The sequence below is a fragment of the Pleurodeles waltl genome, chromosome 6 (genome assembly GCF_031143425.1).
Source record: "Pleurodeles waltl isolate 20211129_DDA chromosome 6, aPleWal1.hap1.20221129, whole genome shotgun sequence".
Taxonomy (NCBI): Eukaryota; Metazoa; Chordata; class Amphibia; order Caudata; family Salamandridae; genus Pleurodeles; species Pleurodeles waltl.
The window spans coordinates 1,565,175,658-1,566,244,741 of NC_090445.1; the positions used below are offsets into that span (position 1 = coordinate 1,565,175,658).

Sequence of the window (1,069,084 nt, forward strand, 5' to 3'; positions counted from 1 at the left end):
TGTGTCAGTTAAGGAAATTGGAGCAGTGATCAGTGCTTTTGCCAGTGGTAAAGCAACTGGCGTAAATCAGATTACCCTTGAGTTATATAAAACCTTTTTTTTTTTTAGAATTACGGAAGGAATTACTCAGTCTATTTTTTGGAATACGGACAGGGTCCCCACAACCGGCCTCATGGGAGGAGGCTAAGATAATAGTTTTTCTGATAAAAGACAAGGCGCCACATCTACCGGGCTCATATCGCCCGATTTCTTTAATTAACAGCAACGCCAAAATTTACGTCAAGGTACTGGCTAGTCGATTAAGCTCAGTGATTTCTAATCTTGCATCTCAGTGGCAGCACAGGTTTATCTCTGGAAAAGGCACAGCCGAACATATTAGACAGTTTATTACACTATTGGACGCCATGGCTGTGGCTAAGCTTCCAAGGCAGTAATATTGCTTGACGGGGAAAAAGCATTTGATCGGGTCCATTGGCCTTTCCTATGGACAACTCTGCGTAAAAACAACATTGGTCCTGGGTTTATCAAGGCTGTTCAGCAGCTCTATCAAAACCCTACTGGCACTATGCAAGTAGCAGGGCTAAAATCAACTCCCATTATCATTCAGAGAGCTACACGGCAGGGATGTCCGTGCTTACCACTGCTGTTTGCTCTATATATTGATCCTTTGATTAGGAAATTGCTCAGCAATAATTTGATCAGACCAGTCGAACTGATAGGGGGCAGCAGTAAAATACTTGCCTATGCGGATGACATTGCGGTCGTTACAACCGACCCTGTGACTGCCTTAAAGGACATAGAATATGAAACTGCACGATTTGGAAGGGTGTCCGGTTATTTACTGAATAAAACTAAATGTCAAATATTAGTTAATGGCTGTACAACTATTGAGGATGAGCGTAAAAGGATTCAGGTTCAATATTTAGGAGTCAAGCTGACCGCAAACCTGGATGAGATAGAAGAAATAAACATGGCTCTGGTTTTAAATAAGGCTAAGAAGGACCTGCACGTATCAATAACATACAACTTTCGTTGGTGGGACGCTGTAATGTGATTAAAATGACCTTTCTACCCAAAGTGCTTTACTTTTTTAGAACTATACCACTAGAAATTGGGCAGGAATGGTTTAAACAAATGGAAGGATTGACTAGCAATTTTATATAGTCTTACACCAAAGCACGCCGGGCTTTTCGCTATTTAACACTCCCCAGGGAGAGAGGGGGGTGGGCGCTCCCTTGCTTCAAATTATATTACCTGGTGGCTGTATTACAATATGCACAGACACTATGTTTAATGGACAGAACCATGCAAGACACTCTTCCCTCAATTTATACACTAATCTGGGGGTAAGGAGGCTGATGCAGTCTTATGAATTTTAAAAATCTAGCTACTACAAGAAGGTTAAATTCAAAATGATCAGATCTGCTTTTAGGGCATTGGCGCAGGTCAAGCATAAGATAGGCATGGGGCCCGTTTGTTGTTATACACTGCTCTGGAACACACCTATGTTTCCAGAGATTTTTAAAGACAGGCATTGTATAAGATGGGCTAGTCATGGGGTCCTGAAAGTGGGTGACTTTTTTTCCAAGGGTGGTCCTATAAAGACGTTTGAGGATCTAAATGCAGAGTTTGCCCTAGACAGCAGAGATTGTTTTTAATTCTTGCAGATTTGGAACTTTTTACTGGCTACCTTTAAACAAAACCTGTGTGGGGGTAGGATCAAGCTGGTGGAGGCTGTGGGTAAATCCACAGGCTGTACTATTAGAAATTTGTACCCGCTTCTTATAGATTTAAGAAATGGGAATCACGGGTAGGCGCTAATGAGTCTGCAGTTTACGAATCAATAGATATGGCTCAAAATGTCTTATTGTCAGCTGGCCCGCAAGCCCAGCATTACAAGATCTTGTATAATTTATACTATACACCGGCTAAGATTGCCAGCTGGGGAAAGATAGAGGGTAACACATGTCCGCGATGTGGCAGCTCGGAGGTAGATCTCTGCCATATGCCAAATTGTCAAGGCTTATTAATGAAATATTTGAATTTTTGAAAAAAGTTCTGAAACAGAATATTAATTTGACACCTCAACTGGTGCTGCTGGGGGTTGACAAGTCTGTCTGTAAGAATCAATCAAGATACCTTTTGTTTTTGGCAATGTCTGTACTAAGTGGGTGTGTGGCGTCTGATTGGCGGGAATCTGACCCTCCTTCTTGGAATCAATGGATTATGAGGCTCTTATCTGCATATCATCTGGAATACTGTTTATATAGAATAAAGGGCGCCGCGTCTTGAAAAAGAGGTTCTAAAATCTGGGCACTTCTGTTTTCATGGCTCCAGGGTCCCGAGAATGGATAGATAGAAAAACCAGGCCATTAATGGACTTTCCTGTTTTTTTGTCGTTAACATTTACCTGCTTTATGTATAAAAAATGCTAATAATTGATACCTGATATTTATGTATTGATCATGATTTCTGTTCTGTGATGAAATTACATACCACTGTGTGTCTAAAAAAAATAAAATAAAAAAAGTAGGGGGGTCCGCACAGCCCTCCTCCTGGGCCCTGGAGACCACCACCTCCCCTGGGCTGAACCATGCAGAACAAATGAGGGAGACCGTGCAGCCCCCTATGCTGGAGCCCTATATGGTGCTGGGACCCACACCACCCAGGACCAGATCCAGCTATCCCCGAGCTGCCCACCCTCAGGAGATAGTTGTTTACATTTGCTTGGTGGAAGCTGTGACAGATCCTGCCAAGCAAAAGCAAACACTCTGGTTCCAGCAAGCTGGAGCTGTCAAATGCTCCCACTTGCTGGAATCAGAGCTTTCATTTCTGTCCCTGCCCGCAGACATGCGGTTAGGGAAAAAGATGAAAGTATCGCTCCTGCACACAAGGAGCTGCATTTTCAGCAGCTCCCTGTCTAGGGGTGCAATGCTGGCTCCCGCAGCAGGAGGGGAGCCTGCTGGGACTGCAGGCACCTTGAGGCTCCCCCAGCAGTCCCAAACATTTATTGGAAACATGAATGAATCTTGCCCTGCATATTTATCTTAGATAAATATGCAGGGCAGGATTCATTCTGCCACAATGCTTATGTCACCAAAATAAACCTCAACGGTAAGCACTTACAGATATAAACAAAGCAGGTGCCTAAGTTGAAGCTTCATGTCTGTGAAGTACTAACCATCCTAATTTATTGTGCATGGTCAAGACAAAGCAAGAGTTTTTTCTCTAAATTTCCACTTTGAAAAGTTATCTGTATCCTTGATGGATTTCTTTGCATCCTTACTTATTTTGAGTGCAATATCTCATGTAGTGACTGTGACAAATAGGGTCTTTCTTGTCATTTGTTGCTGAGATCAGAGATCATGTTATCCCTTTCAAAAACTACAAGTATGTAAAATGGCCTAGAACCCCCTATCCATATGTATTGGCAGTATGCCATATCTTTCCCAATTTTCCCAGGAAGATGGACAGCTTACTAAAAAGACCCCCCGAGCGAGTTTCCCGTTTATTTTGGAGACCCATTTCCACCAAACAAAGAAGCACTTCATGAGTGCTATGGAGTAGGCTGCAGGGTTATTTCAAGTAACTATAACTCATGCCCGAAGATAACTACAGCTCGCGCCCTCGTAATGCACTGCTAATCACCCCAGATATTACAGCTCTTATGACATCTTTTATAACATCATTGATAATATCACTGTGACATTTACAGTAACATCATTGATGGGAAAACTGTGCATGGCAGGGGCGTGAGTTATAGTTACCTTTGGGCACAAGTTATAGCTACTTGAAATAACTCTAACTATAACAGTTGAATTTCTATGGTTTTGTATGTTTGAAATGTTAGTCTAACTATAATGGCCCTGTAACCTCTATTTTTTTAAGTGATTTTTTTATTGTTTTTTTTATAATATTTCCTTTTTATAATGTCCCAGTAACCTATATATATATATATATATATATATATCTCCACTGAAAAAAACAAAGATTAAAGTAACATAATAGGTGAAAACGTAACATTTGAAACTCTAGAAACCACAGTAATTCACCAGTTATAGTTATTTCAAGTAACTATAACTTGTGCTCTAAGGTAACTATAACTAATACCCCCACCATGCACAGTTTTCTCATCAATTATATCTCTGCAAATGTTATAGTGATATTATCAATAATGTCCTCGAATATGTTATGAATGATGTAATATGTGGGATAATTAGCAGTCCATGTCGAGGGCTCAAGTTATAGTTGCCACAGAGTACAAGTTATAGTTACCTGAAATAACTATAACTATATCTGGTGAATCTGGTGAATTTTCTGTGGTTTTTAGAGTTTAAAACATTACATTTTATCTAACTATAAAGTTATTTTCACCTTTGGTTTTTCACTCAATTTCACTCAATTTCTAGGGGTTTTCAACGTAATACGTGAAGCCCGAAGAGGGGGGTTTGGCCACAGGCCCTGTCCTGTGGCCAGCTCCACTTTCTGCCCACCCAACACCCTATATTTAAAGCAGATCTATATTCTTTCTCCAAAAATTAGCAATTATTTTAATCAAATGTATATTTTAGAAAGACGCGCAATACTTTTACGATTATTGATTACTTAAAAATGATTTAATATCTTTTAATTAAACTAGATGCCTGTGATTCTCTTTTATATGTTTTAAAAAATAACTCTTTCCTTTACTTTTCAACATTTACACCCTAAAAATATGAAAAATAAAAACAATATAGGTCATGTACTTTATGAGATAAACTGTATCACATAAATTACAACCAGCCCCTAGGTGGCACTGCAATTACAGCTGTAGAGCAAAATCTCCAGCCTGGGAAATTCTTTAATAAAATATGGTGGGCCAGATTTACTAAAAAGTGGCGCAGCGCGTGCTGCGCCAAAATTGGCAGCGCCGCACTGCTTCACTTTAGAAACAAAGGGATGCGCAGTATTTACTGTAATAGGGCGCACCCCTGCATTTCCCCTACGCTGGCGCTAAAATGAGTTGCCTAGCACCAATGCAGACATCCCTGCACCGTCATGCAAGATGTCTGTATTGAGGGGTTTGATTGTTTATGTGCAAGAAGGTGTCAATTCCTGCACATAAACAATCACTAATGCCGATTCTGCAGTTCTGTGTGTGCTGCAGAATAGAAGTGCCAAAGTGTAATTTTGTAATGTTTGTTTGTGTGCAGGAAGGGACACCTTCTCGCACATAATCATTTCTGGCATTTTGCTTTTTCTATCCATGCTGCAGAATGCAGCACACATACAAAAAGCTAAAAATGAGGAGGAATAAAAGTATTCCTCTTCTTTGCGCTTTGCTAACGCCACCCTTGGGGATTTTGGCGCTGACTCAGGTTTACAAAAACCTGTAAATCTGAGGCAAGGTCAAAATTCAATGGGTGTCGCTGTGGCACACTCACGAAAAGTGATGCACCAGTGGTGCAAGGGGCTCTTAAATATGCCCCGCTTTGTCTTCCTGGGATGGCCCAGGAAAACGTACATTTTTTTCTAGTGTTCCTTGGGGTGCTGCAAAACTCCCTACGCCTCCCTACATCCCTCTCCTCCACAAAATAAAAAAAAATGGTGATGTCCCTGTCCTCTCTAGGGACATCACCAAAATGAAATATATGGGCATTATGCGGCGCTCCTTGAAGGAGCAGTGAATAATAAATGAAAGGCTGCAGCTATTCATTTATTATTCACTTTATTTTATTTTTTGTTTGTGGGTGTCCTGGTCCCCACTTGGACACCCCATCTTTTGTGTTTGTTAGAAGAAGCCACAAGGGAGTCCCGGGGATCCCTTGAACTCAGGAGCATATTCTTTGGTTTTTTTTTTTAAATAGTGGTGTGCCCCGGTGCCCACCTGGGTCATGCCACACCTTGTAAACTTTGTTTTATTTTTTAATGGGATGTACCGGTGCCATCAAGGGCACCCCAGACCCTTAATTATTTTTTGGTGCTGTGGAGGGATACCCAGGGCCACTGTGTCCCCTGCAGCATTATCTTTTTTTTTTTTAAATAGCGGTAAGTCCCAGTGGCAACCCCGCCACGTCCCAGCTTCTTCTTACTTTTTATTAATTGGGGTGCCATGGTGTCCAACATTGGGGCTGTAGGGGAGGCCAAGTGGCCCTGCATTCTCGCTTGCTTCCTTGTTTGCACCATCTCAAGTGCAGTGGGAGTTGCCATTGTTCCAGTCCCGCAGGACCAGCTTTGTTTGGCTCCAGCAGGGTTAGAGTGGGCAGGGAAATGCTTTGTTTCAGATAGGGAAATGCTTTGTTTTCTCCCCTCGTGCTCCACCCAGTGAGAGACTCCTCATTGTTTTCTGCCCGCTCTCATGGGCCAGGAAATAGATTGTGTCCCATTGTTGTTGTTGTTTTCGGTCCCATTGCACCTTGTTGTCAGGCGAATCACAAAGTGTTTTTTCCAGTCTGGCCAGCACCGCTTCCTCTCTTGTTATGTCCCTTTCCAGAGTCTGTCCAAGGCCTAGCAAAGTGGACATACAGACTGCCCTCAGGACCTCCTTGGGTGCCTCCCTTTCAATTGCTCTACTACTTGTCCTATCCCAGTTAGTTGCAAGATATTGGCCCAGAGCGTCCCTCAAGATGGCAAGGAACACCAGGTCAGTTAGTGCCTCCAAAGTGGTACCCTAGGCCAGGTTTCTCTGGTGACGTAACGCATCAAGAGCCGGGAATGGTCCAAGATAAGTCAAAGACATGGTGTGTAGGCTGATGATTGGACCAAAAAGAGACCCATTCGGCTATGTGTGGCAGAAGCTGGTGTATAGCAGGAGTATTCGCGGGTGTGGGGGTTTTGAAGTCACCAAATGTCCACCAACCCCACCCCTGTTGTAATTGGACCAGTGCTGCCAACATCCTAGGTTTAGTCAGAGGTCCCGGGTGGTCTTATCTAGATCCCTATCTGGGGGTAACTGCAGTCTCCTGCCAGCAAGCTCTCAATCCCATCAGACAACCCAGCAGCAGTCAGCACCCTCCCAAAGAAAGCCCTGTCATCGATATTAGGAACATAAATATTCATGACAGATCCAGACCTCTTGAACGGGGAACCCGGAGCCATCCAAATAAGTGTCCTCCTGGCATAGCCCGAATATGCTGTAGAACAGAGTTGTCTGCGCCATCTGCAGTGTAGGGCCAGAATGCAGTCTCCCCAAATATGCGTTTCCTGTAGGAATGGCACTTGCACCCCATATCTCTTAAGATAAGCATGGACCCTGCTTCTCTTCGTGGGGTTGTTCAAGGCCCCAACCCTTATATGTAGTGATTATAGTAGCCATCGTATATATGACTGTTGTAGTGTGAGTGCCGCAGAAACAATACATCCTTTAAGTCCTCCTAGCAGTGCCTAATGAACATAAACGCCTTCCCATTCAACAGTATACCATAAATGAAGATTACCCATCTTCATCCCTCCCCTAAATCCTCCCACAGGTGGACCAGATGGAGTCCTACAACACAACCCCAGGGTCATTTGGGGTGGAGCACCACGGAGTGGCTCTGTTACCAGTGCATGGTGCGCACATTCAGTGGAGAAGAAATTAGGTAGGCATTTCAATTTGAAGGTGTTCACAGTCCAGTCCTCTAAGAATAGTTCTACGTAGGGGCCCTCAGCCCGTTCTGGAAAACCAGCCAGGCAGATGAAATTACGCCAAAAGCAGCCTTCTGCGTCCTCAAGCCTATCCTCCATATGCGAAGCACTGCACGAGTCCAATTATTGTGGCCTAGAGTATTTTGATGTTGCATAGTGGAAATATTGTCTTCAGCCTCTGTCCCTCTGTCAGCTAACTTACGGAGATCAAGCCTAAGGTGATTTACGTCCATCACTATAACATCCGTTTTATGTTTGAAGAGCCTCCCCGGTGCCCTGTATAGCTGCCAGTATTTCAGTAGTTGCCAGCGACTGCACTGCGGGTGTGTGCCCAGATTTCCCCCTCGGACAGAGTCCAGCAGGCTATGGCCTGAGATCATATAATGATCAATTTTGTTGGCTTGTGTCATCGTGGGACCCTTGTCCTTTCCCATATTGGGGAGGGGTGAGAGTGGGTAATGTCAATTCAGGCACCCAATTGTTACCCTGGAGCAGCCAATGACACAGGCCCCCCTCCCTCGTTGTGGGCAAACACACTTGGGTATCACCGGGCACAGTCTCTGAATTGCAGGCCCCTTTGAAGGCTTAAAACACTCTGTCCAGCACAACAATACCTTTTGTTGCAAGCAGTCCCCACCACCTAGGGCAGGACATCCACAGAGTGAGTGGAGCATAGGCCATCACCGTTTCCAGTGTCTTCAGCCCGATTGGTGTACCTCCGAGCTTTTTCTAGTGTCCCCTGCTCCGCGGGGAAGCAACCATATCATGTGGAACTCACTGCTGTCCAGGAGTACAAAGCACAGGCAAGCTCACCGAGCATTTCTTAGAGCATCAAATAGAGGAGGACACCACACCTCCTCTCCTGGAAGAATGTCCCAACAGAGGTGCACCATTGCAATGGAGCCCCCCCTGCTGAGATGCCATAAGGATCTCTTAATAAGATGCTAGGATACATCCCGACATTGGTGTCAAACCCTCAAATGGAGTAGGCCCCCCCAACAACCAGCCTCCAAGGTGGGCCACAGCAGGGCCCATCATTAGCCCGTTCACACGGTCCCGCAATCTCGGCCACTCCCCTCGCCTGCATCCTTTGGTCCGTCATATGCACATGTCTCAGGGGAAAAATTTCAAGTGGGCCACTTGGGGGATGGAACAGGAGTATGCCTCCGCCTGCAACACGTAACTTTCAGAGTCTCTGCTGGCTCGCAGTGAAGGGGCAAGCAGTCACCAGTGCCCCCGGCACCCTCACTGCACCTCCAGGAGTTGCACAGGCCTCTGTATTGCTCAGAGCACTGCGAGCAGGATGGAAATAAAAGAGGAGCCACAGCTGTGATACCTCCGTTGCTCCACGAATTCTGAAGCAGGATGTTTCGGCTCTCCGCTTGTCTGGGGGCCGGGGTGGTCACGGCCATGTGGAGCACTCTCCCGGGTGAGGCAGGTGACGAATGCACCTGACTGCGCATCCCCGGGGACCACAAGGCACAGGCCCAGGCTGCCCCGACCAGGCAAAGAGGGGTGTCCCTAGGCTCTCTGTACTTCCCTTGTGTCAAGGAGCAGAATTACAGAGCCAGATTCGATCTGTAGAAGTGGAATCTGGTACAACGGCTCACGATTTCAAAATTCATGGTGGGAGCCCTCTTCAGACGCATCTAAGCCACCATCTTGCCGGCTACGCCCCCCCCTTTGTTTATTTACTGGCCCAGGGGGATTGGGTCCTCAGGACCTCTCTTGATCGGGGAAGCGGAACCACATGGCCTTCTTCTCTTCAATATGCTTATTGGCCCCTGGGGATGGGATGAAGTCCCCAGGGCCCTCCACTTTCCAAATGTGGCTAGGCCCCAGGGGATGGGGTCCCCGGGGCAAAAATTGGCCGGGGGAGAGGGAAAGCAGGCCCACCTTTCCAAATGTGGCTGGGCCCCAGGAAATGGGGTGCCTGGGTCCACAATTAGCACGGGAAGGGGGGCCCACGTGCTGACCTCCCTGTTTACAATGCTGCTGGTCCCAATGGTCATGTTATCCCGTGGCCAAAAATGGGCCCGGGAGAGGGAATACATGAAAATAGCACCAGGCCTCAAGAGATGGGTACTGCGGGGTCAAAATCGGCCTTGGGAGGGGTCCACGTTTGCACCCTATAAACATTTTGCCACCCCCTGGGACGTGGCCCACCTGGGTGGCTTTAAAAAACACATGAGTGGGAGTCTGTGCTTGTTTTCTTAACATTCTGACACAAATTCACAGAGTATCCACGAATCAGCAGAAAAATGTAACAATAAAACATTTTTGGCCCCGGGAAGGGTCCCTATGAGAGCCCACCATCAGGCCTAGGGGCCAGGGTATTCCTACCCTGCAATGTGTCTTTTTTGTTGTTTTTCTGAGGCTTTGGGAACGAGTACCAAGTCCTAAGATGGCTGCCACGACTTCCTGGTTGAGGGGGTGGCAGCCAATAAAATCTCAGACTGAGATCCATGGAGTTTCCGTGTCCTCCCTCCCCAGGCTGATTTTGGCCCCTGGGGCCCTGCCAAATACGAAAAGGGGAGGGGGAGTATGGCCCTCCCCTCTAAGGGCTGATTTTGGCCCTGGGGACCCCAATCCCAGAGGCCTAGCCAATTACTGCAGGTGGAGGGGGCCATGCAGCCTCCCTCCCCAGTCCGATTTCCACCCCAGGGGCCCCATCACCCAGCATCCAGCCAATTAGTGAAAAGAGAGGGGGGCCACATGGCCCCCTTGATAGCTCAATTTCAGCCCCATCCCCGGGGCCCAGCTAATTAGTAAAAGTGGAGTTGGGCCATATGGACCCCTACCCATGGAACATTTTGGCCCCAGGGATACATCCCCCCAGGGAATGGCCAATTAGTAACTGGGAAGGGGTCACGTGGCCCCCTTCCCTGGGCTGAATTTGGCCCTGAGAACCCCATCCTCAAAGGCCTGGCCACTTCATGTGGGGTGCCCTGACCCAAACCAGGGCACCCAGTGTGCACTGCTGGGGGCTGCAGGGGGGCCTGAAGGGCCCTACTGTCCCTACTGGCTCTCCACATCCAGTAGGAGTCGGCATTGCTCCCACATGCAGAGAGCAGCAAAAAACGCAGCTCCCTGTTACATGTATACAGCATTGTCACCTTTACAAATATAAGTACCTTTGTGTCTTTATGTTTGTACCATGCCTGCATGCTAACCACTTAGGCAATTTGTAAAAGCCTAGTTTGTCACTTCACCAACTGTTCTTTTCACTAGCAATGTCACTATTGACCAACTGGTCCCTCCCTCATTTAGATCTTCAAAATGTAAGTGCAGGTCTGTTTGATATATCCGTACCTATTGTTGCATCTCTCTTCAACAGGTATCAATGTTTGTGTAAAATACATCTTAATTATGTTGTCTGCTGTTGGTGGTTATAAGCCTGTGTGTTATTATGTGGAGTGGGTTGCTTTTGATCTGTTTTGCAGGTTTAAAAAAGGACATCCTTTTATATTATCAACCCTTTCCTTTGCTATGTATAGCGTTCTCTCTCTGTAACCTCTTGCCCTGCATCTATTCAATGTATCATCACGTCTTCAAGTAGGTCACATCTGTGCTGCAGTTCCTTCTTGTATGAAGGAATTCACCAAATAGAATATTCTCTTTCAGTGGTATTAACTTGAAACTATACACATGTAAGAGGCTGTTGGCTGATGTTAGTTTCCTACATATGCATGTGTAAGTTCCTCCCCTAAGCACATATTTTTCACTATCATTTTGATTGGCGAGCTTGTATCCTTCTGCCGTTTCAGGGAACTATTATTTTCTTTTACTTTCAGCACTGCATGAAAGTGCATGTGTTTTCTTGAACTCTCTCTTGTTTTCTGCTTTCTCCACACATCCCTGCCCCCCACGTTCTCCATATTACTGCCCCCAGTTCTTTCATTGATTTGACCTTCCTCGTACTAACTCAGCCTTTTTGTAGGTTTTTTGTTTACACTGCTACGCCACCTTAGATGATAAATTAAAAAATCTATATCTATCCACTGCAGTACCATGATACACATGTGTGCATGTGTAATGACCCGTGCTTGATCACGCAGGTGCCGTCATCACATTATAACCATAAATGTGCATGCTCCATCACATGTGCACGTATAGGTAATTGGACCGTTTTTTAAGTGGAACCTGTCTGGTTTGCTACACACATCTCAGAGACGTTCAGAAAGCTTCCCTGGGAATGTGTTCCGCATGTTGTTTATCATTGCCTTTGTGGTCTGTAACTCACATCTTCTGGCTTTCTATTTGCTGGCTTTATTTGTTTTACACTGTCCAGTGTGAGTTCGTCCCATCCAAGGAGTAAAGACTTTTCATGCTACCTTTCCTTGTATTCTTCCAAGAGTGCCCCTTTCTTTAACCAGGCCTGTATTTTTTTGTTCTTCTCTTTTACCATTTGCTGTGCATTCAATGACAAAGGTCAAAATGTCAGGCTCTGTCTTCTGAGGGAGCTTAGTGTTTACTTTTTTTTCTCGCACTTTAAAGTGAGTGAATTTTTGTGACAATCTTTCTAGATACTGGGAGTAGACAAGGGTTTTCTTTGTAGAACACATTTCAGATTTTTAGAATATATCAGAATTAGGAAAGCACAAATTAAGCAGATTTTTGTTAATTCTGAAGTGTGTTGTAACCATATGATGTAATTTGATCAAAACAAATCAGTACACTATGTCGTTCCATTTCCATAAATTATTGTTTGTGTGCTGTAGAGTTTTATTAGTAAACATTATGGCCCTCATAATGAACACGGCGGTCGAAACCGCTGTGTTCATGCTGGCGGTCAAACCACTGACCGCCAGCAACCCCGAACCCCGATCTCCGCCGGCCATATAATGTACATTCCTGTGGGCCAGCGGGCGGAAACATTGTTTCGGCCTGCGGGGCCACAGGAATGCCTGGCCAGGACATTGACCGCCGCAAATGCCTCTGTGTGGCGGGTGCAGTTGCACCCGTCGCGCAGATCACTGCCCGAAAATCGGGCAGTGACCTGCCCAATGGGGCACTGCACAGGGGCCCATGCCAAGTCCATGGGCAGTGCAGGGGCCCACAGGGGTGCCCCGGTGCACCCCTTCTACCAGCCTTTCCCTGGCTGAGGAATCATTATCCGAGGGGCAGCACCGCTGCCCTGTCGGATAATGATTCCGACCACTGCCAGGCTGCCTGACGGAGGCAGCCTGGCGGTGTGTGAGGGCTGCCGATGGCGGCCCTCATGGTGTTCTTTATGTGGCGGTGTGGCCCGCCATGCCGGATGGCGGGTCCTCCCACCACCTCTAGCATGGCAAGCCACACCGCCAAGTTTATAATGACCACCAAAGTCTGTAAAAATGTAAAGGTCATTTCATTTGAAAATATGTTGTGTTTAATGGCAGTGTGCTACCACACCATGCATACTTCACTCGACGCCACTCCACTCTGCACTACTGTACGCCACTGCATTCTACTCTGCACCACTCCACTTTACGCCACTGCAATGTCACTGAACTCTACTCCACTGTGCTCCACTCTATGCCACTTCACTCTATGCCTCTCTACTCTACTCTGCACTACTCTATTTTTTTTGCCAATGCACTCTACACCACTCCAGTCTAGGTCACTCCACTCTACTCTGCACAACTCCACCCTATGCCAGTCTGCAACACTGCACTGTACTCCACTGCACTCTATGCTAATTCACTCTACTCTGTACCACTCCACACTAGACCTCTGCACTCTGCACCACTACACTCTATGCCACTGCACTCTACATCACTTTCCTCTATCATTACACTCTACATAACTGCCCTCTACCCTTCACCCCTCCACTCTACTCTGAAACAATCTACTCAATGCCACTGCACTCTATGCCACTCTGCACCACTCCACGGCAACAGACTCTATATGCAATTCTACTCTGAAGCACTGCACTGTATGCAACTACACTCTACTCTACACCACGGTACTCTATGCCATCACTGTACACTATTCTACTCTATGCCACTCTACACCACTCTACTCTATGACACTACTCTCCAACACTGAACACTCCATTACTGAACTACACACCACTCTACTCTGCATTACTGCACTCAATGCCAATGCACTCTACACCACTCTACTTTGCATCACTGCACTCTCTTCACTGCACTTTGCATCACTCCACTCTACGCCACTGCACTCGATGCCACTCCACTCTGCACTACTCAATGCCACTGCACTCTGCCACTCTACTCTGCACCACTTCACTCTACGCCACTGTACTCTACGCAAGTGTATACTGTGCCACTGCATTCTTTTCCACTCTACTCTGCACCAGCCCACTCTGCACCACTGCACTCTAATCCACCCCACTGTATTCTACAATGCTGCATTGTATGTTGCTGAATTCTACGCTGCTGTACTCTAAGCCACTATACTATGCAACACTCTACACCAGTACACTCTACTCCATGCCACTACACTGCACTATACTCACTCTGTGCCACTCGACGCCACTGCAATCCACTCTGCACCACTCTACTCTATACCACTGCACTCTATGACTCTGCACTCTATTCTGCACCACTATACTCAATGCCACTGCACTATACTCAACTTCACTCTATGCCACTGCACTCTACTCACTCTACAGCACTCTACGCCACTCTACTCCACTCTACTACATGACCGTCGACTCTGCATCCTTTGCCACTCTACTTGGCACTACTGCATTCTATGTCTCTGCACTCTGTGCTACTGCACTCTACTCTGCATCACTCCACGCTATGCTACTGCACTCTTCAGCACTCTACTCTAAGCCACTGCACTCCATGGCACTGTGCGCTACTCTGCACCACCCTACACCACTTCACTCTATGCCACTCTACTCTACTTTACTTTGCACCACTGTACTCCATTATATGCACTCTATGCCATTCTTCTCTAAACCATTCCACTCTGCAGCAATGAATTCTGTGCCGCTGCACTCTACGCCATTATACTCTGCAACACTCTATGCCAGTGGTTCCAAACCTTTTTACTCCTGAGGACCCTCACTGAATCATTACTGGGAGCAGGGGGGCCCCCAAATAATTTGTGCAATTTAAATTTCAAACATTAAAACAGTAATGCACAAAAAATACACAAACAAGTACAAACCAAACAAATTCTCTAATTACTAAAGATATAATTATTTTATATTGGAAAAATATGCAAAAATCAAAAAGTGTTAATGGGAAGATTGGCACTGCATCTCAGCGACTAATTCTTCAATGTTTGGTTTTATTTAGACAAGTTGAATCCTCAGGTCAGATTCTACATTTCCCAAGTGATTTCTGTTTCTATTTTTTAGGTACATAAGATCTGAGAAAGCTTTTTCACATAAAAATGTCCTGGGAAAGGAAGTATAACCATAAGGGCCTCTCATCTCTCCACAGCCTCTCTGTTACATATAATGTATTTATTTTATAGTACCTCTCATACCAGTGTAGGATGTTGGAACACTTTTCAGGGGACTACAAGGTGTAGGATTCACATGTCATCCACACTGGTCGGCATTTTCTGAGAGTGTTTGGTCTGCAGACGCACAAACCCAGGATTCAAAACACAACACAGTGGTTGGCGTTGACTTTAATAATACAAATGTATTTCTATGCAAGCAAACCTTTTTTAGAAGCATAGGGAAAATAGTAGACTGGAGGAAAAAAACTTTCTAATGTGTGCCATGCAGTTTGCATTCAGCTCTTTACTGGCAGTTCATAGCCCACTCTTGTAGATTATGATTGTAACTTATGAACTGCACAGTAATAAAAGAATGTCAATGACAAAAGCAGTAACCCACATAAAATACAGTTCTTTGCATGATGCACATTCTTTGCAGCAGGGATATTAACCATCAAAAAGTCAAAACTGCCACTAGTAAAACTCACCTCTCTCCAGCAGCTGCATTAATCACTAAAGTTATCTTGATGCTTTAAGCTGCTGGATGTACAAGGAACTTTGTAGTGCTTTTAAAACTGCTGCATAAAGGAAGTAGTAAATATAAAAAACATGCACATGTTTGTCAGAGGTCACATCTGCAGAAGTGCCTTTCTCCTTGCCCTGGCCTTTGGACCCCTTGGGAATGTGTCACAGACCCTTGGTGGTCCGCAGACCACAGGTTGGGAACTGCTGCTCTATGCCAATGCACTCTACATCCATCCACTCTACTCTTTGTCACTTCACTGTACACCACTCTACACAACTTCACTCTATGCCACTCCAATACACAACACTATGCTACCCTCTACTCCACTCTTTGGCGTTCCACTCTAGGACACTCAACACCACTCTCCTATATGCCACTAACTTTTAGCAATGCTGAACAGCAGCCACTCTGGTGTACAAAATAGCTAAAACACGTTGGCAAAGCCAATAGCTCTTGCATAGGCAAAACCGATTGTCTTAGCCAATGTTTGTTTCCTGACTGTTTTTTCTTTTTTGCTGTTCAGCATCAACAATCACTATAATATTTTTCATTTTGCCAAAGGTGAAAAATAACGACCAATGGCATTGGTCAACCCAAAAGGCAAGACCTACTGGCTTTATCGATGCTTGCTTTTTGTTTCAAAGCATTTTTTTGTGATTTTAAAGCAGCTGGTATGGAGGTCTACAAAAAAGAATTAAAAAATTGATAAACCTATAAATCCTATGTGTGGTGCAAGCAGTAGTCAAGGATGTAGCCAGGGTTTTCAAATTGTATTATTAGTTTAGTACAAAAACAAACAAGAATATCCTTGTAGAAAATCAATATTAACATAACAGGTTTCAAAAAATTATACTGTACATATAAAAGGTTTTCTATAACACTGAGAAAGGTGTAACAATGTAAGGCCCTATGGGCCAGAATACATTTACTTAGCAACAAAGTTTGATTTCAGATAAAATTACTGTTTTACTACTGCCTTCCAAACACAAACATATATTGCAAAAACAATAATAGAAATGTCTCCAATGTATAATTTTAAACACCGAAATTACTTAGAACCAACCTTATAAATGCTGGCAAAAGATGCCAGTATGTAATGGAAGTTACAAGCATAATTGCTAAAGCATACAAGGTTTAGTATCCCATATAAGACACATACATTGAAACGTTTGAGGCCTGTTTCCACACAGAAGATACGTGAAAAAGCCCTACAACCTGTTACTTTAAATGTTCGCCTTGCAGACTTTCAATCTTGCAAGGTTCCATCTTAGGCGTCATTGCGAAGTTACCTGTAACTAACTGTGATGAGTCCGATAATGGCAGTTAACTGCCTCATCTTATTTACGAGATGGTAATTGTGCGGATCTTGTATCTTTGGCCCAAAGACTCTAGCTGCAATGCCAGAAGGAAATAATGAATCGTTAGGGAAATCAAGCCTAAAATTACCTATTGCCCTAGTAAGTCCTCACTTCTCAGGGGACCATCAGGAGTCTCACAGTAATACCACATAACTCCAGCCAACGTGGAGTTAACATGGGTTCCTGGTATCGGTAGCTAGATGGAGGGGGGTAGTAGGTTTACCAGGCATCACCCCAGGCACCACATATGGAGGTCTTTGTGTTAGGAAGCAGGCTTGAGACCTTGCGATGACACTCAGGATTTGTGTCGCCTTTTTTGAGGTATTTGGATGGGTGTCAATGAAGTATTTAGTGAATAACGATTGCACATATGAACCTGATTCATCTCAACTCAGAGTGTTGATGTTTTAGGCCCCCACAAGGCGGGAGAACCCAGTACAGTCTTTGTCGTTCTACACACACCTTTTGAATACAACTGAGGTATATATTGTTGTCATCATTGGTTTTGGAGCTACGATTGTACTGGAGTTCATGCCCTATTAATTGCTGTTTAATGATAAACTGAGCTTCTTACTAAGGAGTATGATGTCGATGTCGCTCTGCTCTTTGAATTGAGAAAGCCTTTGGTTTCTGATGAAAGCACTTAATCAGTACAAGACTCCTTCTGTGGAATTTCTTCCACCATATTATGTTTGTGGCGGATACAACACCCCATATCAATTCTTCTCCAAATTTAGCACTTTCTTTGGAAAATGGAGGGTTTTCCATTACCAACTAACTTTACTGAAGACCATTGGGTTTCTTTGTTTCTCTCAACTCAGAGTTGAATGTAACTCCTATGCCTGATGATAAAGGGATGCCTTGCCTTAGTTTGGCTCTACACATAATGAAAAATATGCACGCTGGATGTGAGCAAAATGAATATTAAGAGAAAATGAATATCTGAGAAAAGGTTCTTGCACTCAAATATGCTGCATGTGTGCATCGCAAGTCTTGCTTCTGTAAAATGTGCACACTTAGATTGTGAATAAACATAAACAAGTAGGTGGGAGAATGGGTGGTACACGATGAGTAGCAAGATCACATATTAAATAGAAAAGAACCCATCAAGGGGAATTCTAAAGAGTGATCAAGGGCTGGCCATGCAAATAATAAGAAACACCAACAAAACAACACTTCCATCTGAAAGTTGTCTGATTCACGAAATATTCTCCTGACAGGACTTGAATTTATCCAAGAAATGTTAAGACTCAATAACTTATTTTATGCATAGTGCATCAAAGCACATTTCTGTCACTTGTAAAAGCTATACATAGCGTCACTATTTCCCAGATCATTCGTAATCATGTTGCTGACCTCATAGTGACATGTCTTAAATGGCCTTGTTGTCTTGTGATATACATTCATGGCCTACAGATCACAAAAGCAAGTGCTCAGCTCTTTGTGCAATCTTACCAATTTAAAAATAGGTCCATGAGAAAATATTCACAAAATGTCTACCACTGCTCCTGTCACCAAGATACAGCGTACTGCGAAGAGGAGGGAGGCACAGAGGAGAAGACAGAAGCGTGGACATGCTACTAAAGAGTGTCATTCTGATGAAGAGGAACTGGGGAGCCGCCATTAATTCCCACAACTAAACAGCTGGTCTTTGGACGATCTGGGAGACAGAGCTCATCGCCTGCTACCCACTCCTTGCACTATCAGCCACTGTAACAGTGCAAGCTACACTGTTTGTACTTGCTGCTGTGTCATTTGTGGCGACCAGTAGCATCCAGAGAGGAAACATTGACATTCAATACCTTCTCGATGCACATAGCGATCACACAAAGCGAGGCATGATTATCTGCTACATCGTGATGTCCCTCTTTAGGTTGGAGTCTACACTGATACCCTTGTAGGAAGAGTTTTACTTCTGAGAGAGCGTAGATTTATATAACCTATATTAGGGCAGAATATCTATATTAATGTGTGACGATACTGCATAGAAACTGTAATAATAGCGAATTTGCTTAAACACGCACCTGAATTGTGACTACGGTAAATGGCCCCCAATGTATACGCAAACTAATAATGATGAATAAAATGTTTATGTTAGATTCAATTAAGCTTATATTAACAGTTGTACTGATGGAACTGTATTGAAATTCCTCGTAGGCCTCAAGTTAGCGTGAGCTGCAGTTTAGTTGCTCAGCTCTCATATTAAATGTATATTTCTGTTTTTCCAGTGCGCTGACTCGCAAAGGGCCATGACCCTGCAAATGTTCTTTTTCTTCAGCTTCGAAGATGAATGTATCTATGTTAACACTGTTCCCAAGCGCATATTCGGTGCCTTGGTTTAAAAGTATGAGCATATTGAAACAAGTGTAGATTAATGTAATGTACAAGGTCATTTAGACCTATGGACAATGGATCTGCTGACCCAAAGGACGTGCCAAGGAGTGAAGTAACACCGGACGTGCCACCTCCCAAGACGTCAATTATGGAGACCAATCAAAATGTGATGAATTAATGTGGGGTGACAATTGGGATTACCTAATGTTAAATTGGATAGGTTGAAGATAGTGAGGTATAGTAACTGTCCAATAGAATTGTGGGGGAATGTACTACGGAAAAGGGATAAAAACCCATGTCACAGAATGGTCATTAGAACTAGGTAGGGAATGCTATTGATTTTATCCAGAAACTCGGTCACTCTGTTTGGTGACTTGAGACTTATTAGAAACCGTTCTCACCCACAGACTGCCCTTTTTACTTGTCCTCCTTATGAGGGAAGTGTCCCCTATGCCCTTTAGTTGAGTTTAGACTGATGGCGTTTTGACTGATGTCCTGAAGACGAAGACTGATCCTGAGTGCTGACCTAATCCTTGGAGGGTAATTATGACAATGCAATTTGTAATTTGTCTGTTTACTTTTCCTTTCTAGGTACCAACTGCTCATTTTTGTTAGAGACCATAGTTAGATGTTTTCCAAATTGGTGTTCTAAATTGTTTTGCATGAAGCCCAACATGCTAATGCTAATCAGTGGTTAGGACAGGGGTTCACTTAAACTGACACAAATAGACACACGACTGACATTATGCTATGTTGAATTGACGTGTGTTCAGAATTCTGCTATCTTGATCTATGTTTACGCCGTGTTATGTTCTAATATTTATGATTCTCGCGTTAATGAAATCTTATCACAGTTGCCACATCGTGACTATGCTATTATGCTTCTTGGTATTGAGATTAACCCTTTTGCTCATAGATTGTAACTAATAGGGAATAAAATTCATAACATTCTATTAAAGGTGTGGGTATTCATGGCTGAAAGGTCATGGTTGCATCGCCAATTTTGATTAATGTCTTTAACCAAAGTGAAGTGTATTGTGATAAATATTGATGACATTATTGATATATTGATTGACATATTGATCAGCTATCTTGTCCTACGGTGTCTCTCAACTGGGTCACAAGATTCATTGGCCTAAAACGAGTCCTAATGTGTAATAAATTAACATAAAAGGACGAGTTAGCACTTCCACATACCCTTGCAGCAATCTAAATGACTCCTCTCAGATGATCTTGCTGCGGTCTGATAAACTGGGGGTCGGCTTGGCTATCTGATCTACAAGACCTCCTTTAAGCTGCATAGAGTGAATGTATTTTCCTCTATGTATGCCTAGAGCGGTGTGTGCACGCACTGTAAACACTGCAAAGTTCGTTCGAACCACTAGCGTGTTTTTTCAACAAACAAAAGTGGGCCCCTTTATTTGTGGTGAGCTAGACTCCAGTATATTTTACCAACGTGCAGGAGTTGTGAAGATGTCCTGCTTCCAAGTCTTGTCAACCTGAGAGTCACTCTCACCACAGTGGGGGTAGAACCACTGTTGCACATTTCCGTCTCTTCTGGTACTTTTGATGGTTCTTTGTCACAATACTAACGCACAATGGGCCCCGGTTACACTATTTATATAATTTTTTCCAAGAGAATAATCATATGTCTCTTTCTTTTCAAAAGTATTCAATTTCCTTGCAACTGATAACCCCAAAGTGGCATTTTGCTTCTCTTAGTATATTTCACAGTCCCTATTAGTTACTAAGTCATTCTCTAATGCTAAGTGAAAGTGTAAACAGAGGGCCTGTCATATCGTTTTGTAGGCAGAGTTCTCTTCCCTAACTATGGAGTCTCCGCAGTCATAAACCTACAATTACATCGTATTTTATTCATACCAAAAAATGTAAACCGACACAAAAGTGAAAGTTTACCTTTGCCAATGAAGCTGAAAGTGTAACATGGCATTCACTCTTCCCAGGACTTTCAGAACTTTCAAAAACACTGACATATCAAGTGTTCTGCATGAGCTGCTCACTTGGGAGCAGACCTACAGCATGTAGGTTTCAGAAAATAAATAGTGAAAAACATGCTGCACAACTCGCTGATGGGCCCACAATTACTAGTCATAACTGAAGTAGGGAACTCATGCCATTGACATGAAATCAGGAGCTGCAAGCCAGGGGCTGGTTGGCCCAGGGGCAGAGCCAGTAGAATATTGCGAGTCCACTGTGGTGTTTCCTTCATAGTTATGGATTTGCTACATTTACCACATGAACCACCGTAAACTGCATGGTGTGCAGATATCGGCAAAAAAGTTTTATTGCACAGTGCACAGTGGATCACAATTTCTAAAATGCCGGAAAACGGCTGCAATCCAAAGAGACATGTTTCAACAAGTAACTGGTCTTCTTTTAATTGCTGTGGTCAGTCACAAATGTAATGCAAATTTAGTGGAAACAATGATTTTGTGAAGGTCAGAATTTTGAATTCTGAAAGGAACCACTCACTATTTTGTGGATGAAATGAATACCATTGACTATTGTTATAATAAAATCTCAAAGGAACAAAGGTTGGCAAAATCACTTTTATGGAATCCATTTTACCAATTATTGTAATAATAATTTCTTTCCATGTTTGACTATAAATACTTTGATGTTGTTCGGAGGTAAGAAGCAATACGCAATGGCAAAGCCAATAGATCCCACCTTTGGGACCTCCTGACTTTGCTAAGACTTTTTAATGAGAAATGAACAACACAGACCAGAGAGAGCAACACGAAAGGTAGGGGTGAAGCAGATGAAGAAACACATAGGTGAGAAACAACAGGGGCAGAAGCAGATGAGGGTGAGCATAATACAAAAATAGGGGAATATAGCATGGAGGCGAGAGAAGGCAATGCAGAGCGTGGTGAAGGGGGAAAGAGAAGTACATAAAGGAGAAAGCTGTCGAACACATGCATGCTAATGGAGTGCTTAGCTAAAAAGAATAAAAGTAGTGCCTGAAATGTAAGCATTGGAAAGACACAAGTATTAAGATCATGCTTCTTCGGAGGGACAAAAACAAGAAGGGAAAGGAAATCCCAAACAGGTTAACGAATAAAAAGTAAGCAAATGATAGTGACAGTAAAGCCAACCAATGGTAAGCGAAGGGAGGATGTAAACTGACAAAAGGCCTTTTATCAAACAGACAGTTTGCACTGTCTGGTAGGTGAGACCAAGAAAGTGCCCCAGATACTCCATTTGTATGCCCAAATTACATTTTCTATTAGAGACAGCATAATATCACCGTATCCTGTTTAGTGCCGGTATAGGAAAAGACTGAAGTGAGACTAACTCTGTCCTAGTCTTGGAGACCATCCACACATACTGGCCTAGCTAGTATTCATCCACTCTGTCTATTGACCTGTCTACTTCAGGTGTATAAATAATTTTCTGTATTTCGAAAGAAATGTTACTTCAATTACTGTAACTCGTTAAAACTCGAATTGTTACATGCTTCTTCATGACATGAAAACATTTTCTTCATCATTCGTTGTAGTATTTGTCCCAGCGTCCAACTCTGCCGATAGATCTTGCCTCCTCTTCCAAAGAGTGGACCAGGTTTTGTGTAAACCGTTCAGAGAAAACTCCTGGGTCCTAAACAAACAAGTGAAGTTTATTTATTAGCATATTTTCAATACACAACATTCAACATAGTGTTCAGAATGATTCACATACATACTGCTCAGCCTGTTTAAGTATTAACATGTGAACAAATTACTGCATGATGTTGTCCATGTCCCAGTGGTTTGGGTGTATAATGACAGCAAGTTTGCTGCAGTAGCAGAAGGAAGGTGAAGAAAGAATGCTACCCATGCTTCTCAGCCGGTGTGACGTCCCATTCACTGAAGAAGTTTAGGGTCAGATTTCTCTAACTTTCATGCAGCACAGCAAGCCACCTTGCCGTGCTGCGTGAAAGGGCAAGAATGCGCCTTCATTTAAAATGATATTGCACATTTCTGTCCTTTCCTTGTGCTGGTGCCCTTTTTGGCTGCCTAGCATCAATGCAGGCACCCCTGAACTGTGATGCAAGGATGCTTGTGTTGTAGGCAGGATAGTTTTTGCACTGGAAGAGGCTCCTTCCTGCACAAAAATAATGCTCAGAGGTATTTATTTATTTCTAAGTGTCCTATACTCTGCAGCACACTTAGAAAGAGGAAACTACGAGGAGAGGTAAAGATATTTCTCCTTGTTGGGCCTCACCGGGGAAGGCATAGCATTTTGACGCATTCCCAGGTTTACCAGTGTTGGTAAATCTGGGAATGCACCAAAATCCACGGGTGGATGTGTGGGAACACCCAAGCTCCAGCCATGGAACACCTCCCTGTGGCAGAGTAATGCAACGCAGTGATTTGCGCTGCGCTGCATTGTATTACTCTAGATTTATCAAGCCATGCAGGGCAACGCAAGGTGGCCTTGCACGGCTTGATAAATCTTACCAGTTGCGTCACCCTTGTGTGGTGCATGGGTAACACAACTCAATGATAAATATGCCCCTCAGTTTGCTTTTAGAACTTAAATAGAACACTGCTTCAGAAAAGCATGGTGACTGGGCGACAGGATAATAGAGCGAGATCAAGAGAAATTAGCTTAGTGCCACTTCAGGAACCACCTCAGGGCTCAGAATATAAAGCTGTTGTCAAAGGTTGTAGACAGAAATATTATGGCGCTACTCCTGCAGAGTATATCAATAGCGTCATAAAAAATAACGCTATTGCGCCATGGTGTGCCATATTTTAAATACGGCGCACACACATGGTGGCGGTAGGGTGCAATAAGGGGAGCAGGGAAAGTGGCAAAGCACTCTGTTGAGCGCCACTTTCCATAAATCTGTACCGAAATGTCAGCATAAACCCCTTAGCGTCATCATTGAAACTGTACACATTGTTGCCTAAATGACAACAAAAAGATCTTTTTTTTGCCCAAACTGCTGCTATGCGCCAACGCAGGTATCCTTGAGCCATTATGCAAAGGAGCCTCTGTTGCTGAGATGATTGTTATTGTGCTGTAAGGGACACCTATGTTAGCCTATGGAGAGAAAACCAAGTACTGCATTTAGGTATAGTACATCGACTTACTGGACCAATCTCCTGGACTTAAGGTGCGTATTGGACAAGGGTCAGGGCCACACCAACAGGTGACACCGGGTGGCCGGGTGCAGAGGTGTAGTATGCCGCTGGGTGCCCAATGTTAGTCAATGGGGATTGGTCCCGTTGAAAAGATGCTGCAGGTTAGAACTGGGAATCCATTCGGGGGAACCCAACAAGTGGGTTCCAATCTTGAGATGCTTGGGGATGTGGGGGCACCTCGGTTCCTCTTCTCCACAGGCCAGGGGTGATGGGTGCAGAGGTGTCTTGAGGCATCGAGTTTCCTCCACCGGAGCACTCATGGTTGAGGAGGGCTGCGGGCAGAGGCTGCAGGCGGTGTAAGTGAGTCCACAGTGAGAAAGTCCAAAGTGAACTTTGTCTCTGGGAGGCTAGGGGACAATGCTGGCACCATCAGACCACTTCAACCCGCCAGAAAAACCTGGAAAGGCCATCTGCATTGGCACGGTCAGTCCCAGGTCTGTGTTCCACTGTAAAGTCTATTCCCTGTAGGGAGATGGACCACCTTAACAGTTTGGGGTTCTCACCTTTAATTTTCATTAGCCATCTGAGAGCCTTTGGTCAGTCTGAACCAGGAAGTGAGAACCAAACAAGTATTGTCCCAGCTTGGCACTTTCTACAATAAGGTATTACATTATACATTAATTTAGGTTAGGAACACATTCTTGCTGGAAGCTGCTTGAAGACAGCAAGGTATTTAACCTGCATCTCTGGTCCAGCAGAAATAAAGAAAAGGGGTGACCCGCCCTTTATTCTGAAATGTGCTGAAATAGTAACACGAAATATACGCATTTTTATATTTTTGAAATGGAGCAAATCCACTGTGCACGTTTTGCATAGTAAGGAAAAGAGCAAATTATGTTTCACATTTTTAAAGAAACACGAGTGCCACTTCTAAATAACTATTTTGCACTTCGTTTTGTTGTTACACACTACGATGTTGGGCAAAGGATAATTTGTAAATGTAAATTTATAAACTAAGTGTGAGACAAAATCATGTGGCTGCGGTCACATATTTTTGAGATGGAGAAAACTCAATTTTGCTCAATTTAGGGAAAGTTCAAAATATCCATTGGTGCACTCATTGTCACAGGCCACAGTGGAGCTAGTTAAACGCTCGCAGCAGACATTGTGCTTTTGTCTGCATGTCGTGTGTTCAAATCCTGGCACGGTATACACGAGGCACGAGGTTGTACGCTTACGTTCGACCTAAAAATTAAAGGATCTCCGTGACCTCATTGAAACGTGGTGGCGTCCCCTGCTCATGGGGGGTCATCAGGGGCTGCTCCAGTCATGCTGAGTGCGGGCGCCAAGTGTCTAAAGGCGCAGGTCACAGATCTGAAGACAGTCTGCCATGCAGTGCCCTCTCACTGTGACTTTAATCAACATTGTCAGAGCACCGGTCTGCAGTGAGTGACTCCACAGACTACAGACTGAAGCTAGAGCTACCAGCCCGAGGCAGCAGGCAATTTTTTACACAGCACTATCAGTGACTCCTTAAGATAACGTGGTGATTAATGTTCCTAACGGATAGATGTATTAGTTTTCTCTGGTGCAATTTATGACTCACCATCAGCACGGCTCTGCTCTGGGACAAAAAGGGCTGCTGCACAGAACGTGTATTGTGCATATTACAGAATGCTATTTTATGTGGATAGGTAAGTGGGTTACTGGTTTTGCCACAGGGATTTAGTTACTTGCAGTTCATAAATTAGAATCCAATCTACACAGTGACCTAAAATATGTCAAGGACATCAGCCGCATGTAAAGTGCATAGTGTAGGTTTTAAAGTTATGCCCCACCCCCACCATCTTTCATTAGCCTAATTTTTCTAAAAGGGGTTAGTTTGGCTAGAAATGCATTCTTATTAGTAAACCAACCCCAACCACTGTGGTATGTTCTAAATCCTGAAATTGTTCTTCTCCAAACCAAACACTCTTAAAATATATATATATATATAAAATATACTGCTTACTAGTATGGATGACGTGATTCCTACATCTTGTAATCCTCATTGTTTTATATAACATTTCCTAGAATGAGTTGCCAACGAGCGATTCATTGTGTCTGTCTAATGTGTGTGTGACGCACTGCACTGGTACGAGCAGCACTATAAAACAATTACATGTTTGCGATAAAGTGACTATGGAGCGATGGCAGCGCATTCTTTGTTTAAATTTCCGTTTCTTTTAATCTTGTTAACTTTAGCCACGCAGCATAGCATCGGGGATGAGTACAGCATGGCTAAAAGCAATTGCCAAAGCCAATCGGTCACAAAGGCGAGACCTCCTGGCTTTGCCAATGCTTGTTGTTGACACAAGGGACATTTTGCTACCAATAAGAGATAGTCCAAAATCAGGATCATAGAGGCACTAGTACTGAGCCTCCACAGCACTACATTTGCTTTGTGTGGTAATAGTAATAAGCGCAATTCTTGTCCTATCGTGGGCTCATTTGTGGAGTTCAGGTAGGGAAGGTAATGATTCTTGTGATAAAAATACACCTGGGGGTAATTAAACATGGCAATACATATAATGCTACATGAAGTCATACATAATCAACCTCATACAGAATGTGCATTGACAACATGGAAACCGTAAAACCCCACTGTGCAGCTTAAGCGTTTCCTGATAATTATGGATTTACCACACTTACAGCATTTTCCACTCTCCACTGCATAATTTACCGATTTGAGCAAAGCATGTTTGTATCTTAAACAGGGCAAACTTGCTAAACAAATGATTTTGGAATTGAGGTATTAAACTGGCATAAGTGAGATGACATTTCTGCCCAGGCTCTTATTTGATAGACTGAAGACAGAATGTTATCTGCAGCATGGAAAAATCCTGACAAAATTAGGTATTATTCAAACTTTGTAGGAATAATGATTGCCTCTATTTCATGAAAGGCTTTGCTTTGTTAAACATGCAAATTCTGTTTACGCTACAGACACGGTTCTCAAAACAGCAGTTATTTCAAGTAGGTACTACAGGCTTGATTCGCAAAAGCCCCCCATAGTCGCGTTCATGGCAGGACCTCCATATCGACGTTTCCCATTGAGGAGGTACCGCCACGAGTGCTGGACCCCCGCCACGAGTGTGGGACCCCTGCAACAAGTGCGAGACCCCCGGCACGAGTGCGGAACCTCGGCCCGAGTGCAGGACACCCGCCACGAGTGCAGGACCTCAGCCCAAGTGCAGGACACCCGCCACGAGTGCAGGACACCCGCCACGAGTGCAGAACCTCAGCCCAAGTGCAGGACACCCACCACGAGTGTGGGACCCCATCCACAAGTGCGGGATACCTGCAACAAGTGCGAGACCCCCGGCACGAGTGCTGGACCCCCACCACGAGTGCGACTGCGGCGGCCATTTGTGAATCAGGACCTTCTTGTACAGAAATATCCCAACCGTTATACTCCTCCTTTTAACCTCTGATGTCTTGAATCTTACAGTGACTACTAGCCAGACATTTACATTATACATAAGCAGTCTAAAATACTGTAGAGCAAGGCTGTTTTTTAATGTATAAAAAGAGGACCATATTGTGGGCACAAAAGAAAAAAAAACTGGAGCAAAAGTGCTAAACATAACTGTTATTTATTTATTAACATTCATTTATTACGTAGTGTGGACATGGGTAGTTTTTTGCTGCTGATGCAACAATGTATTTCTTGTAATAATAACATGTTGTCCGTGTATTTCTATAAAAGGCAAAACATTATATGTTTGGAAATAATAATTTTGATAGGATCCCCTGAATGTATTTTGATTTCTTAAGAAACATTTTTATTTTGAATAATTTGTGGGTGCCTTTTGCATCATTATGTGTGATAATGGCAAAATAGCGCGATATTACGTCCACAGGATTAGCTGCAATAATTTCGCATATTTGCCTTTTACTGCAAAGTAATTTGCCTAACTCTGCAGGATAATTGTGGGCCAGTGTTGCATAATTCCAGTGTCCCTGATTAATAGCAAGTGGTACATCATAAAGCAAAGACCACTGCACATTCGAGCACCTCATTGTAGCCATTCATGTCAGCAACTGGACCAGAACAAAGAATCGCTAGTCACACAGTTGAGAGAGCATAGCTTATATAATCTATATTAACAAAAAATGTTTATGAACCAATGTGTAATAATGCCGCATAGAAACTGAACTAGTATATTTTGCTAAAACGTGCACTTGAAATGTGACCACGGGGAGTGGCCGCCAACGTATACGGGGACTAATGAAAATGACTAATGTTGATAAAATATGATATTAAAGAATGGTTTATAGGTTTATACTAATTATTAATGATTATGTTATTAAAGTTTGCTAAATACATTTTGTAGGCCTTAGTTAGCATGAGTTGAGGCCTAGCTGCCTGGCTCTCATATTAAATGTGTTTTTCTAACGTGCAGTGTGCTGACTTGCAAAAGGACATGAACTCTTGTTTTTTCCTTCAAGCTAGAAGCTGAATGTAACTATAGTAGATCCGTTCTCATGAAATTCATATTGCTTGTAGAAATGTAATAGCTAAAATGTAACAGTGTAAATTAGTATAATGTACAAGGTCGCCCAAACCGACCAATAAACTGTCTGAGAACTAATGTGGAGTGAAAGATTATTGACAATCTGTTTTTTAATTGGCTAAAGATAGTGAGGTGCAACATTTGTCCAATCGAGTTTTTGGGGAATGCACAACGAAAAGGGGATAAAAACCCCTGTCACCAGGAAGTAAATTAGAATTAGGGAGCAGGAGACCAGGAGAGACTGGTTAGGGAAATGCTATTGATTTTATCCAGAAACTCTGTCACTCTGTTTGGTGACTTATTTTGGTTTAGCCTAAACCATCCTTTTCCTTAGATTGCCCATTTTACACTTTGCCTCCTTATGAGGAAAGTGCCCCTTTTTGTCCCAGAGCCGAGTTTTGACTGATGGCGAATCAACTGATGTCCTGACGACGAAGACCGAACCTGAGTGCTGACCAAATCCTTGGAGGGTAACTATGACAATGAAATTGTGATTGTCTGTTTGCTTTTCCTTTCTAGGCACCAACTGCTTATTTTGACAGAGACCATAGCTAGATGTTTTCCAAATTGGTGTTCTAAATTGTTTTGCATGAAGCCCAACATGCCAATGCTAATAAGTGGTTAGGACAGGGGTCCACTAAACTGACGCAAATAGACAAACAACTGAATCTATGCTTTGTTGAACTGATGCGTTAATGACACTCTGCTAAAGTTGATCTATGTTGCCGCTGTGTTATGTTCTAATAATTGTGTTTCTCGCTTTGGTTAAGTCTTATCCGACTTGCCAAATCATGACAATGTTATTGAGTGCTTTGCTTTTGAGACTGACACACCTGCGTTTAGAACTGTAATCAAGAGGGAATAAATCTCATAAAAATTCTACTAAACTGGTGTGGTTATTCATGACTGCAAGGTCATGGTGGTGTCTTGAGTTGATTAATGTCTTTGACTAAAGTGAAATGCATTGTTGTGATAAATATTGATGACATTATTGACGTATTGATTGACATATTGATTAGCTATCTCGTCCTAAGGTGTCTCTCAACTGGGTCAAAAGATTCATTGGCCTAAAACGAGACCTGATGTGTAATAAATTATCATAGAGGGACGCGTTAGCACAGTCATAAGAGCTGTTCTTCTAGAGTTTGTCCCTAACATTTCTTACAACACGTCAACAATGTCTTAAACACCCATAACATCTGGAAACAATGTTACATAGCTTCACACATTTGTTTTTTCAAGGTTTAACATACCGTACTGTGAGGTGTCTTGTTTTGGCGGTATTAGAGGGGTTGACTGGCCAACTGTTGTAGCGGTGTTAGCACTGGATGACGTCACGGAGGAGGCTTCCGGGATACAGGTGTACAGGTGAATGTCCACAGAAACAGTGGCTATTCCAGGACTGATTTGAACAAGAGATGGGAAATATTCAGGATATATATTCAGCCCTCGGTTTGCCAAGGTGGTGTTCCTGTCGTGAGGAGGAATATTGATGGAGGTGCTTACAGGCACCAGAGGATACAAAACGCCTTCAACTTTTTCATGACTGAGGTTGCTCTGGGTTAATGTTGACATCTCACCCCGGCTTCCGCAGAATGTTTCATCCTGAGGTGTGTTGTCGCTCTTCCATTCACTGCTCACAGTCTTTGCATCCTGTAAAGGAGATAAAATGTGGACTGCTGTTAGAGATGTCCTCCAAGACTACGGGGCAGATGTACTCATTTTAAAGCAACGCAGCAACCAAAGTTGCAGCATCTCGTTGCGCAAGTGGGAGACAGCGTAGTAGAGAAATATTTACTTGTACCAGCCTGTTGTTGCTGTCACCCCATGGGATGCCACTTTTAAGGGCCAGATTTACCAAAAAGTGGCACAGTGCGGTTCTGCGTGAAAATTGCCAGCACCTCACTGCGTCACTTTAGAAACAAAGGGATGTGCCATATTTATTAGAATACGGCGCATCCCTGCATTTCCCCCTGCGCTGGCGCTAAATTTAGCTGCCAGCGCCAACGCAGGCATCTTTGCACCATCATGCAAGGATGTCTGCATTGAGGGGTTTGATAAGGTATACATAAACAATCACTAATAGCGATTTGGCACTTCTGTGTGTGCTGCAGAATGCAGCACACACAGAAGTGCCAAAGCGTCATTTTGTAAGATTGTTTATGTGCAGGAAGGGACACCTTCCCGCACATAAACAATCATTTCTGGCAGTTTGTTCTTTCTATGCACGTGGCAGAATGCAACACACATAGAAAAAGCAAAAAACGAGGATGACTAAAAGCATTCCTCCTTGTTGCACCTAGATTTTGGCACTGCCTCAGGTTTACGAAAAATACGCAAATCTGGGGCCGCTTCAAAATGTAATGGTTTTTGCTATGGCACGCCCACAAAAACACCCATTGCATGCCCCTTCCACGGAAAGTGCTGCGTGTGGAGGGGCCGTAATTACAAAGTGGCGTTGAGCCACAAAAAGTGGCTTAACGCCACCTTGTAAATACAGCATAGCACCACTGGGGCGTCACATAAAGTGATTCTCCGGTGGTGCTAGTGGCTCTTAATCATGCCACTAAAAGTCTGCATTGTGGATACACAGCCTCGCGGAGGTGAAGGTGTACTGTCTAGCACAGGATCTGTACTGAAAGGACAAGTTGATATGTCCAGACAAACGTAAAAGGATCCTGTGGACTGGATGAATACTGTGCAATTCAGCACACATGGAAAGCGTTGGTGCTTTTTGAGAAAGAAAATAGTTCTCCTTGCTACAGCCGGCTTTAAGGAGGCATTCGTTTGTGACTCAAAGCCCGACCCGATGTAATAGATCATTTCTTGAGTCAAAACCATGGGTGTTTGCACTAGAATCCCCCAGTAACAACCCCTTGACACAAAGCACCACAAAGCACTTTTTGCCCACAAAAAAGCATCTTTCTGGCATAAGATAACAGTGTTGATTTGTGCTGCTTTGCGTGACTTTGCGATGCCACAAAGTGTTAGTAAATCTGCGTCTATATGTCATTTAAATGATGTTATTATACGTGTCAAAGCTAATGGTGTGTAACTGGACGAATTCATGGATTATTGTATTTATTTTTAATGTAATGTTTTCATTTTAGTTTTCACTTTTTTTTTTTAACTAACATCACATGGGAATCGTTGACGAGCATGTCCACTGTCTGAAGGGCATCCAGTGAGTCCTTTGAAATCCCAGGGTTAGGGTGGAATGGCGGGGTCGATGCCCAACAGTAATACAAAGGTAATGATGCATTTGGTTTGTGCCATAAATGCTATGAGGACTTTGGAAAAAAAAAACTAAAACAAAAAAGAGATAAAATGCTAGTTTGAATGCACATTCATTTTCTTTCTAGTATTCTCAAGGTCTTTTGCAGTATGTTATGATATATATATATATATATATATATATATATACACTTTCTATTTTAAAGCCTAAAGACAGAGGAGCACTGTATGTACAGGGTCACAGACATAAAGTCCTAACTTTGCAGTAAGCACCGGTCCTGGACAGCAGAGCCAGCTCCCTTGTGATGATTTTATTTTAGATTTCACAGCTCCTGATTAAGTATACATTTTTTCAGAAAGGACCCATAGAGTGGTAAGATTTGTTTTATGCCCCCAAAAAGCAGTTTTGAATGTGTGTGTTAGCCCGTGTTTTATCTCGGTAAATTGAAATAAATATGTAAGAAAATGCCTCAGCCCGAAGGAGCTGGAAGTGCTCAGAAAATGCTCGAAGAAAACCCCTCAAACTGCACTGAAGGTTGACTAAGCTCAATCAGAACAGTGACTTTGGAAAAGCCAAAACACCACGAAATGCACCCGAATATGAAGTGAGGGGAATGAAGCAGTATTTAGTTTCAGAATCGTAAAAAACATTTTTGAACCAAACTTGTGGGAAACCTGGGCTTTTATGTAACTTGCGAATAAAAAAGCAGGATTTTTAGGCACAAATTAAGCGTACTTCAAAAAAGATACTGAACTTATTTATATGTAAAAAAAACCTGCATTATTTGTGCACATAGCATGAGAGAAAAAAGATGCAATGGTGGGCTACATCCAAAATGTTTTAAAGATTGAACAGCCTGAGTTAGGAATAACCTACGGTTCTGAGAAATATTTGACTTTTAGACAATGTCTTCAATGTAATCACGAATTCAAAGACGTGCAACAGTAAACATAAACGGGCAATATGAAATCAAAGAAGCAATGAGAATCAAAGCTATCTTAGACTTGTTCCAGGAGACTCGGAGGGGGTTATGTACCAAAGTTTGAGCACGGGCTCACATGCTGTAAAGCAATGCAAAGAATTGCGCCTATTTCCTATTATAAAAATCTGCAGACTTCTAGGCCAAAATGTTCTAATGGCGCCTGATTACTCAGCACAAAAAGTATCAGGGTTTTCCTTTCTTGGGAGAGGTAGCTGCTACAGCCATTCATCGCCCTCAAGGTAGGAGCATTCAATAGTAGAACGACTCTGTACAGACATACAGTGGATAGAAGCAGGTTTCTATGAGAAAAGTATTTTAGGTGAGAGACAAAGGCCCTCATTTTGACTTTGGCGGTCAATTTCCCTGACCGCCAAAGCCAAACCTGCCACTAGACCGCCAGTGCTGGAGGTATGGTGAGTGCTGGCAGCCGTCCACCATATTTGTGGTGGAAAGTCGCCAGCACTTGTGCTGGTGGTTGGCGGTGCAGATGCGGGTGCATTGCCAGCACCGCCATGGCAGCAAGACTCCATCTGCCGTAATATGGCTTGGGGGGAGCCCTGCTGGTGTGGTGGTGCTGGCGATCAAAGACGACAAGGACCCATCCGCTCCCGGATGTAATCCTCGATGGAGAAGGTAAGTGGGTGTCCGAAAAGGGGGGGGTGCCTATGAGTGTGGGTGCGTGTCTGCAGAGGGGGATGGTGAATGCATGTGTGTATGCATGTGTGTATGCCAGTGAATGTGAATGTGTGTGTGCCTGCATGTGCATGAGTATGGGGGAGTCTGTGTGGATGAATGTGAGTGAGTGGGGGTCTCTGTGTTGATGTATGCGTATGCTGAATGAGTGTGTATGTGAATGCATGTGTGCATGAAGGGGTGGCGGTGTTTGTGAGTGTGTGGACGAGTAGGGGGATGTGTGCATGCGTGGGGACATGTGTGCATGTTTGTGCCGGTCACAGGAATGGAAATTCCTGTCGCCAGATGCATGACCACCAGGGTTTTGGTGGCGGGGTGATCGCCACAGAAAGCTTGGCGGTTTGCAGCCCCATAATCTGGACAGCAGGCTGAAGCCAGCAGCCGGGTTGGAGGTGCTCACCGCCAGCCGCAGCGGTGCGACCAAACCGGCGGGGCCAGACGAGGTTGTGGAGGCTTGGCATCTGGCAAGCCTCACAACTCTTAATATGGCGGTCCTTACTGCCGGCTCAGTAGTGGTAAGACCGCCACGGCGAGGCTGGCAGTCTCATGAGCGCCAGTCTCATAATGAGGTCCAAAGTATTTGTAAATGAAGCTAGCACTTCTGGTTGATAAACAAATGGCAAATGGAGTGATGAAGATGGCATCAAAGAGGCAGAGCTTTAGTTACCTGAAAAAGCACCTTCCTCTGTTTTCTTGACAAGAGCATCCTTCTAAAAGTCTGAACAGACAGAATACATTGATGCACAATGGCTGGAGATGGAAGACTGGCTGAATAATTGATTATTACTTCCCTTCACAAAGGTGCAATTTTAGTCTCTTAGTAACTCCTTGTGCAGCGAATCACACGTTTGAATAAAGCCTTGGCTCTAGCAAGGAAGTCTGTTTCCTGAGAAACTTCTATGGAAGGGGAAATGAAGACTTCAACTAAAAGTAACTCCCTAATAAAGCAAGGGTCTCAATGGAGCAACAAAGTTTTAATTTTATTTATGAACGAATAACAAAACCATAGTAGACAGTCTGCTTGGTTTGAGAATGCTTCAATTGAAATGTAACTGATCATGACCACTTATAGAACAAACTTAAATATTAATATTTCTCTAGAAAGTTTTTGGCTGTTTAATCCTTGAGGGTTAAGTCAGAAAAATAAACTGCTTTCTCACGGGGTCATTTCTAAGCTGTACGTTGTTACAAGTGACATGCTTTGAAGGCAGCATCAGAGTGCAGAGAAAAAGAACTCGTTTTATTTGAGATCTGAGCAATTGTAATATCGTCTGTTTGTCACATACTAGGTAATATGATAGAACAGCGATAGACCACCAGTGAGTGAACTGTTGTACTAATAAATGTGGTAAAAAAGCTAGGCTATGATCTGGGTTGCCACCTATTTCGAGTGCTTTCCATTGATGTCTTAAACTTGTATTTATGTTGGACTATTAGTTTTTATGGCAACGTTCACTAGAAGAAATGTTAAGAAAGATATTGTGTCCATTTAGCTTCAGCTGGGGAGGCTAGATGGTGGAAGGCTTGTGAGCCTGCTGCGGGGATTCATTACAATCAAATAGCTATCTGAGATTCTGAAGTGTTTTCATTATTATTGATTTTATTTATATATATATATATATATATATATATATATACACACATATATACATATATATATATATATAAACATTCACACATATATGCTCACTTAAAAAACAGTTATGAAATAGAATAAAACACTGAAATACTGTGCACACCCAATGCAAATCTGATGACCTCACCTCCATGCGATTTATGCATTGACAAATTTCATAAATATTCTTACATTTGAGATTACCAGTCGCATTGCTCTTCACACAATGGGAGAGATAACTATATATGTAGTTTTATTTATTGGTTGGACGATGTGTTGTTATTTAATCAGATTGGGTTTTTTAATGTAAATATTGTGTGGGCATACGGATTGCCTTTGGTGTGCACGCTATGGTTGAAATTTTTAAACTGAATGTGTGAGGTTTGTTTTAAACATATTTTAAGGTGCTTTAATCAAAGATAGTCATAACTGTGCTTTAAACTTTGGTCCGGTGCTCAACCCACTGCAATTGACCCACCTCCGCTGATCATATCCTCCAGCCAGGTGCATGGGGCTGAGGGTCTAAGAGTTAGTAGAGACAATCACTTTCATTGGATTGTATTGGTGGTTCGCAAGAGAAAATATTTTTTAACGTTTTGTGTGTTTTATGAATTTGTTTTATTAGTTTTTGCCATTGTCGTAGTTGTACAGGATCGTGCAATAATTTTAGTTGCAAACGTCCACTTTCATACTGGAAACCCATTTTTCCTCATTGATGGAATTGTAGTTCGTGTTCCTCAATTTTCTCATTCCCAGTCCTGGGATTTTGATTGCCACAGCATAGGTTGACTTTCAGGGTAGGGCAACCATGCTAAAGGGAAAGTTATTTGGCTGCTCACTTTCCTTCAGCACATAAGCAGGTGTTCCGCTTTCATGTGAACTTTCTACTGGTGCTGCTTTCTTAGGAAATCTGTTAATTCCTTTCCTTCTCGTGTTTACCCAAATTCCATGGCTTCAACAAGTAGTTCGCAGACTTTGTACTTTGAAAATGGTATCTATAGTCAACCTTCTTAGCAGAAGCACCACAGACTATGAAAGGCATGGACTCTTGTTGGGTACACTTCCAAAGTTCACAATCTAAATACCCAGGCCACTAACTATGGACGAAAACTTGGAGGGGTCAGTACCTGTCGGGGTCACCAAACCCCTCACATGGTTCACAAAGTCCATGACAAGGAGACTTTTTTTATTTTTCATATTTGGTTATTTCTTTAAATTTGAGGTCCGCAGACCGTTATCAAACTCGGATTCGAGGAACATCCTTGGATTAACGGTCCAGATGTCTTTCCTGATTGATGGGTTGGCTCAATTTGAGGCCTACAATACTGTTTTTGATGCTAATTTCTCAAAGCACAGTTAATGGCTTTACAACAAATTAAGCAAAGGGATTCCCTTGACTGAAGATCTGCTTTCATGCCATGTTTGTTATAATTCCCTGCAGCCATTGTTAGTGTAGTACTCTTATACGCACCTTATGAGAATTAAAATGGCATTTAACTTTGATTGCCCCCCACCACCTCATGGATCTGCATAAAACATGCCATGGAGAACCCAATTTGGATGAACATTTTTTTTGTAGAGTTTCATCAAGATTCGTAACATATATACAAAAGTTATTGGCAAAACAAAAATAGTTTTCAATGGAAAATCTGACCTAACCTTAGATGAGTGCTATCGCCATCTGTGTAAGATATATAAATGACACAGGGACGGCAGTTGAGGTTCATAGTGTTAGTAAATGGATTCTGAAGGAGGCACAGTGTATATACAGCCGGAGATCATACTCTGAGAGCTGTAGGAGCACTGTGACCTCTTACGTTCTCCTTAGACGTACACCACGTATACAAAAATTGCAGCCCATATTTTATATATAAAATAGAAAAATGTAGGTTTTTTTGCCCAACCAAAATAAATTTCACTGTATGCAACTTGGATGAAAATAAATACTTTTTGATCAATAGGTAAAGAGTAAAAGGTGAATGGCATTTGTAATTTTTTTTATTCTTGTTTGCACAGTGTTCAGCGGGCACCATAGCATGAAAATGAGATATTTCTTTCCTATGACAAATTCCAGTCTGAAAATGATTTCTCCAAATGTTATCCACGCTAGGACAGTTAACTGTTTCTGGTCTACAAAGGCAGGCTGTCAATTATAGAACACGTTGCTGTCACATCAGTTATTACCATGTTTTTCCAAAGACCACAGTTTGGGGGGGGTTTATGATACATAGCCACGGATTTTTTTTTATTTGTGGACGAGATTTACATTACCCACTAACAGGTAACTTCACATCTGCCACAAAACCTTTATGCTTTTCCCTAATATTATTATTGAAGTGCAGAGGCCCCATATTTAGGAGCACACATGTAGGGAAGTAGCCTCTTTTTAGCATGGTTACCCCCACTTTTTGCCTGTTTGTCAGGGAGTTTGACTGTTTTCACTGGGATCCTGCTAACCAGGACCCCAGTGACTATGCTCTCTCCCATTAAAGTTGGATACTTGAACTACATACACCCAACATTTGGGATACTGGTGCCCCCATGTAAGCCCTTAGTATATGGTACCCAAGGCATTGGGCACCAGGAGATCCCCATGGGCTGCAACATGTATTATGTCACCCATGGGGAGCCCAGGCAGTGTGTCTGCAGGCCTGCCATTGCAGCCTGCGTGAATGGGTGCATGCACACTTTCCACTATAGGTCACTGCACCAGGTCACTCTGAGTCGCCCAGAGGGCAGGGTGCAAGTACCTGTGTGTGAGGGTACCCCTGCGCTAGCAGAGGTGCCCCCACGAACTCCAGTTCCATTTTCCTGGACTTCGTGAGAGCGGGGATGCCAATTTATGCATGTACTGGACATAGGTCACTACCTATGTCTAGCTACATAATGGAAACTCCGAACCTAGGTATGGTTGGTATCATATATGTCAGAATCATACCCCAATGCTGTTGCCAGTAGTGGAAGTATGATTCCATGCACTCTGGGGGCTCCTTAGATGACCCCCAGCATTGCTCCTACCAGCCTTCTGGGGGTTTCTGGGAAACCCAAGCTTGTGCCACCCCTCAGACAGGTTTCTGCCCTCCTGATGCTCGAACAGCTCAAGCTCAGGAAGGCAGAACAAAGGATTTCCTTTGGGGGTTGGGAGGGGTAACATCCTATCCCTTTGGAAATAAGTGTAACATGGCTTGGGAGGGGTAGCCTCCCCAATCCACTGGTATGCTTTGAAGGGCACATTTGGTGCCCTCCTTGCATAAACCAGTTTACACCGATTCAGGGACCTCCAGTCCTGCTCTGGTGTGAAACTGCACAATGGAAAGGGGAGTGACCACTCCCCTGTCTATCACCACCCCAGGGGTGGTGCCCAGAGCTCCTCCAGAGGGTCCCTGGGTTCTGCCATCTTGAATCCAAGGTTGGCAGGGACCTCTGGAGCATCTGAGTGGCCAGGTCAGGCAGGTTACGTGAGAGCCCCCGCCTGATTGGTGCTCACCTGGCATGGTGACCAATCCCCCTTTCAGGACTATTTAGGGTCTCTCTCTTCTGTGGGTCCTCAGATTCGGCTTGCAAGATTCCAGCAGGACTCCTCTGCAACCTCTGCTTTGACTTCTGACCACTGGAACTGTGACTAGACCCTCTAGAAACTGACAATCTGTATCCATGATGAAGACACTGCTTGCAAATGTTTTTCTATGGCTCCTTCCAGCTTCTGCAACATTTCCGCCGGCTGTGCATCCTAAGGGGCTGGCAAGTCTTCAGCCTGCATGAGAAGGAAGAAGGAATATCCCTTTGAGTGAAGATGTCACTCCCCTGCATCCACAGGCATCAACTGCAATGATGACCGGCTGCATGGATTTCCTCTCATCCTGAGCTGCGTGGATCCTGCATCACAGGTGGTGGTCCAGAGTAGTCCTCTTGGTCCTCCCTGACAGCTGTCCAACTTTGGTGAAAGTAAGCCTTTGCCTTCCCCTTCCCACGCTGGACAGTACCCCTGAGCACCTCGACTCTTGCAGCTGCCAAGGCTTGTTGGCATCTCCTCCAAGGGATCTTCAGACTCTGTTTAGCACCAGCCCTCAGCACTCCTTCCTGCAACACACAGCCCTCTGCGTGCTTCTCCTGTGGCATGGGACCCTTCTCCAGGTGTGCTGTGTGGGCTCTTCTGTGACTCCTGGTTCCTCGTCCAGTGGGTCTCCTGTGGGGGCTGCCTTTTCTTCTGTGGACTCTCTACCTTGCTGCTCCCCCTGGATTCTTCTGTGACTTCTGGACTTATTTAGGTGTTGCATTTTCTTCATTTTCATCCTTTTGGGTGGTTTGGGGAAAATCCAGTAACTTCCTCCTTTCTTCCTGGTCGCTGGGTGACACTGTGGTACTTACCTTTGGGGTTTCCTAGTTCCTCCAGCTCCCCTCAACACATTCCACTTACCTAGGTGGGGGTCCTGCGTTTGCATTCCATTTTTTTAGTATATGGTTTGGGCTCTCCCCAGGGTCACTATTGTCTATTTGCATTTGCAATGTTTTCTATCAGTTTCTATGCCTATTGCTGATAACTAGTGTACATATTTAGTGTGTTTACTTACCTACTATTAGGGAGTTGCCTATCCAGTGTTTCGGTACTGTGTTAATGTAATAAAAACCCTTTATTTTTCTAACACTGAGTGTTTTCGTTCATGTGTGTAAGTGCTGTGTGCCTAAAGGGTATTGTATGAGCTTTGCATGTCTCCTAGATAAGCCTTGACTGCTTATCCACAGCTACCTCTAGAGAGCCTGGCTTCTAGACACTGTCTACACTACACTAGTAGGGGATACCTGCACCTGGAATAAGGTGTAAGTACCTTAGGTACCCACCACACACCAGGCAAGCTTCCAGAGTCCAGAGGTAAGAGAGGCAAGACTCTCAGATGTGAGTATATATGGGGGCCAATGGGGGTGATGTCCTCTAATCCTGCTCTACATTGACATTAAGGTTTGTGAGTCTAAGCAAATCACTTAGGGGCTCATTATAAGTTTTGTGGTCCCAATGCAGGACCGCCAAACTAGTGGGGAGGATGCCACCGCCATGGCGATGGCATTCCCACCCGCCCTAATGCAAGGTTTCCAACAGACTGACCTGGCTGACTGGCAGAAACCTTGAAATAGAGGGTTCCCACCGGTCAGACCCACAGCAACAGTGCTATGAGATATCACTTGACTCCCGTAAAGGAGCCAAGTGCTATCTTTTAGCACAGAGGTGGCCCACCAGCACCCTCGGAATGCATTCTCGCTGCAAAGCAGACAGTGCGCAATCCGATGGTGCTGGTCAGGGGGGCCCCTTGCTTTGCCCATTCCATGGGGATGGGCAGTGCAGGGGCCTCCCTGTGGCCCTCTGCACTTGTTCTCCACCAGCCTTTTCATGGTGGGGAAACTGCCATGAAAAGGCTGACAGAGAACAAGGTTGTTATCAGCAGAGCGGGGTGAGTTCAGAGCTTCCCCGGCTGATTATAATCAGGACCACCATTACCCCATTAGGATCATGGATCCTGGGGGAGACGGTGGTCTGTTGGTGGGTCCACCCGCCGAACTCATAATGTGGTGGTCGGACCTCAAAATGTATGCAATTATTACCATGTGAAGTGTAATGCCATGTGCAATCCAAATGTATAAATCCTCAGTCGATGTGCACAATCTTGTATCTTCTCCAAACACCCCCATTTATCTATAGTGCTATGTTGCTACTCAGACGGCTATGTAGCAGCTGTGCTTAATCTCTCTTTTGATCTAATCTATCTCATACATGTTCTGTGGGCCTCTCCTGGGTTGAGGCAGAGCTATCGACAAAAGCAAATCACTTTAATTCATCAAGACTTTCTCAGTTTCCCACAGATCATCTAAAATCCAGTCCAAATGTATTTCTTACTCTCCAGTGCAGGAAGAAAAATGATAAAACCTGGGTATGTCTTTGACCAAGACCTTTACATCACTTGACAGGTAACTGTCCTAATGATACAATATATTTCACTTGTTTATGCATCCTGTGGGAGATTCCAGCCTTTCTGCTGCTCTCTTGTGAAATTCAATCTGCACCAGCAGTGGTAATTGCAATTTGCAATTCATAAACAGGTAACCCAAGAAGCTTAGGGCCTGAATATGAGTCTGGTGATCCGAGGGCTGCCAGACTGGCAGTGATGGTCGTACCCCCGCACTCCAGGTGGCCCGACCGCCACATTATGACCGGGGCAGTCGGACCTCCAGGGGACCACCGTCTCCACCAGGAACATTGTTCCTGATGGGCTGACGGCAGTTGGGGTTGTGCTCAGCCACGCCGGCGCTGAACTCAGTGCCGTCATGCTGATCCACTTTCCGCTAGTCTCTCCATGGTAGAGACCCCCCATGGAATGGCTGGCAGAAAGCCAGTTGCAGAGGCCACAGCAGGGGCTGCCTGCCCATCGCATTGGCAGTGCAGGGACACCCCTGCCCAGCAACATCAGAATGCGCATTGTCTGCTTGGCAGACAGAGCGCATTCCGATGGTGTTGGTGTGCTACGGTGAGGGAGCCGAGACCAATACCGTAGCACTGTTCCCACCGGGCTGATTGGTGTGAACGTTGTAATACAATGTTCCCGTCGGTCAGCTCGGTGGGAACATTGTAATACGACGGGGGACGCCACCTGCTTGGCGGTGGCGGCCTCCCCACAGCTTTGGCAGTCCCATGGTGGGATTGCCAAAGTTGTAATCAGGCCCTGAGTGCCCAGTACAAAGGCAGCCTCACTAATATTTGAGCTGAAATGCCAGAGCAACATTACACCTATCCTGACGTTGTTGCACAGGCTCCAGATTAATGAAAGATCTAATTTCGAGATACTGTGTTTAGTCCATGAGCCACAACTTGGCCTAACTCCATGATATAGCCAGTGTCATCCAGCATGCCAAGCAGGCCAGATGTCTGAGACTGTCCTCCCTAAAGGCACGTGCCACCTGCCCTCTGGGTAAATAAAGATATGGAGGACGATCTCTGCAATTTCATAACACCATCTTCTGAAAAACTCAACATTCTCCAGCTGCTAAAACTCAAAAAGCTCTGAAATTTCATGGAGATTTGAAGACACCTTTTTTATACTGGCTACAGACTGTGTGCGCCAAACTAAGCTCCAACATAAGGTAGGATCCATTGTACTGCTGACCCACCAACTATCAGCATTAGTGCTTTGGTGACCATAACCTTAAGACAGGCTTATCTCGGTAGACATTGGTTCCTTGCTAGCACATCCCAAGTAGGTACTGGTAGGTTCAGGTAGGTCCTACAAGAACTCAAACATCTGAATTCGCCTGTTGTGCTGATTTATTCACAAAGTAGAGGGCTCAATATTCATGGACATCAACCTTGTGCCTGTCCCCCAAAAGCACTTGGAGGCACTGGAAACACAGAATGCAACATGTTACAAACACCAACTAAATCATTGAAATTCTGTCTCAGTGCAGCAAAGGCAGAGAAGAGCATTAGCAGGCAGTGGCTTAAGGTAATAGTCTAGCCTCTGATAGTAACGTGGGGTAAAGCAGCATCAACTTGCTGACAGACTATTTCCCTAGCAGAAGACCCAGTGGAAAGGGCTTTGCTGGCTTGAAATGTGGAGCATCTAATGCATAGAAAGAATCTATCGGTGCAAAGACCAGTACAGCCTCTGAAACTTTCGGCCTCTTCTGCAAACAATATGCTTTTATTTTTGCCACTGAGAATACATCTTGAGAAGTACATTTATTTCTAGAAATAGGAGTAAAGCTAATCAAACGACACCATGATTGACCACACAGAGGAGTTGGGGGGGGGAGGGTGAGAGAAACCAGTGACTTCATGGGGGCTCCAAATGACAGAATAACCTGAGAAAGGGGTGTAACACATCCCTGTAGTCCATGTAATGCATGGGGGCCCCACCCTTCATCACATTCCACATTCAGCCAAATGTCTTTGAATATCTGCGAGATATGGAAGTGCCAGGGGCTTCTCACCACATTATGCAGTTATGCTACAGCACTGTGCCATTCATAGCCCTACCCATCATCACCGTGGCTCCAACAAACTCCACCCAGAGAACATGCACCAGATGATCCCACACAACAAAGCAGCTCAGGAACAGCCAGAGGAACCTATGACTTGATGGGTGCTCCTGAGGCCAGAGTCCAATGCATTGGCCACAGCCCCACCCTCCAATGCAGCAATTCCAGCAAAAGCTGCCTAAAGCTGCACTACATTTGCACTACAGATGTGTACAAATGTGGGCTGACAAATCTTGGGCCTGATGCAGGCCCCTCTGTCCCCGTCGAGACTTGGAAGAAGCTGGGCCACTCTCTAACATCTTGTTCCCATGAAATCCAGGAAAAAAGAGACTAAAGTTATAGAGGTTCTGTCGAGAATGTAGTAACTCAAACTCACACAGGCTAGGTTGGAAAATCGTAGTATCAGTCCCCCAACCCATACAGAGTTCATTCACAGGGATGACGCTCCGATCACAAATCACATCACCCGCATTTACTTGGGTTATGGGAAGCTGAATGACCAATCCTGGTGCATGGATATGGTCCTGTGTGAAAACCCACAAATTGCAGACACCAGACAGTCCCCGGGAAACGAAGGCTCTATACATGAAGTATGTAGCGTAACATAACTTCTAGTAGCAGTTGAGCTTTCACAGACACTAACACTATGTTAACATATTGGACGATTCATGGTGGCAGGTACTTACACCAGATGCCTCGGTATGATAATAGTTTCCTGACACAGTCCTGGCTTGCACCGTGTCACCATCCTTACTGTATGTTATTAGTCTACTCTCATGCCTCCACCTTCAAAGTAACTTCAGAATTCTGGCCTCCCCTACAGAGCACCGCCTCGTCCTAATTCCGCGGTTCCTAAAATGGTCCACATTTGCTTCTAAAATCTTTTTCCCAATATTTTTAAAACAAGATTGGCTGTGATCAAGCGTACAAAATGTAATAGCAGAAAATTGTAATTGTATTTATATAGTGCTTACTACCCCTGACGAGGCGTTGAAGTGCTTTTCAGCAAGTAGCACCCTACTCCGGAACCCAAAAGGATTAGTGGTGGATTAGTATAGGGAAATATGAGTACAGTGTTAGTATGAGTTGATTTGAGAAGAGAATATGTGAGTTTGTATGGAATAATGGAGAGATAGAGGAGGAAAGAATCCAGAAGTGTTCATTGAGAATTTATAGTATTAGGATGAGGCTTGGGATGAGTAAAAGGTGAGCTAAGTGAGGGAGAATATAGTAGGGTTGTTTGGGAGATCATAGTAGTAAACTGAGGTTCGGGGTGGGCCAGGAGCGGTAGAGGAGAGAACAGCTTAAGTAGGGTTATTTTGGAGATCACAGTAGTAGAATGGGCTTGGGATGAGTCAGAGAGTGGGGATGGAGGATAGATTGATAGATGTTTAGGGTGATGGGAGAGATTTCTCTTAATATATTTTTTCTTTTTGTACAGTAGGACTAAAGTAATAAATAAATAGATATATAAATACATAGTAAGGGACTATATGAGTACGGAATATAATAATGGATATAATATTTTGAGATTTTAAAAAAGTTGGGTTGTATAAATACAGTTTCAAGATTATCAATATTTGATGTTAATTTATTTGTGTACTATTCTAACATTATTTTATCTTTCCATTTTAGAAATGTTTGACTCAATGTTTTAAACAACTCTAAGAGATTGAATGAGGTGCATGCAAAACAAATAGGGCAACCTACCCACATACTGAAGTATAGTGACAAGAGGAATTGGAATTGTTAGTTTTTGATTTAGAGACAAGAATTCAGGACATATTTATTATTTTATGATCCCGTATCATGGGGAGTATATGAACAAGGACTGAAAACTAATCTAGATGCATACTGTAACACACGTTTGAACTCAGTTGTTTGGCAAAGGTCAGACAACAGCACATATTATAGGAACCAAACTTGGACTATGAAAATTGAAATTCACACATATAATTTAGCTGCATAATAATTTTAACAGATATGAGGAGGATTATGGTGATTGGAAATACAAAGTTCCAAGGGTCTACAAGATGGAGGAGTAGATTATTTCCACATATTGGAGTAAGTTTACTCTATTTTTATATAATGTAGAATGTTCAGGAAAAAAACTTGCTATATGGGAATAAAATAGTTGTGAATTGTTGTTTACAGGAAATAAGATGACTCTCCTATTTCGTGGCCAGAAGATGCACTGTTGTATTTTGTGGAATATACAGAGACAATGAATTATTGCTCTTAAGGTAAATACTTGCAAATTTAGATGTGAAATACTGACTTGTAAAATGAGAACAACCTAGAAGGCCATGTTAGCCATGAACCACAGCTGCGAACGCGTAACAAAAAGAGTGAACCATTGGCTTTTTGTCTCAACTGCTGCAGAGCAATGTTTTAAAAATGTGTTGTGGAAGTCAACCAACACGCTTTCTAAACATGCTGGACCCAATTCACGAATGTAAACTTAGACTTTTGGTATAAGTTTAGACCAAAAGTCTAACTTTACTCGTAGTCAAGTTAGACTTTTGGTCTAAGTTTAGACTTTTGGTTTAAGTTTAGACTTTTACTCTTGTGAATCGGACCCGCCGACTATGTTTGGGACACCTTAATTGCAGTAGTTCAGTACGCACACACCTTTTGCAGTGTTCAAGATAGTATTTTTTTGTTTTTTTTAACATGGTGTTTGCAGGATTGTGTTTTAGAACACACACTGTTTCAAATGGTATTTGACAATAGTATTCCAGCAGGCATTTTGTGTGTTCTATCAATATGTCAACTGCAAGATAAGAAGGGAATTCCCACAAAACTTTTCAGACAAGTGTGTGCCATAAGGGAGAGTGCATCTTACCAAAACATATTCAGTTGTTGATGTCCTTGCAGTAGGGACTTCCACAGAGGTTAGGCAGTCATTGGACACAGCTGATATTATTTCTGTGTCAGTGATTGGTATCTCCACATGAGGTGAGCTCACTGTCAGTAATTCATATGAACTGGGCTGTATAATGTCAGCACAACATTCAACTTCAAAAGCCCTGCAAGACAAAATTAGGCAACAGATAACAGCACAAAAACAACATTACGTATTTCCATTCTCACAACTTCACTATGAGTGCCCAGCCCCCGGTTATTCAATCATCTGGATTTATTGATGCTAGAAGCATCAGTAGTTTGAGGGGCAGGGTAGGTTACTGAGGATTATTTAGGGCCTAATTACGAGTCTGGTGGTCACTAGACCGCCAGAATCATGGTGATGGTCTGGACCGCTGCTGCTGTGGCAGTTCGACTGCCACATTACGACCCTGACAGTCCGACCGCCAGGGTACCGCCGTCTCCGCTGGGATCGGTGATCCCGACGGGCTGACTGCAGGTTGCAATCAGCAAGGGCTGGTTGAGAACAGGTGCAGGGGGCCACAGGGGAGGCCCTGCACTGCTCATGCTCGTGGCACGTGCAGTGCAGGGGTCACCCTGCCCAGAACCCTTGAAATGCGCATTGTCTGCTGTGCAGACAGTGCGCATTACGAGGGTGCTGGTGCCCCTGGGGGCGGCAGCATTGCCGTTGGTTCGATTACGAGCTGGCGACAATGCTGCCGCCACTTTTTCCGCTGGGCTGATGGGCGGAACTCTTGGCTTTCGTCCGTCAGCCCATCGGGAAAATCACATTGGTCCGGAAGGGAAGTCGCCACTACAGTGGAGATCACCCTGTCGGGAGTTAGGTGGACGGGTGTTCCTGTCCATCAAACTCGCAATCAGGGCCTTAGTGTAATTGGGGGATTCCCACAGAAATTAGGAATTACCAGAGGATTCAGGACTATGGTACCAAATTCCTCATTTTTTCCACCTGTTCCACATTTCCAAGTAAAGTACCATGAAACTATGGCGTTTTTGACGCATCTCCTAATCCCGGTAGAGCCTGCAGTATCGTCCCTATAGGAATTAGAAAGGCACTAGCCATGAATGACCTTTGAAATACTGTGCACTAAATTTATACTTGCTCTGTTGTGTGCAGAGCTGCCAGAAATGTAACAAACGCTGTTCCAGAATTTTGAGAGGCTATAGGCTGCCTGGAAATTAAACTGGGCCAAGGCTTTTTAAATCTTGTTTAGGCCATGTTCGGTCTTGCCTTTCAGACAGTTCTGGCTCTCTTCCCAGTCCGCTTGTTCCCCATCAAGACCCGCAAAATTACTCTTTCTGTTTTCATCCCACTCTCCAGTGCTTTCCACCTTTTCCACTACTTGTTTATATATTTGGTATTAGATATTTGTTTCTCAAGCAACTCCATTCTCATACCCTCTTTCTATCTGCAACCCCTCGACCAATCGTCTGTTCCTCATTGGTACTCCTCCATCCCAAAACCTGCCCATTCTGCAGTTTTTGAAAAAAACAATCTTTCGTTTTTCGCTGAAAAAACGCGCTAGATACAAAGGCCACATGCTTCATTTATTTTGGCACTCCAGCACGCTCTATCTTAATTGATCATTTTCATTGGTTATCAGTCGTACTGGAATGGTAACTTAAAATGTGATATGGCCAATGGCGCATCATGGCACGCGCATTAGCAAGTATCTGTGGCAATCTAGGAGTGTTTTTCCTTATTAGAAAAGCCATTCCAATGCGAATGCTTCTGCATGTGTCATCATGCTCAAGCAATCATTTTGGCATTGTTCGCTTTTTTGCTAATGACAATGTAAATCCGCAGTGGCAACGTTAGTAGTCTGGCTTTTTAAAAGCAAATATTATTGCCAATGGTTGCTATATACTGAGGCCTTACGCTGTGGTATGTCACTGCATTTTATCATCAGCAAATAATCCTGAAACAGTAGTCTTGCGTAGGGTAGCAAAAGTATAAAGTAACACGTAGGAAAGCGTGAGGTGGGATTGGAGTGCAAGAACATCAAATGGAATGAAGGGGAACGCAAAGCAAACAAGCATTGGCAAACCTAATTGGCCTCGCCTTAGCTAACTGGTATAACAGTTACTGTTTTTTGTTTTTTTGTTTTTTTTACGATAAGTACATTACATAAACATAAAAGGAAGGAAAAGAAAACATGCTTCTGCCTAAACGTGGTGGTCCTATGAATACAATAAAAAGATATTTTAAAAACAAAAGTCATCACATTTACTTTTAATAGAACTTCCTAGAAGGCACTTTCAACTCTGATAACGTAAATGCACATAACAGAAAAATATGATATATGATGCAAAGAAAAGGTACTATTGGCGTTGAATTACTGTAATCTAAAAACACAGTTCAAACACACAAGAATGACTAAAAGAAAATGAAAAAGGTAAAGAATGGAAAAAACAATTGCAAAGAATATTATTGACCCACTTGCGCTTGCACTGAAGTGGATTTTTTTGTTGGCGGATTTCTAAATGTGATCAGGCAAAATGCCCTCTCTCAGTGCAAGAGAGACAGTGGCTGAAGCATGGTGGCTTTGGCATCATGCTATATGCTGAGATGGGTAGAGGCAAAATAGGAATGGCAGTTGAAAATGCCAATGGGCGCAGAGGGCTGACTGTGGCATTCCTAAAGCACACTCCACGCATTGTGTGTTTCCTGGGTTCAACAAGATTAGCTAGACTTGCTTCTGTCTAAGGAAAAACAGTGTTCATGCTAGTTTTATGTCCAGGGTACCTGCCAATGTGGAAATTGAGTAAGATCAGAATGAAGTGGAGTGTGAAGTAGCTTATACTTTCTCGGATGCAACCATATTAGAGAGATATATGGTGGTGTGTGTGTGAATTCGGAGGAGGAGTTTGAGCAGGTCAAGTAAGACGATTTGTTGACCAAAGGATAGCAATATTTACAGGAAGGATGACCTGTTGAACACACTTTCTAGGGAGAAATAAAAAGCTACTACAAAGAGTGTGCGGAATTAAACAGAGAAAATGGTGTACTACTCAGGGGGCTAAAGAAATGCCTCCTTTTAATTTAAGATCTAGACTTGTTAATTGTGCACGGAGGACAGCTTGATATACCCAGCACTAAGAGACGTTTATGAGAGCAGTACAGATGGCTAGGCCTGGATATTATGTTAGATAAGTGGGTAGGTACATGCAGCCTGTGCCCTTGCAGCGATAAATGGGCTAAGTCAATTGTAACTGAGTCAATGCTGGTAGAACTACCTGATTGTCCATGGTAAAAATTAGGTGTTGACATCATTGGTCCATTCTCTCTTATTCTCAAACAAGAGTCCTGTAGCATCATGTTTTTTTAATTGGCAATCAAAGGCGGTCTCACATGGAGGAAAGCTTTGCAAGCCATGTTACTTACATATGGAATTACGTCGAATCCAGCATCATTATTGTCACTGTTAGAATTGTTAAAAGGTCACAAAGCAGGCTCCAAGTTACTTCCTTGGGGACGAAAGAAGAAATGTGGCAGTAATGCTGAAATGGATTATCGGGGCATTAGGAAGGCTGGGGGTGAAAATATACAATATCAAAATGAAAAGATAAATGGATAACAAGAGGGGAAGATGCAGTAAAAGCTCTGTGAGAAAGAGTGATTGGGTAAGGTTAAAACATGTTAGTGATTTGAGGAAAGGGACTTCAAGTGGTCTACACCAGCCCAGGTCTTTGAAGTTTTCAATAATGCTGTGAGAATGTAAGATACTTCTGTGTGAAATCTCAGTAGACTATCACTGTGCACCCATTGTTTGCAAGAGCAACACGAGAATCAATTGAGAGTTGACATCTTTAAGTGGGATAGTAACGTGTTTCTAGAGTTGTCTGAACACAATCTTTTTTTAATGAAAAGCCAGTAAGGGAAGATAATTTTAGGGATTCTATTTCTGGTGATGTGTGGGTTTCGATCAACACTCTTTTCTACAGTGTTCAGAGTTTGAGAAGAGTTCTCATTCTTGTAAAATACCTTCAACATTTAGGGAGTACATTGCATAGACTTTAAATGTTGATGTATATAAGGGGGATGGTTATGTGATCTATTTTGCCTGTTTTATTGGTTCTGCTTTGTTTTGTATTTTATTTCTTTAAGGGAAAATGTGTCAAGCGTTCTTATAGTGCACTTCATACGTTCTGTGTTGTCTGGGTTCTGGAATGAGGGGAGTGCATTTTTTAATGACTGGGGGAGTTGGTGAGGATCAGCAGAATCCAGAGCAGCTGTGGAAGTTCCTGTTGATACCCACTTCCTACTTATTGTTCTTCTGGAGTAAACTCTGTCATTCTTGTACTTACCTGCAGTGTCTTGCGTGGTTCTTCGTGACGTTTGCCTTTTCTATGACGATACATTAGTCCTAACCTTTTCAATGAATGTATTTTTTATATATGATTTCTTTTTGCTATATGAGTCTGGCGAGACAGGCTGGGTGAGAGAGAAAGGCAACCGTACAAAGATTTAAAATTGTCTGGGTAGGTGTACATTAAGGTGATTAAACATTCAGTTGACAGTTTAATCAGAGTTTACGTTTCCTGATTGGCCAATGTTTTTCAGAGCTGAGTCAATATATCACCTCTGTCTTTTATAAGGTGGGTTTGTGAACATCAACAGGTACAGTTTCTCCTTAGGACTGAGAGTCTCTAGGTGAGTTAGTCTTGTATTAAAATGTGTGTTGTTTACACTGCCCTCTAGGGGTTTTCTATACTTTGAAACTGTAAGGCAGTGGTTCCCAACTTTTAGACTTCTGTGGACCCCCACTTTATCCTTACTGGAACCTGGGGACCCCCACTGAATAATTAATGGAATCCCTGGACCCCCCCCCCCCCTACTGAGTCATTACTGAAAGCTGAAGACCTAATCGGTTTATATTATTTAATTTTCTAAGCAGTCGGGGACCTCCTGAGGAGGCGTCAGGGACCCACAGGTTGAGAACCACTGCTGTAAGGTTTTTGATTGTGGTGTGTGAAAATATAGACTGTAAAAACAAAGTTAACAGGTATACTTCATGAACAAAGAAGCAGCCAAATAAGTACCAAAATTAAAACAAAGATATTTTCATTGGACATATTAACCCGCGGGCTGTAAATTTCCAGCAAGTCTCAAAGTTGGGTACCACTTTTATACTGTAACTTCTAGGAGCTGCAAAGTTGCTAATAGTTGGCGCAGTCACAAAACTTGTCTTCATATGTGTACAGAAAACTAGGATGAATGCAGTGTGCATTAATTCAAATAAAGATAAACTGATGAAGCACCACAAAGCATTTAATGAGCTACAGCAAGTCACGGAAAAGCCTGGTCAGATGGATGCAGGCATTTGAGAAACTAGTGCCTAAATGCAGACAGGTTAGTTATGTGAAATACTCAAAACCCAGTTTGGTGCTTTATGTGGAAGAAAACTCCATTCCTGGGTTGAAAGATCCTATAAATACCTTAGTACAGAAATGTCTTTGAGATGGTCTCTTCTCCTTAGGTAAATCCACTTAATTGAGTTTTTGTAAATATGGCATAATAGTAGTGATGCAAAGAAATAACCTGCTAGTTGGTATCTTTTGCCACATTGACAAATAGCCAGGTAAAATTTAGACTTGCTGTTTTTTCAATTAGCAGTTTACTACACTCTTGTCGAAATACCACAGCAGAACTTGTAGCCCACTCATGTTGGCACAAATGGTGGGCAGTTATAGACTGTAGTGGAAAGAGTAACATCAGAAAGAAATTGATGGTATTATTGACAATTTGAAGGATCCAATATCTTCTGATTCATGCTTCACTGCTTAGCAAATGGGCATTGACAACTTACAGAAAGAGTTAAGCCCTTACAGCCGGTACATTTTTTATCCTAGTAAGGCCAGCCTGCTTACCTTCTCTGTTTTGGATGTTTATCTCACCGATTTATCAGCCATGCCAAGCTTGGGTCAGAGAGTCAGAAAATTATGCCAACAGTGGGCCTCTATATCAGGACCTCTGCAATTCTGGTCACAGGATATACTTATAGGCTGACATTTTCAGGCTATTCAATTAAATTCATAAACTTTATTTCGACCAAAAGGCCATAAAAAGTCAACATACATACAACATTTAACTAAGAAATTTGAAATCGTTCCTTCTACACTTAAATAAAAGCAAAACTATCATAAAAACAAATACATTGTAGGTGGCAACAGGTAGCACACTAAAATGTAATTAGTAACATGCTCCCTGAAGACTCACACCTGCTAAAGTAAGTGTAACAAAACCTACAACATGTGCGCTAGAGATTAAACTAGATAGTTGCAAAATTACTTGAATCATTGTGTATGATAAGGTGCTAGTGCAATAACCAAGCCAAAGACGCAATAAATGGTTAGAAATGAATTCAGCACCGCCTGGCTGATTACAACCCCATTTTCCACCAGACTTTTCATTTACAAACAGTGCGCATTCCGAGGGTGTTGGTTGGCCCCCTCTGTGTTATGTTATATACTCGGCTCCTTTAAGGGGGCTCAGTCAGCCCGGTGGGAACATCGCAATATGCTCGGGAGGATGTCATCTTCATGGTGGTGCCGTCCTCTCCGTAAGTTTTGCAGTCCCGTGGTGGAACCGCCAAACTCCTAATAAGGCCCAAAGTCTTTGCAGCCTAAAGCTATGACTTGGGCTGGAATTTAATAACAATGCAGATACAGTCTTCATTTACTAAATATATCAGTGTGTCGCGCCGCGTGGTGCGGCGCAAGCCGAATGTTCGGCACAAGCCGGGCGTTCGGCAGGGGCCGCACAGCGCGTTTCTAAAACGCGGCGCGCCCCCAGCCTTTCATGCACTTTTCGAGGCCCCAGGCATTGCATGGGGCCTCGCTCTGTCGTTTTCCACCGCCTTGCTGGGGTCTCCTGACCCCTCTTACCTGTTCTTCTTTCTTCTTTCTTGTCCTCTTTCTTTTCTTCTTTCTGGGGTCTTTTTGTTGTACTTTTTTTATGTCTTCTTCCCTTCCCAGGTTACCTTTCTCTTCCCAGCATTCATTGTTCCCTATTCTCTATTGTTTCTATTCTGTTTTGTTCTATGTACCTCTCCCTGTCTAATATGGTGTCCTTTCACTTCCTGTGGGTCACTTCCTGTCTTTTGGTATATAAGGGCTGTGTTTTCTTCATTTCCTTGCGCTGCAACACTTTCTGCTCAGATAGTGTCTTTGCTCCTGATTTCCTCGCCTTTTTGGTTCTGGATTTCATCGCTCTGTGTTTCCTGAATTTTGTTCTTTTTGATTCCTGCTTTTTGTTCTTGTTTTTCAGGAGTCCTCCTGTTTAGAGGTTTTTTCCCCTTTTGTTCTAAGGGGTTTTTTCCCTCTGGCGCTATTTTCTGAAGGCCACGGTCTGTTCTTGGCGTCTCCATCACCTACAGCACCGTGGCTACCAGAAAGAGTCGCCCCTTTTTGGGCCAAAGCCGAACATCGAAGATCCACGCCACTAGATCTGCAAATTCCAGGCGCAAGCAGCACGTGAGTCGTGACAGATTGCAGCGCCCAACCATTCCGACGTCCTCAAACACCATGGATAATACAGTGGCGGCTGCTGCAGATTCTGATCAATCTCTTTTGATTACGATTCAGCAACAAGCTCAGGAATTGCAACAACTACGCAATGAAAATGCTGCGTTACGACAGGCTTTGGCTCTCCGCACTAGTGATGTTCCGACTATCTCCGCTTCTACCCCTCGTTTCTCCGGCGAACCAACCAAGCTTCGTGAGTTCCTGGATGCATTAACGGTGTACTTCGCCTTCCGACCAACCCAATTCTCCCACGACAGGACCAAGGTGGGTTATCTCATCAGTGCCTTATCCGGTCCAGCCTTGGCCTGGGCAACCCCGATGGTGTCATCCAATGACCCAGTTTTGTCGGACTATTCCACCTTTGTGAGTCGCTTCAAACAAATGTTCAGTCGACCTGGATTGGAAGCCTCTGCAGAAGAAGCCTTATGCGACATTCACCAAGGCTCACAAGATGTTCTGCAATATATAACCCGTTTTCGTCAGCTAGCAGCAGAGACCACTTGGGTGGAACGTACTCTGGTAACGTTATTTCGCAGAGGACTCAAAGAAGAAATAAAGGATGAACTAGTACATTCTACCACAGTGGAAGATCTTCGTGGCCTGATGGATCAAGCACTGTCCATCGAATATCGTCTTCAGGAACGGAGATCGGAGAAGAGAAGGAGTAGAGGGTTCTCCCAGCCAAGTACCTCACGAGCTGGTCTGCAGCGTTCTGAGGAACCTCGCCCTCCTGCTAGAGACGTCGAAGGGGAACCCATGCAGGTAGATACTACCCAAGGTCCGCTCTCCGCCAGCGAGCGAGAAGACAGACGCAAGAAAGGGTTGTGCCTGTACTGTGGTTCTGCTGGTCACATAATTCGAAACTGTCCTGAACGTCCGCCCAGGCCATCGGGAAACGCCACTTCCCGTCCTCTGTAAGAAGGGAGGGGACGGGATCTACAGCTATACCTTCCATCAGCTCCTTTAATGACAATACAACCTCCTTGTTCATTTTTCCTGTCTTGTTGCAACTTCCTGACGGTCGTCAAGAAGAGACTATGGCATTACTAGATTGTGGTGCTAGTGGAATATACATGGACCAGACGTGGGCTGCTACTCACCAAGTTCCTACACAATCTAAAGAAGTTCCCGAACAGGTGCACACCGTGGATGGATCCTTATTATCCTCTGGTCCAGTGGACACCACTACCCTGATGTTAAGTTTACAGATCGGAAACCATCAAGAACACATCTCTTTTGATCTTATCACGTCCCCCAACCATACCATTATTCTTGGAATTCCGTGGTTCATCAGACATAATCCATATGTGAACTGGGTAACCCGGACAGTTTCCTCGTCTTCGCAATTTTGTCATGAAAACTGTTTTGCTTCCGACAAGTAGTGGTCACCGAAAAGATCTATAGTCACTGAAAGTATTACTGGTTCTTCCATTAATACAGTCCAAGGAGTCCCTGAACACTATTTGGAGTTTCAAGATGTGTTCCAAAAACCATCCAAACCTGTGTTACCTCCACATCGAGACTACGATTGTGCTATTCCCTTAGAACCTGGCACAATCGTTCCTTTTGGGAGGATGTATTCCCTCACGGAACCTGAAAAAGAAGTTCTAAAAGAATATCTGGATGACAATGTTCAGAGTGGTCTTATAGTTCCCTCATCTTCTCCGGCCGGGGCTCCTCTCTTTTTTGTACCCAAGAAGACAAAGGATCTTCGTCCTTGCCTGGACTTTCGAGGTCTGAATAAGATAACCATTAAAGACCGTTATCCTTTTGCCTCTCATCAGGGACATTCTAGAAGCAGTTAGAGGGGCTCAACGTTTTACTAAACTTGATCTGCGAGGAGCCTATCACCTTTTACGCATAAAAGAAGGAGATGAGTGGAAGACAGCTTTCAGGACCCCATTTGGTCACTTTGAATACAGAGTTATGCCGTTTGGTCTCACTAATGCCCCCGCAATCTTCCAGAGATTTATGGATTCGGTGTTTTCTGACCTTCTGAACCAGACAGTGGTCATTTACCTAGATGATATTCTGATTTATTCCAGAGATCCTGAACTCCATTCGTCCCATGTGAAACAAGTCCTTCAAAGACTCCGGGCACATCAACTATTTTGCAAACCAGAAAAATGTGAGTTCGACAAGACGGAGGTTAAATACCTGGGTTATCATTTAAGTTCCACCGGCATAGCTATGGACCAAGAAAAAGTACAAGCAATTCTAGACTGGCCTTCTCCTTCTTCTATTAAAGAAACACAATGTTTTTTAGGATTAGCAAACTTTTATCGGCAGTTTATATTGGACTTTGCAAAACAAACTAGCCACATAACACATACCTTAAAGAAGGAGAATTTAACGAAAGGGTTTATCTGGACTGAGGCGGCTGAAACAGCCTTTCAAGGTTTAAAGAAAGCTTTCACACAAGCTCCCATCTTACGGCATCCAGATACCAACAAACAATTTATTGTTGTCACCGACGCTTCTGAAAGAGCCATCGGAGCTGTCTTACTCCAACAACAAGAGGATGATGGTCTTGAACATCCTGTTTCCTATTTGTCTCATATCCTCTCTACAGCAGAACAACATTACTCTGTACTTGAAAGGGAATTATTGGCTTTGAAAACATCCTGCCTAGAGTGGAGACAGTTTCTGATGGGTTCCAAAGAGCCTTTTGAGGTTAGAACAGACCACCGTAACCTACAATGTTTACGAAATTTTGTGTGCTAGAATAGTCGCCAGGCTCGTTGGGCCTTTTTCTTCAGTCAGTATGATTTTTACGTCACCTATATTCCTGGATCTCAAAACATTCTGGCTGATGCTCTGTCTCGTCGTTATCCAGATTGTACTCCTTCCCCATCTCAGTATCTACTGGAACCTAGTAAGATCATTGGAGTGGCTCAATCTTTTCTGGAGGAAGTACAACTGGAATACACCAAACTATCGGACCACGAAGTAGAGAACCCAAGACCTTTGTTGAATAAGAGACAAGGATTCCATTATTATCAGAACTTGATATTCCTCCCTACTGACAGAGTGAAAGAAAAAGCATTACAAATGTGCCATGATTCACCGGTGGCTGGTCATAGAGGCATCAAGGCCACACAAGAACTTCTCTCACGGTTTTTCTGGTGGCCTACCTGGAAGCAGGATGTTGAAAGATATGTTCAGGCTTGTCCTATTTGTGCTCAAGTCAAGATTCCCCGTACCAGACCTGCAGGATTGCTACAGCCCTTGCCTGTTCCGCCAGCTCCATGGCACACCATCTCTACCGATTTCATGTGTTCGCTCCCACCTTCAGCAGGAAACCGGGTTATCATGGTCACTGTGGATTCCTTTACTAAGATGGCTCATTTCACTGCCCTAAAAAGGCTGCCTACATCTCAAGAACTAAGCCAGATATTTATTGATCATATCTTCCGCCTTCATGGACTTCCACATACCATTATATCTGATAGAGGACCCCAGTACATTTCCCGGTTTTGGAGGTATTTCTGTAAGACACTCAATATCAACAGAGCCCTGTCATCGGGGTTCCATCCACAGACCAATGGACAGACCGAACGTCTGAACCAAGGACTAGAGCAATACCTTCGCTGTTTTTGCAATTCAACCCAAAGCAACTGGAACACTTATCTCCCTATTGCTGAATTTTCCTACAATAATACTGTCCACAGTGCTTCCAAGGTCACTCCTTTTTTCTGCTCTTATGGTTTTCATCCTACCTCCTTTCCTACTTCTCCTCAATCCACCTCTCCTTTGCCCGCTATTACTCACCTCTCCAAACGACTTTTACAGATCCATAGACTAATTCGATCCAATCTGTTACAAACCAAAAGATATATGAAGAAGGCTGCAGACAAGAAACGTGGAACCACTCCAGACTATCACCCGCAAGATAAAGTCTGGCTCTCATCCAAATTCCTACCCTCACGTCTTTCTCTGAACAAGTTCACACCTCGTTACTACGGACCTTTCCGTATTCTTCAGCTGATCAATCCTGTCACTGTCCGTCTTCGCTTACCTCATACTTGGAAGATTCATCCCGTCTTTCATGTTTCCCAGCTCAAACCTTACGTACCTGACCCTTTCTCTCGTCAGTTTCCTTGTCCTCCTCCTGTGTTGGTGAACGATGTTCCTGAATATGAGGTACAGGAAATCTGTGACTCTCGTCTATTTCACAGACGGCTTCAATATCTGATTCATTGGAAGGGTTATCCTCTCAGTGAATGCTCTTGGGAAGATGCATCTTCTGTTCACGCTCCTCTCCTGATTCAACGCTTTCACCGTTTATTTCCTCTCAAACCTGGGCCTTCGGGAGGGGGACCTACTGTCGCGCCGCGTGGTGCGGCGCGAGCCGAATGTTCGGCACAAGCCGGGCGTTCGGCTGGGGCCGCACAGCGCGTTTCTAAAACGCGGCACGCCCCCAGCCTTTCATGCACTTTTCGAGGCCCCAGGCATTGCATGGGGCCTCGCTCTGTCGTTTTCCACCGCCTTGCTGGGGTCTCCTGACCCCTCTTACCTGTTCTTCTTTCTTCTTTCTTGTCCTCTTTCTTTTCTTCTTTCTGGGGTCTTTTTGTTGTACTTTTTTTATGTCTTCTTCCCTTCCCAGGTTACCTTTCTCTTCCCAGCATTCATTGTTCCCTATTCTCTATTGTTTCTATTCTGTTTTGTTCTATGTACCTCTCCCTGTCTAATATGGTGTCCTTTCACTTCCTGTGGGTCACTTCCTGTCTTTTGGTATATAAGGGCTGTGTTTTCTTCATTTCCTTGCGCTGCAACACTTTCTGCTCAGATAGTGTCTTCGCTCCTGATTTCCTCGCCTTTTTGGTTCTGGATTTCATCGCTCTGTGTTTCCTGAATTTTGTTCTTTTTGATTCCTGCTTTTTGTTCTTGTTTTTCAGGAGTCCTCCTGTTTAGAGGTTTTTTCCCCTTTTGTTCTAAGGGGTTTTTTCCCTCTGGCGCTATTTTCTGAAGGCCACGGTCTGTTCTTGGCGTCTCCATCACCTACAGCACCGTGGCTACCAGAAAGAGTCGCCCCTTTTTGGGCCAAAGCCGAACATCGAAGATCCACGCCACTAGATCTGCAAATTCCAGGCGCAAGCAGCACGTGAGTCGTGACACAGTGTCCTAAAAAAATAACCAAGCCCACCCTGAAATTTTAAATAAACAAGCTTTAGGGTAGGTTTTTGTCTGCATGACTTAACTAATGGCTCTAAAACTCTACCCCTCTGCAAGACGGTTAACATACTAACTCGGTCTCTATCCCCTCTGTCACCAGATATATAAGGCATATAGTACATGTAATATATGTGTGCTGCTCGTATATAGAAAAGCACTGATCATTTTTCTTTTGAAACCAATTCAACAATTAAGACAATGCATTTGCCACTAGTCTAAACATTTAGAAAAAATCAAATGACTCAATGGCAAAGTGCAGGGGAAGAATAAAATGCATCAAAGCAAACTAAAGCCCAAATGAGACAACCCCTCTCACTGGAACTTCAAAGACCGTGCTTGGGCCTCGTTATCTAAATCCATGCCAGCATTGAGGAAGGAATGTGCTGATAAAAACCCTAGATATCAGGATGTCTTAACAGGTATATTTAGTCAGAAGAGCTGTACTGTGGATGACAATAGCATAACACTGTTAGCTATTTATATCACAGACCACTTTTGAATATATGATTTGTTATGATAGGGTGTGTTCTTGTTATTTGACACACAAGATTATCACATTTATCACATGCATGTGTCACTTATGAAGGTGACCCAAGCATCCTTTCTACACTGGCACTCACTGGGCCATTGTTTTGTAACTCTAATTATTTAATCAACTAAAATTGTCATTTGACTGCATGTAATTTCCACATTTTTCTTCAACTAGAGACTTCTGTTCCTTGTTCCACAATTATATAGAAGACAAAAATCTCGGAAGTAAACATATCATTTCAAAAATTGTTTGCATCGAAGTTTAAAATATCATTTACTTTAATACTGTTTTCTTATTCTGTTTTTATAATATTATTTTATATGTTTATTTCATTACATAAATTACTGTGATTTTTTGGGATTATTTTTAAATTAAATACATTTAAGAGGTTGGGTGAATAGTTTATTTTTTTACATTATATGTTAACTCATTTTAATCTATTAGTTCAATATATTTGATTTCTTATCTACCTGTTTGCATGTTTAATACATTATGACTAGTTTATTAAATTTTAATTTCAGGCAGTGAGGTTTATTGGGGCTTTCAATATGGAGTGTTTTATTTTTCAATAATTTATTCATTTTATACTAACAGTTAATTGATTACATTTTTATATGTTTAATACAGTTTTAGATGATTTACTATATTTTAATTTGGGCTGTGGGGTTTATTGGGGGATTAAGCAGTTAGTGTTTAAGTAAATATTTTTAAAGTGCTAAAAAATAATTCACATAATAATTAAGCGTTTTTGTTTGGCAATCTTTTACCTATATGTAATTATTTTTCATGTATAAAAATATTTGTATGTATGATTTTGTAAATATTATTTTATGTGCTTTTTACGGGTAGTGTTGTGTGTTTGTGTTTGGATATGTACTGTTATTTCTAACGTCTATATCAATTATGATTGCTTGGTTAATTTCTTTGAAATATTAATGTCTGCTTTTTTATATTGTTTAGTTGTTTTATTTTCCTGTTTTGTAGTGTAGGTTTTTGCAGCAGGAGAATTAGTTCTTGTTTTTTTAAGTATCCAAACTATACTTAAATACAACGTAAAAAAAATATTAAAAGATAATTGAATGCTTTTCATTTATTTTTGTGTGTTATGTTTGGGGTAGATGGTGGGGGATACAGTTTTTTGAATTACATATTTTTGTAAAGAAAATATTTTGTGCAATGCTGAAAACAATTTTTCATTTCTAATATATTTAGGATTTTTGCATTGTTTTATTTATTTATGAACTATTTTTAATTGTAATCAATTTTATTTGTGTGTGTTGTATTTAAACCACTGAATGAAAGCACTTTACTCAATGTCTGTTTGACTTATATTAGAATAGTAAATCTGAACTCCACACACACATGCATTATCCCAAATGTTTGTTAAATTGAGTTTGAATAGAAAATCTGACTATCTCCCGCTCCGTGTCTGCACTTTTCTCAGTGATTGTCACACAGGAAGTAGAATCGTAAATCTAAAATGCTCAACATATGGACTTACACCAATGTATGTTAGACTGGAATTAGAACAGCAAGTCTTCCCCCCAATATATGTATTTTCCACATGGTTTATAAGACTGAACTTGGAATAGTAAATTTGAAGCTCTCCCATGCCTCCTGTATGCATTTTCCCTTATGTTTGTTGGATTGGAATTAGAATAGTGAACTAGAAACCCACCTTCCAAATGTATGCACTTCCCCCATGTTTTATTACACAGGAGTTGGACTAGCAAACCTTCCCCACCCCCAAACTTTCATCAATGTTTGTCAGGTTCAAACTATAATGGTAAATCTGAAATGCCCGCACCCCCCATGTATGAGCTTTTCCCAATGCTTTTTATGTTGAAGTTAGAATAGGAATCCCCTCCCGATGTATCACTCTCCCCAATGTTGCTACAGAGGAGTTAGAATAGAAAACGTGATCACCCCCTGTGCCCATGTATGCACTTTCTCAACATTTATTAGACAGGAGTTAGAATAGCAAACTTGACCCACCCAATATATATACTTTTTCCACTTTTTAGACTAGGGTTAGAATATTCAATTTGCCCCTCCCCATGTATGTACCTTCACCAATATTTGTTAGGTTGGAATTCAAATAGTACATTTTAATCCACCATTGTATTCATTTTTTCCCAAATTATCTAATACTTGAATTAAAATACTGAATTTTCATGGATTTGTATTTCTCTAATTTGTTAATAAGTCTGGCTTGGAATTAGGTAACTACATATTACTTTACCATAGATTTGTAAGATATTACAAGAATATTTAATTGATCATTAATTGTCTTAAATGATGTATTTTTTACTATTGTGTTTTTGACTTTAAAATTATTTACTGTACTTTTATAATATTTTCAGAATATTGGGTCTGGGAATTTTTTTAATGTTTATACAGGTGGAACACATTTCAAATATGTTTTAATATTTTTCGAAAAAATAATTAATATGTTTATGTGGTGCTTTATACGTTTTTTAATTTATTGGGGTTCAAGCTTACAGTATACATCATTGCAAAAGAGGAAGGATTTATATATCATGTCATCACTCTTATTTTTTACTATAAGTGTGGCCGCTTAATATAGCAGCACAGAAAGCACAGAAGATATCAACACTTCTTAATGAATAACAGCTATCATCAAAGAAAGAAGGGGGACATCTTTGACCTCTCTAACAAGAGAGTAAAGTAACTCTCCAGCCCCCCTCCCTGGTTCTGCCACCCAAGTGTTACCCTACAGTATCCCAGCCCAGCATGCTACTGTCACAGCTGCTAAAGTCAGGATTTTATACCAGTTAGCATATGGGGAGCCATTCGCTGTTGCATGGTAAGGGCTTATTACGTCCATTAACACCTATCACAATATAATGGACAAGTGGTATTCAAGGTGGTCTGACATTGTCTTTCCGAGAGTCCTTCAATGATTCTGTGAGCCCATCCCACTGTGTTAAAATCAGCCGTTTTCGGAGCCCTTGTGTAAAGGTGTGGGTTGGTGAAAAGGACACTCAGTATTAGAAGGATCTGTTTTGTTTTCTTTCGTACAGAGAGGGTTCTTTATTTTTTAGGTGCTGGTATAGTTCTTATACCACATAAGTATATTAGTCCTTCTTGTATACACACTCTTGATAGCTTTTTCTCTTTTCCCTCTAGGTTCTTCCCTCGAGTGGACCGGATACCTAGGACAGAACAGAAGGTGACAAGTAGGTTTTGGTGTCATTTTAATTTTCCCTTTAACACTCCCCTACTGTGTTTCTTCTTTCTTTCCCTTCTATACTTCTCCTTCTCTAAAGATTTCCCAGCCTGTTCTTAGTTTCATTTTCCCTTTTCTGGGTCTTAGGTTGAGTTTGAAATTAATCCTTTTGAAGCATCTATATGACGCTATCATTACAAAAAACAATAATATGGCAAAAAACTCAAAAACATAAAAAACTCCCCTTTTTGACAATCAGGAATACTCCTTCCTGTTATGGCTTCATAATTCTTTATTCTGTTTAGGTTAAGTATTTGAAAAAAATAAATACTGCACAAATTGGTAAATTAATGTCACATTATCCTGTAACCGTGAGCTTCCGCTTCCTGAGCTCCTTGTCTAAAATAGCCCTTCCTTATGTCCAATTATCTCCTCCTTTCTTCCACGTGTGACCCCCCCACTCTGGTATACGGAAGCTAGTCTGGTCAAGCCACGCTCCCCTATGAATATAGATGGGGCCCGGTGACTCTCTGGTTGCACTGCGCGGTCTGGGAGGCACAGTGGTGAAAGCAACTGCTTCCCTCTTCTCTTCAAGAGCTCCTGGACTCATCCTGCTGTTGCTTCTCCTTCTGTGGTCTGCCACCAGTTGCTTGACATCGTTCCTCCTCCTCCTTGCTTCGTTGTCTCCACTCTTGACTCTTCTTGTACCTCCTCTCTGTGTCTGTCTTTTATTTCTCCTACTCTGCCTGCTATTTGCCTCCGTTCTTTCTGCTGTATATTCTGTAAGAGAGAAGCAAGTCCTTTGTCTGTTTCTGTATTTTTTCTCCTCTTTCATTTGTTCTTCTTAATTTTTTAATGCCTCGGTCTCTGTTCTGATTTCAGATGGAGTTGTTCAGGATGGGGTACGAGACAGTGATGAAGTGATGGATAAATAGGGTTCCATCTCTTCTTCTGGCTCCATTCCGTCCTCCTCCTACTCACACCTTGCTTCTCTTCTCTAAGCAACGCCTTGCTTTCAGCCTCAGCTCAAGACACGACCTCCCTTCGCCCTTCATAATTTTTCATCTTATAGTGAGCTCCTTTTTAGCAATTAACAAAGCTAGATAGATGAACCTTGTTGATGCATTTGATATCTTTGGTCTAGGGTATAATCCCAATAAACAATTGTCCACTGTCCCTAAATCTGAACTCCCAGTGGTAAGGAAGAGTGCCTGTTGTACTTTGGTCTAGAAAGCTGACAATGTGGGGCAATTAGGAGGTAGTCTCTGCATGGGCAAACAATGACAAGCAATGGCCAAAAAGCCTTTGGAGTACCTTCGAAAGGTATCCTGAAATTCCTGTTTTAAAATCATTCAATTTAAAATACTCAACAGGGTATATCTCATCCCTCACAAACTCAGTCATATTTACCCCCGTACTTTGGCAAGCTGTCCCAGATGCCACCACTCACCGGGAGATCTACTACATCTGATTTGAGATTATGGCAGACCAGGTGTAGAGAGACTCCTGCACAGTCTTGCAGAGCCCTTGGGAGCTGAGTGATCAGTTTACATCCGTGGCTTATAGTATATAGAGTTTGCAACAGGAAATGAATTTCTGGTTCTTTCATGTCTATGACCCATTGTTTCCAAATGCTTACAATAATCAACTATACAACAGAAATTGGCCTCCTTGCATTCCCTGCATGTTAACTAATTTTGGGAAGTCCTGATCACCCGGTCTTCAAAGAGGATTCCTGCTTGAGTCAGGCTTGCCTCCTCCCACCAATATCCCCGCAGTGGTCGGGAGGCCCCATCACGGTATCGCTGGTGTGTACAGTTTTATTGGACATGTGTATGCGAGGCATGCCAAAAATACTGTAGTGGCATGTGAAGTAAGAATGTATGTTGTAAATTTTTTTAATATATACATTTTATAAAAAAGTTCACTTTTAATATAAATTATAATAGCACTTACAATTAAATATACAAACTTATCATTATATGGTTGATATTTGGACCACAGTACCTTTTACTGTAATATTTTTGTATTTTACATTAAGAGGGTGTAAAATCAATCTTTTTGTGATTGATGATCATCACCCAACAGCAAGGCAGTCCAGCATTGTTTCCAGCTCATGCCTCTTGCTTCCAGCACCCTATACTTTCTTTCTATCTCACTCCTGTAAACTCTTTTGACCCCTATTTCACCATTGTTCTTCCCTGCCTTTCTCTTTGCCTTCCTCTCTCTCTCTTGCCCTGAGTCAAAGTCTGATGATTAAAAATAAATCTTGGTCCTCAAAACGGAGTGCAGATGCCCACTACCAGCAACCAACTTCACAAATTAAACTCTAGCCATTTAATTGGTTGAGCAATGTTCACTGCGGTATTCAGGGCTTTTTGATTGAAACTTCTGTGTAGATAATATGTATATTTTTCAGGAGTAGTTTTATGGCACCCGTTCTAAATAAACCTGCTCTTGTTTGAGGCAACAAGGGAAGTTTCTGTTCTGAACAGTGAATTGGAAATGAGTAAAGCAACGCACATTTCATGCGAGTGACTCTACCAACATTCCAGCTTTTTAAGATAAAATTGAACATTTTTATTCAAACACGCAGCCAGGAAGGTACAGACCTGTTTTCATGGAATGTCTCCATATAGAAGTTTCTTCTTTTTTCTCTTGTTCTAGGGCACTGCCGGAGCACTGTAATTCAACAAAATAACAGTGTCATAATACATCACCGAACCTTGATATGTGCATGAGTAAATATGGAAACATATTTACAAAGGAATCTATGTCATATCCCTGGTAGGAGAAGAACACAATTAATTTTGTAGCAAAGAGAGTAGTATGTGAACTACGCTTGTGCATCTTAGAAGATTAATTGGCCTGGCAAAAGGGCACTTGTTCTACCAGCGTGTGCCTCTACAATCTACACAGCAGCAGTAGAAAAGGGGGCATGAACTAAGCCATTATGTGATCCAAGCTATTTACATCTTTTAAACGTATTACCGAGTGAAAAGACCTCAAGGCATCTGCACTATTCACCTTACTAAGAGAAGTTGATTAGACACTACTGGGCAAGTTCCCGCTGCATCATAGTGAATCAAGAGAAGGGAAAAGCAAATTCCTGATCACATCTTCCCAGCGCTTGCAAAGGAAGGATATAAGGGGCAGGTCACCTCATAATCTGAAGCCTCTGCACCTTAAGACAAAAGGTAAAACATGCTCTATGCCACTTCAAAATCCCGCATCTCTCCTTTTTTTTGGCAAGCTCTGAAAAAGGCAGCGGTCAATGCAGGATTCAACCATGTATGCCCTACTCTTATACCTTTAGCACTTGATATAGCAAGGTGAAGAGGCCACTGTATGTTTACAATATTTAAAACATTGTTGTTAGACCTGTCCACCTTAAGGTGGTCTTTCCCCAAACTTTTTGCTGTTTGCCTCCAATTTAGCTGAATTCATTTTTGTTGGCCTTAGAACTCTGTGAACTTTACCACTGTTAACCAGTAATAAAGTGCTTGTGCTGTCTCCCCTAAACTTGGTTTGATTGGTATATACCTAATTGGCATATTTAATTTCCTTATAGGTCCCTAATAAAGTGTCCTACATGTACCCAGGGTCTGTAAATTAAATGCTACCAGTGGGCCTTATGAACTCCTTGTGCCATCCATTTAAGTAGAAGCTTAAAACATGTCCCAGGCCTGCCATTGCAGCATGGATGCATTGCTAAACTGCCATGTCGACTTGCCATTTAATACCCCTTGCCAATACTTGAATTCTCCTTTTATTACATATAAGTCACCCCAAGGTAGGCCCTAGGTAGCCGATAGGGCAGGGTGCTGGGTAAATAAAAGGCAGGACACATGGATGTCCTGATAGTGAAAAACTCTCAAATTCATTTTTTAACAACTGTGAGGCCTGCCGCTGTCATACGTTAACATTGGGGATTCCTTATTATATTTAATATGCTGCAATTCCTGATTGAGAAGGGATGGATCTGTCATTTTTTATACCTATGCAATTGTAATTATAAATCCTCTTTAATGGCAAAGGCAAATTTGTCATTACAATTCTGAAAATGCCACTTTTAGAAAGATGGAAGTTTCCTGCTCTTAGCCGTGTGTGTCTGCAGCCTGTCTCCAGTACATGTCTGGGGTGGGTGACAGCTAAGCTTTGTGCATTCCCTCTAGACAGCCACACACAAAGGGGGCTTAGGTGTGACTTGATGGGCCATTCACATCCTGAAACTCATCCTGGGCAGGATGGAAAGGAGAAGCTGGACACAGCCTCAGACTTACACTTGAATAGGCTATGTCCAATTTCCACACAAAGGACAGCTTAACACCCTGTAGTGAGTCTGGAGTCAGGGCAGAAAGGGAGGACCTCTGTGCACTCTAAAGCCCCTCTTTCAAGGAAGTCTCCCCCACTTCAAAGTCACCACTGGGTAAGAGAACTGGACTTCTGACCATACCACTTCAGAACCCTTCTGGACCTGTGGACACTCTGCCAGGAAGAAGGACTGCTGTGCTCCTACAAGCACTACCACTCTGCTGGACTGTTGCTCTGGAAGAACTGCTTTCTTGCTGACCTGCTGCCCTCCTTGCCTGGGTGAGACGAACAGGACCCACATCACTTGAACTCAAAACCAGAGTGGCTCCAAGGGCTCAGGGACATAAAAGTAATCAAACTCACCTGCCACAGCCCCGGGACTCTGTCTTCTGGGAGTCTGCCATGCCATGTGGTGCCAACCCAGTCCTGGACGCTTGGAAGTGGGTTTGAAGTGCTGCTCCAGAACAATCGATTCATTGCCATATCCTACACTGCAAATGGATTGACTCCAACGCATATCTGACTGCGTGGTGCGACAACTCCATTCTCGCCGCATTAACATTGTTGCGCAGCTCAGAACCGATACATCATCTTTTTTTGTGGACCATCAACTTCACCTGCACCCTGCAACTCATCTTTAACGAAGACACAACTAAGGTATTTTGCAGCAGGCAAGACTGATCCCTGTATCCTTCCTGCGCTCCATCGAGGTCGGCCTGAACTTTTGACTCTGTCCCGGTCCAGGGGACTTCAGGTAACTAACTAGAACTGGTGAATTTCTATTGTTTTGCATGTTTAAAATGTGAGCCTAACTATAACGTCCCTGTAACCTTTGTTTTTTTCAGTGAATTTCTATGTATTTTTTTATGTTTAATCATTTTCATCACTAGTTGGCCAACAGGGTCTGGCCTGTGGCCAGGCCCTCCTGAGGCCAACCTCCTATAAGCACCCAACCTTGCACCATGCACGGCCTTCACCCATGCACAGCAAAAGTTGTCCGCAAGACCTGGCCTGCAGCCAGACCCTGTGGCCAACCCCAATAACCACCCATCTCCATGCTGTGCACGGCCCTTTGGGCGTATGCAGTGGGAATTGGCCGGTGCCTCTCTGGGTGTGAGAATAGGTGTGAGAGAGTTATCTGGTGAGAGTGGCTGTGAGAGTGTTTGTCTGGGTGTGAGAGTGCCTACATCAGTGTTTTGGTGGGTGCGGCAGTGTGTGTGCGGGTCTGTGAGTGGGAGCATGACGATGTCAATGGGTCTCTGAGTGGGTGTGTGACAGTCTGAGTAGGTCTGTGAGTGGGTGCGTAACTATCTGAGTGAGTCTATAAGTGTGTGCCTGAGGGTCTGACTGGGGCTGTGAGTGGGTGCACTAGGGTCAGAGTGGGTCTGTGAGTGGGTGCATGAGTGGGTCTGTGAGTGGGTCATAAGTGTCTGAATGGGTGTGTGAGTGGAAGAAATTGATTGAAAGAGACACAGAAAGAGAGGAAGAGAGAGAGTTTTTTAGGCTTTGATGTATGACATACTTATAATGTGATATTTCTGTGCAATTTAAAATAAAAAAATTATCTGGCATTTTTAAAAATTTAAATAATTTGTTCTTAAAAAAAAAAAGAAGAGGGAAGCGAGTCTGACTGGATTCAAACTCTGAATGATCACTGTGAAGGTATGCAACCTTCACACCAAGCTATTACTTTGTCTTTTTTCATGTTTTTAGGCCCTTTATGGGCTATCAGGGAATGCAAGGGAGCCCTCAAGGGCTCCCCTGCAGTCCCTACATATATATATTTTTTTTGTTTAACCCTTCGGGTGCTGTGGACGTAACAGTTACGTCCTGGGCAGCACCGCTCAGGTGCCCAGGATGTAACCGTTACGTCCAAACAGGGGCCCATAGGGGAAGCGCTAGCTCACCCCCTGGGGGCCTGGCACCCCCCTCCCCTGGGCAGGGGTGGAAGGGGAATCGCTTCCCCTTCCACCCCTGCCCCTGTGGCATCTGATGATGTCAGCGCACAATTGCGCACTGACCTCATCAAAGGCCTTCCCCCACCGCGCTGGAAGCTCAGCTTCCAGCACTGATCGGAGGAGAAATGCAAAAGCATTTCTCCTCCGATCTCGTGGAGGGGGCAGAGAGGCATGAAAGGAGAGGAAAGGCCTTTCCTCTCCTTTCATGTGTCTCTCAGCATTTCTGCTTCCCGCTCGCAATGTGATCGGGCAGCAGAAATGCCACTAGACACCAAGGACTTTTCTTTTATGGCATAAGGGGAGCGGCCCCTTGGGCAAGGGCCGCTCCCTACGAGGGCAATTTATTTATAGGCCACTTTCTGCCCCCCCCGGGGGCAGATCGGCCTATTATAATTAGTCCGATCTGCCCCTGGGGGGGCAGAAACCGCTAGACACCAGGGATCATTTTTTGTTTTGTTTTTTGTTTTATGTATGTGGGGAGCGACCCCTTTTAGGCAAGGGTCGCTCACTTGGGGGCAATTTTACTTTTAGGTCATTCATGCCCCCCTTGAGGGGCAGATCGGCCTATTATAATTAGGCCAGTCTGCCCTCAAGAGGGGGCAGAAACCACTAGACACCAGGGAATGTATTTTTTATACTTGCGCAAGGAACGCTCCCCAGGGGGCCAATTTATTTATAGTCCATTTCTGCCATTATAATTAGGCCGATCTGCAGGGTGGGGTAGAAACCGCTAGACACCAGGGATCATTTTTATTATATTTTGTTTTTTTTCTATGTGGGGAGCGACCCCTTAGGCAAGGGTCGCTCCCTTGAGGGCAATTTTACTTTTTTTGGCCATTTCTGCCCCCCTTTGGGGCAGATCGGCCTATTTTTATTAGGCCAATCTGCCCCCAAGGGGGGCAGAAACCACTAGACATCAGGGATTTTTATTTTTTCCGCCAATTTCACACAAGGGGGGGGGGGGGCGACCCCTTAGGAAAGGGTCGTTCCCCTGGTGGGGCAAATTTATTTTAAGCCATTTCTGCCCCCCCCCCCTTGGGGGCAGATTGGTCTATTTTTACTAGGCCGATCTGCCCCCAAAAGGGGCAGAAACAACTAGGCACGTTGGGTGGTAGGAAATTTGTCCCAGCGTGGTGATCTCACACAGAAATGTGGGAAAAATTTGATTCTTTAGCTAAAATTGAGGTTTGCTGGGGATTCTGGGTAAGAAAACATTGGGGGATCCACGCAAGTCACACCTTCCTAGACTCCCTCGGGTGTCTAGTTTTCAGAAATGTCTGGGTTTGGTAGATTTCCCTAGATGGATGCTGAGCCCAGGACCAAAAACGCAGGTGCCCCCCTCAAAAACAGGTAATGTGTCCACATAGTTTTTTGGGGCATTTCCTTTCGCGGGCACTAGGTCTACCCTCACAAGTGAGGTACCATTTTTATCGTGAGTCTTGGAGGAATGCTGGGTGGAAGAAAATTTGTGGCTCCTCTCAGATTCCAGAACTATGTGTCACCGAGATGTGAGGAAAAAGTGTTTTTTTGGCAAAATTTTGAGGTTTGCAAAGGATTCTGGGTAACAGAACCTGGTGAGAGCCCCACAAGTTACCCATCTTGGATTCCCCTAGGTGTCTAGTTTTCAAATATGTGCAGGTTTGCTAGGTTTCCCTAGGTGCCAGCTGAGCTAGGGGCATAAAATCCACAGCTAGGCACTTTGCAAAAAACTGTTCTGTTTTCTTTGGGAGAATGTGATGTGTCCACGTTGTGTTTTGGGGCATTTCCTTTGTGGGCGCTAGGCCTACCCACACAACTGAGGTACCATTTTCATCGGGAGACTTGGGGAAACACTGGGTGGAAGGAAATTTGTGGCTCCTCTCAGATTACAGAACTTTGTGTCACCGAAATGTGAGGGAAAAGTGTTTTTTTAGCCAAATGTTGAGGTTTGCAAAGGATTCTGGGCAACAGAACCTTGTGAGAGCCCCACAAGTCACCCCAGCTTGGATTCCCCTAGGTGGCTAGTTTTCAAATATGCGCAGGTTTGGTAGGTTTCCCTAGGTGTCGGCTGAGCTAGAGGCCAATATCCACAGCAAGGCACTTGGCAAAAAACATGCCAGATTTCGATGCAGAATGTGATGTGTCCATGTTGCGTTTTCTGTAGCGAGCATTAGGCCTACCCACGTAAGTGAGGTACCATTTTTATCGGGAGACTTGGAGGAACACAGAATAGCAAAACAAGTGTTATTTCCCCTTGTCTTACTCTACATTTTTTCCTTCCAAATGTAAGACAGTGTATAAAAAGACATTTATTTGAGAAATGCCCTGTAATTCACATGCTAGTATGGGCACCACGGAGTTCAGAGATGTACAAATAACCACTGCTTCTCAACACCTTATCTTGTGCCCATTTTGGAAATACAAAGGTTTTCTTGATACCTATTTTTCACTCTTTATATTTCAGCAAATTAATTGCTGTATACCCAGTATAGAATGAAAACCCATTGCAAGGTGCAGCTCATTTATTGGCTCTGGGTGCCTACAGTTCTTCATGAACCTACAAGCCCTATATATCCCCGCAACCATAAGAGTCTAGTAGACATAACAACATATTGCTTTAAAAAATCTGACATCGCAGGAAAAGGTTACAGAGTAAAATATGAAGAAAAATGGCTGTTTTCTTTACCTCAATGTCAATATTTTTTTTATTTCAGCTGTTATTTTCTGTAGGAAACCCTTTTAGGATCTACCAAATTACCCCTTGCTGAATTCAGAATTCTATCTTCTTTTCAGAAATGTTTAGCTTTCTGGGATCCAGCATTGGTTTCACACCCATTCTGTCACTAACTGGAAGGAGGCTGAAAGCACAAAAAATAGTAAAAATGGGGTATGTCCCAGTAAAATGCCAAAATTGTGTTGAAAATGTGGTTTTCTGATTCAAGTCTGCCTGTTCCTGAAAGCTAGGAAGCTGGTGATTTTAGCATTGCAAACCCTTTGTTAATGCCATTTTCAGGGGAAAAACACAAGTCTTCTTCTGCAACCCTTTTTTCCCATCTTATTGAAAAAAATCAAATTTTTTGCTGTATTTTGGCTAATTTCTTGGTCTCCTTCAGGGGAACTCACAAAGTCTGGGTACTTCTAGAATCCCTAGGATGTTGGAAAGAAAGGATGCAAATTTGGTGTGGGTAGCTTATGTGGACAAGAAGTTATAAGGGCCTAAGCACAAACTGCCCCAACTAGCCAAAAAAAGGCCTGGCACCTGAGGGGAAAAGGCCTGGCAGCGAAGGGGTTAATATTTAGCAAAATGTCCTTTATGGGCTATCGGGCACCTCGGGGTAAGCCTCAAGGCTTACCTCGCAGTGCCATTGCTTTAGTCAATCAATCAATCAAGCGCACTACTCACCAGGAAGGTCTCAAGGCGCTGTAAGCAAGAAGCTGCGTTTAACAGCAGCTCCCTGCTTTCTGAAGCATTTCATCTCTGTTCCCTGCATCCGTCCCACTGTCCCACTGTCAAAAAGTGGAGTGTTTACTGTGGCTTGGTTGTAGCTTCTAAGCTGCAGCCAAGCGACAGCAAACAGCTATGTCCTGGGGTGCCCACCCAAAGGACATAGCAGGAGCTGGCCCTGGGGGGTGGCGGTCCCCAGGGCCATCAGTGGCTCCTTGAGGGAAGCCGCGTGGCCCCTCTCCAATGTAGGCATAGCCCCGGGGAGGTGGTGGTCTCCGGGGCTCATGGGGGTCCGAGACGGTCCCCCTTTACATTATTTAGTATGTGCACTGGAGAGGTGGTGATCCCTGGGCAACGGGGTGGGGCACACGGCCCCCGCTCATAATTAATTCTAGCCCCCCAGAGGTGGTGATCCCCGGGGTTTTGGGGGAGGCCCATATCAAGGCATTTTTGCCCTGGGGAGGTGGTGGTCCACGGGGGTGTGGGAGAGGCCAACAGGCCTCCCCCACATATGAAAAGCATTTTTGCCCCAGGGAGTGGTGGTCTCTGGGGCGTAGGGAGATGTGCAGCCCGCTCATAATTCATTTGTAGGAAAGCCCTCCCTTTTGCCTTGGTCACCCCACACTTTTTGGACAGATACTGGTGGTTACTGAATCTTGGCTGTGCCATGGGTACTAGTTATCAGTCCCATGGCCACTTCTCTGTGTAAAGTGGATATGCAAATTAGGATAATTATAATTGGCAGTATCAAACTGCCTATAAGTCCCTAGTATATGGTAGGGCATGTAGGCCTAGGGACCCCAGCATAGGTAGTGCCCCCTAGGTGAACTGCTGAGGTGCCCAGTGCTGGCTGCATTTAAACTGAAGTTATATGCAAATTCGACTATGGAATTAAAAGTACTTCCAAAGTCTTAATTTACCTTACCTACCTTACTTAAACTACCCCTAAGGTGTGCCCTAAGCCCTAGGGATGGGTACCATATAGCAATAAGCAGGGACCTTATAAAAATAGTCTTTTAAGCCCTGGTGAGGTAAAATAGCCAAATTTGTTTTTCCCTCACAGGAGTGAATAGCCTCCACAGGCTAAAATGGGGAGACTTTATTTTAATTAACAAAGTCCCCATAGGAGCCAGATATCTTGAGTTTGATATCTAATGAATTGTTATAATAAATCCCACAACTTGCCATTGTTGGATTTAATATCACTAGTTTAGGCAAACAGTGTTAAAACTCTACCTGAATGCTGCCAACTTCAGCTCTGTAGTTCCCTTCTCTGATTGGCCAGCCTCTGGCAGCCTGGCCATGCTGTCTTGATGAGGTGTGAAGTGTCCTGGGCTGAACACAAAGGATGTGCTTGGGGGAGCAGCTCTGCCTCAGCAGATGGTGAAACAGGATGGGGGAGAGCAACCAAGCTGGTCTCCAAAGGCAGGGAAGGGCATTTGGTGCAGCTCAGGACCTCTCCCATTTCCTGCAACCCCAGACAATTAGGTGCCCTCTTGATTGGACTAGAAGAGGGCAGGAGAGATGTGTGTTTAGGATTTTTAGCCACACCAGTGGGTGGGCTCAGCCAGACCTAACCTCCAAAAATCAGTCATGTTGGATATTTGAAGAATGTTGCTCTCTGGGACTGATTTTTGCCACACTTCCCAGGAAGTGGTCATCAAAGTGGGAAGTGGCCTGTCTGTGATTGGACAGTTGCCCCCCTGCTTTTCACCCCAGGAGCAAGAATAAACATGGCAGAGCTGCACCCACACCTCAGATCCCTACCAGGAACAAAACAAGAAGAAGAAGGACTGCCCTGCTGGACCCCTGACCTGTACATGGACACTGCACTCTGAAGGACTGCACCAGCTGCACACTTGGGCTTCACCACTAAAAGGACTTTGCCCGGCTTCAACTGGTTCAAGAAGGGATGCCCTGCTTGCTACTGGTGAAAACTAGCTAACCAGAGTCCTCTGTATCAAATCCTGAATAAACTGACTGCTGACCAGTGTCTAGTCGTCATTTTGGAGTTTGAGCCAGGTGCATTCTGGGAGTTGGAGTCCTAGCCCTCATGGAGCAACTCAGAGCTTCGGGAACCTTGGGGTGAGCTATGGATTCCTAAAGGACCTTCAAAGACCTTCTGAAAGAAGATCCAGAAGTTTGGAGAACTTTTGGTAAAAAGCTCCATAAAGGAACCGACCCGTTGTCGAGAGTCAAGCCGGCTTACGTTGACCGTGACCCAGCCTGACTTGCAGTTCCATCCTGCTGAAAAGCTCCGGAGCTCCAGCCTTCCAGGGTTTCACCGGGGGCACCTGGAAAGCCAATCCGACGACATTGACTCGAAATCAACTTGCTGTGGAGGGTCGCCTGACGTTGGAGAGAAAAACTCAAAAAAAGTGACTAAGTCCAAAGGTAAAAAGTTGTCCGGGACTTCCTGGGCAGCGTATCTGAGGAGGGCTCCAGGGACTTCGGATCAAGATTCATATTTTGCCTGGATGAAGATTTTCATCCCAAAAAGTCTGAACGTAGAATTCTTCACCGAGGTCTCCTGCAACACGTGTCTCTACAGGGCTCCAGGGAGGTCGGATCAGATTGGTGACTTCGTCCCACTGAAGAAAATCTTCAAGAAAAAGACTGAGTCCGAAGGTAAACCTTTGACCAAGGCAGGGCTCCATTGCTGTCTTCCTTAAACTTTGACTTTGCCCCTGTCACGGTGCGACCAGATATCACGAGGGGCGCTTTTAGTTTCTATGTGCTAGAAAACATTAATTCTTTTAAAATTCATAGCTCTGGTTCCCCTCATCTGATTTTATTGTTTTAGTGTCAAGTTAAAGATAAAAATATTTCCTATTGTTATAAATTGGTTTTGGATTTTTAAACTGTTTTGTATACTGTTTTGTGATACTTAAATGCTTTACACAGTTTGTCTCCTAAGTTAAGCCTTGTTGCTCGTTGCCAAGCTACAAAGGGTTGAGCTGGGGTTAAATAATTGAGACCTAACTGAACCGGTTGCTAAGCATAGGTACCTGCTTTCCAACATCATTATAGCCCTGGGGAGGTGGTGGTCCCTGGAGCTGTGGGGGAGGCCATTGTGCCTCCCTCACATGATAAAAGCAGTTTTTCCCAGGTGGGGTGGTGATTCCGGGGCGTGGGGGGCCATGCGGCCCCCAAATAGTTTACTATTTGACCCAGGGAGGTGGTAGTTCCCAGGGCTGTGGGGGGACCAGGAGGCCACCCGTTATAAGAAGAAAAGAGTGCCCCCGGGACCTGGCCCTACCAGTGGCTTTATTAAAAACAAGCATGTGAACCTGCGCTTGTTTTCTAAATTTCTTTTTACACTAGATTCATTAACTCTAGGTAAAAAATAGAAAAAAATGATTTTTTGCCCTGAGGGGTCCCTTTGGGACCCCAGCACCAGAGCTAAGGGGTCAGGGTGTTCATACCCTGGTCCCTTTTGTATTTTTTAATTCTTTTTATCTGGGACTCCGCTCAAGCAGAGAGCCAAGATGTCTGCCAACACCTCCTGGTTTGAAGTGTTGGCAGCCAATCAGATCACAGCATGAGATTGGGAGGGGTCACAAATCCTTTGCGTCCTTCGATATACAAATTTGGATTTCCTTAAATTTCTCAAAACTACAGAACGGATTTTCACCAAATAACAAAAAGGGTTCTTTCTGAACCAAGAGCTACCTTTCTGCCAAATTTGGTGTAATTCCATCCAGTGGCTTTTACGCTGTTCAATTTTTCCTATATGAATTAACATTGGAAACACTCTAAATTTCACCCCGCCTCTATGTCAGCCCCTGCTAAACAGATCACCCCAAAACTTACCAGACAGGATTTCACGTGACTGTCACATTTTTTGGGAAAATATTGTGGATTCGTGAAGCAGCACCAAAGATATAGGGAAGCAAAAAACAGCTTCTTCTTTAGAAACTAGGTCCTATCTATAACTACCTAGTTGTGACCCCCACTAGGTAATATGTGTGTGTGTGTGTGTGTGTGTGTATATATGTATATATATACACACTATAAATATATATTTATTTAAAACAATATATATATAGTAGGTAGTTCTAGTTAGGACCTAGTTTCCATGGGAAGAGCAATTTTTGTTTGCCAATAACGTTGACACTGTTTGAAGAATCTTCATGAAATTTTCAAAACTGATAATTTACTATTTTCAGCTGCTGTCTTGAAAGTTTGGGGGTAATCCGTCAAGCAGAGATAAAGAAAAAGGGGGGTTCTAAAATGCGTCTTCCCCATTCATTATTCAATAGGGTGTTTGGACATACCTACAGCCTAAACTGCTGAATGGAATTATATCAAATTTGGCAGGAAGCTAGATCCTGTTCCGCAGATTGTGCTTTTTGTGATTTGGTGTAAATCAGTTCAGTAGTTTTTGAGACATTAAAGGTTAAAAAATATAGATATCTAGGGATGCGAATACTCTGCGGATCCAACTGTCCCCTTGCTGATATCTGATTGGCTGCCAACACTTCAATGAGGAAGTGATGGCAGCCATCTTGGGACTCAGCTTCAGACGAGTACCAGAAAAAAGGAAAATTAAAGAAAAGGGGCCAGGGTAGGGACTCCTTGAGCCTCTAGTTTTGGTCTAGGTGTCCCCCATGGACTCCGACAGGGCTAAAAAGCAATTTTATCTTTTATCTTTATCTTTTATTTTGCCCCTGGGTGGGCCAGGTCCCAGGGGCACTGGGGGCTTAAAAAAGGACAGGGGCACAAGGGCCCCTCTCCTAGGGCTTGTATTAGCCCTTGAGACCACCACCTCCCTGGGGCAAAACAGTAATTTCTAATGGGGAAGGCCCGTACGGCCTACCCCACAGACCGCTCCCTCCCCGAAGCTAAATATGAAATGAATGTTGGGGGCATGTGTGCCCCCGCAGACCTGGTACTGTCACCTCCCCAGGGCAATTTAGTCCAATTAAGGGGGGCCGCAAAGACCCCCCCCTGCAGCCGGGGCTGAAATAAAATAATAAAGGGGGTCCATCGTGGACCCCTACCTCCCCAGGGCTAAAGTAAACACTGGAGGGAGCTGTGTGGCTCCCCTCATGAAGCCAAAAATGGCCCTGTGGACCACCATCCCCAAGGCCAGCTCCTGCTATGTCCTGGGGTGCCCACCCCTGGAAAATAGAAGTTTGCTTTGACTAGGCAGGAGCTTTGACAGCTCCCCTCCCGCCAAGTCAGAGCAAACACTCCAGTTCCAGCGGAGTGAGAGATGTCAAAGTGCTCTTGCCCAGTAGAAACAGAGGGTTCATCTCTTTCCCTACTCTCAGAGATGTGGGCAGAATAAGAGATGAAATGAGTGTTCTTGCACACAGTGAGCAGCATGGTTAGCAGCTTCCTGTGTGCAAGAGCAAAGCCGGCTCCCACAGGAGGCGGGGAGCCAGCTGGGACTGCGGGGTCCTTGAGGCTCCCCCGTGGTCCCATTGCACATTGGGTGCCCTGGGGGCACCCAGGAGACATGGCTGGGCCCAGGGTATGGGATGTAAATAAGGCCCCTTCCAACACAGCACTGTGCGTGGAAGGGGCGTGCAATGGGTGGGCCACAGCAATACCCTTTGCATTTTGACGCTCCCTCAGATTTATGAAATTTTGTAAGCCTGAGGCAGCACCAAATTCTAACGTCACCCCCCCCAGGGTTCGCGTTAGCAGGGCGCAACGAGGAGGAATACTTTTATTCCTCCTCGTTTTTTGCTTTTTCTATTCTGCAGCACGCACAGAAAGAGCAACATGCCAGAAATGATTGTTTATGTATGGGAAGGTGTCCCTTGCTGCACATAAACAATCATTTGAAAATTATGCTTTGGCACTTCTGTGTGTGCAGCATTGTGCAGCACACACAGAAGTGTCAAAGTGCCATTAGTGATTGTTTATGTGCAGGAAGGCATACCTTCCTGCACATAAACAATCACGCCCTCAACGCAGACATCCTTGCACGATGGTGCAAGGATACCTGTGTTGGCGGTGGCAGCAAAATTTAGCACCAGCGCAGGGGACAACACAGGGTTGGGATGTACTCACTTAAATACGGTGCATCCCTGTGTTTATGAAGTGACGCAGCGCTGCCAATTTTGACGCAGCACGCGCTGCGCCATTTATTCATATAACTGTCCCAAAAAGTCATTCAAGGCCACCTTGTATATACGGCGCAGTGCTTAGCACCTCAGGAGAGTCACGAAAAGTGATGCTCCTGTGGCGCTAGGGGCCTATAAATACGCCCCTAAGTTTATAGGGGGTTGGCCTATCTCTATAAATGTACATTTATAGAGAGAGAAAGAGAACAGAGAGAGAGATTATATCTAAGCATACATATACATTTACATGTGTTTGGTTATAACCATTTGCCACAGACACAGGGTCAATCCATAGAAGCAAAACACTAGCAGTTATAAGGAAATCATTTGAATGAAGGATGACATTCTGTCTAAACAAACAATAATACATCCTAAGTTGTCCTGTGTAATGTGTGAGTAATATTATTTAATTACAATTACCCAAATAAATAAAAAATATAACAGTACTGGAGAAATTGATCAGAGATGACATAGGAGACTTCAGGATGTTTGAATGTTTAGACGCATGGGTCGTTTTTGTTTAAAAAGAAATAGGTTGTCATTTTCGGAGGCGGCATGAACATGTTTAGCGATGGAAAAGCATCTAGAGCTTCCTAATGGCTTCATTCTGGGTCCCAATGTGTGCCTCTAATTTCACATTTCCAGCTGCGCGCACATTGCAATTGCTCCATCCATATATTGTCTGAAGGAATCTGTATTTGAAGAACGTTGCAGAAATCAGAATACCATTCAGATTTGCAGTCTGTATGGTCTAAACAGCATGTCATTAGCTACTGCTATACAGAAGACCGATTCAGGGTACAACCGTGACCCTCAGTAATTGTTTTACTCTGGGGTAGTTTTTGTACCTGATATTTCCTTATTATATGATGGGAAACAGCCTTTACTACATGGCACTTACCATGCAGTGCTTTTACCATGCAGCTTTTACCATGCATGAATTTTTTGGTGCATTAAAACATGCATACCTTTACCATGCATGGTAAGTTTAGTTACAGTAAATATATATATATATATATATATATATATATATATATATATATATATATATATATATATATACACACACACACACACACACACACACACACACACACATATATATACTTACATAAAATGTATATATAATCTTTTACTGAAAAAAACAAAGTTTACAGGAACATTATAGTTAGGAAATAGTATTTAGAAAAAACCTTAGAAATTCACTAAAAAGAATAGGTTATAGGGGCGTTATAGGTAGGTTCAGATTTTTACACACATACAACCGTAGAAATTCAACAGTTATAGTTGTACTTATCTCAAGAAACTATAAATTGTGCTCTAAGGGAACTATAACTCTCTCCCCTGCTATGCACAGTTTTCTCATCAATATTTTTTTTGCAAATGTTGCAGTGATATTATCACTGATGTCATAGAAGATGTCATGACTGATGTGATGTCTGACATGCCCTGTGACCAACCCTCCAAAGGCAGCAAACCCCGGAGGGGGCACACAGACCCCCTACCCGGGGCGATATCAGCCCCCGAACCCCATCCTGGGACTTGCCTCATTTTTTTAGGAGAAGGGGGTTTGTAGCCCCGCTTACCCGGGTGGTATTTAGCCAGGGATAACCCATCTCCCTGGGACCCGCCATATTGTAAATCCCCCTTCCCCAGGCTGATTTCCAGACCCAGTGCTCCTGCAGCCCCAGCCAGCTCACTGCCTCCAGCATTTCTCCCACCTGCAAGGAGCAGCAAAAAATGTTGCTTCCTGCGAGCAGAGCAGTTTTTTCATCTGTTTCAATTCAGTGTGGGCAGGGAAACAGAAGAAACATTTTACATGATCTCGCCTGCTGGGAGCTGACTGAGGGCCTCATTTAGATCTTGGTGGATGGGTTACAATTTACATAGGATATAATGGAATTGTAATATGGCAGATGGTCCATTTGTGATCCGGTAACCCCGTCCCCCAAGATTTAAATCATGCCCTTAGTGTTTGTTCTTCATTGGTGGGTGCTTTAACATTGCTCCTGCCAAGAAAGAGCAATTACAGGTTTCTCTGTCCGCACCTTGGTACATAGCAGGAGCCCAGCCCTGAGAAATGGGGTCGCAGGACCATTAATGGCTCCAGGAAGGGGGCTGCATGGACCCCTCCCTTTGGTATGCATGGCTGAGGCCCAGATGGATGGGATCCTGTATTGCTACATGCACTGCGTGCAAGGTAAACAGTGGTGCAGTATAAGGGCAATGAAATAATGCGTTGTAATATACGATGGACCATTGGCCTCTGCTTCCATTTTACATTGGCTCACGACTCCATCTTGTCGAGCCTGGTTCTGTGCGTGAAGCACTATTCTGTGTTTTTCCACAAGCTTCTGCAAGCTGCAGGGTGGGGTGTTTTTCTGCTCACAACTCCATCTTGTCGAGCCTGGTTCTGTGCGTGAAGTACTATTCTGTGTTTTTCCACAAGCTTCTGCAAGCTGCAGGGTGGGGTGTTTTTCTGCTCAACTTCGCTCCATCTGCCTGGTATATAGGGTGCTATTTACATTCCACGAGCTATCAGTTAGGACAGTGGGATTCGCCTGTACTCAAGGAGGAATGCAAGCTTCACATTGGAGCCCTCTTCTGGGAACCTGGCCAGTTCCGAGGAAACTTCTCGAAGGGTGAACAAGGTACCGCCGATTGCACAATTTATAAAGGAGGGGGTCTTTTTCTCGAAAAGACTCCTAGCTGTTAGTAAATGCTATAAAGGTCAGGAGCCCTTATGGACTAGCTCAGGAACTCTCTTCTGGGTTGGATGCAATGCCAGGAGGACTGATTGTCCCGAACGAGACTCCCTGCGCAAGTCGATTTGGGTTCCCCCAGCTTGGTGTATGGCGGAGGGATGCAGAATCTCTTTTCAGTGAAGCCTTTCATTTTAGAATCATTTGAGCATATTGTGTGTGTAGGTGTAGTATGCATTTATTCTAAGCAGCTACTTTCATATTATTTTTCATATCACAGAGTGCTTATATTCTTGCAGTGATTCTCATGTTATTTTTCATGATATTTTAGTGTGGTCAGTTTTGTTATATGAGAACTTGTCCCATAAATAAACATGATTATTCTACTTATTAAGGTGTTTGAGAGTGATTGTTTCACGTTTTGCCATAAACTATCCTGAAGTGCATAGTTCTGTTATTCTGAAGTGTAAAGCAACACAGATCCCCGGGACCGAATACGGCCCGGTGGGGCTAGATGGGCTCCCTTCCCAATTTGTTAGGTCTGGCCCAGCAGGATGCAGTCCTTGGGGCCCAAAACAGCCTGGGAGTGGGGTCGTGCAGTCCCGCAACCAGTATTCTAATTTGGCCAGGCCCTGGAGGATTGAGTCCTGTGGCTGAAATCGGCCCAGGAGGCGGGCCTCGTGGCCCCCTTCACATTTTTTTTAAACAGCATTTCCCCCTGGGACATGGTCCACCCAGGGAGCAAAAAAAAACAAGCAAGGGTGCCGCACTTGCTTTTATTTTCAATTGTGCTGGGATCCAGAGATCCTCCAAGGTTTCCTGACAAAATTGAAAAAAATGGATGCTTTTGGCCCCCGGTGGAGTCTTTTGAGACCTGTAGTGTCTTAGAACTGTACGTCTTAGGACCCCGTAGCTTGGGGCGGACTTATGAAGGAAATTATGTAATCGATATGGGAGGTGTCAGTGTGTGGTCCTAACAGTTAATGGAATATCATGACTAACGCTTCATTACAAGGCTGGCGGTTGGACCACCGCACTTCAGGCAGTGCAATCGCCAAATTACAACCTTGGCGGGCAGACCTGCAGTACTCAGCCAGGGCGACGCTGAACTCAGTGCCGCCTGGCTGATTAAAACCCTACTTTACGCCAGCCTTTTCATGGCATGGGCAGTGCAGGGCCCCAGCTGCCCAGCGCCATCGAAATGCACACTGTCTGCTTTGCAGACAATGCACAATCAGAGGGTGCTGGTTGGCTGACTCTGTGCTACAGTACATGACTTGGCTCCCTTAAGAGAGCCCAGTACTATATCATAGAACTGTTCCCGCTGGACTTACCAGTGGGAACATGTATTACAATGTTGCTGCCGGTTAGCCCAGCGGGAACATTGTAATACGCTCTTGAGTTACTGCCTTGGCGGTGGCGTCCTCCCCATGAGTTTGGTGGTCCTCCAGTGGGACCGCCAAACTCATAGTGAGACCCTTAGTTACATGGTGTACGCTGAAGAGTAAAGAAGTTATTTCTGAGCTCCGTGTTTGGTGTGTTCTTATGCATGCTACTGCGCTGGGGAGGACACGACAACTGGCGACGAGTAGGGGATTTGTGCCCTGAACAAACAGAAGTGCTTTCCCTGAGAGTTTGCAAGAAATAGCAAACTGTTTGTGCATGCCATGTGCGCCCAAGCCAAAACGAAGGAACCTGCAGTGGCGTGTGTGGAGTGCAAGCGCTGCTCCAACCAGTATAAGGCCTCGTGGAGACGTTGAAAGCCGAATAACAAGGGAGCACTGTCAGAAAAGCCTGCCAAGACTTGCTGGCCAGGCTGAGAAAAAAAGAAGGTGTTTTGCCACAACATCAGGCCATATATCATACAATAGAAAACGCTAGAGGCAGTGACAACTAGGTACAGCATAAAAGGCAGCAACAACCAGATATAACGCTCAAAGGCAGAGACAACCAGGTACGAAAAATATATATATACTCACCAGTAAGATAACGGTCTTAACTAAAGCATCAGAGATGCCGGGTGAGATCTGCTGGAGAGGCCAATATGTGCAAAGAAGCATCCACTATGTTCTGAATCGCCCCTCGAGCGAGGCAGCTTGATCATATGGCCCACCAATATCAAAGCCACAAGGTGGGCCCGAAAGAGAAAGCTGCTGATATAGCATGAAGAAATGACTCAAACAAAACAAAAAGATTAAACACAAAGACTAGAGTATGCAAGAAACAGAAAACACACTCACCGTCAAGAGTGAAAATGTACAGAACAGCCAATGGGCCGGTCCAGCGACCCAAGCTCAAGTACTGAGCCAGTGCTTCAAGAAGAAGCAGATTCAGGTACACAACAAATTCTGCCTGAATACCACACACCCTTAATGCCAGAAGAGAGAAAGTTAAAGTACACAGCAGCTGCTTTCCTGAGAGCTCTGCCTCCATTCAATACAGTCAGAAAACAAAATGTTGGCACCCAATATACTACATAGATTGAGACCTTTAGTAATTTTATAGCTGCTCTGGAAGAAGCCAATGATGAGAAAATCATTAAACACTTAAAGAATCTTGCTGGTGAAGGAGTGAAAGAAGTGATAAAGAAACTCTCACAGACTGAGACAATGTCTTACTGTCAAATCAAAGAAGTGTTAGGAGCCAAGTTCAACCTGATGCCAAACGTCGACCATGAAAGGTACATTTTCAATCAAGGGAGACAACAAGTTGGTGAAACGATGGATGAGTTTGTTGAAAGAATTGATGTGCTCATCCAACATTGCAAATTCAGTGAATTTAATGGTGAAGAAACCATGCGCCTCAGAGTCATTGATGGTTGTTTGTTGGACTCGTTCAGAAGATGCATGTGGCAAGAGACCCCAGTCTAGAAAAGGTATTGATGGCTGCTAGAGCTGAGGAATGAGCCGACCAGCAAGCTGCCAACATGGAAGCGGGAATAGCAAAAGGTGTATAGGTACTGCTCGTGAAGAGTAGGCACCAGCATCAAGCAGTACCCAGAAGTTAACATCCTCAAATAAAGAAAGACTGTGTTTCTGATGTAGATTTCGATTTTCACACAAGAATACATGTCCAGCCATTGGACAAACATGCAAAGGGTGTGGAAAGGAGAACCACTTTATGACCATTTGTAAGGCAAAGAAAAACCCAAGTGCATCAAGGCAGGAGGATAAGATGGATGCCAGAATGTTCCAGAAACAGTCTCCCCACACCCACAAAGACAAAACACAACTTCAACTGCATCAGGTCTAAACTAAGGAAGGTCGATTTCCATCAAGTTCATCTTGGAAGTGTTCTTTGATGTCACCATCGAGAGACAGTGAAGAGGGTGAATGTGCAATGATCACAGATAAAGGGTAACTACATGCATGAATGTGCCTTTCTGCTTACAAGGAAGGTGAAAGAAGGGCAGAAGCAAGTGAACTGAGAAAGTAAAAGAGCTTTGCCCCAAAATCAAACTGAAAGTCAACGATTGCCCAGCAACTTTTGTAATTAACAGTGGTGCATCGATTAACATCATGCCAGTTGAACAAATTTACAGCGCGTCAACTGTACCATTACTCAAACCATCAAGAACAAAGGTGTACACATGGACTGCTTCAAACCGTTGAGGAGTCAAGGATCATTCTGTGCAGGCCCCAATTCACATTCTTCAAGGTACTCATCCAGTGCATGCCTACTTATCTTTACAACTGCTGTTGACATGGTGTTGACATCCATCAATTACAACCTAAATACACAACTTGAAATTGTGAGTCAGTTTCTGTCACTGTTTCATGGTCTAGGAAGGCTCAAAACAATGAAGGTGCAATTTCATATTAATTAAGACGTCAGGACTGTTGCACAGCGACACCACAGGATAGCGTTTCACCCACAAGAAGCAGTCAAGAAGGAGCTAGAAGCTTTTCTGAAACATACATTATTGAGCACTCCACTTGTCCCACACCATGGGTGTCGCCTATTATGGTAGAGCCAAAAAAGGAGAGTGGCGGTGGATTGCGCATCTGCGTGAATATGCACCAAACCAACCAAGCAATTGGGAGAATGAGATGTCTTGGGCCGCACAATGCAGATATGATCATGCACTTAAATGGAGCCAACGTTTTCTCTTGTCTTGAGCTGAACAAGGGCTCCCACCAGCTTGAAATGGAGGAGAACTGAAGGTACATTACAACTTTTTCGACTCATTTTGGTTTATTAAGATACAAAACATTAAGCTTTGGAGTGTCTTCTGCTGCAGAAACATTCCAAAATGTCATACTTACGACTATTCAGCCTGTTACACATGCCTTCAATTACAGTGATGATATACCGGTATTTGGTGCAACACAGAAGGAGCATGATAAGGCCCTCAAACACGTGTCAATTACTTACAGATGCAGGCAGGCCTCAACTTAAATCCTGAAGAGTATGAATTTCACAAAACAAAGCTCAAGCTCTGTGGACATGTATTTTCTGATGGAGACATGATTCCTGATCCTGACAAAGTACGAGCACTGTCATCTGCAAGCCCTCCACAATATGTCACCAGTGTACGTTCTTTCTTGGGCATGGCCAGTTATTGTTCAAGGTACATTGGTGATTTTGTCACAGTTAGTACCCCTTTGCAAGAGCTGACAATGCAAAATGCCCAATTCCAATGGTCTGCTGAATGTGACTGCAGCTTCAATAATATAAAACATGTAATTGAAAATGTGACTGAAATGGCTTACTTTGATCCTAAACTGCACACTGAGATAACTGTTGGTGCTAGCCCAGCGGGGTTGGGTGCAATCCTTGCTCAGCAAAGAGTACATCTAAATACTCAGAGGCACATTGTGGCATACACCAGTCGAAGTTTGCCTAAAACAGAATGTGTCTATTCCTAGCTGGAAAATAAGAGTCTAGTGGAGCTATGGGCTTGTGAACATTTTCTTGTGTTTTTATATGGAAAGCATTTCACAAACATCACTATTCACCAAGCATTACTCACCATTTTTGGCAATCTGAAAGTCAAATGCCTCCTTATATCAAGAAGTAGGCGTTGTGTCTACAAGAGTATGACTATACAATTTTGCATAAGCCAGGCGAAAATCAAAACCCTACTGATTATTTTGCATGACTACCTTTACAGTGGCACAGTTCAACATGGAAAACTACTGAACAATACATCAACTTCATTGTAAAGTCCACCACACCTGCAGCTCTGTCCATTGAGGAGGTCAATCATTGTGCTACCAATGCTGATAACGACATGTGTGCACTTAAAGACATTATTGCAACCCGGTCCTGGAGTAGTGTCCGACCCTTAAGTGACAATATTGAATTTCAAAAATACTGCAATGTCCAAGATGAACTGTCTGTTACCAAAGGAGGGATTGTGCTAAGGGGATCCCATATTTTTACACCCGTGATTTTGAGGCAGCAAGTGATTCAACTAGCCCATGAAGGCCATTGTGGCCAACAAGAGAGCATTGAAGGATCGATCACATGTGGTTCCCTCGCTTCGACAAAAAAGTGGAGAAGGAATTAAAGGAGTGCCATTTATGCAACTGCCTGTCTCCCAAGGTGATTCAGCATCCCCTGGCAATGTCAGATCTCCAAGTACATGCACGGGAAAGAATTGCTGTTGTCTTCTTTGGGCCTCTGCCCAAATGCCATCACCTTATGGTGATCACTGACAAACATTCCCGGTTTCCTCTGGCAGAAGACATGTCATCCACAACCCACAACAAAGTCATTGAGTGGCTGGATAACATCTTTGCAGCATGAGGCATACCAGAAATTCTCAAGTCTGACAATAGTCCACCGTTCAACAGCAAGGTGTTCAAGGAGTTTCTAGCCAGTCTTAACATCAGACATCAGAAAAGTACAGCTTTGTGGCCTCAAGCCAACGGTGTTGTGGAACAATTTATGGAACCATGAAATGGGTGAGGCAACATGCATCAATAGAGGGACTTGATCTGAGTTGGGTGTTATACCAAGTCCTCTGTGCTGATTGGTAAACCCCTAATACCACTGCAGGTGAGAACCCTGACGCTCTAATGTTCAGGAGAGCCATGAAACTCATTTACCACAATGGACACCTGAACAAACCTTACATGATGATGTGACTCATGCTGCTGACACTGCTCTGAAGCATCGGATTGAAATGTATGCTGATCGACACCATCAAACTCAAGATGTTGTGTTCAATGAGTATGATTTGGTCCTTCTCAAACAAAAGCAAAAGCGAAAGACAGATCTCCCATTCGATGTTGAATCTTTAAAAGTTGTGACACAAAAGAGACATGTGATAACGACACATCGTCCCAGCCAATCCATCACAAGGCTGCTCGCATCCCACTTCAGACATCTGTCTCATGGATCATTAGTCCCTATGGCCCCACCTTAGTGCCCCACGTGGAGACCCTGACCAAACAGTCAGCCCTGCACCCCTGGGGTTCATTGTAGTCTGGCCAAGCTGTGTGACCACCTACATGGCTGACCACAGAAATATGATGCTGCTATTTGATCCTGTCTTTTTTTGTGTCTTTTTATTTAATGAGGTGAAAGATGTAGGGGGTCATTCCTAGATTGGCGGGCGGCGGTCGCCGCCCGCCAAGCGGGAACCGCCAGAAGACCGTACCGCGGTCAAAAGACCGCGGCGGTCATTCTGAGTTTCCCACTGGGCTGGCGGGCGACCGCCAGAAGGCCGCCCGCCCAGCGGGAAACCCCCTTCCACGAGGATGCCGGCTCCGAATGGAGCCGGCGGAGTGGAAGGGGTGCGACGGGTGCAGTTGCACCCGTCGCGATTTTCAGTGTCTGCCACGCAGACACTGAAAATCTATGTGGGGCCCTGTTAGGGGGACCCACGACACCCGTTCCCACCAGCCAGGTTCTGGTGGTGAAAACCGCCAGAACCAGGCTGGCGGGAAGGGGGTCGGAATCCCCATGGCGGCGCTGCCTGCAGCGCCGCCGTGGAGGATTCCCTGGGGCAGCGGGAAGCCGGCTTCCCTTTTCTGACCGCGGCTTTACCGCCGCGGTCAGAATGCCCCCAGAAGCACCGCCAGCCTGTTGGCGGTGCTTCCTCCGTCACCTACCCTGGCGGTCTATGACCACCAGGGTAGGAATGACCCCCGTAGTGTCTTAGAAATGTACATTTTAGGACCCTGAACCTAGGGGTGGACTTATGAAGGAAATTACGTAATCGATATGGGAGGTGCCAGGGTGTGGTCCTAAGAGTATTGGGAGATCATGAGTTAGTTACACATTGAACACTGAAGAGTAAAGATGTTAATTCCGAGCTCCGTGTTTGGTGTGTTTTTATGCATGCTACTGGGCTGGGAAGGACGCAAGAGGACTCCACCACCAGGCTTAGGGGGTCAGGGAATTTCTGCCCCATCGCCTTTTTTTTTTCACCTTTTTCCTTGGGACTCGGACAAGTCTGAATCCCAAGATGGCTCCATCCACTTCCTGGTTGAAGTGGTGGGAGCCAATCAGATCTCATTTTGAGATCTCTGGGATCTGCAGACCCTCCATGTCCTAGATGTATGTAAATCGTTTTTCTTCAATAACTCAAAAACTACTGAACAGATTTACACCAAATTAAAAAAGGGCCTCCTTCTGGATAAACGATCTAGCTTTCTGCCATATTTGGTGTAATTGGGTTAGGAGTTTTAGGCTGTAGTCATGTGTAAAATCCCTATAGGAAATTGAATGGGGAAAAAGCGCATTGGGCCCTCTCATTTTTCTCGGCCCCTGCTTGACAAACCACATACTGAAACATTCAACACAGCAGCCAAAGTGAGTGGCACACTAGTTTTGAAAATTTCATAAAGATTCGTCAAGCGGCGCCAAAGTTGCTGGCAAAATATATCTAAAAAAATACATATATTACAATTATACATTACATCCTTGCAGTGTGGAGCATATCAGACATTCTTAAGTCTGACAATGGCCCACTATTTAACAGCAAGGGGTTCCGCCACCAGCAGGATATATATATATGCAGCTGTCTCGCCACTAGATTGTTATAGTTAAGACCTAACTTCTATAGAAAATGCTTTTTTGTTTTGCTATTAACTTTGACGCCGTTTGATGAATCTTCAGGAACGTTTCCAAGAAAATACGACGCTCACTTCAGCAGCTGTCTAGAAAGATTTGGGGTGATCTGTCAAGTGGGGGCCAAGAAAAAGGTAAGGACAAAAATCTTTTCTCCATGCATTCTTCATAGGGATTTTGAACAGGAATAGCGCCCAAACCAATGGGCAGAATTACACCAAATTTTGTAAAAAGGTAGCTCTTGGTCCAGAAAGTGATCTTTTTGTTATTTGGTGTAAATCCATTCAATGGTTTAAGAGAAATTAAAGGAAATGCAAATTTGTATATCTAGAAGCGCAAACACGTCGCAAATCGTCTTGATCTTGGACAGCGATCTGAATGGCTGCCAACACTTTAACCAGGGGTGTTGGAAGTCATTTTGAGACTCTGCTTCAGCCAAGTCTCAAAAACAAAGCTAAGAAAAGAAAAAGTGGCAAGGCATGTTTACCCTAAGCCTCGGTCTCCCCAAGGCTTTAAAGCGTTTTTCTTGAATGAATTTAAAACAAAAAGCAAGCACCGTCTCCCACACTTGCTTTTAATATTGACCCCAGGTGGGACAGGTTTTGGAGGCATTGTATAAATATGAAGGAGGGGGGCACACAGTCCCCCTCCTAGGGCTTTGAAAAGACCTGGGGGAAGCCAACTCTCCAGGGCAATGCCTTGAAATGTATGCGGGGGCGTGTGGCCCCCACACCTCAGGGTCCACCACTTCCCCACAGCAATGATTGCTTTGTATGTGGGAGAGACTGCACTGCCCCTGAGCCCCGGGGAACACCATCTTCCCAGGGCAATCAATAATTGTAATGCATGCAGGTGGCCCACGTGGCACCACCAGTGCCCTGGGGACTGCCACCTACTCGGGGAAATCAATAATTGTAATATATGAGAGTGGGCCCGTGCAGCACCCAAACGCCTTGGGGACTGATCTCCCACAGACAATTAATTCTAATGTATGTGGGGGGTGTACTGCACGCCCACATGCCCCAGTGACAGCCGCCTCCCCGGGGCAATCAATTCTAATGATTCTAATGTATGCAGGAGTCCAGTGCAGCACTCTCTGTGCCCTGGTGACCACAACCTCCCCGGGGCAGGCAATTCTAATGAATGTCAGGGTATGTGCGTGGCACTCTGACAGCTGGGGGCTGCCACCTCCCTAAGGCAATGAACTGTAATGTATGCAGGGGGGTCCGTGAAGCCCCCATGCCCCTGTGAAGACCACCTCCCCAGGGAAATCAATAATTGTAATGTATGAAGGGGTGGCCCTCGCAGCACCCCCCACTTCCTGGGGACCGCCACTTCTCCGGTACACTCAACTGTAATGCATGCGTGGGGCCCGCATGGCAAACCCCATGGACCACTACCTCCCTGGGGCAATATATTGTAATGTTTGTGGGGGGGCTGCGCAGCATCCCCATACCCCTGGAACCACTCTCCCCGGGGGAATCAATTCTAATGTATAAAGGGGCAGACAGCACCCCTGTGCCCCGGGGACCACCATCTGCCTGGGGCAAATGATTTTAATGTGTGCAGAGGACAGCATGGCACCCTCCACACCCCAGGGACCGCCACCTCCCAGGGGCAAGCAATTCTATTGTATGCAAGGGACCCGCTCAGCACCCTGGAGACTGCCACCTCACCGGGACAGTGAATTGTAATACATGCGAGGGGCCAGCACGGCCTCCGATGCCCCAGGGACTGCCACCTTCCCGGGGTAAATATAATATAAAGAGGGGGCAGCATGGCCTCCCTCCTGGAACCATTTATGGCTCTAGGGACCGCAACCCCCAGTGGCCAGCTCCTGCTGCCTCCCAAGGTGCCCACCCTGGGGAGGTAGCTGTTTTCTTTTCTTTGGTGGGAGCTGATAGCTTCCACCAAGCAAAAGCAAACACAAGTCCGCTTTCAGCAAGGGGGAGCTGCCAAACAGCTCCCAATTGCTGAAAGGGGAGTTTTCATCCCTTTCCCTGCCTGATAACATGCACGCCGGGAAAGGGATGAAAGCATTGCTCCTGCAAGCAGGGAGCTGCTATTTAAAGCTGCTCCCTGCATGCGGGAGCAATGGCAGCTCCCGCAGGAGAAGGGAGCAGGTGGAACGGCAGGGGCCTTGGGGCGCCCCCTGCGGTCCCCAAAGGTTTTCACAAGGATGGGGTCCCAGGACCGAAATCGGCCTAGGGAGGGGGACCATGTGGCCTCCCTTCCTTTAATCAAATAAGTTTTTGGCCCTAGGGTTGTGTGGCCCCTGGGGGGTCCCTGTGGCTTCCTCTTTAAAATATCATTAGACTAGCCCCGGGGAGGTGATGGTCCCCGGGGCACGGCATTGTGCGTGCCCCCCCATACTTTTTAAAATGTAGCCCGAGGGATGTGGTGGGCCCTGGGGCATGGGGGTTCTGTGCGGCCCCCCATATATATTTTTATGTTGTCTCAGGGAGGTGGTGGTGGTCCCCGGGACCTGGGGGAGTCCTTGTGCCCCCACTTTAAATATTATTAGACTAGCCCCGGGGAGGTGGTGGTCCCTGAGGAACTGGGGGTTCCACATGGCCCACCTCATATTTTTTTACATGTAGCCCCAGAGAGGTGATAGTCCCCGGGGCATGGAGGTCCGTGTAGTCTACCCACATATTTTTTGTGTTGTCCTGGGGAGGTGGTGGTCCCCGGGAAGGTCTGCATGCCCCCCCTAAGATTTTATATTATGTAGCCCCAGAGAGGTGGTGGTCCCAGTGTGGTCTGCGGGCCCCCCCTAACTTTTTTTATTATGTAGGCCCAGGGAGGTGGTGATGGGCCACAGGGTGCCGTGTGACACCCCATATATTTTTTTAAGGTTGTTCTGTGGAGGTGGTGGTCCCCGGGACCTGGGGGTCTGCATGGCCCCCCTAAGATTTATTCTTTATGTAGCCCCAGGGAGGTGGTGGTCCTGGGGCCCGTGAGTCTGCGCGGCCCCCCTAATTTGTTTTATGTAGGTCTGGAGAGGTGGTGGAGGAGCCCCCATGAATATATATATTACATTTAGACCCCTTTAAGCTCCAAACCCCTTCAGCTGTGCATGGCTTGGGGTTTGGAGCTTAAAGGTGGTTCACTGCATGGCCTAGCCACAGGCCAGGATTTGCGCCCATTCACTGCAGTGCACGGCCGAAGGCCATGTGCTACAATGGTTGGATTAATATATAATAATTAAAATTACTTTTACATTAAAAAACATAGAAATCCACTGAAAACAGAGGTCACAGGGACGTTATAGTTAGGCTCACATTTTATACATACAAAACCAAAAAAACATAGAAATTCACCTGTTTTAGTGAGAGTTATTTCAACTAACTATAACTTGTACCTTAAGCTAACTATTACTCGCACCCTCACCATGCACTCCTAATTACCCCAGATATTACAGCACTCATGACATCTTTCATAACATCATTGATAAATACACTGTAACATTTGTTGTAAAATTATTCATTAAAAAACTGGGCATGGCAGGGGCGTGAGTTATAGTTACTTTAGGGCATGAGTTATAGTTAGATATATATATATATATATATATATATATATACACACACACACACACACACATATAATATATGTGCATACACACACACACACTTATATATGATATGCATAAAGGGTGGTAAGGGTATTTTTAGGGTTTATGGCAGGGAAAGGGTACTGGGTGAGACAGGTATTTTTAGGACTTTGGGCTGAATAAGGGTATTGGGGTGTAAGGTATTTTTAGGATTTAGGGTGGGTAAGGATAATGGTTCAAAGGGTCTTTTTAGGGTTCAGGAGTGGGTAAGGGTATTCGGTTGTGATGGTGTTTTAGGATTTAGGGGTGGGTAATGGTACTGGGTGGCAAGGATATTTTTAGAGTTATGGGGTGGGTAAGGGTATTGAGTTGTAAAGGTATTTTTAGGATTTGTGGAGGGTAAGGGTATTGGGTTGTAAGGGTATTTTTAGGGTTTAGGGTTGAGTGAGGGTATTGGGTGGAAAGGTTATTTTCAAAGTTTAGGGGTTACCTTATACTTACCTGCGCAGTAAAGGCAGATGCATGGTAGAGGCAGATGCATGGTAAACGTATGCATTGTGAAAAATGAGCGGTAAAGGCATGAGTAGTAAAAGCATGAATTGTAACTTGGTACAACCGTCTAGAATGCGGTAGTTATTCTTTTGATCACGTTTCCTTGCAGGCAGAAACGTGTAAGAAAGATTTTGTTAGAATAGTTGGTAGTGAATGAAACACTGCCCCCTTGAAATGTATCATGCGTATGGCAGCTCGTCTCATCACAGGATTTACAATTTTGATCCCCATCACCTTAAAAAAGCTATATTGGTTGTCTCTACGCACCAACATCATCTTCAAGACCTGCTGGTTTATGCAAGCGTCTTGAAATTATCCACCTTCCTGAGGGGAAGGCCCACCATCTTGGGATGCTTTGGTATCACAAGAAAAAGGGATATCAGGAACAACGTTAAGCAAAGCAAATAAGTAATAATAAGGTAGCAAGCATTTTAAGTAATAAACCCAGTATCTGACACACAACCGAACTGCACATCAGTCTTGCCAGATACCTCGTGAACGAGGGATTAAATTTATAGACAATAGTGCACAAACAGGGCAGAAAGGGCATCATGATGTATTAAACTATTGTATTACATATTGTATTGCACATTTTGTATTCCATACATAGGCACAAGCCAGTTAATACAGCAAGTAATAATGCCATCGCTTGATTTATCGACTCAAGTTACAGACTACGGTCTATAAAGGCAGCAAAGAGGGCCACATGCTGTGTTACACGTTTTACATTTGTAAATAGTGACACCTTAAATCAACCCCTCTCATAACATCCAGTCCTCTCCTTCCAGGCCCCGTTCTTGCTCTAGTAGCACACTAGACATGAATCATACGATGTTAAGCAAATCCTGTCTGACGTCCTGCGGAACGGAAAGGATTAGGAGAAAAAAGGGAAAAAAGGGAAATAAATGTGCTCGCTTTAATGCAGACCTCTCCTCTTTGTAACCGGAGATTATAATGTAGTCTAATAACTGTGATGAATGACTGCATTTCAAGTACTGTAAATGACTAGTATGAATGGACTATTTCAATTCAGGTGTGAACAACTAGAATATTCTGGCCCAGATTTAAGAGAAAATGACGGACTGCGACGCTGCACCAAATTTGGCATAACGCATGAATGCTTAATTTGCTGTGGAGCGCCAATGCAGCCACCCTTGCACCATGGTGAAAGGATGGCTGCACTGAGGGGGAGATTGTTTTTGTGCAGGAAGGGACGCCTTTCTGCAGAAAAACAATTTTCTATGGCCTTTGGCTCTTTTTATGTGTGCTGCAGAATGCAACACACATAGAAAGAGCAAAAAATGAGGAGGAATGAAAGCATTTCTCCTCTTTGCGCCATACTAACCCCATCCCTTGGGGTGGCATTAGATTTTGGTGCCTCCTTAGGTTTATGAAAACTAGTATATCTGGGGCAGCGTCAAACTGCAATGGGCGTTGCTGTGGCATGCCCACAGCAACACCCATTGCATTCCCCTTCCACGCAAAGTGCTGCGTGTGAAGGGGCCGTATTTACAAGGTGGCGTTAAGCCACAGAAAGTAGCTCAACACCACCTTGTAAATACGGCGCAAAGCATAGCGCCACCACAGCATCACTCTGTGGCGATAGGGCCTTGTAAATCTGGCGCTGTATCACTGTTTACCGCAATGGAGTATATAATGGCACTGTGACCAACAACAGATAAACACTTACACATACATTTCCCTTCTATTTTTTCAGTGTTCTGCATAAATGAGCAGGCTCCCATTGAAAATAAAATAAAGAGCAATGAAAGGGAAACGCCAACAACCACCGGGATATCGTGTTTTTCAAAAACTGGGAAGAAGGTGAACTGATCTGGAGGGTTCCGTCTGTGAAAATAAGCAGACCACAAAGAAAGTGAAATTATTACTCATGAGTTACATTTACATTTTTGTTATTCATAGTCATTTGTTTCATTCACTTAGAGTTCTCCAAGCAAGGTTTTATTACAATTGAATGCTGCATCCTATTCATTAACACACATGCAGGGTGTCCAGCTGTGATCTTTATTCGTGCACTAATGCTGGGTTTTGATAGTAAATACTGAGAATCAGATTTATCAATAAGCCATGTATCGTAGAGCAGCACGTAATGTTGCTGTACTGCAATTTGTGAATGGGCGAGAGCAGATCAGCGCTATATGTACTTAAAAGTGCAGCAGTTCTGCTGTTTCCTTGCGCTGGCACACGTGTGGCTTCCATGTGTCAATTCTGGCTCCTTGTGCCATAGTGCAAAGATGTCTGCATTGTACTCACCATAGTTTTTGTGCAGGAAGAGATCTCTTTCTGAACAAAAACTATGCTTTATATGGTATTTTCCTCTTCAAAGAGAAAGAAGCGAGTACAAATAAAAACAGTTTTGCTGCATCAGGAGGGCGCGGAATTTTGACACAAATCCCAGTGTAAAATTCTTTGCACTGCTTTATGTTACTTTGGGTTACAAATCAATGCAAATTGTGAGTTGCGTTGGTTTGTAAATCCTAGCCAAAGACTGGGTCAGGTTGTATTAAAAAAATAACGCAACCCAACATAAACTTTTTGTAAATCTGTACCTGGCAGTTTAAGTTATTCCCCTATTAGTCCTTGTATGTAAGTGCGTCTATGGTGAAAATCCTGGAATTAATCTGACCTCTGGCAATCTGATGAAGGTCCTTTTTGTGGAAAAAGGGCAAAGTGAAAGTGCACAATGGGCAAGCATTGGCAAAGTCAGTGGCTCTGGTTGGCATTTTGAGTCCTGACCAAACATTTAAAAAGCCTTCTGCAGCTAAAAAAAGTTGACTTTCTTCTTATATTTGTAAGATAAAACATTTAGACCCTTATTACGAGTCTGGCGGTCCTGGGACCGCCAGACTCGCGGTGGCGGTTGGACTGCCACCAAAGCAGTGGTCCAGCCTCCACATTATGACCTCCGGTCGACAGCCTGGCAGTGCCGGCGGTCTAAATCCACCAGGGCAGCACTGCAAGCAGCGCTGCCCTTGGGATTGTGAGTCCCTTCTCCGCCGGCGTTTGCATGGTGGTTCCACCGCCAAGCAAATCTAGCAGAGACAGGGTGCTGGGGGTCCCTGCACTGCCCTTGCAGTTGGCATGGGCAGTGCAGGGCCCCCCATGGACAGCTCCGTTGCGCTTTTCACTGCCGGAATAACAGGCAGTGAAAAGCGTGACAGCACCCGACGCACCGCAACATTCCTGCCGGCTCGATTACGAGCCGGAGTCAATGTAGTGGCCTGTTTCCCGCAGGGTCTGGGACTCATAATAGAGCAAGTGGTCAGAAAACCAGAGTGGTGGTTCCCTGTGTGTAGCCAAAGTGCACTCTATGTATATTTTAAAGTATTGGTAACAATCAGCCTTGCAGACAGCTGTGCTGACAAGGCAGACTGAAAAAAAGAACAGAGGACCAAGGGATACTCTATTTCAATCAGAGGAATTTCAGACCTATTTTAGTTTCAAATGTTTATGGAGTAGGCATATTGGTTGTTCCATATGGTCAAGATATGATGCCATGTAACTCACAATAATAGAGTCTTTGGTTCTTATGTGTCTCAAAGCAGAAACATTCAAGAAATTGCTTACAAATGTAGCAGTGAGAAGGCTGCTGCAATCTTGGGATTGTGGTGAATAGATATTGCACTTTTCGATACTTCCAAAGAAATAAGATACAGTACAATACAAAATAATAGTATAGACTGATAGACTAATGTCAAGGGCTATTCCAGTTGTTAAAGGCTCTGAACCAGAGGTATAGACCGAAACCTGAGGCAGAAGGGCTATTACAACAATCCACCCACTGAGGGTAGAATGTATTAAATTAGAAAGGGAGAAACAGGATGACAAACATTGGAATGTTGGAGCAGAAGGCTTATACCAACCACTATAAGCCCGGGGCTACTCCGTTTTATTTAATGGAGCTCTCAACATTCCAGTGTTCTAATAAATAATATAACTCATCCAAAGGTTGTGCGCGGCAGTGGTTCGATTAACGTATAGTAATTAAAATTACTATACTTAAAAAAAAAAAAAAAAGCACTGAAAAAATCAAAGGTTACAGGGATGTTATAGTTAGAAAATAGAATTTAAAAAACATAGAAATTCACCTAAAACAGAAGGTTACAGGAACGTTATACTTAGGCTCACATTTTAAACGTACCAAACCGTAAAACCTCACCAATTAGAGTTATCTCAAATAACTATAACTCTTGCTCTAAGGTAATTAAAACTCGCCATGCACAGTTTTTTCGTCAAAAATCTTACTGCAAATATTAAGTTGATATTATCAATGATGTTATCAAAGATGTCATGAGTGCTGTAATTTGGACGGTAATTAGCAGTGCATCGTTTGGACACAAGTTATAGTTGCATTAGAGCACAAGTTATAGTTGCTTGGAATAACTCTAACTATAACTGGTGAATTTCTATGCTTTGGTACGTTTAAAATGTGAGCCTAACTATAACGTCCCTGTAACCTTTGTTTTTTTAAGTGAATATATTTATATATATATGAATGCAAAAATTACAAGTATTAAAAGATCTGTAAACATGGAGGATTTTGAAAGCAGGGGCTAAAAATACAGTTGGCATCCTTAGCATAATTTGCGGTAGCCATGTAAGTACAGTAAACAGAGTCTAGTATGGATAATTCTTGGCCTCAACTAAAGCACTGATATGCATGTACAAAAGAACAGCATGTATTAAGTGCAAAAAGGGAAAAGTAATATGCCAGAGTCCAGCATATTGCTTCATCTGGTAGAAATAAAACCACATTTTGGAAAGCTCCAACCTTCCCATAAAAAAAATCACATTTTGATTTTTGTATAGTTTGTGGTTTTTGTGTAATGTTTTAACTTGTCTGAATACTTTTTTCATTTTACAACATATTTTTATGGTTTGTGTATTGTCTTGTGTACTTTTATGGCCTCTGTAACCGAATAAAGTAGTTTTGACCATATTGTTTTGAGGTCCAGACCCTAACAATTGTTCAGGTGACTGTCCTTGGCTTCCAGTAGAAATTCAGGGGGAGTCTCCAGAAGTCAAAGCGTGAAGGACCACTGCTTTACAGGAAATCAATAGCATATAAACAACAGCCACTTTATTTAACAATGGGAAGCAAGAACCGTATTGTTTTTTTACTGTTTATGGTGTTGAAAACGTTGGACAACATAAATCAACTCCACGAGTTGAAACACTGGCAGGAAGGTAGCTTTCCCTTTGGGTAGAATCCAGCACGAGAAAGTTAATCTGTGAATAGGTTTCAGAAGGACTGTGTCTGGCCATACCACTGACAATAAAATGTGCAGTCTAGTAGGAGTGGCAGAATGCGCCTCTACTCCTTTTGTGATGGGCTTTGTACCACTTGTGTCCATAGGCTGAAGTGGGCGGGATCTGAGGGGCACAACATGCCCATAATCTTTTTGATTTATTTAAAAAATGTTCACCTACTTTTTTATAAAAAGGCAACTGTCCCAGAATGGTTAATTCCAATAGTTTAAATCTTCAGCCAAAGTGTCATTCAGTGAGTCTCTTTTGCAGTGACACCGAACCAGGCTGACAGCTAAACAAGCCTTCCTGCCAGGGTACCTGCTTGCCTGAAAGAAATCTAAATGCGCACAATGAGGTAATCTGCAAATGTAAAGGGTAATCTGCAAATGTAAAGGATGCTTGAGAGCCGGTACTGGCTTTAATTCATCAATTCTCTCGAAGCTTTGTGGTAACAAAGATTTATTTTTTTGAATGGAAGTGCTAAGAGTTAACAATTAAGCTGAGAAGTGTGTGCTTTTAATTGTAATTGTAATTACTACCTCTGACTAGGTTTTGAAGGGACAGGTATACTAAAAAAATGCATTCCAGACAGTCTGGGTATTACTAAAATCTGTATTTTGTAAGCACCATTTATCTTACACCTTTTCGCACACTTTGTAGCAGTTTATCTTGTACTGAATGTACTGCAAGTTTAAAATAATGACACATATTTACAGTGCTTTCTGACACAGGCTGTGACCTCATAGCACTACAAATCCACAAGTCACTATCTTCCACTGCACCAACCAATATTCAATTCTGTGGCTCTCTGGTTACATGATGACCTCTGCAGTACATTAACTAATAAAGGTTTCATAATCTACTATAGTGCATTTCCTACTGAGTAACAACTTTTCACATTTATTTTTCATTTAGGATACACGTTATTTTATATGTAGCTAACTGATAGTGAAACACCAAAAAAAGTATAGAATATTTTGTTTGTTTAGCCACACCTTTGACCCCACCCCCAAGCTTGCTGACCACACCCCATTGCATGCAGCATCAAAGTTCCCATACTTTTTTAATGCATTTCGACTGCTGTGTTGAGCTTCTGGATACGTGATAAAGTAGACCGGCATGCAGAGATGTGCTTACAGTCTCAACCCATATCGCTGATCCAGTTATGACAAATACTCTGCTCTTTTTTTAAAAACACACCTTCCAATTCACACAGTGCCACCGTGTGACACACAATATTGGCTCCCCTCACATGGTCTCCCAATGATGGGCCAATATCACACGGTGGCAGAAAAAACAAGCTGAAAAACACTGTAGACAGTAGCTTTCAGCTCGTTATCGGAGGCTTTTAACTGCTGATGTCCATTCATGGGTGTGAAAACACTCCCACGACATCAGCAGCAGCCTCAGCAAGCCTTTGTTTTGTTAATTTGAGAGGGTTTGGGGCCGGGGTGGGGGCAAAAGTGCCTCTTAGGTGCTTTTTGGCACAAGGCCACGCCCCCTCCAAGGCCCCACACCCTCCTCATACTGTGAAGTTTTAGGTGAAGTTGTCAGGTCTGTAAAAGTATTCCAAGAATCTGCCTCTTGCATGATCTGCATAAAACTACCACATTCGTAAACAATGTAAGGGATTTCGGTACCACATCAAACCAAGCTCTCACTTTGCCTATGACCTGGGAACAATGGCATCAGGTTTCTTTAGATGTAAAAATATTTTACTGTTTCTTACCTCCATTGGTCATCTCATTCAAAATAGGCGTAGTCTAAGGGGATTTGGTGGGGAGCAAAGAAAAGGTAGTGCTTAGAGGGATGTTCATGTGTGCCCTGCTGTTCAATACATCACAGGAACACACCAACCCCGTCCCTCGTCAACCACATATTTCTTGTGACACTGCAAACAATTCAGTACCTCTGGCATGTGTAGCCCTTTGTACTAGCAGGCGCCGTGACTATCATTGGTGCGGCCGGAGCCCAGTGGCGAGGAAGGCCCACTGCACCACTGATCTGTCATGGATGTAAACTACTCCTGAATGCGGGTGTTTTTATCCCAGCAAACAAACTAAAGAGGCAATGAAAAGTGTACTTTTCCGGGCCATTTATCCAAGACTGTAAAAATCCCAACCCCTCCTACCATGCATATGTGTTTGGGATCCCTTTCACTTACTGCCTGATGAAGCTGCTTGCTGAGGAAGGCGTCCCAAGTTGATGCATCTGGCAGAGGGAGTGGAACTAGGTCAAGACCATGTGTGCCCTGAGCCAGCAGGCACTGACCTGTGGCCAGCTACCTGGAATGGGAAGGGAATGCAGCTCTGGAAACCAGGCTGAAGTGATTTTATTGGGAGTGGAGGGCAGCAATTTGAAGATCTGACGACTCCCCACTGTGGCCTATTCGCCGACTATTCGGCAGACAGCCGCACAGAATAAACGCCGCTGCCCTGAACTGCTCCAGTGGGATGGTCCGCAAGACCCTGCTCCACTGCTGGGCGGCACTAGAAGGACAGGCTGACACACCCTTGTGTGGCCTGACATAACCTCATGGGCCCAGACTCCCAAGTGGTGGATTCCCAAGCCTGCAGTGTGTGCTGGTAGTGTAGCAACTCGCCTAGTGCAGGAGAGACTAACTGAATGAAGCCTGGAGTCATTAGCCGGCCGGTGGCACGGCCTGCTGCGGCCTGCGGAGCCTGATTGACACAATCCCTGGAGCAGTGGGCTTGGGCACCTTAGGTGGGGGCACACAGCATTGCCGCGCACCTGGTGCAAAGAGACACTCACCCAGACTGGCATCAACGGAAGATACAACGAACATTAAAAGGAGTAAAGAGTAGCATTGGAGACTACAATACAGCGTCAGTGAGAGGACAAACGGTGGGAGTTTCATTAAATAGGCTACAAGTGAGTCTCAGTGCTAAAATTATATGTGACATTGATGGACAACCCCCACTGGCATGATTCTCAGCTCCTGAAACATGCCACCCAATATCTCCGGAAAAGGAGGCATGAACTCAGTCTTGTGAATATTTGTGGGGATCTATACAGGCCTCCCAACTGTGCGTGAGCCCTAGAAGAGCAGCTTACAGCAGGCTATTAAGACAGGGCTGCTGCCGGTCCCTGTTCGTCTTAAAAGCAGCTGGAGGGCTGGAGGTCCTGGGGTAGCCGGACACAGTCAAGTCTCGATATGGGACGCACCAAGCCCAAACACCCTAAGATGGATCTGCTTTCTCACTCCTGATCTCTACCCTCTTAAAGCCCATCAACTCGGACACCTGCTGACTACATACCTCCTACGATAACAGCACACACTATGGACAAACTGGGCATTATAGTGCAGGAGATACGAGATTCCAAGGTCGCTGGGTGACAGAGTCAAAACTAACAATCAGGCGCTATCCACGTTAATGCCCAGCCTAGCCGAACAGGTCTCTTTGGTGGCACAATTGCATTGGCAGGTGGATCAACTCCAGGACCGTGCCAAGGACGTTGAAGAGAGAGCACGCAGGAACAATGTCTGCATAGTAGGTATGCCCAAAGGCACCGAAGCCCCACAAGCCACCCAATTCATAGAGACTTGGCCCCATTGGGTCTGTCAGATTGCTTCACGGTTGAAAGGGCACACTGAGTGCTGCTGAGCAAACCTATCACTGGACGCCCCCCAAGGCCAATTATAGCGTGGATATATAATTTTAGAGACTGGGACCACCTGCTCCGAGCAGCCCACAACAACGCACCACTTACCATTGAGGGAGCAAAAGTCTTGTTGTTCCCAAAACACACCTGGGTGTTCAGCGACAGAGGTTCTCGTTTCAGACAGTGAAACACCACTTGCACACAATTGGTCTCATTTATGCCTTAATTTTCCAGGCTAAACTAAAGATTATCCATGAACAACAATCTCACTACTTTGACTCCCCTGAGACGGCCAAAGACAAGCTAGACCGCCATTTCCCTGACTCTCAAAGATGTAACTGGCCGCAATCCTTGCCACCAGTGACCCGGCAACCATCCATAAGATGACGTTGCAGCAGGGCCACCTAAGAACGCACAGAGGGGTCACTGAAGGAGGCTGCCTCAGTTTATGGTGTACATCTATAGTGTGGCACCGTACACTGAGTCCAGGCAACCCTTAGTGTTAGTGTTTAGGTGTCCAGATAGCAAAAGCTCTCTAAGGTTAGCTGTGGTGAGCAGCAAAAGCTTTTCTAGGAGGGGTGTAAAGCACCTACAATTCCACAGTAGTCATTCAGTGATATTTGCACAAGAAAGAACCACAACAGGTGTTACAAAAATAAAGTATTCTTTATTATAACACTAGTACTATCCTAACATTGGTATATCTCCATCTGGAGATTTCTATACACAAAAATATACTTAGCAACAGACTGAAAAAGCATAGAAATACATAGCACCCTATGGGAGGGCGGGGGGGGGGGTTCAAACCACATACTAAGGAAGTGGTATAAGAACGGAGGTGTCCAACCAAGGTAAGTGTGTTAGGATCCCAGTGGCTGGGGAAGTACGAAATTACCCGAGGTAAGTAATATAAATCCCCCAGGCGCCCACCTGCAGAAGTGTTATCTACCCAGGTGTCCCATAGGCTAAACCAGAACCATCACGATTGGAATTTTCAGGATTCAGGACCCTTCCCAGAGGTCCCTGAGGAAACCAGTTGGCAAAAGGAAGGTTCGGAAGTGCCCCCACCCGTGGAGACCCAGGAAAGTGGAGTACCTACTCCAAGGAGCCCGGGTGCATAGCGGTGAAGTGACGCTGGAAACCTTTGTTGGAGTCAATGGGAGCCTTGTTTGCCCAGCTGCTGTCGTGACCTGTGGCAGATTCCATACAAGAAGAACCTGAAAAAGAATGGGAAATTTAAGCCGGTGGTTTCCAGTGCACAGCACTGGCACTTATTTTTGAGGGCCTGCACTTATTTTTCTGTCTCAAGCATCTACTGCTAGCAAAAGACATCTATAGGAAACACAGAGGAAAAGAAAAACGAAAAAGCGCCACAAAGGGAGAAAGCAGAAAGCTGAAAGAGTAAGCTGAAGGGGCAGGAGTGGCTGTAAATGGATTAAAGAGGCCTGAGACGGCTTCAGGATTACGCTGCCTCAGTATTCCATACTCGCACATTTGATTGCAGCAAAATAGGAAATGGGCCAGACCACTCGGAGATGTCCAGGCAATGCAGGTAGGCAAAGCCCACCCTTCTTGGGGAGAAGTTCCTGCAGGTCAGTGATGGAAGGAGTATAACTGCGGAGTCCAGGTGATGCAGGAAGATCCTTGGAGTCATCCACAAACTGTCCCTCGTAGGTCGCCAGATTGCAGAGGGGTCAGTGGTCAGCAGAGCCACCAACAAGCATTGGCAGAAGCAGGAAGAAGCTGTAGAGAAGTTTGCAGGATTTTGGGGAACAGCAAGGTCCAAATGACTCAACTCTTGGAGGGGAGTCATGGCTGGCCCTCAGCAAGCAGGAGTAATTATTGGAGCCCCCACAAGGACCCACTCGCAGCAGGCACAGGGAGTTGCAGGGAGGCTTCAGCATCACAACAAAGAAGAAGTTCCACGGCGCAGGAGTTGCAGGGTGGATGCTGTTCTTGGAGATGCACAGTGCTGGAGGCTGGGGCTTCTTGGAGCTCGAAGGTCTTTGGGAGGAAGAGTCAACAAACCTTGGTAACAGCAACATACTAGAACATGGGTTTAGCCATGGCGGTCTTTGCCCTGTTCAGCGGTGCTTTGCCATTGAGGTTCATGACTGTTCAGCGGTGCTTAGCCATGGCGGTCTTTGGCCTGTTCAGCAGTGCTTTACCATGGCGTCTTTGCCCTGTTTAGCGGTGCTTTGCCATTGAGGTTCATGACTGTTCAGCGGTGCTTTGCCATTGAGGTTCATGACTGTTCAGCGGTGCTTAGCCATGGCGGCCTTTGCCCTGTTCAGCGGTGCTTTGCCATTGAGGTTCATGACTGTTCAGCGGTGCTTTGCCATTGAGGTTCATGACTGTTCAGCGGTGCTTTGGCATGGCGGTCTTTGCCCTGTTCAGCGGTGCTTTACCATGGCGGTCTTTGCCCTGTTCAGCGGGGTTTTGCCATGGCGGTCCTGATACTGACATTGGTGTGTGGCATGATGATCTCTACACTGGGCATTGGTGTGTGGCATGACGATCTTCACACTGGACATTGGTGTGTGGCATGACGTTCCATCATTGGCCAGCGGGGCTGTGGCATCCTGTCCCCTCCTGGGCTGTGACTCTGGCGGTGGTCTCTGGACCAGTGATGATACTTGTGCCCTCCTGGGCTGTGACTCTGGTGGTGGTCTCTGGACCAGTGACAATACTTGTGCCCTCCTGCGCTGTGACTCTGGCGGTGGTCTCTGGACCAGTGACGATACTTGTGCCCTCCTGGGCTGTGACTCTGGCGGTGGTCTCTGGACCAGTGACGATACTTGTGCCCTCCTGGGCTGTGACTCTGGCAATGGTCTCTGGACCAGTGACAATACGTGTGCCCTCCTGGGCTGTGACTCTGGCGGTGGTCTCTGGACCAGTGACGACGGTGCTGGCGGTTGTGTCTGGACCGCCGGAAAAGATGGCACACTTCTCCGCCGTGACACTCACAACAGGCTGGGCATACTTCCTCTGGACCTTCCCCACCTTTTTTGGAGTTACAGCTGACTCACCAATCGCCTTCGATCCCATTTCACTTGTTGTCCCACCAGGAGTCTTGACACGGTCCCGTCGTCCACTCTCCAATTTTGGAGCCTTTACAGGGGGTGGGCTGCCAGTGCCTTGGCTCTGGGTCCTACTGCCTGCCCTGGTGGACGGTGCACTCCAAAAACCTGGAACACGCACCACTGGTACTGGAGGCTTTTTGGCTGAGGCGCTACGACGGGACTGATGAATTGGAGGAGGGGGGGTGGGGGCAAAAAGGTCAATTTGACAGAGGGACAGTTTCTGACGGACACTGGGATGGGTAGCTGGAGGTGGACTGGGAGTGGAGGAAGAGGAGGTGGTTGTAGGAGGTGTCACTTTAGGTGTTTTGGGTGCAGGTGCAGGTACTGGAGGCTGTCGTGAGGTGGATGGATGTTGGGTGAGTGATTGCCGGCGTTTGGGTACTTTGGGAGGGGGCGTTACAGACACAGGGGACGTGTAAATGGCAGTGGAGGTGGTGAGTGCAGGTGAGCAGCTTGTGGTGCTGGGTGTCCTGGTGCGAGTCCTAGTGCCTGTAGATGTGGTGCATGCAGGTGTGTGTAGACAAGACTGGGAGGGAGGAGGGAGAAGAAGAGGAGGGGGACACAGTGGAGACAGTGGATGTTGCTGTATCCGTATGTGTGTGATGCTTGTGTGAGTGCCTGTGGTGTGTGTGGTGCCTATGTTTGCTTGAGCTACTTGTGTGTGTTGACTTGTGTGCATGCTGGTCTGTAGGTGTGCTTGGGATGGGCTGTGGTACAGGGGATTGGGTCTGGGTGGAGGAAGTTGGAGGGGGAGGCTAGACACAGGGACAATGGCTGCCATCAGTGCTGAGGCCAGAGATTGCAGGGTTCGCTGAAGGACAGCCTGACCAAAATGAATGCCCTCCAGGAATGCATTACCGTGTTGCAACTCTCGTTCTACACCCTGGATTGCATTCACAATGGTAGACAGCCCAACAGTGAGTGACCTGAGGAGGTCAATGGCCTCCTCACTGAGGGCAGCAGGGGTGACTAGGGCAGGGCCTGAGGTGCCTGGGGCGAAGGTGATGCCCACCCTCCTGGGTGAGCAGGCACGGGGCGAACGCTGAGGGGCTGCTGGGAGGGGGGTGCTGGTAGGGGAGGTGGCGGCTGTACCTGTAGAAGTGGGGGGCACAGATGGTGCCGCCACCACAAGGGAGCTCCCATCGTCAGACGAGTCCGTGTCGCTGGTTGCTGATCTGGTGTCCGACGTGAAGCTCCCCTCGCCCTCGTCCCACTGGTGCATTCAGAGTCTGTGGTGTGGCCCTCCATGGCCATGTGGGATGCAGCACCCTCATGCTCCGGTGCCACTGTACCTCCGCCTGATGATGCTGATGTACAAAAGAACAGGGAGAGCAGAAAAAGGGGGGGAGACAGAAGTAAGAGAGTTTTAGTGCATGGCATACCGCTACTGTTGGCGGACAAGACAGACGCAGCAGCCCCATGCATTACGCCGTGCTCCTGGCCTCTGCACATGCAATTTCTGGGATATGGCCTACATGGCAATGGTGGACATCTGCGCACATGGATGCCACAGGGGCAACTATACCTCAACTTGGCACTCTTCTGAGGTGGGGTAGAGTGCCACATGGCCTACATTACGGAAGGGCCTTGCCTACCGAATTCGCCCTGGCCTAGGGACACCCACAGCCCACCTCCCCCACCCAGACACCTCCACTGCACGCAAAGTCCGCAGAATGAGGTTGTACTCACCCCCTTGTGTCTGCTGTGATGTCCTCAAGCGCCCATCCAACTCCGGGTAGGCCACCGCCAGGATCCGGAACATCAGGGGGGTCATGGTGCGACGGGCAGCCCTCCCACGTTGGGAGGCCATCCCCAGCTGAGCCTCTGCCGTCTTCTTGCTGCAGCGGCGAATGTCCTCCCATCTCTTCCGGCAGTGGGTGCCCCGTCTCTGGTGGGCCCCCAGGGTCCGGACCTCCTTGGCGATGGCACGCCAAATGTCCCTCTTCTGGTGGGCGCTGACCTACATGACATGCACAAGGGAAGAGGATCAGTCATTACCAACTGCACCATCAATGTGAGTGGCCCCCTCCCTACTCTGACCATGTGGCCCATTTATTCCCATTCTTTACTGTAGTATGAACTCTGACCCCATCCACAAGTTTCTCCAACTCCTGTGCAGTGAAGGCAGGGGCCCTTTCCCCAGACGCAGCAGCCATCGTCGCTTCCAGACCGAGGTCACAGCAGCACTAGCAGTGTAGGTCCTCTCCTGTCGAAGGTCAGGTATCTAGTGATTTAACAGATAGAAAATGGTGGTGACGTCCGCGGCGGTGCGCATCATTACCGCCAGCGCACCTGTTCATTGGCTCCTGGGACCCATAGGGTCCAATGTTAACCAATGCAGCAGTGCGCCGCGGTCTAAGACCGCCTACCGCGACGGTGTGCAACGCCTGCGCTGTTACCCCACAATCCCATTGTCCCAGTTTAGAGGTCAGGCAGCCGCCATTTCAAGGGCCCACATGGATTCATTTTCAACTGCGTCACACATACCAAGGCCTACACTCAACACACATACAGGAAGGGTTCATCGTCTGGTGTAGTCTTGTGTGTGACTGTGGGTACATACCTGGAGGAATATTGACTGGTTATTCGCTGTTGTCCTTCGTAGGCACCGTCAGCTGGGACACGTGAGAAGATGGCGGAATCCTCCGGTGTACCGGCCGCTGGTGGACCTGTTGACAATGGAAGAGAGACATTTAATCGTCACCTACAGGTTTGACCGTGCCACAATCCAGGAACTATGTACCCAGTTGGAGCCAGACCTGATGTCACCAATCCGCCATCCGACTGGAATCCCCCCTGACGTGCAGGTGCTGTCAGTGCTCCATTTCCTTGCAAGTGGGTCTTTTCAGACAACAGTGGCCATGGCATCAGGGATGTCCCAGCCTATGTTTTCAAACGTGTTGTCCAGAGTGTTGTCTGCCCTGCTGAAACACGTAAGGAGATACATTATTTTTCCTGAGGTGGAGGATTTGCCTACAGTGAAAGGTGACTTCTATGCCGTTGGACATATCCCGAACGTCATAGGTGCCATTGATGGGACCCATGTAGCTCTGGTCCCCACCGCAGGAGTGAACAGGTGTACAGGAACCGGAAGAGTTATCATTCGATGAATGTCCAGATGGTCTGTTTGGCAGACCAGTACATCTCGCAGGTAAATGCTATGTTCCCTGGCTCTGTGCATGACGCCTATATCCTGCGCAATAGCAGCATCCCTGATATGATGGGTAAACTCCAGAGGCACCGTGGATGGCTAATGGGGGACTCTGGTTACCCCAACCTTTCGTGGCTATTGACCCCAGTGAGGAATCCCAGGACCAGGGCAGAGGAACGCTACAATGATGCCCATGGGCGGACTAGGAGGGTTATCGAACGCACCTTCGGCCTTCTTAAGGCCAGGTTCAGGTGCCTCCATATGACAGGTGGGTCCCTATTCTACTCACCGAAGAAGGTGTGCGACATCATCATCGCCTGCTCCATAATTTAGCATTGCGATGCCAGGTGCCTTTTCTGCAGGAGGATGATCCAGATGACGGTGTTGTTGCAGCTGTGGAGTCTGTGGAGCCTGTGGACAGTGATGAGGAAGAAGCTGAGAAAGAAGAAAACGACAACAGGGAGTCAGTCATACAGCAATATTTCCAGTGACACACAGGTGAGAAAATTTTCTAGTTTGACATTACATTAACTTTCACACGTCTACCTCTATCCTGTACCTACATTTCACTCACTATTTGTTAACTGAGTTGTCCCCTTCCATTTCAGTTTCACAAATGTGGTAACCTACGTGTCAACTGCTTGTATCCTTGAAGGGCTTGTGATGTGTGACATTGGTATGTTAGCCTTCCAATGGGTAACCCATTATGACACTGTCATTGATAATAGAAAAATACAAATCATAGACTGACTCCAGTTTTTTTAGTGTTTCAAGGGTGTTTATTTAAGTGCTCAAAATGAAGGGGGGTTGTAAAATGGTGACAGGTGATGGTGGAGGAATGTCCATGGCAGAGTCCAGTCTATTAGTCTCACAGGTACATTGCACATCTGCCCATTGGAAGTGGAGCTGGGGCAGTTCCGATTTGGACAGGGTAACAAAGTGGGACAGTGGGGGGACAATCAGGGTGGTCTTATTTCCTGGCGGGGGTCTTGCCATCTTGCTCTGTCCTGTTCCTGGATCTCAGGGCCCGCTTGCGTGGTGGTTGTCCGTATGCAGGGTATGGGGTGCTGGTGTGGTGGTCCTGTGGGGGGCGTCCTGTCCACTAGCGCCAGCGGAGGTGGTAGGCAGTTCATCGTCGTGGCTTGTGTCAGGGGCCCCTTGGAGTGCCACGGTGTCCCTCAAGGTCTTCTGAATGTCCGTCAGCACCCCTACGATGCTGCCCAGGGAGCGGAGCCGATGATCCTGAGCTCCTCCCTGAACCCCAAATACTGCTCCTCCTGCAGACGCAGGGTCTCCTGCACCTTGTCCAGGACTGTGGCCATCGTCTCCTGGGAGTGGTGGTATGCTCCCATGATGGAGGAGAGGGCCTCGTGGAGAGTTGGTTCCCTTGGCCTGTCCTCCCTCTGTCACACAGCAGCCCTCCCAGTTCCCCTGTGTTCCTGTGCCTCCGTCCCCTGTACCGTGTGCCCACTACCACTGCCCCCAGGTCCCTGTTGTTGTTGGGGTGGTGGGTTAGCCTGGGTGCCCTGTAGTGGTGAACACACCGCTAATTGACCTGTCCTGGGTAGGGAGGTTTGGGCCCGCTGGGTGGGTGCTGTGCTGGTGTTACCAGAGGGTGGAAGGTCAGTGTTGGGCTGTGCCTGTCCTGAGGCCCACGATGGTCCGGGCTGGTCATCAAGATCCAGTAGGGCAGAGCTGCTGTCGTCACTGTGGGCCTCTTCTGGGGGTGGAGTGGTGTTGTCTGGACCCTCTGGTGTGGTGACGTTCCTTCAGGTTCCTGCGGGGGTATAAGTACATGATTATTGCATGTATGTGTGTAATGGTGTGCAATGGTTGGGTGTGCGTGAACCCCAGTGCAGGCATTCCTGTGTGTGGGGTTGTGTGCTGATGGTTGGGGGGTGTTCTGGGTATGTGCAGTGGGCATGCTTTAGTGATGAGTGTCCATGGTTAGTTGTGTCATGCAGGTCTTGGGGTTGGGATGTGTAGTTGGTGTTATTAGTACATTAGTGAGGAGTTTGGGTGATAGGGGAGGGTGTGAGGGTGGGGGTGTGTGATAGCATGCAGGTAGGGTGGGGGATGTGATAGTTAAGATTTGACTTACCAGTGTCCGTTCCTCCGACGACTCCTCCGAGGCCCTCAGGATGCAAGATGGTCAAGACTTGCTCCTCCCATGTTGTTAGTTGAGGGGGAGGAGGTGGGGGTCCGCCGCCAGTCCGCTGTTCCGCGATGTGCTGCCTGGATACCGTTGAACGCACCTTCCCACGTAGGTCGTTCCACCTCTTCCTGATGTCCTCCCTATTTCTTGGGTGCTGTCCCACTGCGTTGACCCTGTCCACTATTCTTTGCCATAGCTCCATCTTCCTTGCAATTGATGTGTGCTGTACCTGTGAGCCAAATAGCTGTGGCTCTACCCGTAGGATTTCCTCCACCATGACACTGAGCTCCTCCTCGGAGAAGCGGGGGTGTCCTTGGCGTGACATGGGGTGGTGTGTGTGATGTGTGGGGTGGTGTATGTGGTGATGAGTGTGGTGAGTGTAGTGGTATGTGGTGTTTTGTGCTTGGATGTTGTGTGGGTGATGGTGTTGTGTGCCTCTGTGTGATGGGGTTGTCTATTCTGTGCTCTCTCTCTCGCCTTCTCTCAGAATTTCTGGTTGTAGGGGTTTGTGGGTGATGTGGGTGTGTGTTTTATATTGTGTTGGGTGTGTGGGAGTGGTGTGTGTATGTGTCTCAGGTGTGTGTATTTCGAAATGTCCAATTTGGCGGTGTTTTGGAGATGTGTGTGTATTTTGAGCGTGGCGGTGTGTACCGCCAATGGAATACCGCGGTTGAAAGACCGCTGCGTGGATTTGTGGGTCGTAATAGCATGGGCGTGTTTCTGTTGGCGTGGAGGTGGAGGATGTGTTTCCGCCAGTTTATCGCTGACCTTTGGTGTGGCGGTATTGTGTGGGTGTCTGAATTTCGGCGGATTCCGTGATGTGTGTCATAATAGCTGTGGCGGTCTACCGCCGCCGCCGCGGTGTATTGGCGGTCTTCTGCACGGAGGTAAGCGCCTTTTACCACCAGGGTCGTAATGACCCCCATTATCTGTTATCTAAATCTCATTGATAAATTTATGGTACGAGAACATGTGCATAAATTGTTCTCATGAAATGGATCCTGACTCCTCTCAGAAGATGATGAAGAAGAATAAGATGACTGAAACCTGGCTGTATCAGACAAAGGAACATCAACAACATCCAAAGATGACACCTTAACTATCATTTCAACATTCCCCAAATGTCCTCCTTGTACTCTAACTGCACTGCTGCAAACTTCCTCCAACCTTACTGGCACTCACAGAAAGCACAATTTATTTGACATGTTTCCTGGAATCATACTCTTTTTTACTATCTTGTGACTCAAACACTTGCTTACATACTGCATCATTCAAACTTAACTCCACAATACCTTTCTTAAATCACCTAGCCATCCATGCTGGATACATCACTGAAGTAGGTTTATGTCCTCGTAACAGTTAGTTCAAACGGAGAGACTTTTGTAGTTGAATGTGGTGTGGTGTGATAAAACCACACTCTTGATCTGACAGATTCAACAATTACATAGTTATTGCCCCAATAATATTGTCATTAAGAACGTTGTTCATGCATTCAACAAAACTGTTGGATTGAGGGTGGTAAAGTGAACTCCTATGATGTTGATACCTGATTCAGACATGAATTTCTCCATGTCACCTTCCACAAACTGATCCCACTATCAGGAACAAAACCTTTAGCAAACCCTCCCTCGTGAACACATCTCTCAAAAACTCAACAGCTCTCAATACTGTAGGTTCTGGAATAAAGCACACTTAAGGCCACTTAGAATAATAATCCATTAGTACAAGTGCATACCAATGTGAAGGTAACAGAAACTGCAAAGGGCCAGAAAAATCAATACCAACTTTGTTCCATGGACCGGGCAGAATATCAATCAAATTAAGTGGGGGGATTGTGGACCTTAATATTTTTTTCTGAACTATTAAATACCACACAATTCTTCACAATAGAATCACATTATTTATCCATAAATGACCACCAAAAACAGCTCTAAGTCTTTTCTTCCTCATAGTGGCACCCAAATGACCTTCATCAGCACTCATAATTAAATTTCTCCAGATACTGGACAGAGGAATCCATGTTCTCTCCTTTAAAAGCACATAATTTTCTACTGTCAGCTCATTTGCTACCTTAGCAAAAGGTTGAAAACTAGTGTAAAACATTTTCACTTGGCCAATAATTTGATATAAAAATTCCAACCTTATTCAGAATTTCATCACTATTACAAGCATTATTCAACACTTCAGAATAAGTAGATGAACGATAAATATCCTCTGCTGCAATAAAACAGCTTTCTTCATCATCCTCCTCCAACAGAGGTTCAGTTCCATCTAAGGGTAATATGGAAAGGAAATCTACCATATAGTTTCTCTTGCCTGAGATCTATTTTACTTCAAAATCATACTGTAACAATCTGGTTGTTGATCTAGCTATAAGTGGAGCAGTGTATTTGATATTGCTACCATTCAAAATATACATCAGTGGTTTATGCTCTGTCTGAAGAATACATCTCTTTCCCAACAGATAGCATCATATTTTCTCTACCACCTAAAAACAGACTAATAACACATTCTCAATCACAGAATAATGTGACTCTATCTCTCTAACAACCCTAGATGCAAAGCAAACCGTAAATTCTTCAGCCTTCTTTACATACGAATGGCAACTAGACTATATTTATTTGTGTTCATTTATTACACCAGGGACACCTGGATCAAAAGGCTTAAGAGTTTTTGCACTGGTAGTTTTTTTCACACATTCAAACGTATTTTGATCAGGGGTGTTGTCAGCCTCTCGCTTTAGCAGCTTCAGCGGTAGTGGAGTTCTTTGTGAGGCTCTTCCATCTGCAACTCCACAGACAAATGCTGAAAAATATCATTATAAAGGAGCACAGCATCAAAAGAAGAGGAAGAAAGAGGAAACAAGAACAAAAGGTGGGTAAATAGAAGAGGGAAGTATGGAAGGAATATTGAATGCAAGGAAGGGTGATAGAATGTATGGATGAGTGGGTGAATGAGTGTTGGATGACTAGGTGGTTAGATGGATGAGTGGATGAAAGGATGAGTGAATGGATAAGTGGATGGACAGGTAAAAGGATGGCAGAGTAAAGGGATGGATGGATAAGTGGCTGGACAGGTGAAAGGATGGCAGACTAAAGGGACAGAAGGCTGGAAGAGTGGGTGGGTGCATGGATGGATGGATGAATGGTTGACAGTGACAGGGTGGCTAGAATAGGGGAATACTGAATGATGGATGAAAGAATTAATGGATGACAGAATGTAAAGATGAAATAGTTTATGCAAGCGAAAGGATGGAATTCTGAAAGGATGAATGGATAGATGTTTGATGTAAGAGACAAGGGAGCTTTTCTAGGGAGAGATGGGTTCACTTGCTTGGTGTCAGAGTTTTAGTTCAAAGAGAGGGGTATTTTAATTTTCTGTCACTTCCTTGATTTTGACATACCCTATCCCATTGAAATGAGATAGATTTATTTCACATTTGTGGAAAGTTTCTCATTTTAGAAGCCTAGTCAGGAATACATTTAGAATAGAACTCACATAAGCCAAGAAACACCTCAAGTCATCCTTATTCTTTGGGGCAGGAGAATCAACTACAACTTTTGCTAACCCTGGTCTTGGCACAATTCCCTCTTGTGACATCAAATGTCCTAAGAACTCAATTTCTTTTTTCCAAAATTCACACTTTTGTCTTCTTGACCACCGCCCCTCTTTCTGCAAATATTTTCAAAACTTTGTGTAAAATAGTGTCACGTCATTCTGGAAAACATCCACAACTTCTATGTCTCCTAGAAGGTGGAACATATATTTGAAAAACCAATGCCACCAATGCTAAGCCAAATGGCATGCGACAGTGTTGTAAAGTACCAATAGGTGACTTGAAAGCCATGTAGGGCCGTATTTATACTTTTTGGCGCACAACTGCGCCAACGCAGTTGTGCGTCAAAAAATTTAACGCCGGCTAACGCCATTCCTAAGTGCCATGCGGGCGCCTTATTTATGGAATGACGTTAGCCGGCGGAGCTGACTGGTGTGCGCCAAAAAAAATGACCCACACCAGGCAGCGCCGGCGTAGGGGAAAATGGAGCTTGGGCGTCAAAGAATGGGGCAAGTCGGTCTGAGGCAAAAAATCTGCCTCAACCCGATTAGCGCCATTATTTTTGACTCCCACCCTCCATTGACATGACTCCTGTCTTAGCAAAGACAGGAGTCATGCCCCCTTGCCCAATGGCCATGCCCAGGGGACTTCTGTCCCCTGGGCATGGTCATTGGGCATAGTGGCATGTAGGGGGGCACAAATCAGGCCCCCCTATGCCACAAAAAAATAAAAATAAAATACTTACCTGAACTTACCTTAAGTTCCCTGGGATGGGTCCCTCCATCCTTGGGCGTCCTCCTGGGGTGGGCAAGGGTGGCAGGGGGTGTCCCTGGGGGCATGGGAGGGCACCTCTGGGCTCCTTCCGAGCCCACAGGTCCCTTAACGCCTGCCCTGACCAGGCGTTAAGAAATGACACAAAAGCGGGTGGATGTCATTTTTTTTGACCCGCCCACTCTCGGGCGTCATTTTTGCCCGGGAGTATAAATACGGCGCACATGCCTCTGAGTCATTTTTTGGAAGGGAACGCCTACCTTGCATATCATTAACACAAGGAAGGTGTCCACGCTAAAAAATGATGCAAACTCCAAGATCTTTGGCGCTAGACGGGTCTAACGCCAAAGTATAAATATGGAGTTAGTTTTGCGTCGGATTTGCGTTAAAAAAAACGACGCAATTCCGGCGCAAACAGAGTATAAATATGCCCCGTAATGTCTTCATGACTCTTCCAATGCCACCTGGTTATGAGCTGAGTCCAGGACAATCTTTGAGAACCACATTGTTCTACCCAGTTTGGCTAACAAATCACCTACATTGTGCAAAGGATGGGAATTAACCCATATCTCTTTGTTAAGACCACGCAAGTTGAAGTGGTGACGGTGGAAGAAAGACAGGAACCACGGTGAGCACTAATCCTCTTTATTGAAGTAAGTCGGTACAATAAGGAAACAGTTCTGCTCCGTAGTGCGCTAAGGCTCAACTGACCCAAAGGAACTCCACACGTCATAGACCATTAGAATTCCCTCGTGTCACCGGCCATAACATTCCACTAAGGAATATACGTAAGGACACAACACAAGTCAACAAATTCTCTTAAATCACTATTACGCTTATGAGCAATGATCAATGGTGAAAGCGATAAAGATGATTCCACCTGATGAATGATACCTTTGTCCACAATAGACCTCAATTATGTCTCTAGATTATTCCTAAGACTACATGGAACAGCTTGTATCTTATGCTTGATAGGTATCGCCCCTCTTTGACCTTAATGAAATGTTTGAACCCTTTAATTGTACCCAACTCATTGGAAAATACAGAGAGAAAACTTGTTGCCAGACTACTGAATGCTGTTTACTCCTTAACAATCCTGTTTCTTGGTGCCAGGTCTAAGATCACCCCAAACACCCATTGGTGATACCAACCAAGAATATTAGGACCCTTAATTGCTACATAAATGTTACCATGTATTTTACGTCCCTTGAATTCTAACACATCCTCAATTAAACCTTCTAGATCTATCTTCCTACATTTGTTCAATACAGTACGACATTCATTTGATACAGTAGGAGACCGGTCTGGGGGAAACAGTTTCCTCTCACTCCTTTTTTCATGGTAAAAATCTGAAGTAATCACAGTAATTTTGGCACCAGAATCTACCAACAAGGGTAATGTTGTGTCACCAACCACAATATCAACATGTGGGTCAATTCATTCTATAGGATCTCCTCTAACGATACCATCATCCAAGACCACCATCACCATTTCTTGACATTCTTGAGCAAGTTGGTCCTCAGACATGATATCATCTGTGTGATCCCTCACACTGGCAACCATCGCAGGACTGTTTTGAGTACTATGTCACACTTTTGCAAAATGTCCCAACTTTGAGCACTTTCTACGTTCAACATTCCTTGCTGGACATAGCCTTTTCCCTTTAACATGGGGTAAATTCCAACACCTATAACAGATAGCATGTGTGTTAAAAACTCACCTCCCTTGTTATCTTTTTTAGACTGACCAGACTGTACACTTGCAATTGCTTCTTTGTGTGAGTCTGAAAGCTCCTTAATGGAAATATTAGACATTTCAATACTCTTAGCTTTCCTTGTAACTTCCTTCTGAAATGGATTACCCATTCTGAGCAACTTCTGTTTGGTATGTTTATCATAACAGTACCCAATGAGCTGGTCTCTGATAAATTGGTCTGTAAAATGTTGAAACTGTCATCGCGAGCTAAGTTTCTGTGGAGCACAAAACAAAGCAGCAACATTTTCTCCTTGGGCTCATGATAAAAAAATGTGTGTCTTAATACTACTAAGTTTGGATCAACATCAAACAGCATCTCCAATGTCCTCACCATGTCCTGGAATTCACTGAGTTCTTCACCTTTATTAATAATTAGAGGAGTAAATGTTTATAAAATTCTCTACATTAAAAACCCGAAGAACGGAACAACAAAAATATTTTTCTTTCAGGTTTGAATTCCATATTCACAATAGCAGCTAAATACTTTTCAAATGCATCAAACCATTGTTTCAAGTCAACTGGTGAACCAGGCAATCCTAAAAATTGTGGCAGAGGATTAACCAACTGCATTAGTCACAAGTTGCCAAACCGCATTTTTAACAAATAAAGGTTATTTGTGTGTGTGTAACCGCTAACTGTGGTAAAATTACTGTATGACACACAAATGTACCCAAATGAAACAAAAAAAGTTGTGTGTCACTGCTATTGTTATCAATACTTCTAAGGTTGCCAAGCTTGCAAATACTCCATGACATATGATACACAGGTGTGTGTATCACTACCGCTCTAATAATATATACAAATAAATACAACTTGGGTGTGCCTATCACCGAATACATTTTTGACAGGCACAATCCTACTGAGCAGATGATCCACTTAAAGATTCAATACCAGCAGCACAGTGTGACTAAATACAAATCAAACCTTCCAAGATGGCCACCACATTGCGTGATTAAGCATGTTTTCGATGGAAAATGGCCCTTGTACTTCAAGACTGAGACGGTCTTTCCCAATCTCACAAAATGGCTCACAATGCTCGTCCACGTTTATCGAAAGGCAGTTAGGCATAAACAGCCTACAATCTTCACCCACTGTCATTGTCAACCGAGCAGACTCCCTGGAACATGTCATTAAAGTTCTTGTTACTAATGCAACTGGAAAGACATTTTGTCAACGTGGGTATCTACACAACTGTTTTGCAGCACAGCAGTTGATTTTTGGCACCAGAAAACCAGCAGTCCAGAAGCCATCCCTCAGAAACCCATAGTATCGAAGTTCCAAGCGGTGACTGCTTTCTCCACACTTGTCGCCAAAATTCATGCAGTATTAGTATCACATGAAACAGATGAGTTTTAAACACATAAAGGTTATTGTCTCAAAAGAAGGCGTCACTGCTCACTCTTCCAGTGGCAAACACCAACTGCCCCACCAACTGCCACTATTAATGGCCCCTCAGAACCTTCATAGCTATTACATCACCCTATAAAACCTACAGAGAATGATGATTCTCTAATTAACATGCAGAGAGAATCTTGATTTCATTGAAGACTACGGAGGCTAATATTATGCAATAACATTTTATTGCTGCCCCAATATGCAGCCCTTTAAAGAATACAAATACATCATAAAACATTAGAATGTTCAGAACAAAAATAAATATCCAACGCAGTCAGCACTCTTCCTCTTTTAAGCTGCGACAAAACACATCCTCTTTCTCAGCCAATCCTTATATTTAATTTTCTGAAATTATAAAATTTCAAATAATATAAGAAACACAAACAAAAACTAACAAAGCAATTAAACTGGTGCTTAAAACTTTATTTACAAAATATATGTTTCTTGTTATTATTTCTCCTCAAAGGGTGAGGAGAGTGGGATAATGTTAGCCTCCGTAGTCTTTAATGAAATCAAAATTCTCTCTGCATGTTAGTTGGAGAATCCTCATGTCAATACAAGACCGGAAGCTACCATTATGCATGTTTAGAGCCATCCAACGCTGCACAACTCACTTATTTTACAGGTCTTAAATAAAATTTTGCAGAAGTGTTTGCATTTGGCCAATCTGCTGATTTTAAGATTCTGGACAATGATCCTCCAGCCCAAAAGACACTGCTAGCCAAAGCACCTCTTGAAGAATGTGCACTAAACCTCAAAAGATCCACACCAGCTTCACTCATAACCAAACGTACCCATCTGGCTAAAGTAGCTGTAGATACTGTTCTATAAGGTCTGACAAATGACAATAGTAACTGATCAACTTCATGCGCCCTTTACTCCTGAATCCAACTCTCATACAACGCACTACACATAATTAATGACATTCATGATAGAAAGGGTAAAATACTGATTCAGACATTGTTCTGCTTCCTTTCCAAATGTCAAAATGTACACTTTCAGGAGAATAAAATCTGTTAGATATTTCTAAAGCTTAAATGTGTGAACCCTTCTAAAATAAAATAGACAATGTAAGCTTGCCAATTTTAAGGAAATGTGTTTGAAGGAAAGGTAATTGTTACCTGGCCAAGAAGTAAAAAGTTTGAAAACTAAGCTGACATGCCAGAGAGACTCCTGGGAGGCCTTCTCCATCGCAAACCCTTCATAAGTTGTCTTATTAAGAGTCAGATCCAATAGCAAAAGTATTTACCACCGCATGACATGCAGAAATACTAGATCTATAACAATTATTTGTCTTGTATGTAAGGCCAGAGTAAAACAATTATTCCAGATAATTTGCTACTTCTTGCAAAGGAACTTCCACGGGACAACTATACTTCTTTTTTCTCAGTATCTTTTCCTTGTTCCCGGTGCCCAAGATTCATCCAGTAATCCTTTAGCCTCTCTCTGAAGGCCTAAATATCTGCTTGTACCCCTGTAATCTTTTGGACAAGAAGGTTCATTTTCTCCTCTAATACCAAAGGATGTTCCTCTCCAATTGAATCCTGCAGAAGACCCCATGATACTGGAATCAACTGAGGTACTGCGAGTCCCATTACCACTGGAAACCAAATGTGTGACTTCCAAAAGGGGGTTATCAGAATAATGCTGTGATCTTCTAACGTGAACCTTCCTCAAACCTCTCTGTAGGTGGTGAAAGGGGGAAAGGCATAACCCCCCTTTCCCTCCTCAATCTTGAAGAAAAGCATCCAATGCCATTGCCTCTGGATGCAGCCTCCAGTTGAAATAGTTGGGAATCCGATGTGTCAGTCTGCTCGCAAATAAGTCCACATGAATTGAACCCCATACATCATGAATTAATTTGAAAACCTCTGCATTCAACTTCTAGTCGATGGAATCCCAGAGATACCTGGAATTCCGATTTGCCATCACATGCTGAAGTCCTGGAATAAATTCCGCTCTTAAAACAATTTCGTGTTCCCAAACAAAAACACCAAATTTTCCTTGCCAACTCTGCCAATGTCTTAAACTTTGAACCACCCAAATGGTTTATATAAAATACAGCTGTGAAGCTGTCTAATCGAATCAAAACAACTTAATTCACCAAATATTCCTTGAAACTCATTGGCGCATTCTAACCAGCTTCAAAATGCACAAAGAGTATGGGGTATCACGTAGGGACAAAATATTGTTAGATTGCCCTAGACCGTCGGTGTATCCCAGACTTCAGGACTTATTTGTGTGTTGAGTGTGGTAGTGGTTGGGGGGCCGTCAAGGGGCTAAGGGGAATTTCTCCTTACGGACTAGGTGGTCTCACACACTATATAGTGTCATGCTTCATCATATGACCACCTAATCCATCCAGGTAGGATAGTACCACCTGGACAGGCTCAAACTCGTTATTAAAAGAACTTGGAGGGAGTGCAGAGATAAAGATTATCTGGATAGTGTCGGGATCCAGTTGTACTATGGAAACTTTTAAATCACCTAATCAACCACCAGTGTATTATTACACCTTTATTAGTGGTGATTGTTGGTGAGATTAAAAACACAACAGGACACTTCTAGAGAATAATGACTCGAAGAGTCACCAATGTTTGACTGGCCGTATTAAATACTTACGCATCCCGCCTCCAGGAGACAGTAATTACGGCATCCACGGGCATAACAATTTAAACTGCTGGAGATGAGAGCTTCAAACATGTAAATAGCCTGAAGAGGCTTAAATTAATGAATACTTGTCTCTCTCGTTTTCCTAATACCTAAATAAAGAGATCCATCTGAAAATAAAACCCAGAAATATACTTAACTAGTCTAACATATAAATACATATGTAGCACATATATAACAATACATCTATAGCATATATAACAATACTAAACCAAGCAAAGTTTAGACAACATGGTATATAGAATAAAGTTAAAAAGGTACTTATCTGTTGAGGAGCAGCAAACAAAAGAGGAAGAGGGCTGACTGTGCTGGATATTTATTTTTTTGCTGAACATTCTAATGTTTTATGATGTAGTTGTATTCTTTAAAGGGCTGTATATTGGGACAGCAATAAAAAGTGATTGCATAATGTTAGCTTCCGGTCTTGTAATGAAATTCCACACTAAAAAAACACAAATGCTTAATTTGAGCTCGTGGTTGCAGGTGGAGCCCACCTATACTCATTTTTGGATAATTATTTTTCCAACATCAGACTTCCACACAGAGCAAGAAAGCGAAAAAAAAACAAAAAGGAGAAAGAAAGAGTAACACTGTAACAAAGAGAAGGAAGGGATGAGATTTAACCTGTAAGAGTGATACAAAGGGGCAGGGAGTGTCTGACAGGAGATGAAATGCATCCCCTATATTCATAGCCCCAAGGAGGGCTTCTGATCAAAACGCTGAGCCCAGAACTTATTGTTCTAAAACTAAGCACTGTGCTGAATTGTACTTTCTCGGGCTCTGCTTCATTTATCGTATTCAGTGGGATCACTAGAGCTTGAGCCAGATAGAAGCTGTCAGTGTCTGTATTCTGAAGTTGTTAAAAATGTAATTTAGATTTCAATCATTCCCCCGCCTCTTATTAGGTGCTATCCTGCGGTCAGTGACTCATTGGTGCAGGGGTATGTAATATTTTCCAGATTACCGTTAGTAATTACTTTTCTTCCTCTAAGCAGGAAGGTCATGATCCAGTAGCAGCTGCTGTCGAGAGACGTTCCTGCTAGTTTGTTGAAGCATAATGGATGGCTTTCAGCCATTTCTTGGGTGTTCTGCAGGGGCGGCTTCTGCGCAGTGGCAGAGGGGCGTCACCCCCCTGGCTGAGCCAGCAGATGAAAAATAAAACAATAGCTTGCGATAGTTTTATTTTTCATCATTTTCATCTGCTGGCTCATACCCCGCAGAGTGTACAGGGAGGGGCGGGGCTGGGCCACGGGAGGTGGGAGGGTGGAGGCAGGGAGAGTGCACTAAGTGCGCATGTGTGTTTGGTCGGCCGCCTGAGGCCACTCAAACACGCATGCACACTTAGGCTTCTACAACCCGGCTTTATACCCAGCTGGGCTGGAGAAACAGCACAGACCCCATGTTTATGTCTGAGCGTCACTCCAAGCCACTCAGACCAATCTTGACACTGCCTAAATGCTATTTTTACATGTAAGCAGCACCAGGATTGCTGGGGAGCCTGTGCTGGTGTCCCAGCGATGCTGGGACACCACAAAATGAGCAAAGCGGCTTGAGACAGCATGAGATGGCGGCACGAGGGATAAGGATTTTTCTTTTTTTTTGTTAAAAAATGTGGTTTCCCCCGTCGTCCCCCATCATACCCCTCCCCTTCACATATGCAGCGGCCGCCGCTGGTATTCTGCTCTTGAGTGCCGAAATCCTGGAATACACAGCCCCATATTATTGCAATGCTCATCTGAATAGATAAGTACAAATCTGAAGTGAATGACTGATCCATGTCTAGTTCAGAAACATGTTAAAATGGATTGGAAATTAAACTTCCACAAAAGCAAATATTTGACACCGATAGAACTGAACAACATAACAACATTTTAGAATTGATCATTAGAAAATGCTGGTAAGCTTTTTAGTAAAAAAACGGAAACTTTCAGAATTCGATGCTTACATAAAAGTAAATTGTTATAAGAAATATTAGGTTCCTTGCTTACTGACCATTCGAGAGAGTTGTTTTAAGTATATTAGGGCACAAGCCATATGGGCATCCCGGCAAGCAAGCTGAGCAAAGTACATCCCTGAATTGACCACAATAATTGTTCAAACTTCCTCAACTATGTATTACTGAGTATCATCACTTTTATGCAACTATGCATCTATTTGTGCTCACTGCTGTTGCTGAAAACTTTTAACATACTCAAAAGTTGCACAATCAAAATAGTTTACAGACAACAAACTGTTTGTCTTACCCCACAGTGGCATTCACACGCATTGCCATGGCAAGCGTAGCATTTTCATAATATACTTTTGTAGACACATTTCTAACATTGCTGTCATTCCGAGTACTTTCAGGAAGCGATTGGTTGTTGTAAGTTGGTGCTTCAGTGTCTGTTTCTCTGCCTGGGACATCTGCAACCACCGATGCATTATAAAATCGATCACTCAGTCCTGGCGGTCTTCTCTTTTCTTCATCTTCGAAGCTTGTGGTGGTACCAGCTGAGGGAACACTACCAGTAGTGACTTCACCAATGGTAAAGGTGGTTCTTCCAGCATACATTGTTGTCTGAATAGCTAACAAAAAATGCAATAGCTGTATTAGATCAAATGAAAGATAATGTAAAGTTGAATGTGTTATATGTAAAACTAATATCTCTTAAAACCAAACCCCTTTTCCCCTCTCTACGTAGATTTGATGTTGAAGATTATAATCCAATGTCTCTTGTTTCAGCATGTATTGATATAGCCAATGGTGTAAATTATATAGGTCTGCTTTATCATACAAGATCTCAACCAGAAATTATAATTCAATGTCTACTCCCAGTCCAGCATTACAAAGCTGTATTGCAGCATTATAAAGTGCTAGTGGTGCCATTTTTGCAATGAAGATACAAAGTCCTGTGCCACTCAAATGAGCAAAATTAGAGCTATTAATGACAGACTCACAATAGTGAGTTTCACCATCTTTGAGAGCTTTCAACGAAATGTTAAAATCCCTGATTCAGTCTTGTCAATAGTTGTAGTGCTTTATGGTACTAGTTATTTAGCATTCTGTTGAAACAGAGTAAGTATGTGCTGAGGTATTTTTATCGTCATTAAGAAAGTATATCAGATCAAATGCACCCCAGGAACGCTGTAAATTACTTCCATTTTGTGAAATAGACAGAGAGGGCTGTGAGGTATGAGGAATGAACAAGTATGTGGGTTGCTGAAACATATACTCTTATTCACAGAGCACCAGTCGGAACAAGTTATAGTAACATTAGGACATGAGCTAACTACGTGAGCTAACTATACCTGGTGAATTTCTGTGGTTTGTTAATTTAAAATGGTATGTTTTAACTGACAATGCCCCATTTAACCATTTTCAGTGAATTTCTAAGGTTTAATTTAATGCAAAGTTCAATATTATTACCATACCAACCACTCACTGAAGGCCAACCCCTTGTGAAGCACAGCAGGGGATGGGGCACATGCCTATGGCCAGGCCCTGCTTAACCCCTAGCTGGGGCCAACCCCACACTGAGTATGGCCTTTGGCCATGCACAGTGGGGAACTAGGCCTAGAGATTGGTTGCACAGTGGGGAGTTTAATGCAGGGCCAGGATTGCAGCCAGGCCATGCACACAAACACTAGGAATGCATGATTGACTGAAAGTAACAATATAAAGAGTGTAGTCACAAATAACTATGATCAAATGCAAATTTCATAAAATCACACATTGCAATGTTTAGTAAAAGTAAATGACCTAAAATGTTTTGAATAAAGCTGCTTTTTAAAATAAAGCATTAACATGCATTTGAGTCTTTCTTTTAACATTTTTCAAGTCACAATGTGCAACCATAAAAGCAACCACTTTAGGTCCCCCCAACTCCAACTAGAGAGCCTAGAGCTCCTGCTCAAACTGTATTTAAAAATATAGTAAACTCTCCTGGTGTTCTAGATTAATGACACAGGAGACTTACTATTGTTTTTTAAATGTTGCTGTGGGGGTTCCTAAACCCCTGCAGTCCCCCACACAACATTAAAGAAAGTTGTCTGTGCCCCTGCCTCTTCAAGAGGCACCAACAGCAACAAGAGATGTGCTTCCATAAAGTCCTGGGGCATTATGGGGTATTCCATGCTAGCAGCAGTGAATAATAATACATTTGTAAAAAATGTTGTGGGTGTCAACTTTCAATCGGAGCTGCAGTGGGACCCTCAGGGGCCCCCATGGCTCAGTAAACCTAATGCAAGCAGACCCATAACTTTCTCTTTAGGGGTTTACATATTTCTAAGTCCACTTCATATTTCTCAGCCAATTCTGCTAGCTTTTCATAAGCCTGTCCTGCTCATCGGGTAACCTTCTTACACATGAATCATAGTTCATCTTCTGTGTGCGTTTCCAATTGAGCCATGTTTACTGTCTCCAAAATGTATTTAATTCTAATTTCAGTCTGAGCACATTCACTGTCCTTTCTCTCTCTGGTGTCTCCTCAGATCTAATGTTTCCATTTGTTGCACCTGTTGCACCTTGACGGTCCCAGACTGTTTAACCAATCCGTCAACTGTTGTGCCGAAAGACCTAGCAAAATGATATTTTTTCTATGGGACACATCTGCTTGCGGGTACTGCAATGCACACTTGTAAAATAATCAGGTATGGGCATGTAAGGAAGTGGGCTTCCCTGTGGAAACCTCCCATTAAGAACTAGTCTTGCCTGATTTAACGTTAGGTTCTTCAATTCGTATAGGAGTCAAAGATGGGACAAAATAAGCTGACCTCTCTGTCTCTGAGTTGGTTGAATGAACTGATCTCTACTTACAAATTGATAACATCCCAGCAGATGTGGCTGGCGTTTCAGGAACTGTTGAAACATTTATTGAATGGGCATTACTTCCAGAATTACCGGAAGCATACAAGGCGACAACTGGACCTATAGTCACTGGAACTGTTAGTGCATCGGGACCCATAAGATTTATCTGAATCTGTGGAATTGTCATTCCAGCATTTTGACATGTGAAAACAGTACTGAAAGATTGTCCTGTTTGATTCGGGGTAGCATTTGATATTGCCTGCAGTGACGTAAACATAAATATAGGCTGATTCTGATTAAAATTCTGCACAGGCCTAGTCACACTAGGTGTATGCACTGAATGATTCACATTAGGACTTGGTATTGCCTGTTTCATAACTGAGCTTGGTACTGCTTGATTTACAACTGGACTTGAAATGAGCTATACCATAGTAACAGTCGGAACTGGTGGCTAAACCACGGGCACTTGTGTCACTAAATTAGCAGGTGTACTTGGAACTATTAGATTCTGGGCTTGCTCAACTGGATTATTTGGCACATTTGGGACTACACTCTACATTGCTTCACTTATCTTATCGTTTCTTATCGTTCCTCTCCCAGCTGAATGATACGGTGAGGGACGAGTCATCAAAAGCTGACTTATGAACTCATCTTCTGAATCACTCTCATATTTGCCTATCTTTTTACCCTCATCTTCTGCTGTTTGCTCTGCCATTGCTGTCTGTTTCTTACAAGCCTTAGCTTTTGTACTCCCATCACCTTCCTCGGTGATAGCTGGAAATATTCTTACTCCCTCTAATATGTCTGCTCTCACATTTTTTGTTCTGCACCCCGTCTAGCTTCCACTAATGTCTTAATTGCTTTCTGCATTCTATTCTCAAATTACGTTGTTGTTCTCTGTCTTGCAATAAGTTCCCAAACACTAAGGCCCATATTTATAGTTTTTTAGCGCCGCATTTGCGCCGCTTTTTTTTTACGCAAAATCGGCGCACACTTACAAAATACCATTGTATTTGGTAAGTTTGCACCGATTTTGCGTAAAAAAACGGCGCAAATGCGGCGCTAAAAAAGTATAAATATGGGCCTAAGGGTTTCAAATTGTGCAGATCTTGGAGATGGCTTAGACTCATATAATATTCTTCCTCAAATTGTCTAATATTCTCAAATTAAATGTTCCATAATGGGAAAAAGATAATGCACCCACTTTCTCAGTCAGTTTACACCATTGTTCTAACCACAAACATGCAGAAACTCCTTTCAGTGATGCCACATCATACGCTGGGGTTCCTTCGGGTGGAGCTTCTGGGCCCTCTGTTAATGGAATAAACACATCTTGTCTTAGCGCACATCTCAATGCCTTGAACATTTTTATTTTTGCTCAAGGTTCAATTAACTACAATGATTTACAATCGAATCAGGAAGTAGTTTCAAGTAATTTCAATCCCACAATCCTTTTCGCAAGTTATCATCCAATAGCAACATGATACTGTCCACCTATATCAACGCAACTTCACACTAACCAACCTATGCCAGCCCAGCACAAAATTACATCACACTCCCTTAGTTCAACAGCTTCAATTGCTTCACAATTGTCTCTCACACAATCGCTCACTCACACCTACTGCAAAATATTGCGAGCAGAAAGCAATGTGTCTGCACACTACGAGTACAAACTTAAACACTTCGAAAGCTGTACGGGCTACACTTCCAACTTTAGCTTTCACATTTACACAATAAGTCAAACTTGCCCAGCACTCCTGTTGACATGGATCCTCCATGTGCACTCAGGATTCATTAAATACTAAGCAACAACTCACACTCACTCAAGAAAACTATTGGCACAGTCAATGATGTCTCATGACAAGTACCTCACTGCGTGCCCAGCATATTTCAATTATACAATGATTTTTGTTGTCAATAATCTCAATGCTTTAAGATTAGAAATGTTTATTCCTACACTTATTTGAGTGGAGCAACCTGTTTTTGGTGGCTAAGTTAATGCAATGCAAGGTATTTCTTGGACATCATATGTAAAGCCTCTAATTTAGATTATCCTACAGCTACAAAAGCAGACCCAAAGAAAGCATAGATGGCTTTGAATGGGAGTATTTATTTCAAGTATTGAAATGGCATGGCTTTGGCCTTGGATTTGTGGACTGTCTAGATTTACTATGTACTGCACAATGGCTTCAATGAAGGTCATTGGATATCCCTATTTTATCAACAAAAAAAGAGGGCTAAAGCCTGGGTGCCTCATGACTGTTATTATTTACCTTGCCATTAGAGTCCTTTCTGATGAAAATTAAACAGGATACAGATACACATGTGTTAGACCTGACATCCTAAGGGGGTCTTCCTCCAACTGTTTGCCTGCTCCCTTCCATTTTTTGACCTCATTTTTACTGGTTTTAAGACTCTGTGCACGTTACTACTGCTGACAGGGCTAAAGTACATGTGCTCTCTCTCCTACTCCTAAACATGGTAATATTGACTCATACCCATCTGCATATTTAATTTACTTATAATTCCCTAGTAAAGTGCACTACATGTGCCCGAGACCTGTAAATTAAATGCTACAATTGGGCCTGCAGCACTGGTTGTGCCATCCACATAAGTAGCCCATTAACCATGTCTCATGTCTGCTGCTGCAGAACCTGTGTGTGCAGTTTAACTGCCACTTCGACTTGCCATTTAAAACCCTTTGCCAAACCTTAAACTCCCCTGTTATTACACATAAGTCACCCTTAAGGTAGGCCCTTGATAGCCCATAGGGCAGTGTGCTGTGTAATTAAAAGGTAGGTATGTACTTCTGTGTTTTGCATGTCATAGTAGTGGCAAACACCCAGATTTGTTTCTCACTACAGTGATGCCTACTCCTCTAATACGCTAACATTGGGAATTCCTTAAAATACCTTTATGCGGTGATTCCTGATTAGAAAGGAGTAGTTGCATCATGTTTCACATCATTGAAATGGTATTGATAAATCCCCTTTACTGGTAAAGTCGGATTTAACATTACTGTTTTAGAAATGCCACTTTTAGAAAGCGGACATTTTTCTGCTCTTACTGCTCTGTGTGCCTTACAGTCTGTCTCCAATACACAACTGCGCGGGTGACAGCTACACTTTGTGCATTCCCTCCAGGCAGCCACAAACACAGGAAGGCTAGGTGTGTCTGCGTACCCGTCTACATACATCTGCATTCTGATAGTCCTTCCTCAGCAGGGAGGAAGGGGCTAACACTTACACTTGAATAAGTAGTAGCCCCCATATTTTGCCTGATGTATGACTTCATACAAGGGACTGATTATCCCCCGCTGATAGTCTGGCAGATAGGACTGGGTTGAATGGGATACTTGTGCACTTCAAAGCCACTCTTTGAAGTCTCCCCCACTTCAAAGGCACATTTCGGTATATGTACTGGGTCTCTTGACCCCACCAAATCAGACACGTCTGGACCTACAATTGGACTCTGCCAGAATAACTGCTGTGCTGCAACAAGGACTGTTACTCTGCTGGATTGCTGATCTTATAAATTACATGTTGAGAAATCAACATGTATTGAGTGTGAATCAATTCTGTCTTGAATTGGTGTCTGGCAATTATATGATGTTTGCATAGTGAAAATCTCAAGTATTTAGAGATCTGATTTTCCAGTTCCATTAAGGAAACAGAGTAAAGTTAGAAGAAATCATGCTGCAAATAAACAGGAAAGTTATTACTTTCCTCTAATTTTGAAGAGGAAAGTGTTTTCCCGTCTCTTCTCCCTGAGATTTGGCCAGTGCTGAAATATCCAAGACTTCCAGAAAAGCCTCCAGGTCATCATATTCTTTTGTCCTTCCATCAGCTGTTATCAACATAGTTGCTGATTTCAGAACTGCATGTCCAATTTCTGCAAAGTTAAAACTTGTTCCCTTTCAATTGGTATTGTAGGAGAAATTGTGATTGATCCATATCTAGCAGTTGGCAAGCTTGTTTGGGCCATGTTTTTTGGTTGCCTGAGCAATCTGTCTTACCTATTAGCATCATGCTAAGCAGACTATAATTTGTCTTGTGCCCCTCCTCTAACCATTATTAAACAACCTGATTCTGGGGGGGCTCTGAATTCAAGCCAGGGATCAAGTGCCATGATCATAAGTGTAGGAATAGGGCCTCTATGTAGTGTGCAAAGCTAGGCACACTGTGCAGGGGGTCCAGGCAACCATACATTGGTTTACATAGGTGAAAACTAGATCACCTAATGCTCTAACTTTTAAGGTAGCTTGGTCAAGCAGTTAGGCCAATCTTGGAGAAGTGCAGGGCATTTGTTGTTCTCACAGTATCAATCATGTAACTCATACACTCAAAGGAATAACTCAAGACCAATTTATAAAAATACTTCAGATTATGCCAAGATTATCAACATTGGTTAAGTACTTTTGAGATATGAATTTTTGAAGTTTAATAAAGATAGTCTTTTTGTGCGTAATTACGCACCATGGGAGTCAATGGAAAGTCATCTTTAAAAATATATACAAAATCGTACAGTTGGTTTACCTAGTTCTTCTTTTGGAGGTTGTTCAAGGTTGTCGGTGGGCACACTGTGCCAACTGGAGAAGTTCAGACTTCTCCCGGGTCCGGTGGGAGCAGCAATGAAAGGTCTCTGAAGCTGAAGCCGAGCCACTGCGAAGGACTACTTGGAAAAGCACTGTACAGGTAAGTTTAGAGGTGGTTCCTTGGGGTCCCCTTGGAGTGTCGAGGTCACAAGAGGTGAGGGACCCTTAGGGCACAGGAGGTTCTTTGTTGCAGGGCACAGGGTGGCCGAGTGCAGAGCAAATCGGTGAGCCAGGAGCTGTGCGCAAAGATGCCCTTTAGAGCTGGAGGTAAGTCGGGTTCAAGGGTCATTTGCGGGACAACGGGGGCACTCTGGTGGGAGGTCCAAGGTGTTCCTGAAGTCCCTCAACTGGGGCTTTCTCCTGGTCCTTTTTCAGCCCCGAGCGGGCTGGTTTTCATGGTGTCCAACATTAGCTGACCAATACCCAGGGTATTGGTACGGTTTGACCCCTGGAGGGTGCAATGCCACCAAACTTGGCATACTTGCAGGGTTTATCCTCATGGTTGTCATTGTGTTGTTGGGTCCAACTGTGACTTCTGGTTTCAGAGTTAGTGGCTGCTCAGTGAAGTGACCCTCACTAGTTTTTTGGTTTCTTCTTGTTGCAGACTGATATCTCCACTTGGGAGGGAGTAGTTCTTTGGCAATTTTTGAAGCCTGGAGGGACTCTGGGGTTCTTTAGGGTGTTTCTAGTAGTCCAGCAGCTCCTCAGCGGCTATTGTCGGGTCCTGGGTGCAGAAGGCAGGGTTTGGTGCCTTTTCTTTGTTGCAGCAGGTCCACAATTCTCGTGCCTTGGATCTTCTTGGTGCTGGTCTTCTTCTGTCCATCGAACCTGATACCTGGTTTAGGGCTGCCCACTAAACACTGAATTTAGTGGGTGTTTTAGGGGGATTAGTAGTGTCCAATGGGACACCTACCTTTGGGTGGCTACACCCACTACAATGACCACTTACTCTGGGAAGGATCACTTCCCTATCCCTGATTGGCCATTTTATTACTTCCAAGATAGAAGAAAATGAAATGGAGTGCCCACCTCGCAGGCAACACTTTAGGGGTGGTACATGCCAGGTGGGGCCACTACTCCTACCCTTTGTGTAGTTTCTCACCTTTGTTCCTAACAAAAGTAGGGGTTTGCAAAGTGGGTGCAGCAGCAGACCTGGGATTGAGTTTCAAAGGGGCTAAGCCCTTTGAAGCTCGCCACCAGGGCTGTGCACATTCCTGAGGGAGGGGGTGTTATAACCTCCACCCAGGAAAGGTATTGGTCTACAAACCAGAGATGGATCTCTCCTCCAAGGTTTGTAGACTGGGTGTCTGGAGCTGGCAGGCTGGATAGGAGCAGTCAGCAACTTGTCAGGGTAGTTAGCTTTAGCAGGGGACACTTCTAAGATGACCATGAGTACATTTAGGGATAACTTCAACACTGATACCAGTTTGGATTTATCATTTTGAGTTGTTTGACACCAAACAACTCAGGGTTCACAGTGGCCATCATGTAGCGGGGAAACCCGTGTTGGCCAGTGTCCAGCACATGTAATAAAATGGCTGCTCTGTTCACTCGCTATGTCCCAGGTTTGGCAAGACACAGTGGGGGCATATTGCTCATGCAGATATGCCCTCACATATAATATGGTGCACCCTGCCTTAGGGCTGGAAGGCCTGCCAGAGGGGTGTCTTATCCATAGTGTGTGCAGTGTATGGTGGACAGGGCACACGGGCAGTGTGCCATGTCGAGTTTGTGTTTTAGGTTTTCACCAGGACACCTAGCCTGCAATGGCAGTGCTGGGGGCATATGGATGCATGTCCCTAGAAGGTGGAACAATCAGTGCTCCTGCCCTCAGGGGCATACTCTTAGTGCCCCATTCCCTGGGTACCTAAATACCTTTTACTAGGGACTTATAGTGGTAGCTAAAGGTGTATCCATTTGTGCCAATGCATCACAACAGTTTTAGGGAAAGAGCTCTGGCCCAGGGAGCCTGGTTAGCAGGGGCACTGGGCACTACAGTTTCTAGGCTACATCATACACCAGGCAAAATGTGGGGGCTAACCATGTAAAAAAGAGACCTTTTCTCCCAATAAGTTCCAGGAGGAGATTAGAGAGGTAATTTGCCACATTGTCGTTTTTTTCATCTGTTTGGGAATATTCAAGAAATGGACATTGTATCTTCAGTTAGTCTGTTAGTTGCGTGTAGAACTGCCAGTGAATCTGTTCTCAGTTAGCTGATTTGGGTTTCTCTCCACTTCTGTCATCCTGTCTCCGTCGACTGTAGTCTCTTGTTAATAGAAGCAATGCCACCTCTCAGTGAATTAATGAGTTTGCCATTATTGTTTCCAATATTACCTGTAACATATTTTCTGTCTTTTGTTCTTGAGATTGTTTATGCTGTTTCCTAGGCACAGCTTCTGTAACTAAAAACCTGTTTGCCTGATTTCCAGCTAGACATCTGGTGAGTGACAAGGGACATCAAGTGCGTCCTGATCGGAGATACCCTGCTATCCAAGGAAAATCATAATCAGTGGTTACAAAAAGTCATTTATGGGTGATATTGTGTAACAATTGTAAACTGGTGTATAACTGAGTAGGAGACCAGGTCAAAAGATCAGCAGCTGTAGTTATGAACGGAAATGCATTGCCATTTGGTGCTGAAAGGCAGGCACATTCTCTGGAATGGGATATGAAGGCTCTGTTGGAATTATTATAATAAACTCTATTGTCTGTAGGCAATGATTCCACTACAACACAAAAGGACGATGGACGGAGTGTTGAAACTTTTCAAACACTCACCCCCAGTCACAGATCTGGGTTTAATCCATCGTTCTTTTGCTCACCATGCCAGCCAAGATAAAGACCTAGCCATATGCAAATCAGTCTTGACCCTGTTCCCCATGGGAACAGTCCAGCCCGAACTGCCAAGCCAGGTCCCCTGGACCGGAAACAAGCATCCTAGGACCGGTTTCAGAATATCACCCTTCATCAGCTAGGCTAGCTTGAATCCAGTGGCACAGTGAACAAGGGACCCACGTCTGGGCATACCCTTCCCACTTAGGGTAACTTTAGCAACACAAAAGGATGATGGACGGAGTTTTGAAACTTTTCAAGCACTCACCCCCAGTCACAGATCTGGGTTTAATCCATCGTTCTTTTGCTCACCAGGCCACCCCAGGTTAGACCTAGCCATATGCAAATCAGTCTTGACCCTGTTCCCCATGGGAACAGTCCAGCCTGAACTGCCAAGCCAGGTCTTCCCTGGATCAGAAACAAGCATCTTAGGACCAGTTACAGGGTATCACCCTTCATCAGCTAGGCTAGCTTGAATCCAGTGGCACAGTGAGCAAGGGACCCACGTCTGGGCATACCCTTCCCACTTAGGGCAACTTTAGCAACACAAAAGGATGATGGACGGAGTGTTGAAACTTTTCAAACACTCACCACAAGTCACAGATCTGGGTTTAATCCATCGTTCTTTTGCTCACCATGCCACCCCAGGTTAGACCTAGCCATATGCAAATCAGTCTTGACCCTGATTCTCATGGGAACAGTCCAGCCCGAACTGCCAAGCCAGGTCCTCCCTAGACCGGAAACAAGCATCCTAGGACCAGTTTCAGGGTATCACGCTTCATCAGCTAGGCTAGCTTGAATCTAGTGGTACAGTGAGCAAGGGACCCACGTCTGGGAATACCCTTCCCACTTAGGGCAACTTTAGCAACACAAAAGGATGATGGACGGAGTGTTGAAACTTTTCAAACACTCACCCCCAGTCACAGATCTGGGTTTAATCCATCGTTCTTTTGCTCACCATGCCACCCCCAGGTTAGACCTAGCCATATGCAAATCAGTCTTGACCCTGTTCCCAATGGGAACAGTCCAGCCAGAACTGCCAAGCCAGGTCCTCCCTGGACCGGAAACAAGCATCCTAGGACCAGTTTCAGGGTATCACCTTTCATCAGCTAGGCTAGCTTAAACCCAGTGGCACAGTGAGCAAGGGACCCACGTCTGGGCATACCCAGACTGGACTGTTCCCATGGGGAAGAGGGTCAAGACTGATTTGCATATGGCTGGGTCCAAACTGGAAGGGCAGCAACAAAACAATAGATTTAGGCCCAGATCTCTGTACTGGGGGTGAATGTTTGACATTGTTCAGCATTCCGTCCATCACTTGTTCTTTTTTGCATTTGTTGCCCTATGTGGGAAGGGTATGCCCAGACGTGGGTCCCGTGCTTCCCATGCCACTGGATTCAAGCTAGCCTGGCTGATGAGGGGTGAAACCCCGAAACCGGTCCCAGGATGCTTGTTTCCAGTCCAGGGAAGACCTGGCCTGGCAGTTCGGGCTGGACTGTTCCCATGGGGAACAGGGTCAAGACTGATTTGCATATGGCTGGGTCCAAACTGGAATGGCATGGGCAGCATAAAAACGATGGATTTAGGCCCAGATCTCTGTACTGGGGGTGAATGTTTGACATTGTTCAGCATTCCGTCCATCACTTGTTCTTTTTTATATGATTCCAATACAGTCACTGTGGCACCACATAGCTGCTTTATTCTTCGGACATATCCTAATTACCAATGGATGTCCTAATTACCACATGGCGTTGTGACAAAAGAAGTATTTTAGGACCACTCTAACATCCTATATTTAAGGAAAAATAGTTTCTTTTCATGCCTAGCTTTGTTTTTGAACCAGGTCTGAAACACAAGTTCATCCCCACACCTTGCTCAGGTATAGGGGTTGTTACGCCTCTTATGCTCATTCAGTCACTGTTTCAGGGTTATAGAATTCCTGTCACCTGACACCCAGCGCATATAGTTTGGGGTGAAGGAAAACAGGTTTTCATGTTTATTTTGTCCTCTGGACACCAGGCCCAACCCCTTGCAGCATAATCCCTTTACCTGCCAGTATACAGCACCATAGTATGATCTGTGAAAGAGGATTGTTTGCAACTAAGGCAATATTTGTATCCATATGTAGACGTTGTTCAAACTTGAATATGTGGTTCCCGAATGTAAATCCTTTACTTTGAGGGTGATTACTCTAAGGACATGCAGTGTGGTTGCAACAATTATTCACGTGTTGACAAAAGCTAGCAGTTGGGTAACTTATAATGCTCCCTAATTATATGCAAATACATGCAGAAGCCTGAAAGCAAGATTACAACATTGAACACAATAGCACAAACAAAACAATTGCAACTTGAAAAGAAGGCTGACAAACTTGTGAAACTTTAGGAAACGTTTCATTGAGGCATCATTAGATGCATGTTTGATGAATATCAATATTTAAAATGAGCATAGGCAAAGCAAGTGGGTCTGGCGTTGGCCACCAGCCTTATGGCAATTCTTGTATTGTTTTGTCATGGACTTTGCACAACTTTACTGGATGGGCATATGACAGGCCCTCATCAATCTAAATAAAATCATTTGCTACAGGCAAAAAAAGTTTGTTTTTGGTCTTAACAAATACACGCATTATCATAGTACCCCCTGTCATTGAAGGGATCTACTTTGCCTGAATGTGTTCCTTGTGACAAGGTAGCATGCCATAACTTGTATTGAGGTCATCCAGTGGCTGAAGTGGGCTAATGCATGCCTCTTAATGCATGCTGAAGAGGTTGAAAGAAAAATGTTGACACGAGTCACACAGTGTTAGAAATGGGGTCTCTGGTTGACAGTCAGGTTACCCCCTGTTCAAGCAAGGACCCTCACTCTAGTTAGGATAAAAGAGAATCACCCTCAGCTAACCCCTGCTTACCCCCTTGGTAGCTTGGCAGAGCAGTAGGCTTAACCTCAGAGTGCTAGGTGTAAAGTATTTGTACCAACACACACAGTAACTTAATGAAAACACTACAAAATGACACAACACCAGTTTAGAAAAATAGGAAATATTTATCTAGACAAAACAAGACCAAAACGACAAAAATCCAACATACACAAGTCAAGTTATGATTTTTAAAGGTTTAAAATAAAAAGAGTCTTTAGGTAGTTGTAACAACACACTAGCGCTGCTAGCGTGTAAATGTACCTGGTTTGCGTCAAAAATAACCCCGCACGGGCGGTGTGCGTCGAAAGTAACCCTGCACGGCTGTGTGCGTCGAAAACAACTCGGCACGGCGGTGCGCGTTGAAAAAGCCAGCCACACGACGATCCGAAAGTCCCGCGGCGCAGGGTGCGATCTCTCAGCCTCCGTCAGCGATGCTGCGCGTCGTTTCTCCTGCTCCGGGCGTCGGTTTTTCGGTCGCGTTTCCTGCGGCGTCGTTTCTCAGCTGCGGAACCGGCGTCGCGTCGTTTTCTCAGCCGCGATCGGATTCGCGTCGATCTTTTCTCCGCACGGTGCTCGGTGCGTGTATTTTTGTCCTTAGGCTGCCAGCCTCTCCTTTCAGGGTCCCAGGAACTGGAAGGGCACCACAGGGCAGAGTAGGGGTCTCTCCAGAGACTCCAGGTGCTGGCAGGAAGAAGTCTTTGCTATCCCTGAGACTTCAATAACAGGAGGCAAGCTCTACATCAAGCCCTTGGAGATTTCTTCTTCAAGATGGAAGGCACACAAAGTCCAGTCTTTGCCCTCTTACTCTGGCAGAAGCAGCACTGCAGGAAAGCTCCACAAAGCACAGTCACAGGCAGGGCAGCACTTGTTCCTCAGCGATCAGCTCTTCTCCAGGCAGAGGTTCCCCTTGATTCCAGAAGTGTTTCTAAAGTTTGTAAGTTTGGGTGCCCTTCTTATACCCACTTTAGTCTTTGAAGTCACCTTTCTTCAAAGGGGACTCACACCTTTTTGTGAGATCCTGCCTTGCCCAGGCAAGGCCTCAGACACACACCAGGGGGCTGGAGACAGCATTGTCAGAGGCAGGCACAGTCCTTTCAGATGAGAGTGACCACTCCACCCCTCCCTCCTAGCAGAGATGGCTAATCAGGAATGCAGATCACACCCCAGCTCCCTTTGTGTCACTGTCTGGGGTGAGGTGAAAAACAACCCAACTGTCAACTGACCCAGACAGGGAATCCACAAACAAGGCAGAGTCACAGAATGGTTTAAGCAAGAAAATGCTCACTTTCTAAAAGTGGCATTTCCAAACTCACAATCTCAAAATCAACTTTACTAAAGGATGCATTTTTAAATTGTGAGTTCAGGGATCCCAAACTCCACCTGTCCATCTCTTCTCTAGGGGAATCTACACTTTAATCATATTTAAAGGTAGCCCCCATATTATCCTATGAGAGAGACAGACCTTGCAACAGTGAAAACGAAATTGGCAGTATTTCACTGTCAGGACATATAAACCACATTACTATATGTCCTACCTTATCCATACACTGCACCCTGCCCTTGGGGCTACCTAGGGCATACCTTAGGGGTGCCTTACATGTAAGGAAAGGGAAGGTTTAGGCCTGGCAAGTGGGTACACTTGCCAAGTCGAATTTACAGTGTAAGAATACACATACAGACACTGCAGTGGCAGGTCTGAGACATGATTACAGAGCTACTTATGTGGGTGGCACAACCAGTGCTACAGGCCCACTAGTAGCATTTGATTTACAGGCCCTGGCACCTCTAGTGCACCTTACTAGGGACTTACTAGTAATTCAAATATGCCAATCATGGATAAACCACTTACATACAATTTAAACAGGAGAGCATATGCACTTTAGCACTGGTTAGCAGTGGTAAAGTGCTCAGAGTTGAAAAGCCAACAGCAACATGTCAGAAAAAAATAGGAGGCAGGAGGCGAAAAAAGACTGGGGATGACCCTGCATAAGCAAAAGTCCAACACGACCCCCTACCAGCCTAAAGCCAGGGGAGAACAATCAATACCTTGATGTACTTCCCTGATTGGGGCGATAGAACAGGGACCCAGGCCCACAACAGCAGGGGCATGTTCCAGTTCTACGCCTTCCTGACTCCAGTTGGATCCCTCTGTCCATACTCTCAGGGCCCACTAAGCTAACCCAGGGGGAACCCTTCTCCACATCTACAGACACCATCTGTGCAACACCTAACTTTACTTTGCTCACAGATGTATTGCAATGGGCAGATAGTACCACCAGGGCCAACACAGTGGTGTTGCCCACTCCACCCCCGGGGTGTGACTCTCGTCCTCCCCCCCCCAGGGGCAACTCTGTCCACCAGGACAGCAAGCCACAGTGGCCCCAGACAACTGTCAGGGATGAGAGCCCGACCTCAGGCCTCTCTAACCACTGTGACTGTGGAGAGTGGGGGGTGGTAGCCCCAGGTGCCTGGCACCCTTTGACCACTCTCTCTTCCACCAGGTCAGGGATGACAACCTGACCCTGGTCCTCCCCTCTGGGGCTCTGTAACCTCCCTGCAGAAGCGGCACCCCCAGAGTCAAAAACTGTCAGGGTGCTTGTAGAAGCAGTCCTGCACAATTCTTCCACCAGTGCAGGGATGTTAACCTGCAACTGATCCTCCAACCTGGGGTCTGTACCTTCAGGTTGGACCAGGGCCAGGGGTGAGGCTTCCCTCCCCCTGCCTTCTCTTCTGGGGTCCTGAACCACCCAACTAGGAGTGGCCCCCCCAGAAGACAACATGGTAGGGGCACTGTTAGCAGTAGCCCCTTCCTCCAGGTCAGGGGGGACACCCTTAACCTGGCCTCCCAATCCAGGGTCTGTACCCACAGACTGGATCACTGCCTGGCAAACCAGGACTTCCTGGGGGGCATACCTACCCCCTACCAGGTCAGAGTTTACCCTCTGAACCTGGTCATCCAACCCAGGGTCACCACCCTGCGGTTGAACCACTGCCTGGCACACCAGGACTTCCTTGGGAGCACACTTACCCCCCATCAGGTCAGAGTTTACCCCCTGAACCTGATCATTCAACCCAGAGTCACCACCCTGCGGTTGAACCATTGCCTGGCACACCAGGACTTCCAGGGGGGCACACTTACCCCCCTCAAGGGACACACTGTCCCGAAGGGCCACACAAGAGTCTGGCTGGCGCAGGTCCCCTGACCTCTGCCCATCTGACAGAGTCTGGATTCCCCCCAACCCAGAAATGGTCTCACCAAGGTCATTCATGGGGGGCTCTGCTCTCAGAGCTGACCCCTGACCCTCCAGGTTCTCCACTGGGGTCCGCAACCCCCTCTCAACCCTCTGTCTGGACTTCTGCACCCCCTCACTAGGAGTGGTACTGCCAGACACCAGAACTGGTGGGACGCTGGCTACAGCCGCCCCCCCAAGTTCTCCTGACACTGTGGGGTCTCCCTCAACAGATGGCCCTATGGTACAGGCTAGGCTCCCCTCCTGGTGTTCCCGCAGGGAACCCTCCAGGACCTGGGACCGGATCTCGGGCACCTTGGGCCTCAACCCATCCCCATTCCCTCTCCTCTGAGACTGGACATGGGGTCCCTCACCCATCCCACTACACTGGGACCTACCTGGGACACTACAATCCTTCCCTACCTCACCTGGTTGGGAACTACCTAGACCACTCCTCTCAGGAGCACCCCCAAATGCCTCTTCAGACTCTCTGGTACTCACCCAGAAGTCTGCCTCCATTGTAAGCTCCCTGGGGTCAGAGAACTCACACTCCACCTGGTGTTGGCATAGCTCTGGAAAATAAGGACTAGACATATGCTCTCCAGCAATTACATCACTCAGCCCCTCGCATGAATTAACCAAAGTACCCTTCACCCAACCATCCAGTGACTCTGCTTTGAAAAAGCACCCCACATCACCCTCCTGAGACTGGTGAGACAGTACCTGACTGTCCCTGACACTCAACCCACACTCTTCTGGGATGTCTTCACACTCCATAACCAGGACTTCTACCTGGGGGGAACCCCTCTCCCTGTCACTCTCAACTAGAGTCAGTAGAGTGTCCCTCCCACCAGTAGGAATATGACTCCCCATGCCAGTTCCCCAATCCACCTCAGGGACCCTGTGCATCACTGGAGCTACCTCATACCCCTGAACCTCCTGGCGTGTGTTAACTCCCTCCTTCAAGTAGGGCACCACATCTCTGGGCATGTGCACTTCTTCAGCAGTAATGGATACAAGATTTTTGCTGCCACCATCTGAACTGGACTCAGCCCTCATGGCCTCCAGTTTCAGCTCTTTACCGCTCAGCTCTTGAGCTGCAATCTTTTCTTCTTCCAGGGCTAAAAGTCTTTTTGCCTCAGCCCTCTCAAGCTCTGCATCTAGCTCTTCCAGACTCCGGATTCGAGCTAGGAGCCACTCATCTCTTTCTGTTCCCTCCTCTTCGGAGTAGTCATCCTCCTCAGACTCATTTGGTGGTGTTGCCTGACAACGTTTCAATTCATACTGAAACAGGGCTGACTCAAGATCCTCCCTTCTGGATTTCTTGTTCACAGCCAGTCCCCTTTCCATGCAAAATGCTTTAAGCTGCCACTTTTTATACATAAATAGGTGCCAGAAATTGACTTCCATTCTGCAAAGGCTTCACAACCAAAAAACAAAGTCCAAAAATATTATCAATACTTCCAGGAGGACATCAGAGAACAAAAAGCAGAATCACAAGACAAGTAGTATGTGGTCACGTAGTGGTCTGAGATCAAAACAGTAGTGTACACTCAATTACTGTATGTCAAGTACAAATACAAGTCCAAATCCCGACCGCTGGTCACCAATGTTAGAAATGGGGTCTCTGGTTGACAGTCAGGTTACCCCCTGTTCAAGCAAGGACCCTCACTCTAGTTAGGATAAAAGAGAATCACCCTCAGCTAACCCCTGCTTACCCCCTTGGTAGCTTGGCAGAGCAGTAGGCTTAACCTCAGAGTGCTAGGTGTAAAGTATTTGTACCAACACACACAGTAACTTAATGAAAACACTACAAAATGACACAACACCAGTTTAGAAAAATAGGAAATATTTATCTAGACAAAACAAGACCAAAACGACAAAAATCCAACATACACAAGTCAAGTTATGATTTTTAAAGGTTTAAAATAAAAAGAGTCTTTAGGTAGTTGTAACAACACACTAGCGCTGCTAGCGTGTAAATGTACCTGGTTTGCGTCAAAAATAACCCCGCACGGGCGGTGTGCGTCGAAAGTAACCCTGCACGGCTGTGTGCGTCGAAAACAACTCGGCACGGCGGTGCGCGTTGAAAAAGCCAGCCACACGACGATCCGAAAGTCCCGCGGCGCAGGGTGCGATCTCTCAGCCTCCGTCAGCGATGCTGCGCGTCGTTTCTCCTGCTCCGGGCGTCGGTTTTTCGGTCGCGTTTCCTGCGGCGTCGTTTCTCAGCTGCGGAACCGGCGTCGCGTCGTTTTCTCAGCCGCGATCGGATTCGCGTCGATCTTTTCTCCGCACGGTGCTCGGTGCGTGTATTTTTGTCCTTAGGCTGCCAGCCTCTCCTTTCAGGGTCCCAGGAACTGGAAGGGCACCACAGGGCAGAGTAGGGGTCTCTCCAGAGACTCCAGGTGCTGGCAGGAAGAAGTCTTTGCTATCCCTGAGACTTCAATAACAGGAGGCAAGCTCTACATCAAGCCCTTGGAGATTTCTTCTTCAAGATGGAAGGCACACAAAGTCCAGTCTTTGCCCTCTTACTCTGGCAGAAGCAGCACTGCAGGAAAGCTCCACAAAGCACAGTCACAGGCAGGGCAGCACTTGTTCCTCAGCGATCAGCTCTTCTCCAGGCAGAGGTTCCCCTTGATTCCAGAAGTGTTTCTAAAGTTTGTAAGTTTGGGTGCCCTTCTTATACCCACTTTAGTCTTTGAAGTCACCTTTCTTCAAAGGGGACTCACACCTTTTTGTGAGATCCTGCCTTGCCCAGGCAAGGCCTCAGACACACACCAGGGGGCTGGAGACAGCATTGTCAGAGGCAGGCACAGTCCTTTCAGATGAGAGTGACCACTCCACCCCTCCCTCCTAGCAGAGATGGCTAATCAGGAATGCAGATCACACCCCAGCTCCCTTTGTGTCACTGTCTGGGGTGAGGTGAAAAACAACCCAACTGTCAACTGACCCAGACAGGGAATCCACAAACAAGGCAGAGTCACAGAATGGTTTAAGCAAGAAAATGCTCACTTTCTAAAAGTGGCATTTCCAAACTCACAATCTCAAAATCAACTTTACTAAAGGATGCATTTTTAAATTGTGAGTTCAGGGATCCCAAACTCCACCTGTCCATCTCTTCTCTAGGGGAATCTACACTTTAATCATATTTAAAGGTAGCCCCCATATTATCCTATGAGAGAGACAGACCTTGCAACAGTGAAAACGAAATTGGCAGTATTTCACTGTCAGGACATATAAACCACATTACTATATGTCCTACCTTATCCATACACTGCACCCTGCCCTTGGGGCTACCTAGGGCATACCTTAGGGGTGCCTTACATGTAAGGAAAGGGAAGGTTTAGGCCTGGCAAGTGGGTACACTTGCCAAGTCGAATTTACAGTGTAAGAATACACATACAGACACTGCAGTGGCAGGTCTGAGACATGATTACAGAGCTACTTATGTGGGTGGCACAACCAGTGCTGCAGGCCCACTAGTAGCATTTGATTTACAGGCCCTGGCACCTCTAGTGCACCTTACTAGGGACTTACTAGTAATTCAAATATGCCAATCATGGATAAACCACTTACATACAATTTAAACAGGAGAGCATATGCACTTTAGCACTGGTTAGCAGTGGTAAAGTGCTCAGAGTTGAAAAGCCAACAGCAACATGTCAGAAAAAAATAGGAGGCAGGAGGCGAAAAAAAGACTGGGGATGACCCTGCATAAGCAAAAGTCCAACACACAGTAATTGTTGAAATGCAGTCACTGAAAGTGAAGCTACCCAGAGGCTTAAGTAGGCTGCCCCACTGCCCCATGCTATACGCTGTATTAGGCAGAAGCAAAATGTGAATGAAACAGACCAATCAATAGAGGTGGCTTAAAGCCGCTATATGTAAGTATGTTTTACCTAATTTAGTAAAATCAAAAGGTCTTGGCTATCGCCAGGCCTAAAAGATAAATAGGAAATCAGTGAAAAACCATAATTGGCAACGTGAAAACAAATTAAGGCGCCAGTTCCTAAATAAAGTCACAAAAGTGCACCCACAGGTGTATGCTTTTCAGTTTGTGCAGATTTATAACTTTCAGGAATTCACAAGGGTTTATAGAGGTTTGTCTGGAAACTGTATCCATAGCAAACATTTGTGAATTCCATTTTTCCATGAGCAAAAATAAAAATATATATATTTGTGTATGTCAAATTCAGGTGATGGTAAATTCACTTTCCCTACACAACGTTTTACCAATACTGGAAGAGTTTCACTCCTTCCCTTGTCAGGAGTAAGGGCCCGATTCATAGTTTGGCAAAGAGGGTACTCCATCACCATAGTGAATGAGTACCCTCTGGACCAAACTGAAAGTCCGCTTGCCTCATTTAGAGTCAGGCTTCTTCCATAATGTCAACAGCGGAGAATACGCAATCACCAGCATACACCTCTGACGGCTGACAGAGTAAGGGCAGTTGAAGTTTCGGCATTTGTCTGCCCATCCTAATTAGAGTGGGCGGACAAATGGGCAGTTTTCACTTTCTGTCACCACCAGATAAAATCTGGCACAGGGAAAACTGTAAAATGGCCCCCACTCCGTGGGAGAAAACTCCCATGGCGAGGGGGTCATTGCTTTTTTTCATTTTCAGAAATAAAATTCCGTTTTGGGATTTCATTTTTGAAAATAGAAAAACTTTCAAAGTTTACCACACAGCTTCACCATGTTGACAGAGCCGTGCGTAAAACCTTCAGTGCATTTACAGCAACTGCCAAACTAAACCAAACCTTTTTTTAAGGGGCTATAAGAATGGTTTTTCACTGTGAATAAAGTGTTTGTGATCTGGTGGGTAAAATAGTAGAAAAGTTAAATTTAGAAATGTATCTTTTAGCAGTACACCAGGAAATCTACAGCTTTACAGATATATTCCTGTAGACTTTTAGTGATGTATATAAAAGTCAGAAATATATGCAAATATTTAACAAAAGCCAATGTTGCATAGATTCAGCTTTGTGAATCAGACACATAAGTCATAACCATAACTGATCTGAGTGGTACTCATCTTGTTATTCTGGACTGTGACAAACTGCCACATTACTTTACAGTTGCTCTATGTAACCATTTTTTCTGGCCGCAGGGTCTCTGGAGCCCTTTATAATCAATAGGGCGCTGAGCACTTAAAATGGACTCTCTGAGGGGCAGTGAACAAGAACAGTTGGATCATCCAGCTGAAAAGGGCACCAGTTGGCCTAAAGTGATTTTCAAGGAAACAGTCTGTTCCTTGCTGTAGAATACACCCCTCCAGTGAGTGATGCTGGGCCTTTAGGCCAATTAGCACTATAGGGATTACATTGTAGAGCTGTTGAGACCAGTGCCCTGAGGATTTATGTTACGCCTGCTTTCAAGCCCCCTACCTCCCAACAGCCCACTCCTCCCTGGAGACTCCTTGAAACCTAAGCACAAATCTAAGGCCGGGAAATGCCCAGGTGCTTATCTCTGGCCTAGCTACAAGCAGACTTTCCAACTCTTTAGGCCTTAGAGTTCATGCTGTCATCCACAATACAGCAAGAAACAGGATGGCAAACGCTCTCTAGTCTCTCACAGTTAATGTATGCATTTTTATATAGCCCAAACAGTACCCAGAGGTGTTAGAGCGCTTTACAAAAGAACCTATTTCTTTACAAGCCATAAAGTTTTACCAAACGATTGCTAGTTCTCAAAGTGGGGGTATAGGCATAGGGAAGGAGGTTGGCATCAATTGCTACAAAGGAACCGATTTACAACTATTGAAACAGATATATTGTATAGCTGGTAGCAGCAAGGTAAGGTGGAGTGGGATAGGGATAGTGCGGTAGATCTCAGTCTCAGGGAGAGCACGTTATCATGTGTCATGGGGAAGTTGGCTAAAGGGATAACCGGTCAAAATGTCTATGTAGGACAAGGGCTTTCAGCTCTGTTTTGATCAGCAGTGAGGTGGTGGGGTGTAGTTTCTGGGGGAGGGAGTTCCATAGTTTGGTTGTGCCACCCAAAAAAGATTGTGCCATGAGTCGTTCCTTTGTAAGTTTCGGAGGCGCAGGACATGGTAACATAGTTTCAGTATTTCCCGATGGCCTGGTACCTCTTGATATCTCGTTGGCTAGGTAGCAAGGAGTGTATGTATGTGAGGCCTTGTGGGTGATACAGGCAGTCTTGTATATTGTCCTGGCTTCCACAAGGAAACCGAGAGGAGTGACAAATATAGGTGAGATATGGTTGTTTCCTTTCGCCATGTGGACGAAACGAGCTGCTGCATGAAGAACGGATTTCAGAGGATTGAGGTGGGTTTTGTAGAGGCGTGCAGGAATAGAGTTGCAGAAGTCGATTCAGGGGAGAACCAGTGATTGAACAAGAGATTTCAGATCTTGCTTAGGGATATAGCAGCAGATTCCCCGAAGGAGACGCAGTGCATATTGCACATTCCCGACCATTGTGCTAATTGGGGGTGCACGATTGAGCCTATTATCTAGAGTGACTCCAGTGATGTGGCACTGTCAACAATGATGGGTTTCCTGTTAAGGATACTGAGTGTATCTGTCCAGGATTTACCAGGCAGTGGAGAATTCTACAAAGAAATTAGGAGGAATTCGGATAGGTTGTGGGAGGTCTTCCAGTCTTGAATTGAGTTTAAAGTGGTGACAAGACGAGAGATGTCATTAGTAGATGAGACCCTTAAGTAGAGTTGGGTGTTTTCTGAATATTGATAACAGAGGATCCAAGCCTTTGTTGGAAGGACTCCTAGAGCCTCGTTATAGAGGCTGAACAGGGCACAGTTCAAATGCTCCCTGAGACCGTCTCTCCTGCATGCCACTTGAGGCTCTGCAGCCTCACAGTATTGTTCCACTCTGGTCAGATCCTCTGGATGTCAGAAGTGAGACAGAGCTCGGACTACCGCTCTTCTTCAGAGGCATGTTTGGAACTCTCGGTAAAGTCCTGCGTCACTCACCCTGTAGTGGCACCAATAGTGAAAAATATTAACTCTTTAGGATCTCCTAAACACAATCTCATAGAAATGTAATGTAGAGAAAACAGACATCAGCCGTATGGGAAAATACAGTTGTAAACAATGTCAGGTGCATTCCCATTTGAGTGGGAGCCACATTTTGGTAATTTTTAAAGGCATATTTGCAGTAGCCCAGAGCTTCCAGAGGCTGAATGTGCCACTGACTTCCTTTAAGTGGTAGTCCTGACAGGATCGCTTCTACTCTGCACTCACCTTCCTCTATCCTCTTCACCCTAACAACGATCTTCGACCTAGACAGCAACTCTTCAACTGTCTGCCTCTAAATGACTGGTCCCACCACTTTGGGTAATGACATTTCATCATGCACAATAGACTTCACTTGATGGTGCATCTATGAATAAAAGCCCATGTCCTTCTTTGGCTGCCGTTCACATACCATAATTAATCGATAATTAAATGCACTCACTATCAACACATATTAAGTAGGAATGTACTTGCCGGGGTCTGTAATGCAGAAGCTGCTCCATATACAGCAAGTATATACTATGCCATGGAAAAGCAGAGGCAGGGCCATAACGATGTCTTCTTTTAGTGGCTGAACTGATGACTTTAAGAATGCTGTTGCTAGATCAGTTGGGTAGATCAGCTGAGCTATATAGATTTCTGCAAAATACAAACACGTTTGGATGTTAAAGCAAAACATTAAATTAGATTTGATTAGTGTACCTTAGAGATGCTGAATTCACTACCAAAAGTTTAGTTATTGATAGCAAATATCTCATGTAATTCATTTGGATCGCCTAATCATAACATCAAAATATATAAGAAATGACTGATTGCAGGATATGCACTCCAAACAGTGAAAGTGACCTGACTTTAAAAAGCCTGGTAATCATAGATGATCTTAGGCCTTTATACTGGTTGGGAGGCGACATGAAATATTTTAAGCATATTGCATTGCATATTCATTTTCATTCTCTCTCTCTCTCTCTCTCTCTCTCTCTCTCTCACACTCTCTCTCTCTCATTCTCTCTCCCTCCCCCCCCCCCCCCTCTCTCTCCCTCCCTCCCATGAGGTGCAAAAGTATGTTAGCAGATGGCTTGGGATCCATTTACCAAAAAAACAGCGGAAGTGACGTCACATACCCTTTGACCATAATAACAGCACGAGGAAGTGACATCATAAGGCCTTTGAGCCGAAGTCTTACAGCAAGGGATGTTGCATGACATCACAATAATTGACACACCTGAAGCTCCTTAATGAATGCATGACTGATATAAAACAAAAATACAAATGTCTGTATTGGATACCTCCTACATTAGGGTGCTGACATGATCTTTGAAAATACTTGCGCTGAACTGTAGCGTGCAAACTGAGTGAACCCAACCTCTTCTAAGTGGGTTAGAGGGTGTCCATCTGAGAACTTGTTTTAAAAAATTGTGTCTAATAGTACTTTTTAAAGCACAATTTTAGCATACATTTGGCAAAAAGCCATATGTTCTAAAAGGGCACTTATTAAAGAATCAAGGGCCAGATGTACATTTTTTAAGGTCGCATTTGGACCGAATCACAGAATCGAGTTGTTTTCTACCGGAAAAAGTATTTTTAAAATGTACAAAATGCAAACTGATTATCATATCACAATTTGCATTCAAAATTCAGTATTTTGGTGTCTGTTCCAAATATGAATTGGTATGATTATGGATTACTCTTTTGAGACTGAATGCCAGTCGCAAAACAGTAATACTTTGCCACCATTTTAAAAGTGGTGGCAACCCATTCAAAAATGGGAAGAGTTCCCCTTGAACCCCTCCTCTTTCAGAATGTTACAAAAATATTTTTTACGTTCAGGCAGTACTGCTTGCTATTAAAAAATGAAACCTCAAAGTTTTATTTTTTTTGTTTTTAAACACACCCCATTTTCCTTTAAGGAAACCAGGCTGCATTTAAAAAAATGCTTTATCAAAAAGTAATCACAGACATGGTTGTTTGCCGACCTCAGCAGGCCACCAACATGTACTGGCTGCGGTTCCTAATGGGATGCAAATTGTGGCCTACCTTGTTAGTATTCGATTTGCGGCCCACCAGGAACTCATCAGAAACAAAATCGCTATTTGGCAATCACTATTTTAAAGGTATGTATGTCTCGTCCAAAGTCCTTTCATGATGATTGTGAGTTGACATTATGTTTACAAAATGTGCTATGGGAGTCAGCACCAGCAGTTTCTCATGGTACTCACCATATGCCATCAGTGCCCGCTTATGCCAAAAGTTACATATAATGTGTTGGATGTGTTAGCCTAGAAAGCCTTGGGGTGGTCTTCCCCCAAATTTTTGCCTCCCTCCTCCATTTTTCTAACCTTGTTTTTGCTAGTATTAGGATTCTGTGTACTTTTCCATTGTTAACCAGTGCTAAAGTACTTGTGCGCCCTCCCCTAAACATGGTAATATTGGCTTATCCCCAATTGGCATATTTTATTTACTTATAAATCTCTAGTAGAGTGTACTACATTTGCCCAGGGCCTGTAAATGAAAAGCTACTAGTAGGCATGCAGCACTGAATGCGCCACTAACTTAAGTCGCTGTTGGAAAGTAGCCTCTTTCTAGCAAGGTTACCCTCACTTTTTGGCCTGTTTGTCAGTGTTTTTGACTGTATTCACCGGGATCCTGCTAACCAGGACCCCAGTGATTATGCTCTCTCCTTTAAACTAGATTGCTGGAACCTTTTTCACCCCACATACTGGTACCCCCGTGTAAGTCCCTAGTATATGGTACATAGGTACCCAGGGCACTGGGGTACCAGGGATCCATATGAGCTACAGCATGTATTATGCCAAGCATAGGGAGCCTATGCAAAGTGTTATGCAGGCCTGCCATTGCAGCCTGCGCGAAAGGGTGCATGACCCTTTCACTACCATGTCACTGCATCAGGTCACTGCCAATCACCCCTATGGTATGCCTTCTCAGCCCAGAGGGCAGGGTGCAAGTACCGGTGTGTGAGGGCACCCCTGCACTAGCAGAGGTGCAACCACAAACTCCAGATCCATTTTCCTGGACTTTGTGAGTGTGGGGACACCATTTCACAAGTGCACTGGACATAGGTCACTACCTGTGTCCAGCTACATAATGGTAACTCCGAACCTGGGCATGTTTGGTATCAAACATGTCAGAATCATACCCCAATACTGTTGCAAGTATTGGAAGTATGATTCCATGCACTCGTGGGGCACATTAGAGGACCCCCAGCATTGCTACCATTGGTCTTACAAGGTTTTCCGGGCACCCCCAGCAGCTGCCACCCCTCAGACAGGTTTCTGCCCTCCTGCTGCTTGACCTGATCAAGCCCAGGAAGGCAGAACAAAGGATTTCCTTTGGGAGATGGAGGTAACACCCTCTCCCTTTGGAAATAGGTCTGACTGGCTTGGGAGTGGTAGCCTTTCCAAGCCACTGGTATGCTTTGAAGGGCACATTTGGTGCCCTCCGTGCATAAACCAGTCCACACTGGTTCAGGAACCCCTAGTCCCTGCTCTGGCGCTTAACTGGACAATGGAAAGGGGAGTGACCACTCCCCTTTCCACCATCACCACCCCAGAGGTGGTGCTCAGAGCTCCTCCAGAGGGTCCCTGGGTTCTGCCTTCTTCTTTCCAAGGTTGGCAGGGAACCCTGGGAGCATCTGAGTGGCCAGTCCAGGCAGGTGATGTCAGAGCCCCCCCCCGGGATAGATACTTACCCGGTTGGGTGACCAAGCCCCCTTTCAGGGCTAGTTAGGCTCTTTCTCTTGGGTGGGCGCTCAGATTCAGCTTGCAAGACTCCAGCAGGATTCCTCTGCAACCTCCACTGTGACTTCTGGCCACTGGAACCGCGACTGGACCCTCCAGGAACCGACAACGCTGCAATCAATTAAGAAGACTCTTCTGCAACTTTGTTTCCAAGGCTCCTTCCAGTTTTGCAACATTTCTCTGGCTGTGCATCCTCAGAAGATAGCAACTCTTCTGCCTTGCCAAGAAGAAGAAGGAATCTCCCTTAGAGTGAAGGAGTCACTCCCCTGCAACCACAGGCACCTACAGCAAACGACGACCGGCTGCGTGGATCTCCTCTCATCTTGAGCTGCGTGGATCCTGCATTACGGGTGGTGGTCCGGAGTAGTCCTCTTGGTCCTCTCTGCCAGCTTTCCAACTTGAGTAGAGGTAAGCCTTTGCCTTCTCACACAGGACAGTACCCCGTGCACTGCATCTTTTGCAGCTGCCAAGGCTTGTTGACATCACCTCCAAGGGATCTTCAGGCGACGTGCAGCTCCAGCACTCCTTCCTGCAAAGCACAGCCTTCTGCGTGGGTCTCCAGCGGCGTGGGATCCTCTTTTGTAGTGCTGCATGGGCTCCTTCTGCGACTCCTGTGTCCCCATCTGATGGGATTCCTGTGGGTGCTGTTGCTGCTCCTGTGGACTCCCTGTGATGCTGAGGGTCCCCTGTGACTCCCCCTCCTGGGTTGAGTCTTCCTAGACCTTGCGCGTCCACAGCAGCACCACTTTCCATTAATTGCGAGTTTGCTTTTGCCAAGGCTTGTTGGTGGAATTTCTGCACCGACACCCGTCTGCAATCTTCACTCCAGCATGGGACATCCATCAGGAACTCTTCTCTGGCTCCGGGGCTGCAGTGCTGACCTGTTCATTATCATCAACCAACTCCTACAAGTACAGCTGGATGGTTAATAGCTCCTACTCCTGGACTCCACTGTGACTCTTTGACTTAGTCCCCTCTCTCCACTGGTCTTCTGTCTTCAGGAATACACTGCTTGTTTCTTGCAGTCTTCTCTGGATGTCTTCTTTTCTTTCTTTTGAGTGGTTTGGGGAAAATCCAGTTATTTACTCCTACTTTCCTGGTCGCTGGGGCGGTACTGAGTTACTTACCTCTGTGGTTTTCTAGTACTCCCAGCTTCCCTCTTCACACTCCACTTACCTAGATGGGGGTCCTGTGTTCGCATTCCATTTTTTTAGTATATGTTTTGTGCTCCCCCTAGGGTCACAATTGGTTATTGCTATTTGCACTGTTTTCTAACCTTTTCTATGCCTATTTCTGATTCCTAGGGTATATATTTAGTGTATTACTTACCTCCTATTGCAGGGTTGTCCTTCTAGTATTTTGTGGTATTGTGTTAGAAAAATAAAGTGACTTTATTTTTGTACAACTGAGTGTTTTCCTTAATGTGTGTAAGTGCTGTGTGACTACAGTGGTATTGCATGAGCTTTGCATGTCTCCTAGATAAGCCTTGGCTGTTCATCCACAGCTACCTCTAGAGAGACTAGCTTCTAGACACTGCGTACACTAAGAGGGGACCTGGTATAAGGTGTAAGTAGCTTAGGAACCCACCACACACAAGGCTAGCTTCCTACAGTCGCCCCTTATCCATGTCTCAGGCCCGCCATTGCAGAGACTGTGTGGGCAGTTTTACACTGCCATGTCGACATGGCAATATAACCCTTTTCCCAGCCCCAACCCTTCTCTTTTTTTTATACATACAAGTCTCCCTATGGTCATCCCTGGACAACCAAGAGGGCAGGGTGCAATGTCATTAGAAGACAGGACATGTATTTTGAAGTTTTACATGTCCTGGCATTGAAAAAAACAGTAATTTTTCACTACAGCCAAGGCCTATCTCTCACATAGGATAATATTCGGTTTACCTTTTACATCTTATAAGTGTAATTCACATTCTGGAAGTGATGAACATTAAGTTTGGTGGTCTCTTGAATCATAATTTAAAATCACAATGTATGGTGAAGTCAGATTTTAAATTGCACTTATGTAAATGTAACTTTTAGAAAATTAGCCTTTTCTTACTTTAGCCATTTGGTGCCTTCTGCCTGGCTGTATCGCTTGAACCCAGGGTGACTCCAAGGGCTAGCTGGCTGGCCTCCTGATCTGAAGTCTCAGGGACATAAAAGACTTTCAACCACTCCGCTTCTGAATCTGGACTCGGCCCTCTGTGAGCCTGCCAAGTGGTGCACCCCAATCCTTGACCCCTCTAAGTGGACCTAAGGTGTTTTCTCCAGCAGAACTGCTGCATTCTTTGGCAAACTGATGCATTGCCTCAGATGAGTGGTGCATCTTCGAGCAGAACCAATGCATCAGCACAGCTGCATGGATAGGACCTGAGGCTTCACCTTCAGAACCACCACTCTCCGAAGCTTTTCCACAGTGCAAGGTCCTCCTTCCCTGTCGACAGCAGCCTTGATGATGAGGACGAAACTCCGCATCGCAGCTTCCCTGCTCATTAGAACTGATGCAACGCTTCAACTGTGCAATGCACCCTCGACACCGGTCTTCGCATTTCAAGCAAAGTTGACAGAATCTTTGATGCATCAGGATATCGCACCATAGCCTCGGCGCATCGCCCCTGCTGCACAGCACATATTCGACCCAAATCCACACAACGCTCCACAACCCTGGATTAAGGTACTTTTGTTCAGGGCCCTAACTGGGTCCTTGTATCCGGCCCACGCTCCATTGTGGTCAGCCTGAATTGTTTTACTTTACCCCGGTCTGGCCCGATCAGATAACCAGTTTTAGTGCTTTATGCTTCTTAGTGCCATTTTCACATAAAACCTTTAAAAATCAATGTCAAGTTCTACTTATTGAATTTGTGTTGTTTTAGTCTTGTTTTATTTATTGAAGTCAGATCTATTTTTCTAAATTGGTGTGGAATCTTTTTGTGCAGTATTTCACTGGTTTATTGTTTGAAGTGTTGCACAAATACATTATACACTGCCCTCAAGTTAAGCCTGACTGGTCTGTGCCAAGCTACCAGAGGGTGAGCAAAGATTAATTTAGGGGTTGCCTGACACTTGCCATGACTAGGACTGTGGTTGCTGTTTGAGCAAAGTTTACACCCCAGTCAACCAATAACCCTATTTGTAACAAGGTGGCAGATTTTACGATTAATGTCAACCATATATCATGGGTGGGGTTTATGTCAAAAAGTACCTCTAGTATGTCAGTGTCACCATTTTGCCATGGTTGCCCCCTCCTATATGCTACTTTTGTCCTCCCTTATACCAAAAATCACCTCCAAAGTACTATTGCCAGAATGTTACTTCGGGTGTCCCCTATGCCAAGAATTTCTTCAAGTATACCAGTATCAGCATTTTCACAAGGATGCCAAGAATTACATTGAGTATGCCAGTACTGTTTTACCATGGATGCTCAGTATGCCAAAACTTACATCTAGTATGTCAGTGCCAGAATTTTGACACAGGGGTCTTTCATGCTTAGAACTAACTGCAGAATGCCATCATCAGTATTAAGCCATGTGTACTACCTCTATGCAATAAGAATTACCTTTAGTATGTCAGAGCTAACAACAGACTAGTAAGCATATCTCCACATTTTCACTTATACTCACTTACATTCACTCATTTATATTCATTCTCACTCACTCACATTCATTCTCACGCACATGTTCATTGACACTCAATCTGTTTCACTCTTACTCTCTCTCATTCTTATTGAGTCACCCACTCACTTGCCACTTGCACACATTTACTCTCACTCACTCTAAATCATTCTGACTCATTCATTCACTCTCACATTCACTCCTACTCACACTTTTATGCTCTTCCTCTGACTCTGCAAGCACAAAAACAGCATACAATTAAAAATGTATTTTTTATTTAATAAGCTGACCTTCCAGTTAAGTCCTGTTCCTGCTCCTGGTGCTCTACACTTTATTACATAAATATTGAATAATAATAAGCTATTATTCATAATTGATATAGTAAAAATATGCCATCCCTGTTTTCTTAGCACTGATTTTGCCACCTCTGAGGCCAATGGATGCAAGAGGTAAGTCAGTGGGTTGCAACTGCGACCCCAAATGACATCCATGGCAAACAGATAGGAAACTAGACAAGGTGGGTGGGCACACGTGGAGTGTTAGGTTTTAAGAGTGATTTATTGCAGTGTGGTCTAAGTAGGATCCATTTTGGTGCTGTGCGTATTTGACCAGAGTGGTAATTTTATCTTTCCTTATATTGTTGCACCAAGCATTTAGTGCCAAGAAGAAGAATGATAAAAAAATTGGCAACAGACACTTACCCCCCTCTATAATGCCCCTGCAAATGAGGAAAGTAACTGCCTTGTATTACTGAAATGGAAGAAGGGACTACATATTCACCCGCAGGAAGTGACAATTAGTGGGTCCCCCTCCCCCCCCGACCCACAAACACAGCTTCTTTTTGATGGGAGCACGGGACTTTTAAGGACCTCTTCAGATGGGCGCGTTCATGTAATATAACCATCTGCATGGGGATGCTTGCCCTTTTTAAAACCATTCTGGTCTGCTGGCAGCGTGAAATGGCTCAGCAGTTCGAAACCACTACCTTTCACTGTTGTGCTGTTCCCAGTAAAGGAGTTGGTATGTCCTGCAGTCAGGACAGTGTTTTTGAACCTGACATAGAGTGGAACTTGTAAAGTAATCGTGGAGTGTAGAAGTGTAATTTATTAAAGAGGGCATTGTCAGGACCATTACACTTGGCAGCCTTCTCCAACTGCCTTCTTCACCACACACACCCCAAAGTTCCAAATAGAAGCATCTGACATCATGTTGACTCGAGACACCAGAATACGGTGCCTTGTAAGGCTAAAACACAAAAGTCATAACACATAATAATATCACAACACATCCCTTTTCTTTTAATAGAATCCAAATTGAACAATTGTTATTATATTCTATCTAAAAAATTTAAAATATTACTTATACAGGATCTACCCTGCATAGATATAAGAATCCCACTAGCATTACTAAAGTTACATTATGAACTATTACAACACAAAGAAATAGACCAAAAACAAATTTATAGGTAATAATGTGCACTACCATGTATATAATCGAATGTAAATTCTTGGAATTTATTTAGGGCTCTTCACCACATGCCCATATTTACTCACTCTGTTTTCAACTTATGTTTCTCTGTGAGTACTATTGCTGGTACTATTAGTAATGACATCTTGAAACCTTGATTCATCCTCCACACCCACATAATTGCTTGAACTTTGAGCACCTCTATCAATATCACTATATAATCTGTCCTATTTATTTCTTGCCTCCTATAGAGTTGGAATTGTGTTTGTTCACTACCAAACCTGACTTATTTTTTCTGCAAACACTCATTACTTCCATTCTCTGTCAATCAGTCAAAACTATGTTTGTCTTGTTCCTTAGCATGTTTATCCTGTTCTTGTGTATGATGTGAAGATGCATGCCTCTCCTCCCCCTTAAACAACCATAAAGACGAGAAATGCCATACTCGTCCATCACTTAACAATACTGAATTACAGTGTATCCTCTCAACAATTAACGGTTGTGAAAATCCGTATTGCCCCTTCTTCAAGATACCACTTTTTCACTCTTACTCTGTATTCAACTTTTATATGTACTGATCTGCTTCCATGTTTTTTATCACATTATTTCTTGCATACCTCTTATGCATGTTCCAAATTGTGTTTCACCTCTCCTGATCATCATTCTGCTTTCTTTGCTGAGACCATCCACTCTACATTGTCTTTAGTAATAGGTGCTCTTCCTCTCATCAATGAAAAAGGACTAAAAAGTGTGGATTCACATGGAGTTATTCTGTATGCCAAAATATTGTGTACTGATTCAACAATTCTTCTGCTCAACTCCATCAATACTTAATCAGCATTCTGGGCTTGCACCCATTCCTCTTCAGAAATGCTAGGTACCTATTCAAGAACATTAACTACACAAAAAGCATCTAATTTAATCTCTAATCTTCTTTCAAAGGTAACGACATCCTACTCAATAAATCTACAACCACATTCTTTCATTCAGGCACATATTGTACCTCAGTTGTATTTCATTAATCGTACAGACATGGCTGCACGTCTGAGTGAAGAAGAATGTAAACCTTTAGTAGTTAGGAGTTTTGTGAGTGGTTTATGATCACTCCTTAATGTAATTTTGTAGCCCCAAATGTAATGTCTGAAATGTTCTAAACCCCAAACACAAGCAAATGCCTCTCGTTCAATGACGGAGTACTTCTCATCTGTAGGGGCAATTGAATGAGATGCAGAAGCCATAGTTTTCTCTGAACCCTTTACATCTTTCTGTGTAAACACCACTCCTAAACCCCTTCCACTGGCATCTGTGGTGACTATACTATACAAGGTAGGATGAAATCATTGCAGGGGTGGGTGCCACAAATCTATTTTCCAATTTATACAAGTGCCTTCTCACACTGTTCCAACCATTCAAATGTATTCTTCAATTTCAGTAATTGTCTTAAAAAGTATGTTTTTAGGGAAAACTCTTGTACAAAGTTGGCATAGAAATCTACTAATCCTTAAAAATGCTTGTACATCATCTTTGTTTTTAGGTACTGGGGGCTTCCTTGATAGCACCTAACAACTCTTTTTTTAGGTTTGATGTCCTCTGCGGAGATTTCATGGCCCAAGCATGTAATTTTTTCCTCCGCAAATCTACATTTGCTCAACTCCACAGTTCGGACTTTTTCTTCCAAAATCTTCACCACCTATGTGAGTTTTCGATCATGGTCGTTCCTGTTCTTTCCCATGACTAAGATATGATCCTTAAAAATCAAGAGGTCACTTATGTCTTTAAAGATTACTTGCATCAACTTCTGAAACATAGCCGCAACAGAGGATAATCCAGAAGTTTACTTTTTGAATCTGAAACATCCGAATTTTCCATTGGTTTTCTTAGCTACTACCAAAGGTTCAACCCATTCTACCGACTCGACTGGTTAAATGATACAGGCCCTTTGTAATTTCTGTAGATCTTTCTCCACCTCACCTTTTATTGCAAATGGAATATTACTTAGTTTGAGAGTGCAAGGTGTAGCATTAGGTTTGGGTTGTATCTTATGTTGAAAACCCCTGAGCTTATCAATTTTCTTAGAAAAAACTTTCGGATTTTTTTTGAGCTATGCTGAGACTAAACTCTGTATCAGGCTGTATAGACAACACAGGTTCCATGCTGTTTGGGCACAATGTAATGCCCAAATTGCCCTGACCCATCCAACCAAGAACTGATGGACCAGTAACTGACCCATACAATTTACTAAAAGTTTCCCAATTCTTAAATTTAAATAACAATTCTCAAAAGCCAATCATATCTATTGGCTCTCCTGTGAATGCTTTTGGTGAAATGTCTGCTTCTTTTAAATTGTTCCCTACTATTGGCACAAAGTTTTCCTTCCATACAGCTTGATTTACAATAGTATATGGCGACCCTGAGTCTGCCACAATGGAAATATCCACACCTCCAATAAGCATTTGATACACAGGTTTCTGTGTTTTCACCCTTACACATAAAATATCTTCATCAACATTCAGTACACAAAAATCCCAAAAATTCATATCTCCCTCATTAGAAGAACTAGATTGACTGTCTCTTTTCTCATCAATGCATTTTGAAACAAAATCTTTCTTCATCTTCCTTTAACACACTTTATAAAAGTTTCCTGTTATACCAGAATTTGAACATTTCTGTTTACGTGCTAGACAGTTCTTTTTATTAGCTAAGAGATATTTATTACCTCATCTAAAACATTTTTTCCATTCCCTATTTTAGATTTGTTACTATTATCCACTTTACTGAAATCACTCTCCTTTCATCTTGCGAGAACATTTTTTCACATTTTTTATTCTAGCTACTATTGAATTTCTTCTTTGGAATTCTTTGTTTTTTCCTCCGATAGGACAGCCTTAGCACATATTCCTGTTAATTCGGCACTTTTAACTATGTCTATCACTTCCTGAAGAGATGATTCTCCCTTTGTCCATAGTTTATCTTGTATATTGGGATTAGCTGCTTCCATAACTATTTGATCACAAATTAGTTCATCATGTAGAGCCCCAAAATGGCATGTGAGAGCCGAATTTTTTAATGCTCCCACAAAATCTTCAATAGACACTCTTCTTTTTTTGGCTTTTTATGAAAATATTTATAATGTTCTATTCCAACCAAACTATCTGGCCCTGGCATAGGGCCACACCCCTTACCATGGAATCTATACAGTATTCTTTCCCAGGGGGAGAAGAAAGCACACTAGACATCAGGGAGTGTTTTTTTTTTTTTTTTTTAAGAATGGTTTGCGACTCAGCCAGTTATGGAGTCAGGCCAAACACCCAAACCTTCAAGCCCAAAAGGTCTTTCTTCCCCACCCAGGGTAGTACCCAAGGTTTTCTGCTTCCAAAAAAAACCAAGAAGGGGGTGAGATCAGTCTTGATGTGGCATCTGGCCTCCCCCAATACTCCTTACACCATTACAGAATTTCTGCTCCCAAAAAATGCTGAATGGGACATTTCATAATGGGAACTTTAACCCCTATCTGCCCGCTTATTTATCAAAACTATGCACAAAAGAATCAATTTTTTTTCTTAATTGATATGTGGGATCCGTCCAGTATTTGGATACTGGGGACACTGATTGCAGGTTTGAATATTTCATGTAGAGTGCTAACTCTAGGTGAAATGCTTCAACTCTGAACTACAATTCTCTCCAGGGCTCAAATTGTTGGATCTGCAAACTCAGAGCTGATAAATATAGTCCTGGATACTTGGGACCTGTCGCAAGTGCTGTGTGGGCAAGGGCTGTGGGCAGCATCACAGCCTGAAGCCTGCCCGAATCCTGCAGAAGTCCAGGGGACAGGAAATGCTCCCTTTAAACACAGACAAGCTGTCCTCTTCACCTCACTGTCCAACTCACCTGACCCCCCTTCTCCATTGACACTTTACTCAAGTTCAAGACAGGCGGAAGAGGTCAGTAGTTTACTTTCCAGAATGAGGAAAATATGCACAATAAAGGATCCGGTATTTCAGAGTTTGTGCGGGTATTCCCATGATGGGCAATAACTCAGAATAGCGGACTTTTGATGATGCCAGCTGGAATTGGAGATTATGGCCCTTTGGTATCCCCACACCAAAAATGTGTACACTTATATTCAGGCCCTAGGTGTGGCTTACATCGATCTCAGCAGAATATTTACCCAGAATGTTCAGCAAATATCAAAGTAAGGGTTAATAAACACAAATTTCCCCACATTTGTTAGACAGAAATCTTCCAATGGCAAGTCTTACCATCCTGCATTCCCATGTGTACTGAGAAAAAACATAATTCCCATGGGTGGGTGGGCCTAATGTACCTTCTAGAAATAAACCAAAATTGTAACCATGTGACAATCAGATTAAGATTATATTGACCAGTTCATATCCTGTATAATAGATTCACTCACAAATGTGATAAAGTTTTCCTTAGGATAAGAGTGACAATGCAGGAGAGTGCTACTTTTCCTGTTGGCTCAAAGTTGCAGAATATTCAGTCAGATTAAATTAAGGAAATTGAGTTCCCGCCACCCCCATTCTTTGACCTCTATTCAAAATTCTGGGTAAAACAAGAATAGCGGAATCCACGCCATCCAGATCCTCCCTGGTGTTTAGCTATCAGAAAACTCTGGGTTGGTAGGTTTCCCTGGGTGTCGGCTGACATTAGGCCCAAAAACCTAAGCAGCCAGGTCCCCAGAATGATTGAACTTTAAAGGAAAAATCTTGATTTTTCCAAGTTACATTTTGTGGCCTTTCCTAACACAGGCAATAGGCCCACACAAGTGGGGGTACCACTTTTACTGGAAAAGTGTAATTATGCAGACTGGTAGGGCTTTTTATCGAGCCCCATAGATTCAAGACCTTTCTATCACAGAAATGTAAGGAGAATCTGTGATTTTAGCCAAATGCTGACATTTGCAGGGCATTCTAGGTAAGAACAATTAGTGTGAGCTATACAATGCACATCACCCCAGACTTGTCCGGGTGTCTAGTTTCTTAGGTGTGTGGTTGTTAGATTTCCATGGGCGCCGCCTGAACCCTGATAAAAATATTTCAGCACCCGTCATCCCCAGAACGATTGAATTTCAAAAGGAAAATCTTGATGTTTTCACATTGCACTTTGGGGCCTTTCCTATCACACATAACAGGCCCATCCACATATGTGTAGTACCATTTTGTTGGGAGATGAGTGGGAACACAGGGTGATATGTCTTTTGTCAATTCCCCTAGATTCCGAAACTTTCCGACACAGAAACATTAAGAAAATCTGTGATTACAGGCAGAGTTTGATGTTTACAGGGCACTGTGGGTGGAAAAATTGTGGGATCCAAAGAAAACACGCGACACCTGACTCATCTGGGTGTTTAAAAAGGTGTGAGGTGGTAGGATGCCCTCGGTGCCAACTGGCCCCTGGCCCAAACACCACAACTACCCACCACTCCAGAATTTCAGAGGTAACATTTTGATGTATCTATGTTGCATTTTGAGGCCTTTTTTGGGAATAAAGAATTGTATGACATTTAAATGTCTCTAGGGTTATGGCTTCCAAACCCAAGTCAGTGTGCTCCAAAAGAGTGCATTTGTTAAAACTCTCTCTGAATCACCTAATATTAGGGGTAATCCCAAATTCATAGTCATACAAATAACCTCTATCTTCAACTCAAATTCTTGGCCACATATTGAAAATAAATAATTTTCCTTCATACCAACTGTGTCTCAATTAGATTTTAGGTTATGAATTGATGCACTGTAGAAAGACAATGATAATTCATTATATGCCAGAGCACAGTTGATGGCTCTGAGAATTCCATGTTAATGGACAACCAACAAACACAATATATCTCTGGGCGTGGAAGAGTCTGACAGACATAACTGTGTATCACTTTTGTAGATCATCCTTCTGAACACAAAAATTGCAGATCAAAAATAGGCGTTGGCAAAATTTATATTACGCAGGTGTCATTTGAGTAATTTTCCAAATTTCTTGTTGTTCTTGAAATTCCCGTAATTCCGCCATTACACTACTTTGTGTAAATACTTGCTATTCAAAGTAAAAATTGAAGCCCAAATGTGCTATTTGCAGTAACGTGCCCTCACACTAAATTAGGACTCATTTTGCGCTAAAATATACCTTGAAACCCTACAAAAAATATTGGGCCTCCTAAAAGCGTACCACCAAAGCCAAGGGGAGGGCGCCACTGTTATACCGGTGGCATTCACCCTGAGCGTATTACACTGTTCCCACTGGGCTGACTTGCAGGAACATTGTAAAACGCGTTCCCGCCGGGCTGACTGGTGGGAACAGTGCTAGGATATTGGCTTTGGCTCCTTTAAGGCAGCTGAGGCCAATATCCTAGCACTCCAGCACCCTCAGAATGCGCAATGTCTGCAGTGCAGACAGTGTGCATTCCGACAGTGCTTCGCGGGGGGGCTGAACTTCCTATGCCATGGGCAGTCCAGGGGTCCACCTGCGGCCCCCGGCACTGGCTTTCTGCCAGCCTTTTCATGAAGGGGTCCCTGCCATGAAAAGGCTGGTGGAAAATGGGCTGTAATCAGCCAGGCAGTGCTGAGTTTAGCCCTGCCCTGGCTGGTTACAACTCCGACTGCCATCACCATGTAGGGAACAATGTTCCTGGCGGAAACGAAGGTCTCCTGGCGGGTCCGCCCACCAGGGTTCTAATGTTTGCGTCAGATCACGAGGCTGGCAGCCCTAGGATAGCCTCGTAATAAGGCCCATTGTCTTCACTTTTTATTGTTGCTACTTACTTCCACTATTTTCATAACTCAAGTTACTCAATGATTAGTTTCTTTGGAAAAATCAGGAGTGATCTATACAAATGAGCTCTTGCTTAGTTACGAATTATGTCTACTTTACATAAATGTATAGCTTTCCACTTACACCACCAAACTTCATACATCTTACTCCACAAAATGCATGCAGGTAGAACTGAAAAAATAGGAAATAATGACCACCACTTACAGATTTGTTTTACAACAATACTGTTGGAGAATGCTGGAAAGGGGGCAATCTAAGAACAGAAACCATTCTAAAACCTTATCGATGACATAAACGTTCTTGCACAGCACTTTCATCATTTATTTTTAAAATACAATTGCACACATATTGGCTATATTTTTGGTCCTCTCCATGAGAATCCAAAACCTCCAGGTACCTTCTGAATCCCCAGCATGTGGGTATATAAGCAATACATTTTGATATGTATATGTTTTGTAAAATAAATAATGAAGACTTAAGCACGAACTGACCCAAAGAACATAAAAGAACTCAGCACTGTGGGAACTTGAGTACTAAATAAATTCATTGTGGAATAGCCCTTTTAGAGAACAGTGTGGATATAATGAAATCATTCTAATAACTGCAGATGAACTGCAAGTGCACTCAGATGATACCTCCTAGCATCTAACCACTGTTTAGAACTCAAGTGGGTGGGAGACTCACTGCTAAATCTAAAATGTAAAGATTAGATATTTCAGTGCTCAATACCTCTTTAGTCCTAGCTGAAGAGTAAGAGAGGACATGGGAGAATTCAACCTATGGAAGTGAATGAAGTTTCTAGAAGCTATAGCAGGATTCATGTTGCATACAACAATAATTATGAACATTCTGCAGATATAATTATTTTGTGAGGAATTTCTGTGGGCTGGAGCAGCATTAAGCATTAATAATTTTTTTACATTGGCTAGTTGTCAGCAATAAAGTAAGTTTCAATGCTAGAAGTCAATTGATCATTGGGGGAATTGAAAAGTGCTTTAAAAAACATTTTCTACTTTTTCACCACCAGTATTGCTTGGAAAAACTATTTACAACCAGTGGCACATACTGATAATACAATAGAAATCAGGGAAAGCAATTTTCTAGAACAGGGCTGCAAAATTATTTTCAGGAAATCTGCAATATTTATAGACAGATATTATCAGTGAAAGATGTTTTGTCGAGGGATCCCACAACAAATCCTGCATCCAGGACCAAGTAATTCACTAAGCTTGATTTCCTATGTACTTCCATTGGTTCTTGGAATCAGGTAAAAATACAATTGCCTTTTTGTTCAATGTGTCTTAACATCTGTTTATTAGAATTGTTCAAATATGCAAGAGCTCAATCAAAATTCTGACAGATCAGTTTCAGGAATTGTTCTTGCCCTATCCCCATTCCATACTTAAAAAAATTTCATAAACCATGACAATAGCCTGTATTAACAAGAAAGAAGAAATGTCAAAGGATAATTTATCATCCGATTAAATTGAGAAAGAATGAGTGACATAAAATTAATGTTAGTATAATATATAATACACACTTGAGGAATTTCATTTATCTCCACACTGGATGGAAAATAGAAATCAACAAACTGGTATTAGGGAAAACACAGATGTTGTTAGCCATTCATTGTCAGAAAGGCTTAAGACGTAGAGGTGAGTAGTATGCATTTAGTCTCTGTTTTTAAAGATCAGAGCAGCTAAGTTAGGTAATGAATTGTCAGAACACATGTGGCAAGAAGGCAACATTTTCCAATATCTTGTGATACTATGACTACTGTATATTATGACTTTTCTGCCGGTCAGCCCGCTGGAAATAGTGCAGTGGCATTGGCCTTAGCTCCCTAAGATAGACAAGGCCAATGGCGTGGCACATAAGCACCCTTGGAATGCGCACTGTCTGCAGAGCACTAGCACACAGTACTGTCCTTCCGCCAGCCTTTCTATGGCGGTGCAACCGACATGGAAAGGGTGGCAGAAAGGGGATTCGACTACCGACCCTAGGGAGCTGAAGAACTACATACCCCTCTCTCTGCGCCCTTTCCCAGTCAAGGTAATGAAGAAAGCCTTCAACCAGCAACTCACTGAGTTCCTCGAGAAGCAACCACAGCACCGAAACCGCTCTCTTAGCAGCCACCGATGCCATACGCTTCGTTCTGGACCGCGGAGGCACTGCCGCACTCATCCTCCTTGATGTCTCTGCTGCATTTGACACTGTCTCCGACTCCACCATCTGCGACAGACTGTACGACACCAGCATCCGAGACAAAGCCCTGAATTGGATCAGGACCTTCCTCACTGGAAGATCACAGAGGGTCAAACTACCACCGTTCACCATCAGAACCTAAGGACACTTGCTGCAGAGTACCCCAAGGATCCTGACTTAGCCCAGCGCTTTTCAATGTCTACATGACCCCACTGGCTAAGATCACCAAACAACACGAGCTAAACATTGCCTCCTATGCCACAACACCCAACTGATCCTCTCCCTGTCCGAAGACCCTGCACAAGCCAAGAGGAATTTCCACAACGGGATGAGTGCAGTCGCCGCCTGGATGGAGGCCAGCTGCCTCAAGCTGAACTCGGACAAGACAGAGATCCTTGTGATCAGCTTCACCCCTTCTGCCTGGAACGACTCCAGGTGGCCCAGCGCTCTGGGTAATGCCCCCAACCCCACTGACTAAGCGCGTAACCTGGGCATCATCCTGGACTCCTCTCTAGCGATGTCCTACCAAGTTAACACCATCTCCTCATCAAGCTTCCACACCCTATGTCTCCTGCTGAAGATTTTCAAATGGACCTCCACTTGAATGTCACCCATGCACTCATCACCAGCAAACTGGACTACAGCAACACATTCTATGCGGCATCACCAAGAAACTTCAATCAAGACTACAAAGAGTCCAGAATGCAGCAGCCAGACTCATCCTGGACATCCCCGACACAGCCGAATCTCCTCCCACCTCAGAGACCTACACTGGCTCCCAGTCAACAAGTGCATCACATACAAACTCCTGATCCACAACTTCAAGGCACTGCACAACATAGGACCAGCATACCTCAACCAACGCCTCTGCTTCTACGTATCCAACATACGTCTCCGTTTCTCCCAGCTCGCCCTTGCTGCCGCCCTCAAGATCCGGAAAAGTACAGCAGGAGGAGGATCCTTCCCCTACCTAGCAGCCCGGACATGGAACACACTTCCCCTTAAGCTCATGCACACCGCACCACTGGAGGAGTTCAGGAAGAACCTCAAGACCTGGCTCTTCGTCTGAACAGCATGCCTACATTCAGCGCTTGAGACCCAATGGGTGATTAGCTTCACTTTACAAATCCATGATTGATTGACTGATGATCAGCAAGGCAGTGCTGAACTTGGCACTGCCATGGCTGACCACGACTTCGACCACCACCAACCCATCGGGATCCATGATCCTAGTGGTGGTCTCCTGGCAATCCAACCACCAGAATTGTAATCTGGCAGTTGGACCGCCAGGAGTGCGGCAGTCCCACTACCACCGTGAGTTTGGCGTTCCTCAGACCGCCAAACTAGCAATTGGGCCCTTAATCTTCCTTTGTATGCGTCAACCTCATCATTCCTGAAGATAAATGTTGAGAAAGAAAAAATATTGAAAATCGAAGAAGGAACAGCAAAACTGTAGGGGAAAACCAACACTTAACAACTCAGAGAAATCAAAGATATGCAAATTACTCTGTCATCATCATCATCAAAAATACTTTATTCGATTGAATACAACAATCATAAAAGCAGATAATTCATATTAAAAACATCACTCAATATTTAAAATAATATGAGAACACAAGTAAGTCAGACCATAACTAAAAGGACCATGTAGCAAGATTACGTTGCAAGGAATTAAATAACTTCTCATAAAAACCACAGTTCAAAAATATGACAGATAAAATCAGTATAAAAGTATGTTTTAAAACAAAAGCTATTATCATTAATGAAATACATTTAAAATTTGTACAAATAAAAAAACCCTATCTAGGTTATCTGATAATGTGGTCTAGCCTTCGTCACTGCACATAAAAATAAATCTATTCCATTACAAATCATAATTGATGGTAGGGACAGGAGGTAATTGAAGGCCGGGCGACATTGTTTAAAATGCACTGATTTTAAAAATGGGATCACAAACGCTTTCCTTAAGTCTGCATAGAATTTACAGAAAAAGAGAATGTGTATTGTGCTTTGCTCAGACACTAAGTCACAAGGACATTTTACCATTACAGGGGTCCAATCATTAGTACATGGGAAGCTAACAAGATGATGAAAAATCTCTAATCTTAGACGCGTAAGGACGAACCGATGCCTTGGATTCAGTACATTACTCAAATATGGTTCCATGCCATCTGTTTGTTGCAACATGAAATTCCTCATTACGCTGGGTTTCTTTGCCTCAGTGGCCCATCTTAAATCGGCCAGGTGAGTAAGACAGATATTTTTCAGTTCCTTCCTGGAAATTGTTTCCAGTTTTGCCGGGGTAGAATATAACTCAGGATAGCCCAGCTCTATGAAAAAAATCTTTATATAATTTAGCCATGGAATTTTCAACGGATAAGATAATGCCAATGCATCTTCTATGATGGCCCTGTTCAGCCTAGCGGAATCAGAAGTCCATACTTTATGCCATAATAGGATTGGTTGGATACGAATTAAATCTATAAGGTATGATACCCCCAATTCCATATGGCATGCCAGCGTAGGGGTAGATTTTGGAGCGCTTAAAATAAACCTTAAAAAATCATTTTCAACTAGCTGTAGGTTGTTGCAGTTCCTATATCCCCAGAGTCCTGCCCCGTACAATGCAACAGAAACACATTTTGCATTGTACAATATCATCATATCCTGGGGGGGTCACTCTACCAACCTTTTTCGAAAAGTTTTTTACAGCCATGATAGTTTTAATGAATGACAGCTTCCTCGATTTTATGGCTTTTTATTATCAAACGTAATGCCTAAGTATGAAAAGGTTCCTGTATCATCTAGTTTCGTACCTTTTAGCATTATCTGAGGTTTCTTTATAGAATTTCTACCACATGTCATCCAGAAGGGTTTAGAATGGTTGATTCTGAGACCTAAGGCTTCCATATACTTATCAAAGGTTGTAAGCAGCCTCTGCAATGCTACTGGGGTGCGGGCCATAAAAACGGCGTCATCCGCATACATCGAGTACTGAGATCTTTCGAGAACCAACTTGTGGGAGGTCACTGCAAGCATCAGATAATACCCCCTCTAATTTATTAATATATAAAGCAAACAGTAGTGGTGCTAGTACACAGCCTTGCCGTACCCCCCGTTCAATGGGAAAGGCTGAGGTGCATTCACCCTGAAGCCCATAATGCACCTTGGCTTTAGCTCCAGCGTATAGTTCCCTAATAAAGTGAACGATAGTTGGGGGTCTACCCCCATGTCAAATAAAATAGGCCATAATTTACTATGGACCACGCAGTAAAATGCTGAAGTCAGGTCGACAAACACTAGGTATAAGGCTCCGGCCTTGGCCCTCATATATTTACGAGCATAATAACTAAGTTCAGAGCCTGCTCCGTAGTCCCTATTCCAGCTCTAAAGCCATATTGCAAGTCCGAAAGGATATTGTATTCTTCCGTCCAATCTCGTAGCCTGTTTAAAACAATTCGTCCAGCAATCTTTGCAAGAGTATCAAGCAGAGAGATTGGGCGGTAGCATGCAGGATTTTGACGATCTCCAGTTTTGAAGATAGGAACAATGATGGACTCGGCCCAAGTTGGTATAAAGACTGTGGCACAGCAGGCACGTAAAACATGAGTTAATAGTGGGCCCCAAAGTGAAACGTTCAACTTATAGATATCAATTGGGACTCCATCTGGGCCTGGCGCTTTCCCGCTTTTACTAGCGTTAATTGCGTCTGTAACCTCTTTTAGGCTAAATGGTGGAAAAATTTATTGGGAAACTGGTCTCGGTGGGTTTGGTTCCAAGACCAAATCTTTAGCAGAATATATACTAGAGAAAAAATAAACCCAATCCTCTTCAGTAATGGCTATTTCGATTGATGGTAACGTTCCATCACACAGAAGAGGAGAGTTTACAATTTTCCAAAATTTAACGTTGTCATTCTGAAGGCTTGCTTCATGAAGAGAATGCCAAGCCTCGTTTTTTAAATTCTGTTTTCTTGTTTTTATTGCCTTTTTATACTCCTTCCTCCGAAGGCTGATGCCATGTTTGTCAGGATTTTGTCTATGTAAGCACTGTTTAAGATTTTTATAGGCTTGAGTACATTCACTGGCAAACCATCTTTTGCCTACATAAGGTCTAGATTTACCAAAGCTAACTGTGAGGGAGTTTTTAATTCCAGTAGTTATTGCAATGAAAGCGTTGATGCAAGCCTGTGGGCAAATATTGTCTGAAAGACAAATTTCAAACTCTTTAGAGAGTTTGCTCATTAATTGTTTCATGAACTGCGTAGGCTCAAGCTGTGACCAGCGGATAGTGGAACCATTTCTTGTTCCCAATTCTCTATTTTCTACCTTCTCCATTGGTTCCTTATGTTTGGTGATGGCTTGAGGGAGTGCAATGCTTAAGCTTTGAGGGTAATGATCGCTGAACAAAGCATCTTGAATTTTATATTCAGACACATAAGAAGTAAAATGATTAGATAATAGTTTAAAATCAATTATTGTGTTAGCATGTCTGCCATTGAATGTGGGTTTTAACTGTGGTTTACAATGATTTAAACTATTGCAAATAAGGAGATCAAATTTAAACAACGTTTCATTCAACAAATTACCATAATGATTATGTATAAAATGGTATGAGTCATCATCTCCATCCGTGCCAAAAAAACAAAAGGTTTCCACAGATTGAGGACACAAGTGTGTATTAATGTCCCCCCCACACAATAAAATTCTCTTTGTGCTCTGAGTTGCATGCTCGGTCCAGATCTTCCTGCAACAGCTTGAGAACAGAAAAAAAACTTTGTTGAGGAACATTATTATAAAAGTTAATGATCACCATTTGTGCGATGATTTTTAGTTCACATGTGATCAGTTGATAAAATGAATTATAAATTAATCTAAAATCCTTGATTAAATTGAACTTGTTAGAGATGAAAGTACACAACCCACCTTTTGCCCTGCCCCGTGAGCAAGGAACGCCAGGGGTATGAAATGCCCTAAAACCATTTATGTGGATAGGGTCCACGGACCAAGTCTCTTGTAAGCTCACCCAGGAAAAGGATCGAATATATTCTAACCAGTCTTCATTCTTACTTTTCGAGTACAGGCCCGCCACATTCCAAAATAAAAATGAGAAGTCCTCTCCCTGAGTTTTAGTCCCTTGCCCCGCGGAAGACTCTTTGGTTACTATGTCTTTTAATTGGATGGACAATCCGCTTATTGGAGCTTCGTTATTGACAAGTTGACTCGGTTCAACATCCATCTCCATCTGTTCCTCTCCATTGCTCTCCACTAAACCATGCCCACCCTTTAGTGGATCAGAAACTGGGATTAGCGTAATAGTCGTAGGCCCACCCACTTCCTGATCAAATGATAGTCAGTCGACGCCTTCCAAAGAAAGAGCATGAAATCTATTTTTGGTTGGGATCGAGTAATATCTTTTCAACCTAGTTGTTTGTTTCTCAGAATTAGGACCAGGATAGACCTGGTCAATGTTGTGCGTATAGAAGAAACCCAGATTGCTCTGTCAAAGAAGTGGCAGTGCCTGAAGAAAAATGAAAGGGGAAAGCTAACAAGGATGACATTACAAATCTGATAACAGCAGTGGATTAATGCTTGCTGTGTCATTAAAAATCATAACTTACCATCACTTGATAGAGTAAGCTACATCTTATGGCAAGACCAAATGATCATGCTACTTTATAACATAATACCCACCACCATGCAATAGAACATGCAGAGAAGTACTTGTTTGACCAAGTCGGGATACATTTCTTCACAAACTTGACAACCAAAATCTATGCTTTTATTATTACACCTAATGAACAGTGGTGGCTAGTGAACTTCCAAGGTGGTAGGCAATAATCTATGGTTGTAATTGCACATAAAAGGGATTTGAAAGCTGATGCCCAGTGCAAGTTGAAAGAAATAAGGACAAACTGTGCATTTTACAGTTCAACACATTAGCTAAAAGCGGTCCTTGCAGGCACTTCTGAAACAGCACTTGTGAATCTGCCATGTTTGCTCAGTACAGTGAATAATGGGCCTCCATGGGGGTTACAAAGTCCAGTATCAGAAACCAAGGCACCGCAGATAGTAATCTGAAATTGTGATCCCGACTCTGCTACAGAAATCTCCCTTTGAACGAGTTGCGTTGAGGTGGAGCTTGAGTACCAGAGGAGAACTGAGGCTAATTTGTAGAGTGTTGGTCCTAGTCTGTTAGGCATTGAGTGAGCATATAAAATGATGGATTGGAAGGCAGGCAGATGAAATTTCTATGACCAGAGATTAATTTGATCCATCATTTTTTGTGTTTTTCGAAATGAAACACTATCTGAGATGGGCCTGCCCAAGCATAAGTCCTGTTCTCTGCAGTATAGGACTCAAGCTGTTCTCACTGATGACGCCCAACCAGGGATGTAGTTTCGGAAGTGGGGGGGTTGGGGTGTTACAGTCCCCTAATAAATGTATTTTGCAGGAAATAGTCAGTTACAGCCTCTTTAAGTCAGGTATGGTGAGGAATTCTTTGGATTTAACATGATATTTATACATACCTCTACAGACAAAAACAAGCACATTCTCATCTCTCCTTTAAAGTTCTTAAAACTTGTTATTTTACTAAATATGTTTAAGTACCCCTCTAAACCCACACTCTTCTCCCTTCCTACTGCTCCTTGAGCCCCTGCTCCTGCCCTGATTCTCATATAATTTCTTTTAACCAGCGTGATTGTTGGGAAATCTAACCCCCCACTAATCTTACAGACCAGGCTACGCCCTCGAACCTAACAAAGCCAGAATTAGTTGATTTTGTGCCTGCTTAGAGTGGAGGAGGCCTAACAGTTGGGCTGGTCTGTCCCATTGGAACATTAGAAAAAAGTTTTCTTTTTTCCAACTTTACATTTGCGCTGTACTGTGCTGCACCCGTGCACACTTGGAAGCGTCACGAAGCATGTTTAGAAATAGTAGTTTGTACTGGAAGGGTACAAAACATATGATCGACATAATGCACTTCCCAGTGCACTATGGTGAAAGTGTGAGCCCATGGTGCAAAGCTGCCTAAAGTTTGGGAGAGCTGGGGAGAGAAACAGCACCATATGGCGCTTTTCTTCTCTGTCAGGACTGGCTACTGCGCTCCGTCGCTTGAAATGTTCCTTGATCCAACCCCCTAGGTGTGACGAACCTGTCCAGGTGTGGGCTTCATAGCTCACTTTGCCATTGGGCTCATGTCACACCTTTTCGATGAGGCCCAGGAAGTCCAGAACCAGTCTGGGGTTGCTGTGTTCCCATTTAGTCGCGACATGTCCTACTAGTCTGTGCGCGACTATTCCAGTGAAGGAGACCATGACTGATTTGTACTCAGTTGGCCCCTACCTGTCTTAGCACTATGAACAAAAATATCTGACGGAATTCGGCCAAGCGTAATCAATCTCTCTCCTTAAAGTATTCCACCCATTACTTATGTTGTTTTTAGGTCAAGCATTCAAGACCTCTTGTATATACTTTAGTATATACTTCTATACTTCTTTTTGGGCTCTCTTCTTTTTCACTGGTTTGTTTCAGTGCCCTTAAAAAATCTTTGCTTGCCAGTGGTCAATCCTTGCGCTTTGTCCCACCTTTTCCACAGTTGTACACTCCCCTGCCCCTGAAGCATGGCCCTAGTACTTGTACCCTTCCAACTGTGCCAATGTAGCATGTGCTCAGGGATTACTTTTTTCAAACGCTAATAGCATTTGACCAGAGCGCTGGATGTTTTCAGTGGCTCCAATCTGTTTCTTTTAACAGGGCTCTACATCATTTTCTTCTCTGGTTACATGTGCTGTGCATTCTAAGACTGAGTATTAATGTTAGTGGCTGTTTTATAAGGGTGCCTGTTCCTGCCCCTGCTGCCCCTGTGCAAAGACCATTGATTGTCTTATGCGCTGCCGATGCGTAGAGAAAATAGCTACTGTTACAATATTTAAAGTATATTCCCCCAATTTAAAATGGCCACCTCACGTTATGCACGAAGCCGTCTGTTTGCCTTCGCTGTTGCTTGTTTTAATTCATAAGTTGCACTTCAGATGAGTGTTTGTGTTTTTGACTAGTTGGTATTGTTACCTTTACAGCAGATACTACATTCTTCAGAGTTTTCTTTCCGTTTTTACAACTCCGGTGTCTTTGCTCTTGGTGCTGATTTCCATAGATCTGTCCTGTGGATTCTGGAACTGATTGGAAGATTTCAGGAGTTTAGTTTGAAGTTGAATTTTGCTTCATTCGTCTTCCTGTCCCAACTGTTCCACGTCATAGACTACTGAGGACTGCTTCCTCAGCAGGAGTGAGTGGGAGGGTAAGGTGTTGGGGAGAGGGGACAGAAGCCGCTGCTCGAGGCAAGCCCTGGGGTGGCCTGTTGGCCATCAGTCTCCAGACGCCTCAGTGGGGTAGGAGCTAGCTCCAGCTGTGCCAAATGCGAGACAGGAGTGTAGCGAGGGGACCTGCAGCCTCCTCCTCGTGTCTTTCAGTTTTGGGATGGGCTTAAATCATCTGAATGTCCTTTGAAATAAGGCTACGTTATTCTGAGTGCTGGTACTTGCTTCAGAATGCAATGACAGTTCATGTCCCTGTTGGGACCTTCATGCTTAATGGTCTGTTGAAACTAAGAATTAGTCTTAACATCTTAATTGTTTCAATGTAGGCTTGCTGAAATGAGGGTTCAGACCGTCGAGAAAACAAGACTGCAGGTACCGAACTCCCTTGTGTTGTTACCTGGCAGAATGTGCCCTCGTGACATAGGGTAGGCTGTTCTTTAGGTCTGGCGGGACACTGAGGCCATCTGCTCACATATTGTTACCGGCTCTATTAAGATGAAACACTCCCCTGTTTGTGCTGTTGGTGTTTAATTCTGCTGTTTAACACCTGAAAAGAACAAACCTTCATCATTCTTTTTGTCAGACTTGGATCCTCCAATATCTATTCTAAGCTTTTTGTTGCTACTTTTTACTTAGTATTGTTAAAGCCTATAAATGGTACGATTAATTGTGATAAACAGTATTTGTGTGTACAACACAAGTAAAGAGCATATGTGAGTGGAAATTATTAAAGGCAAGCCCGTTGCTTACTCAATACGTGTATTTGATTGGCATTAGAATGATCGATACTTTAGGAGAGTAAAGGAAAAAAAACATATTAACTCCTCTGTGCAAGGAATAGGGAGAACTTCAGTGGTTCAAATGGGAAAGTCTTTAAGAACGAGAATAAGGTAATTTTTACATTGTGCATAGGTCACATTGACTTCTTACATAAAACATTAACCTCTCATAGATTTCGTTCTTTGACTATAATATGACTGAAAAACGTTTGTAAACGATTGATATGAATAAGGAAAAATCAAAAGGTAAATTAAGTTTTAGAAACTCTCTTAGTTAATGCAAAATATTAATCTAGTGCAATCCTCAATGTCAGAAGTTGAATTTAAGTAGGACATTACAAAAAAATCTAAACTAATATTATATATAATAATACTAAATCCTTTTTCTAATGCTGTACTATTCTGCTTTTCTTCTCAGCGCCCCTTCTGTTTGTATTTCAGTGTTCCTCTTTAGTCTTGTTAAGAAACATAATTTTTTTTTCCCATAAGTACTGTTTCTGCACTTTACTATTTGGATCGAGTCATAGCCATGCTATTATTCAAACAGTTTGTGCTTCGATCGAGCATGAGCTGGACATCTGCCAGAATGAAATTACTAACGTTTCTGAGCTGTTAAATACTTTATATTTGAATCGAGAGGGAATGATGCTTGTATGATAACTAATCACAGAAACATAGAGGCATCACATCACAAGGCCCATGCACACTCTTACTGATTAAAGTGCTGCACTAAGTACAAAGTCCCCCAATTGTGAATTTTAACACACAATTTAATGAAGTGGCCCTCTGTCAAAATACCTTTTATTTAAACATTAGCCATTGTCTTGCTTCTCTTGCTTTGTTAAAATGTTTATGTCCCATTTGTATTAAAAAAGCAAATGGATCATTGTGATTTTGGGGTTTGATAAGGAGAATGTCCCACAGATGAAAAATCTAAAGCTTTCTCTGATTTGGTAGAACCTTATTTAGAAATTGGTGTGAGGTGGTGTTGAAATAAAACTCCTAACAATGGAATTATAAACCATGCCCTCTGTATTTATCCAAAGGGGGATTCAAAAATAATTAATTGAATTGCAGCTTGTTGATCAGTTAACAGAAATCGATCTAAATTCATATCTCCAACTAACTTAGAGTTGTGAGATAAATGTCTTTTTGATTAGTAAGTGTGGGCAAATGTAGAAATGGCTCCACAACCTTGCACTTTACAGGTTCACATGCAAGTCTTTAATCTGAAAGACCTTTTGGGTGATAGAAACTATCCAAACACAATTTTCCTCTTTTTAGATATACTATTGCTCATAAGTGTTTGTGTCCCCCAACTGCACAAGCTTGAAACTGTATCCACGTCATCCCTCACTGTTTACGAGACACACCCAAGATGTATTTTTCAATTTTAAAAAAGCGGCCTTTTGTACTGTTTCAGTTTTTGTTCATTATTCAAATAGAATTGACTTTTATTGATAAGCAGCATTTGTAAAGTGCAATTTGTAATAATGAATTGTGTTGCTCTTAGAGCCGACACTCTCCTGGATTATTATAAAACCAAAGATGGGTTTATTCAAGATCAGAAAAAGCGTTAGTAGAGCACTATCTCTTTCTCCAGTGGTCCAGCTGCTGCCTGTGCTGTATCTGCTCTGTGTGTGAGGGAAGCTTGACCTGCTGCTGCCTGTGCTATATCGGCTCTGTGTGTGAGGGAAGCTTGCAGTGCTGCCTGTAATGTATCTGCTGTGTGTGAGGGAGCTTGCATGGTACATTCTCTGTGAGGGAATCTTTCATTCTACCTTCTGTGTGAGGGAAGCTTGCATAGTACCTTCTCTGAGAGACGTTTGCACTGTACAATCCATGTGAGGGAAGCTTGCATTGTACCTTGCATGCGAGAGTAGCTTGCATTGTACCTTCCCTGTGAGGGAATCTTGCATTGTACTTTCCGTGTGAGGAAAGATTGCATTGTACCATCTCTGTGAGAGAAGCTTGCATTGTACCATCTGTGTGAGGGAATATTGCATTGTACATTCTCTGTGAGAGAAGCTTGCATTGTACCTTCTGTGTGAGCGAACCTTGCATTGTACCTTCTGTGTAAGGGAAGCTTGCACCTGTTCCTAAATAAACAAACTATCCCTCTCTATCTTCCTTTCTATGCATTTGGTGCAACTCTCACCCATATATATGCACCATGTCACATAATCCCACTACACAAATTCACTCCGCACCACACAATTAAACACTGCACAATTCAACAAGCATCAATTAGAATACAAACCACAAATTTCCACTCTACACCACATACATTCCCTACACTCCAAACCAAAACACATAAATAAAAGACATTGGCATTTACAACCCCAATAGCTCTAACTCTCACAAATGTGAGACCTATTGCATTACAAATGCTTGTTCTCAGTGGGATGCTCTGAGTACTATGGTTGTCATATTTGCTTATTAACATTTTGTAAATGGAGTGTGCCCAATACTTTCAAGTAATTATGCTGTCTGCAATAACAATTACACATAGCTTTAGCCAATTGAACCATTTAAAAGTAATTTAATAACTTCAATCGATGCATACCTTAGTGTTATCCTCATTCAAGTAACGATAATTGATCTAGTGAGTATTCACTTTCTTTGTATACTAATCGATGAGTCATGGTTTAGGATGCTATTGTGTGCTCTTTAAAAGGATCATTTATAATGTTAATGCTTGTTAATTCACTCTTAACATGGCATTAAGTACAAGCTGTGGGTGAGTGTTAATGGCAAAGCATGATTGTGTTGCTTGATGCAGATTCACACGTTTAATGCATTCCTAAATGGCAAATCCTAGAAACCTCTTTTTTCATGTGAGTCATCGCTGAACTGTGCTCCAAACACAATGACTTCCAAAGAAGGCGCCATGTAACAAACTACAGTTATGAAGTGCAAATGAGCAGGATATTAAGCTATTGACTTGTACTCCACGAACGAGGACAAGAAACGGGCCCAGGCACCGGATTCAAATTAGCCCACGATGAGCCACATAGCTAAAAACAAGCATTTGCAATGCAATGGGTCTCGCGTTTGTTCGAGTTAGAGCTATTAGCGTTGTAAATTCCTAACTGGACTTTTCTTGCTACACAAACTGAAAATAAAAATTTGACATAAGCGAGCCGATTCAAAGCACCACCGCCGCCATGAGCGTGAGCACAAAGGAGAGACACAAAAGGAAAAAGTAGTTCGCTCGCAGTCAAAGTTATCGGCAAAAGTGCAATTATCCATGTACAGGGTCGGTCCCCTAGGCAGTAACAAAACTGCCCCAAGGAGAGACAAAAGTAAAGCATTTACCAATGATAACAAAGGATTTTTGAAAGATAAGCCCATGAACGAGTGATAATGATGGGCGTGCGGTTGACGTGGTTAAAAGCCCTGATACATACCAACATGTCAGAAAAGCAGAGCTTGCGAGCTGCTATGCTCGACCTAAAAACACGTGGCCCACATTTTCAAGTCAGGACAGTTAAAACTTGTAAAAACAAGAAGCTGTATAGGGGTTTGCAAGCTATGGGTGACTGCATGCTTGCTACAGACTGCGTTTATGGTAATGTCAAAGAAATGAACAGTAAAAGCTGGCCCATTAGACCACGAAACAGGCTCACAAACAACCAAGACACCAGCCTAAGCACTGATCTGTGAGAGCAGCCCTTCGGGCACTGCCAGGATGCCATGAAGGCTGGTCCGACCCCGCTTGCATTATGTTCATCTTGGAACAGTAGGTGGCTGTCATTGTGCATTTTCATACTACTTTTCTCTAGACAGTATACAAGTAAAGTCTACCTGGGCATGCAGCCGTCTTTCTAAGGTTCCAATAAGCCTTCTGGATCTAAGTCACAGTTACACATTTAAAAGCAGAACATCCTCTTATAAATTCCTCATCCTGATCTATTGAATTTTAGGAGCAGGCCTGAAACAATAAGGGCTGAAGGAACGAGCAGGCATCATGTGAGCTGGAAGACTGGAGGAAACACCACCATGATCACAGCAAGGGCAACTGGGTGGAAGGTGGGACCCTAGGAAGCAGGCATCTCATGAGAGTTCAGGCAAGGGAAGCTACATGTTGAATAGAAGAAAGGTTACCTTGGCGGAAGGCGGGCGAGAGGATGCAGTGGGCAGCACAGGCAATTGAGCAAAATTATGACATCCTATCTGTTCTGTTACTCAATAGGTGAAAAGTTGTACATTCATACAGAGCTGCAAAGACTGCTCGTACACTAGATATTTAGTGGGAATTGCCTCTGGTCTACAGAGACAGATGGCATAATTAGTATGAGAGCAGTTAGTATAAAACAAGTACAAAAATCCACAACAGAAGTAACATTCACAAAGTAAGAAGTGGAGATTATACCTTTATCCTTTTGCCAAACTTATATGCTTAGAATATCATTAGGGAAAACCTGTCTCCAACCTGCAACATGCACCGTCCTCCCCAGCCTGGGTACCCACCAATGCATATGCCACACATGGAGATATGTATTAACCGTCTTTATTCTTCAGCATGTAATTACATATTCAGCATTCTAAACCTGCATTCACTTCACTACGTTTTGAAACTGATGTCATCATTCAACAAAGTCTTTCGGATCCAAAAAGGTTCCATCATACATACTCACAAGACACATCTCCCCCTCTGCTAAACAAAGAATTATATATTTTTTTACAACATATGCACATTATAAATATTCACTAAGATATCTTGGCTCTTTGATGACTTGTCCAGATCGTGTCTTTGGAAACTGGGAATCAGTACTCATAGTCCCTTATCTGCTTCGGGGATATAGAAGCAATGGCAGTCTGGGGTTCTCCAAGTGTTCTTTCAGAGCCAGTCTCTACATTGACAATAGGGTCCGATGTGCATTGAACCACATGTTTGAACTGCAAGGAAGCTCATCTGATAGATTTTCCTGGGCGCTGGTCAGTCAACATGTGCCCTTTGCTGGTTACAACATGAAATGGCATGGTGTCAAAACGATCATCAGATTTACATTGTTGTGGCTTACAAACAATCCCTCTTTCTCCTCACGTAAAGATAATGTTCTTTGCATGTCACCATTTGTCGGCATAGGCCTTCATTTTCTGTTTACAACTCACGTCTGTTTCAAGCGTCTCTGTATAAGTTCTTGATCTAGTGTTGGTCCACTGAGGCAACCTGGTCATTATGGTTCTCCTGAACATCAACATTAAAGACCTTTCCCCTGTGGTCGAGTGAGTAGTGAAACAGTAAGCTTGTAACATTGAATTCAAGACAGTCTTGAGGTTGAGCTTCTGTAGCGTAGCATGCTGCACAGCTTTCTTTAGTGTACTCATGAAACGTTCAATGAGATCGTTAGCTAGAGGCCATAGAGGTGTGCTCTTCTAATGTTTCACAGTAAGCAGCTTGAGGAAGTCTCAGAATTCTCTGCTATTAAATGGTAGGCCAATGTCACTTTTCAAAATCGTAAGAATGCCCCATGTCACAAAGATGCCATCTAATCTTTCAATGACTCTTTCCTGAGTGATAGACGAGAGATCTTCATCTAATGGGAAGCAAGAGTATTCATCCACAATTACCATCAAATGATGTCCATGGTCAAATGGACCAAAAAAGTTAATAGCTCTTCTTTCCCAGGCACGTTTTGGTAACTCTGACAAGTTCAACAGACACTGAGTAGTTTTCACTGACAGGCAGTTACATAGATGACAGGTTTTCAATTCTTGTTGAACTCATTCATCGAGAGGTGGAAACAAGGCTCGATCTCCAAGAGCTTGTTCAGTGGCAATGATTCCATGATGAGCTTCACTGGCCACTTCAATCACTTGCTGTTGCAGACTCTCTGGAATGACAATTCTTGACTTTCTCAAGATAATTCCTTCTTGGGTCAAAGACAGTTCATCTTTGACATTTTTGTATTTCTGATACTCGCTGTCACTGGTGAGCGGTTGAGTATGTTGATTCCATGACTGATGGGCAATGATGTCTTTTAAACTTTGCATGTCACTATCTTGACTTATGGCAGTGACAATTTGTTCAAACGAAACAGCAACTGGTGTATTTGATTTCACAATGAAGTTTATGTATGCTTCTGCAGTCTCAGATGGGGTACTTTGACATTGTATATGCACTCTCGAGAAGTAGTCAGCAGGGTTTTGATCTTTTCCTGGATGATGCATAATTAGGTAGTTGTACTCTTGCAGTGGTTAACCCCAACGTTCGATTCGTGGTGGCATCTTGGCCTTTGGATTGTCGAAGATAGTCACCAATGCTTGATGATCTGTCACAAGGGTGAAAGGTTTTCTGTACAGGAACACATGGAAATGTTCACAAGCCCACACCACTGCTAAGCTTTCTTTTTCAGGTTGGGAGTATGCACATTAAGTCTGTGACAAACATTTACTAGCATAGGCCACAGTGTCTTTGAGCATTTCGCTGTCTGCTCTGTTGTGCAAGGATAGCCCCTAACCTGCCTGAGCTAGCGTCAACAACAACTTCAGTATGTAACTTTGGATCAAAATATGCCATTTCAGTAGCATTTTCAATAACTTGTTCAATTCTTTTAAAACGGTGCTTGCATTTATGTGACCAGCAAAATGAAACATTTTTTTTATCAACTCTCTCAATAGAGCACTCGCAGTGGTAAAGTCTCATATATATTTAGAACAGTAACAGGCCATGCCTAGGAATGAACGTAACATGGAAACATCTTAAGGGGGAGCATCAAACCTGCATCAACGGATAAATGACACACTTGCCTTAACGCTTTATCATGTTCTTTTTCTGTAGCTCCAAAAACCAACATGTCATCATTTTTAGTTAGAACCATTTACAACAGGTTGTATGATACAACTAATGGCATCTTGAAAAATCTAGTCAGACTGATGATACTCCAAAACTGGGAGGCTGATTTAGGTCTTGGCAGAGGGGAATACTCCATCACAAAAGTGACGGTTATCCCGTCCATCTGATTATGATCCCATGATATCTTATGGAGATCGTAATAAAGCAAACAGGATATCCATCACGTTTGAGATGGAGTATTCCCTCTGCCAATACCTAAATCAGGCCCTTAATCTTTTGTATCGGAATAGACTTATATGTGTAGAAAACTTTGTAATGTACCTGCAATTCCCCTTGAGCATATCTGATGATATAATGTATTCAATTCAAGGCAAGAGAATACTTTTGCACAGTATAGTTGCGTTATCATGTTTGCAATGTGTGGACCTGTATGTTGTTCTCTTTCAATAGCCCTGTACGCTTGACTCATATCTACGCATATGCATGCAAGCTCCTTCACTGTCCTTTTTGGGTACTACCACTATGGAAGAAGCCCATGGAGTTGGACAAGTAGAATGCTCAATGATATCATGTTTAAGCAATTATTCAAGTTCCTTTTCCACCGCTTCTTGTAAATGATATGCAATTCTTCCATGTCTCTAAGCAACAGGATGAACAGCATAGTTGATATGTAATTGTACTTTCACAGTTTTAAGTTTTCCTAGTCCATGGAATAATGAAGGGAACTGATTTACTACTTTGTGCTGAGCATTCATGTTGTAGTTCACTGAGGTCAGTACCATCTCTGCAGCTGTGCTGAAACTGAGTAGACAGGCACTTGACACTGTACCTTGAAGTATGTGAATGGGTGCTTGCACTCTTGTCTTCTTGTGCTTCATGTTCACTATCAATGAACCTTTACTTTTCAAAGACGTCTATTTAACCCATGTGTGCATATTTTTATTTGATGGCGTCAATCGTGGCAAGGGAGATAATTGATTATATTTTTCTTCAGGCATTATACTTATCGATGCACCACTGTAGGAAGTTGGCTCTGTATGTACTATTTCAAAGTAAGAAATAGCATGAACAGAGTCCAACGGTTCCGCTTCGAGGTAAGATAGTGGCAAAAAGAGATAATTCTAATGCTCTATTTTGTGGTAGTGTGGTCAAGCAGTAGGCTTATCAGAGGGTAGTGTTAAGCATTTGTTGTACATACACACAGGCAATAAATGAGGAACACACACTCAAAGACAATTCCAGGCCAATAGGTTTTTATATAGAAAAATATATTTTCATAGTTTATTTTAAGAACCACAGGTTCAAGATTTACAATCAATACTTTAAATGAAAGGTACTTCACTCAGGTATCATAGGAACTTTGAATCAGCAAAATAGCATGCACAGTTTTGGCAAAAATGGCAATAAGCTATTTTAAAACTAGACAGTGCAAATTTCAACAGTTCCTGGGGGAGGTAAGTATTTGTTAGTTTTGCAGGTAAGTAAACCACCTACAGGGTTCAAAGTTGGGTCCAAGGTAGCCCACCGTTGGGGGATCAGGGCAACCCCAAAGTTACCACACCAGCAGCTCAGGGCCGGTCAGGTGCAGAGGTCAAAGTGGTGCCCAAAACGCATAGACTTCAATGGAGAAGGGGGTGCCCCGGTTCCAGTCTGCCAGCAGGTAGGTACCCGTGACTTTGGAGGGCAGACCAGGGGGGTTTTGTAGGGCACCGGGGGGAACACAAGTCAGCACAAAAAGTACACCCTCAGCGGCACGGGGGCGGCCGGGTTCAGAGTGCAAACAGGCGTCGGGTTTGCAATGGAGTTCAATTGGAGACCTAGGGGTCTCTTCAGCGAAGCAGGCAGGCAAGGGGGTGGCTCCTCGGGGTAGCCACCACCTGGGCAAGGGAGAGGGCCACCTGGGGGTTGCTCCTGCACTGGAGGTCGGATCCTTCAGGTCCTGGGGTCTGCGGGTGCAGTGCCTTTACCAAGCGTCGGGTTCTTAGAAGCAGGCAGTCGCGGTCAGGGGGAGCCTCTGGATTCCCTCTGCAGGCATCACTGGGGAGGAGTCAGGGGGGTCCACTCTGGCTACTCACAGGGTCGCAGACGCCGGGGAGTCCTCCCTGTAGTGTTGTTTCTCCGCAGGTCGAGCCGGGGGCGTCGGGTGCAGAGTGGAAAGTCTCACGCTTCCGCTGTCCTCAGGAGTTCTTGGTCCTTTTAGATGCAGGGTAGTCCTCTGAGGCTTCAGAGGTTGCTGAACCCTGGGGAACGCGTCACTGTTGCAGTTTTTCTTGAAGTGGGGAGACAGGCCGGTAGGGCTGGGGCCAAAGCAGTTGGTGTCTCCGTCTTCTCTGCAGGGCTTTCAGGTCAGCAGTCCTTCTTCGTCTTCAGGTTGCAGGAATCTATCTTGCTTGGTTCTGGGGGACCCTAAATACTCAATTTAGGGGTGTGTTTAGGTCTGGGGGGTTAGTAGCCAATGGCTACTAGCCCTGAGGGTGGCTACACCCTCTTTGTGCCTTCTCCCTGAGGGGAGGGGGGCACATCCCTAATCCTATTGGGGGAATCCTCCATCTGAAAGATGGAGGATTTCTAAAAGTCAGAGTCACCTCAGATCAGAACACATTAGGGGCTGTCCTGACTGGCCATTGACTCCTCCTTGTTTTTCTCATTATCTCCTCCGGCCTTGCCGCCAAAAGTGGGGCCGTAGCCGAAGGGGGCGGCCACTAGCTGGAGTGCCCTGGGGTGCTGTAACAAAGGGGGGTTAGCCTTTGAGGCTCATCACCAGGTGTTACAGTTCCTGCAGGGGGAGGTGAGAAGCACTTCCACCCAGTACAGTCTTTGTTACTAGCCACAGAGTGACAAAGGCACTCTCCCCATGTGGCCAGCAACATGTCTGGTGTGTGGCAGGCTGGCAAAACTAGTCAGCCCACACTGGAAGTCGGGTATGTTTTCAGGGGGCATCTCTAAGATGCCCTCTGGGGTGTATTCCACAATAAAATGTACACTGGCATCAGTGTGCATTTATTGTGCTGAGAAGTTTGATACCAAACTTCCCAGTTTTCAGTGTAGCTATTATGGTGCTGTGGAGTTCGTGTATGACAGACTCCCAGACCATATACTCTTATGGCTACCCTGCACTTACAATGTCTAAGGTTTTGCTTAGACACTGTAGGGGCATGTGCTCATGCACCTATGCCCTCACCTATGGTATAGTGCTTTAGGGCTGTAAGGCCTGCTGGAGGGGTGACTTATCCATGCCATAGGCAGTGTGAGGTTCGCATGGCACTCTGAGTGGAGTGCCATGTCGACTTAGTCATTTTCTCCCCACCAGCAAACACAAGCTGGCAAGCAGTGTGTCTGTGCTGAGTGAGGGGTCCCTAGGGTGGCATAAGACATGCTGCAGCCCTTAGAGACCTTCCCTGGCATCAGGGCCCTTGGTACCAGGGGTACCAGTTACAAGGGACTTACCTGGATGCCAGGGTGTGCCAATTGTGGAAACAAAGGTACAGGTTAGGGAAAGAACACTGGTGCTGGGGCCTGGTTAGCAGGCCTCAGCACACTTTCAAATCATACCTTGGCATCAGCAAAGGCAAAAAGTCAGGGGGTAACCATGCCAAGGAGGCATTTCCTTACACAACCCCCCCCAAACGAAAGAGGATGAGACTAACCTTTCCCAAGAGAGTATTAATTTTCTAAGTGGAAGAACCTGGAAAGGCTATCTGCATTGGCATGGGCAGTCCCAGGTCTGTGTTCCACTATAAAGTCCATTCCCTGTAGGGAGATGGGCCCCCTCAACAGTTTTGGATTTTCACCTTTCATTTGCATTAGCCATCTGAGAGGTCTGTGGTCAGTTTGAACTACAAAGTGAGTACCAAAGAGGTATGGTCTCAGCTTCTTCAGGGACCAAACCACAGCAAAGGCCTCCCTCTCAATGGCACTCCAACGCTGCTCCCTGGGGAGTAACCTCCTGCTAATGAAAGCAACAGGCTGGTCAAGGCCATCATCATTTGTTTGGGACAGAACTGCCCCTATCCCATGTTCAGAGGCATCAGTCTGCACAATGAACTGCTTGGAGTAATCTGGAGCTTTTAGAACTGGTGCTGTGCACATAGCTTGTTTCAGGGTGTCAAAGGCCTGTTGGCATTCTACAGTCCAGTTTACCTTCTTGGGCATTTTCTGGGAGGTAAGTTCTGTGAGGGGTGTCACTATTGATCCATATCCCTTCACAAACCTCCTATACTACCCAGTCAAGACTTGAGTCTGGGTTTTTGGAGCTGCCCAGTCCAGAATAGTCTGGATCTTGGGCTGGAGTGGCTGAACTAGGCCTCCACCTACAAGGTGTCCCAAGTAAACCACAGTTCCCTGCCCTATCTGGCATTTGGATGCCTTGATAGAGAGGCCTGCAGCTTGCAGGGCCTTCAAAACCTTCTTCAGGTGGACCAGGTGATCCTGCCAGCTGGAGCTAAAGACAGCAATATCGTCAAGATAAGCTGCACTAAAGGACTCCAAGCCAGCAAGGACTTGATTCACCAACCTTTGGAAGGTGGCAGGGGCATTCTTTAAACCAAAGGGCATAACAGTAAACTGATAGTGCCCATCAGGTGTGGAGAATGCTGTCTTTTCTTTTGCTCCTGGTGCCATTTTGATTTGCCACTACCCTGCTGTCAAGTCAAAGGTACTTAAGTATCTGGCAGCACCTAGTTTGTCAATTAGCTACCCCTGGGGTCCGATTCAACAAAAATTGGTGTGCCACAGCAGCCACAAAGGGGGCCTCCCCGAGCCGCATCACAAGTATAATACCACGAGCATAGATGCAGAAAATAATTACTGAATGTAATAATGTTTCGAAAGGTGTGTAATTGGGGGGGTTTGGTTGTTTCTAAGTAATATTAACCAGATAAATATGATCCTGCAACAGTTTTCGACAAACGCATGTATTGTGTGTCTGCTATATAAAATCAATAAAAAATAAAAAAAATAAAAAAAATAGTTTGTCAATCAATTCATCTGCCCTTGGAATTGGATGGGCATCTGTCTTGGTGACAGAATGAAGTCCTCTGTAGTCCACACAAAACCTCATCTCTCTCTTCCCATCCTTGGTGTGAGGTTTGGGGACTAGGACCACTGGGCTAGCCCAGGGGCTGTCAGAGTGCTCAATGACTCCCAATTCCAGCATCTTGTGGACTTCCACTTTGATGCTTTTCTTAACTTGGTCAGACTGTCTGAAAATTTTGTTTTTGACAGGTATGCTGTCTCCTGTGCCCACATCATGGGTACACAGGTGTGTCTGACCAGGGGTTAGGGAAAAGAGCTCAGCAAACTGTTGTAAGACCTTCCTACAGTCAGATTGCTGTTGGCCAGAGAGGGTGTCTGAATAGATCACTCCATCTACTGAACCATCTTTAGGGTCTGTGGAGAGGAGATCAGCGAGAGGTTCACTCTCAGCTTCCTGGTCCTCATCTGTTACCATCAACAGATTCACATCTGCCCTGTCATGAAAGAGTTTGAGGTGGTTCACATGGATCACCCTTTTAGGGGTCCTGCTAGTGCCTAGGTCTACCAGGTAGGTGACCTGACTCTTTCTCTCTAGCACTGGGTAAGGGCCACTCCATCTGTCCTGAACTGCCCTGGTAGCCACAGTTTCCAGAACCCAGACTTTCTGCCCTGGCTGAAATTCAACCATAGCAGCCTTTTGGTCATACCACATCTTCTGGAGTGTTGGCTGGCCTCAAGGTTTTTGCTTGCCTTTTCCATGTACTCTGCCATCCTGAAACGTAGGCCTAGTACATAGTCCACTATATCTTGTTTAGGCTCATGAAGAGGTCTCTCCCAGCCTTCTTTTACAAGAGCTAGTGGTCCCCTTACAGGATGGCCAAACAGAAGTTCAAAGGGGGAAAACCCTACTCCTTTTTGAGGCACCTCTCTGTAGGCGAAAAGCAGACATGGTAAGAGGACATCCCATCTCCTTTTGAGCTTTTCAGGGAGCCCCATGATCATGCCTTTCAATGTCTTGTTAAATCTTTCTACAAGGCCATTGGTTTGTGGATGGTATGGTGTGGTGAATTTGTAAGTCACCCCACACTCATTCCACATATGTTTCAGGTATCCTGACATGAAGTTGGTACCCCTGTCAGACACCACCTCCTTAGGAAATCCCACTCTGGTAAAGCTACCAATGAGTGCTTTAGCTACTGAAGGGGCAGTAGTGGATCTAAGGGGAATTGCTTCAGGGTATCTAGTAGCATGATACACTACTACTAGTATGTATTGGTTCCCTGAGGCTGTGGGAGGTTCAAGTGGACCCACTATGTCCACACCCACTCTTTCAAAGGGGACCCCCACCACTGGAAGTGGAATGAGGGGGGCCTTTGGGTGTCCACCTGTCTTACCACTGGCTTGACAGGTGGTGCAGGAGACACAAAACTCCTTTACCTTCTGAGACATGTTGGGCCAATAGAAATGGTTAACTAACCTTTCCCAAGTCTTGGTTTGTCCCAAATGCCCAGCAAGTGGAATATCATGAGCTAAGGTTAGAATGAACTCCCTAAACTCCTGAGGCACTACCACTCTCCTAGTGGCTCCAGGTTTGGGATCTCTTGCCTCAGTGTAGAGGAGTCCATCTTCCCAATAGACTATGTGTTCCAATGATCTTTCCTTTGGTCTCTTCAGCAGCTTGCTGCCTAAGGCCTTCAAGAGAGGGACAGGTTTCTTGCCCCTTACACAACTGTCCCCTTGTGGCTCCCCCTGGGCCTAAGAGCTCAACCTGATAAAGTTCTAACTCCACGGGCTCAGTTCCCTCAGAGGGCAGAACTTCTTCCTGGGAAGAGAGGTTCTCTTTCTCTTGTTGTGTTGAAGCTGGTTCCCCAGTCTTCTTTCCTTTTCTCTTGGAGGGTTGAGCCCTTTTTCCAGGCTCCAACACCACTTTTTCACCCTGAGCCTTGCACCGTGCCCTTGTCTTGACACACACCAGTTCAGGGATACCCAGCATGGCAGCATGGGTTTTGAGTTCTATCTCAGCCCATGTTGAGGACTCCAGGTCATTTCCAAGCAAACAGTCTACAGGGATATTTGAGGAGACCACCACCTGTTTCAGGCCATTGACCCCTCCCCACTCTAAAGTTACCATAGTCATGGGATGTACTTTAGTCTTATTGTCAGCGTTGGTGACTGGATAAGTTTGTCCAGCCAGGTATTGACCAGGGGAAACCAGTTTCTCTGTCACCATGGTGACACTGGCACCTGTATCCCTCAGGCCTTCTACACTAGTCCCATTAATTAAGAGTTGCTGCCTGTATTTTTGCAAATTAGGGGGCCAGGCAGCCAGTGTGGCTAAGTCCACCCCACCCTCAGAGACTAATGTAGCTTCAGTGTGAACCCTGATTTGCTCTGGGCACACTGTTGATCCCACCTGGAGACTGGCTATTCCAGTGTTAGCTGGAGTAGAGTTTGAAGTGGAACCTTTCTTGGGACAGGCCTTGTCTCCAGTTTGGTGTCCCTGCTGGTTACAGCTACGACACCAGGCCTTCTTGGGATCAAAGTTTTTACCCTTGTACCCAAAATTGGATTGTAAAAAGGCTTTGGACCCTCCCTCCTGAGCAGGTTTTTGGGGCCCTGTAGAAGACTCTTTACTGTTTCCCTTGGATGTCTCAACACTTCCCCTGGGGAATCTTTGTGACCCCTTTCTTTTGGTCACCCCCTGTGGAAGTCTTGGTCACCCTAGTCTTGACCCAAGAGGCCTTCTACACTAGTCCCATTAATTAAGAGTTGCTGCCTGTATTTTTGCATATTAGGGGGCCAGGCAGCCAGTGTGGCTAAGTCCACCCCACCCTCAGAGACTAATGTAGCTTCAGTGTGAACCCTGATTTGCTCTGGGCACACTGTTGATCCCACCTGGAGACTGGCTATTCCAGTGTTAGCTGGAGTAGAGTTTGAAGTGGAACCTTTCTTGGGACAGGCCTTGTCTCCCGTTAGGTGTCCCTGCTGGTTACAGCTATGACACCAGGCCTTTTTGGGATCAAAGTTTTTACCCTTGTACCCAAAATTGGATTGTGAAGAGGCTTTGGACCCTCCCTCCTGAGCAGGTTTTTGGGGCCCTGTAGAAGACTCTTTACTTTTTCCCTTGGATGTCTCAACACTCTTCCCCTGGGGAATCTTTGTGACCCCTTTCTTTTGGTCACCCCCTGTGGAAGTCTTGGTCACCCTAGTCTTGACCCAATGGTCTGCCTTCTTTCCCAATTCTTGGGGAGAAATTGGTCCTAGGTCTACCAGATGCTGATGCAGTTTATCATTGAAACAATTACTTAACAGGTGTTCTTTCACAAATAAATTGTACAGCCCATCATAATCCTTTACACCCCTGCCATGAATCCAACCATCCAGTGTTTTGACTGAGAAGTCAACAAAATCAACCCAGGTCAGGCTCGAGGGTTTTTGAGCCCCCCTGAACCTAATCCTGTACTCCTCAGTTGAGAATCCAAAGCACTCAATCAGGGTAGCCTTCATGAGGTCATAGGATTCTGCATCTTTTCCAGAGAGTGTGAGGAGTCTATCCCTACACTTTCCAGTGAACATTTCCCAAAGGAGAGCACCCCAGTGAGATCTGTTTACTTTTCTGGTTGCACAAGCCCTCTCAAAAGCTGTGAACCATTTGGTGATGTCATCACCATCTTCATATTTAGTTACAATCCCTTTAGGGATTTTCAACATGTCAGGAGAATCTCTGACCCTATTTATATTGCTGCCACCATTGATGGGACCTAAGCCCATCTCTTGTCTTTCCCTTTCGATGGCTAGGAGCTGTCTCTCCAAAGCCAATCTTTTGGCCATCCTGGCTAACAGGAGGTCATCTTCATTGAGGCTGCCCTCAATGCTTGTAGAGCTGTTGGACTCTCCTGTGAGAGAAGCAACATCTCTGACTATCACTTGTGGAGACAGGGTTGGAGAAACCCTGGGCTCCCTATCTAGGACTGGAGGTGGGAAATCCTCCACATCACTAGTGTTCCCCTCTGTGAGGCCATCATCAGAGGGGTTGTTTTTAGCAAACTCTGCCAACAGCTCATGGAGCTGTACTTTGGTAGGGTTTGACCCAGTCTTTATCTTTTTTATTTTGCAGAGAGACCTTAACTCTGACATCCTAAGATGCAGGTAAGGGGTGAGGTTGAGTTCCATCACTATCTCTTCTGCAGCAGACATTATGTTTCTAAAAGTTGGAATACTTTTTAAGAATCTAAAACTATCTCTAGAACTTAATTCAAACTTTTACAAAACTTTTAAACTCTAAAAGAAATGCTAACAGGGACTAACACAAGGCCCTAGCAGGATTTTTTTAAATTTTAGAAAAATAGCTCAAATTTAAAAAATCAGTTTCTAATGACAATTTTTGGAATTTAGTTGTGTGATCAGGTATTGGCTGAGTAGTCCAGCAAATGCAAAGTCTTGTACCCCGCCGCGGATCCACCAATGTAGGAAGTTGGCTCTGTATGTACTATTTCAAAGTAAGAAAAAGCATGCTCAGAGTCCAAGGGTTCCCCTTAGAGGTAAGATAGTGGCAAAAAGAGATAATTCTAATGCTCTATTTTGTGGTAGTGTGGTCGAGCAGTAGGCTTATCAGAGGGTAGTGTTAAGCATTTGTTGTACACACACAGGCAATAAATGAGGAACACACACTCAAAGACATTTCCAGGCCAATAGGTTTTTGTATAGAAAAATATATTTTCTTAGTTTATTTTAAGAACCACAGGTTCAAGATTTACAATCAATACTTCAAATGAAAGGTACTTCACTTAGGTATCATAGGCATTTTGAATCAGCAAAATAGCATGTACAGTTTTGGCAAAAATGGCAATAAGCTATTTTAAAACTAGACAGTGCAAATTTCAACAGTTCCTGGGGGAGGTAAGTATTTGTTAGTTTTGCAGGTAAGTAAACCACCTACAGGGTTCAAAGTTGGGTCCAAGGTAGCCCACCGTTGGGGGTTCAGGGCACCCCAAAGTTACCACACCAGCACTTCAGGGCCGGTCAGGTGCAGAGGTCAAAGTGGTGCCTAAAACGCATAGACTTTAATGGAGAAGGAGGTGCCCCGGTTCCAGTCTGCCAGCAGGTAGGTGCCCGCGACTTCGGAGGGCAGACCAGGGGGGTTTTGTAGGGCACCGGGGGGGACACAAGTCAGCACAAAAAGTACACCCTCAGCGGCACGGGAGCGGCCGGGTGCAGAGTGCAAACAGGCGTCGGGTTTGCAATGGAGTTCAATGGGAGACCTAGGGGTCTCTTCAGCGAAGCAGGCAGGCAAAGGGGGGGGCTCCTCGGGGTAGCCACCACCTGGGCAAGGGAGAGGGCCACCTAGGGGTCGCTCCTGCACTGGAGGTCGGATCCTTCAGGTCCTGGAGCTGCGGGTGCAGTGTCTTTACCAGGCGTCGGGTTCTTAGAAGTAGGCAGTCGCGGTCAGGGGGAGCCTCTGGATTCCCTCTGCAGGCGTCACTGGGGAGGTTCAGGGGGGTCAACTCTGGTTACTCACAGGGTCGCAGTCACCAGGGAGTCCTCCCTGTAGTGTTGTTTCTCCGCAGGTCTCACGCTTCCGGCGGGAAACGTGCAGTCCTTTAAAAGTTGTTTCTTTGTTGCAAAGTTTTTTCTTCTTTGGAGCAGAGCCACTGTCCTTGGGAGTTCTTGGCCCTTTTAGATGCAGGGTAGTCCTCTGAGGCTTCAGAGGTCACTGGACCCTGGGGAACGCGTCGCTGTTGCAGTTTTTCTTGAAGTGGGGAGACAGGCCGGTAGGGCTGGGGCCAAAGCAGTTGGTGTCTCTGTTTTCTCTGCAGGGCTTTCAGGTCAGCAGCCCTTCTTCGTCTTCAGGTTGCAGGAATCTATCTTGCTTGGTTCTGGGGGGCCCTAAATACTCAATTTAGGGGTGTGTTTAGGTCTGTGGGGTTAGTAGCCAATGGCTACTAGCCCTGAAGGTGCCTACACCCTCTTTGTGCCTCCTCCCTGAGGGGAGGGGGCACATCCCTAATCCTATTGGGGGAATCCTCCATCTGCAAGATGGAGGATTTCTAAAAGTCAGAGTCACCTCAGCTCAGGACACCTTAGGGGCTGTCCTGACTGGCCAGTGACTCCTCCTTGTTTTTCTTATTATTTCCTCCGGCCTTGCCGCCAAAAGTGGGGCCGTGGCCAAAGGGGGCGGGCATCTCCACTAGCTGGAGTGCCCTGGGGCGCTGTAACAAAGGGGGGTGAGCCTTTGAGGCTCACCACCAGGTGTTACAGTTCCTGCTGGGGGAGGTGAGAAGCACCTCCATCCAGTACAGGCTTTGTTACTAGCCACAGAGTGACAAAGGCACTCTCCCCATGTGGCCAGCAACATGTCTGGTGTGTGGCAGGCTGGCAAAACTAGTCAGCCCACACTGGAAGTCGGGTATGTTTTCAGGGGGCATCTCTAAGATGCCCTCTGGGGTGTATTTCACAATAAAATGTACACTGGCATCATGTGCTTGATACCAAACTTCCCAGTTTTCAGTGTAGCTATTATGGTGCTGTGGAGTTCGTGTATGACAGACTCCCAGACCATATACTCTTATGGCTACCCTGTACTTACAATGTCTAAGGTTTTGCTTAGACACTGTAGGGGCATAGTGCTCATGCACCTATGCACATATGCACCTATGCCCTCACCTATGGTATAGTGCACCCTGCCTTAGGGCTGTAAGGCCTGCTAGAAGGGTGACTTATCTATGCCATAGGCAGTGTGAGGTTGGCATGGCACTCTGAGGGGAGTGCCATGTCGACTTAGTCATTTTCTCCCCACCAGCACACACAAGCTGGCAAGCAGTGTGTCTGTGCTGAGTGAGGGGTCCCCAGGGTGGCATAAGACATGCTGCAGCCCTTAGAGACCTTCCCTGGCATCAGGGCCCTTGGTACCAGGGGTACCAGTTACAAGGGACTTACCTGGATGCCAGGGTGTGCTAATTGTGAAAACAAAGGTACAGGTTAGGGAAAGAACACTGGTGCTGGGGCCTGGTTAGCAAGCCTCAGCACACTTTCAAATCATAACTTGGCATCAGCAAAGGCAAAAAGTCAGGGGGTAACCATGCCAAGGAGGCATTTCCTTACAACCACTGTCTATGATAAAAAGTATTACACAACCATTTATTTTCAGTGTACTCTTTGGGCAAATGTTTGAATGACTTTGGTGCTTTTTCCTGTTGACTTTTCTTGGACTGGTATTTCTCCTCACATGTTGCCAGTCCAACATGTGCATACCTTTCTGAGGTAAACATCAACATTACACAATGATCTTCTTCACTTTCACGTGATACTGGTGCTGACAAGCTTTTTAATGATCATTTAGAAGACAAAAGACTTCTTTGGGAGTCTCAACTGATGTTGTAGCATGGCCTTGTACGCGTGTGTCACAGGAAACTTCTGGAACGTTTTGTCGGCCATTTTGTCTTCACGCCATGACGCACTTACTTTTTCTTTCACCTTGCAAACGGTCACAAAATGTTTCTCCTTACCCCAGCCTTTACATATCTGTCCAACGGCGGGACATTTACCTTTAAGTGGAAACGACAATCCATTTCTGAAATAAAACTCTTCTTCCATGGAGACATCACCTTTTGTCCTTCAGATTTATGTTTCTGCTTACTTTTCATTTTCATGACTGAATCATTTTGGGCACCTCCGGCCTCCATGTCAGCAGCTTATCGATAAGCATGATCTTCAGCTCTGGCAGCCATGACATATCGCTCCAGACTAAGAGTTCCTCTCAGCATTTGTTGTCTGAATTAATCCTACAGACATCCATCAATGGCTCTGAGATTTATTTCTTCTTTGTCAATAAACTCACTGAATCTACAGAATTTTATAAGCATATCTAGTCTCTCAACAAATAAATCTATTGATTCACTAATTATTTGTAGTTCTTGACTTGAAGTACAGGTTACTTACCTTCGGTAACGAAATATCTGGTAGAGACGTATTCTAGTTGCAGATTCCTTACCTTAGAGTTTTTCCGAGGCATCAGACTAGATCCGGAGATTTTTTCTCTTTGAGCAATACCCTTGAGCGTCGGTCGACTCCACGGGCGTCATTGGCGTTGTAGTCATTGTGATGACGTCAGGAGTAGTACATAGAACCTGCCTCAGCGCAGTGCCGTCAGTTTCTCTTAACGACTTTCCACGCCAAAGCGCAGAGCTGCTAAGAACACTGAGATTGGTGCGCCAGAGCAAAGCACCTGAAATGGGAATCCATGTCCCTAGAAATCGGTTCGCAAATGGGTAGGATGGGTGGATCGGTAAGGAATCTACAACTAGAATATGTCTCTACCAGATATTTTGTTACCAAAGGTAAGTAACTTGTACATCTGATAGAGACTTCTAGTTGCAGATTCCTTACCTTAGAATAAATATGCAAGCAATGCCATCCTCGGTGGGCTGCGAACCAAGATCATACTAGAAAGTCCTGCAGGACAGAACGACCAAAGTAGCCATCCCGATGGACATGACTGTCCAGGCAGTAATTTTTAGTAAACGTGTGCAGGGATGCCCACGTAGCTGCCTGGCAGATATCCAGGACAGGAACTCGTCAGTTGCTCTGGTGGAATGAATGCGCAAGCCCTCAGATGTTTGCTTCTTGGCCAAAGTGTAGCATATCTTGATGCAAAGAAGCACCCATAGAAAGATGGTACATTTTTGCACCGTCTTCCTTTTCTTCGCACCCACATACCCAACAAAGAGTTGATTGTCTACCCAGAAATCTTTAGTACAATTAAGATAGAAAGCCAATGCTCTTTTTGGGTCCAGACGGTGGAGTCTCTCCCCCTCATGGGAAGGATGTGGGGGGTGCGTAAAAAGTAGGCAAGGTGAGGGACTGGCCTTCATGAAAAGGCATAACAACCTTAGTAAGGAAGGAAGACTTAGTGCGCGGGCTTGATGGACAGAGCTCACTATGTGAGCAGAAGTGATGGCAACAAGAAAGACAGTCTTGAAAGTGAGGAGCCGTAAAGGGCAATTGTGCATCGGCTCAAAGTGAGTACACATTAAGTAAGTAAGGACACAATTAATGTCCCACTGAGGTATGATAAATGGAGTGGGAGAAAATAAATGAGACCTTTAAAGAATCTATTCACAATTGGAGATTTAAAGAGTGAGTGTTGATCAGGTAGCCTAAGAAAAGCCGAGATGGCAGATAAATACCCTTTAAGGGTGCCCAAAGCAGAACCCTGCTGGGCCAAAGAAAATATGAACAAAAGAACCTCAGTTAGCGGAGCAGAGAGAGTATCAACAGATTTGTTGGTACACCATGCCACAAATTTATGCCAACAGGCGTATAACGTTTTAGTGGGGGGACGCCTGGCTGCCAAGATAACATCGCAGACTTCAGGCGGAAGATCAAAAGTCGTCAACTGCCGCCGCTCAATCTCCAGGCATGATGGCGGAATTTGGACAGGTTCAGGTGGAGTACTGTCCCCTGTTGCTGCGACAGAATGTTGAACCACCAGGGTAATGCCCTGATGTTCCAGCCATGCCCAGAGGTGTAGTGCCTCCTGGTAAAGGGCCCAGAACCCTACCCTGCCCTGTTTTTTGCACTACCACATGGCGGTAGTAATGTCCGTGAACACCTGCACTACTTTCCCTTTGAGAGAGGGAAGAAATACTTTCAATGCAAGCCTGATCGCCCGGAGCACCAGAAGATTGATATGGAGCCCAGACCCGCCGGAGACCAGAGGCCTCTGATCTCCGCCTCTCCCATGTGACCGCCCCAACCCAGAAGCAACGCATCTGTCACTATGGATAGACAGAGGGAGAAGGGGGAGGGACCTGCCGTGGACCCAATGCGGATTCGAAAGCCACGACTGTCTTTCGCAGTCCCCTCTGAGATCTGTACCATGTCTGAGAGATTCCCCTGATGCTGCGCCCACTGGAACTTCAAGTCCCACTGCAGAGCCCGCATATGCCATCTGGCATGTGTCACTAGCAGGATGCAGGAGGCCATGAGGCCCAGCAGCCTCAGAGTCAGTCTCACCGAAACCCAAGACAGAGGCTGAAAGATCAGAATCATAGCCTGAATATCTTGGACTCGTTTTTCCTGAGGGTAAGCCCGAAATTACACTGCGTTCAGAACAGCTCCGATGAAAGGGAGCATCTGAGAGGGAGTTAGGTGTGACTTTGGCACATTGATAGTGAACCCCAGCGTGTGCAGGAGGTTTGCTGTAGTCTGAAGGTGGGAGATGACTTTCTGGGGCGAGTCTGCTTTCAACAGCCAGTCGTCGAGGTAGGGGAAGGCTGAGACCCCTAAACTGCGCAGATGAGCTGCAACCACCGCTATCACTTTTGTGAACACCCGAGGGGCGCTGGTAAGGCCGAAGGGGAGCACGGTAAACTGATAGTGCTTGTGACCTACCACGAATCGCAGGTAACATCTGTAGGAAGGCAGGATGGGAATGTGGAAATAAGTGTCCTGCAAGTTCAATGCTACCATCCAGTCTCCTGGGTCTAAGGCACACAGGACCTGAGCCAGGGTGAGCATTTTGAATTTCTCCTTCTTGAGGAAGCAGTTAAGGTCCCGAAGGTCTAGGATAGGACGTAAGCCCTTGTCCTTTTACGTCACCAGAAAGTAGCGGGAATAACAACTACAACCTACTTCTGGCACAGGGACCTTGTCTATGGCTCCCTTGGCTGAGAGAGACGCGACTTCTGGCGGAGAAGTGCCAAATGATCCTCCGGAAGTTGGCTGACTGATGGAGGCATGGCTGGTGGGGCAGATTCGAAGGGGAGGGAATAGCCTTTTCGAACTATCTGCAAAACCCACCTGTCCGTAGTGATGGATTCCCAGTGGGCAGGTGATGGCGAATCCTGCCGCCAACTGGATGAGAGTGAGGGGACGGACTAGAAGGGTTTGGAGGCTGCAGCGGACGCAGGGGTGGACTGGGCAGACCTCTGGTTCCCTGTCCCACACGGGATTCCGCGTCCCTGGCCACACAGCGGCTGAACAGCATGGGTGACACAGTGAGTGGGTGGGGGACGTGACAGGGAACCCCTTCCATGGCAATGTAAGGGGCAAAAGGCGGACTGTTGGGGGCGAGGGGCAGCAGAAAGGCCAAGGGACCAAGCCGTAGCCCGGGAGTCCTTAAATATCTCCAAGGCCGAGTCAGCCTTGTCTCCAAAAGAGATGGGAGCTATCAAAGGGCATATCCATAAGAGACTTTTGGACATCCCTCGAAAAACCAGAAGTACGCAGATGTGGTGTCTCAGGGCCACCATTGTAGAAACCGATCTGCCCAGATAGTCGGTCGTGTCCAGCCCACTTCGGATCTCGAACTTTGCAGCATCTCTCCCATCGTTGACAGCTTGGGAGACGATAGCACGGGCCTCCTCCGGTATCTGCGGCAGAACTTGCGCGGCCATATTCCACAGAGAGTGGTATAACGGCCCTAAAGGCATGCGGTGTTCATGGACCGCAGCGTGAGACTGGAGGAAGAAAACATCTTCTTCCCAAATTGTTCCAGCCTTTTTGTTTCCCTATAAGGGGGTGCGGAAAGGAATGCGCCTGAGGAAGGGGAAGCCTGGACAAGACTCTCGGGCATGGGGTGTTGGGACAGAAATTTAGGGTCGTTCTGGGCAAACCAATGGCGGCATGCAATAGTCCTGTTCACAGGAGCCCCTTTGTTGGGTTTCAACCAAGTACCCAAAAGGACATCGGTGAGGGCTTCGTTGAATAGCAAAAAGGGCTCAGATGTCGAAGCCCCTGGCTGAAGCACCTCTGTCAGGAGATTGGAGCTGACCTGAACAGTAGGTAGCTTAAAGCCAAGGTCCTCAGCCGCCCTACTGACCACCATAGCGTAAGTGGCTCCCTTCGCCGTAGCCATGGTAGGAGACAGCATGCCAGCATCTGGAGAAGGTTCCAGTCCATTGGCCTCACCCAATTCCTGTGCCCAGTCCAAGGATGGGTCACCCTGGTATTCATAAGGGTCCAGGGACCCCTCCAATCCTTCCCCGAATTCATACCCATAAGGAAAAGGGTTGAATTACGACCTGGGGGGTGAGCAGGCCCCATCAAAGACAGAGTCAGTGTCGGCCGAAGCCGTTCCGACTCGTCGGGGATAAGGATCGAGTCGACGTCAATGGTGGGCACCACAGAAGTCGGGAGCGCCGACAATTGAACCAGCGCAGGGGAAGGTCTCAGTGGTACGACCGGTGTTGGTGCGGATCCGGAGGGGACCTCAGTGGCCGGAGCCGAAGCCACCGGTGCAAAACCCGAAGGCCCCTCGTCCGAACTCCTTGGGCCCGAAGGCGCTGTACCGGGGTCAGTCTGCCCAAAAATGAGGCGCATGACCTCATAAAACTCCTTTAATTAAGCAGGGGTTGCTCCGTCTCCCAGAAATTCGGGGAAGCATGGAGTGGACCTAGAAGCAGGCTACGAAGTCAGAGGTCTCAAGCGTCCATGCTACTCCTGCATCACATCAGCCGACCAACGGGGTGAAGTCAAAGGGCGATGGGACCACTTCGACGACTTCTTCTTACCTGTGCCTGAAGACTTGAAGGAAGAATAATAGTGATGGCTCTGCGAACGGTCTCGAGACCTTCCTCTCGAGCAAGACCGGTACCTACGCGGAGTCGATCGCTGGGCCAACATGAGCTTGAGGGACCGCTCTCTCAAGGCCTTCGGGTGCATGGCCTGGCACTCGGAACACGATTTCGGGTGATGGTCACCCTCCAAGCACCACAAACAGACCTGATGCGGATCCGTCACCGACATCATGCAGTGACAGTCCTCACACAGCTTGAAACTTCTGGCACATATCGACGCACCAAAAACTCACCAAAAAACTCGACAAAATGGTCGAACTCGGTCAAAAAGAGACCAGGGTAGCTCTCTCTGGAAGAGCATGTGGCGTGGAAAGAAAGGAACTTCGGTTAAAAAGAGACCAGGGTAGCTCTCCCTGGAAGAGCACGTGGAATGGAAAGAAAGGAACTGACGTCACTGCGCTGAGGCGGCGTCTATGCGCTACTGCCAGCGTCATCACGGCGAATACAACGCCAACAACGCCCGCGGAGTTCACCGACGCCAACTACCAATGCGCAAGGGTAATGCTCAGAGAAAAAATCTCCGGATCCAGTCTGATGCCCGGGGAAAATAAGGTAAGGAATCTGCAACTAGCAGTCTCGATCACATATGTATCTTTCGTAATTCAGCGCTGGATTGAATTTGAGATTTAAGGCGTTTTTAAGTGGGCAGTACGTAACTCCATCAGTTTGCAACATTTTCTTTATGACTTTGTTTACACCACGACCAGGAAGATTTGGGAGGTATTTGATAAACAAGTTACTTACCTTCAGTAACTAATTATCTGGTAGAGATATTCTAGTTGAAAATTTCATACCTTAGAATTTCCCCCAGGCGTCAGTCTGGATCAGGAGCTTTTTCTTCGAGCAGTACCCTTGTGAGACATTAGGTGACGTCAGTGGACTCCGCATCTATCGTTGGCATTGTGGTTGCTGTATAGGACGTCATGGGTCATATATAGACACCACCCTGGCGCGCTGACCTCAGTTCTTTTCTTTCTGCGCCAGCCTATGTGCAGATCCAGAGAGAGCTACCCTTACAGTCACTTTTTGGTTGGCCTTTTGACTTTTTGTCGAAGTTTTTTGATTTCTGGTGTGTCGAGATGTCATCTCGTAAGACAGGCTTCAAGCCTTACGGCTATTGTCACCACATGATGTTGGTGACGGATCAGCACCAGGTGTTTTTGTATGTTTTGAGCGAGACCACGACCCAAAGTTGTGCTCTGACTGCGGGGCCACGAATCCAAAGGCTATGAGGGAGCAGTCCCTAAAGATGCTCGTGGCCCGACGTCCGGGTCCAAGTGGCTCCTGGTCTTGATCGAGAGGAAGTTCCCAAGACCGCAATCGGAGTCATCACCACTCCTCCTTGTCCCACTCCAAACGTCCAGTCATTCAGGTAAGCACAAAAAGAAGCCCAAGAAGCACAAGTGTTCTTCGGCTTCACCCCGTCGGTTGGACGATGTGACGTGGGAGAAGCGTCCTCGATCCAGTCCTCCGCCTTCAGAGCCTGTTTCTGGGTTGGCTTTGTGCCTCCCCGAGTTTCAGGGAGCCAGAGCCATCCCTCCCTAATAAAAGGAATTTTACAAGCTCATGTACCTCATCTTCTGGCAGTCAGGCCCTGTCTGGGAGGCTTCGGGCCCTGCAGGGTTGGAAGGGGCCCCTTTGGGTTTCGGCGGCAGTGGCTTCGGCCTTGACTCCGAGGGGGCACTCAGGGATCCGCTTCCGGACCTGCATCAGTTGTACCTTTACAACCTTCCCCAACAGTTCTGGCATCAACGCTCCTGACGTCGCCTGGACCTGCAGGCAGCGTCGATTCTATACTTATTGCAGTCTCTGACACTGAGCCGGAGCGGCGTTGCTCGATGCCGATTCGGACTTCAGCAGGGACCTTGGTCCCTAGATCGGATCATGACACTTATTCTTACGGGGAAGAATTTGGTTAGAGTACGGAGGGGGTCACTTGACCCTCTAGAATTCCAGCTTGAAGACCCTATGGACTGTGCTCAGGAACTTGAAGCCAGCAGTCTGGATACCTCCCCTGATGTGGCTATGGAGGAGGGGTCATTCTTCTCCATGGTGGTGCGAAGAGTGCGAGCGAAGTCCTGGGCCTCTAGCTGCCTTTGGTCTCTATTTAGGCCAATCTCTGTCTCCCCCTAGGATTCAGCTCACTGTCTTGAATAAGGTCAAAGATGGTAATGAAGACCCTGACTATGAAAAAGATGTGAGTGTAATACAGTACCCAATTTTTGGCATGGTTATCCCCACTTTTTGCCTGCTGTCAAAGTGTTTTGACTGTTTTCACTGGGATCCTGCTAAACACCCACTTTTTGCCTGCTGTCAATGTGTTTTGACTGTTTTCACTGGGATCCTGCTAACCAGGACCCCAGTGATTGTTCTCTCTCCAGTGATTGTTCTCTCTCCCTCTAAATTTGGTGGCTTAGGACTTTGCATACCCCATAATTGTCATACTGGTGCCCCTCTATAAGTCCCTAGTATATGGTACCTAGGTCCCCAGAACCCTAGGGGTGGTGCCCAAAGCTCCTCCAGATGGTCATTCAATTCTGCCATTTTAAATTCAACATGTGCAGAGGACCCTGGGAGCTTCTGAATGGCCAGGTCAGGTAGGTGATGTCGCAGCCCCCTCCTGATAGGTGGTCACCCTGGTAGGTGACCAATCTCCCTTCCTTGGCTATTTAGGGTCTACCTCTTGGGTGGGTCCTCAGATTCAACATTAAACATTCCAGCAGGACTCCTCTGCTTCGTTTACTTCATCTTCTGGCCACTGGGTCTGCAACTGGACCCTCCAGGAACTGACAATCTGCAACTTCAGCAACAACTCCACTCTGCAACATTGTTTCTCCGGCTCCTTCCAGCAACTGCAACATTTACCCAGCTGTGCATTCTCTGAGGGTGACAAGTCTTCAGCCTACACAAGATGTAAGAAGGAATCTCCCTTGGAGTGAAGGAGTTACTCCCCTGCATCTGAAGGCACCAATTGCAACAACAACTGGCTGCGTGGATCTGCTCTCCTCTGGTACTGCATGGATCCTGCATCACAGGTGGTGGTTTGGAGTGGTCCCCTTGTTCCCCTCTACCAGGGAGACAGTAAGCCATTACAGGACAGTATCCTTGTGCACCGTTTCCTCCAAGGAATCTTCAGGCTACGTGTAGCCCCGGCCTCTAGCACTCCTTCCTGCAAAGCACGGTCTCCTGCCTGCTGCTCCAGCGATGTGAGATTCCTCTTCATGTGTGCTGGGCTGGCCTCACTGCGACTCCTGTGCCTGCTGCCCGTGGGTTGCCTGTGGGGGCTCTCTCCTCTTCTTGTGACTCTCCCAACTGCTGAGGGTCACCCCGGACTCCCCTCCTTGGGTCGAGTCCCCTGGACTTTGCTGGTCCTCTTCAGCCTTGCAAACCTTCTCCGTCTCTTGCACTTGCCAAGGCTTGTTGGTGGTTTTCCAGCACCACCTCCATCTCCACCGCTGATGTGGGACATCACTTCTGCACTCCTCTTCAGCTCCTGTGCTGCACTGCTGACCTTCTTCATCCACCATTGACCTTGTCCTACATCCATAGAAGGGTGGGTAGTGGCTCCTGCCACAACCTGCCACTCCATCATGAACTGGACTTGGTTTCCTTCCTTTGCAGGTCCTCTTCCATCAGGATCTAACTCTGGGGATTTCCAGTCTTGGTTGGGTCCTGCATAATCCTTTTCCAAAGTCCTCCTGTTAGTTTTAGGGAAAACCAGGCACTTACCTCTGCTTTCCTAATCCCTGGGGGTCTCTCTGGTACTCACCTCTTGTGGTTCCTAGTTTCTCCAGCTCCCCTCTACTGATTCAACATCTTTAGGTGGGGGACTGGCATTCACATTCTACTTTTTGAGTATATGGTTTGGCCCTCCCATAGGGCCCTTAATATTTTCTATTACTTATACCACTGTTTATTGCTTTCTATGATATTTACTGATTTCTAATGTGTATCTTTGTGTTACTGTAATAAAGTACCTTTATTTTTGTAACACTGTGGATCTTTCAGGTGTGTAAGTGCTGTGTGAATATACTGTTATTGCATAAGCTTTGCTTGTCTCCTAGATAGGTCTTGCCTGCTAATCCACAGCTACCTCAAGAGAGCCTGAGCTTCCTAGACACTGCCTATACTTCACTAATAGGGGATACCTCGACCTGGTATCCAGTGAGAACACCATAGGTGCTCACCAGACACCAGGCCAGCTTCCTGGAAGATCCGAACTGGATTCCTTAGGGACAGTGTCATGAGTTCAACTTATCAAGATTAAGGGGGTTATTACAACTTTGGAGGAGGTGTTAATCCGTCCCAAAAGTGACGGTAAAGTGACGGATATACCACCAGCCGTATTACGAGTCCATTATATCCTATGGAACTCGTAATATGGCTGGTGGTATATCCGTCACTTTACCGTCACTTTTGGGACGGATTAACACCTCCTCCAAAGTTGTAATAACCCCCCAAGTCTCCAACTCCACCATAATTAAAGGGCATGCAAAGACATCTAAAAACTACAGATTGGAACTTCCACGGTGCAAGCAGATAATATGCTGTAACTAGCTCCCCCATCTGAAACGAAAGTAACTCAGAAGTCGAAGATAAAGACCACTGCAGCCCTGGGAGGAAGTAAATCTGGATGGAAAAGACTAACAACAAGGGTAAGAAGGCATATAACGAATCACATTATGTGAAGGATCACAAGGACCATGAAGAACCAAACTGGAGAAAAACAACAAAAATGAAGGAATGTGTTAAGAAGGGTACGAACTAATGTAACTAGCGGGTAGTCATAATAACCACTGTTGCCAGACAAGGGAGTTTAGTGTTAGTCAGACCGGAATACTCTGTGGCCACTATTGACCCTGAAGTGTGTATGAGTGTGCAGGTCCTCTAGTGGCTGGAACTGTGACTGAGAGTCTGGAAGATGTAGTCTTACGTATCACAAGCAGGCCCGGTTCAAGGGTTTGAGATCTGGGAGGACCATGAAGAAGCATGGGTGGTCCACTGCCAGGTTTTGTCTATTTGTTTAGACTGTATATTTCTAGAGGTTTAAACCTATGGGCTTGATTTTTTCTGCTCTCTCTACCTGTTCCTCCTTTCTCTCTGTCTTGCCCTCCTCTCTCCCGACTTCACCCTCCTTTCTCCCCACTTAACCTTGCTGTCCCTCTCACCTTACCCTCTACTTTCTTTTACTTCACATCATACTCTCTCTCCACCTTATCCCTCTGTTTCCATGCTGTGTCCTTCTCTTTCTGTACTTCACTCTCAAATTTCTCTCACCTCACCCTCCTCTGTCTCCTCCTTATCCTACTTTCTCTCTCCTGACCTCGCCATCCTGTCACTGTCTCAACTTACTCTTGCTCCACTTCACACGTTTATTTCCACAGCAACCTTCTCTCCCCACCTCACCCTTCTCCTTCCACCTCACCCTTCTCTCTCTTTCTCCTTCTTCTTCCCCCTCTTCTGTCCCTCACCCTCCTCTCACCATTGCTCACCCTCCTCGTTCTTTCTGACTCACCCGCATTCTCTCCCTCTCACCATCCTCATTTTTTCTCACTATCCTCCCTTCTCCTGCCTCAGCCTCCTCCCTATTGCGCCCTTCCGTCTCTATGTTTCACCGTCATCTCTCTCCACCTCACCCTATTCTCTCGCTCATCAGTTTAGGACCCATAGAGTAATAGCAGCACTATAATCATGGCAATTGGGCTTATGTCACAGGGAAGGACCACATTATGCAGCAGGGTTGACTACATTTTTGCAGCATAATGTGAGGTAGTATTATTTTGAAATTTTTCACACGTTAACATTTTCTGGAAAAAGGTTTTATCTCATAGTACCAGTTTAAAGTACATGATTTAGGAGCTGAAAGGTGGCAGTAAACCTTTGCAAAAAGCTTTCCACTGTGCAGCAACACAACACAGAGTTTTTAGTCATTTTTGATCCGTTTAGGATGGCTTTTCGTAAACATCCGCAAATTATGCAGCAAATGATGGATTATGTGGCAAATATGACAAATCCATAATTAGATCTAAAATGCTGTGTCTGTAGAATCGCATAATTCCAGTGGCCCTGACTAAAATCCATTTCTGTCTGTTCATGTGACAAAATGAGAGAATTTGTTGGAAGAGAATAAACACACAGTCAGTAGTGCCCCCAAAATAAGGTGTCTGTTATTTTAGTTCCTTCTAATTCAATTAAAGCTCCCCCTTCTATGAGCACCTCTGGAGATTGAGACTAGGCAGGACAATGGCAGCACATATTTCCAGTGCTGCCTGTTGTCTGTGATTTTCTTTGTATAATAGAAACTTGCTCTGCTCCTTCCTATTCTGTATCAGTGTTGGGTTAGTGAAACTAGACAAGTCTTTTCACTTAAGAAGAGTCAACATTTTGCTACTTTCAGTGTTTTTTTTGCTCAATGTAGTGCCATAAGCAGGGCCACTAGAATTCTGCAATTCTGCGGCTGCAGGGTATTTCGCATGATTATGGATTTGCCAGATTTGTCAAATCATCTGATGCATAATTTGCAAAAAAATGGTTGGTAACTCAAACGGACCAAAAGTTCCTAAAAACTCAGTGACACGTGTTGCTGCGCCGTTGAAGGTCCTTCTCAGAGGTTGACTAATCACCTTTCAGTTGCCTATTGTTTAATTTTTGTGTTAAACTGGTAGTAACAAGGTGTTATCTTTGCCAAGACAATATTAAAGTATGTAAATGTAAAAATAATGAAGTCATTCTATCATAAAATGTACTGTATTATGCAGCATAACATGCCTTTGCATGCCACATACATCTAGCCAATCCCGCAGCGTAATTTGGTTTTCTCTGTCCTCATGTTTCCATTGGACTCAGCTACAAGTTAGGAATACCGTCACAGTAGAAAGACAATTAACCTCTACTAAGATATAGATCCTGCTTGTATGCACATTTTAACTCACTTTTCTTGAAATAGCAACATTTTTCACATTGTTTCTGTCTGAAAACTGTTTTCATCTTTTAATTACTGGGTCAGACTGTGGTCTCGATATAGTGGGTGTGTCTCAGGTACTCCATATATTTACACTTGCACAGTAATATCAATCCCCCCTGTCCCCAGACACTTATAGTAGCCAAATGTACTAGGCTTTGATAGCGAGGCTACATTTCCATGTTATGTGTTTATTAAGTAAAAAAACAAAGAACTGTTTTCTATTTTGAATGGGCTTTGAGTGGGCCATAGGGCTATTTGGGAGGGCCTGGCCCACCCTTTAGAACCGGGCCTGATCACAAGGTGTAAATTGCATTGTCTTGTGCGCCGTCTCTTCTATGTTTGGTTGCTCTTGTCCCTCACATTGTTTTGTGACCTAACAATGGCAGTCCAATACATCCCCCTTCCAAAATACATACTGTACAGTACATTGGAACCGTCAAACTTTAAATGAGGAATTGTCTACTGCTATAAAGAACCTGATGTAAAATAAACTGTACATTTAAATGCATTTGGAACATGAAAGTCTCCTTCACTCTAGACATCCACTGCCTGCGCATAATTTCAGACTTGGATGTCCAGCAACTGCCTGAAACCTAATCCCATCAAAAAAGATGTCATTCTACTGCCCATAAACATCAAGAAACAGCCAACTCAAACCTGGCTCAATGACATGAACCCGAAAGGAGTTGAAGCCCAACTTTTAACCTCCACTATGAGTCACTTTTGCCACCTCAAGGAACACATCGCGGAGAAGCCTATGATGACTTGGTACCAGCTAGAAAATGAAGATGCTCCTCCCTGAAAGCAGATTCAAAACATTTGCTCAATACTTCGTCCTCTCGCATCTAGATTGTGCCAATGTCATGCACCACAGCAACCCAGACTCTACACTGTGCCTCTCCACCTAACTGCATGCTATGTGCCACACCATGGCTCTACACAATGGACCTCCACTATCTCTCCTCTCCAGCCTGCACCCCTTTCAAGGGCAGCTGTTTTACCTATAAAGCCATCACGACCAGTGCCCCTGCCCATCTGTCTGACATGCTCACTATTTCCGATGGTTCTTAGCAGACACACAACCCGAACATTCTCAGACTAGATATAAATAAGTGCAAGAAAGAAAAGACTGGGCCCTGGCCTTTTCCATTGATGCACCCAGGACCTGGAACAAAACCCCTCTATCAATCAGGCCACTCCTACACTTCAAATTGGGAAAGAGGTAAAGACACACTTTTTTTTTTTCTTATAGAACATTACATTGTAACAGAAAATAGTCAACCTCCCCTTTCAGGACCCAGCACACCCACCTAGGTTTGCTCTCCGATTGAATCTCTCTTTGTCTCTTTCCAATTCTATGCTGCCTTATGGACATGTGTTCGCTGTACAAATACTGCATAAATATATACATACATACCTACATACTTTGGAATGAAGAAGTGTTAGGAGGGTTTTATCGTAGAGATTGGCATGTACTGAAGGAAAGTACATGAAGTGGACATTAGCTGAATAAGTGCACACATCACCTTGTCAGCATAGCATTTTAATTGCGGATTTATGATTTTACTGCTTGTTATTTGGATGTTTTCATGAGAACATGTTTTTGGAGTTACAGCTTTAATGTGTTCACAAATTAAGATGTGTGGGCACACAGGCTTTATTAAACAGGAACACAAAGGCTGGGACTTTGTCAGAAGTATCTACTATGCAATACATTTTCTGTACACGTCTTTTAGGTTCATCACTTACAATGGAAACTTCAGCTTTTGACTTCTTTTTATAGCACTCTTCCTTGAGAGTACAACATAACTCGGCTAATGCAACCTTTTCAGAGATTGGGCCTTTTTTAATGTATTACTATTATTATTAGTAGTAGTCTGGAGGAAAAGTACCTACATGCATATGAATCATTTATTTATAAACAAATAAATGTGCTTTATTGATAACAGTATATGTTTGTTCTTATAGTTCACAATACTATTTTAATGCAAGCCGTGTTGAAATTTAATTTGTAACACCAGCCTAAAAATATAAGACAAAAATGTTATTATGTCCAACCTTATATGACATAGCATGCATTACCTAACCTATCATACTTATTTGTTTGTATTTATTTTATTTCACATTTTTGCATAACACAGCTCAACCCAAGGAGAGTGCCAGTGCTCTGTACAAGTAAAACATTGGAAAATGAAAATCTCTTTACAGTGAAAGTGGAGAAAAAACACAAACAACATTAAATGTTAACGTAAACCAGCCACCCAGGGAAGACACTTGTACAAAAATGCTTGTTAAATGGAATATGAAAAAGAGAGGTAGGTATAGGAGGAAGAGCAGTGAAGAGTCAGAGGGGAGAATAAGTCCATAGGGGGGTTGTTCAAGATGGAGGATAGATAAATATGTTAATGGACAAGATGGGGTAAGAAGTTAGAAAGTAGTGAAGAAGAAATCCAGAGAAGAGAAGAAAGAGGCAAACAGCAGATAGGATGAAGGTTAAATGTGAGTAAGAAGATGCAGTAATTGGCCAGGTTGCGGATGGGAGTGACAGAGGATAAGACTGAGAAAAGTGAGAAGAGAAGGGGGAGTTAGGTAGCAATAGGCAATCAGAAATGACAAGCAAGATGAAGAGGGAACGCAAAGGAATAAGAAAATCAATCAGGAAGGTAGGGCCTTTACCAATGTTTTTTTTTTTTTTTGCGGAATTGAAGATAGTACGTATGTAGACACAGGATTTCAGATAGGACATTCCAAGGAGATGGGCCTGCCCCTCAGAAAGACGTTGGTTGTGGCAAGGTGTGTTCTAATTTCTAAGACACAAGGCTGAAAACCTTCCAGCTCCTATATTTACATCTTCCAGATATTTCTAGGGTGGAAGAAAGGTGGGCTGGATTTTGTAGGTGGATGGCTTTACACATAATGCAGGGGAACAAATTTAATCCTAGCTTTGGCAAGAAGCCAGTGTAGATCACAATAGAATGGGGACATGGAGAGGAGCGAGTCCAGCCAGATGCCATGGGTTCTGACCTCAGAGGTAAGAGAATATGTAAAGTCAACTGACTATGGTTCAGAAAACAAATTATGATCAAATTTTGATTCACATTGTTGTCAAAATATATTAAATTTCGTCTTGTGAGAGTTAAGTCGAAGGAATTTTCTCAATATACACTTGTGAAGGGTAGATTTGCGTTTTTTAGAACATTAATGCAGTAGGGAAGGAGATTTTTATGTACATTAGGTATCAGCAGCATATTGATGGGCTGTGACATCAGAGTTCTCTATTATATCACTCAATGGCTCCATGTACAAATTAAACAGAGTTGAAGTTAGGATTGATCCTTTGAGGACTCTGCAGGAAACTGAATCTGGTTCACAGGAGAAGTTTCCACGCCTTACTAGTTGCTTGCAATGTGATAAGAACGACTTGAATCCCTTAAAGCACATGTGATTTTCCTTTAAAGTGCATGTGATTTTCTAAAATGTGGATAATCGCATGGTGGTTGACAGAGTGGAAGGCTGCAGAGAGATCAAGAAGGACCAAAAGACATGCCTTGGATTTGTATAAAATGGAGTCAACATCAAGAAGTCCCATTAACATATCTACTATACCTAAATTACCAAACCTACCTATCCATCATAACTAAAACACAAATCTACCATAAGTACCCTATAATGCCTAACATATTTACCTACCATACCCAATTTGACATACCAACCTACTGTTGCCTACCTACAACACCTACCAGCTGTACCTCCATAGCACATTTAACCTACTTTATCTAAAACATCATACCTATCATAAATAGCCTACTATCCCTCATGTACCTACTAGGCATAACTAGAACACCTAATCTATCAGACTTTAATTTAACATATTTAATCTAACATAACTAACTACTATACCTACCTCCCATACCGACTTAATTATCAAACCTACATTAGGGCCTTATTAAATGGTAGCAAGTGTGCTATGGTTGATGGCGAATGTTGCTAACTTTTAGCTAGTAAGTTTGCTTTGATTACAACGGTGTGCAACTGTGAATCCAAGACCTCTATGGCATTCCAAACAACCATCTCCGAGGAAGCATTCTAATAGCAGGGTACCCAATGGCAAATCCAGTTCAGATTTAAGCGGTGTCTAAACCACTAGCATTCAGGAGGACGCAGTAGAAGCTAGCAAAAGTTTAATTATGGTGTGTGTAAGTTATTCCCCTCCTCATCATCTTATTCATTGAAGGGAATCTGTTCAAGCATCTGGACTTCTGAAAGTACTCGCAGAATCAGGTCTAAGTAGGTCAACACCTCAGGTGTCTCAGCCTTTGAATGCAGAATACCTATGGGTGAAAACCTTTACCTCCACCTGTCCTACCTTGTCTGGATCCAGATATCCACTATGGTGACAGAGATCTCCCCACACATAATTTCACTAATTTGTAGTAAATATGGCAGTGACCAAGGAGAGTGACATGAAAAGGGGGGGATAATACCTCAAAATGAGTGATGTTAAGGGAAAATTAAAGTAGGGCTTGAGGGGGGCATGCTAATATTAAACACACATCCACAAAGAGTAATGTTAGAAATGGGGTCTCTAGTTGACAGAGGTATGCACCCTTTCCAAGTAGGGATGACAATCCTAGTCAGGGTAAGTCAGTTACACTCTCTAAATTAACCTCTGCTCACCCTCGGGGAGCCTGGCACAGAGCAGTTAGGCTTAACTTTAGAGGAAATGTGTGAAGTATCTGTGCAACACTTAATCACAGTAACACAGTGAAAGCAAGAAAAAAAAACTACAAAAATCCAATGAGTAGAAGTCGAGAAATGAAATTTTAAAGATTAAATGTAAAATAGTGCTTAGAAGTCATTAGCGGTCAAAAGGTTACTCGAGGTCGTGAGGGACCGGTGCAAATCCAAAATCCAGGAGGGTAGGCCGGCTACAGAACCCGCCGTAGGGTCCACTGAAACAGTACCTTTGAGTAAAGCGTTGACTTTGAGGGTGCGATGTGTCTGTATTTTCCACACAGTTGGGTTACTGCATCATTGTCAAGCTCCACTGAGGTGAACGCAATGTGTCGTCATTGAGACACACAGAGAGTTGTCATCAGGCCGCACAGGGTGTGTATTCATCATTGAACAGCCTCTGTGTCAATGTCGAGGGAGCGATGCATCAGAATTTCTCCTGGACTCGAGGTGATGCATCGGTTTTTGTAGAAATCAGCTGCAGAACCCACTTCTGAGGCCCAGGACTTAAGAGGGCCACTTCAGGCAAGGGTAGGACTCACAGATGGCAGAGTTGAGCTGCACCAGGAGATCTGCAGGCAGGCTTTGCTGTCCCTGAGACTGCAGGAGAACAGGGGGCAAGCCAAAAAGCACTTGGAGAATCTTGGGGTCAAGCATGTGGCAAACAGGTCCAGTCCTTCTCACTGCAGGCAAGAAGCAGCAGGCCAACACAGCAAAGCAGGAAGCAAAGTGGCAGTCCCTCCTGCCAGCACAGCATTCCTTCTCCCTGAGTGTCCATGGTTCAAGTAGAGTTCAGATTTGGTGGGGTTTGGGGTCCAGTACTTATACCCAAATGTGCCTTTGAAGTGGGAGAGACTTCAAAAGAGGCCTTTGAAGATCACAAGGTCCCTTCCCTTCCTTCCCTGTCTCCAGACACTTTACAGAGGGTATGCAGTCCTTTGTATGGGGAGAGTGGTGTAAGTAAGGTAGTGCTAACTCCGCCTCCCCATCAATCCAGTTAATGGCCCATTAAGTCACACCTAGGCTCCCATTATGTTCACCTGTCTAGAGGGAATGCACAAACCCCAGTTGTCACCAACCCAGACGTGTATTCAGAGACAGGCAGAGGCACATAATGATGAAAGGAAGAAAATGCCAACTTTCTAAAAGTTGTATTTTCAGACTTACAAGTTACAATCCAACTTCACCATAAGTAAAGTAGTGAAAAACAAATTTGGCTGTTTTTCACTACCAGTACAGGTTAAGCTTAAAAGTGCATGTCCAACTTTTGGAATACACTGTACCCTGACCTTGGAACTATCTGGGGCCTAACTTAGGGGTAAGTTATATGTAATAAAAAGGGAGATATGGGCCCGGTAAGTGGGTGCACTTGCCAGGGCGAGATGGCAGTTTAAAACTGCATACACAGGATCTGAAGTGGCAGACCTGAGATATGTTTGAAAGGCTACTGTAGTGGGTGGCACAATACGTGCTACAGGCCCACTAGCAGCATTTAATTTACAGGCCCTGTGCACATAATGTGCACTTTACGAAGGACTTACAAGTAAATTACAAATGTCAATTGTGGACACACCAACGTTACCAAGTTTTGTAAGAAGAGAGCACATGCACTTTAGAACTGGTTAGCAGTGGTAAAGTGCAGAGAGTCCTAAAGCCAACAGAAACAAGGTCAGAAAACAAGGAGGAGGGAAAAAGTCTGAGGATGACCCTGCAGAAAGGGCCATTTCCAACAAGTAAGACCACTGCACTTCACAAGATACATTTCTAAAGTTACTACAGTCCTAACGGTGCCAAAATATGCTAAAATGTACTTCAGCCCAGTCTTGGACTAAATCAAGCTCCACACATGCCCAACTGCCGGTAAAGCAACACACTCTTATATAACTCAGTGGAGGCAGAGAATTAAACTAACACAATGCAGGAAAGAATGTTAAACCAATTATATACATATGCATGTTTGTGTGTGTGTGTGTTTTCAGTGATAAAAGCATAATTATCGTTTTGTATTAATATACTTAATCTTAACTAAAAAGTAATTACTTTCTAAATTATTTTTAAAACTATAAAAAGTATTTAAATTAAACCAGTTTTTAACCAAGGTTACTACAAGTTACATTCAAATAAAATGCTAGCAATAGTGGATATTCTTTTAATTGTTGTTTAAACAGTAATAACATTGACAAATCAAACTGATATATTTAAATGATTGTATTATTTAACATATTTAATTTGAGGAGCTAATGTGTTGCAACGTTTTATTTTATAAGTTCCAATTTAATATTAATTATTTTACATTAAAATATATTTAATTTGTTTAAAATAAACGTTTTTAAATTTGCCTATATTTTTCCATAGTGAGATCTCCACCTAGAGATGAAAAATTACTTGTAGAAATTTAAAACTTATAGATTCATTCATTGAAGGTTCCATCCTCTCTGTGGCGTAGGAGTAGATCTACGCTTGTAAATTTTTCTTTGTGAATCAAACCTTTAGTTATGAAAACGAATCACGTAATAATTTGTGTCATTTACAAGCTGCAAGTGTTTGTTCGTTCTTTGTGCACGGAGGAACTCTGTAACCTATAGACCATCGTTTCTGGAGCAGCCCAGCCACCTCCTATGTAACTATGATCAAGGCAGGCAAAAAGGTATTAAATGCTTGCACAGCAAGCACCTTGCGATCCCAGCCTTAGTGTTGCATCTATTGAAGAAAGACACCACTGGAGCTAACAAAGAGATGTATCCCTCTTCAGTAGTGGACAAGAGAGAAGGTACTGAAGTGCTAATGTGCCAGTCTTCAGAAGCAGTTGAAAGGGACGTAAAGTTGAAAGGAATGCAAATTGTCCATTGTTGACGTCGCCATAGTGTTGGTAATTGCATAAAAAAAAAAATGTGCTCGTCGGTTTGGGTGAAGGGCCTGTTCGACCACACACTACACCTGTATTTGTGCTGCATTTCAAAGCGTGCATACATATTAAGCACGTTTACACCAATGACCCTCATGTGTAACTAGCTTATGTAGAGTGTTCTTTTTCGACATAAAATGCTGATATGTGTTTTTTCATCATTCTGTAATGTTTGCAAAACGTAAAGGTCTAGATTTACTAAGGGCTGTGCAGGTGCTAGGGAGGCCCTGCATAGATATGACCTGTGCCCGCAGACCTTTTTAATAGTAAGTAAATCGATGCAATGCTTTACTTCACTTGGCACTGTGCGGGTGGCTGGATAAAGGTTTATCAAACAAATGCTCTGACCCAGATTACTCAAGTCCTTGCCTTGGGTTGTGTTGAGCAAGGCAATGTAAGGACAATCCAAAGACTTCAATAATATTTACACACCCACAAGGGGTGAGTTTGGCCCCCTTGTGTGGCTTTGTAATGAAATGTAATGCAATGTAGCTGCCTACACTATATTAAGTTACATTTCAAGCCTGGAGTTCTTCCATGGGTGAAGCATGGGAATTCCCATGCATCCACGCAAGAATTCTGGCGCATTCCCAGATTTACTAATGCAAGTAAATCTGGGAATGTCAAAATGCTACTCCTTTCCCCGTGAGGCATAACAAGGAAAAATATATTTATTTCTCATTGTTTCCACTTTCCAGGTGTGCCTCTAAGGATTATTTTGTGCAAGGAAGATGACCCTTGTTGCATGAAAACAATCCGGTCTGTAAAGCAGGCACACTGGCACTATGGTGCAAGGCTGCCTGCATTGGTGCTAGACTGCACACTGCGCCAGTGAAAGGAGAGATCAGAAACACTCATGTCTTTTTAAATATGGAGCATTTCTGCTCTCTCCCCGTTGTGTTAAAGATTAGTAAATGTGGCCCATTAGTGTTTTAACCGGCAATAAAATTATACTTGTGCACTGGCGGATTTGCTGAAAATTGGAGATGGGATTTGATTGCTAAACTAGAGCTATAACAGGAGACGAGATGCTGTTCAAAACTCCATGTCTTCTGTTGGGTATTTTCTTCATGCTTACCCACCTGAGTATGGTATCAAATTAGATATACTATGGACAACTGGAATTACACAAATTTGTGGCTGCAGCGTCTTCCGCATGTTTACCGATTTGCCACCTTTGCCACATGTTCCCTCACATGCTGCATTATCTGCAGATTTTAACAGAAACGGATCAAAAGCTACTAACACTAATTCAAAGCTGATGCACTGCCCTGCCTGTTCCCTTCACCCTCTGGAACATAGATCGACTTTATTGGTTCCCGGGAACTAGTGCAGCTAATCAAAGGGCATAACAACGAAATACTACTCCTTAGCTGGGTAATATTATTGTACAAACAAACGTTTCTTCAAAACGCAGATTTCTAGGGAAATATGACATAACCTTAATTATGCTGCATAGTTCGCAGAAATTATGTCACCCCGTAAATCATGGTTTTCCAACAATGTGAAGCCTACAGTTTGATGTTTGAGTAAAAATGCAATTTGAAAAATGCATAAGCTGTCTTGTACATTATGGATCATTTATGCCTGCTTGTGGTTATAGGCACTGGCCTCGTGGTTAATGTTCCTGTCAACAGAACCCCTTAGTGGCATTCCTGGGCACTGAACCATTGTGTATCCACTGTTTGTCCCAGTATCCTTTCTTGTACCCTAAAACACACTACTCATAAAATTTACCCTTTTCCACTACAAAACTATTGACTAAAAGTATGCATTTTCAAAAGCATAAAACATGTTTTTGGCCTATCTATTTGATGCAAGCGAAACAGCACCTGCCTACCACTATGGCAGCAGAGAAACGCTGGATTAATTGAAATGAACAACCGTACGGATTATCCTCCCTCCATGTTTCAAGTATAGCCACTTTCATAACATGGTTGCATGCAGGCAAGCTTAAGCACATTCGGGGTATTATTAAACTGTTAAGTGCAAGCAGAAGAGACAGTATTCTCCTCCTGCTACTCCGCATGTCTGCCAGATCTAGAGGTACGAAGAATATGGAGCCACCACTAGTCTCACTGTACTTCCACATTCACACCACTTCCACCCTATTATTGACACTTCTTAACCAGGCGCCATCCTATGTTGCTCGATTTAGAGTATTTGTAGGTCGACAGGTGGCTATAAGCGTTCAAGGAACCCTACCGGAGGGTGCATCAGTGGCTCAGGAATGGCTACCTATGCCAGCCTGAGGTGGTAGCACGTCTTTCCCTACACAGCCAAGCAGACCACAAGCTCCCTGGGCCATATAACCAAACTGCCTAAGAAAGTATATTTGCAAGGAAAACTCTTGGTTCTGAAATGCCAAGACCTCAAATTAAAGTAGGTCTTTAAGAGTGGGCAAAGACCCGACAGAAGCAGTACCACGGTTTCCACCAGACCTCTCAAATCAGTAGCACAATTCCCTGTAATGATCCTTTTGAGACTTGTCTTTGCCCTCTAAGAGACAGATGTCTTGAAGTTACTTTAGCACCACACTCTGCAACAGTACAAACCCAAAGTTAGACACAGATTGATTTTACATAGGTAGAATAACACCTGTCCCAGTCACCTAGCTGGCCAATTTGTGCATGTGTGTTATATGAGAATAATTGAATGAATTTGTGATAGATAAGCTCATCGCAAGGCTTTTCTAAGGGTGAACGATTACAGTACAGTTACAACATAAAATTCTCAACAACTAGACTTGTATGAATTGAAAAGGAAAATGAATACATAAACTGAAAGAGCCTGCAAAAAGGCAAGAGACAATCTGGCATAATGGGAGCAAACAGATGAGACAAAGGTTGATGAAAATAAAGGAAACAAATAAATGGCAAAAACATTCATAAGAATTTCATTGTGGTTGAGAAACATCTTTAAAACTCAAACTGTTCTCAAACGTTATAAGGTTGCACAAGATTCCCTTTTGTCCTCACAGAAGCAAGTACCCAAGATAAAGACATCCTGCTGGTTAACTAAACTCACATTTGTTAGCAGGAAAAAAAAGTGTTGTTTCAGAAGCATTACACAAGTGTCTGTCACCAAAGAAAGAGAAGGGAGAGCAACAACAACAAAAAACCTGTAATGTCGCACTGCTAGCATACCCAACATACAGTAGAGATGGTCAGATAAACAGCAGGTTTACTGAGCAGGAGTGTATGAAGTATGAGCCACAAAGTAAATATGGAACCCTGCACTCCGCACATTAGTGAGACACAGCATCCTTAATATTAGTAAGGGAGCCAAAAGGACGTGAACCAGCACCTCTGAGGCAAGGTAACGAGTAACATCAGTTTCAGACACCACATGGCCTCTCGGAACACTGCTCCAAACCCATAGTCACAAAGCAATGTACACTGTGATGCTCACCCTGAGGGAATCGTTTTTATTGGCCACTTCCAGGAGTTACAGAGAACCTTCCACACTATTGAGCCCGAGTAACATTAATGGAAGCCATGCAGGAGTCAATGACCAGAAGAATAGATGAATCAGAATGAGATCACAAGACATCTAACTGTACACTCTGCAATCCAACTGAAAATGTGTCGAAACATTTATGGAACACATCTTGGCCGGTGACCCTGCGTATTTTGGAGTTCCTGGCTGCAGACCACTAGAAAGTCAACCTACCAGTTCTGGTCATCAGACGTTCTCTCCTTTCAACTTAATTAACAATACTGTGGTGGCAAAGCTTAGCGGCTCCACTAAGACAGAAATGAAGAGTTGGCATTAGTGAAGGAAAGAGACCATCTGGAGTCATTAGCAACCCAGCTAAAAGACAAAACATTTTGTGTGTGGGAGGCATGATCAATGGCAGCAGAATCGTCTTGTTTCCGGTCAACAGCTCAGAAACATAGGCAATAGCAGCCAGTCATTAAAAGAGAAGTGGTGAAGCAAAGATGGATGATCTATGGAGCCAAGTTTGATTTGGCTGTTTATAATGGGAAGACGCCATTTTTCATGACTAGCCACAGCTCAAGAGTTCCTGAAAGCTATTACGAAAGGAGGGGACCTAAAGTATCAGTGAGATGGTGTCACCGCAAATGTGTCCATACGTTTTTAAAAGTTTAAGCCAAGCTGCTTGATAATATAGATGGGTTGAATGCCATAGGGAAGAATAGGAAAGTCATAATCATATTAACACATTCTGGGAGAATGGGAAGCCTGACTTCCTCTACCTCAATTGTCACACTAGGGGGCGAAGATGCATTTAGAGTTGTAACAAAGACATTTTAATTGGAGAGGGCAGAAAGGTTTAAGAAAACCGGGAAAAAAAAAAAAACTCTAACAAAAGGAATCCTCAGTCTGTGTTCTTTACAATCAATTAAAGGCACTAAAGGAGAATTTGAAAGCCCACGCCATAAAAATGGCAAAAAATGGCTTCTGAAAAGATGACAGAGAACTTACATGAACATTCAAATTCACCAGAAACCAAAAGCACTAGCATTATAGGGCTGTTGAAAGCCTTATGTTATAGACCAACTGAAAAAAAACATATCTGGGGAAGACATTCACAAATAAATAAGAGTTTGCATCCTTGCAAGGTGTATAATGGAAACCAATGATAGTCTCAATTAGGGCGGGTGTCACTGGAAAAACAAGCCTGAGGTGTTCAGCTTTGTGGTTTTGGAAATATCACCTCTATCCAGCCACTCTAAGCTTTTCTCTCACAGAACATCTAAACACTCAACTGATTTACTATAATGCCAACCTAACAGACCAGACAATTAGAGTTCCGTAACCATACAGATGACACTACACCAAGATTAAACACAACCGTTTACACCTATATGGCGTCAAGCAACTGTGTTGGTTAAGCATTTGACAGACACTTCAACAGCACATCCATATCAAGTTTTATTAATACCTCACCATCTCAAACAGTATACATTAGACATAACCTAAGCACCAAGACATGCAAAGTCCTTCAGCACACACATCCATTTACAAAATGCTCGACAGAGCTCCATAGCAGCATACAGCTGGTGTTAGACTTCTCAGCTCTTGGCGTGGTTTCCCCTGTCTTTGTGGCGTCTGACCTCCTGTTTTGATCCTGTGCTGAATTCCGTTTTTGCTTGCTTTAGCACTCTGTGCACTTTACCACTGCTGATTAGTGCTAAAGTGCAAGTGCTCTTTGTCTAAATTGTATTGGTGATTGGTTTATCCAGGGTTGGCATTTCTGATTTACTAGTAAGTCCCTACTATAATGCAGTGTGTGCCCCGGGCCTGTAAATCAAATGCGACTAGTGGGCCTGCAGAACAGATTGTGCCACCCACGAGTATCCCTGTAAGCATGTCTCAGACTTGCTACTGCAGTGTCTGTGTGGACAGTTTTAAACTGTCATTTTGATCTGGCAAGTGCACCCACTTGCCAGGCCCAAACCTTCCCCTTTGCTACATGTAAGTCACCCCTAAAGTAGGCCCAAGGCAGTCCCATGGGCAGGTGACAGTACATTTAAAAGGTAGGACATGTACTGGTGTGTTTTACATGTCCTGATAGTGAAATACTCCTAAATTCGTTTTTCACTATTGCAAGGCCTATCTCTCCCATAAGGTCACATTGGTATTGCCTTGAAATATCTTAAGTGTAACTTCCCATTGAGAGCAGATAGAGATCTGGAGTTTGGGGTCTCTGAACTCAAAATTTAAAAATACATCTTTTGGTAAAGTTGTTTTTTAAATTCTAAGTTTGAAAATGCCACTTTTAGAAAGTGGACATTTTCTTGCTTAACCATTGTGTGCCTCTGCCTGACTGCGGAATACACTTCTGGGTCACGATGACAGTTGGGCTGTTTGTGAATTCAATCTAGACAGTCACACAAGGGGAGCTGAGGTGTGCCCTGCATATCCTGATGATCTTCCTGGGCTAGGGTGGTGAGAGGAGCTGACACTTGCACCTGAATAGAGCGGTTCCTCTCCTTACACAAAGCATTTTCCAACCCCCTGGACTGTGTCTGTGGCCAGGGCAGGAAAGGCAAGGTCTTGTACACTACAAAGACATTCCTTTGAAGTTTGCTTACTTCAAAGGCAGAAATGAGTAAAAGTACTGGACCTCGGAGACCACAACTTTAGAACACTTCTGGACTGAGGACATTCTGCCAGTAAGATGAGCTGGATGCTGTAGGAGGGACTGTCCCTAAGCCCTTGGAAGTGGACACTGGTGACCTGAAGAAAAATCCATGCATCGGCACACCATAGCAGAAAAATCAACGCAGTGCCTGCTCCACGGCTGAAGAATCGCCACATTGGCTTCGCAACAGAAGAATCAATGCAGCACCTGTTTCATCACAGATCCACCAACACAGCGGGTCTGGGTTTTCAATCCATCGTCCCTGGGTGTCATTTTCTTATAGACCCTCCACCGCAGTAAGGAACCTTTCCTGCGAAGAAAGAACTGACGCATCGCCTCACCTGCACAGTAAACAATAGACGCATTGCTTGCTTTTTTGACCCATCACCTCCTTTGCAGCCTACATTGTCTTTGTTTCTTGACGCATCCCAGGTACCTTGTGTTAAAAGGAAACAACTGCTGATTCCTATGGAATAAGACTCTTTTAAACATTTAAAAAGTGAAATCTTTTTTGTATGGTGGATTTTTGTCTTTTTGGTTGTTTAATTCTGATAAATATTGGCTATTTTGTCTAAACTGGGGTGTAGTACTTTTGTGGTGTTTTCATTGTGTTACTGTGTGTGTGTGTGTGTGTGTGTGTGTACCAATACTTTACACATTGCCTCTGGGATATGCATGACTGTTTGAGCCAAGGTACAAAGGGGGTGAGCAGGGGTTATCTTAGCTGAGTGACCCCCTTAGCCTGACTAGAGTGAGGGTCCCTACTTGGACAGGGTGTAAACCACTGCCAACTAGAGATTCCATTTCTAACATTGGTGATCAACGGTGCCATATCTGTCCTGGCAACTTTCCTATCTCCAGTTGACCTTTGACTGTTTGTGGGACATATCTCTGTTGTGTGTGCTGACAAACAGGACATTGCAAAATCACAGCATTTATACAATCTAGGAGAATGTGCATCCCTCTATTCTCTGCCAACCTGTAAGTGGCTTTTTCTCCCAGGTGTCCACATTTCTGGTGCGCCCATTTGGTCATCCCCACCAAGTCAGAATTCTGGGTTGCCACTTCTGCCTCTGAAATTTTGGCTTTGTCGTCTGCAAGGGAATTGAACCAGCATCCTAGTGAGTCAATGGAACAATGAGCATCGGAATAGTATACAGGGACTTTACTCTGTTCTAACATTTCCCAAATTTCCTGCCACAACTCTTTGCCCCACACCTCCTTTGAGTGAATGAACCAGCTATGTGCATGCCATGTGGGAAACCAAATGGCTAACCCATTGGCAGTGGACCAAGAATCCATGTATATACAAGTCCCAAGCTGCTCTTGCTTTAGAGCCTGATACACAGTGCACAACTCTGCATATTGGCAAATTTTTCCTTCTCCTGTGGTCGTCAACAACTTTTTAGTAACTGGATTGTATGACACTGCTTTCTAATGTCTTTTGGTACCCACGTATTTGGACAAACCATTAGTGAACCAAACATGCTTCCTATCCTCAGGGGACAAGGATTCAAATGGCGCACCCCATCACACTGGTGACTCCTTTGCCTGCGGTACCTCCTGCACCCTCTCCTCATCTTGTACAGGGGCTTGTGACACCTGTTCATGTAGGGCTGCAGTGCATGCCGGTCCTACTTGAGCCCTGTCTTGTATGTACCATTTCCAGCGTATGATACTAGCCTCTTGTGCGTGTCCTATACAGTGAGATTTAGGTGAACTCATCACCCACTGCATGATTGGTATTTCAAGTCTCAGAATTACATTATGACCTAGTGTTATTTGCTCAGTATTCATTAGAGCCCAATAACAGGCCAAAATCTGTTTTTCAAAAGGAGTATAGCGCTCTCCAGAGTCAGGTCGCACCCTCACCCTCCCTTGTTTTTGCCACATACTCCAATTTGCATATTGTCCCTGAACAGTTACATGTAACTCAATGTCTCCCTCCTGTACTGGCCACAAGTCTAAAGCCTGTTGAATTATTTCATTTGCCAAATCAAAAGCATACTGCTGCTCTTCACCCCATTCATACTCATGTTTTTTTCTTGTTACTTTGTACCAAAGGGTTAAGATTTTACTCAGATGCAGGTCATGCTGTTTCCAAAAATCAAACAATGTCATGAAACACTATGGGGGTCATTCTGACCCTGGCGGCCGGTGACCGCCAGGGTCACCGATCACGGGAGCACCGCCAACAGGCTGGCGGTGCTCCCGAGGGCATTCTGACCGCGGCGGTTCAGCCGCGGCCAGAAAGGGTAAACCGGCGGTCTCCCGCCGGTTTACCACTGCCCTTGTGAATCCTCCATGGCTGCGGAGCGCGCTCCGCAGCCATGGGCATTCTGACACCGCCATCCTGTTCCTGGCGGGTCTCCCGCCAGGAACAGGATGGCGGTAGGGGGTGCCGCGGGGCCCCTGGGGGCCCCTGCAGTGCCCATGCCCATGGCATGTGCACTGCAGGGGCCCCCGTAAGAGGGCCCCGCAAAGTATTTCAGTGTCTGCTAAGCAGACACTGAAATACGCGACGGGTGCAACTGCACCCGTCGCACCCCTGCAACTACGCCGGCTCAATTCTGAGCCGGCGTCCTCGTTGCAGGGGCATTTCCTCTGGGCCGGCGGGCGCTCTTTTGGAGAGCGCCCGCCGGCCAGGAGGAAATGTCTGAATGGCCGCCGCGGTCTTTTGACCACGGTGCGGTCATTCATCGGCGGTACCTTGGCGGACGGCCTCCGCCGTCCGCCAAGGTCAAAATGACCCCCTATGTCTCTTGCTTAGTGTGAGGAGTAGCAAACTCCAAAATCTTTTGTTTTACCTATAACAACATCTCTCTATGTTCTGGATTCCACAGAATTCCTAGAAACTGCACATGTTGCAGTAGTCCCTGTGTCTTGTCTGAATTAATTATCTACATTTTACTCTGCAAAAGCTCCATGAATATATTGTTAACATCCTTAACTTCTTGCTGGGTGTAATCTTTTAAAGAATGCATTTCAACTCCTGCCAAAACTGTATGCTACTCCGTATCGTTGGTCTAAATATTGGCTGTGCACGAACTACGCTGTTCTCATGTAGCTCACACTGGCACCCATCTTTTTTAACCTCCTCATTACTTGAATGTGAAAAATCAGATTCCCCTGTGACGGCTTGTAATAACTTATTATTTTTTGTCTTAAGTTGTTCCCTCAATTCCTGATTTTCACATTCTGTTTACATCTCTCATGCATTTTTCTGTAAGCAGACAAAAGTATCCAAACCCTCCTGTCAAGAACAAAAGGGATATCATTCTGTTCAAAAAGCATCTTTTTTTTAAACATGTAAAAACATTCAATAATTTTGTTTTATCCAAGCACCCATCCCAAAATTTTGAAAGTCCTGATAAACAAGAAAACACATTTGCCAAGACATCATAAGGCATTTTATTGTCACATGCATTTTCAGACATGGTTTGTGGTGCTTCCTTTAATTCTCTGAACAAAAACATATTTTCACTTTTAAATTGTACACTTTCAACCTTCAACCTCCCTTTTAGACTGTCTGATCTACGCCAAAATGTTTTGCTTTTCACTAATGACCGAGCTGAAACACTCATGCATTGACAAAAATCTCTGGAATGCGCTTCTTAGTCCAAAGGAGACAATTATTATTTCACTACGCAAGGTTCCTAAAAGGAGATTAGCAAGTTGAAAGCACATGTTTAAAAATGGTCACATAAATGAAATGAAAACATAAACAAATGATTCTCCACTGCAATATACACAGCAAATATATGTATCTGTATTATAATGCAAAGCAATTAATTAATAAAAAATGCATCATAGTAGGGCTTGTCCGGTACTTCATCTTTCTCCTACCCGCAAGCCGATGACCCCGTTCGACCTCGAAAAAGAGAGAACTCTACCCTTACGAGAAATATATATCAGGCATTCAATGTCTAAAATCCTGATTAAGGTCTCTGAATCTCCTACTGTCGACCTGGGTCTCTCTTATATTTTTAAACAAATGAGGAAGGAGCTTTCTGGAAAAAACCCTCCTGCTGCGCAAGAAGTATTCAAACATGGTGGCTAGTTAAGGTAAGCTTTAAAAATAACATGTTGGGATTTGGCCACAATCCCAAGGTGATAATCCAAAACAAGGCCGTTCCCTGCCGTCTGAGTACATTCTTATTAGCCAAAGCCCTTGGTGGGAAAAAGTACGAAAACAAGACAGAATGCACATTGAACAATGTGGAAAATCACTTGCAGCTTTTAACATGGCTGTGTCTAATGCTAAGATAAAGTCAATAGGCAGAATGAATCTGGTGGCCACTAATGTGACGGTGTAGTGCTAGGTGGTGGCCACTAATGGGACGGTGTAGTGCTAGGCTAAGTGCAACGTGGAGTCAGTGGTCAAAACTCACATATCATTACAGATGGGCATAAAGCAGCAAATTGTTCATGGCAGTAGCTGCTGATAAATTCTGTACTGTAGATCTGTTCCATGTATCCCATGTATCACCTATGAAACTTCTTGTGTGTGTGTGATTGGGTGGGGGTGTGAACAGTCTACCTCTGCACCATGCAGCTTGTTCTCCAGCTGAAGAGGCATGCCAAAGCTGCAGAATATATTGCTGAATATGATCATTTGAGCATCTATGCAATGGCATGCCAGGTTCATGCGTTGGGAAAAACCATAGCTCTTCATCAATTTCGAGTTGCCTTGATCATTTAGGGAAATCTTGGAGCTGAAGACATGAAGTGGGTGAATATGTGCCAAAATGCATAATAATGCAATAGCTATCTAGTAAACATATTTAAGCTGAGCTGAAGGCTCATATTTGCTGAGTTGCTGGAAGAACAGGATACGCAAACCTATGTGTCAGAACTAAAGACTAAGGATGCTATTAGCGGTAGAGCTTTACCTTGTTCCCTCACTTTGCCCTATTTCCTCTTTTCATGAGAAAGGTATTGGTTATGAATAATATCAGTGGTCATCAGCATGGCGTGTTTGCAAAATACTAAGCTTAAGTATCTTGCTGATTTTCAGGAAAAAAAAAGACTAGAAAATATGTGAGGTTAATGCAACGTCCAGCTGTGTGCTAAACCCTGTGATGCTGGTGTCAGCAAAATGTATCTCCACTGGGCCTTTAAACTATGGACTAAATGGGAAGTACAAACGTTTGACGATTTAAACACTAGAAATATTCGAGCTAGACACCGAAGACATTAGATTGAAATATTTAGCACAGTCACGTTTGCAGTTGATGAGATTTCAGGGTTCAGGACTCAGAAGAGCATAATAGTGTTGGCCTATGAGTTCAATCTTTGGAGGAAAGGGCGAAGTATGGTACAATACAGCATCTCCAGGATAAGTGCAGCCTGTTCAAGGCAAGGCAAGCTGTTTCTTTCTCAAAGGTGAGGGCTGTGCTCAAGGCATAACAATGGCTGCCCAGGCAGGGTTTTTCCTTCGTTATAGATGTGGTCACGAGCGCAGGACATTGTCTGCATGCGGTGCCACTTAACTTGAAGTACATGCGCCTGTATCTCTTAAATTGTTTTTCAAGTGCTGCAGAAAATTAGCTGTTTTGTTCCATTGGTTGCCTATTTTAATTGATGCATTTACTTGTTACTTCTATGTAATTCTCAGAGGAAAATATTATCTACACTCTTTACGTTAATACATTTAATTTAAAATATGGGTTTAGAGGATTTATTGTAAGTTAATGGATTTTTAAATGTTACCCTCATCCAACATGAGAGGATCAGATTCAACTTTCTTGTGAATTAGAGTCTTATTTGCTGTTTTGTGCTCCAATTAGTAGTTTCAACAGACCATGCTCCTATCACTGCATGAATGCATGTAGACATAACGTTTATTTATTGATAGCGCTCCTATATCAAATAGTGAGGTCAGTTTGAGAGGCAACATGAAAGAATAAAAACAGGATTAGGAACAGTGAAGACTATCCATGCTGCAGTGGGTACCCTGTGAACTGAATCTCCATTAGGTGCCAGGCCGTTAATAACAAGAATTGAGGGTATGCCCTTTCCACATGGTGGCTGTCTTTAGCATATTGCCAGCATCCTTTTAATTACTGAAGACATCTGAGGCACAGTGATGGACATCATTCGCAAATGTGTGCACCCATGACTTCCATTGGGGCATCCTGGCAAAAGGTGGGCATCCATTACATTTGCTGGTTACCACTAAGCATATCATGGAAATACCTGGCAAGAAATATATTTGCACAAAGGAATCTGTCATCATTAATGCCAACACATAACAGTTGAATTCCACTAGTGAATATGTTACAGGCTATTGAATGGTACTCTGACCGAGTCTGCAGTGTTTCACGTGTGGTGGTTTCCCCTTGCCAGTCCGCTCCATCTCCAAAACCAGCTGCATTATTTACAGGGTCAGTACAACCAACACTCCTGCTCAGCACAGCTCCAATTTAGAAAGAGGAGAAGACTCACCTCTATAAACAACACTACATCATAATGCATTAACTGTCCACCACTTTTCTTCCCTTCCTATTACTCACCCACTGTAAGCTTGTTTTTGATCACGTATGGTTTCAACTGCCTTTTGGCTAGGTTTGTGCTATAAAAAAAAAATATACAAACATGTACACATTCTATGTCAAACCCTGATTAGGAGGTGAGAGTGAATTCCAATGCCAGTATAAAATGGAAAATGTAAACTTTCCCATGAATCAGAATTTTGAGTAATGTAGTAATTACAACACCCCCCACAATTTTCCAATTGCAAATTTCAGCAGGTCAAACGTCACAATTTACCAGGTGGAAGTGTGTGGTAAACTCCATTGTGGAAGCTAATATGAAAAACACCAATTCCGCATGTAAGTTCCAACATTTCTATCTTGTGGCCTACCTGTCCAGTAACAGCTGTTGATTATAGGTAAATGTACTGTAAATACATAATGTGGCGGACTGAGCGAGGTGAATCTGTAGTCTCAGAATGCAATGATCTTTCACCCCCACCTCAAGTCAATAACGAGAGAAGAACATGGAAAGGGTGCACATCTGTAGATGTTTGACAGATATGCTAGAGAGATGCCCCAGCAGCCTCTGCCAAGAAAGCAACCATTCCACAAGTGGATCAGGCCAGTACCAAACAAGGCAAAGAAACAACTGGAGCTTTAAAAGCTAGACAAATTGCAGACCTCATCCAACAGCTCAAGGAGCCCTGAGTCCCTATCGAAAAGCTACAAAATATATGAAGAGGTTGTTAAATGTGAATTTTTTCCTGCTCTACTGTTAACGCTGAATTCTTACTAATAAATATTCATGTATTCTGAATTATGAATCTGCATAGAAAATGAATGACTATAGAAAATAATGCACACCTGAGAAAATGTGCTTGCTTGAGTGTCTGTCAGTAATCATGAAGTATCCTTATTAATTGCTCACTAATATGAAATGACGTGCTCATGTGTAGGTTAATGTAATAGTATGTTATATTAATGATGTTGCACTATGTATTTGCTTTAATAATTGTAGGCCTTAAAAGAGTAGTGAGTTATTTGCCTAGTAGCACAGCCTCATGTTAAGTTGCACTGTTTAAATGATTCACACAAAATGGCTGCGTAGAGAAATAAATTTGTATTTTTCCACTGTGTTGACCAAATGCTAGTAAATGATTTTCTTTCCCATGAGAACTGCTTTCTAGAAAATGCTGTATTAGTTATAGATACATTGTAAAATGTAGTGTGTGGAAAAGTGATGTTGCCTGGAGCTAACAATGGATGCACTGACTGGAGGACAGACAGATACAAAATTGTTACCCGACGAGTCCGACAATGGGAACAGGAGAGAGGAGCCAATCATTGACATGTGAAAGACAGTTTAGTTATATCTTAGATTTGAAGTCCTACTTTCATTGGACTAAATGCAAACATTTGATTCTTTGACCAATAGCAACGTGTGAAGAAGTCCTAGAGATATTTAACTTAGCCCGACTGCACCGAGGTGGGAGAGCTCATTCTTTTCTTAATCCTTTGCTGAGAAGCGACATTCCGCTTATCTCCATTCTAGAGACTTTGTTTCCTTCTTCACCCCATTGTGTACGTGCCTTTATCCTTTACCTAGAGAACTCTATCTCAAACTTATTGCTAAATTCCTTTGCGAATGCTGACCAAACAGATGTCCAATTGATGAAGATAGTCGCAGCTTCCTGATCCTTGTTGAGGAAAGGTACTAACCAAATGTTACCGATTGATGTAATTTGCCTTTTGTTTCTAGGTACCAACCGCTATTTTGATATAATCATAGTTAGATGTTTTCCAAATTTGTGTTGACTAAATTGTTTTGTATGAAGCCCAAACATGCTATTCTAATCAGAAGGCTAGTTCGGAGACTCACAGAAGATGTTTGTTAATTATTAACAACAGTTGATGTCAGTTCTTTGCTGAATTTAAATTTAAGCTATCTCTATTGCGCAGTTATTCTTGCTATTGAGGTGTACTGTAATCTTGGAATGCATAATCATACATGCTTTAATTAAATTGAGATTCTTTAGAAGATTTAGTCAACCAGTGTTGTTTCTGTATGTTTATCATTTGATTTTGAGTTAAGTTATGTGATATTAGCCTTGTTAATATAGGGAAATAAACCTTCAAATTTTTACATAAAGGTGTGGTTATTCATGGCTGAAGGAAGCCTGGTGCGTGGAAATTACTGACCTCCAAGATTATTGATTCTATTGACTGATATTGTTATTAATTGGTATTGAAATTGAGACTTATGGTGGGAATTACTTTAAGTGTAGTAAACATTTCCATCAAACCTCTAACGAGTCCCCTTATAAATTAAAGATAAGAAACCAAACAAGGTCAGACGCGCTAACAGAGATGATAGCAGAGGATGGTTAGTCTTCTTAAGAGCCCATCATAAAACATTTGCCCTCTAGAAAAGGTAAGGGAGTAGCATGGTTACGTCTCCTTAAAGAGACCACCACAAAAGTTTCCCCTTGAGAAATAGCTGGTACCCATAGATTGTAGTGGGGTAGTGGTTAGTCACCTAGAGAGAAGATAATTTGCAGATTGGGTAAGCGAAATTGGTGAAAGTTCCGATTTTCGGATTCAACGATACAAAGTGGAGAGAAAATGTGCCCCTAAGAAATTAGGATGACTTTCCCAGAACCTTGGAGTGTGCCAATGATTGTTTGAGGATGTTCTCTGCGTTCTAGTGACAGTGTGAATGAAATACGTTTTGTGCTTGCACAGCTTAAGCAAATCGCAGGAGAGTTGTGATGTTTGTGAGGGTTTAGGGAGCCTGCGTACTCCAAATGAAGTTGAGGACGTTTGAGTACTCTGAAATGTGAGAGTAGGGAAGTGACTGAACCTCAAGTGTGTGGTGCTTTGTGCTCAAAAATTTCCAACGTGGTTGCTGGTATACGGGCCCTGCGAGGTCTAAGACTCTGCAGTATATTGAAAAGTGTATGAGACACTTGTTTTTGTTGTACTTTGTCTGGTTTAATAGGTCAATCGGACGTGGTTGACAAACTCAAGAGTGCGTGTTAAAGTGAGTGAAAGGTTTTTCTACTGAGATCTTGCAAGTCCTATGTGCACCAGGTCAGGCCCACTGATCAGCTGAGAGTAAAATTTGTGGGCCGAATTTTGCTTGCAAATCAGGAAACTGAGAAAGAAAGAGTAGCTGCTAGAGCAAAAGACCGTCACTGAAAAATCTGTAAGGTTTCTGAAGCAATTGTGTTACCCTACTGTAGTAAATGGACCAATTGGGTTCTGATTTCGTTTAGTATTTGCAATAATGTTGCATTAGCTTTGCGTGGGTTTGAGTTTAGGATGATAAGCCGAAAGACTTTTTCAGCTGCTGTACGTGTGACTGTGACATCATTAGAGCCGCGCTGGGGTAGGTCGGTTAATGAGAAGGGTCGCACATGGATTGGCAGACAACCGTGAAGCGTCATTGGTTGAGAAGGTCAGCGAAAAGGATCTTGGGATTGAAAGTCACTTCCTGATTTGATTCAAAGTAGTGTAAAATAACTGAAAATGAAATTTTTTAAATGCTTTAAAGAGTTCCCAAAGGGGAAATACTTATATTTCAATGAGTATAGGAGAAATGAAACCACCAGAAGGTACACCCACTTCTATTGTAGTCGAAGAGAAGGGTGCTGCGTCAGGTCTTTGGCTGAAACAGTGGTGCAAAGTGACAAAGAAAGATGGGAGTTTAGCGTTTCCTGCCCATGGAACATTCAATTTGAGGAGCTTAGAGAATTTTAAGGAGGGTACAGTATTATTTAAAACCCCCTCCGAGACCAGCACAGTTCAAGGCATTAGCAATTTGGGGACTAGTAGCTAAACAGCAACAGAAATTTGAGAGGAGAATGAGTAAAGCTGAGAAAACACTAGGAGAGGCTAGATGGGACAGTGATCAGAACTTCTGGAGAACTCAGACTTTACAGGGAATTAAGCTGTTTCCTGCAATTACACAACAGAATGAGAACCAAGCTAGAAAAGAGCACTAGAAAGAGGGATTCATATCCTTCTAATGACACAAGGCAGAAATCTGCAGGATCTAAGAGGTCTTTGACACATGATGAAGAGTCAGATGACAATTAATTTATTTTGCAGTTATTGAGAAATTGTCCCCCGCCATATGCAGCGCATGAAAGAAGTTCAAACACCAGTGTAGATCCTACAGTCCCGATATCAGTTGAACCAACCCAGAGCCAGATACAGATTAGCCATAATTCTCCAGTTACTTCGTCAGTTAAGAGGCCTATGCTGCAAATGGACATTCCAAGAATTTACCCTGATGTACCTATTGTAGATACCGCAACAAACTTGTTAGTGCTGACAGGGCAAGTTTACCAGAAGTCAACATTGGTCCTGATAGAGTCCACCCCAAACTTGATGCCCCCCATATAGTCGCAGACAGTTCCAAGATACACCTTTATACCAGGATCACAGAAAGAAATGTTCACCTTGACAAATCAGAATACAGGAATAGTGCACACACGAGAGCCAAATGGCAGACCAAGCCCAGATGCAGTGTCAGTACCATTTACCATAGGTCAGGTCATACCATTGTTTTCCCAAGGAAATAAAGAGAACAGTGAGCAGAAATCTCCTAGCCTGAGCGTAGAAAGGGAAAGATACAACAAGAATGCAAGAATGACAGCTCTCATGAGACCAACATTTGATGGAACAGATCCGTTAATTGATTTAAGACCTTTCAGGACTCCTCCAAATAATGAGGTGTGATCATATATAGGTCCAAATCCAAGCATGGTGACACCAGAAACCCCAAATATAACAGTATAGCATGTGCCAGGTGTGCGTCATAAAAATGTTACATTACAGGGATTGACAGCTCAGCAGTTAACCAAATAGTTAGAGAGACTGAGTACTACAGCAGAGTAAGTGCCCTGAATCTGACCAGACTTAGACTAGAGGCGGAAGACCTAATTGAGGGAACCATAGGGTTAGACAGGATTAATACATTCAAGGAAGACGAGTTGCAATACTTATGCAAGAGGATTACTAACAAAGCAGGAATAGTGCATCAGACATTAGCAGACTTAGCAGAGAAATATGAATGAGATTGAGAAAACGAAGCACTTGAAGAGGAGTTATAGATTAGATTTTGATTCAAAAGATTTTGAGAACATGAGAATACCAGGAATGAAAATTCACCTTAGAGAATTAATACAGGGCATTAGACAAATGGGAAGGCAGATGGGTGAAGAAAAGAGACAAGAAGAAAAGGGATTCTGCAAATCTTACTGCAAACGTGCAGCAGGTTGAAGACACCGTGAAAATTCTACCAATGAGAGAGATTCCAGGGGGGAATTTTGTCCATGACCCGTGGAGCAGAAGCAACATTGTTTCATTCACAAATGATTATCGCAGGTTGAGAGAAAAGCTAGTAGAATGGTACCAACAGCCAGACAGGTTTGTGAAACTCGCAAAGTATAAGTGGGAGGATTCAAACACCCCATTAGAGATAGTAGTGATAGAGCGGAACGTGGTAATAATTTTACCTGTTTTGGACGCTCTTTAGGCCGATGAATCTTTTGACTTAGTGGGAACTCTCTGTACTCTTAATCGATCAATCTCATCAAAATCAATAATCAATAACGAACATAAGCAACACCTTGGACAACATAACACTTAACAATTAATCCAGAATACATTTCGGCGAACCCTGACCTTTCAGTCAGGAAGAACCACACCAGTTTATTGCAAAGTTAGTGAATTTATTTCCCTATATTAACAAAGCTAGCACAATGTAAATGTTTCTCAACACCAAATGATAAACATATATGAACATTAATAGCTGTCCATAACGTCGAAACAAGTGTGATCTATGTAGCATTTGAATCACAAGGCATTCGATAATGGCAATGCAAAGCACTAATACGATAATCTGTAATGAACTAATGGCATACATTTAGTCAGCATAACAAGATCTCCAATTGCATCGTGCGACACATGGAATCCTCGTCTAACCTCAAATTAGCATCGGCATGTGGGACTTCATGCAAAAACAATTTAGCAACATTAATTTAGAAAAACTCCTAACTAGGGACCTTATCAAAATCAGCAGTTGGTTACCTAAAAGAAACACAATGCAATTTTATAATTTCCTTTCATATTTACCAATTACGATCAGCATACAAGGAAGTCTTCGTCTCACAGGTACCGTTCTTCGGTCATCATGGGTACCGTTTCGATCGGCATAGGACGGGACAAAGGGGCAAGGGTGAACGGGGCAATTGCCTCACGGCGGCAAGGTAAAACTATTACTTCATGCAAAGGGATCAAATCAAAGTTACAGTCTCTAGGGCAAGAATCATTTAAAGTCTCTTTCTCTCGATTAGAGAAAGAATCAAAGTCTCTCAAAATGGCGTCGCAGCAAAGTGGGCCATAATAGCTACGAAGTCTGCAAAATGGCGGGTATCGAGCTGGTAATGGCGCAATGGCTACCTTCTTCTCGTGCACCTGGTTTTTATAGACAACAGTTCGAGTCCTGTAGGGTCTCCATTGGAGGGTTCATAGGTTAGCTTCAAATTGACCAATCAAAAACGACAGTTCTCAAGCTTTTACTTAAGCATACATTATCCTTGGAGATGGGTACGCAAGATGCAACATTGTTTCTCAATTAGCTCACTTTCAGAGCCTCCATTGTCCGCACCTGCAAGTCGACCTTGAATTAAAGAGAAAATATGCCAGGCTGGCACTAACTTTAAGATAAGCATGTGAACAGTTTCTGTGGAAAAGTACAGCTTCAAGCAAAAATACACGTTTAATAGCACAGTGGAAAAATACGAGCATCTAAACCGTGAGACCAGGCAACTAGGCCAAAGCCTCCGCTAAAGTAATGCTAAGCTAAAACATTTCAAATAAGCAAATCGTAGCACACGTTTATGATTATGTCGGATTAGTGCAATTCTAATACACCACGTTATATAAAGCACGCGTATAAATGATGGCAAACTACTCTGAGGGCACATTTTGTCCCCGTACAATCTTTATTAGTTCGGTTAATGTCACACATGATTATTCCAGCACTACGTTTAAGCGTTAATAAATCAAAACCTTAATTTTCTGCTTCATCAGTAGTTCCAGGAGACTTATGGACTGAATGCAAGAGGAGCGTAGATTGGTCAACAAGAGAACCTAAGAGAGATCTAGCAACAGGCGCACCGTCCCCTGACGTAATGAAATATTATTATAAGGTGATTGAATTTTTGAAAACAAGAATCTCTCCCAAGAACATTGACTGGCAGAGAATAGACAGGACATCCCAGGAAGCGAAAGAGTCAATTCATGCTTATTATGAGAGATTGTTGCAGGCGTTCAAACATTACAATGGTACAGAAACAATTGAGTCGAAAGACACCATTCATTTTGTGTTCAGATTTGTTGAAGGATTAAGACCCGAAATTAACCAGATTATTAAGAGTCATTTGATTTGCTGATGAGGTATTGCAGTATGCAAAGTACTGTAGTGATGACATTGAATTGAAGCAGATAAAGTTGAAAGAGAAGGCAATGGTGATGCAGATTAAGGCGGCACAAACAGGGATGCAGGGACATTTTCCTCAGCAAAAGAAGCAGGGAAATGTGGTGTTCCAGAATCAAGCAAGAAGCAGAGGGCATGGAGGAATTGGGAATGAAAATCTTAGTGCTGATTTGAATACTAGAGTGGTTCAGAATGATGTGCAGGGAATGAAGAGATTGTTGCCATGTCACACTTGCAGAGGGCTCAGACATTGGAAGTGGGACTGTCTGATGTTATTACAGGAAGGTGTTGTTTAGAAAACAAGTGACATCAATTATTTTCAAAACATGAGAGGACCGCGAGTGAGAGGTCATAATCCAAATTTTCAAAACAAAGTGAATTCAATGCAAGGTTTTCAGCCCATGCAACACGTGCAAATGCCATGTTTGCAGATGCCCCAGTCGCAGTCAATGCATCGGCAAGTTCAAATGGTACCTAGACAGCAAATTCAAATACCTCAAGCCCCGATGGAGAAGCAGCATGTGATACTTCCTCAGCAGGTCACAGTTCAAAGGTTTAATCAGAGTAATAACATTACACTAATTCCCGTTACACAGTGATAATGGAGTAAACGATGTTTGGGCGAGTGAGAGTTTGGAAGAAGAGGAATGTGTGTTAGCAGCTTCCCTAGAAGTGGATCAGAAAGGTCCATATGTAAAGGGAAAAATAATGGGTCACAAAGTTTCATTTCTGGTTGACACAGGAGCTGCATGCTCTATAGTGAGAACTGCAGAAGTTCAAAACTTGCCCCTTTCAGGGAAAACAGTCCAGATTGTAGGAGTCGTGAATCAGTATTTGACCAATCCAGCTTAAAATTGGCAACTTTAAAGGATTACACAGATTTGTAGTTTGTGACTCGAGTCCAGTATCCTTACTGGGAAGAGACTTGTTGTGTAAAACAAGATGCTCGATTACTTGCTCAAATGATGGAATCGAAATTCTGACAAACAGTGATGATGAAGATGACCCGACTCAGGAAACAGATTGTAACACAATAACTGAGGAGTACCCTTTGATTAGCTTCTTTCCAGTTTTCCCAGTGAGAGATCTTCTTTCTGACTTACAGGGAACAGTTAAAATGAAGGCGTGGGATTTGACAGGAAAGGACATTGGTCTAATAAAAGGAGTTGAGCCAGTTAAAGTCTCAGTCAAGCCAAATGCGATTTTCCTCCAGATTCCTAAATACCATATGACTCAGGATACAATTGAAGGGGTTGCACCCACAATTGCAGAACTTGTAAACCATGGGGTTTTAAAAGACGTGTTGAGCAGTCCATGTAATTCTCTGACAATGGGATTGCGAAAGCCCTGTGGTCAATTTCGAATTGTTCAGAATTTGAGAAAAGTGATCGATATTGTGATTAAATGCTGTCCTGTAGCACCAAATCTAGCAGTGATTTTGTTTCAGATCCCATGGGATGCTGAATGGTTAACAATAACAGACCTGTCACAAGCCTTCTTCTGTGTACCTCTTCATGAGGATAGTCAATTTCTTTTTCAAATTTTTGGATTGAGTCTACATGATTTTGGTCAGTTGTGGTCACAGAGAGGTTTCCTGACCTCTTCTGTTTCACCAGTCAGAAATAGTGAAAGAATTCATAAATTGTTGCAAGCGATTCAAATGCCTGAGAAGACTGCCATGGTGAAATGCAGTGTACACCTGAAATCACAAAATTTTGTGTCAATGGGAAATGGATATGCAGATCAAGTTACAAGGTTTTGTGTATTGAACTGTATATCATTCAAGGATAAGTGGGAATCTTTACCTGAAGCAGACGAGATGTGCCCAAGTTATGCATTACATGTTACAGATACCTTGGAAGGACTAAAAGCATTGCAGGATACCGTTAAAAGGGAATAGAAAAAGTCATGGGCCAGATCGAAATGTGTCCAGTGTAAAGACAAACTGTGGGTTTCAGAAGATCAGCTAGTATTGCCCAATAGTTTGCTGATTCAAAAGGCTAGACATTATAATGGTCAGGCACATGTTGGGAGGGATGCTATGATTGGAGTGTTTAAACAAAATTGGTTCAATCCAAATTTTAGCAGTTTGTCATCATTGAGTCATTTGCCAACGGATGAATGTAGGAAAAGGGACAGTGGTCAATTTGAGCAATATTGGAAGAGCGGGAGGTCCATTCAGCAGAATGTAGATGGATTTCATTGAGATGCCTGTTTGAGGAGGGTTGAGATATGTGTTGGTGATTGTCTACATCTTTTTTCATTGGATTGAAGCTTATCATACACGAAGAAATGTCAGCCTTAAAGTGGCAAAGTTACTGCTTAGGAAACTGATACCACGTTTTGGGTTTCTGATCTCTTTAGAATCAGACAGAGGAAGTCACTTCAACAATGAAGTGGTTAAATTACTATGTTCAGCCTTAAACTTAGAGCAGAAGTTGCATTGAAGCTACCGCCCTGAAGCATCAGGACTTGTGGAACAGATGAATGGTACTTTGAAATCAAGAATGGCGAAAATGTGTATATCCACGAATCTGAAATGGCCCAACGCACTACCGTTAGTTCTGATGACAATGAGAAACACACCAGACAGGAAGACAGGACTGTCACCGCATGAGATCCTTGTGGGCAGAGCGATAAGGTTGCCAGCGGTTCCTGCAAATGCTCTTGTGAACATAACAGATGATATGGTGTTGGACTACTGCAAAGGTTTGGCTGATGTGGTTTGCTCTTTCTCTCATCAGGTGGAAGCTACCACCCTGCAACTGTCTCAAGATCAAGGACACAACCCAAGAGCAGGTGACTGGGTTGTGATCAGAAAGCACGTGAGGAAGACATGTCTGGAGCCTCGGTGGAAGAGTCCTTACCAGGTAGTGCTGATCACTACCACAGCTGTGAAGTGCGATGGAGTTCCAAACTGAATCCATGCAAGCCATACGAAGAAAGTGGCATGTCCATTAGACAATGAAGAGGAGTTGTTGAGAGTACCAACAACGTCCAGACAAACTCCAGAACTGGAGACAGGAGAAGGAGAAACTGAGACTGAATCTGAGCAAACTGAAAGTGGTTCAGCCACTCCTGTGAGAGACTGAGAAGACCCACATGAAAGTGTAAGGCAACCAACCTCAACTGAGGTAGTAGGAGAGTCTAGTCAGAGGAGGGCTCTCCCAAAAGCAGGCGGTCTTGAGAGACAAACAGAGAGATCGATAGACCCCGAGGGGAAGGGAGTTGAGGCAGATCAAAGCCAAAGTGGTCTGACTCCTCCTGAATCAGTTGCAGGTCCGTCAGGAGAAAATCTTGCAGATCCACCACTGAAAAGAGCATTGACGAAAGGCCCACTGAGAGGAGATAAGTGGCCAAAGTCAAAAGCAAAGGAAAAAGAAGCAATCACAGTGACAATAATCGAGGAAGAAGTAGACACAAGGAGAGAAGATTTGAGTGATGGAGAATTAAATGGAGATCGCAAATTGAAAAGAAAAATGATTGCGAATAGAAGATACCCTGGTCCTGAATGGGTGAATGAAACAAGTGATTGGCAGAGTGAATGTTTGTCTTTTTGTTTTGATAGAGACATTCCAGGTCAATATTTTGGCACTTGAAGAGAATAAATGAACTGAACTGTTGAGAACTGTAAACTGAGAAAAGTGCAAAGAAAGAGACTATTGAAAGGAACCAACAAGCTGCTAAACTGATTTTGACAAGCTACCTATTTTGACAAAATGATCCTGGAAAAGAGACTGAAAGCTGCGAATAACTGCTAAAGAAAGACTGAAGATTTTTGTTTTTTGATTTGGCTGCATAGTTATACATTTTCTCTTCTACTTTCCGATTCTTTACAGATCATGAGTAACTACAGCCAGCAAGGTAGGAAGAACAGGTGCGGTAAAGATTGAGTATTGGTTTGGCAATTGTATGCATGATATTGTGCCTGGTATTGATAGTGGGGATCACTGTTCTTGACAAGAGTAAAGCCAGCCATACCTTAGCTTTAGAGACAACTACTGCACGCACAGAAGTAGAAAAGATTAGGTTAGATGAGAAATATCTGCAAGTAGATAATGCCCAAGAAGGTTCTAATGTCTTCTATCGCTTATTGAGTGAGTATGTTGAGACGATGGATGCGAGAGACTGTTATATCTGCACGCAAGCTCCTTTGTCAGTTGAGGAAGGAGTTACTTGTCAAAGTAAATGGACATTCATGTTGAATGGACAGGATCTGGCAATTCCTGGAGTTTATTACATCTGTGGAACAAATGAATATTACTGTCTTCCAAGAGGATGGTATGGCACATGTTACTTGGGGATAGTTTTCCCAAAGATATTTTAACTGGAGAACTTGAGTAAATTACCTAAAATGACTGAATTACATCATGTTAGACAAAAGCGAGAATCATATTCTAGCGTAGCTGGCGATATGTATGTGGAGCAATAATTCCTCCAGTAGGAGTTATCCTAAATTCTATAAAGATTTGAAAGTTGTCTACTATTGTGGATAACATGCTGACAAATTTTTCATGAGCCGTGATGCTTATGGATACAGGGAATGGCTGCGGTAAGATCTAGGACTCTTCAGAATCGCCTTGCGTTAGACATTCTTTTAGCAAAGGATGGCGGAGTTTGCAAAATGTTGAACTTCAAGCATTGTTGTTCGTATAATCCTGGTAATAGCAAATAAATTAGAAGCTTACTTAGTAATCTGACTAATGATAGTGCTGATTTGAAAGAGCTGAAAGAACCAGGAGTTTGGGAAACAGTTGGCAATGGATTTGCTTCTGTGGGAAATTGGCTTGGCAACCTAGGGAAAGGGATAATATTGAAAATAATACAAAGCATATTGATTATTGTGATTTGTATAACTGGAGCATGGGAATATGTACATTGTATCATGTGATTAGGGCGAAGATAATGAAAAGTGATCAGAGGAGGGAAGAAATAAAAATGGAAAACTTGTTCAGGGAAAATTCGAAAAGGGAACAAAGAAATAAAAGGGGCAGGGAGGACAACTTTTAGCGGAACAAAGGTTTGTGTGGGAAGATGTGAGTGAGGACATATTTAGTCATCAGAGGAGGGATTGTTAATGCTGAATTTTTACTAATATTAATGTATTCCGAATTATGAATCTGCATAGAAAATTAATTAATATAGAAAATAATGCACGCCTGCGAAAATGTGCCTACTTGAGTGTCCGTCAGTAATCACGAAGTGTCCTTATTAATTGCTCATTAATATGAAATGACGTGCTCATGTTTAGGTTATTGTAGTAGTATGTTATATTAACGATCATGTATTATGTATTTTGTAGGACATTGGCTCTGCATATACTATCTCAAAGTAAGAGATAGTGTGCCCAGAGTCCAAGGGTTCCTCTTAGAGGTAAGATAGTGGCAAAATTAGATAATTCTAATGCTCTAGTTTGTGGTAGTGTGGTCGAGCAGTATGCTTATCAGAGGGTAGTGTTAAGCATTTGTGTACACACACAGGCAATAAATGAGGAACACACACTCAAAGACTTAACTCCAGGCCAACAGTTTTTATATAGAATATCTTTTCTTAATTTATTTTAGAACCACAAGTTCAAGATTTGAAGTAAATATATAAAATGCAAGGTACTCCACACAGATAAGTTAGGAACTTTGAATTAGAGCAGTAACATACACAGTTTTAGTTAAAATGGCAATAAGCTATTTTAAAAGGGGACACTGCAAAAATCAACAGTTCCTGGGGGAGGTAAGTAATGGTTAGTTTTTCACGTAAGTAAGGCACTTACAAGTTCAAGTTCCTGGCCATAGGCAGCCAACTGTTGGGGGTTCAAGGCAACCCCAAAGTTACCACACCAGCAGCACAGGGCCGGGCAGGTGCAGAAGTCAAAGGGGAGCCCAAAACACATAGGCCCCTATGAAGAACAGGGGTGCTCTGGTTCCAGTCTGCCAACAGGTAAGTACCTGCGTCTTCGGGGGGCAGACCAGGGGGGTTTTGTAGAGCACTTGGGGGGGACACAAGTAGGCACACAAAACACACCTTCAGCGGCACAGGGGCTGCTGGGTGCAGTGTGCAAAGCAGGCGCCAGGTTTGTAATAGAAACCAATGGAGGGACCCGGGGGTCACTCTAGCGGTGCAGGTAGGGCACAGGGGGGCTTCTCAGGCCAGCCACCGACTGGGCTAGGCAGAGGATCGCCTGGTGTTCACTCCTGCACTGCAGTTCGGTTCCTTCTGGTACTGGGGGCTGCGGGTGCAGTGCTTGGTCCAGGCGTCGGGTTCCTTGTTACAGGCAGTCGCCGTCAGGGGGAGCCTCTGGATTCTCTCTGCATGCGTCGCTGTGGGGATCCAGGGGGGACGTCTCTGGTTACTCACGAAGTCGCAGTCGCCTGGGAGGCCTCCCTGTAGTGTTGGTTCTTTGAAGCTCGAGCCGGGGGCGTCGGATGCAGAGGGTGAAGTCTCACGCTTCGGGCGGGAAGAGTGAGTTCTTTAGAAGTTGCTTCTTTGTTGCAAAGATGTTGCTGTGGGTGAACAGTGCCGCTGTTCTCAGGAGTTTCTTAGTCCTTCGGGTTTCAGGGCAGTCCTCTGAGGCTTCAGCGGTCGCTGGTCCCTGTTGGATGCGTCGCTGTGCAGTTTTGTTCGAGTCAGGAGACAGGGCGGTAGGGCTGGGGCCAAAGCAGTTGTCGTCTGTGCAGGGCTTTCAGGTCAGCAGTCCTTCTTGTTTCAGGTTGCAGGAATCTGATTTCCTGGATTCTGGGATGCCCCTAAATACAGGGATGTGTTTAGGTCAGGAGGGCAGTTACCAATGGTTACTGTCCTGGAGGGTGGCTACACCCTCTTTGTGCCTCCTCCCTGAGGGGAGGGGGGCACATCCCTAATCCTATTGGGGGAATCCTCCAAAACCAAGATGGAGGATTTCTAAAGGCAGAGGTCATCTCAGCTCAGGGCACCTTGGGGGCTGTCCTGACTGGTGGGTGACTTGTCCTTGTTTTTCTAATTATCTCCTCCAGCCTTGCCGCCAAAAGTGGAAGCAGTGGCCGGAGGGGCAGGCATCTCCACTAGCTGGGATGCTATAACAAAAGGCATGAACCTTTGAGGCTCACCGCCAGGTGTTACAGTTCCTGCAGGGGGAGGTGAGAAGCACCTCTACCCAGTAGAGGCTTTGTTCCTGGTCACAGAGTGACAAAGGTACTCTCCCCATGTGGCCAGAAACTCGTCTGGTTGTGGCAGGCTGGCAGAAACTGGTCAGCCTAGCACTAGGAGTCGGACTGGTATTCAGGGGGCATCTCTAAGATGCCCTCTGGATGCATTTTACAATAAATCCCACACTGGCATCAGTGTGCATTTATTATGCTGAGAAGTTTGATACCAAACTTCCCAGATTTCAGTGTAGCCATTATGGAACTGTGGAGTTGGTGTTTGACAGACTCCCAGACCATATACTCTTTATGGCTACCCTGAACTTACAATGTCTATGGTTTTGCTTAGACACTGTAGGGGCACAGTGCTCATGCACTTATGCCCTCACCTTTGGTATAGTGCACCCTGCCTTAGGGCTGTAAGGCCTGCTAGAGGGGTGACTTACCTATGCCACAGGCAGTGTGAGGTTGGCATGGCACTCTGAGGGGAGTGCCATGTCGACTTACTCATTTTCTCCTCACCATGCATAATGCATGCTACAGCCCTTAAAAACCTTCCCTGGCATCAGGGCCCTTGGTACCAGGGGGTACCATTTACAAGGGAATTATCTGGGTGCCAGGGCTGTGCCAATTCTGGAAGCACAGGTACAGTTTAGGGAAAGAACACTGGTGCAGGGGCCTGGTTAGCAGGGTCCCAGCACACTTTCAATCATAACTGGCATCAGCAAAAGGCAAAAAGTCAGGGGGTAACCATGCCCAGGAGGCATTTCCTTACATATTTGCTTTATTGATTGTAGACCTTAAGTTAGCGAGGTCTTAGGCCTAGCTGCACAGCCTCATGTTAAGTTGCACTGTTTAAATGATTCACACAAAATAGCTAATAGAGAAATAGATTAGTATTTTTCCACTGTGTTGACCAAATGCTAGTAAATGATTTTCTTCCCCATGAGAACTGATTGCTAGAAAATGCTGTATTAGCTATAAATACATTGTAAAATTTAGTGTATGTAAAAGTGATGTTCCTAGGAGCTAACAATGGATGCACTGACTGGAGGACAAAGATACAAAATTGTTACCTGATGAGTCCGACAATGGGTCAATACCATTGAGGGTCCCTGTTTTAATATAGTAGCTCATCCAGGGAAATTAAACACTTAAGAATGAAAAAAAAATAGAGCTACTTTTGAATTACATTCCAAGGATATATGTAGAAAACCACAAAAATAGATACATAGTCAATATAGATTTTAAACGTATGTTAGACACTCATTATCTCACAAGTCCACACATGAAATGTGCAAAATGTCACTATATTTCTATTGGTTCAATTGATTAAGAGATACCTCATTGGATCAATCTTATATTTCATCAATGTGTTTATTACACATTATCACAAATTACATAAATAAATCACACACAAAAATATACACAAAAATTGCTAAAGACAATACAAATCAGACCAATATAGAGCCCCACGTGAAACAGATAACCAGAACACTTATACCTCATTAATACTCAGATATAGCCAGACTAAACCATACGACCCTAGAAACCTATATGTGATATAAATTCTAATATAAAATTCATCCTTGAATCATATACATATATACAGATAAAAATGTGCTACAGTGAGTTCAATGGTCTTGTGTGATACAGAACACAAAATGATGGAACAATGTAAATAAAATCAATACCACAGGATTTCACAACACATAGCCTACGCGCGTTTCGGTATCCCTCTCATAGGGAGGCCACCTTTATCAGGGCGGTTCCAATCCAGAAGTTCATATAGGGGGGGGAAAAAGCCACAGAAGGGACAGGCGTACTGAGCTACACCCCAATTCTTTTAGGTACAACCACGTCTGTAGATGATATCTAATCAAAAAAAGAACAAACATCCTTAGTACTAGAGAGACAGCACATCCTAGGATTCTAAATACTCCCCAATATAGCACCAGTGTGTGATGAGATAAAAATAAAAATAACAAAAAAAATAAAAAATAAAAGTAAAAGATTACGATAAAGTGGAATAAAAGTTTTCACCGGGTGCATTTCTACTAAACATGTGCCAGAAACATGCCAAAATCAAATAGGACCATATCTTCTCATGTTGGATGTGAACTATTTCGCCCATTTACCAACATATCTTATTTTTTGTCATTAAATGCTTTTACCGTTTCGGGTGAATGTTAATTGAGCTCTCAGATTGAAACAATTCTCAATAGAGATATATCTGAGTCCAAGCCCACTCCTAGTGGTAGGTCGCTCCCCCGTCCTCACAGCGCCACCAGACTTGTGTGCCTTCTCCCTATTACTGTCTGCCCGCTTGGTTTTGCCTGTGTGTGCCCTTTGCTATCTGCTTGTTGTGATCGCGCTCCCCTCTCTCCGTGTACCCCGAGTGTGTGCCCTTTGCTGTCTGCCTGCTTGGTTTTGCCTGTGTGTGCCCCTCGCTGCCTGCTTGTTGTGATCACGCCCCCCTTCTCTCCGTGTACCCCGAGTGCCTGCCTTCGCCGAGTGTCCCCGCCGCCCCCCCGTCCTTCCGCCACCTTTTCTCCTCGTTTTCCGAGTTTTTTTCACGTTTTTCGTACCTTTTTCGGTACTTTTTCGTTTATAGGCCTCCTCGCCACTCTCGAGGCTTCCCGCCGTTGCTTCCCGCTTTTTCACCTACCCGCTCACCTCCCGCCTCCCAGCTAACCCCGCCTCCCCGGCTACCCCTTAAATGGCGGCCGCTGCGAGGCCGTAGTAGCGACCCTTGACCCCAGGGTAGGTCGCTCCCCCGTCCTCACAGCGCCACCAGACCTGTGTGCCTTCTCCCTATTACTGTCTGCCCGCTTGGTTTTGCCTGTGTGTGCCCTTTGCTATCTGCTTGTTGTGATCGCGCTCCCCTCTCTCCGTGTACCCCGAGTGTGTGTCCTTTGCTGTCTGCCTGCTTGGTTTTGCCTGTGTGTGCCCCTCGCTGCCTGCTTGTTGTGATCGCGCCCCCCTTCTCTCCGTGTACCCCGAGTGCCTGCCTTCGCCGAGTGTCCCCGCCGCCCCCCCCGTCCTTCCGCCGCCTTTTCTCCTCGTTTTCCGCGTTTTTTTCACGTTTTTCGGTACTTTTTCGGTACTTTTTCGTTTATAGGCCTCCTCGCCACTCTCGAGGCTTCCCGCCGTTGCTTCCCGCTTTTTCACCTACCCGCTCACCTCCCGCCTCCCAGCTAACCCCGCCTCCCCGGCTACCCCTTAAATGGCGGCCGCTGCGAGGCCGTAGTAGCGACCCTTGACCCCAGGGTAGGTCGCTCCCCCGTCCTCACAGCGCCACCAGACCTGTGTGCCTTCTCCTAATTACTGTCTGCCCGCTTGGTTTTGCCTGTGTGTGCCCTTTGCTATCTGCTTGTTGTGATCGCGCTCCCCTCTCTCCGTGTACCCCGAGTGTGTGCCCTTTGCTGTCTGCCTGCTTGGTTTTGCCTGTGTGTGCCCCTCGCTGCCTGCTTGTTGTGATCGCGCCCCCCTTCTCTCCGTGTACCCCGAGTGCCTGCCTTCGCCGAGGGTCCCCGCCGCCCCCCCCGTCCTTCCGCCGCCTTTTCTCCTCGTTTTCCGCGTTTTTTTCACGTTTTTCGTACCTTTTTCGGTACTTTTTCGTTTATAGGCCTCCTCGCCACTCTCGAGGCTTCCCGCCGTTGCTTTCCCGCTTTTTCACCTACCCGCTCACCTCCCGCCTCCCAGCTAACCCCGCCTCCCCGGCTACCCCTTAAATGGCGGCCGCTGCGAGGCCGTGGTAGCGACCCTTGACCCCAGGGTAGGTCGCTCCCCCGTCCTCACAGCGCCACCAGACCTGTGTGCCTTCTCCCTATTACTGTCTGCCCGCTTGGTTTTGCCTGTGTGTGCCCTTTGCTATCTGCTTGTTGTGATCGCGCTCCCCTCTCTCCGTGTACCCCGAGTGTGTGCCCTTTGCTGTCTGCCTGCTTGGTTTTGCCTGTGTGTGCCCCTCGCTGCCTGCTTGTTGTGATCGCGCCCCCCTTCTCTCCGTGTACCCCGAGTGCCTGCCTTCGCCGAGTGTCCCCGCCGCCCCCCCGTCCTTCCGCCACCTTTTCTCCTCGTTTTCCGCGTTTTTTTCAAGTTTTTCGTACCTTTTTCGGTACTTTTTCGTTTATAGGCCTCCTCGCCACTCTCGAGGCTTCCCGCCGTTGCTTTCCCGCTTTTTCACCTACCCGCTCACCTCCCGCCTCCCAGCTAACCCCGCCTCCCCGGCTACCCCTTAAATGGCGGCCGCTGCGAGGCCGCGCAGCGGACGCGCGCAGCGGGCGCGCCGCTGGCGCGCCGAAGGCGCGCCTAAGGCAAGCCCGTCTGCGCCCGTCCGCGACTGGACCACGCCCAGCGCCCGACCCCCTGGTCCCCGCGCCTCCCGCCTGACCTACGACTCCACCACGCTCACCAAACTCAACCCTGGCCGCACGCCGGGCTGCTATCGCGCCACCCCGAAACGGACCCACGGATCCTTCACCTGCAACAACTGCCGCTTCACCTGCCTTCGGGCCCACTCCGCTCCCGCCAAGAACAACCCCCCCAGAAGCAATCTCCACTGCATCCTGGTCAACACCCGATCCATCCACAGGCACGCCATCGAACTGTGGAACCTCATCAACTCAACAAACCCGGACATCGCCTTCCTCACCGAGACCTGGATGAACTCCTCCTCGGCACCCGACATCGCCATAGCCATCCCCGACGGCTTCAAAATCATCCGGAAAGACCGCACCAACCGCATCGGAGGAGGCATCGCCATCGCACACAAAAACTCCATCCGCATCTCGACCCACACCGACGACTCACTCCCCGACGCCGAACATCTCCACTTCACGATCCACAGCGACCCCAAGACCACCCTCAGAGGCACCCTCATGTACAGACCACCAGGACCCCGCGCCAAGTTCAGCGAAGACATCGCAGACTTTGTCAACCCTCACGCACTCCTGTCCACCGACTACATCCTCCTAGGAGACCTCAACTTTCACCTGGAGAACCTCACCGACAAAAACACCACCGCCCTACTGGACAACCTCGCCAACCTGGGACTGAAACAACTAGTCAACACACCCACCCACCACGCCGGACACACGCTCGACCCCATCTTCTCCTCCAGCAAACACATCACCGTCAGCCATACCACCGAACTCACCTGGTCGGACCACAGCTGTGTCCACTTCAGCTTCAAGAAGACCACCGTGCTTCACCACACCCAGCAACCACCAAGAAGACACTGGAATCGTATCACCACTGAACAGCTCGCATCAACCCTCTCCCAGAACCAACCCACCAGCACCACCGACCCAAACGAAGCTGCCAACAACCTCACAAGCTGGATCTCCGACTGCGCCAACCTCCTGGCCCCCCTGAAGACTCAAGCCAACACCAACAACCACAAGAAAAACTCCTGGTTCACCCCCGACCTCAAGAACTCCAAGAAAGAATGCCGCGCCCGCGAGAAGGCGTGGCGCCTCAACCAGACCGAAGAGAACATGTCAGCTCTCAAGGACGCCACCCGCCAACACCACCAACACCTCCGCGCCGCACGAAAAACAGCCTACCGGAACAGACTTGACAACAACGCCCACAACAGCAAGGAACTATTTGGCATCGTCAAAGAGCTCTCCAACCCGGACGCAGAAAACAACCGTATTCCCCCCTCACAGGACCTCTGCGACTCCCTCGCAACCTTCTTCCACCACAAGATCATCGACATATACAACAGCTTCCCGACCCCCAACGCAAACCCCCACCCGGAACCCGCCACCGACATCACCACCATCCTCACCTGGAGCCCTACCACCACCAAGGAGACCACCCGCGTCATGAACTCGATCCACTCCGGATCCCCATCAGACCCCTGCCCGCACCACATCTACAACAAGGCCGACAACATCATCGCACCGCACCTCCGAGACGTCATCAACGCCTCCCTCACCGCCCCCACCTTCCCGGAGAGCTGGAAACACGCAGAGCTCAACGCCCTCCTAAAGAAACCTACAGCAGACCCCACCGAACTCAAAAACTTCCGGCCCATCTCTCTCCTTCCATTCCCCGCCAAAGTGATTGAGAAAATCGTCAACGCTCAACTCACCACCGCCCTGGAAACCAACGACTCCCTCGACCCCACACAGTTCGGTTTCAGGGCCAACCACAGCACCGAAACCGCCCTCATCGCAGCCACGGACGACATCCGAGCCCTGACCGACAAGGGAGAAACCGTGGCCCTCATACTCCTGGACCTCTCTGCAGCCTTCGACACGGTCTGCCACCGCACCCTGATACACCGCCTCAGCAACGCCGGCATCAGAGGCAAGGCCCTGGAATGGATCGTCTCCTTCCTCTCCGGAAGGACTCAGAGAGTCCGTCTGCCCCCCTTCAGATCCACAGCCACGGAGATCATCTGCGGCGTACCCCAAGGATCCTCCCTCAGCCCCACTCTCTTCAACGTCTACATGACCCCCCTGGCGAACATCGCACGCAAACACGGACTCGACCTCATATCCTACGCCGACGACACCCAGCTCATCTTATCCCTCACAAACAACCCCACCTCAGCTAGGACCAGACTACATGAAGGAATGAAGGAAGTAGCGAACTGGATGACAGACAGCCGGCTTAAACTGAACACAGATAAGACGGAGGTCCTCATCCTCGGCCCTACTCCCGCCGCTTGGGACGACTCCTGGTGGCCCCCCGCCCTAGGCAGCACTCCCCAACCCACCGACCACGCACGCAACCTCGGCTTCATCCTGGACTCATCCCTCTCCATGACCAGACAGGTCAACTCGGTGACCTCGGCATGCTTCAACACCCTCCGCATGCTCCGCAAGATCTTCCGCTGGATCCCCACCGACACCAGGAAGACCGTCACCCACGCCCTTGTCACCAGCCGCCTGGACTACGGGAACACCCTATACGCCGGCATCACCACCAAGCTGCAGAGGAAACTACAACGGATCCAGAACGCTGCCGCACGACTCATCCTGGACATACCCCGCCACCACCACATTTCCGGACACCTGAAGAGACTTCATTGGCTCCCAGTCAACAAGAGGATCACCTTCCGACTCCTCACCCACGCACACAAAGCCCTCCACGACCTCGGACCCAAAATCATCAACAACCGCGTCTCCTTCTACACCCCTCCGCGCACTCTACGCTCGACCGGACAGGCCCTGGCAGCCGTACCCCGCATCCGCAAAGCCACCGCCGGAGGAAGATCCTTCTCTTTCCTAGCAGCGAAAACCTGGAACTCTCTGCCCAGCCACCTTCGCGCCATACCTGACCACCTCTCCTTCAGAAGGCAGCTCAAGACCTGGCTCTTCGAGCACTGACCCCCCCCCCCCTCCAGCGCCTTGAGACCCTTTATGGGTGAGTAGCGCGCTTTATAAATGCGATTGATTGATTGATAGTTGTACCCGAGGCTGCAGTGACTGATTGTCTATAGAATAAAGCATAGTAATTACATAGCGAAAAGCTACTCTAGGTGTATCCTGTTTTCCATCCCATGAGCAATTAATACTACCTCTGATTGCGGTATCTGTTCTAGGTGTTTAGCTCCTTCAGATATATAAGTGCTTTGGCTTATCGTTCACAGCCATCAAGATGAAAGTGATATCCACTACAGAGGAAACACAGAACAACACATAGTAACTATCCACGAAGGGTGATAGAATTACGAAAATGCCTATGTTAGCATTCACAACAATGGGTACAGGAGGAGAGGAGCCAATCATCGACATGTGAAAGACAGTTTAGCTATATCTTAGATTTGAAGTCCTACTTTCATTGGACCAAATGTAAACGTATGATTCTTTGACCAATAGCAACGTGGGAAGAAGTCCTGGAGAACTTCAACTTAGCCCGACTGCACCGAGGGGAGAGAGCTCATTCTTTTCTTAATCCTTTGCTGAGAAGCGCCATTCCAATTATCCCAATTCTAGAGACTTTCTGTTTCCTTCTTCACCCCCGAGGTGTACTCTCCTTGATCCTTTACTTAGAGAACTCTATCTCGAACTTATTGCTAAATTTCTTTGCTGGTGCTGACCAAACAGATGTCCAATTGACGAAGAGAGTTGCTGCTTGCTGATCAATATAGAGGAAAGGTACTAACCAAATGTTACTGATTGATGTAATTTGCCTTTTGTTTCTAGGTACCAACCGCTATTTTGATAGAACCCTAGTTAGATGTTTTCCAAATTTGTGTTGGCTTAATTGTTTTGCATGACGCCCAAACATGCTATTCTAATCAGAAGGCTAGTTAGGAGACTCACAGACGATGTTTGCTAATTATTAACAACAGTTGATGTCAGGGCTTTGCTGAATCTAAATGTACACTATCTCTATTGCACAGTTATTCTTGCTATTGAGTTGTACTGTAATCTTAGAATGCATAACCATACATGCCCTAATTAAACTGAGATTCTTTAGAAGATTTGGTCAACCAGTGTTGTTTCTGTATGTTCATCATTTGATTTTGAGATTAAGTTACGTGATATTAGCCTTGTTAATATAGGGGGAAAAAACATTCTAATTATACATAAAGGTGTGGTTACTAATGGTCAAAGGGGTCATGGTGCGTGGAAATTACTGACTCCCCAAGAATATTGATTCTATTGATTGATATTGTTATTGATTGGTATTGAAATTGAGTCTTATGGTGGGAATTACTCTAGGCGGAGTCAAAAGGTCCATCGAACCTCTAATGCGTCCCCTTATAAATTAAAGACGAGAAACCAAATAAGGTCAGATGTGTTAACACTCGTTACAGCCAATAAGTGCAAAATGTCTTCTTCCGCCAAGAAAGGATTAGGATAAAAAAAGAGCATACCACTCTCTTCCTTAGTAGGAAAGGATCAAACTATCTTACGACAAAAAACGGATACTAAACGTAACTGTTGTTTGAAAAAAATCAGGAATTAAGGGGCCTTCACTGACAAAGAAGTCAGTTGTCAAGGCCTGAGAACTGATTTAATGGAAATCAGAAATAAGGTTAATGGTAGACGCTCTAGGGCTTTAAGCACTAAGGATAAGTTCTAGGAAGAAAGGAAGTACTGACTTAGCAGGAGACTTATGAAAAGAAAAACCCTTCAAAAAACGATAATCCAACTCAGCCATATTAGAAAGATTTCCCCATGGGGCATGTGCCGCCTTCAGTGCAGCCCTCTGAACACTGACTGTAGACACCACCAGAACCAGAAAACCCATCCCGGAGAAACGGAAACACCTAACCAGGCTCAACTTTCAAACAGGAAGTTGAACCTTCTGTATGACAGGAAAGATAGTGGCAGACTCGTAAATGGACTAGAAACTGGAGAAAGAATCCACTCTGGGGACTGGGCAGGATATTTCAGAAGGGGAAACCACCCCATGCGTGGCCAAATGTGAACAAACACGATGACTTCCTTTCTTTCCCTTCTCAGACGCACTAGGGGGAATCCATCTACAAAAAAAGGAGCGAATGCATAAAGAAGAAAAGGAGACCAAGGAAGTGATGGGTTATACACTCTTCACGCCTCCACCTCTGGAAATTGGGAAAGAAAACATGGCAGCAGAGCACTGCTACAACTTAAACAGCCCAACCTGTAGAGCATTGCATCTGTGTCATATCTGTCTGAACGTCATGGCAGCCGAAAATAAATAGTGAGAAGGGAGAGACTTTGGTGATCTGCGTTCACACTGCGTTCCCTCTCCCCCAAATATGTGAGGATGGAAGACGGCAGGTTTTGTTCCATACAACAACCTGTATGAAAGGCCAGAGGAGCTAGTGATGCAGAATCTGTGGCTGACGGTCCACTCACATAGGCTTTCATTACAGTGTTGTCAATTTCAAGGAAATCTGCATGGCTCGGTTTCTGTAGAACCAGCAGAGAGCTTACAAGTGAGTCCTCGGTGATGGAGTGAGCGGACCCGGTGTTGTACTCCACTCTCGACTGCTGGCACCCACAGTCAGGGGAAGTAACAGAGAAACACCCTCTTTCGGATATTCTGGAATCATAATGCAGATGTCCTGCATCCCCACAGTCACTGGTTCCTTGGAAGTGGGTGGTGTGTGAATGTGTATGCTTATGGCCGTCATCCATTTCCCATGATAAATCAACAGAGTGACTTATTGCAGGGTCTCAATTATTAAGTTTATCGAGCTCCCTGAAGGTTTTTGGGCCAGGAACACCAAGGAGTATACTTCAGGACCAATCTGTGCTGAGGGGACTGGTAGAACAGTTGTTGCTCGCAACGGTTCTTCAATCCCCTGAAGGATGGCTACTCATCTGGTTGGAGCTCTTTGCCAGGGAGTGGGCACAGTACTTGAATCTTGAAATGAATTCCAGATGGCAGCGTTGCCGGGTTATTTCCAGTGCCCGAAGCCTTGCCAAATAGCACGAATCAGGGGTTAAACTAACATTTTAGTTCTGGTGTCCACATCACCACACTACAATGTATTAGTCATGCATTGCTAGCTTCTTGTAGCATACCGAGTCACAGCAGGAGCTGTGTGGGTTATAAAATAAACAAATCAGCCAGCGAAATTCAGCTTGCAGCGCGCAGGCCCTCAAGGCCATAATTTTACTTTGTAATAAAGCACTTATTTCCGGTATCACAAAACAAATTAAGCTTCCCTGCCCAGCATGCCAGTATGGAGCTCAGGAGCCTCTCTCTGAACACTGAGAACTGCAAAGTACTATCCAAGGCCAATCACCAGCAGGCCTCTGCTGGCTCCTTATCCAAAATTATCCTCAGTGCAGCCCCAGCCTGGCCCTAGTCCTAGGGTGGCACTTGCATTGGGACAGGTGAGTGAAGTACAACACTAAAGATAGGGAGTTTCTCACAATGTCTGCAACATGGTTATAATGGTGTTTGGACTACATGCTCATCTATTCCTTGGCCTCTCTACAGAGTGCACACTCATGTTGATGCCATACATATGCTAATCACAATTACCAGTATATTGTAAAGTATGGGCAGAAACCATATACAGCTGTTAAAATGTTGAGCAGCACCAAGAGGAAGAGAAGACAACACTGTGTTTACTGGAGAGGACAGAGAGTGTTGGCGGGGATGCTATAGAGAATTATGGAGAAAGGGGAATCTGACCCAACTACGTACATGCAAGACCACAGCATGTACCAGGACTTCTAGGTACCTGGATTCACCTGCACTTTGTGTAGCAGTGTGAAAGACCAAAAAATAGAAATATAATGAAAAAAACAACAAGACAGGATGTAAAGGCAGTTTTGAAAAGGAAGAAGTTGACCTATGAGATATGAAGTTGGAGAATTTCAGAAAGATGTAAGGGGAAAAAGAGCTTAAGTGACTAACCAAGGAAGCGAATACAGACAAAAGTGATGTGAAGGCCTTAGTAATATTCAAGTCACAATCTAGTTTTTCAGAATTCAAGTCATACCAAATCAGTCTTGTAACTCTTCTGAAATTGCTAACAAGCACTGGTATTGCCAGTTGGGCGGGCGTAGTTTTAGGGATATGTTCCTTGTTGTGTTATATGCCTCGGTGCATAACATAAAACTATGGCACCCAAACAGTGGTGTTTGCTTTGACCTACTAGTGAAAAAGTGTCACTCAAAGTGTTACACATGTGGCAGGAAAATGTCCCTCTTACCCACACCGATTCATAACTGCTAAATATGGGCTTCTGGCAAAGGTAGCTTTCAATTCATCACAGATGACATACTTTACTGACTTAGCTTGAAGTTAATTTCTAGCCAAAATATTTGTACAGCCCTCCCCAGATAGGATGGCTGCTACTTGTGGTTGAAAGTCCTTAACCAGAGATTGAGAGACAAACTGCATACATGCCCGTCCATATGACTGCATCTAATCTTGCAACGCTTTCCTTGAGGATTTCTTCCACACTGAAACATCATCTGTGACCAGTGACCATTTACTCCCTATACTGACTAACATAGGAGTGAGGGTTACTGCAGTAGGAAGATCCAATTAAATTAAGTCAAAGGGCGGAGTCTTGTGAGCAAACTAGGTGATGCAGTCTTTTCTGGATCTTCCCAATCAAGGAGTAGTAAATCTTTGACCTCTGTTTACTGGCAGCCTGGGAGAATGCACTACTTGACACTGTTGGAAAATGCATGTACCGGTACTGGACATTTCATCTTCCATTTGAACCTGAAGGTTCTGTACCAAAAATCAGAAAAGTGCCTGCATATCAGAATGCTAAACTAGCCTCTGTTAACAGGCTTAAGATCTTTATCATTCTAATGCTCAGTGATGACCAGGACCTCAGGAGGCCAAACCATTGCTCAACAGAAATGTCATGTACATAAAACAAGGCCTTTCAACCTCTGAGACTGCCTAGAGTTCAGAGCGAAAGGGCCCAACCTTCAGTTGTATGGTTTGAAGGGCACAGCAAATAGTACTCATGCTACAAATAAAAATATATACCAGTAGCGCGGCTCTCGAAAACAAAAGAATACATAGAGAAAAATGTATGGCACTAGGTAAAAGACGAAGTTTGGCCATAGTCACTGTGCTGTCTGCGAAAAGCAGACAAAAAACAGACTATGATTTAGGACATAAAGGCCCTCATTACAACTTTTGCCACCAGCCAAGTTGTAACCGCTGCGCGGCCACCAATGCGGGCGCACTTCTGCAGTGGCCATTACAACATCCCCGCTGGGTTGGCGGGCGGAAACCGAATGGAACCGGCAGTGTTGTGGCGGTGCGACGGGTGCAGTTGCACCCGTCGCGCTTTTCACTGTCTGCTGTGCAGACAGTGAAAAGCTCCATGGGGCTGTGCCAGGGGGCCCTGCGACTCCCCTTTCCGCCAGCCTTTTCATGGCGGTTCCTACCACCATGAAAAGGCTGGCGGGAGGGGGACTCGTAATCCCCTGGGCAACGCTGGCGGGAGGGGGACACATAATCCCCTGGGCAGCGCTGTAAGCAGTGCTGCCCTGGAGGATTAAATCCGCCGGGTCCACTGAGGCGGAAAACCGCCGGGCCTGGCGGTGCAACCGCGGCACTTCCGCCGTGGTCGTAATACCCCAGATTGCACAGCCAGCCTGTTGGCGGTGCAACCGACGAAACAGCCCTGGCGGTCTTTGACCGCCAGGGTTGTTATGGGGGGCCATAGTCTCTTATGGGTCCACCTGTGGCTGGAGATTTGGGAGAATGCTGTCAGAGGACTTTGTTTTGCAAGGTTACATGGTACCTGTGTAGCGGTGAGACATCACATATTGTAGGGACTGGGAGAAAGTAGGATTGAGGAAGTAATGCAATAAGGTATTCTAATGATAAGCAAAGTGGGACCTGCATTGTATGTGTGCACCAACAGCCTTTTTCAGTAGCAGCCGTTAAGAAATGTAATGGAACTGCTGGTTCATCAAAAGATATTTTAGATTTAACATCTCACTCTGCCTAATACACAGTCTAACATAAATACTATACTTGCTTTGCATTTCATCATTATTCCAGCCCATACCAAACTTGAAATTGTATTTAACAATGTCTACTAGGTTAAAAGTATCACTAGCACAATCGAAAATTATATGGCAAATTGAAATTCTTGGTTCTGGCCTAATCGATTGAAGATCTGGTTTTCAATACACACAAGAGGTTATTTATGGTTGCCCTTTGGCCTACCAATGGTCATAAACCAAACCGGGACCACGCGTGCTAATACAGAGTTAGAGTTAGTCTAACCATTTTTAAACCTTTTATTTTCAAAATATATTTTGCAGCCACTGGTGAGATAAGGGGTTTCAGTTTCCGTGGCAAACAGTACAATTTAATTGTTCTAGTGCACTTTTTATCGTGCACTTGTACATACTTGCATAACAAAAGTTTACAATTTCGGGTATAGGAAAGAAAGTTATTTGCCCGATAACACAATGTAATATTGATCAAATGCTACAGCCGCCATGATACAAATTTCAAATTCATAGGTCATTATTCAAGATGTCTCCCTCAGACAGAACTCTCCACCTGGCAGTCAGCCTAGGACTTCCTAAACACCAAGATGTAGAAACATGCATTTTCTAGAAACCAATACTCATGCTTTAAAATTCAATTACTGCAATAGGTATATATACTTTTGTAGCAAATACACACACCAGACCCATTAGTACATTGGAAAATATAGAAAACATGGTTTATGAAAAAAGTTCTTCAACTGATACCTTGAATAATTTACGCCTGTTCGCCGCTCCTTTTCTTTACACGAGGACAATATTTGCGTTCGTGAGAGTGTGAGCGCAAAGCAGTGTGCGCGTCAGGCTGCTGACTATTCCATACAGCGACAAGTTCAAAGTGCCCGCTTCCTCTTCTAGCGCGCGCACAAGCATCTCTTTCCAAGGTAAATGGCGAGGTTGCTACATTAACAGGAGTAGCAGGAGCTGAGGGGGAGGAGAGATGGGTTGAGGGGGAGGCGAGGGAGTCAGTTAACGCCTTCATTGCCTGAGTAATGCCTACTGCAGTTTGAAGAACAATGAAACGGCTTAACAGAAACATCTTAGAGGCCGATTCATGCCAAATGATTGGAATAAAAGCCATCTGGGTCTGAGAATTTCCATACCTGCTACCAAAACTAGGCCTTGTACTTTTGTCTACTGCCTTCCGTGGACGGCCCCTCATCTTTTTCAACGCTAATTCTGAGCTTTTAGACATTTTCTTTATTGCGTCAAGTACTTTTGATGTTGTTATTTTCCCTTCTGCTCTTTATGAACTGTGGCCAAATAGGGGCCAGCTGCAAGTGGGACTGAACCCTAACGTATGGCAATCAGATGACACCATGTCACCTGGATACCACTTTTCCATTCCTGGACATTGCTTTTACATAACTGTGCATTCTGGAATTTGTAGTCTTGGTTCATTTTAATTGTGCCAATTAGACCAACACACCAGTTGATAATGATTTATAAAAGCACAGCGGTGTACCAGTGACTGGGAGCCATCTGGGCTCCCAACCCTAATCCTGAGATAGACTAGTATTATCTAAATGCACGTTATGCAAGAAGCCATGGTCAGTAACACACACATCGAATTAAGCTCCCTCCAGTGACAGATCAACCACTTTCCGTGACCACAACCCTTTAACACCATGCCTTCCTCACTGATGTTAAAGACCATGGCCACCACCTTGACAGCCAATATTTTGAGAGTCGTCATCCATTCCAATGACGTAATTTCGGGAATGTCAAATCCAAGGATAATTATGTCAATTTGTGAGACTTAAAACCTACCATGACTACATCATTTTGAAAGACACACGTCAGTCCCACAATGCTGATCTGTAGGAGAGCCACATCCCACTGCAAGCAAACTTTAGGAAGGTGGGTCAAAACCACCCGCCACCACCACTTTGGGGGAAGAGACCCTCACCCAGAAGGTGGCATTTGTAAATTAGGGTGCACAGCCCACACTGAAGATGTCATTTTGGGGGAACCTACAGCATAATTGACTACAATACTTTGGGGGGAGGGATTTACAGTGTAATCAAAAAGTTGCACGCCTGTATGCCAACCATAAATATGATGCTACGGTCAGCCTGTGTAAAGAACAATTGTTTTGTGTTTGGGCGAGAGAAAAACACTACTCAGGAGCACAGAGGAAGCCTCAAACTAGTACTCATCCCTTCTCCAGGATTCATTCTTTCTTGGGACACAGACCCTATTGTAAAGGACAATGTTCAAACATGTCCAACACTAGTCTTCCACGTATGACATCACAGCCTTTCAAGTAACCTTCACAACCATCATCTGTCAATGGGTTTTCATGTGGTCTTTGATTTAGGCTGTTGTGTTTAGTAATCAATAAACATCTAAAATTTGCTACGAGACTACCGAGCCATCAACAATCCATCCCACGCTGCGCTTAACACATTAACAAATTTCCATAGCCATCAATGACTTGGGCTTGTTTAGATATCTGTGTGTCATCACTCCCACAAATGATATTAAACAAGGACTCAACTGTAAAAAAAAAAAATTCTGATGTAGGATTTAGACAGGGACTTGAATATTAATATCTCTATAGAATATCCAAATTGCTTTCCAATGTAACCTCACTGTTCGTATTAAACTACAACACATCCATGGACTCTGGACCTTGTAGACTTAGAGATCATCCATGACTGTTCGTAATGTTTGCTGATGTATCGTGAGAAAAAGGAAAGTTGTCCTGCAACATGAGTGGGAAAAATGGACGGTGCTCCTCATACAAAGATCAGCTTTGAAGAAAAGGGCCCCAGTGTTCAGATCCTAGACCTGGGGCAACCCATGCTGATAAAGCAGGACATGGCCTTTCAAAAGCAGGTTTCACTAGGACTGAAAATGTAATCCCTCAGTGCACAATTGACCTATTACCTCTGCTTGCACGGGTAAAAGCCACAGTCCAGCACTTCATCCTGATGATACTCTATTGACTCTTCTTGCCGGTCTTCAAAACCAGCTCTTTGTTGCGTTTTGGCTAGGCTCGCGCTATAGAAGTACCATATACATACACACACACACATATATATATATATATATATATATATACATATATATATAATTTCTACAATAGTGTCTCTTACTTATATCAAACCCAAGCCTACTTTAGTTCAGCAGACCACAATGAGGCTGTCTTTAGTACAGACTATCTACCCACAAATTCTACACCATCTGAATACTTCCCAGGCATCAGACTGGATCTGGAAACTTTTCAGCAGTACCTCTGCGCGCTTGTAGTTGGTGCCCTGCAGCTCCGCACTAATGTTGTTCCGCTCCGGAAATGACATAAGGAGGCTATGTAGGTGCCACTCCCATGTACTGACGGAAATTGCTTTCGAGAGTGTGCACACTCCCAAACACAGAACCCCAAAAGCAAATTAGTCTGATCAGTATGCAACATCCTAGACTTGGGAACTTATTAGTGGATAGAGTCCAACCAGAGAACAGGGAGGATGAGAGGGCCAGTGAGGACTCTGCAGCTAGTCTGAGTCTCTACCAGATAGAATGTTACCAAAGGTAAGGAACCTGTTCTTCTGCTATACACTTCCAGCTGCAGACTCCTCACCTTTTGCACAGATACCAAAGCTGCACCCCATTGAAGTGCTCCCGTGGGTGGACAGAAACCAGCAAGTCCTGCTGGACAGAGTCCTACCCGCCCCTCTCGGTGAACTTGACTGTCCAGGCAATAATGCTTTTTGTACATCTGGAGGGACGCCCATGTAACTGCCTTGCAAACGTTCAGTACAGTAGCAGCAGCAGCCTTGTCCCTGGTAGAATGAGCATACAGTCCTTCAGGAGGCTGCTTTTTAGCCACTGAATAGCAGAGCTTAATTCAGAGCACGATCCAGCGGGAGATAGTTCTCTTCCACACAGCATTGCCTTTTTTTTGCTTGAAAGAACCCTACAAAGAGTTGATCATCCACACAATGCTATGTGTCATGTTCTATATAAAGTTCAGTGCTCTCAGGGTCCAAGCGAAGGAGGTCTCCTCTTCCTCCTTAAAAGGGGTGAGGCGGAGCACAGAGCATCAGCAAGGTGATGTTCTGACTGACATGGAATGGAGTCACCACTTTGGACAGAAAGAAGAGGAATCCCAGTTTATGCAAAACAAGCTTATCTGGGAAGAAGGTGGTATATGGCGGGTTGACACAAAGCGCTAGAAGCTGACTCACATGTCGCACCGATGTTATGGCAACAAGGAATGCTGTCTTGAGCGTGAGAAGCAGAAAGTAGAAGCTACGAAACAGCATAAATGGAATGCGCATTAGAAACATAAGGATCAAGTTAAGGTCCCACTGTGGCACGACAAAGGGAGGAGGACACAAATGTTGTGAACCTTTTTTAAAACATGCATAACAACTAGGGACATAAACAAGGAGGGCTGTTCCAAAAACAGCAAAAAAGCAGTAAGTTACCTTTTAACTTTGCCCACAGCAAGCCCTTGCCAGGCCAGTGACAAAATAAATAGTGTCAGAAAACTTTGTCTGGAAAGATTCTATCTGCTATACATTTGTTCCAATGGTGAGCATACAGTTTCTGTCGAGAGATTACTGGTTACCAAGATGACATCAACCACCTCCGGAGGAACGTCAAAGGCATTCCGCTATTGACACTCAATCTCCAAACATAAAGGTGGAGATTATGAAGGCCTGGGCGCTGAACCTTGCCCTGCTGCTGGGACAGCATATCCTTCTGGAGTTGCAGCCTGATCAAAGGACAGATGCTCAAGCCCAGGAACTCTGGATACGGTCTGTGCCCAAATGGGAGACAATAGGATGATTTGGGCATGGTCGGTCCTGATCTTATTGAAAACTCTGGACAGGAGTGGTATCAGCGGAAAGGCATACATGAGTCTTGAGTTCCACTGGAGGAAGAACACGTCTCAGAGACAGAGAGACCTCAGAAACTCCAGTGCGTGGATGTGTTGATGTGTGCTTTTGGCAGTGGCACACAGATTGAGACTAGTATATCCCCATTCACGGAAGAGACCTTGCACCACCTCTGGGTGTAACTGCCACTCGTGAGGGCTGATGGCTGAGCTCGTCCACTCTGGCATTCAATGACTCCTTGGTGGTCCAGCCATTTCTAGAGGTGCAAGGCCTCCTAGCACAGGGTCACGTGACCCCCACCCTGCCGTTTGTTGCAGTACCACATGGCAGGGTTGTTGTCTGTGACCATCTGTACCAGCCCCCCCTTGGTGATTGGAAGAAAGGCTTTCAAAGCCCAGCAGAAGGCACTCAGCACCAGAAGATATATATGGAGCCGGGACTCTGCTGGAAACTAGAGTCCTATGATCTTCATCTCTCCCAGATGGCCACACCAACCCAGAAGGGATGCATCAGTCACCAATGTCAGCGCTGGATGGGGAAGGGAGAAGGGTCTGTTGCTGGACTAATCTTGATCCAGTAACCACCACTGCAGATCTTTTGTAGTCTCCTTTGAAATCTGAACTTGGTCAACAAGGTACCCTTGATGTTGGGCCTACTGAGCCTCCAGATCCCACAGCAGAGCCCGCATATGCCACCTCGCATGCTCGACCAGCAGGACCCAGAAGGCCATCAGTCCAGTGGCCTTATCTTCCTCACTGAAATCCAGGACCGAGGCTGCAAAAATGGGAATAATAGCCTAAATATCTTAGACTCTCTTTCCTGGGGACAGGCATGAAACTGAACAGTGTCCAGATTGACTTCAATAAAGGGGAGAACCTGAGAGGAAGTGAAGTGTGTCTTCAGCATGTTCATAATGAACCCCATAGGAGACAGGAAGTTTGCCGCAGTCAGAGGTGGTTGATGACTACCTTCAATAGCCAGTCTTCAAGGTAGTGGAAAACTGACACCCTTGACCCCCAAAAGGGTGCTGCTACCAAATACATCATTTTTGTGAACACAAGGATGGTAATGGTAAAATCAAAGAGGAGCACAGCAAACTGAAAATGCTCCTTCCCTACCACAAGGCGCAGGTAACGCCAATGGGCCTGCAGGATGAGGATATGAAAATAGGAGTCCTACAGGTTCAATGCCACCGTCCAGTCTAGGGGGTCAAGATCAGACAAGAAAAGGGCCAGTATGAGCAGTTTGAATTTTTCTTTCCGAGGCAATAGGGCCTAGATATAAAATAGGATTAAAGCCTCTGTCAGAAAGTAGTAGAATTAACAAGGACATCTTAATTCTGGCGCCAGCACCCTCTTGATAGCCCCTTTGGCTGAAAGGGCTTGCAGTCCCTGCTGCAAAATAGCTAGATGATCCTCTGTCAGTCACAGGGGTTAGGGGGTGGTTGTGGGGAAGGTGGTGGTCAGTGAACGGTGTGGTGGCAAACGAATGAAGATGGGGCATATTCCTGCCGAACAACTTGCAGGACCCACCTGTACGATCCTATGGCCTCCCAACTGGACAAGAATAGTGGCATCCTGCCTCCCACCAGTTAGCTGTGCTCCACTAAGGGCTCACTAAAGGGGTCTGGAAAGTGGGGCTGCGGGTGAGATAATGGATTTGACAGCTCACTGACCTTGATTGCGGGGGTGGTGGACACTATGGACTCTCCCCTGAAACTGTTGGGCACGGAGATAAAAATGTTGGCTTGCCCGTGGGGGGGTGTGGCTTTGTGCAATATAGCTGTTGACCAGGGTGCTAGAGCAAGGTTAGGTCCCTGCCCCCAACAAAGGGTCTGTAAGGCCTTGTTAAAAGGTAAGAGGGGCTCAGTGGATGTTTGCCCTGGCTGAGGAACTTATATAAGAACATTGGTCTTGACCTCCAAGGTAGGGAACTAAAGTGAAGGACTTCAGCAACCCTACCCATCGCCATGGAGAAGAAAGCACTCTCCTCACTGGACTGAGGTTCAATTGAGAGGAGCCCCGACTCAGGGGAGGTATGAACGCCACTAGCCTTTTGCAACTTGTCATGTCAATTCACTTCATAGTATTGCTGGCCAATCTTATCACTTGCATCATAAGCGCTGCCTGAATCTGTGCCAAAAAAAGAATGCAGAGTATTTGTTATCCCTTGGGAAGGCTTAGATGAAGGAAGCAGCAAACTGTCACTGACTAGTAATCAGAGAGTACAATATGTACATCACCTTCCAGCACTGATAGAGTCGGTATTGCCGTCAAATTTTCGGGAACCTTGCTGCTGGAGGTAAAGTCAGAATTAGAGCTGTAGGTGGTCCCGTCGTGGGCTCGGAGGGTCCAAACGATGCAGAGGACAAACTCACAGATGTTTTTTTCAGATGGAGAGCCATGGGGCAAAACGCACCCCAGAGGGAGTTGGCAAGGAAAGGAAGAGTCAGAGTATGGCCTTCCAGAACTCCATGATCTGTTTGGCATGGGGTGTGCCTGGATACTCAGCTTGTGCTGGATCAAGTTGTGGAATAGGCTCCCAAGTCAATAGACTTTTGGAGCGAGATCGAGAAGTATGGTGTAACGTTGTCTCAGGACAGTAATAGTGGTGGGAAGGGCTGTGCCTGACTGAGATTACTTGTGTTAGTTCTTCAACTTATCAGATGATTTTGATAAAAGACAGACTGGCTTCTGGAATGATTCATTCAACTTCTGGATCTCGAATGGGACCGGAATCAAACTTTCAATTTGGAGTGGCCCTGTGAAGGAGTCTTCTGGTGCTTGGAGGTGTAGAGTTTTGCCTTGTGGTTTATCGACTTGCAATCGCTACACACCTTAAGAGCTGTGATTTGACCACCTGCAAAACCTGATAACGGTTTGGTACAGACATCTGCTGGAGACAGTGCCTAAAAGGTTAAAAACCTGTTGTTTTAAGAGCTGACATTTCCCTTTGGCACTGTTTTACAATTTTAAGAAGTAATAGGAGTCTCAAAAATATGAGAGAGCACCGGATCTGTCTGGTGGCACACAAAGAAAAGGAATTTGTGTCAGCGTGTGGGTGTGCCACATTGCACCACCTACAAGCATGAAGAGGTACAGCTAAAAAAAATTCTGATCTAGGCTGATACCTGGCGAATATTCAAAAGGTGAGGAGTCTGCAGCTAGAAGTTTCTGCCAGAATACTACATACTTTGAGCCTGGCTCTACACCAAGGTTTTAGGGGCACGCAGACCACATGTTTGCACATTTTGCATCTACGTAAAACACCACCAGAGACTTTGCTAAATCCTTGCTTAGACAAACTTCATTAGGCTGCAGTTTGTCTGACATCATAAAACTATGGTTGAGACCAGATAAGTCTGTGCCAAATGCCTATAATCATCAAGTAGAGTGCCTCTCGGCTGTTTATACACTCCAACTATTTAATGGTGGTGTAGCACCATGCCACTTCCTTTGAGCAAGGAATAAGAGATGTTGAGGGCACAGCAGGAGGATAATAAATGAAGGTGAAGAAAGGGATTACTTTGCAAAAGGGGGTAGTGAAAAAAGAAGTGTAAATACCCATTAAAGGAAAGGGGCCAACTGTAAATGATTTCTGAACAAGGAACAAGGGAGAATGAGCCTACATTGGGAAAATGATTAAATCAAGGTTTGTGCAGGAGATAAAGTGGTGTAACACGTGATTGTGATGTAATCAAAATATGTTGATTCAAATAAAACATTCTATCTTTAGAGTGATGACCTATGAAAAAAAAAAAAAAAAAGAAAGAAGACAAGTATGTCCTTGATTCAGGTGGAGGAAGCTAATCTAGGGACACAACCGTAACTATTAAAGTAGTGTCCTGTGAGATGTCTAGGGAGAAAGGTGAAAATGTATTTTGTGGGGCAACCATTTTTAAGAAACAAGAGAGACGGTTATCAAGTGATAATGATGAATACACCATGGGGGTCATTCTGACCCCAGCGGTCTAAGACCGCCGGGGCCAGGGTCGGCGGGAGCACCGCCGACAGGCCGGCGGTGCCCCGCAGGGCATTCTGACCGCGGCGCTTCGGCCGCGGTCAGAAGAGGCAAACCGGCGGTCTCCCGCCGGTTTACCGCTGCCCTTTGAATCCCCCATGGTTGCCCAGCTTGCTGCACCGCCATTGGGGATTCTGACACCCCCTACCGCCATCCTGTTCCTGGCGGTTCGCCCGCCAGGAACAGGATGGCGTTAGGGGGTGCCGCGGGGCCCCTGGGGGCCCCTGCCGTGCCCATGCCAATGGCATGGGCACGGCAGGGGCCCCCGTAAGAGGGCCCTGCAAAGTATTTCAGTGTCTGCTAAGCAGACACTGAAATACGCAACGGGTGCAAACTGCACCCGTCGCACCCCTGCAACTCCGCCGGCTCAATTCTGAGCCGGCGTCCTCGTTGCAGGGGCATTTCCTCTGGGCCGGCGGGCGCTCTTTTGGAGAGCGCCCGCAGGCCCAGAGGAAATGTCTAAATGGCCGCCGCGGTCTTTTGACCGCGGTGCGGTCATTCAGCGGTGGTAGCTTGGCGGGCGGCTCCCGCCGCCCGCCAACATTAGAATCAGGCCCCATGTCTCTAGGACCTTGAAGGCAGAAAAGAAAAAAAGAAAAATCGATGTGAAAGATAATATTAGGAGGTGATAAACATATCTGCTTTTATTACAAAGCTTACTCACAGTTTGAGGAGTCAGGAATAGATTAATTAAGTTAAATAGTTTCTAAAAAGGTATAAAGATTGCAAGGTTGACTCAGGCCATCGAAGGAATTCAGAGTGCAAGAGGAATATTTCCCTTTGTGTAGAAATATGGGACAGGGTATTGTGTAAAAGGTAATACAAGCTACACCCACAGATGTTTTTCACATTACAACAGTCTAATTATTTGTATACAGCTGATTTTACTACACTGAGAAAAAACTGGTTACTTACCTGTACACTGTGGGTCTCCAGTACTGACATCTTTCATAGATTTCCATGCTTGAATCTTCTGCATTGTCATGGTGGGAGCCCCACGGTATTTTTAAATAAGCAGTACCAAAAGTACATTAACAGGCCATAGAAAATCAATTGACATTGTTAACCAATTCACTTTTTTTTTAATAGACCCAAACCAGCCAATCAGAGGCTGGACCCATGACCACTTCAACCCCAGCGGAGCCACTCTTCCTCAGATTTCTTAGCCCAAATGTGGATATAAATATATTCGAGTGGTATGCCTAAACAGGAAGGTGGGTGGGTCTCATGTGAATCTATGAAAGACGTCAATACGGATGAACCACAGTGTACATAACTCAGAACGTTTAAGCACTACTACGCCAAAGCAAATATGCTTAAAATAAGCTTCAAAGCATTGTGATAAATAAACCGTGTTAGCATACAACTATAAGAAACAAATAGGTACATAAATAACTGTAATCAATCATAGCAATAACTAAATTAGGGGTAACAGAAATGGGCACCTTAGTTAAAGAGGTTGCGTAAGACTGCCTGTCCAACGACTGCATCAGCTTTCCATGCTGATTCGAAGCAGTAATGCTAGGTGAAAGTGTGTATGTTTTACCATGTCACTGCTCTGCCAATGTCTGGGATTGATACTCTTGCGAATAATGCAGTTGATGTCACCATCTTTCAAGTGGAGTGTGACGTCACCTTCCTTGATAGCGGTCTTCCAGCTTTGTCATGACAAAAAGCAATAGCCAACAATATCCATCTAGCAGTGCCAGATCTAGAAAATGCATACCCCTTTCTTAGAGGTGCAAATGCAATGAACAGTTGGATCCGATTTTCTGAAAGGTTTTGTACGGTGGATGCAAAATTTTAAACAACGCCTGACATCCAGGCAGTGAAGAGCCTGCTCGTCCTCCGAAGCAGGGCCTTTGAAATATATTGTCAAGTTTGCTGGTTCATTTATTTGGAAAGAGGAAGGAATCTTAGGGATGAATTTCAGATTTGTTCTCAAAATCGCCTTATTTCTGAATTGCAGGAAAGGCGCAGAGCTAGAGAAAGCCTGAATTTCGCTAACCCTCCTGGATGACATGAGGGCCACAAGAAGTACAGTTTTTCATGAGACTTACTTCATGTCAACCTTATGAATGGGTTCAAAAGGGAGGCCTCATTAACTAGGATAAACTAGGATAAAGCTTTATTCAATTGCCCGGATGTAGTCAGTGGTTTTATTGATGGGTAGACCCGGAAAATGGCCTTTCATGAATTTTTTGACTAGCCTGCAGGACCATAGAGAAACTTCACCGGGTTTTCTACGGAATCTGGAGATTGCTGCCAAATGCACTTTTATGGATGAGTGCACCAAGCCTGACTTAGCTAAGGGCAGAAGATACAGCAATATCTGCTCTGGAGAAGAATACAAAGGGTGAATCTGGTTCCTGATACACCAGTGACAAAATCTCTTCCACTTTGCTGCACAGGATGCATTTGTTGAAAATGCTCTTGCCTGCCCCAGTATAGATCTACATTCCTCTGACATTCCTAGACATCCGAACGAACAGGTTACTTACCTTCGGTAACGCTTTTTCTGGTGGATACAGTAGCTACCTGCGGATTCCTCACCTTATGATTTCTCCCAATGCACCAGCATTCAATAGAAATGTTCGTCCTAGCTCCCCACGTCGACGAGGACGTCACAACTGCACGGCTCCGCATGCGACTCCATCTGACGTCACTGTGGCAATAAGAAGTCCTTGCCGGCGTACTGATGTCAGTTTCACCATTTTTTACGTGCCTTCGAGGCGAACAGGTGAATGCCTACCTCACAAGAACAATATATACCAATCCTAATACAAATTTAAATCGATTTCTGTTTATATAGAAACACCAAAAACATGAATACATTTATAATAAAAGAAGTCTTGGTATGACCAGACAGGCAACGGGGAGGCGGTGGGACTGTGAAGAATCCACAGGTAGCTACTCTATCCACCAGAAAGAGCATTACCGAAGGTAAGTAACTTGTTCTTCTGATGGATACAACTACCTGTGGAGCCTTCACCTTATGAATAGAATCCCAAAGCAGTCCCACACTCTGAGGTGGGTGCCTGACTGGTCAAACCAAGAAATCCTGCAAAACAGAACGTGCAAAATGGCCGTCCCTCCTAACTTCTGAGTCCAAGCAATAATGCTTTGCAAAAGTGTGGAGGGAAGCCCAAGTTGCGGCCTCACAAATTTCAACAACTTGGACACCTCTAGCCAAGGCCAAAGTGGAAGACTTAGCCATGGTGGAATGGGCCCTAATACCTTCAGGAGGAACCTTCTTTGCTAGCGAATAACAAATCTTTATGCAAAGAATGACCCACCTGGAAAGAGTTCGATTGTGGACGGCTCTGCCCTTCATCTTGCCCACATATCCAACGAAAAGTTGATCATCAACTCTAAAGTCTCTTGTCCTCTCAATGTAGAAACTCAGAGCCCTTCTTGGATCCAAGCGATTAAGTCTTTCCTCCTCCTTCGATGGATGGGGAGGAGGGTAATAGGACGAGTGTTATAGAGACCCATATGAAAGGGAGTTACCACATTAGCAAGGAAAGCCGCCCTGGTTCTCAGCCCCACCTTGTCAGCATGCAAGGTTGTAAAAGGAGGTTTTACACTGAGAGCCTGAAGCTCACTCACACGTCTAGCTGACGTGAAAGTCGTTAGGAAAACTGTTTTAAAACTAAAAGCCTCAACGGGCAAGAATGCATAGTCTCAAACAGTGAACCCATCAAAAAAGTCTGAACCAAATTCAAATCACACTGAGGCATGACAAACAGAGTGGGGGGAAACTTGTTAGTCAAGCCTTTAAGGAACCTAATAACTATAGGGGACTTAAATAAGGAAGGCTGATCAGGCAGGCAAAGAAAGGCAGACAGCGCTGACAAATAGCCCTCCACAGTCGCAACTGCACAACTCCTCTGTGCCAAGCAAAGGGCAAAAAGCAAAATATCAGACAAATGGGCCTTTAAGGGATCAATTTACCTCTCTCCGCACCAAGTAACACATTTTGCCCATCTGTTGGCATAGACAGTCTTGGTGGAGTGGCGCCTGGCCATTAAGATAAAATCCACCACTTCTGGAGGGAGAGAAAAGGAACTCAAATTGCCCAGTTCAATCTCCGGGCATGTAGGTGAAGGTTCTGGAGGTGGGGGTGTAGAACCTGCTCCTGCGAATGCGAGAGGAGGTCTACCCTGTATGGGAGACAGAGCGGAAGGCACAGCGAAAGTTGGAGAAGGTCTTTGTACCACACCCTTCTTGGCCAATTCAGGGTTATTAAAATGACTTGAGCCCGATCTTGGCGAATCTTCCTCAGAACTCAAGGAATCAAGGGCAAGGAGGGAAACACGTAAAGCAACTGGTCGCACCAAGACATCTGAAATGCGTCCCCAACGTCCCCCTGCACCGGATACTGGAGGATGCAGAACAACAGGCAGTGTGCATTCTCCTGAGTGGCAAACAGGTCTATCTGTGGAAATCCCCACATCCGGAAGATGTGAAGAACCAGGTATGGATGGAGACACCACTCGTGATCAGCCGAGAAATGCCGACTGTGACTGTCCGCACGTACGTTGAGAACTCCAGCCAGAAGGTACGACCCTACTCCTCCCTGCTTGTTGATGTACCACATCGCAGTAGTGTTGTCCGTCAAGACTTGAACTGACTGACCGCGAATGGACGGGAAGAAGGCCTTGAGAACCAGATGTATTGCCCACAATTCTAACAGATTGATGTGAAACATCTGTTCTACTGAAGACCAATGATCTCCAGGTCCCCCAGATGAGCTCCCCACCCTAGAGTGGAAGCATCCGTTATGACCATGGCCGGTAGACAAAACGGCCTTCCTTGGGAAAGCTTGCCGTCCACGGCCCACCATCGTAGCTACACTGTAGCATCTCTGGAGAACGTTATCGACTCCTCGAGATCCCCTTTGTGTTGAAACCACAGCCGCTCCATTCTGAAACATTGGAATCAACGCCTGAATGTCCCGTACCCTCTGAGGGGGAGGGAAGACCCGATCCAATGAAGTGTCCAGTACTGCCCCTATGAACAGGAGGCGCTGAGAGGGCTCCAGGTGAGATTTGGGCACATTTACCGAAAAGCCCAGGTTGAACAACAACTGTGTTGTCATTTGCAAGTGATGCAGCACCAGCTCTGGGGACCCGGCTTTGATCAGCCAATTGTCCAGCCAAGGGAATACAGATATTCCCTGCCTTCTGAGGGCCGCTCCAACCACTGCCATCACCTTCGTGAAGACTCGAGGTGTGGAAGTAAGACCAAAAGGAAGGACCGCAAACTGGTAGTGTTGCAACCTTACCACAAACCAGAGATACTTCCTGTGCGACTTCAGAATAGGGATATGAAAATAAGCATCCTGCAAGTCGATAGACACCATCCAGTCTTCTTTGATCAACACAAGAAGCACCTGTGCTAGGGTCAGCATTTTGAACTTCTCCTGTTTGAGAAACCAATTCAAAATCCTCAGATCCAGGACATACCTCAATCCACCATCCTTCTTGGGAATCTGGAAATACCTCGAATAGCATTCCAGGCCCTTCTCCTGCTCTGGAACCAACTCCTCTGCATTTTTAAACAAAAGAACCTGCACCTCCTGTTGAAGCAACAGGAGATGCTCTTCCGTGCAAAACTAATGACAGGGAGGGATGGGAGGGGGAAACTCCCGACAAGGAAAGGCATAACCTTTCCCCACAATATTCAGCACCCAAGAGTCCGATGTGATTAACTCCCACTTGTGGAGAAAGGAAAATGTCACTTACCCAGTGTACATCTATTCGTGGCATTAGTCGCTGCAGATTCACATGCTGTGCATAGTCCACCGTCTGGTGTTGGGTCGGAGTGTTACAAGTTGTTTTTCTTCGAAGAAGTCTTTTCGAGTCACGAGACCGAGGGACTCCTCCTCCTTTGTTTCCATTGCGCATGGGCGTCGACTCCATCTTAGATTGTTTTCCCCGCAGAGGGTGAGGTAGGAGTTGTGTATGTTAGTAATAGTGCCCATGCAATGGAATGAATAAGTATGTACAAAATAAAGGTTAAGGTAATATATTTACAAATGTACAAATGTTGGAGATTACTTCCAAACGGCTACAGGCTCCCGGGGAGGCAGGTGGGCGCATGTGAATCTGCAGCGACTAATGCCACGAACAGATGTACAATGGGTAAGTGACATTTTCCGTTCGGTGGCATGTGTAGCTGCAGATACACATGCTGTGCATAGACTAGTAAGCAGTTATCTCCCCAAAAGCGGTGGTTCAGCCTGTAGGAGTGGAAGTAGTTTGAAATAAAGTTCTTAGTACAGCTTGACCTACTGTGGCTTGTTGTGCAGATAGCACGTCTACACAGTAGTGCTTAGTAAATGTGTGAGGCGTAGACCATGTTGCTGCCTTACATATTTCGTTCATTGGAATATTTCCTAGGAAGGCCATGGTGGCGCCTTTCTTTCTGGTTGAGTGTGCCTTTGGTGTAATAGGCAGCTCTCTCTTTGCTTTAAGGTAGCAGGTTTGGATGCACTTAACTATCCATCTGGCTATACCTTGTTTTGATATTGGGTTTCCTGTATGAGGTTTTTGAAATGCAATAAATAGTTGTTTTGTTTTCCTAATTAGTTTTGTTCTGTCAATGTAGTACATTAGTGCTCTTTTGATGTCTAATGTATGTAGTGCCCTTTCAGCTATTGAGTCTGGCTGTGGAAAGAACACTGGTAGTTCTACTGTTTGATTTAAGTGGAACGGTGAGATAACTTTTGGTAAGAATTTTGGATTGGTTCTTAGAACTACCTTATTTTTGTGTATTTGAATAAATGGTTCCTGTATAGTAAACGCCTGAATTTCACTTACTCTTCTTAGAGATGTAATGGCAATGAGAAATGCAACTTTCCACGTTAGGTATTGTATTTCGCAAGAATGTATGGGTTCGAAAGGTGGACCCATGAGTCTTGTTAAGACAATGTTGAGGTTCCATGAAGGAACAGGTGGTGTTCTTGGTGGTATAATTCTCTTTAGGCCTTCCATAAATGCTTTAATGACAGGTATTCTAAACAGTGAAGTTGAATGAGTAATCTGCAGGTATGCAGATATTGCTGCGAGATGTATCTTTATGGAAGAGAAGGCCAGATTTGATTTCTGCAAATGTAGTAAGTATCCTACTACATCCGTTGGAGATGCATGTAATGGTTGAACTTGATTATTATGGCAGTAGCAAACAAATCTTTTCCATTTACTTGCATAGCAGTGTCTAGTGGATGGCCTTCTAGCTTGTTTTATGACCTCCATACATTCTTGTGTGAGGTTTAAGTGTCCAAATTCTAGGATTTCAGGAGCCAAATTGCTAGATTCAGCGATGCTGGGTTTGGATGCCTGATCTGTTGTTTGTGCTGTGTTAACAGATCTGGTCTGTTGGGTAGTTTGACATGAGGCACTACTGACAGGTCTAGTAGTGTTGTATACCAAGGTTGTCTTGCCCATGTAGGTGCTATTAGTATGAGTTTGAGTTTGTTTTGACTCAATCTGTTTACTAGATATGGAAGAAGAGGGAGAGGGGGAAAAGCGTACGCAAATATCCCTGACCAATTCATCCATAGAGCATTGCCTTGAGACTGCTGGTGTGGGTACCTGGATGCGAAGTTTTGGCATTTTGCGTTCTCTTTTGTTGCAAATAGGTCTATTTGAGGTGTTCCCCAAATTTGGAAGTAAGATTTTAGAATTTGGGGGTGAATCTCCCATTTGTGTACTTGTTGGTGATCCCGAGAGAGATTGTCTGCTAGCTGATTCTGGATCCCTGGAATAAACTGTGCTATTAGGCGAATGTGGTTGTGAATTGCCCACTGCCATATCCTTTGTGCTAGGAGACACAGCTGTGTCGAGTGTGTTCCCCCGTTTGTTTAGATAATACATTGTTGTCATGTTGTCTGTTTTGACAAGAATGTATTTGTGGATTATGATGGGTTGAAATGCTTTCAACGCTAGGAATACTGCTAACAATTCGAGGTGATTTATATGAAACCTTCTTTGATGTACGTCCCATTGTCCTTGGATGCTGTGTTGATTGAGGTGTGCTCCCCACCCTGTCATGGAAGCATCTGTAGTTATCACGTATTGTGGCACTGGGTCTTGGAAAGGCCGCCCTTTGTTTAAATTTATACTGTTCCACCATAGAAGCGAGATGTATGTTTGGCGGTCTATCAACACCAGATCTAGAAGGTGACCCTGTGCATGTGACCATTGTGATGCTAGGCACTGTTGTAAGGGCCTCATGTGCAATCTTGCGTTTGGGACAATGGCTATGCATGAGGACATCATGCCTAGGAGTTTTAACACCATCTTTGCATGTATTTTTTGTGTTGGATACATGGCTTGTATGACTTTGTAATTTTTTTTAACCCTTTGTGGACTTGGAGTGGCTATCCCTTTTGTTGTGTTGATTGTCGCTCCCAAGTATTGCTGTGTTTGGCACGGCAGAATGTGTGACTTTGTATAGTTGATGGAGAACCCTAGTTTGTAGAGGGTTTGTATGACATAATCTGTGTGGTGTGAACACTTTGTTAGGGAGTTGGTCTTGATTAGCCAATCGTCTAGGTAGGGGAACACGTGTATTTGCTGCCTTCTGATATGTGCAGCTACTACTGCTAGACATTTTGTAAAGACTCTCTGTGCGGTTGTTATACCGAACGGCAACATTTTGAATTGGTAATGTATTCCCTTGAATACGAACCTTAGGTATTTCCTGTGCGAGGGATGTATCGGTATGTGGAAATACGCGTCTTTTAGATCTAAGGTTGTCATGTAGTCTTGCTGTCTCAACAGTGGTAATAAGTCCTGTAGCGTGACCATGTGAAAGTGTTCCGATTTGATGTAGGTGTTTAATGTTCTGAGATCTAAGATTGGTCTCAGTGTTTTGTCTTTTTTTGGTATTAGAAAGTACAGTGAGTAAACTCCTGTGTTTCTTTGTGGACCTGGTACAAATTCTATTACGTCTTTTTGTAGTAATGCTTGAACTTCCAGATCTAGCAGGTCTAAATGCTGTTTTGACATATTCTGTGTTTTTGGTGGGACGTTTGGAGGGAGTTGGAGAAATTCTATGCAATAACCATGCCGGATAATTGCTAAGACCCAAGTGTCTGTTGTTATCTCCTCCCAAAATTTGTAGAACTGGCTTAGTCTTCCCCCACTGGTGTTGTGTGAAGGGGTTGAGTGACTTGTGAGTCACTGTTTGGTTGGCGGGGTCTTGGGACCCTGAAATTTTCCCCGGTTTCTAGGGAATTGTCCCCCTCTGTATTGGCCCCGAAAGCCTCCCCTTTGGTACTGTCCCTGGTAGGTAGACGGTGTTGTTTGTGAGGTACTAGTTGTGTGGTTTGACCTCGAAACCCCCCTCTGAAGGTTGTTTTGCGAAACGTGCCAAAAGTGCCTCTGCCCTGCGGGGAATAGAGTGCGCCCATGGCCTTAGCTGTGTCAGTATCTTTTTTCAATTTTTCAATTGCCGTGTCCACTTCGGGTCCAAACAATTGTTGTTCATTGAACGGCATATTGAGCACTGCCTGTTGTATCTCAGGTTTGAAGCCGGGTGTGCGCAACCATGCGTGCCTTCTTATGGTTACCGCGGTATTTATTGTTCTTGCAGCTGTATCCGCTGCATCCATAGAGGAACGTATTTGGTTGTTGGAGATATTTTGTCCCTCCTCAACCACTTGTTTTGCCCGTTTCTGGAATTCTTTGGGTAGATGCTCGATGAGATGCTGCATCTCGTCCCAATGGGCTCTGTCATATCACGCTAGGAGCGCCTGCGAGTTAGCGATGCGCCACTGGTTTGCAGCTTGTACTGCAACCCTTTAACCAGCTGCGTCAAACTTGCGGCTCTCCTTGTCTGGAGGTGGTGCGTCGCCTGATGTGTGCGAGTTGGCTCTTTTACGAGCTGCTCCTACGACAACTGAATCTGGTGGCAGTTGTGATGTGATAAAAGCAGGGTCCGTGGGCGGTGCTTTATATTTCTTCTCCACCCTTGGAGTTATTGCTCTGCTTTTGACAGGTTCTTTAAAGATCTGTTTAGCGTGCCTTAGCATTCCCGGGAGCATAGGAAGGCTTTGATAATTGCTATGGGTGGAGGAGAGGGTGTTGAAAAGGAAGTCATCCTCGACAGGCTCTGAGTGTAACGACACGTTATGGAACTCTGCTGCCCTAGCTACCACCTGTGCATACGCTGTACTGTCTTCAGGTGGTGAGGGCTTAGTAGGGTACGACTCAGGGCTATTGTCTGATACTGGGGCGTCATAGAGATCCCACGCATCCTGGTCATCTTGGCTCATAGTGGTATGAGCTGGTGAATGTGACGGAGTCTGTGCCGGTGATGTATGAGTTACCGGTGGTGGAGAGGGTGGTGGAGTTACCTTCTTTACCACTTTTGCTTGTGGTGTCTTTACTTGTGGTTGGAAATCGAGTTTCCTTTTCCTCCTGGTTGGGGGAAGAGTGCTGATCTTCCCTGTACCACTTTGTATGAAGATCCGCTTTTGGGTGTGGTCTACATCTGTGGTTTGTAAATCTTACTCAAACCTGTGTTTGCGCATTTGGGAGGACAGTGATTGTTCCTCTGAGTTCGAACTGGCTGTCGGTTCGGTTGCTGGTCGTTTAGGCACCGAAACCGTGTCTTTTGTTGTTTTCGGCTCCGACGAGATTTTTCTCTTTTTCGGTGTCGAACTTTCTCGGCGTCGACCATCTTCGGTGCCGCTGTCTCTGTGCCGAGCAGCCTCGGTGGTGGTGTCTCGGTGTCGACCCTTTTCTGCAGCACTTTCTCGGTCCCGAGATTGCTGCGTGCCTGTGTCTCGACCCGAGTCGGACGACCTCGGCACCAGTTCGCCTTTTTTCGGTGCCGATGGACGGTCACCTACTTTATGGGTTGAGCCATGGCCTGTTGGCAGTGGCGTCCCCTGGGCTTTGTCTGTTTTCCCGTGTGGTGCTTGCTTCGACGTCTTACTCACGGTTTCTTCGACGTCGAATTCTTCCGAGTCCGATTCATGGATGGAGAAGGCTTCTTCTTCTTCTCCCTGTTCCTCAAACCCTCGTTGTCCTGTCGGCGTGGACGCCATCTGCAACCGTCTGGCTCTTCGGTCACGGAGCGTTTTTCTCGACCGAAACGCTCGACAGGCCTCACGCGGTCGGGCTGACCAGGCCCCGACGGGGGATCGAAATTACCCCGAAGGGCTACCGGAGCTCTTCAGGATTCGGTGTCGATTCTAATCTAACCCGATACCGAACGAAACAATACCGACGTAGTTTTCCGAAGTTATGACTATCTTTCCGTCCCGAAACACAGAGCGAAAAGGAACACGTCCGAACCCGATGGCGGAAAAAAAACAATCTAAGATGGAGTCGACGTCCATGCGCAATGGAAACAAAGGAGGAGGAGTCCCTCGGTCTCGTGACTCGAAAAGACTTCTTCGAAGAAAAACAACTTGTAACACTCCGACCCAACACCAGACGGCGGACTATGCACAGCATGTGTATCTGCAGCTACACATGCCACCGAACATGAGATAACCTTCCCCTTACTGGAGAAACATGATGTAAAATGGAGAGAAAACTAGGGCCGATTTCCTTGATGGGCTCCCCCAGAGGAAGAGGATGAAGCGGAAGAGGGCTGGTGAGTGGCTCCTCACATTCTAACCCTCCCCCGACCTCTGTAAGACCTGTAGAGAGGGTTGGCAGGCTGCTGAACACTGGATTGTGGCCCTCCACAGAAAGAAGACCCCCGGCCAAAACCCCTGAATCTTCGAAAAGACCTAACAGGTGTAGACGATGAGGCTTGGAGTCCCAAAGACCTTGCAGTAGCCCTGCTGTCTTTAAATCGTTCTAAAGCTGAATCGGCTTTGGACCCAAACAATTTTTCACCATCAAAAGGAAGGTCCATCAGAGTAGCCGGAACATCAGTGGAAAAACCACACGCCCAAGCCAGGAATGCCTCCTGGTTGCCACTGAAGTGTCCATCCCATGGCAACCGGATCTGCCGTGTCCAAGCCAGATTGAATAACCTGCTTGGCTGCTGCTGGACTGTCCAACAGGAGTTCATCAAACTGTCCCTGCACATCCTGAGGCAATCTTGGCACAACAGCTCTTGCAGAGTCCATCAGGGCATGAATATACCTCCCCAGCACATACCTAGCATTGAGAGTCTTCAAGGGCATACTGCACGAGGAGAAGACCTTTTTAGCTGTTTGCTCCATATGTTTAGACTCCCTATCTGAAGGAGTTGCAGGGAACGAACCAGGAGCAGACCGCGCAGAACAAGAGGCTTGCACCACCAAGTTCTCAGGCGTTGGATGCTGTGACAGAAACTGCGGATCCCCTGGAGCAACTCTGTACTTCCTAGCCACAGACCTGGAAACTGCTGGAGTCGTGACAGGCTTCCTCCAAATGTCCAGAATGGGCTCAGTAAGGGCATCATTAAAAGGGAGGAGAAGCTCAGAAGACGTAGCCGATGGATGCAACATCTCAGTTAAAATGTTTGTCTTCGCCTCTGATGCTGACAAAGGAAGGTCCAAAACTCAGCAGCCTTTCTTATTACACTGTGGTAAGAAGCTGCCTCCGCTGGGAGCTCACCAGGAGATGAGAAATTCCACTCAGGGGATGTATCCAAGCCACTTGCAGAGTCTAGGCCCTGAAATTCACTGATAGGCTCCGGAATTTCTCCTTCCTCAAACAGCTGTTGCCGATACTCCTGCTCCTCCAAGTGCCTCATGGCCCTTCTCCTCAACTTCAGTCTGGACTCCAAACGCGGCGTTGACAGAGAATTAGCCGACATCGACGACGCCAGCTTCAAAGCAGATGGGCGTTCCGGTGGAGGGACACCGTGGGTCGAACGTGATCCATCCGGCGCTGGCATCGACTCCATCGGTGCCATCGGCAGCATCATCCGGGTTAGCTTTTTCCAAGAAGAGCTTAGCCTCTCTCTCCTTCAAGGCTTGCGGTTTCATCTGCTGGCAGGACACGCATCCCTCCACGTCATGGTCCGAGCTCAGGCACCACAAGCAATTCTCATGAGGATCTGTTACCGACATGCAACCCCCACACTCATTACAAAGTATAATCCCGATTTTTTCGGTAGAGACATTGTAACGCTCAACAACAATTCCTCGAATCAGTAACTGTTCTAGAGGTAGGAAAAACTGTTAGCGTCAAAGGCGCGGAAAAAAGGGAACTAACGTCAGAATGGCAGCGAGGACTTTTTATTGCCACAATGACGTCAGGCGCGTGCGGAGCTGTGCAATTGAGACGTCATTGTCGACGTATGGTGCTAGGAAGAACATTTCCGTCAAATTCTGGCTGATTGGGAGAATTCATAAGGTGAAGAATCCACAGGTAGTTGTATCCATCAGAAACATGCTTATAAGGTGCCATGCTGAAAAACTGAGAGACTGTATCTGAGGATGTAGTATCCAAAAGTTGTTCATTGATATTGGATTGACCTGGGGTACAAGTAAATGGGCGGGTATATCGACAGCAGAAGGAGCTCTGGGTGCTAGTATTGTATCGGCCAAGCCAGGGCTATTAGAATGAGGCGACATGGTTCCTTCCTTATTTTGCAAAGCCCCCTCGGAATGAGAAGAAAGGGTGGAAATGCATAAGCAAACATTCCTGACCACTGGATCTGGAGCGTGCTTCCCAAAGATCCCTTCTATAGGAATCTGCTTGCAAATCTTTGGCATTTCCTGTTGTAAAGAGGTCTACAGTTGGTGTTCCCTGTTTTCTGAAAACTTGGAGAAGCAGTGTTCGATCCATTTCCCCACTGGTGGCACTGAGTAGTCGCTCAGCTGAGACAGTCCACCTGTACATTGTCTATGCCTGGAACATGCTCTACTTTTAGTGATATGTTGCGTTTCAGCAGCCATTCCCAAATCAGTTGGGCCTGAGACGAAAGGGTCTGCAACCTTGTGCCACCCTTGCTTCACCAGGTAAAACATTGTGGTGGTGTTGTCCATTCTGACCAGGACAGAGGAGCTGCGGAGTCTGGGAAGAAAAGTTTGGAGGCCAAGGAAAATGGCTCTTAGCTCCAGGAGATTGATGTGCATCTGAGCCACCTTTGAGGACCATTTCCCAGAGATTTGCAGATTTTTAAGAGGCGCTCTGCAACCTTCCAATGAAGCATCAGTTGTTATTATGAAGCTGAGTTGTGTTGCTTCAAAGGAGAGACCTGGAGATATGTTGCTTTCCTTCCTCCACCATGATAGGGCCCCTATCATGGTATGCGTGAAGTTGATAACGTCCTCAAACGAACCGTGGCTCTGACTCTACTGGGCCTCAAGTTGTTCTTGTAAAGGCCTCATCCTTAAACAACAATTTGGAATCAATTGGATGCAAGAGGATAGCATTCCCAACACTGACTTGCACATCTTCACTAAAGAGGAACTTCTTTTCAGCAAAGATGTCAGCCTTACTATCTTGTCTATCCTTTCTCTGGTTGGGTAAGGTTTGGCTAGCGCAGTGTCTATAATGGGCCCCTAGAAAAGTCAGTGATTGAGCTGGGATGAGAGATGATTTTTCTACGTTTAACTGAGGCCCGGGAGACTTGAAAAGCTGCCTGCAAGCCAAGGTACAGTCTCTTGCAGCACAGAATGTTGGAGCTTTGATCAGCCAGTCGTCCAGGTAAGGGAATACCTGATGACCCCATCTTCTGAAGAAAGCTGCTACTGGCACCATACACTTCGTGAATACTCTTGGGGCCGACCTTAGCCCGAAAGGAAGAACCTTGAATTGATAGTGGCACCCTGCCACCTCAAACCTCAAGAATTGACAATTACTTTTGTACATCGGTATATGAAAATATGAGTCTAGAAGAACTATGGATGTCATGAAATTCCCTTTGTTTACCATGGGAAAGATCTCCTGCAAAGCGAGCAGGCAAAAGGGTTGCTTCTTTATGTATTTGTTCAGTTGTCTGAGATCCAGGACCTGCCTCCATTTCCCAGACTTTTTCTGTATTAGAAAGAAGTTTGAATAAAACCCTCTGCCCTGTTGAGCATAAGGGACTTCTTCTATTGCTTTTTTCATAAGAAGTTCTGATATTTTCTTTTTTAGAAGAGCAAGATGCTTATGTGCCCTTCTGCAAGGCGGATGGTAAGGAGGCTTTTTCAGAAATTCCAGGGTGTGACCAAGATGCATAATATCCAATACCCATTTGTTGCTGGAGATACGCTTCCAATGAGTGAGAGAGGCTGAGAGGCCATGATTTAGATAGTGTCTATGGTGGTGCAAGGTGATTTGCGCCGTAGAGTTATCACTGTCTCCTTCCAGAGTCCTGACCATTTCAACCCAGTGATTGTATTCTTCTAGAGGTCTGTTTAGAAAATGCAGGCCCAGAGCCGCTGAACTGTTGATGCTGCTCGGCATATTGTTGCTTATAGCCCTGTTGTGTATATGGCTGGTACCTGTGAGGCTGGAAGAATGACCTCTGGGAATATTGACCTCTTGCTCCTGCCCAACTAAAGGATGAAAAACGTCTTTGTTGGAGCATGCCTAAGGAACACGCCATGTCGGTGTCCGCTTGGATTGCCTGAAGGGCTTCGTCCACATGTTTCCCGAACACATTTTTTCCCGTTGAAGGGCATGTCCAATATCTAAGCCTGCACCTCGGGCTGAAATGATGTGGCCTTGAGCCATCCCTGTCTGTGCATTACTGCTGTGCCTGCCATTTGCCTAAAGGTCAGTGAAGACAAGTCCATGGCAGCACTGATTATTTCAGAGGAAGCCTTGGCACCTTCTAGCAGGATCTCCATGGCCTCCTTCCTTTTATCTTCCGGCAGATGTCTAGAAGTGGGCTAAGATCTGACCACATCTATGATATTGAGCTAGAATGGCTAACGCATTCGACGCTCTGATGGATGTGGCTGACATTGCGTGTGACAAACTTTTCCCTATATTATCCAATATACGTCCCTCCTTGTCCGGTGGCGTTGAAAAAGAAGCGGATGGATTCCGTGAACGTCTGAGCGGTCTGCATTACTGATGAATCTGCTCTAGGGTGTCCAATTAGTCAGGCTGGTGAGGTATCTGGGGCTTTATATTTTTTGTCCATCCGTGGGACCACAGCTGCTACGGAAGCCAGATTTCCCATTAGTTTTAAACCTTCCTCCCAAATATGGTCTACAATTAGAATGGAACAAACCGATTTTCTTGTTGAATCTTTAAAGTCATACAAGAAGCACTCAGCTTGTTTAGCTGGAAGGGGCAAATCAAACGTCTTGAATGCGTGCTCCATAATCTCGTGAAATCCCCCAATATTCTACGGCGGGGATTGAGCTGGAGATGGTGTTAGTGAAGAAGATGAAGGTGTGACATTTTCATCCCACTCATCCCCAGGTGTCAGTGAGCAGCTCTCCTTCTTCAGGCTGATCATCCTAATCACTATCAATGTAGCCATCTCTTATGGTGATGACATGCATTTCCACTCTTTGTTCTCTAGTCTTCTCTGGCACAGTAGTTGCAGGTAAGAGCTGCCCAACAGGTGTAGCAGTATTTCCCAGAGTGAGAGGGATTGGTGCATGAGAGTCTGGGAAGCGTTTGTAATAATAGCTGAGAATATGTCTCAAATCAGATACCAATGAGATAGGGATCGCAATGGTATCCTTTTGCCACAGGTGTTGTTCCTCATCCTCTTGCTCCTTGTAAGGATAGTGCTCCTGAAAAAAGTCATACCTGTGTGAGGTGGGCTGATCACGAGTTGTAAGTTAGTAATCACCTTCCAAATAACTGGAAGTATCCTTGTGCCCCTGGTTGTCCCCATCATCTAGATCCTGATATTTTACTTGCAGCTGTGATGGCCTGTATGCTGGCCCGAAAACACTTTCGTCCTCTGATTCCTCGGTGGCTAGAAGATGGGCAGGAGGAATTGAGTTGCAACTGGCTTTAGTGTAGTTTTAATTCTCGTTGATGGTCCCGTCGATGATGCAATGTTCTCTGCTGCAGATCTCGTCAACGGTAACTTGAACACTGTCATCCGCGGAGAGACTGAAAGTGATGCCGTCAACGAAGTGGCTGCCGACGGGACAGTGGAAGGGGCTGCCGTCAACGGTATGGATGTCGTCGCTGTCAACGATGAGGTGGTGGTGGTGGTCGTTGGAGCAGGCGTCAACGAACTAGTGGTCCTGGTAGTCGCCATCATCGATGTGACTGTCTTAAACCAATGAAACCTCGGTTGACTCAGTCCTCACTAACGCTGCCTTTCTCATCAACGGGTTTGTCAACTGTCTCACATTCGTCAACGAAGATGTCTTCTGAGGTGTAACAGGCACAGAAGAGGATTGTTAGGTCCTTATCTCCAGTCTTTTGCTGTTTTAAATCCTTTGAATATGAGCTTGACCCCTCATTTTTCTGCTTGCGCTCCTGAGAAGAGCGACTGGGACCTTCCTCCTCCTCAGATCTGGAATTATTTCTCTATAGCAATATTAGAAGCCTGGCTTCTCTGTCCTTTAAAGTGTTTGCAGAGAAAGTTCTGCAATATTTGCAGTCTTTAGGAATATGGGGCCAGATGTAGTAAGGTCCGAATCGCAAATTCGGATGCAGAACGGTGTCTCAGACACCGTCTGTGACTTGCTATGGGGTCGCAAAGACACACCACATTAATATTAATGAGGTGGGTCGCTTTTTGCAACCCCATAGCGAGTCCCTGCACTCACAAGGATGGTGGCCTGCTGAAGTCAGCAGACCTCCATGTCTGTGACTGGTTTTTCAATAAAGCAGTTTTTTTGTTTTTTCATTTTGCAGCCCGTTTTCCTTAAAGGAAAATGAGTTGCAAAATGAAAAAAATTACGAAACCATTTGGTTTCGTTTTTTCAGTGTAGGCAGTGGTCCATTGGACCACTGCCTGCTCTGAAAAAACTTTTATGCCCACATTCACCCCTTCACCCCTTTTGCGAATGAGTTACCACCAGTGGTAACTGCGAATTGCTTTGCGACCGCATTTGCGGTCACAAAGCAATTCTGCATTGCGATGCGAGTCGCAAATAGGAAGGGAACACCCCTTCCTATTTGCGAGTCGCATTCACAAATTGTGAGTCGGTACCGACTCGCAACTTGTGAATGAGCATCGCGTTAGGCTGTTTGCAGGGCGCAAACTGCGATTTTCCCAGTTTGCACCATGCAAACGGCTTCCTACATCTGGCCCATGGTTTGAATGGAGGCAGTAGAGATACTCCTTATGAGGGTCCTCTGAAAAAAAAAGTCTTGCTTTCCCACAGGATCTACATGTCCTTAAAAGCCTCTTATTGGATCCCTCAGACATGGCCAAATTTGAAGGTACAGTACCTTGAAGATGATTCAGACAGGACTTGAACCAGTTATAGAGGTGAAAAGTTCACAAACTGTAGCAACTGAGCAGATCTCAGGGAGACTCCCTCACACACGACTTACTGTCAGAAATCTGAGGAAGAGTGGCTGTGCTGGAATGGTGTGGTCATGGGTCCAGCCTCTGACTGGCTGAAGTTTGGGTCTGTTAAAGTAATGTGAATTGGTTAACAATGTCATTTGATTTTCTATGCCCTGTTAATGTACTTTTGGTACTGCTTAGTTAAAAATACCGTGGGGCTCCCACCTTGATGACATGGAAGATTCAAGCATGTGAATCTATGAAAGATTCAATATTGGAGAAATGACGGCTGTATTACCTCTTTAGGGATGGTCTTGGCACACCTCGATTTCTCATCCAAAAGGAAGGCTCACTCATGAACTTCCTCGCTCCACCAGTCACGACCAAGAGGGAGAATGTGGATATGGAGCGACTGTCTGGAACCTACCAACACGTGGCAAATCTGGTTGCCAGCCAGCCATCTGTTCAAATCTATAGTTTTTTTTGTAGTTTACCAAACTGGCAAGCTTGCCTCTTAACCAGATATCAAATTGTACCATGACAAGTAACATGTGCAAAATACCTGTATTCCAAAATTCAGAACTGTTGAATAAAACACTGTACTAGCTGCTAGTAGGCTATGATTAGTAGCAATTATTAGAGCAATGTATGTTCTTCTCTCGTTTTACAGATAGAGTCTCACCTCTGTTGATCTATGTTAGCTGAAGTGGTGGAGGTCACACTCCTTAGATCTGTACATGAGATTTTTTAAAGAATGAAGTACTCATGCAACAGTGATAACATAAAATAGAAGTTATACGTTTTGACTACACATTCATTTTTGAAGTAGATATGTAGTGTAGTGTGCTAAAAATGTGACACACAAACTGGCATACATACTAGTACTCCTCTGCATCACTATTAAACTTTCCATTTAGACAATAAAAGATCAACCAGAATTTTTTTAATGCAAGATTTAATTTGCAAAGTCAGTTTTTGAAGCCTCTTATAGTATCTAAAAATGAAGCAAAATTGTTATAAAATGTACATATTTATACATATATATTTTACAGCTGCAATTGAAAGTACCTGGTACCATCACTTTTGTGCAATTCTTAAAAGCGCATATTTTCTGTGTTAAAAAAAGTTTTAAAAGGGCATGGTGTTTTGTAATGCATTAAAAAAAACTGTAAAAGGCAGAAAGAATACGTTTACAAAAAAAATAAAAAAGAGGCAGTGTGTTTTGTTGCTCAGCTATTTAAAAAACATGACTTAAAAAAAAAAACACTGTTTGGATTGTTATTTTGACCAACAGTCATTAATTACTGTATTCTATAAATTATAATTAATAAAACATTAAATACAAAACTCTTATTTCAGGAAGACACTTGTCACACAAATATTTAATTTCTTTCATGCACTCGTTATTTTCTTTGAGCTGTCCGAAGCGCTCTTGGCTCAAGGTCGGATCTCACTTGGCTGATTCTAGAAGAAAAGATGTACATATATTTTAAGTTAAACACATTTTAAAATTGATAAAATCAGGAAACACGTTTGTAACCTCAGGTTTTTGTGGTCTAAGTAACATAGTTTTATTTTAATTTACTGAAGACTTTCAAACAGTAGTTCAAAATAACTATAGCAGGAGTCATGTTAATACCAGAGAACTAAAGATCAGCAGCCTTGAGCAGTACTGTACTATGTAAATACACTCTAAGATACCGGGTTCTATCGAATGACACTTAAGTGTACCTGGAGGAATTATATGCTAAAGAAAAACCAAGAGGGATTCCAGCATTGGGGTAATAATGCACTGTTTGCCTTTAGTAACATTGGTTCTGATGGACACCATAGACTCTTCCTCTGTCAAGCAACCTCACCCCCTTTGCTGGAAATATGAAAAATTATAGTGGTGGCAAGTAGCGCCAGAAGTACCAAGCTGGACATTACTTCACCGATCTACATCATTGAAAGGGTTTACAAGGGTACACATGGATCCGTGGCATCTGCACCATCATCTTCTCAGATATAACTTTGCCTAGAAGCAGACAAGGACTTGAGGAACGTTCTGTGGATAAGATAAGAATCATCTGCATTGCTTTGGATTCTGTCAGGTCTGCATATTTCATCGTTCGAAAATATTGAGCTCCAATGTCCTAGGGAAGTAAGCGGACAGCAAAGAGCAACAGCTGTAAATGGTAACAGCAGATGCTGTGTAAGGTACAACCACACCTGTTTCTTTAGCTATCATCATAAAACGGCACAGGCATTGTGTGGTATCTGAGTGAATGCACGGGGGGGTTTAATAACCTGTTCAGGTAAAAGTGTCTGTCAATCAATTTTACTAACGCAAGGGATGGCCTTCTCTTTTGATGGACAGACTCTTTCCTTTATAATATACTCTCAGCAATACTACAAAGCATACATATTCCACAAATCTGCAGTAAACAGACAATCCAAATGATACCTTTGATCAAGTGTAAAAACAATAATGCTTTGAGAATTTATGTAAGGAGGACGAATCTTGTGAACATCCCAGAGGAGCGCTGCTCTAGCCTCTAGCTACTCTTGGTGCAGTACATCAAGCAGAAATGATAACTATCCACGGAGACACCTCGTCACTCACCCAGAGTGCCAGACATAATCCAAAACCAACTGTCTTTAAAATTATCCGTTTTAATACATTATGTCTCAATTCTTTCAGATTAACGTCTATTTAACATGTCCGCTGCCTTAGACGGATCATGAAACGATGAAAATGCAGTAGCACATTCACTCTGGTCCAAATCGAAAGTAACCTTAAAGTAATGACTCACAAGAAATCATTGTCTCTACAAATTCGGTCTTTTCCCCTTATTTCCATTCTCTGTTCGTCTTTCTCTTCCTTCAAGTTCTTTCTGTATTTCTCTATTTCTCCATCTATCTCTGTGCAGCCACCAAGTTTCAGATGTGCCCATGTCCCTTCCTCGAATACCCGGAAATGGCGAGCAACCCTTCGTTCCTTCCTGACTCACTTCCTGCGGCTGCCACTGCAGTACCAGTGAAGGGCCACAGGAAAGTTATTTTTTATTAATGTTAGACTTGGCAATGCCTTTCCATTTTACAAGAGGATGAGTTCGATAATTCATGAGTTCTAGGTCTTGATATTCATAGCTCTTTAATTAATTGGACGACTTTATGTCACATCTGTTTACAAGTATGTAGCAGGCCTCATTGTTAGTAAGAAAAGCCTCGATAGGGCTAATATTTTCAGGCATCTACAGTTGTTCGTTTTTAAAAAGGAGCAAATGTTCAACTTTGTGCTGGTTCAGCTCTTGAGATCAAGTATTCGGCTGGTGCATAACTATTTATTTACATTTTTGAAGGTTTTCTCACTCTTCTGGCTGAGGCCGTTTTATGTTCAGTAAATCCCTTTACCTGAGAAGGAGAGTCCAAATGAAGGGTAAGAGAGCTAGAAGTATAGTCTTAAACACAGCACTATTCACATGTAGATCCTTTATTCCCCAATTAGGTCGATAGTAGTGGAAAATAACCCATTGCCTTGCGTCCATGATGAGGAGCGGCCCTATGAGGAAAAATGTCACCGTACGTGAATAAGGTTTTACGGGCCAGATGTAGCAAAATGACATTTTGCGAATTGCAAATTGCGAGTACTAGCGACTCGCAATTTGCAAGTCGCAAAATGTCATGCAGAAAGGTGTCTCAGACACCTTCTGCGAGTCGGTATGGAGTCGCAAAGACCCACCTCATTAATATTAATGAGGTGGGTCGCAAATTGCGGCCCCATACCGACTATGGGCACTCGCTAACATGGAGGCCTGCTGTAGTCAGCAGGCCTCCATGTTAGCGACCTGCTTTTAAATAAAGCATTTTTTTTTTTTTTTTTTTAAATGTAGCCCGTTTTCCCTAAGGGAAAACGAGCTGCGTTTCAAAAAATCCGAAACCTTTTGTTTCGGTTTTTTCAGGGCAGGGAGTGGTCCCTTGGACCACTCCCTGCCCTGAAAAAATGATTTGGGGTCCATTCACAAAGGGGAAGGGGTCCCATGGGGACCCCTTCCCGTTTGCGAATGGGTTACCATCCACTTCAAGTGGATGGTAACTGCGACTCCATTTGCGACCGCATACGCGGTCACAAATGGAATTGCATACCATTGCGAATCGCAAATAGGAAGGGAACACCCCTTCCTATTTGCGATTCGGAAATGCATTTTGCGAGTCGGATCCGACTCGCAAAATGCATTTCAACATAGCAAAGTGGCTTTTGCGAGTCGCAAACGGCGTTTTTCGCCGTTTGCGACTCGCAAAACCCTTGCTACATCTGGCCCTACATTCTTTAAATAAAATAGCTTAGACTAACGTTACTGGTAGCAGTGAATTATTTTGAACCCAACTCATACTAACTGGGTTGAAAAGGGCTTACAAGCAAATAGATGCTCTTTTATGTCTGAAAAATGCAAACCTTAAGCCTCTTGCAAAATTATGGAAAAGCTTTGTGGCAAAGACAATAAATATCCAAGGTCACTTAGAATCCAGTAAGTAGATAATGCCCTGGTTCTTTCCAAACAGAAGATTCAGGCTAATACCAAGCAATAAACAATCCTCCACACCAGGAGAGTAAGATGTGACACGTACAGTATATGAAGAGCTACATAAATAAAACTACAGTACAATAGAATACAAAGCAATCAGGGGAACTATGCTTGGACACATGAAGGGTCATGAAAACCAGAGCTCCCTAGAACCAAAAAACCATAGTCAATGACCCCCTAAAAACGTAATCTTCTGTGATGGTCCTTTAGGTGCCTTAGGAAGATTCACTGACAATCCTACATCATAAAGATGGATAGTCACACCAGTGACGAGTCAGAGAAAAGCCCAAAAAGACCTAACGTAGGCCTGCATAACTTTGAGGAACATGGTGGAGGATCACGTGATGAAAGTCAGCATGGAAAGGAGTAGTCTGTATTGATAAAACACACCCTCTGGCTCCCAAACCCAAATATAAGAATAAGTTGCAGATGGGGTAAGTAGGCACATGTATTTTGTAGACTCAGGGTCAATTTCCAAAAATTAAGAACTATGCATCTGTGCCAGGGTCACAACCTTGAACGTCTTCTTGGGCAAGTACCTCTTGAAGAAGGTGAAGGTTAAAAATGTCTACAACCCTACCTAGCTATTGCTCACTGAGAAGAATCTGGAGTAGAAGGGCTAGATTACTTCCTCTACGGGTAACTCTACGATTTTTTCTGGAGAATTTCTAGTGTGACAGATACAGATAGGATGGGAAATGAGGTGAGAGGAGACACACACTAAAAATTCAACGAAACCAGTGGTCTGAATTTCAAATCCAGAGGAACAAGGGAAGGTGAATCGGAGATCGATAGATTGTGGCACAAACTCAACATTTGGCCTTTTGGAAGATGAAAAGAAGTCACCTCTGTTTTTCCCATTCATGAACCAAGGTAGAAGAGATGATGTTTTCTGCTAAGGAACTAGGTTTTTAATTTGCTGTCCAGTAGCCAACTGGTCTGTGTGAGCACACAGACTGGTGAAGACTTAAAACCCAGAAAGAGACACATTTATCCTATATGATACCAAGGCCTCACACAGGGAAGGCAATCAATTTAATACTTATACACACTGGCATTTGTTAAGAACCAAGGATCAAAGTGTGCTAAACCAACTAATGATTAGTTGAGGGATGAAAGGCAACACACGTTTGAAAAACTTTATTCAGTCACAGACCATAAAAATAACAACCATCAACATAATAAAAAATAAAAAAAATAAAAAATCACATTTTCCTGCATCATAAATACTTGTTGAATACGATTATTTACATTTCATTTAGTAGCCATTGATAATAAAATCAATAAAATCAGTAAAAAAAACACTAATTCATTGCAGAAAAAAAAAATCTGAGAGAGAAGCAGCCGGCTAAGCTAATCTATGCCCATTGGGGCAGAAGGGTACTCATTTTACGTCGTATTGGCCAAATACACTCCAGGAGACGTGCTCAAGAATTTAATCCCAGCAACTTCCAGGGTATAGAGCGTACCATGACCCCACAGTTCTGTTCTGTAGGCCGCTACAGTTTCTGCCCTCCAGGTTTCAAGAAAAAGGGGGGGGGGGGGGGGGGATTGGATGAAGTAAAGTTTTGTTCACAAATTTTAAGATAATGGCTGCCCTATGGTTTAGTATAAGGGTGCTTTTAGTGACCTGATTTACCCAGGTGTACTGGACAAACGAATGCCAAGACAGTAAAAAATCAAGCACTTTCTCCAACTCCTCCCCATCCAAAATCAGGGACCCTCTGAATCCTCTTGCTTGCATTAATAACAAGGTCATGGTCAGAACAGAAAGTTTTAACCCTTTTCAAAAGGATCTCAAACCCTTTGGGAGTTCTGGATACTAGCAAGGCTGGTATTTTCGTTTCCCCTAGTACTGGGGAGTCACTGTCGCAGCCCAAGAGATAGTCTATACAACCATTAAAAAACAAGAAAAAATAAGGTAGGCGCTAGGACACAACCTTGCCTTACTCCCTTATCGACTCTAAAGGGTTCCATGATTTCTATGTTTTCTCCTTAACGGAACTGGACATAGGTGGCAGGGTGGAGCCCGATAATAATATCAAGGAGATGGCCTAGAACTCCTAGATCTCTAAGAATACACCACAGTTTGCCTCTTGGGACCATACTAAATGCTGATTTAAAGTCGACAAAGGCAACATAGAGGCTTCCCTCTTAAGCTCGACCTCCTTCCACCTAATTAACTGGAACCTGAAAACTTGAAAACTTGATCTACTGTACTGGTGTTTGTACAAAAGCCAGCCTGAAATTGAGTATCTCATCTTCCTCTATTCAAGAAAGCAGACAGTCTAATATTAGTTTCCAAACAATTTTGTGATTGAGTCAATCAGACTGATGTACCAGTAATTGGCTGGGCCCGAGTTCGAGCCTTCCTTGTGTATGGGAATGATCTCAGCTCCCTTCCATGATATGGGTATGTCTGCATCCGCCATGGTGGCAATGGCGAGATGAGCAAGGTAAGGTGCCCAAGTGGCTGGGTCAGACCTCAAGAAATCCGATGGAATAAGATCTAACCCTGGCACCCTTCCAGATTCCTGTTGACTAACACATTCAATTTCATACAAAGAAGTCATGTTTTTCATTTCCACTATTTTAAACACCATGCTGGAAGTGAAGGATTCTCCAAGCAAGGGAGGTAGGAGATGTATGGAGCTGTGTAATAACAGGAAATAATTGCTTAGATTAGGTGCCAAGAATAAGTGTGGGAAGATAAGCCTTATTAGGTAGAAAGAGGCCATAAAACACCGTTTATTAAACATGTGTCAGAGAGTCCAAGTCGCATGGGAGGAGGCCGTAGTGACATGGGCCCTGAAACTTTTAGAGACAAAGAATGAACCAGTGGCAATCGAACTGTAATCACTGGAGATAGTAGCAATAGTAGTTAATAAAACTAGAGCTTAGGAGCTACAAGTATTTCCTTAATCAATAATTCATGGAGAAGTAACCCGCATTTGAAAAGTTCAAATCGCCATGAAGAAAATAATCAAATAATTTAGCAGAAGAATATTAGTGTCTTGTTGACAGAACATGGGCCATCTCTAGTGACTGAAAAGGTATCTAGGTCAGCGAGACTCTGAAAGTGGCCAAGGCCCGACTATCCTGAGACCACCCTATGGGCCACCATTGGTTTAGCATCTGGAACAAATCTATTCATCTGTCAGTAATCTCTGCCACCCATCACAAATCGTCTCTGGAGACAGCTGTTGAATATGATCATCAGATGTGTTTAGAAAAGTAAGAATTGGAAAAGGCCAGGCCTTTTGCATCTTTGTCAATGAAGATACAGCAAAGTGATTGAGGGCTCACTCCATTCTGGGAGTGCCTGAAGAGCATATTCCCAGAGCCAGAAGCCAGCATAGCTTGAAGTCACCTTTCTGAGGCCATCAAGGCCACGGTACAGCTTTTGCCTTGCTGTAAATGGTCATGTTCCATACTCTCTGGCTACATATACGTTGGAATGGTGAGGTAGATGTGCTTGGTTTCTTTTCCATTAAGCAAAATGTGTGACATGACGAAATGCTCAGTTGGGTTACAGCAGGAAAGCCCTGGAGTTAGTTTCTCAAATTCTGTTACAAAGTCAAATTTAATGCTGTTTTGCCACCTCAAAATTAGTCTGCTGCTAGGTTTATTGGACATCTCAAGGCAGTGCCCTCTGACATGCTGTGTTGGTATCTTCAGAAAGAGATCAGAATTCGGCATTAACAGCACATAAGGAACACCACTAGTTTGAACATCTTGAGATTGGTCACCATATGGAATTTACAAGAATTCAGATCGACTAATGTTTATATCAGTTAAAGATAGATCTCTGTGTCTCTGTTCAAAAATGGGTTCACTTGCATTTTGCTACACTGCATAAGATAAATGCCTGCAAATATGTCTGGTCTTTGAAGTTGCAACTGAAAAGGGACTGCATACTCAGGTAATAGGTAGACTGGGAATCAAGCAATAAAGGCAGTTGGTCAAAGGAATGTCATTTCAGCAATATACACGTTCTTTGAATTTGGAGTTCTGCAGCGTTGCATAAACAAAATCAGGTCAACATGGAAGCCAGGAAAAACGAACTGAGGCACAAACAACAAACATCTGGGAGGCAATTTAGTTAAGAACCAAATAACCCCACATGCACAATTTTCAGCGTTGATGATATGCATATACGATCTATCAGACTGGAAAAGGGAATGTAAGAATGAGCCAGACAGGTGGTGAATGGTGGCCATCTAATTGCATGCATGGCATTTTCAATTTTCAACTGGGTCTCACTTGCAACTGGGAAACATACAAGACGGAGATGCACTGAATTACCATTAGATTGAAAGATGGCTGCCATCAGCAATCTCGAAAAGGACAGAGGGATCATTTAAGGTATAAAAATTATTCATGTTAATATTCAAGCGCATCACAATAGAGAATGACAACTTTTAAAGTTGTACCAGATGTGTTATATAAAACTGAGCTAGTGCGGAAGTACATACTGATCTCGATTTTATACTAACATACCTCTAGATTTCCTCGAGCTTTTCGTAAGACATCATGGGTCAAAGCCACTGAAAATTATTAAAGAAATCGAGTTATGTAACATTCTATATAGGTCAGATATGTTTATTTCACACTTTATCAAAAGGTAAAACAAATTAAACCAAAATGCACTTTTACAAAAGATGTTTGTACTGTAAGAATAAAGGGCTTCTTTGGCACATTAATCATAAAATCATATTGTCAGCACATTACATAGTTCAGGTAAAGAGGTCGCTCAGTAGGTAGCCTAACAGACTTACCTTCGACTCCATCATCACAGCTACCGGTTGAAATTGGCAGAAGACAGTAATTACAACCATTTACATTGGTGTACAAGCACTTGCCATAATTGGCAACAAAACAGTACACACTGTCACATGGATTAAATAATCAAACATTTCTTGCACTTAGCGTATATTTGCTGTAAAACAGAAGTGTAGAGTCACATTTTTCTTAAAGATAAGAGGTTGATGGAAACCGGAAGTAGTTCTACAATTTCAGGGCCTATATAGGGCACTCATACTCCTTGTTATGCCAGCATTTCTTAAAATAAACAACTACTTCAAACCCTGCAACTTATCCACATAGTTCAGCTTTGGTACAAAGGAACCTAAAAAGTGATGGGCGGAATATCTGAATTAATCTCAGCCATTGGTAGTTACTTACAGCTGAATCCCAGCCCATTATGCACACATTCTGCACACCATGCCACCTCAGTTTGGATCCAGACATTTGCATATCAGTCTTGATCCTCCTCCAAAAGGAGCAGTACAGCCCTGAACTGCCAGGCAACATCCTCCCTGAATCAGAGCACAAGCACCTCAATACCAGTTTCGTCCTGAATGGGGTTCTTCAGTATGTGCAACTTGGCTCTAGTAACAGTGCATACAGGAGTCACATCTGGGCATGTGCATCACATTAAATCATACCAAAAAAGTTTTCAACAGAATGCGTGAATTAATCTCAGCCACTGGTAATTACCCAGGCCTCATCCCAGTCCATCATTATTCAGCACACAGTGCCACCTCAGTTTGAACCCAGCCATATGCAAATCAGTCTTAGTCTTGCTCCAATAGGAGCAGTCCAGCTCAAACTGCCTAGTCAAGTCACCTCAAGATGGGAACATAAGCATCCCCAGACCGGTCTGTTCCTACTGGGGCAGGGCAAAGACAGATTTGCATATGAATGGGTCTCCGTCTAGAATGGCACAGTGAGTTAAAAACAATGGCCTGAAATGACACCGTGAGTGACTGCCAGTTGCTTTTATCAATTCAAGCATTCCTTCCATGATCTTGTTTTTGAAATAGCTGCCCTAAGTGCAATGGGTATGCCTAGACAAGGGTCCCATGCTCTCTGTGCCACAGGACACAAGCTATACCTCACTGACCTATGTTGGTCGAAACCGGTCTGGGTTCTAAGTCTTATCCTTCAACACACGCTCTCGGAAACGGCTCATGGATCAGTCTCAAGATTGCTTCAGGGAAATAGTACGACACCGGTGAAGAAGTGGGGCCTCTGCCAGTCACGCCACCAGGAACTTTATACGCCATTCCCGCAACGCCTTCAGGCGAAGGCAGGAGCCGCAATCCTTGGAGTCATAGTGTTCCCTAAGGCACCACATTCAAACAGTATGAGGGCCTGTGGCCGGCATCTGTCTGCTACAGAACCCATAAAGTTTGAATCCCAAGGACATGAGAAAAAAGGGCACACTGTTCCTTCAACAGAAAATGTTGGGACAGGCCAAAAATGGCCTGAGGAACTGCTCCAGATCTGCATTGGAAGAGCAGAAAAGAAGGAACTGATGCCAGCACTTCGGAGAGGGGATTATATGGACTCAGTCTATGTCACATCCGGTGGACGACATCGCTACAGAGTCACACTATGCCCTCTTCCAATGCGCAGAGGTACTGCTGGGAAATAATTTCCAGATCCAGTCTGGTGCTGGGGGAGAATTCTAAGGTAAGGAATCTGCGGCTAGATGTCTCTATCATATGATATCCCTGACCTCTACAGATGAGTTGACACCACTACCATCACTTTCATAAACACTCAAGGCGTACAGGTAACGCCAAAGAGGAGCACAGCAAACTGAAAGTGTTCTTGGCCTACCGTGAACCGAAGGACAGGGATGTGAAAATAAGCATCTGGCATGTCCAGCGATACCATCCTGTCTCCTGGGTAAAGGACAGACAGGGCTAGTAAGAGTCTGGCCATTTTGAATTTCTCTTTTTTTCAGGAAGAGATTGAGAAGACACAGATATAAAATAGGATGAAGACTCTCAACCTCCTTAGGCACCAGAAAGTAGTGGGAATAGCAACCATGACCGACTTCTGATGCTAGCACCTTCTCTATAGCCAACACCTCCTGACGAAGCAAGGAGAAGTGGCCCTCCGTCAGCTGTTATAAGTAGGTGGCATGGGTGGGTGGGGACCAAAAAGGGAAGGGAGAAGCCCCTTTGGACGAGCCTGCGAAACCCAATGGTTGGATATTAATGACCTCCAGTGGTACAGGTGATGGCGTATCCTGCTCCCACTTGATGTCCATGAGAGTCGGAGGCCACACTAAAGAAGTTTGGAGGCTATGGTTACTGGGGTGAGGGGGTGCAGGAGGGTAGACTGGCTATACCTCTGGCTGCCTGGCCCAAGTTGTTTGTGGAAACTGCACCATCGGCCACAAAACAATTGTGCAGATTGCTGGCTAGGCTGGCTTGGCATGTACAGACAAAGATGGAATGCCCTTCCATGGCCACAAAAGGGGCGAAAGGTGGATAGGGGTTGGCATGGGACCATGGAAAGGCACAAGAACCTGGCAGTACTTCTGTAGTACTTAAAGCACTCAAGCACAGGTCCAAAAACCATAAAAGGGCATGTCCATGAGAAAGGTTTGGACATCTCCCGAAAAGCCAGTGGTTCTCAGCCAGGCGTGATGCCAAAGGGCCACTAACAATGACATTTTTTTTGCCCAGCGAATCAGTCATATCCAGCCACATCATATGGTGAACTTGGCCGCGTACCTCCCAGCAGCAACTGCTTCAGAGAATATGGCTTGGGCCTCCTCCAAGTCCATGGGCAGCACTTACGTAACATTGTCCTACATGATATGGAAGTATCAGCCTAAGAGGCATGAGGTGTTCACCGATCGCAGTGCCAGGCTGAAGGAAGAGAACATTCTCTTCCCAAAAGTATTCAGCCTTTTGGATTCACTGTCTGGTGAAGTCAAAGGGAATGAGCCAGGGCTAACTTTGGAGATGGAAGCCTGGCTCACTGAGCTCTCCGGGGTGGGGTGTTGGGTGAGGAAACTGAGGTCCCTGGTGCGGGATGATGGTGATGGGCAATTGTCCTAGTCACAGAAGCCTCTGTGCAGGGCTTGGACCAGGCCCTGAATAGGACATCTATAATGGCTTAATTAAATGGGAATAATGGTTTGATGGGGGCATCTCCCAGCTGAAAGACCTCCGTCAAAATGCTAGCCTTGAATGCCACTGAGGGCACAACTTCAGCAGCCCTTTGCACCACTATTGAGAAAGAGGCACCCTCCTCCATATCTATGGCATGGGTAGGGACCAGGCCAGTGTCTGGGAAGGTGTCCAGTCCACTGGCATCCACCAGATCCACAAACCAGTTGTCCTCTGTCTCATCTAACAGGCTTCTATAAGGGTAGGAAGACCGTTACCATTCATCCCCCAAACCAGGCCTATCATATGAATAAGGCACTGGCTCTGTCATGGAAAGTCTGCCCCCATTAGAGCCAGAGCAGACCAATCAATCAATCAATCAAGTAATTTATAAAGCGCGCTACTCACACTTCAGGGTCTCAAGGCACTGGGGAGGGGGGGCTACTGATCGAACAGCCATGTCTTGAGGCGTTTCCTGAATGTCGGGAGGTCCTGGGTCTGGCATAGGTGGAGCGGTAGGGAGTTCAAGGTCTTGGCAGAGAGGCGAGAGAAGGATCTTCCTCTGGCGGTGGTGCAGCGAGTGCGGGGGGATGGAGGCGAGGGCGAGGCTGGTGGAGCTGAGATGGCGGGTGGGGGTATGGAAGGTGAGTCTGTCGTTGAGGTAGGCCAGACCTGTGTTGTGGAGGGCTTTGTGTGCATGGGTGAGGAGTTTGAAGGTGATCCTCTTCGATACGGGTAGCCAGTGTAGGTCTCTGGGGTGGGCAGAGATGTGGTCACGGCGTGGAACGTCGAAGGTGAGTCGGGCGGAAGCGTTTTGGATACGTTGCATTTTCATTTGTAGTTTGGCCGTAGTTCCTGCACAGAGTGCGCTTCCATAGTCCAGTCGGCTGCTGATCAGGGCATGGGTGACTGTTTTTCTGGTTTCAACGGGAATCCACTTGAAAATCTTTGCACTGTGTCGAATGACGGCTCCCTTGAGCTAACGGGCTGACGAGCCTTGGTGAGGCACCTGCGCACCAGAGTGGTACATAAACCTGAGAAGACGTTTGGTGGCATTTCAAGCAACCCCACAAAATATGCTGCTCTCTGCTGATGACGGGCGAAACCCAGAAACACGTGTCCAGAGATACACAGCACTTGCTGCACCTACTAAGGTGAAAGACTTTGATTACTTTTGTTAATGTGAAGCGAATCTGACTGCATTTACCAAGATGCATTGGGGCCAACTTTTTGCTGGAGTGTGAGGCAGTGTGCTCCCTTTTTTTTTGCACTGTGTCGAATGACGGCTCCCTTGAGCTAACGGGCTGACGAGCCTTGGTGAGGCACCTGCGCACCAGAGTGGTACATAAACCTGAGAAGACATTTGGTGGCATTTCAAGCAACCCCACAAAATATGCTGCACTCTCCTGATGATGACGGGCGAAACCCAGAAAAATGTGTCCAGAGATACACAGCACTTGCTGCACCTACTAAGGTGAAAGACTTTAATTACTTTTGTTAATGTGAAACGAATCTGACTGCATTTACCAAGATGCATTGGGGCCAACTTTTTGCTGGAGTGTGAGGCAGTGTGCTCCCTTTTTTTTTGCACTGTGTCGAATAACGGCTCCCTTGAGCTAACGGGCTGACGAGCCTTGGTGAGGCACCTGCGCACCAGAGTGGTACATAAACCTGAGAAGACGTTTGGTGGCATTTCAAGCAACCCCACAAAATATGCTGCTCTCTGCTGATGACGGACGAAACCCAGAAACACGTGTCCAGAGATACACAGCATTTGCTGCACCTACTAAGGTGAAAGACTTTGATTACTTTTGTTAATGTGAAACGAATCTGACTGCATTTACCAAGATGCAGTGGGGCCAACTTTTTGCTGGAGTGTGAGGCAGTGTGCTCCCTTTTTTTTTTTTGCACTGTGTCGAATGACGGCTCCCTTGAGCTAACGGGCTGACGAGCCTTGGTGAGGCACCTGCGCACCAGAGTGGTACATAAACCTGAGAAGATGTTTGGTGGCATTTCAAGCAACCCCACAAAATATGCTGCTCTCTGCTGATGACGGGCGAAACCCAGAAACACGTGTCCAGAGATACACAGCACTTGCTGCACCTACTAAGGTGAAAGACTTTAATTACTTTTGTTAATGTGAAACGAATCTGACTGCATTTACCAAGATGCATTGGGGCCAACTTTTTGCTGGAGTGTGAGGCAGTGTGCTCCCTTTTTTTTTGCACTGTGTCGAATGACGGCTCCCTTGAGCTAACGGGCTGACGAGCCTTGGTGAGGGCACCTGCGCACCAGAGTGGTACATAAACCTGAGAAGACGTTTGGTGGAATTTCAAGCAACCCCACAAAATATGCTGCTCTCTGCTGATGACGGGCGAAACCCAGAAACACGTGTCCAGAGATACACAGCACTTGCTGCACCTACTAAGGTGAAAGACTTTGATTACTTTTGTTAATGTGAAACGAATCTGACTGCATTTACCAAGATGCATTGGGGCCAACTTTTTGCTGGAGTGTGAGGCAGTGTGCTCCCTTTTTTTTTGCACTGTGTCGAATGACGGCTCCCTTGAGCTAACGGGCTGACGAGCCTTGGTGAGGCACCTGCGGACCAGAGTGGTACATAAACCTGAGAAGACGTTTGGTGGCATTTCAAGCAACCCCACAAAATATGCTGCTCTCTGCTGATGACGGGCGAAACCCAGAAACACGTGTCCAGTGATACACAGCACTTGCTGCACCTACTAAGGTGAAAGACTTTGATTACTTTTGTTAATGTGAAACAAATCTGACTGCATTTACCAAGATGCATTGGGGCCAACTTTTTGCTGGAGTGTGAGGCAGTGTGCTTCCTTTTTTTTTGCACTGTGTCGAATGACGGCTCCCTTGAGCTAACGAGCCTTGGTGAGGCACCTGCGCACCAGAGTGGTACATAAACCTGAGAAGACGTTTGGTGGCATTTCAAGCAACCCCACAAAATATGCTGCTCTCTGCTGATGACGGGCGAAACCCAGAAACACATGTCCAGAGATACACAGCACTTGCTGCACCTACTAAGGTGAAAGACTGATTACTTTTGTTAATGTGAAACGAATCTGACTGCATTTACCAAGATGCATTGGGGCCAACTTTTTGCTGGAGTGTGAGGCAGTGTGCTCCCTTTTTTTTTATTTTGCACGGAGCATGCAAAGGGTGTTGTAGCAGGAAGAGGAGATTGCGTTGACCTGCTGAGTCATGCTGAGTGCTGAGTCCAGGATGATTCCCAGGTTTTGTGCTTGAGTGGTGGGTGTGGGTGCGGCTCCTAGGGAGGTAGGCCACCAGGAGTCGTTCCAGGCGGAGGGGTTGCTGCCGAAGATGAGGATCTCTTTTTTGTCAGTGTTTAACTTGAGGCGGCTTGATTCCATCCAGTTGGAGGTGGCGTGAAACCCATTGTGGAGGTCGTTTTTTGCAGTTGTAGGGTCTTTCGTGAGGGAGATGATCATCTGGGTGTCGTCTGCGTAGGTTACTATATTGATGTGGTGAGTTCGTGCGGTGTTGGCGAGAGGGGCCATGTAAACATTGAAAAGCGTTGGGCTGAGGGAGGATCCCTGGGGGACGCCACAGATGGTCTTGGAAGATTCAGACCGGTAAGGCGGAAGGCGGACACTCTGGGTTCTGCCGGAGAGGAACAAAGAGATCCAGTTGAGGGCCTTGCCGTGGATCCCGGCGCCGTGGAGGCATGTTCGAAGGGTGTGGTGACAATTGGTGTTGAAGGCTGTGGAGAGGTCCAGGAGGATGAGCGCTGCGGTTTTGCCTTCATCGAGCATGGTCCTGATGTCGTCTGTAGCAGCGATGAGTGCGGTCTCAGAGCTGTGGTTCTTGCGGAATCCTGATTGGGAGGTATCGAGCGCTTTGTTGTGTTCCAGGAAGCGGGACAGTTGGCTGTTCACGATTTTCTCAATGACCTTTGCTGGGAAGGGGAGGAGGGAGATGGGCCAGTAGTTCTTGGGGTCATCTGGGTCCGCCTTGGGTTTCTTCAACAGGGCGCTGACATTGGGGTATTTCCGGTAAGGTGGCTGTCTCGAAGGAGCTATTATTGAAGCGCGGAGGTGGGGGGCGATGATGTCGCTGGCTTTATTGAAGATCTGGTGTGGGCAAGGGTCCAAGGGGGAGCCGGAGTGGATGGAGGCCATGGTGTTGACGGTGTCTTCATTGTTGACGTGGGTCCGGGTGCATAGGAGGTTGGTGTCGCTTGGTGTGTTGGGGTCGTGGCTGTCTATGCTTGGCTGGTTGGTCTGGGGGTTGAAGCTGTTGTGGATGTCTTCGATCTTTCGATGGAAGTAAGTGGCGAGGGAGTTGCAGAGTTCCTGTGATGGCGGGGGTTCGTAGGAGCAGGGCCTGGGGTTGGAGAGCTCTTTGATGATACCGAAGAGCTCTTTATTGTTGTGAGCGTTGGTGTCTATGCGGCTTTTGTAGTAGGTTCTGTTTTTGTGGTGTGGATCAGCTGGTGATGTTTGCGGATGGCAGTCTTGAGGGCGATGTAGTTGGATTTGGTAGGTTCAAGGCACCAGGTCTTCTCCATTCTTCGGCATTCCTGTTTGGAGGCCTGTAGGTCAGGGGTGAACCAGCTGGCCTTGGTTCTGTGGTGGATGTCTGAGGGTTGTTTGAGTGGCGCAGTAGTCTATCCATAGATGCAGGTTGGTGGCGGCTGAGTTGGGGTCCCGGGTCCTAGAAGGTGGAGCCTGGGCGAGGGTGGAGATCAGCTGTTCTGTCAAGATTTTGTTCCAGTAGCGGCGGTGGGGGGGTGGTCGCCTTCTGGAAGGAGAAATTAATGCAGCGATGGTCGGTCCAGTGGAGTTCGGTGGCGTGGCTGAAGGAGATGTGGTTGCTGGCTGAGAAGATGGGGTCGAGTGTGTGTCCTGCGGTATGGGTGGGCGATGTGACGAGTTGCTTAAATCCAAGGTTGGCGAGGTTGTCGAGTAGGTTGGTGGTGTTGACATCGTTGTTGTTTTCTAAGTGAAAGTTCAGGTCGCCGAGGAGGATGTAGTCAGCTGAGGCGAGGGCTTGGGTGCTGATGAAGTCAGCCATGGCATCGCAGAAGTGAGGACGGCGGCCCGGAGGTCTGTAGACCAGTGTTCCTCTGAGGGTGGTGTTGGCGTTGATGTGGATTTTGAAATGGAGGTGCTCGGCGGAGTTGAGGGTGTCGTGGGTGCTGGCAAAGACTCTGATGGTGCTTTTGTGGACTATGGCGATTCCTCCTCCTGGTTTGTTGGTGCGGTCTCTTCTTGTGATCTTGTAGCCTTCAGGTATGGCTATGGCTATGTCTGGTTCCGAGGCAGAGTTCATCCAGGTTTCGGTGAGAAATGCGACGTCAGGAGATGATGAGGTCAGTAGGTCCCAGAGTTCTATTGCGTGTTTGTGGACGGAGCGGGTGTTGAAGAGAATGCAGCTGAGGTGGTTGTCGGCGGGTCTGTAGCGGTGCTTGGTAGTTATGGTGCAGGTGAAGCTGCAGGCTCTGCAGGAGAAGGGTCCTTTGGTGTGCTTTGGAGTGGACTGGAAGCAGACAGAGGAGCGTCCTGGATTGAGGGCGTGGAGGTCACTGGCTGTGTAGCGGCGTCTGGTGGTGCGGGGCCCGAGGGCCAGGGGCACTGGCGCTGGGAGCGGTGTGCAGACGGGCTTGCCTCTGGCACGCTAGCGGCGCACCCGCTGCGCCGCTATTAAGAAGGGAAGGTGGGAGGGAGGAGCAGCTGGGAGGCGGGAGGGAAGAGCGCTGGGGGGCACGAGGGGGGCGAGGTTGCAGGGACACGGCAGTGGGAAGGCAGAGAGGCAGAAACGGCTCAAGGAGAGCTGGCAACGGAGCGCAAGGGGGACGGAGCGCAAAAGGGGCAAAAAGACACAGAACAAAATAAAAACAGTGGAAATAAGGCACAATAAAAACAAAGCACAATAAAGCACAAGTCTAGGAACGCTTACCAGAGCAGCCCACTAGACACCAGGGATGAGGCGCAGGCGGGTGCCTGTGGGTGGTGGAGGGCCTTGAACATGCGATAGCAGCGTGGGTAGGGTGAGGGACACGGCACAACTTGGTGGAGCTGTGCGGAGCTTAGTGACCGTTTTCCAGTGTTTGTCTGAGACAATGCACTCTGGACACCTATTCACAAAATAAGCAACCTGTTTGTCCAATCCTGGCCACCAATACGACATTTTCAGTTTCCTAGAAGTAGCCGAAATGCCTAAATGGCCTTCATGGGCTAAACTGATTATCTTGTTCCTAAGATTGGCATGTGGAACAAAAAGGCTGCAAAGCTACTAAAGAGCACGGGCACCAAACATGGACGTGCATAGAAGTGGCTAAATAATGATGCATACTACAGCTCCCGCAAGGCACGTTAATACCGCATTGGGATTTAGGAGGTAGGTGGAGAGCGTACCATGATCATGACATGACAGACTGGCGGGTCTGAGCCCAGTTTCACTCTCCTGCCTCTGGATGACGCTCAGTGACTGCATGCTTGTCCACACACTGGGCGAGAACGTGGACAGTCCCCACCGGGTCCGACTCTCAGATTTATTGTACCGCGCTAGGAGTCCATCTGGCTCTGTGTCAGAGTCGTGGATGACAACGGGATGGAGTCACCATGATCCTTTGGCGGCCCTGGGGGCTTCAGCAGTGAAGCCGGCAATGGGGAAGGTTGATGTGGCTTGACTGGCATCATTTTGGATCCATCATCAAAACCAAAAAGCTCAATTAGCACCAGGGGTGAACCCCGCCAGTGGATGATCAGTAGGGACCCCTTCCAAGCCTGTGGGCCCTGAAGCGACAGGCTGCCCAAATATGATGTGCATGGCCTAGTAAAAAAAAAAAACACATAGCAGGGCAAGGGGTTGCTCTGGCTCCCAGAAACCGAAACTCTGGGAGGCGTGGAGACAGCCCAAGCGCAGGCTCCACCACAGAGCTAGCCTTTGAGTGCTGACGCTCCTCTTCTCATCAGTTGACTTTGACGGAAGTGGCTAAGTTGAAGGTCTCTTCATCGTCTTGCTCTTCTTGTGCTGGTCAAAAAATAAGGCACACACTCAATGACTAACTCCAGGCTAATGTCTTTACATAGCAAAAATATACTTTGTTACTTTATTTCTAGAACCAAAAGGATCTTTGTTGCAGGTAAGTACAGTTGTAAGTTTGTATCAATCTTATCTATCAAATGTACTTTGTTTAGGTTTTGCAGATAAAACAGTGTAAAAGTAAGCTACACTTTCAATTTCAAAAGTAGACACTTAGAGAAATTTCTCATAGGAAGCAAGTCAGTCCTAGGGGAGGAAAAGTGTTAGTACAGTTTGCAGATAAGTACTCGACTTACGATCCCAGTCTCTGGGGGACAGGATTTCCACAGGTCAAGGTTCAAGTTGACCCCAAAAGCGCTCAACCAGCAACACAGGGCCGGCCAGGTGCAGAGTCAAAGTTGGTGTCAGGTTTATAATGGAATCCTATAGAGACTGGGGGCATTCGGAAAGAAACAGGTTGCCAGTGAGTAGCAGCGGCTTCAGGGCACAGACCTGGTAGGGGTTAGGATGAGCATGGGGAGGGTGGTGGGGAGACAGGTCAGCACCAAACACACACCTTCAGTGGCACAGGGGCGGCTGGGAGCAGGGTGCAAACACAACTTTGGGGGCCCAATGCTTTTTAATGGGGGGCCCCCGGGGATGTCAGAGATGCTGCAGGCTGAGTCCAGCAAGTCGGCTACTGAAAACCAAAGGCTGGACAGGTAGGAGAGGAGTCCGCTGGATGTTTCTGGACCGTCGGGCAGAATCCCCAAGGCCGGGGTCTGCAAATGCAGGGGTACCTTTGGGCGTTTGGAATCTTTACTGGATCCGGTCGCAGTCAGGGGGGATCCTCTGGATTTAGGCTGCAGGTGTCATCGTGTTGGCCAGGAGGGGTCAAACCCAGGGTAGACTCTAGGTCGGAATCACCTGGGGACCTTCTCTGGACTGGTGGACCACCTTACTCAGGCCTTGATCATCGAGTGTAGAGTGGGCAAGGACTTGTTAATCCGGGGTGGCTGTGGAGTCCTTTTGGAAGATTTCTTGTGGAGAGGGCCATTGTCCTCTGTAGTTCTTGGTCCTCTGCTGGGCAGGCAGTCCTCTGGAGTTTGTAGAGGTCGCTGGTCCAGCAGGATGCATCGCCTTTTTATAGCAGGAGTCTTGAAGCTGCAAACAGGCCGGTAGGGCTGGAGCCAAGTCAGTTGTCGTCTGGAGTCTTTACTGCTTGGGTCAGCTCTTCAGTCCTTTTTTATCTTGAGGGCATGAGGAATCTGAAGAGCAAGGTTCAGGGGTGCCCCAAATAGTAGATTTAGGGGCGTTACAGGGGTCAAAGGGCAGAAGCCAATGGCTAATGTCCCTGAGGGTGGCTACACCCTTCCTGTGCCCACTCCCTTTGGGAAGGGGGGACATTCCTATCCCTACTGACTACTCTCCTCCAAAGCAAGATGGAGGATTCTGCAAGGAGGGGGGTCACTTCAGTTCTGGGCACCAAAGGGGCGGTCCCAGTTGAAGTGGTCAATCCTCCTTGTTTTCCTAAGTTTTCAGCCAGGCCAGCTGCCAAACATGGGGCTTGTTCCGGGGCACGGGCATCTCCACTAGTTGGAGTGCCCTAGGGCACTGTAACAGGAGGCCTGAGCCTTTGAGGCTCACTGCCAAGTGTTGCAGTTCCTGCAGGGGGGAGGTTTTCCTGCCCCCAGAGATCACAAAGGCTCTCACTCCATGGGGACAGAAACTTGCCTGTTAGTGGCAGGCAGGCACAGACTGGTCAGCCTTACACCAAGGGGTTGGGTAAATTACAGGGGGCATCTCTAAGATGCCCTCCGTGAGCATTTTTCAATAAATCCAGCACTGCATCAGTGTGGGTTTATTGAGCTGAGACGTTTGATACCAATCTTCCCAGTCTTCAGTGAAGCCATCATGGAGCTGTGGAGTTTGTAATGACAAACTCCCAGCCCCTGTACTCAATATGGCCACACTGCACTTACAATGTCTAAGAATGGACTTAGACACCGTAGGGGCATATTGCTCATGCAGCTATGCCCTAACCTGTGGTACAGTGCGCCCTGCCGTGGGGCTGCAAGACCTGCTAGAGGGGTGAGTTACCTATGCCATGGGCAGTGATTTATGGGTATGGCACCCAGAGAGGGATGCCATGTCGACTACCTTTTTCTCCCTACCAGCACACACAAGCTGCAATGGCGGTGTGCATGTGTTTGGTGAGGGGTCCCTTAGGGTGGCATAATACATGCTTCAGCCCTTATGGACCCTCCTTTGCCACAGGGCCCTTGGTATTACTGGTACCTTTACAAGGAACTTAGCTCTGTGCCAGGAGTGTGCCAACTGCGAAAGCAATGGTACAGCTGTAAAAACTGTAAACTTCGCACTTGTATAGCGCACTACTCACCCGTTAGGGTCTCAAGGCGCTGTACGCATACCGCTGTGGAACCCCTCCTGGCTTTTCCCTGTGAGGAGCCCACTCCTGGACAGCCCCAGGGTGAAGCCAGGCATCCAAGCGCTGTGAGGGCCGTTGTGGAGATTAGGCAAGCTATTGCCCAGAGTTACAGAGTGGGACCCATTAATTAGATGAGGCACTGAGGTGAGAATTATCTGGTCCAGGGGAATTGAGCCCAAGACCCACTGAGGTGGGAACTGAACCCTGGTCCCGGGCCAGATCTCTGCATCTGGGTCTGCCGCTCTAACCATTGTGCCACACTTCTCCACAGCTGAGGGAAAGAACACATGTGCTGAGGCCTGGTTAGCAGGATCACAGAACATACTCAGTCAAGCTAGCATCAGATATCAAGCAAAAGGTGTGTGTGAGTGTGTGTGTGTGTGGGGGGGGAGGGGGTTTGGGGGGAGGGGGGGGGGTGTGTCCAAGCCAAAAGGGGCACTTTACTACAGGAAGGAATTGACCTGAGTGCATGGGTTGTGCTTACATGCGGCTCCATTTGTCACTTCTGGAGTGATAGGAAGTTGGAACGGAGTCACACAACACCAAGTACTGGCGTGCAGAAACATTGCTTCTGAGTTTCTAAATCCATTCTGGTGCAAAAATGCGGATCCCATCAAAGGATGTGCCACTGCAGGGGAAAAAATAGCAGGAGCTACTGCAAAGTCAGGCCGACTGATGATGCACATTGGGTGGATCTGTGATCAGGTAGGTCCCCATTCTCCTGTCGATTCTCAGACCACTTTTTAATGGATCTTTTTAAGTCCTAAGTTTTGGGATTTGGCTATTTGGCACTTTAGCACCACTTCCCCGGGTCCAGGACTAGGTGGGTACCACTTGGAGAAAAGGACACACTGCATGGTTGGTCCAGGTGCAAAGTTTAAGTTGCTGGAGCTTTTTTTGTCTCTGTGGCTTAGAACAGGATGTCAGTCAACTAGCCCCTGAATCTGTTAGTCCTGGGATCAAGCAGCAAGGCAGGCCTCTAGTAGTAGGGTAGTCCTCGGAGGGTGCAAGGAAGGATTCAAGCAACAGGGCTGTTCTCTGAGGTACAAAGCAGGCTCCAAGCTGCAGAATAATTCTCTGACGTACAAGGCAATCCACCTGGGGGTCCTCCGCAGGTCCAGAAGTGAACTGAAGAGTTGGCCTGAGGATCCAATATTTATACGTGATGCCAGCCTTTGAAGTGAAAAAAAAATCTAAACATTTCCCCTCAGTTAGTTCTGGAGTTTCCTTCCACCCAAGCACAGGCTCCATGACTCCCTGGTGACAAAAGACTGCTGTCAAAGGTATTTTTAAGTGTCCCTAGGCAGTCCTATTGAAATGTAAGAGGGGGCAGGAAACAGCTCTGCCCCTCCCGTCCTGGCTGTATAGCCCATTCTGCCACAGTTAGTCCCCCCATTGGTTTTCTGTCTGGGAGGAATACACAAAGGCCACTATACACATGTTGCAAGCACCAAATGATTAAGACAAGAAGATGCCAACTTTCTAGAAGTGGCATTTTCAGAATTATGCCATAAAATTTGACTTTACCATTAAAAAGGATTTTAAATGACAATTATTTTGAGACCAACAATGACATTTCAAACTGTTCTTAAACAAAAGTCATCACTTAATCATTGTAATAAGGTAACCCAACAATGGAAGAGGTGGGCCTCACAGAATGTAGGAGTTTTTCACTACCGGGACATATAAAAGGTACATGTATATGTCTAACCTTTTAAATGCACCGCACCCTGTCTTATGGACTGTTTTGAGCCCACCTTAGGGGTGACACAATATAAACATATATATATATATATATATATATATATATATATATATGGAAAATGTCACTTACCCAGTGTACATCTGTTCGTGGCATTGGTGGCTGCAGATTCACATGCTGTGCACATCCCGCCATCTGGTGTTGGGCTCGGAGTGTTACAAGTTGTTTTTCTTCGAAGAAGTCTTTTCGAGTCACGAGATCGAGGGACTCCTCCCATTTTGGCTCCATTGCGCATGGGCGTCAACTCCATCTTAGATTGTTTTCCCCCGCAGAGGGTGAGGTAGGAGTTGTATATGCTAGTAATAGTGCCCATGCAATGGAGTGAATACGTATGTACATAATGTAGTTTAAAGTAATATATATATTTACAAATATACAGATGTTCAAGATCAACTTCTAAACGGATACAGGCTCCCGGGGAGGCGGGTGGGCGCATGTGAATCTGCAGCGACCAATGCCACGAACAGATGTACACTGGGTAAGTTACATTTTCCGTTCTGTGGCATGTGTAGCTGCAGATACACATGCTGTGCATAGACTAGTAAGCAGTTATCTCCCCAAAAGCGGTGGTTCAGCCTGTGGGAGTTGAAGTTGTCTGAAACAATGTTCGTAGTACTGCTTAGCCTACTGTGGCTTGCTGTGTTGTTAGCACATCTACACAGTAGTGTTTGGTAAATGTATCAGGCGTAGACCATGTAGCTGCCTTACATATTTCTGTCATTGGAATATTTCCTAGAAAGGCCATGGTAGCACCTTTCTTTCTAGTTGAGTGTGCCTTTGGTGTAAGAGGCAGTTCTCTTTTTGCTTTAAGATAACAGGTTTGAATGCACTTAACTATCCATCTAGCAATGCCTTGCTTAGAAATTGGATTTCCTGTATGAGGTTTTTGGAAAGCAATAAATAATTGTTTTGTTTTGTGAATTAGTTTTGTTCTGTCAATGTAGTACATTAACGCTCTTTTGATGTCTAATGTATGTAGTGCTCTTTCAGCTACGGAGTCTGGCTGTGGGAAGAACACTGGTAATTCTACTGTTTGATTTAAGTGGAACGGTGATATGACTTTTGGTAAAAATTTAGGATTTGTTCGTAGAACTACTTTATGCTTGTGTATCTGAATAAATGGTTCTTGTATGGTAAATGCTTGAATCTCACTTACTCTTCTTAAAGATGTGATGGCAATTAAAAATGCAACTTTCCATGTTAAGTATTGCATTTCACAAGAGTGCATGGGCTCAAAAGGTGGACCCATGAGTCGTGTTAAGACAATGTTGAGTTTCCATGAGGGAACTGGTGGTGTTCTTGGTGGTATAATTCTCTTTAGACCTTCCATAAATGCTTTTATGACTGGTATTCTAAATAGAGAAGTTGAGTGCGTAATTTGTAGGTAAGCTGAAATTGCTGTAAGATGTATTTTAATGGAAGAAAAAGCTAGCTTTGATTTTTGCAAATGTAGTAAGTATCCTACGATGTCTTTGGCAGATGCGTGTAAGGGTTGAATTTGATTATTATGGCAGTAATAAACAAATCTTTTCCACTTATTTGCATAGCAATGTCTAGTGGTAGGTTTCCTAGCTTGTTTTATAACCTCCATACATTCCTGTGTAAGGTCTAAATGTCCGAACTCTAGGACTTCAGGAGCCAGATTGCTAGATTCAGCGATGCTGGATTTGGGTGTCTGATCTGTTGTTTGTGTTGCGTTAACAGATCTGGTATGTTTGGTAGTTTGACATGAGGCACTACTGAGAGGTCTAGTAGTGTTGTGTACCAAGGTTGCCTTGCCCATGTTGGTGCTATTAGTATAAGTTTGAGTTTGTTTTGACTCAGCTTGTTTACTAGATATGGAAGGAGTGGGAGAGGGGGAAAAGCGTAAGCAAATATCCCTGACCAACTCATCCATAACGCATTGCCCTGAGACTGATCTTGTGGGTACCTGGATGCGAAGTTTTGGCATTTTGCGTTTTCCTTTGTTGCAAATAGATCTATTTGTGGTGTTCCCCAACTCTAGAAGTAAGTATTCAGTATTTGGGGGTGAATCTCCCATTCGTGGATCTGTTGGTGATCCTGAGAAAGATTGTCTGCTAGCTGGTTCTGAATTCCTGGAATAAATTGTGCTATTAGGCGAATGTGGTTGTGAATCGCCCAATGCCATATTTTCTGTGCCAGGAGACACAACTGTGTTGAGTGTGTGCCTCCCTGTTTGTTTAGGTAATACATCGTTGTCATGTTGTCTGTTTTGACAAGAATGTGTTTGTAGCTTATTATGGGTTGAAATGCTTTCAGCGCTAGAAATACTGCCAATAGTTCTAAATGATTTATGTGAAACTGTTTTTGGTGAGTGTCCCATTGTCCTTGGATGCTGTATTGATTGAGGTGTGCTCCTCACCCTATCATGGAGGCATCTGTTGTTATTACATATTGTGGCACTGGGTCTTGGAAAGGCCGCCCTTGGTTTAAATTTATACTGTTCCACCATTGAAGCGAGGTGTATGTTTGGCGGTCTACCAACACCAGATCTAGAATTTGACCCTGTGCCTGTGACCACTGTGATGCTAGGCACTGTTGCAAGGGCTGCATGTGCAACCTTGCGTTTGGGACAATGGCTATGCATGAGGACATCATGCCTAAGAGTTTCATCACCATTTTGACTTGTATTTTTTGATTTGGATACATGGCCTGTATTACATTGTGAAATGCCTGAACTCTTTGTGGACTTGGAGTGGCAATCCCTTTTGCTGTGTTGATTGTCGCCCCTAAGTATTGCTGTGTTTGACACGGCAGAAGGTGTGACTTTGTGTAGTTGATTGTGAAACCTAGTTTGTGGAGGGTGTCTATGACATACTCTTGTGTTGTGAACACTTTTCTAGCGTGTTGGTTTTGATTAACCAATCTTCTAGGTACGGGAACACATGTATTTGCTGCCTTCTGATATGTGCAGCTACGACTGCTAGGCACTTTGTAAAAACTCTTGGCGCAGTTGTTATTCCGAATGGCAACACCTTGAATTGGTAATGTATCCCTTGGAATACAAACCTTAAATACTTTCTGTGTGAAGGATGTATCGGTATATGGAAATATGCATCCTTTAGGTCTAGTGTTGTCATGTAGTCTTGTTGTTTGAGTAGTGGGATTACGTCTTGTAATGTCACCATGTGAAAGTGATCTGATTTGATGTAGGTATTTAATGTTCGGATATCTAATATAGGTCTCAGAGTCTTGCCTTTTTTGGGTATTAGAAAGTACAGAGAGTAAACTCCTGTTCCTTTCTGGTGTTCTGGTACTAATTCTATTGCTTCTTTTAGTAGTAATGCCTGAACTTCTAGTCCTAGAAGATTTATATGTTCTTTTGACGTATTGTGTGTTTTCGGTGGTACGTTTGGAGGGAATTTGAGAAATTCTATGCAATAACCATGCTGGATAATTGCCAGTACCCAAGTGTCTGTTGTTATCTCCTCCCAATGTTTGTAAAATAGTCTTAGTCTCCCCCCCACAGGTGTAATGTGTCGGGGATGTGTGACTTGGAAGTCACTGTTTGTTTTGGGGGTTTTTGGGGCTTTGGAACTTCCCTCTATTTTTTTGGAATTGTGCCCCTCTATATTGCCCCCGAAAACGTCCCCGCTGGTATTGGCTTTGATAAGTGGGCCTTGCTTGTGAGGTAGTGGCCTCTGTAGGTTGACCTCGAAACCCTCCCCTAAATGGTGTCTTGCGAAATGTGCCTCTGCTTTGTGGGGAGTAGAGTGCGCCCATGGCTTTTGCGGTATCAGTATCTTTTTTGAGTTTTTCAATAGCAGTGTCGAGTTCCGGCCCAAACAACTGCTGTTCATTAAAGGGCATATTCAGCACGGCTTGTTGTATTTCCGGCTTGAATCCTGACGTACGCAACCATGCGTGTCTCCTTATTATTATTGCAGTATTTACTGTCCTTGCAGCTGTATCTGCTGCGTCCATTGATGACCGTATCTGATTATTGGAGATACTTTGTCCTTCTTCTACCCTTTGTCCTTCTTGTGCCCTTTTCTGGAACTCTTTGGGTAAGTGTTCTATGAAATGCTGCATTTCGTCCCAATGAGCTCTATCGTATCTTGCCAAAAGTGCTTGTGAATTGGCAATAAGCCATTGGTTTGCTGCTTGTGCTGCAACCCTTTTACCCGCAGCATCGAATTTGCGATTCTCCTTGTCTGGAGGTGGTGCATCTCCCGAGGTATGAGAGTTTGCTCTCTTGCGAGCTGCCCCAACAACCACAGAATCTGGTGTTAATTGCTGCGTAATATAAACAGGGTCTGTTGGTGGTGGCTTGTACTTTTTTTCCACCCTTGGAGTTATGGCTCTGCCTTTAACAGGATCCTGAAATATTTGTTTTGAATGTTTTAGCATTCCCGGGAGCATAGGTAAGCTTTGGTATTGGCTATGAGTGGAGGAGAGTGTATTAAATAAAAAGTCATCCTCAATTGGTTCTGAATGCAAGGTGACGTTATGAAACGCAGCTGCTCTTGAGACCACCTGCGTGTAGGATGTACTGTCTTCAGGTGGCGACGGCCTTGTGGGGTAACAGTCTGGGCTGTTATCTGATACAGGAGCATCATAAAGGTCCCATGCATCAGGATCATCTTGACTCATTGCAGTAAGAGTCGGGGATTGCATCAGTGGTGGAGTGGCTACCGGTGATGTGTGCATTGATGGTGGTGGAGTTGTTTGTCTTGCCACCTTTGCCTGTGGCTGCTTGTCCTTTTCTTGAAAGGCAAGTCTTCTTTTCATCTTAATTGGGGAAAGAGTGCTTAGCTTCCCTGTGTCTTTTTGAATGTGGAGCCTTCTTTGAGTGTAGTCTGGCTCAATAGATTGAAGTTCCTCTCCGAACTTATGTCCTTGCATCTGGGAGGACAATCCCTGTTCCTCTGTGTAGGAACCTGTTTTCGGTTCCGAGGCTGGATGTTTCGGAATCGAAATCTTTTCGGTCGCCTTTTTGGGCTCAGAGGCAACCTTCTTTATTTTCGGTGTCATGGTGTCTCGGTGCCGAACCATTTCGGTGCCACTGTCTCGGTGCCGAATCTGTTCGGAGCCGCTGTCTCGGGCCCGAGATAGCTGTGTGGCGGTATCTCGACCGGAGTCGGATGACTTCGCCACATGCATGCCCTTTTTCGGTGCCGATGATCGGTCACCTATTTTTCGGGTTAAGCCATGGCCTGTTGGCGGTGGCGTCCCCTGGGCTTTTGTTGTCTTCTCGTGAGTTTTATGTTTCGACGTCTTACTCACGTTTTTCGGCGTTTCTTCGGGATCGAGCTCGTCTGAGTCCGATTCATGGATGGAGAAGCTTTCTTCTTCCTCTTCGAAACGCCCTTGTCCTGTCGGCGCCGACGCCATCTGCAGTCTTCTTGCTCTTCGGCCTCTTAATGTCTTCCTCGACCGAAACGCTCGACAGGCTTCACAGGTATCCTCCTTGTGCTCTGGAGACAGACACAAGTTACAGACCAGATGCTGATCTGTATATGGATACTTGTTATGACATTTTGGGCAGAAGCGGAATGGGGTCCGTTCCATCAGCCTTGAAGAAACACGTGGCCGGGCCGACCAGGCCCCGACGGGGGGGGGTCGGAAAAACCCCGAAGGGCCACCGGAGCTCTTCAAAAGTCGGTGTCGATCTGTTATAACTAACCCGATACCGAACGCAAACAATACCGACGATTTTTCCGAGATTCTAACTAACTTTCCGACCTGAAACACGGAGCGAAAAGGAACACGTCCGAACCTGATGGCGGAAAAAAAACAATCTAAGATGGAGTCGACGCCCATCCGCAATGGAGCCAAAATGGGAGGAGTCCCTCGATCTCGTGACTCGAAAAGACTTCTTCGAAGAAAAACAACTTGTAACACTCCGAGCCCAACACCAGATGGCGGGATGTGCACAGCATGTGTATCTGCAGCTACACATGCCACCGAACATATATTTATATATTAAAAAGAAAGGTTTAAATCTGGCAAAAATGTTTTTCTTTTGACAGCTTGAACTGGCAGTCTAAAAACTGTACAAGGACTGCCACGGCAGGCCTGAGACATGCTTTGTAGTGCTACTTAAATGGGTGGTACAATAAGAGTTGCAGGTCAACTAGCAGCATTTAATTTACAGATCCTGGGTTCATGCTGTACAACTTTACTAGGGTCTTATAAGTAAACCGAATGTGCCAATTAGGGGTAGGCCACTTTTACCATGCTTTAAGGAGTGATCACAAGCACTCTAGCACTGGGTAGCAGTGGTAAACCACACAGAGTTCCATTGCCAATAAAAACACATTTCAGAAAACATGAGGGGGAGAAGGCAAAATGCTTGTGGGTGACACTGCAGAGTGGGCACAATCCAACAATCACAGATCTAGTCACAAGGAAATACTGTTAAATTGTACGCATGAAGAAGGCAAGCTATATGGCTTGATCCAATTTTAGGAGACAAGGCAGAATTTTCAATAATACAGAAAGACCTGAAAGTTACATGCCGAAGAGTGTTGGCCAGCACACATCCTTACCTTAAACCCCATGATAATTTACAACACTGAGTCAGTCTTCCCATCTAATTACATTCAAGTCAGACCAAATTATTCATATGCGATCTCTGAATTAACTGTGATAATCCTCTTGGTATTCCTCACCCTCTCAACTTCTCCCATAGTATTTCAAGATCTAAGAAACAGAATGTGGACTTAAAATCCACAAAGCAGTGATTCACACACTTCAAAAGACCATTTAACCTTTGTTTAAAGGTTAGTACTTAGTTCTCAATGTGCCGATACTAAACACGCTTTAAAATTATACTAGTGTATATTCACCCTGTGGCATTAAGTAAGGAGATTAACCTATAATTCGCATGGCTATCTCCTAGCATGTTTTGTATTGTTTTTTAACACATCATTTGTACGGCAATCTACTGCTTGTATATGGATTTTCAGAGAAAATAACTGCTGGTAAATTATCCAGGCCAAAGGATTTTTTAATATACCATTTGTTATCATGCCTGCCACTATTTTTGTCAACGGTGTTTGAGAATACGGGTAGTGAATTTAAGCTCACCCAGGTTTACGTTAATCCATTTGTTGGTGGATTTGATGTTGCCCTTTGGCTTTCTTGCTTGGGGAAGCAAACCTTGGCAGGGTGGATGCATATTTATTGTAGAAATTCTCAGATACGACTTCAGGATTGTAATTGTTGAGAAAATCATGATGTATGCTTCTAAGAAGGTCTGAGGATGGTTTTGATCTATCAACTGACACGCTTAAGTCAGCCATTATTAGGATTTTCCTGGCTACTATCCAGAGTCAAAGGGTCAATTAAAGACATTCCTTCTGAAACAATCTATGACCCGTAGAGAAGTAGAACACAGAAACACTTGAGCAATTTCAGTTAATGCGTATGCACCTAAAAGAGTCATTGGATGTCAGAGTTCAGCACAGCTGATTTTGGCATTGTAAATTAGATTAAGGTGCTCCCCTCATACATTAGCTTAGCTATTCCTGAGGTTGATCTTTAATGGAGAGATTGCTGAAGTAAGTGACTGTTTTGTCACAGAACTAAGTTTCTGTTTCAGTTAGGGGGTCATGGATGTCAGTATCCTGCTTTTGACTCAAGTGAGTATAAGACCCACTTTTACACACCCTTGAATCATGCTAATGGGATGAACATCACTGGATGTGGCCTTGCGAGTCAGTTGGGGCTTTGAAGCATGGCCATATAACTGATGAACATCCAAGGGAAACAGTGAAATTGACTGAGGTCTTCAAAATTGGTTGCACTCCTGGTGGAGCAAGGAATGGATCATGGTGGTGTACTTGGTGAACGCTGAACTAGATTCTTTACATATAAAGTTCTAGAAGATGAAGGAGGTGAGATGACAGCGGCAGCTGTGTAGAGGTTCAAGTGAGCTTCAGTCTATCTGCGGGAAGACTATAGTAGTTTACGAGCTGGTTCTCTGAAAGTTACAGTGCTAGAATCCTTTAAGCTTGCTGTATAATTCCTTAATGCCTAACAGGCTTTTATTATTCTAGCTTTGCGTAGTTTTCAGAGGTAGATGAAAAAAAGCATTGAATTTACTTTGAATTCCTCTATTCAAGCTTTTCATTACTGTGAATGAATTCTAGAATTTTATTCCCAACACGTCAAGTCAGATTTTAAAGATAGAAAATAGGTTTTGATTAATCCGGCTTTTGTGCTAGGGCTTTTGGACATGATGAGTTTCTGGAAAGGATCTCACAGTGCCATATTTAATCATTTTGAATTGCCTTTTTGGAAATTATAGGTGGCAGGTAAAATGATCAAGATGGTTTCTAGACTTAATCTTTGCAGTGTACCAGCTAGGCTACAGATTGTTACTGTGGAGGCCGGGAAATGGTGTTCATAAGGTGTCATTTTGTTTCTGTTGTGCAAAATTCCAATGATTAGCTCTGAAGCGTTGATAATACAAACACTACCAACATCATAATACAAATAGCAAAGCATTATTAAATTGAATAAACAAGGGTGGTTGCTGGGGAAGCTTCAGATGCCTAATCAGTGTGTGACGCATTCCAAGGTATGCCCACTGGAGAATGTTAAGTTTAATCTGAGTAGAATTTCCATGTGGGGGAATAATGACTTGCTTTAGTAAAACACAAAGATTATTCATCTTGGAAAAGCAACTTTAAAAGGAAATGTACACGCCTCTGAATTTCAACAAAAGGTAAAACATCTGAAAGAATTCTATTCAAGTACGACTGGACAGCTATGTCACTCCCTTTCTTTAGTGAATCTCCCCAGCTGTGAAAGATTCAGGGTTAGCCCAGAGAAACAGAGGTCCTCACTGCATACTTAATGCTTCTGCCATTGCTAACCCCAAAGATCTGGGTTACATACATCATCGAGCAGAAAGCTGCAACGGGGCTGTGCAGTAGCAGATCAAATAGATATTAATAGGGTAGAAACATTTTATTTACTAACATTGATCAATTATGATTTTCTCCATGTCTTCTTTTATCTGGTTGGTAGAGTGTAATCGTTTCATTGTGGAATGCAACTTCTTCTCGTGTTCAGACAATGTCTTTCGTAGTCTGTTTATTTCTATTTTCATTTCTTCTTCCTTGAAAAAATAAAAAAGCAATATGTTCAATTACTTATACAAAATACCTAGAGTTCTAGGGAGTCATGTGTAACATTTGGAACATCAACATCGGAAACTAGGAAACAGTGTCAGTGTCCTCTTAAAGCACAATGCTTTCAGTTGCACTCGTGTAAGTCATCTCCTGTATTTGGAGTTACTACCCAATGCAATGTTGACTGTGCAGAACCTCCAAGTAATGAAGCAAACTGACAGGATGTGCCTAACTGCCCATTATTTCAAGTTAACTGCAATAAGATGGTGACAAACTGAGTAATGTGGTTTTAAGTTTCAAGACATGCTGCTGACGAGAAGTGTGGGCACTGGCCTGGATTTCACGATGCACAAGACGAAGGACCACTTGGGGTTTCAATATATCCTTGATACATGGGAATTACATGAAATGCAACCCAGTACAGATTAATAATTGTGATGCAAATAGGAACAAGTCCCGACAATACAGAATCCTTTGTGTATTGTGTCCAAATTAATTAAAGTTAAAATCTTACAGGTGCACTCTCTGCATAATGCTCACTAGGAGCCTTAAACTTGGTGCATATTTTCACAAGTGGCATCCACCTACCTACTTGTAAACTCAAGGACTCTGAAGAAGCAAAATGCAGTGTGACACACATCTAGATAAGGTGTAACAACACAAGGTATTAAGTAAAACATAATGAATTAAATGTCCACTTGTGCTTAAAGAAACTTTGTATTCTTGCATTGTGAAGCAAGTGCAAACACGGATCTGATTTGCACAAGTATGGTAGAATTTGTTGCAACTGTTTTTGATTAACTCGGTAGTTCAGGTTTCCTTCAACCTGACAGCAAAGTAACACAGTGAATGATCTTGTCGATGGTGGAAATGTGGAAAGAAACAGGATATGTGAAGTTAAAATATTCAGTTTATGATCTTTCATATTTATCAGCAGCCACCACAAAAGGTCAAGTCAATAGTTCTGCCCTTTTCAAAACTGACCAATGTGTAATCAGTGAACACACTAATGGAGCTGCACAGCACAACTTCACACTTCGTTACACAACCATAAACTGATCCAGACCTAGTTCTCCATAAAATCCCCAGTGCGAACATGAGTTTCTGGACACTCTAACATGCCCACATTCACACAGGTGACACAGGATCCTTTATTAACAAATTCAAGGCTACTCCACAACCGCCTTTTTAGAATATATCAGTAACTCATTCCAAGCTTTAAACTTAAGCAGGGTTGCAAGGATTTAGGGTGTTCACAAAAAAACAACAACTATTAAACACAAAGAAATGTTCTATATAATTTTACCCTTTACTGAAACACATACACAGATATTAACCCACCAACAGAGAGGAAATACAATTTTACGGACTTAAATATAAACCGTGCAAGATTACATAGGCCAGCAGGTCCCTAATCTGATGGCTCATCACACCAGTTTCTAAAGTAATAAGAACCAACTTTGAGGCCCAGACATTAGAATTTTAAAATGCCTGGAGAGCTGCTTCTCTTTTGGGATAGTAGCAGCGACTTTTGAATTTATACTCTTCAGTTAGTGTTTACTTATTATCCTTGGTTTTCTAGTCTATTTGTTTTACTTTGAGATACTCAGGTGAGATAATCGAGCTCTTGGGTCTCAGCTCTGCTGCACTTTATTTTCTTGTTGCCATTGTTAATGTATAACCTTTTTGAATTCAGAGAGTGCTTGGGCATGTGAGTACAGCGTGTAGCATACTCTGCACACTGTCCACATGCCTGAAGTGAACAGGTGGGATTTTGTGCAGCAGGTGATATCACTGTGTATGCAGATGCACCCACTTCTGCTCACATCCCTACAGATGTTGAAAAGCACTGGCGGGGGAGATCCACATGAGATTTCTTTGGCGGCAAAGTGTGCGTGTTTCCTATTTCAACATGGTGGCTATAATTATAATGAATTTAAGCCAAAGACAGCTGACTCAGTGCTGCCAGCCCATTCATGCAGTCTATGTAAGAGAATGTTGGGTACTTAATGAATCATAGACCTTTGTCTAGTCAAGGATGATCTCTTCAGATTGGCCAGCATCCAGAAAAGCTAGGAGATCTACTCTAGTATGAATTCTGTGCCTCTGCTTAGTTTGAACCAATGCTGGTGATCATGGTGGATTTTGTGAGATTCAACTTATTGGCGCGGGCACAGTGATTCTGACAGGTTATATGCTTTTCATCTTCTGGTTATTTTCAGGAGTATGTTAGATTAAGAGAGCAATTCAGTCAAAGATGGCCATTAGAAGTGGAGGATGAATACTCTTAAATAGTAAATTGACCTATGAATAGTTCAGATTCTGTTTAATATTTCTGATGTTAGATTTGGTGAAGTTCACTTTTCGTTGTGAGTTTTGAGAACAGTCTCAGTCCAAGTAATTTCTCTGGCAATCTTGAAAATGTGACTGAACTGACTGGGAACTAGCACAATAAATAAGAAATAGTATTTTGGGGTATTTCTGAACATCTTTAACTTGCCAGTACATATGAGCCATGTGGACCATCTTCTTCATGTGTTAATTTGTTTTCTAACTTCTTTGCTTATGCATTTTGTTGTACATCAAACAACAACCCACCACCTCATCCCTCATGTTACGTAATTATACTTTGGGAATTACATTGCATATTCCTATGTCCCCTGCTATCCCCCATTCCACCGCACACCCCTCCACAAGCTAGCATAGTATCCAGTCATGACCATGTTTCCTCAACCATATACATGCAGGTTACAGGGTGCAGCAGAGATGTCCACACTCCGTCAATATTATCTCAGGTATGCAAATTCTGCTCAATATCCCCGGCTCTTTCAGGGTAGGTTCCAATCAACCATAAGGGTATCATTATCAATCACTTCAGTAGATTGTTGTGTCAGAGCTCTCCACATATTCAGGTCAACTTTCGTTTTATCATCTTGTCTAGTCATTTAATGTGGATTTTGTCTGCGAAAGACCCCTCCAGAACGACCCTCACCCAAGGTGTATCAATGAGGTGTCATTTATTTGATGGGTGTGGGGGAGGGAAATATGGCAGCAGGATAACTCATTGGCCGACATAGAAGGGCAATACCACTTTTGAAGGAAGGCACCCTGAGTCCTCAGCACCAACATGACTGGAAAGAAGGTGGTGTTGAAAAGTTTAAGAAAGCACCTATTGTTCACTCATGCTGTATGCAAAAGTGATTGTGATCAGATTCACAAACTTGACCACCAGACGTCAGAGTGAGCAACTGTGTACAGGCTCAAATAGCATGCACATGAAAACCAGAAGGACTAGATTTCGGTCAATCTAAGGCATGTCAAATGGCTTTATAGGGAACATATGCATTAGGCCCTTAAAAACACACCATAGTATAGGTGATTTAACGCGAGGGTTAATCAGGCAAATATAAAAAGAGCATCTAACTGTACATTTGTAAACACTGGGGACCCATAGTACTTTCAAATTTTAGGCTAGTGCTGCTGCCCTTGCTTTTGTGTAAAAATTATAATGTATGATGCTTTCAATAATAGTTAGAACTCTTATTGGTACTGAAAGAAAATGAACATGCGTGTTTCTTGTGTTAGGATGAAGTTCATTTTTAAGTTGAGCATAGCAGAACGCAAGCGCTGATTTTCTGATGTGTTGTTTTCTATTTGGGCTTTTAGCCACGCCCATCACTATTGCTTCTTCATGGGACTTGCCCTTTAAAAATCTTTTGTTATTACTGGTAAATGCTTTACGTTTGTCTCTCCTTGAGACGGTGTGGTTACCACCTTGGACATCCACCCTGTTACATGGCTAATTGGACTTTTTCTCAATACGTTTGACTGTGAGTGAACTTCTTTTTCCTTTTGTGTCTCTCCTTCATGCTCATGGAGTGGTGCTCTAAATCTGCTCGCTTATGTGAAATTGTAATACTTTTAATTCTTAAATTATGTGGCAAGAAAAGTACAGTTAGGAGTTTACAACCCTAATAGCCCTAACTCAAGCAAATGCGAGACCCACTGTATTGCAAATGCTTGTTAGATTTTGTTTTCCTCCATACTCACATTGATGAAACATAGCTTTCTGATTTATAGAATATTATGACATTTGTTTTGGTAATAAAGCCATATTGTTGCCAGAGTATGGCCAACATACGCCATCCCTTTTAAGTTGCTGCCAGCAGGCATGGGACTTTTTAAGGCTGCCAGCATTACGAAATCATGGTTAACACTATTTTTACATCAGAATTGCTTGTGACACTTGTTTGTATCTGTACCACAGCAAAAGTGTAAAGGCAAAACATACTGGGAGAAAGAAATATTAAGGGTAAGAGCAGGTGCAGCTAATAAAACAAAAGCATTTTTTTAAAGCAGAGGTCAAAGACCGCAGGGCACACTTGCTCCTTGAGCTGCGTCCCAGAAAATGATTTATGAAAACAGATGGAAAGAGAACTTACCCAGTAAGATGGACCCAACCCTGATTTAAACTCATGCACAAGCCTAAGCATTCTTTCAATGTTTACTTATACAACTACTTTTTTTCAAGGCATTAGGTCACCCAATAATGATGCTTGAGGTACACTTTGTTCTTTCTCACCAGACATTCAGAGTGCTAGAGCCTTTCAATTAATATTTGAGCCCTAACATAATCCAGATAAAAGGGTTACCTGGACGGACCAGGTACTGACAGATCCATACGGGCATTTGAAGGGTGAGAATCAGGAGCTTCAAATCCTTAAATCATTATTTAAACTTTAATTGTGCTCCCTGAAATGCCATGCTGGGCCAATGACAAAACAAAAATACAATAGAACGTTTAGCCTGCAAAGGGTCGAGATGACAGACTCAACTACAAGCCATGAACTTTCCCCAGCACCTGGAGCAGATGGATTTCGCTGACTAGCGTTCAGATGGGAGAATTATATTTACCACGTCATATAGGCTTCGATGTCAACAAAAGAGCACCAAATCTAGAGAGAGAGGAGAGACCGAGAGAAAGAAAGAAGAGAGCGAGAGAGAGAAAGAAGAGAGAAGAAAGCAAGAGAAAGAAAGAAGAGAGGAGAGAGCAAGAGAAAGAAAGAAGAGAGGAGAGAGCAAGAGAAAGAAAGAGAAGAAAGCAAGAGAAAGAAAGAAGAGAGAAGAGAGAAAGAGAAAGAAAGAAGAGAGCAGAGAGAAGGAAGAGAGAAGAGAGAAAGAAGAGAGCGAGAGAAAGAGGAGTGTGTGTGTGTCTCTTTCTGTATCTTGGGGCGGTGGTGGGGGTGTGTATTCAGGCATGGGGTCCAGAAAACTAATTTTTTGAAGGATAATGTGCAGTGCCTATATAGGTGCCAACCCAGTGCGTTGACATCAGTTACTTTTCACGACCTTTCTACACCAGAAGCAAGGAGCCACGAAGTTTGCTGATGTACCAGTGTGCATACACTGAGGACCTCATAAGTATTACCCTATAAGGAGAAGTCTTAACAGAGAGGGAAGGATCGATAGGGAATCTGCAGATAGTGTGAACCTCTACCAAATAAGGAGTTACCAAAGGTAAGCAACTTGTTCATCTGATAGAGACTTCTAGCCCCAGATTTCTTGCCTAAGAATAGATACCCAAGCAATGCCTCCTTGGAGGTGGTTCTGCGAACAAATTATGCCAAAAGGTCCTGTAGGACTAAGCGGGCAAAATGACGAACACGACTGTCCAGGCAGCGCTGCTTAATAAATGTGAGTCAATATGCCCACATTGAAGCCTGTCAGATATCACAGACTCTGGGAGCTAATACAGTGGTCACAGCCAGTGGCGGTTTCTGCACGAGGGCGTTGGGGCTCCGCCCTCGTAAACATAAAAAAAAAAAAAAAAAAAAAAAAAGGTGAAAACAAACTCCCCTAACTCCCAGTCCCTCCCTAAAAGAAATGCACACACCTCTTTCTTGCTTGGGGCTGGGTCACGTGAGATTAGACTGGCAGGATCAGGCCAGGCCCTCCCCTGACTGAGTCTATGTTTACTGGGCTGATAAGCTCACAGCCTGAGCCCTGTGAGGTCATCAGCTCAGCACAGACATAGCTCAGTGGACCAGTCTCCACCCCCCAATGACGTGTAGATAAACTTAGCCCCGGGCGCTTCAGGTTGAAGCCCTGTAGCGCTAGGGGCTTCACGTCAGTCAGGGTAGTGGAGGATGGTCACCCCACCCTTTCCCAATTCGTCACGGAGGATGGGTGTAGCCCTGTGACAAGTTGGGAAATGGTGGGCGGGGCTTCAGGCAGGAAGGCAGCGAAAATGGAGTCTGCGCACTGCGCAGCTAATGCACTGGCAAACACGAGGTGTTTGCTTCCCGCGCCTCCTGCTCCTGAGCAGCCCACAGCAGCACGGCTTCCAGGCGCCTCGTGGCTGTGCCCCAGGCCGGCACCGCTGCCACCCTCGCCTTTATGCTCTCACCCCCAGAGGACGGATGAGGATGGCACCTGCCTGCCCCCCGGCCTTCCGCGACCACGACTCCTTCTGTGGGTAGCGTAGCCGGGACCCAGAGGAGCCCCTGGGGGCAGAAGAAGACGCTGCATAAGACAGGGCTGTCTCCGTTCACAGTAGGTGAGTCATGGCTCGTGTCCATCTTTCATTCCTGTGAGCCGGCGCGGCCCTGAAAGCCATGTAGCCCCTATATATATATATGAGGCCTTCTCTGTTCTCGACGGCTGCAGATTACAATACACCAGACTCTTTCCAGAGATTGGCCGACCTTTGATCTCGCGGTGCTAATAGAATCTCATACTGTGTAGGGTACTGTTGCAAAGGGCAGAAGTACCTCGTTATAAGAATTGTGATAATGCCTATTCCGGATGAATTTGTTTTAATGTCTGCCCTTCAGCTGAGGGGCTGATTTGCATAGCGTCATATACCCTATTCATAATGCAGCACGATTATCATTTGAAGTGGCATGGCAGGGACAAAGAACGATTAAAAGACGGTCACAAACTTTAGTTTATCTGGTTGACTAAGTTATGCTGCCAGAAAAAGAGAGGTTATGCAGCAAAATGTGGCGGTATACCGTTATCTTTTTTACACGCTATGGCTTAATGTGGAAAAAAGGTTTCACCCAATTAGTGTCGGCTTAACACCTAAATTTCGCGTTCGTGTGAACGGTGACCAGCTAAACTCTGTCTTTCACCACACCTCTGGCTTTGTTTTATTAACTTTTGGTCTGTTTAAGCCAGAAACAATTTTGTATTTTTTTTGTATTTGCAACGTATGCAGTAGATTATGGATTCTGTTGCAACTGCAGCAAATCCATAATTAGGCAGAAAATGCTGCTGCTGCAGAATAAAATAGTGATGGGGCCCGCTTAGTGCCCTTTTGCAGTTATCGTGTCTAACCTTGCCTGGTTCTTTTTAAGGTATGTACCTGTACTTAGTGCTTTTTAAAAGCCATGTGCCTCCCGATAGTGCCTTTTTGTCTGTATTCATTTGTGCCGTTTCAGGGGTATATTCCTCCACGCGATGCCTTTTGAGGACCTAAACTGTGGCATTTCAGTTATCATGATCTGTTCTGTATCCGGTCACTCAGCTCTAGCTGGTACCCTTTGGTTTGTGGTTTTTCATATATACCGCGTACGATGGTGGTAGGTCTCACATGAAAATGCATGAGGGTCATACGCACTGGCATTAGATTTGAAGAAAGAACCTTTTTTCCCTTCAACTGAAGCTGTGTCTCGATAGGCTTAATTTCCATCAAAAATGATTGCAGTATGAAGGTACTTAAAAACAATATATAGCTTCTGCTGAAGGGTGAACGCTTACAATAACGGCTTATTAAAAGCATTGCAGGTGACAGGTGTGTACCTGAAGCAGTGTAAAGGAGCGTCCCAGGTTTGTCTTTCGGGCAGCGCAAGCCAGGTGAGTGAACAGATATGTGGGCATTTGCTAGTTCCCTGATTGGGTGCACGAATCAGTAAAGAACATGCATCTTACTGAACAGTGAGGACTTGACACCTCATGCTGAGGTAGCATAATATTCCTGTGGATTGAAATTGTATTCTGAAGTAATGTCTTCATGAATGTTTCATAAAAATACCACTCTGCTTTTATAAACTCTTTCATCTCGAGAAAGAAGCGAGGCGTGTTTACTACTCATACCCTTAATTATCGAGGATTGCATTTTTTTCTACTCCAAATTCGACAAAAATAGATAAAAGCTGAAACGATCTCTTTTTTTCATTCTGAAGAATCTCTCAGGCAAGCCTACGAAGAGCAAAGGTCAGTGGGTAAGAGCTATTTGAAATTCAGTCCAAATGCGTCTAATACATTATTAATAATTCTCTTCGGTGTTTCCATTTATGATGGTGTTTTGGCGAACAGGCTATGTCAATGTGTATTGTAAGCTAATAAGCAGGAGTGGTATTTAATGCACTGGCCACGTCCAATGGTAAAGTAGTTCTAATTAGTGCCTGTAACTGATGTGACAGCAGTTTACAGCGCGCCAACTTGCTTCCTCGTTTATCAAGCGTAGCTGAGGCTTATGGGAGCAGTCTGACCCCCCTGACCCCGCCTCCCTTGCCCCAGTACCTGGGAGCACCTTCAGAGAGCTTTCTATCATTGATCTTCAGTCCAGCCTGAGAGCCAGCGGCATTACCAGAAAGAAGACAGATAGATGGGCTGCTAAATTTGGAGAAAAAAATATGCAATTACTTTTGTACCATGTGATTGAAGGGGAAAACAACACTTCAAAGTCATATGTGATAATGTTTGCTTAGCTTTGTCCCGCAAGGAATTTTTGTCAATATTGGTTGTGCAGATACACATCCGAACAACTGGTCTAGATATTTGTGTTGGGATTTGTAGAGCATACGTCTAGCTCGCGAGCAAGGGAGCTCTGGGAAGGAGGCACGGACCCCAGGAAGATGCTATCATTGGGAAAGGTGAAGAGTAGACTGTCGGGCCAGGGGCAGTGATTTAGCAATAAACTCCAGTTTAAGGCTAAATCTAGATTCAGAGTTGCGCAGAAAACGCACTTTCGAGTTCCTTTCCGTGTGCACATGTTGCTAGGGAAAACCTGGAGAAATGTGCGTGAAGAAAAGGCTGAGGAACGTAGGAAAATCATGGAGGAAGCAGTGGGACACTACTACTGCAGTTTTCACAGTACCGCCACAATAAAGGCCAGTGTTTATCACTTGTTTCTCCTTTTGCCCTTGTTTCCCATTTTTCTCTTCCTCCCGTCTTTTTTTCTTCCTTTCACTCTCTTGTTTTGGGTCAAAGTCTGTTGCTGAAAAATCTGTCTCATCCCTAAAAATAAGTGTTGGTACCTGTCCGTTGCAACCATCTGCACATATTAAGCACTGCACACACTAATCATTCAACACAGAGGCAAGCAAGACAGTCTCTGATGCATAAAGCATTTTTACAGAACTGACAATCTAACAAAACCACATGGGATACCAGTGTCATTTTAAGGATTTCAGGGGCTCCAGGCAGTACATTTGGTAGAGGCCCCTATTGTGAACTACTTTCCATTTTAATACACATTCTCTAGTAAATCAAGTCCCACAATGCCTATGAATACTGAATAACACATTAAAGGTAGGGATGGTGAAATAGACAGATGTAATGTGGAGAGAAAGTTCACATTCCAAGAGGGCCTCTTGGAAGGTGGGGCCCTGCCCTCTTTGCCGATACTTTAAAATATCTTTGTGGGACTGTTAGACCTGGAATAATTGCTGTGGTTTCCCCCTAACGTTTTGCCTTCAGACCTCCTGTTTTTGCTTACATTAAGATTCTGCACACTTTACCACTGCTAACCAGTGCTAAATAGCTTGTGCTCTTTCCTTAAACAGGGTAACATTGGCATATACCTCATTGGCATATGTGATTTACTTATAAGTCCCCAGTAAAGTGCACCACTACCTGTGCTCGGGGCCTGTAAACTAACTGCTACTAATGGGCCTGCAGCACTGATTGTACCACCTACTTCAGTAATCCTTTAAATACGTCTCATGGCTGCCATTGCAGAGCATGCATGAGCAGTTTTGGACTGTCATTTTGAACGCGCAAAATAAGCCCTTTACCAGGTTCAACTCCTTCCTTTTTAAAACATATAGGTCACCACTAGGGTAGGTCCTGGACTGCCCAGAGTGCAGGGTGCAATATACTTAAAACTCAGGACATTTACTTTTTAGTTTTGCATGTCTTACCAAATTGCACATTTGCAAATTGGGGTTGTGATTCGGTACAAGTATGGGATGTGTTTAGTGCATCCTTTCCTAATACTGAATTGCTGTGGTATATATGAATGGTTTGTGACCAAAATGCAGTTGCAAACTGTTTGCATTTTACCACCTACTTCAAGTAGGTTTCAACGCATTTGCAAAAAGGGACCCCTCCCCCTTTGTGAATGTTTGCAAAAACATTTTTTAGGATCAGGCAGTGGTCTCACGGACCACTGCCTGCTCTTAAGAAAATGAAAAGAAAACTTTTTTTTGGGGGGGGGGGGGGGGGGGGAATGGGCTGCATTAAAAAAATATTGCTTTATTTAAAAGCAAAATGTGTCAAAGACAGATTTGTGCACTGATGTTTGCGAAACAGCAAATTGCAACTAGTTGCTATTTGGTAACCGCAAATTATTACCTTTGCACATCCGGGGACAAGTTCTTTTAAGAGTAAGCGAATGCAGACATTGAAAGAACCATGTGGATATAAATGGTAATTAAGTGAAGGATGTACCCAAAAATTATTATATGTGGCGACCATGAAGGAAGAACATGTCTTTCAGATATGGAGAAATTATCATTGCAGAGAACCTTATATATGGAAAGTGCTATCTCAGGAACAAAAGTAAAAAGGGTATCGGTAGGTATAAGAAATAAAACCAGAAATTGGTCACAGCCACAGATCGATGCAGAGGCAATCTGTGAGGGGAGATCATGGTTAGCTAAGTTTGAAAACAGCTTGTTCTTAGTTGTAGGGGGAGAGCGGCAGCAGTGGAGGCAAATCTATCCTTAAGACAGAGGTATGAAGGGTGTAAGTCAGGGCTGTGGTACATGGCTCAGGTTTCCCTTAAAGTAATCATGAAAGAGTAATAGAGTTGCACTCTGATGTGAAGTGATTTGCATTCTGTTCATTCGGTTAGGCTCAAAGTCTGTACGTTATATTGTACCAGGAATCATGGGTAGTGGAGCATCCTGCGAGTGACCTAGAGTATCAGGGAAATCAAGGGGCAAGATAAAAGTGAGATGTAAAAAACTGACAAGTTGAATCCGGAGTCGAAGTGAGAAGCGACTTCAGGGCTAGAAAGTGAAAGTTGCCAGGGGGACTGACTAGTAGTGCCTGTGGTGTGTGTCCGGTTTCAAAAACTATCATAGTATGTAAGCAGTGGCGGTTTCTGCATGAGGGCCTCGGGGCTCCGCCCCCATTACAAAAGTGAAAACAAACTCCTAGGGGGTTATTACAACTTTGGAGGAGGTGTTAATCCGTCCCAAAAGTGACGGATATACCACCAGCCGTATTACGTGTCCATTATATCCTATTGAACTCGTAATACGGCTGGTGGTATATCCGTCACTTTACCGTCACTTTTGGGACAGATTAACACCTCCTCCAAAGTTGTAATAAACCCCTTAATCTGTAAAACAAAAATGCACACACCTCTTGCTTGGGGCTGGGGCCTGGCCCGGGGCTACTGTTGCTGTGATCGTAAGTCTCTTTGCGCACAACTCTCTGTATCCAATGGTCCATAGTCTCAAAGCTTATATCATATTTCAATTATTCACAGGCACCAGGGAGGAGGTCAGCAGATAGCTATACCTCAAGCAGCAGAGAGGAAACCAGCAGAAACTTTTCTCCAGGCACCAGAGATAAGCAGCAGATAGGTTGACAAGTACCAGGAAGGAAATTAGAAGATAGCCTATCAATTGGAACAAGAGAGGAACTCAGCAGAAAGTTGTCTCCAGATTCCTGAGGAACTCAGCAGATAGTTTATCAGGAGGCATGATTTACTAAATCAGCAGAAAGTTCATCACCTGTTGCTAAAAAGTAACTTGAAGTGCAGTTGCAAGTGGGTAAAGAATCTATAATCTAGTTTAGCCTTTCATTGTCTTGTTTATTTAATTGTTTGCAAAAATGAATACAGTAGACAGTTTACTGACAAAACCATTTCTGGGAATGACACCCGAAGACAAACTTCGCGTTAAAGCACTAGGACCAGAGAAACCCGACATACACATTGAGCAGTCTGCAAAAGACCGGGGGAAAGGTTACACACGCAGGTTTGCACGAACATGGTTTGATAAAATGGAGTGGCTTACTGCCAGTTCTTCTAAGAATGCCTTGTTCTGTTTCCCCTGCTTGCTCTTTGGGGGTGAAGTTAGCTGGACTAGAACAGGAGTTACTGATCTTAAGCATCTGGCAGAAAAAATAAAGAGACACGAAAATCAAATATTGCACTCCAGTTAAATGAAGCCTACCGTAAGGGAGTAATAAAACATAATGAGGAGGTTGATAAGAACCGCTATATATTATCAAAATTGATTGACTGTGTGAAATTTTGCGGAGCCTTTGAATTGGCGCTGCGAGGCCACGATGAAACAGAAGAGTCACTAAATCCCGGTGTCTCCAGAGGGCTGGTTGATTTTGTGTCCAGTATCGACAGTGCAATGGAAGCACACTTGAAAAGTGCAACTGTATTTAAAGGCACTTGTAAGACAATCCAGAATGAGTTGCTTGACTGTATGCTGGAGGTAACAAGAGAAACCACTGTACAGCAATTAAGAAGCACTGATTACGTGGCTATCCAGGCCGATGATACAACTGATATCTCTACCAAGACACAGTCAGTACTTGTTTTTCGCTACATTGATGGCAATTCCAAGGTGGTAGAAAGATTTTATTGCTTCTCGTATCTGAAAGATTCATCTGCCGAATTTCAGCAGCTATTCTTAATGAACTTAACCTTATATTACCAGAGCGGAGTGGTAAAGAGAAGTTAATTGCTCAGAGCTATGATGGTGCTAGTGTCATGCGTGGTGCCTCTGGTGGGGTTATGTCCACTGCTATGCCCACCAACTAAATCTAATAATGGAACAGGCTGCATCAAAAATATCCAGAGTCAGAATTTTCTTTAAAGAGCTGGGTGGCATTACTGCATTTTTTTCCCGTTCTCCAAAACGGACTGAAGTTCTTGAACAGATAGTGGCAAGAAGAATACCGAGAGGGTCTGCAACTCGCTGGAACTTCAACATTCGAGCTATCAATATAATACACGAACACAGAGAGGACCTTGTAGAATGCATGAAATCTATAACACAAAACACTACATTTGATTCCACTTCTGTATGTGAAGCAAAGGGCTTTACCAGAACTCTGGAAGACAAGGAGTTTCTTTTTTTTCTTCTGCTGTTCCACAGCATAATGCCACATGTCAATATTTTATACAATCAGTTGCAAAAGCGAGACGTTGATACTTTATTTGTACAAAGGGCCACTTCAGACTTTGTGATAAGCATCAACAAGGTACGGGAATCCATTGACAATTTGGACTCTGAATTGCCACATAATTGTCAATTTACAAACCGCAAACTGCAGATTAGTACCTTGATACAGGAGGGAAAAGAAGTATGTGACATTATTGTAGTGCATGCCAGGGAACGCTTTGCATTTACAAGGCATCTTGTCAGTGCAACACTACTGCATAGTGAGCTGTTTCAAAAACATGCCAAATGTTTTCCTAGTGCAGCTCTCAATGAAACAGTTGAAGCATATCCAATGCTAACTAAGTCAAGACTACGCACTGAGCTATCAATCCTGTATGGAAGACAGGATTTTCATCAGGCTACAGGCGGTGCCATGTCTTTATATATATTTTTATGTCAAAATAACCTGCAGAAATCTTTTTCTGAGACTCTAAAGTTATTGAGAATTGTCATTACAACGCCCATGACAACATCTGAAGCTGAAAGATGTTTTTCTACACTGAAGAGAATACATTTTTTTTTAAGAAACACAATGACTCAAGCTCGACTAAATGCATTAGCCATGCTATCAATGGAAAAGGAACTAATAAATCAGATTCCAGAATTCAACAAAAAACTATTGAAAGGTTTGCTCACATTAAAGAACGTCGTGCAAACTTTGTGTATAAATAGAAACCATGGCAATGCATGTAGTGTTGTAGAATATTGTTCCTAGGGGATACAGTTTTGGTTTAGTTTGTATTGTAAGTAACATTAAGAAAAACTGTAGGTACCTTGTATGCAAGAAAGTGCACCATGTATTAAATGTATGTTTCAGTAGTCTAATCGCCATCTGCAGTGATGCAAATGCTATGAAGGTACACTTACATTTTCATCAAAGTTGTCTGAATGTTGGCTCATTTTTGATTGATAAATGATGATATAACAATGTTTGTGTATGTTGGCACATGTTGACTTATCTACGACTACTAGTAAGATTTTGTGATGGGGCATGGGTGTCAGATAATATATTTTTTATATATAAATGGGTAAACCTATACATCTTGGAGACAGGTTTATTTCTTCTTTGAACCAATACATATTTAATTTCATTATATAATTTCTCTAAAGTACTCTAAAGTACTGGGTATATAATTTCTCTAAAGTACTGGGTAACTAAAGTTCTTATCAGAGATGTACAAAGTATTTAATGTTAAAGTATAATGTTAAAGTATGCAAATTTACTTTTTGAACTATTAAACCGTCCCTACACAAGGAGTTTTCAGCGATGGATATTTACTTTTTGTGTTTCAACTACCCTGGTCAAAATGTAGTTTACTTTCTATAAGATCAAATTATTATTTATTTATTAATATAAATATTTATTCTATCTGACTGTGGCCAATTATATTATATGAATATTTGTTTGAACTCCTGTGTGCTTGGCTTTGAACAGATGCTTCAGAAAAGAAACAGACACACACTAAAGGTAAGAAAAGCATTTTCTGTGTTGCATGTATAAATTTTATCTCTCCATGTTTCTGTTTTTTTTAGTGTATGTGAGTTGCCTTCATGCATGATCTTGAGTTTCAGTATGGGAAAACTAAACAATATATTATTGTATGTGGACTAAGAAGGCATTGACTTTGTTGGACCATCCTGAATGCCATTTTATCTCTGGCATGTACTGGCTCAATAGACAGCTCCAACCTTTTTATGCAACAGCAACATCATTAAAATGGTATTATTCTCTATTTATCAGCCTGACATATTCACATGGAGGGGAGAACTCATTTCACAAACATGTTGTGAGTGAGATATCAACCCCAAAACGTCTTGATGCTGTACACATTGCTAAAGAAGGAAGTCAGGCTTGCCTACCAAGCCAGGCCAATGAAAGCTATTTTGGTTCTTTTTATCTTAAAAAATGTATCTCTATTTTGTTAAATAGGATTTGTAGAAGAAAGGGAAATTGCTACCAACCTCCCGAAAAAATGCGCACGCCCATCCCCCTCGACGCCAAGCCGAGCCCCACCACTCACAAACCTCACCAGCCGCCACTGGTCACCGCCTTGACTCAGGTGGATTGAACTCGCAAGTCCTAGGAGTTGATTTTGGCCAGTGAGTGGCAGACTTTAATGCAGAGCACAAGCCATCATGAGAAAGGCCCTTTCTGCACAACTTTTCCTTTCTTCGATCTAGCGTGCCCAATGAAGAGTTCGCCAGATCTCTCTGGTAAGATCAATGTAAAACGAAAACACTCTTTCTGGGCCCAGATGACAGAGCCTCATCTCTTCTTTTGAAGGATGATGAAGACAAAAGCAGGCTAGCAAGGTGATGCTTTGGCCTTCATGAAAAGGCATCACCATTTTTCGGAAGAAAGGAGCCTCATGTCCTCAACACCAGTTTGTCTGGTTAGAATGTTGTAAAAGGAGGGTTCACAGAAAGTGTTAGAACATCACTAACCCTCCTTTCTGTATGTTATTCCAACTAGAGGAGCCTGTTTGAATGACAATAAATGTTGTGGGTAATTGTGAAGGTCTCACCCATCAGGAAAGTCAGAACCATGTTCAGTCCTACTGTGGCATGATGAAGGGTCTTAGAGGGAACGTGTGCTGGAGTCCTCTTCAGAAAACGAGTACCAACAAGTGACTTTAACATGGAGGGATGATTCTACAATTTAAGAGAGCTTATATGGATGAACAGTTTAACTTAATAGTGCCCATAGCGAAGCCTTGCAGGGCCAATGATAGGACAAATAAAACCCGGGACAAGGGTGCAGAAAGGGGAGTCACAAATGTGTCCTGCCAGCAAGCATATACTGTTTTGGTTGACAGACGCCTGGCTGCGAGAATGACATCATAGACTCCAGGAAGAAGGTCGAGAACCTGCAACAGAAGACCCTCCTAAAAAGGCAGTCTGATTGGAGGATAGGTGCTCATGCTCAGGAGTTCAGGGTACCAGAATCTCTGTGCCCAATCTGGAGTCACAAGAATGACTTAAGGCCCGATTGTTCCTGACCTTCTTGAGAACTCTGGGCAGAGGCGGTATTGCCAGAAAGGCATACAAGAGGCCTGAGCTCTGCTCAAGACAAAGTGCCTCCAAGCGAACACTTTATATTGAGCTTTACTGCATCTCGCCCATCAGCAACAGCTTGGTTAAGTATGGCTTGGGCCTCCTCCAAACCCGTAAGCAGCACATGTGCAATTTCGTATGGGAATAACAGCCCAACAGGCATGCAGTGTTAATCCACTGTGGCTCTAGGCTGGTGAAAGAGAACATCCTCCTGCCAAAGTTATCTCGACTCTGGATTCCCTATTCGATGGAGTAATAGGGAATGCACAGGGATTAATTCTGGACATGCAGCTTGGATCACCAAGCTCTCAGGGGTTGAGTGCTGGGTAAGAAAACTGGGGTTCCCAGGAACGAGGTGATGGTGACAAGCAGTCGTCCTATGTGCAGGAGCCCCTGTGCAGGGCCTGGACTAGGCCCGAGTAGGACCCCTGTGTAAAGGCTTCAGTGAAGGGGAGACTCCCGGCTGAAGCACCTCCATCAAGACATTCATCTTGACTGCCTCTGTGGGCAAATTAAAGTCCAAGACTTCAACCACCCTATGCACTTTCATTGCAAAAGAGGCTCCCATCTCATTTAGCTACGGGAGGAGGAAAGACCAGGCTTGTGTCAGGTTAGATGTCTAACCCACTGGGCTTCATCAGTTCCTCATACAAGTTATCTTTTTCCTCATCAGGTAGCTGGTATCTGTAAGGTCCAAAGACCCCTCCCATTCGTCTCCCTTTCCAGGACTATCAAACAAATAAGGGACAGACTCCGCTCCGGAAGCACAGACCCATTTGGCCTCAGAATCGGACAACGTCTATCTAGCTCCGTGTCAGGCTCGGGAATTATGATGGCAGCTGCGTCGCCTTGGTGCATCAGCACTGGAGTGGGCCATGAAGAAGGTCTCGGTGGTGGCTCTGCTCTGGCTCCACCAAGGGATCTGTCGGCCCGACTGATGCGAAGGGCGAATCCGCCGGCGTAGGTCCAGTAGGGGTCCCTCTCCCACGATTGTGAGTCTCTGAGGCGCGCCAGAGGGGCTGGGCCGCCCAAATATGAGGCCCATGGCCTCATGGAACTCCTTCTGCTGGGCACAGGTCACTTTGGCTCCATGAAAACAGGGCAGCGTGGAGCAGACCCCGGTTCAGCTTCCACCCACAAATGTGGAGGGCAATTGACTTCTTGAACTTCTTATTTTTGTGGGACTTACACCTGACTTCCCTGAAGATTGTGTGTGCAACGACAACTGGCAGGAAGGGCTCTACGAGCTGTCCTGTGACCTTCTGCGGGATTGTGACATCTAGCTCATGAAGTCGACCGATGCCGGGCGGCGAGGAGTTTGAGGGAATGCATCCGCAGTGCCTTGGGATGCATGGTGTGGCAGTCCTTGCGAGTTGCGAGCCCACTCCAAGCACCACAAACCAACCAAATGGGGCTCTGTCACCGACATTTGCCTGCAACAGGACCCACTTAGTTTAATACCAGCCTGTTTCTTTGGGTGACTTATCTTCGCGCCAGGAGAAATTTTCCTAAAATGTTCGACAAAACTATGAAAAAAGCCAGTCAAAAACTGACTGAGGGGTGGCTCAGACCAAATCAGCACTATCTGGCGCGGAAAGAAAAGAACTGATGTCAGCGTGCCTATATAGGTACCATCACTTACGGTGCAAAGAACGCTGACTTGGAGCCGAATGATGCCACCTACCAGCACACAGGGTTACTACTCGAAAATCTTCATGGTCCAATCTGGCACCTGGGGATTTTCTAAGGTAAGAAATCTGCAGCAAGAAGTCTCTATCAGACGTGTTTTTGAGAATGAGGGTGGCGGGCATGCAGAAGAACAAGTGAACTGGGGCATGGAGGAAGACAGTAAATTATACTGCGGCAATCACTGCACAGGGAGTTGGATAAGATCCAACCTGAGGTTAGTGCAACTCTGGAAAAATGAAGCTTTCTTTTCATGAATTGCACTGACCTGTTTGTTAGATCCCAAGCATCACATATTGCACACAAAAGGTCTAACACCAATATTGTGGATTTGGAACCGGGCAGGAAGACAAACACATCTTGAAGGAAAGCACAGTGTTAAATAGAAATACTAAAAACATTGCAAAGTGAAGGAAAATTAGATGAGAGCAGAAGAAAAACATCCGTAATGAATTAAAAGAATGAAGAGATGTGACAAACATAGATATTAACACTAGGGAAATAATGTGTCACTTAGGGTAGTTATGTTCAATAGCTCCATGCTCTATGCTTACTGAACCTATTGTAGATTCACCTGTATGTTAGCGGGGAATATTGCAGGATTTTTGGCATACGTACTATGCCTGCTGTTATTTCACATCTGTGGGCTGAAATATTCATAAGATATTTCTATCTGCCTAGCCTGAGGAAGCCACCTTCTACGGTAAATGTTTAGATGTTTATTTAAAACAAACTTCACTATGCTCATAGTGCAAAAAAAAAAAAAAAGTGCACGTACCCTGTTCGAAGTATTGCATGCGATGTTCATAGGCAGTGAAACTTTCCACATAAGTTTTGACAGGTGGTTTGCTTCTTCCAACACTTGCTGCGCTCTGTTGATATTTGTGCTAACACTGTTCAGGGAGTCTTGATCTGGATCCTAAATGTAAGAGCCATAAAAACAAATGAGGTCTCAACAGTTTGTCAATTTACAAGTACATAACAATGGCTAAGATAATAATTAATCTATTTGTAAGAGCAAGCAAACACTTTGCTTACATATGTCACTGTATTACAACGTACGTGGCAGATAGAAATGGTTATTTACTTGAAGTCCTGGTTCTCCATATTTGGAATCTTCAAACCTCATTATATATATTTTTTTTTAATACTAAAAAAACCCCTTTATCAAAACAACATTGCAGCACGTTTGTTACGACCTGGCGCCTACATGTCCAAGAAATAAAGAAAAGTGTTGCCTGCCAGGCTTACATTAAAAAAGTGTTGAAAAGAACTCCTGTCTGTTCAGGACTCCAGGAGCTTCCACTGGGATATCGGCTGAGGTGACAAGAAAAGCTCTTGACAATAACTACTCCAATTCAACCCTGGAGCTGCTGGTAGTTATTGGCAAAAAGTACAAACTATCTGTAATCGTCTGACTGGATTTCGAATATGCTACTTAGGTACATTTCTGGATTGTGGAGATGATTTTCTTTAGTCGAACAATTTTATTTCTCATTTGCACCTTTTGATAATAGGGGAATATCATCTGAGTACTTGTGAATCATGACATTCTTGTTGGCCAGGAAGCCTCAAAAGGGTTTCATGAATAGACAGAATACCTCTGGCGGCCTGATTGAGCTTAGGGAATGTTAAAGGTATATAGAATACCAGGATATTGCAGTGTTTCTCAATAATTCACAATTGGTTTATATAAGTAATTTTTTTCCTGAATTCAGAAGACAATTTCTACAGACTTTAGAGCTAGAGGTCAGGGCACATCATATGTCACACCAATTAAAAGAATATGTGGATAGCACCCAAATTAGCATGGTTTTCCTTCCACAAAGTGCCAGAGGAAGAGGATGTGAAAGTAAAGACCCTTTCACCCACAACTACATCACTGGGTATACCTATCATCACACATTTATCCTCAATGGCATCCTATTTGCTACTCTGTGGATAGGGGAAGAACAAAGTAATCAGAAGTTCAGAAAAATCAACAGCTCTTCACCAACCATGTTCATTGTTAGTTACCCACCTCAGCATTGATAAAGAGTTCCACAAGGAGTAGCAAGGACAGCGCAGAGGGTGCCAAATGGCAAGCCTGTGGTATAAAACCGATACTCCTAAACGCGCAGGTGGACACATGACTTTCCTCTTACTTGTTGTTTTATAAACTATAGGTATTTAACAAGTATTGCTTGATCCTTTTAATGTCAGTGGCATTTCATTACTCAAAGTTTCTTTCTCTTATTTCGATGTCAAACAATATGAAGATAGTAGTCAGTACAATTAAAGTGTAACTGCAAAAAAATAATTGCAGTGTTGGCAGTTTTTCACGTTGTTATAATGTAAAAAATCAACACCCTTTGAGACAATTCTAAACTTTCAAAATGGTCAGATCAACTTTGAGTCTATGATTTTCATAGCCCTCTAAGAAAAGAAAATATAATTCAAAATCTGGCTACCTCTTTGGACCATCATAGAAAATAAGCGAAACAGAAAAAAGTACTGCCTCTGAAAATATGATCACCTTTATCCTCTCATCAAAATCTAATTGCAGAAAGGTTATGAGTACCACATTTCCAACGTTAATAGATTTACCTTTGAGTTAGAAGATTTGTGCTGTTTACTTCTGATATCTTTAAGAAGAGCCTCTGTCTTCCGCAAAAGTTTTCGACCCTCAGCAATCTGCTTCCTTAATACAGAGTAATCCTCATTCAGTCCCAGAACATGGCATCCATTTTTATCAGCCCACATGCGAGAGGTGGGAGCACCATTAGAAGAGGTGGTCGACAAGTTGACAGCTGAACGACTAAGGCACTGTGAAGAACTGAGTTCATTTGCCACTGGATCTAGGTGTGAAAAATATATAGACGTTTTTAAACTATATTGTTTAAAAGCATAATTTAACTGTGTGTCACTGAGTTAGTTAACTTGAATATCTAACCTGTAGCTGTTTGGTAATGTACATTTAGAGCACTTTCATCAGCTGGGGCACTGCTTTTAGGTACTTTTCCAAATCCATGTTTCTTTGATGTGTGATCCTCTTCTTTGGGAAATACAGCATCAATTTTCACATCTACAAAATGAAAAATTATATATTATGTTTACCTCTATATAGAAATAGCTGGGGTCTCTCTTCACACCACTCTGAGAGAAAATCTGTCAGCAGTACTGGAAAGAGACAGAGTATTAGGTAATAATCCAAATGGGAAAACAGAGCTTTTCTTTTTTTGTATATATTTTTAAATTATTGATAGAAAAAGCAAGCACAGAAAACCTGGGCACTTATTTAGGTATGCAATGCTTAACATTCCAGGAATCCACTATATTACAATAGAATACAACATAGCCCTTTTCTATTGCACATATTAGGTTTACAAGGTTGCATTACCCTACCTCCATTCCTCTAGCCCAACCATACCTTTTCCCATTTCTTCAGGCAGCTCCGCCCCTTTTCACATTTTTCCCCACCAACATACAGCAGTGTAAATATTTCTTCCATGGTTGCAAATTCAGTCTCTGGTGCACTCCACTGTCAAACCATATTTTGTCCTGCTCTCACTAGTACCAAACTGAAGAGGCTCTTTCTAGATCTGTTTTACTCAGTATACAGCCCCCACCCCAGACATCTAGGATAGTTTTGGACCGTTTGCTATATAAGTTGCAACAATGCCATTAAACATATTTACAACCCCTTCCAGAACAGCAACAGGGTGGGGCAGACCCGAATTGTATGTAAGTATCTGCCTGGTTATCCACATCCCCTAAGACAATCTTGGCCAGAAGTGATCTGGTTAGGTAGACCCTGTGTAAAGGTTTTAGTTGGACCAGTCTGAATCGTACTTTTATTGCAACCTTTCTTGCATTTTCCCTCTGGGAAGAATCCCGCATATTTTTCCCACTCATCCTTTAATTTACCAGTAGGTCCCCTTTGTTGTTCACAATCGTTTTGTATATGAGGGTTATTGCTTTGCGTGGGATGGGTTCGAGTAGCAGCATCTAGTCTTCTAGCAGGGCTGAGTCCACTAGTGTTGTGTTTGTTGGTACATTTATGGTGAGAGTATGTCTCAGTTATGTATCTGAATACCTAATTGTCAAACAGATCATATTCACTCCATAGCTGCTCCCAAGTGGGTATCCCGTCCACCCTCCATACGTCCTCTAATTTATTGATTCCCAATGAGTCCCATTTGTGGAACCCCACAAGAAAAGGCTCCAACCATCCAACATCATTCAGTGTGTCACAGTCCTAAAGTGATACTTCTCTAGTTATAATCCCTCCCCATTTCAGATGTTGAATAGCCTTGTCCCAGACTCTGTGTTGTTTGCTCATGTTGTGGCATGGTTTCACTATGTTTCTTCTTATTCAGGACAGCTGGGTAGCCCCTTGCCTCCACTGCATGCCTATATATATTCTGATGGATGGTTTATCTAGGGAAGCAAAGACCCAGCCATTAATCAGAGTCGTCGGTAAGCTCAGTTATACTTCTGTACGTCCAGGAGGGACATATCTGCCCGAAATACTCTCCTAGTCTGGCTGCGCTATGTGAGATGATCACAGGGACGTCCAGACTTCGGTATGCAAATCTTTTTTTTTTTTTTTTTTAAGTCAATCGGTTATTCTGTAAAGTGTGTTTTGGAGGGTGTAAGTACAGTTAGACAACAGAACCATTCTGAACATCTCCCCCCTTCCATTAGGGACAGTGGGAAGGTTGGCCAGTGTGTAATGTCATCCCTGAATCTATCAAGGGCTACATAAAATTTTTGTTTGAATAACTGTTCCCTATCCTGCGTGATATGTACCCAAATAATTGGAATCCTGCAGGTCAGTCATCAATGGTCATTGCATTGGGTCGACCTAAGGCCATCTAAAGAAAGGTGTAGGGAACCAATTTCCCCCCAATTGATGAGGAAGCTAAAGTGGCGTCCAAAAATTTTGATTATATGTAATGCCTGTCATGTTGTTTCTTCCAGTTCAGCCATCTACAGTAGAACATCATCTGTTTACACTAAGATCCTCTCTTCCAATGTCTCGCCCCACCCCAGACCCCATAACTGGACGTCTTTTCTCATCCAAATGGCAAGGGCTCCAATGCCACAAGCAAATACCATTAGACACAACAGACATCTACCTATATAGATCAACACTGTCTGATAAAGTCCCATTGACTTTGACCTTAGCAAGTTGATCCCTATAAAGAAGTCTTAGGCATGTTGTATAATTCGGGGTAAAACTTTAAGATTCCAACACTGCACACACATATTCCCATTCCACTGTGCCAAGCGCCTGAGTAGCATCTACCAACAACACTTCAGCTGTCTCCTCTCTGGAATATTATAAGCATTCGATGAGGCACTACAAGTTAAGTTGTGTACTTTTATTTGACAAAGCCCGACTGGTCAGGGTGTATAAGCGTGGCTGTAATATTTCAATGACTAGTCCCATGTTTTGGATTTTGACTATCTGGGCACATTTAGCACGGATCCAGGGCTGGAAAGGCACCACTTGAAGGGCTGGAACTCACTCAGGCTGGGTTTAGGTGTGGGTTCAAGATGGTTGGAGCCTTTTCTGTCCCTGAGATCAGGAGGGCGGCCAATTAACCCCTGGAGCCACTCTGGTACTCTGAGTTCAAGAAGTGGAACAGGACTCAAGCAGCAGGGCAGGCATGCATTTCAAGCAGGCTTCAGGCAGCAAAGCAGTCCTTCCAGGTGCAGCAAAGAAGTCTTCTGAAGTACACAGCAGACCATAACTGCAGGCAGTCATCTGTGAGTTCTTCTGAAATTGAACAGAAGAGTGGGTCTTGTTTTTATAACTGGTGCCTTCTTCAAAGTGGAAGTTTCTAGAGAATTCCCTTTCAAGTGCTTGGATTTTCAGCCTCCTCTGTCCTTATTGCAGGCTTGCTGCAGGCACAATGCACTGGTAAGAAGTCCTTGTGTGAAGGCAGGGTACAGTCTATGGATTTGCAAGTAGGCTGTGCCCAGCCCCACACGCCATCCTGCCAATGATGACCTACACAGGCACACCAAATCCCTCTACTGTGTGGATGTCTGGGAGTAATATACAAAGTCAAACTGACAACTACACCCAGTTATGTGACCCAAGAACAGGCTGCAGTGACCAAACAGTCAAGGCAGGAAAATGCCAACTTTGAGTGGCAATTTCAAATTTGTAACTTTACCATTAAATAGGATTTCAAATGACAGTTTCTTGGACATCGAAGATGAAATCTTTACCTGCCCCCAATCAAAGGTTAGCCTTTCACAAATGTAATGAGGCAACTCAATGTTATCCTATGGGAGAGGTAGGCCTCACATTAGTGAAAAATTAATGTAGTAGGTTGTCAGTACCAGGACATGTAAAACTTAAAAGTACATGCCCAAACTTTTATTGCAATGCACCTTGCCCTAGGGGCTACCTTCGGGTGACATATATACAATAAAAGGGGAGTTTAGGGCATGGCAAGGGGGTTATATTACCAAGTCAAATTGGCAGTTTAAAACGGCATACAGGCTGAAATGGCAGGACTGGCAAATGTTTAAAGGGGCTACCCAAGTGGACAGCATAATAAGTGCTGCAAGGCCAATAGTAGCATTTAATTTACAGGCAATGGATATATGGTATTCCACTTTACTAGGGACGTATAAGTAAATTCATATGCCAATCAGGTGTAAGCCAATGTTACCATGTTTTAGGGAGCGAGTACGAGCACTTTCGCACTGCTTAGCAGTGGTATCGGGCACGGATTCCTAGAGCCAACAAAAACAAATTCAGAAAAATAGGAGGTTGAAGGCAAAATGTTAGGACAAAGTCCACCTTAAGTGAAAGGTCTAACAACTATGGAGGACTCATTGAGTGACAGGGCCTTCTTGGGTTTCATATTCCTAATTGTCTCTACTTCTGCCTCTAACCCATCCTGATTTCTGCTGGATAAAGTGAGGAGTTCAATATCACACAGGAATGCTCTGACCCCATCACGCTGTACTTCAACTGTACTCATGTATACAAATGCTGTGACCATATTAATATATCTTGTTATTTTAGCAATCTCTTGCCACTCAACACTGAGATACATCTGTTCTCCTGGTCTAGTCTATGAAGCCAGGCCAACATGTTACCTCCCTTATTCTCTACATCATAAAGCCTTTTGTACATGCTTAGGTATTGCATGGCAACATTTACATAGCTCTAAAGACCCCTATGTGGGACGCTAAAGTGCTTGTATTTGGCTTTGTGCCTTACCCATCACTAGGTAATAACATTCCTGTTGATGTTCGCTCCACTTGTGCATTCAGTCCTTTTTTTCTTTGTCTTACAATCCATGTGGGAGAAGGAGAAGGAAGTCTGATTGTTTTATGGATGTTCAGTGCATTTTTTCTGGGATCTTGCTATTGAAGATCTTGACTTGATTAAGCAAATGTTAAATGAGCTTGGCTCCCTGCTCTCTGGTATCCTAAGTGGACATCTAAGAGCACAAGAGACACACAGCTACAATGGGAGATTTCCCTAAGCACCAAAGAGACATGTTATGAGGGTCTGTTTCTAGAATATACTGACATTTGATTTAGAGTTTGAGCCCCGAGAACGTGTGTGAGCAGAGGACATTCATTGTTTCATAATTTGACGAAAAAGATGAAAAAGCTTGACAGCTCAAGACCAGTATCTTTTGAGGTGGCAAAAAATGGAACTGATGTCACTGGTCCTCGGGAAGCACTGTAGTGAATGTGTGAGTACCAGGTGCTTTGTAGTGGGCCGGAATGAGAACCAAAAGCAGCCCAGGCAAATTGTGTCATACCAGCCCCTACGCTGCATACAGCAAAGTGTCCACTACATGGCAGGTTTGAGGGGTTAGTTCATAAAAAATAAAAAAAAACAATTGGGGAAAAATGGCGCATTTCACAACACATTATTCCACATATAATACAATTTTTCGTGCCTCTTCCCCCCCGACTACTCCTTTCTTCTGCCCGCTCATTGTTTCTCTTGATCCTTCACCTCCTATTCCCCAACTATATCATCTCCATGATTATCCCCTGACCCACTGTTTCTTATTCTCCCCCCTTCTTACTTTCATTATGTTTCTACCTTCTTTGGTTTTTCCTGAATCTTCATTTGCCCCTTTTATCTCTACTTGCTCCCTTCACTGTCACTTTTTATTTTCTGTCCTGAATAATCCTCACTTTGCCTTACTTTTTTGACTTTTCTCCTTCGCCTTTCTTTCTTGCCCCTTTTTCTTGCTAGTTGCCCTCTCTACTTTTTTCCTTTGGCTCTACCTTCGCAACCCTTTCCCGTCCTTCTCCCTCTCATCCTTCCATTTATCTGTTTCCATTCTCTCCTTTGTTCTCACCCTCCTTTACAGGATGGCGCCTTGCCTTTTATGTGGAGGAAGTTAGAGACTAAAAACACACGCTGGTATCGAGAATACTTAAATGCATACTTTGCTTATTTAGAGAGCAGATCTTAATGCACAGTGCAGACTGCACAGCTTCACATTTCAAACTGGTAATTTGTTTTAATGAAAAACCATGAAGGATAGTCTCTACCTGCATATTACAAATGTAAATATGTTCCTCAGTTAAGACTTACGGGGAATGAGACTGTCACCTCCTTGGTTTACCAGCATGTGAGAACTGAACCTCGACTGAAGGTAGGCTGAAGTCCCAGACACCATGCCTCGCCCTCAGAGCTTCACATTGACTGGGCACTGTGCTGTGTTGTTAGTCACGGGCAACTTATTTAACTGCGCTGAGGTTTGTATTTTCATATCACTGGCTGCTGGAATTACTGTGTTCAATCTAGGCCTTGGTATGAACAACCCCAGCAGGTGAAAATCGACCTCCTAGTCTCCAGCCACTGGGGAAATGCCCATTGCCAAGTCCAGCCAGCCCAGCCCTGCTTTGTAGATACACAGGTGATAAGGATCAGTACCACCTTGTGCAAGTGGCACAAACCTGCCTCAGAATTTTCTGTTTCCAGTCTTGCATTTTTCGGGTAGGTTCACAAATGTAAGCTGTAAGAAACAGGTACATTAACAATATGGTGTTTACACAGCATGCAGGGTAAAATGCCAAAGGTCTTATGAGACACCATGGCTTAAACTAATGCTTTAACAAAAGAAAATCTGAGGAGGAAAAAGAAAGGAAATGGCTTTCTCAGTTACCTGCTTAAAGCGGATATATGCTACAACCTGTATGTCACAAATTCAAATTTTGCCAGGGCCACTTCAGCCTTCTATCGTCCCAAGGCTGGTAAACCTAATGCCTGAATTTACTTAAATATTGCTTGCCACAAAATAAAAACAGATTGTTGACTGGACAGAAAGAAAGTAAATATAACATTGATATGTACTTACAGGATTTATTGAAGTATAATCAAGATTCCTAGCTGAGGTGGAGGGGGGAGGGGGGGGGGGAGAACAGTTGCGTATGTCAGTGGGACTCAGGAGAAAGACGGCGAGTGTTTCACCAGACATGGTCTATGGCCATTTGCAAAATTGAGATAGTAGGACTATTAGGTATGTCTCAAATGGTATGTGTATTTTGGGCTGCATTGTTCATGCCTATGGCCTGCAATGAAACACCTAATAAATTCTGCTGCAGGTGGGTGAATGCGTGTTAATAGGTGGAGAAGAAGGGGAGCAGGGGGTAAGGGGTTAGACAGCCCCATTTAAAAAAAGGTGACAATTACAGTGGGCCAAACACCAGTGTCCAGAATGAGTCCGTGCTTGCCATGAACTGCAATGTCCTAAAATCGTCCCAGATTCAAGAGCGTTCTGGGAAGCCTGCCTCAGCTTCCCCTGCTGGGAAGTTCAAGATGATCACTAGATATTTCCCTTACAACTGCTAGTTGTGTTGCCCTTTTTTTAATACCTTGTTTACGGGCCTTCCAGAGAAGGAAAATGTTATGTACCTAGTAAGCATCTGTTTGTGTCGTGTAATGCTGTAGATGTACATGATCTGCATACTTCTGCCATTTAGTGCTGGGTCTGGATGGTTGCAAGTTGTTTTTCTTCTAAAAGTCTTTTGAGTCACGAGGCCTAGTGACTCTTCCTTTTGCTGGTAATGCGCAAGGGCATCAACTCCATTGTTAGATGGAATGATGGCAGGTGGGTGAGACTGGAGTGCAGTGTAAGAGAAAGAAAAGAGATGAACATGCAAATGAATGTATGAATATTGCGAAAGAGATCTGCAATGGCCATAGATGTCTGTGGAGGCCAGTGGACACATTTTAATCTACAGCACTACATGCCACAAACAGATGCTTACTGGTTACTGTTTGATGGCATGTGTGGCTGTAGATACACATGCTCTGCACAGACTGTAAAGCAGTGGCTCTCCAAAGCAGTGGCCAACCTTTGGGTGTTGCAGTGGTCTGGAATGGTGTGAGTAGCACTGCCTGTCCTACATAAGCTTGCTGGCATGCAAAGACATCCAAACAATAATGTTTAGTGAAGGTGTGTGGTGTAGACCATGTAGCTGGCTTTCATATGTCAGCTATGGGATACCCAAAAAGGCTATAGTTGCTCCTTTTTTGGAGTGGAGTGTGCTCTTGGAGGAACAGGTAATGGACGTTTAGCTTTTGCCTGGCATGTCTGGACGTATTTAACAATTCATCTAGCTATGCCAGATTTGGATATAGGATTGTCTTTGTGTAGTGATGAGAAGGCAACAGGTGTTATTTAGTTTTCCTGAATGTTTTAGTTTATCAATGTAGAACATAAGCACCCTCCTTGCATCTAATGTGTGAAGAGCTCTTTCAGCAACTGAATGTGGATGCGGAAAGAAGACTGGCAATTCAACAGTTTAATTTAGATGAAATTGAGATACCACTTTTGGTTAAAAAAAAAACTTTGTATTGGTGCTGAGAACCAGTTTATCGTTGTGTATTTGGAAAAGGGTTCTTGCAGGGTCAACGCCTGGAGCTCACTTACGCATCTAAGTGAAGTGATAGCAACTAAGATACCACTTTCCATGACAGACATTGAAGAGGACATGAATGCAGAGGTTCAAATGGTGGACCCCTGAGTCTAGTGAGTACAATGTTAAGATTCCAAGAAGGTGCTGGAGGTAACCTTGGCGTTATCACTCTCTTCAATCCTTCCATAAAAGCTTTAATGACTGGAATGTTGGAAAGAGAAGAATGTAGGCTATTCTGAAGTTAAGCAGCTATAGCTGCTAGATGTAACCTTATAGAAGTGTACCCTAAGTTTGCTTTCTGCAAACAAAGAAGGTACAAAAGAATATCCTCCATTAATACTTTGAAGGGGTCTGATTGTTTGGATAGACAGTACCAGACAAAACATTTCCATTTTGCTGCATAACATGCTCTACTTGTGGGTTTACATACTTCTTTAAGAATATCCATTCATTCTTGAGGTAGTTTAAGCTATCCAAACTCTATGACTTCAGGAGCAATATCGCAAGATTCAATTCCTTAGGATTTGGGTGCCTAATTTGACCATGGTTCTGAGCAAGAAAGTCAGAGTTGAGGGAAAGCCTCTTGTGTAGGACCACTGATATTTCTAGAAGAGTGGTGAACCACAGTTGCCTGACCCACATGGGGGCCACCAGTATCAACATGAGGGATGTTCGCCTGAGCTTCCGAAATGAAAGGAGAGGGAGAGGCGAAAAAGCATAGGCAAATATCAGTGACCAGTTAATCCATAAAGCATTGCCCTTGGACTGAAGGTGCAGGAACCTGGAGGCAAAGTGTGGGCATTCTGTGTTTCTTTTGTGCAAATAGGTCTATGTATGGAACCCCCACTTTTGGAAGTAGAGGAGCAGGACTCAAGCGTGGAGTTCTTACTGTTGGACTCGTTGCCACATCCTGCTGAGGTAAGCAAAGTTGTTGTGTCCCCCTGGGAGATATTCCGCTAGCAGATTAATGTTGTGCTTAACGGCCTAATGCCAGATTGTCTGCGATTAGGCAGAAAGTTGTAGAGTGTGAATACCCCGTTTTTTAACACAGTACATGGCTGTCATGATGTGCATATTAAGACTACTTTGTTGTTGAGGTGAACCGTAAACGCTTTGAGTGCTAGGTGAACAACTAGAAGTTCCAGGTAATTGATGTGCATAGTGCAAGGTTTGGGATCCCAGAGACCGTGCACTGTGAGATCCTGATGGTGAAGGATCCAACCCGTCTTGAGATTCGTCTGTCGTCAGAATGATCTGTGGAACAGGGTCTAGAAAAGCCCATCCGTTTAACAGGTTGGTTTTGTTCCACCATTGCAGGGAGCGATGGGTGTTTCTGTCTACCAACACTAGATCCCCTAGACGACCCTGTTGCTGAGACTATTGCCATGCTAGACATTCCTGCAACAGACGAATGTGGAGAGGCCATCATGCCTAAAAGTCTCATGACAACTTTTACTGTGACTTAGTGATTGGGGTGGAGCTGCGAAATATTTGTTTGAAAGTTTTATATTTGTGCTGGGTTGGGATAAGCGAATCCCAGTTGCGTGTTCAGAATGGCCCTGAGATAGGATTGAATCAGAAGAGAATGCAGGTGAGATTTTTGGAAATCAACAGTGAAGCCTAGTTGATGGGACAAGTCTATGGTGACTTGAGTGTGATGTTTGACATTGTTTGAGAGTGTTGGCTTTGATAATCCAGTCGTCCAGATAAGGGAAGACGTGAATATATATATATATATATATACACATATATATACATATATATAATTATTTTTTTTAAGGGAGTCACTGTTTGGAGGCAGTGAAGGACCCTTTAGGGGAGGGTGTCTTTTACTATTTGTCCTGTAGGGACCTTTGTTAAAAAAAGAAAAAAAAAAAAAAACTCTATGGGAGGATGAATGGGGTTGTCCCTTCTGATAAGTGGACGAAGTGTCCATGACTGTTGTTTTGGAGGCTGTTTTATATAATGATTTACAAAAAGTCGTGCGAGAACCAGGGGTTTGGACAGCATCCATGGACTTGGTCATCATTTCAAGCACCTGATCTATCTGTGGCACGAAAAGGTGCTCTCTGTCAAAAGGTACATTGAGGATGGTTTGGGGTACTCCGATTTGCAGCTGGAAATGCGTAGCTACGCATGCCGGAGCAAGAGAACACTAGTGTTGATGCCGCGTCCGGCCCTGTCAGCAGAGTAAAAGAAGAAGCGAATAGAATTATTAGATATGTATGCTGGCCTTTGCTTACAATTTCTTGGCCCCTCTATTTGTGCTCGTCTAGTAAATATTGGAGGAAATCCTCCATCTCATCCCAGTGGGCATAGTAATACCTAGTAAGCAGGCCTTGAGTGCTGGCAATGCACCAGTAGTAGTTGGCTTGAACGGCAACCTGCTTTCTAGAGGTGTCGATCAGCTTGCTCTCCTTGCCAAGAGGCAGAGCATTGCTAGCTGCTTGTGACTTGGCTGTTTTTCTTGCATTAGAGACCACTAGATAATCAGCGTGAGTTTGACCTCTAATAAAGATGGGGACTGAGGGAGAGGCTTTATTTTTCTCCACATATGGGGTGATGATACATGTCCTAGTAGGATCCTTAACCTCTTCTGTGCCTTGGACGAGATGATCTCGTCCAAGGCTACAGTTCCCCTGTGCCTTGGACGAGATCATCTCGTGCATGGCACAGGGGAACTTGGGGGCGCGCTAGCGCGCCCCCCGTGCACCCCCCCTCCCCCCCCAAGGCGGGGATGGAAGGGGAAGACCTTCCCCTTCCACCCCCGCCCCCCCTGTGACGTCAGCGCGCGCGCGCGCGCGCTGATGTGTCACAGGGGCCTCCCTCGTCGCGCTGGAAGCTCTGCTTCCAGCGCGATTGAAAAAGAAATGCAAAAGCATTTCTCTTTCAATCACCGGGGAGGCCCGGAGGGGCTTCAAAGGGAAGGAAAAGTATTTCCTTCCCTTTGAAGTCTCTCCGAGGGTTTAAAAAGCCGGATTGCTTGCAATCCGGCTTTTGAAACCCCACTAGACACCAGGGATTTTTTTTTTTTTATGATATTGACAAAAGGGAGCGACCCCTTGGGCAAGGGTCGCTCCCATGGGGGGCATTTCTTTCTGGAAGGCCTTTTCTGCCCCCCTACTATTAGGCCGATCTGCCCCCAGGGGGGGCAGAAACCTCTAGGGCACCAGGGACCTTTTTTTTTTTTATTTTTTTTTATGTGTTATTTTATTTTTTTGGGTGGGGAGCGACCCCTTAGGCAAGGGTCGCTCCCCTTGGGGTAAAATTATATTTTGGCCATTTCTGCCCCCCTTGGGGGCAGATTGGCCTATTTTAATGAGGCCAATGTGCCCCCAAGGGGGGTAGAAACCACTAGACACCAGGGAGTTTTTTCTTTGCGTGAATTTCACGCAAAGGGAGCGACCCCTTAGGCAAGGGTCGCTCCCTGGGGGGGAGGGCAATTTATTTTAGGCCATTTCTGCCCCCCCCTGGGGGCAGATCAGCCTATTATTAGGCCGATCTGCCCCCAGGGTGGGCAGAAACCTATAGGCGCCAGGGCAAGTTTTTTTTTTGTGTTTTTTTTTTTGTTTGTTTGTTTTTTTAGAGATGGGGAGCGACCCATCAGGCAAGGGTCGCTCCCCTGGGGGGGGGGCAAATTGTATTTAGGCCATTTCTGCCCCCCCTGGGGGCAGATTGGCCGATTTTAGGTCAATCTGCCCCCAAGGGGGCAGAAACCACTAGGCACCTGGGATTTATTTTAGGCCATTTCTGCCCCCCCCCCCCCCTGGGGCCGGCTGAGCTACAGGCCAAACTCCACAGGTAGGCACCTTGCAAAAAACACCTCTGTTTTCTGTGAAAAAATATGCTGTGTCCATGTTGTGTTTTGGGCCATTTCCTTTCGTGGGCGCTAGGCCTACCCACAGAAGTGAGGCACCATTTTTATCGAGAGACTTAGGGGAACGCTGGGTGGAAGGAAATTTGTGGCTCCTCTCAGATTCCAGAACTTTCTGTCACCGAAATGAGAGGAAAAAGTGTTTTTTGGGCCACATTTTGATGTTTGCAAAGGATTCTGGGTAACATAACCTGGTCAGAGCCCCGCAAGTCACCCCATCTTGGATTCCCCTGGGTTTCTAGTTTTCAAAAATGCGCTGGTTTGCTAGGTTTCCCCAGGTGTGGGCTGAGCTACAGGCCAAAATCCACAGGTAGGCACTGCTTTTTATAAAAAAATGTGATGTGTCCACGTTGTGTTTTGGGCCCTTTCCTTTCGTGGGTGCTAGTCCTACCCACGCAAGTGAGGTATCATTTTTATCGGGAGACTTGGGGGAACGCTGGGTGGAAGGAAATTTGTGGCTCCTCTCAGATTCCAGAACTTTCTGCCACAGAAATGTGAGGAACATGTGTTTTTTTTGCCATATTTTGAGGTTTGCAAAGGATTCTGGGTAACAGAACCTGGTCCGAGCCCCGCAAGTCACCCCTCCTTGGATTCCCCTAGGTCTCTAGTTTTCAGAAATTTACAGGTTTGGTAGGTTTCCCTAGGTGGCGGCTGAGCTAGAGGCCAAAATCTACAGGTAGTCACTTTGCTAAAAACAGCTCTGTTTTCTGTGATGTGTCCACGTTGTGTTTTGGGGCATATCCTGTCGCGGGCGCTAGGCCTACCCACACAAGTGAGGTATCATTTTTATCGGGAGACGTGGGGGAACGCTGGGTGGAAGGAAATTTGTGGCTCCTCTCAGATTCCAGAACTTTCTGCCACAGAAATGTGAGGAACATGTGTTTTTTTAGCCAAATTTTGAGGTTTGCAAAGGATTCTGGGTAACAGAACCTGGTCCGAGCCACACAAGTCACCCCTCCTTGGATTCCCCTAGGTCTCTAGTTTTCAGAAATGCACAGGTTTGGTAGGGTTCCCTAGGTGCCGGCTGAGCTAGAGGCCAAAATCTACAGGTAGTCACTTTGCTAAAAACAGCTCTGTTTTCTGTGATATGTCCACGTTGTGTTTTGGGGCATATCCTGTCGCGGGCGCTAGGCCTACCCACACAAGTGAGGTATCATTTTTATCGGGAGACGTGGGGGAACGCTGGGTGGAAGGAAATTTGTGGCTCCTCTCAGATTCCAGAACTTTCTGCCACAGAAATGTGAGGAACATGTGTTTTTTTAGCCAAATTTTGAGGTTTGCAAAGGATTCTGGGTAACAGAACCTGGTCCGAGCCACACAAGTCACCCCTCCTTGGATTCCCCTAGGTCTCTAGTTTTCAGAAATGCACAGGTTTGGTAGGTTTCCCTAGGTGCCGGCTGAGCTAGAGGCCAAAATCTACAGGTAGCCACTTTGCTAAAAACAGCTCTGTTTTCTGTGATATGTCCACGTTGTGTTTTGGGGCATATCCTGTCGCGGGCGCTAGGCCTACCCACACAAGTGAGGTATCATTTTTATCGGGAGACGTGGGGGAACGCTGGGTGGAAGGAAATTTGTGGCTCCTCTCAGATTCCAGAACTTTCTGCCACAGAAATGTGAGGAACATGTGTTTTTTTAGCCAAATTTTGAGGTTTGCAAAGGATTCTGGGTAACAGAACCTGGTCCGAGCCACACAAGTCACCCCTCCTTGGATTCCCCTAGGTCTCTAGTTTTCAGAAATGCACAGGTTTGGTAGGATTCCCTAGGTGGCGGCTGAGCTAGAGGCCAAAATCTACAGGTAGTCACTTTGCTAAAAACAGCTCTGTTTTCTGTGATATGTCCACGTTGTGTTTTGGGGCATATCCTGTCGCGGGCGCTAGGCCTACCCACACAAGTGAGGTATCATTTTTATCGGGAGACGTGGGGGAACGCTGGGTGGAAGGAAATTTGTGGCTCCTCTCAGATTCCAGAACTTTTTGCCACAAAAATGTGAGGAACGTGTTTTTTTAGCCAAATTTTGAGGTTTGCAAAGGATTCTGGGTAACAGAACCTGGTCCGAGCCACACAAGTCACCCCTCCTTGGATTCCCCTAGGTCTCTAGTTTTCAGAAATGCACAGGTTTGGTAGGTTTCCCTAGGTGCCGGCTGAGCTAGAGGCCAAAATCTACAGGTAGTCACTTTGCTAAAAACAGCTCTGTTTTCTGTGATGTGTCCACGTTGTGTTTTGGGGCATATCCTGTCGCGGGTGCTAGGCCTACCCACACAAGTGAGGTATCATTTTTATCGGGAGACGTGGGGGAACGCTGGGTGGAAGGAAATTTGTGGCTCCTCTCAGATTCCAGAACTTTCTGCCACAGAAATGTGAGGAACATGTGTTTCTTTAGGCAAATTTTGAGGTTTGCAAAGGATTCTGGGTAACAGAACCTGGTCCGAGCCACACAAGTCACCCCTCCTTGGATTCCCCTAGGTCTCTAGTTTTCAGAAATGCACAGGTTTGGTAGGTTTCCCTAGGTGGCGGCTGAGCTAGAGGCCAAAATCTACAGGTAGTCACTTTGCTAAAAACAGCTCTGTTTTCTGTGATGTGTCCACGTTGTGTTTTGGGGCATATCCTGTCGCGGGCGCTAGGCCTACCCACACAAGTGAGGTACCATTTTTATCGGGAGACTTGGGGGAACATAGATTAGCAAAACAAGTACTATTGCCCCTTGTCTTTCTCTACATTTTTTCCTTCCAAATATAGGAGTGTGTGTAAAAAAGACATCTATTTGAGAAATTCCCTGTAATTCACGTGCTACTATGGTCACCCCGGAATTCAGAGATGTGCAAATAACCACTGCTCCTCAACACCTTATCTTGTGCCCTTTTTGGAAATGCAAAGGTTTTCTTGATAGCAATTTTTTACTCCTTATATTTCAGCAAATGAATTGCTGTATACCCGGTATAGAATGAAAACGCACTGCAGAGTGCAGCTCATTTATTGGCTCTGGGTTCCTCGGGTTCTTGATGAACCTACAAACCCTATATATCCCCGCAACCAGAGGAGTCCAGCAGACGTAACGGTATATTGCTTTCGATAATCTGACATTGCAGGGAAAAGTTACAGAGTAAAACGTAGAGAAAAATTGATGGTTTTTTCACCTCAATTTCAATATTTTTCTTTTTCAGCTGTTATTTTCTGTAGGAAACCCTTGTAGGATCTACACAAATGACCCCTTGCTGAATTCAGAATTTTGTCTACTTTTCAGAAATGTTTAGGTTTCTGGGATCCAGCATTGGTTTCATGACCATTCCTGTCACTGACTGGAAGGAGGCTGAAAGCACAAAAAATTGCACAAATGGGGTATGCCCCAGTAAAATGCCAAAATTGTGTTGAAAAATTGGGTTTTCTGATTCAAGTCTGCCTGTTCCTGAAAGCTGGGAAGCTGCTGAGTTTAGCACCGCAAACCCTTTGTTGATGCCATTTTCAGGGGAAAAACCACAAGCCTTCTTCTGCAGCCACTTTTTCCAATTTTTTTGAAAAAAACGAAATTTTCACTGTATTTTGGCCAATTTCTTGGCCTCCTTCAGGGGAACCCACAAAGTCTGGGTACCTCTAGAATCCCTAGGATGTTGGAAAAAAAGGACACAAATTTGGCTTGGTTAGCTTATGTGGACAAAAAGTTATGAGGGCCTAAGCGCGAACTGCCCCAAATAGGCAAAAAAAGGCCTGGCACAGGAGGGGGAAAAGGCCTGGCAGCGAAGGGGTTAAAAATATTCTCTGCGTGTGTCATCATTCCCTTAAGCATGGGACGGTATTATGTGGCCCTGTGGGATATAGTGAGGGTTTCGAAGAGGAAATCATCCTCAATTGGCTCTTTGTCTAAGGGCACCTGATGATAAGTGGCCACCCTCCCATCGAGCTCCTGAAAGGAGGTTGAATCATCCAGTGGGGAAGGTCTGGCCAGATACACATCGGTGTCAATGTCAGTGTAAGTTCAACATAATATTGAGACCATGGGTCTGTGTCTTATGAGAAAGTTACAGTGTGGTCACCGTAAGAATGAAGTGGTGAAGGGGAGGGGAGTGGTGTAGTTGCTGGTGTAGTAGAAGGCAAAGGAGGGTGTATGTCACCAGAGCCTCTAGCCACCTTCTTATGCTTAGCAGGAGGTGCAGGAATGTCAATGGCCTCTTGAAAAGTAAGCTGTCTCTTCCAAGGCATGGAAACGAGAGCCTTAACCAGAACACGTCGAGTTTGAGGTTGGATATGAAGCTGCATTTTTTTTTAAATCCAATTGCAGCTTCATTCTGTGGAGGATAGGCTGAATTGAAGTACTCGTTCCGAAGGTGGAGTGACTACATTTTTTTTCGTACCAAAGTGCTTTTGTGTTTGGATCCCAAAACTTTCAGTGCTAAAGCAGACCGGTTTTTTTCCTGTGTTTTTTTTGGGAGCCGGGTGGTCGGTGACGAGTAGGAGGCCAAGGCTTTCGGAGCTAAAGATGGTAGCTTCGGCTCAGCAAACAGATGGTATGCTTAGGCTAAGTTTTCGTAGGTGAGCTTGGTGGAGGGGCTTCCGAATTAGTCTTTCAGTGCCAGCCATGGCCCGACGGCAGTGGCTGCCTGGTAGCCTTTGCTTCAGTGTAAACGGTCGTCTTCTTAGAGTGAGAAGGGGAGCTTGTATTCACAGCTGGCTGAGCTGGAGGAAGGTCTTGCATTTCAAGGACTGTGTTCACATCTGACTCTGACTCATCGACCAAGAAGGGCTCCTCCTTGGCAACAGAGGGCTCTTGTAGATCCTGCTCTGACATAGTGTCTTATTGCCCTAAGATGTTTGGCGTCTCCTCGATCTCCTGACTCTGCATCTCACGACAATGGGCCCTTTGATCTTTGAGGGATTTGCAAGCCTTGCAGTACTCCTCTTTGTGGTCCGGAGACAGAGGTTGCAGACCTGTTGCTGGTCGGTCTGCAGAAACTTCGCATGGCACTTAGGGCAGACACAGAAGGGAGTCTGTTCCATCAGAAGTTCATTCTCCTTGAGATGGAACCTAGAAAATGGCGGCCTGAAGGTCCTCTGTCGGAACGCGTCGATCCAACAGGTAGTTCTTCAGGCCCGAAATGTAAAGGATAGGAAATACGCAATCAAAGGAGAATACTGACGGTATGGGAGGTACCCCGAACGGAAGAGTCCAAAAAACTGTCTTCATCTGGAGCCCAGCGAAAACACGTCCGGACCCGACGGCGGAAGAAAAAAACAAAAGGAGACACTAGACCTCGTGACTCGAAAGACCTTTTGAAGAAAAACAACTTGCAACCGTTCGAACTCAAGACTAGATGGCAGAAGTATGCAGAGCATCTGCAGCTACCGCCACACATGCCATCAAACTGGATTTCTGCAGTCCTAGTGCCCGGTCTTCCCTGTTTGATATGCTTGTTATTGGTCTGACAGACTGTCAAGGTATGTTCATACTGACACATCAGGTGTGTTCTGTGAAGGAGACAGATACTTCAGGAAGGTAGGTCAATGTGTATGGGTGGCATGAAAACCTGCAACACAAAAGCTGGTAATGCAAATAGGAAAGCAAACATATTAGATATGTACTGAGAACAGCAACAGAAAGCGGCAGTCTGTATTGCATGGCTATAGAGATTTAAGTGATATTAAAAGGAGTAACTAACATCAGGAAGATAAGATACTTTGGTCATCATTCACAGAGATCTTGCTCAGTATCGTATACTTTTAATTCATTTTTATTCAAAGAAAATTACAGAACATGACCAAAACACTATTTCACACCAAAGGTCACAACATCGATAAAGAATATGCACTATAGTCCACAGAACATATTAAACCCCTGAATCAGAGTGGCTCTTTAGGCTCTCGCAAAGATGACACCATTTATTCTCCTTTATCAAGAAGGTGCCCCATATATTAAAAGAGAAATTATTTCCCTTAAAATTAGTAAGTGAGGTAGAGAAAGAGTAAAAAATGGAGTGTGGAAGTGGAAAAGGGGAACTCTTGGATAAGGAGTAGGGAGAACGAGAAGATGAATGAAGCAATTTAGAGAGGAAACTAACAAACATATCAAGCATGCATAAATAGAAGAATCGATAAAGAAATCTGCCCCATCCCCCACTGGGCTTTAAGGCCTCCAAAAGGATTCAAGCAAATATCAAGACCTCAATAATTCACCACCAGTCTAACCTCATTAATGCACGCTGGTTTTGAAAGAGTTGTTTTTGATAACCTCCAAAAATGATTGGGCTGACGCTGTCTATGTAACATAGAAGTTCTTTCCTCCTTCACTAATTACAGACAGCAGGGTACCAAGGACAGGTGCGTATTTCCAGCTCCACTAGTTCTTTTGCCACTATCTGAAGTTCTCTTCTGGCCTGAATCACTGAACTCAGGTCTAGAAAATAAATCTTATTTCAGGGTGGATTTTTTCTCGAGAAATTGTCAAATGAAGTCTCAGTTTTGGAATACCACAATAAGGATACCCTCTCACTATTCTTATCAGAAGACTCTGGGGCCCTAGATGGCATGCCTTCTTAGTCAAAATATCTCCATCATCTGAGGGCAGAACAAACTTCTCAGCAAAAATAGATTACAATGCCTCAGTTAGAGGCAGTTCTGGAGAGTTGGCAAGGAAACCCAGTATCTGTGTCTAGGCCATGCACCTCATTTTTTTAACTGGATGTCCAGCAGTAACATTGCTCCTAACATTCTCTATATAAACTTTTTTTGAGCATGCAGATCTGCCACCACACTTCCCACCAGGCCCTCTATTTGCTGTAATTTGACTCCATATTCCATCACTGAAGTTTCTATTCCAACCATCTTGACCTCCACTTGCTCTAGAGAGACTTCACAGAAACTGTTGCTTCCTCCATCTGGTCAAGCCTCCACTAAATTGTATCTAAAGCAGCCATCAACATTCTATGGCTCTCAATTGTGCATCTAACACTTACATCTGTGTCATCCTCAATGTCACCCTCCTCATCTGTAGCTCTCTGCTTCCACTGTTGAGGGATAAAGTATATTTTTTATCTGAGATCCTCTGTCGCCATGATGTTGTGTTAAAAGTTCCTGAACTGCTGTCACAGCGTGACACACCTGGGAATATCTCGGCTCCTCCTAAATGCTTCCCCTCAACTCCCCTGCTTTGACACTCAATTAAGGGCAGCACACTAGCTGGCATCGGTACCAATTATACCAGTAACCACAGACTAACTAAGGACTTCAGGTCACCACCTGCTCCCCATCACCAGAGCCCCTTCACATGTGATCAGGGCGGCTGGCACTGTGGATAGGTGCTAACATGTTAAAAGCCGCTTCTCCTGGGTAGGTCAATTTTTCTGTCCATTTTCTGATCCAACTTACTCACCTTCACTTCTGTGACTTGAAGGGACTGTCGCTACCTTTCATCTCTCTATCCGACAGCCTGTGGTGCAGTATTTTTTAAATATCTCGTCAGGCTGTGATAAATGAGTTGTACACAGCTGCAAAAAGAGCTACCATGTTATTCACTACCTGTTCTAGACTCTTCCGTTTGACTTTAACAAAAAATGGTTACTTCTGTAAAAGACTTCAAAGAAGGAGTACTGTAAAATGTTTCCAAGACATGAGAACCTTTTTAATGAACAATCTATCTTACACTACTGACGATCAAAAAACCACAACCAATGTAATCTCATGCAAAGCTCTCATAAATAAGCCATACATTTGTACAATTATAAACATTCATGTTTAAAAACCTCTTGTATCACTAATAACATTAAAAAACGTTGGCAAACGAAGGGATTAAATAATCAATCATTACCATATTTTTTAATGTGATGTTGCCATTCTTCTCTGAAAAAGTTGTTTATCTTCACTAGAGCCTCTTTTTTCTCAGGATCATTTTCTTTTGAAATCTGCTCCTCAAGTTTCGACCGCAGAGCATCATTTGCTTCTATGCTTCTCTCCAGCTGGATACGCAAACTTTGTATTTCAGATAAAAGTTTATTCAAATCAATGGATTGGACTTGTTCCTTTGTACATTCTTCTAATGCACCCAGCCGCCCAACGCCTGGATAGGAAAAAAAGATAGATATGACAAGATAAAGATTTAATAAGGAATTATCACTGAATCAGCCAGTCCTGGTCCCTCTACCTTGCATTTGGGCAGCTAAGGACCAGCGATAAGCCACCAAACAAGGTGTATGTAGTGTCTGAATTTGACCTTGCTGACAACACCATTTCTAAATCTGTAAATGATGTTCACATGTACAACTGTATAATCAACATGCTTCTAAGGTCTCTACAACTGTGTCTGTGTGCTTCTCTCGCTCTCTGAGAGATGACAGGCTATGTGCTGCCCGCTATGGTCTTGCTACTCCCTAGCATTACGTTAAGAAGGAGTAGAAATTTTTTTTTTAGTAAGTCAGCAGAGTTGAGAGAATAACACTCCATTGTTATTTCTAATTATTAAAACAATTTGAAGAAACTACAAATTTGTTCTGAATCCTTTTGTGAAGAGAAAGGTTTTACCATTATTGCCTTCAAATGCCAACTGTTATTAGCAAGTAAATACAAAAACATTAGATGTAGGAAGTTGGCTCTGTATATACTATTTCAAAGTGAGAAATAGTGTGCACAGAGTCCAAGGGCTCCCCTTAGAGGTAAGATAGTGGCAGAAGTAGATAATTGTAATGCTCTATTTTGTGGTAGTGTGGTCGAGCAGTAGGCTTATCAGAGGGTAGTGTTAAGCATTTGTTGTACACACACACAGGCAATAAATGAGGAACACACACTCAAAGACTTACTCCAGGCCAATAGGTTTTTATATTGAAAAATATATTTTCTAAGTTTATTTTAAGAACCACAGGCTTAAGATTTACAGTAAACACTTTAAATGTAAGGTACTTCACTTAGATACTTTAGGAACTTTGAATAAAAGCAATATCATATACAGTCTTTGTAAAAATGGCAATAAGCTATTTTCAAAGTGGACACTGCAAAAATCAACAGTTCCTGGGGGAGGTAAGTAAAGGTTAGATTAGGAGGTAAGTAAAACGCTTACAAGTCTCAGTTCTGGGGCATAGGCACCCCACCGTTGGGGGTTCAAGGCAACCCCAAAGTTACCACACCAGTAGCTCAGGGCTAGTCATGTGCAGAGATCAAAGAGATGCCCAAAACTCATAGGCGCCTATGGAGAGCAGGGGTGCTCCGGTTCCAGTCTGCCAGTAGGTAAGTACCTGTGTCCTTGCGGGGGGGGGCAGACCAGGGGGGTTTTGCAGAGCACTGGTGGGGGGGGGGGAGGGGGGGGACACAAGTAGGCACACAAAACACACCCTCAGCGGCACAGGGGCGGCCGAGTGCAGTGTGCAAAGCAGGCGTCGGGTTTCAGGTAGAAAACAATGGAGAGACCCGGGGGTCACTCTAGCGGTGCAGGCAGACACGGGGGGAGGGGGGGCCATCTCGGGACAGCCACCACCTGGGCAAGGCAGAGGGTCGCCTGGGGGTCACTCCTGCGCTCAGGTTCAGTTCCTTCAGGTGCTGGGGGCTGCGGGTGCAGTGTTGGTTCAAGGCATCGGGTCCCTTGTTACAGGCAGCCACGGTCCGGGGGAGCCTCTGGATTCTCTCTGCAGGCGTCACTGTGGGGGTTCAGGGGGGTCGTCTCTGGCTACGCAGGGGCTGGCAGTCGCCGGGGAGTCCTCCTTGAGGTGTTTGTACTCTGGAGCTCGAGCCGGAGGCGTTGGGTGCAGAGTGTGAAGTCTCACGCTTCCGGCGGGAAACATGCAGTCTTTGAAAGTTGCTTCTTTGTTGCAAAGAAGTAGCTGGTTTCGAAGAGGGCCGCTGTTCACGGGAGTTTCTTGGTCTTTTAGTCCAGGGCAGTCCTCTGAGACTTCAGAGGTCGCTGGTCCCTGTCGGATGCGTCGCTGGAGCAGGTTTTCGAAGTTGGAGACAGGCCGGTAGGGCTGGGTCAAAAGCAGTTGTCGTCTTCCTTCTTCTCTGCAGGCTTGTAGGTCACCAGTCCTTCTTGTTTCTTCACGCTGCAGGAATCTGATTTCCTGGGATATGTGGAGCCCCTAAATACTGAATTTAGGGGAGTGTTTAGGTCTGGGAGGGCAGCAGCCAATGGCTACTGTCCTTGAGGGTGGCTACACCCTCTTTGTGCTTCCTCCCTGTGAAGAGGGGGGCACATCCCTAATCCTATTGGGGGGATTTTCTAAAGGCAGGGGTCACCTCAGCTCAGGACACCTTAGGGGCTGTCCTGACTGGTGGGTGACTCCTCCTTGTTTTTCTCCTCCAGCCTTGCCGCCAAAAGTGGGGGCAGCGGCTGGAGGGGCGGGCATCTCCATTAGCTGGGATGCCCTGGGGTGCTGTAACAAAAGGGGTGAGCCTTTGAGGCTTACCGCAAGGTCTTACAGTTCCTGCAGGGGGAGGTGAGAAGCACCTCCACCCAGTACACGCTTTGTTCCTGGCCCCCAGAGTGACAAAGGCACTCTTCCCATGTGGCCAGCAACCTGTCTGGTGTGTGGCAGGCTGGCAGAAACTGGCCAGCCTACACTAGAAGTCGGGTTGGTATTCAGGGGGAATCTCTAAGATGCTCTCTGGGTGTACGTTACAATACATTGTACACTGGCATCAGTGTGCATTTATTGTGCTAAGAAGTTTGATACCAAACGTCCCAGTTTTCAGTGTAGCCATTATGGAACTGTGGAGTTCGTGTTTGACAAACTCCCAGACCATATACCTTTATGGCTACCCTGCACTTACAATGTCTAAGGTTTTGCGTAGACACTGTAGGGGCATAGTGCTCATGCACATATGCGCTCATCTGTGGTATAGTGCACCCTGCCTTAGGGCTGTAAGGCCTGCTAGAGGGGTGACTTACCTATGCCACAGGCAGTGTGAGGTTGGCATGGCATTCTGAGGGGAGTGCCATGTCGACTTAGTAATTTTCTCCCCACCAGCACACACAAGCTGTGAGGCAGTGTGCAATGTGCTGAGTGAGGGGTCCCCAGGGTGGCATAAGACATGCTGCAGCCCTTAGAGACCTTCCCTGGCATCAGAGCCCTTGGTACCAGGGGTACCAGTTACAAGGGACTTACCTGAGTGCCAGGGTTGTGCCAATTGTGGAGACAAAGGTACAGTTTAGGGAAAGAACACTGGTGCTGGGGCCTGGTTAGCAGGGTCCCAGAACACTTTCAAATCATAATTTAGCATCAGCAAAGGCAAAATGTTAGGGGGTAATCATGCCAAGGAGGCATTTCCTTACACTAGAGTATACATACAATTCAAACAGTGTCAGGCTGAAGATTTTGCTACATAAACCAGGACTTAATTTCTGAATAGTGGACTGTACAGGTAATTAAACAATGTCTCCAGGAAGGCCAAGATGTTTTGTCTGTAAGATAATCAGCTTCCTTGTGCCGTTTCATTGGAGAACTACTGGAAAACTATATAGCATTATCAAAATCTCCATTTGTAAGTTCAGTAACTGGGTAGTTCAGTTCCATTTGAACGGTTTGTTAGATCAAATTTGATGATGCATTTGTTATCAAGACAGGAAGGTCTATGCTTGCATACCTCCCCTGATCACATCGGTATTCCACAAATGAGCCATAGGCTAAGTGCTGTTATAGTTTGTGAAGTCCTAGGCTGTCTGGTTGATTAATTACCTTACTTTGCTTGTATCCTCCACAATCAGATGTGGTTCTCTGACCTCTCCCTCCAGGTGCCCCATATCCCAACTCTACCCTTACTGTGGTTAGTCTCTGACAGAAAGAGGGATAGCGAAGGTAAGTAACTTGTTCTTCTGATAGAGGCTTCTAACTGCAGATTCCTCATCATTTGAATAAATACTAGAGAAGTACCTATTTGGATGTGGGTCTGCAATTAGCTCTAACAGTCCTGTAGGACCGAATGGGAAAAATGCACCTCTTGACAACTCTGGCTGTCCAGACAGTAGTGCTTTGTTAATGTATAGAGTGATGCCCATGTAGCTTTCTGACATTACTTACAGTGAATTAGATTACACGTTGTTCCATTAGTTTCTTCATGCTCCAGCTTGGTTTATTTTCAGAGTTTTCTTCCTCTTTTTAGGAATGAACGTGTCATGGTCATTTTTTTAACCTAGACTTTATTCACCATCGCTACAGGAGCAGTATACGGTCCTTTTTTTTTTAACACAAGCGTACAAGTCACTTACCTTTGGTAACAATATATGTGGTAGAGATATATTCTAGTTGCAGATTCCTTACCTTAGAATTTCCCCAGGCGTCAGTCTAGCCCCGGAATCTTTCTTCGAGCAGTACCCCTGTGCGCCGTTAGGTGGCGTCGGTCGATTCAGCTGGCGTCATGGTCACCGTGATGATGTTGCGGTCGTATATAGGTGCCATCCCGGCGCACTAACGTCAGTTTCTTTTCACGACTTTCCACGCCAGTAACGCAGAGCCATGAAGAACACTGAGAATGGTGCGCCAAATCTAGGGCCCTTAGAGGGATTTAACTGTCCCTAGAAATCAGTTCCCAGTCCGGGTAGGATGGGTGGGTCGGTAAGGAATCTGAAACTAGAATATGTCTGTCCCAGATATATTTTTACCAAAGCTAGTGGGCTACGAACTAAGATCACACCAAAAAGTCCTGCAGGCCCAAACGGCCAAAAGAGCCATCCCTGCTGACCTGACTGTCCAGGCAGTAATGCTTGGTGAATGTATGCAAGGACGCCCACGTTGCGGACTGGCAGAGATCCATGACTGGAACTCCGCATGCTAACGCTGTGGTAGTAGCAGTTGTTCTGGTTGAATGAGCGTGCAAACCCTCATGGGGTTGCTTTTTCACCAAAGCGTAGCACATCTTGATGCAGAGGACTATCCATAGCGAGATGGCCGTCTTCTGTATCGCCTTCCCTTTCTTCGCACCCATATATCCCACAAAGAGTTGATTGTCGAACCGGAAATCTTTGGTACGATCTAGGTAGAGCGCCATCGCTCTTTTAGGATCCAGACGGTTGAATCTCTCCTCCTCATGAGAGGGATGTGGGGGTGCATAAAAATTAGGCAAGGTGATAGATTGGCCTATGTGAAAGGGCGTTACCACTTTGGGAAGAAAGGAAGCCACGGTACGAAGCACCACTTTGTCAGGATGCACTGCTAGGAATGGTGGCTTCGAAGAAAGAGCTTGAAGCTCACTTATTCTGCGAGCAGAGGTGATGGCAATCAAAAAAGCTGTTTTAAGGGTTAAGAGCCGTAGAAGACAGTTGTGGAGCGGCTCGAAAGGGGCACACGAGGTATGTGAGGACCAAGTTCAAATTCCACTGGGGCATGATGAACGGGAGGGAAGGAAACATATGAGTGAGGCCTTTAAGAAACCTCCCAAGAATGGGAGATTTGAAACGAGAAGGATGGTCTGGTAGAATTAAGAAGGCAGAGATGGCAGACAAATATCCCTTTAGGGTGCCCAGAGCAGAGGCCTGCTAGGCAAGAGATCGAATATAGAGGAGACCCTCAGAGTGGAGCAGAGAGGAGCTCAAGAGATTTGTCACAGACTTCGGGTGGAAGGTCAAAAGTCCTCAACTGTCGTCGCTCAATCTCCATGCAAGGAGGCGGAGACTGGACAGGTTTGGGTGGATAACCGAACCCTGCTGCTGCGACAGAAGATCCTCCCGAGGGGGCAGTCAGATCGGAGGAATGATGGCCATGCTCAGTAGCTCAGGATACCAGACTTTTTGAGCCCAGTCCAGAGCCACCAAGATTACTTGGGCCCGGTCTTGCCTTATCTTCTTCAGAACCCTGGGCAGAAGTGGTATTGGCGGGAAGGCGTATGGGAAGCCTGAGTTACACTTGTGATGAAAAGCATCGCTGAGCAAGTGCCGCCCTGGAAACTCCAATGCGCAAAACAGCTGACACTGCGCGTTCTCTGCAGAGGCGAACAGATCTAACCAAGGCTCTCCCACCTGCTGAAAGAGACCTTGCATCACCTCCGGATGGAGACGCTACTCGTGATCGACTACGCATCGGCGGCTGAGTTCAGAGAGCCCGCCAGATGTTGGACCACCAGGGAAATGCCCTGGCGTTCCAGCCATGTCCAGAGGCGAAGAGATTCTTGATAAAGGGTCCACAACCCCACTCCGTCCTGCTTGTTGCAATACCACATGGCGGTGGTGGTGTTGGTGAACACCTGCACCACTTTCCCTTTGAGAGAGGGAAGGAATGCTATCAATGCAAGTCGGATTGCCTGGAGCTCCAAAAGATTGATGTGGAGACCGGACTCCGCCGGAGACCAGAGGCCTCTGGTCTCCACCTCTCCCATGTGGCCGCCCCATCCCAGGAGTGATGCATCTGTCACTACTGTGAGATCTGGTTGGGGAAGGGACAGAAATCTGCAGTTGACCCAATCCGGATTCGACAACCACAACTGCAAGTCTTTTGAATTTCTCTCTGAAATCTCAACCATGTCAGAAAAATTCCCCTGATGCTGTGCCCACTGGAACTTCAGGTCTCTCTGCATAGCCCGCATATGCCATCTGGCATGTTGGACCAGCAGGATGCAGAAGGCCATGAGGCCCAGCAGCCTCAGAGTCACTCTCACTGAAATCCAGGATATTATAGGTATCATAGCCAGGATATCCTGGACTCGCGTTTCGGGAGGATAAGCCTGAAACTGCACTGTGTCCTGAACAGCTCCGATGAAGGGAAGCATCTGAGAGGGAGTCAGATGTGACTTTGGAACAATTATAGTGAGCCCCAGCGAATGCAGGAGGTTTGCTGTAGTCTGGAGGTGGGAGACGACTTTCAGGGGCATGTCCGCCTTCAACAGCCAGTCGTCGAGGTAGCGGAGGACTAGAACCTCTAACCTGTGCAGATGAGCTGCAACCACTACCATCACTTTCGTGAACACTGGAGGGGCGCTGGTAAAGACAAAGGGGAGCACGGTGAACTGAAAGTGCTCGTGACCCACCACAAATCGTGGGTAACGTCTGTGGGCCGACAGGATGGGAATATGGAAATAGGTGTCCTCCAAGTCCAACACTACCATCCAGTCTCCATGGTCCAGGGCAGAAAGGACCTGAGCTAGGATTCACATCTTGAACTCGAGGAAGAGATTGAGGGACCAGAGGTCTAGGATACGGTGAAGGACCATGTCATTTTTGTGCACCAGAAAGTAGCGGGAGTAGCAACCACGACCTACTTCTGGAACAGGGACCCTCTCTAGAGCTCCCTTGGCCAGGAGAGCCTTGACTTCCTCGTGGAGAAGTGCCAAATGATCCTCCGATAGATGATTGAACAATGGTGGCATGGCTGGAGAAGAAGTCTCGAAGGGGAGGGAATAGCCCCTTCAGACAATCTGTAAAACCCACTTGTCCATGGTAATGGATTCCCAGTGGGGCAGGTGATGGCGAATCCTGCTGCCAAACAGTCCCAGATGTCCCAACGGACTAGGAAGGTTTAGAGACGAGTGCCATCAAATGGCATGTCCATCAAAGATTGCTGGACATCCCCCGAAAAGCCAGACGTCCTCAACCAGGTGTGGCGTGTCTCAATGCCACCGTCAATGCAACTGATATTGCACCGTGAATTGTTTGCATCCAGTCCACAACCTATCATGAACTTGGCTGTGACTTTCACATCTGTCATGGCTTGAGAGAGAACGTTCTGGGCCTTTTCAGGAACTTGAGGCAGCACTTGCATGACAGTATCCCAGAGAGTATGGGAATAGTGGCCTAAAAGGCATTCGGTGTTCCCGGATCGCAGCGCTAGACTGGCAGAAAAAAACATATTCTTCCCCAAATTTTCCAGTCTTTTTGATTTCCTGTCCGAGGGAGAGGGAAGGAATGCGCTAGAGGATGATGAAGCCTGGATGACAAGGCTCTCAGGCGTGGGGTGTTGGTTATGGAAATTCGCGTCATTCGGCGCAGGCCGATGGTGGTGGGCAATCTTCCTATTCACAGGAGCCCCTGTGCTGGGTTTGTACCAGGTCCCCAGTTGGATGTTCGTAAGTGCTTTGTTGAAAGGAAGAAGGGGTTCCAAGTTGGAGTTCCCAGGCTGAAGCACTTCGGTCAGGAGGTTAGGCCTGACCTCCACAGAAGGAAGCTCGGGGTTCAAAACCTCAGCAGCCATTCTCACCATCATAGAATATGATGCTCCCTCATCTGTAGCCACGGCATGGGGAGAAAACATGCCAGTGTCAGGGGAGGTGTCCAACCCACTGACATCACCCAAATCCTGTACCCAGTCCAGTTCAGGCTCAAGCTGGTCTTCTAAAGGGTCCAGCGACCCCTCTACACTATCCCCGTATCCATACCCATAGTAATAGGGTTCAGGATCAACCCTGGGCACAGCAGAGTCCATGGAAAACAGAAACAGCATCGAGCGACGTTGTTCCGGCTCAAGGTCGTCAGGAATAAGTATAGGGTCGATGTCTATTGTGGGCCCAATCGGTGCCGGGAGCATCGAATTCTGACCAGACGCCACAGAAGGTCACATTGTCACAACCGGCGTCAGGATGGATCCAGAAGTGGATCCTGAGGTGTCCTCTGGAGTAGGACCGAAGTCACCAACTTGGAACCATAGGGGGGGGGGCCTCACAAATTCCCCGGGCCCGAAGGCGCAGAGGGTGGGTCGGGCTACCCAAATAAGAGGCGCATGTCCTCATAAAACTCCTTTAGTTGGGCAGGGGTAGCACTAGTTCCCAGAAATTCTGGGAGGCGCGGAGCGGACCCAGACTGAGGTTCCGTAGTCGGAGGCCTAGAGTGTGGATGGTTTTCCCACGCTGCGTCGTGCGAGTGATGGGGCGAAGTCGAAGAACATTTCACCTTCTTCGACTTCTTGTTACCTGAATGTCCAAATCACTTGGACGAAGATGAATTGCGGTGACTCCGTGGTTGGTCTCCTGACCTTCCTCTCGAACGGGATCGACGCAGAGTTGAGTGTCGGGCCGCAATGAGCTTCCGTCAAATCTTTCGGGTTCATGGCCCGATACTCGTGGTCGCGCTCCAAACAACAGAGGCACACGAGGTGCGGATCTGTCACCAACATCATGCGGTGACAGGAGTTGCAGGGCTTAAATCCGGTTTTACTGGACATCCCTTGACGCAAACCAAAACTCTTCAAAAACAAATTCGACAAAATGTCGTAGTTAGTCAAAAAATGACTGGGGTAGCTCTTCTCTGGATCTGCACGTAGGCTGGCGCGGAAAGAAAAGAATTGACATCAGAGTGATGCCTATATACGACCACGACATCATCACGGCGATCACGACGCCCGCAGAGTCAACCAACGTCACCTAACGGCACGCAGGGGTACTGCTCGAAGAAAAATTCTCCAGATCCTGTCTGACGCCTGAGGAAATTCTAAGGTAAAGTAAGGAATATGCAACTGGAAGTCTCTATCAGATGTATCTTATTTACAACAAGGTGGGTAATTGTTCCTCATTTTTCCCACTGGGGACATTGTGTTTCATTCGTTGACTGTGCTATTTCGGGCCTTTCTGACAAACAAACAGCTGACCACCTTCCTGGAAGACAACAACCTGCTCGACCCCTCACAAACCGGATTCCGAACCAACCACAGCACTGAAACCGCCCTCATCTCAGTCACAGACGACATCAGAACCCTGATGGACAACGGTGAAACAGTCGCCCTCATTCTTCTCGACCTCTCGGCTGCCTTTGACACCGTCTGTCACCGCACCCTAATCACCCGCCTCCGCTCCACCGGGAACCAAGGCCAGGCCCTGGACTGGATCGCCTCCTTCCTCGCAAACCGTTCCCAAAGAGTTTACCTCCCTCCGTTTCGCTCAGAACCCACCGAGATCATCTGCGGCGTACCTCAAGGCTCATCGCTCAGCCCGACACTCTTCAATGTCTACATGAGCCCCCTCGCCAACATCGCACGCAAGCACGACATCATCATCACCTCCTACGCCGACGACACCCAACTTATACTCTCCCTCACCAAGGACCCCGCCAGCGCCAAGACCAACCTACAAGAGGGTATGAAGGATGTCGCAGATTGGATGAGGCTCAGCCGCCTAAAGCTGAACTCTGAAAAAACGGAAGTCCTCATCCTCGGCAACACCCCGTCTGCCTGGGACGACTCCTGGTGGCCCACGGCCCTCGGCACCGCACCGACCCCCACAGACCACGCCCGCAACCTCGGCTTCATCTTGGACCCTCTTCTCACCATGACCAAGCAAGTCAACGCCGTGTCCTCCGCCTGCTTCCTCACCCTCCGCATGCTCCGCAAGATCTTCCGCTGGATCCCCGCCGACACCAGAAAAACCGTGACCCACGCCCTCGTCACGAGCCGCCTGGACTACGGCAACACCCCCTACGCCGGGACCACAGCCAAACTCCAAAATCGCCTGCAACGCATTCAAAACGCCTCGGCCCGCCTCATCCTCGACGTACCCCGCAGAAGCCACATCTCCGCACACCTGAGACACCTGCATTGGCTCCCAGTCAGCAAAAGGATCACCTTCCGACTTCTCACCCACGCACACAAAGCCCTCCACGACAAGGGATCGGAATACCTCAACAGACGCCTCAGCTTCTACGTCCCCACCCGCCTCCTCCGCTCCTCTGGCCTCGCACTCGCTGCTGTCCCTCGCATCCGCCGCTCCACGGCGGGTGGGAGATCTTTCTCCTTCCTGGCGGCCAAGACCTGGAACTCCCTCCCCACCAGCCTCAGGACCACCCAGGACCACTCCGCTTTCCGGAGACTCCTAAAGACCTGGCTGTTCGAGCAGCGATAACCCCCCCTTTTCCCCTAGCGCCTTGAGACCCGCACGGGCGAGTAGCGCGCTTTATAAATGTTAATGATTTGATTTGATTTGGACTATCCTCGCTCATAGTCACAACGAGGTTTTCATTACAGTAGGGTACTTGACCGTTTTATATTTATCCTTGCACTTTTTGGTTTCGTTTCTAAGGACAATGTGTTATGTTTTGAGCAGCCATGTACACCAAATAACTGTCTCACTTAATAATCTCTTTTCCACTTTCATGTTTGATTACATTTTTCTTTGGTCTTAGTGGTTTCTTTCACTTGGTGCATTAAGGCCTGGACTATTCTTGTGTGCTTTCGGTGCGTTTCTGTTTTGCTTTACTTTCTTGTTCACAGTATTTATTAGTCTTATTTATGGTCACAACTTACTGTATGTACGAACATCATTTTGATATTTTTTTCATAATTTCTTTTTTTTCTTATCTAAGGGTGCTTGAATATTTGCCCCACGTATGGTTAAACTAACAACTTTTACTTATATATATATATAGACAATAGTTTACGCTATCATCCTCCACGTTCTTGTGTATAAGATTTTTTTACATATGTATTTGTATATCTTTACAACCTTGATAAAGTCACGCAAGTGACAAAACGTGTTGGCTGTGGCTGTGGATTCATACGCTGTTTGAACTATTGATGTCTACATTTCCAATAAAAAAGATCTCACTAAGATTAAACTCATCTGGTCAATATATAATACTATGAACTGTTTATGAGTGCTGGGGTATTTTTTGTAGTAAGCGCACCAGAGGTTTTGGAAGGGATTTGAAGAGTTGGCGTATGGCCTTGTCGAACTCTTGGATCTGAGACTTGTCGGGACAAGTTGTGGGATGGACTTCAATGTTGGGAGCAAGGCATGGGACTGATCACAAGCTGCTGCTACTCTTAAGGTAGCAGGGAGAATGTTGTTCTCATCTGTCTACAATCCCATGGTTGATTGTAGTCAAAAGGAAACAGTCTGGGAGGGAAGACGTGGCACAAGAGCTGCATGGGGGAAAGCTGGAGGAAGAGCAGTCAATGATCTTAAATGGTCAGTGTAAACTTGTGTAACTTGATTTTATAGGGAAACAAAGTACAATGGATTAGTGTGTTGGAATAGGTAATAATTAATTTTGTACTTATGGACCTACTCAACAAATACACAAGACAAAAATCTTAAAATTTACAAATAAGCATCTTACCATTTTCTATTTGTTTTGCATCTCTCATCTTTTCATACACTTCCAACTCAGTTCGTAGTGACTGCAGGACCTGTCTATCGTCAGAAAGTCTAGTCTGTTGTATATTGAGTTCACTCTGTAACCTGTAGAATTATAATAATATAGTTTTAATACTTGTTTTTGTCGAGGTTTTTCATGCTGTATATTTGCACTTGAGCTACTCATATTCAGTTTTAAATTGAAAATAAAAATGAACATTCTAAATAAGCACAATAAAGAAGCTCACAAGAATAGCCAATATCGCAGAATGGCTCCTTCCTATAAAGCTCCAGGGTTTTGTTTGTCATCTTCCTATCATGAAATTCTGCCAGATATTCACAACTATCATATGAGCCCTAATAGGGCCTAGTTAAAGAAACAAGCTCATATTATTAAGAAATGCATGTTGGAGAAAGGATTGCCTTGTGCAGTGTTAGTGTTTTTAGAAAGGTACAGCATTCATTTAAGAGACTTTCCTTCCTCAATCCACAAGAAGGGATGCTTTGAGAGTTATTAGGCATATTTAAAGTCAACGTTGACAAATTCAAGATTGTGGCTTCCTTGATTCCCTGCACAAAAAACAGAACAAAAGAAAAGTCCCGGCTCTAGCAAGACAAACTAACGAATGAATATTAAATTCCAGACAAATTGCTTGAGTCATGGTCAAATTTGAATGCCCAAAATAATTCTAGAGCTTTTTGGTGTAGTGAAGAAAACCAGCTGTCACTCTAAAAGCAGCTGGCAGCCACAGAGTATCTGAGATTAAATTTCTGATGCCTTTAAATTAAAGTTTTCCACTAAATGCCACAGTAAATAATATTAAAGGTAATTCAAATTATGTTTTATTATTATTATTATTAACTATGATTTTTTAAGAATTATGTTTAATTATAACATTTTATTTTCATTTAATTAAGCTTGCCAAATTATTTAGGGCATTTGTTTTATCTGACGCCAAATATGTTCCCTGGAAAGCGATCGACTGAACAACATACACATGTAAAATGATGGACTAATTCCAATGTAACAATATGCAAACCACCATGATAAACAAATATTTTCTCTAACGAACACCTATCATTGAGTTTTGAATGGCAACAAGATACAAGGCATAAATTCTACACAAAAGACCTAACCGTGTCAGTCAAGCATAGCTAATTCATAGGCAAACAAGGGATGCCCATTATATACATGTTTGACAAAAATAAATCCAAGGAACAATGGATGCCAGCTTATTGGCAAAAAGAGCTAAAGCCAGTATACACTATTGCTTTAGGCCATTCTTAAATTTGATTTTATCACACAGTCTGCCTTTTAGCAAGAGTTGCACCTGAACTCAGTACTGTGTATGATGCAGCTGCATGATGACGAGTAATTGGGGAGGCACTCTCCATTAATTTAAATTTTACCAGAGTTTAAATCGATCAGTAGAGTTGTAGGTGACCCCAAAAATCTATTTTCCCAATTCATAAATATATTGCATCAATGCTCTAATCATCAAGTAATGCTGAAATGGGACTGATGAAGGAGATAGGTCTAATGACATGGCTGCTGAGTTTGGAGCTTACAGATCATCATTCTCCTGAGCAGTGTTGAAGCTTGCTTGCAGCATTGCAATGATTCTGCCTATCTGGCTGAATTTCCCACAATGTATTTCATTTGACTTAAAAAAAAAAAAAAAAAAGAAGGGAAGCAGTTTCATCTATGATATCCACTGCACTTAAGTGGGCTTTTATCACATAGCAAATTTCTACTGAAGATATCAATTATATTACGATACTGTAAAATATTGTGGTGCTGGTGCATGCAGCACTAAAAGTTTGGGAAAAATAAAAAAAGGCACATATTTAGGAGACACAGAAAGAGGCAGGTAGCTCAGAGATTAGCAACACAAAAGGAGAGACAGGAAAAAAAGAAACCCCTAAGCACGTCCTCCGCTAATACTATACTTCACAAAAGGTGCTTGGGTCTATTTCCTATCACTAGTGAAGCTCAGGACAAAGTCTCTATCAGTGTCCTACATCAAACAAGATATTTGAGGGCAGCCTTACTCACAGCTTCTCGTGGTATGCTTTATCATAGGCAGCCCCTTCACTGAAGTAGGACAATACCACTTCAGTAGACTCAACCAAGAACACTGAAGTCGTGGCCTACAACAATGCTGTGTCTGCACTAATAAAAGGGGGGGCTGTATTTACATCACACAGAGGACATAGCAGCAGGCTGTGCCTTGTGCACAGTACGTACAGGGCATTCCTGTTCTATGGCCATGCTCCATGTGTTGTATGCACATGGGAGGATTGCAGGTTGCACTCCGGGGAAAATGGACAGATTAATGACTTGACTGGCGGTGTCCCGTCTACTACTGCATCACTGAGATTGTAACTCATGTACAGGGTTTATTTTGCAAAAGCTTATTTTGCAGACAAAGATTTTATGTCTGACTTAACTCTTACCTATTTATCTCATTACGGCTTCCACAAACTTCCTGAATAAGATGTTTTACTTCGTCATCCTTCTCCTTGAGCTTTATTTGCAACATCTCATTTTCTTTTTGAACACGTTCATATTCACTATGAAGGTGATCAACCATAAAGCTCTTCTTCGAAAGAGATTCCCTTAATTTTTCATTTTCCTTTTGCTTATCTGCAAATATAAAAGTTATACTGGTTAAGAAGTTAACTTCATATTGTTTTTAAAGAAACATTCAATGCTTTATATTTGCCACCTAGAATAGGGCTACAAAACCATTTACAGTAAAAATACCTCATTCTTTCAGGATAATTTTAATAAAAGAAACTTGCCATAAAAATACATTATTGATAAAAATATGTACATGTTAGAAACACGCCTAAACATGTAGTAAAGGCCGAGTTATCTGTATAGGTGAACATGGAAAAAAAGGGTTTTACTCTGTACAGTTGACAGTGGCGCTACAGAAGTGTGCACTGCTTAATTCTGTTTATTCAGCTTATATACACATAATTATTAGGGACACAGAAAAGTAGATAGAAAAAATCAGACAGAACACAGCTAAATCAATTAAAATGTTGGTTCCATACCATTGATGTAATGTGGAACAGCCCACTTGAGGTTCAACATGTGTAATCACTGCACCTCCTAATTTAGGTGAGGTGTGGGAAAGAAGGATGGAAAAGTGATACATTGGCTTAAATGGAAGTCTGGCACCTTAGCTGGACCAACTTTTCTCAGTAAAACGCCATAAAGAGGAGCTTGACTGACAGGGCATAGAGTTTCCTAAACCTTTGAGGATGTAGTAACCATCACAAAAACTGTTTTAACAGGTAAAGGATGAACTGAACACGTGTGCATTGGTTAAAATGGAGACACCCTGAGGAAGGTCAGAAGCAAGTTTAAGCATTAATAATGAGATTTTCAAGAATTAAGCCATCAAGGAAAGCCTGAATAAAGAAGTTTGGTCAGGAAACCACAGAAAGACAGGCATTGGAAACAAGTACCATTTAACTGCAGACACTGCTGAACCCTAGTGTGTGAAAAAGAGCGCAAAGCACATAAAATGATTAGGCATGACCGGAAAGAATAAGAAACACTTGTTCCAGAGCCAAGCATAAACAAACCTCTGGCTCGTCTCTTGGCAGCCAGAATAAAATTTGGTACCTCTTAGGGAAGAATGAACACTTCTAACTGATGACTCTCAATCTTCATGATGGGACTAGAAGAGTTCAAGCTCTGGGGTGAATGACCTGACTACGCTGCTGCAAAAGTAGATTTCCTACATCTCCACAAGGAAGAGCAGGCTGAGCACTGAGATCCAACAGGTCACTATACCAAATCCTCCTCGTCCAGTCCAGGATAATGAGAATCAGTTGCACATTTCCCTTGTCTGTTTTTGTGGCACCCTTAAGATGAGCAGGTTTTGAGGGAGTGCATAAAATAGGCTTGGTGCATACTTGAAGAGTAATACTTCCCAGAGAACCCAGTGGTGAAAAGTGCATGGCACAGAAGGAAAGGCATCTTCTGTTGAGGACCAGGGAAAAGAGGTCAATACAAAGGTTTTCCAAGTGAGAGAAGACCACTCTGCACACTGGTGGAAGGATTGTCCTAGAGGACCAGCACATCACAATGAAATGGAAAGAAGAAACACCTTCTGGGTTAGGTAAATTGCCTGCTGCTCTACCTCGCTTAAGTGCATCCTGAGAACCGTGCAACATCATCTTCCCCAGGTGACCACACCAGCCCAAACAGAAGGCATCTATCAAATTTGTGGTCTGCAATTGTGGATGACAAAAATGGCAGTCCACTGTGAAACTGGTGGGAAGAATCCATCACTGGAGACTGAAGAGGTCCAGCAATCCACCTCACGAGAAATGGGATCCACTGGGATTTGGGTAGCTGGATACCAAGCTTCTGAGTCTGCTTCCGAAGATCACTGGAAAACAGAATGGAGCAGTACTCTCTCATAATGAATGATAGTCACTTGTTTACCACCACTAAGGCACTCCACTAAAGCGGTGGAACAGGACCGGGCAAAACAGAGGTGAAATATAGTGGTCTAAGGAAAAGGAAGCAGATCAGTTGACAAGGGGAGAGACCCTTCTTTTCTTGTCTGCTTTGTCTCAGAGAGAACACCATCACACACGGTGAAGCAACAAGAACCGGAGACACTGAGTGGGCATTGGGGACCGAAGTCCAGCATTAACAGGACAAAGTAATGAAATGGAGAAACACGTGGAGACACAAGTGCTATAGAGACATACCTTTGCAGGTTAAAGGCACAACGACAAGAGGATTATTTTTTAAAGACCTTCTTGAGTTGAATGCACGATGCAACTTAAGTGACCTCTTTGAAATACATCTAAATTTAACTTACAGGACTACTGCATTGAACAGAGTGATACAAAAAAAGAGGTTGTCTTTTGAGCCTCTTTCAAAGGAGTATGGGGTGATATTTTGTACATGAGTATAGCAAAAGTAAGAAAACTCGCAGCAAGAGGACACACCCTTTGACCCTGACCCAGAAGGTGGTTAAAATCAATTTGAATATCAGAAAAGGGTAGATTTTATCTAATAAGTTCTCATTACCTTCACTCCAATGCTTGCATCGGAAAATATATTACTATTGAGTTGTTGATTAATCTCATCGCAAAGTAATCTCTCTCAACTGCCAAAATGTATTCATCAATGGATGTTCAAATGAAATGTTCTTAGCTAACATGCATGGAGATTCCCCTTCCTGCAGTTGACTAACGTGGGATCACAAGCCTCGCCCCTGTATCCAAGTTCTTCTCACTTACACCTTTCCCACATCCTCCCAGAATCACCCTCTTCCTCTTCTCCCCTGCTCCCTAATCATATTATACCCCATATTCTCCCATGCTACCATTTTACACATCCATTTGCAAACCAATCAACCCCCACTACGATGAGCGCTACAGCTCAGAAGCTACCTTCCAAACTGTTTTATAACCCTCTTCCAATTCCCTTCTCTGGGTTACCTTCCATACTCACACTGCACTCCGTATATCAATCCATGCCATTTAGCAATCTCTTTTCCCAATCACATTCTGAGGTTCCAGAGCAATTCTGGCTACCATCCTAGCATGCTCTCTTTACTGAAGCGGGCAAGAGACGCATAAGGAGAAAATATGCCATAGCCCATCTTTATCCTTAGCCACAATTATTGTGTTGGAAAACTAATGTCTGCGATCAAGTACCTATTTCTGCAAAAACATTAAAAATATATATATAAGATCACCCTGCCTTTGCTCTTTTATTCTGCGTTTGATTAAAAAAAATTATAATTAGAATCCTAACTGTGACCATACTCATTCAAGCTTCAATGGGGACTCACCTCTTGATCCTCTAGCAAGAAGATCTTTCAGGGATTCATTTTCTCTTCTTAGGAAACTTATTTCAGAAATTAGTGTATTCTGTTGATCTGCATCACTGTACATCTGTGTAGACCCTAGAAATTAAGAAGTATAAGTTAACAGAATATACTCTGTCCAATAATTTAACTGAGCCATACACTAGTAGGAAAATTAGAAACAAATGTTTCTGGACAGTGGAAAACACTCCACATCTCATTAATTTTGTGCGTTCTACTTAGTTGGCCCTTCCAACTTGATGTTACCAGCATAATTCATGAGTTAGATAGAAACTATACTTTTTAAAAACTAGCTTTGTTAAACCCACAATATTAGGGTATTGTTCTCTCGGATTACTGCGAAAAGTAACCTAGCTGATAAGTATATGGGAGATGAAGATGACCTCACCATGGTCTAGTTCGGCTTCTGCTATTTGTCGTTCAAGCTGTTGTCGTAGTCTGTCGTTTGTTTTAATGGACTCTTCCAGTCGATGTCTCAAAATTCGTATTTCTTGCAAATGTTCCATTAATAACTCTGGAAAAAAATTGTACACATGAATTCCACCAATCTTCTTTCTTGTCTTACCTTCTACAAAGCTCGCATATCAAAGCAAGTACTCTGACTTTGGTAGTCCAACATGCTGTTATTTCATAGCTACCACCCTCCTTTTCCTAACACAGGTATATCCACCTTTCCCTACAAGCACTAAGACTCCAATTAGGAAAAGTGTCTAAATAGATCCCAAACCTCTCTCATTTTAGGACAGTCTCTTGGTCAGCCTTCAGCATGTTCTAGAAAGCTCAAAGCTCCGAAACATTAACTCACATCTGTTTTCCAGTGACTAAGAATAATCATGAGGCCTTAATTCGCCATTTTGTTAATATGACATGGTCAGATGAACAAGTGAAATTCTCTAAATGCAACTGAGGATTTATACATTGTAAGGTGTACGAATGATGCACACACACACTCAACGTACTACCATGTTTTTTTCCATCACAATAAAAGGTGTTCATTTTGTAAGAATCAATGGCTAATTGCTGATCTTTAAGTGGTGGTCATTTTAGAATATACATCGACCCCATAGGCACTTATCTGCATTATTTAGAGATTACATTGACCTTCCAGGTAAGAAGTAAGCTTGCATGTTTTCTTTTTTTATACAGGCTTCATATTGTCATGTTCAGCTTACGCATTCAACTGCAGTTTATGGGGATTACATTCACAGGATGTACATAAGAATGAAAAGGGGCCACTAGCTTCCCTTTTCATCTTTCATTTATTTTCAAAGTTGGCCATAAGCGAGATAAACAGGAGTTACTTCTTGAAACCATTATTCCCCATCAGCCCATAATGGTTTTCCACCCCTTTATCATCTTTAATTTCAAAATTTGGCCATAGGTGACACCTGTTAGCTAATTCCTCTCTCACCTTTTCTCACATTGCATAAAAAAAACAGTTACAGCTGAGTTGAGGAACGTGTACTTGACTGTAAGCTTGAGTTTGTCATGCTTGGCTCAAAGATGACTCCGCACCTTATTCTGCACTGGGGCCATACCTCCTGGTTACCATATTAAATATGTTAATCACACTAATCAATACTGGTGGTAGTGTATTCACAATTCTCAATTCCTTCATACTGATTTTGCCTGAGGCAATTCAGCCGCTCCAGTACTGTGAATTTCAAAGTTTTACTTTATCCACCTGAACAACTCTTTTTAAATGCTATTAATTTACAAAGTCTCTTGCCCAGTAAAGAATTTATCATCAGTGCATGAACTGATTTCAACTTCCTTTTCAAACTCTATTAACTTCATTTTATTAGGTCATTTTAATTTCCAGCAGGCGATCCATTAGCTAAATCAGCCTCCAAGCTTAGTAACACTTGCTTTATGACTAAACAGTCCCAATCAGTTGATAGTCCTCTAATCATTCAGCAGGCCACATACTTGCCAATGTATTTACCGATCCTGACCTTGCTGACACTCACTCTCTGATTGATTTTCTTTGGACAGACCATAAAGGTATCTTCATTGCCAATAATGAACAAGTTACTTACCTTTGGTAACGGATTATCTGGTAGAGACATATTCTAGTTGAAGATTCCTTACCTTGGAATTTCCCCCAGGCGTCAGTCTGGATCCAGAGATTTTTCTTTGGGCAGTACCCTTGCACGTGGTAGGTGGTGTCGGTTGACTCTCCGTCTGTCGCTGGCATCGCCAGATATGACGTCATGGGTCGTATATGCACCACCCCGGCGTGCTGATGTGAGTTTCTTTTCAGGACTTTCCATGCAAGAAGCGGGGATCAAGGAAGACCGACCACTGGTGCACCAGAACTTGGGCCCTGAAAGGGAGTCTCTGTCCATTGAAATCACTTTGCAGAGCATGGAGGATAGGTGGGTCAATAAGGAATCTGCAACTAGAATATATCTCTACCAGATAATTCATTACCAAAGGTAAGTAACTTGTTCATCTGATAGAGATTTCTAGTTGCAGATTCCTTACCGTAGAATAGATACCCAAGCAATACCATCCCCGGAGGGTCTGTGAACCAAGATCATACTAGGAAGTCTTGCAGGACTGAAGAGACAAAGTACACGTCCCTTCGGACCCGACTGTCTAGGCAGTAGTATTTAGTGAACGTGTGCAAGAATGCCCACGTTGCTGCCTGGCAGAGGTCCAGGACTGGAATTCTGCATGTTACCGTAGAGGTTGCAGTTGTTGCTCTGGTAAAGTGAGCATGCAAACCCTCCGGGTAACCAATAGGTAGCACATTGAAATACGGAGAACAACCCATTTAGAGATGGTTCTTTTCTGCACAGCCTGACTTTTCTTTGCACCCACAAAGAGTTGAACCTCAATCCGGAACTCTTTGGAATGATCAAGATAAAACGCCAATGCTCTTTTTGGGTCCAGATGATGAAGTCTCTCCTGTTCCTCAGAAGGATGTGGGGGTGCCTAAAAAGTAGGCAAGGTGGCTGACTGCCAACGTGAAAGGGTGTGACCACTTTAGGCAGGAAAGTAGCCCTAGTACGAAGCACTACATTGTCAGCGTGGATGGAAGTGAATTGTGGCTTCAGAGAAAAAACCAGCAGCTCACTCATTTTGCAGGCAGAGATAGCTAAGAGGAAGACTGTTTTCAGAGTAAGCAGGCGAAGTGGACAGTTGTGAAGTGGCTCAAAGGGAGCGCACATTAGAAAGGTAAGAACAAAGTTCAAATCCCATTGGGGCATTATGAACAGGGAAGGAGGAAAGAGATTGGTAAGGCCCTTAAAAAATCATCCAACAATGGGATGATTTTGCATACTAGTGAGATTTATGGGCCGCAGCAGGAGAGCAGGGAGGGTAGGGGTTCTGGATCAACTGCTGGCTCCCTGATCCACTGTAATATTGGATCCCGCACCCTCATCCACGCAGAGGCTCGGCAGCATGTGCGGCATGGTGGCTGGAGGGAAATGGACGGGTTGGGTGCCCCTACTGTAGCCACAAAAGGGGGCAAAAAGCAGACTGAGGGGGGCAAGGAGCATCTGCAAGGCCAAGGGACTGAGCTGTAGTCCAGGACTCCTTAAAGCGCTTGAGCGCTGAGTCCGTTTGTCTCGGTTGCGATCGAAGGACATGCCCATATGTGATTGCTGGACATCTCCCGAAAAGCCAGATGTCCTCAACCAAGCATAGCGCCGTAGGGCCACCGTAAATGCAACCCATCTGCCCAGTGAATCATTTGTGCCGAACTCACACAAATCATGAACTTGGCTGTGTCCCTCCCATCAGCAACAGCTTGGGAAAGAATGGCCAGGGCCTCCTCCGGGACCTGTGGCAGCACCTATGTGACCGTATCCCATAAAGTATGGGAGTAGCGGACCAAAAGGCATGCAGTGTTCACGGACCTCAATGCAAGACTGGAGGAAGAAAACATTTTCTTCCCAAGTTGGTCCCGTCTTTTTAATTTCCTGTCCAGGGGTGCAGAACGGAATGCCCCAGAAGAGGAAGAAGCCCAGATGACTAGACTCTCAGGCGTAGGATGTTGGGTCAGGAATTTAGGGTCGTTAGGTGCAGGCCTATGGCGGTGGGCGAATTGTCCGATTGACAGGAGCCCCTTTGCAAGGTTTAGACCACGCCTCCAGTGGGTCATCAGTGAGGGCTGCATTGAAGGGCAAAAGGGGTTCAGATGTGGAATCCCCGAACTGAAGCACCACAGTCAGGAGGTTAGTCGTAACCATCAAGAAAGGCAGCTCGAGGACCAGGACCTCAGCCGTTCTTCACACCACCACTGAGTATGAGGTTCCCTCCTCCATAGCCACGGTAGAGGGATAAAGAATGCTAGAGTCAGGGGAGGTGACTAGACCACTGGCTTTACCAAATTCCTAAACCCAGTCCGTAAGTCTTAAGGCTGGTATTCTAGAGGGTCCAGCGACCCCTTCATACTCTCACCGTCCTCACTGGCATAAGGGGCAATATCCAATCTGGGGAAGGAGAGCCCCGTCAAAGTCTGAATCGACGTCGGGCGACGTCGTTCTGGCTCAGAGTCGGGAATGAGTATGGGATCAACGCTGAACGTGGGCCCAATAAATGTTAGGAGCGTAGACTTATGTACCAGGGAAGGTCGCAACGGCATGACCGGCATCGGCTCGGATCCGTAACAGACCCTGGAGTGCCCTCCGGAGACGAGGTAGAAGCCACCTGGCGTGGAACCCGAGGGGGCCCAAGCCGACCCTAATGGGCCCGAGGCCATCACAGGAGAGTCGGTCTGCCCAAAGATAAGACGCATGGCCTCATAAACCTCCCTGAGTTGGACAGGGGTGGCTCCAGGGCCCGGAAACTTGGGAGGAGTGGAGCCGACCCAGAAGTAGGCTCAAGGACGGAGGCCTAGATTGACGACACTCCTCCCGAATCCCATCGTCCGAGTGATAGAGTGAGGCGTTTGTTTTTCTTCAACTTATTCTTGTGACCTGAATGTCCTGAAGACTTGGAGTGGAACAAGGACAAAGGTTGAAGGCTCTGCGAGCGGTCTTGTGACCTATCACTTCAGAGGGAGCATTGTAGAGCCAAGCGCCGGGCTGCCACAAGCTTAAGGGACTGCTCCCTCAAAGCCTTCGGGTTCATGGTCCGACACTAGGAGCACAACTTCAAGCCATGGTTGCGCTCCAGAAAAGCACACGAGGTGCGGATCCGTCATCGACATCATGCAGTGACCGGAGTCACACAGCTTTGATCCGGTCTTACAGGAAGACATCTCGATGTGCCAAGTAGTCAAAAACTTAACAAAAGGGTAAAAAAAAGTCAGTCAAAAAGTGACTGAGGGTAGCTCTTCTCCAGATCTGCGTATAGGCTGGCGCGGAAAGAAAAGAACTGACATAAGAGTACCGGGGTGGCACTATATATGACCCCAACGTCATCATGGCGACCACGACAGACGCGGAGTCAACCAACCCCACCTGACCACGTTCAAGGGTACTGCTCGAAGAAAAATCTCTGGATCCAGAGCACGCCTGGGGGAAATTCTAAGGTAAGGAATCTGCAACTACAAGTCTCTATCAGATAGAAAGGTTTAGGCCTGGCAAAAGTTTTAGTTTATCGGGTCATAATAGCAGTTTAACAATGCACACAGGCAAGCTGCAATAGCAGGCGTGAGCCATGTCAAAAGTTCTACCTCACGTAGGTGGCACCATCAGTACTGCGGGCAGTATTGCTGGACATCCCCCATAAGCCAGATGTCCTCAACCAAGCGTAGCGCTGTAGGGCCACAGTCAATGCAACTGATCTGCCCAGTGAGTTGGTCATGTTGAGCCCACAACGAATTGTGAACTTAGCTGCGTCCCTCCCATCAGCAACAGCTTGAGAATGAATGGCCCAGGCCTCCTCCGGGACCTGTAATTTACAGGCTCTGGGCACAGGTTGTGTCACTTTACTAGAGACTTACAAGTAAATTAAATATGCCAGTTGGGTAGAAGCCAATCTAATATGTTTTAAGGAGAGAACACTTTAGCACTGGCTAGCGGTGATAAAGTGTGCAGAGCCCTTGGGCCAGCAAAAAAGAAGTCAGCAAAAACAGGAGGTCTGAAAACAAAAGGTTAGGGGCAAAACCACGGCAAGGGTGCACAGTGTAACATTACATATGTATAAAACGTTTGCCCAAAATACCCATGAGTCTTATTACCACACTTGCATTCTCTCTGTTAACAATTCAACAAAGGACATTTTTACCTTGTATCACTCCCTTGGTCATCCTGACTTCTTATCCAGGTAGTTTCCTCCCTCACAGTCATTTCATCCTATGCTTCTGCTTTTGGATTTCAAGTTCACAAGCTCCTTTTTCGATGTTATCCAATCTCATACCACAAGATAGGCCTAGTATGGGCCGAAGTTGGTTCAGAGTTAGAGGCCTGCATTGGGATTGGGTCCGGTACTAGCTGCACAGTAGGAACCAGTGTGGACCTAGGAGTTGGGGTACAAGTCTGGACTAAGTGGAGGTATAGGCCCAGTAACAGGACCCAAGGGGTCAGCCAGTGCCGACTGAGGACCCACCAGCGTATATCCAAATGGGGGGCCCCTATGGTTTTGAGGGGCTTGAAGGTCCACCAAAAAATATAAGCAGCATAGCCACTTTGAAGGTCCCAATTTACTGCTGAGTTGATAATTGTCTAGAAAATTTGAGACATGACAAGATCAGTTGTGGAACTGGGTTGGAGTCAAAGGACAGAGAAAAGGGTCAATAGTTTGCAGGACAGAGAGATGGGAGTTATTATATTTTGATAAACACCCTTGCCCTTTCTAGTGGATTGACGGAGTCAAGTCCTGTTGGCTTTTTGGGGCTTATGGTGCAATTCTGACTTCAACTTACAGGACGACTGAGAGGGAATGGACTTCATGCAGAGCCTCCTAACCTAGATTGCAAGCAGCCCTGTGATTCGGATTGGGACTCATGCTTCAACTGTTACATCTTTTTATGTTTGGTGACACAGAGCTTCACCTCCCACTCACATCACCTTTGCGTGTATGAGGGTGCACTTACTACAGAAATTCAAGTTGTGTCTGGAGACCAAGTACCACAAAAACACGTTGTAGGGATATGTAACCAATATCTGCTTCTTGCAGTCTCTGGTCAGTCTGGATCCTGTTACTTTAGGGCAGGTGTTTCCAACCTTTTCTGCAATACGAGCTACTTACGTTCAGTGAAAATCACCCTGAGCTACTAATATTATTAGTGTTGTAACAGTGACCACATTAGATATATTTACATTAGTGACCGACCACCATACGCAGATCACCAGCAGCAATCACCTGAGGGCAGGGTTGCCACAGTAATGCAAAAAAAAAGTTTTGTTGTTTTTGAACACCCCACATGTGCAATGCATAGCAGGCATAGATGCAATAGTTCTTGGCACCAAGTTTTTAGTATTAGTAATCATTCTTCCCAATGCCATATGATTTATCATGCAAAAATCGGCTTTACATATATTTTGCAATTCCAGCCACTATTCTCCAAACATCTGCTTGTGAGTTCTGAACACCCACTTTCATCTGAAATACGCACTTTTCAATTTTGCTTCACAAATAGTAATTCAGCCAAGCAAAAACCTTCTAATTTAGTACGCTAGTTTGCACACAGGAGAGCTGGCAGCCATAGAGCTACTAGTAGTTTATAAGCTGTTGGAGAAGCCTCTCATAAAAGATGTCTTCCCCAGCAGACTGTAAAAATTAATATGGAAGCTGCTGGAAGACCAACAAAGCTGGGAGCGGAGCTCCGGGTCTGCTTTGAAGGACACAGAAAGAGAGGCGAGGAGGGTAGTGCACAGGGGTGGCACTTTAATGCGACTCTGCTCCTCAACTTCCGGGGCAGTATGGAGTCACTTCAAAGCTGTATGGTGCCACCCAGCAGCCCCCATAAGTACTACTGAACAGTGGCGGCCGGCAGCTTTAGGAGGGAGGGGGGCGGGCTGGAAGCACACACACTCATTCTTTCACACACAGACACGCATGCACGCACATCCATTAACAACACTCATAACATTCAAACATGTACGCATGCACCAAACATTCATTTTAAAAGTTCACACACACTCATTCTTTCACACACACACGCACGCACATCCATTAACAACACTTATACCATTCAAACATGCACTTACTCACCAAACATTAATTTTAAAACATCTGACAAACACACACACACCTTCAGCCTCGAGATCCCAGACGGGACCTTAGGTCAGCCAATGAGGGAAGGCAGCAGTCCCAGCCTCGTCACAGAGTGGGATGGGGTCAGTGAGACTTCTGACCCCACCCCACTCTGTGACGAAGAGTCACTGATTGACACTCTCTCTGGGCGCTTCAGGGCTTAAACCTGAAGCGCCCAGGGTGAATGTCAATGGGTGAAGCTTTCCTCATCACCCAGGGGAGGGCCTCGAGACACCTTTGCTGAGCCGAGGAGGTCACGCCTATAGGAGCTGTGACCTCCTCAGCCCAGCAAAGTCCAGCTCAGGCAGCCAGGAGTCTGCGCAAATCGTGCATGTCTCACTCCTGGCTGTCTGAGCTGAAAATAGAGTGTCTGTCAGGCTGACCTTTGTTCAGCCTGACAGGCACTCTTCATGAGGGGCAAAAGGTGGGGGTGTGTGGCCCCTCCGCCCTAAAGGATGGACTGCGCCTGCTACTGAAGAATTTTACAGGTCTAATCGAAGGCCTGGGTACACTAACGACGAGGAACCTGCTTTTAGAAGTATACATTAGAAGTCTAGTTTAGGTGCAGCAAGTGTGCAATGCAAATTGTTATGTTGTTTAAGAAATGTTCTTGATAGATTATTTTGAAACATGGGTTTCTTTTATGATACTGTTTTTATGGCTGTTTCCAAATACCAAAAAATAATAATAATAATAATTAAATATATAATATACAATAAAAGGAATGCTCTTTGCAGGAAACCGTGCACTGGCCTTCAGTTATGATGAGGGATTGATTTTAAGGTCCAATGCTCAAGATATGTCTCAACCCTCTTTAAGGGAGCACACTTCAGCTGGCTAAAAATGTTTTGACACACGTCCCAAAGATTAAAGTAGTAATCAATGGGACTGCTGATTCTCTATCTCCCCTGCTCTAGGGTGCATAATGACTTGACAGATAAATATTATAAAGTAAGTATGCCAATGTGGACATCTGAGTGATAGATGTTATACATATCTGTGTTAGAACGTACACACAATCTTGTATTCCACTCTTCATATTCCAGATGCCTCAGAAAACATTTTAAATTAATCATTTTTACAAAGCCAGTACTCTTGGCCTTGTCCATGCACGTTTATATCTAATTTCTTCCTAGGTCTGTAGACTCTGCCATTCTCGTCCCATATCGTCTGCCAAACTGATTTATTAGACAAATGTGTGGTGCCCTCTGTTCAGTGTACAAATAAACTGCTCAAAATTTACACAGTAAAGTGATGATGATGCAAAATCCACAACACAAACAACTATGACCAACTAAACTTCTTGCGACACAGCTTCTTGAATCAACTCAGTGACTTTTCAGCTTGTTACATGAGAGACTTCGGGTATAGACACAGAACTCACATTACCCTAGTGTTTCTGGACAAAAACTGGGGCCACGGTATTTACTTTCAACATATTTTAAGTGGCTTTGTTTGTTATCTTCTTAATGTGCATCCTGAAGTATTGAATCACTTCATTGCCTTCTGAAAGTGTTTATGTTAAATGATATCTATTAACATTTTAAACATGTCTACACGGGCACCATCCCATAAAGGGTCACATACAGAAGAACACAGTGACTGCAAATTTGCTTTTAGAAGGGTAAGTGATACTCAGTCATTGGCTACTGTCAAGAATGAACTCTACCACTGCAGTACCCTTTCTAGTCACATTGAATGTAAATCAACCGCAGCCCTGCAATGCCTAGCAGCCAACTTAAAAACTGGGGATCTCGCGCTCTTCACTGTTAAATCTTTCTATAGGCCCCGGCCAGTGTTATACCGAAAGTCACATAAGACAAAAAGATCCACCTATATGCCACCAACATCTGTTTCACTTTCTTCGTGCATCAAGAACATTTGATAAACCCAAAAAGGATGCTGATCATCCAAAAGTGGGTAAAATGTTTAGTAAGAAGACCTTTCCTCTTGAACAACTGTCATCTCAGATGTAGGGGCAAATACCAGACAACGGTAAAAATCTAATACTTTGGAAGCAATTTGTTTACTACCGTAGTTGGGTTCGAACCTAGAGACACGACTCGCAGTGTTGTGCTAAATAAAAGGTGACAACAAAACGTAAAATACATAAGCTTTTTTCGAGTTTTTTGTTTCACAATCTTCATGAACTAAGGAGAATTAAAATTAAACACATTATAGAGCCACATGATCAATAACTGGAATAACTCTACAATCTATAGCTTTCTTCACATCAGTATGAATGAATGAACATTTTACTGTGTGATCGCTTAGTCATTGAATTTTCCAATTCGTACAATCACAGTATTAATGACTTAAAATGAGGTAAAGAAAGGTCATCATATTACCACAATTACATACAATTTGTTCAATAAATACAATCTCACTCATAAAAGAAAAAAAGAAAGTAAAAGTGGTGAACAGTCATTTACTGTGGTGTCATGGCATTGTCGAGCGACGTGTGGGGCCAAGGGTGTGAAGTTGTACAAACTTTGGCAAAGTGCTGTTAAAACCTGTGTAGTCAAATGTCACAAGGACTATTTGAAGACCATTAATTTCAAGTAAACGTTATAAAAGTGCTTAAGTTCGTGGTTTTACCTGAGCGAGGTAACAGCTGTTAAAATACTGGGGTCCGCTACCTACAGTGTGCCAATTAGTCAGGTAAAGTTCACACATGTTGTTAGTTCAAGGGGTGGGAATGACCATGGTCATTACAGGTGTATATGTCGGTGGATTTTAAGGTGCCTGGTCTATCAACAGAAAAGAAGCTTTTTCACGTCATCATTAACAACAACATTCAATGTATTGCTGCCAACATGAAGATGCACATTTCAACTAAAATCCGATGTAGCAATAAAATGTCACAAAAACTACCCACGGTCTTCAATGTACTAATCAAAGAAGGTCTTCTGTACATCATAAGTAACACTCTTAGCAAAAGACGGCAACATTAATGAAGTAAACAAAACAACACAGTAAAGCATTCAATACTCCACCTCTCTCAAAGTACCTTTCCAGCCTGCAGAAAATCGAAAACCCTTCTTGTGTCTGCTCTGCAGTTCAGCCGTGTACACCAACCTTTCTGGTCTGACCACACCTGCACTATCCTTCAAGTGCTCCATGCCATTTAAAGATGCAATTTCATGTCTCGGACTTTCTGTTACAACTACCCCAGAAAGGAATCTGACTAATAAACCATCCTTTACTTTCTCATAAACAACTGGCATCAGCAGTTGCGCTTCAGGAAAATAGCCCGTTCAACATGACACCAATCATCAATTATGGAGATGCTGAAAAGGTGCACTGTTGAAAAAGAAATGTGATACCAGCTTTCACAACAGAGGAAAGATAGTATTGGAAAGACAAGGAGGGGTTTGTCCTTAAACATCCGGTCAACCAAAGAGTATCTAATGTTACATAGTAATGTATAAAACAAAGGTTAGTAGTTCTACATTTAATAAATCCTATTATTTAATTGTTCATTATAATATTTTGGATAGAAACTTATAAGCCAAAAATTGCGTGTATTACAAACTGGTCCCTCCAATGCCAGGCATCTACCGATCCTAATTTATGTTCCAGGGTGGTACACATGCGTTGAGATCTCTTTTAAGGATTTGTACAGATACCATCAGGTCAGATGTGGATATCTCAAAATTGACAGTGCTTGAAATATGGTCTTAGAAAAAACACATAACTCCCTTAGTTACTGAATTCATTCACGCAGTGGAAACAAGGCATGAAACTACGGGTTGGTGTCAAATCAATTTTCCAAATTTTCATGGAAATTGCAACCCATGTAACAGCCAAGGCATTGAACCCACCTCCACGTAATAACATAAGTCACACAGAAGACTTCTGATTACTATCTGCGCTGCCGGTCAATCACTGCATAAAGACTGCGTACAAATAAGTAGAGGTTTATTCTCCAGGCATAAAAATAGTCTGCATATGACCAGTACTCTCTCCTTAAAAGTACCAGAATACTAACCGTTTACAAGTGTGATACACCCTGCTCTCTATTGTATAGTCAAACCTTCCTGGAACACACCTGATCCCATGTCATATCTCCTACAAATACCGAGACTGAGCTACTGGTGACAAAGAAGTCTAAGTTTGTGGCTCAATGCTGACAAGCGCTCCCCGACATCTGCAAGCTAAAGTAGGGTCCTTGGATGGAAGACCCTTCCTCTTGACTAAGGCAACATAATCTAACCTTTGGAAGAAGGAAAAAGGGCATCTTCCCCCTTGTCGGCTCTCCGATTGCTATCTGTGCCTTTATAACCTACTTCCGAGGGTCCCCACTCATTTAAAATCACGTACACACCCAAGCAAATCCCATGTCATTTACCCACTGAACATCACATGTATCTTTTTCCCACTTCAACTCGCATCTACTTTCTGTGCTAATACTGGACAAATCAGCTGCATGAATTTTGCACCCGCTGTTCGTAATATGGAGCTATGTAGTCTTTTGCAGCCGTTTTGGAATCTTGATTTGGGAGTAAACAGAACTTTAAATCATAAACGAGAACCGAATAAGGCCTTATAGGAATAATCATTCTAGTTATCAGATTTAGAACATCTCAAAATGTGCAGGGTGTATTTGGTTTTCCCCCAATGGAAATGGCTTTGTGAGTAAGCAGTGACTCACAAAACCATTATCTTACTAAGAAAAATCCTAGAATATTTGATATATTGCAACAGGATATTGTTTTTACATCTCATTTGTAAAAGTGACATCCCGGCCACAAAGAAATGAAGATGGGATGAAATTATTTACATGGAAGTAGATATTTTTGCTGCCCAGGTAGACGTCTAGGTATGCCAGGTTATCACACCAGCCCTGCATCCACTAAATACACATGAACGGACCAATCTCCTAAAGGAAATTAAGTTATGCCTAACCTCGCCCCCTGTCCCCCATTGAATAGCATAGGAGCATTACATCTAGCTCACCTACATTCTTCCATTTTATGGAGTCAATATAATAGGTCGCTTGTGAGCCGCATCCCTCAAATCCCGTACATAGGCTTCATCCTTCACCAGAAGGAAAGAATTCCTCCCCTAGTCTTCAATAAGACCTCTGAGATGCTGCAACAAGTAAATACAACAGCGCAGTAGACACTTCCTGCATAAAATGATCTCCACCTCTACCCTGTCAAGCAGTCACTACAAGCCAATACTGCACTCCAGTGAAATGAACAAACACTAAAGTTATCCTCCTCAGCTCTGTGTCTGACAAACCTGACATCCTCCTTTTTAAAATAAAATGCCTCTATTCGGACTAAGAGCTCTCCTGCACCTCCTTTAACCGCTCTCGAAAAAGTGTTGCAGCTTACTTCCAAATTACCCATCCACCGATACTTTGAACTCGGGTTCATACTTCAAAGTAACAATGATCCTCAAACTTATAGAGCCAATACCCTTCCCTCTAATGTGGCCTCTAAAGAATCTGCTCACTAGTATCGAGTCACAAGAACAATAAGATATCCTCCTACACCCCCAGAAGTACCTCATCTATACCAGTCATTATAAGCAACAGAAGGCTGATAACTCCTCATCCTGCAGCAATGGCATTAATGTTATGAACCTCATTCAGTTTCCAGATCTTCATTCACTCCAACATCTAAAATCATCAGCACAACTGCAGCGAGTGGGAGGCACTCTACTCGCAATACACAACAGCTCACAACAAGCCAACTCAACTTCGTCCAATAATTTCTTGGTTCATCTCAGTGCCCCCATTAGATTGTGACATGTGTTATTTACTTGATTATGACTCTGGCCCTTTATTCCTAACCAACACCTGCATGAACAATTCCTTACAACTAATAAGGAGCATTACCCCCTTTTCAATTGTACACCAGAACCATACAAAATAAGAGGCTCAGTTCAAAGCAAGTTTGTCAAATGAGAACAATTCTCCAGTCTTCAATGTCTGTCAGTGGAAGTTAAATTTAAAGAAAGGAGGCACACAGCGTTACATATACCATTCCGAGTGACCACATTCTTTTAAAAGAAAAAAAGTGATAATTCATGATAGAGATACCAACTCTGTTTCAAATCACATGCTCATAACTGACTTCAATCTTCACTGGGTAGACCAAAAGGACAAACCTACAGCACAATTATCATTCATCCAGCTCAGTAACGATCGATGTCAAACATGATCATTGCCTACTCACATGAAGGGTGAAATGCTTGATCTGATAACCAAGGAAAGCATACTGAATACTAAAGGACTGGTCCCAGTGGACTAGTCTGCATACCATGGGTTCCTCTGTCGCTCCTTCTTTTAGGCACTTAGTACAAAACATAATGGTAAAAGTTAGGGTAAGATTCAAGGTTAGATTTAGAGTGAGGCTTAGAGTCATGATTCAACTTAGTGTTAGGATAAGAGGTGTTGTTAAGGATAGGGTGGGATCAGGCATAGCGCTGGGGTAAGATATGTGGTTATGGACAGAGTTATATCAGATTCATTCAGGTATATGCTTATGATTGTACTTAATGTTAGGTGTAACATTTTGACGTCAAAGTATTGATCAGAGTAAGTGCTAATCTTAGGGATGATGCTGATGTACACATTGTAGTGGTGTCAGTGCAGTGGGTAATTATATTGTACAGATAACTGGCTGATGTCATAATCGATTAAGTGGCTTTTCTATAGTTGTAGTCTATGTGCTGGCTTCTACATAGTGGTCAGCAGGAACATAACAAGGTGCTTGCTTTCCTCATCACGGCACTACTCCAAGACATAACAATGAAAGCCTTCTCATGGCAGAAGATTTTGCCACTGCTTTGGTTATCAATTCAAGTTACACTTGAATAATTTACTTTGAGGAATTAGACAACTCACAACCTTTAACGCCTCAGCCTGATCATCAGAGAAATGGTTTAGAGACTTCACAACAAGGTTCACCAAGTAGTATCAGCATCAGGCAATATTACTGGCAGCAGTATTCTGATGAGGAAATGGACACCGCAGTGTAAAGAAACAAGTTATTAACTTTTGTTGATGCTTTTTTCCAATTGATACAATATCATTTTGTAGATTATTCATCTAGAAATTTCTCCTGAGATTGACTGGATTAGCTGCAGTAATCACCTGCAAGCATGATATTACTTGCATCGTAGTTCACTGAATCAGAGAGGTAAGGCAGACATGAAGTAACAAAACCAAATCTGTCAAACCACAGAAATAACCCACTGCCCAAAACGTTTCCAAAAGAGGGGAAACAGAAAGGCAGTCACCTAGTGGTAGAATAGCCGTCAAGTTGCAACTAGGTAACACTCAAGTAAGAATGAAGATTAGGAAATTCTCTGAGTATTATACAACTCTAGACAGAAAATCTACTAAACCCAGTGATACTCTGATAATGTAGTTTCAGACACCCTACCCTTATGCAAATCCCTTCAATACCAATGGCGTAATCAATCTATAAGTGTGCTGGAAACAGCATCTCTCAACACTAAAGCATTTGTGGGACAGACATCTGTGCCTTGATGATTCATCATCTCAAATGTGTTTTCCAAAGGGTCTGAAGTACAGAACATTCCTTTTTTACCATCAGAGGATAATTGAATCACTTGTCAGTTAGGGTCCTAAAATCCAATGGATCTTCAGGATAAGCTTTGTATTTCATACTGGACATGTTCTTGTACTAACTGGAGTTAAAAAAAACACAAAAGAAGGCTTCAATATTCCTGGCATCAATGAAGTACTATGTTTTCCAGAGCATTTGTAAGCTTCAAAAGCATCACAAATCACCAAAAATAACTGATTTAGTAACTGCTATGGAGGACATAGCAATATTGCGTAATTCCTCTGCCCTTCTGATGATCAGTGCTGCTGAACATGAAAGCAAGCACTCACAGGTGCAGTTAAAACACACATAAGCAAATATACATTGCATGTGGCCACCATGTATATCATTAGGATGCCTAAAATAAGAATGTTTGATTTATTTGACAGTGAAAAGACAAAGAAAGAGAAATAACACACCTTTAAGGATCCACAGGGCAATGGAAAGTGCACTGGTCAGAGAAAATGAAGCTTTACTGAACAAATTGTTGCTTCAGCCTATTCTTGAGTTGCAAGTGGCCTGGTTCAACAGAGGTTGTTGCAATGAACATCTACACTTCTGCAAGATGCACTGACAGAACAATCTTTAATTTTCACAGATCCTTAAACAGAGATTTAGGTAGTGTAAACCACTTCCAAGCCAGACAGTGAAGCAAATTCCTGCACTCTGGCATCTACCGTCTCATTGCCATAAAAATCTTTCAGATTGGTTACCGACAATGCTTCAAAACTGTTTGTGAAGCTACCAAAGCCCTCCTCTTCACTAGAACATCTATATGAAGTTTAGACACTCAGGGTTAACTAAAAGGTCAAGTGATTTTTTGCACCAGCCTGGCTGCCTGACTCCTATAGGAGTCGTGAATGGGCTCTCCGGTTCCATGGGAAGTGATATACTCACTGCCACAAAAGGTACCACATGCACCAGTGATACCAGCTTCTTTTTTCTAGGCATCCAACAGATATAGGATCTACAGTTGTTGAATATTTCCAATATTATTTGAAAATTGTGTCATTTGTTCAGGGCTTGTTGGCAGTTCATCCAATTAGGAAGGGTAACGATACAACAGACTGTAAATAACGACAGTGAATCATGAGTACCACCTACACTCAAAAGGTGGCATCTGAGATATTTCATACTTGAGGATTCCTGGATTTATCTGCCGCAAAATACCCTGCTCTTTGTCTCCAGATTAGTATAATATAGCTTCCCTGGAGGGAGTAGTTGGGAGATGTATTCTCTCTGAAGATGGCAGTCAATCCAATGCGCTTCTTCCACCGCCACTGATGGAGCAAGTAGTCTGCAAGATCTGTCCTCAAAGAGTGCAAGTAATTCTGACTCCCTAGATTGAGCTTCTGATCTGTGGTACTCCGCTCTAATGCAAGTGAACTTATCCCAGTAATAGCCTCTGAGGGAGGATCTTTTATTTCATAAAGGGGTCAGTCTGTTTTGGCTGAATCTAAAAAAATAGATTAAAAAAAAACCTGAATCTTCAATTCTCTTTAGAGATTAGGTCTTGACGATCATCATTTTCCTTCAGGATCTTCTAAATCTTCTTTTGGTGGCATGTAGGCCATAAACTTTGGCAGAGTATTCCAGTAGGTGATCTGTGTTTGCTGCTTTGTGTTGTGATTGTTCTGTGGATCTTGTGCAAGCTCATGAAGTTAATTTGCTTCCGTTTCTCCTGTATTTAGCAGAAAAGGGGCGCAGTGTAATTATGGTTCATGATTATTTGGGCGGTCTCTGAAATCATTTATTTTCACCCAAGCAGGGCTTATTATTTACATTGCCTTTAGTTGTTTTTTTCAAGAGCCTTTCATGGCACCAAAGTAAGACTGAAAAATAGTGATGATATATCTTATGGCGTCTCCATCTGGGTGAAGGCATTCCAACGAGTCTACATTTCTCTCTTATGCAGTGGCTTTCTTTGGTACAGATCACTTCTGGTAAGAGGATAAGCAATCTGCATGCTTTATCAACTTCTCATTTTACAATATCCTAGAAGTATAGTATAGGAAAACTTTTTTTTTCTTTAAATCAATGATAGTGTCAGAGCTCCACAGTTTCAGACTGTCATTTTGCCTGCTCTCTCTCTCCTTCATCTCATTTGAGAAAGCAGAACGAAAAGCATCATAAGATAGACCCTTAACAGCTCTTAGTTTTTATATTCAGTTAACATCAGATTATCAAATGTGGAATAACATGTTCAACATGTCAACAAGAGAATCACCTTCAAACTCCTCACCCACGCTCCCAAAGCACTGCACAACACCGGACCAGAATACTTGAACAGACTGCTCTCCTTCTACACCCCGACCCGCATCTCCGCTCCACCGACCTCGCAACCGTTCCACAGAACTACAACTGGCGGTAGATCATTCTCGCCTCGCCACCAAAATGTGGAACACTCTTCCCACCCACCTACGCCAGACCACAGACCTCCTTACCTTCAGTTAACTTCTCAAGACCTGGCTGTTCAGCACCTCCCTCCCTTCTCTCCCAGTCCCCCCCACCCCCTGAGACCCTCACGGGTGAGTAGTGCGCTTTACAAATTCCTGATTGATGTTTGTGTCTTTAAAAAAAAAAAAAAAACAATTGGGACCTACTGTTAGGACGCAGACTAGCTCTTCATGGAGTTTGTTCACTGTTAAACTTTGTTATGAACTGACTGAGTAAGTTGCTTCTGAGTGCCCTCAGACTGATTCCACTAGGCCCACCAGCAACTTCAGCTCTTTTAAGCAGAGTTCTAATTTGGTAAACTTGTCATGCTGATACCTGTCCCACTCTGCTTTTAAAAATAGTATCTGCAGATGCAAATATTGTTCTCAGGCCCATTTTGGTAGGGTAGAGTTACAGTCTATTTTGGCCTAGTGTAGTCTCTATCCTCATCCCTCCCAGTTTAATACAAGGGTACATCTTCAAAAGTATTCATGTGAGTATTGTGCTGGAGGATGTATGCTTTAGAAGAACAAATGATTTAGGTTCCGTAAAGTTTTTTTTCGATGGCTGAAATTACTACAACAGATTACTCACATCCTCTCAGCATGAGGTTTTTGGTTCCATTTTATTTTTGTGCCTCATGTTCGTATGCAAATCAGGATAAGGAAAATGGAAGGAATTTCTGCCACAGGTGCCCGTGGCATCTTTTAAGTTTTTCAGCAATTCGCTGAGCACAACATTGTGCTGACTCCAGTGTGGCTGCTGATGGCGAATTTTATGGAAAAAAAGTCTGCCTCTAATATGGTGCCTGGGACAGTGATTGAAGTGAGTATTCGGCAGGACTTAACATCCAGTAGTATGTATTGGTATCCCATTAACCTTTAACAGTCTTATTTCATTTTCCGCTGTATCCAACCAATGCTCTCTTCTTGTCTCTATAAAATGCCCAGATATTCTTCTGGATTATGTCTGTACCACATATGAATTTAAATAAATAAATATGAGATTCACACAAACTGATTACAAGATTCTTTGATATGTAATTACTGCAATTAGTTTAATGTACCATTCTTACATTGTTGCAACCTCGGACCCCTCTAAGCGGGTGTATTTATCTTTTAGCATGATCAGTGCAAATTACCTTGAGAAAGCCTCTGGGGAGAAAGCAGTTTCAGCTCGTGGTCTTTCTCCAATGTGCCCTCCATGTGCTCTACTGATGGTGCATAGCTTTTATCTGTGTCATCAATATCAGCAAGGATGCGGCAAGTTGAAGAAATGAGTACTTCATTTTCCATCTGCTGTTGGAGATGGCATGTTGTTAATTCTGCATTTGAATTATTCTGTTCATACCTGTGAGGGAAAATACAGCTCAAATACTGCAGCACTTGAACAAAAACAGTGACAAAAACATAACATTGCTGCACACAAATAGTAGACCCTACCTTCGGAAAATTAAAAAAAAAGGCATTGCAAACTCGCCAAGTGATTTTGTAAACCTTAATAAACAAGTAAACAAACTACTTACCTCTGGCAATGCCTTATCTGGTATAAACTATTACTTACTTAGAATTATCCCCAGATGTTAAGGCTGGATCTTGAAGATTTTAGATTTTTTTCGCTTGGGAGGAGCAGCCTAAAAGGCGTGTGGTGTTCACAGACCGCAATGCCAGGATGGTGGAAGAAAGAATCTTCTTTCCCAAAGTGTCCAGCCTCTTGGATTCCCTGTCCAGGGGTGTGGTAGGGAATGGTCCAGGATTTACATGTGGTGTAGGGGCTTGGATCACCAAGGGGTAGGGTGGTCGGTGAGGAAGTTTGGGTCCTGTGGAATAGGGCAGTGGCAGCGGGCAACTGTTCTATTCACAAGAGACTCTGTTGTGGGTTTGGACCATGTCCCCAGTAGGACATCAGTGAGGATTTTGTTGAATAGTAGTAGTTGTTCTGAGGGGAGAACTCCCGGCTGAAGCACCTCCATCAAGACACTAGTCTTGACTGCCACAGAGGGTAGATTGAGGTCCAGGCTGCCATCCGCACCACCATGGCAAAGGATGCTCCCTCCCTTGTAGCCACGGTAGGTGGAGAAAGCATACCTGTATCTGAAAAAGTATCCAGTCCACTGGCTTCACCCAGGTGCTCACCCTAGTTCATACTGGGGTCTTCATAGTGCTATTATTAATCAGGGTCCAGCGAGCCCTTCCAATCCTGCTCCAGTCGTAGCCCAGAGGAATAGGGCAGAGGCTCCGACCACTCTGCACCTAAGGTGGTGCTGGTTAAGGCCACTCCGGCTCTGCGTTTTCGGGAGAAAGGACTGGGGCATCAGTATCGGGACTAGCACCAGGGAAGGTCAACATGGAATTGGACTGGACCCAGGAATGGATTGCAGGAGCCGTACTGGTGTCGAGACCAGAATCATTGGTGCAGAACTAGAAGGGGCCCCCTTCCAAACCTTCGTGTCCTGAAGGCACGCTGGAGGGAACATGCCGCCCAAATATGAGGCGTGTGAACTCATCGCTCCGGATCCCAGAAACTCATGGAGATGGCCCAAGTGCTGGTTCAATAGCGGAGTGAGACCTCAAAGCGCAACGCTCTCCCGCTTCGCAGGCCAACAGATGAGGCAAAATCGAAGATCTTTTCAACTTCTTGTGGTGTTAGGACTTACCTAAGTGACCCGGCGACTTTGAGAGCTACAAAGATCTTGGACTCTGCAACCACTCACGGGACGTTCCTCTAGATTGGGATCTACATTGTTGCGGCGTCGCATGTCAAGCAGCCAGGAGCTTGGCGAATCGCATCTCTGAAGGACTTCGGGTTCATGGCACGGCAATCAGTGCAGGCCTTTGGACCATGGTGGTGCTCGAGACACCAGAGGCATACAAGGAGCGGGTCTGTCATAGACATTGATCTGTGACACGTGCCACAGGGCTTGAAGCCAGTCTTTCGGGAGGGCATCCCTGCCATGCCAGGAGGAAAGCAGCTCAAAAAGAGATGACAAAATGTAAAAAAAAAAAAAAAAAAGTTAGTCAAAAAAAGGACTGGGGTAGCTCTTCTCGGAATCTGCGCAGACTCGCCTGGAAAGAAAAGGACTGACGTCAGCGCACCTGGGAGGTGCCTATACAGGCACTGCGAACTTCACTTTCCCCATGGACAACAATACCACATGGAGCTGAACTGGCGTGCAGAGGTAATGCTCATGAAAAATCCTGCAGATCCAGTCTGATGTCTGGTGATAACTCTAAGATAAGGAATCTGCAGCTAGAAGTCACTATCAGATTAACTAGATTTACATACTCTTAGTTGTGTTGCATCAGTCAGGTGATAACTTGTGGTATAGCCAGGCAAGAGCAGAAAGTGGAATTTCACCATTCGACTACACTGGCTAGTTTAAATACTGGTGCAATACATATGGCTTAAGTATACACATTGTATATGTGTGTGTGTCATAATGACAGAGGGAGTATAATACAGCTACAGTCTCTGATCACATTTGTGGTTGTTCTTGTGGCATTTGTGACTTGTCAATTTTAATGAGGTGGCCCCTTTCAAGATGGACCAAAAAGTTTTGCGACTGGCCATTGTAGAATTGGTGTACCCCATTCTCAACATGGGTGATGGATTAAGCAGAAGGCAGGAAATAGGATTCTTAGCCAAGTTGACCACAAGTGCAGTGTAATACTAGTTATTGTGAGTTCTGCACCTGAGATTGAGGGCTAAACATAGCCGCCTTGTTTCGAATCAACACAATGTTTGTTTTCCCTCGGCAAATCAATGCTCAGGTGCACATGTTTTTTTTTTTTTTTTTTTACAAATTCTAGTTCACAGTAAAGCTATTGTGGTAAACCAGTTTGTTTCAAAGTCCGGCTGATGGGGCCTAATGTTTGCACCCAGCGTCTGTAGATTTACATGAAGAACCTGTACTCTTCACTGGAATAGAAAGTCCTCTCTGGACTAAGGTCTACACAAGTGGCACAGGCTCAGATCAAGGAGGTGTATGAACCAGCTCCACCTGTCCAAATCCAAAGCTAAGAGGATGACGTCTAAATTTGGAAACAGAAAAATTTGGGGAAATATGTAATGAAGCTAAAGTTCCAATCGGTGTAGCCTGAAAGAGTTCCCAGAAAATACTCAAATGAAAAATAACTTTTACTCTCAACTCCCACCTGTCATTTGCTGAAATTAGCAGGGTCTTCTGTTCATGCACGAGTGTGGCCAACAGAATAAAAGTTGTTTGCCAAGATCAGGGTAAAGTGGGGTGCCTGCATGCCCTACACCAGGGAAAAAACCGTGGAAAAAACTCCAATATGTTACTGTGGCATGTGCCACGTTTATAGAGTTGCTACATCGTATATGGTGGTGCTGCCTGCAAATCCACAGGTAGAGCCACTTTGCAAAATCCTACCTCTGACTTTTTGTCTAGTTTGCCCCGCAAAAGCCGGTTCACACGGGCATTTAATAATATAAATGACATCTGTGCTATTACAAAGGGTGTGGTCTTGCAAGGTGAATTTCCTATTTCTTTTCTTTTTTGCACCACTGTAGCTGCATCATATGTGGCACTCTGGTAGCACCCATAGTGGAAGATTTTTCTTGCGCCAAACACAAGGCCGACGAGTTAGGGTGGTTTGTGCTTGAGAAAAACTGCAAAAAATGCATGTGGTGAAGACTTCACTGCCACACTGAACCAAAGAGAATGTAAATGGACACATTTATTAAACAGAGTTCATAACGGCCTGAATGAACTTGAGGAACTCAATCAAGTGGTTTCTATTTACAATGGTTACACATTGGTCGATGCATTGTTCTGTATGGAACTTTTATTAAATTATTATCCAATACTGTATGATAAGGTTATTTCTGATTTTTAATTTTATCCTTTTTTCCATCCACCAGCATATTTAATTATTGCTTGTTTTTAATGTGCTCTTGCAGCATATAGGTGGCTTCATTTTATTTACAAAATAGGTTGCATGTATCCTCTCACAGTTACAGTAGAGGCTATTTGTGGCCATTTCACCATTGATTTGGCTTTTATTCTATGTACCCTCGGGCCATTTTATTTATTTTAGGTTTCTGGGATTTCTTTATACTCCAGATATCACGGAACACAACAATAAGGCATGCCTCTGTTTTTAGGCCTAGAGCGCTCACTTGTGTCAGCCAACTTGGTAGTAGGCCTTTCGCTCCACTGTCTCCCTGTGCACACCAGCATGGGGATCAACTTCTCTTTATTTATGCACGGCCCATCTGCAAGCATTTCACGCAAGCCGGCGATGGGCAGAAGAAGCTGCTCGCTCTTTGCAGGTATGAAGTTATTGCTTCATGACAATGTAAAGCTATTTGTTGTTCTATCGTTAGTGCTTCTTATAATAATACAGCATCCAATGGGTAGCTCTCATCAGCTTTCATTTGGGATGCGACAGTCAGTGTGCAATTTCAATACTCGTTTGTACATCTCTTTGGTGATGGTATTTTGAGATTGTATTATTTACGGTCTTTCTCCATAATCTTTTTTCTAATCGTGGGTCACATTTAGGTTTTTTTTTTTGTCCCCTTTAGGAGCTCTTCCTGGATGTTTTTATACTGGGCACTTATGTGAAACCTTTACCATTCAGAGGGTCTTTCAATTATGAAGACTAGGAGCACATTCCCATTAGCCTACACAGTAGATCCTTCCAGGCTATTGCACAGGCAACTTTGTGAGTCGCTTCTTGAGATACCATTGATAGGACTATATTGTTCTTGAACACTGGAGAGTTTGACTTATGCTTATTTGATATGCACAGTATTTCATTTGCTGAAGACCCCTCTTTAATGCACTACTGACACTATTACTTAGTGGGTCAAAACGTCGAAGGAATCCGTTGTCTAGAGCCAAGAGACACTATGTTGGGCTTTCTATTTTGTGAACCAAATGCACAGTCCTAACAGTATAAGACTTTAATGAACTTTGGCCTTGACCACGATACTTTGAAATAATTATCTTGGTTATGTATTATACACCGGTTGACACACTGCACGGCTATTTTTACATTTACCACAGAGCATTCTGATCAGTTGTGGAGTGCAAACAGCCCTGGAAACTCTGGTTGTTCTGGAACCAGCTGCAGGCAGGCTTTGGCTCAGAAGACAAGTTACTCCGGAAGCGAAATAGAGAGCTAAGGAACTGCCCATGCACCTACTCGGGAAAATCTCAGTAAAGAGAGTCCTGCTTCTATTGATTTGGATCGTGATGAAGACCAGCTTCTGAAGTGGCTTCAGCAACTCTGAAGCAGGACTGGGATAGGATGGACTTGGACCACAAGTTCGACTAGTCTTGTCAAAGGTATTCCTGTGCTTATGCAACAGATCACCTTGGGGTCCCGGATGGCTTTTGCGTTCATCATCGTGTAGTCACTGTAGGCTTTGGAGGTGAGGCACCAGAGGTTCACCTGATGGAGATTTGTCAGAGACAATTGTTTGTGACAGTCCCTATAGAGCTTAAAATCTATCATTTTGGGAGAGATGTTGCTTGCATACTGAGAAAAATTGACAAAATATTGAGGTTAGTGTCTCTGAAGTACAAGAGAACACTCTGGATCACTGTCTGATGCTATGGAAAGAAAGGCCGTGACATCAGAATACAGGAGTGGCGCATATATAGGTGCTGCACATCATTATCAAAGTGAAATGGCATAAGCACTCACCCGAATGGCACTACATACCAGCGCGCAGAGGTACAGCTGGATAGTTTTCAGATCTAGTCTGACGTCTGAGGAATATTCAAAAGGATAGGAATCTGAGACTAGTCTCTATGACCCTTAATCATTCCCAGTTCAAGGCTTTGCTGAGTGAAAGACAAAACAAAGCAAAGGACGTCTGACAGCCTTGCCAGTAGAAGGTCAGTTTTGTGAATGTTACACCAAACCACAAATTTCTCCCTGTGCCAGGCATAATAACATTTCATGAACGGATGTCTGGTGCCAGATCAAATGCAGTCATTCGGTGCTCAATCTCCATGCATGTATGCAATCTGAGCAGATTCAGGTGGAAGAACTTGCCTTGCTGCTGAGAGACAAAAAGTTATCACTAAGGGGGTCATTCTGACCCCGGCCGGTGGCAGAAGCCGCCGGCCTGGCTGGAACCGCCAGAATACCGCTGCGCGGTCAAAAGACCGCCGCGGGTATTCTGGGTTTCCCACTGGGCTGGTGGGCGACCGCCAGAAGGCCACCCGCCAGCCCAGTGGGAAACACCCTTCCATGAGGATGCCGGCTCCGAATGGAGCCGGCGGAGTGGAAGGGGTGCGACGGGTGCAGTTGCACCCGTCGCGATTTTCAGTGTCTGCATGGCAGACACTGACAATCTTGGTGGGGCCCTGTTACGGGGGCCCCTGCAGTGCCCATGTCATTGGCATGGGCACTGCAGGGGCCCCACGACACCCCATACCGCCATCCTGTGCCTGGTGGCCAAAACCGCCAGGAACAGGATGGCGGTATGGGGGTCGGAATCCCCATGGCGGTGCAGCTTGCTGCGCCGCCATGGAGGATTCCCCAGGGCAGCGGAAAACCGGCGGTACACCGTCGGTTTTCCGTTTCTGACCGCGGCTGTACCGCCGCGGTCAGAATGCCCAAGGGAGCACCGCCAGCCTGTTGGCGGTGCTCCCGCGGTCGTTGGCCCTGGCGGATTTTACCGCCAGGGTCAGAATGACCCCCTAAGTGATAGACTGACAGGAGCACAGATGCTCATGGCCAGAGAGTCTAGGGACCACACACTGCTGGCCCAAGCGCAAGTCACTAGGATGACTGGTGCCTAGTCACACTTGATCTTTTTCAGAATTTGGGGAAGGAGAGGCAGGGCTATGAAGGCATACAGAAGTTCCATGTTTCATTCCAGCTGCAACAAATACCCCTAATTAGTTCCAGAGGAAACTTCAACATGCAAAACTTTGGACATTGAGGGACCGCCAGGGCCGCGAATAACGGAAGCACCGCCAACAGGCTGGCGGTGCTTCCTTGCCCATTCTGACCGCGGCGGTAAAGCCGCGGTCAGAAAACCGGGGCCGGCGGTTTCCCGCTGTTTTTTCCCCGGCTGAGCGAATCCGCCATGGGATTCTGACCCCCTTACCGCCAGCCTGTTTCTGGCGGTAACGGGTGTCTAGGGGCCCCTGCAGTGCCCATGCCACTGGCATGGGCAGTGCAGGGGTCCCCTAACAGGGCCCCAGCCTGCTTTTCACTGTCTGCCTAGCAGACAGTGAAAAGCGCGACGGGTGCAACTGCTTCCGTCGCACACCTGCAACACTGCCGGCTCCATTCGGAGCCGGCTTCAGTGTTGCAGGCCCCCTTCCCGCTGGGCGCTAACAGCTCAGATCATCCGCTCTGGCATTCGGGGCATTGCTCTATGCAATGAAGAAAATGCCCTGATGCTCACAACACATCCCGAGGCGCAGAGCTTCCCAACAGTACTCAGAACTCCACTCCTCCCTATTTGTGTGTTACCACATGGCAGTGGGGTTGTCTATGAGGACCTCCACCAGCCTCCCCTTGATGGACGGAAGGAAGTTCTTCAGAGCCAGATGAATGGCCCACAAATTCAGTAGACTGATGAGGAGCTGGTCCTCCACCCAAGACCAGATCACCCTGATCTCCACCTTTCCGATATGACCATAAGGGCCCAGCAGAGTAATATCCATCATCACCATCAGCTTTGGGTGGGAAAGGAGAGGGGCTTGCAACTTGATGAATTGTGTTTGAGCAGCCACCACCTCATATCTTGAGCCATTTCCTCAGAGACCTAGATGGCATCTGTCAGATTGCCTTGCCGCTAGGTATAGCTGATAAAGAGAATGTAGGGCTGCTCTCCTTATGATCTAGGACTGAGCCTGTAACATCAGAACCAGAGCCCGAATGTCCTGGACTAGTTGTGGTGGAGGAAAAACCCTAAACTCAACTTTGTCCAAGATTGCTCCAATGAATGGAAGCCTCTGCAATGGAGTCATGTGAGACTTCGGGCTCGAGGATGGTGAACCCCAACAAAGTTCACAGGCTCACCATTATATGGAAGTGGTATAAGGCTGACTGTGGCAAGCCTTACTTCAACAGTCACTGAGGTGTGGGAATACTGGTATCCCCAACCTCCAGAGATGGGCCGAGACCATCACCATCACTTTTGTGAACACCTGAGGGGTGCTGGTGAGAATCAATAGCAGCATAGCCAATTAAAAATGTTCCTGGCCTTCCCTGAACTGCAGATAACAAGTATAAAATCTGGTTCCTGCAGGGCAAGGGACATCATTCAGTACTTTGTGTCTACAGCAGGCACAATCTGGGCCAGTGTGAGCATTTTGAATTTGTCCTTCTGCAGGAAGGCATTCAGAGGCTGAAGTGCAGAAAAGGTTTTAGGCCATGTCCTCCTCTGGGTCAAGGAAATAGCGAGATTAACAATCCCCTCCTCTTTCTGAGCCCAGAACCCTCACGATTACACCCTTGGAGAGCACCATCTGCACCTCCTCTAACTTAATGAACGGGTGTTCATCTGGAATTTGCTCTTGTGTGAATGGAATAGTGAGCAGGAGAGGAAAAAAGGAAAGTCAAAACCACTGCAAGACCTATATAACGGACATGATAGACAGCCAGTCTGGGGGGAAATGTGGAATTCTGTCCCCCATCTGTTGAGCACATGCCACTAAGGGAAAACTAAACTAATTTGGTGGCTATTGTAGCAGGGGAAGATCTCACTGAAAAGGCATAACTCAAAGGCATATCCATTCGGGAAGCCTTCATATCACCAGTGAATCCTGTGGAATGTATCCACGTGTTGAAAGACAACTCCAGCACCAACGTCACTCTCTAGGCAATCAATAGTATCCACACCAGTGTGAATAACATTTGGCGGCATCAGCTTCATCATAAATCATTTGGGCCAAAAAGACCCAGAGGGCTTCCAAAACTACAAGCAAGATCTTGCTGGCCATGTCCCATACAGAATGCGGTTAATGGCTCAGGAAAAAAAACAGCATTAATGGATTGCAGTGCTAGACTGGTGGAAGAAAACATGTGCTTGCTAAGAGCCTTCATCCTCTTGAATGCCCTTTCCAGAACAGTGGTTGGAAATGACTTCTGATTTAACTTAGTGATCAAAGCCTTCAGAATAAGGTGTTCTGCAGCCGGGTGCTTGGTGAGAAAATGTAGGTCATCAGGCAGCAGTCTATAAAATCTGACCACTTGCCTATTCACAAGCAAGCAAGAACAAGGCTTTGACTAAGTGATTATCAGTGAGACCCTGTTAAAAGGAAGCAAGAACTCTGAATTAGCTGGCCAAGGCTGTAAAATCTCTGTCAGAGCACTTGTTTAGGTCTGAATTGAGGGTAGCTGCAATTCTGGTGTTTCTGCTGTCCCCAACACTACCACAGCAAATGAGGCACCCTCTTCCGATGGTGGCCCAAATGGCAAGTCAAGATCTGTCTCGGGTAAGGTGTCAAGCCCTCTAGCATGCTGTAAATAAACTTATAAGGTTTCATCATTACAGTGAGGGGAAATGCAAGCCATGCTCATTATCATAGTCACTCTAGGGTGCCTCTCTGCTCTGGCACAGGATCAAAGTCAAAATCAATCAAAAAATATAATGGAGCCCCTGCTGGTAGCTGGGATGTGCCAGAGTCCCTATGGTAAGAATAAAGTTGCATTAGGACTAGTGGTGCTTTATTAATTTCATAGTGTGACATCCCTGTCAGCACTGGATCCGTTTCAGGTGCTAGTGCCATCAAGTACCGTTGTGAGAGTAGCTGTTACCAGCATGGATCTTAGGAAGAGTGGAAGTGTGTACTGTGTCAGCAAGGGCCCAGAAATAGGTCCAAGGGGACTGATGGCACACTGGGAACGGACCTGTTGGTGGCAACTCAACTGGAGGCCCCTGCAGTTCCATGGAGTCCAAAGGCACACCACAGAAGAAGCAAAGCACAGAAAATGTGCAGTGTGGCTCCCTAAAGGTCCCAATCTGCAGTCCGTTCGACAACATCTCTGAAAATTCAGGGTGCATTAGGACCAGCTGAGCAATCTGTTCCATGGTCAGAAACCTCGAAAAGGTGTGACTGATGTTGTGACGCCCTTGAGCCTCCTCTCTGAAGTCAGAGTGGTGGGATGGGGTCAAGTCCCACTTCACTTTCTTATGCTTGCACTTGAGCTTTAACTTACCGGAGGACTTCAAGTGTAAAGTTGAGCAGTCTCAGAAATGGCCTCTGGACCAGGATCAAGTTTGCATCTGAGACTTGGATAATGGATGGACTTGTGCAAATATTGTGTTTTGCAAGATACAGCTTCGCCTCCCAGTCTCCGATTGCCTTCAGGTGCATGAGGGAACACTAATCGCACAACTTACAGATGTGGCCCAAGCTCAGACACCAAAGACACCTCGTGTTTGTCCATGACTGACATCTGCTTACTGCTGTCGTGGCATGGTTTGATGGGGAGATTGTTCCGTAGCATACTGGTGAAATCGTCTTTTAAAAGTCGTTGGAAATTTCTACAAAGCTGGGAGTGGAGATCTGGATCTGCCTTAGGTCAGAAAGAAAGAAACTGACATGAGCGCACAGGAGCGGTGCTTACATGCGGCTCCGGTTCCGTCTGACACCTGTGTCAATAAGAAGTCAGCACAGCCACACAGCACTACCTAGTGGCACGATGGAGAATTGCTATGGACATTTTTTCCGGATCCAGTCAGGCGTCTCGGGAGTATTCTAAAGTAAGGAATCTGGTGTTAAAAGTATTCAGAAAAAAACGATTTTACATTTACCCTTTAATTATGGTCTACAGATTGATGCACAAGCAGAGCAGGTTAATCAATTAATAGGGCTAAATTCACGCTGATATCCAAATCGGTGCCAAGGTGAATGGATCAAATATGGCCTTGCTTGAACCTGTTGGCACTTTGAACAGACTGGCTAGGCCAAGACATTATAAAATGAATAAACAATTCAGTGACGATAAAACATTTAGAATATTATAAAAAACGGTGATGAACGTCTTAAATAGTAGACTGGCAGAGAGCAAAAGCTTCAAAAACGTAATGAAAAGTGTGTTTTGACCTAGGTACAAACAATGACATTGCCTTTGATTGCAAGTCTACAATAAAAAAAAATCAAAACACTAAGGGGGTCATTACAACCTTGGCGGGCGGCCCAGCAGGGATCTCATAATGACGGCGGCGGGAGTGCGGCTGTATTGGCGGCGCCTGGCGGTGCAACCTCAGCCGCAACACAGGAGCCGGCGGTGTTGCGGCTGTGCGACGGGTGCGGCTGCACCCGTCGCGCTTTTCACTGTCTGCTGTGCAGACAGTGAAAAGCTGCATGGGGCCGGGGCAGGGGGGCCCTGCGACTCACCTTTCCGCCAGCCGTTTCATGGCGGTTCAAACTGCCATGAAAAGGCTGGCGGGAGGGGGACTCTTAATCCTGTGGGCAGCGCTGATTACTCCCGCCGGGAAAAAAGTAGTGGAAAACCGGCGGTGTGACCGAGGCGTCGTAACCCCCCAAGGAAGCACTACCAGCCTGTTGGCGGTGCTTCCTTCGACCGCCAGGGTTGTAATAACCCCCTAAATGTTTTAATTACCTCAAGCGGTGCCAAAGGTGTTGAAGACTACCATCTTGCTTTCTATAGTGAAAAGCTTACATGTCTTGTTCTACATGAATAAACTGAACAGCTTAGAAACCTGTATAAAAATCCATCGGTCGCAACCTAACTGCAGAAAAGGATCACCTTGCCTGCAAGGATATTCATTTGCATAGCTATTTCATCTCTTGTTGATTATTGGGATTTTGAATTTCACCCTTTCCTATGGCCTCGAAACACAATTCCAAATAGGGATATTTGTTCAGAAACCTCTTCTTGCCTGGTGGGTGCTCCAGAGTTACAGTTGCTTTCTGTCCCATTCCAAAGCCAGGGAAGCAGTGTGTGGGGGTAGAGCTTGGGACTTCTGTCCTGGGAAATATGCTAACACCTGCCCCAGGGAAAGAAAGGTAGCTCACCTATCTCATTTCGTCACCCTCCATATATTAGAAACCAGGAAAACGCCTTAATTTACCCTTGTAAGAAAACCCCACAGTCCTTTGCAGTGTTCAATTTGCTTTTGGATGAGCAACTTCATAACACATTTAAGCAGCGCTGATGATTTGTATATAATGTTGCTATGAATGTTGAAACTGGCAGCTGTGATCCAGCTTTCATTACGCGCTAATTAACGGTAGCCCGCACCCAAATAACTTCCAATATCACTAGGCCCATCATTCCTCACTGTGCCTACACAGCTACTTGTGGTTCAGCGGCATCTGACAACTTCTGAACAATGCTTCTCCGTTTCCAGAGAGTACCAAAGTCTATGCGCCTCTTTATCCAAACGCAGGGCCCACTTTGGAGGGTGATGATCTGATCCACGCCACCAGTGGGATTACATAAAGGGCAAAGGCGAAAAAGCGCCACAAAAGCACGTGTAAGATCATTCTCTGCTATCCCTATTGTCGATCTGATTGTTGTATGATATACATTGTCCGAACCAAAACGCACGCCCTGTTCCTCGTGTCATCACACTATTCTCTTTCCCTGGGATGGAAGTCCACTCACAGTAACTCGACTGCTCTGCAGAAAACTGTGGCTTAGACGGTCAAATTACTGTGATAGGGCCTAGAAAACCTTAAATTCCGTTCTATTAGTGGAAGATAGCTCATGTTTTGCATATGTGATACGTGATTGATTGGTTCTGTGGTTCCCTTCACCAGTATCCAGCCTAAACCAATGATACGACTCTGACAGGACTAGTTGGACCAGTGGGACTGGGGTTGGGTTATAGGGAGGGTGAGTTGCTAATAGAGGAAAGGGGAAGGCGCATTTCAAGCTGTGAACGTTTCTTACAAGCGCCCAAACGTAATTCTGTTCACGGAGATCGCTGCGCATGGAATTTACTAGCTAGAGTTTTCAAGCTCATCCATTATCACAAATGAAACCCTCGTAATTTCCAATGCCACAAGTGACATTTCTTCCAGGGGCACAACCAGTCGCATCCAAACAGTACATTTTCAAAATCCAAAGTGCTCAGAATGGTTGTACATCTTACTCTGCATTATGTTATTTGTTCATCTGGGCTGGGATACTGAATGCAAATGTTAAGTGCAGCACATCAAAACCAAGAGCAGAGTTTCATAAACTGAGATGTCTTTAACAAATCTAGCTTTAATGATTAGATTGATGCCTTACCCATGTTCCGATTCATAGAGCACACTTCCACCCTCTTCTGGCTCAGAAGCGTCATCTCCTGGAAATATAAGCGCGTAGAAAGGTCTTTAGCATCCCAAAACAACAGTCGACAGAGTTTATGCTCTTTTCAAGTACCATGAACACTTGTTCAGCAACTGGCTTTACAAGCGGTCCTTGACTGACCTACGGTGATAGGGCAGGTTAAGGTAACAGTGCACGAAAAATAAAAAAACAACACATTAGCAAATGTGGCCTAGTCTCATGACAGAACTTGCGACTCTACAGGTTATAAAAAGTTTAGTACCTTGGCTGAACTTTTTTTTCTACACTATGTGATTGATCAGTAATACATTTCAGAAGACTGCTTGTTGTGGCTTATCGCTATAGCCGAGTGCACATTCAAATGGGTCAGAGTAGACGCAAAGATTCCTAGAAGCTGTTAGGCAATATAGGTGAAGTTGTCAAAAGGTTATGGAACAAACTACTTAGCAGGACTAGCATTTTCTGATCCCTAAAAAGCAAAAAAAAAGGTAAATGTTACTTACCGCAGAAACGCCTTTGTTCTTAGACCTCCAATCTCTTCAGGTTATTGAATGCTTAAGGCAGACTCTAGCGCACACAAGCAGCCCTCCCTTTTAGGAACTAAGAAAGAAGCTGCAACAAGATGGGCGAGGGTGTCGCTGTCCCCTCACATGCTCTGCCCCCGTCACCCTATTAGTTTTTTTTATTTCAGGCCCCTTTACCCATGCTAGAGTGAAGGTTTCTTCTGGTGAAAAAAAATGAATGGAAGACCTGAGAAATGGATGCCTAAAGGCAATTAAATACTAAAAATACAGAACAGTGACAGCTCAAATCTTGCACCAAGAGGTACTTTCTCTCTCAATCAATCAGTAGGTTTGTAGAGCGCTGCCACCCGTGAGGGTATCCGGGCACTGGCAATGTCCAGTTGATTAGCGGAACTGCCACGTCCTCAGGGACTTTCAGAACTCTGGTAGAGATGGGGGTGTCCGTGGAAAAAAGGGTAGCTCGTTCCATGTCTTTGCTGCTATGTAGGAGAAGTAGAGGCCTCCACATCTGCTACACCAGATGTAGTGGTGAGGGTTAGAGAAAGGGACGCAGACGTGTCGGGTGGGCTGGTTGAAGTTCAGGTGGCGGTTCACGCAGGCGTGTCCGCAGTTGTGTAGAGCTGTGTATGCATGGGTCAGGAGTTTGAACTGGCATGTTTTCTGTATAGGGAGCCAGTAGAGTTCCCTGAGGTAGGGAGTGATGTGGGTTTGTCTTGGGAGATCCAGGACAAGTGTGGCTGCAGTGTTCTGTGTGATCTGTAGTCATCGGAGGTGAGCTGCGATCCTTGCGCAGAGTACTTTGCCGCAGTCCAGTCAGCTGGAGATGATGGCCTGGGTGATGGTGCGTCTGGAGTTTTGGGGTAGCAGTTTAAATACCGTACGAAGCATGTGGAGGATGAAGAAGAAGGAGTTGAACAGAGTCGTCATGGTTAACTTGTTGTCCAAAATGATGCCCAAGTCCCTAGAGTGGTCACTGGGGGTAGGAGTAGCTCGGAGTTCTTATGGCCACCAGGATGCGTCCAATGGGGAGGCTTTGTTTCCAAAAATCAGTACCTCTGTCTTCTCCATGTTGAGCTTAAGGCTGTTGTCCTTCACCCAGTTGGTGACATCTGTCATGCAGTTGTGGAAGGTGGTCTTGGTGGTATCTTCGTAGAGGATGAGTTATGTGTTTTCAGCATACGATATGATGGTGAGTCTGTGGGTTTTGGTGCTGTTGGCCAGAGGTGTCACATAAGGGTTGAAGAGGGTGGGGCTGAGCAAGGTTCCTTGGGGTATGGCACAGATGAGTTCCTTGGGTTTGGAGGTGAAGGCGGCCTTTGCATTCTTTTGGTGATGAACGAGGCGATCCATCTGAGAGGAGCTCCTTTGATGCCTATGCTGTGCAACCTTGTGATTAGTGTGTAGTGGGAGACTATCAAATCTTTCGAAAGGTCTAAGAGGATGAGAGCTGCAGTCTCTGGTCAGTCGAGTAGGGCTCAGATGTGGTCAGTTGCTGCAATGAGGGCTGGCTCGGTGCTGTGGTTGCTGCAGAATCTGGATTGGGAGGAATCAAGTAAGAGGTTCAGTTCCAGATGTAAGGAGAGTTGTTGGTTGATGGCTTTTTCTACTACTTTGTCCAGGAATGGCAGAGGGAGAATGGTCAGTAGTTGTTCGTTGAGGTGTGTAGATTGTTTCTTTAGTGGGCATTGACTTCAGCGTTTTTCCAGTCTTTGGGAAAGGTAGCTGTGGCAATTAAGGTGTTGAACATAGTGGTGAGTAAGCTTCTGATTCTGGCTTCGCCTAAGTTGAAGATGTGTTGAGGGCATGGGTTGGTTGGGGCCCGAGTGGACAGAGTTCATAATGGAGCTGGTGTCCTGTGGGGTGAGCTGGCTCCATTTAGTTAGTCAGATGTCTGTGGTGGTAGCTGGGTCGTTGTGTTGCTTGAAGAAGTCAGTAGCCCTGGGCTGGGGCTGAAGTTTCTGTAGTAGTTGGCGATCTTGTTGTGGAAGAATTTTGCAAGGTTGTTGCAGAACAGACACAGCCCTATTCAGATGCAAGTGTCAGCTACTCCCACCACTTTAGCCCAGGAAGACCCATCAGCCTGGTGATGGGACATCAGGATATGTAGGGCACACTACAGCTCCCTTTATGCGACGGTCTAAAGTGAATTTACAAACAGCCCAATTGTTATCCTTAGCCAGATGTGTATTCCACAGACAGAGGCACACAATAGTTAAGCAAGAAAATGACCAACTTCATCAATAGATGTATGTTTAAATTGTGAGTTCAGACACCCCAACCTCCATATCTCTAGCTGCTGCTGATAGGAACTTACACTTAAAATATATTTCAAGGCAATCCCCGGTTACTATATGGCAGAGATAGGCTTTGCTGTAGTGAAAACCGAATTTAGCAGTATTTCTCTATCAGGACATGTAAAAGACACCAGTATATTTCCTATCTTTTAAATACACTGCATCCTGCCCATGGAACTGCCGTGGGCCTACCCTAAGGATGGCTTACATGTGTAAAAGGGAAGGTTTGGGCCTGGCAAGTGAGGGCACTTGCCATGTCGAAATGGCAGTTTAAAACTGCCAATCCAGACACTGCAGTGGCAGGTCTGAGATGTTTACAGGGCTACTCATGTGGGTGGTACAATCAGTGCTGCAGGCCCACTAGTAGCATTTGATTTACAGGCCCTGGGCACACGTGGTGCACTATACTAGGGATTTACTAGTAAATCAAATATGCAAATCTTGGATAAACCAATCACCAATACTATTTAGACAGAAAGCACTTGCACCTTAGCACTGGTTAGCAGTGATAAAGTGCCCAGTGTCCTAAAGCCAGCAGAAACCAAATTAAGCTTAGGATCAAAAACAGGAAATCAGAAGCAAAACGTCTGGGAATAACCCTGCAAAAAGGGCCATTTCCAACACAACCCCCTCCCAGCCTAAAGCCAGGGTAGGCCAATCAATAACTTGCTGGAGTTCCCTGCTTAGGGCGATAGAACCTGGACAATGGCCCACTACTGCAGGGGCTCTTGCCAGTTATATGCCTCCGAACCCAGGTGGCTCCATCTGGCTACACTCCCAGGGCCCACTGAACTAACCCAGGGGGAACCTTTCTCCTCATCTGTGCAGCACTTAACCTTACCTTTCTCACAGATGCATCCCAGTAGACAGACAGTACCATCATGGCCAACAGTGTGATGTGGCTCATTCCACCCCTGGGGTCTGGCTTCGGTTCCCAAACCAGGGAAAACTCTGACCACAAGGAAAACAACCAACAGAAGCCACAGACAGCTGTCAGTGTCAAGAGCCAGGCCATCCCGGGGTCTTTAGCTTTTGTGGTTTCGAGAAGGGACGGGCATTAGCCCCAGGTGCCTTGCATCCTTTTTCCACTTCACCTCCCACCAGTTCAGGGGTGGTACCCTGAAACTGGTCACTCAGGTTAAGGTCTGTACCTTCAGGATGAGCAGAGGACAGGGTAGGCTCTCCATCCTCTTGTCCCTCTGGCAGGGGTCATGAACCTCCCGGTTTAGAGTGGTAAACCCAGAAAACTGAACTGTTAAAGCACCTTTGGCAGCCGACCTTTCCCGCTCCCCTGACATGGGACAATTCATTCCCCAGAATGCAGTCTATGACCCACTGGGAACTAACTATGACCCTTCTCTGGGCCACCTCCCCACCCCACTCTAGGAACACCAGAGCAATACGGCGGAAAAAGTCCTGCTCATGGTCTGAAGTCATTCTACACACCTGACCAGTGTACTGCTCTGGGAAGAGTAGCCTTTCCACAAGAATGGTATGGCTAGCCCCACTGTCCTTCAGAGCAGTGACTGGGACCCCATTTACTGTCATCTAGTGGAAGTGACGACTCCCACCCTCAGGGATCACCAACTGACCCTCTGAGTCCACCTCCCAACCACGGGACATTACGGCATGGTCCATGACCTGCCCCTGGGGATTATCTCCCCTAAGGCCACATTAACCACGCCTGGAGAGGGCTCACCAGTGGGGGGGGGGGGGGGGGGGGGGGGGGGGGGGGTTCCTTAGGACAGACAGTTTCCCCTTTCTTGTGTCTTAGTTAGGAACACTCAAAGCAACAGGGTTGAAAATGGGGTGCCCTGGGCCACCGCCCACCAGACTCTCTCTCCCTCCTTCCTGTCAGAAGGGACATGGGAACCTTTATCCTGGGACCTGCCTGTATCTCCCTTGACCTTCCCCTCCTTTTGTTGGGGACCCTGCCCACCTTTGGCTGAGTTTCCCACATATAACTTCTTTGGGACCCTGGTGCTGAGCCAGAGGTCAGCCTACTTGGCAAGCTTCCTGGGGTCAGTAGGCTTGCTGTCAAACACGTACTCTGGAAAACAAAGAGTAGACAAGTGCTCCCATGCAATCAAAATTGTACAGCCCCTGATATCCTGTTTCACCCAACCATCCAGTGTTCTGCAAAATTAATCAACATACTCCTCCCCAAGTTTAAGAACCAAGATTAGTACTCTCTCTAAACTTTACCCTGTAACTTTCTGGGGTGAGACCATATATCCAGGTTAGGGCTTCCTTCATAGCAGGGTACCTCATTTGATTCTCTGGATCTAGTGCCATCAAGGAGTCCCACCACTCCACTGAGAAGTGCTTCCACACCTGTCCCAAAATCTCTCTCAGGGACCCTGTTCATCCTCAGCGCCACCGCATTACCCCTGAGCCACTGCTCTGTGTCATCGTCTGCAACACAATCCTTCACCACATCCTTGGATATATGTACCTTACCCTCAGACCACAAGGCAGAACTGTTGCCACCATCTGTGCTGGACCTGCTTTTTTAGATCCAGCTCCTTCAAGCTCAGCTCTTGAGCTAAAAGCATTTTCTTTTCCTCTAAGGTGATTTTCTCTTTCTCCACAGTGATTTCTCTTTCTCTGCTCTCTTTTGAACCTGGCTAGTTACAAATGATGACCCATCTCATGCTTCAACTTTCTCCAGCTCTGTTTGAAGCCTCCTAGCCTCCTGCCTGTCCTCCAGCTCCTCTGGGGTCAGACCTCTTGAGGAAAAACTGCTGCTTGCCATAGAAGGTGCACCCCCTCCCATGCATAGCCTGATTCTTCATCAAATCATCATGCAGGTTTCACCCCTCTCCCGCCACAATAGCATCCCCTGTGTGCTCATCAGCCTCCTTTGCTGCCAACCAGACCCTCAGTGCCTTTTGCAGCTCCTTTTTAGTGAGGCCCTGTAGGAAGCTGGCCTGGTGTGTGGTGGGTACCTAAGGTACTTACACCAGGTCCGGGTATACCCTATTAGTGTAGTGTAGGCAGTGTCTAGAAGCCAGGCTCTCTACAGGTAGGTGTGGATGAGCAGCCAAGTCTTATCTAGGAGACATGCAAAGCTCATGCAATACCACTGTCGTCACACATCACTTACACACATGAAAGAAAACACTCAGAGTTACAAAAATAAAGGTACTTTATTTTAGTGACACAGTTACCAAAAATTACTAGAGAGGCAACCCTGGAATAGGAGGTAAATAACACACTAGTAATCAGAAATAGGCATAAAAAGCAATAAAAACAGTGCAAATAGTAATAGGAAATAGTGACCCTAGGGGAGCACAAACCATAGACTAAAAAAATGGAATGTGAATGCAGGACCCCCACCTAGGTAAGCAGTGTGTGTAGAGGGGAGCTGGGGGAAATCTTTGGTACCCACCACACAACAGGCCAGCTTCCTACAGGCCTCTAATGGGACATCTGAGCTCCTTGCAGAACTTTCTGAGCGAAGGCATCAAACAGGTCTCCAACCTCTCCTGCTCAAACAACAACTCTGCAGCTCCAACGGATTGCTCACCAGACTGAGACATGATTGTGAGTCAAACTCAAAAGTTGCAAAAAGACTAAAATCAAGCCAGTATGTTGTGGTGTAGTGGGCTGAGATACGCAAGTAGAGTACACCAATTTATGTATTTACTTTTATTTAGAGAGTTTTCTATAGCGCTGGCATGACCCAAGGGTTTCAGAACGCTTTACAATAGTACATGTTATCAAACACATCAATTATATACAAGTATAGCTTCCCATAATCATACATATTGGAGTGTCAGCAGGAGTGAGGTGGAGAAATCGCGGTGGAGGGGAATAGGTCTTGGGGTGATGGATGACTCACTAGCTAAGATGTTGGTTGAGGAGGAGTTCCTCCAGCTGCTTCTTGAAGATCTGGAGGGAGGGGATTGACCTGATGTGTACTGAGATGGAGTTCCAGACTTTAGGGGTGTTGTTTGTAAAGGAGCATGTCCGGGGTTTTTTCTTTTTGGGCTTTAGGCGGGAAGAGGAGTAGGGTGTTTGAGCTTCTTAGTTTTCTTGTCTGTCCTGCCTTATTGAGTTTAGCAGCGAGGTAGGCTGGTTTCCCTGTGTGCAGGGCTTTGTGAGTTAGACAGGCAGTTCTAAAGTTGAGGGAGCTTCGATTGGGAGCCACTTCAGTCCTTTCAGGGCAGGGGCGATGTGGTCATATTTTTTAATTCCTGTTACCATTCTGGCCACTGCATGGAGAGTTGATTTCAAGGGCGCAAGCTGGACTTTTGCCGTGCCAGTGAGGTGGTGTTCCCGTAGTCTAATCTGGAAAGCACCATCGCTTGCATGGCATTTTCTAGGTCATCTGGCAGTAGGAATGGCTTGACTTTGTTCAGCAGTTTCAGGTTGTCTAAAGCATTCTTCGCGTTATTCTTTATATGATCCTTCATAGTCAAATTGGTGTCCAGTGATTCCTAGGGACTTGACAGGGTTGTTGGAGTAAGATTGCATTTAAGAGCGTCTATGGGTTTTATCCATTCTTGCATCTGGGGAGCTGCTTTTCTTTGACATGAGAAGAATTTCAGTCTTATCTTGGTTGAGTTTTAGGTGGTTGCAGGATAGCCAAAGTTGTACTTCTTTGAGGGTGGCATTTAGTCAGTGTACGTCCTCTACTGAGGAGATTTCCATGTAGATTTTGGTGTCATCTGCATACAGATGGAAGAGGATGATTGCTCGGTTGAGAATGCCAGCATGGGGCTCCATGTAGATATTGAATAGTGTAGGCGAGAGGACAGAGCCTTGCGGAACACCTCTGGTGATTGCAGTTGTGTCAGAGGTCATGTTGTTTATTTTTATTTGTTGAAAGTGGTTCTGTAGAAAAGATGAGACCCAGCGTAGGACCACTCCTTCCATGCCAATCCTTAATTGGAGGGAGTCCAGGAGAAGCTTGTGGTCCACCGTGTCGAAAGCCGCCGACAGGTCTAGGAGAATGAGCAAGCAGCATCGGTCAGTATCTAGAGATTTGTGAAGGCAATCTACTATGTTCAGAATCGCTGTTTCTGTGTTGCATCCTTTTCTAAATCCATACTGAAGAGGGTTCAGAAGATCGTTGTTGTCTATGTGTTGGACTAGCTGAGAGAGAACACCTCTCTCTAGAGTTTTGGCAAGGAAGGGTAGATTGGAGACAGGTCTGAAGTTGTTGAGGTCGTTCAGGTCTGCTCCCGGTTTTTTAAGCATTGGCGTGACTTGACCGAGCTTGAGGCAGTCTGGTATCACATCAGTCTACAGGGAGCTGTTAATAATATTATTCCAGATGGGGGTAAGAGCGTGGTTGAGTTTTTTTGCCAGGGAGGCTGTCTGCCAGGTGAGAGGACGGTGTGGATTTAGCCAATAGGGCAGAAATGTCCGCCTCAGAGTGTGTTGAAGACCTTCCAGCCTCTGAGAGTTGCCGTAGGCTCTTGTATAAGATGATATCTGTTGTTTATTATTGGAGAGATAGATGGTAGGGAGTCCGTGGAGAGAGAGCGGTGATTATTATTATTTTCCTTTATGGGAGGAAGGATCTCCGTGGCTGACAGATTGTCAGTTTCCAGGGAGAGCTCAATCTTTGTGATTTTGTCGTTGAAGAAGTTGGCAAAGTTGTCGCATTGTTCTTTGGAGGCCTGAGGGTTTATTCGGGGCGGTTTGAATGTTTGTTGTTTGATGATATTGAAAAGCTCTTTTGGGTGGTTTTTGACTCTATCTAGCACACTGTGGAACATTTTTTTTTTTTCATTCGTTATGTGTTTTTTTTAGTTTCTGGATTCTCTCCTGAGTTGCTCAAGGTGCACTGTGGATGGGTTCAATCTCCAAAGTCTTTCAGCTGCTCTCAATTGCCTTCTTTCGGTGTTTAGATCTTTATTGACCCAAGCTCTTGAGGGTGTGTTTCTCACCCTTTACCATTTCATAGGGGCTACTTGTTCCAGTATGGAGGATACTGTTGAGTTGTAGTGGGTGGTGAGTTCAGTTGTTGAGAGGTTATAGGATGGGGGGGGAGGGAGGAGAAGTGAACTAATTATTTCTTCTAGGACTGCTATTGGAATTTGTGTTGTTTCTTTTCCATTGGAAAGATTTTTGCATGTAAGTTGGATGTTGGAATGCTTTGTTGAGATGGAATAAAATAATGTGATGCTCTGACCAGTCGACGGGGCGGATGTTGTTGATTGTAAGTGTTTCTTCCTGAGCTATTATAACATCCAGTGTTGAGCCTTTGTTGTGGGTTTTACCTTTGCAGAGCTGGGAGAGGTCCTTGCTGTGTAAGAGGTAATTTAAGGATTGGATTAGAGTATTGCTTTCATCATTCCACTGGAGGTCTCCAAGGATTATGTTATTGGTGCATGAGAGTGAGCAGTGTGTTATTGGACCAGCAGGGTGTTCACCAAAGGGGAGAGTGTTGCCAGGTGGTTGGTAGAGCAGGTGACAGATCATATTAATGTTATCTTTCATCCTTATGGAGGCGCTGAGATATTCAAATGAGTTGTAGTTGAAAGTGTCTTTTCTCCCTACGTTGATGTTGTTCTTGTTAATAATAGCGATGCCTCCACCTTGGTGGTCCTTCCTGTCTTTTTTGATGATTGAAAATCCCGGCGGGGCTAGTGTGTCCATGATCAGCTACGAGTATTCAGTTAGCCAAGTTTCTGTGATGAAAGCAATGTCAATGTTGCGGTTCAGGATGGCATCTGTTAGTTCCGTTGCATGTTTGACTGCAGACCTGCAGTTTAGGAGCATGTATTTGGTTTGACTTCTGTTTCTCGGGTCCCGATTGTCTGGGGTCAAGGGGATACTGATGAGGTGTGCTGGAGGCCTGGCCGAGCAAGGTGGTGCGTGGTTTCGACCTAGTCCCGTGATGACCTGGATCTTAGATGAGGGGTTGATTTTGGAAAGTTCCTGGTTGTACGATTAGACTAGTACCTCAGCTTCGCTCTGCGACAATGTTGCACTAGTTCTTTTCGGTCTCGGCTTTGAAGTTGAAGGGCATTGTAGACCAGCTGACTGGTTGGGGTCTGGCTCTACCTGTTGTAGTGTGTTGGTGTTTCTCAGTGTATGATTCGGATATGGGTTTAGGTTCCTTGTGATCTTGTTGATGCCCTGTATTACTATCTCTAGTTGGTTTTCTAGGCTAATTAGTCGCTCGTTTATTTTGAACATTGGTGTGTTATTTAAGGGGGGAGTATGCATGTTTCTCTTCATATTGTACGTGGTATGATGACCTTGAGTTAGATGGTGTTCATCAGAGGTGGGAGTTAGAGTTGAGGATACAGCTGTAGTGCGGTAAGACATGCTATTAGGATCTTTGTTTTTAATGACGAGACTTGGGGGGAATCTTGTGGGTCTCTTAGAGTTGAGGACCTTAGTGTATTAGTGGTGGGTAGGTAGAAGGATTTGGGAGCGTTATCCACTCTGTTGACCTCCTGAGTGGTGTTTCAGGCAGGGGAGGAGGGTGAGGTTTGTGTGGGGAGATGGAGGTCAGGGGATTTGTTAGATAGGGAGATGGGATTTGCGTAGGATCTCAGGGTTGAGTGGCCGGTTTGGGATGAAATAGGGAGAGTGTTGGTGAGTGAGTCGACCATACTATGTGAGAGAGTTGTAGTGGTGAGGACTTGTGGGCGGCCAGGGTTGCTGGGTTGATTACTGGCAGGGATTAGGATGCTGTGAGTTGTGGCAGGGGGAGTGGAGTTTGTGGTAAGGCTCATGATTGTTTCATTCTGGTTGTGGATCTGTGGGGGAGGTTTCTGGGGGCGAGAGTTTTGAGGCTGTGATATGGCTCTTTTAAATGTAGGGAATATGGATTCAAAAGAGCGTAGGTGGCATCATTAGCTTGTATCATGATGGTTCCATTTCTAAAGATGGTAATGTTGGCATTGCCCTGGAACGTGGGCGAGTTGGAGATTGTAAGTTTGCAACTATACGGGATGTTGGTGGATTTGGAGATGTAAAGATAATTAGTTAGGACTGTATTCCATCTCACAGGATGTGTAGTGTAGAAGATGAGGTCTGTTCTTTCTAGGCCTTTGGAAGCGTTGAAATAAGTGTCAGCCATTTGCAGTTCGGGGTGTTGTTTAATCAGTTTGTGTTTGAGATTTTTTGTTGCTGTGTGGGAGAGATTGGGGGGGGGAAGGGTGATAGAGAAGGAGTTGGGACCATGGGTTTTTAGGAGGGGGGGGGGATAATGCAGGGCTGGATGGTTCTGTGGGGGCCAGCATCGTACGTCCTATTATATGGAACTTGTAATTTTAACTGAGAGCGGACTGAGTTTCCTAGGTGCTCTTTATGGGGTCTGTTGTAAATTGTGGCTGGAGATCTGTGAGCTTCACTATGCTCTGCTGTGGGGGCAGTATGTAAGAGTGGGGTAGGGGGGTAGTCTATCCGTTAAAGAATGTTAATGTACTTGGAGTAAGAGGGGGTACACTGACAATTAAAGACTATTAGTGTATTTGAAGAAAGGAGGAGATGCTGGGGGTCGTGTAATTTAGAAGGGAGTGACTAAGAGTCAACCCATTCAAAGATGGCCGCCCATCTGGGGTGAGATAGGAGTTTTGTATTCAGGTGAACCTTTTTTACTTTCTATGGTGCTTCTAAGGCTGTGGTCAGGCAGTCCTCTCTTTGTTTCTATTGTTTGAGGGTGGGACCAGGGATACTCGGGTCTTGTTAGTCCTTTTTTAGTGCTGTTACAAGACCACGAGCCGTCAGGGAACATCGAGGACAAAAGAAAATGCAAAAGCATGAAGTAAAGATGGCAGATTTGATTCCCACTTCAGTTTTTTGTAGGTGGGGGCTCCACTGAGGAGGTCAGGACCTCTCCTCTCTCGCAGGGAGCAGCCTGAACCGAGGTGGAGGGCACACAGCACCACCCCAAAGCCCGTGAGAAGCTCCTCGCGACATGCAGGAGAGAAGCCGGTATTGAGTCAGATCCCTAGGCCTGTGCGTCTTTGTAGAAGCCGGCCAAGATTGTCAGCTCCTCACTTCACTTCCCTCATGGCTGGATTGGGGGGGATGTAACGAGGGGGGGGGGGGCGCAGCCCTCTCCAAGCCTCAGATAGTCCACAGGACCATGGGTCGCGTATGCAAGGGGGTCACGCTGGAGCTCCCAAGGTCGGTTGATCAGGGGGTGGTCTGACAGTCAAGGGATTGCGTTGCCAGGCTTGGACAGAACGATCAACCTACCTTGCTGGGGTCCTCCGCTCCTTCATTCTCTCGGACTCACAGAGGATGAAGCGTGGTCCCAGTCGTGGCTCCAGGTCGGTTCCAAAGCGACAGCAGATGCTGGTGGACTCCCACCCTTGCCTCTGCTTGCAGGACAGTATCCCTGTGCACCACAACTCTTGTAACAACCAAGGCTTGTTATCTTCTGTTCCAAGGGATCCTAACGCTCCGAGTAGCCCCACCCCAGCACTTCATCCTTGCAAGGACAGTCTCTCGTCTGCAAAAACCTGTGGTCTGGGGACCCCGGCGGTCCGTGAAGCATCCTCCGGGGGTCCGTGGCTTCTTAGAAAATTAAATAATGTTAACAGATTAGGTTCCCAGCTTTTAGTAATTGCTCAGTGGGGGGGTCCCTGATCCCAATAATGATTCAGTGGGGGATCCCTGAGTTCCAGTAATTATAAAGTGGGGGTCCACAGAAGTCAAAAGTTTGGGAACCGCTGCCCTAAAATCTTATTTGAAATCAACACTTTTTGGCAAGTAAGTTTCCCCCTTAAAATGTGGCTTAGACCGAAAAACAAAGTTAATATTAGTAGCTGTGTAAAACGTTTAGCAGCAAAGCAGTGGTGTGTACCTGAGTGCTATCTCTGTATGTAAAGTACAAATACAAGTCTTAGCCTCACTGCTGGCCACCAATGTTAGAAATAGGGTCTCTAGCTGGTGGTAGTGATTGTCACCCTATTCAAGTAGGGACTCTCACAGCGAAGACAATCCCTGCTGACCTAGGCGATAGCTTGGCTTGAGCAGTCAGGTTTATCTCAGAGACAATGTGTATTTGCGTGCACACACACACACACACACACACACACACACACACACACACACACACACACACACACACACACACACACACACACACACACACACACACACACACACACACACACACACACACACACACACACACACACACACACACACACACACACACACACACACACACACACACACACACACACACACACACACAACTTCACACCAGTTTAGAAAATAGCCAGTATTTAGCTGAGTAAAACAAGACCAAAATGACAAAAACAGAACATTTACAAGTAAAGATGAACATTTTCAAAGATTAAGGGCCTGATTACAACTTTGGAGGAAGGTGTTAATCCGTCCCAAAAGTGACGGATATACCACCAGCCGTATTACGAGTCCATTATATCCTATGGAACTCGTAATACGGCTGGTGGTATATCCGTCACATTTGGGAAGGATTAACACCTACTACAAAGTTGTAATCAGGCCCTAAATCTTAGTAAAACACTTAGAAACACAATAGCTCCATCTAGGGCTATTACAACATCTTGATGGAGTCATTCCCAACAGTCCAGTGCCACTCGCAAGGGAGTGCGGGCCGGTCACGGAGTGGCACGAATCCCAGGTAAAGTACCTTTGAAAAAGATGAGGAAACAAAGTCGTTGCATGGAGTCGGGGAGGTGAGGTATTGCTGGAGCTGGTGCGGCGTTGGTTCCTTACTACTGCCGGGGAGGTGAAGCATCAGTTCCTTACTGCTAGGTAGGGAGGGGAGGCATGTGTTCCTTAGGGTTGCAGGGGAAGTCATGCAGCGTCGGTGGCGAGGTGTCACTTCCTTTACGACAGCATGGTGTTGATGAATTCACCAGATCAAGACATGAGGAGCCAACTTTGCAGTGTCCCGATCACACCACGGGCCCACAGGTGCTGCAGCAGAGTTGGGTGCCACTGACATCAGTGACAGAGCACTCTGGACTCGCACTGGGGTGGGACTTCGGAGGCTCTGCGGCAGCATATGGGCTCCGGAGTCAGTTGTTACACTCAGCAGGGACCATGGCTCCAGTGCAGGCAGCGCCACAGAGTCAGACAGTAGCGCCAGATCCAAAGTCGCTGTGGAGTTGATGTGCTTGTTTCTTCTTGGTTGCACGAGTACTCACTCCCAAGAGCCTAGGAAGTGGAGTTGGCACCATTTGCCGAGGCAGGACTCTCAGCAAGAGAACCCAAGTGCTGGCAGATGAAGACTTTGATGTCCCTGAGACTAACAGGATGCAAGCTTAGTCCAATCCCTTGGATAACCTTTGGAAGCAGGATGTAGAAAGCGAGGTCCAGTCCTTTCAGTCCCAGGACAGAAGCAGCAGGCCAGCACAGCAAAGCAACAGGCAGAGTGGCAGTCCCTACAGCATCCAGCTCTTCTTCCCGGTAGAATGTCCTCAGTCCAGAAGGATTCAAACTTTGTGGGGTCAGAGGTCCAGTACTTATACCCATTTCAGCTTTTAAGGTAGGCAAACCTCAAAGGAAAGCATTTGCGGTGCACAAGATCCTGACTTTCCTGCCCTGGCCCCAGCCCCAGACACTTTCCAGGGAGTTGGAGACTGCTTTGTATAAGGACAGGTGCAGCCCTATCTAGGTGCAAGTGTCAGCTCCTCCCACCACTCTAGCTCAGGAAGACCCATCAGGATATGCAGGGCACACCTTAGCGCCCTTTGTGTGACTGTCTAAAGTGAATTTACAAACAGGCCAACTGTCATGCTGAACCAGAGTTGAATTCCACAGACAGGCAGAGGCACAGAATGGATATGCGAGAAAATACCCACGTTCTAAAAGTGGCATTTTCAAACTTACAATTAAAAAACCTACTTCACCAAAAGATGTATTTTTACATTGTAATTTCAGAGACCCCAAAATCTATTTGTCTATCTGCTCCCAATGGGAAATTACATGTAAAAGGTATTTCAAGGCAATCTCCATGTTACCATATGAGAGAGATAAGCCTCACAATATTGAAAATGATATTTAGCAGTATGTTTTGCTCTCAGGACATGTCAAACACACCAGAACATGTCCTACATTTTAAATACACTACACCCAGCCCATGGGGCTGCTTTGGGCCTCCCTTCTGGGTGATGTACATGTAATAAAAGGGAAGGTTTGGGGCTGGAAAGTGGGTGCCGTTGCCAGGTCGAAAAGGCAGACAAACTGCCCACACAGACCTGCAGGGGCAGGTCTACACCATTTTTAGAGGGCTACTCATGTGGGTTGCACAATCAGCGCTGCAGGTTCTCTAGTAACATTTGATTTACAGGTCCTGGACATCCATGGTGGACTATACTAGGGACATACTAGTAAATCAAATATGCCAATCATGGATAAACCAATTACCAATACAATTTAGACACAGGGCCCCCGCAGTTTAGCACTGGCCCAGAGGCCTAAAACTAGCAAAAACAAAATGTAGCACACAGTTAAAAATAGGAGGTCAGAGGCAAAAGGTTTGGGGATAACTCTTCAAAAAGGGCCATTTCCAACAACCATCTTTTACTCCTTCAACAGGAAGTCCAATCTCTACTTCAAAAAGGCACTGTAGTTTGTTCCAGAGCTGGAACAAGGTCAGGGATGGTATTTCTGGTACTTTCTAACTCCCAAAAAGGACAATAGTTTACAGACAATCCTAAACCTCAGGATTTTGAACTTGTTCCTCAAGCAGGAAAAGTTCAAGATGCTGAACCTACTACAGGTGCTTCATGCGTTGGGCAAGAAAGACTGGGTGGTTTCAATTGATTTGCAGGATCTATATTTTTACATTCCCATTCTGTGGTCGCACAGGCTTCACGGTTGGGTCTCAACATTACCAGTTTGCAGTCCTTTCACTTGGTCTTACTTCCGCTAATCGAGTCTTCACAAAGGTGATGGGGGAGGTCGCAGCACATCTCAGAAGGTGGGACTACCGGTATTCGATTACCTGGACGACTGGTTGCTCAAAGCAAAGACTCTATAAATGGTGTTGCATCATTTGCAGGTGACAACTCAGTTGTTCAACCTGGGCTTTTCCATCAATGTGCCTAAATCTCACAGAGAGCGCTCTTAGCGCACCTAGTTCATAGGGGCAGTGTTGGACACTACAGTGAACTTTGCCTATCCTTTATGGAAGAGCATCTTGCGGCAAGGATGACAACCATCACTTCAGACGGCAGATCAAAATCATTTAATTGCCACTGGACAATCTCTCCACATAGAGTAGATTGTGCATGTTTGGGTGAAGGACTGTGCCCTGCTGCTGCGATGAAGATCCTCTTGAAGTGGTAGCCTTATCAAGGCAGATGCTAATACTCAGAAGTTCCGGGTACCACATCTACCTGGCCCAATCTGCAAACAGTAGAATGACTTGTGCTAGGTAATGCCTGTTCTTTTTCAGAACTTGAGGAAGGAGAGGCAGGTGTGGGAAGGAGTCCAGTGTTCATTCCAACTGGAATTCATCACCAAGTGAGCATCCTTGCAGAAACTCAAATGCACAAAACTGACACTGAACGTTATCAGTAGTGGTGAAAGGAACTAGCCAGAGTTCTCCCAACTATCTTTAGATGTCACCTTGAAATTGTAGGTGTAATTTCTGATCTGCCAGACACACCCTGCTTAGTTCATCTGCTCTGGCTGTCAAGGATCCTGCTAGGTGACTCACGATCAAGGAAATTCTCTGGTGCTCTATCAAGTCCAGGGTCACAGAGCATACAGGTGTAGACCCAGGACTTGCTTGTTGCAATTCTACACACTGTGCTGTCTGAGAAACTGTACCAGCATTGCCTTGATGGATGGCATGAAGGCCTTCCACATCAGATAAATGTCGCACAACACCGACAGACTGATAAGGTGCTGGGCTTCCACCAGAGACCAGAGTCCTCTGATCTCCACATCCTCCACATGACTTCCTCAATACAACAGTGAAGGATTCATCACCACAGTCCGCTCTAAATGGGAAAGGGAAATGGGCTTACTGATGGGCCCACTGCCTTCGGGTAACCACCAAAACTGATCACGAGCCATCATGTTCGAAATCTGAATGGCATCCACTAGATTTCCTCAGTGCCTCTGTAACTTCAGATTCTATTGCAGAGCCTGCATGAGCCACCTGACAGTCAACCAGAAAGTCGCAAGACAGTAAGAGACAAACAAGCCTCATAGCAGCTCTCACTGAAATTAAGAACCACGGCTGATACAAAGGGGTTATTCTAACACACCAAAGATGCCCAGGTTCTTAGTAAAGGATTTTGTTTTACATACCCTAGGGGAATACTCAAAGATTTTGGAAAAAAACACACCTCACCCACAACTTACTGTGGCATGCTTCATCAAGGGCGATTTCCCACACCTTGGTACACAAGGACCATCTTGGTCCACTCAACCATTGCTGGGAGTTTTTATTTTCTTAGATAAATTGAAACTTGATTTTAGCATGGATCCAGCTAAGTGGTAAAAATAATATGAGGTATACCCAATGGGATATCCTTTATTACTGGGTACCTCCGATATCATTAAAAAGCTGTCTAGGATATCAGATGAGTAGTTATAACCCGTCAATCCAGCATTTTAAGTCAACATGTTTTGGCTGCTAAGAAAGCCCGTACGGGTCTCAAGCCTTCGTCAGGGCTGATATAATCAACAGTAGGGCAGGCTAAGCAAAAACTAAAGCTTGGTGGCTGTTGCTGCAGGGGAGGGGGGACTGGTGCCCCTGCTGGCTCACACAGTCCACAGCCTTGAAAGGACTGGAGTGACTGCTCTAATGATTGGGGCAACTGTCACTTTCTATACTATACACCCTGGAGTAGCTCCTGAATTTTTTTAACTGATGTGGGAACAGCTTGGCAGAGAACAAAAGAAACGGTGAATGTGCCAGGGCTCTACTGTCCTTAAAATGCTACATGGCAGAATCCGCTTTTCACCAAAAAGACACAAGGCATCACATCCATGAGAAACGCTTGCATGTCTCCAGGAAATCCTATGGAAGGTACTTCCAGCATGGTGGTGAAGCACAACACTAGTGCCAACAGCTCTTCACAGGTAATCAGTAGTGTCTAGGGCAGCAGGTGACCATCATGAAGTGATTCAGCCAAAGAGGTGCAAGTCTTCAAGACGTGCTGGCAAGATCTCACTGTTCATGTCCCAGTGAGCATGTGTGTAGTGACCCAACAAACATACCGCACTGATCGATTTCACTGCCAGGCTAGCTGAGGAAAACATTTGTTTTCCAAATGCCTGGATCGTCTCCCTATTTGGAGGTGTTGAAGGTAACGTATTGGAGTTCAGTTTCCTGGCTTAAGCCTGAACCACCAGGATCTCTGATATGTGAGAAAATCAGGATCGTCAAGCATCTAGCTACGAGGCATGGCAACTTGTACTTCTTGCCCACTGGTGAATAGGCCAGTTACTTACCTTCGGTAACTAAATATCTGGTAGAGACATATTCTAGTTGCAGATTCCTTACCTTAGAATTTTCCCACAGGCATCAGACTGGATCCGGAGATTTTTCTTCCAGCAATACCCTTGTGCGTCAATAGATGGCAACGGTCGACTCCGCAGGCATCGTGGTCGCCGTGATGACGTTGGGAGTAGTACATGGACGCCGCCCTCGCGCAGTGACATCAGTTTCTTTTAACGACTTTCCACGCCAGAGCGCAGAGCAGCTAAGAACACTAAGATTGGTGCACCAGAGCTAAGGACCTGAAGAAGGGAATCCCTGTCCCTAGAAATCAGTTCGCAAGCGGGGAGGATGGTTAGGCGGTAAGGAATCGGTAACTAGAATACGTCTCTACCAGATATTTCATTACCGAAGGTAAGTAACTTGTACATCTGATAGAGACTTCTAGTTGCAGATTCCTTACCTTAGAATAGATACCCAAGCAATGCCATCCTCGGCGGTGGGCTGCGATTCAAGATCATACTAGAAAGTCCTGCAGGACCGAAAGACCAAAGTAGCCGTCACGATGGACCTGACTATCCAGGCAGTAATGCTTAGCAAACGTGTGCAGGGATGCCCATGTAGCTGCCTGAAAGATATCCAGGACAGGAACTCCATGTGCTAACGCAGTGCTCTGGTAGAATGAGCATGCAAGCCTTCAGAAGGTTGCTTTTTAGCCAAAGCGTAGCACAGTTTGATGCAAAGAAGCACCCATCGAGAGATGGTATGCTTTTGCACCGCCTTCCCTTTCTTCGCACCCACATAGCCAACAAAGAGTTGATTGTCCACCCGGAACTCTTTAGTACGATTGAGGTAGAACGCCAACGCTCTTTTTGGGTCCAGGCGGTGGAGTCTCTCCTCCTCATGGGAAGGATGTGGGGGTGCGTAGAAGGTAGGCAAAGTGATGGACTGGCTTACATGAAATGGTGTAACCACCTTAGGAAGGAAGGAAGCTCTAGTGCGTAGCACCACTTACAAACAAGTATGGAGGCTTTGAAGAAAGGGCCTGAAGCTCACCCACCATGTGAGCAGAGGTGATTGCGACCATAAAGACAGTTTTGAATGTGAGGAGCCGCAAGGGACAATTATGCAATGGCTCAAAGGGGGTACACATTAAGTAAGTAAGTACAAGATTAAGATCCCACTGAGGCATGATGAACAGAGTGGGAGGAAATAAATGACTGAGCCCTTTTAAGAACCTACTCACAATAAGAGATTTAAAGGGTGAGGGATGATCAGGAAGCCTGAGAAAGTCGGAAATGGCAGACAAATACCCTTTAAGGGTGCCCAAACCAGAGCCCTGCTGGGCTAAAGAAAAAATGAACAGAAGAACCTCTGATAGAGGGGCAGACAGGGGGTCAATAGATTTGTTGGTACACCATGCCACAAATGTATTCCAACGACATGCGTATACAGTTTTAGTCGATGGACGCCTGGCTGCCAAGATAACATTGTCAACTGTTGCTGCTCAATCTCCACGCATGAAGGCGGAGGTTGGACAGGTTCGGGTGGAGAACCGTCCCCTGCTGCTGCGACAGAAGATCCACCCGAAGAGGCAGTCTGAGTGGAGGATCTATGGACATGCTCAATAGCTCTGGATACCACACTATTCAAGCCCAGTCCCGAGCCACCAAGATAACTTGGGCCCGGTCGTACTTGAGTTTCTTGAGAACTCTAAGCAGAAGAGGGATAGGCGGGAAGGCGTAGAGGAGGCCGGAGCTCCACTCGAGACGAAAAGTGTCTCCGAGCAAGTGCCGCCTTGGGAACTCCAACGCGCAAAACAGCTGACATAGAGCGTTCTCTGCAGAGACTAACAGATCTAACCAAGGCTCTCCCCACTTGAGAAAGAGACCTTGCGCCACCTCCAGATGGAGATGCCATTCGTGATCGACTGTGCGTCGGCGGCTGAGTTCGTCTGCTCTGGTATTGAGAGAGCCCGCCAGATGTTGAACCATCAGGGTAATGCCCTGATGTGCCAGCCATGTCCAGAGGCGTAGTGCCTCCTGACAAAGGGTCCAGGACCCTACCCCCCATTGTTTGTTGGAGTACCACATGGCGGTAGTGTTGTCTGTGAACACCTGCACCACTTTCTCTTTGAGAGAGGGAGGGAATGTTTTTGATGCAAGCCTGATCACCCGGAGCTCCAGCATATATATGTGGAGTCCCGACTCCGCCGGAGACCAGAGGCCTCTGATCTCCGCCTCCCCCATGTGGCTGCCTCAACCTAGAAGTGACGAATCTGTCACTACAGAGAGATCTGGCTGGGAAAGGAAGAGGGATCTGCCGCTGACCCAATTTGGATTGGAAAGCCACCACTGCAGGTCTTTCGCAGTCCCCTCCGAGATCTGGGCCATGTCGAAGAGATTTTCCTGATGCTGTGCCCACTGGAACTTCAGGTCCCACTGGCGAGCCCGCATTTGCCATCTCGCATGTGTTACTAGCAGGATGCAGGAAGCCATGAGGCCCAGCAGCCACAGAGTCAGTCTCACAGAAACCCAAGACCGAGGCTGAAAAATCGGAATCATAGCCTGAATGTCTTGGACTCGCTTGTCAGGAGGATAAGCCCAAAATTGCACTGTGTCCAGAACAGCTCCAATGAAAGGAAGCCTCTGAGAGGGAGTCAGGTGTGACTTCCGCACGTTTATAGTGAACCCCAGCTGGTGCAGGAAGTTGGCCGTAGTCTGAAGGTGGGAGACGACTGTCTGGGGCAAAGGCATCTTCAACAGCCAGTCGTCGAGGTAGGGGAGGACTGAGACCCCTAACCTGCGCAGATGAGTTGCAACCACCGCCATCACTTTCGTGAACACCCGAGGGGCGCTGGTAAGGCCGAAAGGGAGCACGGTAAACTGAAAGTGCTCGTGATCTACCACGAATCGTAGGTAATGTCTGTGGGCAGGCAGGATGGAGATGTGGAAATAGGCGTCCTGCAGGTCCAACGCTACCATCCAGTCTCCTGGGTCCAAGGCAGAAAGAACCATTTTGAATTTCTCCTTCTTGAGGAAGTAGTTCAGGTCCCGAAGGTCTAGAATAGGACGTAAGCCTTTGTCCTTCTTTGGAATCAGAAAGTGGCGGGAATAACAACCATGACCTACTTCTGGCACAGAGACCATCTCTATAGCTCCCTTGGCTAAGAGAGCTGCGACTTCCTGGCGGAAAAGCACCAAGTGATCCTCCGGAAGATGATGGAAGGATGGTGGCATGTGTGGTGGTGCAGATTCGAAAGGGAGGGAGTAGCCCTTCCGAATGATCTGCAAAGCCCATCTGTCTGTGGTGATATGTTCCCAGTGGGGCAGGTGATGGCGGATCCTGCCACCAACTGGGTGGGAGTGAAGAAGAGGTGGACTGGACAGACCTCTGGCTCCCTGTCCCACAGCCACGTGGGATTCCGCATCCCCGGCCACACATAGGCTGTCCAGCGTGCGTGGCACGGTGGCTGGGTAGAGGATGCGACAGGGCGCCCCTTCCGTGTCCACGAAAGGGACAAAAAGCGGACTGTGGTGGGAGTGTGGATAGGAAAAGACCAAGGGACCGAGCCGTAGCCCGGGAGTCCTTGAATCTCTCCAAGGCTGAGTCCGCTTTGTCTCCGAAGAGACGGGTGCCATCAAAGGGCATGTCTATGAGTGACTGTTCGACATCCCCCGAGAAGCCAGAAGTGCGTAACCAGGCGTGGCGCCGTAAGGCCACTGTCGTTGCAACCGATCTGCCCAGAGAGTTGGTCGTATCCAGCCCACAATGGATAGTGAACTTTGCCGTGCCTCTCCCATCTTTTACTGCTTGGGAGACGATAGCACGGGCCTTCTCCGGTATCTGCGGCAGGACTTGCGCAACCGTATCCCACAGGGAATGGACATAACGGCCCAAAAGACATGCGGTGTTCACAGACCGCAGTGCGAGGCTGGAGGAAGAAAACAACTTCTTGCCAAATTATTCCAGCCTTTTGGATTCCCTATCCGGGGGTGCGAAAGGGAACATGCCAGAAGAAGAGGAAGCCTGGATTTCAAGCCTCTTAGGCGTAGGATGTTGGGACAGGAATTTTGGGTCGTTCGGTGCAGGCCGATTGCGGTGAGCGATAGTTCTGTTCACAGGAGCCCCTGTGTTGGGTTTGACCATGTATCCAAAAGGACATCAGTGAGTGCCTCATTGAATGGGAGAAGGGGTTCTGAAGTAGAAGCCCCAGGCTGAAGCACCTCTGTCTAGAGATTAGACCGGACTTCTACAGTAGGTAGCTCAAGGCCAAGGATCTCAGCTGCCCTACTGACCACCATACTGTAAGTAGCTCCCTCCGCCGTAGCCATGGTAGGAGGAGACAGCATGCCAGCATCAGGAAAAGTATCCAGACAACTGGCTTCGCCCAAATCCTGTGCCCAGTCCATAGCAGGGTCATCCTGGTATTCATAAGGGTCCAGGGACCCCTCCAATTCCTCCCCGTACTCGTACCCATAGGAAAAAGGGTCCGAATCTGACCTTGGGCGAATATGGCCCCCCGAAGCCGAAGGCGGCGACACCGATCCAACTCGTCGGGATAAGAACGGGAGCGTCGACAATCGACCCGGCGCCGGGGAAGTTCTCGAAGGTGAGACCGGCATCAGTGCGGATCCGCGCATGGATCTGGAGGCAACCTCGGTGGCCGGGGCCGAAGCCCCAGAACCCGAAGGCCCCTCAGCTGAACCCTTTGGGCCCGAAGGCACCGTAGCAGGGTCAGCCTGCCCAAAGATGAGGCTCATGGCCTCGTGAAATTCCTTAAGTTGGGTGGGGTCGCTGCAGCTCCAGGAAACTCAGGGAAGCATGGAGTCGACCCAGACGCAGGGTCCGAAGACGGAGGCCTAGTGCATGGACGCTTGTCCCGCGTCGCATCGGCCGAGCGACGGGGTGAAGTCGGAGAGCGATGGGACTTCTTCAACTTCTTCTTCTTCTTACCTGGACCCAAGGACTTAGAAGAAGACGAGTGGTGATGACTCCACGACCGATCTCGAGACCTGGACCTACGCGGAGTCGAGTGCTGGGCCGCCATTAGCTTTAGGGACCGCTCCCTCAAACTTTTCGGATGCATGGGCCGACACTCGGAGCACGACTTCGGGTCGTGGTCGCGCTCGAGGCATCACAGGCAAACGCGATGAGGATCCGTCACCGACATCTTCCGATGACAGTCCTCACAAAGCTTGAACCCGGCCTTCGGGGACATCTTGACGCACCAAAGTCGTACACTAAAAACCTCAACAAAACAGTTGAATTCAGCCAAAAAATAGCCAGGTTAGTTCTCTCCGGATCAGCGTGTGGCGCGGAAAGAAAAGAACTGATGTCACTGCGCGTGGGCGGCATCTATGTACTACTCCCGACGTCAACACGGTGACCCTGACGTCTGCAGAGTCGACAGACGCCACCTACGACGCGCAAGGGAATTGCTTGAAGAAAAATTCTACGGCTCCAGTCTGACACCTGGGGGGAAATTCTAAGGTAAGGAATCTGTAACTAGAAGTCTCTATCAGATCAGGGCTTTCAATAAGTGCCTAGCTGCAAAACTTCTGTAAGGATTTTAGTCTTGGTCTCAACTAAAGGCGGCTGCAATGCCAGGACCTCAGCTGCCCGTAGGACCACTACTGCAAATGATGCACTCTTTTTTCCATGGGTGGCCCAAATTGTGAATTCAATCTGTTTCACAGGAGGTATAAAGCCCACTGGCCTCTTGTAAGTCAATGTAAAAATTGTCACTGTCGTAATGAGAGGGAGGCCATCATCTGCCTCCCAACCATCTCCCTCGAGTGGTATACCTTGGTCAGAATTACAACCAAAAAAATAACAGCATCTCTGCCGATGTGCCAGCCCTGGGAGAGGCATTGATTCTAAGTCCAACTGTATGACGACTGGTGGACTTTAGTAATTTCTTAGCGCACTTCCTTCAAGATTGGACCGAAGTCATTTGGTGTCAGACATAAAAATCTGTACCGGATCCTTCTCCAGCTCCAGTAATATAGCTAAGGAGGATAAGTGCAGGTCCTGGAGTCAGAGTAGATGTTTGTACTGAGTCGGTATGGGACCCAGAATGGGTCCAAAGTAGTTAGAGGACATTTAGGATGAACCTGTCAGCGGGAATCTTACCGGAGGCCATAAGGCGGGAGTCCAAAGTGGGCAAAAATCTGCATCATGGCCTTTCTAAAGTCCTCAGTGTGCTACAGTATCACAGATGGCCTGTGAAACTGGGGCATGCCGGGATAGGTTTGGAACTGGCTCCGCAACACAAGACCAGGTGGAGACCGGCTGACAATGTGAGGCCCTTGAGCTCTCACTCTGGATACAAAGTAGCGCATAGGGGTTGAGTTCCGCTATGCTTTTTTTTTATAATTCCACTTGGTCTTTGATTTAGACTCAGCAGAGGTCTTCAACTGCAAGACTGAATTAACAACGAACAGCCCTGGGAGTGAGAACGAGCCCATGCCTGCAACCTGGAGGGGGACTTATGCAAGGGCTTCAACTTCTGTAGTGCAGGGACATACAACATTTGCTTATCCATCCCTGATCACCTTCGGGTGCATTAAGGCACGTAAATGCACCTCCACTCTGTTACTTGTGGGGCAGGACAGAGCCAGCACAGAGTTGCCCCGAGCCGCAAAAAACAGCATTGCTGGAAAAAGTTTCCAGATCCAGTCTAGCATTTGGGGAGTGTTCCATGATCAGGAATCAGCAGCTAGAAGGATCCATCAGAATTTTAAAACTTGAAAATTACTCAGGAGGGCAGGCAAAAGCAGGGAGATCTGCAAAAGAGTTTGTCCAAATAATAAAAATATTAATATACCGAAAGAAGACCTGAAAGTGTTTGCTGTTAGAAAGGACATGTTGATAGTCCAAACTGGCAATAAACAGGATCACCAGATTGGGAGCAAAAATTGCTCCCAAACATAAACCCTTGCACTGTAAGTAATAATGTTTATAGAAAAAAGTAGTTCTTAGTGAATACTATTTTCAATAGTGACATTATGAAGGGTGTGGAGACCTGATGCTAGGTTAGTATTCAAAATCTTTTCAATCACTGCCATCCCCTCAAGTTGTGCAATATTTGTATACAGTAGTTTTATACCTATAGTGGCAAACATCGTGGATTCACTATCAAACAGGAAGTGCTCTATCAAGTTTATTATAGAGGTTCCTGGAGCAGATATGCAGTGTCTGTGAACACTAAGGGGCGGAAGGGAGGGGGCAGAGACTCTATTTACTGGTGTAACTGGTGATTGGTGACAATAGTAAACACCACTGCTTTTGCACATAATCTAAGGGTTATTGATCCATGAAGGGGAGTTTGGCGGGTGGGATAGTCTGCCAGGAGACAAAAGGCAGGGGTTCTTGAAAGCAAATAAATGGAAAGCCAATGTCATCAATATATCGCCCAAACTTTGGGCATTCTTATTAGGCAAGCTTATTAGGAAAACACAGCCTATCAACTCTCACAAGCAGAGGAAGAGAACTATGTGTAGGAAAGGCAGACCATCAACTATCACAAGCAGGGGAAGAGGACTCTGTGTAGGAAGGATTACTGCAGCATTGTTCCAATATTAAGACGTATCCATCCTTAAATAAGGACACAGCATGTCTTCAGCAACAGTCTCAACAAAGAAATGAGTGGAACTATTAAAGTCTTTATGATGGAAAAGTAAAACAGCTTTAATAACAATAGCACTCTCACACCCCTCAAAGACTAGCAATTACAAACTACAGAAGGTTTTGTCACATTTCACACAGAGTATTAGTGACAAAGAACTGGAAACATTCTTACACTTTTGACATACATTCTCATGCACATCCCCATACATTCACATACACTTTCTGCAATGCCCTGACTTCTCACATGATCTGACAACTGCTCAAAAATAGAATGGGCACAAAAGTGACCGTGTTCAGGTGGGTTAATTTCTTTTTCTGTAATTAATCCCACTTTGTACAATTAGTATCTCATGTTTCCAGGGCTAAATAGGCATCATTTGGGGTATCCGAAAGTTCCAATGGTTCCAAACTGTCCTTCATCCTATTCAAGCTATAAGTGGAGCCTCCCTGAAGTCAAATTTTAGAAACCTCTGACATTAGGCTTCATCACCAGGTGGACAATACACAACTTTACTTAAAACGCTCCTCCATTGAGGGCATCCTAACAAAAGCCATGAAAATGATTTCTTATGGCATTTGAAAAAGTCTTAAAGCTTAAAAGGAATTCTTACTATTGTCACACAACTCCAGCATAAGGAGTGACCAAATGGGTGCATACTTACCCCATCAACAACAGCAAAATCACTGGACTTCGTCATTGATAGCTCACTATCATTTGAAGTGCACGTCAATAAGCTTACCCAAACAGCAAATTCCTATGCAGGTCAAATAAAAAGAATAATGAATCTGCTCTCAAACGATTAACTCAAGATGGCAGTTCCTGCACCCAATCTCAACATTAGAGGCATGCAATGGCATCCTATCTTGCTTCCCAGGGAAACCCTGCGGCTCCTTAAAGAGGTCCTACACATAAACCCTAAATTATCTCCAATAAAAGAAAAATTTACCACAACTCCCTTATTCTGACAGATCTTCAAAGGCTCCAGCTTGAAGTGTGAAACTAAATTAAAATATGTCTCATGCTTAAAGTAACACACAGACGCAGACCAAGCTATCAAACCAATTAGCTAAAAACATCTGGTAGCTCCAGAATCTCACGCACCAAGGATTCGCTCATTATCAATCACCTGAAATTCAAAACCTCCCCTGCCCTATCCCTGAAAACCGTAAGTCCTGTCCGATCCAATTAACAATGTCAACAGACATGCTCCCATCCAGATAGAGTCAAGATCCAAATATTCAGTGCATTCTTAAATCGGGAGCCTTCCTAATTGTGTGGCCACTCACTCACGAGTTTCATGAGAGGTTTTCAGTTCAACCAGAAAATATTGCATTTTGCTGCGCTTTAACTATTTTAGTACCCTCTGGATTCAAAACAGTATAAGTGCAGACTTTAAGCAATTTTCTCTGATGGGTGCCCCTGATATGACCAAGGTAAGCCATTTAATAAGCTCTTTTCTATTTGGGAGCATTGCTCAAATCATGGTTTTAGCTCACTGTTCACTGCATGATGCTGTGTAGTGGCCAGCAGGTGTGCTGGTGAATTTTGGGCAGGGTCTCAAGTAAGGGCAGGTAATGGTTCATCCCATCTCCATCACTAACACTGGTAGTAAGATTTGCTTGCTGAAAGCTCAGGTCTTAAAATTGTGGCTACAAATGTCACTGTGCATACGGATGCCTCTAGTATCAATATCCTAAACTCAATACTTCTATTTATATGGTGGAGGTACAAAAAGCATTCCTGTAGGAGCCATATCTCCTTGTACAGCAGGACAAGGCCCATATCATGAACAACTTCAGCAACCATGCTGAACCCCAGAAGAAGCCTATGCTTTGGTTTTGCTGGAACTGAGCTGCCTACAGCACATACATTAACACAGAAAATCTACAAGTTTGTGAAGGAACTACAGATAGTGCACCTATAGCTCTGGTTTTCCAAGTATGTGCAGCAGACAGCTGAATTTAAGGAAATACTTGTGCAGGGATCCGTTCTGAGCCTGCATTCTGAAGTAAAAAATGTTTTAACATACATCTCCATAACACCAAGTAGATTTTCAATCCTACTGCCTCCAAATCAAAATGTAACTTGGAATTGATGGTGTGGAAACAAGGCCTGACACTTGATAAAATCACCCGCAAAAACTAGGGCAATACATTCAATGTACTCATAGAGCTGTGCGTGTTCTTTTTAATAAGAAGGGAAATGTACTACAACAGGGAATGTTGGAAGGAGCATGGTCCACACACTGCTTTCAAATAAACAAAGGCCCTCATGCGTGGTAAAACTGAATTCTTAGTAGTTTTGTTACAGGCAATATCCCATACGCATGGCCTAAAAACAAAATAAACTTCTCATATGGTGTAACCGCATAGACAAAATACTTGAAGCATTTGGCAGGCCATAATGTTTCTTTACTATCTCAGATACTTCTTTATGCAACAGAAGAGTTGATCAACACAAAAGACCCTGTAGCTAACAGCATGCATATTGATTCCTCAGCAAACTTATTTCTCCCCATGACCATGTAGAGCAGGAATTGGGTCACAATATCACTTATTAGCCCAGTCCTTTCTTGGTATCACGGGACAAAGAACAGTCCTGTGTGGCACTGTCCGGCAATAACACAGATGAGCATCCCCGAGATATATATCTCTTTTCACAAGTAGAAATTCTTCATTCTGTTGATCTTTGAAGAACATAGCAGCAAGAAGGTGTGTTAAATGCTCACAATTAACCTTTTATCTGCAGCAATCAAATCTTAATGAGCTGAAAAGATATCGATATTCCTGCTCATCCTGGACGGGGGGGTGGGACTGGTCAACCTGAGAGAGCAGTTTGAATGCTGGAAATGAGACAGGCAGGGAAGTGGGGGAAATAAAGAAAACTGGATTGGAACAGCACATTCAATCAAAAGTTGCAGAGACAGGTCTTAGGAGCAGGAAAGAAGGAAGGATGAATTGGCAATACAAATGAACAAATCCACATTCTTTAAACACACCAGAAAAAGACAATGTCCATCCTTATTTACAGCACAAAAACGGTTAAACACTAACAACTACTGATTTTCAAAATTTTTGAAAATACTGGAAAAACACTGTAATTTACAACACATAGAACCTGAAACAGGACAGCCACACATAATGTTGGAAGTTGAAGAGGAAGCCAGCAAAGCCAGAAATGTCCTTATAAGAAGAGAGAATGTTAAGTAGTATTTTATGATCTTTAATGCTGAGTGACGTAGAGCGACCAAGCAGGACAAGAAAACAAATACCACTTTTGTAATACTGCCACATCTTCAAGGACTTAGCCACAGAAAGGCAGACGAGCGACAAGATAAAGATTTGCTGCATCATACATCATTGGGCTCCAGGTTGAGCTTCATTAATAAATGAGGAACTTGTTTAATTTCAGGGCAGATGAAATGGGGCTAGTACATGATAGTATCTTGATGATATAACAAAGAGACATTGCCATTGCCAAGAGGTTGAGCTAGAGATACAAATGTAGCATCTCCTATACATCCACCATATCTATATTTTTACTTCCACATTACAGTGTCTTACAAAATTATAATAACTGGATTTCTGGCTGTGAATAATAATTTGAAGAGAACTGTGTCGTTTAATCATAACACTGACAATTTGAAGGAAAAATAAAATCAGTGAGCTGTTCAGGAACAAGTCTGAAAAGGTTAGATGAACTTACTTTGAAATCAATCTTTTAAATTTGTACCGAGTAACTGTAAGACTCTGTAATACCACAGCTTCCTGAACTTTAATGCTTTAATAAATTAATATTTTGGCTGGTAATGCCAATGTAACATTCTTACCATAACAAAGTTTTTCTTCAAGTGACTGTAGCAGCTGCATACTTTGATTTAGTTGTTCCCGGAAGCCCTCGGCAACATAATAATCAACATCACTCGCTTGAAGTAACTCCTCAAAAGCTTTAATAAGATTTACTAGATGATCATGGTACATAATACACATGTTGTGGCCATCTCTGATTTGTTGCCGCTGAAAAGAGAGCTCACGCGCCTGGGACTGAACCAGGGAATCATATCTGTTAAAACAAATTGAAAATGTAACATTTTCTCATTCAAGTGTCAATGAGTGTAGGATTCTAAGCTCTAACTACATACAGTATTAAGGCCACTAAAACACACTTCAGCACAAAGCACTTGTAAAACAAGCCTTTACATCTTACTGTGCCAGTAAAAATGACATTTACAGATGGACCAAACTACAGTAAAGAAATATTATGCTGTTAGATGCCAGTCCCATGCAGGTTTTCAAATATCCCTCCCAATTGCTTGTATTTGACAAGTTCTCTCTCACACAAAATGCAGTGAAGGACTTTTTATTTATTTATTATTATTTTCTTTTTAAGGAGCTCATATAGTTAAGAGTTCTCACCTGGAAGGAGAAATTTCCCCCATTTTTCTCTGAAGATTAGACACTTGATCAAGAAGCTTCATATTTTCTGCTTTTTCTCTTTGCAGTTCAGATTCATAATGAAGGTTATCATCAAGAGCAAGTCCAACCACGTTCTGAATGGGTGAATTCAAAGGGCTTGAGCTCTCGCTCTGACCATTTTCAAGTGAACGCTGCATGTCAGTTCTTTCTTGTAATGTAGCCTGGGGAGTAGGAGCACTGTGGCCTTCCACATGGTTCTGGTTACTGAGAGAAGTCAAACTGTTGGAAGTTGTATTCAATTCAGTTGAAAGGTTGTCATCAGCACTCTGCAAACACAAGTGTGAGCTTTGATTGCTCATATGTCCTGGACTGCCATTAGCATAGCTCAATCCTTTGCATCCTACAAAACACATAAATGTTTTAGCAGTGTTGCACATATTCTACCATACACAATAATCAGACAAAGCAACTTACTGAAGCATTACTGGTGCTCTTAGTCCTTCAGCTGAATTAACTGATACTATGCGGATGGACTGGTACAAATGCTTATGCACAAAGACAGATACTAGAGCACACTGATCACCCACTTGCTGGTCACAAAACGTGCTTGAGTGTCTCTGCCTTGGTTTAGTTTCAAAAGTTACGCAAGTGACATATACATCGAGATACTGATAGGATGGATACATGGCTATTGTATTATGCATTGGGTTTAGAGTAAGAGAGCCAGTGCTATTATGTATGTTTCATGTGTTAAATAAGACACATTAACCCCCTTCATATTCATGAAAAACATCAAGCATCATAAATGACCAATATCATGGCCTCACAAAACTGGTCAGTTACTATGGAGTCAATGTCCAGTGTAGTGGTGCATGTGTCATAACTTAGGAACCTGTCCTACACAACCTACATGTGTTTTTGAAAAGTCATCAAAACTCAATCATAGCAGTTAAACCATGGATATGTGAATGGCAGAAATCCTTGATCTGCATAGCCCAAAATAGGACACAAAACAGTCTAACTAGCCCAAAAGAAGACAAAACAATCTGAGAATCAGAGATACCAAAGAGGTCTCATTGATCAATTTTGGGCTGCAATTTTTTAGTAGTAGGTTCATGACATTCATAACAAATCTGTCCACATCACATATCTGATTCGGCATCAGAAAAAATAATATAACAAAACTAAAAGAATAAAAATGTCCAGATTAACCAGAAATTTACAAAAGCACTAGGAAACCCCCTTGAGGAAGCCCATATAGGGCTCTTGGCTGACAAGGTTTGAAAATCTCAGATCCAACACTAATACCATCACTAGTACCACTTTTTAATGTAACCATTCTGACAGAATTACGGATGAAGGGTGGTGTAGGGCTTTTTCATCAGATCATCTGAAATAAGGTTGAAATCCTATGTAAAGTGTGGCCAACCTTTGCAGGAGTGGATAATGGAAACTTGATAAAGAAGAAAGGCATCCCAGAATGTGTGTGAAGGGACAATTTGGAGTACTTTGTTCCAGAAAATGTTCCATACACATGATGTGGGAAACATCAGTTAATCGGTTACATCATCCTGCTTATATAGAAAGCATCACACCATCACCCTGACCATATGTATCAGATGGAGAACTAGTATTTATTTGGTTTATTCACTTGATCCCAGCTTCCTATGGCCCACGGTATAACTCTTTTTCTCTAAGGATAAGATACCTTTGGTGACATGATGTCCAAAGTGCAGACCATGCATGTGGATTCAATGTTAGAAGTCACATATATTTTCCAAGGCATTTTAGACAACTGGTCTGGAGTGAGTTGTCTCTGACCCTGCTTCTGCAGGCAGGTCTCTCCCCGCTCCGCCTTCCACGCCACCTCCTTCCCGCCGCTGCATCCCTTCCGGCCCCTCCCCCCTCCCCCCTCCTTCTCACCTCTTCGGTAGCCTTTTCCCCACCGCTGCGTCCCCTGCGGCCCCTCCTTCTCACCTCTTCGGTAGCCTTTTCCCCACCGCTGCGTCCCCTGCGGCCCCTCCCGCCTTCCCCCCTCCTCACCTCTTCGGTAGCCTTTTCCCCGCCGCTGCGTCCCCTGCGGCCCCACATCCTTCCTTCTCACCTCTTTGGTAGCCTTTTCTCTGCCGCTGCGTCTCCTGCGGCCCCTCCTACCTCCCCCCTGCTTCTCACCTCTTCGGTAGCCTTTTCCCCGCCGCTGCGTCCCCTGTGGCCCCTCCCGCCTCCCCCCTCCTTCTCACCTCTTCTGTAGCCTTTTCCCCGCTGCTGCGTCCCCTCCCCCCTCCCTCTCACCTATTCGGTAGCCTTTTCCCCGCCGCTGTGGCCCCGCCCCCCAGCCCTCTCATTGGACAGGCCCTCCTGCCTCCCAGCTGCCACCCCCCACTTCTCTTGTGGCAGCCGCGGCGAGGAAACAGGGAGCAACCTCTGAACCTGCTTCTGCAGACAGGTCGCTCCCCGCTCCGCCTTCCGCGCCACCTCCTTCCCGTTTCCCATTCAGCCTTTTCCCCGCCCCTGCGGCCCCTCCCGCCTCCTTCTCACCTCTTCGGTAGCCTTTTCCCCACCGCTGCGTCCCCTGCGGCCCCTCCCGCCTCCCCATTCCTTCTCACCTCTTCAGTAGCCTTTTCCCCGCCGCTGCGTCCCCTGCGGCCCCGCCCCCCAGCCCTCTTATTAGACAGGCCCTCCCGCCTCCCAGCTGCCACCCCCACCCTCCCCCTCCTCTTATGGCAGCCGCGGCGCGGTAACAGGGAGCAACCTCTGACCCTGCTTCTGCAGACAGGTCGCTCCCCGCTCCGCGCCACCTCCTTCCCGTTTCCCATTCAGCCTTATCCCAGCCGCTGCGTCCCCTCCAGCCTCCTTCTCACCTCTTCAGTAGCCTTTTCCCCGCTGCTGTGTCCACTGCGGCCCCTCCTTCTCACCTCTTCGGTAGCCTTTTCCCCGCCGCTGTGTCCCCTGCGGCCCCTCCTGCCTCCCCCTCCCCCCTCCTTCTCACCTCTTCGGTAGCCTTTTCCCCGCCGCTGCGTCTCCGCCCCCCAGCCCTCTCATTGGACAGGCCCTCCTGCCTCCCAGCTGCCACCCCCACCCTCCCCTCCTTTTATGGCAGCCGTGGCGCAGCCGCGCCGCTGGCGCGCCAATGGCAAGCCCATCTGCGCCCGTCCGTGCCTGGACTGCGCCCAGCACCAGAACCCCTGGCCCTCTCAGACACACCTACTTCCCCCTCACCCTCCACTCACTCAACCCAGGCCCCCGCCCCACATCTAGCCCCACACAAACTCATGGCCCCTTCACCTGCCACTTCTCCTGCTCGTCATCCCTCACACCACACACCAACCATAGCGACCCCACCTTCAACAAACACAACACCCCCAACACAAGACTCTCCCACCCTGCCCCCACCAACCAACCTCGCAGCACACCAGCCCACAACCAGAACACACCCCGCAACAACACCCTCACGCACCACACCAACGCCACCCACCACAACCACCTGAACTGCCTGCTCCTCAACATCCGCTCCCTTCACAAACATGCCATAGAACTCTGGGACCTCATCACATCACACTCACCTGACATCGCCTTCCTCACAGAAACCTGGACCAACCCCTCCTCAGAACCCGACATAGCCATAGCCACCCCCAAAGGATACAAACGCCAACACAAAGACCGCCTCAACAGGCCAGGCGGTGGCATCGCCATCCTACACAGAGACACCATCAAAGTCACCACCAGCTCCCAAGACACTATCGGCAACACCGAACACATGCACTTCCTCATCCACATCAACAACAACTCCACCCTCAGAGGTACACTAATCTACAGACCACCTGGACCACGCCCCGCCTTCTGCGACACCATCGCCGACAGCATCAGCCCGTACGCCCTCACCTCCACAGACTACATCATCCTTGGTGCTTTCAACTTTCACTTAGAAAACCCACAAGACCACAACACTACCTCCCTCATAGACAACCTCGGACTCAAACAACTGGTCACCGCACCCACCCACTCAGCCGGACACAGGCTGGATGCAATTTTCACCTCAAGCCAACACATAACCTACACCCACACCACCGTACTCCTCTGGACTGACCACTGCTGCGTCCACTTCTCCTTCACCAAACCCCCCACACACTACCATCAACACACCACACCCTACCGCATGTGGGACAAGATCCCCGCAGAACGACTAAACTCCCAACTGGCCCATAACCCCCCCCCCCCCCACACCAATGACCCCAACGCAGGAGCACACAACCTCTCCAAAGGGATCACTACCTGCACATACACACTAGCACCCCTCAGAAAACACATCGTCACCCGCAACATCAAGAACGCCCCATGGTTCACCCTTGAACTCCAAGACTCCAAGCGCAAATGCCGCCAAGCTGAGAAAATATGGAGACTAGAACCTTCCTCAACCAACTTCTCCAACCTCAAAACCACCATTCGCACCCATCACCAACTCATACGCACCGCCAAAAGAGATCACTACAAAACACGCCTTGACAACAACTCTCAAAACAGCAAAGAACTCTTCACAATCATCAATGAACTTGCCAAACCCAAAGCCAGCAACATAGACCCCACACACACACAGCCCCTATGTGACGCCCTTTCCAACCACTTCCTCCACAAAATCCTGGACATACACAACAGCTTCATACCACACACACCCACCACACATACCCCTCACTCACCTAACTCAACCCCCCACCACACTATCCACATGGACGCCCACCACACACGAAGAAACCGAAAAAAACATGAACTCCATCCACTCCCGTTTCCTCTCCGACCCCTGTCCACACCGCATCTACAACAAAGCTTGCCCTACCATCGCCCCCATACTCTACAACATAATCAACTCCTCTTTCGACTCCGCCACCTACCCAGAACCCTGGAAGCACGCAGAAATTACCGCTCTCCTAAAAAAAAAACTAAGCCGACCCGGAGATCCTCTACAACTATTGCCCCATCTCCCTCCTCCCTTTCCCCGCCAAGGTTGCAGAGAAATTAGTCAACACCCGCCTATCCCACTTCCTCGAAGCAACCAACACCCTTGACCCTTCACAATCTGGGTTCCGCAAGAACCACAGCACAGAAACCGCCCTCATCGCATGCACTGACGAGATCAGGACCAAAGTCGACAAAGGCAAGACCGTTGCACTCATCCTCCTAGACCTTTCCGCAGCTTTTGACACCGTCTGCCACCACACACTCCGCACACGCCTCCACAACATAGGAATCCGCCACAAAGCCTTAGACTGGCTCACCTCCTTCCTCACCGACCGGACCCAGAGAGTCCGCCTCCCTCCCTTCCACTCCAACACTACCAAGATCACCTGCGGAGTACCCCAAGGATCCTCCCTCAGCCCCACACTCTTCAACATCTACATGATCCCCCTAGCCAACATCCTCCGAGCACACGGAATCACTATCCTCTCCTATGCAGATGACACCCAACTCATCCTCTCCTTCACCCGCAACCCCACCACCTCCAAAACCAACCTACACGCCGCTCTCCTCGACACCGCCAACTGGATGACAACTAACCACCTCAAGCTCAACTCAAACAAAACCGAGATCATCATCTTCGGCCCCAACAAAACCACATGGGACGACTCCTGGTGGCCCACCGCCCTAGGCCCCGCACCCACCCCTGCAACCCACTCACGCAACCTCGGCATCATTCTCGACCCCTCCCTCTCCGAGACACAGCAAATCAATGCTCTAACCTCCTCCTGCTTACACACACACTCCGCACTCTAAAAAAAAAAAAAATCCTTCAAATGGATCCCCCCAGAAACCAGAAAGACAGTCACCCACGCACTCATCATCAGCAGACTGGACTACGGTAACGCCCTCTATGTCGGATCCAGAACACAGCCGCGCGCCTCGTCCTTGGCCTCCCCCGCCACGAACAAATCTCACCACACCTCAAATCCCTTCACTGGCTCCCCATAGACAAGAGAATCACATTCAAGATCCTCATCCACGCACACAAAACCCTCCACAACACCGGCCCAACCTACCTCAATGAAAGAGTTAACTTCCACACTCCCACACGCAACCTCCGATCAGCCGACCTCGCCCTAGCCACAGTCCCCCGCATCCAGCGCACCACCACAGGAGGCAGGTCTTTCTCCTACCTCGCTCCCAAACCCTGGAACTCCCTCCCCACCGACCTTCGCAAAACCAAAGACCTACTGGTCTTCAGAAAGAACCTCAAGACATGGCTGTTCGATCAGTGACCCTCTCTGCACCCCCCCCCCGAGCGCCTTGAGACCCTCATGGGTGAGTAGCGCGCTCTACACATTTTTTGATTGATTGATTGATTATAGCATATTTTCAAGTACTGGCAAATCTATACAGCATCCAACCAGGTAAAAACAGTCTCCATGCACGCTCAAGATTTTTGACAGGAAGAAAAATAGAGTGTCAAGAGATGAATGACACCTTATGTGTATTTCCCAAGACTGAGGTGCTGCATGGCCCAGGCACCACAGGTTTAGGGGTAAACAACATCAGTACCTACCCAGGGCACAAACATTGGAGCAGAGAAAGATTTTACAGACAGGGCACAGATGGCCTGTGCAGATTTGCATGGACTAGGCCTGTTGGCTTTAATGCTTGCTGTCAGCATGTTTCAATTTCAATCTATGGTTCAGCATGGTGAAAGTGAGGATTTTAATAGGAATGAAGAAGTCATCTGACAAATTCCAAATGAGGTGGTGAGTGATTTGCATGCAATGTTTCTTTATGAAAACTGGGTCCAGGGCGAAGTCTGTGTTTAGGTAGGGAAGAATAAATGCTGTAGAAGGTTGTCTGAAAGGAAACACTTTTAATGAATGATATGGGGTGACTTACTCTTTTCCACAGTGCAGGCTGAAATCACAAAGAGAATGTGATCAATGAGAAGGCAAGCTGATCAATGCTCTAACTGATGAAACCATCATTAGAACACTGGAATGTTGGGAGCTCCATAGAAAACAATGGAGTTCTCTGGGCTCCTAATGGCCAGTAGAAGCCCAGAGCTCCAACATTCCAATGTTGTCGTTCACAGCTGTTGCAGTGAACAGAGGCCTCAATGAGCCCGTGGGGCTTTCAATCCCCTCGGGTCTGAGAGGCCTTTGTTTTATTTATTAGAACATTCTAGTTGCAGAATGTTGTAATAGCCTTATAACCCTCCATAGTGGGGCTATGCCAGCCATTAAAGTCCTGCTCCCTTGTGAAAGGCCCCCGCCTGCAGCTCATGCCTTTAATGCTGGAGCGGGCCTTTTATGGCCGGTATAGTCTGCTCCGGCTGGCTATAAGGCTATAATAAAATGATTTTTGCTGTCAGCTGGTTGGCTTAAGGCATTCAACTTCAGTGGTTTAGGTGTCATGATTGTCATTTTTACAATTAAATACTGGAATCAGAAGGATTTTAGTCAGTTAATCAGTCTCCTCAATAGGTTTTTCTTTTCTATTGAGGTGGAGGATGTTGATTTGTAGTGTTAACATATTTGTGTAAAGGACCAAACTGTGTTTGTGAATACAATAGGGTTAACGTCAAAGTTTTGGATGAGTGTAGGCTTGGAGGTTCCATTTCAGATATGACAGCCACAATTCAGTTTATATGTCATGAGGGAGATGGGCCACTGTTTTGAGAGGAGGTGATTTTTCTGATCTTACTTCGACAGATGGTCTGGATACTGTGGTAATAGGATGTATTATGGAATCTGCGATCACAGAGTATTTGGTTTTGTGAGGTGCAACAGAGGTATGCTTGGAGGAATGCAACTGTGTTCTTGAGCACTTTAGGGAGTGTGTCAAGTGAGGTGTAAAGGGGGGATTGGAACAACAGTCTTTGAGAAGAGAGTGCTAGTAAGAGAGATGTGGGGTAGGGTCTGTAGACCTAATACATTCTGAAGAGGATGACCCAGCTTTAGTCTAATACCCAATAGTGGTGGCAGAACTCGCGGAGTTACATAAAACTCTGCAAGATTCAGCGGAGCTCCATGAATGGGCGGAATTCAGGCGTGTTGCGCTGATTTTTAGCACTTGGAGCCTGTTCCATGCTTAACAGCTGCGCAAATGGCACCACGTGGCGTGTCAGAGGACACTGCTTGTTTTTGCCTCATTAGTTTTTCCACTGAAGCGGCAGCTTTCTCAGTGCAAATGGCAGTGACCTCGCCGGGAGGCGTTCAATCACTCGAAAATCGTGCTAGGGGTTGCAAATTTTCACTTGGGCTCACCAACTTGACGTTGGTGAGCAGCACACAAGGAAAAGCTCCGACAAAAAGTTCGCCATGCGGTGGTTGGTGGAGTTTTGCCGGAACTCAGTGCTCCAAGCTGAATCCCCCCTCACCCCCCAATGCCTAATATCCAGTACTTCACTCTGATGGGTGGATAAGAGATTCATGCTTTGGTCAGTATTAAGTGCTAATGGAGTAAGAGGGAAGTGACTGCAGCACACATTTGAATTATGACTAAGGGTGGTTTGAATAGTTCTGTGAGATGGTGTGCTGACACACATAAACCAACAGGTTAGCTGACAGTGTGAGGCCACGTCAAGTGATGGCGGCTACTGGGCGGGTTGTGGGTTTAGTCCTTCGAAGCATTTTGGATAGGATGCTATATAGCTCACATCTGTCTGCGCCCATGATATTTATCACTAGTTAAGGTTTCTAGGTTGGCTATCAGATTTAGGCCCTCATTCTGACCCTGGCGGTCGGTGATAAAGCGGCGGCCAAGCCGCCAACAGGCCGGCGGTCTAAAATATGCAATTCTGACCCTGGCGGGAACCGCCAACACAGCCCGCCAACTTAACACTCCGACCGCCACAGCGGTACAAACAAACAGCGCGGCGGTTCCCGCCAACAGCCCGGCGGCAGACAAAGTACCGCCCACCCTATTACGACCCACCAATCTGCCACCTTTTCCGGGGCGGGAGCACCGCCGATAAGAACACGGCGGAAACAGACTACGAACGGGAAAACGCTCACCTCTACGCACTCCACGCGAGATTCCGGCAGTATGGAGCCAGAGTTACAGGTCATCCCCGCACTCCTATTCCTCCTCATATACCAGGAGCACGCCCGGCGGCGCGGAAGACATCGGTGAGTACTGCACCTACGACACAGGGGAGGGAAAAGATTACCGGCACACACCCACCCACCCACACCCACTACAACACACACATCAATGCATTCCCACAGATCACTGTCACAACCCACAAACCACCCCCCTCCGAAATACTGCAAAGACCAAAAGAAGAGATCATAAACGGGCAGATATATTGAAATATGTACGCCATTAATCCCAAAAAATAAATAAACTATGTACAAAATATATACAGCTACTAAATGTAGTCCAACCACTGTCCGTGGATCACAGGGGTCCTGTGCAAAGGGGCAAGGCCCAGTCCCACGACAAGAACTCCACGGAGAGAACACTGCAGGGGCATCAGAAAGAAAATAGGACAGGCACCTCAGGGGGAAGGGAAGGGGGGGCACCTCAGCCACTTGAGTACACGACGCCAGATCCACGAGGGGACTCCATGACCACTGGGCCATCCTGGGGAGAGCAAAGCCACAGTCCATACAGTCCATACAGTGGGTGGCCTGCCCACTGGGCCATCCTGGGGAGAGCAAAGCCACAGTCCAAACAGTCCATACAGTGGGTGGCCTGCCCACTGGGCCATCCTGGGGAGAGCAAAGCCACAGTCCATACAGTCCATACAGTGGGTGGCCTGCCCACTGGGCCATCCTGGGGAGAGAAAAGCCACAGTCCATACAGTGGGTGGCCTGCCCACTGGGCCATCCTGGGGAGAGCAAAGCCACAGTCCATACAGTCCATACAGTGGGTGGCCTGCCCACTGGGCCATCCTGGGGAGAGCAAAGCCACAGTCCATACAGTCCATACAGTGGTTGGCCTGCCCACTGGGCCATCCTGGGGAGAGCAAAGCCACAGTCCATACAGTCCATACAGTGGGTGGCCTGCCCACTGGGCCATCCTGGGGAGAGCAAAGCCACAGTCCAAACAGTCCATACAGTGGGTGGCCTGCCCACTGGGCCATCCTGGGGAGAGCAAAGCCACAGTCCATACAGTCCATACAGTGGGTGGCCTGCCCACTGGGCCATCCTGGGGAGAGCAAAGCCACAGTCCATACAGTCCATACAGTGGGTGGCCTGCCCACTGGGCCATCCTGGGGAGAGCAAAGCCACAGTCCATACAGTCCATAACAGACCCCACTGCCACTGGAGGAGGCAAGTTGGCCAGAGGACATCCTGCAGCCCTGCCCGAGATAGATCCTGCCCTGCCACGTCTGCCAAAGGGCCAGCGGTTCTTGCCCTGAAGGGCCCAGTTCAGCGGTTCTTGAGACGGCGGGGCCCAGTTCAGCGGTTCTTGAGACGGCGGGGCCCAGTTCAGCGGTTCTTGCCTTGAAGGGCCCAGTTCAGCGGTTCTTGCCCTGAAGGGCCCAGTTCAGCGGTTCTTGCCTTGAAGGGCCCAGTTCAGCGGTTCTTGCCTTGAAGGGCCCAGTTCAGCGGTTCTTGAGACGTCGGGGCCCAGTTCAGCGGTTCTTGCCTTGAAGGGCCCAGTTCAGCGGTTCTTGCCTTGAAGGGCCCAGTTCAGCGGTTCTTGCCTTGAAGGGCCCAGTTCAGCGGTTCTTGCCTTGAAGGGCCCAGTTCAGCGGTTCTTGCCTTGAAGGGCCCAGTTCAGCGGTTCTTGAGACGGCGGACGGTCTATGGCCAACTGCTAAATGCCTGGTGGTGCCCTCCTGGGCAGCGGGGATGGTGCTCCTTCACTGCCCACCTGGGCTGTGGGTGGTGGGGCCCTCCTGGCCAGCTGGGCTGGGTCCTCCCTGGGCAGCGGCTATGGGGCTGGTAGGCTCTCCCGGGGCAGCTGTGCCGGTTCCTCCCGGGGCAGCGGCTATGGGGGTTGTGGGCTCCTCCTGGGCAGCAGGCCTGCTGCCTGACCTCTCCAACTTGCTGCCCTTGCCCTCCTTAGTCGTCGGCCTGTGGCCCTTTCCTCCCTTTGGAGCTGTGGCTGGTGACTGTCTCTGGGTGGTGTCCGGGGGGGATGTAGAAGGCGGGCTCCTGCGGCGCCCCTTCCGCCTTCTGCTCCTCTTCCCAGGGGGTGGGCTGGCTGTCCCCTTGCTGCTGGGCGAAGATCCAGACATGCGGGCTGGCGGGCTCCAATACCCCTGCACCCTTGTCAAGGGGGCTGCAGGGCTGGTGGTGGCTGAGGTGCTCTTCTTACCCCGACGAGAAGGAGGGGGGGGCTCAGGGTCAGGAAAGAAGTTAGTAGTGGCGAGGAAGAGCTTCTTGGGACAATGGAGAGTGGTAGGTACAGTGGGAATGGGAGTGGAGGGAGAGGATGTGGTTGTAGGTGAGTCACGTTTGCTGTCTTTGGGTGCAGGTGCAGGAGGGATAGGCTGTCGTGAGGTGGATGGCTGTTGGGTGGGTGGGTGGCTGCGTTTGTGTGGTGTGGAAGAGGGGGTGACAGACACAGTGGGAGAGGACACAGGGGACGTGTAAATGGCAGTGGGGGTGGTGACTGCACGTGTGCGGACTGGAGTGGAGGGTGTGCTGGTGATGGAAACACTGGCTGATGGTGAGGTGAATGGAGGTGTGAGTGTAGACGTCACAGGGAGGGAGGAGGGAGACGAGGAGGTGGGGGTCACAGAGGTGGTAGTGACTGTTGGCATGTCTGCATCGGAATGTTGCGTGTGTGAATGTCTGCGTGATCTGTGGTGCTTATGTTTGGATGAGCTTCTCTTGGGTGTTGAGGTGTGTGCAGGCTGGTCTGATGGTGTGGGTGGGACAGGCAGAGGAACAGGAGACTGGGAGGAGGGAGTTAGTAGAGGCAGGCAGGAGACAGGGACAATGGCTGCCGTCAGTGCTGAGGCCAGAGCCTGGAACGATCGCTGATGGGCAGCCTGACCCGAATGAATGCCCTCCAGGTACGCATTGCTGCGATGAACCTCCCTCTCCACCCCCTGGATGGCATTCAAAAGGGTAGTCTGCCCAACAATGAGCGTTCGGAGGAGGTCAATGACCTCCTCACTGAGGGCAGCGGGGGTAACAGGGGCAGGGCCTGAGGTGCCTGGGGCGAAGGAGATGCCCGGCTTCCTGGCAGAGCGGGCACGGGGCGAACGCGGAGGGGCTGCTGGGAGGGCGGAGATGGTGCGCTGGGTGGCGGCTGTACCTGTAATGGCGGGGGGCACGGATGGTGCCACCCCCGCAAGGGAGCCCCCTTCCGAGGACGTGTCCGTGTCGCTGCAGGCTCCAGTCGTCCCCGTCGTGGAGCTCCCCTCGCCCTCCGTCTCACTGGTCCAGTCTGACTCTGTGGCATGGCCCTCCTGGGCCATGTGAGATGCAGCTCCCTCCTGCCCCGATGCCACTTCTCCTCCGCCTGATGATGCTGATGCACACAAGCACAGAAAGACAAACAAAAAGGGGGGGGAGAGAGAAATAAAGGGATATTGAGTACATGGATCTCCGGTACAGTTAGCGGACATGACAGACACAGATGCCCCCTGCACTAAGTTGCGCACTTGGGGTCCGCTACGCATTCCGTGGAACATGCCCTACACGCCTAGAGTTGACAACTGCACCCATGGATGACACGGCCCAGGGATGGCTGTACTGACAAACTACTGAGGGGGGTGGCTGGGGACACAGGGGCTTACGGGGGTGCCCAGCCTACAGATATCGCCCTGGCCTAGGGGGACCCACAGCCCTCCTCCCCCACCCAGACACCTCCACTGCGCGACAACAGAGTAGATAATGCTTGGACTCACCCCCTTGTGTCTGCTGTGCTGCCCTCACGCGCTCATCCAAATCAGGGTAGGCCACCGCCAGGATCCGGAACATCAGGGGGCTCAGTTGACGGCAGGCACCCCGCCTACGTTGGGAGGCCATCCCCAGCAGAGACTCGGCGGTCTTCTTGGTCCCGCGGCGGATGTCCTCCCACCTCTTGCGGCAGTGGGTGCCCCGTCGATGGTGGACCCCCAGGGCCCGGACTTCCTTGGCGATGGCACGCCAAATCCCGATCTTCTCATGGGCGCGGACCTATGTGACACGTACAGGGAGGGAGAAATACCACGTTCAAGTTACTCAGCATTTTCCTTTCCAGTGGCCCAACGCCCCCCATCCCCGCCAGGCCCCCCGCCATGCCCAACATGCCCCCCATCCCCGCCAGACCCCCCGCCAGGCCCAACGCCCCCCATCCCCGCCAGGCCCCCCGCCAGGCCCCCCGCCATGCCCAACATGCCCCCCATCCCCGCCAGACCCCCCGCCAGGCCCAACATGCCCCCCATCCCCGCCAGGCCCCCCGCCAGCCCCAACATGCCCCCCATCCCCGCCAGGCCCCCCGCCAGGCCCAACATGCCCCCCATCCCCGCCAGGCCCCCCGCCAGGCCCCCCGGCAGCCCCAACATGCCCCCCATCCCCGCCAGGCCCCCCGCCAGCCCCAACATGCCCCCCATCCCCGCCAGGCCCCCAAGCCAGCCAGTGGCCCCAAATCCAGATTGAATTAAACTCACTTGTTGGTCTGGAGGACCGTAGAGTAGCGCATACTGGGGGAGGACCCCATCCACAAGTTTCTCCAACTCCTCTCCAGTGAAGGCAGGGGCCCTTTCCCCAGTCGCAGCAGCCATTGTCCCTTCCAGACCGAGGTCACAGCAACACTTGCAGTATAGGTCCTCTCCTGTGAAAGTTCAAGTCGCAAGTGGATAAGTAGATAGAAAATGGCGGTCACGTCCGCGGCGGTGCGTCCCGCCACCGCCGGCGCCCTTCGCCATTGGCTCCTGAAACCCATAGGCTTCAATGTTAACCAATGCGGCTTCGCGCCGCGGTCTTCGCCCGCCGCCCGCCGCGGTGTGCCACGCCAGCGCATTGACCTCACATCCCATTGTCACACTTCACAGGTCAGGCAGCCGCCATTTCCAGGGCCCACATGGCTCAATTTCAACTGCGTCACACAGGCCTAGGCCTTGCGTAGCCACTCAGACACGCCATTCACTGCATAGAGAATCGTATACTGTGCTAGCTGTGAGTACGTACCTGTGGGTTGCTTGACTGTGTGCTCCATGTTGTCCTTCCTAGGCACCGTCCGCTGGGTTGGGCGAGGAGACGGATGAATCCTCCCGTGTAACGACCGCTGGTGGACCTGTCGACAATGGAAGAACGCCACATTATCCTGACCTACCGTCTTAACCGTGCCACTATCCATGAACTGTGTGCCCGGCTGGAGCCCGACCTGATGTCCCCCATCCGCCAACCCACAGGGATTCCCCCTCTGGTGCAGGTCATGTCAGTACTCCATTTCTTGGCAAGTGGGTAATTTCAGACAACCGTGGGAATTGCTTCCGGGATGTCTCAGCCCATGTTTTCAAAGGTGTTATCCAGAGTGTTGTCTGCCCTGATGAAATCCGTGAGGAACTACATCATTTTCCCTGAGGTGGGCGAATTGGCTACAGTGAAGGGTGATTTCTACGCCCTTGGACATATTCCCAACGTAATTGGTGCCATTGATGGGACCCATGTGGCTTTGGTTCCCCCAAGAGACAGGGAGCAGGTGTACAGGAACAGAAAAAGTTACCATTCAATGAACATCCAGGTGGTGTGTTTGGCTGACCAGTACATCTCGCATGTAAATGCCAAATTCCCAGGGTCAGTTCATGACGCCTACATCCTGAGGAATAGCAGCATCCCTTACGTGATGGAACAGCTACAGAGACACCGTGTATGGCTAGTGGGGGACTCTGGGTACCCCAACCTGTCGTGGCTACTGACCCCAGTGAGGAATCCCCGGACCAGGGCAGAGGAACGGTACAATGAGGCCCATGGGCGTACTAGGAGGGTGATCGAATGCACCTTTGGCCTCCTAAAGGCCAGGTTTCGCTGCCTGCATATGACCGGTGGATCCCTAATGTACTCACCTAAGAAGGTGTGTCACATCATCGTGGCCTGCTGCATGCTTCACAACCTGGCTTTGCGCCGCCAGGTGCCTTTCCTGCAGGAGGATGGTCGAGACGGTGGTGTTGTGGCAGCGGTGGAACCTGAGGAGAGTGACGAGGAGGAAGACGACGGGGCTGAAACAGACAACAGGGACAGAATCATTGAACAGTACTTCCAATAGGACACAGGTAACATTTCAAAGATAATTTAGTAAATGTTAACTACTCTGCAGCATCTCTGCTGCCTGTCTATTTGCCCCAGTGTATGATGACTGAGTTTTGGCTTTTCCCTCCCTATTTCAGATCTGGGGTCCCCACTACGAGTCCTGTGCTTCGTTTCCCCATGGACTACAGCTTTGTGGCAGCTGTTTGTTGACTTCACCATGTACAAGGACATATTTGCACTGTCATGTCAATTACAATCTATTGAAATCACAGCCAGACTCCTGATATTTTGGTGCAAAATAGGTGTTTATTGAAGTGCTCAAAATGGGATGGGTGGTTTCAAGTGGGTGGGGGCTATGGTGAAGGAATGTCCATGGCAGAGTCCAGAGTAACAGTCACACAGGTGCATTGTCCAGAGGCCTGTGGAGAGATGGAGCATGGGCAGTTCGAGGATGGACAGGGTGACAATGTGGGACAGTGGGATGACATCAGGTGGTATCCATTGCTGGCGGGGGTCTTGACATCCTACTCTGTCTTGCGAGATCTCAGGGCCCTCTTGCGGGGTTGTTCTTCTCCTGCAGGAGGTGGGGGTCTGGTGGGCTGCTGCTGTGCGGGGGCCTCCTGTCCACTAGCGCCGGCGGAGGTGGATGGCTGTTCTTGGTCCAGGCTAGTGGCAGGGGCCCTTGGGTGTTGTTCAGTGTCCGCCCTGCTGTTTACGAGGTCCTGCAGCAGCCCTACCATGGTAACCAGGGTGGTGTTGATGGCTCGGATGTCCTCCCTGTACCCCCGATAGTGTTCCTCCTGCAGCACCTGGATCTCCTGGAACCGGGCCAGTACCGTCGCCATCGTCTCCTGGGAGCGGTTGTATGCTCCCATGATGGTGGTGAGGACCTCGTGGAGAGTGGGTTCCCTGGGCCTCTCCTCCCCCCCCTGTCGCACAGCTGCCCGCCGAGTTGCCCTGTTTCCCTGGGCCTCTGCCCCCTGGCCGGTGTGCCCACTACCACTGCCCCCAGGTCCCTGTTGTTGTTGGGGTGGTGGGTTATCCTGGGTGCCCTGTAGTGGTAGACACACCGCAGATTGACGCGCCCTGGAGACAGAGGCATGGGCCCGCTGGGTGGGAGCTGTGCTGGTGTTCCCAGAGGGGTTAGGGTCTATAGTGGCCTGTGCCTGTGTGAGGGGAACCGACTGTCCAGAGGTCCCCGATGGTCCGGGCTGGTCATCGGTGTCCAGATCGACAGAGCTGCTGTCATCGCTGACGGCCTCTTGGGTGGGGGGTGTGGATAATTCTGGCCCCTCCGCCGCAGTGTGTTGACGGTCGGGTCCTGCAGGGGTATAGAGGTATGGTTATAGTTTCAATGTGTGGCATATGGGTGTATCTGTGGGTTCCCGTGTCCCCAAGTGCTGGCATTCGTGTGTGGGGGCTTTGGTGAGGGTGGCTTGTGGGGGGGATGTGTATATGCATTGGGCATGCTTTGGTGATGGGTGTCCATGCTTAGTGGACGCATGCAGGCCTAGGTTTTGGGATGTGTGGGTTGTGATGGTGAGACATTGGCGGGGAATAGGTGTGCTGGGGGTGGGGGTGAGGATGGTGGTGGGGGTGAGGATGGTGGTGGGGGTGAGGGTGGGGGTGAGGATGGGGGTGGGGGTGAGGGTGGGGTTCGAGGATGGGGGTGAGGGTTGGGGTCTGATTTGGCATGCAGGTGGGGGGGAAGCAGTATTGAAGCTTCAACTTACCAGTATCCATTCCTCCGCCGACTCCTGCGAGGCCGTCAGGATGCAGGATGTTCAAGACTTCCTCCTCCCATGATGTGAATTGTGGGGGTTGAGGTGGGGGTCCTCCGCCAGTCTTCTGCACGGCGATGTTGTGCCTGGATACCATGGAACGCACCTTCCCCCGTAGGTCGTTCCATCGCTTCCTGATGTCTTCCCGATTTCTGGGGTGCTGTCCCACTGCGTTCACCCTGTCGACAATCCTCTGCCATAGCTCCGTCCTCCGGGCAATGCTGGTGTATTGTATCTGTGTGCCGAACAGCTGGGGCTCTACACGAACGATTTCCTCCACCATAACCCTGAGTTCTTCGTCTGTGAAGCGGGGTTGTCTTTGGGGTGCCATGGGGTGGTGTGTATGATGTGTGGGGTGGAGTATGTGTATTTAAGTGAGTTGAGTGTGGTGGTGTGTGTTGTTTTGTGTGTGGATAGTGTGTGGGTGATGGTGTTGAGTGGCTGTGGCTGTTATGTTTTGGATGCTGGTGTCTCGCTCTTGCCTTCTTTACGAATTTTTAAGCGTAGGGGTTTGTGGGTGATGTGGGTGGGTGTTTTATATTGTATTGTGTGTGTGGGAGTGGTGTGTGTATGTGTATCAGGTGTGTGGGATTCAAATCGTCCAATGTGGGTGAGTTTTGTTCGTTTGTGTGTATTCTGACCGCGCCGGTGTGTCCCGCCAATGGAATACCGCGTTTGAAAGACCGCCGCGTGGATTCGTGGGTCGTAATGGCATGGGCGTATTTCTGTTGGCGTGGCGGTGGAGGTTTGGTCACCTCCACCTTTCCGCCGACCGCTGGTCTGGCGGTCTGTTGTGGCGGTCGGATTTTCGGAGGTTTGCCTTCTGCGGGTCAGAATGACCGTGGCGGGTTTCCGCGACCGCGGCGGGATTATGGAGGATTTCTGACCGGCGGTAGGCGCCTTTTACCGCCGAGGTCAGAATGACCACCTTAGTGTAGTGGGAACAGGGTGGCAGAGCTATTGACACATACATCCTGAAGTTTATCTGACATGTAGCTTTTCTTCAAAATGGGTTGGTGTCTACTACAAGGTCACACAAAAAACACAGATAGGCTATTGGTCTTGGAAGGCATAATTAGTAAGAAACTACTTAAATATGCGGCAATATGGTATCGTTGAATGCAAAAGATAAAACACAGTAAGAAGAGTCACAATAGATGTAAAAGCTGTACATCACTATGACTTCATATGGACAGCACACTGAGGTGCAAAACAATTGGAAGAAAAGTTAAATCACATTTAGGTGTAAAAATAATTTAAGCTATACATAGTTTGGTACTGAATGAAACTTGGTATAAAGCCAGTTGGAAGGTGGTATAAAGTCAGTTGGAGGGTGGTTTCAACTTTAGATTCGAAATCTCTTATTACAGGCAAATTCGGTAAGATGTCAGAGTAAGTACTAAAGTGCAGAATCACATCAGCCTTAGAAGAATAAGCACATTCAGTTGCATATCTACCCTTGGGTTGAAATCCAACAGGAATGAGGAAACACTTCTAGAAGTACAAATCATACTTAGGAACAAGACACACTAGGTGCAACCTCAATAGGAGTTGGGAGGCACGTTTAAGTGAAAAAAAACATTTAGGAGCAAGTTTCACATTCAGGTGCATAAACATATATGTGCAAAATCACCTTAAAGGGGGCAAACCGGACATTTGCCTAAAGCTAACAGGAAAGTGGCAAATTCTGGTGCACAACTCCATTAAGATGTAAATGCTTCCTTGTTGCTACATGGACAGAAGCATGAAGCACTTGAAGCAAAAATCACATTTAGGTGCAGAACAACTCTTAGATGAAAAATCACCCTTGAGCCAACATCAGCAGAAGTATGTAGACATGTTTAATTTCAAAATCACAGAGAGGCGCAAGATTACCCTTGGAGGAAACTCAAGAAGAAAGTGGATACTGTACATTTAGGTGAACAAAATCACATCCATTTACTGCAACACATTCGGGTGCAAAGGCTAGCAAACACAGAGAAACTGTGGTAATGTGATTTCATGTTAGGTGTAAAATGTATCCATGCGTATAATATAATAATATGCATAATTGCACAATAATGTGCAATATCACATTCAGGTGCTACATCCTTCACTAGTGCAACAGCAGTAGGAGTGTGGTAACACTTTTAAGCGTACAAAGGTGCTACTATTTCAGGGAATGATACCTTGACTTCATGGTTAATTGTACTGCAACAAGAACAACTTTTAAGGCAGAGAATGTCTCAGCCCTGAACTAAGATGTGAATGACACTTTCTTCGAGCAATGGCTGACAGGAGCGGAACTCAAAGGCCCTCTTTGTGTATGTTTTTGGTATGAAGACATAAGCACTGGCACAAAACAAAATCCATCTTTAGTCAGACCTAGAGAGGTTAAGTCAAACTATCTAACTTAGCTTAATGAAAGAGAGATTACGAAGATCAAAAAGTATAAACAGAATTACGCAAACATTGTGATGGAACAAAATGCGTGGTAGGACATGATAGGAGATAGGCCGTTATCTGACTAAATAGATCTGAGAATGGAGGATGCCCGGTAAAAGCTGTAAGAGTGTGTAGTATGCCAAATAAACCGTAACATAAAATAACTTTACATATATCACAGAGGCTTTAAGTGGGATGTGGGCGCTGCCTGCCATAAACCAGTCATTCGCCATCTAAAACACCACACTCATCACGCTCAATTTAGTCTTGCTAATTGATTGCTAAAAGAATTCGCTTACCATCCAGTATAACATTTTCATTTACGGTTAGTCCTTGCACGTTGTCAAGTGTACTTTCAGGCCTATTTTTCTTTTCTTCTCCTTCAATCTTTTGCATTTCATGAAGTGTATGTCCTTTATTAGATTCAGATTCCTGCGTTTGTTCAGTCTGCGTCTTTTTTGAGGCAGTAGTCGTGCTTTGACTTACTGAATTTATGGATGGTTTCAAAGGAACTGGCAAACGAGATTTTTTAGAACTCTGAAATGTATAAAAATAAAAATCATTAAGAAGACTTGTGTTACTCTGTACTTTTGTGACTCCTAATAAAATTCGCAAATCCTTCACATTTAAAGAGAAACACGTCAACTATGCGTTGTTATAATGAAGGTATGAATGTTGTTTTAATCCTAGACCATAACACTTGGATGATACTGTCATTTTTCACTGCTTCAATGCCATGCCGTGGCATAAAAATCCATATTTCACAGAGACCAGTTAAGTATGGGAAATATTTCATTTGTTCCTGCTCTACTTAGCTGTTATAGCGCCATTCACGAAAAGGACTACTTCACCTCTCCCTTTTACAGATCGAATGAGTTTTTTTAAACAAAGTAAAGGATGATTGTTTTAAAACATTAAACATTTTTTACAACGTAAATTAAGTAATTCACTTTTTTCTACAAACAACCAAACAGTGTAGCTCAGGATATGACCTGTTCTTTTCAATACATTTATCATCGTGGATGTATGCGTATATGGCTTTTCATTGATAACTCTCTCAATCTTGTGTCTCAAATAAAAAGAGAAATAATACATTAAAAAATAAGGAACCTGTTGAAAAAAAGAAAGATTTCCGGTAGGTGGTGGACCAGCTGACCGTCAATTGTTGGGAGCATGCCACCATCATACCAGTGGCATCCCGCCCCATTACAATGTTCCTACTGGGCTGACCGGTGGGAACATTGTTATAGAGAGTTCCCGCTGGTCAGTCTGGTGGGAACAGCGCTACAGTATAGGACTCGGCTCCCTTAAGGGGTAGCATAGGGATACAATGTTACAGAGGGGGCCGACCAGCACCCTCTGAATGCACACTGTCTACAAAGCAGAGAGTGCGCATTCCGACGGTGGTGGGCAGTGCAGGGACCCCCCTGTGGCCAGTGGCACTGGCTTTCTTCCAGCCTTTTCATGGCAGGATCCCTGCCATGAAAAGCCTGTCGGAAAGTGGGGTTGGAATCAGCTAGGCGGCGTCGAGTTCATCAACGCCATGGCCGGTTACAAGCCTGACTGCTGTCAACCTGTCTGGATCTATAACCCTGACGGGGACAGGTGCCTTTAGGCGGGTCTGCTCGCCAAAGTTGTAATTGGGCGGTCGGACCACCTGGAGTGTGGCGGTCCAACCGTCAATGCGAGTGTGGCGGTCCTCAGACCACTACACTTGTAATGAGGCCCAAAGTACTATGTCCAAACCTAATGTGATCTACAGAACACCCCTGTATACCCATGCCTTAACATGCCCCTTGTTTATAACCAAGCTACCTAAATATAAAATGCTAATGTGTCATATATTGTAAATGCGCCAACCCTATAACACAACACAATTGCATCCCTGCAGTTATGATGCCATTGTTCTTAAATAGGGTAGCAGTGATGATGACCTCCAATTTGTGGGAAAATAAAATCCTAAAATAGATTAGATTTTCGATTCCACTCAGAGTACTGTCATAATTTCCCTTAGACTTTGGCTGTAGATTCATTTTTGTTGAGTACAGCAAAAGGAAGCAGTGCCCAGCCTAAAGTTTTAATATCAAGCCTGGTGTTGTGGTTAGCTCACTAAACTATAACTGGTGAATTTCAGAGGTTTTTGATCTGTAGACACAATTTGTATCTTGTTTCAACACCTAATTATAAGGTCACTTTAAACTTTGTTCTTTTTCAGTGAATTTCAAGGTGTTTTTTCCAAACATAAGCAACGATCTTATTAGCATACCTATAATGTGACTTTAAACATTGTTTTTCAGTGAATATATATATATATATGGAAAATGTCACTTACCCAGTGTACATCTGTTTGTGGCATTAGTCGCTGCAGATTCACATGCTGTGCACATCCCGCCATCTGGTGTTGGGCTCGGAGTGTTACAAGTTGTTTTTCTTCGAAGAAGTCTTTTCGAGTCACGAGACCGAGGGACTCCTCCCATTTCGACTCCATTGCGCATGGGCGTCGACTCCATCTTAGATTGTTTTCCCCGCAGAGGGTGAGGTAGGAGTTGTGTATGCTAGTAATAGTGCCCATGCAATGGAGTGAATACGTATGTATATAATGAATTTTAAAGTAATATATTTACAAATGTACAAATGTTCAAGATCTACTTCTAAACGGCTACAGGCTCCCGGGGAGGCGGGTGGGCGCATGTGAATCTGCAGCGACTAATGCCACGAACAGATGTACACTGGGTAAGTGACATTTTCCGTTTGATGGCATGTGTAGCTGCAGATACACATGCTGTGCATAGACTAGTAAGCAGTTATCTCCCCAAAAGCGGTGGTTCAGCCTGTAGGAGTTGAAGTAGTTTGAAATAATGTTCTTAGTACAGCTTGACCTACTGTTGCCTGTTGTGTAGTTAACACATCTACACAGTAGTGCTTGGTAAATGTATGAGGCGTAGACCATGTTGCTGCCTTACATATTTCGTTCATAGGAATATTTCCTAGAAAGGCCATGGTAGCACCTTTTTTCTGGTTGAGTGTGCCTTTGCTGTAATAGGCAGCTCTCTTTTAGCTTTAAGATAGCAGGTTTGAATGCACTTAACTATCCATCTAGCAATGCCTTGTTTTGAAATTGGATTTCCTGTATGAGGTTTTTGAAAGGCAATAAATAGTTGTTTTGTTTTTCTAATTAGTTTTGTTCTGTCAATGTAGTACATTAGTGCTCTTTTGATGTCTAATGTATGTAGTGCTCTTTCAGCTACAGAATCTGGCTGTGGGAAGAACATTGGTAATTCTACCGTTTGATTCAAGTGGAACTGTGAGATTACTTTTGGTAAAAATTTAGGATTTGTCCGTAGAACTACTTTATTTTTGTGTATTTGAATAAATGGTTCTTGTATGGTAAATGCTTGAATTTCACTCACTCTTCTTAGAGATGTGATGGTAATTCAAAATGCAACTTTCCACGTTAAGTATTGCATTTCACAAGAGTGCATGGGCTCAAAAGGTGGACCCATGAGTCGTGTTAAGACAATGTTGAGGTTCCATGAAGGAACTGGTGGTGTTCTTGGTGGTATAATTCTCTTTAGTCCTTCCATGAACGCTTTTATGACTGGTATCCTAAATAATGAAGTTGAATGCGTAATTTGCAGGTAAGCTGAAATTGCGGTAAGATGTATCTTTATGGAAGAGAAAGCTAGCTTTGACTTGTGCAAATGTTGTAAGTATCCTACTATATCTTTGGTAGAAGCGTGTAAGGGTTGAATTTGATTATTATGGCAGTAATAAACAAATCTTTTCCACTTATTTGCATAGCAGTGTCTAGTGGTAGGTTTTCTAGCTTGCCTTATGACCTCCATACATTCTTGTGTGAGGTCTAAGGGGGCCAGGGTCGGCGGGAGCACCGCCAACAGGCTGGCGGTGCCCCGCAGGGCATTCTGACCGCGGCGGTTTGGCCGCGGTCAGAAGAGGAAAACCAGCGGTCTCCCGCCGGTTTTCCGCTGCCCACATGAATCCTCCATGGCGGCGCAGCTTGCTGCGCCGCCATGGGGATTCAGACACCCCATTCCGCCATCCTGTTCCTGGCGGTTCGCCCGCCAGGAACAGTATGGCGGTATGGGGTGTCGTGGGGCCCCCGTAAGAGGGCCCCACAAAGAATTTCAGTGTCTGCTTTGCAGACACTGAAATTCGCGACGGGTGCAACTGCACCCGTCGCACCTTCCTACTCCGCCGGCTCCATTCGGAGCCGGCTTCCTCGTGGGAAGGGTGTTTCCCACTGGGCTGGCGGGCGGCCTTTTGGCGGTCGCCCGCCAGCCCAGTGGTAAACCCAGAATAACCGCAGCGGTCTTCTGACCGCGGTGCGGTATTCTGGAGGGGGGAACTCTGGCGGGCGGCCTCCGCCGCCTGCCAGGGTTAGAATCACCCCCTAAGTGTCCGAATTCTAGGATTTCAGGAGCCAAATTGCTAGATTCAGCGATGCTGGATTTGGATGTCTGATCTGTTGTTTGTGTTGTGTTAACAGATCTGGTCTGTTTGGTAGTTTGACATGAGGTACTACTGAGAGGTCTAGTAGTGTTGTGTACCAAGGTTGTCTTGCCCATGTTGGTGCTATTAGTATGAGTTTGAGTTTGTTTTGACTCAATTTGTTTACTAGATATGGAAGGAGTGGGAGAGGGGGAAAAGCGTAAGCAAATATCCCTGACCAGCTCATCCATAACGCATTGCCCTGAGACTGATCTTGTGGGTACCTGGATGCGAAGTATCGGCATTTTGCGTTTTCTTTTGTTGCAAATAGATCTATTTGTGGTGTTCCCCAAATCTGGAAGTAAGAGTTTAGTATTTGGGGATGAATCTCCCATTCGTGGATCTGTTGGTGATCCCGAGAGAGATTGTCTGCTAACTGGTTCTGAATTCCGGGAATGAATTGTGCTATTAGGCGAATGTGGTTGTGAATCGCCCAATGCCATATTTTTTGTGTGAGGATGCACAACTGTGTCGAGTGTGTCCCTCCCTGTTTGTTTAGGTAATACCTTGTTGTCATGTTGTCTGTTTTGACAAGAATGTATTTGTGGGTTATTATGGGTTGAAATGCTTTTAGCGCTAGAAATACTGCTAATAGTTCTAAGTGGTTTATGTGAAACCGTCTTTGCTGTATGTCCCATTGTCCTTGGATGCTGTGTTGATTGAGGTGTGCCCCCCACCCTGTCATGGAAGCATCTGTCGTTATCACGTATTGTGGCACTGGGTCTTGAAAATGCCGCCCTTGGTTTAAATTTATACTGTTCCACCATTGAAGCGAGATGTATGTTTGGAGGTCTATCAACACCAGATCTAGAAGTTGACCCTGTGCTTGTGACCATTGTGATGCTAGGCACTGTTGTAAGGGCCGCATGTGCAGCCTTGCATTTGGGACAATGGCTATGCATGAAGACATCATGCCTAGCAGTTTCATTACCATTTTGACCTGTATCTTTTGTTTTGGATACATGGCTTGTATTACATTGTGAAATGTTTGAACTCTTTGTGGACTTGGAGTGGCAATCCCTTTTGCAGTGTTGATTGTCGCCCCTAGGTATTGCTGTGTTTGACACGGCAGAAGGTGTGACTTTGGGTAGTTGATCGAGAAACCTAGTTTGTGTAGGGTTTCTATGACATATTTTGTGTGTTGTGAACACTGTATTTGCGTGTTGGTTTTGATTAACCAATCGTCTAGGTATGGGAACACATGTATTTGCTGCCTTCTGATATGTGCAGCTACTACTGCCAGGCATTTTGTAAAAACTCTTGGCGCAGTTGTTATTCCGAATGGCAACACTTTGAATTGGTAATGTATCCCTTGGAATACAAACCTTAGGTACTTTCTGTGTGAAGGATGTATTGGTATATGGAAATATGCATCCTTTAGATCCAGTGTTGTCATGTAGTCTTGTTGTTTGAGAAGTGGGATTACGTCTTGTAATGTAACCATGTGAAAGTGGTCTGATTTGATGTATGTATTTAATGTTCTGAGATCTAGTATAGGTCTTAGACTTTTGTCTTTTTTGGGTATTAAAAAGTACAGTGAGTAAACTCCTGTGTTTAACTGTTGTTTTGGCACTAATTCTATTGCTTCTTTTTGTAGCAATGCTTGAACTTCTAATCCTAGAAGATCTATATGTTGTTTTGACATATTGTGTGTTTTCGGTGGGACATTTGGAGGGAATTTGAGAAATTCTATGCAATAACCATGCTGGATAATTGCTAGTACCCAAGTATCTGTTGTTACCTCCTCCCAATGTTTGTAAAATTGGCTTAGTCTCCCCCCCACAGGTGTTATGTGATGGGGATGTGTGACTTGTAAGTCACTGCTTATTTTGAGGAGTTTTGGGGCTTTGGAACTTTCCTCTATTTTTCTGGAATTGTCCCCCTCTATATTGCCCCCGAAAGCCTCCCCGCTGATATTGGCTTTGGTAAGTGGGCCTTGTTTGTGATGTGGTTTCTGTAGGTTGCCCTCGAAACCCCCCCCAAAAGGTGTTTTGCAAAATGTGCCTCTGCTCTGCGGGGAGTAGAGTGCGCCCATGGCTTTTGCTGTATCAGTGTCTTTCTTGAGTTTATCAATAGCAGTGTCGACTTCCGGCCCAAACAACTGCTGTTCATTAAATGGCATATTTAGCACGGCTTGTTGAACTTCCGGCTTGAATCCTGACGTACCCAGCCATGCGTGCCTTCTTATTGTTATTGCAGTATTTACTGTCCTTGCAGCCGTATCTGCTGCATCGATTGAAGACCGTATCTGATTATTAGAGATACTTTGTCCTTCTTCCACCACTGGTCGTGCTCTTTTCTGGAACTCTTTGGGTAAGTGTTCCATGAAATGTTGCATCTCATCCCAGTGAGCTCTATCGTATCTTGCCAAAAGTGCTTGTGAATTGGCAATGCGCCATTGGTTTGCCGCTTGTGCTGCAACCCTTTTGCCCGCAGCATCAAATTTGCGACTCTCCTTGTCTGGAGGTGGTGCGTCCCCTGAGGTATGAGAGTTCGCTCTCTTACGAGCTGCCCCGACAACTACTGAGTCTGGTGTTAACTGTGTTGTAATATAAACTGGATCTGTTGGCGGTGGCTTGTACTTTTTCTCCACCCTTGGAGTTATGGCTCGGCCTTTAACAGGATCCTGAAAGATTTGTTTTTAATGTTTTAGCATTCCTGGGAGCATAGGTAAGCTTTGGTATTGGCTATGAGTGGAGGATAGCGTGTTAAACAAAAAATCATCCTCAATTGGTTCGGAATGCAAGGTGACGTTATGGAAAGCAGCTGCCCTTGCGACCACCTGTGTATAAGATGTACTGTCCTCAGGTGGTGATGGCCTCGCAGGGTACGAGTCCGGGCTGTTGTCCGATACTGGAGCATCGTAAAGGTCCCATGCATCGGGATCATCTTGACTCATTGTAGTATGAGTCGGGGAGTGCATCAGTGGAGGAGTTGTTACCGGTGATGTGTGCATTGATGGTGGTGGAGACGGTGGTGGAGTTGTTTTTCTTGCTACCTTTGCCTGTGGCTGCTTGTCCTTTTCTTGAAAGGCAAGTCTTCTTTTTATTTTAATTGGGGGAAGAGTGGTTATCTTCCCTGTGTCTTCTTGAATGTGGAGCCTTCTTTGAGTATAGTCTGGCTCTACTGCTTCAAGTTCCTCTCTGAATTTATGCTTTTGCATTTGGGAGGACAATCCTTGTTCCTCTGTATAGGAACCTGTTTTCGGCTCCGAGGATGGATGTTTCGGAACCGAAACTTTTTCGGATGTCTTTTTAGGCTCCGAAGAAACCTTTTTTATTTTCGGCGTGGTGGTGTCTCGGTGCCGAACTTCTTCGGTGCCGCTGTCCCGGTGCCGAAATTTCTCGGAGCCGATGTCTCGGGTCCGAGATTGCTGTGTGGCGGTATCTCGACCGGAGTCGGATGACTGACACAAGCGTGCCCTTTTTCGGTGCCTAGGATCGGTCACCTATTTTTTGGGTTAAGCCATGGCCTGTTGGCAGTGGCGTCCCCTGGGCTTTTGTTGTCTTCTCGTGAGTCTTATGTTTCGACGTCTTACTCACGGTTTTCGGCATTTCTTCGGCCTCGAACTCTTCTGAGTCCGACTCGTGGATGGAGAAAGCTTCTTCTTCCTCCTCGAAACGCTCTTGTCCTGTCGGCGTCGACGCCATCTGCAGTCTTCTGGCTCTTCGGTCTCTTAATGTCTTCCTCGACCGAAACGCTCGACAGGCTTCACAAGTATCTTCCTTGTGCTCTGGAGACAAGCACAAGTTACAGACCAGATGCTGATCCGTATACGGATACTTGTTATGGCATTTTGGACAGAAGCGGAATGGGGTCCGTTCCATCAGCCTTGAAGTCACACGTGGCCGGGCCGACCAGGCCCTGATGGGGGATCGAAAAAAAACCCCGAAGGGCGACCGGAGCTCTTCAAAATTCGGTGTCGATCTGTTGTAACTAACCCGATACCGAACGCAAACAATACCGACGTTTTTTCCGAGATTCTAACTAACTTTCCGACCCGAAACACGGAGCGAAAAGGAACACGTCCGAACCCGATGGCGGAAAAAAAACAATCTAAGATGGAGTCGACGCCCATGCGCAATGGAGTCGAAATGGGAGGAGTCCCTCGGTCTCGTGACTCGAAAAGACTTCTTCGAAGAAAAACAACTTGTAACACTCCGAGCCCAACACCAGATGGCGGGATGTGCACAGCATGTGTATCTGCAGCTACACATGCCATCGAACATATATATAATAATAATAATCATCAACAGATGGAACAATAACCATCCGACCCGTGAGGGTCTCAAGGCGCTTGGGGGGTGTCATGGGGAGGGGGCAGGAGGGTCACTGTTCGAACAACCATGTTTTGAGGTTCTTTCTGAAGAGCAGGAGGTCCTTGGTTTTGCAGAGGTTGGTGGGGAGGCAGTTCCAGGTTTTGGGGGCGAGGTAGGAGAAGGACCTGCCTCCTGTGGTGGTGCGTTGGATGCGGGGGACTGTGGCTAGGGTGAGGTTGGCTGATCGGAGGTTGCGGGTGGGATTGTGGAAGTTCACTTTTTCATTGAGGTAGGTCGGGCCGGTGTTGTGGAGGGATTTGTGAGCGTGGATGAGGATCTTGAATGTGATTCTCTTGTTTATGGGGAGCCAGTGAAGGGTTTTGCGGTGTGGTGAGATTCGTTTGTGGCGGGGAGGCCAAGGACGAGGCGTGCAGCTGTGTTTTGGATTCTCTGGAGATTGTGTTTGAGTTTGAGTGTGGTGCCGGCATAGAGGGCGTTACCGTAGTCTAGTCTGCTGCTGAGTGCATGGTTGACTTTCTTCCTGGTCTCTGGGGGAATCCATTTGAAGGATTTTTTTTTAGAGTGCGGAGTGTGTGGAAGCAGGAGGAGGTTAGAGCATTGATTTGCTGTGTCATGGAGAGGGAGGGGTCCAGGATGATGCTGAGGTTGCGTGCGTGGTTTGCGGGGGCAGGGCCTAGGGCCGTGGGCCACCAGGAGTCATCCCATATGGTTTTGTTGGGGCCGAAGATGATGATCTCGATTTTGTTGGAGTTAAGCTTGAGGTGGTTAGTTGTCATTCAGTTGGCGGTGTCGAGGAGAGCTGCGTGTAGGTTGGTTTTGGCGGTGGTGGGGTTGCGGGTGAGGGAGAGGTTGAGTTGGGTGTCATTTGCGTAGGAGAGGATAGTGATTCCGTGTGATCGCAGGATGTTGGCTAGGGGGATCATGTAAATGTTGAAGAGTGTGGGGCTGAGGGAGGACCCTTGGGGGACTCCGCAGATGATCTTGGTAGTGGTGGAGTGGAAAGGTGGGAGGTGGACTCTCCGGGTCCGGTCAGTGAGGAAAAGGTGAGTCAGTCTAAGGCTTTTTGGCGAATTCCTATGTTGTGGAGGCGTGTGCAGAGTGTGTGGTGGCAGACAGTGTCAAAGACTGTGGAGAGGTTTAGGAAGATGAGTGCGACGGTCTCGACTTTGGTCCTAATGTAGTCAGTGCATGCGATGAGGGCGGTTTCCGTGCTGTGGTTCTTGCGGAACCCGGATTGTGAGGGACCAAGAGTGTTGTTTTCTTCGAGGTAGTGGGATAGGCGGGTGTTGACTAGTTTCTCAATGACCTTGGCGGGGAAAGGGAGGAGGGAGATGGGGCAATAGTAGTAGAGGGTCTCTGGGTCGGCTTTGTTTTTTTTTAGGAGAGCAGTGATTTCCGTGTGCTTCCAGGGGTCTGGGTAGGTGGCAGAGTCGAAGGAGGAGTTGATTATGTCGCGGAGTATGGGGGCGATGGTTGGGCTGGCTTTGCTGTAGATGCGATGTGGACAGGGGTCGGAGGGGGATCCGGAGTGGATGGTGTTCATGGTTTTTTCGGTTTCTTCGTGTGTGGTGGGGGCCCAGTTGGTGAGTGGGTGGGGGATCATGAGTGGGGGTTGAGTTGGGTGAGTGAGGGGTGTGTGTGGTGGGTGTGTGTGGTATGATGCTGTTGTGGATGTCCAGGATTTTGTGGTGGAAGTGGTTGGAGAGGGCGTCACATAGGGGCTGTGTGTCTGAGGGGTCTGTGTTGCTGGCTTTGAGTTTGTCTAGTTCATTAATGATGGTGAAGAGTTCTTTGCTGATTTGAGAGTTGTCGTCAAGGCGCGTCTTGTAGTGGTCTCTTTTGGCAGTGCGTATGAGTTGGTGATGGGTGCGAATGGTGGCTTTGAGGGTGGAGAAGTTGGTTGTGGAGGTTTCTTGTCGCCATATTTTCTCCACTTGGCGGCATTTGCGATTGGAGTCCGGGGGTGAACCATGGGGCGTTCTTGATGTTGCGGGTGGCGATGTGTTTTCTGAGGGGGGGGCTAGTGTGTCTGCGCAGGTAGTGATCCATTTTGAGAGGTTGTGTGCTCCTGTGTTAGGGTTGTTGGTCAGGGGGGGAGGGGTGGTGGGGTTGTGAGCCGTTTGGGAGTACAGGCGTTCTGTGGGGATCTTGTCCCACATGCGGTAGGGTGTGGTGTGTTGATGGTGTGTGAGGGTCTGGCGAAGGAGAAGTGGATGCGGTGGTAGTCAGTCCAGAGGAGTTCGGTGGTGTGGGTGTAGGCTTTGTGTTGGCTTGAGGTGAAAATTGCACGAGCGTGTGTCCTGCTGAGTGGGTGGGTGCGGTGACCAGTTTGAGTCCGAGGTTCCTGAGGTTGTCTATGAGGGAGGTAGAGTTGTGGTCTTTTAGGTTCTCCAAGTGAAAGTTGAAATCACCGAGGAGGATGTAGTTTGTGGAGGTGAGGGCGTGCAAGCTGATGGTGTTGGCGATGGTGTTGCAGAAGGCGGGGCGTGGTCCTGGTGGTCTGTACATTAGTGTACCTCTGAGGGTGGAGTTGTTGTTGATGTGGATGAGGAAGTGCATGTGTTCTGTGTTGTCGATAGTGTCTTGGGAGCTGGTGGTGACTTTGATGGTGTCCCTGTGTAGTATGGCAATGCCACCCCCTGGCCTGTTGAGGCGGTCTTTGCGTTGGAGTTTGTATCCCTTGGGGGTGGTGATGGCTATGTCGGGTTCCGAGGAGGGGTTGGTCCAGGTTTCCAGAGTTCTATGGCATGTTTGTGAAGGGAGCGGGTGTTGAGGAGCAGGCAGTTGAGGTGGGTGGTGTTGGTGTGGTGCATGAGGGTGTTGTTGTGGGGTGGTGTGTGGCGGGGTGGGGGCAGAGTAGGTGTGTATTGTGTTGGGGGTGTTGTGTTTGTTGTCGGGGGGTCGCTATGGTTGGTGTGTGGTGTGAGGAGCAGGAGAAATGACAGGTGAGGCAGGTGAATGGGCCATGAGTGTGTGTGGGGCTGGAAAGGGTGCAGGTGGGGCGAGGGCCTGGTTGAGTGAGTGGACAGTGAGGGGGGAGTAGGTCTGTTTGAAAAGGCCAGGGGGACTGGCGCTGGGCACAGTCTTGGAGTGGACGGGCGCAGACGGGCTTGCCTTTGGCGCGCCAGCAGCGCACCCGCAGCCATAAATCGGGGGGGGGGGGGGGGGGGGGAGTGGCAGCTGGGAGGAGGGAGGGCTGGACAAATGGGAAGGATTGGGCGGTGGGGCCACAGGGGACGCAGCGGCAGGGGAATATTTACAAAACCAGGAAACAGACGATGGGGAGGTGGCGCAGGGCGGAGGAGCGGCGAGCAACCAGCCTGCAGAAGCAGGGTCAAGGGTTGCTCCTTGCTACCGCACCGCGGCTGCCATAAATGGGGGGGAGGGAGGGAGTGGCAGCTGGGAGGAGGGAGGCCTGGGCGAATGGGAAGGCTGGGTGAGTGGGGCGGCAGGGGACGCAGCGGCAGGGGAATATTTACAAAAACAAGGAAACGGATGGTGAGGAGGAGTGGGGAGGCCGAAGGGGCCGCAGGGGACGCAGCGGCAGGGGAATATTTACAAAAACAAGGAAACGGATGGTGAAGAGTATGCGGGAGGGGCCTCAGGGGACACAGCGGCAGGGGAATATTCACAAAATCAGGAAACGGACGGTGGGGAGGTGGTGCTGGGCGGAGGAGTGGGGAGCGACCGGGTCAAGGGTTGCTCCTCGCTACCGCGCCGCGGCTGCCATACATTGGGGGGTGGGGGGGGGTAAGGGGGAAGAGTGGCAGCTGGGGGAGGGAGGGCTGGACGAATGGGAAGGCTGGGGAGATGGGCCGCAGGGGACGCAGCGGCAGGGGAATATTTACAAAAACAAGGAAACGGATGGTGAGGAGGAGGGGGGAGGCGGGAGGGGCCGCAGCGGCAGGGGAATATTCACAAAACCAGGAAATGGACGGTGGGGAGGTGGCGCTGGGTGGAGGAGCGGGGAGCGACCTGCCTGCAGAAGCAGGGTCAAGGATTGCTCCTCGCTACTGCGCCGCGGCTGCCATAAATGGGGGGGAGGGAGGGAGTGGCAGCTGGGAGGAGGGAGGGCTGGACGAATGGGAAGGCTGGAGGGGTGGGTCCGCAGGGGACACAGTGGCAGGGGAATATTTACAAAAACAAGGAAACTGACTGTGAGGAGGAGGGGGGAGGCGGGAGGGGCCCAGCAGCAGGGGAATATTTACAAAAATAAGGAAACGGACGGTGAGGAGGAAGGGGAGGCGGGAGGGGACGCAGCAGCAGGGGAATATTCACAAAACCAGGAAACGGACGGTGGGGAGGTGGCGCTGGGCGGAGGAGCGGGGAGCGACCTGCCTGCAGATGCAGGGTCAAGGGTTCCTGAGTACATTTTTCCTCCATCAGGCCCCTGTGGGACTGGTACCAGACCTGCAGAACAGAGCAATCTGGTTGGCTTGCGCAAAAAGAACTGAAACGTTGCAGCTGCCTTTGTAGAACATGGGGACTTGGTCCCCTTGTCCTGAATTTTGATTAAAAAAATAAGGTATAAGGGGGCACGTCAGGAGTACCTCTGACCACCTGCACATCTTTGGCAGGGATAGGTGGCAAAATATATATAAATATTTTGTGCTGTGGGTCCTGCAGGACGCAGCAAGGACTGCCATGAGGTCCAGTGGGAGTACTGTGGGACCGTTTAAGCATTCAAAAGTGAAACATGTACTTTCCTGCAATACCTTGGCGTGCCCTGCCACCGCGGGAGCAACACAGAAAGCACTTAAATATGGGAGTGCGACCATGGGAGGTTGGACAACATGCCCTCGCTGAGCAAGATAAAAGGAGGGTCACTGGCGAGGAGGCTGGCGTGGACCCTGGTCACAGACCAGGCCCCGCTGCTAACCCTATGCCGTGCACTGCAGTAGTAGAGTGCAGAGCCTGGACAAAGTGACATTATAGTTGGGTATGGTAATATGACCCTCCTGTAAGTTAAAAAAATAAAAGACTACAAATTCACTGAAAAAAGAAAAAAGTTGTGTTATAGTTTAACCGTGTAATAATACAAAAACTATGCTTTTAAAACAAAAACACTGAAAATCATGAGTTCGAGTTGGCTGAGCAAACTATAACTTGTCAGTAAACTATAAATTGTCCCCTGCCATGCACTGCTTATGACATCACATATTACATCACTCATGACAAGCTAAATAACACTGATGACATCGTACAGTCACTGTGACACCATCCTATAGGATTTTGGCCTTGAAATAATTCAACCAAATTCAGGTGTGGACATTTTTTTCTACATCTTAAAGGGATTAGCCACTTAAATACTTTACGGGACCACTAATTATAAGTGAAAAGGATGGGAGGTAAACATCTGACACAGTAAAGAAACGTTTTTGCAGGGTGAATAGACTACACTCAGTTTAGTACAATATACAAGTTCTTGAGAACAGCAGAGCAGAATACAATCTTACAAATATGGTTGCAACACCAATGAGAGACACCTCTGTGTGGGACACCTTACATTTTACATTATTCAACAACCACCAATGCCTCAAAATCTTCAGCAAAGTTCTGGAACTAAACATCCACATTTTATAAACAAACTCTCAACTGTTAGAGACTTGATTAGAAAACAAAAACCACTAATTAAATAACATGTAAGAGTGAAAATTAGGCCCAACCAAAAGCTGCATGTAAACGTGCACTTTCCTTTCTAAACTTTGCATGACCCGTCTTTTGTTCGACTTGCTTACGTTGACAAAATCAAGCATATTCAAATTCAACAGAAATGTTTCTATTGTAACCTTCGCATGGCCTATGCATGATGCTAACTTCCTCTTATAACAAAGAAAGTTATATTACTTTATTCTTTTTATCTGCCTATTCTGCATTAGAATTTTCAAACTTGCTAAACTAATCTGAAACGTTCTTCTTTATGAATAGGCTTCTTGAGTGAAGTTGTGTGAGAGTGGAAATGATGGAATGAGAAGAATCATAAAACTTATATATGTGTCTTGTTTTCAGAGCATGAAGCATATGGGAAAATATTCAAATGTGTCCAGATTAATATTGAATTAAATCAAATGTGCTCATGTTCAGACTACTCTTTGTTAAAATCTACTATCTCGACAGAAATGGTTCCATACTCAAGGAACCAGGTTCCTGATGGCTGTCTAATATCTTGGATTAAATATATTGGCTCAAATATATGATTCAGGCTTCATGTATAAGAAGGGTCCCATGGAAAGAACAGATAGCAGCTTTTTGTTAGCACTTTGAGACTCACTTTCCGGCCCAGACTCTGATGTCTTGACACAGAATTTTGCTTTCTGCCTAGACATTTCTCTATCACAAGCCTGTTACAGTATTCTTTCTAAGTACTGATATCTTTGCGGAATTGACTGCCTATTCAAATCTGCCTTTTCTATTATTCACAGACTAAAATGTTTTACTTGAAATGATTTTGAATACTACAATAGGAAACGATTGTGAGACACACTTTTATGCAATGTTCTGTAAACTCTGACTAATAAAGAGAAACATAAAACTTATGATAAAATACAATTTTAAAACTCTCATTATTGACTTCTGAAATCATATTAAGTGTATTGTTGATTAGAATTGTAAAAAAAAGTATTTTATAATTTTAGGTTTGTCCACTCCCCCACAGCATATAATGGGTCTACAGCACTCCATTAAAACAATTTAATAAGAGCATGTGCCCACACACTCACTGGTGCTTTATCTATGGGGAACAGAAGGTTTGGCCTTTTCCATAGATTTTCTTTTTAAAAAAGGCTTTAGCTTTAAGCCTCAACCTACTCTCTGCCAAATGTAGTGTGATCTCAGTCAGCCATTTTCACAGTACTGCTTTCCAAAGGTCACTATGGCAATTAATATAAGAAATCAACGTTTTGGTACCCTGCCCATTTTTCTTGGCCTTCACTTGATAGTTCGGTGTGAAACTTTCTAAGAAATAGCTGAGGTGGATGAACCTTTTTACTGAAAGCGTTCTAGAAGATTCAACATGTGGCACAACAGTTGTTAGGGAAGTAAAACACATTCTTCCTATGGAAACTCTGACCTACCTACAACTACAAAGAGGTGACTGCTTGCAACAGAGTATTTTTCATACCTCATCCTGCACACAACGTCTACATTCTACCAATGTAGAGTCTGTAACAAGGGCCAACCTATACTGTAACGTTGTTAGTACAAGTGTTGAATTTGTTATTTTCCCTTTTCATCTCCATAGGCAGACTTGAGTACTGTTTTACATTTATGAGATTTTTGCATACTTTACAAGGCACACTTTGGTAGATTGCAGTTTATTTGTTTTAGCTGTTTCCAGTTTGCCAAGGTCATGTCTTGACATATGAGAAGGAGCCAAAATATTGCATAAAGAGATAGATGTATTTTTGCAGATAGCTTGATGTTTTGGCCTAACACCTTTTTAGGTCTGGTGTTAGCTAACACCTTTTGATTTTACTAAAATTATATGTATTGTATACTTACTTAAAGGAGCTTTTAGCCACCTCTCCTCATTCATCCTCCATTCCACCCACTGCATATAGCATGGGGCAATCGGTCAGCCTACGTCAGTCACTGGCTAACTTCAGTTTGAAAGACCACATTTAGCCCTTTCACAAGAAGTACATCCACACACAAAGCAGTTCCCTCCAGTACCAGTGTTTTTTTGTTTTTACCTTAGTATTATTTTAGTGTTGCCTTTGTTTAAAGAGCCTGATGTGAAAGAGGGGCAGGATGTTTTCTACCAGATGTGAGCATAAGGCACATTCCAGCATATCAATTCCCATCTCCTGCCAATGCTGATGTAAATTCCGTTCAAAGTGGCTTTTATTTATCTGACTACTGCCTTGTCATACCATACAAGCAGCACACATGAACTCTGAATTTAAGCTTCTGAGAGTGCTCTATCTTTGAAACCATAACTGTCTTTCGCCCCCTTCTTTTCCCCTCATTCATCCTTTCTTTCCTTATTTCTTTTTTCTTCCTGCTTTCCTTGCTCCTTGACTTCCTTTCTTGCCTCCCTCTTTCTGCATGTTGTCTTCTTTAATTATTTTTTCTTGCCTTCCTCTTTTCTCGTTTCCTTCTTCCCTTCTACATTTCCTTTCTCCCTCTTCCTTTTTTGCTTTCCTCTTTCTTCTGTTCCTTTCTATTACTTTCTTTTGTTCCCTTCTTTCTTGTCTTCTTTCTTTTTCTTTATCACTTTCTTTCTTGCCATCCCCTATCTTTCCTTCTTTCCTCTTTCATTCTTTCTTTCCTTCCTCTTTCTTTCTTATCTTCCTCATTCTTTCTTTTATTGTTTTTTTCCTGCCTTGTTTCTCACAGGCAGGAGGCTAGCATCTTGAAAAACAAACAATTGTTGACAAGACAATGTCTCAGCATTTTACGATTCAAATTGTATCTTGCTTCAGCAGAACCAAATATTTTCTCATGTTGTACTGGCACGCACAAATTCTGTCTTCATAGCAAAACATTTTTATAGCTTTCTAGAGAAGGGAAGTGAGGTGTTTTCTAATTACTATCATTTGACTCAATAATTTCCCATCTGTCAGGATGATGTTTGCTACTGTGAACTTGTCCTGCCATTTGATTAATTTTGTTTGACCAATGACTTTGTGTTTCACCACTGCGCATATTAGTTGCTCAATGTTCACCAGTAGCACATTGTATGTTTTGTTTAGTTGAGCCGCCTATGGGCTTTGACATGGCATTAGCCATTACTTTCTGTATTCAATTTAGCCGCCTATTAGCTTTGACATGCTGTACTCAGTTTAGCTGCCTATTGGCTTTGACATGCTATTAGATATTCTGCCTATTAGCTTTGACATGATATTATACATTGCATTTTGTATTCAGCTTAGCTGCCTATTGGCTTTGACATGATATTAGACATTGCATTTTGTATCCAGCTTAGCTGCCTTTTGGCTTTGACATGATATTATACATTGCATTTTATATTCAGCTCAGCTGCCTATTGGCTTTGATATGACATTAGACATTGCATTTGATATTTAGGTTAGCTGCCTATTGCCTTTAACGTGGAGTTAGACCTTGCAGTTGAGAATCCAAGCTGTATTTTTCCAAGCTGTGTTTTTGCACAAGATGAACCAAGCGGTTTTCTTCTCACAGTAGACTAGACCTGATAAGAGAGGGTACATTGGTTGTTTTTATCTCTGCTTGAGCTTGGGAAGAGGAGCAGTCTCGGAGATCTGGCCAGTCTCCAAAGGCTTGCGTAGTTTTCCCGAGTCTGAGAGGAGGGGGCACACCTTTGTAACGAATGTCACAGGCTTCAGAGAATGAGATTCGGATCTGCCTGACTTCGTGCTGGAGCTTGGCGCCGGTTGCCAGCATCCCGTGTGGGTAGATAAATCTCTTTCTCGCAGCTGACAGGGAGTCATCAGCTTGCAGACCCTAGAAAGATGAAGCTGTAAATAGTTTCTCACACGGTGAAGTATTTGTTTTGCTTTGCATTCAATATCTTATAAATATAACCTGCTGTGTATATTGCAAACAGATATATTTTGTTTTCATTGACGTGTGCTTGAAATCTACTAATCCGTCATTCATGAAATCTCGGTTGGGGAAGAATTAACAACAATAAAAGTCTTCTTTGAACTCAGAAGTGCATTCCTGGTATGTTTTGTAAGTGCTAAAAACTAGATAAGAGCAAAAACACTACAGAACTTTAGTCAGGAATTGAACACACAGGAATGAGAGATCACTTTATTTAAAAAAAACAGATATATGAGGAATATTAATAGTTTTCAAATTATGTTATCCTTATGTATGCCTAGTCAATAAACATGTCATGACATTCCTGTATCGTTGTCACACATTGTTGGTGCCCTATTTCTTCTTCTTGGATGTACATACTGCTGTCCATCAAGACCATGTTTCCACCTTTATCAGAAAGCTTTATGATCAATGTGCGATTGTTCCTTCATTGCTCTTATTGCCTACCTTTGGACAACTGAGACGGAAATATAGAGGTTAAATATAGAAAATACCTATAATGTGAAGGAGGATTGTCCGACACAACTGTTCTGTCCACTACAAAGGTAGTCACTCTAGGAGAACATGAAAATGTATGAAGTTTTCCAAACTTTGATGATGGGTATATTGTTTTGAGTGTGATATATTTCATGGAGCAAGCATATATTTAAAGGGTGAACATGAAGAACAGTGGCACCAGACTCCAGGTTTGCAATTCCTTACAGAAACATCTAAATGAAGCTAAAAAAAAGCTAACATTGCTCTGTTGGGTCAATGCAGGGTCATCTGTTAGGCATATACACTTTTACTGTACCACAAATAACTCTTCATGGGCCACAGCAACCACAGATGTATACAATCCACTTTTATGGGCACTACCTTGCAAAGATTCTCCAACTGCTGCAATAATCTGCCTTTGTAGATGGCTTTCCATCTGTCAGGAGAATGTCTAACATCTGATATTAAACCATTAAAGGCACTCATGTTCCAGTCATGCAAGTTCAGAGCATGCAGCTTTGTTCTGCTCTTCAGACATTAGATTATTTCTCATTAGAAGACACCAAGGGAGAGCAAGATGGCCGTGGTGTACTGACCCCGCCCACCCCAGATATTGAACGCCAGCCAGCGCTGCGTCGCGCAGGACGCAGAGCAATTGGAGAGAAGCTGCTCTCTCCTGCCGCGGATCGCTTTTTTTGTTTTGGTTCTCTTTCGCCCCGGCTCAAGGCGGCAAGGACGGTGGTATCGGGAGCGACCCTATGGGCATAAGAGCGGCACAAGAGAGTTGCTTTATTTTTTGAGCAGTACGCTCCGAGCGACGACAATGGATGCCACGAGGCTGAGCTCATGCCGGCCTCTAACCTTGGATACCCTGGATACCAGAAGGAGGAGGGGGCACTAGAAGAAGGAAGTACTTTCCGCCCATTTTTTTCTTCTTCCCCAGTCTTCAAAAACCTCAAGAAAGATAGGAGGGGAAAGTGACTGAAATGACTGGATCTGCTAGGCTGTAATAACCACTACCCGTTTTGATGGTTTTAATGGTGCCCCCAACGGATTTGATGTAAACACAGGGTTTTCAGAGCACTAACCCTATTGAACTTTTGAACTTGTGAACTATTCTAAAGGAAAAACAGGCTAAAACATTAGTATTGTAAGCATGCTATAATTCTCAAGACTAAGACTAAGAAAATTGAAAAAATAATAAATAGAAAGTTCGCTTCTGCAACAGGGGCCATCAGCCGTGGGGGTATCTTAACTGATCATCAGACCCTAGCTGGAGAAGGCTCTCCAGAGGGTCAATAGTTGCACTGGCTACAGCTTTAACAAGTGTTGGGTGGCTCCAATGTTATTGGTTACTCAGGTCGGCACCACTAACCTCGCGTGCACCTCTTACCAGCCTGCAAGGGGTGTCATCAAAAGAGTAATACACGACGTGATAGCAGCAGTAGTAGGACTAGCCGGATTTGTGAGAGCACTTCCTCACTCCTTGAAAATAAGTATGGCACCTAAAACGGCTCGGAACTCTGGAGATAAGACGGATGGAGTTAAAACTTCACGGCTAGGAAAAGATAAAGGGGAACCAGTTGGAGCGAACAGGCGTCCCATATAGACAACGACCAGACAAACTGGGAGAAACACAACTGGGCTAGGGAAAGATGCCAAGATCGACGATAACATTACCCCCCCCCCCTTGGAGATTAGGGGGAAAGGCAAAAGCCAGCCCACTAGTGCGTCTTTTCTTGCAGGAGGGACGCAAGAAAGCTGTACTACGCATGCAATCCTCCCCTCCGGAGATAGTCAGTTTGTAATAGACACTATACCCTTGGGTGCCCTCGGTGAGAAGACTCTTACGGAAATTAAGGAACCCCTTATAACAGCTGCACAAAGCGGCAAAGGTCTATCAGGGGCCCTATATTGCTGCGCGGCGGTAAGAAGGAAGGAAAAGGTTCCCCCACTAGTAAGGAGTGGCCTCAAGCGCAGCGGCACAGGAACTTAACTCGAGTAGAGGATGCAAGCAACATAAATGCTACACTGGGTACCGAAGCTGGGCAAGACACATTGCTAAAACCAGGGGGATGGGACAAGGAAAACGAAAAAGAGACGAAAACTTCGGACTGGGCAAAAGACAGTGGTGATAAATTCTATTCTCTGACAGAGGAATCCGATCTCAGCAGTGGTGAGCATAGCCTCAGCGAATCTGGTAGCAGTATATCCTCCGAGACGGGAAATATATCATCAAGTAACGAACCCACATTACGGCAGCTACGGCAGCAGCGTAAGTGTACAAAAGTATGGCCTGGCTCACAGGAGGGCACTGAATTCTCAACATCAAGTGGAAGCAAGACTTTAAAATGGGACTACTCTGGCATTAGACTAACAGATACGATTGAGATACCTACCACGAGTGGTCAACAGCTGGCGAACAACAACATGGAAGGAAGTACCGGAGGTTCGATAAGCGGTGCATGTACGGTTGGCACTGATTCTGGGATGTTGCAATCGATATACAATTTGATTAAAGAACTTCAAACAGAAACTAGGATTGAAAATCGCAGCGCCAGGATAGCTACAAAGCGGTTGCAAGGAACAGTTCGCAAAGTAGCAAAGTCATGTACCGAGACTGAAGCTAAATTATGCTCAATGGATGAGAGGATGGTAGCAGTTGAAGAGGATGTCGATATCCTGAAACAACAGAACGCTACGCAGGAGGGTCAATTGACTGACATAATGTGGAAGCTGGAAGATTACGAGAACCGACAGAGAAGAAATAATCTGCGCTTTTTGGGCATAAATGAAGGGTTGGAACGGTACGACATTCGGGCTTACATGATACGGGGGAGCTTTTCCTGAACTGAGCAACTGGGACTGGGATAATGAGATTCAGCGTGTCCACAGGTTCCCGGCAACTCGGAGGTAGGGAGCACACTCTGCAGAGCCAAAATAACCTAGAGCTATCCGGTTTCTTTTTAAAATTATTTGCTACGGCAGGCTATTTTTGACATATCTCGTCCTAATGCCTCACGTAGCATGGAAGGAGTCACATTTTTCACTCAACCTGATTTCTGCCATACAACTGTGGAACGTAGATGGCGGCTTCGACAGCTGATTAAACCGTTTTTGGACAAGGGAGGGGAAGCCTATCTGATAGCCTCAGCTCACCTAAAAATGATTATGAATGGGAAAGTGAGATGGTTTACGTCAGAGGTCCAAGCAAAGGAATATTTGATGGGATTAAAATGATGTGGGTTAAGGATGTTCAGTGAATTCGGTGGTGGGCGGGCACCCCACATCTACATGACGCCAACATTCAGGCCAATGGTGGTCAGATTGCTCAACAGCAAGGGGGGGGGGGGCTGGCTGGGAGAGGGGGATCCCAACCAGCCCTGGGGTGGGGAGGGGGGACGGGAGTGGTGTGGGGAGGGGGAGGGGGAAGAGGGTGGAAAGGGGGAAAAAACTGGAAAGGAAGGGATAAAGAGAATTAAGAGAAGTATAAGGACAAGAGAGGAAAAGGAGAAGGGAGGTATATTTAAGACACTTGAGATTTCATACAGCCAGGTTGGAAAGCAAATGAAAAAGAATGGGAGGGAGAAAAGGGGGAAGGAGGAAAAAAGAAAATATAAAAAAAGGGATAGAAATGACTAGACTTCGAATAGCTTCTATTAATATTTGTGAATTAAAAAAAAGAAGAAAAGTTAAGGAAGATCTGAAAACTCTTAGGGTGGATATCTACTGCCTACAAGAGACACATGTGGAATATAAGAACCGCAGAATTCTAGGATCACTTGGTATGAGAATAATAGTATGCTCAGAACAAGATGTGAAAACCAAAGGGGTGGCAATATTGGACCGGAGTAATAGATTAAAATATGCTAGACAGAAGGCTGACAGGAATGGGAGATGGGCAATTGTAGAATGCTCCTATGGTAAAGGATGTTTTACTTTATGCTCTGTATATGGGGCAGTAACCGACGATCCGGTAGTGATGGATACTCTGGCTATAGAATTAACCGGCTGGCCTCCCCCGTATATTCTACGTGGGGATTTCAATTTTAATGGCTCTTGGGATGGATTGCAGGATCTATTAGTGCCCATAAATATCAGGGACGTAAGCCTCGTGTATTCAAGGCAATGGTCGGTATCCAGAAGGAGATAGGATTGGTGGATGCTTGGGTTAAGCTTTGTGACTCAGATCCTGGGTACACCTATTTCTCTGCCCCTCATGCGAAATTGGCTCGACTAGATTTTTTCTTGACATCCCCTGAACTGTTAACACATGCTAGTATGGAATTATTCCCACGGATTATGTCAGATTATAACCCATTAGTATGGGACCTGGAGCTTGATGGTCTTGAGTATAAAGCCAGGAGGTGGACCTTTGAGAGAGGGCTCCTTAAGGATTCTGAATACTGTGATTACATGAGGAACTGGATGGTTGAATTCTTAGGGATTAATCTGGGGTCTGCCCCTATAGAGGTAGTCTGGGATGCCTTGAAAGCAGGAGTACGGGGGAAAGCTTGAGCTTCAGCCTTGAGAAACAAAAAAGCACCCAAAGCAGAGTAAGGGACTTGCATATGAAGCTCAGAGATGCAGAAAGACAGCTGATTATAGCCATTGAAATGGGGGAGGATTTAAACAAAATCCAGGAGCGGATCGCTATAGCAAGGGCAGCAATAAATGAGGTCACGGCACAAAGAATAGCAGAAAAATATCTTGTGCAACGCTCTGAAAGGTATGAGTTTGGAAAAAGAACCGGGCACCTGTTGGCAGTAAGGGCAAGTCATAAAGCTGCTGCTGGGGTCATCAGAGAGATTAGGGATCAGCAAGGACAAATAATGTCAGATGCGGATGGAATCAGGAAGGTGTTCTAGAGATACTAGACAGAGCTATATAGTGATACATCTGGATTCTCAGCTACAGAGATGCAGGAATTCCTTACCTCCATTAAGTTTAATAAATTATTACAGGAGGATTTTTCGCATCTGGAGGGACAGATTGATAGCTTAGAAATAGACAAGGCATTAAGTGAACTCGCCACTGGGAAAGCCTATAGCCCTGATGCGATACCCCTAGAGTTTTATAAAATCTTTAAAACAATGTAACTTCCTCTGATGATAGAGCTATTTATTCAGGTACAGAATAGTGGAGAAATCCCGCCATCATGGGGAATGGCCAACATAGTAGTTTTTCTGAAGAAGGGGAAGGCTCCACAAAGCCCAGCCTCTTACCGGCCGATAACATTAAATCAATAGCGATGTTAAAATCTATTAAAAAATACTTGCTGCTCGATTACTATAATGGGGAGGTGTAATATGGTTAAAATGATTCTCCTCCCAAAACTATTGTATATTTTCCATGCTATACCACTGAACTTTACAAACTCTCAGTTTGAGGATATGGAGCGGGTAGTCATGAAATTTATTTGGGCATATGACAAGTGCAGAAGAGCGGGTAAATTTATGTCTCTACATCGGGAAAAGGGGGGGTGGTCCTCACCAAATATGAAATTATATCAAACGGCAGCAGCTTTTCAATATATGCGCTCACTATGGGGGGGAAGGACAGGGAAGAACGAGGTTGAGGACTGTCCTAATATCTACGAGCTGCTCGTGGGATCAGCTGCTAATGGGTGTCTGTTAACTTTCCACAAACCTGGGTACTATAAGAAACCTCGATAAAAGGTATTAGAGGCGGCCTATAAATGTTGGCGGTCATGGCGTACAAAGAATAGGCTTGGAAGATTTAATTACTATACTATAATAAAGAACAACCCGTCCTTTACGAAATATTTAAGTATATTCATATGGTAAAATGGGCCTCCCAAGGCATAGAGAGGTTAGGAGACTTCTTTGATGATCTCGGAGTGAAGGTGTTTAAGAGTCTTCAAGAACAGTAGGGTCTAGAGAAAAGGGATTTCTTCAAATATTTACAGATACAAGAGTTTTTGGGCAAATAAACGGGGGGCACAGGGATTTAGAAGTAATCTGCTGTTAAAGGGTATCTTGGAGAAGTCTAATATGACTATTAAATTAATTTACTCATCCCAGATGGCAGAACAACCTGATGATTTGGGGAAGCATAGTGAGAGGTGGAAGGACAAACTGGCTGACGGAGGTACTAATTTTCTCAAATCACTTGAACTAGGACATACTATGTTACTTTCTTCCTCTCTGCAAGCACAACATTATAAACCATGTTTGACCTGTATCATACACCAGCTCACCTCGCCAAGTGGGGGGGCTCACAAGGGACAAACTGTCCAAGATGTGGGGCTCACAGAACAGATATTGTTCATATGTTTGCCACTTGCGGGGAATTGACGGCACTGAGAGACGGCATGCAACTCGTGCTAAAAGAGGTATTGGGATATGATTTGGTCCTTACCCCTGAGATCATGGTCTTAGGAGTCGCCGAGGAAATGAGGGGATGTCATAAAGCGTTTATTTTTCTTGCCATGGCGGTCTATCGATGATGCATTTCTTCTGCACGGTTGAACCCGCAACCACCGTCATGGCAGCAGTGGTTGGGCAGGTTACTGTCTGTGTATCATTTGGAAATCGCACTGTATGAACGTAAGGGGAGATCGGCCAGGAAAAAAAGGGAAAGTAATTTGGGGACAATTTCAGATTTGGCTTCTGGCCCATTAATGAAGGATCAATCTAAAGTTCTGTCCTGATGACAAAGTCGAAATTCGCTTCTTTTCAGGCTAATAGGAATATGTAATCATCTCTCGAATTTTGTGTTATGGGCAAAATGATGTATGAATGTAATTATCTCTTTCTTTTCCAAATAAAAAAAAAAAAGACACCAAGACTGCCATATACTGGGATACAATAGATGTAGATACCATGTCCTTCCTGCTCGTTTCAACTGCATTCTACATGGGAAGAACAGGAAACGTGCAGTGGCAATTGAACGACCACTCCTATGGCAACACACTCCATTTCATAAACCGCTCTGGAAAAATCCGTTAAGAGGAGAGTTGGCAACTCTCAATGAGATTGGCTAAAAAGAGATATGCTTCTGGAAATACCCAATCTGGAAACATTCTTGAGAGACAGCCATTAATAAGTCCATTTGTGGTCTGTGATAATGTGCCTGCTGAGGAAGTCTGTTTTTCATTATAGAGTCGCTGTCAGATGAGCTGCTAAAATTTGTAATGTTTTGTCTATTTGACAAAGCCAAAAAAATGTACTCGAGGGACACATGGTTTCTTATTTATATGAAACACAACAGTGAAGTTGTTTGTCAAGACACACATAGGCTTTCCCTCCACCAAAGAAAGAAAGTCTAAAGAGACACCCAAACAGTTTCCACTTGCCGCAAGTTTATAAAGTATTGTTCTGCATGGCAATAACTGGAAATATCATTTAGATTTGCCACAATTTCTCTAATCACAGTGAAGAGATCTGGGAGGGAAGAGAATTGATTTTGTATTCTCTGATAGCAAAGATAACTTTAATGTCTCTGATGCCTTTACTAAGAGGCTGTTTGCACTGAGGGTTGCGGATTGGAGATTAAAAAATCCTCTTCGGGAGAGTTGTCAAACTCTCGCAATCTGCAAAGTAGAGGCACTTCCATCAGAACAGCCAGTAACAGCCTCATTCTTATCATCATTAACCCTATCAGGGAAAAGGTTCAAATAGGCCAAGGTATCAAAAGCAGATCCACAGACTTCATGGAACATTGAGGAGTCTTCTGATATTGTTTCTATCTGGCACCTCCTTTTTAAATGGGCACTCTTTTGCAACGTTTCTAGCTTCTTTCAACATCATATCTGTAATTGGGTAAGGTTAAATAACAACTTTTGGGCAATGAAGGGTGCCATAGCTGAAACCGATGGGTTATTTCGCAAAGCCGACCTCAAAGACGTTGGCAGAGTGGCAAGAGGAAGAAAAGGCATGTTGAAGCCATGTCTGCATCAGGTACACAAAGATAGGTGAACACTGAGGGCACCAAGAGTTATGGTAGATACGGAGTGTGCCCTTGAGGGTCTGGACCTCTAGATATTAAATATGGTTGCATGGTTTACTGGAAATGTGTTTAGCAAAGATTACAGAAGTTGGAAAAACTTATCAATTCTGAACCGGGTTAAGAGTACAGTGCTGTCCTTCTCCTATACTTATCTCCCTGCTTTGTGATGGGAGGAGCAGGGAAGCCTCTTACACATTATGTGCCTCTTGAGGTCTGCAGAGGCTCTACATTGTGGAGAAAACCTTTCAGGAGTGTGTTCTACACATAGATCTGGAGCTTGAGTCCTGAGTCTTTAAGTGTCACAATCAAAATATATAAATATCTCAGATGGCTTTTGTGTGCATCAACAAGTAAGCTCAGGTGTCCCTGCATCATGGTCCTAACCAAGGCACTAGAGACCAGTTGAATGCTGGCCTGTTACCAAAATTATTCAATAGTAGTTCTCACAAGGTCTGAACCTTAGGGAATTCATAGTAGACAAATATGCTAAAATAAGACAAAACATAACTGAGTAAAACTCAGCAAATGCAGAGCCCACATCTGAGAAGCACAGAAAAAACACAACTGATGTCAACAGCTCCAGTAAGGTATTTAAGGACCCACATCAGTACTTCCTGCAGGAGCCATCTAATCATCAACTTAAGTTGCACACTGCCATCTGGTGTTAGCCAGGCAATATTGCTACTACATTTAAAGGATCTATACTGGCATCTTGGGCCATACTATACTATACCTATACATTTTCAGTCATGCTTTAACATCTGGGGCACCTCATTCAGATGTTTCACTGTGTGCTCGGTCATGTAATACAGGAATGGAGGGCAAGTTAACAGAAAAACTCTTGAAAGACTGAAATTGCCCATTGTTCACAATTTGCAGAACCCATTACTTTGTGGTCAATTTCTCTTGCTCTAAAAGAGGTTCATTTATCTGCCTCCCACATTTTAGCTGGCTTCTGCCACAGACAAAAAGTCAACAAAAAAACAAGGTGATGGTTGGAATGCTTTAATTAATCTTAGCCACTGGCAATACTCGGGTCGCATTCCATTCCATTGTTTTTCGCCCACCATGCCACCTCAGTTTGGACCCAGCCATATGCAAAGCAGTTTTGACCCTGCTCCAACGAGAGCAGTCCAGCCTGAACTGCTAGGCCAGATCCTCGCTGAGACAGAGCACAAGTTACACAGCACTGTTTTTAACTCTTATTAGGGCTCATCAGCCAGGTATAGCTTGCTTCAAGTGACACACTGAGCACGGACCCACATCTGAGCATACCCGTCTCACTTAGGGCAACAAACTGAAATACACAAAAAGTGATGGATGGAATGCCTGAATCCATATTTAAAATCCTGAATGAAAGATATTTATTGGCTTGTCATGAAACCTACTGGACTGGGATGTGTTCCCAAGTAATTACCAGTGGCTGAGATTAATTCAAGTGTTCCAGACATCACTTTTCGTATACTACAGATGAAAAAAGTCATTTTTTGCCAAGACTGTCCACATTTTCTAATAGGCATTATTAGCTCTGGCTGCCTTCAAAAAGGCTCCCTATAGTGTGGATGATCCTGCATAGTTCTATACTACCACACCATGCTAAACATCATTGGGGGTCAGAGAGACACAAGATCTAGCAGTTGCCTGGAGTATTTACATTTCTAGAAGGTCTGCTCGACCTTGGGACAAAAAACTTTTCACTACTATTTGGAATGTCCAGACTATATGAATAAGCATCAGATGAAAACCGCAACCATTGTCCTGCAAATCAACTTCATTCCACTTCAGACTATATAATATGATTAGACTTATGCACTCCATCCTTAACAACTTGCTATGAAGCTGCAGCTTGGTCACCTGGCAAATACTCTAGCACCTTTTTCACCTGTCATCAAATGAATTATAAGCGCCTAGCCAAAGTAAGCATTCACAAATATCAAAGCTACAAATCTGTGGCTAACACTGCATTCGCCCAATTTTTTTTAATACGATTCAGCCTGTGGTATATTTAGAAAATCATTCACAATTGCTCTGGGATAGCCTGCATGTACCACTAATGATTCCTATATAGGGTAACATTCAAATAAAAAGGGTCACAATGCATATTTGTGATGTGGTCAGCTATGTTAGAAAGGCACAACAATTTATTTTAGGATATTTAAAATGAGACATCATAAGGTCCTTCATGCAGAATGCACATGATTTTATCATGACATCTCAAGAGTTCTATGTTGCATTGGTTCCATTGTCACAAAGCTCTTCTTAACAATAACAAAACTCTTGGAATGAGTAGCCAGCACTACTAAAGTTTAATATCTTTCCCTTTCCTTCCGGTTGGGTAAATACATTTCTTGATTTCTCATTGACTTACCAGCTTGTACTGATTAACCACAGAAACATCACATACAGCCAAACTGAGACGCCATAGGGGTTTAGTTTGACAAAAGAACAGATGATGGACAGAATGCTGAACAATGTCAAACATTCACCCCTAGTCACAGATCTGGGTTCAAATCCATCGTTATTTAGCTTGCCACGACATTCAAGTTTGGACTCAGACATATTACTATTGCTATAGTTCCCCGAAGGGGGGAAGGGTGTGCCCAGACGTGGGTTTTGTCACTGTGCCACTGGATTCAAGTTAGCCTGGTTGATGAGGAGTGATACCCTGAAACTGAAACCAGGATGCTTGTTTCTGGTCCAGGGAGGTCCTGGCCTGGCAGTTGGGCTGGACTGTTCCCATGGAGAGCAGGGTCAGGGTCAATGTACAAACGTTTCAGTACGAGCAAACCCTTATCAAAGCTCACTATGTGACAGTCTCCTATTTGTTCACAACTACAAACGTGTGCACATCTGCTTTTGATTGTAGTCTTTTCACCCTAGGGTGCTGTGCTGCCACCAAAAATCACCACAGCCCTTAGTAAGTTTGCCGAATTTTTATTGCCCATCCAGTAAATGTCCTTCATTCACTATTCTAAATATGTATATTAATTATATAATGGGAGCTTCAAAAGAGAACTAAATAAAAATAAACCCGGATAACAGCACCACTACAAAGTCAATTCATGGATGAGTGTCTTATTACTGTTTAGAATAGTAAAAAGTGATTACACTTGATATTTTCTACATAGAGTTGTGAAAGAGAAACAGGGAACACACACACCAAGGTGAGAACCGCTTCAGTACCATCAGTCTCTACTGTCTAGGATGAGTAAAGAGAATGAAGGTACAAATTATTACGGCTCTGGAGAGCCAGAAGATGCCTGCAGTGGTCCCAGTGTCAGTTAGCTGCCAAAGGCTATGTCCTGCTAAGCTTGGGAACATTTATCTATATCCAAGGCAAGTTGCATGAAATTGAACTTAACATACAAAAGAAGACAAGAAATTGTATTTAAATCCTGGAAAATTAAATAATTCCATAATAAGGTCACAAATAAAACATCAATCACACCAACAGGAGGAATGATTGCAAAAAGTCTAACCCAATGGCAATCACTCGGGCAGCATTACAACCCTTCATTTTCAACCACTGAAGACAGAGGTCTGCCATATGCAAATCAGTAATGACCCTGCTCCTCAGTGGAAAAGTACATCCAGAACTGACAGGCAAGGCCCCCTCCAGAAGGCAATACAAGCAACCCCAGACTAGTTTTGGTCTGTTAGATATCATCAGTGAGGTATAGCTGGATCAAAAGGCACAGTTATCAAACCCATGTCTGCCATTACTTTGGTCACTTAGGAAGCAACATCAATCACACAAACGTTGATGGGAGGAATGGTTGCAACAGGTCTAACCACTGGTAATCATTAGGGGTAGCATTCCAAACTATTGTTTTTCATCCACTGTGCCACTCTAGACAAAGACTCGTCTTATGGAAATCAGTACTGACCCTGCTCTCCACTTCTACAACCCATCTCAAACTGTCCAACAAGGCTTCCTTCTAGAAAGAACTGAGCTACACCCAACTGAAGAGGCCCAATCAGGCAAAAACTGGTCTTGGGCTGCTTGTGGTTCAATTCAGAGAGGACGTGGCTTGGCAGTTCTGGATGGATTGTTCCTACTGGAGCGAGACCAAGACTGATTAGCATACGGGTGAATCTAATCTGAGGTGGCATGATGGTTTTGAATGCTACCCCAAGAGATTGCCAGTGGTCAGATTTATTGCAAGCATCTCTCCCATCACCTTTTGTGTGTTTCACACCATAACACCTGACACAAATATGTGAAACACAGGAAGGTGAAAAGTTCAACCTGAAAGTTAATGGACCAAGAAAAGGCATTTCAAGAACCTTATGCAAATACCTGTGTAACTCAGATACCTGGGGTATCCTTTGACAAGCTTAACATGTCCTCTATAAGTCTGACAAATGGAAAAGATGGCTGAAAATAAATACCAAATGGAAATCCAATTAAAAAAATAAACTGAAACATTGTTTATCTTGTGGCTGTGGAAGTTTGGGTGTGACTGACGCTTAAGGCCTGTTATAAAATGCAAGACAAATCATAACAGCATAAAAGTCCCATTAGTGTATACATTTTTGAAGTAGCACAGAAAGAAAAAAGTAAGCGAGCATGTTCACAGTTCTTTGGCGATAGTACTGCTTTCTGTACTTTTCTGGGCAATCCCACATTATTTAATTAGTTCATCAGGCACTTTTAAGTTTGTAAAAAAAAAAAATATATAGAATGTGCCTCCACATCTCCGAAATAACAAGTTTGAGTTTTAGAAATACTGCTCCAGTTGTCTGCAAAATAAAACTCTGGATTATTAGGTTTTACAAGGCCTTTACCTTCATGGAGATTTTTATTAGTATACATGAACACTGCATATATATTTGCACAGATCCAAAATCCCCCTTTGTAAATGTAAAGACTAATCAATCTAATTTAACCAGAGGTCAAACTATGTTGGGGTTTCAAAGCCTTCTGTTTTTTTTAAAAGCAAGTGAACACAAAGGAAGTTGAGGCTGCCCAGATAACCTGGAATGTCAGCTTCCCTTCATTTTCTGGACCTCTCAACACAAGACACTGTCTTTTCAATGTTTTTACCTTTAAAATTCGGTTTGAGAAACATGTCTCTTCACTCAATGTCTTATGTGGAGGAAAGAAATTAAGAAAGAGCTACATTTAAAAAAAAAAGTACTTAGGAGAATGACAATGGCTGAATTTGACTTGAGGTAAAGCTGCAGTTTTATGGGAGGATAGGATCTCTTTTAAAGAAGTCAAGGTCCTGGTGCAGCAAAAGGGCCAGGAGTGATAAACAACTTACGTACCTTCTGTAATGCCTTATCTGGTAGAAACAACATCCAGTTGCAGATTCCTTCCTTACCTTTGAATTTCCTCCAGTTGTCAGACTGGATCCGGAGATTTTCGTAAACAGTACCCCTCCACGCCAGTAGGTGGCGTCGATCGGCTCTGCGTCAGTCTTCTGTGTTATCCGCAACAGATATGATGTTGGGGTTTGTATATAGTTGCCAAACCGGCACACTGACGTCGGTTTCTTCACACAACTTTCCACACCAGAAGCGCAGACACAAACAAACTGGCTAGTGGTGCGTCAAAACTAAGGCCCTGAAAGTGGAGATCTGCCCCTAGAAATCAATCAGTTTGCAGAGCGGGAAGGATGGGCGAGTCAGTAAGGAATCTGCAACTAGGTATTATCTCTATCAGATAGTCTTACAAAGGTAAGTAACTTGTTCATCTGACAGAGACTTCTAGGTGCAGATTCCTTACCTTTCAATATATACCCAAGCAATACCATCCCCAGAGATGGGCCTACGAACCAAGTTCAAACAAGAGAGTCTTGCAGGACGGAACGGGCAACGTGCCCATCCCTACGGGCCAGACTTTCCAGACAGTAGTGTCTGGCAAATGTGCGCAGAAATGCCCACATTGCCGTCTGACAGATGTCAAGGACTGGAACTTCGCATGCCAACGCAGTGGTCACATGCTGTAGCTCTGGTAGAAATAGCATGCAAACATTGTGGTTGTTTCTTGGCCAGGACGTAGCAGATTTTAATACACAGTACGACCCATCGGGAGGTGGTTCCCTTCTGCACTGCCCGACCCTTCTTCACACCCACATAACCGACAAAGAGTTGATCGTCCACCTGGAACTCTCTTGTATGATCAAGGTAGAACACCAACGCTCTTATTGGGTCCCAGCGGTGGAATCTCTCCTCTTCCTTACAAGGATGTTGGCAAAAAGTAGACAAGGTGAGGGATTGGCCTACATGAAAGTGCATGACCACTTTTGGTGAAAAGGAAGCCCTAGTGCGAAGCACCACTTTGTCAGGATAGATGGAAAGGTAGGATGGCTTACATGACAATGCAGGCAGCTCACTGACCCTACCGAAAGATGTAATAGCCCCAAGAAAGGCTAAGGTGAGAAGCTTGAGAGGACAATTGTGGAGAGGCTCAAAAGGAGTGCATATCAGAAATGTCAAAAACAAATTCAATAACAAATGGGGATGGAGGATAAAGATGCATAAGACCTTTGAGGAACCTATGTACAAGAGGGGACTTGAACAAATGTTGATCAGGCAACCACAAGAAGGCAGAAATATCAGACAAATAACCTTTTAGAGTGACTGTAGCAGAGCCTTGCTGGGCAAGGAAAATGGAGAGAGAGAGAGAGAGAGAGAGAGAGAGAGAGAGAGAGAGAGAGAGAGAGAGCGAGAGAGAGAGAGGGAGAGAGAGAGAGAGAGAGAGAGAAAAAAACAAAACAAATCAACTGTGCCCCGTCACATAAATTTCTTCCAACAACAGGCGTATATAGTTTTGGTGGAGGGATGCCTGAATGCCAAGATTACATTACAGAGATTGGGAGGGAGGGCAAAACCTGTCAACTGTCACCTTTCAATCTCCACGCAAAAAGGCAGAGAGTGGACAGGTTTGTGTGGTGAACCCTCCCCTGCTGCTGAGACAGAAGTTCCTTCCAAAGGGGCAGTCTGATCGGAGGATCGATGGGCATGCTCAACAGCTCGGTATACCAGACTCTCCGTGCCCAGTCCAGAACCACATGGATTATTTGGCCCCGGTTGTTCCTGATATTCTTGAGGACTCTGGGCAGAAGTGGTAGGGCCAAAAAGGCGTACACGAGGCTTGAGTTCCACTCAAGACTAAAAGTGTCTCCAAGGGATTGCTGCCCTGGAAGTTCCAACGTGAAAAACTGCTGATATTGCACGTTCCCCGAGGAGGCGAACAGATCGAACCAAGGCTCTCCCCCACTGGGGAAAGAGACCTTGCGCCACCTCCCGACGGAGACGCCATTCGTGCTCAGTTAGATATTTTCAGCTGAGTCCATCTGCTCTGGCAATCAGAGATCCTGCCAGATATTGAACCACTAGGGATATGCCCTGCTGTTCCAGTCACATCCAGTGGCACAGAGCCTCTGGAGAAAGAGCCCACGACCCCCCACCCCTCCCTGCTTGTGCAGCCCACATGGCAGTGGTGTTGTTTGCGAACACCTTTACCATCTTTCCCATGATAGAGGGAAGAAATGCTTTTAATGCTATCTAGATCGCAAGGAGCTCCAACAGGTTGATGAGGAGTCTGGATTTTGCCAGAGACCAGATGCCTTTGATCTCCACCTCTCCCAGATGGCTGCCCAATCCCAGGAGTGATGCATCCGTCATTATTGTCAGATCTGGTTGAGGAAGGGAGAGGGATCTGCCTCTGACCCAAATGTGATTTGTTAACCTCCACTGCAGATGTTTTGCAGTTTCCTCCAAGATCTGGACCTTGTTGGAGAGATTCATCTTCTGCTGTACCCAATGGAACTTCAGGTCCCAATGCAGAGCACGCAAATATCATCTGGCATGTCTCACCAGCAGGATGCAGGAGGCCATGAGGCCCAAAGGCCTCAGAGTCATTCTCAACGAATTCCAGAAGACATGCTGAAACATTGGTATCAATAGCCTGAATATCATGGAATCGATGCCTGCAGAATAAGCACGAAACCCCACTGTGTCCAAAACAGCTCCAATGAAAAGGAGCGTCTGAGAAGGAGGCAGGTGTGACTTCTGCACATTTAGAATGAACCCCAGCGAATGCAAGATGTCCACCATACTCTGCAGGTGGGAGATGACAGCCTGGGGCGAGCCCGCCTTCAAAAGCCAGTCGAAACAGGGGAAGACTGTAACCCCCGATCTGCACAGATGAGCTGCAACCGTCATCACCATGGTGAACCCCCAGAGAGGTGCCAAAGGGGAGCACGGTGAACTGAAAGAGTGCTTGTGGCATACCATGAACCACAAGTAACGTTTGTGGGCAGGCAGGACGGGAATATGGAAATAAGCATCCTGCAAATCAAACGCTACCATCCAGTTCTGTGATCGTAGGATGGTGGCATGGATGAAGGTGAAGTCTCAAGGGGGTGGGAGTAGCCCCATCGACTATCTGCAAAACCCACCTGTCTGATAGGATGGACTGCCAGAGGAGCAGTGATGGTGAATCCTGCCGCCAACTGGCTCTTGGTGGTGAGAGACTAGGAAGATTTAGAGGCTGCTGCCGATGGGGGGCATGGGACTGTCCAGACCACTATCCACGAGGTCGGCGGATCCCACGCCTTCGGCCACGCAGAGGTTGGGCAGCATGTGGTGTACGGAGGCTGGCCGGGAATGGACACGGTTGAAGGCCCCTTCCATAGCCACGAAAGGGGTGAAAGGCAGACTGAGGTGGATGTGGGGCTGCCGCAAGGCCCAAGATCCTGGCTGTAACTCAAGAATCCTTAAAGCACTCGAGCACCAAATCTGCCTTGTCTCTGAAGAGACGGGTGCAATCAAAGGGCATGTCCATCAAGGAAGCTTGAACAGCCCCTGAAAAGCCAGACGTCCTAAGCCAGGGCATGGCGCCTCAAGGCCACTGCCAATTGAACCACTCTGCCCAGCGAGTCAGTTGTATCCAGTCCGCAATGGATTGTGAACTTCGCTGCATCCCTCCTTTGGCACCAGCCTGAGAGAATACAACTGGAGCCTCCTCCGGGACCTGTGGCAGCACTTCCGCAACCGAATCCCCTAGCATGTGGGAATAAAAGCCCAAAAGGCATGAGGTGTTTATGGGCCGCAATTGAAGGCTGGCAGAGGAAAACATCTTCCCAAGTGAGTCCAACCTTTTGGGCACCCTATCCAGGGGGGGTGGAAGGGAATGCCCCCTCGGAGGTAGAGGCTTGGATAACCAAGTTCTCAGGTGTGGGGTGTTGTGTCAAGAAACTTGGGGCCCCCGGAGCAGGATGATGGAGGTGAGTAATTGTCCTGTTCACAGGAGCATCTGTGCTTGGTTTGGAACAGGTATCAGTAGGAAGTTTGTGAGGGCCTCATTAAACAAGAGCAGGGGTTCTGAGGTGGAAGCCTTTGGATGTATTACCTCAGTCAAGAGATTAGTCCTGACGGCCACCAACAGCAACTCAAGCTCCAGGACGTCAACCACCCTCCTCACCACCACAGAGTAGGAAAGATCCCTCTTCCGCAGCCACGGTAGGGGGAGAAAGCATGCCAGTATCTGGAGAAGTAGCCAGTCGGCTGGCTTCACTCAAGTCTGTACGCCAGTCCATGGGTTCTTCCTCAAGCTGAGCCCCTCCCATTCATCCCTGAAATCTAATCCCTGAGAAAAGGACTCAGTATTTGACCAAGGACGCAAGGCTCCTGCTGGCGTCGGAATCAGCGTTGTACAATGCCCATCCAGCTCCATGTCTAAGTTGGGGATTACAATTGAGGTGGCACAGCCCGTGGGTGCAAACGGCACAGGAAGCATCATCATCTGGAGTAGCGTCATGGAAGGTCGGGTGGTACGACTGACACCAATCTGGAACCACGGCTGGATCCCTAGGTGCCCCTAGCACCAAGGCTGAAGCTTTTGGCACAAAACCCGAAGGGGCACCTTCTGACTCTGTGGGGCCCGAAGGCTCTCCAGCGGTGTCGGTCTGCCAAAAAATGACCCAGTAAAACTCTGAGTTGGGCAGGGGTGACTCCGGCTCCCGGAAACTCAGGGAGGAGCGGAGTCCGCCCAGGCTCCGTCGAGCAAGGCCTAGAACGTCAACGCTCCCTTGTCTCATCAGCAGACTGATGAGAGGTCAAAGAACGCTTTGATTTCTTAGACTTCTTCTTATGCCTTGACTTACCCGATCGCACCAAGGACTTTGAGTGGGACAACGACGATGGAGGACTCCGCAATCAATCCCAAGACCTTCCTTTTAACAGAGATCCTGACTTGCAGGAACTCAAGCGTTGGGCCGTCATCAGCTTTAGGGACAGATCCCTCAAAGCTTTTGGACGCATGGCCTGACACTCAGAGCACGACCTTCGGCACATGGTTGCGCTCCAGGCACCAAGGGCATATAAGATGCGGATCTGTCACGGACGTGGCTTGATAACATGATCCATGGGGCTTGAAGACGCTCCTTCTAGAAGACATCCTCGATGCACCATGAGTACAACACTGGAAAGAATTTTCCACCAAAAGTAAAAATAAAACAGTCAAAAACTGGCAGTGGGGTAGCTGTTTTCAGATCTGCACTGGCTGACACGGAAAGAAAAGAACTGACATCGGCGCATCAGGGTGGCACTTAGATAGGAACCGCAACGTCATATCCAGCATGGATGACGATGGATGCAGTGCCAACAGATGCCACCTACCAGCACTTAGGAGTAATGCTCATGAAAATCTCCAGATCTAGTCTGGCGGCTGGGTGAAATTCAAAGGTAAGGAATCTGCTACTAGAGCCTCTATCACTTAGTACCCTTACCAAGGAACTCAAAGGGTACCTGGAGCCCATCAGACAAGAGGAGATATTGCTGGATGTCAAAGGACCCCAAGGATGCATGATTAAGGCAAAAGAAAAAAAAATACTTCCAAGTCTTTCTTGGTCACAATTCTTTTGATATTGAGACATAATACAGAGACTACCAACACTGCAACATTAAAAGTGTCAACATCAGGGACATGCTCAAAGTTGAGGGTTACAAAAAACGCACCCCAGGTTACAGCCAACATATAGCATTAGCTAGATAATCAAGATCCAGTTCCTGACAGTCGATCCATTCAGTATTAGGTGCCCTCTTCAAAGCCAGATTTAGCTGCATCTAGGCCTATCTTGTCTGCATGCTCCTGGTCAATGAGAACAAGTTACTTACCTTCAGTAATTTATTATCTGGTAGAGACTATCTAGCTGCAGATTCCTTACTGTTAGAATTTCCTGGCATCAGCTTGGAATCCAGAACTTTTGCAGAGCAATACCAGGGCGCTGTCGGGTGGAGTCGTTCAAATCCATGCGGCATCGTCTGCGTCGATGAAGCTATCTGTGACGTCACGCTTGCCTATAAAGGCACCACCCAGGTGCACATATCTCAGTCACTTTTCCACAAACTTCCACGCCAGAAGCGTAGAGCCATGAAAAGAACCAACAGTTTGTCTGTGCCAAAAACTAGGACCCTGGAAGGGACACTCCCTAACCCAAGCAGAAGTGTCCACAGAGTGGGGAGGCATGGGTGGAGGTAAGGAATCTGCAGCTAGATAGAGTCTCTAACACAAAATGCGTTTCGGAAGGTAAGTAACTTGTTCATATGGTAGAGACTTCTAGATGCAGATTCCTTACCTTTAGAATAGATACCCAAGCCATAACCTCCTGGTGGTGGGCTGCGGACAGATCTTCTCACACTAAAAACTCCTGCAGGACCGAATGGGCAAAGTGTCCGTCTTTGTGGACCTGATTCTCCAGGCAGCAATGTTTTGCCAACATGTGTAAGGACGCCCAGGTCACTGCCTGACAGACGTCCAGGACTGGACGCCTCGTGCTAACGCAGTGGTAGCAGTCTTGCCCCTGTGGAATGAGCTCTCAAGCCCTCAGGAGGCTGCTTCTTTGCCAGCGCATATCAGATTTTAATGCAGAGAACGACCCAGCACAAAATGGTTAGTTTCTGCACTGCCTGACCTTGCTTTGCTCCTACGTACCCCACAAAGAGTTGGTCATCCACCCGGACCTCTTTTGTGAGGTCAAGGTAGAACGACAATGCTCTTTTTGGGTCCAGCTGCTGAAGTCGCTCCTCTTCCTTAGACGGATACGGTGGAGCAAAGAAGGTGGGAAGGGTGATGTTCTGACTCAGGTGAAATGGGGTCACCAACTTGGGGAGGAAATAGGCACAAGTTTGAAATACCACCTTGTCTGGGAACATGGTGAGATACGGCGGCTTAGATGAGAGAGCCTGCATCTCACTCAACCTCCTGACAGATGTTATTGCCACTAAGAAGGCTGTCTTGATGGTGAGCAGCCAGAGGGGACAGTTCTGCAGTGGCTTAAATGGAGAGCACATGCGAAAAGTGAGGACCAGATTTAAGTCCCACTGAGGCATGACAAAGGGCATAGGAGGATACATATGTACAAGCCTTTTAAGAAATCTATTTATAATTGCAGATTTGAATAATGAAGGCTGATTAGGCAGCTGAAGGAACACCGATAAGGCAGAAAGATACCCATTGAGAGCACCCAATGCAGAGCCCTTCTGGGCCAGGGATATGACAAAGAAGAATGTCAGAGAGAGAAGCAGAAAGAAGATCAATAGATCTTTTTGTACAATAATATACAAAGCATTTTCAACTGCAGGCATATACCGTCTTGGTGGAGGGCCGCGTGGCCGCCAGAATAACTTTACAGACTTCGGGAGGAAGTCTGAAGACTATCAACTGCGCCACTCAATCTCCAAGCTTGAAGGAGCAGAGCTGGCAGGTTTGGGTGGAGAACCTTCCCCTGCTGCTGCAACAGAAGATCTTCCCGAAGGCGCAGCCTGATTTGAGGATCGATGGTCATTTTCAGAAGTCCGCAATACCAGACTCGCTGTTCCCAGTTCAGAGCTACCAGGATTACTCGGGCCCAGTCGTTCTTGATCTTCTTGAAAACTCTGAGCAGAAGTGGTATGGGTGGAAAGGCGTACAGGAGGCCTGAGCTCTACTCGTGACAAAAAGCGTTGCTGAGTGAGTACCGCCGTGAAAACTCCAATGCGCAATACTGCGGACATTGCACATTCTTTGCAGAGGCAAACAGATCTAACCAAGGATCTCACTACTGCTGAAAGAGCCTTTGTGCCATCTCCAGATGGAAATGCCACTTGTGATACACTAAGTATCGACGGCTGAGTTCTTCCACCCTGGCGTACAGAGAACATGCCAGGCGTTGAACCACAAGGGTTATGCCCTGCTGTTCCAGCGACGTCCAGAGGAACAAGGCCTCTTGACAAAGGCTCCACGACCCCACACCACCCTGCTTGTTGCAGTACCACAATACAGATGTGTTGTCCATGAACACATGCACTATCTTACCTTTGACAACAGGAAAAAGTGCCTTCAATGCTAGTCGGATTGCCTGGAGCTCCAGTAAGTTGATATGGAGTCCGGCGCCGGAGACCAGAGGCCTCTGGATCTCCACGTCTCCCATATAGCGACCCCATCCCAGAAGTGACTCATCTGTCACTATTGTAAAATCTGGTTGGGGAAGGGAGAGGAGTCTGCCTCTGACCCAATCGCAGTTCACTAATCACCACTGCAGATCTTTTGCAGTGCCCTCCGAGATATGAACAATGCCAGTGAGATTTCCCTGAAGCTGTGCCCACTGGAACTTCAGGTCCCATTGCAGAGCCCACATATGCCATCTGAAATCTTTTACTAACAGGATGCAGAAGCTCATGAGGCCCAGCAGCTTTGGAGTCTGTCTCACCGACACCCAGGATAGAAGCCGTAAAATTGGCATCATAACCTGAATATAGGAAGCTGAACTGGTGCGTGGTTGGTACCCAAGGTACTTACACCTTATACCAGGTCCAGGTATCCCCTCTTAGTGAAGTGTAGGCAGTGTCTAGAAGCCAGGCTAAGTGTAGGCAGTGTCTTATCTAGGAGACATGCAAAGCTAATGCAATGCCTCTGTAGTCACACAGCACTTACACACATGAAAGAAAACACCCAGTTGTACAAAAATAAAGGTACTTTATTTTTTGTACTTTATTTTTGGAACACAATACCACAAAATACTAGAAGGGCAATCCTCCAATAGGAGGTAAGAAATATGCTAATTATATACACTAACAATCAGAAATAGGCCTAGAAAAGGTTTGCAAATAGTGCAAACAGCAATAACCAATAATGACCCTAGGGGGAGCCCAAACCATATACTAAAAGAAATGGAATGCGAACACTTGACCCCTACCTAGGTAAGTGGAATGTGTAGAGGGGAGCTGGGAGTACTAGAAAACCACAAAGGTAAGTAACACAGTACACCCCAGCGACCAGGAAAGCAGGAGTAAATCAATGGATTTTCCCCCAAACCACCTAAAAGGAGGGCACCCAGACAAGACTGCAAAAAAAACAGCGGTGGACTCCTGAAGAAGACGACCTGTGGAGAGAGGGGACAAAGTCCAAAAGTCACAGTGGAGTCCAGGAGGAGTAGGAGCTACTACCCACCCAGATGTACTTGCCGGAGATGGTCGACGGTGAAGAAGAACAGGTCAGCACTGCAACTGAAGCCGGAGAAGAGTTCCTAATGGATGCAGAAGAAGTCCCACGGTGGAGTGAAGTCTGCAGATGGATGTCGGTGCACGAATTCCAACAGCAAGCCTTGGTAAAGGCACACTTGCGGTTAGTGGAAAAGTGGAGCTGCAGAGGACCAGCAAGGCCCAGGAAGGCTCAACCCAGGAGGGAGAGTCACAGGGGACTCTCAGCATCGCAGAGAGTCCATGGGAGCAGAGGCAGCACCCACAAGAGTCCCACAGGATGGGGACACAGAAAGGGATCCCATGCCGCAGCAGGACCACGCAGAGGGCTGAGCATCGCAGGAAGGAGTGCTAGGGACTGGAGCTGCTTGTTGGGCAAAGGCTTACCTCCACCAAAGTTGGACAGCTGGCAGAGAGGACTAAAGAGGACTACTTCGGACCACCACCCGTGAAGCAAGATCCACGCAGCTCAAGATGAGGGGAGATCCATGCAGCCGGTCGTCGTTGCAGCAGGTGCCTGCAGATACAGGGGAGTGACTCCTTCACTCCAAGGGACAAGGGAAATTCCTCCTTCTTCTCGTGCAGGCTGAAGAGTTATTGTTTTCTGAGGATGCAAGGCCGGGGAAATGTCGCAAAGCTGGCAGGAGCTGTGGAAACAAAGTTGCAGAAGAGTCTTCTTCGTTGATTGCAGTGTTGTCGGTTTCTGGAGGGTCCAGTCGCGGTTCCAGTGGCCAGAAGTCAAACAAGTCAAAGCGGAGGTTGCAGAGGAATCCTACTGGAGACTTCCAAGCCAAATTTGAGGACCGACCCAAGAGAGAGAGAGACCCTAAATAGCCCTGAAAGGGGGATTGGTCACCTAGCCAGGTAAGTACCTACCAGGAGGGGGCTCTGACGTCACCTGCCTGGACTGGCCACTCAGACGCTCTCAGAGTTCCCTGCCAACTTGGATACAAGATGGCAGAACCCTGGGACCCTCTGGAGGAGCTCTGAGCACTACTCCTGGGGTGGTGATGGGCAGGACAGTGGCCACTCCCCTTTCCATTGTCCAGTTTCAGAGCAGGGACTGGGGGTCCCATAAGTGAGGGAGATGAAATTGAATCCTCCCTCTAACTGGACTTACATGGTCTTGCAGAATCACACTAGGAGGGCTTGGATGCAGTAGATGTGGGGTGGCTGGGTGGTGGTCGACTTCTGGCCCCGACACCCTGGGTCTGAAGGCACCACAACCTTGTACCTGCACAAAATGTTGGCCTGGTGGGGGATGGTGGCTGGTCTGTGGAAGCTTCAAAAGGGGCAATAGATAGACTGTTGAAGAGGGGTCGCCGAGAGGCCCAAGGACTCGGCCATAGCCAGGGAGTCCTTCCAGCGCCGAGTCTGCCTTTTTACCAAAAAGGCGGGTCCCATCAAAGGACATGTTCATGAGGTTTGTCTGGACATCCCCTGAAAAGCCAGAGATACGTAGCCAGGCGTCTCATCAAAGGGACACTGTCGAGAAAAATCACATTGAGTCAAACATGTCCAAACCACATCTGATGGTAAACCTGGCAGCATCTCTACCATCTTTGACTGCCTGGAAGAGAGTGCCCCGCGTATCATCCGGGATCTGAGGCAGCATCTGCACCACCGTATCCCATAAAGTATGGGGAAAACACCCCAATGAGCATATTGTGTTTACCGACCTCAATGCCAGGCTGGAGGAAGAAAACTTCTTTCCGAATTGGTGCAGCCTCTTGGATTCCCTATCTGGGGGAGCGGAACAGAAGGCGCCATGGTAACTGGAGGCCTGGACCACATACCCAGCAGGACATCAATGAGGGTTTCATTAAAGGGCAACATTGGTTTCAATGTAGAAGTCCCCGGCTGAAGAACCTCTGTCAGGAGGTTAGCCTTGGCCAGCATCGTAGGCAGATCCAGGTCCAGGACCTCCGCTGCCCTACGCACACCCACTGCGTACAATGCACCCTCCTCCATAGCCACTGTAGGAAGTGCCACACAAAGCCTATCAGGTCAACATTGGGTGAGAGATTGCATCAATCAGTGCTGGTGAAGTTGTGTTGGTGCAAGTATGGAAGGAACCAGCATGGATCTTGGCGCTGGAGCAGAAGTTAATGCAGGAGGGACTGATAGGAGGTCCTGCGGGGGAAAATGGCACAGGGGAAACCCCTGACTGGAGTCCCCTGCAGCTCCATGGTGCTTGAAGGCATGCCAGAGATCCGAATCACACCAGAGATCTGCAGCTTGGCTTCCTCGAAGGCTGTTATTTTCTGCAGTGTGAACTGCAGGCCAAGAAATTGTGGCGCTCAGGGACCAAGTTCAGACTGCGGAAACATCTGGGAGTGTGATTTTTATCATGACACCCTTGTGCCTCTTTTGAAGAATGCATTTCTGGACTTTGAGTTGGCAGGATGGGAAACAGTCCTGCTTCGCCTTCTTGCACTTGCATCCAGATTTCAATTAGGACTCATTGAAGCCTTCAACTTAGAAGTGGATTGTTCATGGGCATGGTATTGAGCCTGAAGCTTGGAGTGGAAGTGAAACCTATTCTTCGACTGTGACCTCTTCTGATGCTTGATGATGTAAAATTTCACCTCCAGTCAGATTGCCTTGGGATACATGAAAGCTCACTAGTGGCATGACAGAGCCCTGTCCAGGCATCACAGATACACCTTATGCTGTCAGTGACCAACAAGTGCTCCCTATCGTCGGAGAACTGTTTAAATCATATTGTCTTCAGTGGAGACCTCTTTCCCTAGTGCAAAAAATGCAATACGTTTTGGTGTTGTCTATCAGGTATTACTTCATTAGAGAGATTTGTAAAGCAAAAATATAGAGGTCTGTCGATGTATCCACAGGACACTTGTGTCTTAAGTCTGACACCATAGGAGACACGCAAGTACGATAGGTTTCTCTGTGAAATGCTTATGGTTATTATTTTGACATCTTTCTGTCTATCTTTGTCTCTCCCTCGTCCTCTACTTGACTGCTACATCAAGGCTGGCTGAAAAGACATTTTGCTGCAGTGACTTGTTAACCACCGTCTCCATACAAGAGGAATAAGTTAATAAATCTTTGATATCACTAACTTTAATGGATGCTATGGTTCTGTGGTTCAATTGGCTTGCCAACCCCACTTCCTCAGGCTGATCTACCTATTTTAGATAGTGGTTATGAATATTAATGAAGATTCCATGATGGAAAATGTAAAAATTAAAAGCTTATAACACCACAGGCCTTTATAAAGAGAAGGCATTTATAATTATTTTGTCTCACAGAGCTGAACAAAAACTGAGGATAACTGGCAAAGCAATTTATTATGGAATTTCTGAACAGCTTACGGTCTAAGGCAACTGTTTCCCCTCATTGTTTAAAGAGAGGGCTGGAAAAGAAAAAAAAAGAAGCACAGTTCCTCTTTTAATTCAAGCATAACTAATAAAAAAGTAAAGCCCAAAATGTATTTGCTACCTAAATTTTGAGAATAGATTTCCTTCTGTCATGTATTCTGAACTAAGTCACCAAACCAGAGACATTTAGCATTTATGAATTTAAGGAGAATGAAAAATGGTGAACGAGGATTACAAGTAAGTAACTTTATATCTATTATTTAGCAAGTCAGACAAAAACAAAATATTTGTAGACTTACTTTGTGTTTTACGTTAGTATAACTCATTCCTTTTGAAACCACAGGTACTTGATCCTCAACTACTTTGTAGTTCTCTTTCGAAGTGGGTGCTTGTGGAATATGATCCTCTTCACCAGCAGGCTGAATTTGATTACCTTCCACATCCAATGGTTTTACTTGTGATTTCCTATGTACAAATTGGTGATCTGGGGAAAAGTTTTTGTTTTCATTGAAAGAGGTCTGCAATCCAATTTCTTGTTTTATTATATTATCCCGATTTTTAAAATGGTTAAGTTCATTTCTTAATTGCGTAATCATGTTTTTAAGATCTTCAACGATGTTCTTTCCTTCTTCATTAGCACTAGTGTGTATGTCAGAATGATTATCCAGCAAGCAACTTTCTTCCAATCTGTGTTTAAAAAAAAAGATTTTTATTGAGGGAAAAGAAGAACTATTAATTTCAACAGCTTCACATATGAATGCTTAACAATTTAAAAGATGAAGTGTTTACACACTTCAAAATGGCAAATTACAAGCAATGCAGTATGACAAATTCAATTTGTGATCATTTTGACTATATCTGGATAATTTTCCAAAAGAGAGAATGTTTACAAAGCTACTGTGAGGAGAACATATTATCTGTAGCCCAGGACATTTGGATAACTGGAGCAGTCCAATCAAACTGAAAGATGATTGTGCCTCTTATAGACAATCCTTCAAATATCAGACATAGCACATTAAAAAAAACTGTGATAAAATACTTTTAAATAAAAAAAAAAAGATAAAATAACAAAAAGGCAGAAAGAATGACAGGTGGAGAATTTCAGAATAGAGTGAATGCCACTCATTCCTTACTATTTTAACCCTCATGGTTTAACAAACTCCTACCAAAAAGCTTCCGAGTAAAAACAACAAGCATCGGAAAAGCCAATAGGTCTTGGTTTTATGAGGCTGAACAATTGGATTTGCTAAATTTTTTTGAGCGGGCGTGTGAGTCACTGAAAAAGGTAGCATGGAGAGCAAAGAAACACATGAACTCCTATGGAGTGCAGAATGCTACATACAAGTCCACTAAGGCATGCAGTGGAACAATATAACTAATTCAATATGAACACAGACTGAAAGGCCCCTGGGTGGAACAAACACAATAACAGGATGGACACCATCAAACAAAGAGTATAAAATGGAGACAGACAACAAAACCTTCAATTATAAGGTAGGGCAGACCCAAAGTCCACTCTGGGTATGTTTTATACTGGAATCAATAGGTTTGCCTAAAGACAGAGAAAGCTTTCTTTACATGAGACCTAAAAAGGAAAAAACATAGTTCTAGCCACCCACTACCTTGAGGCTTAAAAGCCGAAACGTTCAGGATGAGACAGTATCAAAGTGAACAATGCTGCCACAAATAATATCTTTTAGGCTGCATCGTTAGGTTGGTATACCTATACTCCATCCACCCTCACACAACAAGCTGTTCATCAGATTCCTTGATGGAAGTTAGCTTGTGCCACTGTTTGCTGTCTTTGCCTTGGTAATGGGTCCTGTTTTGTTTTTTTATGCAAGCTGAACCAAGAGTATATGTTGATATACATTAATTCAAGAAAGTAACATCTTAATTAGCTTAACCAAACTGTTTATTTGCAAGCTTTCAAAACTGACTCTTACTTTATCATTCAAACTGACTGCAAAACATTTCTTAGTACACAGCACAACAAAACAAGGAGATTCCCTTATCTCTACATACAGTCTTGCTTGCCACTACCTTGGAGGGATTGTATTTTGTTCAGTGAGGCAAAGGGTAATGTTTACTCCTTCTAACATAGGACTTATGGGAACGTGGAACACATATAAAAACAAAAAAAGGAAGTTAAAATGCATTCTTGCCAGTATGCCTACGTATTATCCTCAGTATCCATTTTGAATATTGAGGACTTTCACTGGTCAGCTAAGCAAAGCATATGTTAGGTTATTAAGATGAAGGGTCACATATGTCGGCCTTGCTGGTCTCCCTCTGAAAAGCTGGTAGGCATGGAATTTAGTCCCCCACCAGCTAGGCTCACCAATACATTTTAACTTGCTTTTTTAGAATTGCATTTATTTATTTGCACTGCTCTGTTTAGATCTGTAATGTCTGAGCTGGCTTGTGAACTAGAAGCTATGAAGACATTTTCCTGTATAGTCCTACTGCTTGCTTATGGTCAGAGACAATATATAGTTATTCTTCATTACTTCTTACCTTTAAAACAAGCCAGCTTCTGTGGTGAGCCTAAAAATCTCTCCAAGACAGCAAACAATTTATCATCTATGGTTATATATTCAGACATATTAGTTTATTCATTGCAAATGTACTTATTTAATTTAAAAAAAATAAAAAAGCGTTCTGAAAACTAAATACCTTTCATCCCAAGGTCTGTGCAGATCACAGACTATATAACTGTCAATTATCAATATGTCACACAATACTTATTTCTTCCACTGCGGCTCAGAGTAGTCCAAGACTGTGCAAGTTTGGTCTGGGCTATTCAGAACTTGCAGAAGAATTCCGGTATTTATAAAAAAAAAAAAAAAAAAAAAAAAAAAAAAAAAGCACTTCTCAGCTCTTTCTTTTGCATATTATTTAAAGGTTGCAAGATTTCCCCTGCAATATCCAACACATATGGATGCAACTTAAAAAATAAGTAAGTGAAATTATGTTGAACTACTTATTTTTCAGACTAAAGCCCTCGTTACGAGTGTGGCGGTCTCAAGACTGCCACACTCGCAGCGGCGGTCCTACCGCTGCGGTCCCAGCAGTAAAGACCTTCACAGTACGACTTGTCGGATTTCTGCCTTTTTATGGGCAGAAATTCGTAGGGGACTCGTAATACGGCTGTCTACTGATCGCCAACACTGGTGGTCTTTTGCCACCCACTTCGCAAAAGACCGACGAAGTTGAAATGACCACCTAAATCTCCCTCCTAAAATCGGAGTTTAGAGCAAACATACGTAAATAAAAGATAAGGGTCTCTGTCTTGCAAATCTTGAAAGGTAATCCATTCAAAACAGTAGGAGTATGTTGCACCTTCGGATTTGTTACAATGATGCATTCAAGTTATTTTTTAAGAAGCAAAACTCCAACTGCACATTGATGGACTGCTTTGCCAGTGGAACATACTCGAAAGCCTAGTTAGCTGTCCTTTTAGTATTCATTAGGCCTTGAGATCTAGTGATAGAATACTTCCTGGGCATCATCCGTGTAGTCTATATCATGTCCAAAATTTGTGGTTGCTAGATAAGTAGCTATTTACACTAGCCCAAGTAAAAATTGTAGGAAGCTGGCTCTGTATATATCATATCAAAGTAAGATATATTGTGCACAAAGTCCAGGGGTTCCCCAGAGGCTTAACAGAGGCTAAAGTAGATAATTGTAATGCTCTTTTTTGTTGTAGTGTGGTCGAGCAGTTAGGCTTATCAGAGGGTAGTGCAAAGTATTTATTGTACACACACAGACAATAGAAGAAGCACACATTCAATGACTTAACTCCAGGCCAATTGTTTTTATATAGCAAAAATATATTTTCTTAATTTATTTTTAGAACCACAAGATTCAAGTTGCAGGTAGGTACTTTAAACGTTTCGTATTTCACACAGGTATTAAGAGTAATTTGTTTGAAAATCGGTAAGTAATACAGTTTTTGAAATATTGGCAATTATCTATTTTAAAAATGGACACAGTGCAATTTTAAGAAACATTTCCTGAGGGGAAGAAAAGTTAGTTTGGTTTACCGGTAAGTACAACACTTAGTTTCAGTCTCGGGTTTTTCAGAAATCCACCGGTTGGGATTCAAGTTAACCCCTAACACCCACCACCAGCAACAAGGGGCCGGTCGGCTGCAGAGGTCAAAGTTGATCAATTTTAACGCAGGCTCCTATGGAGACAGGGGGTACTCAGAATCAGGCCTGCCTGCAGGTTAGTACCCGCATCTCAGAGGGCAGACCAGAAGGGATTGAAAGAGCAATGGAGGGACCACAAGTAGGACCCAAATACACACCCTCAGCAGCACAGGGGCAGACGGGTGCAGAGTGCAAACAGGATTTTGGGTAGGGTTTTCAATGCTGGTCTGTGAGGAGACCCTGGGGGGTCACTCAGAGGCTGCAGGCGAGGTGCAGGGGGGGTCTCAGGCACATCACATGTTCGGGCAGGGAGGAGGGCTGCCTGCTGAACGAAGAGGCTCCAGGGGTCGGTTTCTCCAAGGCCTGGGGGTTGCGGGTGCCGTGTTTTTTAAGGCGTCAGATATCTTTGTCCAAAGCTTCACGGTCAGGAGGGTCCTCGTCGTGGAGAGGTCAACCCAGGGTGGGCACTTGCTCACAATTGCCTGGGAACCCTCTCTTATCGGGTGGACCACCTGGACACGGGTTGTAGGCGTCGGGTGCACAGAGGTCAGGACTCACCCATCCGGAGTGAGGTGGGAGTCCTTGGTTGTAGGTTTTTCTCACTGTCCTCAGGAGTTCTTGGTCCCTTTGGCTGCAAGGAAGTCCTCTGGAGTTGGGCAGAGGTCGCAGGTCCCGCTGGATGTGTCGCTGGTCTTTTGCAGGTTCTTTGATGCAGGAGACAGGTCTGTAGGGCTGGGGACAAAACAGTTGTCATCTTCCTTTTTCTCTGCCGGGGGTTTCAGCAAAGCAATCCTCCTTGTCAGGTCGCCAGTAATCTGGTGAGCTGGGTTCAGGGAAGTCCTTAAAAACAAAATTTAGGGGGGTTACAGGGGTCAGAGGGCAGTAGCCAATGACTACTGTCCCTGAGAGGGGCTACACCCTCCTTGTGTCCACTCCCCTTGGGGAGGGGGGCACATTCCTATCCCTATTGGTCCCTGTCCTCCAAACCAAGATGGAGGATTCTGCCGGGAGGGGGTCACTTCAGCTCTGGACACCTTAGGGGTGGTCCGAGCTGAAGTGGTGACTCCTCCTTGTTTTTCCTAAGTTTCCAGCCAAACTGGCTGCCAAAAGCTGGGGCTTTGTCCAGGGGAGTGTGGCGGGGGCAGGTATCTCCACTAGCTGGAGTGTCCTGGGGCACTGTAAAACGAGGCCTGAGCCTTTAAGGCTCACCGCCAGGTCTTACAGTTCCTGCAGGGGGGGGCGTGTGAAGCACCTCCACCCACAGCAGGCTTTGTTTCTGGCCTCAGAGAGCACAAATGCCCTCACCCCATGTGGTCAGAAACTCATCTGCTAGTGGAAGGCTGGCACAGACCAGTCATTCTTACATTAGAGGATTGGGTAAAATAAAGGGGGCATCTCTAAGATGCCGTCTGTGTGCATTTTTTAATAAATCCCACACTGGCATCAGTAAGGGTTTAGTTTGCTGAGAAGTTCGATACTAAACTTCCCAGTATTCAGTGAAGCCATTAGGGGACTGTGGAGTTCGTAATGACAAACTCCCAGTTTCTTTTCAAGACTTTCCACGCCAGAAGCACAGAGCCATGAAGAACACCGACCACTGGTGCATCAAAACTAAGGCCCTAAAAGGGGAGTCCCAGCCCACAGAAATCAGCTTGCAGAGCGGGAAGGATGGATGGGTCTGTAAGGAATCTGCAACTAGATATTGTCTCTACCAAATAAAGTGTTATTGAAGGTAAGTAACTTCTCCATCTGACAGAGACATCTAGTAGCAGATTCCTTACCTTAGAATAGATACCCAAGCCATACCATCCCCAGGGGTGGGTCTGTGAACTAAGAACATACTAGGAAGTTCTGCAGGACTGAATGGGCAAAGTACCCATCCGTACAAACCTGACTGTCCAGACAGTAGTGTTTGGTAAATGTGTGCAGAGATACCCATGTTGCCGCCTGACCGATATCAAGGACTGGAACTCCACATGCTAATGCAGTGGTCGCAGCTGTAGATCTGGTAGAATGAGCATGCAAACCTTATGGTGGTTGCTTCTTGGCCAATGCTCAGCAGATTTTAATGCAGAGTACAATCCATCGGGAGAGAGTTCACTTCTGCATTGCCTGACCTTTCTTCGCATCCACATAACCAACAAAGAGTTGATCATCCACCCGGAACTCTTTTGTACGATCAAGGTAGAGCCCCAACTCTTTTTCTGGGTCCAGGCGGTGGAGTCTCTCCTCTTCCCTAGAAGGATGTGTAGGTGCTTGAAAAGTAAGCAAAATGATTGATTGGCCTACATGAAAGGGCGCAACCACTATTGGCAAAAAGGAAGCCCTAGTGCGAAGCACCACTTTGTCAGGATGGATGGCAAGGTGGAATGGCTTAGATGACAATGCCTGCAGCTCACTCACCCTGCAGGAAGATGTTATAGCCACAAGGAAGGCTGTTTTTAAGGTGGGAAGACTGAGAGGACAATTGTGGAGAGGCTCAAAAGGAGTGTGCATCAGAAATGTCAGAACTAAATTCAAATCCCATTGTGGCATAATAAATGGGGATGGAGGAAACATATGAGTAAGATCTTTAAGAACCTCGTAACAGTAGGAGACTTAAACAAAGAAGCTTGATCAGGCAATCTAAAAAATGCCGAGATAGCAGATAAATAACCTTTTAGAGCAACAAAGACATCAGCAGTGGCTGACTTACGGCCACAGAGACTCAAGTTTGCCCCCCCCACCCCCCACCAACCCACCCCCCCACCCTGTCCCCAACCGACATGTGTGGCCTCTGCTTATGAAATGAATAGTGGAGAACAGAGGGGCCACCTGCAGAGACTTACCGACCTGTATTGCACCACGAGTATTAGGCCCCCAAGCAGGGTCTGTATCCTACTTCCTCCCTTAGCAATGCAGCGTTGATGCTCCTCATGTCAATACTCCACAAGGCAAGGTGAACTGCTGAATTTTCACCAAGAGGTTGTAGCCAAGGTTTCATTCCCCATAGATACAGTGTCCCGGCTTGCACCCACAATTAAGCCCCCTGGGCTCCCAAATGTACTGAGCGTGTGCCAGTACCATAACTAGCTTCAAGGATACACTAGGAGTGCTAATCAATTCCTAAAGTTAGTAAGCAGGGCTCCGAGACATATGTAGAGTATGATTCCCTCTCAGTAATGGCCTTTGACAATGAGTTTTGTGAGGCGGTGGATACCAAAGGATTCCCCAGAGGCAGGTCATGGTACAGGGTGCTTGTCCAGTGGATTCCACTCACAAGCCCTAAACAAAGGCAAAGGCTCCTGAAGTGGTCAATGGCAGTAACAGTCTTGCTTCAGGGGTTTCTGCCCTACAGAGCAGTGGTCTACAAACTTTTTAATGCTGCGCCCCTGCCCCCCACATTGGGGGGTGGGTGAGGCGGAATCCTCATTCCCCTCACTAAATTTTTTCACAACTATTCTATTAAATCGGCAATGTTTAAATATGTCTACATTTACTTAAACGATGCATTTAAGTTCTGATACTGTTTTAAAAATGCAATCATGATGACAAATATACTATTCTGGTCAGGCAGACCATACTACCATGTAAAAGTATCCACAGTGTGATTATTAGAAGTGGGGGTGGGAGTTTTAAAGAGCATTTGGAGTCCCTTCCTTTTTGACACAGACTCCCAGCTTGGATGTAAATGCCAAAAAATATTAATAATGGCTCATTCCAGAGCTGTTTACTGCTGCTCATATTTTCCAGCTTAAAGCAAAGCCCTGTTATCAGCAATAATGCTTGTTTTGGCCAGAGCCTGGTGACTCACCCCTGGGATCACTTGAGGCCCCCCTAGAGGGGCCCACCCCCCTAGTTAGAAGACCCCTGCTGTAGAGGTACCCAATGTCACTAGGAATCCCTGGGTGGCTTTCAAGGACATTCACAAAGAATCACTGCCAGTAACTATGCTCTCTTCCACCCAACTAAAAGTGAGAGGGTAGCTGGCCGACATTATCCGCAATTGAAGACATCTCATTTTTGATGCATAGGTACTTCAGATGGTCCAAGGCTTCAAGATAAAATTCTACAGAACTCCCCGCCAGGCCAGCAGCCCTCAAACTCTTTGCTGTTCTGGCCAAGAAGCCGCTCATCTCCCAAGAGGATCTTCTTGTGAAAGACACCATTTAATCAACTGTCTTCCACCCAAAGTGATTCGTCAGCAGTCTTTTTCTGGTGGGCAAAAGAGACGAGGGCCAGCGCACCATCATAAACTGAAGCAGTTCAACAAGTGGCTGGGCTATCGCCATTTCAAGATGGAAGGTATCCATCTGTAAAGAGATCTTTTAAGGCAACATGACTGGATGGTGCCACTGGACTTGAAGGACACCTTCCTCCACACCAACTGTTTCTGTGGCATCGTCAGGCTTACAAATTCAAGACTCATCATTTTGGTCTCTTTTTGATTCCCTAGTGCTTCACCAAGGTGCTATGGCCGACCATGAAAAGTTTACAGGCCCAAGAAATACATCTGATCGTTTATTTGGACAACATCCTTTTGATGTACCACTACCAGAGGAATTTATCAGGCTACCGTTAATTGTCAGTGGACCTCTTGCAGGGCTTGGGGTTCATCATCAACAAGAAGAAATCTCTTCTCACTCCAGCCCAGAGGACAACATTCCTGGCATTTGTAATAGATTCCACACTGAGCCTTCCATTGAGAACAATGGCAAAGATAAGGCAGGAGCTTCGGAAGAAGCTTTCACAACAAAAGACTTCTTTGCACCAGATTGCCAGGATAGTGGTCTGTTGTCATCATCGATTCATTACATGGGCTTTTAAAGTTTGATAGCATATTATCTGCGAAAAGGCCTAACATACTCAAGAGTTAGTGTCTGACAGGTGAGGGCAAGGAGGAGATGGAGTGGTGTCTCACACATGAGGCATGAAACGGGACAGCAATCTTCAGTTCGGATCAAGATATCAACGGAGACTCAGGCACCAGCAAGAGTGGGCAACAGTGGCTTGGGTGCAGGATGTGCTCAGGAGGACAATGGTCTACACAAGAATGAAAGCTACACATCAATTGCACGGAAAGTCTGGTGGGTTCATTTACAGTACAATGCTGGACCAAAAAGAAGGGGCACTGCTGTGTCCTGCTGAACATTCCACTATTTCAGGATCTTCTCCTAGACCCCTTAGGTCACACACCAGAGGACCTGACCTTAGGACACACCTGGTGATGGCCGAGAAACTGCGTCTCATGCCAAGGAGAATTACAGGGAACGATTGGAAAGTCCCTCAGATTTCAAGCAGATGGGACAGTTAAACAATACAGATACACCTGGTTTAGATGGTTTGGTTGGTGCCTGTTGAGGAAGGTGAAATCCATTGGATCAAACGTTGTGCACTTTTTAATTTTTTTGTCAGCACTAGTTACAGATGGGAAAGCATATAGATCAACAAATATGTTCAGATCAGCCATCTGAGCAAGACATTCAGACTGAGGGCTCGCTCACTGGAGAATACCTGCAGGTGAGGAAATGAATGAGGGGGGAATCGGTCTTTCTATTCACTCAGAACCTAGGTATTCCTCTCTCTGGTACGTGAGTAAGGTTCTCAATCTACTACTTTCACGAACGACCAATAAATCTCTTTCTAGGTAAGAACTTTCAGGTAAGCTGGCCAGGTTGTTGTACTTGATCCCCTGCAGGAGAGTCTTGGATGTCCGGTTCTGGATCTTACAGATAAAGTATTAACCTCTGAAGAAGTTACTTTTCACATCTCAAGAAGACCTACATATAATTCCAGATTGATTTCTTACCTGGCTTTTGATGGTACCCCAAAAGTATGTGCTGTTAGATACATCAAAGCATATGAAGATATGGTAAGTGAAGTCCCAACCACCCACCAGTGAACAACAGTTACTAATTTCAATAAGCCCTTTGGGGAGGTGTCTTCCCCCTACTACAGCAAGATGGGTCAGATGGATTATGCCTGAGGCTGGCACTGTTATCTCCATCTTTTGGGGAAGATTCTGCCCTTGGAGTGATGGCTTCCAAAGCTGTTTCACTTCAGACTCGACTGGAGAATATTCTGAATGTTTTCGATTGGTCTACGGACTCCACTTTTTACAAGGTTTTATTTTAAACTAGTCTAGTTCTGGATTTAGCTTCATTAGTGGTGAGAAAGCTTTGAGCAGGTATAAGCCACATCTTTAGTCCCGACAACGAATATAGCATTTCCTAGCTTTCATAATAGATAATTTAAATTTTATTAAGGGCATGATGGTGAGTTTTAAAGTGATTGTATCTCACTGAGTTAAGCCAGAAATGTATTGGAGGGAACTAAGCCACTGTATTTATAGCAAGTATTTGATTGTTATTCTTGATTGCTCTAATTAGGTCTAGATCATTGACGTCTGTATTTATCTCTGCAACTCATGTATTCATAATTGGTCTGACTAAATGCTTAGACATTGTTCACCATTATTTTAGTTGAGATACAGTGATGTTGTCTTTGCAGGACAACTAAACAGGAATGAAGTAACCAACAGAAATGCTTTTCGTCATAGGAAGAAAGGGAGGGCATAGAAGTCAACAAGGGACTTTAAAGGATTTATGAGCAAGATGATTGGATGCTATTTTGGACTAATTTGCTATGAATCTCTGAGAAAGTTAGTTCTTTTTGTTTTAATACTGGCTGCTGACTAATGGAGTGAAGAAAGACAGGCATATTCATCACCACAATGTCTTTTATAGAATTTAAACACTTATGAAAGCTCAGAAATTTTATAATTCTCACCATTTGAATAGATACCGAAGCAATACCTATTTGAAGGTGGATTTCTGAATGAACTAAAACCAGAATGTTCTGCAGGACTGAGAAGACATAATGTCCCACTCACTGAAAGGGACTGTCCAAGCAATAAAGCGTTGTGAACGTATGGACGGATGCCCATGCAGCTGCCTGGCAAATGTCTAGGACAGAGACTTTGCGTGCTAACACAGTACTAGCAGCTTTGGCCCTTGTAGAATGATCTCACAGTCATTCCGGGGGCTGCTTTTTGGCCAATGTGTAGCAGATCCTCATGCAGAGCATGATCCAGCAGAGAAGGTTCTTTTTTGCACTGCCATGCCCTTTTCACTTCAGAGAACCCCATAAAGAGCTGGTTGTCCACCTGGTGTTCTTTGGTACGATCTATGTAGAAACTCAGAGCTCTCTTGAGGTTCAAGCTATAAAGTCCCTTCTCCCCCTTAGAGGAGTGAAGGAAAGCACAGAATATTGGCAGGGGATGGTTTGACCGACTTGGAATGGTTTCACAACTTTTGGCAAGAAGGATGCCCATGTCCACAGAACCAGTTTGTCTGGGAAGAAGAAACTGTACAGGTGGACTGACACAGAACTTGCAGCTCACTCTTATGCCTTATGGAGGCGATGGCAATAAGCCTTGATAATAAGGAAGCATAAAGGACAGCTGTGAAGTGGCTCGAATGCAGCGCACATCAGATAAATTAGGACTAGATTCAGGTCTCATTGGGGCCTGACAAAAGGAGAAGTGGGAAACCTGTAGCAGTCCTTTCAAAAATGTAATAAGAACGAGGGCTGATGTGGCAACCATAAGAAGGCCAAAAGATAATGCTTAACTGTGCCCAAAGCAAAGTCTTGCCAGGTAAGAGACAGAACAAATACCACGATCTCAGATAACTTGGTCTGGAGGGAGTCAATCTGACCTGACCCACACCAAGCCATTCATTTGCCCCAGGGGCAGGCATATACAGTTTTTGTTAAGGGACGCCTGGCTGCCAGGATTACACCAACCAGCTACAGAGGAATGCTGAAGGTGTTCAGCTTTTGCCACTCAATCACCAAGCATGAAGGTGTACATTGCAAAGGCCTGGGTGCAGCACCCTGTCCTGTTTCTGAGACAGCAGGTCCTGCAGGTCCGGCAGCCTGATCTGAGGACATATGCTCAAGCCCAGAGTTCTGGATACTATACTCTCCATGCCCAATCCGAAGCCACTGGGATGACCTGGGCCCGTTCTAGCTTGAACTTCTTGAGAACTTGGGGCAGGAGTGGTATCAGTGGAAAGGCCTAAAGGAGTCGCGAGCTCCACAGAAGGCGGAACGCATCTCCAAGCGAGAGACTCCTTGGAAACTCCAACAAGTAGAAGCGCAGACACTGCGTACTCTCTGCGGTGGCGAAAAGTTCGAGCCAAGATTCTCCCCATTTGCAGAAGGGACCTTGCGCCAACTCTGGGTGCAGCTGCCCTTAATGATCTGCTAGGAGTCGGCAGTGGAGCTCATCCACCCTGTCACTGAATGATCCTTCCAGTTAGTTCACCACCAGGAAAATGCCTTAAGGGTTCAATCACTTCCAGAGGCGCAAGGGCACTTGGCACAGAATCTGTACCCCATCCGCCTTTTTTTTTCTTTTCTTTGCAGTACCAGATGGCGGTGGTGCGGTCCATGAGCACCTGTTCTAGTTTACCCTTGATGGACAGCAGGAAGAGTTTCAACGTCAAGCGCATGGCTCTCAGCTCCAGAAGATTGATGTAGAGCTGGGATTCCGCTGGAGACTAGAGGCCTCACATTTCCACTTCTTCCCAATGGCTGCCCCAACTCAAAAGCAATATATGGAGCACCACTGTCAGCTCTGGGTGGGGAAAGAAGAAGGGTCTGCCACTTACCCAGTGGCAGTCCAGACCCAACTGAACTCCAGTAGCCACAACAGTATACCTTTTGCACTCACTTCTAAAATCTGAACCTGACCTCAGCAGATGTGCTGCAATCATTGGCATCACCTTCATAAACACCCAAGGGGCACTGGTGACTCCAAGGGGAGTACAGAGAACTGGAAATGCTCCTGGCCCACTGTAAACCGTAGGCAACACCAATAAGCCTGCTGGAGGGGTATTTGAAAAGTGATATCCGGTAGGTCCTACGCTACACCATCCATTCTCCAGGGCCAAATGCAGACAGGAGCTGAGCAAGTGTTAACATACTAAATTTCTCCTTCCTCAGAAAGTAGCAGTATTCGCATCCATGACTTAACTTTGATGTTGGCACCCTCTTGATGGCTCTTTGGCCAAAAGAGCCTGCACTTTATGGTGCAACAAGGGGCCAATCTGAGGACAGTGGAATGGACAGCAGGGTCTTTAAGAGTGGAAAGACTTAACCCCGCCGGACAATTTGGAGTACCCACTTGTCCACACTAAACCCCTCACCGTATCCCCCCACCCCACACAAAAGAGAATAAGACTACCCTTTCCCTAGTGAGTCTTCATCATCTACGTGGAAGAACTTGAAAGGCCATCTGCATTGGCATTGGCAGTCACAGGTCTGTGTTCCACTTGAAAGTCCATTTCCTGTAGGGAAATAGACCCCCTAAGCATTTTGGAATCACCTTTCATTTGTTGCAACCATCTGAGAGGCATGTGGTCTGTCTGAAATATGAAGTGAGAGCCAAACAGGTATTGCTCTCAGCTTCTTGAAGACCCAGGCCACAGCAAAGGATTCTATGACACTCCATTTTTGTTCCCTAAGAAGTAGTCTTCTGCTTATAAAAGCAGCAGGCTGGTTGTAACCCTCATCATTTTTATGGGCTAGGACCACTCCTAACCCCATTTCTGAGGCATATGTTTGTAAAATAAACTGCCTGGAGTAGTCTGGCGCTTATAGGACTGGAGCACAGCACATAGCATTCTTTAGAGTGACAACTCACTGTCCAGTTAACCATTTGGGGAATTATCTTGGAGGTCAATTCTGTGAGGGGGGCAATATGGTGCCAAAATCCTCCACAATTATCCTATAATATCCAGTCAAGCCAAGGAATGCCCTGACCGGAGTCTGCGTTGTGGGAGCTTACCAAGCCAGAATGGTCTGGATCTTGAGTTGGAGGGCTTGGACTTGGTCTTCACCTACTATGGGGCCCACGTATACAACTTTACCCTGCCCTATCTGGACCTACTGGCCTTGATAGTGAGGCCTACCTTCTGCAGGGCATCAAGGACCTTTCCTGGGTGTATCAGGTGATTCTGCCAGGTAGAGCTATAGATGGCTTGGTCATCCGAAAAAGCTGCACTAAAGGATTGCAGCCCAGCAAGGACTTGGTTCACCAACCTTTGGAAGGGGACAGGGGTATACTTCAATCTAAAAGGCATAACAGTAAACTGATAATACCCACCTTGAGTGGAGAATGCAGCCCTCTCTTTTGCTCCTGGGGTCAGGCCAATCTGCCAGTGTCCAGATGTCAAATCAAAAGTACTCAGATATTTGGCTGCCCCTAGTCTATCTATGAGCTCATCAGCTCTTAGAATTGGATGTGCATCTGTCTTAGTTACTGAGTTGAGGCCCCTGTAATCCACAAAGTCCACACAGAACCGCATTTCCTTTTTCTCTCCTTTGGAGTGAGGTTTGGGGACTAAAACTACTGGGATTGCTCAGGGGCACTCTGAGGGTTCAATGACACCCAAATCCAGCATTTTCCGGACTTCTGTCTGGATTCTCTCCCGGACATGGTCTGACTGTCTGAAAATGTTGTTTTTGACAGGCAAGCTGTCAGCATTGTCCACATCATGGGTACACCAATCAGTCCTACCAGGGGTCAGTGAGAATAACTTAGCATACTGGTTGAGGACTAGCATGCAAATCACCCTGCTGTTGCTCTGTGGGGGTGACTGATAAGACCACTCCATCCACAGAAACATCTTATGGGTTGCTGGAGAGGAAATCAGAGAGAGGTTGGCTCTCTTCATCCTGTCCCTCATTTGTAACCATGGGCATGGTCACATCAGCTCTGAAATAGCACGGTTTTAGGCGGTTGACATGAATTATTCTCTTGGGGTTTTTGCAACCAGATAAGTGACCTTCCCTTTCTTTTCAAATATGGGATAGGGCCCAGGCCACTTGTCTCGGAAAGCCCTAGGAGCCACAGGTTCCAATACCCAAACCTTCAGCCCTGGTTTGCATTCCACTATAGCAGATCTTTGGACATACCAGTGCTTTTGCTGTGCCTGGCTGGTTTTGGCTTGCTTTTTCCTTGTACTCTGCTATGCTTTAACGTAGGCTAAATACATAGTCCATTACATCTTGCTTGGGCTCTTTGAGAGGCTTCTCCCAGCCTTCACTTACAAGATTCAGTTATCCCCTAACAAGATGCCCAAACAAAAGCTCAAATGGAGAGAATCCTACTCCCTTTTGTGGCACTTCCCTGTAGGCAAAAAGTAGACATGGAAGTAAGACATCCCATCTCCTTCTGAGTTTTTCAGGGAAACCTCCACTCATGTTTTTTAGGGTCTGTTTGAACAAGTTACTTACTTTTGGTAACGATTTATCTGGTAGAGACATATTCTAGTTGCAGATTCCTTACCTTAGAAGTTCCCCAGTCATCAGACTGGATCCAGAGATTTTTTCTTCAAGCAGTACCCTTGTGCGCCGTCAGGTGGTGTCAGTCGACCCGCATCCGTGGATGGTGTCGTAGTCACCATGATGATGTCAGGGTAGCATATAGGCGCCGCCTCGGCGAGGAGACATCAGTTTCTTTTCACGACTTTCCATGCCAAAGCATGGAGCCATGAAGAACACTGAAATGGTGCACCAGAGCTAAGGCCCTTAAAGTGGATTCCTTGTCCCTAGAAATCAGTTCCCAAGCGGGGAGGATGGGTGAGTCGGTAAGGAATCTGTAACTAGAATATGTTTCTACCAGATAAATTGTTATCGAAGGTAAGTAACTTGTTCATCTGCTAGAGACTTCTACTTGCAGATTCCTTACCTTAGAATAGATACCCAAGCAATGCCATTCTTGGAGGCGGGATGTGAACCGAAATCATACTAAAAAGTCCTGCAGGACTGAACAACAGAAGTAGCTGTCTCTGCGGACCTGACTCTCCAGGCAGTAATGTTTAGTAAACATGTGTAATGATGCCCACGTTGCTGACTGGCAGATGTCCAGGACTGGAACTCCGCATGCGAACGCTATGGTTGCAGCAGTTGCTCTGGTTGAATGAGCATGCAAGCCCTCTGGAGGTTGCTTCTTTGTCAAAGCATAGCACATTTTGATGGAGAAAAGCACCCATTGTGAGAAGGCACGCTTCTGCACAGCGTCCCCTTTCTTCGCACCCACATACCCAACAAAGAGCTGATCGTCTACCTGGAAATCTTTAGTGCGATTAAGATAGAACGCCAACGCTCTTTTTGTATCCAGACAGTGGAGTCTCTCCTCCTCATGAGAAGGATGTGGGGTTGCATAAAAAGTAGGCAAAGTGATGGATTGGACTACACGAAAGGGTGAACCACTTTGGGAAGGAAGGAGGCCCTCGTACGGAGCACCTTCTTGACAGACAAGAATGGGGGTTTAGAAGAAGTAGCCTGAAGCTCACTCACCCTGCGAGCAGAGATAATGGCAACAGGAAATGCAGTTTTAAGAGTAAGGAGCCGCGAAGGACAGTTGTCTAACGGCTCAAAGAGAGCACACATCAGATAAGTAGGAACAAGATTAAGGTCCCACTGAGGTATGATCAATGGAGTGGGAGAAAACAAATGGGTAAGACCCTTAATGACTCTACCCACAAGAGAAGACTTAAAAAGAGAAGGGTGGTCCGGCAACCATAGGAAGGCAGAGATAACCGACAAGTAACCTTTAAGATGGGATGATCAGAGGAACCTCAGAGAGAGGGGCAGAGAGGGGATCAAAAGGCTTGTTTGTACACCATGCCACAAATTTATGCCAACGATAGGTGTATACCGTTTTGGTGGAGGGACACCTGGATGCCAAGATAACCTCACAGATTTTAGGTGGTAGGTCAAAAGCCGTCAACTGCCGCTGCTCAATCTCCACGCATGAAGGCAAGGATTGGACAGTTTCGGATGGAGAACCCTCCCCTGTTGCTGCGACAGAAGATCCTCTCGAAGAGGCAGTCAGACTGGAGGAGCTGTGGCTACGTTCACTAGCTCATGATACCATGTTCTCCGTGCCCAGTCCACAGCCACAAGGATTACTTTTTCTTGATCTTCTTCAGAACTCTGGACAGAGGTGGTATTGGTGGCAAGGCGTAAATGAGAACTGAGTTCCACTAGAGAAAAAAAGCGTCGCCGAGCGAGTGCCACCTTGGAAACTACAATGCGTAAAACACCGGACATTGCATGTTGTTTGCAGAGGCGAACAGATCTAACCAAGACTCTCCCCATTTATGAAAGAGACCTTGCGCCAACTCCGGATGGAGACGCCATTCGTGATCGAATATGCATTGACGTCTGAGTGCATCTGCTCTAGCGTTCAGAGAGCCAACCAGATGTTGAACCACCAGGGATATGCCCTGATGTGCCAGCAGTGTACACAGGAGCAGAGCCTCTTGACAACGGTCCAGGTCCATACTCTGCCCTGCTTGTTGCAGTACCACATGGCGGTGGTGTTGTCCACAAACACCTGCACTACTTTCCTTTTGAGAGAGGGAAGAAATGCTTTCAATGCTAGCCTGATCACCCAGAGTTTCAGCAGGTTGATGTGGAGTCCACACTCTAGCGGGGACCAGATGCCTCTGATCTCCGCATCTCCCAGGTGGCCGTCCCATCCCAGGAGTGACGGTTGTCAATACTGTCAGATCTGGTTGGGGGCGGGGAGTGCTGACACAATCATGGATCGTTAGCCACCACTACAAATATTGTGCAGTTCCCTCTGAGATCTGGCCCATGTGGGAGAGATTCCTGTGATGCTGCGCCCACTGGAACTTCAGGTCCCACTATAGAGCCAGCATATGCCATCTTGAATTTGTCACCACTAGGACACAGGAGGCAATGAGGCCCAGCAGCCTCAAAGTCATTCTCACCTAAATCCAGGACAGAGGCTGAAACATCGATATTATAGCCTGAATATCCTGGACTCGCCGCTTGGTAGGATAAGCCCAAAACTGCACTGTGTCCAGAACAGTTCCAATGAAAGGGAGCGTCTGAGAGGGACTCAGGTCTGACTTTGGCACATTTATAGTGAACCACAGTGAATGCAGGACATCCTCTGTAGTTTGGAGGTTGAAGATGACAGCCTGGAGCGATCCCGCCGTCAACAGCCAGTTGTTGAGATAGGGGAAGACTGATCTGTGTAGATGAGTTGCGACCACCACCATCAACCACGGTGCACACCAGAAGGACCCTGGTAAGGCCAAAGGGGAGCATGGTGAACTGAAAGTGCTTGTGGCCTACCGGAACCGCAAGTAACATCTGTGGGCTGGCAGGAATGGAATATGATAGTAAGCGTCCTGCTAGTCCAACATTACCATCCAGTCTCCTTGGTCAAGGGCAGATAGAACCTGATCCAGAGTAGCATCCCAAACTTCTCTATCTTGAGAAAGAGAACGAGGGACCGAAGGTTTAGGATAGGGCAAAGGCTCTTGTCCTTTTTGGGCACCAGAAAGTAGCCGGAATAGTAACCATGACCTCCTTCTGGCACAGGGATCCTCTCTAAGGCTCCCTTGGCCAAGAGAGATGTAACCTCCTCATGGAATCCAAACGATCTTGTAGCTGGTATTCTAAAAGATCCAGCAACCCCTCCCTTTCCTCACCACATCCCAACACATAAGGGTAAGGGTCAGGATCCGACATAGGGGGCAAGGCCCCTGTGGAAGTCGGAGTTGTGCAACGCTGGTCCAGCTCTGTGTTGGAGTCAGCAATGAGGATGGGGTTGACGCAACACTAGGGCACGGGTTGTGGTCGGGAGCGTAGACATCGGAACCGGCGTCAGAGAAGGTCGAGGTGGTACGACCAATGCCTGTTTGGATCTAGGAACGGATCCATGGTTACCCCCCGGACCTGCTGCTGAGGCCGCCAGCACAGAACGTAAGGGGGCCCCTTTTGACCCTCAGGGGTCCAAAGGCGCTTCAACTGAGTCAGACTGCCCAAAGAAGAGGCGCATGGCCTCATAACCTCTGAGTTGGGAAGGGGTCACTCAGGGAGACGCAGAGGGACCCAGGTGCAGACTCCAAGGATGGAGGTCTAGAACAACGACACTCCTTTTCCCTCGTCTCGTCAGTCGAAGAACGGGGTGAAGTTGAAGAACGCTTATTCATCTTCGACTTCTTCTTGTGTCTCGACTTACCCATCTGCCCTGAAGACTTGGGGTGGGACGATGATCAATGGGGGCTCTGTGACCGCTCTCAGGACCTTCCTCTCGACCAAGATCGGGACCCAGGGAGCTTTAGGGACCGTTTCCTTAAAGCTTTTGAATTCAAGCATGGCACTTGGAGCATGACTTCGGGTCGTGGTTGCGCTCCAGACACCACAAGCACACGAGTTACGGATCCGTTATGGACATTGCCCCATGGCAGGATCCATAGGACTTGAACCCGGTCTTACACAAAGACATCCTCGACTCACCAGCAGTGTCGACCTCAATAATCTTTGACAAAAAGTCCCTTTCTTCAGCTCAGTGCTAGGCTGGTGCAGAAAGAAAAGACCTGACGTCAGCACGTTGGGGTGGCGGCTTTATAAGACTTGCAACGTAATATCTGTTGCAGACGCTAAGCCAATCGACGCCACCTAACAGCACACAGGAGTACTGCTTTAGAAAAATCTCAAGATCCAGACTGACATCTGGGGGAAATTTTAAGGTAAGGAATCTGCAACAAAATGTCTCTATCAGATTGGACAGCCAGGAGACGCACGGGTGACTTTGTTCATCAAAGCATTGTTGCTGTAGTACCTTTGTAGCCTTGAGCAACTTTCCATTGCAGGTACAGAGTTTGTAACATGGGGTGATTTAAGTTGAGCTTGGTTTCCTGAGTTGGACATAACCTATGGGGTAGTTCATGTCCCAACAATGAGATCACATGATGTACAAAAAGGAATCATTGTTTTTGTGACTGGTGACAGAAAGGGTTGATGTATAAATAGGTTCAACTCATGCAGTCAACATTGTAACAATATTCCACTGGCCAACAGCACCAGAATAAACAAGAAAACTGGAAATTCAAGCTCAATAACATGGTATGTATATTGTACCATATTGGGAAGTGGATTTTCAATGTAGAAAATTTAAATCCAAGACTTAGGGGGTCATTCTGACCTCGGCGGTAAAAGCCGCTTACCGCCGGTCAGAAGGCCGCCACAATACCGCCGCGGTCAGCCGCTACGGACATTCTGACCCACAACTGCAAAACCTCCAAAAATCCGACCTCCACTGCAGTCCGCCACATCAGCGGCCAGTGGTAAACTGGAGATGACCAAACCTCCACCGCCACGCCAACAGAAATACGCCCATGCCATTATGACCCGCAAATCCACGCGGCGGTCATTCAACCGCGGTAGTCCATTGGCGGCACACACCGCCGCGGTCAAAATACACACACCTTTACAAAACACTACCACATTGGACAATTTGAAAGGCACACACCTGAAACACATACACACACCACTCCCACACACCCATTACACTATAAAACACACACCCACATCACCCACAAACCCCTACTACCAAAAATCAGAGACGAAGGAGAGAGAGACACATCAGAGAAAATAGAGCTACAACACACAGAGGCACACTACACCATCACACACACCACATAGAAGCACAAAGCACCACACACCAACACACACATCACCACATACACCACCCCACACCTCATACACAACACCCCATGGCACCCCAAAGGCACCCACGCTTTTCGGACCAAGAACTCCGGGTCATGGCGGAGGAAATTATAAGAGTTGAACCCCAGCTCTTCGGCTCACAGGTGCAGCACACCACGATAGCCAGGAAGGCGGAGCTATGGCAGCGGATCGTGGACAGGGTCAACGCGGTGGGACAGCATCCCAGAAATAGGGACGACATCCGCAAACGATGGAACGACCTACGGGGGAAGGTGCGATCGATGGTCTCGCGACACAACATCGCAGTGCAGAAGACTGGCGGGGGACCACCACCCACACCACCCAAATTCACAGCATGGGAGCAAGAGGTACTAAACATCCTGCATCCTGATGGCCTCGCTGGAGTATCCGGAGGAATGGACTCTGGTAAGTACAAGCCCAACTACTTCCCCCCTCCCCCAGCATGCTAACCCCCACCCCCACCCTCACCCTCACCCCCAACCCCCCATCACACATCCTCCCTGAGAATGTCTCTTCAGCACAACCCACCCAACACCAACCCCTGCATGCCATCCCCAAACTATGGACACCCATCACCTAAGCATGACCACTGCACATACCCATCCCCCCCCCCCCCCCCAAAACACCCTCACAACACCTCCCCCAAGGGAATGCCAGCACTGGACGACAAGGGCACCCATAAAACGCAAGCTAATGCACACACAGAAACAATAACCATACCCTCTTACCCCATGCAGGACCCGAACGACAACACACCGGTCAGGAGGGACCAGAAATGTCCATCCCACCCCCGGAACAGGCCCCTAGTGATGACAGCAGCTCTGTCGACCTGGACCCTGATGATCAGCCCGGACCATCGGGGACCTCTGGTCAGTCGGTTCCCCTCACCCAGACACAGGCCACTGCAGACCCAACCCCCTCTGGGAACAACAGCACAGCTCCCACCCAGCGGGCCCATGCCTCAGTCTCTAGGACAGGTCAAGCAGCGGTGTGTCTGCCACTACAGGGCACCCAGGCTAACCCACCACCCCAACAACAACAGGGACCTGGGGGCAGTGGTAGTGGGCACACCGTCCAGGGGACAGAGGCCCAGGGAAACCGGGCAACTCGGAGGGCTGCTGTGCGACAGGGGGGGGAGGAGAGGCCCAGGGAACCACTCTCCAAGAGGCCCTCACCACCATCATGGCAGCCTACCACCACTCACAAGAGACGATGGTGACGGTACTGGCCAGGTTCCAGGAGATCCAGGCACAGCAGGAGGAACGCTACATGGGGTTCAGCGACCAACTAACCAACATCTCTACCGCTATGGGGAGCATAGTCCAGGCCCTGAACCGTATAGAGGACACATTTCGGGACCATGTGGCATCACACAGGGCCCCTGTCACTAGCCCGGAACAGGAACAGCCTACCACCTCCGCCGGCGCTAGTGGACAGGAGGCCCCACCACAACAACAGGCCACCAGAACCCCACCTCCTGCTGAACAACAACCACCCCGCAAGAGGAGCCTGAGAGGAAAGAAAATCGACAGAGTAGGATGTCAAGACCCCCGCCAGCATCACATACCCCCTGAAGTCCTCACACTGTTCCACATTGCCACCCTGTCAAACCTTGAACTGCCCCTGCTCCATCCTGCCACAGGCATATGGACAATGCACCTGTCAGACTGAGAACTGGACTCTGCCATGGACATTACTCCACCCCCACCCATCACTGTTTTACTATCATGTTCCAATATCTATGCACTAAAAATAAATCACTCATTGCACTGAAATCAATCAGGACTCAGCCTGTCTTATTTACAAATGTATAACACATTACATATCAATTACGTTCTGTTAACTTTGTGATGAACACATACCGAGGTAACTTAGCATTAGTCCATGGGCTAACCAAGCAGAAGTCACGCAGTGGCTCATACACCACTGAAAAGGGAAGGGAAAATCAAACATCATGTTAAAAGTTCTGGGGGGAAATAGACAAAGTTGAGATGCAGGAGGCTTTCAGGAAATGTAAAATGGCATGGCTGATTCTTACCTGTGTGCTACTGAAAATACTGTTCTATTACTCTGTCCCTGTTGTCTGTGTCGTCCTCTGAGTCTTCCTCCTCTTCACTCTCCGCAGGCTCCACAGCTGCTTCAACACCACCATCTGCACCATCCTCCTGCAGGAAGGGAACCTGACGTCGCAATGCCAGATTGTGAAGCATACAGCAGGCCACGATGATATGGCACACCTTCTTTGGTGAGTACATCAGGGATCCCCCTGTCATATGCAGGCACCTAAACCTGGCCTTCAGGAGGCCAAAGGTCCTTTCTATGATCCTCCTAGTTCGCCCATGGGCCTCATTGTACCGTTCCTCTGCCCTGGTCCGGGGATTCCTCACTGGGGTCAGTAGCCAAGGCAGGTTGGGGTAACCAGAGTCACCTATTAGCCACACACGTTGTCTCTGTAGCTGCTCCATCACATAGGGGATGCTGCTATTACGCATGACATACGCGTCATGCACTGACCCAGGGAACTTGGCATTTACATGGGAGATGTACTGGTCAGCCAAACAGACCACCTGGACATTCATCGAATGGTAATTTTTCCTGTTTCTGTACACCTGCTCATCGTCTTTTGGGGGTACCAAAGCCACATGTGTCCCATCAATGGCACCAATTATGTTGGGGATATGTCCAAGGGCATAGAAATCACCCTTCACTGTAGGCAAATCACCCTCCTCTGGGAAAATGATGTAGCTCCGCATGAGTTTCATCAGGGCAGACAACACTCTGCTCAAAATCTTTGAAACCATAGGCTGAGACATTCCAGATGACATGGCCACTGTTGTCTGGAATGACCCACTTGCCAAAAAATGGAGGACTGACAGAACCTGCACCAGAGGGGGAATCCCTGTGGGTTGGCGGATGGGGGACATCAGGGCTGGCTCCAGCTGGGCACACAGTTCATGTATAGTGGCACGGTCAAGTCTGTAGCGTAGTATTATATGGCGTTCTTCCATTGTCGACAGGTCCACCAGCGGACGGTACACGCGAGGATTCGTCCTTCTCCTCGCAAGTCCCAGCGGACGGTGCCTAGGAAGGACAACATGGAGCACAGAGTCAGGCAAACCACAGGTACGTTCAGACAGCTTGCACAGTTAAAGAATCGCAATGGGTTGAAAGGCGTGTATGTGTGGCAATGCAAGGCCTAGGCCTGTGTGACGCAGTCAAAATTAAGCCATGTAGGCCCTTGAAATGGCGGCTGCCTGACCTGTGAAGTGGGACAATGAGATGTGAGGTCAATGCGCTGGCGTGGCACACCGTGGCGGTAGGCGGTCGAAGACCGCTATACGAAGCCGCATTGGTCAACATTGAAGCCTATGGGTTTCAGGAGCCAATGACGATGTGCGCCGGCGGTCGCGGTACGCACCGCTGCGGTACACACCGCTGCGGTACACACCGCTGCGGGCGTGACCGCCATTTCCTAGCTGATTGATCACTCGAGACCTGATCATCCACAGGAGAGGACCTATACTGCAAGTGCTGCTGTGACCTCGGTCTGGAAGTGACAATGGCTGCTGCGACTGGGGAAAGGGCCCCTGCCTTCACGTCTGAAGAGTTGGAGAAGCTTGTGGATGGGGTCCTCCCCCAGTATGCGCTACTCTACGGTCCTCCAGACCAACAGGTGAGTACACCGGGTGCACATGGAATGGGCTATGCCTGTGTGGATTGGGGTGGATGTAAGTCGGTGGGGTGGGGGGCGAATGAGGAGTGCAACGCACGACAGATGAGAGCATGTGCCATATAGCTAAGTTGGTGGGGGGTGGGGGTGGCAATCACATCTAACATGCAGGTCATTGATGATTGTTTCCTTTCCACCCTGTACATGTCAAATAGGTCAGCGCCCATCAGAAAGTCGACATTTGGCGTGCCATCGCCAAGGAAGTCCGGAACTTGGGGGTCCACAACAGACGGGGCACCCACTGCCGCAAGAGGTGGGAGGACATCCGCCGCGGAACAAGGAAGACCGCAGAATCACTGCTGGGGATGGCCTCCCAACCTAGGAGGGGTGCCAGTCGCACCATGACCCCCCTGATGTCCCGGATCCTGGCGGTGGCCTACCCTGAATTGGATGGGCGCTTTAAGACATCACAGCAGACACAAGGGGGTGAGTATCAGCACATTCTCCTATCTTTCTGCGCAGTGGAGGCGTCTGGGTGGGGGAGGAGGGCTGTGGGTGACATTAGGCCAGGGCGCTTTCTGTAGTGTAGTCCTCTCCCTTAGGCATGGCCCTGTGCCCCCGGCCCCCACTTCTGTAGGGTGACAAGTACAGCCATTGATGGTCCAGCATCACCCATGTGCGCGTTTGACGTCTCTTGACCTGTTGTCCTAGTCAGTAGTACTGAGTAGTGTACCCCGAATGCGCGGCTTAGTGCATGAGGCTCCTGTGTCTGTCCTCTCCGCCAACGGTGTTGACATTGCATGCACTCAACCTGGTCTTCTTTTTTCTCACCCCACCCTTTTTTTTCATCTTCTTGTGCATGTGTGCATTAGCATCATCAGGCGGAGGAGCTTTGGCATCGGAGCACGAGGGAGCTGCAGGTCACAAGGCCCCGGTGGGCCCAGGAACAGACACCGAGGGCACCAGTGATCCGGAGGGCGAGGGGAGCACCACAACGGGGACCCGTGGTGAGACAAGCGACACAGACACGTCCTCGGATGGGTGCTCCCTAGCGGTGGCGGCAACATCCGTGCCCCCCGCCTCTACAGGTACAGCCGCCACCCAGCGCACCAGCACTGCCCTCCCAGCAGCCCCTCAGCCTTTGCTCCGTGCCCGTTCGCCCAGGAAGGCGCGTGTCTCCTTCGCCCCAGGCACCTCAGCCCCTGCCTCTGTTACCCCTGCTGCCCTCAGTGCGGAGCTCATTGACCTCGTGAGGATGCTCATTGTTGGGCAGACTACCCTTTTGAATGCCATCCAGGGTGTGCAAAGGGAGGTGCAACAGAGCAATGCGTACCTGGAGGGCATTCATTCGGGTCAGGCTGCCCATCAACGAGCGTTCACTGCTCTGGCCTCAGCACTGACGGCAGCCATTGTCCCTGTTTCCAGCCTCCCTCTTCTGACTGCCTCCAGCCTGTCTCTGTCTCCTGTTCCTCAGCCTATCCCATCCACACCATCAGACCAGCCTGCACACACCTCAACACCCAAGGGCAGCTCATCCAGACACAAGCACCACAGATCCCACAAACACTCACCCAAGCAACACCCAGATGCAGACATTCCAGCAGTCACTACCACCTCTGTGTCCCCCTCCTCCTCGTCTCCCTCCTCCCTCCCTGTGACGTCTACACTCACACCTGCATGCACCCCAACATCAGCCAGTGCTTCCATCACCACCTCACCCTCCAGTACAGTCCACACTCGTGCAGTCACCACCCCCACTGCCATTTACACGTCCCCTGTGTCCTCTCCCACTGTGTCTGTCACCCCCTCTTCCAAGACACACAAACGCAGGCAGCCACCCACCCAACAGACATCCACCTCACGACAGCCTACAGCACCAGCACCTTCACCCAATGACAGCACACTTAACTCTCCTACAACCACATCCTCTTCCTCCACTCCCATCACCACTTCTCCTACCCTTTACCTTGGACCTAAAAAACTTTTCCTGGCTAATCTTAACCTCTTTCCCTCCGATGACCTACCCCCTCCATCTGCAAAGAGTCCCAAGAGCACCGCTGCCACCACCAGCCCAGCTTCGAGTGTCACTGTTGTGCATGGGTACTGGAGTCCACCCTTTGCCAGCAGTGACACTTCGATCAGCAGCAAGGACACGTCCAGCCCCCCCCCCTGGCAAGAGGACCCGCAAACACAAGGGCCACCGTGCGAGGACTGACACGGCTGCCCCCAAGGAGCAATGTGCGCCCACTTCACCAGCCACAACATCTAGGGGAGGCAAGGGCCCGAGAGCCCCATCAAAGGAGCGGAAGGGCAGCAGGAGCGCGGAGCAGGTGGGCCCCACATGTCACATCCCAGCTGTGAAGGAGGACACTAAAGAGCCCAGGAGTCCGTCCCCGAAGGGTCCAGAAACGTCACGGTCCGAGGGCGACTGAGCAGGGAGTCCAGCACAGGTCTGGCTCCCTTGACCTACTGGATGAGCACAACTGAACAGGGCCCGCTGTGAAGATAGGCACCGCTGAACAGGGCCCGCCATGCAGAAGAGCACTGCTGAACAGGGCCCCGCCGTGAAGATAGGCACCGCTGAACAGGGCCCCGCCGTGCAGAAGAGCACCGCTGAACAGGGCCCGCCGCGCAGAAGAGCACCGCTGAACAGGGCCCGCCGCGCAGAAGAGCACCGCTGAACAGGGCCCCGCCGTGCAGAAGAGCACCGCTGAACAGGGCCCCGCCGTGAAGATAGGCACCGCTGAACAGGGCCCCGCCGTGAAGATAGGCACCTCTGAACAGGGCCCACCGTGCAGAAGAGCACCGCTGAACAGGGCCCCGCCGTGAAGATAGGCACCGCTGAACAGGGCCCCGCCGTGAAGATAGGCACCGCTGAACAGGGCCCCGCCGTGAAGATAGGCACCGCTGAACAGGGCCCCGCCGTGAAGATAGGCACCGCTGAACAGGGCCCCGCCGTGAAGATAGGCACCGCTGAACAGGGCCCCGCCGTGAAGATAGGCACCGCTGAACAGGGCCCGGTCGTGAAGATAGGCACCGCTGAACAGGGCCCCGCCGTGAAGATAGGCACCGCTGAACAGGGCCCCGCCGTGAAGATAGGCACCGCTGAACAGGGCCCCGCCGTGAAGATAGGCACCGCTGAACAGGGCCCCGCCGTGAAGATAGGCACCGCTGAACAGGGCCCCGCCGTGAAGATAGGCACCGCTGAACAGGGCCCCGTCGTGAAGATAGGCACCGCTGAACAGGGCCCCGCCGTGAAGATAGGCACCGCTGAACAGGGCCCGCCGTGAAGATAGGCACCGCTGAACAGGGCCCGCCGTTCAGAAGACCACCGCTGAACAGGGCCCCGCCGTGAAGATAGGCACCGCTCCGCTGGGCCCTTCATCTCAAGCACCGCTCCGCTGGGCCCTTCATCTCAAGCACCGCTCCGCTGGGCCCTTCATCTCAAGCACCGCTCCGCTGGGCCCTTCATCTCAAGCACCGCTCCGCTGGGCCCTTCATCTCAAGCACCGCTGAACTGGGCACCGCCGTCTCAAGCACCGCTGAACTGGGCACCGCCGTCTCAAGCACCGCTGAACTGGGCACCGCCGTCTCAAACACCGCTCCGCTGGGCCCTTCATCTCAAGCACCGCTCCGCTGGGCCCTTCATCTCATGCACCGCTGAACTGGGCACCGCCGTCTTAAGCACCGCTGAACTGGGCACCGCCGTCTCAAGCACCGCTGAACTGGGCACCGCCGTCTCAAGCACCGCTGAACTGGGCCCTTCATCTCAAGCACCGCTGAACTGGGCCCTTCATCTCAAGCACCGCTCTGCTGGGCCCTTCATCTCATGCACCGCTGAACTGGGCACCGCCGTCTCAAGCACCGCTGAACTGGGCACCGCCGTCTCAAGCACCGCTGAACTGGGCACTGCCGTCTCAAGCACCGCTGAACTGGGCCCTTCATCTCAAGCACCGCTCCGCTGGGCCCTTCATCTCAAGCACCGCTCCGCTGGGCCCTTCATCTCAAGCACCGCTCCGCTGGGCCCTTCATCTCAAGCACCGCTCCGCTGGGCCCTTCATCTCAAGCACCGCTCCGCTGGGCCCTTCATCTCAAGCACCGCTCCGCTGGGCCCTTCATCTCAAGCACCGCTCCGCTGGGCCCTTCATCTCAAGCACCGCTCCGCTGGGCCCTTCATCTCAAGCACTGTTTATGGTTCACTGTGCCCACCATGCCTCCTCCTTGACCAGTGGAGACTGTCATCCACCTGATGGACTGTGGCTTTGCACTCCCCAGGATGGTACAGTGGGCAGCCCACCCACTGTAGAGACATTGAGAGACTGTGGCTTTGCACTCCCCAGGATGGTACAGTGGGCAGCCCACCCACTGTAGAGACATTGAGAGACTGTGGCTTTGCACTCCCCAGGATGGTACAGTGGGCATGGTGGCTCCTCGTGGATCTGGCGTCGTGGACTCATGTGGCTGTGGTGCCCCCCCCTTCCCTTCCCCCTGAGGTGCCTGTAGTTTTTACATCAGATACCCCTGCAGTGTTCTCTCCAAAGGACTCAGGACTCCTGTGTGGGCTTTGCCCTTGTTTCGCAAAACTTTGGCCCACGGACATAATAAATTCGTAGGATGTGCAGGACTTGTTACTTCAGTTATACACTGATGTGTATATATTTTTTTTTACTGTAAATATTTTTCATGGTTGTACGATAATTTTCAGGAGCTTTTTGGTACATAAATATTTATTCCAAATTTGATTATGTCATAGCATTTTTCTGGGGTGTTTGGGTGGTGTCACTGTGACTTGTTGCTCTGCATTGGTGTGTACATAGTTGGGGGGGGGGGTCGCATATGTGTGTGGCCGTAACCTTTCGTCCTCCCCCTCCCGTGTGTCGTAGGTGCAGTACTCACCGTTGTCGTCTGCGCCGGAGTTCGTACTCGTGGTAGATGAGAACGTAGACGAGAGCAGGTATGATGTTCAATTCGGGTTCCATGCTGTCCTCCTTCCTCGTAGAGTGCGTAGTGGTGAGCGTTTTCCTGTTCGTAGTCTGTTTCCGCCGTGTTTTTATCGGCGCGGCTCCCGCCCCGGAAAAGGTGGCGGATTGGTGAGTTGTGATAGTGTGGGCGGTACATTGTCTGCCGCCTGCCTGTTGGCAGTGACCGCCGCGCTGTTTGTTTGTACCGCCGTGGCGGTCGGAGTGTTAAAGTGGCTGTCTGTGTTGGCGGTTCCCGCCAGGGTCAGAATTCCATTTTTTTGACCGCCAGCCTGTTGGCGGGTTGGCCGCCGCTTTATCACCGACCACCAGGGTTAGAATCACCCCCTTAATGTTTTTATGAGAAACCTTTGGTATTCAAATACTGAAGTGAGAGCAAAAATGAGTCATGTTTGTAAAAAGTATGACAATTTATGATTTCTACATAAAATCAATGTTTACGTTTACTAAGTAAAACAATACGGCAGGTTAACTTTTGAATAAAATTTTATCAAGCCAACCAAATTTTTAAAAAAAACATTATGTATTTGTAGTTTAAAACTGACCTGAGCTGAAGAGCACAATTTGCACTTTGATCTGTAAAAGCTGAATTATTCTGAAGTACGTCAATATCTTCTCTTCCGGAGGGCTTCTCTTCATTGTCATTCAAGGATACAGGTTCTGTATGTTCGCTAAGAAGTCCATCTTTAGGCACAGCATTCAAATATGCAGAAGGAATAAACTGTAATAGGCAAGATATGGTTAATAAACTGAGAAGTACTTAATAAACACATCTAATGATCTCATCTGAATAGATAATGATCTATGATTGACATACTGCAACTTAGAGCATCTTGCCCAATTTCACAAGTTGGACTCAATTCATTTACTATGGAAACTAAATTAGTATCATATTGATCACTTTTGAGTTGGCAGGATGCAAACCCATAGCTGCCAGTGGGGTAAACTTAACAATGCATTGGCCTCATGACATACTGTAAGAACAGATTATTATTTTAATATATATCTTCAAGAAGCAATCTACAGAAACTACTTATAAGCAATTCACCAATCTAGACATGCATGCTAAAAAAAGAATTTGCTTTGTAACCCTGGATCGATCACTTTTCAATTGCTTCTGCTTTTATTCTGATGTAGCAGAATGAAAACTACTATTTAGCTGCAGCCCTTGTAGTTTCAGTTGTACTACTTTTCCAATACTCACAAAAGAGCTCCAGTTCCTGTCTTTTTTATTTTCTCCTTTAGCTCTATGAAATCAGATTACAGATGGGTTTGTTAATAAGGCTGGAGAGCCTGTAAACACCATATTGGCCTCTATCTAAGCCCTCTCCGTTAAAACAAAAATCTACAGAGTGGTGAAATGCACAACTGGTATTCATGCTGTGCACCTGTGCTGTGTGAATGTGATTATCCTTAAGACCAAACCAAATGTAACACAAGGTGGAGTCTCAACTCCAAGCTGAGTTGTGAACTTGACATTCCTCCCTGTCAGTTCCTCTTATAATATCCTTTAGCTTATGTGGGAGGGCCAATAGAGTACACAGTTTGTAGATGTTGTAATTCCTATTATAGAGACATTATGGCCCCTTAACCAGGAGGACAACAGCAAAGTCCAGGTGGTGAAGTGAGCTAACCAGTGGAAGCAAGGGCCATAGAGCATAGCTGCCCAGAACCAAACCTTAGACAACTGATTTGATTTGTAAGATGGCTGATGACCTGCAGGAAAATTACAAACTGCAATTGTGGGAAGCCTGCGTTACTCATACCTATCCTTAGCTTACCTATCCATAGCTTACTTAGCTTGTGGGTGTATTTAGCACTATATATCAAGCCCAAAGGAATGGGTTTCCAAACTCTTACCATAGTGTTCATTGGTTGTAGCTAGTCACCCTTATTCTGGAACCATTGGATACATCTTTATCCCTTTTTGGTGTCAGAGATATCACAGTTTTAAGACATAACCATAAAAGCCAACTCCACCACTTGCTAGCGGTAACCCCTGGGTTTAGGACATGTGCCAGTGTCCATAGGAGCCCCCACGACCCAAATCCACCACAAGGTATTTAAGAGATACCGCTCCCTCAAAATACCTAACTGACATAGCTCTGTATTCTGGGAGAGTGGAACACCTGGATTTCTTAAATCAGGAATTTCTAAATTCATCTATGAAAAGGTTGATGCCTTTACACACTATTTATTGTTCTGCTTTCTTCTTTTGTGGGGGACAATTAAAGTTGATATTAGTTAAAAATATTTCAGCAAAACAACAATTAGTTCTAACTGTTTAGTTTTTTAAAATAAATGTTGCACCTTTGTAAAATGTTGCATCGTTGTGGCACGTTTTTAAAAAGGAGGATAGTCGAAAAAACTTTAATTTTCTACTGAAATGTGATCTGGGATTTTGCACATAGGTGGTGATATCTTTATGTTTATGAACATCACATGTAATTGTCTGATGAAGAACAGGTTTGTTATTTGAAGCTAAGATATAGACAAACAAGAGTTCTATGAAGGACAGAGGTGAGAATTATGTGTCAACAATCCATTATTACTTACCCACGAGCATTCAGAGCTCAACTTCAACCATGTATACAAACAAAACTACATTACCCAGAAGCACAATAATAAGTCATCAACAATACAAAGCACCAATCACAGTCTCTTCATTTGTCACTCCGTTCCTTTGTGCTATCAGCCTTTGAAAAAGCCACAACAGGGTCCGAGTTTTAGACATCGTCCATCTGGCATCAATAAACATTAACCCATCTGGGGAAAAAATTGTACTAGACACATTCAACTCACAGACCTGCCCATTCCTTTTACAAGAGATGAGGCACAGCAATATTGCTAACTTTTCATACAGCTCCTTCCAGGACAGGAACTTATTCTGCGGCCAAGAAAAGAACACGTCCAGCATCAAATTGGCATTCCAAAACGGAGTACTACAGGTCCAGAGGTCTCAATAGTCTGACCCCACATAAACATTTGCACAGAGCATCAGCTTACTGCACCAAGTATGAGGCATCTTGCATCAGATGGTATCCCACTAAGTTCACTGAACATTTAGAGTTAATGGCTCTGTATGCCAGATCCAGCAATGCCAAATCAGACAATAAATTCACAACATGGGCAGGGACAGGATCCACGAGATCCAAACACTGGCCCTGATACCAACTATATTATCGTCTCCAGGCAGATCTGTACCTGTATGTTGTACTGTCCGGACAGAATGTTTGGATGAAAATTTCAGAGTTTTCTGAAAGTCAGTGTGGACAATCTGCAAGTAACTCACCATGCTAATAGGCGCAGACACCCTTCAAGAAGTAGCAAGTGCAATTACTCAACATAGGCTGTGAGAATGGACTGAGACTGGGGAAAAAGGACTAAAGATTCCCAGGACAATTCTATCAAAACTTGAAAGCAGACCTGCACAACCCCAGAGTCAACAGGATCACATCCATTTCCTGCCTCTTCACCTGATCCACCACTCTTGCGGCGAACTTGGGACAGGCGTGATTGCAAGTTCTCCTTCAATCTTGGGAGAACGCATCCACAACCAGGATTGGATGTCAAATGACACATCAAGTGACAGGCAAAGATACATTTTGCACACAGTCCCCACCTAGACATCAGGGCCTTCAAGATCAAGGGATTCAGCAACCAGTTGATAGGATTTCTCAGATGCCTCAAATTCCCATCTATCATCACATTCTCCATCCCTTAAAGGTATTCTTCTACCACCAAAGTGTGGGTATCCACACTAAAATGGCCAGATAGTGCATTAAACCAGGGAAAACAGCTTGAATCTAAGAGGAAAACAGTTCTCCAACCAGGTTAGCTTGCTATCAAGATGCTGGCAATTAAGAGGACCTCCTCAAGTCCTTCTTGACCCTCACCACCTTCATCTGAATCATGAAAGGCGTTGTCATCATGGAGTCAATGAAGATGATAAGCTTGCAGGAGATCATCTCTGATCTGATCTAGTGATGGAACTGAGGCTCTGAAAAAGGTCTACCAAATTAAAAAAATGCATCTTCAGGTGCTTGAGATTATTCCATCAAGAGGATATTATCTGGGTAAACTATAAGCCTCTGGCCCCTTCCACTGGAAAATTCTGTGATCGGCCTGAGACGTTTTTTTGAAGCACGATTGAGCCTAAAAGAGGTCAAATGGGAGATCCACAAATTTAAACACCTTGCCCAACCACTAAAACTACAGGAAACCTGTTTCTGCAGCTTCAATCACAGTTTGAACTGGCATAACTACAGAAGTGTTAATATCTGCAGGGTAAACATGCACAGACTTTAGGAAGCTAGCTCTGTATATACTATATGAAAATGAGATATAGTGTGCACAGAGTCCAGGGGTTCCCCAGAGGCTTAACAGAGGCTAAAGTAGATAATACTAATGCCCTTTTGTGATAGTGTGGTTGAGCAATTAGGCTTATCATAGGGTAGTGCAAAGCATTTGTTGTACACACACACAGGCAACAGAAGCACACACTCAATGACTTAACTCCACACCAATTGATTTATATAGCAAAAATACATTTTGGTAATAGATTTCTAGAACCACAAGATTCAAGTTGCAGGTAAATACAAAAAATAATAGGTATTTCAGATATGTATCAATACCACTTTGATTGGAATTGGTAAGTTGTACAGTTTTTAAATAAATGGCAATAATCTGTTTAAAAAGTTAATTTTCAGAACAGTTCCTGTGGGGGAAAAAGTTAGTATGTTTTGCAGGTAAGTACAACAATTCCAGTTCCAGTTTCCGGGGCTAGGAAGTCCACTGGTTGGGGTTCAAGTTAACCCCAAACACCCACCACCAGCAACACAGGGCCGGACAGGTGCAGAGGTCAAAGTTGAGGCAAGTTCAACATGGGCTCTTTTGGAGTGCGGGGGCACTCTGTTTCAGATACCCGCGTCTTTGGAGGGCAGCCCGCGGGGGGGGCGGGGTGAGGTTTAGAGGAGCACTGGGCGGGCCACAAGTAGGCATCAAACTCACACCCTCAGCAGCGCTCGGGCGGCCGGGTGCAGGGTGCAAACAGAGTGTCGGGCTCCCAATTCTTTACTATGAGGGGGACCCCAGGAGTCATTTAGATACTGCAGGCTGGGTCCAGGGGGTCGGTTAAAAAAAAAAAAAACAGGCTGGGCAAGTAGGAGGGCTGCCTGCTGAATGTTGCTGCACCAGAGGTCGGGATCTCCAAGGTCTGGGGGATGCGGGTGTAGTGTACCTTTAGGCCTTGGATAGCTCCATCCGGAGCTTTCGCGGTCAGGGGGGGGGGTCCTCTGTATTCACACTGCAGGTGTAGTTGTGGGGGGAAGGAGAGGTCAACCCAGGGTGGGCACATGCTCAGAATCGCCTGGGGATCTTCTCTAGCCGGTTGGGCCACCTGGACACGTGCCGTGGGCGTCGGATTGAGAGTGGTCAGGACTCACAGATCCGGGGAGGCTCTGGAGTCCTTAGGTGTAGTTTCTTCTTGGTCAGGGCCACTGTCCACAGGAGTTCTTGGTCCTCTGTGATGCAGGCAGTCCTCTGGAGGCTTGGCAGAGGTCGTTGGACCCGCAGGTTGAGTCGCTTTCTTTTGCAGGTTCTTTGAAGTAGGAGACAGGCCGGTAGAGCTGGGATCAAGTAGGTTTTCGTCTTCCCTCTTCTCTGCCGGGGATTCAGCTTAGCAGTCCTTTCTTCCTGTGAAGTCGCCAGGAATCCTACGACTTGGGTTCAGGGGAACCCTCACATCTTGTAGGGGCATTACAGGGTTAAGAGGGCAGTAGCCAATGGCTACTGATCTTGAGGGTGGCTACACCCCTTCTTGTATCCACACCCTTTGGGGAGAGCGACAAAAACCTAACCCTATTTGTCCCTGTCCTCCAAACTAAGATGGAGGATTCTGCAGGGAGGGGGTCACCTCAGCTCTGGACACCTTATGGGTGGTCCTAGCTGAAGTGATCGCTCCTTCCTGCTTTCCCTAATTTTCCTGTCGGACTTGGCGCCAAAGTGGGGCTTTGTCCGGGGGGTGGGCAACTCTATTAGCTGGGGTGCCATGTGGCACTGAAACAAGAGGCCTGAGCCTTTGAGGCTCACCGACAGGTGTTACAGTTCCTACAGGGGGAGGTGTGAAGCACCTCCACCCAGTGCAGGCTTTGTTTCTGGCCACCAAGAGCACAAAGGCTCTCACTCCATGTGGCCAGAAATTCGTCTCTTAGTGGCAGGCTGACACAGACCTGTCAGCCCTGCAATAAAGGATTGGGTAAAATACAGGGGGTGTCTCTAAGATGCCCGCTGGGTGCATGGTTCAATAAATCCAACACTGGTGGGTTTATTGTGCTGAGAAGTTTGATAACAAACCTCCCAGTATTCAGTGAAGCCATTATGGAACTGTGGAGTTCGTAATGACCAACTCCCAGACCACATACTCAATATGGCTACACTGCACTCACAATGTCTAAGAATGGACTTAAACACTGTAGGAGCATATTGCTCATGCAGCTTTGCCCTCACCTTTAGTATAGTGCACCCTGCCTTAGGGTTGTGAAGCCTGCTAGAGGGGTGACTTACCTATGCCACAGACAGTGGCTTGCGGGCGTGGCACCCTGAGAGGGGGGCCATGTCGACGTTGTCTTTTTCTTCCCACCAGCACACACGCTGCGAAGGCAGTGTGTATGTGCTTGGTGAGGGGTCCCTTAGGGTGGCATAATACATGCTGCAGCCCTTGGGGACCTCCCCTGGCCACAGGGCCCGTGGTGCCATAGGTACCTTTAACAAGGAACTGGGTGCCAGGGGTGTGCCATTTGTGTAAACAAAGGTACAGATTTTGGGAAAGTTCACTGGTGCTGAGGTGTGGTTAGCAGGGTCCCAGCACACTCTCAATCAAATTTGGCATTAACATTAGGCAAAAAGTGTGGAGGAAGCCATGCCAACAAGGTCACTTTCCTACACTAACCAAATACTTAGCTCATCTACAAGAACTAGAAGAGGATTCCCCGCAATACAGCGTACTGATGTCATCACTACACGGCCATGCTAATTCACACATATACAGAACACTATTGAATAGTTGCCACTGACCCCCTAGACAGTCTGAAAGAGAGGTGGGAATGAGGATATAGCCTGGGTAGAAGCCTGTAAATCCCTGAGGGAAGTTGTAACAAGATCTGTTTTTAAGCTCTTATAACTGAAAATACTGCACCGTGGACTAGGTTATATCAAATGAAGAAGTAAGACAATAACAACTGCCTCCATGGCTGCCAACAGGAAGGCACACTGACACACACATTGTCCTTTCTGCAACTGCAGGCATATCCCATCTGTGGGAAGCTAGCCTGGTGTGTGGTGAGCACCTATGGTTTTATCATCTTATACCAGGTTCAGGTATACCCTTAGTGAAGCATAAGCAGTGTCTAGGAAGTCAGGGCTCTCTAGAGGTAGCTGTGGATGAGCAGCCAAGACTTATCTAGGAGACACACAAAGCTTATGCAATACCACTATAGGCACACAGCACTATCGCACATGAAAGAACCACACAACACTACAAAAAAAAGGTAATTTATTATAGTAACACAAATACTAGAATACTGAATAGGCAATCCCCCAACTGGAGGTAGGTAAACACACTATTATATACACATCAGCAATCAGTAAAGAGCATAGAAAGCAATAACCATTGGCAAAAGTATAGGTAAACAACGAGGGCCCTAGGAGACGGCAAAACCATATACAGAAAAAGTGGAATGTGAAAGCCAGTCCCCCACCAAAGAATGTGTAATCAGTAAAAGGGAGCTGGAGGAACTAGAAACCCCAAGAGGTGAGTACCAGAGAGACCCCCAGCGACCAGGAGAGCAGAGGTAAGTACCTGGTTTTCCCCAAAAACAACAGGACTTTGGAAAAGGATTATGCAAGACCCAAACAAGACTGAAAGAACCCAAAGGTGGACCCTGACAGAAGAGGACCTGCAAAGGAAGGGGACCAGGTCCAGTTTGCGTTGGAGTGCCTGGTTCGGGCAGGAGCCACTACCCACACTTCTGTGGATGCAGGACCAGGTCAATGGTGGATGAAGGCCAGCAGTGCAGCACCGGAGATGAAGTGGAGTCCCAGGAGTGATGCAAGTGGTGTCCCATTTCGGCGGTCGAGATGCAGTCAGTCAGTGGTGCTGGAAAACCACCAACAAGCCTTGGAAAATGCAAGAGACGGAGAAGTAGTTTTGCAAGGCTGTAGAGGACCAGCAAGGTCCAGGGGACTTGACCCAAAGAGATGAGTCCGGGGTGACCGTCAGCAGAGTCACAAGAAGAGGAGGCAGACCCCACAGGAAACCCACTAGCAGCAGGCATAGCAGTCGCAGTGAGGCCCACTCAACACACCTGAAGAGGAGTCCCACGTCGCTGGAGCAGCAAGCATGAGACTGGGCTTTGCAAGAAGGAGTGCTGGAGCCCGGGGCTACATGGAGCCTGGAGATCCTTTGGAGGAGGAGCAAACAAGACTTGGTAACTGCAAGAGATGCCGTGCACAGGGGTACTGTCCTGCAAAGAGAGACAAGGGCTTACCTTCTCCCAAGTTGGATAACTGGTAGAGATGAACAAGGGGACCACCACCTGTGATGCAGGATCTACACAGTTCTGGAAGAGAGCAGATCCACTCAGCTGGTTGTTGTTTGGGGCCTGCAGATGAAAGGACTGACTCCTTCACTCAAAGGGAGATTCCTTCTTACTTCTTCTGCAGGCTGAAGACTCGCTGCCCTCAGAGGATGCACAGTGGGGGAAATGCTGCAGTTGCTGGAAGGAGCCAGAGAAACAATGTTGTAGAGCTGTTTTGTTGCTGAAGTTGCAGACTGTCAGTTCCTGGAAGGTCCAGTTGCAATCCGAGTGGCCAGAAGATTAAGTAAACTATGCAGAGCAGTCCTGCTGGAATGTTGCAAATCTAAACTGAGGATCCACCCAAGAGGGAGACCCTATATAACCCAGGAAGGGGGATTGGTCCCCTTGCAGGGTAACCACCTATCAGGAGGGTGCTGTGACGTCACCTACCTGACCTGGCCCCTCAGATGCTCCAAGAGGCCTCTGCCCACCTTTGACTCAAGATAGCAGAATCAAGTGGCCACCTGGAGGAGCTCTGGGCACCACCCATAGGGTGGTGATGAACAGAGGAGTGGTCACTGCCCTTTCTTTTATCCATTTTTGCATCAGAGCAGGGATCGGGGGTCTCTGGACTGGTGCAAACTGGTTTATGCAAGGAGAGCACCAAATGTGCCCTTCAAAGTAAACTGGTGGCTTGGGGAGGTTACCCCTCCCAAGCCATGTAATACCTATTTCCAAGGGAGAGGGTGTTACCTATCTCTCCACAGGAAATTCTTTGTTTTGCCTTCCTCTGCCTGAGCTGGTCAAGCAACAGGAGAACCAAAACGTGTCTAAGGGGTGGCAGCAGCACGGGTTACCCGGAAAACCCCAGAAGACTGGTAGGAGCAATGCTGGGGGGTCCTCTAAGGAGCCCCCAGAGTGCATAGAATCATTCAACAAAAACTGGCAACAGTATTGGGGTATGATTCCAACATGTTTGATACCAAACATGCCGAAGTTAGGAGTTACCATTATGTAGCTGGACACAGGTTCAGTACACTGGTAAAATGGCTTTTCCACACATATGAAGTCCAGTGCAATGGAGCTGGAGTTCGTAGGGGCACCTCTGCTCATGCAGGGGTGCCCTCACACACAGGTACCTGCACCCTGCCCTGTGGGTTAGGAGGGCTTACCATAGGGGTGACTTACAGTGACCTGTAGTTAAAGGGTGCATGCACTTTTTCACAAAGGCTGCAATGGCAGTTCTGCAGACACATTTTGTATGGGCTCCCATGATTGGCATAATACATGCTGCAGCCCATGGGGAACCCCTGGTGCCCCAATGAGTTGGGTACCTAAGTATCATATACTAGGGACTTATATGGGGGCACCAGTATATCAAATGTGGAGTGTGCAAAATCCTAGGCAACCAAAATTTAGAGGGAGAGAGCACAATCAATGGGGTCCTGGTTAGAAGGATCCCAGAGAAAACAGCCAAAGCATACTCACAGCAGCAGGAAAAAAGTGGGGGTAACCATGCCAAAAAGAGGGTACTTTCCTACATCATTGTCAAAACATGCATTGTTGTTTTGCAACATCGCATTAATGGCAGACTTCAGAGATAGAGTTAAATTATAAGGCAGCACAGCAATTACACAGGTCAAACAATGGGCAGAAAATATGGACTAGTGCATGAAGGCAGAATAAGCTATGTACTTTGCGCAAGGGTTCCCTGGAAAATTTGGAAGGATCTGGCACCCCTAGAGAGAAATGCGAGATCACTTGTGATTCCTCTTGACTGGAGGGTTCTTAGTAAGCACAGTAATTTTAGTCCTAGTGTAGGAGACACATAGGTAGAAGTGCAGCCGGGAACAGGCTTATGATTCTGCACTGGACTGATTTGCTCCAGGATGGCAGTGATGATCATACCCGACGCAGTCTCCCTATTGGATGCATGACACCATTCACTCTGTGTAGGAAGCTGGGTCTGTATATACTATATCAAAATGAGTTATAGAGTGAACAGAGTTCAGGGGTTTCCCACAGGCTAAAGCAAATGATACTAATGCTCTCTTTTGTGGTAGTGTGGTCGAGCAGTTAGGCTTATCAGAGGGTAGTGCAAAGCATCTGTTGTACACACACAGGCAATAAATGAAGCACACACCCAATGACTAACTCCAGACCAATTGTTTTTATACAGCAAAAATATATTTTGTTACTTTATTTCTAGAACCACAAGATTCAGTTTGCAGGCAAGTACATTTGCAAGCAAGTACCAAGCATATGTATTAACACCACTTAGTTTGGCAGGTAAAACGGTTTTCAATCAAATTGAAAATATCTATTTTAAAAGCTGACATGGCCGCATGTTACACGCTCCTGCACCAAATGTCGGGTTGCCCAAGCCCTGGGGCCGCGGCATCTTTGTCCGAATCCTTCACAGGCAAGTGGTTCCTCTGGATTTAGTTGCCAAGCATCATTGTGGTGGACAGGAGGGGTCAACCCAGGGTGGATGCTAGGTCAGAATCACCTGGGGACCAGCTCTAGTCCGTTGGGCCACCTGGACAAGGTCCGTGGGCATCGAGTGAAAAGTGGGCTGGGCTAGCGGATCCGGGCGGTTCTTGAGTCCTTTGTTGGAGTTTCTTTCTGAACAGGGCTGCTGTCCATGGGAGAGCTTAGTCCTGTGGTGTGCAGGCAGTCTTCTAGAGGCTTTTAAGAGGTCGCTGGTCCTGCAGGATGCGCCACCTTTTGTACAGGGGCTTCAGAAAGCAGGGTAGGCCGGTAGGGCTGGGGACTAATCAGTTGGTGTTTTGAATTTTCTCTGCTGGGGGTCAGCTTAGCAGTCCTTCTTTCTTCTTGTCGTCTTCTTGAGGTCACCAGGAATCTGGTGAGCTGGGTTCAGGGAGGCCCTTAATTCTTGGATTGTGGCACATTACAGGGGCCAGAGGGTAGTAGCCAATGGCTACTGTCCCTCAGGGTGACTACCCACTTCTGGTGTCCAATCCCTTTGAGGCGGGGGACACAGACCTAACCCTATTGGTCCCTGCTCTCCAAACCAAGATGGAGGATTCTGCAGGGAGAGGGTCACTTCCGCTCTGGACACCTTAGAGGTGGTCCCAGCTAAAGTGGCAGCGACTCCTGGTTTTTCCTACTTTTCCCACCGACTTGCCGCAAAAAGTGGAGCTTTGTCCGAGGGAGGGCATCTCCCATAGCTGGAGTGCACTAGGGCACTGTCACAAGAGGCCTGAGCCGTTGAGACCCACTGCTAGGTGTTACAGTTCCTGCAAGGGTGGGGGTGGTGAAGCATCTCCACTAAGTGCAGGCTTTGTTTCTGGCCACTGAGAGCACAAAGGCTATTACCCCATGAGGTCAGAAACTCATCTGGAGTGACAGGCTGGCACAAAACAGTCAGTTCTGCACTAGACATTTGGCTAAAATACAGAGGGCATCTCTAAGATGCCTATTGGGCGCATTTTTCAATAAATTCAACACTGGCATCAGTGGGGGGACTTTTGTGCTGAGAAGTTTGATACCAAACTTCCCAGACTTCAGTGAAGCCACCATGGAGCTCTGGAGTTCGTAATCACAAACTCCCAGCCCATGTACTTTTTATGGCCATACTGCACTTACAATGTCTAAAGGCTGGACTTAAACACTATACTCTCACTTGTGGTATAGTGCACCCTGCCATTGGGCTGCAAGGCCTGCTAGAGGGGTGCCAGCAGGCAGCCTGGTGGTGGCGACGTTTGAGATCAGACAGGGTAGCGCTGCACGCAGCGCTGCTCTGCGGATTATGAGTCCCATTCCGCCAGCCTTTTCCTGGCGATTTACACTGCCAGCCAATAGGCTGGCGGAATAGGTGACTCGGGCCCCCTGCGCTGCTTATGCACATCGAATGGGGAGTGCATGGGCCCCCATGCACAGCCCCATTGTGCATTTCACTGCCCGAATTACGGGCAGTGAAATGCGCGACAGATGGTGCTGCACCCACAACACTGCCGCAGGCTCCATGTAAAGGTCCTGTTTCCGCCCGCCGGCGCAGAGGGAACATCATTATAGGGCCGGCGGGAGCTTTGCCATGCTGGCGGTCTTCCATCGACCGTCAGCACGGCTGTCGGTGGGGTAACCCGCCAACATCACAATGAGGGCCTAGGTTTCTTTCACGACTTTCCATGCCAGAAGCGTGGTGCCATGAAGAACACAGGCTGGTACGTCAGAAATAGGGCCCTGAAAGGGGGTCCCTAAGACTACAAATCAGTTTGCAGAGCAGGGAAGATAGTTGGGTCAGTAAGGAATCTACAACTAGAATATGCCTCTACCAGATAATTTGTTATCAAAGGTAAGCAACCTGTTAATCTGATAGAGACTTCTAGCTGCATTCCTTACTTTTCAATAAATACCCAAGCAATACCATCCCGGGAGGTGGGTCTGCGAACCAAGATCATACTAAGAAGTCCTGCAGGACCGAACAGCCAAAGTAGCAGTCCCTGCGGACCCAACTGTCAAGGCACTCTTGTTTACTGAATGTGTGCACCGATGTTTCTGCCTGGCAGATGTCCAGGACTGGAACTCTGCGTGCTAATGCAGTGGTTGTGGCCGTTGCTCTGATTGAGCGAGCACGAAAACCCTCAGGGGGCTGCTTCTTAGCCAAAGCGTAGCACATTTTGATGCAGAGAACAAACCATCTAGAAATGGTCCTTTTCTGCAACAACCAACTTTTCTTTGCACTCACATAACAAAAGAGTCTGCTGGGAAGTCTTTGGTACGACTGAGGTAGAACGCCAATGCTCTTTTTGGATCCAGATGGTGGAGACTCTCCTCTTCAAGAGAAGGATGTGGGTGTGTGTAAAAAAAGGAGACAAGGTGATGGATTGGCCTACATGAAAGGGTGTGACCACTTTAGGAACGAAAGAGGCCCTGTTACAAAGTACTACTTTGTTAGAATGGATAGAGGTAAAGGGTGGCTTCGAAGAAAGAACTTGCAGCTCATTCACTCCTCGAGCAGAGTTAATAGCTACAGGAAAGGCTGTCTTTAAGGTGAGAAGCCGAAGAGGACAATTATGGAGGGACTCAAAAGGAGCACACATGAAGTAAGTGAGCACCAAGTTCAAGTCCTGCTGGGGCATTATGAACAGGGTATGTGGAAACATGATAAGACCCTTTAGGAATCTCCCAAGGATGGGAGATTTAAAAAAGAAGGGTTGGTCTGGTAGTCTGAGGAAAGCAGAGATAGCAGACAGATAACCTTTAAGGGTGCCCAGAGCAGAGCCCTGCAGGGCAAGAGTGAGTACAAACAAAAGAATCTCAGACAGAGGTGAAGAAAGGAAGATGAGACTTGTTGTTACACCATGTCACAAATTTGTTCCAACGACAGGCGTATACCGTTTGGTGGAAGGACGCCTGGCTGCCAAGATGACAGTACATACTTCAGCTGGAAGGTCAAAAGCTGTCAACTGCCCCCACTCAATCTACACGCAACAAGGCGGGAGCTGGACAGGTTCATGTGGAGAACCGTCCCATGCTGCTGCGACAGAAGATCCTCCCGAAGAGGCAGTATGAGTGGAGGATTGCTGGCCATGCTTAAAAGCTCAGGATACCATACTCTTCATGCCCAGTCCAGAGCCACAAGGATAACTTGGGTCCGGTTGTTCTTGATCTTGAGAAATCTGGGCAGAAGTGGTATTGGCGGAAAGGCGTATCGGAGGCCTGAGTTCCACTTGAGATGAAAAGCGTCACCGAGCGACTACTGCTTTGGAAACTTCAGCGTGCAAAACAGCTGACCTGGCACATTCTCTGACGAGGCAAACAGATCTAACCAAGACTCTCCCCACTGCTGAAAGAGACCTTGCGCCGCCTCCCAATGGAGACGCCATCGTGATCGACCATGCACTGATGGCTGAGTTTCTCTGCTATAACGTTCAGACAGCCCGCCACATGTTGAACCACTAGGAATATGCCCTGATGGTCCAGCCATGTTCAAAGGCGTAGAGCCTCCTGACAAAGGGTCCACAACCCCACTCCGCCCTGTTTGTTGCAGTACTACATGGCGGTGTTGTTGTCTGTAAACACCTGCACCACTTTCCCTTTGAGAGAGAGAAGTAATGTTTTCAATGCAAGCCTGATCACCCTGCGTTCCAAAAGATTGATGTGGAGCCCGGACTCTGCCAGAGACCAGATGCCTCTGATCTCTGTCTTCCCCATGTGGCCGCTCCATCCCAGGAGTGACGCATATGTCACTACTGTCATATCTGGTTGGGGAAGGGAGAGGGATCTGTCGTTGACCCAGTCGCGGTTCGAAAGCCACCACTGCAGATCTTGTACAGTTCTCTCTGAGATCAGGACCATGTCTGAGAGATTCCTCTGATGCTACACCCACTAGAACTTCAGGTCCCACTGCAAAACCCACATATACCATCTGGCATGTTTGACCAGCAGGATTCAGGAGGCCATGAGGCCCAGCAGCCTCAGAGTCATTGTCACGGAAACACAGGACAGAGGCTGAAACATCGGTATAACAGCCGAAATATCCTGGACTCGCCACTTGGGAGTCTTTGCCCGAAACTGTACTGTGTCCAGAACAGCTCAGATGAAAGGGAGCATCTGAGAGGGAGTCAGGTGTGACTTTGGCACATTTATAGTGAACACCAGCGAATGCAGGAGGTTTGTCATAGTCTGGAGGTGGGAGACGATAGCCTGGGGCAAGCCTGCCTTCAACAGCCATTCGTCGAGGTGGGGAAACACTAAAACCTCTAGTCTACGCAGATGAACTGCGACCACCACCATCATTTTCGTCAACACCTGAGGGGCGTTGGTAAGGCCAAAGGGGAGCACGGTAAACTGAAAATGTTTGTGACCTACCATGAACCGCAAGTAATGTCTGAGTGCAGGCAGGACGAGAATGTGAAAGTAGGCTTCCTGCAAGTCCAATGCTATCATCGAGTCTCCAGGGTCCAGTGCAAATAGGACCTGTGCCAGAGTGACCATTTTGAACTTTTCCTTTCTGAGGAAGTGATTGAAGGACCAGAGGTCTAGGATAGGGTGGAAGCCTTTGCCCCTTTGGGCACCTGAAAGTAGCGGGAATAACAAACACAACCTTCTTCTGGCACAGGGACCCTTTCTATGGCTCCCTTGGCCAAGAGAGCCGTAGCTTCCTCATGGAGAAGTGCCAAGTGAACCTCCGTCATCCGATCATAGGATGGTGGCATGGCCGGAGGGGGTAGACTCGAAGGGGAGGAAGTAGCCCCTCTGGACGAATTGCAAAAAACACTTGTCCGTCATGGTGGATTTCCAGTGGGGTAGGTGATGATGAATCCTGCCTCCAACTGGTCCGTGATGGAGCGACAGTAAGGTTTGGAAGCTGCAAGGAAAAAGGGGTTGGGGAAGGGCGCAAGGGGGGGGGGTGTTAGGTGTATTAGGCCTCTTCCGGGGCCTGTGGAAGCACCTGCGTGATCGTATCCCATAAAGTATGGGAATAGTGGCCCAAAAGGCATGGTGTGTTCACAGACCGCACAGCCAGACTGGAGGAAGAGAACCTCTTCTTCCCAAGTTGGTCCATTTGTTTTGATTTCCTATCCAGGGGTGCGGATGGGAATGCACCAGAAGAGGAAGAAATCTGAATGACCAAACTCTAAGGCGTGGAATGTTGGATCAGGAATTTAAGGTTGTTAGGCACAGACCTTTAGCGGCGGGAGATTGTCCTGTTGACTGGACACCCTGTGCTGGATTTAGACCACGTCCACTGCAGGACATCTGTGAGGGCTTCATTAAAGGGCAAAAGCGGTTCAGGCAAGGGAGACCATGAGTGAAGCACCTCAGTCAGGAGGCTAGTCCTGACAGGCAACAAAGGTAGCACGAGGCCCAGGACCTCAGCCACTCTTCGCACCACCACTGAATATGTGGCTCTCATCCTCTGTAGCCATGGTAGGGGGTGAAAGCATGCCAGATTCAAGGGAGATGTCAAGACTGCTGCCTTCGTCCAGTTCCTGAGCCCAGGCAATTTAAGGTTCTTCTAGCTGGGATTCTAAAGAGTCCAGCGATCCCTCCATACTCTCACTGCACCCGTACCCATAGTCATAAGGGTCAGGATCTGATCTGGGGAACATAGTCCCCGAAGACAGAACCAGTGTCGAGCGATGTTATCCAAGCTCTGGATCAGAGTTGGGAATGGGTAAGGGATCGACAGTAATTGATGGCCCGAGCAGTGTCTAAAGCGTTGATGCCTTTAGCAGTGCCAGGGAAGGTCGCAATGGCACGACCGGTACCGGTACTGATCCAGTCACGGTTTCTAGCGTGTCCTCCAGAGCCAAGGCCACGGAACCTGAGTGGGGATCCAACCCTACTGGACCCGAACGCTTCACATGGGGGAAGGTCTGTCAGAAAATGAGGTGATTAGCCTTCTAAAACCGTCTGAGTTAGGCAGGGCTGGCTCCGGCTCCTGGAAACTTGGGGAGGCACAGAGCCCACCCAGAAGCAGGTTCCAAGGACGGAGGCATAGAGCGTCGACACTCCTCCCACGTCGCATCATCCGATCGACAGGGTGAAGTTGAAAAACTTTTGTTCTTTGACTTCTTCTTGTGACCCGAATTTCAGGCAATTCGGAGTGGAACAAGGACGAGTGGTGATGGCTCTTGAACGAGACCGGGAGCTACACAAAGCTGAGTGCTGGGGCCACCATAAGCTTTAAGGACCGCTCCCTCGAAGACTTTGGATTCATGGCCCAGCATTCAGACGACTTTGGGTTGTGGTCGCGCTTCCAGGCACCACAAGAAAACCAGGTGTGGATCTGTCACCGACATCATGTGTTGACAGGAGTCACAGGTCGTAGCCGGTCTTGTGGGAAGATATCTCGACGCACTGAGTAGTCAAAAACTTCGACAAAAAGGTTGAAAAATATGTCAAAAAATGACTGACGGTAACTCTTCTCCACATCTGCGAGTAGGCTGGCATGGAAAGAAAAGAATTGACATCAGCATGACGGTGTGGCGCCTACATACGACCGTGCCGTCATCATGGCGAACACGAAGCCAACAACAGACACGGAGTCGACCGATGCCACCCGAGGGCGTGCCAGGGTACTGCTCAAAGAAAAATCTCTGGATCCAGTCTGACGACAGGGGAAATTCTAAGGTAAGGAATCTGCGACTAGAAGTCTCTATCAGATATACTTGTGACTAGTTTAATAAATACATTTAAATGAAATCTACAAATACATATTTGTAAACTTTAATACATAAACATTTTACTTTAGGTGGGTTTTAAAAAAAATACATATCTACAAAATAATTTTAATTGAATATAAATTAAATATTTGGATCAAAATGAATTTAACAGTGTGGCAGCACCTTATTTTGATCTACGTTTTAAGTAAATAAATAAAATAAATGTTCATTAATGTTTACCATAAAAATATTTGTACTCATTTTACTTAAAGTTTAATAAATGTTTTAAACTTTCCCCATACTTTGCTGTAGGAAGATCTCCGTAATGGTGGCTGAAAAGTCACCCTTTGTATTTAATGGTACTAACAGTAACTCTACACTTATAAATTTGGCTCCACCCCCTCTTTCAAGGGACGGAGACAGGTAAGTCTACACTTTGTAGTAAATTTACATTCTGTGATGGTGAATGCCCAAAATTAGTAAATTTACTAGAGAATATAAGAGTAGATTCGCACATGTAGATTTACTTACATATAAATTTACTTTAGAGAATAGGACCCATAGTGTCCTGACCACACAGCGTGAGGTTGGGCGCTGCATCAATTACTTTGCAGGTAAGCATTGTCGATGTTCTCTTGCTTGGCAGATAATTTACCAACACAAAGCTAGAATGTGTACTTCTGCTAACGAGTGCAGCCCTAAAGCAAACAGAGTCTTTAAATTAAAACAATAAAAACAGATGGATATTTAGTGCAAAGGAATGAGAGATGCATTCTGTTTGCATGATTACATTATTAATTTTTTTATTTATTTTTGCACACTATATATATACACCATGACCCTGATTATGATTTTGGTGCTCTTTTTCAGAGACCGCCAGAGTCGCGGGCTCCAGAAGACTGCCGGTGCTGGCGGTCTTCCGCCCACCATATTACGAGTACTGCAGGATTTACGCCACATTTTTGGTGGAAATCCTGCAGTAGTCGTGCTGGCTGGCGGAGGCGAATGGGTGCTTCCACCACCAGCCCCGCCCCGGTAGAAAGACTCCGCCCGCCATATTATGAGCAGTAATATGGCGTGGCGGTAAACTGAGGCGGGGCGCTGCCGGAGGTGGAAGTGTCTGTTCCCATTCCCGGCCGGACGACCTCCTCGCCGGACAAGGTCAGTCGGGCGTCCGACAGGGGACGAGGGCGGGAGGTGTGTGTGCGTGTATAAGTGGGTTTTGTCTACGTGTGTGAATGCAAGTGTGTATGCGCGTGTGTTCGCGTGGTGGAATGTGTGCACGAATGTTGAAGTGAATGCGTGTATGAATGTTGAAGTGAGTGTATGGATGCATGTGAGTGAATGCGTGTATGTCAGTGTAGGTGAATGTGTATGCGGGGTGCGTGTGGGTGTCTGTGTGCATGTATGTATGTGGAGAGGGGGGAGGGGTGTGGTTCCTGAAAGGGGGGGAGATGGGGGGCTGTATCTGAAGGGAGGATGGGGGTTATTGTACTTGCCTGGAGGAGGGGAGGATGGGGGGGGGGGGGGGAGTCATCTGCCGGTGACATAAAAGAATTTCCCTGTCACCCGTAGGCTTTCCCACCTGGTGGAAAGTGGCAGAGGCCAACGTGCCACATTCATAATGGGGTGGTCTTCACTGCCAGTCTGTTGGCGGTGAAACCGCCACCGTGGCCTTGGCGGTCAGAAGACCGCCAGGGTCATAATGAGGGCTTATGTCCTTGGCAATGGTGTTTTTACTTGTTTGTGTGAGTCATCCTTGAGTTTGGGGAAATTGATTGGTTCTATACTTAAGAACAGACACGAAACTGCAGCTTGTAAACAAGTTTATTCCTTCACACGACCTGGCACGTGCCCCCTTTCAGCTAACCTGCTCCAACAGCCACCCAGTGTTCCAAAGTGAACTCCTGGAACACCCAGGAGTAAAACTACACTACAAGAATGCCCCTCATCCCGTGAAGACTAAAATGCCAAGTCCAAATGTGCGATGTCATTGATATAAGATTATTAAAAGACAACATATGGCAGCAAGCTTTGGACTTCAATTCAGCTTCACTGACACTGAAGAAGAAAAACATTGGCGGTATACCACCTAGAAATTGTATTCATCACAGGCTTTCAGTGAAGCTGAACTTCACTGTGAAAGATGTTTAAATGTAGCTCGTTCTTAGAACTCTTCAAAAGAAAAGTATGCTGTGAACATTCAAGAAAAGAAAATACACATTCTGAAAAAGTAACATGCCACAACCTTTTATTTTAGTTACAACTCGCAGCCGGTAGCGTTAATATATTGAATTTAGATTTCTACACATGTATAAACACTTGTGGTGCTTTGTTTTCCCTTATTTCTGTACTTAGTCTCATACATATGTCCTGTATATCGGTTAAAGTGACATATGGTGTTTTAAGACAGTTGCTAAAGACAATAAGGAAAGCTTGTCCACATCTGGCCTGTTAAGGATACCTGGACGGTTCGACACCTATGTGTAAAAAATGGCCCTCACCCACAATTTGTGGCATGCTTCATCAAAGGGCTCTGCTAACACACTCCGAGAAATATATCCCCTGCGGAGTGGAGCAGTAAGGGTGGGGAAACATCACACACATCAGACATATCCAACAATAATGGCACAGGGACATAAAGACGAACAACAGAAACAAAAGAAAACTGTCTCAGGCTAATCACTCCTTCTATTTTATTCCAGTGTAGCCTGGACAGGATTAAAATGTCTCATCTGTGGTGTTCTCAGGAGTTTATTACCTGTACACCCCAATATCTGAGAAGGGTCAACATGTTTTGGCCATTTAGGGTTGCCACCTAGGGTCATACGGCCTTCTTCGGGACCTTTGCCCTGTCCTGTTATTTATATGTGACATCAGGAGACTCAATTATAGTTTCTCATAAGTCAACACACTCAGAGCCTGATTACAACTTTTGAGGAGGTGTTAATCTGTCCCAAAAGTGACGGATATACCACCAGCCCATTTACGAGCCCATTATATCCTATGGAACTCGTAATACGGCTGGTGGTATATCTGTCACATTTGGGACGGATTAACACCTCCTCCAAAGTTGTAATCAGGCCCTCAGATATCTGTAAAGGATAGAAAAACAAGCAAGATACCAAAAGATCAATATATGTGTCCCAGTGAGGCAGGGTATCTAGCTGTATTAATCATTCCTAGATCATCACCTTTATGTGTGGGTCAAAAATAATATCCAGGATGTGCAATTGGTTCCCGAATTTCCATGTTAAAATTGGTTGTCTAAATATAAATTTATCAGATCCACCCGTGCTCTCTGGTCATATACCCAAGTCCGAAAAAAAAACACCAGAACAGTGGATGAAGGAGAGGTAACGCATTTGTATGTACACATGTGTTTCGGTGTTATAGAACGGCCGCTGAGCCGTAGGGGTTTTGATTTTTACAGATAGTGGTGATATTCCCACTCCCAGGAGGATAAACTCCACGGTGGAAGAATTAGTACCACCAATATAGATGAACAAGGTTTATCTTACAGTGATGAAGCTGTAGCTTCGATCCTCTCTGGTCCCTCTTTATTAGGAGATACCACCATTACCAAGTCCTAACACAGATAGAAGGTTGGGATACACTTATTGATTTGAAAAAAACATAGGTCAAGACGATCCTCCATGGAGCAATCCTTACGGAATATTTAACAGCAAATGCAGCTCCGAGCGGCCTACTGGTTACAAATCAACCTCTTATTTTTTTGGAGGACCCTCAGTTCAGGTGGGATTGGTCACTCATTGCATGGAAGTGTACTAGGGACTGGTTGATTTTGATTATCAACACAGCCAAAAAGATCTCAGATATGTCAATAATTAAAATCCAAGTGAGTGAACAATCCTTTAAAACACAAATCACTAGTTTCAAAAAGAAACTAGATGAAACCAACAAGGAAGTAGCTGAGTAAAAAGAGTTTCTGATGCAATCCAAAATTTATAAATTGCAGAAAGATCTGAAAAAATTCTCTAAGGAGAAAGTCTATTCATATATCACTGATGAGTATGTGAAACAAATAAAATGGGTTCCAAACAAAATAAAAAAAGAAGATGACACCTCTAGTTCAGGGAGCGAGGACAGTGATTGGGGTTTTAGACCCCGATGAAGGGGAAGGGGTAGGGGGAGGTTCACACAGAGGGAATATACATATACCCATGGAAACTTCCCACCCCAACAACAACCCCCTGGACTGGGCCAGGGTTTTGGCTGACCACCCTTTTTCCCACTGGCACATACCTAATCCACCTTACCAATTTCAGCAAGGTAACCTTCCTTTTTTAGGACAAGGCAGGACTAGAGGACGAAACAGACAAAAAACAGGTCCAAGACTACAATGGGACAACATAAATCAGCTAGTGACAAGGATTATGTCCCGGGAATTCCTACCCGGAACCAGCAAGGAATAGATCTGATTATGAATTTATCCAATGTCACCCTTAAGAGGCACAGGAACAAGTTCTCAATAGAGGACTGGGGTATGTCCCTACAAACAAAATGGACAATTTCAAAATGAGACAGGAAGTAGCGGAATTCTTTAGACGTATCCGTCTAAAAAACATTTTTTGATGGGAGTGAGGAGACTTCCCAGTGACCGGGAGACAATGGCTTCCAGCCAAAATCTACTTTTACTCCTAACCTAGCTCAATTACCCCAAGAGGTCACGGTTTTTGAGCAGGCAGTGATAAAAGAGATAGAGGAACTTGGTAAAGAAGAAAAACATTCTTTCATTAATCTTTCAAGATTGGAACAAAAGGCTCTGGAAGAATTCAACTCAAATCCAGACATTATCATAAAACCAGCTGATAAAAGTGGGAGCCATTGTAATCCTTGATAGGGAGTTATATCATCAAGAATGCATCTGACTCCTCTCTGACAATCGTAACTATAAGATTTTGAAATCCGATCCAACTTCGGATATCCAAAAGGAGATTAAGATTTTGGTGGAGGAAGCAACTAACAATGGGTGGTTGACAGAGAAGGAAGGAAGCTTCCTATATAAGAAGAGACCAGTTACTCCCTATTTTTACATTCGACCAATAGTATCCGGGATTGGATCAGTACTTGAACCTTTATCACAATTTTGTGACTTCTTTCTTAAACCAATAGTATGGAAGAGTCCATCCTATGTAAAAGACACACGAGATGTGTTAAATTTGATCAAAAATCTGGACTTTAATGAAGAACAAGATGTTTTGGTGGGGCTAGATATAGAATCTCTGTATACCAACATTCCCCAGATAGAGACATTAAGGGTGATCGAGGAAATCTTGTACCAACAGAACTGGCACTACAATACACCTAGGGCATTTATCCTCGACCTAGCACGTCTAGCCCTTACGAAAAACTTTTTTGAGTATGAAGGTACACTTTATATACAGACCCATGGTACATCAATGGGTAGTACTTTTGCACCAAGTTTGGCAGATTTTGAACAAAAGTATATTTTTCGGAATGATTTTTCCTGGCAGAGACATATCAGACTTTGGCGCCGTTTTATTGACGACGTCCTCCTAATTTGGAGAGGGGACAGACAGTCAATTGACGGTTTTATTCAGTGGCTCAATGAACGGGACCCACTTTTACTGTTTACAGCTACAATCACAAAGGAAACCCTACAATTCCTTGATTTAGAAATCGTACCTGGGGATGGCCGACTTATTACCAAGATTTATCATACACCTACAGATAGGAATAGTTTATTGTCCTTTAAAAGATTCCATCCAAAGGCATTACGAGAAAATCTACCTTACGGACAATTCCTCCGTATCCGGAGGAACTGTTCTGAAATAAGAGACTTTATGAGAAAATCAGAGAATCTAACACAAAAATTGGTACAAGATTATCCATTGAAAATAATCCAACAGGCCCAAAAGAGAGCCAGAAACTGCAGCAGGGACACCCTCCTAGAAGAAAGGAGCAGAACACTGAATCAACGACCCATCTGTGTTACTACCTTTAATATGGTCTCCAATCGAGTAAAAAGTATCATAAATAAGAATTGGCGAATTCCAAACAGTGATGGCCGAAACATAGAGAGGCCTACGTTCTCCTTTAAGAGCAGTGCAAACCTACAAAATCTTTTGGTTCACACTCGACCGTTACAAAAAACTGTAAGTAATCCCCTGATGAGAGGAAACATCCCACCAGTTAGAGGACACACAAAATGTGGATCTTGCAGTGTATGCCATCTCACAAGAAACACAAAGACAGTTGACGTAGGTTTGGGAAAACCTTGGGTTCAGATGAAACACACCAACTGTAATACGAAGAATGTCATATATATGATATGGTGTCCATGTAAGCTTCTTTATGTAGGGATGACTACTCGGATGGTGAAGATTAGGATCATGGAGCACAGGAGTAACATCAGATGTAAAAGAACAAATACCAAAATGACAGCACACTTTATTGAGAAGGCCCACGGAACAGATGACGTGACTTGGACTGTTTTAGACAAACCCACACCACCTAACAATGGCACCCATATAGGGGAATTCCTATTCCACCATGAACAACGGTGGATTTACCGTACCAAGATTCATACTCAAGGGTTAAATGACAACATACAGTGGACCCATTTACTTAGACAGTAATATTCTTATTACCGAGTATCAATAGATGATATAAGAAGCACAGGTGAAGGTTTATTAGAATCAACAGTACTATTAACATAGTGATGGATAAAAACCCTTCGTTTTAAAAAAAAAAAAAAAAAAAAAAAAAAAAAACCTTCTCCCAAACCCCCCCCCCCCCCCCCAAAAAAACGTAATATTTATAATTACATACATCCCCTCACAAATCACCCCAGTTGGTATCAGGTTTGTCTATTTATCCACTTTATATTTGGAAGGAAAGCCCTTCCCCCAATATGGCCGCCACTTTTTCCTTAATTCCAGAAGACGTCTTTTTCCACCAAAGGGAGGATCGGTTTTCCGACCCCACCCAATATGGCCGCCATGGTTTAGTTTAAGTGGAATTTAATGCCCCAGACTATTTTTGCAAGGCATGACGGTAGTGACGTCATACCAGGAAATATCTTCATTTGAATCGCGGCCCCGCGTATTACAACGACGCGGAGCCAGAAAGCGGCATGATGGGCAGCGCCATACCCTTGATGAAATAAAGAGAGGATATGGGGGTATGAAAGGGGTTATGTCTCTTTGGTAATACACTGCAAAAGTGAGACGGTAACCCGTTTTCGGGTAGATCGCCACACACGCTTAATATGAAAGATCGAGGGACACAGGGGCTCAGGATTAAAAAAGTAGAATATGAAGGGGTCGGCGGGCGGAAAAACAAGGTCTCAGCCAGATTATCAGCCAGATTATAAGAATTAAATGGTTCAAAACACAATGAGCATTTGTAATGTGTGGTAACAGCATGTTTTCACAACTCTTTTATTATACATTGAATTTTGAGTGATAATGCTCGCAGCTTAGGACCCGCGTGGGTTAAGGAGCAAGAGGAAACTATACCATATATATATATATATATATATATATATATATATATATATATATATATATATATATATATATCTTTGTACAGCTACTTCCTATTACTACAATAATTCTTGTTTATCTTTATATAGTGTGTGACTACAGGGTGGTGCTCCCACCCGCCTTGATAAATGCGAGTAATAATGAAAACTCGGTAAGTATACACACATGCGTTACCTCTCCTTCATCCACTGTTCTGGTGGGGTTTTTTTTTCGGACTTGGGTATTTGACCAGAGAGCACGGGTGGATCTGATCAATTTATATTTAGACCACCAATATTAACATGGAAATTAGGGAACCAATTGCACATCCTGGGTATTATTTTTGACCCACACATAAAGGTGATGATCTAGGAATGATTAATACAGCTAGATACCCTGCCTCAAGGGGGCACATATATTCATATTTTGGTATCTTGCTTGTTTTTTTTATCCTTTACAGATAACTGAGAGTGTTGACTTATGAGAAACTATCTCAGAATCACGAATAATTGAGTCTCCTGACGAAAGGACAGGTAGGGGCACATATAAATAACAGGACAGGGCAAAGGTCCTGAAGAAGGCCGAATGACCCTAGGTGGCAACCCTAAATGGTTGAAACATGTTGCCCCTTCTCAGATATTGGGGTGTACAGGTAATTAACTCCTGAGAACACCACAGATGAGAAATTTAAATCCTGTCCAGGCTACACTGGAATAAAGTAGAAGGAGTGATTAGCCTGAGACAGTTTTATGTTGTTTCTGTTATTCGTCTTTATGTCCCTGTGCCATTATTGTTGGATATGTCTGATGTGTTTTATGTTTCCCCACCCTTACTGCTCCACTCCGAATGGGGATATATTTCTCGGAGTGTGTTAGCAGGGCCCTATGATGAAGCATGCATGCCACAAATTGTGGGTGAGAGACGTTTTTTTTAACACATAGGTGTCGAACCATCCTGGTTTCCACACCAGGTATATTTTTCTGTCCTCTACTGTGAATATATAATTATAGGGAGGTCGGACAGAAAAAGTTTCCTCTCACCCCTTTGTAGTGTTTTGCTGTTAAGGATACCGCCATTTTCAAGTCGGGGGGACAGTTCAAAAGTCATGTAAAGGAGGGCTCCTGAAAAGTGTAATTTGAAGGTGGGAAGTATGTGCAGTCTAAAGCCTGTTCTAAGTTTCAAACACTGTCACTACACTTCTATATTTAGTTAACTTATAAAAAATTAGCTGTTTTTTATTAGAAATGAAATTGTAACAGATTAAAAATGTATAGACTTTACATAAATATTTTGAGGTGTAGTTGTTTGTAGATCCTTGTATCACTTCTTTGAAGCTCACAAACAAAGCAGTGTCATTCCAAGATGGTCACTTGTTTCCTTGCAGCTTGGAGGGGGCAGGAAAAGACGGCGGCTCTACACATCACATCCTTCTTCTGTATTCACATCTGGTGGCTCCAGGCTTGGGGGTTAGGGGGTCTTTACCTCACTGGCCCTTTTCTTGACAGACAAGGACGTATAAAACCCAGTGGGCTAATAAGTCTTCTGTAACACTCTTTTACAAGTGGTGCCACCTAGCAACAAATGGAGACTGCCAGGTGTCCCTCAAAAAATGTAATTTTACACCAGCTAGGACTTAGGAAGCAAAACAGGAGAAAGTGGGGGAGTGAGATGAGAGGGAAGAACAGGAGGTGGACGGGGGAAGGAAAAGAATTTTGAAAAAATGTTGCCATGGGGATAGCAATGGACATAGTGGGGGGAGCAAACCAAAGTGCTTGCTCTGAACGGCAAAACCTGCACAGAGGAACAATGCAGCTGCGGGAGAGTAACAAGTGTGTGGGTATATCAGAGGCAGGGAAAGCAGAATACAAGAGAGATAAAAAAAAAACACACACACACACACGCACTCCCAGGGAGTGCTCAAAAAAAGGAAAAAGGAATTCCCTAAATGTGGGCAGTGGAAGGGCGTAATTCATCAAGTCAAGAAGGATGGTAGAGAAGCTATGCTGCAGTGAAGGGACAAACACAAAAGGAGGAAGAAAAGTCACTGAATGACCATGCAAAACGTAATGATGAGAAAGCGTGTGCAATAAGCGGGATCTCAGCCCCTTTAAATCTTTCACAAACAGAGCTAAAAGCTGTCTGTTGGCAAGACTGAAAACCCTCCGCTCGTTCGGGAAACTGTAGAACTATAGAAGGCTTTTACTGTATGTGAAACCTGAGAATCTCGTTTCAATTCACGCCAGCCTTCCCCCTAGCTGTAAAAAATAGAGCTTACCCTATAGTGCGGAGTTGCCCAAAAAGCAAATCGCTCGCAATGATAAGATCTCATCCGAGATCAATTGCAATAAGCCTTGACCTGCATGGTCACATTGACTATCTTTGTGTGAGATGCGACTACCGTCCTAATTATCAAGTTTATCTTACTAGAGTACAACTAAGCAATTAATTCTAGCTTCAGCAAAATGAAAACAGAAAAGCAAAAGGACCAATACCTAATAGGGTTGCTGAGCAGGAATTAAGCAAGCATTTGTAATGCAATGGGTTTTACGTTTGCTCGAGTTAGAGCCATTAGTGTTGTAAATTCCTACCTGGACATTTCTTGCCACACAAACTAAAACAGTTAACATAAGCTAGCCGATTGAAAGCGCCACAACCAGCGTGAGCGCCTAGAAGAGACACAAAAGGAAATAAATAAAAAAGTATTCCCGAAGACAAACTGAAAACATGGAGCAATTTATGTTTTATTTTACTAGTTAGTCGGTGAGCTCCGGGAGGGCTAGAAAAGGCATGACATATGCATGCCTTTCACAAATGAAAGCAAGCAATTTTTAAAAGGCAAGCCAGGAACCAACGAAACTGATAGGTGTGGGGTGGGCGTGGTTAGAAGCGTAGAGACAGATTACCACAGGCTAGGGCGCTTGCCCTCGACCCTAAAAAGAAGCTCGCTAGCAAAGTTATCGCACACGTGCAATTATCCATATAACAGGGTCGGTCCCCTAGACAGTAACAAAACTGCCCCAAGGAGAGACAAACGTAAAGCATTTACAAATCATAAAGGATTTTTTAAAGGCAAGCCTATGAACGAGTGATAGTGATGGGCGTGCGGTGAGTGTGGTTCAAAGCCGGTATACATACCAACATGTCTGAAAAGCAGCGCTTGTGCGCTGCTATGCTCGACCTAAAAAGGAAGTGACGTAGGCACGCAAATGTCTGCGGTCTCTTGTGTTCTACCAAAGTAGCTCGGGCCACAGAAAGTGGGGACACACCCAGTTTCACACAGAGCACCTTTAATAATACGAACTCTGATGCCAAGCCAAGAATGGTGCTGCATTAAGTAGGAATCTTGTTTCTTGCTAGGAGAATCTCAAACCTCGAGAAGCAACTGCTGAAGTCCCATAGAACTAAGAGGCCGAAATAGTATTACCAATTTAAGTCGACAGAAAATGAATCAGATTTTTAAAACTAAAACGTTTGTTAGCTGCTGTATAAGATACATAATAACACACACATTACAAATATTGTCTTGCTGCGTCAATGAACATGGAACAACTTGGAAAAAAAACAACATAGGAATGGAGCTATTATGTGCCCCTCAAGCATGTTTTAATTTTTTTCAGTAAACATACCATATCTTCGCTTATTGCATTTTCAGTTTTGTCATCATCCAAATTCTCGAAATAATGGTTGCACTGCTTGTTTTTTTCATCGTAATTCCGCAATTGCAGATCCTGTACCAGCAACAACAGTTCTCTCACCTAAGAAACAGAGTTTACACTTATTAAAAGTATTTTATCATTATGTTATGAGCATTTGTTTATGATTTTTAACACTATAAAGAAAAACAGAGAAGCTTTTGCATTTCCGTCATTGTAGAGTTGCCAATCCAACTTCAACAAAAGGAGATACTGTGTTTTAATGCCAACGACCTTAAAAAACAGCAGCAACGCATCTTCACTGCTACAAAGCCACCTATACTGTCCATATCAACTCGAGAAATATAATGTGTGTTTTGACTTGTTACAAAACGCTAAATGCCATACAGTGGGCCACAAAGGCCAAGAATGAGAACATGGTGATATCAGAAGGTGTGATCTGCAAAGCCATCATGTTGGCCTTGCTAATCCCTAGTGTTTGCCCAGGTTAAAACCTGTTTTCCTTTCCCAATAGGCATAGCCATGGTTGCAAAACCTGTACATGACGCAAGGAGTGCCTTTGAAGTGGCTCTACGCCAGAGACCATCAGTGGGATCGGAATGGTGTGTGTTGACCCTCCGATATCTCTACGGTTTATTTGCGGTGCACTTTGTATTTTTGCATGGTGACTGTGTCACCCCTCCCCCTAAGTGTTTATAGACCCCCTGACGTAGCTTTTGTGGCATATTACCATGGGTCCTTTATAATATACCTTACACACTCCATTATGAATTATATACAGACTGTTCCTCTGCCTGTTTAGTGCCAGTCTCCCGTACTATTTTTGCTATTTTAAATATATCTCTTTCCCTTATTGGTCATTTGGAGGACATTGGTCGACGGGTTCTGTTTTGTAAAGATTGACACATGTTCCGTTTTGGGTCAGGTGAATAGTATGATGGTTATCATTCACCGTGATTATTCTTCTTTCATTCATTTCTCAATTTTTTTTTTACAGTTCCTTTTTTTTTTTTTTTTTTTTTTTTTTTTTAGATTGCTACAATTCTGTCATGAGGAAGACCCCGCTTAAATGACTTCAAGGGGTAGAAACGCAACTTTGCAGTGTTAAGAATATTTGCTTAGATTGCCGGGCTTTGAGAAACCTAGTCAATTCGTTTTTCGTGGGGTTCTACTTTGTGATTGATGTCCTGATGGTTAAGGCATTTTTTGTTATGCGCACTCTGTTTTTTCATTCGAACATTGTTCACTTATTTTCACTCTCACTGCACCGTCACCTGTAACATCTCTCCACGTATTGGTATTGTATTTCGACTCGTGTAATGTACAGAACAATTCAATTTTGAAAAGTTGGTTCAGATCTGCATTACATTTATTGTGGCAGTAGGGTCAATAAATCACCAGGGACAAGGTTTAATAGTTGTGGTCTTTCACTGGAAACATGGTGTGTATACTTTTAACATTCCATAGGTAGCAGCAACGGTATTTGTCACAATCCTGCCAGCTGGTGGTGGTTTTATGACATTATTACAGACAAGATACCTCAATATCCTTCCTAATAATGGAGTACATACTTGACACAATTGTGTTACCTGTGTACTGAAAAGTGCAGATGATTAAAATGTTAAGAATGAAAAAACTGTATGTAGGGAGTCGACCAGTTTCTTTCACTGGCTTTATTTTGGGCATGTTGAACAACAAGAGCGAGCCTTTGTATGTTATCAGCAATGAAAGGGCTGTCATGCAGTGGGTGAGGGGCTAGTGTTGGGGATAGGGTCTGCCTTCCGCCCCTACCACCTCTGCATGTGAGGAGGCGTGCACTGACCAGGGAAGGCTCCTCCATTAGGGCGGTGGAGCGCCGCCCTCCTGCCAGCAGCGGCAGCTGCATAACCTTTACCAGAAAACGATAATAAACTGGGTTTTAAACTGGGTTTAATATAGTTTTCTGGTAAAGGGGCGGGGCCACAGGAGTGACGAGCAGTGAGGGGGAGTGCACAGGACTCCCCCTCACAGCGCATGTATGTTTGGCCGGCCGTCTCGGGCTGGCCAAGCACACATGCGCAGTAGGCTTGCCGTTGCTGGGCTGGAGAGAGCATGCACAGGCTTCCAGTCTGTCTGGGAGCGCCCTGGCTGGGCACTCCCAGCCAATCCTGACACTGCACTGAGCAGTGTCAGGATTGGCCGCAGGGCAGGCTGGGAGCCTGTGCCTGCAGCGATGAGGCACAGGTGATAGAGAGGCGGAGCAGAGCACAGCATTCAGGTGTTTTCAAAAACATTTAAATAATTTAATGTCCACGTGCTGCCCCGCGAGCCGCAACTTGCACTGACTGCTCTCGTCCATACTGCACCACTTGCATGTGAGTGAAGTTTTCACAGCGGCCATCCATGCCCTCTGGGTGCTGCGCACGCGAGGGAAGCCTCCACTTCTGATGCCCAGAGAAAGCTAGAGAGAAAGAAAACTACAATCAGCACTCCAAAATCTTACCTTTTTTTTCAGTTCCAGGAGTGACATGTTTTCTATGTCAAGATTCAGAGGATCTTTTTCGCCGAGGCAAATGCTAAGATAAGTAGTCTGATCCCAGCAAAATGAAAGTGTGTCATCTGCATGAAAAAAAAGGCAGTCAGTCAAGAAATGGTTGTTTAGCGCCAAATCCAAGCACCTGTGACACGTAGGAACAAGCATTGGCAAAGCCAATAGATCTCTCCTATAAAAGAGCAACTGGTTTCGGCAATGTGTTTATGCCATTCTGTACACCAGTGTGGCTGCTGTTCAGCATGGCTAAAGGTTAGTGGTTGGGAGTGGCATAGAATGGAGTGGGGGAGTAGTGCTGTAGAGTGAGTGATATAGATTGGAGTGGGGGTGAAGTGTGTCAGAGGGGGGTAGAGTTCAGTGGCAGAGATCACTGTAGAGTGGAGTTGTATAGAATGGAGTGGTCTTGGGTGGAATAGGGTGGAGTGGGTTGGAGTGGATTGGAGTTGATTGGAGTGGACTGAGGTAGTCTGGTGGATTGGTTTAGGGTAGAGTGGGGAGGATTGGAGTGACTGAGTGGGGAGGATTGGAGTGACTGGATGGGGTGGATTGTGTAGGAAAGTAGGATCTTTCTGACATAGTTAACCTCACGTTTTGCCTGGTGTCAGTGTGTTTTGACTGTAATACACTGAGATCCTGCTAACCGGGACCCCAGTGTCAGTTTACGCTCCCCTAAATTTGGTTGGTAAGTAACTCTTACACCCGAAAACTGGCATACTGGTGTACACTTCTGTAAGTCCGTAGTATAAGGAACTAAGGTTCCCAAGATACTGGTACACCAGGAGTCCCCCATGGGCTGCAGCATGTATTGTGCCACCCATGGGAGCCTAAGCAAACTGTGTCAGCAGGCGCCATTGCTGCCTGCGTGAAATGGTGCATGCACCTTTCACCCCCGATATGAGGTTCCCCTTATATCACCGTCACTGCACTTCTGATCCATAAGTCATCCCTGAGGTCGGCCTTTTAGCCCAAGGCAGGAAGCATGGATCTAAGTGTAAGTGACCCCTGCATAAGCAGAGTTACCCCTACAAACCCCAGACTCAATTTTCTGGGTTTTGTAAGTGTGGGGATGCCATTTTAAAGTATGTAGTGGACACTGGTTATCACAAGATGTCCAGCTCCATAACAGCTTCACCGAATCAGGTCATGTTTGGTATCACACATGATGATATCATGCAAATACACTGAATCCAGTGTTAGTTGCATGATACCATATACTCTGGGCGTTTCCCTAAGGGATCCCCCATGTCTGCCTGTTCAGCCTTGCAGGGTCTGCATGCAAGCCTTTGCTGCTGCCGACCACAGACACTGTTCTGCCCCCCTGCTGCTGAGCTTAACTCAGGCAGAGGAAGGCAAAACAAAGAATTTCCTGTAGTGGAGGGGTGTTACAACCTCTCCTTTAGAAAAAGGTGTCTCTGGGCTAGGGTGGGGTGCTTCAGTCACCACCAGACTGCTTTGAAGGGTACATGTGGTGCCCTTCTTGCAAAACTGGTTTCCTCCACTGCAGGAGCCCCCGGCTATCGCTCTGCCACGAAAACATACAAAGGACAGGGGAGTGACCACCCTCTTGTCCAGCTCCTCCCTTAGGGGGGTGCCTAGAGCTCTGCCAGGTAGCCACTTGATTCTGCCATCTTGAAAATAAGATGAGCAGAGGCCCCTGGGAGTATCTGACTGATCAGTCCAGTAGAGCAGCATCCCTGACAACCCACCACCCTCCGATAGGTGGGTCTTTGCATAAGTCGTCCAATCCCCTTCCTGGGATTCTTAAGGGCTCCCCTGAGGGTGGGACCCCAGATTAGTCTGCAAGATTCTTATTCAAGACACTTCTGCGACCTGGGCACTGGATCCTACTGGACTTCACCACAAACCAAGACAAGACTGCAACTGATAAGAGGGCTCCTACTGCAACTCTGTCCCCAGGTATTGAAAGGACTCTGCAACTTCTGTGGCCGTGCAGCCCGGAGAGTCACAAGGATACTACCTGCACTAAAGACATCCAGGAGGAATCTCCCTTGGAGATAAGGGGGAGTCACTAACCTTGTATCTGCAGGCACCTCAAAGATGATGACTGGTTTGTGGATCCTGCTGTCCCATGGACTCTTCAAGGCTCTATAACACAGGCGGTGGTTCTGTGAGGTCCGACCTATCCTCTTTGCAACTGAGAAGACTATGGTCCCTCGATGGAGCTGCTGGGATGGAACCCCTGTGCACCGCGTCTGTTTGCCCATGCCAAGGCTTGTTGGCTGCTCAGTCCGAAGACCTCCTAGTTTCAAGAAGCCCCAGCCTCCAGCATTACACAGCTCCAAGACCGACATCCTCCTTGCAACTGCTGCACCATGGGTATCCATCTGCTATGTGCTGCTATGAGGCCTCCATGTGACTCCCTGTGATGGCTGCCACAGGGTCCTCCTGGGGTCTCCATCGATTCCTTCTGGCTCTCCCCTTACTGACGGCTGGCCCTGACTTACCTGTGAAGCTTCAGTCCCTTGGACCTGGCTGGTCCCCATTCCTGCAACACATCATGCAATTCTTTTCTTGCATTCCCCAAGGTTTGTTGGTGGCCCTGCTGGCCACTGACCGCTCTGCAGTTAGAAAACCAGTGTGGGACAGCTCACGGACGACTCCTGGGATCCTTCTGCTTCGCCTGGACACCATAGCTGCACCTCCACGACAACCGTACAACAGGAAAGCATCTTCAAGAAGGGTGGGAATTGTCCTCTTGCACCCCCCCAGGGCATCTCCGGGTGGTCTGGACTCTGTCCCCTTTTTCCTCAGGTACTTCTCACCCAGAATCCACACCTGGGTTCAACCAATCTGGTCCACGGGTCACAACAGCACCTGGACAGCTGAGGTCCTTATTGATTTAAACGGGAGGTTCCGGCACAACTTCACCCCTTATGCACCTGGGCTCCCTGGTGTAGGTACTCCACTTCTCTGGGTATCCACGGATGGGGGCACTCTTGAACCTTCCTTGCCCCAAAGGGTTTCCTCGGGTTCCTCTGGGAAGAATCCTGAATCACGAAAACTCCAACCGCGACTTCCCCATGTCATCCTATGGACACCTGACCCCGGATAACATCTCTGCACTCGGAAGCCTGGGAAATTCTAGCTACTTACCTTTGGCGTTTTAGTACTTCCCTAGTCCCTAGGATCATTCAGTGGCAGTCTTGGTTGGGTGTGACTTTATCGTCCCATTTTTTTAGTACATGGTTTGGCCTCCCCAAAGGGGCCCATGTAAATTTATGCTTTTACATGTCTTGAAGTATATTTTTGTGTGTTTATATCTACGGTTAGGCAATTTACCAAAGTTAGTTTAGTGCCTGTGTTTTAATGAATACTACATTATTTTTCTAACAATGGAATGGTTCTTTCTTGTGTGTAAATCATCAACTTACTTTGTGGTATTTGCAATTGCTTCATAACCTCTCTGATAAGCCTTAGCTGCTCCCCACAGCTACTCCTTGTGAGCTTTCGTTATTAGGAACCACTAACACTATTATTAAGGGTTGCCTGAGCTCATTACGGGATCCAGTTCCCTACAGATTGGAGTGGGGTGAGGTAGACTGGAATGGGGAGATTAGATTGTGTTGAGGTGGGTTGATTGTACTGGACCGATAGGACTGGGGTTGGGTAGATGGGGTTGGGTAGATTGGATTGGGGAGGGGTGGATTGGAGTGAAGTGGGATGAACTCGAGTTGGGTGGAGTGGCATGGGGTGGATTAGATTGGATTGAAGTGAGGTGGATTAGACTGAACTGGAGTGGGGTAGACTGGATTGGATTGCAGTGGGGTTGATTGGAGTAGATTGGATTGGAGTGAGGTGGACTGGATTGGAGAGAAGTGGACTCGACTACAGTGGAGTGGATTAGAGTGAGGTAGATTGGACTGGAGCAGGATGGATTGGAGTGGGAAGGACTGAACTAAGGTGGGGTGGATTGTATTAGACTGGGGTAGAGTAGAGTGGAGCGGGGAGGATTGGAGTGGGGTAGATTGGAATGGAGTGGGGTGGACTGGATGGGGTGGAGTGGATTGAAATGGGTTAGGGTGGATTGGAGTGGGGTGGATTGAATTGTGGAGGATTCGACTGGATTGGGGTGGAGTGGATTGGAGTAGTGTGGACTGGAGTGGGGTGGATTGAACTGAGGTGGGGTGGATTGGAGTGGGATGAATTGAGTGGGTGTATTAGATGATGTGGGACGTACTGGAGTGGGGTGGAATGCGGTGCAGTGGATTGGATTGGATTGGAGTAGGGTGGATTAAAGTAGAGTGATGTGGAGTGGAGTAGAGTGATGTGGACTGGATTGGAGTGAGGTGCATTAGATAGAGGTAGCATGGATTGGGGTGGGGTGGGGTGGGGTGGGGTGGGGTAGATTGGAGTGGCATGGACTGGAGTAGTGTGGATTTTTGGAGCGGTGTGGATTTTTGAAGTCAGTGGATTTGAGATGTGTGGATTTGAGTAGGGTGGATTGGAGTGAGGTGGACTTTTTGGATTGGGGAGGGATTTTAGAGTGGGAGGAATTTTAGATTGGGGTGGAATGGACTGGCATGGGGTGGATTAAGGTGAAATGGATTGGAGTGGGGTGAACTGGAGTGGACTGGGTTGGAATGCAGTGGAATTAATTTTGAGGGTGTTGAACTGGATTTGAGTGGACTGGATAGGAATGGGTTGGGCTGGACTAAAGTAGTGTGGATTGGACTAGAGTGGTGAGGATCAGAGTGGGGTGGTCTGGATTGGAGTGGGGTAGATTGGATTGGGCTGAATTCAGTGGTGCAAGGAAACCCGAGGCCCCCCAATGCAATGTACACAGAGGGGACCCCGTCCGGACACACTCAGGAGCTCCCCGGCCAGGGCAAGAGTGCAGAGGGGGGTCCAATGGCGTTCAGAGCCTCTCTGCACTGCTGGGGGGCCTTTGTTATGCCACTGGCTGTATTGGATTTGTGTGGGGAGGGTTGGACTGGGGTGTATGGTGGTGGGTGGATTGGATTGGAGTGAGGTGGATTGGATTTAAGGGGCCGATTGGACTGGGGCAGATTGCAGTGGGACAGATTGGAGTCGGACAGATTGTTTTGGAATGGGATGGGCAGATTGGAGTAGGGTAGACAGTTTTGGATTGTATTGGGGCATATTGTTTTGGATTGTAGTGGGGTAGACTGGAGTGGTGTAGATTGTTTCGGATTGTAGTGGGACAGACTGGAATGAGGCAGACTGTTTTGGATTGGCGTGGGGCAGATTGGAGGGGGGAGATTGTTTGGGATTGGAGTGGGGCAGATTGTTGTGGAATGGAGTGGGGCAGATTGTTTTGACTGAGTGCAGCAGATTGTTTTAGATTGGTGTGGGGGCAGATTGGGATTGGAGTCGGGTAGATTGTATTGGATTGATGTGGGTCAGATAGGAGCGTGGTTCATTGTTTTGGATTGGAGTGGGGCAGACTGTTTTAGATTGGTGTGGGGAGATTGTTTTGGATTGGCTTGGGGCTGATTGGGACAGATAGGAGTGGAGCTCATTGTTTTGGACTGGAGTGGGGCAGACTGGAGTAGGACAGAATGTGAGGGTTTGAAGTTGGACAGACTGGAGTGGAGCAGATTGTTTTTGACTGGAGGGGGCAGATTGCTTTGGATTGGAGTGGGGCAGAATGGAATGGGGCGGATTGCTTTAAATTGGATCAGCAAGAACAAAAAGAACAGATGATGGACGGAATGCTGAGCAATGCAAACGTTTACCCCCAGTCACAAAGATCTGAGTTTAATCCATCATTTTTTTGCCCACCACACCACACACAATTGGACCCAGCCATTGGCAAATCAGTCTTGAACCTGTTTCCCATGGGAACAGTCAAGCCCGAATTGCCAGGCTAGGTCCTCCCTGGACCGGGAACAAGAACCCTGGACCGGTTTTCGGATATCTCCCCTAATCAGCCAGGCTAGCTTGAATCCATTGTTCTTTTGCCCACCATGCCACCCCTGTTTGGACCCAGCCATACGCACATCAGTCTTGACCCTGTTCCCCATGGGAACAGTTCAGCCCGAACTGGCTGGGCTGCTGGGTCAGGTCCTCCACAGACCAGAAACAAGCATCCTAGGACTGGTTTCGGGGTATCACCCCTCATCAGCCAGGCTAGCTTGAATTCAGTGGCACAGTGAGCACAGGACCCACATCGAGGTATAACCTTCCCAACTTAGGGTGATAAGAGCAAAAAAACAAAACAAAAAATAAAATCGATGTATTAAACCCAGATCTTTGTGACTGGGGGGGGGGGGGGGGGGGGGGGGGGATGGGGGATGGGGGTGAATGTTTGCATTGCTCAGCATTCCGTCCGTCACCTGTTCCTTTTGCTCTTATTGCCCTAAGTGGGAAAGGTTTACCCAGACGTGGCTCCTGTGCTCACTGAGCAACAGGATTCAAGCTAGCCTGGCTGATGAGGGGTGATACCCTGAAGTCGGTGCTAGGATGCTTGGTTCTAGTCCAGCGAGGACCTGGCCTGGCAGTTCAGGCTGGACTGTTCCCATGGGGAGCATGGTCAAGACTGATTTGCTTATGACTGGGTCTAAACTGGGGTGGTGTGGTGGGCAAAGAAACAATGGATTAAACCCAGATCTTTGTCACCGGGGGTGAATGTTTGCATTTGTCAGCATTCCGTTCATCATCTGTTCTTTTTGTTTAGATTGGATCAGGGCAGATTGTTTTGGACTGTCAAGGGCCAGATTGTATGGGATGAAGCTGGGCAGACTGGAGTGTGGTAGATTGGATTGGGGCAGCTTGCTTTAAAGTGGGGAAGACTGGAGTGAAGACTGTGTTGGACTGGAGTGGGTGGGGAATATTGTTTTGGATTGAATTGGGGTTGATTGGAGTGGGGCAGACTGTTTTGGATTTGAGTGGAGCAGACTGGAGTGGGGAAGATTGTTTTGGATTGGAGTGGGGCAGATTAGACTGGGGTAGACTGTTTTAGGTTGGCGTGGGGCAGATTTTTTTGGACTGGAATGAGACAGACTGTTTTGGATTTGAGTGGAGCGGACTGGAGTGGGGAAGATTGTTTTGGACTGGCATGGGCAGATTGGTGTGGGGCAGATTCTTTGGGATCGAGTGGGGCAGATTTTTTAGATTGGAGTGGGGCAGACTGGAGTTGGGTGGGTTGGGAACTTTGGAGGGTGGTAGATTGGAGTGGTTCAATTTGGAGTGTGGTGGATTGCAGTGGGTGGATTGATCTGGGGTCAAGTGGGGTGGATTGGTGTGGGGTGAGGAGGTGGGGTGGATTGGTGTAGGGTGAGGCGGTGGGGTGGATGATATGGATTGGAGTGGGGTGGACTGAGGAGCACTGCAGGATTATGTATTAAAGCATAAATGTGGAAATTACACATGTAGGAAAGTGTCCATTTTTGCATGGTTACCCCCCACGTTTTGCCTGATATTTATGCTGACTTGACAGTGTGTGCTGGGATCCTGCTAAGCAGGCCCCAGCACCTGTGTTAATTCCCAAAACTGTACCATTGTTTCCATAATTGACACACCCCTGGCACACAACTAAGGGCCAGATGTAGAAAGCATTTTGCATGGCGCAAACTGTGAAAATCGCAGTTTGCGCCATGCAAAATGCCTTTTGCGATGCACATTCACAGAGTCGGTACCGACTCGCAAATTGTGAATGCGACTCGCAAATAGGAAGGGGTGTTCCCTTCCTATTTGCGACTCGCATCGCTATGCTAAATTCCTTTGTGACCGCGAATGCGGTCGCAAAGCAATTCGCAGTTACCACCAGTGTCACACTGGTAGTAACCCATTCGCAAAAGGGAAGGGGTCCCCATGGGACCCCTTCCCCTTTGTGAATGTTGCCGATAAGGGTTTTTCAGAGCAGGCAGTGGTCCAATGGACCACTGCCTACTCTGAAAAACCGAACCCAAAAGGTTTCGTTATTTTTTTTATTTTGCAACTCGTTTTCCTTTAAGGAAAACGGGCTGCAAAATAAAAAAAAAACTACTTTATTCAAAAAGCAGTCACAGATATTAATGAGGTGGGTCTTTGCGACCCCATAGCGACTTGCAGTCGGTGTCTGAGACATCGCACTGCTTCCGATTTTGCGAATCGGAAATTGCGTTTCGCACCGACTCGCAATTTCCGATTCGCAAAAACGGAAATTGCTACATCTGGCCCTAAGTCCCTTATAAAAGGTACCCATGGTACCAAGGGCCCTGTGGCCAGGGGTGTGGCCCCAAGGGCTGTAGCATGTATTATGCCATTCTGGGGAACCCCTCACCAAGCACATGCACACTGCCACTGCAGCTTGTGTGTGCGTGTGGGGAGAAAAGCACACAGTTGACATGGCAACCCTTTCAGGGTTCCACGCACACAAACCACTGTCTGTGGCATAGGTAAGTCGCCCCTCCAACATGCCTTACAGCCCTAAGGCAGGGTGCACTCTCCCACAGGTGTGGGCACAGTTGCATGAGTAAAATGCCCCTACAGTGTCTAAGTCCATTCTAGACATTGTAAGTGCAGTGTGGCCATACTGAGTATATGGGCTGGGAGTTTGTCATTACCATCTCCACAGCTTCATAATGGCTTCACTGAAGTCTTGGAAGTTTGGTATCAAACTTCTCAGGATAATACCCAAAAATGCACCCATAGGGCATTTTAGAGATGCCCCCTGTATTTTAGCCAAACTTCTAGTACAGGACTGACCAGTCTGTGCCAGCCTGCTACTTCCAGACAAGTTTTTGACCACAAGGGATGAGAGTTTTTGTGCTCTCTGTGGCCAGAAACAAAGCCTACACTGGGTGGAGATGCTTCACACCTCCCCCCTGCAGGAACTGCAACATCTAGCGGTGAGCCTCAAAGGCTCAAGCCTCTTGTTACAGTGCCCCAGGGCACTCCAACTAGTGGAGATGGCCCACCCAGGCCTGTCTCCAGCTTATGAAGCCCTGCTACAAAAAGTTGATGCATCCTGCAGGACCAGCAAACTCTTAAAAGCCTCAAGAGGACTGCCTGCACCCCAGAGGACCAAGATCTCCCATGGACAGAGGCCCTGTCCGGAAAGAAACACCAGCCCGTGTCCAGGTGGCCCAACCGACTAGAGCTGGTCCCCAGGCGATTCTGATCTAGTGCCTACCCTGTGTCGACTCTCTTTCCAACACGACGACCCCTGCAGCCTAAATCCAGAGGACCCCACTGAACGTGAGAGAACCGGATGAAGATTCCTGATGCCCAAAGGAACCCCTGCATCTGCAGCGCCCTGGCCTTGGGGAATCCGACCACCAGTACAGCGACGTCCAGCAGACGGCCCTCCTTGTCCAGCCTGTGGTTTTCCAGAACCAACACCCTGGACCTAGCCTGCAGCATATCTGTGTTACCCCCGGGGTTCCCCTACTGAAAAGCATTGGGAGCCCAAAGCTGTGTTTGCACCCTGCACTCGGCCACCCCTGTGCGACTGAAGGTGTGTTTCTCCCCTCCAGAACGGTTTCTGCAAATTGAACTGCTGTCTTTTAAAACAGTGATTTGCTATTTTCTTGAAAACCATTTAACTTGCCAAATTGAAACAAAGTGGTGTTGATGCATATGCTTGATACTTACTTGCCAATGTACTTACCTGCAAACTGAATCTTGTGGTTCTAAAAATAAAGTAACAAAATATATTTTTGCTATATAAGAGCAATTGGCCTGAGTTAGTCTGAATGTGTGCTTCATTTATTGCCTGTGTGTGTGTACAACAAATGCTTTGCACTACCCTCTGATACGCCTAACTACTCGACCACACTGCCACAAAAGAGAGCATTAGTATTATCTACTTTAGCCTTTGTTAAGCCTCTGGGGAACCCCTGGACTCTGTGCACACTATGGCCCTCATTACAATATTGGCGGTAATGACTGCCTACCACCACGGCAACGGCCACCAACATACCGCCCCTATCAGTGCCAGGGAAGGTATTCACTGATAGTGCCTATCGCCATGGTTTTCGTGGCAGTACAGAAACCATGAAAACCATGGCGGTAGGCCGGGTTGTAATGCTGAGGGTGGGAATGTGACGCCCGCCGGACTGGAGATCGAAGTCTCCAGTCCAGGGGCAGTTACCACCCTGGCGGTCGGTGTGTTAAAGTGATGGTGTTGGATGGCGGTCACCGCCAGGGTCCAAATCCCATTTTCTTTACCGCTGGCCTGTTGGTGGCATTACCGCCGCTTTAACACCGACCGCCAGGGTTGTAATGAGGGCCTACATCTAATTTTGATATACTATATACAACACATAAGAAAGACGCAACTCATGGAGTGGGGCAGACTGAAGTGGGGTGGGTTGGGAAGACTGGATTGGAGTTGATTGGGGTGAGTGGTTCAGTTTCAAGTGGGGTGGATTGGAATGGTTGGTGTCGCTTGGATTGAGTGGGAGGAGATTGGACTGAGCAGGGTGGATTGTGTGGGGCGGATTGATGTGGATTGGAGTGGAGCGGATTGGAGTTGGGTGGGTTAGGGTGCACTGCACGATTATGTGTTATAGCATAATTTCAGAATTTACACATAAGAATGAAACAATTTCGCTTTGCAATATGTAGAACAAGATAATTGTCATCTTTTGAGAACAGTGCCCACGACCAAAAGCAAAACATAAAAATAGCGCAAAGTGAGTAAATTAGACTTGGCAAAATAAATTTTACTATAGAAAATAAAACTCTGCAATTTTATTTGTCTTGCTAGGCATGTTTTTGACATTCACAAAGCCTTCTGTGTGCAGGGCCCTAGAAGTAAAAAAAAAAAAAAAAAGTACCTCAATCACGTCGGGAGCAGCGGATGGGCACTGATTAAGTTGAGTCAATCAGACCTTAAACCCTGCTCCACAGACGGGAATAGAAATGATGCTTGGCCTGTAGTGACCAATTAAGAGACGTTAAAGAAGAGTTCCACGCAGGCCAACAAATGGTATGTAACAACCCGGCCCCAAGCTCTTTTCAGTTAACAACAGTCTCACATGCTCTCGCAGGCTCAACATCATTCAGGGAGCAAGACAACACATGTTTGCACCATGCATGCACATCCATTGTTATCAAAACTGCAGCTCCAAAATATGCTGCAGTGCTGGTGCCACCTGTTGACATGTCTGGGACATTTCCTAATCCCGTGTACTCTTGAGGAACACTTTTTTTTGTATTTACAATCCAAGTATATTACCAACTATACTTTCAACTTCATTGACCAAATCCTCCTAGAAAGCATGAATATTGGACGGTCCCAAGCAAGATGTGCAACATTTAATTCCTCTGCTCTGCCTCTATCTACAATGACACAATTTGTTGTATGTATGTGTCAATTTCATCCAGGTAAAACTGATCATAAATCAGAAACTACTGGAAGAAGCACAGTAGTTTTCTGTGTTTCTTCACCAATTCCTTATTCCCAAGGGTACTTTCCGGGTACATCTCTGAATATCCAGTAATGCACCCCCCCCCCACCCAAGTTACATATACCCCTGGTTTTGGAAACTACAGGTGGGGGAAGGTAGAATTGCAGGCTGGATAAAAGGCACTCACCATAAGGTACCAGTAGCAAGTAAGTACAAAAAAAATCATCAATTAGGTTTGCTCAGGGTCAACATAATGGACTAACTGTAGGATTTGTTCATGAAAATCTAATTATAGGACAACATGACTGTAAAAAGCTGGTCCAAGTCTACTGACTGATAGAAATACCTAGAAGCCGTGAGTTAAAGCAAAATATATATGCAATAATATTTTAAGAATGCGTATGCAAAAAAAATATTTCAAGACTCTTTGCTGGGACCTTAGCCAAATATAGAAAGAAAAAAGTGTGTTTCACTGATATACTTCAATAGAATAATTATTCACATACCATCCCTACTTTTGCTCATTTTAAGCTTTTCCTCCAAAATCTTTCGAAGTTCCTGGTTAGCCTGGATATCATCTTCAAGTTGCTTACGTAGTGCACATATTCTGTCCATCTCTGCTTGCATGTTCCTGATTCATACGCAAAAGACAGGGTATTGAAAAAGTTTATCAAATTCATGTCTTTCCATTAAAAACTATGTATGCACATTTTTTAATTTTCAGTATGCACCTGCATCAGTGTTAGAAAAACATAGTGTACATAACTGGGCTAGCCTGTAAACATATATAGCACTTTCAACATTTTTGTTAAACAGTAACTCAACATATATGAAATGTTAGCCACCAGAACCATTTACTACACGTGCAGAAACATGTACTTTTTGGTTTTTCTCAATCAGGACCCTCCAATGTGGTCTTTAAAGATTATTTGTAGAAACGAATTTATTGTGACAATATACATTGAAAAATTTCAGTTCGGGGTTCAGCAGGGTGTTTTGGACTTTCAGGTTTAAGTAAGCTCACTAAAGCATCTATACTTAGGAATTCTCATTTTTGGTTGGACGACTTGCTAGTGGTTTACTAGACCGGTGTCAGATTGGGCAAAATGCTGTCACGGAGTTGTTTATGTTCTATGGAGAAGATGATGTTGGTGTGAAAAGTACTTCTAGCAGCAGGCCATACAGTGAAGATATAGACAATAACTTTCAGAGGTTGATGCTTGTTGTTTTGTGCACAATCCTACCTGTAAGAACAAGTTAATTACCTTTAGTAATGCCTTATCTGGTAGAGACTAGATCTAGCTGCAAATTCCTTACCTTTGAATTCTCCCCAGGCGTCAGACTAGAACCAGAAGATTTTCTGAAATCAATCAGCTCCACGTCGGTCGTCGGCTGCACCGAAAATGACGTTGAAGTACCTATATAGGTGCCACCCAGGTGCATCGATTACATTTCTTGTCACAACTTTCCATGCAAGAAGTGCGGAGCCATGAAGAACCCTGACCACTGGTGTGCCAAAACTAGGGCCCTGAAATAGAAGTCCCCTACTCAAAAAAATTCAGGGAGGATGGGTAGATCGGTCAGGAATCTACAGCTAGACAGGGTCTCTACCAGATAAGGTGTTACCGGAGGTAAGTAGCTTATCCATCTGATAGAGATGTCTAGCTGCTGATTCCTTACCTCTTAATAGATACCCAAGCAATATCATTCCATGAGGTGGGCCTGCGAACCAATTTCAAACGAGAAAGTCCTGCAGGATCAAACGGGCAAAGTGGCCATCCCTAACGACCTGACTGTCCAGTCAGTAATTTTTAGTAAATAGGTGCAAAGAGGCCCACGTTGCTGATTGGCAGATGTTGCGTGCTAATGCAATGGTCGCAGCTTTAGCTCTGGTGGAATGAGCTCACAAGCTTTCAGGAGGTTTCTTTTGGGTCAGTGTGTGGCAAATCTTGTTGCAGAGCACGACCCAATGAGCGATGGTTCGCTTTTGCACCGCCCAACCTTTCTTGGCATCCACATACCCCAAGAAAAGGTGGAGGAAAACACCCAGGACTCACGGATTGAGATCAAGGTAGAACACCAACGCTCTTTTTGGATGCAGGCGGTAAAGTCTCTCCTCGTCATTAGAAAGATGTGGGGTTTACAAGGCAGGCAAGGTGATTGATTGGCCACATGAAAAGACGTGACCACTTTTGGCAGAAAAGAGGCCCTAGTACGAAACACCACTTAGTCATGATATATAGAGAATTAGGGCGGCTTAGGTGATTAGGCCAGAGCCTCACTCACTCTGCGGGCAGATGTAATTGCCACAAGGAAGGCTGTTTTAATGTGAAGCCCAAGGAGACAATTGTGGAGAGGCACAAAAGCAGTACAGATCAAAAAGGTCAAAACCAAATTAAGATTAACACTGTGGCACAATGAATGAAGAAGGAGGGAAGAGATTAATAAAACCTTTGAGGAATCTATGTTTAACAAGGATGGGTGATCAGGCAACTGCAAGAAAGCAGAAATGGCAGATAGATAGCCCTTAAGAGTGCTCAAAGTAGAGCCCTGTTGGGCAAGGAAAAGAATGAAAAGTAAAACCTCAGCGACAAAGGGAGATAGGGGATCATCAGACTTGTCTGTGCAGCATGCAATACATTTCTTCCAATAACAGGCGCACACCGTTTTGGTCAGGGACGCCTGGCTGCCAAGATGACTGTACATACTTCGGAAGGAAGGTCAAAAGCTGTTAACTGCAGCCACTCAAACTCCACGCAAGAAGGTGGAGAGTGGACAGGTTCAGGTGAAGAACCCTCCCTTGTTGCTGCCAAAGAAGATCTTTCCAAAGGCGCAGTCTGATTGGAGGATCAATGGACATGGAGAAGCTCAGCAGCTCGGGATACCAGACTCCATGCCCAGTTCGGAGTTACAAAAATTACTTGGGCCTGGCTGTTCCTGATCTTCTTGTGAACTCCAGCAGGAGTGGTATGGACGGAAAGGCATACCGGAGGACTGAATTCCACTCAAGACGAAAAGTGTGCCCGAGCGATAACCACCTTGGAAACTCCAGCGCATAAACTGCTGGCATTGTGAATTCTCTGCGAAGGTGAACAGATTTAACCAAAGCTCTCCCCACTGCTAAAGAAAAAACTTGCGCCACCTCCGGGTAGCGATGTCATTTGTGAACTGCTAGGCATCGACGGCTGAGTTTGTCTGCCCTGGTGTTCAGAGAGCCTGCCAAGAGTTGAACCACCAGGGATATGCCCTACTGTTCCACCCATGTCCAGAGCCTCTTGACAAAGGGTCCACAACCTCACCCTGCCCAGTTTGTTGCAGTACCACATGGCAGTAGTGTTGTTTGTGAAGACCTGAACTAGCCTCCCCTTGATGGAAGGTAGATAGGCTTTTAATGTCAGTCGGATCGCCCAGAGCTCCAGGAGTTTGATATGGATTCCTGATTCAGTTGGAGACCAGAGTCCTCTGATCTTCACCTCTCCCAGATGGAGGCCCCAATTCAGGATTGAAGCATCCATCACTCCTGTCAGATCTGGTTGGGAAAGGGAGAGAGATTTGCCTCTGACCCAATCGCGGTTCATTAACCACAACTGCAGATCTTTTGCAGTTCCCTCTGAGATCGGTTGGAGAGATTCTCCTGATCTTCCTGATCCTCTGCCCACTGGAACTTCAGGTCCCAATGCAGGACCTGCATTGGCCATCTGGCATGTGTCACCAGCAGGATGCAGAAGGTCATGAGTCCCAACAGACTCAGAGTCTTTCTCTCCAAAATCTAGGATAGGGGCTGAACATCCCTATCATAGCCTGAATATCCTGGACTCTCCCCTCGGGAGGATAAGCCTGAAACTGCACCATGATCAGATGCTCAGATCTAAGGGAGCGTCTGAGTGAGTCAGGTGTGGCTTCAGCACATTTCTACTGAATCCTAGCAAATGGAGGAGGTTTGGGGTAGTCTGGAGGTGAGAGACAGCCTGGGACAAGCCCGTCTTCAAAAGCCAGTCTTCGAGATAGGGGAAGACTGACACCCCTAATTTACACAGATGAGCTGCAACCACCACCATCACTTTCGTGAACAACCAAGGGTCAGTGGTAAGGCCAAAGGGAAGCACAGTGAACTGAAAGTGCTTGTGGCCTACCATGAACAGCAGGTAATGCCTGTGGGCAGGCAGGACAGGGAACGTGGAAATACGCATCCTGCAAGTCCAACACTACCATTCAGTCTCCTGGGTCCAGGGCAGACAAGACCTGACCTAATGTAAGCATTCTGAATTTCTCCTTTTTGAGGAAGAGATTGATGGCTCATAGATCTAAAATAGGCCAAAGATCCATGTCCTTTTTGGGAAGCAGAAAGTAGCGGGAATAACAACCACAGCCTACCCTCTGGCACCGGAACCCTCTCTATGGCTCCCAGGGGCAACAGAGCAGAGACTTCCTCTAGGAGAAGGGGCAGATGATCCTCCATCATCTAGTCTTGAGATTGTGGCATGGAGGTTAGAGAATAGCCCCTTTGGACAATATTCAAAACCCACCTGTCCGATGTTATGGGCTGCCAGGGCAGGAGATAGAAAATCTCGGTGCCCCTGATGGTGAAGACAAAGACTAGGAGAGTTAGAGGCTGCTGCAGATTTGGGGGAACGGGGCAGCAGACTGACCAGACCACTGACTACCTGACCCACGAGGTCAGTGGGTACTGTGCCCTCATCCACGCACAGGCTGGGAAGCCTGTGCGGCGTGATGGATGTGGGGAATTGACATGGCTGGAAGCCCCTTCCGTAGTTAAGAAAGGAGCAAGAGGCAGATTGGGTTGGAAGGAGGGGACAAGGGCCGTCGCAAGGCCCAAGGATCTGACCGCAGCACGAGAATCCTTGAAGTGCTTGAGCGCCGAATCTACCTGGTCTCCGAAGACATGGGTGCAATCGAAGGGGATGTCCATTAGAGAAGCTTAAACATCCCCTGAAAAAGCAAGGTGTCCTCAGCCAGGCATGGCCGTTCAGAGCCCCTGTTGTAGAAACCGCTTTGCATAACAAGTTGGTCGTGTCAAGTCTGCAACAAATTGTGAACTTTGCTAAGTCCCTCCCATCTGCAACAGCCGTAGTACAGCCAGGGCCTCCTCCAGGACCTGTGGCAGCACTTGCACAACCGTGTCCCACAGAGTGTGGGAACAACAGTCCAAAAGGAATGCAGTTTTCACAGACTGCAACACCAGGCTGGTGGAAGAAAACATCTTCCCAAATTAGTCTGGACTCCCTACCCAATGGAGCAGTAAGGAACACTCCATGAGAAGTAGAGGCTTGGATCACCAAGCTCTCAGGGGCAGGGTGTTGGGAGAGGAAGTTATGGTCCTGGGGCGATAGAGGCGGGCAATCGTCCCCTTCAAAGGAGCCCCCTGTGCTGGGTTTGGACCAGGTACCAAAAGGACATCCATGAGGGCATCACTGAATGGGAGCAGGGGTTCAGATGTGGAAGCTCCCTGTTGCAGCACTCTCTGTCAAGAGATTAGTCTTGACTGCCACCAAGGGTAGCTGAAGGTCCAGGACCTCAGACGCCCTCCTCACCACCATTGCTTAAGAAACTCCCTGCTCTGTAGCCACGGTAGGAAAGATAGCATACCAGTATCTGGAGATGTGTCCAGTCCACTGGCTTCACTCAAATCCTAACGCCAGTCTATTTCCTTCTTATACGGCTAGTACTCTAAATGGTCCAGTGACCTTCCCAGTCTTACCCGAGGCCTACCTCAGCAGAAAAGTTGTCAAGCTCTGATCTAGGAGGCAACACTCCTGCCAGTGTACGGTGACGCCAATCCGGCTCTGTCGGAGTCTGGATTGACAATGGGGATGGTGCCACCGGGAGTGTCATCGGGACTGGTGCCTGGGAAGGTCGAGATGGTTTGAATGGTGGTCTGCATCCAGGACTGGATCCTCACGGACCCATCAGAGCTGAGGGCGAAGCTGCCGGCGCAGGACCAGATGGTGCTCCCTCCAACTGCGTGATGAGGTCAGACTGCCCAAAAATGAGTCGCATGGCCTCACTGAACTGTTACAGCTGGCCAGGGGTTGCTCTGGCTCCAGGAAAGTCAAGGAGGCGAGGAGCCAGACCAGGCTTAGGTTCCGAAGAATGAGGCCTAGAATACCGATGCTCCCTCGTTGCGTTGGCTGACGGACTAGGAGAAGCTGAAGGGCACTTTGATTTCTTGCTCTTCTCCAAGTGCCTTGCCTTACTGGATCATCCCGAGTGCTTAGAGAGGGACGACAATGACTTTGAGCTCCGCGACCGGTCCTGGGACCTTCCCCTCGACTGGGACCTTTACCTCCGTGGAGTCACGTACCCGGCCGCCATCAGCTTTAGGGACTGCTCTCTCAAAGCCTTTGGGTGCATGGCCTGGCACTCGGAGCACAATTTTGTGTTGTGGCTCCAAACACAACAATCAGACGAGGTGTAGATAAGTCAGCAATATCTGCCTCTTACAGGATCCGCATGACATGCTCAACACATAAGGATTAAAAGTAAAAAAAGTTCAATAAAAAAACCGGCTGAGGGGTGGCTCTTCTGTCTGATGCGGAAAGAAAAGAACTGACGTTGGCACACCTGGGTGGTGCCTATATGGGTACAGGGACATCATTTCCAATGTGGCTGACAACAGACGAGGAGCTGATAGACGCTGCCTACTACCATGCAGGGATATTGCTCACAAAAAATCTTCAGGATTCAGTCTGACGCCTTGGGAGAATTCGAAATTCACAAGTAGAGTTATCTCAAGTAACTATAATTTGTGCCCTAAGGTAACTGTAACTCGCTCCCCTGCCATGCACAGTTTGTTCACCAAAAATGTTACTGCAAATATTACATTGATATTATCAATGATGTTATCAGAGATGCCCCGAGTGCTGTAATTTGTGGGGTAATTAGCAGCGCATGGGTGAGGGCACGAATTACAGTTACCTTAGGGCACAAGTTATAGTTACATGAGATAACTAACTATAACTGGTGAATTTCTATGGTTTCTTAAGTTTAAAATGTGAGCCTAACTATAACATCCCTTTAACCTTTAGTTTTTAAGTGAATTTCTATGTTTTTTTTTAACATATAGCAATTTTCATTACTATACATTAATCCAACCATTGCTACGCACTTGCATGGTGGTGGTTGGCCAGAGGGCCTGGCCTGCAGCCAGGCCCTGAGGCCAACTCCTTATAAGCACCCAACCTTGCACTGTACACCTTTGCCAGTGCGCAACAGGGGTTGACCGCAAGGCCTGGCCTGCAGCCAGATCCTGCAGCTAACCAACCTAACTGCCCAACCCTACACTGAGCACAACCTTTTGGTAGTGCACGGCGGGGGCTTCACAGACTGCCTCTTTGGGTGTGAGAGGGAGTATCTGGGGATCAGAGTGGCGGTGAGAGTCTGTCTGGGTGTGAAAGTGCGGGCATCAGTGTTTAAGTGTGTGGGCAGGTCTGTGAGAGGGTGCATGAGGGTGTCAGTAGGTCTGTGAGTGGGTGTGTGAGAGTTTCAGTGGGTCTGTGAGTGGGTGCTTGAGGGTCTGCGCGGGTCTGTGTGCGAGTGCATGAGGGTCTGCCTGGGTGTGTGAGTGGGTGCGTAAGGGTCTGAGTGGGTGTCTGAGTGGGAGAAAGAATATAAAAGAGATTGTGAGGGAGAGAGACCGATTTTTAGGCTTTGATGGATGATATACATAGAATGAGATATTTCCAGACAAATTGAAAAGAAAAATGTATTTGTCAATTAAAAAGGGTCACCTTTCAGTATGAGCCGTAAACATTTGAAGGTAAAGAAAAAAGGATTAAGGAGGGAAATGATCACGGACACGCCTGGAGTAGAACCCTTAATTTCCAGTGTGAAGGTCTGAGACATTGACCATTAAGGCTATAGTTTTTTTTTGGTTTGTTTGTTTTTGCCTTTTACGGGCTATCTAGGAGCACGGGGGGAGCCTCAAGGCCTCTACTGCAGTCCCAGCCAGCTCCTGCATCTTGCGTGAGCTGGCATTGCTCCAGCAAGCAAAGAGGTGCTTTTAAATAGCAGCTCCCAGCTTGCTGGAACAATGTTTTCATCTGTCTTCCCTGCACGCACCCCTGTACATATAATAAAAGCCCCTGGGAGGTGGAGAAAAATGCCCCCGGGACTTGGCCCACCAAGGGGCTTAAGTATTATGACACACCGGAAACCGCGCTTTCTTCCTTTTTTTTTTTTTTTTCTTTTTTTGAATAACAAAAATTGCTCCTTCGTAACCAAGAGCTACTTTTCTGCTAAATTTGGTGTAATTTTCTCCAGTGGTTTGGGTGCTACCGCTGTTCAAAATCCCAATGGAAAAATGAATTGGGGGGGAGAGAGAAAAACAAAAAGAGAGAGAGTGTGTGTGTGTGTGTGTGTGTGTTTTTTGTCGTTTCCACAAAAGAGCCTGGTGCAGACCGCTTCAAATGACTGCTGATAATCCGCCATATTGTGTTTCAGCCACAACACTGGTGTTCATCACACAACATGCAGCGCCATTACTCAATCCTTCTAAACCACCCACATGATTGACAACATAAACAACATGAAAAACAGACTTCTTGGTTCCTGCAACATAAACGTAAATCATTTGTTCATGGAGTGTCCATCAAAATGATGAGATCTGGCATTTAAACAATCTTTTTGGCCTTGGAAGTCAGCTGTGCATAAATGAAAAAAAAAATGAAAGAATGAAAGAAACATCGAGGAGCTGGTAGCAAGGACCTTCACAATTCATATTAGTTGCTTCCCCAATATCTGCAAATAATCCAGTCATGATTCTTTTAGTGAGGCTATTGGTTCAAGTCCAAACTAAGTATAGAAATTCTAACAATAAATATAGTGCATTGGCAGAGATGAAATATACTCCATTATTACATGTGCAATAACCACTTCAGTTATTTCTGCAACGTTTACGATTTTGCAATGTTTTTCCAGCAATACTGTAGTCATTAAAATGTGTGACAGAGGAATACACAATCAGTACCTAGTGGGCTACTGCTTGACTACAACATCACAAAATGCTGTTGCACATTCATCAAACACCAACTCTCAGGACCATACTCAGACTTAATTCCAGTTATCCTACATATTAGGGGAGATTGCACATTAATTTTCTTATTTAACTTTCCCACATGCAGCCCAAGAGAGACACTTAGGCCCTCATTTTAAACATGGCGGTGGCGATTATTACCGCCGACGGCATGGCAGTGCAGATCATGATGACAGTAGTGAACTGGGTGCAAAGCAGCCAGTTCACTACTACCCACCGCCAGGCCTGAATCGACCGCCGGGCCGAAGGTAGACACCTTCGACCCGGTGGTAGAGCATAGACCGCCGGTGGGATAATAATCCCACTTCTACCAGGGATTTCCTGGCGGGATACCCCGGTGGCGGTGGGATATCCTGCCAAATTCAAAATGAGGGCCTAAATCTGTTGCGAACAAGCACCTTGCATAATGTTGAACATCCAAACATTACTTCATATCAGACCCAACAAGTGTCATCAGGACTCTATTCATCAATGGGAATGTGAAGCAATAATTTTCTCCTCAAATTAAAACAAATGATAAAATGTCATAACCAATGTGTTTCTTCTGACATCCCTACTAACAGCTCCGGCCATTATTAATCAAAGTCTCATATTTCATGTCTACATAAGCACATATAAAACTAACATGCTTCCCATCAACCCTATATTCAAGTTCATAATGAACTGGTCTGAAGGCTATAACGTCCTTCTGTTCTAAGAACTCTGTTACTACTGATTGTTACCTTCCTATCCCACGTAAGACCAATAACTAATCATGCTTAGAGAACTGTACTTGCTGGCATGATCTATCATAAAAATGTGTAGAGTTCCTCTTCCATGTCGAGAACCTTCAGTGACTTGCTAACACTATACCTACTCTCCATTTGTCTCAATTTCAGCTCTTGACCCCCTCCTTTTGTCTGTGATGGAACTGCTTCAATTACAAAATAATTCAAACAGCTTACATCATTTTTGTGCAACTCAAATGCACGTCCTGCCACTGGATAGGAGCAATTGTTTTTCTGCCCTTATTCGCTGCAACACTCTTTTGTGAATCAGAGGTTTTGTGTTGCCTACGTATCGTAGGCCACATTCACACTGCAGCACATAAACTGCAAATTCTATTCTGCAATAAGGTCCAATGATTGCAATGGGTTTCCTGAAGAATTTTTGTTGTGATCTCATCTACACCCAGTCCGAAATCGCTGACTTTACACCTATGACATCTGCAGAAGCCCTTTCCCTGCCGTAACCAATTTGCAATCATCTACACTTCAGGACTACTCTGCAAAAGCGAATCACTCACTGAGTGTGCTCTATGGAAAGGTGATCTGTGGGGAATTGGGTAAAGTTGGACCTAGTACCGGATCGGCCTTCACCAGATGCTAATGTTTTCTCTGGATTACCTTCAATTTATTCTGTTGTGTGCTACAGATGGTAATCTTTCTTAACGAGGAGCTTTCCTTCCTCTGCCTTCCCTTTGAGAAAAGTAGGGACTCAAGACTGACTGACTCCACTTTAGTAACTGCTCTGTCATTAGGTCTCTGGAGTAGCCTCTGTGCCGCTCTACTACTTTCCCTTTGCTAATCTCCCATTCACAGCTAATGCTGCTATTCCTTTTCACCCGTAATAATTCTTCATAGCGGATGTTATGTATCGTGTGTTTGGGATGAAAATTCACGGCAGCAACATGAAATGACCTATTTGGGGTTTTCTGATGAATCTAGACTCCAGTTTACCATTCTCCACATAGACCTGTACAGGCCTAAAAAAAAAAAAAAACATGTTACTAGACCTGCAAGTCGTGTAGCCTGAATAATCTATTTGACCTAAGGGTACTGTACTTTACCTGGAAATGGGTCCCATTCCTAATGACAAATAAATTGTTGATAAATCTGAGCCATCATACAATAAAACTTTTCTCACTAATGTTTTGTGAAATGCTAATTTAAGTCATTACAATTAAAAACCTCAATGAAATTCTTCACTGACTATATAGTCCCATTCCAAATGACAAATATATTGTTGATAAATCTGAGCCAGCATACAACCTTTTCCCCCAAACAGTGCACCGTAGTCACTGATGAGCACCTGTTCCTCCCACCAGCCCTGATGCAAACAAGGATAGCTGACGAAAAACCAGGTGCCCATCACCATCTCACACACCTGTCTGCACCACTCCTTGTTGAAAAGAAAAAAAGTTGTTGTTAAAGCACCATTTAGTCATTTCAACCACATGACTGTCTGTGTGTAAAGAGTCAGAGGTCTGCTCTTTAGAAAATGTTTCACGGCTCTCAGGCCAATTTCATGCTGGATGCTAGTATATAAAGATGTAACGTTAAGGGTCATTAAGATGTTTTGATCTTTCCAAGGTATGTCGTACACCCACTTAAGAAAATCACTGACGTCTTTTACAAATGAGGCAAATTGTGTACATGGTCTTGTAGAAAATGGTTCACATAGTTTGATGTATTTTCAAATAAGCTGTCAACTGCCTAAATAATAGCCCTCCCTGGTGGTTTCACAGGGTTCTTGTGGATTTTGGGTAACAGTTATAATATTGACATTCTTGGATGATCCTTCCCAGAAAGAGATACTCATGTTGATTTAGTAGTCCTTCATTTCTCCACTCAATTACTTCTGCACGATACTGAGTCCTGACTTTCTACCATGTTACTTGGTCAATCAAGCATAGCAACTTGAATCATTCAATTGCAGATAGGCTTCAATGATGTACATATTTAGTTCCCACAGCACTGGGTTGCCACCCGAGTGAGAAATGAGGATCACAACTTTTTTTCTAAATGTAATTTCTTGATTAGAGTATGGTAATTTCTCTGAAGAGGATTGAGCTGGACTTCCTTCATTCTGGTTCTGCGGGAGCACAGTCCTCACATCCTCTATGACACATTCATTGAATGTACTAATTGCATCTCTGGGGTGGCAGGTATGAACCTTGAAGCCATCTTAAATGGTGTACTCTTATACTCCATAGACATCCAAATACATGGACTCAATATATTGTTCCAAAACAACCCTCCGAGCAGCCCAAATATTGATTCACACCAACAAGTCCATATATTCTCAGTTGGTTCTTTATTTGTAATGTTGATCTTGGAAATCACAGTATTGCCTGGACTGTATCAGCATAATAACAACAATTGGTTGTTCTGTCACCGTTTTAGACATGCCAAGTTTCATTCTCTAATTCCCAGAGTTTCTTCATCAATTATAAGTCAGATACATTGAGTTCTCTTTGGCTCCTGCTTCTACCATCGGAGAGGTCTTCTTTGTTATCTGCAAATGAAACTTAGCCCATTTCATTTTTCTGACATACTTAAAAAAGTCAATACAAGTTTGTCAGTAGTTCAATTCACTTTCCAGGCAATAGGTCAATCCCAAGGACAGGATCACCTTCCTTTTGTTATTCAGATCCAGCCTTACAAGTCGACTACTGTCATAGCTATTTACACATTTACTTTTTCTTCCATGTTGTTTGTTTGTGTGTTTTTGGCTTTCTCATGGTGCTTCCTGCGCAGTTGCCTTTTCTAGTTCCTCTTTTGTCTAGCCAAAATTTCTGTGTTCTTGGCTGCAAAGACTGTATGCGGCCACCCTTAAAAATACAGTTCACCTACCACTGAAGGGGATCTTGCACTGCCTAAGCCTCTACATCCCGCTCTTCCATTCTCCGAGTTAGTCTCTATTTCTGACATAGGCTCAGAGCCAGTTTCACTCATCTTGTTCTCTTAGACTCCTCTGTTGCTCTCTGTCAATTTTTGTCTCCTAAAACGTTTGGCAAAAGTACAAATTTGCCACTGTTCGTAATCCACCTGATCATGAAGAAACGTTTGCGCTTTCCTAGCTTTGATTGTGTCTTCGTTTTTTTCCAATCTGATAGTCATTTGGTCGTTGTACTTTTGTACCACTTCCTGTTGCCCATATGCATTGATCTCGGTGTTCAATAAGTCAATTTTGGACTGTAACTTCATGCGGTCAATTTCTACATATTTGACTATAATCTCCATCAAGCACATAGAAGCTTCAATGTTGCTTTCCGCCCACTCTCATTATTAGTGAAAACAGATTTTTGTAGATCGGGCTAAGATTCTTAGGCCTTGCGGTATGTACCCTACTTTTAGATATTTCATAATTGGTCATCTTTCCCAGGACTTTACCTGCTCACTCTTCACAATTCCAATGACCTCAGTTTGGTCTTAATGTCTTCTCCATCGGGTTTTTTTAATTTTTTTAAACGCTTGGCCTGTCAGGTATATGTATGTATAAACACATCCACACATATATACATACATACATATATACATGGAAAATGGTAGATACCCCATAAGCAACTGTTCATTGCGTGTAGTTCTCTGGATTCACATATTTAGGATACTCATGTAATCTAGATTTGGGCTCGGAGTTTGCAATTAGTTTTTTGTTCCAAGAAGTCTGCTGAGTCACAAGATGTGGTATGACTCCTCCTCTTGGTGAACATTATGCATGGGCACTGACTCAAAGTTTGAATGTTTTCCACACAGTAGGTTAGAGCATGTATGGAGTGTGAACATAATAAGGTGCATGAAGTGCAAAGACAATTGAAACTTATAGAACAAGAGATCCGCGTAAGACACAGGCTGTCAAGGTGGAGGTTGCGTAGATGTAAATCTACAATATTACACATTATAAGCAGATGCCTGCAGGATAATTCAGATTTTATGTTCATAGCACCTGTGACTGTAGATACCCATCATAGCACAGAGTGTAAAGTGGTGCTTCATAGAAGTGTTGGTTAGCATGTGGATGATGCAGAGGTCTGAAACAATGTTCTTAAACCACCTGGCCCACCAAGGCCTGTTGACAGGCTAAGATGTCCACACAGTAGTAATTGGTAAAGTTGTGTGGCATTGACCAGGTAGCCGCTTTACAAATATCCACTAATGGGATGTTTCATAAGAAGGACATGGCTGATCTTTTTTTGTAGGTAGAGGGCACCCTGAACAGAGCAGGTAGAGCCCTCTTTGCTTTTTTTAGCAGGTCAATGTAGTACATAAGAGCTCTTTTCAGATAATTAGTGGAGTGCTCTCTCCGCAATAGAATCTGCTTATGGGAAGAAGACTGAAGGCTCCAAAGTTTGGTTAAGGTAGTAGTGTAATACCGCCTCACGGATAAACATAGAAGTGTTCCTAAGATTACCCTTGTTCTTGTGTCTATGGATGAAGGGTTCTTGTAGGGTGAGAGCATGCAGTTCACCAATCTGTCTAATCAATGTAATGGCCACAAGAAAGGCAACCCTCCAGGAAAGGAATTGAAGAGGGCATGAATGCACAGGTTCATATAGTGGTCCCATGAGCCTGCTGAGAACCTCACACCCAGATTTCACAAGGGAAGAGGAGGCACTCTACGGAATGTTCCCTTCTTGAGACCGTCCACGAAGTCTTAATTACTGGAATTGTGAAGAGGAAGGTGTACTCCCTGTTCTGCATGTAGATTACACCTGCAGCTAAGTGTAGGTGAACAGAGGTGTATGAAAGGCCTGCTTTCTGCAAGTGCAAACATTAGGCCATGGTACCCTGAACATTTGGTTTTAAGGAGTCCAGGCCCTTGGAAATGGAGTGAGAAACGAACATTTTCCATTCTGCACCATAACGGCACGTGTTGTGGGTCATCTGCCTTCCTTTAAGATGGACATACATTCCTGTGGAGTGTTGAGATCCCTGAATTCTAGGACCTTGGATGCCAAATCGCAAGGTTGAGCTGTCTGGGAATCAGATGCCTCAACCAACTTGCCTCTGCAGGAGAAGGTCTGGCCTGAGGGTAAGCCTCCTGTGACTTCTGACAGACATGTCTAGGAAGAGAACCAAGACTGTGTGGTACAGGTTGGTACTACTAGAATGAGACGAGTGATGTTTGCCCAAGTTTTCTCACCACAGAGGTGAGCAGCTCGATTGTAGGTAAATTTCACTGACCAACTCACCCATAGTGCAATTCCCATGGACTGTAGGTGTGGGTATCTGACTGTGAAGCTTGGCCATTTTGCATCTTTTAGGATGGTGAACAGTTCTAACAGTTGGATGCCCCAATGCTGGAAGCATGTATTAAGGACCTGGGGATGGAGTTTCCACTCATGGACTTGCTGATGAGGCCTGCTGGGCAGGTCCGCAAAGTCACTGTCTGCCCTAGGGAGATGTTAAGCCTGGAAATAATATTATGGCAGATTGCCCAATTCCAAATCCCCTGGGCTATGTCATAGAGCTTGGGAAGTGTGTGCCACCCTGCTTTTGCTGTCTGGGTATGTAATCTGTCCTGAAGAGGACCACTTTGCCCTCAATGACTTAACTACTAGCCGTTCACTTAACTCTGAAAGCCTTCCTACATGTAGTTGATGTGGCAATCCTATTGTGGATGGGGTCACATTCACTGTACAGTAATGCTTTAAGTTGTGCGCCCCAGGCGCGGGAGGGATGTATTTGGTAATGGTCACTTGCGGTAGGGGATCTGCCCACCATGTAACAAGCTGTTACTGTTCCACCTTTGCAGAGAGCTGTGCACTTCAGCAAATTCCATCACTAAGGGCCTGATTACAACTTTGGAGGAGGTGTTAATCCGTCCCAAAAGTGACGGATATTCCACCAGCCGTATTACAAGTTCCATAGGATATAATGGACTCGTAATACGGTTGGTGGTATATCTGTCACTTTTGGGACGGATTAACACCTTCCTCCAAAGTTGTAATCAGGCCCTATATCTTCTCAGTGACCACCTCCCTCCCTGTGTGTAAGGAACAATGGTGATGCAGGAGGACATCATTCCTAGAAGATGCATGACAGTGCGCACTGTGAGCTGAAGATTGGACTGAAATAAAGGAAGACTGGGCTGAAAAAGAGAAAGACTGGGCTGAAAAAGAGAAAGACTGGGCTGAAAAAGAGAAAGACTGGGCTGAAAAAGAGAAAGACTGGGCTGAAAAAGAGAAAGACTGGGCTGAAAAAGAGAAAGACTGGGCTGAAAAAGAGAAAGACTGGGCTGAAATAGAGAAAGACTGGGCTGAAAAAGAGAAAGACTGGGCTGAAAAAGAGGAAGCTGGCGCTGAAAGTCTTTCACTGCTGATTGGGATACGATTTCCATGTGACTGCATCCAATATGGACTCTAGGAAGGGTTGGATTCGAGAATGGTGCCAGTGGGACTTGGTAGCATTTATGGAGAAGCCCAGGGTGTGGAGCAAGGACATTGCTACTTGGGTGTGTGCACTAGACACTGCAGATTGCAGCTGCACTTGATGAGCCAATCATTTAAGTAGGGGAAGACCTTAATACCACCCTTCGCAAACCTACAGCCACCACTACTAGGCACTTTGTAAACAACCCTGGGGCGATGATCACACGAAAAGGAAGTACCTGGAACTGGTAGTGTTGCCCATTCACAGCAAAAGTACTGTTAATAGGCAAGATAAACAGGGGTGCTGAAAAAGGTGTCCTTGAGATTGAAATCACCCTGTTGAAGGAGACTTATGAACAATGTTACCTGTAAGGCGTGCGCACGGGCACCCTTCCTTCCCCCACCGCACAGGCCTCTTTGTGAAGCGCGCACGTCACTGCCTGCATCACACGGAAGAGTGAAACCATACGTCAGCGCTGCGTTTTAAAAAAGAAACAGCGCGAAAACACGGTCACTCTCTTAGCGGCAGAGCAGGACAACGAACGGAGGTGCAGCCACCCGAGGAGAAATCACTGCATAACGAGGGTCCCAAAAGAAATCAGGTACGTGTGATTGAATGGCCACAGTGGCGCTGCAGGCATCTCCTCTGCAGTGACCGTGTTGTCTACACTGCTCAACCTTTAAAAGTAAACGTGCTGGTGCCCAAAGCCCTCCACTTAAACATGCGGCTGCTGCAATTGTGTCTTTTTAAGCGTGCTGAGCAGATTGGTAAAAGCAGTCGGTCTCTGGTCGGAAGTCCCCACGTCTCTTCCAAATAGGCATGTAAGTAAATAAAAACGTGCTGGTGCTCAAAGCCCTCCTCATAAACACGAGGCTGCTTTAATTAAATCTGCCAGCAGTGAATACTGAGGCAGCGTAAACCTGAAGCCATCTCGGGCCTCTTCAATCCATTTACGGCCATCCCCCTGCCCCTTCAGCTCACTCCTGCAGCTTTCTACTTTCTCCCTTTATGACGCATTTTTGTTTTTTCCTTCTTCCGTCTTTTCCAAGTGTGTCTTTTGCTTGCAGCAAATGCTTGTGGCATAAGAATAAGCCCTGGCCCTAAAAAATAAGTGCTGGAGCAACAAGCACAAATTAAGCACTGGGCAGCAGTCTAGTCGTCAGCCTTTGATCCATAGGGGCCAGGCAGTAGTCTGTTCTGATGCTCCTTCTTCACTCTCAGGGTGCCAGTGACAATGTGCATCACCGCTATCGGCCTCCCAGCTGTTTTTGTGAAAACTATGGCACTCAGCATCACGGAGTCCAAACTGAATGCAGCAGTGGTTAGACGATATACAGGGCGGTTCTGCCCAAGGCGCAGAGTGGCTCTCAAGTTCTGGTGGTCTGCTGTGCACTCCTCCTTCACAGGGAGTCGGTGATGGCCTCCGCCTGCAGTCCCTCAGTGGGGGGGTGACGTTTCATTGGCTTTCTCCGTAGAGCTTTTACATATTTCAACCGGGTCACAAGCATGCGATCATGCCCGTGAAAGTCACTGTGGTCGGGTGCACGAGGTACTCAGATCAGGGCTTGCACAGTGTACGTGAGTTTGTTGGGCTGTCTCCCCACACTTGGCTACGCCCAGGCTCCTCAGCATTGCTCCCACCCCCTCAGTGCCCTCAAAAATAAGTGACGGTGCCCAGCACCGGAAACAACCAGCACAAATTAAGCACTGTAGGGAGGAAAGGGGGAGGGAGCTGGGACAACAAGCACAAATTAAGCTCTGTGGGGAGGTGTAATGGGTTCCCTTTGCGTATTGGGTGGTGGTCGTAAATGACTCTTAATACACCAGGCACTGTTGTACGTTTCCTTTATTGTCTTTGTGATAAGGTTTAATTGTATCAATAACTTTTAGATGTTGTTTTCCTCCTTAGGTAATGTCCTGGAGCTTTCCCGTCGTCTTCATCACCAGTAATTATATATATGGTCTTTTGCTTTCAGGGCTTCCTCCTTGGTCGCTGTGATCAAGAGTGGATTGTCTTCAGGGCGATACTGGACCCCTCGGGTCCCCGGATGATGTTGGTCAGTTCCCCAAAGAGAATAGAAAGAACAGGTAGGTGTGGGTATTTGGGGCTACTGATTTCCTGAGGGTTAGTAGGCAGGTGTGCGAGGGTAGGGGTGTGCAGGGATGTGAGAGGGATAAACTTTGGAGTGCACCACAATTTCCCCGTGAACTTATTCTTAAATACAAGACACTCTCTTGTTTTTATAGGAGGGTGGTTGTCTTCACCGACCCCTCCTCGTGAAGTTAGGTAAATATGCACTGAAACCTTCCCTTTTTTTTAATCCCTTCCTCCCAGTCCCTCTCCTGCATTCCCTTCTCGCTCCTGCCCCAAATCCACTTGGGTAAGAGAATTACCCTGAGGCACTATCGTACCCGTGCTAGCCACGGCCCTCCAGGGACGTGGCGGCGTTGGTTGTGTCTCCCGTCGAACTCCGTGGGGGTCTCTGGATCTTCCTCGAGGCTTCCCGATGAGGTTGGTTTCCTTCTCCCGTGTCCTCACGACCGTCTTCCTTCGACTTGGTTTCAGTTCCTTCTTCCGGCTCCGTCCTCCGCGCTTCCTCCGTCTCGCTCCGCGTTTCGTCTTCTGGTTCGAGAGAGAGTTCTCTCTCCGGTGTCTCCTCTTTTTCATTCGCCGCGTCGATGACCCAGATATCCGGATTGGAAAACACTTCCGGGTCGGCGATTCCCCAGAGGGTGCCCCCGGGGTACTGTTCCGCCGGCTCCAGGTTGCAGTTCGTAACCGCGGCGATGGTCGCCCAGTTACAGGAGGGAAAAATAAAAAAGAATCCAACAGGGAAAGAGAACAACTATTTGCCACTCAGAGAACAGTGAAATGTCTCCAGATTATTATTTCAGACAAAAATGTAAATGAAGCACAGTGTAACGGTCTGAAACAGGGATTGACATTATAAGCAACATCATCAAACGATTTATTTACATATACATGCAAAATAAGATTAGTATGTTTAATTTGAACAAGAATCAAAATGTAATTCAAGAATCTGTAACGTTGCATCCTTCTGGTGTCACCAGCTAACTAACTATACTCAGTACTGATAAACGTACCCGTTTAGGAATGTAGGTGCAGACCTATATACCTATACATGTAGGTACATGTATATATGTATAGGTGCATATCTTTATGTAGAGACGAGTAAAAATGTAGGTCTGCGCCAACAGGTGTACAACTTTGGTGGCTCATGGTATTTTTATGTGGTGGACTCCGATAACTCCTGAGTGCACACTCAGTGTAAAGAAGGGGCGGCTCCTGACACTAGTGCTGATGGCAAAACTGCTCTGGTCAATACAAGCACATTTTTTTGAAACAACAATGGGAGCTGTTACTTTGCCTTTTCGGAGCAATCACACATTTACGATTTGTGGTTATTGATACAGTGAGGGTCTACATGTTTAATTTCAAAAGCTATATAAAAAAAACTTTTAGTAACTTTACTTACATATTATGGCATAGCCTTACTTTTAGAACAGTTGTCGCCTGCCCCGCCCTTACAGCAATTAGTCTCAAAACTACACGGAACCTTTTGGGAAAATGGCAAATGCTGTATCTGCTGAAATGTTTGCCAAACTTTTGGGGAATCAGATGGTGCAGACGGCCAACATACTGCAGCAGGTTTCCCATCCCAAGAGCCCTTAGTGTTTTAAAAACTAGCCTTTAATAACTCTGGTCTTTCACTCTAATGCAGGCAGAAACGAGCTGCACCTTAAAGATCACAATTTTGCGCCATATGTCTATAAATGCTGGGTTTAATGACACTGTTTTTGGGATGAGTCCCGCATGGGAAGCTAGATAACATTCTATGCTGTGGGTGGAAACAGGGTGCTCAATTATAGCACAAAACTACTAACACTGAGAATTACAGAATCACCTCGAAAATTATGTTTTTTTAAATAACAGGTTAAAAAAGATGGGCTTTTTATTGCATTGGTTGCTGTAGGAAGCTGGCTCTGTATATACTATATCAAAGTGAAATATAGTGTGCACAGAGTCCAGGGGTTCCTCAGAGGCTTGACAGAGGCAATAATAGCAAATACTAATGCTCAATTTGTGGTAGTGTAACGCGAGGCCATAGCCAGAGACTGGGTGGAGGTGAAGCACCTCCACCCAGGATAGGCTTTGTTTCTGACCACAGAGTGCACAAAGAATGGACTTAGACACTATAGGGACATATTGATCATGCAGCTATGCCCTCACCTGTGGTATAGTGCACCCTACCTTAGGGCTGTAAGACCTGCTAGAGGGGTGCCTTACCTATGCCACAGGCAGTGGTTTGTAGGCATGGCACCCTGAGAGGGGTGTCATGTTCACATAGCCTTTTTCTCCCCACCAGCACACACAAGCTGCAAGGAAGTGTACATGTGCTGAGTGAGGGGTCCCTAGGGTGACCTTCCCTAGCCACTGGGCCCTTGGTTCCATGGGTACCTTTTACAAGGGACTTAACTGTGTGCCAGGGCGTTGTCAATTGTGGGAACAAAGGTACAGTTTTAGGGAAAGAACACTGGTGCTGGGGCATGGTTAGCAGGGTCCCAGCACACTTTCAAAGTTGGCATCAACACTAGGCAAAAAGTGGGGGTAACCATGCCAACAGTGGGATTTTCCTACAGTTGCCATAAACGAATGCATCGAAGGTCTAACACATGATGTAGATTTCTAAACGGATGATAATATGGAACCAGAGTTCATATAAACTGAAACCCCAGGTTGCTCTGGAACTGTCATGTATAATGTTTTTGTAACTCCTATAACCTATGCTAAATATCTTCTTCCCAATTACAGACAGTCAACATTTGGATTTGAACGGGCAGGTGTGAGTACCAAGGAAGACCAGGTAAATCTGTAGACGTTCCAGGTGGGATTAAGGGTCTCTAGATAAATCACGTTCATGATCCAAAACTTTGCTTTCAATACAGGTTTGTCGGACCAAGCAAGTTGTAGATTTGAATGGGCCGACATGCGCAGAAGCATAAGGACCAGGTAATTATTTGGTAGGGCCCCCATCTGGGTCACCTGGCACATTATAATATGACAACATGCTGTAATCAACTGTTAACCATCTTTTCTTTTGTTGAAGGCATCTCAGATAGTACTGGTCATAGATGAGGACAGGCAGACCAGAATAGCAGCTAAAAGAGTTGGTTATTATTTGCTATTTTTTCCTTGTGGTGCATCTGAGACATTGAAACGATCAGGTACGTTAACCATTTTTTCTTCTTTTGCAGGCATCTTAGACCCTGCTACACATGAATTTGAACAGGCACGTGTGAGTAGAAGCAGAAAGACAAGGTAATAATTTAGCAGATTTTCATTGTGGTGCACCTAGTAGAGTAGATTATGGCAACCTCCTTCAATCACCTTTTCCTCTGTTGCAGGCATCTCCGACAGCACTACTCAAAGATTACAAAAGGCACATGTCAATAGAAGCCGAAAGACAAGGTAATTATTTGGTAGATTTCACTTGTGATGCACCCAGTACATGTTAATATTACAATATTCGTCCCCCCTTTTTTTTTTGTTATTTTGCAGGCTTCTTAGACAGTGCTAACCATATGTTAGAAAAGGCAGACATGACTACAAGTGGAAAGACCAGCTAATTCTTTTGTAGTTTTTCCTTGTAGTACATTTGAAACATTTGAACATGTGCCTTAACCATTTTTTTCTTCTATTGCAGACATCGTAGACAGTGTTACATCTACAGGCATGTGTGAGAACAAACAAAAAAGCCCAGGTAATTACTTGCTACATTTTTCAAGAGATAGCTCAGACTTGTCTTGTAGATTGCATTCATAGCATAAGAACCAACTTTTAATAATGTTCCTCACTTTAAATAATGCTCCTCTTTTTTTGCAGGCTTTGCAGCATAGTAGGCTTAGACTGATTGCCACCAAAATGTTCAAGCACAAAGCTGTGACTTCTGCAGAGAGCAGTGCTTCACCACAAAGGAAGAAATGCTGTCTTGTGTTTAAAGAAGAATGGCTGAAAGAAATTATGGAGACTGAGACAGACACAGAAGTCAAGGAGCAAGGTTTGGGTACAACTGGGAGAGCCATTTCTATACAATCCAGAAGTAGGCCTGATTTGCAAAGTATGTGCAGAAGCCAAGATTGCAGGTGACTTTTATACTGGGAAGAAATGGAGTGATGGCTGGAAGCTGGACTCCTTGAAACGCCATCTATGTAGCAAAGTTCATGGATCTGCTTTGGTGACCCTAAGAAATAAAAGTACAGCTGCCAGGCTGGGTTTTGGAGTGCGCACCATGCTGATGGAAACCGCCAGTGACCGAGCAAACAGAATAGAAGTGGTTGAACGCCAAAGATCCCTGCCTGAAGAGATAAAGATTCTCATCAACAATGTGCTCAAAGCAGTCAAAATGAACACTTCAATGTTATCTGTTCAAGACATCCATGACCACGTCGCATTGTATGTGAAGATACCAGACAGCTGGAGGAACAAGAACTACGCCTTTGAGTTTTTGGAGGCCATCAACAGCGTGATACGCTCTGACTTCATGGCAGAACTTCGCAGTGCTCGGTATCAAACATTGATAATTGATGAGAGTACAGATATTTAATTTACAAAAATGCTCATCCTCTACTTCAAGTTCCGATCTATAAGATCAACAGAGCACAAAACAGTGTTTGTGGGAATTGTAACTCTGAGTACATGCAATGCAGAGGCTATCACTATAGCTGTAAAAGAGTTCTACACTGCCAATAAACTGGACCTTATGAAAATGGTCATGTTTACATCAGATGGTGCATCAGTGATGCTGGGAAAGAACAATGGTGTTGCTACCCACCTCAAACAATTCATTCCCCATCTAGTTGAGCAGCACTGTGTTGCGCACAAAGAAGATTTGGGAGTCGATGCCTGGAAAAAAGTGCAGATGATCAGGGAAATGGAAACATTACTGAGGACTATCTACACTGTGTTCTCCCGCTCCCCTGTAAGGAAGTCCAAGCTGGACGAAATTGGTTTGGTCAGTGAATGTGAAGCGGTCTCCTTTCTGCCACTCAATGAAGTGTGGTGGCTTTCAAGGCATTTTACTGTTGGTGCACTCTTGTGTAATTATGAGGTTGCTCTCAAATACCTTGATCATGAAAGAATTGAGGAGAATGACCCAATTGCTAAATATTGCTACAAAAAACTATCTGACTCAAACGACCATATTTCCTTTGAAGCACTGAATTACATTCTGGGTGAACTTGCATCTTTGTGCAAGTTGTTTCAGAAAAACTCTGACTACTGTTGAAGCTGTACAGTATGCAAGAGGAAAAATTGGCCATATAAAGGAACAGTACTTGGGCGACACTGTCTTTTGGAGCAACACAGTAAGAGAACTGATGACTTTGTATAGAGAAGACCGAGAGTATGATAGAGAGCCGATGTTCTCTTTCATTAAACTTCTTTGTGAGCACATGGAAAGAATGTTCCCAGAAGATGAACTAAAGGAATGGACAAGTTTTGATTTCCATGCAGTAGCAACACAATTGCAGTTTGATTTTGGGACTGAGAATGTAGAAATACTTTTTGAAAAGTATAAGAAGGTCTTGGTCCTGGGTGATTGTGACACACCTGCTGATGTTGTTCAGCACTACAGAGACTATAAATATGTGGTGGCAGACATGTAAAAGACGGATTGTTTAGGACCTTTCAAGACATGGTGAATTTCACTTTGCGGAATGCTGCACAGCATAGTGTTGTATCTCAGCTTGTTGATGTCTGTGCAACTTTTCAGGCTTCAAGTGCAGACTGTGAAAGAGGATTCAGCCTCATGAACGCAATCAAGTCTAAATTAAGAAACAGACTAGAGGAGAGTCACCTAGATATGCTGATGAGGACAAAGGCCTACCTCTCAAATGGGAAAGTTGACTTAGATTGAGTTTACCAGCACTGGAAGAATGGTAAGGACCAGCGAGAGAAGCAAACATGTCACGTATCTAGTGTCGGCACCTGACTTGTCTAAACTCTGATGCAGCTCCTCCTACAGTCCATATGTGGCTTGGGTAAGAACATTTCTCAGTCTGTCTCTTGGCAGCAGCCATATGGCATTTATCAGTAGTGTGTTCATCAAACGGTAAATGTTAACTAATTGTACAACGTGCTCTGTTTGATGTGCATGGCCCTCTGTAGCACACTGAGAGTATTCATTAAAGTTTCATAATGGTTCAACCACCTGATTTCTGTTTGGGGGGTATGGGTGACACTCAACAGGCCATGTCCTTGGCGTGTGCCACCAGGTCACAAAATTGCTTTAATGCCCTATTACATGGAGCAATGTTTATACAAATATCCCTTTTTTTCTTTAGTGGTAAAACAAAGCTATGGGGAGGCAGATGCCAAAGATCTTGGTAGTTATGCGCTGCGCTTGCGTGAATGCTCAATTTCTTGGCACACTTATCCTTGGCTGCTGCGCACAGAGACCTTACACTGCCGCACACAGTGGAAAAAAATTAGAGGGAACATTTCTTATGACACCTGCTGAATTGTCATGTGTGCACCTACAGGCTGTTGGGGTGATTAGCCTAGCCTTGACAGGCCCCATGAAATGATCAGGAGTCAATTTTAGCACATCACTGAGTGTGGGAGGAATTGGACAGTATGCTCAGATTAAAGAGAAGTCATCCTACTCCTGAATAACATGCATGCCAACCTTGTGGAAGGCTGCAGTCCTCTGAATGGCCTTGCTATAGGCCACTGGATCATCAGGGGTTGAGGAACTGATTGGGTAATGTTAGAAGTTGGGGTTACCTAGGGGAACCCTCTGCTGCCTCTGGTGGAGGCAGTGGTGGTCGAGTGCATGGGCGTGGTGGTGGTAGAGGAGGAGAGAGTCATGGTGGTGAGCTGTGCAGCACTAGAAGAAGAATGGTAGCTCTGTCCTTGGGCTTCTTCAGTGCCTGGCTCTCCCATTTAAAGGCCAGTACCTTCTACCAAGGGTGAGGGTCCAGAGGAGGCAGCTGTGGAAACTGTGAGTGGGTGGATAATAAGGTGATTTTTAATGGCATCCATTTCTGTTGGAGCCTTTCCAAGACTGGAGCCTTGATGTCCTTGTCTTCGGGTATTGATGGAGGCTTTGAGTTCAGCTTCTCCAATGACTAAGGTTTTGGCACCCTTGAAGTAGCTCAGGGTCCACAGCTGATGGGTGTCGATGCCTTTGGCCAAAGACTTGCTCAGCTCCGAAGCATTCTGCCAGTGCCGACTAGAGGCTGAAGACAGCAGAGGCCTTTGGCTAACCTTGTCTCTGTGTTCGTGCTTGGAGCTCAATACCAGACTTCCTGGGGAGTAGGAGTAGGACTTCTTGTATATCCTCAATCAGTGAAGTGGGACTTTGCTGTCAAAGGTATACTCAGGGCTTTGGGAATGGCATTCATGCTTGGCAAGGTCCTCTGCACCAGTTTGACGTGGTTGCCTGACTCACTGTCCAACACCATCTCTGAACTGGGTGCCGGTTGTGCAGGCTGGAGCCTGCATGGGCTGGCCTATTCCTGTTCTATGGCATCAAAGGGATCCTCTTCACCAAGATGTCCATCATGTCTGAGATGTCTTGCTGCAGCATCCTCCTGTGTGCCTAGCATCTTTCCCCTCAATACTGGAGAGTCTTCTTGGATCAAAAGGTGAGTACAGGAGGTATTGTTATGGTCAGAGCACAGGCTGAGATTGCACACCCCATGTTGGTCTGCCCAGGGATATTTCCAGTAGCAGCAAGGGCCATTCTTAAAGGGCGTCCATTTCATTATCCAGCAGGATTCTTTTGTGAGGTAGGACTAAGCCAGTTCTTGGCCCCCAAGGGTCTCAAGACCCTTGATAACCAGAGGTGCCTGCCATGGGCAATGGTCTTCAGCGTCAGGGAGACAAAGGTATTGGAGTTTGGTCAAATCAAACACAACGGGAATGAAAGGTGAACAAACAGGCCCATCGACCAATGTGGTTTGGACACAGGAAACTCTGAGCCCACTCGGCGTATGTGCAAACCAGAAGTTGGGAAAAACATGTAGTCAGTGTCAAAGCAGAGTCATCACACCATATCTTGTGACCCAAGAGACTTCTACTACCAAAACAACTTGCAAACATCTGAGCCCAAAACTAGACAACAGGAGTATGCCAAGCACACAAATGCTACGAGCACACATGCAGACCTCTCTCTCTCTACATACATACATATATATGGAAAATGTCACTTACCCAGTGTACATCTGTTCGTGGCATGTTCCGCTGCAGATTCACATGCTATGCACAGGTCCTGCCATCTAGTGTTGGGCTCGGAGTGTTACAAGTTGTTTTTCTTCAAAGAAGTCTTTTCGAGTCACGGGACCGAGTGACTCCTCCTTTTCGGCTCCATTGCGCATTGGCATCGGCTCCAACTTAGACTGTTTTCCAGCAGAGGGAAAGGTAGGAGGGATAGAGTGTAAAAAAAGGGATGTCCATGCAATGGAATATAGATGTATATACATATGTACAAATGTTAAATGTAACTTAAGCGGCTACAGGCTCCTGGGGAGGAGGGAGGGCGCATGTGAATCTGCAGCGGAACATGCCACAAACAGATGTATACTGGGTAAGTGATATTTTCCATTCAATGGCATGTGTAGCTGCAGATACACATGCTATGCATAGACTACAAAGCAGTAATCCTCCCCTAAGCGGTGGTCAGCCTGTAGGAGTTGAAGTTGTTTGAAATAGTGTTCTTAGTACAGCCTGTCCTACTGTGGCCTGTTGTGTTGCAAACACATCTACACAGTAATGCTTGGTAAATGTATGAGGTGTCGACCAAGTGGCTGCTTTACAAATTTCTGTCATTGGTATATTTCCTAGAAATGCCATTATTGTTCCTTTTTTCCTAGTGGAATGTGCTTTTGGCGTAATTAACAGTTATCTTTTAGCCTTTAGGGAACAAGTTTGGATACATTTCACTATCCACCTGGCTATGCCTTGTTTTGATATAGGATTACCAGTATTGGGTTTTTGGAATGCGATAAACAATTGTTTCGTTTTTCTAAATGATTTTGTTCTGTCGATGTAATACATTAAAGCTCTCTTAATATCTAATGTATGTAGTGCTCTTTCTGCCACTGAGTCTGGCTGTGGGAAGAAGACTGGAAGTTCCACTATTTGGTTTAAATGAAACGGTGAGATGACTAAGTAGAAATTTAGGGTTTGTGCGAAGTACAACCTTATGTTTGTGTACTTGTATAAAGGGTTGTTCAATAGTGAATGCTTGTATTTCACTAACTCTTCATAATGAAGTGATTGCCACTAGAAATGCTACTTTCCTAGTTAGGCATTGAATCTGACAGGAGTGCATGGGTTCAAAGGGTGGACCCATAAGTCGTGTAAGTACAATGTTAAGATTCCATGAGGGTACTGGTGGCGTTCTTGGAGGTATGATTCGTTTTAGACCCACCATGAAAGCTTTGATGACAGGCATTCTAAATAGAGATTTGGTTTGTTTATTTTGCAAACAAGCAGAAATTGCAGTGAGATGTATCTTAATGGATGAAAAAGCTAAATTTGCTTTTTGTAGTTGTAGTAAATAGCCTACAATGTCTTGTATGGTTGCGTCTAAGGGCTTTATGTGTTTTGCTTGACATTAGAAAACAAATATTTTCTATTTCTTTGCATAACACTGCCTGGTGGTAGGTTTTCTTGCCTGTTTAATCACTTCCATACATTCTGGTGGAAGATTTAGATATCCGAACTCTAGGATTTCAGGAGCCAGATTGCCAGATTGAGCATTGCTGGATTGGGGTGTGTGATCTGTTGTTTGTTTTGTGTCAACAGGTCTGGTCTGTTTGGTTGTTTGATGTGTGGTACCACTGACAGGTCTAGCAATGTGGTGTACCAGGGCTGATGTGCCCACGTTGGTGCTATAAGTATGAGATCAAGTTTGTTTTGACGCAGTTTGTTGACTAGAAATGGAATGAGTGGGAGAGGGCGAAAAGTGTAAGCAAATATCCCTGACCAGTTGATCCATACAGCATTGCCCTTGGATAGAGGATGTGGGAACCTGGATGCAAAGTTTTGGCATCTTGCGTTTTCGCTGGTGGCGAATAGGTCTATGTCTGGGGTTCCCCAGTGATGAACGTCTGTCTGAAGCACTTGGGGATGAATTTCACACTCGTGTGTTTGTTGATGATCTCGGCTGAGAACATCTGCCAATTGGTTGTGTATCCCTGGAATGTATTGTGCTACCAGGTGAATGTTGTTATGTATTGCCCAATGCCAAATCTTTTGTGCTAGAAGGGACAGTTGCGATGAGTGGGTCCCTCGTTTGTTTAGGTAATACATTGTAGTCATGTTGTTAGTCTTGATAAGAATGCGTTTGTGAATGAGAAGAGACTGAAAGGCTTTCAGTGCTAGGAATACGGCTAGCAATTCTAGGTGATTTAAGTGAAGTTGTTTGTGTTTGGTGTCCCATTGTCCTTGAATGTTGTGATTGTTGAGGTGTGCTCCCCACCCAATCATTGATGCATCTGTTGTAAGTATGGTCTGAGGCACAGGGTCTTGAAATGGGCACCCTTTGTTTAGATTTGTGGAATTCCACCACTGAAGTGATATGCGTGTTTGGTGGTCTATCAACACTAGATCTTGAAGTTGACCGTGTGCCTGCGACCATTGTTGTGGAAGGCACTGTTGAAAAGGCTGCATGTTTAATCTTGCATTTGGGACAATGGGGATGCATGATGCCATCATGCCCAACAGTTTCATTACAAATTTGACTGTGTACTGTTGATTTGATTGGATGTGTGCTAATACATTGTGGAATGCTTGCACTCTGTGTACTTGGGCTTGCAAGTGATGTTTGCGTATTTAGTGTGGCTCCTAAATACTGTTGAATTTGTGCAGGTTGCAGGTGGGATGTTTGGTAGTTTATAGAGAACCCTAGAGTGTGTAGGGTTTGTATTACATAATGTGTATGGTTTTGACACTGTGTATGACCGTTTAATTTTATTAGCCAATCATCCAGATATGGAAAGACATGAATGTGCTGCCTTCTTAGGTAGGCCGCAACTACCGCCAGGCATTTTGAAAATACTCTGGGAGCTGTTGTTATCCCAAAGGGTAACACTTTGAACTGGTAATGTTTTCCCTGTATTACAAACCAGAGATATTTTCTGTGCGCTGGATGGAGTATGTGAAAATACTCATCCTTGAGGTCGAATGTTGCCATGAAATCTTGCTGTTGTAGCAGTGGGACTACATCCTGTAGTGTTACCATGTGAAAGTGTTCTGATAGGATGTAAAGATTGAGAGTTCTGAGATCTAATATTGGTCTCAAGTTTCCATCTTTTTTGGGAATAAGGAAGTACAGGGAGTAAACCCCTGTTCCTTACTGATTTTGTGGTACAAGCTCTCTGTCTTGTTTGAGTAATAGTGATTGTACTTCTTCTTGCAACATGGAGATGTGTTGGGAGGAGAGTTTGTGTGGTTTTGGAGGTATATCTGGGGGAATTTGTGCCAATTCTATGCAATAACCATTGCGAATAATAAACAATACCCAGTTGTGTGTTGTAATGGGTATCAAATTGTTGTGGAACGTTTGCAGTCTTCCTCCCACAGGTGAGGTATGATTTGGGAAGAGATGGAGAGAGTGACTGTTTTGGCTGTGAGGCTTGTTTTGTTGGCTGATATTTTCCCCTACCTCTGGGGAATTGGCTTTTAAAAATTTCCTATAACCCCACCTCGTTGGTATTGAGGCTGGTAAGATGATTTGGATTGTGAGGTGGATGCCTCAGGTATTTGCGCTCTAAAACCACCCCTGTATTGAGGTTTCTGAAATTAACCTCTGTATTGCGTGGTATACAGAGCACCCATGGCTTTAGCGGTGTCTGAGTCTTTTTTCATCTTTTCAATGGACGTATCAACTTTAGGGCCAAAAAGCTGTTTTTGATTGAATGGCATATTAAGGACAGCCTGCTGAATTTCGGGCTTAAACCCTGACGACCGAAGCCATGCGTGTCTCCGAATAGTAACAGCAGTATTGATTGCCCTAGCTGCGGTGTCTGCTGAATCTAGGGCTGCTTTAATTTGGTTCTTAGTAATAGCCTGCCCTTCCTCGACTATTTGCTGTGCCCTTTTTTGTTGGTCTTTGGGGAGATGCTGGATGACATCTTTCATCTCGTCCCAGTGGGCCCTATCATACCTAGCCAATAGCGCTTGGGAGTTGGCTATCCTCCATTGATTGGCTGCTTGCGATGTTACTCTTTTGCCAGCAGCATCTAATTTCCTGCTCTCCTTGTCCGGTGGTGGTGCATTACCAGATGAATGAGTTGGCCCTTTTCCTAGCTGAACTTACAACTACAGAATCAGGAGGCAGTTGTTGAGTAATGAATGCCGGGTCAGAGGGAGGTGGTTTATATTTGTTCTCCACTCTGGGAGTGATGATCCTGGCTTTGACTGGCTCTTGAAATATTTGATGTGCGTGCTTTAACATGCCTGGAAGCATGGGAAGGGACTGGTAGGTAGTGTGTGTGTGGAGGATAATGTACTAAAAAGAAAATCATCCTCAAAGGGCTCGGTGTGCATGGCGACAATGTGGTATGATGCCGCCCTAGCCAGAATTTGAGTGTATCCAGTGCTATCTTCCGGTGGTGATGGTTTGGAAGGACAGCAGTCTGGGCTGTTATCCAGAATGGGATCTAGGTCATAGAGATCCCATGGATCCACATTGTCCTGTTGTGAATCTACAGAATGTACGGAGACTGTGCAGGTGCAGGAGTAGTAGGTGGAGAAACAAGCAGGAGAGGAGAATGAGGAGGAGACTGAGAAGGTGAAAATTGTGGAGGTGGAGATCTTTGCTTAGGCCTTGGCACTTTAGCCGGTGGCTGATCAGTGCCCAATTGTTCTTGAAAGGCCAGCTTCCTCTTAGGCTTCAGAGGAGGTGCAGTTATGATCTTGCCAGTGTCTTTATGAATGTGAATTCTGGCCTGCCTTTCATCAATGTCCTCCATCTGGGTGAGTTCCTCCGAAAAGTTATGGCTTTCTTTAAGTTGTTTCAAAAGTCCATGCTCCTCTGTGTAACTGGGTCTTTCCGGCTCCAAAGCCAGTTTTCTCGGGATTGGAAGGCCGGGAGTGGATGCTGGCCTCGGCTCCGAAAGCCATTTTCGAGGCTTCAACTCGAAGGGTCGGTGTTTGCCTGTTTCGGAGCCAGTGCTTCAGCTCAAGTCCGAAGGCTTCGGTGGGTGGCCTTTCTCGGTGCCGAAGTTGTTGCTTGGTCACCGGAAGTCTTTTTGCGGATGGAGCCATGGCATTCTGGCAGTGGCATTCCCAAGGCATTATGTTTGGGCCTGGATTGGACAGGGGCAGGCGTACTTACATGCTGTCCTGCAGTGACCTGTCTGTCCTCCTCGGCTCCTGCTCGGAAATGGGACCCTCGGACAGAGACTGCGGTGTGGATGATCTCCTCTTCCTCTACGTCGAGACGTTCAGTGCTTTTCAACGCCATTGCCAACCTTCGTGCTCTTCTGTCTCGTAGAGTATTCTTCGAACTGAAGGATCTGCAGGCCTCACAAGTATCCTCTCGATGGTCTGGAGAGAGACTGAGATTACAGATGAGATGTTGGTCTGTATATGGAAACTTGGTGTGGCACCGAGGACAGAAGCAAAATGAGGTCCGGTCCATGAAGCTTCCATGCGGTCAGCCTGACCAGGCCCGAGTTGGGCGCGGGTGCCCCGAAGGGCGAGTAAAGAAGTTGGATCCGACAGTACCGAAGTGTCGATGAGAGGTGATACGCGATCGAAACAATACCGACAAATTAAAGAGTTTTTAGAACTTTTCCGACTTGAACTACTGGAGCGAAAAGAAACACGTCCAAACCCGATGGTGGAAAGAAAACAATCTAACATGGAGTCGATGCCCATGCGCAATGGAGCCGAAGAGGAGGAGTCACTCGATCCTGTGACTCGAAAACACTTCTTCGAAGAAAAACAACTTGTAACACTCCGAGCCCAACACTAGATGGCAGGACTATGCACAGCGTGTGTATCTGCAGCTACACATGCCATCAAACATATATATATATATATATATATACATACACACACACACACAAACATATGTAAAGAACAGATACTTTTTTTTAATCACAAAAATTGCTTTGCCTTTCTTCAGGGATTGTGAAGGTATTGGTAAAACTAGTGTATGGACTGGTCTGTAGGATTGGGTTATGAATTCACAAAACAGACGTGGGTCATTTTTGTAGTATCTATTGCTTCAGATTGAGCCTTAACCTGCAATACACATAACAGAAGATGTTTAATTCAATATCATTGGGCGTCTTTAACTATGCATCATTTAGATAGATGAAAGAAAATTAATTGCTGGGCACGAGGATACAAGAAATGTACTTTGTGTGAACCATTTTCGAATAGGTAATACTTTGTTTTGGGGCTGTATTATTCCTTATTGCTCCGCTTATTTAATTCCATGACACTGGAGAAATTCATAAGATGCAATGCAAATGGTCCCTATGTCTAAAAAGAGCACTGATTATGGCAGAGAGGCGACTACTAAATGTGTGGAACATTAAAAGGAAAGTTAAACCTGAAACGAAGAAGTGGTTAGTGGAGATGGAGGTGGTGTAAAAATAAAGCGTGTATGGTGTCCGGTATTAGGTATGTTGTCATATTCTAATTATTGTATCATATTACTCTAGTCTATCTGTATTCTGACATCAAAATATTTTTAAAAGGAATTCCCATATACACCAACTCTTCCTTCCATCCATTCACACACTGACACCCAAAATGATCAACGTAACCACATACATATGGAATCAACAAAAAGCACAATATTTCCTTTTATATAAAAATTACTTTTTTTTAATCATTGCTACATTTTGCTGAGAAAAATGCTCTTTCCCCCTCCTTTTTAATAAAAACTAAGGATAGAAGGGATGTCTACATGCTAATTTTGTTTATTTTATATGCTTATGCACTCATTCTGTTTGATACTTACAAAACTAGAACAAATACAATGTTCAGCAAAAAAAAAAAAAAAGCAATAATGTTAATCTATTTTTTGTGCTTGATCATCTCTTCTGGCAGGATCTTAGAAGTGCTTCTCAAAGTCCAACACAGATTTGCAGAAAAAAAAAAGAAAAAAAAAGCCACACTCACCCGCCAGGCTTCTCCACAGATTCCTTGAAGGAAGAATATACATGATGCTCTGATTTGAAGTTAAAAATCAGCTCTTCAAATTGGGCTTGCATTTTGGGCTGTGCAAACAAAAAAAACAGATTGGAAATCAATAATTGTAATTGAATATACCAATGAAATGTGAACAATGAAATATTAATTACTGTTTAAAAAGGAGGAAAGGGAAAGATAAGGACCTGGTGTGCATTGGAATTGTGTAAATCAAACACTTCAGGTCATCCCCAACTCCTGGGAAATTTTGCCATCTAGGGCTACAATAGGAGAAACTGACAAAATGTGTTGCTCTTTGTAGGAAGTTGGCTCTGTTTACACCATTTCAAAGTAAGAAATAGTGTGCACAGAGTCCAAGGGTTACCCTTAGAGGTAAGGTAGTGGCAAAAAGAGATAATTCTAATGCTCTATTTTGTGGTAGTGTGGTCGAGCAGTAGGCATATCAGAGGGTAGTGTTAAGCATTTGTTGTACACACACTATAATAAATGAGGAACACACACTCAAAGACTTACTCCAGGCAAATAGGCTTTTATATAGACAAATATATTTTCTTAGTTTATTTTAAAAACCACAGGTTCAGGATTTACAAGTAACACTTCAAATGAAAGGTATTTCACTCAGGTATTCTAGGAACTTTGAATAATCACAATAGCATGTACAGTTTTGACAAAAATGGCAATAAGCTATTTTAAAAGTGGGCACAGTGCAAAAATCAACAGTTCCTGGGGGAAGTAAGTAATTGTTAAGTTCACAGGTAAGTAAAACACTTACAGGGTTCAAAGTTGGGTCCAAGATAGCCCACCGTTGGGGGTTCAAGGCAACCCCAAAGTTACCACACCAGCAGCTCAGGGCCGGTCAGGTGCAGAGGTCAAATAGGTGCCCAAAACACATAGGCTTCAATGGAAACAGGGGTGCCCCGGTTCCAGTCTGCCAGCAGGTAAGTACCCGCATCCTCGGAGGGCAGACCAGGGGGGTTTTGTAGGGCATCGGGGGGGACACAAGCAGGCACAGAAAGTACACCCTCAGCGGCACAGGGGCGGCCGGGTGCTGAGTGCAAACAGACGTCAGGTTTTGAATTGGAATTAATGGGGAGACCCGGGGGTCTCTTCAACTATGCAGGCAGGCACAAGGGGGGCTCCTCGGGGCAGCCACCACCTGGGCTAGGCCGAGGGTCACCTGGGGGTCGCTCCTGAACTGGAGTTCGGTTCCTTCAGGTCCTGGGGGCTGCGGGTGCAGTGTTGGTTCCAGGCATCGGGTCCCTTGTTACAGGCAGTCGCAGTCAGGGGGAGCCTCTGGATTTCCTCTGCAGGCGTCGCTGTGGGGCTTGGGGGGGGGTCAACTCCGGCAACTCACAGGCTCGCAGTCGCCGGGGAGTCCTCCCCGAGGTGTTTGTTTTCCACAGGTCGAGCCGGGGGTGTCGGGTGCAGAGTGGAAAGTCTCACGCTTCCGGCGGGAAACATGGGGTCTTTAAAGTTGCTTCTTTGTTGCAGAAAGTTGTAGTTTGTTGAACAGGGCCGCTGTTTTCAGGAGCTTCTTGGTCCTTTAGATGCAGGACAGTCCTCTGAGGCTTCAGAGGTCGCTGGTCCCTGTTGGATGCGTCGCTGTTGCAGTTTTGGGCTGTGGCCAAATCAGTTGTCATCTCCGTCTTTACTGCAGGGCTTCAGGTCAGCAGTCCTTCTTCTTCTTTAGGTTGCAGGAATCTAACTTCCTCGGTTCTGGGGGCCCCTAAATACTGGATTTAGGGGGGTGTTTAGGTCTGGGAGGGCAGTAGCCAATGGCTACTGTCCTTGAGGGTGGCTACACCCTCTTTGTGCCTCCTCCCTGTGGGGAGGGGGGCACATCCCTAATCCTTTTGGGGGAATCCTCCTTCTACAAGATGGAGGATTTCTAAAAGTAAGAGTCACCTCAGCTAAGGACACCTTAGTGGCTGTCCTCACTGGTGTGTGACTCCTCCTTGTTTTTCTAATTATCTCCCCCAGCCTTGCCGCCAAAAGTGGGGGCAGTGCCGGAGGGGTGGGCATCTCCACTGGCTGGGATGCCCTGTGGTGCTGTAACAAAGGGGGTGAGCCTATGAGGCTCACCGCCAGGTGTTACAGTTCCAGCAGGGGGAGGTGAGAAGCACCTCCACCCAGTACAGGCTTTGTTCCTGGCCACAGAGTGACAAAGGAACTCTCCCCATGTGGTCAGCAACATGTCTGGTGTGTGGCAGACTGGCAAAAACTAGTCAGCCCACACTGGAAGTCGGGTATGTTTTTAGGGGGCATCTCTAAGATGCCCTCTGGGTATATTTTACAATAAAGTGCACACTGGCATCAGTGTGCATTTATTGTGCTGAGAAGTTTGATACCAAACTTCCCAGTTTTCAGTGTAGCCATTATGGTGCTGTGGAGTTCGTGTTTGACAGACTTCCAGACCATATACTCTTATGGCTACCCTGCACTTACAATGTCTAAGGTTTTGCTTAGACACTGTAGGGGCATATTACTCATGCACATATGCCCTCACCTGTGGTATAGTGCACCCTGCCTTAGGGCTGTAAGGCCTGCTAGAGGGGTGACTTACCTATGCCACAGGCAGTGTGAGGTTGGCATGGCACTGAGGGGAGTGCCATGTCAACTTAGTCATTTTCTCCCCACCAGCACACACAAGCTGTGAAGCAATGTGTATGTGCTGAGTGAGGGGTCCCTAGGGTGGCATAAGACATGCTGCAGCCCTTAGAGACCTTCCCTAGCATCAGGGCCCTTGGTAACAGGGGTACCAGTTACAAGGGACTTACCTGAGTGCCAGGGTTGTGCCAATTGTGGAGACAAAGGTACAGTTTAGGGAAAGAACACTGGTGCTGGGGCCTGGTTAGCAGGGTCCCAGCACACTTTCAAATCATAACTTAGCTTCAGCAAAGGCAAAAAGTCAGGGGTAACCATGCCAAGGAGGCATTTCCTTACACTCTTGTAACAGACGTTATCAGAATTACGAGAAATGTAGAATAAGGAATAATCCAGGGAACTGGATGCATTCAATATGATTCTCTTGAATAGTCCCCTTTTCTAAATGGACCCCTAGGGTCAAAGTCAAAATGGACTGATGGCTGGAATTACCAGAGCCACAAACAGACAACTCATAATAAGGATTTAATGGGCAAAGCTGGAAACTTTTTTTGACAGGAAAATACATCATAAGGCAACTCATTAACTAGCTGTCCACTTATTGTTTTTAGACACCATAATATTTTTGGGGGACTATCCAGTTGGGCAGTGCACAGTGAGGATCTACATTTTAACAGGTTCTGGTATTCAAATATAGGCCAGTGAAGACTGAAGGCTACATGGTGGTCCACATGGCTCAGATAAATGAAAAGGTTACTTGCCTGTAAAATTTGTTAATTTTCACCTTTGAGTATGAACGAGTGATTGTTTTTCAACACATAGAAACATATTTGTAAATGGAAAATAAGATCTTATTCACATGTATTCAAAATGTCACTTTTTGAGACCCTGTTGTTCGATGGTAAATGCAAAGTCTGCAGAGGCTTCAGGCGTGAATGTGTCCATAACTGGTACTTCATACCAGTCAAACATATTTTGAATCATACGGGCAGCTTCCAACAATGCAGTAGTTTTCCACCAAGTGGTTTAAACTGACATTAGACACAAGAGCACAGCTAGAATTGTCTTTGACCCCACTAGAGCACAGAAGTGGAGAACTAGATTTCATAGCTACAACATGCAGTGTATGGCTATTGGTCCACAGTATCCTATACAATATGCTGTGTATAGCTGTCAGTCTACAATATGCAGTGTATAACATCTAGCATAAGATGTGTATAGCTATCTATCTGGAATATGCTGTATATAGCGATCCTCCTACGGTATGTTGTGCACAGCTATCTATCTACAATATGCTGTGTACAGCTATCCATGTACAATATGCTGTGTATAGCTATTCCCCTTTCACCATGCTGGCTATAGATATCCACCTACAATACAGTGGGTATAGCTATCAATCTACAACATGCTGTCTATAGCGATCCATCTCCAATATGCTGTGCATTGCTATACATCTAAAATATGCTGTGTACAGCGATTCGTCTACAATACACTGTGCACTGCTACCCATCTACAACATGCTGTATACAGCAAATCATCTACAATATGTTTTGTACAGCTATCCGCCTGCAATATGCTGTGCACAGCATATACAATATATACAATATGCTGTGCATAGCTATCCATCTGCAGTATGCTGTGCATAGCTATCCATCTACAATATGCTATGGAAAGCTATCCATCTACAACATGCTCTGTATGGCTATTGATCAACAATATGCTGTGCATAGCTATCGATCTAATGTGCTGTGTATAGCATCTACAATAGGCTGTGGATAGCTACTGCTCCACAATATGCTGTGAATCGCATTTATAGGGCGTTATGTGTAGCTACCTAACTAAAATATGCTGTGTATAGCATCTACAATATGTTCTGTATAGCTATCCATCTACAATATGCTGTGTATGCCTCCTAAATGACCACACCCTTCCTGCATTCTGACACAATCTGCAAGAAGTGCAGGAAGAGATGTACACCACATTCCTTCCTAAATCTCCCCTCCTCAATCAGGCGTCCTGACTAAATCTAACTCACAGCGTCCCAAAAACTAAGACAATAAAAGACAATACTTGGCATCCTGCAATCAACATTAACCTTTCCTTTTTACCACCTAATTCCCCCTAAATGATTTCAAATTAAAAATACCCTGGGACCTGCAACCCTCCTCCCTCTACCTAATATATTACAAGGCATTATCAAGTGTCCTGTCACCCTCTCACCACCTGCTGGCCCTTGTGAGCCACTCTCAACATATGTGTTGTTCTCAACACTGTTAATGCAAGAGCAGAGGGCAGGAGTCCTGTGAGCAAAGGCACTGCCAGCACAGGGAGAAAGCCTTTGCCTCCTCAGAGACACAATAGACACAGAGTATGCAAAGGAGATAACAGTTGCCTACTCGGCCATATCACCACCACTGCCACACATCCCTCCGGTCTGTGCAGACTATCTTTGGAAATTCCACGGCCTCCTTTGGGTGTGAAAGTAGTGAAACAAAGCAAGCACCCGCTTCTGAACCCAATCTTCCCTCTATTGAGATAGACTCCTCTTTGATGGATGTTACAGGGAGAATGGCACATCCAGAGGGTCTGGAGGTTCCATCGGCAGGGGGTGAGAGCTTGCCCCCCTTTGCTTTCTAAAGTAACACATGGCCTTCAAGGTTGACTGCACTGAAATTTCCCTATGTAGTTATGCACTCAGAGATGTGGATCAAAAGCCATATGCACCTTTCTCAGTACAATCACTTTGGGATGCACCACAAACTCATTTAGTCACCAGGGACAGCTCACTGGCTGATATTCTGCATAAGTTCCATAAACTCAACATCAGAAAGAGTGATACCGTAGGTAAGGAACATATTCTTCTTTTGGCTAATTCTAATCTCAGATTGCTAAACTTGAGCAGTAGTACAAAAGCATGCCGACTCCAAGAAGGAGGGCCTGAGGAGTGTTCTTGCACCAGAAGTTCTACAGTAGTGGATGCCAACATGTGGTTTGGGGACCCCCGGGTGTCCGTGAAGCCTCTTCAGGGGATCCACGATTGCTTAGAAAATTAACTAATATTAACAGATTAATAACCTGTATATAAATAAAGTGGCTAAACGTAGAACTGAACATTTTAAAACGTACTGTAAACCTCAAAGAATTCGAAATTTGGAGACTAGACCTTTGTGGAAGCAGTGCAGGTGCAAACAGAATATAATATGGACAATCTGTGGCTTCAATTGAATTAAGAAAAGCTTCAACATTCCTATTAAAAACATTTTTTTTTTCTTTGCAAATTAAATAGAATGTGTAATCATTTGTGTATGTTTTTAATGAAATTCCTGTTTTTGTATTCTTTGTGTATTGTTTTGTAGTTCAAATCATCCACAATTTTTAGGCCTGGGTCCCCGGCTTTCAGTAATGTCTCAGTGGGGGTCCCCGGATTCCAATAATGATCCAATGGGGTTCCCTGGGTTCCAGTAATGATAAAGTGGTGGTTCACAGAAGTCAAAAGGTTGGGAACCACTATCCTTATAGGATTGAATAGGCAGAATAGCCCTGCCTGAGGACTTGAAAACTGATGCTGTGGGGCCTGGTGAAACTATGTACGGATGACCACATGACTGCCTGGCATAGGGGTAGTTTCTGTACCACATTTACCTTTTATTAATAAGTGAAACACACAAACAGCATACTTACCCCTTTTAATGAAGAAACTAAGGACACTTTGTGGATCCAAATGGTGAAGCCTCTATTCTTCTTTCAATGGATGTAGACTAGGAGTGAACACAGAAAGGTGACACCACTTTTGGAAGAAAGAATGCACAGGTCCCTAAGCACTTTTTAGGAAAAAGGTTGCTATTCAGAGGCTGAACTGACAAGGTTCGCAGCTCACTGATCAATGTGCAGAAATGTTTCCAATGAGCAATAGTATTCAATGTAAAAAGTATCAGAGTAAAGCTGTGAAGATGCTCAAAGAGAGCACGCATAAGACGACCAGATGAGGTTCTACAGTAGCATAATAAACAGACCACGAGGAAACATGTGAAACTCCTTTTAAGAAACACTTTTTGATTTGAATAAAGAGGACTTAGCTGACAAACTAAGAAAGGCAAAAAGGGCAGATGATTTATGTCTAACTGTGCCGCGACAAGTCCTTCCGAGGCCGAAGAAGGTCCAAACAAAAGATCATCAGACAGTTTTGCCTGGAGAAGGTAGATAAGGTTCTCCTCGCACCAGACAACAAAACAAGTTCTGAATTACAGCTTCTTGGAAATGATCCATGCTAGTGAAGAAATTAAGATTAAAAACCAAGGGGGCCAGAGAAAACAAATGCATAGTTTAGACCCTCGCCAGTTGCCAGCTATTTGGAAAGGAAGTTGAAACAGAATGGAGAAACAAACACAAAAACTCAGTCAAATTACAATAATGCAGCTCTGTGATTTAATTAAAATAAAAGATTAAACCAAATGAAGACTCACAAAGTACAGGTCTCCCAAAAACACAGAAATGAAAGAAAAGATTTTAGGACTTTAGTTCAGCAGTCTGAACCCCATTCAATCTATGTGCCATAAGAGGCAGGGATGTAGAACTTACCAGGTTATACCAGTCCAAACCAGAGAACTCGTACTCAAGGAAGAAGACAGGGGAGAAGTGCTGGGAAGTGAATTACTGTTTACTGTTCAACCAACAAGAGGAAGTCATCCCCTGCAAACCAAATAAACAACTGTACCCGAAATATTTTTCACAGTGTTCAGAGGGCAGTGAAAAAGCAGATGTAAAAAGTCTTGGCGGATTTATGAAAAGCTCTCCCCGGTCTGATGAATGAGTGATCATGTTTGGAATGTCGAGTGGTGAAGCCAAAGGCACCAAATTAGATCTTAGTGGGACGGAAGAGCATTTAGGAGCCTTGGAAAACTTACAACAAATCAATGTATATGTGTTTTTCAACTCTGTGACAGCTGAGACATTGTAGGGAAAATGTGGTGACTTCCTACTTGAGCAATGCTTTACAAATTCTCTAAGTGGATTCAACCCAAGTCCACCACCTGAATTAAACTGACTTAGCTTTTCCATAGCTAATATCCTATTTTGGGACTCGGCTACTTTGATTATAGGTGAAAAAGTGCCAGCACCAGAGGGGAAATTCATGTACATGCTTTGTTTTTCTGTCAGGAGAAACTGATCATTACACATTCTGCAATGCCTTTCAAAAGAGTATCTATTCTAAGGATGTTATGGTTTTCTGCAAAGTGTGTATATGTTTATTGCCAACTACAGCCTATGGTAAGTTAACTTCCAAAAAAACATAAATATCCACTTGACTCATGTGGTTGTGTTCATACAATAAAGGCATGGATTTTCTGAGGCTTGTAAAACATTTCATTTATCACTTGTCATCAAATGTATTGTTCATCACAGGGGAGATTACAATCCATGAGGTAATCCTAAATCATTACATCAAATATATAAACGAATGGACATAGTTAAAATCCCAGTTAAAAACAGAAAGCAGATAAGCCTGATCTTCATTTTTGGAAGTTCTGATATGACCCCATTCTGGGCCTGTGGAGTGGAACCTGGGAATGACTGAGCCTCCTATTGTTACCCTTGATGGTAGTGGAAGTGGCAACTCAACCAGAGAGAATCCCTGACTATTTAGAATGCAAGCGAAACTGAGGAAACCAGGGAAGATTGAGGACTCCTTCCACAACCTGAGGTTTAGACAGTAGGGTTCAGGGAAACTTTCTGAAGCATCCTGCTCCTGTAGTCACTGCATGAGAGACAATTGGGGGAGCCTTTTTTTGCAGAAGCAGAGAGGGTGCCAGGACTGATCTGCTGGATGTACTAGTGCTCAACAAGATATATATTCAGGCACACTCTTTGGTTGTGGCACTGAGGACTGGGAAGGGAGCAGGCCACTTGGCTGATGCAAGCACAGGAGAGGAGATTGTGGAAAATATATGTGGGGAGTGATTGGGATTCTCTAATTGAGGCCTCTGGTGGATGATGCCTTTTAGGAAAAGTCAAACCACAGTTTGAATAAAAAAAAGTGTTGCTTCTTCTCAGGAATTCCGGCTGCGTCATTCTGGCTCAGCTTTGCGTCGATCCAGTAGGCTGTGCGTCGAATTTCCGGTTGCAACGCTGGCGCTGCGTCGGTCTTCTCCTTGCGAAGTCAGGCTGTGTCTTTCCGGTTCGGCATGCAGTGATTTTCTCACTGCGATGCAGGCTGTTTGGCGTTTCTTGCAGGTTGTGCGTCGAGTTCCGCCACACAAGGAGTTCTTTTGCAGGAATGAGGTATTTTTGGTCCTGAGACGTCTGGGGACAGGAGGCAGGCTCTATCCAAGCCCTAGGAAAGCACTTCTCAGCACAGCCAGAGAACAGCAAGGCAGCAGGGAAACAGCAAGGCAGCAGTCCTACTCAGAAAGCAGTCCAGATTAGTCTGTTGGGCAGCCAGGCATTTCTTCTTGGCAGGTTGCAGGTTCTGGTTCAGGGTTTCTTCTCCAGAAAGTGTCTGAGAAGTAGAAGTGTCTATCTCAGAAGTGTCTGAGCTGGTAGGGGGGTATTTCTGGATTGAAGCCTGAACACCTAAGCCAAGCATTCCTGCGTATAATGATACTTCTATTAATATCACGTGCTGCAGTATCTGGGAGGTTGGTGGGGGGGTGCAATCTCCTGTGGATTGACTATTAGCATCTTTTCATGCTGTACTGACCACTACTGAGCCTGGAGGGATTTGAGCCCAAATAAATATATGGTTTGTAAGTGCCGCTTTCTAATTTTTTATCCACCCTAGGGTTGATAACTCAAGACCTTATCGATTCTTTAAAAATATCATTAGCATGTCTAAGCATGCTGGGTAGCATGGGGAGGAATCGACTCTGTGTGTTGTAGTAAGGGTGTCAAAGAGGAAATCCTCTTCAATAGGGTTAGAGTGCAGTTGGACATTGTGGTATGTGGCTGCACTTGCTATTACCTGCTGATAAGATGTTGTGTCTTCAGGTGGTGATGGTGCAGGATATAAATCTGGGTCATTCGGCAGGATAGGATCTGGATCTTATGAATCCCATGGATGTATGTCATGTGGTATGTGACCCAAATCATCTTACTGTGGTGCTGGTGAGCACTGTGGTGAAAACTATGGTTCAATAAGTGGTGTAGGAGGCTCAGGAGGTGATGGAGGGGTGGAAGGAAGCACTGGAGAGTGTGGTGGAGAAGACTGAGGATTAACTGGAGCCTTGTACTTGGAGGTCTTCTTACGTGGAGGGGCAGTGTCCAAGGCCTCTTAAAAGGTTAACTTCCTTTTAGCTGGAACCAGGGGGAAGCAATGATTTTCCTTGTCCCTTTTTGAATAGGCAGCTGAGGCTGATGAGCGTCCACAATCGCTAAAATGGGCTCCATTGGTAAAACTATTTCGGAACAATGATTGGAGTCTTTAGAAGGCACAGTCTTGTGTTCCTAAATGTGCGGTACCAAGGTCTTTGGTGGGTCAAAGCTGTCAGCTCCAAAGTGGCTGTGGAGGTTTTTTTGCTCAGTGCCGAAGCACTCGGTTCGATGGATCTGCTCGATCCCGAAGGTGCCTGTGATGTTGCCGAGCCGAAGGTCAAAGCCGAAGACGCCTTGGTTGTTTTCAGTGCCGAGCCAGAAGGCAGGGCATTCGAAGGAGATTTTCAGATCCGACTATGGCCCAGAGGAAGTGACAGTCCGGCGATCTGTTTCTGGGGCTTTTTTAGAGTATTTGTATGGGGAGCAGGGGTTATTTTATTCATAGGTTGCGCAGAGGGGACTGGTTGGCTCTCAATGTCGGATTGGACGTCCGACTTAGAGGCTTCGATGGAGAAGGCCTCCTCCTGTTCTGACTTCTCTTGCGCGTGCTATTCCTTGAAGATATCTGAAGTGTTGTCTGGTGCTTTGGATGCAATCTCCATCTTACGAGATCTTCGGTTCAAGAGCATATTCTTGGATCGAAAGGAACGGCAGGCGTTGCAATCTGTTCATCATGGTCCAGGGAGAGACACAAATTACACCCCAGATGTTGGTCGGTGTGGGGAAATTTAGAGTGGCATCGAGGGCAGAACCGAAATGGAGTACGTTCCATTAGCCTTGCATAGTCTGACTCCACATAGAGGAGTGGGCCGAAACAGCCACGGATGCACCAAATGGGCGGTGAGCTGGCTACTGTTGCGAAAATTCAGACCGACCACAAAATATATAGAAAACACAGATTGAAGCACAAACCGTAGCTGAAAGAAAGACGGAAGAGAACAGTTCAGAATAGACCAAGCCGAGGAAATACAGGAGCGAGAGGAACACATGTCCAAACCAGACAGCGGAGAGAAAACAATCTAACAAAGGACTCGATCCCTATGCATATTATCACCGAGAGGAGGAGTCACTCGATCTCGTTACTCGAAAATTCTTTGAACAAAAACAATATGCAAAACTCTGGACCCAACACTAGATGGCGGACTTATGCAACGCATGTGTATCTACAGCCACACATGACACACATGACACACATTTTCCTGTGGTTAACCCATATTGAATTCTGAGCAAGATATATGTTTTAAAAAACTGATTTAAAAAAATGGCATTTTTAGGGGGGATTGTTATATTTTAGCGTTTCAAGGAAACTAAAGATGGGGGCATCTGCCTTCCTAATTCAGTATTATCATCTTGAAGTAGAAGCACTGCTTAAAAGAATTGATTGGATGGGTCTCCCCAGAAGAACAAGTTACTTACCTTTGGTATCTTTCTGATGGATCTAACTGCAGATTCCGCACCTTGTGAATATCCACAGGCACTAGATTGGATCTGTAAAATCATAAAGCAGCTCTCCTGTGTGCCAACACAAGGTACCATTCAACTCCACGCCGACTTCATTCCACTCCGGAAGTGACAAGCGGACCTGCATACAAATGCCACAAATGCAAGCTGACTTCAGCAGATTGGAAGGATCCATGTGCAGATTCCTAAATTGGGACTGTTTTGCATGGAAGGGGATACCATTACACAGGTAGGACAACAGTGAGGAATTTGCAGATGGACAGAGTATCCACCAGAAAGAGTATTATGGAAGAGAGTAACTTGTTCTTCCGATAGTTCTAACCACAAATTCCTAACCTTGTGAATAGACATCAGAGCAGTACCTCGCAAAGTAGTGGGTCTGTGGAATAGCTCGGACCAAAAAATCCTGCAAGACCGCATGGTTGAAATGCCCTTCCCTGACTATCAAGCAAACAGTACTTCATGAACCTGTGCACGGATACCCACGTAGTAGCCTGACAGCTATGCTGGACAGGTAATCTGTGTGCTAACAGTGTCGCAACAGTTTCACTCTGGGAAAATTAGCCCTCAGAGCTTCTGCAAGCTGATCTTTAGTCAATTGATAGAAGATATTTTTAATAAAGAGGACTGTCCACTATGGAGTTGTTCACTTCTACTAAGCCTCGCACTTCCTTGCCCCAGAGAGTACCACAAAGAGATGATCATCCACCCGATGGTCCTTGGTGTGAGCAATGTAAAAGCTCAGCACTATTTTGGGGTCCAAACAGTCTTTTCTCCTCTTTCGTGGAATGGGCCAGACTGAAAGATCAGTAGAGTAATAGCTTGTGCAACATGAAAACACTTTACCACTTTCAGCAGGAACACAACTTCAGTTCTTAACAACAGTTAGTCCAGATGTCTTACACCACATTTTTCTGGACTGAGAGGGCCCGCAGCTCAGCATGCTGATGTTCTCATTACCGGAAAGACAGCTGTTAAGGTCAGGAGGCACAATGGACAACTATATACTGGCTCAAAAGGGGTACACATTAGAAAAAGTGAAAACCAAATTTAAATCCCACAGTGGTATCACAAAGGGCTTTGGAGGAAACATGTGTTGGAAACCTTTAAGAAAACAGATCACAACAGGTGATTTGATCAAGAAGGCTGGTCCGGAAAAAAACAAACTGAAAGGGCTGATGGGCAATATTTAATAGTGTCCACTGCAAGTCTTTACTGGGATATTTAACAGTGTCCACTGCAAGTCTTTACTGGGCCAAAGATAAAACAAACAACAAGACACATGACAGTTTGGCCTGCAACAGGTCCATCAGGCGGGTGCCTCGTGGAAGGGGATCTGTTGCCAAGATCACATCAACAACTTTGGAAGGGGATCAAACGAGATCAACTGAATCGCCACTCATGGAGGTGCAGGTTGTGCAGGCCCTGCCACAGCCACAGGGACTGGACTTAGCTGATTGGCTCACTGAGTCTCTGCTGCACCTGAGACCTGCCCCCCCACCTGCTCTGGCTCCTTAAGTTTGTGGAGGGAAGGCCAAAGACAGGCACCTCCATTTTGTGTTCCTCTGTGCATCTCCCCTGTGTCCTGATACATCCCAGTGTTCAAGGATTGCAAAAAGACCTAGGTAAGGAGCCCAAATATATTTTCTAGTTAAATAGTATTAATTGTTCAAAAAGTGTTTGTTTTACTGTGGACTCTCTGTGTTTTCAGGCAGCCTGGCCTCTTTTAAAGTGGTGTTTGTTTAAAAATCGTTTTTTGCCGTGACTGTGTGAATTCCCTTGCTAGTTTGTGGCTCCCCCCCCCCCCCCCACATCCCCCCCCTCTGCCCCCCTTTTTTCACCCCTATTCTTAGTAAAAAGGCTACATACATCTTTCAGAGTGTGGTTTTAGGAGACTGTTTTCAATCTGTTTGTGTGATTTAAATTGTGCTTAAAAGCTGTCTGCCCCCCTGTATTTTTGCCTTAAAAAAGACCGATTTTAGAGTGTGCGCCCAGAACTATTGCAGTGTTTGTCTCTTAAACAATCTCCCCCTTACCTGGAAAGTAGACTCTGCTAGCTTGGAAGTGTGGATTCAGCCTGTCTGTATCCAAGGAGATACTGAATAGAGCAGCAGTAGCCTTCCCCCAGGCCACAGGGACTGGAGTTTAGTTAACTTGCTCCTTATATAGGTTCCTCGTGGTTGTTGCATATGCTGTTGTGATTGGTTTTTGGGAGATGGTGTTTCATTGGTTGCTAGCTCCAGGGATGCAGTTATGATTGGTGGATAGGGCTAGGATTCTGATTGGCTGTTGGTTCTAGGGCTGTGATTGGTGGATAGGGCTAGGATTCTGATTGGCTGTTGGTTCTAGGGCTGTGATTGGTGGATAGGGCTAGGATTCTGATTGGCTGTTGGTTTTAGGGCTGGGGCTGTGATTGGGGGTCAGGAAATAGGGCTGTGACTGGTGAATAGGGCTGGGTCTTCCATTAGTTGGCTAAATCAGGGTTTAAAATAGGATTGGCTAGGGTTAGGACGAGCTTCTTATAGGCCGGTAGGGCTATAAAAGGCCAGGATTCAGGGCGTCTCAGCCCGGGTGTCGAGGCGAAGGGAACAAGGGCAGCTGTCTGTTTGGGCCTGTTCGGGCCAGGTAGGGACTAGGGCCAGAAATGCTGCCCAATTCATATTTCCCCAGGAATGGTTTCCACCCCAACACATCCCTCAACATGCAAACGCATTATCTGCAAAGATATCCAACTCATGCATCACAAACTGACCACAGACATATTGCATTGCCCCACCACCCAACACAATACCCTACATACAACACATACACACATACCCCCCATAACTACTACAGTCAAACACCTTCATTCTCACAGCAAACACTACTCTGTCCCCTCCCACTAACACTACCTGCCACCACCCACACAATACAAAACTACAACATACAATTCTCTCAGTTTCAGTCTCCCAGATACACACTCTCTGCTCATACTAACCAAAAACACGATCCGCTGTTCGCTCCACACAGACCGTCTGTCTTCATAACAATGCCCAAACCCTGCCTTCAAACACATCATCTACAAACACTCTTCCCCTCTCTTCACCAATTACACACAACCATACAATCCCCACATTTCACTCCACCACACATATTACCCCTTCCGGTCATCTCAACTAATACTTATTTCCCTGACACACACCCATCACCTCTTACACACCTCATACATTCATCTCCAAAACACATCAACACCCCATCTAACACTCAAATTCCACTTAGCAGCACTAACTCACATACAAATCCCTCACCAAAAACAACTACACCAATAGCCCCTCTCATTCTTCCACAAAAACAATACCGACCACAAACATCAGCACATCAAAGCAACACAAACTTACATTACACTCATCATCATACCCACTCCCACCCCCAGGACTACACAAAGGATACAAATTCCATCCTATCTCCACCCCTACCCCCCCACTATTCACAAACACCTACCACAAGCACCCCATCCCAGCAACCTTCATTCACTCGCCTCTCCTCCATTGCACAATTTAGGGCCTTACATCATGATCCACATGCTCCTCCACCACCCCTAACCCATACTCCATCCACACTAAACAAACGCAAACAAAATAAAAAACATGCCACTCATAGCAACCTCGCATCCCCTTGTTTGTTACATAATAAAACTACCCTACAAAAAACACTACACTCCTCATGGCTCTCTCAGCCACCAAGTTCACCACCCACACACACAGACCCAACAAAATGCCTCCTTAACCTGCTGGAAGAGGAACACTATGTTGAAAAGCAAGACTATTGTGAGCCTCAAACAGTTATCACAACTAGCAACACTCCTGCTTCAAGCTCACATTATACTACCTACCCTTCTACTAAACAAAACAACACTACCACTAACACACCCTATCTAAACTGCCAGCTCATAAATGCTCGATCACTCTAAAAAAACAAGCATCACATCTATGACCTGCTCACAGACACACAACCTGACTTACTATTCATTACGGAATCCTGGTTGGGAGATGACATGGCACCAGTGTTGCACGAAGCCCTTCCTCCGGGCTATCAAACCATCACACAAAACCGTATAGGCAAGAGAGGAGGTGGACTAGCTATTATATTCAAACAGGCAATAAACCTCAGTAAAACAGTCAACATCTCCATACAAGGTTGTGAAGCCCTCCTTACCAGATGCCACCCTACTCCAACTTCCTCCTGTAACTTTCTCCTCCTTTACAGACCTCCACCTAACAACTCCACTTTCCCTGATGCTTTTCTTGACACAGTCTCAAACCTTATTACACTATACTCCAATCTATGCATTCTTGGGGATCTAAACATTTGGTTTGACAAACCCAATATGCCCCATCCAAAAGCTATCACCACTGGCCTACTCGCATTGAACCTACATCAGATTGTACACAATCCCACACACATCGCTGGTCACATCCTAGATGTCATTTTTGCTAAGCCTGAACTCGTTACTATTCATAGCATCACACCAACCACCTGGTCAGACCACCATCTGATAACTTTCCGACAGACAACTCCACAAATCAACACACCCCACAACCACTTACATACATACACCTATCGACCATGGAGCAAACTCAATTTGGATCACTTAGAAACACAACTAACAGCAAACACAGATCTAGATACAATCAATTCTGTACCAAAACTTTATGAGTGGCTACAGGAAGCTTTTGATGTCCTAATACCACTCAGAAAAACTAAACATGACAAAAGAAAACCAACACCTTGGAGAAACATAGAACTTAAAAAGATAAAGCAGCAAATCAGAAAGTTGCAGCGGACCTGGCTCAAAACAAACAACAGTCAAGACAAACTGCAGCTACACAAACTTTACAGAATATACAAATCATCAATCAAAAAGCTAAAAAAAGATACTACTCAGACCGAATTCTAAATGCTCAATCTACAACCAAGGAATTTTATAAAATTCTCAATGAATTTCGAAAACCCACATGCATGGAAGGAAGTCATTTCACCACTCAAGATTTCACAAACAAATTGGCAACTCACTACACAACCAAGGCAGACACATTGGACTCCTATTTAAAACAGAAGAAAACCATCAGCACCAACCCCTTTACTAAAATACCCTTTAAGAATAAACCATCCCAACCTCTACAGTCTTTCAAACAAATATCCCAGGATGAATTTATGGATTTGGTCAAAGCAAGCAGACCTTCTGGTTGCCCTTCTGACCCTTGCCCACCACAAATCTTCAAGAACATCCTGCTATCTACTTCTGCTGCCACACCTGTAAGAAGAATCATCAACAACTCTTTAACTTCAGGAACTTTTCCTACAGACCTGAAAAAGGCATACATACGACCATTATTAAAGAAAACAAACCTAGACCCGCAAGACCCCAACAACTACAGACCTTTCACAAATGGACCTTTCCTGGGCAAATTGATAGAAAGAGCAGCATTCACCCAGATGTCACAATTCATTGAAGACAATTCTATACTTTCAGACTTCCAAACTGGAATCCGCCCAGGAAGAAGCACTGAATCGGCACTCATGGCAATCTGGGACGATCTTAAAAACACAGTCGACCGAAATGGAGTTGCTGCACTACTTCTCTTGGACCTCTCAGCTGCCTTTGATACGGTTGACCATGACACCCTAACTCAAAGACTCCACAAAGCCGGCATACAAGGGATTGCTCTCAACTGGATTACTTCCTATCTCCAAAAAAGAGCGAATATCATCCACTCGCTCCCCTTCTCATACGAACCCTACCTCACAAAAACAGGGGTCCCCCAAGGGTCAATCATCTCACCTTTGCTTTTTAACATCTACATGATATCTTTACCAGAACTGATCAATGATTTCCATCTCACATGCTACAACTATGCAGATGACACACAAATACTACTTCAATTAGAAGACCCCAAAAACATTGAAAACTCACAAATCTTCAGTTGCCTCAGAGCCGTTGATCAGTGGATGACCTGGAGCCATCTCAAACTAAATACCTCCAAAACAGAAATACTCATATGTGGTGACTGGAAAAATTATGACCCTCTGTGCATCTGGCCTGAAGATCTCGGACCACCTCCTCAATTATCCAAGGAAGTGAAAAACCTAGGAATCACCATGGATTCCAAGCTAACTATGAATGCCCAAGTAGACAAATTAGCACGCACAAGCTTCATCACCTTTAAGACTTTACGACGCATCTTCCCCCACCTCGGATTTCCACACAAGGTGCAAGCTACTATCTCACTTGTATTATCCAAACTGGATTATGCCAATAGCCTCTACCATGGATCATCTCTATGTGTTATGAAAAAACTACAACGTATCCAGAATTCCGCAGCCAGGCTACTACTACATATAAAGCCGCAAGCCCACATCTCCCCTGCCTTGAGAGCACTACACTAGTTAACCGTTGCCAGAAGATGCACTTTCAAACTGCTTTGTATCACCCACAAAGCTATACATGGAACAGGACCGCTTTTTATCAGAAAGAAAATTACCAAATACATCCAACAAAGAACCCTCCGCTCAAGACTGGCACCCCGCCTTAGAACACCACCATACAAGAAAAAGACTGTAGGTGGTACATCCTTCTCCGTCCAAGCAGCCAAACTATGGAATTCATTACCCCCAACTATAAGAGCCACAGATAACTTTCTTGTTTTCAGAAAACTACTCAAGAGTTGGCTCTTTCCTTCATAACCACCTTTTTCAAACAACTATGAACTGCATATGCCTATGTGGATAAATATTTTTTCAGATTATATGTATATTTCTATTTATTTAAAGTTTCTTTGGAAAATATGTATTGCTACTGTCATAACAATAAAATACACACACACTCTTTTTAAACCTGTCTAAGTATTTTTTACCCATGATTCTAATTATGTATTGTATGTGCATATGTGTGTGTATTCATGTGTGTGTGTATAAATATATATATATATATATATATATATATATATATATATGTGTATGTATGTGTATATGTTGTTTCTGTGCTTGGCATGTTTGTGGATCATTGCATGGCTCCTGGTTTTTGGGTTGTTATACTAGATATCTATGAATTTCTGCTCTCATTTTTCATCACTCTTATGTCATGTCTCTATCAAACTATCCTCCATTCTCACTCTGACTCATCCCAAATCCCTTCGACCACTTTCATCTCCTAAATATCTCTGCCTAAGCTCTTCCCTCCACCTCCACATCTAACTCACCAAACCTCACTCTACCTCTGTGACCTCCCACACAACCCTACTAAATTCTCCTGCATTCATCTCACCCTGCTACTATGCTCTCCCTAACCCTTCCACATACTCTTCCCTCTCCGCCCCCCTTTATTCATCCCAAGCCTTTGGATTGAGTAAATGAAGGATATACTCCCAATTAACACTTCTGGATTTCTTTCCTCCTCCACCCCTCCATTACTCCAGTCAATCTAACTAACAAACTCTCATATCCGCGGCTCAAATTAACTCATAATAATACTAAAACTGTACTCCTTATTAAATTATACTAATCCATCATTAATTCTTGTTGGGTTCCGGAGTAGCGTGCTACTCATCGAAAAGCGCTTCGACGCCTTGTCAGGGGTAGTAAGCGCAATATAAATAAGATTACAATACAATACAATACAATACAATACAATACAATACATAAGATCTTCCTGAAGCAAAGGCCTGATCATAGGACAAATGCTCAGGCCCAGATGTTTTGTGTATTACACTCTCCTGGCCTTATCCAAAGCCACTAAGTTGGTGTGGGCCCAGTTGTTCCTGATCTTCTTCAGAACTTGGGGCAAGAGAGGTAGCAGCAGGAGTCTTGTGCTCTAAATCATGCAGAATACATCCCGAGAGAGAGACTTCTTGGGTGCTCAAAAGTGCTGACATTGGTTGTTCTCAATGGTGGCGAAGAGACTGAGACAGGGTTCTATGCACTGCTGGAAGACACCCTGTACCACCTCCAGATGTAACTGTCATTTTTTATTCCCTAGGTACCGTTGGTGGAGTTTTTCTGCCTTGGTGTTTAAATGCCCTGCCTGGTGGTGCAGGACCAGGTAAGTGTCCTAACAATTCAGCCAGTTGCAGAGACTCCTGGAACAGGACCCATGGCCCCACTTTGCTCTGTTTGTTGTAGTAATACATAGCAGTGGTGCTGTCTTTGAGAACCTGCACCAGCCTCTGTTTGATGGTTGGCAGAAAGGCATTCAGCACCAACTGATTTGCCCATAAATCCAAACAAGCATTTGCAATGCAACGGGTCTCGCGTTTGCTCATGTTAGAGCTGATAGCGTTGTAAACTCCTAACCCGACTTTTCACCTATCGGCAAAAGTGCATTTATGTACGTAAGCCGAAAAAGTGCATTTAACTATGTAAAGTGCTTGACATCTGCCAAGCGAAATCGCGCTAGTAAATTAGAGAAAAAGTAGTCCCCGAGCCGGACAGAAAACAGCGAGCCTCGCATGTTTTCTGTACTTGGTCGATGCGCTCGAGGAGGGCTAGCCACCGGAAAAGGCATGACGTATGCAAGCCTTCGACTAATGAAAGCAAGCAGATTTTATTATGCAAGCCCACTAACCAATGAAAAACACTGACGTGACGTCGACAGGGCTCCTAGCCCTTTTCTAAACCCTAAAGCGTCTTGTTGCGATACGCATGCACGAGCGCATGCAACGCAGGTTCGACCCTAAAAATTTATGTGGAGGGCATCTCTGGCAAAAAGTAGAATCCTATGGCGTCCAGCCCTCATAGAGGGTCTTTCTAACCCAGTAGTGATGCATCTGTCATCACCATCAGCTCGGGGTGAGGTAGATAGAGGGGTTTGCTGCTGTACGAACATCAGTCGAGCAGCCACAACTGCAGATTTATTGCAGTCTCCTTCAAAACCTAGATAGAATCAGACAGGTTCCCCTGGTGCTGACCCACTTGGACTTTAGCCCCACTGCCGGGCTTGCATGTGCCATCTGGTATGGACAGCAAGAAGGGTGCAGAAGGTTAGTGGGCCAAGAAGCATCTGAGCATCAGAAGCAACTGAGACCTAAGACAGAGGCCCTCATTATGACCCTGGCGGACGGCGTTAATATAGAGGAAAGTACTGCCAACAGGCTGGCAATACTTTCCTCCATATTAAGACATTGGTGGTTTGGCTAAAGCCAAACCGTCAATATACCACACCGACCGCCACGTCGGTACCGACTGCCGGACTGGAGACTTCACTCTCCAGCCCGGCGGCCGTCACTTGCCCGCATGCAGGATTTTGACCCGCCTACCGCCATGGTTTTCGTGGCAACCTTACCAACACAAAAACCATGGCAGTAGGCACTATCAGTGACAGGGAATCCCTTCCTGATAGGGGTATCAGGATAGGGGTATTCCCCACCCCCCACCCCCTATTCCTCTCCAGAGCCCCCCTTCAAACTTGCACCATCATTCACACACTCATACACACACTCATTCCCACATTCAACCACGCATGCATACATCCATTCACACATCCACACACACTTACATAAATACAAGCACACACGCATTCACACAACACAACATACACACACTCAAACATCCATACATGCACAGACATACAACACGCAACACACCTGCATACACGCCAGCACAGACATACAACAAACCCCCACACACAGACACAACACCCCCATCCTTCTCCCCTGTCGAAGCACCCGACTTACCTGTTTGTCAGGGGGGTCCTCCGGCAGGAGAGGGGATGGAGCACTGCTGCCAGCAGCAGCATCCACCAGCAGAACACCGCCAGGCCGTATCATGTGTCAAGATACAGTCAGCAGCAGTGTACTGGCGTGGCGCTGCTGCTGGCATCAGCGCCACCGTACCGCCATCCGCCAGCATGGTCACAGACGGATTTCTGTCATCCTTCTCGTGGAAATCCAGCTGTGGTCATAATCCGGCGGGCGACTGGTAGCCACGGCGATGGTCTTTTGGCGGCCGTCGCCACAGCGGTAGGCGGTATTTACTGCCATTGTTGTAATGAGGGCCAGAGTCTGATACATTGGGATCATAGCCTGAATTTCCTGGACTCATTGATCTAGAGGAAAGGCCCAGTACACCCTATATCCAGGATGGCTCAAATGAAAAGAAGATTCAGAGGAGTCAGATGTGATTGCGGCAGCTTAATGGAAACACCCAGCAATGTCTGGATGTTCACATTTGTCTAGAGGTGAGCCAAGAAAGTGTGGTGAGCCTGATTTTAACCAAAAGTAGTCACAGAAGGAGAAGATTCAGACCCCCTAATGTCCAAAGATGAGCAGCAACCATCGCCATCACCTTTGTGAATACGAGAGGCACTGGTGAAGCGAAAAGGGAGCACACCAAACAACGTGCTTGTGGTTTACCTTGAACTGCAGGTAGCAACTGTAGGAATGGAGAACAGGGATGTGAAAATAAACATCCTGCAGGTCCAACCCCACCATTCAATCTCTAGGATCCATTGGCAGATAGAACCTGGGCCAGCATGAGCATCTTAAAACTATCATTTTATAGGAAGGAGTTGAGAAGGAAGGAATCCAAAGTAGAAAGAAGACCTCCATCCTTCTTTGGCACAAGGATATATCAGAAATAACATCCACTCACTACTTCTAAGGCTAGTACCCTCTCTGCATGGCTCGCTTGATGAAAAACTCCTGCATTTTCTGACACAAAACAGATGGTCCTCTAAAAGCTGCTCTGATGTAGATAGCAGGTCAAAATGTAATCACAGGGTGTAGCCTCATCAGACAATTTGAGGTACCCACCTGTTCGATTAGATGCTCTGCCAACCCTGAAGGAAGTAGCAGACCCTGCCTCCTACCCAATGGTTGTGCACCACAAAGGGCACACTAGGAGGTTTTGAAGTTGTTGCTGGACGGGTGGAGGATTGGGACATATGCTGGTCAATGCCCTGGTGGTTGTCTGTTAGGCCCGCGGCCCTAACCTCTAAAGGGCTAAGAGATCTGCTGTGTGTGTGGCTGATACGCAAAGCCCCTGGCATATCCTCGAAAACAGCAAAACTATTGGGGAATAGCCGGACTGCTCGTGCAGTGGCTCTGCTCTCTATAAATTGCTCAAGGGTTAAGTCTGCCCTTTTGCAACACAGATAGGAAAAATCAAAGTACAATGTCCATTAAGTACGTCTAGATATCCCTGGAGAAGCCCGTGAATCTCAGCCATGCAAGGCACACAAACACCATACCTGTCCCAAAAGCACTTCCAAGTCACTCAGCAGTGTTTAGGTCTGAGCAGGTGACGTGCTTAGCCACATCCCAGCCTTCCTGAATGGTATGGGCCAAGGAAGCCGTTAAGTCCTCTGGAACTGCTGGTAAAATCTCATCAATGTGCATAGGTGTAAAATAGTAAGAAGCAGCTGGCGCTGACCGACCTCAAGGAAAGACTGACCAATGAAAGCATTTTCTTGGTAAATGTTTTCATATGTTTGGACACTGTCAGGAGTTGCTGGAAAAGCGTTAGGGGTCAATCTGCTGGTAGACACCTGCACTACCTAACTCTAAGGATTTGAATGCTGGGTTTAAAAAAAAAATGGTGTCACTTGGTGCTGGTCTATGGCGGGGTGCAACTTGGTGCCCTACTGGGGGGCCAGAACTAGGCTTTGCCCATGTGCCAAAAAAAGCATCAGTGAGGGCCTCATTGAAGGGTATAAGTGGTTTGGTCAGTGATTGCCAAGCTGAAGGACCTCATTAACAACGTTAGTTTTTATCTTCATCCTGGGTGGTGGGAGGTCAAGAATTTCAGGAGACCTCCTAAAGACTGTCATAAGGGATGTACTTTCTACAGTTGCTGGTTCAGAGGAGGTGGGGATCACACTAGCATCAGGTGGGGCCTTCAATCTCTTGGTATCTTGTTTGTCTAAGAATCAGTTATGCTCATCGTAGAGTGGGGCAAACTCTTCTCCATCACCCTCAAAGTTGACTCCCTAGGGCTCACTCTGGTTCGAGCTAAAAAGTTGGAGTAGTGTCTGTGCATGACTGCGTAGTAACGGTATGGTGTCTGAGTCAGAGGAATTGTTTACAGGCTGTGCTACATCAGGATATTCGGCACCGGCTCAGAAGAGATTCATTTGGACTACAGTCAGAAACCACAACAGGTTGTGGATCTTCCTCCAACGCCATCTATCGACGTCCAAGGGAGGGGTGCAGATTTTGTTGCCAGACCCGAAGTCGGCACAGATGCTGGTGCAGAACTCAAAGCCTGTTCAAGGGGTACAGATGTCACTGAGGATCGATTCCCTGGGAGTAACCTGACTGGAGGTCCCTTCAAATCCTTGGTTCCAAACAGAGCTCAATGATGTGCATACCTGGCCTCACTGAAGGCTTCAACCTGCTGCAATATCGCTGATGGACTGGGAAATCAGTGGTGCACTGGGACCAAGGTTGAAACAAACGCCTCAGTGGAATGAGAGAGAGAGGTGGCGGCACAGTGATGCTCTCATGCCTTTTCTAAAGAATGAGAGTGGCGCAAAGGGTGAAAGACTGCCCGGACTTCTTGTATTTCTTTCTGGACTTACCCAAAGACTTCAACCGTGAAGATGATCTTCAGCAGGAACGACTTCAGGAGCGGCAGAAGGTTAGCACTCGCTACTTTGCCCAGAAGCAGGACTTGTGTGGCATCTTGTGGGGTTTTGCCATGTAGAACTTCACCTCACGTTCTTAGATGGTATTCAGATTCTTCTTGGTGCAATCACTGCTGGCCAGTGGAACTTAACCACCAGAGGCATAACTTGTGGGGATAGACAACTACTTTCAATGGTTTCTACAATGTTTAAATACTGTAATATTATGGGGTGATACTCCCTAGCATGCTGGAAGAATTTAAGAGATGAAGTTGGTAATAAAAAATCTCCTCAAGTAATGAAGACAATGATCTGAACTCCAGGTTTGTGCCTGAAGGTGTGGAAAGAAAGGAATTTGGGATGCATGGATGATCACTTTATAACTGGAGCAAAGACAGTGCAGAGTCGCAGTAGCAATGCTTTTTTGAGTTTCCAGATTCAGTCTGGCACCTGGGGAAATTCACAATGTGAGCTATCTGTGATATCCATCAAACGAAACATAATGTACCAAACAAAACATAATGTACCAAAGGCAGACTCTGAAAGGATCTCTAGGAAAGTACTAGTTGAAATGATATTGCTTTTAATGTTACCATGATTTTTACAAAAATGAAACATTTTTTGTTTTTCAGTTTAACAGAATATAGAGATCAGTTTTTTCAATGTCTAATTTAAGTATAGGATTGCAGTTTTGTCACCCTGGTCTCTTGCTTGCTTTCTGACAAAATGTCTTTACGCTATGAAGCACAACAGAAGGTGCCACCAACTCAGCCGAGCAGCAGCTTGATGATGTGGTGTACATTGTCAGACCTGCTTCTGCAGAGAAGATTGTAGAATGAATCCTGTTCCCAAGATCAATAGATTGGCCTGAAACTTTGCTGCCCTGTCTGAGAATACTGAGAGGGGCCTGAGAGACAACCAAAGGAAGAGCACAAACACCACCTGACACAACAGTGAGAATAAGCATTTTTGACTTATGCAACCCAACCTCATGGAACAAGGAAGGGCGCAGGATGCCATGACAAACTGGCTTCCACAGCTTTCACTTTAGGTGTGTATGCTTTTGTCTGCAGGGCGCTGATGTTTTTTTTTTTTACTAACAGATCAGCAACACTGCATGGTATGTTGAGGAGTGGGCAGCATGTCTAGATGTTAAACATTCTAACTAAGCTTAGCAGCGCAAAAAGCTACTAGCACATGGCAGACACAAGTCTGCCAAATGTAGAAACCTCTACATGGAGAGTGAAAGACAACTTTTGGTCAGAATTTGCCTTGAAACTACTTGACAGCTATTGGATGCAAATAATTGTGGCCATTTTCTCCAAGAGGTATTGGATGATTGTGCCCACCAATTCCTTGACACCGATTGTAGCACAGTTACAATAGTTGAAAACAATGCAGTAAAGGCCACTGACTTTCCTACGGACTTTTACCAAGGGTTATAGTTACCAAGAGTTACTGTTAGATGGAGAAAGATGGTCCATAACACTTCTTCTGGTTGATTCTCTATCAAACCACATATTCCTCACTATGCGAAAATTCCCCAGGCATCAGACAATCAAGAAAACTACACAGCAGCGCTCCTGTGTCCCAGCAAGTGACCCCATGTGACCCCACACTGGCTATGCACTGCCCACAAGTGATGAGGCTGAGGCACATATAAGCACCACCTCTGCGCACTTATGTCAGTTTCTATTTCTTACACATCCTGCGTTTGTAGGCCAATTTTTATTGAGAGTACTGATCTCTAACTTTTTATTTTTATTTTAAAGAGGCCACTTCAGAGAACAGGAGAATGGGAGGACAGTGAAGAATCTGTTGTTAGTTGAGTATTAACCAGAAATAGCGATACCAGACGTAAGTTACTTGTTCTTGCGATGGATACTTCTAACCACACATTGATGCCCACCTCGCAGCTTGGCAGATCTACTTACCATGCCAGTGCCATTGCAGCTACCTTGGCAGGCCCTCAGATCTTCAGGCCCAGTGGTGTTTCGCAAATTGGACAGGGGCAGCAGATCTTGATACAGAGGCTAGACATATATCTAAAGACTTCTTATGAACTAGAACTATCGTACCCTTTTCACCCCTGAAAACTCAATAGAAAGTGGGTCATCCTTCCAATGATCTTTAATTCGATCAAAGTAAGAACTCAAGGCTCTCTTTAGACAAGGCGATGGAGCCTCAATCATGAAATGATGCAGCATAAAAAAGCCAGTAATGTGATTGAATGGCTAAAATGAAAGGCTGTCACAACTTTTAGAAGGGAGACCATTCTGGTGTCAGCACCAACCATATTTGAGATAAAGGTGATTTAAGGAGGAGCTGACTGCAGTGCCTACAATTCACTCATGCAGCATGCTGACATAATGGCAATGGAAAACATCAATTTTAGCATCAAATTACCCAAGGAGGATCTGTGCATAGGCTTGAGGAGTGTGCACATCAAGAAATTCAAGACCAGTAGGAGGTCTCACAGAGGCATCATAAATGGCTTGGGGCATAAAATGAATCAATCCTTTTATAAAAAAAGGAATCAGAACCAGCAGTTTGAACAAAGATGATTCGCCTGGTAAACAGAGAAAGCCAGCAAGGCAGACAACTAAACCTTTGACCTTTGCAACTGAACAGCCCTACTGGGCCAATTGAAGTGCACGCAAACGAACTTCAGAAAGTCTAGCCTGCACAAGGAATCAGTATTGAGGGTTCCATAGCAGGCAACCACCTTTTCCCAGTGTCTGCAGTAGATAGACGTGGTTGGAGGGCAATGGGCAGCAAAGGATGGCATCCATCATTTTAGTGGGCAAGTCAAACACATTTAACTGCCAGCACTAAGTCTCCATGCATGAATATGTACGTGTAGGTGACTCAGGTGCAGAATGCGGCTCTGTTGCTGAGACAGATGTCCTTCCAAGGTGGAGATTGATCAGAAGGCAGATGCACAGGCTCAGAAGGTCAGGGTGAAACATTAGTGGCCCAGTCCAGGCCAGTAAAGATCACTTGGGGACAGTCTTTCAGTACTTGAGGCAGGAGAGAAAGTGGTGGAGCGGAAAGCCTGCACTCAAGTAAAGATGCATCAAAAAATAATTAAAATTGACATTTTGAACAATGGAACTGTAACAACACTTCGCATACCCCCCCCATCTTCTCCACCCCTCTTTTTCCCCAGTATGACCATGGGAGAAGGGTTTCCTGGAATATAGAAACTATGGTATCTATCCCACACAAGTTCTTTCATGTCTCAGGTTTCTTGAAGCATGATGACATTTCTTGGCAAAATCTAGCCAATCTACATCAGCACATTTTGGGGCGATGTCAAGTGTTGGAGGACAGCAGCCTCAAATTCTTGAGCTTGTCAACAGTATCAGTCTCAAATTGTAAATCTACATTGTTAAGATCAGAAAGTAAAGAAAATCGCCAGACAGAACTAAAAGACAGAACTGAGGCCCTAGACTGTTACATGATCCATTCGGATTGAAACTGGGGCTGATGTTAAATTTTTACAATAATAGCCCGAGGCAAACAACTAATATTCTTTCCATGGTATTTACCAGGTCCACTTTGAAGAAGGATGTTACCGACCAGAGCAGAGTGCCTGAAACTGATGACCTTACAGTCCACATCTTCCTCAAGGGACCTAAACAGCTCACCCTCCTTACAGATAGGATGTTTGTGTCAACCATGTTAAAATTTGCAGTAGGCCAACAACGTCACAATTTCAGCTAAGCTGTGGATTCTGTGGCTGTAGGCCCAAGCACCAGACCATTAGCAAGAACAAAACATATGGACATGCTTCAGGGAGTCAGTTGATAACAAGATTGCTATCTCTATTAGGTGGTCTAATAGGAGGCACATAACAGACTACTCCTACCAGTTTCTTGTTCCTTTGGTCCTCTAAGGTAGGCTTACTGTTACTTCCTCAGTCTTCATACTCTTGAGGATCTGATTCATTTGCTGATAAAGATAATCCTGAGTTATGTCTGGGTGAAGAAGATATGACAGGGCCAGTATTAGGACCAGCAGAAGATTATGTAGCATGGTGCATAGTGCATCCGAGCACAGAATTGTCTTTTGCCTGAGCTGCTGTCAATTTTGTAATTTATTTTTCAAGAGCAACAAGGAGATCAACCAATGGGATGATGCCAATTCTTAATTTGTAAAAGAATGAGTGCCAGTGCCCAAAGCTCTGCTCAAGCAGTGCTATTAAAATCGGTGCTCCAATACCAATATCCTATTGTACACCAGGACCAGTACCCCTAGAGAGTTCATTATGTGTTGCTTGACACATATTCACTGAAGGCATAGCAAGATGATCTGGCTCTACTTCCGTGTGCTTCGACCTTTTGTTTGCCTTTTAGCTGTCGGGCTGGAATTAATAATCTATGGGCTACCCAAGCTAGGCAAAGCTGATTCAGATGCCAATGGCAGTAAGGGTAAGTAAACAGATGGCACAGTATCAGGTATGTTTGTACCGAGAATCTGCTCATTGGGTGCAATCGCTAGAGATGCAGCATAGACTCTTTGAGGTGCAAAAATAATCACCTCTCTGCTAAATCAGTCTCTTTAGGGATTATTTCCACTGAACACATTAAAAATGTATCTAAGGTCCTCCTGGTCTTCCAGATGGCAAAGACTGTAGCACAGTTTATGGAACTTGTAGCCCCCTTCAGAAAAGTCTGAAGAGGACTACATGTTCAGCGGGATACACAGGCTTTATAACGCTCTCTGTCCCCCTCCTCCTGGCTCACAGGGAGCAAAGGTTCTAGCAGAGGTTATTGGACACATAGGCGGTCATTATGAACATGCTGTGGCAGCGGTGAACAGAATCTCGCAGGCGGCGGCAAATGGAAACCCGCCATCTAATGAACAAAAAAACCAACCCCGCCAAACATTCCCACACCACCATTCCCTGCCAGGACCCTGTCGCGGGAATCCCGACCCACCCCCCCCCCCGCCACCGCCAAGCACACCCACATCCCGCCCTCCAAAAGATGCACAAATCACCTCAGCGGACAGTGGAGGCCGGACGACCATTGGCGGCTGCAACCGCCACGGGCGGCAAGTGGGCCCACCAGCAACCAGTGCACACATTGGCTAGGCTTAGCACCCACACACCTGACACACATCTAGAACACCATAAAACACCCCGAGACACACCCCACAATCCCTTGCAAGGAAACCAGGATCAGAAGACGGAGAGCACCAGATTCAAACTATGCTAAGTCAATCAGATTACTACCAGAAAACAGGAAATAATTGGCATGAACGAGTCAAGAGAGAGATAACTAGCATAAGTGCCGAAGCCTTAAAAAATGGAATCATATGCCAACAAGAATTCCAATACCTTAAGCCAGCAAAAACTAGGACCCCTGTGTTCTATGGGGTCCCGAAAATACATAAAAATAAGACAGATCCCCCCATGAGACCTATAGTCTCCACTGTAGGGGCATTGACAGAACCTTTATCTAAATACGTTGAGAAATGTTTGAATCCGCGAGTAGCCTTACTTCCAGCATTTATTCGAGATACCAGCCACATCATTGCCAAACTAGAAGGTCTTCCGTTCAACTCGACCACACAACTATTAGTAACAATGGACATTGAGGCACTGTATACCAACATCCCGCAGAAAGAGGCGTGGTTAGCAGTTGCACGCCTCTTCGAAAAAGAAGGTAATACAGAACATTCTTCCTTCATTTTACAGTGTCTCAATATTGTCCTACGAGAAAACTTTTTTGAATTCGATGGCCAGACATATCAGCAAAAGAAAGGAGTCAGTATGGGAGCTGCCTGCGCCCCAAGTGTAGCCAACATTTATGTTGGCTCTTTTGAGGAAACCCATATTTACAATGAGATGGCACCATTTTACGAAAATGTTCAATTCTGGTCACGTTTCATAGATGATATCTTTTTCATATGGACAGGTGAGGAAGATTCATTAACAGAATTCAGTCAGTGGATCAATCTATGTGATACCAACCTCAAGTTCACCATTCATACCAGCAGAAATAAAGTTGAATTTTTGGATATTTGGATTGGTCACAATGACTCTCAACTTGAGATGTCATTGTTCACTAAACCAACAGCTAGGAATACTATATTACACTATGATAGTTTTCACCCTACCAGTCAGAAACAAGGGATACCCTTTAGCCAATTCCTACGGGTTCGTAGAAATTGCTCCAGCATGAATGACTATGAACACCATGCTAACATTTTACAGCAGAAATTTCTTTTACGAGGATATCCCAGAAAATTGATCAGAGACTCGTACAAAAGAGCTAAATACTATAACAGAGTAAGTATGTTCGAGAAACAAAATAAAAAATCCACATCTTCCATAGTCTGTGTAATTCAACATTCTAATCTCAATGAAAAAATCAGGAAAATAATTCTTGCCAATTGGCATATTCTTAATAGTGACTCTAATCAAGCACTAATAGAGCGTCCTCTCCTGTCTCATAGGAAAAATCAAAATATCTCGAATAAACTAGTCAGAGCCATTCTACCTAAAAACGAGACCTTCTGTCAGAAGTCGTGACATGGTATTCGACCCATTACAGGCAACCATAAATGTGGTAATTGTAAAGCTTGCCCGAGAGCCATCGTGGGCAATGTATTCTTGTGGAAACGTACCAATTTCCAACTATCGGATATGACTAATTGTAAAACAGCCAATTGTATTTATTTAATCAGATGTCCCTGCCCTCTCCCATATGTAGGAGAAACTGGAAGAGAAGTTAAAATTAGAATATTGGAGCATATCTCCAATATTCGAAATGGTAAAGAAAGTGCCCCGCTGGTTACACACTGGATAAAGCATGGACATAAAATCCAGGACCTCTCCTGGACTGTCCTAGAAAAGTTTAAGAACTCTGGACAGATAGAGGATCATAAAATCCGGAAAAAGAGAGAAGTTTTCTGGATTTTTACACTAGATAGTTGTGAAAAGGGATTGAACGAATATATTCCATGGGAAAATGCCATTATATAAGTGTACTTTTTATATAAACTAGAGTACGACTTTATTATAAACTATTTCCCACAATAAGATAGATACTCTTTCTGGTAGTGTCTTTGTTAGTTACCATCATCTATATCATTATATCTTAGAGTATATTCCACAGAACCATTTGAATTAATAATATCTTTTGAGTCTTGAATTACACCTCCAGAGTTAGTTGTCGATTGAGCCCATGGCTGGGTTTCATCTAATGTCTATTTCACTGATAAACTAATTGTATATATACATATGTAGGTTTCTGACAACATCTATCTATAGATATTATTCTTCTAGTAGATGTACTAAATAGTATATAATTATCAGTTCGTCTTTACCGTTCCGGCGTCCTCGATATACCCCCAACATGGCGGCCGCGTTAGACCGTTCAATTCTTCTACACTTTCGCAGCCTAGACGCATTGGGAACACTACCCTACAGCCGCATAAAAACGCTCATGAGCAGCAGCAGCTGACTCTAGTCAATAGACGCGGGAAGAGCGAACGCCGTGACTGGTATTTACCTTAAGCCCTTAGTGTCCCTTTGTCTGTACTTGTGTTATATTCATCTTGCCATTATTACAACGTACAGCGCGAGCTACCCATAGTAAACAGTCTAACCATTTTGGCCCTTCTCCCTTTTTTTGTTATCTGTAATAGTTTAGACTATTGTATCCAGGCATCCATATTCCGGATTTACATCGTATGCCGACAAGATTTTGAGGATTTATATACATAAAAAACAGATTATATGGACCTAAATTCAATAGCTGATATCAGCCAATATTTAGGTGAATTCCAGCACATATAAATAATAGTAATAATATATATTTATTATATTGTCAACATATCACTATTATTTATTTATTTACTTATCGAAGTATTATGTGGTTCTTGTTATCCATTTAGCTTATCCTTCTGCATAATAATTGACATCATCATGTTCTGCAGTGAAGTAGAAACGGCCGGAAAATCCATTGCCTTATAAAAACGTTAGATATGACTCTTCAAGTAAGGTCTTTCTTTACCAAAATTCATCACTTCTTTCATTATACACGCATTAAGTTGCATGTACTCACTAAAGGGATCTAAGGCATGTTGGCAGGGCAATAGAAGGCACCCATCAATCATGATATACTAACTATCGGGGTCCTTAGTTGCACTTGGCATGTACTACAGTAATTATTTTTACATGTGTCCCTTCTATGTTTCTCAATTAAGTTATTCTAGTTTTTATCTTTTCACATTTCATATTCTATTATTAACAACACTATTTAAAGTCTATGTTGATTCTTTGGGCACGTATGCTTGATAAGATAACATGTCACCCTCAGTAGAGATATATATGTCAAATATAGATAGGTGACTTACAGTTAACTAGCACGATGATTTATGCAAATTATTATATAATTTCTCTATCAGATCCCCTGACTACATTATCAAAAAGTACATCACAAACCTATAATTAATTTGACCAGATGATTTGGCTGCTAAGACTAGAGCATCATTGAACAGTACCACTGGGAACGGCCCTGAGGAAGGTTGCCCACAATATTCTAAAACACCGAAACGCGCGTAGGCCTTCGGTCACTACGGTACCACTTGGATAGTACTATGTTAGCATTGTTTCCTTTTTTGTGTATCAGACTATTAATGCCAACACATTAGAACAATTTTTATATTCTTATTATCTAAAATTGTTTTAGCTCTATTATGTTATTTGGATTAGCTTCTCGATGTGTTGTTTCACTTGTAAATAAGACACGTTTATTCATTTGTATAGCTTAGTGTGCATGTGGTATGCTTGATTTAGGTGCTTCGTATGTCTTCCCTCTTTTTTTGATCTAATATATATTTTTTATGATTGTATTATTATTGAACAATAAAATATTTGTATTCATAAAATAAGTTTATATCAATTATGTAATAGGATTACTCTATCTGTTACTAAGTACTTAAGTATAGTAGCTTGATATTATGAGCATATAACTGGTCATTAATATATAGTTAGTATCATTTGAAACCATATTGTTGGTACGTGAAGATGATGGTATCTTCATGCTTATTTGAGTAGCTCTTATAGTAGTTTTTCTCTACGACGGAGAGCACCAGAGCCAGACAGAGAACGCCAGCAGACAGGACACGCATAGCGACCCACACAGGAGTACCCAAACACCGTCCCCAGTCCCGAAGCCATCTACTACCCTCACCGTGTCCACCCCGCCAAAAATCCACACTTCTCCGAAAGGTAGCTAAGGACCATGGTGGACGAGATCCAAAAAGTGGAGCCACAAATATTCGGGTCCGAGGGGCAGCACACACCCATCGCCCAGAAAATGGAGCTGTGGAAGACCATTGTCAACAGGGTGAATGTACTGGGACACCATCCACGCACCAGGGACGACATCTGCAAGAGATGGAACGACCTGCGGGGGAAGGTCCAGGCCACGGCATCCAGGCACCACATCGCAGTGCAGAAGACTGGGGGAGGACCGCCACCAACACCACCCGACTAGGAGGAGAAGGTACTCACCATCATGCACCCAGAGGGACTCACTGGAGGAATGGACTTGGGTAAGTCATCTACATTTACCCCATATACACCATACCTGTAATGCATGCACCACCCCACCCCACCCACACCCACCTAGACCCACACCCCTCCCAGCCATTACCCACCACATCCACCACCCTGCATCACCCACAACTCACTACCAGGCCCACATCACTTCCGCTGTGCACAGCCACCCACCCCTGCACGTACCCACAATGGAATACTAACCCCCACTACAATGTAACGCCACCACTGCCACTAAATGCAATGTCCACCTCACAAAGGCACCCCTGAAGGCCACTGAAAGGCACACCAGCACTAAATTGCACAGTACAGTCCACCTCAAACCCTCATGCATATGTAACAAGCATTTCTATGTCCCCCAACAGGCACCACCACCCATGCAACCCTAATGGAGGGGACAAGGAGTGCCTGAGCATTCCAGGGAGGCAAAGGCACATTACAGGACACTGGTGAAGGATCCCTGGACACTGATGAGCAGGCAGGCCCCTCACACAGCCCTGGATGCTCACCATGCAGCAGCCCCACTCAGGAAAACACTGTCACCCCTAACACCCAGTGAAGACCAGCAGGCCGGGGGGGGCGTGCTCATACCAGTGGACCCACAGCACAAATAGGTGGAACACAGCAACAGAGGCCACAGTCTCCCACCCCCAACATGCAGGAAGACGAGGGCCCTAGTACTAGTGGCACGTCAAGACCTGCGCAGGGGGACACAGGCACAGGGCGAGTTCAAGTGCCCCAATGGGTCAGGGGGTAGGGCACCGGATGGATGCAGCAGCCCAGGACGTCATTGCAGAGGTATTGGGGGCATACCTACATACCCAAGACAGGTTGGCATAGATTGTAACCACCCTGGAGCAAAGTCAGAGCAGAGAATGCAGCTGGAACACCACCGACAGGCCATGGAGCAGTGGAAAGAACACAATGCCACAATGGCCATCATTGGTGGGGACTGCTGCAGCTGGGCAACAAACCCTCAGACACCCACACCGGACAAGAGGTCCCCACAACAGCCCTGGACAACCAGCAACAGTTGTCCCAAGCAGCTGAAACAGCACAGGAAATACCCTCCCAAGAATCACAAGGGCCAACCAGGTCACCCCAAGTAGCTCCACAGCAGGCGCCCAAACGTAGTCTCACGCCAAGATATGGCACTGGAAACCAAGCTAAGAACAAGCCCCCTTCCAACAATTGACACTGCTACTACTGCCAAGCAACCATCCCACCCATTCACCAACTGCACTTAGCTGGGGGCTAAATAAAGTACTAAACTACAAATAGGACCCACCTATGATATCAAACAGGCCTGCCACCAAGTCGGTTTTGAGGACACCCAACCATTACGACTTCCATCACTGTACATAGCACATTTCACTGTATTCCACCAATAAACAACATATCTCACCTTTAACATTGTTCCCTGTCTTCAATGTTGAACAAAGTGAAGTAATGATGCAACAGGCAGGGATAAACTTTATTGTCAAATTGTGAATGGTGGTGGTACAGTGTGTTTCAAAATAGTCCAGAAGGGAATGTATATATTGTCTTTCTGTACCTAGCTGAAGAGGTCCATGACTCGCATATCATGACCAATTCCCCCTAGTTGACATGGCACACTTACAGTATCAGTCACTAACCACATATACAGGCTGAAGTCCCAGACAGTTATTGGAAGTAGAGTTGTATCAGTTGGTTTCTGGAATTTACATCTTCCCCTTCCTCATCCTCACCATCACTCTCCTCACCTCTCTGAGGTAACAGATCAGGACCTATAGCACCCTCCACCTCCAAAAGGGGGATTGAATGTCTCACTGCCACATTGTGCAGCATGCAGCACGCCACGACTATCCTACACACCTTATCAGGCCCAAAGGCCGGGGAACCCCCAGAGATATGTAGGCACCGGAATCTAGCCTTCAGGAGACCTATAGTACGCTCTATCACCCTCCTAGTACGTCCATGGGCCTCATTGTATTTCCTCTCTGCATCCATCCTGGGATTCCTCACTGGTGTCAGGAGCCAACACAAGTTTGGATAGCCAGAATCACCTAGAGAAATGGTCAATACAGAGTAGTCATTGGAATGTCCTTAGTCTGACAGGCTGTTTTTCTGCAATGTGTCTGTTAGTGACAGGGACACTTACCTATGATCTTCCCTCTGTCCTCTTGGAGTTGTTCCATCTTTTGTGGCACACTAATGTTCCTCAAAACAAATGAATCATGGACTGAACCCGGAAACATGGCATTCGCATGAGATATGTACTGGTCTGCTGTACATACCAATTGGATGTTCATGGCATGAAAGTTCCTCCTGTTTCTGTACACCTGCTCACTCACTCTTGGGCGGATGATGGGTATGTGCGTTCCATCGATGGCACCAATAACATGGGGAATGTTTGCAAAGGCATAGAAGTCTGACTTGATGGCAGGGAGCTAAGCACTTTGAGGGAATCACACATACGATTGCAGATGTTGTACAAATGCATTCAGAAATCTTGTCAGTACCTGGCTGAACATTGGCTGTGAGAGACCAGCACCCATGCCCACTGTCACTTGAAAAGAGCCTGCGGCCAGGAAATGTAGTGCGGAGAGTATCTGCACCTCAGTTGGAATGGCATGCTGATTACGATTTCCGGGAGTCAGTGCAGGATCCAGTAATGCACATAGGTCCTGAATAGGTCCACGTGTGAGTCTGTAAGTGATAATGATCTGATGCTCCACCATGGTCCCCATATCCACAAGTGGTCTGTACACAGATGGTGCCCTTCCTCGCCACAGGGGTAAGAACAAGGAGTCATGTGCACACATACACTGGCATATTTGCTAAACACATTCACTGCATTCTTCATAGTAGTGTCTGTACAATAACTGCAACCTGACAGATGTACATTGACATCACTAAGAGGGAACGGAGTAAATCATGTGTGACTATATACTCTATGGATAGAGACATAGGTGCTTCATAAGGCCAGTAGGCCCAGCATTGTGAGTAATTTAAATTTCAAGATGCGTAGGTGATGGCAAAATGTCTGCCCAATGTAGTTCTGTCCCTTAGTTGTGGAAGTGACCTAAGACCGCTAGCGGTTAACGTCACAGCGTACGGCAGTGTTGACCGCTGTTCGCACCCTCATTGGCTAACATGGATGGGGAATCCTGGCGTATCATGATCGCCGCTCGCGGTGATGGTGCATTCCACCGCGGAACGTATGTGTGTTCGTCATCGTGTCTCCTCCCCAAAGGGTGTAGGGGTGTCCCTGTCAGGTTTCACCTACTTCAGCTTCAATGCAATGCCAGGATATGGGTGTAGGTCAGTATACTGCTCAGTAGTCAGGGCCATGGTCATGGGCCTAGTGCACGGTGCTGCCTGTTGGGTGTGTCTGCTGGGTAGGTGTATGTCTGGCCATTGTGTATCAGCATTCAGCTACTTACAAGTGTCTCTCCAGGTTTGTCTCCCCATTCCTGTTCTCTTTTGTGTGTCAGGCGAGGGAGCTGAGGCACCGGCTAGTGGGAAGACAGCGGCCCACGGATCCTCTGAGGCAGAGACAACAGATGCCCAGGGGACCAGTGGGTGGGAGGGCGAGGGGACTTCCACGGGAGAGGCTACTCCGGCGGTGGTGGACACTAGTGGACAAATCACGACTGAGATCTTCCACCACCACCCATACCATCAGCGCCAACCCTTCTGCTCCCCACCGAGTTGCCCGTGCCCGCCCACCCAGAAAGGTGGGCGTCTCCTCTGCCCCAGGCACTTCCTCCCCTGCCCCAGTCAGCCTTGCTGCCCTCACAGAGGAGGCTATTGACCTCCTGAGAACCATCTCTGTAGGGCAGACAACCATCGTCAATGCCATCCAGGGGCTAGCATCAGAGGTGCAGCAGACTAATGCCTACCTGGATGGCATTTACGATGCTGTGTCTGCCCTACAAAGATCTTTTCAGGCTCTGGCCTCCTCTTGGACGGCAGCCAGTTCCCCTGGCCATTTCGTCCCCCCTCCAACCTCCTCTACCCCTTCCAGCACCCCACTCGCTTCACCCGTCCAAGGCACACATTCAGACATGCAGTCAAGCACATCAACACACAAGAAACACACTTCCAAACACAAGCACCACACATCCCACCACAAGCATTCACACAGCCAACAGACACCTGCACACACAACGTCCACTTCCCCCAGTGTGCCCGCCTCTTCCACATCCCTGTCTGTCCTCTCTACATGCACACCCTCATGCACTGCACCTTCACTCACTGTTACTGCTCCTCTTCCTTGCACTCACCACAAAAGCAGACAGCCATATATGCACCCCATACACCACACCTGCACTCACCACCTCCACTGTAGTTGACACATGCAGCACATTCACCCGACTTGCAGACATCACACAAACATACATCCACACTAGCTGTCTGTCTTCTCCTACTGTGTCCACCCCCCCACCTCCCAAAACACTCAAACGCACCAAGACACCCACCCATCAGACATCCACCACACCACAGCATACTGAGCAGTCACAGGCACCCACTACACGCACACCTACACCCCATACATCAACTCCCTCTGCCTCCACTCCCACACCCTCATCCACGCCCACCCCAATTGCTCCCCAAAAACGTTCCCTCTGCCGTGTAGACCTGTTCGAACCCACTGGCCCACCCCGTCTTGTCCCGAAACGTGCCCACCTCCTTGCCCTTTCCGCTCCTTCCACATCGCAGCCCACCCCGGTCCAGCCTTCCCATTCCCGTGCCCCTTCTCCAGTTAAGAAGGCCTGCTCAGAGCCTAAGGCATCCTGCTCCGCCCCAGCCAAACAGCCTCCACCCCCTTCAAAGGAGAAGGCCACCCCCATCCAACCTCCTCACGCACGTCTAAGTCCCACCCCGTCATAAATCCCCACCCCGTCATAAATCCCCACCCCCACCTCCCGTGCCCCCATTCCGTGAGGTGCCTGGATCCCCTATGGTGCCCTGTTGAGTGGAGTACCCAGCACTTGTGGGAGTCAGGTGTGGCCAGGGACAATTGACTGTTTATGGACTGGCCATTGGCCCTGTTAGCATCATTTAGCTCACTGAGCTACTGAATAAAATGTCTGTGCGGCCTGTGTTTGGGCTGCACGCAGTTCCACCCTGGTGTTTGTTTAAATAATTTATGGCTGTGGTGCTATTGTATATCCTATGGCCAAGTTGTAGTGGCCTTCAGTCAGGTACGTCCCTCTTGGTAAGGGGTGTCTGACTATTGCTGTTGGGAAGGGTTGGGGGGGGGGGCAGGCTTTGCGGGGTGGGTATGTAACTTTGCCCTTTCCTCCCTTGTGTCGTAGGTTGCGGTACTTACCGTCGTCGTCTTTGTCGGCGGTCTCGGTCGTGTAGATATATGGCAAGGAGCAAGACTGGCATGATCTGCAGCTCTCTGTCCATGGCTGCCGCTGCACGGTTTCTTGATCTCCGGTGGGTGTTTCCTTCTATTTGTTTCTTTTCTGCCTGGCTTTGTGTGGCGGTGGTTCCAGACCGGGAACTGGCGGCGGAATGGTGGTTCATAATTTGATGTGCGGGTTGGGCCTTTCCAACGGCCTGTGGGTGGTCTCTGCCGTCGTCAGCGGGACTCATTTCTGAGTCCCGGGTGGTGCGTGGATGCGTGGTTCATTATTTGGCGGTCCGGACCGCTCCTCTGTTGGCGGTTTCTACCGCCGCCGGTGCGGAACGGACTGCGATGTTCATAATGAGGGCCATAGTTCCCCGCAGAAAAGTCTCTGGTTTCATCATATCTCAGAAAGAGATCCCATTCCTTTTCTTCTGCTCCTAGTCTCACACGTCCCTACTCCAGACACTGACCCACAGGCACCACTTTGGAGGCTCAAAGTGCACCAACACTTATTTAGCAACGTGTACCAATTGTTTTAGCCATTTACAACTTTAGTTTCAAATTCAACATTTTGTAAACATTTTCCGTTTTACAATTACCTGTAATTCATCACTCCTTTTTACTAATGCATCCTGGAGTTGAGAAATAAGGTTTTCCTTCTCTTTCAGCTCTTCTTTAACATTCTTAAGACAATTCAGTTCATTAATAAGCTGTAAAAGTTTATCATCTTTTTCTTTAATTGCACTATCCCGTTCCTAAATGTAAAATAAAAACACAAATGTTAGCAAAAAATAACCACAATTTAATACAACAGAGAAAAGGCATCAAAATACATTACTAGAAGTTACTCCCCATGCTCACTCCTATTCTCCTCATCCCATGTCATAACAGTTCACTGGGCATATTTTTTTTTTATTTTAACAAACTAGCTCTCAAGGAGACAATGTTGAAGCGCACTAGGAGGTTCAGAAGAACCGGAAGGACGATGCAAATGTTGTCAAGAATCATCCACAACTTACAAAGAGAGTGAAAGGCGCACAGCATTTGGGCTGGAAACCATTTTTATTTGGAGCAATGGATTCATACCATTCTACAGATTAAGGAAAAAAAAGCAAAGATACATTAATAAAAACAACAGCATACTAGATCGAAATACCTATTGTAAAAAAAGAAGTAGTAGTGGTGTCATTTATTGCCCCACCAAGTGACCCTAGTATACCTTGGTAAAATTATTTTGAACCAATACGTTTGGGTGGTGCTACTTGGTATAATATGCCCTACTACCAAAAGTTATAAACAGGTATGGCTGAAACAGCTTCACTGTGTGCACATGAATAGAAATATATCAGGATAAGTCCATAATTGTCATAAATCCTCAAAAACTAAAGGTCTGTAAAACACAGTTCATTTTCAACTCATTTATTGGTATGCAGAAGCATTAATTGTTTACAAGGACATCGACAGCCAACACGTGTTTGTCACACGTGTTTGAAAGTACATGAAATACAATAAATAAAAAAAAAACAATGAAACGCAATAAGTTCAAAAGGAAAAAGAAGCAATGACAGGGATATAACAAGGTAGACCAAGATCAATAAAAGTGCCAAAGCATTATCTGTGTGTTGTCTGGAGAAATATCCACCGCATGAGAGAAAAAGGTGCAGCCTCACCTGTGTTTCGTGCACATGAAGTGTAGAGAAACCATTGGTGAAAGAAAAAGAAACCACGTGGTAGCAAATAAAGATAGTGTAGGCAAAGAAAATGTTTACGATCACCTGGTGAATAGAGTACAAGGTAAATGTGAAAAGTGGCAAAAAAGACCAACTGCCAACCAAGCTGTTACAAGAACTAATCTCACAGGTAGTAGAACGGCAAAACTGTGCAAAACAACAACAACCTAAAAGGAAATAATGTACATTAAACTGTAGTTGGTGTTAAACGAAGGCAACACACAATAAAAAAGTATTGTGACCGCAAAGTGCAAAACACCTGTAGTGGTTGAACGCAGTCAGTCATTGTAGGAAGCTGGCCAGGTGTGTGGTGAGCACCTATGCTGTTATCACCTTATGCCAGGTATCCCCTATTGGTGAAGTGTAGGCAGTGTCTAGAAATAGGAAGCCAGGGCTCTCTAGAGGTAGCTGTGGATGAGCAGCCAAGACTAGGCTCTAGGAGACATGCAAAGCTTAAGCAATACCACCTTAGCCACACCGCACTATCACACATGAAAGAACCACACAGTGTTACAAAAATAAATGCACTTTATTAAGGTAACACAAATACCAGAATACTATAAGCAGTTCCCCCAACTGAAGGTAAGTAAACACACTATTATATACACATTAGAATCAGTAAAGAGCATAGAAAGCAATAAGCATTGGCACAAGCAACAGAAAATAGTGAAGGCCCCAGGGGAGGGACAAACCATTCACTAAATAAGTGGAAAGCGAGATACAGTCCCCACCTACGGATGTGGAATCGATAGAGGGGAGCTGGAGGAACTAGGAATCCCAAGAGGTGAGAACCGGAGTGACCCCCTGCGACCAGGAGAGCAGAGCTAAGTACCTGGTTTTTCCCAAACCCAACAGGAGGACTTTGGTAAAAGATTGCACAAGACCCAGATAAGAATGGAAGAACCCAAAGGTGGATCCTGGCAGAAGAGGACCTGCAAACGAAGGGGACCAAGTCCAGTTTATGATGGAGTGTCCGGTTGTGACAGGAGCCTATACCCACCCTTCTGTGGATGCAGGACTAGGTCGACAAGGGACGAAGAAGCCTAGCTGTGCAGCGCAGGAGGCAAAGATAAGTTCCCGAAGTGATACAGATTGTGTCCCACATCATTAGTCAAGTTGAGGATGGTCAGTGGCGCGGGAGAGCCACAAATAAGCCTTTGAAAATGCAAAAGAGGAAGAAGATGAGTTGCAAGGCTGAACAGGATCAGCAAGGCCCAGGGGACTCTACCCAAGGAGGGGAGTCCGGGGTAACACTTAGCAGTCGGGAGAGTCACAGGAAGAGAAAACAGCCCCCACAGGCAACCCCACTGGCAGCAGTCACTGTGAGGCCCAGGCAGCACACCTGAAGAGGAGTCCCACGTCACGGAAGCACTATTTAGCAGGAATAAGTGCTGGCGGCCGGGGCTACATGGAGCCTAAAGGCTACACAGAGCCTGAAGATCCCTTGGAGGAGGAGCAAACAAGCCTTGGTAGCTGCAAGAGTCATGGTGTACAGGGGTAGTGTCCTGCAAGGAGAGGCAAGGGCTTACCGTCTCCCAAGTTGGACAGCTGGTAGAGAGGACCAGGGGGACCTCTCCAGACAACCATTTGTGATGCAGGGTCCACGCAGTTCCGAAGGAGAGCAGATCCACGCAGCCAGTTTTCATTGCAGTTGGTCTCTTCAGATGTAGGGGAGTGACTCCTTCACTCCAAGGGAGATTCCTTCTTACTTGTGCAGGCTGAACAGTCGCTGCCCTCAGATGATGCACAGCCGGGGAAATGTTGCAGTTGGAAGGAACCGGAAAAACAATGTTGAAGAGCGGTTTCATCGCTGAAGTTGCAGACTGTCAGATCCTGGAGGGTCCAGTTGCAGTCCCAGTGGACAGAAGATGAAGTAAACGATGCAGAGGAGTCCTGCTGGAATCTCACGCATAGTATCTGATGACCCCATCCAAAAGGGATACCCAAAATAGCCCAGAAAGGGGGACCACCTATCAGGAGGGGGCTGTGGCATCACCTATATGACCTGACAGCTCAGATGCTGTTGGGGGCCTCTGCCCACCTTGGATTAAAGATGGAAAAATCAAGTGGTCACCTGAAGGAGCTCTGGGCACCACCCCAGGGGAGGTGATGGACAGGGGAGTGGTCACTCCCCTTTCCTTTGTCCAGTTTCATGCAAGAGCAGGGACCAGGAGTCCGTGGACTGGTGCAAACCGGTTTATGCAAGGAGGACACCAAATCTGCACTTCAAAGCATAGCGGTGGCTGGGGGAAGCTACCCCTCCCAAGCCTTGTAACACCAATTTCCAAAGGAGAGGGTGTTGCCTCCCTCTCCCAAAGGAAATCCTTTGTTCTGACTTTCTCTGCCTGAGCTGGTCAAGCAGCAGGAGGGCAGAAACCTGTCTGGGGTGGCAGCAGCATGGGCTGCCTGGAAAACCCTAGAAGACTGGTAGGATCAATGCTGGGGGTCCTCTAAAGAGCCTACAGAGTGCATGGAATCATACAACCAATACTGGCAACAGTATTGGGGTATGATTCTGACATGTTTGATATCAAACATGCCAGGTTTGGAGTTACCATTCTGTAGCTGGACACAGGGACACCTGTTCCCAGCACACTGGTAAAATAGCTTCCCAGCATTTATGAAGTCCAGTGCAATGGAACTGTAGCTCATGTAGGGCTAGGAGGGCCTACCATAGGGGTGACTTGCAGTGACCTGTAGTGAAAGGGTGCATGCACCTTTTTATGCAGGCTGCAATGGCAGGCATGCAGACACATTTTGCATGGGCTCCCATGGGTGGCATAATACATGCTGAAGCCCATGGGGAACCCCTGGTGCCCCAAGCCCTGGATACCCAAGTACCATATACTAGGGACTTAAATGGGGGCACCAGAATGCCAATTGTGGGGTGTGCAATGTCCTACGCAACCACATTTAGAGGGAGAGATCACAATCACTGTAGTCCTGGTTAGCAGGATCACAGTGAAAACAGTCCAAGCATACTGACGTCAGGCAAAGATTGGGGGAAACCATGCCAAAAAGAAGGTTGTTTTCTACAATGTCATCAGTAGGAAGAGTCACAGAACGAAAGGAAATAGCCAAAGGCTGTCCAAACCAAAGGTAGTAGAATGGATAAAGAAATCAATCAGGATTTACAAAGAGCAGCTAATCACCCAATAGGGTATCCAGGCACTTACAGGTCCTGGCGGCTTATTCTAACTGTCAGGTCTTGAGGGCCATTAGGAATTCCAGAAGTGAGGTGATGGTCCGGAGGTGTGTGGGGAGGCTGTTCCAGGATTTTGCTGCGACGTGAGAGAAGGAGCGTTCTCCACTTCTTCGGTAGATGTGGGGAGTATGGGAAAGTGAAAAGGAGGCAGAGCGTAGTCTTCTCGGCGGTTGGTGGAAGTTTAGGTAGTGGTTAATGTATGTGGGTCCTTGGTTGTGTAGAGTCCTGTGTGCATGGGTCTGCAGCTTTAATTGGCGTGATTCTGTATGGGGAGCCAGTGAAGTGGCCTGAGGTGAGGTGTGGTGTGGGTTCGTCAAGGAAGGCAGAGGATGAGTCTGGATGTGGCGTTCTGAAGTATCTGTAGGTGTGTGGATGTAGTCCAATCGGATGGCGATGAGCGACTGTGTCAAGGTGCGTCTTGTGTGTAGAGTTAGCCACTTGAAGATCTTACATAGAGTGCACAAAGTGAGGAAGCAGGTGGAGGATTGGGCAATGATCTGTGATTTCATGGTGAGCTTGTTGTCAATGATGATTCCAAAGTTTATGGCATGCTCAGAAGGAGTGGGAGTGGGTCCTAGGTCCGATGGCCACCAGAAGTCATTCCATGTGTTGCTGCTGCTACCAAAGATCAGTACTTCCATATTGTCTGTGTTCAGCTGCAGGCAGTTCTTCATCCAATCAGTGGCGCTTGTCAAGCAATTGTGAAAGATGGTTCTAGTGGTGGAGGGGACGTCAGTGAAAGGATGAGTTGGGTGTCGTCTGTGTAGGAAATTATGTTGAAACCATGGAATCTGACGATGTTGGCCAGCGGGGTCATATAGGGGTTGAAGAGCGTGGGGCTGAGGGATAAGTCCGTGGGGACGCTGCAGGTGATCTCCTTGTGTTCAGAGATGAAAAGTGAATGGCTTCTTCCGGTGAGGAAGGAGGTAACCCATCTGAGCGCGTCCCCTTGGATCCCAATGTGGTGGAGCCTTTTGATCAGCATGTGGTGGGATACGACATCAAAGGCTACTGAGAGGTCAAGGAGGATATAAGCTGCTGTTTGTCCTCAGTCAAGGAGGGTTCAGATGTCATCAGTGGCTGCTATCAGGAAAGTTTTGATTGCTGTGGAAGCCAGATTGGGAGGCATTGAATAGTTGGTTCTGCTACAGGTATGTCATAAGTTAGTTAAGATCTTTTCCAGTACCTTTGCTGGGAACAGGAGTAGGGAGATTGGCTGGAAGTGTTTGGTTTCGCTTGGGTCGGTGGCTGGGTTTTTGAGTAGTGGTCTCACTTCCGTGTGTTTCCAGGTGTCTGGATATCTTGCAATGTTGATAGAGGTGTTGAACAGGGTGGTGAGTTCCTGGCTGATCCTTTGTTTTTCATTGTTCAAGATGTAGTGCGGACATGGGTCTGTGGGACTCCCGAGTAGATGAATTTCATCGTGGAGGTAGTGTCCTGGGTGGAGAGGATGTTCCAGGTGGTCAGTATGTGGTTCATGTAGATTATGGAGGTGGCATATCTGATGAGGAAGTTTATAGATGTAGGTTAGGGTTCAAAGTTTCTGTATATGGTTGTGATCTTGTCATGGAATAAGTGTGCAAGGTTGTCGCACAGCTCCTGTGTGGGTGTGGTTTTTCACTGGCAGCCGGGATGGAGAATTCCTTAACAATGTTGAAAAGTTCCTTGGTGGTGTTGTTGCTTGTTTCGATGCGTGCGGCAAGGGCTGTCTTCTTTGTTGCCCTCAGCAGGCGTTGATACAGGTTGAGAGAGGTCTTGAAGGCTGCTCTGTCAGACGTGTCCTTGCTGGCACCCTATCTCATCTCCAGCTGTTTGCTGTCTCAATTCACTGTTCCGAGTTCTTGGGTGTGCCAGCTGGCCTTCATGGAGGATTTTCTCTGGATGTTGCTCCTGATGAAGATGATGCCATTGGCGCAATTGGTGATACAGGCATTGAAGTTTTTCACTCTCTGTTCTAGGTTGGTGGCAGTAGTTAGGTTTGTTACCTATGCCTGCAAATACTTCACTCATCCCTCTTAATGTACAACTTGATACCAAGCTGGCTGCATGGTTCTCAGCAGCTCCCAATAGGACTTTTATTTTAGTTATTCTGCTCACACTGCATAGTTTTGCTCGCGTGATACACCACAACTGTCTATTTGCCTAATTTAGACTTTGTTGCCTGTATTCATAAATGGAAAATGTCACTTACCCAGTGTACATCTGTTCGTGGCATGAAGTGCTGCAGATTCACATGCTATGCATAGCTCTTTCGACATCTAGTGTTGGGCTCGGAGTGTTACAAGTTGTTTTTCTTCTAATAAGTATTTTCGGAGTCACGGGATCGAGTGACTCCTCCTCTCGGCTACAGTGTGCATGGGCATCGACTCCATTGTTAGATTGTTTTCCAGCAAAGGCTGAATGAAGAAGTGATAAAGTATAAGAATACAAAGAGTACATTCTACAAGAAAGAAAGGAGCGTCAATGGCATTCTTAGGGAACATACCAATGGTTGATATATGTAAAGCAGCCACATGGTCAACTCCTCATACATTTACAAAAAACTACTGTGTTGATTTTTTTTTCACAGCAACAAGCCACTGTAGGCCAAGCTGTCTTAAGAACACTGTTTCAAACAACTTCAACTCCTACAAGCTAGCCACCGCTTTTTTGGGAGGACTAACTGCTTTGTAGTCAATCATAGCATGTGTATCTGCAGCTACACATCCCATTAAATGGGAAATGTCACTTACCCAGTGTACATCTGTTCGTGGCATGAAGTGCTGCAGATTCACATGCACCCTCCCTCCTACCCGAAAGCCTGTAGTCGTTCAAGTTTAACATTTGTACATACATAGAAACATTTACATGTGCATGGACATCTCTTTGTATTCTTATACTTTATCACTCCTTCCTTCACCCTTTGCGGGAAAACAATCTAACAATGGAGTCGATGCCCATGCACACTGTAGCCGAGAGGAGTAGTCACTCAATCCTGTGACTCCGAAAAGACTTCTTCGAAGAAAAACAACTTGTAACACTCCGAGCCCAACACTCGATGCCGGAAGAGCTATGCATAGCATGTGTATCTGCAGCTACACATGCCATCGAACATAGGATTTTGTCTGAGCAGGCATTTCAATTTTACGCTTTTCTTCTACTACATCCCGTTGCCAAATCTGCCATAAGATTCTACCCACATATGGGGTTTGGCTAGGTTTGTTACCTATGCCTGCCCATACTTTACTTGTCCCTCTTAAAGAACAGCTTCACACCAATATGGCTGAGCTGTTCTCAGCAGCTCCCAATAGGGCTTGTGTATCTGTCTGCTTTTTTATATTTGCTGCTTAATTCAAACTGGGAAACAGCCGGCGTCGTGTCCCTTTAAAGGGAACGCCCACTTACAACATTTGCTGTTCTATGAGGTACGTCTATATTAAGTAATTATCATTACTTATGCCTCGTTTCTTGGGGCTTAGCTACAACACTTCAGACAAAGTTGTTTTTTTTAAAAACAAGTTATTTTTTCAATAATTGCTTAGTTTCTGCGTTTATAACGTGTGTTTTCTCATTTTACAATCCATTGGAGATCCTCTGCTCACACTTTTACTCCGCTCGTTTTCTGGCACTACTTAGTTTGACAAACCGTAACTACCCTTTGTCTATAACGGGAACAACACTCAGATTGTTTGTGCACCTCACATTCTCTTTCCAATGCACATATCCATAACTGTTATCATCTTTGTTAATAATACACATGGTCAACTATCTTACTCTTAGTTTTTTACTCATACAGGTGAGGACTTACGAAGGTCACCTGCGCTTTGTGGTCTGGTGACTCTTTGGAACTCCCCTCAACTTTTCAGTACATTTTGTGTCCAAACTTAGAATCTATATGGTTTGCTTTGGCAACCAATCCTCTTCTAAGGCATTGTATCTGCGGTATGTAGAATTCATTTACCTGTGACTTGTATTCCATTTCACTTTACTGTTTCTTTGGTCTGGTCTGACAACTTATACCCACTTCATCCATTTTGCTTTTAAACAGCTTTTTTACAGCGATGTACCCGTTTGAAGCATACTTCGCTGACTGATTCAGCTGTCTACTACATATTATTTTCCTTAAATAGCTTAGTCTATTAACATGGTAACTTTGAGGCTATTGAGTACTGATTGAAAAGAATGGACATAACATTGTAGATGTTTCTTTATCTCTTTCTACTACCTATTGTTTGGACAGATTTTGGTGACCTCCTTTCGCTCTGTGACTCTTCCCAACTGATGACATACGCTGATTTTACTTTAGATATTATATGACTGACTACATTCAACCACTGCAGGTATTTTGCACTTTGTGGTCACGATACGAAACGTGTGTTTCCTTCGTTTAACACCAACTACAGTTTAATTTGCATTATTTCCTTTTGAACATTTTCACAGTTCTACTACTACATTTGAAATTACTTCTTGTAACTTCTAGGGTGGTAGTTGAAATTTTTATTTGCTACTTTTCAAATTTACCTTGTGCTCTAGTCACCGGGTGATCGGAAACATTTTCTTTGCCTACATTATTTTTGTTTGCCTCGGGTTTCTTCTTTTCCTTTCACCAATTGTTTCTCTACACTTCATGTACACGAAATACAGGTGTAGATGTGTCTTTTTTTCCTCATGCAGTGGATATTTCTCCAGGCAACACACAAATAATGCTTTGGCACTTGTACTGATCTTGGTCTACCTTTTTATACCTCTGTCATTATTTTATGGAACTTACTGTGCTTCGCTGTTTTTGGAATTTATCGTATTTCATGTACTTTCGCAGCCTTGAAAAAGTCACATGGGTTACGAAACAGGTGTTGATGTCGTAACTTTTGCCATGTGAAGAATGAATGCTTCTTCATACCAATAAATGAGCTCAACGGTTTTCTACGGACTGTTACTTTTTGAAGATTTATGACAATTATGGGCTTATCCGGAGTGCTGTGGTATTTCTATTCATAAATCCAAATACCTGGCAAACACCTTTAGCTTATAAATTATTTAGCCATTCTTGAAAGGTATGTCTATTCTGCTACAACGTAGCCAATCTAATGACAAATAACAATTATTCTCTAAACTCATGATTCTGTTTAGTTTGTTCAACCTTTCAAAGAATGTAGAAGCAATCTTTCTATTTCAGAGCTATTAAAGTGTGTGCCATGAGAGTACGAAATAATATCAAATTCTTCTCATAAAGGCTACTGATTATTATTCATTTCTACCAAATCAGGACTACATAAGAGTGACTGCTTAATTCTGACCCTAAAAGCTCTACTCAAGTCGCTATGAACCTGATCCCAAAATAGTACCATTCTTAGACATTCCCATATTATACAACACCAAGTACCCAATATCCCTGGATATGTTCTGCATAAGTCACTGTAATCATTGAAGAATATATTCGAACTTTACATTGATTAAAATAAAACATATAGTAAAAAATACTGTATATGGCCTAAGCTAACTTGAATATGTGTTCCCAGTTTAAATCCATATGCACCCCATCAGGAAAACCTCTCTGCAGCTCTTTTTAGCCAGATCGTTCTGATGTTTTTGTACTCCGCATACCTGGAGATTTGTAACCATGGTACCTGTAAAAGTTAGCTTTAAGCAATATTCCATATTTGTTCTGTGGCTGTGAAAGGGTCTAAAGCCACCAGTACTGAAACAGCGCCCTATTTTCCTGGTTTATGTAGTCTTTAACCACCTTTGTGATTTTGGAGAAAAGTGATGAATAATCGCAAAGCTGCACACATCCACTTTTGGTTTTGACCATAGCATGTATGTTTCATAAAGGGAACTTAAAGGGTTATAAATTTCCTTTTTTGTCCATGTAACAATGGGCAGACACCAACTGGATCATGGTTTGATATTATTTATTCTAGTGTAACCCGAAAAAAAAAAAAAAAAAGAGAGAGTTCCCTTTATATATCTGTGAATGCTGAGGTTACCAGAAAGTACAGTGTCCAATGTCCTTCACCGTCCCCTCCAATAAAAAAAAAAAACAGTCGTTCTAAAAGCCTTGCTTCTTTACAAGTCCAAACAAAGGTGACAATCAATTCATTCATCTTAATATATTTTTTTTTTATCTAGCTTACATGGTACACCTAGAAACAAAAACAAATATTTTCGTAAAATTATCTTTTTTTAATAAAATAATGTGAATCATGACTGCCAATGCAATATGCTTCCACTTGTTCAATTCTCACTCTTATCGCACTAGTAAATGAACATAATTATGTGTATACATATCTGAACATTGGCATTTGTATGGATAACTAGTTGGCCCCATAGTTACCATTTGTCTTTATTAATCCAATAGTCAAGGAAAGTAGGTTTTGTTTATCAGGTGCTGAGAAAAGGACCACATCATCTTCATACAATAATATTTTTTTCCAGGTGCTAGTATATTGAGACTTGATTTAAACTGTTAACTATTGCATAAAATGTTGATAGGGTTTCAATATAAAGAGAAAATTCAAACAGCGTGTTTTCTCTCTCAATTGCTAACTAACTCACCACCTTGCTGTGAAGGTTTTAGTATAGGTTCTCCAGAACCATGGTGAACTGGAAAGGGAAGTTCATGACTTGAGGAACCTTTATCTAATACCCCAGTTCGCTTGGTCCAAGGCATCCTCGGAGTCTAAACACCAAACCGTGAAAGTTATCTACTAACATCAGCATAGTCTAATAGCTCCTAGAAGTGGGGAATGCTTGAACTTATTAATCTACCTGTCTGGTTTGAACCTGCCAATCTGCAGCTCAGTCTCCCCATATGTATCATACAAATAATATTTTATAATCTACATTGAGCAGTTTTATAGGCCTGCAGGGCCCACAGTTGTTCATCTCAGCTGGGTAGGTGGGAAATTATCAATCTTTCCTTCTTAAAATAGCATGGAGGCTCGTCTCCTAAGATTATAAAATCAACTGTGGAACCAAATGAGTCTTACACATTTTGCACAACACTCATGGAGTCTAACCCTCAGTTTTATTGTCTCTCTAATCTTCAGAGAAGGGTTTGCCAACACCACCTTCTTCCACTATATTTAAACTGTCTAAGTCAGCACTTATTAACAAATGTCCTCATTGGTTTTGAGCAATTTGAGACTGCAAGTCGATCACAGGAGAGGACATTGTTAGTGTGAAAGTATTTAGCTGTCCCAATGAGATGGCTATCTACATTCATATGCACTTAGCAAATAGGAAATTAGTGGAGGGCCTAATTGCTATGGAATTAAGAACAAGTATTGACAATACAACACAAAACTTTTGCAAGCTTAGTCCACCAGCCCAGCATTAGCCGAATGTGCCATCTGCCCCTAAGAGTTTATGGTCCCTGATCAGCAGGAGTATTGATCAATCCTGACTCTTGTTTCAGGAGCCCAGATTGACTTTGTGAGCAGTACCCGGTCTTTGGGCCCATTTCCCCTAACCCAATTTGATTGGGCTACTTGCTAGCCCACAGGGTGGGCCTAGAGAGCATGGCTGGACCTACCACGTGGGAATTGTAAGACCCATGGCTCAATTGCTGATTCGACCACAGGGATAATTAACATCCTCTCCTGGATCATTGCAGCTCTGAAGTCTAAGCTTGATGATCTTGTCTGGTCTCAGTTTATCAAAGGCTTTGACATTTGCGTGTTCCAGGAGATGTGGAGCACTGAGGCTCTCCTTAAGATGGGCTATTATAGCTTGTGGTCCCCGGCAAAACATAGCTCACATGGCCATCCACTGGAGGCCTTGTTATAAAATGTGGATAAAAATCGGCAGCCAACGTAGCTGCCAAAGAGATTAGGATAATTTCACCAGATATTATGAGAGATGAACTAAATTACTCTACTGGCAGAAGGCTGTGACTTTATAATATTTCCAAACACATTCCCAAGGGTAAAGGTGAATCATATTCCTTGAGGTCCCTAGAGGAACATATGGATGTCAAGTAGTATTCAAGCCCAGTGGTTTTGGCAGGGTATTTCAATTTTACATATGAATTAATAAATCTAGTAGGATTGATTAAATTATACTGGAAGTCCAGCTCTGGCCATGTGTCTCACATGGAGGTAATACAAAGGGGCAATAGCAACCATAATGCCCTACACCTATTCTTGAAGGGGGCTATCAACACAGTCCTGTGGCCTCATAATCTGCTAAATACAAAGGAAATTACTGCTGCAAACAATCTGTGTATGCTCAGATGGGATGAAGTTGTTCATTGTGCATATGTAATTGGGAGTATCAGATAGAAAGCATTGAGCATTTTGTTTTTATAAAAGAGTGAGAAGGAGGTAACCCGGCTGCTATAATGGCTGGCCATTAGAACTATTTTAACACCCTATGATCACTACATAGGGTGGACATTGGGAAAAAGAATAAAACCCCCAAGGGTGGTTAAGGGTTTGATAAAAATTGTAGGATTGTCAAAATAAAACTTCTTGACACAATCAATTCCATATGTCCACCTTGTGTTGCACTAGCTAGGGACCTATAAAGCAGTGCTGTGGGAAGCCAAGAGAATGGGATAACGCCATATGGATCACCCTCTTGGAGGCAGCCTGGAGAAGGGACTTGCATGTTTTCTGGCAGATCGTGGCCAACAACCATTCAAACTAGTATGAAGCAGTGGCGAAATTCCATCCAGCTGTCTGTCTGGTACGAATTTTTTTTCACTCTCTACTAAATTAAACATGTCATACTTGATTTCCCTTTTGATAAGGCAGACTTAGCCTTGACTCTGAGAAAATCTGAATCCCTACTGTTTGACACAGAAGATACAACCGGGGCAATAAATAGAATTAGACCCAGAAAGCCAGCCAGATCAGATGGAATACCAGTGGACCTATATCGGCATGAGGCGTTTCATAAAAATGTCAGCACGGATGCCATATCTTGGGGTGCCCTCATGCCTGCATCGTAGCAGGAAGCAAAGAGAAGAGATCTCATGATATTCTATCTAATTACAGACTGATCAGCCTAATCAATTGTTTGTTAGAAATATTTTGCTGCCAGGTCCTGGACAAGCTCAAGAGTTGGATTGAGGACAATAATATCTTATCTCCCTGTCAGGCTGCCTTCAGGCATAATATAAGAACTAGCAATCAGGTAATGAGATTTTTGACCCTTTATTGGAAAGCTGGTAAATTGGGTAAATTACAGCTTTATGTGGTTTTCAGGGATTTAAAATCCACCTTTTGCAAGATGGCGGCGTGAGCAGATGCGTTCGTCTGAGCTCCGCCGCCCAGGTACCAATAAAGGCTTTGCTGCCCCGTTTTCTGCAGCCCAGGCCCTCCTGGCCAGGTGAGGGGGGATCGAGAGACAGCAGATGCCTCGAGGGAGAGCCGGGTCGCCCTCTGAGGAGAGCTACGGCGGTGTTGGGCCTTGCGGCTTGGGCCGTGCTGGTGATTGGTGGTCGCGGCGCATGGCGGTTGAGCCACGTGGGGCGGCTGGGTGCGCGCTGGCCGGCACCCACAACCAACGCGAGCCTAGGCTGCCTGGGCTCACGTCGGAGCAGCGGGCGTCCCTGAACCTCGCAGTGGAGGTCCCCGAGGCGGGGGTGCAGCGGGTCTCCGTGGCCTGCGGTGCCCATTTCTCTGCGAGCTGGAGGTCCCGGGCACCACTTGGCACAGCACTGCATATTAGCGCCCCTGGCTCCAGGTTGGTGGAGCGTGGACAGGCGCTAGAGGGTTGGGCCGTCCATCGGCGGTGCAGTCGGCCCGCGGCGGCCCAGCCCGAGGTCAGAGGGAGCTTGGGGCCTGCAATGGACCTAGGAGCTTTGGGCTGCGGTAGATGCAGGAACTAATGGCCAGAACCTGAAGGACAAAGTGCAGGAGCTGGCAACCCGACCCGAGGTGGGCAGTACGAAGAGGTTCTGGACGTGAAGGACACCGGCCCTAGAGAGGCACTTGGGGCTATGACGTCCTCCAAGCCCAAACGAGATCAGTCAGTGAGAGAAATGTTGAGTAGATCCCACCCGGTTCAAGGCAAACCGGCTGAGGGCTCAGCGGTGGGGCGGTCCCCTGAGGTACGTGGGGAGCTGCAGGAGGAGGAGGATGAGGAGGTCCGGGTCACAAAGGGTTTCCTTACATCAATGTTTGATTCGCTGCGGAGTGACTTGCAGGAACTTCGTAGAGACATTTTCCAAGAGGTGAAAGAGCTACGAGTGGAGGTCACGTCTCTGGGTGAGCGGGTGGCCCAGGTTGAGGATGGCGAGATCTCTCACGGTGAGGAGTTAGCAAGCATGCAACAAGAGGTCATACGCCTGAGTGACCAGCAGGAATTCCTCCAGTCTGCGGTTAAAGACTTGTAAAATAGGTCACAACAGCATAACATTCGCATTAGGGGTGCGCCACTCGGAGCAGAGAAGGAGGACATTAGTGAATTTGTGGTGGCGCTGTTTGACTGTGCTTGGCCTGGAGGGTGTCCGGGAGATTACACTAGATAGGGTCCAACGTGCGGGATGCAGCGGCGGACCTGAGGAGCGCCCACCTGATTTCCTGGCATATGTTCATAACTATGGGCTTAAAGAAAGCATCTTGCAGAGGGCCCGTAATCTCCCACAGACTCAGTTTCGAGGGCACACGCTCCAATTATTTCAAGATCTCTCGCTGCGGACCATGCAGAGGCGTTTTATGGCCCATCTAGGCCCATCACGGAGCACCTGTGGGCGCACTCGGTGTTTTATTCTTGGGGCCACCCATTCCGCCTCATCTTTCGTTGGGAAGAACAGCTCCGCCAAGTGAGGTCAGTGCCGGAAGCGAGAAAGATCCTTTGTTTGGAGGGAGACACTCAGGAAGAGGGCACATCTATGACTATGGCTGATGGGGATCGACCATGATGGCGGCGTAAGGAGAGAAAGAGGTAACAGCAGCGACCAACAACATCGGAAAAGGCTCAGGAGCGGCAATCTGTACTTAGTAGCGTGGCCGCTGGAACACATGCTTAATGGCTGGAGGGCTGGGCTGATGGCTCGGAGGAGGGCCGCAACATTTCAGGTCATGTGACTGTTGCAACGGGACCTGGGCGGCGGAGTCGTTGGACGCTACACGACGAACTTGAGTGATTGTGCTACCCCTGTTTAGACTTTGCCTCTTAGGAGATGACCGATAGAGGACTTTGCGGTTATGAGCACCTGTTGTGCGTTATGGTTGTAAGTTGGTGTGCTTCCCCTGGAACGTGTATACAGGTTGTCCTGACTGCCAGGCCCCCTGGTCTGGACTGGCCTTGGGGCGGGTCTTGGCGCGGGCTCCCCTGGTGGGCCCTCCCCATGAATGATTATGATGCTGGGTCATATGTCTCTTAAGTGTCTAAGCTTGAATGTTCGTGGTCTTAACAGTCTGGCTAAGAGATTAGCGATCCTGTCGACGCTTGAGCTTTCTGGTAGTCACATTTGCCTCTTACAGGAAACGCATCTATTGGCTAGGGACACATATTGTATGCGTTCAAAGTGGTTTCCTAGACAGTTCTGGTCCTCGTCCTCCACGAAACATGCTGGGGTGGCAATATTGCTCTCGAAGACTTTCTCTGGGGAAGAGATAGCAAAGATACATGAGGTACAGGGCAGACTCCTGGCCCTTAAACTACAGGTGGGGGCTTTCTGCTTTACCATTGCTTCCTTGTATGCCACCAATGCGCAGCCAGAATCCTTCCCAAAACAGGCCATTGCCCCGGCGCTTGCGACACCCGATAGTGCTGTTTTAGTGGGGGGTGATTTTAATCTGGTAATGGACAATGAGATGGACAGATCAGGGCACTGCTATGGGCAGACGGGTGCGCTGACGACGGCAGGGCGACAATGGTTGACCGAGTGTGGATTGGAGGATGTTTGGAGGAGTACTCATCCCTCGCTTAGGGACTACTCCTTTTACTCAGCGGCTACCAAGACATACGCACGGATTGACTTCTTCCTGGCCTCACGAGAACTCGCTTCTCGAGTTCGAGAGACCACAAAGAGCTCAGGGCACTTACAGATCATGCGCCTATCTGTCGCGCCGGCGCGGCACTCGATAAACACCGCGGCCCGCAGACAAGACGCGGCTCACAAGGCCGCGGGGGAAGCCGCAACTCAGGTCAGGGGTCGAGGCACTCTCCGCGCCCCCTTCTTTCGTTTTTTACTGCAAAGGCAGACGCAGTAGGGGAAGAGACTCAGAGTTAGGTCTCGAACCTGCCGCGCATAGCGCATTTAGTGCGCTTAACATTCTGGTACATTAGGTATATTAGAAAACCCTATTTTTTCCCTCACTTACCGGTCACACAGGCAAAAGCCGACTGCCTGCACATGATTTCTTTTTATGCATGCTTCCTCCTTTCCCAGCATGCTGTTCACATCCTCTCTTCCCTGCATGCATTGCTTTCCTTCTCTAGGCACATGTTACCTATCATTAATCATGACCTTTTCCTCAATCCAAGATGGTGGTATTCCTACTTCCTGTTTTTCACTTCCTGTCTATGGGTATATAAGGGGAATTTAGCTTCTTTCTCATTGCGTTGCAACACTCCTTTGGTGGTAGTCACGCTCCGACTGGTTTCCTCTTGTGGAGCCAGTTATTCTTGACCTGTCTTTCATCTCCAGTATTCCTGTACTCCCGCATCTTCAGTTCTAACGTCCTTGTGTCCTCCTTCTGTTTCAGGGAGTTCCTGTTGGAGGTTTTTTTTACCCTTTTGGGGTTTTTCCTCTGAGGCTCCTTCTGGAGGGCACGGACTGTAGTGGCTTGCTATTGTCAAACAGCACCGTGGCTACCGGAAGGGGTCGCCCCTACCTCGGCCAGGTAAGAACCTGCCAGAACCGGGGTCCCCACCTCTCATCAACTTCGACGGTAAGCCCAGTGTAAACCGTGACACTATCACGGTGGAGGTTGGGGTGGATATGGGTCGGGTGGGCAAGTCGAGCTGGCGTTTTAGGGACGCGATCTTGCAGAATAGAGAAATGGAGGAGTCGCTACGGCGCGCGATTTCGGATTATCGTAGCCACAATGATGACGGCACAATCAGTTTGGAGACTTTGTGGGAGGCTCTGGAGGCAGTGGTGCGGGGGGAGGTAATGTCGCTATCAGCAAGAGATAATAGGGTAAGGAGGGAGAAGAAAGAGGCGCTAGAACAAAAAGTGGCAGCATTGGAGCGATCTCATAAGTCCACAGGGGCACTGAGAATTTGGCAGGAACTGGAGAAAATGAGGCAGCAGTTAAGGCGGTTGGACTGGGACAAGGCGGAGTATGCGATTGCGCGGCTTAAGCATAAATACTACATTGGGAGCAATAAGTGTGTCAGGCACTTGGCGCATCGGTTGAGCTCAGCGCTCGGCAGCAGCGATAAAAATGGTTCGCTCACCTTCGGGGCGGGAGGCCCACACAGATGATCATATTGCAGAAGCGTTCGCCGCATATTATCGAATATTGTATACGGCTGATGCTCCGAGCGATGCGAATCCAGCCGCATTCCTCGCAGGGATAGCAATTACTCCGCTTGGTGAGAGGGAAGCGTCTTCCTTGGATCAGCCTATCAGAGTGGAAGAGGTTATCTCGGCAATATCAAGGCTAAAGGTGGGGAAGTCTCCTGGCCCGGATGGTTTTACGGCGCTCTTTTATAAGACTTACTGCGCGGAGCTTGCACCGCTTTTGGTGTGTCATTAACTCCTTTCAGGAGTCAGGGGTTCTTGTACCCAGTATGTCTGAAGCGACTATTACGGTGATACCCAAGCACGGGAAGGACCCTGAGGAGTGTGCTTCGTATAGACCAATCTCACTTTTGAACATAGATGCTAAGCTCCTTACCGGAATACTGGCCCACTGCCTTAATCCCTATATGCCGGGCCTTATAGATCCGGACCAGGCGGGCTTTATACCCCATCGTCAGTGTAGTGATAATACGAAGCGACTGCTACATCTGATAGATAAATCTAGCAGATCTCGTAGGGAGACGCTGCTCCTCTCTATTGATGCTGAGAAGGCGTTTGACAGGGTCCATTGGCCTTACTTATTCCGAGTCTTGGAGTGTTATGGAATGGGCCTGGGCTTCAGGAGGTGGGTTCAGTGCATTTATCGCTCGCCTAGGGCTGCGGTCCGGGTTAATGGTACAGTCTCTTTGCCGTTCCCAATTGGACGGGAGACTCGGCAGGGGTGCCCTCTTTCCCCTCTTTTATTTGCGCTTTATATGGAGCCCTTTGCGCAGCGTCTACGCGACAGCCCCTTGGTCTCTGGGGTTAAATTTGGAGGGGATCATCATCTTATCACGCTGTATGCAGATGATGTGATTCTTACCCTTGCTGAACCCGCGACCTCACTGCCTGAACTAATAGTGATAATGGAGGAGTTTAGCCGGGTCTCGGGGTTCCGAGTAAATATGCAGAAATCTCAAGTCCTCGGTTTGTCTATGAACCCGGAACGTGAGCAAGAGCTGAAGACTCGATATCCGTTTCTTTGGTCTTCATCACAACTCCCTTACTTGGGTATTGATTTGGCATCCTCGGTTACGAGGACGGTGAGCTTGAATTATGCGACATTAGTCCGGGAGGTGCAGTGCGATTTTGAGAACTGGGCGAAACATAAACTTTCCTGGCTGGGCAGGGTAGAGGCGGTGAAGATGACCACATTGCCGTGCATATTGTATGTCTTCCAGGCGCTCCCTCTGGCTCCTCCACCTCATGCGATAGCGACTCTCCAGTTGGCAGTCCCCAAGTTCATCTGGGATGGACGCCCTGCATGGCTCCCTAGAACACCACTATACCACTCTAGAGCGGAAGGGGGGTTGGCGGTCCCCTTCCTGCTACGATATTATCAGGCAGCACAGTTGCGCTTTCTGCTGGAGTGGAGCCGTCCACTTACTGAGAAGCATTGGTGTTTCATGGATCAGGCGGTTGCGGGATCGCACATTTGGAAGGAACCTTGGCTTTGACGTCGACATAGGGCGAGGGGCCTATACTCCTCCCAGATTACGGGAGCGACGTTATGTGTATGGGACGCAGTGGCGTGTCGAGCGGGGCTTACGTCATTCCCGTCCCCTATGACCCCAATAGGGGCGAACCCCGATTTTGAGCCTGGGCTGGGCCTGGAGGGCTTGAGCCGATGGTAGGATGGGGGCTGTAAAAGGGTGGGGAATCTGTTTGATGCACAGGGAGTAGTTTCTTTCGATCAGATGTAGGAAATGTATGGCCTGACAGAGGCAGATAGGTTGATGTACTACCAGATGAGGCACTGGGCTCTTCAGCCGGCGAACAGAGCACTGATGGATAGGCCGCTCACACCGTTCGAAAAATGGCTGTTGACAAACAAGGAAGACAGGCGAGTCCTTTCAGAATTGTATAGACTCTTACAAGGAGGGGAGCGCCTGGCTAAGTCTAAGGGGCAACTTAGATGGGAGAGGGAGCTGGAGAGGGAGCTCTCTGATGAAGAATGGGACAATATATACTATAGAGCACATCATACAGCTTTTAATGCAGCAGGGACGGAGACGGCGTATAAAGTGGCTTCCTATTGGTACTACACTACGGCTAGGATACATTCATGGGACCCCACCAAGCCTAGCCTCTGCTGGAGGGGGTGTGGTAATACGGGTACACTGGTACATCTGCTCTGGCACTTCCCTAAACTTCATAGATATTGGATGAGCATCCTAGACGATATTGATAAAGTGTTCCAGACCAAGCTCCCTAGGTTTCCATCGTATATACTTCTAGGCCTGCCCAACCTTCTCACCTTTCCGCTACGATCCTTAAAAGGGCGACAGATGGTGCTGGCACTTAATGCGGCTGTGCAGTCGATACTAGCCTTGTGGGGGACTGACAGGGTACCGACTTATGCGACCTAGCTTCAGAAACTGTGGTTTATTCTTGCAATGGAGAAGCTTACTCTGGTTTCTCTGCAGAGAGTGGGTGACATAGCTAAGTTATGGAAGCCGTTTCTTAAAATACTATCAACAGAGTTCACGGAACTGACATGCCCGACTTATTTGAGGGTTCTGGGACTGACTGATGCTTCTTAGAAGATGCTTGGCCTGTTGGCTGGGCGTGACCTAGCAGGATGCTATCCGGCAGAGGGGGGTGGGGGGTTTGGGAGTCCCGGAGGTGAGGAGCGACATTTTGGACGGAGGAGGCACAGTTTTTCTGTTATTAATTTTTTACATGTTCTGTTTGATTAGGTATGAAGCACTGAGGTCATTAGATAATTGTCTTTACCTACCTTGTTCTTCTAAATCTTTGGAAGTGGACAAAAAGGGGGATTTCCCTTGGCAATAAGAAAGTAATCACGTGCATGCTTCTTGGATAGCAGATTGAAACGCTGTAACTAGGTGGTTGACTTGCTGGTGACTCAAACAATGTGCTTCGTACTTTTGTATGTTAAAAACAAGAAAAGGTTTGATCCATAAAATCCACCTTTGAATTGGTGCCCCAGGAGACGCTGTGGTCTGTTCTTAGGAACAAGGGGATCCCGGAAAACATCCTACATCTTACCATGTGCTTTCATCAAAATATCTCAGCCCACGTATGTTGGGGAGTGCAGGGCCAATTAACAGAGGAATTCCCTATACATCAAGGTTTGCAACAGGGTTGTGTCATGGGAACGACCCTGTTCACGATATTCTTAAATTATGTATTTTCACATCTGGAGGGTTGTGTTCCTGATGCTCCTAGCAGTGCTGGTACTAAAGTATTAGTGCTGCATTTTGTGGATGATACATTAATAGTGTCAAAGACTCTCATAGGGCTTCATAATCTGATTAATCCCTTTGTAGACATTTGTAATATGTATGTCTTTGTAGTAAATGGCAAAAAAAGCTAAACTCATGCGCCTGAACCCTGATCGATCTTTCAAATGCACCATGTCGCTGAGGCGTGTCTGATGGAAAAGGTTACTGAGTTGACTACCTTAAGATTATCATCAAATATGATATGGTCAGCCCAAACTCACAAAAGCTGCCTGAAATTAAAACAGATCGGGGGGGGCAAAAATATTTCATACTACATCTCCCAAAGCAATGCTACCAACTTTGCACTAATGCACTTATATAATACCAAGGCCTTGGGATCTGCCCTTTATGGAGCTGAACTATAGGGGCAACCCCCAAAAAATGGCCTATTACTGTTAGAGAATGCATTCATTAACTTACTTCTATTGGTTCAACCGAGCACCTCGGAGTTGCCAATCAGACAGGATTTGGGTCTCAAATCCACTGAAGACAAGGCTGAGCTGGGACCGCTGCTCTATTTAAGAAGACCAGCAACTACTTTGATCTTGCTACTTATGCTGAAGCCCTGAAGGAAGCAATGGCTCTGAATACCCATCACAAAATTCCCTGGTTACAATTTCTCCATAGTTCCTCGGTGACATTAGGGATAGATTTGTGTTTGTTAGTGCGAACTATTACTAAAATCTCCACAAAGCAGGAACTTAAGGCATCCTATTGGGATGCTAGGGTAAACAAGGAAATTATGGCCACCTGTCTGCCAAGGTGCACAGAAGTATACCTTGAACACAAAGTCAATTATTCCTACAAACCATACTTGGATAATGATTAGTAAGTCACTCGACATCAATTAATTTTTATCCAGTTTAGTGTGGGTTCCCTGCCCTTAAATACCTTTTGTTCTAGATAGAAATTGTCGTCCACCTACGACACTATTATGTTTTCACATCAGAGGAATCTATTGCACACTTTCTGTTCTTCTGCCCAATTTAAGCCAGCGCTAGACGGAAGTGAGTAATACCAACCTGCCGCACATTGGAAGTAAGAGGGTACATAGAGGCCTTGAGAATCTTAAAAGCAGACACTGGTAGAACCATTATTTGTGATAGGGCAAAATATCTTGGGTGTGCATGGCGGATTAGGGCCAGACTGCTGGCAACTAATAGCCAAGATAAGAGCTGCGATTCTCGTGTTTAATGTATAGGCTGATTAATTCCATCTATGGTGGTGCTTGAGGGGGCGGCGAGTGTCATTCTGGAAAGCCAAAGTATGCCATTTGGGGGGGATGTACGGCCTTAACATGGTGGACTGCGAAGGATTTTATTGTCTGTGCTCAACCTAGGAAAAAGGCTTTGATGCCAGCCCCTCTATGATTGCTGCCACAACCCATACAACTATATGGAATTCTCTTTCTGTTATTTCAGTCTTCGTAGCTACATCAGTCTTTGTTATAAACATTGGTATGATGTGTCTTGCTGCTTTACAGATAACCTTACCATGTTTTAATTGCTTCTATGTTATTACTACCAAATCAAGTACTTTATTTCTTGTACTGTGCATTTAGTACAATTGAGCCTTTTTATTGGGTGAAACTTGCTAGTCTGCCAACCTGGGGCAAATTAAAGTAATTTGGGAAGCCAGGTATTACTCGTATTTCATACACTGGAGCTCTATTTTTCGACTAACGTAGTGTAGCTAAGGAACGTCTCATGCAAATCCTATGTATTTTTGGACTAGATCCCTTGGTAGCTGTAAATATCATATATATTTGTGTCTATTCACAGTAGTGGCCACATTTTATATTTTCGCATGTATTTTATATGTTGCTTTTATGTTTTTTTAACAGAAATAAAGCTGAATTGACTGATATAACCAAATACATTGTGATGTATCACCAGACTTCACTACTTCCTTCAGCTTGTTACTGCTGTCTATTTTCACTATAGTAGGGGCCCATGCCACTTTTCATAAAGTTTTATAACATTCTTTTTCTCTGCCATCCCTCTCTATCAGTTTTCTAATCTGTGAGCTGTTAGCACTCAGAATGACTCGCAGGTAGGCTGTATTTGTGTTCCTGATCATGGATACTCTAGCAGAACCTTACAATGCATCCTCTTTACATGTTAAGGAGGATTGACATATCAGCTCTCCAACTTTGCTCATCACTGAAACTAACTTACGTGCCTCAGTAAAATGCTATTTATATATACTGGCACATGATCTGATAAGACCAGAGTAATAAAATGTGCCTCTTTAAACTTCATCAATGGGGATATCAAAAGTTAATCTATTCTCAAACTGTTTCTACATTTACCTCTAAAATGTGTATATCAGAAATCCTTCAGGTGGAGCCATTTCCAGCAACAAATATTTTTTTTCCCTTATCTCAACATTCCTCTTCAGTGTATCTCCAGTCTAATTCTTGTAGAGCTACTTTGAATCCCATTCTATAATTGTTAGTGAAGGGATGTCGCCTAACGAAATCAAACCTTGCTCCACAGTTAAAAGATCATTAATCAAGCTGTAGATCACGAACAACAGTGAATTGTGCAGCTTCATTCTTTTAGATCCAGCCAAAGCCGTTGATATGTGTGGCCACAGTACTCTCTGTGACACAATAGAAATATGGAGCATCTTGAAGGAGAAGTTTAGAAGTAGTTCAAGCCTTTCCTTCAGATTCACAACCAATCAGATATAAGAATACCTTGGAACCTGAAATCCAAATCTCATTTGGCACACCACATAACATAGTTCTGCTGGGATATCTGGAGAACCCATTTGTCAGACCAAATGGCCTGTCACCCCAGAAGCAAATGTCTGACCCCCGCCTACCACAGTGTGGCTGTGCACCACAAAGGGCAAGCTAAAGCAGTTTGGAGGGTGAGGTTGCAGTGGTGGAGGACTCTGTGGAGCAGTGTCCCTGGAGACCTGCACGAAGTCTATTTGATCAATGGCAACAAAATGACTGAGGTGACTGATGCAGTGGTGACGGAGCCCGGCAGTGCTTACATGCCAGTCCTCTGGAGTAGCCTTGAAAAGGTCAGGCAGTTGAGGAAATGTTTGAATAGAGTTGAAAGGCCCAAGGAATGTGCTGTATCTCTACTTTCTTTAAAGCACTCAAGGAAAGATTTAGCCTTTTTGCCAAAGAGGCAGGACCCATCAAACGGTACGTCTTTTAGAGACAAGCATGCCAGGCCCAGAAAAGCCAGTGAATCACATCTACACGTGGCAGTGGAGTACCACACTAGTGCTCACCACAAGTCCCAAGCAGGCAGTAGTATCCAGCCCTGCCTAAAGATGTATTTAGCTACACCCTGGCTGTCTTGAATGGTTTGAATTTAAGAGTCCCAAAACGTCTCCCGGACTGCTGGCTGGCCATATCTCAAAGGGTATGTGCATAAAGGATTATGAGGCAGATCGCACTGATTGGGTAGACTGGACATCGCCCTAAAAAACAGATGTCCTCAACCAGACGTGGAGCCTCAAGGCCACCATTGATGCAATGCTCAGCACCGTAAGTCGGCCGTGTCAAGCCCACATCAGATTGTTAACTTCCTTGCGTCTCTCCCATCAGCAACAGCTTGGGAGAGAATGGCCTGGGCCTCCTCTGGGACCTGTGGCAGCACTTGTACAACCATGTCCCATACTGTCTGAGTTTAACGGTCCAAATGGCGTGCTGTGTCATGGAACGCAATGCCAGGCTGAAGGAAAGTTAACATCTTCTTCCCAAGTTGATCCAGCAGCTTGGATTCCCTGTCTGGGGATACGTAAGGGAATGTGCCCTCAGATGTAGAGGCTTGTAGAGGGTGGGGTGTTGCGTCAGGAACGTTGGGTCAATTTGAGCAGGTCTATGACGGTGAGCAATTTTCCTGTTCATAGGAGTCCCTGTCCTGGATTTGTACCAGGTACCAAGCAGGACATCAGTTAGGTCTTCATTAAAGGGCAAGGCGGGTTCAGAGGAAGAAGCCCCAGGCTGAAGCACCTCTGTCAGGATATTAGTCCTGACTGCCACAGAAGGTAGCTCACAGTCCAAGACCTCGGCCACTCTTCGCACCACCATTGAATAGGACGCTCCATCCTCCATAGTCACGGAGGGAGAGAAAGCATGCCAGTGTCAGGGGAAGTATCTAGACCACTAACCTCCACCAGGTCCATCCGCCAGTCAATGAGACCTTGGAGTTGGTATTCTAAAGGGTCCACCAACCCCTCCCATTCCTCACCGTACCCCAAACCAAGAGAATAAGGGTCAGGCTCAATCCTAGGGGCTAAGGACCCTGTTGAAGACGGAATCAGCATTGCGGGACACTGGTGTGGCTCCGTGTCAAAGTCTGCAATATGGAAAGGGTCGACGCCGCTAGGGGCCACAGGCGGCGTTTGGAGCATCCATTTCAGAACCAGCATCAGGACAGGTGGAGGTGGTACGACAGATGACGGTTTGGATCCAGGGACAGATCCATGGGTACCCCCTGGAGCTGAGGCTGAAGCCGCTGGCACGGAAGCTAAAGGGGCCCCTGCCGAATCCCGCAGGGCTCGAGGGTGCTCCAGCAGAGTCAGATTGCCCAAATATGAGGTGCATGGCCTCATAAAACTCTCAGAGTTGGGAAGGGGTTGCTCCGGCTCACGAAAACTCAGGGAGGCATGGATCCAACCCAGACGCAGGCTCAGAAGACTTCTTTATGTGCCTCGACTTACCCAACTGTCCGTTCTCGGACCTTCCTCTCAACCGAGATCTGGAGCAACGCAGAGCCAAGCGCTGGGCCACAATGAGCTTTAGGGACCGTTCCCTCAAAGCTTACAGATTCATGGCCCCGGCACTCGGAGCAAGACTTCAGGTCATGGTCGTGCTCCAGACACCACAAGCATATACGATGCAGATCCCACACGGATATTGCCCTATGACAGGATCCGCACGGCTTGAACTCGGACTTACGTAACAACATCTGGACATACCAGGAGTGTAGACACTCAAAAATCTTCATTAAAAAAAAAAGTATATACAGAGCCAGTTTCCCACAGTAAGTGCAAACGCGCCCACAACCCTGGGGTTGATCTAGATGCCTTTAAGCACCTCAAAAAGGCCTTTTTGGATTTACAGCCCCTACCCTTTGACCCATCACTCCTGGGTCAGACAAGCAACTCTACTCTCCACACCTGCCCCAATATCCTGGGCCTTTGGATGAAGATGGTTTTCCTGATGCCTCACACGCCGACACTGAACAAGACAGACCATGGTGCCCTTTGGCCTCTTAGTCAGCCCCAAGTGGTGAGCCAATCTCTGAGACTACCCCTCATGATGAGAGTTCTGATATGCTAGACCTGGATGAACTACTGCATCTGTGCTCCGCAGAGAGGACACTTGTGACTAAGGTCACCTCCTATATAGCCTGTCTCCTGAGCCGTGGCTGCCTCAGAGCGGAATGTCCTGGTCCCTCACTGGAGGGCAAAGTAGCCATCACGTCTGACAATGACACCAATATGGCTACCTTCCTGGCAAAATAGATCAGAGGTCCCAAAATGTTATTCATTCTTTCTGGCCACTTGTGCCAGAACAAACTGCTGGACATTGTCCTGGCACGAATCCAACATTCGCAGTATGGCCGAGGATGCCAAGGCAGTGGGCTCCCTCACCTCCTCTGAAGACCTCTCGGACACGGCCCAACGGGTGATGATCTTTCCCGGAAATGCCAACTGCACAGAGTGGCTCCAGACCCTTCTTAAAAAGAAAGACCCCAAGACAGGGGAGCTAGCGATCTCTGCAGCAGGACCAATTGCACAACAGGGTCTTGTAGGAGGCTGGCCTGGTGTGTGGACAAATACGCTGTTTGCTCCTTATACCCTTATTAGTAAGTGTTACAGTGTCTAGGAAGCCAAGGCTCTTCAGTGGCAGCTGTGGTGAGCAGCCAAGACCTATCTAGGAGGAGTATGAAGCACTTGCAATACCACACTAGTCACACAGTAACTTATCACATATGAAAGAAACCACACAGAGTTGCAAAAATAAAGGAACTTTATTATAGTAACACTAAACTAGAATACTACAGGCAATCCTCCCCTTTCCAGAGGGAAGTACACACAAAATATACACAGGTATTATGAATTAGCATAAACACATTAGAAATAGCAAGGGCCATATGGGGGGGCAAAACATATACTAAAAAAGTTGAATCCCCCACCAGAGGATGAAGTAGTTAGCCAAGGGGTGGGAGAGTATGGAACGGCAAGAGACGAGTACCTAGAGGACGCCCAGCGACCAGGAGAGCAGAGGTAAGTTGCCTGGTCGTCCCATAGGCTAGCATGGGGACTTAAAATTGGAACAATGCAAGAAGAAGACCAGACTGGTGGAACTCAATGATGGACTCCAGATGAAAAGGACCTGTAAAAGAAGAGGACAGAGTCCAATCTACGCAGGAGTGTCAATGCAGGGTGGGAGGTAACGTACACCCTTCTGTGGGCGAGGATCTGGGACAACGGTGATGGGTGAAGGCCAGATGCAGAGTCCAGGAGCTGCACAGGAGTCCTTGAAGTTGTCTCTGAGCTGTCCCTTGACGGTCAAGGGAATGCAGACGGATCAGTGGTCAGGAGGACCACCAACAAGCACAAGCAAATGCAATTTGGAGCTGAAGAACATTTGCAGGGCTGGAGAGGACCAGCAAGGTCCTGGGGACTCGACCCTTGAAGGGGAGTCCAGGCTGACCCTAGGAAGGCAGGAGAGCCAACAGAAGCAGTCAGAGCCCCCAAGAGCAACCCACTGGCAGCAGGCACAGTAAGTCGGAGTGAGGCCTAGACAGCACACCTGAAGAGGAGTCCCATGTCACTGGAGCAGCAGACAAGAGACTGTCCTTGCAGAGGTAGAGTGCTGGGAGCCTGAAGATCCCTCAGAGCATGAGTCAATAAGCCTTGGCTGCTGCAACAGTAGCAGTGCACAGGGATCCCATCCTAGAGGAAGAGGCAAAGGCTCACAGTCTCCCAAGTTGGATAGAAGGCAAAGACGATCCAGAGCACCCCTCAGAACCACCACCTGTGTTGGAGAATCTTCGAAGATCCAGAGGACAGCAGATTTCAGCAGTCGGATGCCGTTGCCTTAGGTGCCTGCAGATGCAGGGGAGTGACTCCTTCACTCCAAGGGAGATTCCTTCTTGCTTCTTTGGTGCAGCTGAAGTCTTGCCGACCCCAGAGGATACACATCCGTGGAAATGTTGCAAAGTGCTGACAGGAGTTGTGTAACCAATGTTGCAGGGCAAGGTCATCTCGGTGTTGCAGAACAATAACTTTATATCAATTGCTTGGAGTTGATGTCGGGATCGTTTGACGTAAGCTGTTGGACCTAGGACAAAACCCAATGTTGTATCCTCCTCAAAATGGACAATGTGGCAGCGGTTCACTACATCAATCATCTGGGGGAACCCGTTCGAAAACCCTGTCCGACCTGGCCAATAGCTTCTGGATTTACTGTCTGGAGCACCAGATCTAGTTAACAGTGAATCATTTGCCAGGGAAATATAATCAGGTGGCAGATTGGGAGTTGCGGCACCTCTATGATTCAAGTCTTTGGAAGTTAGATCCATCTGTGCTCCAGAATCTGCAGAACAGGTGGGGTCCATTCTCAAGCAACCTTTTTGCGTACCGTTTGGACCATCAACTGAGCAGGTATTACAGTTGGAGGTCAGAGCACAACACAGTGGCGACGGACGTGTTCCTGCAAGACTAGAAGGCAGTGAACAGGTATGTGTTTCTTCCCTTTGCTGTGATCATGAGGCTATTCACCCAGGTTTGGAGACAGCAGGCGGACCTAGTGGTCATCACCTCGATTTGAGATCCCATATCTTGTTTCCAGTTCTGATGGAACTTTCCTGGGATTCTCCAATCTGTCCATCGCTATTTCCGGATCTCCTCAAGGAACCCCTGGGGAACCCTCATCATCTGATTCAGGAAGGTTCTCTCCACCTCATGGCTTGGAGGAATACTGGAAATGCTGGAAAGTCATACCTCCTGCATGACGCTGCCTTGTTACTTTCTAAAGCCTGGGCGGATAGTACAACGAAGCACTAGTGCTCGGCTTGGTCTCGACAGCTGGGTTGGTCTGGTGAGTGACAATTGTATCCTGTGGGGACTGACGCTGTGAATATCCTGAATTTTCTAGCTTCCCTGGCCTTGGAAGGTTGAGCTTATAGATCTATCAACACCTTCCATTTAGCTATCTGAGCAGGTCATTCTTCGGTGGATGGTCACCCAGTGGAGGAATATTCCCTGGTGTGTAAACATCTCTGGGGTATTGGGCTCTCCGTTCCTCCAGAAGTGAGGTACTCTAGCTTGGGGGATGTGAATAAAGTCCTGAACCTGTTCAAATGCTGGCCCTCTAATAAATATATGTCTCGGAAACAGATGTCAGCAAAAGTAGCAACGCTACTAAGCCTAGTCTCCTGTCCTCGAGTTTCGGATGTCAGAGCTCTGGCCATAACAGGTAGAGTCTTTAACCAGGATGGAGCTGCTTTTTATGTCTCTAAGAGAACAAAATCTAATTCCAGATGACACTGAAAATCATGTAAAAAGGTGCCCACTCGAAGAATGATTCGGTTGTATGTTGCTTTATTCCTCCGCACGATCTAAGTTGTTTTTGCATAGAGAGCTTGATTAATGACCACTACAATTTTCTCCAAATGCAGTGATTCCCTTATCAGCTCTGACTGTTTCAACATTTCAGAAACACTTGTCAGCTCAGCTACAGGGGCATTAATGGTGGGCAAGTACCCAATGGAATCCTGTGATACATTAATTAGGTCTCTAATACGAATGTTAAATCCTGTCCAACTTGGTATTATCTATGAGAGGCTCACTTCCTATCGTGTAACAACCCAGATTATGCTCTTTTTTATGCAAGCTTCAATCGGGCAACACATTCTGGCACGACTTTAGTACTTGTCATCAATGGCTGAGGCCCAACCCATTCCCCAGAAACATACATGAACAATTCTTCACTATTTGTGGTGGTTCTGAGAAAAAGCCTCTTTTGCCATGGCGAGACCCTTACTTTTTGTGTGGTATTTGATGTAGTTTCAAAGTTGCTAGTGCCCAGGGCCCCTGCTAACCAGGTTCCCTGGGCCAGATCTCTTTCCCAAAACTGTTGTGATGCAATGGCACAATTGGCAACACCTTTAGCTGCCACTATAAGTCCCTAGTAAATGGTACTCAGGTACCCAGGCACAAAGTACTAAGGGTAGGCCCCTGAGGGCAGAAGCATAGATTGTGCCACCCTGCTAGGTGCATCCAAGTTCACCTAGCACTGCCATTTCAGGCTGAGTGTCCTGGTGCAATCCTAAAATGCAAAACTGACAGAGCACAAAGCCATTGTGACCTGTCCACTATACACTGCATGGAATAGTTATTCAGGTGCTTAAAGAAATCCTTCACCCCCCTTTAGAGGGTAATCTAGTTGAAGACTCAGAAGAACACAGTAACAATCTAGCTAGGTTCTTCCAGCAAATAATTTGTGTAATCCACTCGAATCTCTCAAAGGAGAAGGCCAAGCTAGCTGGTGGCCCAGGCTAACAGTCTCAGTACGGTTGTGCTATCATGTCTCATTCCCCCCCCTCTTTCTCAGGACCAGACTGCCTCTCTTCTGGCTGCATTGAAGTCAGGTCCTCCTCTTGATCCAGCCCCCCTTCCGTATTATCCCTTGGGTTTTCGGCTATTGTGCTGGTTCTAACGGAATTACTGAACTCCTCACTTGCCAGGGGTATTGTCCCTGAACAGTGGAAACATGCTATAGTTAGGCCTTTGTTGAAGAAATCCAACCTGGACGCAATTGACCTTAAAATTTATAGGCACATATTATTACTCCCCATAATGGCTAAATTATTGGACAAATACATCAACTCCCAATTATCCATGTTCTTGGAAAGTAACAATATCCTCCATCCCACTCAGGTGGGGTTCAGGCCTCTTCACAGTACTGAGTCAGCGCTGATAGCCGTTATGGAAGATGCAAGGATGCGGATGGATCAGGGCCAGATGACAGCTGTGATACTCCTGGACTTGAGTGCGGCGTTCGACACAGTGGATCACCACATACTTGCCCAAAGGAGGAGGAATATTGGAATTAAAGGTTTAGCACTCAGTTGGCTCACTTCGTTTCTTGAGGATAGGACTTTCCAGATGCTGGACCGATCGTATTTGTCCGATAGGTTCAACTGGAATTGTGGGGTGCCACAGGGATCGTCACTTAGCCCTATGCTATTTAATATATACATGGCCCCCCTGGAGGAGCTGGTGGAATCCTTTGGACTCTCATTGGTCTCCTATGCAGATGACACCCAGCTAGTGGTCTCATTCTCCACAAATGGAGGGTCAATAGGATCTTCTCTGTCTTCATGTCTACGGGCAGTTTCAGGTTGGATGACAAATAGTATGCTTCAACTGAATGGGGACAAAACAAAAATAATGATCTTTGGCCACCACTCGGATCTAGTTGACATTCCTCTACGTCCTTCCCTTTTACAGGAATTGCCCCCCCCCCCTCAAAGAAGTACCTCAAAAGTCTATGAATCTGGTTAGATCCCCTCTTTACCCTAGAACATCACGCCAAGAAAATCTCAGGTGCCTGTTTTGGATCACTCAGACTTTTAAGAAAGGTTTTCGGAATACTCCCTCCTCTCTCGAAAGGGCTTACTGTTCAGGCAATGGTCATGTCAAAACTTGACTATGGCAATAGTCTGTTCCTTGGTTCCCCCAAATTCGTGATTAGGAAATTACAGATAGCCCAGAATGCCGCAGCACACCTCTAACTAGACATTCCAAGGCATACCTCGGCAAAACCGGCCTTGGCCTCCCTCCACTGGCTTCCTGGGGCGCAACGTATAAAATTTAAAGCCTTGTGCTTCATTCATAGATCACTACACAATAAGGGGCCTCATTTGTTAAAAATCCTGGCTACTTTTTATAAGCCCAAGAGAGTCCATAGATCTGCCACATCAGCTTTGGCCATACTGCCTAAAGTTAAAAAAGTCAGATGGGGCGGCACTACGATGGGATACTTGGGGGCCAAACTGTGGAACTCCCTTCCACTCAACATCTGATTAATTAGCCATGAACTTGACTTCTGAAAGGCCATCAATACCTGGCTTTTTTTTTTTTTTTAAAGGTATTACTGTTCGCGACCATGGCTTATGTTGTTGTCCTTTTAGCGCTGCGAGGCCTTTGGGTAGTTAGGCGCTATATAAGTCATTTAATATAACATAACATATAGGGAAGCCACCCTTGCGGCAGGCCTTCCAAGCCTAAGGCAGGGTGCACTATAATGCATGTGTGGGCATAGACGCATGAACACTATGCCCATACGGTGTTCTTACCAAACCTGGGACATAGTAAGTGAACAGAACAGCCATTTTAAAAGGACATGCTGGACACTAGTCAGTACAAGTTTCACAGCTACATGGGGGCCACTCTGAACCCTAGGATGTTTGGTATCAAACAACTCAGAACACTACATCCAAACTGGTACCAGTATTGGATGTATTGCAAAAGGTACCCAGGGGGCACCTTGGAGGTGACCCCTGCAAAAGCTAACTAACACTGGCATGGTTGCTGGCTGGTCACAACCAGCCTGCCACCACCAGACAAGATTCTGGAACCCTGGGTTGAGAGGACACATGAAGGCCAGCAACAAAGAAGAGCAAAGGCTCGAGAACTGCAATCCTGCTGCACAACGAAAAAGGCACCAAACCCTGCCTGCTGCACCCAACAATCACTGCTGAGGGGTTGCATGGGCAACGGATGGACTCTACAAAACCCCAGTGGACCTGCACCCTCCTAAAAATTCCCAAAGATCTCCCTCCACACTATAGGCATCACTCCCTGCAACAAAGAAGCAAACAGTGAAGTCCAGTTTTATGACCGGCCGCTGATCAAGGAACTAGACAAAGCAGCCAAACCAAATTCCACCCAACGGTCCTGGAGGACAAAACCTGCAAGTGTGCCAAGTTTGGTGGAACTGCGACCGCCGGTGGCTGAACTGTGTAATAGTCCAGGGTACTGGATCCCCAACGACGGACACCCAGAAGAAAAATTCTCTCCGGACTCCCAAAGGACCAAAAGCAAGCAAGCCAGTCAGTCAGTCGGCGGACTTCAGGACACGCAAGAACCACCTCCAGAGTGGCCCTGCTGACCTTGGGAGAATGCCTATTTTGACATGGTTAGCCACCCACTTCTTGCCAGGTATTTGATGTGGTTTCAAAGTTGCTAGTGCCAAAGGCCCCTGCTAACCAGGTTCCCTGGGCCAGCTCGCTTTCACAAACTTGTGGTGATGCATTGGCACAACTGGCAACACCTTTAGCTGCCACTACAAGTCCCTGGTAAATGGCTGAGTGTCCTGGTGCAATCTTAAAATGCAAAACTGACGTGGCACACATACTGTGAAGTCCAGTTCACTGGCCGGTCACTGACCAAGGAACTGGTCAAAGTAGCCGACCCAAATTCCACCAGACTGACCCAGAGGACAAATCCTGCAAGTGTGCCAGGTTTGGTGGCACTACGACCTCCAGTGGCTGATCCATGCAACAGCCTGGGGTATTGGACCCTCAACGTTAGACACCCAGAAGTCCACTCTGGACTCTGAAGATAAGTGACCGCCAGTCGAGGGACTTCAGGACAAGTAAGAACCACACCCCCAAAGTGGCCCTGCTGACCTGCAATCCACCTTCAAAGTGACCTGTTTCCAAGGGCACCTTTGCGTACAGCTCTTTGCTCAATAGTCTGTACTGTAGACGGCCTCCCTGGGTCCTGCACCAGAGAATCAGCTGTGCTCTAAGGGTCCCCCACCCCTTGCGACCTGTACCCTCCAAGGGGACCCACAGGACTCACTTTGAAGTCCATCTGTGCACTGCATTTCCAAGTGGTCCCTCGCAGTTGTCATGCACCAGCTCCAAGGACTTTGCAGCAGCTTCTCCTGCCAAAACCGGGAGCCGTCTGAAATTCCCCAGCTGGTCTACAGGACATCTCAGTCACTTCGACCTAAAAACGAAAGGAGACATTGATTAATGCATTGCCTGATGTTATATGCATTTTTATAGTTTTCTTCCATTGATTCCTATGGTGCGTAATTTTTGCTAAACTTTGAAAAATCATAACTTAAAAAGTACTTACCCGATTTTGATGATCTTGGGCTAAATATTTTTTATAAAACTCTGAAGTAGTTTTGCAAATTGATCTTGAGTTATTTTTTTTGTGTGTGTCCACATTTATTGATACTGTTAGTACAACAAATTCTTAGCACTTCTAACTGCCTAACTGCTCGACCAAGCTACCATACAAATTAGAGCATTAGGTGGGTCTAGGTTTTACCTCTGTAAACCATGATGGGGCTGCTTGAACTCTCTGCACAGTGCACATAATTTGTGTACACTAGAGAGCCAGCCTCCTACATTGGTCAGTGCTCTTTGCTTTTGTTTCTCAATGCTTGGGAGAGGAGCTTTAAAAGGTTGTGGTCCAAACATCTTGGGCTGCACAGCTATACAGTTGACTCAACAAGTTCTCCCCTTACCAGTAAGGATCTCTTCCAGCCTATCAATGTTATCCCATGCTAAGTTAGTGAAGACATGAGGCTGAATGTCGGCTGGAAGAACAATTTGCTCATTTAAGGTAGCAGCAAGTTTCTGAAGACACATTTTCTTCCAGTTGTGAGTATGAAATCTCATGACCAAGTCTGGAGCACAAATGATTTCAGCATTGCCTGTCAGTGTTTTTATGGCATATGGGAGAAACAATTGCTTAGGGAGGTGGGTGTTTTTTTTTTAGCATGCTTGCCATTTGTGACTGCATATATGTGGGGGGGCAGCATGCTTGCCATTTGTGACTGCATATATAATGCCCTGACTGAATGATTTCATAATCAAGACAACCCTTTTGGACAGCTGTGTTTTCTGGATCTCCAATCAGAAGTCCAAATAGGAACGGTTTAAAGTAATCCGGCACTGTAAATTAATAAATTAATTTTTATCAACGTCTGATGGATGATATGGTATTTGTTTGAATCATTGTTCTTATGTGCGATGACGTTTAATCAATGATCTTGTTCATGTCTGTTGACTTAATCTTGAAGCTGATAATTCTCTTTTCAAACTCTGGTTTTCTCTTACAACGTCCTGTAGCATGACACTATCAGGTTGTGCCAATAATTTTCCTTGGCTGACTGGGAATAATGTGGAGGCTGTCAACGAACTAAGAGTCCAACTTTCTTCACATCTGCTTCTTGGTTGATTTGTCTATTCCCTGTATTCCTGTGCCTGTCATAAGGATTTCAAGCTTTTCATTGAGAGTCGCCACACATATTACCTCTTTGTTAGGAATAATCACAGTTCTAATGTATTGAAATAGTTAATCATATGCTTCATCGCTCAGATTTTTGTAGTGATCATTGGTTTGAATACTAGATGCGTGATCTTCCTCCTTTGCTTTAACCTTTGTATAATTACTATAACAAGATGCATGATAATGGGCTGCTGAAGTCACTATGACCCTTCTGACAACTGCTAAGATCTTTGAATCACAATTAATGATTGCACACTCTTGAAGCCTTTTGTCAACTCTAAGCTCTGTGGCCTTGATTAATTTCTCATGTGTGGACGTTCCCTTGTAGCATTTTATCTTGCCACAAATTATACAAACTTCAGCATACAAGTTTGACTTTAACTATGTTCTTCTGTTTAAGTGTTTACTTGTGCACTCACTCACTCCAGCATCATCAGTGACACTTGCTTCAGCTTTTTGCTTCATAGTAAACCGGCTCCTACAGGGGAACTATGTTGCTTTCCATATTTCTCGCAATGTCAAACAATGAAATGTGATTCCTTCCTTGATCTGTCTCTAACAAAGTTTTCCATGACGAGTAGTCCTGCGGGCTTGCCAGCATAAGTCATGCTAGACATCTGACCATAAATGAATTGCACACTAGGGATCAGAGGGACAGGATGTGCTTGTTTCAGTCTTCTTCATGACGCTGCACGGTCATTCACCACCATCTATGGAAAAATAAATTAATTAAAATATTTATAAATTTTAAATGGTGTCCTTAATACTATTACAATTACTATCAATGTATATAATCACATTTATTGTAATTTTTAATAATAAAATTTACAATAATGAAAATTCTGAAAACTTTCAATTTACATCAAGGTATCTTGAGGAGTGGAGTAGAAACTCACAAAAGGCAAAGTTATTACTTGCTATCACTTATTTTCCACCTCTAGGCGTCCATACCTTGCCAATATACCATATTAGATCCCATTTCCCCAGGTGGTACCGATAAGATGGTTGGCCCAAGACCTAGTTTGCACAGCAGCCTTTTGTGAGGGCTTTCCAAGATATGAAGTTAAGTGTACCACCACTGTCTTTGCCATTCCAGTGTAATCAAGACTACCTTGATTTTATCTGTCTTGGTCTCGGTAGACTTGTGGGAATTCAAGGAAACCAGGGGAAGTGTTCAAGAAACTTGTTGACAATGTCATGATTGTGAGACCTGGACGCAAAGTATTGGAATTTGGTGTTTCCTACCCTTGCAAATAGGTCTATGTGCATTAAAGATCAAGGCGTGTTAATTTGGCAAATTACCCCTCAGTAAAAACATCCCTTACAATGTGGTTGTTTCAAATCCACTTGGGGTTTTCTTCATACATAATGCTCAAAGCATCAGCCTGACTGTTCTGTGCTCTCTTGGGATGGACCACTTACATATAACTTGTGCTTCTTTTGACAAAATACAGGATCTAGTTCTCCCGTTTATTGAGCCAATACACTACGGATGTATTTTCATATTAATCAGAATTTTGTTTGTCGTCAGAGAAGAAAAGAAGAACAGGAGGGCTAAAGTTCTAATAGCGTTATATGGAAATGTGTCTACATCTGTGACTAGACACACAATACTGTAAGATTCTCCAGGTGCGCTCCACAACCAATCAATAATGCATCATGACTACCAAACCTGGAGATTCTGATTGTAATGGACTCCCTGAAGGAGATAGCACTAATTATGCCACCATATTAGAGACAGTAGGACTTCTTTGAGCAGATTAACCCTGTCATTCCAGGAATCTCACTTTTTATTCCACCAATCATTCAGACTTGGCAGTAGTGGGTGCATGTCCGATATGGTATTCAGGGTTATGAAAATACACAAAGCCCTGGACCTCAGCAGAGAAGAGACTTGGTTTGTAATGGAACTGTGTATCATGTGAAGCTGTGACACTTCATTTAAAGATTATGAAGATCACGGTTTTCCGTGGATGGTCCCTAGAGTTGAGCCAAAGTTGAACCTAAGTGAGTTGGATAAATTATTGAGGAATTTCAAAGTTATTTCAAAACAGTTTCCCACTTTTTGAAGGTTAAATGTGGTATAAAATGGGTATCAATGACTGTCACTGATTTTGATAAAGTTCTTGGATCTGTACTGGTACTAGTTCGGTCCACTACAAATCTCACAATCCTTTTGTGGCTGTTGTAGATGGAATGTGAAAATACTCATCAAGTAAGACCAGAGTAGGCATCCAATCTCCTTTCTTGAACTTTGAAAAAAATTGATGACATACCAGCATGCACAATGTTTCTTTCTTGATGTATTTGTTGGCTTTTACAAGTAGTGTTTCAGACTCTTTCCTTATACGGTGAGGTTGATACTTTGGGCCGTTTTTCAGCAGAACTGAGGAGGAAGTACCTTGAAATGTAGAGCACAACCATTTTGCACAATTTTCAGCACCCTTCTGTACTTAGTTATCCTTTGGCACTCTTCAGTATGGTTTGTAATACTTCCATACACCAGAACTGCACATAGAGAGGAGAAAGTGGAGTAGTCATTGCAGTAAATTGCCATGGGATTTACGCTCCAGCTCTGGTTGTTGTTGCTGAAACTCTCATTGTCTGAATGATCAGCGCAGTTAGTACTGCTATCATTGCTGAGACTGTTGCTGCTGATGTTGTGGCAGTCAATAAGACTTCAAAGCTGGTAGAAGAATGTGCTCCAATGTTGGGAAACACCTCTCCTTACACGTGTCTCCTCCATTTCCACTGCTTTCACTGTTTGAGCACAACTTCTTCAACTCATCTGTGTGAGGTATGAAAAGTAGGAAACGTGTGATTGGAAGACTCAATATCTTAATTTGTGCATCATGTTTCAAGGAAGTTAGCATCTACCACGAGGTTCTAAGCAGTATTAGCCCTTGACAGCAGTTCCATGAAGACAATCCACCATGTCCAGGAAGGTGCTTATTACCTTAGTTGGAGAGCATAAGACCTTTGCTAGCTACCGCAATGTCTATTCTTAGACAGGCTGTCTCCGAACATGTGCATTGCTTCCCACATGGATATGTTATAATGGCCTTGGAGGATGCAATAGCTATTTTTTTAGTTTTAGTTTTGTTGCACCAGTCCAGAGCTAAGTAGTCTAGATGTTTGCTTTCCATGTCGGGTGGAATTGCGGTTTCCTCAATGCTAAAACAGTTACAGAATCCAGTTTATGATCTATAGGGAGAGTTGGTGGTCCCTGATGCTGCGTCTTATATTTCATTAATAGGCGAGGTGCTGCTGCCTATGTGGTTGCAGGCACAAGAAACTTCTTCTGCAATCTCTATGAAGGTTGGGACTAGGGGCAGGATGCACTTTCTGTTGTAAACAATTTATACTGACCAAGACTGTAGTATGTGGTGCTTAGAGCAAAATACTCAGTTACGTTGCTACACGTAACATCACCTGGAAGGTGTTAATGTCATCTATCTGTGATATGTCAGATAAAAGACCTGACAGGAGTGTAGAAAAAAGAGGTGTTGCATTAGGTACCATCATCAGAAAATCATGACAGAGAAAGAGATGGTGTTAATCTTCTCTTCTTCTGAGGCAATTGATCTTTTGGTATTTTATAAACTGGTGCAAGCAGGATAGGACCTGTTGGAGAGGACTAACGTTCAGGCATGGAGGCCATTAGAGGTGCTAGTGTTGATGGTTGTGGTGCAGGTAAAACAAAGATAATGTTAATGGGCACCACAATAGCCCTAGATATACAGGAGAAAGTGGTGTTTGCACTGGATTATCATTAGGTATACCTGGGCCATTGGATTAGTAAGAGAATCTGCTGGAGAGGGAGAGTTTGATGGCAACCTCCTTGATATTGAACTGCTCTTCATGCTTGATGTTCTCGCCATCAAATTTGAGTCTTGTGGCAGCGTGCTTTGACTGTGAACAACATTGTCTCTTTGACACAGACGGTGTCCTCAGCACTGAGTAGTGGTGGGGCGTGGTCAAGGAGGAGACCCAGCAAGATGCATCTACCCTGAGCTGCCCTAAATCCCCCCAGTAAATGGCATATCTTGGTGGGAGAGATACCCTTCCATGGCCCTCAACTTTAACAGAGATGTGCTGGGGCCCCACCGAAGCCCATCTGCTGCTGATATTGGTCCAGAATCACCTGCTCCAGGTGAGCAGTGGAGTCGAACCTGCCACCTTGAGGTCACATCTGCTGTACAGCACAGGCCAGAGCTTGACCCTATGACATGGGTCCAACTCAGAGGTGTAGAGGCCCTCTGTGCGGGCTCGCTCCCAGCCTCTGCAAGCTGCAGTTTCCCCCGATCAACCCAGTGATGCTGTTGTGAGTCCGGCCATGCGACCAAATTGGGCCTGGGCCCAAAGTGCAGTGTTGCCCGGAGCCTAGCCCGGAGCCTAGCCCGAAGAGATGGGGGCCATCGACCCTCCATACGGGCTCGATTTCAGTATTGTGAGCCACAGTGACTCTGTTCATCCCAGCCCAATGATGAGGCGGTGAGTGCAGTGCATCAGCTCGTAGGAGAGCTGGTGCATAGGAGGACAAAAGCAAATACACATGAATGATGAATGGAATGGGGAAGCAATCAAACATTTACCCCCTCCAGTCACAGATCTGGGTTAAATCCATCAATTCTTTTGCTCACCACCCACCCCGGTTTGGCCCCCTCCATATGCAAATCAGTCTTGACCCTGTCACCCATCAGAACAGTCTAGTCCAAACTGCTAGGCCAGGTCCTCCCTGGATTGGAAACAAGCATCCTGGACCAGTTTCAGAGTATTAGCGTTCATCAGTCAGGCTAGCTTGAATCCAGTGGCATAGTGAGCCCGGGACCCATTTCTGGGCAAACCCAGCGCACTTAGGGCGACAAAAGCAAACAAACACAAATAATGAATGGAATGCGGAACCAATCAAACATTCACCTCCAGTCGCAGATCTGGGTTTAAACCTTCAATTCTTTTATGCACCAAGCCACCCTGGTTTGGACCCAGCCATATGCAAATCAGTCTTGACCCTGTTCACCATGGCAACAGACCAGCCCGAACTGCCAGGCCAGGTCCTCCCTGGACATAAAAAAAACAAGCATCTTGGGGCCAGTTTAAGGATACCCTTCAAGAGCCAGGCTAGCCTGAATCGAGTGGCATAGTGAGCCCAGGACCCACACATGGGCATACCCGGTACACTTAGGGCAACAAAAGCCAACAAACAAAAATAATGGATGGAATGTGGAACCAATCAAACATTCACCTCCAGTCACAGATCTGTGCTTAATCCATCAATTATTTTGCTCACCAAGGCACCCCTGTTTGGACCCAGCCATATGAAAATCAGTCTTGACTCTGTTCCCCATAGGAACAGTCCAGCCCGAACTGCCAGGACAGGTCCTCTTGGATCGGAAACAAGCATCCTGGTACCAGTTTCAGGGTATCAGCCTTCATCAGCCAGGCTAGCTTGAATCCAGTGGCATGGCGAACAGAGGACCCACAGCATTATACTCCAGTTGGATGAAAGATGGACGAGCTCTGACCGCTTCACTCTCTGCATGCTGGGGAACTGCCAACTTACCTATTCATGACCCCTCTTCACATCATTTCCCTCAATGTACAAGGCTTCAATACCCCGTTCAAATGTAGGGCATTAACGTATAATCTACGCCATAAGGCGGTAGATGTCGCATCTCTTTGGGGTGGACGCCAAACGCTTTCATTCTTACTGGTACTGTACGCAATTTCATTCATAGTACGTTCGCAAATCCCAGGGGATGGCTATTCTCTCAGTTGAGACCTTTCCTTCAAATTGGATAGTACTTACAGGGATCGAGCGGGACGACAAGTAGGGCTGCATTGCACGCTTGGTTCCATCCAGTTGACTAGCTCAATATATGGTCTTAACAGGGATAGGGAGGAGCTTTATGATGATCGTTTCTGAGCCTCTCTCACTTTCAACCATGGGAGATGGTGTTGGGAGGTGACTTTAATATCCCACTGGAACCTCAACTCAGCCTTTCTCACCCCAGAAAGGATGAGCCTTGCGTACCCACAGCTCTAGCTCATTGGATCCTCGATCTGGCCCTTATAGACTCCTGACAACATCACCACCCTAGGAGCAAAACAACATGTTTTACTCCAACATACATAGAACGTATTGTTGACTACTACTTCTTAGTCTCTTAGTCCCTACTCCCCAGACTTAAACACTAAAATAGATATCCAGGGCCTCTCGGACCAAGTCCCATTCTAGTTGACACTATGCCCACTTGTTAGACAGCAACAATTCCCCAGATCATGGTGTAGTAAATACCAAATGAAGAAAGGCAAAACTCTTGATGTAGAAGTTGTAGGTTCTTTTATTCGAACATCCCATCCACCATCCAGCTAGACCAACAGCTCTCATAAAGTGATCACTGCTCCCTCTCTACATTCCACATTCCACCCCTATGTCATGGATGACCTCAGCCCAAGGCAAGGCTAGTGAGCATTCTGATCAGGCTGAACTCATCCAATGCCTATACCACACATCCTTCCCCTTAATAAAGAATAAACATACAAGTAAATAAAGGAACTAAAGGGAAATAAAACAAAACTACTCTCCCTTAAATTTAACTACTCTATTAAGATTCCAAATCCTACCATCCTTAACCTTAACAGCATTTCTAAACAATTTGATAATCTCAAACGGACCTAAAAATGTACTCCCACCATTTCTCCACGTTGGTTTCTTTACCATAATAAGTTCTCCAACTTTAACATCAAGAAGTTGTGCACCTCTTTTAATATCAAAATATTCCTTTCTTTTCTGCACACAATTCTTTTCAAAATTACTCTCCTCACTCACACAACCCCTACACTCTGATACACTCTTGCTCCAGTACACCCATGCTGGTGAAAGAGAGGTATTTGCTTTCCTGCCTCTAAAGAGATCAAATGGAACTTTCCCTGTTGTGGAATGAGGTGTAACTCTATACATATAAAGAAACCTTTTCAAACCTTCCTTCCAATCTCTATTTGCCGCCACTTCCAACTGAATGCACTCCTTCACACACCTATTAAACCTCTCAACCTTCCGGATAATACAAAGACAACACTCTATGTTGGATCCCATTCTTTTGGAGGAAATCCTCCATTTCACATGACCAAACTGAGGTCCATTGTCCGTCAAAATAGCCTCTGGCAAACCTTCCTGACCAAAAATATCTAAAAGAAAGTCAATAATTCTTCTGGACTCAGTGGAACTACATATGCCAATTTCGGCCCACCTTGAGAACTGATCAATCAAAACTAACAAATAACTTGAACCACTTCTTCCACCTATAGGTCCAACAATATCCACAGCCACTACCTCCCAAGGTCTACTAGGCATATCCCTCATGCACATAGGAGGAACTCTAGTCTTATAAATTTTGTCACTACTACAACAACTAGCACACTCCCTTACAAACCTTTCAATCATCAAATCCATCCCAGGCCACCAATAATCTAACCTAATCCTTGCCTTTGTCCTGCTCATACCCTGATGGCCCTCATGACCCAACTCAATGATTTTGTTTCTTAGTTCAGCAGGAACAACTAACCTTAGACCTCGTAAAAGGATACCATCCTCTACAGATAATTCATCCTTTACTCTCCTGAAACTTACCAGATCCTTGTCCTGTTTAACATCATTCCTCCAGCCACCCCTGATTAGTTCACAAACCCGCTGCAGAATCTCATCCTCTCCCACAGCTCTCACCCACTCATCGTGTTTGATCACACTTCCAGTGACCATACATACAGAGACATCACCATGGATCTCCTTCTCCTGTAACTCTTCTACCTCCACACTCAGTCTCGAAAGACAGTCTGCAACCTTATTGTATGCACCAGGAACATAGCGCACTGTATAATCATAATCTTGGAGACTGACCACCCACCTACTGATTCTACCAGAGATCAAATCAAGACCCTTTTTCATGACGACCTCTACCAAAGGCTTGTGATCGGTAAGTATTTCAAACTCTCTACCCCATGTAACATTTCTCAATTTACTGATAGCCCAATACACGCACAATGCTTCTTTTTCTATTGTGGAGTAATTGATTTCCGCTCCTCTTAAAGTCCGGGAACAAAATACTATGGGTTTAGGACTTCCATCACCCAGATATTGCAACAACACAGCCCCCAAACCAGTCTCACAAGCGTCCGTCATGATGACACATTTTTTGTTTGGATCAAACTAATTCAATGACCCAATTGAGAATAACTCTGCCTTGATACAGTAAAATTCTTTCTGACATTCTATACCCCACACAAATTCAACATTCTTCCTGACAAGTCTCCGCATGCTGAGTGTTTTGGACGCCAGATTAGGAATAAATTTAGCAGGGAACTCTAACATTCCTAAGAACGATAATAATAATTATTTTTTCTCTGGAGCCCGCAAGTTCAAAATGTTATTTACTAACTCAGGTTTTGGACTCAATCCATCTGCAGTTATCTTATGACCAAGGTATTCAACTTCCGTTTCACCGAAAGAACACTTCTTTGGCTTTAAAGTCAGACCATACTCCTTGAGTACACTTAGAACTCTTCTTACTCTAGAATTGTGCTCATCTTCGCTCCTCCCATATATCAAAATGTCATCTTGGTAGCACTTAACCCCAGGCTCTGATCCAAATAAATTATACATTAAACGTTGGAACACCGCAGCTGCCGAAACCAGCCCAAAAGGCATTCTTATGAACCTGAAGGTCCCAAACGGAGTGATGAAAGTGGTGTAACTACGCGAATCTGGATGCAATTTAATTTGATGATACGCAGAAGTTAGGTCGATCTTACTAAAATACTTAGAACCTGACAACATTGTGACCATTTCCGTGATGTTGGGTAAGGGAAATTGATTGCTGACTATACACTTATTGAGGTTCCTTAAGTCTATGCATAACCTTAATTCCCCTGATGGTTTCCTGGCTACTACAATCGGGGAAATCCACTCAGCTGACTCCACCGGCTCAATGATGTCTTCATCACAAAGTCTCTTGATTTCTTTTTCCACATCATCTCTTAAAGAGATGGGAACTGGACGTACCTTGGATGCTACAGGAATAGAACCCTTCTTTAACTTTATTTGGTGAAGGTACTTCTTGAGACAACCCAATTTCTCACTAAAAACTTCCTTGAATTCCTCAACCAAAACAGGCAAGAGAACATTTTTTTTTACCTGCAACTCCTCAATGCAAGTTAGAGAGTTAACATAATCTTCCTTAGTCATGACAGGCGAAGGCGAATTTGGATCCAGTATTACTTTCAGGTCACCCTGATGAGGCCAGCTCAGAACATTGTCTCCCTTAACAGGAACATAAACCTTCCCACGGATGATGTTAGACGGGTAGGTAATTTCGGCTTCAAAATATCCTCTGAGATCAATAGTCTGACCGCCATAACCTCCAGGAATAACATCTGGATCTTTTAACGTAACTTTATGACTGAGTTGTTCATCAAAAACTTCATTTGATATCAGGGTTAACCAAGCTCCCGAGTCAAACAACATTTCACATGATACCCCAAGAATGGTTACCATATCCTTGGAGTGTTTTCTCTTCACAGCACCCATGGAAACCGTCAGGATGCAGTCTTCAACTACCTTCACAGAAGTCTGACTCTTGGAAACTCTGCAACACTTGGCAAAATGCCCTCTTTTATTGCATAATCTGCAAATCGAGTTGGCCGCTGGACATTTTTTATAGGACGCATAATGTCCTGGATTCCCACAACGGAAACATTTTGCATCTTTAAATCATGTCACCATAGAAAGACTATCCTTGCTCTCTTCACGTTCTACATTGTACTGCATGGTAGCACTTGGTTCAGGTTTTGTAACAATCTTGCTCACATCCACCTTTTCACTTTTCTTTTCTTTCTCCAGTTCATGAACACACGCCATGGTATGTTCTACACTCTTGGCCAGCACTATCACCTCTTGTAACGTTGGATTATCTCTGCTCCATAATTCCTGTCTAATTTTATCATTTGTGCACCTCAACATAAACTGGTCACAAATTCTTTCTTCTAACGTGGTACCAAATTTGCATGTTGATGCAAGCTTCCTAAGGGCAGTTATATACTGTTCAATAGTCTCTCCAGGTCTCTGCTCTCTCATGCCAAAATGAAACCGCTCCATGATGGTACTGATCTTAGGTAGGAAATGTAAATCCAGTTTTTTCAAACACATTTCAAACTCATTGATATCTGTAGCTTCCTCACCAAGATCCGGTAGATTTACAAATATCTCTTGGCCCTCACACCCTAAGCAACGCATGAGAAGAGCAGTCTTTCTTTCACTAGATAAATTTGTTCCACACACCCTCGAATAGTGCAAAAATGATTTTTTCCATTTGGACCATTTTATTGGTGGTTCCCCTGGAGAAGTTAAAGAAAACGGTGGAGGAGGAATATTTTGCATGTTGAGTTCCTTTCGTTGCCTCACTTAAGTTAAGTGTTCAAAGTCAAGCGTTGCACAAGTCACATTAAATACATAACAGCAAAAATCATGAATTTCAATGTTCACTGCTGAGATTTTATAATGATTGAATATATCCTATTGTTACATACATTAGTTCAGTACATGCCAACAATTATGGATTCAAATTCCAGTGACATACGAAGATCTTCAAAAACAAATCTGAAGTAGTTAAAAAAAAAAACTTGAAGTTCGATGAAAATTTCTCGTGCGTGTTTAAAATACGGTATTTCAACTCACTCCAGAAGTGTCAGAAACATTAAGAGCTTTAAAAGTCAATTTCCGGAGCAAGAGTGCTCGTTTTAGATGCGCGCTGGCAGCGCGAGGCGTCACACGATGACTCAGTGTTTGAAAACAAACACACACGCTAACATGAAATGCTTGCTGAAATCGGCTCGCGTTAGATGCGCGCAATCGACATTCTTTCCCTTCTGAATGCTCGTGCAGCTGCCTCACGCGCTCATCCGTTAAAAAGAAGAACTCGATGACAAGACAGAAAACAAAATAATTAGAAAGTCCAGTTCAACAGTACCTTATATATACACTTCATAGGTTGAAGAGAAGGAAACAAACGAAGCTGTTCTCATCTGTCAAGGTTGAAAAAACACAGCAAACTTGTAGTAAACAGACGTAGATTCCTTGAGATGGCCTTCTGTGCCTCCTGTGTTGAGATGTTCAATGGCACCCTTGTCGCCAGTGTAGTAAATACCAAATGAAGAAAGGCAAAACTCTTGATGTAGAAGTTGTAGGTTCTTTTATTCGAACATCCCATCCACCATCCAGCTAGACCAACAGCTCTCATAAAGTGATCACTGCTCCCTCTCTACATTCCACATTCCACATTCCACCCCTATGTCATGGATGACCTCAGCCCAAGGCAAGGCTAGTGAGCATTCTGATCAGGCTGAACTCATCCAATGCCTATACCACACATGGGTCTTCAATGAAGTCGCATTTTGAGATCCTATTGAATGCTACTTCCTTGAATCCAGAGACCTTATGGGATGCTGCCAAAGCAGTCTTTCGGGGAGAATTTATTTCCGATACAGCCACATTTGAAGAAGCGGCTAAACTCCAACAAGAGGAATTAAAGACACAGATATAAAAGGCAGAGACGAGACACACAGAGGAGTCTCCCACAGAGCTCTGAGTGACGTATGTCTACTTAAGGGGAAACTCAAACATCTTTTGATATAAACAGCAGCCAAGAACTTCTCTACATTAACCAAACCTACTATGAAAAGGGGGATAAGGCAGACAGGCTCTTGGGCCACATATCTGCTCCACACGTATCAGATCAGGGAATGAGCAGATTATGAGGGCTGTCTCCAGCAGGATTCAGAAGATATAATTTGAGTTTTCCATTACTACTATTCCACCCTCTACAAGGCCCAATATCTTGATGCCTAGCATCAGGATGACTATCTGCATAAGTATATCCCTCCAGATAGAAGAGAGGAGTTTCGTCTTCTTGAGAATGATATCACTGCAGACGAGGGTCAGGCAGTGATTAGTAATCTCCCATCATGGAGGGCCCTGGCCCCAATGTGTTCTCAGCCACATTTGTAAAGCTTGATTGAGCCCTTGGTGAAGGTATTCAATTCCTTTTTGGTTTCTGAGGTGGTTCCAGTTACCATGCTGGAATCCCATATTACACTCCTCCTAAAGCTGGGTAAACCCACTACACAATGCTCCTCCATAGCATTGCTAAATTGTGACATGAAATTATTTGCTTCAATCTTCGTGGCCCGCCTACACCATGTGTGGCCTTCACTTATAGCACCAGCTCAATCTAGCTTTATCCACAACTGGCATGCAAACGACAATACTTGATTGGAGGTGGCTTTTATGGAGGTGGCTGAACCGTAGAAACAACCCAAATGGCCCTCCTCTCTCCTGATGCCAAGAAGTCGCTTGACAGGGTCGACTAGGGATATCGCTCTAAGGTTCTGGATAAGATCAACTTAAGGCCCAAGATGAAAACTTTTATTCACACCAATTTCAGAAGCCTACTGCCAAACTCAAAATGAATGCCTCCTTTTTCCCAACAATCAGACTTACTTGGGGCAAAGGACAGGGATGTCCTTTGTCCCACCTGGTCTTTGCACTCATTGAGTCTCCGGTATCCTACAGACCATTTCTCTAGTCATCCCCAAAGCTACTCGCAAACAGATTTGTGTCAAAATGCTTGACTTTGTGTGGGGAGGTAAGTCCCTGAGAGTAACGAAAGCATTCCTGTGTAGACCTGGGTTTCTCTTATGTCCTAACATATTTTACCAGCACAATTATGCCCCTTCCTGGACTGGAACCATGACCTCAACTGTAAACCCTAGGTTCAGGTGGAGCAAGCCCTCTCTCCATCTCCTTTGTCAGGCTTTTATGGCTTGGGCAGGGGCTCCCCAACTACTGCCTTTGACATCTACACATTTAGTTTATTGGAGGGAGGTACAGCAGCACCAGGCATTCCCAACTTATCCCTTCCAGCTTACCCACTTTTGATAGACAACCCTGACTTTCCCCCTGGCAAGGTCAATCTTGGCTCCTTTACAGGGAGTGCAGAATTATTAGGCAAATGAGTATTTTGACCACATCATCCTCTTTATGCATGTTGTCTTACTCCAAGCTGTATAGGCTCGAAAGCCTACTACCAATTAAGCATATTAGGTGATGTGCATCTCTGTAATGAGAAGGGGTGTGGTCTAATGACATCAACACCCTATATCAGGTGTGCATAATTATTAGGCAACTTCCTTTCCTTTGGCAAAATGGGTCAAAAGAAGGACTTGACAGGCTCCGAAAAGTCAAAAATAGTGAGATATCTTGCAGAGGGATGCAGCACTCTTAAAATTGCAAAGCTTCTGAAGCGTGATCATCGAACAATCAAGCGTTTCATTCAAAATAGTCAACAGGGTCGCAAGAAGCGTGTGGAAAAACCAAGGCGCAAAATAACTGCCCATGAACTGAGAAAAGTCAAGCGTGCAGCTGCACGATGCCACTTGCCACCAGTTTGGCCATATTTCAGAGCTGCAACATCACTGGAGTGCCCAAAAGCACAAGGTGTGCAATACTCAGAGACATGGCCAAGGTAAGAAAGGCTGAAAGACGACCACCACTGAACAAGACACACAAGCTGAAACGTCAAGACTGGGCCAATAAATATCTCAAGACTGATTTTTCAAAGGTTTTATGGACTGATGAAATGAGAGTCAGTCTTGATGGGCCAGATGGATGGGCCCGTGGCTGGATTGGTAAAGGGCAGAGAGCTCCAGTCCGACTCAGACGCCAGCAAGTTGGAGGTGGAGCACTAGTTTGGGCTGGTATCATCAAAGATGAGCTTGTGGGGCCTTTTCGGGTTGAGGATGGAGTCAAGCTCAACTCCCAGTCCTACTGCCAGTTCCTGGAAGACACCTTCTTCAAGCAGTGGTACAGGAAGAAGTCTGCATCCTTCAAGAAAAACATGATTTTCATGCAGGACAATGCTCCATCACACGCGTCCAAGTACTCCACAGCGTGGCTGGCAAGAAAGGGTATAAAAGAAGGAAATCTAATGACATGGCCTCCTTGTTCACCTGATCTGAACCCCATTGAGAACCTGTGGTCCATCATCAAATGTGAGATTTACAAGGAGGGAAAACAGTACACCTCTCTGAACAGTGTCTGGGAGGCTGTGGTTGCTGCTGCACGCAATGTTGATGGTGAACAGATCAAAACACTGACAGAATCCATGGATGGCAGGCTTTTGAGTGTCCTTGCAAAGAAAGGTGGCTATATTGGTCACTGATTTCTTTTTGTTTTGTTTTTGAATGTCAGAAATTTATATTTGTGAATGTTGAGATGTTATATTGTTTTCACTGGTAATAATAAATAATTGAAATGGGTATATATATTTTTTTTGTTAAGTTGCCTAATAGTTATGCACAGTAATAGTCACCTGCACACACAGATATCCCCCTAACATAGCTAAAACTAAAAACAAACTAAAAACTACTTCCAAAAATATTCAGCTTTGATATTAATGAGTTTTTTGGGTTCATTGAGAACATGGTTGTTGTTCAATAATAAAATTAATCCTAAAAAATACAACTTGCCTAATAATTCTGCACTCCCTGTAGTTGGGTACAGGGCTGCTCTCCTGCTCTGTGGACAACAACGACTTACGAATACAAGAGGTTCTGTTCATTAAATTTGCACTGACTAGACAAGTCACCTATAGGTTGAGTCAGGCACTTCACTAGGCAGGTAGACCCCCCCCCCGCCCGCACAACTAGCCTTCCGAATGTGTCGACACACTCATCAACTCCCTCTACCTCAATAACAGCTGTAGAGGCATACTGTGGCTATACCAATACCTTCTGCACTTAGCCACCTCCCCACCCCACCCCCCACCCAAAAAAACATGCCTATGTACTGCAATGGGAGAGGAAATTAGATACTGAGAGTTCCCGTGACACGTGGGGAGCCATATGGCACACTGCTGCTAAATCCTCAATATGTGTTTGCTACAAAGATAATGCTTATAAAACACTATTATGTCAGACTGACAAAGATGTTTGGGGGTGTGGCGAATGAGGTACATTTCTACATACTTGGTAGTCCTGCCCACTGAGCTACACATTCTGAGTTGAAATCCTACATACAATACAGGCCATAACGAGTGTCTTGCTACCGCTTGACCCACTTGTGATCCTCCTGGGGGACTCTGGGGTGGAGAGACTCATCCCCTAGATGACCCCACAGACCGCCTGTTTTCCCACTTGTTATTTGCCGTACAACTGTGTGTGGCCCAGATGTGGTAACAGCCACAACCCTCTCCCTTAAACATGTGGTGGAAGGAGGTTTGGTCTCTACGCCATGGAAAAACTGACATTATTCGTGATCGAGTAGTCAAATTCAACATTGTATGGCACCCCTTCACTACTTAGATATAACACAATGGGCTGGGAGGCTTCACCTCACAATGTCAAGGACTCTGAGGGCATCCGACTGTTATATTTTGTCTTCATCAGACGCCAAACGGGGCTCATCAGGAACTGAACTTCCAACTTGATAAATATTGCTTATTGAGGTCATCTGGTTGGTATTGAGAATTCCAATATACTTATTTTAAGGAGTGCATTTCAACTGTACCAATTGCCATAGCCTGAATGTTCAAACTGCGTTTCTCATTTTATACTCTTCACACTGCTTCATTTGGAAATGTACTGGGTGTCGTGCGAATTTCTTCAAAATGCTAACTAAAATTGTTTTATGAAAAAAAAACACAAAAAAAACAGACTGGTAGGCCGATATCGTAAATGATGAACTCTAAAATAACAGTTCGCACTTAGGCAGTGCATCTATCCCTGACAGTCTCAGACTTTGACCTTAATAGAGCCCTCTATCTCGACAGGGTGAAATGCCTGTGATTAGATAGGCGATGTTTTTTGTGCCTACTCTTTTCTTGGGACCTCCCTCTGTGGTATCCTTACAAAGTAAGACCTCTGATTCAACTAAGGTGGGACACTTCCACTGTCGACTCTTTGGCACTCCTGCCTCTCCCTAATCTTCTGACTCTTCAGGTTTCCCTTCAGAGTCCCTTTTCAGGAAGATAATCTCAAGATCCTTTTTAGTATTTTCTGATATATTTAGGCAAAAAGGACATTGCTACACAGTGTGAGAATTAGGTAGGCAAACCACAAAAATCGGTGAGGATCATTTGCTGTTTTTTTTCCTCGCACAACTAGGGCACTTGACAAGCAGAGAAGTTATGACTGCCAAATACTCAGCAAAAATGCAGAAAAAAATGCGGGAAAATCAAAGACTTTCTGTCAAACAGCATTCAGACCTAAGAAAGATGTTGAGTGAAGACAAAAAAATGGTTGGAAAAAAGACCTCTTAAATCAAATGACAGGGTTTAGCATCCAAGTAAGTGTCCCAGCATCCTCTCCTCAATAGCTGAAAAGAGAAAGGGTGCTCCAAGGCAATCGACAGTACAAGTTATAATAGGATAATGAAGCTGATAGCTCCATAAAGGGACAGTGTCCTACAAAGAATAGACTTTCTGGCTAGATTTTCCTTTATTTCACACTTTTTAAGGTGCCTAAGACAGCAAATTGTTTTGTTCCAAGGTTTGTTTTATATATAATATTTTCACTTTCGCTTCGTTTTTACCGATGAAATAAATAACAGAAATTTGGTAAACTCAGCCTTATATAGGCTGCAGTGCACTTTTATACATTTAAATGTATAAGAATTTAATCATTTATTATAAATGTCATATGTATGGTAAAAAAAAGTATTCTGAAATCCCGCACGTGGGCAGGACAATTCTAATGTTCATGGCTATCACTGAAGATCAGGGGATGCGGAAAAATAGGTTTTAGTCATCGTTTTTGCTTAACGTGTGTAAGATTATAGTCATTCTTTTGTGCAGTGTCATTCCATTTGCGGCCACATCTGTATATGCTTGGTTGCGATAATTTGCTTGGTGGTTGATTTCTTGTCTTCTTCACATCTTGCTAATACCCAGTATGTACTTAACTGTGATTTCTGCCTGTTCCTCCTAGGAAGGAATATTGAATCCGCTTAGGAAAAGCAGGTTCGGGATGGAACACCAAGGTTCAGTTTTGCAAACGCCAATCAAGTTGAATGTTTGTGGTATCATAATTCATTTGTTTGAACATATGGTGATAGAGTGAATGAATTCCATTAAATAAAGTGGGCAAATTAACACAACCTATGTTGCGCAGTGAGTGAAGTTAACACTGGCTGACAAGATTCACAGGATTATTTTGTTGATACTTTCACCACTGGAATTGTTATGAGATTTGCTTTTAAACATTAAAAGTAAAGACTTTACAGCATATTACTCACCTATGTCTGAAACGGAAACACAGGCTTTTGTCTAAAATCAAGAAGAAATACTATGCATATTCTTCAGTGAGCATTAAGTGACATAGGTGATCGAGCAACAAATGCAGTCATTTAGCCAATCCTCTCACCTAATTAGGTGATTATTAGGCAAGAGGATCCCCTAACTTCCCTTTATAAACATAAAGCTTAGAATGAGAACAGTGCAATGTATCTTCTCCCGACACAGCACGAGAAAAAGGCAAGGAGATAGTGGTAATTTTCCAAACATAACTCATGCGGATTTTCTGAACATCACTGGAGAAAAACAATATGTTATCAGTAACCCTTTATGTTCATGGCATATAATATGGTCTCCACAACAGTTGATAGACGAGTTTAGAATGTAAAACAGTGAGTTATTTGAATAACAGTCAAGCACTTACATTAATAGTTGCCTCTCTAATGGCAAGCTGATTGTTCAGATGCAGCAATTCTTGTTTGTTTTTTTGTATGTTATAAAGCAACTCATCAATTCTTTCTTCTTTTTCATCATTCATGTTGCAATCTGAAGCTTCCTAAATATAACACAAGTAGAAATGATAATTTTAATAGGAAACCGTGAATAAATATACAGCAAACGGTGAAAATGAAGGAATTTAATTGTCTTCAAATTATTATAAATCCAATCCAAATCATAAACCCAAAACACTAATGTAAAAGCTACAGTAACTCTCACGAGGACAGAAGGGGAGCGTACCAAATTGTACTTCAGTGCTTCATCAAGATAATACAGCATGTGTTCAATCTGGCACATAAAATATAATTGCAGGTCAATTTCCAGCAAAGAGAAAAGAATACCAAAGCGAGAACTGGCCTCTGGCTCTTCAAAAATACTTGCTACATTAACAAGGTTTGATCTACACTTCTCAACAGAGTGTCAAGTATCCCAGGAATATGTTGAATTATAATCCCAATCTTTACAGTCAATTTTGTTTTAGTGAGCACTGTTGCAGACAGCTGTAAAGGTTATCACACACTTTTGAAGAATTTTGTCTGGTCCAATAGCTAAAGATGTGCAGTGTGAACGGGATCATGTGGACAGGAAGTACACCCATTCAAGATCTTTGCTTTATTAAATGACCATGATCAAAATGATGATAAGCATGCTTATTGAGGGATCAGACTCGCATCTGTTTGTCATGGCACAAGTACATGTGGAAAACTGCATGTGTCAGATCTCAGTCAAACAGAGCATCCACCTCGGGATTAAAAGTAATCCTATTAATTTTGCAAAGGAGGTAAATACTGGTAAAACTATGGGGTGGAAATGTAGGCCCATGAGATAAGAAGCAGAACTCATGTTGTAGATGTATTTATGAGGTTTGTGGATATCCTGCAGGGAACAAGTAACTTTGTAATAAAATAAAATTGAATGAGGTGCACCTGAGAAGCATTCTGGAGTTTAAACACATTACATACAGTGTAAATGTTTGGTCTAAAATTGAGCTTTCTGTGACATTTATTTTAGAAGAGGATGTTTGCCAAACAGATGCTGTGCTAAATGGCCGAGTTTGACATAAAAAAAATTACTGATGAAAATCAGGCTAGAATTTCGATTTACAAACCAGGAATTCATCCTTGGACATGCTGTGCAAAATTAAAAGAAATATTGCTAGAAGACAGAGCAGCATAAAGAGTCTTGTCAGTTGCTGGGATATAACGTATTTTCCGGCATATAAGATGACTTTTTAACCCCTGAAAATCTCCTCAAAAGTCGAGGGTTGTCTTATACGCCGGTATACGGCGTGCTGACACTTCAGGGACAGGCGCCCTGTAGCTGAGCCACCGTGCGCTGCATTTGGAAATCGATTCCAAACGTATGATGGGTTCCGCATTCCACAAGATTCAGTTACTTGTGGACACGGAGCTGATCGGTCACGAGTGAGTTGAGCTGTTCTTACCGTGTGCCGCAATCCTCGCTGGCAGTTGTCTAGACAGGCACGTGTTCTTGCGCGTGCCCCAGGCTATTCCACTTGCACTGTTTTATGTTTACATGTTTGATGACAAACAGTCTTATGTTTATAAGTGACAGTTTTCCTACTAAGTACCTGCATGTCATAAGCACTTGAATTAAAATTACCATATTAAAATCAAATCTGATGTTTTTAAATTTTTATTTGGTGTGCGTTGGAAGAGGGGTAGTCTTATACGGCGAGTATAGCCCAAACCCTATATTTTAACAGGAAAAGTAGGGGGTTGTCTTAAATGCCCAGTCGTCTTAAACGCCGGAAAATACGGTAAGAGGGAACTGCACTTTGTTGCCAATAAAAATACAAGTCATTGCATGATCACTGCTAGAGCTTAAATTCCCTCTTTTTTTAAATGCACAAAACGGTTTGTCTAAGGACCGTGTTTGCCTTTTCGGGAGGGGAAATATGAAAAGGTAATATTCTTGCTATTATTTGCAGAGTACCAAGGAAGCAAGAGATTGTTTGTGATCCCATGTTAAAAGGTAAGAGATCTCGAAACAGGCATGGTTTTGTGTTTCAGTTTAGAGCTAATACAACTAGCTCACCTTCAGCAAATGTGCTAAATTGACACACCTTTGTTTACTTGCTTAATATGCTAAATCATATTTTACAAAGCTTGTTAAGTTTTAATGTTATACACACAAACTACACTTTATTGTGCGTGCGCTTTTCAAATATTGTTGTGTATCCTGTTGACAGAAGTGGCTGTAATGATACATTTGTTAATTTTATTTAGACATGACTCACAGGTGACTTGATACTTAAATTTAAATATTTGAAATTAACAAAGTTGAACAACTAAAAGACACAGGGACAGAATAAAATTACATTTAGAAGAAATACGTCATTCCAAACCAAGCTGTAGGGCAAAAAAAAGTACTTATATGGTACAATATATACTGTGCACACTGAGGCTAAAGGAGGAGCCAGATAAAATGCACACAATATCCAGACATAATGGACTATGATGTGAAAGTGTCCACCTCGGCAGTTGACCCTGTTTAGATGAGATACCGTAAGTGGGTTATTCTGAAAATGATTTTTGAGGGTTCTTTTCTTTCTGCATATTAAATATTTGAGTGTCTGGGCATCTTAACTACTTTATGGATGATGCAGGTCAATTTAAGACTGCTTCTAGTTTTGCCTGGGTGCCAGTTCAGGGTTGGTGTCATATGATCATACTTGGCTCTACCTACAGCATGTAGTGCTGCTTTCAGGAGAGCATAAAGTAGGTTTGGTATTCTAATAAGCAAGGAGCTGTCACAGTCTAATCTTGAATAGACTACAATTGACACCACTTGTTTGAACTATTTATTCACATGGGAAAGGTTTAATGCCAAGCAGAACTCTGATGCTTAGCTTTAAATTATGTTTTACTTTCATGTATGCATCAAACTATTTTAACATTAAATGTGTCCTGATTTTTGTACTTGTCTTATGGAGCGGGCATTTGGGATAACTACATTAGGAATTTGGACATCAGGTAATATTCAGTTCTTTACTTACAGACATTATCACAGTTATTCTGTACTAAACACTTTAAATAGGAAGGTCACATCTCTGAGGTGAGCAAACGTACTCATCACACCATGTACCTTCAATACAAGTTAGATTCATCTCAGCCCCATGAACTATTTGCAATTTGGAAAAAAAATATTTTTCATTTCTACTGATGATCGTGTTTCAACAACAAAGGACCTCAACAAATGCTAATATATACAGCTTCCAAATCACATTCAGAAATCATTACCAAAGTAACGGAGGTACAGCTTTACATGCAGAACTTTTAAAAAAAAGAAAGAAATGCTATTGGAATCGGCGCATCAACTTTGTATCAAGTAACCAGACTGGAAGGTTTCAGCCATCACTTTCCTCCAATGTGTGTTAATAAGTGAAAACAAGAAAACTGATAAAACAAATTAGAGTATACCAAATCATGGAAAATCAGTTTGAAGGAGAGGCAATTTTAAGGAAAATCTATTTTAAAGGAAATATAAATACATCGAAAATTAAAGGAAACATTTTAAAGTAAACATCATTTTACGGAAAAATCTAAAATTACGTTAATCCTAGGTAGAGTTTAGGATTAGTGAGGGATTTGTAGATGTAGGGATTTGTAATACTCAGGGATGATGAGGGATTTTTAGGGGCCATGAATGGGTGGAGTCTAGGCATAGAAAGGGGTTTTTACGGTTTGGTGGGGTTTAGGGGTGGTGAGGGTTTGTTCGATATCAGGAATGGGTAGTGTTTTGCAGTGGTGAGGAGTTTTTAGGGTTCACAGATAAGTGGAGATTAGGGGTTGCTGAAGTGTTTTTAGGGTTCAGGGTTGGGTGGAGTGGAGAGGTTTTTGAAGGATTTTTAGGGTTCATGGATAGGCAGAATTTAGGGCCGGTGGGTGTCTTTAGGGTTCACTGATGGTTAGGGGTGATGAGTTTTTAGGCTTCAGGATTTTTGTAGTTTAGGGTGCTGAGGGTTTTTTAGTTCAGGAATGGGTCACGTTTAGGGGTTAGGGTTATAGATGGGTGTATTTTAGGTTTAGATTTCCGGGACAGGTGGAGTTTAGGGGTAGAAGAGGATTTTGGGGTTCAGGGATTAGTGTAGTTTAGGGATGGGGTGCTTGGGGGTAGAGATGGACTGCATTTATGGGTTGTGAAGGGTCAGGATGGAAGGGTCGTAGGGATGGTGAGGGGGCAACACATTCACAGCATCCAAAGCAGTTGTATGACAAGGAAAAAGACAATTTAAAAGACATAAATTTGAAATGAGGTCCCCTGAAGTAAAGCACGAAAATAAATATCTCCAACAAAACGGTTTCTCTAGTAAGGCCTGCAACAATTGCATTTACACCTTAAAACTAAGCATACAAAAGACAATACAGAACAAAAAGAACAAAGCCATTCCATGAATTGTTTCTATTTAAAAGATGAATGCCATTCATTCTGAAATTTCAATTTAGGTGAAATGGATTCGCAGTGATAGTATTCCTTCAAATTGTTTTTCTTTGAAATCACAATCAACCCTTTCCTCAACCAGCACAAATTAGATTTAGAAGCAAAAAAATAAAGGCAGCTTTTATGTGTAGTGCACATCAGTGCGAATGCTCTATGCTCACCAGCCAGACTACAGGTCATCAACTTTACTCTCAGTCCTGAAGAATTTGAAAGGCAGGTCAGAGTGGAACCAGCAAGACTAGTCTAGAAGAACACAGATTACATTTTACATCCAGTCTGTGAGAATTTTTCTCGGGGTCCTAAAGCTATCTATGGCTGCTGTGCAGTTTCTGTAGCGGGTAATGTTGCTTTCCACTGGAGAACTATGGAGCACAACTCCATTCCAACTGGAGAGCCAAGTACTCCCTTTGTAATCTTTACTCTCCTAGGGTGGCTAGAGCAAACTTTTTAAGGACAAAGTAAGGTTTTGTACCTCAAATAAAGTATTACATAGCACTACACTCATATTTAATATCTGATCTCAACTAATAATCTGCCTCTTTATACAGATAAAAGATGGAGCATGTAAAATTTAAACGCAAATAAATAGAAGGCAGTAGCACCCTAAGGATAAAAATAACACCCAAAAAGGTTTCTAGCATTTAGTAAAACAAAGTGAGAAGAACCAAAAATCTGCAAGGTGAACCATTATGCTATGTACAATGATCAAGAATGTCAATGTCTTAAGCAGTTAATCCACTGGGACTCATCATGCACCTCTAGTCATGGACTGATGCAATTTAACTTAGGTGCTTTCAATATCTGTACCTGTTGCCTTGTCTTCTTCTGGTGTTGAGTGTTTAAGGTAGATAGCTCAGTTGGCCAGTGCTCCAGCAATCAAGCTCTAAATCCAATCCAGCTGGCTACTCATATGTAAACTGGAGGAACAAAACACAACAGTACTATGTGTGGAAATTGGGCAGTGCCTCTAGGATATACCTGGGTGTCATATGCACCAGAGGTATAACCTCTGGTGCTGATTGTGTGGGAGGCCCATGGGGATTACCAGAGACAATTAAAGAGGCCTGGTACACTCACAAACTGATTCTGTCATGGTGCCAAGTGGTGCTGAAGATGAAAACTGCAGCGCTGACAATGAAGTAATCAGTATCTCTGTACAAGCAGATTATTGGCTAAACTTTCAGGCAACAGATCCATCCTCTAGACGGTCTGTCACCCAACATGACAAGGCTTACGATCCTATGGACCCTTCAAATAAACTAAATCTCTAGAACTCTAAGTAACAGGATATTGGTTCCCTTGGTTTTGGACTTTGGTGACCAGCTCACGTACGTGAAAAGGGCTTGGAAAGGCTGAGAACAGCTCTGAATACGCTAAACAGGAATAGGGACAGTGCACATTCATGAAAAGAAATGGTGCTTTGATGTCTTTAGCACAGCCTCCTGTAATGCAGACTGTGGTCCTCTTCACAGACATGGCCCAGGCCTGCTAAGTTGCGGTACTTCATGGTTTATAGTAAGGCTCTTACTCCTAAGTTGTCCTACAGTGAAGCATCATGCTGATGTACCTTGTATCTGCCCTCCAGCTGAGGGCCACTGTCTCCCTGCATAACAGTTCACCAGCTAATCTTCCCAGCATAGCAAAGAGGCAAGACTTCTTCTGAGCCCTACCTTGTATCATAGCCCCTTGGTGAACAGCAATGCAAAGCCCCACCACTAGTAAGATGCTACCCCTAATGCTTCAGAGCTTCCACACAATCCATGATGATTACCAAAAACTGCCTTTGAGGAGTCAGTACTTTCAGCAAGTTCGGGCCTGCAAGCGCTGGACTTCCTGCTTAGGCCGTAACGGGTGGAGCCATCGGACCGAGAGTGCGACGGGCGGCTCCGGGATGCGGCAGGTGCCGGAGGAGAGGCGAGAACACCTGTGGGGCGGTGGAGGTTCGGCTTCCCGCGGAGGGCCCTGACAGGAGTGGCGTATGGGCCCACGGATGCTAAACTTCTTGCTTGGGCTACGACGAGCAGAGCTCTCGGCCCGAGAGGGCGGCGGGCAGCTCCGGGACGCGGCAGACGTCAGAGGAGAGGCAGGAACACACACAGGGCAGTGGATGTCCAGCTGCCTGCGAAGGGCCCAGACGGGGTGCGGTGAGCGGCCTGGCTGCGGTGGGGAGGCGGCTGTAGCTGCAGAAAGGAGGCGCACAACGCAACAATGAGGCTTGTTAGACCTGGCAGAGCGAGCTGTGAAGACTTTGCTGAGACTTCGGAGGTGAGGAGCGCTTGGGCCCAGGAGGCGAAACGAGCACTGGGACAATGATGCAATAACGGCCCACTAAGATAGTGGACAACAGCGCCTGGACACTTGCGGGGGGGCTGTTTCTACCCCCCCAGACCCTGTATCGTTCTGCTGCCGCTGCGCACCCCTATCCTGTGGCGTACAGGTCTCCCTCTCGGATACAACTCAGAGTTGGGTGCTGGAAGAAGGCTCATAGTGATCTGCCCCTGGGACTACCATGTGTAGATCTGACGCAAAGCAACAGAAATTGCTATTTGGGGCAAAGAGGCAGACAGGGACGCCTCCGGAGCATATGGAGGGTGCTTTGACATAACCCCCCCCCCCCCCAAATGGGGTTAACAATCTGACCTTGCCGAAATGAAGGAGCTCCTGCTCACCATGCAGTCCAGCCTATCTTCAATAGATGGTAAAATGGACACTATGACCACAAGACTCGATCTGCTTACTGCTGGATTAGAGAAACAGTCAGGGCGAATAACAGAAGCTGAACAGCGAATCTCCAATGTAGAGGACGCTATGCAGAAAAGACATGAACAATGCACACAGATGGATAAACTCCTTAAAGTCATAGCGCTTAAAAATGAAGATATGGAAGCTAGGTCTGGGCGGAATAACATACGCATAGTGGGTGTAGGAAGTTGGCTCAGTATATACTATTTCAAAGTAAGAAATAGTGTGCACAGAGTCCAAGGGTTCCCCTTAGAGGTAAGATAGTGGCAAAAAGAGATAATTCTAATGCTCTATTTTGTGGTAGTGTGGTCGAGCAGTAGGCTTTTCAGAGGGTAGTGTTAAGCATTTGTTGTACACACACAGGCAATAAATGAGGAACACACACTCAAAGACTTACTCCAGGCCAATAGGTTTTTATATAGAAAAATATATTTTCTTAGTTTATTTTAAGAACTACAGGTTCAAGATTTACAAGTAATACTTCAAATGAAAGGTATTTCACTCAGGTATTCTGGGAACTTTGAATAATCACAATAGCATGTACAGTTTTGACAAAAATGGCAATAAGCTATTTTAAAAGTAGACACAGTGCAAACATCAACAGTTCCTGGGGGAGGTAAGTAAATGTTAAGTTCACAGGTAAGTAAAACACTTACAGGGTTCAAAGTTGTGTCCAAGATAGCCCACCGTTAGGGGTTCAAGGCAACCCCAAAGTTACCACACCAGCAGCTCAGGGCTGGTCAGGTGCAGAGGTCAAAGTGGTGCCCAAAACACATAGGCTTCAATGGAAATAGTGGTGCCCGGTTCCAGTTTGCCAGCAGGTAAGTACCCGCGTCTTCGGAGGGCAGACCAGGGGGGTTTTGTAGGGCACCGGGGGGGGACACAAGCAAGCACAAAAAGTACACCCTCAGCAGCACAGGGGCGGCCGGGTGCCGAGTGCAAACAGGTGTCAGGTTTCAGATAGGAATCAAAGGGGAGACCCGGGGGTCTCTCTAACGATGTAGGCAGGCACAGGGGGGCTCCTTGGGGTAGCCACCACCTGGGCTAGGCAGAGGGTCACCTGGGGGTCGCTCCTGCACTGGAGTTCGGTTCCTTTAGGTCCTGGGGGCTGCGGGTGCAGTGCTGGTTCCAGCCGTCGGGTTCCTTGTTACAGGCAGTCACGGTCAGGGGGAGCCTCTGGATTACCTCTGCAGGCGTCGCTTTGGGGGCTCAGGGGGGGTCAACTCTGGCTACTCATGGGCTCGCAGTCGCCAGGGAGTCCTCCCTGTAGTGTTAGTTTTCCGCAGGTTGAGCTGGGGGCGTCGGGTGCAGAGTGGAAAGTACCACGCTTCCGGCGAGAAACGTGTGGTCTTTTAATGTTGCTTCTTTGTTGCAGAAAGTTGCAATTTCTTGAAGTGGGCTGAGGTTCTCAGGAGCTTCTTGGTCCTTTAGATGCAGGGTAGTCCTCTGAGGCTTCAGAGGTCGCTGGACCCTGTTGGATGCGTCGCTGTTGCAGTTTTCATCGAAGCAGTTAGACAGGCCGGTGGCTACACCCTCTTTGTGCCTCCTTCCTGTGGGGAGGGGGGCACATCCCTAATCCTATTGGGGGAATCCTCCTTCTACAAGATGAAGGATTTCTAAAAGTAAGGGTCAGCTCAGGACACCTTAGGGGCTGTCCTGACTGGGGGTTGACTCCTCCTTGTTTTCCTCCTCATCTCCTCCAGCCTTGCTGCCAAAAGTGGGGGCAGCGGCCGGAGGAGCGAGCATCTCCACTAGCTGGGATGCCCTGTGGTGCTGTAACAAAAGGGGTGAGCCTTTGAGGCTCACCGCCAGGTGTTACAGTTCCTGCAGGGGGAGGTGAGAAGCACCTCCACCCAGTACAGACTTTGTTCCTGGCCACAGAGTGACAAAGGCACTCTCCCCATGTGGCCAGCAACATGTCTGGTGTGGCAGGCTGGCAGAAACTAGTCAGCCCACACTGGAAGTCGGGTATGTTTTCAGGAGGCATCTCTAAGATGCCCTCTGGGTGTATTTTACAATAAAGTGCACACTGGCATCAGTGTGCATTTATTGTGCTGTGAAGTTTGATACCAAACTTCCCTGTTTTTAGTGTAGCTATTATGGTGCTGTGGAGTTCGTGTTTGACAGACTCCCAGACCATATACTCTTATGGCTACCCTGCCCTTACAATGTCTAAGATTTTGCTTAGACACTGTAGGGGCATAGGGCTCATGCACAAATGCCCTCACCTGTGGTATAGTGCACCCTGCTAGAGGGGTGACTTACCTATGCCACAGGCAGTGTGAGGTTGGCATGGCACTCTGAGGGGAGTGCCATGTCGACTTAGTCATTTTCTCCCCACCAGCACACACACGCTGTGAAGCAGTGTGTATGTGCTGAGTGAGGGGTCCCTAGGGTGGCATAAAACATGCTGCAGCCCTTAGAGACCTTCCCTGGCATCAGGGCCCTTGGTACCAGTTACAAGGGACTTACCGGAGTGCCAGGGTTGTGGCAATTGTGGAGACAAAGGTACAGTTTAGGGAAAGAACACTGGTGCTGGGGCCTGGTTAGCAGGGTCCCAGCACACTTTAAAATCATAACTTAGCATTAGCCAAGGCAAAAAGTCAGGGGGTAACCATGCCAAGGAGGCATTTCCTTACAGTGGGCATACCAGAATCAACAAATACTGGCTGAATGGAGCAATTTGTGGAGCGGCTGCTCATCGCATTGTTTGGGGAGGACCCTTCATTTTTTGATGCCATGTGGAGTTATATTACGGAAGTGGGCTCAAGATATTTGATATGAGGTGGAGACTTTAATCTAACAGTGGACTATCACAGGGACAGAGGGACGGAGGCAACGATCCATCATCATAGAGCGGCTGGGAGACTTGGGGCGGACATGGCGGCGCAGGATGTAGTGGATGGGTGGCGATGTTTACACCCTTGTGATAGAGAGGGCACTTTCTATTCCGCAGTGCATGCAAGTTGGTCTAGACTGGACTATTGGCTCATATCGCACCCCATGGTACCTTGGATTGTGGAGGTCACACATATGGCACGCACGTACTCTGAACACCCCCCCCGGTTGTACTAGAGCTGAAAATCACCATTGCATTGACACCTCTCCTGACGTGGCGCCTATCCACTAACACTCTACTAGACGATGTCTTCCGTGGCGAGCTACGAACTGAAATAGTAGACTTCTTTGACAGAAATAAGGATACTGTGGATAGCGTTGCCACGGTCTGGGAGGCATTTAAGGTCACCTTAAGGGGATATTGTCTAGCTAAGAGCGTAGGTATTTTGCGGGACCTCCGGGCCACCCTTGCAGGGCTGGAGGCACAACTCAAGCGACTGGAGGCAGAGCAGGTAGGGGTGCCGTCGGTTGCTGTCACACGACGCAGCGGGAAACTCTCACTGAGTATCAGGGTACCGCAGAGCGTGAGGTACTGTTTAAAGGCAGGCATGCTAGGGCTCGCTCTTATGGAGAGGGAGAGAGGCCGGACAGATCCCTTGCTCACACTCTCCAGACAGCTCATCCGGAGAATACCATACTTTAATTATCTGATGCATCTGGTCGCATGCTTAGGGATACCCTTGAGATGCTTAAAACCTTTGCTGATTATTACCAGCAATTATACACCTCTACTTGAGCAGACTCTCCGGACTATGATAGATACCTGGCAGAGGTGGCACTGGCTTGGCTTAGTGATGCAAAGCGTGCTTTCTTAGCGGCCGAGCTGGAGCATGATGAAATCCGAGAGGCCGTGATGCAGCTCCAATCGGGTAAGACCCCAGGCCCCGACGGCATCCCTGCTGAGTTTTATAAAGCCTATGCTGATGTACTGGTCCCGTGGCTGGGAAGGGTCTATCGGGAGGCGAGGCAGCGGGGAGCTCTCCCACCCACTATGATGGAGGCCCTCTTAACTACCATACTGAAACCCAATAAACCTGCTACACGCTGTGACTCATATCGTCCATTGTCCCTTATAAACTGTGATGCCAAGATTTTGGCGAAGGTGATTGCGAACCGTTTGTGTCGCTTGATGTCTTTTTTGGTCCGGCCGGATCAATCCGGATTCATACCGGGAAGATCTACCTCACATAATTTGCATACTTATTTTGCTATACAGCAGAGTACAGATCCCAAGATCTCAGCAGTAGCGTTTTTTTTTTTAGATGCCACCAAGGCCTTCGATACCCTTGAATGGGATTGCTTGATGGCGATTCTGAGGCGTATGGGTTCCCTCCCACATGTTTTTGTCGCGGATCGCTCTTTTATACTCTGGCCCGGTGGCCATTGTGCAGATCAACGGCCACCGATCTACCCCGGTTCGTATCGAGAGGGGCACGAGGCAGGGGTGCCAGCTCTCGCCACTGCTCTTCGTCCTGGCGATGGAGCCTCTGGCGGCTTTGCTCCGTCAGCATTATGCCCATTATGCAATCCGCGCCCCCTCCAGGCATATCCTAATCTCGCTATATGCAGATGGCGTTACATTATATTTAAGGAACCCGGAAGACAGTTTAAATCCTGTACTACGAGAATTCATCAAATTTGGCCACATGTCTGGGATACGAGTCAACTGGGAGAAGTCGCAGATCTTTCCCTTGACGGATGGCACAGCGCAGTGTTGCCCTGACTTCCTCTTCAGTGGACTGTCTCTCTCCGATACCTAGGCATTGAGGTTACTCGCGATAGACGTGAACTGATGCACTTGAACTATGGAGTATTATTGGATAACATACAGGCGATGGTTAGCCATTGGATCGTTTTGCCCCTTTCCCTCCCGGGACACATATCGCTGATGAAAATGATTGTACTCCCTAAGCTCCTCTATCTATTTCTCAACATACCGTACCCTCTGGCCTGACCCTTCTTTAAAGAATTAAGAACACAGATGATTCGACTGGCATGGGCTGGCAAACAACCGCGCCTTAGGTGGGAGATTATGACACAGCCCTTTGACCGCGGGGGCTTTGAAGCCCCAGATTTTGAATTATATAACCACTGTGCACAGGCACAGTTTGCGCATTACTGGTATAATTCCCTCCCCCATATGGCGCATCTAGCGATAGAACAGGAATATATGGCGCCAATGCCCAGCACTGCCTACCTTAGGCCCGACTTGGCGATTACTGCCCCCCGAGACTCGACGGTGGGGTGTACCCAGCTAGCCTGGAAAAACCTAGCCAATAGAATAGGTAGCGACCTACTATATTCGCCAAAGATGCCACTCGTGGGACATGAAATGGCCTCGATGACGTGTGAGGCAGTGGGGGTGCAGCTGCTTACTAGGTTAAACGTCCATACATGGGGAGACCTGTATGCGACCTCCCGTTTTCGTGAACGGGGGGCAGACTGCACAGGTGATGTTTTCTCCCTACTGGAGGCTTTTCTGTAGCTCTGCCTTTGGCTCTCCATTAGGGCCCTATCGCCCTCGTTCCCTGAGGAGCCGCATTGCCTACAAACATTTCATGCCCTTCTGCAATCCAGCACACAGAGACACTTAGTGTCGATACTGTATCATTCGGTCCAACGGGATCAGCCGGCTCTCGGGGGAGGGGCGTGTGGACGATGGGAGGAGGAACTACATCTACAGATCACTGAGGCTCACTGGAGATATTGCTGCCAGCAGACAGGGAGAATTACTGCGAGCAGTCGACTGCGGATCATACACTGTAAGTATATACACCGCCTCTACTACACGCCGGCGAGGCTTCATCGTCATAACCTCCGTGCTACTGACAATTGTGACAGATGTGGGGAGGGAGGGGCTGACTTTCTCCACCTGGCCTGGTCGTGCCCGGGGGTGCTGGAGTATTTGGGGGGAGGTGGAGAGGGCACTGTCTATTATGATAGCCACACAGCTGACACTCACGCCGCTGATCGCGCTCTTTGGATACACTGAGAAGATCGCCCCAGGCCATTGTAGATATCTTGGTTTCGCTCTCTTATTGGCTAAGCGGAGGGTTGCGTGCCGATGGTGCAAAGGCAGGGTTCCTAAGTTCAAGGACTGGCTGTCTGACTTAGTATATAGTAGGATACAGTTGGAGACATGCCGAGATGCTGCCGCCCACGTCCCGCCCTAGGGATATCTGGGCCCCATTGGATGCATTTCTGCTTGAACAGTCGGATCCACTTGCTGATGGGATCCCTGCGGGGTCTCTCCTGGGAGATACGGGACCACTGGGATGTGGGGACCTTGAGGCTAGAGACAGCGCGTAGAGCGCGGTGTACCTTGTGCACGTAGGGGTGGGGTCTCTGGCGAGGGTGTGATGTGAGCACGTTGCTAAACTCCTGTATGATCCTCCTATGGGGGGTTGATTGACGTCGGCTGAACACTCCCACTTCTGGGAGCGATGTTAAGACATAGCTACATCATAAGAATGGGGTGAGGCTCAGAAGAGTTGTTTTACGATGAATGCTTTGTATATGTTTGGCTCCCTGTTATAGAGCATGATGTACCTATTGGAAAATCAATAAATAAATAAAATAAAATAAAAAGATGCTACATGCAAGCAACAACACATAAGTTTAGAAAAGAAAAAAAAAGAAAAAAGAAAAAAGAAAAAATGGTCACTGGAACCTGAATTGGAGGGTCTGATTTCCTCAGCAGAGTAGCTGTGTTGACTGCCAAGTATAAGCTCAATATCTTCAGTGGATTATCCCAATAGACAGGCAAACATGAGGAACGGGAGCATTTAACAGTGAAATCAGTTTTGTTAAGTCTTTTGTTACAGATATGTCTTCATGCTTGGCAGGATGCGGAAAACAACGGATTTTGAGCAGACCAACAAATTTTCAGCAGACATACTGGTGCAGACTCCTGCAGGTGATCACGTCCATCAGGAAAGCAAACACCAAAATGTAAACTTAAATCTTATGCTGCACTTAACAAATCTTCGTAGATCCCTCCTTTCAAGCAGCACACCACAAGTATTTGGAGGAAGATAAGAAACTAGGTTAGGGGGAATTTAATGCATTTCCGTAAAGAGGGTTGATAGACTTTAACAGTATAGGAGAATAAAGGCATGTGCTCTTGTATGTGTAGAAAGCCAACGCTAACAGGCACCCCAAACTGCCTTTCACTAAATGTGCAGATATCCTTTGCGTCTAAGGCCGAGCCTTATATTTTGCTGAAGGAGCACAAAAAAAATATATTGACCTGCAAATTCAGTTTGAATAAAATAAAAATGGGTAGAGGGTTCAAATGCCATAGCAGTGCGAGGACCTTAGTCTCTACACAGGTCTCTTTTCAGTAGATATCTTGGAAAATTATAAATCATCCACATATGACAAGATGCTGTACAAGACCCTCAACTGAGTAAGCAGCCAAACTACTCATGGAAGGAGAAAAGGGAAACCCAACAGAAAATTATCTAGGCCAGTTCCAAGACTGAACTGAGTGCAGAGCATTAATGTTGCAGTATGAAACAGAGGAACATAGCTCTCACTTCTGCAGATGAAATCGTCAAGAACATACCTGTCCATTCAAACAGGGCAAAGGAATATTCTGTGCTAGGTCAACACAAGAAAAGAGACATGATGTGAACCACCTATTTGTGACTGAGTGGCAGAGGAGAAGATTCCTACCTATTACTATAATTGAAGGACAGTCCTGTAACAACAAAAGCAATAGGCTGAAAAGAGTGTGAAATTAAAAGTAAAGTGTGAAAGTTGCCAGAGTCGCCAAAATAAGATCAATGCAATACAATTTCTGAGCCCCACTGGGGAGATAAACTGTCCAATATGCATTAAGCCCAGGGTTCTTTGAATCTCTGCTTAGTCTTCCTATAATCCAATGGTTTTTAATTTGTGTTCCGCGGACCCCAGGTGGTACGTAACACCATTCCAGGAGACCAGTACCTGCTCAGAAAATTAAATATCAGCAGATTAACTAAAGACAAAAAAGGGCAATTGAACATTTTGAAACACCCTCTAAATGTGAAATTGGAGGCTATAAATTAGTTTTGCGTCCTTAACTTGATTTGCAGCAGCACCACACATACAGCAAACACTTATATATATGAATGGTGGTCTCATCTTAAGCAGTAGTATACCGCAACAAAAAAAAGGATACATTAGGAGCAAAAAAATACAAAGTGATATGTTAAAGTACGGCACATTGCTTTGTATATGATTAATAAGACAGTCATGGGGAGATTCGCTTTAAAGGACAATAGCTTTCACGCACAAACTATGTGGCATGCTTCATCATAGGGATCCTCCTCATCCCATGAGTGTGGGGGGTACAACCCTTCACAGCAGGGGAGCTTCTACATTGTTCTAATCGAGGTCCTATGGTGAGTGAGCAGTGTTAAAGGAGTTAAAGAGGATTACTGACTGTGCTAGATACTGCAAGAATAACAACCTTGAGACTCTTTTAGAGACGCACACTAAACAATCCTCAACCGTTTGGTATGAGTAAGTACCTCTAATAACTTATCCAACTGGATGAAGCAATCCTAACGGGCAGTGGCATATACTGAGTGTAAGAGAGTTTCAGTAACAGAAACCTCTGTTTGCCCAAAAGAGACATAGGAGCCTCAGTTATCTCTTGAACACACTCGTCCTAGATGACAAGGAGTTAAGACATCATAGGTTCTTTACTGAGTTGTCCAACAAGGTCACTATAGGAAAGTACCCTCTTTTTGGCGTGTTACCCCCAATTTCTGCCTGATGTCAGTGTGTTTTTGACTGTGTCACTGGGATCCTGCTAATCAGGACCCCCGTGCATATGGTTTATGGCCTGCTTGTCAGTGAGTTTAACTGTTTTCTAAATTCTCACTGGAGTCCTGCTAATCAGAACTCTAGTGCTCATGCTCTCTTTTTCTAATTTTGTCACTATAGCTTAGTGACTCCATATTTCACTCCAAATTGGCACAGTGGACCCCCCTTATAAGTCCCTAGTATATGATACATAGGTACCCAGGGCATTGGGATTCCAGGGAATCCTTATGGGCTGCAGCATTTCTTTTGCCACACATAAGGAAACCATACAAAGACTTCTTCAGGACTGCCATTGCAGCCTGTGTGAAATCGTGCATGCACAATTTCACAGCCATTTTCACTGAACCAGGTCACTTATATGTCATCTATATGTCAGGTCTTCCATCCCTGAAGGCTGAGTGCAAACTATCTGTGTGGGAGGGCACCCCTGCACCAGCAGAAGTGTCCCCACGTCATCCAAGCCCATTTTCCCGGACTTTGTGAGTGCGGGGACGCCATTATAAGTGTGAACTACATATAGGTTAATACATATATGTAGCTTCACAATGGTAACTCCGAATATGGCCATGTAAGGTGTCTAACAACTGGGAATTGTACCCCAATAATGATTCCAGTATTGGTTGCACAATCCCATGCACTCTGGAGGCTCCACCATGGCCACCCCAGCACTGCCATACCAGTCTTCTGAGGTTTTCACTGCAGCCCCAGCTGCTGCCATCTCACAGACAGAATTTAACTCTCCTGGGGCTTGAGCAGCTCAATCCCAGGAAGGCAGAACAATGCATTTCCTTCAGGAGAGGGGTGTTACGCACTCCCCCTTTGGAAATAGGTGTTACAGGCATGGGGGGGGGGGGGATAATCCTCCCAGAGCCTCTGGAAATGCTTTGAAGGGCACAGATGGTGCCCTCCTTGCATAATCCAGTCTACACTGGTTCAGGGACCTGCAGTCCCTGCTCTGGCATGAAACTGGACAAAGGAAAGGGGAGTAACCACTCCCCTGTACATCACCACTCCAGGTTGGTGCCCAGAGCGCCTCCACAGTGTCCCTGAGTTTTGTCATCTTGGATTCCAAGTTGGTGGGGCACTCTGGGAGCATCTGAGTGGCCAGTGCCAGCAGGTGACGTCAGAGACCCCTCCTGATAGTTACTTACCTGGTTAGGTGCCCAATCCCCCTCTCAGAGCTACTTAGGGTCTCTACTCTGGTTGTTTCCTCAGATTCGGAGTGCATGACTACAGCAGGAATCCTCTGCATCCTTTACTTCATCTTCTACTGACGGATCTATCGCTGACTGCTCCGGGACCTTTGCAAGACAGCAACAAAGAAGCTAAGAAAACCACTGGAACATTGTATCTTCAGCTCCTGCAAGCAACTGCAACAGTTTTCAGGTCGTGCTCCTCCGAGGACTGACTGTCTTCAGCCTGCGCCAGAAGAACGAAAAAATCTCCCGTGGAGTGACGGAGTCACTTCCTTGCTTCAGCAGGTACCTCTCTGCAGCGATGACCGGTGGCTTGGTCCCCTTCTCCAGACGACAGGCGTGGGTCCAGCAACACAGGTGGTGGACTAAAGTGACTCCGACAGTCTCACTGTCCAACTTTGGTGGAGGCAAGGGCTTGCTTCCCCACGCAAGACAGTACCCGTGCACCTCATGATTTGCAGTTGCTAAGGCTTGTGTGCGACCTTCCAAGAAGTTATTTGTGCACAGCACAGCTTAGGCCCCCAGCACTCGATCCTGCGACGCACAGCTTCCTGAGTGGCTCTCCGGCGGCATGGGAATCCTTTGTGTCGTGCTGCGTGGGCCTCCATTTGCACCTTCTTTGTCCCCGTGCTGTGGGACTCCTGTGTGTGCTGCCTAGTCTTCTGAGGGCTTTCGGAGTTGCTGAGAGCCCCCTCTGTCTGCCCCTCCTGGGTAAAGGTCACCAGGTCCCTCTTGGTCCCGGGCAGTGCCATTTTCGGCTAACCGCAAGCTTTGCGTGTGCTAAAGCTTATTGGCAGAATCCAGCATTGCAAACCAGACTGCATTCATCCATCCGGGGTGGGACATCTTCTGCACCAACCAGGAACCCGCATCTGTCTTCTTTGGTGCAATACTGACTTTGTCTTCTCACCGATTGTTCCACTTTTGCACCTTCATCTGAGTTAGCAGAGGCTCCTGTTCTCCACAGACTCATCAGTGCTTCTTGGACTTGGTCCCCTTCTTCCACAGGTCTTCAGGTCCAGGAATCCATCGTTGGTGTCTTGCAGTCTCTTCTGGTTCTTGCATTATCTTCTATCACGACTACTAGTGTATTTTAGGGAACTTGCTGGGTTTTACTCCTGTTTTCCTGGGCTGTGGGGTACATTACTTACTTTTGGTGTTTTCTTATACTCCTGGCACCCCTGTATGCATTACACTTGCCTAAGTGGGAAACCAACTTTCGTGTTCCACTATTTTAGTATATGGTTTGTGTTCCCCCTAGGCCCATTGCAACCTATTGTGTTTTTCACTATTTGCACTGTTTTCCTACTGTGGACTTACCCGTTTCTGGTTAGTAGTGTATATTTTGTGTTATTTACTTACCTCCTAAGGGAGTATAGCCTACAACGTATTTTTGGCACTGTGTGACTAAAATAAAGTACCTTTATTTTTGTAACACTGAGTATTGACCGAGTATTGCGTTTCATGTGTGTAAGTACTGTGTGACTACAGTGGTATTGCAAGAGCTTTGCATGTCTCCTAGTTCAGCCTTGGCTGCTCTGCCTATAGCTACCTCTAGACAGCCTGGCTTCTAGACACTGACTACATTTCACTAATAAGGGATAAATGGACCTGGTATAAGGTGTAAATACCTTTGGTACCCATTACAAACCAGGCGAGCCTCCTACAGTCACCACCATTGTGAGAACTGCAATCTGTGTCACCCAACTTAAACTCTGTGGACTTAGGACTTCGTACACTCTAAGATTTAAGAAATTCCAGTAATTGCAATAGTTCCAGTCCAATATATAAGATTATATGGCAATGTGGCATCCAGTATATCAGCATGACCACTAAAAACACTAAGATCAGAATACTGGAACACAGAAGCAATTTTAGGTGTGAAAGAGCAATAACCACAATGATAACATTTTCTGAATGTGAGAAATCAAGATATCTTTTGGAAGAAAGCAATGTTTTATAAAATTATCATTCACAATGGCCTAATCTTGGAAAAACAGATACGGATCTACAGACTCCATACACATGAGAAAGGCCTAAATGATGACATCCTTTGGATGGCCCTAGGACTCACCAATAGGTACAGATAACCAACTGTCTGCCCTCTAGGGCATTATTTCGAAACACTTGATCATGACAACAAAAGGCAACCCCAGAAGGTACCAAGGGGCTCTTTTTGAGCTGACCGACTGCGCTCCTATAACAATATGATGCATTTATGAACTACTTGATTGACAAAGATGATTAAAGTATTGGCTATGACATACTATCAAACATAAATTTCTTTCTTGACTACTTGGATCTGCATAGAACGGTCGTGTGAATCCTTTTTGACTATCACAATTTAGCCGCATGATAATGATAATCCTATTGAAGACCACAACTTCTAGGTATGACTACAGAGGTTCTTTTCTGCCCACTTATATTGTCCTAAGGCTGATCGCATCCCCAGATCATAAGCAGTATAGATCAAGGACAATCTTCCATCAAAGTCACAATCTGGAGACGTCGAGACTGACAAGGTGCATTCAGCGAACTACCATTTCTCATCTCTTCTTAGAGCACTCTCAATTAACCCTTCTGTCCCCAGTGACGGAGACGGGGTTTATAACAAACTACCAATTTCAATATTACTAGGCTCACAGTATGTGCTTTACCACTTGCACTTTGAACGATTTTGAGAGCTATTTCATGTCCAAGTATTAATGAGAGGATAATGACGAACACATGAATTCCCTTTACTAAGGATTTATTTTTGGCAGAATGTATTGAGCGCCAGACTATTTCAGCATGACAGGGTAATGACTAACAATATTTCCCAAGTTTTTCCATCCAAGTATTAGTTGGAGGAATGACAAACTACATGTCCTGCCATTATTCATCTTTTGGACCAAGGCACTAAACACCAGACAACATCCGCATGAAAGGGTAATCACTAACTACAATTCACAACATCATAAGATTTTGAGTGTCATGTGACTGTCAGGTCAATGCTTAGGGGATGTGTTTTTCTTCCCTCTAAAATGGTGAACACTAACATATTGACTGGTTCTGCCAGGAGTGGTGTGGAAGGGAAATGAGAGAAGGAGAGAGGGAGAAAGGGAAAGAGGGAGACAGACAGCGTTTGTGCATCTCTTTTTCTCTCTCTCTCTATATATATATATGTATATAGAGAGAGAGAGAGAGAGAGAGAGAGAGAGAGAGAGAGAGAGAGAGAAAAAGAGGTGCACAAACTCTCTCTGTCTCTCTCCCTCTTTCCCTTTCTCCCTCTCTCATTTCCCTTCCACACCTCTCTCTCTCTCTCTCTCTCTCTCTCTCTCTCTCTCTCTCTCTCTCTCTCTCTCTCTCTCTCTCTCTCTCTCTATATATATATACATACACATATATATATATATATATATATATATACACACACACACACACACACACACACACAAAAAAGCAGGGAACTCTGGGTTGTTGTCAAGTTTATGTGGAGAGCAGATCCTTTGTATGGAGTACCATACAACCACCAACACTGAATCTGGTCACCTCAAATGTCTGTTTTTCTACCAGAGTTTTTAAGCACAGGATTAGCATAGTATCATCCATGCCAAGCTAAAAAGTGACAAAGTTCTTTACTATTTCTACAGTAAAGTCTTTTAAGCACAGGACTCAAATGCCATCCATGCCAAGCTAAAAACTGACAAAATCCTTTTACAAATCCAGGCACAGTATTATATCCTCTGATTGGTAAAATAGGCCCCAAGCCAACCGGGAATGAATAATAGCAACCCCTGACGTGTATTTCACTCTAGTTAGAGCTCATCAGAGAGGTGCAGCTTTGTACAGACAGAAGGGAGCATCAATATCAAGACAATACCTTTTGAGGCTTAGAGTGGTGCATAAATTATGCAGAAAAAAGGAAGCAGAAAATTCCGGGTAGTTTGCAAGTTCAGGTGGAAATATAAATATATATTATTTCACTAAAAACCAAAGGTGACCGGGACGTTACAAAAACCAAAGGTTACAGGGAAGTTATAGTTGGGTTCAGATTTTACACACACAAAACTATATAAACTCAGCTGTTATAGTTAGTTATTTCCTGTAACTATAACTCGTGCTCTAAAGTAACTATTACTCGCGCCCCCGCCATGCACAGCTTTCTCATCAATAATTGTACTGCAAATGTTACAGTGATATTTTCAATCATGTAATAGAAGATGTCAGGTATTATGTGGGGTAATTAGCAGTGCATGGCGAAAGTTACAGTTACTTCAGGGCATGAGTTATAGTTACTTCAAACAACTAACTATAACAGCTGAATCTCTATCTCACCCAAACTATAACATCCCTGTAACCTATGGTTTGTTAAGTGAAATTCTAAGGTTGTTTTTAGTCTGTTTCCTAAATAGAACGTCCATGTAACCTTTGGTTTTTTTTCAGTGAATTTCTATTTTTTTTTTTTTAACGTTAAGTAATATTGCTCATCGCAATGCATGGTTGGTGAGGGGGTGGGCTGGGGGGCTGTGTCAGAAGCACAGCCTGACATTATACTACCCTCACCCAAGCTTGCTGCTTCTGCCCCCATGTCTCCTTGTCCTCCAATGTCAAAGTTCATGAGCCTACTCCCTCATTACAGCCCTGTGTGGCCATTCTGCGGCAACTGCTCATCCTGCCTGTCCTGCAGGGTCTGTTGTAAAACCCCTTCCCCTGCCCTCTCTTGTCTATGTCCAGCCCCTACCTCGCTCTTCTGTCCTCCATATTCCTTTGTGTATGACCTTGCCCACTCCCTCTTGCCCACCATGGCTATTGTGCTTCCACTACCCCTCCCTCTTCCCATGCTTGGTCTTCTGTGCCTCCATCTCGTCCCACCTGCCCTGTGTCATCAGTTTGCTGCCCCTGACCCCTTCCACCTTCCCTCTGTTGCCTGCATGTATGCAATTATAGTCTCACTGTTGTCCTCCAAGGTGTGTTGTGGTTCCAGTGCCCATCCCACCTCCATGGTCAGTTTGCTGCTCCTGATCCCTTGCCCCTTTGCCCCCTGCCCTCCATTGTCTATGTACAGTCCACTATCCCCTCCCTCCTGCCTTGTCTGGTCGGTTGTCGTGTCTCTGCCCCCTCCCCGATGCCCTTCATGGTCTGTTATGTTGCAACTGTCCCTCCTGTCTGTCTGGGCTTGTTGCCCTTGCCTCCTTCTCCTCTGCTCTCTGATACCCATATGCATGGCCCTGTCCCCTCCCCTTTGCTTTCCATGGTCTGTTGTGCTGCAGTGCCATCCCCTTTGCCATATGTGGTGTTTTGTGCTGCTGCAACCCCTTATGTTTGGCGTGTGAGATCATCTCCCTCCTGCCCACTCTTATCCAAGTCCATGTCCCAACCCAATTCTTCCTGCCCTCAGTGATCCAATGTACCATACTTGCAAACATTTTGAACTTAGCAAGAGGGAGTGTTTGGAAAAAAAAAAAAAAACCTGGGGAATTGATTTTCCCCATTGGCTTAAACATCAAGAGTCTCCTGTCTCAATCAAGTATTTTGGTGTGTATGGTTATACTGCCACTGCCTCTTCCTTCTGCCCTCAATGGTCGGTTATATTGCCACAGCCTCTTCTGCTTATCCTGCATGGTTGGTTTGTTGCCCCTGCCACCCTTTCTCCTGCACTCCGTGGTCCGTTGTGCTGCCACTGCCCCTCCCACATGCCCAGCGTGGTCAACTTGTTGCCTCTGCACCCTCCTCCCTGCTCTCAATTATCTGAGTCTGTGCCCCTGACCGCTGCCTCCCCACAGTATTCTAATGAACTAGATTGCTAACATTCTATATTTATTACGAAAGGCATGCCTGACATCATCTTGAGAGGGTTCTATTTCCATAGAAATTATGGTTAGTGCTCTAAAAAACTAAAATGAAAACATATTGTCAGAGTTCTCAAAAAGTGACAAAGCACCTTTAAATTATTTGCAATCTTGATGTTTTTTTTATCTAGCTGATTATTTGATTATATGTTTCACCTAGGGGAGAGGATGTGGCATTATGGCCAGAGCTCCAGACTTTGGAACTGGGAAACCAGGTTCAAGTTTTGGCATCAGCTCAACATCCTGTGATTCTCGGCAAATCACTTAATCTCCTTAGGTCTAAAACCAAAATGAATGTGTCCTTGTTTAATGTACCTGATTTAAGTGTACAGCACTCTAATACCTTTGGATCAAGTCTGCACTATTTAAAACTGCACAAAACAAAAAATTAAGTGCCTGATTTAGATCTCAGTGGATGGGTTACTCCGTTGCAACGGTGGCGGATATTCCGTCCGCCGAAATCAAAACACCATAGAGAACAACGGTTTTTAGATTTCGGCAGATGGGATATCCGTCACTGTAGCGACAGTGTAACCCCTCCGCCGAGATCTAAATCAAGCCCTAAATGTTTTGCACACTTCTGTCACTGGGCAATACTAGGGATATATTTGAATGATATTTGGGCTACATTTTGACTTATTTGTTATGAAGCTCCATAATTTCCTAATTTCTACTGCAGTATCCTCGGTAGAAAAAGCTTTCAGTTTTTGACTTCAATTCCATCAAGATGGAGTTCAGGTGTGTCTTACGTTCAGCATAAATGCAGAAGGTCAACACTAGTAGCTCATTAGAACATTGTAGTAAAGGCACTGATCACCAAGGAGTTAACTGGCAGACTGCTGCTGGTGTAGAAAGTGCATGTTTCAGTCTGCATGTCATAATGTGTCAAAGAAATAGAAGAGAAGATATGTGAGAACTCACTTCAAACATGTGCTAATTTTTCGCTCTGCACCACTAACAATAATTTCTATGACAAAATGAACCCCCTGATTTTGTTGCTCTCTAAATTAAATGTTTTAAGTTTTGTCAGTTTGATTCAATCAAGATGGCTTCAGGCATTACACACTTTTGTCATAAGACTGTTAGCGCTCTAGCTGTTCTTTGGAAACTCTGAGAGGGTGCAGTACAACACAAGGGAATCAACGGACAGGCTGCCCCTGTTGGTGTTCAAGTTTTACTGAGAATGTCAGACTTCATTATCATGATTCATGAAATCCCAGAAGAGTAAAATCACCTTAGTACACATCACAATTCCTAAAATTAGTATAGTACCATTAACAAATGATTTATATTGTAACTAAAATTTGTTATCACTCTTTACATGTTCTCCTTTTGGTGACCCTCAAAAACCTGTCATTCATGTCAATGCATTCCAATGGGGTACTATCATGTATATTGGTCCCAAGATGGCTGCCATCACTTTCTAGTTGAAGTGCTGACAGCCAATCTCATCTCACCATGAGATTTGTGCACAAAGCCAATCAGATCTCAACATGAGATATGTGCATAGGCTTCGCCCAGATATCCACATTTCTTTTTCCTTTGACATCTAGAAAAGTACTGAACGGATTTACACCAAATAAAAAAAAGTGTGCTTTCTGGACCAAAAGCTACCTTTCTGCCAAATTTGAAGCAATTCTATCCAGCGATTCGGGCTGTAGTCATCTTCAATAGGAAACACTTTTTTTTTTTAATCCCTCCTATTTCTTGCCCCCTGCTTGGTGGATCACCCGGAACTTTCCATTCATGACAAGAGCGAAGGAAACACTTTGATTTTGGAAAAGTTAATTAAGATTCGTCAAACGGTAACAAAGATATAGCTGTCGAAAAACGCTTTTCATATGGAAACCGGGTCCTAACTATCGCTACCTACTGGTGACCACCAGTAGAATAGATAGATAGATAGATACATATATATATATATATATATATATATATATATATATATATATATAGATATATATGGAAAATGTCACTTACCCAGTGTACATCTGTTCGTGGCATGTTCCGCTGCAGATTCACATGCTATGCACAGTCCTGCCATCTTGTGCTGGGCTCGGAGTGTTACAATTTGTTTTTCTTCGAAGAAGTATTTTCGAGTCACAGGATCAAGTGACTCCTCCTCTTCAGCTCCATTGCGCATGGGCATCGACTTCATCTTAGATTGTTTTCCCCCGGAGGGTAAGGCAGGAGTGATAGAGTGTAAAGAAAAGAGATGTCCATGCAAATGGAATAGAGATATATATACATATGTACAAATGAATGTTTTAACCTAAACGGCTACAGGCTCCCGGGGAGGCGGGAGGGCGCATGTGAATCTGCAGAGGAACATGCCACAAACAGATGTACACTGGGTAAGTTACATTTTCCGTTCAATGGCATGTGTAGCTGCAGATACACATGCTATGCATAGACTACAAAGCAGTTTTTCCTCCCATAAGCAGTGGTCAGCCTGTAGGAGTTGAAGTTGTTTGAAATAGTGTTCTTAGTACAGCCTGTCTTACTGTGGCTTGTTGTGTTGCTAACACATCTACACAGTAATGCTTGGTAAATGTATGGGGTGTTGACCAAGTGGCTGCTTTACAGATTTCTGACATAGGTATATTTCCTAAAAATGCCATTGTTGATCCTTTTTTCCTGGTGGAATGTGCTTTGGTGTTACTAATAGTTGCCTTTTGGCTTTTAGGTAACATGTTTGGATGCATTTTACTATCCATAAAGCTTGTCCTTGTTTTGAGATAGGATTACCAGTATGTGGTTTTTGGAACGCCACAAACAACTGTTTGGTTTTCCTAAATGATTTAGTTCTATCAATGTAATACATTATAGCTCTTTAAATGTCCAATTTATGCAGCGCTCTTTCTGCTACAGAGTCTGGCTGTGGGAAGAAGACTGGGAGTTCCACTGTTTGATTGATATGAAACGGTGATATTACCTTTGGTAGAAATTTTGGGTTTGTCTGAAGTACTACTTTATGTTTGTGTACTTGTATGAAGGGTTGTTTAATAGTGAAAGCTTTTATTTCACAAAGGTGGTCATTATGACCCTGGCGGTATCATAACTGCAGGGCCAAAATGACGGGAACACCGCCAATAGGCTGGCGGTGCCTCCCGGCGTATTTTGACCGCGGCAGCAGTGCCGCGGTCGCAACGCCGGGGCCGGCGGGTTACCGCCACAAAGGCCCCGACGGATGTAATCCGCCAGGCAGCGCTGCTTGCAGCGCTGCCCTGGGGATTACGACCCCGCTACCGCCAGCCTGTTTCTGGTGGTTTGCACCACCAGGAAGAGGCTGGCGGTAAGGGGTGTCCTGCCAGCACTGCCCATGCCCCTTGGCCAGCTTTTCACTGTCTGCATAGCAGACAGTAAAAAGCGCGATGGGTGCAACTGCACCCGTCGCACGGCCGCAACACCGCCGGCTCCATTAGGAGCCGGCTCCTATGTTGCGGCCTCATTCCCGCCGGCCCTGCGGGAATGTCATAATGGGGGCCGCCTGAGTGCGGCCGCATTGGCGGCCGCACGGCGGTTACCGCCGCCCGCCAAGGGCGGAATGACCCCCTAACTCTCCTTAATGAAGTAATTGCAACTAGGAATGCTACTTTCCATGTTAGATATTGAATCTGACATGAATGCATAGGTTCAAATGGTGGACCCATGAGTCGTGTGAGTACAATATTTAGATTCCATGAAGGCACTGGGGGTGTTCTTGGTGGTATGATGCTTTTTAGTCCTTCCATGAAGGCTTTGATAACAGGGACTCTTAAACAGAGAGATGTGTTGTATATTTTGCAAATACGCTGAAATAGCAGTGAGATGTATTTTGATTAACGAAAAGGCTAAATTTGCTTTTTGCATATAAAGCAAGTAGCCTACAATGTCTTGTGTTGATGCTGAAAGAGGGGCAATCTGTTTAGATTGACCGTAAAACACAAACCTTTTCCATTTGTTCACATAACACTGCCTGGTAGTGTGTTTTCTAGCTTGGTTCATTACTTCCATACATTGTGTTGGAAGATGTAGATATCCAAACTCTAAGACTTCAGGAGCCAAATCGCTAGATTGAGTATTGCTGGATCTGCTCAGTTGTCTTTTTTGTGTTAACAGATCTGGTCTGTTGGGCAGTTTGATGTGTGGTACTACTGACAGATCTAACAGTGTTGTGTACCATGGTTGACATGCCCACGTTGGTGCTATAAGTATGAGTTTGTTTTGACGCAGATTGTTGACTAGAAATGGAATGAACGAGAGCGGGGGAAAAGAGTAAGCAAGTATCCCTGAGCAGTTGATCCACAGAGCATTGCCCTGGGATAGAGGGTGTGGGAACCTGGGTGCGAAGTCTTTGGCATTTTGCGTTTTCGCTGGTGGCGAATGAATCTATGTCTGGTGTTTTCCAGTTGTGAAATTATTTTTGGAGTACTTGAGGGTGAATTTCCCACTAGTGTGTTTGTTGATGATCTGGGCTGGTAACATCTGCTAATTGATTGTGTATCCCTGGAATGTATTGTGCTACAGGGTGAATGTTGTTATGCATTGCCCAATGCCAAATGTTTTGTGCTAGAAGGCACAGTTGTGATGAGTGAGTCCCTCCTTGTTTGTTTAGGTAGTGCATTGTAGTCATGTTGTCTGTTTTGATGAGAATGTGTTTGTGAATGAGAAGAGGTTGAAAGGCTTTGAGTGCTAAAAATACAGCTAGCAATTCTAAGTGATTTATGTGAAGTTGTTTGTGTTTGTTGTCCCATTGTCCCTGAATGTTGTGATTGTTGAGGTGTGCTCCCCATCCAATCATTGATGCATCTGTTGTAAGTGTGGCTTGAGGTACAGGGTCTTGAAATGGTCGCCCTTTGTTTAAATTTGTGGAATTCCACCACTGAAGCAAGATGTGTGTTTGGCAGTCTATCAACACTAGATCCTGAAGCTGAGCGTTTGCCTGTGACCATTGTTTTGCAAGGTACTGTTGTAAGGGCCACATGTTTAGTCTTGCATTTGGGACAATGGCGATGCCTGATGCCATCATGCCCAACAGTTTCATGACAAACTTGACTGTGTACTGTTGGTTTGTCTTTTTTTGGGAATAAGGAAGTACAGGGAGTTAACCCCTGTTCCTATTTGATGATGTGGTACAATCTCTATGGCTTGTTTGAGTAATAGTGACTGTACCTCGGTTTGTAACATGGAAATGTGTTGGGAGGAGAGTTTGTGTGGTTTTGGATGTATATCTGGAGGAATTTGTGCGAATTCTATGCAGTAACCATTTTGGATAATGGATAATACCCAACTGTCTGTTGTGATGGGTAACCAGTGTGTGTGCAACTTTTGCAGTCTTCCTCCCACAGGGGAAGTGTGGTGAGGGAAGATGTGGAGTAAGTCACTGTTTTGTGTGCGAGGTTTGCTTTGATGGCTGATATTTTCCCCTACCTCTGGGGAATTGGCCCCTGTAAGTTCCTCGAAACCCACCTCTTTGATACTGAGGCTGGTAAGATGGTTTTGATTGTGAGGTAGATGCCTCAGATGTTTGGGCTCTAAAACCACCCCTGTATTGAGGCTTTCGAAATGAGCCTCTGTACTGTGTAGAATAAAGAGCACCCATGACTTTAGCAGTGTCAGTCTTTTTTCGTTTTTTCAATGGCTGTATCAACCTGAGTGCCAAAAAGCTGTTTTTCATTAAATGGCATGTTCAGGACAGCCTGCTGGATTTCCGGTTTAAAACCTGCGTGTCTTCGAATGGTGACTGCAGTATTGATTGTTCTTGCTGCTATGTCTGCGGAGTCTAGAGCTGACCTAATTCGATTTTTTGTAATAACCTGCCCTTCCTCGACTATTTGCTGGGCTCTTTTTTGTTGATCCTCTGGGAGATGCTGGATGATATCTTTCATCTCATCCCAGTGGGCCCTATCGTATCTAGCCAGTAGTGCTTGGGAGTTGGCTACTCTCCATTAATTAGCCGCTAGCGATGCGACTTGTTTACCAGCAGCATAACATTTTCTGCTTTCTTTATCTGCTGGCGATGCATCACCAGACAACTGGGAGTTAGCCTTTTTCCTTGCTGCACTGACAACTACGGAATCTGGAGGTAGCTGCTGGGTAATGAAAGCTGGGTCAGAAGGAGGCAGCTTATATTTCTTTTCTACCCTAGGAGTGATGACTCTTGCCTTAACTGGTTCTTGAAAAAATCTAATGTGCATGTTTTAACATGCCAGGAAGCATGGGAAGGGACTGGTATGTAGGGTGAGTGGAGGATAACGTATTAAAGAGAAAATCATCCTCAAGAGGTTCTGTGTGCATGGCTACGTTATGGAATGACGCTGCCCTAGCTAGAACCTGAGTGTATGAGGTGCTATCCTCTGAGGTGATGGTTTTGAAGGATAGCAGTCTGGACTGTTATCAGAAATGGGCTCATCGTAGAGGTCCCATGGATCAACATTATGTTGGTGTGAACCTGCAGAGTGTACTGGAAACAGTGCAGTGGGGGTAGTAGGTGGAGAAACAGTTAGGTGAGGAGAATGAGGAGGAGACTGATGAGGTGAGAACTGAGGAGGTGGAGTATTTTGTTTGGGTTTTTGCACTTTAGCTGGTGGCTGATCAGTGTCCAATTGTCATTGGAAGGCCAGCTTCTTCTTTGTTTTCAGAGGAGGTGCAGTTAGGATCTTGCCAGTGTCTTTATGAATCTGAATTCTGGCGTGCCTTTCATCAAATTCCTCCATTTGCGTGAGTTCCTCGGAAAATCTCCGGCTTTCTTTAAGTTGTTTGGAAAGTCCATGCTCCTCTGTGTATATGGGTCTTTTCGGCTTCGAAGCCGGCTTCCTCTGGATTGAAAGGCCTGGAGTAGATGTTGGCCTCGGCTCCAAGAGGGATTTTCGAGGCTTCGACTCGATGGGTTGGTGTTTGCCTACTTCGGAGCCTGTGCTTCGGCTCGAGTCCGAAGGCTTCGGTGGTGTGGCCTTTCTCCGTGCCAAAGTTGTTGCTTAGTCACCGGAGTGGAGCCATGGCTTTCTGGTAGTGCTGTTCCCGAGGCCTTGTGTTTGGGCTTGGATTGGACAGGGGCAGGAATACTCACGTGCTGTCCTGCCATGACTGGTCTGTCCTCCTTGGACTCTTGCTCGGAGTCGGACCCCCGAACGGAGACTGCGTGTGCGTAATCTCCTCTTCTTCCACATCGAGACGTTCGTTCTTCTCAACCCCATTTCCAACCTTTGCGCTCTTCTGTCTCGTAGAGTCTTCTTCGAGCGGAAGGATCTGCAGACCTCGCAAGTATAGTCTCGGTGATCGGGAGATATACACAGGTTACAGACAAGATGTTGGTCCATATATGGGAACTTGGCGTGGCACTGAGGGCAGAAGCGAAACAGGGTCCGGTCCATGAGGCTTCGACAAGGCTTTGGTCGGCCCGACCAGGCCCGAGTTGGGCGCGGGTGCCCCGGAGGACAAATAAAGGAGTAGGATCCGCCGGTAACGAAGTGTTGATGATAGATGGTACGCGATCGAAACAATACTGACGAATTAGAGAGTTTATAGCACTTTTACGACGCTAACTACACGTCCGAACCCGATGGCGGAAAGAAAACAATATGAAATGGAGTCTATGCCCATGAGCAATGGAGCCGAAGAGGAGGAGTCACTCGGCAGGACCTATGCATAGCGTGTATATCGTCAGGTACACATGCCATCAAACATATATATATATATATACATATATATATATATATATATATATACACACACACTCCTGGAACCTTGCCAGGATCAATGGATCCTCTGTGATTTTCACAGTAAAAAACATTTTTAAAAAAATGCTTTTTACCATGCTTAGGAGGTGAGGGTACCACTACCCTGCCCACATTTCTTTTCAGTTTACTCTCTTTTTAGGACTCTGCTGAAGTGTTGGCAGCCAAAGTGATCTCGCCATGAGATCGGTTGGATCTGCTTACCGTCCAAAGGGTCCATATATATAAAAATTTATTTTTTTCTTTAATTACTTGAAAACCACTAAACAGATTTACACCAAATCACAAAAAGGGCTCTTAGTGGACCAAGAGCTAGCTTGCCACCAAATCTGGTGTCATTCCTCCCAGCGAGTCAGGATGTAGTTGTGTCTAAAATACCTATGGGAAATTGAATGGGGAAAACACAATTTGGGACCTACCCCATTATTCTCAACCCCGCTTGACGAATCACCCTGAAACTTTCCAGACAGCAGCTGAAAAGTGACCAGGACACTAGCTTTGAAAAATTTGTGAAGATACGTCAACTGCACCAAAGTTATTAGCAAAACAAAAAAATATTTTCCTGTGGAAACTAGAACCTAACTATAACTACCTACGGGCTATCCTAGGGGTGTGTGTAAATATAATGTAATATAATATAATATAAACTTTGATGCTATAGTTGGGATAACATTTTAAACATACAAAACCATAGATATTCACCTGAGTTATATTAAGTAACTATAAGTTGCTCCCTAAGGTAACTATAGCTCACGCCCCCGCCATGAAGTTTTTTCGTCAAAAATGTTACTGCAAATATTACACTGATATTATTAATTGTATTATCAAAGTTGACATGAGTGTCGTAATTTGTGGGGTAATTAGTAGTGCATGGAGGTGGAGGAGGAGAGAGAACCACGGGGGATCCCTTCAAGGCCCCAGTGGTTCTAGCCGGCTCCCCACGTCCTGCAGGAGCCGGCATTGGTCGCACAATCAGGGAGCTGCTTTAAATAGATATCTATAGACGCGGACCCTTCACGGATCCACTCGAGAAGGATCTGCAGATCTGGTGTAAAAGTAAGGCCTTGATTGGCTGGATCCAACCTGAGAGGAAAGTTGCGGCTGCCATTTTCTTTTTCGAGCTGAGGGGAGGAAACAACAATAAAATATTGATATAAGGGGTCAGGATACAGAGGTACCCCTCATGGACAAAAACTGCCCCAACAAATAAGTTACTTACCTTCGGTAACGCTTTTTCTGGTGGATACAGTAACTACCTGTGGATTCCTCACCTAAAGAATTCTCCCCTCGCGCCAGCCCTCGATGGAAATTTCTTCTAGCTCTGCACGTCGACAATGACGTCACAATCGCCCGACTCCACGCAACGCCACATGATGTCATCCAGGCAATAAGAAGCCCTCGTCGACGTGCAGACGTCAGTTATCACCATTTTTTACGTGCCATAGAGGCAAACAGGTTAAACCTAAAGAGTACACATTCATCCAGAATAGAGGAAAATAAAACATTTATTATAGAACTCAATATAAATCACAGTTATGAATGCTCAATTCGAGAGAGAAATAAATATATATATGTATAATTCCAGTCCAAAATGTCTTTTTCACTATCTTAATTTGCAAAGGAAAAGTATATACAATGAATACAACTATATGCATGAAACAGCTATATACATATATATAAAAGATCAAGGATGCGCACCCAAAGAGATCTTGGCTTGACCAGTCAGGCAACGGGGAGGCGGGTAGGACCGTGAGGAATCCACAGGTAGTTACTGTATCCACCAGAAAAAGCGTTACCGAAGGTAAGTAAATTATTCTTCTGATGGATACACCTACCTGTGGATTCCTCACCTAAAGAATAGAGTCCCCAAGCAGTATAACCTCCGGTGGTGGGTGCCCGAATGGTCAAACCAAGAAATCTTGCAGCACCGAGCGAGCAAAATGGCCATCCCTCCTAACCTCAGAGTCCAAACAATAAGTTTGGCAAAAGTATAGATGGACGCCCAAGTCGCTGCCCTGCAGATGTCAGCCACAGGAACACCTCTAGCCAAAGCTGATGAAGCTGCTTTGGCTCTGGTGGAATGGGCACGAAGCCCCACAGGTGGATCCCTCTTCACCAAAGAATAGCAGATCTTAATACATAGAATGACCCACCTGGATAGCGTTCTCTTGTGGACCGCTCTACCTTTCCTCTTCCCCACGTACCCAACGAAGAGCTGTTCATCCTGTCTGAACTCTTTCTTCCTGGCGACGTAGAAGCTCAGAGCTCTTCGTGGATCCAGCCGGTGGAGCCTCTCTTCCTCCTTGGATGGGTGAGGTGGAGGGTAAAAGGAAGAGAGAGTAATCGACTGCCCCAGGTAAAAGGGTGTAACAACCTTCGGTAGGAAAGCCGCCTTGGTCCTCAACACCACTTTGTCCTTAAAGAAAGAAAGGTAACCCTTCTGGCAGATGTTATGGCCACCAGGAAAACAGTTTTGAATACTAGGTACCATAAAGAACAAGAGTGCATTGATTCGAACGGAGCCCCCATAAGAAAAGTTAAGACTAAGTTAAGGTCCCACTGAGGCATAACGAATGGCGTGGGTGGATACCTATTAGTGAGTCCCTTTAGAAACTTTAAAACAATTGGTGATTTAAAGAAGGATGGTTGATCAGGAAGGCACAGAAAAGCAGATAGTGCAGACAGATAGCCTTTAATAGTGGCAATTGCAAAACCTTTCTGTGCCAGATGGAGTGCAAATGACAAAATGTCAGATAAACCAGCTTTTAAAGGATCTAAACTATTCTCTCCACACCAGCTTGTAAATTTAGCCCAACGATTAGCATAGATTGACTTGTTGGAGTGTCGCCTGGCCGATAAAATAACTTCCACCACATCTGGAGGGAGAGAAAAGGAACTCAGATTGCCCCGTTCAATCTCCAGGCATGAAGATGCAGGCTCTGGAGGTGGGGGTGTAGAATCTGCCCCTGCGATTGCGAGAAGAGGTCCACCCTGCAAGGGAGACGGAGCGGAGGGCACTGAGAGAGTTGGAGTAGGTCCGAATACCACACCCTTCTCAGCCAATCCGGAGCTATTAGGATGACTTGAGCTCGGTCTTAGCGGATCTTCCTGAGAACTCGAGGAATCAAGGGTATGGGGGAAAACGCGTGAAGTTACTGACCCTTCCAGGACATCTGAAACGCGTCCCCCAAAGCTCCTTGCACCGGATACTGGAGGCTGCAAAATAGCGGGCACTGCGCATTCTCTTGAGTGGCAAACAGATCTATTTGCAGATATCCCCACATCCTGAAGGTACACAGAACTAGAACTGGATGAAGACGCCACTCGTGGTCGACCGAGCTGCGTCGACTGAGACTGTCTGCACGCACGTTCAGGACTCCGGCCAAGTGATGTGCAATCAAGCAGATCTTGTGGTCCTGAAGCCAGGACCAGAGACCAAGAGCTTCTCTGCAGAGAAGATACGACCCCACTCCTCCCTGTTTGTTTATATACCACATTAAGGTCGTGTTGTCCGTTAGAACTTGGATTGACTGACCGCGAATGGAAGGGAGGAGGGCCTTGAGTGCCAGACGTACTGCCCGCAACTCTAACAGATTGATATGTAACTTCTGTTCCCCTGGAGACCAAAGGCCCTTGATCTCCAGGTCCCCCAGATGAGCTCCCCACCCTAGAGTGGAAGCATCCGTTACCACCGTGGCCACTGGAGGAGGCAGCGAGAACGGCCTTCCTTGAGACAGGTTGTCGACCTCTGTCCACCATTGAAGATCCACTGCAGTGTCTCTGGAGATCTTTACTGAATCTTCGAGATCCCCTTTGTGCTGAAACCACTGCTTGCGGACGCACCACTGAAGAGCCCTCATGGCCCAGCGTGAATGAGTGACCAACAGTATGCAAGAAGCGAACAGACCGAGCAGTCGAAGGACCTTGAGGACTGGAACTACCGCTCCATTTTGAAACACTGGAATCAACGCCTGAATATCCTGGACCCGCTGGGGTGGAGGAAAGGCCCGATTCAATGTTGTGTCCAATACTGCCCCTATGAACAGGAGGCGTTGAGAGGGCTCCAGGTGAGATTTGGGTACATTGACTGAAAAACCCAGGTCGTACAACAATTGAGTCGTCGACTGGAGATGGCACCGCACGAGCTCCGGAGTTTTGGCCTTGATCAACCAATCGTCCAGATAGGGAAACACAGCTATCCCCCTTCTTCTGAGCTCTGCTGCTACCACCGCCATCACCTTTGTGAAGACTCGAGGTGCTGAAGTAAGACCAAAAGGGAGGACCGCAAAGTGATAATGCTGCGATCCCACTACAAACCGGAGATACTTCCTGTGCGATTTGAGGATCGGAATATGAAAATACGCGTCCTGCAAATCGACCGACACCATCCAGTCTCCTTCGTTCAACGCCAAAAGAACCTGTGAGAGGGTCAGCATTTTGAATTTTTCCTGTTTGAGGAACCAATTCAAAATCCTCAAATCCAAAATCGGTCTCAGCCAACCATCCTTTTTGGGAATCAGGAAGTATCTTGAATAACAACCCTGACCCCTCTCTTGCTCGGGAACCAACTCTAGCGCACCTTTTTCTAATAGGGATAATACCTCCTGCTGTAATAGGAGTAGATGGTCTTCCGAACAGAAGGATGGGCGGGGAGGGAAGGTAGGAGGGAATTCCCGAAAGGGAAGAGCGTACCCCTTCTTCACAGTGTCGATGACCCAGGAGTCCGATGTTATAAATTCCCACATTGGAAGAAAACGGGCAAGTCCCCCCCCCCTAACGGAGACAAATGGACAGAGAGTGGAGGAGGACTACGGCTGCTTTCCTTGCTGCACCCCTCCCGAGGAAGAGGAAGATGCAGAGTGCTGCAAGGTGGCTCCTCTCGTACGGACTCTGCCCCTGCCCCTGAAGGATCTGTATGGCAGGGTAGAAGTAGATTGTTGTGGTCCTTGCAATCTTCCCCGAAAGGAACCACGTCCAAATCCTTTAAACCTCCGAAAGCCTCTAAAGGAGGATGAGGCTGACGACTGGAGTCCCAAAGATCTAGCAGTCGCTCTGCTTTCTTTAAAACGTTCCAGGGCAGAGTCAGCCTTTGTGCCGAAGAGCTTCTCTCCATCAAACGGAAGATCAAGAAGTGTGGCCTGCACGTCTGACGAGAAGCCAGATGACCGTAGCCAAGACTGCCGTCTAGAAACTATGGTCGTGCCCATAGCCCTAGCCACCGAGTCCGAAGTATCCAATCCCGACTGGATCACCTGAGTCTCAGCCGCCTGAGCATCCGCTATCAGCTGCAACATCTCCTGGGACAAATTAGGGTGGCCCGTCGCCTCTTCCATAAGGGCATGGATGTAACGCCCCAGTATGCAAGTTGCATTGGAAGATTTTAGGGCCATACTGCAAGATGAAAAGGTCTTTCTTGCAGTATGGTCCATCTTTTTTGACTCCCTCTCCGCAGGGGTCCCAGGAAACGAGCCAGGAGAGGATCTGGACGAAGAAGAGGCTTGCACCACTAGACTCTCCGGAGTTGGCTGTCTGGAGAGAAACACCGGATCCCCAGGCGCCATCCTGTACCGACGAGCCACCGCTCTGTTGACCGCAGCGGTGGACACAGGTTTCAGCCAGATATCCTTAATGGGTCCAGCAGAGCCTCATTGAGGGGCAAAAGAGGCTCAGCAGAAGCAGACGCCGGGTGTAGAACCTCTGTTAATAAATTCCTCTTGACCTTCGCGGTAGGAAGGGGAAGATCCAAAAAGTCTGCAGCCTTACGAATGACTGCGTGGAATGAAGCAGCTTCCTCCGTGACCTCTCCAGGGGAAGCTAGATCCCATTCCGGGGTAGTGTCCAGGCCACTAGCTGAATCCAGTCCCTGGAAGTCACCAGAGGGCTCTACATCTTCACCTTCCTCCAGGTGTTGCCTCGCGTACTCTTCTTACTCCAAGAGTCGAAGAGCCAGACGTCTTGATTTAAGTCTTGACTCCAAGCCTGGAGTCGACGAGGCGTCGGCCGACGCCGAAGATCTTCGTCGGCGCCGAACCTCGGATCCGTCCGAAGCCGGAGGCTCCGGCTCCAAAGGGTTCTTAGACGTCGATCGGATCCGAGGCGAATCCGACGGCGCCGTAGCAGGTGTAGTCATCCTGGGCGACGTCACAGGCATCGGTGCCGCTTCAGGTGCAGCAGATAAAAATAGGGTGAACGGCGCTGATCTGCAAGATGCCGGAACACCCAAATCATAGACCAGAGGGCCAGACGGACCTGCATGACTTCCACCCGGCGTCATGGAAACAAAAACGTTAAACATTGTGTTTAAAAACGCTGCAGGATCCGATCCCGGAGTCGGGAAAGCCAGATACTGCTGCTGCTGCACCGGCGCCGGCATAGCTGCCGAGGAGGGTCCAGGTAACTCCTGGCCAGGAAAACCTTCAGGCCTCTGGGGAGGCTCGACCTCAAAGACCGACCCGGGTGACGTCGGGGTCGTGGGAGGCGGAGGGGTGACGGTCGGGCTTATCTCCCACGTCAAGCCGATCTTGACCTGGACCGTCCCTTGCTCGATCGGCGCCGAGATCCGTGACGGCGCCGCGAGTCACTATGATGGTGACGAGACCTCGAGGATCTTGAAGAAGACTCCCTCCGATGACGCCTCTCCTTCTTCTTGGACCGAGCCAAGAACAACTTCGCCTCCCTCTCCTTAAGTGCCTTAGGGTTCATGGGTTGACATGAGCCGCATGACTCAACATCATGGTCGGAACTAAGGCACCAGAGGCAGTTTTCGTGGGGGTCGGTAACCGACATTCCACCCCGCACTGGCTACAAGGTTTAAAGCCGGATTTTCTAGGCTGCGACATCGTAACTGTCGTTGGAAACAGTAGCTCCCTGTGAGCCTCGAAGAATTAACCGTTACTAGGGCACGGAAAAAAAGGGAACTGACGTCTGCACGTCGACGAGGGCTTCTTATTGCCTGGATGACGTCATGTGGCGTCGCGTGGAGTCGGGCGATTGTGACGTCATCGTCGACGTGCAGAGCTAGAAGAAATCTCCGTCGAGGGCTGGCGCAAGGGGAGAATTCTTTAGGTGAGGAATCCACAGGTAGGTGTATCCATCAGAAATTATTATTTTTTGGGCTGATCTGAGGACCTACTACAGGACCTAGAGGTCATTCACACCCACCCCACTGTGTAAACTTGCAAAGGATCTGCAGATCCAAACAACAAAACACCCAGTCACACACCAAAATTTGTGTTACATGGCCAAAGGCAGTGCGCTGTTGAGTGCATAGGGGTTCAGCCAACCCTTGCCACACATACAGGGCGGTGGTGGTATTTACCTGTGGTAATTAAATATTGCTTTATGTTAAGTTTTTTCTCATATCTCCATCCATATATATCCATAAAGTAACATTATAGTTAGGTGAAACGTTAAGATACAATATAATGTTTTAGACTAAAAAAACAAACAAAAAAACAGGAATTCACCAATTATAGATATCTCAAGTAACTATAACTCATGCCCTAAAGTGACTATTACTTGCATGCATGCCATGCACAGCTTTTCATCAATGATCTAATTCCAAATGATGCAGTGATATTAACGTACAAGTTACTTACCTTCAGTAACGAAATATCTGGTAGAGACCTATTCTATTTGCAGATTCCTTACCTTAGAATTTCCCCCCAGGAGTCAGACTGGATCTGGAGATTATTCTTCGAGCAATACCCTTGTCAGGGCCTCCTCTGGTATCTGCGCAGGACTTGTGCAACCGTATCCCACAAAGAGTGGGTATAGTGGCCCAAAAGGCATGCAGTGTTCACAGACCGCAGAGCGAGACTGGAGGATAAAACAAAACATCTTACCAAACTGTTCTAGTCTTTTTGATTCCCTGTCCGGGGGTGCGGAAGGGAATGCCCCCGAAGAAGAGGAAGCCTGGATGACAAGACTCTCAGGCGTGGGGTGCTGGGACAGGAATTTAGGGTCGTTTGGAGCGGGCCGATGGCAGCGTGCATTAGTCCTATTCACAGGAGCCCCTGTGTTGTGTTTGGACCAGGTACCCAAAAGGATGTTGGTGTGGGCTTCATTGAATGGCAAAAGGGGTTCTGAAGTAGAAGCCCCAGGCTGAAGCACCTACGTCAGGAGATTAGACCTGACCTCTACAGTAGGAAGCTCAAGGCCAAGGACCTCAGCTAACCTACTGACCACCATACCATAAGTCGCTCCCTACACCGTAGCCACCTTAGGAGAAGACATAATTCCAGCGTCAGGAGAAGTATCCAGGCCACTGGCGTCGCCCAATAACTGAGCCCAGTCCAAAGATGGGTCATCCTGGTATTCATAAGGGTCCAGGGACCCCTCCAATCCCTCCCCAAATTCGTACCCATAGGAAAAAGGATCCGAATCCGACATGGGGCATGTAGGCCCCATCGAAGACAAAGGCGGTGTCGGCCAACGCCGCTCTGACTCGGAGTCGTCAGGGATATGGATCGGGTCGACATCGATAGTGGGTACTACCAACGTCGGGAGCGTCGACTATCAACCCGGCGCCACGGAAGATCTCAAGGGTGCGACCGGCACCGGTGCGGATCTGCAAGCAGATCCGGAGGCGACCTCGGTGGCCGGAGCCGAAGGCCCCTCAACCAAACCCCTTGGGCCCAAAGGGGCCATATCATGGTTGGTCTGCCCAAAGATGAGGCACATGGCCTCATAAAATTCTTTAAGCTGGGCGGGGGTCGCTCCGGCTCCGGGAAACTCGGGGAAGCATGGAGCCGACCCAGATGCAGGCTCCAAGGACAGAGGCCTTGAGCGTCTATGCTCTTCCCGCGTCGCGTCAGCTGAACGACGGGGCGAAGTCGGAGAGCCATGGGATCGAGTTCTTCTTCTTCTTACCTTGACCCGAGGATTTGGAAGGAGATGAGTGGGGATGGCTCCGCGGACGGTCTCGAGACCTTCCTCTCAATAGAAACCATGACTTAAGCGGAGTCGAGTGCTGGGCTGCATTAGCTTTGGGGACCACTCCCTCAAAGCCTTCGGGTACATGGCCCAGCACTCGGAGCACGTCTTCGGCTCGCGGTCGAGACACCACTGACAAGCCAGATGAGGATTCGCCACCAACACCGTGCGGTGACAGCCCTCGCACAGCTTGAAGCCGGTCTTCGGGGACATCCTCGACGCACCAAGTATCTCACTGGAAAACTCGACAAAACGGTCGAAGTCGGTAAAAAACGGACCCAGGTAGCTCTTCTCCAGATCAGCGCGTGGCGCAGAAAGAAAAGAACTTACGTCACTGCACGAAGGCGCCGTCTATATACTACTCCCGACATCATCCATCCCCCAGAGCCTCTTGAAATTATAGGTGGGTATTCAGTGCCCACCTGGGGGCATCACCTAAAAAACACTTAGATCTAGCGGGCAGGAGGAGCACTGCCTCCCTCCCACAGTCTCATTAGGCCAGGGGACTCACCCTTCTGGGACCAAGCTCAATTACAAAGTGAAAGGGGCATGGTTCCCCTTCCTGAGCCTCAATAGGCCCAAAGGACCTCATTCCCCATGGTTAAATTCAAATAAAAAGGAGGAGGGGGACCTCTTCAAGGCTCATTAGGCCCTGGTACCCCACCACCAATGGCAAAATTCAACTAAAAAAGGGGAGCAGTCCTAGCGACCCCACCTCCACCTGCCTTCATAGACCCCAAGGACCACATCCCCCAGGGACCATACCCTCTTACCCGAAGTCTCTCTTTATTATAACCAACAAACAACATGTTGGGGGCCAGGGGAGCCCACAGGGCCCCCGCAGTCCCAGCCATCTCCCTTCATGATGTGGGAGCTAGCACTGGTCCCTCACAGAGGGAGCGACTATCTCTGCTTGCTCCCTCCGGGCGAGAGCAATATGTGTTTGGTTTCCCTGCCCGTATGAGTGTGGGCAAGGAAACGGAACAGAAGACTGCTCCCAACCGGTGGGAGCATGTTTAGATCTCCCCCTTAGTGGGAGCAGACTTCCAGGTTTGCTCCTTTTTGGCAGGAGATTTAAAAATGCTCCCATCAGACGGGAGCAAACATATGTTTCTCTGCCCACGCTAGTATAGGCAGGGAAACTACTGTGTACCAGAACTGGTCTCCCCGGGACAGAGACAATGAGCAGGACCCGGGGAGCTTTTTTATGCTCTAGGATAGGGGCCACATGCCCCCACCCCTATAACACCATTTCAACCTCAGTGGCTGTGGTCCCCGGTGCCTCTTAGAGGCTTGATGAGAGAGGCCAAGAACCCCCTCCCATTTTTTTTTTTGTTTTAAGATCTTTGTATTGAAAATTAATTTGGTGCAGCAAAGTGCAGTATTCAGATCATTTCAAAAGACAAACAAATCAGTACAGTGTGACACATCAAGTATACATTGGGAAATAAATTGCAGTGCACTTACAGGACACCCTTTTAACACAACAGACTGGATTAAGGGAAGGAGAGTTGCCACTCAGCAATGGAGACTAGGCTCAATTCACCCATCAGGCATGCCCCAAATATGCGCTGAGGACTAATCAATGGGTACACCCCTCATATGTACCACTACGCTTAGCTCGCAGCAGTGTGAGAGGTCTAGTGTAAAGCCATCTCCAAGTTTGAAATAGCAACCATCTCCTCTTCTGCCACCTGTACACTTAAGGACACCTCTAAAGGGGACCATATGTCTTTGGGAGACAATCTGGCAGGCAGCAGCTTCAAGAACGCTGTTAGTTGTTTCAAACAGGTCGCATCGAGAAGCCATCCTGCTTTCATCGCTACCTGACTCTTCACAAGCAACAGTTAGAGAGCAGTCAGCTTGCGCACTCTCGGGGGAAGTCCCTCCAACTAACCCGATAACACAACCCTCGATGAATGCTCTAGTGGGTGCCCAATAATCGCATCAATAGTATCAAATACGCATAGCGAAAAAGATTCCACTTCTGGAAAGTTCCACGCCAGATATATAAAGTCAGTACCAGGGGGAGCACAGCGCATGCATCTTGCATAATCTATCAGACCCATCTTTTACAATTTTGCCAGAGTGTGGTATATTCTATGCAGATTATTAAAATGAACCGGACGTAGCCTATAATTGGGTGAAAGCGCCTGTGACTGAGCGCAGCAGACTTCCATTTTGACTTCAGTGATAGGGGTCTCAAGCTCTGCATACCACACCCACCAAGCCCTAGGCTCCCGGAGCGGTGATGTTTATTCCATGCTGGTGTAAAGCCTGGTGATCAGACTGTGCGGGGAAGTGCAGGTAAGAGTCCTCTTAATCACCTAGAACATGGGCAGGGCCAACGGAAACGAGTCATGTAGCGTGTGTATGGGGCCCTGCAGCTGGTAATACGTGAGCTTGTCCAGTTGGATAATAACAGGACCCTTCATAGCCTTCTGTGGTGCGCTGAAGGTGCAGGGTATATGGCTCCCATGACTGTCAGCTGTAAGCAACACAGTCTACCACGGGTGCCAGGATGCAGTGTGATAGGTAAGGAAGGGTGCCCTATGAGCAGAATTGAGGGGGCAAATAGCGCAATTACACATGCCACCTACGTTAATTCCATGCCCTCACTGTGCAGGCTACAGTAACAATCTCAGTCTTTGGCTGCTTAGGAGCATGATAGAGTTCCATCCCGTGATCGCAAGGTGCTATGCGATCATGATCAGGCCCAGTAGTAGCCTGGAACTGTGTAGGATAGAGACAGGAGTGCAAAACTTGTGCCTGGGTGCACAAATAATACAGATCCATCTTGGCCACTCCCATTTCTACCCAGGACTATTATCTTCCATGCCATTCTAGGCTCCTTCCATGCCCAGGATAGGGCCACCAAGTGCAACCTGAGCGATCTCCTAAAACACACTGGCAACAGTAATGGCAGATTAAGAAATAGGTAGACAAATTTGGGGAGTACTCCCATTTTAGCAATGGCCAACCTCCCAATAAGTGACAGTGGGAGCTTAGTCAAAACCTCCACTCACCAGGCCATCATGTGGCCGTAGTTCACCTTCCAGAGCTCATCTAAATCTCTGCTCAGCCACACACCCAAGTATCACATGGGCCCACTTGCCCACCGCAGTGGGAACTCGAATGAGAATTCCTCTGCGGGAGTAACATCAACTTAGCCCAGTTTAGTTGTTCCAGCTATGCCTCCAAATTTGGTTAATTCTCCAATCACCGGATCTAATGTATCTTGCGGATCGATCACATATAGAGTAACAACATCTGCATACATAGTAACTAGTACCTGGCGGGGGTAAAGGCCAGGCTGCAGTGAGGATGGCATTGTCTGATCTTAGCCACCAGCGGCTCAATAGCTATAGTGAACACAATGGGCGATAAAGGGCATCCCTGTTGAGCGACTCTCACTATGGGGGGGGGGGGCTGGTTACCCCATTAAAGCTCAGTCGGACGACCGGCTGGGTATAAACGAGGTCAATCAGCAGGAATAACTTGGGGCACATTCCAAGGCAAGACAACAAGGCGAAGAGGTAAGGACACTCAAGTGAATCAAATGTCTTGGTAGCATCTAAAAAAATTGCAGCCGCCTTTAGGGCAGGGTCTATGGTGTGCAGAAGCACGCAGAATGTATATAAGTTGTGGGCTGTCGATACTCCGGGCACAAAATGAGATTGATCTAGTGCCATTACTAGCGGCAAGTGTGGAAGCAGCCTTGAAGCTCTCAATTCCGTGAGAAGGTTATTATCCTTATTAATCACTGATAAAAGTCTATATGACTCACATCTCTGAGGGACCTCATCTGGCTTCAGTATTGTTACAATGAATACTTCCCGTCGAGGTGTGGAGGGAACTCTAGGTGTAAGGGACCCCTCCTATATGAAGAGAAGATGTGGGTACAGGATCTGAGATAACTCTTTATAGAATGTAATGGTGAGGAATTCAGGCCTGGGCCTTGTCTCCATTTATCGCACTTATGACTTGAATCACCTCCTCCACTCTAAAGGGCTCATCGATGAATAGCTGGTGGCCCTCCTCAAGCCAGAGTAATTGTCTTGAATCAAAATAGCAGACTTGATCTGTTGGAGACCCGGTGTGTTTAGCTGTGTATAATGTAGAAACAAAACTGCACATTTCCCTCTGTATCGCCTCAATCCCAAAGGGTGCGCAGTGGTTATCATCCTGCAATTAAGCAATATAATCACTCACCCAAAGCTTGGGTCGCAGGCCAGCCAGAGTTTTCCCAGCTCTCTCCCGCTCACCGTAGCGCGGGGTCTCCTTAACTACGTAAAGGGTTTCTCTCTGCACCACATGTTCACACTCAGCGAGTTTGCAGCGGATGTCTGCAAACGTAGACGCTCTGCCATTCAGAAAATACTGTAATTCCAATGCACGGGTTAACCTACAAGACGCTTACATTCCCTGTGCAGCGTTTGCAGCATGCCTGCCTGCTTTGTTATGCATACCGCACGAATAACAGCCTTAAAAGCCACCCACAGGGTAGACTGAGCACAATGCTGGTACAGTCATTTCTGGCAAGACTGGGGCATGGTCACGATAGTGTCCACGATAGGGGTGCGACATGAGTCGTTCTTTCATCTACATCACTCGTGGCCAACCAAAAGTCAATTTCCGACCATGTTGTGTGGGCAGTGGCTATACATGTGCACCCCCGCTGCCCCTGTGACAGGAGCGCAATAAGTCAATGAGACCATTGTAAGACTCAGTTGCGCAGCAGCATCTGGGTACTGGTGCCTGGAGACACTAGATCTATCCACTTTGGGGTCCAAAACCACACTGAAGTTGCCCCCAAGCCCCTGGAGAATCACTCCCAGAGCAAGAGTGACCGGCAATCTCCAGACCTTTGAGAAAAAATGGGGATCATATGTGTCTGAACCATATATGGAGATGAACTTAAACAGGTGACCCTGCAATGTGCCTAACAGTAAGACATAATATTCCTGTTGGTCGCAGAGAACACTGCATGTGTGCAAAGGCAAGCCCTTGCAGATCAGTATGGCTGCCCTGTGCACGTAGTTACAAGAACACGCAACGTCGCTCCCCAATCCACCCTGCTTGCAGGCGTGCTTGTGTTCCCTTCATTAGATACAGTTCCTGCACCATGCAGATGTCTACGCAGAGTGTCTGCAGGTAAGCCAGATCACAAACATTTTCCCTAATTCGAAAACAATGACATCAACTCAAGAATCATCCTACAGGGGGACATTAGAGGTCCAGCACTCACCCCAGCCATGGGGTAGCTGGGTGGCCTGAGAGAAAAAATGGCAGGGTAACCAGAGCCCACCAGGCAAAGCCCCTACGTGCAGGCACACAGCAATTCACACTGCTTAGAACATGGATGATGCACAAGTTTGCAGGTGACTACACTGGAAGAATCTCACAGAAGAGCTCTCACCCAAACCACTGGGTAGTGCAAACCGACCGGCCCTGCACAGGAGGGGGGAGGACCCGCTCAGTCACTGCCACTCAGATGTCCTGAATACGCATCTTGAGCTCCAGATGGAGACCCCTCTGCAGCCGCGGGAATAAGTTTAACAAATTTGCCAGTTTCTTTTGTATCTGTATGTGTCTCTATCTCAATAATTCAGTAGTCTAGCAACTATCAGGAGGCTGGCACCCCAGAAGGAGGTCACTGGACGAGCGATCTGGGGGAATATTTGACGATGAACACGTCTGAAAGTGCGTTCCCAAATAGGTTGCAGAGAATCATCTCTACAAGGTCCTTAATGTGCCCCATGTCCATTGATTCCTGAATGCCCACTATTCACAGGCTGTTTCTTTGCGACCATGCCTCCAAATCCTCAATCTTATTCCCGATGACTGCCAGGACACGTTCCATCCTGAGCAGCTTCTCTCCAGTTGCAGAGTTTCCATCTTCCATATCCATTGTGTGGCCCTCCACCTGTCCAAATAATTTGTCATGTCGATCAACTCTTTCCTTTAGGCGGTCAAATCTATTTGCCAGCAAGACGATTTTTGAGTCAATGGTGCTTAAACTATGTTTAAGATCCAGAAGCCGAATAAGGATGTCTAGCCCCTGAGATGCTCCATCACCAGCCCCTTGGACCTGGCTGCTGATCATCCAATGGGGTTGGGAGTGGGGATGGTCCATTGTGCGTCTGTCTGCGTTGTTTAAAAAATACATTTTGGACTGTCACGCATCCGTTCTCCCCATCTCACTCTAGGTACAGGCCTGTGCTGTTCTGGGTCAAGGGGATTAGTAGTGACCATTTCGGATGATTACAGGTCCAACCCCACCCCAAAGCAATCCAATTGGGGGAGAGCATGAGCAGACCCACCACACTCCAATGCAGGGGGCTACCAAAATGCAGGTTAGTGTGAGCCTTCTCTGGATTCACCTGTGCCACAAGTCATAAGAAAATGGGGGTGACCCCAAGGTATCTTCCAGACCCACCATGCCCTGGCAAAGCACTCCTGGTAGGGGACACGAGCATGCCGACCTGGTCCCAGATGTCACATCAGCTCCAGACCAGTCCCAAGCAGCACTGTGCAATGTCCTCAGCCTCAAGTTACAGTTCAGCAGATGCACCAGGTTATCAGCCCCAGCCACCAAAAAGGTGTAGTACCGGCGAAGCAGGGACCCACAGAAGGAGTTAGTCAGCCGCCCACATAACGACAACTCAGCCGCATTCGCAGCCCACTGAGCGTCCAGGATACTGCAGCCAGTCTTGGGGGGGGTCAAACTGAGGCCATCTCCACCCACTGCAGCGCTTCAAGATGTTTCTTATAACCTCTCCGGCGCCGAGGACAATAAACAAGGGGGTAATATTATTGCACGGGTCGCCAACCAGAAGGTGGCAGCTGCCATGTGCCTCGCAGCCTGGGACTCAGGTCCGGCCACACACACACAGCAGTCATCAGTGTAGGAGGCGGATTCGCTGGAATCACTGCAATTAGTTAAAAGAGGACAGTCTTTTTGTCTCCACCATCCTGTGCCACGGTGAATCTGCTCTCTGCATGCAGTCGTGTGGGCTCCCCTGGTCCCCTTATCTGTCTGCCACACTCAGGTTGGGGCGGGCAGCGGGCTCTCGGACAGGTCCACAACAGGTCGCGATCACCCCAGTCAGCCACCCAACACAGGCGACAGAGCGGGGTCACCAGCAGGCAGCCCGCCCCATCCCTCCCAGGGCAACCGTACTCCAGGCAGCAAAGGAGTAATGCGATGCTCCCCTGCAGTCCTGTTAGACCCAGACAGGTTGCAAGCAGCCTGTGACGAGGACATGCACCCCAGGGTAATCCCAGCCCCCTGATACAAAAATCACATTCGTCGTCTGCCTCAGAAAATACTTTCAGAAACTTCACAGGTTCAGCAGTTAAAGCTCCAAGCTTTGTTCCAATGCTGCTCATAGTGTCATCACCCATAAGAATATGTGCCTTAATTAGAACACTGAATATCTCTGGGTCAAGTTTCTTGTACAGAATATGAAGCACAATTAAGTGTCTTTTCTCGCCTATTCCATAAGGTATCCATAACTCTGACAATCCTTGGCTTATGAACATGTCAACAAATCTAAGTAGCACAATAATCTCATATTTGTTATTTGACACTACAATAACTTGATTGGAACCATTTTGAACAGTCCACGCAACATCTGGCACAACACAAAGGTCAGCTTCCTCCAATTCGCTGATAAGTTCTTGAACAATATGGCCAGTATCTTTTGAATATATCTCTGTAGGCACCACCTCCTCATTGACAATCATAACACTTGCAACAACTGGAAATTCAGTGTTCACTGAAGCATCAGCAATGTTTTGGCGAGTTAACATCTCCAACTTCATCTTGTTCGATGTTGGCGACCAGAATTTATCAAGTTGCACAGGTATAGGTGTCAAATTTTTGATGCAGCCAAGGTCAATTGTTCCACTTGTAAACATTAGTCTGATCCTCTCATGCTCTTTGACAGATAGTTCATGATAACGGTCAAAGACAATGTGCAGTTCTTGCAAGGTGCACACTGACTTTGATATCTTTCGAACAGTCTGAATGACCATTCCTAAGTTTTGCATGGATGAAATCTTGACCATTCGCAATTGTGAGATAGTCCACAACAACAGCAGTTTTCAATGGGAACAACTTTTCAAATTTAAGTTCTTCAGGTGAAAGTTAATTTTTGAGCTCTTGTACGAGTTTGTGCTTCACTGGTTGGTTGTAGCATCTCCATCAAATAATGCCTTTGTTGAAAGAAGATAATGTAACAGAATGTCCTTGATAAATTCACCCCTTTCTTTTGCTATATCTATGTGCTTGCGAAAAATGTTTTTTGTAGCCTGTTTAGTAGCGGCTGGTTGGACGAAACTCTTATTATGGCAATTAACGCATGGAAGTTTAGCTTTAGTGAATATGTCAAACAGCTTTTTCTCTTTCCATATTAATCTCTCCTGCTTCAGTTTTGCATATAGTTCAGATCCTTGTTCCAGGACATCTAGTATACGCATCTTTATATCGTTATCCACATATTGTTTGGTCACCAAGTTGTGTAGTCACTCAGTCATTTCAAAGGGGTTCCCTTGCTGCTGCATAAAATGAAGAATGCGGTCAACATGTTTATTAACACGTTCCCATATGTTCCCCACAAGCTCATAATGAGGAACAGTTTCATAATGGTCCATTAATTATGAATTTGTCATCTCTCTGAAAACATTGCAGATAGAAGGGACTTCACTGTAACACGCTGCCATTTAGCAACATTTTCACTTTCACATGTCTGACCAACAATTCCCTTGGAGCTTTTCTGTGATCTCTGGACCATCTATTCCAGTTTCGTATCTGGAGCCACAGCATTGAACCTTCACACTCTGTCTTTCACCACAAAATGTCTTTGGATGAAGTTTCTGTAGAGGTATGGTTTTTCCACCTTTAGCTACGGCACTCTTTCCAAATACCAGGAATCGTATCTCCAGTAGCTTATGCAATCAAAATCGTGAAACACAGTAATCAGTGACTCCACAGTCTTCCTGTGCTGCTCCCAATCACCTTCCCAATCAGCATGTACCAAGTTTTTCACTAGAGCTATCATGTGTAAAACATTTCCCTGGCACTTGCTAAGTTCTGATTTTTCTTTACGTTCTTTGACAAATTCTACGAGCTTATATTTTCAGGTTTTCTGATTTTAAACTGAGTGCATTAAATATTCCATGTCTTTGCATTATGTCTTTTGAATAAAGAGTACCATGTGTCTTATTCACTTCTGAGATAAGATATGCAAAACCTAATCTGTCATTCTTGCTCCAGAAAGCATTCCAACGCAATGTTTCTATACCTTATAGAAACATTGCGCATACCTTATAACAAACTAACATAATTAGTTCCGCTCAATATTGAGTGGACAGTTTTGCTTCCAAAGATTTCAGCCTCAATAAGTGCATCGTCTATGCCACATCCCTGGAGATAACTTCCTGCACACCGCAACACAACTTTTGTCATGTGGAAAACGCCCATCATTGGATAAAGATCATCAAATTCTACTGGATTGCTCATAAAAATGTCAGCAACAATACGGAAAACATTCATCACAGAAAAGTGGCAGGATAGACTGTTCTTCAAGCTGACCATACACATTTTGGAAACTTTTTTTTAAAGGTGTGTGTATCCTGTTGCGTAGTTTGTGACTGGAGATGGTATTACTGGTAAAAATCCCAACCTTCTTCGGTGGGACAGTATTCTGGGAGATCAGAGAATGAGTTCCAACCCACAGAGGAACTGGGTTTTTGCATCCTTCAGTCCGCACCAAATAAGTAATATGATAAGTTCAGTGAAAACAGCTTTGCAGACTGCAGCATCAGGCAGAAGAAGATCCATGTCCTCAGCCACTTTGAAATTTTCTGGTAGACTGGGGAGTGTTGATGGCTTGCAGTGATTTTGCACGTTAGGAAGGCAGTTGATATAAGTCTGCAGCTTTGTTTGTTTAGGATGACACAGCTTGTTTTCCAGCAGCTACTTCATTGGTACAGTTTTGAAAAAGCACCATGGCAGAATCACGTGTACTGGATGTTCCAGACAAATGAAGAACTGTCTTTAAAATAAAAATTATCAAGAGCAGTAAATTGTAAATCCTTTCCTGGTAAAGTGACTTAGAAATGGTGTGCTGTTAGATTCAGAAGATTTTACAGCATGAGCTGCTAACAAGTTACTACTGCGTACTATATCATTATAACTTGTTGATACACCAATCCTATTCATTGGAGTGATTGGCTCTCTACTTTTGCACTTGTCATTGATTGCAAGGGGAGTCACCATGTGTAGCTGAGTTTTTTTTTTGCCATGATGTAATTCACAAAACATGATTTAGAAAAGACAATACATTTGCACAGTATAGGCCTGACAGTACATGGGATTGTCTTCCACGTCTTCGCTTATATCTTCAAAGCCATCATCAATGTGGTTGGCTTCTGTTTGTAACAGTTTTGCTTTGCTGATATTAAAGAATGATGTAAAAAAATGTTACGACTACATCAGGCATTCTTGTCGACTCCCATGAGTTGCAGAGTTCTGGGACATCACAAAATTTGTCTTCAAGTCCAAAATCGAAATCTTTTAGCACATATCTTAAAATGGTTCCTGCTGATTTGACTGCATCCTGTGATCTTATTTTGGCAGCAAGAACTTGAGGAGTCAAATCAGTTGAAAGCACCCAAGTAGCTCATTGTTTTTGTTAGACTCACAAAAACAAATTCTGTCATTGTACATTCTAACCAGAAAAATCCTAATTTCATTATTATTATATCAATACAGTTTCATCAATGTTGACCATTATTTCTCTGATCTCACACTGAGTGTGAAACCATAGTCAGCACTCAAGACTGGCCTTAAAACTTAATTTGCAGTTTCAAAGAGTGCAAACTTAACTGAAGACCGGCAGTTACGTTGCTGCTGGGAGTTCATTCTACATTCATATTTTCGAATGTATGCACGCGTGCAGTTTGTGTGGGCATACAAATCTGATACAAATACATTCATCTCAATGTTTAGATCAGCTACTCAACTGAAAACTTCATCTTGGACGAAAGTAGCTGCAGATAAACATGTTTGCCATTTGAGACTCACGTACTCTGGACTTTGGTTTAGCCAGAACAAGGGCCAAAGGGATTGACGAAAGAACAGACATAACATATTGGAGATCCTCTGCTTTCTTATCAGTTGTTGGAGGTGGCCAAGGGGTAGCCATCGATCTTCTAAGTGGATGGGCACTGGATTTGGTTATCGTCCCTCTTTCAGAAGACTCCGATTACTGTTGTGATTCACTGGCTTCTGCTATTTTTTTGTAAGAACTTTTTCCAGGTTTTTTCCATTGTATAAGACTTGTAGCACTTGTATTTACAATGATAAAATATTTAATCCTCTTCGCCCATCAGTTTTAATCTTTTGTGAATTTCATCTGGCCGGAATTCTGCAGCATCTCAAACTCTCTTCTGTTCACCCGCAGTAGATGTTAGCTTTTCTTTAAGATTAGTTTGCCAAACGACACATTTTTCTTTGTTGAATTAGATCAGATTTTGTAGTTAGCAACACTGTCAGGAGGTAAACATCCTCTGCAACCATCAGCTTCGCTCATGTTTACGAATCTGAATCAACGGAAAACCTGAAACAAAAACAATACTAAAATAAATTACAAATATGATGGCTAATAGAGCCACCATTTTGGAAACTGGTCAACGGGTTACTCTTAGGAGTACTTTTCTGTTTGTATAAGATTACTTGACATATGTTTTGACACCAAAATGAAGTCTCATGGTTGCTCAAATATTTCATAATCACAGCAACACATCCACCATTTTTTAAAATGTTGTCCACAAAAAGAAAATAAATTTAAAAACAATATATCCGCCCGGGTTAGCAATGTCTTCCCGGGCTAAATTACTTCGCTAAAGATACAAAAATGCAAATCGAAAATGATAATATCTGGACAAAATATTTTTTTAAAGAGGTATATCAAGGGGCCAGGACTAGAAGTATTCGTTCAAAAGGCGCAGGAGTATTCACTTTTTGAAAAATTATTTTTCAGAGGACATGTGTTTGGCTCCATGCAGGGCACCTCTGGAGCCCAACCACCAAACCAAGGAGGTCAGGGTATCCCAAACCTACCCCCCTATCTCTCTTTGTTTTGGCACTTGTTTTTAGACCCAAGTCCTAAGACGGCTGCCTGGTTTATGTTGTGGTAGCCAATCAGATTTTGTCAGGTTCACGGGGTGAAATATACAATTTTGTTTAGCATTAATTGCTCAAAAACTACTGAACGGATTTACACCAAAGATAAAAAGCACTCGTTCTTTCTTGACTAAGATCTAACTTTAGGTCAAATGTGTTGGAAATCCATTCAGCAGTTTGAGCTGTAACAGTGCCTAAAGTTCCTATGGAAAAATGAATGGGAAAAATGCGCTCTGGGACACCCCCTTTTTTCTGGCCCCCCTTGAAGGATCACCCCAATACTTTCCATGTGCAAACAAGTAAAAAAATAGCACTTTTTTGAAACGCTGTGTGGAGAGTCGTCAAACGAAGCAAAAGATATTAGCAATCTTAGCAACAAAAAAGGCATTTCCTATGGAAACACGATCCTAACTATAACTACCCAGTGACACACACACACACACACACACACACACACTGAAAAAGAAAAAAAGGTTACAGGGACTTTATAGTTAGGTTCCCGTTTTACCTACACAAAACCATAGACATTCAGCAGTTATAGTTATACCTCTGAAACGATGACTCGTGGCCTAAAGTTACTTTCTGGAACAAGTTATAGTTTCTTCAGATAAGTGTAACTATAAATGCTGAATTTCTATGGTTTTGTGTGTATATAAACCAAGAACCTAACTATACCATCCCTGTAACCTTTGTTTTTTAATGTTAATTTGTATGTTCTTTTTTTTAAACTTAAGGTAGTATTTAGATACCATACAACTACTGCTGTGCACGGCCGTTAGCAAAAAAAAAAAAAAAAAGGCTTTATCTATGGGAAACGTTGGTCCTAACTAGAACTACCTACTAAATAAATATATATATATATATATATATATCTATATATATATATATATATATATATATATATATATATACACACACACACACCCATAAAACAGAAAAATCCTCAATTTCTTGTGTTATTATATTCAACAGTTGGTTGATGAATCACTAACTTTCAGTGCAAAAAATTAAAATGATTTAATAAAAACAAAAACACAAGACTAAACTTTTTTGACCGACCCAATGCAAAATATTAATAATTTATTTTTCCTTCATGGTGAATGTAATGACTTTGGTACACTGTTTTTCTACACAATTAGTAGTTAAAGCTATCAATTTACTTGGGTTTGTTTGATCTCATTCTGAGCCCCCAATCCCAACACCTTCCACAAGAGTTCAAGCACAACATCGGGCATTTAAACTTTAAATAAACCAAAATCTATAACTATTTTCCATCATACAAACTCTAAGGGTAAAGCAAAAAACTGAGAATTAAAATCGATTTAACACTAAACTAAAGATATGGCACTAATACCTTAAGGAGTGGATCCTTCTTGTGGAGGTCTTCTGTCAGCTGGCTTATAACTTCCTCTTGGTTCTTTAGTTTCTCGTTGGTTTCACTCAATAGAGTATTGTAACGCTGTTCAGTTGCATTTTCTTTAGCCATCATTTCACATTGCAACTTCTCAAGCTGACTGCGAAGATCCTATGAATATCAAACAACTAACATTCTTAACACATGACCGACAGCAGGCTAGCCTATGATTCTGCATTCCCAATGAATCAGTTTCCTATAAACTGAGGGGTGTAAGACACATGGTCATGCTAAGAAGCGTGAGACAATGATAAATATTAAGGTCAGAAACCTGCAACACAGTAAGAGTAACATGATATACAGTAGGAGTAGCCATGAGGACAAGGTGGGGAAAGGAGTAAATAAGAAAGATGGAACATGCTGTCAATATCTGATTCAGAGAATCCCAAGACTAAATACTTCACACTGTCATCATAACGGACAAATCACCCCAATCACAAGCATTGACACTATCATCTAGAGGCAAAATCAGATTAGAATCACAGCCAAAATGATAAGGCCTTTGAGGAAGGCTCCAAAGCAAAGAAGATGTTTTGTCTGAATCAGATTGTACAGGAACCAGGTGCGTTCAAATGTAGTCAAGGTAAGACCTCTGTTAGACCTGACATTCTGGTAGTCCCCCAGACTTTTTCCCTTCACTCTCCCATTTATGCTAAACTTGTTTTTGTTGACATCTGTACTCTGTACACTTTACCTCTGCTATCCAGTGATAAATTGTTTGTGCTCTCTCCCTTCAACATGGTAAAATTGGTATACACCTAATTGGTCTACTGAATGTACTTAAAAGTCCTTTCTAAATGGTACTAAATCTACCCATGACCTGTAAAATTAAATGCTACTAGTGAGCAACAGCACTTGCATGAATCACTAAAGCAGGACAGTAAAGAAAATGTTACTTACCTTAGGTAACGCCTTATCTGGTAGAGTCTATATCTAGCTACAGATTCCTTACCTAAGAATTTTCCTAGGCATCAGACTGGATCCCAAAGATTTACTGTGGGCAGCACCCCTGCATGCTGGTAGGTGGCATCATTCAACTTTGCGTGTGTCGTCTGTGTCATCCACACCGGAAATGACATCTGCAGCACCCGTATAGGAGCCACCCGGGTACGCTCATGTCCGTTTCTTTCAGGACTCTCCACACCAGAAGATCAGAACCATGAAGAGCATTGGCCACTGGTGTGGAAAACCACAGCCCTGAAAGGGAACCGCTCTCTCTCGCTAGAAATCTGTTTGCAGAGCGGGAAGGATGGGTCCGTCGATAAAGAATCTGCAGCTATAGTCTCAACTAGATAAGGTGCTACCGAAGGTAATAACTTGTTCATCTGATAGAGACTTCAAGCTGCAGATTCCTTACCCTAGAATAGATACCCAAGCAATACCATCTATGGATCTATAGACCAATTTCATAGAAGGAAGTCCTGCAGGACCAAACAGGCAAAGTGCTTATCCATACAGACCTTACTGTCCAGGCAGTAGTGGTTTTTGAACCTGTGCAAAGAGGCCCACTTTGCTGCCTAGCAGATATCCAGGACCGGAACTCTGCGTGCTAATGCAGCTTTAGCTCTGGTGGAATGAGATTGCAAGCTTCAAGAGGTGCACAGCAGATCTTAATGCACAGTATAACCAATAGGGAGATGATACGCTTCTGCACAGCCTGACCTTCTTCGCTCCAACATACCCCACGGAGATTTGGCTGTCCTTCCCCCTGGAAATCTTTGTTTAATCAAGGTAAAACAACACTGTTCTTGAGTCATGGCAATTGAGTCGCTGAGGGATACAGAGTAGAGTAAAAAGTAGGCAGAGTGATGGATTGGCCTACGTGAAATGGAGTGAACACTTTCGGAAGAAAGGAGGCTTTTGTGCAAAGCACCAGTTTTTCAGGACAGATGGTGAAGTAAGGAAACTTGGATGACAAGGCCTGAAGCTCACTCACTCTTTGGGCAGATGCAATCGCCACAATGAAGGCTGTTTTGATTGTAAGGAGCCTGAGGGGACAGTTATGGAGAGGCTCGAAAGGAGCACACATCAAGAATGTTAGCACAAGATTAAGGTTCCACTGAGGCATGATAAATGCTGAAGGGGGAAAATAATGTACAAGACCCTTGAGAATCCTATTTATAAAAGGAGACTTGAAGGGGGGATGGCTGGTCGGGCAACCAAGGAAAAGAAAAGATAGAGCCCTGCTGGGCAAGAGAAATATTGAAATGGAGAACTTGTGAAAGAGGGGCAGAAAGGGGATCAACTTGTTTTTCTGCACACCATGCTAGAAACGTTTTTCCATCAGCAGGTGTATACCGTTTTAGTGGAGGGCCATGTGGCTGCCAAGATTAAATCACAGACTTCGGGAGGAAGGTCCAAAGCTGACAAGTGCAGCCTCTCAATCTCCACAAAGGAAGGGGGAGACTGGACAGGTTCAAGTTGAGAACCCTCTCCTGCTGTTGTGACAGAAGATCCTCCCGAAGGGACAATCTGATCGGAGGATCGATGGCCATGCTCAGTAGCTCAGGATGCCAAACTCTCTGTGGCCAGGTCAGAGCCACAAAGATGACTTGGGCCTGGTCGTTCTTTATCTTCTTGATATCTCTCGGCAGAAGTGGTATGGGCAGAAAAAGTATAGTAGGACTGAGCTCCACTCAAGATAAAACGCATGACTCAGCAAGACTCGCCTTAGAAACTCCAGCGCGCGAAACTACAGACATTGCGCATTCTCGGCGGAAGAGAACAGATCAAACCAAGGCTCTCCCCACTGTTGAAAGAGACCTTGCATCACTTACGTTTGAAGACGCCATTTATGATCCACTAAGCATCTTCAGTTGAATTTGTCCATCCTGGCATTAAGAGAACCTGCTAGGTATTTAACCACCAGGGATATGTCCTGATTTTCCAGCCATGTCCAGAGACGCAGAGTCTCTTGACAGAGGGTCCACACCCCACCTTGCCCTGTTTGTTGCAGTACCACGTGGAAGTGGTGTTGTCTGTAAACACCTGCACTAGCCTCCCCTTGATGGAGGGTAGAAAGGCCTTTAATGACCTTCGGATGGCATCGAGCTCCAAAAGGTTTGTAGGGAGTTCGGATTCCGCCAAAGACCAGAATCCTCTGATCACCACCTCTGCCAGGTGGACACCCCAACCCAGGAGTGACGCATCTGTCACTACTGTGAGATCTGGTTGGGTAAGTGAGAGGGTCTGCCTTTGACCCAATCACAGTTCATTAGCCACTACTGCAGGTCTTTCGCAGTTCAATCTGAGATCTAGGCCATGTTGTAGTGATTCCTCTGACGCTGCGTCCACTGGAACTTCAGGTCACACTGCAGAGCCTGCATATGCCGTCACACAAGTGTTACCAGAAGGATGCAAGAGGTCATGAGTCCAAACTCCCTTAGTCTGTCTCACCAAAATCCATAGACTATCTTGGACTCACCATTCAGGAGGATAAGCCTGAAACTGCATTGTGTCCAGAACATCTCCAAAGAAAGGCAGCATCTGAGAGGGAGTCAGATGTGACCTTGGCACCTTTATCGCGAACCCCATTGAATGGAGGAGGACCGCCGTAGTCTGGAAGTGGGATACGACAACCTAGGACAAGCCTACCTTCAACAGCCAGTTGTCGACATAGGGGAATATTGACACCCCTGATCTCTGCAGATGAGCTCCAACCACTACCATAACCTTGGTGTTTACCCGAGGGGAGCTGGTAAGGCCAAAAGGGAGCTTGTCAAACTGAAAATGCTCATGGCCTACCATGAACCGCAGCTAACATCTGTGACCTGGAAGGATGGAGATGTGAAAATATGCATCTTGCAAGTCCAGCACTATCATCCAGAATTTCTTCTTTATGAGGAAGTAGTTGAGGGGCTGTGAATCTAGGATAGGACGAAGGCCTCTTTCCTTTATGGGCACAAGAAAGAAGTGGGAACAGTACCACGGGCCACTTCTGGCATCGGAGTTGTGAGTTCATGGCGGAGAGAAAAAATTATCCTCCGTTAACCTGTTATAGGATGGTGGCATGGAGGAGGGATGGTCATGGAGGGGAGGGAGTAATCCCTTCGGATGATCTGAAAACCCCACCTGTCTGAAGTCACGGAATGCCAGCAGGGGAGATGATAGCGAATTCTGCCACCAACTGGATGCCCATGATGGTATGTGAGCAGATTTGGAAGGCTTGGAGGCTGCGGCTGCCAGGGAGGTGGCTGATTAACTCAACTGCTGGCTGCCCAACCCACAAGATCTGTGGGTACCATGCACTCTGCCACACAGAGGCTGTGGAGCATGCATGCGTGGCACTGTGGATGGGAGGTTACTGGCACGGCTGGAAGCCTCTTCCGTAGCCACGAAAGAGCACAGGGAGGATTGTTGGTGATGTGGGGCCATAAAAAGGATCAAGGATCTGGCCATAGTCTGACTGTCCTTAAGCGCTCCAGCACCTAGTCAGGCTGGTCTCCAAAGATATAGGGCAATTCAAAGGTCATGTACATAACCTGAAAAGCCACCCATCCTCAACCAGAAGTGGTGCCTCAAGGCCACGGTCTACAAAATCCCTCTGCACAATGAGTTGATCATGTCAAGTCCACAACAGATGGTAAACTTCACTGCATCTCTCCCACTGACAAGACCCTGAGAGAACACGGCCCGGACCTCCTCCGGGATCACTGACAGCACCTGCACAACCGTTTCCCACAGAGCATGGAAATAGCATCCCAAAAGGCATGCAGAGTCTTAACAGGAGTGTAGTAGGGAATGCACGAGGATTTACATGGGATGTAGAGGCCTGGACCACCAAGCTCCTTGGGGTAGAGTGTTGGGTGAGGATGTTTGGGCCCCCAGAGCGGTGGCGACTGGTTATCGCCTTATTCATACGAGCCGCTGTGCTGGGTTTAGACAAAGTCCCAAGAAGGATGCCAGTGAAGGCATTGTTAAGCGGGAACATGAATTCTGAGGGGGAAACTCCTGGTTGCAGCACCTCCGTCAAGACATTAGTCTTGACTGCCACCAAAGGCAACTGAACGTCAAGGACCTCAGTTGCCCTCCGTATCGCCACTGCAAATAAAGCTCTCTCCTCAGTAGCCATGGTAAGGGGAGAAATATACCAATATCTGGAGAAGTATCCTGACCACTGGCTTCACCCGGTTCTTCTCACCAGTCCATACTTAGATGTTCGAAGGGCTGGTATTCTTCAGGGCCTAGTAACTCCTCCAATCCCTCCCCGAATTCTAGCCAATAGGAATAGGGCTCAGGCTTCAACCAGGAAGGCATGACAACAGATGGTGCTGGAAACTGCATTGAATGTCGCCCCTACGGCTCAGTGTAGGAGTCCGGGATCAGAATAGGGGTGGCGATGCCAGTGGAAGCCAGGAGCGTCGGCATAGGGACAAGTGCCCGGGACAGGCCGAGATGGTATTTACCAGTGTCTGTCCGGATACAGGAAAGGATCCTCAGGGCCCAGCTGTTTGACTTGCAGGGATGCAACAAACTTCCAGAGGCTTCCCAACAACTGCCTAGCACCAGATGGATCCTGCATGAGCCCTGCTGCTGGTCTGTGCTGGAGTAAGTTCTGATCCCCAAGAGGTGCCCCCCACGCTACCCGCTTCAGGCCCTGGGTCTTTGGCTTCCTTTAGAGTGTACTTTTCCTGCCCCCAAAACTAAGTTCCAGGTGAAAATCCAGAGGTTTACGGCTCCACGAGACCACCATCTGGCTTTCTGAGATCGTCAAGTCTCTCGCCGATGTGAAGTTCCACCGGTGACCTGCTCTTCGCACCAAAGAGCAACCGCCATCAACCACCAATGGAAATGTCCAGCAGTGACCACTCCTCACACCGACAAAGATCTCCTCTCTAGCTCCTCCAATGCAAAGAATCAGCCAAGGGTCTCCGCATGCACCTGAACTTTGAGAATGTAAATTCTTTGCCAGGACGAACCTGGTCCCGGTATCTGACCTGTGCTTCCTCGTATTTGGCCTGAACTTATTGCTTTGACCCAGTCTATTGTGACAGCATAACCATGAGTTGCACTTTGTGATTCTTCATGCTATTTTTATCTGAATCTTTAAAAATCTGGTTCCACTGATTGGATATTTGTCATTTTGATGTCACTTCATTTACTCTATTTTTCTGAATTGGTTTGGGATTTTTCATGTGTTGTGTTTTCACTTTATTGCCATTTTTGTGTTGCATAAATACTTTACCCATTACCTTTAAGTTAAGCCCGACTGCTTTTGTGTTAAGCACAGGTTTATTTAGTGATTCTTGTGGTTCAGCCTGACAGGGGTTGCGTATATTACTTGAACCCCTCAACTAGTAACCAAATTTCCTACAACCTTGGTCTGGGTAGAAGCTGAATCAATTCCGGGTCAGACACTGGAGTGGGCAGAGGCTCGATCGAAGGCACTGGCAAAGTCAAAACCACAGTCAATGAAGAAGGTACTGGTGTAAGTCTTGGAGCTGAAATGGAAACTGGCCCTGGAGTTGGTGCCGAACCCAAGGTAGGTTTCGTGGGGCTTAGATGGCACACATGGTCATTCTGCCGCTAGTAACCTGACTGGCCGCTGTGGGTCTTGAGTTCCGAAGGCAAGCCAGAGGTAGTCAGAACAGTGCCAAAAAAATTAAGCAATGCCTCCTTAAAGACCTATCTGCTGAGGTGGCACAGATGGCTAGGAACATTCAGACGCAGCTGGACCATTTGTGTAATCAGTTCCTCAACTGGGGATCGGGAGTGCGATCGATTGACATCTTGACACAATCCTGACTTTTCTTTGGACAGAGAATGATTGGATGGTGTGGGGTCCTGTTTGCACTTCTTATAATTCTTCTTCAACTTGGGTTTTGACTTGGTGGATTACTTTGACCATGAAGAAAACCTATTGCGGGAACGGTCTAAATAGAGAGAACAGGTCAGCGCCTTTGACTTGGAGCAGGAGCAAGACTTATGTGAGCTCAGTGATTTCTCAGGGTGTTCAGCGACATACAGCTTGCTTCACGGTCCTGGATGCCTTGAGATGCATGATGGCATAATTATCATGTGACTCAGAATCATTTCCTGAGCCTAAAGACTAGAGGCATACCTTTTGTGGGTTCATCATTGGCATCTGTTTTCGACAGTCATAATACAGTTTGAACCCATTAGTCTTCGGTGGGGAAATCGCTCCCTTGCACAATGGAAAAGAATCTGAGGGAATCTGTCAACAGGCGAAAAAAGAGTGAAGCGCTTAATCTGCATACAAAACTGTTGAAAAACAAATGAGTGGCTATTTTTTGCAGTTCTCCTCATCAATTTTTGGCCCGGAAACCAGGAAACACCGAGCCAAATGACGCCACCTAACAGCGCATGGGAGCCCTGCTTTGAATAACTTTCAGATACATTCTAGCACCTGGTTAATGGTGCCGAATCTGCAGTTGGAAGTATCCCCTAGAATTTGATTTCATCACTCGTCTGTCAGTCTCTGCATCAATTAATGCTACATACTGAACCACTGCCCCATCTAATCAACTTGTGACTCACTACTTAACTGGCCACTAAAATGGTCTGATAGCCATAAATCTGAACAAAATCTCAATTTCTTTCATAAACTTGGTTATTATATGCAGCAGCTGGATGACAAATTATTATCTTGCCAAGCAAAAACATTAAAATGATTTAATTGAAGCAAAATCACATTTCTACATTATTTTAATCTGTCCCTATGCAAAATATTAATATTTTATTTTTCCTTCAGGGTAATTGTATTTACTTTGGTAAATTGTGTTTTGTGCACACTGAGAGCTCAAACTATCAATGTATTTGGGTTTGTTGGACCTTAACCTGAGCCTCCAATTTCAACATCTTTCTCAAGCATGCAGGCACATGTAATTAGGCACTTGAACTTTCATTAAAACAAAATCTGTAACTATTTTTCCAGCAATCAAACATTAAGACAAAAACTGCTAGGAAACCAAGAAAACAGAAGAATTATAACCAATTTAACATTAAACGAAAGATATAGCACTATTACCTGAAGGAGTGGATCCTTCTTTTGGAGGTCCTCTGTTAGTTGCTTTATAATTTGCTCTTGGTTCTTTAGTTTCTGATTGGTTTCACTCAATAGAGTACTGCAATGCTGTTCAGCTGTATTTCCATTTACCATGATTTCACCATGCAACTTCTCAAGCTGATTGCGAAGATCCTACAAATAGCAAACAACTGACATAATTAGTACATGACTGACAAGCTAAATAATGATTCCGTGTACCCAATTAGTCAGTCACTTTTACACTGAAGGTTGCAGGAGACATGGCCAACCTAAGACACTGCAGACCTTGACTAACATGAAGGTAGGAAACCTGCAACAGAGAAAAGGTAACAGGATGCACAGCAGTAGCAGCCATGAGGGACAATGTGGGGAAAGGAATAAATAAGAAAGATGGAACACATGCTGTCAAGATCTGATTCAGAGAATCCCAAAACTAAAGGTATTGTTCATCCTACACCATGACACAGAAAGAAGAACAAAACGGAGGATGGAGACAGAGTCCTCATGTAAAGTCAATAGCTTCAAAAGATAGGTACTACATGGGAACCCAAAATAGCTGTTTTAGAAAGAACTATGTCCATCGATCAGGCAAGTGAAGGAGACATTTAAGCCTCTTATCTTTCACACCTTTTTGGAATCCCGGGGGAACCTGGAGAATTACGATTCTTGAAAAATGCTATGGTATAATTAACTGGTAATAGAGCAGGAGTACAGTATATAAAGAGGAACTGGCTGATGTTTGGTCAACCTTCCTTAGTTCTGGAATGCCATATTTTTAGAAGGCCAAATGCTTTCAGATTTCACTTTGTACAGTTCAGGGATCTCACAGAAGGTTCATAGACAACCTGTCTAATTTCTGTGCTACAGGGAAATCTGGGAGAGAACCTTCTTCTAAAATGATGTTTCAGAAACTAATCGGCTTTCAAGGAGATACAGTACTCAGATTGAGATACAGTACTAATGATAAAATCATTTGCTATTTTACCATTTTGCAAAGTGTAGAATCCATATAACTCTTTTACAAATCGCATGCTTAAGGGCTCGTGAACTATGCCTGCTAGAGGGAGGCATTTATAAGATCACTATCAGGTGTAATACTGCATTGGTCCATTAATGTTGCAGTGTGTGGTTCAAGAGAAGATCGGATATTTTGATTCTGCCAGCAGTCTTAAAAGCTTGATTGTGGCTCATACTTGCAAATGCGGGCAGAGATTTAGGCCAATGCAGAGAGATTGTTGAGAACTTTCAAGGGCACAGTGTCAAAAGCATAGAGGGCAAGGGTTTAACTGTGCAAATTAGTCATGTGTAAGATTTGTAAGGGTTTCTAGACATGTACTTTCACTTTTGCTATTATCTATTTTTACTAAGGTTTTAACTTTTTCATTCTGAGGGGTGCAAACACATCAAAGGCTTTGGATGGAGTGGAATCAAAATTAGCAATGTTCCCTTCACATTAGGCCCAGTCAGGTCAAGGAGCTAAATGTAATGAAGGTGCACAGTAATACGGACAGGCAACTTTCTTCAAAGAGCAGTAGTAGGGTTGGTCAGCTGCTGCATTAGCGAAATCAAAGGGCTAAATTGAATTACTTGTGAACAATCAGGGCAGAGCTTCCATATTGGCCATTGAAATCATGCAGGTGAAAATATGATTCATAGCATGTCCTGTTATTTGCATAAAATCCATGGTGACTAGGTGGCTGGGTTATCTGCAAACTGTTCACTAATTGCATTTTGACCCACAGATAAAAATCACTCATGAGGTGATTCCATTGGGATCCATTTTGGAAAAATAAGGCAAGGCTTTTAATACATTTACTACATATGTAACCTTTATATACAAAAGTGCAGAAACTATAAACACAGCAATGCATTCTAGGCTGAAGCAATATGTCAATGACTAGTAACAGGTACCAACTTACAACTTCATTATGATTAATATAATCTCTCCACTCCTGTGACCCAATTCCAATCAATAATAAGCTATACCCCTCCACCACAGTATTCATACGATAACAAAACAAAATTTGGCCATCACTCATTGTTATACATTAGTAAGATTAATTTGCCATACAACTGAAACAAATGATCCAATACTTGTTTAAAATGTATTTCTCTCTCACACTTTGCAAACTATTCACTCCATTGTGACGTGCTGACCCCAATATTATAACTTCACATTCTTGGTGGATTTCGAATGATTTGTGAGAAGCCTCATGCTGTGGAAGCTGTTTTTCAATTCACAGGACTGTGGACACTTCCAGAGAGGTCAAACTTGGCAAGTAGTTGACGGTTTAGAATTCTATTTTTTCTGCATTATACCCCAGATCCAGCTTAATTCCTGAGAAGATCGTAATACTAAAATGTTTACCCCTCTGAGAAGTAAAATTCCCTGAGAGGCTGAAAAAGATAAGACGTTATACATTGCAGAGCATAACCAGACACAGATTAAATCCCAAGAAGGAAGGCATCCTATTTTGCCACTCTAACATCTATCCTGGGGTAGTAATTTGAACATTGTACATCAAACTGGAATGCAGGATGATTTAAACATTCTCTATTGCTTTACTGTGCTGTTAATTATTATTGCTTCTGGCAATGTCATCTAGAATACTAGCCCAAAGAAGGTTCAGCAAAGTAGTTATCAAATCCTCTGCCAAGTTGATTCAGCACTTATAGGATAGATAATTGTAAGACTCTGGATTTATTTGTTAAACCACGCCGCTCACTTTTCCTGAGAAACGTGTCTGGCAGTAATGATGCAGAAGGATGGGAGGAGCCAAGATGGCGGCCGGGTCGGACGCCTAAGCTGTGAGCTCCGACTCAGGCCCAAAATAACAATCCTGTAGGGCGCTCCCGACGGGGCGATTGGAGCCCTGAAGTTTACAACCGGCCCCGGGGTCATTAGCGGGGCTGGGGGGCCGAGCGGAGCAGCGCAGGAACCGGGGACGACCGGGCACCGAGGCGCGAGTGAGCCCGTGGCGTGGCGACGCCTCGGAGGCCCGAGCCTTCAAAGATGTGGATCGGAGTGCCCCGAAGACTGAGGGGCGGAGGTAAGAGGTGGGGGGCTTCGGCGAAGGGGAGGCTCTGAGGAGTGGGGCCCGCGCATCGGAGCGGCTTCTCCCCTCGTCGTTGCGCCCTCCCCGCGGACACGAGCGGAGCGTACTGGAGTGCCCGGCCGGATCGGCTCTCCTCTACTGGGCGGGTCGTTCCCGCGGAGTGCGAGGGGGAGCGGCAGCGCGTTGGAACTGCGGCTGAGCGCCGGGGACGGCCCAGCCGCGTTCGGCAAACAGAGCGGCAGGTACAAGGGGCAAAAAAAGGAGACGGCTGCAAAAGCCGCATTGGACTTGCAGGACCTCACCCGACCCAAGGGTGCACCGCCCAAGCGCTTCGGGGATAGACCCGTCCCACCGCCCAATTAAGAAATTAACGCCTTCCCCGCCCAGCAACGAGGAGGCAGTGAAAAGGGGGCAACAATATGGACTGCGGAGAATAGGCGAGGGGGTGGATTGGCCAGGAGGCTTCCCCTCCCCCCCTGCACCGTCGCCTTTGATAAAGCCGACCTCTTCTGCAGACCTCCCTGCATCACGTTGGCAGGTGCCCACAGACACGCGCAGGAGCAGTGTCTGAGGCGGACAACTGCGGGCACCTGGGCCACCCGGAACCCCAGCAGATCTTTGCCGGGTAAGCACCCCGTGGGAGCACCAATACGCACCCCTGGACTGGAGCATCCAACCATTAGCAGCAGCAGCAGCAGGCCCCCCCCCCACCCAAGTGATCCAGCTCAATGTTCTATAGATTGGCCTGACAGACAGGGTCCACAGGCAGGCTGAAGGGACTTCAGTAGGGCAACACACGCCAAAAGAAGAACCAGTGCTATTAGGGCACCCGGCCGCTCAAGAAACACACAATAAAGCTGCCCCTTTGCTGTGAGAGTTACACAAAAGATATAAAATATGGCTGGGAAGTCCAAGTCCGCCAAAAACAAAGATCGAAATGTGCCTGGCCCGGCGTCCAGTGACCAACAGCAAATCCCATCCTCGCAGTCACTGGAGAGCACACTCCAATCCCACTCTATAAAATTCGAAAAAGTGCTACAGGCAATCATGGACACTAAATCATTGTTAGAACTCAGAATAGACACAGTATCGCAAGATCTGAACTTACTCAGAGTGGACCATCGGAGCTTGACAGAGAAAGTGAAAACGAAAGAAGATACTCTAAGCAAGACGAGTCCTATAGTCTTGGAAAACCAGAAACAAATTCAGCGGCTGGACGCAGAGGTGAAGATCCTATGGAGGCTTGCCGAAGAAACAGAAAGCAGATCCCGGCATAATAATGTTCGCTTCGTAGAGTTTCCTGAGAATTCACCGGAACAGAGCTCGGAATTCTTCATAGAGCAATGGCTAATTAAAGAAGTGCTGAGTGGGTCCCCCTCGAAGTTCTTCTCTGTGGAAAGGGCGCACAGAGTCCAAGGGAGACCGCCATCGCCGGGTCAACCACCCAGACCATTAACAGCAAAATTCTTAAATTATAGGGACCGAGACCTGATACTGCAGCAATTTCGCAGCAAAGGCCCAATCCGACATAAGGGTTCAGTGGTCCATGCTTACCCAGACTTCACACAGGAGGTACAGAAACAATGGAACTCCTATGTAAAAATTAAACAACGACTTCGGGAGCACAATATTAAATAAGCTCTCCTTTTCCCGGCCAAACAGAGTAATTTCTGAAGAACGCACCCACATGTTCACCTCCCCCGAAGACGCCTGGATGCATGCTAAAGGCATAGCGCAAACTAACGAAGGTGCGAATGAAGTGGAGGAATGGCTGACCTCCTCATCGAGGAAGCGCCCCAGGAGACGCCCCAAGGGTCAACCCACGGAGAAACAGGCAGCAGAGGAAAGGGCAAAAGTATTGAAAGAAACCCCGTTGCTCATGCAGAACTCTTTTGAGGCATTCCGGATGGGCCCCTTGGCGGGCTCGGACTCGAATCGGCTAGCTCGGACGCCACGATTACAGAAGCGCTCAGGGGCCCGGATGTCACCCCTAGAACTGCAGATGAACTGTGAACGGTAATAACTAGACTGCCTCCACTACCCTGTTGGAGTGACAAGCGGCCAGGGAACAGGAGTGACTGCAGAAGGAACCGAACTGCCAGCCATGGTGGTTATAAAGAGTATCTTTTGAACAATTAATCCCTACCTGTTGTGAACGCTGGTTAATATCCGAGAGCACACGGAATTTGGGGGGGGGAGGGGGCTAACATACTGGGAGCGCTCACACATATACATATACGCAGACTAGGTCTGAGGAAGGATGTGAGCTCCGTATAAGAGGCACATCTGGCAATCAAAATGGCTCCCTCACAGGTATTCGTACGGATACAGGTTTCACCAAGTAGTAGTGTGTGGTGTGATTCACTGCGAGATAGCAGTTGTTTAAGGGCAATAGTTAGAATGGGGGAGGGGAGGGAGGAGTTAAGTTGTATGTCATAGGTCAACTCAGAGGACAGGGTATACTACCGCGGATATTAGTCTTATGCACATACCCCGCGAGATGGGGAGGGGAGCTCGGAAGGAAGTCGTAATCCGAAGCGGGTATTGCAGGGGTACACCACACAATAATACATGTCCCAACACGCAAATATGCATACACACCAATATGAAATAGTCACGTGGAATGTGAGGGGCATGAGCATGCCAGGCATAAGAGCGCGAGTGCACACACGTCTCAGACACCAGAGAGTTCACATAGCTATTCTACAAGAAACACACTTACTGGAGCCTGAACTACAGGAGATCTGCTGGAAATGGGGTGGGCAGATAACAGGCACAGCCTATTCAGCATTTGCTAGGGAAGTACTGATATGGATAGCAGGTGGCGTCCCATTTGTCCGAACCTCGTCTAAGTTAGACCAAGGGGGCAGATACGTAATAGTAGCGGGTCAACTAGATGGGAGACACTTATCGATTATAGGGATCTAGGCCCCCAACAGCACACTGGCGGGGTTCCTGGGTACACTCTCCCCGGCACTACTAGTAAATCCCGCAGCCTCGGCCATATGGGGGGGGGGGGGCGATTTCAACAGCTCACCAAATGCAGTGCTGGACAGATCAAACCCCCCCAAGAAAGGAATAACAAATAGAAGTGCTAAGTGCCCTTTGCAGACATGGGCGGAACATATGAGACTACTCGACTTATGGCGCATGCAACACCCCCAACAGAGAGAATACTCATTCTACTCAATACCCCACAAAGTGTACACTAGAATAAATATAATCTGGGGCACTGCGGACATATGCACATTGACTAACGGGACAGAATACCTGGCTAAGACATTATCGGACCACTCACCGCGACATTAAATTGGGGGAGGAGACGTTCAGTGATCCCTACATGGCATCTACAGCCAGAAGCGCTCCAAGACCAGGCATACGCAGAGGGACTGGACACGGCATTGAGGCAGTACTGGGAAATTAACACGGGCTCAAGGGCGGCAGAGTGGGAGGCGCATAAGGTGGTAGTCAGAGGGTACTGCATATTGTCCACTTGGGGGGTGAGGCGTACCCTACACGCAGAGATAGCAATTTAGAAGAGGAACTGAGAGCACAGAGTGGTGATAGCAAACATGCTGATATTACCCAGGATTCTATATTACTTAGCAGCACTGCCGCTCCTGATCCCCAGGAGTTTCTTCCGAGATTTGAACGGAACCTTGCTGCAGCTCATATGGGGAGGGGGTAGAGCGCGTGTCGCACTCACTACACTGCAGCGCCCAGTGAATGCGAGCGGCCTGGGTGCCCCCAATTTTGAACTCTACCACGCGGCTGCACAGTTACAGTGGATACTGAGCTGGATGCATAGACCCACACGGGCGGAGTCTGCCTGGGTACTGACGAGCTTGCGCGATGAACCCTTGGTCACTTGGCTGGCAACCAGGTCTCCGAAGGGGGCATCTGATAAACAGCTTATGCTAGTGCCGCATGCATGCTAGAAGAGATATATTCAAAATGGCAGCAGCGTGCTCCCCTACTCACCGCTCCTCCAGTTAGGACTGGTCCCTGGATGGGACAGAGGGGACAGAAAACACTTGTTAGCGGCCTGGACAGAGGCGGGCATAGTGACGGTAGGAGACTGTTTTGAGGAAGGAGCATTAATGTCCTTTGAATCGGTACGGTCCCTCACATCAGTAAATCCTGGGCAATTTATGGCATACTACGCCATATGCCATTCCATCAAGAAGACATGGTCGGCAGGAAACCAAGAACCAACGATCTCCCCCGCATTGCACCATATGCTGCAATATGATAATCAGACAAAGGTTGTGTCGAATCTATATAAAACCCTAAATAAATACCCTGATCCCAACCTGGAGAATGTACGGGGAAGGTGGAACACCGTTCTTCCAAACCCAATTTCGCAAGAGGAGTGGCCGAACGCTTTACATCACACACAGGGGGTATCGAGAAACCCCAGATTCTGCTACACGCGATTCAACTACACACATCAAACGTACCTCTCACCAGCCAGGATCAAACGCATGCTTCCCAGCTCGGACCCAACCTGCCCTAGGTGTAAGGCCCCACTGGCACACTTCTACCACATGGTTTGGGAATGTGCCCAGGTGCACAGGGAGTGGAGCGAAGTGGTGGAGAGGGTATCAGAATTGACGGGGCCGGCGCTCACAGTGGACCCTAAATCCTGCCTGCCGGTCCTGAGACAGAGAGATAAGAAACATAAGCACCTACACAAGTTCACAGACCTAGCATACGTGATGTACAAAAGACTGATAGCGATGAACTGGAAAGCGGCCACAGCTACAGATCTGAAAACCTGGCACAGCATGACACTGCGATGGGCTAGTGCAGAATCACTGGTACTGCGAAAAGCAGCAAGGGAGGGCCAACAAAATACAGGAAGCGAGGTCTGGGAAACTTTAATAAGGAGACTAGAGGCCAAGAGCGATGAGAAACCGCCATGAACTGGAACATATGGCGGCCCCGAAACAAACAGACAAACACACTTTTACCTAACTAATTTTCACACCCTTAGCAAGCCGGACGGGACAGATTATAAAATTAGAGTACGCTCCCACGCCCACCTCTCACACCTGATGCAACCCATAGTCATCATTAAGAGTGGATCTAGTGCCCAGCACAGGAACATTAAGTCAAGGGGACCCATACACCACAAACTGTCACCAGACTGGGCCTCCCCCACCAAAGCAAATAACTGCATAGTCCAAGGTAAGAGCATTACTAAGCCAGGGCACCCAAGTCCACTAAAACCGTATGGTTAATTTGATCATCCAGAAACCGCACCTGAACACCTCCTGAGCATAATGACAAGACCTAAGTTAAGTTTTACTGTTTATTTGTATGATAATTGCATAACAGATCTACCATATCCTGGAACTATAAATGTTAAATGTTGGAAACAGATCTAAACTGAAAATTCAATAAAAATATTTAAAAAAAAAAAAAAAAAAGAATTATGCAGAAGGACTCTTTCTCAAATAAGAAATGCAATTTCTTCAGTAGTTGTTAAACTATGATAGCTTCATAGTGCTGTGCCAGTTAGCCTTAATATTTTCTTAACTTTGCTGAATGCCACAAAATGCCCTTTACCGTTTAAAACAATCTATGATACTTAGATTATTTAATGTCCAGTTGTCCCATTACAACTCTTTTCTATATTCCATTGAATATGAATACCTCATTCTCCATGCCTAGGATGAGGCATTATTATATTTTTTTTGCTATCTACAAATTGCTGGAGACACTCAGTGAAAGGTAGTGTGTCCTACTAAACCGCCTAGCTCGTTTGACAAATAAGGGTCTAATGGGTGGGGGGGGGTGGGGTTGGCAATAGAAGTTGCTGCCATTTTCTAAGCCTCACAGGTGTCTCGGCAAAGCTGTAGGAATGTGGCATGAGGAATACACTTCCATTGAAAGAGTGCCATCTTTGTTGGCTGCCAAACCTGCATGTCCACGCCTTGTCTCAACTCTGCTCTAAAACAAGTTTCACAAGGGAGGAAGGGTAAGGACGGTCCTTTATCCCAGTCCTCACAATGACCAGGACAAAGAGCAGAGCCTAATCTCACAAGCGGCAAGGGCAAAAAGTTGAGACTAATACTTAAAAGGGAAGATAGGATCAGAGAACGGACCAATCAGGCAGCAGCTGAAGAAACTGGGGGATGGCCTACCTTTGCTTGAGACTTCTATAAAGGCCAAGCAGAGAAGATCAGTGGTAACAGCTAACCAGTTTTTTTGTCTCTTCCTCAGGCAAGACCATTATAGGCTCATATCCTGAGAGAGAATGCATCTGTCTGCTGCTCAGAGCTTAAGCGGAAAATGGAGGTACTGAAGAAAAACTTGGACTGGACAAGAATGAATAAAGAGATAGAAAGATGTGGGGACAAATACAGAACAAGAAAGTGAGCAAACTGGATCATTCTATCTTCTTTAGGTGTTTCCTGGGATTCTCCAATTTAACTCAAAGGACCTTCTAAGGTGCCACGTTAAACAGTATCATAATTAAAGAGGTGGAACCAAGTGCTTCCTCATAATGGATTGTCAAGAGACTTACAGAGTAGCATGTTCATGATGCTAAATCCCAACAAAAACATGTAAAAAAGAATCACTATCTGTCGATACTCAAAGGCCGACATTTTCTCAGGCCTTGCAAATTATTTTAGTTTTTAAACTCATTTTGACATTGCACCCTTCAAATCCCTCTCAGAGTACATACATTTAACAATTAAAGTTCAAACAGTATCTTGTTAGATGCTGGCTTGTACCACTGCCTCATTGTCTCATTAACTGTTTATGTTAAATGTATGATTGAGTGCTGCCATTAGAAAAAACTATATGGGTGATTATTGTTTTTCTCCTTCCTATGCAGGTTTCGTAACCTACTTGCCTATGTTTGGAAACATGCTACATAAAATTTTACTATAGACATTGCTTAGTACATGGAAGAACTTTGCCAGTGCATTTAGTTTTTTTTGTAACACTGCATTTCCCCTGGATACCCAGATGCAGGCCAGGCCATACCTAATGTGTTCTTTTACAGGCTTAGACACAGAGAGCCTCATTTAGAACTTGGTGGATTACTCCGTCACAACTGTGACGGGTTCCATGTCCGCCAAAATCTAAATCCTATTGGCTATAATGGGATTTATATTGCGGCAGATGGGATATCTGTCACTGTTGTGATGGTGTAACCTGTTCGCCAAGTTCTAAATCAAGCCTAGAGAGTGAATATGAAGGCAAATAGTTCTACACACACACATCAAAACATCTTGGAAGCAATAGGGGAAAGAGAAACATTCAACCTGTTTGGCAATGGAGCCTTTTTTTTTTTTTTTTTTTTAAACTGAAATAACCTTTACCTATACAGTTAATCTCAACTGACTCCACCTATTCATGCTGAACTTTATATCTTCTATCTAGAAAACTTCTATTGATCAAGGATTTGTAAAGCGAGGCAAATCACCTGTGAGGGTCTCAAGGTATTAGGGTTGCTGCGTGCTTGGTGGTGAGCTAATAATTTCAACAGCCAGGTCTTGAGCCCCTTCCTGAAAAGGTGGAGCAAGGGAGGTGGCACTGAGGTGAAGGAGAAGGACGTTCCATGCTTTGGCTACCAAGTGTGATAAGAGGCGTCTTCCACTGTTGCTTCGGTGAATCCGCGATGATCTTTGTGAGAAGGAGAGGGAGGAGGATCATAGGTGTCTGACTGATTGATGAAAGGTCAAGTGTTTGTTTATGTAAACTGGTCCTTCGCTGTGCAGGGCTTTTTATGCATGGGTCACCATCTAGAACGGGCATCTCTTCTGGATTGGGAGCCAGGTGCGATGTGAGTTTGTCTGGGGAGGTCGAGGATGAATGTGGCTGCTGTGTTTTGTTTTGTCTGTAGTATCTTCAGGAGGCGTGTGGTGATTCCTACATAGTGTGTGTTCCTGTAGTCCATCCTGCAGGTGACGATGGCCTGCATGATAGTCTTTCTAGTGTTGACTGGGAGCCACCTGAAGATCTTGCGTAGCACACGTAGGGTGTGGAAGCAGGCGGAGGAGACTTTCTTTACCTGTTCCTTCCTGGAAAGCTTGATGTCCAAGATGATACCGAGATTGTGAGTATAGTCAGTCAGGGTGGGGGATGGGTTGAGTTCAGTAGGCAACCAGGCGTCGTTACATGAAAAGGTGGTGTTCACAAAGATGAGGACTTCCTTCTTATCTGTGTTGAGCTTGATACAGTTATCCTTCATCTAGTCTGCAACATTCATCATACAACTGTGCATGTTGGCTCTAGTGGTGGAGGGGTTTTCCGACATGGAGATGATGTTGAGTCCGTGATATCTGATGATACTGGGAAGGGGCTGGGGTGTCATGTACATGTTGAAGAGGATGGGGCTGAGGGACAATCCTTACGGGATTCCACGGATGATCTTCTTGGTTTCCAATGTAAATGGTGGGAGACTGATTCTCTAGGTTCTTTCGAGGAAGTGATCCATTTGAGTGTGTCACTGTGGATTCAAATGTGGTTGAGTCTGTTGATAAAGATGTGATTTGAGACTATGTCAAAGGCAGCTGATAGATCCAGGAGAATGAGGGCTGCGGTTTCACCACAGTCTAAGATGGCCTGATGTTGTTGGTGGCTCCAATCAGGGCTATCTCAGGGCTATAGTTGGCTCAGAATCTGGCTTGAGAGGGGTCCAGGAGGTTGCTGCGTTCTAGGTGTTCGATAAGTTGCTGATTGATTGCTTTCTCTACCACCTTTGCTAGAAAGGGGAGTAGGGAGATGGGCCAGTAGTTCTTGGGTTCTGCTAGGTCGGCGGAAGGTTTCTTCAGAAGGAGCTTCACTTAAGCGTGCTTCCAGTCTTCCAGGAAAGAAGCCACAGTAATGGATGTTTTCAGGACTTTATTGAGCTTGTCGCCAATTGTTTCGCTCCAGAGGTTGAAGATGTGGTGAGGACAGTGCAAGAGTTCATGATGGAGATAATGGCTTTAGTTGTGAGGGGGTCCCAGTGGGTGATCAGGTTTTCGGGGTTTGAGCAGGCTAAGACTGTCTGCGGCATTGGGTTGGAGTTTGAAGTTCTCCTAGATGCCAGAGATGATGATGTGGAAGAATTTCACCAGGGTGTCACACAGTTCTTGGGAGGAGGTGATGCTGTTCCTGGTGGCAGTGGGGTTGGAGAACTACTTCACGATCGAGTAGAGCTACGTGCTGCAGCTTCTGCTGTCTTTAATGCGGTATGCTAGGGCGCTTTTCTTTTCTTTTTTCAGGAGGCAGTGAAACTAGTTGAGTGCTTTCTTTAAAGTGGTAAGGTATCCAGTCTCTCTCTCTACTGGTGCGCCATTTCCTCTCTAGTTGCTGCTAGTTGAGTTTGGTGGATTTCAATTCCGGGATGAACCAGCTGGCTCTTCTGGCAGGCACTCTGGATTTGGCTGGCTTGGCGGGGGCGAATGTGTTGGCGCATTGCGTGAGCCACTGTGAGTGATTCTTCACAGACTGTTCTGGGTTTGGTGTTGTGTCTAGGAGGTGTGAGTTGAGTGCCTTGTTCCACTGGTCTTCTGATATATTTTTCCAGTTTTTGCTCCCAGAGCTGGGAGGTAAGGTGCCAGTGTTGGTATTGGTATTTCTTCAGATGGTGAAGTGGGAGATGTAATGGTCGGTCCACGTGAGCTGAGAGAGGTGGCTGTACTTGACTCTGTCACTGGAGGTGAAGATGGGGGTAAGTTTGTGTCCTGCAATGTGGGGTCAATGACAAGTTGTTTGAGGCCAATGTTGCTCATGCTTTCTAGGTAGTCTTTTGTGTTGTGTTGCTATGGTAGTCAAGGTGGAAGTTAAGATCTCTTAGAAAGATGTTGTTAATATTAATGTTACTGGAGAAAAAGTTACTTACGTTTGGTATCCAGCTTTCTGGTGTATACTCTAAGTGCAAATTCCTCACCTTGTTAATATTCCATAGATGGCAGACTTGATTCAGAAACCCTTGAAGCAGTTCTCCTACACGCTAGTAGTTGTCATAGTGTGGCTCTGCACCAACTCAGTTTCACTTCAGAAGTGATGAGGAACCGCACATAAGCACCACCGATGAGTGCGGACATCATCCGCTTACTGACGACTGTCTTTGTGCTCAAACCTATCAACAGATTGGCATAACCAGTGTGCATATACTAATATTGGGACCCTTTTAGATGGAAGAAAGAGCCCAGTACACAGAACAAAGTGGGGGAAGGGTTGTTGAGAAATTTGTGGTTAGAGTATCCACCAGAAAGAGTCTTACTATAGATACCTAACTTGTTCTTCTGAAGGAGACAGATTCCTCTCCTTATGAAAAGACACCTCCCTAGGTGGGTGGTCAGTGAACCAGCTCAGACCAAAATGTCCTTCAGGACCAAGAGGGCAAAATGCCCCTTTGATGAACCTGACTGTCAAGGCAGCAGCACTTCGTGCACGTATGTACCAACACCTACGTGGCCTTGTTACAGATGTCCAGGACAGGTACTAGTGCAGTGGTAGCAGCCTTAACTCTATTGAAATATAACAGTAGGTCTTCTGGACACTACTTCTTAGCCACTGCGTAACAGATCTGTAAGTAAAAAAATCAATTGATCAGGTGATGGTCCTTTTAGCACTTCCTTGCTCCAGAGAATCCCACAAAGAGTTGAGCATCCATCCGATGTTCTTTAGTACTGTCTGTGCCAAAATGTAGTGCCCTTTTAGGGTCCAAACAATGTAGTTTTTCTTCCTCCTTTTAGGCATGAGGTGGAGCAATGAATGCCAGAAGTGTGAAAGCTTGCCTGACATGAAAAGAATAAATCACTTTCTGAAGAAAGGAAGCTCGGCTCTTGAACACCAACTTACCAGGAAAGAATGTTGTATAAATTCTGTTGTCAGAGGGAGCCTGGAGCTTGCTCACACAAGTAGCAGATGTTATGGCAATGAGAAAGACAAGTTTTCAATGTTAGAATTCTTAACGCCAAACAGAGGTAGGACCCTCCACCCACCTGAAGAACCTCAGGATCTTCATCGACCATAAACTCAACATGACTGCCCAAGTAAATGCTGTCACCGCCTCATGCTTTTATACTCTGAAGAGACTGAGGAAGATTTTCAAGTGGTTCTAAATCGACAAAGAAAACCGTATAATTGCGCTTATTACAAGCAAGCTGGAGTACAGGAACACCCTCTATGCTGGGATCACCAGAAAGCTAGAGACGATTCAGAACTCAGCAGCCTAAATGACTCTCAACCACTCATGCTCCACTCACATCACACCTAAAGGTGCTTCACTGGCTCCCCATTCACAAACAAGCTCAATTGAAACTCCTCACCCACACTGTCAAGAAACTACATACCACTGCTGCAGCATACCTCAACAATTGCATCTGCGTTTACAGAAACCTCCGCTTATCCAGACTCTTACTTGGATAAATCCCACATATATGGAAAACCAGACATATCGGTTGAGCCTTCTCCTACATCGCTCCAAAAGCATGGAATATAATTGCTTCTACACTTAAAAGCCTCCTCCTCACTTCTTCAGTTCCTTAATAAGTTGAAGACGTGCCTTTTCAACTAGTATTACCAGGCTCGAGATGTGGCTACACTCAACATAAAAGGGCAGCAGCTCAAAAGAAGTTCATATAAAAAAAATTGAGAAATAAGTTCAGATCTGATTGTGGCATCACAAAGTATTTTGAAGGAAATAAATGTTGCAAACCTTTAACAAATCTCATCAAAACTGGTGACTTAACTAAAAAAAACTGATCTGGCAAAAGCAAGAAAGCCAAAAGAACCAACAAATACATTTCAGCAGTGCACAAGCAAAGTCTTGCTGATCCAGGGGCAAAAAAAACCAAAACATTTTAGACAGTTTGGAGGTAGTAAATGACTCTGTTGTGTGCTACACAAAACCACAAATGTGCCCCAATGACTGGCATAGAGAGATATACCTCCCCAAAATCGGTGTATCTCTCTATCAAGAAAACATCATCAACTTCTAGAGGCAGGTCAAAGGAGGTCAACTGTCACTACTCAATAGCCAGGTATGGAAATGCAAACTGTGCAGGCCCAGGTGGAGTACCGTGTCCTGCTGCTGCAACAGAAGACCCTCTCGAGTGGCAACTTGATCAGAGGAGATATTCTGACGCCAAGAAGCTTTGGGTACACATTCTCTTGGCTCAATCCAGTGCAACTAGAATGGCTTGGGCCCAGTCGTTCCTGATCTGTTTTAAACCCTTCCCCGCCAGGGACGTAATGGTTACGTCCATGGCAGCGCCCGTGTGGCGCCATGGACGTAACCATTATGTCCTGGGACTGGCAGTCGGGGGAAGCGCTAGGGCCGCCCCCCAACACCCCCAGGCCAGGGCTGAAAGGGGAATCCCTTCCCCTTTCACGCCCCCCCCCCCCATGACGTCAGCGCGCGATCGCGCGCTGATTTCATGGAAAGGGGGAAAGACGCGCTGAAAGCCATTTGCTTCCAGCGCGTCTAAGGGAGAAGGTGAGTTTTTCACCTTCGTGCGGGGTGGGGGTGCTCTGAGAGAGGCATCGAGGGAAAGGAAAGGGTTTTCCTTTCCCTCAATGTCTCTTTGAGCATTCCAGCTGCCCGATCGCGATGCGATCGGGCAGCAGGAATGCCCACTAGACACCAGGGACTTCAGTATGTGTGTGTGTGTGTGTGTTATATTAGTGTGGGGGAGCGACCCCTTGGGCAAGGGTCGCTCCCCTTTGGGGGCACATGTATTTTACGTCGTTTCTGCCCCCCCTGGGGGCAGATTGGCCCTATTTTTAGGCCGATCTGCCCCCAAGGGGGGCAGAAAGCCACTAGACACCAGGGATTTTATTGTTGATTTGTATTTTTTGTGTTGGGGGGCGGCCCCTTGGGCAAGGGTCGCTCCCCTTTGGGGGCACATGTATTTTACGTCGTTTCTGCCCCCCCTGGGGGCAGATTGGCCCTATTTTTAGGCCGATCTGCCCCCAAGGGGGGCAGAAAGCCACTAGACACCAGGGATTTTATTGTTGATTTGTATTTTTTGTGTTGGGGGGCGGCCCCTTGGGCAAGGGTCGCTCCCCTTTGGGGGCAAATGTATTTTACGTCGTTTCTGCCCCCCCTGGGGGCAGATTGGCCCTATTTTTAGGCCGATCTGCCCCCAAGGGGGGCAGAAAGCCACTAGACACCAGGGATTTTATTGTTGATTTGTATTTTTTGTGTTGGGGGGCGGCCCCTTGGGCAAGGGTCGCCCCCAGGGGCCCTCATGTATTTTTGGGCAGTTCTGCCTCCCTTGGGGGCAGAGAGGCCTATTTTTTTTAGGCCTTTCTGCCCCCAAGGGGGGCAGAATCCCAATAGCGCCAGAAATAGTATGTATGTATGTGTGCTTTGTGTTGGGGGGTGGCCCCTTGGGCAAGGGTCGCTCCCCCCAGGGGCGCAATGTATTTATTGTCGTTTCTGCCCCCCTTGGGGGCAGATTGGCCCTATTTTTAGGCCGATCTGCTCCCAAGGGGGGCAGAAAGCCACTAGACACCAGGGATTTTATTGTTGATTTTTATTTTTTGTGTTGGGGGGTGGCCCCTTGGGCAAGGGTCGCCCCCAGGGGCCCACATGTATTTTTGGGCAGTTCTGCCCCCCTTGGGGGCAGAGAGGCCTATTTTTTTTTAGGCCTTTCTGCCCCCAAGGGGGGCAGAATCCCAATAGCGCCAGAAAGATATGTTTGTATGTGTGCTTTGTGTTGGGGGGTGGCCCCTTGGGCAAGGGTCGCTCCCCCCGGGGGCGCAATGTATTTATCGTCGTTTCTGCCCCCCTTGAGGGCAGATTGGCCCTATTTTTACGCCGATCTGCCCCCAAGGGGGGCAGAAAGCCACTAGACACCAGGGATTTTATTGTTGGTTTTTATTTTTTGTGTTGGGGGGCGGCCCCTTGGGCAAGGGTCGCCCCCAGGGGCCCACATGTATTTTTGGGCAGTTCTGCCCCCCTTGGGGGCAGATATGCCTATTTTTTAGGCCTTTCTGTCCCCAAGGGGGGCAGAATCCCCATAGCGCCAGGGATACTATATGTGTGTGTGTGTGCTTTGTGTGGGGGTGTGGCCCCTTGGGCAAGGGTCGCCCCCCCCCAAAGGGTGCAATGTAATCTGGGCGATTTCTGCCCCCTCCCCTTGGGGGTAGATTGGCCTATTTTTTTTTTAGGCCCATCTTCCCCCAAGCAGAGAAGACTAGACACAAGGGAAAATGAAAAAATGGTTAGTGGCGGAGTGTTTGTCAACTGGCGAAGTATTTGCTTTTATGATAATAACAGTTTTTCTCCTTTTTGTTCTAGTTCAAAGCTTTTGCTGACTTTGCTGTGGCTTGTTGCAGTTTTGGCAGTAGTTGTCCTGCGGTTTGCGTAGTTGCATGTTTTAGGTAAGTAAATAAATTTACTCCAAGTGAGTATTGTTGCAATGCATGAATGACATGTTTGTAGGTGGTGTACTGAATGCAGGATTGTGTGTGAAATTGTCCTTAGAGTTATGCACAATGATTATTGTGTTGTCTTATGTCTAATTTGCTTTTTTTTTTCTCTTTTTAGTGGGATATCGTTGGTGATTGCTGTGGCTGTGCAGAGTAGTTGCTGGTGAGTCAAGCTTTTTCAGGCAAGTGAGCAGTATAGTTTTTGAGTTTATAATTCTTAGTGATAAACCTATACTTTGTTACTTATCTTGCACAGTGCTGGTTGTTGGTGGTGTATTTGTCCAGTTAATTTTTGTAGGAAGGATCATGGCCAGCCGTAGGATGACCGCTCAGCAGGTTGTTAGTGTGCTTTTTGAGTCATCTTCTGACCATGAATATGAGACTGACTCTGCATCTGAGGCAGAGGAGGAAGTGCAGGATTCTGGAAGTGAATTTTCTGTCAGAGATGAATCATCTGATGATGAAGCCACTCTCAGTGCTGATGAAGGGCCTGTTTTAGAGGAGGACAGTGATGTGCCAATGGTGCAGGAGCCAGCGGCTGAAAGGCTTCCCATTGGAAGACCTGACGCATGGGTTGCACCAAACATGGAGCAGCCACAGTTGCCTGCGTTTACTGGTTTTCCAGGGTGTCGAGTTAATACGGAAAACTTTTTGCCCGTCAACTTTTTTGAGTTGTTTATGGACGATATATTTTTGGAAGAGATTGTTGAGCAGACTAATTTGTATGCAGAGCAGTTTTTGAGGGACAACGCTGCCAGACTTAGGCCACACTCTAGAGCTAGCCGGTGGATTCCCACAAATCTGGAAGAGTTGAAAAAGTTCTTGGGTTTAACTTTTTTGATGGGGCTGATAAGGAAGCCGTCGCTGTCTTCATATTGGTCTACTAGTCCCTTGATGGCAACTGCTATATTTCCTGCCATCATGAGTCGTAACCGGTATGAGCTTCTTCTTCGGATGTTGCATTTTGTAGATAATGCTTTAGCCTTGCCACGAGATCATCCTGATTCTGACCGTCTTTTTAAGATTAGACCTGTCCTTGATCATTTGGTAGATCGGTTTTCAGAGATCTATGTTCCAGGGAAAGAAATATCTGTAGATGAGTCTTTGGTCCTGTTCAAGGGTCGTTTGGTTTTTAGGCAGTACATTCCTAGCAAGAGGGAACGGTATGGAATTAAATTGTATATGCTGTCAGAAAGTAGTACAGGATATGTTTATAATTTCCGGGTCTACACTGGTAGGGATTCCAATATTGACCCCCCTGGTTGTCCTCCCACTTTTGGAGTTAGTGAGAAAATTGTGTGGGAACTTGGTAGACGACTGTTTAACAAAGGTCACCATTTATATGTAGATAACTTCTACACTGGAGTTCGGTTGTTCAAGGAGTTGTTCAGAGTGGACACTGTTGCTTGTGGCACAATCCGCTCTAATCGGAAAGGCTATCCAAAAGAGCTTGTCTGTAAAAAACTTGAGAAGGGACAGTGCAGTGCCTTGCGGAATGATGAGCTGCTAGCTCTGAAATTTGTAGACAAGAGGGATGTATACATGCTAAGCACCATCCATGATGAGAGTACTTCACCTGTGGCTGTTTGGGGTCAGGTTGCCGAAGTGCGCAAACCTGTGTGCATCTTAGACTATAATAAGCACATGGGTGGTGTTGATAGAGTAGATCAGAGGTTAGAACCTTACACTGCTGCTCGTAAGTCTTATGTGTGGTATAAGAAATTAGCGCTTCACTTGTTCCACTTGGCAACTTTTAATGCTTTTGTTGTGTTTAAGGATAGTTCTCCAGAGTCAAGGATGACATTTGTAAAATTTCAGGAGTCTATCATAGCTAGCCTTGTTGTGCTGGAACAGGCAAGAGTTCCTAGAGAAGCAGTGGTGGAGGATGTGGCTAGATTGAAAGATCGTCACTTTGCTGAGCACATTCCTCCCACGGCCAAAAAAAACTTTCCTGCTAAGAGATGTAGAGTCTGTGCTCGAAGAGGTATCAGGAAGGAGACTAGGATGTACTGCCCTGATTGTCCTTCAAAGCCTGGGCTGTGTGTGGGTGGCTGTTTCAGGAGCTACCACACACAGAAGAATTATTGGGAAATTCCGTGAGCGTAAACTGGTGTTTTATATTTTTATATGTTCGGTTTCACGGTTGGCATTAGTCATGTATTCAGTTAGAGCTTTTGTGTTTGTAGTTTTGTACTAATTTATGATTAGTGGTTTCTTTGTTGTTTAAAAACAAAAAAAAGGGGATGGCATGTGTAGAGTGGCGCTTGGCTGGCGGCGTGGGTGTGGTGGCGCTTGGCTGGCGGCGCGGGTGGGGTGGCGCTTGGCTGGCGGCGTGGGTGGGGTGGCGCTTGGCTGGCGGCGTGGGTGGGGTGGCGCTTGGCTGGCGGTGTGTGTGGGGTGGCGCTTGGCTGGCGGTGTGTGTGGGGTGGCGCTGGGCTGGCGGTGTGTGTGGGGTGGCGCTTGGCTGGTGGTGTGTGTGGGGTGGCGCTTGGCTGGTGGTGTGGGTGGGGTGGCGCTTGGCTGGTGGTGTGGCGCTTGGCTGGCAGTGCCGGCCAAACGCCAGTCCACACACTCATCAGCTGGTGTGATTGCTGTATCAGGCATGTGGGCGTATGAAAGTGATGGGCCCTTGACTGGCGCTGTCTGTGGATGCGAGTCTTGTAATGTGCTGGGCCCGTGGCTGGCGGCGTGAATGGTCTAGTGCATGTCATGTATGAAAGGTGTGTGAATGGACTGTAAAGCGGTTGGTGCCTTGTCGTGGCTTTACAGCTCACGAGCTGTGAGTCATTGGTTCCGTTTTTTGGCCTTTCAGTTATTACCAGTGCATTTCACTTTTGTGAAATCTCTTGTTAATAAAATGTTATCTACTGAACCATCACTCACCCTCGTGCCAAATCCAACCAGTATGTGTGGTACAAATGACAAAACCTGCTCCGCTGTAATCAGGCGTCGCAGCACACTTGAGACACGCTAGGTGCCTCGGGTGGGACCCCGATGATGAAGCATGCCACCAACTTGGTTGGTGGGTGAGGGGTCTTCTTCACATAACCTAAGTGTGTTTCTTTTCACAATTTTAGTGTTTGGCACATCACGGACGTATGTGCACACATCAAAGTGATATATTCCAAAAATACCTGTGTTTGGGGGGGAGGGCCCACCTATGTTTTTGGTCCTGGGTGCGGCCGTCATGTAGGGAAACCTACAAAACCCAGAAACTTTTTAAAACTAGGCACCCCAAGGAGTCTAGGGAGGTGTGGCTTGTGTGGCTCCCCCAACATTTTCTTACCCAGACTCCTCTGTAAACCTCAAAATTTGCATAAAAAAAGCATATTTTCCTGATTTTTCTTAGTAGGATCACCGCTCCAGCACAAAATTCCTACTCCCCAGTTTTCCCCTCAGTCTCCCAAGTAAAATGACACCTCACTTATGTGGGTCCCCAAAGCAGAGTCCGTCTAAAGATGTATAAAAGAATATGCCCTTATAAACTTGCTGTTCTATCCCTTCTATCCCTTCAGGTTTTGGGCCTTATTCTGTTGCAGGCACCTGGCCCACCCACACAAGTGAGGTATCATTTTTATCGGGAGACTTGGGGGAACGCTGGGTGGAAGGAAATTTGTGGCTCCTATCAGATTCCAGAACTTTCTGCCACAGAAATGTGAGGAACATGTGTTTTGTTAGCCAAATTTTGAGGTTTGCAAAGGATTCTGGGTAACAGAACCTGGTCCGAGCCCCGCAAGTCACCCCTCCTTGGATTCCCCTAGGTCTCTAGTTTTCAGAAATGCACAGATTTGGTAGGTTTCCCTAGGCGCCGGGTGAGCTACAGGCCAAAATCCACAGGTAGGCACTGTTTTCTCCCAAAATTTTGGATGTGTCCACGTTGCGCTTTGGGGTTTTTCCTGTCGCAGGCGCTAGGCCTACCCACGCAAGTGAGGTATCATTTTTTCGGGAGACTTGGGGGAACGCTGGGTGGAAGGAAATTTGTAGCTCCTCTCAGATTCCAGAACTTTCTGCCACAGAAATGTGAGGAACATGTGTTTTTTTAGCCAAATTTTGAGGTTTGCAAAGGATTCTGGGTAACAGAACCTGGTCCGAGCCCCGCAAGTCACCCCTCCTTGGATTCCCCTAGGTCTCTAGTTTTCAGAAATGCACAGATTTGGTAGGTTTCCCTAGGCGCCGGGTGAGCTACAGGCCAAAATCCACAGGTAGGCACTGTTTTCTCCCAAAATTTTGGATGTGTCCACGTTGCGCTTTGGGGTGTTTCCTGTCGCAGGCGCTAGGCCTACCCACGCAAGTGAGGTATCATTTTTATCGGGAGACTTGGGGGAACGCTGGGTGGAAGGAAATTTGTAGCTCCTCTCAGATTCCAGAACTTTCTGCCACAGAAATGTGAGGAACATGTGTTTTTTTAGCCAAATTTTGAGGTTTGCAAAGGATTCTGGGTAACAGAACCTGGTCCGAGCCCCGCAAGTCACCCCTCCTTGGATTCCCCTAGGTCTCTAGTTTTCAGAAATGCACAGGTTTGGTAGGTTTCCCTAGGTGCCGGCTGAGCTAGAGGCCAAAATCTACAGGTAGGCACTTCGCAAAAAACACCTCTGTTTTTTCCCAAAATTTAGGATGTGTCCACGTTGCGCTTTCGGGTGTTTCCTGTCGCCGGCGCTAGGCCTACCCACGCAAGTGAGGTATCATTTTTATCGGGAGACTTGGGGGAACGCTGGGTGGAAGGAAATTTGTAGCTCCTCTCAGATTCCAGAACTTTCTGCCACAGAAATGTGAGGAACATGTGTTTTTTTAGCCAAATTTTGAGGTTTGCAAAGGATTCTGGGTAACAGAACCTGGTCCGAGCCCCGCAAGTCACCCCTCCTTGGATTCCCCTAGGTCTCTAGTTTTCAGAAATGCACAGGTTTGGTAGGTTTCCCTAGGTGCCGGCTGAGCTAGAGGCCAAAATCTACAGGTAGGCACTTCGCAAAAAACACCTCTGTTTTTTCCCAAAATTTAGGATGTGTCCACGTTGCGCTTTGGGGTGTTTCCTGTCGCCGGCGCTAGGCCTACCCACGCAAGTGAGGTATCATTTTTATCGGGAGACTTGGGGGAACGCTGGGTGGAAGGAAATTTGTAGCTCCTCTCAGATTCCAGAACTTTCTGCCACAGAAATGTGAGGAACATGTGTTTTTTTAGCCAAATTTTGAGGTTTGCAAAGGATTCTGGGTAACAGAACCTGGTCCGAGCCCCGCAAGTCACCCCTCCTTGGATTCCCGTAGGTCTCTAGTTTTCAGAAATGCACAGGTTTGGTAGGTTTCCCTAGGTGCCGGCTGAGCTAGAGGCCAAAATCTACAGGTAGGCACTTCGCAAAAAACACCTCTGTTTTTTTCCAAAATTTAGGATGTGTCCACGTTGCGCTTTGGGGTGTTTCCTGTCGCCGGCGCTAGGCCTACCCACGCAAGTGAGGTATCATTTTTATCGGGAGACTTGGGGGAACGCTGGGTGGAAGGAAATTTGTAGCTCCTCTCAGATTCCAGAACTTTCTGCCACAGAAATGTGAGGAACATGTGTTTTTTTAGCCAAATTTTGAGGTTTGCAAAGGATTCTGGGTAACAGAACCTGGTCCGAGCCCCGCAAGTCACCCCTCCTTGGATTCCCCTAGGTCTCTAGTTTTCAGAAATGCACAGGTTTGGTAGGTTTCCCTAGGTGCCGGCTGAGCTAGAGGCCAAAATCTACAGGTAGGCACTTCGCAAAAAACACCTCTGTTTTTTTCCAAAATTTAGGATGTGTCCACGTTGCGCTTTCGGGTATTTCCTGTCGCCGGCGCTAGGCCTACCCACGCAAGTGAGGTATCATTTTTATCGGGAGACTTGGGGGAACACTGGGTGGAAGGAAATTTGTAGCTCCTCTCAGATTCCAGAACTTTCTGCCACAGAAATGTGAGGAACATGTGTTTTTTTAGCCAAATTTTGAGGTTTGCAAAGGATTCTGGGTAACAGAACCTGGTCCGAGCCCCGCAAGTCACCCCTCCTTGGATTCCCCTAGGTCTCTAGTTTTCAGAAATGCACAGGTTTGGTAGGTTTCCCTAGGTGCCGGCTGAGCTAGAGGCCAAAATCTACAGGTAGGCACTTCGCAAAAAACACCTCTGTTTTTTTCCAAAATTTAGGATGTGTCCACGTTGCGCTTTGGGGTGTTTCCTGTCGCCGGCGCTAGGCCTACCCACACAAGTGAGGTATCATTTTTATCGGTAGACTTGGGGGAACATAGATTAGCAAAACAAGTGCTATTGCCCCTTGTCTTTCTCTACATTTTTTCCTTCCAAATATAGGAGAGTGTGTAAAAAAGACATCTATTTGAGAAATTCCCTATAATTCACATGCTTGTATGGTCACCCCGGAATTCAGAGATGTGCAAATAACCACTGCTCCTCAGCACCTTATCTTGTGCCCTTTTTGGAAATGCAAAGGTTTTCTTGATAGCAATTTTTTACTCTTTATATTTCAGCAAATGAATTGCTGTATACCCGGTATAGAATGAAAACGCACTGCAGGGTGCAGCTCATTTATTGGCTCTGGGTTCCTCGGGTTCTTGATGAACCTACAAGCCCTATATATCCCCGCAACCAGAGGAGTCCACCAGATGTAACGGTATATTGCTTTCCATAATCTGACATTGCAGGGAAAAGTTACAGAGTAAAACGTAGAGAAAAATTTATGTTTTTTTCACCTCAATTTCAATATTTTTCTCTTTCAGCTGTTATTTTCTGTAGGAAACCCTTGTAGGATCTACACAAATGACCCCTTGCTGAATTCAGAATTTTCTCTACTTTTCAGAAATGGTTAGGTTTCTGGGATCCAGCATTGGTTTCATGCCCATTCCTGTCACTGACTGGAAGGAGGCTGAAAGCACAAAAAATTGCAAAAATGGGGTATGCCCCAGTAAAATGCCAAAATTGTGTTGAAAAATTGGGTTTTCTGATTCAAGTCTGCCTGTTCCTGAAAGCTAGGAAGCTGCTGAGTTTAGCACTACAAACCCTTTGTTGATGCCATTTTCAGGGGGAAATCCACAAGCCTTCTTCTGCAGCCACTTTTTCCATTTTTTTTTTAAAAAACGAAATTTTCACTGTATTTTGGCCAATTTCTTGGCCTCCTTCAAGGGAACCCACAAAGTCTGGGTACCTCTAGAATCCCTAGGATGTTGGAAAAAAAGGACGCAAATTTGGCTTGGTTAGCTTATGTGGACAAAAAGTTATGAGGGCCTAAGCGCGAACTGCCCCAAATAGGCAAAAAAAGGCCTGGCACAGGAGGGGGAAAAGGCCTGGCAGCGAAGGGGTTAAAGAACAGGGCAGAAGAAGCAGTGGCGGGTAGGTATACAGGTGCCTCAGGTTCCACTCTACATGGCAATAGTCTACGAGAGAAAATTGAAAAGTTAATGCGCATAATTGCAGACATCGCACAAACTTTACTGTGGTGAAAAGATCGAGCCAGGGATCTCCCCACTTCTGGAAAATGCCCTGTGTCACCTCTGGATGCAAGTGATTTCTGATCCACTAAACAACTGATCCACTAAGTGTCAGCAACATAAATTATGTTTAAAGATTATGTCACGAGATTCAGGCGAATCACCACCAGAAGAATTTCCTGGCAATCCAGTGGAGCCTAATGGCACAGGAACCAAAGCCCCACCCCGCCCTGCTTGTTGCAGTACTACATGGCGTGTTGTCTGTGAGCATATCCATTAGCAACTCGTTGACAGTGGGAAGGAAGGTCATCAAAGCCAAGCAAATTATCCTCCACTCTAACAAACTGACATGGAGTTGGGCCTCTGTCGGAGACCAGAGAGCTCTGATCTTCACCTCTACCTTGTGCTGTGCCCATTAGGATTCGGGGTTCAACTGCAGAGCCCACACGAGCCACCTGGTATGTTTCGTCAGCAGGATGCAGAAGGTCAACAGTCTCAGTAGCCTAGAGTCATCTGCATTAAGATCCAGGACAGAGGCTGAAACACTGGGATCATAGCCCAATCATCCTGGATTCTCCCCTTTGGGGGAAACGTACGAAAGGTTTTGTATTTATAATAGCTCCAATGAACAGGAGCGTCACGAAAGAGTCAGGTCTGACTCTGGCACATTGATATTGAAACCCAATGATGTTAGGACACTCACTGTCATCTGGGGGTGGTTGATGACTGCTGGAGGTTAGCCTGCCTTTAGCAGGCAATCGTCAAAGTAGGGAAAGATTGGGACATCTGCCCTCTGAAGGTGTGAAGCGACTACCACCATCACTTTCATCTGATGGACACTGGTGATGCCAAAAGGGGAGTGAATCAAATCACAATCCTTAATTTCCAAGAAATAACATCTTATAGAAATATCACTTATACCCCAATTGACATACACAATTACAAATACCATAAAATCCATTTATAACACTTAATGACATGAATCCACCGACACTTTTCATCAACCTGAAATAAATACAAACAGTATAAAGCTTAAAATTGCTTCACATTAAAACTCAATTGAAGGCCGCAGAACATTATCACATACCTAGAAAAACATTTGAAAAATAATAAATTACCCAAGGCATACAACTCATTTTGCTGAGTAAAACATTATAAACGGCAATATGCAAGGCCATACTATCTCAATTCCCAGGGTCTTGTTCAGTCTAGTTCCTGACATGCTCAACATCTGCCTATCTGATAGGGATAAAATACAGTAAAATGTCACAGCACATTATCATATACCTATTAATAACATTTAAAAAAAAAATAGATAAATTACCCAGGGCATACAGCTCATTTTGCCAGGTAAAACGTTAAAGTTCAATGTGCAGGGCCAAACTAACCCAATCCCCGGGATCCCATTCAATCTACTTTCTGATAGGATCAACAACCACCTATCTAAATGAAACAAAACTCAGTAGAAGGTCAAAGTGCATTATCACATACCTTTTAAGAGCTTTTGGGAGAGGTAATAGATTGCCCAGGGCATGCAAGTCATTTTACTAATTAAAGCAATATAAAGTGCAGCATGCAAGACCAAGCCCATGATCACATACCTATTAAAAGCATTTCAGAAAGGTACTAGATTACCCAGGGCAAGCATCTAATTTTGCTGACCAAAAAGTATAAAGTGCAGTGTGCAAGACAAGTTATCACAATCCCTAGGGACACATTCAATTAGCATCCTGACATGATCTGGATCGGCCTATCTTATAAGGACAAATCACTACCAACCTGGGAAGACAAATCTTATCCTCGATCTAAATCACTAAACAAGAGAGAGCCTAGCATAAGGTGTTATACTTCTACACAAGAATTGACAAATAGCAATAGCAACATCCTGAAACTTGAGGCCACATATGAAATTGAGGCCCTTGTCTCGCAACTAAATCCCATATTTTTTTTTTTAAAAACAGGATGGATAATCTTCCTTTTTTTCTCAAGGAAGAATACACAGTCCATCGGAAGGTGACTCACTGAATACTTTTGACCCCGCCTGCAGGGGCAGAAGCCCAGGTTCTCTGTGATTTTGAACTTTAGATCTGGCATCCGCCATCTAGGGTCAATGCCAATCATCAACAGCGAAATTTCATGTCTTATAAACTTTTCAGTGACATTATATAGGTATGTGAAAAGGCCCAAACTCTCCTGAGAAATGAGGAAGGGAACAACTGAGCTCTAGTTGTTAAGATAGGCAATGTGCTGTCGAAACTAGCCAAAGTTAGGATGAGCACTTAATTAGACTAATTTTTATTGATTCACCTTCTTCAAAGTGCAAATCAGGGACTCCCCCAGACACTCCTGCATTCCAAACGCTTCAGCATTCCATACGCTCCAGCATGCTACACGTTCCAGCAATCCATATGCTCCAGCATTCCGTATGCGCCAGCATTCCTTTCCCAAAAGGGTAGTACTGCAAACTGAAAATGTTTCTGGTCACTGTGAACCACAGGTAGCGCCTGTGGGTTTGCAGGATGTCAATATGAAAAAAAGCATCTTGCAGGTCAAACCCCTACCATCTAGACTCTGGGGTGTAGGTTAGACAGGACCTGGGCTAGCGTTAGCATCTTGAATTTGTCTTTCCACAGTAATGCTTTGAGAGGGCAAAGATCCAAAATAGAACAAAGGCCTCCATCCTTCGTACCAGGAAGTAGCAGGAGTAACACCCAGTTCCTACTTCCAAGGTTAGAACCCTCTCTATGGCTCCTCTGGCTAAAAGGACATGCACTTCCTGCTGTGAGACAGACAGATGATCCTCCGACAGCCACACTGATAGTGGTGGAATGTGCAGAAGGGTGGAAAGAAAAGTGAGGGAGTAGCCCCCGATTTACAATTTGGAGGGTCCACTTGTCTGAAGTGATGGCCTGCCAACCTTGAAGGAAATTTTAAATCCAGCCTCTGAAAGGGTGGTTGTGTACAAGCAATAACACAGAAAAGCAGTTTTGTGGCTGTCGATGTGGGAAGGATGGACTGAGCTGCCCACTCTCCCTACTGTCTTAGGCATTGTTGTTGAACACCTTAACCATTAAAGGGCTTAAAAGCCTGCTGGCCTGCTGCAGGATCCTGGCACTGGCAAAACAAAAACCCTGACCACAGCCACAGCAAGGGTAGAATTGTTGAGGGTAGGGATTGAAGAACCCAATAAACACGATGTGGGTTTGCATTCCTTAAACTGTTTCATGGCCGAGTGTGGCTTGTCACCAAATAGGAGAGAACTGGCAAAAGGAATGTCCATCAGGTATTATTGGACATCGCTGTAGAAGCCCATAGACATAATCCAGGTGTGGCACCAAAGGGCCACACAGGTACCCATTGTTCAACCTAACAGTCAGTTGTGTCCAAGCCTGAATGTATTATGAATTTCTCTACATCGCGACCATCCTGAATAGCTTGAGTAAATGACTGTTACAACCACAGCATCTCAGCTGCGGGGGGATCAGAGAACCAGGGCACCTTGTGTGGTTCTGTGCTTCCCAGGTGTCACAAAATGCAGCATGAAGCCTGCAGCTGCGGACTTTGAGTTTCAGTCATCTAGTGTTGCCTTGACTTGTGCTGCTGGGCTTCTAGCTACTGTTCCTTGCTCCTCCTACTACGAAATGGTGATCACCTGTCTGAGGGTTTGCAGCTGCCATTTAAACCTGCTCTATAGCTAGACTGGTTCATGTTTTGTACCGGTTTCTTTCTTTTTAAAATCATTTCCGTTTCTTCCTTAATTCCTTTCTGCTTATACCAATTCTTTGCGTTTTCTGTTTTGTGATGTTGAAAGTAATTTATTTTTCCTGTTTTTCTTTCACTACATAAAGGCTTCGAAATGATTGGAGTGTGAAGCAACGAAACAGTGTGCCTTTGGTTGTCCCCTTGCTTTCTCTACTTGCTACTCCCAGCTCCTAAAGTATTCCACTATTGGATACCGGATTCCTAGTTTCCTTCAATCCTTTTAAGTCTTTGTCCCGCAAGGAGTTTTTTTTATGCCTTTTAAATCCTAAAAAGGTAGCAGCTTCTTGAGGGCACTTGCCTACCACATATTCCAGTGTGTGGTGACATGTGGCTTCCAGAAACGGTCATCTGTACACTGGAGGGCAGAAGACCCAGACCCGGATTACAGGTGTTTGCATCCAGACCTATAGATTGCAATGCCAAAAAAATCTGATTGCTTCCAGCATGAATCCAGTCTCAAAGGGGAGGGAGTAGCCCCTTCAGACGATCTGCAAAACCCACCTGTCCGTTGTGATGGATTCCCACTCGGACAGATGATTGTGAATCCTGCCTCCAACTGGTCTGAGATGGGGAAACGGACTAGGAAGGCTTGGAGGCTGCTGCAGGGACGGACTGGGCGGACCTCTGGTTCCCTGTCCCACGAGACTGTGGGATTCCACATCCCCAGCCATGCAGGGGCTGAGTAGTGTGGGTGGCACGGTGGATGGGAAAGGGATGTAACAGGGAGTCCCTTCTATGGCCATGAAAGGGGTAAAAGGCGGACTGTTATCGGTGAGGAGCTGTCAAAAGGCCAAGGGACCGAGTCGTAGCCCAGGACTCCTTGAACCTCTCAAGCACCGAGTCAGCCTTGTCTCTGAAGAGACGAGTGCCATCAAAGGGCATGTTCATAAGGGTTTGTTGGTCATCCCCCCAAAAAAACAGATGTCCTCAACCAGGCCTGGCACCTCAAGGGCACTGTCAATGCAACCGATCTACCCAGAGTCGGTTGTGCCCAGCCCACAGCAAATAGTGAACTTTGCCGCATCTCTCCCATCAGCAACAGCTTGAGAGAAGATAGCCCGCCCCTCCTCAGGGATAAGTGGGTATAGCGGCCCAAAAGGTATGCAGTGTTCACTGACCGCAACACCAGACTGGAGGAAGAAAGCATCTTCTTCCCAAGTTGGTCCAGTCTCTTTGATTCCCTATCCGGGGGAGTGGAACAAGAGGAAGCCTGAATCCGAAGACTTTCAGGCATGGGGTGTTGGGACAGGAATTTAGGGTTGTTCGGGTTGGCCGATGGGGGCGGGTGACTGTCCTGTTTACAGGAGCTCCTGTGCTGGATCTGGACCAAGTACCCAGAAGGACATCAGTGAGGTCTTCATTCAATGGGAGTATAGGCCCCGAAGTGGAAGCCCCAGGATGAAGCACCTAAGTCCGGAGATTAGTCCTGACAGTCGCAGTTGGAGGCCCAGGACCTCAGCCACCCTACTGACCACCACTGAATAGGAGGCTCCCTCAACCGTAGCCACAGTAGGAGGCGAAAGCATGCCAGCGTCTGAGAAGTATCCAGACCACTGGCCTTTCCCAGTTACTGTGCCCAATCCATGTTAGGGTCATCCAGTTGGGTTCATAAGGGTCCAGCGACCCCTCCAATCCCTCCTCATGTTCGTACCGATAGGAAAAAGGGTCCGAATCTGACCTGAAGTGAGTAGGCCCCATCAAAGTTGAAAGCGGTGACGGCTGACGCCGTTCCAGCTCCGGGTCGTCAGGAATAAGGATTGTGTCGACATCGATCATGGGCTCAACAGATGTCGAGAGCATCAACGACTTAGCCAGTGCCAGGGAAGGTGGCAATGGCACGACTGGCATCAGCACGGATCCAATGGCGGATCAGGAGGATCCCCGAAGGTGGAAACCTAAGCCGCCAGCGCAGAACTGGAAGGGCACTCAGCCGAACCTCTAGCACCAGACGGCGCCACAGGGGGAGGGGGGCCACGCTGCCCAAATATTAGGCGCATGGCCTCATAAAACTCCCTTAGTTAGGCTGGGGTTACTCCGGCTCCCGGAAACTCAGGGAGGTGCGGAGCTGACCCAGAAGTAGGCTCCGCAGACGAAGGGCTGAAGCGTCGATGTGTCACATCAGCCGAACGATGGGGAAAAGTTGAAGAATGCCTAGCCTTCTTCGCCTTCTTCCTCGTGCACGAGTGACCCGATGTCTTAGAAGTAAACGAGTGGTGATGACTCCCCAAGCGGTCTCAACCTTCCTCTCAAGTGAGATCGGAAGAAATGCAGAGTTGGGCATCGGACTGCCATGAGCTTTAGGCACTGCTCCCTCAAAGCCTTCAGATGCATGGTCCAGGCACTCAGAGCGCGACTTCAGGTCGTAGTCGCGCTCCAAACACCATAAACGGACCGGTACGTATCCATCACTGACATCATGCGACTCACAGCATGGTTTGAACTCGGTCTTCAGGGACATCCTCGATGCACCAAAAGTCAATAAAAACACTACAAAAGTGTTAACATTGGCCAAAAAACGACCAAAATAACTCTCTTCGGATCAGCGGGTGGCGCAGAAATAAAAGAACTGACGTCGCCGAGGCAGCACCTATATACAACCCCTGATGTCATCATGGTGACCACAACACCAACAACGAACGCAGAGTCGACCAACACCACCTAACGGCGAGAAAGGGTACTGCTAGAATTAAAAATCTCAGAATCCAGTCTGATGCCTGGGGGAAATTCTAAGGTAAGGAATCTGCAACTAGAAGTCTTTATCAGATAGAGGCACAAATATCAGTTACAGTGCCTCCCGGTTACATCCATCAATGAATATTAACAGCTTTATCTACACTAGGTGAACATCATTTTACTGGAAAAGATGCCTATATATCAAAGTCACAGAACCTATTGGGAAATTCTTAAACTGAAAGAGGTGGAATATATGCATTTTAAAATTCATTAATATCGCATGTGTTGCCTGCGAGCAGTTTTTTTTTTATTAATAGTCTAAAGACGTAGATTGTGCTACCATATGTTCTTAGAAAGATGTTTGCTGTTTCAGAAATATAATACAATTGTGTACATAATCAAAATTCACCTTATCTCCTGGATATATCTACCACCTGACTGTTTATGAGGAATATAAAAAACAATTTAATGTTTACAAAACTTGGTGTAGTCACAGCTTTATATGTATGCTGTCCCTAATATGTAAAACACACACATTCAACTATGATAATAATATATAAAATAATAATGTAAAGGATTTTCAAATACAAAATAGAAAGGAAATTGGGATTTTGGTGAAATGAAAAAAATGCCATGAAACACATAATGTAAACACACTGGAACAGTAAACAGCGAATCATGTGTAAAGTTGGTAAATAGGTACATACATTAATTGTTTTGTCGCCTCTGCTTTTCTGCAGCTGAACCTCATCAAGATCTTTCTCCATTTGCACTTTTTCTTGAAGGAGAGACTGAATCTCCAGATCTTTCCTTTTGATAATTGCCTGCAACTTGCGATTCTCCATCTCTTTTGCATGACAATCGTCCCTTAGCTCTCCAACAAGGGATTCTTTTTCCATTAAAACTGTTCGATAATTTTCCACACCCTGAAACAACAAAACAGTTTGAATAAGCAAAATGTTATTTTCAAAAGACTCTTAGTTACCCAAGCAGTGAGGTCTTCAAATAGTCTATTTATGCTTCAATAATTATAGTGAAACCAGTAGCAAATAGACAGCCACATAACATTAATAATAGTTATATAAACCAATACACATTGTAATTGAAGTAAAGATGTAGGTGCAGCTCTATTATTTATTTTTAAAATGTGACCGATCACATGGCCTCAGTTTGCTTCCTTTCTGGGATATACCAACATAAGTCATCACACAGATACAAATACAGCTATTCACAAATATGAACATATACCTTTACAGCCAATTTACACAGAACACAAAATAACTAAACAATTTTAAAGTATAAAATTAGTTTTTGCTTCTGCCTCCAGAGATGTGAGGGGTGAGACCAAAATTGAGGTTTCCAAATTAACTCATCTGAGTAAATATTAATCTTGTTAAGCCATCAAGCTGGTCACCGTTCTGACAGATGGGCTGAGAGGAGGTTTCTCTCCTGACTAATGGAGACCATAGGAGCAACCTAATGTAGCAGAGTAGAATAGAGTTCACAGTAAAATGATGGAAGCAAGAAAAAACAATTTCATTATGATTTTGATACTCTAAATCACAATTGGTTGAGAACTGCCAACACCCAAAAAGGTTACAAACAAAATATGGTGAGAAAGGACCAAGTCAAATGTCTCCTTCTAGCACTTATGCCACCTTCTACATTATTATATAATTTCTTCATTTTTTGTCTACTCAGTCAATATGCAAACTTTCTTACCTTCCTCATTGGTAGGGAACCTGACTGCTTAATAATTATTCTGAGGTTGGAAAACCAGGTGAACAATCTCCTAACTTAGATTAACTTCGGTCATAGGATTTGAAATGAAAGAGTGGACTATTCTGGAAAGTACTTGGGTAAGAGGAGATAAACGTTTTAGACAGTTGCATTAACAGATCAATATCACAAAAGAAGATCAATATCACAAAAGGCCATGATTTCAAGTGGCATGTGAGTTAGGAAGCAACAGCCAACTTAACACTAAGGGCCTCGTTATGAGTTTGGCGGGCAGTGGAGGCCGCCAGCCAAACTCATAACACCAATAGACTGCCATTGTGGGCTAAACTCCACGGCCCTATTTTGAGTTTCCCACTGGGTTGGCAGATGCCCGTTAGCCAAGCAGGTAACAGGGCTCTAACATTGCAGCCAACTCGTAATCGAGCCGGCTGCAATGTGGCTGTGCAACAAGTGCAGCAGCACCCATCACGCATTCCACTGCACTCCCCATGAACCCAGAGATAGAAGTCTGGTAGAACAATAGTAGGATTTCCCATCCTGTTTCCCTCTCTTTAAAGCGAACCCCCAGTATCATATGTAAAACCCAGAGACAGACATCTGGTAGGACAAAGTTGGGTTCATCAGCAATCAGACAGTGGATACACATGAACTGTATTGGCAACCTGTTCTCCCTGTTTCAAGTGCACCTCAAGGTGTTACATGTATACCAACCAGCAGTAATTAACACTGCAATGTATAAAAGGCGGTTTACAGGCCCCACCATGCATACTTGAGAGGCTGAGAGGAGTCAGCCTTGAGGTCAGCCTATTTGCTTCCAGTAGTCATTTCACACCTTTTTCATACCTAATCACATGCTAATCAGCGGGAGAAGTCTGAAAGCAAATGCAAACTGGCCTCCAGGAACGTCAAGGCAGGGGAAAGGTAACTTTTTAAACATTATGCTTCCCCAACTTTTATTAAAAACCTGCCTTCACCATAAAATTTGATTTTTACAAACTATTAAAAATTGTTGTTTAAATATTTTTCTATCTAGTCACATTTCTGAGATGCAGTATTAGGATTCTGATTGATCTGTACTATGGCTTTGAACACAGGAAAGCTACACCTGCCACAGTGAAAAATAGCTTTTGGGTAAAGTCACTCTAAGGACATCTTGAGGACATCTTAAAATTGCATTTCTACGTGTCCTTTTTCTTAAAAAAAGAAAACACAATTCACCAGCCTTGTGGACTATAAGCCCTACAACGGGTGCCTTTTTAATAACTAAAAGGGATGTTTTGACGCGTCAAGGGCTTTGACAGGTCAAATTGCAGGTTTCATACTGCTACAGTCAAGATACACAGAGTATATCTCAAGCCATGTTTGCACTGTCACTACAGTAGATGTGACAACAGGTGCTGTAGTCTACAAGTGAGACTTAGCTTACAGGTCCCAGTATTCCCTGTATCATACACTAGGAACTTGGGGGTAAGTTAAATATGTAAATTAGGATAATACCAATTAGACCAAGTTTAAAAGAGGGAGCACAAGCAGTTTGCTACTGCTTAACGGGGTAAAGTGCACAGAGTTCTAATGCCAGCAAAAATATAGGGTCCCACAAAAGCTGAAAAAATAAGGGATGCCCACAGAGAAAAGGTAAATTTGTAACAATGTTATCCTGCCTAGAGATAAGGTGCAACAATCCATGGGCAGGGTCTTTGGTCAGAAGATTTATGTGGGGCCCCGGTAGGGGCAGGGGGACTCACTGGTCAGTCCTACACTCCAGCCTCCCACAAACATCAGACAAGACCAACAGTAGTTTAAGGCTTCTTCCCCACCCAAGGCAACAGCAGGGGCTGAGGCAGCAGGGAACGTTCTGGGGCACCAGCAATGCGCCAGGCAGAACCACTGATAAGGAACACCCTTTCTTTACAACAAGCGGTGGGGGAAGTTAAGATGGTTTGTGTACAAATGGAAGGAAAGAACAGGGGATGCTTGGGTGTGCCAGACTATTATGGTCTTTCACACGGAGTTCAATGGCCCAGACACCAGCAAACTTGACCCCAAACCCTTTCCTGATCACAAGCAGATACAGAGATTGTAGGGCAGGCAGTACAGGCCCTGATCGTGAAAGGTGCGATAACGCCAGCTCCGCTCCACCCTTGAGGGTCCATCAGCAATCTCTTCTTTGCTCAGTAAAAAGACAAAGGCCATTGACTAGTAATACATTTGAAAGAATTCAACATGGTTAGTATATCGTCATTTCAAAATGGAGGGAATGCGCCTTTTCAGGGACATTCTCTTACCAAACAAATGGCTGTTGAGACTAGATCAGAGTGATGCATACCTTACTATATCAGTTTTCTCACTGCATAGGAGGTTTCTCTAGTTCAAGAGGAGACAACAAGACTATGAATTTGTATGCTTACCATTTGGACTTTCATCAGCACCTTAGTGCTTCAGCAAGGTTCTGAAACCTGCCATAAAATGGCTCAGACATCCAAGTATCAAGTTAATGGTACATCTTTACGACATTCGACTGATGCATCAGGATCCCTCACGACTGAGGGGCCAATTATGGATGGCAAGTCTTACTTGTCCAGGACCTGTGATTCATAATCAACGAGCAGAAGTCCAGATTTGAAACTTTATATGGGGGTCCTTGGGGAAGGTGATGGGTTCGATCCAAAAAACACTGAATTTACCTCAGAAGAGGATGGCTTTAATACGAAGGGAGCTGAAGAGAACCCTAGTTAGGAAGAAAGTCTCTAAGGCAACTAGTCTGGACAGTAGGTTTACTCATGTCACCCATATAGATGATATGCCCGTGACCCCTGCATTACAGGGCGCTGTTTTGCAGAGACTGAAGGCAATGCACCTCAGGAGGGTACTGGTGTAGCTGAGGAAGTGACTCTTACCAGGAGGCAAAGACAGAGATCCATTGGTGGTTAGACCACATGGCAACGTGAAATGAAAGGGTCATTTTCCTTCTTGTTCCAGACCTGGTTCTAGAATTGGCTGCAAGCTGCTCAGGCTTGAGAGCTCATTGTCGCACTATTACCAAAAGAGGACTGTGGCCAAAACAAGAAAAGACACTACATATAAACTGCCTAGAGCTCCTGGCAGGCTCATTCGCAGTGAGCAGACTGGCAGCAAAAAGGAAGTCATCCTCAATACTAATGAATATGGACTATGTATCAGCTGTCTGATACATAAACGGATTAGAAGGAAAAAGATCTAAGGCCCTAGAAGAACTGGCCAAGAAGTTTTGGTATCCCTGCCTGCAACATAAGATCTCGATGACAGCACAGTATCATATCTACTGGGAAAATTGAACTCAATAGCATACTAGAACTCCAGATATCAATTGGTCTCCAGTGTGTGAAAGTTGAATCGGGATCAGTTTCAGATGTTAATGAACAGATAGTGTTTGTGCAAAATAGATATCTAGACATCCTGTCTAGATCATCGGCTTCTGTGCTTCTTCAGTTAGCACCCAACCCCTGGCGGGAGAAACAAATACATTCCTTCAGGATTAAAGTCAAGGCCTGTGGTATAACTTGCCCTTGCTTTTAATGATACTCAGATTGACAATGCAGCTCTGGAGTTGGAAAAGGGGTGCGGAACACCATTTTAGAGATAGTCAGATTGGTTTCCAGTTTTTAAGGCACTTTCTATGGATTCTCCAATACCACTAACCCAGTCTCAGAACTTGCTGAGGCAACACATCAATTTGTACAGGAAAAGATCCTCAATTTGATGGGAGAGAAGATTACTGGGTATGTTGGACACACGCTTTTAACTTAATCTAAAAAGCATGAGAGGATTCTACTTTAAAACGTTACAGCTCAGTTTGGCACAGGTGGCACTGGTGTCTGTGATGGAGTTTTGAAGCAGTGGGAGCAGACATAGTGTGTAGACGGAATTTCTTATCAGAACTAGCAGAAGTAGGTCTGGCGTACATGAAAATTAACATGTGACAATCAATTATTTCAGCGGGTCATTTCCTCTTCAAGAGATTCTGCTAGGGTGTTATGTATCTTACGGGTATACTTAAAGTCTACAGGTTTAGATCCCTTAACCATATACCACGAGGGACTAAGTTCAATGAGCTATATACGAGAAAAGCAAATCTAGTTTACTGCAGTCCTGCACTCAGCCCTATTTCACACAGTGTAACAGTGCTTTCTGGTAAGAAAAACAGTCCATTTGTTCTCAGGGACACACCCTCATACTTGCCAGTCATGCTAGCCTGTGAAACACCTACACAACAGACACATTAAAACATATTAAATTGCATGTGGAAACAAAATAAGGTTCCCAATTTGTCCCCCTGCACAAAAATCTCATTGCCCCTCACTTGGGGAGAAAGCATGCTGAGCCAACCTAATGGCCCTGAGCTCCAAAATGTTTATGGTATGGAATCTCCTGAGGAGACCAGAATCCCTGGGTCATGAAAATTCCTAGCTGGGCCTCCACAATCTGGCATTTAGGCATTCGTGGTGCTGTCACTTAAAGAAGTGTTTGTTCCAAGGGGAACACTTTCCTGGGATTTTTAAGATCCATCCACGAAGAAAAGGGCTGAAGCACAGAGAAACAATCTGTCAAATGTACCCAAGCAAATTAAAGCATTATTTTCAGAGGCTGATTCTGAAGATGGGGATGACAGATCAGATGAATGCATGACGACATCAGCCTCTAAAAGTGAAGTCACCAGTCCAAACTTAGGGTACATGTACTTTTTAATCTTGAAATTCTTCCCATGAAACAAGTCACCTCTCCAGGAATGGGTTGAACATCATCTGTGGCGACAATAATCCCCAGAAAATGAACTTTTGTTGAGGGAATCAGGAAGGATTTTTTTTTCCCCATGAGTGGCCTCCTCTTTTAATGGTACCAACAAGAGCAAGTTGTCAATATGGAGACACACATCAATGTACCATTCCAAAGATGAGCTACAACCACTACTAGGCATATTGTGAATACCCTCAGTCCAACATCAGATTGAAAAGGTGCGATTTGAACTGGAATAATGACTCCTGTATAATGAAAAATAGGCACTTGAGTTGTGGTGTTCTGATAGGATGTTTAATTAAGCATGCTTTAAGGTTGATAGCAAAAAAATCCCCTTCACTGAGTGAAGGGACGAAAGGCTGTAGGGTAATCATTTTGAACTTTTCTTGAGCAAGACATTTATTTAGGCACCTCAGATATAAAATGGGCCTTTTCCCACTTTCTATCACTTCTTTTCCCCTTACTAAGAGAAAAAGAAACTTCTCAAGTACTTCAACCTTCTGAAGAACAGCAGCTGTCTCTTGCGAAATAGAAGAAAGATGTTCTCTGGTATAAAAAGCCTTCTACAATGATATGCCATACGGAAACTGAAGAAAATGGAGGCCGGGACCAAAGGAAAAAAGTTCAGCACCCAAATAAAAATCTGCTGTAATTTCTTTCTACCCAGGAAAAATTAATTGCACCCTGCTCCTGTCAGGGTGTTGTAACTGGTCACTGTTAAGATTGCTCAGTGCACTTGGGAGAGGTAGGGACTGATACAGCTGTTCTACTCCTTTAGCCTCTAGAAGCTTGATAGAATTGCTGTCTATCTATGGCTTTCACATACTGAAAAGTTTGCAATAAAGAAGAAACACTATTCTTTCTCTGGGATGAAGGTGGCTTTAATCCTACTGACCATAACCTTTGAGACTCTGTCCTTGTTTCTGGATCTCTTCAACTGTGTGTGTAGGCCGAAAGAGACAAGCACAGAAAAATAAAATCAGCAATACGAATGAGTCTTGGATCTCAGAACTGATACCGGGTGAGGTCAGGATGAGTGACACCCAAGCTCTGTCAGAGAGAGAAGTCAGCAACATGTGCACAATGGCAAATAAGGTGTTTATGTATCAAATGACCCTCAATCAGGAGAGCTCCCTCCTTCACCCTCATCACTGGGGAAGTACAATCAAACAGGCCAGTCTTGTCAAATCCACTCCTGCCCAATCTACTCAAAATACATGTAGTGTCAGTGCCCGAACAAAGATCCTCCTGAGGTGCAAACCTTTTTCACAGAAACAATTCAAAATTCTTCATACAGAGATGTCACTGCTCACAACTTGCCTAGGAAATTCGTAGCCACAGAAGAAACAACCAGCAAATTCACAGGTTGACAGGTGTGCAGAAAAACGGGGCCTGAATCCAGGACCTTTACTTCATGCTCCACTTTCTTGCTTAACAGACATAAAGGAGGTAAGCAGAAGAAAAGTGCTCCAACAGTCTTTTCACAGTAGGAATTAAGCCTTGCTGGGTAGTGTGTGAGACCAGAGTCTCAAAAAAAGGAAGTACTCCTGGGCCTTGGTATGCTCTGAGGGTATCCCAAACTCCCTTACCTCAGTACCCACCTTGTCATCCATAGATAGGAAGCCATCAGATGAAGATTCTATTGACAGAAAGCAGGCCTCCTAAACATCACCCTAAAATTGCTACCAATCAGTTGCATTTTCACACTCCTGGTCTTTGCCATAATCTTTTCAAACTTCCATATACCCCCTGATGGGACAAGAACATCCCTCTTTCAAAGAATGATGCCTAAATGAGGTGGACCATGCAGGATCCCCACCCAGAGATTGAACATTGGGTCTGCTGGTTGCAAGTTCTCAGTTCAATAAGTCTGCCAGTACTGAGAAAGACGTTTGAGCGGGAGAAAGAGAAGGGGAGTGAGTGGGAGAAAGAGAAGGGGAGTGACTGGTATGCTAAACATGAACCCAGCAAAAAGTTGTGATGGTCACAACCCAACATATGAATGTTCAACTGCCTTGGTTTCATTTTAATGCAATGTCTGCAAGCCAGTATATTATGGTCGGTGGCAGGTAGTACAAGCAACTGAGTGTCCATTCTCACTAGACACCTTGGCATCATACTGACCATTGTATTTACAGGCGTCCACTGCCCATCACGGACAAAGCAGAAAGTAAACGTGACTCAGAAAATGGCAAATGATGAAGACAAATGGATGTTTAAAGTTCCTGCAGTTTCAAGTCAGAAAAAATTAATTGCAGCACAATGGCTTACTGAGGGCTTATCTCCTCTTCTGCAGTGCGGCCGGCCCACTGTAGAAATTACGTTTTAAACTGAAAGAAAAAATACAGTTTTTGAGCTTTTGTTCATTGTCTTTACTATTTTCTTTTTTTGTGCAATTACTGAAAACAAATTTTAAGTAGAACAAAAGTATCAAAAATAGATGTGTTTTTGATTGATAGTTCAGCGATCCAGCTGGTGTACAGGAGTAATATTAAGGTTATGACTCAAGGTAAAATACCTTGCTGAAGAAACAGTAGCATTCCAGGGTATTTGAATTCCAATGTTAACTTGAGATACACTAACACATGCATTTAGCATATCTTAGGATTGATTTTCATTTCCTATTGGGCTCCGTAAGTCAATAAACACTTCTTTTTTTTAGGTCGAAGGCTACCAGACGCAACAGCTGTCCGGTGGCAAAGACATAATGGGGACATGCTGAAAGCGCCCCTAGAAATGCACTGCTTAGCATTGGCTTTTTCTTTCGTAACTCACATTTGTTTGCTTTGTATTTGCTGCCTTTATTTGTTCTAGACTGTCCAGCGTGCCTTTGTCCCTTCCGTGAAGCACTGCCTGTTTACCATCTCTCTGACTAGCTCGTTGGATTCATCCATGACTGCTCGCTTTCTGGGAACTCCTTTTTTCTATCTTGTGAAGCAAATCACAAGAGTACCTATGTTCAAAAGGTTTCCTGCCTTATATCTTTCTGCTTGACCGATTCTCCTTATCTCTGCCACTACCAGTTCATCAATCTTGCAAGCCTGTGAGGGACAATGTTCTGTCTACTAGCTTGCTTATTTTGGTCAGAGCTCTTTTCTAATAGCAGAACTTAAACAATCCTCTTCCTCAATTTCATACCCAAGGAATAGGTGCTGGAAGTAAGGCAGTGGGCCCAAAATTAACAGAGCTGGAGTTCAGAAGGGACTGAGCAATAACCAGTCTTTTAGACTTTGTTTTTGTCACATTTTCTGTGCATTCAAAGACAAAGGTCAAATGCTAAGCTCGGTATTCCGAGGGAAGTTGGTGTTTACTTTTCTTTCTTTGTCTGACTGCAAAGTGAAAGGGTTTATGTGACCATCTTCATGGGGGTTGAAACGAACGGGTGTGGCATGCTATTGTTTGCTACAACACAACAACATTTAAATGTCAGTACATGAACTGTACAAATGATTTAGAATGTATTTGAATAAAGGAAAGCACAACAGCAGCACATTTTTTTGTAATTCTGAAGTGTGGTGGAAATAAATATTTGAACACAAGCAGAATAAGTTAATAGACTAGGTGATGCTGATTTCCAAAGATTATCGTTTGTGAGTTGAATAGTTTGATGTCTGCTCTGCGGCCCTGCTCTGCGGCCTCCCAGACTCCATGTTGACCCCTCATGATAGCTTTCTAAATTCATGTAGTGATATCTGTATTTAACCACTGCTCCATCTTGACGGCTGACTCCATTTTGTGCTTAGCTTAGCTTCCCGTACCGTCACAATGGTGACCACTAGCTCCATTCTCAATACAGACTTCATTTTGTGCTTAACTTAGCTTTAGACACTGCCACATAAGAGGTGCAGGTATTTTTCTGCACGTAAGTTATGCAATGTGTTTTTCTCTCATGTTTTCACTCTACGTGTTCCTTTCTCACCAAGGGCTAGGACATAATATGGGGGAGCAAAAGGAAGCTAAGGATGTACCAGGAGAATGTTTATGGTACAGTAAGGAACAGCTTGGTTTTGAGAACGCACCTTGGGATGTGGCCAATCTCCATGCGTCTTTTTCGAAACTGACCTGAGGTAGCCAACGTTTGAGCAACAACTTATCAAATGGGCAGGGGGGTCCTAGAATTCTTCCCTCCTGTTTGTTTAAAGTATATCAGAGGACAAAACCAGGTGGCGTGGGAAAAAAGGATTGAACTCAGGCAGGAGAGGACGCTCTGTCTGCCATCACTCCCTTGAGGGCAGATATCTCTCTTTCTCCACGGTTGACTGGGTTCACAACCTGTTGCTGGAAAAGAGATGAAGCAAGCAAGCCCCACTGTGATGTATTCTTTTTGATTATCATTTCTAGCTTTGCATTATGCATGAATATATAATCACTGTATATGCAGATATATAATCCATGATTAAAGTAGTGTATTTTCACTGTTTTGTTTTTAGGAGTATTATTATTATATTGCCGTGATTATTTTTGGAGGAGTATTTGGGTTGCTGCATTTGACCTACATAACTCCTCTTTTTGAACCTTAAACAGTACTTTAATAAATGTATTACTCAGACTAAGAGCTTTGCATTGTTGGAATTCCTTTTATTTGTATTTCATCTCAGTTCAACGTAAAGAAAGCAGTACACTTTTCTTTCACTGCGGTGATTTTCTTCAAAAGTGCACCGGGGTTGTACACCATTGACTTTTCTATTTAAAACCTTGCAGAGTGCCTTAATTAATGTGTTTCTCAGGCATGCCAGAGATTCCTTACAGTATTTGTGTATTTCTTCTTAGTCTAAAGTAAAGCAAAACAATGCAGTATCACGCTTCACCAAGATTCTGATGAAAATGTACCATATGATCCCCCCCACCCTGGTTCCCACTGCCAGACCACTTTTAGGGACAGCTGCATTATTTACAAAGCCAGCATGTCCAGTAGCCAGACCTAAGCATCCACAATCTGGAAAGAAACTCCACTATCAGGGCCACTGCTACCCTTTTTCAATTTAGGAAAGAGGGGGTACAGACAATTTTTTTAAAGACCATAAAATGGTCTGATTTAGAGTTTTGTGGACAGGTTACTCGTGTCAGTTACCCGTCCACCATATTGCGATTCATAAAGGCTGTTATGGGATTGTAATACAGCAGATGGGATACCCGCCACGATTGTAACGGAGTAACCCCCTCTGCCAAACTCTAAATTAGGCCCTAAATAATCTACCTCAGTAACCCAGCACCCTTACCTAGATTTATTCCATGAAAGTATCTCTGCTTTGACCCTGTACAGCAGTCTTGTGTATTTCAGCTAGGCTGGTGCCATACATGTACTAATCATATACATCAAGACACTGCCTAGTTCTTCCCACCTGTTCTTAATTTGAGCTTAGCTAGATGTATTCATAGCAATTTTTAGACCAGATTTATTTTAGGTAACATTGCAGTCTAATCTGTGTACTGCAATATTTTCAGCAGGGCTAGCTGCATTCATAGCCCAGGATATGGCATGCATCTCCCATGATATTAGACTTAATACACTTTAGTCAGACTTAACTACTATTTGTAAATTATCTACAGATATGGATAATTAAAATTCAGGAATAACCTCAGAATGTATAGTGATACTAATGAAACTAAATTTATCCTAATCTATTTCTGTAATAAGTCACATATAGCAGAGAGTTAAAATTACTGATGAAATGTTTCTAGTACATTTACAACATTTTGGTTGAAGATTTTGTTTGAGTTTTCTCTCTTTTCACAGCCAAAGTAATTCTGATGTTTCTTCTTGAATTATTCACTTAATTTAAGATTAGATGTGTTTCCTTTTTTCATGCCCAATTTATGATGACCAAACGAGGAGTGTAATGAAACCTTTCAGGTTGGAATTTGAGAATACTAAAATGACTGATGCTCTCTGCCTTTATGAAAATTACAATGAAAGAAAGGTTTTTATTTTACCATGCTCATTTTAACAGGTGTATGCAAAATATATATAAATATATATATATATATATATATATATATATACTCATGCTGGAACATCCTCATCCAGTGATCATGGAAGCATGGTCAGCAACAAAAAGCACAAACCATCAATTGTGCAACAAAAGTACAAAATGTATTTTTACACCATTCAGCATGGAGTCAGAGAACATGCAAGGGAGCATAAAATAAATATTATTATAGCTGATGCGTTTTGCGGAAGCCACCCTGTAGTTATACTTAGGGTGCCCAGCGACAGGCATTTTTTGGATTTTTGTCCCTTTATAAAACTCTGCACCCGTTTGACAAATGTGCATGAAACTTTGCAGATCGGCTGCCCTTGTTTTATTCTGAGAGGACTGAAAGTTTTGCAGTATTTGGTCAAGGGGGTGGAATGTCAAAAATGGGGGGGGGGGGTCCTAAAACAGGTTTCAGATCCAATGCGTTTTCCATAGACTTTTGTATTTTGCATTGAGCAAAAATCGACTGCTGGATTTTAATGAAATTTGACAGTGTTATCTATTAGGGGGCACAGATGATTCTGTGGGGTACTGAGATTTTTCAACTTAGTGATATCTTGTAGCACAATGCTTCTGAAAGTAGCAAGGAATACCAAAGAATAAGCTAGACAGCATATGTAAACTTTCAGGTTTACTACAAGAACAACTGAAAGACCCATTTATAGATGCATGCTAATGAAAACCTATAAGCAAATACATAACAAATAGAATATATCTTAATCTGCATAAGTTTCCATTGAATGCTCTCTGGCTCAAAAAATAGAACTGTGCCCACTGAAGCCAAACAAAAAACATCTGGAACAACATCTGCAACAAAATGGAAAAGCGACCTAGTAGTGAGTTACACAAACTATTATATGGAGGAGAAGATAACTGCCCATTAGGAAAAATAAATAATGTTCTTAAATTTTTTTAAACAATGTCTAGCTTTCATTCACTTTGGGCTTCACATTTAGCCAATACTCCTAAAAGTAACAGGAAAACCTAAAAAATAAACTAAGTTGGATATGTAAAGATTCAGAATTACTACATGAACAACAAAAAGATAAATCTATGGTCAAATGATTTTGTAAACCAATAAACAAATACAACAGATAAAAAGAAACAACGTCAAATCAAACTGGAGTGCTACTCTGTAGTTCTAGTTAGTATTCCCAAAGATAGGAATTCCTCGGAGATTGCCACCCTAATGACTTTCCACCCATTTGACAAATCACCACAAAACTTTCCGGACCTACAGTATTTCTTAAATTTTGAGATGATGTAAATGTTTGTGGGAATCGTTAAGGGAGTGCAAAGATAAAAGCGGATCCCAAAAGTTTCCACCAATGCATAGTATTTGACGGTAGTGCGAAAACAGCTTATTGGATTTACATTAAATTTGGCAGGACTATACATTATCGTGCAAAGACTAAGCTTTTTGGGTTTTGCAGTTAACTAGGGTAAGTATTTTTTCTAATTTATAAGGCATTTAAACTTAATGACTGTCACAGCGACACTTTCGCAGAATTTCACTACATTTTGTGAAACTACCACAGTACATGTCCATAAACTTATTTAACAATATATAAATAAATGTTGATACCTATTACCACTTTATTAAACTGGTGATAGGTGGGTACCTATTACTTACCTCTATCGAAGGCCCCAACACTGAACATAGTCAAAGTGTAGTTAAAACAATATAGATGCCTTTGCAATCTCAAAAAACAGCCATTACCCAAATATATAATAGCTTGTCATTGCCATGCACCATGGTATACTGCAAAGCTATCATGGTATGTCATGGTCCAAAATATAACTGAGGCTAGATGCACTACTGGACTGCGATACCCTTGTGTCACTCATGGTGTTGCATGGGTGATGCAATAATTAGATCAGATTTACAAAGAAACCCAAAGCCACCCCATGCGTTGCCCTGGGCTGATTTCTAAATCGAGAGAGGTGTGAGGCAGTGCAATTCTCTGTTTTGCATTTCTCTGAACACCATGATCTGCATTGCTGATAAATATACCAACTTTTGATAGGGTTTTTTTAGTTTCCATAGTGAATTTTTAAATAATGGATGCTTTTAATATTAGTATGGGGAGACTGTGTAGGCATGCAAAATTGTAACATATTTCTCAAGAGTTTTCCTCCCATGCCACATCACTAATCACAGGGCCATTTTCTCGCAATGGCTCTGAGAATCAATATAAAGGAAACAATTTGGGTTCTCCTGAGAAGAATGGGACATTTTCAGCTTCTAGCAAATTTGATTTTCAATCAAGGCTGCAGACTGGGATAGTGGTATCTCAGAAATAAACTGGAATAGGAGGCTGCTCTAAGCTGTCTGCCTTAAACTGTCAGGTAAGCGGCAAATTCTATTAACCTATTATGATAGTAGCCCATTTAGTGTTAATTATTACTAGCTACGGTTTATCATAAAGAGAAATCACAAAATGTAGCATGTTTCTTTTTCGATATTTGCATTCTGTACATTTATAATCATTACAATTCTTTTATTATCTACTGTAATCATTTTACCTTTTCTTTGTATTACATTGACTTCAACTAACACCTTATATAATTTTTGTGTGCGCGCTCTTTGGTTAAAGGGTGAAGGGAACCCATTTAAAACTCACTGTTTCTGACCAGTATTATTGTTGGGTATTAATGTAAACTTTCTTTGGTTAAGTTAGGTAGAGATTTGTTGAACACCTCATGCCCATTTTTCCTAGTCTGAATACTCTTTGAATTCTGTTCTTGTCTTAGACCTGATCGAAATCCAATGAGCATGGTCAGTATTGACCAGACACACTGAAGCACCCCCTCCCTCTTTATAGACAGGGTTTTGCTCTTTCTGAGAAGTGAGATTTTTGGTCAAATCTTATTAGCTAGAAATGAATAGCATGCCTTAAACAACGTGGAGTAACAGAATTTCATGCAATACCTTTGGTTTAAAGGTGTGCATATGCATAGGTAAATACTTGTACATGTTGTAACGCTTCAAAAGATTTTCCAGTAAAGGGATATAAAGGAAATTAGAATTTCTGTTACATAAAAATGTAATGGAAAAACTAAAGGAAGCAACCTTCAAGGACAAAAATAGTAAACAACATTTTCATACCTCATAAATAAGTACTTACATTAAGTGTTTTGTCATCTTTGTTCTTCAACTCCTGAACGTCATCAAAATCCTTCTCCAGCTGGGCCTTTTCTTTATGCGCAGAATGAAGTTCCTGATCTTTCCTTTTTATGAACGCCTGCAGTTTACGGTTCTCAATTTCCTTTGCATGGCACTCATCACGTAGCTCTCCAATGAGGGTTTCTTTTTCCATTAAAATTGTTTGATAATCTTCCACACCCTACAACATACACCGAATTAGTAAAATCATATTTTCACAGCTCTGGGTAGGACTGAGGAAGCTACTTTAGAGACTAGCAAGAATGTCTTAGTGCCAATCTCTTTACACCGCAACAAGTCCCTATGTATGTATCAATAATCAAACTAAACAAAACAAGTTTCATATTTAAAATAAACTAGGCAACCAAATGATGCCATTTACAAATAAATCGACTTTTCCACTGTTAGTTACTTTCAAACTGTGATTGATTACAGTGATTCAGTTAGTTCCTTGCAGGACCCTATGAGGTGAAGTGGGTTCTCATAGAAAGTCATACAGACACAAAACTGCATCTATTGACACAAACACAAATAATACATAATTAGAAAATGTTTAAGATGCAAACTAAAAAAATGTCTTACACTTCTAGAGGCATAAGGCCTGTGAGTGGTTGTACGTTTAATTCTGCTAGGCCTAACATCAGATTCAAAAGTATCTCAACTGGGTAAACATTGGCATGGGGCTTCCATATTCAGATGAGAGGAGTCAACCCCACCAGGACAAGTAAGGTACAATTAGATAAGATGAAATTAAAGTGATGTGAGGGTGCTGGCCATGGTGGTGCGTAGGAAGAAAGATGGAGCTATCCCAGCAGCGCCCGATGCCTGAAAACATCATGTGGATTCACTCTCTTTTTCAGACCGAGATAAATAAACTGATCACGCTATATTACAGACACTTCCCAGCAAGAAGCCAGGAGAGGATTTTAGAACAAAGGTTTGTGGTGGCCTTGACGGAGTGAAATGGAACAGTCGGAGGTTGAAGAGCGGTGGTGGTGTCGCAACAAAGGAAATCTAGTGAGCTGAAAGGGAGGTAAATGGGCGCTCCCTCCAGGAGCCCAGCACTGATCGATGCAGTGACAGATGTGAGAAAGAATCAAGAGGCCTTTGGAACACCTGGGGCCACCCCTATGCCATGAAGGTGGGTAGTAAGGTATGGTAATTTATTACTTTAAAAAAAAAATACATATTCACTGAAAAAACTAAAGGTGAAAGTGATGTTATAGATAGGTATGGTAATATCATTCTTACATCTGTCAAGTGCATCTGAAATTACATAATTTACATTTATGACAAGACTGACTTCAGTGTTAAGTTTAAAATTACATGCTGTAAGTCACATTCTCAGCAAACAACCTTTTTTTTTTTTCAGTTAAACATCCACATACATGTGTGGGTATGTGTGGGTGTTTGTGTGTGTGTGTATATAAATATATATACAAAACCCTTTTATGGCTAGAGTGACGCATAAATTATGCAAAAATGAACAGAACTCTGGGAAGTTCTCAAGTGAAGGTACAGAGCAGCTCCAGTAAGGAGCACCCTGCAACACTCTAGATTCGCTCACCTCAAATATCTGTTTTTCCAGCAAAGGTATTAAGCATAGAATTAGCACAGGATTAGGACTGTGCCATCCACACTGAGCCAGAAAAGGACACAGCATTTTGCCATTTGTACAAACTTTGGTAGAAAAACAGACATTTGAGGTGAGCAAATCTAGAATGCTGCTGGTGTTGCGGCAATGCTGTAGAGCACAGGGTGCACCAGCACCCTCGCAATGTTCACTGTCTGCAAAAGCAGACATTGAACATTGCAGTGGTGATGGTCAGGGGGCCCCTGCACTGCCCATGCCAAGTGGTACCACCAAGAAACCACTAGCGGAGAAGGAGGTCGTAATCCCCAGGGCAGCGCTGCCCTGGTGGATTAGGACCGCCGCCACCTCCAGACCGCTGGGATCTCCGATCCTGGAGGAGCTGGCGGTTCCATGGCAGCCCTACCTCCAGGGTTGTAATGTGGCGGTTGGAATCCCACATTGGCAACGGTTCATCCGCAAGTCTGGTGGTCTAGTGACTGCCAGACTCGGAATCAGGCCCTTGGTCTTTCCAGGACAAAGTAACATGTTGAATCTGATCCTCCCTGGAGCCCTCTTCAGATACGTGTCGCAGGAGAGCCCCTCAAGGATTCTACGCTCAGACTTAGACAATGCTTCATGACGGATATTTTCATCCGGGACCCACTTGAAATTGAAGCCAACCTCCCTGGAGCCTTCCTCAGATCCACTGCACAGGGGAGCCTTCGGCAACTTTGTATGTTCGGACTAGAAATGTTTTTGGATCTTTTTATCTCCGATGTCAGACAACCCTCCACAGCAAGCTACTTTTGATTTGACGTCGTCGGATTAGCTTTCAACAAGCACCTGGTGAAAGCCTGGAGATCTGGGACTCCGGAGCTTTTCAGCAGGACAAACCTGTATATCAGACCAGGTCGTGGTCGACGTAAGTCTGCTTGACTAACGACGTTGGGTCGGTCCACTTATGGAGCAGTTTTTTTCCCCAAAGTTGCTCCAAACTTCTGGATCTTCTTCCAGAAGCTCTTCTAAAGTTCTTTAGGTGTCCACAACTCACCCCAAGGTTTCAGAAGCTCTGAGTTGCTCCTTGGGGGTTAGGACTTCAACTCCCAGAATGCACCTGGTTCAAATTCAAAAACGACCACTGGTCAATTTCTTCAGGGCTTGATGCAGGGGAGTCCTTTCTTGTAACAGTAGAAGACTGGCAAAGTCCTTTTCTTTGTGAAGCCCAAAGTGTGCTGCTGGTGCAGGCCAGGCGTCCAGCAGGGCACTCTTTCTTCTTGTCTTGTTCCTGTAGGGAACAGAGGTAGGGTGCAGCTCTGCCAGTTTTATCCTTGCTCCTGGGGTGGAAAGCAAGGGGAGGGCTCTGTCCAATCACATGCAGGCCACCAGCCTTTTGAGTGACGACTTGCAGAACCCTGGCCTAGGACTTTGGAAGTACTTTTAATTCCAAAGTCAAATTTGGTGTTAACTTTAACTTAAAAGCAACCAGCAAGGCAGGTCTGCCTTTAAAATGACACTGGACACCACAGCAGAGCATCTATGTGTGCACTATCTATGTTGGGGTCCCTAAACCTAAATGCCATACCATATACTAGGGACTTATAGGTAGGCTGATACAGTCAATTATAATTACCCTAATTTGCATAATCTATTTTACACAGGGCACTGGCCCTGATTAGCAGTACCCGGGGCAGTCACAGTCAGTAACCACCAGTATCTGTCCAAAAAGTTTGGAAGTGACCAGGGAAAAAAGGAAGACTTTCCTATGGTGTGTATGTATATGGAAAATGTCACTTACCCAGTGTACATCTGTTCGTGGCATGAGACGCTGCAGATTCACATGCTGTGCATTATCCTGCCATCTAGTGTTGTGCTCGGAGTGTTACAAGTTGTTTTTCTTCGAAGAAGTCTTTCCGAGTCACGAGACCGAAGGACTCCTCCTTTTCGGCTCCATTGCGCAAGGGCGTCGACTTCATCTTAGATTGTTTTCCCCACAGAGGGTGAGGTAGGAGTTGTGTATATAGTAAAAGTGCCCATGCAATGGAGTGAGTACGTATGTACATAATGTGTATAAAAATAGTATATATTTACAAATTTACAAATGTACAAGTCTCTTCAACTTATAACGGCTACAGGCTCCCAGGGAGGCGGGAGGGTGCATGTGAATCTGCAGCGTCTCATGCCACGAACAGATGTACACTGGGTAAGAGACATTTTCTGTTCAATGGCATGTGTAGCTGCAGATACACATGCTGTGCATAGACTAGTAAGCAGTTATCTCCCCAAAAGCGGTGGCTTAGCCTGTAGGAGTTGTAGTTGTCTGCAATAATGTTCGTAATACAGCCTGTCCTACTGTGGCTTGTTGTGTTGCTAACACATCTACACAGTAATGTTTTGTGAATGTATGAGGCGTAGACCATGTGGCTGCCTTACAGATTTCTGTCATAGGTATATTTCCTAGAAAGGCCATTGTGGCGCCTTTCTTCCTAGTGGAGTGCGCCTTTGGTTTGGTTTTGCTTTAATATAGCAGGTCTGAATACATTGCACTATCCCTCTGGCAATGCCTTGTTTGGATATTGGATTTCCTGCATGAGGTTTTTGGAAGGCTACAAACAATTGTTTTGTCTTGCGAAATTGTTTTGTTCTATCAATGTAATACATTAGTGCTCTTTTGATGTCTAACGTATGTAAGGCTCTTTCGGCTAGTGAGTCTGGTTGTGGAAAAAAGACTGGGAGTTCCACTGTTTGGTTTAGGTGGAACGGTGATATAACTTTTGGTAAGAATTTGGGATTTGTACAGAGAACCACTTTATGTTTATGTATTTGTATAAAAGGTTCTTGTATAGTAAATGCTTGAATTTCACTTCCTCTTCTAAGAGATGTGATAGCTATTAGGAAGGCTACTTTCCAGGTTAAGTACTGCATCTCACAGGAGTGCATGGGTTCAAATGGTGGACCCATGAGTCGTGTCAATACAATATTGACAGATAGGCAGATATTGCCTGTGAGATGTATTTTGATAGAAGAAAATGCTAGTTTTGATTTTTGTAAGTGTAATAAATAGCTTACAATGTTTTTTGCAGAAGCATGTAGTGGTTGAATTTGATTATTATGGCAGTAATAAACAAATCTTTACCACTTGTTTGCGTAACAATGTCTTGTAGTAGGTTTTCTAGCTTGCTTAATGACCTCTATACATTCTTGTGTAAGGTCTAAATGGCCAAATTCTAAGACTTCATGAGCCAGATTGCTAGATTGAGCAATGCTGGATTCGGGTGTCTGATCTGCTGTTTGTGTTGAGTTAACAGATCTGGTGTGTTTAGTAGTTTGATATGAGGTGCTACTGACAGGTCCAGTAGTGTTGTATGCCATGGTTGGCGAGCCCAGGTTGGTGCTATTAGTATTAGTTTGAGTTTGTTTTGACTCAATTTGTTTACCAGATAAGTAAGGAGTGGGAGAGGGGGAAAAGCGTAGGCAAATATTCCTGACCAACTCATCCATAACGCATTGCCTTTGGACTGAGGGTGTGGATACCTGGACGCAAAGTTTTGGCATTTTGCGTTTTCTTTTGTTGCGAATAGGTCTATTTCAGGTGTTCCCCAGCGTAGAAAGTAAGTTTGTAGTATCTGGGGATGAATTTCCCATTCGTGTGTCTGTTGGTGATCTCGACTGAGATTGTCGGCCAACTGGTTTTGAATCCCTGGGATGTACTGTGCTGTAAGGCGAATGTGATTGTGAATCGCCCAATGCCAAATCTTTTGTGCTAATAGACACAGTTGTGATGAGTGTGTCCCTCCTTGTTTAAGTAATACATTGTTGTCATGTTGTCTTTTTTGACAAGAATGTGTTTGTGGACTATTAGGGGTTGAAATGTTTTCAATGCTAGAAACACTGCTAACAGCTCTAAATGATTTATATGCAGTTGCCTTTGTTGAACGTCCCATTGTCCCTGTATACTGTGCTGGTTGAGGTGTGCTCCCCACCCCATCATGGAAGCATCTGTTGTGATCACGTATTGAGGCAATGGGTCTTGGCATGGCCGCCCTTGGTTTAAATTTATAGGATTCCACCATTGAAGCGAGAAGTGTGTTTGGCGGTCTATTAACACTCGATCTTGAAGTTGACCCTGTGCTTGTGTTCATTGTGTTGCTAGGCACTGTTGTAAGGGCCGCATGTGTAGTCTTGCGTTTAGGACAATGGCTATGCATGAAGACATCATGCCTAGGAGTTTCATTACAAACCTCAGTGTTGGGTTGGGTACATGTTTAGTATTACATTTTGGAAGGCTTGTACCCTTTGTGGACTTGGAGTGGCAATCCCATTTTGTGTGTTGATTGTTGCTCCTAAGTATTGTTGTATTTGACACGGTTGTATATGTGATTTATGGTAGTTTATAGAGAACCCTAAATTGTGAAGGGTTTCTATGACGTATTTTGTGTGTAGAAGACACTGCTGCTGAGTGCTGGTTTTTTTTAACCAATCGTCTAAGTAGGGGAATACGTGCATGTGCTGTCTCCTGATGTGAGCGGCTACCACTGCAAGGCATTTTGTGAATACCCTTGGGGCTGTTGTTATGCCGAATGGTAACACTTTGAATAGGTAATGCACGCCTTGGATTACAAACCTTAAGTATTTCCTGTGGGAAGGATGTATGGGTATGTGGAAATAAGCATCCTTGAGATCTAATGTTGACATGTAGTCCTGTTGTTTGAGCAAGGGAATCACGTCTTGAAGTGTCACCATGTGAAAGTGATCTGATTTGATGTAAAGATTCAGTGTTCTGAGGTCTAATATGGGTCTCAGTGTTTTGTCCTTTTTTGGAATTAGGAAATACAGGGAGTAAACACCTGTTCCTCTTTGATGGTTGGGGACTAGTTCTATTGCTTCTTTTTGTAACAATGCTTGGACTTCTAGTTGTAACAGTTCTAAGTGTTGTTTGGACATATTGTGTGCTCTTGGAGGCACATCTGGTGGCAAATGTAGGAATTCTATGCAATAACCATGTTGGATAATGGCTAGGACCCACGCGTCCGTAGTTATGTGTTCCCAGTTGTGGTAATAATCTGTAAGTCTCCCCCCCACTGGTGTTGTGTGGTGGGGGTTTGCGACATTGAAGACACTGTTTGGTTTGTGGGGTTTTTGGGCTCTGGTATTTCCCTCTTGTTTTAGGGAACTGCCCACCCCTATATTGTCCTCGAAAACCTCCTCTCTGATACTGGCCCTGATATTTGGGTCTGACTTGTGAGGTGGAAGGCTCTGTGGTTTGGGCACAAAACCCCCCTCTAAAGTGCGGCTTCCTAAAAGTGCCTTTGCTCTGTGGGGAGTAGAGCACGCCCATGGCTTTGGCCGTGTCCGTGTCTTTTTTCAGTTTTTCTATTGCTGTATCCACCTCCGGCCCAAACAATTGTTGTTAGTTGAAAGGCATATACAGCACCGCCTGCTGGATTTCAGGCTTAAATCCAGAGGTTCGTAACCATGCGTGTCTACGAATGGTTACTGCCGTGTTCACTGTCCTTGCCGCCGTGTCTGCTGAGTCCATAGCCGACCTTATTTGGTTGTTCGAGATAGCTTGGCCCTCCTCAACAACCTGTTGGGCACGTTTGTGGAACTCTTTGGGAAGGTGTTGAATGAGATGTTGCATTTCATCCCAATGTGCCCTGTCGTATGGAGCCAGTAGAGCTTGGGAATTGGCAATCCACCATTGATTGGCTGCCTGTGCTGCCACCCTCTTGCCTGCTGCATCGAATTTCCAACTTTCATTGTCGGGCGGTGGTGCGTCCCCTGAGGTTTGGGAATTTGCCCTTTTCCGGGCTGCTCCCACTACCACCGAATCAGGAGTTAATTGTTGTGTGATATAAACAGGGTCAGTAGGGGAGGTTTATATTTCTTCTCCACCCTAGGCGTGATGGCTCTGCCTTTTACTGGGTCCTGAAACACTTGTTTGGCGTGTTTTAACATGCCTGGCAGCATTGGCAAGCTTTGGCATTGACTGTGAGTAGATGACAGGGTGTTGAACAAAAAGTCGTCCTCTATGGGCTCTGCATGCAATGCTACATTATGGAATGTAGCTGCCCTTGCAACCACCTGCATGTATGCAGTGCTGTCCTCAGGTGGTGACGCCCTTGCCGGGTAGCAATCAGGACTATTGTCTGAGACCGGTGCATCATGTAAATCCCACGCATCCAGGTCATCTTGGGACATCCCCGTGTGTGTCGGTGACTGCATCATTGGGGGTGTCGCTACCGGGGACAGATGTGGCGAATGTGATGGCGATTGCTGTGGCGAGAATTGTGGTGGTGTCTTTTCTTTAGCCACTTTAGCTTTTGGCTGCAGTTCCGTTTCTTGGAATGCCAGCTTGCGCTTCATCTTTATTAGAGGAAGAGTTCGTATTTTCCCTGTGTCTTTTTGTATATGCAACCTCCTCTGGGTATGGTCTGGCTTTCCCATGCCCAGTTCTTGTTCGAATCTGTGACCTTGTAATTGAGTTGAAATGCCTTGTTCCTCTGTATAGGAGCCTGGTTTCGGCTGCGAGGCCGCATGTTTCGGCACCAAAGTCTTTGACAGTCTTTTTCAGCTCCGAGGAAACCTTTTTGACTTACGGGGTGCCGAACTCTCGGTGTCGAGTTTGTTCGGAGCCGGTATCTCAACCAGAGTCGGATGTCTTCGGCTGCTGGGATGCCTTTTTTGGTGCCGATGTTTGGTCACCGTTTTTTCGGGTTAAGCCATGGCCTGTTGGCGGTGGCATCCCCTTGGCCTTCATTATTTTGGAGAGAGTTTTTGCCGGGGCAGGTTTACTCACGGTTTGCTGCGTCTTCGGCTGCTCACTCTCGGACTCGTCCGAGTCTGAATCTCAAATGGAGAATCTCTCCTCTTCGTCGACGTCGATGTGCCCGGCCGGTGTCGACGCCATCTGGAGTCTTCGAGCTCTTCGATCTCGCAGTGTTTTCTTGGACCGAAATGCCCGATAGGCCTCGCAAGTATCCTCTTTGTGTTCGAGGGACAAACACAGATTACAGACCAAGTGTTGGTCTGTATAAGGATACTTTGCGTAGCAGTTGGGGCAGAAGCAGAAGGGGGTCCAGTCCATGAGGTTTGAAGATGGACGCCGTCGGGCCGACCAGGTCCCGCTGAGGAGTGGAAGCCCCGAAGGGCAGCCGGAGCTCTTCTTTCTTCGGTGTCGATGTGCTAGCACTAACCCGGTAACGAGCGCAAACAATACCGTCAGAGTTTCCGATGGTTAACTATTTTTCCGAACCGAAATACGGAGCGAAGAGGAACACGTCCGAACCCGATGGCGGAAAGAAAACAAACAATCTAAGATGGAGTCGACGCCCATGCGCAATGGAGCCGAAAGGGAGGAGTCCTCGGTCTCGTGACTCGAAAAGACTTCTTCGAAGAAAAACAACTTGTAACACTCTGAGCTCAACACATATATATATATATATATATATATACACACACACACACACACACACACACACAAAATGGCAAATAACAGTAACAAATAAAATATTAAACACTGTGCAGATTACGCAAAATATATTTTCATTTTTACCTTGAATTTCTGTATCTGTGCTTTGTGTGTAGCATCTCTTGCTTTCGTCAACAATGCATTTAAGCCATCTATTTCCTGACTGAAATCTTCATTCTACAAGATTACAAAACATGTAAACAGAAACCTGAGTACCAACATGATGATCTCTTTCGATGTGGACTGCACTTATCTAAAAAATTTCTTATTCTGCAAACAAAGAAATATGTTTACTGAGATTAGCAATTATAAGTTAGCCATCAAAAGCACCATACACACTCGCCTCGTATGCTGAAATCCAAACTGACCAAAGGGAAAAAAGGAGGAGAAGTGGCGGTAAAACCGCCACTTGGCCGGCGGAAAATAAATCGAATTATGACCATGGCGGTTACCACTCCGACCGCCAGGGCGGTGACGACCGCTGGGCTTGAGACTTCAGTCTCCAGCCCGGCGGCCGTCACCAGACCGCCGGCGGTATCTGGACCCTGCAGACCGCCATGGATTTCAGGTTGTTTGGAACTGCCACGAAATCCATGGCGGTAGGCACTATCAGTGCCAGGGAATTCCTTCCCTTGCACTGATAGGGGTCTCCCCCACCATGAGTCCTCCCAAACACCCCCTACCCTGTGCCAACCCCCCCCCAAAAGTGGCAGGACCCTCCTCCCCACCTCCACCCCCAACATGCAATAAATAGACCGCCGAGGTCAAAATGAGGGCCTAAGTGCCTTTGCTGGTTACAAAATAGATGATTTGGGGACTCCCAATACAAGCCCACATCACATCACATACACACATTAGGCACATCAATTCATTTTCTAAGCCTACAAAGATAGTATTGTTTCATATGGAACAAGGAAAGGCAGCAAAACAAACAGTTAAATGCGCTGAATGTCTAAGAGAAGAGTAATACTAACTATGTGTAGGAACTTGGCTCTGTATATATTATTTCAAAGTAAGAAATAGTGTGCACAGAGTCCAAGGGTTCCACTTAGAGGTAAGATAGTGGCAAAAAGAGATCATTCTAATGCTCTATTTTGTGGTAGTATGGTCGAGCAGTAGGCTTATCAGAGGGTAGTGTTTAGCATTTGTTGTACACACACAAGCAATAAATGAGGAACACACACTCAAAGACTTAATCCAGGCCAATAGGTTTATATATTGAAAAATATCCTATCTTAGTTTATTTTAAGAACCACAGGTTCAAGATTTACAAGTAATACTTTAAATGTAAGGTACTTCACTTAGATACTTTAGGAACTTTGAATAAAAGCAATATCATATACAGTCTTTGTAAAAATGGCAATAAGCTATTTTCAAAGTGGACACAGTGCAAAAATCAACAGTTCCTTGGGGAGGTAAGTTACCACACCAGCAGCTCAGGGCCGGTCAGGTGCAGAGGTCAAAGAGGTGCCCAAAACACATAGGCTTCAATGGAGAACAGGGGTGCCCCGGTTCAAGTCTGCCAGCCGTGAAGTACCCGTGTCCTCGGGAAGCAGACCAGGGGGGTTTTGTAGGGCACTGGGGGCACAGAAAGTACACCCTCAGCGGCACAGGGGCGGCCAGACGCAGTGTGCAAACAGGCGTCGGGTTTTAGATGGAAAGTAATGGAGGGACCCGGGGGTCACTTCAACGATGCAGGCAGGCACGGGGGGCTCCTCGGGGTAGCCGCCACCTGGGCTAGGCAGAGGGTCGCTCCTGCACTTTGGTTTTTGGAGTTTGGTTCCTTCAGATCCTGGGGGCTGCAGGTGCAGTGTTGGTTCCAGGCATCAGGTCCCATGTTACAGGCGGTCAGGGGAAGCCTCTGGATTCGCTCTGCAGGCGTCGCTGTGGGGGCTCAGTGGGGTCGTCTCTGGTTACTCACAGGCTCGCAATCGCCGGGGAGTCCTCCCTGAGGTGTTTGTTTTCTGCAGGTCGAGTCGGGGGCATCGGGTGCAGAGTGGAAAGTCTCACACTTTCGGCGGGAAACGTGAAGTCTTTAAAGTTGCTTCTCTGTTGCAAAGAAGTTGCAGGATTTTGAACCGAGCCGCTGTTCACGTGAGTTTCTTGGTCCTTGGGTGCAGGGCAGTCCTCTGAGGCTTCAGATGTCGCTGGTCCCTGTTGGATGCGTAGCTGTTGCAGTTTTCTTTGAAGTTGGGAGAAAGGCCGGTAGGGCTGGGGCCAAAGCAGTTGTCGTCCCAGTGTTCTCTGCAGGGCTTCAGGTCAGCAGTCCTTCTTGTTAAGGTTGCAGGAATCTAGTTTTCTAGGTTCTGGGGAGCCCCTAAATACTGAATTTAGGGGTGTGTTTAGGTCTGGGAGGGCAGTAGCCAATGACTAATGTCCTGGAGGGTGGCTACACCCTTTTTGTGCCACCTCCCTGTGGGGAGGGGTACACATCCCTAATCCTATTGGGGGAATCCTCCAAACTCAGGATGGAGGATTTCTCAAGGCAGGGGTCACGTCAGCTCAGGACACCTTAGGGGCTGTCCTGACTGGTGGGTGACTCCTCCTTATTTTTCTCATTATCTCCTCCAGCCTTGCCGCCAAAAGTGGTGGCAGTGGCCGGAGTGGCAGCACCACCAGGTGTTACAGTTCCTGCAGGGGGAGGTGAGAAGCACCTCCACCCAGTACAGGCTTTGTTTCTGGCCATAGAGTGACAAAGGCACTCTCCCCATGTGGCCAGCAACATGCCTGGTGTGTGGCAGGCTGGCAGAACTGGTCAGCCTACACTGGAAGGCGGGTATGTTTTCAGGAGGCATCTCTAAGATGTATTTTACAATAAATTGTACACTGGCATAAGTGTGCATTTATTGTGCTGAGAAGTTTGATACCAAACTTCCCCGTTTTCAGTGTAGCCATTATGGAACTGTGGAGTTTGTGTTTGACAAACTCCCAGACCATATACTCTTATGGCTACCCTGCACTTACAATGTCTAAGGTTTTGCTTAGCCACTGTAGGGGCATAGTGCTCATACACATATGCCCTCACCTGTGGTATAGTGCACCCTGCCTTAGGGCTGCAAGGCCTGCTAGAGGGGTGATTTACCTATGCCACAGGCAGTGTGAGGTTGGCATGGCACTCTCAGGGGAGTGCCATGTCGACTTAGTCATTTTCTCCCCACCAGCACACACAAGCTGTGACGCAGTGTGCTTGTACTGAGTGAGGGGTCCCTAGGACGGCATAAGACATGCTGCAGCCCTTAGAGACCTTCCCTGGCATCAGGGCCCTTAGTACCAGGGGTACCAGTTACAAGGGACTTACCTGGGTGCCAGGGTTGTGCCAATTGTGGAGACAAAAGTGCAGTTTAGGGAAAGAACACTGGTGCTGGGGCCTGGTTAGCAGGGTCCCAAGCACACTTTCAAATCATAACTTAGCATCAGCAAAGGCAAAAAAAGTCAGGCGGTAACCATGCCAAGGAGGCATTTCCTTACACTATGGTTACTTTTACTCTTAGTCCCAGTGTTTCTCAATTTACAATCAAGTGCACTGGCAAGACTCAAAGAGGTTTATGAAAACTGGACACCAAAGTTGAGCAGAGCTTGTTTCTGCGCATGTGTAGTATTCAGGTACGATCCTCTGCTCACACAACTGAGCATTAAAGAGCCAATGATAGACTCTTTTTGATAGCCAATTAGTAGTTGGGTTGGAGCCTCCAAGTACAGGTGATGGCCAAGGCGGAGGAGCAATTGAATCACCAGAAAGGTGTCACCCACCTCTTTCATTTTCCCAACTAATGAGCTGACTCCCCACCAAATACATATGGAAAATGTTACTTACCCAGTAGACATCTGTTTGTGGCATGTAGTGCTGTAGAGTCACATGCTATGCTCTACATACTCCTGCCGTTTAGTGTTGGGTTCGGAGTGCTACAACTTGTTTTTCTTTGAGCCGTTTTGATCAAGTCACAGGATAAAGTGGCTCCCCTTTCTCGGTGATACTGTGCATGGGCACTGAGCCCTTTGTTAGAGTGTTTTCCCACAGGCGGGTGAGAGAGAGAGAGTAATAGAAGTACAGACAGAAAAAATGTCTCTGCAAGTGTATTTACAAATATACAATTGTGAGGTAATTGAAAACATTCACAGGATTCTAAGGAGGAGGGTGGGTGCATGCGAATCTACAGCACTACATGCCACAAACAGATGTCTAGTGGGTAAGTAACATTTTCTGTTTGATGGCAAGTATGACTGTAGATACACATGCTCTTCATAGACTATAAAGCAGTCCCTCCATAAAGCGGTGGCTAGCCAGTGGGAGTTGCAGTTGCCTGAAAAAGTGTTCTTACGACAGCATGTCCTACATTAGCTTGCTGACGAGCTAGTACATCTACACAGTAATGCTTTGTGAATGTACGTGCTGTAGACCAAGTTGCTGTTTTACACGTCAGCTAACAGAAATGTTTCCAAAAACACCATTACGGCACCTTTTTTCCATTATGAAATGTGCCCGTGGCTTTAGAGGTAATTCTCTGTTTGCTTTAGCATAACAAGTCCATATGCATTTAACAATCCACCTAGCAATTCTATTCTTTGAGATTGCATAACCCTTGTGTGGTACCGAAAAAGCTACAAAAAGCTATTTGGTTTTTCTAAATTCTTTAGTTCTGTCAATTTAACACGAGTGCCCTTTTCACATCTAAAGAGTGAAGTGCTCTTTCTGCCACTGAGTCAGGCTATGGAAGGAAAACTGGCAACTTAATGGTTTGATTGATATGGAATTAAGAAACCACCTAAAGTAGGAACCTAGGGTTTGTCGGAAGGGCTACCTTGTCTTGTTTATTTTAAAGAAAAGTTCTTCTGATGTTAAAGCTTTAAGCTCATTTACACGTCAGAGAGAAGTAATACCAATTAAAAATGCCACTTTCCAAGATAGGAACTGAATAGGATACGAATGAAGTGGCTCAAAAGGTAGCCCCATGTGCACAATTTTAAGGTTCCAGGACTGCACCGGAGGTAGCCTATGTGGGATTACTCTTTTAAAGCCTTCAATGGAGGTTTAATTATTAGTATTATGAATAAAGAAGAATGTAAGATGTAAATGGATAGAAGTGTAAACTGAGTTTGATTACTGTAAGTGAATTAAGTAGCAAATAATTTCTTGGACAGAAGGTTTAATGGGTCAGTTTGCTTGGATTGACAGTAAAAAACTAAAAGTTTCCGTTTTGCTGAGTAACAGGCTCTATATGAGGGTCTACAAGCTTCCTTAAGAATGTCGATGCATTCAGTAGGTAATTCAAGGTAACCAAACTCAATGACTTCAGGAGCCATATCGCAAGGTTGAGTGATTTGGGATCTGGATGTCTAATCTGTCCTTCTTGCTATGTGAAAAGGTCCTGTCTGTTGGGGGGTTTCTCATGTGGAACTTGAGAGGTCCAGAAGTGTAGTGAACCATGGCTGGTGGGAGCTACTAGTATCATGGCTAGTGAGATCTGTCTGAGTTTCCAAATCAGGAATGGAATATGAGAGAGAGGTGGAAAAGCGTAGACAAATAACCATGATCAATTCATCCATTTAGCACTAACCTTAGATAGAGGGTGAAGCTGTCTGGAACGCGAAGCTTAGGCATTTTGGGCCTTCTTCTGTTGCAAAAAGGTCTATTTGCGGCTGTCCCCACTTTTGGAAGTACTTTTGAAGTACTTGTGGGTGGAGTTCCAATTCGTGAACTTGTTGAGGTATCCTGCTGAGCAGGTCTGCAAAGTCGTTGCCCATCCCTGGGAGATATTCTGCCACTAAGTGAATGTGCTGGTGAAGTGCCTACTACCATATTGTCTGAGCAAGTTGCAGGAACTGAGATAACCATGTCCCCCACTGTTTTTGTAGATAATAAAATGTTGTCACTGTGTCCGTCCTGGCTAAGACAAGTTTGTGCAACAGGTGAGAAAGGAAAGATTTCAGAGCTGGAAAAACACTGCCTGAAGCTCTAGGTAACTGATGTGCATGGATTGCTGATTGAGATCCCAGAGGCCTTGCACTGTAATGTTTTGAAGATGCACACCCCAGACTCTTAGGGATGCATTTGTGGTTAGATTGATTTGAGGCACAGGGTCTCGAAAAGGCCACCCTTCTAATAGGTTGGTGGAGTTCCACAATTGCAGAGATCAGTGAGTATGGCGGTCTTAACAACTCTCGATCTTCAAGGTGACCCTGTGAATGCGACCAATGCTGAGATAGGCATTGCTGTAGTGGACGCATGTGATGCCTGGTTTGTGGTACAATGGCAACAAAGGATGCCATCAGGATGACATCTTCCCCAAGAAACGCATAACAGTCCTGACTATGTGAGTGTGATTCTCCTGAAACTGTGGAAGAAGTTGCTGGAAACTTTGCATACGGGCTGGATTTGGGTATGCTATCCCCTGCTTCACATTGAGTACGGCCCCTGGACATGGGTGGACCTGAAGTGGTTGCAAGTGGGATTTGAGAAAACTGATGGTGAACCCATATTTGTGAAGAAGATTCACCATGGTTTGAGTATGGGCCTGACACAAGTGTAACATGATGGCTTCGATCAGCCAGTTGTCCAGGTAAGGAAATACATGTATTTGTTGTCTTCTGAGATGTGCTGCAATGAGGGCTAGGTTCTTGGTAAATGCCACCAGTGCGTTTTTTAATCAAATAGGGAGCACCTTCAATTGATAATGTTTTCCTGCCACTACAAGCCTTAGGTATTTGTGGTTTCCATGGTGGATGGGTATGTGAAAGTAGGGGGTCATTTAAATGTAGAGCTGTCATGAAGTCTTCTAATTGTAGAAACTGAATGACATCCTAAAGAGTGACCATATAGAAGTGTTCTGATAGAATGTAGTGGGCTAAGGGTCGCAGATCCAGTAAAGGTCTTATAGTATAGGGAATATACATCTGTCCCTTGGTACTGTAAGGGTAATTCTTCTATGGCACTTTTGAGAATAAGAGATTGTACCCCCTCTTTTAGAAGAGCGAGATAATTATAAAATAATCTGTCTGTGCGAGGTGGAATACTTAGATGTGAGCTCCAGACAGTAACCATATTGGATAGGACCCAAAGGTCTGTTGTTATATCTGCCCATTCTTTGAAATACTGTTGAAGGAAGCCCCCCCTCTGGGAATGGTGTGGGGTTTGGGGAGGTGCAAATAGAGTTTTCCCAATATTGGTAATCCTCAGGAGGTGGTGTTTTAGCTCCTGCCTTTGCTATTATTGCCGCTGTATGATCCTCTGAATGAGCCTTGTGAATAATAGGTTGCAGCACATTTAGTCTGTGTGGTGGAGGTCTCAGAGGTAGCTGCTGATCTATATCCTCCTCTATATGTTGGGTGGCGAAAATAGCCCTGATGTGCTTGGGACTTAAGTGCCCCAATAACCTTTGCGGTTTCTGTATCCTTTTTTACTAACTTGATGACTGAAAAGGTGCTCCCTATTGAACAGCATGTTAAGTACTGTTTGCTGGATTTCTGGCTTGAATTCAGAGCTCCGAAGCCATGCATGCCTTCTTAATAGGACACTGGTGTTAACCCTCACTTGCTGCTGTATCCGCGGCGTCTAGTGCACGCCGGATCGAGTTGCTGGCAATTGTTTGTCCTTCAGATACAATCTGCTGTTTTCTTTTCCGGTGCACATCTAGGAGATATTGAAGGAGCTCCTCCATTTCATCCCAGTGAGCCCAGTCATATCTTGCCAGTAAGGCCTGTGAATTAGCACTGTGCCAATAATTGACAGCTTGCACACCCTGTCTCTTGCCAGCTGCATCAAGTTTCCTGCTCTCCTTATCAAGTGGAGGAGAGTCACCACTTGCCTGACTGTTGCCGGACTGTTGGCTCTTTTTCTGGCAGTGATAGCAACTATAGAATTTGGTGGTGCTTGGGAATTCATAAAGAAGGGATCCAAAATGGGCCGGCTTGTATTTTTTGCCCACCCTTAATAATTCTTGAGCGGACAGGCTCTTTAAAGATGTCAACTGCGTGACGAGGCATCCCTGTTAACATTGGGAGATAATGGATGTCTGCGTGTGGGGGTGAGAGTCTTGAATAAAAAGTCCTGCTCTACAGGATCTTTGTGTAATTGGACATTGTGATATTCAGCAGCTCTAGCAATAACCTGCTGGTAGCCAGTTGTGTCTTCAGAGGGTGAATGACGTACAGGATATAGATCCGAATCTGGAGATATAGTTCAATCTGGGTCATATGAGTGCCAAAGGTCTTGGTCTTGTAGTGTGTCTCAAATATTCCCCATGAAATAGTGGTGATCCCTGAAGGGTAAGATATCCTGTAGTAGGAGGAAGAGATGGGGCTGAGAAGAAGCGGGGAGAGGAGGTGGTGAAGAAGTTGGTTCAGGAGGAGGAAGAGGCTTGGTTACTGAAGTGCTGGCCTTGTCCTTTTGAACTTTCTTCTGAGGAGGTGAGGTGTCAATGGCCTCTTGGAAAGTTATTTTCCTTTTGAGGATTAAAGGAAGGGGAGCCACAATGCGTCCTGTACCTTCCTGTACGTGTATTCTAAACGGCTTAGCGCCTACTGTCTCTAAAATTGACTCAATTGGAGATGGTGTTGCTGAGGAATGGCTCGAGTCCATCAGCTCCAAGGGAGTATCCTGATTTTTCTGTACCGAATGCTTTGAGATCTGCACCTTTTTCGGTGGCGAACCTGAAGTTCCGCTGCTCCGGGTTGGTGCGACACGGTCAGTGCCGAGTGTTTGGTTACAGACTTTTGGGCCAGAATGTTCGAGGGCGAGGCCGAAGGCCTTGTAGCGTCCTTTGTGGTTTTCAGTGCAGAGTTGAGAGGCAGGGAACCGGAAGTAATTTTCCATGACTGACCATGGCCTGATATCAGTGGTGGCACATTGACCTCATGGTGGGCTTTTTTCAGAGCTTTTGTGGGGGTAGAAGGGTTTTATCTACTCACAGTGTGTGCTGGAGTCACATCCTAACTCCCGATGTCAGACTGGATGTTGTAGTCCAAACCCTGTATAGAGTAGGTCTCCTCGAGTTCGGCTCCTCCTGATGCTGTTCCTCACCAAAGAGATCTGGGGTGTCTTCCAGAGATTTCTGTGCCATCACTAGCCTAAGCGCTCTCCGGTTCGGAAGAGTTTTGTTCCATCTGAGCGATCAGCACACTTCACAGGCAGTCTTGTGGTGATTCGGCAAAAGGCATACCTGGTGGTGATCGGTGTGTGAAAACTTCAAATGGCACAGAGGACAAAATCCAAATAGTGTCCGTTCCATCAGTTTTTTATCTTTCGATGCCAGTAGGAAGAAGGATCAAAGTCGTATGGAGGTAGGCCTTGTTCAGATAGGCCAGTGTCTGGGCGTGGCTGCCCGCCCTGAATGGCACGCGGTTGTTACTCAATTTGATGAGGTGAACCGGATTGTAAGTATGAAGAAACATGATCAAAACAACAATACCGACGAATGGAAAGCAGACGGAAGGAAAGTCTCTGCACGTAGCAAGTCAAAGAAGGAGACCTGAAAACACATTCAAATGAGATGGCAAAGAGAAAACAATCTAACAATGGACTTAATGCCCATGCACAGTTTCACGAGAAGGAGGAGCCACTGTATCCCGTGACTCGAAAATACGTCTAGAAGAAAAACAAGTTGTACCACCTTGAACTCAACACTAGATGGCAAGAGCATGCAGATAATGTGAATCTACCGTCACAAATGCCATCGAACATGTATTAATTAAAAAGATAAAAAGGAAAAAAAGACAATGTCTTTACCTAGGTGTTTGGGTTGGCTGCAATTTTTCTTTTTGCATTGACAAACTGCTCCACAGATCTGTAGACCTATTGGTTGTTTGCCAGGAATGTTATCATGTCTGTCTCCATAACAGAATCAAGAAGGTTGTGGACATACGGCAGTAATTCATCAAGAAAAGGTATTGAACGGAGAGCTGAGGAGTTAGTGCCAGAAAAGCGATTGGGTCAGCGGTCAAGCCAATGGCAGATAAGAAAGAGATCCTACTTTCCTTAAAGAGGAAAAGTGAAATAGTGTGGCTATGGTATGTTAACACATGGCTATGAAAGGGGGAGTCAAAGGAGCAGCCTACTATTGAACCAACCAACCTTCATCTCAACGGAAAGCTCCCCTGATGACCAGATCCAAGCCATCTTGCCAACAGTTCTCTGAATAAATTACAGACTCATTCAAAGCTCATATACACTGCTAAAGTCCGTCAATGCCAGTGTCAATGGGGACTGGAGGTGGTGTCTAAGAATCAATGGCAAGGGACAAGACCCACTGAGGCTGTCCACAGTGTCACAAACAGGATGGAGACCAAATCAAAAGTTCTATCTGTAGCTTATCATGAGCAGTGGTGGCAGCCTGGGTGTTGGACAGTCTTGATGCAAAAGGTAGAAGCAGGTAGGTCTAAGCTAACTGCATCAAAGATACCCAGTCCTTTCCTGAAACCAGCAAGAGGCAGTTTAGTTGAGTTAATGTCCATTAAATGCCCTGTGATACATGCAAGACCACAATTCTTCATCTGCAAGGCCAGGGCAGCACACTGTGGTAGTAGCACCCCTTCATTCCTCAAGACCCTATTCATGATGGGTCATTCTTTCTTTACCTGTCAAGTCACCAAAACCATAAAATGGTGATAAGTGTTTCCTAGTGCACTTCTATAACTTACCATCAACCAACACCTGGAAGTCTGTTGGTGCACTGGAACCAAACATGCTTTACCATCAAAGAAGTTCGCACTGCAGTTCAACAAATGATTAAAAGGCAGCAGAACTGCTACAAGTGAAAATACAAGGACCTGACCCCAACAACTACAGACAATGGCGTTCATCACAAACAGGATACCATCTTCATTAATGTTACTGTTTGAAGCCTTCTTGATGTTACAGCGATAAAGCAGCACAATAAACAAGCATTGGTGAAGCCAACAGGTCTCGCCTATGCCAAAGCTATTGGCTTTGGCGATGTGATTTAACATTCAAGTTCACCAGCGTCGCTGCTGTTCAGCATGGCTAAAAGTTAGTGGTATAGAGGAGAGTGGTGTGGAGTGTTGTAAAATGGAATGGTGAAAAGTGGAGTAGAGTGGCAGTGTGTGTCATGTATTGGAGTAGCATAGTGTGGAGTCACAGTAGAGTGGACTGGTATAGAGAACATTGGTGTAGAGTGTTGCAGAGTATAGTGGCACTGAGTGTACTGGCATTGAATTCAGAGGCATACAATGCAGCCCCATAGAACACAGTGGATTATACTAGATTGGTGCATAGTAGAGTGTAGTGGTGCAGCGTGGAGGGGTGCAGAGTAGAGGGGTGCAGAGTGGAGTGGCGTAGAGTGATGCAGAGGGCAGTGGTGCAGAGTTGAGTGATGCACAGAGTAGTGTAGTAGAGTGGCAGAGTCAGGAGTAGAGCAAGTGGCATAGAGTCTAGTGGCTTAGAGTGCAGAGTAGAGTTGAGTGGCATAAAGAGCAGTGATGTAGAGTGGTGCAGAGTAGAGTAGCATAGAGTGGCGCAGAGTACAGTGCCATCGAGTGCAGTGGCACAGAACGGAGTAGTGCAGAGCAGAGTGGAGTAGTGCAGAGTAGAGTTCAGTGGTGCAGAGTGCAGTGATGTAGAGTGGCATAGAATGCAGTGGGGTAGAGTGTAGATGCAGAGAGTACAGTTGTGTAGAGTGCATTGGGTAGAGTGCAGTAGTTAAGAGTAGAGAGGCAAAGAGTCCAGTGGTTTAGAGTGGAGTGGTGCAGAGTGGAGTAGAGTGGCATAGAGTTGAGTGGCATAGAGTTGAGTGGGGCAGAGTGGAGTAGAATGGCGCAGAGTAGATTGTTACAAAGTAGAGTGAAGTGGCGTGGATCGGTGCAGGGTAGAGTGCAGTTCTGCAGAGTGGCATAGAGTATAATGGCGTAAAGTGGGGTAGAGTGCAGTGGTGCCGAGTAGAATGAAGTGGCATACAGTGCATTGGAATAGAGTGTACTGGCATAGAGTGCATTGTTGCAGAGTGGCGTAGAGTGGAGCTGTGCAGAGTAGACTGGTGCGGCGCAGAGTGCAGTGGTGCAGAATAGCGAAGAGTGCATTACATAGAGTAGAGTGGTACAGAGTAGAGAGGCATAGTGTGAAGTGGCATAGAGTGAAGTGGCATAGAGTGAAGTGGCGAAGAGTGGTGCAGAGTGTAATGGCATGGAGTGGTGTAAAGTGGAGTGATGTAGAGTGGTGTGGAGTGATGGAAAGTGGAATGGAGTGGCACAGAGAGTAGTATTCATGGTGTGGTAGCACACTGCCATTACAGAACACATTTTCAGTTGAAATGACCATTACATTTGCAAAGGCATACAGTTTTACTAATAAAACTATATCGTGCACAGACGAAAATGTGTGGAAATTGAATTCACCTAGTTTAATGATTCATTTTGATGATTTTAAAATATTTGTTTCCAACACACTTCAAAACAATATGGGGCGGTTTCCGCATACAGACATACCGGACACAGAGCACTACCGAGCATTCAAGCATAGTAGGGGAGCAACTCCCAATGGATCTCAAATACACAATAATTGGGATCCCCAATGATGTAGCTCGCCCGTGCCAAACTAACCTTCAGTGCACTGGGCGAGATATTGGGGCGTAGTGGAGACGCCCTGCCTGCCGGAGTGGCGTTGTGGGATGGACCTCTATAGGGCGGAGGAAAAGGTGACATACTGTAGTAGGGGGTGCCCATGTAAATTCCACAAACTTTGGGGCTGGTGGAGGGCATACAAAGGACTGGACGGAATGGGTGAAGGTACTGCCCTCTCCACAGGCAATGGATAAGATGGAAGCCACATGGCCTAAGACTACGATGCTGGTTGCTTCCAATATGAGTATACCATCTGTTCCTGTGGTGGCACTGACTATAATGGTGTTAAGCGAACTGTTTAATTCGCTGTATGACTACACTTGCATATAGGTGATGCAGGACATCTGTAATAAGCACAAGTTGCACTTTTTTTTTTTTGTTCTTTTCATTTAAAACCAATAAAAATGTATTTAAAAAAATAAAAAATATTCTTCATTTGTGCGTTCATAATTCTGCTTTATTGTGAGATACTTACACAGTTCATTTAAATGTTGTCCTGTAAAACTCTTTCCTACCCCCTAGCATAAAGCAAGATTGTGAGATAAATCCTATCACTTTGAAGTCAGAGAAAGAAAAGTAAACAGGTGCCTGACATTTGACCTTGGTCTTTGAGTGCACACCAAATGTGACGAGATAAGAACAAGATTTAAAGGCCTGTTAAAAGAAAGCAAGTTCTTGGAAGAATACAGAAATCACAGTGTAGGCAACATGAGGGACAAACTGACCTGGGGAGTATAAAACAAATAAAGCCAGCAAATGGAAAGCCAAAAAGTGTAAGTTACACATCACAAACCAAAAGGTAATCCACGAGTGACACACTTTACTAGGCTAACTTTCTGAAAGTCCCCAAGATATCTTTAGCTGCTACCTAAAAATGACATGGCTTGCAAAGCAAGGTAAGCAATGTAAAAGGTATGGTGGGATCTCAGGACAAAGGGACTTTCTTTGAGTTTGGCTTTTGGGAATACTCCAGCACAAATGTGGCAGATGTCACATCTGTAGGTTAAGTGCATTATAGCCTACGGCACTTGTAACAGTCCAATGGGATATCTATCACATTTTGACACTGTACCCCATCCGCCAAACTCTAATTAAAGCCTTAAGTGTAATATGTAAGAAGAAAGATATTTAACACTGCACACTGTTTTCATGAGGCTGAGACAGTAAATGTAAACTATGCACATTTACACAGATCAATTACTGGTACTCTTGACAAACTAATGTCCTTGAAATTACTGTTGCTGAAATCAAGACCTTCAGCACCCTGGTTTACTGAAACCTTTAAGGAAAGGAAATTGAATTGTAGGAAGCTGGAAAGGTAGTGGCACAGATCGTATTTAGTTAAAGATAAGCCACAACTAAAGATGGTAATAAATGACTATAAAGGATATTAGGAGAGCTAAAGAAAGTTATATATAAGAAAACCATCACCAAAGTAATAAAAAGATCTAAGGAGGTATTTCACGTAGTGAAAGGGTTTCTCTCACAGGCTTCTTAAAACAAACAATTGAACCATCACAAAAACTGTGAAATTTTTTCCAACTTCGTTCATAATAAAAATAGATTGGATTATAAATTAGATAAAAATAGACAGCTAGTCTGAACAGAGAAAGGACCCTCAGAACGAAGGTATACCAATGAGTTAGACCCCAACATTTAGTTCAGAACCCTAGCCTTGACAATCTCTTCCAGCTCCTGAAAGATCCAATTCCCACCAGAACCTGGAAGGATAGGGCAACTGAACTCTACCCAGATTTACTAAAAATGTGCAGCCAATCCCTAGCTACAGGAATGATACTGTCTGGAAGAAGGCGCTAGTTACACCCCTACTGAAAAAAACCTCAGGTCAACCTCAAAGGCTCCAGTAACTATCGCCCTATCTCTCGGCTTCCGTACCCGCTAAAGATTCCTTCACAAGCTTTTTGGAACATAATGATTTATTAGAACCAGAGCAAATGGGCTTTCACAGAGTTAGTAAAGACGATGGATGAATGGAGGATGAGGGTTGACGGTGGACAGGTAGTAGTTTTGATCTTATTAGATTTATCAACTGCTTTTGACACCGTCGACCATAGAATCTTACCCAGCAGATTAAAGGAGATAGGGGTAGAGGGCACCTTCCTGAATTGGATCGATTCCTATCTATTTGGGACATCTCAAACAATATCTCCCCCCACATTTAAGTCTGAGCTCAAATATATCTTACATGGGGTACCACAAGGATCAGCTTTGAGACCCATTCTTTTTAAAGTTTATCTTCATTCACTGATGACTATGATTAAATCTTTTGCAATGTAATTTATAAACCATGCAGATGATGGCCAATTTATACAGTCCTTGAATGATAATGTGCGGCTCAGCTAGAAAAAAATCACGCCTGATTAACTGAGATGGCTAACTGGCTCAGCAGGTATACACTTACATTTAACAGAAGTAAGACTGAATTTATGTGCTGTTACCCCGGCAAAGTACTGTATCAAATTCTGAGCAAATGTCGGCCTTAGACAAATGAGACACACTTAATAACAGCCCAGTCAGTTTAAAATTTGGAAGTCCAGATTGACGAGAAGCTCTCTATGGAATCTCATGTCAATAAAAACCTGTAGCTACTTGTCATGGACTTTTGAGGAATCTGATAAAAATTGTCCTTCTACTTCCACAGCCAGCCAGAAAACTGGTAGTGCAGTGTACAGTATAAAGCAGAATCAATTAGTGTAACTCCTGTGCTAGGAGCTCCAGATTACCTGTTTAAAAGACTCTACGGGATACAAGTGATGGTGGCTAAATTAGCATTGAATAAATCAATATTTGGTTCTGCATCAGGTACCTTAAAAGAGCTCCACTGATCATCTGTTAAGAAAAGATGTATCTTTAAGGCCATTTGTATAGTTCACAAAGCCTTAAACGGAACTGGACCTGGGCTATTACAAAATAAATTCTGCCACTATAAGCCCCTAAGGCTCCCTAAGATAGTCATCGTATGCATCCTGGTTTAAAAAGACAAGACTTAGTGGGAGATCTTTTCAAATCATGGCAGTGCAATTTTGGAACAAGCTGCCAGATTCCCTGAGAGGAAGTGGAAATTTGCTGAGTGTTAGGAAAAATCCGATGAAGTGGCTTTTCCCTAAATAGACAAGGTTGATGTCATAGGGACATAATGCCCTTTGGGTGAACGTTGCACTTTATAAATTAATAATAATAATAAACTGCACAGATTGGACCTACAAATGCAACTGTTCTTTTTTAGTGGGTGGCATGTTCTCTACCACAGTTTTCCTTTCTTCAAAACAGTTTCTGGACAGTAAATGCACAGATGTACACTAAATGCATGGTATACGTTGTGGGAAAACCAAAGTACTCCATCGAGTAGTACATACAAAGCTCATAGCTTCTTAAAGTGCATTATTGCATAGATATTTTCTGCCGCCCACAGCCATACCTCTTTTTCTTTTGTCTTTAAAGCCAAAGTTAGTCCTTGAATAGTTTTATCTCGTTTAAAACCATTCTTTTTTTCAACATCAAGTTCCTGTGCTTTGGTTTTCAGTTCAATCTGAAGAGCCTAAAATGAAAATAACCAACAAAAAAAATCAACTTTCCAAAAGCACTGGAAAACAAGGAGCAAGGGAATAATACTTAATAACTGGCATGTAACAAGTGTTAGACAATAAAGATGGCACTTGGAGCATTTCATCAAGAGGCAACCTTTATTCAAACCATTAAAGCACAACCTTTGTTTTGCCCATAATTTTCTAACTATAGGACAAATCTAATTATTTTATAGCATAAGAGGAACTTGTCCAAGTGATAATATTCCAACAAGCACCTAAAACCAATAGACCTGGGTTTAATGTTACAAACACAAGCATCCAGAAATAATGTTTTCCATGCAAGAACACATTAAAGCCAGGGTTTGGTAGTGATGGTGGAAGTAGTGGTGGTAGCCAGGGGTGTCGCACACAGTTTGGGAACCACTGGCTGTAGTTTTGTGTCCGAACTGGAAATAGCTCAGTGGGTCCCAAACTGTCTGCGGCACCCCTGGCTAGTTTTAAGGGTGGAACAGGGAGCCGCGGCTGCCAGTTTGGGAACCACTGGGTGGATGTAAAAAAAAAGTCCCTCATGTGCCACGGTGCAAGCACTCTGAGCTGGAATGATACACAAATAGCCAACAGAATAAGTGAGAAGTACTGCGGTGGGGTGAGATGTGACTGACAATGACTCCAGATAATGGATTAAAGCGGGAGATTCAAATAAGCCAATGGTTGAAGGGGATGAACCTTAATCCCCACCTATTGATATTGTAAACAATAGATCGTGAAAACAGCTGCCCCTGCCAGCCCAGACCTATTTACACAACTGTCATGAAATAGGTTCTGTACTGAGAGAAAATTTCAAACAGAACAGTGGCTCAGAAACCTGGGAAAGAGACAGCATCAGTCACATGGCAAGTCACTTCCTGCCAAGCAGTGCTAAAAGGGCTGAAGTCACCACTCATGAACGGGGAATTACTAAAAAAAAAAACGTTTGTGTACAAGAAAAGTATCCACCCATGACTGTATAATCTGGGAGTTGTGGGTTCTCTCCGGGACTGGATCTGACGGTTGTATTTCACTGAATGAGGCCTTAGTTTGACTTTTATGAAAGAGGATTAGTGCAGTTAATGGACGTGAAGAACACAATTGCTCTCATGTGCCAGTAGGTGGTGCTGACACTCTGCAGCAGAAGTGATATCACAAAACTGTTAACAGGAGCTACCCCTGCAAGCGGACATCAGTTTTTTTTTGTAAACTCCTTTACGAACTTTGACATCATTTGACCATGACTGACTGTAATCATGACAGCGTGTAAAACCTAACTTTTTAGCAACCTATAAACCACTTCAGACAGCACAGAGGAGGGACAGCAGTGACAGTGAGAAATCTGTGACTGGATAGGGCATTCACCAAAAATAAGTAACTTGATCTTCTGATGGATACTTCTAACCAAAAATGTACCTGGTGAATAGACCACAAAAAAGTACTCCCACCAAAAGGGGAAAGGTCTTAATAGTGGACTTACTGCAAGAAGTCCTGCAGGACTAAGCAGGCAAGATGGCCCTCCCTGCAGACTGAGTGTTGAGATAGTAATACCCAGGGAAGGCGTGGTGACGCAGCCACGTAGCAGCCCGGAAAATATCCAACACCAGAATACTCCTAACCATTAACTCTTGTGGAATGAGCGCAGAGGCCTTCAGAAGGTTCTTTCTTGTTCAAACTATTTTTATGTTTCTGGACCACCCTTTTGTTATTAGGATCAGACAATCAAACAAAAAGCTAGTCATCCACCCAGTACTCGATCTACGTAAAAACTAAGGACTCTCTTTGGCTCCAAATGATGAAGCCTCTCCCCCCTCCTCACTGGGGTGTGGTGGAGAGGAAAAGGTGTGAAGCATGATGGGCTGTCCCAAATGGAGTAGTAATACCATTTTATGTAGTAAAAAATGCCAGAGTCCGAAGCACCAATGTGTCAGGGAAGAAGGTGGTATATGGACGATGGACTGACAGCACCTCCAGCTCATTGACAAAACAGGCAGAACTAATCACAATGAAGTAAACAGTCTTAATTTTCATCAACCTTAGGAAACAGTTGTGCATAGTCTCAAAAGGCGTGCACATCAAGAATGTGAGGGCCAAATTAGGGTCCCACTGTATCATGATAAAGGCGAAGGAGAACATATACAGGGAGTGCAGAATTATTAGGCAAGTTGTATTTTTGAGGATTAATTTTATTATTGAACAACAACCATGTTCTCAATGAACCCAAAAAACTCATTAATATCAAAACTGAATATTTTTGGAAGTAGTTTTTAGTTTGTTTTTAGTTTTAGCTATGTTAGGGGGATATCTGTGTGTGCAGGTGACTATCACTGTGCATAATTATTAGGCAACTTAACAAAAAAAAATATATACCCATTTCAATTATTTATTATTACCAGTGAAACCAATATAACATCTCAACATTCACAAATATACATTTCTGACATTCAAAAACAAAACAAAAACAAATCAGTGACCAATATAGCCACCTTTCTTTGCAAGGACACTCAAAAGCCTGCCATCCATGGATTCTGTCAGTGTTTTGATCTGTTCACCATCAACATTGCGTGCAGCAGCAACCACAGCCTCCCAGACACTGTTCAGAGAGGTGTACTGTTTTCCCTCCTTGTAAATCTCACATTTGATGATGGACCACAGGTTCTCAATGGGGTTCAGATCAGGTGAACAAGGAGGCCATGTCATTAGATTTCCTTCTTTTATACCCTTTCTTGCCAGCCACGCTGTGGAGTACTTGGACGCGTGTGATGGAGCATTGTCCTGCATGAAAATCATGTTTTTCTTGAAGGATGCAGACTTCTTCCTGTACCACTGCTTGAAGAAGGTGTCTTCCAGGAACTGGCAGTAGGACTGGGAGTTGAGCTTGACTCCATCCTCAACCCGAAAAGGCCCCACAAGCTCATCTTTGATGATACCAGCCCAAATCAGTACTCCACCTCCACCTTGCTGGCGTCTGAGTCGGACTGGAGCTCTCTGCCCTTTACCAATCCAGCCACGGGCCCATCCATCTGGCCCATCAAGACTCACTCTCATTTCATCAGTCCATAAAACCTTAGAAAAATCAGTCTTGAGATATTTCTTGGCCCTGTCTTGACGTTTCAGCTTGTGTGTCTTGTTCAGTGGTGGTCGTCTTTCAGCCTTTCTTACCTTGGCCATGTCTCTGAGTATTGCACACCTTGTGCTTTTGGGCACTCAAGTGATGTTGCAGCTCTGAAATATGGCCAAACTGGTGGCAAGTGGCATTGTGGCAGCTGAACGCTTGACTTTTCTCAGTTCATGGGCAGTTATTTTGCGCCTTGGTTTTTCCACACGCTTCTTGCGACCCTGTTGACTATTTTGAATGAAACGCTTGATTGTTCGATGATCACGCTTCAGAAGCTTTGCAATTTTAAGAGTGCTGCATCCCTCTGCAAGATATCTCACTATTTTTGACTTTTCTGAGCCTGTCAAGTCCTTCTTTTGACCCATTTTGCCAAAGGAAAGGAAGTTGCCTAATAATTATGCACACCTGATATAGGGTGTTGATGTCATTAGACCACACCCCTTCTCATTACAGAGATGCACATCACCTAATATGCTTAATTGGTAGTAGGCTTTCGAGCCTATACAGCTTGGAGTAAGACAACATGCATAAAGAGGATGATGTGGTCAAAATACTCATTTGCCTAATAATTCTGCACTCCCTGTATAGGAGCCCTTTCAAAAAAATATATCACAATCTGTGTTCGACATGTCAGCCTTAGGGTGGCCCTCTCCCAAACGTCTCGCCTCGTATTATGATGCTTTTTTTTTGCTGGCCTTAGGACTCTGAGCACTTTACCACAGCTGACCAGTGCTAAACTGCATGTGCTCTCTCCCCAAAACAATGTTTGACTGGTACATCCAAAACTGGCATATTTAATTTACTTATAAGTCTCTTAGTAAAGTGCAATACAAGTGCCCAGGAATTGTAAAGTAAGTGATACAAGTGGGACTGCAGCACTGCTTGTGCCACCCACTCAAGTAGCCCTTAAACATGTCTTAGGCCTGTCACTGCAGAGCCTGTATGCGCAGTTTACGCTGTCATGTCAACGTGGCATTTAAAACCTCTCACCAAGCCTTAAACTCCCCTTCTATTACATATAACTCACCCCCAAGGAAGGCCCCAGGTACCCCATAGGGCAAAGTGCTATGTAAATAAAAGGCGGGACATATACCTTTAGGTTCTACATGTCCTGGTAGTGAAAAACTCCACAATTTGTTTTAAATTTGTTTTAGCCTGGGTGACAGCTGGACATTGTGCATTCCCTCTAGACAGCCCCACACAGAGAGTTTTGATGCGACTGATGGGCCATCCACATCCTGATGGGCTATCCTTGGCAGGATGTGAGGGAGAAGCGGACACTTACACCTGAATAAGAAGTGTCCTTCCCCAAACTAAGGGCTGCATAACACCCTGTAGTGAGTCTGGAGCCAGGGCAGGAAGAAAGGGCCTCATTGCACACTTTTTTGAAGTCACCCCCACATTAAAGGCACAACTGGGGATAAGTACTGAACCTCTGACCCTACCAACTCAGGACGCTACTAGACCTGTGAAGAACTCTGCCAGGTGAAAGGACTGCTATGCTGCTACAAGGACCGCCACGTTGCACTGCTGCTTTGGAAGAACTGCTTTTCTGCTGTGCTGCCCATCTGCCCTCTGCCCTGCTGAGGAAGGACTAGACCCAGCCCAGTTGAACCCAGAGTGACCCCAAGGGCATGTTGGCTTTCCCCCTGTTCTAACTCTCAGGGACATCAAATTCTTCTAATCTTGGAACAGCACCTGGACTTTGCTTGCTGAAAGTCGTGACCCTGCCAAGGTGTGGCAATCCAGTCCTGGGCTCTTGGAAGTGGGTATAAACTGCTGCAACTGCCAGAACCTACCCATTGATGCCATGGCGCATCTCCATCGACGTCAAGGACATCGCATTGCTGTCGATGCATCAACACTGCTGCAAGGATCAGGAGCACTGCATTGCCGACTGTGCGACGCATCGTCTCCATTCGAGATGCATCTCCGACTCTGGACAGCTTGGAGCCGACGCATCACCTACATTTTCAGAATCAATGCCAACCCATCGCCTCCCCTTGCTCCTCACATCTTGTTCTCAACATCGACGCAACTCTGAACCAATGTACTGTTTCAGTGGACCATGGCTGGTCCCTGTACCTGACCCGCACTCTATTGTGATAGGCCTGACTTTACAGATTTAACCGAATCTAGCACGTCTAGATACCCTGGTCGGCGCTTTATATTTCTAAGCACTACAACTAAGCTTATACTTTAAAAATGTATATCTCAACTTCTCTGCTTATTTAATTGTTGTCATTTTGGTGTTGTTTTATTAAAAAATATATAATCTATTTTTCTGATCTGGTGCGCAGTCTTTTTGTAATGTTTTCACTGCATTACTGATTGAAGTGTTACACAAATTATTTAGACATTGCTTCTTAAGCTACACCTGCCTGCTGTGTGCCAAGCTACCAGAGGGCGAGCACAGGTTAATATATGGTGTGTATCTGATTTGTCCTAAATAGAATTGTTGTTTCTGTTTGGACAGGGTGCATACCTCTGCCAACAAGAAACCCAATTCCTAACAATCAGCGACTTAAACAACAAGTGTTAGTCAAGCAAATGTAGAAAGCTAGAAAAGGCTCACCGTTAACTGTGCCCTACATCAAAGTCTTGTCAGGCCAGTGATAAACATCAGGTGGTTTGTCCAGAAGAGGATCAACCTGTCTTCAGACCATGCCACAAACTTTGCTAAACAACAGAAATACGTTGATTTGGTAAAGTGAGGCTGAGCCACCATGATAATGTCTGCCACTTCAGTAGTTAAGTCAAAACTAGCTCAGTTGGTTTTGTCTAAATATCCACATACAGATGTGTAGTCTTGGACGGTTGGGTCACAATTCAGCCGTGTTGCTGAGTCAGGAGACAGATGAGGACACTTGCTCAGACTCTGTTTACCACACTCTCCTGCACAATCCAGAGCTATCAGGATAAGTTGAGCTCTTATTCCTCCTGACCCTCTTCATAATTTGTGGCAGAAGCAGCACTAGCGGAAAAGCATACGGGAGACCGCAGTCCTACTACAGGTGGAATGTGTCTCTCCTTGAGGCAGAAACTTCAACCAGCAGTGGGCTTGACAATGCGCATTCTGGGCATTCGGAAAAAGATGCTCCACAAAATAACTTATAATTAATTGTAATTGAGAAGTGAGATAGGTCTATTTGACTCACACAGCTTAGGGTTTTCACCAGAATTAAGGTGACCACCGCCTCTCCACCATGAATGCGTGAGAGATGCTCCATTACCTAATAGTTCCCCAAACACTGGGTCAAGAAAGGGTTATTTCCTCACCTATGGCCAAGTAAAACTAATTTGGGAGTCCATCCGGGCTTGCCGCTTTCCCTCTCTTATCGGACTTAACTGCCTTTTTCATCTGTTCCATTTCTATGTCTTGTTCTATGTCTTGTTCTATGTCTTGTTCTATGTCTTGTTCTATGTCTTGTTCTATGTCTTGTTCTATGTCTTGTTCTATGTCTTGTTCTATGTCTTGTTCTAACTGGTCTCTGTGATTATCCAACAATTCATTAAGCAATAACCCTGGTAGCCAGTTCACCACTTCTTTTTCGGATACCACTACATTATCTGAATACAGCTCTGTAAAGAATTTAAGAAAAGCAGCTTCGATGTTATGGAGTTTGATTCTGGCTCCTGCTGCGACAGGGGCTGCTCCCCCTTAACACATTACAGGTCAGATGGTTTGGTTCCTCCGCCATTTGTAATCTTTGTCATAACAGCGCACAAGATTTGAAACATGTTGTTTTAATTTGTCCAGCCTTTTTGCCCTATTGTCGTTTCACTTTTTCCTTTAGTACTGCCTCTGAGTTATTACCAGCCCTCCTTATTCCTCCAAATGATCTGTTTTGTGTTAGAGTTTTTAATTATTTTAAGAGTTTCTTAACATTGTATTAATTTAATCATTTGTTTAGGAAAGTTTAACCTTTTTACCTCTTCTATGGTTTTTATAATATGTATTATCTTATGTGGACCTCCTGTGGAGTTCTGTAACATAATAAAAATAATAAAACTTATGGAGTTTGAGGAGACGTACCCAGGTGTCTCATCCTTTATCTCCTGAACCAAGTTTCTAGTCTGATCTGACTGTCCATGCCAGCAATTTCCCTGCCTTTCAAAATAGGCCAGCTTACTTGCCCCCATCTTGCCTAGAAGCGAGCCTCTAGCACCAAAGTAACTTGTCCCTTTTTTGTTAATATTTCATTCTCAACCATTCCACTCTTCTGCTGACAACTGCTGGTCTAAGAGTCATTTTTCTAACTTGGCCAAGGTGTCCTCTACGATCTCCACTTCTCTGTTATACTGCTTAACCTTCCAGGTGGAAATACTGATCAGTCTTCTTCTCATATACGCCTTAAGGAATCTAACATTCAGACTCAGGGAAATCCTCAGCCTCCTCTTTTAAGCAGCCCACTACTTCTGAATCCAACAATAGAGTCCTCTCCAGTGTTCTGCTCTGTAGAAAGTACCAAGTCTAAAACAATTAAAGCATGGTCCGACAGGCGTACAGTAACATGCTTCAATGAGTTAATCTCCTCACAGATGGCTCGATCCACTAGAAAAAAAGTCTATTCTCTGGAAATGGAGTTCCATATGTTTCATAATGTTTTAGGTACATCTAGCTTGTAATCCATAACTGTATTGAAATCCCCAGCCATAATCACTGGCTTGACGAAAGATAGTATTTTCTGAAACACTGCTTTAAGTTGATCAGTGTCCTCCACACTGGGTCCCTAATAACCCACCAACATGAATCTTTTACTATGAGATTGGATATTAGTGATAGCCATCTACCACTCCGATCCACCTCACTCCAGATAATGGTAACCTCTAGGTCCTGTTTTATCAATATTGCTACCCCCTCACATTACAGGTCCGATCAGAACACATAATGTCTCAAACCCATTTTCGTTTATAAAAAGATCTAGGCATTTCTTCTTAATGAGATGGGTTTCCTGCAGTATGATAATTTGAGTGGCTGAATCTTTCAAGTATTGCAACAACTTAGTGCGATGCCTAGCCGTCCTAAGCCCATTAACATTCCATGACAGAATTTAAACCTTCACCCCCATCTTCGGGATTCAGGGTTTTTGCTGACACTACTTTCGCTACCTGCTGGATAGCCTTAAAAAGGTAACTCAAGAAGGCTTCTGAGGACTTTTTTTTTTCCCCTAAGTAGTGTGAGTCGTGTAGACCCATCTCAATTCTTAATAACTATTCTGAGTAATTTAGCAACATAATGGCCACAAGATTAAGTTGGGTGGCAGGGACCTTGATAGGCAGGGATCAGAAGGGGTTCATTAAAGAGATACCTTTATGAGGTCATGCATGAGTTAACTGGCACTACAGACCTCACCACCACCGATGGGCCACCCCTAGATGTCATTACATTAGACGCAACAAAGGCTTTCAACAGGGTAAACTGGTCCTTTCTGAACATTATCTTTAAGACTCAGTAACTATCGGAGAAGAAGTTAAGAAGTTTGGTTCAAAGAATCTACTCCTCTCCCACAGCCAGAATTCTAATTAATGGCTGTACCTCTGAGGAGTTTGAAATGTCCCCCTTACTTTTAAATTAATACTTTAAATAACTGGTGCAGAAATTTAGAGAAGAAAAGAAGATTCTAACTTTTAAGTTTGAGAGGTGGTGGAAAAGATCTCACTTTATGCAGATGACCTGATGGTGTTCACAGCTAATATACAAAAAGCACTACCAGCTATAGAAGGAGGGACTCAGGATTTTGGGAAGGTATCAGGTTATGACGGTAACACCTCCAAAACAGATATTATGACTTGGAACATGGAGGAACCCAACTACAGTGTAAAAAAGGAAATGAGATATATTGGCATTAAAATCATGCAGTATGTGGACAGAATCTCGGAGGTTAATTTTAAGAGTACGTTGAGAGAGTTACAGTTACTTTTGGCCAGCTGGTCTCATTTACCCCTATAGGTTTTTGGCAGGGGAAATCTAATCAAGATGATCTTTTTGCCGAAATGTACCTTCCTCTTCAAAGCAATTCCCTTAGTGTGCAGGAAAGAATGGCTTGGGAGGCTTCTGAGTAGTATCAGCTCTTTCATCTGGGCATCAAAGGGTCCGCTTATTTCCTGGAAGAAGTGGGAAAGGAGGTGGAAGAAGGGATGGTTAGCACTGCTGGATTTACAGGCACATACTCGGGCCTTCCAACTGAAAAATTGCAAGCGTCTATTAAAAGATAAATTAGCAAGTGGGAGCTTCTGTGAGGCAATGTTGAAAGACATCAGGGGTGGCAAATCTCACTTTTTCAGAGACATTAAGCTTTTTTTAAGATAGGGAGGTTAAAAGTGGTTCAAGCAATGCCTTATGTATGGGTTCAGACCTGACAAGCTATGATGTTGTCTTATTATAGTAAATATGCACCAACTTGGGATTCCCCCGGTTTGCCAGAATGTCTGAAGGATGCTTTAGCACCTACTATGGAAGCAGGATTAGAGAGGTGGGACAGTCGGTACAAGATGGAACTAACAGTACAAGAAGTTTCTCAAAGGGATCCCTGGAGTAGCATTTCAGTATTTAAGGGCTGGCAGATCAAGGTGTGGGCCCACGACCAGAGGCAGAAAGTAGCGAGTTCGTCCGAACTCAAAGCATGGATTTGGAAAGAAAGTGGAAAAAAGAGGGAGGGCTCAAGTTGGTACTGGTTGATCTTGGACTTTGTGGATAGATTTTGTCCTGCTAGAGGAGCTCTCGGGAAGATACTAGTCACGCCCTCAGGTGCAGGATTTATGGCAACTACCTATGTGTTTACTTTATTCAACAGTCAAACCCGTCTATCTGAGAAGGACTCACCTTTTCTCTCTATATAGAGCCTTTTTGTCCACTGACAAGTTATCAAAGCTGGGGAAATCAAGACCAGTGTGCTGTAAGGAATGTGATTTGGGAAGGGTGGACAATATACATCTCTTCATGGAATATCCAGAGATTTAGCCCTTTTGGTAATAGGTTTGAAAGTTAATCAGCCAGATACTTCATACAGAATTCGAGGTAAGCCTTGGTCTTATCATTTTCGGCAAAGCACTGCCCCCTCTAAACCTTAACAAAAGAAGTGTAATGTTGATGTTCTACCTACTTTTATTAGCAAGGAGGGAGCTATGTAAGAAATGGGTATTAAACAACGCTCCCACCTGGGTTGATTGGTTGTGTTTGGTGAAGCAGGTGTGGAGTCTGGACAACTCACCAAGATCTCTAAAAAGGCAAAGATTTTCAAGACTGCCTGCTGACAGGCTGGGGGGCAGTGCTACATTTTCAAATACCATCAGAGTCCTATGATTACACTCTCGTTCTGACTTTATCAGGCCTACAAGCTGAACAAGCCCGGTGGGATAGAAAACAGGGACAGTTGTTGTGTGGTAGGTTCTGAGGCCAGAGGTAAAGAAAAGCAAATACGCTCCACTGGGCAAAGAAGCCTTGAACATCTTTTGTGGTCCACTAGATTATATATTCGGGGCTTGTACCACATGACCTTTAGCAAGCCTGCCAAATAACTGACCTTCAGAGAGGCCCTTGGGTGGTCAAGGCACTGCCAGAGTCTCAGAGTTAAAAAATAAATAAAAAATAAAAAAATATATCTGTTTATTAATCTTGATGAAAAGCGTCAGTACAATTCTCCATTAATTCTGATATACTATTTACACACATATATAATCTTATATAGTGCAGTTCGTATATTATTGTACTGCGAGATAACACAACAATAAACTGTTAAATTACGTCACATTAATGTCCTTGATGTGGCTTATCAGATGCGTGGAGTGGGTTGAACTGCCCTTGTCTTGAGTAGGAAGATTGGGTACTGTGTGCGTCAACAGATTGGGGGAGGTTTAGTTTAGCCTGGGCAATACACTGGAAGTGATACTATTGTGGTAGTGGACATTTCCTCTGCAAGGGAGACATTACTTAACTAGTGGCCATGCGTCTAGCGCATGGGTACTCGCAAACATTCTCCCAGGGGACAAAATGTTTGGTCAGTGATGTGACCAAGGGCCACATCAATGCCAGGGGAATGGCGGTTGGGCGAGGGGATTGGGAGGACTGGTGGTTGAGTATTGGTAGGTGAAGCAAAGGGTATATCTAGTGGCTGAAATAAGCAATATGAAACTAGAAAACATGGGATTAATCTTAGCTTCCCCACTTTTCCAAATTGTGTGATCCTAGGCAATTGCTTAATTTTAGGTTCAGGGTCTGCCCCGTACAAATCTGCTTCTGTGTTTGATTTAATAAATTATAATGTTGTTCATCTCTCATAGGAACCTGGACACTCAAAGTGCACATAACATCTGACTTGCTTGTTTAATTCACTATTGGCGTATTTGTCAGGGTAGGAGTGAAAATTAATGTTTCTAAATTCTTGTTTGAAAACTATCAAATTTAAATTAATACTTCTCATTGTACTGATAAAATAAATTATACTTAGGTGAAATGGACTGCATGTTAATTTAATACACTTTTTGAATTTTGAAGTAACTGTTATATTTGTACACTTTTGCTGCAAGATGTCTTAAGAAATGAACTTGCTTCTAAAGTGAAGCTCAGGACTCCCTGGTTACTTCCTCTCCTTAACACCAGTTAACCTTGAAATAAAATATTGCCTCTATATTTACGATCGAGTGAAGAGGAACCCTGTACTCCTGTTGTCCCGGGGCTGCATGTAAAGGTCAAGTGGGCCGCATGCGGCCCCCGGGATGTAATTTGAGTATCCATGGTCTAGCGCGTGTGGCCCTAAGTAGTATGTGGTGAGTTTCGATACCTGGGCTATCTACGGTGACGTTTGGGTAGATGCTTGGCAAGAAGGCTTAACAGGTTCTGTGTTGCGTGGTTTACTTGGGACTCATGGCGGATATGAGCGTTCCTAGCCTCAGTGTCCACGACAAAGGAATCCCATATTTCAGCACCACCCTGGATCAATCCCCTGTATTGTAGCTGGCGTACTGTCTGAGCCTCTGCATGTGACCACCTAAGCAGATCGTGCAGCCAAGTGGTATATACCGGGGCATGTGGAGCCTTCCAGTGCGTAGCTATCAAGCGTTTGAACACCACAAAGGCTAAGTCAATAAATGTATGAAGCTGTTTGTCACCTTTGCCACGTCGACGTATTCCCAGTTGGCAAGATTCTGGTGTTGATTTTATGGTATGCCCAGTAATGTCAGCTATGGTGTCGGTAATACGATGCCAGGTCGTGTTCATGGGGGGGGGGGCAGCTCCACACCATATGATAAAAATCCGCTGCTGAGGTTGCGCATCTGGGGCATTCTGGGTCTGAGTTCGGGTATATCCTTTTTATGCGGGACGGGGATAAGTAGGAGGGGTGTATGTAATTAAACTCAGTGTAGCGCAGTCTGGTAGTGTGAGAGACATTTTTGGCCATTAATAATGTAGCGGACCAGGCACTCTGGGGCAAGGGGGAAGGGAGAGCCACATCCCAACAGGCCTTAGCATGTGGCAGTTCAGGGCAGGCTCCGGCTAGGAGCAACTTATATAGTCTTGATATAATGCCTTTTGTATTACCCATTGTGAGAATCGCGGTGAGCAGTTGTGATTCCTGTGGTTCAGTGTTACCGAGCTCCCATATATTGTTGAGTAGCAGTTTGATTGCGCCATATGTTAAAAAAGCCGCTGCACGATTCCCCATTGATTCCATAAGTTCCCTAAAAGATCTTAATGTAGAGCCCGAGTAATATTCGCCTACGCTTGATAGCCCTATGCTGCGTATATCATGGTGCATTGTTAGCATTTGGGCCCCTGGTAATTGTGACAGCGGCAGCGAGGGAGAGTATGGGATCGCAGGGCTTCTGCCATGAACGTATCTGTGCCAGCACGATCTGGCAACATCTAGTATGATAGGCCCTCTTTGTGGGCGGTAGGGGCTATCTAGTAGCAAAGTTAGGATCGAGAGCGGTGCTAGTGATTCCTTTATCGCTTTACGTTCTTCTGAGGGGGTCTCGCTGAGCCACGTGGACGGGCATTGCAGTTGGGCGGCAGCGTAATATAATTCGAAATTTGGCATACCCAGCCCTCCATCATCCTGCGGGTATTGCGTTATGGATAGTGCAACTCTACGCCTGTCTTTACCCCAGAGTAGGTCAGTCATTAGGGAGTACAAGGATTGAAGGAACGATCTTGGTAAGAGTATCGGGAGCGTGACGAAATAATAAAAAAATCTCGGAAGGATAAGCATTTTGGCAATGGCCACCCGTCCCATAGGAGATAGGGGGAGCGACCCACAGAATGTTAAGGAACTACGGACAGAGCTGAGGACTATCAAGGTTGCCCTCTTTGAGATCTACTATGGAGTGATATATCTATATACCTAAATACTTGAAGGTGGAGTGGGACCATGGTAACTGATAATCCGGTAGTGCCCCGCGTAGTTCCAGTGCTACAGGGAAGAGAGGGTAGATACATGACTTAGTCCAATTAATCCGTAGGCTAGAGATGGATGCGAAGGTGTCCAGTATCGTCATTACCCCAGCTATGGAGGTGGCATGATCGCGTAGATACAGTATATCAGAGCATCGTCCGCATATAAAGAGATAATATGGTATGTGTTGAGTTCTGGGATGCTCCATAATTGGGCCTGGTTGCGAAGCTTGACCGCTAGTGGTTCCATGGCTATCGCGAACCATAGAGGACAGTGGGCAACCCTGACTAGTGCCTCTACCTATTGGGAATGAGTCAGAGATAACTTGTCCTGTTTTGACACTGGCTTAGGTTTAGCATATAGCGTTTTAATCCATCTGATGTAGGCGGAACCGAAACCCAGCGCTTTAAGTGTGCTCATGAGGAAATCCCAACTCAATGTATCAAATGCTTTTTCTATGTCCAATGACAGTGCTACTGCTTCCCCGCACTTGCCGTTGTGCATTATACAAAGTAATCTTCTAATATTTAAGGTGCTTCTCCCAGGTATAAATCTAGATTGCTCTCCATGGATCAAACTTGGCAGAAAGGTGAGAAGTCTATTTGCTAAAATCTTCCTCAGAAGCTTGCAGTCTGAGCTGAGCAAGGAAAGAGGGCGATATGATCGAAAATCTAGAGGGTCGCAGCCTGGCTTCGGGAGCACCACTACTAAAGCTTTGCACATTGAGTCTGGTAGTTGCACCCGATCATACGCTTCATTAAACACCTTAAGTAATGGCTGCAAAAGATGGGCTGTTTGTGAATTTAAGTATTCTAGTGGTAGCCCGTCTTAGCCAGGTGTTCTGCTGTGCATCAGCTGTGACAGCGCCAGACGGACTTCGTCCATATTAATTCGGCCATCCAATGCCTCTGCTTTTTCAGTTAGCAGCCGGTTCTGGGGAATTGTCAACAAGAATTCAGCCATTTGCTGTGCGGATGATGGAGGAGGGGGTGAATATAAAGAGCGGTAGTATGTATAAAAGGCATCATTATTTCCACTTGGGTATTAATTATATTTCCTGAAAGCAGTCGGATCGCTCCAATTGGTAAGGGTTGCGATGGTTGGCGAACCAGCCACGCCAATAGCCGTCCTGATCTATCTCCTTCTGCGTATTGACGTGTCATGTAGTGTCTGTAATCATGTTTACACAATCTAGTGTCTGCCTCCCTGTGACTAGCCCTTAATAGTTTCAGCTCTTCTACTGGCATCTCATCTCTGGAGACCACCACCTCTGCTTCGCATAGCTTAGTCTCTAATCCTTACTGCTCTTTGATCAACATCCGTCTTACCCCTACTGAAGCTGCTAGGCAGTGACCACGCACCACTACCTTATGGGCATCCCATTCGGTTGCACATAATGCAGTTGTGTTATTATTCAAGGAGAAATATGTGGACAAGCATTGGGCAAGTTCTGTGTGGAGGGGGGGGGGGTCTGCGAGTGCCTCAGTTTGCAGGCGCCATGGGGGAATTTGTGTGCGTTTGTGTGCGACCCCAATCTAGTGTTGAACATAACGGGCTGTGGTCTGATATGGTGCGGGCCAGATAGTCTGATGTGTATATCTTGTGAATCACTGCCGCTAATGCGAGGAGCATATCTATCCTGGTGTGTAGGCAGTGCACTGGGGAGTAAAAGGAGTATTCGCAGAGTGTTGGGTGCCCTGATCTCCAACCATCCCTCAAGCCATTTCTCGACACCCAAGTTGCCAGATCACGTGAGGTGCGATTGGCCAGGGCGGTTGTGAGGGGGGGGGGGGGGGGGGGGGAGGAGCGATCCATGTGGATATCTAAGACGCAATTAAAATACCCGCCCCATACACTGTCTACTGCCGGGTCACAAAAAGTCCCAGTTGATAGTGTGCATAGGAAGTCGTGCTGGTTGGTGCAGGGGGCATACAACGCTACCAGCGATAGGGGTAAACCGTCTAGGGCGCCCTCCAGCACCACATATCTGCCGTTAGGATCCATCTATGTGCGAGCAATCACATATGGTACTCTCGGGGCAATCCAGATCGCCACTCCCCGGGAAACTGACGAGGATGTGGCCCCATATAACTGCCCTTTTCATTTTACTTGTGTGTTTTCTAGTGTGGCATCCGAAAGGCGTGCCTCTTGTAGCATAGCTAGGGGTATCTGGTGTCTCCTGAGATAAGCATGTACCCGCTGACGCTTACGCGGTGTCGCCATTCCCCTTATATTTCATGTAAGCACGTTATCACGTGGGATGTGTTTTTGTCCTTGAGCAGTCATGTGAGGTTGTAGAAGTTATCTAGTTGAGGATCTGCCAGGGCCCCCACCCCTTTCGTATCCAAGAAACACACATAGGTTTACACACCCGGTTCTGTCAACCGCACATCGGCTTGTAGGATAAATGTGATGTGTAATGTTGATAATATAAACCCATGTAAATGTCATGGGTAAAACCCATTGAATAATAAAGAAACAAACAACAGTGTTAAACATTAGCATTAACTGTGTCCTAGCGGGGAAAATTCCACTGACAGACAACTGGAGAAGTTGGTCCATATGGAGCAGGGCGTGTATAATGTTAATGAGGACTGGTTCTTCGAGCTCCCGGCCCTCCAAGCGGCAGCCCTCGACCCGCCACCCTCCACCCTAGCTGCCGGCGCCGTAAAGGAGAGCCACGCTACGGGTCCTCTACATCAGTCGGCCCGCGATTGGATTTCTGCTTGATCAATTTCTAGGGTCTGTGGGCTCATCACGGCATGATTTACATGAGTGTCAAGGCAGTAGATATATATCAAATATCGTCGGCTAAGCGCAGAGTGAGGGATGAGCCCTGGGGGACGTCCATGGAGTCAGAGCGAGTGTCTTGGTCTGGTTCAGCATCTGTTTGGCTGGACATAGGTGTCGGGGATTCAGTTACAAATCGCGACGTGGCCTGTAGCAGTCAAGAGCGCTCTTCAACCAATTGTTCTGGTGTGGGTTTAGTTCCTTGTCCTTTTCGTTGTCTGTGTTTTGTCTTTGGGGGGACCAGCTTTCCTCTGCGTTTTCAGCACCTGCAGATCCGGCCAGGCCCTTGGAGTGTAGCCAGGTCCAGGCGTCTTCCGGTGAGGTGAAAAAATTAACTCGAGAGTTATCTTGCACACGAAGCTTGGCTGGGAACAATAGAGCATATTTGATATTATGCTCTCGGAGTCGCTCCTTAACCTGGTAGAATGAGCTGCGCTTCCTTTGTACCTTGACAGTGAACTCTGGGTAGGCTGTGATTGTTACGTTTTTGAAGCGTACAGGTCCTGTTTTGCGAAATAACTGCAATACGAGGTCTCTGTCTCAGTAATTAAGTACCCTATCAAGGGGCGAGGTGGTGGTGGGGGCCTGCCAGGTATTCTATGGGCACGTTCTATTGAGAAGAACTTCGGGATCTTATCCTTTAATACAGTTTCCGGGAGCCATTGCTCCATGAACAGCTCTGTACTGGGGCATTCAACGCATTCCAGAAACCCCACCAGACGGCTATTATTGCACCTCGACCTTCCTTCTGCATCTTCCGCTCTGCGTTTTAGGTCATCTACCTCGGTTGCCAGCTGTCTCATCTGTGCTTGTAGTTCTTTCACAGTCGGGGGTAGGAATGTCATGTCTTTTTCCAGCTCGACCACACGATCTGACAGTGCATGTTGGTCTGCCCGGCGTATGCTAACGTCCGCCGCCACTGTTCCTATTTTCGCTTCTAGAGTAGTCCTGGTGTCCATGATGGCCTGTAGTATCTTTTCAAACTGCGATGTATGATTGTGTAGGGTAAGTTCAATTTTCTGTAACGCTTGACATGTCGCATCTTGATCCCCTGGAGGGGCAGCGGTTCATTCCATGGTCCCCGAGGGCGCCCGCGGGGTCTTCAGCTTGCGCATTTCTCGCCACCACGGACAGAAAGAGTCTGAGGATATTGAGTGCTCAACCGGTTGCTTCCCAAGTGAGACAGCACAGCTGAGATAAGGCAAGGTGGAGAGTCACTGGTGCTCTGTTTAATCCGTCCGCCTTATTTTATTGGTGGTGCACATTTGTTTTTTTTCCGTGCGTCTTGTTTCCATTTCACTTATTCTCATGGTGGGAGCCTAAACAAACCCAGGGGGGGATAGTGCTGCCGGGGCTTGGCTGAGATGGCGCATGGTTCTGTGCTCGTTAGTTGGCAGCTGTGCGATGCTGAGGAATAAAAGTGGGCTTTTTTTTTTACGTGTCGGGCAGTGGCATTGTTCCTTACAAAGTGTGAGGCAATTCTTTCCTGATTGTAGTGCAGAACACGAAGTGCTTACTGCGGCTCAGTCTGTGGCCCCGACTAAGCTCTTCCAATAAGCTGCTCTCACGCTCATTTATCTATTGTTGTGTCCAGACTTTGTAGGGGTAGAACCTGAGTCCCGGTTTTTCCCTGCTTCTTGTTGGGCAGCACACAGCGGCATAGTCTTGTCAGTTCATTGTTGCACGAGCTGAGTGCAGCTGGGCCGTAGGCCCTATTTTCCAAATACTCAGGAGGGGCCCTCAGCTCCTTCGTCTCATCCCTACCCGGGCCCCCTGATCGCCGGGGTGTGAAAAACAAAGAGGAGAGTTGAGGAAGGAGGGGGCACTAAGGCCCACTCACAACCGACTTCGGAGGCGGCCCGGGAGGTGGCAAGGCAAGATTCTTACAACTGGGGCCCAGGAAGTTTCTGAAGCTGTTATAGCTGCCCCCTTAGATCATGCTGCCAGCCCCTGCTTGGGGGTAATCTTTCCGATCCAGAACGGGGATCGGGCAGCGTTGCGTGCGCCGCGGCTCGATTCACGCCGCCGAGCAGGCCCAAGCCTGATTCTATTTTCTGGCGCTGGCGTTCACAGGCGTGCCTAGGCCAGCTCGGGTTGGAACTTGCTTTCCGGTCCCGCTTATCTGCAGCCGAGCGGGTCCGGGACTCACCACCTTGGTGATTTCTCAGCGGCAGCACTGGGTTCCTGCATCACGAGTGGCGCGGGCAGCATCCCTCCTCCACGCGAACCGCCGTTGCCTGTGTGGACAAAGACCCACTAGCCCCTCCGGGGAGGTCCTGGGCAGCGGGGAGAACGGCGCCCGCCCAGGGAAAGCCGGGAAGCGCCGTTACCAGAATTATTGATACAGCCGGGAGCAGAGATTATGCTGCTGCTCCAGTCGCCATTTTGGCCACACCCCCAGTCTCAGAGTTTACTCTCAAACTGACCGATACTTCCCTCACAAGTGTGAGCTAGGGGCAGGGTATGTTAGCTGTTTGTAGGGTATGAAGAATGGCAAGCTCCAGGAAGGTTAGTTATGTCAGCCACAACTGAAGGTCCCTGGCTGCCTCATCTGAGGTACAGGTTTTATCTGAGAGGCAACCCCAGTGCAGAGTCCAGTGCAGGTGGCAGTTCCATTGCAGAGCCCACCTATGCCAACGGGCATGAAGGACCAGTAGGATGCACAAGGCCAGGAGGCCTAAATCTGACAGAACCGTTCCCACCTAAACACAGGAGTGAGACTGAAACATAACCTGACTGGCCAGGCCTCGCTGTAGGGGCAGAAAGGCCTTGAAAGCCATTGTGGCAAGAATGGCACTCAAGGGAATGCACTGTGTTGTTGATGAGACTTCAGCTTGCTGATGGCCAACCCTAGAGAAGACAGCAGGAACATGGTTGTCGGCAAGAGGTCCACAACAGACCGCAGAGAACTTGCTTTTGAGAGCCAGTTGTTGACCTATGGAATACATTTGTCCTGAATTGCGACGAAAGGCCTCGACCACCAACATAATCTTCAGTAGGGCGGTAGACTATAAGAGTTCTCACACCATCAGATTAGAAGGAAGTGTCTTTTACACTGCATGACGTGCATATGAAAAGATGCATCCTGCAATTCCAAGGACACCATCCAGTCCCCCCATCCACGATCCAGTCCCCAGGGTCTAATGCAGATTTGACCTGGGCCAGCATCAACATGTTGGACTTATTATATTGAAAAAGGCGTTCAGAATCCAACTGTATTGTTTGCCTGAGCCTTCCATCATTTCTGGGCTCACAAAAGTACTGGAACTAAACTTGTGACTTTTTCAACCTTAGTAACACTTTCTATGGCTCCTTTCATCAACAGACATTGAACTTCCTGGGAAGGATGCAGGCATGATTTGACAATGTCTGAACAATGCGGGCTTATACATAAAATGGAGAAAGTAACCATATTGACCACCACCAGTAGCCACTGGTCACAGGTAATCACACACCAGCGAGTCAGATAAACCATATCTTGACCTCTACCAGCCACACATGACCATGGAAGGGGAAATTAAAGGAGCTTGGCTGCAGTTGAGGCAGGCAAACTCCAGTCATCCACAGCAGGCTTAGGCCTCAGCTCGACAAATATCTTCTTTTAAAATAATTAAGAGATAGACCCTGGCATGGGACATCCCCCAGACAGTGCCACTACCTTGACGTCAGTACTGCTGGAGGCTAGAGACTTTTTATTTTTATTTTGACGTTGTCAAGAGCCCTTAAACAAATCCACATGTTGAAGATGATGAGAAGGCAGATAATTTACTCCCCCTCAACAACCCTGCCAGCTCTACACTGATGTAGACCTGTATTTAGACACGCAAACTTCCAGTGGCCTGTATGCTTCACATAGACAGAGGCAGACTTCGCACTGGGGCACACCACAGAGGGCAATGCCTCTTTTGCGGGGGTAGTCAGCAGAGCCACTGAAGTGTTAGATCTTCAGTTCCCTACAGCAGAGACCAGCACATATGTTCTGAGATCTTGTAGCCAGGGCATTCAACAATAGCTCCCTGGTCACTGAGGCTTTGACAGAAACATTTACAGTGGCATGGTCCAAGTCATGCATGGCTCCGCCAGTGAGCTGCCCTGTATGTAGCCATCACAAACATGCTTCTGAGCCCCACCCTTTTTGACCCAGCACACAACTCCAGACAGCATGTTGGTTCTGCCTTCCACCAGTTACGTCAACATTGATGCGTTCCCAACTCCTCTATTGGACAGGGAATGAAAGACCACTGATGCATTTGGAAAGAAGGATTTCTCATGTGGCAGTTTGGCAGTGAGGTCTCAAAAAGTGTTTGTCTTCTACAGCGAGATATGCATGCCCTCTGGGATACTTTGTGTGTGAAGAATTCAAGAAAGCATTCACACAAATCATCCCATCCATAATGGGCAGCATGCAGCTAAGTTTGTAGACAGAGATGGTCTAGACTCGATGGACAGGGTGGTTTGTACCATTGGCAGCAATATGATGGTCCAGCATCATGCATTCTGCACACCACTAGATTTACTGTAGCTATCCAGGCATCCTATGTTTATATGCCATTGGATGACTCTAGGATTTCCTGAGAAAAAGCAGATTCTGCTTTGAAGCACTTAAAAAACAACTATGCTATGGCCCGTTGTTTGGGCTTGCAATTTTTAGCCTGTCTGTTCCAGCAATAATACTGAATGTTCAGACGATACCCTTTAAGTTCTCGCCTATTACCAAAGGCAGCCCGTACAGCCTTTTTATGGTTCCTGAAGACATGGCAGTGGCAGTGGTTGTACCCACCAGCAAGGATGGCTGATCTTCTCTCCTTTAGCTGTCTCAAAGCAGAAAACCATTACTGTTCCAAATCATCCATGCCATTTCTAACAGCATCTATTTACGTGAATAGTAATCCACAGCTCTCTTGTTCAAATAGTGTTCCAAAGTACAGAGTTCTATTTGTGTTCTGTTACTATACAGTCCTGCAACATTTAATGTTACAAACCTGATGCCCTCATTCCATGAGATATCCCTCAATAGATTTAATATGAGTTGGGTGTCCATTATGTATGAGTGTAAATTCATGGTAATTGGTGAAAAAAAATACCAAAGTCCATATATTTAGACATTCCTTCAGCTGTGGAATTATGTCAACCATAGACCTAAAATTAACACGGGTAATTTCTGTGAGGAGTGTATATTTGCAGGTGCTTCTCGTCATCAATCTTAATAATCAGGTGTATTTTTATGGTCGTCCCTCATGACTACAAACTGCTTCACGTAATTCATCATGTGGCATGCTCATGAGTAATGAATATAAAAATAAATTGTGTGTTACAATAACATTCATGTTTAGATTTTATGGATACAGATTTGCTGTATTTAATACGTTAGCCCTGATGAAGAGACCCACATGTGAGGGGACAGTGAAATCAGGCCGGGGCAATAGATATGTAAAAAATCTTCAGCACTTGTGACATTTCCCCTCTTGGTCAAGAAGAAGGAATGAGCCACTAAGTGACATTTAAATGACAAAGAGCGAGTGAAAGAATCCAAATTTTAGTGAGTGGCACAAGATGGCAGAGCGAGTCCTAGATGGTGTGCCAGTAACATGGGGAGTAGATGATGGCATATGGTTAGCATGTAATAGTGAGGTGGTGAGTAACTGACAGCTTGAGTGAAAGTTAATGACTGAATGATTGAATTACAATGAAAGAGTGAATGACAACAAGGAAGGAACTTAGCACAGAAATAAATGAAAGAGTGACAGAAGAGCAGTATGTGGTAGAGATGGAAGGGTAAAATCAGGCAATTGTGTGAGCTGGTAATTTCTTTTCTGTTAGAAACTATAAAGCCTCAGATTCCTCACCTTTTAAATATATTCCAGGTGTCTGACTGGATCCGGAAGCTTTTCAGAAGTACCTCTGCTTGCTGGCAGGTGGCTCCGTGCAGCTCCTCAATTACGCTGTCCTGCTCTGGATATGATAAGCTGATCCTATACAGGGGCTAATCTTGAATGCAGACAACAGTTGCTTTTGAGGATGTGCTCGCCCCTAGCTGTAGTGGCCCTATAGCAAAATGTTTGCAACTAGTGAGCTGATTCCTAGCACTGGAGTCTTATTAATGGACAGAGTCCAATAACAAAACAGGATGAGAGGGTCGTTGAGGAATCTTGTGCTAGATAGAGTCTATACCAGAAAGAGCTTTACCGAAGGTAAGTAACTTGTTCCGACAGAGAACTCTAGCTGAAGATACCTCACATTTTAAATACTAAAGCTGTACTTACTTAGAGGTGGCTCCGTGAACCACAAAGTCCTGCTGGACCGAGTAGGCAAAATGTCCCTCTTGGAGAACCTGACCATTCAGGCAGTAGTGCTTTTTGAATGCATAGAGGGACGCCCATGTCTTTTCACCAGGCAAATGTGCAAGACACGAACTCTATATGCCAAAACAGTAGTTGTAGCTTTGGATCTGGTGGAATCAGCCTGCCGTCCTTCCAGAGACTGTCTTTTTTTTTTTTTTACAGAAATGTAAGCACGTTAAGATTGCGCTGAGGCTTGACAAATGGAGACAGAGAAAGCAAATGTTGTAAACCTTTCAAAAAACACAAAACAACTGGAGACAAACAATGAGAGAAGATTTGTCAAACACAAAAAGGCTGACAGCAGAAAGCCTCCCATATCTGTGCCCAGAGCAAATCCTTGCACATTAGAGAGACAACAATAACAAAATGACTTAGCGGTTGTTTATCCCGGCTGAAGGACCTCTCTTAGAATATTGGTCTTGGCCTCCAAGGTGGGAAGTTGCAAGTCAAGGACCCTGGCCGTCCTATACATCAGCATAGTGAAAGAAGCACTGTACTCAGTGGCAGGACCAGGGGGTCAGAGGAGTTCAGACTGGGGGCAGGTATCAGGGCCACTCGCCTCTTGTAACTTGTCATACCAATTCTCTTCTCCATTCTTATCACCTGCATTATAATCATTGTCCAAATCTGTGCCAAACAGGGAATGCAGAGTATGTTCTTCCTTGTGATGGCTCCAGAGGAGGAAGAGGTGCCTCAACAGTAGGCAGGCACGGCCTTGGTTGAACCAGTGTGGACTCAGAGCCAAAGAGGACAATAAGTACCTTGTCTTCCCGTATCAATGGAGTTGGTATCTAAGTTCTGGGAACCGGCATGGACCTTGATGCTGGAGGTGGAGTCAGAACTGGAGCAGGGGCACCCCTGCGGTGCGCTCGGAGGGTCCAACCAGGGAAGAGCGCAAACTTGCTGGTGGTATCCCAGATGGAGAACCTCTTAGCTCAAAGTGGCCGAAAGGCACGTCAAAATGAGTCATCAAGGATCAGAATAGTCAGAGCATGGCCTCACAGAACTCTTCCATCTGTTTTGGAGTGGTGAAGGGTCCTGGAAACTCACGTTGTGTCGAAACAACTTGCAGGATAGGCTCCGACGATGATCAACTTTGGGAGTGAGATCAGGAAGTATGGTGTCGCTCTGTACCGTTTAAGGAGACTGAAAGTGGTGGGAGGGCGCTGAGACTTGCATACAAGTCTTCAACTTAACCAATGACTTTGATCGAGAAGAAGCCCAACCTCTGGAATGACCGAGCTTTCAACTTGAAGCAGCCCACTGCGTGGCAATGTAGAGTTACAGTTTTCTATGAACTTTGGGTTCATCGGTGCACAATCAATGCAGGCCTTAGAGTGGTGACTAAACCCCAAGCACCACAGGCACACCTAACGAGGATATGTCAAAGACATCAGTTTGTGAAAGTCCCTACAAGGTTTAAAACCTGCTGTTTTGTGAGGTAAAATTGACACTGCACACTGTGTAAAATTTTGCGGTGATGGGCGTCTCAAAGAGACGAAACGTAGCTCCAGATCTACATCTAGTGGTGCAGAAAGAAATGAATGGACGTCAGGACACCAAGAGTAGCGCCTACATAGGCTTCACACATTACTTCCAGAGAGGAATTGCATCAGTGTGGAGCCTCACTGCAGCACCTACAGGCGCACAGGGGTACTGCTGAAAAATTTCCAGATTCACTCTGCACCTGGGAATATTCAAAAGGTGAGGTATTTGTAGCTAGAAGTCTCTATCAGAAAACGTGACTGGGAGAGAATCTCTAAGTGGCAACAACGCAGTGAGTGATGGCAACTAAGTGAACAACTGAGAGATTGAAAGGGTGTGAATGACAAACTACGACACTGACAATGAACAGGAACTATGAGTGAGTAAGCCTGTAAAGAAGAATGATCAACTGAGAAGCACTAAACCAGAGCGAATGAGTGTCAGGGAATGGTAAACAATAAGGATCTTACTTAGCATTTGACAGACAGGATACTCCCTAACAAGCATGGGTGATGTCTCCTCTGCCATATCAAAAGTGCATTACAGCTTATGACATTTGTAATTTGTAATACAGTGGATTGGATATCTGTCAAGTTTTGACTTAATATTTCATCTGCCAAACTCTAAATAAGACCCTTAATCAAAGTGAACGAGATGGAGTGAAGTGAAGCAAAATCAGTCTAGAAAAGATACATTACGAAAGAAACAACCTTGTCCCTCACAGACTTCTAACAACAAAGCAATGAATCATTCAACTGTAGAAAATTGGAAAACAGGGCAGGCTGACACTTCTGATGTCAAGCAAGCATGAAAAACATAAGGGGGGGGGGGGGTCAAGTCAATTATCCTAAATGCTCAAATCTTATCACATTTTACGAGAAATCCCCACTAAGCTAAGCAATACAACAGATTTATGATTACCAAGAAAGTAAAGCACACCAAAATACTTGCTGCAAAGTGGCACACAACTGCAATTAAATAAAATGTCCAGAACACTTTTAGTGAAAACTGGGAAACTTAACAAAATGCCAGCTTCCATGAAGGGGAAGGAAATACTATTAAAGCATCTCACTGCACATCATTATCATTGTGCACGGTAAGAATGAAAAAGCAAATGTGAAGGAAGAAGGTTTGTCGTTCCAGGTGGGAGCGATCAGGTAGACATAACAAAACACATTCTACTTTCAATCTATTTTAATGTTGCATGCCTTTTACAATGACATACAACTATTAAAAGAACTGCTTGTGTTTAATAATTGGGGAAATACAAAAACCACAAGGATATGAAGCAGATCTGGACTATCCTAAGACAATTTACATTTGGCTATGCTCCCCCCCCCCTTCAGTTTATTTACATTTGTAGCACATCACTGTCACCAGTGCACCCCTCACAAACGTTTCAGGCAATGAAAGAGGTGTGTGGAAAATCCATTAGAAGTATTATCTTTTGTCTCTCTAGCTACCATATGATTTCACTCAAGACACATGCCCTGCATGGCATGAAGCTCTGGCAACAAAAACATGAGAGAAGTGTGAGGGTGGAAGGTCAAAGGAGAGTGTCTTAATTGTATAGAAGACTATTTGAACAATGCAAAACATTTATGTAATTAAGAATTGACTTAACAGTGGGGCTAATTTTCTGGTACCATATCACCAATATCTGATACAAAGAAAAGAAAAACATGTACACATTTGCAAAATGCTCGGCCCTATACCAACATATGACGATACGCCGATGGAGCCAGAGCTAAAAGGGACTTAGCCAAACAAACCAATTGCTGAAAAGGGCTAACCAAAAGGCCCTTTCTATGTATACATGTTTTTATGTTAGGTGTGGTGTTTTTAGTGTGTATGAGGGGATTATGTTGGGTGTGGTCTGTGTTGTGTGTATGGTGACATCAGGTCTTGACAGACAATAGGTGTATGTACTCAGACCTACAAATGAGTGTGTTCACAATACAAACCATCCCACAAATGCTGCTTTATGGGAAACACTCACATAAAACAGCACAAAATTTATTCTAGACACACACCAGCTGTCTGAGAAGTGATTGAAAAAGGGAAAGACAGGAAGGACTGGAGAGATTACTGGTAAATGACCAACAAAGCTAAAGATAAGGATCAGGATAGGAGTCTTATTTCCTTTGATTTCAAACAGGTTTTAAGTCATGTATTTCTGCACAGGTGGTGAAGCTATTTCACCTCAAATAAGTGGGCATTTCACAGTGAAGTGTGCACATTAAGCTTCCAATAACAGATTATTAAGGTTCTGCAACACAGGCATCAGATCTAATATTACAATGTGACAACACCACATTTTGAGTCTCTTTCCCACACACATGGTGGTTAAGATAAGAACTTGAGAAATGTTTACAGCAGATCTTTTCTGCAAGTCTGTTTGCCTTGTTCAGGCTTGGTCTGGCCCTCTGCCATGCACCCTTGCACCTTTATTCCACCCAAGTACACGTCTCCTGCCCACTTTCACTTATCCTAAACTTCATTCTCATACACTCTCAAAATCTACCACTCCTCAAATACACAGCAGTTAGAAAGAACTTCATTCAAACCAGCAATGGCAACTTATTTATTCTTACCACAATAAAGTTCTCACTGTGTCCACTCTGTCACTCATGCTCATTTTTTGGTCGACAGGCTCAGCTCATCCAAATGCACTACACACTGCAAACGTCGTTACCATAATAGATGATATAGGTTTATCAAGGAGCCCAGACTTATCTCTACCTTTGCTCCGAGATACGATGAGCTGATTGCTGGTGAAAAATATCAAACATCAATTTCAAGTTCATAAAATATTAGCTGTCCAACCCATCATCCACAGGAACTTCCAGAATGGTCAAGAACCTGAGATTTTGTTTTAACACCAACTACACATTATGATTTTACGACAACTCCCCATTCTTTTATGCAGATTTCCTCCACACCAACTGATTGCTTCTTTTACATCAGTTTAGTGCACAACATTCTTACACTTCTTCTCCAAGGAAAATTGTGGCTCAAGCCATGATTACAGCTGTCTGTAGTCTTCTTACTCCTTCTAGGCAGTGGTTGGTCAAGTACTGCCTCTTGTTACATAGTTAGACAGAACTCACCAGAGAGTCCTTAATTCAGAGTTGGCTCACTTGGTGTGCAGGAAATATTCCCCGCCTGATTTACTCATGAATGGTTCCAGCTTGCGGCAAGGTGCTCCGGCATGGTCCAAAATGCTAAGCTGAGAGTTCTGGGGAGGGAGTATTGTGGTCTGGATGACCAAGGGCAGGATGTCAGGCATTCAAACCTCTTGTGTGCATTCCATACAAGGACAATCATCAAAAGTGCTTCCGGGGATTTACCTAGTGAATGCAAGGATTTACATGGACAGGTAATGCTCAACATACAGCTTCCCCTTCACATTCAACAATGTTTTTTAGTTTTCAGTACCAACATATTCTGTGTTATTGAAGACCTCACTGGCATTTTTATGGCTACATGATCTAGTTGCATTCATTTGGCAACATATATACAAATCAAGCCAGACAATTAATTTTTCCTGATCAAACCCATTAACTAGTTTTAATGGGTGAAACCCTAACATTTCAACAAGAAACTGAATAGTGTTGTAAAACTATCAAGCCAAGCACAATTGATTGACTGGTTGTTAGTAGTACTGATTTTCAGTTTGGACTATTAGCTTACATAATCTGTGTGCTTTCTATATTCTTTCACTAATGATACATTTTGGTTTTTCACCCCAAACAGCTTTCTCATGATCGAGCCAAAGTAGGACACATAATGAATAGTCTTATTGGCGCGTGAAGGAGGCAACGGGACCATGTGAGAGATGGGGAACAGTGAGCTTCTATTACAGCATTCCCCATCAGCTAGTTTGCTCACAGCACAGCTGCACCCGAAGGCACTCGATTTAAAAGGATCTTAGAGCTTCTGTTGCATGGGTGCATCCAGGTGAAGATAGGGTCTGTCTGTGCCCATCAGCGGCCGAAGGAGACGGGCCCTCTCTCCCCCTTTCCCCTCCTCGTTTCCCCCTTTTGGATTTGAATTTTTTGTATTGACTTCATGTTGTGCGAAAATATGGGAAATGTTCCTAGGGAAAAGCAGGGTAAGTTGTCTATTCTAACGTATCTAACGTCTGCGATGGGTGTACTGACGGAGGAAACAGTAAATGCTAAAGAGGCACTTGCGTCTAAGGTGTACTCACAGGAGAGCATAAGTTTAGGTGCTCATAATGATTTTCATAATTAGTTTTATCAGAGTCCCCGGTTACACCCATAGGAGCAGGTGGTAGTGATGGCGAGACCACATTGATCTCCGCAATTGTACATGGACCGAGGTCCTCTCCTGAATTAACCACGCAGGCCCCTAAGAGAAAAAACAAATGGGTCATAAACAGCAGAAACTTATTCAGAGTAAGACTGATGGTCAGCCCTTGAAGAATACCTCACAGACTGACGAGACTTGTAGGCTGAGAGGTATATTAGAAGAGTTATATCTTAGAATGGAAAGCTTGAGCACTAAATTCTTGGAGCCGGTTTTAACTTAGTTGGAACAAATTGAACGTTTGATTAATAAAGACATGGGTGACGTCCCCATAACATCGACAGCTCCGGTGGTTCAGCCCAGTAAGGAAACTTTGACAAGGTGTGAGGGTGGCACATTGTCCTGAAGACAGATCCCCTCCTAAGACGTTGTGACCCAGGGTGATATCTTAGAGCACGAGCAGTGACAAGTTCCATCTATTGAAGGGTGTCGGACTCAATTGAGAATCTGGATAACTGAATTTGGAAGGGGGAGGATCAACCCCGATCCCAGGCATTCCCCACTATGACTACCTCACAAGATATATCACATACTCAGTTAGAGGGGGAAAAACAGAGGACAGTGACGATCAATCTACTTCCAGAGGCTACCCCTCATGTTGTGATCTTCGGGAATGTTACCCCCTTTAGGCCTGAATCTGGGGAAAGTTAAAGTCAACTGAAAAATAAAGTACTACATTAACTGTTGAAAAATACAACATTGAGTTCCCTTCCTAGTGCCTGGATAAATATGGCAAGGGGAGCAAACTGAATAGAAAAAAAGAGCAATGTCGGTCTCAGGGGACTGCATACTTATTATTTTTTCGAGAGCTGACAAGGCTACTCACATATTTGAGTCTGTGAACTCTTATGGTGATTTTTCTATCTGTGCACCTCCCCTGGGTTACTTTTATAGACCAAACTTTGTGGCACCTTCCCAGGGCTTTATGATTGACCTTGGAGAAGAGGAAACAACAATTTTCACCGCCCCTTCTAACTGAGAACAGATTTGCGACCCTCAAGGACTTGGATTCATGTGATTGGCAGATACAGCCTGCCCCAAGCACTAATTTGATAGAGGGATGGAATTCTCTGACGATGGGTGGCAAAGAACACCAATCTGTCAAAAAATGTAATCTCATTTGCTGGAATGTTGCCGGCATAGGAGCCAAACTTAATGATGAAGACTGGGCAGAGTATGTGAGACAGTTAATGATAGTCTGCTTCCAAGAGACTTGGGGCCTGATTCTAATGCCAAGCAGGAACCGCCAGAAGACCGTGCCGCGGTCGAAAGACCGCGGCGGTCATTCTGGGTTTCCCACTGGGCTGGCGGGCGACCGGCAAAAGGCCGCCCGCCAGCCCAGTGGGAAACAGCCATCCCACGAGGACGCCGGCTCCGAATGGAGCCGGCGGAGTGGGAAGGTGCGACGGGTGCAGTGGCACCCGTCGCGTATTTCAGTGTCTGCATAGCAGACACTGAAATACATAGTGGGGCCCTCTTACGGGGGCCCCTGCAGTGCCCATGCCATTGGCATGGGCACTGCAGGGGCCCCGCGGCACCCCCTATTGCCATCCTGTTCCTGGCGGGTCAGAATCCCCATGGCGCTCCGCCGCAATGGAGGATTCTCAAGGGCAGCGGAAAGTCGGCGGTACACCGCCGACTTTCCGTTTCTGGCCGCGGCTAAACCGCCGCGGTCAGAATGCCCAGCGGTGCACCGCCAGCCTGTTGGCGGTGCTACCGCGGTCATTCGCCCTGGCGGTTTTTACCGCCAGGGTTAGAATGACCACCTCGGTCTTGTGAGAATCATCATGTGGAGGGCTACAATCATAGTGTATCTCAGCTAGAGAAGCCACGGAATGGGGGTGGAGGGGTAGTTGTTTTTATCTCTTTGGACTTTAGAGGCATTGTGGAGGTTATTGACACAGGGTCCCTTAATCTGCAAGCTTTAGTTTTTTCATTTGTAGGGGCTTTTCCAATTCTGCTGCTAAATTCCTATAATAGAAAACCTGTTTGCAGGATGTTAGAAATGTATCTGATTTAGATTATTTTTTAGGGTCCCTGGAGGGTAGTAAGACAGAGGGCTAGGGGGTTATATTTGCAGGAGATTAACTGTCATCTGTGCGAGGATCCTATAGCTCTGTCCCATAAACCTTGACATTGCATTTCGACTAATGGCTTGCATTTTGATCATAGCCCGCAGGGGAATCTGTTGAACATGTTACTTAGTAAATGTGATTTGATATACGCCCTGAACAAAATTGACAATTCTACTGGGGTTGAGCTGCCTCCTACTTTTACAGGAAGAGGCTGCGTCTCCTTTATTGACTTTATCTTTGTTTCATCATTTATCTTTTCCCAGGTCTCTGAGGTTTATATTGGTAATAACCCCCACAGTGACCATAATCCCGGGGCTCACACCCCAGTCAAACAACTGCACCAATTTCTATTTCTTTTTTTTTAAACCAAACTTCATTTGTAGGGTGGTTTCCATATGATGCATAAATAACCAGGCTAGCAATTAAAACAGCTTTTCAAAAACCATCTGGGCATTTGGAGTATCACGTAATGCCATTTGCATTGTGAAAATCTCCCGCCATTTTTCAACGCTTCATGGATTCAATATTTTTCTGATGTCTTTAACTACTTTATGCTGGTATGCATAGATGACAGTTGGTTTTTCCTTAAAGTCCCTTTTGAACATCAAAAGAATGTATCAATAATGTCATCCTGTCTTCAACATGAACTCCCATGTAAACTTGAGAAATGTGAGTTTGAGATGGAAGAAGCTGAAAATCATGGGTTTAGGGTTAAGGCATCTGGTATGTCTCAGGATTCAAAGAAGGTGTCAGCCATCCATGAAAGGCCCTTTCCTACCAATGTGAAGGAAACAAAAAGGTTTTTTTAGGCTGCAAATTTTTAGCACCAATTTATTAAGAGGCTTGCGCATTTCACTGAAAGTATGAAAGAAGCATTTAACATGCAGGAGAGAATGTGCACTCAGGCTCCTGTTTTGTGCAATCCTGAAATCAGAAATACACTTACAGAGATGACTGATGTTTCTGAATTGGCAGTAGCACTTGCTCTGTTGAAATTGCAAGGCGATGATGGATAAAAGCATTGGTGCATCATGTCATATCAAAAAGAGATTGGAAAGGGTGTTACTAGCTATGAAAATGCTTGCGTTGAGTGGGGACACGTGCTGATGAGAACCACATAACCTTTTGAAATTAGGGGGGACGTGCCTAACCGCCCGGAAAGAAAAAACGCACATTAAGACAGCTCGCTAGCCGCCTGTTATGCCATTACGTGTGTTTGACCAATGACTTTGTGTTTCACCACTGCGCATATTAGTTGTTCAATGTTCATCAGGAGCACATTACATTCTGTATTCAGTTTAGCTACCTATTGGCTTTAACGTGGCATTAGACATTACATTCTGTATTCAGTTTAGCTGCATATTGGCTTTAACATGGCATTAGACATTACATTCAGTTTAGCTGCCTATTGGCTTTAACGTGGAGTTAGACATTGCTATTGAGACATTGCAGATGAGCTGTGTTTTTCCACATGGTAGACCAAGCTGTGTTTTTTCAAATTGAATTCACACGAACCTTAACGTGATAAGAGAGCGTATATTTTGTGTTTACCTCTCAATCCAGCCTGGGAACAAGTGAAGTTTGGAGACTTGGCCACTCTCCAAACTTGTTCGGTTCCCCCCACTGAGCCAGCATGTTTAGACTAAGGGGCCTGTTAGCAGGCTTTTTACGGTGGCCCTGGGCAGCAGCAAGGGGAAATTTTCCAGTACTTCAGTCAGGAGCGGACGTCAGCTGCCTGGCCTCCCGTTTGGGTGGAAAATCTATTTCTCGCAGTTGAACAGGAGTCATCAACTTGCAGTGATAAACCAGATGTCAGGGCACTCATGAATCAAAAACCAACTCATTAAAATTGTTATGGGTCCAAAAAATAGTAGTATATAGTGTCAATAACAATACAATAAATTTCACTGTAGGACCGGTATTCATTAAAGGAACAGAACTCAATTTATTCTTGGGATATAAAGTTCATCACAGTGATAAGAAGCCGTCCTTGAAATCAGTATTCATGTAGCAACAACAGCCGAAACAAATATTCATGTAGCCACAACAGCCAACACGTGTTTCGTCCTATGAGACATTAATCACAAAGACTTCATCAGGGCTTTACTTGAAACAAATTTAAGCTAATCAATTCAGTCCTCCAAACAATTCAAATTTCTTATTACGTCTGAAATAAGTAATTAGCGAGTAGTCTTTTGAAATATTGTGCAGATCATCCTATTAGTATGAAATAACAAAATTCCAAGAAAACCGCGTTCAAATAATCGCGCAGCGTTCTGTAGTATCCATGTAGTGAGTAAAAAACTTCACTACATGGATACTACAGAACGCCGCGCGATTATTTCAAAAGACTACTCGCTAATTACTTATTGTACATCCAAAGGGTGTAGGAAACACCTCACCATGGTTAATACACTGACACAGCAGGCACCACTGGGGCTGAAAATATGGTCATGGAATGTCAATGGCCTGTGGAGGGGACTGGGGTTGTGGGGGGGTTGAATTAATTGCATGTTAGTGTTCCAGCACCTGCGTCGACATGCCCCCGATCTGGTGTTAATCCAAGAAACACATCTTTGGGGACATAACTATAAGACCCTTACTAGATTTGGTTATGCACTCCTTGTCCATGCAGGCTATACAACTGACTCAAGCGGGGTGGACATTCTCATCAAGAAATCAGTACCATTCATCCAACAATGCACCTGGCATGACCCCCTTGGCTGCTTCATGGCCACAACGGGCACATGAGAGGGGTGCACGTTCAACATATGCTCGCTGTACATACCGCCAAGATTGCATGCTGCAACACTTCCAGATCTTAGTACCCTACTCCTGGAACTTCCAAGTGGGACACTTCTACTAGGAGGGAACAAGAAGGCAGTGTTGGATTCAGAGATGAATAGGAGGATTGCAGCAGCATTTCAAGCACCAGCGGTCCACTACAGGCCTTCCTAGACGCACTAGGAGAGATTGACATTTGGAGGGAGCATAACCTAACCTAAAGTCCAACAAACATATTTCTCGCCTGCACATGGTAGCTTTTCACGACTTGATTATGCACAGTACACAAACATGCACAGGTCCCGAGGCGACTCACCATGCGTGGGGCATCGTAGATCATTCACTGGTGGCAGTCCCGCTCACTTGGCCGCTACTTCCCCCAGGATAGACCCATGGCATCTCAGAGGCAGGGATATTAGGGAAAAGCTCAGGCAAGGAACCGACTCCTACTTCGACAAAAGCAAGGAGACTGTAGACTGTGCCTGCACTCTATGGGAGGCATTTAAAATGGTTGTGAGGGGGCAGGCCCAGGCCTTAATAGGCAGTTAAAAAAAGGATAAAAAGGTGGAATGCGAGGCCATAGAGAGAGACGTCGCACTATTGGAGGCCAAGGCAGTAAGTGACAGTACGGTACTCTATTGCCATCAATTGCACCTTAGACAGCAAGACCTATGAGCATTAGCAGAAAACAGGACACAGAGACAAGCACTGGCGGCTCAACGCACACTCTACAACGTAGGGGACAAGGCCAGCAAATTGTTGGCCTGGCTGGAGCAGAGGAATAGGAAACGCTCATTGCTATTAGCCATAGAAGATACAGCTGGGGTCCTATAGACGACCAGCGCCGACATAGCAGATACCTTTGTTGCCTACTATGAGAAGCTGTATACTCCTGGGCAGACTATGACATACAATGACTGTATAGATTTCCTGAAAGATATTATCCTACAAAAACTCACAGGAGAGGGGCAGGGGACTCTGGAGGAAGACTTGATGGAAGAGGAGATTGAGACAGCTATCTGTGGCATACAGTGAGGGAAGGCAGCCGGTCCTAACAGTTTGCCCATTAAGTTATACAAGGGGGTGGCGGACAAAGTAGCCAAGCCTATTCTAGACATGTTTCGGACCACGCAAGCTGATGGCTGCTTGCCTAAAGGTCAATGGATTGCCACTACAGTGGTCATCCATAAAAGGGTAAGCCCTCAACAGCATGTGGGTCTTACAGACCCACCCCGCTACTAAATGTTGATGTCAAAGTTTTGGCGAAGGTCTTGGCAACCAGACTACACCAGGTTATTACCTCAATCAAACACCCTGATCAGCCTGGCTTCATTCCATACAGAAGTACCTGCCTCAATGACTTTATGGGGTGCTGCAAAGGAAGCGCCCGTAGGGGACGCAATGAGCAGTGGCGATGGCCTTAGATGCCAAAATGGCATTCAACAGTATCAAATGGTACTACCTCTTCACTGAGCTCAAGCTACATGGCTTTGGCCAAACTTTTGTAGCTGGATCAGATTCCTTTACCAAGAACCATTGGTTACGGTGAATGGAGTGGTGTCTTGTATATTGCATGCAGAGAGGAACCCGGCAGGGATGCCCCCGCTCTCCTATGATTTTTGCACTGGTGCTGGAGCTACTGGCTGCCTGGATTCCCCAGTACCCCCTGATACAGGGAGTGGGAGCGGATGGGGGCATGGGGGCATGGGAAAAGCATATCTCCTTCCACGACGATTATGCTTTACTCTGTCACGCAGCTGTCCCTGTTCATAAATAGGATACTCCAGGTATCTTATATCTTTGGGAGCCATTCAGGATACTGAATTAATTGGACCAAATCATAATTCTGTCTCCTGTCCGGGGGAATTCCGACCGACTGTGTGGCACCTCTAGTTCTAGAGGGCTTTCACTACCTAGTAATTTATGTTACCTGAAACCCACAGGAATTTTCACATAGGAATGTGCTCAAACAAGATGTGGTACACTGGAGAATCTTTCCTCTCTCCCTCCTGGGCAGAGCAGCACTCTATAAGACCTCCCACGCCTCCTTTATGTCCTCCAAAACATGCCCTTTCCAGTTCCTCCTGATTGTTTTTTTTTTTTTTTTTTTTTTTTAGGAAGATTGTCCATGAAATCCTACTGCTGCTCTGATAGAGAGGGGCCCTGTGCACATCACTGACTAAGCTTCAGAGAGGGGTATTCGACAATGGATTGGCAGTACCTCATCTCCTAAAGTACTACTGAGTGACATAGCTGTTAGTGGTCAACGATTGGGTATTCTCTGACAGTCAGAAATTGTCCTATAGGGTGGACTGGGAAGCCATGGGTCGTAGAGGATATGAAGCAATCCTATATTGTAAGAAACAGGAAAAAGCCTTGCTGACACACACTCAGACTCGGTCACGGTGTGGTGAGAGGGCACTGATTACTTGGGATGGAAAGGTACGCTCACCACAATGACTATGCTGTGGGGCTGCAACATGCTATCCAAGGTGGGGGCCTGACCAGTTTCTCGAAGTGGAAGCTAATTGGAAAAGAACATCTGGGGGATGTCTGGTGGAGACAAGCCTTTGTACAATTTGAGATCATCCAACAAGAGTTTGAACTGGCCGAGACAGAGAAATATAGGTATCTGCAATTGGGACATGCTCTTCGGCGTCATATACTGGAAGGGGATCAGCTCCCCAAGGCATTCCCCTTGGAGGATCGCCTCCTCACAGAGCCCATTTTCGAAAATGCAATTTCGGTAATCTACAGGAAACTTGTAATTAACTCCCTGGATCCACTAGTAACACAGAGAAGGGCATGGGGTGAGGATCTAGGAGATACTGAGGACGATAACTGGGCAGGAAGCAATTAAAAGTCTGAGGTAAACAGCGGTATGAGCTAGGTTTCGGCTAGTTCATCTGAGGATACTACATAGATCCAACAACTTCAGAACCTTTCTCCCAAAAAATAGGTAGAGCACAATCGCCAGTATGTCTCCGGAGTATGTTCGGGGGAGTACCTTCTTTCATATCCTGTGGAAATGCCCAGAGATATCCCTAAGTAGCAGGGAAGTTACAGAGAGAATGTCCCGTGTTCTATTACAAGAGGTTTCCCTGGGTCCCAGATGACTCCTTCTGATGATATCAGGGGAGACATCCTGGTCGAAATGCCAGAAGATCTGGCTGGTGGTGGCGGCAGGGGTAGCAAAGTCTAGTTAGTTTTCCCAAAAAATGGGAGAAGGTATGGGGGTGGAGGGCGTGCAGGGCCGGGGGTGGTAGGGGTGTCCTGGCAAGCCTATCAAGACTACTGGTGGAGGCAAAATCGGGTGGGATAGCTACTGTTGAGCCAAGTTTGGCAGATGTTCCATGCAGCAGATTGAGCCGTAAAAGCTCTGTAACTGATTTCTATAATTGTTAGAACTTCTGGATGCGGACCCTCAATGCTTTGTATGATATTATATATTCTGCGACATTGCCTTGCAAACCTGTATGATGAGCAATGTTTCAATAAAAAGATTTATTTTACAAAAAAATCTAAATTATGACCAATCATAGAAATTTAAAGTGTCTACAGAACGTGCAGTGTAAGAATTTTGCCAAGCTTTGTGGCCATTCCTCTTTCTACTCCAACTTATATTCCTGGGGTTAAGAACCTATTGACAAATGCTGTCTTCTTGTTATCATGAATCATCTTTGACTTATGATCAACCATTCATACTTTCACATTAGTTGGTTGGTATTGTTCAGTCTTTCTTGGAAAAAGTTAAAGATGCTCAAGAGCAATCTGATCTTAAAACACTTAGTTATTCATCTGAAAACGGTTCTTGCAAGAAGTAACAATATGTATGTCAGCCAAGAAGCTATATTCATCCCTACCAAGGAATTAAAACTTGATGTGATGCATGTGTCATGATTTGGCTATTTCAAGTACAGACAAGTTAAAACCATGTTGCTGTAGTTTTGTTATTTTTAGTAGTTTGCAGTTAATTGTGATCACCAAGAACATGTTAAGCCTTGTCCTATCTGTACTCAAAACTAGCCTTTACATAGCAAACATTTTTTATACCTGCAGCGATAGAATCATGGCATACCATATTTACTGATTGCATAACTGATCTATTATAGGACGGTTATCAAGTCATTATGTTAACCGTAGATACTTTTTCAATGACCACTAATTTTTCTCCTCTATCCAGGTTGCTTACAGATGAACATATGCCACAATGCATTTGACATAAATCTTTTGCTTTTGCCACACACCATAATTTCTGATCGAGGAATTCAACATTTATCATTTTTTAAGGCTCATGGCAGGGGTTAGGAACGTAATACGCCCTTTTTTTGTGGTGCCACCCTTGGACTAAATGGCAAAGAGCGAATACCAATCAGAGCCTTCAACAGTACATTAGTTCTTACTGTAGTGCTTTCTAAGATGACTATGTTTCTTATGTAACATAGCTGAATTTTATTACAACGTAACTCATAGTGCTACCAGAGTTTCATCTTTTTTTATTTCAAGGTTTTTATCATTCAAAAGCCAAGATGAAGGAAAATAGTACTTACACTGTAACCATCTGTTCATAACTCGTAGTGTTGTTGACTCACAAGTCTGCACACTTCTGCCATCTACTGGTTCCTGCTTTTCTTTAGTACCATCTAGGACCCCCGCTTTCCTCTTCTGCTTCTCAATCTTTTTGGCGCCAAAGATGTCTGGCACATTGGTCAGGTTCCAGTGCTACAAGTTGTGATGGTTCCAACAACAAACACTTCAATACCAACGAGTGTTCTGAATTTTAAAAGCAAGCAAGCAGTGCAGGAGGATCCTCGTGTTCAGGAGACAGACTGAGGTTACCGAATATGTGATGATCGAACCATGAAAATGTTGTATTACATCTAGGACAAATCTGGAAAGGCATTTTCTCCATACCACTTTCCCCAAAGAGTCATTTGAAATAAGATAGGAGTCTGGAAAGGGAGCTCTTCTGCGTTCAACACTGATGCTTATTCCTACGATGACCAGGAGCATCAAGGACTGGAGCCAAAAGGAACAGAAAAACTTTGACTGTCTCAGAGCTCGAGCTGAACATCTGAAACTGAAATAAACAGTCTCATGTTGAATCTTTGTCCTGGTGCACTGTAGGCCAAGGAAGGAGTCACAAGACGTCTTGTGACCAAACAGTCTTTGAATGAAAAGAACGTGTTAATGTTCTCACCGTTTCTGTGCCACCCGGATAAACCTAGAGCTTCCAAAGGGGGCCTAATGTTACATTCGCAGAACAAATTCACAGGATAGTGGTCTTGGTTTTGCAGAGGGAGAGTGTTTGGTGTCCAAGAAAGATTCACTTCTACCTTTCCCCATACCTGTGATGGGTTTTGAAAGGCTTGCATCTGAAAAGATGATTCAAGGGCAGGATGTCTGGATTCAATCACTGTTCTTTCACCTACTTTAAAAGATCAATGTAATTTTCCTTTGACAGTGGGTTTGGTTATGATTATATACATTCCTAATCAAGACGTTCACCTTTTTGGCATGTACAGCAACCATCTTGGGTACATTCTGTCTCAGATTTTTTTTTTACTACTTTTTCCTGCTGCTGTTTTCTTCTGTTTAAATACTCAGCATGGATGCTAAGGATAAACTCTTTCCCTGTGTCACAGGCTTCCCAACTTCTGTAAAGATTTTCATCTTCAATCAAAAACTATCCATACTGATCCTCCATTTGTAACTAGTACCCTCTTAAAAGGATATGCAACATGGATATGCAACTACCATCACAGATATGCTAAGTTGAAAGGTTACTGGGAGGAGTTGCCCTTTCTTAAGAAAATCATGAAGCAAAAAAAGAGAGCTTCATTGAGAAAAGTCCTTTACACCATTCCAACGTAGACTGGCTGCATTCTAAACAAAAAAAAAAAGAAAAGAAAAGTCCATCCAGTTTAAGGTCCCTTGTGTTTGTCATCGTGCCTTCCACAGAACTAGAGACATTTTCTTTCACATGATGTCTCTCTGTCTTTAAACAGAGAATTATTGACATAAGATCATTCAGACAACGAAGGTGAAGATTAAAAAAAATATATATATATATATATGTACGCCTACGGAGTCTAATCCCAAATTCTAGAAAGAATAAGATTAAATTTAAATGTTAGTCTCTTGCACTTGGAAGGGGAAGAAATCATCCATAGTGTAGTCCTGTTTGAGAGCTATCCAAGATGATGTTGGACTGCGAGAGATGTTATAAGAAGAAAGGAGAAGGATAGGATAACTGTAGCAGATTTTAGCAATAGTAAAATGTTAATTAATTATTAAAATTTGTAGCTGAAGGCACAGAATGGGGAATAGATCCAACCACAGGATCCAATATGAGCTACAAGCTCAGGTAATGTGCCACGTAGCAAATACCTCTTACTGATATGCAGTAGTGTTTGTCTTGCAATAAAGTCAAGCATTGCTTGTGGTACACCTACCCTATTTTCAATATCATCATCAGCAATATTTTCAGCCGCTTCAGATCAGTCCCAGCAAACAATGTAAAGTAACTTACTGGGTGGAAGATTCCCTAACACAACACGTGGTTCTTTTGAGATTCAGCATGGTCCCTTTGAGGTTCTGCCACTGGCACAGCCCAACAACACTTTATTATGCTACTTTACTGGCTTGAGTATAGGGCAGAGTCTGCTATTAAAGTTACTAATTAGCAGTGTTCTCAGATTTATAAAGGAAAGGGATTGTTAGAAGTGTATTGTGGAATTTCTGGCTGTGCAGACTAATCCAAACAAGCCCGAAAGGAAGGATGGCAAGAAGATAAGGTTAATGTGAGACTAAAGAGGATCAGCCAAATACAGAACACCCAAAGGGACGCAACAGGGACATATAATGGATCCATGATATGAAGCATGCTATTTTAAGACTGCAACCCCACAAAAACTTTTCCTTAATTGCATTAGGAGTATTCAGCTGTTTGTTTAGGTAGGGGTCAGGAGACCACTGTAGGTATAATCCATCTGTAGCAAAAGATAACATTAATGTTAATCCCTTCTCCAGTCATGACAAACCAAATGTTTCATCAGCGCGAAAGCCTGGAGACTGAGAATCCAGTTGCTATCATCTGTGAAAGGGAGGCATTCATTATTCAATAACTAGCCCTGTTAGCTAACTGTAAAAGGATCTTGATAGCTTGGCTGCCTAATTCTGAAAACTCTACATGCACTTATCAGTACCTTTGTAACCATAGATTTTCTATCAATGGCCTCTCTCTGATACATTGTTTAAATATTTCTGAACCCTGAATGCCTTCAGGGCTTTTATAGGTACCTGAAGATTAAGCATGTACGGGGCTGCACATCTGGTAGTCCTCACAGTAACAACTTCTTGACAAATAAAAAAATCTTACATAGTTTAGAAGGGGGCAGGCAGTGTGATTAACGGCAGGCATTGTGTTGAGGTGTGGAACCCAAGTGCTGACTTCTGTGTGAGCTTTAAAAACCCGCAGTCAACTCCACTACCCTGTCACACAGACACTTCAGTCCCATAACTAAATTAAATAGGCAGCCAGCAGAAGAGACTACATTTAGACTTTTTAACTAAAACAATTCACTGTATTAGGCTTATTGAGAAATTCTGGAGTACACCCTGTAAGACAACCATTACTATTAGCTACCAGAGACCAGACTTCTCTTTAATTGAGATGGCTACCCTTGAAAGAACATATCAATCAGGGGAGTTACCAAAGGAAAAGCTCTTAATTTTCTATTTTATTCCATATGAAGACTCCAAGATGACTGGGACATAACTGGCCACTGACGAAGCATGACATGCAAGTAACAAAGCTAATGACCTATAACAAAAGTACCATAGATTAAGTTAGATTGGGATGACTTGGAACTGTAGGCATTAGTCTGAAGGGAGAGATGGGATAAGGGTTTGCATTGTACGTAATATCCATTTGGCAGCTTCTTGGGTGTATTTAGCCAACTAACATCTACAGCCTGAGTTGCTTCAGACTAGCAACACGTATGGCCAGGACACATGTAACAATTAGGGGAAGAGTGGCAACAACAACATAATTGGCCTCATGACTTGGAAAACATGAGTTAATGAGGTAGACTCAAAGGTGCTGGACCAAATTTCATTCAGTCCTGGCCTCCCAGGAATCCGAGTAAAATCAAACTATTAGTACACTATTATTGGATGACTATCCATTAGGTTTCACTTGACTATGCCTTTATTACTGTGATGAGTGAATGATGAAATGAGTATGTTTAATACTATAATGATTTGTGTTCTCTGACAGGCTGTAGACTAATGCTTTACTTTATATACTGGGTGTGTGCTGCTTCTAGTTGAGACTACCAGAGAATGTCAAGAACTGTGTTACGTCTGCCCTTTTGTTACTAGCAATTCAATGAAAATAAAGAAAGGAAAAATCAGAGGAGTGAGAAACTGTGCATGGAAGCCAGAAGAGACTTCTGATGCCTGAAAGTGTCAAGATAGACAAAGAGAGGGCAGAAAGAGATCCAAGGATGGTGTGTGGAAATACCTAGTTTCATGAAGCAAAGGAAAAGAATAAACCTATGGGAAATGTTAGGCCCACAAGAAAGATTTGCTAGTGGAAAGGTGCATGCATGGGCATACAAGTACTATTCTTTATAAACTTCCAATTTTGCTGGGACAATAGACGTTGTTCTCCATACTTACAGTACAAACACCTAGACAGGTTTAGAGGAGAAGGATTGGAAGTATTACTACTAATTTCACCAGACCAACTGAAAGAAAATGATTATTAAAAAATGAAACAAAGCACTATTTTGTGTTAAACATGATTACTGCTTTTTAAGCTGGGAGAGAGTGTTTGTTCAATTCCATAAAAATAAAAAAATCTATCTACACCATAATTGGACACAATGCATCAAATTGATGTAAACATGCACACTATGAGATGACTGTTATTTATGTACCTCAATTTTGCTATCCTTTTTGTACAAAATATCTGTTAATTCTCTGATTTTACGGTCCATGAAGCTGTGATCACAAGCTGGGGCAAATGCATCTTCTTTCAGAAGTTCGCCATGACATTGCAATATGAGATTCTGCCGCTCCATTATTCTGAAACAATAGGACTGTGTTAATCCAACAGTTTCGAAAGAAGGGTCCATAACAATTGTGCTGAGTATGTGGTGACTATTCTGTGCATCATTCAAGAATATATTCAGATCAAAGGTGGTGATATTTCTCACAAATAACCTGGTTCTATTCAGATTTTGAACTCCACTCAAAAGTAGACTTAAATCAGCTGAGCACCGGATAGCACTAAAGAAACATAGTACACAGTTAACAGCGCAGATGTTGTTCTCTAAATAAATGACTTGCTATGTGAATGGATTCCAACTCCATCCTTATCTTCCTACCACTAGAGTCATACGGATTAAGCTAAGGTGCACCCAAGTAAAGAAGTGGTACTCTGTTTATCTTGCAAGAAGGTGGAGTGGCAGCTATGAGACATTCTGTTACTATATTGGTATGTGACTTGGGGCATGATTTAGAGTTCGGCAGACATGGTAATCTGTCAAGTGTGATGGAGTATCCAGTTCTCCAAACTCTTGCTCCGTCTACTCTTTTTACATTGGGCAGACTGTCAGCTTTCCGTCAGCAATGCCCCTGCTTGGGTGTGTCAAAGAAAGCTTATTCCAACTGCCTGATAGAGTGCTGGCCATAGCAGCAGGGGCATTACAACCACCCTATTTAGGGCCGATAGTCAGACCTTTGTTACTAAAAATAATTCTGTCCTTTTTTTGTTTTTCAAAAACAAATTCTCACTGTGGAACTGTGTTTTAGAAAACAAAAAAATGATGGACAGGAGACTGCAGTAAAGTGTAGTGGTGCTGCAGTCAGTCAAGTAAAGTGTCATAAATTGGAGTCCTGTGTTGTACAGTACAGTGTAGGGGGTACTGTACAGAACTGGAAAATGATGCAGGCTACAGTTGAGTAGCATACAGTCTAGTTGATGTTTGTAGACTGGAGTTGTGTACAATACAGTGTTGTAGAGGGTAGTAGAGTGGATTGACAGAGTACAACGGCATTAAGTGGCGCAGAGTGGAATGGCGCACAGTGGAGTACTGTGTCAGAGTGGAGTGGAATAAACTGGGGTGCAGTAGCATACAAAGTTTTGTACAGTGCTCTATAGTGGACAAGAGTATCATAGAGTGAAGTAGAGTTATACGGTGGCAAACAGTATAGCACAGTGTTGTACTGTAGAATAAAGAGGTATATACAAGAGTAAAGTGTCAGAGTGGCATACAGTGTAGTAAAGTTTTGTAGAGTGCAGCTGCATAGATTACAGTAGCGTGTGAAACAATGGAGCTGCGCAGAGTGAACTGCTGTATTGCAGCATAGAATGAGATAACGTTTTCTACAGTGGAGTAGAGTTGAATGGAGTGGTGTAACTTAGTGTGGAGTTAAGGACAAAGTGCATTTGTATGTTTTAGAGTAGAGTGGCAAAGAGTGGAATGTACTGGCACAGTGTAAGCAGCAAACTGTTATAAATTGGAGTGGCATTCCGTACAGAAGAGTGGAGTGCTGCATTGTACAGAAAAGTGTTGTATAGTGGAATAGAGTGCTGTACCTTGGAGTGTACAAGCTTAGAGTGTAGTATAGAGTTGGACTCTATGGGGAAAGGGTAGAGTAGAATGCTGTAGAGTGCTATGAAGTATGGTAGACTTTTATAGAGTTGCGTTATATAGAGCAGAGGGAAGTGTCATACAATACAGCGGTGTAGAGTGGAGTGACATACACTGTAGTGGTGTACAGTGAACTATCGTAAAGTGGAGTATCACAGGGGAATAGCGTACAGTGAAATACTGTACAGTGGAGTGTAGAAGAGTGGAGTGGCATAGAGTGCAATAGCGTACAGTGAAATGGTGTACAGTGAAGTAGCGTAGGGTGGAGTAGGGTACAGAGATTAGTGTAGAGTGGGGTGGCATACATTGATGTGGCATAGTGTAGACTCAAGGAAACATACTGGAGTGGCATCTCATACAGAACATTGAAATACTGCGATGTACAGTGTTGGAGACTATTGTAGAGTGGAGTAGAGTTGTAGAATAGAGCGTACGGGCATAGAATTTAGTGCAAATTTGGACAAGGGACTATAAGGAAATAGTGTGGAGTACAGTAGTCTAGTAGAGTGGCATATAGTGTAGTAGTGATTTGTAGAGTGGAGTTATATAGGATGGAGGACAGTACACTGGACTGGGGTAGAGTGGAGTAGCATAGACTGGAGTGACGAACAATGGAGTGGCATAGAGTGTAACAGAGTAGTACCATTCAGTGGAGTGGCATGCAGTGAAGTGGTTTAGACTGGAGTGTTGTATTGTGGGGTAGAGTGTAGCAGCATACAGTGGAGTGGGGTAGAGACAGAATACCATACAGCAGAGAGGCACAGTCTGAAGCTGCGTACATTGTAACAGCGTAGAGTGGCGTGGCATACAGTGGAATAGCTTAGAGAGCAGCAGAACAGTTTAGCATGGAATAGCATAGAGTAGAATAGCGTAGAGTGGAGAAGTGAGCAGTGTAGTGGTGTAGACTGGAGTGGTGTAGAGTGAAATAGCATATAGTGGAGTGGAGTGGTGTCCAATAGACTAGTGTAGAATGGAGTGGAGTGGTGAACACTGGAGCGTCGTCGAGTGGAGTAGCTTATAGTGGAGTGGCATACAGTGGAATAGCGTAGAGGTATACAGTAGAGTGGCATAGACTGGAATAGCGTATAGTGGAGTAGCATACAGTGCAGTGATGTAGACTGGAGTGAAGTACACTAGAATGGGGTAGACTGTAATAGTGTGTAGTGCAGAGAATGGAGGGGGAAGAGTGGAATAGCATACAGTGAGGTTGCGTAGAGTTGGGCGGCATACAGTGGAGTGGCATAGAGCAGGGTGGCATACAGTGGAATGGCGTGGAGTGGAATAGCATATGCGGAGTAGCGTATAGGCATATGGTGAAGTATCATACACTGAAGAGGTGTAGAGTGGAGTTCCATACAGTTTAGTAGCATAGAGTGGACTGCCAAAGAGAGGAGTTATTTAGAGTGTAATAGCGTAGAGTGGAGTGGCAAGAGCAGAGTGTTGTACAGTGGAGTGTATCAGTGTATAGGGAGAGGCATACAGTAGAGTAGCGTATAATCGATTGGTGTAGACTAGAGTGGCATACAGTGAATTGGGGTAGAGTGTAACAGCATACACTGGAGTGGTGTACATTGAAGTGGGGTCCAGTCAAATAGCATAGAATGAGGTGGTGTAGGGTGGAACCCATGTATTGGAGTAGTATAAAGTGGAGAAACGTACAGCAGAATGAGAGTGGAATAGCATACAGTGGAATGTTGTAGAATCGTGTTGGCATACATTGAAACAGAGTTGAGTGGCAAGCAATAGAACAGCGTAGAGTGGAGGTGTGTAAATTGTAAGAGCGTAGAGTGTAGTGGTGTACAGTATAACAAAGTAGAGTGGAGTGATGAAGAGTGGAGCCTTGTACAGTGTAAATGTGTAGAGTGGAATATGATATAGTGGAGTGGCTACAGTGGTGTGGCATTGAAATGTATGTGAAATTTAGCACTAATATAGATTATGGTGCGCAGAGTAATGCAAAAAAGTATAAATCCGACGTAAGTATTGTACTGCCCGTGTGACAGCATTCGTGATGCAAGGATACTGAAATCCAATATTACAGCTAGGCCTTAGTTACATTTTGGGCCATGGTACACCATGATAATTTTGCAGTATACCGTAGTACATGGTGATGACAAGCCAGTAAATAATTGGGTAATGGCTGTTTTTAGAGAATGAAAAGACAGCCATATTGTTTTTACTATGCTTTGGTAGTATTGAGTGTTAGGGTCTTAGATATAGGTAAGTTGTAGGTCCCTATCTATACCACATTATTAAAGTGGCAGTCTTGTTTTGTCCCAAATGCCCAGCAAGGGGAATGTCATGGGCTAAGGTCAGAATGAACTCCCTAAACTCCTGAGGCACTACCACTCTCCTAGTGGCACCAGGTTTGGGATCTCTTGACTCCGTGTACAGGAGTTCATCTTCCCAATAGACCATGTGTGTTCCACTGACAACTCCTTTTTCTTGTTCAGCAGCTTGCTGTCTTAGGCCTTTAAAAGAGGGATAAGTTTCTTGCCCCTTGCACAGCTGTTCCCTTGAGGGTCCACCTGTGCCCAAGAGCTCAACCTGGTAAGGTTCTTACTCCATAGGCTCAGTTCCCTCAGAAGATAGAACTTCTTCCTGAGAAGAGAGGTTCTGTTTCTTTTTCTGTGCTGAAGCTGGTTCCCCAGTCTAATTTCCTTTTTTCTTGGAGGGTTGGGCCATTATTCCAGACTCAACAACTCTTTTTCACCCTGAGCTCTGCACTGTGCCCTAGTCTTGACGCACACCAGTTCAGGGATACCCAGCATGGCTGCATGGGTTTTGAGTTCTACCTCAGTCCATGCTGAGGACTCCAGATCATTTCCAAGCAGACATTCTACTGGTAAAGCAGAAGAGACTACCACCTGTTTCAGGCCAGTGGCCCCTCCCCATTCTAAAGTTACCATACCCATGGGATGTACTTTAGTCTGATTGTCAGCATTGGTGACTGGATAAGTTTGTCCAGTCAGGTATTGTCCTGGGGAAACCGGTTTGTCTGTCACCATAGTGACACTGGCACCAGTATCCCTCAGGGCTCTACTCTAGTCCCATTAATAAAGAGCTGCTGTCTGTATTTTTGCATGTTAGGCAGCCAGGCAGCTAGTGTGGCTAAGTCCACACCACCCTCAGAGACTAATGTAGCTTCAGAGGGGACCCTGATTTGCTCTGGGCACACTGTTGATCCCACCTGGAGTCTGGCTATTCCAGCGCTAACTGGAGCAGTAGTTGAAGTGGAACCTTTCTTGGGATAGGCCTTGTCTCCAGTTTGGTGTCCATGCTGACTACAGCTGTGACACCAGGACTTTTTGGGATCAAAGCTTTTACTCTTGTACCCAAATGAGGATTGTGAAGAGGCTTTGGACCCACCCTCCTGTGCAGGTTTTTGGGGCCCTGTAGAAGACTCTTTACTTTTTCCCTTGAATGTCTCAACACTCTTCCCCTAGGGAGGCTTTGTGACCCCTTTCTTTTGGCCAACCGCTGTGGAAGTCTTGGTCACCCTTGTCTTGACCCAGTGGTCTGCCTTCTTTCCCAATTCTTGGGGAGAAATTAGACCTAGGTCTACCAGATGCTGATGCAGTTTATTGTTAAAACAATTACTTAAAAGGTGTTCCTTCATAAACAAATTATACAGCCCTTCACAATCATTTACACCACTGCCATTAATCCAACCATCTAGTGTTTTGACTGAGAAGTCAACAAAATCAACCCAGGTCTGGCTCGAGGATTTCTGAGCCCCCCTGAACCTAATCCTGTACTCCTCAGTTGAGAATCCAAAGCCCTCAATCGGGGTAGCCTTCATGAGGTCATATGACTCTGCATCTTTACTAGAGAGTGTGAGGAGTCTATCCCTACACTTTCCAGTGAACATTTCCCAAAGGAGAGCACCCCAGTGAGATCTGTTTACTTTTCTGGCTCCACAAGCCTTCTCAAAAGCTGTGAACCATTTGGTGATGTTATTACCATCTTCATATTTTGTTACAATCCCTTTGGGGATCTTTAGCATGTCAGTATTTTCTCTGACCCTATTTAAGTTGCTGGCACCATTGATGGAAACTAAACCCATCTCTTGTATTTCCTTCTCTATGGCTAGGAGCTGTCTCTCCAAAGCCAATCTTTTGGCCATCCTGGCTAACAGGAGGTCATCTTCATTGGGGCTGCCCTCAAGGCTTCCAGAGTTACCGGACTCCCCTGTGGGAGAACCAGCATCTCTGACTATCACTTGTGGAGTCAGGGGTTGAGGGACCCTGGGCTCCCTAACTATGACAGGCGGGAGGGAATTATCCTCCAGGTCACCAGTTTCCCCCTCTGTAAGGTTATCTTCACAGGGGTGGTCTCTTGCAAACTCTGCCAAAAGCTCCTGGAGCTTAACTTTGGTAGGGTTTGACCCAGTCTTTATATTTTTTAGCTTACAGAGAGTCCTTAACTCTGACATCCCTAGATGCAGGTAAGGGATGAGGTTGAGTTCCACCACTATCTCTTCTGTGCTAGACATTATTTTTCTAAAAGTTGGGATACTTTTTAAGAATCTAAAACTATTTCTAGAACTTAATCCAAACTTTTACAAAACTTTTAAACTCTAAAAGAAATGCTAACAGGGACTTACACAAGGCCCTAGCAGGACTTTTACATATGTAGAAAAATAGCTCAAATTGCAAAAATCAGTTTCTAAAGACAATTTTTGGAATTTAGTTGTGTGATCAGGTATTGGCTGAGTAGTACAGCAAATGCAAAGTCTTAGATCCCACCGCTGGTCCACCAATGTAAGAAGTTGGCTCTGTATATACTATTTCAAAGTAAGAAATAGTGTGCACAGAGTCCAAGGGTTCCCCTTAGAGGTGAAATAGTGGCAAAAGTAGATCATTCTAATGCTCTATTTTGTGGTAGTGTGGTCGAGCAGTAGGCTTATATAGAGGGTAGTGTTAAGCATTTGTTGTATACACACAGGCAATAAATGAGGAACACACACTCAAAGATTTACTCCACGCCAATAGGTTTTTATATTGAAAAAATATATTTTCTTAGTTTATTTTAAGAACCACAGCTTCAGGATTTACATTGAACACTTTAAATGTAAGGTACTTCACTTTGATACTTTAGGAACTTTGAATGAAAACAATATCATGTACAGTCTTTGTAAAAATGGCATTAAGCTATTTTCAAAGTGGACACAGTGCAAAAATCAACAGTCCCTGGGGGGAGGTAAGAAAAGGTTAGATTAGGAGGTAAGTAAAACCCTTACAAGTCTCAGTTCTGGGGCATAGGCATCCCACCGTTGGGGGTTCAAGGCAACCCCAAAGTTACCACACCAGCAGCTCAGGCTTGGTCAGGTGCAGAGGTCAAAGAGGTGCCCAAAACACATAGGCGCCTATGGAGAACAGGGGGTGCTCCAGTTCCAGTCTGCCAGCAGGTAAGTACCTACGTCCTCGGGGGGGGCAGACCGGCGGGGTTTTGTAGAGCACTGGGGGGGACACAGGTAGGCACACAAAACACACCCTCAGCGGCACAGGGGCGGCCAGGTGCAGTGTGCAAAGCAGGCGTCGGGTTTCAGGTAGGAAACAATGGAGGGACCCGGGGGTCACTCTAGCGGTGCAGGCAGGCACAGGGGGGGCTCCTTGGGGCAGCCACAACCTGGGATAGGCAGAGGGTCGCCTGGGGGTCACTCCTGCGTCGAATTACGGTTCCTTCAGTTCCTGGGGGCTGCGGGTGCAGTGTTGGTTCCAGGCGTCGGGTACCTTCTTACAAGCAGTTGCGGTCAGGGGGAGCCTCTGGATTCTCTCTCTGCAGGTATCGCTGTGGGGACTCGGGGGGGGGGGTCGTCTCTGGTTACTCACGGGCTCACAGTCGGCGGGGAGTCCTCCCTGTGGTGTTTGTTCTCTGGACCTCGAGCCAGGGGTGTTGGGTGCAGAGTGTGAAGTCTCAAGCTTCCGGCAGGAAACGTGAAGTCTTTGGAAGTTGCTTCTTTGGTGCAAAGAAGTAGCTGGTTATGAACAGGACCGCTGTTCACAGGAGTTTCTTGGTCCTTTAGTCCAGGGCAGTCCTCTGAGGCTTCAGAGGTTGCTGGTCCCTGTCGGATGCGTCGCTGGCTACAGGTTTTCGAAGTTGGAGACAGGCCCGTAGGGCTGGGGCCAAAGCAGTTGTCGTCTTCCTCCTTCTTTGCAGGCTTGTAGGTCAGCAGTCATTCTTTATTCAGGTTGCAGGAATCAGATTTCCTGGGATCTGGGGAGCCCCTAAATACTGAATTTAGGGGTGTGTTTAGGTCTGAGAGGGCAGTAGCCAATGGCTACTGTCCTTGAGGGTGGCTACACCCTCTTTGTGCCTCCTCCCTGTGGGGAGGGGGTCACAACCCTAATCCTATTGGGGGAATCCTCTAAACTCAAGACTGAGGATTTCTCAAGGCAGGGGTCATCTCAGCTCAGAACACCTTAGGGGCTGTCCTGACTGGTGCATGACTCCTCTTTGTTTTTCTCGTTATCTCCTCCAGCCTTGCCGCCAAAAGTGGGGGCAGTGGCCGGAGGGGCGGGCATCTCCACTAGCTGGGATGCCCCGGGGCGCTGTAACAAAAGGGGTGAGCCTTTGAGGCTCAACACCAGGTGTTACAGTTCCTGCAGGGGGAGGTGAGAAGCACCTCCACCCAGTACAGGCTTTGTTCCTGGCCACAGAGTGACAAAGGCACTCTCCCCATGTGGCCAGCAAAATGGCTGGTGTGTGGCAGGCTGGCAGGAACTGGTCAGCCTACACTAGAAGTCGGGTAGGTATTCAGGGGCATCTCTAAGATGCCCTCTTGGTTTATGTTACAATAAATTACACACTCCCATCAGTGTGCATTTATTGTGCTGAGACGTTTGATACCAAACAACCCAGTTTTCAGTGTAGCTATTATGGAACTGTGGAGTTCGTGTTTGACAAACGTTCAGACCATATACTCTTATGGCTACCCTGCACTTACAATGTCTAAGGTTTTGCTTAGACACCGTAGGGGCATAGTGCTCATGCACATATGCCCTCACCTGTGGTATAGTGCACCCTGCCTTAGGGCTGTAAGTCCTGCTAGAGGGGTGACTTACCTATGCCACAGGCAGTGTGAGGTTGGCATGGCACTCTGAGGGGAGTGCCATGTCGACTTAGTCATTTTCTCCCCACCAGCACACACAAGCTGAGAGGCAGTGTGCATGTGCTGAGTGAGGGGTCCCCAGGATGGCATAAGACACGCTGCAGCCCTTAGAGACCTTCCGTGTCATCAGGGCCCTTGGTACCAGGGGTACCAGTTACAAGAGACTTACCTGAGTGCCAGGGTTGTGCCAATTGTGGAGACAAAGGTACAGTTTAGGGAAAGAACACTGGTGCTGGGGCCTGGTTAGCAGGGTCCCAGCACACTTTCAAATCATAACTTAGCATCAGTAAAGGCAAAAAGTCAGGGGGTAACCGTGCCAAGGAGGCATTTCCTTACATATATATACATACATACATACATACACACACACATTTTTAAAGTTTACGGTCATGTTCCACAGTAGATCCAAAAACGTTTGTAAAATTCCACGAAGGCAGAGCGATGACAGATATCCCTAAGTTTAAATGCCTTCTAACTTAAAAAAATACTTACCCGGGGGGCGTGGCTAAGATGGCCGTCAAGTAGGAGCACTCTATCGGAGCTCCGCCGCTGGTCGTAGATAGAGACCAGACCAGACGCCCGACAAGGGCATTTCAGCGTGCAGCGGCACCCTATGTGACCACTGGAGTCCCAAGGTTCAGTCGCAGACCGGGGGCTGTGGTGACCGCGGCGCACTTAGAGGTGCTACGGCCCCATTGAGTGAAAGGGGAAGAGGGCCGCGTGGCAGGCCATGGTGGGACAGAGTTGATGCAGGGGGAAGAGTGATGCCTGGCGGGGGAAGAGACAAAGGAGGCAAGGTGGGAGCTCTCCACCGCCGGACCGCCGAGTGTGGGTGATTGACACTGCTGCGCTCCAGCCTCCTGTCGCCCAGTAGTCGGGCATTGACGGACCACGGGCCTACACGGCCTTCTAACAGTCCTGAGCACTGACCATGTGAGTATCTGAGCCGTGTGGTGCGGGCGCCGGAGTGTGAATAGCAGCTAGAGCTGCAGGGGACAAGCGAGGAACAGTAACTGTGGGCAAAGAGACGCCCGGTGCAGAAACAACAGCGGGGGCAAGTGGCAAGGCTGCCCCCGCCACAACAGTGCTCGGTGAGGCCGGCGACTGCTGCATTCTTGATTGCCCTAAACAGCATACATGTGTTGAAGACCTGTGGATCCGGAAGGCCACACTAAGACCCAACGGTCGAGAGAAGGCTAGTGTCGATGGAGCTGGAGCCCAGGGAGAGCCGAGCACTGTGAATAGGAACCCTGTGCGGGCCCTGCAAAACTGACACACTGCCAGTCTGACACCGGGGTGGGATGTCGCGTTCTGGATACTGTACATGACCTAAGCGTCCCACACATCCGAAGACCAGAGCAGGCATCAAAGACACCGGCGCAGCAGACTCTCATTTGACGGCTGACTAACTGAGGTCACGTCCAGTAAGCTGAAACCCAGACCAGGCCAATAGCAACCGGGTATCTCTTTCCTACATAGTGACAGTCGGGATCGGCTATATCACTGCCTCACCGTTGCTGCTCCACTGATCAACCATGATGGCTTCTCAGAGACATAACAAGGAGGGCTCCCTCAAGGACCTCTTTAATAAGACCCCTGCCAAAAAAAAAAAAAAGAGGTCTCGGCGATAAAGGGGGGGCGAGACGGCTGAGCTGTGGCCGGCGGGGAGGTGCCAATAACAACCGAGTTCATGGAGCAGCTTTTCGGGGCCCCTCGTGAAGATTTTGCCACACTAAAACAGGAAACAGCAGCAGAAGTTAATGATGTCAAGAGAGATGTTGCTGACCTGGGGCAACATGTGGACACACTGGAAGAGACGGACAACGCACGCAAGGGAGAACTGGATTGCCATGGGAGAGCGCTCCTTACCCCAAAGGACAAGAACCAAGAACTGCACTATCAACTAGAAGACTTGTAAAACAGATTGTGTTGTTCCAATATTCTTATAAAAGGAGTGCAAGCACGAGCTGTGACAGGGGCTCTGGAGGTCTTCGTTGTCCGTCTCTTCTGTCATGTGGCCCCGGCTCTGAAAGAGCAGAGCATTGTGCTTGACCAAACACACAGAGCTGGTCGCCCAGCATGCTTCCCCGGTCAGGCCCAGGACATACTTACCTGTTTGCACTACTACAAACAGAGAGAGGCCATATTGGCAGCCGACCGTAACCAGACCAAAATTGAGTTTGAGAGCCATCGGACTGGCCTGTTTCAGGACATGTCGATGCAGACACTGCAGCGCTGCAGAGCCCTCCGACCTGTGACTGACTTCCTTAGAGAGAAAGGAATTAGATATAAATGCAGCCACCAATTCATCTGCAGAACGAAATACACAACATACGCATGCTGGAAGACACAGAGGGTCTGTCTGGAATGCCGTCGCATTTGGGAGATCAAGCTCAACAGCCACCATCACAGGCACAGACGCCACGGGCAGACAGGGGACATCAAACAGCCCGCACCCGAAGGAACAAATCACACAAACCCACAAAAATGGAGAGCCAAAAAGAGAGGGCAGCACTTCTTAAAAGCTTGCGCAGCCGTGACAGCGTATTGGAGGCAGACTCAGACAGATAGTATTCCTCTGCAGAGCCACATCAAACTCCCCTCCCGTTTAAAAAAGGATAACCGATGGTCAGCCCGGACACACGGGCCGCAAACTTGTGGAGGCGAAGGGGCAATAGACAGACACCCGGATGGCAGAGCTCCGATCCAATTGAATGGCAGACAAACGAATGAAGGACCAATGAACCCGTTTGACCCCCAGATTTGCCTGTTTCTGTTCACAGGCGGGGAAACCATTAATCGTTTACTTCATGTTAACAGTTGTTTTTTCTACCCCCCCCCTACAATGACCCTGGTAGGGCTGCACCTCCCTTCATCACCACCTATGGGTCCACCCAACAGGGTTCTCCAGCAATGGGCATGCCAAACGACACATAACTTAGCAAACTTCAAATGTCTCCCCAATGGTAATCATACTTAGTCTTAATGTACGGGGACTTAATGCCCCTGTGGAGAGACTGACCCTCCTCTCGCTGCTCTAAGACAAGAAGAGTGGCATATGTCTACTGCAGGAAACTCATTTGCTACGGTCAGACTGGAAAAGGCTGAAGTCACTCTGGTTTGATTGTCTGGTCATGGGCGGGAGTAGCAACCATACTGGCCACAAATTTCCCATGGAGGGTAATCCACGTACAGGCAGAGATACCTGGGAGGCTTCTCTCCCTACACATTGACATACGAGGATGTAAGATGACGCTAGCCAATGTTTATGGGCCGAATGAACACCAGGAATGCTAAGACGCATTGGGGAAGATCCTAACTTCAGATGAGGACAGTGGTAAGCAGAGATTTTAATAGACTCGGACCCCCAATTAAAAAGATCTATCCAGAGATATGGTCAGACAGGGGACCTTCTCGAAGAGTTCTTGGAGGTGGCACGAGGGGGCGGGACTAGCTGACGTTTGGTAACTGCAACACCCAGCAGACAGAACCTACTCCTTATCGGCCCCTCAACAAACTTATGCACATATAGACCTTTTCCTCATCACGCCACGCATTACTAGCTTAGTTTCTCACTTCGAGATTGTGGTGGCCTCTACCTTAGACCACACCCCTCTCACCTTATTCCTCATCCTCCCCTCAGACATGCCAAACAGACGACACTGGCGTCTTAACACAAGACTTCTTGCATACAAGGATATCTTTGTGGACATTAGGTATACGATAAGTCAATTTCTCACTATAAACGCAGCAGCACAACCCTATGGGAAACCCTTAAGGCAGTCATCAGAGGCCAATTTATAGCGATAGCAGCAAGACTAAATGTCTCCAGACGTAAAAAAAAAGCACCATAAGGGCTCTGGAGGCGGCACATAGACGTACTGGGTCAATAGCAGTAAGCAGGCAACTCACCACAGACCGGAAACAATTACGGGCCTTGTACGGGGAACAAGGCGGAGTATGGCCTACTCGGGACAAAGCAAAGGTTTTACACAGGAGGAGACAGGATAGGCCGTCTTATGAACCACCGACTCTGCTCGCAGGCCGTGGGACGACAGGTGGCAGACTTGAGGCTGCCTGATGGCACAATGACATGCCAAGTGGAGCTGATCCTTCAACAGTTTGAGCGGTTGAACACAGACCTGTATTCTGCGGAGGAGTTGGACTCTGCAGGCATGGTGGACTATCTGGACTCCACTCCCCAGCCTCCCGGCAGCTAGCACTATCTTGGAGAGGGATGTTACGCCCATGGAAGTCCTTACAACCATTCACCGTCTTCAAACGGGGAAAACACCAGGTGCTCTTGGGTTTCAGGGTGGAGTGCTACAACACTTTTGGAGCCCAACTAGCCCCCGTGCTGGCTCAGCTGCATAATGCCTTGGGTACATCCCACTCCCTCCCTCCAACGATGCAACTAGGTATGACGACAGTTATTCCCAAGCTGGGAAAGGACCCACAGTTGTGCTCCTCCTACCGACCCATTACATTATTGAACGTGGATGCTAAGATCTTCACGGGCATTCTAGCCCGTAGGCTAATCCCTCATATGCAAGATCTAGTGGATCTGGACAAACTGCATTTATTCCCGAGCAGTCCTGTAGTGACAACATTAAGAGACTATGCCACCTGCTGGACAAGGTTCAACGCTCTAAATCTCAAGGCCTCCTCCTTTCCATTGACGCAGAGAAAGCCTTTGACCATGTGCACTGGCAGTACCTCTACACAGTCTTGAGGTGTTTCGGACTTGGTCCCAGGTTCTGCATGTGGATCCGCTGCAATTATGACAAGCCTATAGCTATGGTCACGGTGAATGGGGAACTGTCCCAGTTATTTCCAATCTCAAGGGGCACCCAACAAGGATGCCCCCTCTCACCACTACTATTTGCCTTATATATGGAGCCCTTTTCTGAGCATATACAGCAGCATCCAGACATATCTGGCATAATGATGGGCGGCCGATCTCATAAATTGCCTCTTTATGCAGACAATGTGCTCCTCCACCTGCCCCATCCTCAGTCCTCCTTTCCAATGGTGATGGCAGAGCTGACAGCTTTTGGTGAGGTATCAGGTTTAAAAACTAATCTCACTGAATCATTCATTTTGAACCTCACTACACCGGAAGCTGAAAGAGCCTCCTTGGAGGCTACCCTCCCCTTTTCGTGGGCCACGCAAGGGATCACATATCTGGCCCTGCGTATATTACCTACGGTGGAGGCTACAGTAGAACACAATTATAATACGATCCTAAGTACAGCACGCTCAGATTTGACGAGAGGGAAGGTACATGGTCTCTCCTGGCTTGGTCATTTAGCTGCAGTTAAGATGACACTTCTGCCTAAGGTACTCTACATTATGCAGACTTTGCCTTGGCAACCCTCCCCCAACCTATTACACAAACTGAAAACGTTTATCTGGGTATACATCAGGAATGGCAAAAAGGCTAGAATGGCAAAGGCTCAGGCCTACTTGCCACAGACCGAGGGAGGACTGTGGGTCCCACACTTGCTGAGCTACTACCACGCAGCTCAGTTACGTTACATGGTTGAATGGGCACAGCCCCTTACAGAGAAGAATTGGTGCTTCATCGACCAAGCTACGACTGGTGTACATATTTGGAAAGTACCATGGCTGCCAAAGAAACACCGACCACCAGGGGTTTATGTCTCCCCTATCCTGCATGCTACACTGGGAGCATGGGACAAGGTACAGGTTGAGAAAGGGCTGTCCACACCGATCTCCCCGCAGACAACGCTCATTGGAAACCTGGACTTTCCACCTGCACACAGCAAACCCTCATTTGCAGTCTGGCAGGAAGAAAATTGTAAGAGGATAGGCGACCTCTTTGATGAAGAAGGAGTCATGGACTTTAACCGTCTCCAAGACGGATCTGGTCTCCCAGCCTCCACTTATTGGCAATGCCTGACGGTCCACCATTGGGTAACCTCCCCGCGATCTGCCCACATGCAAGCAGGCCCCTCACATGATTTGAACAATGGTTGCTAACCCATGAGACGGATAAGCGACTCCTGTCTGATATTTACGCTTTTTTACTCACACCACTCGAACTGTCCAAAATATCAGCAAGGCGTAGATGGGAGACGGAATGTGGATGCACATTTACAGACAGGGAATGGCGAGATGTACTACACCGGGCACGAGTCACTGTGCACGCCACGAACACCAAAGAAATATTTTTGAAAACAGCCCACTACATGTACTATACACCTGTGAGGATTGCCAGGTAGAAGGTAACTGGCGACGGCAAGTGTTGGCGTCACTGCAGACAAGAAGGCACATTTTTGTGGCACTGCCCGAAAATTGCCTCCTTCTGCCAAACCATCCTCCAAGCGGTAGATGAAATATACAACATTAACATACTATGGTTTCCTAGCTATGTGTTATTGGGCCTCCCCAAAACCCAAACATACCCACTTTGCACACCTAAGGGTCAGGCTACCACTCTGGCTCTGAGGGCAGCTAAGCACCTACTACTTTCGCGATGGGGTTCGGACGCCATTCCCACTCACACTGATTGGCTGCACAAACCATGGGCTCTTACGGGAATGGAAAAACTGACAGCAGCAGTGACTGGCCTGCCGCCAATGCTCGACAAAACCTGTATCCGATATATGTCAGACGAATTCAGGGAACTAACATGCCCATTATACCTAAGCATCCTCCGACTAACGGGTACTACAGGAGACCTCCCTTAGTTACTCTGAATGATGTTCTTCCAATGAGAGATCTCTCGATTGGCAAGTACATTTTTAAGTTCACACACTGAGTAATGTAACTGTCACAGTGTAAATAAAGGTGCCTTATCCTCCCTCCCCCTTTTCTCTATCTCTATCCCTCCCATCCTTTCCCTCATTTCATCTATGCTCCCCACCAGCCAGTGGTTGTAGGTGGGTGAAGTTGTACTGTTCTTAATTCCTTTAAAAAGTCAATAAAAGAGATCTTAAACCTAACAATATTTACCCCTCTTAACTGCAGTAGAGAAAAAGCATCACCTCTGCACCATAATATACAGTCCTGCCAAATTTCATGTAAATCCATCAAGCCGTTTTCGAGCTACATCAAATGCAATAATCTATGGAAAATACCCTGGTGGAAAAACGCATTTTGGGACTCCCTTTTATCTTTCCATTCCCTTTGCGATTCTTAAAAAAAAGAAAAAAAAATGTACATCATCTAAAAATGTAGAAAATGCTATAGGTCTGGAAAGGTTTGTGGTGATTCGTCAAATGGGTGGAAAGTTGTTAGGGAGATAATATCTGAGGAATTCCTATCTTTGGGAATACTAACTATAACTACAGAGGGGCAATCAGATTTAATGTGATTTCTTTATTTTTATATTGTATTTGTCCTGTATTTATTTATTAGTTTACTTAATCATGTGACTATAAATGTGTATTTTAATTGTTCATGTAGTAATTCTGAAACTTTATATACAAGCAGTCTTTCTTATTTTTGGGCTTCCTTACTACTTTAAGTAGGATTCTGCTACATCTGAAGGCCAAGGTGAATGAAAGCCAATCAATGTTGTTATAAAAATGAAGATTATTTTTTCCTCCAATGGCCAATTATCATGACCTCCATATAGTAGTTTATGTGGCTCACTGCTAGGGCAATTTTTCAGTTTGTGCACATGGGTGCGTAAGAAAGATGTTTTTTGTTTGGCTTGTTGGGCTACTTTTAAGCCAAGAAATAAACAGACCTGATGCTCAAGGAGTTCTCATTACACATCAGATATATTTCTATTTTTCCATGCCTGGGGCTACCGTGCTTTGTATGGTTGTTCTGGGCAGACAAGTAGCTGATGGGATATTGATAAAAGGCATAGGAGTTGAAAAAGCAAAGGGTCTTTGTCAGAAACCACGCTGCCAGTCTTCCCTCTAAATGTGGTGTGGAACCTGGGCCTGGTGAACAGGAAAACTCCCTGGTTTATGGTGATTGCCATGCTCCACCAAACCCCAAATGGTCTCAAAAGTGTTTTAGAGTATATGTTACATTTGTAACTATGCAAAATGAAACAAAAAACAAAAGTTAATGTGTTTTAATTTTGGTTTCACATGATAGGACATAATAATCTTTTATAATGATGATTGCAATGGTGATCGGGCCTCAGGAACCAGATTCCTCTGATTCGCAGAAAGTATTTGTGGCTCTTCTGACTCTCAGGATGTTTGCCTATTCTCAGACTTTAAGCTTTGTCACGCCCTGCTTTTTCTGCTCATGTTCAAGACTGTGAATTCCTTAAAAGAGGGTTTTACCAAACCAAGTCCTGCTACCCTAAATAGAATGTTGTCAGAATACAATGTAATATGAAAGAACAGTGAAGTGCTGTGCAGAAGTAAAGAGTAGCTGAGCTATCGTCATAACTGGGGTGACTCAGGGTGAAGTCCACTGAAAGGCTGATACAAGTGGGGGTAGAAATGAGTTACATATGCATCCCTAACATACATCTAACTAAATGCATCACAGTAACCTGCTTTTCCACAACAGATCTGTTTAAAAGAGTGGGGTTAATAAGTGACACTGCCACTACGGTTTCTATATAGGGCCATCATGCTGGACTAGTGTATTTTATGGGAGACCATAAGCTACATACACAACAAAATGTAAAAATTTAAGAAGCACGTTAAGAATCTTTATTTCTAACATAAATTAGCTTTGGTTCTAGACAATGTCTTGTATTTAGTTAATTTATCTATGTAAGCCTCCACAAAAGCAACCCATCTTCACTACTTCAGTAATATATGACTAAAGGTTAATTGTTACCTTGGCCACACTGGCTCCAAAATAAAAAAACAAAAACAAATTGAAAGCCACTACAAATGTTTTTTGTTAAGTGCGTCAATTAGAAACAAAAAGTAAAATACAGGGTCACTGCATTTTGTTTGGGGGCTGCTTTGAGTGCAACGGTATCTTGCACCTTGCTAACAAGTGCTTTATTGCAACTTTTCAAGACACTATGGATTCCATCTTCACAGTACTTTGTAGCCACAAGCTATCATTTAGCTCAATCTGATCAATGAAAAGCAACAAGATCCCTTTAGTCAAGACATCCCATAGTCTGCATGCTGTTTTCGGTGCCTTTGGACTGATTGCAGATTAAGACCGCCGTTTGCACAAGACCGCTCAGGAGAGGACATAAAGGTGGTCAATACAACCTCGGCAGTCTTTTTGACAGACCGCCAAGGAACCGCTGTGCTAAAGACCGCCAGTGCAGGCGGTTTTCCGCTCATCGAATTATGACTGCTGGCAGCCCTCTGTCCTTTTTCGGACGGAGACCCGCCAGCAGCCATACTGGTGGTCGGCGGGGAAGTGGAGGTTGCTCCACCTCCACCGCCCCGTCATCAGAACACCGCCCACCGAATCACGTTCCGTGATTAGGCATGGCGGTGACGTGGTGCTGGAGGTGGAGCAGCCCCCATGGATCCCATCCCCTCCCGGAAGATCAACGGACAAGGCAAGTTGATCGTCCGTTAGGGGAGGGGGTGGGGGGGTGTGTGTGTGAGTATGTAGAGGGGGTGTGTGAGTGCGTGTATGCATGCAGGGGTGCTGTGTGGTTGAAAATGTGCGCATGTCTGTATGTCTGTCAGTATGTGTGCGTGCATGTCTGTATGTATGTGTGCGTGTATGACTGTGTGTGTGTGTATGTTGGTATGTATGTTGGTATGCGTGTGGGTATGTGTATTGGTGGTGTCTGTATGCGTGTAGGGTGGGGGTGTGTTGCAATGTTCAGGGTAGGGGTGGGGAGGGGGGTCCTGCCACCTGTGGGGGTGGCAGGGGGGTGGGGGAGGTCAAGGACTCTGCTATGGGGGTAAGGGAGACCCCTATCAGTGCCAGGGAAGGGATTCATGGCGGTTCCAAACCACCTTAAATCCATGGCGGTCAGCAGGGTCGTGATACCTCCAGCGGTCATCTCCGCCCTGGCGGTCGGAATGGAGAAGTGGCGGATTACCATGGCGTACATAATTCCAGTTTTTTTCCCCGCCAGCCTGTTGGCGGTAATACCGCCACTTCTCCACCGACCACCAGGGTCATAATGACGGCCAAAATGTCCTAATAAAGTGATTCACATTCAATGAAACTGACCTATCCTTTTCAATCAGTCTTGATGCCACATCAGTTTTTTCCTCATCGGCTGGTGGTACTTTGGACATTTTCTGCTCTAAATGCATCCTCAGAATTTTCTCGTCCTCCAGTAAAGCAGAGACAGTTTCTACATTTGCTTGAGCAGTTTTGAGATCCTGTAATATAAAATCAAAGCCATAGTTACCCAACACACAAAAAGAGCTACAACATTGACAGTGAGTTAATTATTGATATACTTTCATCAAAGATGGCTGTTACAGGGAATAAACAGAGAAAATGACAACTGAGCTGAATTTCTTCTTAACGCTTGTTGCTGGATCACAAGATGATCACGCCTATCCTAAACATATGGCCCATTCAATAAATTGGTATTATTTTAGGACATAAGCACAGAAATAATTATCTGTTAGTGGACCATAAGCAGAAATGTATTTTTTGGTGTTAAGGTGACTGGGGATTTATAGCACCTGTAGAAGGATAGATATCACCCTCTGCTTTCTGACCATCAGGCATCACTCTTTCAACTTTCCCCTTTTCTCTCTGTCTCTGAACACTTGTTTATGCTCTTTCTCATATGTACATCACTTTGTTGCTTTGCTAGTAAGTTTGTGCTACATAACTCTGTGGCCTACACAGATACCCACAGTGACGCGAAAAACAGAGTAGTCTCTGAACATTTATTGGCTTTACAAATTATGTTTCTGAGGTTCATCTAGACTTAAACAAGTCAAAGTACATAAATCCATCCTTATGTGTCAACACACATTTCACTTTGTAATCATTTTAATAATCATAATTAAAAAACAAAAACATGTGAAAGCCTTGTATGAATGAGTGTCTTCCACTGCCTCCATATCAGTTAAGAAGGTAATGAACTCAGGAAATACTAAACAAGTGTACATGATTACTTAACTGTCATGAAGTGTTATCACTTGTACAAAAAGAGAAATGTGTCACTTTGGTCTGGAGCATTCATATTTATAGTAAACACTTTATCTTTAGGTCAATAATCTGTGACAGTTGCAAAGAAAAACTAGCTGGAGCTCATCCGTCTTGAAAGAATTCTAAATTAATTCCAAGCAATATTAATTCCAAAATTCCACAAAGAAAACCACTGACAAACTGAGAAAGTTAAAAAACAAAACGGCCAATGTACCAGAGTGGCCTTCCCAGCAAAATCACACCAAGATCAAACCATGTGATGCACTTAAGGAATGCAAAAAACTCCCCCAAACCTATGACCAGTGATCAATAGTTCTCTCTCAATATAGTAAATGTTAAAGTTAATACTTATACTACTTAGAAAAGCTAAACAAGTATGTTTTTTTGTGGAAGGGTAACCAGGAGAAAACCATGTCTCTCCACGTGGGACGTTGTTGAACTCCTTTGGTTTGCAATACTGCACTTGAATGAACCACATGAGTTCTTGAACAATGAGTTCTGGGCAGATGAGATCCAAATGAAGCTTTTTGGCTGTAATGCTCAACATGTTTGGTGAAAATCGATTACAGGCACCATTGATAGAAACTCATACCAACAGAGAAGCATGGTGGATGGGTGATGATTTTGGCCTTCTTTGCAGTCACAGGACCTGGAAGCCTCCCAATAATGAATTTCTAATTATAACAGCACATTCAAGAGGAAAACGTAAGATCATCTGTTCAACAGCTACAGCCTACCTGAAAGTGGATCATAAAACCGATCTATGATCCTTGATCCCAAACACAGTAAATTTATGACTGAATATTAAAAAAAGAAAATAATGAGGATTTTGGAGTGGCCAAGTCAAAGTCCATTTTTCAACCCTAGTGAGATGCTGTAGTGGGTCCAAAAAATGTAAGCAGTTTTATGGAAAACATTTTCTTCAAGGTATTGCTGATAAAGGAGGATTCCACATGTTACTGAATGAGGTCCATTTACATTATCAAATAAGGCAGCTTGTTTATTTTGTTAAATACATATGACAAAGTGAGAGCCTAGGGTATTGTTACTAGACGTTAGAGTTATCTGCTGTTCCCACTTGATAAGAACCTCCTTGATTATAGGGTGAATGCTCCATTGAAAGGAAATATGGTTTGGCTGAACTTTAGTTATCTTTGTGGGTAACACAGGGGAGATGGCTGGAGAAACTATTTAAATCAGACTCTCACGGCTTTATGGTGCTTTCGATGGAAGTAAAGCAGACCAGAAGGAACATCACTTCTAGGTACTCTGTTACTGAAGACAGAACTGAGGAATGATGAACGAAAAGCAACCTGCTACTGTGCTAGTAAGAGCAGTGCCCTTCTTGCCTAAACTGGGCGCATTATAAAGCACTGGTGATCATTACAACTTCAGGCCAGTGATGCTCATTAATACTTAGGGCAACTGTTATGACAGTTATCACTGCACAGATCTTTTGGGAAAAGACCAAATGAAGTGGGATCGTTGGTGACTCATATTAGCAACGGAGGCCAGAGCTACATACAAGCTTGCATTATAAACAGGTGGAATCTATTCCAATGTAATGACACAGCATATCTTTAAGTTTACATCCTAATTGAAGTTATGCCCCTAAAAGGTCAGGAATGAGCAAGACAAGGTAACTGACTTGATAACCAACAGAAAGTGTTATTCAGTCAGGAGGTGTGTCAGGAGGTGGAACATAATTACAAATGTATGAATGTAAACATTAATTCCTGATCGTCATATCTAGTAGAAATGGGGCACTCCTAGTAATCTCTGCCACAACAAAGCAACAAAGCTGTACGAAGCATTTCTGTTGCAGACATTACACAGGAGAACTAAAGTTGCTAATTCAGTTTCAAATTTTCACTATTAACAGTGCACATACACACTGTGGCTCTGGCAACAATTTACATGCGAATTGCGGTATTTGGACAGAACTGAACCATACAACAAATTAAGAGAATGAGACGAAGCAGAAATATGAAATTGCTATTATTAAGAAATCCATTTATTATGTATAAATATTTGTACAAACTGGCAAATTATGGCCGTTTCTTAGTAAATGTGGCTCCTTTTGTTACTATTACATGGAAAGCCACTGCTCGATGATATGACCGAGCAGACTGTAAAATACGGTGATATGGGGAAGCAGTGTAGAAGAAAGGAAGACAAACCAAAACTACTGTTTCAGTTTTCATACTCTTCACTAAAATAAACAAGCGAAGAGACTGATGACACACCAGAATTTCACAAAACTCTCCAAAATCAAACATCAAGCTTATTTAGCAAAAAATTATTTTCTGGACGTATCCATTTACTGCACAAGTCAACCACTGTATAATGGAAAGTCATACTTTACTTACTTCTTCTAACTGAATAATTTTGCTATTTAGAAAATCTTCAACTTTTTGCACCTGTTTTTGAGCGTCTTCTCTTATACGCTGAACAGTAGATCCACTGTCACCAGTCAAGCTCTCAACAGCTTTACTAAAATAAATGAGAAAACAATAAGCTCCCAATGAAGTACTCTGATGTCACAGTAGATTATCATAGTCTCCTGAATCCGGTGATCAAAGCAAGCACTAACAGATGTTAAACAAATTCAAGAGTTATTACCAATGCTATGGCCAAGATATAATGTTAGCCGTTAATGAGCTGCTTATTAAACAGAAACTCTGGAAACATCTTGCATGTTTGTAACATTTCAAGGTCATTGTTTACTGCCAATGGAAAAGCTGAAAAACGTTTAAACAAACTGCACAAGAGTTACACCTAAAACTCACAGGATTTATTTTTTATAACCTCTTCATTGAGTTCTGGCCAATGTTACCATTGTCCAAGTAAGGTGATTAACACTTTCCAGACCACAACATTGCACAAAAGGAGCTAATGTTTTTTATGCTTTGTTTCACTTCTTGCTTTCTTCCATCCATGAGACAGTTCCACTCAAAGTATCACACATAACACACTGAATTTGAAATGCTGCTCACAAGCAGCTGACAACTTTGACAAGTCATTCATGATCAATATTAGGTAATCACAGCTATGAGATCCTCTGCCACAAAGCAACTATTAGGCTAAGAACAATTTGATGTCTCTATACTTCTGCTTCTGCGTGCTGTCTGTAAATGTGTTCCTTTTTACCTCTGTCCCACTTCTGCTTCTATGATTTTGATGTCTATGCTCTTCCTACCCCTCTGTGCTTTTTCTGCATCTCTGTGTTACGACTGTCTCTCATTGCTCCTACCTCGTGTTGTTTGGCTGTGTTGCTCATGTCTGTCTCTCGGTGCCCTTTATTGCCTGTGCTCTATATGCCTCTGAGCTCCTGTAGTCTCCTGGACTCCTTTAATCTCTGAGTGCTACTTCTCTCATTTTAAGCCATTTCATTCCTTGTGCTCTGTTTGTTTCATTAAGCTTTTTAGGTACTTTTTGTGTGCCCATGTAGCCCCTCTGCCTCTTTATTCTTGCCACCCAGTCATTCTCCAGTACCTTTTAGATCTTTTAACCTCTTCCTTCTTTCTGTATCCCTTCATTTTGTCTATGCTCTTCTCGCTTTTTATGCCCCTTCTTTCTCTCAGTGGCCAATCTTTCTCAAAGTGCCTCTTTTTTCTTTCAGAGGGAAAGAAGGCTCTTTTTTCCTTCTTTCTCTCATCGCTCCTTCCATTTTAGGACAGTTGTGTGTGTCACATGCTGGTACTACTTTCCAAGGAAAATGCAGAATAATTTAAATCACACTTAAAAAACATGACTACCATTGAAGCTTTTCATGTATCACATGCATAAAGTACTCTATCATTAGTATTAGAATGGAACAGGGGGGTTTACAGGCTGTAAAATATGATTTCACACTCATGGTAATCTTTTCTAAACTATGCTAAGTCAGACTCCTTGTTTTAAAATAGGGATTGAGTCTAGGGATGGGGGAAACGAAGGCCATCAAATGCCATTTCAAAGAGTAACGCCTAGGACATGTAGAGATCTTTTGTCCTAGTGCTTGTAGTTATGGGGGATGTTGGCTAGACATGCCTAAGCTAAAAGCTGGTCTGTGTGGATGAAAGACACACAGCTTGGGTGCAATTTACATAACAAATATAGAATACTGACCTGTGATATTTCTTTGCTTGGCAACCAACACAGAACTTCTGTAAGTGCCTGGTTTAGTCAAAGCGGTGAACTTAGCCCCATGATTCTACTTTCTCTTGAGCTTAGAGAGTATTTTGATAACTTCTACGTACATAGTGTTGCAAAAAGCCCTGGGGATAACACCTCAAAACAGATCAGGGAGTTTTGTGATATCAGTAGTAAAAAACATACATGATCGAACACAATTTTTGCCACTGTGTTCACTAAAAAGTGCAAATGTGCAGTAAATATGACCCCTGAGCTGCTGACATTCTGTACATCGGAAGGGGATGAAGTGCATTCACTCAGCCAAAAGAGAGTTGGGGGATCAGATGGGCCTGTAAGCAACATTTGCATTTTCTTCCAGTTTGAAAAGAAACAATTTTGGACAGATAGCCACTTAGTTTCAATTCCCATAATCATAATAATATTAAGGAGATGCATTCTGACTGATAAGTAATATTTTACACAGAGCTCAATTTGTGGAAGAAGGAGTGCTGAAGTACCAAATCTCTGCACAAAAGCTTACGGCTGATACAATTAAATGTGGGCATCATGAATTCCACGGCGGCTAGTCTTCAATCCACTACTAGACACTTTCTCTACCAGATTCTTGCAATTGCTTGTGCCTGCTTTCTGCTTGTAACAGGTCTTGCTGTCTTTTTCTTCCTCTGTCTTCCCGATCTGTTTATTTCTCTTTCTCTTGCCCTCAGTAAATATCTGATACGAAAAATAAGTGGTGGTCCTTAAAAATAGATGCTGGTGCCACCCAACGGCAACCACAAACTCAAATTAGGCACTGGTTTTAGGTTTCAATTATGTATGCTATTACTGTCAAATACCCATTAAAAAGGACAGACGTGAGTGCAGATCTGTAGGGAGATAGCTCTAAACTGAAGTACATTATGCAGAGAGTCCAGTGGATCCCCAATTGGTATTGCAGAGGCAAAGGAAGATGGGACTTATCCAGAAGTTGTGCTAAGCATTTGTTGTACTCAGAGACAATAAATGAGACACACAAAAAATAAGTCTGAGACCAATTTAGAAATAATCCTTGCTTTTATATATACTTTGAACTAACAAAAAGTTCATTTTAAGGTAAGTATGTTTTTCGAGAAAAATACTTGTTAACCTATGGAGGAAAATAAAGTTCAGCCAACAGAGGATTAACAATGACTTACAAGGCCAACCTCAGGTAGTTACGATAAGCACCGGGCACTGATGGTCAAACCGGGCGTCACTGGGGCAGCCGTGTGCAGTAAGGCGTTGGGTGCCCTATGATTTCCTATGGGAGTTTGGCCCTCGTGAAGACAGGCTGCAGGCTCTGGCTAGGAAGTCAGTCAGGGACGACAAGCAGGTTGGTCAAAGACTTGAGATGTCCAGGAAGACAGGTGCACCGTTGGTCCATGTGTCCATGGCCCAGGGGCGATGGATGCAGGGGTGTCTTTTGGTGTCGGATTTCACCGCCCGGGAGTACTCGCAGTCAGGGGATCCTGTGTGTTGAGGCTTCCGGCGTCATCAGGAAGTCCAGCAGGTGGTCAACCAAGGTGGACTCAATCTCAGGGGAGACGGGTGACATCGTTGGCACCAGTGGCCCTCCTCAGTTGGTCTCTGGGACAATGGGTGCAGTGGTTGCTGTTGGTGTCAGGCTTTCATTCACCACTAGGCTGTGGGAGAGGGCCCCTGCAGGGCGCTTAGATGAGTCCAGGAGAGATGACACTCTGGTGGACTTGGGCTAAGAACAGTTGAGGAGCACTCCTGGCACTACTGGTTGGCTTCTCACCGGGTCGAGGTAGTCTGGTGCAGAGGTTACTTCAGGTGTCGGGTTTCCAGGCTGCAGAGTCCTTGTTGGAAACTTTGTAGCTGAGCAGGTCCCTTGCTCAAGGGAGTCTGAATCTTTTCAGAAGACAGGTAGGTTTCCTGGGTTTCTTGAAGTTGGAGCTGCAAGGCAAGTCTTTTTGTGCAGAGTCCACTGAGGTCAGCAGGCAGGCCGGAAGGGCTGGTACTGCTTCTTCCTCTTCTTCTGCAGAGGCGACTCTTCTTTGTCCTTCTTCGTAGGTAGTCAGGATCTGGCGGCTCAGGGGTGCCACCTAAATACTCAATTTGGTGGTGTTACAAGGAGTGCTAGGCGGCAGACAATGGGCTGACCACCTTAAGGGTGACTACACACTCCTTATTACCACTTCCGCTGGGAAATGGGCATAACCCTAACCCCAGTGGCCAGATTCCTTCCAAGCCAGGTGGAGGAATTGGAAAAGTAGTGTCCACTTCACCTCATCCATCTTACGGGTGGGACTGGCATGTAGTGGGCACTCCTCCTAATTTAACTAATTTTCCTGCCTGGCATGCTGCCAAAAGTGAGGCCAGGACAGGTGGGTAAGTTGGGAGGTCAGTCATTTCCGTTTTCTGCAGGAACCTGGGTCGCATTACAAAGGCAGCAAGGCCTTTGAAGCACCCCACCCTGGAATGTCCATACTGCTCTGGACGAGGCCCAGAGCAGGCCTTTATTCTGTGCTTCCAAGAGGGTTGGCTCTCAACTTAGGGGGCCAGATCTCTGCCTAGGAAGGCTGCACTAGTTTGAAACAGTAAGTGAACCCACCAGTAGCTAGGAAACTTTCAGGGGGCACCTCTAAGGTGCCCCTATGTGTGCATTTTTCAATAAATTCAACATCGGGTCAGTCAGGGTTTATTATTCTGAGATGTTTGATAACAAACATCCCAAGAGAAGCCATCATGTACACAGGGAACTCAATGACCAGTGTCCAGAACATGCAGTTAAAATGGCTTCCCTGTTCACTTACTATGTCTGAGAATCGACACAGACATAGCAGGGGCATACCTGCTCATGCTGGTATGCCCTCACAAGTAATAGATTGCACCCTGCCTTAGGGCTAACTTACATATATTTCATGTGTGAAGGAGACAGGACACACTGGCTGTGTGCCATGTTGTATTTTCATTTTAGTTCTACACCAAGACACGCAGCCTGCAAAAGCAGCACTGGGTGCACTTAGTAAGACGGCGGCACAATTCATGCTGCAGCCCACAGGGCCCTTGCTTTAGTACCCCATGCCCTACCAGGGGTATCGCTTACTAAGGACTTACAGTGGCATCCAAAGGTTTTGCCAAATGTGCAAAACGACTGTGCAGTTTTGGGGAAAGAGATCTGGCACCGGAGACCTGGGTAGCAGAGACCCAGTGCACTAACAGTCAACATCACACCAGAAACCAGAAACAATGTGGGGGGTGATCATGTCAAAAGAGGCACTCTCCTGCAATATCACTAGAGTATACCCACAATTAAAGCTGACAGAGATGAATATGCACCCTTCTGACTTAGAGTGTTCACTGTCCCAAGAAAAGCTGATCTAAATTCTGGCAGTTTCTGTGCTCATCTCTCAATGATCACACATTAGCACACGGTATCAAATGTTGCAGACTGCTCTTGCAGTACGATAGCAAAAAAGTTGCCACCATTACCAGCGTTCAGAAGATTTTCTCTAATATTTTGTAAAGTTTGACAGTGAGGCAGGAAATCTCACTTTTAAATAGGGTGTATTTCTCCAAGTGCAAGCAAGCCGCTTCCTCTGCACCCATATGACATAGGCTGTGTTATCTACCCATTCCATATTGGAAAAAAAATGTACTATTGGGTTGGTGTTTTTTGCTTAGCCACCAACATGACTACCAAACGTCCTCTATTCCTGATCCAGTGGAAAATCCGGTGAATATCGTACTGGTGGATGTTTATGCTGTTGAAATAGCACACCTCATGACTCTAATGCTATCTTTCCTCACTCGTCATCTTAAACTATTAGCAGCAAAAGGACCTAACATACTCAATGCACTTCTGAAATATTTCTCTGCAGACAAAAATGGGTAACATATCCAGGACCTCATTACATACCTTATTAGTCAAATTTTTAGTCATCACTGTAACATGATCTAATAATAACCCTTAAGTTATTTTAAATCAAATCCTTCCACCCTCATTGCAAGATCTTACTTGCAGCACTTTTACAAAAAGATATGGTGATGTTGCTTTATCACACACAAGTAATGTTACTTTCCCACTAGAAACAATCAAACGTTGTCCTTCCTTTGAACACCTAACAATCAAATGTATGATAGATGATAGACATTCAGGTAATACAGCCATCATGTATAGGCCATTCCAACCAACATCGTTCTAAATATGTTTCAAGAACATTTTGAAGACCTCACAATGGCATCCTGATGCTTGGTGACTTTAATGTCCGCATGAAACCTACATGATATGACCATACTTCTTGGTTAACCTCAAACTCATTAGGTTTTCCCCAGTATATAAATGAACACTCATTTAACTCGCAACATGTTAGACCTATTCCAACCTTCCAGCTTCACAATTTTCAACATCACACCAATATCCTGGTCACTGTTCAATCCTGTAATCTGGCAAATCCCAACATCTCCTCATCAAACTAACAAGTTACTTACCTTCAGTAACACCTTATCTGGTACAGATATATTCTAGTTGCAGATTCCTTACCTTAGAATTTCCCCCAGAAGTCAGTCTGAATCTGGAGATTTTTCTTGAGCAGTAACCCTGGTTGCTGTCAGGTGGCGTCGGTGTTGTGCGTGACGGATATGATGTCACGGGACCTATATAGGCACCACCCTGTCATGCTGACATCAGTTTTTTTCAAGACTTTTCACGCCAGAAGTGCAGAGCCATGAAGAACATTGAGCACTAGTGCATCCAAAATAGAGCCCTGAAAGGAATGTCCCTGTCCCTAGAAATCAGTTCGCAGAGCGGGGAGGATGGGTGGGTCCGTAAGGAATCGGCAACTAGAATATATGTCTTTACCAGATAAGGCGTTACCAAAGGTAAGAAACTTGCTCATCTAATAGACATCTAGTTGCAGATTCCTGACCTCAGAATAAATACCAAAACAATACCATCCACAGAGGAAGGTCAACGAACCAAGACCATACTAGGAAGTCCTGCAGGACCTGTCCCATCAGACTTGACTGTCCAGGCAGCAGTGTTTAGTGAATGTGTGCAAGGACGTCCACATTGATGCCTGACTGCATGCTAATGTAGTGGCTGCAGCTGTTGCTCTGGTAAAGTGAGCGTGCAACCCCTCCTAGGGCTGCTTTTAGCCAATTAGTAGCACATTTTAATGCAGTGAACGACCCATCTAGAAATTGTTCTCTTCTGCACTGCCCGACCTTTCCTCGCACTCATATACCCAACAAAGAGCTGATCCATCCAGCCGGAACTCTTTGCCACGATCAAGGTAAAATGCCAATGCTCATTTTGGGTCCAGGCGGTGGAGTCTCTCCTCTTCCTTAGAAGGATGTGGGGATGCGAAAAAAGTAGGCAAGGTGACGGATTGGCCTACGTGAAAGGGTGTGACCTCTTTTGGCAAAAAGGGAGCCCTGGTGCGAAACACCACTTTATCAGGATACATGGAAAAGTAGGGTGGGACAGATGCCAATGCCTGCAGCTCACTCATCCTGCAGGCAGATGTAATAGCCAAAAGGAAGCCTGTTTTAAATGTTAGAAGCCTGAGAGGACAATTGTGAAGAGGTTTAAAAGGAGCACACATAAGAAACTTAAGAAACAAATTAAAATCCAATTGAGACATGATAAATATTGATGGAGGAAACATGTGGGTAAGTCCCTTAAGGAACGTACTAACAATAGGAGACTTAAAGAGGGCTGGTCAGGGAATCTCTGAAATGCAGAGACAGCAGACAAATAGCCTTTGAGGGTGCCCAAAGCAGAGCACCTCTGGGACAAAGAAAGTATAAACAAGAGGACCTAGGAAAGAAGGGGCAGGGGGATTTGAGGTCACAGACTTGTCTGTGCACTATGCCACAAATTTGTTCCATCCTCAGGCGTATACCATTTCAGTGGAAGGACATCTGGCTGCCAAGATTACGCCACAGACTTCAGGCAGAAGGTCTAAAGCTGTCAACTGCTGCTGCTCAATCTCCACACAAAAAAAGGCATTGACTCGACAGCTTCGGATAGAGAACCCTCCCCTGCTGCTGTGACAGAAGATCCGCCCGAAGGGGCAGTTGGTCTGTAATATCAATGGCCATGCTCAAAAGCTCGGGATACCGGCCTCTTTGTGCCCAGTCTGGAACCACAAGGATTACTTGGGCCCGGTAGTTCTTGATCTTCAGAACTCTGGGCAGAAGTGGTATAGGCAGAGAGGTGTACAGGAGGCTTGAGCTCCACTCAAGACGAAAACCATCGCTGAGCAAGTGCCACTTTGGAAACTCCAATGTGCAAAACTGCTGACATTGTGCGTTCTCTCCAAAGCAGAGGCAAACATATCTAACCAAGCCTTTTCTCACTGTTGAAAGAGAACGTGGGCCACCTTCACATGGAGACCTCATTAGTGATCGACCCGGCATTGTCGGCGGAGTTTGTACACTCTGGCGTTTAGTAAGGCAGTTAAGTGTTGAAACACTAGAGAAAAGCCCTGATGTTGCAGTCATGCCAAGAAGCACAGAACCTTCTGGCAAAGGGTCCATGACCCCCATCCCGCCGTGCTCGATGCAGTACCACATGGTGGTGGTGTAGTTCATGAACACCTGCACTACTTCCCGCTTGAGAGAGGGAAGGAATGATTTTAATGCACTTCTGATCACCCTGAGCTCCAAAGACTGATGTAGCCCCCGGACTCAGCCAGAGACGCGTATGATCTCCACCCCTCCCATGTGGCCGCCCCATCCCAGGAGTGATGCATCTATGACTACTGTCAGATCTGGTTGGGGAAGGGAGAGGAGCTGCCTCTGACCCAATCAACATTCAAGGGCCACCACAGCAGATCCTGCGCAGTTCCCTCTGAGATCTGGACCATGTCAGAGTGACTCCCCTGATGCCGCAGCCACTGGAACTTCAGGTACCATTGCAGAGCCCGCATATGCCATCTGGCATGTGTCACCAGCAGTATGCAGGAGGCCATGAGGCCCCGCAGCCTCAGAGTCATTCTCACCGAAACCCAGGATAGAGGCTGAAACATTGGTATCATACTCTGAATATCATGGACTCACCATTTGGGGAGGATAAGCCTGAAACAGCACCGTGTCCAGAACAGCTTCGATGAAGGGGAGCATCAAAGAGGGATTTCCGTGTGACTTGGGCAAGTTTATAGTGAACACCCAGAGAATGCAGTAGGTCTGACGTAGCCTGGATGTGGGAGACCGCCTGGGCCGAGCCCACCTTCAAGAGCCAGTCATCGAAGTAGGGGGAAGACTGAAACCCCGTCTAGGACGCTCGCTCAGTATATACTATACCAAAATGAGGTATAGTGGGCACAGGGGTTCCCCTGAGGCTTACCAGAGGCTAAAGTTGATAATACTAATGTTCTAGTTTGTGGTGATGTGGCCAAGCAGTTAGGCTTAGCAGAGGGTAGGGCAAAGCATTTGTTGTACACACACAATCAAGAAATGAGGCACACACTCAATGGCTATCTCCAGGCCAATGATTTTATATAGCAAACATATTTTTTTGTTACTTTATTACTAGAACCAAAAGGTCCTTGTTGCAGGTAAGTACAGTTGTATTTAGGTATCAACCATATGTATCAAATGTACTTTTATTAGGTTTTGCAGATAAAACAGGTTACAAGTAAGCAACACTTTTCAATTTTAGAAGTAGACACTTAGTACAATTTATCATAGGAACCAATGCAGTCCCAGGGGAGGATAAGTGTTAGCACAGTTAACAGGTAAGTAATCGGCTTACGATCCACACTTCGGGGGTTAGGATATCCACATGTCATAGTTCAAGTTGACCACAAAAATGCACCACCAGCACCCCAGGTCCAGAGGTCAACATTGATGTTTGGTTTTCAATGGAATCCCAAGATGACTGGGGGCACTTGGAAGAAAATAGGTTGCAGGTAAGTACCCCCAGTTTCAAGACACAGGCCTGGGAGGTTTCAGTCAGCACCGGGAGGGCCACAAGTCAGCAACAACCACACACCCTCAGCGGCATAAGGGGCAGGCCAGGTGCAGACACAGTGTCGACCGTCCAATGCTTTTCAACGGGAGAACACCGGGGGTCACAAAGATGCTGCAGGCTGGGTCAAGGGGGTTAGGTTCTGGAAAACCAATGGTTGTACAAGAAGGAGAAGTGCCCGCTAGATACTGCTGGACCACTGGTCAGACTCCCCAAGGCAGGAGTACCTTTGGGTGTCAGGAATCTTTGTCTAATCCAGTCACGGTAAGGGGGTGGGGTCCTCTGGATTCAGGCTGCAAGCATCGTCGTGTGGGCCATCAGGGGTCAAACCAGGGTGGACTTGAGGTTAGAATTGCCTGGGGACCTCCTCTGGACCGGTGGGCCACCTGGACTCGGGAAGTGGGCATGTTCAGAGTGGACAAGGCTCGTGGATCAGGGGAGGTTGTGGAGTCCTTTTGGAGGGTTTCTTCTGGACAGGGCCGCTGCCATCTCAAGTTATTGGTCCCCTTCTGGGCAGGCAGTCCCCTGTGGGGTTTGTGAAGGTCACTGATCCTGCAGGATGCACCGCCTTTTTGTAGCAGGCGTCTTGAAGCAGCAGACAGGCCGGTAGGGCTGGGAAAAAGTCAGTTGCCCTCTGGAGTTTTTACTGATGGTGTCGGCTCTTCAGTCCTTCTTTGCTGAGGGTGCCAGGAATCTGAAAAGCAAGTTCATGGGTGCCCCTAAATACTAGATTTGGGGTTGTTACAATGGTCAGAGGGCAGTAGCCAATGGCTACTCTTCCTGGGGGTGGCTACACCTTACTTGTGCCCACTCCCTTTGGGAAGAGAAGCACATTTCTATCCTTATTGGTCACTATCCTCCTAAGCAAGATAGAGGATCCTGCAAAGAGGGGGATCACTTCAACTCTGGAAACCTTAGGGGTGGTCCCAGCTGCAGTGGTCACTCCTCCTTAGTTTCCTGATTTTCCCGCTGGACCCGCTGCCAAATGTGGGGCTTGGGCCGGGGGTGGGCATCTTCACCAGCTGGAGTGCCCTTGGGCACTGTAACTGGAGGCCTGAGCCTTTGAGGCTCATTGCCAATTATGGAAGTTCCTGCAGGGGGGAACGTGTGAAGCACCTACACCCAGAGCAGGCTTTGTTCCTGACCACAGAGAACACAAAGGCTCTCACCCCTTTGGGTCAGAAACGTGTCTGTTAGTGCAGCTGGAACAGACTGGTAAGCTTTGCACTAAAGGGTTGAGTAAAATACAAGGGGGATCACTAAGATGCTCCCTATGTGCATTTTTCAATAAACCAGCACTGGCATCAGTGTAGGTTTATTGTGCTGAGACGTTTGATACCAAACTTCCCAGTCATCAGTTAAGCCATCATGGAGATGTGAAGTTTGTAATGACAAATTCCCAGTCCACGTACTTAATTTGGCTACACTGCACTTACAATGTCTAAGAATGGACTTAGACACTGTGGGGGCATATGCTCATGCTGCTATGCCCTCACCTGTGGTACAGTGCACCCTGCCTTAGGGCTGGAAGGCCTTCTAGAAGGGTGACTTACCTATGCCACAGGCAGTGGGCATGGCACCCTGGAAGGAATGCCATGTCAACTTTACCTTCTTCTCCCCATCAACACACACAATCTGCAATGGCAGTGTGCATGTGTTTGGTGAAGGTTCCCTTAGGGTGGCACAGTACATGTTGCAGCCTTTAGTGACCTTCCCTGGTCACAGATCCCTTGGTATACCTCTGGTACCTGTTACAAGGGACTTAGCTGTGTGCCAGGGGTGTGCCAACTGTGGAAATAATGGTACAGTTTAGGGAAAAAACACTGGTGTTGGAATCGGGTTAGCTGGATCCCAGCACACACTCAGTCAAGTTAGCATTAACATCAGGCACAAAGTGGAGGATGACCATGCCAAAAGGGGCACGTTCCTACACACCTGGCCTGCACAGATAGGCTGCAACCACCACCATTACCTTGGTGAACACCTGAGGGGCGCAGGTAAGGCCAAAGGGGAACAAGGTAAACTGAAAGTGCTTGTGGCCAATCGTAAACCACAAGTAACTTCTGTGGGTAGGCAGGACGGGGATGTGAAAATAAGCATCCTGCAAGTCCAACACTACCATCCAGTCTCCTGGGTCAAGAGCAGATAGAACCTGAGCCTGAGTGAGCATTTTGAACTTCTCCTTTCTGAGGGAAAGATTGAGAGACTGAAGATCTAGGAGAGGGCAGAGGCCTCGTCTTTTTTTACGCTAGAAAGCAACAGGAATAGTAATCCCAACCTGCTTGTGGCACAGGGATCCTCTCTATGGCTCCCTTGGCCAAGAGAACTGTAACCTCCTCGCAGAGAAATGCCAGGTGATCCTCCATCATTCGATTGTAGGATGGTGGCATGGATGGAGGGGTAGTCTTGAAAGGGAGGGAGCAGCCGCGACAGACTATGTGCAAAACCAACCTGTCTGACGTTATGGACTGCCAGCGGGGCAGGTGATGGCGAATCCTGCCTCTCACTGGTGGGGAAGCTTCATACTAAGAAGGTTTGGAGGCTGCAGCGGTGGGGGTCGGTCGGGTGGTGGTGGGCTGGCTTATCCACAAGGGCATTGGATCCCATGTCGCCAGCCACACAGAGGCTGGTCAGCATGTGCAGCACAGTGGCGCCACAAATGGGGCAAAAAGCAGACTGAGGGGAACGAGGGGCAGCTGTGAGGCCCAAAATCCTGGTTGTATCCCGGGACCGCTTAAAGCACTCAAGCGCATTGTCTACTCTGTCTCAGAAGAGACCGGTTGCAATCAAAGGGCATGTCCATAAGGGTGGATTGGACATCCCCCGAAAAGCCTGGCATAGCGCCTCAAGACCAATGTCGCAACCCAACTGGAGTTTTCTGCAATAATTAATCCAAAATAACCCTCAATATTATTGCCCCAATGAAAAATATAAAAACCTTTGTGATGCAAAAACCGGCACAACCCTTGAATCATAAACAAACTGCAACTATTGAAACAAAAAAGCCATGCTCTATAATGTCAATTGTGAAAGGCCAACTCTAAAACTGAGAAAGAACTGAGACAACTCTGTAACTATCTACAAAATGGAAATTTGCTCAGCCAAAAGAAGCTACTATTAAGACCACAGAAACGGCAAGAAACCTAACAAATGTTTTTTCAAATTCTACAATTAACCTGCAGCACTGCATATATCATCCCTTCAAGTTACTTCCTTTCAAGTACTATATGATAATCTCAGCTTCTAGTTCATAAAAAAATCGAACATCAGAAGAATCATCAAAAATAGCCCCTAAACCTCCATCTTAAGACTTTCTATTACCAGTCAGCCCTACCAGTCAACTAGCAAACACCACACTAAAGCTACTCTCAATCACTTTGATCTTATATCACCTACAGACCTATAAAAGAACTTATCACGAAGTTTCCCCTTTTGGCTCTATATAAGATTCATACACTCTGTACAGAAAAAAACTGTTCGTCTCCATACTGGCAAGTCTTCAATGCTTCTCAGCAAGCACTATATTCTGAGTTTTTAAAACAAGCTATGAAAGCCCAATCCTCAAATTTACAGTATAAATATTACTTTACCTGCAAACAGGACACCCTTTCTTCTCAGCTATTTATGGCCAAAAAAAATAAGAAATTCCATGCCTCCTTCCAACTCACAAAGTACCTAGAATCAAGCAAGCAACTATCAGAATTACAATTTGACTTAAGAGTAAATGACAATACAAAAACCGCAGCATTTGACACTGTCGACAACACAATACTTCTAGCTTGCCTCAATACTGATCTTGGCATTCATGGAAAGGCCCAAGCTTGGATATGAACCTTCCTAACAAACAAGAAACAATTTGTCAAACTAGATCAATTTACTTCCAAACACACCAACATCATCCATTGGGTCCCACAAGGGTGGCCCCTCTCAATAGTACTATTCCACATATACATGCAACCCCTATTTGATTTCATCTCTTTCGGTCTAAGTTTTAAAATGTATGCTAATGATACGCAGATTCTAGAAGACCACCATAAAGACAGTCCTGATTCCTCAGCCATTGGCCCTTGCCTGGTTTCCACCAAATCCTGCGTAAATAAAAATTTCCATTGGGTTAACATGGAAAAAACAGAAATACTAATATTTGGTCTAAATAATCCCTTTGTGCTCCCTTTCAGTCAGTCATCGGATTAGGAAACACCAAGTGCTCCTGTTACAATAGCAAAATAGTTGTGGATTATATTGGACTCAGATGTCTCATTTATTCCCCTCCAACCCCCGAAGTTCAAGCAATTACCAGAAAGGTTGATCGTCTTCTCTACAACATCTCCAAAATCTGCTCTATGGGGGTCTTACTACAAAGGATACTTCGTCGCTCCTTTGCTGCGTTGATCGGTCTCCGGCCCTGACAACATGCTCTCCACAAGATCTGGCGACACTTCCTCATGCCAGTTCTGCGGGGGAGAACGGATTTATGGACGGATGATAGGGGATATTTTGCTCAGGCCATGGAGCAGCTTTAGTAAACTTCCATCTTCGCCGGCGATTGGCCACTCCCCAAAGCTAGAGGCCTGATTTAGAACTCGACGGACGGGTCGAGCATGTTGTCAGGGCCGGAGACCGATCAACGCAGCAAAGGAGCGACGATGGGTGTGCGGCCTGGCCAGGCCCCATGAAGGAGACAGGACTTGTGGAGCCACTGCAGTCCTCCCTTCTAGTGCTGATGAGGACAGACGCCCGGAAGAACAAACAATGGAGGTGCTGGACCTAAGATCCTGAGCTTGGAGAGATGCAGCCAGCAGTGAGGAAGTCTGTGCTTTTTGAACTGGGCCTCTGGTGAATGGGGGCCCTGCGGGCCTCGGCCAGAAGGCACACTCAGGGCGGCTGCACCAGGAGAACTGGGAGAGTACAGGTGCGTGTGAGATGAGGTGAGAGACTGACAAATACAAAGTCTTGGATACGAGAAGATGGAACCCAAGGTGGTGGCCTAAAAGGGCCCCCTAGCCCCGCAAAAGAAACAGCCCCCATCTGCAACTGAAAAATACCCACCAGCTAGCGAGTGGAAAGCCAACAGGAAAGGCTCCACAGATGGAAGTGACCTGGACAGTGAGTACCCTAGAGAAGTAGAGTATCACTTGCCACTATGACCCGCCCAAAGATGACGGGGGAAGTGGCCCAGCCATCCCAACACATTAAACTAGATAAGTATGCCTTCCTGAAATACTCAACAGCAGGCCCGGTCAGAGGACCCCCCCAGGAGGGTGATGTGCTCACACTTAAGGACATCATGAAGGCGATACAGAGGGTCCGCGGCTCCCATGAGACAAAAATGTATTCTGTCTGGCAGAGGTCATGCTACTCCAGATGGATCTCCGCACAGTGGGCGAGATAGAAAAAGAGACTAAGGACACCATCTTAGCCCTGGCTGCGGAAACCAAAACACTAAAGAGCAAGTAAATGGACTACGGGACAAAGCAAGGCAGACTGGAAGTCTTTGAAGGCCATGCCCGACGACATAATATCAGGGTAGTCGGAGTCCTGGACAGGGCAAAGGGCCCCAGTACAGACCTATTCTTAGGAGGACTTAATTCTCAACACACTTAAACTACAAGGTCTGTCCAAGTTCTTTTCCATAGAATGTGACATAGAGATCTGGGTGGACTGCCGCCGCCAGGGGCCGCACCACATACTTTCATTGCCTGCATCTTAACCACAGAGACCCCGAAGTGATCCTACAAGCTGCACACAACAGGCCACCCCTAAAATATGAGAAAGCAGTCATTAGCTTTTTTTCTGTATTTTACCCTATGGGTTCAGCGTCTCTGCCATAGCTTTACTGAAGTAAAGAAGGCACTGAGAAATCAAGAACTTAAGTACTCAACGCTGTTTCCCGCCAAACTGCTGTGGTGGCAGAGGGGAAAATATGGTACTTTGGGTCAGCTGAAGAGGCGTGGAACTGGATTGAGGGTTGGCGATTAGCAACGGACACTAAAGTGTGCCAAAGTTTCCAGCTCCAGAGGGCTGACGAGCGCGGCCCAAATCGATGGTTCTTAGGGGATGAAGGAGGTTGAATATTACCCCCTTTCGAGATTCAAAATAACTGTCCCACCAGACAACACTGCAGAGGGGGCCATCAGGGATTGGCCCAATGCCCCCGGCTGAGGCCTGGGACTACAGAAGTGAACTTTGACAGTAATACGGTCAGCTTGGTGTTTCATAAGAGAACTGAGATGATGGAAAATGTTGAACCACTAAGGGGCTGGATGGCCTGGGGGGCCTAGGACTCAACAACGACATACAGTAAGACAATGGGTGGGTGGAACGCAAGGGCACATTGGTTGGTTGTGTCCACCGACACCCTGTTTCATTAGAAACCAGCTGGGGGTAACAGGAACCCTGCAATGTTGGGAGAGTGGGCATACAGAGTATGCCGTTCATGGTCAGCAGAGGCGGGGGGGATTTATTAGTTGTGGGTTACTGCTGTTCTTGTTTTGTCTGCACAATCTATCTTTCTGCACTGTCGGATGTGCCCACCCACATCACCCTCTCTGGGCCCAGAGACTAGCGAGGAGCCCAAATAGGCCTACTTGGGCCATGACCCTGGATGAGACATAGGAGAAATGGCAGGAGATAGCTCAGTAAAACTTATACCCTGGAATGCCAATGGGCTCAGAGATAAAATTAAGAGGAGGATAGTACTGCAATATCTGAAGAGCCAAGTGCCTGAAGTGGTACTAATGCGAGAAACACACATTCTGGACAACAACTGTTGCATTCTAGATAGGTGGGGATTCAAGATGGTAGCCCATGTGGGATATAAGTTGGGCTCAAGAGGGGTTGGAATCTTAGTGAAGCAAACGATCCTGCTTATGATTCAGGGTTCTTGACTCGACACACGTGGAAGGTATGTGGCACTGTCGGGAATCTGGGAGGGTCGCACACTTAATATTTGCTTTGTTTATGTCCCGTCGCAGCTGCATCCATCTATACTTCCAGACTTGAGTGTTGTAATGCTGCAATTGCCCAGGTGCATACTTCTTATGAGAGGGAACTTCAATTTAACGATGGATAAGATGTCGGATTACTGGCAGCCCAGACCCCTTGCCAATTTTGTTACTGCGCTGGGACCAATAGATGTCTGGCACGCACGCACAAACAGTCCCAGAGAACAACAGTATATTGTCCACTCAGGAGCCCATGGAAGCCTTTTTGCGCACTCCTTACACACCAGCAACATGAACAACACTACTCTTGAGGTTCAGCACCTGGCAAGAGGGATAACAGATCTTTCCCTGGCATGGGCGCAATACATGCTATGCTGAGGAACTGCGAGAGGGATTAACCCAATGAGCCCCTGGTACCTAACAACATCCTGTACGTGGGGTTTGACTAGGGCCATGGAGCACTAGTTTACAGAGAATATTGCCTCCACTGGCTCAGCCCAGATTCTTTGGGAGGTCCACAAGACCTCCCAAAGAATCTGTCATGGGCCAGGTAGTTTTCCTCATTTCGGGGTTTAGGAAGAACAAGAGAACAAAAATGGAGGAACTCAAATGAGAGATTATGACTCAGGAACGACTCCTTAACTAGACAGCAAGCCCAGAAGTGTGGCTCACGCTTGCTCGTAAACAGAGGGACCACCAAGATCTAGCAACAGAGGCTGCAAGAGCGGTACGCACACCACGCAGCATCGCCTCTAAGAAGCAGCAAACAAAACTGCCAAGTTATTGGCAAGGCTCAATAAGAGGGATAAGACCAGGCAATGGGTACTGGAGGTTCAGACCCGGGAGGGAAGGCCAGTGAGAGAGAGGTGTCAAATAGCTGAAGCATTTGAGAACTACTACTCCCTGATATATGCCCCGGTGATGCAGACCCTGCTCCAGGACACACGCCTGCAGAGTCTGTCAGAGGCTGATAATGATCTCTTGGAGGCAGACATAATTGAAGGGGAGATATTGATGGTGACAGAACAGCTTCACCTCGGTAAAGCCATGGGCCCTAATCAATCAATCAATCAGTACATTTGTAAGGCGCGCTACTCACCCGCGAGGGTCTCAAGGCACTGAAGGGTGGGGGGGGGGGGGGGTGAGCTAAAGGGATTCACACTGAGTTTTGCAAAATGTTAACCACCAGGTTAGCCCCTCATCTGCTCACAATGTTTAAAGACAGTAGGCAGAGGGGAGTCTTGCCACATGATCAGAGACTGGTGACCATTATGGTCATACATAAGGAGGGAAGGTCCCCTGGCAAATGTGCCTTACATCTGCTGATATCACTTCTCAACATGTTGGTCAAGATATTAGCTAAAGTGCTTGCCATGCACCTGATCAAGTTAATTTCCTCCATAATACACCCGAACCAATTGGGCTTCATGCCCCCATAGGAGTACAGTCCTCAATCTTCACCGCCTCCAAGGGATGTTTGGACGATCGGTGGCACTACAGGAACAGGCACTGGTGCTGTCCTTGGATGCCAGGATGGCATTTGACACAGTGGAATGGAACTACATCTTTAAGGTCTTGGCTAGATTTCGCTTTAGCCCAAAGTTTTCTACATGGAGTCAGACTGCTATATACAGGCCGCTTGCCCAGGTTAAGATGTATGGCGGTATATCCTGAGAAATCAAACTTCAGAGGGGAACCAGGAAGCCCTGTCTCTGTTGGTCTTTGCCCTTGCTCTTGAACCCCCTGGCAGAATGGATCTGACAAGATCCATTGGTCAGGGATCTACAGTAGGAGTGACAATGGGAGGAAGAAATATCATTATACCCAGACAAAGTGATGCTCTTTGTGACTACCTAGAGCTCACCGTGGATAGTTTGATGCAGATTATCACAATTTTCGGTAACTACTCAGGATATACTATAAACTGGCACAAATCCCAGGTATACTTGCTGATGGCCTAGATGCAGCGTTTGCCGCCAGATTGTGCAGTGAAGGGGGCCACCAAGGATTTTCATTACCTTGGAATCTATTTGACTCCTGATGCGGACCACTTTTCCCAGAAGAACTTAGCTCCCTTGCTAGACAGATTGAAGCGGGATGTGAGGCATTGGAGGTCACTGCCGCTCTTGCTACTGGGGAAGGCGGCACTGTTCAAAATTATGTCTCAGCCCCACTTTCAATAAGCCCTGCAGAATACCCTTTATGAAGTCGTTAGATCATTTTTCAAAGTGATAGAGGGAGAAATTCATACCCTGCTCTGGGACGGAGGCCCAACAAGAATAACTCTACCAAAACTAAAGAGGCGGCTGGTATGATGAGGGCGTTGAGATGCCAGATGGCCAGAAATATCATTGGGCATCGCAACTGGACACCATCAGCCACTGGGCCATCCTCCCATGACAGAGCCGGCAATCCGTATAGACCTTTCTGTGTTTGGGCACCTCATGGATAATTAGGGGCACTGTACGGGGGTCCGTGAGGGGACTCTTGCCTGACCCCACGTGGTCAGTAGTACAATTGTGGCACAAGGTTACTGAGTAACTGGGGGTGGAAAAACAAGGTGATGCAGGTAACCCCAGTATGGGAGATGGAAAGTCTGGGGACACTATGGAGGCAACCAGGGTTCAATAAGTGGGACCTCATGGGAATCTCGAAAGTGTGTAATATTCACCTCCTTCGTTTAGGCAAGAATACCAATTGGCCTCCACTGAGACCAACAGGTATATGTAGATCCGGCATGCCATCAGAACAGTCCATCTGAGGGACACTGACATCGAGGAATCTTCGCTGTTGGAAGATAGCCTACTACATGAATGTATGCCCCAACAGGCTAGGTCTGTGACCTACAAGAAGATCATCAATCATACACCAGATTCCTTGACTGAGCAGAAAGAAAAGGGGGAGACTTAGAAGAAGGGGAGTGGGAGGAAGCCCTGGCAGCCCCAAGAGAGGTAGCTATACGATCCAGGATTAGGCCAGTTCAGTTGCAGATTCTAGACCACGCATACTACATCCATACCACACTGCTTAAGATGGAGAAGCCAGGGGAGGCAAATTGCCTATGTGACTGTGGACAAAGAGACATTTTTCTAAACATCCTCTGGGACTGCCCGGTGTTGCAACATTACTAGACGGCAGTGGTGGAACGTCTGGAAGAAGTTTGAGGTGAAGGCGTAAATGTCTCTGTGAAACAGTGTGTATTGAATATCTAGGGTGACACCGATGTTGTCAGGGCTCAGCGGATATGAATGAAAATAGGACTAAGTGTGGCTAAAAGGAACATTGCAAAATTTTGGGAAACCAGACAGTCCTGGAAGCCAGTACTGGTGTATGATAGCAGAGCAAGTGGTTTATGAGGGCACTGGGGGAAAATTTGGAATAACTGGAATGCCTACTGTGGCCATATATGTGGTGTTCCACACCGACCTGAAGATGACACGGAATATCCCCTAAGCTTATCAGACAAACATGTTGAGAGGTGATGGGAGTTTGGGAGTGGGGGTGATGGGGTTGGGTTGTTTGATGATGATGTGCAATGTAAATTACCATTGATTTGGCAGACTGTGGTTGTACTTCTATTGTTAATAAAAAAAGAATTGATAAAAAAGAAATACCTAGTCTTATCTAGATTGCTCTACTACACACATCCACCTTCCTCAACACACTGTTAAAGACACTAAAAAAAAAATACCAAAAAAAATAAAAAAAAAGAGGAGCAAGAATCATCATCTTTGGCCCGAAAAAAACATGAACACATATTATCCCACTGCGCCAAACTAGTGTGGCTTCCTATCATTCAACAAATCAAAACTGAACACTCTGCCATTTGGAAAGTAGCACTTGGCTCTCCCCTGTTGCCCTCTCCAAATTCTGTAAAGTTTTAGCTGAAGTTGAAAAGAAATCTTTGCTTTGGCAAAGACTACAAGCACTCTACCTGCAAATGGAGAAGAAAATGCTTTGAAGGGAAACCATTCTCCAAAGCGGTCCTGAAATATGGAGCTTTCTCCCTCCTTCCCACAAAGATGCCATATACCTCAAACCTTTTGAATCCAAGTTAACAACGAACTTATTAAACATCCTGATGGATACCCATTGAACTTATATAAGTTTGCCTCTGTTCTTTCCTAATCTGAATGTGCATGCTATGTTTGACAGCTACCCAGCCTCCGAATGGTCTGTAATCGTAATGTCTTCTCTTCCCTTTTCTCTTTCCAATGCTTTGCATAGTCATTTGCTGCACTCTCTCTTCCTATCACTCTTGATCTCACCGTCTTGCATCTAGAAATGAGGCTGATCTGGTATGAATTTTACATAATAAATAAATACATACAAATACTATAAGAATCAGAATGTCTAATTTAGAATCACATAGCTTTTTTGGGCATCTAATTTGCATGCCCACAAACCTTTATGATTCTGCACTGATAGGTATGTTCACTAAACATTAACATTTTCTGCAGATTTTAACATTTAAGAAATACATTCAACAAAAAACTGTAAATACGTAGATGTATTTTAACACTTGCCTTAAACAGTTAGGTAAATAATGTGTTGCACGGATTTGTCATAACAGATCTCACACACACATAAAGCGGTCTAACATATGTTAACAAATGCAATACTTACGAGGCTTTAACAAGCAGATTGTGTTTTTCTTGCAGATGATGTTTCAGACTTTCTACTTCAACCTTCAGCTCAATATTCTATTAAAATAAAGAGGTCAGGGACAGAAAGAATTCCACACTTGTGTACAAAGAGTAAAGCATAAATATGAGATGTGAATTATACAGTGATGGCAGGCAAACAACAGAAATGAATGGTAGAACTGTATAAAAGAGAATTACGTTACTTACCTAGACATTATCTACTTTAAATTCTCAACATCGCTCATATATGAAGGGTCATCACTTAGTTGGGTAAGTAAAATTTGTAGAGCTATTCATGTTTTATATAAAATTATTGTCCTTTATTTAGGAAGGCTGTTAAATACTATAGTTTTAGCTTTGTCTTTTTTGCATGATTGCTGACAGTTCCTTAACAGTGGTGGTAGTGGGTGAGTGGGTGGCGGGGATGGTGGGGGGGAATGAGGCAACAGGAGACTGGCACAAACACCAACAGTAGGATGGTAAGGAAGAGGCAACCCAAAGACACAGAACATCGAACACACCTCGGATCTCAGCTGGTAGCAGTTGAAGCTCCTGCAGCATAGCGTGGTTGAATGAATGGACATTATGGCCTTTAAATATGCTTGTAGGTTTGCTCAAAGGAAATTATAAAATAAATGAGAGAAAAGGAGACACTTACATTGACAAGATTCTACGTTACAGCTAGATTATCTGAAATATTATGTAAATCCATCTGGGTCTTATCAATGGGATAAGGAGAGGTCCTCAGGTGGAAGAGAAAGTTTTTGTTTGGGAGGACAATTTTTAAAGAGGCTATCTGCAGTGAGTTTTAACACCTTATGTTTAAGAGGTTAGTTAATACTGTCACACAACAAGATAATGGACGTAGTGCTGAAACTTTTCATACACTCACCCCCAGTCACAGATCTGGGTTAAATCCACTGTTCGTTTGCTCACTATTCCACCCTAGTTTGGACCCAGCCATATGAAGACTGATCTACTGATCTATTTACACTGAAATCTCACTTTATCAAAGATAGGATATATGAATGGAAGGACTTTATTCAGGTCTTGAAGTAGCTACAAATCACAGGGTAGGAGGTGAAGTTGATCCAAAACAAATTGTAAGAGAATGATAAAGAGGAGGCCATGAAAACAATATAATGTGAGTGCTTCAAGGCCACAATCAGGGAGAAGTATGGCAACAGGCACAGGTAGAAAAAGGGAGAGTATACAGGTTGAACCCATTTTAAACTATAGGGTGTTGCAGGATAAATTGGTTTATGAATGGAAGGACTTTATTCAGGTCTTGAAGTAGCTACAAATCACAGGGTAGGAGGTGAAGTTGATCCCCATAACTGAAATGAAGAAAAAGGAAGAGATGAAGGAGAGAGGGCCAACAGAAGGCTGGAAAGATTAGGGTGCACAGAAGAGTGAACTTTAAGGTCCTAGAAGAAGATAAAGGCATGACACCCAGTAGAGGACCAACATTACATAGATTTTGAGAACACTTAGGGACTTTTTAAACCATGGAATTTGCTTCTCCCATGACTCTATCAGTGAGCCACAAAAAGGCTGGGCACATTCTATGCATGCAAAAGCAAGAAAGCAATTGTGAGCGTGCCAAGCAGAAAGGTGCCCTGGACAATTGGCTACATGGTCAAATATCATACAATGTATTATAAGAATATAAGCCGTCTCGGGGTAGTCAAACACTTTAGTGGTGTATAGCATCATTTCATACGCTGACGACACCCAGCTCATCATCTCCTTCACAAGGAACCCATCTACCGCCAAGAATAACCTACACACCAGACTCCTCACCATCGCTAACTGGATGACAGCAAGCCACCTCAAACTGAACTCAGAAAAAAATGAGATCATCATCTTCGGTCCCAACAAGACAGCATGGAACGACTCTTGGTGGCCCACCACCCTTGGACCACTCCCAACACCCACCACCCATGCACGCAATTGCGGCATTATACTGGACTCATCTCTCTCCATGACTCAGCAAATCAACGCCATATCATCTTCCTGCTTCAACACCCTTCGCATGCTACGCAAGACTTTCAAATGGATTCCTTTAGAAACAAGAAGAACGGTCACCCACGCCCTCATAAGAAGCAGACTGGACTACTGCAACGCCCTCTACGCAGGGACCACAGCCAAGCCTCAGAGAAAACTCCAGCGAATCCAGAAAGCAGCCACACGTCTCCTCAACCTCCCTTGCCACAAACACATCTCCGCCCACCTCAGATCCCTACACTGGCTGCCCATCAACAAAAGGATCATTTTCAAAATCCTTGTCCACGCTCACAAAGCCCTCCACGACACCAGACCGGCTGACCTCAACGAACGAATCAACTTCCACAAACCAACTTGACAGCTCCGCTCCGCCGACCTCCCCCTCGCTACAGTCCCCCGCATCCAACGCACCACCTCCGGCAGCAGATCCTTCTCCCACCTCGCCGCCAAAACCTGGAACTCCCTCCCCACCAACCTAAGCAAAACCCAGGACCTCCTAACCTTCAGAAAGCACCTCAAAATAGGTCTCTTTGAGCAGTAACCACCCCCACCCCCATCCCCCTCCCCCTCCCGCGGCTTGAGACCCTACCGGGTGAGTAGAGCGCTTAAGAAATGTGTTTGATTGATTGATTGTAAAGTGGCAATCTACCATTGATTAGGTCTGATGCAGACAATTTATTCATAAGGAAGTAAACAACCTGCAACTGTGGGTGTTATACAGACCCTTCTCTTTGAAAACCATTAATTTTAAACCATTACTAAAACAGAATCAATCTAATTCTTTTGGAGCAATGTAGATGGGACAATGCTACCCTTTTACTTTCGAATGCAGAGAAGGCATTCAATGAACCAGAACTCTTATCAGCAAATTACCAGACGAAGTATCAGAGACAGTTCCATACATGGGATGGGCAGCTGTTTTCTAAGTGGGAAGCTACTCTCCTTTGAGAATTTTAGCCAGAAGGTAGGTGAAAATATAATCCACATTTTATCATATTTGCTTTATTAAAAAGAAGTATTCAGGGGGAAAAAAAAAAACGGTCTGCAAACTAAAAGAGAACATAACAGATTTCGATAAGATGACTGACATGGCGGCGATAGAAGGACCTGTTTCCTACAATACATAAAATAGCAGACTTCACCAATGAGTAGTTCTTGCTACTAGTAACTCTCCAGCCTTTTGGAAGTAGTTCTCCTCGGTGTAACCTGATCTACTAAATTGGAAGCTTTCGCTCAGTTGAATTAGTATATGTACATCAAAACTGAAAAGAATGGATTTTCAGAACTCATAAGTGGATGTTTGGAGAAAAATGGATGAAAAAAATACATTTATATTTGATATTTGAGTGCAACAAATTGTGCGGTGTTTCGCGAGACTTTATACAAGAAATATTAACTTGGTCCCAGGGGCATTGCAGCTATGGCTCATATGTATTCTTCACATAAAGGAATTCCAAATTGACAAATCCTTTTTTACATTACTCCTGGCAACTCAGCACCAACGTGATCACAGTTGGTAATTTTGCACATTGTGACCACTGATATAATCTTTTCTATGTGGTCACCTTTGAGACACAAATTATATTAGCAGCTCAGGATGATTTTTACTGAACATAAGAGGCTCTTATTTCAGAAAAGGTTGGAGAGCCCTGTAATAAAGAATAGCCAAGGCCTGGCGGAGTGCATTAGATGTTTTAAGATACGAGTGGATTCCTGTCATCCTGTTGCTTGTGCTATAGACCAAGTTTAGATTGAAGATGTAATAAGGGACAATTTCCCACCACATCAATTGCGGATACTTTCGAGAGACCCGACTAAAGAATCCTTTGCTTGAAAACATTCTGGAGTGGTTAAAACGGTAATAAAAGCAGCATTGCTTACTTTAGATTAGAATTGATATTGAGAATGCTTTTCCAGCTGGGCCTAGGATTTCAGCTTCTCTGTGGGGTTAATTCATGCCACCTGGGTCTACTTTCTACCCCTTGTGCCCACCTTCTTTTACTGCTGGTTATGTGGCTTACCCCACTGTTTATTTTGTTCATTAGTTCAACATTATCTGCCCTTTTAGGGAGTTGGATTTAAAAGAAATGAATGTTTAACAGGATGATATTGACTTGATGTGGTTTTGTATTTGATATCAACAGATGTAGCTGCACAACATCTCATTATTGAACAGTATTCGCAACAGGTGTTTCACATGCCTCTTAAATCCCATTTACAGATTTTGTGTGTTTTGGGTACAGTTTTTTTTTCTCTTTCTTTCTGTGGGTCATAAAGGTTTGGGAAATATTAGACTCAATGCAAATATGAGACTGTGATAGCATTCTATTAACATGGTGTGGATCTAGTACAAAGACTATTGTGCAAAGTAAAGCACAAGGTACCTCTCACCTTAGGCTAGCTGAAAATTGGTTCCAGTCTCCTAGGATGGATCCTCTGCAACTAGGTGTCTTGTGTTGTCGCGTAGGCTCTCATTATCTTAATGAGACTACTGGATTTGGGCAGCAGAATCACTTGCATTGTGTGGGACTGAGTCTGAACCCACTACAGGTGACACCTGTCAGCCTAATCCGGGTTTTGCTCTGGCTAACTAGCAGCTCCTCATCTCCACCCAAGAGCAGGGGTGATTGGGCAGCCGAGCTCATGACACGATTGATTCCTTAGAGAAACCCTGGTCATTCAGATCACATCCGTTTCTCTCTTACATTAGTCTCACATATAGAAGGACAATCAGAGGCAGAATATATTTCAATAAGGTTTTATTGAAGCAACTGCACCTTCGATGATGAAGCATGTACTGCAATAACTAGGACAATAAAGCATGACAGGATTAAAATTGTGACAAGGAAAGTGAAGCATAAAAATAAAGCTACCATATTGTCACTAGAGTTGTTAAAATAGCTCCTACCTAAGCTATGTTAGAGCGCAGCATGTTAAGCTCTAGTTCTGCCCTTCAGGTTCCCCTGGGAAGACATCATCCCTCATATGTGAGCAAGAGGCCTGTAGTCTACATAAACAGCTGTAACGAAGCATTCAGCAATCAGCATACAGTTGTGGTCATCTAGCTGGAATCTCCCTCTAACGTACAGGGGTCAAAGTAGTGTTTTTATAATAAAACAGCTGATGTTCCAAGAAAGGATCCCTAGTGTGTATGTTTCTATGAACACTAGAGACAAAGCATTACCACACGTTTGTCTGCAACCTATCTTACTGCAGCCTTGAGAAAAGCACAGTGAAAAAATGTCTTGTTTAAGAACGCAGTGCTGACCTAGGCAAAGAACAGCTAGATAGAGAAAATGAAACAAGACAGCAAATGTGGCTATTGTTAAAATAATAGACAAAGCTGAATACAATACAATATATCTAGGTTAAAGTGCACAGGGGCAGGCCTAGTTTGCTAAAATAATGTGTATGAAGTTGTAACTAAAATGGCTACACAACAGTGTGACAAACTCTTCTAAAAAAGATATCAGTGCAACAACATTAGACTTAAAACTAGCTTGACACTCAAAAACACCCATCTCTTTTACAGCACAGACTACTCAGTTCTTTTTATTGGGGTTGGACATCTTTGCACATGATTCCTTATGTGAAAAGCAAGTAAGGTAAAAACAAAAGCATACATTTACATTAACTGTATAGGCAAGTACAACATATAGGCTAGCCAAAGACAAAACAAATAGGCAAAATACAATGATAGGAAAAGCATGGAAGGGGAAAAGAAAAGATCACATTATTTGCCCGAGGCTTCTGGCAAATTAAATTATAACTAGCAATTCTATTCTTCTACAATGATCTACAGTGCTACTGCGTGGCTAGGGTTGTTACTGGAAAACTACATGGGAGAAATTTCACTTGAAGCCTCTAACACATTCCATTTGAAGGGGACTCTGACGAGATGCTTGCTACTCAACTGGTAACTACTTTTGCCAGTTACGAATCATTTGCGCAGATGGCTACGCCCTCCACAAGAAACTAAATTTAACCTTTGTGGGGAAGATGAACATCAGCGAGAAGATTAATAAAAAGGCCACTTAAGCAGTGGAACTTTCTCTTATCAAGGTCATAAACATCTATCTTCGAACCTTGAATGTGCGGAAGTTGAGGAAGCACAACTCACTTTCTCAACAACCATTGTTCTTGAATGCCATTATCGCGGTCGGTCATTGAATCCAACATCCTGACATTAAATAAAATTTGCAATTTTAATATATTTTCAGGGATTGACTGTTTTGTAAATGAAATATGCATTGGTAATTTAACAGGCACAAGCGTATCCTGCCCCATACTGCCACTTTTTTTTGTTTAACCAGACTGCTTATATATCGCACTTTCTACTTCCAACACATCTAGCCCAATTACCCTATACATGCTATGACATCAGAACCATAGTTTTTTTTTTTTTTTTTTACACATTATGCACAATTGATGGTGTCCACAATCTTATAAACATGTTTTATATAAATTCTGACATATAGCTTTGCCGAAAAAAAGACTTTAATTCTTGAGACGGCTCCAAGACACTTAGCACGGGGGAGGAGGTACAAAACACATGTCAACTGTTATATAAATGATGCTTTGAACCAATTAAGGAACCAGATATTGATTACATGAGTGTTATTAAAACAAAATAAAATTACTGAACAGCACAGCAGCCTCCTCATTATTATAGCTTAATATGGCTCTAAAGAAAATACTAATTGTATACTTATCCTTGATAAAGTATGAAAGTGTAGTACACTACTTATATGAAAGCTTGTAAAAAAACAAAGGCAATAGTCTTAACCCACAAACTAGGATACAAAAGGTCCTTTATCTTTCATGATCATTTTGCCACGAATAAGGGCAACTGGGTGGACCCGGTACCACTTTACTAAAAGTAATATTAAGGGAGGTTTCAGACTGCCTTACCCTTATGAAAAGAACTAGTGGAAACACTACACTGATGCCAGCATAGCCCTATGTTTAGATTATAGGTTTTCCTTCAGGCTACATAAGTGTGTCTGATGCCTTTAAACAGCCACAGACATCCAACAGGCAGTGTATATTCCTGGAGATGACATGTACTTCTGTGAACAGACCCAGGAAAACAAGTGACACTAACCTAAGAAAAGCTAATAGCAGTAAAAAGCCCTGTTGATGTCCACCAACTACCAGCAGGACCATTAATATTCTACGACTTACAATGAGTAAAGATCAACACTCACTGTACCTGCTAGTGAAAGGCTAGGAGTGTGTGATAAATATCTTCCAGTAACAGAAGAATATTACAGCTAAAGAACTAGGGCCTCGCTGAAGCAACACAAGATGTGTAATACAAATGCATCAAATGTTTGTGAGCTTTTCTACTTTTTTGTTTGTTTGTTTTTTACACTTACTGTTCTGTAGATATTCTCATTGGCACCATCAAATTTTTCCTTAACTTGTTCTTCTAGAAAATATATTCGAAGCTTCAAGTTAAAGTTTTCTTTTTTTAAATCAGTGATTTGCTGTTAAAAGGAAAAAGCAACATTAATCAGTGGCTGGCATAATAAAAGCTAAAAGACAAACGACTTTATTCTCACACCAAAATACAACACTTGAAAAACGGTTTACAACATTAATGCTAATGGCTGGAAATCTAATACGGTGGACATAAGCTGTAGACGCTTGCACAGGGTTCCTTTAGAAATTCATAGTTATCAAAAGCATATCCTAAAATCCTCTGATACAAGAAGGTGAATTTAGATGTCGATTATGGAGCTTACTGTACATCATGAGATTAAGACAAATTAATATGAATGCTGCCGAACATGGCACATATTAGACAATTAAGAGGAAAATAACTGAATGGATTTGCTGGATTCATTTACTTCAAGAATCTTACAAAATTAGTAAACCTGAAGCACAGGTCCCTTAATCTAGTTAAAAGGGGCAATAAGGACAACACGATTCTCACATCGCATAGGACTATCTTTATTACCAAACTGCATTTAATACCTTAAAACTGAAATAAACCATATTGTACTACTGCATCATGTCAACATTTTCAACTGACCGGCTATTCAACCTTTTCATCTAAATTAATAAATGAACCAACTTGCCTTTCAATGGAGCAGTGTCTCAGATAGTGATTGCTACATTTATCTTCATTTATTTTGCCAGGACTAGTGAAGGATAAATTAGGGTCAAATATGTGGCATGCACTTACAAGAAACCTAGAGATGTCTTATCAGTTATGTAGCACATCAAATTGGAAATGCAAAATTCTGGTGAAAATCACAGGCTTGGACATTTTATGAAGCAAAAACGTTGAAAAAGCAAACCACAATGGAGAGTCCTCAAATAAGATAGCTGGTGATTATAACCTCGTGGGACCGCTTGGACACCGAAATGATTATAGTGATGTCAATTCCCCCTGTTCCATTTGATCAAATGCTTAGGGTAGCAGTACTCTGAAGGAATTAACTCTCCCATTCACAGCAAACTCCACAAGGTTTCTTTTTATTTCAGACAAGATGGCTCAAAAACACAATTAGTAGACTTTGGCAGATAAATCCGGAGGAGCAAGATGTCTTTCCTTCCTGTCAAACCGGACATGATTCCCCATATGAATAGCACATGCCATCTAGCTAGGTTTTGGGCTGGATATCCAAATACATGGACACAGCTCACCAAGCATGAATAGTTCTGAACTGTTGTGCATGAAAATATAAAGGAGTACCAACCCTCCGCTAGTTGTTCACCAATAGCTCACTAAAACCCTTCTTTATGTTGTGAAATAAGTATGGACTTGGAGACATTGAATTAGCAAATTATAACAAAGTAGTTGGTAACACACCAGACAAGTTCAGTTCAAACATGTCGGCAGGTCTTCCTCAGAGGAACACTTACGTTTTGAAAAGAAAGATGGTAGAACGTGGTTTAGTCTGAGATAACGTCTTGTATGCAAAATTTAGGGCCATTGGTCAAATGTACTGTAATCATGTTTAATCATGAACAGGTTTTTCTGAATTTCTCTGCAACACCGTGAAAGTGGTTGAGATTTGAAAGGTCTGTGTCATTCCGGTTCCAAAGGAACTCTCAGATATATGCTATGTAGCTGTCATGACACACTTTTAGGCTTAAGGTATGGAGAACATAACTAATTAATGAAGTCTTTCTCTGTTTCTCGGGACCTACTAAGACTAGATCTCAAAGCTAATGCTCTGCCTGGTAAACAGACAATAAGGCTGGTTGCCATCACTATATTTAAGGAACTGTAAAATATTTGAGTCATGCTTCCTAATGACATAGTTGAAGAAGCAGAATCTTCAGAGTGAGTTCACCCAATTGTCCGGCTCCAAGAAATACTAGCATATTATGGTGAGGTATAGATTTGAGGGCACTGGACTGCTGTAAAGTAATTAACAACCATCCTTTGCCAAACTTAATGAGATGATTTAATTGTTGGGGGATGCCACAGTCTTTTCAACAGCGAAAATAAATAACACTGTCCTATTTACTACTTTTATCATACATTTTGTTCTGATGTGCTTTAAGATAATGCTATTTGTTTTGACCTATGCCTCTTCGGTTTTCCAAAGGGCTGGCAAGGTTTCACATACATAAGTACTTTAGTCTCAAGATGACATTGTGGTATTTTTAGAGAACGAGGAATCGAACAAGGAAGTATTTAAAGAAGTGCCCTTGAAGATAAAAAAGAAAGATGTTGAAGTAAAACTCTGGTCTTTTCGCAAGACTACAAGGATCAAACCTAAGTTCTATCGCCCTATCAAAGTAATTAGAAACAACAAAAGACATATCGAGACAGAATATGGCAAATGCTGAAACTAATTCTAATTGCAATAAGGTGAGAGTTGTTATAGAAAAAAAGACTGACTCCTAGCTCTGGTGTGGAGTCCAACATTTTGGAAATCCCTTCCAGTTCAACTCTGATTCTTCAGCGTGCACCCCTGCACAGCCTCCATAGGAGGAATACACAGCAGAACATCAATAAACAGGTTAAGGGCAGGAAACCTTCTTGGAGGGTGTGCCATGGCTTAAATATTCTCTGTATTGGATCTCTCTGGGCTTGCATCTTATGGTTACATATTGCATAGGTTTCATGTTCTCATGTTATAGTTGTTAAAAAAGAAAAAATCAGTTATATCCATATTCAAGTGCATATCATTAGTATCTTTGCTAGGATGCTCCTTGATTGTCTGTATCCATTATTCTTTCCAGCTAGTCTTTTCCTTTCACTGTTCTACAATCATGTACACCCACTCATTACCCTTCAACATTCAAAGGTGTTAAGGGATGGTGATAAAGTAGGATGCTGTACTGGTAGTGCTCATTAAAGATTCCAGGGTTCTGCTTCTGCATGCTCTCATCATTTAACAACCATTCTTCTCAATGGAAAAGCCAATTAGTCTTCGACCCTTGGTAATTATACTCTAGCTATCACATGAACACGGGAATCACTTACCAAGTCTTTAAGAGATTTCTCAAGCTGGTGTCGCCCAGGATCTAATGGGATGTGAATTTGTCTGTTTAATAAAGCCATGAACTCCCAGTGTACTGAGTAATGCTGTGCCCCCTCTTACTTGATCTTTCTGGATCCCAGATCTAACTTAAACTTGGAAGGGCTGTAATCAGTGCCTATGTTATTTTTAAACAGCGAACCTGGAAACCATCCCAATTTCAGAATAAATTGAATAGAATGAGCATTACATTCAGGGCCAAATGTGTTAGTATTGATAACATTTTACCATGTCACTACATACCACTCTGTCCATAAAAGAAAATCTCTGCTGCACACCGGTTTTATAGACTATAAAGAAGCTTTTGATGGGGTGAAAAAGCATAGGCCCTGGAAGAATTCCCACAGATGGAACGGGAGTGTAGAAAATGTTATTACAGACTCAGGATATCAGAAGTATGTTGATTTGCAAAGATGCAGGAATCAGGAGTCATGCTAAAAACAAAAATGTAGTAGCCAAACTGTGCACTGACTTAAGGATGCCATTATTGGCAAAGGAGTGAGCACATTATAATCAGCCAGATTCAGGAATGTTTACAGCACGATGGGGCCATTGACAAGCACAATGAGTTAGGTCAATTTATGGTGCTGAGCTTTGGGGACATATGAATTCTAGGTGTCTGACCACGGTAGAAAACCGTTTTATACGAAACTTCCTGAAGTTGCCGACGAGCACCCCTCTCATCCCGCTCAGATTCGACTTAGCCCTAAACGAAATACACAATGAAATTTCACTAAGACCATTAATGTACTGGATTCGTCTGTGGACCTCAGAGTATCGGTCCACTCTCCACATAGCACTTGATGAACTCCTCTCAAGTGACAACGTACTAAAGATCCCTTGGTTCAGACATATCAGAGATACGTGTAAATTCATTAAAATGGAGGAGGTGTGGAGTGCCCCTCATAATTTGACCAAGGAAATAAAGGAGCGTGTAAAAAGGTGCTATTGGGAGAACATTTTGGCCCAAATTTGGTTAAAAAATCATGGCAGTCTGACTCTACAGTTTTTAGACCACAAATGTAGCCCCAAATTTGAGGCCTATATGGATAATGTAAATCCTCCCTATACTAAAACACTATTCATTAAGTTCAGATTAGGGACTCTCCCGCTAAAGACATTTACAGCACAATGGAGATCGGAGGACTCTAATTCAATATACTGCCATCATTGTCAAAAGACAAAAGAGTCACTCACGCACTTTATGCTTTTCTGCCCAAGATATCTGGTACCTAGGAAAAAGTGGATTGCTCCATTGTGTAGGGCAGTTGGGATAAGGGAATGGAATACAGCATTACGACTTCTAATAACTGACACAAATGATAAAATAGTCTTTTCTGTTGCGGGATATTTGCGAAGTGCATGGGCCATAAGAACAAGAGAATTATTATAAACATGTATTTTTAACACATTGGTTTTAGATTATATGCATTTTATATACTAGGTTTTTATTGGATGAAGCTAAAACTTCAATGGCCTCGATCTTTAGATTTAAAGAATAATGATGATTTGCTTGTCTTTTACAAATTTGTGACCCCATTATTCTTCTAGGGTTCTTAAAACAAATTATAGAATTTTCACCCTTTATACCAGACAACTGAGATAAATTATAAAATTGGTGCCTCTGCGATAAGACACTTATAGAACATAGGGGAGATATGAACTAGAGAATTTTTATAATCATGTGTTTTTTATTAATCTGGTTTTAGATTATATTTATTCAGTTTGATAAGTCTTAAATTGATTGGAGCCAATTTTAATGATTTAATATTTTTATACTCTTTAGGACATTGTAAAAACCTTTAAAATAATGTTATCCTTATATCTTTATAATTGTTAATTGATGTGCCCTCTGACCATGTAAATGTTTTGTATCTTTTACTTTTATGGCTTGCAGCCGAAATAAAGTTATATAAAGTAAAAGTAAAAGAGTTAGGTCAGTTGAGATGTGGAAATATGGGATGGTTCCTGAGCCCCACTAATCAGTGGAGGAAATGGAGTATTAAAAGCCAAAGACAAGCTGATTTTGGACTTTCACAACAGTGATCGCCATGATAACTGGACTCTAAGAAAGAGAAGAAAAAACAAAAGGGCGCAAAAAAGCCTCAAAGAGTAGCAGAGACGACACATCAGGTCAGGAAGTCCAAGCCACACATAACCAGGGTGCCTGGAAAAGAGGACACCACCCAGTGCTGACTTTATAAAAGAAAAAGTGCCAGGGCCCACAATTTTATCAGATGCCCAGCGCTCCTGAATGCCTTGGGCTGTCGAATACGAAGGCTATATGGTCTTGATTCCACTTCATGCCTCTTTCTACCACCACCATAATCTCTAGTACAGAGTTGGTTAAGACTATTCTCAAGCCTGCAAGTTATGGGGACTGACGCACAATGAGATGTGTGATGTCTTCAGGATCATACAGTTTTGTTGAAGTGGGAAAGCTGAGATTAGTCTGCTCATTCCTCAGGCCATAAAAAGCCAGCAGCATTAACCCCCATTTGGAACAGAACATCCTAATTACACAACAAGGGTAAGCGCCAGTAAGATCAATCAATCGGGTATTTGTAGAGCGCGGCTTGTCACCCGTGAGGGTAACCAGGGGCTTGGAGTCTCAATCGAAGAACCAAGTCTTGAGCTCTTTTCTGAATTCAATCATTGTAGGGGAGGTACGAAGGTGGAAGAGGAGGGAGCTCCAGGCCTTTGTAGCGAGATGGGAGAAGGAGCAACCTCCGGTGCAGCAGCAGCGTCTACAAGGCATCTGTGCAAGAGACAGGTGTGCAGAGCGGAGGTTCCTGCGGGGGGTGGTGTAAGTGCAGGTGTTGGTTCACGTAGGTGGGTCCTTGGTCATGGAGGGCTTTGTAGGTGTGGGGAAGGAGCTTAGAGTGGCATCTCTTAGGAGCCAGTGGAGGTCTTTGAAGTGCTGGGAGTTGTGGGCACTCTTGGGCAGATTGAGAATCAGTCTGGCAGCTGCGTTCTGTATTGATTGGAGCCTCTGTGTGAGCTTGGTGGTGATGTCTAGAGTGTGTTGCCGTAGTCAAGAGGGCTGGTAATCACTACATAAGTAATTGTCTTTCTTGTGTTGATAGGGAGCCACGTGAAATATTTCTGGAGCATGTGAAGGGTGTGGAAGCAGGCTGATGTAACAGAGTTGACCTGACGTCTCACGGAGAGTTCGCTGTCTAGGATGATGCAGAGGTTGTGGGGGTAGGTCTTTCGGCATGGGGGTGGGCCGAGTTCCAACGGCCAACAGGAATCGTTCCAGAGGGTGGTGTTTTTGCCAAAGATAAGAACTTCCTTCTTGTCTCTGTTCAGCTTTAAGCAATTGTCCTTCATCCACGCTGAGATGTTCTTTATTCAGTTGTAGAAATTTGTCTTAGAAGCGGTGGGGTTAGCAGAGTGATAGGACAAGCTGAGTGTCATCGACATAGAAGATGATGTTGAATTTGTGCGATCTGACTATGTCCGCGAGGGGAGTCATGTAGATGTTGAAGAATGTGGGGCTGAGGGACGAGCCCTAGGGACCCACGCAGATATTTGTAATGGTATATGTATTTAAACACTAACTCCATCTTGACCACTTACTCCATTTTGTGCTTAGCTTTAGGTGCCGTCACAGTGGCGGCGCAGGGTTTTTCCACACCAAGCTGGTTTTCCACACTGAACACGTTTTCGCTCTTCTCACCAGAGCCGGGTCATACCGTGCTAGAACATATTATGGGTGATGGGGTTACGATAAGAGTGTACAAGAATGAGAATGTTTTCATCAGGGAAAGGTACAGCTGTCTCAGAAATGCGCACTGGGGCCTGGCAAATTCTTTTGGGTGTTTTAAACACAGAGAGTACTACTGCCAGTGTGCCGATTTCATAAATGAAGGGAGGAGGGTTACTAGAATCTTCCTCGAGTTAGTTTAAGGTATAAAGGGCGAGCAAAACTTAGCGCTGAGACAGAGTAGCTCCACTGAGTGTGGATACACTGCTCAGGAAAATCCCATTCAGGGATTTTCTGCTTCAGCCGTTCAGGGTTCCTCGGCTTAGTGCTGGCAAGGATGATGGATTCAACACCCTATGGTGATTTATTTCAATTCATATATATATATATATATATATATATATATATATATATATATATATATATATATATATATACACACACACATACATACACACACATATATATATTCACTGCATATACTTACTGTTGATATATTGCACATTTCTTGCCTGTCATTGTTTAACCGCTGTGAGTATTACGGCATATGCACATGTTTCACTGCATTTGAGTTGCATGCTTATGTTCATATATTTGTGGGCTTTTATTTGATATCTAGGAAGTGCCTTAATAAATGCATTACTCAGACCAAGAGTGCTGCATTATTTGGCATAGTTTCCTCTTAGTATAAAGCAGAGCATCACAATATTATGCTTGGCTTGCGATGTGAAGGGGAGAGGCGGATTTTCTAGGTACGCCCTCTGAGGAAAGATGCCATCCATCTGAGCGCGTGGCGCAGGCAGTGGATGAGTGTGCGTGGGAAACCGAGTCGAAGGCGAGAGATAGGTCAAGCAGGATGAGGGCGAAGGATTCTCCTTTGTTGAGTATGGTGCAGATGTCGTCTGAGGCAGCAATCAGAGCAGTGGTGGTTCTGAAACTTGACTGGGACGAGTCTAGTAGGTTGTTTCTCTCCAGGTGTTCAGTGAATTGGGAGCTGTCAGCCTTCTCCAGGACTTTGGCAGGGAAAGGGGGCATCCAGATGGGTCTGTAGTTTTGTAGTTCGTTGGGGTCTGACAAGGGTTTCTTGAGGAAGGGTTCTGACTTTGGCGCGTTCGCAGGAGTCGAGAAAGATGGCTGTGGTAAGTGAAGCATTAATGATGGTGGTGGTGAGTTGCTGGCTGATCTCGTCCTTTCCGAGGTTGAAGAGTTGATGGGAGCAGAGAGGGGGTTGGAGGGTGAGGGGGGTTGATGGGTGCTCCGAAGTGGACGGAGGTCATAAGGGCTGTTGTGTCTGTGTTGCTGGGTTGTTTCCAGGCCTTAACCAGGTGGTCAGTTGTGGTAATTGATTGGAGGTTGGGGGTGTTGGATGGTTGGGGATTGAAGTTCTTGTAGATAGTTGCTATTTTGTTGTGGAAATGGTCATCGACAAGGGTACTGCAGAGCTTCTGTGATGCGGGTATTGCATTTTCAGTGGCTGCGGGGCAGGTGAACGCTCTGACAAAGATGAAGAGCTCCTTGGTTCGGTTGGTGCTAGTATCTAGAAGGGCAAGGCTTCCCTCTTTGCTGCTCTGATCTGTCAGTGGTGGTTGTTGAGGGCTGATTTGTAAGTGGCTGTGTCGACTGCATTCTTGCTGGTGCGCCATCTTCTCTCATCTGTGTTTGGTCTTGCTGGGTTTTGGGGTGTACCAAATGGCTTGCTTGGCTGGCCTGCGAGCTTTAGCTGGTTTGGTGAGAGTGACTTGGTCGGTGGCATTGGAGATCCAGTTGTTGAAGTTCTGTACTGCACGGTCCAGGTTCGGGCTGTAGATGGGCTGACTAGCGCCAAGGGCATCGGTCCATTGTTGCTGCGAGACCTTGGTACAGCTGCGTAAGGGTGCAGTGGAGGTTGGGGAAGGGCACTGGTGTGTCCGGTCATGGTGAAGTATACGATGGAGTGGTCCGAGGTGTGGGTGTACCTAATTCTGTTGCTAGATGCCAAAATGGGGTCCAGCGTGTGTCCTGCAAAGTGCCTGGGGTTGGTGACTAGCTGCTTAAGGCCGATGTTGCCCAGTCTTTTCAGGAGGTTGGTGGAGTTGGTGTTGGTGGGGTCGCCTAGGTGGAAGTTGAGGTCTCCCAGGAAGATGTAGTGTTCAGATTCTATGGCGAGAGGAGTGATGAATCCATGGTCCTGGTGGTCTGTAGGCAATGGTGCCTTTGATGGTGGTGTTAATGTCGGTGTGGAGCTGGAAGTTCATGTGTTCTTTAATTGAGGTAGTCTGGTTGTCGGTGAATGTGCAGGAGATCAACTCCTTCTGTATGATGGCAATGCCGCCTCCATGCTTGTTGGTGCGGTCCTGGTGTTTCATCTTGTAACCAGTGGGAGTTGCTGTGGCGAAGTTTGATATGGAACATTAACCTCAAAGAAAAAGAGTTAAGTCGGGAAATATTGACCTAAATTACTATGATAAGTAAAAACCTCAAATGAATCACTATCAAGAGAATTGATTCTCAAGTTTATTTAACAATTCAGGAACAAGCTAAATGATCTTTACCCATACTACTAATACCTAGAAGACATATGAAACTGTACAAAACATCTATACAATTAACAACATCTCTCCCAATTAACACACATTTTTTCTCATAAACAAAAGAAAACCAGTTTTCAACTTTTGCTACTGGTACATCATTTAGTTTTAAATCTTCCTATTTTTTTTTCATAAAATATGTCTGTTGTACCCTTGTCTTATACAGTCCATAACAGGAGGTAGTCCTTCTAATGTCACCCAAGGGAGGACTAATCTTGCCCTCTATTCTTTTCATGTGTGTCTAATTATTATTTCAGTTGTTTAAAATTTGATAGACTACTCCAGATCTCAATTCGACGCGCTCCGGCCTTAATTTACTTTTAGGCCTCTTCAGGACAACGGAAGATCCCAAGGTATCCCTATAACAGTAAATAATTACATACTCTCACTACCCGCCTCTCTAAAACAAAAGCTCTAAACAAAAAGACAATCCTGTTTAATTATTCAAATTGCACATGCAGAGCCAAGTCCAATAATGGAAATTGAAACCAATCCTTCACCTTCATCTTTTGCGTGGTCCATCAATCCATGCGGCAAACTAGCCTTTCCATGTAATGGCACACACATGCAGTATTCAAAGTGTTTACAGAGTGTATCATTTAAGTCGTGCTCATGCCAAACATTTAGTAACACTTTTGTGCTCTGCCAACTTGCTTGTGCAAACCGTGCCTCTAAAGAACTTGCCTCAAATTATCCAAAAAGCATTGGGAGCGTGATGTTTAAGAAAAGGGAAAGTCGCCCTCCACGCACCAGAGTGTTCTGTAATGCTCTCTACGTGCCGGGGACTAAAGAGGCCATGACAGGTAACAATAGCTTACTGTGCTTAAATCGGGCAGCATAGTTACAGAATTACGTTAATACTGTGGCTCCGTTTTGATGTACTGACCCACCTGAACGCTGTTTAAAGCACGTATTTGAAAAACTGCTCACTCCCACTCAGTTGCCTATATGTCTAAAACACCAAAATACTATTTTTAGATAACCGTCTAAACTTGAGGGAGACAAAAAATGGGCTTTCCGTAGTATCATAACTTACTTATAAGTCTGTGGCTCTGTCTTTCTCTCGCCACGGCTTCCCAAAGTGCAGTTTCCCGGTGTCTGACTAATACTGGCTGAAAACTAATACGGGGAGACAGACGCCTTCGCGTGAGGGGTGTGGCTTAAACACTAGCTTGTGAGGTGAAAAATGGAAGTCATTTTTAAATACTGCCAGTGAAAGCCCATTAATGTGTAAGTGCTTATTGGGGGTAAGTCCAGCGAAAACAGTAGTTTACCTTCAGAAGTCCTAGTATTTCAAGACATGGTGATCAAAGAAGTAGAAGTAGATCAACTAAATAGTAAGATGTTTTTCAAACATAACTGTAGCAAGGAAGAACTGGTTTGCCCTGCAGAGTTTAGCCAACAATACATCTATAGTAGTTAAACCTGCCGATAAGGGGAGGCATAGTTGTATGGCACAGTGATCTATGACAGTAAAACAACTCTGACCATTACCGCCTAATATCTGAAAACCCTGCAAGAGCTATAGCAGCGAAGATTAAAGAACTTACTTTAAAAGTCCTAAACGAAGGACGTATTTGCAAAAAGGAATTTACATTTTTGAACAGAGAGGAATGCAGGACACCAGCGATATATGTCCTACCCAAAATAAATAAATAGCCCAATAACGTCCCCCGCCCGGAAGGCAGATCATTTCAGCTTGTGGTTAGATCCTGGAGCGTTTAGCCCAATATGTGGACATCTTTCTCAACCTTTCGCAGCCAAGACCCAAGCATACCTCAGGGACCTGATGGATGTTCTAAATAAAGTAGAAGGACTTCCATTTGATGTAAACAAACAAATTCTGGTGACGTTAGATATTGCGGCACTACATACTAAAATCCCACAACATGAAGCCCTACAAGTTTTGAAAAATGCTCTATACACCAGAGTTCTGCTTTCCTTCTCCTATATTATGACCAGCTTACAGAACCTCTCTGGAATGCACTTCCGAGTTTAAAGAAGACATTTATTGTTATTATTACTTCACCATGAGGTTCCTGAAAGACGAAATTAGTAGATTGGAAGCACACGTTCAAAAGTAGTCGCAGCAATGAAAGCAAAATATATCAAAGTACTTCTCAGTTGCAATGTACACAGCAAATACATGTGATTATATTATAGCATAACTTCAAAGCAAAGCATATAAGTCAAAATTGCATCACCGTATGGTAGGGCTGTAGGACCTATAACTCAGCTTCGTCTTTTTGCAGCTTCGAATTGATGACTCCGGTTCAACTGAAAGAAAGAGATTTTCTACCCAAACTGGGACAGGCAACTGACGCCCGTTCCTGTCTGAAGTCCAGATAGTTTCTAACTAACTCTGTTGTCCAGAGCCACCATTTTGGCTATTTGGGGCAGTTCGCACTTAGGCCCTCATAACTTTTTGTCCACATAAGCTAGCCAAGCCAAATTTGCGTCCTTTTTTTCCAACATCCTAGGGATTCTAGAGGTACCCATACTTTGTGGGTTCCCCTGAAGGAGGCCAAGAAATTAGCCAAAATACAGTGAAAATTTCGTTTTTTTCAAAAAAATTGGAAAAAGTGGCTGCAGAAGAAGGCTTGTGTTTTTTTCCCTGAAAATGGCATCAACAAAGGGTTTGCGGTGCTAAAATCACCAGCTTCACAGCTTTCAGGAACAGGCAGACTTGAAACAGAAAACCCAATTTTCAACACAAATTTTACTGGGACATAGCCCATTTTTACGATTTTTTGTGCTTTCAGCCTCCTTCCAGTCAGTGACAGAAATGGGCGTGAAACCAATGCTGGATCCCAGAAACCTAAACATTTCTGAAAAGTAGACAAAGTTCTGAATTCAGCAGGGGGTAATTTATGTAGATCCTACAAGGGTTTCCTACAGAAAATAACAACTGAAAAAGAAAACTATTTAAATTGAGGTGAAAAAAAACAGTAATTATTCTCTACGTTTTACTCTGTAACTTTTTCCTGCAATGTCAGATTTTTGAAAGCAATATACCGTTACGTCTGCTGGACTCTTCTGGTTGCGGGGATATATAGGGCTTATAGGTTCATCAAAAACCCTAGGTACCCAGAGCCAATAAATGAGCTGCACCCTGCAGTGGGTTTTCATTCTATACCGGGTATACAGCAATTCATTTGCTGAAATATTAAGAGTGAAAAATAGCTATCAAGAAAACCTTTGTATTTCCAAAATGGGCACAAGATAAGGTGTTGAGGAGCAGTGGTTATTTGCACATCTCTGAATTCCGGGGTGACCATACTAGCATGTGAATTACAGGGCATTTCTCAAATAGACGTCTTTTTTTACACACTCTCTTATATTTGGAAGGAAAAAATGTAGAGAAAGACAAGGGGCAATAACACTTGTTTTGCTATTCTATGTTCCCCCAAGTCTCCTGATAGAAATGATACCTCACTTGTGTGGGTAGGCCTAGCGCCCGCGATAGGAAATTCCCCAAAACACAACGTGGACACATCAAAATTTTTGACAGAAAACAGAGGTGTTTTTTGCAAAGTGCCTACCTGTAGATTTTGGCCTCTAGCTCAGCCGGCACCTAGGAAAACCTACCAAACCTGTGCATTTTTTAAAACTAGAGACCTAGGGGAATCCAAGATGGGGTGACTTGTGGGGCTCTGACCAGGTTCCGTTACCCAGAATCCTTTGCAAACCTCAAAATTTGGCTAAAAAAACACGTTTTCCTCACATTTCGGTGACAGAAAGTTCTGGAATCTGAGAGGAGCCACAAAGTTCCTTCCACCCAGCGTTCCCCCAAGTCTTCCGATAAAAATGTTTTTTGCAAAGTGCCTACCTGTGGATTTTGGGCTCTAGCTCAGCCGACCCCGGGGGGGGGCAGAAATGGCCTAAAATAATTTTGGCCCCCCAATCACTCCCCCGTGAGCGACCCTTGCCTACGGGGTCGCTCCCCTTGCGTGACATTGGCAAAAAAAAAAAATCCCCGGTGCCTAGTGGTTTCTGCCCCCTTGGGGGCGGATTGACCTAACATCGGCCGATCTGCCCCCCAAGGGGGGCAGAAATGGTCTAAATACAATTTGTCCCCCAGGGGAGCAACCCTTGCCTAATGGGTCGCTCCCCATCTCTAAAAAAACAAACAAACAAAAAAAAACACAGCTTGATCTATCATGTGGAAAAACACAGCTTGGAAAAACACAGCTCATCTGTAATTTCTCAACTGCAATGTCTAACTCCACGTTAAAGCCAATAGGCAGCTAACCTAAATACCAAATGTAATGTCTAATGCCACATCAAAGCCAATAGGCAGCTAAACTGAATATAGAATGTAATGGCTAATGCCATGTTAAAGCCAATAGGCAGCTAACCTGAATAATGTGCTACTGGTGAACATTGAGCACCTAATATGCGCAGTGGTGAGACACAAAGTCATTGGTCAAACACAATTAATAGCATCACAACTAGACAGCACCCCCACAAAGTTCCAACAGATTTTATAGTGGATGCAAGCTCCTTATGTCTCGACAACATTTTTTAAAATTTAAAGGCAAGCTGTTTTTACAGGTCAAGGAAGTAGCGATGGGATGCAGCTTCACACCAGAGGCGACAAACTTTGTAATGGCGTGCTTTGGAAAAAAAAGTGGTTATATACTAAACAGAACCCATATGAAATATTTATAAAACGTAGGTTATGCTACATTGGTGACGTATTGATGGTATGGGAGGTAGAAGAACAAACCGTGATGTATTTTCTAGAATGGCTGAACATACATACACTGGACCTGAAATTCACTATGTCAAAAATTAATTCTAGGATAAATGTTCTTGATATGTGGCTGGTACATAAAAATGGACAAATTTAAGTAAGCTTATACACTAAACCTACTTTTACACATTTACACTTCTCAAGCGGACGCATCCACGGTCTCTTAAGGAGAATCTTCAATATGGACAATTTCTCCGAATTAGGAGAAATTTTTTAATAAAGAAGATTACTTTGACAATGCTGGCAATCTTGAGAAAGAAACTTACAAATAGAGGTTACCCAAAAATAAAATTGGTCAAATCTGCCTCTAAGAGAGCCTGGTTCATACCAAGAAGGTCTTTGCTAACACCTAAAACTCAGCAGGATTGAGCCTGCTGACATGCGTGCTCACGTACAACCCCAAAGCTAATAAGGTTAGGAATATTATACAAAAGAACTGGAGAATTCTGGAGTCAATGGATTTTCCAAAACCTCTATTTTCCTTTAAGAAAGGGAAAAATATACAAAAATATCTGGTTAGAGCGAGGCGTCAGACAAACAGACAAACAAACAGGCCGATCTCAGAGAGATGATGGGGATAGTACCAGTTAAAGGTCATTTTAAATATAACAACTGCACAGTGTGCCAATTTACGAACAACACGAAAACCATTACTATTAAGGGTAAAATACATCAGCAAGAAAACATTTCCAACTGGAATATTAGAAATGCTTTATCAGTGCACGTGATCAAACATATATTGGACAAACTACTCAAATCATTAAGACCAAAATTCAACAACATCGATGACGCATGAGATGTGCTGTACCAGGGGCACCACTAGTGGAACATTTTACTAAAACAAAACACACAGAAGCTGATATTTAATGGTCTGTCTTGTTTGTGGTGTCAGGTGAAAGAAGAGGCACCTCCCTTGATACCATTTTAAATAGAACAGAGGCGAGGCTGATCGCGAGATATGGGACAGCTACACGGGGCATAAAGGATTGAAACAAGATGTGGGCCCTGACTGAATACATCATATATATACTGGAGGCAGGTCCTCTATGAATGAAAGTTAATTGCCTTCATCCATATTAAGCATTTTACCCTACAGAATTTGAGAGGGATAGACATATACATTTGATTAGACTTATTATGTAACTGACCGTAGATTGAAAGTAAAAAGAACCATGGGTCATAGATAGTGAGGTACTTTTCAAAAAATATTAATTTGGTTTTAACAGTATAATGTGAATATAATATGCAGGCAGTGAACCGGAAGTTAGGGTTGAATATCCGATTAGGGGCTACAAGTACGTTTTTGGCACGAATTCTCAGTACAAGCTCCCCTTTGAAAGGCGAGGTGGTCTTACCCCCAGTAAACACTTACACATTAATTGGCTTTAAATGGCAGTAATTAAAGGTGGCTGCCGTTTTCCACATCACAAGCTAGCGTTTATTTAAGCCACATTCCTCACGCAAAGGCATCTGTCTCTCCATGTTAGTTTTCGACCAGTAGTAGTCAGACACAGGGAAACTGCACATTAGGAAGCCTGGGTAAGAGAAAGAGAGCCACAGACTTTCAAGTAAGTCATGACACTACGGAAAGCCCATTTATTGGCTCCCTGGCATTTAGACAGTTATCTAATAACAGTATTTTGACATTTTAGACTTATAAGACAAGCACCTTTTCAAATACGTGCTTTAAACGTCACTGAGATGGATCGGTACATCAAAACGGTGCCGCAGTAAGCAACAGAATTCTGTAAGTAGCGGACCGATTTGAGCACAATGAGTTATTGTTACCTATCACGGCCTCTTTAGCACCCGGCACTTAAAAAGCATGGGTAAAGCTCTGGTGAGCAGAGGGAGACTTTCCCCTTTTGTTAGAAATGGGGTCTTGGTTGGTGGTCAGGTCAACCCCTGTCCAAGCAAGGACCCTCACTCTAGTCAGGGTAAAGAAGAATCACACTCAGTTAACCCCACTCACCACCTTCGTAGCTTGGCACGAGCAAGCAGGCTTAACTTCAGAAGCAATGTGTAAAGAATTTGCACTAACACACACAGTAACACAGTGAAAATACTACAAAATGGACACCACACCAGTTTAGAAAAATAGGTAGTATTTATCTAAATCAAAAAGGTGTTGTTTCCTTCTCCGGCCGGGTCGGCGATGTGTCATTTTTCTCCCTCGCAAGACAGCAATGCGTCGATTTCTGGGCGGTACACCTCGGATCCGCGCAAGGATGACTTTGACGCCCAGGGACAATGTGTGGAAAATCCGGTTGCACGGTATCAGCAACCCACGATGTGTGGGGTTTGCGTTGTTATCGGCCTCCGTAAGTGGGTGTTGCGCGTCGTTCCTCCAGCCGCAATAAATCGATCTCCCAGCCGCGATGCAGATGGAGCATTGATTTCAGCTGCGAAACCGGTGGAGCATCGATTATCAGCCGCGTCGTGGAAGGTGTGTCGTAAATTTCCCAGCACAGCGTTCTGTGCATGGATTTTCAGTTCTTAGCTGCCATATTCATCTTTCAAGGGCCCAGGGACTGGATAGGGCACCACTTAGCAGGGCAGGAGTCTCTGCAGAGAGTCCAGGTGCTAGCAGGAGAAGACTGATGGCCCTGATACTTCAACAACAGGAGGCAAGCTCAGTTCAAGCCCTTGGAGATTCTTCTCAGGCAAGGAAGCACAACAAAGTCCAGTCTTTTTCCCCTTTCATAGGCAGAAGCAGTAACTGCAGGATAGCCCAACAAAGCACAGTCACAGGTAAGGGAAGCACTTTTCCACAGCTCTTCAGCTCTTCTCCTTGGCGGAGGTTTCTCTTGATTCCAGAAGTGATCTAATTTCCAGGGGTTTGTGGTCCACTAATTATACCCCTTTCTGCCTTTTTTAGTAGGCAAACTTCAAAAGCATGTCTCTATGGTTTGTAAGATCCTGCCTTGCCCAGGCCAAACCCCAGAAACACACCAGGGGGAAGGAGACTGCATTGTGTGAGGGCAGGCACAGCCCTTTAGGTGTGAGTGACAACTCCTTCCTTCCCTCCCAGCCCAGATGGCTCATCAGGATATGCAGGCTACACCCCTTCTCCCCTTTTGTCACTGTCTAGAGGAGAGGTGCAAACAGCCCAACATAGAAAATCTGACCAAGACAGGGAATCCACAAACATGCAGAGTCACAGAATGGTTTAAGCAAGAAAATGCCTACCTTCTAAAAGTGGCACACAAACACACAATCTAAAACAAACTTCACTAAAAGATATATTTTTAAATTGTGAGTTCAGAGACCCTAAACTCCATATTTCTATCTGCTCCAAAAGGGAATCTGAACTTTAAGAATATTTAAAGGCAGCCCCCATGTTAAACTATGAGAGCGATGGACCTTGCACAGTTAAAACCGAATTTCGAAGTATTTCACTGCCAGGACATATAAAACACATTAGTATATGTTCTACCTTAAACATACACTACACCCTGCCCATGGGGCTACCTAGGGCCAACCTTAGGGGTGCCCTACATATAAGAAAAGGGAAGGTTTAGGCCTGTCAAGTGAGTACACTTGGCCAGTCGAACTGGCAGTTTAAAAACTGCACACATAGACACTGCAGTGGCAGGTCTGAGACATGTTTACAGGGCTACTAGTACGGGTGGCACAACCAGTGCTGCAGGCCCACTAGTAGCATTAGTTTTACAGGCCCTGGGCACCTCTAGTGCACTATACCAGGGACTTACTCGTAAATCAAATATGCCAGTCATGGAAAGCCAATTACACATACATTTTACATAGGAGTACTTGCACTTTAGCACTGAATAGCAGTGGTAAAGTACCCAGAGTAACAAAAACAGAGTCCAGCACACAACAACCTGGGGAACAGAGGCAAAAGGTTAGGGGAGACCACACCAGGGATGCCAAGTCTAACACCTTTCTTAAACATCACGCTTCCAATGCTTTTTGGATAATTTGAGGCAAATTCTTTAGAGACACAGTTTGCACAATCAAGTTGATAGAGTGCTAAAGTGGTATAATTGGTATAAAAACAACTAAAACGGTACCCCTGGAAAACACTCAATACTGCATGTGTGTATGGAAAAGATAGTTTGCTGCATGGAGTGATGGACTACACAAAACTCTTAACTTCAACTGCAATCAAAAACAAACAAAACATATCTATTCTCTTGTTTTCCCTAATGTTTTGAGGTTATCAGCCTCTGTTAGACTGGTAAACTACTGTCTGCTACTTAATTTCACCCCGTGTCACTCAAAAGCATTACACGTGTTTAGTCTTACTGGTTGTTCACCGGGCCTCACAGATTTAGATTACCACTAGTCAATTAGAGTTTGTCTTTCCTCCTGGACTTTGTTTGGTGAGTCTGTCCACCTTCCGCACTATTTCCATCTTGACTGCCATTTTGGTCTTCAGTGAGCCCCAGCACTTTGAATCCCTCCTGGACATCGTGTAGTTGTGCATGCTAGCACCAAGTTCAAATGCCACTCCTCATGGGAATTCCCACCTAAATCTTATGCCCTTCTTGAGCAGACTGTCTGAGTGGCCTGAGATTCTTGCATTTTTCTAGTGTGCTTTGAGCCAGTTCTAGCTGAAAAATCAGTGATTCCTCAGTATTTTTTTTTGTGATGATTTTAATTAACTATATTTTGTAAATAAACTAAAATGTATTCATAGTTACACAATACTACTGTATACTAGATTTCATATTACTAGGTAAAAAAAACCTGTGCTTCTAGTGGAGTGTAATCAAAAGTCTACTATCCATATTTCTGGGCTTTTTACCAAAACAAATAGACATTTGTGTTGTTTAAGTGTGTCAGAAAACAATATGTCTGACTCCCATACTGATTATATCCGTATCATGATCATGTTCCTTGTGTCAAGCATGCTTTAAACTAGGTCTAATCTGGGCAAAGTATAACAAAGTTGTTAAAGTTTTGCACAAAATAGTTATCACATTTGCTTTGCAATAGGGTGTACAAGCCCCTCCATGAGACCTCAATGTTTCTTTCTCATACTCTTTCATGATATTTGCAAATCTGTGGCAAGTACTAGCTTTGGAATACCCCACGGACATATTTCATAAATGTGTCTCATTAAAAAATGAGCACCTTTACCACAATGTTTGCCTTTGATGCATTTATTCCCATTTTTGTGATTAAACAATACTGGGCAATACTTTTTGAACAGAGTCAATATTTTTAGTACTAGCCAACAATATTACATCCTCTGCTATCATGGAAATAGGCGAGCATCCACACTAGCCACAAAATAAGACATTTAAAAAAAAAAAACAAGTGTGCTACAGTTACAAAGTGGCCTTGTTTGACTATTAGTAACAGAGAAAAGATCGGTTTTGGCCCCACGCAATGTGTTTCTTATGAAAACAAGTTCTGGGGGAAATGAGAAAGGTTAGAAATAACTCCAAAAATAACTACATGTAAATGATGTAAAATGCCACCATCAACAGTGAATATATCCAAGACACATCTTCACAAATCATCAAAGTACTTTATGAAACCCAAAGCTACATTGCACAATAAAATGAATTTATTAGTAATACATTTTTAACTTACATTTTCAAAATCCTTCATGGTTCGAGCTCGGATAGGTGACAGTCGATGGTCTGCAAAGCTTAAAATGTCTGGAAAAGTAGAATAAAAAAAGAATTGGGATTGCAAGAGCAGTTGCAATAATCCAGTGGTGGATGATTATTGAGGGGCTCATGCATTAAAATATTATTCGCAATTAAGGTGTGCCTTTCAGTGCCATAACTTCTAGTTGCTGAACGTTTATAAATACTTTTTGGGACATAACAAAACAACTCTTTTAGGGACAAAGACAGATTCAACCCCTCTATTGAAGAAGCCATTATACGGCTATACGCAAGGAAGGTTAAGATCAAACCGACTGTACAGCATATAGGCTGATAACACTCCTCAATTTGGATGTCAAAATTTATACGAAGGTGCTTGCAATTGATGCATTTGACATTGCTACTCCCAAATCTGATACTTAAAGTTCATTCTGGTTTTTAACCATGGAAGGGAGACCTTTGACAATAGCTGTAGAATAGCCCCTTGGTTGAAAAGTCAAAGGAAAAAACAAAAAAGAAATTGAGAGCCATGTTAGTGGCTCTATATGCAGAAAACCCTTTCAATAGCATGGACTGGATGTTTCTGAAGGCAGAGATGATGAGATTGGATTGGGAGAGCAGTTTGTTCAGATAATGACGGACAGAACGAGGCCTGACCTCTTAGACTTACCTTGAAGCACAAAGCAGGGTTGCCTAATGTCACCTCTGCTATAATCGATGGTGAACGAGACACTGGAAGTGGAAGGTTCACTGTGAACAAGCCATATCAGGTATTCACATCTGAGTGGTGGAACACATAATATATCTCTTTGATGACAATGTACTTCTACCATGCAGACTCTCGGACACATTTTTCAGGGCATATTATATAAGTATGGTCAGGTGTCTGTATATAAAAATCAATGACAACAAAACCAAAAAATACTGCCCATGGGATCAGAGGATGGGGATGTGCAGGAGATACTGCAAAAAGTATCATTTGAAGGAGCATCAGATAAGATCAGATACCTGGGAGCAAATTTGACCTCTTCACTATCAGGCTGATAGAATGAGATCTGTAGTACACGCAGAGATGGCAGAACCTCAACGTTTTCTGGATGTGTTGAACTGCCATAAGACTCCAGTATACCTTTCATGCGCTCCTGTCTCCCGAAAGGAAAAGGGATGTTCAGGGACATGCAAGCAGCCCTGCTAAAATTAGTGTGGCAGGGGAAAAATCATTGAGCCTCAAGAAAAAGCTTTTATGGCCCTGTGAAGTAGAGTAGGACTTTGATTTCCATGTGTCCTAACATACCCTAGGGTGGCCCAACTACAGAAACTAGTGGAATGTCAAGGAGAGGCTCAGATAAACATTGGGACCACATGAAACAGCATGTCCCTCTGGGGCTAGATATGGCGCCTGAGAAACCTTAGGCCTCAAAATGTGTGCTGCAATCATCTCACATACACTATGTTATAAATATGAGACACACTAGCCACAAAAAATTATATCACATCCTTATCTTCAACAAACCCCTACTTCACACCAGGAAGGGAACATAATAATTCCTCCAACTTGAGGGATGGTGACTGGCAGGTGATAGCGGATATGTTTTCCCTAGGACAAATTCAGCCTTTTAAAAACTTTTTTTTAAAAAGGGAAGAAAACAATTAGGGTCTACGAGAGGCAGGAAGATTCTGCAACTACCAAATCTAGCACTGGGTGTTACATCCGGGAATCAATGATTCTTCAATAAGATTGTTGATAGAAGGTGAGAAATTTCTCATATCATACAAGGGACCCAGAGAATGGGGGTCCATTGTCTACTCGTTCCTTAATACCCCAGGTCAGAAAACATGGGATGTTACATGTCAAAAAACAAAATAATGATAAAGAAGACCACTGCAAAGCTGCAAATAAACAATATCCAGTTACTGTATAGGACATATTCAAAATAAAACCTAATGAAAACTAGAATAGGCCAGTTCCTCATACAAAATGTGATTAAGAAAGCAATTCTAGACCAAACAGCTCAACAGTAACAGTCCTCTTCTGCAGAGCCATCAATGTACATCAGTGCCTTACTTAACATTGTATAAGCCTCATTCAGTTGAGACTTTCACCCCACCTCTGTGCCAAGCTTTCAAGAACACCAATAGCTCTTTGTACTGCTGAAAGTAAGCAACATTATTTCATTCTGCGGCCAAGCTCTCCTGTTATAAGTAATTAGAAGGAAATGTTGCTATCCTTTTACAGTTGATTTTAATCTGTACAACTTTATTAGATCCATAACCTCTTGAGAATACTTTCCTTCAGTAAGGCTAACCTCCTCAGAAAGCTGTCCAGTGCAGTGTAAACCAAATATTGTTGGACAATCTGTTTCACTGTCTATAATAATTCCAAGTCTTGGAATGATGGGAGTCAAACTTCCGAACGTTAGGGTGCTCAGTTGGTAGAGAAAGAAAACATAGGAATCACCATCAGTCCTCCATTGACACGCATCACCAACTGACTTATATGGGACCCAAGACCCCACTCATCTCAAGGCAAGGATATCAGGGTATTCCACACAATACAGATGTAAGATGTACCACACATGCTTCCCTAGCAAACCAACCAAAGGAATACATGAGGCAGATACACATCAAACACAACAGTAACCCAAGTCTACAACAAACAGATAACCCATATAAAATCCATTTGACTATCCAACAAAATAGTCTCCAGATGTGCAGTCAAGCAGGTACCACATGAACTAGCACAATTGCCAGATATATCCTTCCTCTATACCACATCGCATCCATTACCTGTCACCTCGTCTGCACATGAACAGGTCCATTTTCACAAAAACTGGAGCACTGGATAGCTTACCATCAACTTCCACAGGAACAGCATCAGAGTCTAAGTGCTATCCTTTTCTAAAACACACTAGCAACAGTGCAACACTACAAGAACGATCAGCTTGTTATCAATTATCTCAAGGTTCAACAGAAACCGTCACAACCGACACAAAGTTGGCCACTATTTCTGCATTCCAACATCTAACAGAGGACACTTGAACAGACGTCAGTTTCACTGTAAGCCTAACATACACCTTCCCAAACTTCTATGTGTGAACCATATAACTGAAATCCCCAAAATCCTTTCTGAGGTCGGAATTCTACTTGTACGAGGCCTGGTTTAGCTCAACACATCTCTCCACATAAGATACCAAGGGCACCCTCGGGATTTACTTAACATAACATTTGGTGCAAGCTGGAAACAAACTTGTAACTACTGTCCTCACCACCAACAGATTTATTGATAGAACGTGGAACCAACGTCTTTCCACCACCACACTTAGATGAATGTATAAAAGGCCCACAATGTTTTTGACGGCCTCAGAATTCATCCATTTCACTTCCTCGTCTTCTCCTCTTTAAATAGCATTAAACAATGAAATACATTCTTGCTCACCCATCTCCAAATAATAGAGGAGCAATAATTTATTACTCTGGGCAAAAAGTCCACCTGATCAAAGTCCATCAATAATAAATCCCTAAAATTGTTTAGCTACATTTGCTACTTCACAATGGATTAAATTGTCACTAGTAAAGACAATCAAAAAGGAGGTTATACTTTGCATAGCACAGCAAGAGTGGGCTGCCACACAGTACTAACCGAAGAATATCAATGCCCTTCACTGTTACTGCACATCCTGTGGTCCAGTACACTACCATGTTGTTACAATGCAAAACTATAGACAAGAAAACAAAAACAGAAAGGTATGCACATCACATCACTGCACATAGCTCCTGTCTCCCCAACCATCCTGCTTAATGGCACTGCATGAGTGTCCTCAAATACTCAAGTGATGGCACTGGTGTTGCATACCCACTCTATGGGGTTTTTGATCCCAAAGACACCACAGTACAAAGCATAAGGATCGAGTGGTGTAAGAAATCAGACAGCACAATGGAATATATAAATTAAGTCCAACTACACACTGTGTTAAAGGGCTACCTGCTCGGATCTCCCTCAAAGAAAGACGCTCACCCCACAAAACACAACCTCACCAGAGAAGCCAAATTTAGTACACTTAATCAAAATACAGATCAGCTGGCAGTGAAATACACAAACATTACTTCCTGTAGACTCAGAGAGGAGGGATTGAGAAAAGCAGACTACTGCAGGCTATTGCTTCCTAACACAAGCCAGAGTCATCTGCTGGCACATATTTTCTTGATGTCATACAGCAGAACTAGGACACAAGGCACCGCTGAAAACATTCAGCGAGACCACACAAACCGACAGAAGCCACACAGATGTGTGAGTATCTACACAGAGTAGTAACATTACATATTCATTACCACAAAACCCTATCAGTGAAGGAAGAAGCAGAAAACAGGAGTAAGCTAAAAAGGGGTTGTCTTTGCAGCAACTGACTCTGAGAATACCAGGAGCGAGACCTCCCACTCATTCAAAAGTGATGGCATCAGGCATTAGAAACAACACGGGTAGGATACCTCATAGAAGTAGCAGTCTTAGACAATTTCGAGATTCAGCTTTGGCTTAAATGGGGTCTTCAAGGACTCAGTATGGTTTAGACCAAATCGGTAAAACCCCTCGGAAATTCATGTAACTTATGCATGTTAGTGTGTTCTGTAATGGGGGAACCCATTGTTATAATACTGAACCTCCATGTTAAAACTTCTGGGATTCTGTAAGAGCCCCATACAGTTGCAATAACAACACTGTCAATCATCATACTGTCACCTACAAACATGAAATATTGCTACCTTAATATCAGGGAATGAAGTGCCTACAATCTTAAGACTGTTACTTTTCGATGTGCTTCATCAAAATATAAGAAAGTGAAACTTATCTTTAAAGGTAGCTCAAAATTATCCTCTTGTGTTCCTTGTTCAATTTCTTTAACAGTAACACACTGAGCTATTTTTTTTATTTATACCTACCGCTGCTTGCTGAAATAAGACATTGTGCATCTTCTGGAACATCAGGCAATTGTGAAACATTTACACTAAAATAAAAAATAAAGAAAAGAAACAAGATTGTCAATATCTCAAAGATAAAAAAAAAACATTCAGTAAACAAATCTCATGATAAAAAAAGAAACCATAAATAAGATGTGTGTTACAAGAGACAGTCGTTTTATGTTTTAACGTATGCAATTAAACCAAGCTTAACATTTACAACACATGTCTAGAAAAGGTTCCATATAAATCTCCAGTCACACCTACCTCTCGTCCTTTAATGACACATTTCTGTGACAAACAGGAGAAGAATTCAGAAGTAAAGGACCAACCACTAGTTCTGCATATGCATTTCCACCGTAAACTAGACAGTCTATTTCAAACTGTGGCTAACATGCATCTGCAACAAGATGCACATTATTAAAAGGGGTCAGTGAAACCACTGGAGAAAGAGGCAGATTTATCTAGAGATACATCTCAGCATGGATTTTGAAAGAATGACATAAGCATTTTTGATCCAACACAATCCTAGCTCAAAGAAGCATCAGGAAGCTTTACAGAAAATGTTTTTTTTTTTGCTGTGGCAGAGGCACTGGAAGTAGAGGATGTAGTACATATAGCAGTAGTGACAGAGTGAGAGTGAGTAAGTAAAAAGGTGTGGTTGTAACCGGATCACACAAAGTAGGCTGTGAAGGGAATGCAGGGTGGGAACACAAGGCACAATAGCAGTATATGACACATACTAATAGTTTAAGCCCCAGTAAAATAAAGTAACTTGCCCGTATTTGGGCAGCAAAGTCAGCAACTGAATCAGTAAGTCAAATCTCCCACAAATCTCAATTTGTATCTCTTTGGATAGAAACAGAGTCCTGCATACCTACCACTGCATCTCACTGAGGGGACTGGGGTTTAAACACCAAACTAAATGTTATTGGCATAATGTAAAGAGCTAATATACTCGCCATGGCCTTGTTAGGTCCAATACTGAAAAAAATCAAAAATAAACAAGTGAATGTCAAGAGGTGTATAGCCTCTGGTGTGACTGTCGACTGTGTTATTAAAAAAAAAAATTAAAAGCACAAAGCACTATCTGTGGTTATTTGGTTGCGCCAGACAAGAGCAAAGTCACAAGTTCAGGCCGACCATGATGCAGCATGGACCGGCTAAAGGGACCTAGTTAGGCCCGCTGAACAGAATATCGAAAATCCTGGTATGAGGAGTTCTGCGAGAATCCGCATTGGAGATGTGTTGTGCAGCCGAAGCAGTGCGTTGGTTTCAAAGTGCGACAAGGCTGCTATGGGAGGACATGCATAGCTGTTGAGGATCCCGTTGATGGGTTTTACGATGTTAAGTCAGGCATCAAGGATGCAGTGCACAGTCGGGGCAATGTGTTGGTTCCGAGGAGCTGCAAGGCTGTGACACGGAGTCTGACGGTGTTGTGAAGGCTGATGTCGATGAGCGATGTGAAGACTGATGTCGATGAGCGATGTGAAGGCCTGCTCAAAGGATGTGTTGTGCAGTGGCAGATCCGATGAGGCTGCAAAGGTGAGCAAGATCTTTGTGAGGGGTCCAACCACACAGCAGTGTTGATGCGTCAGTTCTGTTCTGGTTTGCAGGTTTGCGTTGCACAGCAGAGGAGATGTATTTGTTCTGCTGGATCCACAGAGGCTGGCAAAGCACCTTAAGCCCACAGGGGTGGCACCACTTGGCAGAGCAGACTCCCAGATGGCAGAATCAAGGTGTAAATGTAAGGTTGTTGGAAACCCATTATGTCCTTGGGGCTTCAGATCAGGAGGCCAGCCAACTAACCCTTGGACTCACTCTGGGTTCATGTGATGCAGATCCGGTCCTTCTCACCCAGGCAAGAGGGCAGCAGCTCAGCATATCAGGGCAGCAGGCCTTTACAGCAGTCCAGCAGAGTGGCAGTCCTTTCGGCACCACAGCAGTCCTTCTTCCTAGCAGAGTATCTACAGGTCCAGAAGTGTACCGAATAGTTGGTGTCTGTGGTCCAGTATTTATACCAAGTTGTGCCTTTGAAGTTGGAATAAGCTTCTAGAGGCATGCCTTTGAAGTGCACATGTGCCATACCTTTTTGGCTCTGGCTCCAGACTAACGTCAGGTGGTATGCAGCCCTTTGTGCAGCACACAGCCTGTTCAAGTATAGTGGGGGCTGGAAACAGCTTCTCCCTCCCATCCTGCCAGTGTTGGCCCATCCATTCACACCTAAGCTTCCCACCGTGTGTGGCTGTCTAGGAGGAATACACAAAGCTCAACCGTTAACTACACCCAGATATGTGACTCAGAGAAAGGATGCAGACACCAAATGGCCAAGGCAAGAAAATGGCAACTTTCTAAAAGTATTAAAGTATACAAAAAGTGATGGATGAAATGCTTGAATTAATCTCAGTCACTGGTAATTTCTCAGGGCGAGACACAATTCATCGTTATTGTGCACACTATGTGCCACCTCAGTTTGGACCTTGCTATATGCAAATCGGTCTTGACCCTGCTCCATTAACAACAGTCCAGCCAGGTCCTCCCTGAACCAGAACACAAGCAACCGAGGACCTGTTTCACCCTTGTTATGGGCTCATCAGCCAGTTTTAGCTTGGTTCCAGTGACAGTGTGCACAAGTCGTATGTCTGGGCATACTTATCCCACTTAGGGGCGACGTGGTAAAGTATACAAAAAGTGATGGATGGAATCCGTGAATTAATCTCAGCCACTGGTAATTACTCAAGGTGCATCCCAATCCATCATAATTTTGCACACCATGCCACCTTAGCTTGGACCCAGTTATATGCAAATCGGGACTGGACGTAGGTCCTGGGCCACTAGAACCAAGCTATACCTGACTGAAGAGCCCTTACTAGCGCAAAACAAGCCTAGGTTGCTTGTGTTCCAGTTTAGGGAGGACATGACTTGGCATTTCGGCTTGACTGTTCCCATTAAAAGCACAGTCAAGACTGGTTGACATATGGCTGGGTCCAAACTGAGGTGGCATTGCCGGGGGGTGGGGGGGGAAGATGAATTGGGATGCAGATCCTAACGATTGCCAGTGGCTGAGATTAATTCAAGCATCCCATTCAACAACTCATTTTTTTGCTTTCTAAATGTGGCATTTTCAAAATTATAATTTAAAGTCCGACTTCATTATAAGTTAGCATTTTTCATTACAATTCCAGAGACACTAAACATGAACTAACTACTTGTTCCCATTTTGAAATTACACTTATAAAACGTAATAAGGTAAATTCAATGTTATCCTATGGTAGAGGTAGGCCCTGAAGTAGTGAAAAACTAATTTAGAAATGTTTCCCTACAGGGACATGGAAACATTAAAAGTACATGTCCAACTATTTAAATAAATTGCACTCTGTGCTGTTTGTGGCCTAACCCAGGGATGACGTATGTGTATGAAAAAGGAAGGGCTTGGCCTGACAAAAGGTTTATTTTACTAGGTTGAAATGACAGTTTACAACTGCACAGAGAGGTTGTAATGGCAGGCCTGAGATATGTTTAAAGTGTTACTTAAGTGGCTGCACAATGAGTTCTGCAGGCCCACTATTAGCATTTCATTTACAGGCCCTGGGCACAGGTAGTGTCACTTTACTAGGGGCTTACAAATAAACTAAATATGCCAATCTAACATATTTTAAGGAGAGAGCACAAGCACTTTAGCACTGGTTAACAGAAATAAAGTCTAACACCCCAAAAGACAGTTGTTTCTTTTTTGTTAAGTCAGCCTAGCAGAGTACAGATATAACCGGTAACCTTTAGTAAACAGAGAAGCAGAAGAGAACCAATTGCAAAAATGTTTATCAGGTTGGTTTGTGGGGCAGAAGAGGGCCTTCTCTCCCCCTACAATAAAATCAGTACCATTGTCCTGAGTTAATCTGCTGTTAGCAATACCCCTCACCTCTCTCTTACCTGGATGAGCATAGCCATAATCCACCACAGTCTGAGGAACCAGTTCACTCATGATTTCATCATTCTAAAACACTGCTCTATTTACAGGTCTGAGAAGAACAAACAGTTGGTTCTTCATACAAAGCTCGACCATACGGTTCTTGCTCATTAGTTATGTTCATTTGTGTGAAATACAGTGCAATTTTGGCACTCTGCAGCTGCAACACAGATCTACAGACAGCCTAGGTCACATACACCCAGTAGGAGATGCCACAACTCTAGAACTGAAGAGCAGAAGAGTACAGCGTGATTACCAGGAATATCATGTAGCTCTATGAGATGCACAATGCTTAAGAGAGGACATGAAAGCAAATAAACATAGGTCCATGATGGCAATGCGTAGAGTGACAGCCAGGGAGTAACAAAGTAGAAGATAGAATAAAAGAAACAACATGTAGTGCAGATGGATGGTTAAAGGCAAGAGGTGAGGTTGATTTATATTCAGACTGAAAGTGACTATGAGTTTTAAAACCGTGACAGTGCCTCTACTTTGAGCTAACTTGAAAAGCAGATACGCTCCAACAGTTTGGCGTTTTTACCTTGCACTCAAATAACAGAACTCAGTAAATGACTCAATTACGAAGGGTTTGCGCATATTTCCTATCCAAAGTCCTGGCAGGAAAGTTAGATTGTTGTCCCTTTCTTAAATAACATAAATGGGCATGCCCACTTATTTTTTAGATCTCACCTGCAACAGCACATTATTCCATTACCACTCTTATTTGCTGTCTCTTAATTAGCCAGCGCTTGTCAGGCATGACTCCCTTTTCATTCTGTGAAACATGGACCAGACACAGATTGATTCAATTTAGTGCCCATCTGCTGATCTTCCGGGGATTAGGGTATGCTTTTAGGACACTGCCTCTGTTTCCAGTTCTCGTACTGCTTTCCCTATTCATTCTATTCTAAAATACATTTTTGGACATTATTTATCTACACCTACATCTTTTGGCTTGCTTGTACCGCTAAAATAAAATTACATTTTACATGTACTGGACTACGCTGTTGTAATGTATAAATGCCACACAAACTACACATATACATTTTCAAGATGTTTGCTGCCCGAATGCCTATTTTTGTTGCCTTTCAGCCAGTCACCCCTTTATGCCTCATACCTTTGTGTTGATTTTAAGGTCAGTGCCTAGTTTAAGTTACTTCCACTCAAAACTGTATTGCTCTACGCACCTCCATTTTAGCAATGATGGACAGCAGCTACACCTCTGTTCAACATGGCTAAAAAACATTAGCCAAGCCACAGCTCTCGTATAGGCGAGAGCTAATGGCTTTGCCAAACCTTGGTTTGTAGGTTGCACCTAGGCATCACGCATGCGCTGTCTCTCGACATGTTGCAAACTACTTCTGTGGGCTTTCGCCACACCCATAATTTTCATTCATTCCTCAGCCTGACATTCCAAATTCCTTTGCTTTCTTAGGTAAATGCTTTACCTGTGTCCCCGCCTTGAGGCAGTTTTTTTTTTTCTGCCTTACAGACTAGGAGCCAGTCTAAGGGAGAGGGTGAGCTTGGCACACAACTCTGTTCCAAGTGACGGCGGACTTGTTTATTGTGAATAAAATGTGGCGGAGCCAGAAATTGTTTGGAGGAACCGGGGAGTGTTAGCTTTTTTTTTTTTTGGAAAGGATGAAAACAGGAGGCAGCAGGAAGAGGTTTTTCGCTTAACAGACTGTTTTCAGTTCTAACCTTTGAGCGCCTCGTTCAGAGTTACAGGGTAAATCATGCACCTCAAACATCACACAGGATTACTGTTTGCTACAACTGAAGAGCGGCAAAAGTTACAGTATCTCTACTCGCTAATTTTGTGGCCACACAATTTGCGACAGGTTTGCACCCTCAAATGAGCGCGCTAATAACAGGGTACATTAAAAGGCAGTCACTATTGTTGTTTTGAGCTATGCATGAGTCACAGTTGGCTTGCCCCAAATATGAGCAAGCATGTAATGCACGCTTACCTTCGCAGTTCTCAGGTCTGATGGCTCAGAGGGCTAATGCTTCGCTGCTGGGTGGGTTGCGTTTGCTCACAATGGGTTCAATCTGAGTTTCTTCCACAGGTGATTGACGCTATGCATACAATTATGTTGGTTCTCAATAGTTATCTCTATATTCCTCTTCCTCATCCCAGTCATTACTTTGGTGGTCTCATTTCCAAGACAGGAACAACCGGAGAGATTCTGAAATTGAAAGCCCCACCTATACAACTGGGCGCCATAGAGAGGCTGGCATTCCCAGAATCCTCCTGTTTTATTTTCCTGGTCCCAGGACGACGGCGCATCATATAGGCAGGCCTCCTGTATGGCAGGAGATCACTATTAGTGTCTGCTTCTGTTACGACTCTGTCGTTCCATTTCTAGGGGGCGCTGTAAGGGGACTGTCGGAAGCCTGGGAATCACATTGAACACTTATCTAGAGTCCCTTGCTGCCTACCGTTTGTTTCTATTTTCGCCATGGCATACGTTTGTAGTATTACATTTGCTTCCTGGGACTGCAAATCCCATAATGCACAGCCTGGTAGTCAGGAAAGGCTGGATTCTGTTTCCCATTGTTTTCAATGGGAGAAGTATAGTTGCCTCTTTTCACCGGATCCTCTCCTCCAGGACTTGCGAGTGCCTGAAACTACACACACCTGAGACCTCTCCTGTGCAGCCCAGTCATGTGATTCCACCTGGGGTTTTCTGCAGCTTGGAACTGCTTATAAGCAGCCATTTCCACAAGATCCCCGTCGAGCATTGGTGTTCGATTCCTTTGTGTTACATACCCTTTATCGGATGGTGTTCCAGTCTTCTTACTGTTCTGTTCCAGCTTGAACCTGTCTCCTGTTTCTCTGCCCTGCTCCTGATTGTTCCAGCCAGAGCCTGCTACCTATCTCTTAGCCGTGTACCTGTTTGTTTCCTCCAGAGCCTGCTCCCTGTTTCTCTGTCCTGCTCATGCCTTGTTACAGCCTGAACCTGCTCTCTGTTTCCCAGTCCTGTTTACTGCTTATTCCTACTCCTTGTATTCCAGCCCTATCCTTGCCTGTTCCAGCCAGAGCCTGCCCTCAGTTTCCCAGTCCTGTCTCTGTTTGTTCCAGCCAGAAGTTTGCGCCCTGTTTTCAAGTCCTAGTCCTGCCTTTGCTTCAGCTTGAGCCTGTTCCCAGTACCTGCCACTTAGTTTGTTCCTTCTGTTTCTGTTTCCTCTCGGTATTTGTGCCTGGTAGGTGTTTTATCAGTCTTCACCAGTGTAGATGTGTCCTCCTTTGTTCTGGGGTTTGCTCTTGGTTTCCAGGAGGCAATTCCAGCCCCCATCCTTGTCTAGTGAAATACGTTGTCTTTCGTGCCTAACAGTGACAGTGTGCTATTGCTGTTTTTCCAGGAATTGCCACTGTGTTTCCAGCTGGACCTACTCTTCAAGACACACAAATGTTGATTGCAGCACAAGCACCAGAAGGGCCACGTGCATCCACTAACGTGATCAACCAGCCTTTCCAGGCCTACACACGTCACTAGAGAACAAGATTCAAGAAGCAGCCATGAAGGTTTCTATGCTTCATCAAGACCTCCAGAACACAGCTGAACATGTGACTATAGTGGAGGGGCGGATATTGAAGGCAAAGGGGACAGTCTTTACCCTCAAAAAGCACAGTGGCCTGATTGTAAACTGAGCAAGGCGCCTGGACAACCATGTGGAGGATGTCGAGGGGCATGAACACTGCAGCAGCTCAGGGTCATATGATTCCCAAAGGTAGCACAGGGCACCATACCACAACAATTTGGTCACTTGTGGCTTAAAATCATGGATACTGGGAGATGACCTTCCCAGTCTTCCTGCTTTTTCCCCTGAATTAGCCCACTGAAGTTTGTGGCAAGGCCCCAGACAGAGCATCTTCAAGATCCTTCATCACAATGCTCCTGAACCTTGCAAATATTGATCGCATACCATGGGCAGCCAGTAAATAGGGTGATGTAATCCACAAACCCAAAAGAGTGATGCTCTTTCTAGACAATGAAACTGTTCCTGCAAAAGCAGAAGACCTGTTCTTGAATCAAAACAGAAACTCAGTACAATGGAACTGGACTATAAACTACTCTTACCAGCTATACTCTAAGTGATACTACACACCAGATACTATTTCTTCTACACTCCAAATGGTCCATGGAACTGGGATGAAAAGTGGAAGGACCTGCAGCGCTCACCCCAGGATGGCGTACAATGCAAACCACATGACTTGAAGGTGAACTCCTCAAGGTACAAGTGTAGGAAAACTGTAGGGGACAGAAGACTGGGCCCATGAGTAACAGTGGGTCCTAACAGATCAAAGAACATACTGGCTGTTCCTGTGATGGGAGAGAAGCACATGGTACTAAAAAGAAATTGTGTGCCAATGTGCTCCTTGTGGAAGAGCAGAAAGCTATTACTCACAGTAAAGCCAGCCGATAGATGGATAGAGAGAGAAATAGAATTTTAATAAAACAAAATGTCTTGGTTAACGCCAGACCTAATTAGAGGCCCAATTCTTAAAGAAAGTCACAAAACTGCAAAAAGCAAAAGTGCACCCATGGTGTATGTCTTCGCATTATTGGCTTTCATGAATTCAGAATAATTTACAGAAGTAGACCAAGAAATCGTACTCCTAGAAAATATTTGTGAACTGTATTTTTGCATGAGGAAATGTGCATGTGTAGATTTGCTCATGCAAAAATCTATTGTGTTTACAAGTTCTCTTTCCCTTCAACCACTTTTTTCCCCAACCCTGAAAGACCTTTTACTTCTGCCCTTGTCACGAGTAAATTTCCAACTTTTCTCAGTATTTGTAAAAATTTGCAAAGAACTGGTGAAAATCCTTAAAACATGCAAGTTAGTAGGTTTGCTCCGACACAAAGGAATTCCACCCCTGGAACTAGTGCTTGCTGCTTCCTCCAGTTGCAGTATGTAGATCTGCAGAAAGGCAGCAAAATAAAGAAATTGCTAGTGTAGAGCTTGAAATTGCTAGTATTCAAACTCTACTCTAGTATTAGCCCTGGCATAATCAGAGAGGCTATTATCAGAACTCTTACATGATAAGATTGCTACCATAATTTATCGCTGCACTACATGGCACAAATGGGGCAAGTAGATTTGTTTACAAGACAAACAGATTTATGAAGCAACCTCTCCTATGGACAAATAGATATTTTGTTAAATTCCACATCCATGTGTTAGGGGAGGGGAAAGGTTTGAGCGCGGAGAAAGTAGTGGAAATTATGTTTCTCGAGTTGTGTTTATGTGTTTTGTTTAGCTCACGTTCTGGCACACAGGGGAGGCACTTTGGGAACATTAGATGACACCAAATAAACACAACCCTGAAATAGGTGGATTAAGAGTGAGGTCAATGGATTGAAGTGATAAAATCAAAAAGAAAGGCATAGCTGCTCTTTGAAAAGCATAATTCTCTGGCCGCATTAATTCAACAGAGGGTTCACCTCATGGGAAACAAGTGTGGTTTCTTTGGGGGCTAAGTCTATACAAAAGTATCCCATGCAGGGTTCACTAGGGAATATAAATATTGCTCCCCTTTGCCATGTCTGGGACCACCACAGTTAACCAGGGCAGATTTATTTCGGTACCTGAAAATTGGGGGTGTGGGGTAGCCATGGAAGTTGAAATAGATTTCTATGCTCCCAGCTCCCTTCCTTGTCATTCCCTTTGGACAAACGGAGCTCACTTATAAGATAGTCCCCTCCTCTGGAGTTGCACTGACAGGTGGGGATTTTAATGCAGTTATTAGATAAGGACTGCGATTTCTGTGGCAATCAGATATCTGCTAGGCAACACACCTCCTGACTTCCTGATGGGGCATCTCCATAGCAAGGCTAGAATCCCTGGAAAATGGAATACACTTCTCAGCAGCTCAAAAGTCTTTCTCTCCCCTTAACTATTATAACTACCAACCCCAAATGTAACCTAGGTGCAAAGAGAGTACATTCTGCCTAGGAGGCTACCAGAACATGCACATATGGAACTTATTTTATGGCACAACTATGCAGTGCCAAGGGCGTTGGCTATGAAATGTCTGGTGAGCACTGGACAGCAAATTTTCCTGATATATTCAGGAGGAGACAGAGTATTATTTCCAGTTAAATATGGGAGCTACACAAAGCGGTCTCCCAGGGGAAAGCAACAGACCCACCAATGTCAGTTAGACAGATATAAGGAAGAAGCTGTCACTAGACTCAAGACCGAGCTCATGCAACTTGCAAATGAGTATGCAGACAATTTGGATCTGTCGCTTCCACATCCTTGAATGAATACGCACCTGGGACCAAGGTTCTGGTTGTAGGTAAACCTTCTCTATGCAACCAGATCTGCAAGAGTATGGATCAAATGTGTGCTCTCATCCCCATTTGTTACCGCACATGACATGAGTATGCGCTCCCCCCAATAATATTTGCGCTAACAACCAAACCACTAGCAGCATGGATAAAGAAGGCCAGCCTAATAAAAGGACCTTGCCGGTGGTAATGGCATAGACTATCACACATTCCCATAGTCAGACGATTTGCTGCTACATGTGTGGTACCTGAAGTGGACAGCCTTCAGACTGAAAGATTCTTGGGGAATTTGTAGGGGCCTCAGGATTATTATTGAGCTGGGCTAAATCCCTGAATTTATCACTCCATGGTGGAGACCTTGCAATGAACTGGAAGACCCACCAAATGGCAGCCAGGGGAAGTTACAAGTACCTAAAGATGAAGGTCACTCAAGACCCACAAAAGGAACAGGAATGGAAGCTGAATCTGGTACTTAACTAAACCCAATCGCTGAAATGCTCTACCAATCTCAATTGAAAGAGATGTCCTTATTCTGACGAGTCTCTCTCCCATGTGTATACCCATCTTGCATGATTACTTTTAGGAAGTTCCATCCTTGTTCTTCCAAAAGATCTGGGAATACTCCACAGATTTCCTCTAGACAAAAATGATGTACAAGGTGCAACAAGCAGAATGTGTCAAAAGCACAGCCATGGCAGACTTGATGTTGTACTATTGGGCAGCTCAATTACCTATGCTTAAAAACTGGCTCTTTGGACAACCAGTCTAAGGTAAGCTGGCTGACCCTACCTACCCTTCTGCAGGTCACTAAAGTAGTTGTTAGCATTAGGACTTGTGCTAGCTGGGCTGGAATCACAGAGTATCTCGAAAACCCCACAGTGATGTGGTTTGTGGTTATCCCAGGAAAACGACCTTGAGGCTTTTAAGCAGTGGGATGCCATTGGGATATCCCATGTGGGAAATGAGTGAGACTGTAACCAAATCAAACCCTTCGAATTGATAAGTAATTCTTTAAATACCTTCAGGTTTGACATGCAGTAGAGAGGCACAGGACTGACTTGGCTGAACTGCATGAATACAGCCCACTAGAAACCAGAATGAAAGCCAACCCAATGGTAAGAAGAAAAAAAAAGCCATACAGGACTACCAAGCCCTGGTATATAGCGCACCTGATAACTTTGTCGAGGTAGCTGGCTGGGGAGGCAGATCTGGGCCCACTGGATGATAATGACTTGTGTAAAGCTAACAAGCAGGGAGCTAATTACCTCATTATTTATTTTCAAAGCTGGCATTCCTGGGAGCTGTGGAAAAGGCAGGATTCCCATATTGTGCTTGCACACTTATAGAATTAGGATTTCTCTTTGTCAAGAGAGACAATGCTGTCTGTCGACCTCTGTCCTGCCCTTTTATGACTGGCTACAGAGGATAGATATATGCTCTGTACTAGAGAACCTAGCAGGCAAAGCGGTGCCTACATAAACATGTAAAAATTCAGGGACCATAGTTGGGTTACTTGGGGATTTTGACACGAGTTGACAAACTTTGACGTGTGCTGTGGTGAATTTATGAAATACTTGCTTCTCATTGCCAGACTGTTACAGCTTTAAACACCCTCTTTTCTCTACCGAATCAAATTTGTGATGTAGTGCCAAATAAGGTTGTTTTGAGCTTGTCTACTTAAACGCCAACAAAATGTGTTATTAATATAGTAAAATAATGACTCAGGGAAGGGTTTGTTAGTGAACATCACTAAGTTGTCAGTAACGCCTTCATATACTGATAAACAAAGAATAAGAATAGAAAGGCATTAGTATCACAATTTACACCAGTTACTAGAATGTATGACTAAAATCACAAGATAAGTGGTTCTGAATCCACAATGGAAGGTGATGGAGGACAGATTGAAATTATTCTTACTCTCCATAGCAAATCACTTTAGGTTGTGAGAAATGTGTTCAAACGCTGGAAAATTCAATCCCGGTATCTCAATCCCTCCCTACAGTCAGAAGAAGTCTACTTGTTGAAACCCAACAACAAGCAAATAAGAGTTATGACACATACAGTTCACCCTCAACTAGGACCCTTAAGCATTTTGATAGGCACAAGCAAACTTCATAGCACTTTGCAAGTAAAAGTAAACACATTTCGGAGTCAACCCCCCCCTTGACCTCTCAGGGTATACCTGTTCGGTAATGACAATACAAATTAACCCATGATGAAATTCCTTTAAGAAGCTAAGCATTATTAAAGTAAGGAAGTTAAAGAAAGTGGAAAGGGAGGCGTGAAATGAAGTAAGGAGAGAGTAGAAAAATGGCGCAAATATCATAAGGAAAGAAAGGAGAATAAAGAAGGAAGCAAACAAGAGAAGATAAAGAAAGAAAGAAAAAAGAAACCGAGGGAAAAAAAACAGAAAATGATGCTGAGAAAGAAAGAAGCAAATAAAGAAGTCAAAAGGTATGGGATTGAAGACAAGAAGAAAAACAAAGGCACAAAAGAAAAAAGAGGAAGAGAGAAAGGAGAAAAATAATCAAGTAGCAAACGAAAAGAGAAAGGAAAACAGAAATAGTAAAAAAATAAAGAAGCAAAGAATAAAAGAATAAGGCAATGAAAGTACAAACAAGAAGTGGCAATGCCAATAGATCTAGCTTATGAATGAAAGTGCCATTTGTGCCATTGATAGATTAAGCCATCATACATGCACTGTCACTCAACTTTGCACACAAGTATCTATTCAATCCACTGACTCATTCTTGCGTTCATCCTCTGACAACCACAATCAAACACATTCACAACCCCAACAACATATGCTAGATAAATTAAAATAATGCAGAAACAAAAAATAAAACAAGTTGCAGTCTAATACAACTAGTATATGATTGTAATAACACAGCTAAACGGAGCAGTGGGTGTCCACATTGCAAATGTATTGTAAATAGGCAATAGATGTTTTAAAGTTCAAGCCTGGCCACCAAATTCAGAACCAACATGTTGGTCATCATGGAACTGTAAAACAATGATACACTATGGACACGGTCGCCTTCTTTACAGGGCGTGGCCATGTGGGACACAGGGCGAACTGCAGATGAAATGAAAGGTAAGCAAGAGACCTGTTAGCATTGCCCACAGAGCTGTGGTGCCCACTTAAGAAGCATTAAGATAAAAAGAGAAACAAAGAAAAGAAAGGGGAACTATACAATTTTAAACTAAAGTACTGGGCAACCAGCCCTTACACTGGATGTACATTTGTGATCAGAAAACGCCGCCATTCACAGGGCAAGAGACATTTACTGATATGGTGTTAACTATTACCCCATGCAGTTCGCTGTCAAGGATGGAACAGAGTGTAAAGGACACTCAGACAGACCAGTAACAGAACAGAGCTGCCACAAAGGCCCTCTATGTATCTATTTGGATATATTTAGATGTATATATCTTTGTATGTATTTTTAATGACTTTTTATTGCAAGACCCTGGCAGGCAGCTAAGAAGACTTAGTAGCAAGAATTATCACAATGCAATTATTTTCCAACAGGGTTTGTCAGAGGTAGTAACCAATGCCAAAATCATTCCCTGCAAAGATAATATCTTACAGTTCATGTAACAAAATATCTATCTGTATGTGTTACTACACTTCTGCCACATTCTTGATTCCATGCCTTGGACAGGATGGTGGCGTTGATCCTCTAGCACAGATCCCGACATCGCACTGCATTACAACATTGTCAGCGTGAACCATACGATGAAGGACAATTCCCTGGCCTCCCACCTGCTAATCCATGATTGGTTAAATAGGTGGTGGTCAGGCCCTGCCTATCAGCTTGAGCTCGCCCAGCTTACCTTTCCCCAGATACTGGGTCTGCTCTATGGCTCCCCAATTCCCAGGAGCACTGCCTTGGTGAACAGATTGTTTTTTCTGGACTGGAAGGCGGCCTTGCGCCATACCCGATAGGCCAACACTCTTACCCACCAATCACCCCTTTGGCATGGCACCTGGTTATGTGAGGTGGGGACACTGAAGAGATTGGCAGATGGGAACTGATCGGTATATCCCAACTGGGGGACGACTGGATAGGGTCGCACATGCGCACCTTTAAAGAACTTTAAACCACCTACAAATTCACACATACCCAATTCTACAAAAAACCTCCAATTGAGACATGCCCTTCATTCCCACACCTCCCGCACAGTTTCACTCCCGGAGTTCAGGCCACTGGAGGCCAAACTCCTCATGGGGGCAGTGGTAAACGGATTCTCTCTCAAATATATAGTGTTGACTATCAATGCCTCCATGACCTGGACAACCTTAGAAACCGCTGGAAGCAACAGGTGAGCTCTATCGAGGAGGATGATGACTGTAGAGATGCCTTGATGGCGCCCAGAACTATAACCAAATTCTCCCAATTGAGTATGGTACACACACGAGATCTCTATGGAGAATATCTCTCATCAGCCAGGTAGTACTGTGCTGGCTCCTCCTAGGCCCTGCTTGCCCTCGCTGCGAGGGCACCACAGTTGATTTCTACCATGTGATCTGGCTATGCCCTCAAATTCAGAGGTTTTGGTCTGCAGTGGTGGGTTACCTCTCCAAGGTACTGGATGGGAAATCCCATTATCCCCTCTATTGGTTCTTCTCAGAGTCTTGGATAATGGTGGGGGCACAAGAGCGGATCGCACTTTTCTAGGAACACCCTTGATGGTGGCCAAGTGAGACAGAGCAATAGGCTGGAAAGCACCTACACCTCCCACCCTCCCTAGTTGGTGTTGAGTGGTAGATTGATGAGCCCGACCAGAGGGCCAGTCTGTGAAGCCTGGGGCTGAACTCGTAAGCATGATCGTGTGTGGGGGAAATGGTTGGGACAGGTCCCTTAAGATCTCTATGGAGCCCTGAGTGCAACCAGTCAATTGTGCTGCTATATGACTAACACATGCTGGTTGAAATTGCGATGTGCTTGATTGCTTATGCTCTAATGTTGCTTCCCAGTGCCGTCTGTGTTATTACTGAACCGGTCACTGAAAACTCAATAAAAATGTATCACAAAAATAAAAGCTTAATGATTTTAACATCTGCTTTTCACAATCAATTTTCAGGCCCACTGCATTTATCATAGCTTTTCATAGATCATATCTACTGCATTGGACATGTTGTTTTTTTAGTAAACCATTAGACCTCTAGGTGCTATCCTCGACTTGTCCCCATAACTAAGGATTTGTGTACTGAGCTTAGGTTTTTTCATAAGGTAACCACCAGGCACTGTTACAAAATTACATAGTATGCAAAATTACAGTTGGCGAAACAAAATAGTCCCTCTTAGGAGGGAAAGAGTAATAAGGATTCTGACTGTATATCTTCTATACCTACCATTTGTCAGACAGGGTAACCAGCACTAAAACCCTTGCCTACTACGGTAATCTGAGAGATTCCATTACAAAATAATTATCTGTAGGCTTTAATACAGCGTATTTACAATCTACCCTTAACTGCCTGCTGACTTTAACATTTGCTTTCACAATCAATAGGTCAGGCCTACTACCTTTATCATACCATTTCATTATAAACAATCAGGCCTTTAGCCTCTGGTGACTCATCAACACCAACTCAAGCCTGGCTGTACTGAGCCTAATCTTTCCACAGTGCATTTGTCCAGCACACAGCCATAACGGTAGAAATGTATACAAAATGACAGTTGACAAAGCAAAACACTCTCTCTCCTTAGAGAGCCTAACAAAGCTTATTGCAGTCCATTATCTTCTAGACCCATACTTTAATGTTGATCACAATACAAAAACTGTTTGCCTAATTCTGTAATCTGTGAAGTTGCAAAACAAAATACATAACTACAGATTTGAACAGCGTAATAACAATCCATCCTTAACAGCCTATTGACTTTTTAATGGATGATTTTCACAATAAATCAGTCAAGCACACTAGCCTTGTGATAACATTTCTTAATAAACAGATCAGAATTATGAAATCTGTCATTACGTGTACCAATGAAGTCTTTACATATGGCTTTACACCTCACCCAACACCGGCCTATATAATGTATTCATAAAATGGCAACATTCATGCATATAGTTAAAAAATTACCAATATGCAGAAAAATGCAGCTTGCAAAACAATATGTAATACCACTCAATAGTGCCCAACAAGAATCATCGCAGTGAAAACTCAGGCTTTGTTAGAGTGGGGGCCAATGCCAAAAGTCTTGCCCAATATGGTAAAATGTGAGATTATATGTACCAAAACACTTGTCTGTAGTCTGTACCACAATGTGCTAACATACAAATGATAAATGCTTACTGGCTGTGACAAATTATTTTAACAATTAGACCAACTGCCTTGGGTGTAACTTTTCATAATAAGCAGACCAGACCTATAGCACTGGACATAACATCTCAAAGTGCACCAATCAGGCCTGAAGCTTGTCACTATAACCAACTCAAACCTACAGTTTTGAGAGTAAGCTTTTCCACACTACATCCAGTAGAGACACAGTAATAAAATTAGAAATATATACAATATTACAGTTGGATAACCAAAATACTATCTGTCAAAAGACGGTATAACAAGGAATCACACAAAGCCAACCTTTTATATCCATGGTATGTCACACTGAGGAACCAACACTAAAACCAATGCATACTATAATAATCGGAGATTTCATTTAACAATATACCTATCTGTAGGCTTTAATATGCAGTAATAACAGTCAAACCTTAAATGCCTATCGACTTCAACATGTGCTTTTCACAACAAATATATAATGCCTAGTGCCTTTAACATAATGTCTTATAATAAACAGATCAGCCCTATGGCCATGATCATTGGCTTGCCACCATAACCAACTCAGTCCTGCTGTGTGAAGCATAAACTTTGTTACAAGCCAAAAAAGTGCAATGTAAGTAGTCTTTTTAGGGGAAGCACACAATTATGGCCCAATTAAATCCTGTCGGGAACCAACATGATGGAGCCTAAGTCTCTCTCTCTCAATAGGACTCTGAAAGCTCACATAAGGTCATCTGACAGTTGCACTGTTCAACCAGATCTAAAAACCCATGTAGATTAGTATAGCCCTGGGCTCTCAAACACTAAACTGCACTATGAAGTCTAAAGTTAATGACTGTCCTCCTCTGATGTGTGCTGCTGTCAGAGAAAAACACTGTAAGTTATCTAAGACGCTTTAATATCCTTAAAATTTTGCATGTGTGCCTTTGAAAGTTCAACCTCGGGGGCAGCTGAATAAATAAACAAAATGATCACAAGCAATTCTTTTTATGGAAGCACACGACTTGTGCCCAATCAAACATGTACTCCTAGTCACCAACATGTGGTCAGAACCAAAGCCCCTCTCCTAGCAGTGCTTTTTAAAGCCATTTTAGGAGCATTACATAGTGTCTGTAAACAGCTGCACTTTCAAGTCAGACCTGAAAAGGAGGGGGAAAAAATAGGAAGGAAAAAAAAAAAAAAAGTAGAGAGAGAGAGATTGAAAAAAAAAGAAAAAAAGACAGACAGTGGTGGAGTGTGGTAGAAAGAAATGAAGCAAGCAAGATAAACAAAGAGGAAAAGAAAGAAACGCAAAAAAGTATGGCCAAAAGAAAACAAACATTGGCAACGCTAATAGGTCTGGCTTTAAATGAATGGTGCATGGTAATATGAAGCAAGTAAATAGCATGGGAACAGATGTGTATTTGTATGAAAGCAAAGAATTGCATAATAATATTGGTGTAGGTTTAAAAAAAAAAAAGCAAGTGACAGTAGCACTGACTGACTTAGAAATCCACATAGGTTAATTCATGCTTTCTTCCTATCTGTGTTGCTGTGAGAAAAAAACAACATAAATGATCATGTCGAGTGTGTGCCCGTGAATGTCTAAGGTTAGGCAGATGGATAAATAAACAAAATGATCACAGCTTTGTGGAGGGCAGGCAATTTTATGAAGAAAGCACACAACTTCTGCCCAATCAAATCAAGTACTCCTGACTCCCAATGTGTGGGCAGAGACAAAGCTCCTCTCTAGTGAGGGTCACATAATTGTCGGGCAACAGCTGTGCTGTCAAGTCAGACCATAAAAAGGAGAATAAAGTATTACATATTAAATGATGAACAGGGGTGAAATCCATAAGACTAACACCTTGGTCGCCAGAAACAGGGCCCCAAACAGTATCACAGAGCTTAAGCTCCAGGTGTTATAATTTGATTAACAAGGAGCCCTGTGGCCAACGTTATCCCAAAGTAGGTGCTCACTAAACGTGATCCTGCTTGATACACCTCACCCCAAATTAACTATCTTTGCGAAATCAACACAACACAGTAGCCCAACTCACACGAACGCAAAGATACACTTTAATGGGTAGTTCTCTCTGTTACACTTCAAAGGAAAATGACGGGTTTTGTGTGTATCTTAAAGTAATTACATTCGGTTGGCGGTGGCGGATTACTTTATGTAAGTTCACTGCACCTGCTACGAAAACTAAATGAACCCTTTACAGGACTATGGACCACCACCTGAAGGATGAATTACGCACCCCAAACCTGGCAAACAAATGTTTCTCTTTGGGTCACTGTGGTTATTGATTGGCAATGTGACCAGTGTTCGGTGCATGAGGTAGTGAGCACAGTCTACTAGAGTTGAACAGTTTAGTTCTCACTGGGATCCGCATAGGAGAGTAAGAAATATACAAGGGATGTCGACGTTATGCCAAGAATAAGCATTTTGAAAGGGGATCCTAGTGAAGGTTCTCCGATGCCAATGATATTCATAATCTTCCAGGTTTGGTTATCATTACGTCCTCGGTGGCCACCATCATGACACATACAACAGGCAAAGAATTATCATTGTTATGGTAAATGTGGACTCCACAATATCAAGGTGGTTTAAGGCAGCGCCACACTTCCGAAGAACCATTGGAAATACAGGCCAAATTCGTGCTGCTCATTGTCTTAGCCTCCCCATATTTGTACAGGTCAGCTTCAATTATTAAAACGGCTTTAAAAACAATGCTGATCGATGACTGCGTTTCAGTTTAAAAGACATTTTTTTAACTCTTCACTACAACTTTCCTTAGCTTCACGATGCATTAGGCAAACGGGTGTTCATAAAACAACTACTTAGCACATAAGTTCGTACATAATTAATTAATAATGTGCGAAGCATCCGTTGCAGCAGACAACATTAAATACCAATACCCACCCTATGTGTTTACGTGGGATGCACTGGACTGGGATGAATGAGCTCACACCCTGCGCCTTACTGCCGGCTGGTGCATGAATAATAAAGGACAAGTGTAGGCACCAGATGGTCATGGGTACAGTTACACGTAGGAGGATGGCTAGCAGACTTTGCCAAGCCACCTTTGCTTGGTCTGTAGCCAAAAAAGCGTATGCCTATTTAGAGTTCAGTGAATGCCCGGTACCTCTTGGGAAGCGATCGGTAAAAGGAAGAAGAAAAGCGGATTGAAAAGGAGCACTAGAGACATGCGCGAGACACGACAAGCACTTAAGGCTGTGGGCCGAGGCGAGAGACAATGTAGAAAACCTTAAGTCCTGGCATTGGTGTGGAGGAGGGTGTACCTTGGTGCATGAATTCCGCAAATAGACTGACTGGCATGGCAAGCACCGCAGGGTCAATAGATACACAGGCACCACCGTGTCATAGAAAGCCGCAGGCAAGCAATACCGAGCTAGCAAGTGATGGGAGATACGGAGGTTATCAAGTGGTGTTGTGCGTGTTATGGTAAACGGTGGTGGGAAAAGCTGACATCCAGGCAACGTGTTGGGGAGAAAACTACTGCAGGGGGTGATGAGTGCAGTAAAGGGAGCGGGCGGTGCTAGAGTGAGACGTGGCAAGCATTGGGGAATGGGGGGGCCATAGGAGACAGGCGTTGCAGTAAATCGCCGAAAAGGGAGAGCCATCACAAATTTAAAGTGGATACCGGACATCACAGGAGTGACCTGTGGCATAAAGATGCAGAGGGGGGACAGGTATCGCAGAGGTTTAGGAAGAAAGAGAAGATAACAGACAAAGTCTAAACATAGGTTGGAGATTAGGCAAAAGGCAACGGTCTATAGCAATACATGGGAAGGGACAGCCTCACCAAGGTGAAAAACATCAGCAGCAGTGAAATATGGGTATCTAGAAACTTCACCGAGGAGGCACCCGAATGTTCGCTCACCTGCCCTCGAAGTCCAGAGGTAGAGTAGTATCCTCACCCGGCATCGAATCCATGGTCCGCTGAAGGTCTATGTCAATCTGCCCTAGGAGAGCAATAACATTCCAAAGTACTGTTGACATCGAGAACGGACTAGCCGCCCGCAGACGTGTCCGCGAACGCCTCCTTCAGTGCCATCTTCAGCGGAGCCCAGTTAGACGTTTCACAGATGCAGAAGAGGCTGAGTGATAGAATATAACATGGTAGATTAACAAGGGCGTTTCCCCGAAGCTAAAGTCAGGCAAAAAGTACAGCAATACAGGACACAGTGTCAAATAAGTACACACTGTACACATCTTGAATAACTTGACCTCTTGCGCCCATTCTTTAGGAGATTAATAACAAACGGAGAGCAAACTTAGTCTGCCTGTGATTTTCTGTTCTCTGTCGCGGCTCCACACGTTGTAGAGCAGACAGTGGCATTCCTTAATTGGTTCTGCTTCTACGCAGCCGCTACACCCTACCTTCACGTCGTGTCCTTTCTTTTTGTCTATGCTTTGCTCCAGACTCAGCCAGGCGGGGGAAACAAACCGTCTGCGCGCCTCACGCCAGCCTATGGTAAACAGAGCGCAAAGTGCTGCTATTGGCTGAGTGCGCTACACAGTCATAGAAACAGAAAAAAGCAAGGCTACACAGGAATAGTATTGTGACAGCAAATAGGAATACAAAAACTATTTTTTTTAGCTATGTGTTGGACTTTTTTGCTTATGCAGGGTCATCCCCAATCTTTTTTGCCTCCTCCCTCCTATTTTTCAGGACCTGTTGCTGTTGGCTTTCGAACTCTGAGCACTTTACCACTGCTAACCAGTGCTAAAGTGCATATGCTCTCTGTGTAAATTGTATGTAATAGGTTTATCCATGATTGGCATATTTGATTTACTAGTAAGTCCCTAGTAAAGTGCACAAGGGGTGCCAGGGCCTGTAAATTAAATGCTACTAGTGGGCCTGCGGCACTGGTTGTGCCACCCACATAAGTAGCTCTGTAATCATGTCTCAGACCTGCCACTGCAGTGTCTGTGTGTGCAGTTTTAATTGTAAATTCGACTGCAACCGACTCTGTGATCTTCGCTGGAACGCGATGACCTTCGCAGGCCTGACGCTGCTGCAGCCCCGCTGAAGACCCCAACTCGGTGGAAGTCACCGGCCCACATCGTGACCAACGCCGCTCGAAGTGCGTGGATTCAACGTTTCACACCAACGCCGCAATCGCCGACTTCGGGCATCGATTTGTTTTCACTCTTCACCAAAGTTACTGTAATTGGGGGTGTACGCGACTCCTTGTCCGTCGCCGCTGGTGTCGGCGTGTTGGGAACGACTCCGTCATGACGCCGTGTTAACACCTCATCAAAGCATTTTGTGTTTCTAAGCGCTATTTTTGAGTTTAATCTTTAAAAATTCATAACTTCACTTGTGTATGTCGGATTTTTGTCGTTTTGGTCTTGTTTTGTTTAGATAAATATTTCCTATTTTTCTAAACTGGTGTTGTGTCATTTTGTATTGTTTTCATTAAGTTACTGTGTGTGTTGGTACAAATACTTTACACCTAGAACTCTGTAGTTAAGCCTATTGCTCTGCCAAGCTACCAAGGGGGTAAGCAGGGGTTATCTGATGGTGATTCTCTTTTACCCTGACTAGAGTGAGGGTCCTTGCTTGAACAGGTGGTAACCTGACTGTCAACCAAAGACCTCATTCCTAACACTACGGCTTCAAGAATTTTAAATTCTGTGTCAGGACCGGAGGCTTCGGATTATGCTTTCTCTCTCTTTACTGTCAACACACAGCAGCCAATAAAAATCAGAAAAAACAAAACTATATTTCCCATAGTCTCACAGCCTCGTTATGATCCCCAATCAGGGCCAGCCATCCACTATATAGCTCACGGTCCTTAAAGTCCATCCTCTTTCTTTGCTGCTTCACGCAGATATAAGTACTATCATTCTTAACTCATCTTTTATTGAATTGTTGTCGTCATTTTACGGCACAGCGATTTGCCTACAGGTGCCTTGTGTGTAAATTTCTGACGGCTTGGGTGTCACGTTTCCATAACAACGGTCTGGCTCGGACCGTGTGGTATCAGGCTGGTAAGGAGGGTTCGGGGAAGCTTGGCCTTGCTGGAGCAGTCCTCTCTCTGCCGCGGTGATCGCGCATGCGCACAACTCGGGCTTTAAGTTTGTGAGTGCACGCTTTGCTCGGCAGAGGCAGGACATGTGTTTTTCTGCTCCAGCGCTCTCCGTCCTACGCCCACGGGGGCTGCAATAAACATTATTAGAGCATTGCTCTAGGGGAAGTGGTGCCGGGCTCCTCACCCATACAACTACATTTCATTTTACCGGCAGGGGTCTGTGTGACCTCTTTGGCACCTGGGTTTTCACCCCCAAGTAATTGCTGCAGTGTTTCTGGGACATCTGCTTATTTTCATTACACTAAATATGGCCCAATATAATGAAGATGAAGACTATGGGGAATATTCTGGCCAGTTTGACCAACACATGGAAGAACGCCTGGTGGAGGCCCTTGATTTTCATGTGCAGGACTCTGTAAATAAGGCTTTAGTAAAGGCCTTACGTCCTTTTGCACAGCCTATATTTAAGTTTGGACTAAGGCGCTTTGGCGCAGGCTCGGGGAGCCCCATCCCAGTTGAGGTCAATCTAAATGAGCCTGGCTTGTCAAATTTTGACCCATTGGAACACACGAATAATTCGGTGCTAAAGGACCATGAATATAATGCCTTCCTGAGTCAAGGTTCTGAACCCGTTTTGCATTCTGCTAATAATTCAACCGATGAGTCCTCAGTTTAGGGTTCTGAGGAGAATTCTCCTTCTGAAAAGGGCAAAGGCAAGCGCAAAATGCGTCATTCCGAGAACACAGATTCTTCTCCCCCTCTGACTAAAAATATCTTATTTGATCTAGACAATATAGTGCATCTCAGGTCCTCAGAGTGGACTCCTCGCCAAGAAGTGGCTACCTATGTGAAATCACGTCTCAGAAAAAGTTTTAGTACGCTACGATCTGAATGCCCATGCCCAGCTCTTGAGAGGAAAGTGGCGGAGACCCCTGAATTAGACCTGCACATGGTGACTTTCCTTTAAAAATATGCGAAAGACCCGAAAAAAGGTATTGATAGGGCCTGGCGTGGTTGCCAGGACAAACATTTGGACATTTCAGGTCCCCTCACTAAGATTCTTGATTTGGCAGTCCAGGCCAAAGAGTCGCACAAACCTATTGATCCGAGCGCATTGTTGGAATGGGCCCAACAAGCTGTTTGTCTGTTGGGGAATGCCAATTGCTCTATCTCCACAGAGCGTAGAAAGTCGTTTTTGTTGTGCATTGACCCAAAATTAGCAGAATTAGCTCAAGCTGATATTGGTCCAGCTGCTAATGGCCTTTAGTTTGGCGACAGGTTTGTCAAGGATCTTGCTAAGTACGTCGCTACATTTTCGGCTTTGGACAAAGCCCAAACCTCAATTAAAAAAGTTTTTAACAGTGGCCTTTTTCACCGGGTTGGACTTTTCAGAGGTCGAATGTCTGGCTGTTTCACATCCCAGACCTCTCGCCCATATCAGAGGAGTAGAGGATACTCAAGTTACCAATACGGCTCTAACTTCTATCCAACCAGAGGCCAAGGATAGGGGCCGCAGTCCTAGAGGACCCCACAAAGGAGGATATTACAAACAAAATTCCTCTCAAACAGGTAACAATTATATCTCTGGGGAGGTTATTCTGGGGGGAAGAGTGAGTCTATTTGTAATTATATCTTCTGGGGAGTTTATTCTGGGGGGGAAGAGTGAGTCTATGTGTTCAAAATTGGTGTTTGATTACACAAGATGCTTGGGTACTGGACACAATCACAGGTTATCATCTAGAATTTTATTCGGATCCCCAGCAAACCGAGATCCCTCCTCCTCTCAGTTTTTCCCATCAAGAGAGAGTTTTTATAGATCGTGAAATAGAGGCCCTTCTTCAAAAAGGGGCGATTGTCATCTCTCACCCTTACCCAAGAGGTTTATCAGTACGATCTTTCTAGTGCAAAAGAAGGGAGGAGGTTCCCGTTTGGTACTCAATCTGCAACACTTCAACTCATGGTTTGTTTACCGACATTTCAAGATGGAAGGCATTCATCTTCTCTGGGTCCTCTTGTTGGAAGGGGACTGGATGGTCCGTTTGGACCTCAAAGATGCGTATCTGACCATTTCTATTTTTGCCCCCATCGCAGGTTCCTTCCGTTTTCTTTTGGAAAAATCAATGTTACAAGTTTTCCACCCTTTCTTTGGGCCTTTCTTCCGCCTCCTGGTGCTTTACCAAGGTAATGCGCCCAGTGATGCAATGGCTAAGAGAGAAGGGTGTACGTCTGATAGTTAATCTAGACGACATCCTCATCATGGCACAGGAGGAGCATCAGGCTCCCCTCCATCTTTCCTGGACAATGCAACTCCTTCAAGATCTAGGGTTCATATTCGATGCAGAAAAATCCCAGTTAGTGCCGGTGCAGAATATAGACTTCCTGGGTTTCAAGATAGACCTTGTATTGCCTCATCTAAAACTCCCTTTAACCAAGAGACTGGCTATAAAGAAAGAATTGAAGAAAGCTTTGTCTGCTCATTCGATTTCCTTGAGGGTACTTGCCCGATTGGTGGGCCTCCTAGCATTGTCCATTCAGGCCATTTTCACTGGGTCCATTACATTATCGAGCTCTCCAGAGGTTGAAAATTCTTCACCTTCGCCGAGGTCTGACTTATTCCGAATTGATTGTTCTCTCGCAGGAAGCTCGGACGGAGCTTCAATTGTGACTGGCTCATATGGACGCTTGGAATGGCAAGGCGATTTTCTCCTCGGTTGCGGAAGTGATAATAGAATCAGATGCCAGCAGATGGAGCTGGGGAGCCAGGTGTGGTCAGATGGAAACGGGGGGAAGGTGGTCCCCAAAGGAACTTCATTTACAAATCTACTGCTTGGAACTTCTGGCGGGCTCCTTTGCCGTGAACACTTTGTCCCCTTTCAAATCGAAATGTTGTATTCTACTGAAGATGGACAATATATCAGGGGTAAAGTACATCAACAATTTGGGGGGACACGGTCTCGGATGTTGGCGGAAATTGCAAAGGATTTTTGGCATTTCTGTCTGGAACATCAGATTTCCATAACAGCGGAATACATTCCGGGCAAGGTGAATGTAGTCGCAGACTAGAATTCAAGACATCTCAGGGATGCCAGCGATTGTCGTCTTCACTCCAGAATATTTCAGTTTCTGAATCAGCTTTGGGGTCCGTGCATGATAGACCTGTTTGTGTCCCGATTGAATGCACAACTTCCACGCTTCTACAGTTGGAGACCGCATCTGAGCGCTCTCTGCTTGGATGCCTTTCTCCAAGTTTGGATGGGAGGATTGCAATATGCCTTTCCCCCGTTCTCCATGATTCACCGTGTTCTCTCCCAGGTAATTCAACAGAGAGCGGAATTGGTTCTCGTGACCCCATGCTGGAAAGCTCAGTGGTGGTTTCCAGTGGTGTTGACGCTATGCTGTGCCGCTCCAGTTCGAATTCTACCTTTGGAAGATCTCTTATTCGACCCAATGGGGCGTCCACATCCTCTGATTTTGGAGGAGCAATTGTCACTCATGGCTTAGAGGATATCAAGGGATCATCTCAAGGCACAGGAATTTCAGAGGACACTAGATTTTTCCTATCTCAATCCTTGGCACCTAGTACACATAAGCGATATGCCTCCACCTGGAAGAGATGATTGGATTGGTGCAGTCAGAGGAGTGTGGATCCTTTGGGGGCCTCAGTGCAGACGATGGCAATTTTTTTGTCTCATGTAGCGGCATAGGGTCTAGCATACAGAACCGTGAATAATTTTAGATCAGCTATTTCAGCTAAACACCCTAACATAGATGGTAAACCTGTGGGTGAACATCCATTCATTTGCAAATTTCTGTGTGGTGTTCATATGCTTTGACCTCCTCTATCAAAGTATGCAGCTCTTTGGGATGTCAATATAATTTAAACATTTTTGGTAGCTTGGCGGGCCAATGAGGGTCTTTCAAGGAGACAATTGTCAGCAAAACTGACCATGTTACTTTGTCTAATATCATGCAGGAGAGTCTCTGACGTAAAGGCTTGGGATATTGCAGGTAGAGTTTTTACCCCTACGAGAGTCTCTTTTCATATCTCTAAACATACAAAATCAAACTCAAAATATATTAGTTATCCTGCGTTTAGAGACAACTCTAAATTATGTGTGGTAAATTGCTTAAAGGTATATGAAAATGTTACACGAGAATTACGTAGAGATCATTCTGGGCAGTTAACTAATTTCCTTGCAAAAGCCATTTGGTCCTTTTTCTTTGGTGACTCTGGTGAGATGGGTTAGATGGTTGTTTCAAGAAGCAGACATAGATACCTCTGTTTTTGGAGCTCATTCGGTTCATGGGGCTATGGCCTCCAAGGCTTTCAATTCAGGGTCTAGGTTGGAAGATATCATGACAGCGGCAGACTGGTCATCAGATTCTACTTTTAAATTGTTTTATCATAAACCAATTGTTGATGTAGCTTCTGGAGTGATCGCTCAACTTTAAACTAGCATAATCCGAAGCCTCCAGTCCTGACATAGAACCAAAAGTTTTCTAGCATTCGTAACAAGAATTTTCAATTCTGTTAAGGACACGGAGGCGAGGATTATCCCGCCCTAGGTATCTATAATATGTTATAGAGTTATGTCAATATTATCAGATTGAAAGGTTGTTTTCCCATCCAATATTTGATGACAGGGAGTAATAGTTTGGAATGTTACCACTGTAATATTTTTTTTTCCAGATGAGAAGCCTACTTGATGGGCACGTTGGCAAAGTTTTCTTCGGACATGAAGGAGGGTGAATCGGTTCCTTTGCATCAGTTGTGCATGTTTCAGCTACCTGGATTGGAAGGACAATGTTTGGTTCTGAAATTCAGCGGTCCTGGCTATTAGTTTGTTATTCAGCTATCCATGGCATATATGTGCAAAGAAAGAGAACAGACTTTAAGGACTGTGAGCTGTATAGTGGATGGATGGCCCTGATTGGGAAACATAGTGAGGCTGTGAGACTACGGGAAATGTAGTTTTGTTTTTACAATTTTTGTATTGGCTGCTGTGTGTTGACAGAAAGGAGAGAGAAAGCATAATCCTCACCTCTGTGTCCATAATAGAATTGAAAATTCTTGTTGCGAATGCTAGAAATCTTTTGATTCTGTGTCATGACTGGAGGCTCCGCTTATGCTTTTCTTTCTGTGTTTTATTTTCACAGCAGCCAATCAAAAGATATTTTAAAAACACACCACTTCCCATAAAACCAACATTGTTACATGACCAACCATACTTTCCGAGGTGGCCAGTTACATTTAATCTCACCTTAGACAAGTTTCTTGACAAAGAGGTCAGAATGAGGCTTAGATTTGAATGCCCCAGACCAGATCTGGCTGGCAAGGTCTCAGAAACACCAATTTTATGAAAAAATGGACCAGAGAGCCCAAGAAAGGGCTGGACAGGGCTTGGCATTCCTGCCAAGACAAACTACTTGATATCTCAGGACCCCTGAAAAATATTCTGGAACTTGGGTTTCAATCTAAGGAACTTGGTATAGCGGTTGATCTGGAAATTTTGATTGGTTGGGCGCAACACGCCGTTTGCCAGCTGGGTAATGCCAATGTGGCAATGTCCACTGAAAGGAGGAGATTGATTCTGATGTGCATCGACCCCAAGTTAAATGATCTGGTGTCTTCGGAATCTGGAGCAGTTACGCAGGGTCTTTGGAGGTCCCTTTGTCAAAGATCCGCCCAGTTCACAGGAATGTATAAAACGTTGGATAAGGCACACCTTTCATTAAAGAAAGTATTTGGCAACACCCTTTTCAGAAGGGCCGGATGATACAGGGCCCATTGATCAGGCCGAGGATTTTACCAGGGCTCCCAGCTTGAAGGCTTCAACAGCTCTCGTGGAAACTGTCAAGATCAGTTCTCTGAGCAGACCTTCAACCCCACCAGACCTTGAGGAGGTCGTCAACGATTCTTTAGAGACAGAAGTCACCAGAGAGGCTCCCAAGAAGCAGGGTACTCAGTTGAGAATTCTACCTTATTCAGATGTGATTTAGGGGGGGAAGATTCAATTCTTTCTACACAACTGGGCACTTCTCAGTGAGGATCCATGGGTCCTCGAGTCAGTTCAGGGGTACAAGCTGGAATTCTACAGCTCTCCAGTTCAAGGTTCTCCTCCTCTGGAGCTGTATTTTTCCCAACTCGATCAAGAGCTCATAGCAGAGGAAATTCTTTCCCTGCTTTACAAAGACACCATTTGCCTTTTGTCTCTTCATCTCAGGGGATTCATCAGCAACATTGTTTTGGTCAGCAAAAGGGGCGGAGGTTCTTGTTTGGTGCTCAATTCAGAAAGTTTTAATTCATGGATTGTATACAGGTATTTCAAGATGGAGGGTATTCATCTCCTTCAAGATTTTCTTAAAGAGGGCGACTGAATGGTCTGATTAGACCTAAAAGACGCATACCTTTCAGTTCCTAACTTTGCTCCTCACAGGTGTTTCTTCAATCTTTCTGGTGATGGTAATGTTACAAATACAAGGTTCTTCCTTTTGGTCTATCGTCAGCCCTATGATGTTTCACCAAGCTGATGAGACTAGTGGTAGAAGCTCTTTGAGTCAGGAGCATCAGGTTAATTATTCATCTCGACAATTTAATTCTGATGGCCCAGGTGCTCAGACGGTTGCTCTCCACCTTTCTTGGACAATCCAGCTATTACAGGGGTTGCCGTCAACCAGCTGAAATCTTGTCTGATTCCCTCCCAACGGATGGAATTTTTGGGATTTTAGATCAATTCGGTGTTATCCCAGTTAATTCACCCCTCCCAAAAAATTCAGAACATCAAGAGGGATTTGCGGTCTGCCTTGCAAAACCAAACATTATCATTGAGTTCAGTAGCTCAGATTGTGACTTCATCTATTCAGGCGACATTACCAGACCCTCTACATTACAGGACCCTTGAACGTCTCAAGATACAACACCTGCAGAAGGGGTTGTTATATTCAGATCAGGTTCAAATCAGGAGGGAGGCCAGGATGGAAATTAATTGGTGGTTGAACCTCATGGAGGCTGCAATGGCAGGGCGAATTCTGGCACCATCCCAGATGTCATTCTGGAATCGGATGCCAGCAGGTGGTGTTGGGGCACCAGGTGCTGGTCCCTCTCCACAGAAGGTTGCTGTTCAGAGGATGAACTTCAACTTCATATAAATTGTCTGGAGTTATTGGCAGGTTCCTTTGCGATCAGGAGCCTTTCCCCTGCCAAGTCAGATTGTACAAAGTCTCGGATGCTGGCAGAGATTGCCAAGGGGTTTTGGCATTACTTCCTGCAGCATTGGATTTCTGTCAATGCGGAGTATATTCTGTGGCCAAAGAATTCAGTGGTGGACTCGTACTCCGGTCATCTCCAACACTTCAGCGATTGGGGGTTGCACCCGAAGATCTTTGTACAACTCAATCGCATTTAGGGACCTTGTTCAGTGGACATCTTTGCCTCTCGGATCAACTGGCAAATGCCTGTCTTCCTCAGTTGGCACCCGGATCCGGTGGCTCTGGTGACGGATGCGTTGTTGCAGGATTGGTCGGTCCACAAGGGGTACGCATTCCATCCATTCAGTATGATCCCCAGGGTTCTGGTCCAGGAAGGCCGTCAAAAGGCCGAACTTGTCTTAGTGACGCCACTGTGGAGGGCGTAGCCTTGATTCGCCTTGGTTCTGGAGATGTCATGCAACATTCCTCTTCTGATCCCTCATCACCAGAATCTGTTGCTGGACCCAGCAGACCTTCCACATCCACTGATCTTCTTGGATCAGCTGAAAGTGGTGACCTGGAGGTTTGAGGGGTAGATGAAAATTGCTAGGCATTTCATCTCAGGCTTCCACCTACATTGAACAGGCTTCAACATGGTAGAGATGGGTTTGTTGGTGTAACAAAAGGAGTTTGGATCCCTCTCAGGTGGATGTGTGTTCCGTAATTAATTTCCTTTCTTCTTTGGCGGAACTTGGACTGGCCTATAGGTCTGTGAACAATTACAGATCCACTATTTCAGCAGGCCATGTTCCTGTTAATGGTAAACTTGTTGGTGAGGATCCTTTGGTTTGTAAGCTGCTGAGGGGCATTCGTTTTTCTAATCCCCGTCAACCTAAATATTCTTCCTTGTGGGATGTGAACATTAGTTCTCCGGCTTTTGAATTCCAGGCCGGATAAAAAGTATTTGTCACGTAAGCAGTTATCAGCTAAATTAACTATGTTATTGTGCCAGATCTCTTGCAAAAAAGTTTCAGATGTTCGAGCTTTGGATCTCAAGGGTCGTCAGTTTTACCTGGACGGGGGTACGTTTTTCCATTTCCAGGAGGACCCGTCTTTTCCTAATGATTATAAGCTATTTGTGGTGCAATGTCTCACAGCTTATGAGACTGCTACCAGTGAATTTCGACTGGATCCTAATGGACAGTTGCTCATTCCACTGCAGAAGCGTTTCAAACTAGTTTCATCTTCCAGTTTGGCTAGATGGATACATTGGCTTCTCTCAAAAACAGATGTTGACGTTTCAGTTTTCGGACCTCATTCTGCTAGAGAAGCTATAGCATCAAAATCCTTTGCTTTAGGGGCTCATCTTGAGGATATAATGAAAGCAGCGGATTGGTCATCTGAATCCACTTTTAAAACATTCGACTATAAGCCTGTTGTGTATGTAGCTTTGGTGGTTCTGGCACAGCCTTGAACAAGCATAATCTGAGACTCTGGTCCTGACATAGAATGAAAACTTTTCTGGCTATCGCATCAACAATTTTCAATTCTATTAAGGACATGGGGGCAAGGATTGTCCCACCCTGATGATAAGTTGTTGGACTTCCTGAGGTATTAGTATGTTATTTCAAGTGTTTTTAATTGCAAAATTTTTTTTATTCACCACCCGTTTGGCTATTGTCTAGAGGTAAGGGAGTAGTTTTTACGTTTTTTTCTTTTCATCCTTAGGCAACAAGCAAAAACAAACTTGAGGAGGCCTCTTTCGACAAGGTTATTCTGTTGAGGATCTTCAATCTATCAACTATTGGTTGCTGAGTTTGGACAGCTTCATTAAGGGATTCTGCGGTTCTGGTCGTGATTGGACGGATGATGGACAGAGGGCAAACAGGATGTCTCAATTTTTTCTCCATTTGGTTTCATGCATGGTGTTTTGCGGATTGTCTGTGGATGTTCTTGTGGGGCTGAGGTTCTTGTAATGATTATTGACTTACATTAGGTTGCAGTGTGTTCATTGTGTCTAAATCTGCAAAGAAAGAGGAACTGTTTTGATGTCACTAGGTTATATAGGGGGGACATTCCACGGTTGGTCATGTGACTATGTTGGTTTTATTGAAAGTGTAGTGTTTTTAAAATCTCTTTTGATTGGCTGCTGAGAAAATAAAGCACTGAAAGAGAAGCATAATCCTTGCCTCCATGTCCTTAATAGAATTGAAAATTCTTGAAGCAACAGCTAAATCATTTTTCATTCTGTTAAGGACACCGAGGCAAGGATTATGCTTTTTCTTTCTTTACTGAGAAAATAACAGCACCCAATCAACATTAAAATCACAAAAAACGACTTTTCCCAATATCACTTGTAATTCATATCATGCCAAATCCTAGACCTCCTCTCAGTATAAATGTCTCTGCGACCTCAGTCCTACCTCTTTCTATGCAACAAAAGAACATATCAACCTGAATCCAACGAAAAGGAATCTCCATAAGTCCCATAACAAAGAACTCTGAACTGCAGCCACTAGCTGAATCTGAAACAACAATGCTGTCTTGTCTGCGAACCTCCAGATCATTTATGCTCCCTTATTGTCCGATCCTAACATTAAAAGAAATATGCTAATAGAATTGGTCTGATCACAAATAACACGGGTGGGTATAAGATGAAACCACATCAGAAATACTGCATGCACATACTTAAAACTGTAAAATGTACATTATAAATGCATAAATATTCAGAATCATCACGTTGTTTAGAAATCATGGTACAGGTGGGATGATCCTAGTCTCCATGTCCTTAATAGAATTGAAAATTCTTCATGTGATAGCTAGAAAACATTTTAATCTATGTCAAGACCGGAGGCTTTGGATTATGCTAGTTCAAAGCTGATCCACCACTTTAGAAGCCACATCACGAATACATTTATGATAAACAACTTTGAAAGTAGAGTCAGAAGACCAATCTGCGGCAGCCATGATATCTTCCAAACGAGAACCAGCTCCAAAGGTCTTAGATGCTGTAGCCCCATGTACAGAATGTGTTCCAAATCTAGTAGTATCTATTCCATCCTCCCCTAAAAACCATTTGACCCATCTGACTAATATGGCTGAGGATACCGATGCAAATAGACTTCGCAGGGAGATGAGTAATTGCCCCAGTGCATCTCTACAAATCTCCTGTGTACAATCCTCATAAGCCTTCGAACATTTAACAACACACAACTTCTGGAAAAAAGCTGGATATGAAATGCACCTAGATGCCATCTTTGTACGTCTGGAAATAGCGAAATAAAACTCCAGAAGGAGTAAATACTTTACCTGATAAGTCCAGAGCATAAACATCAGACACAAATCCACAGTGGGAAACATCCTGAACAACTAGGTCCTAAACAACTTCTTGCCTAAACCACTATTGCTAAACAACTAAAGAGTCTCTACAACGGAGTACTGAACAACTACTGTCTAAACAACGATTTTGACTGAATAACGATTGCCTGAACACCAAATTTTATGGTAAGTTTATATATATATATATATATATATATATATATATATATATATATATATATATCTATATATATATATATTGTGACCGGTTCCCGTGTGGAAGAAATACTCAAACGCGTTGTTCCGGTGTACCAGTGCTTTATTAGAGCAAGATGATATTTGGTGAGGTACGGTGCAGGTATGTTTTAAGTTTTTGTTCTTTGGGCGGTGGACGAACTGGTGGTTTCTTGTTGTGGTAGTTTTTCACTCGTCTTTCTCTTTTGTTTCCTTGGCGTACAGGTGTCCCCGGGAAGTACATGTGAAGAGAACAGAGGAAATATGGTAAGTGGTTAGGTCGCTTTTGGGTTTTGCTCTTTCTTTTATCTTTTCTATTCTCTTCCAGTCTTTCTCCTTCTGAACAAAGGCTTTGTTATCTCTGTCTCTCTTCTGCTTGCTGCCTCTCCTGTGCGCTTGTCCTGGAATGGTTCTTGTGGTCTTCTTACAGTGCTTAGTGTCTCTTTCCCTTCTCTTTGTGCCTTTACGGTTTTTAGGTGCAGTGCCTTTAAAGTGCCATTGTCTAAACAAAAGTGCTTTAGGGTGCTCAATTGGTGGAGTGACGGTTGTATTTCCCCCCCTTTATTCCATTCCTTCCTTTCCCTCCTTTTCCCCCATACAGTTCTCTCTCACTCTCTCTCTTTCTCTCTCTCTCTCGTTTTCTCACAGGTATGTGATCCCATGCACCTGTGGTTGCCACGCTTCTCCAGAAACATGGCGGGCGATAGCGTTTTGTCCTCCCGGTTGTCTGTCTCAGCGGAACCTGTCAGATGCCTCCGGTCTGGTTTTCGAGCCGCAGTGGGGAGTTGCTGTGTCCGGGTCTCGAGGCGCCACCACTCTCCCTCTCCTTCGTCCTGCGGATGCGCGATTTCCTTCTCCTCTTGTGGTTGCGGGATTTCCTCCTCTTCCTGTGGTCGTTCGTTCACTTCCTTCAAACCATCGACGTCCGCGAGTGCTGCCAGAGGCAGTTTTGACCTGTCAGCTGCCCGCCATTCCTGACCATCCCACCAATCACGGGACGGGAGGCGGGTCGGGCAACGCTCACCAGGGGCAGAGTCAGCACAGGTCCTGGATGTGTGCGGGCGATCGCAATTCAGCCTGTCACAATATATATATAATATATATATATATATTAGCATTTTTATATATATATATTAGAACTTATATATATATATATATATAAAACTAATAAACCATGAAAGAAAGAAAAACTTACCTTAAAATTCGGTGTTCAGGCAATCGTTATTCAGGCAAAATCGTTGTTCAGTACTTTGTTGCAGAGACTTTTTAGTTGTTTAGCAGTAGTGGTTTAGGCAAGTAGTTGTTTAGGACCTAGTTGTTCCATCACATATTCCACGTTCTCAAAAAACATAATACGATATCTACATCCCATAAAGTAGCATACTTGGATTGATAATCATTCTAATGTGTGCCCCCCTGGGATCAACACATCATTCACCACACCAACCTACCCATTTTCTCCAGGAAGCCTCATAGCGCTTATGGGTGGAGGGAGCCCAAGATTGGGATAAGAAGACCATTGCATTTTTTTAAACTCTCTGCACTTGCCAACGTTGCCAGAAAGTCTCCATGCTATGAGTGACAAGTGTCCCTGCAATATCAATGGATGAGGAAGACCAGTCGGATCTAGGAGCAGGGATGGAAAGGATGGGATTGGGACCGGAGGAGAACACAATAGCGACATCGCTACTGGAAACCATGACTGAGCTTTCCAGAGAGGGGTCACCAAAATGATCTCCGCCACCTGTCTCTTCACCTGAGAGAGTGCTCTCTGAATCATAGAAAATGGAGGGAAGGCATAAAGGAGACCCAGCTTGTGGAGAAAAGCATCTGATCCCAGAGCTAGGGATCTGGTCTACAACTGTAAAATCTTGGAAGGTGAGCACTGAGCTGTGATACAAAAAGGTCTATCAAGGACTTGCCCCACCATCTCACCAGACTGTGAAACACTGACTGCTGGAGATTCCGATCACTGCCATCCCTTGAGAAACAAGAGTTCCAGTCCGCCACCAGATTGGAGCTTCCGGGAATGCACTCCGCTGTCACTGATATCTGATGTGGGAGGAAAAAGTGCCAAAACTCCTTGGCACTCGCCACCAGAACACCTGATATGGTCCCTTCTAGGCGATTTATGTATCTCACCACCGATATGTTGTACATATGTAACAGTATACAACAACTGGCCTTGTGGGGAGAAAGGGAGTGAATCGCAAAGGCCCCTGCTAGAAGCTCCAGTCAACAAAAGACGCTGCCGACAGTCAGAGTTGAGCGCGAACTGATCGGAGAAGTGAATTAATCGGTCCATGCACGAACGTGACACCACAAGCGAAAGAGGAAAGTCCTTTTAAAGCAAAGTGCTAAGCAATCCCTGCTGCTGATCCATGGCCGTAAATAATTCGGGAAATATTTTAAGAGTAATTGTCAATAAGACAATATAAAACAATATATCACAATAGGGATGTAAATATGAAGCATCTTATCTCTGGCTGCAAGCAGCAAAGAAAGAGGAAGGACTGAGGTTGCAGAGACATTTATCCTGAGTGCAGGCCTAGGTTTGGGCATGATATGGACTACAAGTCATATTGGGAAAAGTAGTTTTCTGTGATTTTAATGTTGATTGGCTGTTGTTATTTTCTCAGTAAAGAAAGAGAAAGCATAATCTGAAGCCTCCGGTCCTGACATTGAATTCACTCAAAGTGATTTTAGTGGTCGAGTTTGACAGGGTTTAATATCAGTTTTGTAGCGAGGGGTATACACAAAAGAGAGAAGATTGTGGTTGACACTTCAGGAACTGTAGTTTATTTAGGGTACATAGTCCTATGGGCCACAAGGCAGACGAGCCAGGGATGCAACAGAATGTCTGTGGAAAGCCTTTAGATTCCACATTCCAAAAACAAATAAGTAGAGGCAAACCCATAAGCAACAATGCTAGAAACGTATGACCACATGCATCTCCCTTTTTCATAAATTCAAAATCGATTCTTTTATGGAAGAATTGTGATGATACAGATGTAAAAGAATACAGGAATAACGTGACCAAAACAAAACTATGGGCCTGATTTAGAGTTTGATGGACAGGGTTACCTTGTTACAAATGTGAGGGACATCTTGTCTGCCTACGATTTCATATTAGCCTTTGGAGATCGTAATACTGCGGATGGAGAAACCCATCCGTCAAACTCTAAATCAGGCCAATGGTATTTAAATATAGCAGGAAATCTAACATTTCTTTTGTTTCCAACAGGCTTCAAGGCTACAGCAGAGTAGTCATCCTCCCCTTGTTGTAAAGAACCACATTGAAAAATACATTACAGAACCAAGTTTTCTGGGGAAGTGGTTTCCTAATGATGACTGTCATGTATTTTCACAAGGTTGTCACCCTCAGGGGTTCATAGTGTCCCTACAATGATTACCCTTAAAATCCACAGTGCAGTCCCTATTAGAAACAAAGGTTGAATATGCACACTAACCCTTATGTTTGTTCAGTAGTTTGACTCAGGGATGCAGAATCCCTATCAACGCCCAGTACATATTGTTTGGGGCCAAAGGAAACAAAGTTTCATGTTTATTTTGTCCTTGGGATAAGTAGGCCCAACCCCCTGCAGCACAAATCCTTTGGCTGCCAGTTTATAGAGAAGGGAACTGTTTGCAGTTGAGGTAACATGTGTGTCCAAATGTTAATGCTGTTCAAACTTGTATTTACGGTTCATTAATGAAAAGGCTTCAATATTAGAGCAAAGGCTGTAAATAAACATTTTAAGGTCACACTGCACTACTGACAGTGGTTCCAGTGAAAAAATAAAGTGTACACACATGTTTGAAAAGTTTAACAGAATGAGGCTAAGAATAATACTCCCAGAATGCCCTCTGAATAGATGCAAATGTTTGCAGAAGCTTGTAAGCACAACTGATGATTTTTTACTTTCAAAATAAAATGTTCCGAAAAAAATGCTGTAGGAAAAAAATGTTTCTCTACTATGCAATTTTATGTGATATTTCTTTGAAGCATCATTTAATAAAATGTGTTGATGCATTCTAGTATTTCCCAAAAATATTCCTAATGGAAAATCCATGTAACCATTTTTAACAAAATTGTGGGAAGCATGAAAATAAACAAGCATTGGCAAAGCCAACCGAAACAACATTTTTTGTCTTTTGTTTTCGGCAGTGCTTGTCTTGTTTTGACATGGCTTTTGTAACACTTTATTGTTGTGGGAGCTGCCAGTACCTCACCATTGTAACAAATACTGGCAAAAAGAAAAATAAAAGTTTTTGGTCTCAAAAAGCACACAAGCCCCGCAGCCCCCTCCAGGGGGACCCCTCAGCACAGCACCTGCCCTCAGTGAGCTGAAGGGGGCCCTCAATGTTGTTTGCAAGTGGCGGGGGCTCCAGTTTCGTTACACCACTGATTGCCACTGTAGTTCCTAGCACTGGAGAAAACTACTTTGAGTGTCAATATGCTCCTTGTGGAAGAGCAGAATGCGATCACTCACAGTAAAGCCAGCCGATAGATATAGACAGAAATAGAAGTTTAATAAAAACAAAATGCCAGACCTAATTGGGGAACCAATTCCTAAAGAAAGTTACAAAAGTGCACCCATGGTATATGTCTTTGAATTAGTGGCTTTCATGAATTCACAAGAACTTACAGAAGTAAACCAGGAAATCGTACTCCTAGAAAACATTTGTGAACTGTATTTTAGCACAATCAAATATGCATGTGTTGATTTGCTCATGGGAAAATCTATTGAGTATTTACAAGTTCACTTTCCCTCCAACCACTTTGTTTCACAACCCTGGAAGAACTTCTACTTCTGCCATTGTCAGGAGTATACTTCCAAACTTTGTCATTATGGGGAAAAGATTAGAGAACGTGGGACCGCCAAACTCGCAGGAAGGATGCCAACGTCATGGTGGTGTCGTCACCCATGAGCATATTACAATGCTCCCACCGGGCTGACCAGCAGGAACATTATAATACGCGGTTCCCACCGGTCAGCCAGGCGGGAACAGTGCTATGATATTGGCCTCGGCTCCCTGATGGGAACCGAGGCTAATATCGTAGCACTCCAGCACCCTCGGAATGCGCACTGTCTGCAAAGCAAACAGTGTGCATTCCAACGGTGCTGGCCAGGGGGGCCCTGTACTGCCTATGCAATGGGCAGTGCAGGGCCCCCCTGCAGCCCCGGCACTGGCTTTCCACCTGCCTTTCCATGGTAGGGTTCCCACCATGGAAAGGCTGGCGGAAGGCTGAGTTGTAATCAGCCAAGCGGCACTCAGTTCAGCGCCGCCCTGGCTGAGTACAACTCAGGCCGCCTTCACCACGTCAGGAACCTTGTTCCTGGCTGGGATGGGGTTATTTAGGTGAGTCTGCCCGCCAGGGTTGTAATGTGGCAGTCGGACTTCCTGGTTTTGGCGATCTGACCGTCACTGCGATTGTGGTGGTCCTCGGACCGCCACACTCATAATGAGGGTTTAAGTAACATGCTGATGTTAAAGAGGGCACCACACAGAAAGAATGTGATTTCAGAAGCCCCTCTAGAAGTGTTCCTAGACGTTTCACTTCATTAGAATGAAATCCCTGTTATTATTTTTTATAACCAGATTTATCCATTTTCAGTGTGAGCTACAAAACAAGACTGCAGTCTATCAAGTCCATACATCATCAGAGGTACACATTCAACAATCAATCATTCCCCACATCTAGACCATGATCTGCCCACCACTCACTCCAGATCTTCTTGTGCTTATGAGGGCAACCCAGGGCTTCATGCATGGGTCATTCAATCCTTGTTAATATTACAATTACATTTAATTGTAAAATTAAACAGACTCATTTGGATTCCCTTCTTGTTGGCTTCCTGCCATTGTTTAAATATACAACAAAGTACTGTAAAATATCTATGGACATGTTTTCTTCTTTTACCACTGCCTTTCCTAGTTAAACCTTTAATGATGTCACACAGAGAAGCATTTTAGTAAACTGCAATGTATTTTTTGTGAATCACTTTTATTTTTGCTTGTTTTTATTAAGTCTCTGCTGCCATTTACTTTCCCTACTCAATGTGACTAAGAAGGCACAGTGAAATATATTGAAACCTGGATCTGGTGGCTATGAAGATGAATATTTAGACTCCAGCAATCAGTGTTTGACCTCATCATCACAGTTTTGATTACTACCATATCCCCTCAGCCTTTCACACTTCTGATACTGATAAACTGAGTGCCATTAGGTTTGATAATGAAAAATATGCTATTTGGCACTGTGAACATAGGCTTTACAAAAACATATGATGGTAAAATACAGACACAATTTGTAGTGTTGCTTTGTCATTATCTTTCTATGGTTTATAAAATACCACCAGCAAAGCAAATAGGAGTGGCTGTAATATGCTAAAGTATGCAAAAAGCTACACATGCACAAATGCTACTTACAATTATTAGCACATTAAAGATGGACCTACTGATTTTGCTAATGGGTTTGACAAATTATAAAAAGACAGCAGTGAAACTACTCTGTGCAAGTTGTCAATGTTTAACTTATAGTGTTTCTAAAGAGCACGCTCAAGACTTGGGGCATTTTGATGCTGAACAGCAGATACTTATTGTTCAACACAATAGTACTGAATTTATCTGCCTCCGAAAGATAAAAATCTGAACAGACCCACCAAGATTTACTGATAAAAAGCGTTCTAAGATAGACACACACATCTTTGAATGTTTTTGCCTAATGTAAAACAAAAAAACATTGTAAGACCGGTGATTATACATCCACACACATGTTCTCACACAGGCAAACATCTTTGAATTCCTTTGCTACACTGTGAGATGGTGCCCTTTTTGGCATGATCTCCCCAATTTTTACTGAACTGATGCTGCTGGTGTTTTGACTCTGTGCACTGGGACACTGCTAATCATGTCCCAGAGCATGTCCTTTAACCCCTAAAGTGTGGTAAAATTGTCTAACTCATGATGGGCATAATTAACTTTCCTATAGGACCATAAAATATGGTGCAGAAATATACCCATGGCATGAAAAGTTAAATGTCACCTATGGACTGCAGCACCTATTGTGCCATCCACTAGTGTGACCGGGAAATCATGGCTTCAGACCTACCAGTGTAGCCTAATAGTTTATACCTGCTGTTCAACCTGTCAAAATAACCCTTTTGAAAGGGAAAAATAAATAATCAGTCACTCTTATGTAGGCCTTGTAGCCTACAAGGTATGGTGCATGGTATTTAGAAGTGAGAAATGTAGAAATTCAATGTTACAATGTCCCTAAAGTGACAGGGCCCCAAAAGATAATTTCACTGTGTAAGGCTGTGACTGTCCTATAAGGAAATAGTGAAGATTAAAATATTATTTCTGCTATCTCAGGTTTGTGACAAGCTACAAAACTAGTTCAAACACTATTTTTAGTATTAATTAAAATCCAATTCAATGGTGAAGTTAGATATATTTTTTTAAATTGAGGAAAAGTAACTTTCAGAAAGTTTTCTTTCTTAAGGTCCTGGAGGCTGATTTGCATTAGCCTGCTAGCAGCTGTCCTGTCAATGCTTGACCTTAATAAGGCGCAAAAACTACTGGCAGAGCAGAAACAATGGCTTGAGTGTGGGAAGATGTTTTTCTTCTTCTTGAGAATTTGCTGTGCTAAAGAAACAGGTTTCTCTTGCTTTGAGCCTCTCTGAGGCACCAAAACCATTTCAGCAGGCCCTCGGTGAGAGAACTTATCATGGTGTACAGCCTGGAGCTTTGTCACATTGGAGGATTCTGAGCACTAAAAAAGAGACTGAGTGCCTGGTTTAGACTTTGGCGGATGGTGATAAATCTGTTGGTATGGCAGAGTACTTTACTCCCCCCATACCAGAGGTCATCCGCCAGCCATATTTATAGTTGGCAGCCCATTCTAAACTGGGTGGGCAGCCAAATCAACAAACGTCAGACAGCTCTTATTCCATTGAAGGAGTATGGAGCAGTATGTCCACAACAGAGATGGTGTCCCTATCTGTTAAACTCTAAATCACCCACTAAGTCTGAAAGTAAAAATCTTGACCAAGCAAAGGGATGAAAAGTATTGGGCCAACAAGAGGACTTCCCTATGTGTAAAATTTTAACTTTCCCCGCCAAGCCAATGGCTTCAGTGTAAGGTACTCTGCCATACCAACAGAGTTATCACCATCCACCAAAGTCTAGACAGCTATCCAGCTTCAAAAGGACTTCATTGGGTACCAACTTCAACATTGCCCCACTGAAGGATTTCAACTTCCGTTTCAGAGATTAAGTCCTAAGGCGAAATCACTTGTTTGTGACCAAGGCAAAACTGTTTGGTGTACCTGGTCCATGTTCCATCATGGTCGGCCTGAAATAATGCCTGGGTCCCAGTCACCCTTGAACAGTGACGAATGATTGTTGCTTTACTTTTTCTTGGCACTTTTTGCCTTAAATCTTTCAAAATTCATATTTCCGATTTCCCTGATTGTCATTTTGATGTCAGTTTGTTTAATACATTTTATTCTAGTTTTAGAAACTGGAGTGTGATTTTTATTGTGCTGTGTTTCTGACTTTTTAACTGTTTTGGCACGTATAAATGTTTTACAGATTTTTGCCAAGTTAATCCTCTCTGCTCTGTGCCATAGCTACCAGGGGCTGAGATCAGGTTTAAATTACTGAAACCTTTGCCTGATCTAACCTAAGGTTGGTGACTTTATTACTTGTGGTGGACTACCATTCCCCTCAACTAATAATTCACTTCTTACACATACCGTATCTTTGTTTACCAATCCAAGATAGTCAATTGAAACCTTCCAAATGTGTTGGCCATCTTGGCTGGGAATGGTATTGTTATAATAAACTATAATAAGCAGTAAAAAAAAGCTTGTACTGACAAATGCTTGTCCTATATTGAAAGTAGTAATAAGAAAGTAGTAGTGATGCTTAGTTCTCAAACACCAGGATTCTTGAACTGATGCACACACATCAATTCAAATACTCCTGATTTAGGGATGAGGGTTCTGATATTTAAGCTAAAATTACTTTATTGTAACCTTCTCCTGCTTGGAACCTATTCCATATTTATGTAAGCCAGTGGAGAAGTGAAGTGCCCGTTATTTTTTTATTTACTCTTATCCATGGAGGCCATCCTATAAGTGCTTATGTCGACCAGCTTGGGCTCCACTAATGATTTATAATAGCAGCCCAAAGTTTCGGCTGGAGGTTTATCTAGTTTATCCTGGTGGCATGACAGCTCGATGGCCATGTATTGCCAGGCACTTGTTTTGTGTAAGGCCTAATGTTAAATAATGTGATTAGCATGCTTAAGGGCTAGTTGGCACATTGTATTCACAGATGCAAACCATCTCATTGGTCAAAGCATTTAACCCCTTCTGTGCCACGGACGTAGTGGTTATGTCCTGCGGCACAGTGCTCCTGTGCCAAGGACGTAACCATTATGTCCTCGGCCCGGAGCCCGGAGGGAGCGCTAGCACAAAACATTGCCACTGCTCCCTCCGTGGGGTAAAGGCAGTGACGGAAGGGGAAGCCCTTCCACCCCCCCCCCGTAATGACGTCAGCGTGCGATCGTGCGCTGACATCATTACACACTGCCGGTCGCACTGGAAGCCCTTTGCTTCCAGTGCGCTGCCAGAGAAACACTTGAGTTTCTCCTCCGGCGGGTGGGGGGTTTGGGACAAAGAGGCACCGGGGGAAAGGAAATGCTTTTCCTTTCCCCCGGTGTCTCTTTGAGCATTCCTGATGCCCGATCACATTGCGATTGGGCAGCAGGAATGCCCACTAGACGCCAGGGATTTTAAAAATGTATTTATTGTGGCAATGTTTTGTGTTGGGGGGCGGCCCCTTGGGCAAAGGTCGCTCCCATTTGGGGGGCATGTTTGTGTGGCCATTTCTGCCCCCCTTTTAGGATGATCTGCCCCCCTTCGCAAGGGATTTCTTTACATGTTTATTTTTGTGGGGGGGCCCCCCCTTGAACTGTTTGCCATTTCTGCCCCCCTTGGGGGCAGAAGCCACTTAGACACCAGGGATAGTGTGTGTGTGTTAATGGAGGGGGGCAACCCCTTGGGCAAGGGTCGCCCCCTTTTGGGGGCACGTGTACCAAGGCCATTTCTGCCTCCCTTGTGGACAGATCGGCCTATTATTTTTAGGTTGATCTGCCCCCAAGGGGGGCAGAAACCACTAGAACGCCAGGGATTTCTTTTTATATGTTTATGTATGTGGGGGGCGTCCCCTTGGGCAAGGGGCATCCCCCACGGGGGGCATTGAACTGTTGGCCATTTCTGCGGGCCTATTTTTTTTAGACCCATCTGCCCCCAAGAGGGGCAGAAGCCACGTAGGCACCAGGGATAGTGTATGTGTGTGTTTTTTTTGTGGGGGGGTGGCCCCTTGGGCAAGGGTCACTCCCCCTGGGGACACACTACTAAAGGTATTTTCTGCCCTCCTTGGGGCAGATAGGCCTATTTTTTAGTAGGCCCATCTGCCCATATGGCAGAATCCACTTAGCCACCAATTTCTAAATGCTTGATGGTAGGATGTTTGTCAACTGACGAAGTATTTGCATTTGTGATAATTTGTTTCCTCCTTTTTGTTCTAGTTCAAAGCTTTTGCTTTCTTTGCTGTGGCTCCTTGTGGTTTTGGCAGTGGTTGACCTGCGGTTTGCATAGTTGCATGTTTTAGGTAAGTAAAAACAATTTACTCCAGAGGAGTATTGTTGCCATGCATGAATGACATGTTTGTAGGTGGTGTACTAAATGCAGGTTTGTGTGAAATTGTCCTTAGATTTGTGCACAATTATATTTGTGTTGTCTTATTTCTAATTAGCTTTTCTTTCTTTCTTTTTAGTGGGATATCATTGGTGATTGCTGTGTCTGTGCAGAGTAGTTGCTGGTGATTCAAACTCTTTCAGGCTAGTGAGCGGTATAGTTTTTGAGTTTATAACTCTTACTAATAAAGCTACACTTTATTACTTATCTTACACAGTACTGGTTGTTAGTGGTGCATTTGTCCAGTTAATTTTCGTAGGAAAGATCATGGCTAGCCGCAGGATGACCGCTCAGCAGGTGGTTGGTATGCTTTTTGAGTCATTGCCTGTTCATGATTATGAGACAGACTCTGCATCTGAGGCAGAGGAGGAAGTGAGAGATTCTGGCATCGAAGTTTCTGTCGGAGAGGAATCTTCTGATGAGAAATCCAGACTCAGTGCAGATGAAGGGCCTGTTTCAGAGGAGGACACTGATGTGCCATTAGTGAAACAACCTGGGGCTGAAAAGTTAGAAGACCTGAACTCTGGGTTGCCCCAAACATGGAGCAGCCAGAGTTGCCTGCCTTTACTGGTCTCCCTGGGTGTAGAGTCAATACAGAGAACTTTTTGGCTGTCAATTTCTTTGAGTTATTTGTGGATGATGTGTTTTTGGAAGAGATTGTTGAGCAGACTAATTTCTATGCGGAGCAGTATTTGAGGGACAATGCTGCTAGTCTTAGGCCGCACTCTAGAGCTGCCCAGTGGATTCCCACAAATTTGGAGGAGATGAAAAGGTTTTTAGGTTTGACTCTTTTGATGGGGTTGATAAGGAAGCCGTCACTGGCTTCTTCTTGGTCTACTAGACTCTTGATGGCAACAGCTATATTTCCTGCAACAATGAGTCGTAATCGGTATTTGCTTCTTCTTAGGATGCTGCATTTTATTGACAATGCATTAGCCTTGCCACAAGATCACCCTGATTCTGACCGTCTTTTTAAGATTAGGCCTGTCCTTGATCATTTTGTAGATCGGTTTTCAGAGGTCTATGTTCCAGGCAAAGAAATAGCTGTGGACGAGTCTTTGGTTCTCTTCAAGGGTCGTTTGGTTTTTAGGCAGTAAATTCCTAGCAAGAGGGCACGATGTGGAATTAAATTGTATATGCTGTCTGAAAGTAGTACAGGATATGTGTATAATTTCCGTGTCTACACTGGTAGGGGTTCCAGTATTGACCCCCCTGGTTGTCCTCCCACTTTTGGAGTTACTGAGAAAATTGTGTGGGAACTTGGTAGACCGCTGTTCAACAAAGGTCACCATTTGTATGTAGATAACTTTTACACTGGAGTGCAGTTGTTCAAGGAATTGTTTAGAGTGGACACTGTTGCTTGTGGCACAATTCGTTGTAACCGGAAAGGCTATCCAAGGGAGCTTGTCTGTAAAAAACGTCAGAGGGGACATTGCAGTGCCTTGCGGAATGATGAGCTGCTAGCTTTGAAGTTTTCAGACAGGAGGGATGTCTACATGCTAAGTACCATCCATGATGAGAGTACTTCCCCCGTGACTGTTTGGGGCCAGGTTGCTGAAGTGCGCAAACCTGCGTGCATTTTAGATTATGATAAGCACATGGGAGGTGTAGATAGAGTTGATCAAAGGGTGGAACCTTATACTGCTATTCGTAAGTCTTACGTTTGGTATAAGAAGTTAGCAATTCACCTCTTCCACTTAGCAACTTTTAATGCTTTTATTGTGTTTAAGGATAGGTCTCCAGAGTCAAAGATGACATTTGTGAAATTTCAGTTGTCAGTGATAGAGAGCCTTATTGTGGTGGAACAGGCCAGAGTTCCTAGAGAAACAGTGGTGGAGGATGTGGCTAGATTGAAAGATCGCCACTTTGCTGAGCACATTCCTCCCACACCCAAAAAAGACTTTCCAGCTAAGAAATGTAGAGTGTGTTTTCAAAGCGGTATCCGGAGGGAGACTCAAATGTACTGCCCAGATTGTCCTTCGAAGCCTGGGCTGTGTGTGGGTGGTTGTTTTAAGAATTACCACACCCAGAAGAATTACTGGGAACAACCATGAGTGTAAACTGTCTGTTTTGTATTTTCATGTGTTCAGTTTCATGGTTAGCATTTCTGTCATGTACTTAGTTAGAGCTTTTGTAGTTTTGTAATTATTTCTAATTAGTTAGTGGTTTCTTTGCTTAAGAAAAAAAAGAAAAAGTGATGCCATTGTGTGTGGCATGGGGCTTGGCTGAGGGTGTACATAGCGTACATATTGACTTGCTGTTAGCTACTGCAACACACAGCCAGCCAAACACCAGTCCACACACTCCCATCAGCTGGTGTGATTGCTGTATCAGGCATGTGGGCGTATGTAAGTGATGGGCCCTTGAGTGGCGCTGTCTGTCGATGCGAGTGTTGTAATCTGCTGGGCCCGTGGCTGGCGGCATGAATGGTCTTGTGCGTGTCATGTATAAAAGGTGTGTGAATGGACTGTAAAGCGGTTGGTGCCTTGCCGTGGCTTTACAGCTCACGAGGTGTGAGTCATTGGTTCAGTTTATTGGCCTTTCAGTTATTAACAGTCCTTTTCATTTTTGTGAAATCTCTTGTTAATAAAATTTGATCCACTGAACCATCACTCACCCTCGTACCAAATCCAACCATTATATGTGGTAAAAATGGCAAAACCTGCTCCGCTGTAATCAGGCGTCGCAGCACACCTGTGACACGCTAGGTGCCTCAGGTGGGACCCCGATGATGAAGCATGCCACCAACTTAGTTGGTGGGTGAGGGGTCTTTTTAACATAACCTAAGTGCATTTCTTTTCACAATTTTAGTGCTTGGAACATCACATAAGTATGTGGACACACCAAAATGATCTATTGCAAAACTACCTGTGTTGGGGGGCGGAAGGGCACCTATGGTTTTGTTCCTGGGTGCGGCCTTCATCTAGGGAAACCTACCAAACCCAGGCATGTTTTAAAAATAGACACCCCAAGGAGTCCAAGGAGGTGTGGCTTGCCTGGATTCCCCATCATTTTCTTACCCAGACTCCTTGGCAAACCTCAAAATTTGCATAAAAAATCATATTTTCCTCACTTTTCTTTGTAGGATCACCGCTGCAGCACAAATTTCCTACCACCCAGCGTTCCCCTCAGTCCCCCAAGTAAAATGATACCTCACTTGCATGGGACCCCAAAGCAGAGTCGGCCTAAAAGATGTATAAAAGAAAAATATGTGCTTATCAACTCGCTGTGCTATCCCCTCAATCTCTACAAGTTTTTGGCCTTATTCTGTTGCAGGCACCTGGCCCACCCACACAAGTGAGGTATAATTTTTATCTGGGGACTTGCGGGAACGATGGGTGGAAGGAAATTTGTGGCTCCTCTCAGATTCCAGAACTTTCTGTCACTGAAATGTGAGGAAAAAGTGTTTTTTTAGCCAAATTTTGAGGTTTGCAAAGGATTCTTGGTAACAGAACCTGGTGAGAGCCCCACAAGTCACCCCATCTTGGATTCCCCTAGGAGTCTAGTTTTCAAAACTGTGCAGGTTTGCTAGGTTTCCCTAGGTGCCGGCTGAGCTGGAGGCCAAAATCCACAGGTAGGCACTTTGTAAAAAACACCTCTGTTTTCTGTGAAAAAATGTGATGTGTCCACATTGTGTTTTTGGCCATTTCCTTTCGTGGACACTAGGCCTACCCACACAAGTGAGGTACCATTTTTATCAGCAGACTTGGGGGAATGCTGGGTGGAAGGAACTTTGTGGCTCCTCTCAGATTCCAGAACTTTCTGTCACTGAAATGAGAGGAAAAAGTGTTTATTTGGTCAAATTTTGAGGTTTGCAAAGGATTCTGGGTAACAGAACCTGGTCAGATCCCCACAAGTCACCCCATTTTGGATTCCCCTAGGTGTCTAGTTTTCACAAATGCGCTGGTTTGCTAGGTTTCCCTAGGTGCCGACTGAGCTAGAGGCCAAAATCCACAGGTAAGCACTTTGCAAAAAACACCTCTGTTTTCTGTGAAAAAATGTGATGTGTCCACGTTGTGTTTTGAGCCATTTCCTTTTGTGTGCGCTAGGCCTACCCGCAAAAGTGAGGTACCATTTTTATCAGGAGACTTGGGGGAACACAGAATAGCAAAACAAGTGTTATTTCCCCTTGTCTTCCTCTACATTTTTTCCTTCCAAATGTAAGGCAGTGTGTAAAAAAGACGTCTAATTTGAGAAATGCCCTGTAATTCACATGCTAGTATGGGCACCCCAGAATTCAGAGATGTGCAAATAACCACTGCTTCTCACCACCTTATCTTGTGGCCATTGTGGAAATACAAAGGTTTTCTTGATACCTATTTTTCACTTTTTATATTTCAGCAAATGAATTGCTGTATACCCGGTATAGAATAAAGACCCATTGCAAGGTGCAGCTCATTTATTGGCTCTGGGTAGCTAGAGTTCTTGACGAACCAACAAGCCCTATATATCCCCGCAACCAGAAGAGTCCAGCTGACATAACAGTATATTGCTTTCAAAAATCTGACATTGCGTATTTCAGCTGTTATTTTCTGTAGGAAACACTTGTAGGATCTACACAAATGACCCCTTGCTGAATTCAGAATTGTGTCTACTTTTCAGAAACGTTTAGCTTTCTGGGATCTAGCATTGTTTTCTCACCCATTTTGGTCACTAACTGGAAGGAGGCTGAAAGCACAAAAAATAGTAAAAATGGGGTATGTCCCTGTAAAATGTCAAAATTATATTGAAAAATGGGGTTTTCCAATTCACGTCTTCCTGTTCCTGAAAGCTGGGAAGATGGTGATCTTGCCACCGCAAACCCTTTGTTGATGCCATTTTCAGGGAAAAAAACACAAGCTGCTTTCTGCAGCCCTTTTTTCCCATTTTGTTTAAAAAAAAAACATTTTCACTGTATCTTGGCTAATTTCTTGGTCTCCTTCAGGGGAACCCACAAAGACTGGGTACCTCTAGAACCCCTAGGATGTTGGAATAATTGGTGTGGGTAGCTTATGTGAACAAAACGTTATGAGGGCCTAAGCGCGAACTGCCCCAACTAGCCAAAAAAAGGCTCAGCACAGGAGGGGGAAAAGGCCTGGCAGCGAAGGGGTTAAATTAAATGCAGAAGATTTGTTTGGGCCCTTTGTAGGTCTCACCTACAGACACCTTTTAGTTGTTTGCAATATCAATAATTAGCATTTCCATTGGAAGCATTGTATCTTTCCACGGCTCACATCAGGGAAAAAACTGTGTCTTTTTCTTTGAGCACTCTATGGGAGTGCATGGGTTTTCTTGCATTCTCCCCATTTGCTGATTCCGCCCTCACAAGCCTGCCCGTGCTCGAAGTTTTGCTCCCAACTGTCCAGGCTCGTCCATAAAAGCAGAGCAAGAGGTATAATTTTTGCTAGGTCTTGACTATTAAGCATACTTTATCTGGTTGGCTTTGTTTTATCTCCTAGATTTCACATATTGCATGGAAGTCCAGGCTTTTCCATACAAAGGCAGCATTTACGATGCTTTTAGAGAGGCGGGATGCTGACTCAGCTGGTGTTTGCAGTTGAAGGTTTACTTAGCATCTCTAGAAAGGATATGTCTCTTCTCCTAGGGGGTCCATAAATCTGCCTTCCAGGCTAATGCAGATCACCAAATCGCTGGAGTATTTGTTTCCGGTCTAACCCTATGGAAAGTGAATTAGTTATTTGTGAGCATTTCCCTTAAATTCTGATGCTTCCTTATTCTTTTTACATTCCCTTGAGAGGTCCCTGCATGGAAAGTGTTTGAAAAGAAACCATGCTGTTTATAAAGATTGAAAATATTGATTACAGGGTTGCAATATCTTAAGATATGTGTATGTTTTTCCTCCAGTATTTTGATTTTATTTTTTGAAACAATATATTGGCAAAGCCAATAGCTTGGCACTCATATTGTAAAGGTGAGACCTACTGGCTTTATCAATACTTGTAAGGTATATGTGCAGACAGCTTTAGGTTCTGGAGAACCTCATGTCATTAATAGTTCAAAAAGTGCAATTAGAAGTGTAGGAACCTACATTTTGGTTGCTGTAGCCCCCCTTGCTATTTGCCTGTTTTTTTGATGCAACTTTGATTGAAGTGCACTGGGTTCCTGCTAACCAGGTCCCCATTGCCAGTTCCTTCCCTAAAAACAGGATCACTAGTCACTTGATCCCCAAATGGCCAGACCTTTAGCACCTCTGTAAGTTCCTTGTAAGTTCCTCTCACTGATGTTAAAAATCTAGTCTGGGGGTTTCTCTTTTCCGTTCACCTTTGTTACATTACCTAACAGCCTTATAACTCTAAACGCCTTAACTGTCATTGATGATAGTAACATGCCTGAACATTAATGCTCTGATTACAATGGCTGTATGCAATTGTTGACTACTCAATAAAAGTTAAAAAAAATAGTCCCAGGTCAGTGGTACCTCTGGTACAGAAGGCATATGTACTAAAGAGGGTCCTCTAAGAGCTGCAGCATAGCTTGTGCAACTCTAAGGGACCCAGCACCAAACTCATACAGACTGCCACTGCAGGCTCCATTACAAGGGGCTCTAAAAAGTGAAAACCTGAACTTACATACACGTTTGTGCCATGTCTCCTAACGATGCATGTAATATTGGTAAGTCACCCCTAAAGTAGGCTTTACAGCCCTAAGGCTGTGGACATATCTGCAAAAGCAGTTATGACCCTGCTGTAAGTGATCAGGGAAGCTATTTTAACTACATGTGCTGGACACTGGTCAGTACGAGTTCCCCAGCTACACAATGCCTTCATTGAACCTAGAGATGTTTGTTATGAAACATCTCATATTAATAAACCCTCACTGATTCCAGTGACTGATCTATTCATTACATGCACTTACAGGGCACCTTAGAAGTGTCCCCTGAAAACCTACCAATTACTTGTGTGCTGACTGAATGTATTCCAAGGATGAGAGCCTCTGCTCTCGAGTGGTCAGGAACAAAGCCTGCTCTGGCAGGCTATTTACACACCACTCCTAACAGGATGATTTGCAAATCTGCATTCCAAGGCAGAGGGCTCCACAGAGCCCACTGCCTATGGTATGCGGATCTGGCTTCCCTCAGAGGTGAGGAGATGCTGACCACTCCCTACCCAGGGCTCATTTAGCTCCTGGACAGGCAAGAAAATAAGCTAGTCAGTAGGCATGTACCACCTCTGGGCTAGCCCCACCCCAAAGATGGGCTACCCAAGGTGGGCACTCAAGGAAGGGTTCATCAATATTGTTTTTGGTTGGAACTAGGCCGTCTGAGATAGGAATATAGGCACCCCAATGGTAAGTAGCCAATTGGCTACTACCCTGCACATCCCTAATTTTAGTATTTAGGTGGCTCCCCGACACCAGAAGATGGATTCGCTGGACCCAAGAAGAAGCAGGACACTGAAGAGCCACAAAAAGTAAGAACAGAGAAGAGAAGCAGTAACTGGCTTGGTCCCAACCCTGCCAGCCTGCCAGCAGTTGTAGACCATTGCCACAAAGTCGCCTCACCCTGCAGCTGCTCTGCCTCCAGAAGCCTGGGTGGACTGCCTGCACTTCTAAAAGCACCAGGGTCCCAAGGACTAGCGGAGCTACTTCTCTGCACCCTGCAGGCACCCAGGAAGAACCTTGAGGGCTCCAGGCCACCTAAAACCTGACAGTGGAGATCACCACTGCACCCTTGCCTCCTAGCCCAACCTGAAGTGGGCCAACAGTGTCAGCATGGTTCTCAGGCCCTCCAGAGCTGAAGCCCACCTTGAGCTTTCCCACTGTGGCCTTCCAGGTGACTCCTGCAGCCTCATTCTGCATGCCCCCCTCTACCGCAACCGCCTCCGGTGACAGAAACCCGATGGTCCAGTACACCTCTGCACCGGCTGTCCCAGACTGATGAGAAGGGGACCAGAGGTGTCCCTACATCCCGAGCCTCGTGAGACCTGAGTTCACTGGTTGTTTCAGACAGACTGGACTCCTAATCTACACCTGCAGCCTCTTTCTGCAGCCCCCTCCCAGTGTGACCACCTCTGGTGATGAAAACCTGACGGTCCAGGACACCTCTGCACCCGGTACCCCAGACCAAGGAGAAGAGAACCAATGGTGTCCCCCCGTCCCACAGCATAACAAGACTTGAGCCTCCCTGTTGGTTCAGTCATACTGGCCCCCAGTCCTCACCTGCAGATTCTTTTCTCCAGTATCACTTCCCATTAAAACCAACTGGGCACCCAACGTCGTAAAGCACCTCTGCACCCAGACATCCCAGAGACCTCCGAGATGACCTGTGGGTGCCGTCTTGGACAGTGCCCTGTACTTACCTTCAGTCCTGAGAACTGGCCCTGTGTGTCGCTGTTTAATTTCCATGTGTGTTTCTATCTATAGGTTTACATTGCTGCTTTGAAGACACTCCAAGTATCTTGCTATTTTACTTCAAAACTGCAGCAGTATTTATCTTGGTTAAAGTAATCGGGTATTGAAACATAATATAAACAAAATATCTATTTTTCTAACAATTGGTCTCGAGTTCCTTTTTGAGTTTGTGTCTCATTTATTGCCTCTGTAAGTACAACAAATGATTAGCACTACCTCCTGATAAGCCTAACTGCTCACCCACACTACCACAAAAGAGAGCTTTTGGGATTGTCATTTCTAACCCTGTAAACCAATAAGAGTCACCTAGACTATCTGCATGGTGCCCCCATACATTGATGTAATACACAGATAGCTAGCTTCCTACAAGAAGTATAGAGACGGAGTGGGCGTGGGTCAGCCCCCCTCAACCATTGGTTTTCATCTGTTTTTCATGGCTTGCATTGCTTCATCGGGTCCTCCATGAAGACAGCAGCATTTCATGGTTGCTTTCATTTCCCATTTGTGTTCCCATTAGTTGTTAGTGATGGGGCTCCTGAGGCCCTTTTGCTAGACACCAGACAGTGGGTGCTTTCTAATATATTTACTTTGCTCACACAATGTCATTGCAATTGCTGGTCCAGGGCTTTTTGTTTAAGAAGTGCTATTTATTTTGATGCATTACTTTTCTGAAATAATGACATGTCGTTGAACGTACAGTTTTCTTGTTCACACAATAAAGATGAGCACATATAAAGGCTTTCTTAAAGACACAATAAAATGCTGGCCCTTCATCAATGGAATCTGCTGTAGAATATGTTTTTGTGTATGCCTTTTAAGGTCACCATTTATAACACATACTCATCTTCTGAATCCTATTAATAAAACTCTTTTTTGAGTTACAGCTTAACTCTGTCACAAAGGGCTCTGCTTCCAACTTCCATATTGTTGCAGCCCAAAATTTGCTTCATTAAGGGAATTTTTTTGTAGAACAGCTGGGGCCTAACTATTACAAGCACCTCACCAAAAAGTCAGATAATTGTGGATTAGAAATGAATGAGATAGTTTATAAGACCACCTGGAAAGGCAAACTAAGCCTTCCATCCTTCTGAGATCCATACAATGTTTACCATAAACACTTTCTTATTGAGTTTTAAGAAAATATTTGAATGCCCCGATTTGGACTGTTCTTCTGAGAAAGCTTTAAGTGATATCCAATAAAGTGGGATGGACATGTTGATATATGCAACCCATTTTTTTAAATTGGCAGCAAACTTTTCATGTGTTCAGAGGACCCAAATGACAACATCCCCTCCAGGATCAAGAGAAGAAATCAAGGAAGTGCTGGTCCATTCTCAGCATCCAGATTCATTTTCTGAGCTTATAGATACTGTACAGTTAAATGCATTACTGCCTACAGATTACTGGAAAGATGTAAAGAAAGACATAAGTCTTCAGCTGGGCTTCCTTGTCCCACAGAATAGAGCCCTCTCACAAAACCAAAAGCTATGTGAATCATTCTTCTAAAAAAAGAAGTAGGTACACCTATAGGTCCTTTAATAGAGGAAACAAAAGAACATCAGTGGGAGGTGTGACTGTGTATATACTGTTGTGAATCTAGACACATCATGTGTGCCTGTGCAATTTATCCTGAGAATTGAATAGACATTAAGGGCCTCATTTCGAGTTTGGCGGACAGGAAAGCCCATCTGCTAAACTCCTGTGAGGGTGGCCGCCACCTTCGTGGCAAATTCCCTGCCGGAGGTATTACGAGTTTCCCGCTAGGTTGGCTGGCAGAAACCTTAGGTTCCACCCACCGGCCAAGCGGGAAACAGGGTACAGCATTGTCTCTGGCTCATAAATGAGCCGGCCACAATGATGTAGCCAGCAGGGTGCACCAACACACTTGCAATGTTCACTGTCTGCAAAGCAGTCTGTGTGTGCAGTTTTACCGCTATGAAAAGGCTGGCGGAGAACAAGGTCGTAATCCACAGGACAGCGCTGCATGCAGTACTACCCTGGCAGATTACGATTTCTGCCAGGCCCCCTGGATCATGGATCCTGGCGGAGCTGACAGTTTCCTGTCTGTCTGAACACCAGGGTTGTAATGTGGCGGTCGCACCGCCACCACAAGTGTGACGGTCTTTGGACCGCCACACTCGTTATGAGGCCCTAAATCTCTGAGAAAGAGAAATGAGCAGGTGTACAGTGGCTTTATTGTATTAAATCTTTGAGTGTCCCTGACTGTCAATTGTTATTTTTATCAATTTTCTTGAAAGTAGAAAATCATTATTGTTCCAGCTCTACTAGGTAGTTGAGTGTGTGGTCTGTTTATTAACTATGATTGTGTCTTAAAAATCATATTCTTAAGAGTATGAAGGGTGCTCCAGAGGTGGTTCCGGCAGTAGATGTTTCTGCACCTGCTTCAAGCCCCATTAAGGAGGTTTAATTACCTTTACAGGTCTCTTAAGGACAACATTCAGAAGTCTTATCTTTTGATGTCAGAGCCTCTCCTAAATATGCTGGGATTTTTGGATTTTTTTGGTTAAAAAGCACAATTTGTACGTGAACTGGACTACAAGAAAAATGTCACTGTCAAAACATTCTGCCGCGATCATTGTTATACATGTGGAAGTTACCAGTTATGCATTGAAGAGATGAAATTTTGTACTGCAACTTTATATTTTATTGTAGCTAATCTTTCATCTATGACTTTTCAGAATTAAGCATATACTACAGTCTTGGTTAAACATATGGCCTGTTCGCTTCCTCCTCACATGGAATATGAATGCTCCACACCGACTGAACCTAGACCCATGGTACCGCTTAGACACATTTATTCCCAGTTGGAGAATGAGAAAGAGATACTTAAGGCCTACTTACAAGATAATTTGTAAAACTGACTAGTTGTCTGATCATCCTCTCCAGCTGGAACACCTTTGTCTCTTTTCTTCTAAATGAAGAGAAAGACCGTAGGCCCTGTATTGTTTATAGATGATTACAACAAATTACAGTCAAAGATCAGTTATCTATACCTTTTACTAAAGAAATCCTGCAATCAGTACCATGAGCACAAACATTTTCTAAACTTGATTTGCAAGGTGCTTATTATTTTTTATATACAAAAGGAGTTGGCAAGTGAAACCGGCTTTCTGTACTCCATTTGGGCATTTTGAGTATTGAGTAAAGCCATTCAGGGTTTCTTTGATGTTTTGAATTATTTTGCACTGATCTACTTCTGAAAGACTGATATGTAAAAGACTGTTATGGAAAATTAAGGACATGTGTTCTGTAGTCTCATGAATTCAACCACATTAACTGACCTGTAAACCAGAAAATATGAATTTGAAAAATGAGTATACTGAGTATTCTAAATTTAGATTAAATGCTTCTGGTTATCTCTGGATCCAAAGAAAGTAGCATCTAATTTGGTATGGCCCTCTCCTGCCAGTGTTAATGTAATACAAGGTTCATGGATTTTACAAATTATCATTTTCAATTTATCAATATTTTACAGACTTAACCAGTTATATTACTCGAATTCCCCCACTCTCCCAAAAAAGAAAACATTAAGGGTGGTTCTAATTCGGATGCTCAAGCAGTGAGGACCGCCATGTGCTAAAGAGATTGTTTTCTCAACTTCCAGTTTTTGATATGAAGATGACTTGGATGTAATAGAGACATTTATTCATGTGCACCCAAGAACTTTTTGAATTTCGAACTGATCATAGGAATTTACAATGTTTTTTAAATCTGTGATACAAGAAAAGTATTGAAGCTAGATGGGCATTTTGCTTTGCTCATTTAGATTTTGTGATAACCTATATCCCCGCATGAAAAACTTTATTGGCCGACGCCTGGTCACATCATTATTCAGAGTCTTTGCTTACCTTTGATTAACCCATAATATCTGCTACTTGTGTGCATGGAATTGTCTCACTTTTGGAAAGAGTTAAGGAAGCTAAAGTACAAACAGATCCTAATAAATTGGAGGAGCTTTACCTGAAAACTCCATTGACATGCCATAATGAATTGTATTCAGTCTATTTTGATCCCTACTAAGCAATTACAAATGGGTGTAAAGAGAATGTGTCATGATTCAGCTATGCTATTTCAGGTCAAGAGTTAAGACTATATTAGATCTTATTTTTTGATCTTTGTGATGTTTTATAATATATCTAATGTTCAATAATATGTTATTTGCTGTCCTATGTGTGCTGAAAATAAACTACATTGTAAACCTTTTGAACATTTGCACCCCTCCCAAATCCAGTAGGCAATCCATGAACTACTTAAAGTTTGGAGCAATGTCTACAACAGTGGTTCCCAACCTTTTGACTTCTGTGGACCCCCACTTTATCATTACTGGAGCCCGGGGACCCCCACTGAATCTTTTTGGGAATCTGGGGACCCCCCCAATGATTCCTTACTCAAAGGTGGGGACCTAATCTGGTAATATTATTTCATTTTCTAAGCAGTCGCGGAAGCCCTCAGGAGGCTTTGCGGACCCCCGGGGGTCCCCGGACCACAGGTTGGGAACCACTGGTCTACAATATTACTGTGATGCTATTCAAGATTATTGGGCTACCTATTTGCCAAAAGCTTTTTCCTTCTGACAAAGTAACTCATAGCACTACCAATGTGTTACAATTTTTCTTTTAGCAAGGCCTTTGCCCAAGAATCATGTAGATACTTTGATCCCAGTAGGTGCTGATTTTAAGAATCATTTACTGAAACAAAAAAGCCACATAAAGTCTATCAGTCTAGGGCTCACAGAAAAGGAAACGTAGATAAGCCAAGAATCTCTTTTTCTTTGTGTGCTTATAAGGTTAAGGTTTGGCTATCCGCTCAATTTCTTCCAGGGTATCCATTGCCAGTTAAGTACAATATTATGGCAATCATTCTTCAGGTTAATCCTGTGTCTTTTTGTTTGCAACTGAGTCACAACTGAAGAATTCATGCTGTTTTTATGTTTTACAATTGAAACCAAATGTTGCTGATCCATATTATTTACCTGCAGACCCACTTCCTGTTACTGTGCAGGGACAAGTTGAATACGAAGTAGAGATCTGTGATTCGTAACATTTTTGAGGATATCTTCAATATTTGACATGTTGGAAAAACTATCCATCTGTGGAACGCTTTTGAGAAGATGCTTTTTTTGGCCCATGGTCTCGTACTTCTTTGTTGTTTTTTTCTACAGGCAACTTGATAAATCCAGAGCTTCAGGAGTACTGTTACATGTCAGACTAGGATTAAAAATATGACTTTGGCAGCAGTGTATTCCTTTGGACTTGCATTGTGCAAGGCAAAGACAGTGTGTCGTGGGTACATTTGCTCACGTGCTGTGTGAGGTTTTCCTTCACTACCTCTTTTCTGGCATCAGTGTGTCTACAGTGGCATTGAATTTGCGGGCTGTGATGAGTGCAGGACACCGACAGTAAGATGCAGAGGCATGAAAAATGCCAAATGTGGTCTTCCTCCTTTGCAAGCCATCGTATAGAAACATAATTTTCATGGAAGAGGGTACAGATCCAAACTTATATCTAAGCCTATCCAAGTTGGTTGTCTCTACAGTGTTTAAAACCTGAGAATACCAAACCAAGAAGGCCTTCACCATTCTTCCTGTGTTTTAATGTCTTGTCTTAAACATATATAAGCAGCCTTGGGTTTGAGAAAGAACTGTTGCACCACATTCACATTTGTTCTGTGATTTTTTATCATGTTCATCATGCCTTTTTTGTCCCTGAATTTTGCCTGTTTTTCCATCAGATTTTCTAGTAGATTTGGTCCCCAGGAGCACATACCCTTATTCGGGTTGGTTTTAGTGCCTTGCTTAACAATCTTAGTGTTGCCCGCAACTAAAATCAAGAACCATCAAGACTGCTAAAGTGGTATTTTCCCCTTACGGCTTTTACCTCCTAACTGGGACCCTCTTAAGGAGACATTTGACACTTTCACATATCTATTAAAGTGCAGGGTGGCACTGGAGCTACTGATGGGGGTCATCATTTCCTGGGGCAATCCAGAAGAAAACCAGAGAAAACGTCTTTGCATCGGGTCCTTGACATACATTTACATGCATATAAAACAAACATTGCACACACTACACAGCAACAATTTGGAATAGCTATGAGAAAGAATTAGTAGAACACATCTGGGGGATTTAATTTCCCTATTTGCGTGCATTGAAATGGAGGAAACAGTAAGTGAGAGAAAGCTAAAATTGAGCTGCATCAAGAATTGGGAGTCTCCCACTGAAATCAGAAGCGTTGGCAGCTTTGACATTGCAGCATTTGCACCTCAGCTATAACTGCAAATTAGGGCATGATAAGGTTGAAGCAGCCAACCTTTCCTAAAATGAAATAGTATCACTGCCTATGATATGTAGTCCCCCACATATTTTAGGGCTTTGCCTCTACTTTTTGGGTTCAGGAAAGAGCAACTTGTGTGCCTAGCACTCATTGGTGCTATGATGAATTATGAAAAGATTATCATTGGTTCAACATTCCGTGTCTTGTCCAAGCACATCAGTTGTGGCATCTCCCATGCTTCTCTTGTCATCTTGCCTCATTGGAGTTGCTCTTATGAGTTGTGACTCCGCCCCATCAATACCTTGGTGAATGTAATTTCTATGCCTTTATTGGTTCTCAAATGTTAGCAAATAGTGACATGATGTAACTACTCAGTGTGTGTATCTGTGTGTGTACATAAGTATATCCTGTGACTACTTGCTATGTAACTGTAGTTAATGCTATTGCCACCTGGACTATGGTTGTCCATGATGTGTAGCTTGTCTGTAAAGGTTGGACATCTTTTGGTTATGTGCAAGGCTGAATCCACACGTGTATTTTTGTGCTATACAAATGCTCATAATAATGACAGTAAAAGAAACAGGATGTCTGCCATCTGATAATTTGTCAAAGGGGTCCCATCAAATTAGATTATGTCCCGTTTGAGAATGTTAATAAAATTCAGCCAATTAGAGGTCTTCTTAGTGTTTTGTTTTAATATGAGGATACTTTCATCAGAGTAATTGATATAGAAACAACTCCTGCAGGCACATTGAACAGATACATTTTGGGAGGTTGCAGCAAATATGGCTGGACCAAAATACACCACATCTGGGGAAGACACTGAAGGAGGCTGACTTCTAACTGCCTTCCAAATTTATTGAATTTTCATTCAACCTATTTGTAATGTTTGGCTGAGAAAGCGAAAGTGCCCAAGAGGATTTCCCATTCTAAACATAAACTATTACTTTCGGGAAACACATTAGAACTTTGCCCTTCCTCCATCAATTTGCACCTGGATATCAGAGTAAATATCATATACCCTTTATGCAAATTATGGTGCATAGTTGTCAATGGGCAAAGGCAGAAGGGATGCAAATTAGCTTTTCCTACATAAAATAATACAAGCATTATCATTGCATAATTAGCTCGTTGAGGTGTAATTTAATAATTTATGTGTGATGATTGTTTTTAAGATTTTTTATGTTGCCAGTGACTCATCTTCTAGTATACTTTGTTATTGGATTAAGTATGGAACATTGTTTAATATGGCTTGCAAATATGTCATCCAATCTATAAATGTGATGATTTTCACTTTGTGGTTTGAGTGCAATTGCCCAATTACTTGTTTGTAATGAAGATTACCAGTAAGGAATCTGGCCATTACTGCGATGTCTCTCGTGCTCGTTCCAGTCATCACCTTGGAGATATACCAAAGCCCAACAGACTTTTTACGTCATTCTCTCTCTCTCTCCCTTTTTTTCTTATTATATATAAAAAATTATACAGATTATTAAACCGTTGGAATGTTGGGAGCTCCTTTGAAGAAAATATGGTAACTGAGGTCTTAGAATGGCTGGTATAAGCCTTCTGCTCCAACATTTCAATGATTGTCTATTTCTCCCTTTTTAATTTAGAACATTCAACCCTCAGTGAATGGGATGTTCTAATAGCTTTATAGCCCTTCTTCCTCAGGCTAAACCAGTTGTTAAAGGCCCTCTCCATCGTTATAGGCCCTCTGCAACTTGGGTTCAGGGCCTATAACAACTAGTATAGACCTCAGCAGCAGGCTATAAGACTATAATAAATTCAATAATACATTACAGCAGAACCATGCTACACACTGTGGTTTAACGAGAAATATATACAAACAAAACCAAAAGCATAAATTATTTCCTTTTTTTAACTTCAAAACTCCTACTCCAAATCGTTCACCCTCATGAAGGATATTTTACAATCAGCAAGGTCTTATAAACGTGTGATGATAAGCCCAAGTTTCAGCCCTACATATTTCTTCAAGCAGACCATCTTGAAATTCTGCCCATGGAGTCGCCGCTCCCCTAGTAGAGCATCCTTAAATGTCAGTAAGTTGCAAATTTTGCATTGAATATGCAAAACAAATAATCTCTTTTATCCAGTGGCTCAGAGACAACCTGAAACAATACATTAGAAATAGATGGTTTGTCTTTGAGGCACAAAAGATATCCAAAAGCCAAAACAATTCCAACTGCACAGAGCAGCACTTAACTCTGAGTTCCCTTAGTTGATGGGTGCTTCAGTCGCTGTGTTTTTAGTTCTTACCAACACATTGCACTTCAATTGATGTTCTTGGAGTGTGAGAAGAGCTCGATTCACTGATGTAAGGTTTCTCCAGTTTGATGATGTGCTTGCCTCTTTCTGGTCCCAATTTGCTTGTATCGAGAGTCCATCCAATGTTGTTCCCCTGCCAATTGAACTTGCACCCGTTGTTACAACCGTTGGTGGATTTAATGCATTGCAATTCCATAAAGCAAATTGCTCAAATTCATCCACCAAAGTAGACTTTCCTTGCGTTCGGATGAGAATTGCACTTTCCTCTCCATCTCATGATTGGAGCAGAGCTGATACTTGATAAGGTGCCATAACAGAAGCCGAAGATGCAACCTTGCTCACAGAACTGGGAAAACACAAGAGGCCATAGGGCACTGAATCTTCATCAGCATCCACACTGGAGCTATGTCCTGATAAAAAAAAATACTCAACAATCCTTGCAGACGTAACATCCTTTTCTATGGAAGATATATCTTCTCTATGTCTGATCTGACTCTGGCTCTTATAAATGATAGGTCTTTTCTTGGACTCATCTGACATTTTGAAATATTCAGGAGAAAGTCACGTTGGTTTAGGGTAAGAATGGTCTCTTGCAATGATTGAAGAACTTCTGTTTCTGATGGAGTGTAAATCAACTAATTGTTTTGATATGGGTAGATTGGAATTCCTCGCATGTGCAGATGAGCCTCCAAAGAGCCTACTACTTTGGTAAATACCCTTGGAGCTGAACGAACACTGGAAGGAAATACTCATAATTGCCAATGCCTTTTCAGGATGCAGAATCCTAAATATTTTGATGAAAGTCCTCCTCTGGAATGTGAAGCTAAGCATCCATCAAGTTTATAGATGACATATAATGATCCTTCTGTATCAACATAATTATTCTCTGCAATGTCTCCATTTTGAAAGGAATCTTTTGAATGTGCTTGTTAAAGTGTTTGCGATAGATGACTATCCTGAATTCTCCTGCCACCTTTGTGAAATACAATTGAGTACACTCTCTTTCCCCTCTGAGATGCTGGGACTGGAATGATTGCTCTCTTTTCCAGGAGTGAAAGAATGTCTTGCCTCAGAACTTGCTTCTTCTCTCGCAATCAAGGGTAAGGAATTGAGACTGTTACAGACTCTTGTGGATTGGTCATGATCAACATTTGGAATCCTTTCTTCACAATATCCAAGATTCAGGCATCAGTTCTCATCTTTTTACATATTTCCAGAAGGTGGTAGATTCCTCCCCCAGCTGGTACATTCTGCCCAAGCACTGTCTGGGACTTAGCATAGTCAGGACAGTTGTTCTTTGCTTTTTAGAAAATTGTTGAAAAGATTTACATTGCTTTCTTTTGAAATGTTGTTCTCTGGAAGGCTGACAAGGTGAATCTTTATTCTTAAAAATGATGGGGAAGAAGAAACAGCTGATTTGGAATATTGTTTCCTAAAAGAGTAAAAAAGCTTTCTTTATTTGAATATTTTGTGCAATTTTCTTCCAAATCGGAGCCAAATTATCTCCTTCATTCAAAAGGCATTCTCAAGGCAGTTGCTCTTTGTGTAGCACTGCTCTAGAGTGCGAAGGGTGGGTGCCTGCGATATTGAAGAAAGGAGGTACTGAAAATAACAGCCACCCTCGTGAATGGAATTGTAGTCTGGCTGCAGCTCGGGTGGATGTGGCAGTACTCGATGTGAATGGACCTGCATGACTGGAGCCACACTCTGCCAGAGGCTTCCCTGGCCTGTGATTTCCTGTGTTGAGGTGTCTCCTTAGTTAAATGCAATGCCTAAGACAGCCCGGATCTCCAGCCTGAACTCCTGCATAGATGGGTGGGAGTAGTAAATGGTTAATAAAGAACCTGTTTTTTGTCTAATCTTCACGATGCACACAGTGGGCGTGGTGGACCCTAGCCTGTAGGGCCAGTTTCAAGTTTCATGCTTCTGTCCCATACTCTGCTCACTTCAATGGCTGCCTGAAAGTTTGTGACCTCACTCCTGAAGAAACAGGTTATGCAGTTTAGGCTCCTGTTTCCTGGGGTTAATTTCTGGCTCTGGATGATTATAAGGCAAGGGCTAGCACCACCCCCTGGAAGTAGTCTCATACTTTTGCCTTAAGACAGGAGACCAAGGAAGCCATTCTGACATTTCCACTCACACCTCCTAAATGTACCTCTCTTACACAACTCATTAACTCCAGCTCTATCAGCAAATGGGTCTCTAGCGTTTATACATTGTGCTCAGATGTAATTGAAACCTCAGATCAGCCAGCTAGGTGTTTGTGGGAAATAGATTTTGGGCATTCTGTATCTGGCAAACAATGGGAGTACTGTCATGGGCGTAACATGGGCTCCCTGCAGCGCAGGAGGTGCTCAACATTTCTAGGGGCCTGCATTCAGCCCAAGTCTTATGAATATTTGAGAAAATTTGGAGAATCATGGGCCCGTCTCACATTCTGCAGGGAGGGGCCACCTTTTTGCATTATACCATTGAGTACTGTTGTTCAAAAGTGAAACTGATTTCACTTAATTATAGGCACAAACTTCTCCATTTTAAATTTCTTAAGCAATGATAATATTTTCTGACCATTATGCAAACATTTGATGTGCCGATATATGCAGTGCCATTGTCCCCGCAGAGTTTTTGTACCTGGCCTGACGGTGGCCAGTTATATCCACATCCTAGCTTGAGATGAACAAGGTACTGAAGAACATCATTGGGAACAATCAGCACCACCATGATGACGCTGCTGGAGTACGTGGTGGACGTTCCAAAACCGGTTCGAAGACGTGCAGCGCTAATGTTATTATTGGCTAAGTTGCAAATTCCTGGCTCAAGGGACGGGACCTCCACCCACCACTAAGGTGAAAGATGCTATTTAATGTAACGCATGTTTCGCTAAGTTACAACCTGTGTAGAGTATGCTCGGGAATACTCTCTGGAGTTGTCTGCTGCAGGTAGGAGCACGTCAGGGGTCCCCAATGATGATATGCAGGCCGCTAGTAATATGGTGTTACAGGCATAAGTGGAGAGGGTGGCGGGCAAGTTAACATGCTTGGGTTCAGCTGCCACTCCTCTGAGTAAACGATGTGTGATGGACGCTATGTCTGCTCTTGTTTATCCTCAAATTTGTCGATGCGATGAAGACACTGATATGAGCAGGAAGTGATGCATTACTCAATTGCCATTGTTGATTAGATGTAGTGGCGTAACATAAGCCCTGCCATGCTGGGTGAGGCAAGCTCCAGAGGGCCCCCTCAGCAAAAGCGGTAGGTGTTGGGCCAGGAATGGGGCCTCCCCTCCATATACTTTGCAGGGGGGCCTCCCTCAAGTTTTGTTACGCCACCGATTAAACGTTTTATAGTGAATACTAAATATAGGGGCATATTTACAAGCCCCTAGCGCCACCGGAGCGTCACTTCTTGTGACACTACAATGGCGCTGTACACTGCGTCATATTCACTAGGCAGTGTTAAGCCACTTTATGTGGCTTAATGCCACCTTGTAAATACGGCCCTTTAACACGCAGCACTTAGGCCCTCATTATGAACAAGGCGGTAAACACCGCTCCGCCGGCGGTGACGGTAACAACCGCCAACAGTCGGGCGGTCTGCACCGCCAAATTATGAACGACCTTAAAAACAGGCAACCTCAAAACCACTCATCGCCAGTAGAGGAGTGCAGACAGCGATGGCAGAGCCCACCCACAGGCCAATGGAAAGGCCCTTTCCGCCCATCAAATAATGAAGCACAAAACCGCCGTCAATTCCGGGGCAGGAACCACCGCCACGCAAAGCCAGGCGGAAACAAACCAAATAAAAGGAAACACTTACCGGAGCCACACACAACACGCCGAAGCAGAAGTGGATAGAGAGTTGCAGATCATGCCAGCTCTGCTCCTTGCCGTATTCCTCCACGACCGAGACCGCCGACGAAGACGACGATGGTAAGTTCCGCAACCTACTAAACAAAGGAAGAAAGGGCACAGTGACATACCCACCCACTCCACCCACCCCGCAACGCCCCCACAACCCTCCACAACAGCACAAGCCATACACCCCACAGCAAGAGGTACTTACCCGACAAAAGGCAAATCCAACCTGCCCAAAGTACACAGATGTGCTCAACACCCCCAACCAAAGAAACGATGAACCATGGATCCAGAGTGTGCCATAAACAACACTGGCCACACGATTTTTAATTCAGCTCAATGAGCAACATAAGTGCAACATAAGGCCAATGGCCAGTCCATAGTTCGTAGTCCGATGGGCCAAATTGGCCCCAATTTGACTTCGAGAAGTGCAAAGGTATTCCACCTCTTAGGGGCAACAAAGGGGCACCCTGGCACCTCAGGGAACAGGGGCAGAGGGTGGTGGGGGTGGGGACTTACAACTGGGCGGGATGGACTTGTCCTTACGTTTCGGAGGTGGAGGGGGCTTGGATCTGGACCTTGAAGCAGGTGGAATGGACTTGGCCTGGTGGGCGGCAGATGTTCCAGGGTCAGCACGGGGTCTCTTGCTCATAGGGGAGGTAGCACATGAATGGGAAGGGGGGGATGGGTAGGGGCTGTGACGTGGGAGAAGGGGACAGGGCAAGGAGGTGGGCACGTTTAGAGACGAGACAGGGTGGGCCAGTGGGTTCAAATAGGTCAACATGGGATAGGAAAGGTTTTTTAGGGGCAATTGGGGTGGACCTAGAGGAAGGCGTGGGAGTGGAGGTAGAGGGAGTGGTCGTGACAGGTGTAGGTGTGCGTGATGTGGCTGCAGGTGACTGGACAATATGCTGAGGTGTGGTGGATGTGTGATGGGTGGGTGTTTTGGTGCGTTTGAGTGTCTTGGGAGGAGGGGGGGTGGACACAGTGGGAAAAGACAGGCTGGCAGTGTAAATGTATGTTATCTGTGTGTCTGCAAGTTTGATGAGTGTGCTGCACGTGTCAATCAAAGTCATTGTGGTGAGTGCAGGTGTGGTGTCAGGAGTGCATGAATGGATGTCTGATTTTACGGTGACTGCAAGAATAGGGTCAGCAACATTGAATGAGGGTGCAGTGCCTGTGGGTGTGCACGTAGAGGGGACAGACAGGGAGGCGGAAGATGCAGACACACTGGGGGAAGTGGATGTTGGTGTGTGTGCCTGTGTATGTTGGCTGTGTGTTTGCCTGTGGTGGGAAGTGTGGTGCTTGTGTTTTGAAATGTGTTTCTTGTGTGATGAGGTGTGTGCTTGCGTGTCAGAATGTGTGCTTTGAACAGGTGAAGGGAGTGGGGTGCTGGAAGGAGTAGAGGTGGTTGGTGGGGGGACAGAATGACCAGGGACACTGGCTGCCATCAAAGAGGAGGCCAGAGCCTGAAAAGATCTCTGTAGGCCAGACACAGCACCGTGAATGCCATCCAGGTCGGCATTGGTCTTCTGCACCTCTGATGCTAGCCCCTGGATGGCATTGACGATGATTGTCTGCTCTACAGAGACGGTTCTCAGGAGGGCAATAGCCTCCTCCGTGAGGGCAGCAGGGCTGACTGGGGCAGGGGATGAGGTGCCTGGGGCGAAGGAGACGCCCACTCTTCTGGGTGAGCGAGCACGGGCAACTCGGTGAAGAGCACATGGGAGGGCAGTGATGGTATGGCGGTGTCAGAAGATGACACAGAATCGGTGGGCCCACTAAAGTCCACCACCGCCAGGGAGCTCCCATAGGAGGAGGTATCAGAGTCACTACCTCCAGTGGTAGTTGCCTCCCCTGTGCTACTCCCCTCGCCTTCCAACCCACTGGTCCCTTTGGCGTCGGATGACTCTGCCTCCATGGAACTGTGGGTCTCTGCATCCCCACTCGCCAGTGCCTCAGCTCCCTCGCCAGATGATGCTGATGTGCACGGACAACACAAGAGAACAGGGATGGGGAGAAAAAACAGGAGAGACAATTGTGAATAGCTGAATGGAGGTACCTAAGTGGTTCACACATACACCCACCCTGTAAATATTCCACCAGGCAACACCTACCGCTATACACATGGCTATGCCCCTGACTATTGGCCACAACCCTGCTCTACAGCAATTCCTCACAGCACTGAAGGACCTGAAGTACTGCAGACCTGACCCTTACAACCCTACTCCCCACGGGGGCCATTATGTAGAAGGACATCAGTCAGAGTCCCTGCCACTAGACAGCATACATACCACTGCACACTCACACATCCATCAAGGAGCCATACTATGGTTTCTTTACTCACTCCCTTGTGACTGCTGTGCAGCCTTCAAGCGCCCATCCAGGTCCGGATTCGCCACCGCCAGAATCCGTCACATAAGGGGGGGGGGGGGGGTCAGTGCCCCATGGGCCCCCCTTTCCTCACTGGGAGGACTTCCCCAGCTGGGCCTTACAGATCTTCCTCGCCCAGCGCTGCAGGTCCTTCCACCGCTTCCTGCAATGGGTGCTCTGCCAGTTGTAGACCTCCAGGATCCGCACTTCCCTGGCGATGGCCTGCAATAGCCCCCTCTTCTGATGGGCACTGACCTATATGGGACACACAGAAAAAGAAACACAGAGGTCAGACAATGGCCATTACATTCAGCTGGCTAAACGTCCACTATGGGACAGACATTTAGCATCAAAAAAGCACACACACGCAGCATGTCAGGAACCCAGGACTATACAGTGTCAAACGTGCACACATGTTTACAGCCATCTACCACAATTACACACATCCATGCCCCCCAATCCTCCTAATTACCTCTACCTCTGGTCGACCGTAGAGCTTGGCGTATAGGGGCAGGACCTCGTCCACGAGCTTCTCCTATTCCTATCTGGTGAAGGCCGGGGCCCTTTCCCCTGCCACACGTGCCATTTCCATGACCAGAGGCAGGACACAGCAGCACACTCAGTGGAGTACCTGCATGCCCGAGATCCGGGAGTCAAGTGAAGTTGGTGTGATGAGTTAGCGTACTCAGAGCGGCGGTGTGCACTGTCACCGCCGGCGACGATTATGATACGCTAAGAATCCCCATTGACAACCATGTTAACTAATGAACGGTCGCACGGCGGTGAACACCGCCTTACGCTATTATGTCAACTGCTAGCTGTATGACGTCACTTCCACTACTACATTTCTGGATTACAGGGGGCAGACCTTTTGGCCTTTACAACTTAGTTGTTAAATCCTCATCTGCCCCATGTAGGCCCTATTGTCCCCAAACCTCTATAGGCATGAACAAATATACATTTACTCACCACAACAGTCTTGATGTATCACTGAGGACTTGTTACTCCAGTTTCACACTTACTATGCATATGTGTCGTCGACATATATGCCAGCTGTGCTGAATAGGAAACATTGTGGGCAGATGTATGTGTGTTCCTCACATGTGTTCTATACTCCTCCTAGGTACAGACCCTTGTGGCGAGGGAGGGCCCCATCGGTGTAGAGCGCACAATAGGTCTCCTGAAGGCTAGATTCCGTTTCCACCATAGCTCTGGGGGATCCCTGACCTATGAGCCTGAAAAGGTGTGTAGAATAGTAGTTGCCTGCTGCATGCTACACAACTTGGCTTTCAGGATTTCTATCCCCCTCTTGGAGGAGGTGGGTGCTGCATATCCAGACCAGCTTCCTCAGGGAGGGGATGAGAGTGATGGTGATGATGAGGAGGGGGAAGATGTATATTCCAGGAAACAAGTGATACAACTTTATTTCCAGTAACTATGTGGGACTATTCGATGATGTTGCTGTCTGTGCAGCATACTGTCAGTGCGCCTTTTCCTCTATGGGGGTGTTGGGTCTACAGACATTGTCACTGTGACCAGGTTTGCATGGGACATGTAACATTATGGTCAAATTGTTTGACCTGTACGGGTTGAGATGCAGGTCTCCTGTGTGTCCTGAGATGGTGGCACAAGTCCAGTTGCTGCTGCTGATGTTGTTAGCCGGTCTATATCTTGGCCTGTAGTAGGGGCTTCCTGGTCTGTGGGGGCCTCAGGCTGGGTTGGGACAAGGTGCAGCAGCGCACCTGCTATGGTGGCCATGGTTGCATTGTGGAGTTTTCACTGCTCCATGACCTCTTGGTGGTGTGCTACCTGCATCCTTTGACTCTGCTCCAGGGTGGAAACTATCTGGGCCAATCTGTCCTGGGTATGGTGGTATGTTCCCAGGACCTCAGAGATCACGTCCTGGGCTGCAGCATCCATCCTGTGACCTCCCCCCGGGCCACTTATGCCCTCCCACTGGGCCTAGCCCCCTGTGCCTGTGTCTCCTGCACAGGTCTGGCGGTACCACTTCTACTGGCGCCATCGTCTTCTTACCTGTTGGTAGGGGGTGACTGTGGCCTCTGACCATGTGTTCCTCCAGTCTGTGGCCTGGATACACAGGTGTGGGGATGGTTGCCCTGGGCTGATGTTGTTGGCTGGGTGGTAGGGGTGTCAGTGGTGTTCTGGGTGGGGATGCTGGAGGGTGACAGTCCAGGACTGTGTGAGGGGCCAGGGTCTTCATCACTGTCCAGAGTTCCCTCTCCAGTGTCTTGGGTGGTGCCACTGTCTACATGTAGGGCACTGCCACTCCTTGTCCTGTCCATCAGGGAGGCATGGGTGGTGGTGCCTGTTGGGGGAATGGACATGCCTATTATAGTTGCATGATTGGATGGGGGGCACTAGACTGGGGTGTTTTGTGCAGGTTTTAAACTTTGGGGCCATGCAGGGTGCCTTTGTGAGGTTTGCATTGCATTTTGCTTAGGATGTGGAGGTGCATTGTGGGTGGTGTAGTGTCTTTTTGATTCCTTGCAGGGGTAGGTGGCTGTGCACAGGAGGAGGGATGTGGGCCTGTTAGTGGGTTTGTGGGCATGCGGGGTGAAATGATGTTGTGAATGTGGGCTGAGTGGGGGGTAGTGGTCCTGGTGGTAGTTGGAGGGGTGGGGTGGTGCATGCATTACAGGTGTGATGGGTATGGGGTAAATGTAGATGACTTACCAGAGTCCATTCCTCCAGTGAGTCCAGTGAGGCCCTCAGGGTGCAGGATGGCCAGTACATTTTCCTCCCAGTCAGTGTAGTCAGGTGGTGTTGGTGGAGGTCCTCCCCAAGTACTCTGGACTGCAATGTTGTGCTGGGATGCCTTGGACCTCACCTTCTTGCGCAGTTCGTTCCATCTCTTACGGATGTCGTCCCTCGTGTGTGGATGGTGTCCCACTGCATTACCTTGTTGACTATTGCCTGCCATAGCTCCATCTTCCTGGCGATGGGTGTGTGCTGGACCTGTGCCCAGAATAATTGTGGCTGGACCTTCAGTATCTCGTCCACCATGGTCCTTAGCTCACTTTCTGTGAAGCGTGGGTGTTTGGGGGATGTTATGATGTGTGTTGTGAGTGGTGTGTTGTGTGGATCTAGGTGAGGGTGCTCTTGTGTGGTTGGGTGTATGTATTGTGTATTGTGGCGTTCAGTATCTGCTTCTGGAGTTCTCTGTATCAGTTGTCCAAATGTTGTTGCTAAGGACTGTGGGGTGTTTCTGTGAGTGTTTTATAGTGCTGTGGGTGTGTGTCAGGTGTGTGGGTTTAAGACTTGCCAATGTGTGCAGTTCTTACTGTTGGGTCCCATTGCTGGCTGTGGCGGGGCGTACCGCCAATGGTCATTCGGCTTCCACTGACCACAGCAGTGATTTGTGCATCATTATTTGGAGGGTGGGGAGTTTGTGTGCTCGGCGGTGGCAGGGTGGGAGGTCCTGCATTTCCACCGACAAGGTCCTGACGGTGACTGGTGGCTGGGATTTTTTTAGCGGATTCTGGTTTTTGCATCTTTATATGGCGGGTTTCTGTTCACCGCCAATGGCGGTCTTCTGTTCACCATTGCCACGGCGGCCGACGGTGTTTACCGCCGTGTTCATAATGACCACGTTAGTGTGTAAGGGGCATCCAATGGGTGTTGCTGTGGGCGTTCCACAGCAACACCCATTGCATTTTGACGCTGCTCCAGACTTGCAAGAATTTGTAAACCTGAGACAGCTCCAAAATCACCCCAGGAGTGGCGCTATTTTGGCTCAATGAGTAGAGATGCTTTCATTTCTCTTCGTTTTTTGCTCTTTCTATGTGTGCTGCATTCTGCAACACACATAGAAGGAGAACATCGCCATTAAAGATTGCTTTTGTGCAGGAAGGTGCACCTTCCTGCACAAAACTTTTCTCTCCCTCAACAGAGACATACCTACACCATGGTGCAAGGGTGACTGCATTGGCACTCTGCAGCTAATTTAGTGCTGGCACAGGGGGAAACACAAGGATGCGCCATATTCTTTTAAATACAGCACAGCCCTGCGTTTTAGAAGTGACACAGCACAGCGCTGCCAATTTTGGTGCAGCGGCCGTGCTGCGCCACTTCTAGTAAATAAGCTCAATGTTTCTAAAAAACAAACAAGATACCAGTGGGCACCATGCAGCCGAATCTAGGGTAACTGGAATACGATATGGCTAAGGCCAGAGCTACAGAGTTTGGATATGGTAAACGAGGTTTGAGTCTCGGCATCGGCACACCATCCTGTGATTCTGTGCAAATTACTTAATCTCCCTGTGTCTACAAAAATGAATGTGTACCTCTGTAATGTCATTGGTATTCATGTAAGGCCCTCCAACACCTTTAAGTCGAGTCACGCTGTATAAAACTGCAAAAAGTGTGTATATATATATATATATATATATATACATATATATATTTATACAATCACAAGTATACATATAGAAAAGGATACAGAGATGGACTAAATGATGGGGGCAACCTCCTACTTTCCTTTATTTTGAATGATTAATGTAGACAGGCAGTTTCTACTGTCATCTATAGTCACTCCCTGTAATAGCTATACACAAGCACAGTAAAATACCCTCAGCCGTAACCATCCCTTCACCAACCATTTACGATACAGTCTTCTGAAGCCAGGCGTTCCGTACAAGCGCTTGTAATGTCTACGATGTAGCTATCCACACCTAGAAGCTGGCATCTGCCGTTCCTCCCATCTCGATCAGTTCAAACTCGTACTTCCTCCCTCTTGAATAATAAAAGAAGCATCCCACTGGCTCCAAAACGCAGATGCAGCATGATCGTACGCAGGTAGTGAGTCTGCACAGTATTTATTGCACAAGTGTGATGGCTTTGCTTGCCCCACTGGCACCAGTGCTGTGCTCACAGACATCACACAGCAGTAGTCTAGTGAAAGGCAGCCCTGTATCATCTAAACTACGTAGCCTCACCCATAGCATTATACCTGCAGCCAGGTCCGGCTGTAAGCATGCGCGAGCTGGGCAAAGGCCCCAGACGCCTGATTTCAGAGGGGCACACTGAGCTTACCTACAAAACTGCTTTTAATAATTAATTTTGTTCCAGACTGCCCGGTACTTGTTCTTAATCTCCATGCGCTGCACAAATGGCGTTGCTCCCTCCTAAGTAACTCCTGTAATTTATAGCTCTTAGAGGAAAGGTAGAGCAGAGGGAAAAAGGATAAGGAAGGGCACCAAATTTGGCTCGACCAGGGCGCTTTCTTAGCAAAGACCGGCTTTGTGCTCTGGGTGTGCACTAAAACTACTGCTGATAAAACCGCAAAACATTGTTCAAGAACAACAGCCTTACACTGTCTCTATACTACTTCAGCACCTACACTTTGCAAAATTTGCCATAGACTTTCCACCACATCAGAATCTGTATCCTTTGGAGCTCCACTTCCTCCCCCAGCATCCTGATTCTTCTTATCACCTCTATGCACTGTTAGGGATCAATAATTTGCTCACTTGTCCCTCACTTACCATGACCTCCACCAAATGAGCTCTAGACCACAGTGTTTTTTCCCCCAACCTCTTTCCCAAACCTCCATCTAACTTCTTTGCTTCCCAATTTCCCAAGAGGGCATGCACACCATAAATAACTTAGAGAAGGCAAAGCTGCTTCTTAACCAGTCACAAACGTTCCCACATTGTTATGTGGCACTATATGATTAGCCCAGTGAATGAGAGCCTCAATAATCAACGTTTCCCAACCGTGATACTTATTTGGTTTCCTTCATAATACGATTACTACGTTCAGGCTGCCAATTACCTTGTAGGTGGTACAAAAAAGATCCCATATATGTAACACCAGTGTACCTTAGGCGTTCCAGGACTGCAACAAAAAAACTCCATGTCTGTTGCAACCTAAGAGAATCCCTCCCAACAAAAAAGACACTTGTCATATAAACTCAATCACCACTTAAGAGGTAGGATACGGCATGAAGAAAAAGTTAGCTTTGATAATGCTCTTGCTGGTAGATACTTGAACTCCACATTCCTCACCTTGTGAATTTTCTCAGGTGCCATACTGGATCCAGAAACGTTTATAATAGCTCCTGCACACCAGCTGGTGGTGTCAGCTACCGTCAAGAGACTGTCCCACCTCCAGACATGACGATACAGAGCTACATATATATTTCTTGCATGGATGAAAACATCAGTTGTCTCCTGATTTTTCCATGCCATCAGACGCGGACCAAGAATCAGAGTGGTACTGAAAGTGTGCAAAAACTAACTTAGAACAATATTACTCTCAAGAGCGCACCTTATAGAATGGTGGGGGGAGATGAGCAGGCAGTGAGAATCTGTGGTTACATATAGTATCAAGCAGAAATAGGGTTACTGAAGGTAAGTAACCCATTATTTTAAATGCTTCTAACTGCATATTTGACCAACCAGAGCCTTGCTAAATTACAACGGAGGCTCTGAAGTATAATGTCATGGTTTCAAAATCCCAGGGGGCTAAAGTTTGGTGGCTATACTCAGTTCTGCCAGGGCAGCAGGCGGCTGTACTCTGCTACTTTGGTGGACAACAGCCTGCCCATATTTAAAGAACTCTGCCTTTCTACACAAAATATTTGCTGTGTGGACACTATTTTAAGTACGCTCACACAGAAAAGGTTTTTGTTTCCTAAACAAAATTGCTGAAAATGCGACTTTAAAAAAAACTTTAAAAAAATAAGTATCCACAACATGCTGGGAGTTTTCGTCTACAAAATTGCCAGGCTTTCCCTGGCAGTCCAAAACAGGTAAAAATATACTTTGGAATGTCTGCCCTAAACAAGGCAAATGGTCTCAGGTACTCTGACCAATGGCGCAATGGATTTTCAAAGGCTCTGCTTGCAGAAAATTGAATTTTTGTCTGTTTCTAAGCAGAGCGGGCAAACCGGGATTAAGGGGGAAGACAGCACTCCGCCACACTTGTGGTAGCATATCCTGGCCACCAAACTCAAGATAATGCCCCGTGTCCAGAGATTAACCTTAGTCTTTTCAGTGGAGATTGGCAGGTCCAAAACGTCCACTGTTTTCAAACAACCAGTGGGAATGCATTTTCTTCAGTTGAGAGCTTCAAATGCAAATCCAGGGCAACTACACAGGAGGCATCTAGGCCACTGAATTTTGTACTTCAGTGTAGAAACAAGTCTCAGTATGACTTTGGGGGGGGACGAGGGGGGTCTAACTTATCTGCCTTATCATCATGCTGGAATGGCTAAAGATCTTGTACAGCATCAGAGTGTGACCCAAAATAGCCTCTATATTCTGGAAGTATTGCTGCCTCAACAGACGAACCTGTGGAGAGTCGTATCTAAATATGTGTGTGCCTTAGTTAGAGTGTAACTTAACAAAGGTTTTGTTTCTGCTGAAAATGGCTCCACGTTCAGGGAAGGAGACTAAATCAGATCTTAAACAGCTGCCAATGGAGGAGAAACTGGTAAGGCCTGCAGCACAGATACATAGTAAGGCTCCAGAGGCAGAACAGGCTGACTTTGTCCTGGTGAGTTAACGCTAGGGAATAACTCACTCATAGAAGTTTAACTGGAGGCCTGACAGGTGCTTGGGACAAAAAGCTGCGGCAGAGGGAGTTCGAAAGAATCTGATGATCTGCAATCTTAAAGGCCACAACACGCTGTGGCGCAGATAAAAGCCCTAAAGAACATAAGGTTCTTAATGTTGATGGCAACTAAAGTAGCTGCCAGCCCTAACAAGGCTAAATTAAACTACTGTCAGACACAAATACAACCAATGATCACACACACGAAGGATATGCGTGGGTGCCTACATAAATGGCTGTCAAGATAAACAAGGTTGGAGGCTAAAAGGATAGAAATTATAATCCATTGCTAGATGATTTAATGTATGTGATAGCATTAATGGATGGATGAATGCAACAATACAGTGTAAGTCATTGATGTCGATGGATGAATGAATTGCTGTGTGTACGTAGATTAACGAATATATGGGTCTGAATGGATTAACTATATGTATAGATATAGATACATGCCTGGCTCAGGGTGCATAGTTTCAGATAAATATATTTGGAACGTATACAGTTCATCCTTGGATGATGGCATGGTTGTGAGAGAAGGACTGCGAATATAGGGGATAACTGTGTGAAAAATGTGAGAGTATATGATTGTTTGGATGTGTGTGCACATATGTCGATATGAGTGTGTGGATGTGTATGGATGGCCGGGCAAATGCGTCAGTGTAGTTAGAAGGCTGGCCGCATTCACAGGTGCCGATGGAGGGGTGGGTACATACGTGGGTGATTTCGGTTTCACCTACCACCACCCTTTTACTTTCCTTTCCTCTCCCACACACACTCCCACAACTCCAACCTTCAAGAGAGAAAGGTAAACTGACAGTAGCCAGGATGTAAAAGTGTTTGTGAAAGTCAACTGCAAACACATCACACCACTGAATTCCAGGTACATATCTCGCAAACTCATTAGACAAGAACATAAAACGTTCTCTGAAAGAAGATCCTACCCCTCTTACCTTTAGAAATGCTGGACAAGAGTTGGAACTCAGGATTACAGAACACTGAATGTTCTAACATGATCGCATCTGGTACCAAAAACTTGTATTTCTAATGCTAACTACACACCTACCAAGAGACGAAAGTATATAGTGATCCCTGATGGAATGAGGTCAGAGGCGTAGCTTCAGCAGAGTGTATGGGGTGGACCACCCCCTAATAATGTCTTAGTCTTAGACAGGCAGTGTCAGTGGGATCTGCTGTAGGCAGCAACAATGACTTTAGTCAGACTGGGTAGAGGTGAGCAAGCAAACATACTAACAGGGAGAGTCAAGTTCGATCGTAGCCAAGGGCCAGGCTTTGCTCTAAAACCCTCTTCATGAGTAGAGACATGAAAATATAATTTACATGTAAATCATGCTACAAACATGCAAAATATGAGAAAGTAGCTTTGAAAAAGTGTGCTTCACCCTAGGACATTATATTATTGCATTGAAAGGCCTTTATTAAATGTGATAGTTCTAGAACATAAAGTGACATATTCATGCCTCTGACTACAATGCCACTAGTGAAATCAGAGGCAAGTCAGTTGTCATGTATACGCCATATGTGGACTAGACTCTTATTATAGAAGGAGCAATGGTCTAGAATTTAAAACCAAACACAATGGGTTTTTGTACAGTGCACTTCCTGAAATCTAAAATTTAAAAGTTCTCTCCCTTGTGCTAATGAAGAACAAAAATTTGCAATGCAATAGGTCTCGCATTTGTGAGAGTTAGAGCTATTGATGTTAATGACAATGTCTTTTACCTATGTGTTTTGGTTTGGAGGGTAGTGGATGTATGCTAGGTGCCACAGCAGCCCTCCCAGGCCTGTCGCGGCAGGAGAGAGGACGCAACAAGGCCACCGTCTTGGGAGTGTTTTTGCCTCATTCCTACAGACTGGCTGTGAGACTCTTGAGATGCAACCCTTTCTAGTATATTTACCTAAACTTTTATAGCACCAAACAAGCCACAAAGGGGCACCTTTGTGGCATTTAACCCAGAGAATGAGGGGGTCAAAAGTTTTAGGAGCAAAGAAGAGGGGGCAGCCAATAGTTCTCTGTGTTAAACATTTAAAGGAATTATTCCCGTACATTGGCAATATCAGCCTAATTTTTGAAAATGTTGACTGTATACAAAGAGAATAACAGAAGAGGCAGCTTAACTGGACAGGGGGCTTCAATTGTGTGCAGATTGGTGAAACAGAGCTTGAGTAGTAGATAGGCTGACAAGATGGGTTCCAGAGGTGCGACATCTGGGACCGTGAGTCAGTGTTTTAAATGGAAATAAAAAAGGGCTGGTGCTCTGAATTCTTTTAAAGCACTGCTTTGGGTTAATAGTCTCATGACAACCCTCAGCTCAGGATTGGACTCTGTAGACCAGCTATGTGTACCTGAAACTCATGGGCCTTGATGGTGCCCCTTTCGGTGCATACATTTGTGCACTGGCTGATGGTTTTGAAGTGAGAATTATCTCTGTTGGGGTGGCTACTCAAAATTTGAAGTCTTGGCCTTGCGATTTGGACCACTCAGTAGAGCGGGAAGCCTGGGTTTGGACAATAGAGTTTTTTTTTGCCTAGACCAGTGGTGCCCAGTGAGGCTCCTACAAGACTGGTTCACTGCATTTGTTCAGGCTACGAAAAGGATAAAATATATGTTTTTTGGGGGAATTTAAGGTAGGTCCAAAACCATGTCAGAGTTTCTTGATACCCATATAAGATAAATCATGTAAAAATAATCTATATGGAGCTTATTTACACAGTGGTTACCCTGCAAGCCTGGCACTGATCCTGCCTTCATAGTCCTTCAATGGACATGCATGTTCTATAATGAAATCAAAAAAAGTGTTCTAATAACATCAATGTATAACTATAATATGTATGTAGCAGATAAGAACCACAACATAAAAGTGAAATAAAAAAGCTGCTGTGCAGTGCACTGCTTATTGTGTCACCTCGTGTTCCATAAATAGGCTACTCACTCTATCAGTTAGTGAGGTCACCAACGTCTCTCCTTTCTGAGAGAGGAGAATGATGACAGAGGCCCAAAGCAAGCATTTCCAGCAAGTAGAAAAATCCAGTGTTCAAAATATTTGTACTTTAGACGCATATGACTTATGAACTAAAAACATACCGAGCCCGAAGATGCTATCAAGCAGCCATGGCTTTGCAGCCCGAGCAGCAGATGACTGTTTCAGAATGCAATGACATGAGACTAGCAAATTAAGTCAAACGTCTGTTTACAGAAGCAAACCAAGACTATCTGGTCACAAATCACCAGCTTCATTTTAAATGGCAAGTGAGAATTACAGAAGCAAAACAGTAACATACTGGCTCCTTCAGTTACGTTCTACACTACTTGTGTGTGTTTTTTCCCAGAAACAAAGGGCCACATTCACTAAGAAAACCTGCATTAGGGGGAAGATTTTCGATTCTGATTTTGTAATTCTAGAAGAATTCTAGACGTAATCCTGGGAGCCTGCAACAGTCAACTTTGCAGAAGTACTCACAATCGTAAGCAGCTGCACATACATAACTGCTCTTATGAAAACAATTTCATATAGAAAAAAATTATTACTAAGACATTTACCTTTTCTAACTTTTCCCCAATTTTCCAACAGGAAAATGGTTTTCCCGGTGGAGAAGTCACATCTCCTACAACTCCACAAACTTTAGGGATGTTTCCACTCATTCTGTTACTGAGAAATAATTTACTCCTGTCTGTAACAACAGTAAGCCCCTTCATTACGACCCTGGGCTGCTGTGGCAGTTGGACCACTCCCAATGTGGTGGTCCGACAGTCATATTACGACAGTGGAGTTTGCGCAGAGGTCAGACTGGTGCACTGCCACTTCTCCTCCATTGGAGGTGCTGGCGGTCTTAATCCGCCAAGGCAGCGCTGCAAGCAATGTTGCCCTGGGGATTACGAGTCCTTTCTCTGCTGGTTGGCTGGCGGAGGACTGGCAGAGATGGGGTGCAGGGGGCCCCTGCACTGCCCATGCTTTTAGCATAGGCAGTGCAGGGGCCCCCATGGCCAGTGCCGTTGCGCCTTTCACTGTCTTCTTTGCAGACAGTGAAAAGCGGAACGGATACTGGTGCACCCTACGCACTGCCAACATTGCCGCCGGCTCTGTTATGAGCCAGTGTCAATGTTGTGGGCTGTTTCCTGCTGGGTCAGCGGGAGGAAACTTCATTTCCACCCACTGACCCAGCAGGAAACTCTTAATAGGGGCTGCTTGAAGGGGACTGCACTGGCGGTAACCCAACTGCGAGACTTCGCCGGGCAGCCTTTTCCATCCACCAAAATCTTAGTTAGGGCCTAAGTCTCTAAACTTTTCCAGGCTGAGAATGCTTATGAGTAGTTACCAATTCATACATTTGCCTGTGTGCACTGACAAATACACACTGTGGAATGCACATTCCACACCCTTGAGAACAAATATACTCCAACCTAATGTTACAAAATACAGGTGTTATATTATGTGTGTGTAAATTGAGTTATAAGCTCAAATTCATATTCTACTTTTGTAAATCAAGCCATTTACATAAGTAAGTTGAACCTATACATCCAAATGACTGTGAATTAGACTATGAGTGCTACAGGGCGCATAAGCCCAACTTCCTACTTTCTGGGAAGTCACTTGACAAGTAAATCTCATGGTGGCCAATTAGGTGCTGGGAAAATATACCTGCAGACCAAAATGTGGACATTGATTCAGCCGACGGTGGCCACTGTCCACGTCACTGTCGTAGCACTGAATACTGTAGTGGTGGTGCCTTGTGTTATATCATGCTGATGCTTGGTCCCCTTTCCATTTTTGACCCATTTCGGTAGGGTAGTACAGCCGTAAATGGGAAATCACACAGCCTTTTCCAGCGGGCAAACAGCTCTGTGTGAATTGTAATATTGAATACAATATTCTGAGATATGGTGAGGCACATTCCACTACATCTTTTTTAGCTTGTCTGTGCCATTACAGGCTGGGACAAATCATGTGAGAATGAATTTGGCCCAGCCATTCAATGGATGTTCTGCTGGAACAGTTTGGTCAGGAAGCAGTGCAATTTTCAGCTCCGCTGGCAAAATACAACTGTGTCAGTGGTGCAGTCCTCATATAGGTTAATCTGGTAAATTGGCAATAATTTCCCCTAACCACTAGGTGACTCCAGGAGGCACCTTCCTTACACCACAGAGCTTGGTTACACCATATACCCTCTGAAGGGGAACTTGTGCATCCCCAAATGCAACAAATATAAAGCACATAGCACTAGTGTACTTCTGGTGTGTTGTCGTAGAGTACATAATGAGAATAAGCTAAGACATTCATGTTCCTCTCAGGCAGCGACTCAGCTATGACCTTTCTCAGTCAAAGAAGATGTCCAGAAATAGTCTGGTCACGTGACTGGAGTGTACTGAAGATGCTGTGAACCGCTGCGCTGAAACAGATCAATGTTGTACTGATGCTAAGACTGGATGTGTCCAAGTCTGTGGAGCATAAATAGATGTTGCACCAGCCAAACGTTCTTAGTGCTCACAAATCATAAATAGGAATTATGTATTACTTTAGAGAAAATATAAACTCCTGTTTGGGAATCATGTATACATAGTGCAGTCGTAAAGATGCATTCCTCTTCATAACCTCATCACACAACTAATGCACTAACAATAATAATAAAATTATAACAATCATTTATGTACCCCACATAAAGCATGCAGTCTCTCCTCTTGGTGCATGTTAGTAAGAGTAAGGGCCACTGGAATGATGCAGTTCTATGACTCTGGCATATTCTGCAGAGGCAGATCCTTTGCAGAGGTCCTCTGGTCACTTTTTAGTTGCTGACTCTTATGGTCATGCGTTAAACTGGTTCTGATAAGGAGACATCTTTGCTCAAACCATATTAATGTGTGTTGAATGATAAAATAGCAAAATCATTTTGCCACTGAATGTGCAGCATTAAGCAGCAAAATTTTTACTTTCTAGCCACATAAATATTGCACTTCTGCCACTTAGGGGCTCAAAGGCACACCTGAGGGAGCCTGAGGCATGCCAAATATGTGCAACATGGCATACCTAAAGCCCTCTATTTGCTGCAACATTGGAGTCGCACCTGGAAATTCGGATTGCGTTGGGATCAAGCTCTCAATCAGTCCTTTAGTAGCTAGGGAGCAAAACGGAGAGACATGTTAACGCCATCAAAGCCTCTGTGGATAATGGCAGGAATGGGCCAATTCTTGATTTGATGTCCCTAGCTTCTTTGTGGACTTACCCGAAGAGTTCAGCCATGACGAGGACACCTCACGGGAATGTCTTCGGGAACAGGACCTTCCTTTCGACTTTAGCACACAGTCTTCTGATGGTTGGAAAACACAGTTTCACCTTGATGTCCCATATGGCCTTCTGGTACATCTGGGAGCAGTCTTCTCAAGCCCTGGAGTTGTGCTGCGAGCCCAGGCACACAGACATACCTACAGGCGATCTGTCAGTCATTAGTTTGTGACAGTCCCTAAAAGGTTTAAACCCGTTTTTTTGTTTGGGGGTGTGATGTTTTTCCCTTGAACATTAGTAAAACGTACCATTTGTGAAGAAAAGGACATGCCACTTAATAGAGGAGTAGAACTCCAGATCCGCGTCTGAAGGCGCCAAAAGACAGGAACTGGAGTAGTGCACCTGAGTGTCCCTCACATGTGCCCCCGCTCGTTACTACTGAGGCAGTACAACACTAATTCACAACTACACAACGCCACCTTCTGGCGCACAGATGTATTGTTTTTGAGTTTTCAGATCCACTCTGACTCCAGGAGAAATATTCACAAAGTGAGGAATCTGTCGTTAGAAGTATAATTCCGAACCACATCTTCATCTGGAGGATTAAGTAAGGATTGACAAACCCAATATGCCCCATCCAAAAGCTATCACCACTGGCCTAGTCGCATTGAACCTACATCGCTGGACACATCTTAGATTTCATTTTTGCTAAGCCTGAACTAGTTACCGTTCATAGCATCACACCAATCACATGGTCAGACCACCATCTGATAACTTCCAGACATAAAACACCACAAATCAACATAGCCCACAACTACTTATATACATGCACATATCGACTTTGGAGCAAACTCAATTTTGATGACTTAGAAACACAACTAACAGCAAACACAGATCTAGATACAATTAATTATTTTCCAAAACTTTCAGTGGCTACAGGAAGCTTTTGATATCCTAATACCACTCAGAAAACTAAACAAGACAAAAGAAAACCAACACCTTGGAGAAACACAGAACTTAAAAAGATAAAGCAACACATCAGAAAGTTGCAGCGAACCTGGATCAAAACAAACAGTCAAGACAAACTGCAGCTACACACACTTCACAGAATATACAAATCATCAATCAAAAAAGCTAAAAAAGGTACTACTCAGACAGAATTAAAAATGCTAAATCTGTAACCAAAGAATTTTATAAAATTCTCAATGAATTTCGAAAACCTACATGCATGGAAGGAAGTCATCCCACTACTCAAGATTTCACAAACAAACTGGCAACTCATTGCACAACCAAGGCAAACACATTGGACTCTTATTTAAAACAGAAGAAAATCATCAGCACCAACCCCTTTCCTAAAATACCCTCTAAGAATAAACCAACCCAGCCTCTATAGTCCTTCAAACAAATATCACAAGGTGAATTTATGGATTTGGTCAAAGCAAGCAAACCTTCCAGTTGCCCTTCTGACCCTTGCCCACCACACATCTTCAAGAACATTCTTTTATCTACTTCTGCTGCCACATCTGTAAGAAGAATCATCAACAACTCTTTAACTACAGGAACTTTTCCTGTAGACCTGAAGAAGGCATACATACGACTGTTATTAAAGAAAACAAATCTAGACCCACAGGGCCCCAACAACTACAGACCAATCACAAATGGGTCTTTCCTGGGCAAACTGATAGAAAGAGCAGCATTCACCCAGGTGTCACAATTCATTGAAGACAATTCTATACTTCCAAACTGGATTCCGCCGAGGAAGAGGCACTGAATCGGCACTTATAGAAATCTGGGATGATCATAAAAACACAGGTGACCGCAATGGAGTTGCTGCACTACTTCTCTTGAACCTCTTGGCTGCCTTTGATACGGTTGACCATGACACCCTAATTCAAAGACTCCACAAAACCGGCATAGATGGGACTGCTCTCAACTAGATTACTTCCTACTTTCAAAAAGGACTAATCTCATCTATTCTCACCCCTTCTCATCCAAACCCTTCCTCACAAAAGCAGGGGTCCCCTAAGGATCAATTCTCTCACCTTTGCTTTTCATCTTCTACATGACACACAAATACTACTTAAATTAGAATGCCCCAAAAACATTGAAAGCTCACTAATCTTCAGTTGCCACAGAGCCATTGATCAGTGGATGACTTGGAGCTATCTCAAACTAAATGCCTCCAAAACAGAAATACTCATATGTGGTGACTTGGAAAAATTATGACCCACTGTGCGCCAGGCCCGACTATCTTGGACCTCCTCCTCAATTATCCAAGGAAGTTAAAAACCTTGGAATCACCATGGACTGCAAGTTAACAATGAATGCTCAAGTGGACAAATTAGCAAAAACAAACTTCATCACCTTGAAGACTCTACGACGCATCTTCCCCCACCTCGTATTTCAACACAGGGTGTAGGCTACTATCTCGCTTGTACTATCCAAACTGGATTATGCAAATGGCCTCTACCATGGATCCTCTCTATCTATTATGAAAAAACAACAACGTATTCAGAACTCCACAGCCAGGCTACTATTACTTGTAAAGCCACAAGCCCACATCTCCCCTGCCTTGAGAGCACTACACTTGTTACCCATTGCCAGAAGAATATACAAATCATCAACCTTTGCCTTCAAGCTGCTTTGTATCACCCACAAAGCTATACATGGAACAGGACCACTTTTTATGACAAACAAAATAACCAAATACATTCAATAAAGAAACCTTCTCTCAAGATTGGTACCCGGCCTTAGAACACCACCGTACAAGAAAAAGACTATAGGTGGTACATCCTTCTCCGGTCAAGCAGCCAAACCATGGAATTCATTACCCCCAACTATAAGATCCACAGATTTGTCTTCAGAAGACTACTCAAGAGTTGTCTCTTTCCTTCATAACCACCATATTCAAACAGCTATGGTCTGCAAATGCCTGTGTTCATAAATATTTTTTATCTGATTATGTGTATATTCTAGATATATATAGTTCTTTAGAAAATATGTATCGCTATGTCATAACAATAAACTACACACATACTCCTTAAACCTGTTTAACTAATGTATATTTACTCACGGTTTAAATATTTATATGTATGTACATGTACGTGTGTGTATATTCATGTGTGTTTGTGTGCAGATGCATATATATATGTTATTGTATGCTTAACATGTTCATAGGTCATTGCATAGCTCCTAGATAGGTTGTAATATTAGATACTTATGATTCCCTGCTCTCATTTTATATCACACTGATCAAATGTTTATTATCATAGGTATTTGGCTATTCAAAAATTGAGTAAAGATAAATAAATGTTACAAAAGTACACTTATTAATTAACTTCAAATATTACAAATCTTGAAAGTCTGTGTTTATACTATACTACTTTTCTTCTCATATTATACCCATTATTATATTCCTTGGACATATATTCCTTTACTATATACTTACATATCTATTTATTTATTTCTCTAGTCCTACTGTACTAGAGAAAAAAAGTTAAATAAAATAAAATCTATAAATAAATCTAATTTTTTTATATATATTAATAAAGAATAAATAAAAATAATGATACAAATATATACATATATATATATATATATTAAATACAAAATATTTTATTTTTAATCTTGTAAGCTTTACTTTTTCTACCCATCACCATGTCATGTCTCCATCAATCTATCCTCCATTCCCACTCTGACTCATCCCAAATCCGTTCTACTACTTTCATCTCCTAAATAACCCTGCGTAAGCTCTTCCCTCCTCTTCCACATATAACTCACCCAAACCTCAGTTTACTACCATGATCTCCCAAACAACCCTACTAAATTCTCCCTCATTCCTCTCACCTTTAACTCATCCAAAACCCCTCCTGCTACTATGATCTCCCTAACCCTTTCCATAGACTCTTCCCTCCTACACCCCCCCTTTATACTCATCACAAGCCTAAATCCTATTATATAAACTCCCAATTAACACTTCTGGATCCTTCCCTCCTCCACCCCTCCATTACTCCAGTCAATCCAACTAACAAACTCTTATATCCATGGCTCAAATTAACTCATAATACTACTTAAACGTTACTCCTATTTCCCTATACTAATCCACCACTAATTGCTTTGGGGTTCTGGAGTAGCGTGCTACTCACCGAAAAGCGCTTCAATGCCTCATCAGGGGTAGTAAGCGCTATATAAATATTATTACAATTACAATTATATACTTTTGCCACCATTTGCTGCATAATTCCAGGGGCCCTGATAATAGGTGATATGAAGAGAAGACCCAGATGCACAGCACATGAGGCAGGTAAATAGATTTGTTTAAGCATTTATTACCATGTAAATCAGTACAGATGGTAGGTGATTAATCATGTATGTGGCATTGTCCCACCAGCAGTGTGATTTTATCACCTCATTCCCTGAGTAGCTTCTCCTGTTTCTAGGTGACATATACAATCATGAGGAACCACATGGCATCACACATAAAAACATGACAGGACATGACTCCAGGACAAGGAAAGGACCAAGAGACAGATGTAATATAAAACATATATATTATCATCCCACCGTTTGTTTTTCACACTTTTGCCTTCTGCATGGTGTCATCTGAAGCCGTGGCACCCCTTCCGCTGGGTTCTGAAAGCTCTCACTAACTGGGATAGTGGTTGTCTGGGCTTAGTGTGTTAGTTCAGTGGCGGCTGGTCTTTTCCATGCAGTGATGGTTTGATATATCATTCAAAGGCTCAGGTGGTATCACCCTGGATGATGAAAGTCCAAGATAGTCCCTCTGGCAATCAAACATTTGATCCTTGCTCCCACACAGATCTTTGCTGATGACACAATAGGCCTGTGGGCTACCTTAGCCCATAGTCCAGTTACATTCACTTAATGCCAGGATTTCAAATGTTTGTAATGTGAACAAAATGAGTGATGCAATTATTTAACAAACCCACTTGATATACATTATTTCAATTGTCTAGGGTCTTTCCACCGTGGCCCTGTGCGAACCATATTATAATAACCTTTCAATGTTGTGCAAGCAACAAATCTGGACTCCTCAAAGCATCAATTTGCAGTCTTTCTTTGTTGTCTTATTCAAAAAAAGACTTAAGTCACAACACATTTGGATTACATAAGTTCATGCAGTGGCTGGTCCTCGTGACCACAGTTTGTGAAAACACAGTTCTGTTTAAAACATCTCCAGCCCACGGAGTCTTTACTGTCCAGGAGTGACTTTGAGATGTAGTCCTCGGGGTGTACCCTTATAAACGAAGACACATATATTCCTATAGATACTGGGAGGCGTGGTGAAGCACTGAGAAGAACACCAGTAGAAGCAGGAGAGAGAAATGGGCCACATGATAGGGTCAGAAAGATATTTTCTTGGTATTGATTTTCCATGTACTTGGTAACAAGGGCAATCAGGAATAATGCATAGAGGTTACATCAAATGATGCATGGGAACTTAGTGGAGTGGTTACATGCCCCTGGGGCTGATAGAGAGGAGAGTAGGTTAAACATTACTGGACTGTGATAGATGATGTGTGGAGCATTATACACAGGAGTCCAGAAGGTGATGGGGAAGCGCTGCCCATCTGTGACAGAGACTTGGAGGGTATTTGAGGTGGGGCCTCTTAAAACAGGAAGCACTGCTATTCGATTGCAGTTTTAGACAGCTCTTCCAGAAGTGGTATCTGCAAGATAGAAGTAGCTGTGAGGGGACTGTCAAACCATGACACCAGTGAATTCTGAGAGGAGGAAGTGATGGAGTTTGCTCCAATTTTGTGCCCAATGATACACTGCTCCCCTCAATGTGGCACTCTTGTGCTAGCTTCTTTGAGCTACAGAGTTAGGAAAATGGCTGCCTCTATTGTATAGCCATTTTAATGTTATCTCTGGGCACACTATTGTAGCAACTAGGCCTGCTGCTTGTGCCCATTAGTTTAGTTACATTTTATTCTGCTTCATTTTTATAATTTCAGAATCAGACACATTTGTGTTGTTGTTTAAGTTTCTTTATCTAGTTGTACTTTTACCTAGGAAAGCATTGCGTTTCTTAGCAAGACATTCTTTTCACTTTGCGCTTTCCTCAAGGCTGCAGCAAGATAGGGTTGCCGGCACAAGTGTTACATTGCGACTCCAATGTTCACAAAAACACACACATCCTTACATGGGGATGTTTTCTCAGAACATCAGCTGTTTTATTAAAAAAACAGTTCTCTGTCCCAAGATTATGAGAGGGAGGTTCCAGCCAGATGACCATGACCTCATGCTGTTTGACTTCGTTACAGCTGCTTACTGGGACCACCGGTTCCCTGAACTACATGGGGATAGTGTCTCTGAAGACCACAGACTTCCTCATTATTGTCAGAATAGGGTATGGGGGGTGGTGTCTTCAGAGATGTCCTGAAGGGCGGTTTAGGGCTTATACCGCTGTGCTCTAACATAGCTCAGGTAGGCATCGCCTATAATGTGCATAATGACATTATGGTGGGACTTTTCCTGTGTTTCACTTTTCTTGTCACCATTTTGCTTCTTGTATGTTTCATCATTCTAATTATTGCAGTTCATGCCATTTCATCTAAGATGCAGCTGATTAAATAAATCTCATTGAACAATTTTCTGCCTATGTTTGTCTGTGCATGTGTGAGACTTATGTAACTGAGAGAAAAGGATGAATCTGATACACCACAATTTCCCTGAGAAGTAATTTTGTCATGTGCCCAGTTGCCACAAATCATCCCTGCTCTTGGGCAGATGAGGTGCTGCTAGTTAGCTAGAAATGGATTAGGCCGACAGTTGTCAAATGGTGTGGGATTGTACTCAGTTTCCTGCAATCCAAGTGATGCTGAAGCCGAAAACCAACAGCTTCATTAGCATGAAAGCCCATGCGACATGGCGCCACCTACGTATGGTCAGGCACTGATTTTTGGATCCTCCTATCGGTCTCACTACATGCTAAAGGCACCTCAATACTGTATACGGAGACGTCCGTGGTATTGAGGATTTTCCTCCTCATCTAGGTAGGTAGTACCTATCCAATGATCTTGTTTGTTCGAGCTTGAACCTTAAAAGTATCAAGCCCCATTTTGCTGTCCTTATTTCTAAACTAGTATATCTACCATGGCAAACCCACAACGGGTGATAATTGCAGTAAACATGCGACCTCCCCTCACTGCTCATTTGCTATCTGACGGCCTAACAGCCCAGGGGGTCCTGTAACATTTGTAGTTGAGGCTCATCCAGTCTATAGAACAGAAACATTCTATTCTTGGGTCACCTTTTCAGTAGTCGATGGGATCACTAATAGGTTTCATCATTACACACCTGCACAATATAAAGCATATGCATACTTAGAGATACCTCTATATTTTCAAGACCATAATAATTGGCTTGATGGCACCCCACCACACACAACATTACACGTTAGGTTAGGTCCTTTTAGTAATGATGGTCCTACCTGGTCTCTATTGGCCACACATACACTGCATCCTGATGCAGGCACCTTGGCTGTAGCTGAGGTTCGCAGCTTATATGTTGAACTTACAGCAATATACAGACTGATAGTACAGATTGTAATGTAAAAATTAAAACACTACCCCGCATGTGCTGCCCCAGCGCATCCACATGCAGTCACACCAGGCATTAAACCTGCAACTAGCTTCAATGATGGGTAAAGTACCTGCCAAACAAGAAGAAATTCCCTTTCGGTTAGCTCAAAAAATACACGTGTTGGAAGCATTATTTCCCCATACGGGACCTAAGGATAAACATAAAAGACTCACTATGTGCTTGCCATTTGGGATGGTTCCCATAGTAGACAACTGCAATACTTGGGGCATGGTATTTGCCATGCTCTATACTGCTGCACATGATACACCAGCACTTGCCAATCTTTCAGATGAGTTAAAACAAATTCAATATGAATACGGGGCTGCCCTGGCTTTCAGGATGCAATTAATGGCAATTTTGCAACTGTATCTTCAATAATATTAAGCAACCTTAAAGGGGAAGCAGTTGCACTAGCAGTGTGTATGCGGTAAGTTCCTGTACAGGATCAAGAACACAAGTTGCTAAAGATTACAGCAGAGACCTATTCTAGTATTGGTCGGGATAGTATGGGAGCCAGAACTACTAAACTACATTTACAGGGTAAATCCAATAATGGTTCTACCAAGCAAGCGCTTGAGGGATCTAAACAAAAGATGGGATAAACAAAGACAAACATCTAAAAAAGGAAAGGGGAGAATCTCTGCATGAAGAAACACCTCAAAATCGCTATAATCTTAGAAATAGAGATAATATGAAAATGCCTGATAGATATGAATATACTGACATGCCAATCCCGTTCCTTTCAGGACTCACCAGATAAATGCAGTGAGAGAGATGGGCGATCAGAACAGCGCACAGAGTATGTGAAACCAAGAAAGGAGTCACATCGTTCAACAGACGTTTCTGTTAAGAAAGAAGAGAAGCTTCCCCAACAAAAACCCCAATTCAAAAAGAAAAAAGTGGCAGCAATTTCTATACAAAATGCCATTCAGTATGAGAGCTTTACTGAAGCATAGGAAGTGGGTAGTGGCACTGCTAGACAGTGCAGCAGAGTTCACAATAGTTCACTCACCAGAATCTCCAAGACCATCTGGAGGTGAAAGCAACTGATGACTTCTTACAAGTTGAGACTGTGGACATGCACATCTCCACACCCATTAGGGTGTAAAAAATAAAAATACAATTAGAAGGAAACTTTGAGTGCACAATAGGCACTATGTTTTGGGATCGCATTATTACCATTTAGGACATCTTAGTGACCGAAAAGGATTGGCCACCAGAATTTGTCAGTAATCGCCTATATGGGGAAGAGGTAATTGAACCCTCTTTCTCACCACGTGTTCCCAGAGAGCTCAGGGAGGCTAACGTCATTGATTGGGCGCAGGCACCCGCGTTATTTCATAACCATGTAGGGTTGGACAAAGGCTCTCCCTGCCATATAATGCTAATTAGACCCAACCTCAACCTCAATATCCAATAACGCATGAAACTAGAGCACTTGTGAGGGAAATCCTCACACGTAATTGAACCCTGTGTCTCACCAATGAAGAGCCTGTTGATACCTGTAGCTAAACCAGACCATTCATATAGAATAGTCTTAGACTACAGACACAAACAGTCATACATGCACATTTGCTATTCAAAATGCACACAGTACAGCACTTATAAACAATATAGTGCACAATAAATACAAAACAACCCTGGATATTCTCAACTGGGTTTTCTGCCAGAATATAACATCTGACAGTAGGGACTTAACAAGTTTCAGCTCCTTAGGCTCACAGAAAAACATTTCCAGACTCCCACAAGGGTATAAAAACAGTCGAGAATAGTTTTCACCTCGTGTTACTTCAATTTTATAAGACATTGACCCTGATGCATTGTCCTACATAGACAATATCTATCTTATGGATGATGATCTTGTGCAACACGTAAGACTGGTGGCCCGCATTGTTGTGGATTTGCCGAATTAGGCTACAAATTCGAAAAAACAAAAACAAAAATAGCCTTCCTTAGTGTCCTGTTTTTGGAATACAAACTATCAGATGAAGGCAACAGCCTAGTGCCCCAATGTTTAGAAAAATGCACAGAATTGCAATCACCATACACTACCAAAAAGAGCCAGTCATTGTTGGGCTTTTTAAACTTTGGCAGGATTTACATTCAAGATTATGCACAACTTATAAAACCATTATATGACTTAATACGTCCTGACTTTTCAAGCAAATATTGGACACTCGAACACATAGGCATTCTCAGAACATTGCAACAAGACATGCTTGCAGCTAAACACTTACATACAAGAGACAATAAAATAAATTTGGTCATCAGAGTAATTGCTGGTGCCATTTGTTTCACCTCTGTAACATTCAATGAAGGTGGTACCGTCCCTATAGCATACAAATTACCTGTATTCCACAGCTGAACAATGCTTTGCTCCCACAGAAAAACATTCTGACTGCTGTTCAGATGGCTGTCATTAAAGAGAGACCTCGGGCTCAGGGGAAACACTTCATTGTCGTATCTCCAATCCCAGCCCTCGAGGCTGTCACAAAAGCCAGCTTCCTAACACTAAGGCACTACATCCGTGTTGGATTCAATGGGCAACGTCTCTCACGGCCACTGATGTTTACTACATTTTTGACCCAAAATTACATAACTCATTCACGGACAAGGTTGGATGAAGAAACGTTGGCTGTTGTGAAAGCTTCAGCTGAAGGCAAGCCCATGTCAAAGGCATATCCTGCTAATGATTCCTATTCATATCTGGCCTCAATACTGTCCTAGTAACAATACCAGGGGTGGGTGATCATTTGATCCCCAACCAAGATCAAAGACCAGAGTTGATTAAAGAAGCGCATGAGGGAGGTGCTTATGCCCATTCTGGTATGTCAGCTACTGTTTCATTGTTACAAGCATGTTATTGGTGGCCAGGGCTATATAAACAGACCAAGCAGTATGCTCTTTGATGTAACATCTGTCAACAAATAAAAGGGTCCACCTTCAAACACCCACCTCAGGCACCCCTCTTCATTTGCAACAAACCTCTACAATGTGTGCACCTGGACCATTGTCGTTCCCTGACACCGGACAGTGCATACAAATACATCTTAGTCGCTGTTAACTCATGCTCAAGATTTCTATGGGTATAGCGAAAACGCTCGGCTGACACTCAAATTGTTATTAAAGATTTGTAAGTATCGGCACATATGCATTTGTGGCTTTCCACTCAGACCAGGGCCCTGCTTTCGCCTCAAAGGCATTTAGGGACACCATGGCTTCCCTAGGGGCCCAACTGTATTATTCGTCACCATATCATCCAGTGGGAAAGAGGGTTGTGGAACAAAGACACTCTGGCTGCTAAGGATTGCTTTAAATCATGGTATTAGGCATGGGTCATAGTCAGTTTAATCACCTGTATGGAGGCCAGAGAGCACTTAATAATCTGTCCAGAAGGTCCCTGGGAGGGTGTTTCCCCATATGAATGCTTGTTCGGAACACAAATGTATGTTCCAGATCTTGATGGTCCTGGCGCAGTGGCGGCAGATACACCTTTTGGCATAAATGAACGTGTCACTGTCTTGCAGGACTTAAAACAGTTCTGTGACGACAATGCATCTGCCAGTGCAGCCTCCTTGGGAATAGGGGCTGTACCAATAACCTACTGGGTGGATTCCAAAAGTTGGAGATCTAGTGCGTGAAAGGATTGCTGTGAAAAAGGTGTTTGGTCCTTCTTATTGTGCACCGGCTCCAGTCCTCGGAGTACACAGGACCAGAATTGGTATTCTACCACTGCTGCCTGGTTCTAAAGAAAATCGCTTTGTCTCCATCGACAATGTCAAGCTACACAATATGGCTGACCCTGCAGATAGAGGCCTAGAGGAGTCATGGGTAGTACCCAAATCCCTCTCACTACAGACCAGGGCATTCATTTACAGGTTTTAAGCAGCAATACTGACACCTCTCCAAGTTTGGGGAGGGCAGAAAATGATCTTTCATTAGTCCCATTAACTTCTCTTGCGACAAGCAATGTCAACCATGTTAAGCAATTGTACTCAAATCTAACACAAATGTATGGAATAGTCTACTATGAACCAGCAAGGGAGACTTCTGACAGCTCTCTTCTTTCAAACACAGCTCCAGTTTTTGCACGAACTGCTTCTGGATATTTTGCCAACATCAATTAAATTTTTTCCGACTCATCTCACTTCTGCAACAAGACTATCAAGAGCACGAAGGCTGATAAATTGGCTCAAGATTAACTATTTAATTGTTCCATGTGGCTTTTATTAACTGTACTTGCATTTGTTCTTTGGATTGGGTTTGTCATCATCTTTTTCCTACTAATATATGGTCATTTCCTTCCTGAACGCTCTACAGCTGAATTGGTTGATGAGGTCCTAAAACCACATTTTTCCACCCATAAGGTCTGCAGATACTTCTCCCTAGTGAACATTTCAGCCATACCAATTCCTGATGGGATTTTTTTGGGAGAAAGTACCTTTTGATAGATACGGCCCAACAGAGGTTATCCAAATTCCATATGTATTTAAACTTTCAATGAATGATGTAATAACACCTCGAGTTTCTTCTGATGACTGTGATGTAAAAACGATTGATTCTGTGCAATGTGAATTAGAACGTTTTACTGTATTTGAAAGTGAAGCTGTTTATCAATCAAAGGACAATTATAGAGATATGTTCTGTTACAATTATTATGGACATTATTTAATTCATAGAGCAAGTACCCTAATGACTACCTTTAATTATACACAATGGGAACATTGTCCAACTCCACTAATGGGGAGTTCGAAATCATAATCTGAAAAGTGTGCATATTTATCTGGGCACAATGTTAAAAATGATGAGTCGTATTATTTTAAATTGCCAGTGATGGAATTGCAACATATCCTATTAACTGATACCAAATTGATTTATTCCGATTCCTTTTGTTTCTTGGTTGGCTATAGAAGGCTATGAATATTGGTTGAAGTCGATTGACTTAAAAAGTGTGTGGGTAATGAAAAATTGGCAAATACGGGGAAAGGAAGCTTTATTTAGAGCATACCGGATACCTGTTTAATTTATATTTTTTAATTAAACTGTACAACGGATAAGCTGTGTAGGCTTGGCAAAAATAAAGGACTTTAATACACCAGGTATCCCTGCCCCTACTAAATTTTATAAATGGCAAAAATTCATTAATGAAGATCAGCTCAATGAGTGGGTCCAAAATAGAACTTTTAAAACATCACTTTTGCATCCTGGCAGGTGGTTATTGTGGCCAGTGGACACAAATAGTTGTCATGCACGTTTTGTAAACTCCACGGGGGGGTTTAAAACAAACAGGCCATGTCCTCGCTATGTGTCATCAGAACATTTGGGTACAGTAACAACGTACAGTGTAGGGCAATTATGCCAGCAATGGCTAAAAAGTTCCTCACTAGATGCTGTTAAAGAACACCTAAGTCTCCTGTCTAATAACACAGATTTGCAGGATTTCCTGTTAGGCCCACAAAGACAATGTAAAAAGTGCTTCTGATATGCAGTTTATAATGAAATCTGGAAACTTTCCCAGACAAAAAGCCGCTGCCCGGTTAAAGCAAATAGATCAGTAAAATTTACAGAATTTTTTTTACTGATTTTCGCCGTTTAAGATAATGGGATTAACACCTTGTTCTACCGCACATACCCTTTTTTTTTTAACACAAACTTTATTGCAGTTTACACTTCTGTTTTTGTCAGTAACATCAGAATAGTTTGCTTGTGATTAAATATGTGTGATATGAGAGTTGCATATCAAGCCTTATTCCAGACAGTACAGTGAATTCTTTAATTCCCCTTCCTTCCCTCTAACAGCCTGACATACATATAAATCCATTTCAGTGACATGGAGCGAATACTGTTCTATTGGTAACCCAGACTTGTTGGGGAAAGACCAGTGTTTTAAGCAATCTAATAATGAAGATATTGGATTTTGTAGCAGTCAGGGGCTGCTATCTGGGGTCATGGCACATGCACAGCCACATTGTCCATAAGGTGTGGCATTGCACGTTGAAAGATAGGGTGGTGGTGTAGGTTTGGGACCCGCAGTTATGTCCTTCAGTGTCTTAATGGGTGCTATCTTCTTCACCGTCTTTTATGATTAATTTTTCTAGTATATTATCCCACTCTAGAGCTACTTGCCGTTTATAGTGACCTTTGTGCTCCTCCCGGTGGATTGCGGTGCTCTCTGCTAATCCCCATTGAATCACTTCTTTCCTCCATTGGGGTACTGAAGAAAGTCTGCAAATATTTCTAGTGTCATGTTAATAATCGTTTGGCTAGTAATAGTGACATGCCTGCAAACCGGGAGGACACATTGGCTGATTTGGACCTGGTATATAAGCCCAAATTCATTGTGCTGGCGTGTGCCATTCAATAGTGTTGCACGGATTCCATTTCAGTTGAATGCTAGGTGTGGGCAGGACCATAACATATGTATTAAATACGCATTCAACACATGACATCTTGGACAGGATCCTGAAGCCGATGGGAAGATTTGGTTCAGTCTATGCGGCATAAGGTATGCTCTGTGAAACATTGAGAATTGTATAAATGTAAACGTGTATTCTGGGAGTGCTGTTTTGGGTATTGTAGGAGGAAGGACTATTCTTCATCTGTGAGTGTTCTAATAATGCCCAGCTCCCATCTGTGTTTTAGGAAGTCTAGCGGGTTTCCCAAATGTCCTCTAAGTCCTCTATATAGCCATTTGATCAGGTATCTTCCGTGTCCCATAGTATGTATTGCCTGCAGGAGCTCATGCATTTCTGGCATGTTTCTGTGTTGAACCCAGTGTCGGCACACATAGCCAGTTATACTAGCATGTGTTAAAAAGAGGGTGTTTGGCAGCACGTGCATCTGTATGAACTCCAGGTGAGGCATTATTAGTCAGTCTGTGAATAAAGAGCCTACCATCAACTCTTTCTTGTTGCTAGGGATGCAACATATTAATTGTGAGGGTGCCTAAGGGAGTAGGGAGGCCACACAGTGGTATGTTTGGAGCGTATGGGGTGGGTGAATGTGTATATTTCATGGCTAGCTTCCAATATACGAGGGCAATTTTCAACAGTAAAAGGCCGTCTGGAGGCGGAATGAATCTCTTCTAAATTGTGGCTTGCTAACTAGTATGACAGCCATTGTAATCGACCCGTTATGCAATAGGATTTAAAGTCTGGGGCACCCATCCCCCCACCTTGTCAGATACGTCAACGAATGTAGTCATTAATTGTGCTGCTTCGTCAAGGGGACTACACATGTCCCTAAAGTAAAGAATCATGTCATCTGCATAGAGGGATATCGCGTGAAGCGATCTATCCACTTATATACCCCAGCTATCCACACACTAGTGAAAATATTGGCCGAGTGGTTTCACAGCCAAGATGAAAAGTAAGGGGGATAGTGGGCATCCTTGTCTGGTGCCTCACGATATCAGGCAAGGTGACGAAATATGGGCACCATTCTTGGCTCTGGCTGTGGGATTTGAATAAAGTAGTCTCACCCAGCGGATATATATATATATAGTGTATGCCATATGTAGAGAGGACTGTTAACATGAAGTCCCAGCTAAGGGAGTCAAAGGCTCACGTAATATCTAAGGAGAGACAGGCCGCATATGGATTGAGACCATGGGTAGCTTCCATGACATGAAATAGTCTGTGTATATTTAGGGAGGTGCTTCTTTGGGGTACAAAGCCACATAGGTCAACGTTTAACAGACGTGGAAGCATTGGTAGCAACCAGCCCACTAGCACCTTACTAAAGAGCTTATATTTGGTGTTCAAGTACCATAGAGGTCTATAAGAAGACATCTCAGTGGGGTCTCTGCCTGGTTTTAGGAGGGATGTCACTAATGCCTCTCTAGTCATCTAAGGAATCATACCTTTTTCTAATGAAGCGTTATAAAGTTTGATGAGGTGAGGAGTCAAGAGCGTGGAGTAGGTGTAGAATTCCGACGGTAAGCTGCTAGTGCCAGGTGTTTTGTTGCAGGCTAATTCATTAATGGCATTGTGTATCTTGCTTACCGATATGGCAGCTTCTAGGGTATTACATTCTGGAGCTGTTACCTGGGGGGAGTGCTAGTTGGGCAAGACAGGAGGTCGTCGCTGGGGGTTCAGTCATGGCAGGCACAGCATAGATTTCAGCATAATGTGCCCTGAACGCCTGGTTAATTTCAAATTGTGTACATACTGGGCCATGCTTCGGTGTATTTATTTGTAGAATTGGAGTAGGTGACTGTGCTGGCCCAATTAGATGGGCCAAGAGATTACCCGAGCGGTCCGCCTGTGTGTATTTTATTCAGATATGTTCTGTGGTCAATAAGTCTTAGACGCTCTAGTAGATCGGCATATGTTATATGTGCTTCTTGAAGTTTAGAAACATCGTCTGGCTGTTGTATAGTTTTATGTTCTAAGGGGCCTAGTCTATTCTCGACTTGTATGACTTTGCGCAGGATTTCTCCTCTGACTCCCACCAGTGTTTTTATAGAGTCAATACAGAAGAGGCAGCATTAGCATTGTCTGCAAAATATGTGGTTATAGCAGTTGTTAATATGTCACGAAACACTGCGCCCTCTAGTAGCGTTTGCTGAAGATGCAATGTGGGGATCAGTGCCGGGATCCTACTCTTGTCAGTGTTATTTCCAATGGGTTATGGTCTTACCCAAGTACGTGGCATGGGATATTTAGGATTGGAGGTGCAGAGGAAACAGTCAAGATGGGGAATGCAATGCATGTGGGTATGAGTAGAATACGTATTCCCTCATACCAGCATTACAGCTGCGCCATACATCTACTAAGTCCCAACCCTCTGCCCATTGTCTGTCGGGTCGGGTTTGCACTCCGCAACGGGGGCGAGAGAGATTCAGGAGGATATCCCTCACCATGTTATAGTCGCCTCCTAACACCCAAGGAAGATGTGTCCCGTCCGACAATACCTTAGACAGGTGGGAGAGAAACACATCTTGTTCTGAATTTGGCACGTTGATGCAACCCAGTGCTATAGGTGTTCCATTGAGGCTGCCTCGCAGGAGTACGTATCATCCTTGCATGTCTATTTTGGATTCTTGGTGTAGATAGGGGACTCCCGCTCTCACCCAGATTGTTGCTCCGCTGGCATCGGCAGAGTAAGAAGTTTTGTACAGTAGGCCCCTCCATTTATTGTGTGGTTTATAGGTAAGTAATATGTTTTTTCCTCCTATGTAGTTTTGCTAATACTCAGTGACGCTTGTGCGCAGAGCCTAACTCATGTACATTCCAGATGTGTATGTTATAAGCATTGGGGGTGGTAGACATAGACATGAGAGAAATAGTATGTGTGGTCCTTCCCTTGCCAATAACACTTCCCTTTAGTGATAATGTGCATGTCAGGGTTAAACTGTAACTCTAACTTCCTTAATACACGGTCCAGCGAGCAACAGACGCTCAACCAAACTGTTAAAAAGGACATAATGAAACAAACAAAATACTTCTGCATTCACCTTGGGGGGGGGTGCAAACGGTGAACCAAGTTACATAGGATGCTTTTGTGGAACCTACGCATAAAACTAAATGGATGTCTGGGCCCAGACTACCATCCCTGTAGTATTGGGGGCACATACCAGCTATATTTAAGTATTCCGCAAGATATTCTTAACTAGTCCCCAATGAGGTTATTATCGTGAGGAAGGGAGGTTCTAGTATTGACATTAATACAATGGTGGCTCATTAGAGGTAATTTTCTGGGAGTAACATCAAGGTGGTCTTCACAGAACGTTTATCACACATGATCAGCCAAAGAGTCATTAGAGGGCTGAATCTACTATGGGCATTTCCGTAGTCAAGTAGACTTAAAGGTCCTTGGCAGTTTGTGGTGTTATCAATGGAAATAGTTCTGTGCTGCTGTCCGTGTCTGAGTTCAGCGTGCTGCCTCTCGACGTGCTGATACTATGGCAGCGCGGCTCGCACGTCCGCTGCTGAGATCAGGGCGTCCTGTTGATCCCCCTTGGCTACACTAGGGCATGGAATAGACTGTGCCAAAGACTTTCAGTCCCCAAGTCATGGAGTGGTGGGGGCCCCAACATCTGTCGATCACCCAGCCTTGGTGAATCTGGTATGTTGTGATCCATCCATGTGCATGCCACTTCTGGAGTGTTAAAGAAGTGGAAGTGGAAGTGTTGTTCATAAATTATTTTGAGTTTTGCCAGAAAGATCATGGTATAATTGAGGCCGGCAGCAGGGAGATTTTTATTTATCTCTGTGAATGTGGAGCATCGCCGCTGTACCGCCATAGTATAGTCTGGAAACAGTGAGATCCTCATATTGTCAACAAGTAGTTTAGCCCGGTCTCTGTATTTCAAAATGTTTGCAACAATGGGTCTCGGTGGTGTTCCTGGTATAGGCTTCCTTGTGGGCACTCCATGTTCCCATTCCACAGTAAAAAGGGCAGAGAGCCCCATTGGGGACAATGTGGTGCGGAGCCATTCCTCTATGAACTGTGTGGGGTGGGCACCCTCCATGCCTTCCGGCATACCAACAAATCGGACGTTATTATGGCAGGCTCGTCCTTCAGCACGTTCATGTAGTTGTTCCACTTGTCTACGCAGCTGTGATAGCTTGTTCTGCTAGTCCTGGCACTAGGGTCGTTGGCGTCTTTCCATTGTCTGGACCCTCTCTGACAATTTATAGTGGTCATCTCTAATGATATTTATGTTGGAGGTGAGAGTACCGAGTTGTAGTTCCGCTGCGGCTCTGGAATCATGAATCTCAGGATGAGGTCTAGTCTTTCTCTGGAGTATTCTGGTCTGTAGGGGGTATCAAGTCTGTGGACAGCACCCGTGAGGAGCACTCTTAGGAAGGAGTATGAGAGTGAGGCATCTTATCACGGCCTGGTGTTTTGGTTCTCGTGCGTCACGTTATCTTCTATGGAGGTGTGATTTCTGAGGAGTAGTATCACCTCCATAGATTAGCAACTGTACTGGTTGATCTCACCGAGCACTGCAATGGAGAGTCCAATTCGGATGGCTAGGATTTGAGGTGTATTTCCAGGCAGAGTGCGGTGTGAGGCCTGATGTTTCCATCTGGATTAATATGCAAGCCTGGGCTGAGTTAATGCACAGTAGGAAATGTCATATTTAAGCAAGCTGATCCCCGGACTGAGCTGCGGGCTCCGTTGTAAGATTTTGCACCCAGATATGAGGGTCTACGTGGTCTCTGAGCAGTGAGAAGGGTCGAAGGATCTCTTGGTATCGCTTGGATGAAGCGGACTTCTGGGAGGGGGTAGAGTTATGTCACAGGTGGGGCGTGGTCCATCCAGATTTTGCCAAATGCTGGGGTCCCCCCTGGGCTGCATCCGCACCACTGATGCAACAGTCAGTGCTGAGCAGTCTGTGAATTTCGCCCTATTCCCACGGGCTGCCTCGGGTGTGCAGTTCGGGAACTCCTTTCCCTTGCCCGGGCCCTCGTCCAGAGACCGGGTCCAGGGGTTCCGCAGGCCCCACTGGGAGGCACACAAGCAGGAGTCTGTAGGGTGGTGGGCTCACATCCACACCACAACCCCCAATCACAATTCACTCCAGGTCTCGCTCTGCTGCATCGCCAGTCGTCAGGCTTTGCTGGTCTCGGGGCTCAGATCATCTCATCAGTCTTGGTCTCCCCACCGTGGCGCTACACGTGGTTCAGTTTCGTCTGATTCTGCGCGGGGCATTTATTTACGTTCTGCAGATACCAGGCTGTTCATATATTTTAACCCCCAGTCTCCTAGGTGGCCTCGGGCTCACAGCTTTGGAACAATCCTTCCCTGCTCAGGCGCACTTCCATGGACCAGGCCGGTAGGTTCAGCGTGTGCCAAGGGGAGGCTCATCGGCAGGAGTCCACAGGGCGGTGGGCTCACCCTCACGCTGTGATCCCTGGTCGCAGCCCCTAACAGGATTTGCTCTCGGCCCTGGCAGCCACTGGACTATGCTGGTCCCAGGGCTTAGGTGGTCACCTCCGCCACCGCCTCTCTGCTTTGGTGAGCCACATGTGGCTCTTCAGTTTTGTCTGTTTCGGCTCCAGGCTCCGTTCTATGTTTCTATGTTTTTGGGTACCTTGATGTTTCATGCCATCTTACTAGTGAGTGGGGGCATAAAATGCAGGAGGTTCCACTGGAATTTTGATATTTAGTGGTCTGGGGCCTGGAGCTATCAATTCAGGCGTCCACCATCTTGGGCTGGTAGCCACGCCCCCTCACCACACATACACTTTAAACAACATTGTTTCTTTTACAATAGACATTGTACAAAGTAATAAGTCATTCTTACAACATGCACATAGTGAGCTAAGGTCCATCATGCAGTTGGGTTGGACACTACAAACACTGAAATCTGGTCACGTTCCCTGGCAACATGTTAACGCATGGGACATTTTCAGCATTTAATCTTTCGCGACAGCAACAAACGATGGCTAAAAAGGAAGCAACTTAGGTTATGGTAAACATTCAGACATTAGAAAAGTTGCCTTTTACTGTGGCTGAAATACCATCTGCTGAATAGTTAATATAGGGGGTTATTATTCTGCCTATTTCAACACTTCAATTTACATCCTGCTTGAAACACATTCCAGTAGGCAGATATGAAAGGCTAGGAGATAGTTACATCCATGAGGTGTGGGAGCTTCCCTTTTCAGACAAATGTGCCAATGGTATGAAAGAGGTCTCTCTTAGAGGCAGTGAGTGCAAGACTTCTGTGAGCCATTCAATAGTTTGTGAGCAGCTGTCCTTGCACGGGGCATGTAACGCTTCGGCAGTGAATTTAGCGTGCTATCTGAAGGGAGTTCCTGTCCACTTGCGTTCCAGGTGCTCTCTAATGGAAGCTATCCGCTTCTTAACAGTGAGAGCTCTTGCAGCACTCAAGCCGGATTGCTTACGTCGTTTCGGTCTCCCAAATTGTCACCTGTGGCGGGAATGTCCTTTTTCCTCCTACACAACTGACTAAAGTAGCAGATATTTGACCTCACATTGCTACTACAAATGTCAATTTTTACAAGTTAAGCAGACTAAAGGCTTTATTGTTTCAAAAACATGTGGTGCTAACATCTGGGCACGAGTCCTATGCACTTCAAGTTGCGTGGTCATCTGCAGAAATACAGTCCCTTTTAAATACAAACTTTCCGAGACACTTCAGTAAACTTGTGGAACACATTTTTAACAAGTCCAGTACTACAGGGATTGTACATTTCTTCAAGGGTGTTGGTTCGGGTTATGGTCACACCTTCTCCTCTATATCTGGCTTCCTACCTTCAGCCATACACTCGATATTTCTAAGTATTTTTGGTGGATTTCCGATTACTTTGGCTATATCAGGTGGCATCTTGGTGTTGCTATTTTTTATATGCAATGGCTGTCCGATCGCAACAAGGAGGACAGAAAGCACTTCCACCAGTGCAACTGTGTCGTGAACGCATGATACAGTATTTCGGAGCACCACTCCTGGAAGAACTGGAATGCAACTGGTCTCTGTCATTTAGACCTGTTTTTAATTGTGTGCATGCCTGTGTTTCGATGCTTCTGGTGCCTTACCAAATGTGCACTAAAAGTTTGTATTTCTATGAGGCGCTTACTTTCATTGGACGCTGATCTGTTGATGTTCTTGCTGAGGGCTCATTACCAAACATGCGCGTAATGGTTGTGTTTGTTACGGGAAGCTGTCTATGAGTTGCCCTTCATGGATCATGCAGCTCTTGACTCAACATTGGGCACAACACGGAGTGCTGCTGCCTCAGCTGGAGCCCAGGCTTTTGAACATGAGTGCTTTTTGGTTTTCCTTGGCAACAATTTGGTTACATTACCACCTGCCGAAGTGGAACATTTCCTTGCTTCAATTGGCTAGCTGTAATTGTAGATTTTAAAAATGACATTGACTTCTAAGTTTGGTTTTATTTGCGTCATTTTTAACATTCTAAATTGACCCTATGTAATTTCACATGCTCTAGTGTGTTTTTACTTGTCACAGTTGATATTTATGTATAAATGTTTTTCAAGAATAGCATTTTAGTTGCTTATATATTTTTTATAATAGGACTCTTTACCATTTCTGAACTTGCAAGGGGAGGGTATTGTATAGCCATTTTAGTGATGTTTCTGGACATGATATTTTAGCAACTAGGCCTGCTGCTTGTGCCCTTTAGCCTAGTTACGTTTTATTCTGCTTCATTTTTTTTATTTCAGAATATGTCACATTCGTGTTGTTTTATTTTCCTTATCTAGTTGTTTTTTCCCTAGGAAAGCATTGCGTTTCTTAGCAAGACATTATTTTCACTTTGTACTTCCCCAAAGGCTGCAGTGAGATAGGATTGCTGGCACAAGTGGTACATGGCATCTCCACTGTTCAGATAAACACACACTGTTTTATTATAAAAACACTTCTGTGTCTCATGTACATTAGAGGGATATTCCAGCCAGAAGACCACAACCGTATGCTGTTTGACTTCATTAAAGCTGCTTGCTGAGACCACAGGTTCCCTGACCGACATGAAGATGGGGTCTCTGAAGACTACAGGCTTCCTTGCTATTGTCATACTCAGGTATGGGGGATGATGTCTTCCCAGGGGGGTCCTGAAGGGCAGATAAGGGCTTATCCTGCTGTGCTCTAAAACAGATTAGGTAGGGATCGCATATATTGCGCATGGTGACAGTATGGTGGGACTTTTCCTGTGTTTCACTTTTCTCATCACCATTTTGCTCCTATTATGTTTCATCATTTTAATTATTGCAATCCATGCCATTTTAAGACACAGCTGATTCAATCAATCTTACTCAACCATTTTCTACCTTGGTTTGTATCTTTGCATGTGTGAGACTAATGTGACTGAGAGAAAAGGATGAGATCTGATAAACCACAATGTCCCTGAGAAGTCATCTTGTCATGCACCCGTTGCCACAAATCATCCCTGTTCTTGGGCAGAGATACATTGCTGCTAGTTAGCCGGAAACGGATTAGACCAACAGTTGTCACATGGTGTGGGATTGGACTCAGTTCCTCATAATTCAGGTGACGCTGCTGCTCGAATCAAGCAGCCTTATTAGGATAATGAGAGCCCACTCAACACCTCTACTAACTGACCTCCATTTGAAGAGGCCTAATTTACATCAAAAAGCTAGATGTTTGTTTTTTTCTATCAAGGTTGAGGCCGGGTAGTGCTTTGGTCTGGAGTCACAACTCCTTTTCCAGCATCTTGAAGACAATACCTTTCGCCATCTTCTTGCCTAGAACTAACGTATATGTTCTTGGTTGGTGACCCTCCAGAGGTTATCAAGAGAAGATGCTATTCCTTAGTGTTAAGCTCTACTCAAGTCAGTTGGTCAATGCACCCACTGCAGAGGTCTTGACAGAACGAGAAGGTCACAGATTACAATCCGGATATAGCTTTTCTTTTTTTTTTTTTACCCTCTCTGCAAGGTCGATGCAAATGAATTGTAGCAGTTTTTTTTAAGAATGGCACCTGCTTTGCAGCACTATGAAATGGCAGAACCTGTACTATCAAGCTATATATATATAATAAAAACGTTTATTGCCAGACTGTCCCAAAATGCACCAAAGAACCGTGGAGGAGAGGACATGGTGTAAGGACCAGAGTTGCCGAATTGGGAGCTGGGAAACATGGTTTGGGTCTCTGCGCCAGCTTAACATCCTGTGATTCTGGGCAGATCACTTAATCTCACCTTGCTAAGTAAAGTGCTGTAATACCTTTGTATCGAGTTTGTACTCTATTAAACTGTAAAACAAATAATAAAGCGCTTTGTGTTGAGTTCACACTACATAAAACTGCAAAAAAAAAAAGACTCCAAAGACATCGCAAAGAAACAGCAAGATGTCAGAAAAGAAGGAAGAGGAAGAAACATACCGCCATGAGTGCAAAGTGGCAAGGCAAAAGAAAAAATAGTGCGCCACACATATGTTACATGCCCGATCGTGCAATAATTCATGTAACAGGGTCACCAAGGCACTAACAAAACAGCCTCAAGGTGAGACAAATGTAAAGCATTTACCAGCGACATCAAGGGATTTTTGAAAGGCAGGAAAGAATTAAAGTGATGGGTCTGGTTAAAGCGCACAATAGATTACAACATGTCGAGAAGAGCAGCGCTTATGTGCTGCTGTGCTCAACCTAAAAAGGAGATTTGTTGAACGAAAATATTGGTCTAGGATCAGTTGTTCAAGAGGGGAGCTGAGATTGACCCAGATTCTTTTTATTGCACTTTGAGAAATTCAGCTACTATATGGGAATCTTGTTCTTTTGCCTGTTTTACATCAAAGGCCACTGCTATCTTTTTAATTCTTGTTGCTTAAGTTTGAGTGTGAAGGCAGGAACGATGCCACATGAGTCATCTGGCTTGGGATTTCAGTATCTCGCCCACCTCTAAGACTGGGCTTGGGCTTGCGTAATGACCTCCAAAGATGTGTGTGATGGGCAGGTGGGGCATGGAACGGATTTGGCTACTGCCCGTCACTCAATCCACATTAGGGTGCTATCTGCAGGAATTTAAGTTGGTTGAGTCCTGCCAGGTCTCCTATACAACAGCAATTAAAAACTTTGAAATAGGCCCTATCGGCACCTACATTCATGTCCTTTACAGGAAAAAACAACACTCAAATTCACAACAATTATTGTAGAAAGCCTTGAGGTAATCCAGAACATTGAAGCAGTCCCTGTTTACATCATATTTTAACTTCTTTTTACATTCTGTAAAAGTGTTTTTTTCAAAGTTGTATTTCTGTAGTTATTTCATTCATCATCTAACTTTTATCTAAGTTACTATAGACGTCTAGGCAAATTCAGATTTTGGAAAAGTGCTTATGGTGAAACACGAGTGAGAGCTCTGCAGGAGTCTGAAGGCAATGTGACTTTCTCACAGTGTCTGTTAATGTGTCCTAAAGTTGTTCAGACTTCATGTACATGCAGTCTTTGGTCTGTTTGCAGGGTGCACTTAGCGAAATTGACATTTATAGAAAAGAGTGATAAGGAGGTATACAGCCATCAAAATATTGACAGCACCAAAGGAAAATAAAATGCAATTCTTAGAGATCAGCTGGTGAGGTGTGTGTGGGGGAGGCAGATGGTGAAGCGAGGAAATGAGCAAAAGTACCTGCAGAAGAATAGATTGGCAAGACAAGATGGTATGAAGATTAAAATGGTGTGAGATATGCAAATGGAGGATTTCCGGAAGGTCTGGGGAGAGAAAGGGTGTGTGTATAACTGAGTGAGAACTAGCAGAAGAAAGTGGCATGAAGAAGAGCAGTTGTAATTAAGACTCTCTAGACTGCCCACCTTTCCACAGATGTTAGCAATGTTTAGTTGTCTCACATTTTCAGAACTGAAACATTTTCAATTCTTATTATTCACAACACAATTGTTGTTATTCTTTTATTTCACACTTTTAACAAGCACTGAAAAAGCCAAAAGGTCAGGCTTGTTTTTTTAGGTGCATGTCTGCTGTTGTCTTATATGTCTGAATACTATAACATGCAACTCACAGAGGCACCCAAAAACCTGACCAGGTGGCATGCTTTGAGAAGCACAGTATTTAATTTTTGATGTTTTAAGCTACTCCTTCATTACAAAGGCTAAGTCTCTTGGAAACGTTTCCTAGTTACACATATTTGCCAATGCCCCTTTTAGACACTCTTCACTTATTTCATCCCCTATAAAGCATTGGCTGCCTGGTATTGGGACCACAGTGATACCATCAACACATCGTTGGAGATTCATGTTCATCTTAGGCCTTTTGCAAGATGCTTGCACACTTGAGACATAGTGCTTCAGCAACTGAAGTCTGCTCTCAAATTATGTGTTCCCTGCTGAAGCGTTTTTTTCCTCTATCTAAAATCCCTTGTGTATGTGAGAAGTATCAGATATAGGATCTGCATTCCTGGTTTGGTCCCAACAATATCCAGCTTAGTTCACTGTCACGAGGTCTCCATTGAGTCTTCAAAGCCTCCAGCACTGCACCACCCACTTCCCTTACGCTCTGCCTCGACTGCCAACAATCTGTCACTGCAGTACGATAGTGGGACACAAGGCCAGTGTTTGTTTGGTTCCAGATCTATTCTGAGAATAGCAGCACAAACAGGTACCCTTTTCTCACAGTTAATTAGCACCCTAACAATTAATTCTGATAGTGCTTACTGTTGTGTCATTCTGTAGAGCTGTAGATAATGAATGTTCTGATAAATCGGGGCACCTGGTTAACACATTTGCTCGTGTCACAGTTGCATGTGAGACCTCAGAACTGGAAAGTACAGTTACATCATTCTGTGATGGCTCACTGCTATTCCTTCTGTTATGAGCTTCTCTTACAGCAAGCAGTAGCTGAGCCACAGTGCCCTATCAAAGTCATAAGGTTTATTGGTATAGATTTTTTTATTACTGAAGTATGACATCTAGGTGCACATATGATAACTTGGTCACTGTACAGCATCAGGATTCTTGATAAGATTTGTTAACGGTCCTTACCCATAACAGATTTCTCATGCTTCATTGTCCAGCAGGTAGATGAACAACCCTTTAAAAGTCCCTTGCCCCGTTTTTAACACCTCAGAATGTGCAAAAGGGGACCAGTTCCAAATGTAGCAGCACCAAGGTAATTTTCAACCTCCCACCCACATACATATCCATCTGGGCGTACTCTCACACCCATACACCCACCACAGACAAACGCATATAGCACATAGATAAATAACCTTGAATTCACACAGATTTTCAGGAACTTCCGGGGTGCCGGCTGCTATCACACAGGGGACAAACCAAGAAAGAAGAAGACAATTCCAGACCCAACCACAAGAAGGCCGAATAATGCTCATGTTGTGAATCCAGAAAAGGTTTCATGCTGCAAAACCATAAAACATCCTTACACAAAAAATCATCAATCCAGACATTTTCCATTCACGTGCATTCTCCATTCATCTACATCTGTCCATGAAAATGTAATCAAAACATACATTTACAAGCCATCTAGTCTCCTACTCACCCAATTGTCTGTCAGCAGATGCCATTATTTGATTCTTCATCCACTTACTCTTACATCAATTCAACCATTCACCGCTCCACACATAAAATGACATGTATCTGTAAGTGTGTGTTCATCCTGGGTGCTGAAATAACATATTTTTATATTTCATCATCCATACTCAATTGCTTTACCTACACCAACGTCCATGCTTTTACCAGTTCACACAATCATATTGAAACACACACATAAAATAGGCAAGGGTGTTTGCACTGCTGCAGCAGACTGTGCTGCACGTGTTTTTTGAGAGAGGGTAACCCAGATACTTCCTGTGTTTTCTCTCTTCTGTGGCAGTAGGAAGCTTGTACTGCAGCTGTAGTGTCCGAAGGAAGCTCTACAGATGACACCATGCTGTGTCATTTCTGCAAAGGAGGAAAGTTTGCACTTCTGTACACGCTGAACCTGAAACCATCACTGCTGATGCCCACCTGTACCTGCTGTGTGAGTGATAATGTGATGTACTTCTCTAATGGAGGGAAGCTTGGGAAATCACACTGCTAACGCCCAGCTGTGAGTGACACTGCGCTGCTGATAGTGTGCTGTACCTATTTAATAAGGAAGGGGAGCTTATACTCATGTTTCTGAAGCATTAATCACATCCACTATTGTGTACGAATCTGTTGGTGCCATTGGGAAGCACCTGGTGGCGGGTTTATGACTGTGAGCATTGAGTGGGTGTCCCTGTATTGCTCATGGCTTCTGAAGTGCCATAGGACATACTAGATTGATGCTCTGCCCAGGACAGAAACACAGGTGTTGATCTACTGGCAAGTATCATTAATGAAAATGCAGTCCCTCAGTCTGTGGCTGCTCTGTTGACCTTGGGCTCATACCTGCACACATACTGAAAAGCTGGCGTCTGGTGCACCTTGGTGCTGGATAGAGATGGATTAATGCAGATACAAACTTACCCCCGCTGTTCATTGTTCCACATCATGAGGTCTCTGGCTTTGCAAGACATAAAAAGTAGGTAAAGTGAAACAGAAAAATGTATTTTAAAAGTAAATTACATTTAGGATCTGTGGGTCACTAACGCAAGCCATGAAGATAAATAGTGAAGGATTTCGGTAACTTGAAGAAGGATCACAAACTGCTTTGGGGATGCACTGTTGCTGTCACAGGCGTTTGAACACAGAAACATTGTAAATATTATTCGGACCTACTATGTCGGCAGCCCCTCATGAACAACAAAGGAATTCATTAACCTACATTTAAAATACATTTGCATACTAAATCTGGTTCACGTGTTAGCACTGATCTGAAAGTAAAATGTAAGATGCGATTTTCTATTTTTACACTTGTTAGGACCAACCGTAACATTATCTACCATTTCTGAATGATAAAAAAAGCAAACCACAAACATTTATGAATGACCAAATATAGAGTTAAACAATTAAGAAGAACAAATAATTATTGGAGAGCATTTGGGAAAAATATAAAGAGAGAAGAAAAACGAGAAGGAAATAAAAACAAGGTGTCCGAGTTCACATCTGGCATATCGTTTTCACAGTCTTCACTTCATGCAAGGTCACTGCCTACTGGACACAAGATTTAGATAAAATAGGGTGATTTATTTTACAAATAGTTAAAATGCAACGCCAAGCACGTATTGTACATCATATTTACAACATTGATAAGATATTATACACCATATTTACAATCAGGGTATTATATGAACATTTTGTAACCCTGAGATGTATTGCCATCTTCCCTTGCAAAGTACAAATTATAGATTTTTTTTAAAGGAAACAATCGGGTTGTGCAAGCGACTTCCAGTAAAATAATTGCAAATGTATACATCTTCAGTCGTTCAGTGCAATGAACACAATTTCCACTTTAGCCAAAGTACCTTAAAGTGAAATCTTGTAAAAAAAAAAAAAATAATAACAAAAAAAACGTTCAATCCTACTTTAAGTTAAAAAAAAACATATTACATTTAAAAAAGCTTAAGTCACAGTTTTGTAGTAACTCTAAATAGTCTTAAGCAACACCGATAGCCAAATTTGGACACCCAACCGTACGTAGCACTACGTTTATACAAATGAAAGGCAAAGAGCATGCGTTCATTAGCTATGCACTCCTGCATGTCCTAGCCCAGCATTTAATCCCTAAATCAAGCATCTAACTCTTATTCGCTATAAAACTGCTAATCAGAGTACTTCAGGTGGGTTGAAAAGATTTAGGTGGGGCACGTGGGTGGGTGTGGAAGGAGCTCAAGTTATAAAATAGAGACACTCGCAAATGAATGATTTTTCTACACTATCATGTCCAGTTCCCTTCTTCCCAATGTGTTGGAACAGCTGATGAAGCAAGTATAACAGCACCAAGCTGTTCACACATCACAAGAGGATGTTTTTCACAAACATCTGCCAAAACGGAATATCTATGCAATAGCCTAGGAACATAATTATGCTGGCATAACGTCTTAATTACACCAAATATGGCTGTTTAAGAGATGACTGTTGGGGACATTTCTTTTGAAAGCAACTCAGAAAAACATCAATCTTAGTAAAGCCTCTTAGAGCAGAGGCTGAAATGGGCACCTTTTACTGGGAACTGAAAACGATCCCTCTCATCAACTCTTCACTAAGGACCTGGGGTACTTTCTGTGTAGTGATAAACATGTCATCCAACGCTCTCTACTAACGCTCATGGCAGTAGCCACTCAAGTCCCTTCAAATATGAATGGCAGCTGCCATGCAGATACCTCTTCCGCATCAACATTCACCTGTTTGTTCCACCCCATAGACCAGCGAGTATATTTTGCAGAGGTTTCCCGGTGAGAGGCATATCGGAATCTCACCCCACGTTTTGAGGTTGATACCAGTTGCTGAATAGTTTGACTACCATTGCATAAAGCTAATTTTGTAAGACATTCTCAAAATACGTTACATATATCTCACTGTTTGCAAGAGTAGTAGCTCACGCAGTTATTTGATTTTTTCTGAAAAGCGCATGAAACTAAATTACTTCCAACATTCAATAAAAATGTTGTAGTCCTTAGACAGAGTTCTAGCTTGATGCCATCAAAGCTGCACTTGTGTGAGGAAGACAAGAAATTCGATGCTATGACGTTTACAGAGGTGAAACTTCATCATTGATGGAGCTTGTAAGTTTTTGCATTAGTTTACTCATTAACGTTTTCTAAGAATCACTGTACAATACATCATCAGACACGTTGTTAGTACAAGTGGGGGGAAAAGGAATTCTTGTTGAGGTAGAGGCTGGTAGTTCCAGAAGAAAATCTAATTATCTAAAATTCCTAGGAAACATGGTTTTTGCTATGGAACCAATGCGGTCAACAATTATTTAACAAGCACTGGATGCAGAACATGAACTACAACACAAGTAATGATGACAGGAGCAAGTGCACACATTTGTTGGTACAGGGTTCTGGGGATTTAGGACTCTGCAAGTACCTTGTGCACTTTGATACCTCATCCTTTCAAGACCTTTGACAAGTTACAAGATTGTCAACAATGAGGCAAATAAAGTATCCCAGAATCTGTACTGATAACGCTGAGAACATTTTTAGAACACCACAGTGTGGAAATAAAGTCTTGGTACAACAACACAGTGAAAGGAGCGGATACAATTCTAGGGCTTATACTGAATAGTAGACCCATCATCTGATCCATCTTCGTCTTCTTGATCCTTGTTGCAATGACAGAAATACGACAGCCTACAAAGCATAGTTCTTTTATAATACCATTCAGGGTGACCAGTACTGTAATCTTAGCATAGAAATTGGCCCAAAGAAAGAGAATGTTTTTCGTACCACCTGCTCAACAAGGAAATTATTCCATGATGCAACAAATGTGATAATCTTCCCAAACTACATAAGGCTTATTCAGCATAAAAGGAAATGCATCCATCATGAGCTTTAAACAAAAGTCAAGGGCAATTTAACCGCAGTGTATTTTACTATATTCGGCTAGGTTGAAAGCTCTTCTAAATTGCAAAGCACACTTTTTCAAGAACCGCTTCATCCCCCAAAAAAACACATTTGATTGGGTGGAAGAAAGAAAGGTCCTCTTCGGCCACAGACCACAAACAGAGTATTTAAGGGCAGCTGGTCACCAGACTGCAAGAAATAGAGAGACACACAACTGCAGAAGATATTACCACCATTTTGGCACACATCAACGTTTTGCCACAAGAGAAAAAAGACTAATGGAGAGTGAGAACTGAAGAAGAGGAAGATGAGACAGACAACAAACTCGCCCTCAAAAGAAGAGGAAGATGAAGACAGACCTCAAACTCGCCCTCAACAGATTAAATGACAGCTAGTATCAAGGCTTGACTCAGCAGCCGGTGACACTTGCCCAAATATAATGGAGTTAACCTGGCATGTATACAAGTTAACTGACCCTGGACAAGAGAGCTGTTTGTGAGGCTTCATTCCGCCGCCACAGTAAATGGGAATCCTACCAACAATACCCCTGTGGGACTTTGACTGTTGAAGGGCAAGGGTTTTCAGAGGCATCGACCTTAAGGTCATATTATCGTTATGGTTAGTGTCTCCTCTTTAGTGTATTGGAAGTTGGGTTGGGCAACAGATGGTTCTGGATCGGAAGGGTGAGCTGGGATTGGGGAAGCTAGAGTATACGGAGACAGCATTTAAATAAAGTGCTATGTATTGGAATGTGGATGGCTTCAATAGTAAGATTAAGCTGGGGGTGGTCCTACAGTTTGCTAACTGGCATTCTCCAGATGTTACTTTAACAAGAAACAGATTTAACAGGCATCAGTAAATTTTAAGGGTGACAAAAATATACTTGTGCCTTCCACTCTGCCTTCACGAAGGGTTGTAAAGGAGCAGCAATCCTATTTCATAAATTCTTCAAGTTCATGATTTCCCAGGCCCGAAACAAGTTAAATTATGGTCTTGATAATGGGTAACTGGAGGGGTAACATTGAATCTTTTAGTGTATACGTATCACCAGTTCTCTGAGGCATTTCTGATTTGTTGGTCTCCCCACTAACTGTATTGAGTTATTTTCATGGATAGAAATTTAGATTTATGATATTCCACAACAATTGATGCACACAGAACAAATATCTTTCCCAATTTAAGTAGTCTCAAAAGGACTGTGTGATGCATGGCTAATCTGCAATGAATGGCTACAGGAATACACCCCCCATGCCCCATTCCCCTACAGGCTGCTCCTGGTGCCTCTGTCTCTTTCCCCAGCTCCTTGAGTTTAATTACAGCTGGCCTGGGGAGGGGGGGGAGAACGAGAGAGAGAGAGAGAGAGAGAGAGAATGAATTGATGGATGGAAAGAGTAACTGCACGAGGAAAGGAAGAGAGCAGGGCTAGTTTGCAACTTGCAGTTTTATAGATTTCTGTAGAGGAGACTTGCACTGGAGTTGTTCCGTGCAGATTTGTTGGTCGTCCCAGAGTACAGCGAATTAGAAGCAAAGCTGAAATCCAAGGGTTCAAAAGGCAGGAAAGACATTTCATAGATGTACAACTCCCTAGTTGTGAATAATCACAACACCATCAAAGACCTTCAGGCACAATGGGGACAGGAACTGACCTTCAGGAGGAAAATAAAAAGAGAGACGAAGATGACCCCACAAAAATCGTCAATTACGCCCCGCTTGGATCTCATTTAATTTAGTTATCTGCAGAGTGTCTATTTTGCCCATGATAGGTTGTTGAAAAAGGCAACCATGTATCATAAGCGATTCAAAGGTTCAATCAGGATTTTCATTTATTGCCATTTGGAAATGCACAATAATTCAGGTCTTTAACAAGTCCACTGTGTACACTAATGAAACCCACAGCTGAGCCCAGAGTTTGGGATTTTGAGCCAATAGAGAAAGAGCGGGAACCCAGAGTGAACTTACATTGCTGGGAATAGGATTTCTTCTAGCTAAGCAGTAAATCTTCAGATGCTAGTGTTCTGATAAAGTACTCCAAGTAAAAGGTTGGTAAAGGGTCATGGATAACTGCTCACATCTTGAGGGGACTGTGATCATAACCATAGGATTTCCCAAAAAACATTGTGAAATATGAGGCACCGAGTGGGACCAACTCCTTTCTATGCTGCAGTGAGTGTTTAATAATGCATTGGACTGATTATTTGTGCTCCCTACATGATTCATAAATAAAACAACTCACCTTTGCATTCTGGTATTGACTACTATTCTGTAAATTACTCGACTGTTACCTAAAAGCTAAAACTTTACTACAATCTGGTTATTAAAAAATGCTAGAAGAAAATTGGTTAAAGGGAATGGCAGGCCTATTTACCCTTTTGTACCAGAGCCTTTTATGATGACTAGAATTTTTTACGACCAGTGAAAACCTCAAGATTTATATATGCTGATGAAATACTTATCTGAAGCCTAATGAAAGTCAAGGTTTACTAGTGCCTCTGTCTTAACTTTAATGCTGTGCCCTTTTTTTATTTTAATTTTTAGAAACTTTGTTCCATATTAGACTAAAATGTTGTACAACTCCTCTGGTAGATGTCCTGCCTTATGCAATTAACAGCTTGGCCTATTTAAATAGGTGTTTTTAAATTCTGACGCTGGCAGCAAGTATCCAGCTTATTAATGTACCATTAGAAGTTCCTGTAATCACTAGAGCAGTCTGAAGTACATACATTTTTTACTATTATGTAATGAAAGACAAAGTCTATGAACAAAGGGGACATTCGCTCAGTTCATTGGTAAGGCTAAGGGCAGCAAACAAGCTATGTAATCACCAAGAGCAAGCTCTTTCAGGCATAAACTGTATCCCAGTCACCAAGTAAATTTAGAAGGTGCATAGCTGCTACAAAAGCCAGCTAAGACACACCAAAAATACTTATTTGTCTTAACCTAACCAGAAAAAGAAATTTAAAACTTAAGTTCTAACTTTCAGAGATCAGCAAGGAAACAATGGAAATAAAGATGAGGCATTAACATTATCCAACGCTTTGACATATATTTGGGTACTGGCCAAACAATTATGCTGTACCTACATGCTGGGATGTGGGAACTGGACGCAATTAATGGTAGATGTTAAAGTAGATTTTTAAGAAAGTACCATGTAACCATCTAATACACTCAATATTGGTCCATAAAAAAATATATTTTAAAGTCTTTATATATTATTTCAAGTTCATAACAGGAGCAATTAAATTAATTTTCATGTAAATGTTATCAATGACAAGTTTCCATCTTTACCTGATATTATTTATAAATTGCATGCATTTTTATTTTCTTCTCCACTATTCCGCATGTAAAAGAAAATGTTTTGAGTTGCATGCTCCTTTTTGTGAGGCAGCTTGACATGGCATCTAACTTGCCTTTGGGGCATTATTTTTAGAACACTTGTTTGGACAGTCAGGTTTTAAAGTTGTGTATGGGCGTGGTCAATGACAGTTGTCCATTCGGTGTGATTTCATTGCCATCATCTTCCAAAAGACCAGACACATCAGCGTTTGGGAGTGTGTCATGATAGCTGCTAAAGCTGATGTTGTCCTCTTTAAGTTCAATAGTCCAAAAAGGTGCATTAAGTTTTCGGTTTTGATACTCACGATACATGTACACAGCCCCTACAAATCCTACTAATAATACCACAACAATCAGAATTACAGTCAAAACTATGATGTTAAACTGGGTCCACGAAACATCTGCTACAGCCGATGTTGCATTGTCTGAGGAGATTACTGAAAATGTAGTCTGCACAGTCACTGGTGATGAAGTACTATTTACAACTGAAGTTGAAAATATGGTTGGCTTAAGGGTATTTATTCCTGTTGTATATTCTCGTGATTCTGTAACAGCAGGAACTTCTACAAAAGAGAAAACACAACAGTTTTGTACCATATACATGCCAATTTCAGTTAAAACACAATTGATTGTAAAACATCAAAAAGATACCACAAAGGAACAATATAATAAATGCAATCTCATCTGCCATGCTCACCCCCACACATTCAAAGAAATAATGGGTGTATGTGTACGTATGTAGTGCAAACACAACTACAAATAAAGAAGTGGTGAACAATCAAACAAAGTGCAGGATAGGCAGGTGATCATCTTTGGTAGATCACAGGAAATGCCTATGGTGAACAGGGGTGCAGAGTACATTGGAGAGGTCAATAACTGGGAAAGAATGAGGGATAAGTTGGGAGATTGGTGGGCAGAGGGTGAGGTCAATATGGCTTTTCACATTTTCTGACAATCTGTTGGTGTTGTAACATCTTTGTGGTTCTCTGGTGGGGTAAGGTGCTGAAAAATTAATGGACCTCAGTTCCGTCATTAAACGAAGAAGGGAAAAGTGTCTGGAATAATTACAATGAAATAGTATTCCAGCAACATCAGTCAATAGCATGATACGTCTGAACATCTAGATTTCTATATCTGAAGTCTAGTCCTGCTGCAGGTTCTGCAACTCTATACAGGAGGCTTTATTCTTCCCTACCAAGTAGCGTGGATAGAGTCTGTTACTGACTGCATTGTTGGTGGTGCAGCAGGTACGTCAATAGGCGGGCAAAGAAAGTGAAAGGAGGTTTCTGATAACTAGACTGAATGTCCAAAGCGCTTTAATGACTCATGTGGATGTGCAGAATGGCAAACACTTGGTTTTGTGAACAATGTGAATTTTGAAGGTGTGGATTGAGTTGATATGGAAGAACATGTTCTGGACTGGAGGATGTGTTTTGGTTTTGGCGACAAGCACAACTTAGGGCCTCATTTAGAGTTTGGTGGGTGGGGTTACTCCGTCACACACATGATGGATATCCCGTCCAAAAATATTATGATGCCATTATATCTTAGGGACATCGTAATACGGCGAATGGGATATTCCTCACATTTGGGTCGGAGTAAACTGTCCGCAAAACTCTAAATAAGGCCCTTAGTCTTTAGCAGGTTTAGTTTATGACAGGGCTTGGACATACAGGCCTGGATGGTGGTGAAGCAAGACAAGCCAAATTATGACATCCTTGGATGTTACTTTCATACAGTGAACTGATGGATTTTGATACCTGTATCAGTCAGTCAGTAGTACTCCCAGCAGTTCCCTGTATAGGCAGATCACAAGTAAGATACTGGAGCCTGGGAGTGTAGGAAGGTGGCCTGGTCTGTGGTGAGCACCAATGGTGTTATCACCTTACACCATGTCCAAATATCCCCTATCAGTCAAGTGTAGGCAGTGTCCAGGAAGCCACAGCTCTCTAGAGGTAGCTGTGGATGATCAGCAAAGACTTATCTGGGAGACACGCAAAGCATATGCAATACCACTATAGTCACACAGCACATGAAAGAACCACACAGTGTTACAAAAATAAAGGTATTTTATTATGGTAACACAAATACTAGAATACTAATAGGCAGTCCCGAAACTGGAGGCGAGTAAACACACTACTTTATACACATAAGCAAAAAGTAAAGCGCATAGAAAGCAGTAGGCATCGGCAAAAGCAATAGAAAATAGCGTAGGCTCGGGGAGGGCAACTATATAGTAAGCAGAATGCAAGATATAGTACCCCACCCAAGGATGTGGAATATGTAGAGGAAAGATGGAGGAACTAGGAACCCCAAGAGGTGAGTACCAGAGTGACCACCAGCGACAAGTACCTGGTTTTCCCAAACCCTTAAGGAGGTCTTTGGAAAAGGATTGTGCAAGACCCAAACAAGACTGGAAGAACCCAACGGTGGATTCTGGCAGAAAAGCACCTGCAAAGGAAGGGGACCAAGTCCAGTTCAAGATGGAGTGTCCAGTTGTGGAAGGAGCCACTACCCACCCTTCTGTGAATGCAGGCCCAGGTCAATGAGAGACAAAGAATACAGTAGTGCAGCACAGGAGATAAAGAAGAGTTCCTGAAGTGGTGTGGATGGTGTCCTACATCGTCTGTCAGGCTGCAGTTGGTCAGTGGTGCTGGAGAACCACCAACAAGCATTGGAAAATGCAAACGAAGACTACTAGTTGCAAGGCTGAAGAGGGCCAGCCAGGCCCAGGGGGTTCGACCCAAGGAGGGGAGTCCGGGGTGACACTCAGTAGTCGGAAGAGTCACAGGAAGAGGAGGTATCCTCCACAGGAAACCCACTGGTAGCAGGCACAGCAGTCACAGTGAGGCCCACTCAGCATACCTGAAGAGGAGTCCCACGTCGCTGGAGCAGCAGAGAGGAGACTGTGCTTGGCAGGAAGAAGTGCTGGGGGCCGGGGCTACCCGAACCCTGAAGATCCCTTGGTAGCTGCAAGAGTCGTGGTACAAAGGAGTACTGTCCTGTAAGGGCTTACCATCTCCCAAGTTGGACAGCTGGCAGAGAAGACCAAGGGGACCACTCCAGACCACCACCTGTGATGCAGAATCCACGCAGTTCCAGAGGAGAGCAGATCAACAGTGCTGGTCGTTGTTGTAGTTGATGCCTGCAGATGCAGAGGAGTGACTCATTCACTCCAAGGGAGATTCCTTCTTACTTCTTGTGCAGACTGAAGACATGCTGCCCTCAGAGGACGCATAGCTGGGGAAATGTGGCAGTTACTGGAAGAAGCCAGAGAAACAATGTTTCAGAGAGTAGTCGTTACTGAAGTTGCAGATTGTTGGTTTCAGGAGGGTCCAGTTGCAGTCCCAGTGGCCAGAAGATGAAGTAAACGATGACCACCTATCAGGAGGCGGCTGTGACGTCATCTACCTAACGTGGATACTCAGATGCTCCCAGAGGCCTCTGCACATCTTGGATTCAAGATGGCAGAATCAAGTGGCTGCCTAAAGGAGCTCTGGGCATCACAACCCAGGGGTGGTGTCACTCCCCTTTCCTTTGTCCAGTTTGGCACCAGAGCAGGGACCGGGGATCCCTGGACTGGTGTAAACCAGTTTATGCAAGGAGGGCACCAAATGTGCCCTTCAATGCATACTGGTGGCTTGGGGAGGCTACCCCTCCCAAGCTATGTCACACACATTACCAAGGGGAAAGGGTGTTGCCTCCCTCTCCCACAGGACATCCTTTGATCTGCCTTCCCCTGCTTGAGCTGGTCAAGCAGCAGGAAGAAAGAAACCCGTCTGGAATGTGGCAGCAGCACGGGCTGCTTGCAAAACCCTGGAAGACTGGTAGGAGCAATACTGGAGGGTCCTCTAAGGAACCACCAAAGTGCATGAAATCATACAACTAATACTGGCAACGGTATTGGGGTATGATACCAACATGTTTGATACCCAACATGCCCAGGTTCGGAGTTACCATTATGTTGCTGGACATAGGTAGTGACCTGTGTCCAGTACATGGGTAAAATGGCTTCCCTGCACTTACGAAGTCCAGTGAAATAGAACTTGAGTTCGTAGGCGTACCTCTGCTCATGCAGGGGTGCCCTCGCACACAGGGACATGCACCCTGCCCTCTGGGCTCAGATGATTTACCATGGGGTTACTTACAGTGACCTGGTGCAGTGACCTGTATGGAAAGGATGCATACACCTTTTCATGCAAGCTGCAATAGCAGGCCTGCAGACACATTTTGCATGTGCTCCTATGGGTGGCACAATACATGCTGCAGCCCATGGGGAACCACGGGTCCCCAATGCCCTGGGTACCTAAGTACCATATACTAGGGACTTATATGGGGGCACCGGTTTGCCAATTGTGGTGAGTGTAAAGTCCTAGGCAACCAAATTTAGAGTGAGAGAGCAGAATCACTGGGGTCCTGGTTACCAGGATCCCAGGGAAAACAGTCAAAGCATACGGATAGCAGGCAAAAACATGGGGTAACCATGCCAAAAAGAGAGCACTTGCTACAGGGAGTAAGTAACAGGTTACTGGAATTGCGTTGTAGGTGCACATTTGGACCATAGGAGCTCTGTTCTTCAGGTAGGACTTGAACCACTTTAGGCATAACAGCCATGCAGAAAGACATTGGATTTAATCTAGTCGTAAAGCTGGTTTGAGATTACATTCTTGAAGAGGTTTTCCAGCAATGTCAGGTGTGTGACTGGTAGTCTGTTGCCCAGGCCAAACAAGTCAAGCCTGAGTTTCATAAGAAGTGACAGGATCTGTCCAATTTCAGAGCATCCACAATGCACCCTGTCAGTGAGATGCAAAGACGATGTTTAATAGGAGCTAGAGGGCTTCACTGGATACCTTCTTAACAATGGATAAAGTATGAGGTATTATTTCTAGGATGCCGCTTTTCATAAATTAAATTGGGTCATCGGGTTCTCTATGTAGAAGAGGGTGGAATGCTCACAATTTGGGTGTGTTGAATGTCAGGATAGTTGTGAAAATCGAAGGCAGGAGATTTGTTGTGGAACTGTTGAATTTTATCTAGCCTTCTCATCAAGAGGCTGGCAGCTGTGCATTTTCCACAAAGAAAGGGTGAGCGGAGGAGTGACTGTCAGGTTTACTCCATGGTGTTCATTCTGTGAAATATCCTGCTTTTGGTGGTGGTGGGTTTGCTGGTAATTTTCTTGTAGTTGGATGCCATGGCTTCTCTGACGAGTTATATCATGCTACTTATAGATTGGCTTTTGCTGTGTGGAGTTTCAGCAGGGCCTGGATATTTTTTGGCTTATGGAAGGTGCTATTGAGATCCAGTAAAGGATTTCAATGTCAGTGTTGGGTTCAATATGACTTATGTTTGTTAGGTCCTCATGGATAACATCAAGGAAGGCATTTTTAAGCATTGCTACATGTATTCATTGAGTTGAATTGTCTTTGATCTGTTTGGGGGGAGGGGGTTTGTTGTTGTAGAAGTCGATGACTATGTTGATGTGTGAAGAATCTGGAGGTGTCATCCATCATAACGAGAAGTATAGGAAAGGGGGGGACTATAAAAAGGATCCAGAAGACAGGAGCTTAACTGAAATACATGAAATAGTTGGTGAATTTTCCAAGAAGACGGCATCTTATGACAAAAATATTTATCTGTTTCCAGATACTGAAAGGTCTGAGAAATCTTGCTTTGAACTTGGTTGAGGACTGGTGTATCAGAAGAAATTGAAAAGAAGGCCAGCATGCTTCTGTTACTGAATTTTGGAGTTGGTTTGTGGTGACAATTAATCTGTCTTTGTCTTGTAGAGGTTTGGTAACTACTTGTCTTTGCTGCTCAAGCTGATTGACAGAACCTGCAGCTGCAGGCACATTTATTTGTAAATTGGCTGGAAGACTACGCAGGTGGAACCCTTGGAGGAAAACAACTAGAAACTTGTGGCTGAATGGGTTGCATTTTTTTAAATAAACTCTGCCAAGGTTAAATTATTACTTCAGTTATCTTGTGTTGCCTTGCTGTAACAACACACATACTGTTCTAAGGTTTGGTTTATTTTTCAGTTATGTTTATGGCAGAACTAAGGTGATAAAGACTAGGTGTAAGTAACTCAATTTATGTAAAGGTTGTGCCTTTCCAACAAGGGAATTCCCAAAATGAGGACATAATTTGGTGATGCAATCAAATCAAAAGATAAGGTTTATTACGTGATCCCAGTCCACCAGGAGTGGCACTGTTATTCATCAACCATTTCGAATAAATACGTGGGCACCAATGAGCTGCTTGAACTTGCTGAGGAGTACCTTTTGGATGGAATGGAATTTGGTGCTTCTCGGTCCAATCCTTGTCAACATATAAATCTGAAGCCCCAAAATCAAGTAATGCGGAAGATTGTCTAGGCAGTGCTGTTTTAGTACCTTAGAGTATTGGTAAGAGAAACAGCTGTGACTAGGTGAATTTTTCTTTGTTTGAACTTCAACTAATTGTTGAAATAAGGAAGCTGTTCAATACTAGTCCTCCTCTGCCACAAAGAAGATGGGTTTAAGCATTTCCCAAAAACCTAGCTGGTCTAATGGGAAAGACAGTCTCAGACATGATGACCTAGGAACTGACAACAGACCTGGAGAGGAGGAGGAGGACGACAACACCTCAGGTCTTCAATAGCAAAAAAAACATGTGCAATTCAAAAGCTTCCAAAAAACCAGAACCTTGAGACTCTCTGCCTTTCTTGCATGGAGACTATGTTCAAATCAGAGTTTGCTCTATCAAACCTGTTAATAAATCAGGCATGAATGAATGAATGACAACTTGTAAAG

The 1,069,084-nt window shown here is 45.0% G+C and overlaps 2 protein-coding genes across 2 annotated transcripts in view; both read right to left on the minus strand.

Annotated features, from left to right (window-relative positions):
* Positions 1–280,796: 280,796 nt before the first annotated feature.
* CDK5RAP2 (CDK5 regulatory subunit associated protein 2) lies at positions 280,797–968,023 on the minus strand. The gene is made up of 38 exons (XM_069241280.1): positions 967,821–968,023; positions 947,361–947,425; positions 942,406–942,473; positions 922,683–922,793; positions 915,278–915,354; positions 893,986–894,109; positions 890,675–890,829; positions 871,741–871,888; positions 829,341–829,460; positions 813,419–813,511; positions 804,256–804,474; positions 789,344–789,562; positions 757,297–757,467; positions 749,250–749,420; positions 696,032–696,163; positions 642,940–643,095; positions 603,419–603,516; positions 570,570–570,694; positions 558,698–558,813; positions 556,189–556,317; positions 527,884–528,059; positions 498,272–498,659; positions 453,697–453,934; positions 434,083–434,482; positions 433,497–433,729; positions 403,805–403,862; positions 390,739–390,947; positions 371,807–371,932; positions 371,383–371,496; positions 368,006–368,195; positions 365,532–365,653; positions 353,394–353,642; positions 333,758–333,889; positions 333,412–333,662; positions 331,604–331,744; positions 312,513–312,651; positions 288,920–288,966; positions 280,797–281,315 (listed from the first exon to the last, which is right to left on the minus strand). The coding sequence occupies exons 1-38, from the start codon at positions 967,937–967,939 to the stop codon at positions 281,289–281,291; spliced, it is 5,856 nt and encodes a 1,951-aa protein (XP_069097381.1). The 5' UTR covers positions 967,940–968,023; the 3' UTR covers positions 280,797–281,288.
* An 88,592-nt stretch (positions 968,024–1,056,615) lies between these two features.
* Positions 1,056,616–1,069,084, minus strand: part of MEGF9 (multiple EGF like domains 9) — a 193,146-nt gene continuing 180,677 nt past the window's right edge. The window contains exon 6 of the mRNA XM_069241281.1: positions 1,056,616–1,062,856. Coding sequence (XP_069097382.1) covers positions 1,062,405–1,062,856 — 452 coding nt within the window. The 3' untranslated portion in view covers positions 1,056,616–1,062,404. The remainder of the gene's footprint in view (positions 1,062,857–1,069,084) is intronic.

Coding starts and splice junctions, on each gene's coding strand:
- CDK5RAP2 (XM_069241280.1), bottom strand. CDS start 967,939: ATGTCAACAGTACTTTGGAATGTTATTGCTCTCCTAGGGCAGATTGAC. Junction 947,426..967,820: donor CCTCTGGACTTCGAGGGCAG/GTGAGCGAACAT, acceptor TTTTTATTTTAG/TGTAAATGTTTCACAATTGC. Junction 804,475..813,418: donor CACAGATACAGAAATTCAAG/GTAAAAATGAAA, acceptor TGTATGTTGTAG/GGTGTGGAAGATTATCAAAC.